At 44.5% G+C, this 1,153,433-nt stretch overlaps 6 protein-coding genes across 18 annotated transcripts in view; 3 read left to right on the plus strand and 3 right to left on the minus strand.

Moving 5' to 3' along the window:
- Positions 1-385,727: 385,727 nt before the first annotated feature.
- On the plus strand, positions 385,728-880,981 carry PHACTR1 (phosphatase and actin regulator 1). 10 transcript variants are annotated; one of them, XM_077269898.1, is made up of 15 exons: positions 385,728-386,146; positions 390,914-391,012; positions 453,770-453,916; positions 734,862-735,026; positions 786,090-786,170; positions 804,417-804,581; positions 805,721-805,915; positions 840,332-840,647; positions 846,612-846,841; positions 850,159-850,315; positions 853,591-853,646; positions 858,573-858,634; positions 868,404-868,544; positions 879,111-879,187; positions 879,863-880,981. In XM_077269898.1, the coding sequence occupies exons 2-15, from the start codon at positions 390,949-390,951 to the stop codon at positions 879,876-879,878; spliced, it is 1,872 nt and encodes a 623-aa protein (XP_077126013.1). In that variant the 5' UTR covers positions 385,728-386,146; positions 390,914-390,948; the 3' UTR covers positions 879,879-880,981. The 10 variants fall into 10 exon arrangements, with proteins under 10 accessions (XP_077126013.1, XP_077126018.1, XP_077126019.1 ...); XM_077269903.1 differs by lacking the exon at positions 805,721-805,915 and having other exon boundaries at positions 385,765-386,146; XM_077269904.1 differs by lacking the exons at positions 385,728-386,146; positions 805,721-805,915 and adding an exon at positions 386,811-386,947.
- An 8,066-nt stretch (positions 880,982-889,047) lies between these two features.
- Positions 889,048-935,802, minus strand: TBC1D7 (TBC1 domain family member 7). The gene is made up of 8 exons (XM_077269908.1): positions 935,577-935,802; positions 934,299-934,418; positions 932,886-932,966; positions 918,926-919,113; positions 896,407-896,544; positions 892,654-892,799; positions 891,641-891,770; positions 889,048-889,498 (listed from the first exon to the last, which is right to left on the minus strand). The coding sequence occupies exons 2-8, from the start codon at positions 934,408-934,410 to the stop codon at positions 889,412-889,414; spliced, it is 882 nt and encodes a 293-aa protein (XP_077126023.1). The 5' UTR covers positions 934,411-934,418; positions 935,577-935,802; the 3' UTR covers positions 889,048-889,411.
- A 30,467-nt stretch (positions 935,803-966,269) lies between these two features.
- On the minus strand, positions 966,270-1,057,481 carry GFOD1 (Gfo/Idh/MocA-like oxidoreductase domain containing 1). Of its 2 annotated transcripts, none has more exons than XM_077269909.1 (2): positions 1,056,923-1,057,481; positions 966,270-970,207 (listed from the first exon to the last, which is right to left on the minus strand). In XM_077269909.1, exons 1-2 carry the CDS (start codon positions 1,057,173-1,057,175, stop codon positions 969,288-969,290), a joined length of 1,173 nt encoding a protein of 390 aa, XP_077126024.1. In that variant the 5' UTR covers positions 1,057,176-1,057,481; the 3' UTR covers positions 966,270-969,287. The 2 variants fall into 2 exon arrangements, with proteins under 2 accessions (XP_077126024.1, XP_077126025.1); XM_077269910.1 differs by lacking the exon at positions 1,056,923-1,057,481 and adding an exon at positions 1,032,759-1,032,801.
- Positions 1,057,482-1,065,190: 7,709 nt separating this feature from the next.
- On the plus strand, positions 1,065,191-1,093,979 carry SIRT5 (sirtuin 5). Of its 3 annotated transcripts, none has more exons than XM_077269912.1 (10): positions 1,065,191-1,065,359; positions 1,067,310-1,067,439; positions 1,072,618-1,072,751; positions 1,084,072-1,084,297; positions 1,086,701-1,086,788; positions 1,086,981-1,087,034; positions 1,088,339-1,088,462; positions 1,090,269-1,090,384; positions 1,093,441-1,093,546; positions 1,093,858-1,093,979. In XM_077269912.1, the coding sequence occupies exons 2-9, from the start codon at positions 1,067,328-1,067,330 to the stop codon at positions 1,093,514-1,093,516; spliced, it is 930 nt and encodes a 309-aa protein (XP_077126027.1). In that variant the 5' UTR covers positions 1,065,191-1,065,359; positions 1,067,310-1,067,327; the 3' UTR covers positions 1,093,517-1,093,546; positions 1,093,858-1,093,979. The 3 variants fall into 3 exon arrangements, with proteins under 3 accessions (XP_077126027.1, XP_077126026.1, XP_077126028.1); XM_077269913.1 differs by having other exon boundaries at positions 1,065,326-1,065,375; XM_077269911.1 differs by having other exon boundaries at positions 1,093,441-1,093,979.
- Positions 1,093,980-1,100,656: 6,677 nt separating this feature from the next.
- NOL7 (nucleolar protein 7) lies at positions 1,100,657-1,130,074 on the plus strand. Its single transcript, XM_077269914.1, has 8 exons — positions 1,100,657-1,101,284; positions 1,116,374-1,116,434; positions 1,117,286-1,117,344; positions 1,117,592-1,117,632; positions 1,118,060-1,118,114; positions 1,120,904-1,121,025; positions 1,122,222-1,122,299; positions 1,129,748-1,130,074. The coding sequence occupies exons 1-8, from the start codon at positions 1,101,166-1,101,168 to the stop codon at positions 1,129,810-1,129,812; spliced, it is 600 nt and encodes a 199-aa protein (XP_077126029.1). The 5' UTR covers positions 1,100,657-1,101,165; the 3' UTR covers positions 1,129,813-1,130,074.
- A 12,431-nt stretch (positions 1,130,075-1,142,505) lies between these two features.
- RANBP9 (RAN binding protein 9) overlaps positions 1,142,506-1,153,433 on the minus strand; it is an 87,536-nt gene continuing 76,608 nt past the window's right edge. The window contains exons 8-14 of the mRNA XM_077269916.1: positions 1,153,212-1,153,320; positions 1,152,211-1,152,302; positions 1,150,436-1,150,583; positions 1,149,262-1,149,383; positions 1,148,509-1,148,660; positions 1,147,181-1,147,292; positions 1,142,506-1,143,743 (exon numbers count right to left, since the gene is read on the minus strand). Coding sequence (XP_077126031.1) covers positions 1,143,613-1,143,743; positions 1,147,181-1,147,292; positions 1,148,509-1,148,660; positions 1,149,262-1,149,383; positions 1,150,436-1,150,583; positions 1,152,211-1,152,302; positions 1,153,212-1,153,320 — 866 coding nt within the window. The 3' untranslated portion in view covers positions 1,142,506-1,143,612. The remainder of the gene's footprint in view (positions 1,143,744-1,147,180; positions 1,147,293-1,148,508; positions 1,148,661-1,149,261; positions 1,149,384-1,150,435; positions 1,150,584-1,152,210; positions 1,152,303-1,153,211; positions 1,153,321-1,153,433) is intronic.

The following is a 1,153,433-nucleotide window of genomic DNA, read 5'->3' on the forward strand; positions in this document are numbered from 1 at the left end:
CTCATTGTTCAAGCTTACCTAGATCCTTCTGAATCCTTTCTCTGTCTTCTCTAGTGTTAGTTATCAATACTAGTTTTGAATTGTCTGCAAGTTTGATAGGTTTACCTTCTGTTCCGTTATCTAGATCATTTATTAAAATGTTAAATAACACTGTGGTCAGGTCATCCCACTTGAAAAACTCTTCCAATTGGATGTGTAACCATTTATTACCCCTCTTTGTGTACGATCACTGTGCCAGTTCTAAGTACACCTAACCGTAGCCTTGTCAATCCCATACTTGGTCTTTTTTTTTTCATTTTTTCAATAAGAACAGTATGAGATACTTTATAAAATGCTTTGCTGAAGTCGAGATATACTATATCTACCACATTTCCCTGATCCACTCAGTTAGTGAAGGAAATTAGATCAGTCTGGCATGACTTGATTGCTACAAACCCATGCTGTCTCTGGTTAATTACTGCATTCTTATCCAAGTGCTTACATACATGCTATTTAATAATTTGTTCAAAGATCTTTCCTAGTAAATAAGTAAGGCTCACAGGCCTGTTTTTTCCTTGCTCCATCGTCTTTCCTTTTTTGAAAATAGAGACAACATTTGCCCCTTTCCAATCTTCTGGGAATTCTCCTGTTAGCCAGGATTTTTTAAACATTTTGGCTAGTGGTTCTGCAGTTTCCTCTGCTAACTCTTTTAGTACCCTAGGATGTAATTCTTCTGGGCCAAGAGATTTAAATTCAAGCACTACGTGTTTCCTCCTCATTTTCTGTTTATAGATGGTGTGGATTATTTTATTGCTTCGATGGCACCGTGAAGATCAGTTGATATTACAATTGCTTTCTTAGAGAACACAGATGCATAGTAAGAATTTAAAAGTTTGGCCTTTGACATAATTTTTGACCACATCACCCTTTTCATCCTGTAAAAATCCTATAGCATCTTTGACTTTTATTTTGCGTTTGACATATTTTAATTCGTTTTGGCCTCCCTTGCAAGCATCACTTCATTATTGGCTTTAGCGCTTCTAAAGCTTGCCCTGCATTCCTTGCAAACCCACATTATATTTTTCTTTAGCTATGCCCCCCTCTTTCCATTTAACCCCTTCACCCCAAAGCCTGTTTTCACCTAAGTGACACGGCCAATTTTTACAATTCTGACCACTGTCACTTTATGAGGTCATAACTCTGAAACGCTTCAACGGATCCTGGTGATTCTGAGATTGTTTTCTCGTGACATATTGTACTTTATGATAGTGGTAAAACTTCTTCGATATGACTTGCATTTATTTGTGAAAAAAACAGAAATTTATCGAAAATTATGAAAATTTAGCAATTTTCAAATTTTTTGTTTTTATGCCCTTAAATTAGAGAGTTATATCACATAATATAGTTAATAAACAACATTGCCCACGTCTGCTTTACATCAGCACAATTTTGGAAACATAATTTTTTTTTCTTAGGGAGTTATAAGGGTTAAAAGTTGACCAGCGATTTCTCATTTTTGCAACAAAATTTGCAAAACCATTTTTTTTATGGACCACCTCACACTTGAAGTGACTTTGAGGGGTCTATATGACAGAAAATGCCCAAAAGTGACACCATTCTAAAAACTGCACCCCTCAAGGTACTCAAAACCACATTCAAGTTTATTAACCCTTCAGGTGCTTCACAGGAATTTTTGGAATGTTTAAAAAAAATTGAACATTTAACTTTTTTTTCACAAAATTTTTACTTCAGATCCAATTTGTTTTATTTTACCAAGGGTAACAGGAGAAATTGGACCAAAAAAGTTGTTGTACAATTTGTCCTGAGTACGCCGATACCCCACATGTTGGGGTAAACCATTGATTGGGCACATGGCAGAGCTCGGAAGGGAAGGAGCGCCATTTGACTTTTCAATGCAAAATTGGCTGGAATTGAGATCGGAACCGATGTCGTGTTTGGAGAGCCCCTGACGTGCCTAAACAGTGGAAACCCCCACAAGTGACACCATTTTAGAAAGTAGACCCTCTAAGGAACTAATCTAGATGTGTGGTGAGTAGTGTTGAGCATTCCGATACCGCAAGTATCGGAATTCCGATACCGGGATTCCGATACTTGCCGCGTATCGGATACCGGAATCGGAAGTTCAAAGATTCAAAATGCAGAAATTCAGCCAATGAGAATGATTCCAAGTGTGGGCACATCCTGTTTAGCATGGAGGGCATGAAACTACTGGCAAGGCTGTGATTGGCTGCTGAAATGATGTCATGCTGCAGTTTAAAAGTCGCTGGCGCCATTTTGCGATCACTCTGCTGTGAATTCAGTTAGTGACAGGACGCTGTTTGCTGACTGAGGGACAGTTTAGAGATAGCGATTTGCTTCTTTGTGCTTTCCAAAGGCTAATTTAGCAACCGCTGTGTTCACCTACTATTCACCTTGCTTTTGCCTTGTAGCGCTGTTTTCACAGCGATCTGCAAGGTCTGTGTGTGTGTGTGTGTGTGAGTGAAGCCCACTCTCTAGTCTGAGTGCAGCCACATAGGCCATCCATAGCTGGTTGTATTCAGTTCAGGGAGGGTGGTTCATTGCCTCATACTGTTCTTTTTTTTTTTTTTTTTTTTCAAGTAGTGTAGTCTGCTGCTAATTTATTCAAAAAAATCCTATTAGTGTCTTTCCACCCGTCTCCAGCTAATTTGTGGAAAAACACTATATAGGATAAAGTAGAGGAGGGTTTTTGGGCCTTGCAGCGCCGTTTACGGCTGTCTGCACGGTCTCCGTGTGACTGCAGCTCGCCCTGTAGTCTGTGAGCAGCCATAGCCTGGTTGTCTCCAGCTCAGGGTTGTTCACTGCGTCATACCGCCAAATCAATTTTAATTTTTTTTCAAGTAGTGTAGTCTGCTGCTAATTTATTTTAAAAAATCCTATTAGTGTCTTTCCACCCGTCTCCAGCTAATTTGTGGAAAAACACTACATAGGATAAAGTAGAGGAGGGTTTTTGGGCCTTGCAGCGCCGTTTACGGCTGTCTGCACGGTCTCCGTGTGATTGCAGCTCGCCCTGTAGTCTGTGAGCAGCCATAGCCTGGTTGTCTCCAGCTCAGGGTTGTTCACTGCGTCATACCGCCAAATCAATTTTAATTTTTTTTCAAGTAGTGTAGTCTGCTGCTAATTTATTTAAAAAAATCCTATTAGTGTCTTTCCACCCGTCTCCAGCTAATTTGTGGAAAAACACTACATAGGATAAAGTAGAGGAGGGTTTTTGGGCCTTGCAGCGCCGTTTACGTCTGTCTGCACGGTCTCCGTGTGACTGCAGCTCTATCTGTTGTCAGTTCAGCCCCCAAAAAAGAAATAAATAATAAAGTTCACCAAACACACCAGTTACACCACTTTACATTTGTGTAGGCCACATTAGCTCATATTAAAGTCTAGTCCACACTTTAGAAAATTAGTGTTTCTTATACCTGTTAGGAGGAGTTGCTCAGGAATAAGCACACAAATCCGTTAGTACTTTTCTGCTTATCTTTATCAGTCAACCAAGATGAAGAAGGCAGTGAGTAAGGCACGTGGGCGTGGGCGCGGAGCAGGGAGGGGACGTGGGGATTCTGTGCCTGCTGCGGGCACCGGTGACTCATCAGCACCCACTTTCACCAGGCAACAGTCGTTCATGCGCAGCTTTGTGTCAGAGCGCCGTACACCGCTGCTGCGTCAAGAACAAATTGAAGCTGTTGTCGGATGGATGGCAGCTAATGCATCAACTTCCATTAGTGCCACATCCTCTCAGACACAGAGCACTGGAGAGCAGCCATCTGTCTCTTCACCACCTGCCAAATTGCCCAGGCAGACAGAGAGCCCAGGACAGGAGCCGTCTCTACTTCTGTTCTCTGAATCTCTTGGCTTGGAAACAGGGGGCCAGCCAAGCAGCATTGGAGAAATGGAAGAAGAGGCAGGGTGCAGTGATGCCCAACAGCTTTTTCTGTCTTCCTCTGAAGAGGCGGGTGGGCCAGTGGCTCCGGTCACCACATCGCAGGCCGCATCAGCTGATGATGACACTCAGGTGCCACTTACTGGTGCGTGCTCTGCTGCTGAGACTACCCAGGAGGAGCAGTTGGGGGCAGAGGGTAGTGTAGATGATGAGGTCCTCGACCCATCTTGGCGTGAGGGACAGGAAGGTGGTGGGAGCAGCTCTGAGGAAGAGATTCCCCGTACGGCCCAAAGAGGGAGAGGGAGGGGGAAGACTGCGGATCCTGCAGCCTCCGCTTTGGCACCCGTTAGGAGCATGTCTCTTCCAAAAGCCAAAAAGGGCGCTCCCAAGACTTGCAGTGCCTGGTCCTTTTTTGACACAGTTGCAGATGACATTTGCTATGTCAGATGCAACGTGTGTCATCAAAAAGTCAAAAGAGGGAAAAATGTCAGCAACCTCAATACCTCCAACATGTGGAAACATGTGCGCAACAGGCACCCGGCGGAGTTAGAAAAACACACTGAAGAGGTAGGCCAACCAACAGCGGCAGCTACCACCTCTTCAGCTCGTGTTGCCTCTTCCTCTAGCTCACACGCAGCTGGTTCGGCTTCCTCCCAGGATCGCCGTGGAAGAACCTCTGGCCCTGTTGTCCAGAGACCCGCTGTAATTCCACCCGCAGCACCACTTTCCCAGTCATCCACACACTCCCAGCCCAGTCTACAGCCATCGGTAGTACAGGCATGGGAGAAAAGGCGGCCTTTCTCGTCAAACCACCCACGAGCACAGGCTCTGACTGCAGGCATTGCCAAACTTCTGTCACTGGAAATGCTGTCATTCAGGCTGGTGGAGACTGACAGCTTCCGTGACTTGATGTCATTGGCAGTCCCACAGTACAATGTGCCCAGCCGCTTTTACTTCAGCAGGCAAGCCGTCCCTGCCCTGCACAAGCATGTGGAGGGACACATAAAACACGCGCTACTGAACGCCGTCAGTAGCAAGGTCCACCTCACCACCGATGCGTGGACCAGTCAACATGGACAGGGGCGATACCTTTCCCTCACTGCCCATTGGGTTAATGTCGTTGAGCCGGGTACAGACCGTGCGAGTGGCGCAGGACGTGTCCTGCCCACTCCAAGGATTGCAGGAATCCATTCTGTACGCATTGACTCCTCCTCTTACACCAGTTCCTCAGAATCATCGCTGCAGGAGCCGTCACAGTCCACCTCCACATGGACCCGTGATGAACGTGTACCTGTTATGACCGACATGAGCACAGCCGTGGCCAAACGTCAACAGGCCGTGTTGAAATTAATTTTTTTGGGGAATCGTAGCCACACAGCGCAGGAGCTCTGGAATGCCATCAAGCAGGAGAGCGATGTGTGGTTTGTGCCAGCGAATCTCCAGCCAGGCATGGTAGTGTGTGATAATGGCCGAAATCTGGTGGCAGCTCTGGGCCTCGGCAACCTCACTCACATCCCATGTCTGGCACATGTGCTCAATTTGGTCGTGCAGAGCTTTTTGAGGGACTATCCGGATCTTGATGCACTGCTGCACAAGGTCCGCCTAGAGTGTGCTCACTTGCGGCGTTCCAGCACGGCAAAAGCGCGCATTGCGGCTCTGCAGCGCCGACACCGCCTGCCGGAACATCGCATCATATGTGACCTACCTACCAGGTGGAATTCCACGTTACATATGTTGGAGCGGTTGTGTGAGCAGCAGCAAGCTGTAATGGAGTACCAGCTGCTTCAGGCGCAAAAAAGTCGCAGTCAGCGCCGTACAGACTTCACAACCACAGAGTGGGCCACTATGAATGACGTCTGCCAGGTTTTGCGTCCCTTTGATTATTCCACGCGGATGGCGAGTGCAGATGATGCACTAGTCAGCATGACTGTCCCCCTTATCTGCCTGCTTGAAAAATCACTGCAAGCGCTAAGGGATGATGTTGTGGAAGAGGTGGAGGATGAGGATTCACCATTTCCATCATCTTCTGGACAGTCAGCACCACGTGGTTCCTCACAAACGCGTAGGCAGGGGACAGTTTGTGAGGAGGATGAGGAGGAGTCAATGGAGGAGGAAGACGTCCGTCCAGAGGAGGGAGTTACCGAATTGTCCAGTACTCAGTGTGTACAGCGAGGGTGGGGTGATGACGAGCGGGCAGAGATCACGCCTCCAGCAGGGGACAGCGTTTCTTGGGCAGTTGGCAGTCTGCAGCACATGGTGGATTACATGCTGCAGTGCCTGAGAAACGACCGCCGCATCGCCCACATTCTCAACATGTCTGATTATTGGGTGTTCACCCTCCTCGATCCTCGCTACCGGGACAACGTAGAAAGCCTCATCACACCGTTGAACCGGGAGCGAAAAATGCGGGAGTACCAAGACACACTGGTCAATTCCATCATCTTCTCCATTCCAACTGAGAGAAGTGCTGCTAGTGCATTCCAAAGCAGCTCAGTGCGTCCAGGCAGTGGTGGAGGCTCTGCACAAAGAGGGAGCAGAAGCAGTGCCTCTGCCCAAGGCAAGACCAGTATGGCCCAACTGTGGCACAGTTTTCTGTGCCCCCCACAAAAGTCTACACCATCACAGACGGCTCCAGTCAGCAGGAGGCAACGGTTCCGTCAGATGGTGACAGACTACATGTCTTGCCCTCTTGCTGTACTCCCAGACGGCTCTTCCCCTTTCAAGTTTTGGGTCTCAAAGCTGGATACATGGCCAGAGCTAAGCCAGTATGCATTGGAGGTGCTGTCTTGCCCTGCGGCCAGTGTATTATCGGAACGTGTCTTTAGTGCTGCAGGTGGTGTACTAACTGACCGTCGCATGCGACTATCCTCCGATAACGTTGACCGGCTTACTTTCCTGAAAATGAACAAGGCCTGGATCTCGCAGGAATTTGCCACTCCTCCTCCTGATTAAATAATTAGGTCACTGTATACGTTATCCAGGTCTCCTGTTGTGTTCATCTTTCTACCACCTGAACTTAAATTCCTGGGCTCCAACACCGCCAGTTGAGGCTCAGAAGTGCCGTCTGCACAGTCAAAACATACGACCCAGTGTTATTGGGTTTCAGTAACGTCAGCTGATCCCCAGCTGTGTAGCCGGCAATGTGTCATGCGACCGCCACGCTGACACAACAACTGAAATGTAAGGGAATCTGTCCCCCCCCCCAAGGCGTTTGTTACTGAAAGAGCCTCCTTGTGCAGCAGTAATGCTGCACAAGGAAAAGGTAGCTATTTTTGTTTAGCACCTTGCACACGCAGAACTTAACACTTATAAAATGTGTCCACTGATACCGTAACACCGTCCCGGAGGTGGGACTTTCCTTCGTAATGTGACGCAGCACAGCCGTCATTCCTACCCCCCCGGCGCCGCGCACCCGCTCCTCAGCGTTGTTTGATTCCGTCCCGGAGCCTGCGCTGTTATGTTATCCCGTGGCCAGGCACACTTAGCGCTGCCCGTCTTCTGGCATCATTTGGTGTCAGGATGGCTGCGCCTGTGCGGCCGCGCTGGCAGAGAGCCCGCCTCGCAGTGTCTTCTGATTTAATCCCACTGGGGGCCTGGGATCCATGGACATGCGCAGTGCATATCTGAACCTCCACCTCTCACTTATCTCCCTATGGCTTCTTCAGACTGTTCGGTGTCAGCTGGTCCCTAATAGCATGCCACGGCCGTGACACCGCACAGTCTTAAGAAGCCGTAGGGAGGGGAGTGAGAGGCGAGGATATGCACTGCGCATGTCCATGGATCCCAGGCCCGCGGTGGGATTAAATCAGAAGAAACTGCGAGGCGGGCTCTCTGCCAGCGCGGCCGCACAGGCGCAGCCATCCTGACACCAAATGATGCCAGAAGACGGGAAGCGCTAAGTGTGCCTGGCCACGGGATAACATAACAGTGCAGGCTCCGGGACAGAATCAAACATCGCTGAGGAGCCAGTGTGCGTCGCCGGGGGGGGTAGGAATGACGGCTGTGCTGCGTCACATTACGAAGGAAAGTCCCACCTCCAGGACGGTTTTACGGTTGCAGGGGACACATTTTATAAGTGTTTAGTTCTGTGTTTGCAAGGAGCATGATGAAAAGAGCCACCTTTTCCTTTTGCATCTTTTGTGCTGCACAAGCTGGCTCTTTCAGCTACAAACGCCTTGGGGGGGGTTAAAGGTTCCCTTTCGACTTTCTCAGGCTTCGGCCTACATTGTGTTCCTCTGCTTTTCCACCTGTCCCTGGGCTCCAACACCGCCAGTTGCCGTCCAGAAGTGCTGTACGCACAGTCAACAGTCCCTCCTCTGTTATTGGGGTTCAGTAATGTCAGCTGTTCCCCTGCTGTGTGTGTGGCAATCCCTCCTACCTCCTCCAACCTCCTCCAACCTCCTCCTCCTCCACCTGTCCCTGGGCTCCAACACCGCCAGTTGCCGTCCAGAAGTGCTGTACGCACAGTCAACAGTCCCTCCTCTGTTATTGGGGTTCAGTAACGTCAGCTGTTCCCCTGCTGTGTGTGTGGCAATCCCTCCAACCTCCTCCTCCTCCACCTGTCCCTGGGCTCCAACACCGCCAGTTGCCGTCCAGAAGTGCTGTACGCACAGTCAACAGTCCCTCCTCTGTTATTGGGGTTCAGTAACGTCAGCTGTTCCCCTGCTGTGTGTGTGGCAATCCCTCCTACCTCCTCCAACCTCCTCCAACCTCCTCCTCCTCCACCTGTCCCTGGGCTCCAACACCGCCAGTTGCCGTCCAGAAGTGCTGTACGCACAGTCAACAGTCCCTCCTCTGTTATTGGGGTTCAGTAACGTCAGCTGTTCCCCTGCTGTGTGTGTGGCAATCCCTCCAACCTCCTCCTCCTCCACCTGTCCCTGGGCTCCAACACCGCCAGTTGCCGTCCAGAAGTGCTGTACGCACAGTCAACAGTCCCTCCTCTGTTATTGGGGTTCAGTAACGTCAGCTGTTCCCCTGCTGTGTGTGTGGCAATCCCTCCTACCTCCTCCAACCTCCTCCTCCTCCACCTGTCCCTGGGCTCCAACACCGCCAGTTGCCGTCCAGAAGTGCTGTACGCACAGTCAACAGTCCCTCCTCTGTTATTGGGGTTCAGTAACGTCAGCTGTTCCCCTGCTGTGTGTGTGGCAATCCCTCCTACCTCCTCCAACCTCCTCCAACCTCCTCCTCCTCCACCTGTCCCTGGGCTCCAACACCGCCAGTTGCCGTCCAGAAGTGCTGTACGCACAGTCAACAGTCCCTCCTCTGTTATTGGGGTTCAGTAACGTCAGCTGTTCCCCTGCTGTGTGTGTGGCAATCCCTCCTACCTCCTCCAACCTCCTCCAACCTCCTCCTCCTCCACCTGTCCCTGGGCTCCAACACCGCCAGTTGCCGTCCAGAAGTGCTGTACGCACAGTCAACAGTCCCTCCTCTGTTATTGGGGTTCAGTAACGTCAGCTGTTCCCCTGCTGTGTGTGTGGCAATCCCTCCAACCTCCTCCTCCTCCACCTGTCCCTGGGCTCCAACACCGCCAGTTGCCGTCCAGAAGTGCTGTACGCACAGTCAACAGTCCCTCCTCTGTTATTGGGGTTCAGTAACGTCAGCTGTTCCCCTGCTGTGTGTGTGGCAATCCCTCCTACCTCCTCCAACCTCCTCCAACCTCCTCCTCCTCCACCTGTCCCTGGGCTCCAACACCGCCAGTTGCCGTCCAGAAGTGCTGTACGCACAGTCAACAGTCCCTCCTGTGTTATTGGGGTTCAGTAACGTCAGCTGTTCCCCTGCTGTGTGTGTGGCAATCCCTCCTACCTCCTCCAACCTCCTCCAACCTCCTCCTCCTCCACCTGTCCCTGGGCTCCAACACCGCCAGTTGCCGTCCAGAAGTGCTGTACGCACAGTCAACAGTCCCTCCTCTGTTATTGGGGTTCAGTAACGTCAGCTGTTCCCCTGCTGTGTGTGTGGCAATCCCTCCTCCAACCTCCTCCAACCTCCTCCTCCTCCACCTGTCCCTGGGCTCCAACACCGCCAGTTGCCGTCCAGAAGTGCTGTACGCACAGTCAACAGTCCCTCCTCTGTTATTGGGGTTCAGTAACGTCAGCTGTTCCCCTGCTGTGTGTGTGGCAATCCCTCCAACCTCCTCCTCCTCCACCTGTCCCTGGGCTCCAACACCGCCAGTTGCCGTCCAGAAGTGCTGTACGCACAGTCAACAGTCCCTCCTCTGTTATTGGGGTTCAGTAACGTCAGCTGTTCCCCTGCTGTGTGTGTGGCAATCCCTCCTACCTCCTCCAACCTCCTCCAACCTCCTCCTCCTCCACCTGTCCCTGGGCTCCAACACCGCCAGTTGCCGTCCAGAAGTGCTGTACGCACAGTCAACAGTCCCTCCTCTGTTATTGGGGTTCAGTAACGTCAGCTGTTCCCCTGCTGTGTGTGTGGCAATCCCTCCAACCTCCTCCTCCTCCACCTGTCCCTGGGCTCCAACAACGCCAGTTGCCGTCCAGAAGTGCTGTACGCACAGTCAACAGTCCCTCCTCTGTTATTGGGGTTCAGTAATGTCAGCTGTTCCCCTGCTGTGTGTGTGGCAATCCCTCCTACCTCCTCCAACCTCCTCCAACCTCCTCCTCCTCCACCTGTCCCTGGGCTCCAACACCGCCAGTTGCCGTCCAGAAGTGCTGTACGCACAGTCAACAGTCCCTCCTCTGTTATTGGGGTTCAGTAACGTCAGCTGTTCCCCTGCTGTGTGTGTGGCAATCCCTCCTACCTCCTCCAACCTCCTCCAACCTCCTCCTCCTCCACCTGTCCCTGGGCTCCAACACCGCCAGTTGCCGTCCAGAAGTGCTGTACGCACAGTCAACAGTCCCTCCTCTGTTATTGGGGTTCAGTAACGTCAGCTGTTCCCCTGCTGTGTGTGTGGCAATCCCTCCTACCTCCTCCAACCTCCTCCAACCTCCTCCTCCTCCACCTGTCCCTGGGCTCCAACACCGCCAGTTGCCGTCCAGAAGTGCTGTACGCACAGTCAACAGTCCCTCCTCTGTTATTGGGGTTCAGTAACGTCAGCTGTTCCCCTGCTGTGTGTGTGGCAATCCCTCCTACCTCCTCCAACCTCCTCCAACCTCCTCCTCCTCCACCTGTCCCTGGGCTCCAACACCGCCAGTTGCCGTCCAGAAGTGCTGTACGCACAGTCAACAGTCCCTCCTCTGTTATTGGGGTTCAGTAACGTCAGCTGTTCCCCTGCTGTGTGTGTGGCAATCCCTCCTACCTCCTCCAACCTCCTCCTCCTCCACCTGTCCCTGGGCTCCAACACCGCCAGTTGCCGTCCAGAAGTGCTGTACGCACAGTCAACAGTCCCTCCTCTGTTATTGGGGTTCAGTAACGTCAGCTGTTCCCCTGCTGTGTGTGTGGCAATCCCTCCTACCTCCTCCAACCTCCTCCAACCTCCTCCTCCTCCACCTGTCCCTGGGCTCCAACACCGCCAGTTGCCGTCCAGAAGTGCTGTACGCACAGTCAACAGTCCCTCCTCTGTTATTGGGGTTCAGTAACGTCAGCTGTTCCCCTGCTGTGTGTGTGGCAATCCCTCCTACCTCCTCCAACCTCCTCCAACCTCCTCCTCCTCCACCTGTCCCTGGGCTCCAACACCGCCAGTTGCCGTCCAGAAGTGCTGTACGCACAGAGCCAAACACCTCGCAAATGTGTTAGTGGGGTTCAGCACCGCCAGCTGTTCCCCTGCTGTGTATACGGCAACGTGTACTGCGACGGCAACGTGTACTGCGACCGCCACGCAGGCACAACAAGTTAAATTTAAGGGAACCTGTCCCCCCCCCCCCCAGGCGTTTGTTACTGAAGGAGCCACCTTGTGCAGCAGTAATGATGCAAAGGGAAAAAGTGCCTCTTTTCGTGGTGCTCCTTGCAGATGCTGAACCTAACACTTATGAAATGTGTCCCCTCACAGCGTTCAACCGTCCGGTAGGTGGAACTTTCCTTTGTCATGTGACGCAGCACAGCCGTCATTTTTACCCCCTTGGCGCCGTGCGCCGTCTCCTCAGCGTTGTTTGAATCTGTCCCGGAGCCTGCGCTGTTAGGTTACCCCTTGGCCATGCACACATTTTGCGCTGCCTGTCTTCTGACATCATTTGCTGTCAGGCTGGCTGCGCCTGTGTGTGTGCGCTGTCCGAGATTCAGCCTCGCAGTGTCGTGTAATGTAATCCCACCGCGGGCCTGGGATCCGTGGCCATGCGCAGTGCATATCCTCGCCTCTCACTCCCCTCCCTACGGCTTCTAAAGACTGTTCGGTGTCAGCTGATCCCTAATAGCATGCCACGGCCGTGACACCGCACAGTCTGAAGAAGCCGTAGGGAGGGGAGTGAGAGGTGAGGATATGCACTGCGCATGGCCACGGATCCCAGGCCCGCGGTGGGATTACATTACACGACACCGCGAGGCTGAATCTCGGACAGCGCACCCACACAGGCGCAGCCAGCCTGACAGTAAATGATGTCAGAAGACGGGCAGCGCGAAATGTGTGCATGGCCAAGGGGTAACCTAACAGCGCAGGCTCCGGGACAGATTCAAACAACGCTGAGGAGGCGGCGCACGGCGCCAAGGGGGTAAAAATGACGGCTGTGCTGCGTCACATGACAAAGGAAAGTTCCACCTACCGGACGGTTGAACGCTGTGAGGGGACACATTTCATAAGTGTTAGGTTCAGCATCTGCAAGGACCATAATTAAAAGAGCTAAGTTTACCTTTTCCAGCATTAGTGGTGTACACGATGGCTCTTCCAGCTACAAACGCCTGGGGGGGGGGGGGTTAAAGGTTTCCTTTCAACTTGCTCCAGTGCAGGCTTCGGCCTACACTCCGCTCCCCCTGCTCCTCCTGCTGACCCTGGGCTCTAACACCGCCAGTTGGGGCCCGGTACTGCTAGCTGCACAGAGAAAAACACCAGCCAATGTGTCAGTGGGGTTCAGCACCGCCAGCTGTTCCCCTGCTGTGCAGCCGGCAACGTGTCCTGCAACTGCCACGCAGGCACAACAGACCCAAAAGCTGCCGCCAGTGCAGGCTTCGGCCTACACTCTGCTCCATCTCCTCCTCCTGCTGACCCCGGGCTCCAACACCGCCAGTTGGGGCCCGGTACTGCTAGCTGCACAGAGAAAAACACCAGCCAATGTGTCAGTGGGGTTCAGCACCGCCAGCTGTTCCCCTGCTGTGCAGCCGGCATCGTGTCCTGCAAAAGCCACGCAGACACAAGAACTGAAATTGAAGGGAACCTGTCCCCCCTCCCCCAGGCGTTTGTACGTTTTAAAGGCCACCTTGTACAGCGGTAATGCTGCATGTGTGCAAGGTGGCTCATAAACGTATTCTCCTCGCACAGGTGGAACTGAAAACACGTCTAAAATGTGTCCTCTGTGTGACCATTTAACCGTCCCGGTGGTGTGACTTTCCTTTGTAATGACACGCTGCAACCACCTTGGTAGCGCTGCCCGTCTTCTGGCATCATTGTTTGGCTGCCTGCGCCTCCGCGGCCGCCCTGACCCACACAACGCCCCTCGTTGTCTTATTTATTGGGACTGCGAGGGTGTGATTGACGGGCATGATCAGTGCATCAGTTCGCCTGTCCCTCATCTCCTTCCGCCTTCTGCGGACTGTGCGGCTTCATGGCCGTGGCATGCGATAAGGGATCAGATGACGCCGCACAGTCTGAAGCGGGTGTAAGGACCCGAGTGTCAGAGGCGAACATATGTGCTGCGCCAGGCCCTGAATCCCAGCCCCGCAGTGTTTTAACAATGTTAAGACACTGCGGGGCTGGGATTCATGGTCATCGCGAACCGCACCGGCCGACATTAAATGATGCCAGAACATGGGCAGCGCTAACAGCGCTAGGCCAGGGGATCACACGACAGCGCAGACTCCTGTACAGCAAATAACAACGCTCAGGAGGCTGCACCCAGCACCAAGGTGGGATTCTTGACATCTGTGCTGCGTCTCATTACAAAGGGAACTCGCGCCTCCAACACAGTTTGACTGTTTAAAGGGCTAAATGTTATACGTGTTTCATTCAGCGTGTGCAAGGAGCGAAATTAAAAGAGCAACCTTTGACTTGTGCAGCACTACTGCTGCATAAGCTGTGGCTCTTCTACTTTGTAACCCCTGAGGGGGGGTTAAAGGTTACCTTTGAAATTGGTTCAATTAGGCTTCGGCCTACACTCTGCTCCCCCTGCAGAGCCCTGGGCTCCAACACCGCCAGTTGGGGCCCGGTACTGCTAGCTGCACAGAGAAAAACACCAGCCAATGTGTCAGTGGGGTTCAGCACCGCCAGCTGTTCCCCTGCTGTGCAGCCGGCAACGTGTCCTGCAACTGCCACGCAGGCACAACAGACCCAAAAGCTGCCGCCAGTGCAGGCTTCGGCCTACACTCTGCTCCATCTCCTCCTCCTGCTGACCCCGGGCTCCAACACCGCCAGTTGGGGCCCGGTACTGCTAGCTGCACAGAGAAAAACACCAGCCAATGTGTCAGTGGGGTTCAGCACCGCCAGCTGTTCCCCTGCTGTGCAGCCGGCATCGTGTCCTGCAAAAGCCACGCAGACACAAGAACTGAAATTGAAGGGAACCTGTCCCCCCTCCCCCAGGCGTTTGTACGTTTTAAAGGCCACCTTGTACAGCGGTAATGCTGCATGTGTGCAAGGTGGCTCATAAACGTATTCTCCTCGCACAGGTGGAACTGAAAACACGTCTAAAATGTGTCCTCTGTGTGACCATTTAACCGTCCCGGTGGTGTGACTTTCCTTTGTAATGACACGCTGCAACCCCCTTGGTAGCGCTGCCCGTCTTCTGGCATCATTGTTTGGCTGCCTGCGCCTCCGCGGCCGCCCTGACCCACACAACGCCCCTCGTTGTCTTATTTATTGGGACTGCGAGGGTGTGATTGACGGGCATGATCAGTGCATCAGTTCGCCTGTCCCTCATCTCCTTCCGCCTTCTGCGGACTGTGCGGCTTCATGGCCGTGGCATGCGATAAGGGATCAGATGACGCCGCACAGTCTGAAGCGGGTGTAAGGACCCGAGTGTCAGAGGCGAACATATGTGCTGCGCCAGGCCCTGAATCCCAGCCCCGCAGTGTTTTAACAATGTTAAGACACTGCGGGGCTGGGATTCATGGTCATCGCGAACCGCACCGGCCGACATTAAATGATGCCAGAACATGGGCAGCGCTAACAGCGCTAGGCCAGGGGATCACACGACAGCGCAGACTCCTGTACAGCAAATAACAACGCTCAGGAGGCTGCACCCAGCACCAAGGTGGGATTCTTGACATCTGTGCTGCGTCTCATTACAAAGGGAACTCGCGCCTCCAACACAGTTTGACTGTTTAAAGGGCTAAATGTTATACGTGTTTCATTCAGCGTGTGCAAGGAGCGAAATTAAAAGAGCAACCTTTGACTTGTGCAGCACTACTGCTGCATAAGCTGTGGCTCTTCTACTTTGTAACCCCTGAGGGGGGGTTAAAGGTTACCTTTGAAATTGGTTCAATTAGGCTTCGGCCTACACTCTGCTCCCCCTGCAGAGCCCTGGGCTCCAACACCGCCAGTTGGGGCCTGGTACTGCTAGCTGCACAGAGAAAAACACCAGCCAATGTGTCAGTGGGGTTCAGCACCGCCAGCTGTTCCCCTGCTGTGCAGCCGGCAACGTGTCCTGCAACTGCCACGCAGGCACAACAGACCCAAAAGCTGCCGCCAGTGCAGGCTTCGGCCTACACTCTGCTCCATCTCCTCCTCCTGCTGACCCCGGGCTCCAACACCGCCAGTTGGGGCCCGGTACTGCTAGCTGCACAGAGAAAAACACCAGCCAATGTGTCAGTGGGGTTCAGCACCGCCAGCTGTTCCCCTGCTGTGCAGCCGGCATCGTGTCCTGCAAAAGCCACGCAGACACAAGAACTGAAATTGAAGGGAACCTGTCCCCCCTCCCCCAGGCGTTTGTACGTTTTAAAGGCCACCTTGTACAGCGGTAATGCTGCATGTGTGCAAGGTGGCTCATAAACGTATTCTCCTCGCACAGGTGGAACTGAAAACACGTCTAAAATGTGTCCTCTGTGTGACCATTTAACCGTCCCGGTGGTGTGACTTTCCTTTGTAATGACACGCTGCAACCCCCTTGGTAGCGCTGCCCGTCTTCTGGCATCATTGTTTGGCTGCCTGCGCCTCCGCGGCCGCCCTGACCCACACAACGCCCCTCGTTGTCTTATTTATTGGGACTGCGAGGGTGTGATTGACGGGCATGATCAGTGCATCAGTTCGCCTGTCCCTCATCTCCTTCCGCCTTCTGCGGACTGTGCGGCTTCATGGCCGTGGCATGCGATAAGGGATCAGATGACGCCGCACAGTCTGAAGCGGGTGTAAGGACCCGAGTGTCAGAGGCGAACATATGTGCTGCGCCAGGCCCTGAATCCCAGCCCCGCAGTGTTTTAACAATGTTAAGACACTGCGGGGCTGGGATTCATGGTCATCGCGAACCGCACCGGCCGACATTAAATGATGCCAGAACATGGGCAGCGCTAACAGCGCTAGGCCAGGGGATCACACGACAGCGCAGACTCCTGTACAGCAAATAACAACGCTCAGGAGGCTGCACCCAGCACCAAGGTGGGATTCTTGACATCTGTGCTGCGTCTCATTACAAAGGGAACTCGCGCCTCCAACACAGTTTGACTGTTTAAAGGGCTAAATGTTATACGTGTTTCATTCAGCGTGTGCAAGGAGCGAAATTAAAAGAGCAACCTTTGACTTGTGCAGCACTACTGCTGCATAAGCTGTGGCTCTTCTACTTTGTAACCCCTGAGGGGGGGTTAAAGGTTACCTTTGAAATTGGTTCAATTAGGCTTCGGCCTACACTCTGCTCCCCCTGCAGAGCCCTGGGCTCCAACACCGTCAGTTGGGGCCCGGTACTGCTAGCTGCACAGAGAAAAACACCAGCCAATGTGTCAGTGGGGTTCAGCACCGCCAGCTGTTCCCCTGCTGTGCAGCCGGCATCGTGTCCTGCAACTGCCACGCAGGCACAACAGACCCAAAGCTGCCGCCAGTGCAGGCTTCGGCCTACACTCTGCTCCATCTCCTCCTCCTGCTGACCCCGGGCTCTAACACCGCCAGTTGGGGCCCGGTACTGCTAGCTGCACAGAGAAAAACACCAGCCAATGTGTCAGTGGGGTTCAGCACCGCCAGCTGTTCCCCTGCTGTGCAGCCGGCATCGTGTCCTGCAAAAGCCACGCAGACACTTGCTCTTGTACCTTCTGCTCCCCATCCTGGTTCCAGTACCGTCAGCTGGTTCCGGGCAGAGCCTTTGGCTTAGGTGCCTCCCTCTGGGTATCCGAGTTCCACCAACGTCAGGTGGTCCTTGGTAGTGCTTTCAGGCACGGGTACCTCCTGCTTAGTAACCGGGTTCCAGTAACGTCAGCTGGTCCTCGGTAGTTCCATTGGCTCTTGGACCTTCGGCTACCCATCCGGGTTCCAGCACCGTCAGCTGGTTCTCGGCAGTGTCTTTTGCTCTTGTACCTTCTGCTCCCCATCCTGGTTCCAGTACCGTCAGCTGGTTCCGGGCAGAGCCTTTGGCTTAGGTGCCTCCCTCTGGGTATCCGAGTTCCACCAACGTCAGGTGGTCCTTGGTAGTGCTTTCAGGCACGGGTACCTCCTGCTTAGTAACCGGGTTCCAGTAACGTCAGCTGGTCCTCGGTAGTTCCATTGGCTCTTGGACCTTCGGGTAGCCATCCGAGTTCCAGTTCCATCAGCTGGTTCTCGGCATTTTCTCAGCCTTCTTGTACCTTCTGCTACATTTCCAAGTTCAAGAGACTAAACACGATGACCCGGAAGACCACCCCTAAGATGACGACGACACCAGAGACGACAACCACTGTGATGACGACGACCCTGGAGACGATGACCCCGAAGACCACCCCGATGACGACGACCCCGGAGACGACGACCCTGAAGACCACCCCGATGACGACGACCCCGGAGACGACGACCCTGGAGACGACGACGACCTGGAAGACCGAGAAGCAGAAGAACAAGAGGCTGCAGAACAAAGAGCAGAAGAACATTAAGCATAACACTAAATATCAGAGCAAAAAATATTATCTAAATTATAAGCAGAAGAAGACTAAGCAGTGTATGGGGGTGAGTCCGTTCCTCCTCGTGGTGCCCCTGGATAAAGCCTGATGCTGCAGGCCAAACTGAACGCGGACAAATGTAACTGTTTTGTGACAGGCAGAACGGAAGGTGTAATCTTCAAACTTTTATAGATAACAAATACGGGAATGCCTGTCACAAATAAGAATATGATGAAGAAGTAGAATATGATGAAGATAATAGTAAAATAAAAAGAATATGAACAATGTAACCAAAAAAATAATAGGTAGAAGATGAAGAAGAAGATGAATAAGGTGAAGAAGTTGATGTCAAAGAAGCTGATGATGAAGATAATGAAGAAGAAAGTGTGGGAGAAGTAAAAAAGAAGGTGAAGGGCGTGGAAGTAGTGAAACATCAATATCTGACAAAATAAAAAAAAAATTAACATAGTCAAAATCTTTCTACCGCCGAACGTCATAAAAAACAAAACAAAATCCTGCTATTCTATTACATTGGGCTAAACCTCTGTGCCTTTAATGTCTCCGCCACGTCCCCCAATACATCCTACATTATTCTTAGTTGTTTTCCTTCATGTAGAATGAACCTACAAGTTTATAAAGGGTTTATTTTAATTCCGATATTTTCGTCCCATTGACTTGCATTGGGATCGGGTATCGGTATCGGATTGGATCCGATATTTTGACGGTATCGGCCGATACTTTCCGATACCGATACTTTCCGATATCGGAAAGTATCGCTCAACACTAGTGGTGAGCACTTTGAACCTCCAAGTGCTTCACAGAAGTTTATAATGTAGAGCCGTAAAAAAAATTAATATTAATTTTCACAAAAAATGATCTTTTTGCCCCAAATTTTTTATTTTCCCAAGGGTAGCAGGATAAATTGGACCCCAAAAGTTGTTGTGCAATTTGTCCTGAGTACGCTGATACTTCATATATGGGGATAAACCACTGTTTGGGCGCATGGCAGAGCTCGGAAGGGAAGGAGCGCCATTTGACTTTTCAATGCAAAATTGGCTGGAATTGAGATCGGAACCCATGTCGTGTTTGGAGAGCCCCTGACATGCCTAAACAGTGGAAACCCCCACAAGTGACACCATTTTGGAAAGAAGACCCCCTAAGGAACTTATCTAGATGTGTGGTGAGCACTTTTAACCCCCAGTTGTTTCACTAAAGTTTAGAATGTAGCACTGTGAAAATTAAAAAATAATTTTTTCTTTCCACAAAATGATGTTTTAGTCCGCAATTTTTTTTTCCCCAAGGGTAACAGGAGAAATTGGACCACAAAAGTTATTGTCCAATTTGTCCTGAGTACGCTGATACCCCATATATTGGGGGGAACCACTGTTTGGACGCACGGCAGAGCTCGGAAGGGAAGGAGCGCCGTTTGAAATGCAGACTTAGATGGATTGGTCTGCAGGTGTCATGTTGCATTTGCAGAGCCCCTGATGTACCTAAACAGTAGAAACCCCCAACAAGTGACCCCATATTGGAAACTAGACCCCCCACGGAACTTATCTAGATGTGTTGTGAGAACTTTGAACCAACAAGTGTTTCACTACAGTTTATCACGCAGAGCCATGAAAATAAAAAATATTTTTTTTTCCACGAAAATTATATTTTAGCCCCCATGTTTGTATTTTCCCAAGGGTAACAGGAGAAATTGGACAACAAAAGTTGTTGTCCAATTTGTCCTGAGTACGCTGATACCCCATATATGGGGGGGAACCACTGTTTGTGCGCACGGCAGAGCTCGGAAGGGAAGGAGCGCCATTTGAAATTCAGACTTAGATGGATTGGTCTGCAGGTGTCATGTTGCATTTGCAGAGCCCCTGATGTACCTAAACAGTAGAAACCCCCCACAAGTGACCCCATATTGGAAACTAGACCCCCCACGGAACTTATCTAGATGTGTTGTGAGAACTTTGAACCCCCAAGTGCTTCACTACAGTTTATAACGCAGAGCCGCGAAAATAAAAAATATATTTTTTTCCACGAAAATTATATTTTAGCCCCCATGTTTTTATTTTCCCAAGGGTAAGGCTGGTTTCACACTTGCATGCGTTTTTATAGAAAAACACAAGAAAACAAGAAAAAAACAAAAAACCCTAACCCTACCCCTAACCCTACCCCTACCCCTAACCCTAACCCTACCCCTAACCCTAACCTGAAATACGTGGCACTGAAATACGTGGCACTGAAATACGTGGCACTGAAATACGTTTATATACGTATATACGTATATAAGTGCCACAATATTTCAGTGGCCACGTATATAAGTGCCACGTATATAAGTGCCACGTATATAAGTGCCACGTATATAAGTGCCACGTATTTCACGTAAATGCCACGATATTTCAGTGCCACGTATTTCACTGAAATATCGTGGCACTTAAATACGTGGCACTGAAATACGTGGCACTGAAATATCGTGGCACTGAAAGACGTGGCACTGAAATACGTGGCACTGAAATATCGTGGCACTGAAATACGTGGCACTGAAATACGTGGCACTGAAATACGTGGCACTATGACTGTCAGAAAATGTTCATTAAACGGTTAGGGGTGAGTTTAGGGGTAGGGTTAGGGTTAGGGTTTGGATCCCTTTATCACCTTGATGGTGGTGGGTGACTTTTCAGTGTGTGTTCTGGTTTTTTTCTATAAAAACGCGTTGAGATCAGATGCCATGTCGCGTTTGGAGAGCCCCTGATGTGCCTAAACAGTGAAAACTCCCCAATTCTAACTGAAACCCTAACCCCAACCCTAACCCAGCCCTAACCCTAGCCCTAACCCCAACCCTAACCCTAGCCCTAACCCTAGTCCTAATTCTAGCGCTACTTTCACACTAGCTTTTTTTTGCATACGTCGCAATGCGTCGTTTTGGTGAAAAAACGCATCCTGCAAAGTCATCTGCAGGATGCGTTTTTTCCCCATAGACTAACATTAGCGACGTATTGACACACGTCGCAAGCGTCGTGCGACGGTTGCGTCGTGTTGTGGCGGACCGCCGGCAGCAAAAAACTTTACATGTAACTTTTTTTGTGCCGACGGTCCACCATTTCCGACCGCGCATGCGCGGCTGGAACTCCGCTCCCGTCTCCCGGCGCCTCACAATGGGGCAGCGGATGCGTGGAAAAACAGCATCCGCTGCCCCCGTTGTGCGGCGCTTGCACAGTATGCGTCGGTATGTCGGGATGACGCAGCGCGACGGCCCCGTACCGACGCTAGTGTGAAAGTAGCCTAACTGGAAAATGGAAATAAATATATTTTTTTAAATTTTATTATTTTTCCCTAACTAAGGGGGTGATGAAGGGGGATTTGATTTACTTTTATAGCATTTTTTGGGCGGATTTTTATGGTTGGCAGCCATCACACACTAAAAGACGCTTTTTATTGCAATAAATAGTTTTTGCATCACCACATTTTGAGAGCTATAATTTTTCCATATTTTGGTCCACAGAATCATCTGAGATCTTGTTTTTTGCAGGACGAGTTGACGTTTTTATTGGTACCATTTTCGGGTACATCACATTTTTTGATCGCTTTTTATTCCGATTTTTGGGAGGCAGAATGAACAAAAACCAGCAATTCCTGAAATTCTTTTAGGGGGGGGCGTTTATACCGTTCTGCGTTTGGTAAAAAGGATAAAGCAGTTTTATTCTTCGGGTCAGTACGATTACAGCGATAACTCATTTATGTAATTTTTTTATGTTTTGGCGCTTTTACACAATAAAAACTATTTTATATAAAAAATAATTGTTTTTGCATCGCTTTATTCTGAGGACTATAACTTTTTTATTTTTCTGCTAATGATGCTGTATGGCAGCTTTTTTTTTGCGGGACAAGATGACGTTTTCAGCGGTACCATGGTTATTTATATCCGTCTTTTTGATCGCGTGTTATTCCACTTTTTGTTTGGCGGTATGAGAATAAAGCGTTGTTTTTTTTTTTTTTTTACGGTGTTCACTGAAGGGGTTAACTAGTGATATAGTTTTATAGGTGGGGTCGTTACGGACGCGGTGATACTAAATATGTGTACTTTTATTGTGTGATTTTTTTTTTATTTAGATAAAGAAATGTATTTATGGGAATATTTTTTTTTTTTTCTTTATTTCGGAATTATTATTTTTTTTTTTTTTTTACACATGTGGAAAATTTTTTTTTTTACTTTTTTACTTTGTCCCAGGGGGGGACATTACAGATCGGTGATCTGACAGTGTGCACAGCACTCTGTCAGATCACCGATGTGACAGGCACATTGCAGAGGCTTGCCGGCGCCTGCTATGAGGAATTCTCAGCAGACGCCGGCAAGCAGGGTCATCTCATGACCCGGAAGGAGTCCCGCGGCCATCTTGGATCCAGGGACTCCTTCCAGGTCACCGGAGCAGCGCGATCTCATCGCGTTGCTCCGGTGGGAGAGCGCAGGGAGCCCCCGTCCCTGCGCGATCCCCCTCTATGCCGCTGTCACTATTGACAGCGGCATCAGAGGGGTTAAATGCCCGCGATCGGCGACAGCGCCGATCGTGGGCATTGCTGCGGGGTGTCAGCTGTCATATACAACTGACACCCGCACCCGATCACCGCGGCGCTCAGCGCGAGACCGCGGTGATCGGGGCGGTGTACTAGTACTGCGGCTGGCACTAATGCAGTGCCGGCAGCGCAGTACTAGTACGGCGCATGTCGCGAAGGGGTTAATATACATTTCTTTTTTTCCTTTTTAACAAGTGATTAAGCTCTGTGTTTATCTATCGTGGTCTCTTTAAATGCTTGCAATTCTTCCTTCTGTTTGGGATAGTTACCCACTGTGAAATAAGAATTTAATTTCACAAAATCTCCCATCCTTCGTGCACATTTCTGTCCTTTAGAACATTCGTCCATTGGACCTTTTGTACCATCTTTCTGAGTCCATTAAAATCTTCCTTTCTGAAGTCCAACCTTAAAGTCTGAGTCCTCTCTGGTCTACCTCCTCTTGTAATCCAAAATTTGTGGATAGCATTATTGCTGCCTCCTAAATTCCCAGCCACCTTTACTTCCTCAACCATTTCCTCCCTGTTCATAAGAATTAAAGTTCATGATTGCAGAACCTCTTGTTCTCTATTCTACATTTTGAAAAATAAAGTTGCCAGCAAGAGAAGTTAAAAATCTTCTGGACACATTACTTTTGCCTGAGAGAGATTCCCAACAAATATCTGGATAGTTAAAATCTCCCATGATCACTAAGTTGTACTACAATGAGACCAGAGACATCTGATGTGAAAATAGTTCAACCCCATCTTCAGTTTGTCCAGGTGGCCTATAGTAAATACCTACAATAGTGTCCTTTCTGTTCTTCTCTCCTTATATTCTTACTCAAATAATTTATACAGAGCTACCAGTCTCTGAAACTTTGATCTCTGTGGAGAAATATGTTTTCTTAACATACAATGCAACACCTCCTCCTTTCTTGTTAATCCTATTTCTAATAAATAAGTTGTAGACTTCAAGGTTTATATTCCAATTATGTGTATCATGCCACCAAGTTTCAGTGATGCATTATACAGAAGAGATAGAGAGTTCTGCTGGTCATGAAAGTTTACATTGCACAGGAGACAGAGTGAGAAAACTGTTGGTCGCAAAATCTACAGGAGAGAGAGAACCCTGATGACCATAAGAGCTTACATACTACAGGATAGAGAATATCCTGCTGATCATAAGAGCATACACTATATAGGAGAGAGGTCCTCGCTGACCATAACTGCTTACACTCTACAGGAGAGAGACTTACCAGTGACTCTGGAGATGGAAAAGCAAAAAGGCTTGCTATTTATTTTTGTCTTCTCTCACTCCCTGTTTGACTCCCTAGCTCTGACTTTAGTGACCCCACCCCTCTTTTTACTCATTCTGTGTATGTCGCCATCTAAAGAAGTTCATGTCTTGCATCTCTGATTCAGAATAGACTTTTTACCTACTCTGTATACATATAACTACAAAAATTCAATTTGAAAATAAACCTTCTTTTGGAAACTCTATACATGCCTCTGCAGTCAAGTCAAGCTATCTGTTTAAATCTCTGTGTGTGTACCAGGACATAGGGGCAGCCAAGAAACAGTGACTCAAGAGCCCCAAACTCGCAGCCTAGTTATGAATTTAAAATAGTAAAAAATACTTCTGCAAAATACAACTGTAAAGTCTGATTAAAGCGTTTATAAAGATACAGCTCAGACATCAGAACGTTTGCTCACAACCTATAAGAAATCATCAGTGTTTGAAAAGCAATCACAGCACAGCTTTCCCTCAGCACAGACCCTGCTAGAATTCAGCAGCTTACATCACTCTACAAATCTAAAAAATTATTTAGATGTGAGAAATAATTTTCTATCTACTCGCTAACACGGTACAAAGATATATATCTTTCATGTCTACAAATCTATTCATCTGTTGGCTACAATGGCTGTAGTAAAACACTCCACAGTCAAATGAAGAATGTTTAGATCTGTCTACAGTCCAGTGAGAATGCTAAGCACTCTACCAAGCTTACATGTAAGGTTTAAGAAAACCTTGAAAGCTTTAAACATGAACTTTCTTGTAATGTGTCGGACTTGTGGCAAAAATTGCTGAGTTAAATCACCATTTCTCAACCTGCGTCTCATGAACTACAATTAGATGGAGCTCTAGGACAACTGTATGCAGTACATTAGGTTTATACCAGAAAGGCGCAGGAATATATCACAACTCTGAGTAATTTTAATACACACAATTCTCTTGAAGAAATGCAAAGTTTCCATCAACGTAACTCTGAGAGCACCATATAGTACATGATATTAATTCGAAGACAGAGGCAAGAATTGCACAAATAGCAAGGAAATCATCTCACTTTTTGGGGTTCACCAAGCAGTTAAAACTATCATCTAAGTCACACGCTTCAAAATATTCAGCTCTCAGTGAGCAGCTTAGGCTGGTTTCACATTTGCGTTTTTGATGCTGCATTTTAGCGCAAAAAAACGCATGCGTTTTTTTCCTATATTTAACATTAAAAACGCATGCGGTTTTTTGTATGCGTTTTGCCGCGTTTGACGACGCATGCGTCGTTTCTATGCTTGCGTTTTTTTGCAGAAATGCAACATGTAGTAATTTCTAGAGGTGTTTTTTTGCCGCAAAAAAACGTATTACTGTCTATGTAAACGCATGCGTTTTTAAGCACATGCATTTGGTTGCGTTTTTAAACGCATGCGTTTCCATAGAAAAAAACAGAATACACACTGATAAGCCATCCCCCACCATCAAGGTGATAGAGGGATCCAAACCCTAACCCTAACCCTACCCCTAACCCTAACCCTAACCCTACCCCTAACCCTAGGGATACTAACCCTACCCCTACCCCTAACCCTAACCCTACCCCTAACCCTACCCCTAACCCTAGGGATCCTAACCCTACCCCTAACCCTACCCCTAACCCTAACCCTACCCCTAACCCTACCCCTAATCCTAGGGATCCTAACCCTACCCCTAACCCTACCCCTAACCCTAACCCTAACCCTACCCCTAACCTAAGGGATCCTAACCCTAACCCTACCCCTACCCCTAACCCTACCCCTACCCCTAACCCTACCACTAACCCTAGGGATCCTAATTCTACCCCTAACCCTACCCCTAACCCTAACCCTAACCCTAACCCTAACCCTAGGGATCCTAACCCTACCCCTAAACCTACCCCAAACCCTACCCCTAACCCTAACCCCAACCCTAGCTCTTTCTATTCATAGTGGGTTTTCTTGTTGATTTTGATGATTGGCAGCTATCACACACTTCTCAGCATGCGTTTCAAAAACACAAACGCAGGAAAATAACGCATGTAAACGCGGCAAAACGCAGCGTTTTTTTACCGCATGCGAAAACGCATGCATCTAAAAAGCGCAGCGTTTGCACGCGTTTACATGCGTTTTTTTCACCACCTGCATTTGCGTTTTAAACGCTGCGTTTTTAAACGCAAATGTGAAACTAGCCTTATAAAGGTACATTCAAAAGCTGAAGCTACTAAGATGCAAGCCACCTTTACACAAAAGAAAAATGAGATGAAAGTGGAAGCCGCATACAAGAAGGCAGAAATGAAAGAGAAAAGAGTGTAGGAGACAACTGAGATGGAAGCCAAAACTGTGTGTGAGAAGGTAGAAATGGAAGCGAAAGTAGAACGCAACAATGCAGAAAAGGAAGCAAATACAGCATGCAAGAAGGCAGAAATACTGACGTGGTCAAAATTGTTGGTACCCCTTGTTTAATGACACAAAAAACCACAATGGTCATAGAAATAACTTGAATCTGACAAAAGTAATAAAAAATAAAAAATCTATGATAATGAACAAATGAAAGTCAGACATTGCTTTTCAACCATGTTTCCACAGAATTAAAAAAAAGTAAAACTCATGAACTAAGCCTGGACAGAAATTGTACCCTTAGCTTAATATTTTGTTGCACCACCTTTTGCGGCAATCACTGCAATCAAACCATTCCTGTAACTGTCAATGAGACTTCTGCACCTCTCAACAGGTATTTTGGCCACCTCATGAAGAGCAAATTGCTCCAGCTGTCTTGTGTTTGAAGGTTGCCTTTTGCAGAATGCATGTTCAGCTCTTTCCAAAGATGCTCAATAGGATTTAGGTCAGGGCTCATAGAAGGCCACTTCAGAATAGTCCAATGTTTTCCTCTTAGCCATTCTTGGGTGATTTTAGCTGTGTGTTTTGGGTCATTATCCTGTTGCAAGACGTATGACTTGCGACTGAGACCAAGCTTTCTGACACTGGGCATCACATTTCTCTCTAGAATCCCTTGATAGTCTTGAGATTTCATTGTCCCTGCACAGATTCTAGACATTCTGTGCCAGATGCAGCAAAGCAGCCTCAGAACATAACAGAGCCTCCTCCATATTTCACAGTAGGGACAATGTTCTTTTCTTTATATGCTTCATTTTTCCGTCTATGACCATAAAGCTGATGTGCCTTGACAAAAAGTTCCATTTTTGTCTCATCTGTCCATAGGACATTCACTCACAAGCTTTGTGGCTTGTCAACATGTAGTTTAAGCAGCGTCGGTCCCCTCTGACCGAGAACCACAGGTGGCATCACGAATAGACTTTACCAAATTCCCTTTAAAGACTTTTCCCCTTTTAAGTGAGTGCCCAGGGCCACGGACCGGGTTGCAGCCACAGTGTCATCCCTTTTAAGGACGACCAGACCCGGTACCGAGTATCCCCATTGCCCTGGTGGGCGACTCAAACATTTTTAGTCAAAGTCAGCAAAAGTCACAGTTTGGTAAATCATCGCATTTCCACTAATTCTTTTTTATCACTTTGGCTACAATAGTGCTGCTGTGTAATGAGCGGGAGGGATGAGTGGACATGCTTTATGAGGGTAGGGGATGTGGAAAGGTTAAAGGAGCGTCTGAAGAAATTACAGAAATCACAAGAGCAGTGCGGGTTTTTTTCCCCCCTTAACTTTATGGAAAGTGATTCTGGCAACCAATCCAGGCGCAGAAAACATCTGAACTCACATGTCCCTGGCCATATAAAAAGTGGACATCTTGTTTGGCTGGTGCCAGTTGCTCAGTGTGACAGTGCAGAGAGGTCGCTCCTGCCCTGTTGCTGTTGCTGAAAGTGAAGTTGTCAGTGAAATACGTAGGATACTGTCCTGTATAAAATCGATCTTCCAGCATCGAAGTAGATTGTGCAAAAACTTTTTGGCAGTCACTGGAAGCCCCATTTGCTACTCCAAATCATTTGTGCTAAAATAGTGTTTCAGTGGGAAATCAGAAGGCCAGAATTTGACTTACAAATTGTTAGGTCTAATATAGTGTTGCAGCCACAAGGCCCAATTAATTACTACAAATCGTTTTTGCTAAAACTGTGTTTCAGTGGCAAATCAGAAGGCCAGATTTCCACTTAAAAATTATTAGGCTGTCACGACCACAAGGGTCAGTACAGCAGACGGAACAACAAACACTAACAACGGGATGGGAAAAGGGGGAGGAAGGCCCTAGTATTAGAGAACGAGGGATGGGGCACCTCCTAATTCAGGCTGCGTCTGTCCCTAAGCTCCCCTAATGCCCCATGTGGGTCCTTCCCCGCTGCTGTCAGGAACCTGGTCCCTGACTGTCACCTCACTTAACCCTGGCTAGTGCATTGGCCGGCAAGGACACTAGCTTCACCACTGCAGATGATACAAACACAGGGGATAATGACAAGCACGAGATAGACAAGGAAAATAGACAAGTAACTTAGCTCCAGGCACCACTGCCAAGCTCCACAATGCAGAGGACATGGAAACAGTGGTAGAAAAAGGTGCACAAGCAACCAGGATAACCGCAGCCTTGAAAGGTTTGTTAAGAAAAGGACATTCAAAAATTTGGGGGAGATTCACAAGGAGTGGACTGCTGCTGGAGTCATTGCTTCAAGAGCAACCACAAACAGATGTATCCAGGACATGGGCTACAAGTGTCGCATACCTTGTGTCAAGCCGCTCATGACCAATAGACAACTCCAGAATTGTCTTACCTTGGCCAAGGAGAAAAAGAACTGAACTGTTGCTCAGTGGTCCAAGGTGTTATTTTCAGATGAAAGTAAATTTTGCATTTCATTTAGAAATCAAGGTCCAAGAGTTTGGAGGAAGACTGGAGAGGCACACAATCCAAGCTGCTTGAGGTCTAGTGTGAAGTTTCCACAATCAGTGATGGTCTGGGTAGTCGGCTGGTGTAGGTCCACTGTGGCTTATCAAGACCAAAGTCAGAGCAGCCATCTACCAGGAAATTTTAGAGCACTTCATGCTTCCTTCTGCCGACAAGCTTTTTGGAGATGGAAATTTCTTTCTCCAGCAGGACTGTAATAATTATAGGGGATAATTCAGGAGACTCTTTGCGTGGAACAAGACAACAGGACACAGTTTTATAAGTGGTAAAGTTTATATTATCACACGGTGATTCAAGCAGGTGCAGAGAGAAACTCAAGTCCACAACACTTGGTGCAAATGATAAACGCAGCTTAGCAGTCAATAGGAAACTTCAGAGGTAGATGCAAACAAACCGAAAATCTATGAAGCACAGTTATTCTTGAGGAAACTTGACACGAATAGATCCTTGACTTAGTCCAGACACAGATAGATATGCTATTAGGCAGTTCAAATCATATCTTAGCTCAACCAGAGAGGCCTGGTTAATAGTTTCAGGTTTTGCAGAGCAGAAACAGCTTACATGTCCAGCAAATTCAGATGGAAGTAACATGAGCAGCAGATGAAGGAGGATCACTGAACACCGGTGTATGCAGCAGGAACTCAGAGCAGAGTGGCAGGATCTCCAACACAGGTTCACAGGAGCAGGTGCAGGTGCAAGGCCAGGGAGTAATCAGGAGCTGGATGCAAAGCAGAATAATCTAGCACAGACTGAAGACTGGGGTGGAGTTTTATAGCAGGAAGACAAGTGCACATGAGACCAAAGATGCCATGTTGGAAAAGGGCAGTAATGCACAAAAGGTGAAAAATGTTCAGAGTCCTGACATTACTCCCTCCTTAGAAGCGGCCTCAGGACGATCCTGGACCTGGTTTCTCAGGGAATCTCTGATGAAAACAAGAAATCTTCTGTTGGGCATTGATGTTTTCCACAGGTTCCCAAGAGTCTTCCTCAGGGGGATATCCCTGCCATCTTATCAGATATTGGAGCCGATTCCTGCGAATCCTGGAATCAATAATTTCCTCCACCACGAATTGTTCTTGCCCATCAATCACCACAGGCTGTGGAGGTGGCACAACACGTCCCTGGAAGGTATTAGGAGATACAGGCTTTAGTAAAGATACATGAAAAACTGGGTGTACCTTCATTGTCCTAGGTAGCTTCAGCCGGCAGGCCACAGGGCTCACAATACCGTTGATCTTGAAAGGGCCAATGAATTTCTGTCCAAGCTTTTGTGAAGGAACATTTAACTTCAGATTCTTAGTTGCTAACCACATGGAATCTCCTACCTTGAACATGGGTGCAGGTTTACGGAATCTATCAGCCGATCTCTTATAACGTTCTTGAGCCGTGGTCAGGGATTCCTTCAGAACCTCCAGATTTTGTCTCATCGCAGTCAGCCTTTCCTCCACTGCTGGAACCGGAGAATTAATTGGAGACCTAGGTAAAATACACGGATGATAACCCAGATTGGCAATGAAAGGTGTAAATTTAGTGGAGGCACTCTGAGAATTATTATATGAAAATTCGGCTAACGGCAACAACTCCAACCAATCATCCTGGAGATTGCTGACTTAGCATCTTAGATATTGTTCCAGCATCTGGTTGGTACGCTCAGTCTGACCATTTGTCTGGGGATGGTAAGCATAAGAGAGACAGACATTAATATTGAGTGCAGAGCAAAACCCCTTCCAGAATCTTGAAGTGAACTGTACTCCACGGTCAGAGATGATCTCATCCAGCACCCCATGCAACCGAAAGACATTCTGTATAACCAAGTTCACTGTATCTTTAGCTGAGGGGGGGCCGGTGCACGGAACAAAATGAGCAGCCTTAGTCAGGTGATCAACTACCACCATGATTGTATTCATGCCCCCCGATGTAGGCAGCTCCACAATAAAGTCCATTGATATAGACCCCCAAGGGCGGGATGGAACAGGTAATGGTTGTAGAAGACCCGTAGGTGCCACATGAGGAGTCTTGTAATGGGCACATACCTCGCAAGAGAGAACATAGTCCTTGGCATCCTTCAGGCAAGTTGGCCACCAGAAGAATCGGCTCAGGAACTCTTGTGTCTTCTGTACCCCCCTGTGACCAGCCAACTTGGAGTCATGTACCAACTTGAGGATCTGCAGGGCGACCTCCGGGACATTGATACGTCGATCTCTGAACCACATGCCACCCTTAAAGATAAGATTAATATCCACAGGTGGGTTGGCCAGAAATACATCACCTTCATAGGCCTCCCTGCACTCCTTCCACAAGTCCTGATCGTGGATAACTCAGATGAAATTGGCATCAGATAGAATGGTCTTGGACGGGGCTCCAGGTATGGAATCTGCAGCATGGATTCGGGATAAAGCATCAGCCTTCCCATTGTGAGAACCTGGACGGTACGAGATAACAAAGTTAAATTGATTTAAGAATAAGTTCCAACGAGCCTGACAAGGAGAAAGACATCTAGCGGATGTAAGGAACTCTAGATTGCGATGGTCAGTTAGCACTATGATCTGTTGTGCAGCTCCTTGCAGATGATGTCTCCATTCTTTGAAAGCCGCAATAATAGCCAGCAATTCCTTGTCTCCCACGTCGTAATTCCTCTCTGCTGAGGTTAGTCTACGGGAAAAGAAAGCACAAGGATGTAGCAGACCCTTCTCTCCAGTTCTTTGGGAGAGAATAGCCCCCAAAGCATTATCAGAAGCGTCCACCTCCACAATGAAAGGATGTGTTGGATCTGGGTGTATCAACAGCGGTGCTGATGTGAAACAGATCTTCAGCTGATCAAAAGCTTCTTGAGCGTGTGATGACCACTTAAAGGGCTTTTCCTTCTTTGTCAAGGAAGTAATGGGACGGAAAATATCAGAAAAATTTTGAATGAAGAGTCTGTAGAAATTTGCAAAACCAATAAAACGTTGGACCTCCTTAATGTTCTTGGGTACCGGCCAGTCAAGGATAGCCTGAATCTTACCAGATTCCATGTTCAGCCCCTGGGGAGAGATGATATAACCCAAGAACTGTATCTCAGAAAGATGGAACTCGCATTTCTCCGGCTTGATATACAGTTGGTTCTCTTTCAGACGTCTTAAAACAGTTTTGACATCTTCTTCATGTTCCTGTAGAGAGTCAGAAAAGATTAGTATATCGTCCAAATAGATCACCACAAACTGGTCCAACAAATCTCTGAAGCTGTCATTAACAAGGTGTTGAAATGCTGCAAGGGCGTTACAAAGCCCGAAGGGCATCACAAGAGATTCAAAGTGTCCATACCGGCATCTGAATACTGTCTTCCACTCATCCCCTGGACGAATACGCACCAAATTATAAGCCCCACGAAGATCCAGCTTAGAGAACACCTTAGCATGGCGGACTCTTTCTAGTAATTTGGGAATCAGAGACAAAGGGTAACGGTTTCGTACGGTTACCTTATTGAGTTCCCGATAGTCAACACAGGGTCTCAGGGTCCCATCATTCTTCTTTAAAAAAAAATGGTTGCCCCTGCTGGTGAGGAAGAAGGACATATGAAACCTTTGGCCAGATTTTCATCAATATACTCTTTTAAGGCTTGAAGCTCAGGTGCCTCCAAAGGGTATACGTGACCAAAAGGAATATCTGCTCCAGGAAGCAACTCAATGGAACAGTCATAATGCCTGTGTGGAGGAAGTGGATCTGCATTCTTCTTGTCACAGAGGTCAGAGAACTCTATATGCTGGAGGTAAAGAAGATACCTGTACATGTGGTTCCATAGCAGTGGACTCAAGGACAGCTTCTGTTAACGCTGAGTTGCTCCTTGTTGGAAAGATAATCTCCTTTGTCTCCCAGTTGATAATTGGGTTCTGAGAGCGCAATCAAGGAATGCCTAAAATCACAGGAAAATGAGAAGAAATTAGCAAGAAAGAAAGTTGCTCCTGATGATTAGGCTCCAACAAAATTTCAAGGGGTACAGTCTCCTGATCCACAGGCCCAGAGATTAAAGGTGACCCATCCACTGTTTCCATGGTAATTGGAGAGGCTCTTTGCTGAATTTTAATACCATGTTCCTTGGCAAATGCGATATCCATGAAATTGCCACCTGCACCAGAGTCAATCATAGCTGCACTGGAAATCCACTTTCCTGAACACAGGATCTTAATAGGGAGAGAACAGTGAGAGTTCTTTTCCTTCAGCTCCTTGGGGGGTGAAGTCAAAGAAAGTGAATGGAATACAGCGTTTAAAGGCAGGCTACATTCAGAGATGTCAGATTCATCATCACAGTTGTCATACTCCCCTATTGCTGCTAGCACCTTGTTAGGCCGTCTAGGACACTTAGGACAATTGATCAAGAAGTGGTCAGACTGGCCGCAGTAGAAACATAGACTTTCACGAAGGCGATGCTCCCAGCGCTCATTGATCTCGCGTCTCTGAATGGAATCAATTTGCATGGGCACCTCCTCCACTTCCCTAGATGTTTTACCTGCAGGCTCTTTGGAAGGAAGGGAAAAGTTAGAAATACGGTTATATGCAGCAAATTTCTCCTGCCTACGCTCAGTAAGGCGAATGTCTATGCGCACACAATGCTGTATAAATGTCTCTAGGTCTTGTGGTGACTCTGAGCGAGCTAGTTCATCTATTATAATACTAGACAGACCCCTTTTAAAAATAGGCAATTGTGCATAACTGTCCCAATTGGTATCTACCGCTAATCTCCTGAATTCAGTGGCATACTCAATAACAGAACGTTTAGCCTGGCGTAAAGACAACAAAGCAAATTCAGCGGTTGCACGGCGATTAGGGTCATCAAACATTAATGCCATAGCGGCCAAGAAATCATCCAAGTCATTTAACCGTGGGTCACGAGACTCAATCATCGGATTCGCCCAGGCGAGTGCTCGTGAGGTCAGTAGCATTATTACACACAATACTTTGGATCTATCAGTCGGAAAACGGTCAGCTTGCACATCAAAATATAGCATACATTGATTCACAAAGCCACGAAATTTGTCGCGATCACCATTAAATCTGAATGGGGGCAACTTAGGTGGGCTAGCTGGTGGCGGTTGCCCAGAGGGTAAAGTCACTTGTGCAGCTATTTGCGTGCTTATGTCCTGAAAAGCCCGTCCATACTGGGACTCTATGCCAGCAAGTTTGCTTTCCTGGGCTGCCATGCAATTGCTTAAGTCCTGCAAAGTTTGTCCAAACACTTGTTGATTGTGTTCAAAGCTTCCAAACTTCTTTTGCAGACCTTCCACATCTTTCTGCAGTGATCTAATTATGGAAAACACCTGCTCTAATCTGCTCTCTGCAGTCATTGTTCCAGCAGTCTCCTTTTTTTTTATGGCTAGATTATCCTGTAATAATTATAGGGGATAATTCAGGAGACTCTTTGCGTGGAACAAGACAACAGGACACAGTTTTATAAGTGGTAAAGTTTATATTATCACACGGTGATTCAAGCAGGTGCAGAGAGAAACTCAAGTCCACAACACTTGGTGCAAATAATAAACGCAGCTTAGCAGTCAATAGGAAACTTCAGAGGTAGATGCAAACAAACCGAAAGTCTGTGAAGCACAGTTATTCTTGAGGAAACTTGACACGAATAGATCCTTGACTTAGTCCAGACACAGATAGATATGCTATTAGGCAGTTCAAATCATATCTTAGCTCAACCAGGGAGGCCTGGTTAATAGTTTCAGGTTTTGCAGAGCAGAAACAGCTTACATGTCCAGCAAATGCAGATGGAAGTAACACGAGCAGCAGATGAAGGAGGATCACTGAACACCGGTGTATGCAGCAGGAACTCAGAGCAGAATGGCAGGATCTCCAACACAGGTTCACAGGAGCAGGTGCAGGTGCAAGGCCAGGGAGTAATCAGGAGCTGGATGCAAAGCAGAATAATCTAGCACAGACTGAAGGCTGGGGTGGAGTTTTATAGCAGGAAGACAAGTGCACATGAGACCAAAGACGCCATGTTGGAAAAGGGCAGTAATGCACAAAAGGTAAAAAATGTTCAGAGTCCTGACAAGGACTTGGCACCTGTCCACACTGCCAAAAGTACCAATACATGGTTTAAAAAAACAGTATCACTGTGCTTGATTGGCCAGCAAACTCGGTTGACCTTAACCCCGTAGAGAATCTATGGGGTATTGTCAAGAAGAAGAGAGAGACACCAGATCCAACAATGCAGATGAGCTGAAGGCTGCTATGAAGGCAACCTGGGCTTCCATAACACTTCAGGAGTGCCACAGGCTGATCGCCTACATGCCACGCCACATTGATGCAGTAATTGATGCAAAAGGAGCCCCTACCAAGTATTGAGTTTATTTACTGAACAGACATTTCATTAGGCCAACATTTCGGATTTTAAAATCATTTTTCAAGCTGGTGTTATAAAGTATTCTAATTTACTAAGATAATGACTTTTGGGTTTTCATTGGCTGTAAGCCATAATCATCAACATGAACAAAAATAAACACTTGAAATAGATCACTCTGTTTGTAATGACTCTATATAATATATGATTTTCACTGAATTGAGGAACTGAAATAAGTTAACTTTTTGATGATATTGTAATTTTGTGAAAAGCACCTGTATGTCTCAGTTTGACAATTAGCCTTTCTCAAAAGATAACACAGTGTGTGTGTAGTGGTGTATTAATCCTTCAATTGAAAAATAATTTTATATCGATGTGTGTAAATAAGATTTTACAACACTCGGTTATACAATGCAGAGAAAATCCGTACAGATTTTAGGATATGTTTTCCAGTGCATGGCATGCTCTTGAGGTGGCTTTACTCACTGAATATTTATCAAAAATATTTATTTTTGCAAAGTTTTTTCCACACAATATTAGTTTTGTTTTGCAACAAAAAAAAAGTTTTTAAAGTCAGCAGAAAAATATTAAACTGTTTCTAAAACCATAAAAAATTGAGCTTAATTAAATAGCATATATTTTTAATACCATATGGCAGATTAAACAAAACAACATAATACTCAATGAGCATAAAATACACTACTAATAGTAACTAATAGGAGGTCTGCATTAATTTTGCTTTTAGGGCCAAAATAAGCATAATATGAACATTAGTATACTTCTTTTTAAACTTTGGTAATATACACTCACCGGCCACTTTATTAGGTACACCATGCTAGTAACGGGTTGGACCCCCTTTTGCCTTCAGAACTGCCTCAATTCTTCGTGGCATAGATTCAACAAGGTGCTGGAAGCATTCCTCAGAGATTTTGGTCCATATTGACATGATGGCATCACACAGTTGCCGCAGATTTGTCAGCTGCACATCCCAAAGATGCTCCATACAAGGCAGGATGGATCCATGCTTTCATGTTGTTTACGCCAAATTCTGACCCTACCATCCGAATGTCGCAGCAGAAATCGAGACTCATCAGACCAAGCAACGTTTTTCCAATCTTCTACTGTCCAATTTCGATGAGCTTGTACAAATTGTAGCCTCAGTTTCCTGTTCTTAGCTGAAAGGAGTGGTACCCGGTGTGGTCTTCTGCTGCTGTAGCCCATCTGCCTCAAAGTTCGACGCACTGTGCGTTCAGAGATGCTCTTAGGCCTACCTTGGTTGTAACGGGTGGCGATTTGAGTCACTGTTGCCTTTCTATCAGCTCGAACCAGTCTGCCCATTCTCCTCTGACCTCTGGCATCAACAAGGCATTTCCGCCCACAGAACTGCCGCTCACTGGATTTTTTTTCTTTTTCGGACCATTCCCTGTAAACCCTAGAGATGGTTGTGCGTGAAAATCCCAGTAGATCAGCAGTTTCTGAAATACTCAGACCAGCCCTTCTGGCACCAACAACCATGCCACGTTCAAAGGCACTCAAATCACCTTTCTTCCTCATACTGATGCTCGGTTTGAACTGCAGGAGATTGTCTTGACCATGTCTACATGCCTAAATGCACTGAGTTGCCGCCATGTGATTGGCTGATTAGAAATTAAGTGTTAACAAGAAGTTGGGCAGGTGTACCTAATAAAGTGGCCAGTGAGTGTATGTTTATTGTCAAAAATTGAAGAGGCTATTGAGGATTCAAATTTTTCTTTTTTTTTTTCAAAACATTTGAATATTTCTCTAAGTATATCTCTATGTACAGTAACATTTAATGATATATCATCACTACTGGAGAACCTTCATTTGACCTTGTTGTTCAATAGCAGTCTAGTGCAGTGATTAGTGATGAGCCAATATACTGATTACTCGAGATTTCTCGAGCACGCTCGGGGGTCCTCCGAGTGTTTTTTAGTGCTCAGAGATTTAGTTTTTCTTGCCGCAGCTGAATGATTTACATCTGTTAGCCAGCATAAGTACATGTGGGGGTTCCCTAGCAACCAGGCAACCCCCACATGTACTTATGCTGGCTAACAGATGTAAATCATTCAGCTGCAGCAAGAAAAACTAAATCTATGAGCACTAAAAAATACTCAGAGGACCCCCGAGCGTGCTCAGGAAATCTCGAGTAACGAGTATATTCGCTCATCACTAGCAGTGATATTACAACTCTTCACCTCTGTGGTCACTCAACAAATCATTAGTATGGACAGCAAATAATGGCTACTGCAGCGAATAACAATCTAACTTTTTTAACTTTATCTTTTATAGCCAAAGAAAACTTTTTCTAAGCCTGAAAGAACCTAATAGAAATGTTATTCAATGTATGTCCTAGTAATATCTGTCCATGTCAGGGAAATCTAGCTGTCACAGTAAAGATAGATAGATACCTATTGAGATATCAATAGGTAACAATACTGCTAAAAAGAAAGTCATAGCAGATCATAGTTTGTAGCTTTCTGCTGATTCATCAATATTTCATGATCTGAGATCCATAGCTCACCACAAAGCTGTTTTTTCCTAAATTAGAACATTTATACGTTTTTACTAGTAATGATCTCTGAGTGCCATCTAGTGGCCGATAATGATTGTGAACCATTGTTACAAATCCCAAGTGTACACAATAACAATTACAAACTTTCTCTTTTCTCATACCTATCAATGGTGACTTCTTTGCAAGAGATTGTGGCTCTTTATGAGCTTTGATAAACATTTTTTCCATAATCTCTGCACACTTGTTCAATAAAAGCATTAAATGTCTATATAGTGTTTACTGTTCACGATAATCCTGCATTTTAGGTTAGGTTTATATTTCCATTTTTTTATCTAATTAAATAAAGGTGATTAAAAAACTGGGGGGCAGTAGAATCCATCAGTGTCTTCAATATATCTCGCATTTATTTAAGTAATATGAAGAAAATGATCATGACAGAACTGATTAAGAATTTTAAGATTTTCCCTCAGTTCTATCCCTTCCGGACATACGATGCACTGGTTTTCCCCATGTTAGGTGCCTGTTTATGAAGTTATCTCAGGAGCTAAGCTACGCTCCGACCATTGCTGATAAGTAGAGATAGGCGGATACCTGGATGTTCAGGTCGGTGGGTTTGGCTGAACAGTTACAAAAAGTTCGGGTTCGGGTAACAGAAGAGTACCCAGACCCAAACCCAAACCCCATTCACTTGAATGGGGGGCCCGAACATCCAGTGTTTGCCACTCTGTCATGTGCATGACAGCGCAGCAAACACCATTTCTGATCGGCGGTGAAGTCATCCCCGCCAGTCAAAGAGCCTTGGTTACCGCGCGGTCAAAAGACAGCGCAAGCGCTCGGCTGTGATTGGAGGAATAAGGTTTACTGTTGTGAATTCCGTTCTCGGGCTCCCTCCTGTGGTCATGAGTGGTACTTTGTGAGTTCTGTTCATGGGCTCCCTCTGGTGGCTTTTAGTGTTACGGCTGGTCTGTAGCTGGACTCCAGCTGCCTCGTTTCCTGCTAGGCCTGCTGCCTATTTAACTCCATCTGGACCTTTACTTGTTGCCTGCTGTCGTTATATTCAGTACTGGTTCAGATCTCTCTGGGACTTCCCTTGTGACCTGTCTCCTCGTGGAGAAGCTAAGTTCATTCTAGTCCATTTTTGCTCATTTCTATTTGAAAATGTTTCTCAGTATGTTATGAGTTCAGTCCAGCTTGCTTATATGCTATTTGATTGCTAGCTGGAAGCTCTGGGGTGCGGAGTTGCGCCCCTCACATCGTGAGTCGGTGTGGGGGTCTTTTTGTATTCTCTGCGTGGATCCTTTTGTAGTATTTTATACTGACAGCACAGATTCCTTGCTATCTTCTGACTATTTAGTTATTAGCGGGCCTCATTTGCTAAAACCTATTTTCATTTCTATGTTTGTGTTTTCCCCTTAAACTCACCGTTATTATTTGTGGGGGGCTGCTTACACTTTGGGGAAAATTTCTCTGAGGCAAGTGAGGCTTTGTTTCTCTCTAGGGGTAGCTAGTTTCTCAGGCTGTGAACGAGGCGTCTAGGCCGAGTTAGGAATGCTCCACGGCTGCCTATAGTGTTGTTTGATAGGATCAGGATTGCTGTCAGTAAAGTTCCCACATTCCCAGAGCTTGTCCTTATTTTTGGGTTTACTTATCAGGTCAGTTCATGTGTTCTAACCACCAGGATCATAACAGTACAGCAGGCCCATAAAGTGTTAATGCATCGCAAAAGAGGGATAAGAGAAGCTCTGAGGCTTTTTTTTTTCCTCTGCAGTGTGTTTAGCCTCTCTCCTCCCCTTAATCTCTGGGTGGTTCAGGACTCAGTTGCAGATATGGACATTCAAGGTCTGTCCTCTTGTGTGGATCAGCTTGCTACAAGGATACAAAGCATTCAGGATTATATAGTTCGCAGTCCTATGTCAGAACCTAAAATACCAATTCCTGAGCTGTTCTCTGGAGATAGATCTAGGTTTTTGAATTTCAAAAATAATTGCAAATTGTTTCTTTCTCTGAGACCTCATTCCTCTGGTGACCCTGCTCAGCAAGTTAAAATTATTATTTCTTTGTTACGTGGTGACCCTTAAGATTGGGCATTCTCCCTGGCGCCAGGAGATCCTGCATTGCTAAATGTGGATGCGTTTTTTCTGGCGCTTGGATTGCTTTATGAGGAACCTAATCTAGTGGACCAGGCAGAAAAGATTTTGCTGGCTCTCTCTCTCAGGGTAAGGATGAAGCAGAGGTTTACTGTCAGAAGTTTAGGAAGTGGTCTGTGCTCACTCAATGGAATGAGTGTGCCCTGGCAGCGATTTTCAGAAAGGGTCTTTCTGAAGCCCTTAAGGATGTTATGGTGGGGTTCCCCACGCCTGCGGGTCTGAATGAGTCAATGTCTTTGGCCATTCAAATTGATCGGCGTTTGCGGGAGCGCAAACCTGTGCACCATCTGGCGGTGTTTTCTGAACAGAAGCCTGAGTCTATGCAATGTGACAGGATTCTGACCAGAATTGAATGGCAAAATCACAGACGTCAGAATGGGTTGTGCTTTTACTGTGGTGACTCCACTCATGTTATCCCTGATTGTTCTAGGCGCACAAAGAGGTTCGCTAAGTCTGTCACCATTGGTACTGTACAGCCTAAATTCATTTTGTCTGTTACTTTGATTTGCTCTCTGTCATCCTACTCTGTTATGGCTTTTGTGGATTCAGGCGCTGCCCTGAATTTGATGGATTTGTCATTTGCCAGGCGCTGTGGTTTTATCTTGGAGCCATTGCAATTCCCTATTCCACTAAAGGGAATTGATGCTACGCCATTGGCCAAGAATAAGCCTCAGTACTGGACTCAAGTGACTATGTGCATGACTCCTGCACATCAGGAGGTTATTCGCTTTCTGGTGTTACATAATTTGCATGATGTTGTCGTGTTGGGTCTGCCATGGCTGCAGGTTCATAATCCAGTCGTGGATTGGAAAGCAATGTCTGTGTCAAGTTGGGGTTGTCAAGGGGTACATGGCGATGTTCCTTTGGTGTCAATTGCTTCTTCTACTCCTTCTGAAGTCCCTGAATTTTTGTCGGATTACCAGGATGTATTTGATGAGCCCAAATCCAGTGCCCTACCTCCTCATAGGGATTGTGATTGTGCCATAAATTTGATTCCTGGTAGTAAGTTCCCTAAGGGTCGACTTTTTAATTTATCAGTACCAGAACATACCGCTATGCGGAGCTATATAAAGGAGTCTTTGGAGAAAGGGCATATTCGTCCGTCCTCGTCACCTTTGGGTGCAGGGTTCTTTTTTGTGGCCAAGAAGGATGGTTCTCTGAGACCCTGTATAGATTATCGCCTTCTAAATAAAATCACGGTCAAATTTCAGTACCCTTTGCCTCTGCTGTCCGATCTTTTTGCTCGGATTAGGGAGGCTAGTTGGTTCACCAAGATAGATCTTCGAGGAGCTTATAATCTTGTGCGTATAAAGCAGGGCGATGAATGGAAGACAGCATTTAATATGCCCGAAGGTCATTTTGAGTACTTGGTGATGCCTTTTGGGCTTTCTAATGCCCCTTCTGTGTTTCAGTCCTTCATGCACGACATCTTCCGAGAGTATCTGGATAGATTCATGATTGTGTACCTGGATGATATTTTGGTCTTTTCTGATGATTGGGAGTCTCATGTGCAGCAGGTCAGGATGGTGTTTCAGGTCCTGCGTGCCAATGCCTTGTTTGTGAAGGGCTCTAAATGTCTCTTTGGAGTCCAGAAGGTTTCCTTTTTGGGCTTTATTTTTTCCCCTTCTACTATCGAGATGGATCCAGTTAAAGTCCATGGCCATCTATGACTGGACTCAACCTTCATCGGTGAAGAGCCTTCAGAAGTTCTTGGGCTTTGCTAATTTTTACTGGCGCTTCATTACTAATTTTTCTAGTGTGGTTAAGCCTTTGACGGATTTGACTAGAAAGGGTGGTGATGTGACTAATTGGTCTTCTGCGGCCGTTGAGGCCTTTCAGGAGCTGAAACTTCGGTTTTCTTTGGCTCCTGTCTTGCGTCAGCCTGATGTCTCTCTTCCCTTTCAGGTCGAGGTTGATGCTTCTGAGATTGGAGCAGGGGCTGTCTTGTCACAGAGAAGCTCTGATTGCTCGGTGATGAGACCATGTGCTTTCTTTTCTAGAAAGTTTTCGCCTGCCGAGCGGAATTATGATGTTGGTAATCGGGAGTTGTTGGCAATGAAGTGGGCATTCGAGGAGTGGCGACATTGGCTTGAGGGAGCCAAGCATCGCGTGGTGGTCTTGACGGATCACAAGAATTTGATTTATCTCAAGTCTGCCAAGCGGTTAAATCCTAGACAAGCTCGATGGTCACTGTTTTTCTCCCGTTTTGATTTAGTGGTTTCATACCTTCCGGGCTCAAAGAATGTGAAGGCTGATGCCCTTTCTAGGAGTTTTGTGCCTGACTCTCCGGGAGTTTCTGAGCCGGCTAGTATCCTCAGAGAGGGGGTGATCTTGTCTGCCATCTCCCCTGATTTGCGGCGGGTGCTGCAGGAGTTTCAGACCAATAGACCTGACCGTTGTCCACTGGAGAGACTGTTTGTCCCGGATAGATGGACCAGTAGAGTTATTTCCGAGGTTCATTCTTCAGTGTTAGCGGGTCATCCTGGGATCTTTGGTTCCAGGGATTTGGTGGCTAGGTCCTTTTGGTGGCCTTCTTTGTCGCGGGTTGTGCGTTCGTTTGTGCAGTCCTGTGGGATTTGTGCTCGGGCCAAGCCTTGCTGTTCTCGTGCCAGTGGATTGCTTTTGCCTTTGCCTGTCCCGAAGAGGTGTTGGACGCATATTTCCATGGATTTTATTTCGGATCTTCCAGTCTCTCAGAGGATGTCTGTCATCTGGGTGGTTTGTGATCATTTTTCTAAAATGGTCCATTTGGTGCCTTTGCCTTAGTTACCCTCCTCCTCTGATTTGGTTCCGCTATTTTTTTCAGAATGTGGTCCGTTTGCATGGTATTCCAGAGAACATTGTGTCTGACAGAGGGTCCCAGTTTGTGTCCAGATATTGGCGGTCCTTTTGTGCTAAGATGGGCATTGATTTGTCTTTTTCTTTGGCCTTCCATCCTCAGACGAATGGTCAAACCGAACGTACGAATCAGACCTTGGAAACTTATCTGAGATGTTTTGTTTCTGCTGATCAGGATGATTGGGTGACTTTTTTGCCATTGGCTGAGTTCGCCCTCAATAATCGGGCTAGTTCCGCTACTTTGGTTTCGCCTTTTTTTTGTAATTCTGGTTTTCATCCTCGTTTTTCCTCAGGTCAGGTTGAACCTTCTGACTGTCCTGGGGTGGATTCTGTGGTGGATAGGTTGCAGCAGATTTGGAACCACGTAGTGGACAATTTGACGTTGTCTGTTGTGAACTCTGTTTCCGGGCTCCCTCCTGTGGTCGTGAGTGGTACTGTGTGAGTTCTCTCTTTGGGCTCCTCCTGGTGGCTCTTTTTGTTATTCTGCAGTAGGGTTGAGCGACTTTCATTTTTTTAAGATCGAGTAGGGTTTTGGGAAACCCGATTTTGTCCAGAGTCGAGTCGAGTGCAGTCGGCCGATTATCGCTAAAAGTCGGGGATCGACCGAAACACGAAACCCAATGCAAGTCAATGGGGAAGCATAGTCGGCAGTGAGTGGAGGCCAGGAAAACACCTACAGTGCCCATTTTAATGCCAAAAACATCCATTCTTGTTTCTGAAGCTTGCCAATCTTAATTAACTGTATAATAATAGTTGGGCATAGGGAATTGGGGGAAAGTTGTGGGGGGAGTAGGGCTGGCTCAAGTTTTTCGTGGGCCCAGGAAATGCGGACTACGTCACGGCGGTGTTGCAGGGAAAGGTAAGTATTTAAAAGTTGCAAGTGCTGTGATCCTGAGCAAGCAGGGGGGGCCCACTCGTTCGCATTGCCACTGGCACAGGGCCCCTCAAAGTACGGCGGTGTGTTTGCATGGCGGGGGCGCCTCCCACCAGCAGCGACACTTTTGCGTACTCTGAGGGGCCCTGTGCCAGTGACGTCGCCAACGAGTATGCCCCCCCACCTGATGAAGGAACCTGCACTTTCATCTGCACCTTCCTCTTTGTCCCTGTGTAAGGTGGTATAACATGCGGGAAGGGGAACCTTACTTTCAGCAGGGACAGATTCTGGCTGTGTAGAGTACAAGGGGAATGTAGTGGTCTAGGTCAATGTACCAGCAGACTCATTTAGCAGTGGCTGGGCAATGGGCAGGATGAGGAGGAAACAGATATAGGGCCAAAGAATAAAGTAGGCTACATGCAGTTCAAAATTGGTAACAGGACTAAACAGGCGGCATTGCTTTGTTCAGTGGAGTAGCAAACCCAAGAGCAGCAGACACTGTTTCAAGGGCCTAACCACACTAGTAGGCCAAATGCAGTTTAATATCTGATAGTATAGGGCGAAAGCCAGAATGTGGAAGCTCAGCTTTGTTCAGTTGAGGACAACACCAGGGAGGGGCAGACACCTTTAGTAGGCCGGAAAAGCCTATTGCATTTTTTAAAATGGTAATTTGGAGCAGAAGGTTGAAGCTCAGCTTTATTTAGTTGAGGGCAACACCAGGGAGGGGCAGAAGCCGTTAGTAGGCCCTAACCACCATTTTTTTTTTTTTTAAAACCACTTAATGAGAGCCGGAAGGTTGAAGCTCAGCTTTATTTAGTTGAGGACAACACCAGGGAGGGGCAGAAGCCGTTAGTAGGCCCTAACCACCATTTTTTTTTTAAAACCACTTAATGAGAGCCGGAAGGTTGAAGCTCAGCTTTATTTAGTTGAGGACAACACCAGGGAGGGGCAGAAGCCGTTAGTAGGCCCTAACCACCATTTTTTTTTTTTAAACCACATAATGAGAGCCGGAAGGTTGAAGCTCAGCTTTATTTAGTTGAGGACAACACCAGGGAGGGGCAGAAGCCGTTAGTAGGCCCTAACCACCAATTTTTTTTTTTTTAAAACCACTTAATGAGAGCCGGAAGGTTGAAGCTCAGCTTTATTTAGTTGAGGACAACACCAGGGAGGGGCAGAAGCCGTTAGTAGGCCCTAACCACCATTTTTTTTTTTTTTAAAACCACATAATGAGAGCCGGAAGGTTGAAGCTCAGCTTTATTTAGTTGAGGACAACACCAGGGAGGGGCAGAAGCCGTTAGTAGGCCCTAACCACCATTTTTTTTTTAAAACCACTTAATGAGAGCCGGAAGGTTGAAGCTCAGCTTTATTTAGTTGAGGACAACACCAGGGAGGGGCAGAAGCCGTTAGTAGGCCCTAACCACCATTTTTTTTTTAAAACCACTTAATGAGAGCCGGAAGGTTGAAGCTCAGCTTTATTTAGTTGAGGACAACACCAGGGAGGGGCAGAAGCCGTTAGTAGGCCCTAACCACCATTTTTTTTTTTTAAACCACATAATGAGAGCCGGAAGGTTGAAGCTCAGCTTTATTTAGTTGAGGACAACACCAGGGAGGGGCAGAAGCCGTTAGTAGGCCCTAACCACCATTTTTTTTTTAAAACCACTTAATGAGAGCCGGAAGGTTGAAGCTCAGCTTTATTTAGTTGAGGACAACACCAGGGAGGGGCAGAAGCCGTTAGTAGGCCCTAACCACCATTTTTTTTTTTTAAACCACATAATGAGAGCCGGAAGGTTGAAGCTCAGCTTTATTTAGTTGAGGACAACACCAGGGAGGGGCAGAAGCCGTTAGTAGGCCCTAACCACCAATTTTTTTTTAAAACCACTTAATGAGAGCCGGAAGGTTGAAGCTCAGCTTTATTTAGTTGAGGACAACACCAGGGAGGGGCAGAAGCCGTTAGTAGGCCCTAACCACCATTTTTTTTTTTTAAACCACATAATGAGAGCCGGAAGGTTGAAGCTCAGCTTTATTTAGTTGAGGACAACACCAGGGAGGGGCAGAAGCCGTTAGTAGGCCCTAACCACCAATTTTTTTTTTTTTAAAACCACTTAATGAGAGCCGGAAGGTTGAAGCTCAGCTTTATTTAGTTGAGGACAACACCAGGGAGGGGCAGAAGCCGTTAGTAGGCCCTAACCACCATTTTTTTTTTTTTTAAAACCACATAATGAGAGCCGGAAGGTTGAAGCTCAGCTTTATTTAGTTGAGGACAACACCAGGGAGGGGCAGAAGCCGTTAGTAGGCCCTAACCACCATTTTTTTTTTAAAACCACTTAATGAGAGCCGGAAGGTTGAAGCTCAGCTTTATTTAGTTGAGGACAACACCAGGGAGGGGCAGAAGCCGTTAGTAGGCCCTAACCACCATTTTTTTTTTTAAAACCACATAATGAGAGCCGGAAGGTTGAAGCTCAGCTTTATTTAGTTGAGGGCAACACCAGGGAGGGGCAGAAGCCGTTAGTAGGCCCTAACCAAAGTTGAAGGCCAAATGCAGTTTAATTTCTGATACTATAGGCCGAAAGCCAGAAGGTGGAAGTTCCGATTTAGACAGTGGAGGACAATTTGAATTAGGGACTGCAGACAGACTTAGTAGGCTGTCCCCTGTGGACCATGCATCCACCACATTAACCCATTGCGCCGTAATGGACACGTAATCTTCCGTGGCCATGCCTACAGGTCCATGCGTCTGTTGTCAGGTGCACCTTTGTACTCACAGATTGCCAGAGTGCATGGACAATGCGGTCTTCTACATGCTGGTGGAGGGTTGGGATGGCTTTTCTCGCAAAAGAAGTGTCGACTGGTTAGCTTGTAGCGTGGTACAGCGTAGTCCATCATGGCCTTATTAATAGTAAATAAAATATATAACTAGGCTCTATGAACTTTTAAATAGGTTCCAGGGGTACACGGGCAGCATTGGTGTGGTCAGTGGAGGAGTATTGCAAGTAGGGGCTGCAGACAGGCTATCAAAGGCCTAAAATAACAAACAGTAGGCAGTCATGGCAGTTTTACATCGGTTACATGGATACACAGGCAGGCACTCCAGGCAGCATTGTGCTCAGTGGAGGAGTATTGCAAGTAGGGGCCGCAGACAGGCTATCAAAGGCCTAAAATAACAAACAGTAGGCAGTCATGGCAGTTTTACATCGGTTACATGGATACACAGGCAGGCACTCCAGGCAGCATTGTGGTCAGTGGAGGAGTATTGCAAGTAGGGGCCGCAGACAGGCTATCAAAGGCCTAAAATAACAAACAGTAGGCAGTCATGGCAGTTTTACATCGGTTACATGGATACACAGGCAGCTAGGTGGTGAGTGGAGGAGTATTTAAAGTAAGGACCGCAGACAGGCTATCAAAGGCCTAACATAACAAACAATAGGCTCATGGCAGTTTTACAGCGGTTACATGGATACACGGGCAGGCAGCTTGGTGGTGAGTGGAGGAGTATTTAAAGTATGGACCGCAGACAGGCTTCGAAGGCCTAACACAATAAAATGGGCTGGCTGTAGGCACTTTAAAATTGGTTCCAGGGGTACACGGGCAGCAGTGGTCTGGTCAGTGGAGGCCTAGTGGAAGTATGGACCGCAGACAGGCTTCGAAGGCCTAACACAATAAAATGGGCTGGCTGTAGGCACTTTAAAATTGGTTCCAGGGGTACACGGGCAGCAGTGGTCTGGTCAGTGGAGGCCTAGTGGAAGTATGGACCGCAGACAGGCTTCGAAGGCCTAACACAATAAAATGGGCTGGCTGTAGGCACTTTAAAATTGGTTCCAGGGGTACACGGGCAGCAGTGGTCTGGTCAGTGGAGGCCTAGTGGAAGGAGGGACCGCAGACAGGCTTCGAAGGCCTAACACAATAAAATGGGCTGGCTGTAGGCACTTTAAAATTGGTTCCAGGGGTACACGGGCAGCAGTGGTCTGGTCAGTGGAGGACTAGTGGAAGTATGGACCGCAGACAGGCTTCGAAGGCCTAACACAATAAAATGGGCTGGCTGTAGGCACTTTAAAATTGGTTCCAGGGGTACACGGGCAGCAGTGGTCTGGTCAGTGGAGGCCTAGTGGAAGTATGGACCGCAGACAGGCTTCGAAGGCCTAACACAATAAAATGGGCTGACTGTAGGCACTTTAAAATTGGTTCCAGGGGTACACGGGCAGCAGTGGTCTGGTCAGTGGAGGACTAGTGGAAGTATGGACCGCAGACAGGCTTCGAAGGCCTAACACAATAAAATGGGCTGGCTGTAGGCACTTTAAAATTGGTTCCAGGGGTACACGGGCAGCAGTGGTCTGGTCAGTGGAGGACTAGTGGAAGGAGGGAGCGCAGAAAGGCTTCAAAGGCCTAACATAACAAACAATAGGCTCATGGCAGTTTTACAGCGGTTACATGGATACACGGGCAGGCAGCTTGGTGGTGGTGAGTGGAGGAGTATTTAAAGTAGGGACCGCAGACAGGCTATCAAAGGCCTAACATAAAAAAACAATAGGCTCATGGCAGTTTCACAGCGGTTACATGGATACACGGGCAGGCAGCTTGGTGGTGGTGAGTGGAGGAGTATTTAAAGTAGGGACCGCAGACAGGCTATCAAAGGCCTAACATAACAAACAATAGGCTCATGGCAGTTTTACAGCGGTTACATGGATACACGGGCAGGCAGCTTGGTGCTGAGTGGAGGAGTATTTAAAGTATGGACCGCAGACAGGCTTCGAAGGCCTAACACAATAAAATGGGCTGGCTGTAGGCACTTTAAAATTGGTTCCAGGGGTACACGGGCAGCAGTGGTCTGGTCAGTGGAGGCCTAGTGGAAGGAGGGACCGCAGACAGGCTTCGAAGGCCTAACACAATAAAATGGGCTGGCTGTAGGCACTTTAAAATTGGTTCCAGGGGTACACGGGCAGCAGTGGTCTGGTCAGTGGAGGACTAGTGGAAGTATGGACCGCAGACAGGCTTCGAAGGCCTAACACAATAAAATGGGCTGGCTGTAGGCACTTTAAAATTGGTTCCAGGGGTACACGGGCAGCAGTGGTCTGGTCAGTGGAGGCCTAGTGGAAGTATGGACCGCAGACAGGCTTCGAAGGCCTAACACAATAAAATGGGCTGGCTGTAGGCACTTTAAAATTGGTTCCAGGGGTACACGGGCAGCAGTGGTCTGGTCAGTGGAGGACTAGTGGAAGTATGGACCGCAGACAGGCTTCGAAGGCCTAACACAATAAAATGGGCTGGCTGTAGGCACTTTAAAATTGGTTCCAGGGGTACACGGGCAGCAGTGGTCTGGTCAGTGGAGGCCTAGTGGAAGGAGGGACCGCAGACAGGCTTCGAAGGCCTAACACAATAAAATGGGCTGGCTGTAGGCACTTTAAAATTGGTTCCAGGGGTACACGGGCAGCAGTGGTCTGGTCAGTGGAGGACTAGTGGAAGGAGGGAGCGCAGAAAGGCTTCAAAGGCCTAAAATAACAAACAATAGGCTCATGGCAGTTTTACAGCGGTTACATGGATACACGGGCAGGCAGCTTGGTGGTCAGTGGAGGAGTAGGGACCGCAGACAGGCTATCAAAGGCCTAAAATAACAAACAATAGGCTCATGGCAGTTTTACAGCGGTTACATGGATACACGGGCAGGCAGCTTGGTGCTGAGTGGAGGAGTAGTGCAAGGAGTGTCTGTCCCAGTACTCCCAAAATATAAATAGATGTTAATGTCTCGCAAAACAACCAAAACAAAAAAAAAGATGGCATACTTAGGTACAGGGGTGGGCTCATCTGCTGTGTTTCTGACATAGTAATTTGGCAGTAACTATTTAATGGTGCCAATATAGGACACAGACACAGACTACTTTAAGTTGCATCATAGATGTCTACAAATTTGTATTGTCAGTGCCAGACATTGAATGATGTCAGCGAATAGACTAAAGATTGGTGGAGCTGTGCGACATAATTTTGCACGTAGTAGAGCCCAGTTTGAGCTGGGGTAGGGGGGAACTCTCTTGAGGCCGGCGGGACCGCCCCAGGGCCACTCATGTTACAACGGTGTGTCTGACGTTGGGTGCGCACCACCACCGCCAGAGACACTACATTGTACTATGAGGGACCCAGTAGCAATGCCGTCAACCAAAAGCGAGCACACCCACCTCTTCAGACAAACAGCAGTCTCACGGGTGCTTGCGCCAAGTCGCGATACCACGGCCCCGTGTGGGGAGTTTGGCCATTTAGGGAGGTGTAAACATGTCGTATGCTGTACAATCTGCAGCAGCAAATTAGACATTAGAAAAGTAATTCACAGGCAAGAGCTTTTCATAGGAAAGCTAGGTGTCGGCCGGGCAAGGTGGGGCAAAAGATTTTGAAATCCAGTTGTGGTTCATTTTAATGAATGTTAGATCGTCAACATTTTGGGTAGCCAGACGAGTCCTTTTTTCGGTTAATATTGACCCTGCAGCACTGAATACTCTTTCTGATAGGACACTTGCTGCCGGGCAAGCAAGCTCCTGCAATGCATATTCTGCCAATTCTGGCCAGGTGTCTAATTTGGAGGCCCAGTAATCAAATGGGAATGACGGTTGAGGGAGAACATCGATAAGGGATGAAAAATAGTTAGTAACCATACTGGACAAATGTTGTCTCCTGTCACTTTCAATTGATGCAGCAGTACCTGTCCTGTCTGCGGTCATAGCAAAATCACTCCACAACCTGGTCAGAAAACCCCTCTGTCCAACGCCACTTCTGATGTGTGCACCCCTAACACTCCTAGTCTGCTGCCCCCTGGAGCTCGTGTGAGAACGATCACGTGCGCTGTGTGCTGGGAATGCCTGAAGCAAACGGTCAACAAGAGTTGATTGTTTGGTTGCTAATATTAGTTCCAAGTTCTCATGTGGCATAATATTTTGCAATTTGCCTTTATAGCGTGGATCAAGGAGGCAGGCCAACCAGTAATCGTCATCGTTCATCATTTTCGTAATGCGTGTGTCCCTTTGTAGGATACGTAAGGCATAATCCGCCATGTGGGCCAAAGTTCCACTTGTCAAATCTCCGGTTGTGATTGGTTGAGGGGCAGTTGCAGGCAAATCTACGTCACTTGTGTCCCTCAAAAAACCAGAACCCGGCCGTGACACGCAACCAATTTCCTGTGCCCCCGTGAAAGTTTCCGCATTAAAAATATACTCATCCCCATCATCCTCCTCGTCCTCCACCTCCTCTTCGCCCGCTACCTCGTCCTGTACACTGCCCTGACCAGACAATGGCTGACTGTCATCAAGGCTTCCCTCTTCCTCTGGTGCAGACGCCTGCTCCTTTATGTGCGTCAAACTTTGCATCAGCAGACGCATTAGGGGGATGCTCATGCTTATTACGGCGTTGTCTGTACTAACCAGCCGTGTGCATTCCTCAAAACACTGAAGGACTTGACACATGTCTTGTATCTTCGACCACTGCACACCTGACAACTCCATGTCTGCCATCCTACTGCCTGCCCGTGTATCCTCCCACAAATAAATAACAGCACGCCTCTGTTCGCACAGTCTCTGAAGCATGTGCAGTGTTGAGTTCCACCTTGTTGCAACGTCTATGATTAGGCGATGCTGGGGAAGGTTCAAAGACCGCTGATAGGTCTGCATACGGCTGGCGTGTACAGGCGAACGTCGGATATGTGAGCAAAGTGCACGCACTTTGAGGAGCAGGTCGGAGAACCCAGGATAAGTTTTCAATAAGCACTGCACCACCAGGTTTAAGGTGTGAGCCAGGCAAGGAATGTGTTTCAGTTGGGAAAGGGAGATGGCAGCCATGAAATTCCTTCCGTTATCACTCACTACCTTGCCTGCCTCAAGATCTACTGTGCCCAGCCACGACTGCGTTTCTTGTTGCAAGAACTCGGACAGAACTTCCGCGGTGTGTCTGTTGTCGCCCAAACACTTCATAGCCAATACAGCCTGCTGACGCTTGGCAGTAGCTGGCCCATAATGGGACAACTGGTGTGCAACAGTGTCATCTGCCGATGGAGTGGTTGGCCGACTGCGTTCTGTGGAAGAGCTGTAGCTTCTGCAGGAGGACGAGGAGGAGGAGGAGGGGGTGCGAACGCCTACAGCCAACTGTTTCCTAGACCGTGGGCTAGGCACAACTGTCCCTAAATTGATGTCGCCTGTGGACCCTGCATCCACCACATTCACCCAGTGTGCCGTGATGGACACATAACGTCCCTGGCCATGCCTACTGGTCCATGCATCTGTAGTCAGGTGCACCTTTGTACTCACAGATTGCCTGAGTGCATGGACGATGCGCTGTTTAACATGCTGGTGCAGGGCTGGGATGGCTTTTCTGGAAAAAAAGTGTCGACTGGGTAGCTCGTATCGTGGTTCAGCGTACTCCATCAGGGCTTTGAAAGCTTCGCTTTCAACTAACCGGTAGGGCATCATCTCTAACGAGATTAGTCTAGCTATGTGGGCGTTAAAACCCTGTGTACGCGGATGCGAGGATAAGTACTTCCTTTTTCTAACCAGAGTCTCATGTAGGGTGAGCTGGACTGGAGAGCTGTAGATCGTGGAACTTTCGGGTGTGCCGGTGGACATGGCAGACTGAGAGACGGTTGGAGACGGTATTGTTTCCGCCGGTGCCCTAGATGCAATATTTCCTCCTACAAAACTGGTGATTCCCTGACCCTGACTGCTTTTGGCTGGCAAAGAAACCTGCACAGATACTGCCGGTGGTGCGGAAAATGGTGGCCTTACAGTGACGGAAGGGATGTTGCGTTGCTGACTAGCTTCATTGGCCGAGGGTGCTACAACCTTGAGGGACGTTTGGTAGTTAGTCCAGGCTTGAGAATGCATGGTGGTTAAGTGTCTATGCATGCAACTAGTATTTAGACTTTTCAGATTCTGACCTCTGCTTAAGCTAGTTGAACATTTTTGACAGATGACTTTGCGCTGATCAGTTGGATGTTGTTTAAAAAAATGCCAGACTGCACTCTTCCTAGACTCTGATCCCTTTTCAGGGATTGCAGACTGAGCTTTAACCGGATGGCAACGCTGTGCTCCAACAGGTTTTGGCTTTGACACGCGTTTTGGTCCAGATACGGGCCCGGCAGATGGAACCTGTTGCGATGTTGATGCCTGCTGCGGCCCCTCCTCCACCTCCGCTTCTGAACTACTGCCGCCTGCACCCTGTTCCCCCAATGGCTGCCAATCGGGGTCAATAACTGGGTCATCTATTACCTCCTCTTCGAGCTCGTGTGCAACTTCGTCTGTGTCACTGTGTCGGTCGGTGGTATAGCGTTCGTGGCGGGGCAACATAGTCTCATCAGGGTCTGATTGTGGATCTGTACCCTGAGAGGGCAATGTGGTGGTCTGAGTCAAAGGAGCAGCATAGTACTCTGGCTGTGGCTGTGCATCAGTGCACTCCATGTCAGAATATACTTGTAATGGGCATGGCCTGTTAAATGTTTCACTTTCTAAGCCAGGGACGGTATGTGTAAAGAGCTCCATGGAGTGACCCGTTGTGTCGCCTGCTGCATCCTTCTCTCTTGTTGTATTTTTTGCTGAGGAGGACAAGGAAGCGACTTGTCCCTGACCGTGAACATCCACAAGCGACGCGCTGCTTTTACATTTACCAGTTTCGGAAGAGGAGGCAAAAGAGCTAGAGGCTGAGTCTGCAATGTAAGCCAAAACTTGCTGTTGCTGCTCCGCCTTTAAAAGCGGTTTTCCTACTCCCAGAAAAGAGAGCGTTCGAGGCCTTGTGTAGCCTGACGACGAAACTGGCTCCACAGCTCCAGACTTAGGTGGAATATTTTTATCCCCACGACCACCTGATGCTCCACTACCACTACCATCATTACCAGCTGACAATGAACGCCCACGACGACCTCTTGCACCAGACTTCCTCATTGTTTTAAAATCTTAACCAAAGTAACTTTATTTGTTGCTATCAAACAACTTACACGGTGAGCTATAACTTCAGTATGATTTCAATATCCCTTAACAGGTTGGTGAGACCACAAGGAAAATCAGGCACAATGTTACACACTCTGTTTTCTGTGGCACAAAATCACAGAGATGACACACACGCAGGACTGTCACTCAAGCACTAATGTCAATATTAATCTCCCACCTAATTTATTTATTTTTTTTTCTCAGGGAGACTTTAGAAACCAAATAATATTAAAAAAAAAAAAAAAAAAGGCTTTCTATGGCCCACAATTAGAGAGAGAGAGGTGGCACAACCAGGAGTCAAGACTGGCGCACAAGCTGAAAGGGCAATATTACTCTCCCACTGTTTTTTATGTTTTTTTTGTTTTTTTCAGGGAGACTTTAGAAACCAAATAATATTAAAAAAACCAAAAAAAAAAAAGGCTTTCTATGGCCCACTGAATGAGAGGGAGAGAGGTGGCACACCCAGGAGTCAAGACTGGCACACAAGCTGAAAGGGCAATATTACTCTCCCACTGTTTTTTTATGTATTTTTTGTTTTTTCAGGGAGACTTTAGAAACCCAATAATATTTAAAAAAAAAAATAAATAGGCTTTCTATGGCCCACTGAATGAGAGGGAGAGAGGTGGCACACCCAGGAGTCAAGACTGGCACACAAGCTGAAAGGGCAATATTACTCTCCCACTGTTTTTTTAGGTTTTTTTTTTTTTTCAGGGAGACTTTAGAAACCAAATAATATTAAAAAAAAAAAAAAAAAAAAAAAAATAGGCTTGCTATAGCCCACTGAATGAGAGATAGCACACACAGCAGTGGCACACAAGCCCTGACTGAGGCCAATATTTTTCTCCCACTGATTGATGTAGTGTTTTTGTGTTGAGGTAGAATTTAGAACACAAATCACGGAAAAAATAAATAGGCTTTCTATGGCCCACTGAATGAAAGGGAGAGAGGTGGCACACCCAGGAGTCAAGACTGGCACACAAGCTGAAAGGGCAATATTACTCTCCCACTGTTTTTTTATGTATTTTTTGTTTTTTCAGGGAGACTTTAGAAACCCAATAATATTTTAAAAAAAAAAAAAGGCTTTCTATGGCCCACAATTAGAGAGAGAGAGGTGGCACAACCAGGAGTCAAGACTGGCGCACAAGCTGAAAGGGCAATATTACTCTCCCACTGTTTTTTATGTTTTTTTTTGTTTTTTTCAGGGAGACTTTAGAAACCAAATAATATTAAAAAAACCAAAAAAAAAAAAGGCTTTCTATGGCCCACTGAATGAGAGGGAGAGAGGTGGCACACCCAGGAGTCAAGACTGGCACACAAGCTGAAAGGGCAATATTACTCTCCCACTGTTTTTTTATGTATTTTTTGTTTTTTTCAGGGAGACTTTAGAAACCCAATAATATTTAAAAAAAAAAATAAATAGGCTTTCTATGGCCCACTGAATGAGAGGGAGAGAGGTGGCACACCCAGGAGTCAAGACTGGCACACAAGCTGAAAGGGCAATATTACTCTCCCACTGTTTTTTTAGGTTTTTTTTGTTTTTTCAGGGAGACTTTAGAAACCCAATAATATTTAAAAAAAAAAATAAATAGGCTTTCTATGGCCCACTGAATGAAAGGGAGAGAGGTGGCACACCCAGGAGTCAAGACTGGCACACAAGCTGAAAGGGCAATATTACTCTCCCACTGTTTTTTTATGTATTTTTTGTTTTTTTCAGGGAGACTTTAGAAACCCAATAATATTTAAAAAAAAAAATAAATAGGCTTTCTATGGCCCACTGAATGAGAGGGAGAGAGGTGGCACACCCAGGAGTCAAGACTGGCACACAAGCTGAAAGGGCAATATTACTCTCCCACTGTTTTTTTAGGTTTTTTTTTTTTTTCAGGGAGACTTTTGAAACCAAATAATATTAAAAAAAAAAAAAAAAAAAAAATATAGGCTTGCTATAGCCCACTGAATGAGAGATAGCGCACACACAGCAGTGGCACACAAGCCCTGACTGAGGCCAATATTTTTCTCCCACTGATTGATGTAGTGTTTCTGTGTTGAGGTAGATTTTAGAACACAAATCACGGAAAAAATAAATAGGCTTTCTATGGCCCACTCAGTGAGAGATGGCACACACAGGGATGGCACTGTAGCAGAAATGCCAATCTTAATCTCCCCCAAAAAAAAATCAAAAAAAAAAAAAAAACTGTCCTACAATTACTATCTCCCTGCAGTAATGTAAGCCAGGTATGGCAGGCAGCAATAGGAGTGGACTGATGCACAAATTAAATAAAAAGTGTGGACAAACAAAAAAGATAGCTGTGCAGAAAGGAAGGAACAAGAGGATATGTGCTTTGAAAAAAGCAGTTGGTTTCCACAGTGGCGTACACACAGCAATACAGCTATCACGGAGCCTTCTAGGGCAGCCCAATGAGCTACAGCGCTGAGGGGAAAAAAAAAAAAAAATAGCTTCCACTGTTCCTGCACACCGAAGGTGGTGTTGGACAGTGGAAATCGCTGCAGCACAAGCGGTTTGGTGGTTAGTGGACCCTGCCTAACGCTCTCCCTGCTTCTGATGAAGCGGCAGCAACCTGTCCCTAAGCTCAGATCAGCAGCAGTAAGATGGCGGTCGGCGGGAACGCCCCTTTATAGCCCCTGTGACGCCGCAGACAGCAAGCCAATCACTGCAATGCCCTTCTCTAAGATGGTGGGGACCAGGATCTATGTCATCACGCTGCCCACACTCTGCGTTCACCTTCATTGGCTGAGAAATGGCGCTTTTCGCGTCATTGAAACGCGACTTTGGCGCGAAAGTCGCGTACCGCATGGCCGACAAGCACAGGGGTCGGATCGGGTTTCATGAGACGCCGACTTAGCCAAAAGTCGGCGACTTTTGAAAATGATCGACCCGTTTCGCTCAACCCTATTCTGCAGGTTTCTGGCTGGGATCAGCTGTCCCGTCATCTGCTAGTCAGGTTTCCTATTTAATTCACCTGGTCCTTCATTCCTTGCCTGTTGTCGTTGTATTCAGTGCTACTCTGATCTCTCCTGTCTACATCCGTTATCAGTCTCTCCAAGAGAAGCTAAGTTCTGTTTGCTTATTCTTGCTCATCTGTGTTCAATATGTTTCCTAGAATATTATGAGTTTTGTCCAGCTTGCTTATATGTGATACCTCTGCTTGCTGGTAGCTCTGGGGTGCTGAGTTGCTCCCCCCACATCGTTAGTTGGTGTGGGGGTTCTCGCATTCTCTGCGTGGATATTTTTGTATAGGGTTTTTTACTGACCGCACAGATCCCTTGCTATTTTCTGCTATCTAGTGTTAGCGGGCCTCATTTGCTTAACCTGTTTTATCTCTGCGTTTGTCTTTTCCTCTTAACTCACCGTTATTATTTTTGGGGGGCTTCCTATATCTTTGGGGTTATTTCTCTGAGGCAAGTGAGGTCTTACTTTCTCTATAGGGGTAGTCAGTTTCTCAGGCCGTGAAGAGACGTCTAGGATTTCAGGAAACGTTCCACGGCTACCTATAGTGTGTGCGGTTAGGATCAGGTTTGCGGTCAGTCCAGTTACCACATCCCCAGAGCTCGTCCTATTATCTCTGACTTAGCTGGTTAGATTTGTGATCCTAAGCCACTGAGGATCATAACAGTACAACAGGCCCAAAAGTGTTAAATGCATCGCAAAAGTGGGATAAGAGAAATCCTGAGTTCAATTTTTTTTTTCTGCTCTGCAGTGTGTCCTGCTTCTCTCCTCCCCTTAATCTCTGGGTGGCTCTGAATTTAGCTGTAGACATGGATATTCAGAGTTTGACTTCTAGTGTGGATCATCTTACTGCAAGAGTACAAAGCATTAAGGATTATGTTATTCATAGTCCTATGTTAGAGCCTAAAATACCTATTCCTGAGCTGTTTTCTGGTGATAGATCTAGGTTTTTTAATTTTAAGTATAATTGCAAGTTATTCCTTTCTTTGAGACCTCGTTCCTCGGGTGATCCTGCTCAGCAAGTTAAAATTATTATTTCCTTGTTACGTGGCGACCCACAGGATTGGGCTTTCTCACTGGCGCCAGGAGATCCTGCATTGCTTAATGTGGATGCGTTTTTTCTGGTGCTTGGATTGCTTTATGAGGAACCTAATCTTGAGGACCAGGCAGAAAAAGCTTTGCTGGCCCTCTCTCAGGGTCAGGATGAAGCAGAGGTCTATTGTCAGAAATTTAGGAAATGGTCAGTGCTTACTCAAAGGAATGAGTGTGCCCTGGCGGCAATTTTCAGAAAAGGTCTTTCTGAAGCCCTTAAAAATATTATGGTGGGGTTCCCCATGCCTGCGAGTCTGAATGAGTCAATGGCTTTGGCCATTCAGATTGATCGGCGTTTGCGGGAGCGCAAACCTGCGCACCATCTGGCGGTGTTTTCTGAACAGAAACCTGAGTCTATGCAATGTGATAGGATTCTGACCAGAATTGAACGGCAAAATCATAGAAGTCAGAATGGGTTGTGCTTTTACTGTGGTGATTCAGCTCATGTTATCTCAGCATGCTCTAAGCGCACAAAAAACTTCGCTAAATCTGTCACCATTGGTACTGTACAGCCTAAATTCATTTTGTCTGTTTGCTCTCTGTCATCCTACTCAGTTATGGCTTTTGTGGATTCAGGTGCTGCCCTGAATTTGATGGATTTGTCTTTTGCCAGGCGCTGTGGTTTTGTCTTGGAGCCTTTGCAATTCCCTATTCCACTAAAGGGAATTGATGCCACGCCATTGGCCAAGAATAAACCTCAGTACTGGGCTCAAATGACTATGTGCATGACTCCTGCACATCAGGAGGTGATTCGCTTTCTTGTGTTACATAATTTGCATGATGTTGTCGTGTTGGGTCTGCCATGGCTGCAGGCTCATAATCCAGTCCTGGATTGGAAAGCAATGTCTGTGTCAAGTTGGGGTTGCCAGGGGATTCATGGCGATGCTCCTTTGGTGTCAATTGCTTCTTCTACTCCTTCTGAAGTCCCTGAATTTTTGTCGGATTACCAGGATGTATTTGATGAGCCCAAGTCCAGTGCCCTACCTCCTCATAGGGATTGTGATTGTGCCATAAATTTGATTCCTGGTAGTACGTTCCCTAAGGGATGACTTTTTAATTTGTCTGTACCAGAACATGCCGCTATGCGGAGTTATATCAAGGAGTCTTTGGAGAAGGGGCATATTCGCCCGTCCTCATCCCCTTTGGGTGCGGGGTTCTTTTTTGTGGCCAAGAAGGATGGTTCTCTAAGACCCTGTATAGATTATCGCCTTCTAAATAACATCACGGTCAAATTTCAGTATCCTTTGCCACTGTTGTCCGATCTGTTTGCTCGGATTAGGGGGGCCAGTTGGTTCACCAAGATAGATCTTCGTGGAGCGTATAATCTTGTGCGTATAAAGCAGGGCGATGAATGGAAAACAGCATTTAATACGCCCGAAGGCCATTTTGAGTACTTGGTGATGCCTTTTGGGCTTTCTAGTGCCCCTTCTGTGTTCCAGTCCTTCATGCACGACATCTTCCGAGAGTATCTGAATAGGTTTATGATTGTGTACCTGGATGATATTTTGGTCTTTTCTGATGATTGGGAATCTCATGTGAAGCAGGTCAGGATGGTATTTCGGATCCTGCGAGCCAATGCCTTGTTTGTGAAGGGCTCTAAATGTCTCTTTGGAGTCCAGAAGGTTTCCTTTTTGGGCTTTATTTTTTCTCCTTCTACCATTGAGATGGATCCAGTCAAGGTCCAGGCTATTCATGACTGGACTCAACCTACATCGGTAAAAAGTCTTCAGAAGTTCTTGGGTTTTGCTAATTTTTACCGTCGCTTCATCACTAATTTTTCCAGTGTGGTTAAGCCTTTGACAGATTTGACTAAGAAGGGTTCTGATGTGACGAATTGGTCTCCTGCAGCCGTGGAGGCCTTTCAGGAGCTCAAACGTCGGTTCTCTTCGGCTCCTGTCTTGCGTCAGCCGGATGTCTCTCTACCATTCCAGGTCGAGGTTGATGCTTCTGAGATTGGAGCAGGGGCTGTCTTGTCACAGAGAAACTCTGATGGCTCTGTGATGAGGCCATGTGCTTTCTTTTCAAGAAAGTTTTCGCCTGCCGAGCGGAATTATGATGTTGGTAATCGGGAGTTGTTGGCAATGAAGTGGGCATTTGAGGAGTGGCGACATTGGCTTGAGGGAGCCAAACATCGTGTGGTGGTCTTGACTGATCACAAGAATTTGACTTATCTCGAGTCTGCTAAACGGCTAAATCCTAGACAGGCTCGATGGTCGCTGTTTTTCTCCCGTTTCAATTTCGTGGTTTCATACCTTCCGGTTTCAAAGAACGTGAAGGCTGATGCTCTTTCTAGAAGCTTTGTGCCTGACTCTCCGGGAGTTTCTGAACCGGCTGGTGTCCTCAGAGAAGGGGTGATTTTGTCTGCCATCTCCCCTGATTTACGACGGGTACTGCAGGAATTTCAGGCCAATAGACCTGATCGTTGTCCATCGGAGAGACTGTTTGTCCCGGATAGATGGACCAGTAGAGTCATTTCCGAGGTTCATTCTTCGGTGTTGGCAGGTCACCCTGGGATTTTTGGTACCAGGAATTTGGTGGCTAGGTCCTTTTGGTGGCCTTCCTTGTCGCGGGATGTGCGTTCCTTTGTGCAGTCCTGTGGGATTTGTGCTCGGGCCAAGCCTTGCTGTTCTCGTGCCAGTGGATTGCTTTTGCCTTTGCCTGTCCCGAAGAGGCCCTGGACGCATATTTCCATGGATTTTATTTCAGATCTTCCAGTCTCTCAGAAGATGTCTGTTATCTGGGTGGTTTGTGATCGTTTTTCTAAAATGGTCCATTTGGTGCCCTTGCCTAAGCTGCCTTCCTCCTCTGATTTGGTTTCACTGTTTTTTCAGAATGTGGTTCGTTTGCATGGTATTCCTGAGAATATTGTGTCTGATAGAGGATCCCAGTTTGTGTCCAGATTTTGGCGGTCCTTTTGTGCTAAGATGGGCATTGAATTATCTTTTTCATCGGCCTTCCATCCTCAGACAAATGGCCAAACCGAACGTACTAATCAGACCTTGGAGACTTATCTGAGATGTTTTGTTTCTGCTGATCAGGATGACTGGGTGACCTTTTTGCCATTGGCTGAGTTCGCCCTCAATAATCGGGCTAGTTCTGCTACTTTGGTTTCGCCTTTTTTTGCAATTCTGGTTTTCATCCTCATTTTTCCTCAGGTCAGGTTGAGCCTTCTGACTGTCCTGGGGTGGATTCTGTGGTGGATAGGTTGCAGCAGATTTGGAACCACGTGGTGGACAATTTGACGTTGTCACAAGAGAAGGCTCAGCGCTTTGCTAACCGCCGTCGCTGTGTGGGTCCCCGACTTCGTGTGGGGGATTTGGTGTGGTTGTCTTCTCGTTATGTTCCGATGAAGGTTTCCTCTCCTAAGTTCAAGCCTCGTTTCATCGGTCCTTATAAGATTTTGGAAATCCTCAACCCTGTGTCATTTCGTTTGGACCTCCCAGCATCATTTGCCATTCACAATGTGTTCCATAGGTCATTGTTGCGGAGATATGTGGTGCCTGTGGTTCCTTCTGTTGATCCTCCTGCTCCGGTCTTGGTCGAGGGAGAATTGGAGTATGTGGTGGAGAAGATCTTGGATTCTCGTGTTTCGAGACAAAGGCTTCAGTACTTAGTTAAATGGAAGGGCTATGGTCAGGAGGATAATTCCTGGGTTGTCGCCTCTGATGTCCATGCGGCCGATTTGGTTCGTGCCTTTCATTCGGCTCGTCCTAATCGGCCTGGGGGCTCTGGTGAGGGTTCGGTGACCCCTCCTCAAGGGGGGGGTACTGTTGTGAATTCAGTCTGGGCTCCCTCTGGTGGCCTTTAGCGATACTGCGGGTCTGGAGATGGGCTCAGCTGCCTCATATCCTGCTTTGCTGGTTCCTATTTAACTCCACCTGCACCTTTGTTTGTTTCCTGCTGTCGTTGTATTCAGTACTGGTTCTGATCTCTCTGGACTTCCTTGTGACCTGTCTCCATCCGGAGAAGCTAAGTCTTGCTAGTTCATGTTTGCTCATTTTTCTCTTGAAAATATGTTTCATTATATGATGAGTTCAGTCCAGCTTGCTTATATGTGATTTTTTGCTTGCTGGAAGTTCTGGGGTGCAGAGTGCGCCCCTCACATCGTGAGTCGGTGTGGGGGTTCTTGTATTTTCTGCGTGGATAGTTTTTGATAGTTTTTATACTGACCGCACAGATCCCTTGCTATCTTCAGTCTATTTAGCTTTAGCGGGCCTCATTTGCTTAAACCTGTTTTTCATTACTACGTTTGTATTTTCCCCTTAACTCACCGTTATTATTTGTGGGGGCTGTCTAAACTTTGGGGTCATTTCTCTGAGGCAAGTGAGGCTTGGCTTTCTCTCTAGGGGTAGTTAGTTCCTCAGGCTGTGACGAGGCATCTAGGTTTTTAGGTAACGCTCCACGGCTGCCTTTAGTGTGTATTGGACAGGTCAGTTTGGTGATCCTACCACCGGATCATAACAGTCATGAGTGGTACTTTGTGAGTTCTGTTCATGGGCTCCCTCTGGTGGCTTTTAGTGTTACGGCTGGTCTGTAGCTGGACTCCAGCTGCCTCGTTTCCTGCTAGGCCTGCTGCCTATTTAACTCCATCTGGACCTTTACTTGTTGCCTGCTGTCGTTATATTCAGTACTGGTTCAGATCTCTCTGGGACTTCCCTTGTGACCTGTCTCCTCGTGGAGAAGCTAAGTTCATTCTAGTCCATTTTTGCTCATTTCTATTTGAAAATGTTTCTCAGTATGTTATGAGTTCAGTCCAGCTTGCTTATATGCTATTTGATTGCTAGCTGGAAGCTCTGGGGTGCGGAGTTGCGCCCCTCACATCGTGAGTCGGTGTGGGGGTCTTTTTGTATTCTCTGCGTGGATCCTTTTGTAGTATTTTATACTGACCGCACAGATTCCTTGCTATCTTCTGACTATTTAGTTATTAGCGGGCCTCATTTGCTAAAACCTATTTTCATTTCTATGTTTGTGTTTTCCCCTTAAACTCACCGTTATTATTTGTGGGGGGCTGCTTACACTTTGGGGAAAATTTCTCTGAGGCAAGTGAGGCTTTGTTTCTCTCTGGGGTAGCTAGTATCTCAGGCTGTGAATGAGGCGTCTAGGCCGAGTTAGGAACGCTCCACGGCTGCCTATAGTGTTGTTTGATAAGATCAGGATTGCGGTCAGTAAAGTTCCCACATTCCCAGAGCTTGTCATTTTTGGGTTTACTTATCAGGTCAGTTCATGTGTTCTAACCACCAGGATCATAACAGTTTACCTCTGGTCACTGGTCTTAGCAGATTGGACTACAGCTCCCCTCATCTGACACCTGCTACCGCTAATAACAGCGAGAGCAGGCGCGGCTGATGGGGATATTCATTTGCTGGCTCCTGTGCTGTAAATAAATAATTTAAAAAAACCCCGGGGTTTCATGGGTTTCCCTGTATTTTTGATAACCAGTCAGGCAAAACTCACAGCTGGGGGCTGCAACCCTCAGCTGTCAGCTTCAACAAGGGGTCCTTCTACCTGCAGCTCCAGGGGACCGCCATGGGGGCTGCCTTTGTGCCGTCCTATGCTGGTCTCTTCCTGGGGCTGTGGGAGAGGGACCTCTTCCTGTCGGACAGATTGGGGTCTATGGAGCATGTCCCCTTTTGGACACGCTACATAGACATCTTCTTTGTCTGGCAGGGCACCCCGATCGACCTTGCGCAGCTTATTGAGTTTCTAAATGGCAATGACCTTAATATCCACCTAACATTTACATCCAGTGCGGTATCCTTGGACTTTCTTGATGTGACTATCAGGAGAGATTATTCTGGTATGTTCCAGACTGACATCTTTAGGAAGGAAACGGCCATAAACACATTGTTGCATGCATCATCCGGCGATCCGCGACATATGATCAGATCTGTTATGATCTGGTGGCCTAAGAGCAGCATGAGACGTACTCTGGAGAAGGTGGTACCTGTACTGACCGCAGACCCTGAACTTAACACCGCAACTAGAAGTAGCCGTGGAATGTACCTATCACTCCCTAGACATCTCGACACAGCCAGAGGACTAATTACCCCTAGAGATAGAAAAGGGAAAACTATCTTGCCTCAGAGAAAATTCCCAAAGGATAGACAGCCCCCCACAAATATTGACTGTGAGAGGAGAGGGAAAAAACATACACAGACTGAAATCAGAATTTAGCAAAGGAGGCCACTTCTAGCTAAATAGAAAGGATAGGACAGAGTACTATGCGGTCAGTATTAAAACACTAGAAAATATCCACCACAGAAAATACAAAATCTCCACAGCTAACTAAAGATATGGAGGGTATATCTGCATCTCCAGAGATACCAGCTTGGCTAAACAAATCCTTATACAGACCAAGCTGGAAAAGTCAAAAACACAAAAACATGGAAAAGAACTGAACAATAAGGCCACAGCATGTGGACAGCAAAAATCAAGGCCAGAACTTATCTTTGTTGAAATGAACAGCAAAGCAGGAGAGAGCAGGCAGGGATGTGAATCCTCCAGGAACAATGGACAACTGGCACTGACTAAAGGGTCAAGCAAGGCTAAATAGCTCAGTCAGGATTGCAAAAACTTGACACACCTGATGAATGCTGCGATCCAGAGACAGCAGCACTACCACTTATAACCAATGGAGGGAGCCCAAGAGCAGAATTCACAACAGTACCCCCCCCCCCTTGAGGAGGGGTCACCGAACCCTCACCAGAGCCCCCAGGCCGATCCGGACGAGCCAAATGAAAGGCACGAACCAAATCCTCAGCATGAACATCGGAGGCAACAACCCAAGAATTATCCTCCTGGCCATAACCCTTCCATTTGACAAGATACTGAAGCTTCCGCCTCGAAAAACGAGAATCCAAAATCTTCTCAACCACATACTCCAACTCCCCATCAATCAACACCGGGGCAGGAGGATAAACAGAGGGAACAATGGGCACCACATATTTCCGCAACAAAGATCTATGAAAAACATTATGGATGGAAAAAGAGGCTGGAAGGGCCAAACGAAAAGACACTGGATTGATAATCTCAGAAATCCTATAAGGGCCAATAAACCGAGGCTTAAACTTAGGGGAAGAAACCTTCATAGGAACATGACGGGAAGACAACCAGACCAAATCCCCAACCCAAAGCCGGGAACCAACACACCGACGACGGTTAGCAAAACGCTGAGCCCCCTCCTGAGACAACACCAAATTGTCAACAACATGAGCCCAAATTTGCTGCAACCTGTCAACCACAGAGTCCACCCCAGGACAATCAGAAGGCTCAACCTGCCCCGAAGAAAAACGAGGATGAAAACCAGAGTTACAAAAGAAGGGTGAAACCAAGGTAGCAGAACTAGCCCGATTATTAAGGGCAAACTCGGCCAATGGCAAGAAAGCCACCCAATCATCCTGATCAGCAGACACAAAGCATCTCAAATAAGTTTCCAAAGTCTGATTAGTTCGCTCGGTTTGGCCATTTGTCTGAGGATGAAACGCGGAAGAAAAGGACAAATCAATGCCCAGCCTAGCACAAAAGGCCTGCCAAAACCTAGAAACAAATTGGGAACCTCTATCGGACACAATATTCTCCGGAATGCCACGCAAACGAACCACATGCTGAAAAAACAACGGAACCAAATCAGAAGAGGAAGGCAACTTAGGCAAAGGTACCAAATGAACCATCTTAGAAAACCGGTCACAAACCACCCAGATAACCGACATCCTCTGGGAAACCGGAAGATCCGAAATAAAATCCATAGAAATATGCGTCCAAGGCCTCTCAGGGACCGGCAAAGGCAAAAGCAACCCACTAGCGCGGGAACAGCAAGGCTTGGCCCGCGCACAAGTCCCACAGGACTGAACAAAAGAACGCACATCCCATGACAAAGAAGGCCACCAAAAGGACCTACCAACCAAATCTCTGGTACCAAAAATCCCAAGATGACCAGCCAACACAGAACAATGAACCTCCGAAATCACTTTACTAGTCCATCTGTCAGGAACAAACAGTTTCCTCACTGGACAGCGGTCAGGTTTATCAGCCTGAAATTCCTGAAGAACCCGTCGTAAATCAGGGGAGATGGCAGAAAGAATCACCCCTTCCTTCAGAATGCCGACCGGCTCAAGGACCCCAGGAGAATCAGGCAAAAAGCTCCTAGAGAGGGCATCAGCCTTAACATTCTTAGAACCTGGAAGATACGAGACCACAAAATCAAAACGGGAGAAAAACAGGGACCATCGGGCCTGTCTAGAATTCAGCCGTTTGGCAGACCCGAGGTAAATCAGATTCTTATGATCGGTCAAGACCACAATACGGTGCTTGGCCCCCTCAAGCCAATGTCGCCACTCCTCAAATGCCCACTTCATAGCCAACAACTCACGATTGCCGACATCATAATTGCGTTCCGCAGGCGAAAACTTTCGAGAAAAGAAGGCACACAGTTTCATCAAGGAACCATCAGAATTCCTCTGAGACAAAACGGCCCCTGCCCCAATCTCAGAAGCGTCAACCTCAACCTGAAAAGGAAGAGAAACATCTGGCTGACGCAACACAGGGGCAGAAGAAAATCGGCGTTTAAGCTCCTGAAAGGCAGAAACAGCCGCAGAGGGCCAATTCGTCACATCAGCGTCTTTCTTCGCCAAATCGGTCAGGGGTTTAACCACACTGGAGAAGTTGGCAATGAAACGGCGATAAAAATTAGCAAAGCCCAAAAATTTCTGAAGGCTCTTCACGGATGTGGGCTGGATCCAATCATGAATGGCCTGAACCTTAACCGGATCCATTTCTATAAATGAGGGAGAAAAAATGAAGCCCAAAAAAGAAATCTTCTGTACTCCAAAGAGGCACTTAGACCCCTTCACAAACAAGGCATTATCACGAAGGATCTGAAATACCATCCTGACTTGTTTCACATGAGACTCCCAATCATCTGAAAAAATCAAAATATCATCCAAATATACAATCATGAATTTATCAACATAATTCCGAAATATATCATGCATGAAGGACGGAAACACAGATGGAGCATTAGAGAGTCCGAATGGCATCACAAGGTATTCAAAATGACCTTCGGGCATATTAAACGCAGTTTTCCATTCGTCACCCTGCTTAATACGAACAAGATTATATGCCCCTCGAAGGTCAATCTTAGTAAACCAACTAGCCCCCTTAATCCTAGCAAACAGATCAGAAAGCAAAGGCAAATGGTATTGAAATTTGACCGTGATCTTATTCAAGAGGCGATAATCAATACAGGGTCTCAAGGAGCCATCTTTTTTGGCAACAAAAAAAAACCTGCTCCTAATGGTGAAGAAGATGGCCGAATATGCCCCTTCTCCAAGGACTCCTTCACATAGCTCCGCATGGCGGTATGTTCTGGCACAGACAGGTTGAAAAGTCGGCCCTTAGGGAACTTACAGCCTGGAATCAAGTCAATAGCACAATCACAGTCCCTATGTGGTGGAAGGGAACTGGACTTGGGCTCATTGAATACATCCTGGAAATCTGACAAAAACTCAGGAATTTCAGAAGAGGGGGAGGAGGCAATTGACATCGAAGGAACGTCACCATGAACCCCCTGACAACCCCAACTAGTCACAGACATAGATTTCCAATCTAATACCGGATTATGCACCCGTAACCATAGGAAACCCAGCACAATAGCATCATGCAAATTATGCAACACCAGAAAACGACAATCTTCCTGATGGGCTGGCGCCATGCACATGGTCAGCTGTGTCCAAAACTGAGGTTTATTTTTAGCCAATGGTGTAGCATCAATGCCCCTCAAAGGAATAGGACTCTGCAAAGGCTGCAAGGGGAAACCACAACGTCTGGCAAATTCTAAGTCCATTAAGTTTAGAGCGGCGCCTGAATCCACAAATGCCATGACAGAAAATGACGATAATGAGCAGATCAGGGTCACAGATAACAGAAATTTAGGTTGTACAGTACTGATGGTAACAGAACTAGCGATTCTCTTGGTACGCTTAGGGCAATCAGAAATAACATGAGCAGAATCGCTGCAGTAAAAACACAACCTATTCTGACGTCTGAATCCTTGTCGTTCAGCTCTAGACACAATCCTATCACACTGCATAGGCTCAGGACTCCGCTCGGAAGACAATGCCATAGTGTGCACAACTCTGCGCTCGCGCAAGCGCCGATCAATCTGAATGGCCAGAGATATAGAATCACTCAGACCAGCAGGCGTGGGGAACCCCACCATAACATCTTTAACGGATTCAGAAAGACCCTTTCTGAAAATTGCCGCCAAGGCATCCTCATTCCATTTAGTCAGTACAGACCATTATCTAAACTTCTGGCAATATGATTCTGCCGCTTCTTGACCCTGACACAGGGCCAACAAGGTCTTCTCAGCATGATCCACTGAATTAGGTTCATCATACAATAACCCAAGCGCCTGAAAAATGGTGTCTACATTAAGCAACACCAGATTCCCAGGTTCCAGGGCAAATGCCTAATCCTGGGGGTCACCACTCAGCAGAGATATAACAATTTTAACCTGCTGGATGGGATCGCCAGAGGAACGGGGTTTCAGAGCAAAAAACAGTTTACAGTTATTTTTAAAGCTCAAAAATTTGGACCTGTCCCCAAGAAACAAATCAGGAGTTGGAATTCTAGGCTCTAAAACCAGAGTCTGAACGATATAATCGGAAATACCCTGTACTCTAGCAGCAAGTTGATCCACACGAGAAGCCAATCCCTGAACATCCATACCAGAGCCGAACTCCTGAGCCACCCAGAGGTAAAGAGGGGAAAAAAAACCACAACAGACTACAGAAAAAAAAAAATGGCTCAGCCCTTTCCTTCCCTTCTTCTGAGATGCGGTTAACTCATTGTTGGCCAGTTGTACTGTTATGATCTGGTAGCCTAAGAGCAGCATGAGACGTACTCTGGAGAAGGTGGTACCTGTACTGACCGCAGACCCTGAACTTAACACCGCAACTAGAAGTAGCCGTGGAATGTACCTATCACTCCCTAGACATCTCGACACAGCCGGAGGACTAATTACCCCTAGAGATAGAAAAGGGAAAACTATCTTGCCTCAGAGAAAATTCCCAAAGGATAGACAGCCCCCCACAAATATTGACTGTGAGAGGAGAGGGAAAAAACATACACAGACTGAAATCAGAATTTAGCAAAGGAGGCCACTTCTAGCTAAATAGAAAGGATAGGACAGAGTACTATGCGGTCAGTATTAAAACACTAGAAAATATCCACCACAGAAAATACAAAATCTCCACAGCTAACTAAAGATATGGAGGGTACATCTGCATCTCCAGAGATACCAGCTTGGCTAAACAAATCCTTATACAGACCAAGCTGGAAAAGACAAAAACATGGAAAAGAACTGAACAATAAGGCCACAGCATGTGGACAGCAAAAATCAAGGCCAGAACTTATCTTTGTTGAAATGAACAGCAAAGCAGGAAAGAGCAGGCAGGGATGTGAATCCTCCAGGAACAATGGACAACTGGCACTGACTAAAGGGTCAAGCAAGGCTAAATAGCCCAGTCAGGATTGCAAAAACTTGACACACCTGATGAATGCTGCGATCCAGAGACAGCAGCACTACCACTTATAACCACCGGAGGGAGCCCAAGAGCAGAATTCACAACACAGATCTGTTCCAGTTGGTCAGTTCCTCCGCATCAGGAGAATTTGTTCATCTGATAGCACCTTTGAATGCAGAGCGGAGGAACTGAAAGAACATTTTACATCTCGCGGATATAGCCGGAGGTCGATTAAGCACGCGTATCACAGGGCAAAAAATGCTTCTCGCCACGACCTATTATACGGCAATCGATCTAGGGGTGGGTCGGGTGACAAGCAGATATTGAGATCTGTTACAATTTTCAACTCTCAGTCCGATAGGGTTCGCTCCATTCTTCAAAATGCCTGGCCCATTCTAAGGGTGGATCCGATTATTTCCAAATTTATTTCCACAAATCCCTCGATGGCTTTTAGACATGCTAAAAATTTGAGGGACCAACTTGTCTCCAGCCATTAGTCCAACTATCATAAAACTACATTTTTGGACAAATTCACAAGAAGGGTGGGTTGTTCTCCATGTGGCAGCTGTGTCGCATGCCCCAATATGGATCGTTGTGACACTTTTGTCAAGTCAGATGGAACCAAGAGCTATAAGATCCGACAATACATTACCTGCACCACCAGGTACGTGGTATACTGTGCTACCTGCCCATGTGGGTTAATTTATGTTGGGCTAACCATGCGGCAGCTCAAGGTTCGCATTAGAGAGCACATTTGGGGATCCAGGCGGCAGCCGGTCACATGGAGGCATCCACCCTAAAAACTATACCCCGACATTTTAAAGAACTACACAATTGTGACAGTACCCTACTGCAGGTGCATGGCATTGATGGTATTAAGATCAATATTAGGGGTGGTGATCTGTCCAGACCTTTGGTGAAGCTGGAACCGAGATGGATTTGGCAACTTAATATGGTCCATCCCTTTGGACTCAATGAATGCCTTTCATTTGCCCCCTTCCTCCGGTCCTCCAGCTGTTGAGTGTATCTTGTGTGCCACTTTCCGCATGGTTGCTTTTTATTTTGATTTTAATGTTTTTTTTTATGTTTTAGTGATTATCTTCTTTTGCCATGACACTTATACGTTGGCTGCAATGGAATTCTTCCATCCTATGATGTATTGTGGACTTTCATTCTTCTGGAATATAATTATACTTCTACACATCGATAAAAGATGTATTTTTTCTCTATATAGGAACCATTGTATGCCCTCTGTTATCTATGTAGTTTATGTCCATAGGATGCTGTGGTCTTATTTATATGATGGACAATGTTCTAAACATTTTTTGATATCTGTTTTGGGTTATATCTATATATGTATATGGGCATTTTTTGATGTCGCCATATGGATATACGGGTATATATTTATATATACATATGTGAGCACAATTGTCTTTCACTTTTTCACATTTGTATTGGTTTTAGCTATTGCTGCAACTGGCATTTATGTTTTTGTGTTTCATTTGCCATGATTAGTGTTGAGCGATACCGTCCGATACTTGAAAGTATCGGTATCGGAAAGTATCGGCCGATACCGGCAAAGTATCGGATCTCACCGATACCGATACCCGATACCAATACAAGTCAATGGGACTCAAGTATTGGAAGGTATCCCTGGTGGTTCCCAGGGTCTGAAGGAGAGGAAACTCTCCTTCAGGCCCTGGGATCCATATGAATGTGTAAAATAAAGAATTAAAATAAAAAATATTGATATACTCACCTCTCCGACGCAGCCTGGACCTTACCGCTGTGAACCGGCAGCCTTCTTTGCTTAAAATGAGCGCGTTCAGTACCTTCCATGACGTCACGGCTTCTGATTGGTCGCGTGCTGCTCATGTGACCGCCACGCGACCAATCAGAAGCCGTGACGTCATCCCTCAGGTCCTAAATTCCTAGAAGGGAGAGGTGAGTCGGAGAGGTGAGTATATCAATATTTTTTATTTTAATTCTTTATTTTACACCTTAATATGGTTCCGATACCGATTCCCGATACCACAAAAGTATCTGATCTCGGTATCGGAATTCCGATACCGCAAGTATTGGCCGATGCCCGATACTTGCGGTATCGGAATGCTCAATACTAGCCATGATTGCTTTTTCTATGTATTCTATATGGTGTGCAGTTTGCCATCTTACCGCCAGTGTGTACTCACTGTTTTGCGCCCTGTATTTTTATACATAATTACATTTCATCATTAGCATTAGGTTTGCCCCAAACCAAAATGGCCGCCAGCACATTTCCGGTCACGCGCCGTCTGCATCTGCGCTCTCTTACCACTTCCGGTCTGCGGTCCCGCGCTGGCTGACATGGGCCTGTGTTCACCGGCGCCGGTATGCGTGGTCCGTGACAGGCGGTGAGTGTGCACATTGGCCAGACCTAGCTGTCCGACAGCTATAAATTACGTTAGGGTCAGTTCATGGCACGCCCCCTGAAGAAGGACTTCACCGAAACGCGCGTCAAAGGGGTGGGTTGGAGCTGGTGTGACCCCTTGTGCATTATCGGTATATTCATATTTCTCCTTATATATATGCATGTCTTGGATCTCTCTATATGACACTGATATATTAATATGTATGTGAACTCCTGTGTAATACTGGCATCTTTATATTTTATCTGACACAGCATGTTCTCGATCTTAACATATGACATTGCTATACTACCATTAATGTGAACTCACCATGCACTTTATCTGATGTGCCTTATTTCGCACTATTTATTTGTTTTCACTTGGGGATCATTACCTCCCTCCTAGTTCCCATGCGGTGTGTTGTCACACATCCCCTATTTGCTGACCATGTTCTTTGTTGTGTATTTATTTAATAAACTTTTTCTATGAATTTCATTACTATTGGACTATGGCACTAATTTGTCTAGTGGTTTAGCTTCATAAAGCAATAGTGTGTCCCACACTTTTCCATGTACAGGCTGTTTATATGGGATGACTTTTCATATTACTATGACTATACATTCCCATAACAGTCTGCAGTGTTTGCCTTGTTCTCTATTCTTAGGCTGGTAAGGGGCCATGGATATTGCCCTCCCCCAGCCTAAAAATTGCAGCCCTCAGTTGCCCAGAAAAGGCACATCTATTAGATGTGCTAATACTGGCTCTTTGCCCACCTCTTCCTTCTTGTCCTGTAGTGGTGGCAAGTGGGGTTCATATTTGTGGGGTTAATGTCACCTGTTGTGAATTCTGTTCTCGAACTCCTTCCTGTGGTTATGAATGGTACTTCGGCGAGTTCTGTCCATGGACTCCCTCTGGTGGCTGTGAGTGAAGTTGCTGGTTCTGAGGTTCCTCCGCCAGCTGACCTCGTTTAGGCCTTGGCTGGCTGCTCTATTTAACTCCACTCAGATCATTACTCGATGCCAGCTGTCAATGTTCTAGTACTGGTTCAGTTCTCTTGGATCTTTCAGATGACCTGTCTACTTCAGCAAAAGCTAAGTCCCTGCTAGCTTATTTGTTACCACGGTGTTTTTGTCCAGCTTGCTATTATGATTTTGCCTTGTTAGCTGGAAGCTCTGGGATGCAGAGTGGCACCACCGCGCTGTGAGTCGGTGCGGTGCTCTCTTTTGCACACTCTGCATGGTTTTTTGTTAGTTTTTTATGCTGACCGCAAAGATACCTTTTCTATCTTCAGTCTGTTTAGTTCAGTCCGGCCTCCTTTGCTGAAACCTATTTCATTCCTGTGTTTGTGACTTCCATCTTAACTCACAGTCAATATATGTGGGGGGCTGCCTATTTCTTTGGGGAATTTCTCTGAGGCAAGGCAGGCTGTATTTTCTATCTTTAGGGGTAGTTAGCTCTTAGGCTGTGAAGAGGCGTCTAGGCAGAGTCAGGAACGCTCCACGGCTATTTCTAGTTGTTGGGATAGGATTAGGGGTTGCGGTCAGCAGAGCTCCCACTTCCCAGAGCTCGTCCTGTATTACTAGTTTGCTCATCTGGTCATTTCTAGTGCTCCTAACCACCAGTTCAATCATAACAGTACAGCTGGCCCGTAAAGTGTTAAATGCATCTCAATAGAGGGATAAGAGAAGTTCTGAGACCATTTTTTTTTTCTGCAGTGTGTTTTGTTTCTCTTTTCCCCTAAATCTCTGGGTGGTTCAGGACACAGGTGCAGATATGGACATTCAAAGTCTGTCCTCTTGTGTGGATCAACTCACTGCAAGGGTACAAGGCATTCAAGATTATGTAGTTCAGAACCCGATGTTAGAACCCAGAATTCCAATTCCTGATTTGTTTTCTGGGGATAGATCTAAGTTCCTGAATTTCAAAAATAATTGTAGACTGTTTTTTGCTTTGAAACCCCGCTCCTCTGGTGACCCCATTCAGCAAGTAAAAATCATTATTTCTTTGCTGCGTGGCGACCCTCAAGACTGGGCATTTTCCCTTGCGCCAGGAGATCCTGCATTGCGTAATGTAGATGCGTTTTTTCTGGCGCTTGGATTGCTTTATGATGAACCAGATTCAGTTGATCAGGCAGAGAAAATCTTGCTGGCTTTGTGTCAGGGTCAGGATGAAGTGGAGGTATATTGTCAGAAGTTTAGAAAGTGGTCTGTGCTTACTCAGTGGAATGAATGTGCCCTGGCGGCAATTTTCAGAAAGGGTCTTTCTGAATCCCTTAAGGATGTTATGGTGGGATTCCCCACGCCTGCTGGTCTGAATGAGTCTATGTCCGTGGCCATCTACACTCACCGGCCACTTTATTAGGTACACCATGCTAGTAACGGGTTGGACCCCCTTTTGCCTTCAGAACTGCCTCAATTCTTCGTGGCATAGATTCAACAAGGTGCTGGAAGCATTCCTCAGAGATTTTGGTCCATATTGACATGATGGCATCACACAGTTGCCGCAGATTTGTCGGCTGCACATCCCAAAGATGCTCCATACAAGGCAGGATGGATCCATGCTTTCATGTTGTTTACGCCAAATTCTGACCCTACCATCCGAATGTCGCAGCAGAAATCGAGACTCATCAGACCAAGCAACGTTTTTCCAATCTTCTACTGTCCAATTTCGATGAGCTTGTACAAATTGTAGCCTCAGTTTCCTGTTCTTAGCTGAAAGGAGTGGTACCCGGTGTGGTCTTCTGCTGCTGTAGCCCATCTGCCTCAAAGTTCAACGCACTGTGCGTTCAGAGATGCTCTTAGGCCTACCTTGGTTGTAACGGGTGGCGATTTGAGTCACTGTTGCCTTTCTATCAGCTCGAACCAGTCTGCCCATTCTCCTCTGACCTCTGGCATCAACAAGGCATTTCCGCCCACAGAACTGCCGCTCACTGGATTTTTTTTCTTTTTCGGACCATTCTCTGTAAACCCTAGAGATGGTTGTGCGTGAAAATCCCAGTAGATCAGCAGTTTCTGAAATACTCAGACCAGCCCTTCTGGCACCAACAACCATGCCACGTTCAAAGGCACTCAAATCACCTTTCTTCCCCATACTGATGCTCGGTTTGAACTGCAGGAGATTGTCTTGACCATGTCTACATGCCTAAATGCACTGAGTTGCCGCCATGTGATTGGCTGATTAGAAATTAAGTGTTAACAAGAAGTTGGACAGGTGTACCTAATAAAGTGGCCAGTGAGTGTAGATCGATCGACACTTACGTGAGCGCAAAAATGTGCACCATTTGGCGGTGTTTTCTGAGCAGAGGCCTGAGCCTATGCAATGTGACAGGACCTTGACCAGAGCTGAACGGCAAGAGTACAGATGTCAGAATGGGCTGTGTTTTTACTGTGTTGACTCCACTCATGCTATCTCTGATTGTCCTAAGCGCACTAAACGATTCGCTAGGTCTGCCACCATTGGTACGGTACAGCCAAAATTTATTTTGTCCGTTACTCTGATTTGCTCTTTGTCGTCCTATTCTGTTATGGCATTTGTGGATTCAGGCGCTGCCCTGAATTTGATGGACTTAGAGTTTGCCAGGCGCTGTGTTTTTTTCTTGGAGCCCTTACAGTATCCTATTCCATTGAGAGGAATTGATGCTACACCTTTGGCCAAGAATAAGCCTCAGTACTGGACTCAATTGACCATGTGCATGGCTCCTGCACATCAGGAGGATATTCGCTTTTTGGTGTTGCATAATCTGCATGATGTGGTCGTTTTGGGTTTGCCATGGCTACAGGTCCATAATCCAGTATTGGATTGGAAATCAATGTCTGTATCCAGTTGGGGTTGTCAAGGGGTACATGGGGATGTCCCATTGTTGTCTATTTCATCTTCCCATCCTTCTGAAGTACCTGAGTTCTTGTCAGATTACCGGGATGTATTTGATGAGCCCAAATCCAGTGCCCTACCTCCTCATAGGGATTGCGATTGTGCTATTAATTTGATTCCTGGTAGTACGTTTCCGAAGGGCCGACTGTTCAATTTATCTGTGCCAGAACACGCTGCAATGCGGAGTTATATAAAGGAGTCCTTGGAGAAAGGGCATATTCGCCTGTCGTCGTCACCGTTGGGAGCAGGGTTCTTTTTTGTGGCCAAGAAGGATGGTTCTCTGAGACCTTGTATAGATTACCGCCTTCTCAATAAAATCACCGTCAAATTTCAGTACCCTTTGCCGCTACTGTCTGATTTGTTTGCTCGGATTAAGGGGGCTAGCTGGTTCACCAAGATAGATCTTCGAGGGGCGTATAATCTTGTGCGTATTAAACGGGGTGACGAATGGAAAACAGCATTTAATATGCCCGAGGGCCATTTTGAGTACTTGGTGATGCCATTTGGGCTTTCTAATGCTCCATCTGTGTTTCAGACCTGTATGCATGACATCTTCCGAAAGTACCTGGATAGATTCATGATTGTATATTTGGATGATATTTTGTTTTTTTCGGACGATTGGGAGTCTCATGTGAAGCAGGTCAGAATGGTGTTCCAGGTCCTTCGTGCTAATTCTTTGTTTGTGAAGGGGTCTAAATGTGTCTTTGGAGTTCAGAAGGTTTCATTTTTGGGCTTCATTTTTTCCCCTTCTACTATCGAGATGGACCCTGCTAAAGTTCAGGCCATTTATGATTGGACTCAGCCTACTTCTGTGAAGAGCCTATAGAAATTCCTGGGCTTTGCTAATTTTTACCGTCGCTTCATCGCTAATTTTTCTAGTGTTGTTAAACCATTGACTGATTTGACCAAGAAAGGTGCTGATGTGGTCAATTGGTCCTCTGAGGCCATTGAGGCTTTTCAGGAGCTGAAGCGTCATTTTTCTTCTGCCCCTGTGTTGTGTCAGCCAGATGTTTCGCTCCCGTTTCAGGTCGAGGTGGATGCTTCTGAGATTGGAGCAGGGGCTGTTTTGTCTCAAAGAGGTTCTGATGGCTCTGTGATGAAACCATGTGCTTTCTTTTCTAGAAAGTTTTCGCCTGCTGAGCGCAATTATGATGTGGGCAATCGAGAGTTGTTGGCTATGAAGTGGGCGTTTGAGGAGTGGCGACATTGGCTTGAAGGAGCCAAGCATCGCGTGGTAGTCTTGACGGATCACAAGAATCTGACTTATCTCGAGTCTGCCAAGCGGTTGAATCCTAGACAGGCTCGATGGTCGCTGTTTTTCTCCCGCTTCAATTTTGTGGTTTCGTACCTTCCGGGTTCTAAGAATGTGAAGGCTGATGCCCTTTCAAGGAGTTTTGTGCCTGATTCTCCGGGAGTTCCTGAGCCGGCTGGTATTCTCAAAGAGGGGGTAGTTTTGTCTGCCATCTCCCCTGATTTGCGGCGGGTGCTGCTGGAGTTTCAGGCTGATAGACCTGACCGTTGCCCAGTGGAGAAGCTGTTTGTCCCTGATAGATGGACTAGTAGAGTTATCTCTGAGGTTCATTGTTCGGTGTTGGCTGGTCATCCTGGAATCTTTGGTACCAGAGATTTGGTGGCTAGATCCTTTTGGTGGCCTCCCTTGTCACGAGATGTGCGTTCTTTTGTGCAGTCCTGTGGGACTTGTGCTCGGGCTAAGCCCTGCTGTTCTCGTGCCAGTGGGTTGCTTTTGCCCTTGCCGGTCCCGAAAAGGCCCTGGACGCATATTTCCATGGATTTTATTTCAGATCTCCCTGTCTCTCAGAGGATGTCAGTTATCTGGGTGGTTTGTGATCGCTTCTCTAAGATGGTCCATTTGGTACCTTTGCCTAAATTGCCTTCCTCCTCTGATTTGGTTCCATTGTTTTTCCAGCATGTGGTTCGTTTGCATGGCATTCCGGAGAACATCGTGTCAGACAGAGGTTCCCAGTTTGTTTCAAGATTTTGGCGATCCTTTTGTGCTAAGATGGGCATTGATTTGTCTTTTTCTTCAGCTTTCCATCCTCAGACAAATGGCCAAACCGAACGAACCAATCAGACTTTGGAAACATATCTGAGATGCTTTGTTTCTGCTGATCAGGATGATTGGGTGTCCTTCTTGCCTTTGGCTGAGTTCGCCCTTAATAATCGGGCCAGCTCGGCCACTTTGGTTTCGCCCTTTTTCTGTAATTCTGGTTTCCACTCTCGTTTTTCTTCAGGGCAGGTTGAGCCTTCGGACTGTCCTGGTGTGGATTCTGTGGTGGACAGGTTGCAGCAAATTTGGACTCATGTAGTGGACAATTTGACATTGTCCCAGGAGAAGGCTCAACGTTTCGCTAACCGCCGTCGCTGTGTTGGTCCCCGTCTTCGTGTTGGGGATTTGGTTTAGTTGTCGTCTCGTTATGTTCCTATGAAGGTTTCGTCGCCTAAGTTTAAGCCTCGTTTCATTGGTCCTTATAAGATTTCTGAAATTCTTAATCCTGTGTCATTTCGTTTGGACCTTCCAGCTTCTTTTGCCATCCATAATGTGTTCCATAGGTCACTGTTGCGGAGATATGTGGCTCCTATGGTTCCCTCCGTTGATCCTCCTGCCCCGGTGTTGGTAGAGGGGGAGTTGGAGTATGTGGTGGAGAAGATTTTGGATTCTCGTGTTTCGAGACGGAAACTTCAGTACCTAGTCAAGTGGAAAGGTTATGGTCAGGAGGATAATTCCTGGGTGGTTGCCTCTGATGTTCATGCTGCCGATCTTGTTCGTGCCTTTCATTTGGCTCGTCCGGATCGGCCTGGAGGCTCTGGTGAGGGTTCGGTGACCCCTCCTCAAGGGGGGGTACTGTTGTGAATTCTGTTCTCGAACTCCCTCCTGTGGTTATGAATGGTACTTCGGCGAGTTCTGTCCATGGACTCCCTCTGGTGGCTGTGAGTGGAGTTGCTGGTTCTGAGGTTCCTCCTCCAGCTGACCTCGTTTAGGCCTTGGCTGGCTGCTCTATTTAACTCCACTCAGATCATTACTCGATGCCAGCTGTCAATGTTCTAGTACTGGTTCAGTTCTCTTGGATCTTTCAGATGACCTGTCTACTTCAGCAAAAGCTAAGTCCCTGCTAGCTTATTTGTTACCACGGTGTTTTTGTCCAGCTTGCTATTATGATTTTGCCTTGTTAGCTGGAAGCTCTGGGATGCAGAGTGGCACCACCGTGAGTCGGTGCGGTGCTCTCTTTTGCACACTGTGTGGTTTTTTGTTTAGTTTTTTATGCTGACCGCAAAGATACCTTTTCTATCTTCAGTCTGTTTAGTTCAGTCCGGCCTCCTTTGCTGAAACCTATTTCATTCCTGTGTTTGTGACTTCCATCTTAACTCACAATCAATATATGTGGGGGGCTGCCTATTTCTTTGGGGAATTTCTCTGAGGCAAGGCAGGCTGTATTTTCTATCTTTAGGGGTAGTTAGCTCTTAGGCTGTGAAGAGGCGTCTAGGCAGAGTCAGGAATGCTCCACGGCTATTTCTAGTTGTTGGGATAGGATTAGGGGTTGCGGTCAGCAGAGCTCCCACTTACCAGAGCTCGTCCTGTATTACTAGTTTGCTCATCTGGTCATTTCTAGTGCTCCTAACCACCAGTTCAATCATAACAGTCACCTTTGTATTGTCAGGTGACATCAAGTCCACGGCTTAGTAATGGAGAGGTGTCTATAAGACACCTATCCATTACTAATCCTATAGTTGTATTGTAAATAAAGGCACAGCCAGAACACACTTTTACTTTGTTAGTTAAAAATAACAAACACAGTTATACTCACCAAATGCCTATTCCACTCTCATGATGCTAGCGGGGATCTCACCGAGGTTACCGCAGTTCAGCCCAGCTGGGAACGCAGCCTTAGTGACAGAAGTGGTCACATGATACATGTGCGGTCACAATCACATGACAGTGTGACAAACACCCGATATTCGGGCAGCAGAACCCGAACAGTAACACGGACTTCCTGCTGAAGTCCGTGTTCAGAGTCTGTGCCCGAACAGTAGGTGTTCAGTATGGATGCCGAACTTTACTGCTCGGGTTCTCCCATCTCTACTGATAAGTCTTCCAAGTGACGCACCATTATTAGCTCTCTTTGTCCCATCCTACCCCTATGTGCCATGGCAGCTGGAGACGTGTTAAAAGGCGTGGAGACAGTTATATTAGCTACGGATTATACTACATTATGCAAGAACAAAAAATCAGACACTTGTAAGGTTCAAGTCCCCTAAGAGAACTAAAAAAAAAAGTAAAAAAAATATAAAATATTACAAATAAAAAATTATCTAAAAACCCAAATTACCTCACTTTTCTCATTAAAAAACAAAGAAATGAAAAAAAATATTTGATATCACAACATCGGTAAAAGTGTGGTCTACCAAAATATTTAATTATTTAAATAGTATGGTAAACAGCAAAAACCATCGAAACACCAGAATTGCTGTTTTTGTCTCCAAACCTCCCTTCAAAAAAATGTAATAAAGAGATATTAAAAGATTGTATGTACCCCAAGATGATAATGATAAAATTGTCAGCTAGGGGTGCAAAAAATACTTAATTCAGCTTAATACAGAAAAATGGAAAGGTTAGGAGTTTCAGAAATAACTTAAACGTAATTTAGTTTCCTTTACAGATTTCTGAAATTTTTCAACATCTAAATAAAACAAGTTTACAAGTATACAAGTTTGCTGTCGCTGTAAGAAAAGAGAATCATGTGCACAATTAGTATACAAGTGACTAGTCTGAATGCTTATTCAAGTGAAACTTGAATGCTTATTGAATGAAGCAAATCAGGTGATGTGTACATTATTTTTCTAATGAGGGTTAAGAAGATCAACACCCTTTATCAAGGTATGCAGAATTATAAGGCAGCTTGTTTTCCTCAGGAAAATGGAACAAAAAAGAGATTTAACCGACTCTGAAAAGTCAAAAATGATTCCAAGTCTTACAGAGGGATCCAACACTCTTGACATTGTTAAGAAATTGGGGCACAATCACATAACTATCAAAAGTTTTGTGGCAAATAGTCAAGAGGGTTTCAAAAAACGTGTTGAGAAAAAAAGATGCACATTAACTGCCAAAGATTTGAGAAGAATCAAACATGAAGTCACCAAGAATCCATTATCCTTCAGTGCTGCTGTAACAAGGTGGCATGGGGTGGTAGTCATAGCCGAGTCCATTAGGTCACAGTCAGTGAGCACCCCGGCCCCTTGCATATGAAATTACAGTTCTAGTCCCAGCCGCAGGTCACAGTGGGTTACCAAAAGGGGCAGCAAATTGGTGCACTTTGCTTAACAGGGGTCAGTTAACCTTCATGGGGTTTTCAGGCCCGTGATCTGGCAAGGGGTGTGCCAATGGGCGTAAACAACTGGGAGGAAGGGAAAATTAATGAATACAGTCCTTACTCTGTGACAGTGGTGGCCACTCCTGATGCCTCAGTCCCTTGGCACCATGCAGGGCTCACTGCCCTCTTAAGGCTACGTTCACATTTGCGTTGTGCGGCGCAGCGTCGGCGATACAACGCACAACACATGCAAAACGCATGCACAACGCAGCGTTTTGTGATGCATGCGTTCATTTTTTGCATGATTTTTGGCGCAGAAAAAACTGCATCGTGCAGCGTCCTCTGCGCCCTGACAATTGCGCCAAAATGACGCATGCGTCACAAAACGCAAGACAACGCATGTCCATGCGTCCCCCATGTTAAATATAGGGGCGCATGACGCATGCGTCGCCGCAGCTGCGCCGCACAACGCTAATGTGAACGTAGCCTAAGGGACGTGGAACAGTCCCTTCACTGTTGTGAAATTGGATTTTGGGCTCCCCCGGTGGCCACTGGTGGAATTGAACTTGTGTGCATCATCCCCTCTGTTCACCTGTTCCCATCAGGATGTGGGAGTCGCTATTTAACCTTGCTCCTCTGTCACTTCCATGCCGGTCAACATTGTAATCAGAAGCCTTTCTGTGCATGTTCCTGCTACCAGACAACTTCCAGCTAAGTCGGACTTTTGTCCTTGTTTGTTTTTTGCATTTTGTTCCAGTTCACAGCTGCAGTTTCGTTTCTGTGTCTGGAAAGCTCTTGTGATCTGAAATTGCCACTATGATGTTATGAGTTAATACTAGAGTCTTAAAGTAATTTCAGGATGGTGTATTGATAGGGTTTTCAGCTGACCATGAAAGTGCCCTTTCTGTCTTCCTGCTATCTAGTAAGCGGAACTCGATTTTGCTAAACCTATTTTCATACTACGTTTGTCATTTTCATCTTAAATCACCGCCAATATATGTGGGGGCCTCTGTCTGCCTTTCGGGGAAATTTCTCTAGAGGTGAGCCAGGACTATATTTTCCTCTGCCAGGATTAGTTAGTCCTCCGGCCGGCGCTGGGCGTCTAGGGATAAAACGCAGGCTACGCTACCCGGCTACTGTTAGTTGTGCGGCAGGTTTAGTTCATGGTCAGTTTAAGTTTCCATCCTTCCAAGAGCTAGTTCCTATGTATGCTGGGCTATGTTCTCTTGCCATTGAGAACCATAACAGTTTGACCGGCCCACAAAGGGTTAAATTAATTGGCAGAGAAAGGAGAGAAAAAAGAAGTCTGCTGAAAAATTTTTTTTTTTTTTTTTTTTTTCCTTCAGTTCTGAGTGTGCTTTCAATTGAATCACTTGCAAGTCTGCCTATATTGCAGCCTTCCTCTCTCTCTCTCTCCTTCTAATCCTGGAATGGCTCTGTGTTCACCTGTTTAAAATGGATATTCAGAGTTTAGCTGCAGGTTTGAATAATCTCACCACGAAAGTTCAAAATTTACAAGATTTTGTTGTTCATGTTCCTATATCTGAACCTAGAATTCCTTTGCCTGAATTTTTCTCAGGGAATAGATCTTGCTTTCAAAATTTCAAAAATAATTGCAAGTTGTTTTTGTCCCTGAAATCTCGCTCTGCTGGAGATCCTGCTCAGCAGGTCAGGATTGTGATTTCCTTGCTCCGGGGCGACCCTCAAGATTGGGCTTTTGCATTGGCTCCAGGGGATCCTGCGTTGCTCAATGTGGATGCGTTTTTTCTGGCCTTGGGGTTGCTTTATGAGGAACCTCATTTAGAGCTTCAGGCGGAAAAAGCCTTGATGTCCCTATCTCAGGGGCAAGATGAAGTTGAAATATACTGCCAAAAATTCCATAAATGGTCTGTGCTTACTCAGTGGAATGAGTGCGCCCTGGCGGCGAATTTCAGAGAGGGTCTCTCTGATGCCGTTAAGGATGTTATGGTGGGGTTCCCTGTGCCTGCGGGTCTGAATGAGTCCATGACAATGGCTATCCAGATCGATAGACGTCTGCGGGAGCGCAAACCTGTGCACCATTTGGCGGTGTCTACTGAGAAGACGCCAGAGAATATGCAATGTGATAGAATTCTGTCCAGAAGCGAACGGCAGAATTTTAGACGAAAAAATGGGTTGTGCTTTTATTGTGGTGATTCAACTCATGTTATATCAGCATGCTCTAAGCGTACTAAGAAGCTTGATAAGTCAGTTTCAATTGGCACTTTTCAGTCTAAGTTTATTCTATCTGTGACCCTGATTTGTTCTTTATCATCTATTACCGCGGATGCCTATGTCGACTCTGGCGCCGCTTTGAGTCTTATGGATTGGTCCTTTGCCAAACGCTGTGGGTATGATTTAGAGCCTCTTGAAACTCCTATACCTCTGAAGGGGATTGACTCCACCCCATTGGCTAGTAATAAACCACAATACTGGACACAAGTAACTATGCGAATTAATCCGGATCATCAGGAGATTATTCGCTTTCTTGTGCTGTATAATCTACATGATGTGTTGGTGCTTGGATTGCCATGGCTGCAATCTCATAACCCAGTCCTCGACTGGAACGCTATGTCTGTGTTAAGCTGGGGATGTAAGGGGATGCATGGGGACGTACCTTTGGTTTCCATTTCGTCATCTATTCCCTCTGAGATTCCTGAATTCTTGTCTGACTATCGTGACGTTTTTGAAGAACCTAAGCTTGGTTCATTACCTCCGCACCGGGAGTGCGATTGTGCCATAGATTTGATTCCGGGTAGTAAATACCCTAAGGGTCGTTTATTTAATCTGTCTGTGCCTGAACATGCTGCTATGCGAGAATATATAAAGGAGTCCTTGGAAAAGGGACATATTCGTCCTTCGTCATCTCCCTTAGGAGCCGGTTTTTTCTTTGTGTCTAAGAAAGATGGCTCTTTGAGGCCGTGTATTGATTATCGGCTTTTGAATAAAATCACGGTTAAATATCAATATCCGTTGCCACTGCTGACTGATTTGTTTGCTCGCATAAAGGGGGCCAAGTGGTTCTCTAAGATAGATCTCCGTGGGGCGTATAATTTGGTGCGAATTAAGCAGGGGGATGAGTGGAAAACCGCATTTAATACGCCCGAGGGCCACTTTGAGTATTTGGTGATGCCTTTTGGCCTTTCAAATGCCCCTTCAGTCTTTCAGTCCTTTATGCATGACATTTTCCGTGATTATTTGGATAAATTTATGATCGTGTATCTGGATGATATTCTGATTTTTTCGGATGACTGGGACTCTCATGTCCAGCAGGTCAGGAGGGTTTTTCAGGTTTTGCGGTCTAATTCCTTGTGTGTGAAGGGTTCTAAGTGCGTTTTTGGGGTTCAAAAGATTTCCTTCTTGGGATACATTTTTTCCCCCTCTTCCATCGAGATGGATCCTGTCAAGGTTCGGGCTATTTGTGATTGGACGCAACCCTCTTCTCTTAAGAGTCTTCAGAAATTTTTGGGCTTTGCTAACTTTTATCGTCGATTTATTGCTGGTTTTTCTGATGTTGTTAAACCATTGACTGATTTGACTAAGAAGGGTGCTGATGTTGCTGATTGGTCCCCTGCTGCTGTGGAGGCCTTTCGGGAGCTTAAGCGCCGCTTTTCTTCCGCCCCTGTGTTGCGTCAGCCTGATGTTGCTCTTCCTTTTCAGGTTGAGGTCGACGCTTCTAAAATCGGAGCTGGGGCGGTTTTGTCGCAAAGAAGTTCCGACTGCTCCGTGATGAAACCTTGTGCTTTTTTTTCTCGTAAATTTTCGCCCGCCGAGCGGAATTATGATATTGGGAATCGAGAGCTTTTGGCCATGAAGTGGGCTTTTGAGGAGTGGCGTCATTGGCTTGATGGGGCTAGACATCAGGTGGTGGTATTGACCGACCACAAAAATTTAATTTATCTTGAGTCCGCCAGACGCCTGAATCCTAGACAGGCGCGCTGGTCGTTGTTTTTCTCTCGGTTTAATTTTGTGGTGTCATACCTACCGGGTTCTAAGAATGTTAAGGCGGATGCCCTTTCTAGGAGTTTTGAGCCTGACTCCCCTGGTAATTCTGAACCTACAGGTATCCTTAAGGATGGAGTGATATTGTCTGCCGTTTCTCCAGACCTGCGGCGGGCCTTGCAGGATTTTCAGGCGGATAGACCTGATCGTTGCCCACCTGGTAGACTGTTTGTTCCTGATGATTGGACCAGTAAAGTCATTTCTGAGGTTCATTCTTCTGCGTTGGCAGGTCATCCTGGAATCTTTGGTACCAGGGATTTGGTGGCAAGGTCCTTCTGGTGGCCTTCCCTGTCACGAGATGTACGAGGCTTTGTGCAGTCTTGTGACGTTTGTGCTCGGGCCAAGCCTTGTTGTTCTCGGGCTAGTGGATTGTTGTTGCCCTTGCCTATCCCGAAGAGGCCTTGGACGCACATCTCGATGGATTTTATTTCGGATCTTCCTGTTTCTCAGAAGATGTCTGTCATCTGGGTGGTGTGTGACCGTTTCTCTAAGATGGTCCATTTGGTTCCCCTGCCTAAGTTACCTTCTTCTTCCGAGTTGGTTCCTCTGTTTTTTCAAAATGTGGTTCGTTTGCATGGTATTCCGGAGAATATCGTTTCTGACAGAGGAACCCAATTCGTGTCTAGATTTTGGCGGGCATTCTGTGCTAGGATGGGCATAGATTTGTCTTTCTCGTCTGCTTTCCATCCTCAGACTAATGGCCAGACCGAGCGGACGAATCAGACTTTGGAGACATATTTGAGGTGTTTTGTGTCTGCAGATCAGGATGATTGGGTTGCTTTTTTGCCTTTAGCGGAGTTTGCCCTCAATAATCGGGCCAGCTCTGCCACCTTGGTGTCTCCTTTTTTCTGTAATTCGGGGTTTCATCCTCGATTTTCCTCCGGTCAGGTGGAATCTTCGGATTGTCCTGGAGTGGATGCTGTGGTGGAGAGGTTGCATCAGATTTGGGGGCAGGTGGTGGACAATTTGAAGTTGTCCCAGGAGAAGACTCAGCTTTTTGCCAACCGCCGGCGTCGGGTTGGTCCTCGGCTTTGTGTCGGGGACTTGGTGTGGTTGTCTTCTCGTTTTGTCCCTATGAGGGTTTCTTCTCCTAAGTTTAAGCCTCGGTTCATCGGCCCGTACAAGATATTGGAGATTCTTAACCCTGTGTCCTTCCGTTTGGACCTCCCTGCATCTTTTTCTATTCATAATGTTTTTCATCGGTCATTGTTGCGCAGGTATGAGGTACCGGTTGTGCCTTCCGTTGAGCCTCCTGCTCCGGTGTTGGTTGAGGGCGAGTTGGAGTACGTTGTGGAAAAAATCTTGGACTCCCGTGTTTCCAGACGGAAACTCCAGTATCTGGTCAAATGGAAGGGATACGGTCAGGAGGATAATTCTTGGGTGACTGCCTCTGATGTTCATGCCTCCGATCTGGTCCGTGCCTTTCATAGGGCTCATCCTGATCGCCCTGGTGGTTCTGGTGAGGGTTCGGTGCCCCCTCCTTGAGGGGGGGGTACTGTTGTGAAATTGGATTTTGGGCTCCCCCGGTGGCCACTGGTGGAATTGAACTTGTGTGCATCATCCCCTCTGTTCACCTGTTCCCATCAGGATGTGGGAGTCGCTATTTAACCTTGCTCCTCTGTCACTTCCATGCCGGTCAACATTGTAATCAGAAGCCTTTCTGTGCATGTTCCTGCTACCAGACAACTTCCAGCTAAGTCGGACTTTTGTCCTTGTTTGTTTTTTGCATTTTGTTCCAGTTCACAGCTGCAGTTTCGTTTCTGTGTCTGGAAAGCTCTTGTGATCTGAAATTGCCACTCTGATGTTATGAGTTAATACTAGAGTCTTAAAGTAATTTCAGGATGGTGTATTGATAGGGTTTTCAGCTGACCATGAAAGTACCCTTTCTGTCTTCCTGCTATCTAGTAAGCGGACCTCGATTTTGCTAAACCTATTTTCATACTACGTTTGTCATTTTCATCTTAAATCACCGCCAATATATGTGGGGGCCTCTGTCTGCCTTTCGGGGAAATTTCTCTAGAGGTGAGCCAGGACTATATTTTCCTCTGCCAGGATTAGTTAGTCCTCCGGCCGGCGCTGGGCGTCTAGGGATAAAACGCAGGCTACGCTACCCGGCTACTGTTAGTTGTGCGGCAGGTTTAGTTCATGGTCAGTTTAAGTTTCCATCCTTCCAAGAGCTAGTTCCTATGTATGCTGGGCTATGTTCTCTTGCCATTGAGAACCATAACACTTCACACTGTACAGGTGCAACCAGCCCAACTCACATTTTTCCTTACCTCAGACATCTGGCTCCCCTCCATGCTGGAACAGATGCAACAAACATCACACGTTGTAGGGCCCAACAGTTGCAACTTGTATTTAACAAAGGTGATGAAGAAAGGAAGGTACAATTCCTGAGCTGTCCCTATCTCCAGCAATGGCTGCAGCAGTACAGGCAGTAGCTCCAAACAAATTCCAGGAGCTGCAAGTCTCTTGAGTAACTCCCAGGCAGATCCCAGGAGCTTCAAGTCTCTTGTGGGGCACACACGTAGTCCCTGTACCCGCTGCCCGACAGTCCACTGGCAGATCTGTTCCCCTCCAGGGGTCTGGCCAGCTCCCAGCAGGGGATCAAACCCGGCCCTAGGCAGCAAGCCTTCCTGGACACTGAACTGCAGACAGGGACTTCCTGTCTGCTTGGAAGCTGCTAACCCAGCCTCCTAGGTTAACCCCTTCTGTCCCTGCCTCTAACATGTGCATGGCAAACACAGCACACTACAGTACATATTAATAATAATGCAAAACACAGGGAATATCACAGCACATACATTACAATGATACAGCAAAAAGACATCACAAACACAGTACATGACATGAATATTGCATTAATGCATTAATAAACAGGTACACCGTCTGGGTACCGCATAAGGGGCATAGGCCCAGCACATGGGAGAGAGGGGGCAGACGAGGGTCCACACCACCTCCTTACACTGCCATCTTCGAGAACTGTAACCTTCCTGGAGTAACCAAAAGTACAAGGTGTTAAGTGTTAAAGAACATGGCCGTGGTAAGGAAGGCTGAAACCCAACCACCACTGAACAAGATGCAAGATAGGTTGAAATGTTAGCACTTGGCTAAGAAATATCTGAAGACAGATTTTTTAAAGATTTATGGACTGATGAGATGAGGATGACTGTTGATGGACAAGATGGATGGGCATGTGGCAGGATCAGTAACAGGCACAGACCATCGACTCGGATGCCAGCAAAGGTGGAGATGGGGTACTGCTATGGGCTGATATTAATAAAGATGAGCTGAGAGACTTTTTGTAGATGGACTCAAAATCTAACCCAAAATCTCCAGCCAGTTTTTAGAAGACACTTTCCTCAATCTGTAGTACAGGGAAAAAGTTTGCATCATTCAAAAAAACATGATTTTTATGCAGGACATTGCTTCATTGTATTCGAGCATGCATGCCACTCCTCGATACTGGTGTCTGGGTACGCTTATTATTCGATTGGTGCTTGAGCTCCATACTTGAGTACCAGTTCCGCATGTTTCACGTCCGTTAGACATCCAATAAACATGCTGGGTTTTCCTGACCTGACCTGGGTTTTCCTGGTCTTCAGAAACTGCTGAACCACTAAGTTGAGTGCGTGGGCCAGGCATGGTATGTGTGCAAGCTTGCCAAGCTTCTGAGCCACCACCAGGTTGCAGAAATTATCATACACGACTATGCCTGGTTGTAGGTTTAACAGTGAGAGCCACAGATCTGTCTGGTCTGTTATACCTTTCCACAACTGTGCAATTAGTTTCAGCAGAGCCTGTTGCCGCTGCACCAAGTCAGTGCTCCAGTACTACCACCTTGCAACTGATATGGACGACGTTCTCCAATATGACAATTCAGAGATGCAGGATGAGGAAGAGGAAGGAGTGCATAAACTGGTGTAGGAGGTGGAGGAAGCCTAGATGAAACGAGGGTCCACAATCCTCAGCTTCGGAAGCATGTGTGCCGTCCCATGGAGAGACTTGGTCCTGGTTTTAACAAGGTTCACCCAGTGTGCCATCAGGGAATTCTAGTGTCCATGGCCACTTGTCCACATCAGTCATTAAGTGGACCTTACATGTAATTGTCTTGGTCAGGACATGGGTGTTGTTATGGGACACGTTCTGGTTTAAGGTGGGGAAAGAACATCAAGAAAAATAGTGGTGACTGGGGACTAAGTTCAGAGGGATGGACACCACCATGATGTTGTGGAAAGCCTCAGTGTTCACAAGCAGTCTAGAAATGTGCCCGTTTAGTTTTTTGTGCCTATGGGAGTGTTGCTGGCTGGGTATTTTCTTTTGTGTTCCAAGGTTTGGGCTAGGGACAGCTGAATGCTGCACTGGAACAAAGAATTAGATGTGGTTGCTGATGATGCTTGCGAATGTGCAACTACAGGTGCAGGGTGGTAGGTAGGCATCCACGCCTGTGTCCTGGACAGTGAATTGGCAAGCACTTAGCATAGGGGAAGAGGCAGTGGTGTCACTCGCAGACACTGATTGTGGACAAAGGCAGTTGGCCCACCGAGTTGGGTGCTTTGATGACATGCAACTGAGCATGCTGACGGTGGTCAGTCTGTAAGTGGTCAGGGCCTTGCTGATCTTGGTATGGCAGAGGTTGAAAATGACCATTCTTTTATCATCCGCACTTTCTTTAAAAAAGCACCAGACTGGGGAACGCCTAACCCTAGGCCTGGGAAATTGCCATGTGTAAGTACGCTGGAAAATAGTTGCCCACCTTTTCCCCAGCACGTCAGTATTCTGGTCAGCCTCCGCACATAATAACTGACAAGTGGGCAAGGATGTCTGACGTTTGTGAGGTTCTACAAGGAATTTCAGGAATCAACCAAGAAGGTGAGCAGTGATGATGCAATAATCACCTGTTAACAAGGTGGATATGGAGGAATAAAGTACACAGGGTGATACCATCCAGCCCTGCCTCATCTTTCTTTTCAGCATGGATTTTGTAATAATGAGGAGGGAGAGGAGAAGGAATAAGGGATGGTTGTCTGTGCTACAGAGAGTACTGCCCACACCAGCTTCATCCCGCCTGTTCAGCATGGATAGGCTGAAGAGGAGGAGAGGGAGGAGCAAGCTATAGAGAGTTGTCTTCGTGGTGGGGACAGGGAAGTCCTGCCTGTTGGCAGTCTGGCACACGTGACTTACTATATGTCCCACTACCTTTACTATGACCCTCACATTATACACATTTTGTCCAACACTGATTACTGGTTGTTCACCATTGTTTACTCACATTTTCCATCTTTCTTTCCTGTGGTGAAGAGGGCTAGTAAAATTATGCAATTAGTACAAAAATTCCTATCTGACAACGCTGATAGAGAAGGTCATAGTTCATTGGGCAACCACAGAGGAGAAACATGGGAGACACACACCAGGTCCAACAAATGCAGCGGAACACTATCAAAAGTCATGGATAGTTTTCCAGTCCTGATGTCCGAGGTAGTCTGACAAGGAGGGAAATGTTTTGGAAGATGGAGAAGGAATACCTTGCTGACCATTCCAGCATCCTCTGTGCTGCACAAATATTGGTACCCAAGATGGACATGTGGCATGAACTGTCCCTCTATGCCTTGGTGGTGCTAGCCTGCCCTGCTGCTAGTGTTTTTTAGGGGTGGTTTTCAATGCTGCCGAGGGCATAATAACTGATAGTCGCATACATGTGTCAACTAAAAATGCTGACAGGTTGACTCTTAGTAAAATGAACTAGGCCTTGATTGGCCTAGACTTCTCAACTACATCAGATGACAGCAGCGGAACATAAAGACAATTGAACTGTTCTTTTTCTTTTCTGGTGTGTTCTCATCACCAGGCAGCCCTCACTCAAAATCTTTAGAGAGTCATAAGGCTGCCCTCACTCAAAATCTTTATAAGGTCATCAGGCTGCCCACTTCAAAATTTTATTGAGTCATCAGGCGGCCGTCACTCAAAAACTTTATAGGGTTTTCAGAAGACCCTCACTCAAAATCTTTATAGGGTCATCTGGTGACCCTCACTCTAAATCTTTATAAGGTCATCAGGCAGCTCGCACTCAAAATCTTTAGATGGTCATCAAGCGGCACTCACTCAAAATCTTTATAGGGTCATCAGGAGGTCCCCACTCAAAAATTTTAGAGGGTCATCAGGTGGTGCACACTCAAAAACTTTAGATGCTTATCAGGCAGCACTCACTCAAAATTTTATACGGTCAATAGACAGCACTCACTTAAAATCTTTAGCTAGTCACCAGGCGGCCCTCACTCAAACACTTTAAGGGTCATCAGGTGACCCTCATTCAAAATCTATAGAGGGTTATCAGGCAGCCCTCACTCAAAATTTCTATAGGGTCATCAGGCGGCCGCCAATCAAAACCTTTATAGGATCATCAGATGACCATCACTCAAAATCTTTATAGGGTCATCAAGAGGTCCTCACTCAAAATCTCTATAAGATCATCGGGTGGCTCTCACTCAAAATCTTTATAGAGCTGTCAAATGGCCCTTTCTCAAAATCTTTGTAAGGTCATCAGGCAGCTCGCACTCAAAATCTTTAGATGGTCAACAGGCGGCACTCATTGAAAATCTTTATAGGGTCATCAGGAGGTCCCCACTCAAAAATTTTAGAGGGTCACCAGGCGGTCCTCATTCAAAATCTTTAGCTGGTCATCAGGCGGTCCTCACTCAAACACTTTAGAGGGTCATCAGTCGACCCTCATTCAAAATCTTTAGAGGGTCATAAGGCAGCCCTCGCTCAAAAATTTTATAGGGTCATTAGGCAGCCCTCGCTCAAAATCTTTATAGGGTCATCAGATGGCCATGACTCAAAATCTTTATAGGGTCATCAAGAGGCTCTCCCTCTCAAAACCTTTATAAGATCTCTGGGTGGCTCTCACTCAAAATCTTTATAGAGCCATCAAATGGCCCTTACTCAAAATCTTTGTAAGGTCATCAGGCTGCCCTCATTCAAAATCTTTATAGGGTCATCAGGCGCCCCTAATTTTAAATTTTTATGTGGTCATCAGGTGGCCCTCGCTCAAAATCTTCATAGGGTCATCAAGCTGTCCTCACTCAAAATCTTTAGCTGGTTATCAGGCGGTCCTCATTCAAAATCTTTACAGGGTTATCAAGTGGCGCTCAATCAAAATATTTAGTAGGCCCTCACTTAAACAGTTTAGAGGGTCATCAGGCAGCCCTCATTCAAAATCTATAGAGGGTCATCAGGCAGCCCTCATCAAACACATCCCACCGATCATCATGTAGCACCACTATTTTAGCCGAAGTCCTAACAAAAGTATTTGTGGAAACTTGATAATTTGCCAAGATTTGTTGATTTTGAGGAGAATGCTCTGAAATCCGAACAAAAATCTGCATGCGCAAGGTATGTGCCAAATTTGATATTGGCGAACGTTTTCCAAGCAACATCTCTACTCAGTACCCATTAACCAGCCTGACAAGTCTGGTCTTCCTTCTCTATTCTTCCTGGTTCTGCCTAGAGAGTGCCTCAGTCCCAACCTATATGTTATAGACGTAATGGTAAAATTTAACTAATGTGAATGCCATCTCTTGAGAGGGGACATGTCACCCTCATATTGAACAGTGACACATGGCTTAATTATAACTTGGAAGGGAAAAAAGAGCTAACACTTCATTTCAATCCCTGTTCAGCTATGACTATCTGATGTGAACAGGTAATTGAAATGGCTTATCTGCTGGAGATAAGACAACAAGTCTGGGCTCGGTGTATACAAGAGGCTGAGACAGGGCCGCCATCAGGGCATGACAGGCATCACTGCTGTATGGGGCCCGGAGATGAGGAGCAAAAAGGGGGGCCCGCCGCCCGAGCACGCTGACAACCCGGTCCGCGCTCTGCTCGGGCCCCCTCTGACATTTTATTCATGCTGCTGCAGCTGCTGCGCTGCCATTGAGCCGATTAACTACCTGTGGGCTGGCGTCTCCGCGTCTGGCGTGTGTAAATGCAGGCTAAATGAGCGCTGTAGCTTTAAGGGGCCCGGTGCATCATGGGCGTGTGACGTCACACGCTGCCCTGCTCCACTTCCTCATTCCGGAGCAGAGCAGCGTGCGGTGTGCCACGTGCCTGCTGCGGACGGCGGTGGAGCAGACGGCGGAGCAGAAGAGGCAGGCCGGCGGCAGCAGGGGACCACCGCACGATGAGAGGACCGAGGACGTGCAGGATGCTGGAGCTGCTCTGCAGACCGGACCAGACGAGTGGAGCCGGCGGCGGGCGAGCAGGGTTAGTACCGTCCGTCCGGACTCCGGATGCAAACAGGGCCCGGGGGTGAGGGCCTGGGGGTGAGGGCCCGGGGGTGAGGGCCCGGGGGTGGGGGGGTTATTTGCTGCCTGCCTGCACGGGGGTCTGATTCAATGCACGGGCCCTGTTTGAATCAGACCCCCCATGCAGGCAGGCAGCAAATAAACCCCCCCGGGCCCCCACCCCCGGGCCCTGTTTGAATCAGACCCCCCGTGCAGGCAGGCAGCAAATAAACCCCCCCGGGCCCCCACCCCCGAGCCCTGTTTGAATCAGACCCCCCATGCAGGCAGGCAGCAAATAAACCCCCCCGGGCCCCCACCCCCGGGCCCTGTTTGAATCAGACCCCCCGTGCAGGCAGGCAGCAAATAAACACCCCCGGGCCCTCACCCTCGGGCCCTCACCCCTGGGCCCTGTTTGAATCCGACCCGTGGTGCAGGCTGAGGCAGGCAGCAAATAAACCCCCCCCACCCCCGGGCCCTGTTTGGGGGGGCTTATTTGCTGCCTGCCTGCACGGGGGGGTCGGATTCAAACAGGGCCCGGGGGTGGGGAGGTTTGTTTGCTGCCTGCCTGCACGGATTCAAACAGGGCCCCGGGGGGGGGGGGGGGGGGGTTGGTTTGCTGCCTGCATGGATTCAATGAGGAGGGGGGGTTTGTTTGCTGCACATTCCAACAAGGCACAGGTGGAGGTGGTACACATATAAAGTATCCTTGCGTCCGTATCCTTGTGTCCCTGCTGGACACGGGGGCAGAGATGCTGGACACGGGGGCTATGAATGATGCTGGACACGGGGGCTATGAATGATGCTGGACACGGGGGCTATGAATGATGCTGGACACGGGGGCTATGAATGATGCTGGACACGGGGGCTATGAATGATGCTGGACACGGGGGCTATGAATGATGCTGGACACGGGGGCTATGAATGATGCTGGACACGGGGGCTATGAATGATGCTGGACACGGGGGCTATGAATGATGCTGGACACGGGGGCTATGAATGATGCTGGACACGGGGGCTATGAATGGAGATATGGGGTATGATGAAAGACATGGGGGCATAACTGGAGACAGATCGTGCAGGATCATGGGGCAGGATGGATATGATGGAGACAGATGGGGCAGGATGGGGAGATCATATGGTGCAGAAAGGATACTCATGAGGGCAGGATGGGAGAACATATGGCTGACGCCAGGAATGAGACACACGGGGCCAGGGTGGGGAATATTATTACCATAGGGGCTAATTAAGGGATATTATTACTGCAGTGATGTATTTATTTTTTGAGGACACTGTTTTAAATGAGGGGGCGGTCCTGTTACTGTGCAGAGTGACACTATGTCGCCTCTTTTTCTTTATGCGGTGTAATGTAGAAGTTGGGAAAAATTAAGTAATGTGTTCTACAAGCGGAGCTCGAGATAACTCTGTTATTTCCTGCAGAGACGAGTCCTGGCTGGAAGACATGATGGCGGTCTGTGCTGGATGAAAGATGAAGGACTTCACCAAGAGACGTCACTGGTAAGTCAGTGTTACCTGTACACTGACACTATACACTGTATACTATATACAGAGCTCCTGTGTATAATTTCACTAGTGATCACTGTATTATCTGTACACAGACACTGCATACTAAGTACAGCTCTCCTGTGTATAATGGCACTTAGGCCGGGGTCACACTGGTGCGAGATACGGCCGAGTCTCGCTGGTTAAAAGCAAGCTGTGGCACCGGCACTCCGGAGCGGAGCGTGCAGCTGCATAGCAATACATGGAGCTGCACGCTCCGCTCCGGAGTGCCGGTGCCACAGCTTGCTTTTAACCAGCGAGACTCGGCCGTATCTCGCACCAGTGTGTCTCCGGCCTTATGGTGATAGTGTGGTGCTTTTTTTTTATTACTGATCAGAATTGTAGTATTCAGTCACTATGTGGTGGTAATATGTGGTCTGGACATGGTGTTGCGGTATTTGTCCCTTGTATGTGATATTATTCGATCACTGTGGTGGTAATATGCGGTCTGGTCATGGTGTAGCGGTATTTGTTCTTTGTATGTGATATTATTCGATCACTGTGGTGGTAATATGTAATCTGGTCATGGTGTAGCGGTATTTGTTCTTTGTATGTGATATTATTCGATCACTGTGGTGGTAATATGCGGTCTGGTCATGGTGTAGCGGTATTTGTTCTTTGTATGTGACATTATTCGATCACTGTGGTTGTAATATGTCATCTGGTCATGGTGTAGCGGTATTTGTTTTTTATGTGATATTATTGGTCATTTTAAAAATTGAAAAATAAATAAAAATATACCTAAATTGTTTTGCATATTTTAACAAATATTTAATAGGTTACAGCAGAGTAGGGCCTCACCAAAAGAGTCTACCGTGTTATGGTGGCGGCTTACAAAATCTTTTGGCCAAAACAAAAGCTGCCGGCTATATGTGTGATCTGGTGATGGGAACTGTTAGGGTACTGTCACACAGTGCCATTTTGATCGCTACGACGGCACGATCCGTGACGTCGCAGCGATCGTATGATTATCGCTCCAGCGTCGTAGACTGCGGTCACACGTTGCAATCACGGCGCTGGAGCGATGCCGAAGTCCCCGGGTAACCAGGGTAAACATCGGGTTACTAAGCGCAGGGCCGCGCTTAGTAACCCGATGTTTAGCCTGGTTACCAGCGTAAACGTAAAAAAAACAAACAGTACATACTCACATTCCGGTGTCTGTCCTCCGGCGTCTCAGCTTCTCTGCACTGTGTAAGCACAGCGGCCGGAAAGCAGAGCGGTGACGTCAGACGTCACCGCTGTGCTCGCTTTCTGGCTGGCCGGCGCTCACAGTGCAGAGAAGCTGAGACGCCGGAGGACAGACACCGGAATGTGAGTATGTACTGTTTGTTTTTTTTACGTTTACGCTGGTAACCAGGGTAAACATGAGGTTACTAAGCGCGGCCCTGCGCTTAGTTACCCGATGTTTACCCTGGTTACAAGCGAACACATCGCTGGATCGCTGTCACACACAACGATCCAGCGATGTCAGCGGGAGATCAAGCGACGAAAGAAAGTTCCAAACGATCTGCTACGACGTACGATTCTCAGCAGGGTCCCTGATCGCTGCTGCGTGTCAGACACTGCGATATCGTAACGATATCGCTAGAACGTCACGAATCGTACCGTCGTAGCGATCAAAATTGCACTGTGTGACAGTACCCTTAGGGTATGTGTCCACGTTAAGTAAACGCTGCGTGTTTGACGGTGCGTGGGGCCACAGCGTCAAACACGCAGCGTCCAGATGTTCCAGCATAGTGAAGGGGATTTTATGAAATCCCGTCTCCACTATGCGTGGTAACACGCACCCGGCGGCCCTGCGACTCCGGACATACGGCGCTTCTTTTAAGATCGCTGCGCCGCCGCAAGCTATAACACAGGGCCCTATGTGTGGGGTGCGATGATCCCGGATGTGTGCAATGAACACATCCGGCATCATCGCGTCACAGTAGGGGGCGGGGCTTAGCGCCGAGCGGGTTTGCCGCTCCGACGCAGCAACCGCCGGCCATCCTGAAGGTGGACACGTACCCTCAATGTGTGATTGGTGAGAAGTGGAGTTTTTCCAAGAGAGAGCGGTGGGACTGTGGACAGTTCGAGGGGTGGAGCGTGGAGGCGGGGCTGGGGTGGAGCCTGGGTGGAGTCTCAAGGGGGCCCCGAAAATGTTGCCAGTATGGGGCCCCGAAATTTCTAGTGGCAGCCCTGGGCTGAGAAACAATACTTTTCACCCCTAGGTGGATAACTCTTACTGTCTTCAAAGGGAATCATATCAGATACTCTGACACCAAAGTCCAGCTATGATTATTCATTTTTCTGTGACAGGCGTAGGTCCTATAGCTATGGGAGACATATTTTCAGCATTGTGACGAAGTGGCGAACCTAACACATTTACTTACATCACTAGAAGGTCTACACATCAGCTCCCAAAAACTGGAATACATTATATATACCATGTTTCCTATTTATAGAGACCTAAAAGCATGCTGGGAAATATTGCATTATTATCTCCTGCTTGGGACCTCCAGGGTGGCAGATATCCTGAGGGTTGGAGGATCTCTTAATTTTTGGGATCGGAGCCAGTTCCCATTGACCAGTCCTCTCTGAGCTCACCAAGGGGAGGTATGTGAGAGTTACTGTTATCTAATAAATATAGATTCTGAATTATAATCATTTTTCAGTGCTGGAAGATACAGCTTGCTGTAGTATTGTTCCATTTTTCTAATCGTAGTGCTTCCTTCCGCTGGTGTAGTACTTTTCTTTTGTTATCCCTTTTTATTTTATGTTATTGTATATACTGTATTGTTCTGTTCATTTTGCAACATCTTTGTTTATTTTGATAACACTGCCTACTTTTTGGATTAAATATATAACATTTAATTCCTCTTGCTCTAAAAACCGCATTCCAGTAGCCTCATGAAGTCACACATTACCAGAAACAGGCCAATAGGCCTGTAAAAATGATTGATGGTGACAGCTTTTATTTCTTACAGTATTGCGGAACTTGACGATGACACAGGGGAGTATATACAGGTGCTTCTCACAAAATTAGAATATCATCAAAAAGTTAATTTATTTAAGTTCTTCAATACAAAAAGTGAAACTCATATATTATATAGAGTCATTAAAAACAGAGTGATCTATTTCAAGTGCTTATTTCTGTTTATTTTGATGAATATGGCTTATAGCCAATGAAAACCCAAAAGTCATTATCTCAGTAAATTAGAATACTTTATAACACCAGCTTGAAAAATGATTTTAAAATCCGAAATGTTGGCCTCGTGAAATGTATGTTCAGTAAATGCACTCAATACTTGGTCGGGGCTCCTTTTGCATCAATTACTGCATCAATGTGGTGTGGCATGGAGGCGATCAGCCTGTGGCACTGCTGAGATGTTAAATTAACTTTTTAATGATATTCTAATTTTGTGAGAATCACCTGTATATTCCATGTGTTGGAATCGTAACTGTACAGTATATACTATACATTCACTGTAAAGTACCCAATAACCTGCCCAGTAGCCATTGCCTCATCCATCAATTTTCAAACAAGTATGTAATTTTTCGGTCGATTGGATGCAACAGAGTGCTGGTTCCTGACAACTGAAAAAAGTATAAAAGAGGGCACCACTCAAATATATATTGGGTCCTACCTGTTGCATACAAATCAACAATACATATAAGAGAAAAAGAAGTTTGCGAATTCAGAGAATTACATCTTTATTAGAGAAACAGACAATCCAAAACATAGAACGTTTAAAACCATTTAAAAGCACAACTAGCTGTACCATATGAACAAGATCAGGTTAAGATAAACAAGATCTCCACTGTCTAAATATTGAACAATGTATTGCAAGGTACCCACACAAATATTGTCAATCCAATAAGGACTAACAAAAGCCCCAAAATCATCAACTCCAACAAATGGTTGGTAATCTGTTCATGTAAACATCAAATATACTGCAAAAATATATAAATATTTGGAAACATGTGAAAGTGGGCTGACTTTCTGTCATGCAATAGAAAATATTGCCATGTAGAAGAAACAACCAATAAATAAGCTATTGTTGGCACAAAAAGATAGTCACCTAAATGTATGTACCTAGATAGATAGTGGGGCGGGAGAAACTCACACATGTCGCCACTATGTTTGTGGTTTCTTCAGTGGTAAAAGTATGGCTGTACATGGATTGTCAGATGGCGTGTCTCCATGAGCGAGGGAGGATGATGGGAGTTTCATGCACAAGCGCACTCAAATTCATTATCCACGTGACCGCTTGAATGAAAGTATCGGCTTAATGGATTGGCGACAGGAGATATCGCGCATGCACTGTATATCTCTCATGAGCACAAGAAAAGAGACCATGTGACTACAGATCTCGAGGTCAGAACGCGACACTGCAAGAGCATGTGCCAGAAGGCGAGCATCAAAATATGTCACATAATCAAGGTCAATATAGAGAGTGAGATATAATACTTATAAATATTTGGTGAATCCCTGAATTTGCAAATTTCTTTTTCTCTTATGTGGTTCCTGTCAACTGGTGGCAGCAGTTGGCTATCCATGTGATCCCCTCACTCCTCACTGATCCCCTGACATTCCGTCATTGCTGTCTTTTCTGTCTCAGGGTTTCCACAAACCCACAGCTATACACTTCTGGGCATCCGACTCTGTCCTTCCTGTCTGCTCCATTATCTAGGACATCCAAAATGTTCATGCTTTGTCAAGGATTCAAAACTGTCCCTTCTCAATCCACCAACCAGGCTTGTTACCTCAGCTTGCTTCATTCTACACACATCCAATCTGCGGCCTTTCTTCTTACATCCCCTTTATGCTAACAAAACTCTTTCTGGCTGTAAAACTGGCTACTTACTAACCCTTCCTTGCATAGATGACTTTGCTACAAATTATTTCATATTAGTCAACTGTCTAACAGTTACAATACTACATTAAAACGTCACAAAACTTTGCATTAATATTAAGTAATAGCTGTACATCATGCAACCTAGAGCAATTAAAACATTAGGTCATGTCATCAATCTCTTCAAAAGAATGTCAGTCATCTTCTACTTTTTTACATGGCGGGGGTGGCACAAGGTCTCCCGGGGAAATCAATGAACAGCAGCAACTCTCACTTATTACAGATGTCAGTTTAGTCTGCAGGAAATGAGAGTGAAGTAGCCTCTGGAGACCCAGCACCAACGTCGCTAGAACCAGAGGTGAGTACAGGCTTATAATTTTACTTGGGAGAATGTGGTGATTGATAAGGGGTGGTCTGAGTATTAGACAACCCCTTTAATAATTCTTCTGAACATGTGGACAGCAGAAAAGTCTTTCAGATGTATCAACTTTGCAAACAAGGGGTGTAAGAACACTGATATGTCGCAGTCCCTAGCTGAGAGTGTAGGACCCTCCAGCTGAAAAGCACCTTTTCTTCAGAAGAAAAGGGTTAAAGTGTGCAACAAAAATGAAAACTGAAATCAAAACATAGCTTACTCGTCTTCACAGACCAATTCAGGTCTTCATTTGACCTTTAGAGGAATATAAACTAGCTTAATCTCTTTTCACAACAAGGAATGTATAGTGGGGGAAATAATGATTTGATCCCTTGCTGATTTTATGTTTGCCCACCGACAAAGTCACGAACAGTCTATAATTTTAAGGGTAGATTAATTTTAATATTGAGAGATGGAATATTAAAAATAAAATCCAGAAAATCACAATGTACAAATTATATAAATGTATTTGCATTTTGCAGTGAAAAATAAGTATTTGATCCCTCTGGCAAACAAGACTTAATGCTTGGTGGTAAAACTCTTGTTGGAAAGCACAGGTCAGACGTTTTTTGTAGTTGATGATGAGGTTTGTGCACATGAGGAGGAATTTTGGTCCACTCCTCTTTGCAGATTTTGAGCCTGTCACTTGGCAGCTCAGAGCCAACTATGGAATTAAGGTCTGGAGACTGGCTAGGCCACTCCATGACCTTAATGTGCTTCTTTATGAGCTACTCCTTTGTTGCCTTGGTTGTATATTTTGGGTCATTGTCTTGCTGGAAGACCCAGCCATGACCCATTTTTAATGTCCTGGCGGAGGGAAGGAGATTGTCACTCAGGATTTTACGATACATGGCTCCATCCATTCTCCCATTGAAGTGGTGAAGTAGTCTCGTGTCCTTAGCAGATAAACACGCCCAAACATAATGTTTCCACCTCCATGCTTGACAGTCTCCGTCTCACCCAGCGTCTTACTTATGGTTTTGTAGCCCATTCCAGCTTTTGCAGGTCTATGATCTTGTTCCTGACATCCTTAGAAAGCTCTTTGGTCTTGCCCATGTTGTAGAGGTTAGAGTCTGACTGATTAATTGAGTCTGTGGACAGAAGTCTTTTATAAAGGTGACTATGTAAGACAGCTGTCTTTAATGCAGGAAATGAGTTGATTAGGAGCATCTAACTGGTCTGTAGGAGCCAGGACTTTTAATGGTTGGTATGGGATCAAATACTTATTTCTCACTGCAAAATGCAAATAAATTTATATAATTTATACAATGTGATTTTCTGGATTTTCTTTTTGATATTCTATCTCTCAATGTTAAAATTAACCTACCCTTAAAATTATAGACTGTTCATGTCTTTGTCAGTGGGCAAACTTACAAAATCAGCAAGGGATCAAATACTTATTTCCCCCCCTGTATATGGGCATTTTTTACTGGCTCAACAGGATCTGCTAACTGGTACATGGTTCACACCTTTCTTTCTTCATCATTCTTCTGTAGCTGACTCATTTGGGGCGTTTTCTCTTCTCCAAGGCTGATCTTGATGTTTTCCAATGTTTCAGTGGCACTACACAGGTTGCATTTTTGCATTTTCCCAGATAAACTACCGACACCTGTTGTATTTCACCTGGATCATAGTATGCACCAGTATCATTGCTGTAGATACTTGCATCTCACCCACCATGGTGGAAACATTTCTGAAAACCATGACGAGGCCTTGAAGAGGCTCCCAGGATTAAGATGTGAGGTGGCATAATGTACGGTAGCCAGACACCTTTAATCTTCTTTCCAGGTACAATGACAGTATAGGCATATTGATTTGAATGTAAAACCAGTGGTACAGCCATTTATCAGGAGCCATTCAATGCAAGACCACATGTTGCTTCTGCTACTGTGAGCAGACTACAGTGGCTAAACATGCTACCATGGTCTGAAGCATCTCCAGACTTGTCTCCCATCAATCTCATCTGGGATTTCATTGTCAGTTACAAATAGTGTTGAGCATTCCGATACCGCAAGTATCGAGTATCGGCCGATACTTGCGGTATCGGAATTCCGATACCGAGTTCCGATGCTTTTGTGGTATCGGGAATTGGTATCGGAACCATATTCATGTGTAAAATAAAGAATTAAAATAAAAAATATGGATATACTCACCTCTCTGGTGGCCCCTGGATCTTACCGCTGTAACCGGGAACCTCCGTTCCTAAGAATGAGCGCGTGAAGGGCCTTCGATGACGTCGCGGCTTCTGATTGGTCGCGTGACCGCTCATGTGACTGCTCACGCGACCAATCAGAAGCTGCGACGTCAGCCGCGACGTCATCGAAGGTCCTTCACGGGCTCATTCTTAGGAACGGAGGCTCCCGGTTACAGCGGTAAGGTCCAGGGGCCACCGGAGAGGTGAGTATATCCATATATATCCATATACTCACCTCTATATTTTTCGGGTATCGGCCGATACTATCCGATACCGATACTTTCAAGTATCAGACGGTATCGCTCAACACTAGTTACAAACAGAGCTGCCTGCAGTGGATCTTAAAGATCTGTGTGTGCAAGTGCATTCAACATGGCAACAACAAAAAAACCTAGGTCTTTCGGTGAGCTGATGGTTCTTCCTCTTCACTGTTTTCATTATTTCCATGTGTGTTACTTATACTTATTACTGGCTAAAACAAGATGTTTTGAAAAATGTTTTCATTTTTTTACCATTTGCATATCATTAACATGTCTATCGATCCTGTGATTTCCATTATTCCACAACTTTTCCTTCTTGATCTTACAGTTTCAAAGTTGTAGAGTATAGAGTAAAGTGTGTACATGTATTTTTACATTTAGTGTGAATTATGGTATTGATGCTCAGGTCTGTAAAGATACTCATCTGAGCTTTGTAATAAAACCTTTATAAAATGAGCAGAGTCAATTTGTGAAATGCTTACTTACCTGCTTAGTTCAGGTTTGCATGAAGACCTTAAAACACACCTGTCCCTGGAGCCTAGATTAACTGTACTGCTATTTACACACCATGACATTAACACAGCGACAATGGTGCAAGAATGTCATGGAAGGCTAAAAATATGTACCATGTACTTATAGCTCCACACTACGTAATTACCTAACACTTGTGAGTGCAGGAATCCAAATACATTGTTTTCACTTCTCTAGTCAGGCTTATACCTGTACATTCAGTCTTTCCACCTTCCTAATTACAAGGGAATGTATGATGAAATGCAAAGACCGGAAGTTTCAGAGACAAATCTGTTTGCAGATACAGCATAAACAGCTTGATGTACCTGACATTTTGGAAAGACAGAGGTCAAGATGACCTCATTCATTTTAATGCTTCCTTTAGAATGCTGCTTGACAACAAAATACAGAATAGGTATGCAGTTCCTTCCTCTCACTTTTATCGGTCAACATTAGTGAAATGCTCGGGTGCTCGTTGCTCGGGTCGAGCAATTTGTAATGCTCTGGTACTCGGACAGAACAACGAGCCCAATCTAAGTCTGTGGGAGACCTAAACATTTTTACCACTATCACTCCCGGGTCCTTTTAAGGTCTAAAATGTCTGAAAATGATGGAAACACTGCTCAAATGACAGGGGAACATCATGGCAAATGTCACTGGAAGCATTTCTGACTCCTAGGTCACAGCTGTAAGCAAGGTTGTCAGTTTGATGCCATTTTTACAGGTGCAGCAAAAAACATACAAAACCGAAACCCAAATGGATTTTGCTGGGAAATACGTTAAGGAATATCAAGGGTAATGACTTGTGTATAAGGCAAAATAATTAACTACAAACAAAAATGTTCCTCTACCACTTAGGCTATGTTCACACACTTTGTTTCACAGAACCGCAAAAGAAGCTCATGAAGTGTACATAAAATAAATCAAGTTTATTTAAATCCAATAAAAACACATAAATTGTATACAATGGATGCCTCATCAAAACGACTAGCGACTAACAGCCACGGACACATTAACTTCCATACAGGTATATGCCAAGATAGGCAATGTAACCTTATAGTACCAAAACAAACACCTCTATTTAGATTTATTCAAAATACATAAAAGTGATGCATTGCTTCTAATAGTAGCCAGTTTATAGCAATCATCTTCTATAGATATATTAAGGTGTCTCACTGCAAAGTGCCTAAAGGATAAGGTGCAAAGATCACATACTAATACCTGTTGTAACGTGCCGATAAGCTGCGTCTCACCCCGACCCGTGTTTCGCTTATTCTTTTTCTGGGGGCGTGTGTTTAATTAATTAACTACAAACAAAAATGTTCCTCTACCACTTGGGCTATGTTCACACACAGCATTTTTTATGCGTTTTTCAACTTTAGCATTGCTTTCAACCAATACAAATGCATTCACTGGGTAATGTCATTGTAACATTTAACAACCCTAGGTGGCCATGTGATGTGGAACACATAAGGAGACACATCTTGTTTCATTAATGAAGGCGGGACCCTTAAAGTCACAGAGCCTATTTTTAGAGGGGCATCAGGCGGCATTAATCTTCTTAAAAGGCCATTAAACAGTGGGTCTCTTATACTGTTATTGCCTATGCAGTGAGTGGCTGTGCTGCCAAAAATTAGGACGCACCCCAATACTCCTTCCACGAGACGTACAGGAGGGAATCCTGAAAAAATGTTGCATTGAATGCAAGGCCTGCCTTGCCTCAAAGTTAAATGCAGTCCATTAACTGTTTCAGTAGACCAACTTGAGGGCCTCATGACAAAATTGTTCCCATTGGAAGAAATTGTATCTCCCATACTGTTTGCTTATGCACTGAATGCAAGGCCTGCCCTGCACCAAAGTTACATGCATCCCAATAACCCTTTCAACAGACGTACTTGAGGGCCTTAGAACAAAATTTTTCCCATTAGAAAAAAGTGTGTCTCCCATACTGCTGCTTATGCAGTGAATGCAAGGACTGCCCTGCACTAATGTTACATGCACTCCAATAATCCTGTGAAACCACGTACTGGATGGCCACATGAAACAAAAGTTCACATTATTATTTTTTTTTTTATTACCATAAATTGTGTCCATGAAGTGAATGCAAGGCCTGGCTGTAATTTGCACGCACCACAATCCCCCTTGGAAGAAACGTGGAAGAGGGTCTCATAAATTTTTTTTTACATTACAAAGATGCGTTTCACGTACAGGTAGTCCTCGACTTACGTCGTTGATCCGGTCTTACACGGCGTCGTAAACCGAATTTCGATGTAAGTCGGACCATACATTCATACAGTACTGTACCATAATAACAGTACAGTACTGCAAACACTTAGCCTATCCAAACACCTATCCTAACACAGTACCCTACATAATTAGGGTGTTATGGCATGCAGGAGACTCGTTTTCCTCGTGTAACCGGGTACAGTGTACAGTACTGGACTCTATTGCATGTAGTTCGACTTACGACTAGTGTTGAGCGATACCGTCCGATACTTGAAAGTATCGGTATCGGAAAGTATCGGCCGATACCGGCAAAATATCGGATCCAATCCGATACCGATACCCGATACCAATACAAGTCAATGGGACTCATGTATCGGACGGTATTCCTGATGGTTCCCAGGGTCTGAAGGAGAGGAAACTCTCCCTCAGGCCCTGGGAACCATATTAATGTGTAAAAGAAAGAATTAAAATAAAAAATATCGCTATACTCACCTCTCCGACGCAGCCGGGACTTCAGCGAGAGAACCGGCAGCGTTGTTTGTTTAAAATTCGCGCTATTACTTGGTTACGTGAATTCCCGGCTTGTGATTGGTCAGGTCGGCCATGTTGCCGGGACGCGGACCAATCACAGCAAGCCGTGACGAAATTACGTCACGGCTTGCTGTGATTGGTCCGCGTCCCGGCAATATGGCCGCCCTGACCAATCACAAGCCGTGACGTCACGGGAGGCTGGACACGCGCTCATTTTAAAAAGGGCGCGTGTCCAGCCTCCCGTGACATCACGGCTTGTGATTGGTTGCGCCGCGGTCAACCAATCACAAGCCGGGAGGCTGGACGCGCTCATTTTAAAATGGGCGCGTGTCCAGCCTCCCGTGACGTCACGGCTTGTGATTGGTTGCGCCGCGGTCAACCAATCACAAGCCGGGAGGCTGGACGCGCTCATTTTAAAATGGGCGCGTGTCCAGCCTCCCGTGACGTCACGGCTTGTGATTGGTTGCGCCGCGGTCAACCAATCACAAGCCGGGAGGCTGGACGCGCTCATTTTAAAATGGGCGCGTGTCCAGCCTCCCGTGACGTCACGGCTTGTGATTGGTTGCGCCGCGGTCAACCAATCACAAGCCGGGAGGCTGGACGCGCTCATTTTAAAATGGGCGCGTGTCCAGCCTCCCGTGACGTCACGGCTTGTGATTGGTTGCGCCGCGGTCAACCAATCACAAGCCGGGAGGCTGGACGCGCTCATTTTAAAATGGGCGCGTGTCCAGCCTCCCGTGACGTCACGGCTTGTGATTGGTCAGGGCGGCCATATTGCCGGGACGCGGACCAATCACAGCAAGCCGTGACGTAATTTCGTCACGGCTTGCTGTGATTGGTCCGCGTCCCGGCAACGTGGCCGACCTGACCAATCACAAGCCGGGAATTCACGTAACCAAGTAATAGCGCGAATTTTAAACAAACAACGCTGCCGGTTCCCTCGCTGAAGTCCCGGCTGCGTCGGAGAGGTGAGTATAGCGATATTTTTTATTTTAATTCTCTCTTTTACACATTTTAACATTAATGTTGTTGCGATACCCGATACCCGATACCACAAGAGTATCGGAATCCCGGTATCGGAATTCCGATACAGCAAGTATCGGCCGATACCCGATACTTGCAGCATCGGAATGCTCAACACTACTTACGACGCAAACCGTGTAAGTCGGAACGAGGCTTTGTATAAAGCGTTGTAACCACGAAACGATGTAACTCGAGACCGTTGTAACCCGAGGACTAACTGTATACTTGGAATGCCCATACACTAAGTGCATGGGCTGACAAACATAATTCTTTACAGGCATCATAAACACCCTTTTCAAAAATTAGAGTGACTGTTGCGTCATGGAATAGATTCACACTTGTGTTCTAGTGGTGGTGTCTGAATAGATGTGGAGGATGCCCTCCTAGGAATGTTTTCCCAATTTAAAGGAGCAGGTCTCCTATACTTGTAATGCCCATACACTAAGTATAAGGACTGACAAACATTTTCCCCTGGGGGGGGTCTCCTTTTTTTAAAAAAAATTCTTTACGGGCATCATAAACACCCTTGTCAAAAATTAGAGTGACTGTTGCATCACGGAATATGTTCACCCTCGTGTTCTAGTGGTGGTATCTGAATAGACGTGGAGGATGTCCTCCTATGAATGTTTTTCCAATTTAAAGGAGCAGATCTCCTATTCTTGGAATGCCCATACACTAAATACATGGGCTGACAAACATTTCCCCATGTGGGGAATATTTAAAAAAAAAACTTTACGGGCCTCAAAGACACCCTTGCAAAAAAATAGACTGGCTGTAGCATCACAGAACACGTTCACCCTGGCGTTCGAGTGGTGGTGGATGATGAGGATGAGGAGAAGAAGGAGGAGGACACCAAATAGCCAAAATCAGGAAATGTATATCCATGTGTGGGTGTGAAGAGGTGCATGGGAATACACCTCTTAAAAAGACACTGTATTGGGGGTTATTATTCGCTGTTATCATTGTGTAGAGAAGTCTGGTCCATTCCAGCCCTTTTTCATTTTTATAAGAGTCAGCCTGTCTGTATTTTCAGTTGACAGGCGTCTGTACTTATCTGTTATAATTCCACAAGCGGCAGTAAAAACCCGCTCTGACAAAATGCTAGCGGGAGGGCAGGCCAGGACCTCCAAAGCGTAGAGAGCCAGTTCATGCCATGTGTCCAGCTTGGATACCCAATAATTAAAAGGCACAGAGGAATCATGGAGGACGTTGGTACGGTCAGCAAGGTACTCCTCACCATCTTCCCAAACATTCCATTCCTTGTTACATTACCCTGCGCCTCTGGGCCAGGGCTATGGAAGGGTCTGAGAAAACTGCCCCAGAACTTTGCCAGTGTTGCCCTGCCATTGCTGGATTGGAGTTGTGTCTCTCTCGCCTGTACTTGGTTGTCCAATGCACTGTGATGTCTGCCGCCAGCATTTTCAGATGGGAATTTTTTAAATAATTCTGCAACAATGGCCCTCTGGTACTGCACTATTTTAGCACACCTGTCTGCCTCTGGAACAAGAGATTGAAAGTTGTCCTTGTAGCGTGGGTCTAAAAGTGTCACTACCCAGTAATGACTATCACCCAAAATTTTTGCAATATGAGGGTCACGGGAAAGGCAGCGCAACATAAAGTCAGCCATGCGTGCCATACTGGTAACAGGAAAGCCTTCTGTGTCCTCACCAACAAAACAGCTGACCATGCTGTCCTCCTCCTCATCCTCCTCCCTGTCTTCAGGCCTTCCACGCTAAACAAACATATGAAGGTAGTGCTTGTAGTTCCATCTATACCGCATGAAAGTAGCTCCTGTTCTTCCTCCTCCTCCTCTTCCTCATTATCAACCAATCCACTTTGTGATGATATTAGGCTGGGCTGTGTGTAATCACCCTGCATGGTTCCTTGTTCCATGTCCTCATGCTCCGCCTGCAATGCATGCTCTTTCATTGTGAGCAGAGAGCTTTTCAGAATGCAGAGAAGTGGGATGGTGATGCTAATTATGGTGTCATCGCCTCTCGCCATGTTGGTGGACTCCTCAAAGTTTTGCAGGATGGTACAGATGTCTGACATCCATGTCCACTCCTGAGGTCTTATGTGTGGAGTCTGAACTGAATAACGACGGCTTTGTTGATGCTGGTAGTCAACAACTGACCTCTTCTGCACACAAATCCATTCCAACCTATGCAGTGTAGAGTTCCAACGCGTGGGGACATCACAAACCAGTCAGTGAGCGGGAAGCTGCAAACGCTGCTGAGGCACGCCAAGGGCGGCTGAACCTGTAGCTGACTTTCTAAAATGGGCACACAGTCGGCGTACTTTCATAAACAGATCCGGCAGCTCTGGGTAGGTTTTGAGAAAACGCTGAACCACGAGGTTAGGCACATGGGCCAGGCATGGCATGGGTGTGAGCTTGCTTTGCCTCAGAGCCGCCACCAGGTTCCAGCCATTGTCACACATGACCATGCCTGGATGTAGGTTCAGCGGTGTCAGCCACAAAACTGACTGCTCTTTCAGAGCTGTTCACAACTCTTCAGCTTTGCACGGTTTGTCACCTAAGCAGATTAGCTTCAGCACAGCCTGTTGGCACTTGGCTGAGGCAATGCTGCAGTGCTTCCAGCTTGTGACTGATGTGCTATTTTCATGCCAAGCCCTACTGGAGAATGAAATTTCCATCTCCAATAAGCTTTTCGGCAAAGTGAAGCATGAAGTGCTCTAAAATTTCCTGGTAGACGGCTGCACTGACTTTGGTCTTGATAAAACACAGTGGACCTACACTAGCACATGACATGGCTCCCCAAACTATCACTGATTGTGGAAACGTCACACTAGACCTCAAGCAGCTTGGATTGTGCACCTCTCCACTCGTCCTCCAGACTTATGCACTCAATGAAAGGGAGGCCTTGATTTCCAAATGAAATGCAACATTTACTTTAATCTGAAAACAAAACCTTGGACCACTGAGCAACAGTCCAGTTTTTTTTCTCCTTGGCCCAGGTAAGATGCTTCTGGCGTTGTCTATTGGTCATGAGTGGCTTGACACAAGGAATGTGACACTTGTAGCCCATGTCCTGATACGACTGTGTGTGGTGGCTCTTGAAGCAATGACTCCAGCAGCAGTCCACTCTTTGTGAATCTCCCCCACAATTTTGAATGGTTATTTCTTAGCAATCCTTTCAAGGCTATGGTTATCCCGGTTGCTTATGGACCTTGTTCTACCACACTTTTTCCTTCCACTCAACTTTCCATTAATACGCTTGGATACAGCACTCTGTGAACAGCCAGCTTCTTTAGTAATGACCTTTTGAAGCTTACCCTCCTTGTGGAGTGTCAATAACTACTTTCTGGACATCTGTCAAGTCAGCAGTCATCCCCATGATTGTGGAGCCTAATGAAACAGACTAAGGGACCTTTTTAAATGCTTAGGAAGCCTTTGCAGGTGTTTTTGTTAATTATTCTAATTTACTGAGATAATGACTTTTGGGTTTTCTTTGGCTGTAAGCCATAATCATCAACATTAACAGAAATAGACACTTAAAATAGATCAATCTTTTTGTAATAACTCTATATAATATGAGTTTCACTTTTTGCATTGAAGAACTGAAATAAATTAACTTTTTGATGATATTCTATTCTCCTCCGCTCTTCATTGTAATACTGCCCCCTTCCCATGCACATCAGTTATAGCCCTGGAATCCCGCGCCTGTGCTCTGCAATCACTCCACAATACGTACCTCTTCCTCCCTTCTGTGGACACTGCATTGAGGGAACTTCTGTGCATGCACCAGCGAATCACTGTGACCTCCGGTCTGCTCAATGATAATGTGCTTTCCCGACTTTCTTCCTGCATAGTCGTTACTAGAAACCTTGTGTAATTAGCGATGACTATGCAGGGAGGAAGTGGGGAGAGCATCTTATTGGCACGCACACCAGAGGTCACTGGAGCGGAAGTCCCTGGCACCTGGCAGAAGATCCTTATATTCCGTGCCCACAAAAGGGAGGAAGAAGTACATATTGTGGAGAGATTGCAGGGCGCAGGCGCTGGATTCTGGGCCATAACTGGCGTATGTGGGAGGGGGTAAGTATCACAATGAAGACATGAGCCAGGGATTTCTTCCAGAATCCACATGCCCCGGAGCCTGGAAAAAATCATTAGCATAAAGACAGAATAAAACATTTCTTAACAACAAAGCTGTTAATATGAGGCATACAGGTAGGACTAGTCTAACATTTCAATTACCTGTATGACCATATTAATAGGTCATATATGTCCCGGGGCTCACGGATTACCTTTAAGAAAAACAAAATTAAGACTTTGGAGTGGCCAAATCAAAGTCCTGACCTTAATCTGATTGAGATGCTGTGGAATGATCTTAAAAAGGCGGTTCATGCTCGGAAACCCTCTAATGTGACCGATTTACAATTCTGCAAATATGAGTGGGCTAAATTCTTCCAGAGCGTTGTAAGAGACTCATTGCCAGTTATCGCAAAAGTTTGATTGCAGTTGTCGCTGCTAAGGGTGGTGCAACCAGTTATTAGGTTTAGGGACAATCACTGTTTCACACAGGGACCTGTAGCTTTGGATTTCTTTTTACCATTTGTAAGCAAGCACTTACTGCGTGTCTTGAGGGACACTCACTTGGCAACGGGATAAACGCACACAGGCACGATTTTCTTACAAAAACAGTCTATTTGGTTTATTTCGACATCAGCATAAACCGCAACCTCAGGAACTTGGTAGTATGCAATAGCCTGAACACCGTCTGTACACATTCGGCTTTACAGCGGAACCTCAGTTCCTCACTGACCCCGGTCAGCATAACATGGATTACAGTCCGTTACCTGTTGGCGTCCATCACACAGGTTCCCGAATGCCTCTTATCCTCAGAGGTATCCCATAGAGTAAACACAGTCTCTCTCTCTGACCTCAATCAGTGTAACACGGATCCCTTTCCGTTAACTGTTGGTACCAGCCACACAGGTTCCCGGATACCTCTTATTCTCAGAGGTATCCCACAGACGTCTCTCACTGACCCCGGTCAGTATCACTCATCCTTATCAGTGGTTCCACTAAGGAGGTATCTCACAGGCCTCCTTTCTCTGGCTCAGACTAGCCAGCACTCGCTCCCATGTGCCAAACACACCTCCATTACATAGGTGTAACCACACCCAGGTACCTATCACATGGCTAGTCAGGTGTTGGTGACATCACTGCAGGTCCTCAAACACACAATAACATACAGGCTTCATCTTGGGTATTCAGACACATCCCTTTGGGTGGGTTTGTAAGTGACTGTGTAAGGAGTTAAAAGCACAAGAAGAGTCTGGGGGTGGTTACCTGCTCGGCTCTGTGCCTGGAACCATTGAGCTGTGCTGCAGGTTCCCTAGGGGCAGACTTGTAGACTGGGACAGAAAGGAAGCAGCCAGAGAGCGGGAAAGGGACACACGCAGGAGACAGAGCAGCGTGCAGAGCAACATGCAGAGCAGTGTGCAGAGCAGGGTGCAGAGCAGCGTGCAGAGCAGGGTGCAGCTGCGCTCCAGAAGAGAGAGAGAGCTCCCGGTCTGAGGACAAACAGAGAGAGACTGCCCAGAAAGACTGCATCTTGTGAGTACATAAAAGCGTACTCTGCTGTGACTGGAGACCCATTTAGAGACTACTACACCCTGGTCCCCGCGGTATCAGTACAGAGACTTAACAGTACAGAGCCCCTGTTTTCCTGGTACAGAGACAACAGTGCAGAGTCCTGATTTCCTGGCTGTGCTGTAAAAGTTAAAGACTCAGAGCCTGTGCATTCCACATTAACTCCCGAAACCCCAGGCAGCAGGCTCCCAGAGACTACTCTGCCCACGGACAACAGAGGGAAGACAAGTGCCGCTGTTTCTCGGCGCCTACGTTGGAGAAGACGACCCTCCAAGCAAGTCCTCATCAGACTGATAAGTGTTCTTTTCTCAAGAAGTCCTGCTTAATTCCATTATATTGTTTAACTTCCATATTTTTGCACTCTTTTATTGCTAGTTATTTTCCATTGCTTCCTCCCTGCGAGGAGAACCTTATTCCTGTTATTAAACCCCTCAACTGTTGGTCTGTATGTTCCGTGGTGACATACTCAATACCTGCATGCTATTACAACTGGACCCACCCATCTCTCCAAGTAACCTGGACGCCTTCCCAATGTATTGCAAAAACCCTCAGCAGTAGATCTGCTGAGCAAAACACGCTCAAGCTTCCATCACAGGTCCACCCACCTCTGCAATACATACCGCCTGTCACGCTGGTGCCCAGACTGGTTGGCGCGTGCGTGCGGGAGTGTGGCCCCACTGTGCCACGAACCAGACTACACTGGAAGGTGCGTAACTAAGTAGCTTCCTTAATATTCGCTGGAGCCTCTGATGGTGAGGTCAGGCTTGTGTGGCAGGAAGCTACCAGGTACCACTCCAGGGTGGTGTCTGGCTGTGGCTGCTGATCCCACCAGGGACAGAACATGGCAGAGACACTGGCGGGCAGACGGGCATGGCTGAGACACTGGCAGACAGGCAGGCACAGCTGAGACACTGGCAAGTAGGCAGGCATGGCTGAGACACAGGGCAGGCAGGCATGGCAGGTACTCAAGCAGGACAGGAGGACTGAACTGGTACACTAGGGAGAGAAAGACGCGCACTCTTGCTATAATGGAGGTGCAGACTGGATGTGGATTTAATCCACAGACTGCATCATAAAGATAAACAGTCGCACTCAAAAATCATATCTTTAGTAAAGAAAAGATTTATTTCAATCACAAAAGAGTGCAATAAATTCACCGCAGTCAGGTCAAATGAGGAAGGCAAAGGTGCAAAAGTAATGTTTCGACCCTTATCTTGGGTCTTTTTCAAACCTTGCTCATATGGCAGGTCATGAAGAGAAATTGTGCACAAATGGTACAAGAATCCCATTAGGGGCTTGCGGTATGCGTTGAGGTAGACAGCTGTGGCATTTTAACAGAGGTGTGTAGACTTTTTCTACAGTATATACTGTTTATCATTGTCACTGGTCTGCATCCTGCAGGATATAGGAATTGTGACCAGACTAGAATGGTCTATTTTTTTCTTTGATCATGAGTTTTATTACCTAGACTTTCCAAAAAACATTTTAACAGTGGTACAATAAATAAATATTATCCACATGATATGAACTTTGTGTAATGATTTTCCATGGAACCGCGGTCCAATCTGTTGATTGTTGTTCATCACTTTATTTAATTTAAAAAAAATAATTTTGCCATTATCTTCTGCATTTTATTGTATTTGTGTTTGCCTTGATCTTCTTCAGAGATTCATGAGCAACCTGGAATCATGAGAATTTATCATGTGCTTTGTTCGTTTTTTTATCGCATGCTGAATCACTTTCACTAAGCCTAGAAATATGCGCGATTGATAAATGACTTAACACAAATTATGTCACCTCAGTGGGTTCTATGTACTGTACTAATTTTTGTACAATTAAATAAACAAAGTATTGACATATGGAATATAGTTTATGTTTGTGCTTTGCTTAGAACCACTAGATGGCAGCTGACGAAAGCAAAGAGTACATCTAAATGCCAATATTATACAATGCAAAAATATATTACTCTCTAATTTTCTAATCTAATTTCTAATCTATATAAATGGCAGGTAATAATTGGTTATAATTTTGAACATGCTTTTGAGCGGTTTCATGTTTCCCTCCTTAGTTTCATTTCTTTTAAGTTTACTTGTCACTCTTTCCACATGTAAATGCTTTCTATTATGGAGATTGAGTATTTTTCATGGTAAGAATTTTGAACATTTTCAGATCCAATTTGTGGTTTGCAAAAAAGAAAGGATGAGCGGCACCATTTCCCACATTATTAAAGCATCAGAGAGCAGGCACATTGTGTGTTATAGTTAATTTAGTGACACAATGTATAATTGGGGAAGAAAGGTTGAACTTGATGGACCTAGGTCTTTTTTCAACCAATGTAACTGTAACATGTAATTTTGCATTGTGGCTTGGCCTTCCCCATAATGCCCTGCAGCTATGACATTTTTTGGATTATCATTAATGATGGGGAAGCACTAAAATGCTCTGGTGCTCATTACTGAAATCAAGCAAATCCTAATGCTCAAGTGCTTGTTTTGAGTAACAAGCATAATGGAAGTTAATGGGAAACTCGAGTATTTTTCTGGCAGACCCTACCAGGAGGTCTAGGGGGGTCATTAACTCTCTGAAATGGATGGAAATGTGGCACCCCAGAGTCCGGTTGCCACGGTGTCGTTACCTCCATCTGAAGGGTGATGTCATGCCTGGAAGCAGGAAGAGGTCCCCATGCGAGGTAATACACAGCATGCAACACAATCCCAGCTCCATTCCAGAAGGGGCAGCTCTAGACCCCACTTCTGGAGAGCTGCTCTCTCTGGTTGGGAAGAGGAGTGTAGTCTGTGTGAGGTAGCGAGTGTGAGGAGAGGAGCAGAAACAAGGACTTTGGGGAATTGCAGCTGCGTGAGAGCTGACCCTGACAAGAAGGACGCCAGAGTCCTTGGCTGTGCAGGTGCTGTACGCCCTGACAGCCAAATCTGAAGGGCAGGGGACTGTAAGCTCCCTGGCCACACCGAACACCCGGGGGCATCACAGCAGACCAAGAGCCCGGGGCTGCCAGTGAAAAGGCAGTGCCGTGATAGGCTTGCGCTGTGTGCCATACAGGACAAAGCCAACACGCCAGAGCGGGCCGCAGCTTAGCTACAGGCAGCGGGGACCCAAAAAGAGAGTGCAGAAGGAAGACCTCCAACCCCACCTTACAAGACTAGCCGAACACTTTCTGTCATCGGTAACTGGTACCCCGGATTGCATGTTCATCTACGAAGAAGTAAAGGTAAAGAAAACTGTATATTTCTGCGTCCCTTGCTTATTCTCCACATCCCAACATTCACCACCACCTGAACTGCCTGTTTTCTCTGCCCTGGGGCCCCACTCTACCCGTGGGGAACTGTACCATCTTGGCTGCATCACCATCGACCCCAGTGGACCGGCCATCTATTGCCGAACACCATGGGTGGCGTCACCAATCAATCCCAACTAACATTTCCCCTTGCATTTTTATTGTACGCCCAGGGCCACGGAGTCGGGTCACGGTCCCATGACTTTCCCAATGAACTGTCCGACCCAGTTCCAAGTACCCCACGGCCCTGGTGGGCGTCGCAGAAACACCACTAAAATGGAATGGGAACAGCATGAGGAAGACCCTTGGATGCATCTATGACTCCCAGGTCACTGCTGAGAACAATGTTTTCAGAGTATCATGCCGCTTTTACAGACTGACAATAAAACATACAAAACCTAATATAAAATTAATTTTACAGGAAAAAAAATATTAGGAAACATTCCCTCCTGTATAGTGACTTGTATATAAGGCAAAATAAAAAAAGTAATATCTCACCATATTTCCTAGTTGTTTTTAGCTATAGATAAATAATTTTTTAAAAATGACGCGGAGTTCCCTCTATTTTTAATAACCAACTAGGGAAAAGCAGACAGCTGTGGGTCAAAATTGTAAGGCTCATAAGGTCCATGGTTATTGGCCCCTTCCCAGCCTAAAAATACCAGCCGGCAACCACCACAGAACTTTCACATTAGATGTGCCAATTCTGGCGCCCAGTCTCATGTCTTTCCAATTGCCCTGGTCCGGTGGCAATCAGGATAATGGGATTTAGAGTTGATGACAGCTGTGATTTGTCCAAAATCACAGCTGGTATCAAGCCCTGGGGTTAGTAATGGACACCATCATTACTAACTCTGTAAAAAAAGACACAAAAATCCTTTATTCACAAATACACGCCCTTGTTCTCCCATTTATTAAAAAAAAAAAATCCCATGCAGTTCCGAATTTATCCAACTATGCCACAATGTCCTACATTGTCTGAAGCGTATGGAGCACTGTAACAGTGCTCTATAGGCTTTTACATCCGCCACTGCTAGTGTCAGGACTCTGAACATTTTTTATTACCTTTTTGTGCATTACTGCCCTTTTCCAAGATGGCGTCTTTGGTCTCATGTGCACTGTGTCTTGCTGCTATAAAACCACCCCAGCCTTCAGTCTGTGCTAGAGTATTCTGCCTTGCATCCAGCTCCTGACCTCTGGTGACTCCCTGGCTATATACCTGCTCCTGTGAACCTGTGGGGTTATCCTGCTACTCTGCTCTGAGTTCCTGCTGCTACACCAGTTCCAGTAATCCTCCTTCATCTGCTGCTCGTGTTTGCTTCCATCTGCATTTGCTGCACATTTAAGCTGTTTCTGCTCTGCAAGAACCTGAGACTATTACCCAGACCTCCCTGGTTGAGGTAAGATATTATTTTAACTGCCTTATAAGCATATCTATCTGTGTTGTGGACTAAGCAAGGACTTATTCGTGTCAAGTATCCTCAAGAATAATTGTGCTTCATAGACTTTCTGCATGATTGCATTTTCCTCTGAAGTTTCCTATAGACTGCTGAGCTGCATTTGATATTTGCACCAAGTGTTGTGGACTTGAGTTTCTCTCTGCACCTGTTTGAATCACCGTATGATAATATAGACTTTACCACTTATAAAACTGTGTCCTGTAGTTGTCTTGTTCCACGCAAAGAGTCTCCTGAGTTATCCCCTATAATTATTACGGGATACTCTAGCCTAAAAAAAAAAAGGAGACTGCTGGAACAATGACTGCAGAAAGCAGACTAGAGCAGGTGTTCTCCATAATTAGATCACTGCAGAAAGATGTGGAAGGTCTGCAAAAGAACTTTGGAAGCTTTGAACTCAATCAACAAGTGTTTGGACAGATTTTGCAGGACTTAAGCACCCGCATGGCAGCCCAGGAAAACAAACTTGCTGGCATAGAGTCCCAGTATGGACGGGCTTTTCAGGACATAAGCACGCAAATAGCTGCACAAGCGACTTTTCCCTCTGGGCAACCGGCACCAGCTAGCCCACCTAAGTTGCCCCCATTCAGATTTAATGGTGATCGCGACAAATTTCGTGGCTTTGTGAATCAATGTATGCTATATTGTGATGTGCATGCTGACCGTTTTCCTAATGATAGATCCAAAGTTTTGTGTGTAATAATGCTGCTGACCGCACGAGCGCTCGCCTGGGCGAATCTGATGATTGAGTCTCATGACACATGGTTAAATAACTTGGATGATTTCTTGGCCGCTATGGCATTAATGCTTGATGATCCTAATCACTGTGCAACCGCTGAATCTGCTTTATTGTCTTTACACCAGGCAAAACGTTCTGTTATTGAGTATGCTACTGAATTCAGGAGATTAGCAGTAGATACCAATTGGGACAGTTATGCACAATGGCCTATTTTTAAAAGGGGTCTGTCTAGTATTGTAAAAGATGAACTAGCTCACTCTGAGTCACCACAAGAGCTAGAGACATTTAAACAGCATTGTGTGCGCATTGACATTCGCCTTACTGAGCGTAGGCAGGAGAAGTTTGCTGCATATAACCATATCTCTAACTTTTCCCTTCCTTCCAAAGAGCCTGCAGGTAAAACATCTCGGGAGGTGGAGGAGGTGCCCATGCAAATTGATTCCATTCAGAGGCGCGAGATCAATGAGCGCCGAGAGCATTGCCTTCGTGAAAGTCTATGTTTCTACTACGGCCAGTCTGACCACTTCTTGATCAATTGTCCTAAGTGTCCTAGATGGCCTAACAAGGTGCTAGCAACAGTAGGGGAGTATGACAACTGTGATGATGAATCTGACATCTCTGAATGTAGCCTGCCTTTAAACGCTGTATTCCATTCACTTTCTATGACTTCACCCCCCAAGGAGCTTAAGAAAAAGAACTCTCACTGTTCTCTCCCTATTAAGATCCTGTGTTCAGGACAGTGGATTTCCAGTGCAGCTATGATTGACTCTGGTGCAGGTGGCAATTTCATGGATATCGCATTTGCCAAGGAACATGGTATTGAAATTCAGCAAAGAGCCCCTCCAATTACCATGGAAACAGTGGATGGGTCACCTTTAATCTCTGGGCCTGTGGATCAGGAGACTGTACCCCTTGAAATTTTGTTGGAGCCTAATCATCAGAGCAACTTTCTTTCTGGCTAATTTCTTCTCCTCATTTTCCTGTGATTTTAGGCATTCCTTGGTTGCATTCTCAGAACCCAATTATCAACTGGGAGACAAAGGAGATTATCTTTCCAACAAGGAGCAACTCAGCGTTAACAGAAGCTGTCCCTGAGTCCACGGCTACGGAACCACATGTACAGGTATTTTCTTTACCTCCAGCATATAAAGAGTTCTCTGACATCTGTGACAAGAAGAATGCAGATCAGCTTCCTCCACACAGGCATTATGACTGTCCCATTGAGTTGCTTCCTGGGGCAGCTATTCCTTTTGGTAACATATACCCTTTGGTGGCACCTGAGCTTCAAGCCTTAAAGGAGTATATTGATGAAAATCTGGCCAAAGGCTTCATACGTCCTTCTTCCTCACCAGCAGGGGCACCTATCTTTTTTGTAAAGAAGAAGGATGGGACCCTGAGGCCCTGTGTTGACTATCAGGAGCTCAATAAGGTAACCGTACAAAACCGTTACCCTTTGCCTCTGATTCCCGAATTACTGGAAAGAGTCCGCCATGCTAAGGTGTTCTCTAAACTGGATCTTCGTGGGGCTTATAATTTGGTGCGTATTCGTCCAGGGGATGAGTGGAAGACAGCATTCAGATGCCGGTATGGACACTTTGAATCTCTTGTGATGCCCTTCGGGCTTTGTAACGCCCCTGCAACGTTTCAATACCTTGCTAATGACATTTTCACAGATTTGTTGGACCAGTTTGTAGTGATCTATTTGGACGATATACTAATCTTTTCTGACTCTCTACAGGAACATGAAGAACATGTCAAGACTGTTTTAAGACGTCTGAAAGAGAACCATCTGTATATTAAGCCGGAGAAATGCGAGTTCCATCATTCTGAGATACAGTTCTTAGGTTATATCATCTCTCCCCATGGGCTGAACATGGAATCTGGTAAGATTCAGGCTATTCTTGACTGGCCGGTACCCAAGAAGGTTAAGGAGGTCAAACGTTTTATTGGTTTTGCAAATTTCTACAGATGCTTCATTTGAAATTTTTCTGATATTGTCCGTCCCATTACTTCCTTGACAAAGAAGGAAAAGCCCTTTAAGTGGTCATCACAGGCTCAAGAAGCTGTTGATCGGCTTAAGATCTGTTTCACATCAGCACCGCTGTTGATACACCCAGATCCAACACTTTCTTTCATTGTGGAGGTGGACGCTTCTGATAATGCTTTGGGGGCTATTCTCTCCCAAAGAACTGGAGAGAAGGGTCTGCTACATCCTTGTGCTTTCTTTTCCCATAGACTAACCTCAGCAGAGAAGAATTACGATGTGGGAGACAAGGAATTGCTGGCTATTATTGCGGCTTTCAAAGAATGGAGGCATCATCTGAAAGGAGCGGCACAACAGATCATAGTGCTAACTGACCTTCGCAATTTAGAGTTCCTTAGATCCGCTAGATGTCTTTCTCCTCGTCAGGCTCGTTGGAACTTATTTTTAAATCAATTTAACTTTGTTATCTAGTACCGTCCAGGTTCTCGTAATGGGAAGGCTGATGCTTTATCCCGAATCCATACTGCAGATTCCGTACCTGGAGCCCTGTCCAAGACCATTCTATCTGATGCCAATTTCATCGGAGTTATCCACGATCAGGACTTGTGGAAGGAGTGCAGGGAGGCCTCTGACGGTGATGTATTTCTGGCCAACCCACCTGTGGATATTAATCTTGTCTTTGAGGGTGGCATGTGGTTCAGAGATTGACGTATCTACGTCCCTGAGGTCATCCGTCTGCAGATCCTCAAGTAGGTACATGACTCCAATTTGGCTGGTCACAGGGGGGTACAGAAGACACAAGAGTTCCTGAGACGATTCTTCTGGTGGCCAACTTGCCTGAAGGATACCAAGGACTATGTTCTCTCTTGCGAGGTATGTGCTCGTTACAAGACTCCTCGTGTGGCACCTACGGGTCTTCTACAACCATTACCTGTTCCGTCCCGCCCTTGGGGGTCTATATCAATGGACTTTATTGTGGAGCTGCCTACATCGGAGGGCATGAATACAATCATGGTGGTAGATGATCGCCTGACTAAAGCTGCTCATTTTGTTCCGTGCACCGGCCTCCCCTCAGCTAAAGATACAGTGAACTTGGTTATACCGTGGAGTGCAGTTCACTTCAAGATTCTGGAAGGGGTTTTGCTCTGCACTCAGTATTAATGTCTGTCTCTCTTCCGCTTACCATCCCCAGACAAATGGTCAGACTGAGCGTACCAACCAGACGCTGGAACAATATCTAAGATGCTATGTCAGCCATCTCCAGGATGATTGGTTGGAGTTACTGCCGTTAGCCGAATTTTCATATAACAATTCTCAGAGCGCCTCCACTAAATTTACACCTTTCTATGTCAATCTGGGTTATCATCCGTGTATTTTACCTAGGTCTCCAATTAATTCTCCGGTTCCGGCAGTGGAGGAAAGGCGACTGCGATGAGACAAAATCTGGAGGTTCTGAAGGAATCCCTGACCACAGCTCAAGAACGTTATAAGAGATCGGCTGATAGATTCCGTAAACCTGCACCCATGTTCAAGGTAGGAGATTCTGTGTGGTTAGCAACTAAGAATCTGAAGTTAAACGTTCCTTCACAAAAACTTGGACAGAAATTCATTGGCCCTTTCAAGAGCAACGGTATTGTGAGCTCTGTGGCCTGCCGGCTGAAGCTGCCTAGGACTATGAAGGTACACCCAGTTTTTCATGTATCTTTACTAAAGCCTGTATCTCCTAATACCTTCCAGGGACGTGTTGTGCCACCTCTGCAGCCTGTGGTGATTGATGGGCAAGAACAATTTGTGGTGGAGGAAATTGTTGATTTCAGGATTCGCAGGAATCGGCTCCAATATCTGATAAGATGGCAGGGATATCCCCCTGAGGAAGACTCTTGGGAACCTGTGGAAAACATCAATGCCCAACAGAAGATTTCTCGTTTTCATCAGAGATTCCCTGAGAAACCAGGTCCAGGATCGTCCTGAGGCCGCTTCTAAGGAGGGAATAATGTCAGGACTCTGAACATTTTTTATTACCTTTTTGTGCATTACTGCCCTTTTCCAAGATGGCATCTTTGGTCTCATGTGCACTGTGTCTTCCTGCTATAAAACTCCACCCCAGCCTTCAGTCTGTGCTAGAGTATTCTGCCTTGCATCCAGCTCCTGACCTCTGGTGACTCTCTGGCTATATACCTGCTCCTGTGAACCTGTGGAGTTATCCTGCTACTCTGCTCTGAGTTCCTGATGCATACACCAGTTCCAGTAATCCTCCTTCATCTGCTGCTCGTGTTTGCTTCCATCTGCATTTGCTGGACATGTAAGCTGTTTCTGCTCTGCAAGAACCTGAGACTATTACCCAGACCTCCTTGGTTGAGCTAAGATATTATTTGAACTGCCTTATAAGCATATCTATCTGTGTTGTGGACTAAGCAAGGACTTATTCGTGTCAAGTATCCTCAAGAATAATTGTGCTTCATAGACTTTCTGCGTGATTGCATTCTCCTCTGAAGTTTCCTATAGACTGCTGAGCTGCATTTGATATTTGCACCAAGTGTTGTGGACTTGAGTTTCTCTCTGCACCTGTTTGAATCACAGTGTTATAATATACCTTTACCACTTATAAAACTGTGTCCTGTAGTTGTCTTGTTCCACGCAGAGAGTCTCCTGAGTTATCCCCTATAATTATTACAGCTGGGCACGCTACTCTGCGAGAACGGCCAGCTATGAACTGATGTAGCCTCAGTGGCATCAGTGAAGTTACATCAGTTCACAACCACCTGGGTCTCAAGGAGCTCTTTGACAAGAAGTCCAGCAATCCATGTGATGTGGCAGAATTGCTGTAGTACGCAGGACTGTGCTGCCACTGTGTTACACAGAGTGCAGTCAGGCAGTTCAACATACTACAACTATTCCGCTGGGTCATGCAGACTGCCAGCCTGCGGTCTGCGTAACCCAGTGACTGTGAGGCCCAGTAACTTTACTGGAGTTCACAGGTACTGGATCTCCCATCAGCTGTGAGTCCTGTAAAGCTTAATGGAGCCTTTAAGGGAGACGTTAAGGTTATTAGACTTCCCTTTAGCTGGAACACTATGAAGCTGTGAACTTTTGTAACCTTAGTTCACAGCCTCATAGTGTCTCAGCAGCTGGGAACTCCAGTAATCTTAAAGTCTCCCTTAAAGGCTCCCTTAAGGTTTCCGGGCATCAGAGCTGCAAACTCTGGTAATGGAATTCCCAGTTACAGGGTCTCCCGGCAGCTATGAGGCCTGTAATACTTAAGGGTACCCATACCTCCCAAATTTTTAAGATGGGAAAGAGGGACAAAGTTTGTGGCGCGCTGGGCGCCGCGGCAAATTTTAGGCCACGCCTCTGACCACACCCATTCATAATTAGTCACACCCATATCCACGTCCCTACCACACCCATTTAGCACTGCCAATCACACTATTTCATATACAATAATTATAAACAAAAAAATATGGCCACAGTGCTCCATACTGTATAATGACCACACATGATGCCCCATACTGTATAATGGCCACACATGACACTCCATACTGTATAATGAACACACATGATGCTCCATACTGTATAATGACCGCACATGATGCTCCATACTGTAAAATGGCCGCACATGATGCTCCATACTGTATAATGGCCGCACATGATGCTCCATACTGTATAATGACTGCACATAAGGCTGCATACTGTATAATGACCGCACATGATGCTCCATACTGTATAATGGCCCCACATGATTCTCCATACTGTATAATGACCACACATGATGCTCCATACTGTATAATGACCGCACATGAGGCTGCATACTGTATAATGACCGCACATGATGCTCCATACTGTATAATGGCCCCACATGATTCTCCATACTGTATAATGACCACACATGATTCTCCATACTGTATAATGACCACACATGATGATCCATACTGTAATGACCGCACATGATGCTCAATACTGTATAATGACCGCACATGATGCTCCATACTGTATAATGGCCCCACATGATTCTCCATACTGTATAATGACCGTACATGATGCTCCATACTGTATAATGACTGCACATGATGCTCCATACTGTATAATAACCGCACATGATGCTGCATACTGTATAATGACCGCACATGATGCTCCATACTGTATACTGGCTGCACATGATGCTCCATACTGTATACTGTATCAACATACGAAAAAGGAGTCAAACAACTGTCACTTGAAGTATAAAAAGGTAAATATTTATTAAATGATATCAAGTATTAAACTAATGATTCAAACTGTATGGTCATTAAAAGGTAACTAGGTACAACACGGATGCAGGTAACAAAAGACCACACACTACACCTATATTATACGACTTAAGGTGACAGGTTCGCAACAAAAGTAATGAAACTATTAGTAATATAACACTAAGTGCCACACTGGGAACCCATTCGAAGTGAGAGTTTGTAGCAAAGTCTATGACTGCACCTTACCCATATTAGCCGTGGTGTGTGTGTGGAAACGCCAGCCCCTACGCGCGCCTACGCGAAACGCACGTAGGGGCTGGCGTTTCCACACACACACCACGGCTAATATGGGTAAGGTGCAGTCATAGACTTTGCTACAAACTCTCACTTCAAATGGGTTCCCAGTGTGGCACTTAGTGTTATATTACTAATAGTTTCATTACTTTTGTTGCGAACCTGTCACCTTAAGTCGTATAATATAGGTGTAGTGTGTGGTCTTTTGTTACCTGTATCCGTGTTGTACCTAGTTACCTTTTAATGACCATACAGTTTGAATCATTAGTTTAATACTTGATATCATTTAATAAATATTTACCTTTTTATACTTCAAGTGACAGTTGTTTGACTCCTTTTTCGTATGTTGATATAGTGGTTGGGAGTTTGTTCTGTCCGTGAGAGGACGTATATGTAGCTCTGTTCTAATTAATTATCCATACTGTATACTGGCTGCACATGATGCTCCATACTGTATAATGACTGCACATGATGCTCCATACTGTATAATGGCCACAGTTCTCCTTACTGTATAATGACATACAGGCACGCAGCTCACACACGCTCACACACACGCACACAGCTCACACACACGGCTCACACGCACGCAGCTCACACACATGCAGCATCACACACACACGCAGCATCACACACACACACGCAGTATCTAACATACACACGCAGCATCACAAACACAGCTCACAAACACATGCAGCTTTGACACAAATGCATCACTCACGCAGCCATCACACACACACATGCAGCCATCACACACACACGCAGCCATCACACACACACACGCAGCCATCACACACACACACACACACATGCAGCCATCACACACACACACGCAGCCATCACACACACACACACGCAGCCATCACACACACACGCAGCCATCACACACTCGCAGCCATCACACACGCAGCCATCACACACACGCAGCCATCACATACACACCAGATACCTCATACACACATGACATACACACACATGCAGCATCTCACTGTTATGACCCCAATGGCGAGGGTCTCAGAGGAACGTGGAAGTCTGCAGAATACAAAAATCCAGCTCATAGGGCAGTGGTAACTGGGTTGACCATATATCTACTCCTACCGCCAACACTAGAAGTAGCCGGGGATCATTCCTACGTTGATTCTAGATGACACGCGCCAGCCGGAGAATCTAGCTACCCCTAGTAGAGGAAAACAAAGACCTTTCTTGCCTCCAGAGAAGGGGACCCCAAAGCTGGATAGAAGCCCCCCACAAATAATGACGGTGAGGTAAGAGGAAATGACAAACACAGAAATGAACCAGGTTTAGCACAGAGAGGCCCGCTTACTGATAGCAGAATAAAGAAAGGTAACTTATATGGTCAACAAAAACCCTATCAAAATCCACACTGGAAATTCAAGAACCCCCGAACCGTCTAACGGTCCGGGGGGGGAACACCAGCCCCCTAGAGCTTCCAGCAAAGGTCAGGATATAGATTTGGAACAAGCTGGACAAAAATACAAAACCAAAACAAATAGCAAAAAGCAAAAGGCAGACTTAGCTGATATAACTGGAACCAGGATCAGTAGACAAGAGCACAGCAGACTAGCTCTGATAACTACGTTGCCAGGCATTGAACTGAAGGTCCAGGGAGCTAATATAACAACACCCCTAACTAACGACCCAGGTGCGGATAAAAGGAATGACAGAAAAACCAGAGTCAAAAAACTAGTAACCACTAGAGGGAGCAAAAAGCAAATTCACAACAGTACCCCCCCCTTAGTGAGGGGTCACCGAACCCTCACCACGACCACCAGGGCGATCAGGATGAGCGGCATGAAAAGCACGAACTAAATCGGCCGCATGAACATCAGAGGCGACCACCCAGGAATTATCCTCCTGACCATAGCCCTTCCACTTGACCAGGTACTGAAGCCTCCGCCTGGAGAGGCGAGAATCCAAGATCTTCTCCACCACGTACTCCAACTCGCCCTCAACCAACACCGGAGCAGGAGGCTCAGCAGAAGGAACTACAGGCACAATGTACCGCCGCAACAAGGACCTATGAAATACATTGTGAATAGCAAACGACACAGGAAGATCCAGACGAAAAGATACAGGATTAAGGATTTCCAATATCTTGTAAGGCCCAATAAAACGAGGTTTAAATTTGGGAGAGGAGACCTTCATAGGAACAAAGCGGGAAGAAAGCCATACCAAATCCCCAACGCGTAGTCGGGGACCCACACCGCGGCGGCGGTTGGCAAAGCGCTGAGCCTTCTCCTGTGACAACTTCAAGTTGTCCACCACAAGATTCCAGATCCGCTGCAACCTATCCACCACAGAATCCACCCCAGGGCAGTCAGAAGGCTCCACATGACCCGAAGAAAAGCGAGGATGGAAACCAGAGTTGCAGAAAAAAGGCGAAACCAAGGTGGCGGAACTAGCCCGATTATTAAGGGCAAACTCAGCCAACGGCAAGAATGTCACCCAATCGTCCTGATCAGCAGAGACAAAACACCTCAAATAAGCCTCCAAAGTCTGATTGGTTCGCTCCGTCTGTCCATTAGTCTGAGGATGGAAAGCAGACGAAAACGACAAATCAATGCCCATCCTACTACAAAAGGATCGCCAGAACCTGGAAACGAACTGGGATCCTCTGTCTGACACAATATTCTCAGGGATGCCGTGCAAACGAACCACGTTCTGGAAAAACACCGGAACCAGATCGGAAGAGGAAGGCAGCTTAGGCAAAGGAACCAAATGGACCATCTTGGAGAAGCGATCACATATCACCCAGATAACGGACATGCCCTGAGATAGCGGAAGATCAGAAATGAAATCCATGGAGATATGTGTCCAAGGTCTCTTCGGGACAGGCAAGGGCAAGAGCAAACCGCTGGCACGAGAACAGCAAGGCTTAGCTCGAGCACAAGTCCCACAGGACTGCACAAATGACCGCACATCCCTTGACAAGGAAGGCCACCAAAAGGACCTGGCCACCAGATCTCTGGTGCCAAAAATTCCCGGGTGACCTGCCAACACCGAGGAATGAACCTCGGAAATGACTCTGCTGGTCCACTTATCCGGGACAAACAGTCTGTCAGGTGGACAAGACTCAGGCCTATCAGCCTGAAATCTCTGCAACACACGTCGCAGATCCGGAGAAATAGCTGACAAGACAACTCCATCTTTAAGAATACCAACAGGATCAGCGACTCCAGGAGCATCAGGCACAAAGCTCCTAGAAAGAGCATCGGCCTTCACATTCTTTGAACCTGGTAAATACGAGACAACAAAATCAAAGCGGGAGAAAAACAATGACCAGCGGGCCTGTCTCGGATTAAGGCGTTTAGCAGACTCGAGATACATCAGATTTTTGTGATCAGTCAAGACCACCACACGATGCTTAGCACCCTCGAGCCAATGACGCCACTCCTCAAATGCCCATTTCATGGCCAACAACTCCCGATTGCCCACATCATAATTTCGCTCGGCAGGCGAAAACTTCCTAGAGAAAAAGGCACAAGGTTTCATAACAGAGCAACCAGGGCCTCTCTGCGACAAAACGGCCCCTGCCCCAATCTCCGAAGCATCCACCTCAACCTGAAAGGGAAGTGAGACGTCAGGCTGGCACAAAACAGGCGCCGAAGTAAACCGGCGTTTCAACTCCTGGAAAGCCTCCACGGCAGCAGGAGCCCAGTTAGCTACATCGGAGCCCTTCTTGGTCATATCCGTCAAAGGTTTCACAATGCTGGAAAAATTAGCGATAAAACGACGGTAGAAGTTAGCGAAGCCCAAGAACTTCTGAAGACTCTTAACTGACGAGGGCTGAGTCCAATCAAGAATAGCTCGGACCTTGACTGGGTCCATCTCCACAGCAGAAGGGGAAAAAATGAACCCCAAAAAGGGAACCTTCTGTACACCAAAGAGACACTTTGAGCCCTTGACAAACAAAGAATTTTCACGCAAAATTTTAAAGACCAACCTGACCTGCTCCACATGCGAATCCCAATTATCAGAAAAAACCAAAATATCATCCAGATAAACAATCAAAAATTTATCCAGATACTTCCGGAAAATGTCATGCATAAAGGACTGAAAAACTGAAGGCGCATTGGAGAGCCCAAAAGGCATCACCAAGTACTCAAAATGACCTTCGGGCGTATTGAATGCGGTTTTCCATTCATCACCTTGCTTAATGCGCACAAGGTTGTACGCACCACGAAGGTCTATCTTGGTGAACCACTTGGCACCCTTAATCCGGGCAAACAAGTCAGACAACAGCGGTAAAGGATACTGAAATTTGACAGTGATCTTATTTAAAAGCCGATAATCAATACAAGGTCTCAAAGATCCGTCCTTTTTTGCCACAAAAAAGAATCCCGCACCAAGAGGGGAAGAAGACGGACGAATATGTCCTTTCTCCAGAGACTCCTTGATATATGAACGCATAGCGGTATGTTCAGGTACCGACAGATTAAACAGTCTTCCCTTAGGAAATTTACTGCCTGGGATCAAATCTATAGCACAGTCACAGTCCCTATGAGGAGGCAGTGCACTGGACTCAGACTCACTGAAGACATCCTGATAATCAGACAAATACTCCGGAACTTCCGAAGGCGTAGACGAAGCAATAGACACAGGCAGGGAATCCCCATGAATACCACGACAGCCCCAACTTGAGACTGACATAGCCTTCCAGTCCAGGACTGGGTTATGGGTCTGTAACCATGGCAGCCCTAAAACAACCAAATCATGCATTTTATGTAAAACCAGGAAACGTATCACCTCGCGGTGTTCAGGAGTCATGCACATGGTAACCTGTGTCCAATACTGCGGTTTATTTGCTGCCAATGGTGTAGCATCAATACCCCTAAGAGGAATAGGATTTTCTAATGGTTCAAGAGTAAAACCACAGCGCTTAGCAAATGAGAGATCCATGAGACTCAGGGCAGCACCTGAATCTACAAACGCCATGACAGGATAAGATGACAGTGAGCAAATCAAAGTTACAGACAGAATAAATTTAGGTTGCAAATTACCAACGGTGACAGGACTAACAACCTTAGCTATACGTTTAGAGCATGCTGAGATAACATGTGTAGAATCACCACAGTAGTAGCACAAGCCATTCCGGCGTCTATGAATTTTCCGCTCATTTCTAGTCAGGATTCTATCACATTGCATTAAATCAGGTGTCTGTTCAGACAACACCATGAGGGAATTTGCGGTTTTTCTATCACATTGCACCGAATTAGGTGTCTGTTCAGACAACACCATGAGGGAATTTGCGGTTTTGCGCTCCCGCAACCGCCGGTCAATTTGAATAGCCAGTGCCATAGTATCATTCAGACCTGTGGGAATGGGAAAACCCACCATAACATTCTTAATGGCTTCAGAAAGGCCATTTCTAAAATTAGCGGCCAGTGCACACTCGTTCCAATGTGTCAGTACGGACCATTTCCAAAATTTTTGGCAATACACTTCAGCCTCGTCCTGCCCCTGAGACATAGCCAGCAAGGCCTTTTCTGCCTGAATCTCAAGATTGGGTTCCTCATAAAGTAAACCGAGCGCCAGAAAAAACGCATCAAGATCAGCCAATGCCGGATCTCCTGGCGCCAGCGAAAAAGCCCAATCCTGAGGGTCGCCCCGTAAGAACGAAATAACAATTTTTACTTGCTGAGCAGAATCTCCAGATGAACAGGGTCTCAGGGACAAAAACAATTTACAATTATTCACGAAATTCCTAAACTTAAACCTGTCTCCGGAAAACAGTTCAGGAATCGGTATTTTAGGTTCTGACCTAGGATTTCTGATAACATAGTCTTGTATGCCCTGCACACGAGTAGCCAGCTGGTCCACACTTGTAATCAAGGTCTGGACATTCATGTCTGCAGCAAGCATAGCCACTCTGAGGTAAAGGGGAAGAAGAAAAAAAAAAAAAAACTCAGAATCTTCTTTCTTATAATCCCTCTTCTGCAATGCATTAAACATTTAATACGGGCCTGGCAAACTGTTATGACCCCAATGGCGAGGGTCTCAGAGGAACGTGGAAGTCTGCAGAATACAAAAATCCAGCTCATAGGGCAGTGGTAACTGGGTTGACCATATATCTACTCCTACCGCCAACACTAGAAGTAGCCGGGGATCATTCCTACGTTGATTCTAGATGACACGCGCCAGCCGGAGAATCTAGCTACCCCTAGTAGAGGAAAACAAAGACCTTTCTTGCCTCCAGAGAAGGGGACCCCAAAGCTGGATAGAAGCCCCCCACAAATAATGACGGTGAGGTAAGAGGAAATGACAAACACAGAAATGAACCAGGTTTAGCACAGAGAGGCCCGCTTACTGATAGCAGAATAAAGAAAGGTAACTTATATGGTCAACAAAAACCCTATCAAAATCCACACTGGAAATTCAAGAACCCCCGAACCGTCTAACGGTCCGGGGGGAGAACACCAGCCCCCTAGAGCTTCCAGCAAAGGTCAGGATATAGATTTGGAACAAGCTGGACAAAAATACAAAACCAAAACAAATAGCAAAAAGCAAAAGGCAGACTTAGCTGATATAACTGGAACCAGGATCAGTAGACAAGAGCACAGCAGACTAGCTCTGATAACTACGTTGCCAGGCATTGAACTGAAGGTCCAGGGAGCTAATATAGCAACACCCCTAACTAACGACCCAGGTGCGGATAAAAGGAATGACAGAAAAACCAGAGTCAAAAAACTAGTAACCACTAGAGGGAGCAAAAAGCAAATTCACAACACTCACACACACACACATGCAGCATCTCACACACACACACACATGCAGCATCACACACACACACATGCAGCATCACACACACACATGCAGCATCACACACACACACATGCAGCATCGCACACACACATGCAGCATCACACACACACACATGCAGCATCACACACACACACACATGCAGCATCACACACACACACACACATGCAGCATCACACACACACACACACATGCAGAATCACACACACACACACACAATCTCCTCTGTGGTGCAGGGGCGGCTGATGTCCATGTGCAGCTCTTCAGTTTCTCCGGCTGCTCACAGCTCTGCACTGTCCCGGCACCTCCCCCGTCTCTCCTTCTCTGCCGGGATACCAGATAAGAGCAGGAGAAGCCGGAGCTCCGTGCACACACAGGAGGTAGTGAGTCGCTGACCTTTCATCTTGATCGCTGCTGGCTCTCTCCCTCAGCGTGGCAGGCAGCACAGCGCCGCACAGGGGGCGGGGGCGGTGGGGAGGTGACCCAGCTTTTATTAAAAAAAAAAAAAAAAAAAACAGCCACAAACCTAAGTTACTCAGGTGCCGCCCCCTGCATTGTCCCCACCCTAGGCACGTAGTGCGGGACAACTAATGTCCCGCCTGGGATCCCGGGGCTGACTGTCAAAATCAGGACAGTCCCGCGGGATCCGGGACGGTTGGGAGGTATGGGTACCTTTAAGAGAGACTTTAAGATTACTAGAGTTCACAGCAGCTGGAACACCTGAAGGCTAGGAACTCTAGGAACCTTGGTTCACAGCCTCCAGTTGTCCCAGCAGATGAGAATTCCAATAGCTTTAAAGGCTCCCGGCTGTGTGCACACATTGTGTCTTTACCACGTTTTTGATTGTGTTTTTTACCTCCATTTTTGTGCAGCAATGCTGTTTAAAGCTAGCTGAACATAAAAAAGGAAAAAAGGCTTATTTAAAGAGATAGATAGAAGGATGTATATTTTGAAAGATGATAGATAGATAGATAGATAGATAGATAGATAGATAGATAGGTAGATAGATAGATAGATAGATAGATAGATAGATAGATAGATAGATAGATAGATAGATAGATAGATAGATAGAGAGAAATAGCCAGCAGACATCTGGCAGCTTTCCAGTAATAAATAAATAAATGGCATGGGGTCCCTCCTATTTGTAATAATCAGTTAAGGCAAAGTAGACAGCTATGGCCTGGTATTATCAGGCTGGAAAGGTCCAAATTTTCAGAGAACTGGGCTTCATAGGCTGTCGCACCAGCAAACACTTCTGTATCTCGCAGCGTTCTGCGATAGGCAGCAGTGTCTGTGACCGGCTGTGACATCTCTAAGGTTACCACTAGTGTTGAGCCACCCCCCTAGTGTTCGAGTTCGGTTCGTCGAATTGGGGCGTGTTCGATGAATGTTCGTCGAATGTTCGACGAACACCGTCAAACCCCATTGAAACCAATGGCAGGCAAACACAAACACATACAAACACATAGAAATCACCTTAAAAGGTGTCCAAAAGCTGACAAACTGCTCAGAAGACACAACAAACATATGGAAAAGTCACAAGTATATATAGTCATACGAAAATAAAAGAGGTGGAGTAGTAAAAGAAGGAGGAGACACAGATATAGGCATGTCATGCCCTTCTAAAATCAAGAAAGGCTGGAGTAAAAATCTAAAATCAGCCTACTAACACCCAGACGTCGTGACAAAAACATTTAAAAAATAAATATCTATAGGTAGAATGGCAGGTCCATTCAGAACACTTTCCATAGAAGACGTAGTAGTACCCCCGTTGGGAGTTGTGCCAAAAAAACGAACCCAATACATTCAGACTAATCCACCATTTGTCATATCCAAGGGGCAGGTCACTAAACAACATCGACGCGGAACCAAGTACAGTACTATATACTGTACCTCCTTTGACGAGGCAATCAGGCGGGTCAAGAAGGTGGGAAGGGGCACCCTAATGGCCAAAACAGACATTAAGGGGGCATTCCGGTTACTACCTGTGCCTCCGAATAGTGTCCGCCTATTGGGCTGCTTCTGTGAAGGAGCATACTACATAGATCGCTATTTGCCCATAGGGTGCTCCATACCCTGCTCACTATTTGAGACGTATAGTTACTTCCTCCTCGAATGGGTCGTCATGGACGTTTCTAAGAGGGCACATATTATCCTTTACCTCGATGACTTCTTATGCCTGGGCCCAAAAGATTCACCACAGTGTGAATACACGTGGTAGTCCACCTGTGAGAATGAGAGAGCTGGAGGGAGAGTGGACACCCCAGAGCCGAGGGGTTAGATTGAGAAAGGAAGAAGGCGGTGTAGCTTGCTTCATGGGTGGGGTACTCTGCTGAGTAGCACAAAATGCAACTAGGCCCAAAAGGATTTCCTGGGCTAGATGCAGTTAAAAATTAGTAATTAGATAAACAGGCGGTGTAGCTTGCTTCATGGGTGGGGTACTCTGCTGAATAGCAGAAACTGCTACTAGGCCCAAAGTATCGCCTGGGCTAGATGCAGTTAAAAATCAGTACTTAGATAAACAGGCAGTGTAGCTTGCTTCATGGGTGGGGTACTCTGCAGAGTAGCAAAAACTGCTACTAGGCAAAAGTATTGCTTGGGCTAGATGCAGCTAAAAATCAGTACTTAGATAAGCAGGCGGTGTAGCTTGCTTCATGGGTGGGGTACTCTGCTGAGTAGCACAAAATGCAACTAGGCCCAAAAGGATTTCCTGGGCTAGATGCAGTTAAAAACTAGTAATTAGATAAACAGGCGGTGTAGCTTGCTTCATGGGTGGGGTACTCTGCTGAGTAGCGCAAAATGCAACTAGGCCCAAAAGGATTTCCTGGGCTAAATGCAGTTAAAAATCAGTACTTAGATAAACAGGCAGTGTAGCTTGCTTCATGGGTGGGGTACTCTGCAGAGTAGCAAAAACTGCTACTAGGCAAAAGTATTGCTTGGGCTAGATGCAGCTAAAAATTAGTACTTAGATAAACAGGCGGTGTAGCTTGCTTCATGGGTGGGGTACTCTGCTGAGTAGCACAAAATGCAACTAGGCCCAAAAGGATTTCCTGGGCTAGATGCAGTTAAAAACTAGTAATTAGATAAACAGGCGGTGTAGCTTGCTTCATGGGTGGGGTACTCTGCTGAGTAGCACAAAATGCAACTAGGCCCAAAAGGATTTCCTGGGCTAAATGCAGTTAAAAATTAGTAATTAGATAAACAGGCGGTGTAGCTTGCTTCATGGGTGGGGTACTCTGCTGAGTAGCAGAAACTGCTACTAGGCCCAAAGTATTGCCTGGGCTAGATGCAGTTAAAAATTAGTACTTAGATAAACAGGCGGTGTAGCTTGCTTCATGGGTGGGGTACTCTGCTGAGTAGCACAAAATGCAACTAGGCCCAAAAAGGATTTCCTGGGCTAGATGCAGTTAAAAATTAGTAATTAGAAAAACAGGCAGTGTAGCTTGCTTCATGGGTGGGGTACTCTGCTGAGTAGCACAAAATGCAACTAGGCCCAAAAGGATTTCCTGGGCTAGATGCAGTTAAAAATTAGTAATTAGATAAACAGGCGGTGTAGCTTGCTTCATGGGTGGGGTACTCTGCTGAGTAGCAGAAACTGCTACTAGGCCCAAAGTATTGCCTGGGCTAGATGCAGTTAAAAATTAGTACTTAGATAAACAGGTGGTGTAGCTTGCTTCATGGGTGGGGTACTCTGCTGAGTAGCACAAAATGTAACTAGGCCCAAAAAGGATTTCCTGGGCTAGATGCAGTTAAAAATTAGTAATTAGATAAACAGGCGGTGTAGCTTGCTTCATGGGTGGGCTACTTTGCTGAGTAGCAGAAACAGCTACTAGGCCCAAAGTATTGCCTGGGCTAGATGCAGTTAAAAATCAGTACTTAGATAAACAGACGGTGTAGCTTGCTTCATGGGTGGGGTACTCTGCTGAGTAGCAGAAACTGCTACTAGGCCCAAAGTATCACCTGGGCTAGATGCAGTTAAAAATTAATAATTAGATTAACAAGCGGTGTAACTTGCTTCATGGGTGGGCTGCTCTTTTGACTAGCAGATACTGAAGCTTTGGAGCAGATCTCTGAATCCCAGGCCATAGTATGAGTAAGCAGCTCTGCAGACTCAACCATCTCTGTGTTACCCCCAAGCCATAGTGAATGTAGTTTCTAAAGGTTAAAAGGGGGGGAGCGACCCCACCCACCTGGAATTGACGATGCCAACGTCATGTAAAAAACACAGCAAGGGGACTCCAAAAAGAGTCTTCATTTTTGCCAAAAATTGGGCCACAGACACCACTTAAGTGGCATCAATTTCGCAAGAGTTTCTTAAAATGGTTGGTGAGGTGATTTTCAAAAATCACCAAGCTTTTAGTCTCCCCAGGATGACACAGGGGTAGAAAAGTCCTTGCGGATCCAGGATTTGTTCATCTTGATGAACGTTAGTCTGTCTACATTGTCACTGGACAGCCGCGTGCGCTTACCAGTCAGCATACCACCAGCAGCGCTGAGTTCACGTTCAGAGAGAACGCTGGCTGTTAACTTGTACGCTGATGTTAACTTGGAGATACTCCTGTACCATCCTCTCTAGGCGTTGGCTATGCGTCAGACTTCTTGTCTCCTGTGGCCCTGCAAAGATGGTCTAAAAAATTCTTGAAACGATTGGAAAAAATTGCTGTTACCACCAGATACGATGTTACTGTTACAGTTTGAGTGATGACTCGACAGTCTCACGGTTGGCAAGTTAGAACTCAGAGATTGACTATGTGCACCACTGGTGTTTTGTGGAAAAGCAGATGTAAGATTCTGCACCAGTCTCTGCTGATACTCCTGCATGCGTGAATCCCTTTCTATGGCAGGAATTATTTTGCCAAATTTACTTTTGTACCGGGGATCTAAGAATGTGGCAACCCAGTAGTCGGCATTACTTCGGATTCCGACAATCCGAGGGTCATGTTGCAGGTAGTGCAGCAAGAAGGCACTCATGTGTCTTGCGCATCCAGGAGGATGAAGTCCTTGTTGTCTTGGTGGTGGTGAGGTGAGAATCATGCTTCCTTGCTCTGCCCTCTCCCCCCAACCTTGCTCAACAGAAATTTGATCAAGGTCTCCCTCATCTGATGAGTCTTCCATGCCCAGCGCCAGTTCATCCTCCACTTCTTCCTCGGCTCCTACACCTTCCTCAACAGTTTGGCTGCTACCATGCGCCCTCGGTAATCCCTCTCCCCCATCCTCCAATGACAGCCGCCTTGGTGCTGCCGACCGTCTGGATCTTGGAGATATTATCCCTTCCGCATACGACTCCTCCTGTTCCTCCTCCTCCTCCTCCTCTTGTCCCACCACCTGACTCCGAATACTGTTTAAGGTGTGCTGCAGCATGTAAATGACCGGAATAGTCATGCTGTTAATGGCATCGTCAGCATTAAACATCTTCGTCGCTATTTCAAAACTGTGCAGAAGGGTGCATAGGTCCCTGATCTGAGACCACTTCTGCAGCGTGCTTTGCCCCACCTCTGGATCTCGTTGGCCCATGCTATACATCATAACATATTGCACCAGGGCTCGTCGGTGCTGCCACAGTCGCTGCAACATGTGCAGAGTTGAATTCCACTGTGTGGGCACATCACATTTCAGCTGGTGAACTGGCAGGCCCAACGACTTCTGTAGAGATGTAAGTCGTTGAGCTGCAGGATGCGAATGGCGGAAGTGAGCACACAGCGACCGTGCCCTCTGCAGAAGCCCATCTAGTCCAGGATAGTGGGATAAAAATTGCTGGACAGCCAGGTTCAAAACGTGAGCCATACAAGGCACGTGTGTGACATTGCCCCGGCGAAGGGCCGCACCCAGGTTTGCAGCATTGTCGCACACGGCCTTTCCTGGCTGCAGGTTCAGTGGAGACAACCATTGATGTAACTCGGTATCCAGAGCTGACCACAACTCCTCAACTGTGTGACTCACATTTCCCAGACATTTTAAGGTAAACACCGCCTGATCCCCGTTGAGCCCTGGTGACAGCATAGTAAAGAGATGTGCAGGATTCCTTCTGTGCAGTTAGAAAGCGGGTGGCATTACCAGACAGGCTTTGGGTGCAGGTGGTGGACCGAGAGGAGGTTGAGGAGGCAGAAGCAGTGGAGGAACTTAGAGATACAGAGGATCGATGCGCAACTCGTGGGGATGGCAAGACTTTGACATCAGCCCCTTCTCCTGATGTTACCATGGTTAACCAGTGCCCAGTCACCGACATGTAATGCCCCTGTCCATGTCTACTCGTCCAAGTGTCTGTGGTGAAATGCACCCTGTCACACACAGTTTTTCAAGAAAGCGGTGATGTTGTGTGCGACATGCTGGTGTAGTGCCGGCACAGCTTTCTTTGAGAAGTAGTGGCAACTGGGCATCTGGTACTGGGGCATTGCGACAGACATAAGGTCTCGAAAATCCTCTGTGTCCACCAGGTGGAAAGGCAGCATTTCTGTAGCCAACAGCTTGCAGATATTGAAATTCAACCTCTTAGCTTAGTCATGGCTAGGAGGAAATGGTCTTTACTTGTCCACATCTGAGGGACCGAGGGCTGGCTGCCGTACTTAGACGGGGTTGAGTAGTGTGTCCCCGGCAAACTGATGGTCTGTGAGGAAGGTGCAGGTGGAGATATTATGTTGCCTTGATCAAAATGTGGTGGTCTCGATGTCGGAGAGCGCTCAACACCAGCAGGTGTTTCCACTTGCAAATTTACTGATGACCAGCCAATCACACTTAAGCAGATGTAAATGAATATTCACTGCTTCCCCCACCCATCTCTCCACATTGAGAAATGGGCAGGCGAAGCAGTGACTATTTTATCCTCTGATTTCAAAGTCACTGGTTCCCGAATCATAGATAGAGCTGATGACATGATGCCGACAGCCACTCACAGTAATGCCAGTAGCCAACATGGCAACATTATTATGTATGACAAGCAATCCCTGCTTGATCGAGTAACAAGCAGTGCCAAGCACGCTTGCTCATCACTAATTACCATACCTAACGGATCCAGTTTTTCGATGGAACCATCTAGAGGATCCGTCGAAAAACTGGATCCGTTGCATCCGTTTTACATTATTTTTGACGCATCCATCAATATGTCGCGCCGACGGATTGTGGCGGCCGCCAGACGACGGAAGTGTGAAAGAGGCCTTAGTGGAGCACAGATTGTATGGTATAGTTGTTTTCCATCTTATAATCAACAGGGTTCTTTCTCTACTGTAGAGTGTAAGTTTTTATGGTCAGTAGGGTCCTATCTCCATTAGGGTTGAGCGAAACGGGTCGGCCATTTTCAGAAGTCGCCGACTTTTGGCAAAGTCGGGTTTCATGAAAAACGACCCGACCCCTGTGTGGGGTCGGCCATGAGGTCGGCGATCTTCTGAATCTGGTATCGGAATTCCGATACCGAGTTCCGATATGTTTGCGATATCGGGAATCGGTATCGGAATCCATATTTAAGTGTTAAATAAAGAATCAAAATAAAAAATATTGATATACTCACCCTCAGACGCGCCCTGGTACTAACCGGCAGGCTTCCTTCCTAAGAATGAGTACGTGAATGACGTGCGGTGACGTCGCGGCTTGTGATTGGTCACGAGCGGTCACATGGACAAGCCGCGACGTCATCTAAGGTCCTTCACGCGCTCATTCTTAGGAAGGAAGCCTGCCGGTTAGTACCAGGGCGCGTCCGAGGGTGAGTATATCAATATTTTTTATTTTGATTCTTTATTTTACACATTAATATGGATCCCAGGGCCTGAAGGAGAGTTTCCTCTCCTTCAGACCCTGGGAACCATAGTATCCCATTGCACTGCATTGGGTTTTGTGTTTCGGCCGACCCCGACCCCGACTTTTTTATAGGATCGGCCGATTTCACTCGACCCGACTTTTGAGAAAGTCGGGTTTCGTGAAACCCGACCCGATCCTATTAAAATAAAAGTCGCTCAACCCTAATCTCCATCTCTCTGTCTCGCCTGTAAATTGTAAGCTATTATGCTCAGGTTCTCTCTCTATCGCTCCAGTAAAACATAAGCTGTTATGGCCAGGAAGTTTCTCTCTCTCTTCTCTCCCCCATATGTATTTTACAAGTAATTACAAGCTTTCTGGCATTGAAATCTGAATTTTGGTTGAAAATTCAGCAAAGATAGAAAGTTTTAATTTCAAAAGATACACTCATCTTTATTTAGAAATATCAAAGCATAGAAAGAGACCAGCCAAACCATATAATAATTAATTGGTTCTATCAAAATACAGAACCTGAATCCCTGCCCAGCATGTTTGGCACCTGTTGCACAGCCAATAAACATGCAAGGATTGCTTGCCAGTCACTGTAATGCCATAGCCATCTTGGTGGTGACATTACTGTGATTGGCTAGTCGCATTACCTCATCAGAAGTTATAAAAGGACTGGTGCCACACGCTTGCCACACTGACGCCATTACACAGCTCCGGGATAGTTCTGCTTGGAGGGAGAGAGGAGTTGTCGAGGCCTGAGTGAATCAGAGCCCTATAGTAGTGATACTTTCTTGAAACATCACACTAAAAGTCCTACTAAGGCCCTGGTCACACTTGCGAGTGCAATAAGAGAAACTCACACAAGTCTCTCACCTCAATACCTGACACTGCCACAGCACTCTGGACCGGAGTGTGTGGCTGCATGTATTTCTATGCAGCTGAACTCCGTTCCCGAGAGCTGGCGGCAGTGCTGGGTATTGATGCGAGAGACTCGTGCGAGTTTCTCTTATTGTACTCGCAAGTGTGACCCCAGCCTAGATACATTCAGCATTTAGCCTAGGGACAGCTGCTGGAGCAGGGAGAGTGGCTGAATACAGCCTCTAGGCAGGGCTTAGGGCTCTGCAGCCCATTTGTAAATATATAGCTGCTGCAGGTGGCCATATTTTTTTGGAGAGGGATGAAAAAAATTACTGTATTGTCATCCATACAATTTAATCTGCTTTGTGTGAAATTACAGTGGTTTGAAATTTAAAAGAAAAAAATGCTTGGCCTGCTACAGGTGACCAAATCTTTTTGTCACAAAAATTGACTATTGTCATCCACACAGTTTAACCTGCTTTGTGTGAAATTACTGGGTCATCCGCCAGGGCCATGAAGTACTCGGTACCAGGTCTGGTCGTCGTTAAAGGGGTGGTCATGGTGGCGGCGACCTGGTCTGTGGCCCTTGGCGCCCAATTAAAAGGGATAGTTTTTAAAGGTAGTTACAAAGCAGTAAAAGTTTGTGACACCACCTGTGGTACTCGGTCAGGGGTGACCGACGCTGCTTAAAGGGGTCCTCTGGGGGTGATTGTATGGCAGCAAGATGGTATCGCTTCCCACAGGGGAATCTGGGTCCCCAGGGCTCCCAGTGTGCTGAGCAGGGATGGTGTGTTGCCGGCAAATAAATGGAGGACACAGGGTTGTAACATCTTTACTGGTTTACTGGTTGAATCAGGCCACAGTCCAAGGTACCAGCAACAGGTGGTGATGTTATCCAGCCGACCTGGAGGCAATGGTGGATCCCTCTTGCAGGTGAGGTCCGTAAGCCTTCCTACTCATGCTCATATGCGAGGTCCTTGCTGCCTGTGACTCCCTGACCAAGTCCTCTCTCTCCTGTCCAGGGACAGTTACCCATATGGTGGGCAGTGCGAGCCTTTTTATAGGGTCTCTATCACGACCCGGGCTCTTTGTGTACTGCTGCACCTTCAGGTGTGGGTGAGGGCAAATTACATTAAGTCCTTTGCCCTCCGGTCCAGCTGTGCGGCCTAGAGTTCAACACAACCTCGGGCTCCCGGTGCCCGGTTTCTGCGCTTCAGCTCAGAGGGTGCCTAGTCACAGTTTCCCTCTAAGCCCTTTCCTTCTCCTTTGCTCCTTTCCTCAGATGCTCACTAACATTTCAACCATTCAGGTTATCTTCTGTTCCTGGAGCTGCAGCTCACACATGGCTGCACGGCCTCACTCTCTGCTCTCACTCCTGTCTCCTCCACTTCTGCTATCAACTGTCAAACTCCTGCTTCAGACCAGAATATATATATCTGGGGGAAGCTCCCCTGAATCCGGGTTCAAAGCTCCCCCTTCTGGCCCAGATTCAGACTGTGTTGCATGTAGGTGCGTTACCTGGTAAAGGATATCGTCCCTGCCTCCAAGCATGACATTACCCTCCCCAAAGGGAAGGCAACATCACTGTAACAACCAGTTACCTGGGGTGTTACATTACAGTGGTTTGAAATTTAACAAAATCGCTTGGCCTGTTACAGGTGACCACATTTTTTTGTTCCAATAATCGACTTGTCATCCATACAGTTTAACCTGCTTTGTGTGTGAAATTACGGTGGTTTGAAATTCAAAAAAACTGCTTGGCCTGCTATAGCTGACCACATTTTTTTGTTTGAAAAATTGACTATTGTAATCCATACAGTTTAACCTGCTTTGTGCGAAATTATGACGGTTGGAAATTTAACAACCCACTTGGCCTGTTACAGGTGGCTCAATTTTTTTGTTCCAAAATTTAACAATTGTTACCATACAGTTTAACCTGCTTTGTGTGAATTTACAGTGGTTTGAAATTAAAAAAAAACTTGACCTGTACAGGTGGCTATATTTTTTTGTTCCAGTAAATGAGCATTGTCATCCATACCATTTAATCTGCTTTGTATAAAATTACGGTGGTTTGATATTTAAAAAAAACAAAACCGTTGACCTGCTACAGGTGACCACATTTTTTGGTACCAAAAAATAACTATTGACATTCATGCAGTTTAACCTGCGTTGTGTGAAATTACGATGGTTGGAAATTTAATAAATCGCTTGGCCTTCTAAAGGTGACCAAATTTTTTGTTCCAAAAATTAACTGTTGTCATCCATGCTGTTTAACCTGCTTTGTGTAAAATTATGAAGGTTTGAAATAAAAAAAAACACTTGGCCTGCTACAGGTGACCATATTTTTTTGTTCCAAAAGTTGACTATTGTCATGAATCTGGTTTAACCTGTTTTGTGTGAAATTATGGTGATTTGAAATAAAAAAAAACACTTGGCCTGCTACAGGTGACCATATTTTTTGGTTCCAAAAGTTGACTATTGTCATGAATCTGGTTTAACCTGTTTTGTGTGAAATTATGGTGATTTGAAATAAAAAAAAAACGCTTGGCCTGCTACAGGTAACCATATTTTTTGGTTCCAAAAATTGACTATAGTCATTCATACCGTTTAACATGTTTTGTGTGAAATTATGGTAGTTTGAAATTTTAAAAAAGTGCTTAGCCTGCTACAGGTGATCACATTTTTTGTTCCAAAAATTGACTACTGTCATCCATCCCTTTTAACCTGCTTTGCGTGAAATTATGGTAGTTTGAAATTTTTAAAAATCACTTTGCCTGCTACAGGTAGCCAATAGTGATGAGCGAGCGTGGTTGGATAACTTGCAAAGCTTTTCATGAGTGTAGGAGTACCACAACTACACTTTGTTCACAATATTTGAAAGAGGTACTGCAGTTGGTACATTCAAGGGTGTATGGATGACCCTAATTGCAATTTCTGGCAGACGTTGCACTGGGTGTAGAGCTTTTATGAGTGTAGGAGTTTCACAACTACACGGTGTTCACAATGTTTGAATGAGGCACAACAGTTGGTTCCTTAACATGTGTATGAATGAACCTGCTTTTAATTTTTGGCATCCTTCGCACTTAGAGTATAGCCTTTATTAGTCTAGGAGTACCACTACATCACAATTTGAACAGAATGTGTGTGAGGCCCTCCTTTATGTCTAATACATGGTGTATCTGAGTCTCTCCTCCATCTAATTTTGATAGTTCTTGCTTCATTTATAAATTACACTCAAATTTCCAATTTTCAAATAAAAATGTAAATTTTGGTTTACTTAACCCATTACTTGCCAAATTAGCAATTTTCATTTTTATTTTTTTTTATGACAGATTTTTAATGATTTGGGTCCTAATGAATCAGAAACATAATTTGCAAAAAATTTTCAAGTACGGATTTTTCACAAAAGGGCGTCCCAATATTCAATTAAAAATGACAAAGACATGATTTTCTATTTTGAAAATATTCATTTTACAAACACAACACAAAAATTTGGACCTAATTATAAATATTATAAAATCTTAGTTGCTAGAAGCTAAAGATTAGGCGTCCCAAAAAAGGACATTGGTAGATAATGGGTTAAATTATTATTTTTAAAAGCCTTTTTAAATGTTGCCTGCTATACAAAGAAAGAATGACTCTTAACTAGTGTTGAGCGATACCGTCCGATACTTGAAAGTATCGGTATCGGATAGTATCGGCCGATACCCGGAAAATATCGGATATCGCCGATACCAATGCATTTCAATGGGACGCAAAGTATCGGAATGGTTCCCAGGGTCTGAAGGAGAGGAAACTCTCCTTCAGGCCCTGGGATCCATATTCATGTGTAAAATAAAGAATTAAAATAAAAAATATGGATATACTCACCTCTCCGGTGGCCCCTGGATCTTACCGCTGTAACCGGGAGCCTCCGTTCCTAAGAATGAGCGCGTGAAGGGCCTTTGATGACGTCGCGGCTTCTGATTGGTCGCGTGACCGCTCATGTGACCGCTCACGCGACCAATCAGAAGCCGCGACGTCATCGAAGGCCCTTCACGCGCTCATTCTTAGGAACGGAGGCTCCCGGTTACAGCGGTAAGATCCAGGGGCCACCGGAGAGGTGAGTATATCCATATTTTTTATTTTAATTCTTTATTTTACACATGAATATGGTTCCGATACCGATTCCCGATACCACAAAAGTATCGGAACTCGGTATCGGAATTCCAATACTGCAAGTATCGGCCGATACCCGATACTTGCAGTATCGGAATGCTGAACACTACTCTTAACATTTTTTTAGTGCAAACTTCAATTTCTCTTCAATTTTGAATGTTTTATTGTCAGTCCTTAAAGTGGAGTAAAACTGTGATACCATTGTTCTCAGCAGCAATCTGGGAGTCAGAGATGCTTCAAGAGATCTTCCACATGCTGTTCTCCTTCTATTCGGTTCTTTTTCAATTCATTTCAACAGTTTCACGCACCCCCCAGACCTCCTTGAAGGGTCTGCTGAAAAAATGCTAAGCTTTCCTTTTATATCCCTTTATACTTGTTACTCAAAACGACAATCCAAGCATTAGGAATTGCTCGGTTCGAGTAACGAGTATCCGAGCATTTTAGTACTTGCTCATCCATAATGTTTACATATCAAGGACAGAAACTAAAGCAATGTTACCAATACTATAGAAAAACTATACAGTTTTAAATATACACTGCTTAGAAAAATAAAGGGAACACTTAAACAACAGAATATAACTCCAAGTAAATCAAACTTCTATGAAATCAAACTGTCCACTTAGGAAGTAACACTGTTTGACAATCAATTTCACATGCTGTTGTGCAAATGGAATAGACAACAGATGGAAATTATTGGCATTTATCAAGACACACTCAATAAAGGAGTGGTTCTACAGGTGGGGACCACAGATCATATCTCAGTACAAATGCTTTCTGGCTGATGTTTTGGTCACTTTTGAATGTTGGTTGTGCTTTCACACTCGTGGTAGCATAAGATGGACTATACAACCCACACAAGAGGCTCAGGTAGTGCAGCTCATCCAGGATGGCACAACAATGTGAGCTGTGGCTAGAAGGTTTGCTGTGTCTGTCAGCGTAGTGTCCAGAGGCTGGAGGCGCTACCAGGAGACAGGCCAGTACACCAGGAAACGTGGAGGAGGGCGTAGGAGGGCAACAACCCAGCAGCAGGATCACTACCTCAGCCTTTGTGCAAGGAGGAGCCCTGCCAGAGACCTGCAAAATGACCTCTAGCAGGCCACAAATGTGCATGTGTCTGCACAAACGGCTAGAAACCGACTCCATGAGGATGGTCTGAGTGCCCGACGTCCACAGATGGGGGTTGTGCTTACAGCCCAACACCGTGCAGGACGCTTGGCATTTGCCACAGAACACCAGGATTGGCAAATTCGCCACTGGCGCCCTGTGCTCTTCACAGATGAAAGCAGGTTCACACTGATCACATGTGACAGACGTGACAGAGTCTGGAGACGCCGTGGAGAGCGATCTGCTGCCTGCAACATCCTTCAGCATAACCTGTTTGGCAGTGGGTCAGTAAAGGTGTGGGGTGGCATTTCTTTGGAGAACTGCACAGCCCTCCATGTGCTCGCCAGAGGTAGCCTGACTGCCATTAGGTACTGAGATGAGACCCTCAGACCCCTTGTGAGACCATATGCTGGTGCGGTTGGCCCTGGATTCCTCCTAATGAAGGACAATGCCAGACCTCATGTGGCTGGAGTGTGTCAGCAGTTCCTGCAAGATGATGGCAATGAAGCTATGGACTGGCCCACCCGTTCCCCAAACCTGAATCCGATTGAACACATCTGGGACATCATGTCTCGCACTATCCACCAATGTCACATTGCACCATAGACTGTCCAGGAGTTGGCGGATGCTTTAGTCCAGGTCTGGGAGGAGATCCCTCAGGAAACCATCCGTCGCCTCATCAGGAGCATGCCCAGGCATTGTAGGGAGGTCATACAGGCACGTGGAGGCCACACAAACTACTGTGCATCATTTCCTTGTCTTGAGGCATTTCCACTGAAGTTGAATCAGCCTGTAACTTCATTTCCACTTTGATTTTGAACATCATTCCAACTCCAGACCTCTGTGGGAAATAAGTTGTGATTTACATTGATAATTTTTAGGTTTTATTGTTCTCAACACATTCCACTATGTAATGAATTAAGATTTACAACTGGAATATTTAATTCAGTGATATCTAGGATGTGGGATTTTAGTGTTCCGTTTATTTTTCTGAGCAGTGTATATACAGTTGAAACCAGAAGTTTACATACACTATATAAAAAGACATATTTGCATGTTTTTCTCAATATCTGACATGAAATCAGAATAAACCTTCCTGTTTTAGGTCAATTAGGATTACCATAATTATTCATATTTGTCAAATGCCAGAATAATGAGAGAGAGAGAGAGAGAGAGAGAGAGAGTGTTTTAAGGCATTTTTATTACTTACTGCAAAGCCAAAAGTTTTACATACACTAAGATTAATAGGCCTTTAAACTCTCTCATTATTCTGGTGTACAAAGGTGGCATGGGGGGTAGTTGTAGCTGGGTTACTTAAGGGCACAGTACTGTGACAGAGTCCACTGAGCACATGGTCAGCGAGCACCCCCGGCCCCTTAAACATGTAAGATGAAGGTGATGCAGATTTTCCCCACTGATTACCTTTTCTCCTCCTTGGTCACTGCAGTCCAGGCAATGAGAGTCCAGGACCACCGCTGGGATCCAACAGGGAAAAATGTAATTGGTTGTTTTTTATAAAAAGATGATGAAACAAGTAGGGATGATAGAAACGAGGCACAGCATTGGATTCCTGTTCTTCCCTTGACACTATCCATGAGCCGTACCCAAAACATTTCCACGGCAGCCGAGATTTACAGTCCTCCAACTGATGGCATCTGGGTGCCTGAGACCCCTTTAGCAGAGACCCTTTCCAGTCCTGGGGGCCTGTGTTGCAACCCTGAGTTCCTTTGGGTTTTGTCCTTAGTCCAGGGCAACAGACCTCTTCCTTCCAGGGGGTCTGGCAGTGCCCTGTATGTCAAGCATGACTGCTCTGGTCAAAGTCTCCAGGCAGTTCTGAGGAAGCTGTAGCTTCCTTTCTCCTTATGGCTGCTAGCTCAGGCCCTCTGTTGCTGGCCAGCCCACTAGATTAACTATTGCTTTTCTTAAGCTAACAACAACAACACACATAAAACATTACTGACATAGCACAGCATATCACAACAGGAGCAATGCAAACATAGCACATAAAACATACTGGTATATAACATATGTACATGAAGTTCACAGGGGGTCATATGAAGGAGAGGGTGCAACTGATAGGAACTGCCACCCCCTTACACTGATATCATTTTTTTTCTCATTAATGTACACTCTGCACCCCATCTTGAAATATCACACGGTCCTAAGTATTCAAACCCTTAGCTCAGTATTGAGTAGAAGCACCCTTTTGAGCTAGTACAGCCATGAGTCTTCTTGGGAATAATGAAACAAGTTTTTAACACCTGGATTTGGGGATCTTCTGCATTCTTCCTTGCAGATTCTCTCCAGTTCAGTCAGGTTGGATGGTGAACCTTGGTGGACAGCCATTTTCAGGTCTCTCCAGAGATGCTCAGTTGGGTTTAGGTCAGGGCTCTGGCTGGGTAAGTCAAGAATGGTCACAGAGTTGTTCTGAAGCCACTCCTTTGTTATTTTAGCTGTCTGCTTAGGGTCATTGTCTTGTTGGTGAACCTTTGGCCAAGTCTGAGGTCCAGAGCACTCCGAAGGAGGTTTTCATCCAGGATATCTCTGTACTTGGCCTTATTCATGTTTCCTTCAATGACAATCAGTCATCCTGTCTCTGCAGCTGAAAAACACCCCATGGCATGATGCTGCCACCACCATGTTTCACTGTTGGGATTGTATTGGGCAGGTGATGAGCAGTGTCTGGTTTTCTCCACACAACACATACCACTTAGAATTATCACCAAAAAGGTCTATCTTCATCTCATCAGACCAGAGAATCTTATTTCTCATAGTCTGTGGAGTCCTTCATATGTTTTTTAGCAAACTCTATGCGGGCTTTCATATGTCTTGCACTGAGGAGAGGCTTCCGTCGGGCCACTCTGCCATAAAGGCCCAACTGGTGGAGGGCTGCAGTGATAGTTGACTTTGTGGAACTTTCTCCCATCTCCTTACTGTATCTCTGGAGTGCAGCCACAGTGATCTTGGGGTTCTTCTTTACCTCTCTCACCAAGGCTCTTCTCCCAAGATTGCTCAGTTTGGCTGGACGGCCAGGTCTAGGAAGACTTCTGGTGGTCCCAAACATTTTCCATTTAAGGATTATGGAGGCAACAGTGCTCTTAGGAACCTTGAGTACTGCAGAAATTATCTTGTAACCCTTGGCCAGATCTGTGCCTTGCCACAATTCTGTCTCTGAGCTCCTTGGCCAGTTCCTTTGACCTCATGATTCTCATTTGGTCTGACATGCACTGTGAGCTGTGAGGTCTTATATAGACAGGTTGTGTGCCTTTCCAATTTAAGTCCTATCAGTTTAATTAAACACAGCTGGACTCCAATGAAGGAGTAGAATCATCTCAAGGAGGATCACAAGGAAATTGACTGCATGTGACTTAAATATGAGTGTCTGAGCAAAGGGTCTGAATACTTATGACCATGTGATATTCCAGTTTTTCTTTTTTATTACATTAGCAAAAATTCCTATATCTCTGTTTTTTCAGTCAAGATGGGGTGCAGAGTGTACATTAGGCCATGTGCACACGTTCAGTATTTTTCGCGTTTTTTCACGTTTTTTCGCTATAAAAACATGATAAAAACGCGAAAAAAATGCTTACATATGCCTCCCATTATTTTCAGTGTATTCCGCATATCTTGTGCAAATGTTGCATTTTTTTCCGCGAAAAAATCGCATCGTGGAAAAAAAAGCAACGTGTTCATTAAATTTGCGGAATTGCGGGGATTCCGCACAACTAGGAATGCATTGATCTGCTTACTTTCCGCATGTGGCTATGCCCACCATGCGGGAAGTAAGCAGATCATGTGCGGTTGGTACCCAGGGTGGAGGAGAGGAGACTCTCCTCCATGGACTGGGCACCGTATAATTGGTAAAAAAAAATTAAAATAAAAAATAGTCATATACTCACCTTCGATGGCCCCCGGAGTCTTCCCGCCTCTCAGGTGCACGCTGCCGCTTCGGTTCCTATAGCTGGTGTGTGTGAAGGACCTGCGATGACGTCGCGGTCACATGACCGAGATGACATCGCGGTCACGTGACCGCGACATCATCGAAGGTCCTGCACACACCATCTATAGGAACGGACGCCGCTGAGGAGATCGGCTGTCTGCAGAAGGTGAGTATAACCATTTTTTTTATTTTTTTTATTATTTTTAACATTCTATCTTTTACTATTGATGCTGCATAGGCTGCATCTATAGTAAAAAGTTGGTTACACTTGTCAAACACTATGTTTGACAAGTGTGACCAACCTGTCAGTCAGTTTTCCAAGCGATGCTACAGATCGCTTGGAAAACTTTAGCATTCTGCAAGCTAATTACGCTTGCAAAATGCTAAAAAAAAACCGCGAAAAAAACGCAAATAGAAACATGCGGATTTCTTGCAGAAAATTTCCTGTTTTCTTCAGGAAATTTCTGCAAGAAATCCTGACGTGTGCACATACCCTTAATGTGATAAAATGAACTTTTTGGAATTTACCAAATGGCTGCAATGAAACAAAGAGTGAAAAATTTAAAATTTAAAGGGGTATGAATACTTTCCGTACCCACTGTACATATATATATACATATATATATATATGTATATATTGTGATGCAGTGACCCATGTTAGGGCCAGGGGGTGCTGTATGTGCTCCTCAGGATACGCATAGAGGCGTATCTGTAATGGTAATAATGAAACAGTGTCTGGCATGATTGTAAATGGCCGGTATGTGTTGCAGAGGGAGTCTGCTCTGTAAGCCTGTAGTATTGTTGTTCTGGGACCTGTAGTCCCACAATTATTTGTATAGTTAAAAGGGAGGCTTGCAGGGTTAGTCAGAGAGCTGGGCGGGACTGGCTAACCACACACACACCTCCCACTTATGGGGGTGGTTACAGGTACATAATGTGGTCACAGTTTGGGTCACATGTTCTGAGTCTATGGACCAGTAAGATTTTGGGATAGTGAGAGAAGGTCAGCAACAAAGGCCGGAAGAGAAAGCACTAAAATATTGGACAAATACTCCAAATAGTAATGTGTTGTAAGACAGCAGCATTAAAGAAGATGAGAGTAATAGTCTGTGAATAACACTACAATTAAACTGATAGGCAGAAAGAGAGATGTGGGGGATGCAGCAGTGACAGTGTGATTGATCAGTCATACGGTGTAGCAGGCATCGGTCCTGATGCATTTAAGTTGCAATTACACATTTTTTCTTTATTCTCAATGCACAAGAAAAATTAAGCAAAACAACAAAATAGATTTTACTGAAACAAATTAGAGTATTTTGCATTTTTTGTGCAATCGTTTTTGTAAATTGGGGATAAATTAGTTAAAAAGATTCCCCCAAATACAGACATTAACCTGTAAATGTCTTCCTAATTAAGTGTGTGCATGTCACAAACATTTTTTTTTTGCATATCTATTTTACTAGTCACACTTTGGGGAAGGTAGTTGAATTCCGCTGGAAAAATGTTTTTCACACCTCTTTTACTTATCCAATTCGGCAACAATGTGTGCTCCACATACTGCGGCTTATTGGCACGTTTTCCCGTATGTACATTTACTTACCTACTTAGCATTTCTTATAAGGTCCTTTTTGGCAAGGGGTAATTAATAGAGGTTAAAAAAATTGTCAAAAGCTATTTAGAGCATTGTACAAAACTTATGGCAAAAGAATAAGAATGGCAATGGATGAGGTAGTATAAAAAAAAATCCCTTACCATGGGTAAAAATGTGGGCGCCCCTAGGTAATAGAAGCTCCAAGAGCACCACTGGCATAGGCCATCCAGGCAGTATAGTATTATATACAGGTCCTTCTCAAAAAATTAGCATATAGTGTTAAATTTCATTATTTACCATAATGTAATGATTACAATTAAACTTTCATATATTATAGATTCATTATCCACCAACTGAAATTTGTCAGGTCTTTTATTGTTTTAATACTGATGATTTTGGCCTACAACTCCTGATAACCCAAAAAACCTGTCTCAATAAATTAGCATATCAAGAAAAGGTTCTCTAAACGACCTATTACCCTAATCTTCTGAATCAACTAATTAACTCTAAACACATGCAAAAGATACCTGAGGCTTTTAAAAACTCCCTGCCTGGTTCATTACTCAAAACCCCCATCATGGGTAAGACTAGCGACCTGACAGATGTCAAGAAGGCCATCATTGACACCCTCAAGCAAGAGGGTAAGACCCAGAAAGAAATTTCTCAACAAATAGGCTGTTCCCAGAGTGCTGTATCAAGGCACCTCAATGGTAAGTCTGTTGGAAGGAAACAATGTGGCAGAAAACGCTGTACAACGAGAAGAGGTGACCGGACCCTGAGGAAGATTGTGGAGAAGGACCGATTCCAGACCTTGGGGAACCTGAGGACGCAGTGGACTGAGTCTGGTGTGGAAACATCCAGAGCCACCGTGCACAGGCGTGTGCAGGAAATGGGCTACAGGTGCCGCATTCCCCAGGTAAAGCCACTTTTGAACCATAAACAGCGGCAGAAGCGCCTGACCTGGGCTACAGAGAAGCAGCACTGGACTGTTGCTAAGTGGTCCCAAGTACTTTTTTCTGATGAAAGCAAATTTTGCATGTCATTCGGAAATCAAGGTGCCAGAGTCTGGAGGAAGACTGGGGAGAAGGAAATGCCAAAATGCCTGAAGTCCAGTGTCAAGTACCCACAGTCAGTGATGGTGTGGGGTGCCATGTCAGCTGCTGGTGTTGGTCCACTGTGTTTCATCAAGGGCAGGGTCAATGCAGCTAGCTATCAGGAGATTTTGGAGCACTTCATGCTTCCATCGGCTGAAATGCTTTATGGAGATGAAGATTTCATTTTTCAGCACGACCTGGCACCTGCTCACAGTGCCAAAACCACTGGTAAATGGTTTACTGACCATGGTATTACTGTGCTCAATTGGCCTGCCAACTCTCCTGACCTGAACCCCATAGAGAATCTGTGGGATATTGTGAAGAGAAAGTTGAGAGACGCAAGACCCAACACTCTGGATGAGCTTAAGGCCGCTATTGAAGCATCCTGGGCCTCCATAACATCTCAGCAGTGTCACAGGCTGATTGCCTCCATGCCACGCCGCATTGAAGCAGTCATTTCTGCCAAAGGATTCCCGACCAAGTATTGAGTGCATAACTGAACATTATTATTTGATGGTTTTTTTGTTTGTTATTAAAAAACACTTTTATTTGATTGGACGGTTGAAATATGCTAATTTATTGAGACAGGTTTTTTGGGTTATCAGGAGTTGTAGGCCAAAATCATCAGTATTAAAACAATAAAAGACCTGACAAATTTCAGTTGGTGGATAATGAATCTATAATATATGAAAGTTTAATTGTAATCATTACATTATGGTAAATAATGAAATTTAACACTATATGCTAATTTTTTGAGAAGGACCTGTATACAAAAGCAGGTCACAAGTGGCATCCTCTGCCTTCGTAAGCATTTTAGTAGGGAAGAAGAGGAGGGCTTTATGGACTATTCGGCACATCACTCAATCACATCAAGATGATGTCACTTCTAACAGCGACACCATTGGTTTTAGCCAGAATTCTTCACAGAACACTTTGCCTGATCACAAATGACTAAGAAGGATAATTTTTGGTCCGTTTTTTAATTAAAAAAAAACATAAAAAGTCTGTCAGTGCACTGTTTGATTATAAAGTTTAGTGGATACTAACGGGTTACCATCCGTTTCTATGGTGAGGTCACTTTGACAATATTAATGATGTATTTGATTTAAAATGTTGAAAACTGTTTAAAACATATATAGATGAATTCAAATTGTAAAAGAATTGATCATCTCTAATTAAAAAAAAAATATGAATCACATTTAAATAACATACTGGAAAAAGAAATAAAAGTCCAAAGCCGTAGTTCCAATACAATTACACTTACTAGTGCATTCTGTTCTCCAGTCAGCTCTCTCATACTTTAACTGGTCATTTCAATATCAGAATTATACAGCTTATCCGACATGGTTTTGTAAATACACCAGCCTCATCAGGCCTAAGAGATCTCAATATGAACAGTAGAAAGTCCAATACAAGAAAAAATAGGAATGCACTCACCGGTCTGTTGAAGCAAAAAAAAATTTCTTTATTGGGGCATGTGCAGGAGACGACAGGGAGAACGTGGAATGAAAGGACGACGATCGTTTCGCGCTGTTGCGCTTCTACGGGTCCTAGTAGAAAGTCACTTGGCACAATTGTCACTGCCAAATGTAGATTTCTGATAACCTCGGGTTTATCTTCCTCATTTCCTCCACCACATAATTGCATGTGGTCGTAGATGGTGCTCTACCTGCATGATTATAATCCTTGTAACACGTAAAGTAGAAGAAATGGCTGGCACTCTCCAGATACAGAGTATACGCCATAAAAGCAAAGCAAACAGGCAAAATATAGTAAACGAGACATGTTGCAGGCAACAGCTATTTCACGTTACATGAAGCCTCTAGGGGCCTTACTTAGGAAGCCCCATGGAAGCACCATGAAATGCAAAATGGGCATTGCCTTTAGTGCATCTCATGTACTGCCTTTTGCCTGTTTTCTTTGTTTTTATGGATTTATATCAATAAAGAAGATAAAGTCTGTATCTGGAGAGTGCTACCTATTTCTTCTACTTTATTTATTACAATAGAAATAAGAAATCCACTTAAAGGGAATCTGTCAGCAGGATTTTGCTACCTCATCTTAGAGCAGCATGATGTTGGCAAAGAGACCCTGAATCCAATGATGTATCACTTAGATTACTGTGTGCACAACATTCTTGCTGTAGCATGCAGCGGAGCAGAGAAAGCGTCCCCCGCCCACACCAGGCTTTCTATGTACATACATTGTCTATAGCCAGTGTTCTGTTTATCACATGACGGCGCAGAGTTGGAGTATTGTACACGCACTGCTGTAGTCCAGATTATGATAATCACCATGTGACAAAATATTCAATGTAAGTAAACAGCACACAGCCTGACATTGTGACACATCGATGAATTCAGAGCTTTAACCCCTACGTCATGCTGTCCTCAGATTATATAGCATAAACCTGCTGACATATTCCCTTTATTAATTTATGCAGTTTGTAGCACACTGGCTTTATGGTGGTGTGTGAAGTAATACCATTATATACTGTTATCTCCATAGTTTTGTGATATTAAATAGTGGCCTAGTGGAACAGTATTGTAGTTGTATGGGAGTATACATGATAAGATAAAGATAAACTTAATACCAGCTGGTATGAGCATAGAATGTTATGCAGAGTTGGTGCAAAGTTATACACACACCCCATTCCATCACCTAGGAAAGTAATGTGTGACCTCCGCACAGGAGAGGATGTGTAAGAAGAACCGGACCGGGGGTACCTGTCTTGCGCCAGGTCTGGAACTGTCGGGGCCGTCTCCTCTGTTGTCTGGGGGAAATCTTAGGGGACCAGACTGACCTTTGCACTTGACTGTAGGGGGCATAGCTAAGGGGAAAAAGGAGAGTACGCAGAAGTCTTCAGACTTGGCGAGAACATTCAGCGCGCAGCAAGAAGAGAGTGCTCCGTCCCCCGCAGTACTCCTGCTGGTACTCACAGAGACTGTGATCAGAGACGCGCTGAGTGCCCGTTGGTTCCCACAACACAAGGTGCCAAATGCCCCGGGGTTGGGAGTACCGCGCGCACACCGCTTAAGAGAGACTGGGGTTGCTACCATGAACTGTACCCTGGCTCCCTGGTCCATTTTTACTGAGCTACATTGGGCTCTGACAACTCTGTTAACTGTGCTGTTCTTCCTTTGCTGGATCCCGGATCAAAGAACCCGAGAAAGACACAGGAGACTAACCATCAACGCCAGGACCCTGCTCGTTGACGTCACCAGAACTACACCGGACATACTACATGCTAACCGTTGTTAGCGCCATTCTCCGTCCTGTGGACATTGCATACTGGACGTCGTCAGGAACAGACAAGTTATATCGTGAACCCTGTTATTATTGTCGTACCTTGCATTTCCCTAAACTGCTTATTCTTTATTCCTTTATATCCCTGTTTCCCCATCCTCCTCCCTGTATGGAGCATACACCAGTTAGAAGTAAAACCATTAACCCTTGCTCTGCCTCCGGTCCGTTACTGCATCCCACAACCTGCTCACAGATGTCCCAACACTTACCTGTTTACTGCTTTAATGTCTACGGCTTTCCTTTTGATTGTCAAATGTGCATCTCGCTATAACCTTAAAGTAAGCCAGGTCGTCTAATCAAGAGAAAAGCTGCAGTCATCAGCAGGTAAGAGGTGGTACTCCTTCCACCTTGCAGTAGATGCAGACCACTTATGTAATCATTGGAATGGGATGTGTGAATCAATTCGCACCAACTCTAATGTTATGTAAAACAAATGTTACCTTCGAGCACTGAATTGTCATGTCCTAAACTTAAGCACATTAGAGGCAATGGTTGAGAAATAGAGAATCTCTTCACCTGGGGCACAGTTAGTTTTTTTTAAGAATACCAAATAACTGGGGTTTAATTTCAATAAATCTTACTATGATCTCAAAGTGTTCAGAATTATATTACATTTTCTTAAAATTCAAGAACCAGTTAAACTCATCAATCCTCAAATGGTTTGAGTTTTGCATGTTATTTTATCACACAGATTTCTATTCCCTTTGATATCGCACAAGCATCTCTGGGATCTATGAGTAGGAGGTTAACAAGAATTATGGGATATACAGATGAAACAAAGTGACAGTTTGACAAGGCCCTATGATTAATGCTTTCTGCAAGTTTATATTCCCAATTTAGTCATCACCTATTTATAAAAACGTGCATTTTAACTCTAGTGGCTCCAAAATATTAATTTTACAAAAAAGGTTTGGACAGTTATGATGCATAGGAGATACACATTACCAGGTCAAATAACCGCAAATGGTATAAAAACAATCTATTGAGACCAATAACACTGTCATACAAATCCAGCCAAAAGGCCATTACAAGGCAGTGTTGTAAGGTTTGTAGTGTTATCTGCATCTTATGAAGCTTCATAGCGGAATACCTACATTGCTGGGATGTCCTTGTTTTACTCTGGTGGAGCAAAAGAACAAATAATTATATATGTTCTGTTTCATGGTTAGAAGCAAACAAAACGTGAAATTAGTTCATTCAAAATGAGGAATTTAAAGCAATAGATATGTCAATATGTCCTTTGTTCTTAGAAATATAACTAATTCAGCACATTGATTTCATGTGCCATAACATTGCAGAAGACTTTTCCCAAATCATCATTTCCCATGGATGGAAATTATCATAAACTCAATCTGTGAAAAATGGTGGTGGATTTAGTTGTTTGTTTGTTTGTTTTTTTGGTTTTTTTTAAACATTAAAAAAAAGTCATTCAGAAACTTATACACCAAAATAGTCCAGCAATAAGTGGAGGAGTGATTGGAAGCATCTCTATCTCCCAGTTCTTGTGTAAAGCAGTTGACTTCACAGGTACATAGAGATTTAACTGCGTCCCAGCATGTGGTGCTAAGCAATGACATGAGCATGTTAATTGCTGCACAGAAAACAGAAGTTTATGAAATAAACCAGAGTTATAAGCACTTTCTATTAAACAATTACAATGTTAATTTTGCCAACGTTTCATGGAACTTATAAAGCAGACAAAAACACAATATTCAGTGCTCAGCTGAACTATTTTCAAAATTTTAACAAGACTGATTTTCATAGAACATTTGTTTTAATACATAATATAAAAGTAAGGTTAATAACAACTTTCATTACAAAATCTTATTTTACTCAAATTAGCTGATGCAAAAATGAATACACGATACAGCAAAAACTATTGAATCTAGTATTTTGTCTGACCTCCACGACTTTTAAGGACAACACCAAGTCTTCTAGCTTTGGAAGGAACAAGTTGGTGACATAATGCAACATCTATCTTTTATCATTCTTCAAGAATGAAATCTTTTAGTGCTTGGAGACTGGATGAAGAGTGATGTTCAATTTCTCTCTTCAGAACTCCCGGTATGTGTTTCAGTTGGGTTCAGATCAGGAGACATACTTGGCCACTGAATCACTTTCACCCTGTTCTTCAGAAATGCAACATATGTCTGTTTTGGATCATAGTCATGTTGGAAATGTGCACATCTACCAAGAGTGATGGCAGCATCTTCTGTTTCAATATGGAGCAGCACATTTGTCAATTCAATGAAATGTACCTCCCAACACCAGGAGTACTCATGCAGCCACAGATAAGGACACTGCCACCACCATATTTCAATTTAGGCACAATGCATCTAGAAAAATTAATGTAAAAAAATACATGGTGCCTACAGTGAAACATAGTGGTGGCAGTGTCCTTATCTGGGGCTGCATTACTGCTTCTAATTACAGGGAGCTACATCACATTGATGGTATCATGAAGTCACAGATGTACTGTTCTATATTGAAATAGAAGGTGCTACTATTACTCTGTGCCCGGGGTGTATGTGCATTTTTTCTAAATATATGGTGCCTACAGTGAAACATGGTGGTGGAATAGCCCTTATGTTGTACACAAGTGTTGCTGGTGTTGTGGAGCTACATTTCATTTATGGTAACATGAATTCAAGGCTGCAGTGCGCTATGTTGAAAGAGAAGATGCTGTTATTACTCCATGCCCTTGGTAAACATTTACTTTTCCAACATGACAATGATCAGCGAGCAGTGTCAATCAACAAAGTGGAACAGGGGACATAGTGCACTGAGAGTTTAGCAATGCCAAAGGTGCCCAGAACAACCTAATTTGTATAATAATTACATATTATTTTCATGATAATCATAACAGTAAAAAGAAATCAATAGACATGATTTTTATAGAAGGCAAAAGTTAAGACCCTTATATGGTTACGTAGTTTAAACTCAGTTTTGGAAATGACAGAACACTTTGAATTTTTGTTTGCATATTTTTAGACTCACTTGAATATACAATTCTTTGATAGCTTTTTTAATACACTGCAGTGCTTCAATATTCAATACTGCAGTGCATTACTGCTTGATGATGTTATACCTATTGTAATAGATGTACGTAGATGGCAGACCTGGCTGCTTTTATTAGGGCCCTAAGTGCAAAAGCCTTACAATTGTGTCAAGAGGCCAAAGGGAAGTCTTGTGGATGGATGGGTTAGCATAAGGATCCCCTTACCATTTGGATGCCACAGTTGCTTTTGAGTGCAGTATCTAAGCATTTAAATACCGTATGTACTCGAGTATAAGAAAATGTCCCCCCTTGGCTTATACTCCAGTCATTGTCCCAGAAGATGGCAGGGGAGGGGGAGCGCCACAGCAGCGGGTCACAGGAGGCAGGAGCTGTCTTCCAGCAGCTGCCAGGCTATCACGGGTGGCTGCTACTTAAGAGTTATGAATATTCACCTCTCTCCACTCCCACAAGCATGGAGTGGGATGAATATATAGTCCCTTAATGAGTGTGGACATGTGGTCACTTGGCCGCAAGAGCTGCTGGCACCGGAACAAGGTGCAGCGAGGGCTCACAGGGAAGGTAAGTAGAACTTTTTTATGCTTTCCCCAAGGGGGCCATACATACAAGGATAGGGATGATGAGCCATACATACAAGGAAAGGGATGAGGAGTCATGCATACAAGGATGGGGATAAAGAGCCATGCAGACAAGGATGGGAATAAGGAACCATGCAGACAAGGATGGGGATGAGGAGCCATGCACACAAGGATGGTCATGAGGAATCATGCAATGCGTACCTGGGTTTATACTCGAATCAATACGTTTTCCGATTTTTTTCATGGCAAAATTAGATGCCTCTGCTTATACTCGGGTTGGCTTATAGACGAGTATATACGGTTACCAAAATCAGAGTTACTTTTGGTTAAAGCACTGATAATTTAAGGTTGCTGTACATGTGAAAAGGGGAAAGTATATATTACAAAAATAAAACATATATAAAATAAAGTACACACACTTACAGACTGGTATAGAGGGGAGTGACCCTGCCTCACAGGTATACAATCAGCAGGGTAATGGGGAAGGAGACAGTAGGTCAAAGGCTGGAGTAGCGTGGGTGATAGTAAGGAGTTAGACGGATTATTGCAGGTTGTTAACAAAAACTGACATTGCGGATGCACATAAATATAAACTGTCACAGTAAATCTGCTACTGACGTGAGGGCTGCTCCTAAACATATATTGATGCTACAAAAGACAATGGAGCAAAATTGCTCTTAATAAACTGTGGTGAGGCTGGTATATATAAAAAATATGAATTTTATTAATAACTCACTCACAAATATAAATACAAAACCACATTGATGTACACTCACCGGCCACTTTATTAGGTACACCATGCTAGTAACGGGTTGGACCCCCTTTTGCCTTCAGAACTGCCTCAATTCTTCGTGGCATAGATTCAACAAGGTGCTGGAAGCATTCCTCAGAGATTTTGGTCCATATTGACATGATGGCATCACACAGTTGCCGCAGATTTGTCGGCTGCACATCCCAAAGATGCTCCATACAAGGCAGGATGGATCCATGCTTTCATGTTGTTTACGCCAAATTCTGACCCTACCATCCGAATGTCGCAGCAGAAATCGAGACTCATCAGACCAAGCAACGTTTTTCCAATCTTCTACTGTCCAATTTCGATGAGCTTGTACAAATTGTAGCCTCCGTTTCCTGTTCTTAGCTGAAAGGAGTGGTACCCGGTGTGGTCTTCTGCTGCTGTAGCCCATCTGCCTCAAAGTTCGACGCACTGTGCATTCAGAGATGCTCTTAGGCCTACCTTGGTTGTAACGGGTGGCGATTTGAGTCACTGTTGCCTTTCTATCAGCTCGAACCAGTCTGCCCATTCTCCTCTGACCTCTGGCATCAACAAGGCATTTCCGCCCACAGAACTGCCGCTCACTGGATTTTTTTTCTTTTTCGGACCATTCTCTGTAAACCCTAGAGATGGTTGTGCGTGAAAATCCCAGTAGATCAGCAGTTTCTGAAATACTCAGACCAGCCCTTCTGGCACCAACAACCATGCCACATTCAAAGGCACTCAAATCACCTTTCTTCCCCATACTGATGCTCGGTTTGAACTGCAGGAGATTGTCTTGACCATGTCTACATGCCTAAATGCACTGAGTTGCCGCCATGTGATTGGCTGATTAGAAATTAAGTGTTAACAAGAAGTTGGACAGGTGTACCTAATAAAGTGGCCGGTGAGTGTATATGGACAAGTGAAAAAGAGGGGAGGAAAACAATTACAAGCGTCTCCATCTGATTCCCTCCATGTGGGAAGTAAGGGCACATGATATCAATAATTCATTACAATTGCACTCCACTAGGAGTCGATAACAATCAATAAAAAGTATCTACACATAGAAAGGTTGGCATAATATATGTCTGCACACAAGTGTTGCTTCCCTACCAAACTATAAAGTGCCTATCATAATACAGGACGCAGTGCCTATCATAATTCTTACCGATGTGGGGGGGGGGAATCAGAGGATGAGTAATGCATGTACCAATAGCCCCGATGTGCATTTCGTGTATTCGGGCTTCTTCTTGTCCATATACATGCATATGCAGCGCCAAAGAGTCATGGTCATTGCAGTACTGATGCTCCGCCGCTAAGGGGAGTGATGGTACGTCTGATGGCACTTAAGGAGTTCACCTGACCAGGTATCACAGACACCAATACACTTCATAGTCTGGCCTCCAGGGGGAGCAAAGGGCACTATGTATTAGGCCACTCCTCACAATCTGGTAAAACTGGGGGTTGGATAGAAAGTTAGACAGAAGCTGACTGGGTTGGAACCAGGCAACATCCTGTGGCAGAGGGTGTTGTGGGGGAAGATTCAGGGGGGTCCCTGTCAGGGGTGGGATCCTGACAGAGGCCTAGCGAACAAGACAGAACGTTAAGGAACCGCGCCTGCACTACATCGCGGCGGTATCTCAAGAAAGGACAAGAAGCGAGGTTTATTGTGAAGAGTGAGAAACGAGATCATAGCAAAAAGGAGATAACACCAGTAGGAGTCATGCCGTAAGATCGAGGCAACATCCTACTGAGGCGCGTAGCCGGTAGCCGGAACGCCGAGGAAGTATTGGGCTCCAAGCATTACTTCAAACCAATGGCAGGGCAGTTAATTATAGGTTGGCTGTCTCACCTAAATCACCTAAGCAGTCATAGGGGGCAACTGTGGGAGAGGGGCGTCACTAGGGTCCCGGAAGAACTCCAGGCCTACCCGTCATACGGGTGCGTCCTAGCCATATCATCTGGGGGACGGAGAAGAACATCAGAACAGACATAAGCTGTGGGAAAGAACATCAGAAACAGACACAACAGATAACAGATAGATTGTGAGGACTATCCCGTGGTGCTCAGCAGGGAAGTACTACAACACACAGGCGCTAGAAGGTAGGCACAGATTTCCACCTGCAAAGGGAACTCTGGAGGTGCCATCGGACCGGCCGGTCTCAGCCAGCCCTGTTAACCATACTCTGGATTGAGGATCTTGAAGCCTTCAGTAAAGAGGTAAAGAGACTGCAACCCTGTGTCCTCATTATTCCCCGCGACCTGCACCATGCACCACCACCTACACCTTTCATTGGACGCCCCTTAGCAGGGTCACGGACTGGGTCTAGCCACCGTGACAACCCCAGAACTGAGACAGAGAGGCCCGTACCGAGTACCCCGTGGCCCTGCGTCTGGGGGGCGCTCCATATATATATACAATGTGGTTATTGTACTTATATTTGTGAGTGAGTTATTACTAAAAGTCATATTTTTTGTATATATTCCCCCTTAAGTGACCCCATGTTGGAAATTATACCCCTTGGGCGATGAGAGCCCACCTAACTTAGGGGTGCATGCCTCCAGAAACACGAGCTGGGCATAACGTACTGGTGACTGCGCACCGATCACTACAATGGGAGTTTGCAATTTTCACTCGGCAACATTCATTGCTGCTTATTTCTGGAAAATACCCATGTAGTAAAAATTGTCACTACACCTGTAGATAAATTCCCATAATGGTATAATTACCCAAATGGGGTCATGTGAGGAGGGACACTGCTCTTCTAGCAATTGGGGTCTCTGTATATGGAGTCTGCAAACTGTTCTAGGTAAATCCAGGAGGCAAATAGCACTCCGTTTCGCCCGAGTCTCTCTGTATGGCTAAGTAGCACTGTACAGCCACATATGGGGTATTGCCATGTTCAGTAGAAATTTTGGTGCCATTTTTGCCCACTTCTTGTGTGAAAATGTAAAATCTGGGTGTAAAACAAAATTTTGGTGGTAAAAATGTAGTTATTTTGTCTTCACTGCCCAATGGTATAAAATTCTGTGACACATCCATGGTGTCAATATGATCACTTCCACCTAGATGATTTCATTGAGAGGTATTGTTTGTAAAATGGGGTCACTTATGGGGGTTCTGCTGTTCTGACACCTCATGGTCTTTCCCAGTGGGTCATGGCACCTGCAAACCATAACAGTAAAATCTGGCGCTCCTTGCCTTCTGAGCTTTGCACTGTGCCTGAAAAATATTTCCCGATTACAAGTAGGGTGTTGGTGCACTCAGGAAAAAATGGACCTCAATTTGTGGTAAAAAAAAAAATCCTATTAGCCCTTAGAAAAATTAAAAACTTGGAGCTCAAATAAAATTTTAGTGGTAAAAATGTAATTTATTCTTTCTTCACTGCTCAGTGGTATAAAACTCTGTTAGACACATGTGTTGTCAATATGATCACTGCACCACTAGATGAATTCATTGGGGAATGTAGTTTGTAAAATGAGTTCACATATAGGGAGTTTCTGCTGTTCTGGAACCTTAGGGTTCTCTGTCAATGTGACATGGCACCCTCAAACCATTCCAGCAAAATCTGAACTCCAATATGGCGCTTCTTCCATTCTGAGCTTTAGGCCGGGGTCACACTAGACCGTAATACGGACGAGTGCTATGCGATAAAAAATCGCATAGCACTCGGCCCAATGTTAATCTATGGTCCAGCTCCCATCATCCGATATTTTCTCCACCGTATTTCGGATCCGAGGGAACTCGCAGCAGGCTGCGATTGTCAGCGTATCTCGGCCGAGACTCGCCAATGCAAGTCTATGGGTGCGAGAAAAAATCGGATTACACACGGACCATGCGTGTGCATTGCGAGAAATACGCAGCGGTGTTCTATAGAAAAGCCGGTAATTCAATTGCCGGCTTTGCATTTCTCCTTCACAAACCCGACAGGATATGAGACATGGTTTACATACAGTAAACCATCTCATATCCCCCTTTTTTTTTGCATATTCCACACTACTAATGTTAGTAGTGTGTATGTGCAAAATTTCAGCGCTGTAGCTGCTAAAATAAAGGGTTAAATGGCGGAAAAAATTGGCGTGGGCTCCCGCGCAATTTTCTCCGCCAGAGTGGTAAAGCCAGTGACTGAGGGCAGATATTAATAGCCAGGAGAGGGTCCATGGTTATTGGCCCCCCCCGTGGCTAAAAACATCTGCCCCCAGCCACCCCAGAAAAGGCACATCTGGAAGATGCGCCTATTCTGGCACTTGGCCACTCTCTTCCCAGTCCCTGTAGCGGTGGGATATGGGGTAATGAAGGGTTAATGCCACCTTGCTATTGTAAGGTGACATTAAGCCAGATTAATAATGGAGAGGCGTCAATTATGACACCTATCCATTATTAATCCAATTGTATGAAAGGGTTAAAAAACACACACACACATGATTTAAAAGTATTTTAATGAAATAAACACAGCGGTTGTTTTAATAATTTATTGCTCTCTCAATCCATCAGCAACACCCTCGCTTGGAAAAATAATAAACGCACAAGATACATACCTTCTGATGTCCTACCACGTCCAACGAGGTAATCCATCTGAAGGGGTTAACTAATATTACAGGCACGAGCTGCGATAAACCACTCGCTCGTGCCTGTAATCCCCGGGTGCTGAAAGGAAAGCTAGATCTGTACTTACATTGAGTCGCGGTGATGCGCCCCTGCTGGATGTTCTCATGAACTGCAGCCTGGGAACTTTTTCCCACGCTCCAGGTCATATGAGGACATCCACCAGGGGGCGCATCACCGCGACTGTAGGAAATGTAGGTCAATGACCTACATTTCATTCATTTGCCGGGGATTACAGGCACGGAGCACAGCTGCATTTGCAGGGCTCCTGCCTGTAAAATAATTAACCCCTTCAGATCATGGATTACCTCGTGGGACGTGACGGTTCAGCTGAGGGTATGTATCTTGTGCGTTTATTATTTTTCCAAGCGAGGGTGTTGCTGATGGATTGAGAGAGCAATAAAATACTGAAACAACCGCTGTGTTTATTTCATTAAAATAATTTTTAATAATGTGTGTGTGTGTGTTTTTTAACCCTTTCATACAATTGGATTAATAATGGATAGGTGTCATAATTGACGCCTCTCCATTATTAATCTGGCTTAATGTCACCTTACAATAGCAAGGTGACATTAACTCTTCATTACCCCATATCCCACCGCTACAGGGAGTGGGAAGAGAGTGGCCAAGTGCCAGAATAGGCACATCTTCCAGATGTGCTTTTCTGGGGTGGCTGGGGGCAGATGTTTGTAGCCACGGGGGGGCCAATAACCATGGACCCTCTCCTGGCTATTAATATCTGCCCTCACTCACTGGCTTTACCACTCTGGCGGAGAAAATTGCGCGGGAGCCCACGCCAATTTTTTCCGCCATTTAACCCTTTATTTTAGCAGCTACAGCGCTGAAATTTTGCACATAAACACTACTAACATTAGTAGTGTGGAATATGCAAAAAAAAGGGGATATGAGATGGTTTACTGTATGTAAACCATGTCTCATATCCTGTCGGGTTTGTGCAGGAGAAATGAGAAGCCGGCAATTGAATTACCGGCTTTTCACAGATATCGCGCTGAATGAAATCTAAATACAGAATATACACTCACCGGCCACTTTATTAGGTACACCATGCTAGTAACGGGTTGGACCCCCTTTTGCCTTCAGAACTGCCTCAATTCTTCGTGGCATAGATTCAACAAGGTGCTGGAAGCATTCCTCAGAGATTTTGGTCCATATTGACATGATGGCATCACACAGTTGCCGCAGATTTGTCGGCTGCACATCCCAAAGATGCTCCATACAAGGCAGGATGGATCCATGCTTTCATGTTGTTTATGCCAAATTCTGACCCTACCATCCGAATGTCGCAGCAGAAATCGAGACTCATCAGACCAAGCAACGTTTTTCCAATCTTCTACTGTCCAATTTCGATGAGCTTGTACAAATTGTAGCCTCAGTTTCCTGTTCTTAGCTGAAAGGAGTGGTACCCGGTGTGGTCTTCTGCTACTGTAGCCCATCTGCTTCAAAGTTCGACGCACTGTGCGTTCAGAGATGCTCTTAGGCCTACCTTGGTTGTAACGGGTGGCGATTTGAGTCACTGTTGCCTTTCTATCAGCTCGAACCAGTCTGCCCATTCTCCTCTGACCTCTGGCATCAACAAGGCATTTCCGCCCACAGAACTGCCGCTCACTGGATTTTTTTTCTTTTTCGGACCATTCTCTGTAAACCCTAGAGATGGTTGTGCGTGAAAATCCCAGTAGATCAGCAGTTTCTGAAATACTCAGACCAGCCCTTCTGGCACCAACAACCATGCCACGTTCAAAGGCACTCAAATCACCTTTCTTCCCCATACTGATGCTCGGTTTGAACTGCAGGAGATTGTCTTGACCATGTCTACATGCCTAAATGCACTGAGTTGCCGCCATGTGATTGGCTGATTAGAAATTAAGTGTTAACAAGAAGTTGGACAGGTGTACCTAATAAAGTGGCCAGTGAGTGTATATATATGTGTCTCAATGACATATATATATATATATATATATATATATATATATATATATATATATACTGTATATATGTTTTCCCGAACATTTGAGCACATAAATCCATTAGATGTCGGTTTTGCAAGCTTGCGAGAAAATCTCGGCATACGGATGCCATACGGATGTCACACGGATGTCACACGGATCATTTGATGCGAGGAAATCGCATCCTCGCACTGCACACGGATCACTGTTTTTGAAACATTTGTGCGATTCTCGGCCGTGAAAAACGGACCGTTTTTTAATACGTTAAGTGTGTCCCCGGCCTTACACTGTGACTCAAAAGTAGTATTCCTCCACATATGAGGTATCAGCGTACTCAGGACAAATTGCACAACAAATTGTATGATGCAATTTCTCCTGTTACTCTTATGAAAATGCAATATTTTGTGCTAAAAATACATTTGTGGGGAAAATTAGATTTTTTTTATTTTTGCAGCTCAACGTTATAAACTTCTGTAAAGCATGTGATGGTTCAATGTGCTCACCACACATCTAGATCAGTTTCCTGAGGGGTCTAATTTCCAAAATGGCATCACTAGTGGGGGATTTTCACTGTTTAGGCACATCAGAGGCTCTCCAAATCCGACAATTGTTCCAGCAAATTTTGCATTCAAAAAGTCAAATGGCGCTCCTTCCCTTCCGAGCTCTGCCGTGCACGCAAACAGTGGTTTTCTCCCTCAGATGAGGTATAAGCAAACTCAGGAGAAATTGAACAAAAAATTTTGAGGTCCATTTTTTCCTGTTACCCATGTCAAAATAACAAATTTTGAATCTGAATTAAATTTTGATGGAAAAAAAAGTTAAATGTTCATTTTTTTTCCACATTCCAAAAATTCCTGTCAAGCACCTGAAGGGTTAATAAACTTCTTGAATGAGGTTTTGACCACATTGAGGGGTGAAGTTTTTAGAATGCTGTCACTTTTGGGTATGTTCTATCATACAGACCCCTCAAAGTGACTTCAACTGTGATGTGATCCCTAAAAAAAAAAAATGGTGTAAAAATAAGAAATCGCTGGTCAACTTTTAACCCTTATAACTTCCTAACAAAAAAAACTTGTTTCCAAAATTGTGCTGATGTAAAGTAGACGTGTGGAAAATGTTACTTATTAAGTAATTGGTGTGACATATCTCTGTGATTTAAGGGCATGAAATTTCAAAGTTTAGAAATTGCTAATTTTTTAACATTTTTGCCAAATTTAAGTTTTTTCACAAATAAACGCAAGTCATATCAAATTTTTTAACCACTTTCAGGAAGTAAAATATGTCATGAAAAAACATTCTCAGAATCACCAGGATCCATTGAAGCGATCCAGAGTTATTACCTCATAAAGGGACAGTGGTCAGAATTGTAAAAATTGACCGGGTCATTAACATGCAATCCACCCTCAAATGTAAAGGGGTTAAAGGACGATTTCTGGAAATAATTTTGAATTGGAGGTGGCAGGAGGTGGTAAGAGCTTTAATGTGTGGTTTTTCGGGCAGGGCAAAGTCAAGGGTTATTCACAGCTAGCAGATTTGTGATACAGAGGCAAGCAGTATGTCATTTATTGTAACAGATAAGTCTGGTAGAGGAGTTAGGCGAGATGGTGGAAAGAGGTAGGCTTTGTTCACATTGAGTTTTAGAAAGAGTGATGAGAAGAAAAATGATTATAGCTGATAAACACTCTGAGATTCTGGACAGCATAAAAGTAATATCTGGACCAGAGATGTACATTTGAGTGCCACCAGCATGAAGTTGGAAACCATGGGACTTTATTAGTTGTACCTAACCAAAGGTATTGATGGACAACTGTAAGGGTCCTAATACACACACCAGTAGAGAGAGGGCAGGGTGAGGAGGTAATATTGGAATGAGTGATATTAAATCTGTGGTTAATGAGGTATGAGGAACTTCAGGAGAGGGCAAGATCTTTCATGTAAAGGGAAGAGAAGATAATTAGTCATAAGTAGTGTTGAGCATTCCGATACCACAAGTATCGGGTATCGGCCGATATTTGCGGTATCGGAATTCCGATACCGAGTTCCGATATTTTTGTGATATCGGAAATCGGAATCGGAAGTTCCCAGTGTATGGTTCCCAGGGTCTGGAGGAGAGGAGACTCTCCTTCAGGCCCTGGGATCCATATTCATGTAAAAAATAAAGAATAAAAAAAAAAAATATGGATATACTCACCCCTCCGACGGAGCCTGGACCTCAGACGTGCAACCGGCAGCCTCCGTTCCTAAGAATGAGCGAGTGAAGGACCTGCGATGACGTCGCGGCTTGTTATTGGTCGCGTGAGCGGTCACATGAGCGGTTACGCGACCAATCACAAGCCGCGACGTCATCGCAGGTCTTTCACTCGCTCATTCTTAGGAACGGAGCCTGCCGGTTACAGCGGTTACTACCAGGGCGCGTCAGAGGGTGAGTATATCCCTATTTTTTATTTTTATTCTTTATTTTACACATGAATATGGATCCCAGGGCCTGAAGGAGAGTTTCCTCTCCTTCAGACCCTGGGAACCATCCAGGATACCTTTCGATACTTGTGTCCCATTGACTTGTATTGGTATCGGATACCATCCGATACCGATACTTTCAAATATCGGAAGGTATCGCTCAACACTAGTCATAAGCAGTGGTCACTTGTGTTGAACACGGAGAAAAGGTCCAAGAGGAAGAGTATAGCATATTGTGTTAGCTTTGGCAGTTAGTAGTTAGTTTGTAACTTTTGTTAGGTCAGTTTTAGTGGAATGGAGGTGAAGGAAGTCAGATAGTTAGGTGGCGAAGTGTGATATCATATCATTGGCAGTGAGAGCTGTATATTCCAGCTAGCTCTCGCTGTGAATAGCGCAATTCTCAGCTCCTGAGTTTCCTACTTCTTGGTTAGATAACTGAATATAAGTGCATTACTATTACAAAAAACGTAATTCCCCCAATACGTAATTTATATTAAGTAAATGTATTACACATTATTACATATTGTCTATTGGGAACATATAATAATTACATTTTCCTTTTTAACTTTCCTTTGCTGTTCATTTCCAATGAATAAATAGGTATAATTTTATCTGTTACTGAACCTTACAGCAGCAGCAATTTGCAAATTTATCTTGGATTTCTGGCTACTATAATGCGGTAGATAAATTTAGATAGATTTGCCTGAAGCTATTGCATGACTGATTGTTGGACTCAATGATGTATGACAGGGTACAAAAAAATACTGCAAATAACTGATGTTAATTATTAAAATATACTGTACTAGAGTTATGTATCCTGTTAATATATGTGTCAGGTTAAAGCTTGCTTTTCTCCTTATATGACCAATTATTTAACTAATTAAATAATTTACAACAAGGTACATGAGATCAGACAGCACATTCATGTTCAAACATTTTTAGTTTTATATTTTATTTCAGTTTTAGTTTTTATTTTTATAGGACAACGCATTCTTAAGCCATTTTACATCTACAAATCCTTTTTCTTATGCACCATTATCTCCATACTGCAGTGTTCACCCTGTTTGCATAAATTAAACAATGGAAAAGGGAACTACCTTATACTATATGAGCTACTGAAATAAATCATGAAAACATATATACACATGCTCCCATTCAAACTTCTCCTTAACACACAAAGGTTTGCAGTATTTTTAGGCTCTACTTGAGGTTGATTCTCTAAGCCGAATGAGCAGCATGCAGGGCTGTAACTACAACCGGGGCAGTCGGGGCAGCCGGGGCACTGTCCCGGGGCCCCAACCACCCAAGGGGCCCCAAACTGATGGTAAAAAAAAATTTTTTTTAATTTTCCAAACATATTCACTGATTATTTAACTTCTAAAACTTGCATCATAAACAAAATCTATTAAAGGTCTTGCAGAACGTGGTGAAGCCTGTGTGTTGTACACAACAATGCATAACAGGCTTCACCACATTCCACACAACCTCTAGTGATTGAAATGTTGAGGGGCCCCACTATGAAGTTTTGCCCCGGGGCCCCGAAGTTTATAGTTACGGCACTGGCAGAATGACTGGAAGTGTTAATGTGTACAACATCCAATCTGAATATACTGACTAGCACCAGGTGAAGCATGAAATAACAAAGCTGAATAGGCTGAATGACATCTGATGAATAAAACAGCAGGACTGAGTATGCAAGGTGGCACTTTGGAACAGCAGAGTAGAAAAGCAGAGTTCAGTTTTTCAGGATACTCACTTTGGGGTATATGCCGCAATGACATTCGGAACAGCAGAGCTGAGGGTCTCTTAAAACACACTCGGCACTTGTAGCATCAGAGCCAAACAGAACAGCTTAGCAGAGTTTGTCAGTTGATCCAATGCTCTATTGATTGTATTGTAGAAAAGTAACAAACCCCAGAAGAAAGGTAGTGGCAAGCACACTTAACTACCTGAATACTCAGGTTTCATATTATCATCACCTAAGATGGCCTATAAGTCCCTAGAGTGTGATATCAGAGGTGGATTACTTTGGTAACCTGACGCGTACAGGAGAATATGGAGCTGGCCATTGTGGAAAGAGGACAAATAGCCCAGCAGTGAAGTCGGGATAAAAGTGTAAAAACGTCATTATGATCTTTTCTGTTACAACTGAGTAGAAATAGTAAAATATTTTTTTTTACTATTTTTAAGGCTGGGTTTGTATGCCAAGATTATACAAAACGCCAACCTCTAAATTGGTTCTTTGATTATATAATTTACACATAATAATTCTTGCCAGTTGCAGTGAAAATGACTGGATTTTAAACTTAGGATTTTTGCCAAATTTTATAATTTCCATGTCAGTACTGACTGTAAGTGCACTTGAGAAGAAACTGTGCGAGACATATATTGCATTAAATAGCCACCAATCAACCATATCCAAGGAAAATAAACCACAGAAAACATCACCTCACAACAAGACAATCAATTTTACGATAGTGGCATAGTGGCACCTACAGAATATTTAGTGTCGGCACTGCAAAGACTACTACTACACATGAGATTTGAAAAAAAAAAAATTTTTTGTCATTATCAATACGTTTATAAAAAATGAAATGCGACCCTTTTATTAAACATGTTTATGAAAGCAAACTTATTCTTTTTATTTTATTATTATTATTATTATTATACATTTTTATAGTGCCATTTATTCCATGGCGCTTTACATGTGAAAGGGGCAGATATAGACAAGCACAATAAGCATGGGCAAAACAAGGCATTTATTATATTAGATGTTATGACATTATTTTTATGGTCTACATGGTATAAAGAAGAAATAAGACATTTACACTATGCTGTGAGTGATCATCCACAGCACATGCACCAGTTGCCGACTAAGGCCTCTTTCACACTTCCGTTGGTACGGGGCCGTCGCAAACCGTCGGCCTGACAAATATTGCACAACATGGGCAGCGGATGCAGTTTTCAGACGCATCCGCTGCCCATTATGAGTTCCGGGGAGGAGGGGGCGGAGTTCCGGCCGCGCATGCGCGGTCGGAAATGGTGGTTCCGACGGACTATAAAAAAGCGTTACATTGAACTATTTTCATCACAATGGGCCGCAAAATCACGAAGCATCCGTTACACGATGGTTGCGACGTGTGGCCATACGTCCCTAATGCAAGTCTATGGAGAAAAAACGCATCCTGCAGGCAACTTTGCGGGATGCATTTTTTCTCCAAAACGATGCATTGCGACATTGGCCAAACGACGGAAGTGTGAAAGAGGCCTTACCCAACTGTGCTTGCGCAAGGCAATGCAAGCTTCACATAAGTCAAGGACAGAGTAAAGAACAGGAGTAATATCCACATGTATAAAAAAAGTTTTATTCAAGATGTCCACATCTATATGTTTCAGAGTTTAACTGGCTCCGTTCATCAGGATTAAAAAAATCATCAGTCGGTTGGTAATATTAGAAGCCAGATTGTATCTAGCCAAGTAGAGAGTTGGTTAAGAGTTCCAACCCTGAAACATCTCTCTGTGAATATCTTGAATAAGAGTGTGTTCACACTGCATTCTGTGTCCCCTTTGGGGCATAAATCCAAAATCCCCCTCAAAACAGGGTCAGTATGCATGCGCCAGTGGGCCATAGACTGTAATTGTTGTAGAAAAGGCGCGGAAACATCCAACACCGCGGAGACACCATCACGTGTTTCTCAACGCAGTGATCCAGAACACTGCCCCCATCCCTTAAGGGAAATATGCAAATGTGTCTCCGCAGTGTTGGATGTTTTGATCTCCCCGAGGTCATTCATCCTTAGGTTTATAGTCCCTTTACTAGGCACTGCTCCTAATAGCCAGTTTCCTACTCCACACTGATGAGGGGCAAATACCCCGAAACAGCTGTCCGTGGATGGATACCATGTTTTGGCATAGGTGGTTTTCCTTTATTGGATGCTGCCCTTCCCGTGGTTGTTCCTTCCCGGTGAAAGACATGGCTCTTCATTGCTTGCATTGAGAAACACGTGATGGTGTCTCCGCAGCTTTTCTACATGCATTTGCATATTTCACTTAAGGGATGGGGGCAATGTTCTGGATCACTGCGTTGAGAAACACGTGATGGTGTCTCCGCGTTGTTGGATGTTTTGCTCTCACCGAGGTCATTCACCCTTATGTTTATAGACTGTAATGGTGACAGCAGAACAAACATGCATTCTGCTGTGCAGTTTTTTTCAAGAGTTTATGACTACAGGAGGTGAACACTCAGACGCAGTCTACTATGTCTGAGTGTCCACCTCCTGTGGGTGTAAACGCCTGAAAATTATGCATGGAAGAGCGCACGTTTACTCTGCCATCATTATTACAGTCCTTGGCCCCTTTGTCGCATGTGTCCGGACCTGTTTTACTGGGATTTTAGATGTAAGCCCCAACTGGGACACAGAACGCAATGTGAAAGCACCCTAAGCATCTTCTATACTTTTTGCACAAATGCATTGTCATTTAACAGCAGCACAGTTGTGATATTAGTCCTGATCATTAGTCTCTCCATGACTTCTGTGAATCCTACATTGATTGTAAACCCTTGTTGCTTGTATATTACTGGCAGAAGTTATGATAATCTATATATAGCAATAGTTGTTGAGTTCTTAACACAATGTGAGGTGAGTGTACAAAATGTGTGAGCCCAATGTCTGGGTCAGCCTCATCCGAGCCGGCACGAAATGGCGGCCAATGGTCACTGTGGTTTCGCCAGCCGGCATGCCGTCCTCAGCTGAATAAAACGGGAGAAGTTGTGGAAGAGATGCAAGATCAGCCCATCTCAATAGGCAATGTCCAGACCTCAAGTGCAACAGGATAAAACTCATTTTTACTGGAGCAGTTGATGATGATGTTGATTACAGCTCTCCACAGTTGTTCAGTAGATTGAGCCAACAGCCCCTCACGGTGTGATGAACTCAGTACTTTTGTGTAGCAGCACTCCTCGCTCCCACTGCATATACAACTATACATGCATTAAAACATCTCCTCTCAGCCTGGACCTTGGCATCCACGGTATTTCAGGCTTACAGGAAAATACCTCAGCTCTCTTCCCACCTCTGACAACTAATGATCGTATTAAGACATCCCTCATCTGATCCTTAACTGGCATCTTCTGGCAGTTGGGCACTTCTTGAACCGCAGGGGACACTATACAGGTCCTTCTCAAAAAATTAGCATATAGTGTTAAATTTCATTATTTACCATAATGTAATGATTACAATTAAACTTTCATATATTATAGATTCATTATCCACCAACTGAAATTTGTCAGGTCTTTTATTGTTTTAATACTGATGATTTTGGCCTACAACTCCTGATAACCCAAAAAACCTGTCTCAATAAATTAGCATATTTCAACCGTCCAATCAAATAAAAGTGTTTTTTAATAACAAACAAAAAAACCATCAAATAATAATGTTCATTTATGCACTCAATACTTGGTCGGGAATCCTTTGGCAGAAATGACTGCTTCAATGCGGCGTGGCATGGAGGCAATCAGCCTGTGACACTGCTGAGATGTTATGGAGGCCCAGGATGCTTCAATAGCGGCCTTAAGATCATCCAGAGTGTTGGGTCTTGCGTCTCTCAACTTTCTCTTCACAATATCCCACAGATTCTCTATGGGGTTCAGGTCAGGAGAGTTGGCAGGCCAATTGAGCACAGTAATACCATGGTCAGTAAACCATTTACCAGTGGTTTTGGCACTGTGAACAGGTGCCAGGAAGCATGAAGTGCTCCAAAATCTCCTGATAGCTAGCTGCATTGACCCTGCCCTTGATGAAACACAGTGGACCAACACCAGCAGCTGACATGGCACCCCACACCATCACTGACTGGGTACTTGACACTGGACTTCAGGCATTTTGGCATTTCCTTCTCCCCAGTCTTCCTCCAGACTCTGGCACCTTGATTTCCGAATGACATGCAAAATTTGCTTTCATCAGAAAAAAGTACTTGGGACCACTTAGCAACAGTCCAGTGCTGCTTCTCTGTAGCCCAGGTCAGGCGCTTCTGCCGCTGTGTATGGTTCAAAAGTGGCTTTACCTGGGGAATGCGGCACCTGTAGCCCATTTCCTGCACACGCCTGTGCACGGTGGCTCTGGATGTTTCCACACCAGACTCAGTCCACTGCTTCCTCAGGTTCCCCAAGGTCTGGAATCGGTCCTTCTCCACAATCTTCCTCGGGGTCCGGTCACCTCTTCTCGTTGTACAGCGTTTTCTGCCACATTGTTTCCTTCCAACAGACTTACCATTGAGGTGCCTTGATACAGCACTCTGGGAACAGCCTATTTGTTGAGAAATTTCTTTCTGGGTCTTACCCTCTTGCTTGAGGGTGTCAATGATGGCCTTCTTGACATCTGTCAGGTCGCTAGTCTTACCCATGATGGGGGTTTTGAGTAATGAACCAGGCAGGGAGTTTTTAAAAGCCTCAGGTATCTTTTGCATGTGTTTAGAGTTAATTAGTTGATTCAGAAGATTAGGGTAATAGGTCGTTTAGAGAACCTTTTCTTGATATGCTAATTTATTGAGACAGGTTTTTTGGGTTATCAGGAGTTGTAGGCCAAAATCATCAGTATTAAAACAATAAAAGACCTGACAAATTTCAGTTGGTGGATAATGAATCTATAATATATGAAAGTTTAATTGTAATCATTACATTATGGTAAATAATGAAATTTAACACTATATGCTAATTTTTTGAGAAGGACCTGTACTATGCGGCTGCACAAATTTCACTGGAGTCCCGATAGCGACCATAGCATAGCCACAGGCTGGCCTCCTTGATCTCCAGCACCACTCAATCCCAGGGGTGCAGGGTTGCTTCTCCTGGGCTCAGTAGTTCACCTCCGGTAGCTGCTACCAACCAGACTTCACAATAGCCCTTACACTAATTACATGTCTGTGTGTAAAAGTGGCTGAAGAGCTGACTTCTCACACCATCAGCGTTCACAGACATTTGTGATGCCTGACTTTGCAGGGTGCCACACCATCCACCAGTGAAAAAGTGACATCTTTTAGATCTGACCCTATATTAGACTCATTCACCTCTTTTTGTGCCTTTGCTTTGAATAAAGTGGGAACTAGAGGATCCAGAAGAAATTTAGGTTAATTGAAAACAGTCTTGGATAGATGGTTGAAAATGGTGCCCGGACCACGGAGGCAGTCACACTTATCAAATGCACAATGCAGAAAAACTAAAATAATCCATACCATCTATAGTAATAAATGAATGTGCAGGTGGAAGTATGCAGAGCAATTTCTGCCATGTTTTTTAAGTTTTTGCAAGGTTTTTGTCATGTAAAAAAAATAAAAGCAAGTAGAATAATTTCACAAGCTTTTCCATCTTTAATGTCACCTACAATCCATACGATTTAATTAAAAAACAAACTTAAATCTTTTTGAATGGAAAAAGTAAAATAAAGATCTAAAATTATGTGGCTACAAAAATGTGCACAGCTTTAACCCCTTTGCGATCTTGGGTTTTTCCGTATTGAGTTTCCGTTTTTTGCTCTTCTTCTTCCCAGAGCCATAATTTTTTTATTTTTCCATCAATATAGCCATATGAAGGCTTGCTTTTTGAGGGATGAATTATTTTGAACAACACCATTTATTTTACCATGTAGTGTACTGGAAAATGGGAAAAAAATCAAAGTGCTTTGAAATTGCAAACTGCAACTCCTTAATTGTTTTTTTTTTTTACCATGTTCACCAAATGCTAAAAGTGACTAGCTATTATGATTCTTCAGGTCATTATAAGTTCGAAGATACCAAACATATGTAGTTTCTTTTTCATTTAGGTGGTAAAAAAAATACAAAGTTTGCAAAAAAGGCACCATTTTCCGAGACCCATAGCGTCTCCATTTTTTTGGATCTGGGGCTGATTCAGGGTTTATTTTTTTGTGCACCACACTGATGTTTTATTAATTCCATTTTGGGGAAGAATTGCATGTTGTGGTGACCAAAAAAATGAATTCTGACGTTTTGATTTTTTTTTCACTACGTTGTTTACAGATTGGATTATTTTTATATTTTGATAGATTGGGCATTTCTGAATGCAGCAATGCCAAATATGTGTATCTTTTTATTATTGAAAATTATTGAAAAGTCAGCTTACCAGCATGTGTGTGCATTCTCCCCGATGCCGACCAATGCCCTGCACGGATCGAGGTGAGCAGCCACGAGAAATAGAAAAAAGGAAGGAAGCATCCAGTGATGTTAGGAAAGATTGACGCGTTTCGACTTAAGTCTTAATCGTGATATGTCAAGTTTGAAATGTGTCGATCTTTCCTAACAGTGTGCTAGTGCCCGACAATATGTGTTACTTATTTTAATAGCTTTTTAATAAAAGTTATTTTTTAGCCACCTCCGCCCATTGCTGGATCCTTCCTTCCATTGTTATTGCTTTGTTTTGAATTATGCAAAACTGATTTGAACTTTAAATTGTTTTACATTTTTTTACATTTTTAAAAACAACCTATTTCTACTTTTTACTTACTTCAATTGTCTCTTTAGGAGACTGACTTCAAGCTGCGATCATCTGTATCCTGTAGAATGTAAGCCCGCAAGGGCAGGGTCCTCTTCCCTCTGTACCAGTCTTTCATTGTTAGTTTGTTTACTGTAAGAGATATTTGTATTTTGATGTAACCCAGTCTAATGTACAGCACCATGGAATTTATGGTGCTATATAAATAAATAATAATAATAATAATCTGATCACTTGTGCTATACGTAGCAGGGCTATGCTACGCATAGAAGGGCTTGTGTTACACATAACTATGGGTAGCAAAAATGATCATCGTCTATGAATGCCAGCCATGGGCCAGCATTCATAGCAGATCAGCAATGACAAGCTCGGAGCTCTTCTGCAGACTCCCGGTAGTCATGCTAAACCATCGGTGCCCCGCAATCATGTGACAAGGGCGCAGATGAGCTGGGTTTGTGATGCGCTTTTGGTGCAATCATGTTAAATGCTGCTGTCAGAGATTAACAGCAGCATTTAACATGTTAACAGTCGTGAGTAGATTGCGATTCCAACCGTGAGCACAAATCAGCTGTCATGTGCCAAAAAAAGATGCGGGCTTAGCACCAGAGCCTGCATCAAATACATGTGGATACATGACCTATGACATCCCTATACGAAATAGGTCTTGAAGGGGTTATACAGAATCTGTCATCATGTTTTGGATATTCAATCTAAGAATAGCATAATATGTGGCACGATACCCTAATTCATTTCATGTGTCACTTATTGGACTATGAGTTGTAGTTTTAATGCAAACAGTATTTTATCTGCAGTAGATTAACACTGCCAGGACTATAGCTCAGGAGACCATCAGTCAGGCTAATATGTGTAATCACACCCCTATCACTGTCAATCAGGGGTGTGAGCGGGGTTATACAGAGTGTAACTCTTAGCTCTTCTATGTCTCCATCAGACACAACAAGTATTCTACGAAAACGACACCATCAGTCCCGTTTAGATACACATCCCTTGAATCATGCTTTCTTGTCCTATGTTAAAATACCTATGTTACCTATGCTAGGTCTTTTACATCCTCCATAACTGGGAGTGGATGGTAATGGTGCACTTTTTCTCTAATTTGTTATGGAATTTACACTACTTTTCATGTTATTAAAGAGGAACACTTGAAAAACAATGTCACAATAACTATTTTCTGAGCAACCCACCTTACAAACACTGGAATGAAAATTTATTGAAAAGTAAAAAAAAAAAATGTTCCTGCAAAACAAGCCCTCATACAGCTGTTCAGAGAAAAATTTAAAAAGTGTTATTCTTGGAATTGCACAACATAAAAACTATTTTTTTTATTTCTAATAAATGTACTGTGCCGTAGAAAAGTAACAAAATGTTCACCTTGTTACCAGAACTGTACATTGTAAAGGCTGACATTGTGTCTACATGTAAAGGCATGTTTATTTCTGTATAACATCTATAATATAACGCTGGGAGCGTCACTCTGTCCGAAGCCTCTATAGACTGCGCAAGCGCAAGCGCCGGCGCAGTCTGGACCGCACAGAGCGACGCTCCCAGGAGATCGCGGTATGCGTAAGCGCTGAACGCACACCGCGATCTCCACCGGACAAGCAGGGACGAGCCAGGAGGCGGAGGGTGAGTATACTTACCTGACCCGTTCCACCGACGCGCTTCCGGGCCGTGACTGTCCCCCTGCTCCCGGAATCGGCGCCTGCGCAGTCCGCGCTTTCCGGCGCCATTTTCTTGAAGACACATTGCAGTGTCTTCAAGAAAATGGCGCCGGAAAGCGCGGACTGCGCAGGCGCCGACTCCGGGAGCAGGACCAAGAAAATGGCCGCACCCAGCACAGCCGCCGCGCCCAGCACAGCCACGCACAGCCGCCCACAGCAACGCACAGCCGCCGCACCCAGCACAGCCGACCATAGCCGCCCACAGCCACGCACAGGCGCCCACAGCCACGCACAGCCGCCGCACCCAGCACAGCTGCCCACAGCCACGCACAGCCACCCATAGCCACGCACAGCCGCCGCACCCAGCACAGCCGACCACAGCCACGCACAGCCGCCACACCCAGCACAGCCGCCCACAGCCACGCACAGCCGCCGCACCCAGCACAGCCGACCACAGCCGCCGCACCCAGCACAGCCGCCCACAGCCACGCACAGCCGCCCACAGCCACGCACAGCCGCCCACAGCCACGCACAGCCGCACCCAGCACAGCCGACCACAGCCACGCACAGCCACCGCACCCAGCACAGCCGCCCACAGCCACGTACAGCCACCCATAGCCACGCACAGCCGCCGCACCCAGCACAGCCGACCACAGCCGCCGCACCCAGCACAGCCCACAGCCACGCACAGCCGCCGCACCCAGCACAGCCACCCACAGCCGCTGCACCCAGCACAGCTGCCGCACCCAGCACAGCCATGCACAGCCGCCACAGCCACGCACAGCTGCCCACAGCCACGCACAGCCGCACCCAGCACAGCCGACCACAGCCACGTACAGCCACCCATAGCCACGCACAGCCGCCGCACCCAGCACAGCCGACCACAGCCGCCGCACCCAGCACAGCCCACAGCCACGCACAGCCGCCGCACCCAGCACAGCCACCCACAGCCGCCGCACCCAGCACAGCCGCCGCACCCAGCACAGCCATGCACAGCCGCCACAGCCACGCACAGCTGCCTACAGCCACGCACAGCCTCCCACAGCCGCCCACAGCCACGGACAGCCGCCGCACCCAGCACAGCCGCCGCACCCAGCACAGCCACCCACAGCCACGCACAGCCGCCCACAGCCACGCACAGCCGCCGCACCCAGCACAGCCACGCACAGCCGCCGCACCCAGCACAGCCGCCCACAGCCACGCACAACCGCTGCACCCAGCACAGCCACCCACAGCCGCCGCACCCAGCACAGCCGCCGCACCCAGCACATCCGCCGCACCCAGCACAGCCGCCGCACCCAGCACAGCCACGCACAGCCACCACAGCCATGCACAGCCTCCGCACCCAGCACAGCCATGCACAGCCGCCTACAGCCACGGACAGCCACCGCACCCAGCACAGCCACCGCACCCAGCACAGCCGCCGCACCCAGCACAGCCGCCCACAGCCACGCACAGCCGCCGCACCCAGCACAGCCTCCCACAGCCACGCACAGCCACCTACAGCCACGCACAGCCGCTGCACCCAGCACAGCCGCTGCACCCAGCACAGCCACCGCACCCAGCACAGCCGTCCACAGCTGCCGCACCCAGCACAGCCGCCCGCACCCAGCACAGCCACGTCACATACAGCCGCCCGCACTCAGCACAGCCACATACAGCCGCCCGCACTCAGCACAGCCGCCCGCACTCAGCACAGCCGCCCGCACTGATGGGGGCGCAGGATGGAGCAGCACGTGATAGGATGGGGGCGCAGGATGGGAGCACATGACAGGATGTGGATGAGGATGGAGCAGCACATGACACGGTGGAGCAGCACATGACAGGATGAGGGCGCAGGATGGAGCAGCACATGACACGGTGGAGCAGCACATGACAGGATGGGGATGCAGGATGGAGCAGCACATGACACGGTGGAGCAGCACATGACAGGATGGGGGCGCAGGATGGAGCAGCATATGACAGGATAGGAGCAGCACATACCAGGATGGAGACCATATTCCAATATAAATGCTCGCCACCCAGGCGTAGAACGGGTTCAATAGCTAGTAATTATATAACCAACGAAATAGGAGACGTGGTGCAACACCACATGAAGTGATAAAGTAAAAGTGATCCGAAGTGTAGCAGATAAAAACTAAGATTAAGGCCACATTCATATGTTCAGTATTTGGTCAGCATTTTATATCAGTATTTGTAACTGAAAACCTGGGTAGGTGGAAAATGCAGAAGTGGTTCACATGTTTCTAGTATACTTTTCTTCTAATTCAGGGATGTCAAACTCAATTGCACTGAAGGCAAAAATTAGAAACTTGGACAAAGACGTGGACCAACCTTCATATTTATTAAAAAATGTCGACAATTGGGGAATTTTTCCTTATCATCGAGTATACCGATTAACTTGTTCATATGGAAACTAACTTAAAGGGGTTGTCCCACTAACAAATTACAATTCAATTAATAGGTCTTAGAATAAAATATTGGAATAATATAATATGCTAAGAGCAGTAAAAAGCATATAATCCTATGGCCTAATTTAAATATTTAATAGCAAAGGAAAAACACCTTGAATAATGCAGATAATAAAGTTTAAAGTGCCCCCTAACACTGTATGTATTATACCCTCACAGTGAATTCCTCCACAGTACCCTCCACATGCATGGTATGATACCCTACTGAATCCCCATCCCTCAATCCTGCCGACAAAGAATAGTGACCTCATCGCAGTATGATTCTCCAACTGTAATCTTCACATAGTCCTCCATACAGTATAATGTGGCCCTGCATTGCTTTCCATATGGTATAATGGCCCAACATAGTTCTCCATACAGTATAATGACTACAAAAAGTGCTCCATACAGTATAATGGCCCATATATTGCTTTATACAGTATAATGTCCCCACATAGTGCTCCATACAGTATAATGTCCCCAAATAGTGCTCCATACAGTATAATGGCCCTACAGAGTGCTCCATACAGTATAATGGGATCCATATAGTGCTCCATACAGTATAATAGGCCCCACATTTAAAAGATAAATACTCACCTTTATGATGTGACAGTGTGATTTACAATGGATATATCTCTGCTAGCAGCGTGGAGAAGGGGAAGTTCAGAAGAGAGAAAAAAACTTTCCTTTACAATTGTATGCACTTACAACTGTTATCACTTAAAGCAGCAATACGTGACATTAACAAACAGATACACGTCCGGGACAACCGATGCCCTCTTTATTATTCTGTGACACGTGCAAGTTGCTCTGGGAACAGACTACTGCCAATCGCACTGGGCACACCAGTGCCCGGGCCGCCTGAGTGAGAAACACAACAAGCGGGAAATCTACCACCCCGATCCGGTCGTCCTAACTGGCTCGCCGGCACTACGGGAATCTGCAGTAGCCCTCTAAGTTATCACTACCCGAGCCTGGAGCCTGGGAACACCTGTCCCCAGGACTACCTGTCCCTCCTGTTGCACGAGAATCCTGCAATAACTTATCGAGCGATTTGACCTCCTGCGGTCTGTTACCCAGCAACCACAAGTAAAACAGTCACCGTTCCAACTTTCTCCCGGATCTTTCACAAACATGGAACAAATACACGGCACACAGCAGACACCTTGACTTAAAACCATCCCACACACAGCTCCATTACTGGAAAAATACAAACATTTAGGTCTCAGAAAATGTCGACACAAACCAATTTTTTTTTACAAACTGCTGAATTTTTTTTCAACAGTTATTTAACTCTTTTCCGACGTTGGGCATATTAGTACGCCCATGTCAGACTCCCCCTCTTTGATGCAGGCTTTGGCGCTGAGCCTGCAACTTTCCAGGCACATGACAGCTGATCTATACAGTCGACATGTCCCGCAACAACCGTGGGTGGAATTGCGATCCAGCCGCGTCTGTCAACTAGTTAAATGCTGCTGTCAAACTCTGACAGCGGCATTTAACTCGTGCTTACTGGAAAACTCACTAATCCCGCCCATTGGTGACCCCATCAAATGATCACAGGTCACCGATGGGTCGGCATGACAACCAGAGGTCTGAAGCAGACCTCTATGGATGTCAATACCAGATTGCTATGAGCACCGCCCTGTTGTCGGCACTCAAAGCAAGTGAACATTTCTGCTACACACAAGCGATCTGATCATTGTCTGTGTGTAGCATAGGCGATCAGAGTACTGCAGCTTCTGGTCTCCTATGGAGACTATTGAAGCATGCAAAAAGTAAAAAAAAAATTAAAAAATATAAAAAAAATATAAAAGTTCAAATTGCCTTCCTTTTGCCCCATTCAAAATAAACAATAGAGAAAAATAAAATATACACATATTTGGTATTGTCGCATTCAGAATCGCTTGATCTATCAATATTTAAAAAATTAACCTAATTGCTAAAAGGCGTAATGAGAAAAAAATTCACAACGCCAGAATTATGTTATTTTGGTTGCCGCTACATTGCAATAACGGGTAGTCAAAAGATCGTATCTACAACAAAATGGTATCAATAAAAATGTCAGCACACAAAAAATAAGCCCTCGCCCAGCCCCAGATCACAAAAAATGGAGATGCTAAAGATCTCAGAATATTCCACCTTTTTTATTAACAAACGTTGGAATTTTTTTCACCACTTAAATAAAAAAGAACCTATACATTTATTGGTGTCTGTGAACTAGTAATTACCAGGAGAATCATAATGGCAGGTTAGTTTTATCATTTAGTGAATGTGGTAAAAAAAAAAAAGCAACTGTGGAATTGCACTATTTTTGCAATTTCACCATGTTAGGGCTAGCAGAACGCACCAAATAATTAGAAAGATAGAGTAAGGAGCGTTCGCAGCCCGGGGTCCACCTTGCAAAGATGGAACCTGCTGCTAAGTAATGACGGACTATATGGCGGTATAATATGGATTCACACACAGGTTAACTTCACCCAGTATGAAGAAAGTGAACCCTGTTGCGTCACAGGGCTGCGGTACCGCACAAAGAGCGCAAGCAAGGAGTTACAGAACTCTACCCCTAGACTTCTTGCGCTCGACACCGCAACTGGGGTGTCAGCGTAACCAAAATAATCATTTAGATGCACGGGAGTGCGTGTGGTGCCACTCTGGCAGACGCCACTAACCACCCAGGCTTGGGTAAGGAAAGCGCTGTGAAAGCGCACGGCGCTGCACTGGCGGTCACAGCAATCTGATGCTGTATTGTGTGTCATGTGCTGATAGCTAAGTAGGGCGCTAGATAGCAATCATCCACCTTACGCGAGCAGTCATACACAAGGGAGGGGATAATTAATGAATGACTTTCACACATCAACACACACACGTTTACAAGTGTACACTAGCGCATGGCCGTGTGGCCATGCGAACCTTTTATAGCTGCAGCAAGTACGGGACCTTCCCAGAAGGACCAATGGGAGGCTGCCACATAAGTTGAGCACCTTCAGGACCTTCCTAGAGGACCAATGGGATTTGCTGCAGTATCTAAGCATGTGACCCTTGATCTCCAACGAGAGATCTTGCCCTGGGCATGCTCAGAAGGGGAAAAGCAGGAAAAGCAGGACTTAGTCCCAAAAACATCTGCTCACCACGTCTGCTCACCGCTGCCCAGTACTGGCTACAATGGCAGAAGCTGGAAAGGCAGCAGAAACCCTTTGCACAGAGTCAGACTGAGCAAGACATAGGGACCGACGTCCCCGCTGAGCAGACTCCACTGCGGCTGGAGAAGAATGGGAGACCACAGCAGAGATAGCCCGAGATTCCCCCTGTGCAGAGGCGGGAACTCGACACCCAACACACACCACTTGGAATTTGTTTCCCTTTTTCCAGTACATGATATGTTATAGCCAACGGTGTCGTTCAAAAGTACAATTTTTCCCACAAAAAACAAGCCCTCACATGGCCATATTGACCAAAAAATAAAAAAGTTCTGGCTCAATCAGCCAAACCAGATCTCCACTTTGCACTGACGAGGGGCAGTACCCCGAAACACAGTGTCTGCAAATTGAGATTCTGGTTTGGCTATTATCCTAAGTCATGTGACAAGGCTCATTAAAAGGGTCGACATTGACTGTTAGGATTGCTACTTCCAATAGGTGGCACTAGAGTTCTAATCCTCTTCCTCTCTGAAGAGACAATTTGCATATTTCCCAGAGGAGCATTGCGGCTTTAAGTCTCCTCACCTTGACATGCTTATCTTGTCACTCTCCGCAAGGAGAAACGATACTTCTTGGATCCCTTTATACAAAAAAAGCAATAATCAGCCCTGCAAGTGCAGCGCCCCAGAGTCCTGGTCGTTGCAGTACTGTTGCTCCGCCACTAAGGGGAGTGATGGTACGTCTGATGGCACTTAAGGAGTTCACCTGACCAGGTATCACAGTCACACTTTACACTTCACATTCTGGCCACCAGGGAGAGCAAAGGGTTCTATGTATTAGGCCACTCCTCACAATCTGGTAAAACTGGTGGCTGGATAGGAAGTTAGCCAGAAGCTGACTGGGATGGAACCAGGCAACATCCTGTGGCAGAGGGTGTTGCAGGGGAAGATTCAGGGGGGTCTCTGTCAGGGGTGGGATCCTGACAGTGGCCTAGCGAACAGAACGTTACGGAGCCGCGCCTGCACTCGAATGCGGTGGCATCCTAAGAAAGGAAAAGAAGCGAGGTTTACTGTGGAGAAGTGAGAAATGAGATCACAGCAAAAAGGAGATAAAGCCAGTAGGAGTCGTGCCGTAAGAACGAGGCAACATCCTACTGAGGAACGCCGAGGAAGTATTGGGCTCCAAGCATTACTTCAAACAGCGGCAGGACAGTTAATTTTAGGTTGGCTGTCTCACCTAAATCAACTAAGCAGACATAGGGGGCAATTGTGGGAGAGGGGCGACTCTAGGGTCCCGGAAGAACTCCAGGCCTACCCGTCATACAGGTGCGTCCTATCCATATCATCTGGGGGACGGAGAAGAACATCAGAATAGATACGAGTTGTGAGAGAAGAACATCAGAAACAGACACAACAGTTGTGAGGACTATCCCGTGGTGCTCAGCAGGGAGGTACTACAACACACAGGCGCTAGAAGGTAGGCACTGATTTTCACCTGCAAAGGGAACTCTGGATGTAGTATGAATAAAAGAAAAAATGCGGCAGCACTCACCAAAATGGTGCAGGAACGATCCTTTATTCAGCGGTAAAACTTGAAGACAGGCATCTTCACGGCAACGGGGGTGTGTGCATACAGGAAGAGGTGAGCAGGGAAAGACGACGGCTACCGTTTCGCACTAGGTACAGCGCTTCTATGGGTCTGAAGGGCTGGGAAGTGACGCCAGTAGAAATAGGCCGGTCAGATGAACCAACCCACTCCCACTACACGCCCACTATCCCAGCTCTCCGAATAACACATAAACAACACCTTTGAGACACAACAATGTGAGAATTAAAATCCAATACAAAAAAGCTCTGGAGAAGTTAATGAAATACATCACATGTAACTAAAATTAGTAAATATCTTCTATGTGATACAATCTCATACATGACATTTATAAAAGGGACATTATACAGATTTCCTAATGACAAGGGAGGTGGAATAGACAATCATCCCTCCAAAACTGGAAATATAACTAATGTGCAAAAGGACGCTAAATAAGGCTACAAAACCATTAAAGGAAAACGGACATGTCAATCTTATCGTTGAAGCCAGGCGGTCCCGCGGCTTTGGTCCGCAATATCCACCGTGCTTCTTGTCTGAGAAGGAACCTGTGTAAATCACCTCCTCGTACGGATGGTGTTACCCTTTCAATCCCCGCAAAAGTAAGGACCTCTGGTTTGCCATCATGGATTTCTCGTACATGTTTGATTAATCTCGGTACCCCTTTTCCAGTGTGGATGGATCTAAGATGCTCTCTGAAGCGTATAAATAATTGTCGCTTCGTTTTGCCTATGTAAAACCTCTTGCAAGGACAGAACATGATGTAAACGACATAGTCCGTCCTGCAAGAGATATATTGTCGGACACAATGGCTTATGGGACCAATGTTTAGAGTCTGGCCTATGATATGACTACTGCAGTAATTGCAGTGGCCGCAACGGAAATTTCCTTTTAGGGATGACCGTTGTAGCCAATTTGTCTGTGGGCCTAATGTCTGATTATGGACCAAGATGTCCCTGATGCGAGTACTGCGTTTGCTTGAAATTAATGGACCACTAGAGGCTCTGATTGAGAAATCCCTATCTTGTTCCAGAACGTGCCAATGTCTTTTAATGGACGCTCTTATTTCCTGGTCCAAAGGACCAAAACGGAAGCAAAAGTTAAAACGAGGTTTCATTAACTTCTCCAGAGCTTTTTTGTATTGGATTTTAATTCTCACATTGTTGTGTCTCAAAGGTGTTGTTTATGTGTTATTCGGAGAGCTGGGATAGTGGGCGTGTAGTGGGAGTGGGTTGGTTCATCTGACCGGCCTATTTCTACTGGCGTCACTTCCCAGCCCTTCAGACCCGTAGAAGCGCTGTACCTAGCGCGAAACGGTAGCCGTTGTCTTTCCCTGCTCACCTCTTCCTGTATGCACACACCCCCGTTGCCGTGAAGATGCCTGTCTTCAAGTTTTACCGCTGAATAAAGGATCGTTCCTGCACCATTTTGGTGAGTGCTGCCGCATTTTTTCTTTTATTCATACTACTGTACAGACTTTATTCCTTGCGAGCACCACCAACATCTCATGAGGAGTTTTTATCCATTTATTCACACCATCAGTGAATGCTTGGTTTCCTCGCTCAAATCACATTGGCTGTGCGGCTTTATTTTTTCTTGCATTTGTGATATTTCAGCCTCTCGTTAGCCTGCACGCTAAAATATTAGAGCGACGGTGTGTATATTGTGTCCAGCACAGCAGTGTCTGCTGCATCATGGACTCAGAAATCTCCTCAGTGGGTGCAGGATTACAAGCCGGCCGGGAAGGTGCAGCTAATTATTTCAAGGAATGTGAGCAGGTGGACCAGGTTCACATGCTCAGCACTAAAGCTCTGGAATATAAATTAATGAATCTATCTGAACGTGAAATACGTCTTTTTTGGACGAATAACTCCCTACAATCTTACATTGACAATGGACGGGTTCCAAGAGGGCTCCGAGTTTGGAAGGACATCTCCCATTTTAATCATGATGCCGCTTTTAAAGCAGAATGGGAACGTATTATGTTGCAAAGCTCACAAGAACTGCTTGCTTTAGTCCTAAAATCAAATATACAAAATTATGAGACAACACGGAAATCTCAAAAACTCAGTCCGAGTTAAAGAATAGACTCACTGATAGTCAATGGACAACTTTTTCCAAGAAACTGGATGGTAGACTGATCCCGATCCAGGCGGAGATCAAACAAAGGAAAAGAGACAAATTCCTTCGGGATAAAAATGACTACGACTCAGGACATATTTTTTCCTGGCAAAAGTCACAAAAAGAACAGCGTTCATTCTCTTTTAACGCAAGTCAATCTGGTGCAAAAAAACAGAAATGGAGAAAACGCAATCAATCACGCCGTAAAGACTATGTAACAACTGAGTCGGATTCTAGTCTAAGTGAGGGAGGAGCCACGAGCCTAGAACATAGAGAAGGCTCGACCTCCGATATTGCATCCACTACAGTGCTCCCTTTAGAAGAAGAACCCGCCGAGGGAGGGGTAAGCAGCGGCTACGCCGCTGGATGGAGACACAAGAGAAAGAACGTCTCCTGGCGGCAGGGGCATTGATTCCACCACCAGTAGAGGATTGTGTCATTAATCTCACAGATCGTACTCTGAAGCCAGCCCAATATTCTTTACTGGCTAAAGGTTTAAATTACTGTATTCCAGACAAATTCAATTTCGTGGAATTTCAAATTGACTTATTTAAAGCTGTAAGGAAACTTCATCTTCATAAAGCCTTTTCATCGGGCTCAACCCACACCACCATGCGGGAAGGAGAATGCCCGTGTACCATAGGACCTCTTGGTTTTTTTGCAGGAACTAATGAGGAGTCTTTGTCTCATTTTTTGGATGATGCGGCATTACTGCTTAGTATTAATGAACCTGACGTGTCACAGGAGTTTGGACCACCTGATGATCCTACCCCCTTTGTCGGCGGAGTTCCATCAACATTCATGCCACAAATTCTTCCAGAGAATGCAGCCTCTTTATTTGAAAATTTAGTTTTAAAAGATATTGAAGCCTTAATTTACAAACAGGCTCCCGATAATTTGACAGTTTCTGAAAAGGCAGCGCTAAAAGAGATGGCAGGATGGTCTGATGTAGTTATACGTCCAGCCGACAAGGGGGGTAGAACTGTGTTGTTATCAAGAGAAGCATATATGGTTGAAGCAGAGCGTCAACTTTCGGATTCTAGCGTGTATTCTAGGTTGTCTGGGGACCCCACACACAAATTTAAGGGAGAATTGCAGTCTTTCTTGAGGTCAGCTATTGAACAACAAATTATCTCCCAGAAGAAGGCTGAGAAGCTATTTCCACAATTTCCCACCAAACCATACTGGTACTATCTCCCTAAAGTACACAAGTCAATCACCCAACCCCCTGGAAGACCTATTGTGTCGGGGATAGGGTCTCTGACTGAACCCTTGTCTCAATATTTGGAGTGGCTTTTACGCCCTCTCCTCAGTGCTGTCCCATCCTACACCAAGGACACTAGTTCTTTTTTGAGGAGTTTGCGGGGGTTCCATTGGCGGCCGGGGTTCTCCCTGGCATCCATTGACGTGGTCAACTTGTATACCAGCATCCCACAACGTATGGGGGTCGACACCATCAGGCGCGTGTTACACGTGACTGATAGGGGTCAGGCCTTCAACGACTTTGTGTGCGGTGGTCTGAGTTTTATACTCACCCACAACGCTTTCACTTTTGCGGGTAGCTGGTATCTTCAGACCACGGGGACTGCTATGGGGACCCCGGTCGCATGCACTTTTGCAAATTTATATCTAGCCATTTTTGAGGAAGATTATGTGTATTCTGAACGAAACCCTTTTCTTAGATACATTAAATCATATCTCAGATATGTGGACGATGTCTTCTTGGTGTGGGACGGAACAGCAGGAGATTTTGAATCATTCGTGAAATACTTAAATGTGACAAATAACATGAACATGCGTTTTACTTCCATTTTTGGGCAAGACAGGTTGGAATTTCTAGATGTTTTGGTCACCATACAAGAAGGTGACATTCATACATCGATTTTCCGCAAACCAACAGCCACCAACGCAGTGTTGCACCATGATAGTTTTCACCCAGCGCACACGAAACGCGCACTACCCTACAGCCAACTGTTACGTACACGCAGAATTAACAATACTAATAAAGGGTTTGAGCAGCAGTCAGGAGAACTATGCCAGAGATTAAGGGAAAGGGGTTACCCCGAGACACTTTTAGAATCCGCATTGAATCGTGTAAGTGATGACTCTAGGGAACCTAATATGGTCAACAAGTTTCCAAAAGAACCTCGTTTTAACTTTTGCTTCCGTTTTGGTCCTTTGGACCAGGAAATAAGAGCGTCCATTAAAAGACATTGGCACGTTCTGGAAAAAGATAGGGATTTCTCAATCAGAGCCTCTAGTGGTCCATTAATTTCAAGCAAACGCAGTACTCGCATCAGGGACATCTTGGTCCATAATCAGACATTAGGCCCACAGACAAATTGGCTACAACGGTCATCCCTAAAAGGAAATTTCCGTTGCGGCCACTGCAATTACTGCAGTAGTCATATCATAGGCCAGACTCTAAACATTGGTCCCATAAGCCATTGTGTCCGACAATATATCTCTTGCAGGACGGACTATGTCGTTTACGTCATGTTCTGTCCTTGCAAGAGGTTTTACATAGGCAAAACGAAGCGACAATTATTTATACGCTTCAGAGAGCATCTTAGATCCATCCACACTGGAAAAGGGGTACCGAGATTAATCAAACATGTACGAGAAATCCATGATGGCAAACCAGAGGTCCTTACTTTTGCGGGGATTGAAAGGGTAACACCATCCGTACGAGGAGGTGATTTACACAGGTTCCTTCTCAGACAAGAAGCACGGTGGATATTGCGGACCAAAGCCGCGGGACCGCCTGGCTTCAACGATAAGATTGACATGTCCGTTTTCCTTTAATGGTTTTGTAGCCTTATTTAGCGTCCTTTTGCACATTAGTTATATTTCCAGTTTTGGAGGGATGATTGTCTATTCCACCTCCCTTGTCATTAGGAAATCTGTATAATGTCCCTTTTATAAATGTCATGTATGAGATTGTATCACATAGAAGATATTTACTAATTTTAGTTACATGTGATGTATTTCATTAACTTCTCCAGAGCTTTTTTGTATTGGATTTTAATTCTCACATTGTTGTGTCTCAAAGGTGTTGTTTATGTGTTATTCGGAGAGCTGGGATAGTGGGCGTGTAGTGGGAGTGGGTTGGTTCATCTGACCGGCCTATTTCTACTGGCGTCACTTCCCAGCCCTTCAGACCCGTAGAAGCGCTGTACCTAGCGCGAAACGGTAGCCGTCGTCTTTCCCTGCTCACCTCTTCCTGTATGCACACACCCCCGTTGCCGTGAAGATGCCTGTCTTCAAGTTTTACCGCTGAATAAAGGATCGTTCCTGCACCATTTTGGTGAGTGCTGCCGCATTTTTTCTTTTATTCATACTACTGTACAGACTTTATTCCTTGCGAGCACCACCAACATCTCATGAGGAGTTTTTATCCATTTATTCACACCATCAGTGAATGCTTGGTTTCCTCGCTCAAATCACATTGGCTGTGCGGCTTTATTTTTTCTTGCATTTGGAACTCTGGATGTGCCTTTGGACCGGCCGGTCTCAGCCAGCCCTGTTAGCAGTACTCTGGATTGAGGATCCTGAAGCCTTCAGTAAAGAGGTAAAGAGACTGCAACCCTGTGTCCTCGTTATTCATCGTGACCTGCACCACGCACCATCATCTCATCTTTCATTGGACGCCCCTTAGCAGGGTCACGGACCGGGTCTAGCCACTGTGACAACCCCAGGACCGAGACAGAGAGGCCCGGGACCCAGTACCCCACGGCCCTGCGTCTGGGGGCGCTCCACAAGCATGCCATGGCCGAAATACAAACGTAAGTGCAAATTCCAAGCATCAAGTCTCTGCAAGCAATGAATACATAAGTTATTCTATTGCTACACAAATAAAAATTTCAGATTCATAGTTTGATCGGTTTATGAGCCCATGTGTGTTTAATTCTTATAGATGCTGCTGCTTTGTTTTTGTACATATGTTTGTACTGCAGCTACGAGCCAAAGGGTCATGATATTACTCCAAAATGAATTTTAGTAAAGGTGGTTTCAGTAGGGCGATGGAGTTGGAAGGCGACTTGCAGTCAGTAAAATAGAACAGTAGATGAGAGGTGGGAAGAGAGATCAAAGTAGATATATTTTTAATGAGTTTTGAGTCAAACCAGGATATTTGAGATAGGGCAAGTAGGAAATGTATTTGGATGGCTTCTAAAGGATGGGTGTGATGATGTATGCTTAAAGAAACGTCTGGAGACTAGAAAGAGGAGGACATGACTTGGGGATGGGTGGACCTTTTAACTTCTGCAGCTTTGTTTGTGTTGCAGTGTAGACTTTAAACAAGGGTGATGTTGCTTTAAGAGGAAGGAGCATAGTATATTTGTGCCTGGTGTGTTACTGTGAGGAGGGTGGGGTTTATATAGAGGAGGTAACTCTGTCTCTTTCCCTCTATCTCTCACCGGATGAACTGGAGGAAACATTACCTGCCCTCTCGCCCTGTTTATAATCTCTGTCCTAAAACGTTTTAATTATTGCTTGTATAATGATGAATGCTTTATTGTATTTTGAATTTGCCATTGTATATCTTGTACCAGGTTCGATTTTATATTGGCTATAAAAGTTATCATTTGTATTAACCTTCTAAGCCCAAGGGAAGGGCAATCCTTCAGCCATGGTTCCCTAGGCGTTTCCTCCACAAGGGGTTTTTCCTCTCCTGAGCGCTGTACGATGACTCTTTGTGAGTCGGAGGTTTGCCAAGTTTAGTCCCCTTAATGCTTTTGCAAGGACTTCTAGTTTTTAAGTTTACAAAAGTAATTTAATTAAAATAAAAAGTGTCAAACGTAATTTGGAATTTATAACCAGTCACAGCTTTGTGATTTAGGAGTCAGGTGGAAGTTGCAGAAAAGTTAAGGTGGACTCATTTTAACTAATAGAGGATATAAAATCTCATGGTGGTGAGCAGGCTCGGCTTTGGTGGCCTGCCTCAAAGATGTTGTAATAGTAACGTTAATCAGGAGCGATACAGTGATTAAGCACAGGAGTGAGGATAATAGGGTCATTGGTGTCCTGAAAGTTTACTGGCTCTGCTTGAATGGCAAGCCAGTGCGTGCCTCCCCTTTATGGCTTTCTGTCCTGGTGCTGTATGTTAGACAGCTGGGGATATCACAGTACTTGTGAATCCCAACGTACTAGCACATTACCTGACTCCTACTGTGATTATTTAATCCAGTGATTTAAATAAAAGCTGCAGCCATTTTGACAACCAAAATAATGTGTTTTGTGTATTTATTTTAGTGCCTAGGTTTACTGTAGTTATGATGGTTTTAAGATGGAGTGGGGTCCGTCCCATATCCAAAAGTCATGGAAAAAGGAAAGACATCAGTCGTTAAGGATAGGTTGAAAAAATGATTTAGGATTGAGAGAGTAGTAAGAATGGGGATGAATGGGAAGGGACAGGGTCAAGTGGACAGGTGGTGACGTTGAACCTTTTAGTCTATGAATCAAGGAGGTGCCAAGAAGTTGAACCATTACCAATCATTAAGTAATTGCACATCGTAGTAATATGTCATCACTTTCCCTGATAAACCACTTAAAAGTACAGGAAAGGTACAGGTACACTTTAAGCTACTTCATAGCAAGATTGTTTTTGGATGGCACTTTTTTCATTTTTCATAGTCTTACACATTATCCTTGATAAAAGACTGTAGAGATTTTCCCCAATTACAACATCCCATGTAATTTATCACAAGTAAATATACTATTAAGACATCCCATTCCTAGAACAACTAATTAATCACCACTAATGAAAAAACAACTGCAACACAGGGGTCCTTTGGTTATATATTGTATTGGCTTTATACAGATCTCCTCATTATGCACACTAAATAATGCGATGTCCAAAAGATTCAGACTGTAAGATATTCTCATTTCACTTTATTGTTATTCATATGAAAGGTGTAATAACCTGCCTGCAGATAAATCTTACAATATCATTTTGATGGGTGTGAGACAGGAAGAAAAACTACAGCCCCAGGGGCACACCATGAGCTATCATTCACTCTCTAGCTGGGATTTTAAGCTATATAATCAGTCCCATTATATATGTTGCATCATTAGTTACTGATACACACTCCACGGAATCAAGAAAAATAAGCTATTAATCACAACATTGATAAATATAAATCTAGAGCTCTTTGTCCTTTTCATTTATACAGGATAAGCATGCATTATAACAAAATCAGAAATATAAAAATGCTAGTAATTGGGCCATGGCAAGGGAGGGGTGCAAAGGCTCCCAGTAGGCACTGTCACCCTGAGAAGAAAATAATATTTACAAATACTAAAGGTCTGAGCAAATTAATATCATTACTCACACACACTTTTGAAGTGGAGAAACATGTTTACAGGGCTGGCGTTAGGGGCAGGCGGACCAGGCAGCCGCCTAGGACCCCCGCTCCTCCAGGGGCCCCCAGCCAGGGTCATACTGCTTACAGTTGCACACTACACAGCCGCTATGGGGCCCCTGAGTAAGAGAGGCCTGACACCGCACTGCTCCCCCCTTCCGCCACATCGTTCATTCAACTTATCGGCATCGTATATGCCGATACAATTGAAAGCAGAGATGGAGGAGAGAGCGTCATATGACGCTCCCTCTCCCATCACTCGCCCTCTGCCTGTGACTCAGCGTGTGCCAGTTGTGGAGCTGATGAGATGCTGAGATCCTCTGCAGAAGCCAAAGCAGCAGGGGAACAAGGAGAAGAGGTAAGTATTGTTTGTGTGTGTATGTGTGTGTATATGTGTGTCTGCTGCACGATACTGTGTGTAGGCACACTGCACTATATTGTGTGTGGGGGGCTGCACTATACTGTGTATGTGGGGGGCTGCATTATACTGTGTGGGGGCTGCACTATACTGTGTGTGTGGGGATTGTGGAGCGGCCCCCAAATGCAGGGCAGCGGGGTACTCGGCACCGGGTCCCTCGGTCTCGGTTCTGGGGGTGTCACGGTGGCCCGACCCGGTCCGTGGCCCTGCTAAGGGGCGCCCAAATAAAGGTGTAGGTGAGAGTTTGTCAAGTGTTCGTGACGCCACCTGTGGTGTTCGGTCAGGGTGACCGACGCTGCTAGGGGTCCGCTGGGGTGATGGAATGGCAGCTAGATGGTGTAACTTCCCACAGGTGAAGTATGTCCCCAGGGCTTCCCTTGATGAGTAGATGGTGATGGTGTAGATCGCAGTAAATGACGAGGACACAGGGTTGCAGTCTCTTTACCTTTTTACTGAAGGCTTCGGCATCCACAATCCAGAGCACTGCTAACAGGGCTGGCTGAGACCGGCCGGTCCGAAGGCACATCCAGAGTTCCCTTTGCAGGTGGAAATCAGTAGCCTTCCTACTAGCGCCTGGGTGTTTGTTGTGAACTCTATTTTTAGGCTCCCTCTAGTGGTCACAAGCGGTACTGTGTAGTGTTGTCTTTCTGCAGGTTGGCTGCATCAGCTGGTTCGTTATCCTTGGTTGGTTTTCTATTTAACTCACCTGGATACTCAGTTCCTTGCCTGCTATCAATGTATTCAGTGCTCTTCAGATTCCTTGTGATTACCTTGCTCCCAGCCTCTCCAAGACAAGCTAAGTTTTTGTTTGATCATTTTTTGATTATCAGCATTCATCATGTCTCTTGTCCAGCTTGCTAAGATGTGATCTCCTCGCTTGCTTGTTGCTCTAGGGGACTGAGTTTCTCCCCCCACACCGTTAGTTGGTGCGGGGGTTCTTGAAATCTCAGTGTGGATATTTTGTAAGGGTTTTTTACTGACCGCACAGAACCCTTTACTATTTTCTGCTATCTAGTATTAGTGGGCCTCATTTGCTGAATCTGTTTTCACCCCTGTGTATGTGCCTTCCTCTTACCTCACCGTTATTATTTGTTGGGGGCTTCTATATCTTTGGGGATTATTTCTCTGGAGGCAAGAGAGGTCTTTCTTTCTCTCTAGGGGTAGTTAGTTCCTCAGGCTGGCTCGAGACGTCTAGGATTTTTTAGGCACGTTCACCAGCTACTTCTAGTGTGTTTGGATGGGTTCAGATTTGTGGTCAGTCCAGTTTGCCACCTCCCTAGAGCTTGTCCTATGTTTGTTACTTAGCTGGAGTAATTCGTGATCCTCAACCACTAAGGATCATAACAGTATAGCAGGCCAAAAAAGTGTTTAATGCATCGCAGAAGTGGGATAAAAAGAAGACCTGAGTACATTTTTTTTCTTTTTTTTTTTCCTCCCGCTTTTCCTTTGCTGCAGTCTGTTTAGCTTCTTTCATCCCCTTTAACTCTGGGTGGTTTTGAGCTCAGCTGCAGACATGAATATTCAGACTTTGACTTCTAGTGTGGATCATCTTACCGCATGGGTGCAAAGTATTCAGGATTTTGTTATTCATAGCCCTATGTCAGAACCAAAGATACCCATTCCTGAGTTGTTTTCTGGAGATAGATCTAGGTTTCAGAATTTTAAGAATAATTGTAAGTTATTTCTGTCTCTGAGACCTCGTTCCTCTGGTGATTCCGCTCAGCAAGTTAAAATTGTTATCTCCTTGTTGCGTGGCGACCCTCAAGATTGGGCCTTCTCTCTGGCGCCAGGAGATCCTGCATTGCTTAATGTAGATGCATTTTTTCTGGCTCTTGGACTGCTTTATGAGGAGCCTAATCTTGAGAATCAGGCAGAAAAAGCGTTGCTGGCTATCTCTCAAGGTCTGGATGAAGCAGAGGTGTATTGTCAAAAATTTCGGAAATGGTCGGTGCTTACTCAATGGAATGAGTGTGCCCTGGCTGCAAATTTCAGAGAAGGTCTTTCTGAGGCTGTTAAGAATGTTATGGTGGGGTTTCCCACCCCTACAAGTCTGAGTGATTCTATGGCTTTAGCCATTCAGGTTGATCGGCGTTTGCGGGAGCGCAAATCTGCTCATCCTTTGGCGGTATTTTCTTAACAGAGACCTGAGTCTATGCAATGTGACCGAACTCTGACCAGAATTGAGCGACAAAGTCATAGACGTCAAAATGGGTTGTGCTTTTACTGTGGTGATTCAACTCATGTTATCTCAGCATGCTCTAAACGTTTAAAAAAAATCGCTAAACCTGTCACCATTGGTACGATACAGCCTAAATTTATTTTGTCTGTTACTTGGATTTGTTCTTTGTCGTCCTACCCGGTTATGGCTTTTGTGGATTCGGGTGCTGCCCTGAATCTGATGGATTTGTCGTTTGCCAGGCGCTGTGGTTTTGTCCTGGAGCCTTTGGAATTTCCTATTCCTCTGAGGGGAATTGATGCTACGCCATTGGCTGAGAATAAGCCTCAGTATTGGACGCAAATGACCATGTGCATGACTCCCGTACATCAGGAGGTGATTCGCTTTCTCGTTCTGCACAATTTGCATGATGTTGTCGTTTTGGGTCTGCCATGGCTGCAGGCTCATAATCCAGTTTTAGATTGGAAAGCTATGTCTGTGTCAAGTTGGGGTTCTGGAATTCATGGCGATACTCCGTTGGTGTCTATTGCTTCTTCCACTCCTTCTGAGGTCCCTGAGTTTTTGTCTGACTACCAGGATGTATTTGATGAGCCCAGGTCCAGTGCCCTGCCCCCTCATAGGGATTGTGACTGTGCTATAAATTTATTTCCTGGTAGTAAATTCCCTAAGGGACGACTTTTTAATTTGTCTATACCAGAGCATGCCGCGATGCGGAGTAATATAAAGGAGTCTTTGGAGAAGGGACATATTCGCCCATCCTCTTCCCCTCTTGGTGCAGGATTTTTTTTTGTGGCCAAGAAGGACGGTTCTTTGAGACCTTGTATAGATTATCGTCTTCTGAATATAATCACAGTCAAATTTCAGTATCCTTTGCCACTATTGTCTGATTTGTTTGCTCGGATTAAGGGGGCCAGTTGGTTCACTAAGATAGATCTCCGTGGTGCGTATAACCTTGTGCGCATTAAGCAGGGAGATGAATGGAAAACAGCATTTAATACGCCCTAAGGCCATTTTGAGTACTTAGTGATGCCTTTTGGACTCTCTAATGCTCCTTCTGTGTTTCAGTCCTTCATGCATGACATCTTCCGAGAATATCTGGATAAATTTATGATTGTTTATCTGGATGACATTTTGGTCTTTTCTGATGATTGGGAGTCCCATGTGAAGCAGGTCAGGATGGTGTTTCAGGTCCTGCGTGCTAATGCTTTATTTGTGAAGGGCTCAAAATGCCTCTTCGGAGTACAGAAGGTCTCCTTTTTGGGTTTTATTTTTTCTCCTTCTACTGTGGAGATGGACCCAGTCAAGGTCCAGGCTATTCATGACTGGACTCAGCCTACGTCTGTTAAGAGTCTTCAGAAGTTCTTGGGTTTTGCTAATTTTTACCGTCGTTTCATCGCTAATTTTTCTAGCGTGGTTAAACCTTTGACGGATTTGACCAAGAAGGGTTCTGATGTGACTAATTGGTCTCCTGCGGCCGTGGAGGCCTTTCGGGAACTGAAGCACCGGTTTTCTTCAGCTCCAGTCTTATGTCAACCAGATGTCTCTCTCCCCTTCCAGGTCGAGGTTGATGCTTCTGAGATTGGAGCAGGGGCTGTTTTGTCGCAGAGAAGCTCTGATGGCTCTGTGATGAAGCCATGTGCTTTCTTTTCAAGAAAGTTTTCGCCTGCCGAGCGGAATTATGATGTTGGTAATCGGGAGTTGTTGGCTATGAAGTGGGCATTTGAGGAGTGGCGACATTGGCTCGAAGGAGCTAAACATCGTGTGGTGGTCTTGACTGATCACAAAAACCTGATTTACCTCGAATCTGCCAAGCGCCTGAATCCTAGACAGGCTCGTTGGTCGCTGTTTTTCTCCCGTTTCAACTTTGTGGTCTCATACCTGCCTGGTTCGAAGAACGTGAAGGCTGATGCACTTTCTAGGAGTTTTGTGCCTGACTCTCCTGGAGTTTCTGAGCCGGCTGGTATTCTCAGAGAGGGAGTGATTTTGTCTGCCATTTCCGCAGATTTGCGACGAGTGCTGCAGAAATTTCAGGCGGATAGACCTGACCGTTGTCCACCAGAGAGACTGTTTGTCCCAGAGAGATGGACCAGCAGAGTTATTTCCGAGGTTCATTCTTCGGTGTTGGCGGGTCATCCTGGGATTTTTGGTACCAGAGATTTGGTGGCTAGGTCCTTCTGGTGGCCTTCCTTGTCGCGGGATGTGCGTTCCTTTGTGCAGTCTTGTGGGATTTGTGCTCGGGCTAAGCCTTGCTGTTCTCGTGCCAGCGGTTTGCTTTTGCCTTTGCCTGTCCCGAAAAGGCCTTGGACGCACATTTCCATGGATTTTATTTTGGATCTTCCAGTATCTCAGAAAATGTCTGTCATCTGGGTGGTGTGTGATCGTTTTTCCAAGATGGTCCATTTGGTGCCCTTGCCTAAGTTGCCTTCCTCCTCCGATTTGGTTCCTCTATTTTTTCAGAATGTGGTTCGCTTGCACAGCATTCCTGAAAATATTGTGTCTGATAGATGATCCCAGTTTGTGTCCAGGTTTTGGCGGACTTTTTGTGCTAAGATGGGCATTGATTTATCTTCTTCGTCGGCCTTCCATCTTCAGACTAATGGCCAAACCGAGCGAACTAATCAGACTTTTTTCTGCAATTCTGGTTTCCATCCTCGTTTTTCCTCGGGTCAGGTTGAGTCTTCTGACTGTCCTGGGGTGGATTCTGTGGTGGATAGGTTGCAGCAGATTTGGAACCATGTGGTGGACAATTTGAGGTTGTCACAGGAGAAGGCTCAGCGCTTTGCCAACCGCCGCCGCGGTGTGGGTCCCCGACTTCGTGTTGGGGATTTGGTGTGGCTGTCTTCTCGGTATGTTCCTATGAAGGTCTCCTCTCCTAAATTTAAGCCTCGCTTCATCGGTCCTTATAAGATCTTGGAAATCCTTAACCCGGTGTCTTTTCGTTTGGATCTTCCAGCATCGTTTGCCATTCATAATGTGTTCCATAGGTCTTTGTTGCGGAGGTATGTGGTACCTGTGGTTCCTTCTGTTGAGCCTCCTGCTCCGGTGCTGGTCGAGGGAGAATTGGAGTACGTGGTGGAGAAGATTTTGGATTCTCGTATCTCTAGACGGAGGCTTCAGTATTTGGTGAAGTGGAAGGGCTATGGTCAGGAGGATAATTCCTGGGTTGTCGCCTCTGATGTTCATGCGGGCGATTTGGTTTGTGCCTTCCACGCGGCTCATCCTGATCGCCCTGGGGGTCTTGATGACGGTTCGGTGACCCCTCCTCAAGGGGGGGGTACTGTTGTGAACTCTATTTTTAGGCTCCCTCTAGTGGTCACAAGCGGTACTGTGTAGTGTTGTCTTTCTGCAGGTTGGCTGCATCAGCTGGTTCGTTATCCTTGGTTGGTTTCCTATTTAACTCACCTGGATACTCAGTTCCTTGCCTGCTATCAATGTATTCAGTGCTCTTCAGATTCCTTGTGATTACCTTGCTCCCAGCCTCTCCAAGACAAGCTAAGTTTTTGTTTGATCATTTTTTGATTATCAGCATTCATCATGTTTCTTGTCCAGCTTGCTAAGATGTGATCTCCTCACTTGCTGGTTGCTCTAGGGGACTGAGTTTCTCCCCCCACACCGTTAGTTGGTGCGGGGGTTCTTGAAATCTCAGTGTGGATATTTTGTAAGGGTTTTTTACTGACCGCACAGACCCCTTTACTATTTTCTGCTATCTAGTATTAGTGGGCCTCATTTGCTGAATCTGTTTTCACCCCTGTGTATGTGCCTTCCTCTTACCTCACCGTTATTATTTGTTGGGGGCTTCTATATCTTTGGGGATTATTTCTCTGGAGGCAAGAGAGGTCTTTCTTTCTCTCTAGGGGTAGTTAGTTCCTCAGGCTGGCTCGAGACGTCTAGGATTTTTTAGGCACGTTCACCGGCTACTTCTAGTGTGTTTGGATGGGTTCAGATTTGCGGTCAGTCCAGTTTGCCACCTCCCTAGAGCTTGTCCTATGTTTGTTACTTAGCTGGAGTAATTCGTGATCCTCAACCACTAAGGATCATAACAGGTGTTGTAGTACTTCCCTGCTGAGCACCACGGGATAGTCCTCACAACTGTCGTGTATGTTTCTGTTCTCTCTCTCCGTCCCCCAGATGGTATGGATAGGACGCACCCGTATGACGGGGTAGGCCTGGAGTTATTTTATAGGGACCCTAGAGACGCCCCTCTCCCACAATTGCCTCCGTTGTCTTCATTAGGTGCAAAGGTGAGACAGCCAACCTAGAGTTAACTGCCATGCCGTAGTTCAAAGTAATGCATAGAGCCTACTACTTCCTCGGCGTTCCGGCCGCCGGCTACGTGCCTCAGAAGGATGTTGACGATCTTGGGGCACGACTCCTCCTGGTTCTATCTCCTTTGTGCTGTGATCTCGTTTCTCACTTCTCCACAATATACTTCGCTTCGTGCCCTTTCTTAGGATGCCGCCTCAATGAGGTGCAGGCACGGCTCCGTAACAATCTGTCCTTTCACTAGGCCTCTGTCAGGATCCCACCCCTGACAGGGACCTCCCTGAGTCTTCCCAAGCAACTCTCTCTCACTAGGTGTTACCTGGGCAAAACCCAGTCAGTTTCTCTCTAACTTCCTATCCGACTCCCAGTTTTACCAGAGTGTGAGGAGTGGTCTAATACATAGAACCTTTTGCTCCCACTGGTGGCCGGAGTGTGAAGTGTAGTGTGTGACTGTGATACCTGGTCAGGTGAACTCCTTTAGTGCCATCAGACGTACCATCACTCCCCTTTGTGGAAGAGCGACAATACTGCAATGACCAGGACTCTGGGGCGCTCCACTTGCACTATACTGTGTGTGGAGGGGGGCTGCATTATACTGTGTGTGGGAGGCTGCATTATACTGTGTGTGGGTGGGGGCTGCATTATAATGTGTGTTGGGGTACTGTACCATACTGTGTATGTGTGTGTGTTTGTGGGGGGCACTGAATTATACCGTGTGTGGTGGGTTGCATTATACTGTGTGGGGGTTGCATTATACGGTGTGTAGGGCTGCATTATACTCTGAGGGGGCTGAATTATACTCTGACAGGCTGCATTATACTCTGGGGGGCTGCATTATATTCTGAGGGGGCTACATCATACTCTGAGAGAGGCTATATTATACTCTGAGGGGCTGCATTATACTCTGAGGGTGCTGCATTATACTGTGCGTGGGGGGCCTGCATTATACTCATAGGGGTCTGCATTATACTCTGAGAGGGCTACATTATACTCTGAAGGGGCTGCATTATACTCTGTGGGGACTGCATTATACTGTGGGGGGGGCTGCATTAGGCTCTGAGGGGGCTGCATTTTACTCTGATGAGATGCTGAGATGCTCTGCAGAAGCCAGAGCAGCAGGGGAACAAGGAGGAGAGGTAAGTATTGTTTGTGTGTGTATGTGTGTCTGCTGCACGGTACTATGTGTAGGCGCACTGCACTATATTGTATGTGGGGGGCTGCATTATACTGTGTGTGTGGGGACTGCACTATACTATGTGCGTGGGGGGCTGCATTAAACTGTGTGTGGGAGGCTGCATTATAGTGTGGGGGTGGTAGCTGCATTATAATGTGTTGGGGTACTGCACCATGCTGTGTATGTGTGTGTTTGTGGGGGCACTGAATTATACTGTGTGTGGTGGGCTGCATTATACTGTGTGGGGGGCTGCATTATACTGTGTGTGGGGGCTACATTATACTCTGAAGGGGCTGCATTATACTCTGAGGGCTGCTATATACTTTGGGGGTTGCATTATACTGTGTGTAGGGCTGCATTATACTCTGAGGGGGCTGCATTATACTCTGAGGGGCTGCATTATACTCTGGAGGCTGCATTATATTCTGAGGGGGCTACATCATACTCTGAGAGGGGCTACATTATACTCTGAGGGGCTGCATTATACTGTGTGTGAGGGGCTGCATTATACTCTGAGGGGGCTGCATTATACTGTGTCAGGGGCCTGCATTATACTCTGAGGAGTCTGCATTATACTCTGAGAGGGCTACATTATACTCTGAAGGGGCGGCATTATACTCTGTGGGGGCTCCATTATACTGTGTGGGGGGGCTGCATTATGCTCTGAGGGGGCTGTATTTTACTTTGAGAGGGCTGCATTATACTGTGAGGGGGCTGCATTATATTCTGAGGGGCTGCATTATACTCTGAGAGGAGCTGCATTATGCTCTATGAGGGGACTACATTATACTCTATGAAGGGGGCTGTAGTAAACTCTGAGAGGGATGCATTATACTATGAGGGGACTGCATTATACTCAATGGGGGTTACATTATACTCTGAGGGGGTTGCAGTATACTCTGAGGGGGCTACATTCTACTCTATGAGGGGGGCTGCAGTATACCCTGAAAGGGCTGTCTTATACTATGAGTGGGGCTGCATTTTACTCTATCAAGGATGATGGGGAGTGCATTTTACTATATGTACTATATGGGACCTGCATTATACTGTATCGAGGACTATCTGTACCAATCATTCTTCCTCAGCCGGAGTAAGGGTCGGTGCACACGGTCAGTAAATGATGCGGGTTGGACGCTGTGTACTTGTGCAGGGTCCAGATGTTACAGCATAGTGGATGGGATTTCAAGAAATCCCATGCACACTCTGCGTGTACAGACGCCCGCTGCACACCTGCGGAGACTGACATGTGGTGTGTCTATCCAGACCACAGCATGTCTATTTATCTTGCAGAGTTGTGAGTCTCTGCAAGATAAATTTCACCTATGCAATGTATTGGACTCAGTGAATCCGCACGGTTCAGTGATCACATGCGGATTCACCTGCGTTCAATAGACAGCAGTGCTTTGGATGCAGCGGACATGTGCTGTGTCCAAAGCTCTGCCAATTACTGAATGTGTGCACCTACCCTAAAGTGAACGGGAAACAAGCGTCAAACAACTTGTCGCTTGTTTCCCAGCCTGAACTTAGTGCTTGTAAATACAACAGAAACATTTCTGTGTGATGGAGCAATATGTGACCATTTGGGGCCCCACTTTAAACTTTTACCCAGGGCAACACTTTGTCTAAAACCAGCCCGGCATGTTTACATGCTAGGGCTCCTTCACACATCAGTTTTTGTTGAACGAATGCTGTCTGTGTTTTTCTGTTCCTTTGATACTCTAGAGTATTTGACAAGTCATATTTTTTTACTCAGATCGAGTGGTTGGCACAAAAGCACATAGACTTGTCCAATATTCATACAAACATTGGATCAAACAGTCCAATGCAAGTCGATGTCCTTAAGGAGACATGATGGAGGTGCTCTATGATAGCCTGTTGGAGAGGATAAGGCCCATATACTGTCTTTGTATGGTGTAGGTTGTCTGTGCACACCATTAAGTCAGTAACAACTAGATGCCACAGATAAAAAGCAACTTAATTCCATATATCACATAGGAATCCATGGGTTTAGAGCTGAAAACATTACTACAGTACAAACAATTTGGTTATAAGTTTGGGGCATTATCAGGCCCATCAAATTTGCCTGTTTTGACAAGTAACCTGTTTTTCTATTTTTATTGTTGCTTAATGATATAGTAGTTTCATTATAAATGTTGTTTATCTGCTTTCTGAACTCATAGAGAACTTCTAACAATTTTAATAGCAGTCCAGAAATTGTACGATATTACAGACGGTTCGGTCTAAAGAGACCTTTATCAGTGTTACTATAAGGTAAATAAAAAACAACCTTATCAACATAAATATACACATCCAGAAAAAATATTTGTCAAAATACAAGTAAAATTAAAGTATGCAAAAGCCACAGATTTTATCTATGCTCTTGAAACTGAGATCATAAGCCATATGTTAGAGTCTAAAGAAATAGGGTTGAGCGACTTTTACTTTTTTAAGATCGAGTCGGGTCTCGCGAAACCCGACTTTGTCAAAAGTTGGGTCGAGTGAAATTGGCCGATTATCGCGAAAAGTCGGGGATCGACCGAAACACGAATCCCAATGTAAGTCAATAGGGAATCAAAGTCGGCAGTGAGTGGAGGACAGGAAAACACCAACAGTGCCTATTTTAATGTCAAAAACATCAATTCTTGTCACTTAAGCTTGTGAATCTTAATTTACCTTATAATAATAGTTAGGCATTGAAAATTGGGGGTCATTTGGCTAAAGTTGTGGGGAGGGGGGGAGGGCTGGCTCAAGTTTTTTGTGGGCCCAGGAAACGTGGACTACTTCATGGCGGTGGAGCCGGGAGAGGTAAGTATTAAAACTTTGCAAGTGCTGTGATCCCGAGCAAGCAGGGGGGGCCCACTTGTTCGCATTGGCACTGGCACAGGGCCACTCAAAGTACAGCGGTGTGATTGACGGCGGGGGCGCCTCCCACCGGCAGAGACACTTTTGCGTACTATGAGGGGCCCTGTACCAGTGACGTCGCCAATGAGTATGCTCCCCCACCTGATGAAGGAACCTGCACTTTCATCTGCACCTTCCTCTTTGTCCCCGTGTAAGGTGGTATACTATGCGGGAAGGGGAACCTGACTTTCAGCAGGGTCAGATTCTGGCTGTGTAGAGTGCAAGGGGAATTTAGTGGTCTGGGTCAATGTACCAGCAGACTCATCTAGCAGTGGGTGGGCAATGGGCAGGATGAGGAGGAAACAGAGATATAGTCCCAAAGAATAAAGTAGGATAAATGCAGTTCGAAATTGGTAACAGGAGTAAACAGGCGGCTCTGCTTTGTTCATTGGAGGAGAACACCAAGCAGCGACAGACACCGTTAGTAGGCCCAACCAAACAAGTAGGCAAAATGCAGTTTAAAATTTCCTATAGGCCGAAAGCCTGAAGACTGAAGCTCAGCTTTGTTCAGTGGAGGAGACAAGCAAGGAGCGGCAGATACCGTTAGTAGGGCCCAACCAAACTAGTAGGCCAAATGCCGTTTAATATCTGATATAGGCCAAAAGCCTGAAGATTGAAGCTCAGCTTTGTTCAGTGGAGGAGACAAGCAAGGAGTGGCAGACACCGTTAGTAGGGCCCAAACAAGCAAGTAGGCCAAATGCCGTTTAAAATTTCCTATAGGCCGAAAGCCTGAAGATTGAAGCTCAGCTTTGTTCAGTGGAGGAGACAAGCCAGGAGCGGCAGACACTGTTAGTAGGCCCAACCAAACAAGTAGGCCAAATGCCGTTTAAAATTTCCTATAGGCCAAAAGCCTGAAGATTGAAGCTCAGCTTTGTTCAGTGGAGGAGACAAGCAAGGAGCGGCAGACACCATTACTAGGGCCCAACCAAACTAGTAGGCCAAATGCAGTTTAATATCTGATATAGGCCGAAAGCCTGAAGATTGAAGCTCAGCTTTGTTCAGTGGAGGAGACAAGCAAGGAGCGGCAGACACCGTTACTAGGGTCCAACCAAACAAGTAGGCCAAATGCAGTTTAAAATTTGCTATAGGCTGAAAGCCTGAAGATTGAAGCTCAGCTTTGTTCAGTGGAGGAGACAAGCAAGGAGCGGCAGACACCGTTAGTAGGCCCAACCAAACAAGTAGGCCAAATGCCATTTAAAATTTCCTATAGGCCGAAAGCCTGAAGATTGAAGCTCAGCTTTGTTCAGTGGAGGAGACAAGCAAGGAGCGGCAGACACCATTACTAGGGCCCAACCAAACTAGTAGGCCAAATGAGGTTTAATATCTGATATAGGCTGAAAGCCTGAAGATTGAAGCTCAGCTTTGTTCAGTGGAGGAGAACACCAAGCAGCGGCAGACACTGTTAGTAGGCCCAACCAAACAAGTAGGCCAAATGCAGTTTAATATCTGACATCGGATGAAAACTGAGGCTCAGCTTTGTTGAGTGGAGGACAACTGTAATGGGAGGCAGACACAGTTAGTAGGCATAAATAAGAAAGTAGGCAAAATGCAGTTCAAAATTGGTTAGTGGAGTATACAGGCGGCATAGCTTTGTTCAGCGGAGGACAACTGTAATAAGTGGCTCAGACAGACAGAGTAGGCCTACAATTAAAAAAGGTGGTTAATTGCAGTTCAAAATTTGTAATAGGAGTACACAGTCGGCATAGCGTGGTTCAGCGGGGGAGGACAAGTATAATTAGTGGCTCTGACACACTGAGTAGGCGTAAAATAAAAAAGAACGATATATGCAGTTCACAATTGGTAAGAGGAGTACACAGGCGGCCTTGCTGGGTTCAGCGGTGGAGGACAGCTGTTGTGAGAGTCTGACACAGTTACTAGGACAGAATAAATAAGTAGGCTAAATGCTGTTCTACATTGGTAAGAGGAGTACACAGGCGGCCTAGCTTGTTTCAGGAGGGGGACAGTTGTAATGTGTGGTGCCGACAGACAGACAGACAGAGGCCTAACCTAAAAAAAGGTGTCTAAATGCAGTTCAAAACTGCTAGCAGGACTAACCAGGCGCCTAGCTTGTTTCAGGGGGGGGACAGTTGTAATATGTGGCGCCGACAGATAGACAGACAGACAGAGGCCTAACCTAAAAAAAGGTGTCTAAATGCAGTTCAAAACTACTAGCAGGACTAAGCAGGCGGCCTAGCTTGTTTCAGCATGAGAGGACAACTGTTATGAGAGGCTGACACAGTTACTAGGCACAAATAAGTAAGTAGGCTACATGCAGTTCACAATTGGTAACAGGAGTACAGAGGTGGCATAGCTTTGTTCAGCGGAGGTCAACTGTTAGAAGTGGCTGACACAGTTAGTAGGCCAAAATACTAAAGTGGGTTAAATGTCAGCCAAGGAATTGGTCATAAATAAACTGGTGGCATAGCGAGGTACAGGGGTGGGCTCCTCTGCAGAGTTGCAGACAGGGGTAGTTGGCGCAAAGTATTAAGGGGTCTAAATGGAGGCCAGGGCCCCTGTATATTTTTACTATCATCGATCATTGCAACAAATTTGTTATTGCAGTGCCATTTGAGGATTTAACAGCACAGACTACACAGTGGTGGGGCCGGGAGAGGTAAGTTTTGCAAGTGGTAGAGCACAGTTCAAGCTGGGGGGGAACACTCTCTTGTGGGCGGTGGTACTGGCCCAGGGCCCCTCATATTACGATGGTGTGTCTGACTTTGGTTGTGCACCACCACCGTCAGAGACACTTCATTGTACTATGAGGGACCCTGTGCCAGTGCCGTGGCCCAAGAGTGGGCACACCCACCTGTCCAGGCAAACGGCACTCGCACGGGTGCTTGCGCCACGTTGTGACCACGGCCCTGTGGGGGGAGTCAGCCCATTTAGGGAGGTATACAAATGGCCTATGGTGGACATTCGGCACCTGCAAATGGCGGAATTGGTGCAGTCAGTAAGAGGAGGCCAAAAACAAGAAATTTTTCTGGCAAGCTATGTGTCAGCAGGGGAAGGTGGGGCAAAATAATTCGAAATCCATGATTGGTTCATTTTAATGAAGGTTAGATCATCAACATTTCGGGGAGCCTGCTGCACTGAAGACTCTTTCTGAGAGCACACTAGCAGCTGGGCAAGTGAGCTCCTGTAATGCATATTCTGCCAATTCGGGCCAGGTGTCTAGTTTAGATGCCCAGTAATCAAAAGGGAATAACCTGTGAGGGAGAACATCAATAATGGCAGAAAAATAGTTGGTAACTAGTGTTGAGCGATACCGTCCGATACTTGAAAGTATCGGTATCGGAAAGTATCGGCCAATACCGGCAAAGTATCGGATCTAATCCGATACCCGATACCAACACAAGTCAATGGGACTCAAGTATCAGACGGTATCCCTGATGGTTCCCAGGGTCTGAAGGAGAGGAAACTCTCCTTCAGGCCCTGGGATCCATATTATTGTGTAAAATAAAGAATTAAAATAAAAAATATTGATATACTCACCTCTCCGACGCAGCCTGCACTTTACCGAGGGAACCGGCAGCCTTCTTTGCTTAAAATGCGCGCGTTTACTGACTAGAATTAGGCATTCAGGACCTGAAAATTACGTCACGGCTTGTGTGATTGGTCGCGTCGCGGTCACATGGGCGGCACGCGACCAATCAGAAGCCGTGACGTAATTTTCAGGTCCTGAATGCCTAGAATTAGGCATTCAGGACCTGAAAATTACGTCACGGCTTGTGTGATTGGTCGCGTCGCGGTCACATGGGCGGCACGCGACCAATCAGAAGCCGTGACGTCACTGGAAGGCAGTAAACGCGCGCATTTTAAGCAAAGAAGGCTGCCGGTTCCCTCGGTAAAGTGCAGGCTGCGTCGGAGAGGTGAGTATATCAATATTTTTTATTTTAATTCTTTATTTTACACATTATATCGATCCCGATACCGATTCCCGATACAACAAAAGTATCGGATCTCGGTATCGGAATTCCGATACAGCAAATATCGGCCGATACCCGATACTTGCGGTATCGGAATGCTCAACACTATTGGTAAACATACTGGACAAATGCTGTCTCCTGTCACTTTGAATCGATGCAGCAGTACTTGCCGTGTCTGCGGTCATTGCGAAATCACTCTACAACCTGGTGAGAAATCCCCTCTGTCCAATGCCACTTCGGCTTTGTGCACCTCTAGCACCTCTGCTATGTTGCCCTCTACAGCTCGTGTGAGAACCATCAGCGCCGCTGTGTGCTGGGAATGCCTGAACCAAACGGTCTACAAGAGTTGCTTTTTTGGTAGCTAATATTTGCTCAAGGTTCTCATGTGGCATGATATTTTGTAATTTGCCTTTGTATCGTGGATCCAGGAGGTAGGCCAACCAGTAATTGTCATCGGTCATCATTTTGATAATGCGGGGGTCCCGTTTTAGGATACGCAAGGCATACTCTGCCATGTGGGCCAAAGTTCCAGGTGTCAATACACTGCTTGTGCTGGGTTGAGGAGCACTTTCTTGAAAATCTACCTCAATTGTGGCCCGCAAAAAACCTGTACCTGACCTTACAATGCCACCAGTTTCTATTGCCCCCTGAGAAGCATCCTCCTCCTATAAATATTCAGCCCCATCATCCTCCTCCTCCTCCTCTTCATCCGCCACCTCATCCCGGAGACTTCCCTGACCAGACAATGGCTGACTGTCATCAAGGCTTCCCTCCTCCTCGGCCGCAGATGCCTGCTCCTTGATGTGCGTCAAACTTTGCATCAGCAGACACATTAGTGGGATGCTCATGCTTATGATGGCGTCGTCCGCACTGACCAGCCGTGTGCATTCCTCAAAACACTGAGGGACTTGACAGAGGTCTTGGAGCTTCGACCACTGCACACCAGACAACTCCATGTCTGCCATCCAACTGCCTGCCCGTGTGTGTGTGTAGCGCCCCCACTGTCGCAGGGCCGAGGGGTACCCGGTACCGGGCCTCTGAGTCTCTGTTCTGGGATTGTCACGGTGGCTAGACCCGGTCCATGACCCTGCTGAGGGGCGTACAATGAAGGTGGAGGGATTGATGATGATGTTGTGGTGGTGCGGTGCAGGTCGCAGTAAATAACGAGGACACCAGGTTGCAGTCTCTTTACCTCTTTACTGAAGATCCCAGGATCCTCAGTCCGGAATACGGTTAACCGGGCTGCGCAAGTCCGGCCGGTCCGATGGCACCTCCAGAGTTCCCTTTGCAGGTGGAAATCTGTGCCTACCTTCTAGCGCTTGTGTGTTGTGGTCCTCCCCTGCTGTGCTTACGGGATAGTCCCCACAAGTGTTGTGTCTGTTTCTGAAGTTCCCTCACAACTCGTTTATGATGTTATTCTTCGTCCCCAGATGATATGGCTAGGACGCACCCGTATGACGGGTAGGCTCGGAGTTCTTCCGGGACCCTAGCGTCGCCCCTCCCCTATTGTTGCCCCCTGTGTCTTCGTAGGTGATTTGTGTGAGACAGCCCGCCTATAGCTGACTGTCCTGCCGTAGGTTTGAAGTATTGCTTGGAGCCTAGTACTTCCTCGGCGTTCCGGCCACCGGCTACGTGCCTCAGTAGGATGTTGCCTCGTCTTACAGCACGACTCCTACTGGTATTTCTCCTTGTTGCGTTGATCTCGTTTCTAACTCAGCACAATATACCTCGCTTCTTGTCCTTTCTTAGGGTACCGCCGCGATCAAGTGCAGGCGCGGTCCCGTAATGTTCTCTCTGTTCGCTAGGCCTCTGTCAGGATCCCACCCCTGACAGGGACCCCCCTGAGTCTCTCCCCGCAACACCCTCTGCCACAGGGTGTTGCCTGTTCGATTCCCAGTCAGCTTCTCACTAACTTTCTGCCTATCTCCCAGTTTTACCAGATTGTGAGGAGTGGCCTAATACATAGCACCCTTAGCTCCCCCTGGAGGCCAGACTGTGAAGTGTTTTGGTGACTGTGATACCTAGTCAGAAGAACTCCTTCAGTGCCATCAGACGTACCATAGCCCCCCTTAGCGGCGGAGCATCAGTACTGCAACGACCAGGACTCTGGGGCGCTGCACTCCCCCCCGGTTAAATCCAGTACTCGTGGCCTGGGAAGAAAACAACAGTACATGTCAGCAAAAAGACATACAATTTTGAAATGCAATAACAATAAGCAAGTTTGAACAGAGCTTCCCTTTATGGGAGGTGAGAACACTTGAACGTTACAAACATGGTTAAATACTTTAAGTAACATACTATAAATAACTTTTCTTACCCAACCGGGTATTCTACTAAGTGCAAATTTTTGAACAATAATTTAACATTGCCTTTAAGGATGTACACACTGAATCCACTAAAGACCTTCTTATAAAAGCTATAAGGCCAATCAACTTTTCCTTCATTTTCCATCTTTACATCTGCAGGACCGCCTGTCTATCTGCCCCAGGCCTAATGCCTCTCGTTCTGTTGCAGGACCGCCCCTTTCCGCCCGGGCCTACTGCCTCTCTGCTACTATACACAGTATAGAACATATCATCCATCTCTCAGTTCAAGATCACCGAGCCATCTCTGTATGGCTCCTAGGAGGACTCACCGACTAACCCCGTATGGGTTCACTTCCTGTCCTCATTCTCTGACACATCATTAAACATTTATCACAATTAACTAGCTCACTACATATAACTTTTTTATATGTAAGCATTATTAATACTTTCTTTTAAAGCATCATCATTCTTTAAGTGCTATCGATGAACGTTCCCTTTAAGAAGGAACCAAGTCTCTATGAGGTAGTGCAACTTCTCAAGCTGCAAGTCCGTATGCAGCAAGGACTCCGGTACTGCTTCCAGGAACAGTTTCTTCGCAAAGAGTCCTTTCTTTTATAAAACCAGTAGAGGGCACCTTTAAGAAGGTGCAAACTATTTACAAGGAGTTTGTAATCATGCAGTGTTCATGATCCAGCAATTCTTTCAACAATGATAAGACAGGAACAAAAACAAAAAGTAGAAGAAGGGATCCCGGGTAAACAAAGGGATCCCTTTAAGAGTTACCCTGATCGGGTCATAGCAAGAGGACAAACAGTTAACTATTTACATGTTTGGAAGACTAGAACATTTACTTGAACCACTCAGGAGGCAGCACCGGCGGAGGCAACCCCACTGGATATTGCCCGCCGCCTGGTACTGCGTAAGGGGGAGTGTTATCCCATCTGGGTGTCTGCGTACCCACTGTCTTCAGTTCTGGGGCAGTAGAGGCACCGACTACCTGAGGGGGCGCCTCCTTGGCCACAACGGTGGTTGAGGTGACGATGCTGCAGGTCGTGGTTTTGATAATGGTGCACGTTGGGGTGGCCACAGTGGTCTTGGTGATGATTGCGGGCTGACCACAAGGGGGCACCTTCGCTACGGGAAACAGCTTCACCGGCACCTTAGTCGGGGGTGTCACGGGGTTTCGCTTCTTATGAACATTCAGGGCGAACCACCCCTTCTCCCCAAAGTGCCGGGTGTAAGCGATGTCGTCCCCCGGGTAGAGATCCCGGTCTGGATGGCCTTCCCTGAGATGAGACTCCACATCCCTCCGGTTGACAAAAACTTCGGCGTACAGGCCCGCCTCTTTTATAAAGCCCCAGCCTCCGCGGGGCCTGGTGATGACGGTGCCCTGCCTGCGCGGGGCCTGGTGAGCGGTGGGGTCCTTGTGGGCCCGGTCCTTGACCGCCAAGTCCCTTTGGTGGTAGGCCTCTAGCCCGGCCTGGTACACCTTTTCCTTCTCTTCCCACTGCTGTTCCAGCTGGGCCTGATATTCCTCCCAGCTCAGGGACTGCACCATCTCCCCTTCCTGTGTCTTCACCCCGGGGAATCCCATAAGGTCGGGCCCTGGGTTCACCCAGCGGCACACTGTACGCTCCGCATGGACCTCACTCAGCGGGGTAGTTGGTGGAATCGGGGCTTTCAAAACATGTTCCATACCCGTTGTCTCCTCCCACGGTAACAAGCGCTGGAGTCTATGGGTCCCAGGGAGAGGGGGTGCCGCGACGGGGCCTATCAACAGACCCTCAGCCAGCGGGACAGGGTCGGCGGACTCACCAGTCGGTGCATGCCCCTCCTCCTCGGTCGGCTCCGCTGGCGGTATGGTCAGTGGGAGCGTCGGCTGGGGTTCTGGCGGCAACGTAAGGTAAGGTCCGACGTTAGAAGGTCCTCCGCTGGCGCCTCCGTCCGCAGCTGGAGGAGTTGTTCGATCAAGCCCTCCATCTCCATTTGCAGGAGGCCGGCCCCTATCGCGGAGAGCTGGCTGCTGGGCTCATCTGGGTGGCTGGGGGAGCCTTCGGCCTCAACCCCGCATTCCTGATCTGAGCGACTCGTCATGGCGTCCTCCGCATGGGTCGCTTCCTGGTCCTTTTCCCGCTCTCTCCTTCGTGGGCGGTTTCGTTTTCTCTGTCTCCGTCCACCATTGAGAATCAGGAGGCGGATCTCGGCTGCTGACGGACACGTCCTCACGGTGCAGAAATATTTAGACTGGGCGGCCATTGTCCTTCGCGCTCTTCAGCTGGTCCACGCCTACTCCACGCCCCTCTTCTTCTCCTGCGCTCTCCTCAGCGCTGTAATGGCGGTGGTTTTTGGCGGCAAGTGGCACTGCACAGTCTTTGCAATAAGTCACAGTCTAAGTACAATAAATCACAGTTCCAAGGCACACATGACCTGATTCTTCAGGCTTAAGTAGATCCTGTTCGTGACGCCAAGTTGTAGCGCCCCCACTGTCGAAGGGCCGAGGGGTACCCGGTACCGGGCCTCTGAGTCTCTGTTCTGGGATTGTCACGGTGGCTAGACCCGGTCCGTGACCCTGCTGAGGGGCGTACAATGAAGGTGGAGGGATTGGTGATGATGTTGTGGTGGTGCGGTGCAGGTCGCAGTAAATAACGAGGACACCAGGTTGCAGTCTCTTTACCTCTTTACTGAAGATCCCAGGATCCTCAGTCCGGAATACGGTTAACCGGGCTGCGCAAGTCCGGCCGGTCCGATGGCACCTCCAGAGTTCCCTTTGCAGGTGGAAATCTGTGCCTACCTTCTAGCGCTTGTGTGTTGTGGTCCTCCCCTGCTGTGCTTATGGGATAGTCTCCACAACTGTTGTGTCTGTTTCTGAAGTTCCCTCACAACTCGTTTATGATGTTCTTCTTCGTCCCCAGATGATATGGCTAGGACGCACCCGTATGATGGGTAGGCTCGGAGTTCTTCCGGGACCCTAGCGTCGCCCCTCTCCTATTGTTGCCCCCTGTGTCTTCGTAGGTGATTTGTGTGAGACAGCCCGCCTATAGCTGACTGTCCTGCCATAGGTTTGAAGTATTGCTTGGAGCCTAGTACTTCCTCGGCGTTCCAGCCACCGGCTACGCGCCTCAGTAGGATGTTGCCTCGTCTTACAGCACGACTCCTACTGGTATTTCTCCTGGTTGCGTTGATCTCGTTTCTCACTCAGCACAATATACCTCGCTTCTTGTCCTTTCTTAGGGTACCGCCGCGATCAAGTGCAGACGCGGTCCCGTAACGTTCTCTCTGTTCGCTAGGCCTCTGTCAGGATCCCACCCCTGACAGGGACCCCCCTGAGTCTCTCCCCGCAACACCCTCTGCCACAGGGTGTTGCCTGTTCGATTCCCAGTCAGCTTCTCACTAACTTTCTGCCTAACCCCCAGTTTTACCAGATTGTGAGGAGTGGCCTAATACATAGCACCCTTAGCTCCCCCTGGAGGCCAGACTGTGAAGTGTTTTGGTGACTGTGATACCTGGTCAGAAGAACTCCTTCAGTGCCATCAGATGTACCATAGCCCCCCTTAGCGGCGGAGCATCATTACTGCAACGACCAGGACTCTGGGGCGCTGCATGTGTATCCTCCCACAAATACATGACAGCAAGCCTCTGCTCGCACAGCCTCTGAAGCATGTGCAGTGTAGAGTTCCACCTTGTTGCAATGTCTATTATTAGGCCGTGCTGGGGAAGAGTCAGCGATCACTGATGGTTAAGCATACAGCTGGAGTGGGCGGGCGACCGGCGGATGTGCGAGCTAAGTCTGCGCACCTTCAGGAGCAGGGCTGGTAAATCAGGGTAATTCTTGAGGAAGCACTGCATCACAAGGTTCAAGGTGTGAGCCAGGCAAGGTATGTGTTTCATTTCGGAAAGGGCTATGGCAGCCATAAAATTCCTTCCGCTATCACTGACTACCTTGCCTGCCTCAAGATATACACTGCCCAGCCATGACTGAGTTTCTTGCTGCAAGTACTCGGCCAGTACTTCCGCGGTGTGTCTGTTGTCACCCAAATACTTAATTTGCAGCACAGCCTGCTGACGCTTACCACTAGCTGTTCCATAATGGGACACCACGGGTGCAACACTGGCAGCTGTGGATGGAGTATTCGTGCGACTGAGCTCTGTGGATGAGCTTTCGCTTCTGGAGGAGGAGGAGGAGGTGCAAACGCCTACAGCCAACTGTTTCCTAGACCGTGGGCTAGGCAGAACTATGCCACTATGGCTGTCCCCTGTGGACCCTGCATCCTCAGTGTGCCGTGATGGACACGTAACGTCCCTGGCCATGCCTACTGGTCCATGCATCAGTTGTGAGGTGCGCCTTTCTACTGACCGATTGCCTCAGTGCATCGACAATGCGTTCTTTGACATGTTGGTGGAGTGCTGGGATGGCTTTTCTCGCAAAGAAGTGTCGACTGGGTAGGTCATAGCGTGGTACTGCATAGGCCATCAGGGCTTTGAAAGCTTCGCTTTCAACCAACCGGTAGGGCATCATCTCTAATGAGATTAGTCGAGCAATATAGCCGTTCAAACCCTGTGTACGCGGATGAGAGGAAGAGTACTTTCTTTTCCTATTGAGAGTCTCTTGTAGGCTGAGCTGGACTGGAGAGCTGCATATGGTGGAACTAGCGGGGGTGGTGGTGGACATGGCAGATTGAGAGAGGCTTGGTGATGGTATTCTTGATGTGGGCTTACCTACAGTGTTTCCAACCAAGAACCTTGTGATTCCCTGACTGCTTTGGCCTTGTGACAATACCTCCACATTTGTTACTGGTGGTGTCATAACTGGTGGGCTTCCAGTGAGGGAAGCAATGTTGCGTTGCTGACTAACTTCAATTTGAGCAGGTGCATCAACGGTACGGGAAGTTTGGTAGTTAGTCCATGCTTCCAAGTGCCTGCTGGTTAGATGTCTATGCATGCACGTTGTATTTAAACTTTGTAGATTCTTCCCTCCGCTAAAGGTCTTGGAGCATTTCTTACATATAACTTTGGACTGATCATTCGGATCTTGGTTAAAAAATTGCCACACTGCACTCATCCTACTATGGAATACCTTTTCAGGCTTTGCACGCCGTGCTACTGTCACCGGATTGCAACGCTGTCCTACACCTGTTGTGGTTTTTGACACACGTTTTGGGCCTGATGCGGCCTGCCAGATGAAAGCTATTGCGATGTTGATGCCTGCTGTGGCTCATCCTCCTCCGCTTTAGAGCTACTGCCAGCGACACCCTGTTCCCCCAATGGCTGCCAATCGGGGCCAACAACTGGGTCATCTATCACCTCCTCTTCAATGTCCTGTGCACCTTCCTCTGTGTCACCATGTAAGGTGCTATAGCATTCGGGACGGAGCACCATAGTCTCATCAGGGTCAGATTCTGGCTGAGTAGACTGCGAGGGCAATGTTGTGATCTGAGTCAATGGAACAGCATAATAATCTAGCTGTGGCTGTGCATCTGTGCACTCCATGTCCGATTCATCTTGTAATGGGCTGTGAACTATTTCCCTTTCTAACCCTGGCACGGTATGTGTAAAGAGATCCATGGAGTAAACTGTAGTGTCGCCTGCCGCATCCTTCACTTTTGCTTTGGGTGAAGGACACAAGGAAGCGACTTGCTCCTGACCGTGAGCATCCATTGACGACTCGCTGCTTTTAAATTTGGAACTTTCGGAAGAGGAGGCGAAAGAGCTAGAGGCTGAGTCACAGCAAGGAAAGCCAAAACTTTTTCCTGCTGCTCCGGCTTTAAATGCGGTTTTCCTACTCCCAGAAAAGGGAGCCTTCGAGGCCTTGTGTAGCCAGACGATGACGCTGGCTCAACAACTCGAGCCTTAGGTGCTATTTTGCTTTTCCCACTACCACCAGATGCTCCACCACCACCACCATCATTACCAGCTGGCAATGACCGCCCACGGCCACGACCTCTTCCACCAGACTTCCTCATTCTTTGGAAAATGTAACCAAACTAACAACCGTTATATGGTACTGTAAAACAAGGTAGAAGGTGTATGTAAACTTGTTGTGAATTTAAATCTCCCTTTCTATATGTGTGGGGGACTGCTGCAAAATTCAGGCCCGCTGTATTACACTACACAGTATAAGTGGCAGAAAGTGACTGGCAGATATACGCCAAACAGGACTGACGCAGATGCACTCAGTGGCAATATAAATCTCCCTTTTTATGTGTGGGAGACAGCAGAAAAATCAGGCCCACTGTATTACACTACACAGTTTGAGTGGCAGAAAGTGGCTGGCAGATATGCCACAAACAGGACTGACGCAGATGCACTCAGTGGCAATAGAAATCTACTTTTTATGTGTGGGAGACTGCAGAAAAATCAGGCCCACTGTATTACACTACACAGTTTGAGTGGCAGAAAGTGGCTGGCAGATATGCCACAAACAGGACTGACGCAGATGCACTCAGTGGCAATATAAATCTCCCTTTTTATGTGTGGGAGACTGCTGGAAAAATCAGGCCCACTGTATTACACTACACAGTTTCAGTGGCAGAAAGTGGCTGGAAGATATATAAAAAATGAGAACTGCCGCAGATGCACTCAGTGGCAATATAAATCTCCCTTTTTATGTGTGGGAGACTGCTGGAAAATTCAGGCCCACTGTATTACACTACACAGCTTCAGTGGCAGAAAGTGGCTGGCAGATATACCACAAAAAGGACTGACGCAGATGCACTTAGTGGCAATATAAATCTCCCTTTTTATGTGTGGGAGAATGCAGAAAAAAATCAGGCCCACTGTATTACACTACACAGTTTGAGTGGCAGAAAGTGGCTGGCAGATATACGCCAAACAGGACTGACACAGATGCACTCAGTGGCAATATAAATCTCCCTTTTTTATGTGTGGGAGAATGCAGGAAAAAATCAGGCCCACTGTATTACACTACACAGTTTGAGTGGCAGAAAGGGGCTGGCAGATATGCCACAAACAGGACTGACGCAGATGCACTCAGTGGCAATATAAATCTCCCTTTTTATGTGTGGGAGAATGCAGAAAAAAATCAGGCCCACTGTATTACACTACACAGTTTGAGTGGCAGAAAGTGGCTGGCAGATATGCCACAAACAGGACTGACGCAGATGCACTCAGTGGCAATATAAATCTCCCTTTTTATGTGTGGGAGAATGCAGAAAAAAATCAGGCCCACTGTATTACACTACACAGTTTGAGTGGCAGAAAGTGGCAGGCAGATATGCCACAAACAGGACTGACGCAGATACACTCAGTGGCAATATAAATCTCCTTTTTTATGTGTGGGAGACTGCTGGAAAAATCAGGCCCACTGTATTACACTACACAGTTTCAGTGGCAGAAAGTGGCTGGAAGATATATAAAAAATGAGAACTGCCGCAGATGCACTCAGTGGCAATATAAATGTCCTTTTTTATGTGTGGGAGACTGCTGGAAAATTCAGGCCCACTGTATTACACTACACAGCTTCAGTGGCAGAAAGTGGCTGGCAGATATGCCACAAACAGGACTGACGCAGATGCACTCAGTGGCAATAGAAATCTACTTTTTATGTGTGGGAGACTGCAGAAAAATCAGGCCCACTGTATTACACTACACAGTTTGAGTGGCAGAAAGTGGCTGGCAGATATGCCACAAACAGGACTGACGCAGATGCACTCAGTGGCAATATAAATCTCCCTTTTTATGTGTGGGAGACTGCTGGAAAAATCAGGCCCACTGTATTACACTACACAGTTTCAGTGGCAGAAAGTGGCTGGAAGATATATAAAAAATGAGAACTGCCGCAGATGCACTCAGTGGCAATATAAATCTCCCTTTTTATGTGTGGGAGACTGCTGGAAAATTCAGGCCCACTGTATTACACTACACAGCTTCAGTGGCAGAAAGTGGCTGGCAGATATACCACAAAAAGGACTGACGCAGATGCACTTAGTGGCAATATAAATCTCCCTTTTTATGTGTGGGAGAATGCAGGAAAAAATCAGGCCCACTGTATTACACTACACAGTTTGAGTGGCAGAAAGTGGCTGGCAGATATACGCCAAACAGGACTGACACAGATGCACTCAGTGGCAATATAAATCTCCCTTTTTTATGTGTGGGAGAATGCAGGAAAAAATCAGGCCCACTGTATTACACTACACAGTTTGGCAGAAAGGGGCTGGCAGATATGCCACAAACAGGACTGACGCAGATGCACTCAGTGGCAATATAAATCTCCCTTTTTATGTGTGGGAGAATGCAGAAAAAAATCAGGCCCACTGTATTACACTACACAGTTTGAGTGGCAGAAAGTGGCTGGCAGATATGCCACAAACAGGACTGACGCAGATGCACTCAGTGGCAATATAAATCTCCCTTTTTATGTGTGGGAGAATGCAGAAAAAAATCAGGCCCACTGTATTACACTACACAGTTTGAGTGGCAGAAAGTGGCTGGCAGATATGCCACAAACAGGACTGACACAGATGCACTCAGTGGCATTATAAATCTCCTTTTTATGTGTGGGAGACAGCAGAAAAATCAGGCCCACTGTATTACACTACACAGTTTGAGTGGCAGAAAGTGGCTGGCAGAAATGCCACAAACAGGACTGATGCAGATGCACTCAGTGGCAATATAAATCTCCCTTTTAATGTGTGGGAGAATGCAGAAAAAAATCAGGCCCACTGTATTACACTACACAGTGTGAGTGGCAGAAAGTGGCTGGAAGATATATAAAATAATATATATATTATATAATAGATATATAATATAATATATAAAATACAAGGGCTGTAGTAGAATTTCAATCTCCCTACAATGATCAAAGGACAAGTATGGCAGCAATAAAAAGGACTGCTGCACACAAGAGTGTGGACAAAGAAACAAGAGAACTGTGCAGAAAGAAGCAACAGGATTTTTGCTTTGAAAAAAGCAGTTGGTTTGCACAGCGGCATACAAACAGCAATGCAGCTATCACGGAGCCTTATAAGCTACAGAGCTGATGCACAGAAATCTAGCCTCCACTGTCCCTGCAAAGAAAAGGTGGTGTTGGACAGTGGAAATCGTTACAGCACAAGCGGTTTGGGGGTTAATCTTTCCTCCCTAACAATATCCCTGCTTCTGACGAAGCTGCAGCAACCTCTCCCTATGCTCAGATCGGCAGAAGATGGCGGTCGGCGAGCATGCCCCTTTATAGCCCCTGTGATGCAGCAGAAAGCAAGCCAATCACTGTCATGCCCTTCTCTAGGATGGTGGGGACCGAGACCTATGTCATCACGCTGCCCACACTCTGCGTCCACATTCATTGGCTGAGAAATGGCGCTTAAAGCGTCATACGAAACGCGACTTTGGCACGAAGATTGCCGACCGCAAGGCCAATCCCACGCTGGGATCGGGTCGGGTTTCACGAAACCCAACTTTGCCGAAAGTCGGCGATTTTTTAAAATGTCCGATCCGTTTCGCTCAACCCTATAAAGAAATGGTACTATGTTAAATGGACCTACCTGACTGCTCAGCAAGAAAGAGAAGACACAGTATCCAGCAATGTGTATAATCTGTGAATACCAACGAGGAAAAGGTGAGTGAAAACCAGTAATGGTGTATTACCACCATGGGAATCTCTTCTCCTGATGATAACACAGCGTTAGTGGTTTTCACTCACCTTTTACTATTACAAAGTTACTATTTGACAGACTGTCTATCAGTACCCTAAAGAGGTTATCTACTTAAAAAATATTTAACTGTGTTCACAAGGTAAATATATGCAACTTACTAATGTATTTGAATTTCAAGGTGCCGCTTCATCAGCTGGGTCTTATTCCCTGCAGCTCCACTTATAATTTGTGCTTGCCGCAGGTGAGACCATGTCATGTGCCATCGTGTCATCTGTTCAATATGAAGAGGGGTAGCAGACTACTTCATTACCACAACATAGTAAGGTGCTGGATTAGCTATTGAAATAAGTCAGTCATTCTGCCCACAAGTAGTCCTATGTTTAGAACAAGCCAGAAGTGAAATATCTAGGACCAATGCTGATACCTGAAGACCAGGACACCTAGTAGAAAGGTACCAGGTGGTCAAGAAGCCCTTAAAGAAAATGGGCATGGTTGCATTCCCATACTCGGGCACTAAAAAGGAGCTAGACTCTCAAAAGAAGAGTAATAGAGCCACAACAAGTGGGAGTCCAAGGTCCCAAGTGGCCGCAGAGGGGTTGCTGAAGGCCACTGGAAGGGACATGATTGTTATGACCCCAATGGCAGGGGGTCTCAAAGACAAATAGCGAAGTCTGCAAACATAAAACCCAGCTCATAGGGCAGTGGTAACTGGGCTGACCATATACCTGAACCTAGCACACAAATAACAGCAGCCGGGGAACGTACCTACGTTGATTCTAGACGTCTCGCGCCAGCCGGAGAACTAACTAACCCTAGCAGGGAAAAGAAAGACCTTTCTTGCCTCCAGAGGAAATACCCCAAAAAGTTGGATACAAGCCCCCAACAAATAATAACGGTGAGGTAAGAAGAAAAGACAAACGCAAGAAATGAACTAGGTTTTTAGCAAAGAGAGGCCCACTAACTAATAGCAGAATATAGGAAGATGACTTATATGGTCAGCAAAAACCCTCACAAAAACTCCACGCGGAATATTCAAGAACCCCCGAACCGTCTAACGGCACGGGGGGAGAACATCCGCCCCCTAGAGCTTCCAGCAGTATCAGGAATCACATTTAGTACAAGCTGGACAAAAATAAGAGCACAGTAAATAACCAAAAACAAGAAAGCAGGACTTAGCTTAATTTTGCAAAGAACCAGGACCAGCAGAAAGGAGCAAACAGAAGGATCTGATTACAACGATGCCAGGCACCAGACTGAAAATCCAGGAAGTTCAAATAGCGACACCCCTGGACTAACGAGGCCAGGTGGGTACCAAGCAAGGGAAGGAATATCAAAGTGTCATATCACTAGTGACCACAAGAGGGAGCCAAAAAGTCTAATTCACAACAGTACCCCCCCCTTAAGGAGGGGTCACCGAACCCTCACCAAGACCACCAGGGCGATCAGGATGAGCAGCGTGAAAGGCACGAACCAAATCGGCCGCATGCACATCAGAGGCGACCACCCAGGAATAGTGTTGAGCGATACCGTCCGATACTTGAAAGTATCGGTATCGGAAAGTATCGGCCGATACCGGCAAAGTATCGGATCTAATCCGATACCGATACCCGATACCAATACAAGTCAATGGGACTCAAGTATCGGACGGTATTCCTGATGGTTCCCAGGGTCTGAAGGAGAGGAAACTCTCCTTCAGGCCCTGGGAACCATATTAATGTGTAAAATAAAGAATTAAAATAAAAAATATTGCTATACTCACCCTCATACGCAGCCTGGACCTCACCGAGGGAACCGGCAGCGTTGTTTGCTTAAAATGCGCGCTTTTCGTTCCTTCCGTGACGTCACGGCTTCTGATTGGTCGCGTGCCGCCCATGTGGCCGCGACCAATCACAGCAAGCCGTGACGTAATTTTCAGGTCCTTCTAGGCATTCAGTATTTTAAAATTACGTTCCGGCTTTGTGATTGGTCGCGTCGCGGTCACATGGGCGACGCGACCAATCACAAGCCGTGACGTCACGGGAGGCAGGAGACGCGCGCATTTTAAAATGCGCGCGTCTCCTGCCTCCCGTGACGTCACGGCTTGTGATTGGTCGCGTCGCCCATGTGACCGCGACGCGACCAATCACAAAGCCGGAACGTAATTTTAAAATACTAAATGCCTAGAAGGACCTGAAAATTACGTCACGGCTTGCTGTGATTGGTCGCGTCGCGGCCACATGGGCGGCACGCGACCAATCAGAAGCCGTGACGTCACGGAAGGAAGGAAAAGCGCGCATTTTAAGCAAACAACACTGCCGGTTCCCTCGGTGAGGTCCAGGCTGCGTCAGAGAGGTGAGTATAGCAATATTTTTTATTTTAATTCTTTCTTTTACACATTAATGTTGTTTCGATACCGATACCCGATACCACAAAAGTATCGGATCTCGGTATCGGAATTCCGATACCCGCAAGTATCGGCCGATACCCGATACTTGCGGTATCGGAATGCTCAACACTACCCAGGAATTATCCTCCTGACCATAGCCCTTCCACTTGACCAGATATTGAAGCCTCCGCCTGGAGAGACGAGAATCCAAGATCTTTTCCACCACGTACTCCAACTCGCCCCCAACCAACACCGGAGCAGGAGGCTCAACAGAAGGAACCACAGGCACAACGTACCGCCGCAACAAAGACCTATGGAACACGTTGTGAATGGCAAACGACACAGGAAGTTCCAAGTGAAAGGACACTGGATTAAGAATTTCCAAAATCTTATAAGGACCGATGAAGCGAGGCTTAAATTTAGGAGAGGAGACCTTCATAGGAACAAACCGAGAAGACAGCCACACCAAATCCCCAACACGAAGTCGGGGACCCACACCGCGGCGGCGGTTGGCAAAACGCTGAGCCTTCTCCTGTGACAACTTCAAGTTGTCCACCACATGATCCCAAATCCGCTGCAACCTATCCACCACAGAATCCACCCCAGGACAGTCAGACGGCTCCACATGTCCCGAGGAAAAACGAGGATGGAAACCAGAGTTGCAGAAAAATGGCGAAACCAAGGTAGCGGAACTAGCCCGATTATTAAGGGCAAACTCAGCCAACGGCAAGAAGGTCACCCAATCATCCTGATCTGCAGAAACAAAACATCTCAAATAAGCCTCTAGAGTCTGATTTGTTCGCTCAGTTTGGCCATTAGTCTGAGGATGAAAGGCAGATGAAAACGACAAATCAATGCCCATCTTAGCACAAAAGGATCGCCAGAACCTGGAAACAAACTGGGATCCTCTGTCAGACACGATATTCTCAGGAATGCCGTGCAAACGAACCACATTCTGAAAGAATAACGGAACCAGATCAGAAGAGGAAGGCAGCTTAGGCAAGGGCACCAAATGGACCATCTTGGAAAAGCGATCACATACCACCCAGATGACAGACATGCCCCGAGACACTGGAAGATCCGAAATGAAATCCATGGAAATGTGTGTCCAAGGCCTCTTCGGGACAGGCAAGGGCAAAAGCAACCCGCTGGCACGAGAACAGCAAGGCTTAGCCCGAGCACAAGTCCCACAGGACTGCACAAATGACCGCACATCCTGTGACAAGGAAGGCCACCAAAAGGACCTAGCCACCAAATCTCTGGTGCCAAAAATTCCCGGATGCCCTGACAACACCGAGGAGTGAACCTCGGAAATGACTCTACTGGTCCATTTATCAGGAACAAACAGTCTGTCAGGTGGACAAGAGTCAGGTCTACCAGCCTGAAATCTCTGCAACACACATCGCAAATCCGGAGAAATGGCCGACAAGATTACTCCCTCTTTAAGAATACCAACTGGCTCTGAGGCTCCAGGAGAGTCAGGCACAAAGCTCCTAGAAAGAGCATCAGCCTTAACATTCTTTGAACCAGGCAGGTACGAGACCACGAAGTCAAAACGGGAGAAAAACAATGACCAACGGGCCTGTCTAGGATTCAGGCGTTTAGCAGACTCGAGATACATCAGATTTTTGTGATCAGTCAAAACCACCACACGATGCTTAGCACCCTCGAGCCAATGACGCCACTCCTCAAATGCCCACTTCATGGCCAACAACTCCCGATTGCCAACATCATAATTCCGCTCAGCAGGCGAAAATTTCCTAGAAAAAAAAGCACATGGTCTCATTACTGAGCAACCAGGGCTTCTCTGCGACAAAACGGCCCCTGCACCGATCTCAGAAGCATCCACTTCAACCTGAAAGGGAAGCGAGACATCAGGCTGACACAAAACAGGCGCCGAAGTAAACCGGCGCTTCAGCTCCTGAAAAGCCTCCACGGCTGCAGGAGCCCAGTTAGCAACATCAGAACCTTTCTTGGTCATATCCGTCAAAGGTTTAACAACGCTAGAAAAATTAGCGATAAAACGACGGTAGAAGTTAGCAAAACCCAAGAACTTCTGAAGACTCTTAACCGACGTGGGCTGAGTCCAATCATGAATAGCTCGGACCTTGACTGGGTCCATCTCCACAGCAGAAGGGGAGAAGATAAAACCCAAAAAGGGAACCTTCTGCACACCAAAGAGACACTTTGAGCCCTTAATAAACAAAGGATTCTCACGCAAAACCTGAAACACCATCCTGACCTGCCTTACATGGGAGTCCCAATCATCAGAAAAAAACAGAATATCATCCAGATAAACAATCATAAATTTATCCAGATACTTCCGGAAGATGTCATGCATAAAGGACTGAAACACTGAAGGAGCATTAGAGAGCCCAAAAGGCATCACCAAGTACTCAAAATGACCTTCGGGCGTATTAAATGCAGTTTTCCATTCATCTCCCTGCTTAATGCGCACAAGGTTGTACGCACCACAAAGGTCTATCTTGGTGAACCACTTGGCACCCTTAATCCGGGCAAACAAGTCCGACAACAGAGGCAAAGGATACTGAAATTTAACAGTGATTTTATTCAGAAGTCGATAGTCTATACAAGGTCTCAAAGATCCGTCCTTCTTGGCCACAAAGAAAAATCCCGCACCAAGAGGGGAAGAGGATGGACGGATATGTCCCTTCTCCAGAGACTCCTTAATAGGGTTGAGCGAAACGGGTCGATCATTTTCAAAAGTGGCCGACTTTTGGCTAAGTCGGCGTCTCATGAAACCCGATCCGACCCCTGTGCTTGTCGGCCATGCGGTACGCGACTTTCGCGCCAAAGTCGCGTTTCAATGACGCGAAAAGCGCCATTTCTCAGCCAATGAAGGTGAACGCAGAGTGTGGGCAGCGTGATGACATAGATCCTGGTCCCCACCATCTTAGAGAAGGGCATTGCAGTGATTGGCTTGCTGTCTGCGGCGTCACAGGGGCTATAAAGGGGCGTTCCCGCCGACCGCCATCTTACTGCTGCTGATCTGAGCTTAGGGACAGGTTGCTGCCGCTTTGTCAGAAGCAGGGAGAGCGTTAGGCAGGGTCCACTAACCACCAAACCGCTTGTGCTGCAGCGATTTCCACTGTCCAACACCACCTTCGGTGTGCAGGGACTGTGGAAGCTATTTTTTTTTTTTTTTCCCCTCAGCGCTGTAGCTCATTGGGCTGCCCTAGAAGGCTCCGTGATAGCTGTATTGCTGTGTGTACGCCACTGTGGAAACCAACTGCTTTTTTCAAAGCACATATCCTCTTGTTCCTTCCTTTCTGCACAGCTATCTTTTTTGTTTGTCCACACTTTTTATTTAATTTGTGCATCAGTCCACTCCTATTGCTGCCTGCCATACCTGGCTTAGATTACTGCAGGGAGATAGTAATTGTAGGACAGTCCCTGTTTTTTTTTTTTTTTTTTTGTGGGAGATTAAGATTGGCATTTCTGCTACAGTGCCATCCCTGTGTGTGCCATCTCTCACTGAGTGGGCCATAGAAAGCCTATTTATTTTTTCCGTGATTTGTGTTCTAAATTCTACCTCAACACAAAAACACTACATCAATCAGTGGGAGAAAAATATTGGCCTCAGTCAGGGCTTGTGTGCCACTGCTGTGTGTGCTATCTCTCATTCAGTGGGCTATAGAAAGCCTATTTTTTTTTTTTTTTTTTTTTAATATTATTTGGTTTCTAAAGTCTCCCTGAAAAAAAAAAAAAAACCTAAAAAAACAGTGGGAGAGTAATATTGCCCTTTCAGCTTGTGTGCCAGTCTTGACTCCTGGGTGTGCCACCTCTCTCTCTCATTCAGTGGGCCATAGAAAGGCTATTTTTTTTTTTGTTTTTTTTAATATTATTTGGTTTCTAAAGTCTCCCTGAAAAAAAAAAAAAAATACATAAAAAAACAGTGGGAGAGTAATATTGCCCTTTCAGCTTGTGTGCCAGTCTTGACTCCTGGGTGTGCCACCTCTCTCCCTCTCATTCAGTGGGCCATAGAAAGCATTTTTTTTTTTTCCTTGATTTGTGTTCTAAAATCTACCTCAACACAAAAACACTACATCAATCAGTGGGAGAAAAATATTGGCCTCAGTCAGGGCTTGTGTGCCACTGCTGTGTGTGCTATCTCTCATTCAGTGGGCTATAGAAAGCCTATTTATTTATTTATTTTTTTTCTTATTATTTGGTTTCTAAAGTCTCCCTGAAAAAAAAAAAAAAAACATACAAAAAACAGTGGGAGAGTAATATTGCCCTTTCAGCTTGTGTGCCAGTCTTGACTCCTGGGTGTGCCACCTCTCTCCCTCTCATTCAGTGGGCCATAGAAAGCCTATTTATTTATTTTTTTAAATATTATTGGGTTTCTAAAGTCTCCCTTAAAAAACAAAAAATACATAAAAAAACAGTGGGAGAGTAATATTGCCCTTTCAGCTTGTGTGCCAGTCTTGACTCCTGGGTGTGCCACCTCTCTCTCTCATTCAGTGGGCCATAGAAAGGCTATTTTTTTTTTTGTTTTTTTAATATTATTTGGTTTCTAAAGTCTCCCTGAAAAAAAAAAAATACCTAAAAAAACAGTGGGAGAGTAATATTGCCCTTTCAGCTTGTGTGCCAGTCTTGACTCCTGGGTGTGCCACCTCTCTCCCTCTCATTCAGTGGGCCATAGAAAGCCTATTTATTTATTTTTTTAAAATATTATTGGGTTTCTAAAGTCTCCCTTAAAAAACAAAAAATACAAAAAAAAACAGTGGGAGAGTAATATTGCCCTTTCAGCTTGTGTGCCAGTCTTGACTCCTGGGTGTGCCACCTCTCTCCCTTTCATTCAGTGGGCCATAGAAAGCCTATTTTTTTTTTTTTTTTAAATATTATTGGGTTTCTAAAGTCTCCCTTAAAAAACAAAAAATACATAAAAAAACAGTGGGAGAGTAATATTGCCCTTTCAGCTTGTGTGCCAGTCTTGACTCCTGGGTGTGCCACCTCTCTCTCTCATTCAGTGGGCCATAGAAAGGCTATTTTTTTTTTTGGTTTTTTTAATATTATTTGGTTTCTAAAGTCTCCCTGAAATAAAAAAAAAACTTAAAAAAACAGTGGGAGAGTAATATTGCCCTTTCAGCTTGTGCGCCAGTCTTGACTCCTGGGTGTGCCACCTCTCTCTCTCTAATTGTGGGCCATAGAAAGCCTTTTTTTTTTTTTTTTTTTTTTATATTATTTGGTTTCTAAAGTCTCCCTGAGAAAAAAAAATAAATAAATTAGGTGGTAGATTAATATTGACATTAGTGCTTGAGTGACAGTCCTGCGTGTGTGTCATCTCTGTGATTTTGTGCCACAGAAAACAGTGTGTAACATTGTGCCTGATTTTCCTTGTGGTCTCACCAACCTGTTAAGGGATATTGAAATCATACTGAAGTTATAGCTCACCGTGTAAGTTGTTTGACAGCAACAAATAAAGTTACTTTGGTTAAGATTTTAACCCCTTCCTGACATCCGACGTACTATCCCGTCGAGGTGGGGTGGGCCCCCATGACCGCCGACGGGATAGTACGTCATAGCCGATCGGCCGCGCTCACGGGGGGAGCGCGGCCGATCGCGGCCGGGTGTCGGCTGCATATCGCAGCTGACATCCGGCACTATGTGCCAGGAGCGGTCACGGACCGCTCCCGGCACATTAACCCCCGGCACACCGCGATCAAACATGATCGCGATGTGCCGGCGGTGCAGGGAAGCATCGCGCAGGGAGGGGGCTCCCTGCGGGCTTCCCTGAGCCCCCCGCAGCAACGCGATGTGATCGCGTTGCTGCGAGGGTCTTACCTCCCTCCCTGCCTGCTCCAGACCCGGATCCAAGATGGCCGCGGATCCGGGTCCTGCAGGGAGGGAGGTGGCTTCACAGACGCCTGCTCAGAGCAGGCACTGTGAAGCAGCCTGCACCTCTCGCAGATCGGTGATCTGTCAGAGTGCTATGCAAACTGACAGATCACCGATCTGTATTGTCCCCCCCTGGGGCAAAGTAAAAAAGTTAAAAAAAAAATTTCCAAATGTGTAAAAAAAAATTAAAAAAAATATTCCAAAATAATGAAAAAAAAAATATATATATTATTCCCATAAATACATTTCTTTATCTAAATAAAAAAAAAAAACAATAAAAGTACACATGTTTAGTATCGCCGCGTCCGTAACGACCCCACCTATAAAACTGCCCCACTAGTTAACCCCTTCAGTAAACACCGTAAGAAAAAAAAAAAACGAGGCAAAAAACAACGCTTTATTACCATACCGCCGAACAAAAAGTGGAATAACACGCGATCAAAAAGACATATATAAATAACCATGGTACCGCTGAAAACGTCATCTTGTCCTGCAAAAAACAAGCCGCCACACAGCATCATCAGCAAAAAAATAAAAAAGTTATAGTCCTGAGAATAAAGCGATACCAAAATAATTATTTTTTCTATAAAATAGTTTTTATCGTATAAAAGCGCCAAAACATAAAAAAATGATATAAATGAGATATCGCTGTAATCGTACTGACCCGAAGAATAAAACTGCTTTATCAATTTTACCAAACGCGGAACGGTATAAACGCCTCTCCCAAAAGAAATTCAGGAATTGCTGGTTTTTGGTCATTCTGCCTCACAAAAATCGGAATAAAAAGCGATCAAAAACGGTCACGTGTCCGAAAATGTTACCAATAAAAACGTCAACTCGTCCCGCAAAAAACAAGACCTTACATGACTCTGTGGAGCAAAATGTGGAAAAATTATAGCTCTCAAAATGTGGAGACGCAAAAACTTTTTTGCTATAAAAAGCGTCGCTGGTTTCACACTTGCGTTTTTGTCTGCAGCGTTTTTTCCCTATATTTAACATTGAAAACGCATGCGTTTTTTTTGTACACGTTTGGTCGCGTTTTCAAACGCATGCGGTTTTTTTCTGCATGCGTTAATTTTCAGAAATACAACCTGCAGTATTTTCTTGCGTTTTTAAGCACATGCGTTTGTTTGCGTTAAAAACGCATGCATTTTTATCGAAAAAAAACCAGAAAACACACTGAAAAGCCACCCACCACCATCATTGTGATAAAGGGATCCAAACCCTAACCCTAACTCTACCCCTAACCTCACCCCTAACCGTTTAATGAACATTTTCTGACAGTCATAGTGCCACGTATTTCAGTGCCACGTATTTCAGTGCCACGTATTTCAGTGCCACGTATTTCAGTGCCACGTATTTCAGTGCCACGTATTTCAGTGCCATGTATTTCAGTGCCATGTATTTCAGGGCAACGTATCACATATTTCAGTGCCACGTGTTTCAGTGCCACGTATTTCAGTGCCACGTATCACGTATTTCAGTGCCACATATTTTAGTACCACGTATTTCAGTTGCACGTGTTTCAGTGCCACGTATTTCAGTGCCACGTATTTCAGTGCCACGTATTTCAGTGCCACGTATTTCAGTGCCATGTATCACGTATTTCAGTGCCACGTGTTTCAGTGCCACGTATTTAAGTGCCACGTATCACATATTTCAGTGCCACGTATTTCAGTGCCACGTATTTCAGTGCCACGTATTTCAGTGCCACGTATTTCAGTGCCACGTATTTAAGTGCCACGTATCACATATTTCAGTGCCACGTATTTCAGTGCCACGTATTTCAGTGCCACGTATTTCAGTGCCACGTATTTAAGTGCCACGTATCACATATTTCAGTGCCACGTATTTCAGTGCCACGTATTTCAGTGCCACGTATCACGTATTTCAGTGCCACGTGTTTCAGTGCCACGTGTTTCAGTGCCACGTATTTAAGTGCCACGTATCACATATTTCAGTGCCACGTATTTCAGTGCCACGTATTTCAGTGCCACGTATTTCAGTGCCACGTATCACGTATTTCAGTGCCACGTGTTTCAGTGCCACGTATTTAAGTGCCACGTATCACATATTTCAGTGCCACGTATTTAAGTGCCACGTATTTAAGTGCCACGTATTTCAGTGCCACGTATTTCAGTGCCACGAATTTAAGTGCCACGTATTTAAGTGCCACGTATTTCAGTGCCACGTATTTCAGTGCCACGTATTTCAGTGCCACGTATTTCAGTGCCACGTATTTCAGTGCCACGTATTTCAGTGCCACGTATTTCAGTCACGTTTAGGGGTAGGGGTAGGGTTAGGGTTAGGGCTAGGGTTGGAGGTAAAGTTAGGGTTGGGGCTAAAGTTAGGGTTGGGGCTAAAGTTAAGGTTGGGGCTAAAGTTAGGGTTAGGGTTTGGATTACATTTACGTTTGGATTAGGGTTGGGATTAGAATTATGGGTGTGTCAGGGCTAGGGGTGTGGTTAGGGTTACCGTTGGGATTAGGGTTAGGGGTGTGTTTGGGTTAGGGTTTCAGGTAGAATTGGGGAGTTTCCACTGTCCAGGCACATCAGGGGCTCTCCAAGCGCGACATGGCGTCCAATCTCAATTCCAGCCAATTCTGCGTTGAAAAAGTAAAACAGTGCTCCTTCCCTTCCGAGCTCTCCCGTGCGCCCAAAAAGGGGTTTACCCCAACATATGTGTTATCAGCGTACTCGGGACAAATTGAACAACAACTTCTGGGGTCCAAGCTCTCTTGTTATCCTTAGGAAAATAAAAATTTGGGGGGCTAAAAATCATTTTTGTGGGAAAAAAAAGATGTTTTATTTTCACGGCTCTGCGTTATAAACTGTAGTGAAACACTTGGGGGTTCAAAGTTCTCACAACACATCTAGATAAGTTCCTTGGGAGGTCTAGTTTCCAATATGGGGTCACTTGTGGGGGGTTTGTACTGTTTGGGTACATCAGGGGCTCTGCAAATGCAACGTGACGCCTGCAGACCAATCCATTTAAGGCTGCATTCCAAATGGTGCTCCTTCCCTTCCGAGCTCTGTCATGCACCCAAACAGTGGTTCCCCCCCACATATGGGGTATCAGCGTACTCAGGACAAATTGGACAACAACTTTTGGGGTCCAATTTATCCTGTTACCCTTGTGAAAATACAAAACTGGGGGCTAAAAAATCATTTTTGTGAAAAAAAAAAAGAATTTTTATTTTCACGGATTTGCGCTATAAACTTTAGTGAAACACTTGGGGGTTCAAAGTTCTCAAAACACATCTAGATAAGTTCCTTGGGAGGTCTAGTTTCCAATATGGGGTCACTTGTGGGGGGTTTGTACTGTTTGGGTACATCAGGGGCTCTGCAAATGCAACGTGACGGCTGCTGACCAATCCATTTAAGTCTGCATTCCAAATGGCGCTCCTTCCCTTCCGAGCTCTGTCATGCGCCCAAACAGTGGTTCCCCCCCACATATGGGGTATCAGCGTACTCAGGACAAATTGGAAAACAAATTTTGGGGTCCAATTTATTCTGTTACCCTTGTAAAAATACAAAGCTGGGGGCTAAAAAATCATTTTTGAGAAAAAAAAAAAAAAATTATTTTCACGGCTCTGCGTTATAATCTGTAGTGAAACACTTGGGGGCTCAAAGCTCTCAAAACACATCTAGATAAGTTCCTTAGGGGGTCTACTTTCCAAAATGGTGTCACTTGTAGGGAGTTTCAATGTTTAGGCACATCAGGGGCTCTCCAAACGCAACATGGCGTCCCATCTCAATTCCAGTCAATTTTGCATTGAAAAGTCAAATGGCGCTCCTTCCCTTCCAAGCTCTGCCATGCGCCAAAACAATGGTTTACACCCACATATGGGGTATCAGCGTACTCAGGACAAATTGCACAACATTTTTTGGGGTCCAATTTCTTCTCTTACCCTTGGGAAAATAAAAAATTGGGGGCGAAAAGATCATTTGTGTGAAAAAATATGATTTTTTATTTTTACGGCTCTGCATTATAAACTTCTGTGAAGCACTTGGTGGGTCAAAGTGCTCACCACACATCTAGATAAGTTCCTTAGGGGGTCTACTTTCCAAAATGGTGTCACTTGTAGGGAGTTTCAATGTTTAGGCACATCAGGGGCTCTCCAAACGCAACATGGCGTCCCATCTCAATTCCAGTCAATTTTGCATTGAAAAGTCAAATGGCGCTCCTTCCCTTCCAAGCTCTGCCATGCGCCCAAACAATGGTTTACACCCACATATGGGGTATCAGCGTACTCAGGACAAATTGCACAACATTTTTTGGGGTCCAATTTCTTCTCTTACCCTTGGGAAAATAAAAAATTGGGGGCGAAAAGATCATTTTTGTGAAAAAATATGATTTTTTATTTTTACGGCTCTGCATTATAAACTTCTGTGAAGCACTTGGTGGGTCAAAGTGCTCACCACACATCTAGATAAGTTCCTTAGGGGGTCTACTTTCCAAAATGGTGTCACTTGTAGGGAGTTTCAATGTTTAGGCACATCAGGGGCTCTCCAAACGCAACATGGCGTCCCATCTCAATTCCAGTCAATTTTGCATTGAAAAGTCAAATGGCGCTCCTTCCCTTCCAAGCTCTGCCATGCGCCAAAACAATGGTTTACACCCACATATGGGGTATCAGCGTACTCAGGACAAATTGCACAACATTTTTTGCGGTCCAATTTCTTCTCTTACCCTTGGGAAAATAAAAAATTGGGGGCGAAAAGATCATTTTTGTGAAAAAATATGATTTTTTATTTTTACGGCTCTGCATTATAAACTTCTGTGAAGCACTTGGTGGGTCAAAGTGCTCACCACACATCTAGATAAGTTCCTTAGGGGGTCTACTTTCCAAAATGGTGTCACTTGTAGGGAGTTTCAATGTTTAGGCACATCAGGGGCTCTCCAAACGCAACATGGCGTCCCATCTCAATTCCAGTCAATTTTGCATTGAAAAGTCAAATGGCGCTCCTTCCCTTCCAAGCTCTGCCATGCGCCCAAACAATGGTTTACACCCACATATGGGGTATCAGCGTACTCAGGACAAATTGCACAACATTTTTTGGGGTCCAATTTCTTCTCTTACCCTTGGGAAAATAAAAAATTGGGGGCAAAAAGATCATTTTTGTGAAAAAATATGATTTTTTATTTTTACGGCTCTGCATTATAAACTTCTGTGAAGCACTTGGTGGGTCAAAGTGCTCACCACACATCTAGATAAGTTCCTTAGGGGGTCTACTTTCCAAAATGGTGTCACTTGTAGGGAGTTTCAATGTTTAGGCACATCAGGGGCTCTCCAAACGCAACATGGCGTCCCATCTCAATTCCAGTCAATTTTGCATTGAAAAGTCAAATGGCGCTCCTTCCCTTCCAAGCTCTGCCATGCGCCCAAACAATGGTTTACCCCCACATATGGGGTATCAGCATACTCAGGACAAATTATACAACAACTTTGGGGGTCCATTTTCTCCTGTTACCCTTGGTAAAATAAAACAAATTGGAGCTGAAATAAATTTTGTGTGAAAAAAAGTTAAATGTTCATTTTTATTTAAACATTCCAAAAATTCCTGTGAAACACCTGAAGGGTTAATAAACTTCTTGAATGTGGTTTTGAGCACCTTGAGGGGTGCAGTTTTTAGAATGGTGTCACACTTGAGTATTTTCTATCATATAGACCCCTCAAAATGACTTCAAATGAGATGTGGTCCCTAAAAAAAAATGGTGTTGTAAAAATGAGAAATTGCTGGTCAACTTTTAACCCTTATAACTCCCTAACAAAAAAAAATTTTGGTTCCAAAATTGTACTGATGTAAAGTAGACATGTGGGAAATGTTACTTATTAAGTATTTTGCGTGACATATGTCTGTGATTTAAGGGCATAAAAATTCAAAGTTGGAAAATTGCAAAATTTTCATAATTTTCGCCAAATTTCCATTTTTTTCACAAATAAACGCAAGTTATATCGAATAAATTTTACCACTAACATGAAGTACAATATGTCATGAGAAAACAATGTCAGAATCGCCAAGATCCGTCAAAGCGTTCCAGAGTTATAGCCTCATAAAGGGACAGTGGTCAGAATTGTAAAAATTGGCCCGGTCATTAACGTGCAAACCACCCTTGGGGGTGAAGGGGTTAAAACAATGAGGAAGTCTGGTGCAAGAGGTCGTCGTGGGCGTTCATTGTCAGCTGGTAATGATGGTAGTGGTAGTGGAGCATCAGGTGGTCGTGGGGATAAAAATATTCCACCTAAGTCTGGAGCTGTGGAGCCAGTTTCGTCGTCAGGCTACACAAGGCCTCGAACGCTCTCTTTTCTGGGAGTAGGAAAACCGCTTTTAAAGGCGGAGCAGCAACAGCAAGTTTTGGCTTACATTGCAGACTCAGCCTCTAGCTCTTTTGCCTCCTCTTCCGAAACTGGTAAATGTAAAAGCAGCGCGTCGCTTGTGGATGTTCACGGTCAGGGACAAGTCGCTTCCTTGTCCTCCTCAGCAAAAACTACAACAAGAGAGAAGGATGCAGCAGGCGACACAACGGGTCACTCCATGGAGCTCTTTACACATACCGTCCCTGGCTTAGAAAGTGAAACATTTAACAGGCCATGCCCATTACAAGTATATTCTGACATGGAGTGCACTGATGCACAGCCACAGCCAGAGTACTATGCTGCTCCTTTGACTCAGACCACCACATTGCCCTCTCAGGGTACAGATCCACAATCAGACCCTGATGAGACTATGTTGCCCCGCCACGAACGCTATACCACCGACCGACACAGTGACACAGACGAAGTTGCACACGAGCTCGAAGAGGAGGTAATAGATGACCCAGTTATTGACCCCGATTGGCAGCCATTGGGGGAACAGGGTGCAGGCGGCAGTAGTTCAGAAGCGGAGGTGGAGGAGGGGCCGCAGCAGGCATCAACATCGCAACAGGTTCCATCTGCCGGGCCCGTATCTGGCCCAAAACGCGTGTCAAAGCCAAAACCTGTTGGAGCACAGCGTTGCCATCCGGTTAAAGCTCAGTCTGCAATCCCTGAAAAGGGATCCGAGTCTAGGAAGAGTGCAGTCTGGCATTTTTTTAAACAACATCCAACTGATCAGCGCAAAGTCATCTGTCAAAAATGTTCAACTAGCTTAAGCAGAGGTCAGAATCTGAAAAGTCTAAATACTAGTTGCATGCATAGACACTTAACCACCATGCATTTTCAAGCCTGGACTAACTACCAAATGTCCCTCAAGGTTGTAGCACCCTCGGCCAATGAAGCTAGTCAGCAACGCAACATCCCTTCCGTCACTGTAAGGCCACCATTTTCCGCACCACCGGCAGTATCTGTGCAAGTTTCTTTGCCAGCCAAAAGCAGTCAGGGTCAGGGAATCACCAGTTTTGTAGGAGGAAATATTGCATCTAGGGCACCGGCGGAAACAATACCGTCTCCAACCGTCTCTCAGTCTGCCATGTACACCGGCACACCTGAAAGTTCCACGATCTCCAGCTCTCCAGTCCAGCTCACCCTACATGAGACTCTGGTTAGAAAAAGGAAGTACTTATCCTCGCATCCGCGTACACAGTGTTTTAACGCCCACATAGCTAGACTAATCTCGTTAGAGATGATGCCCTACCGGTTAGTTGAAAGCGAAGCTTTCAAAGCCCTGATGGAGTACGCTGAACCACGATACGAGCTACCCAGTCGACACTTTTTTTCCAGAAAAGCCATCCCAGCCCTGCACCAGCATGTTAAACAGCGCATCGTCCATGCACTCAGGCAATCTGTGAGTACAAAGGTGCACCTGACTACAGATGCATGGACCTGTAGGCATGGCCAGGGACGTTATGTGTCCATCACGGCACACTGGGTGAATGTGGTGGATGCAGGGTCCACAGGCGACATCAATTTAGGGACAGTTGTGCCTAGCCCACGGTCTAGGAAACAGTTGGCTGTAGGCGTTCGCACCCCCTCCTCCTCCTCCTCCTCGTCCTCCTGCAGAAGCTACAGCTCTTCCACAGAACGCAGTCTGCCAACCACTCCATCGGCAGATGACACTGTTGCACACCAGTTGTCCCATTATGGGCCAGCTACTGCCAAGCGTCAGCAGGCTGTATTGGCTATGAAGTGCTTGGGCGACAACAGACACACCGCGGAAGTTCTGTCCGAGTTCTTGCAACAAGAAACACAGTCGTGGCTGGGCACAGTAGATCTTGAGGCAGGCAAGGTAGTGAGTGATAACGGAAGGAATTTCATGGCTGCCATCTCCCTTTCCCAACTGAAACACATTCCTTGCCTGGCTCACACCTTAAACCTGGTGGTGCAGTGCTTATTGAAAACTTATCCTGGGTTCTCCGACCTGCTCCTCAAAGTGCGTGCACTTTGCTCACATATCCGACGTTCGCCTGTACACGCCAGCCGTATGCAGACCTATCAGCGGTCTTTGAACCTTCCCCAGCATCGCCTAATCATAGACGTTGCAACAAGGTGGAACTCAACACTGCACATGCTTCAGAGACTGTGCGAACAGAGGCGTGCTGTTATTTATTTGTGGGAGGATACACGGGCAGGCAGTAGGATGGCAGACATGGAGTTGTCAGGTGTGCAGTGGTCTAAGATACAAGACATGTGTCAAGTCCTTCAGTGTTTTGAGGAATGCACACGGCTGGTTAGTGCAGACAACGCCGTAATAAGCATGAGCATCCCCCTAATGCGTCTGCTGATGCAAAGTTTGACGCACATAAAGGAGCAGGCGTCTGCACCAGAGGAAGAGGAAAGCCTTGATGACAGTCAGCCATTGTCTGGTCAGGGCAGTGTACAGGACGAGGTAGCGGGCGAAGAGGAGGTGGAGGACGAGGAGGATGATGGGGATGAGTATATTTTTAATGCCGAACCTTTCCCGGGGGCACAGGAAATTGGTTGCGTGTCACGGCCGGGTTCTGGTTTTTTGAGGGACACAAGTGACGTAGATTTGCCTGCAACTGCCCCTCAACCAATCACAACCGGAGATTTGACAACTGGAACTTTGGCCCACATGGCGGATTATGCCTTACGTATCCTAAAAAGGGACACACGCATTACGAAAATGATGAACGATGACGATTACTGGTTGGCCTGCCTCCTTGATCCACGCTATAAAGGCAAATTGCAAAATATTATGCCACATGAGAACTTGGAACTAATATTAGCAACCAAACAATCAACTCTTGTTGACCGTTTGCTTCAGGCATTCCCAGCACACAGCGCACGTGATCGTTCTCACACGAGCTCCAGGGGGCAGCAGACTAGGAGTGTTAGGGGTGCACACATCAGAAGTGGCGTTGGACAGAGGGGTTTTCTGACCAGGTTGTGGAGTGATTTTGCTATGACCGCAGACAGGACAGGTACTGCTGCATCAATTGAAAGTGACAGGAGACAACATTTGTCCAGTATGGTTACTAACTATTTTTCATCCCTTATCGATGTTCTCCCTCAACCGTCATTCCCATTTGATTACTGGGCCTCCAAATTAGACACCTGGCCAGAATTGGCAGAATATGCATTGCAGGAGCTTGCTTGCCCGGCAGCAAGTGTCCTATCAGAAAGAGTATTCAGTGCTGCAGGTTCAATATTAACCGAAAAAAGGACTCGTCTGGCTACCCAAAATGTTGACGATCTAACATTCATTAAAATGAACCACAACTGGATTTCGAAATCTTTTGCCCCACCTTGCCCGGCCGACACCTAGCTTTCCTATGAAAAGCTCTTGCCTGTGAATTACTTTTCTAATGTCTAATTTGCTGCAGCTGATTGTACAGCATACGACATGTTTACACCTCCCTAAATGGCAAAACTCCCCACACGGGGCCGTGGTATCGCGACTTGGCGCAAGCACCCGTGAGACTGCTGTTTGTCTGAAGAGGTGGGTGTGCTCGCTTTTGGTTGACGGCATTGCTACTGGGTCCCTCATAGTACAATGTAGTGTCTCTGGCGGTGGTGGTGCGCACCCAACGTCAGACACACCGTTGTAACATGAGGGGCCCTGGGGCGGTCCCGCCGGCCTCAAGAGAGTTCCCCCCTACCCCAGCTCAAAATGTGCTCTACCACGTGCAAAATTATGTTGCACAGCTCCACCAATCTTTAGTCTATTCGCTGACATCATTCAATGTCTGGCACTGACAATACAAATTTGTAGACATCTATGATGCAACTTAAAGTAGTCTGTGTCTGTGTCCTATATTGGCACCATTAAATAGTTACTGCCAAATTACTATGTCAGAAACTCAGTAGATGAGCCCACCCCTGTACCTAAGTATGCCACCTTTTTTTTTGTTTTGGTTGTTTTGCGAGACATTAACATCTATTTATATTTTGGGAGTACTGGGACAGACACTCCTTGCACTACTCCTCCACTCACCACCAAGCTGCCTGTGTATCCATGTAACCGCTGTAAAGCTGCCATGAGCCTATTGTTTGTTATTTTAGGCCTTTGATAGCCTGTCTGCGGTCCCTACTTTAAATACTCCTCCACTCACCACCAAGCTGCCTGCCCGTGTATCCATGTAACCGCTGTAAAACTGCCATGAGCCTATTGTTTGTTATTTTAGGCCTTTGATAGCCTGTCTGCGGTCCCTACTTTAAATACTCCTCCACTGACCACCAAGCTGCCTGCCCGTGTATCCATGTAACCGCTGTAAAACTGCCATAAGCCTATTGTTTGTTATTTTAGGCCTTTGATAGCCTGTCTGCGGTCCCTACTTTAAATACTCCTCCACTGACCACCAAGCTGCCTGCCCGTGTATCCATGTAACCGCTGTAAAACTGCCATAAGCCTATTGTTTGTTATTTTAGGCCTTTGCTAGCCTGTCTGCGGTCCCTACTTTAAATACTCCTCCACTCATCACCAGCTGCCTGCCCGTGTATCCATGTAACCGCTGTAAAACTGCCATAAGCCTATTGTTTGTTATTTTAGGCCTTTGATAGCCTGTCTGCGGTCCCTACTTTAAATACTCCTCCACTGACCACCAAGCTGCCTGCCCGTGTATCCATGTAACCGCTGTAAAACTGCCATAAGCCTATTGTTTGTTATTTTAGGCCTTTGATAGCCTGTCTGCGGTCCCTACTTTAAATACTCCTCCACTGACCACCAAGCTGCCTGCCCGTGTATCCATGTAACCGCTGTAAAACTGCCATAAGCCTATTGTTTGTTATTTTAGGCCTTTGCTAGCCTGTCTGCGGTCCCTACTTTAAATACTCCTCCACTCATCACCAGCTGCCTGCCCGTCTATCCATGTAACCGCTGTAAAACTGCCATAAGCCTATTGTTTGTTATTTTAGGCCTTTGATAGCCTGTCTGCGGTCCCTACTTTAAATACTCCTCCACTCACCACCAAGCTGCCTGCCCGTGTATCCATGTAACCGCTGTAAAACTGCCATGAGCCTATTGTTTGTTATGTTAGGCCTTTGATAGCCTGTCTGCGGCCCCTACTTGCAATACTCCTCCACTGACCACAATGCTGCCTGGAGTGCCTGCCTGTGTATCCATGTAACCGATGTAAAACTGCCATGACTGCCTACTGTTTGTTATTTTAGGCCTTTGATAGCCTGTCTGCGGCCCCTACTTGCAATACTCCTCCACTGACCACAATGCTGCCTGGAGTGCCTGCCTGTGTATCCATGTAACCGATGTAAAACTGCCATGACTGCCTACTGTTTGTTATTTTAGGCCTTTGATAGCCTGTCTGCGGCCCCTACTTGCAATACTCCTCCACTGACCACAATGCTGCCTGGAGTGCCTGCCTGTGTATCCATGTAACCGATGTAAAACTGCCATGACTGCCTACTGTTTGTTATTTTAGGCCTTTGATAGCCTGTCTGCAGCCCCTACTTGCAATACTCCTCCACTGACCACACCAATGCTGCCCGTGTACCCCTGGAACCTATTTAAAAGTTCATAGAGCCTAGTTATATATTTTATTTACTATTAATAAGGCCATGATGGACTACGCTGTACCACGCTACAAGCTAACCAGTCGACACTTCTTTTGCGAGAAAAGCCATCCCAACCCTCCACCAGCATGTAGAAGACCGCATTGTCCATGCACTCTGGCAATCTGTGAGTACAAAGGTGCACCTGACAACAGACGCATGGACCTGTAGGCATGGCCACGGAAGATTACGTGTCCATTACGGCGCAATGGGTTGAGGTGGTGGATGCATGGTCCACAGGGGACAGCCTACTAAGTCTGTCTGCAGTCCCTAATTCAAATTGTCCTCCACTGTCTAAATCGGAGCTTCCACCTTCTGGCTTTCGGCCTATAGTATCAGAAATTAAACTGCATTTGGCCTTCAACTTTGGTTAGGGCCTACTAACGGCTTCTGCCCCTCCCTGGTGTTGCCCTCAACTAAATAAAGCTGAGCTTCAACCTTCTGCTCCAAATTACCATTTTAAAAAATGCAATAGGCTTTTCCGGCCTACTAAAGGTGTCTGTCTGTGTGCCCTTGCCTGGTGTTGTCCTCAACTAAATAAAGCTGAGCTTCAACCTTCCGGCTCTCATTAAGTGGTTTAAAAAAAAAAAAATGGTGGTTAGGGCCTACTAACGGCTTCTGCCCCTGCCTGGTGTTGCCCTCAACTAAATAAAGCTGAGCTTCAACCTTCTGCTCCAAATTACCATTTTAAAAAATGCAATAGGCTTTTCCGGCCTACTAAAGGTGTCTGTCTGTGTGCCCCTGCCTGGTGTTGTCCTCAACTAAATAAAGCTGAGCTTCAACCTTCCGGCTCTCATTAAGTGGTTTTAAAAAAAAAAAATGGTGGTTAGGGCCTACTAACGGCTTCTGCCCCTCCCTGGTGTTGCCCTCAACTAAATAAAGCTGAGCTTCAACCTTCTGCTCCAAATTACCATTTTAAAAAATGCAATAGGCTTTTCTGGCCTACTAAAGGTGTCTGTCTGTGTGCCCCTGCCTGGTGTTGCCCTCAACTAAATAAAGCTGAGCTTCAACCTTCTGCTCCAAATTACCATTTTAAAAAATGCAATAGGCTTTTCCGGCCTACTAAAGGTGTCTGCCCCTCCCTGGTGTTGTCCTCAACTGAACAAAGCTGAGCTTCCACATTCTGGCTTTCGCCCTATACTATCAGATATTAAACTGCATTTGGCCTACTAGTGTGGTTAGGCCCTTGAAACAGTGTCTGCTGCTCTTGGGTTTGCTACTCCACTGAACAAAGCAATGCCGCCTGTTTAGTCCTGTTACCAATTTTGAACTGCATGTAGCCTACTTTATTCTTTGGCCCTATATCTGTTTCCTCCTCATCCTGCCCATTGCCCAGCCACTGCTAAATGAGTCTGCTGGTACATTGACCTAGACCACTACATTCCCCTTGTACTCTACACAGCCAGAATCTGACCCTGCTGAAAGTAAGGTTCCCCTTCCCGCATGTTATACCACCTTACACAGGGACAAAGAGGAAGGTGCAGATGAAAGTGCAGGTTCCTTCATCAGGTGGGGGGGCATACTCGTTGGCGACGTCACTGGCACAGGGCCCCTCAGAGTACGCAAAAGTGTCGCTGCTGGTGGGAGGCGCCCCCGCCATGCAAACACACCGCCGTACTTTGAGGGGCCCTGTGCCAGTGGCAATGCGAACGAGTGGGCCCCCCCCTGCTTGCTCAGGATCACAGCACTTGCAACGTTTAAATACTTACCTTTCCCTGCAACACCGCCGTGACGTAGTCCGCATTTCCTGGGCCCACGAAAAACTTGAGCCAGCCCTACTCCCCCCACAACTTTCCCCCAATTCCCTATGCCCAACTATTATTATACAGTTAATTAAGATTGGCAAGCTTCAGAAACAAGAATGGATGTTTTTGGCATTAAAATGGGCACTGTAGGTGTTTTCCTGGCCTCCACTCACTGCCGACTATGCTTCCCCATTGACTTGCATTGGGTTTCGTGTTTCGGTCGATCCCCGACTTTTAGCGATAATCGGCCGACTGCACTCGACTCGACTCTGGACAAAATCGGGTTTCCCAAAACCCTACTCGATCTTAAAAAAATGAAAGTCGCTCAACCCTACTCCTTAATATACGAACGCATTGCGGTATGCTCAGGTACAGACAGATTAAATAATCTTCCCTTAGGAAACTTACTACCTGGAATCAAATCTATAGCGCAGTCACAGTCCCTATGAGGAGGAAGAGCACTGGACCTGGACTCGCTGAATACATCCTGATAATCAGACAAATACTCAGGAACATCCGAAGGAGTAGAGGAAGCAATAGACACCGGCGGGGAATCGCAATGAATTCCCTGACAGCCCCAACTTGACACAGACATAGCCTTCCAATCCAAAACTGGATTGTGAGTTTGTAACCATGGCAGACCCAAAACGACCAAATCATGCATTTTATGCAAAACAAGAAAACGAATCACCTCTCGATGTTCAGGAGACATGCACATGGTCACCTGTGTCCAAAACTGCGGCTTATTTTCCGCCAATGGCGTAGCATCAATACCTCTCAGAGGAATAGGATTAACCAAAGGCTCCAGAACAAAACCACAGCGCTTGGCAAACGACAGATCCATAAGACTCAGGGCAGCACCTGAATCCACAAATGCCATAACAGGATAGGAAGACAATGAGCAAATTAAAGTCACAGACAAAATAAATTTAGGTTGCAAATTACCAATGGCGACCGGACTAACCACCTTTGTTAAGCGTTTAGAGCATGCTGATATAACATGTGTAGAATCACCACAGTAGAAACACAACCCATTCTGACGTCTATGATTTTTCCGTTCAATTCTAGTCTGAACTCTATCACATTGCATTAACTCAGGTGTCTGTTCAGACAACACCACCAGAGGATTAGCGACTTTGCGTTCCCGTAAACGCCGGTCAATTTGAATAGCCAACGCCATGGAATCATTCAGACTTGTAGGAACGGAGAAACCCACCATCACATTCTTAATGGCTTCAGAAAGGCCATTTCTGAAATTTGCGGCCAGAGCACACTCATTCCACTGAGTAAGCACGGACCATTTCCGAAATTTTTGGCAATAAACTTCAGCTTCATCCTGGCCCTGAGAGATAGCCAGCAAGGCCTTTTCTGCCTGAATTTCAAGATTGGGCTCCTCGTATAGCAACCCAAGCACCAGAAAAAACGCATCAACATCTGCCAAAGCCGGATCGTCTGACGCTAACGAGAAGGCCCAATCCTGAGGGTCGCCCCGTAAGAAAGAGATAACAATTTTTACTTGCTGAGCTGAGTCTCCAGACGAACGAGGTCTCAGAGATAGAAACAATTTACAATTATTCCTGAAATTTCTAAATTTAAATCGGTCTCCAGAGAACAATTCCGGAATAGGTATTTTAGGTTCTGACATAGGACTGCTTGTAACAAAATCTTGAATACTCTGCACACGAGCAGCAAGCTGATCCACACTAGTAATCAAGGTCTGGACATTCATGTCTGCAGCAAGGCTCCAGCCACTCTGAGATAAAGGGGAGGAAAGAAAGAAAAAAAAAAAAAAAAAACTCAGAATTTCCTTTCTTATAATCCCACTTCTGCAATGCATTAAATATTCACTTAAGGCCTGGCATACTGTTATGACCCCAATGGCAGGGGGTCTCAAAGACAAATAGCGAAGTCTGCAAACATAAAACCCAGCTCATAGGGCAGTGGTAACTGGGCTGACCATATACCTGAACCTAGCACACAAATAACAGCAGCCGGGGAACGTACCTACGTTGATTCTAGACTAGGGTTGAGCGACTTTCATTTTTTTAAGATCGAGTAGGGTTTTGGGAAACCCGATTTTGTCCAGAGTCGAGTCGAGTGCAGTCGGCCGATTATCGCTAAAAGTCGGGGATCGACCGAAACACGAAACCCAATGCAAGTCAATGGGGAAGCATAGTCGGCAGTGAGTGGAGGCCAGGAAAACACCTACAGTGCCCATTTTAATGCCAAAAACATCCATTCTTGTTTCTGAAGCTTGCCAATCTTAATTAACTGTATAATAATAGTTGGGCATAGGGAATTGGGGGAAAGTTGTGGGGGGAGTAGGGCTGGCTCAAGTTTTTCGTGGGCCCAGGAAATGCGGACTACGTCACGGCGGTGTTGCAGGGAAAGGTAAGTATTTAAAAGTTGCAAGTGCTGTGATCCTGAGCAAGCAGGGGGGGGGCCCACTCGTTCGCATTGCCACTGGCACAGGGCCCCTCAAAGTACGGCGGTGTGTTTGCATGGCGGGGGCGCCTCCCACCAGCAGCGACACTTTTGCGTACTCTGAGGGGCCCTGTGCCAGTGACGTCGCCAACGAGTATGCCCCCCCACCTGATGAAGGAACCTGCACTTTCATCTGCACCTTCCTCTTTGTCCCTGTGTCAGGTGGTATAACATGCGGGAAGGGGAACCTTACTTTCAGCAGGGACAGATTCTGGCTGTGTAGAGTACAAGGGGAATGTAGTGGTCTAGGTCAATGTACCAGCAGACTCATTTAGCAGTGGCTGGGCAATGGGCAGGATGAGGAGGAAACAGATATAGGGCCAAAGAATAAAGTAGGCTACATGCAGTTCAAAATTGGTAACAGGACTAAACAGGCGGCATTGCTTTGTTCAGTGGAGTAGCAAACCCAAGAGCAGCAGACACTGTTTCAAGGGCCTAACCACACTAGTAGGCCAAATGCAGTTTAATATCTGATAGTATAGGGCAAAAGCCAGAATGTGGAAGCTCAGCTTTGTTCAGTTGAGGACAACACCAGGGAGGGGCAGACACCTTTAGTAGGCCGGAAAAGCCTATTGCATTTTTTAAAATGGTAATTTGGAGCAGAAGGTTGAAGCTCAGCTTTATTTAGTTGAGGGCAACACCAGGCAGGGGCACACAGACAGACACCTTTAGTAGGCCTGAAAAGCCTATTGCATTTTTCAAAATGGTAATTTGGAGCAGAAGGTTGAAGCTCAGCTTTATTTAGTTGAGGGCAACACCAGGGAGGGGCAGAAGCCGTTAGTAGGCCCTAACCACCATTTTTTTTTTTAAAACCACATAATGAGAGCCGGAAGGTTGAAGCTCAGCTTTATTTAGTTGAGGACAACACCAGGGAGGGGCAGAAGCCGTTAGTAGGCCCTAACCACCATTTTTTTTTTTAAAACCACATAATGAGAGCCGGAAGGTTGAAGCTCAGCTTTATTTAGTTGAGGACAACACCAGGGAGGGGCACACAGACAGACACCTTTAGTAGGCCTGAAAAGCCTATTGCATTTTTCAAAATGGTAATTTGGAGCAGAAGGTTGAAGCTCAGCTTTATTTAGTTGAGGGCAACACCAGGGAGGGGCAGAAGCCGTTAGTAGGCCCTAACCACCATTTTTTTTTTTAAAACCACATAATGAGAGCCGGAAGGTTGAAGCTCAGCTTTATTTAGTTGAGGACAACACCAGGGAGGGGCAGAAGCCGTTAGTAGGCCCTAACCACCATTTTTTTTTTTAAAACCACATAATGAGAGCCGGAAGGTTGAAGCTCAGCTTTATTTAGTTGAGGACAACACCAGGGAGGGGCAGAAGCCGTTAGTAGGCCCTAACCACCATTTTTTTTTTTAAAACCACATAATGAGAGCCGGAAGGTTGAAGCTCAGCTTTATTTAGTTGAGGACAACACCAGGGAGGGGCACACAGACAGACACCTTTTGTAGGCCTGAAAAGCCTATTGCATTTTTCAAAATGGTAATTTGGAGCAGAAGGTTGAAGCTCAGCTTTATTTAGTTGAGGGCAACACCAGGGAGGGGCAGAAGCCGTTAGTAGGCCCTAACCACCATTTTTTTTTTTTAAAACCACTTAATGAGAGCCGGAAGGTTGAAGCTCAGCTTTATTTAGTTGAGGACAACACCAGGCAGGGGCACACAGACAGACACCTTTAGTAGGCCTGAAAAGCCTATTGCATTTTTCAAAATGGTAATTTGGAGCAGAAGGTTGAAGCTCAGCTTTATTTAGTTGAGGGCAACACCAGGGAGGGGCAGAAGCCGTTAGTAGGCCCTAACCACCATTTTTTTTTTTTAAACCACATAATGAGAGCCGGAAGGTTGAAGCTCAGCTTTATTTAGTTGAGGACAACACCAGGGAGGGGCAGAAGCCGTTAGTAGGCCCTAACCACCATTTTTTTTTTTAAAACCACATAATGAGAGCCGGAAGGTTGAAGCTCAGCTTTATTTAGTTGAGGACAACACCAGGGAGGGGCAGAAGCCGTTAGTAGGCCCTAACCACCATTTTTTTTTTTTAAAACCACATAATGAGAGCCGGAAGGTTGAAGCTCAGCTTTATTTAGTTGAGGACAACACCAGGGAGGGGCACACAGACAGACACCTTTTGTAGGCCTGAAAAGCCTATTGCATTTTTCAAAATGGTAATTTGGAGCAGAAGGTTGAAGCTCAGCTTTATTTAGTTGAGGGCAACACCAGGGAGGGGCAGAAGCCGTTAGTAGGCCCTAACCACCATTTTTTTTTTTTAAAACCACTTAATGAGAGCCGGAAGGTTGAAGCTCAGCTTTATTTAGTTGAGGACAACACCAGGCAGGGGCACACAGACAGACACCTTTAGTAGGCCTGAAAAGCCTATTGCATTTTTCAAAATGGTAATTTGGAGCAGAAGGTTGAAGCTCAGCTTTATTTAGTTGAGGGCAACACCAGGGAGGGGCAGAAGCCGTTAGTAGGCCCTAACCACCATTTTTTTTTTTAAAACCACATAATGAGAGCCGGAAGGTTGAAGCTCAGCTTTATTTAGTTGAGGACAACACCAGGGAGGGGCAGAAGCCGTTAGTAGGCCCTAACCACCATTTTTTTTTTTAAAACCACATAATGAGAGCCGGAAGGTTGAAGCTCAGCTTTATTTAGTTGAGGACAACACCAGGGAGGGGCAGAAGCCGTTAGTAGGCCCTAACCACCATTTTTTTTTTTAAAACCACATAATGAGAGCCGGAAGGTTGAAGCTCAGCTTTATTTAGTTGAGGACAACACCAGGGAGGGGCAGAAGCCGTTAGTAGGCCCTAACCACCATTTTTTTTTTTAAAACCACATAATGAGAGCCGGAAGGTTGAAGCTCAGCTTTATTTAGTTGAGGACAACACCAGGGAGGGGCACACAGACAGACACCTTTTGTAGGCCTGAAAAGCCTATTGCATTTTTCAAAATGGTAATTTGGAGCAGAAGGTTGAAGCTCAGCTTTATTTAGTTGAGGGCAACACCAGGGAGGGGCAGAAGCCGTTAGTAGGCCCTAACCAAAGTTGAAGGCCAAATGCAGTTTAATTTCTGATACTATAGGCCGAAAGCCAGAAGGTGGAAGTTCCGATTTAGACAGTGGAGGACAATTTGAATTAGGGACTGCAGACAGACTTAGTAGGCTGTCCCCTGTGGACCATGCATCCACCACATTAACCCATTGCGCCGTAATGGACACGTAATCTTCCGTGGCCATGCCTACAGGTCCATGCGTCTGTTGTCAGGTGCACCTTTGTACTCACAGATTGCCAGAGTGCATGGACAATGCGGTCTTCTACATGCTGGTGGAGGGTTGGGATGGCTTTTCTCGCAAAAGAAGTGTCGACTGGTTAGCTTGTAGCGTGGTACAGCGTAGTCCATCATGGCCTTATTAATAGTAAATAAAATATATAACTAGGCTCTATGAACTTTTAAATAGGTTCCAGGGGTACACGGGCAGCATTGGTGTGGTCAGTGGAGGAGTATTGCAAGTAGGGGCTGCAGACAGGCTATCAAAGGCCTAAAATAACAAACAGTAGGCAGTCATGGCAGTTTTACATCGGTTACATGGATACACGGGCAGGCAGCTTGGTGGTCAGTGGAGGAGTATTTAAAGTAGGGACCGCAGACAGGCTTCAAAGGCCTAACATAAGAAAATGGGCTGGCTGTAGGCACTTTATAATTGGTTCCAGGGGTACACGGGCAGCAGCGGTCTGGTCAGTGGAGGAGTATTTAAAGTAGGGACCGCAGACAGGCTTCAAAGGCCTAACATAAGAAAATGGGCTGGCTGTAGGCACTTTATAATTGGTTCCAGGGGTACACGGGCAGCAGTGGTCTGGTCAGTGGAGGAGTATTTAAAGTAGGGACCGCAGACAGGCTTCAAAGGCCTAACATAAGAAAATGGGCTGGCTGTAGGCACTTTATAATTGGTTCCAGGGGTACACGGGCAGCAGTGGTCTGGTCAGTGGAGGAGTATTTAAAGTAGGGACCGCAGACAGGCTATCAAAGGCCTAACATAACAAACAATAGGCTCATGGCAGTTTTACAGCGGTTACATGGATACACGGGCAGGCAGCTTGGTGGTCAGTGGAGGAGTATTGCAAGTAGGGGCCGCAGACAGGCTATCAAAGGCCTAAAATAACAAACAATAGGCTCATGGCAGTTTTACAGCGGTTACATGGATACACGGGCAGGCAGCTTGGTGGTCAGTGGAGGAGTATTGCAAGTAGGGGCCGCAGACAGGCTATCAAAGGCCTAAAATAACAAACAATAGGCTCATGGCAGTTTTACAGCGGTTACATGGATACACGGGCAGGCAGCTTGGTGGTCAGTGGAGGAGTATTGCAAGTAGGGGCCGCAGACAGGCTATCAAAGGCCTAAAATAACAAACAATAGGCTCATGGCAGTTTTACAGCGGTTACATGGATACACGGGCAGGCAGCTTGGTGGTCAGTGGAGGAGTATTTAAAGTAGGGACCGCAGACAGGCTTCAAAGGCCTAACATAAGAAAATGGGCTGGCTGTAGGCACTTTATAATTGGTTCCAGGGGTACACGGGCAGCAGTGGTCTGGTCAGTGGAGGAGTATTTAAAGTAGGGACCGCAGACAGGCTATCAAAGGCCTAACATAACAAACAATAGGCTCATGGCAGTTTCACAGCGGTTACATGGATACACGGGCAGGCAGCTTGGTGGTGGTGAGTGGAGGAGTATTTAAAGTAGGGACCGCAGACAGGCTTCAAAGGCCTAACATAAGAAAATGGGCTGGCTGTAGGCACTTTATAATTGGTTCCAGGGGTACACGGGCAGCAGTGGTCTGGTCAGTGGAGGAGTATTTAAAGTAGGGACCGCAGACAGGCTTCAAAGGCCTAACATAAGAAAATGGGCTGGCTGTAGGCACTTTATAATTGGTTCCAGGGGTACACGGGCAGCAGTGGTCTGGTCAGTGGAGGAGTATTTAAAGTAGGGACCGCAGACAGGCTATCAAAGGCCTAACATAACAAACAATAGGCTCATGGCAGTTTCACAGCGGTTACATGGATACACGGGCAGGCAGCTTGGTGGTGGTGAGTGGAGGAGTATTTAAAGTAGGGACCGCAGACAGGCTTCAAAGGCCTAACATAAGAAAATGGGCTGGCTGTAGGCACTTTATAATTGGTTCCAGGGGTACACGGGCAGCAGTGGTCTGGTCAGTGGAGGAGTATTTAAAGTAGGGACCGCAGACAGGCTATCAAAGGCCTAACATAACAAACAATAGGCTCATGGCAGTTTCACAGCGGTTACATGGATACACGGGCAGGCAGCTTGGTGGTGGTGAGTGGAGGAGTATTTAAAGTAGGGACCGCAGACAGGCTTCAAAGGCCTAACATAAGAAAATGGGCTGGCTGTAGGCACTTTATAATTGGTTCCAGGGGTACACGGGCAGCAGTGGTCTGGTCAGTGGAGGAGTATTTAAAGTAGGGACCGCAGACAGGCTTCAAAGGCCTAACATAAGAAAATGGGCTGGCTGTAGGCACTTTATAATTGGTTCCAGGGGTACACGGGCAGCAGTGGTCTGGTCAGTGGAGGAGTATTTAAAGTAGGGACCGCAGACAGGCTATCAAAGGCCTAACATAACAAACAATAGGCTCATGGCAGTTTCACAGCGGTTACATGGATACACGGGCAGGCAGCTTGGTGGTGGTGAGTGGAGGAGTATTTAAAGTAGGGACCGCAGACAGGCTTCAAAGGCCTAACATAAGAAAATGGGCTGGCTGTAGGCACTTTATAATTGGTTCCAGGGGTACACGGGCAGCAGTGGTCTGGTCAGTGGAGGAGTATTTAAAGTAGGGACCGCAGACAGGCTATCAAAGGCCTAACATAACAAACAATAGGCTCATGGCAGTTTCACAGCGGTTACATGGATACACGGGCAGGCAGCTTGGTGGTGGTGAGTGGAGGAGTATTTAAAGTAGGGACCGCAGACAGGCTTCAAAGGCCTAACATAAGAAAATGGGCTGGCTGTAGGCACTTTATAATTGGTTCCAGGGGTACACGGGCAGCAGTGGTCTGGTCAGTGGAGGAGTATTTAAAGTAGGGACCGCAGACAGGCTTCAAAGGCCTAACATAAGAAAATGGGCTGGCTGTAGGCACTTTATAATTGGTTCCAGGGGTACACGGGCAGCAGTGGTCTGGTCAGTGGAGGAGTATTTAAAGTAGGGACCGCAGACAGGCTATCAAAGGCCTAACATAACAAACAATAGGCTCATGGCAGTTTCACAGCGGTTACATGGATACACGGGCAGGCAGCTTGGTGGTCAGTGGAGGAGTATTTAAAGTAGGGACCGCAGACAGGCTATCAAAGGCCTAAAATAACAAACAATAGGCTCATGGCAGTTTTACAGCGGTTACATGGATACACGGGCAGGCAGCTTGGTGGTCAGTGGAGGAGTATTGCAAGTAGGGGCCGCAGACAGGCTATCAAAGGCCTAAAATAACAAACAATAGGCTCATGGCAGTTTTACAGCGGTTACATGGATACACAGGCAGCTTGGTGGTGAGTGGAGGAGTAGTGCAAGGAGTGTCTGTCCCAGTACTCCCAAAATATAAATAGATGTTAATGTCTCGCAAAACAACCAAAACAAAAAAAAAAGGTGGCATACTTAGGTACAGGGGTGGGCTCATCTACTGAGTTTCTGACATAGTAATTTGGCAGTAACTATTTAATGGTGCCAATATAGGACACAGACACAGACTACTTTAAGTTGCATCATAGATGTCTACAAATTTGTATTGTCAGTGCCAGACATTGAATGATGTCAGCGAATAGACTAAAGATTGGTGGAGCTGTGCGACATAATTTTGCACGTGGTAGAGCACATTTTGAGCTGGGGTAGGGGGGAACTCTCTTGAGGCCGGCGGGACCGCCCCAGGGCCCCTCATGTTACAACGGTGTGTCTGACGTTGGGTGCGCACCACCACCGCCAGAGACACTACATTGTACTATGAGGGACCCAGTAGCAATGCCGTCAACCAAAAGCGAGCACACCCACCTCTTCAGACAAACAGCAGTCTCACGGGTGCTTGCGCCAAGTCGCGATACCACGGCCCCGTGTGGGGAGTTTTGCCATTTAGGGAGGTGTAAACATGTCGTATGCTGTACAATCAGCTGCAGCAAATTAGACATTAGAAAAGTAATTCACAGGCAAGAGCTTTTCATAGGAAAGCTAGGTGTCGGCCGGGCAAGGTGGGGCAAAAGATTTTGAAATCCAGTTGTGGTTCATTTTAATGAATGTTAGATCGTCAACATTTTGGGTAGCCAGACGAGTCCTTTTTTCGGTTAATATTGAACCTGCAGCACTGAATACTCTTTCTGATAGGACACTTGCTGCCGGGCAAGCAAGCTCCTGCAATGCATATTCTGCCAATTCTGGCCAGGTGTCTAATTTGGAGGCCCAGTAATCAAATGGGAATGACGGTTGAGGGAGAACATCGATAAGGGATGAAAAATAGTTAGTAACCATACTGGACAAATGTTGTCTCCTGTCACTTTCAATTGATGCAGCAGTACCTGTCCTGTCTGCGGTCATAGCAAAATCACTCCACAACCTGGTCAGAAAACCCCTCTGTCCAACGCCACTTCTGATGTGTGCACCCCTAACACTCCTAGTCTGCTGCCCCCTGGAGCTCGTGTGAGAACGATCACGTGCGCTGTGTGCTGGGAATGCCTGAAGCAAACGGTCAACAAGAGTTGATTGTTTGGTTGCTAATATTAGTTCCAAGTTCTCATGTGGCATAATATTTTGCAATTTGCCTTTATAGCGTGGATCAAGGAGGCAGGCCAACCAGTAATCGTCATCGTTCATCATTTTCGTAATGCGTGTGTCCCTTTTTAGGATACGTAAGGCATAATCCGCCATGTGGGCCAAAGTTCCAGTTGTCAAATCTCCGGTTGTGATTGGTTGAGGGGCAGTTGCAGGCAAATCTACGTCACTTGTGTCCCTCAAAAAACCAGAACCCGGCCGTGACACGCAACCAAATTCCTGTGCCCCCGGGAAAGGTTCGGCATTAAAAATATACTCATCCCCATCATCCTCCTCGTCCTCCACCTCCTCTTCGCCCGCTACCTCGTCCTGTACACTGCCCTGACCAGACAATGGCTGACTGTCATCAAGGCTTTCCTCTTCCTCTGGTGCAGACGCCTGCTCCTTTATGTGCGTCAAACTTTGCATCAGCAGACGCATTAGGGGGATGCTCATGCTTATTACGGCGTTGTCTGCACTAACCAGCCGTGTGCATTCCTCAAAGCACTGAAGGACTTGACACATGTCTTGTATCTTAGACCACTGCACACCTGACAACTCCATGTCTGCCATCCTACTGCCTGCCCGTGTATCCTCCCACAAATAAATAACAGCACGCCTCTGTTCGCACAGTCTCTGAAGCATGTGCAGTGTTGAGTTCCACCTTGTTGCAACGTCTATGATTAGGCGATGCTGGGGAAGGTTCAAAGACCGCTGATAGGTCTGCATACGGCTGGCGTGTACAGGCGAACGTCGGATATGTGAGCAAAGTGCACGCACTTTGAGGAGCAGGTCGGAGAACCCAGGATAAGTTTTCAATAAGCACTGCACCACCAGGTTTAAGGTGTGAGCCAGGCAAGGAATGTGTTTCAGTTGGGAAAGGGAGATGGCAGCCATGAAATTCCTTCCGTTATCACTCACTACCTTGCCTGCCTCAAGATCTACTGTGCCCAGCCACGACTGCGTTTCTTGTTGCAAGAACTCGGACAGAACTTCCGCGGTGTGTCTATTGTCGCCCAAGCACTTCATAGCCAATACAGCCTGCTGACGCTTGGCAGTAGCTGGCCCATAATGGGACAACTGGTGTGCAACAGTGTCATCTGCCGATGGAGTGGTTGGCAGACTGCGTTCTGTGGAAGAGCTGTAGCTTCTGCAGGAGGACGAGGAGGAGGAGGAGGAGGGGGTGCGAACGCCTACAGCCAACTGTTTCCTAGACCGTGGGCTAGGCACAACTGTCCCTAAATTGATGTCGCCTGTGGACCCTGCATCCACCACATTCACCCAGTGTGCCGTGATGGACACATAACGTCCCTGGCCATGCCTACTGGTCCATGCATCTGTAGTCAGGTGCACCTTTGTACTCACAGATTGCCTGAGTGCATGGACGATGCGCTGTTTAACATGCTGGTGCAGGGCTGGGATGGCTTTTCTGGAAAAAAAGTGTCGACTGGGTAGCTCGTATCGTGGTTCAGCGTACTCCATCAGGGCTTTGAAAGCTTCGCTTTCAACTAACCGGTAGGGCATCATCTCTAACGAGATTAGTCTAGCTATGTGGGCGTTAAAACCCTGTGTACGCGGATGCGAGGATAAGTACTTCCTTTTTCTAACCAGAGTCTCATGTAGGGTGAGCTGGACTGGAGAGCTGGAGATCGTGGAACTTTCGGGTGTGCCGGTGTACATGGCAGACTGAGAGACGGTTGGAGACGGTATTGTTTCCGCCGGTGCCCTAGATGCAATATTTCCTCCTACAAAACTGGTGATTCCCTGACCCTGACTGCTTTTGGCTGGCAAAGAAACCTGCACAGATACTGCCGGTGGTGCGGAAAATGGTGGCCTTACAGTGACGGAAGGGATGTTGCGTTGCTGACTAGCTTCATTGGCCGAGGGTGCTACAACCTTGAGGGACGTTTGGTAGTTAGTCCAGGCTTGAAAATGCATGGTGGTTAAGTGTCTATGCATGCAACTAGTATTTAGACTTTTCAGATTCTGACCTCTGCTTAAGCTAGTTGAACATTTTTGACAGATGACTTTGCGCTGATCAGTTGGATGTTGTTTAAAAAAATGCCAGACTGCACTCTTCCTAGACTCGGATCCCTTTTCAGGGATTGCAGACTGAGCTTTAACCGGATGGCAACGCTGTGCTCCAACAGGTTTTGGCTTTGACACGCGTTTTGGGCCAGATACGGGCCCGGCAGATGGAACCTGTTGCGATGTTGATGCCTGCTGCGGCCCCTCCTCCACCTCCGCTTCTGAACTACTGCCGCCTGCACCCTGTTCCCCCAATGGCTGCCAATCGGGGTCAATAACTGGGTCATCTATTACCTCCTCTTCGAGCTCGTGTGCAACTTCGTCTGTGTCACTGTGTCGGTCGGTGGTATAGCGTTCGTGGCGGGGCAACATAGTCTCATCAGGGTCTGATTGTGGATCTGTACCCTGAGAGGGCAATGTGGTGGTCTGAGTCAAAGGAGCAGCATAGTACTCTGGCTGTGGCTGTGCATCAGTGCACTCCATGTCAGAATATACTTGTAATGGGCATGGCCTGTTAAATGTTTCACTTTCTAAGCCAGGGACGGTATGTGTAAAGAGCTCCATGGAGTGACCCGTTGTGTCGCCTGCTGCATCCTTCTCTCTTGTTGTAGTTTTTGCTGAGGAGGACAAGGAAGCGACTTGTCCCTGACCGTGAACATCCACAAGCGACGCGCTGCTTTTACATTTACCAGTTTCGGAAGAGGAGGCAAAAGAGCTAGAGGCTGAGTCTGCAATGTAAGCCAAAACTTGCTGTTGCTGCTCCGCCTTTAAAAGCGGTTTTCCTACTCCCAGAAAAGAGAGCGTTCGAGGCCTTGTGTAGCCTGACGACGAAACTGGCTCCACAGCTCCAGACTTAGGTGGAATATTTTTATCCCCACGACCACCTGATGCTCCACTACCACTACCATCATTACCAGCTGACAATGAACGCCCACGACGACCTCTTGCACCAGACTTCCTCATTGTTTTAAAATCTTAACCAAAGTAACTTTATTTGTTGCTGTCAAACAACTTACACGGTGAGCTATAACTTCAGTATGATTTCAATATCCCTTAACAGGTTGGTGAGACCACAAGGAAAATCAGGCACAATGTTACACACTCTGTTTTCTGTGGCACAAAATCACAGAGATGACACACACGCAGGACTGTCACTCAAGCACTAATGTCAATATTAATCTCCCACCTAATTTATTTATTTTTTTTTCTCAGGGAGACTTTAGAAACCAAATAATATTAAAAAAAAAAAAAAAAAAAGGCTTTCTATGGCCCACAATTAGAGAGAGAGAGGTGGCACAACCAGGAGTCAAGACTGGCGCACAAGCTGAAAGGGCAATATTACTCTCCCACTGTTTTTTATGTTTTTTTTGTTTTTTTCAGGGAGACTTTAGAAACCAAATAATATTAAAAAAACCAAAAAAAAAAAAGGCTTTCTATGGCCCACTGAATGAGAGGGAGAGAGGTGGCACACCCAGGAGTCAAGACTGGCACACAAGCTGAAAGGGCAATATTACTCTCCCACTGTTTTTTTAGGTTTTTTTTTTTTTTCAGGGAGACTTTAGAAACCAAATAATATTAAAAAAAAAAAAAAAAAAAAAAAAAATAGGCTTGCTATAGCCCACTGAATGAGAGATAGCACACACAGCAGTGGCACACAAGCCCTGACTGAGGCCAATATTTTTCTCCCACTGATTGATGTAGTGTTTTTGTGTTGAGGTAGAATTTAGAACACAAATCACGGAAAAAATAAATAGGCTTTCTATGGCCCACTGAATGAAAGGGAGAGAGGTGGCACACCCAGGAGTCAAGACTGGCACACAAGCTGAAAGGGCAATATTATTCTCCCACTGTTTTTTTAGGTTTTTTTTTTTTTTTTCAGGGAGAATTAGAAACCAAATAATATTAAAAAAAAAAAATAAATAGGCTTTCTATGGCCCACTGAATGAGAGGGAGAGAGGTGGCACACCCAGGAGTCAAGACTGGCACACAAGCTGAAAGGGCAATATTACTCTCCCACTGTTTTTTTATGTATTTTTTGTTTTTTCAGGGAGACTTTAGAAACCCAATAATATTTTAAAAAAAAAATAAATAGGCTTTCTATGGCCCACTGAATGAGAGGGAGAGAGGTGGCACACCCAGGAGTCAAGACTGGCACACAAGCTGAAAGGGCAATATTATTCTCCCACTGTTTTTTTAGGTTTTTTTTTTTTTTTTCAGGGAGAATTAGAAACCAAATAATATTAAAAAAAAAAAATAAATAGGCTTTCTATGGCCCACTGAATGAGAGGGAGAGAGGTGGCACACCCAGGAGTCAAGACTGGCACACAAGCTGAAAGGGCAATATTACTCTCCCACTGTTTTTTTAGGTTTTTTTTTTTTTTTCAGGGAGACTTTAGAAACCAAATAATATTAAAAAAAAAAAAAAAAAAAAAAAATAGGCTTGCTATAGCCCACTGAATGAGAGATAGCACACACAGCAGTGGCACACAAGCCCTGACTGAGGCCAATATTTTTCTCCCACTGATTGATGTAGTGTTTTTGTGTTGAGGTAGAATTTAGAACACAAATCACGGAAAAAATAAATAGGCTTTCTATGGCCCACTGAATGAAAGGGAGAGAGGTGGCACACCCAGGAGTCAAGACTGGCACACAAGCTGAAAGGGCAATATTACTCTCCCACTGTTTTTTTATGTATTTTTTGTTTTTTCAGGGAGACTTTAGAAACCCAATAATATTTAAAAAAAAAAATAAATAGGCTTTCTATGGCCCACTGAATGAGAGGGAGAGAGGTGGCACACCCAGGAGTCAAGACTGGCACACAAGCTGAAAGGGCAATATTACTCTCCCACTGTTTTTTTAGGTTTTTTTTTTTTTTCAGGGAGACTTTAGAAACCAAATAATATTAAAAAAAAAAAAAAAAAATAGGCTTGCTATAGCCCACTGAATGAGAGATAGCACACACAGCAGTGGCACACAAGCCCTGACTGAGGCCAATATTTTTCTCCCACTGATTGATGTAGTGTTTTTGTGTTGAGGTAGATTTTAGAACACAAATCACGGAAAAAATAAATAGGCTTTCTATGGCCCACTCAGTGAGAGATGGCACACACAGGGATGGCACTGTAGCAGAAATGCCAATCTTAATCTCCCACAAAAAACAAACAAAAAAAAAAAACTGTCCTACAATTACTATCTCCCTGCAGTAATGTAAGCCAGGTATGGCAGGCAGCAATAGGAGTGGACTGATGCACAAATTAAATAAAAAGTGTGGACAAACAAAAAAGATAGCTGTGCAGAAAGGAAGGAACAAGAGGATATGTGCTTTGAAAAAAGCAGTTGGTTTCCACAGTGGCGTACACACAGCAATACAGCTATCACGGAGCCTTCTAGGGCAGCCCAATGAGCTACAGCGCTGAGGGGAAAAAAAAAAAAAAATAGCTTCCACAGTCCCTGCACACCGAAGGTGGTGTTGGACAGTGGAAATCGCTGCAGCACAAGCGGTTTGGTGGTTAGTGGACCCTGCCTAACGCTCTCCCTGCTTCTGACGAAGCGGCAGCAACCTGTCCCTAAGCTCAGATCAGCAGCAGTAAGATGGCGGTCGGCGGGAACGCCCCTTTATAGCCCCTGTGACGCCGCAGACAGCAAGCCAATCACTGCAATGCCCTTCTCTAAGATGGTGGGGACCAGGATCTATGTCATCACGCTGCCCACACTCTGCGTTCACCTTCATTGGCTGAGAAATGGCGCTTTTCGCGTCATTGAAACGCGACTTTGGCGCGAAAGTCGCGTACCGCATGGCCGACAAGCACAGGGGTCGGATCGGGTTTCATGAGACGCCGACTTAGCCAAAAGTCGGCGACTTTTGAAAATGATCGACCCGTTTCGCTCAACCCTATTCTAGACGTCTCGCGCCAGCCGGAGAACTAACTAACCCTAGCAGGGAAAAGAAAGACCTTTCTTGCCTCCAGAGGAAATACCCCAAAAAGTTGGATACAAGCCCCCAACAAATAATAACGGTGAGGTAAGAAGAAAAGACAAACGCAAGAAATGAACTAGGTTTTTAGCAAAGAGAGGCCCACTAACTAATAGCAGAATATAGGAAGATGACTTATATGGTCAGCAAAAACCCTCACAAAAACTCCACGCGGAATATTCAAGAACCCCCGAACCGTCTAACGGCACGGGGGGAGAACATCCGCCCCCTAGAGCTTCCAGCAGTATCAGGAATCACATTTAGTACAAGCTGGACAAAAATAAGAGCACAGTAAATAACCAAAAACAAGAAAGCAGGACTTAGCTTAATTTTGCAAAGAACCAGGACCAGCAGAAAGGAGCAAACAGAAGGATCTGATTACAACGATGCCAGGCACCAGACTGAAAATCCAGGAAGTTCAAATAGCGACACCCCTGGACTAACGAGGCCAGGTGGGTACCAAGCAAGGGAAGGAATATCAAAGTGTCATATCACTAGTGACCACAAGAGGGAGCCAAAAAGTCTAATTCACAACACATGATTTGTTAAAGATGTCATAGTCCTGGGCACATGGCCTTCCATTGTCCCATGTCCCCCAAACTGATGGACTGCAGCATAGGGAGTCACTGTTCGTATTATGCCTATCCAGCCTGCAGTGTGGACCATAAGCCCAGTGTACTCCCTTGACCCATCCTGTTTGTCTAGCTATTGCACCATATCACTTCTCCCCTATGCCTCAAAACTACTGGAACAACATGTCTATATTGAACTATCCTCCCTCCTACCTCACCTCCAGCTCCCTGTTTGACCACTTACAATCTAGTTTCTGACTGCATCATTCCACTAAAACTGCCAATGACCTACTAACCGCCGAATCCAAGCAACACTACTCATTTCTTGGTATCACAGACCTGACCCTATCCTGGATCACTTCATACCTAACAGACTGGACATTCAGTGTCCCCAAAGTTCAGCTCTAAGACCCCTGCTGTTCTCCATCTCCATCTTCAGCCTGGGACAGCTCATAGAGTTTACTCATTCCAGTATCATCTCTATGCTAATGACACACAGATCTACCTCTCTGGATCCAATTTCACCTCCTTATTAACCAGAATCCCACTGTCTGTCCACTATCTCATTCTTGTACAGAGATAGATTTCTAAAACGTAGCGTGGACAAAACAGAATTGGTCATCTTTCCCCCCATCTCACTCAACCTCCCCTACAACAGACCTATTCATCAAAGTAAATGAATGCTCACTATCCCCAGTCCTGCAAGCTCGCTGTCTTGGGGTAATCCACAACCTGTCTCCTCCATACATCTGTGACTTAGTCTCCCGGTACTTACCTGCACACAACCTCCGATCCTCACAAGAGCCCCTTCTCAACTCCTCTCTTATCTCTTCTTCCCTCAATCGTGTACAAGATTTTTCCCCCTACTCTGGAACTCTCTACCCAAACATATCAGATTTTCGCCTACTGTGGGAAAACTTCAAAAGGAACCAGAAGACCCACCTCTTCCAACCAGTCTACAACCTGTAGCAATCCTCAATCCACCATACCACTGCATGACCAGCTCTACCCTCACCTACTGTATCTTTACTCATCCCTTGTTGACTGGAAGCCCTCGCGGGCAGGGTCCTCTTTCATCCTGTACCAGTCAGTGACTTGTTTTGTTCAAGATTATTGTACTTGTTTTTTATTATGTATACCCCTTTTCACATGTAAAGCGCCATGGAATAAATGGCGCTATAATAATAATCATAATAATACTGGTGTCTGGACTCTTGGACCTAGGGAGTCTGAAGACCTTGGTAAGGGCCACACTCCCCCACCAGTTGATCCTTGGGAAGCTTGTGGGTGTCTGCTGTATTCACAGGGATGCCAAGGACTATCCTGCTGTCAGTGTGACTATAGAAACCCAGTTATAATAGGGCGGGATTTTAGCTTATTCTGGGACTTATGGAGAAAGGAGGGGTGCCAAGTTACTCTGATAAAAGTCGGTTGGACCATGAAAGATCTCCATCGCAGTCTGAGTTCCCATTGTATGTCCATGCTGGTGACGAAGACGAGACAGGGACCCATGAGGCCGACATTGCAGAGTTGGGAGTTTCTGGGGAGAATTTTGGGACTGCTGAAATGAAGGTCCTTATGTTAAAAAGGGGTACTTGATAATGTTACTGTGATAAATGGGGTTGCTCATGAGCCTCGGGCCGACAAAAGGTTTCCATATTTTGTAGTAAATGAGGAGTTGCTATATCGGGTTACTAAACAGAAGGGGGAGGTAATAGAGCAACTGTTGGTACCAGGGCCCAATGGGCATACCGTGTTAAAGAGAGCCCATTCTCATGCTTTGTGTGGGCTTCTGGGTGTAGACAAAACCAAAGAACGAGTCCTTCAGAGTCCTTCAGATGTTCTACTGGCCTGGATGTCACCGAGAGATTCTTTCCTATTGCAGGTCCTGTCCCACCTGCCAGCTAACTGCTGCAGTCTCTCACCACCATAGTCCTCTAGTGCTATTACCCACAATACAGGTCTCATTTGACTGAGTTGTTAGGGATCTTGTTGGTCCCTGGTTAAGTCCACCAGAGAACATCAGTATATCTGCCAGAGAACAGCAGTATATCCTGGTGATCATGGACTATATAACTGGGTTACTGGAAGTGGTACCATCGAAAAACTCCTCTGCCAGGAGTACAGCCCAAGAGCTAGTCCATACTTTTTCTCAGAAGGACCTGCCAAAGGAGATCCTGATGGACAAAGGAACTACCTTCATGTTCAGAATGATGAGGGAGTTGTTTAAGGCTATGTGCACACGGTGCGGATTTGCCTGTGGATCCACAGCGGATTGGCCGCTGTAGATTCGCAGCAGTTTTACCTGCGGATTTTTCAAAAATGGTGCGGAAAAATCCGCACATGAATCCACATCCTGGACACAAAATCTAAGGTTCTCCAGATTACACAAGTCAGGATGTTGGTGTATCATCCGCAGATGGATGGCCTGGTGGAGAGGTTCAACAAAACCTTGAAGTCAGTGCTCAAGAAGGTCAAGGAGAAGGATGTCCGAGACTGGGATTGCCTACTCCCGTATCTAATATTTTCCAGGCCTCAATGGGGTTTTCTCCATTCGAACTGTGGTGCGGGGACTTTTGATATTGCAAAGGAGACCTGGGAAGGAGAGGTTACACTCCACTGGAGCTTCTTCGAGCATGAGGCCCAGGTGCAGGAAAGGATTGCCAAGGTGATGCCTCCTTCAAGTACAAGAGGCCCAGGCAAGAGTCTACAATCGTTTGACAAGGCTGAGAAAGTTTAGCCCTGGAGACCGGTTGTTAATGCTGATTCCCACTGTCAAAAGAAAAATTTATGGCCAAGTTGCAGGGGCCATGCAAAGTGGTTTAAAATCTGGGCAACATCAACTACAATGTCCACAAGCCAGGGAGAAGAAAACCCTATCAGGTGTACCACATCAACCTGCTTAAGTCGTGGACAGAAAGGAAGCTGGTGGAAGCTGGGTCAAGCATGTCACAGTGGCACCGGCCCACAAACAACAGTGCAGAGAACTGCTTCAACAGAATCAAGACCTGTTTTCAGAGTTGCCAGGATTACGCAGGTTGCTGAGCATGCAATCCTGATGGAACCTCATGTGCGGATAATCCTAAAACTGTAATTAATCCCCAAAGCCCGCCTCAAGTTGATTTTGAAAGAGATGAGGAGACTGTTGAGACTGGGCCTCATTGAGGAGACAAAGAGCTGCTGGTCCAGTCCCATTGTCTTCATGTCAAAGCCTGATGGAGAATGGCACTTTTGTAATGATTATAGGAAGCTGAATGAGGTGTCCAAGTTTGACGTGTATCCAATGCCCTAGGTAGATCAATTCATTGAGAGGCTAGGTTCAGCCAGATACATCACCAACCGTTACCTAATGAAAGGGTACTGTCAACTTCTCCTGGGTCAAAGTTCCAAGGAGAAGACAGCCTTCTCTACACCTGATGATTGCTTCCAATACACTAGAATGTTTTTCAGGCTGCAGGTAGCCCCAGCCACCTTTCAGAGGACCATGGACCGGATCCTAGCACTTCCCAGGAAGTAGGTTGCAGCTTACCTGGACAATATTATGATCTTCAGCCCAGATTGTGGAAGTAATCTGCAGAAAGTCCAAGCAGTACTCTTGGACTGGATGCACTGATGAAATCATGGTTTACTATAAACCCAAAGAAGTGTGCCATGGGGAAGGTGGAGGCCAAATACTTGGGCTAGATCATCGAGAGGGGTGAACTAAAACTGCAAGTGAACAACGTAGTGGTGATCCAAAATTGGCCACAACCGATCCCGAAGAGACTGGTTAGAACATTTCTGGCAATTGTGGGATACTTTCAACGGTTTATCATAAATTTCTCCATGATAGCTGCACCCCTAACCGACTTACTTAAGGATGCAAAGACATTAATGACCAAGTGGCTTTCTGAAGAGGAAATGGCATTCCAAGAGTTGAAGCTCACCCTATGAAATGTTAAGTCCTTCTCAGTCCCTGGCTTACTGGAGGTAAGCTTCCAGGTAAATGACACGCAAACAAAGTATTGTGTGATCATATACAGGGGAAGCTCAGGAGCGCGTCTGACTCTCTGGGCTTTACCCCTCCTTTATAAAGAAGAAGAGTTATGCATTTGCAGACATGCGCACAAGCGCTCATTATTTCACATTCTCTTACAAAGCTTATCTATACTGTGAAATTTACAACCTCTAGTATGTAGGTAAAAGGCTATAATAACAGAAGGAATGCGTGCATAAAAAGGAAATGTCAACTTGCTCAAGTTTCTTGCTGATAAGCCAGACGTCTCAAGAGAAAGATACAATGGATTCTTTCAGTCTAATCTCTACAATTCCCCCCTTTGACATATTCCTTTTATTTATTACCATAGGGCCAAAGACAAAGCCTTTATTTTTGGTATTACACATACACACACTTATATTATTAATAAGAGAATCAAATCTAGTATTAATTCTTCTATCGCAAATTATTTTCTTCTTTAGCAGTATACTAAAATATAAAAACAAAAATTAGTACAGTAATATTAATCAGAATCACTAGAGGATAACATAAGAATAAAGGAGAAAAAAAAAAAAAAAAAAAAAAAACTTTATACTCTTGCATCTATTACACAAAGTTTATCTGTGCATACTGAGATACCCTTGAGCACAATCTGGAATAGTACGTATATGACTACAATAATCATAACTATATGTATTATGCTCTGCATAATCCCAGCAACCCACCCACCGATTCCTCTGAACCAGTTGGCTGGGTTAAGAAAAGAAAAGGTATCTGACCACCAGTTATCCTTATTCTGGTCATTATCTTTGTCATACTGATCTCTGAGTCGTTGTACGTCCTTTAATTTAAATGTCATACTCATAGTACTATTCGGGTCTATATAATGACAGCAGGTGGGTCCGATGATTTGACACATACCTCCTTGTGAGGCAGTTAGGTAATCCAATACCAGAGTATGTTGGTTGATGACTATTATAAGCTGATTCTGTACAGCTATACTAGTGTTTAGTATATCCAATATATCCCAAATCTGATCATCTAGATAATCCGTGGCTCTAACTAATTTATCCCACATCTGTGTTAACATTATTAACATCAATATCATGAGTTTTGTACTGCTTTTTTGCAGTGGCTTGCATGTATCCATGATGCCTTTCCTTCTAGCTTGACTGATGTAGGTGTTGTCAACAGGACTTGGAAGGGTCCGTCAAATCTTGGTTCAAGAGCCTTTCTGGTGTGTCTTTTTACATAGACTTGATCACCTGGTTCCAACTTGTGACTTCCTTCAATGTTGTCAGGATCTGGAAGGGAAGCAAAAACTTGTGCATGCACCTTAGTTAATTGTTTCTGGAGGTTTTGCACATAAGAAGTCAATGACTCAATATTTAACACAAGTTGTTGTGGAAAATAACATCCTAAATTGGCAGTCCTGCCAAACAAAATTTCATATGGAGACAGTTTAGTCTTACCCCTTGGGGTATTGCGTATTGAGTAAAGGGCCAGTGGAAGGCATTCTGTCCAAGGCTTTCCTGTTTCAGCCATGGCTTTCTGTATTTTTAATTTTAAAGTTCCATTCATGCGTTCCACCTTACCGGAACTTTGAGGATGGTATGGAGTGTGTAACTGACTTTCAACACCCAACATTTTCAGTACATTTTGAAATATTTCTCCAGTAAAATGAGTACCCCTATCTGACTCGATCACTTCAGGGAGACCGTAACGGGGTATCAGTTCGGCAACTAGCTTTACAGCAGTGTTTTTAGCTGAAGCCTTCCGAACTGGATAGGCCTCTGGCCACCCCGAGAACATGTCCACACACACCAACACATACTCATACCCATTACTTTTTGGCAGCTGGATAAAGTCTATTTGTAATCGCTGAAACGGATAGAGAGGTCAGACGTGGTGCTTCATAGGGGTCTTTGTCGTCTGTCCGGGATTATGTGCCAGGCATATAACGCATGCAGCACAATAGTCTCTTGCGTAGTTGCCAAAACCTGGAGCCAACCAGACTTGCTTTGCCAGTAGTGTCATTGCATTTGCAGACACATGAGTAGGGTGGTGTAGTCCACCAACTACAATCGGGTACCAGGCTCTAGGTAGACATATTAGTCCATCTTTCTTCCAAATTCCTGCTTGTTCTTCTGCCCCTTCCTTTTTCCACCTGTCCCTCTCCTCTTCTCCTGCATCTTCCTGTGCTTGTCTCAGTCTATCTTCAGTATTTTCTGTGGGGTTTACAGTATGAACCTGCTGTAAGGGTTTGACCGCTGCTGCCTTGGCTGCTTTATCAGCCCTATCATTTCCCCTAGATTCCCTAGTGTCGAGTCTCACATGTGCAGCTACCTTAATTACTGCTACTTCTTTTGTTTCTTGTGCAGCCTCTAAGATCTGTTTGATCAGAGAAGCATGTTTTACAGGTTGGCCTGACGCTGTCATGTAACCTCTAGCTCTCCAGATTACTCCAAAGTCAAACACAATACCATGTGCATACCTAGAATCAGTGTATATATTAGCTGTCTGATTCTCAGCTATTTTTAGCGCTTCAATCAATGCTGTTAGTTCTGCTTCTTGTGCAGACTGTTTCGGTGGAAGAGGTTCTGCTTTGAGAGTTTCAGATTCTGACACAACTGCATACCCTGTATGGAAGTTACCTGTGTCATCTGCAAACCTACTACCGTCTATAAACAGCTCTAAATCTGAATTTTGAAGTGGTGTTTCGGATACATTGGGTAAGCCTACCGTTTCTTGTAAAATGAGCTCTGTACAATCATGTGTGTCTGTAGGGAAAAAATTTGCGTGTGGATCAGTGTCCTTATTCCCCCCTTCAGACTCGAGAGGTAGCAGTGTAGCTAAATTGAGAGTCTGAAGCCTTGCAAATGTGATAGTAGAGGGAAGCAGCAAAGAACACTGTAGCCGCAAATGTCTGGCCATGGAAATGTGTTTTGGTTGGACCTGGTTTAATATCCCATAAACATCATGTGTAGTTTGAACTGTGAGTGGATGCTCTAGGACAATTTCTGATGCTTTGTCCAACAATAGTGAGACAGCAACAACCACACGTACACAGGTTGGCGCTGCCCTGGCTACTGGATCTAACCTTGCTGAAAGATATGCAATTGGTCTTTGTTTCCCTGCATGCTTCTGGGTAAGAACTCCTGTAGCATGAGAATCAACTTCTGCAGCCATAAGCTGAAATGGTTTGGTGTAGTCTGGTAGCCCTAACGCTGGAGCTGAAACAAGGGCATCTTTTAATTGTTGGAACGAAATCTGACCTTCTTTTGTCAACAAATAAGGTTCACTTTTTACACAGTCATACAGTGATTGCATTAGTTGACTGGCATGTATAATCCATTGTCTACAATGAGACACTATTCCTAAAAATGCTCGTAGCTGTTTATGATTTCTAGGCTCATTCATCTGTCTTATTGCTTCAGTTCTTTGAGGTGTAAGATGCTTTTTACCTTGAGAAATGCAATGACCTAGAAAGACCACTTTGATCTGACAAACTTGTAACTTTTGTCTATTCACTTTACACCCTTCTTTTTCTAGAAAACATAGTAAACTCACAGTGGACCTTTCTGCAGTTTCTAGATCTGGGCAGCAAAGTAGTATGTCATCCACATACTGTAAAATTACTACCTGTGATTCGGGTTCAAACCTCTGGAGGACTGTTTGTAGGGCATTTGAATAAAGAGTAGGGGAGTGTATCATTCCCTGTGGAAGGCGTGTCCACGCCAACTGTTTGCCCTTAAATGTAAATGCAAACAAATGCCAACTATCTTGGTGTAAAGGAACCGAGAAAAATGCATTTGAAAGATCTATTACAGTAAACACTTGAGAACTGGCTGGTATCTGTGATAGTAACGTATGAGGATTGGGTACAACTGGGGTGATTGGATCTAGAACTTTGTTTATTTCTCTTAGATCATGTACCATACGGTATTTGGGCATAGAACTCTTATCAAGAGTTCTCTTCTTGACTGGATACAGAGGAGTGTTAGCAGGTGATTGTATCTCTACCAAAACTCCTTTCTCTCTATATCCCTCTATCTGTTTTGTAATCGCTAATTCCTGCTGGGCACTCACAGGGTATTGTCTGAGCTGTGGGAGAACAGCTCCTGGTTGCACAGATAATTTTACAGGAGAAATATGCAATAATCCCACATCAGTGTCACCCTGTGCCCACAGTGTTTCTGGGATCGTTGAGAGGTCTAGATCTGTGGTGCACTCTTTTTCTTCAGTATAATCCTCAAAAGCCTGAATTCTGACATATTGTTCTAATGATTCTGCATCATCAGGGATAGTCAACATAACTGTGCCATCGTCCCTAAATTTGATGTTAGCTTCTAATTTCTTTAGTACATCAGTTCCTAACAGACATGTTGGGGCACCTCTGGCATACAAAAATCTGGATGCAAAACATTTAGGTCCTAATGAGACCTCTATCATACAGTGTATGATTTCTTCCCACCCATTGTCTTTGATAATTCCACCTCGTTCTTTACTCAGTCTTTCCCATTCTGTACTGAACATAAGTGCTTCTGAAATTCCCAATTTTCCTCTTACCCTTCTAATCTGCCTTCTGACTGTCTTTCCACATCTTTCCTGTATGATATCTGCTGCTTCCACTTGTCCTAAGACAGTTTTGGTCTGTTTATTTCCCATTTTTCTTTTCAATATTAGCTATGACTACCCTAGGTGACGTTTGGACAACCACTTCCTCTGTTGGTGGCGTCTCGTTGCCTTCTCTCCTAGGGAGCTAAAATATTGAAGGGCTCGTCTGCTCCGTTTCTTCTAATATGCAGGACGTACTTAAGTGCTATTATGCACGCAAACAGACCCATCAACACCATACAGATCACAAAACTTTCTGTGTCAGTTAGCATACTTGTCCCAGGCTCATGATTCCGCGTCCTGGGCTCATTCTATCAAACCTTATCCAGAAATGAAGGAGGTTAAGCACTTAATGAATAGTCAAGCATGGGCGGAGGTCTCCCAGAAGGACGCAACAACATGACCCAGTTAGGCTGACTTTCGTGTATAAGGCTTATACCCCAACTATTTCGGCTTATTTTTCTACGCACTTTTGCTCTTCTTTCACAACATACCACAACCTTCACACTGTTCACACACTGCCAGGGACAGGACTCATAAGTCTATACAATATGGTAACCCGAGTTTTATAGGTATCTACTCACTACTAGACTAACCCAGCGTGACACGGCTCATAGAGATCTTTCGGATAATACAGGGCAGATAAAAGAGAACTAATAATGTCTCTTACCTGGCCAGGTTTTTCAGTTCATTTGCCGTCCATTATCCCAGATCTCCGTTGTCCGTATCCGCAGGTAAATCTCGAGCAAATACTCTTATCTCAGGTCCCTGTTCGATGCGCCAAAGAAATGTTAAGTCCTTCTCAGTCCCTGGCTTACTGGAGGTAAGCTTCCAGGTAAATGACACGCAAACAAAGTATTGTGTGATCATATACAGGGGAAGCTCAGGAGCGCGTCTGACTCTCTGGGCTTTACCCCTCCTTTATAAAGAAGAAGAGTTATGCATTTGCAGACATGCGCACAAGCGCTCATTATTTCACATTCTCTTACAAAGCTTATCTATACTGTGAAATTTACAACCTCTAGTATGTAGGTAAAAGGCTATAATAACAGAAGGAATGCGTGCATAAAAAGGAAATGTCAACTTGCTCAAGTTTCTTGCTGATAAGCCAGACGTCTCAAGAGAAAGATACAATGGATTCTTTCAGTCTAATCTCTACAGTACACAGCTTGTCTTGGACTCACCTGAGTTCAGTAAGTAGTTCGCAGTCCAGACAGATGCCTCAGAAGTCAGGTTGGGAGCTGTGTTGTCCCAGGAAATGGATGGAAACATCCAGTCCTATATCTAAATAGGAAACTATCCTCTTGTGGAAATAATTATGCTGTAGTAGAAAAAGAATGCTTGGCCATCAAATGGGCAATTGACACTCTGAGGTACTACCTGTTAGGCCAAAAATTCAGGCTAGTGTCAGACCATGCGCCCCTGAGATGGATGAGAGAAAGGAAGGGAAAGAATGCCCAGGTGACTAGGTGGTTTTTAGAGCTCCAGGACTTCAGCTTCCATGTGGAGAAAAGGCCCAGGAAACTACACGATAAAGCAGATGCCTTGTCCAGACTTCCCTATTTAGGGGCTGAAGGTGGGCAAAGGGAGGATATGTGAGAAGGTCACTAGTAAAATACTGGAGGGGAAATATGTGTCACTCTGGATGTTAGCCTCAGTGATATAAACCTGGAAAAAAAAGCTTCAGCATACTAAGTGCTGAGTGCGGTTAATCAGACATGTTAAGAGTTGGGTTTTAGTTAACAGCTTAAAGGGAATCTGTCACCCCAAAATTTGCCTATAAGCTAATGCCACAGGCATCAGGGGCTTATCTACAGCAATCTGCAGTGCGCAGGCACTGGAAAAGGTCAGAGAGGCACGGCGCCTGTGCACTGCAGTACTTTGCTCTGCCCTCAACAGGGCAGATAAAGAATGCCTGCGCTGGAACCGCAACAGGAAGAAAAGAAGAGGACATCATCGTATGAAGATGGGAGGCACCGGACCCGGATTGCAATGCCAATCGGACCGGACCGATCCGGGACCGCCCCTGGGTGAGTATAATATAACATGTTTTTCTTATCTTGCAGGTTACATTGGGGGCTTGTCTACAGCATTACAGAATGACTCTCTAAAAACTAGCGGTGTGGCTATTTCAAGATGCACACTACGGAGGCTGTTGTGAATTCTGTTCTCGAACTCCCTCCGGTGGTTATGAATGGTACTTCGGCGAGTTCTGTCCATGGACTCCCTCTGGTGGCTGTGAATGAAGCTGCTGGTTCTGAGGTTCCTTCCTCAGCTGACCTCGTTTAGTTCTAGGCTGCTGCTCTATTTAACTCCACTTAGTTCGTTACTTGATGCCAGCTGTCAATGTCCTAGTACTGGTTCAGTTCTCTCTTGGATCTTTCAGATGACCTGTCTACTTCAGCAAAAGCTAAGTCCCTGCTAGCTTATTTGTTTACCATTGTTTTCTTGTCCAGCTTGCTATCATGATTTTGCCTTGCTAGCTGGAAGCTCTGGGATGCAGAGTGGCACCTCCACGCCGTGAGTCAGTGCGGGTCTCTTTTGCACACTCTGCGTGGTTTTTTGGTAGTTTTATGCTGACCGCAAAGATACCTTTTCTATCCTCAAGTCTGTTTAGTTAAGTCTGGCCTCCTTTGCTGAAACATGTTTCATTCCTGTGTTTGTGACTTCCATCTTAACTCACAGTCAATATGTGTGGGGGGCTACCTATTTCTTTGGGGAATTTCTCTGAGGCAAGTTAGGCTTTATTTTCTATCTTTAGGGGTAGTTAGCTCTTAGGCTGTGAAGAGGCGTCTAGGCAGAGTTAGGTATGCTCCACGGCTATTTCTAGTTGTTGTGATAGGATTAAGGGTTGCGGTCAGCAGAGCTCCCACTTCCCAGAGCTTGTCCTGTATTACTAGTTTGCTCATCAGGTCATTCCTAGTGCTCCTAACCACCAGGTCATCATAATAGTACAGCTGGCCAGTAAAGTGTTAATGCATCTCAATAGAGGGATAAGAGAAGTTCTGAGACCATTTTTTTTTCCTCTGCAGCGTGTTTTGTTTTTCTTTTCCCCTAAATCTCTGGGTGGTTCAGGACACAGGTGTAGATATGGACATTCAAGGTCTGTCCTCTTGTGTGGATCAACTCACTGCAAGGGTACAAGGCATTCAAGATTATGTAGTTCAGAACCCGATGTTAGAACCCAGAATTCCAATTCCTGATTTGTTTTCTGGGGATAGATCTAAGTTCCTGAATTTCAAAAATAATTATAGACTGTTTTTTGCTTTGAAACCCCGCTCCTCTGGTGACCCCATTCAGCAAGTAAAAATCATTATTTCTTTGCTACGTGGCGACCCTCAAGACTGGGCATTTTCCCTTGCGCCAGGAGATCCTGCATTGCGTAATGTAGGTGCATTTTTTCTGGCGCTTGGGTTGCTTTATGATGAACCAGATTCAGTGGATCAGGCAGAGAAAATCTTGCTGGCTTTGTGTCAGGGTCAGGATGAGGCGGAGGTATATTGTCAGAAGTTTAGAAAGTGGTCTGTGCTTACTCAGTGGAATGAGTGTGCCCTGGCGGCAATTTTCAGAAAGGGTCTTTCTGAAGCCCTTAAGGATGTTATGGTGGGATTCCCCATGCCTGCTGGTCTGAATGAGTCTATGTCCTTGGCCATTCAGATCGATCGACGCTTACGTGAGCGCAAAACTGTGCACCATTTGGCGGTATCTTCTGAGCAGAGGCCTGAGCCTATGCAATGTGATAGGACCTTGACCAGAGCTGAACGGCAAGAATACAGACGTCAGATTGGGTTGTGTTTTTACTGTGGTGACTCCACTCATGCTATCTCTGATTGTCCTAAACGCACTAAGCGGTTCGCTAGGTCTGCCACCATTGGTACGGTACAGCCAAAATTTCTTTTGTCCGTTACTCTCATTTGCTCTTTGTCGTCCTATTCTGTTATGGCATTTGTGGATTCAGGCGCTGCCCTGAATTTGATGGACTTGGAGTTTGCCAGGCGCTGTGGTTTTTTCTTGGAGCCTTTACAGTATCCTATTCCATTGAGAGGAATTGATGCTACGCCTTTGGCCAAGAATAAGCCTCAGTACTGGACTCAATTGACCATGTGCATGGCTCCTGCACATCAGGAGGATATTCGCATTTTGGTGTTGCATAATCTGCATGATGTGGTCGTTTTGGGTTTGCCATGGCTACAGGTCCATAATCCAGTATTGGATTGGAAATCAATGTCTATATCCAGTTGGGGTTGTCAAGGGGTACATGGGGATGTCCCATTGTTGTCAATTTCGTCTTCCCATCCTTCTGAAGTCCCTGAGTTCTTGTCAGATTACCGGGATGTATTTGATGAGCCCAAATCCAGTGCCCTACCTCCTCATAGGGATTGCGATTGTGCTATTAATTTGATTCCTGGTAGTAAGTTTCCGAAGGGCCGACTGTTCAATTTATCTGTGCCAGAACACGCCGCTATGCGGAGTTATGTAAAGGAGTCCTTGGAGAAAGGGCATATTCGCCCGTCGTCGTCACCATTGGGAGCAGGGTTCTTTTTTGTGGCCAAGAAGGATGGTTCTCTGAGACCTTGTATAGATTACCGCCTTCTCAATAAAATCACCATCAAATTTCAGTACCCCTTGCCGCTACTGTCTGATTTGTTTGCTCGGATTAAGGGGGCTAGCTGGTTCACCAAGATAGATCTTCGAGGGGCGTATAATCTTGTGCGTATTAAACAGGGCGACGAATGGAAAACAGCATTTAATACGCCCGAGGGCCATTTTGAGTACCTGGTGATGCCATTCGGGCTTTCTAATGCTCCATCTGTGTTTCAGTCCTTTATGCATGACATCTTCCGAAAGTACCTGGATAGATTCATGATTGTATATTTGGATGATATTTTGTTTTTTTCGGACGATTGGGAGTCTCATGTGAAGCAGGTCAGAATGGTGTTCCAGGTCCTTCGTGCTAATTCCTTGTTTGTGAAGGGGTCTAAATGTCTCTTTGGAGTTCAGAAGGTTTCATTTTTGGGCTTCATTTTTTCCCCTTCTACTATCGAGATGGACCCTGTTAAAGTTCAGGCCATTTATGATTGGACTCAGCCTACTTCTGTGAAGAGCCTTCAGAAATTCCTGGGCTTTGCTAATTTTTACCGTCGCTTCATCGCTAATTTTTCTAGTGTTGTTAAGCCATTGACTGATTTAACCAAGAAAGGAGCGGATGTGGTCAATTGGTCCTCTGCGGCCGTTGAGGCTTTTCAGGAGTTGAAGCGTCGTTTTTCTTCTGTCCCTATGTTGTGTCAGCCAGATGTTTCGCTCCCGTTTCAGGTCGAGGTGGATGCTCCTGAGAATGGAGCAGGGGCTGTTCTATCTCAAAGAAGTTCTGATGGCTTGGTGATGAAACCATGTGCTTTCTTTTCTAGAAAGTTTTCGCCTACTGAGCGCAATTATGATGTGGGCAATCGAGAGTTGTTGGCTATGAAGTGGGCGTTCGAGGAGTGGCGACATTGGCTTGAAGGAGCCAAGCATCGCATGGTGGTCTTGACGGATCACAAGAATCTGACTTATCTCGAGTCTGCCAAGCGGTTGAATCCTAGACAGGCTCGATTGTCGCTGTTTTTCTCCCGCTTCGATTTTGTGGTTTCGTACCTTCCGGGTTCTAAGAATGTGAAGGCTGATGCCCTTTCAAGGAGTGTTGTGCCTGATTCTCCGGGAGTTCCTGAGTCGGCTGGTATTCTCAAAGAGGGGGTAATTTTGTCTGCCATCTCCCCTGATTTGCGGCGGGTGCTGCAGGAGTTTCAGGCTGATAGACCTGACCGTTGCCCAGCGGAGAAGCTGTTTGTCCCTGATAGATGGACTAGTAGAGTTATCTCTGAGGTTCATTGTTCGGTGTTGGCTGGTCATCCTGGAATCTTTGGTACCAGGGATTTGGTGGCTAGATCCTTTTAGTGGCCTTCCTTGTCACGGGATGTGCGTTCTTTTGTGCAGTCCTGTGGGACTTGTGCTCGGGCTAAGCCCTGCTGTTCTCGTGCCAGTGGGTTGCTTTTGCCCTTGCCGGTCCCGAAAAGGCCCTGGACGCATATTTCCATGGATTTTATTTCAGATCTCCCTGTCTCTCAAAGGATGTCGGTTATCTGGGTGGTTTGTGATTGCTTCTCTAAGATGGTCCATTTGGTACCTTTGCCTAAATTGCCTTCCTCCTCTGATTTGGTTCCATTGTTTTTCCAGCATGTGGTTCGTTTACATGGCATTCCGGAGAACATCGTGTCGGACAGAGGTTCGCAGTTTGTTTCGAGGTTTTGGCGGTCCTTTTGTGCTAAGATGAGCATTGATTTGTCTTTTTCTTCAGCTTTCCATCCTCAGACAAATGGCCAAACCGAACGAACCAATCAGACTTTGGAGACATATCTGAGATGCTTTGTTTCTGCTGATCAGGATGATTGGGTGTCCTTCTTGCCTTTGGCTGAGTTCGCCCTTAATAATCGGGCCAGCTCGGCCACTTTGGTTTCGCCTTTTTTCTGTAATTCTGGTTTCCACCCTCGTTTTTCTTCAGGACAGGTTGAGCCTTCGGACTGTCCTGGTGTGGATTCTGTGGTGGACAGGTTGCAGCAGATTTGGACTCACGTGGTGGACAATTTGACATTGTCCCAGGAGAAGGCTCAGCGTTTCGCTAACCGCCATCGCTGTGTTGGTCCCCAACTTCGTGTTGGGGATTTGGTTTGGTTATCGTCTCGTTATGTTCCTATGAAGGTTTCGTCTCCTAAGTTTAAGCCTCGTTTCATTGGTCCTTATAAGATTTCTGAAATTCTTAATCCTGTGTCATTTCGTTTGGACCTTCCAGCTTCTTTCGCCATCCAAATGTGTTCCATAGGTCGTTGTTGCGGAGATATGTGGCTCCTATGGTTCCCTCCGTCGACCCTCCTGCCCCGGTGTTGGTTGAGGGGGAGTTGGAGTATGTATTTCGAGACGGAAACTTCAGTACCTAGTCAAGTGGAAAGGTTATGGTCAGGAGGATAATTCCTGGGTGGTTGCCTCTGATGTTCATGCTGCCGATCTTGTTCGTGCCTTTGATTTGGCTCATCCTGATCGGCCTGGGGGCTCTGGTGAGGGTTCGGTGACCCCTCCTCAAGGGGTGGTACTGTTGTGAATTCTGTTCTCGAACTCCCTCCGGTGGTTATGAATGGTACTTCGGCGAGTTCTGTCCATGGACTCCCTCTGGTGGCTGTGAGTGGAGCTGCTGGTTCTGAGGTTCCTTCCTCAGCTGACCTCGTTTAGTTCTAGGCTGCTGCTCTATTTAATTCCACTTAGTTCGTTACTTGATGCCAGCTGTCAATGTCCTAGTACTGGTTCAGTTCTCTCTTGGATCTTTCAGATGACCTGTCTACTTCAGCAAAAGCTAAGTCCCTGCTAGCTTATTTGTTTACCATTGTTTTCTTGTCCAGCTTGCTATCATGATTTTGCCTTGCTAGCTGGAAGCTCTGGGATGCAGAGTGGCACCTCCACGCCGTGAGTCGGTACGGGGTCTCCTTTGCACACTCTGCGTGGTTTCTTGGTAGTTTTTATGCTGACCGCAAAGATACCTTTTCTATCCTCAAGTCTGTTTAGTTAAGTCTGGCCTCCTTTGCTGAAACATGTTTCATTCCTGTGTTTGTGACTTCCATCTTAACTCACAGTCAATATGTGTGGGGGGCTACCTATTTCTTTGGGGAATTTCTCTGAGGCAAGTTAGGCTTTATTTTCTATCTTTAGGGGTAGTTAGCTCTTAGGCTGTGAAGAGGCGTCTAGGTAGAGTTAGGTACGCTCCACGGCTATTTCTAGTTGTTGTGATAGGATTAAGGGTTGCGGTCAGCAGAGCTCCCACTTCCCAGAGCTTGTCCTGTATTACTAGTTTGCTCATCAGGTCATTCCTAGTGCTCCTAACCACCAGGTCATCATAACAGGAGGCACTTGAAGAAAAATTAGCTGCATGGTCGAGTCGCCAAAAGAAAGCCATTACTGTGCAAATGCCACAAAGTATCTCACCTATAATACACAAAACAACAAGCCTCAAAATTCTGGAACAGGGCAATTTGGAGTGATGAGACCAAAATTGAACTTTTTGGCCACAGCCATACACTGTTACATTTGGAGAGAGGTCAACAAGACCTATGATGAAAGGAACAACCATTCCTACTGTAAAGCACGGAGGTGGATCGCTGATGTTTTGGGGATGTGTGAGCTACAAAGGCACAGGAAACTTGATCTAAAACACAAGGTCAAGTCGACCTTTCATTGGCTACAGCAGAAGTTAAGGTTCTGGAGTGGCCATCTCAGTCTCCTGACCTCAATATCATTGAGCCACTCTTGGGAGATCTCAAGTGTGCAGTTCATGCTATACAGCCTAGGAATTTACAGGAACTGGAGGCTTTTTACCAAGAAAAGTGGGCAGCTTTACCATCTGAGAAAATAAAGAACCTCATCTGCACCTACCACAAAAGACTTCAATCTCTTATTGATGTTAGAGGGGGCAATACAAGGTATTAAGAAATGGGTTATGTGAACTTTTGATCAGGTTTGTTTGGATGTTTTGGGTTGTCATTATGATTTAAAAAGAGAAAACACAGTTTCACAGTAAATGGCTTCACCCAACCACTAACCATTAGTGGAGAAAAAGGTTTGGTGTTATCATTCATATTCTCTGAAGAAAGGCCAACAATGTAAAAATTCTGCCAGGGTATGTAAACTTTTGAGCACAACTGTATATAACCAAAAACAGGTCAAACATTTGAGATATCAAAATGTGTGTTGGCCAGTGTTTTGTCTCCTTCCATATTACTTCCCAATGAGCGGCTCTAATTGTCCCAGTAGTGTATCAACAGCTTTTGAACATCAATTTCTCATGATACTAGTGGATACCAGTGGAGTCAGTCATCTGTTGCTGCATGCTTCATTAATTTGAAGCAATATGGTATTATTATCATAGTGTGGAGAAGTGATTTATATAATAAAAGCCAGTGTAAAAGTTTGAGAATATACCATCTCAGTTAATTTGAACAGATGAATGCCTTTGAAGAGATGTACTCTGTGATAGGTTTTCAGATGTTGCAGAAAATCAACCACAAAACGTTATCACTTCTGCGCCCAAAAGAAATCATTTGGAAATGGAAAATGTTTACCCAAATATTGGGTAATAATAAAGTGAATTATTCTAAATTCAACAAATAAATGAAAGAGGAGAAAGCAATAAATTCTCAATAGATGTGAAATATTTCTTCATAGCAATATAAAACAATTTCTTAAGAACCCATAAAAGTACCTTGATCAAGGGACTTATTCCCACAAGCAAGCTGCAAATATCAATTTTTTCTGTAGTCTTAGAATCGTGAAGTGAGTAAATTATGTGTGGTCAAAATGCAAAATTCACTTATTTCTGCATTGAAAATAGCAAACATCAGGTGAATAATAGAAAAAAACAATACTTGGTACTTTCCATGGTATATTTATAGCTTTAAAAGAGAATTTGCATAAGATTTTAAAAATGCAAACGGCATACATTAATAAAAAATCTCTCAGACATGAAGAGGCTGGTGTACTTATTTTAAAAATCCATTTCAGAATTGTTATATACCTATTATTAAAAGGAGCATTTTATGAAGCCAGCTTTAATTAGACTCATAAAATTCTCATCTTAACCCCTTCATGACCCAGCCTATTTTGACCTTAATGACCTGGCCGTTTTTTGCAATTCTGACCAGTGTCCCTTTATGAGGTAATAACTCAGGAACGCTTCAACAGAACCTCGCGATTCTGAGACTGTTTTTTCGTGACATATTGGGCTTCATGATAGTGGTAAATTTAGGTCGATAATTCTTGCATTTATTTGTGAAAAAAATGGAAATATGGTGAAAATATTGAAAATTTCGCAATTTTCAAATTTTAAATTTTTATTCTGTTAAACCAGAGAGTTGTGTGACACAATATAGTTAACAAATAACATTTCCCACATGTCTACTTTATATCAGCACAATTTTGGAAACTAAATTTTTTTTCGCTAGGGAGTTATAAGGGTTAAAATTTGACCAGCGATTTCTCATTTTTACAACAAAATTCACAAAACCATTTTTTTAGGGACCACCTCACATTTGAAGTCAGTTTGACGGGTCTATATGGCTGAAAATACCCAAAAGTGACACCATTCTAAAAACTGCACCCCTCAAGGTGCTCAAAACCACATCCAAGAAGTTTATTAATCCTTCACGTGTTTCACAGCAGCAGAAGCAACATGGAAGGAAAAAATGAACATTTCACTTTTTAGTCCCAAAATGATCTTTTAGCAACAATTTTTTTATTTTCCCAAGGGTAAAAGGAGAAACTGGACCCTGAAAGTTGTTGTCTGATTTGTATTGAGTACGTCGATACCCCATATTTGGGAGGAACCACTGTTTGGGAGCACGACCGGGCTCGGAAGGGAAGAAGCGCCATTTGACTTTTTGAATGAAAAATTTGCTCCAATCTTTAGTGGACACCATGTCGCATTTGGAGATCCCCTGTGTGCCTAAAGATTGGAGCTCTCCCACAAGTGACCCCATTTTGGAAACTAGACCCCCCAAGGAACTTATCTAGATGCATAGTGAGCATTTTAAAGCCCCAGGTGCTTCACAAATTGATCTGTAAAAATGAAAAAGTACTTTTTTTTCACAAAAAAGTTCTTTTAGCCTCAATTTTTTCATTTTTACAAGGGCAACGGGATAAAATGGATCCTAAAATTTGTTGGGCAATTTCTCCGATACACCGATACTTCAACATGTGGGGGTAAACCACTGTTTGGGCGTAAGGCAGGGCTCGGAAGGGAAGGAGCGCCATTTGACTTTTGGAATGGAAAATTAGCTCCAATCGTTAGCAGACACCATGTTGTGTTTGGAGAGCCCCTGTGTGCCTAAACATTGGAGCTCCCCCACAAGTGACCCCATTTTGGAACTAGACCTCCCAAGGAACTAATCTAAATGTGTGGTGAGCACTTTGAACCCCCAAGTGCTTCACAGAAGTTTATAACGCAGTCGTGAAAATAAAAAATTATTCTTTCATTCTTTCCTCAAAAATGATTTTTTAGCCCACAATCTTTTATTTTCACAAGGGTAACAGGAGAAATTGGACACCAAAAGTTGTTGTCCAGTTTGTCCTGAGTACGCTGATGCTCCATATGTGGGGGTAAACCACTGTTTGGGCACACGTCGGTGCTCCGAAGGGAAGTCGTGATGTTTTGAAATGCAGACTTTGATGGAATGGTCTGTGGGTGTCACGCTGCGTTTGCAGAACCCCTGATGTGCCTAAACAGTAGAAACCCCCCACAAGTGACCCTATTTTAGAAACTAGAACCCCCCAAGGAACTTATCTAGATGTGTGGTGAGCACTTTGAACCCCCAAGTGCTTCACAGAAGTTTATAACGCAGAGCCATGAAAATAAAAAATCATTTTTCTTTCCTCAAAAATAATTTTTTAGCCCGCAATTTTTTTATTTTCACAAGGGTAACAGGAGAAATTGGACCTCAAAAGTTGTTGTCCAGTTTGTGCTGAGTATGCTGGTACCCAATTTGTGGGGGTAAACCACTGTTTGAGCACACGTCGGGGCTCGGAAGGGAGGGAGAACCATTTGACTTTTTGAACGCAAGATTGGCTGGAATCAATAGTGGCGCCATGTCGCGTTTGGAGACCCCCTGATGTGCCTAAACAGTGGAAACCCCTCAATTCTAACTCCAACACTAACCCCAACACACCCCTAACCCTAATCCCAACTCTAACCATGACCCTAATCACAACCCTAACCCCAACACACCCCTAACCACAACCCTAACCCCAACTCACCCCTAACCCTAATCCCAACCCTAACCCCAACACACCCCTAACCCTACTGCCAACCCTAACAATAACCCTAACCACAAGCCTAACCCTAACCTCAACACACCCCTAACCCTAATCCTAACCCTAATCTTAACCCTAATTCCAACCGTAACCCTAATTCCAACCCTAACTCTAATTCCAACCCTAACACTAAGGATTTGTGTGCGGATTTTTCCGCACAGTTTTTGAAAAATCTGCAGGTAAAATGCACTGCTATTAAATAGATATTTAGACTTCATTAAGCTAATGTGCATATTTTGAAAATGTAAAAGCAAATGTAAAATCCAGCAAACATTTTCTACTGTTTTTAACGATTTTTTTTTGTCCTTTTGCTGGGTCTTGATTTTGATTTTAGAGTAGGGACTCATAACACAATGAAGACCCTTGACATGGGTTGTTGGCTTGCATATTTTGGTCAAAATATCAACTAATACCTCGTACATATCCTCGTGCATATCACATATCTCCCAACTGTCTTGGATCCAGTGAGACAGTCCCGATTTTGAGACTCTGTCCCGCTGTCCCAGCCGGGATCTTACTTTTCCCGCACTGCACTGAGGTTGTACCAGGCTCAGGAGAAACTACAGAAGCAGCGCACGGACATGTGGGTCACATGACTGCGATAAGTCAGTACTTGTCTAGTTGGGAACCTGAACCCCACCCCCTCTAGTGATGTCACTCACCTATTTCCGCCGCATCCGGAAGCTGCAGGAGCTCAGAGTCACTGATGAGGATTCTTCATTCTCTTCACACGGTGTCTGGTCTGCCCATCCTGTGGCATCTGTCTCTGTTACCGGAGCCACTCCTGACACGCTCCCTCCATAAATGAAGAAGCTTACAATCTGGAGTGAGGTGTGTGGGTGTGTTCTGGGTCACGTTGTGTAAACATCAGTGTTGTTTTACCACAGATTACTAGCACAGCATTCAGTGTCAGTAATCTGTGGTAATACTACAGTACTACTCCCAACATGCAGTGTTAGTAATCTGTGATAAATCCACTACTCCCAGCATGCAGTGTCAGTAATCTGTGGTAAAACTACTAATCCCAGCATGCAGTGTCAGTAATCTGTCATAAAACTACTACTCCCAGCATGCAGTGTCAGTAATCTGTGGTAAAACTACTACTCCCAGCATGCTGTGCTTGTAATCCATGATAAAACTACTACTCCCAGCATGGTGAAACTACTACTCAGTAGTTTTTACCATGCTGGGAGTAGTAGTTTTATCATGTATCACTGACACAGCATGCTAGGAGTAGTAGATTTACCACAGATTACTGACACTGCATGCTGGGAGTAGTAGTTTTATCATGGATTACAAGCACAACATGCTGGGAGTAGTTGCTTTACGATAGATTACTTACTAGCATGTTGGGAGTACTAGCTTTACCACAGATTACTGACCTAGCATGCTGGGAGTAGTAGTTTTATATATATAGTGTACAGGGTATATGTACAGAGGGAGGGGAATAGTGTGAGGAGACAGTATGGGGGGAGAAAAGTGAGTGGGCACAGAATAGAAACTGAGTAGTGGGGGCATAGCATGTACTTTAATTCATTACTTGTATATAATTTTTTTTCTGTTTATATTGTTTATGAAACAGTGTGATCAGCAGTGCTAAATGGGTGTGGTTGTGGCGTGGATATGGGTGTGGCAAGTTGTGAAATGGGTGTGGTCAGGGCGTGGCCTAAATTTTTACGCAACGCGCTGCACGCCACAACCTTTGTCCCTATTTCCCTTCTTCAAAAGTTGGGAGGCATACATATTAGACATCTTTTTTCATCTTATTCCACCTTTTTACATTTGTATGCAGGATGAAGCTAGGCTGTTTATTTTTGGCTTGGGAAATGGGATTGCCTATCCTTGTGGGGTGCACTTATGTCAGAGGTTCCCAACCTTTCTGATCTTGAGAGCCACATCCAGCTATGAAAGAGGGTCGTGAGCCACATTCAGCTCTGAGTGAGGGTCGTGAGCCACAACCAGCTCCTTCCCCACTCACAGTAGTGATACCGAGAGCCTCCATTATCGGTATAATGACAACCAAAGCTTTTCCACTGAAATCACACCAAGGCAGTATGCCAAGCTCCACGGTTTCCTATCTCACTCCCATTCAGATCGGCTCTTCTCTACATGGCTACACACAAAAGTAACCATTTAGGGATCTGCTCTTAATAGTTATTTACACCTGGTGCTAATGCACCAAGCTGGCAGGCAGCACACATCATGGGCTCATGAGCCACATGTGGCTCCCGAGCTGCAGGTTGGGGACCCCTGACTTATGTAGTGCTGGGCAGCCTACCTGATCTAATAGTAAACATGTTCAGTATTTGGTCAGTATTTTACCTCAGTGGGTGAGAAATATAGAAGTGGTGAAGTGTTTCTATTATACTTTTCCTCTGATTGTTTCACCCCTGGTTTTGGCTTGTAAAATACTGCCATGTGAACATGTCCTACGGCTGTAATCCAGACGCTGTGCACCTCATGTCTGTGTGACTGGTCCCTATACAAGCCTTATCTGTAGCTGCCTTTCTCTGTATGATTTATTTTTCATTGCATGTCCTTTGGCTGGGTTTGGCGTGTAATAATAGCTAGGAAAACTGTCCAAAAGGTTTACACAGCCTATCAGTATTGAATAGTGGAAATCGGTCAGAGGAGCGCTGAAAGGAAACTCTGACACAGGATAAAGTTTAGCCACAACGCGTTTCGATGGAAGTACCGTCTTCATCAGAAGGGTGTACACTGCCTATCAGACATAGATTTTCAAAGGAAGTATACAAGTCTCACCTACCATTTACAGTAGATATGAAAAATATAAAATTATATATATAAAAAAATAAAGTAAAAATCAGAGCAGCAGATGATCATAGGATAAGTATTGAGCCATCAATTCAATTTACAGCTGGTGTTTATGACATGTTTAGAGTAAAACCTTCTGGTCTTTTAGCTGATAATATTGCCACAAGAAAAAGAATCCTTCCTGAGCTGAAAAATCAAAATCCTTACAGAAACTTGGAAAATAGAAGCATGAGTGTAAGGTCACGTTCACACGTTCAGTATTTGATCACTATTTTCCATCAGTATTTGTAAGCCAAAATCAGAAATGGAACAATCAGAGGAAAAGTATAATAGAAACACGTCACCACTTCTGTATTATCACCCACTCGTGGTTTTGGCTTATAAATACTGATGGAAAATACTGACCAAATACTGAACGTGTGAACATGGCATAAGTAAGCTGCTGTAGGGAAGGGTCGAATGGATTGCTCACACACAAGCCTCTTGGAGATCAGGAACTGACTGGCGACACTTCATCGTCTGCTATTGAAGTCATGAATATCAAATTAGAGATGAATAAGCTGATACACTCCATATACATTGATAGTAACACAATGTATTAGGCTGGGGTCACACTTGGCGTAAGACAATACGCCACGTATTATACGTCCGTACTACGGCCGTAATACGGAGAAATGTTCCCAAAATATTGATCCGTAGTCAGCGTGTGTCAGCGTATTTTGCGCATGGCATCCTCCGTATGTAATCCGTATGGCATTACTTTAAAATACTTTTAAATCATGTGTGTGTGTGTTTTTTTAACCCTTTCAAACAATTGGATTAATAATAGATAGGTGTCATAATTAACGCTTCTCCATTATTAATCTGGCTTAATGTCACCTTACAATAGCAAGGTGGCATTAACCCTTCATTACCCCATATCCCACCGCTACAGGGAGTGGGAAGAGAGTGGCCAAGTGCCAGAATAGGCGCATCTTCCAGATGTGCCTTTTCTGGGGTGGCTGGGGGCAGATGTTTGTAGCCAGGGGGGGCCAATAACCATGGACCCTCTCCTGGCTATTAATATCTGCCCTCAGTCACTGGCTTTACCATTCTGGCGGAGAAAATTGCGCGGGAGCCCACGCCAATTTTTTCCGCCATTTAACCCTTTATTTTAGCAGCTACAGCGCAGAAATTTTGCACATACACACTACTAACATTAGTAGTGTGGAATATGCAAAAAAAAAGGGGATATGAGATGGTTTACTGTATGAAAACCATGTCTCATATCCTGTCGGGTTTGTGAAGGAGAAATGAAAAGCCGGCAATTGAATTACCGACTTTTCACTAACATCGCTGCGTATTTCTCGCAAGTCACACTGCTGGTCCGTGTGGAATCCGTATTTTTCTCGCCCCCATAGACTTTCATTGGCGATTTTTTTGCGCAATACGCTGACAAACGCAGCATGCTGCGATTTTGTACGGCCGTAGAAAGCCGTATAATACTGAACTGTAATATACGGCTAATAGGAGCAGCCCCATTGAGAATAATTGTGCCGTATGTTATGCGAGTTTTACGGACGTAGTTTCTGCGCTCTTACGTCCGTAAAACATGCATGTGTGACCCCGGCCTTAATGAGCTGATGTCCATTTCATGACGGTAACCCCTTTCTGACATTAGACGTACTATCCGGTTGATGTGGTATGAGCCCGTATGACCACCGTCTAACGCGATCAGCCACGTTCACGGGGGGAGCGCGGCCGATCGCGGCCGGGTGTCAGCTGACTATCACAGCTGACATCCGGTACTGTGTGCCAGGAGTGGTCACGGACCGCCCCCGGCACATTAACCCCCGGCACACTGCGATCAAACATGATCGCAGCGTTCCGGCAGTATAGGGAAGTATCGCGCAGGGAGGGGGCTCCCTGCGTGCTTCCCTGAGACCCTCGGAGCAACGCGATGTGATCGTGTTGCTCCGAGTGTCTCCTCCGTCCTCCTCCCTGCAGGCCCGGATCCAAAATGGCCACGGGGCTGCTTCCGGGTCCTAGAGGGAGGTGGCTTGCAAGCGCCTGCTCAGAGCAGGCGCCAGCAAGCCTCCTGCAATGCCTGTCAGATCGCTGATCTGACACAGTGCATTGCAAAGTGTCAGATCAGCGATCTGACACTTTACCATGATGTCCCACACTGGGACAAAGTAAAAAAGTAAAAAAAAAATATTTACATGTGTAAAAAATATATATATATATTGTTCCAATAAATACATTTCTTTATGTAAATAACAAAAAACAATAAAAGTACACATATTTAGTATCACCATGTCCGTAACGACGTGACCTATAAAGCTGTCTTACTAGTTAACCCCTTCAGTAAACACCGTAAAAGAAAAAAAAAAAAAACCTAAGCAAAAAACAATGCTTTATCATTATACTGCCGAACAAAAAGTGGAATACCACGCGATCAAAAAGACGCATATAAATAAACATTGTACCGCCGAAAATGTCATCTTGTCCTGCAAACAACAAGCCGCCATACAGCACTATCAGCGAAAAAATAAAAAAGTTATAGCCCTCAGAATAAAGCGATGCAAAAATAATTATTTTTTCTGTAAAGTAGCTTTTATTGTATAAAAGCGCCAAAACATAAAAAAAAATATAAATGAGGTATCGCTGTAATCGCACTGATCTGAAGAATAAAACTGCTTTATCAATTTTACCAAATGCGGAACGGTATAAACGCCCCCCCAAATAAATTCACGAATGGCTGGTTTGTGTTCATTCTGCCTAACAAAAGTCGGAATAAAAAGCGATCAAAAAATGTCATGTGCCCAAAGATGATACCAATAAAAACGTCAACTCGTCCCGCAAAAAAACAAGACCTCAAATGACTCTGTGGACCAAAATATGGAAAAATTATAGCTCTCAGAATGTGGTAACGCAAAAAATATTTTTTGCAGAAAAAAAGCATCTTTTAGTATGTGACAGCTGCCAAACATAAAAACCCACTATAAAAACCAGCTATAACTAGTAAATCAAGCCCCCCATTATCACCGCCTTACTTAGGGAAAAATAATAAAATAAAAAAAGTATTTATTTCCATTTTCCCATTAGGGTTAGGGTTGGGGCTAAAGTTAGAGTTGGGGCTAAAGTTAGGGTTGGGGTTAAAGTTAGGGTTAGGGTTGGGGCTAAAGTTAGGGTTAGGGTTGGGGCTAAAGTTAGGGTTGGGGCTAAAGTTAGGGATAGGGTTGTGGCTAAAGTTAGAGTTGGGGCTAAAGTTAGGGTTGGGGCTAGAGTTGGAGTTAGGGTTTGGATTACGTTTACGGTTGGGTTAGGGGTGTGTCAGGGTTAGGGGTGTGGTTAGGGTTGGGATTAGGGTTAGGGGTGTGTTGGAGTTAGGGGTGTTTTGGGGTTGGGATTAGGGTTAGGGGTGTGTTTGGGTTAGGGGTGTGGTTAGGGTTGGGATTAGGGTTAGGGGTGTGTTTGGGTTAGGGGTGCGTTGGGGTTAGAGGTGTGGTTAGGGTTGTAATTAGGCTTAGGAGTGTGTTGGAGTTAGGGTTGGAGTTAGAATTGGGAGGTTTCCACTGTTTATGCACATCAGGGGCTCTGCAAATGCAACATGACGTCCGATCTCAATCCATAAAATTGTGCGCTGAAAAATTAAAACCGTGCTCCTTCCCTTCCGAGCTCTGCCATGCACCCAAACAGTGGTTTACTCCTACATATGGAATATCAGCGTACTCAGGACAAATTGGACAATACCTCCTGTTACCCATGGGAAAATATGAAACTGGGGGCTAAAAAAATCATTTTTGTGGGAAAAAAATATTTTTTATTTTCACGGCTCTAACTTATAAACTTTAGTTAAACACATGGGGGTTCAAAGTGCTTACCACACATCTAGATAAGTTCTTTGGGGGGTCTAGTTTCCAAAATGGGGTCACTTGTTGGGGGTTTCTACTGTTTAGGTACATCAATGGCTCTGCAAACGCAACGTGACGCCCGCAGACCATTCCATCAAAGTCTGCATTCTAAAATGCCACTTCTTCCCTTCCGAGCTCTGCAATGTGCCCAAACAGTAGTTTTCTCCCACATATGGGGTATCAGCGTACTCAGGACAAATTGCACAACAACTCTTGGGGTCCAATTTCTCCAGACACCCTTGGAAAAATACAAAAGATAATTTGAGGGAAAAAAAGATTTTTTAATTTTCACGGCTCTACATTATAAACTTCTGTGAAGCATTTGGGGGTTCAAAATGCTCACCACACATCTAGATAAGTTCCTTAGGGGGTCTACTTTCCAAACTGGTGTCATTTTTGGGGGGTTTTCCACTGTTTAGACACATCGGGGGCTCTCCAATTGTGACATAACGTCCTATCTCAATTCCAGCTAATTTTGCATTGAAAAGTCAAATGGTGCTCCTTCCATTCCAGCTCTGCCATGCGCCCAAACAGTGGTTTACCCCCACATATGGGGTATTGGCATACTCAGAACACATTGTACAACAACTTTTGGGGTCCAATTTCTCCTGTTACCCTTGGTAAAATAAAACAAATTGGAGCTGAAGTAAATTTTTTGTGAAAAAAGTTAAATGTTCATTTTTTTTTTAAACATTCCAAAAATTCCTGTGAAACACCTGAAGGGTTAATAAACTTCTTGAATGTGGTTTTGAGCACCTTGAGTAGCGCAGTTTTTAGAATGGTGTCACACTTGGGAATTTTCTATCATATAGACCCCTCAAAGTGACTTCAAATGTGATGTGGTCCCTAAAAGAAATGGTGTTGTAAAACTGAGCAATTGCTGGTCAACTTTTAACCCTTATAACTCCCTAACAAAAAAAAATTCCAAAATTGTGCCGATGTAAAGTAGACTTGTAGGAAATGTTAATTATTAAGTATTTTGTGTGACATACCTCTGTGATTTAAGGGCATGAAAATTCAAAGTTGAAAAATTGTTAAATTTTTCCAATTTTCGCTAAATTTCCATTTTTTTCACAAATAAACTCAAGTAATGTCAAGGAAATTTTGCCACTAACATGAAGTACAATATGTGACGAGAAAACAATGTCTGAATCACTGGGATCTGTTGAAGCGTTCCAGTGTTATAACCTCATAAAGGGACAGTGGTCAGAATTGTAAAAATTGGCCTGGTCATTAACATGCAAACCACCCATGGGGGTAAAGGGGTTAATGTAAGCCCTGCATTGTAACAAGAAAAGCATGCTTTAGGCTATTATTCACTTGCAAAGAAAAATATAAAATCAGAAATGGGTCCTAAAAAATAACCTATATTAGCTGAAGAAAGATTTTTGCAAGTGAATTCTGAGTTTTAAGAATCGGGATCCAAGAAGTATCGTTTCTCCTTGCGGAGAGTGACATGATAAGCATGTCGAGGTGAGGAGACTTAAAGCCGCAATGCTCCTCTGGGAAATATGCAAATTGTCTCTTCAGAGAGGAAGAGGACTAGAACTCTAGTGCCACCTATTGGAAGTAGCAATCCTAACAGTCAATGTCGACCCTTTAACGAGCCTTGTCACATGACTTAGGATAAGAGTTCTAGTCCTCTTCCTCTCTGAAGAGACAATTTGCATATTTCCCAGAGGAGCATTGAAGCTTTAAGTCTCCTCACCTCAACATGCTTATCATGTCACTCTCCGCAAGGAGAAACGATACTTATTGGATCTCGATCAGATGCCTCTCAATCAGTCAAACCAGATCTCCACTTTGCACTGATGAGGGGCAGTACGCCGAAACACAGTTTCTGCAAATTGAGTTTCTGGTTTGGCTGTTATCCTAAGTCATGTGACAAGGCTCGTTAAAGTGTTGACATTGACTGTTAGGATTGCTACTTCCAATAGGTGGCACTAGAGTTCTAGTCCTCTTCCTCTCTGAAGAGACAATTTGCATATTTCCCAGAGGAGCATTGCGGCTTTAAGTCTCCTTACCTCGACATGTGCAGCGCCCCAGAGTCCTGGTCGTTGCAGTACTGTGGCTCCGCCACTAAGAGGAGCTATGGTACGTCTGATGGCACTGAAGGAGTTCACCTGACCAGGTATCACAGACACCAATACATTTCACAGCTGGGCCTCCAGGGGGAGCTAAGGGTTCTATTCATTAGGCCACTCCTCACATACTGGTAAAACTGGGGGTCAGGCAGGAAGTTAGATCAGAAAGCTGACTGGGTTGGAACCAGGCAACACCTTGTGGCAGAGGGTGTTGTGGGAGAAGATTCGGTAGGGTCCCTGTCAGGGGTGGGATCCTGACAGAGGCCTGGCAACTTGAGAGAACGTAACGGGACCGTGCCTGCTCAGCATAGCGGCGGTGCCCAAGGAGGGATTGGAAGCGAGATAGATTGTGCTGAGTGAGAAACGAGATCAAAGCAAGAAGGAGAATACCAGTAGGAGTCGTGCTGTGAGACCGAGGCAACATCCTACTGAGGCGCACAACCGGCGGCCGGAACGCCGAGGAAGTATTCATAAATCTAGCTTCAAGCAATACTTCAAACCAACGGCAGGACAGTCAGTCATAGGCGGGCTGTCTCACCTAAATCACCTACGAAGACATAGGGGGCAACCTGTGGAGAGGGGCGACTCTAGGGTCCCGGAAGAGCTCCGAGCCTACCCGTCATACGGGTGCCGTCCTAACCGTAACATCAGGGAGGGACGGAAGATTAGCAGGACATCATCTAATCGAGTTGTGAGGGAACTTAAGAAACAGACACAACAGTTGTGGGGACTTTCTGTAAGCACAGCAGGGAAGGACCGCAACACATAGCGCTAGCAGGAAGGCACAGATTTCCACCTGCAAGGAGAACTCTGGAGGTGTCATTGGACCGGCCGGACTTGCGCAGCCTGGTTAACCGTATTCCGGATTGAGGACCCAGAGATCTTCAGTAAAGAGGTAAAGAGACTGCAACCTGGTGTCCTCGTTATTTACTGCACCGCACCACCACCACCATCCACATCTATCATTCACTGTACGCCCCTCAGCAGGGTCACGGACCGGGCCTAGCCACCGTGACAACCCCAGAGAAGAGACTCAGAGGCCCGGTATCGGGTACCCCTCGGCCCTGCGGCAGTGGGGGCGCTACAACTTGGCGTCACGAACAGGATCTACTTAAGCCTGAAGAATCAGGTCATGTGTGCCTTGGAACTGTGATTTATTATACTTGGACTGTGACTTATTGCAAAGACTGTGCCGCGCCACTTGCCGCCAGAAATTCCCGCCAAAACCGCTGCCATTACAGCACTAAGGAGAGCGCAGGAGAAGAAGAAGGGCGTGGAGTGGGCGTAGACAAGCTGGAGAGCGCGAAAGACAATGGCCGCCCAGTCTAAATATTTGTGCCCCTTGAGGACGTGTCCGTCGGCAGCCGAGATCCGCCTCCTGATCCTCAATGGGGGGCGGAGACAACGAAAGCGAAACCGCCCACGAAGGAGAGAGCGGGAAAAGGACCAGGGAGAAGAAGTCAGCGACATGGAGGACGCCATGGCGAGCCGCCCAGAGCCGGAGCGTGGGGTCGGAGCAGAGGACTCCCCCAGCCACCCGGAGTGGCACCGCAACCAGGCCTCCACCGCTGATGCTGAATTCCTGCAGGCCGGAGTGGACGAGCTCAGCGACCGACCCCGGCGGACGCAGCTGAGCACTGAGGCCGGGTGGAAGAAGACCTTCATCGGGAGCCTCACCAGGCGTCTGTCGGCAGCCTCGTCTGGTCCGGAGCAGGAAAGAAGTTCCCGCGCTCTAAAGCCAGAAAGCAAGGCCCTGCCGGAAAGCGAGATGCTGCAAACGGAGATGACAACGCCGCAGCGCAAGGCCCTGCAGCCAGCATTCCAGAACCCAGCGGAGGCAGAGCAGACCGGCACCGGAGGGACCGCATCTGAAGCAGGTATGAAGGACGACCCTGCCCTGACGACCGACACCACTCCAGTGACTGCTAGTGCCACAACTGCTGACTCCGTTCCAGTGACTGATCTTGCAGCAGCTGCTACCTCTGCTGCAGCAAATGTCCATACTCAAGCTGCGCAGACCTCCATTGCTGCGCATGATTTTACCGTACATGAAAGACGGATTAACGGCGTTTGTCCAGCACTGGGTGTAACCCTGGACCTCGCTTTTCCCAGGCCAAGAAGGGTTAAGTGCCAGGTGCAGCCCTGGAAGCCGTCCAACTAAACCTCAGAAACCTGATCATGTAAATAGTTAACTGTTTGTCTTCCTGATGTTTTGCTGCTAAAACCCGTTTAGGGTTATTCTTAAAGGGATCCCTTTGTTGACCCGGGATCCCTATTGCTTTTTGTTTGTTTTCTACGTTTTTGCACAAGTTATCAAAGAACTGCCGCAATCATGAACAGTGCATGATACAAACTGCTTGTAAATAGTTTGCACCTTCTTAAAAGTGCTCCCTACTGGTTTTACTTAAAGAAGGACTCTTTGTGAAGATACCGCACCGGAGCCTTTGCTGAGTATGGACTGGTAGCTTGAGAAGATGTGCTACCTCATAAAGACTTGGTCCCCTCTTAAAGGGGATGTTCACTTGTTGCACTTAAAGAATGGTATTGCTTTAAGACTGATAGATAGCAATAATGTCTTGACAAAAAAGAAAGTGATGATGATGCTTACATGAAAAAGTTATATGTATCCAACCAGTTGATTGTAAGAAATGATTGATAATGTTGATAGAAAAATGAGGACAGAGAGTGAACCCGTACGGGGTTAGTCAGTGAGTCCTCTTGGGAGCTATGTAAGGATGGCTCAGTGATTTCAAACTGAAAGTAAATGTTATGTTCTATACTGTGTATAGTAGTTGAAAAGGCAGAAGGCCCGGGCTGAAAGGGGCGGTCCTGTAAAGAAAGGAGAGGCAGTAGGCCTGGAGCAGTTAGGACAGGCGGTCCTGCAGATCTAACGAAGGAGAATGAAAGAGAAAGAGTTAATTAATATTATAATGTTTTGTAAGTAAAGTCTTTAGTGGATAGGGAGTATACGTCCTTAAAGGCAATGTTAACTTAATATTCAAAAGTTTGCACTAAGTAGAATACCCGGTTGGGTAACAGGAGTTATTTATAGCCTGTAATTTATAATGTTTAACCATGTTTGTAACGTTCAAGTGTCCTCACCTCCCATAAAGGGAAGCTCTGTTCAAGCTTACTTATTGTTATTGCATTTTCAAAATTGTATGTCTTTTTGCTAACCTGTACTGTTGTTTTCTTCCCAGTCCAGGAGTACTGGATTTAACCGGGGGGGAGTGCAGCGCCCCAGAATCCTGGTCATTGCAGTACTGTGGCTCCGCCACTAAGGGGAGCTATGGTACGTCTGATGGCACTGAAGGAGTTCACCTGACCAGGTATCACAGACACCAATACATTTCACAGCCGGGCCTCCAGGGGGAGCTAAGGGTTCTATTCATTAGGCCACTCCTCACATACTTGTAAAACTGGAGGTCAGGCAGGAAGTTAGATCAGAAAGCTGACTGGGTTGGAACCAAGCAACACCTTGTGGCAGAGGGTGTTGTGGGAGAAGATTCGGTAGGGTCCCTGTCAGGGGTGGGATCCTGACAGAAGCCTGGCAACTTGAGAGAACGTAACGGGACCGTGCCTGCTCAGCATAGCGGCGGTGCCCAAGGAGGGATTGGAAGCGAGATAGATTGTGCTGAGTGAGAAACGAGATCAAAGCAAGAAGGAGAATACCAGTAGGAGTCGTGCTGTGAGACCGAGGCAACATCCTACTGAGGCGCACAACCGGCGGCCGGAACGCCGAGGAAGTATTCATAAATCTAGCTTCAAGCAATACTTCAAACCAACGGCAGGACAGTCAGTCATAGGCGGGCTGTCTCACCTAAATCACCTACGAAGACATAGGGGGCAACCTGTGGAGAGTGGCGACTCTAGGGTCCCGGAAGAGCTCCGAGTAGTGTTGAGCATTCCGATACCGCAAGTATCGGGTATCGGCCGATACTTGCGGTATCGGAATTCCGATACCGGGATTCCGATACTTGCCGCGTATCGGATACCGGAATCGGAAGTTCCCAGATTCAAAATACAGAAATTCAGCCAATGAGAATGATTTCAAGTGTGGGCACATCCTGTTCAGCATGGAGGGCATGAAACTACTGGCATGGCTGTGATTGGCTGCTGAAATGATGTCATGATGCAGTTTAAAAGTCGCTGGCGCCATTTTGCCATCACTCTGCTGTGAATTCAGTTAGTGACAGGACGCTGTTTGCTGACTGAGGGCCAGTTTAGAGATAGCGATTTGCTTCTTTGTGCTTTCCAAAGGCTAATTTAGCAACCGCTGTGTTCACCTACTATTCACCTTGCTTTTGCCTTGTAGCGCTGTTTTCACAGCGATCTGCAAGGTCTGTGTGTGTGTGTGTGTGAGTGCAGCCCACTCTCTAGTCTGAGTGCAGCCACATAGGCCATCCATAGCTGGTTGTATTCAGTTCAGGGAGGGTGGTTCATTGCCTCATACTGTCCTTTTTTTTTTTTTTTCCAAGTAGTGTAGTCTGCTGCTAATTTATTCAAAAAAATCCTATTAGTGTCTTTCCACCCGTCTCCAGCTAATTTGTGGAAAAACACTAGATAGGATAACGTAGAGGAGGGTTTTTGGGCCTTGAAGCGCCGTTTACGGCTGTCTGCACGGTCTCCGTGTGACTGCAGCTCGCCCTGTAGTCTGTGAGCAGCCATAGCCTGGTTGTCTCCAGCTCAGGGTTGTTCACTGCGTCATACCGCCAAATCAATTTTCATTTTGTTTTAAGTAGTGCAGGCTGCTGCACATTTTTTCAAAAAATTCCTATTAGTGTCTTTCCACCCGTCTCCAGCTAATTTGTGGAAAAACACTAGATAGGATAACGTAGAGGAGGGTTTTTGGGCCTTGCAGCGCCGTTTACGGCTGTCTGCACGGTCTCCATGTGACTGCAGCTCGCCCTGTAGTCTGTGAGCAGCCATAGCCTGGTTGTCTCCAGCTCAGGGTTGTTCACTGCGTCATACCGCCAAATCAATTTTCATTTTGTTTTAAGTAGTGCAGGCTGCTGCACATTTTTTCAAAAAATTCCTATTAGTGTCTTTCCACCCGTCTCCAGCTAATTTGTGGAAAAACACTAGATAGGATAACGTAGAGGAGGGTTTTTGGGCCTTGCAGCGCCGTTTACGGCTGTCTGCACGGTCTCCGTGTGACTGCAGCTCTATCCGTTGTCAGTTCAGCCCCCAAAAAATAAATAAATAATAAAGTTCACCAAACACACCAGTTACACCACTTTACATTTGTGTAGGCCACATTAGCTCATATTAAAGTCTAGTCCACACTTTAGAAAATTAGTGTTTCTTATACCTGTTAGGAGGAGTTGTTCAGGAATAAGCACACAAAGCCGTTAGTACTTTTCTGCTTATCTTTATCAGTCAACCAAGATGAAGAAGGCAGTGAGTAAGGCACGTGGGCGTGGGCGCGGAGCAGGGAGGGGACATGGGGATTCTGTGCCTGCTGCGGGCACCGGTGACTCATCAGCACCCACTTTCACCAGGCAACAGTCGTTCATGCGCAGCTTTGTGTCAGAGCGCCGTACACCGCTGCTGCGTGAAGAACAAATTGAAGCCGTTGTCGGATGGATGGCAGCTAATGCATCAACTTCAATTAGTGCCACATCCTCTCAGACACAGAGCACTGGAGAGCAGCCATCTGTCTCTTCACCACCTGCCAAATTGCCCAGGCAGACAGAGAGCCCAGGGCAGGAGCCGTCTCTACTTCTGTTCTCTGAATCTCTTGGCTTGGAAACAGGGGGCCAGCCAAGCAGCATTGGAGAAATGGAAGAAGAGGCAGGGTGCAGTGATGCCCAACAGCTTTTTCTCTCTTCCTCTGAAGAGGCGGGTGGGCCAGTGGCTCCGGTCACCACATCGCAGGCCGCATCAGCTGATGATGACACTCAGGTGCCACTTACTGGTGCGTGCTCTGCTGCTGAGACTACCCAGGAGGAGCAGTTGGGGGCAGAGGGTAGTGTAGATGATGAGGTCCTTGACCCATCTTGGCGTGAGGGACAGGAAGGTGGTGGGAGCAGCTCTGAGGAAGAGATTCCCCGTACGGCCCAAAGAGGGAGAGGGAGGGGGAAGACTGCGGATCCTGCAGCCTCCGCTTTGGCACTCGTTAGGAGCATGTCTCTTCCAAAAGCCAAAAAGGGCGCTCCCAAGACTTGCAGTGCCTGGTCCTTTTTTGACACAGTTGCAGATGACATTTGCTATGTCAGATGCAAGGTGTGTCATCAAAAAGTCAAAAGAGGTCGAAATGTCAGCAACCTCAATACCTCCAACATGTGGAAACATGTGCGCACCAGGCACCCGGCGGAGTTAGAAAAACACACTGAAGAGCTAGGCCAACCAACAGCGGCAGCTACCACCTCTTCAGCTCGTGTTGCCTCTTCCTCCAGCTCACACGCAGCTGTTTCGGCTTCCTCCCAGGATCGCCGTGGAAGAACCTCTGGCCCTGTTGTCCAGAGACCCGCTGTAATTCCACCCGCAGCACCACTTTCCCAGTCATCCACACACTCCCAGCCCAGTCTACAGCCATCGGTAGTACAGGCATGGGAGAAAAGGCGGCCTTTCTCGTCAAACCACCCACGAGCACAGGCTCTGACTGCAGGCATTGCCAAACTTCTGTCACTGGAAATGCTGTCATTCAGGCTGGTGGAGACTGACAGCTTCCGTGACTTGATGTCATTGGCAGTCCCACAGTACAATGTGCCCAGCCGCTTTTACTTCAGCAGGCAAGCCGTCCCTGCCCTGCACAAGCATGTGGAGGGACACATAAAACACGCGCTACTGAACGCCGTCAGTAGCAAGGTCCACCTCACCACCGATGCGTGGACCAGTCAACATGGACAGGGGCGATACCTTTCCCTCACTGCCCATTGGGTTAATGTCGTTGAGCCGGGTACAGACCGTGCGAGTGGCGCAGGACGTGTCCTGCCCACTCCAAGGATTGCAGGAATCCATTCTGTACGCATTGACTCCTCCTCTTACACCAGTTCCTCAGAATCATCGCTGCAGGAGCCGTCACAGTCCACCTCCACATGGACCCGTGATGAACGTGTACCTGTTATGACCGACATGAGCACAGCCGTGGCCAAACGTCAACAGGCCGTCTTGAAATTAATTTTTTTGGGGAATCGTAGCCACACAGCGCAGGAGCTCTGGAATGCCATCAAGCAGGAGAGCGATGTGTGGTTTGTGCCAGCGAATCTCCAGCCAGGCATGGTAGTGTGTGATAATGGCCGAAATCTGGTGGCAGCTCTGGGCCTCGGCAACCTCACTCACATCCCATGTCTGGCACATGTGCTCAATTTGGTCGTGCAGAGCTTTTTGAGGGACTATCCGGATCTTGATGCACTGCTGCACAAGGTCCGCCTAGAGTGTGCTCACTTGCGGCGTTCCAGCACGGCAAAAGCGCGCATTGCGGCTCTGCAGCGCCGACACTGCCTGCCGGAACATCGCATCATATGTGACCTACCTACCAGGTGGAATTCCACGTTACATATGTTGGAGCGGTTGTGTGAGCAGCAGCAAGCTGTAATGGAGTACCAGCTGCTTCAAGCGCAAAGAAGTCGCAGTCAGCGCCGTACAGACTTCACAACCACAGAGTGGGCCACTATGAATGACGTCTGCCAGGTTTTGCGTCCCTTTGATTATTCCACGCGGATGGCGAGTGCAGATGATGCACTAGTCAGCATGACTGTCCCCCTTATCTGCCTGCTTGAAAAATCACTGCAAGCGCTAAGGGATGATGTTGTGGAAGAGGTGGAGGATGAGGATTCACCATTTCCATCATCTTCTGGACAGTCAGCGCCACGTGGTTCCTCACAAACGCGTAGGCAGGGGACAGTTTGTGAGGAGGATGAGGAGGAGTCAATGGAGGAGGAAGACATCCGTCCAGAGGAGGGAGTTACACAATTGTCCAGTACTCAGTGTGTACAGCGAGGGTGGGGTGATGACGAGCGGGCAGAGATCACGCCTCCAGCAGGGGACAGCGTTTCTTGGGCAGTTGGCAGTCTGCAGCACATGGTGGATTACATGCTGCAGTGCCTGAGAAACGACCGCCGCATCGCCCACATTCTCAACATGTCTGATTATTGGGTGTTCACCCTCCTCGATCCTCGCTACCGGGACAACGTAGAAAGCCTCATCACACCGTTGAACCGGGAGCGAAAAATGCGGGAGTACCAAGACACACTGGTGAATTCCATCATCTTCTCCATTCCAACTGAGAGAAGTGCTGCTAGTGCATTCCAAAGCAGCTCAGTGTGTCCAGGCAGTGGTGGAGGCTCTGCACAAAGAGGGAGCAGAAGCAGTGCCTCTGCCCAAGGCAAGACCAGTATGGCCCAACTGTGGCACAGTTTTCTGTGCCCGCCACAAAAGTCTACACCATCACAGACGGCTCCAGTCAGCAGGAGGCAACGGTTCCGTCAGATGGTGACAGACTACATGTCTTGCCCTCTTGCTGTACTCCCAGACGGCTCTTCCCCTTTCAAGTTTTGGGTCTCAAAGCTGGATACATGGCCAGAGCTAAGCCAGTATGCATTGGAGGTGCTGTCTTGCCCTGCGGCCAGTGTATTATCGGAACGTGTCTTTAGTGCTGCAGGTGGTGTACTAACTGACCGTCGCATGCGACTATCCTCCAATAACGTTGACCGGCTTACTTTCCTGAAAATGAACAAGGCCTGGATCTCGCAGGAATTTGCCACTCCTCTTCCTGATTAAATAATTAGGTGACTGTCTACAGTATCCAGGTCTCCTGTTGTGTTCATCTTTCTACCACCTGAACTGTAATTCCTGGGCTCCAACACCGCCAGTTGAGGCTCAGAAGTGTCGTCTGCACAGTCAAAACATACGACCCAGTGTTATTGGGTTTCAGTAACGTCAGCTGATCCCCAGCTGTGTAGCCGGCAATGTGTCCTGCGACCGCCACGCTGACACAACAACTGAAATGTAAGGGAATCTGTCCCCCCCCCCCAAGGCGTTTGTTACTGAAAGAGCCACCTTGTGCAGCAGTAATGCTGCACAAGGAAAAGGTAGCTATTTTTGTTTAGCTCCTTGCACACGCAGAACTTAACACTTATAAAATGTGTCCACTGATACCGTAAAACCGTCCCGGAGGTGGGACTTTCCTTCGTAATATGACGCAGCACAGCCGTCATTCCTACCCCCTTGGCGCCGTGCCCCGGCTCCTCAGCGTTGTTTGATTCCGTCCCGGAGCCTGCGCTGTTATGTTATCCCGTGACCAGGCACACTTAGCGCTGCCCGTCTTCTGGCATCATTTGGTGTCAGGATGGCTGCGCCTGTGCGGCCGTGCTGGCCGAGAGCCCGCCTCACAGTGTCTTCTGATTTAATCCCACTGGGGGCCTGGGATCCATGGACATGCGCAGTGCATATCTGAACCTCCACCTCTCACTCATCTCCCTATGGCTTCTTCAGACTGTTCGGTGTCAGCTGGTCCCTAATAGCATGCCACGGCCGTGACACCGCACAGTCTTAAGAAGCCGTAGGGAGGGGAGTGAGAGGCGAGGATATGCACTGCGCATGGCCATGGATCCCAGGCCCCCAGTGGGATTAAATCAGAAGACACTGCGAGGCGGGCTCTCGGCCAGCGCGGCCGCACAGGCGCAGACAGCCTGACACCAAATGATGTCAGAAGATGGGCAGCGCTAAGTGTGCCTGGCCACGGGATAACATAACAGCGCAGGCTCCGGGACGGAATCAAACAACGCTGAGGAGCCGGGGCACGGCGCCGGGGGGTAGGAATGACGGCTGTGCTGCGTCATATTACGAAGGAAAGTCCCACCTCCGGGACGGTATCACGGTTTCAGGGGACACATTTTATAAGTGTTTAGTTCTGTGTTTGCAAGGAGCATGATGAAAAGAGCCACCTTTTCCTTTTGCATCTTTTGTGCTGCACAAGCTGGCTCTTTCAGCTACAAACGCCTTGGGGGGGGGTTAAAGGTTCCCTTTCGACTTTCTCAGGCTTCGGCCTACATTGTGTTCCTCTGCTTTTCCACCTGTCCCTGGGCTCCAACACCGCCAGTTGCCGTCCAGAAGTGCTGTACGCACAGTCCCAACAGTCGCTCCTCTGTTATTGGGGTTCAGTAACGTCAGCTGTTCCCCTGCTGTGTGTGTGGCAATCCCTCCTACCTCCTCCTACCTCCTCCTCCTCCACCTGTCCCTGGGCTCCAACACCGCCAGTTGCCATCCAGAAGTGCTGTACGCACAGTCAACAGTCCCTCCTCTGTTATTGGGGTTCAGTAACGTCAGCTGTTCCCCTGCTGTGTGTGTGGCAATCCCTCCTACCTCCTCCTACCTCCTCCTCCTCCACCTGTCCCTGGGCTCCAACACCGCCAGTTGCCATCCAGAAGTGCTGTACGCACAGTCAACAGTCCCTCCTCTGTTATTGGGGTTCAGTAACGTCAGCTGTTCCCCTGCTGTGTGTGTGGCAATCCCTCCTACCTCCTCCTACCTCCTCCTCCTCCACCTGTCCCTGGGCTCCAACACCGCCAGTTGCCGTCCAGAAGTGCTGTACGCACAGTCAACAGTCCCTCCTCTGTTATTGGGGTTCAGTAACGTCAGCTGTTCCCCTGCTGTGTGTGTGGCAATCCCTCCTACCTCCTCCTACCTCCTCCTCCTCCACCTGTCCCTGGGCTCCAACACCGCCAGTTGCCGTCCAGAAGTGCTGTACGCACAGTCAACAGTCCCTCCTCTGTTATTGGGGTTCAGTAACGTCAGCTGTTCCCCTGCTGTGTGTGTGGCAATCCCTCCTACCTCCTCCTACCTCCTCCTCCTCCACCTGTCCCTGGGCTCCAACACCGCCAGTTGCCGTCAAGAAGTGCTGTACGCACAGTCAACAGTCCCTCCTCTGTTATTGGGGTTCAGTAACGTCAGCTGTTCCCCTGCTGTGTGTGTGGCAATCCCTCCTACCTCCTCCTACCTCCTCCTCCTCCACCTGTCCCTGGGCTCCAACACCGCCAGTTGCCGTCCAGAAGTGCTGTACGCACAGTCAACAGTCCCTCCTCTGTTATTGGGGTTCAGTAACGTCAGCTGTTCCCCTGCTGTGTGTGTGGCAATCCCTCCTACCTCCTCCTACCTCCTCCTCCACCTGTCCCTGGGCTCCAACACCGCCAGTTGCCGTCCAGAAGTGCTGTACGCACAGTCAACAGTCCCTCCTCTGTTATTGGTGTTCAGTAACGTCAGCTGTTCCCCAGCTGTGTGTGTGGCAATCCCTCCTACCTCCTCCTACCTCCTCCTCCTCCACCTGTCCCTGGGCTCCAACACCGCCAGTTGCCGTCCAGAAGTGCTGTACGCACAGAGCCAAACACCTCGCCAATGTGTTAGTGGGGTTCAGCACCGCCAGCTGTTCCCCTGCTGTGTATACGGCAACGTGTACTGCGACCGCCACGCAGGCACAACAAGTTAAATTTAAGGGAACCTGTCCCCCCCCCCCCCAGGCGTTTGTTACTGAAGGAGCCACCTTGTGCAGCAGTAATGATGCAAAGGGAAAAAGTGCCTCTTTTCGTGGTGCTCCTTGCACATGCTGAACCTAACACTTATGAAATGTGTCCCCTCACAGCGTTAAACCGTCCGGTAGGTGGAACTTTCCTTTGTCGTGTGACGCAGCACAGCCATCATTTTTACCCCCTTGGCGCCATGCGCCGCCTCCTCAGCGTTGTTTGAATCTGTCACGGAGCCTGCGCTGTTAGGTTAGCCCTTGGCCATGCACACATTTTGCGCTGCCCGTCTTCTGACATCATTTGGTGTCAGGCTGTCTGCGCCTGTGCGGCCGCGCTGGCCGAGAGCCCGCCTCGCAGTGTCTTCTGATTTAATCCCACTGGGGGCCTGGGATCCGTGGCCATGCGCAGTGCATATCCTCGCCTCTCACTCCCCTCCCTACGGCTTCTTCAGACTGTGCGGTGTCAGCTGATCCCTAATAGCATGCCACGGCCGTGACACCGCACAGTCTGAAGAAGCCGTAGGGAGGGGAGTGAGAGGCGAGGATATGCACTGCGCATGGCCACGGATCCCAGGCCCGCGGTGGGATTACATTAGACGACACTGCGAGGCGGGATCTCGGCCAGTGCACCCGCACAGGTGCAGCCAGCCTGACACCAAATGATGTCAGAAGACGGGCAGCGCAAAATGTGTGCATGGCCAAGGGCTAACCTAACAGCGCAGACTCCGGGACAGATTCAAACAACGCTGAGGAGGCGGCGCACGGCGCCAAGGGGGTAAAAATGATGGCTGTGCTGCGTCACACGACAAAGGAAAGTTCCACCTACCGGACGGTTTAACGCTGTGAGGGGACACATTTCATAAGTGTTAGGTTCAGCATGTGCAAGGACCATAATTAAAAGAGCTAAGTTTACCTTTTCCAGCATTAGTGCTGTACACAATGGCTCTTTCAGCTACAAACGCCTGGGGGGGGGGGGGGGTTAAAGGTTTCCGTTCAACTTGCTCCGGTGCAGGCTTCGGCCTACACTCCGCTCCCCCTGCTCCTCCTGCTGACCCTGGGCTCTAACACCGCCAGTTTTGGCCCAGATGTGCTAGCTGCACAGAGAAAAACACCAGCCAATGTGTCAGTGGGGTTCAGCACCGCCAGCTGTTCCCCTGCTGTGTAGCCGGCAACGTGTCCTGCGACCGCCACGCAGACACAAGAACTGAAATTGAAGGGAACCTGTCCCCCCTCCCCCAGGTGTTTCTATGTTTTACAGCCACCTTGTACAGCAGTAATGCTGCATGTGTGCAAGGTGGCTCAGAAACGTATTCTCCTTGCACTCGTGGAACTGAACACGTCTAAAATGTGTCCTCTGTGACCATTAAAACGTCCCTCAGGTGTGATTTTCCTTTGTATTGACACGCAACAAGCTCCTTGGTAACGCTGCCCGTCTTCTGGCATCATTGTTTGGCTGGGTGCACCTCTGCGGCCGCCTTGCCCCACACAACGCCCCTCGGTGTCTTATTTATTTTGACTGCGAGGGTGTGATTGACGGGCATGAACGGTGCATTTCTTCGCCTGTCCCTCATCTCCTTCCGCCTTCTTCAGACTGTGCGGCTTCATGGCCGTGGCATGCGATAAGGGATCAGCTGACGCCGCACAGTCTGAAGCGGGTGTAAGGACCCGAGTGTGAGAGGCGAACATATGTGCTGCGCCAGGCCATGAATCCCAGCCCAGCAGTGTTTTAACAATGTTAAGACACTGCGGGGCTGGGATTCATGGTCATCGCGAACCGCACCGGCCGACATTAAATGATGTCAGAAGATGGGCAGCGCTAACAGCGCTAGGCCAGGGGATAACACGACAGCGCAGACTCCTGTACAGCAAATAACAACGCTCAGGAGGCTGCACCCAGCACCAAGGTGGGATTCTTGACATCTGTGCTGCGTCTCATTACAAAGGGAACTCGCGCCTCCAACACAGTTTGACTGTATAAAGGGCTAAATGTTATACGTGTTTCATTCAGCGTGTGCAAGGAGCAAAATTAAAAGAGCAACCTTTGACTTGTGCAGCACTACTGCTGCATAAGCTGTGGCTCTTCTACTTTGTAACCCCTGAGGGGGGGTTAAAGGTTACCTTTGAAATTGGTTCAAGTAGGCTTCGGCCTACACTCTGCTCCCCCTGCAGAGCCCGGGCTCCAACACCGCCAGTTGGGGCCCGGTACTGCTAGCTGCACAGAGCCAAACACCAGCCAATGTGTCAGTGGGGTTCAGCACCGCCAGCTGTTCCCCTGCTGTGCAGCCGGCAACGTGTGCTGCAACTGCCACGCAGGCACAACAGACCCAAAGCTGCCGCCAGTGCAGGCTTCGGCCTACACTCTGCTCCATCTCCTCCTCCTGCTGACCCCGGGCTCTAACACCGCCAGTTGGGGCCCGGTACTGCTAGCTGCACAGAGAAAAACACCAGCCAATGTGTCAGTGGGGTTCAGCACCGCCAGCTGTTCCCCTGCTGTGCAGCCGGCATCGTGTCCTGCAAAAGCCACGCAGACACAAGAACTGAAATTGAAGGGAACCTGTCCCCCCTCCCCCAGGCGTTTGTACGTTTTTAAGGCCACCTTGTACAGCGGTAATGCTGCATGTGTGCAAGGTGGCTCATAAACGTATTCTCCTTGCACTCGTGGAACTGAACACGTCTAAAATGTGTCCTCTGTGACCATTAAAACATCCCTCACGTGTGATTTTCCTTTGTATTGACACGCAACAAGCTCCTTGGTAACGCTGCCCGTCTTCTGGCATCATTGTTTGGCTGCCTGCGCCTCTGCGGCCGCCCTGACCCACACAACGCCCCTCGGTGTCTTATTTCTTGGGACTGCGAGGGTGTGATTGATGGGCATGAGCAGTGCATCACTTCGCCTGTCCCTCATCTCCTTCCGCCTTCTTCAGACTGTGCGGCTTCATGGCCGTGGCATGCGATAAGGGATCAGCTGACGCCGCACAGTCTGAAGCGGGTGTAAGGACCCGAGTGTGAGAGGCGAACATATGTGCTGCGCCAGGCCATGAATCCCAGCCCCGCAGTGTTTTAACAATGTTAAGACACTGCGGGGCTGGGATTCATGGTCATCGCGAACCGCACCGGCCGACATTAAATGATGTCAGAAGATGGGCAGCGCTAACAGCGCTAGGCCAGGGGATAACACGACAGCGCAGACTCCTGTACAGCAAATAACAACGCTCAGGAGGCTGCACCCAGCACCAAGGTGGGATTCTTGACATCTGTGCTGCGTCTCATTACAAAGGGAACTCGCGCCTCCAACACAGTTTGACTGTATAAAGGGCTAAATGTTATACGTGTTTCATTCAGCGTGTGCAAGGAGCAAAATTAAAAGAGCAACCTTTGACTTGTGCAGCACTACTGCTGCATAAGCTGTGGCTCTTCTACTTTGTAACCCCTGAGGGGGGGTTAAAGGTTACCTTTGAAATTGGTTCAAGTAGGCTTCGGCCTACACTCTGCTCCCCCTGCAGAGCCCGGGCTCCAACACCGCCAGTTGGGGCCCGGTACTGCTAGCTGCACAGAGCCAAACACCAGCCAATGTGTCAGTGGGGTTCAGCACCGCCAGCTGTTCCCCTGCTGTGCAGCCGGCAACGTGTCCTGCAACTGCCACGCAGGCACAACAGACCCAAAGCTGCCGCCAGTGCAGGCTTCGGCCTACACTCTGCTCCATCTCCTCCTCCTGCTGACCCCGGGCTCTAACACCGCCAGTTGGGGCCCGGTACTGCTAGCTGCACAGAGAAAAACACCAGCCAATGTGTCAGTGGGGTTCAGCACCGCCAGCTGTTCCCCTGCTGTGCAGCCGGCATCGTGTCCTGCAAAAGCCACGCAGACACAAGAACTGAAATTGAAGGGAACCTGTCCCCCCTCCCCCAGGCGTTTGTACGTTTTTAAGGCCACCTTGTACAGCGGTAATGCTGCATGCGTGCAAGGTGGCTCATAAACGTATTCTCCTCGCACATGTGGAACTGAAAACACGTCTAAAATGTGTCCTCTGTGTGACCATTTAACCGTCCCGGTGGTGTGACTTTTCTTTGTAATGACACGCTGCAACCCCCTTGGTAGCGCTGCCCATCTTCTGGCATCATTGTTTGGCTGCCTGCGCCTCTGCGGCCGCCCTGACCCACACAACGCCCCTCGGTGTCTTATTTCTTGGGACTGCGAGGGTGTGATTGATGGGCATGAGCAGTGCATCACTTCGCCTGTCCCTCATCTCCTTCCGCCTTCTTCAGACTGTGCGGCTTCATGGCCGTGGCATGCGATAAGGGATCAGCTGACGCCGCACAGTCTGAAGCGGGTGTAAGGACCCGAGTGTGAGAGGCGAACATATGTGCTGCGCCAGGCCATGAATCCCAGCCCCACAGTGTTTTAACAATGTTAAGACCAGGGGCGTAACTACCGCGGTCGCAGCGGTCGCCATTGCGACCGGGCCCCGCAGGTCAGGGGCCCCGGCAGGCTCGGACTGGCCCACCGGGGAGGGCCCCCACTGCTCCGGGGGCCCCCCTGGCCGCCCCCCACCCACCCTCCTTGAAGACGATACTCACCCTGCTGCCTGCTCCAGCGATGGTCTCGGCGTCTGCTCTGCACTGCATCTTCTTCCTGCTTGTGCGGTCACGTGGTACCGCTTCATTAAGGCCATGAATATGCGCATATTCATGACTTTAATCAGTATCACATGACCGCACAAGCACAAGCAGGAAGAAGATGCAGTGCAGAGCAGATGCCGAGACCATCGCTGGAGCAGGCAGCAGGGTGAGTATCGTCTTCAAGGAGGGTGGCGGCCGGGGGGCCCCCGGAGCGGCGGGTGCCCCTGGAGCAGTGGGGGACACTGGGGGGGGGGGCAGAATGCTGGAGACACACACTGGGGCAGAATGCTGGAGACACACACTGGGGCAGAATGCTGGAGTGGAGACACACACTGGGGCAGAATGCTGGAGACACACACTGGGGCAGAATGCTGGAGACACACACTGGGGCAGAATGCTGGCGACACACACTGGGGCAGAATGCTGGAGACCAGGGGCGGAACTACCGGGGTCGCAGAGGTCGCGGCTGCACCAGGGCCCGGGCCCAAAAGAGGGCCCGGTGCCGCCGCGACCTCTGCGACCTCGGTAGTCCGCCGTGGGCGCAGCTTACCGGGCCGCCGCCAGGATGAATTGCAGGCTGAGCGGCCGGTCACTGTGGGGGCAGGCCGTGCGGCGTCACGTTCTTCGGCTCCTCCTCCTCCTTTTCGCGGGGCTGCCAGGCGCGCGCGCGCTGCCTGGGGGACTTCGAGCGGTGAAGCCAAGGTACGTGCAGCAGCAACATGTGGGACATGTGGGGGGTGCGACATGTGGGTGCGCCATGCTCTTCCCAGGTCCCGGGCTGCCTGGCGATGCCGATCGCCGGGCCCCCGGCCCAGGTATGTCCGGGCGGCAGGAGCCGGTGCCATTATCGTTTAGCTGGGGGGGGGTGCCCTGCATAGTGCTATTGGTCAGCTAGGGGGGGGGGTGCCCTGCATGGTGCTATTGGTCAGGTGGGGGGCCCTGCATGGTGCTATTGGTCAGCTGGGGGGGGCCCTGCATGGTGGGGGGCCCTGCATGGTGCTATTCAGCTGGGGGGGGGGCCCTGCATGGTGCCATAATGGGGGGGGGGGGGGGCCCCATTCAAAAGTTCGCACCGGGGCCCGCAGGACTGTTGTTACGCCCCTGGTTAAGACACTGCGGGGCTGGGATTCATGGTCATCGCGAACCGCACCGGCCGACATTAAATGATGTCAGAAGATGGGCAGCGCTAACAGCGCTAGGCCAGGGGATAACACGACAGCGCAGACTCCTGTACAGCAAATAACAACGCTCAGGAGGCTGCACCCAGCACCAAGGTGGGATTCTTGACATCTGTGCTACGTCTCATTACAAAGGGAACTCGCGCCTCCAACACAGTTTGACTGTATAAAGGGCTAAATGTTATACGTGTTTCATTCAGCATGTGCAAGGAGCAAAATTAAAAGAGCAACCTTTGACTTGTGCAGCACTACTGCTGCATAAGCTGTGGCTCTTCTACTTTGTAACCCCTGAGGGGGGGTTAAAGGTTACCTTTGAAATTGGTTCAAGTAGGCTTCGGCCTACACTCTGCTCCCCCTGCAGAGCCCGGGCTCCAACACCGCCAGTTGGGGCCCGGTACTGCTAGCTGCACAGAGCCAAACACCAGCCAATGTGTCAGTGGGGTTCAGCACCGCCAGCTGTTCCCCTGCTGTGCAGCCGGCAACGTGTCCTGCAACTGCCACGCAGGCACAACAGACCCAAAGCTGCCGCCAGTGCAGGCTTCGGCCTACACTCTGCTCCATCTCCTCCTCCTGCTGACCCCGGGCTCTAACACCGCCAGTTGGGGCCCGGTACTGCTAGCTGCACAGAGAAAAACACCAGCCAATGTGTCAGTGGGGTTCAGCACCGCCAGCTGTTCCCCTGCTGTGCAGCCGTCATCGTGTCCTGCAAAAGCCACGCAGACACTTGCTCTTGTACCTTCTGCTCCCCATCCTGGTTCCAGTACCGTCAGCTGGTTCCGGGCAGAGCCTTTGGCTTAGGTGCCTCCCTCTGGGTATCCGAGTTCCACCAACGTCAGGTGGTCCTTGGTAGTGCTTTCAGGCACGGGTACCTCCTGCTTAGTAACCGGGTTCCAGTAACGTCAGCTGGTCCTCGGTAGTTCCATTGGCTCTTGGACCTTCGGCTACCCATCCGGGTTCCAGCACCGTCAGCTGGTTCTCGGCAGTGTCTTTTGCTCTTGTACCTTCTGCTCCCCATCCTGGTTCCAGTACCGTCAGCTGGTTCCGGGCAGAGCCTTTGGCTTAGGTGCCTCCCTCTGGGTATCCGAGTTCCACCAACGTCAGGTGGTCCTTGGTAGTGCTTTCAGGCACGGGTACCTCCTGCTTAGTAACCGGGTTCCAGTAACGTCAGCTGGTCCTCGGTAGTTCCATTGGCTCTTGGACCTTCGGGTAGCCATCCGAGTTCCAGTTCCATCAGCTGGTTCTCGGCATTTTCTCAGCCTTCTTGTACCTTCTGCTACATTTCCAAGTTCAAGAGACTAAACACGATGACCCGGAATACCACCCCTAAGATGACGACGACACCAGAGACGACAACCACCGTGATGACGACGACCCTGGAGACGATGACCCTGAAGACCACCCCGATGACGACGACCCCGGAGACGATGACCCTGAAGACCACCCCGATGACGACGACCCCGGAGACGACAACCCTGGAGACGACGACGACCTGGAAGACCGAGAAGCAGAAGAACAAGAGGCTGCAGAACAAAGAGCAGAAGAACATTAAGCATAACACTAAATATCAGAGCAAAAAATATTATCTAAATTATAAGCAGAAGAAGACTAAGCAGTGTATGGGGGTGAGTCCGTTCCTCCTCGTGGTGCCCCTGGATAAAGCCTGATGCTGCAGGCCAAACTGAACGCGGACAAATGTAACTGTTTTGTGACAGGCAGAACGGAAGGTGTAATCTTCAAACTTTTAAAGATAACAACTACGGGAATGCCTGACACAAATAAGAATATGATGAAGAAGTAGAATATGATGAAGATAATAGTAAAATAAAAAGAATATGAACAATGTAACCCAAAAAATAATAGGTAGAAGATGAAGAAGAAGATGAATAAGGTGAAGAAGTTGATGTCAAAGAAGCTGATGATGAGGATAATGAAGAAGAAAGTGTGGGAGAAGTAAAAAAGGTGAAGGGCGTGGAAGTAGTGAAACATCAATATCTGACAAAATAAAAAAAAAATTAACATAGTCAAAATCTTTCTAACGCCGAACGTCATAAAAAAAAAAAAAATCCTGCTATTCTATTAGATTGGGCTAAACCTCTGTGCCTTTAATGTCTCCGCCACGTCCCCCAATACAGCCTACATTATTCTTAGTTGTTTTCCTTCATGTAGAATTAACCTACAAGGAAAGAAAGGGTTTATTTTAATTCCGATATTTTCGTCCCATTGACTTGCATTGGGATCGGGTATCGGTATCGGATTAGATCCGATATTTTGACGGTATCGGCCGATACTTTCCGATACCGATACTTTCCGATATCGGAAGGTATCGCTCAACACTAGCTCCGAGCCTACCCGTCATACGGGTGCCATCCTAACCGTAACATTGGGAGGGACGGAAGATTAGCAGGACATCATCTAATCGAGTTGTGAGGGAACTTAAGAAACAGACACAACAGTTGTGGGGACTTTCTGTAAGCACAGCAGGGAAGGACCGCAACACATAGCGCTAGCAGGAAGGCACAGATTTCCACCTGCAAGGAGAACTCTGGGGGTGTCATTGGACCGGCCGGACTTGCGCAGCCTGGTTAACCGTATTCCGGATTGAGGACTCAGAGATCTTCAGTAAAGAGGTAAAGAGACTGCAACCTGGTGTCCTCGTTATTTACTGCACCGTACCACCACCACCATCCACATCTATCATTCACTGTATGCCCCTCAGCAGGGTCACGGACCGGGCCTAGCCACCGTGACAACCCCAGAGCAGAGACTCAGAGGCCCGGTATCGGGTACCCCTCGGCCCTGCGATAGTGGGGGCGCTACACATGCTTATCATGTAACTCTCCACAAGGAGAAATGATACTTCTTGGATCTCGATCAGATGCCTCTCAATCAGCCAAAGCAGATCTCCACTTTGCACTGATGAAGGGCAGTACCCCGAAACACAGTGTCTGCAAATTGAGATTCTGGTTTGGCTATTATCCTAAGTCATGTGACAAGGCTCGTTAAAGGGTCGACATTTACTTTTAGGATTGCTACTTCCAATAGGTGGCACTAGAGTTCTAGTCCTCTTCCTCTCTGAAGAGACAATTTGCGAGTTTTAAGAATGAAAGATCAGATCAGCGGTAACATGAAGCAGATTCCTCTAATAAAACACATTACATACAAAGTTACTTATTTTCATGTGCACAATTAAAAATAATGAAATGACAGTAAAGCTTTAATTATAGCGTTTTATTCATTATCACAGACAGGGCTTGGACAAGGGTGTAAGCAGGGTAGGCACTCACCTGGGGTGTTACCACTTGCCTTCCTGAGAGGTTAGGCAAGAGTCACTGACACTGCTAGCCCCTCTCTCTGCCTACGCCCTTGCCATTGCTCCCTCCCTGCACTCAGTTGTATTTGCGTCAGTAAGACGCCACCAGGACAGGAGCAGAGGAGCCTAATTCAGCGCCCATCTCCGCCAGGATCTTCAGCACAAAACAGGCAATTTTCTGCCTGCGCCCTGTTGTGGTGGCGCACATGTGAGGGTGGAGATGATCATGTTGCACCCCTCTGGAAATCACTGTTATTTTAATTTTTGACGATGTATTGCATTGTACTGTATTTTATTGTTATACTTCTGTAAGCAGCAGTCCTTGTTACTTAGGTATGACATGGTTAACTGTAGGGCCAGCCCCTAGATGGGGAATAGGATTGTGAAGCTATTGGTTAGTTGCACAGTAAATAAATTAGTTGAGATCGAGGAAGCAAGAAGGAAGGGCACCCTCAGAAAATAAGTGATTATCACGGGGTATGTGTGGTGTGGATATCGTACCATATGGATGGCTTTGGTGACCATCATACTATGTGAAGGCACAGTGTGAGGATTGGTTACAGTTTGAAGAGGGTTGCAATAAACAGGGCCGCCATCAGGGCATTACTGCCCTTACTGTCACATGGGGCCCGCATCAGGCCTCGTCTCTTCTGCTGATTGGGCCCCAGCAGCAGGATCTGCTGGTGCAGTAATTGAACCTGCGTCGAAGACGCAGGTTCAGTTACTCTATTGCCATGCAGGCCCGCATGGCAATAGTTAAAGCCGCCAGCCAATCGGAGGCTGGCATCTGATGTCAGTGCGCATGTCGCCGGCGTATGACGTCATTGTCATTCGCCGGCAAGTGCGGGCTTGAAACGACTGGAGGGATTATCATCGCAGGAGCACTGCAAGGTAAGAGGAAAGAAGAAGATTTTTTTTTTGAAAGTGGCCTGGGGCAGAATGGAGACACGGGGGCAGGATGGGAGACACGGGGGCAGGATGGGAGACATGGGGCAGGATGGGAGACATGGGGGCAGGATGGAGATGGGGCAGGATTGGAGACACAGGGCAGGATTGGAGACACGGGGGCAGGATGGGAGACACAGGAGCAGGATGGGAGACACAGGAGCAGGATGGGAGAAAAGGGACAGAATGGAGACAAGGGGAATAATGGAGACAGGGCAGGATTGGAGACACGGGGCAGGATGGAGACAAGGGGCAGAATGGACACAGATGGAAGAATGGAGACACAGAGGCAGGATGGAGATACGGAGGGAGAATGGAAACACAGAGGCAGGATGAGAGACAAGGGGCAGAATGTAGACAAGGGGCAGAATGGAGACATGGGGCAGGATTGGAGAAACAGGGGGCAGGATGGAGACTAGGGTTGAGCGACTTTTATTTTTATAGGATCGGGTCGGGTTTCACGAAACCCGACTTTCTCAAAAGTCGGGTCGAGTGAAATCGGCCGATCCTATAAAAAAGTCGGGGTCGGGGTCGGCCGAAACGCGAAACCCAATGCAGTGCAATGGGATACTATGGTTCCCAGGGTCTGAAGGAGAGGAAACTCTCCTTCAGGCCCTGGGATCCATATTTAAGTGTAAAATAAAGAATTAAAAGAAAAAATATTGATATACTCACCCTCTGACGAGCCCTGGTAGTAATCGGCATCTTCCGTTCCTAAGAATGAGCGCGTTCAGGGCCTTAGAAGACGTGACCGCTCAGCGACCAATCACAAGCCATGACGTAATTCTCTCAGGTCCTGAATTCTTCATTCTAGGAATTTAGGCCATGAGAATTACGTCACGGCTTGTGATTGGTCGCTGAGCGGTCACGTGGGCCGCCGCGACCAATCACAAAGCAGTGACGTCATCTAAGGCCCTGAACACACTCATTCTTAAGAAGGAAGGCTGCCGTAAAGAAGCAGGGCACGTACGAGGGTGAGTATATACCTAATAGGAATATACTCACCCTCGGCTTCTTTCCGGCAGCCTTTCTTCTTAAGAATGAGCGCGTTCAGGGCCTTAGATGACATCACGGCTTTGTGATTGGTCGCGGCGGCCCACGTGACCGCTCGGCGACCAATCACAAGCCGTGACGTAATTCTCATGGCCTAAATTCCTAGAATGAGGAATTCAGGACCTGAGAGAATTACGTCACGGCTTGTGATTGGTCGCTGAGCGGTCACGTGGGCCGCCGCGACCAATCACAAAGCCGTGACGTCTTCTAAGGCCCTGAACGCGCTCATTCTTAGGAACGGAAGATGCCAATTACTACCAGGGCTCGTCGGAGAGGTGAGTATATCAATATTTTTTATTTTAATTCTTTATTTTACACTTAAATGTGGATTCCGATACCGATTTCCGATATCGCAAACATATCGGAACTCGGTATCGGAATTCTGATACCAGATTCAGAAGATCGCCGACCTCATGGCCGACCCCACACAGGGGTTGGGTCGGGTTTCATGAAACCTGACTTTGCCAAAAGTCGGCGACTTCTGAAAATGGTCGACCCGTTTCGCTCAACCCTAATGGAGACATGGTGCAGGATGGAGAAAGATGGGGCAGGAATATGGGCAAAATGGAGACAGATTGTACAGGATCATGGGGCAGGATCATGGGGCAGAATGGAGAAAGATGGGGCAGGATGGAGACAGATAGGACAGGATGGAGACACATGGTGCAGGATCATGGGGCAGGATGGAGACAGATGGTGCCGAATCACGGGGCCGGAGGGAGACAGATGGGGCAGGATCATGGGACAACTAGGGCAGGATCATGGGGCAGATGGAGCAGGATCATGGGATAGATAGAGCAGGATGGGACATCACATGGAGGCAGAATGGGAGAACATACAGGTCCTTCTCAAAAAATTAGCATATAGTGTTAAATTTCATTATTTACCATAATGTAATGATTACAATTAAACTTTCATATATTATAGATTCATTATCCACCAACTGAAATTTGTCAGGTCTTTTATTGTTTTAATACTGATGATTTTGGCCTACAACTCCTGATAACCCAAAAAACCTGTCTCAATAAATTAGCATATTTCAACCGTCCAATCAAATAAAAGTGTTTTTTAATAACAAACAAAAAAACCATCAAATAATAATGTTCAGTTATGTACTCAATACTTGGTCGGGAATCCTTTGGCAGAAATGACTGCTTCAATGCGGCGTGGCATGGAGGCAATCAGCCTGTGACACTGCTGAGATGTTATGGAGGCCCAGGATGCTTCAATAGCGGCCTTAAGCTCATCCAGAGTGTTGGGTCTTGCGTCTCTCAACTTTCTCTTCACAATATCCCACAGATTCTCTATGGGGTTCAGGTCAGGAGAGTTGGCAGGCCAATTGAGCACAGTAATACCATGGTCAGTAAACCATCTACCAGTGGTTTTGGCACTGTGAGCAGGTGCCAGGAAGCATGAAGTGCTCCAAAATCTCCTGATAGCTAGCTGCATTGACCCTGCCCTTGATGAAACACAGTGGACCAACACCAGCAGCTGACATGGCACCCCACACCATCACTGACTGGGTACTTGACACTGGACTTCAGGCATTTTGGCATTTCCTTCTCCCCAGTCTTCCTCCAGACTCTGGCACCTTGATTTCCGAATGACATGCAAAATTTGCTTTCATCAGAAAAAAGTACTTGGGACCACTTAGCAACAGTCCAGTGCTGCTTCTCTGTAGCCCAGGTCAGGCGCTTCTGCCGCTGTTTATGGTTCAAAAGTGGCTTTACCTGGGGAATGCGGCACCTGTAGCCCATTTCCTGCACACGCCTGTGCACGGTGGCTCTGGATGTTTCCACACCAGACTCAGTCCACTGCTTCCTCAGGTTCCCCAAGGTCTGGAATCGGTCCTTCTCCACAATCTTCCTCAGGGTCCGGTCACCTCTTCTCGTTGTACAGCGTTTTCTGCCACATTGTTTCCTTCCAACAGACTTACCATTGAGGTGCCTTGATACAGCACTCTGGGAACAGCCTATTTGTTGAGAAATTTCTTTCTGGGTCTTACCCTCTTGCTTGAGGGTGTCAATGATGGCCTTCTTGACATCTGTCAGGTCGCTAGTCTTACCCATGATGGGGGTTTTGAGTAATGAACCAGGCAGGGAGTTTTTAAAAGCCTCAGGTATCTTTTGCATGTGTTTAGAGTTAATTAGTTGATTCAGAAGATTAGGGTAATAGGTCGTTTAGAGAACCTTTTCTTGATATGCTAATTTATTGAGACAGGTTTTTTGGGTTATCAGGAGTTGTAGGCCAAAATCATCAGTATTAAAACAATAAAAGACCTGACAAATTTCAGTTGGTGGATAATGAATCTATAATATATGAAAGTTTAATTGTAATCATTACATTATGGTAAATAATGAAATTTAACACTATATGCTAATTTTTTGAGAAGGACCTGTATGGCTGATGCCAGGAATGAGCTTGGGGGATATTATTACTGTAGTGATGTATTTATTTTATTTTTTGAGGATGCTGTTTTAAATGGGGGAAGCGGTCTTGTTACTGTGCAGAGCAATACTGTCGCCTTTTTTTCTTCATGTGGTGTAGTTTAGAATTTGGAAAAAAATAAGTAATGTGCTCTGAAAGCGGTGCTCTAGAATACTGTGTTATTTCCTGCAGAGACAAGCCCTGGCTGGAAGAAGTGACGGTGGTCTGTGTTGGATGAAGATGAAAAGAGAAGATGAAGGACTTCACCTAGAGACATCACTGGTTAGTCAGTGTGTTACCTGCACACTGACACTATGCACTGTATACTATATACAGTGGTCCTGTGTACAATGTCACCAGTGATCACTGTATTACCTTTATAATATACAATATACACAGAGCTCCTGTGTATAATGTCACCAGAGATCACTGTATTACCTGTACACAGACACTGCATACTAAGCACAGATCTCCTGTGTATAATGGCACTTATAATGATATTAGCATTGTGTTTTTTTATTACTGATCAGTATTTCAATATTCAGTCACTATGTGATGGTAATATGTTGTCCGGCCATGGTGTGGCAATATTTGTTCCTTGTATGTGCTATTATTTGGTCACTATGTGGTGGTAATATGCGGTCTGTTCATGGTGTGGTGGTATTTGTTCCTTGTATGTGGTATTATTCAGTCACTGTGGTGGTGATATGTGGTCTGGACATGGCGTATTGGTATTTGTTCCTTGCATGTGGTATTATGGGTCACTATGTGGTGGTAATATGTGGTTTGGACATGGTGCAGTGGTATTTTTCCCTTGTATGTAATATTATTTGGTCACTGTGGTGGTAATATGTGGTCTGGACATGGTGTGACGATATTTGTTCCTTGTATGTGGTATTATAGGTCACTATGTGGTGGTAATATGGTGTCTGGTCATGGTGCGGTGGTATTTGTCCCCTGTATGTGATATTATTGGTCATTTTAAAAATTGAAAATTAAATAAGAATATACCTAAATTGTATTGGATATTTTAACAAATGTTTAATAGGTTAGAGAAGAGTAGGGCCTGGCCAAAAGAGTCTACCTTGTGGTGGCGGCTTAAAAAATCTTTTGACTGTGGACAGTTCGAGGGGTGGAGGCGGGGCTGGGGTGGAGCCTGGGTGCATTCTCAAGGGGGCCCCAAAAATTTTGCCAGTACAGGGCCCCGAAATTCCTAGTGGCAGCCCTGGCAATAAATGAGGACTATTGTGGTTCAAAGTCAGGGCTGCTCAAGCTTCAAAGCTATGATCACCCACGAAGGTGAAGCAATAAACCATATTCATTCTTCAACTTCATGTGTGATCGTATCTTTGAACCTTGGGCAGCGCAGAATCTGAACCACCATATTCCTCACTCATTGCAACGTATCTCCTTGGTGGACCTGCTGCAGCCTTTACAACACATAGGCTCTCCATACATGTGCTGTGACTGTCACAGCCGCGACACATGCAGGTATGGAACCAAACAGCTGATCAGCCGGAGCACCCCATGTATCCGGGTTCCCTCTGTAGCTTATTTTGTAAGTGCTATAGCATGCCGAATAAGCAGGGACCCAAACATATTCGCTCATCTCTAGTTATCACTGTCATAACCCTATCAAATGAGCGTACCTATAATATTTTATAACACTTGGTTATCAGACAAGACTCTATCTGTGCTACTTGTCTCTCCAGTTTTACAGCTTGATTTAGATTGAAGAGGGCAGCATAGTGGGCAATATGAGGGCATAGTGTGAAGTAGAGGCACAGGTGGACATCATACTATATGTGAGGGGCTGTGGTGACCATACGGTGTATTGGGGGAAGTCGTGGATATCATACTGTGTGGGCGGCTTTGGTGACCATCATACTGTCACATGCAGTGATTGGGTGAACTTAGTGACATCACAGCCAACCCTTTATAAGGTCAGGTGACATGCCCAGTAGCCATTGCAGCCTCATTACCTGTTATGGAAGCCAGAAGACAGCAGCATCTGAATGCTCCTACTCCTGTGCTGAAAAGAAGCACTTCACCTTCTTTTTAAATGGTGTTTGTTTCTTTTGGAAGAACAGGGGTTAATCGGCCATGTTGGGCGCTCTGGGAGTCTGAGCTCCCAGATGAGCTCGGTTAGCGACTCCTATCCCCTATATAATCTGGGTCCTGATTGAAACACATCGTCAGAGTTAGGGACAGGGAAGGAGCCCCTGGTCCCGGGTCACCCGACAGTTGAGTCGTGACATTAGCTCTGACCGTAACCATTTTTTTTATCCATTATGGATCCTATTACTACTCTGACAGGGCAACTGCAACAGCTCAGTCTGGAGGTGGCAGATCTACGCACTTTTGTTTTGCAGCACCCTAATACATCTGGTATTGGAATCATGTCTCCCAGGCAAACAGTAGTGGAGCCCAAGAGCGCTTTGCCTGATAGGTTCTCTGGAGGGCATGACAAGTTTGTGGTTTTCAGAGAGGCCTGTAGACTGTACTTTAAGTTACGTCCTGTCAGGTACAGAGGAGCAACATTTAGGTATAACAATCTCACTCCTCCAGGGGGAGCCCCAAGCATGAACATTTTGTCTCAATCTGGGTTGATCACCGTTTTCGGCAGAGACATAGGGAGGCACCCCTGTATGCGATAGGTCCGGGGCCAAGGGAGATCGGGACTGAATCATCTGAGAAACCCATGCAGGTGGGTGCAGCAACTCACTCTGGAAAAATATCTGTTTTTCGGTGCAAATGGGGAGAGTGTTTTTTCTGCAGTAAAAAGGGCCATTTTATGAGCACGTGTCCTTCTCGACCTCACAGTAAAACAACCTCTGGATAACTAAGAGACCCGGGTTGCGGAAAGGTTATCAACCTGGTGTGATGGGGTGATATGCTATGTGGGTATCATTTTTCTGTATATTTCTATTTTACTGATTATCATGGTGTAGTATACTGTATCTTGTAGGATGAGTTGTTATTTGCCATCTGATATTCTCCCCACAGTTCTGTATTGTATGCTAATGACATATTGACCTAGCTTGTTGAAACAATGCGCCCCTAAACGCTTCCCTCGCCCCCCCGGCCTGTGAATGAGGGGGGAGACTTGTAAATATCAGGGAGGTGAGACACAGAGATCAGTCTGATGTGGAACCATTATGTGAAGAGCATATCAGAGAGAAAGAAGGGAATATGGACTGTTATCCTCTGTGCTGGATTGTTGGACTTTTATCCTGTTACTGAAATGCATTCGTGTTCTGGAATATTTTATCATTTGTGTGATAGATCGTATATATGGACCTTTCGTGCTTTGCCTAAATAAAGGTCTTGGAATTGTTCACTATTCTCTTGCTCTGTTGATTGTGTGATACTGGAGAAGGAACCCGTGACAACTGGTGGCAAGCAGCAGGATCAACAGAGCGTAACCTAATGGAGAACCACACACAGAGTGAGTACAGAAATTGGACTGTATCCAGTTTACAGGAGAGAGCCAGAGACCTGGGCCTGAACTACCTGGGACTGACTAAAGAGGCCTTAATCGATCTACTGGTGGGTGCTAGCCAGACCACCTACTCCCATATGTCTGAAGGACGAGCACTGGAGACAAGGACCCCCACCCCAAAAAGCCAGTGGGTGGTGTGGTACGAAGAAGAGATGGCGGTTCTGGGCCCAGGCGTCTCTCGGGAGTACAAGGAGGAGGCTGCCCGCCGGGCCCAGCGGAGACAAGAAGCAATGGAGCTTGAAAGAGGGAGCCTGTACGGATCACCTGGACAGAGTTTAAGCCATTTGATGAGGCTTCCAGAGATGTGGAGGGGTTCTTCAAGGACTTTGAGCAGCAGTGTGCTATTTTGGAGGTGCCCCACTCTGGCTGGATACGTTTGTTAGTGGGATTCCTGAACGGTAGCCTGGCGGAGGGTTACCGAACCATTGACTCACAGCGGAATCGGGATTATAACATTGTAAAGCAGACTATCCTGGATTACCATGCTATCACCCCAGACTCATATAGGGCCAAGTTCCGAGACCTCCCATGCACTTTTAGGATGTATGCACATAAGATGTCTCAGGCATGTCGGAGATGGCTGGAAGCAGAAAATGCCTTTACTGTGGAAGATGTTATACAGGCGTTCCTTATAGAACAATTTCTTGCCAAGCGCCCTGCAGAGGTACGGGAATGGGTCTGGGAGCGCACACCATGCACCGTGGATAGAGCTGCAGCCCTGGCCGATGAAGCCCTTACTATCCGACCGCAATGGAGGAGGCTTCTGAACAATGAACCACAGCCTTCGACCACGCCCCATCTCCCTCTGATTATATCTGCCCCTCCACCCAGCCGCAGGCCGATGACAATCACAGCTCACAATCCTGGGCCCCAACAGATCCGACCATGACCTGGGGGTATCACAGAGAGGAGATGTTATGGGTGTGGGCAACCTGGACATTTGCAGTCTGGTCTTCCCTCAAGGATTCGGAGGGAGCCCCACGCAGCCCCACCTCGTCCAGTGCATCTTGTGCACTCCATCCCGCCTGAGGAAGAGGAACCACCACCCCCACCAGAGTGGACCACCGACCACGGCACCATAGATACCCCTCCTGGAGTGTACGGACTCCGGCCTTTGTCCATCAGAAATACACAGCAACGGCATTGCCACCTGCAGGATGTCTTAATTGATGGATACAAAGTGTCGGGATTTAGAGACACAGGGGCATTCCTGACTATAGCTGACCCCCGTGTGGTTCGACCCGAGGCAATTCACCAGGGCCCGGGAATTCCCATTGTCCTGGCGGGGGGTGTCCGCCAATATATACAGAGAGCTTTGGTACGTTTGGATTTTGGTTTTGGAGAAAAACTGTGTTGGATTGGCATTATGGGAGGACTTCCTGCAGATATCCTCCTTGGAAATGACATTGGGGAGTTGCAAAGTCATTTTGTGGGAGAAGAAGGTCCGTGGGCCTCTCTTTCTTCTGAAAGAACAATTGGAGGGAGATATCTCAGATACCGTAACGCCCATCATTCCCTACGTTCTAGAGTTCAGAGACTGTCTCGCCCAGCTAGCTACCTTGGCTAATGAACATCAGCAAACGGCCCAGTCCAGTCAAAAAGCCTGGTATGACCATAAAGCCAGGACCTGGGAATTTATGGACAAGTGCTCATGATTATTGCAACCCCTGCCACTGTACAAGGAACTATAAACAGTGGAGCATAGTGGACTAAAGTGAGCAGGCCAGAGGTCTGTGTAGACCTAATGGCGTGCTCACTTACTATGAGGGGGGAGAGGTAGTGATGGGGTGATATGCTATGTGGGTATAATTTTTCTGTATATTTTACTGATTATCATGGTACTGTATCTTGTAGGATGAGTTGTTATTTGCCATCTGATATTCTCCCCATAGTTCTGTATTGTATGCTAATGACATGTTGACCTAGCTTGTTGAAACAATGAGCCCCTAAGACCTTCCCCCACCTGGCCTGTGAATGAGGGGGGAGACTTGTAAATATCAGGGAGGTGAGACACAGAGATCAGTCTGATGTGGAACCATGATGTGAAGAGCATATCAGAGAGAAAGAAGTGAATATGGACTGTTATCCTCTGTGCTGGATTGCTGGACTTTTATCCTGTTACTGAAATGCATTCGTGTTCAGGAATATTTTATCCTTTGTGTGGTGGATCGTATATATGGACCTTTCGTGTTTTGCCTAAATAAAGGTCTTGGAATTGTTCACTATTCTCTTTCTCTGTTGATTGTGTGATACCAGAGAAGGAACCCGTGAAACCTGGGTCTACTCATCACCTCCGTGGGTAGGACACAATTTTTTCTGCCAGCTAAATTTCACCTGGGTGAAATTAAGATAGATGTGTCTGCATTTCGGGAAAGTGGGGCGGGGTTTAACTTGATCAACATTAGGTTCATGCAAGTGCGAGGTCTCAATCCACATACTCTGCCCAGACCCATACGCATAAACACCATCAACTCAACCCCTTTGAGAAGGGTATTTTGCTCAAGTCATCTGAGGTTTACATCTTCAGGTAGGTGCTATGCACTCTGGGGTAATAAACTGTTATTTGCTAGAGGGTCTGTCATCACCTGTGGTTCTTGAACTTCCTTGGCTCACTCTGCACAATCGTGTGGTTGATTGATAGACTTAAGAAGTAGTAAAGTGGAGCGAGTATGGTCAAGAACACTGCTTGGGTGCCCGCCATGCTAGGGTGGATACCCAGTGTGTGCCAAAATACCTGTCTGACTTTTGGGGCTGTGTTCTCATAGCAGGGGGTGCCAAGAACTTCATCCCCATCCTCCTTCTGACTGCACCATTAATCTTGTCCCTGGGGCCAAGCTGCTTAAGAGCAGACTGTATAATATCTATGGTCCAGAGAGACAAGCCATTTCAGACCATCCTTATCCCCCATTGCCGCGGGGTTCTTTTTGGTAAAGAAAAAAGATGGGGGGTTATGCCCATGCCTAGATTTACGCAAACTCAATATGATCACGGTTCGCTCTCTTTCATCCCGGACCTCTTTAATCAGATTGTAGGAGCAAAATGGTTTTCAAAACTGGACTTCAGGGAGGCTTACAATCTCATTTGCATTAAAGAGGGGGAGGAGTGGAAAACACCATTCAATACACGAGGGACACTGTGAGAACCTGGTTATGCCATTTGGGTTGACAAACACGCCCGCCGTCTTTCAGCACTTTGTAAATTACATCTTTAGTCACCTGGTAGGCAGATTTGTGGTTATCTATCTGGATGACATATTCATTTATTCAACTGACCTTGAGTCACCTCAGGTATATGTCAGGCAGGTCTTACGTATACTCAGAGACAATAAATTATTTGTCAAACCGGAGAAATGTATGTTCTCGGATGAGGAGATCCCTTTCTAGGATAGGTGTTATCATCCACTAGCTTTTGCATCGGTCCGGTGAAAGTCTGAGCGGTACTGGATTGGGATCGTCCTGAGGATTTGAAGGCATTACAAAGGTTTTTAGGTTTCGCCAACTACTACCGTAAGTTTATCAAAAACTTTTTGGTAGTAGCCAAACCTCTGACGGATATGACTAGAAAGGGGATGGACTTTTCCAAGTGGTCCAGTCCGGCCAGGCAGGCATTCGATACTTTGAAGAGTTGTTTTTCATATGCTCCGATCCTCACACAGCCTGACGTCTCTCAGCGTTTTATCATTGAGGTTGACGCATCTGAGGTGGGAGTGGTGGCTATGTTGTCGCATGGTGGGTCTCCTGTCATCTGCAGAGAAAAATTATCACATGGTAACAGTGGTAAAGTGGTCTTTTGAAGAGTGGTGTCATTTTTTGGAGGGAGCGGTTCATTCAGTTATGGTGATCACGGATCATAAGAATCTTGTAAATTTGGAATCGATGAAATGTCTAACGCGTCGACAGGCAAGATGGCCATTGTTCTTCACCAGGCTTAACTTTCTTTGTCACATACTGTATAGGCCGTGGAACAAAAACTTTAAGGCGGATGCCTTATCTCGTGGTTTTCCTGGGGGTGGAAATAATTGTGAACCAGTACCTATTCTATAAAAAGAGGTGGTTAAAGCGTCTATATGGTTATTAAAAATAATAATTTTAATTACCAGCTAAGGCTAATGAGACAGCTGGGGGCTGATATTAATAGGCTGGAAAGGTCAGTGAATATTGGCCCCTTACCAGCATAATAAGACCTGCTCACAGCTGATTGCTTTCCCTTGGCTGGTAATTAAAAATATGGGGAGCCAACATTGTTTTTTCATTTATTTATTTGTTAACAAGTACAGTAAACTACACACACAAGGCACTGCTCCACTTCTCCACTTGAACCTTCCACCTCCTGGTCCAAGATTATTTTTTATATTTTTTTATTCTATATTATTTAATCACTTTCCCTATCCACGTTTGTTTGCAGGGCAATTGTCCTGTTCTTACCCTCACTTTTCTTCCATGTGCAGCCACCTAGCCCCTACTATGACCATTTTACGGCACCAAAGTTCGGGTCCCCATTGACTTATATGGGTTCTGGGGTCAAGCTAGGGTCACGTACTTGTACCTGAACCGAACTTTGGACTAAGGTTTGGCCAAATCCGATGAACCAGAGTATCTCTGCTCAGGTACTGCCGAAACGGTTTCAAGTTCAGTTACTGCAGGTGCGGTTTCAGTCTCAGGCCCCACCTGAGCAGTTTCAGGTACAGGTACCGCAGATGCAGTTTCAGATTCAGGTATGCCAGAGCGGTTACATGTTCAGGTACCAATGCAGTTAATAGACTATTGTGAACATAGCTTATTAATTGCCATCCAAGTTTCGACACAATTTTTGGCACGTGATTTGTTGAAATGTTGTGAAAACATTTATCTTCAGTTTGTTTGTAATACATAGATATTCATATCTATTGCACAAAGTTACAAAGTTTGTTCCACTGCTTGTGCTATTATTTTTTTTAAAAAGAAAGACAATTTAACCCCTTCCTGCATGTGGACATAACTGATCATCCCTCACTGGAGTGACCATGTGTGGAGAGAAATCCGGAGCTGAGCTCTCTCAACAAGCGTTTGATGCAGGCTCTATTAAATAGCTGGCATCTGTCTCTGACAGGTGCTGCTGCAGCTGAGCTCTGATCACTGCCGTTAACTTTTCAGATACTGCTGTCAAGCTCCGACAGCAGTATTTAAATAATGTCACAGCTGGCGCGTGCCATACTACCATCTGCTTTCCCGTGACGCAATTATGGAGTGCCGATGGTTACCATGACAACGGAGGGCCTGTTAAAGCCCCTCGTTGCTGCCTATTCGTCCTCCTCTGAAGCTCAGCTGTATGCTGAGCTTCTAAGCAGACCGTGATTTACATTGCATACTGTAATACTGTGGTATTGCAATATTTGGTAAACGCGATGATATGATCATAACTTCTAGTCCCTTAACCCCTTAGTGACAGAGCCAATTTGGTACTTAACCCCTTACTGACCTCGGACGGGATAGTACGTCTGAGGTCAGCTCCCCTGCTTTGATGCAGGGCTCCGCGGTGAGCCCGCATCAAAGCCGGGACATGTCAGCTGTTTTGAACAGCTGACATGTGCCCGCAATAGCGGCGGGTGAAATCGCGATTCACCCGCGGCTATTAACTAGTTAAATGCCGCTGTCAAACGCAGACAGCGGCATTTAATTACCGCATCCGGCCGGGCGGCCGGATATGAGCGCATCGCCGGCCCCCGTCACATGATCGGAGGTTGGCGATGCTTCTCCATTGTAACCATTAGGGTTGAGCGACTTTCATTTTTTTAAGATCGAGTAGGGTTTTGGGAAACCCGATTTTGTCCAGAGTCGAGTCGAGTGCAGTCGGCCGATTATCGCTAAAAGTCGGGGATCGACCGAAACACGAAACCCAATGCAAGTCAATGGGGAAGCATAGTCGGCAGTGAGTGGAGGCCAGGAAAACACCTACAGTGCCCATTTTAATGCCAAAAACATCCATTCTTGTTTCTGAAGCTTGCCAATCTTAATTAACTGTATAATAATAGTTGGGCATAGGGAATTGGGGGAAAGTTGTGGGGGGAGTAGGGCTGGCTCAAGTTTTTCGTGGGCCCAGGAAATGCGGACTACGTCACGGCGGTGTTGCAGGGAAAGGTAAGTATTTAAAAGTTGCAAGTGCTGTGATCCTGAGCAAGCAGGGGGGGGCCCACTCGTTCGCATTGCCACTGGCACAGGGCCCCTCAAAGTACGGCGGTGTGTTTGCATGGCGGGGGCGCCTCCCACCAGCAGCGACACTTTTGCGTACTCTGAGGGGCCCTGTGCCAGTGACGTCGCCAACGAGTATGCCCCCCCACCTGATGAAGGAACCTGCACTTTCATCTGCACCTTCCTCTTTGTCCCTGTGTAAGGTGGTATAACATGCGGGAAGGGGAACCTTACTTTCATCAGGGACAGATTCTGGCTGTGTAGAGTACAAGGGGAATGTAGTGGTCTAGGTCAATGTACCAGCAGACTCATTTAGCAGTGGCTGGGCAATGGGCAGGATGAGGAGGAAACAGATATAGGGCCAAAGAATAAAGTAGGCTACATGCAGTTCAAAATTGGTAACAGGACTAAACAGGCGGCATTGCTTTGTTCAGTGGAGTAGCAAACCCAAGAGCAGCAGACACTGTTTCAAGGGCCTAACCACACTAGTAGGCCAAATGCAGTTTAATATCTGATAGTATAGGGCGAAAGCCAGAATGTGGAAGCTCAGCTTTGTTCAGTTGAGGACAACACCAGGGAGGGGCAGACACCTTTAGTAGGCCGGAAAAGCCTATTGCATTTTTTAAAATGGTAATTTGGAGCAGAAGGTTGAAGCTCAGCTTTATTTAGTTGAGGGCAACACCAGGGAGGGGCAGAAGCCGTTAGTAGGCCCTAACCACCATTTTTTTTTTTAAAACCACTTAATGAGAGCCGGAAGGTTGAAGCTCAGCTTTATTTAGTTGAGGACAACACCAGGCAGGGGCACACAGACAGACACCTTTAGTAGGCCAGAAAAGCCTATTGCATTTTTCAAAATGGTAATTTGGAGCAGAAGGTTGAAGCTCAGCTTTATTTAGTTGAGGGCAACACCAAGCAGGGGCACACAGACAGACACCTTTAGTAGGCCAGAAAAGCCTATTGCATTTTTCAAAATGGTAATTTGGAGCAGAAGGTTGAAGCTCAGCTTTATTTAGTTGAGGGCAACACCAGGGAGGGGCAGAAGCCGTTAGTAGGCCCTAACCACCATTTTTTTTTTTTAAAACCACTTAATGAGAGCCGGAAGGTTGAAGCTCAGCTTTATTTAGTTGAGGACAACACCAGGCAGGGGCACACAGACAGACACCTTTAGTAGGCCGGAAAAGCCTATTGCATTTTTCAAAATGGTAATTTGGAGCAGAAGGTTGAAGCTCAGCTTTATTTAGTTGAGGGCAACACCAGGGAGGGGCAGAAGCCGTTAGTAGGCCCTAACCACCATTTTTTTTTTTTAAAACCACTTAATGAGAGCCGGAAGGTTGAAGCTCAGCTTTATTTAGTTGAGGACAACACCAGGGAGGGGCAGAAGCCGTTAGTAGGCCCTAACCACCATTTTTTTTTAAAAAACCACTTAATGAGAGCCGGAAGGTTGAAGCTCAGCTTTATTTAGTTGAGGACAACACCAGGGAGGGGCAGAAGCCGTTAGTAGGCCCTAACCACCATTTTTTTTTTAAAAACCACTTAATGAGAGCCGGAAGGTTGAAGCTCAGCTTTATTTAGTTGAGGACAACACCAGGGAGGGGCAGAAGCCGTTAGTAGGCCCTAACCACCATTTTTTTTTTTAAAACCACTTAATGAGAGCCGGAAGGTTGAAGCTCAGCTTTATTTAGTTGAGGACAACACCAGGCAGGGGCACACAGACAGACACCTTTAGTAGGCCGGAAAAGCCTATTGCATTTTTCAAAATGGTAATTTGGAGCAGAAGGTTGAAGCTCAGCTTTATTTAGTTGAGGGCAACACCAGGGAGGGGCAGAAGCCGTTAGTAGGCCCTAACCAAAGTTGAAGGCCAAATGCAGTTTAATTTCTGATACTATAGGCCGAAAGCCAGAAGGTGGAAGCTCCGATTTAGACAGTGGAGGACAATTTGAATTAGGGACTGCAGACAGACTTAGTAGGCTGTCCCCTGTGGACCATGCATCCACCACATTAACCCATTGCGCCGTAATGGACACGTAATCTTCCGTGGCCATGCCTACATGTCCATGCGTCTGTTGTCAGGTGCACCTTTGTACTCACAGATTGCCAGAGTGCATGGACAATGCGGTCTTCTACATGCTGGTGGAGGGTTGGGATGGCTTTTCTCGCAAAAGAAGTGTCGACTGGTTAGCTTGTAGCGTGGTACAGCGTAGTCCATCATGGCCTTATTAATAGTAAATAAAATATATAACTAGGCTCTATGAACTTTTAAATAGGTTCCAGGGGTACACGGGCAGCATTGGTGTGGTCAGTGGAGGAGTATTGCAAGTAGGGGCTGCAGACAGGCTATCAAAGGCCTAAAATAACAAACAGTAGGCAGTCATGGCAGTTTTACATCGGTTACATGGATACACAGGCAGGCACTCCAGGCAGCATTGTGGTCAGTGGAGGAGTATTGCAAGTAGGGGCCGCAGACAGGCTATCAAAGGCCTAAAATAACAAACAATAGGCTCATGGCAGTTTTACAGCGGTTACATGGATACACGGGCAGGCAGCTTGGTGGTGGTGAGTGGAGGAGTATTTAAAGTAGGGACCGCAGACAGGCTTCAAAGGCCTAACATAAGAAAATGGGCTGGCTGTAGGCACTTTATAATTGGTTCCAGGGGTACACGGGCAGCAGTGGTCTGGCCAGTGGAGGACTAGTGGAAGGAGGGACCGCAGACAGGCTTCAAAGGCCTAAAATAACAAACAATAGGCTCATGGCAGTTTTACAGCGGTTACATGGATACACGGGCAGGCAGCTTGGTGGTCAGTGGAGGAGTATTTAAAGTAGGGACCGCAGACAGGCTTCAAAGGCCTAACATAAGAAAATGGGCTGGCTGTAGGCACTTTATAATTGGTTCCAGGGGTACACGGGCAGCAGTGGTCTGGTCAGTGGAGGACTAGTGGAAGGAGGGACCGCAGACAGGCTTCAAAGGCCTAAAATAACAAACAATAGGCTCATGGCAGTTTTACAGCGGTTACATGGATACACGGGCAGGCAGCTTGGTGGTCAGTGGAGGAGTATTTAAAGGAGGGACCGCAGACAGGCTTCAAAGGCCTAACATAAAAAAATGGGCTGGCTGTAGGCACTTTATAATTGGTTCCAGGGGTACACGGGCAGCAGTGGTCTGGCCAGTGGAGGACTAGTGGAAGGAGGGACCGCAGACAGGCTTCAAAGGCCTAAAATAACAAACAATAGGCTCATGGCAGTTTTACAGCGGTTACATGGATACACGGGCAGGCCGCTTGGTGGTCAGTGGAGGAGTATTTAAAGTAGGGACCGCAGACAGGCTTCAAAGGCCTAACATAAGAAAATGGGCTGGCTGTAGGCACTTTATAATTGGTTCCAGGGGTACACGGGCAGCAGTGGTCTGGTCAGTGGAGGAGTACTTAAAGTAGGGACCGCAGACAGGCTATCAAAGGCCTAAAATAACAAACAATAGGCTTATGGCAGTTTTACAGCGGTTACATGGATACACGGGCAGGCAGCTTGGTGGTGAGTGGAGGAGTATTTAAAGTAGGGACCGCAGACAGGCTATCAAAGGCCTAACATAACAAACAATAGGCTCATGGCAGTTTTACAGCGGTTACATGGATACACGGGCAGGCAGCTTGGTGGTGGTGAGTGGAGGAGTATTTAAAGTAGGGACCGCAGACAGGCTTCAAAGGCCTAACATAAGAAAATGGGCTGGCTGTAGGCACTTTATAATTGGTTCCAGGGGTACACGGGCAGCAGTGGTCTGGTCAGTGGAGGACTAGTGGAAGGAGGGACCGCAGACAGGCTTCAAAGGCCTAAAATAACAAACAATAGGCTCATGGCAGTTTTACAGCGGTTACATGGATACACGGGCAGGCAGCTTGGTGGTCAGTGGAGGAGTATTTAAAGTAGGGACCGCAGACAGGCTTCAAAGGCCTAACATAAGAAAATGGGCTGGCTGTAGGCACTTTATAATTGGTTCCAGGGGTACACGGGCAGCAGTGGTCTGGTCAGTGGAGGACTAGTGGAAGGAGGGACCGCAGACAGGCTTCAAAGGCCTAACATAAAAAAATGGGCTGGCTGTAGGCACTTTATAATTGGTTCCAGGGGTACACGGGCAGCAGTGGTCTGGCCAGTGGAGGACTAGTGGAAGGAGGGACCGCAGACAGGCTTCAAAGGCCTAAAATAACAAACAATAGGCTTATGGCAGTTTTACAGCGGTTACATGGATACACGGGCAGGCAGCTTGGTGGTGAGTGGAGGAGTATTTAAAGTAGGGACCGCAGACAGGCTATCAAAGGCCTAACATAACAAACAATAGGCTCATGGCAGTTTTACAGCGGTTACATGGATACACGGGCAGGCAGCTTGGTGGTGGTGAGTGGAGGAGTATTTAAAGTAGGGACCGCAGACAGGCTATCAAAGGCCTAAAATAACAAACAATAGGCTTATGGCAGTTTTACAGCGGTTACATGGATACACAGGCAGCTTGGTGGTGAGTGGAGGAGTAGTGCAAGGAGTGTCTGTCCCAGTACTCCCAAAATATAAATAGATGTTAATGTCTCGCAAAACAACCAAAACAAAAAAAAAGGTGGCATACTTAGGTACAGGGGTGGGCTCATCTACTGAGTTTCTGACATAGTAATTTGGCAGTAACTATTTAATGGTGCCAATATAGGACACAGACACAGACTACTTTAAGTTGCATCATAGATGTCTACAAATTTGTATTGTCAGTGCCAGACATTGAATGATGTCAGCGAATAGACTAAAGATTGGTGGAGCTGTGCGACATAATTTTGGACGTGGTAGAGCACATTTTGAGCTGGGGTAGGGGGGAACTCTCTTGAGGCCGGCGGGACCGCCCCAGGGCCCCTCATGTTACAACGGTGTGTCTGACGTTGGGTGCGCACCACCACCGCCAGAGACACTACATTGTACTATGAGGGACCCAGTAGCAATGCCGTCAACCAAAAGCGAGCACACCCACCTCTTCAGACAAACAGCAGTCTCACGGGTGCTTGCGCCAAGTCGCGATACCACGGCCCCGTGTGGGGAGTTTTGCCATTTAGGGAGGTGTAAACATGTCGTATGCTGTACAATCAGCTGCAGCAAATTAGACATTAGAAAAGTAATTCACAGGCAAGAGCTTTTCATAGGAAAGCTAGGTGTCGGCCAGGCAAGGTGGGGCAAAAGATTTCGAAATCCAGTTGTGGTTCATTTTAATGAATGTTAGATCGTCAACATTTTGGGTAGCCAGACGAGTCCTTTTTTCGGTTAATATTGAACCTGCAGCACTGAATACTCTTTCTGATAGGACACTTGCTGCCGGGCAAGCAAGCTCCTGCAATGCATATTCTGCCAATTCTGGCCAGGTGTCTAATTTGGAGGCCCAGTAATCAAATGGGAATGACGGTTGAGGGAGAACATCGATAAGGGAAGAAAAATAGTTAGTAACCATACTGGACAAATGTTGTCTCCTGTCACTTTCAATTGATGCAGCAGTACCTGTCCTGTCTGCGGTCATAGCAAAATCACTCCACAACCTGGTCAGAAAACCCCTCTGTCCAACGCCACTTCTGATGTGTGCACCCCTAACACTCCTAGTCTGCTGCCCCCTGGAGCTCGTGTGAGAACGATCACGTGCGCTGTGTGCTGGGAATGCCTGAAGCAAACGGTCAACAAGAGTTGATTGTTTGGTTGCTAATATTAGTTCCAAGTTCTCATGTGGCATAATATTTTGCAATTTGCCTTTATAGCGTGGATCAAGGAGGCAGGCCAACCAGTAATCGTCATCGTTCATCATTTTCGTAATGCGTGTGTCCCTTTTTAGGATACGTAAGGCATAATCCGCCATGTGGGCCAAAGTTCCAGTTGTCAAATCTCCGGTTGTGATTGGTTGAGGGGCAGTTGCAGGCAAATCTACGTCACTTGTGTCCCTCAAAAAACCAGAACCCGGCCGTGACACGCAACCAATTTCCTGTGCCCCCGGGAAAGGTTCGGCATTAAAAATATACTCATCCCCATCATCCTCCTCGTCCTCCACCTCCTCTTCGCCCGCTACCTCGTCCTGTACACTGCCCTGACCAGACAATGGCTGACTGTCATCAAGGCTTTCCTCTTCCTCTGGTGCAGACGCCTGCTCCTTTATGTGCGTCAAACTTTGCATCAGCAGACGCATTAGGGGGATGCTCATGCTTATTACGGCGTTGTCTGCACTAACCAGCCGTGTGCATTCCTCAAAACACTGAAGGACTTGACACATGTCTTGTATCTTAGACCACTGCACACCTGACAACTCCATGTCTGCCATCCTACTGCCTGCCCGTGTATCCTCCCACAAATAAATAACAGCACGCCTCTGTTCGCACAGTCTCTGAAGCATGTGCAGTGTTGAGTTCCACCTTGTTGCAACGTCTATGATTAGGCGATGCTGGGGAAGGTTCAAAGACCGCTGATAGGTCTGCATACGGCTGGCGTGTACAGGCGAACGTCGGATATGTGAGCAAAGTGCACGCACTTTGAGGAGCAGGTCGGAGAACCCAGGATAAGTTTTCAATAAGCACTGCACCACCAGGTTTAAGGTGTGAGCCAGGCAAGGAATGTGTTTCAGTTGGGAAAGGGAGATGGCAGCCATGAAATTCCTTCCGTTATCACTCACTACCTTGCCTGCCTCAAGATCTACTGTGCCCAGCCACGACTGTGTTTCTTGTTGCAAGAACTCGGACAGAACTTCCGCGGTGTGTCTGTTGTCGCCCAAGCACTTCATAGCCAATACAGCCTGCTGACGCTTGGCAGTAGCTGGCCCATAATGGGACAACTGGTGTGCAACAGTGTCATCTGCCGATGGAGTGGTTGGCAGACTGCGTTCTGTGGAAGAGCTGTAGCTTCTGCAGGAGGACGAGGAGGAGGAGGAGGAGGGGGTGCGAACGCCTACAGCCAACTGTTTCCTAGACCGTGGGCTAGGCACAACTGTCCCTAAATTGATGTCGCCTGTGGACCCTGCATCCACCACATTCACCCAGTGTGCCGTGATGGACACATAACGTCCCTGGCCATGCCTACTGGTCCATGCATCTGTAGTCAGGTGCACCTTTGTACTCACAGATTGCCTGAGTGCATGGACGATGCGCTGTTTAACATGCTGGTGCAGGGCTGGGATGGCTTTTCTGGAAAAAAAGTGTCGACTGGGTAGCTCGTATCGTGGTTCAGCGTACTCCATCAGGGCTTTGAAAGCTTCGCTTTCAACTAACCGGTAGGGCATCATGTCTAACGAGATTAGTCTAGCTATGTGGGCGTTAAAACCCTGTGTACGTGGATGCGAGGATAAGTACTTCCTTTTTCTAACCAGAGTCTCATGTAGGGTGAGCTGGACTGGAGAGCTGGAGATCGTGGAACTTTCGGGTGTGCCGGTGTACATGGCAGACTGAGAGACGGTTGGAGACGGTATTGTTTCCGCCGGTGCCCTAGATGCAATATTTCCTCCTACAAAACTGGTGATTCCCTGACCCTGACTGCTTTTGGCTGGCAAAGAAACCTGCACAGATACTGCCGGTGGTGCGGAAAATGGTGGCCTTACAGTGACGGAAGGGATGTTGCGTTGCTGACTAGCTTCATTGGCCGAGGGTGCTACAACCTTGAGGGACGTTTGGTAGTTAGTCCAGGCTTGAAAATGCATGGTGGTTAAGTGTCTATGCATGCAACTAGTATTTAGACTTTTCAGATTCTGACCTCTGCTTAAGCTAGTTGAACATTTTTGACAGATGACTTTGCGCTGATCAGTTGGATGTTGTTTAAAAAAATGCCAGACTGCACTCTTCCTAGACTCGGATCCCTTTTCAGGGATTGCAGACTGAGCTTTAACCGGATGGCAACGCTGTGCTCCAACAGGTTTTGGCTTTGACACGCGTTTTGGGCCAGATACGGGCCCGGCAGATGGAACCTGTTGCGATGTTGATGCCTGCTGCGGCCCCTCCTCCACCTCCGCTTCTGAACTACTGCCGCCTGCACCCTGTTCCCCCAATGGCTGCCAATCGGGGTCAATAACTGGGTCATCTATTACCTCCTCTTCGAGCTTGTGTGCAACTTCGTCTGTGTCACTGTGTCGGTCGGTGGTATAGCGTTCGTGGCGGGGCAACATAGTCTCATCAGGGTCTGATTGTGGATCTGTACCCTGAGAGGGCAATGTGGTGGTCTGAGTCAAAGGAGCAGCATAGTACTCTGGCTGTGGCTGTGCATCAGTGCACTCCATGTCAGAATATACTTGTAATGGGCATGGCCTGTTAAATGTTTCACTTTCTAAGCCAGGGACGGTATGTGTAAAGAGCTCCATGGAGTGACCCGTTGTGTCGCCTGCTGCATCCTTCTCTCTTGTTGTAGTTTTTGCTGAGGAGGACAAGGAAGCGACTTGTCCCTGACCGTGAACATCCACAAGCGACGCGCTGCTTTTACATTTACCAGTTTCGGAAGAGGAGGCAAAAGAGCTAGAGGCTGAGTCTGCAATGTAAGCCAAAACTTGCTGTTGCTGCTCCGCCTTTAAAAGCGGTTTTCCTACTCCCAGAAAAGAGAGCGTTCGAGGCCTTGTGTAGCCTGACGACGAAACTGGCTCCACAGCTCCAGACTTAGGTGGAATATTTTTATCCCCACGACCACCTGATGCTCCACTACCACTACCATCATTACCAGTTGACAATGAACGCCCACGACGACCTCTTGCACCAGACTTCCTCATTGTTTTAAAATCTTAACCAAAGTAACTTTATTTGTTGCTGTCAAACAACTTACACGGTGAGCTATAACTTCAGTATGATTTCAATATCCCTTAACAGGTTGGTGAGACCACAAGGAAAATCAGGCACAATGTTACACACTCTGTTTTCTGTGGCACAAAATCACAGAGATGACACACACGCAGGACTGTCACTCAAGCACTAATGTCAATATTAATCTCCCACCTAATTTATGTTTTTTTTTTTTTCAGGGAGACTTTAGAAACCAAATAATATTAAAAAAAAAAAAAAAAAAAAGGCTTTCTATGGCCCACAATTAGAGAGAGAGAGGTGGCACACCCAGGAGTCAAGACTGGCACACAAGCTGAAAGGGCAATATTACTCTCCCACTGTTTTTTTATGTATTTTTTGTTTTTTAAGGGAGACTTTAGAAACCCAATAATATTTTAAAAAAAAAATAAATAGGCTTTCTATGGCCCACTGAATGAGAGGGAGAGAGGTGGCACACCCAGGAGTCAAGACTGGCACACAAGCTGAAAGGGCAATATTACTCTCCCACTGTTTTTTATGTATTTTTTGTTTTTTAAGGGAGACTTTAGAAACCCAATAATATTTTAAAAAAAAATAAATAGGCTTTCTATGGCCCACTGAATGAGAGGGAGAGAGGTGGCACACCCAGGAGTCAAGACTGGCACACAAGCTGAAAGGGCAATATTACTCTCCCACTGTTTTTTTAGGTTTTTTTTTTTTTTTCAGGGAGACTTTAGAAACCAAATAATATTAAAAAAAAAAAAAAAAAAAAAATAGGCTTGCTATAGCCCACTGAATGAGAGATAGCACACACAGCAGTGGCACACAAGCCCTGACTGAGGCCAATATTTTTCTCCCACTGATTGATGTAGTGTTTTTGTGTTGAGGTAGAATTTAGAACACAAATCACGGAAAAAATAAATAGGCTTTCTATGGCCCACTGAATGAGAGGGAGAGAGGTGGCACACCCAGGAGTCAAGACTGGCACACAAGCTGAAAGGGCAATATTACTCTCCCACTGTTTTTTTTATGTATTTTTTGTTTTTTAAGGGAGACTTTAGAAACCCAATAATATTTTTTTAAAAAAATAAATAGGCTTTCTATGGCCCACTGAATGAGAGGGAGAGAGGTGGCACACCCAGGAGTCAAGACTGGCACACAAGCTGAAAGGGCAATATTACTCTCCCACTGTTTTTTATGTATTTTTTGTTTTTTAAGGGAGACTTTAGAAACCCAATAATATTTAAAAAAAAAATAAATAGGCTTTCTATGGCCCACTGAATGAGAGGGAGAGAGGTGGCACACCCAGGAGTCAAGACTGGCACACAAGCTGAAAGGGCAATATTACTCTCCCACTGTTTTTTTAGGTTTTTTTTTTTTTTTTCAGGGAGACTTTAGAAACCAAATAATATTAAAAAAAAAAAAAATATATAGGCTTGCTATAGCCCACTGAATGAGAGATAGCACACACAGCAGTGGCACACAAGCCCTGACTGAGGCCAATATTTTTCTCCCACTGATTGATGTAGTGTTTTTGTGTTGAGGTAGAATTTAGAACACAAATCACGGAAAAAATAAATAGGCTTTCTATGGCCCACTGAATGAGAGGGAGAGAGGTGGCACACCCAGGAGTCAAGACTGGCACACAAGCTGAAAGGGCAATATTACTCTCCCACTGTTTTTTTATGTATTTTTTGTTTTTTAAGGGAGACTTTAGAAACCCAATAATATTTAAAAAAAAAAATAAATAGGCTTTCTATGGCCCACTGAATGAGAGGGAGAGAGGTGGCACACCCAGGAGTCAAGACTGGCACACAAGCTGAAAGGGCAATATTACTCTCCCACTGTTTTTTTATGTATTTTTTGTTTTTTAAGGGAGACTTTAGAAACCCAATAATATTTTTTAAAAAAATAAATAGGCTTTCTATGGCCCACTGAATGAGAGGGAGAGAGGTGGCACACCCAGGAGTCAAGACTGGCACACAAGCTGAAAGGGCAATATTACTCTCCCACTGTTTTTTTATGTATTTTTTGTTTTTTAAGGGAGACTTTAGAAACCCAATAATATTAAAAAAAAAAAAATAAATAGGCTTTCTATGGCCCACTGAATGAAAGGGAGAGAGGTGGCACACCCAGGAGTCAAGACTGGCACACAAGCTGAAAGGGCAATATTACTCTCCCACTGTTTTTTTAGGTTTTTTTTTTTTTTTCAGGGAGACTTTAGAAACCAAATAATATTAAAAAAAAAAAAAAAAAAAAAAATAGGCTTGCTATAGCCCACTGAATGAGAGATAGCACACACAGCAGTGGCACACAAGCCCTGACTGAGGCCAATATTTTTCTCCCACTGATTGATGTAGTGTTTTTGTGTTGAGGTAGAATTTAGAACACAAATCACGGAAAAAATAAATAGGCTTTCTATGGCCCACTGAATGAAAGGGAGAGAGGTGGCACACCCAGGAGTCAAGACTGGCACACAAGCTGAAAGGGCAATATTACTCTCCCACTGTTTTTTTATGTATTTTTTGTTTTTTAAGGGAGACTTTAGAAACCCAATAATATTTTAAAAAAAAAATAAATAGGCTTTCTATGGCCCACTGAATGAGAGGGAGAGAGGTGGCACACCCAGGAGTCAAGACTGGCACACAAGCTGAAAGGGCAATATTACTCTCCCACTGTTTTTTTAGGTTTTTTTTTTTTTTTTCAGGGAGACTTTAGAAACCAAATAATATTAAAAAAAAAAAAAAAAAAAATAGGCTTGCTATAGCCCACTGAATGAGAGATAGCACACACAGCAGTGGCACACAAGCCCTGACTGAGGCCAATATTTTTCTCCCACTGATTGATGTAGTGTTTTTGTGTTGAGGTAGATTTTAGAACACAAATCACGGAAAAAATAAATAGGCTTTCTATGGCCCACTCAGTGAGAGATGGCACACACAGGGATGGCACTGTAGCAGAAATGCCAATCTTAATCTCCCACAAAAAAAAACAAACAAAAAAAAAAAACTGTCCTACAATTACTATCTCCCTGCAGTAATGTAAGCCAGGTATGGCAGGCAGCAATAGGAGTGGACTGATGCACAAATTAAATAAAAAGTGTGGACAAACAAAAAAGATAGCTGTGCAGAAAGGAAGGAACAAGAGGATATGTGCTTTGAAAAAAGCAGTTGGTTTCCACAGTGGCGTACACACAGCAATACAGCTATCACGGAGCCTTCTAGGGCAGCCCAATGAGCTACAGCGCTGAGGGGAAAAAAAAAAAAAAATAGCTTCCACAGTCCCTGCACACCGAAGGTGGTGTTGGACAGTGGAAATCGCTGCAGCACAAGCGGTTTGGTGGTTAGTGGACCCTGCCTAACGCTCTCCCTGCTTCTGACGAAGCGGCAGCAACCTGTCCCTAAGCTCAGATCAGCAGCAGTAAGATGGCGGTCGGCGGGAACGCCCCTTTATAGCCCCTGTGACGCCGCAGACAGCAAGCCAATCACTGCAATGCCCTTCTCTAAGATGGTGGGGACCAGGATCTATGTCATCACGCTGCCCACACTCTGCGTTCACCTTCATTGGCTGAGAAATGGCGCTTTTCGCGTCATTGAAACGCGACTTTGGCGCGAAAGTCGCGTACCGCATGGCCGACAAGCACAGGGGTCGGATCGGGTTTCATGAGACGCCGACTTAGCCAAAAGTCGGCGACTTTTGAAAATGATCGACCCGTTTCGCTCAACCCTAGTAACCATAGAGGTCCTTGAGACCTCTAAGGTTACTGATCGCCGGTAGCTGTGAGCGCCACCCTCTGGTCAGCGCTCACAGCACACCTGCAATTCAGCTGCATAGCAGCGAACATGAGATCGCTGCTATGTAGCAGAGGCGATCGGGTTGTGCCTGCTTCTAGCCTCCTATGGAGGCTATTGAAGCATGACAAAAGTAAAAAAAAAAAGTAAAAGAAAATGTGAAAAAAATAAAAAAAATATAAAAGTTTAAATCACCCCCCTTTCGCCCCATTCAAAATAAATCAATAAAAAAAAAATCAAATCTACACATATTTGGTATCGCCGCGTTCAGAATCGCCCGATCTATCAATAAAAAAAAAGCATTAACCTGATCACTAAACGGCGTAGCGGGAAAAAAATTTGAAACGCCAGAATTACGTTTTTTTGGTCGCCATGACATTGCATTAAAATGCAATAACGGGTGATCAAAAGAACGTATCTGCACCAAAATGCGATCATTAAAAACGACAGCTTGGCACACAAAAAAATAAGCCCTCAATCGACCCCAGATCATGAAAATTGGAGACGCTACGGGTATCGGAAAATGGCGCAAATATTTTTTTTTTTTTTTTTTTTTAGCAAAGTTTGGAATTTTTTTTCACCACTTAGGTAAAAAATAACCTAGTCATGTTAGGTGTCTATGAACTCGTAGTGAACTGGAGAATCATAATGGCAGGTCAGTTTTAGCATTTATTGAACCTAGCAAAAAAGCCAAGCAAAAAACAAGTGTGGGATTGCACTTTTTTTGCAATTTCACCGCACTTGGAATTTTTTTCCCGTTTTCTAGTACACGACATGGTACAACCAATGATGTCGTTCAAAAGTACAACTCGTTCCACAAAAAATAAGCCCTCACATGGCCAAATTGACGGAAAAATAAAAGTTATGACTCTGGGAAGGAGGGGAGTGAAAAACGAACTCGGAAAAGCGAAAAATCCCAAGGTCATGAAGGGGTTAATGACCGGGACAATTTTTACAATTCTGACCACTGTCACTTTATGAGGTTATAACTCTGGAACGCTTTAACGGATCCCGCTGATTCTGAGAATGTTTTTTCGTGACATATTGTACTTCATATTAGTGGTAACATTTCTTCGATATTACTTGCGATTATTTATGAAAAAAATGGAAATATGGTGAAAATTTTTAAAATTTTGCAATTTTCAAACTTTGTATTTTTATGCCCTTAAATCAGAGAGATATGTCACACAAAATAGTTAATAAATAACATTTCCCACATGTCTACTTTACATCAGCACAATTTTGGAAACAAATTTTTTTTTTGTTAGGGAGTTATAAGGGTTAAAAGTTGACCAGCAATTTCTCATTTTTACAACACCATTTTTTTTTAGGGACCACATCACATTTGAAGTCATTTTGAGGGGTCTATATGATAGAAAATAACCAAGTATGACACCATTCTAAAAACTGCACCCCTCAAGGTGCTCAAAACCACATTCAAGAAGTTTATTAACCCTTTAAGTGCTTCTCAGGAACTGAAACAATGTGGAAGGAAAAAATGAACATTTAACTTTTTTTGCAAACATTTTAATTCAGAACCATATTTTTTTATTTTCACAAGTGTAAAAACAGAAATTTAACCATACATTTTGTTGAGCAATTTCTCCTGAATATGCCGATACCCCACATGTGGGGATAAACCACTGTTTGGGCGCACCGCAGAGCTTGGAAGAGAAGAGGCGCCGTTTGACTTTTTCAATGCAGAATTGGCTGAAATTGAGATCGGATGCCATGTCATGTTTAGAGAGCCCCTGATGTGCCTAAACAGTAGAAACCCCACACAAGTGACACCATTTTGGAAACTAGACCCCTTAAGGAACTTAACTAAATGTGTGGTGAGCACTTTAAATCCCCAAGTGCTTCACAGAAGTTTATAAAGTTGAGCCATGAAAATAAGAAATCGCATTTGTTTACACAAAAATGATCTTTTCGCCCACAAATTCTTATTTTCACAAGGGTAACAGGAGAAATTAGACCACAAAAGTTGTTGTGCAAATTCTCCTGAGTACGTCGATACCCCATATGTGGGGGTAAACCACTGTTTGGGCCAGGGCCGGACTGGCCATAGGGCAGTTCTGGCAAATGCCAGAAGGGCCGGTGGCAGTAGTGGGCCGCTCGAATGTGCCGCTGTCAGCACACTCCCCACGCTGTCGCGGCACACTCCCGGCCCCGCATTCAACTATACTGGCGTCATAGACGCCGGTACAGTTGAATGCCATGATGGAGGAGAGAGCGTCTGCTGACGCTTCCTCTCCCATCATTCCCCGCTCTGCTTGCCGCTGACACTGCGGGTGCGCGATGACGTCATATCATCGCGCACCTGCAGTGTGACCGGGCGGGCAGACTGCGACTGCTGAGGCCAGAGCCAGGACACGAGGAGAGAGGTGAGTAGTGTGTTTGTTTGTTTTTTTTATCAATGAGTGATGACTGGATTGTGGAGCTATTGGGGGGGGGGCTGCCTGCATTACTTTCTATGGGGGCTGCCTGCCTGCATTACATTCTATGGGGGCTGCCTGCCTGCATTACATTCTATGGGGGCTGCCTGCCTGCATTACATTCTATGGGGGCTGCCTGCCTGCATTACATTCTATGGGGGCTGTGCTGCATTATATTCTATGGGGCTGTGCTGCATTACATTCTATGGGGCTGTGCTGCATTACATTCTATGGGGGCTGTGCTGCATTATATTCTATGGGGCTGTGCTGCATTACATTCTATGGGGCTGTGCTGCATTACATTCTATGGGGGCTGTGCTGCATTATATTGTATGGTGGCTGCCTGCATTACATTCTATGGGGGCTGGCTGCATTCCATTCCATGGGCCTGTGCTGCATTATATTCTATGGGGCTGGCTGCATTCCATTCCATGGGCCTGTGCTGCATTATATTCTATGGGGCTGGCTGCATTCCATTCCACGGGCCTGTGCTGCATTATATTCTATGGGGCTGTGCTGTATTACATTCTATGGGGCTGTGCTGCATTTAATTCTATGGGGCTGGCTGCATTACATTCTATGGGGGCTGTGCTGCATTACATTCTATGGGGCTGGCTGCATTACATTCTATGGGGGCTGTGCTGCATTACATTCTATGGGGACTGTGCTGCATTAAATTCTATGGGGCTGTTCTGTATTACATTCTATGGGGGCTGTGCTGTATTACATTCTATGGGGCTAGCTGCATTACATTCTATGGGGGCTGTGCTGCATTACATTCTATGGGGACTGTGCTGCATTAAATTCTATGGGGCTGGCTGCATTACATTCTATGGGGGCTGTGCTGTATTACATTCTATGGGGGCTGTGCTGTATTACATTCTATTGGGGCTGTGCTGTATTACATTCTATGGGGGCTGTGCTGTATTACATTCTATGGGGGCTGTGCTGTATTATAGTCTATGGGGGCTGTGCTGTATTATAGTCTATGGGGGCTGTGCTGTATTACATTCTATGGGGACTGAGCTGTAATGCTGGATACAGCTGTAATTATATGTTATATAGTCGTGTTACACTCCCCTCACTTCTTGTAGCCTACAAGTGTACAAAGATATTATACAGTCACCATGCGACAAGTGGGCCTGTGTGACTTCAAATGCCAGGGCTGAATTTTAGTCCCAGTCCGGCCCTGGTTTGGGCGCACCGCAGAGCTTGGAAGGGAAGGAGTGCCGTTTTACTTTTTCCATGTAGAATTGGCTGGAATTGAGATCGGACACCATGTCACATTTGGAGAGCCCCTGATGTGCCTAAACAGTGGAAACCCCCCACAAGTGACACCATTTTGGAAACTAGACCCCATAAGGAACTTAACTAGATGTGTGGTGAGCACTTTAAACCCCCAGGTGCTTCACAGAAGTTTATAACGTAGAGCCGTGAAAATAAAAAATCGCATTTTTTCTACAAAAATGATATTTTTGCCCCCAAATTTTTATTTTCACAAGGGTAACAGGAGAAATTAGACCACAACAGTTGTTGTGCAATTTCTCCTGAGTACGTCGATACCCCATATGTGGGGGTAAATCACTGTTTGGGGGCACTGCCAAGCTTGGAAGAGAAGGAGTGCCGTTTTACTTTTTCAATGTAGAATTGGCTGGAATTGAGATCGGACGCCATGTCGCGTTTGGAGAGCCCCTGATGTGCCTAAACAGTGGAAACCCCCCACAAATGACACCATTTTGGAAACTAGACCCCTTAAGGAACTTATCTAGATGTGTGGTGAGCACTTTAAACCCCCAGGTGCTTCACGGAAGTTTATAACGTAGAGCCGTGAAAATAAAAAATCGCATTTTTTTCTACAAAAATGATCTTTTTGCCACAAAATTTTTATTTTGACAAGGGTAACAGGAGAAATTAGACCACAAAAGTTGTTGTGAAATTTATCCTGAGTATGTCGATACCCCACATGTGGGGGTAAACCACTGTTTGGGCACACCGCAGAGCTTGGAAGAGAAGGAGTGCCGTTTTACTTTTTCAATGTAGAATTGGCTGGAATTGAGATCGGACACCATGTTGCGTTTGGAGAGCCCCTGATGTGCCTAAACAGTAGAAACTCCCCACAAGTGACCCCATTTTGGAAACTAGACCCCTTAAGGAACTTATCTAGATGTGTGGTGAGCACTTTAAACTCCCAAGTGCTTCATAGAAATTTATAACGTAGAGCCGTGAAAATAAAAAATCCTTTTTTTCCCTCAAAAATGATTTTTTAGCCTGCAATTTTTTATTGTCCCAAGGGTAACAGGAGACATTGGACCCCAAAATCTGTAGACCAGTTTGTCTTGAGTACGCTGATACCCCATATGTGGGGGGGGGGCACTGTTTGGGTACCCATCAGGGCTTGGAAGGGAAGGAGCGCCGCTTGGAATGCAGACTTTGATGGGATGGTCTGCGGGTGTCATGTTGCATTTGCAGAGCTCCTGATGTACCTAAACAGTAGAAACCCCCCACAAGTGACCCCATTTTGGAAAATAGACCCCCCCAAAGAGCTTATCTAGATATGTGGTGAGCACTATGAACCCCAAACTGCTTCACAAAAGTTTATAATGTAGAGCCATGAAAATAAAAAAAATCATATTTTTTCCACAAAAATGATCTTTTCACCACCAAATTTTTACTTTCACAAGGGTAACAGGAGAAATTGGACCCCAAAATTTATTGTGCAATTTATTCTGAGTAGGCTGATACCCCATATGTGGGGGATAAACCACTGTTTGGGCGCATGGCAGAGCTCGGAAGGGAAGGAGCGCCGTTTTGGAATGCGGACTTTGATAGAATGGTCTGCGGGCGTTATGTTGCATTTGCAGAGCCCCTGATGTACCTAAACAGTAGAAACCCCCCACAAGTGACCCCATTTTGGAAACTAGACCCCCCAAGGAACTTATCTAGATGTGTGTTGACAACTTTGAATGCCCAAGTGCTTCACAGAAGTTTATAATGCAGAGTCGTGAAAATAAAAAATATTTTTTTTTCCACAAAAAAGATTTTGAGCCCCCAAGTTTTTATTTTCACAAGGGTAACAGGAGAAATTGGACCCCAAAAGTTGTTGTCCAATTTATCCCGAGTACGCTGATGCCCCATATGTGGGGGTAAACCACTGTTTGGGCGCACGGCAGAGCTCAGAAGGGAGGGAGCACCATTTGACTTTTTGAGCGCAAAATTGGCTGTGGCGTTTAGAGACACCCTGATGTACCTAAACAGTGGAAACCCCCCAATTCTAACTCCAACCCTAACCCCAACACACCCCTAACTATAATCCCAACCCGATCCATAATCCTAATCACAACCCTAACCCCCAAAACACCCCTAACCCTAATCCCAAAGCTAACCATAACCCTAATCAAAACCCTAAACCGAACACACCCCTAATCCTAATCTCACCCCTAACCTCAAAACCTAACCCTAATCCCAATACACCCCTATCCCTAATCCCAACCCTAGCCTTAACCCTAATCCCAAATGTAACCCTAATGCCAACCCTAATCCAAACCTTAATCCCAACTCTAACCCTAACTTTAGCCCCAACCCTAGCCCTAACCCTAACTTTAGCCCAAACCCTAACTTTATCCCTAAACCTAGCCCCAACCCTAACCCTAACTTTAGCCCCAACCCTAACCCTAGCCCTATCCCTAGCTCTAACCCTAATCCTAGCTCTAACCCTAACCCTAGCCCTAACCCTAACCCAAGCCCTTTCCCTAGCCCTAACCCTAAGGCTATGTGCACACGTTGCGGATTATGCTGCGGATCCGCAGCGTTTCCGCAGCTGCGGGTCCGCAGCAGTTTCCCATGAGTTTACAGTACAATGTAAACCTATGGGAAACATAAAACGCTGTTCCCATGCTGCGGAAAAAACCACGCGGAAACGCAGCGGTTTACATTCCACAGCATGTCAATTCTTTCTGCGGATTCCGCAACGGTTTTACACCTGCTCCATAATAGAAAACCGCAGGTGTAAAACTGCAGGGGAATCAGCACAAAAACCGCGGTACACCCGCGATAAATCCGCAGGAAAAATGCAGCATTTTGGCCCTGCGGATTTATCAAATCCGCTGCGGAAAAATCCGCAGAGAACCTTTCTACGTGTGCACATATCCTAACCTTACCCCTAACCCTACCCCTAACCCTACCCCTAACCCTAACCCTACCCCTACCCCTACCCCTAACCCTACCTCTAACCCTACCCCTAACCCTACCCCTAACCCTACCCCTACCCCTAATTGGAAAATAGAAATTCATACATTTTTTTAATTTTATTATTTTTTCCTTACTAAGGGCGTGATAAAGGGGGGGTTATTTACTATTTTTTTTATTTTGATCACTGTGATAGGATCTCACAGTGACCAAAATAAAACAAGTGGAAGAATCTTCCTCTGCGCATGCGCCTCCCATTTTCTTACCGGAGCAAGAAGCCGGCGGCCAGCAGAAGAATCAGGAGGACCCAGGGACACCGGTAAGTATAACAGGGTCCCCGAATCCCCCTATTTCTCTGTCCTCTGATGTGCGATCACATCAGAGGACAGAGAATGACATCGCTTTTTTTTTTTTTTTGCGGTCGCCGGTAAACAGTTAATTACTGGCGATCGCAAAACAGGGGTCGGTAAAAACCGACCCCGATCATGTTCTTTGGGGTCTCGGCTACCCCCGACAGCCGAGACCCCAAAGATCTTCAGGGTGCCGGGCGGCGGGCGCACTGCGCATGCGCCAGCCATTTTTTCCCCGGAAAAAGATGGCGGCGCCTATCGGGAGCCACGAGGAGCACCGGGGGAGATAGGTGAGTATTGGGGAGCAATCGGGGGCGATCGCGGACCCCATTTCTCTGTCCTCCGATGTGCGATCACATCGGAGGACAGAGAAATTAAATGGCAAATCGGGGTTTTTTTTGTTGTTGTGACCGCCGGTAAACGGTTAATTACCGGCGATCGCAATTTGGGGGTCGGTAAAAACCCCCCGAATCATGTTCTCTGGGGTCTCAGCTACCCTCGGCAACCGAGACCCCAGAGAAAATCCGACTCTGGGGGGCGCTATTCACTTTTTCCACAGCGCCGTTAATTAACGGCGCTGTGGTTTAAGTACCCTTAGCGGCCACCGTTAAAAGGCGTATCGGCGGTCGTTAAGGGGTTAAGGTTCATAAGAATATGAAAATGTTTAAAAAATAAAATAAAATTCAACCCCTTTTTTACTCCATAAAGGAATTTTTTGAAATGTCATATGTGGTATCATTATGTCCATAAAAGTGTGATATCACAAAATCTAAAATTAACCAAATTGGTAAACGCTATAACAAAAAAAAAATAAAATGCCAAAACTAAGCTTTGATTATTGCAACTCACCTAAAAAAAATACATCAGAGTGACCAAAATGGATCATCAATAAAAGCGTCAGGTCGCCAAACAAAAATAAAAAACCTTCAAAAATTAAAACATTACAGGTTTAACAAAATGGCGACACAAAATGAAATGTATTTATTTTTTTTGCAAACTTCTAAATTTATAAGATTAACAGATAGGAATATAATTTTATTTTATCATCTAACAAAAGACAGTTTAATGGTTTCACGCACAGTGTTTTGTTGTTTTTTGGTTGTTTACTTTTTTAAATGTCTTTGTTTTAATGTAGTTTATTGAGTCAGACGTGGATTCTAAACAAATAGAAGTATACCTCATATAAAGGTACTTCTTTGACATTTTTGTAAAGATGTCCTAAATTATTTATCCTGTATCTCAGCATGCTTTTCTAATTGATATTCCTCTTAGTATTATATTAATTACTCCTGCAATTTCCATGAATAATTGCAAAAAAATGTTTTAAAAAGAGTTTGGCAGATCCAGCAAAAAAATGAATGGAGCCCACTTAAGAAGCTATTAACTCCCACAGACAATGAGGATGCGGATGAAATTAATATGCAGATTTGAAGTAGAGCACCTGACTACATGACTCCTTTCACAAAAGGTCACATTTTATGTGTTAGAATATATTCTGCAAGATTTTTACTTTCCGTGATAACTATGCTGTGAAGTATTTTGTGTTTCTCTCTTTTCTTCCTTTCAGAAAAGATTTGAATACCTGCGGATAATGGTTCCCATACTGAAGCACAGACATCTATCATAGAATAAAGATAAAACTTCAGAGTGCATTCATGGTAGTCACGTACTTGTTAAATTCAGTCATCACACTCCTACACCAGGTCGGAAACAATTGAATAGACTTAAATGTTAGAGGAATAATAATGGCATTTGCATAGACATCAAGAACAATGCTGACAGAATAATGAGTGATTGAAAGGCTTTCGGCAGAAACAAGAGCTCTCAATCAGCTAAACTTCACTTAGCTATAGATTGGAATATTAATCTCATACTATCTACACAGATGCATGTAAGGAGTAAATCGATGTTGTAACTGTATATTGCAGATCTGTACTATATGTTCTTACTTTTTGCAATATATATTTTTATATACCTGCCTTGGAAGAATTAAATTATAGAAATATGTTTTTCTGTATCTACAACTAGGTGGAGCTGCATAGAAGAACAGATATTCCACCTGACTTCTAGAGGATGTGGTCTGTTGGAGCACCTGCACTGATGCTCCTATCTGTCACAATGGTGTGAGAGAGATGCACATCGTGTGGCATAACACGAGGGAACACCAGGAAAGATGGAGACCATGAAGATAGAGAGAAGGGAGAGGGGTCACCTCTTAACATAAACCTGAGTCTGATCCCTGAACACCCTATCATTCCTAGATGGGTCATTCTCCCTGTGCCTAAGCCCGCGCTGGCCCTGAACTTACCTTGTCTAGTGTGCAGGCCAGCGAGACACTAGTACTCAATAAGACAGCATGAGGAAGTTTCGACAAACAGTGGGAAAACACACACCAAATAACACCCCTTAGCTTCTCCAGCAGGAAACTTCGCTACTGCAATGACACCTCAGCTTATCTAGACACAGGCTCCTCCAAAGAGGTCAGTATATAATGAACTATAGACTGCAAGGAATGAAGATAGCAGTGGGTTTATATAGCGAAACGGAATGGTCACAAGGTGCTGAAGCTGAGGCATACCTCCCATCTGTTGAAGAAGGTAAAGAGGGACAAAGGTAATGGCGTGCTGAGCGTGCCGTGGCAAATTTTAGGCCACACCCTGATCACACCCATTTCACAACTAGTCACACCCATATCCACGCCCCAACCACACCCATTTTGCACTGCTGATCACACTGTTTCATAAACAATAATAAAGGGAAAAAAATATGGCCACACGGTGCTCTATACTGTATAATGGCCACACAGTGCTCCATACTGTATAATGGCCACACAGTGCTCCATACTGTATAATGGCCACACAGTGCTCCATACTGTATAATGGCCACAGATGATGATGCCAGTGTACAGTTGGGGCTGTAGATGTGTCCCAGCATCTCTGCTTACAATGCAGGCAAAGATTTCACCACCTGTCACTGTCCACACTGCTGCCTCACAGATCCTGCAAATTGCTTAGTGGATAGCACTGCAGCCTTGCAGCGCTGGGGTCCTGGGTTCAAATCCCACCAAGGACAACATCTGCAAGGATGTTTCCGTGGGTTTCCTCCGGGTACGCCGGTTTCCTCCCACATTCCAAAGACATACTGATAGGGATTCTAGATTTTCAGCCCCATCGGGGACAGCGATGACAATGTGTGCAAGCTGTAAAGTGCTGCGGAATATGTTAGCGCTATATAAAAATAAAGATTATTATAGAGCTTATTATTGCAATGTAGCACAGTTCTGTGAACTCTGCATGCACTGAGACAACACCACTATCTACTGGCTTCACTCCATAACTGCTGTAGTATATAAAGTGTACGTATATATACTGTGCCTATGACTAACAGGCTGCACTGGATTGCTCTAACTGCTGCCACTACTCCTGGTTATAATGCCTTGTACTGTAAGCACAGCAGGGCCAGCTGCATGTATGTGTGTGTCAGGACTCTGAACATTTTGATTACCTTTTGTGCATTACTGCCCTTTTCCAAGATGACGTCTTTGGTCTCATGTGCACTGTGTCTTCCTGCTATGTAACTCCACCCCAGCCTTTAGTCTGTGCTAGAGTATTCTGCCTTGCATCCAGCTCCTGATGACTCCCTGGCTTTGCACCTGCACCTGCACCTGCTCCTGTGAACCTGTGTGGAGATCCTGCTACTCAGCTCTGAGTTTCTGCTGCATACATCGGTTTCCAGTAATCCTCCATCTGGCTGCTTGTGTTTGTTTCCATCTGCATTTGCTGGACATGTAAGCTGTTGCTGCTCTGCTTAAACCTGAGACTTTTACCCAGGCCTCCCTGGTTGTACTAAGATATTATTTGAACTGCCTTATAAGCATAGCTATCTGTGTTTGGACTACCAAGGACTTATTCGTGTCAAGTATCCTCAAGAATAACTGTGCTTCATAGACTTTCTGTGTGATTACATTTTCCTCTGAAGTTTACTATAGACTGCTAAGCTGCGTTTAATATTTACTCCAAGTATTGTGGACTTGAGTTTCTCTCTGCACCTGTTTGAATCACCGTGTGATAATATTGACTTTACCAATTATAAAACTGTGTCTTGTAGTTGTCTTGTTCCATGCAAAGAGTCTCCTGAGTTATTCCTTATAATCATTACAGGATACTCTAGGCTCAAAAGAGGAGACTGCTGGAACAATGACTGCAGAAAGCAGACTAGAGCCGGTGTTCTCCATAATTAGATCACTGCAGAAAGATGTGGAAGGTCTGCAAAAGAAGTTTGGAAGCTTTGAACACAATCAACAAGTGTTTGGACAAACTTTGCAGGACTTAAGCACCCGCATGGCAGCCCAGGAAAACAAACTTGCTGGCATAGAGTCCCAGTATGGATGGGCTTTTCAGGACATAAGAACGCAAATGGCTGCACAAGCGACTTTACCATCTGGGCAACCGCCACCAATTATCCCACCTAAGTTGCCCCCATTTAAATTTAATGGTGATCGCGACAAATTTCGTGGCTTTGTGAATCAATGTATGCTATATTTTGATGTGCATGCTGACCGTTTTCCTAATGATAGATCCAAAGTATTGTGTGTAATAATGCTGCTGACCGCACGAGCGCTCGCCTGGGCGAATCCGATGATTGAGTCTCGTGACCCGCGGTTAAATAATTTGGACGATTTTTTGGCCGCTATGGCATTAATGTTTGATGACCCTAATCGCCATGCAACCGCTGAATCTGCTTTATTATCTTTACGCCAGGCTAAACGTTCTGTTATTGAGTATGCTACTGAATTCAGAAGATTAGCGGTAGAGACTAATTGGGACAGTTATGCACAATTACCTATTTTTAAAAGGGGTCTGTCTAGCATTGTAAAGGATGAATTAGCTCGCTCTGAATCACAAGAGCTAGAAACATTTATACAGCATTGTGTGCGCATTGACATTCGCCTTATTGAGCGTAGGCAGGAGAAGTTTGCTGCATATAACCGTATTTCTAACTTTTCCCTTCCTTCCAAAGAGCCTGCAGGTAAAACATCTCGAGAGGTAAAGGAGGTGCCCATGCAAATTGATTCTGTTCAGAGGTGCAAGAGTAATGAGTGCCGGGAGCATCGCCTTCGAGAAAGTCTATGTTTCTACTGCGGCCAGTCTGACCACTTTCTAATCAACTGTCCCAAGTGTCCCAAGCGGCCTAACAAGGTGCTAGCAGCAGTAGGGGAGTATGACAACTGTGATGATGAATCTGACATCTCTGAATGTAGCCTGCCTTTAAATGCTGTATTCCATTCACTTTCTATGACTTCACCAGCCAAGGAGCTAAATGAAAAGAACTCTCACTGTTCTCTCCCAATTAAGATCCTGTGTACAGGACAGTGGATTTCCAATGCAGCTATGATTGACTCTGGTGCAGGTGGCAATTTTATGGATATCGTATTTGCCATGGAACATGGTATTGAAATTCAGCAAAGAGCCTCTCCAATTACCATGGAAACAGTGGATGGGTCACGTTTAATCTCTGGGCCTGTGGATCAGGAGACTGCACCCCTTGAGATTTTGTTGGAGCCTAATCATCAGGAGCAACTCTCTTTCTTGTTAATTTCTTCTCCTCATTTTCCTGTGATTTTAGGCATCCCTTGGCTGCGTTCTCAGAATCCAATTATCAACTGGGAGACCAAGAATGTTATCTTCCCAACAAGGAGCAACTCAGCGTTAACTGTTGTGAATTCTACTCTTGGGCTCCCTCCGGTGGTTGTTGGTGGTAGTGCAGTTGTCTTGGGGTTGTAATCCAGGGCAGGTGTTTCTGCTGATTGCAGCTCTACTAGGTATTTAGGTGTGCAGGATCCATGAGTCCTTGCCAGTTGTCCATTGTTCTTGGAGGGATTGCATCTCTCTCTGGTTCCTCATGCCCTGCTGCCAATTCAGCTAGATAAGTGTCTGGTTTTTTGTCTCTGTGCACACATGCAGTGTGCTTTGCAATTCAGTGCAATTCATTGTGTTTTTGTCCAGTTTAGACTTTGTTTGGATTTTTCAGTCATGCTGGATTCTCAGGAGATGCAGATATACTTTATATGTCTTAGTTAGATGTAGAATATTTGTATTATCTGCTGTGGATATTTTTAGGATTTTAATACTGACCGCTTAGAATTCTGTCCTATCCTTTTCTATTTAGCTAGAAGTGCCTCTTTTGCTAAATCCTGTTTTTCTGCCTGCGTGTGTCTTTCCTCTTATACTCACAGTCAATATTTGTGGGGGGCTGCCTATCCTTTGGGGTTCTGCTCTGAGGCAAGATAGAATTCCCATTTCCATCTATAGGGGTATTTAGTCCTCCAGCTGTGTTGAGGTGTCTAGGACGTGTTAGGTACATCCCACGGCTACTTCTAGTTGCGGTGTTAGTTTAGTGTTTGCGGTCAGTACAGGTACCACCTACTCCAGAGAAAGTCTCTCATGCGGCTCCAAGGTCACCGGATCATAACAGTACAACTGGCCAACAATGAGTTAAATGCATCTCAGAAGAATGGAAGAAAGAGCCATTTTTTTTCTGTAGCCTGCTTTGTCTTTTCTTCCCTCTTTTCCTCTGGGTGACTGAGGAGTCTTGTGCTAGCATGGATGTTCAGGGATTAGTTTCTCGTGTAGACCAGCTTGCTGCTAGGGTACAGGGTATTTCCGATTATATTGTTCAGACTCCGCTTTTAGAGCCTAGGATTCCTACTCCTGATTTGTTTTTTGGGGACAGGTCCAAATTTTTGAGTTTTAAAAACAACTGTAAACTGTTTTTTGCTCTGAAGCCTCGTTCCTCTGGTGATCCCATTCAGCAGGTTAAAATTGTCATCTCCCTGCTGCGTGGCGACCCTCAGGATTGGGCATTTTCCCTGGAATCTGGGAATCCGGCCTAGCTTAATGTAGATGCCTTTTTTCAGGCTCTAGGATTATATGATGAACCAAATTCTGTGGCTCAAGCGGAGAAGACCTTGTTGGCCCTGTCTCAGGGTCAAGAAGCGGCAGAATTGTATTGTCAGAAATTTAGAAAATGGTCTGTGCTGACTAAATGGAATGAGGATGCTTTGGCGGCAATTTTCAGAAAGGGTCTTTCTGAATCTGTTAAAGATGTTATGGTGGGGTTTCCCACGCCTGTTGGTCTGAGTGATTCTATGTCTCTGGCCATTCAGATTGATCGGCGCTTGCGGGAGCGCAGAACTGTGCGCGCTGTGGCGTTGTCCTCAGAGCAGATGCCTGAGCCTATGCAGTGTGATAGGATTCTGTCTAGGATGGAACAACAAGGATTCAGACGTCAGAATAGGTTGTGTTTTTATTGTGGTGATGCTTCTCATGTCATTTCAGTCTGCCCAAAGCGTACAAAGAGAATCGCTAGTTCAGTTACCATCGGAACTGTACAACCTAAATTTCTGTTATCTGTGACCTTGATCTGCTCATTGTCGTCATATTCTGTCATGGCGTTTGTGGATTCAGGCGCCGCTTTGAACTTAATGGACTTTGAATTTGCCAGGCGTTGTGGTTTCCCCTTGCAGTCTTTGCAGAACCCTATTCCTTTAAGGGGCATTGATGTTACACCTTTGGCTAAAAATAAACCCCAGTTTTGGACACAGGTGACCATGTGCATGGCGCCAGCCCATCAGGAAGATTGTCGTTTTCTGGTGTTGCATAATTTGCATGATGCTATTGTGCTGGGTTTTCCATGGTTGCAGATACATAATCCTGTGTTGGATTGGAAGTCTATGTCTGTGACTAGTTGGGGTTGTCAGGGGGTTCATAATGACGTTCCTGTGATGTCAATCTCCTCTTCCTCATCTTCTGAAGTTCCAGAGTTTTTGTCTGATTTTCAGGATGTATTCGATGAGCCCAAGTCCAGTTCCCTTCCACCTCATAGGGACTGTGATTGTGCTATTGACTTGATTCCAGGCTGTAAGTTTCCTAAGGGCCGACTTTTCAACCTGTCTGTGCCTGAACATACCGCCATGCGGAGTTATGTTAAGGAGTCTTTGGAGATAGGGCATATTCGGCCATCTTCACCGTTGGGAGCGGGATTTTTTTTTGTTGCTAAGAAGGATGGCTCCTTGAGACCCTGTATTGATTATCGCCTCTTGAATAAGATCACGGTCAAGTTTCAATACCCTTTACCTTTGCTTTCCGATTTGTTTGCCAGGATTAAGGGGGCTAGTTGGTTTACTAAAATTGACCTTCGGGGGGCATATAATCTTGTTCGTATTAAGCAGGGTGACGAATGGAAAACTGCGTTTAATACGCCCGAAGGCCATTTTGAATACCTTGTGATGCCATTCGGGCTCTCTAATGCTCCATCTGTTTTTCACTCCTTCATGCATGATATCTTCTGGAATTATCTTGATAAATTCATGATTGTATATTTGGATGACATCTTAATTTTTTCCGATGATTGGGAGTCTCTTGTGAAACAGATCAGGATGGTATTTCAGATCCTTCGTGATAATGCTTTGTTTGTGAAGGGGTCTAAGTGTCTCTTTGGAGTGCAGAAGGTTTCTTTTTTGGGCTTCATTTTTTCTCCCTCATCTATAGAGGTGGATCCGGTTAAGGTTCAGGCCATTCATGATTGGATTCAGCCCACATCCGTGAAGAGCCTTCAGAAATTTTTGGGCTTTACTAATTTTTATCGCCGTTTCATTGCTAACTTCTCCAGTGTGGTTAAACCCCTGACCGATTTGACGAAGAAAGGTGCTGATGTAACGAATTGGTCCTCTGTGGCTGTCTCTGCCTTTCAGGAGCTTAAACGCCGACTTACTTCTGCCCCGGTGTTGCGTCAGCCAGATGATTTCTTCCGTTTCAGGTTGAGGTTGACGCTTCTGAGATTGGGGCAGGGGTCGTTTTGTCTCAGAGGAATTCTGATGGTTCCTTGATGAAACCTTGTGCCTTCTTTTCCCGTAAGTTTTCGCCTGCTGAACGCAATTATGATGTCAGCAATCGGGAGTTGTTGGCTATGAAGTGGGCGTTTGAGGAATGGCGACATTGGCTTGAGGGAGCCAAGCACCGTATTGTGGTCTTGACCGATCATAAAAATCTGATTTACCTCGAATCTGCCAAACGGCTGAATCCTAGACAGGCTCGATGGTCCCTGTTTTTCTCCCGTTTTGATTTCGTGGTCTCGTATCTTCTGGGTTCTAAGAATATTAAGGCTGATGCCCTCTCTAGGAGTTTTTGCCTGATTCTCCTAGGGTACTTGAGCCGGTCGGCATTCTGAAGGAAGGGGTGGTCCTTTCTGCCATTTCCCCTGATTTGCGACGGGTTCTGCAGGAATTTCAGGCTGACAAACCTGACCGCTGTCCAGTGGGGAAACTGTTTGTTCCTGATAGATGGACTAGTAGAGTGATTTCTGAGGTTCATTGTTCTGTGTTGGCTGGCCATCCTGGTATTTTTGGTACCAGAGATTTGGTTGGTAGGTCCTTTTGGTGGCCTTCTTTGTCGCGTGATGTGCGTTCTTTTGTGCAGTCCTGTGGGACTTGTGCGTGGGCCAAGCCTTGTTGTTCCCGTGCTAGTGGGTTGCTTTTGCCTTTGCCGGTCCCTGAGAGGCCCTGGACGCATATTTCTATGGATTTTAATTCAGATCTTCTGGTTTCCCAGAGGATGTCGGTTATCTGGGTGGTTTGTGACCAGTTTTCTAAGATGGTTCATTTGGTGCCTTTGCCTAAATTGCCTTCCTCTTCTGATTTGGTTTCGTTGTTTTTTCAGCATGTGGTTCGTTTGCATGGCATTCCGGAGAACATTGTGTCCGACAGAGGTTCCCAGTTTGTTTCTAGGTTTTGGCGGGCCTTTTGTGCTAGGCTGGGCATTGATTTGTCTTTTTCTTCCGCATTTCATCCTCAGACAAATGGCCAGACCGAGCGAACTAATCAGACTTTGGAAACTTATTTGAGATGCTTTGTGTCTGCTGATCAGGATGATTGGGTGGCTTTCTTGCCATTGGCCGAGTTTGCCCTTAATAATCGGGCTAGTTCGGCTACCTTGGTTTCGCCCTTCTTTTGTAATTTTGATTTTCATCCTCGTTTTTCTTCGGGGCAAGTTGAACCTTCTGATTGTCCTGGTGTGGATTCTGTGGTCGACAGGTTGCAGCAGATTTGGGCTCATGTGGTGGACAATTTGGTGTTGTCTCAGGAGGAGGCTCAGCGTTTTGCTAACCGTCGTCGGTGTGTTGGTTCCCGGCTTCGGGTTGGGGATTTGGTCTGGTTGTCTTCCCGTCATGTTCCTATGAAGGTTTCTTCCCCTAAGTTTAAGCCTCGGTTTATTGGTCCTTATAGGATTTCTGAGATTATCAATCCGGTGTCTTTTCGTTTGGCCCTTCCGGCCTCTTTTGCCATCCATAATGTTTTCCATAGATCTTTATTGCGGAAATATGTGGTGCCCGTTGTTCCCTCTGTTGATCCTCCTGCTCCTGTGTTGGTTGATGGGGAGTTGAAGTATGTAGTTGAGAAGATTTTGGATTCTCGCTTTTCGAGGCGGAGGCTTCAGTACCTTGTCAAATGGAAGGGTTATGGCCAGGAGGACAATTCTTGGGTTTTTGCCTCTGATGTCCATGCTGCTGATTTGGTCCGTGCCTTTCATCTGGCTCGTCCTGATCGGCCTGGGGGCTCTGGTGAGGGTTCGGTGACCCCTCTTCAAGGGGGGGGTACTGTTGTGAATTCTGCTCTTGGGCTCCTTCCGGTGGTTGTTGGTGGTAGTGCAGTTGTCTTGGGGTTGTAATCCAGGGCAGGTGTTTCTGCTGATTGCAGCTCTACTAGGTATTTAGGTGTGCAGGATCCATGAGTCCTTGCCAGTTGTCCATTGTTCTTGGAGAGATTGCATCTCTCTCTGGTTCCTCATGCCCTGCTGCCAATTCAGCTAGATAAGTGTCTGGTTTTTTGTCTCTGTGCACACATGCAGTGTGCTTTGCAATTCAGTGCAATTCATTGTGTTTTTGTCCAGCTTAGACTTTGTTTGGATTTTTCAGTCATGCTGGATTCTCAGGAGATGTAGATATACTTTCTATGTCTAGTTAGATGTAGAATATTTGTATTATCTGCTGTGGATATTTTTAGGATTTTAATACTGACCGCTTAGAATTCTGTCCTATCCTTTTCTATTTAGCTAGAAGTGCCTCTTTTGCTAAATCCTGTTTTTCTGCCTGCGTGTGTCTTTCCTCTTATACTCACAGTCAATATTTGTGGGGGGCTGCCTATCCTTTGGGGTTCTGCTCTGAGGCAAGATAGAATTCCCATTTCCATCTATAGGGGTATTTAGTCCTCCGGCTGTGTCGAGGTGTCTAGGACGTGTTAGGTACATCCCACGGCTACTTCTAGTTGCGGTGTTAGTTTAGGGTTTGCGGTCAGTACAGGTACCACCTACTCCTGAGAAAGTCTCTCATGCGGCTCCAAGGTCACCGGATCATAACACTTAACAGAAGCTGTCCCTGAGTCCAAGGCTACGGAACCACATGTACAGGTATTTTCTTTACCTCCAGCTTATAAAGAGTTCTCTGACATCTGTGACAAGAAGAATGCAGATCAGCTTCCTCCACACAGGCATTATGACTGTCCCATTGAGCTGCTTCCCGGGGCAGCCATTCCTTTTGGTAATGTATACCCTTTGGCGGCACCTGAGCTTCAAGCCTTAAAAGAGTATATTGATGAAAATCTGGCCAAAGGCTTCATACGTCCTTCTCCCTCATCAGCAGGGGCACCTATCTTTTTTGTAAACAAGAAGGTAACCATACAAAACCGTTACCCTTTGCCTCTGTTTCCGAATTACTGGAAAGAGTCCGCCATGCTAAGGTGTTCTCTAAACTAGATCTTCGTGGGGCTTATAATTTGGTGCGTATTTGTCCAGGGGATGAGTGGAAGACAGCATTCAGATGCCGGTATGGACACTTTGAATCTCTTGTGATGCCCTTCGGGCTTTGTAATGCCCCTGCAACATTTCAACACCTTGCTAATGACATTTTCAGAGATTTGTTGGACCAGATTGTAGTGATCAAATAGATGATATACTAATGTTTTCTGACTCTCTACAGGAACATGAAGAACATGTCAAAACTGTTTTAAGACGTCTGAAAGAGAACCATCTGTTATATTAAACCGGAGAAATGCGACTTCCATCTATCTGAGATACAGTTCTTAGGTTATATCATCTCTCCCCAGGGGCTGAACATGGAATCTGGTAAGATTCAGGCTATCCTTGACTGGCCGGTACCCAAGAACGTTAAGGAGGTCCAACGTTTTATTAGTTTTGCAAATTTCTACAGACGCTTCATTCGAAATTTTTCTGATATTGTCCGTCCCATTACTTCCTTGACAAAGAAGGAAAAGCCCTTTAAGTGGTCATCACAGGCTCAAGAAGCTTTTGATCGGCTTAAGATCTGTTTCACATCAGCACCGCTGTTGATACACCCAGATCCAACACTTCCTTTCATTGTGGAGGTGGACTGTTATGACCCCAATGGCGAGGGTCTCAGAGGAACAAGTAAGTCTGCGAAGTACAAAAATCCAGCTCATAGGGCAGTGGTAACTGGGTTGACCATATATCTACTCCTAACGCCAACACTAGAAGTAGCCGGGGAACATGCCTACGTTGGTCGCTAGATGTCTCGCGCCAGCCGGAGGACTAACTACCCCTAGAAGAGGAAAACAAAGACCTCTCTTGCCTCCAGAGAATAGACCCCAAAAGTTGGATACAAGCCCCCCACAAATAATAACGGTGAGGTAAGAGGAAATGACAAACACAGAGATGAACTAGGTTTAGCAAAGAGAGGCCCACTTACTAATAGCAGAATGTAGTAAGATAACTTATATGGTCAACAAAAACCCTATCAAAAATCCACACTGGAAATTCAAGAACCCCCGAACCGTCTAACGGCCCGGGGGGAGAACTCCAGCCTCCCTAGAGCTTCCAGCAAGGTTAGGATACAGATTATGTACAAGCTGGACAAAAATGCAAACAAAAACAAATAGCAAAAAGCAAGAAAGCAGACTTAGCTTAATCTAGCAGGAACCAGGATCAGTAGACAAGAGCACAACAGATTAGCTCTGATTACAACGTTGCCAGGCATTGAACTGAAGGTCCAGGGAGCTTATATAGCAACACCCCTGAACTAACGGCCCAGGTGAGCATACAAGGGATGACTGACATATCCAGAGTCAAATCACTAGTAACCACTAGAGGGAGCCAAAAAGCAAATTCACAACAGTGGACGCTTCTGATAATGCTTTGGGGGCTATTCTCTCCCAAAGAACTGGAGAGAAGGGTCTGCTACATCCTTGTGCTTTCTTTTCCCGTAGACTAACCTCAGCAGAGAAGAATTACGACGTGGGAGACAAGGAATTGCTGGCTATTATTGCGGCTTTCAAAGAATGGAGGCATCATCTGCAAGGAGCTGCACAACATATCACAGTGCAAACTGACCATCGCAATCTAGAGTTCCTTAGATCCGCTAGATGTCTTTCTCCTCGTCAGGCTCGTTGGAACTTATTTTTAAATCAATTCAACTTTGTTATCTCGTACCATCCAGGTTCTCGTAATGGGAAAGCTGATGCTTTATCCCGAATCCATGCTGCGGATACCGTACCTGGAGCCCCGTCCAAGACCATTCTATCTGATGCCAATTTCATCGGAGTTATCCACGATCAGGACTTGTGGAAGGAGTGCAGGGAGGCCTATGAAGGTGATGTATTTCTGGCCAACCCACCTGTGGATATTAATCTTGTCTTTAAAGGTGGCATGTGGTTCAGAGAGCGACATATCTACGTCCCTGAGGTCGTCCGTCTTCAGATCCTCAAGTTGGTACATCACTCCAAGTTGGCTGGTCACAGGGGGGTACAGAAGACACAAGAGTTCCTGAGCCGATTCTTCTGGTGGCCAACTTGCCTGAAGGATACCAAAGACTATGTTCTCTCTTGCGAGGTATGTGCCCATTACAAGACTCCTCATGTGGCACCTACGGGTCTTCTACAACCATTACCTGTTCCGTCCCGCCCTTGGGGGTCTATATCAATGGACTTTATTGTGGAGCTGCCTACATCGGGGGGCATGAATACAATCATGGTGGTAGTTGATCGCCTGACTAAAGCTGCTCATTTTGTTCCGTGCACCGGCCTCCCCTCAGCTAAAGATACAGTGAACTTGGTTATACAGAATGTCTTTCAGTTGCACGAGATTCCAGATGAGATCATCTCTGACCGTGGAGTACTGTTCACTTCAAGATTCTGGCAGGGGTTTTGCTCTGCACTCAATATTAATGTCTGTCTCTCTTCTGCTTACCATCCCCAGACAAATGGTCAGACTGAGCGTACCAACCAGACGCTGGAACAATATCTAAGATGTTATGTCAGCCATCTCCAGGATGATTGGTTGGAGTTGTTGCCGTTAGCCGAATTTTCATATAATAATTCTCAGAGCGCCTCCACTAAATTTACACCTTTCTTTGCCAATCTGGGTTATCATCCGTGTATTTTACCTAGGTCTCCAATTAATTCTCCGGTTCCGGCAGTGGAGGAAAGGCTGACTGCGATGAGACAGAATCTGGAGTTTCTGAAGGAATCCCTGACCACAGTTCAAGAACATTATAAGAGATCGGCTGATAGATTCCATAAACTTGCACCCATGTTCAAGGTAGGAGATTCCGTGTGGTTAGCAATAGGGTTGAGCGAAACGGATCGTTCATTTTCATAAGTTGCCGACTTTTGGCAAAGTCGGCGTCTCATGAAACCGAGCCGATCCCTGTGTGGGGTCTGCCATGCGGTACGTGACTTTCGCGCCAATGTCGCGTTTCAATGACGCTAAAAGTGCCATTTCTCAGCCAATGAAGGTGGACGCAGAGTGTGGGCAGCGTGATGACATAGATCTCAGTCCCCACCATCTTAGAGAAGGGCATTGCAGTGATGGGCTTGCTTTCTGCAGCGTCACAGGGGCTATAAAGGGACGTTCCCGCTGACCGCCATCTTACTGCTGCTGATCTGAGCGTAGGGAGAGGTTGCTGCCGCTTCTTCAGAAGCAGGGATAGTGATAGGCAGGGTACATAAAGCTACAAACCGCTTGTGCTGTAGCGATTTCCACTGTCCAACACCACCTTTTGTTTGCAGGGACAGTGGAAGCTACATTTTTTTTTCCTCAGCGCTGTAGCTCATTGGGCTGCACTAGAAGGCTCCCTGACCCTGATAGCTGCATTGCTGTGCCTGTGTGTACGCCGCTGTGCAAACCAACTGCTTTTTTCAAAGCACAAATCCTGTTTTTCCTTCCTTTCTGCACAGCTATCTTGTGTGTTTGTCCACACTTTTGTGTGCAGCAGTCCTTTTTATAGCTGCCTGCCATACTTTTCTGAGATAACTGCAGGGAGATAAATATTGGCAAGTCTGCCTCCGTGCCATTGCTGTGTGTGGCATCTGTCTCTCATTGTGTGCCACCGAAAACCACTGTGTAATACTTGGCCATTTTTTTTTTTTGTGGGTACATTCTCCCTTTTCAAAAAAAAATAATTAGTGGGAGATAAATATTGGCAACTCTGCCTCTGTACCAGTCCTGTGTGTGGCATCTGTCTCTCATTGTGTGCCACCGAAAACCACTGTGTAATACTTGGCCATTTTTTTTTTTGTGGGTACATTCTCCCTTTTCAAAAAAAAATAAATAGTGGGAGATAAATATTGGCAAGTCTGCCTCCGTGCCATTGCTGTGTGTGGCATCTGTCTCTCATTGTGTGCCACCGAAAACCACTGTGTAATACTTGGCCATTTTTTTTTTGTGGGTACATTCTCCTTTTTCAAAAAAAAAAATTAGTGGGAGATAAATATTGGCAAGTCTGCCTCTGTGCCATTGCTGTGTGTGGCATCTGTCTCTCATTGTGTGCCACCAAAAACCACTGTGTAATACTTGGCCATTTTTGTTTTTGTGGGTACATTCTCCCTTTTCAAAAAAAAATAATTAGTGGGAGATAAATATTGGCAACTCTGCCTCTGTGCCAGTCATGTGTGTGGCATCTGTCTCTCATTGTGTGCCACCGAAAACCACTGTGTAATACTTGGCCATTTTTTTTTTTTGTGGGTACATTCTCCCTTTTCAAAAAAAAAATTAGTGGGAGATAAATATTGGCAAGTCTGCCTCCGTGCCATTGCTGTGGGTGGCATCTGTCTCTCATTGTGTGGCACCGAAAACCACTGTGTAATACTTGGCCATTTTTTTGGGGGGGGGGTAAATTCTCCCTTTTAAAAAAAAAATAATAGTGGGAGATTAAGATTGGCATTTCTGCTTGAGTGCTGGTCCTGTGTGTGCCATCTGTCTCAAATTATTGGGGCACAGAAAACCTAGTGTGTAACATTGGGCCTGATTTTCCTTTCAGTGTCAGGCACCTATAAAGGTATATATAAATCCTACAGAGGTTTGAGTTCACCTTTTAAGTTGTTTTACACTAACAAATAGCGTTACTTTGGTTACGTTTTGCAAACAATGAGGAAGTCTAGTGGAAGAGGTCGTGGCCGTGGGCGGTCATTGTCAGCTGGTAATGATGGTAGTGGTGGTGGAGCATCAGGTGGTCGTGGTAAAAGCAGTACAGCACCTAAGTCTCGAGTTGTTGAGCCAGGTTCGTTGTCTGGCTACACAAGGCCTCGAACGCTCTCTTTTCTGGGAGTAGGAAAACCACTTTTGAAGCCGGAGCAGGAGGAACAAGTATTGGCTTTCATTGCTGACTCTGCCTCTAGCTCTTTCGCCTCCTCCTCGGAAAGTGCCAAATGTCAGAGCAGTGCATCGTCAGTGGATGCTCCCGGTCAGGAACAAGTCGTTTCCTTGTGTCCTTCACTAAAAACAACAGTGAAGGATGCGTCAGTCGACACAACAGGTTACTCCATGGAGCTCTTTACACATACCGTTCCTGGGTTACACAGTGAAACAGTTAACAGGCCATGCCCATTAGAAGTTGAATCGGACATGGAGTGCACAGATGCACAGCCACAGCCAGATTACTATGCTGTTCCTTTGACTCAGACCAGAACATTGCCCTCGCAGTGTACTGAGGCAGAATCAAAACCAGCGGAGACTATGGTGCTCCGTCACGAACGCAATACCACCGGCTTACACGGTGACACAGACGAAGTTGCACACAACATAGAAGAGGAGGTCATAGATGACCCAGTTGTGGACCCCGATTGGCAGCCTAGGGGGAACAGGGTGCAGGCGGTAGTAGTTCTGAAGCGGAGGAGGAGGAGCCGCAGCAGGCATCAACATCACAACAGGTTCCATCTACCGGGCCCGTATCTGGCCAAAAACGCGTGGCAAAACCAAAACCAGTTGGAGGACAGCGTTGCCATCCGGTTAAAGAAGCTCAGTCTGCAATGCCTGAAAAGGTATCCGATAGTAGAAAGAGTGCAGTCTGGCATTTTTTTAAACAACATCCAAATGATCAGCACAAAGTCATCTGTCAAAAATGTTCAACTACCTTAAGCAGAGGTCAGAATCTTAAAAGTCTAAATACAAGTTGCATGCATAGACATTTATCCACCATGCATTTGCAAGCCTGGACTAACTACCAAACGTCCCTAAAGGTTGCAGCACCCTCGGCCAATGAAGCTAGTCAGCAACGCTACATCCCTTCCCTCCCTGTAAGCCGACCATTTCCCACACCACCTGCAGTATCTGTGCAGCTTTCGTCGCCAGGCCAAAGCAGTCAGGGAATCACCAGGTTAGTAGTAGGAAACACTGCATGTAGGGCACCGACAAGAATACCATCTCCAACCCTCTCTCACTCACCCATGTCCACCGGCACCACCGCTAGTTCCACGATCTCCAGCTCTCCAGTCCAGCTCACCCTACATGAGACTCTTGTTAGGAAAAGGAAGTACTCATCCTCGCATCCGCGTACACAGGGTTTGAACGCCCACATTGCTAGACTAATCTCATTAGAGATGATGCCCTACCGGTTAGTTGAAAGCGAAGCTTTCAAAGCGCTGATGGACTACACTGTACCACGCTACGAGCTACCCAGTCGGCACTTCTTTTCTAGAAAAGCCATCCCAGCCCTCCAACAGCATGTTAAAGACCGCATCGTCCATGCACTCAGGCAGTCTGTGACTACAAAGGTGCACCTGACAACAGATGCATGGACCAGTAGGCATGGCCAGGGACATTACGTGTCCATCACGGCACACTGGGTGAATGTGGTGGATGCAGGCTCCACAGGGGACAGCAATATTGGGACAGTTCTGCCTAGCCCACGGTCAAGGAAAGAGTTGGCTGTAGGCGTTCGCCCCCCCTCCTCCTCTTCCTCGTCCTCCTGCAGAAGCGAGAGCTCATCCACAGACCGCAGTCGCACATCCACTCCATCCACAGCTGCCACTGGTGCACTGTACATCTTGAGGCAGGCAAGGTAGTGAGTGATAACGGAAGGAATTTCATGGCTGCCATAGCCCTTTCCCAACTGAAACACATTCCTTGCCTGGCTCACACCTTAAACCTGGTGGTGCAGTGATTCCTGAAAAGTTACCCGGGGTTACCCGACCTGCTCCTCAAAGTGCGCAGACTTTGCTCGCATATCCGCCATTCGCCCGTACACTCCAGCCGTATGCAGAACTATCAGCGGTCTTTGAACCTTCCCCAGCATCGCCTAATCATCGACGTTGCAACAAGGTGGAACTCCACACTGCACATGCTTCAGAGACTGTGCGAACTGAACAGCTGTTATGTTTTTGTGGGAGGATACACATACACGGGCAGGCAGTTGGATGGCAGACATGGAGTTGTCAGGTGTGCAGTGGTCGAAGCTACAAGACCTGTGTCAAGTCCTTCAGTGTTTTGAGGAATGCACACGGCTGGTTAGTGCAGACAACGCCATAATAAGCATGAGCATCCCCCTAATGCGTCTGCTGATGCAAAGTTTGACGCACATAAAGGAGCAGGCGTCTGCAGCCGAGGAAGAGGAAAGCCTTGATGACAGTCAGCCATTGTCTGGTCAGGGCCGTGTAGAGGACGCGGTAGCGGGCGAAGAGGAGGAGGAGGATGATGGGGATGAGTACTTTTTGAATGAGGAAGCTTCTCCTGGGCCAACAGAAATTAGTGGCATTGCAAGGCCGGGTTCTGTTTTTTTAAGGGAGACAAGTGACGTAGATTTGCCTGTAACTGCCCCTCCAACCAGCACAACCGCAGATTTGACAACTGGAACTTTGGCCCACATGGCGGATTATGCCTTACGTATCCTCAAAAGGGACACACGCATTATTAAAATGATGAGCGATGATGATTACTGGTTGGCCTTCATCCTTGACCCTCGCTATAAAGGCAAATTGCTAAATATTATGCCACATGAGAACCTCGAACAAATATTAGCAACCAAACAAGCTACTCTAGTAGACCGTTTGATTCAGGCATTCCCAGCACACAGCACCGGTGATGGTTCTCACACAAGCTGCAGGGGGCTACATGGCAGAGGTGTTAGAGGTGCACACATCAGAAGTGGCGTTGGACAGAGGGGTTTTCTGACCAGGTTGTGGAGTGATTTCGCAATGACCGCAGACAGGACAGGTACTGCAGCATCTATTCAAAGTGACAGGAGACAACATTTGTCCAGTATGGTTACTAACTATTTTTCATCCCTTATCGATGTTCTCCCTCAACTGTCATTCCCATTTGATTACTGGGCATCCAAATTAGACACCTGGCCTGAATTGGCAGAATATGCATTGCAGGAGCTTGCTTGCCCAGCAGCTAGTGTGCTATCAGAAAGAGTATTCAGTGCTGCTGGTTCAATATTAACCGAAAAAAGGACTTGTCTGGCTACCCAAAATGTGGATGATCTCACCTTCATTAAAATGAACCACTCCTGGATTTCAAATTATTTTGCCCCACCTTTCCCGGCTGACACCTAGCTTTCCTATAAAAATTGCTTGCTTGTGGACTGGTCTTACTGAGTGTTCCAATCTCTTAATTTGCAGCAGCTGTTTGTCCAGCATACGACATGTTTACACCTCCCCCAATGGGAAAACTCCCCCCACGGGGCCGTGGTCTCGCCACTTGGCGCAAGCACCCGTTACAGTGCTGTTTGTCTGAAGAGGTGGGTGTGCCCGCTTTTGGTCGACGGCACTGCCACTGGGTCCCTCATAGTACAATGTAGTGTCTCTGGTGGTGGTGGTGCGCACCCAACGTCAGACACACCGTTGTAACATGAGGGGCCCTGGGGCGGTACCGCCGGCCACAAGAGAGTTCCCCCCCCCCAGCTCAAACTGTGCTCTACCACGTTCAAAATTATCTCGCACAGCTCCACCAATGTTTAGTCTATGCGCTGACATCATTCAATGCCTGGCCCTGACAAACAATACCAATTTGTTGACATCTATGATGCTAGTTAAAGTAGTCTGGGTCAGTGTCCTATATTGATACCAGTAAATAGTAATTTACTGCCAAATTACTTTGTCATAAACTCTGCAGATGACCCCACCCCTGTACCTAAGCATGCCACCCTTTTTTAATTTATTGTTGTTTTGCGAGACATTAACATCTATTTATTTTTTGGGAGTACTAACTGTGTCAGACACTCCTTGCAATACTCCTCCACTGACCACAATGCTGCCTGTGTATCCATGTAACCGATTTAAAACTGCCATGAGCCTATTGTTTGTTATGTTAGGCCTTTGTTAGCCTGTCTGCGGTCCCTACTTGCAATACTCCTCCAGTGACCACAATGCTGCCTGGAGTGCCTGCCTGTGTATCCATGTAACCGATTTAAAACTGCCCTGAGCCTATTGTTTGTTATTTTAGGCCTTTGATAGCCTGTCTGCGGTCCCTACTTGCAATACTCCTCCACTGACCACATTGCTGCCTGGAGTGCCTGCCTGTGTATCCATGTAACCGATTTAAAACTGCCATGAGCCTATTGTTTGTTATGTTAGGCCTTTGTTAGCCTGTCTGCGGTCCCTACTTGCAATACTCCTCCACTGACCACAATGCTGCCTGGAGTGCCTGCCTGTGTATCCATGTAACCAATTTAAAACTGCCATGAGCCTATTGTTTGTTATTTTAGGCATTTGATAGCCTGTCTGCAGTCCCTACTTGCAATACTCCTCCACTGACCACAATGCTGCCTGGAGTGCCTGCCTGTGTATCCATGTAACCGATTTAAAACTGCCATGAGCCTATTATTTGTTATGTTAGGCCTTTGTTAGCCTGTCTGCGGTCCCTACTTGCAATACTCCTCCACTGACCACAATGCTGCCTGGAGTGCCTGCCTGTGTATCCATGTAACCGATTTAAAACTGCCATGAGCCTATTGTTTGTTATGTTAGGCCTTTGTTAGCCTGTCTGCGGTCCCTACTTGCAATACTCCTCCACTGACCACAATGCTGCCTGGAGTGCCTGCCTGTGTATCCATGTAACCGATTTAAAACTGCCATGAGCCTATTGTTTGTTATGTTAGGCCTTTGTTAGTCTGTCTGCGGTCCCTACTTGCAATACTCCTCCACTGACCACAATGCTGCCTGGAGTGCCTGCCTGTGTATCCATGTAACCGATTTAAAACTGCCATGAGCCTATTGTTTGTTACTTTAGGCCTTTGTTAGCCTGTCTGCGGTCCCTTCTTGCAATACTCCTCCACTGACCACACCAATGCTGCCCGTGTACCCCTGGAACCTATTTAAAAGTTCATAGAGCCTAGTTATATATTTTATTTACTATTAATAAGGCCATGATGGAGTATGCTGTACCACGCTACAAGCTAACCAGTCGACACTTCTTTTGCGAGAAAAGCCATCCCAACCCTCCACCAGCATGTAAAAGACCGCATTGTCCATGCACTCTGGCAATCTGTGAGTACAAAGGTGCACCTGACAACAGACGCATGGACCTGTAGGCATGGCCACGGAAGATTACGTGTCCATTACGGCGCAATGGGTTAATGTGGTGGATGCATGGTCCACAGGGGACAGCCTACTAAGTCTGTCTGCAGTCCCTAATTCAAATTGTCCTCCACTGTCTAAATCTGAGCTTCAACCTTCTGGCTCTCATTAAGTGCTGTTTTTTAAAAACTTGGTGGTTAGGGCCTACTAACGGTGTCTGCCGCTCCCTGGTGTTTGTCCTCAACTGAATAAAGCTGAGCTTCAACCTTCTGGCTTTCGGCCTATAGTATCAGATATTAAACTGCATTTGGCCTTCAACTTTGGTTACGGCCTACTAACGGTGTCTGCCCCTCCCTGGTGTTGACCTCCACTGTATAAAGCTGAGCTTCAACCTTCTGGCTCTCATTAAGTGCTGTTTTTTAAAAAACTTGGTGGTTACAGCCTACTAACAGTGTCTGCCCCTCCCTGGTGTTTGTCCTCCACTGTATAAAGCTGAGCTTCAACCTTCTGGCTCTCATTAAGTGCTGTTTTTTGAAAAACTTGGTGGTTACAGCCTCCTCCACTGACCACAATGCTGCCTGGAGTGCCTGCCTGTGTATCCATGTAACCGATTTAAAACTGCCATGAGCCTATTGTTTGTTATTTTAGGCCTTTGATAGCCTGTCTGCAGTCCCTACTTGCAATACTCCTTCACTGACCACAATGCTGCCTGGAGTGCCTGCCTGTGTATCCATGTAACCGATTTAAAACTGCCATGAGCCTATTATTTGTTATGTTAGGCCTTTGTTAGCCTGTCTGCGGTCCCTACTTGCAATACTCCTCCACTGACCACAATGCTGCCTGGAGTGCCTGCCTGTGTATCCATGTAACCGATTTAAAACTGCCATGAGCCTATTGTTTGTTATGTTAGGCCTTTGTTAGCCTGTCTGCGGTCCCTACTTGCAATACTCCTCCACTGACCACAATGCTGCCTGGAGTGCCTGCCTGTGTATCCATGTAACCGATTTAAAACTGCCATGAGCCTATTGTTTGTTATGTTAGGCCTTTGTTAGCCTGTCTGCGGTCCCTACTTGCAATACTCCTCCACTGACCACAATGCTGTCTGGAGTGCCTGCCTGTGTATCCATGTGACCGATTTAAAACTGCCATGAGCCTATTGTTTGTTATTTTAGGCCTTTGATAGCCTGTCTGCGGTCCCTACTTGCAATACTCCTCCACTGACCACAATGCTGCCTGGAGTGCCTGCCTGTGTATCCATGTAACCAATTTAAAACTGTCATGAGCCTATTGTTTGTTATTTTAGGCCATTGTTAGCCTGTCTGCGGTCCCTACTTGCAATACTCCTCCACTGACCACAATGCTGCCTGGAGTGCCTGCCTGTGCATCCATGTAACCGATTTAAAACTGCCATGAGCCTATTGTTTGTTATTTTAGGCCTTCGTTAGCCTGTCTGCGGTCCCTTCTTGCAATACTCCTCCACTGACCACACCAATGCTGCCCGTGTACCCCTGGAACCTATTTAAAAGTTCATAGAGCCTAGTTATATATTTTATTTACTATTAATAAGGCCATGATGGAGTACGCTGTACCACGCTACAAGCTAACCAGTCGACACTTCTTTTGCGAGAAAAGCCATCCCAACCCTCCACCAGCATGTAAAAGACCGCATTGTCCATGCACTCTGGCAATCTGTGAGTACAAAGGTGCACCTGACAACAGACGCATGGACCTGTAGGCATGGCCACGGAAGATTACGTGTCCATTACGGCGCAATGGGTTAATGTGGTGGATGCATGGTCCACAGGGGACAGCCTACTAAGTCTGTCTGCAGTCCCTAATTCAAATTGTCCTCCACTGTCTAAATCTGAGCTTCAACCTTCTGGCTCTCATTAAGTGCTGTTTTTTAAAAACTTGGTGGTTAGGGCCTACTAACGGTGTCTGCCGCTCCCTGGTGTTTGTCCTCAACTGAATAAAGCTGAGCTTCAACCTTCTGGCTTTCGGCCTATAGTATCAGATATTAAACTGCATTTGGCCTTCAACTTTGGTTACGGCCTACTAACGGTGTCTGCCCCTCCCTGGTGTTGACCTCCACTGTATAAAGCTGAGCTTCAACTTTCTGGCTCTCATTAAGTGCTGTTTTTTAAAAAACTTGGTGGTTACAGCCTACTAACAGTGTCTGCCCCTCCCTGGTGTTTGTCCTCCACTGTATAAAGCTGAGCTTCAACCTTCTGGCTCTCATTAAGTGCTGGTTTTTAAAAAACTTGGTGGTTACAGCCTACTAACGGTGTCTGCCCCTCCCTGGTGTTTGTCCTCAACTGAATAAAGCTGAGCTTCAACCTTCTGGCTCTCATTAAGTGCTGTTTTTTAAAAACTTGGTGGTTAGGGCCTACTAACGGTGTCTGCCCCTCCCTGGTGTTGTCCTCCACTGTATAAAGCTGAGCTTCAGTCTTTAGGCTTTTGGCCTAAAGTATCAGATATTAAACTGCATTTGGCCTATTAGTGTGTTTGGGCCCTTAAAACAGTGTCTGCTGCTCCTGGGTTTGCTACTCCACTGAACAAAGCAATGCCGCCTGTTTAGTCCTGTTACCAATTTTGAACTGCATTTAGCCTACTTTATTCTTTGGCCCTATATCTGTTTCCTCCTCATCCTGCCCATTGCCCAGCCACTGCTAGATGAGTCTGCTGGTACATTGACCTAGACCACTACATTCCCCTTGCACTCTACACAGCCAGAATCTGACCCTGCTGAAAGTAAGGTTCCCCTTCCCGCATGTTATACCACCTTACACAGGGACAAAAAGGAAGGTGCAGATGAAAGTGCAGGTTCCTTCATCAGGTGGGGGGGGCATACTCGTTGGCGATGTCACTGGCACAGGGCCCCTCAGAGTACGCAAAAGTGTCGCTGCTGGTGGGAGGCGCCCCCGCCATGCAAACACACCGCTGTACTTTGAGGGGCCCTGTGCCAGTGCCAATGCGAACGAGTGGGCCCCCCCTGCTTGCTCAGGATCACAGCACTTGCAACGTTGAAATACTTACCTCTCCCTGCTCCACCGCCGTGATGTAGTCCACGATTCCTGGGCCCACTAAAACCTTCAACCAGCCCTACCCCCCACAACTTTTGCCAAATGACCCCCAAGTTCCAATGAACAACTATTATTATAAAGTTAATTAAGATTGACAAGCTTCAGAAACAAGAATGGATGTTTTTGGCATTAAAATGGGCACTGTAGGTGTTTTCCTGGCCTCCACTCACTGCCGACTATGCTTCCCCATTGACTTGCATTGGGTTTCGTGTTTCGGTCGATCCCCGACTTTTAGCGATAATCGGCCGACTGCACTCGACTCGACTCTGGACAAAGTCGGGTTTCACAAAACCCGACTCGATCTTTAAAAAATGAAAGTCGCTCAACCCTAGTTAGCAACTAAGAATCTGAAGTTAAATGTTCCTTCACAAAAACTTGGACAGAAATTCATTGGCCCTTTCAAGATCAATGGTATTGTGAGCTCTGTGGCCTGCCGGCTGAAGCTGCCTAGGACAATGAAGGTACACCCAGTTTTTCATGTATCTTTACTAAAGCCTGTATCTCCTAATACCTTCCAGGGATGTGTTGTGCCACCTCCACAGCCTGTGGTGATTGATGGGCAAGAACAATTCGTGGTGGAGAAAATTATTGATTCCAGGATTCGCAGGAATCGGCTCCAATATCTGATAAGATGGCAGGGATATCCACCTGAGGAAGACTCTTGGGAACCTGTGGAAAACATCAATACTCAACAGAAAATTTCTCGTTTTCATCAGAGATTCCCTGAGAAACCAGGTCCAGGATCGTCCTAAGGCCGCTTCTAAGGAGGGAGTAATGTCAGGACTCTGAACATTTTTTACCTTTTGTGCATTACTGCCCTTTGGTCTCATGTGCACTGTGTCTTCCTGCTATAAAACTCCACCCCAGCCTTCAGTCTGTGCTAGAGTATTCTGCCTTGCATCCAGCTCCTGACCTCTGATTACTCCCTGGCTATACACCTGCTCCTGTGAACCTGTGTGGTGATCCTGCTACTCTGCTCTGAGTTCCTGCTGCATACACAATCTTCCAGAAATCATCTGCTGTTCGTGTTTACTTCCATCTGCATTTGCTGGACATGTAAGTTGTTCCTGCTTTGCAATAACCTGAGACTATTAACCAGGCCTCCCTGGTTGAGCTAAGATATGATTTGAACTGCCTAAACAGCATATCTATCTGTGCCTGGACTAAAACAAGGATTTATTCATGTCAAGTATCCTCAAGAATAACTGTGCTTCATAGACTTTCTGCTTGATTGCATTTTCCTCTGAAGTTTACTATAGACTGCTAAGCTGCGTTTATTATTTGCACCAAGTGTTGTGGACTTGAGTTTCTCTCTGCACCTGTTTGAATCACCGTGTGATAATATAGACTTTACCACTTATAAAACTGTGTCCTGTAGTTGTCTTGTTCTATGCAAAGAGTCTCCTGAGTTATTCCTCATAATTATTACAGTGTGCAACACACACACGTACCTCAGACTGTCCTCTCTCCCTCTCTGAACCGCTGCCCCGGAAGAAGAAGATATGGAGGGGCGTGGCCTAATACAAGAGGTGTGTCGGCTGCTTCTCCTGCTGGCTGTGCGAGAGAAGTGGAGTCCCATGCGGGACTGCAGGGCACAGCCTCAAAATCGGGACAGTCCCACAGTATGAGGGTCGGTTGGGAGCTACAGCTGAGGACTTAAGCTCCAAGTTCAGAAGAGATAGGGTCCTTAACCCTTTCAGCACTGAATGAAAGTAAATCCACTCCAATTCAAGGTAAATGACCAATGGATCATAAAGAGAACCTGTGATCTAATAAATATTGTGACCTTCTTATCCCAGATCCTCCAGTAGTCACATTAGGATGTGAGACATCCGTGACAATGTCATCGACCATCTGCCACAATATTCTGCATTTACATACAGTATGTTCATGTAAATTCCAACTGATCACAAAACTCTCTTCCATGTTGTCAATTGACTACTGTGATGAGAGTTGTACAGTTAGGTCCAAAATCAAGGTTTCCAAATGAGCAATTAATACACGCAACAGCACAGTGTTATATTTCTCAAACTGTCGATTAAAGGAGGCTTATTTGCAACATTTATAATTATCAGCTATCTACAGAAATGATGATAATAACTTACAAAACTGTGGGGGTCTGTCCACTGGAATCCCACTGAGAACAAGATTATAAAATGCCCATTAGAGTAGGTGCACATGACCATATAAAACTCATTTAGAGTTTCAACCAGAAAAGTGGGACTATTTTTTTCTCACTCGTCGTCTGTATGCAATCTGTTTTTCACAGCAGCAACGATTAATCATTTATAGGACCACTTACAGTTTCCTGTTACAAAATTGCAATGTATCAGTAAAAATCAGATACAATGATCTGGCTCTGTTTGACATCAAATTTTTTTTGCGCACCCATAGACATGAAGTCTCATCCAATTTTCAGAAGAAACTAGTGCATGCTGCGATTTTTTCCACATGCAGATTAAAAAAAAAGTTCATTTGCACTGCAGCATTGAATAATATTGGTCTGGGTGGAATCCGTTTTTTTCACGTACAAAAATACAGTCATGTGAATGAGCCCTTAAGATCATTTTTCTATAGAACTGCAATAAATAGCAAAGTGCTGGATATGTGGTTTTCTCACAACACTGGTGCAGGATATCCCGGGGCTAGGGGTTCCTTCCCTATCCCTAAAGCTAGGGGCTCCCTAGCTATCCCTGCTTGTTGGATTACTTCTAATGGTGAAGAGGTTGGGGCCATGTGCCTTGCTGAGCTCCTAAATGTGTCTCCTTCCATACTAAGTGGTCAGTTGTAGTGTATAAGAATACACAAACCAGACTAACAAGGGAAGACATACAGGGCTCAATGATAATAGCAATCATACAAATATACACTCAAAACAACAGAGTGGAATACCGGGAAGTAAATGAAGGAAAAAACAAATAGGAGAGAATGAGGATATGCGCACAGACAAATTACCACTAACACTGGCAATCCCTGATTGCCAGAGTCGAGTATATATATATAACAGAGGGGAGTGGCCAACACTGAACAGCTGAGATCATCACAACAGGAAAGCAACAGGAGCTCTCATCTGAACAGATTAACTCCTGCACTGCTAGCAGATACCTGCACTGTTCAACATGAAGGTGAAGTGCTTCTAATCAGTGCATAAGTATGTGAAATCTGACACCGTGGTCTTCTGGCCCCTCTGTGTCACGATAAACACATGATAGGTTTTTCCTACAAAAGTTGAGTTTAGGAGAAGTAATTTTCCACAAATTTAATGTCCCTTATTATGCTCTTAGGTCTCTTCAGGCAGATAGTAACATGCAAAAATGAATAAATATGTTCATACTCACTCCCCAACTCCTAGTCGCATCTTTGGATTAGCATCGGTAAAACTGAAATCCCCAGGCTTCCAATCTTGCTATGTCCGGGGGGGGGGGGGGGGGGGGGTCTTGTACAAGCGTTCGCAAAGGTTGCATAAATTATACCTCTCAGAGTGGGCTGAGACCTTTGCAGACACATGCGCAGAACACTTCCAGGTCTAGCAAACCTGGAAGCCTTGGACTAGAGAAAAGACTGAGGCTGGGGAGTTCAGCAATGCTTACACCAATCAGAAAATGTGAAGAGGACTGGATGGGTGGCAGTGAGAAGTAGAGAGGTTAGTATTAGATTTTTAAATTTTTTTAACATTTTATGGCCGCCGATTTGCTGAATCCACACAGAGATGAATTACAAAAAATCTGCATTTCGGCAAATGTGGATTTTTGTAAAATTCAATTCCACTTGTATTGTATCCACTCATATCTAATTGCAATGAATAGAAAAAAGCTTGTAATTTGCTTTTTCATATGTGAAAATCGACGATGAAACACTGATGGTAAAAACTGATGAAACAATGATGAAACTAGGATCCAAGCACTGATGAAACTCGGACCATTTTTTACGTATGTGAAAAATCACTGACATCTGAATAAGACCTCATCTATAGTTGCTGAATTATATTGTTGTTTATTACTGATTTTGCAAATCTGTTCTTCAACTCCAACATAAAGTGGGTTGTTCTACATTGGTTCTCCAATAAAAAAGGCAATTTTAGACCAAATAAATTGAAACAGTTGAACAACAATGACTGATATAGCTACTCATAAAGCACTATCGGTTGTTGTCACTATAATATGTACAGTACAATATGACCTGCCTCATGACCAATGTCCAACCACTTCTATAAGCCTGGTCCCAACTCCCAGGTACTGGCATACTTTGTGTCCAAATGATCTACAGATTCAGCTTGTCAGTTAGCAGAAAGAAGCTGTTTATTGGCCAAGTCTTTTGATGTTTCTGTCTAACCTCTTTTGTATTTATGTAACATGACCATGCTTCACCTAGTGGCCTTACGATAACTCGTGCTCCCATGTGATCATCTGCCTGTGCATATATAAAGCCTACCAAGACATAAACATGTGTCTTAATATTAAGACTTTTAGTATTACTGAGTCCTGTTTGCCTGCAGCCTTCAAGATCTCACTATGTGTTCCCGGTCTCTTGTCTATCTGTGGCTTCCCGAATGTCTCCTGCTAGGCTGCAACTTCCAGGACCTCTGCTACCCATTTCTAGTCTCCTGTCCACCTGCAACTTCATCTGCTACCTGTCTGTGGTTTCCAGGACGTATGCTCCATGTATGTGGTCTCCAGAATCTCTGCTACCTGTCAGCAGTCTCCAGGACCTCTACTGCCTTTTTTGGGACCTCTGTCTCTTGCAGTCTCTAGTATCTCTCCTTCCTGTTTCCTGCATGCTGCACTGACACCCGTGGCCCATGTGCCCACCTGTACCTTGGTCTTTTAGGATCCATCTCATGTAGTGAGCTTATAACAGAAGATGAAGACCATGGATCCCAAAGGCGCAGCAGCAATACTGTTGCCATGGATTATGAATGCATTTGGGAGGGGCCATAAGAGGTTGATACTGTCACAAACATGTCCTAGATTCTAGTTTTGCTCCCCTGACCCTGTTCTGCTGAACTCTGTGGTGCTTCACATCGAGCTTTGCAAATGATTCCATGTGATCATCAGTCTGGATTTATATAAGGCCTACCAAGACATGCACCAATGACCTGATGTTAAGTCTTTTAGTGTATCTGAATCCTGTTTGCTTGTAGCCTCCAGGATCTCTGCTGTCTGTTTCTGGCCTTCTAGGACCTCTGCTATGTGTAGCCGGTCTTCAGGGACCTCTGCTACCTGCTCCCAATCATCAAGAAAATCTGCCACCTTCTCCCAATCTTACAGGACATCTGCTACCTGTTGCCAATCTTCCATAATATCTGCTATCTATTCCTGGTTTTCCAGACCTCTGCTACCTGTTCACAGTCTCCTGTCCACCTGCAGCTTCCAGGATGTCTCCTATCCAGCTGCTGCTTCCAGGATGTCTCCTGTCCAGCTGCTGCTTCCAAGATGTCTCCTGTATGCCTGCGGCATCCAGGACTTCAGTTACCTGTTCACACTCTTCAGGACCTCTGCTACCTGTTTCCTGCTTGCTTAATCTGCCACCTGCACCAACGCCTGTGATCCTTAGGCCCACCCAGACCTTGGGCTTTGTGGTTCCACATAATTTAGTGAGCCTACGACATACTCATCCACAAAGATAGCAGGTTTATCTTTCTAACTTGACCCTAACCCTCAAGGGCTCCAACTATGGCATCTACCACAATGATTACTTCCCTTGGTTTAGAATAGTTCATGAATATAATATAAGGCCACAATCCCAGACCTATGGGCAATCAGACTTTACTGTAGCTTTTAGTGTCCTCCTAAACCCCCTTCATGAATAACTGCAACCTCATTCCAGTTTGAGTATATGATCATCATAACCCACCCATCCCTAACTGGACTATTTCTTCATAGCCCAACATACTCTACAGGGATTACCACTTAGACTGACAATACATTTTATCCATTACCAGTTTGGATGCTGTCCACATGAACCAATCACTTGCCCAATCCCTACATGGCCCAACTCAAACAGCCCCACATCACTTCCAGTCATTTTGCTAACTCACCTTCTACTTTTATGACATACTTCACAAGACTGAACTTAGGCAAGCAGCTGTACTGTCATGCTCTACTAATCCTTAGGCAAGTTACTCCTGCACTCAACTCCTCAAAAAATAAAAAGTAAGGCTTAAATGTGTTCTGATGCTCATCTTCCACAGACCTGCAGAAAATTTTCAAAGCTAATGAAATGTGAGGGGGTAGATAAAGAACACACAAACTACTAAAAACATAACAAAAACCTCTTCGAGTCACTTAAATTAGCAGGTAATGCATATTAATGACAAACATTTTCATAAACTGGAAGAAACTGCAGAGCTATCAGAATTCTGCTCTCATAGTCTCTCTCTACATATGATGCACTGTGGGTTCTGCTCGTCTGGGCCCTCCAGCTATCCCTTACGTCATACCAATGGATTGCAAGGAGGTGAATGATATTGGTTAGTACCATGCATACATGTAAGGATCCTCCCTGCTAGGCTCGGACTTGCCCATAAGGGAATAGGTGAATTACCGGTGGGCCCCATGGCAGGAGTGGGCCCACCACTATCCTATACAGTATGAGCAGTAGTTAACACAATACTGTTGACACTGGAAAAGTATTGGATGGAAGTCACATATCACTGAAGTTATTAGCTTCGGTGATATGAACCTAGAAAAATCCTCCAGCACACTAAGTACTGGCTTAATCTGCCATGTTTAGAGCTGGGTTTAGTGAACACTGAAGAGTGGGTGGGATGCCACTCACCATATCTCCACTCCAGGGTGGAGTCTAGAGGATAAATACACAGTTTTCTGGCTAATTCAGTGTTGGGTGTGCCTGGAGATGGGCACTCCAGAGATGTGTTTGAGGATAAGGAAAATGTAACCTTTTTTATGTTTATCTCCTGAGCGGACAGATCCCGCAGCAAAATGAACTATGCCATTTGTTTTTGTTTTGCTTTCCCGTTAGGCCAGAAAGGCTGTGTTTATGTTGCTAACCTTGCCCTGGTTTATGCTGTACCTCACTTGTAAAAAATTTAAAGAGCTGTGCTACAGTGCCTTGTGAAAGTATTCGGCTCCCTGGAACTTTTCAACCTTTTCCCACATATCATACTTCAAACATAAAGATACCAAATGTAAATTTTTGGTGAAGAATCAACAACAAGTGGAACACAATTGTGAAGTTGAACAAAATGTATTGGTTATTTTAAATTTTTGTGGAAATTCAAAAACTGAAAAGCCACAAATGGGGAGTTATGAATCATTAAGGGACTCGTGGCATTTTCAGGTCTGCTGGAATTGAAATGTAGTTTTTTCCTTTGGTCCAGCAAGACTTAATGTCAGTCTCTTGCTGGCAGCTTCTTATAGACTGGTCAGCTGATGTTGGTTGGTAACCACTCCCATCTCCTTTTAAATAGTCATATGACCCATCATTTCATCATCGGTTATAGAGTTTACTTCTATGCAGACCAGCTAGATGTGTGGAGCTCTCCTGTGACTGTGGTATGCCACTGTTGGAGTCCTGTTTATCTGGTGCCGTTTACTCTGTTGCTGTGGAGCATAGGAAAAGATTCTGAGCTGAGTTGTATCCTTTCTGTCAGTCCCTTGTGTGTTTCTTTCCCTGTGTTATATTACCTGCAGTGGCAAGACTGGCATCCTTGCCAGCCAGGAAAACTAGTGGGCATCAGCTGTATTCACAGGGATGCCAAGAACTATCCCGTTGCTAGAGTGTCTATAAAATCACAATGGGGACTGAGTCCCATGAGGTTGGGGCGGTTAAAGACCTGCTACACCCAGTAATAATACAGCAGGACTTTAGCTCGTTCTGGGACTTATGGCTAAATACGGAGGTGCCAAGTTACTCAGATAGAAGCCTGTTCAACCATGAAGAATCCCCATCACAGTCAGTGAAGATGAGAAGGAACGTCATTCATGTCCAAGGTAATGACAGAGTTATATAAGGCTCTCCAGATTACACAACTCAGGACATCAGAGGATATACTCCACCGAAGTATCATCGAGCATGTGGTCCAGATGCAGGACAGGATTGCGAGGGTGATGCTGATTGTGAAGGAGAGCCTCCTTCAAGCACAAGAGGCCCAGGCAAGGGTCTACAAACAGTCGGCGAGATTGAGACAATTTAGCCCTGGAGACTGGGTGTTGGTGTTCATCCCCACCGTTGAAAGTAAATATCTGGCCAAGTGACAGTGGCCACACGAGGTGGTTGAAAAGCTGAGAGACTTCAACTACAAGGTCCACCAGCTTGGGAAAAGAAAGCTGTATCAGGTGAACCACCTCAACTTGCTTAAACTGTGGCAAAACAGGGAACCGGTGGAAGAGGCGTGACTGAGGCCAATCCGGATGCCAAAGACAAGGATTTCATAGTAGCAGAGACACTGTCACCGACCCAGAAGCAACAGTGCCGAGAACTGATTAAGCAGAACTGGACCTGTTTTCAGAGTTGCCAGGACTACGCAGGTTGGAGAGCATGAAATCCTGCCGGAACCACATGTGCGAGTGTACCAAAAGCCCTCCACGAGGTGATTTTGATGAAGGTGAGAATGTTGAGCTTGGACATCATCGAAGAGTCAAAGAGCAGCTGGTACAGCCCCATTATCCTACTGCTGAAGCCTGATGGAAACTGATATTTCCGTAATAGCTACAAGAAACTCAGTGATGTGTCCAAATTTGATGCTTATATGATGTCCCACGTAGATGAACTTATTGAGAGGCTAGGGTCAGCCAGACACGTCACCACCCTGGACATAATGAAAGAGCATTGGCAAATCCTCCTCTCCCAAATTGTCTTCTCTACACCTGATGGGTGTTTAAAGGAAACACTAGAATGCTATTCGGGTTGAAAGGAGCCCCAGCTATCTTCCAGATGGCCATGGACCAGATCCTAGCCTCTCCCAAAACGTATATCACAGCTTACCTTGGTGATTTTTTAATATTCAGTCTGGATTGGGGAAGTCATCTGCCGAACGTCCAGCCCATACTGGATGCGCTGAGGAAGGATAGGTTTACCATAAACCCAAAAAAGTGTGCAATGGGGAAAGAGGAGGCAAAATACTTGGGCTACATGGTTGGAAGAGCCAAAATAAAGCCACAAGTGAATAAGGTAGAGGTAATCCAAAATGGCAGCAACCGGTATCCAAGAAACAGGTTCAGGCATTTCTGGGAATTGTGGGAAACTATCGGTGGTTTATCCTGAATTCCATCATGATAGCCGCACCTCTGACCAACCTTCTTCAGGGAACGAAGATGTGAATTGCTAAATGGTCTCCTGAATCACAGATGGCCTTCCAAGAGTTGAAGCTCGCCCTGAGTAAGCAGCCAGTCTTGATCGCTTCTGACTTCAGTAGGGAATTCAGATGCCTCAGACGTTGAGTTGGGAGCCATGTTGTCCTAGGAAGTAATTGGGGAGGAACATCCAGTTTTGTTTTTAAGTAGGAAACTCTCCGCCTGTGAGAAAAACTATGCCATTGTAGAAATAGAATGCTTGGCCATCAAATGGGCAATTGACATCTTGAGGTACCACCTGTTAGGCAGGAAGTTAAGGTTAGTGTCAGCTCATGTGCTCCTGAGACGGATGAGGGAAAGGAAGGGGAAGAATGCCCAGGTGACTACAATGGTTTCTATGGCTCAAGGACTGAAACTTTCATGTGGAGCACAAGCCTGGGAAACTGCACGGTAACACAGATGTCCTGTCTAGACTTCCCTGTCTGGTAACTGAAGGTGCCAAAACCCCTGGCTATGGGCAGAGAGGGAGATATGTGACAAAGTTACTGGCAAAGTAATGGAATGGAGATATGGATCACTGAGCTTATTACCTTCAGTGATATGAACTTAGAAAAATGCAAGCAGCACACTAAGTGCTGAGAGGGGTTAATCAGCCATGCTTAGGGCTAAGTTTAGTGAACAGTGAACAGTGAAGAGTGGGTGGACTGTTCACCATATCCCCACCCCAGGGTGGAGTCCAGAAGATAAATTGCACAGCCTTCCGGCTCATTCAGTGTTGGGAGTGCCTGGCAATTCGAGCCCCAGACCTGTGTTTCAGGGTAAGTAAAGTTGAACTTGTATATGTTTGTTTCCTGTGCAGATATATCCCTGAAGCAACACGGCCTGTCCCATCTGTATTTGTTTTTTTTTTCTGTTAGGCCAGAAAGGCCATGTTTATGTTACTAACCCTGCACTGGTTTATGCTGTACATCAATAAATCAGCGGAAAATGTAACCCCTTAACGACCGCCGATACGCCTTTTAACGGCGGCCGCTAAGGGTACTTAAACCACAGCGCCGTTAATTAACGGCGCTGTGGAAAAAGTGAATAGCGCCCCCCAGAGTCGGATTTTCTCTGGGGTCTCTATTGCCGGGGGTAGCCGAGACCCCAGAGAACATGATTCGGGGTTTTGTTACCGACCCCCGAGTTGCGATCGCCGGTAATTAACCGTTTACCGGCAATCAAAAAAAACGCGATCTCCCTTTTAATTTCTCTGTCCTCCGATGTGATCGCACATCAGAGGACAGAGAAATGGGGTCCCCGATAGCCCCCGATACTCACCTGTCTCCCCCGGTGCTCCTCGTGGCTCGCGATGGGCGCCGCCATCTTCTTCTGGCAAAAAAATGGCGGGCGCATGCACAGTGCGCTCACCGGCCGGTACCCTGAGGATCTTTGGGGTCTCGGCTGCCGGGGGTAGCCGAGACCCCAAAGAACATGATTTGCGATCGCCGGTAATTAACTGTTTACCGGCGGTCACAAAAAAGAAAAAGAAAAAGCGATTGGTAATTCTCTGTCCTCTGATGTGATCGCACATCAGAGGACAGAGAAATAGGCGATTCGGGGACCCTGCTATACTTACCGGTGTCCCTGGGTCCTCCTGCGTCCCCTCCTGCCCGCCGGCTTCTTCCTATGGAAAGAAAATGGTGGGCGCATGCGCAGTGCGCCCGCTCTCTGCTGCCATCTGCCGGCCAGCAGGAGAGAGGAGTTGGGGCTAAAAATTAGGGTTAGGGTTAGGGTTGGGGCTAATTTAGGGTTAGGGTTGGGGCTAAATTTAGGTTTAGGGCTAGGGTTAGGGTTAGGGCTAGGGTTAGGCTTCTTTCACACTTGCGTCGTTGCAGTGTGTCGGCCCGACGTACCGACGCGCGTTGTGAAAATTGTGCACAACGTGGGCAGTGGATGCAGTTTTTCAATGCATCCGCTGCCCAGTCTATGTCCTGGGGAGGAGTGGGCAGAGTTACGGCCATGCATGAGCGGAAATGGCGGATGCAACGTACAAAAAAAGGTTACATTGAACGTTTTTTTGTGATGACAGTCCGCCAAAACATAACGGATCCAGTGCACGACGGACGCGACGTGTAGCCATCCGTCGGCAACACAAGTCTATGGGCAAAAAAGGCATCCTGCGGGCACATTTGCAGGATCCGTTTTTTGTCCAAAATGACGGATTGCGACGGATGCCACATGACGCAAGTGTGAAAGTAGCCTTAGGGCTAGGGTTAGGGTTGGGGCTAAGTTAGGGCTAGGGTTAGGGTTAAATTTAGGGTTAGGGTTGGGGCTAAATTTAGGGTTAGGTTTAGGGCTAAAGTTAGGGTTAGGGCTAGGGTTGGGGCTAAAATTAGGGTTAGGGCTAGAGTTAGGTTTGGGGCTAAAGTTAGGGTTAGGGCTAGGGTTGGGGCTAAAGTTAGGGCTAGGGTTGGAGCTAAAGTTAGGGCTAGAGTTGGGATTAGGGTTTGGATTAGGGTTGGTATTAGGGATAGGGTTGGCATTAGGGTTACGTTTGGGATTAGGGTTAGGTTTGGGATTAGGGTTAAAGTTAGGGTTGGGATTAGGGTTAGGGGTGTATTGGGATTAGGGTTAGGTTTGAGGTTAGGGTTGAGATTAGGATTTGCGGTGTGTTGGATTTAGGGTTTTGATTAGGGTTATGGTTAGGGTTGAGATTAGGGTTGTTTTGGGGTTAGGGTTGTGAATATCGTTAGGGTTGTGATTAGGATTATGGATCGGGTTGGGATTAGGGTTAGAGGTGTGTTGGGGTTAGGGTTGGAGTTAGAATTGGGGGGTTTCCACTGTTTAGGTACATCAGGGGGTCTCCAAAAACGACAGCCAATTTTGCGCTCAAAAAGTCAAATGGTGCTCCCTCCCTTCTGAGCTCTGCTGTGCGCCCAAACAGTGGTTTACCCCCACATATGGGTCATCACTCAGCGTACTCGGGATAAATTGGACAACAACTTTTGGGGTCCAATTTCACCTGTTACCCTTGTGAATATAAAAACTTGGGGGCTAAAAAATCTTTTTTGTGGAAAAAAAAAATTTTTTATTTTCACGACTCTGCATTATAAACTTCTGTGAAGCTCTTGGGCATTCAAAGTTCTCACCACACTTCTAGATAAGTTCCTTGGGGGGTCTAGTTTCCAAAATGGGGTCAATTGTGGGGGGTTTCTACTGTTTAAGTACATCAGGGGCTCTGCAAACGCAACATAACGCCCGCAGACCATTCTATCAAAGTTTTCAAAGTCTGCATTCCAAAATGGTGTTCCTTCCCTTCCGAGCTCTGCCATGCGCTCAAACAGTGGTCCCCCCCACACATGGGGTATCAGTGTACTCAGGACAAATTGGACAACAACTTTTGGGGTCCGATTTCTCTTGTTACCCTTATGAAAATAAAAACTTGGGGGCTAAAATATCTTTTTTGTGGAAAAAAAATATATTTTTTATTTTTACGACTCTGCATTATAAACTTCTGTGAAGCACTTGGGCATTCAAAGTTCTCACCACATATCTAGATAAGTTCCTTGGGGGGTCTAGTTTCCAAAATGGGGTCACTTGGGGTTTCTACTGTTTAGGTACATCAGGGGCTCTGCAAACGCAACATGATGCCCGCAGACCATTCTATCAAAGTCTGCATTCCAAAACGGCGCTCCTTCCCTTCCAAGCTCTGCCGTGCGCCCAAACAGTGGTTTACCCCAACATATGGGGTACCAGAATACTCAGGACAAATTGGACAACAATTTTGGAATCCAATTCCTCTTGTTACCCTTGTGAAAATAAAAAATTGGGGGCTAAAATATCTTTTTTGTGGAAAAAAAATATATTTTTTATTTTCACAACTCTGCATTATAAACTTCTGTGAAGCACTTGGGCATTCAAAGTGCTCACCACACATCTAGATAAGTTCCTTAAGGGGTCTAGTTTCCAAAATGGTGTCACTTGTGGGGGGGTTTTACTGTTTAGGCACATCAGGGGCTCTCCAAACGCGACATGACGTCCGACCTCAATTCCAGCCAATTCTACATTGAAAAAGTAAAACGGCACTCCTTATCTTCCAAGCTCTGCGGTGCGCCCAAACAGTGGTTTACCCCCACATATGGGGTATCGACATACTCAGGACAAATTGGACAACAACTTTTGTGGTCTAATTTCTCCTGTTACCCTTGTGAAAATAAGAATTTGGGGACAAAAGATCATTTTTGTGTAAACAAATGCAATTTTTTATTTTCACGGCTCGACGTTATAAACTTCTGTGAAGCACTTGGGAGTTCAAAGTGCTCACCACACATCTAGATAAGTTCCTTAAGGGGTCTAGTTTCCAAAATGGTGTCACTTGTGTGGGGTTTCTACTGTTTAGGCACATCAGGGGCTCTGTAAACGTGACATGGCATCCAATCTCAATTCCAGCCAATTCTGCATTGAAAAAGTCAAACGGCGCTCCTTCACTTCCAAGCCCTGCGGTGCGCCCAAACAGTGGTTTACCCCCACATATGGGGTATCGGCGTATTCAGAAGAAATTGCACAACAAAATTTATGGTTAAATTTCTGTTTTTACACTTGTGAAAATAAAAAAAATGGTTCTGAATTAAAATGTTTGCAAAAAAACAGTTAAATGTTCATTTTTTCCTTCCACATTGTTTCAGTTCCTGTGAAGCACGTAAAGGGTTAATTAACTTCTTGAATGTGGTTTTAAGCACCTTGAGGGGTGCAGTTTTTAGAATGGTGTCACACTTGGTTATTTTCTATCATATAGACCCCTCAAAATGACTTCAAATGTGATGTGGTCCCTAAAAAAAATGGTGTTGTAAAAATGAGAAATTGCTGGTCAACTTTTAACCCTTATAACTCCGTAAGAAAAGAAAAAATTTGTTTCCAAAATTGTGCTGATGTAAAGTAGACATGTGGGAAATGTTATTTATTAACTATTTTTCGTGACATATCTCTGTGATTTAAGGGCATAAAAATACAAATTTTGAAAATTGCTAAATTTTAAAAATTTTCGTCATATTTCCATTTTTTTCATAAATAATCGCAAGTAATATCGAAGAAATGTTACCACTAACATAAAGTACAATATGTCACGAAAAAACAATCTCAGAATCAGTGGGATCCGTTAAAGCATTCCAGAGTTATAACCTCATAAAGTGACAGTGGTCAGAATTGTAAAAATTGGCTAGGTCATTAAGTACCAAATTGGCTCTGTCACTAAGGGGTTAAAGAGACAACGTTCCTGTGTCTACCTCTATGAGCAGCCTAGTGAGCCGATGTACCACAACACATAAAGGCCAAATCTAATCATTCATTTAACAAACTATCCAGTATATTATTATATAAAATCTTAAGTAATTTGTCATTGTGGGTAATGTAATATTATCATGCAGCTAAATAGTCGGTTCCCAGAGTTAATGTCAATATTAGTGGTAGGTCCTTGGAACCCCAGTCCAACACTATTCCTCTTATTCATTATTTCACTGTCTCTGGAGTTCAGCTATTTCAGTGTCATTTCATTAAATCAAACAAATCACTGGCCCAGTCTCTACACAGCCCAACTCAATTAGCCCTAGATCATTATTGGTCATCATTCTGGGAAAAGAGAAAGCGCAATAGGGTGTTATCCAATGACAAAAGGGTGTCAGGAAAAGGGGAGAATACACTCACCTTGATAAGTTGCTGAATGGCAACACATAACAGGCCTAGCACAACCTACTGCCAGCCCCCCACATGAGCTTTCTATGGGTAGGTATGTGGGCATAACCTTGACCTAATAAAATCAGAATTAGGGTTTCTGTCTTTGTTCATTTCTGGAAGACATAATTCTCTGTGAAAGTGTTCCACTTTCCTAAGTGGAGCACTTCCCTCCATAAAGATAAGAGCCATTCCATAAACATCAGGTTTAGTAATTCTCTTTCACTAGTTGGCCCTTGCGAAATTTTCACACATTGGTCGTCGGGGCAGCAGGCAATTTCCGAGCTGGTCAAATGTAAATGTATTTAATTACATGATAGGGTGTTGATCCAGGGAACTAGTTTGATTGCTGTAGGTGGAGTCGGGAAGGAATTTTTTTCCCCAATGTGGAGCTTACTCTTTGCTACATGGGTTTTTTTTGCCTTCCTCTGGATCAATATGTTAGGGCATGTTAGGTTAGGCTGTGGGTTGAACTAGATGGACTTAAAGTCTTTCTTCAACCTCAATGACTATGTATGTTACTATGAACATAGACAGGTATTAATATATGTAGATTGTTAATACAAAAAATTATATTTTCTATTGGCTGGATTGTCAATACGATGCTGCAACGCAGCATCAAAATCGAGAATGAAAAGGCCTGTGTAAGTTGGGTTAACCCCTTCAGGTGGTTCTAAGCTTCCCACCATGTGATAAACCTGGCCATGTATTTTGAAACAATATGGTCCCCTGCCAGGAATATTGACAAAGTTCACTTGAACTGATGCAAAAGCCAAAGCATTATTAAATTGCCGTATATTTTGTGAATAGTTTTGAGCTACATGATCATTCTTTTCAATAAGGCTACTTTCACACTTGCGTTGTTTGGCGTCCTTTGCAATGCGTTGTTTTGGGAAAAAAACGCATCCCGCAAATGTGCCTGCAGGATGCGTTTTTTTCCCATAGACTTGGATTGCTTGCGGATCGCGACATATAGCCATACGTCTCATCCATCGAGCACTGGATGCATCGTGTTTTGGCGGACCGTCGTCACAAAAAAATGTTCAAGGGAACGTTTTTTCATGTCGGGTCCGCTATTTCCTACCGCGCATGCGCGGCCGGAACTCTGCCCCCTCCTCCCCGGGACTTTACAATGGGCAGCGGATGCGTTGGAAAACTGCATCCGCTGCCCACGTTGTGCCGAATTTTCACAATGTCCGTCGGTACGTCGCGCCGACGCTTAGCTACGGCCGCGTACCGACGCAAGTGTGAAAGAAGCCTAAGTGACTGAAGTTCTTTACAAACACTAATGGCATGTAATTGAAACTTTCCCTTGTGGCAACAGATGGAAGCAGATTGGTCACAACCGACTTCACCTAATTAGAGCTTTGCTGAACAATGTGGACATAGTTTATCCATACTCCCAACACTGTGGGTTTTAACTTCATTGTCTGGAAGTAATAAGCGAGCACAACAGTATGTCTTTGGAAGTGAATGTTGGCACCTCCTTGCACCGATGTCTTGTTGTAGATGCAGGAAGTAATCAGGTGGAAATAAATCAATACAGTGCTCTTGCAGTAGTGTTCCATCTGATTCACTATCTGTTGTCTGTGCTTCTGTTGAGCCTGTCTATGGTTTTCAAGTCTTTGTTGCCTTTGTTCATGAGGTAGTAGCCTATTTGATGTTCATTGAGATGGAGTCTGAAGACGTCTGGGACGTCTTGTTCGTGTTGGCCTGCCTCGAGGCCTGCTTTTTATATGCCTCTTCCTAGTCATCCTGCAAAGTAATTCCAAACCCAAACAATGTCAGGTCTGCGCGCCAAATGCAGCTTGAAATGTACAATAGGCAGTGCATGTTTCCAATAGAATAAGCAGTGCATGTTTCCAAATGTGTTTGCATATGTGACTCACCTGCAGTGAAGTGTGCAATCTGTTTGGATTTGCTTGTGATGTCTGTAATCAGCTTTGTGGTAGTGTGCTTTGGGGTAGTGTGGTGCCACCGGCAGGTCATTTTTCCTTACTCCAGGTTTATGAAAATTAATGTTTAAACTGTATTTTGTGATCACATAGTGGATGTGTGGTTTGTTTAGCTATTTTCTTGCTGAAGGGGAAAGTTTACCTTTCAAATGGTGTATCATTTGTGTGTGTGGGTGCAGTATGAATGGAGATACAAAGTACGGTAATCACTGAAAAAGAGTGTTTAGAAATAATATGTAAGGATTATCCCCTTTTATTTCATGTAATTGTATATACCATATTGTTTTGGCCCCATTTTGTAACATCTTTGTATATTTTTTTGTAATAACTGCGTACTTTTCCAAATTACATATTTAAAATGTAATAGCTCTGTTCTTCCTGCTCTGTAAATTGCACCCCCGAAGCCATACGCTACCTGTAACGGGTGTCCATTTGGCTTTTATAAATGATTGTTGGTGGCAGCTAGTAATTCGTTTTGCTATTTATGTAGTTGACAGTGATCGTACCGGTGTACGTATATTCCATGTGTTGGAATCGGAGGTGTGTATACCATACGCTCACTATGAGTTCCCCAATAATTGGCCTAGTAGTGTCAGTAGCCTTGGCTTCGTCCATCACTTGTCCGTCAAAAGCGTAATTGTTCTGATGATTGGAGGCAGCAGAGTTGCGTCTCCCTGACAAGTTAGTGGCAGTGGTGGGCAATTCCCCCAGTGTACTCCTTTGACAAACGAGTGGCAGCAGTGGGATTCCCCCTACTGTTATCCCTGACACACACTGTAAACCATCTAAAAAAGATAATAATAACCCTTTCATTTTCAACTTCAAACCTACTCTAATGATATAGCTTTGTATATTATGCTGCTCCGTTATTCACTAGGTGTGTGACATGCATAGTCTGCACATCAACCATAGCTTCAGCATGGAAACAAAGAGGCAAATGCATTAAGAACGGTACTGGTCCAATTTGCCTGCCCATTTTCATTCTGTTTTAGAATTGTTCAAAGTCCCTTTTTGTATGCCACCTCTTCATTGTATATTATTCTCATTGATTTCCTCTAATGTCTACTCTGAGTCATCGACAATGTTTGGGCTAGATTATAATCCCCATAGCACAGCGGCCATACGAAGCCTGTGGGCAACCAATTGGATGGCTGTTCCCTAGGCATTCAGACAGATGTTGCAATTATTCTCCCACCTCTGTCTGATCACAATTACAGCGCAGCAGGCATTTGGAAAAATAAAACTCGACGAAAGGTGAGGAGGATTAAATGTGTTCTGCGGCTCACCTTCCACAGACCTGCAGACAAGTCATTTTCAATGCTAATGAAATCTGAGGGGGCAGATAAAGAAATCACAAAATAAAGAAGGTGGGAAAAAAAGCCCCTTCAACTCTCTTAAATTAGCAGGTAATGCATGTTAATGACAAACAGAGGGGAGGATTTACATCTTCACAAACTGGAAGAAACTGCAGAGCTATCAGAATTCTGCTCTCATAGTCTCTCTCCACATAAGATGCAGTGTGGGCTCTGCTCGTCTGGACCCTCCAGCTCTCCCTTACATCTCCCCCAAGGATTGGAAGGAGGTCGATGATATTGGTGAGTGCCCTGTTTCCATCCCAGGATCCTCCTCGCCGTCATTATTTCACTGTCTACAGAGCTCAGTCATTTCAGTGTCATTTCATTCAAGCAAACAAATCTGTGGCTTATTTTTTCTTTTTTTGGCTTTCTTGGCAACTTATTGACTAATTACTGAATAGACGCCCTTCACACTAGGATAGTTTGTACATTGGAAAGCAATTATCCTATAAACCCTCATTAAATGTCAATTGGAATCGCAGTTCATAAACTGCTGGTAAAATTCATGTTTGCGGTGGGAAATCTGACTTCTTTCTGGAAGACCCTCGACAGCAGGGATTAGTGTTGCAGCTGGGAATTCTGCGGATTGTTCACCAAATTCCTTCATTTATTATGAGATCCTAATCTCTACCACTAGCAAAAATGGTGCTTGTTCCTTATTTGTATAAATGAAGTATAAAAAGGAGTGACAAAAAAAAGATAGAGGAGGATGTGCAAGTTTGGGGAAGATGCGTATAGATTGTAGTCTCTTCTGTTCCGAATCCTAAATAAGTTTAATTAAAGGGAGAGAAGGTGATTTTCTCCACGTCAAATGTAAGGCATTGAAGTGATGGCGTTAAAGCACTCTGTTGCCATGGTTATGCCTACCAGCCATTTTTATCAGTTGATCACAGGAAGTCCGCCTGATGCTATGCATTATTCATCTTGGATAGTCATAGAATAAAAATTGTTCTGTATACCGGACAATTTTGTAATGATTGAAGAACCCTGGCTTTGGAGCAGTTTCTGACGACTGGCATTACCACCTCCTTGCATTTGCCAGTAAGTCAGTAAGTATTGCTTGTTCTCAAGCTGCAGGCTGCAAAGCACATGAAAGATTGAAAAGTTATTTTGACATTTCTCTGTCAATTTCTAGTGCGGATTTTCTTGCTTTTTGCTGCTTTGTTACGTAAGAGATGCAGCAGGTATAGTGGGTATATTGGAAATAGTCAGTCTTATAATTTACTGTTAACTCTTACTGGAGATAACTTCATAATTATATATATATATATATATATATATATATATATATATATATATATATATATATATATATATATATATATATATATATATATATATATAAACCTGCAATATTTCATCTACAATACATGTTGTTATTGTTGATTAAATCTTAGACAATCCAGATATGAGCAATATATGTGTTAGAAAGATCACTTACATAATTGAAACCGTTCCATGAAATTGACATTACAGGCGCACTTGTGTTAATAGACTAATACGCAGAGAGCAGTGCTGCATGGGGAGATCAATGTAGCTACCAGCGGTGTGTTTGATTGCGCTGACATCCATGTAGACCTTGTACTGGTACAGCCGACTGCTGGGAACCGTTCACTGAAGCATTAATTCTCTTATATCCAACCAAGACCAGAAGATAATTATAAATTATTGATTTGTTTTATGTTTAATTATTGTACAGCAATATGGTTCCCGTAATACAGCAACACGAGAAAAGAACGGTAGCAGGTCATACGCATGGTGTCAGGCTACAGATAGACTGTACAGTAGATGAACAGTGCAAAGGAATGAAAAACTCTTATTTGTACATGTATTAGAAGTAGATTCAAAATGTAATAATAAATTCTTACTTTAAATAAATAAATAAATGCATATTTCGATTTCGGCAGTGCACCAAAAGCTGGGGGGCTGAGAGGGCTGCTTTGAAGTACTGTATACTAAGGACATATTTTCCCACAGCTGATTCATTACAGAAATGTCTGCTACTTGTTATTCCACACTACATTAAGTACCATGTACTTGTAAACCCTGATGAAGCCATCTTAGTGGCGATACGCGAAGAATTCTCAATCCTCTATGATGCTTTTCATATGAGCCAATTTACCTCTGACTATGAGAATGGCACCTTACTGCCTAGTGTTACCGTTTACCTATTTTATATTCTTTTGATACTACATTATTAAAATATCTTTATGTGATATCTTTATGTTATCTTTGAATTGCACCTTTTTCATTATTGAACTATTTGACATCATTCTAGTAATGTCTATTTTAGATTTCCATGATATTTATATGGCTGATACAACTGATTTGACTGGAATGAAAACCAATAACTTATATTACAGGTTGTCATGTCAGCCAACTGAGTTACATTCCAGAGCCAGTCTTTGCCCTAGGAAACATGTTCTGGTGCAATTCACGCATTTTTAAATATTATTCATCTTGTCTAGGGCTTTGTGCTTCCTACATCACGGGTGGGGAACCTCAGGCCCCAGGGCCATTTACGGCCCTCGATGACCTGTTATCAGGCCCCCGATCAGATTCTCAGGGACCGCATTCTCGGGCAGGGAGGTGTATTTTGATTGCCACCAGCTCATTAATTTCTTCTTGCTTTGTTAGCACACACACAGTGTTCACTACTGAACACTGAAGGGCAAGCAATGAAAGATTATGTCCTGAAACCAGTGCCAGAGTCAGGATGTACTTTGTGGGCGGAGTTTGTACGGCCCCGAAGGATGGTATAAATATCCAAATGGCCCTTGGAAGAAAATAGATTCCCCACCCCTGTCCTACATAATAAAGATTTTCTCTTTTTTTGTATTGCATGTTTTACTTGTATTTTGATTGGCACTCCATTAATATATGGGTGGTGCTCACTCCATTGGGATTTTTTGGTAAAAGTTTCATCTGCACTAATATTTATAGTCCAGTAAACGATTGCTGACACATTTTAAAACAACGTAGCATCACAGAAATAAGATACATATGAGCAATCTTGTAAAAAGATGTTTAGAAACATTTACAAAGGATATGCCGAAGACGATAAAATATAGGTCAGTACTGGAAAACATGGAGAATAGATAAAATAGGGAAGGGAGAGGGGCATTTCAATCTGGAGGTGAAACTGATGTGAAAAGCCAGATTTAGAAGGATGTGAATTCCTTTAACACAGACCAGGACCACCAAGTAATGTACATTTTTTAAATTGAACAGGTCATGAGGATGTTACACCTCAAACTAATGACGTGTACATACGGGAAATTTTCATGCTGAATAAATCCATATCTTGATTGGAAAAATACAGTGTAGAAATAGTATAAAAACTAGACCCATATGCTTTGTGTGTGCCACATCGAATTTGCAGCTCTCCTGCCCTCCCTCCCTATGCACTGCATGTCACCTGCCTCCTCTATCTGACAAGTCATTTTTTTCTCAGTGACCTGCTTACCTTAACCTGATGCCTACACTTCCTCACTTCTGATCGTTCCGCTGCCGCTCATCTGCTCAGATGGGGACAGTAAATACGGAGGTCAATTCACTGGGCTTAGCGGTGTTGTGAGGACCTTACTGTGTATTTAGACCCCAGGAATGGAAGGCAGGCTACTGAAATTAAAGTGACTCATTATTCAGACAGACGACGCACGCGACAGGTGGGTAGTAGAAAGAGAGGACAGGACAGCTACAAGTGCAATGTCCCACCCCAAAACACTTGCGGCTTATTTGAAATGCTGCAATTGGCAGAAATGGCAAAATGGATTTTTAGAAAGCGTAGATTTAATCAGTGTGAAAACGCCTATACATACATGACATTAGGTTGAGGTATAAAATGCTCATGACAGGTCCCATGGACAGTATAAGAGCATTTAAGATATATAAATCTGAGGGGTCAGCTCTACCATTTAAAAACTATAAAGGGCTGAATAAAATCTGTAAAATGGTAACCAAAACAGCTACCAAAGAGAATGCAGGGCAGGTAGCCAAGGACAGGAATATCAATCCCAAGATCTATGGGCCGGACACTGATCTGCATGAGAATACACCTCAAGATCTTATTTTAAATGAAAAGGGGGTGTCACCAATGAGAGACATGTAATGACTGATATTCTGCTCTCCTGATCTCACTGCAGAACTGTGTGTGATTACAACAAACACTTCTTCAGCTATCTTTCAGTGGTCAGTGTGGGAAGTAGGGCAGTAGAGCTGACAGCAATGGAAAAGGAGTGCTACAGCTGCAAAAGTGTTTGTAATAAGATAAAGCTCAGCTCTGCTGCACTCTCCCTCTACACAAACTTTCTCCCTGTGAAATGGAAGCTGAAGAAGTGTTATCTGTAATTACCTACAGATCTGCAGTGAGATCAGGAGAGCAGACTGTCGTTAATTACATGTTTCACACTGATAACATCCCTTTTCATTTAAAAAAAAGTTCTGAAGGTAGATTATCTGGGAGATCTATGCCCAGCCCAGAGTTCTTAACAACTCATTTACATATTAAGAAAAGTGTGATTTTTTTTTCCTGGATTAAAAGGTCAGATCACAGATATCAAGGTATCATTTAATTCAGCTTTCTATTACCTGCTTGCCCTGCCAAGTAGGGGGGGATACTTCTGACAAATTCCCTTTAAGTTGCCTTATTAGTATGCAAATCTGTTTATTATGTTGATGTATATGAGTGGTGCAACTGAATATTGCCGTCACTGCCACTGTATATGGACGATATACCACATATCATACTATGTCTAGGCAGAGCGCTGGTGAGAGGTATTGCTGAGGTCTGAGGGCCCCATATTAGGAGCTAGGAGTTAGGAATATGCTTTAACTGTTAATGCACTAAGTTGCTGGAAACATGGAGCAGACATGGGGACTGGCTGAACTGTCCAACAGCTCCGAGAAAGAGATATAGTGGAAACAAGTGTCCAAAAAGTAGGACTAAATGAGCCGTCATACACACAATATAATAAAATGCATTTTATGTTATTTTTTTTTTTCAAGGTTTTATTCATCAATTGACTGCTCTTAAATATCTAATGATGACGAACTTTTTGGATGTGGATTCTATACCAAGGCTTTTATTCAGCCAAGGAGCTCAAGGTAATTTTCTTTTGATGCTATGTTACTGTCTTACTTGCTCGGCATAATCGCCAACACGTCAATGTCCCATTTTTTATTGTAGCACAGACAATTGCTTGTAGTTTTTTTATTGGAAAATATATATGCTCAATGCCTACTACAGCAGTGCTGCAATCTTCAGTGTCATTTTGTATAATTATCTGATTGTCCAAGAAAGTAATTATACCAACAGATTCACAGCCTTAGCCAGGAAATGCAATGCTAAATTTGTTCACAGAGAAAATATGTGGGTGTAAGAAGACTGGTGGAGAAGCATTTTTATTCAGGCAATGCATATGTCACTGACATGATGGCAAAAGAGGGGAAATATCAACCACACTGTCATAAGAAGTAACAAATCAACTGCAAAAGATTAGATAAGCTGCAAATGCTGAACATTCTCCTTTCATTTCCTTTCATGTATTGCTTAGGATAGATAGATAGATAGATAGATAGATAGATAGATAGATAGATAGATAGATAGATAGATAGATACTGTAGATTGATATAGATAGATATGAGATATATAGCTAGATTGATAATAGATAGATATATGATTGATAGATAGATAGATAGATAGATAGATAGATAGATAGATAGATAGATAGATAGATAGATAGGTATGAGACAGATAGATAGATAGAATGGCTTGCAAAAGTATTCACCCCCTTGTCTTTTTACCTATTTTGTTACATTACAACCTGTGTTTAGTTTTGTAATCCGATTTGTGAGTGATGAATTAGCACTAAATAGTCTAAGTTGGTGAAGTGAGAAAAATAAAGGCATAAATTAAATTTATGGCATCAAATAGCTAAAAATTGGCATGTGCATATGTAATCACCCCTTTTGGTATGAAGCCCCTAAAAATTTCTGGTGCAAGCAATTATCTTCATAAGTCACATGCTTAGTGAAAGGAAGCCCCCTGTGTGCGAATCTAAGAGTCACATGGTCTGTTATTATATACACACCTTTTCTGAAAAGCCACATAGACTGCAACACCATTAAGCAAGTCAGGGTCGGGTTATAAAAAAATATCCCAATCTCTGATGATCCCCGGAGCACCATCAAATCCATTAACATAAAATGGAAAGAAGATGGTACCAGAACAAGCCTGCCAAAAGTCGCCTACCCAAACTCTCAGCCCGGGCAAGGAGGGCATTAATCAGAGAGGTTGCACAGAGACCAAAGGTAACCCTGAAGGAGCTGCAAAGTTTCCAAGCAGAGACTGGAGTATCTGTCCATACGACCACAATAAAACGTACACTCTATACAGGTAGGCTTTATGGAAGAGTGGGCAGAAAAAAAGCTTTCATTACACACACAAATTGTAAGGCTGGTTTTGAGTTTGGCATGTGGGGAACTCCACAAATGTATGAAGGATGGTGCTGTGGTCAGATGAGACCAAAATTTAATTTTTTGTCCATCAAGGTAAACACAATGTCTGGAACCAAACTAACACAACTCATCACCCCATGAACACCATCCCCACAGTGAAACATGGTGGTGGCAGCATTATGCTGTCAGGATGTTTTTTTGGCAGCAGGGCAGGGAAAATGGTCTCAGTTGAAGGGAAGATGGATGGTGAAAAACAGGGATACTCTTGAACCTATTTCATTCTGTCAGTAATTTGAGAATGGGATATAGGTTCACCTTCCAACAAGAAAATGACCCAAGCATACTACTAAAGCAACACTCGAGTTGTTTAAGTGGAACGTGTAAATGTTTTGGAGTGGCCTAGTCAAAGCCCAGACCTTAATCCAATTGAGAATCTGAGGTCAGACTTGAAGATTGCTGTTCATGAGGAAACCATCTAACTTTGCAATAAACACCCATTAAAAGTAGTGTGTGGTTTTTGATATGCATTCCCTTTTTATCTGTGCTAGTGTCTTAGTGCTGTTTTCCTTGTCCATGGCACCTTACTCCATCTGCAGTGGTGAATGCACATGCTCAGTAACTTCCCTGCTCTGTCTGTCCCCTTCATGTTTTATAGTGATCTAACAGCGAAGTGAGAGGCGTAACTGGTAGTTGCTTTTTTCAGACTTTCCGATTTTTATTCCAGAGTACTGTACATTGTGTAGACATGGATGCAATTATTACATGTACACCGCACCATGCATAGCATTTCAGAAAATAAAAGAAATAAAGGTTAGTTTAAAAGTATTTCACAATGTAAAAAAGAAATAATAGTAAAGCATAGATTACAATTGCTTTTTGAGAATAGTGACTCACATACAATATATAATAATGGGATTTAGGTTTCTTATTTTACAGGAGTACACAGCTAAAAGTAAACTATAAATGCTATTAAATTTGGTGCAGAATTTAATGAAAATAGGTTTTTCAATTTCTATAATGTTTGGTAGAGCAAAAACTAACTAATGATATGGAGAGAGTATTAAAGGGAGTAGGCACACCATGAGAAAAACCTTGCAGGCAAGGGTAATATGCACCCCTTAAAGAAGCCTTAATATATTGCAACCATCATATTTTATAGTGCTGATCAATATTTCTGCATTGATGCCAATTTATTTTCTTAACCTAAACTACATTTCGGAGGGTTTCAGCTTTCACAGGAATAATTTATACAACCAATGGATGAATTTAATGTCAGGTTGTCAGGTTATAAGCTTTTATTTACATAACATGGATAAGCGACATAACTTCTGTCAGGGAGTGTATGGCTAGGTTCACATTCTGCCAGTTTGATGCAAAGTAAAACAGGCCTCCTCTCACCATTTTCTCTATTTCAGCATCTTAACCCCTTAACGACCGCCGATACACCTTTTAATGGCGGCCGCTAAGGGTACTTAAACCACAGCGTCGTTAATTAACGGCGCTGTGGAAAAAGTGAATAGCGCCCCCCAGAGTCGGATTTTCTCTGGGGTCTCGGTTACCGGGGGTAGCCGAGACCCCAGAGAACATGATTCGGGGGTTTTTTACTGACCCCCGAGTTGCAATCGCCGGTAATTAACCGTTTACCGGCGGTCGCAAAAAAAACCAAAAAACGTGATTTCCCATTTAATTTCGCTGTCCTCCGATGTGATCGCACATCAGAGGACAGAGAAATGGGGTCCCCGATCGCCCCTGATGGCCCCCCGATACTCACCTGTCACCCCCGGTGCTCCTCGTCGCTCCCGATGGGCGCCGCCATCTTCTTCCGGCAAGAAAATGGCGGGCGCATGCGCAGTGTGCCCGCCGGCCGGCACCCGGGAGATCTTTCGGGTCTCGGCTGCTGGGGGTAGCCGAGACCCCAAAGAACATGATCGGGGTCGGTTTTTACCGACCCCTGTTTTGCGATCGCCGGTAATTAACTGTTTACCGGCGACCGCAAAAAAAAAAAAAAAAAAAAGTGATGTGTAATTCTCTGTCCTCTGATGTGATCGCACATCAGAGGACAGAGAAATAGGGGGATTCGGGGACCCTATCATACTTACCGGTGTCCCTGGGTCCTCCTGCGTCCTCTCCTGCCGGCCGGCTTCTTCCTATGGAAAGAAAATGGCGGGCGCATGCGCAGTGCGCCCGCTCTCCTCTGCTGCCATCTGCCGGCCAGCAGGAGAGAGGAGTTGGGGCTAAAATTAGGGTTAGGGTTAGGGTTAGGGTTAGGGCTAGGGTTAGGGTTAGGGCTAGGGTTAGGGTTGGGGCTAAATTTAGGGTTAGGGTTGGGGCTAAATTTAGGGTTAGGGCTGGGGCTAAATTTAGGGTTAGGGCTAGGGTTAGGGTTGGGGCTAAAGTTAGGGCTAGAGTTAGAGTTGGGGCTAAAGTTAGGGTTAGGGTTGGGGCTAAAGTTAGGACTAGGGTTGCGGCTAAAGTTAGGGTTAGAGTTGGGATTAGGGTTTGGATTAGGGTTGGCATTAGGGTTACGTTTGGGATTAGGGTTAGGTTTGGGATTAGGGTTAAGGTTAGGGTTGGGATTAGGGGTGTATTGGGATTAGGGTTAGGTTTAAGGTTAGGGTTGAGATTAGGATTAGGGGTGTGCTGGATTTAGGGTTCTGATTAGGGTTATGGTTGTTTTGGGGTTAGGGTTGTGATAATCCTTAGGGTTGTGATTAGGATTATGGATCGGGTTGGCATTAGGGTTAGGCCTCTTTCACACTTCAGTCTTTTGGTGTCAGTCTGAAACCGCCATTTTCATCAAATAGCAGATCCGCCATTTTTTTTTGGCCGATCCGCTATTTTCCCATAGACATGCATTAGCGACGGATTGTGGCGGATGGTCGTCCGTTCCATCAGCCATGCGACGTATCCGTCGAGATTTGGCGGATGTCATCTAGACATTGACGGCCATTGTAACGTTTTTTGTCTGCGCCGAAATTGCGGTTCGCGATGGATCCGTCGCGTTCGTCATTCCATAGAATGGCCGCCTATGGGCGACGGATCCGTGGTTACCGTCATTTCGGCGGATTCGTCTCCCCAATCCGCTTTTTCAATTGTGCATGCTCCAAAAAGAAGATACTTTTCCCAGACAACCCCCAAGTAACGGATCCGTCAAAAAAACGGATCCGTTAGAACCATTTTCTCAACAATTGTGACGGATCCGTCGATCCGTCACTATGTCGGAGCTGACTGACGCCAAACAACTGAAGTGTGAAAGAAGCCTTGGGGGTGTGTTGGGGTTAGGGTTGGAGTTAGATTTGGGGGGTTTCCACTGTTTAGGTACATCAGGGGGTCTCTAAACGCCACAGCCAATTTTGCGCTCAAAAAGTCAAATGGTGCTCCCTCCCTTCCGAGCTCTGCCGTGCACTCAAACAGTGGTTTACCCCACACAAATGGGGCATCAGCGTACTCGGGATAAATTGGACAACAACTTTTGGGGTCCAATTTCTCCTGTTACCCTTGTGAAAATAAAAACTTGAGGGCTAAAAAATCTTTTTTGTGGAAAAAAATTTTTTTTTATTTTCACGACTCTGCATTATAAACGTCTGTGAAGCACTTGGGCATTCAAAGTTCTCACCACACATCTAGATAAGTTCCTTGGGGGCTCTAGTTTCCAAAATGGGGTCACTTGTGGGGGGTTTCTACTGTTTAGGTACATCAGGGTCTCTGCAAACGCAACATAATGCCCGCAGACCATTCTATCAAAGTCTGCATTCCAAAATTGTGTTCCTTCCCTTCCGAGCACTGCCATGCACTCAAACAGTGGTCCCCCCACACATGGGGTATCAGTGTACTCAGGACAAATTGGAAAACAACTTTTGAGGTCTAATTTCTCTTGTTACCCTTGTCAAAATAAAAATTTGGGGGCTTAAAAATCTTTTTTGTGGAAAAAAATATTTATTTTTATTTTCATGACTCTGCATTATAAACTTCTGTGAAGCAGTTGGGCATTCAAAGTTCTCACCACACATCTAGATAAGTTCCTTGGGGGTCTAGTTTCCAAAATGGGGTCACTTGTGGGGGGTTTCTACTGTTTAGGTACATCGGGGGCTCTGCAAACGCAACATAACGCCCGCAGACCATTCTATCAAAGTCTGCATTCCAAAACGGCGCTCCTTCCCTTCCGAGCTCTGCCGTGCACCCAAACAGTGGTCCCCCCCCACACATGGGGTATCAGTGTACTCAGGACAAATTGGACAACAACTATTGGGGTCCAATTTCTCTTGTACCCTTTGGAAAATAAAAACTTGGGGGCTAAAATATCTTTTTTGTGGAAAAAAAATATTTTTTATTTTCACGACTCTGCATTATAAACTTCTGTGAAGCAGTTGGGCATTCAAAGTTCTCACCACACATCTAGATAAGTTCCTTGTGGGGTCTAGTTTCCAAAATAGGGTCATTTGTGGGGGGTTTCTACCATTTTGGTACATCAGGGGCTCTGCAAACGCAACATAACGCACGCAGACCATTCTATCAAAGTCTGCATTCCAAAACGGCACTCCTTCCCTTCCGAGCTCTGCCATGCGCCAAAACAGTGGTTTACCCCAACATATGGGGTATCAGCCTACTCAGCATAAATTGCACAATAAATTTTGGGGTCCAATTTCTCCTGTTACCCTTGAGAAAATAAAAAATTGCAGGCTAAAAAATCATTTTTGAGGAAAAAAAAAAGGATTTTTTATTTTCACGGCTCTACTTTATAAATTTCTGTGAAGCACTTGGGGGTTTAAAGTGCTCACCACACATCTAGATAAGTTCCTTAAGTGGTCTAGTTTCCAAAATGGGGTCACTTGGGGGTTTCTACTGTTTAGGCACATCAGGGGCTCTCCAAACGCGACATGGTGTCTGATCTCAATTCCAGCCAATTCTACATTGAAAAAGTAAAACGGCACTCCTTCTCTTCCAAGCTCTGCGGTGCGCCCAAACAGTGGTTTACTCCCACATATGGGGTATCGACGTACTCAGGAGAAATTGCACAACAACTTTTGTGGTCTAATTTCTCCTGTTACCCTTGTCAAAATAAAAATTTTGGGGCAAAAAGATCATTTCTGTAGAAAAAATGCGACTTTATTTTCATGGCTCTACGCTATAAACTTCCGTGAAGCACCTGGGGGTTTAAAGTGCTCACCACACATCTAGATAAGTTCCTTAAGTGGTCTAGTTTCCAAAATGGTGTCACTTGTGGGGGGATTCCACTGTTTAGGCACATCAGGGGCTCTCCAAATGCGACATGGCGTCCGATCTCAATTCCAGCCAATTCTACATTGAAAAAGTAAAATGGCACTCCTTCTCTTCCAAGCTCTGCAGTGCGCCCAAACAGTGGTTTACCCCCACATATGGGGTATCAATGTACTCAGGAGAAATTGCACAACAACTTTTGTGGTCTAATTCCTCCTGTTACCCTTGTGAAAATAAAAATTTGTGGGCGAAAAGATCATTTTTGTAGAAAAAATGTGATTTTTTATTTTCACGGCTCTACGTTATAAACTTCTGAGAAGCACCTGGGGGTTTAAAGTGCTCACCACACATCTAGTTAAGTTCTTTAAGGGGTCTCGTTTCCAAAATGTGGTTACTTGTGGGGGGTTTCCACTGTTTAGGCACATCAGGGGCTCTCCAAATGCGACATGGCGTCCAATCTCAATTCCAGCCAATTCTACATTGAAAAAGTAAAACGGCACTCCTTCTCTTCCAAGCTCTGCCGTGCGCCCAAACAGTGGTTTACCCCCACATATGGGGTATCAACATACTCAGGAAAAATTGTACAACAACTTTTGTGGTCTAATTTCTCCTGTTACCCTTGTGAAAATATGAATTTGTGGGCGAAAAGATCATTTTTGTGTAAACAAATGTGATTTTTTATTTTCACGGCTCTACTTTATAAACTTCTGTGAAGCACTTGGGGGCTCAAAGTGCTCACCACACATTTAGATAAGTTCCTTAAGGGGTCTAGTTTCCAAAATGGTGTCACTTGTGGGGGGTTTCCACTGTTTAGGCACATCAGGGGCTCTCTAAACGTGACATGGCATCCGATCTCAATTCCAGCCAATTCTGCATTGAAAAAGTCAAACGGCGCTCCTTCTCTTCCAAGCTCTACGGTGCACCCAAACAGTGGTTTACCCCCACATATGGGGTATCGGCGTATTCAGGAGAAATTGCACAACAACACTTATGGTTAAATTTCTGTTTTTACACTTGTGAAAATAAAAAAAAATGGTTCTGAATTAAAATGTTTGCAAAAAAAAGTTAAATGTTCAGTTTTGCCTTCCACATTGTTTCAGTTCCTGTGAAGCACGTAAAGGGTTAATAAACTTCTTGAATGTGGTTTTGAGCACCTTGAGGGGTGCAGTTTTTAGAATGGTGTCACACTTGGTTATTTTCTATCATATAGACCCCTCAAAATGACTTCAAATGTGATGTGGTCCCTAAAAAAAAATGGTGTTGTAAAAATAAGAAATTGCTGGTCAACTTTTAACCCTTATAACTCCCTAACAAAAAAAAAATTTTGTTTCCAAAATTGTGCTGATGTAAAGTAGACATGTGTGAAATGTTATTTATTAACTATCTTTTGTGACATATCTCTCTGATTTAAGGGCATAAAAATACAAAGTTTGAAAATTGCAAAATTTTAATTTTTTTTGCCATATTTCCATTTTTTCCATAAATAATCGCAAGTAATATCGAAGAAATGTTACCAATAACATGAAGTACAATATGTCACGAAAAAACAGTCTCAGAATCAGCAGGATCCGTTGAAGCGTTCCAGAGTTATAACCTCATAAAGTGACAGTGGTCAGAATTGTAAAAATTGGCCTGGTCATTAAGTACCAAATTGGCTCTGTCACTAAGGCGTTAAAAAAGCACCTCCATCAAAGTTTTTATCCTCTAAGTACTTACAATTGCTCATTTACCCTTTTATCCAGCTAATTCTTCTCTTTTCCATTAGGTCTAGAGTTGAGTGAATTTCTTTGGGTCCCCGCTTATTCAGCAAGCGCTATAGCTTGCCGAATAAGCAGGGACCCGAAGAAATTTGCTGAACTCTAATTATGTCTATGATATCACATGATTAATAACTGACTAGCTGAATCCTTCTAAGCTCTGTGTAGAAACAGGTCAGTTTTCCTTGTATGAGTTATGAGCCACTGCAAAAGTCTCTGGCATGGAGAGGGAGAGCGGAGCAGCTGGGTCAGGCGGTGAAGAGGGGAATGATAAATGCAGGGACAAGAGACTTCCTGTTTCTACATAGAGCAGAGGAAAGAGAATAATTAGCTGGGTAGAAAGGCAAAATGAGCAATTGTAAGTACACAGTGCTGTATAATATAATGACTGCAATATATTTAGAGGATAAAAAACTTTGATGGAGGTGCTTCTTTAAGATGCTGAAATAATATACTTTTCTAGATCATATAAGCACAACATTTTTAATTGCCAAATTTACCATCACAAATAGCTGAGATTGTACCAAACATTGTGAAAACACATTTTAATTTCAATAACTTTAAAATTATCAAACAAGTAATCATAAAGACAATAGAGAAAATGGTGAGAGGAGGCCTGTTTTACTTTGCATCAAACTGGCAGAATGTGAACCTAGCCATACACTCCCTGACAGAAGTTATGTCGCTTATCCATGTTATGTAAATAAAAGCTTATAACCTGACATTAAATTCATCCATTGGTTGTATAAATTATTCCTGTGAAAGCTGAAACCCTCCAAAATGTAGTTTAGGTTAAGAAAATAAATTGGCATCAATGCAGAAATATTGATCAGTTAATGGACACAGAATGGTCAGATTTTGGCAAGACAAAAGTTTTGTCGCCCACAGAAAGTAATGTGATATTCAAACAAATAAATAACTTAAAATACAAATATATGTTGCATAACATTGGTGAATGAAGTTGTGATGCTATTAGAGTCATATTTAAAATTTTGTGTGACTTCCATGAGCTTGAAGGACTGCATCCATGTGTTTCAGCAATGATTCATACAATTTATTAATGAAGTCATCAGGAATAGCAAAGAATACAGTCTTACATGCCTCCCAGAGTTCATCTAGATTCTTTGGTTTTGTCTTCCAAGCTTCCTTTTTCATCCTACCCCAAACATGCTCAATGATGTTCATGTCTGGTGACTGGGCTGGCCAGTCCTTGAGCACCTTGATCTTTTTTGCCTGGAGGAACTTTGTTGCAGAGATGGAAGTATGAGATGGAGCACCACCCTGCTGCAGAATTTGCCCCCTTTTATGATTTGGAATATAAGAGGTAGCTAATACTTCTTGATATTTTAGGCTACTGATATTGCCTTCCACCTTGCAAATGTTTTGCACACCCCCATACTGAATGTAACCCCAGACCATGATCTTTCCACCACCAAATTTAACTGGTTTCTTGGTGTATTTTGGATCCATACAGGCTCCAGTAGGTCTCCTGCAGTATTTCCGGTGCCTGTGGTGTAATTCTACTGAAGATTCATCAGAGAAATCCACCTTCTGCCACTTTTCCAGCGTCCATCTGTTTAGCAGGCTGTGGGACTTTGCAAATGCCACACGTTTTTTTATTTGGCTTTTGTTTTGTTTTTTGAACCAAATATTTTTATTGTTATTATGCATAAGAAAGACAATTAAATCCATTCAAATAACAGGGTACATTTGTGTTTTTTGATTTAAAAGAAACATCCCCCTCCCTCCCCCCCACCCCTCTGGAAGACCAACTCCAACCATACAATACATTTGAAAAGAAGGGAATAGATATCACATACATATTCCACTATTAGCATCATGTTACCACAATCTCTCAGTCGTTCCCATCTAGCCATGGCTGCCATAACTTTTGAAAAAAACCCATCCTATTCCTCTTATTATATATGCTTTTTTCAAGATGGACAATATGATTCGCCTGTGCAACAAATTCTCGCCTAGTAGGAGGTTCCTCCCTAATCCAATACCTTGCAATCACCTTCCGTGCAATGAATAGTAATCTAGCAATTGCCATTTTAGTAGTTTCATCGGTCATGATTTCCTCCACGTACCCAAGTACACAAACCACCGGATCCTTGGGAATCGAGCACCCATAAATCACCCCGATCTGGTTCAGCACCACAACCCAGTATGCAAACAGTCTGGGACAAAGCCACAGCATGTGCAGTATACCTGCCTGAGTCTGTGAACACCTAGGGCACCCAGAATCACCTCTCAACCCGGCCTTAAACAGCATATCAGGTGTCCTATAGGCCCTATTTACCACATACAATTGCGACAATCTCCCAGGTTCACTCATCGACAGCCTGGGTATGTATTCCAATATAGATTCCCACCTATCGTCATCTATTTGCCCCAATTTGGCCTCCCATTTCTCTCTGGCCTTAATAGGGTAATCTGTTAGAAAGGTATGTAGTAAATCACAATATATTCCGGATATTACCCCCTTTGTACCGTTGTTATTTAATATAAAATCTAGCATTAAATCTATCTGAATCTTTATAGGTCCTCTCCTTTTTTGCGCCTGAAATGCGTGTTGAACCCGTCTATATTGATAAACCTTTGACCCTTGTAACTGAAATTCCTGCTTTAGCATATCATAAGATTTAAGATTCCCGTTATGAATCAACTGACCTATCAACCAAATACCTTTCTCCCTCCACTCTCCCATTCCTTCCATATGATTGAATTCTTGAAAAGAAGGGTTATCCCAAATAGGTGAAAACTCTGTGAATTTCGTAACTCCCGTTATTCGTTTAAGCGTCTGCCAAACCTTATGAATTAAATTTATGGTGTGAAGACAAGTTCCAGATTTCCTAAATAATCCTGCTTCTAGACCTTGGGATAAGGGCCAAACGCCAATAATGTATTCCAGACTGCTATGACTTTGACCTTTCTCAAGCCCTGTCCCCCATCCCCTAAGATGCTGGCTCTGCGCAGACAAAAAATATAACCAGGGATTAGGCAGGGCAAGTCCCCCCTCATCTTTCGGTCTCTGTAATATCTCCTGCCTAATTCTCGGACTTCTCCTGCCCCATACCAGCTCTCCAAATAATGTTCTTATACTACGGAATCTAGTCAGTGGGATCCATACTGGAGAATTATGCAAAATATACAAAACCTGTGGCATCACAACCATCTTAAGGAGATTTACTCTACCCACTACTGACAAATGCAGCTTATTCCAAGCCGAGACTTTGGCTCGTAGTTTGGCCATTATTGGCTCAAGATTAAGCTCCTCAAATCTTGTCAAGGGGAGGGACACCTGAATCCCCAAATATTTAAATTGTAAAACCACCCTTAATTTTGTACTTTCCTCCACCTCTCTCGTACAATCAACTTCTCTATCCACCTGCAAAACACTTGATTTATCCCAGTTGATAACCAATCCTGAAATTTGTCCGAATCCTTCAATTATTGAAATTACATTTTTTAAAGGCTCCCCAGGCCCCTCTAGAAAAAGCAAGATGTCGTCGGCATACAGAGCAATTTTTTCCTCCTTCTTCCCATATACAAACCCCTTTACTGTCTGTGACCTTCTAATAGCTGCTGCCAGAGGCTCCACCGCCAGAGCAAACAGCAAAGGGGACAACGGACACACCTGCCGCGTACCTCGAAACAGTTGAAAGCTTTCAGAAATTGCATTATTCACCCTGATTTTAGCCACTGGAGAGGAGTATAAAAGTCTCACCCACGAGATAAAAACTGGTCCAAACCCACAGCGACTCAGCACCGACCACAGGTATTGCCATTCTATACTATCGAAGGCCTTATGTGCATCGAGGGAAACCACTACCCTCCTACCAGCATTCTCCGCCGGGATCTGCATATTAAGAAATAGCCTTCTCAAGTTGATGGCAGTAGATTTATTAGGCATAAAGCCCGATTGGTCCAAATGAACCACTTTTTCTATCACCCTGGTCAGTCTGTTCGCCAGGGCCTTAGCCAAAATTTTAACATCAGTTGTTAGGAGTGATATCGGTCTATATGACTCCGGCAACCGTGGGTTTTTTTCGGGTTTAGGAATGACCACAACAATGGCCTCCCTCATGGAAGTAGGCAATATTCCCCTCTCCAGTGACTCCTCAAATACCCCCAGCAATCTAGGCAGCAGCTCCTCAGGAAAAGTTCTATAGATCTCAACAGGGATGCCATCTGCCCCCGGAGCCTTCCCCCCCCCCCCCCCGCCATGGACCCCAAGGCACTCTCCAGCTCTTCCACCATAAGCGGCATATCTAACCAGTCCCTATCCTCAACTTCTAGGCTAGGTAAATTTGCCTCTTCTAGAAATCTATCAATTTCTCCCTTTCTGTGCCCCGTTTGTGATGTATACAATCTGCTATAAAATCCCCTAAAGCCTTCCAAGATTTGGGCCCCCTGTGTTACAATATTACCCCTCTCTAATTCTAAGGCATACACGTGTGTCGACTCCCTCTGTGCAGATGTCACCACTGACAACAGGTGGCCCACCTTCTCTCCTTCTGCGTAAAAGGCCTCTTTTTGGAAAGCTCTCTTCCTCTCTGCCCTGCGTAAGTGCAATTTGTTTACCTCCTCCTGAGCCGCCCTCATACGGTTCATGTTGTCCTGTGTACGCAAATTACTCAGTGCAGCCTCCGCCGCCCTCAATTCCTCCAATATCACTTTGTCAGCGTTCCTTGTTTGTGTTTTATGCCTAGATATCTCTTTGGATAATATTCCCCTCAAATAAGCTTTCATGGTGTCCCAAATCACATGTTCCGCTGCACTACCATCATTAAATTTAAAGAATTCCTTTATTTCTTCCCCAATCTTTCCCATATCAAGAATTTGTAACCAGAAGGGATTAATCTTCCACCCCAATTTAGCCATCTCCCCAGGGCCTTCAATTTGCAATGATACTACCAATGGGCTGTGATCCGACACTACTCTGGGCATATAATCAACCTCCTGTACCAGCCTATCCATTGCTTCGTTACCTAGGGCCATGTCAATACGGGATAAAGTGCCATATGTCACCGAATAACAGGAGAAACAGTATGTATCAGTATTACGCACTCTCCACAAGTCCCTCCATGCCACCTCTTTCAAATAGCTACCAAATGCTGTTAAATTCCCCTCCTTCTTCAACATAGCATGCTGCCCCCTATCCCAGTGATCATCAATAATATTGTTAACATCTCCAATTATGAGCAATGGGACTCCTCCCCACCTACCAGATATATTTAGGATTTCTTGTAGTTTTTTCCCTGAGTACGGCGGAGGAATATACACTGACACGACACATATCAATCTAGCGAACACCTTACACACAAGGAATACATACTGTCCATCGTTATCTATTACCACCTCTACCTCCTCGAATGGTACGCTGGTATGCACAAGGATTGACACTCCCCTAGCGTAGGCTGAGAATGTCGCATGGTATGCCTTCCTCACCCATCTTTTATTCAATATACCGGTTTTTTCTTTAACTAAATGAGTTTCTTGAAGGCATATCAGCGAGGGTCTCTGCTTCAAAATATATTGCAAAATAGCCTTACGTCTTGTATCGCTCGAAAGACCCCTAATGTTCCAACTCAAAATTTTTACTCTATCTCCCATCATTTTGCATAATAGTAAAATTCTCCCTCTTCCCTCCATTGGTCTCCCTTATCCCTCTAACCTGGTCCCCCCCACCCGGAATTCCCCCCCCCAACCTTCATCATTACAAAATAAACCCTGCCCTTACCCTTCCCTTCCCTCAATAACTTCCTCCCCCAGAACTTTATAACAATCAACTTATAATCTCCTACTCCCTCTCTGTATGAGAAAGGGGAACGCGCTGTCGCAGTCTCAACAGTGGCTCAAAAGCCGACACCAACCCCCAATAGGTTTAGCACTCTCCTTCAGTCGTTCCTCCCCCCGCCCTATAGAAACAGAATATAAAAACAGTTGCGCCGCCGAACACAACTTTCACACATTAACCACACATCAGATTCCTCTAGTAATATTTCAGAATCAACCATCAGTTCAATTTTCTTCTCCTCCCAAAACCATCGCAATAGCCAGAAGTCCACATCTGCTCCTCCTCAGCGGGTCTTTTCTGCTCCAATACGTTTTGCATTTAACTCCAGCCAATGAGACACCTCCTCAGGACTTTGAAAAAAGTGAACCTTTTCCATGGCCACCACACGTAGTTTAGCTGGATACAGCATAGAATAGGCCAGACCCAATTCACGCAAGTGTCTTTTAGCCTCTCCGAACTTCATCCTGAGCTTCTGTACAACTGTGGAATAGTCATGGTATATAGATATTCGATTGCCGTCAATAGATAATTCCTCCATATTCCTGGCTTTTCTTAGGAGAATATCTCGGTCTCTGTAATTTAGGATTTTGGCTAGAAAGGTCCGTGGGGCGGAGCCAGGGGGCAGAGGTCTGGTCGGTACTCGGTGGGCTCTTTCGACCGCAAAAAGTTAAGTGAGACTGTCCCCTCCAACCTTAGTTTTTAGCCATGTCTCAATAAAGTCAGTGGGGTTATTTCCTTCTGCTTTTTCAGGTACACCAATAAGTCTTAAATTGTTCCTGCGCGAACGATTCTCTAAATCATCAGTTTTAAACTCCAACTCCGCAATGCGCTGGACATATTTTTCTCTCTTTTTACCAGTTCAGCTATCTGATCTTCTGCACCTCCCACACGTTCCTCCAGCATTTCAACTCTCCCCTCCATCTTGTGCATAGCAGAGCGAAAAGAGGCAACTTCCCCCCTCAGCTCATCCACCTGGACAGTTAGGGTTGTTAAAGTGGACTTGCAAAACAACACTGCAGAAAAAATATCTTTCAGGGTCGGCTCCCCGGCCCCATCACCGCTCACAGACCCCATTTGTGCAGCATAATCCTGGGTCCACTCAGTTGTTACATTCAAAGGATCAGACCTCATGACTGGTACCATACTAGTTGTTATGGGGGAACCGCACACTATCTCCTCTGCCTGTGCCCCAGACCTCACATCCATCCACTCCCCTGAGACTCCCTCTTCTCCTGTTACCTCTCCACCGGTTCCTTGTACTAGCCGCTCTGAGTGTTCCGTCCTGGCAAATTGCTCCAGCCGGGCGATCACCTCGAGTCTCCTCTGATAGGCAGCATCTGCCTTTGCCGCCTCTTCTGCAGCGCTGTCGGCGCCATCTTGGGAGCGCGTGCTGCCCGCCATCCCAAGCTCTTTCTGCCGCCTGCGCGTCATCTTATTGTTTTTCTCACAGCGCGGCCGGCTCCCTCCGCTCCCTGGACACTCAGAAGCTCCTTCCCGGGGTATTTGGCGTTCGGCGGCGCCTCTAATACTGCAGGATCACCTTTCGGGCGTCAGGAGAGGTCCGGCACACGTCCGCTCACATCTCCTGCTCGGCCACCCTTTGGCTTTTGTTTAGTGCTGGCTTCTGGGCACTGATTCGACCATGGAGGACATTTCGAGACAGTATCCTACAAACTGTTCTAGTTGACACAGGGGCTTGAGGTGACCAGGCCTGTTGGAGCTCTGCTGCAGTGGAAGAGGGGCTTGCTTTGGATTTTCTAACTAACAAATATTCCTCCTGAGCAGTTGTCTTGCGGGGTCTGGTGGCCCTGGGCTTGTCAAACACATCTCCAGTCACTTCAAATCTTTTTTTAATTCTTTGTACTTGATGCTGAGACAAATTAACCCTAGAACGCATACCCATAGAAATCTACACATTCACGCACCTGGGGCCTTTTAGGCCTGTTTACAATTATCATGGAATAACTCAAATAAAAATACTTTTCAAAGTTTATTGCAAAGTAAGGATGCATTCCCACTAGCGCAGGGGTCCGCCAGGACGGGATTCTGTAATGGATCTGACCTCCTGGTGACCCCAGCTAAGGCTGGCGGACACATACCTGGGGCCTCGCAGGCCTGCCAGGTTACTTGTTTTCTATTTTCTGTAAAATTACTTTAGTTAGAATTTTGAAACTCTACGTATTCCTCAGGTATATAGTTGTTAGTAATTTCCAGTCGTTCATATATTTTTATGTTATAGGCATTTCGGTATAACAACCTTTTTTTGGGACTACCCCATATTCAAGCACCTGGGGCCTTTTAGGCCTGTGTGCAAATAACACGGAATAACTCAAATAAAAATACTTTTCAAAATTTATTTTACAATTGCAAGGTAAGGATGCATTCCAACTAGTGCTGGGGTCCACCAGGAGGGAATCCGTAATGGATCTGACCTCCTGGTGACCCCAGCTAAGGCTGGCGGAATCCCGCCATTCCGGCAGCCTTAGCTGGAGTTACCAGGAGGTCAGATCCATTATGGATCCCCTTCTGGCGAACCCCAGCGCTACTGGGAGCACAGCCTAAGATGTGTATATTTCAAAACATAATTATGTGCATAAAACAACAAAAAAGTAAGTAAACGGGCACGCCAAATATAGGCATTCTATATGCAATTTTTTTATGAAAACATTTTTTGGTTGTAGCAAACTTGGTGCAGGAATATTTATTTGTAACTTTACATATTCCCCCGACAATTCTCGCATATTATTTTTTCGGCTGAATGTTCCTTGCATACATTTTGTCCGCAAGTAGAACAGAAACGCTCCGAATTTCTTTCCTTCTTTGCTGGAAAAATATAGCAGCGCTTTCTTTTTTTTTCTCTTTGCTCTGGATGTTCCAGAAAGCGTATTCCACATCGGATCATTGCCTCCGTAATTTGCCTTGATAAGCATATCATGCTGCTTCTCTCCATCATAGTAGGCATCAAAAGTTCATAACAAAGTTCTGTCAAAAATAGACGTCTCTTGTCTTTCCTGTTGGCATGGAATTCTGGATTAGTTTGACAATAAACAATGTAGCTATTGAGGGCTGACACATCAAGGATATTGGAAAAAAGGGCAACAGGCCAACGTTGGTTTAGTCTGCCTTTTGCACGAATACTCTCCAATCATTTCGTCCATCTTGTCGACACTTCCTTTTGTCTTATTATAATGCAGTATGATTTCAGGTTTTTTTTTCCTGTCATTGGTGTCAATACTTCCATCATGGTGCATTGTACTCAGTAATATCACGGATTTTTCTTTCTTGGCTTTATAAGACACCATTGTTGCTTGATTGCAGAAACCGAATACACTCTCGTAGATTGTTCGCTGTGCATTGTGCTTCATGATTGGAGGAATTTCGAGGCGGTTTGGCCTCATAGTACCAACAAGTGTAAGTTGCTTTTGAATCAAAAAGTTGGCCATTTCAAAATTGGTAAAGTAATTATCCATTGTAATATTTTTTCCTGAATTGAAAATTGGTAGAGCAAGTGTTTTTACTATGTCTCTCCAGCAATTAGGACAAAAAGACCTGCGATGAGGTCAGAGACACATGACTTTGTAAGGGAGCCTCCCTCCCAAGATCACATGACCATGTTGTCATGCAGAATCCACACTCTTCCCAGCAATAGCAGAGTCATAAAAGTTCTTCCCCAGCAACAATACAGACAAAAAGACTGAGTATCACATGTAAACCTAGTACAGGCCTAAAAGGCCCCAGTTGCGTGAATATGGGGTAGTCCCAAAAAAAAGTTGTTATACCGAAATGTCTGTAACATAAAAATATATGAATAACTGGAAATTACTAACAACTATATACCTGAGGATTACCTAGATTTTCAAAATTCTAACTAAAGTACTTTTACAGAAAATAGAAAACAAGTAACCTGGCAGGCCTGCGAGGCCCCAGGTATGCGTTCTAGGATTAAAGGTGCCAGCCAACTCTGCAGTGGATCTAGTCTTCAGCCTCTTGATAATCCAGGCTTTGGTCGCAGGGTGGATTTTTGGCATGTTGTCAGAGCTCAAGTTGCAGTTCAAGTGAAGGTCTGGGGTGCTGGGTTTCTTTTTATACACACACACTAATTAATCGATCATTTACTGAGCACAGGTGAGGATGTAATCTAGGATTGGATGCATTATACGACCAGGCGACAAAACTTTTGTCTTGCCAAAACCTGACTATTCTGTGTCCATGAACTGATCAATATTTCTGCATTGATGCCAATTTATTTTCTTAACCTAAACCACATTTCAGAGGGTTTCAGCTTTCAAAAGAATAATTTATACAACCAATGGATGAATTTAACGTCAGGTTATAAGCTTCTATTTTCATAACATGGATAAGCGACATAACTTCTGTCAGGGAGTGTAGAGGACAGAAGGAAAAACTATTCTCATAAGATAAAATCTTAAATAATTTGATTTAGTTAATCACACTAATTTTGTCAAGTGAGCTAATTACATTAAATTATCCAGTTAGACTGACAGAAATCTATCCTACCCTGCTTGTTGTGAATTAGACTTTTTTGGCTCCCTCTTGTGGTCACTAGTGATATGACTCTGGGATTGTCTTTCCTCAGTTTGGCACCCACCTGGGTCGTTAGTCCAGGGGTGTTGCTATATAAACTTCCTGGTTTCTCAGTCCAGTGCCTGGCATCGTTGTAATCAGTTCCTTTCTGTTTGCTCCTGTCTGCTGGTCTTGGATCTTGCAAAATTAAGCTAAGTCCTGCTTCCTTGTTTTTTGGTTATTTGCTTTGCTCTTATTTTTTGTCCAGTTTGTACTAAATGTGATTCCTGATTTTGCTGGAAGCTCTAGGGGGCTGGTGTTCTCCCCCCGGGCCGTTAGACGGTTCGGGGGTTCTTGAATATCCAGCGTGGAAATTTTGATAGGGTTTTTGCTGACCATATAAGTCATCTTACTATATTCTGCTATTAGTCAGTGGGCCTCTCTTTGCTAAATATCTAGTTCATTCTTACGTTTGTCTTTTCTCCTTACCTCACCGTTATTATTTGTTGGGGGCTTGTATCCAACTTTTGGGGTCTTTTCTCTGGAGGCAAGAAAGGTCTATCTTTTCCCTTCTAGGGTTAGTTAGTTCTCCGGCTGGCGCGAGACGTCTAGAACCAACGTAGGCACGTTCCCCGGCTGCTGCTATTTGTGGTGCTAGGATTAGATATATGGTCAGCCCAGTTACCACTGCCCTATGAGCTGGTTTTTTGTGTTTGCAGACTTGGTATGTACTTTTGAGACCCTCTGCCATTGGGGTCATAACACCTGCTGTGACATGGAGATATTGTTACAGTACAAGGTATAGGTTATCTCTATATCATAGCATCAACTCAGCATTCAGAAAGACAGGGGAGACAGCAAAGGCAGTAGCCTCATCTTACATCAGCACCCCTAGTATGTCCGGTATTAGATCAGTTAGACAGGGTGGACAGCAGAGTGAGCAGTCTCATCTTAACTCAGCATCCCTGGTATCTCCAGTATTAGATCAGATAGACAGGGTGGACAGCAGAGTGAGCAGCTTCTTCTTACACCAGCACCACTAGTATCTCCACTATTAGATCAGAAAGACAGAGTGGATAACATTGTGAGCAGCCTCTTCTTACCTAAGCACCCATGGTATACCCTGTATTCGATCAGATAGACGAAGAAGATAACATAACCTCTAGCATCAACAGTATTAGAGTAGATAGAAAGTGTAGACAGCAGTTTAAGTAGCCTCTTCTTACCTCAGCACCCTTGGTATCTTCAATATTTGATCATACAGGGTGGACATTAGTGTAAGTGGTTGCTTTTTACCTCAACACCTTAGGAATCTCCATTATTAGATTAGAAAGACAAATTGGAGCTGTACTACAGTTATAGTCTCCAAAACAGTTTACTGTATTAATGAATTTCTTCAGAATGATACATAGTTTAGTTATTTTTTTCTATTCCCGGGGAAACTGATTTAAAGGTAATCATAGACAGAACTCTTTTTTTAAAATACATCAAATGCCCGGCCAAAGATCAGCTGATGGATTAAAGTTTTGGTCAATCGGCTGTAGTTAATAAGAGATGAGCCCGAAGTGTAATAGCTTGAGCCAATTTTACTTTGGATTATATGTCCTGAATTTATTTTCACATTCAAATGCAATATACAGTACTATTATAGATGTTGGTGTCAGAATCCATATTTTTTTCATCTTTAACAACTTTACCCCCAAGGGTGATTTGCACGTTAATGACCGGGCCAATTTTTACAATTCTGACCACTGTCCCTTTTTGAGGTTATAACTCTGGAACGTTTCAATGGATCCTGATGATTCTGACAGTGTTTTCTCATGACATATTGTACTTCATGATAGTGGTAACATTTATTTGATATTACCTGCGTTTATTTGTGAAAAAAATGGAAATTTGGCAAACATTTTGAAAATTTTGCAATTTTCCAAATTTGAATTTTTATGCCCTTAAATCACAGAGATATGTCACACAAAATACTTAAGAAGTAACAATTCCCACATGTCTACTTTACATCAGCACAATTTTGGAACCAAAATTTTTTTTTGTTAGGGAATCATAAGGGTTAAAAGTTGACCAGCAATTTCTCATTTTTACAACACCATTTTTTTAGGGACTACATCACATTTGAAGTCACTTTGAGGGGTCTATATGATAGAAAAAAAACAAGTGTGACACCATTCTAAAAACTGCACCCCTTAAGGTGCTCAAAACCACATTCAAGAAGATTATTAACCCTTCAGGTGTTTCACAGGAATTTTTGGAATATTTAAAAAAAATGAACATTTAATTTTTTTCCACAAAAAATTTACTTCAGCTCCAATTTGTTTTATTTTACCAAGGGTAACAGGAGAAATTGGACCCCAAAAGTTGTTGTGCAATTTGTCCTGAGTACGCTGATACCCCATATGTGGGGGGAACCAATGTTTGGGCGCATGGCAGAGCTCGGAAGGGAAGGAGTGCCATTTGAAATGCAGACTTAGATGAATTGGTTTACAGGCGTCACATTGCATTTGCAGAGCCCCTGATGTACCTAAACAGTAGAAACCCCCCACAAATGACCCCATATTGGAAACTAGACCCCCAAAGGAACTTATCTAGATGTGTTGTGAGAACTTTGAACCCCCAAGTGTTTCACTACAGTTAATAACGCAGAGCCATGAAAATAAAAAATCCTTTTTTTTTCCACAAAAATTATATTTTAGCCCCCAGTTTTGTATTTTCCCAAGGGTAACAGGAGAAATTGGACCCCAAAAGTTGTTGTACAATGTATCCTGAGTACGCTGATACCCCATATGTTGGGGTAAACCCCTGTTTGGGCGCACAGGAGAGCTCGGAAGGGAAGGAGCACTGTTTTACTTTTTCAACGCCGAATTGGCTGGAATTGAGATCGGACGCCATGTCGTGTTTGGAGAGCCCCTGATGTGCCTAAACAGTGGAAACCCCCCAATTCTAACTGAAACCCTAATCCAAACAAATCCCTAACCCTAATCCAAACGGTAACCCTAACCACACCCCTAACCCTGACACACCCCTAACCCTAATCCCAACCGTAAATGTAATCCAAACCATAACCCTAACTTTAGCCCCAAACCTAACCCTAACTTTAGCCCCAACTCTAACCCTAACTTTAGCCCCAACCCTAACTGTGGCCCTAACCCTAGCCCTAACCCTAGCCCAAACCCTAACCCTAGCCCCAACCCTAACCCTAGCCCCAACCCTAACCCTAACCCTAGCCCCAAACCTAACTTTAGCCCCAACCCTAACCCTAACCCTAACTCTAATGGGAAAATGGAAATAAAAACATTTTTTAAATTTTATTATTTTTCCCTAACTAAGGGGGTGATGAAGGGGGCTTTGATTTACTTTTATAGCGGGTTTTTTAGCAGATTTTTATGATTGGCAGCTGTCACACACTAAAAGACGCTTTTTATTGCAAAAAATAGTTTTTGCATCTCCACATTTTGAGAGCTATAATTTTTCCATATTTTGTTCCACAGAGTCATGTGAGGTCTTGTTTTTTTGCAGGACGAGTTGACGTTTTTATTGGAACAATTTTCGGGCATGTGACATTTTTTGATCGCTTTTTATTCCGATTTTTGTGAGGCAGAATGACCAAAAAACAGCTATTCATGAATTTCTTTTGGGGAGGGGCGTTTACACCGTTCCATGTTTGGTAAAATTGATAAATCAGTTTTATTCTTCGGGTCAGTACGATTACAGCGATACCTCATTTATATCATTTTTTTATGTTTTGGCGCTTTTATACGATAAAAACTATTTTATATAAAAAATAATTATTTTTGCATCACTTTATTCTGAGGACTATAACTTTTTTATTTTTTCGCTGATGACGCTGTTTGACGGCTCGTTTTTTGTGGGAGAATATCACGTGTTATTCCACTTTTTGTTCGGCGGTATGATAATAAAGCGTTTTTTGCCTCTTTTTTGGGGGGATGTTCACTGAAGGGGTTAACTAGTGGGACAGTTTTATAGGTCGGGTCGTTACGGACACGGCGATACTAAATATGTGTACTTTTATTGTTTTTTTTATTTAGATAAAGAAATGTATTTATTGGAACATTATTTTTTTTTCTTTATTTAGGATTTTTTTTCTTTTTTTTTTTTTACACATGTAAATATTTTTTCTTTACTTTTTTACATTGCCCCAGGGGGGTCATCACACATTAGTGTCAGATCGCTGATCTGACACTTTGCACAGCACTATGTCAGATCAGCGATCTGACAGGCAGTGCTCCTGGCTTACCAGTGCCTGCTCTGAGCAGGTGCTTGTAAGCCGCCTCCCGGCAGGACCCAGAGGCAGCCCCGCAGCCATTTTGGATCCAGGGCCTGCAGGGAGAAGGAGGTAGGAGACCCTTGGAGCAACGTGATCACATCGCGTTGCTCCGAGGGTCTCAGGGAAGCACGCAGGGACCCCCCTCCCTGCACGATGCTTCCCTATACTGCCGGAAAGCTGCGATCATCTTTGATCGCAGTGTGCCGGGGGTTAATGTGCCAGGAGCGGTCCGTTACCGCTCTTGGCACAAAGTGCCGGATGTCAGCTGTGATAGTCAGCTGATACCCGGCCACGATTGGCCGCGCTCCCCCCGTGAGCACAGCTGATCGCATATGACGTACAATCCCGTCAGTGGTCATTCGAGCCCACCCCACCTCGATGGGATAGTACGTCTAATGTCAGAAAGGGGTTAATGGCCCTTAGACAGCTTATTCACTCCATTACTATATTTAAGAAGAGTACAAGTTGAGAAATAAATGATACATACGTGCGACAACTGCTAGACGTTACTGCAATGACTCATCAAGCTAACAGTTGTCATGGCAACTACAACTTTTTTAAAGGTCAGTTCCACATAAACAGAAAATATTAATTAAATCTTTATATAAATGACAAAGAAATGTCACTCAGTCTCTCTTAAAAATACAGCAGCATGTAAAAGTTTGGGCACCCTGGTTAAAAATACTCTTATTGTGAACAGTTAAGCAGTTGAAGGTGAACATAGCTCTAACAAAGTGTTAATCCGCACAGCGGGGAAGCCCACTCAGTGCACAGGTAATTGCATGAACTGATGGTGCAAGCATGTATACTGCAGTAAGTGCTCCGTGAGCCGGGGTGCCACTCCAAAGAAAATATCCAGAATGGATACAAAAATTGAAAGGAACGGATGGCACTCACCGGTAAAAAAAACTTCTTTATTCCAATACTTTAAAACATCGGCGTCGGGAGGATGGGAGCTGGAGTGGAATGGAGGACAGCCGTTTCGCGCTGCAGTGGCACTTCCACTGGTCAAAGGTTGAAGGTGAAATGATCTCTAAAAGACCTAAAGTTAAAGATGACACATTTTCTTAGTATTTTAGGCAATATATATATATATATATATATATATATATATATATACAGTTCAGACCAAAAGTTTGGACACACCTTCTCATTTAAAGATTTTTCTGTATTTTCATGGCTGTGAAAATTGTACATTCACACTGAAGGCATCAAAACTATGAATGAACACATGTGGAATTATATACTTAACAAAAAAGTGTGAATCAACTGAAATTATGTCTTATACTCTAGGTTCTTCAAAGTAGCCACCTTTTGCTTTGATGAGTGCTTTGCACACACTTGGCATTCTCTTGATGAGCTTCAAGAGATAGTCACCGGGAATGGTTTTCACTTCACAGGTGTGCCCTGTCAGGTTTAATAAGTGGGATTTCTTGCCTTATAAATGGTATTGGGACCATCAGTTGTGTTGTGCAGAAGTCTGCTGGATACACAGCTGATAGTCCTACTGAATAAACTGTTAGAATTTGTATTATGGCAAGAAAAAAGCAGCTAAGTAAAGAAAAACGAGTGGCCATCATTGCTTTAAGAAATGAAGGTCAGTCAGTCCGAAAAATTGGTCAAACTTTGAAAATGTCCCCAAGTGCAGTGGCAAAACCATCAAGCGCTACAAAGAAACTGGCTCACATGAGGACCGCCCCAGGAAAGGAAGACCAAGAGTCACCTCTGCTTCTGAGGATAAGTTTATCCGAGTCACCAGCCTCAGAAATAACAGGCTAACAGCAGCTCAGATTAGAGACCAGGTCAATGCCACACAGAGTTCTAGCAGCAGACACATCTCTACAACAACTGTTAAGAGAAAACTGTGCAGCAGGCCTTCATGGTAAAATAGCTGCTAGGAAACCACTGCTAAGGACAGGCAACAAGCAGAAGAGACTTGTTTGGGCTAAAGAACACAAGGAATGGACATTAGACCAGTGGAAATCTGTGCTTTGGTCTGATGAGTCCAAATTTGAGATCTTTGGTTCCAACCACTGTGTCTTTGTGCGACGCAGAAAGGGTGAACGGATGGACTCTACATGCCTGGGTCCCACCGTGAAGCATGGATGAAGAGGTGTGATGGTGTGGGGGTGCTTTGCTGGTGACACTGTTGGGGATTTATTCAAAATTTAAGGCATACTGAACCAGCATGGCTACCACAGCATATTGCAGCGGCATGCTATTCCATCCGGTTTGCGTTTAGTTGGACCATCATTTATTTTTCAACAGGACAATGACCCCAAACACACCTCCAGGCTGTGTAAGGGCTATTTGACCAAGAAGGAGAGTGATGGGGTGCTACGCCAGATGACCTGACATGAGGTACGTACTGGGGCTGAAATTCAGTCCTGGCATTTGAAATCACACAGGCCCATGTTGTCCCCGTCCCCGCGCACCAGATGGGATATATTACTAATATTACCCTGGATGGAGGAAAGGAAGATTTACTACAAGACCAATATTTCTAATGATACCCGTGGCCTGTTGGGGTAAGTGACGGAGTCATTGACATTGTGCTCTATCAAAACTTTTAACAGTATGAGTGTCTGGAAAACAGAGATTCTGTTAATAAAGTAGCAAATGTAACACCCCGGTTGTTACAGTGATGTTGCCTTCCTTTCGGGGAGGGTGATATCATGCTTGGAGGCAAGGAGGATTTCCTTTATCAGGTAAGCACCTACATACAACACAGTCTGAATCCAGTCCAGAAGGGGGAGCTCTGAAACCGGATTCAGAAGAGCTTCCCCAACTTTAAGTATTCTGGTCTGGAGGAGGAGTTAACAGTCAGTCCAGGGAGACCAGGAGAGAAGCAAGTCGGGAGAGACAGTGGAAGAGTGAGGATTGAGACCAGACAGTAGGGCAGTGCAGCCACGAGTGAGCTGCAGCTCCAGGAAAGGAAGAGAACCTGAAGGGTTGGATTGTAGTGAACATCTGAGGAAAGAAGCACAGGAGAAGGGAAGGGCTTAGAAGGGAACTGTGACCGGGCACCCTCTGGGCTGAAGCGCAGGAACCGGGCACCGGGAGCCCAAGGCTGTATTGTACTCCAGGTTGCACGACAGAACCGCACCCACACCTGAAGGTGCAGGAGTACACGAGGAGCCTGGGTCGTGATAGAGACCCTATAAAAAGGCTCATACTGCCCACCATACTGGTAACTGTCCCAGGACAGGAGAGAGAGGACTTTGCCAGCAAGCTACAGGCAGCAGGGACCTCGCATATGAGCACGAATAGGAAGGCTTACAGACCTCACCTGGGAGAGGGATTTACCTTTGCCTCCAGGCCGGCCGGACCATATCACCACCTGTTCGTGGTACCCTGGACTGTGGCCTGATACCATCAGTAAACCACCTGTGGGAAGCGTCACCATCTTTGCTGCAGTAACATCACCCCAGGGGACTCCTTTAAGCAGCGTCTGTCCCCTCTGACCTAGAACCACAGGTGGCATCACAAACACAAACTTTATTCCTATAATCCCTTTTAAGACTTTACCCTTAACTTTGGCGCCTAGGACCACGGACTGGGTCGCAGCCACCGTGACATCCCCTTTAAGTATCGGCCCCGGTACCGAGTACCCCACGGTCCTGGCAGGCGACTCACAGACAAGGCAGCCCACAACCAGACAGGCCCTTCTGGCATTTGCCAGAATTGCCAGATGGCCAGTCCAGCCCTGCCTGACGTCCACAGTCACCAGACCTGAACCCAATTGAGATGGTTTGGGGTGAGCTGGACCGCAGAGTGAAGGCAAAGGGGCCAACAACTGCTAAGCATCTCTGGGAACTCCTTCATGATGGTTGGAAGACCATTCCCGTGACTACCTCTTGAAGCTCATCAAGAGAATGACAAGAGTGTGCAAAGCAGTCATCAAAGCAAAAGGTGGCTACTTTGAAGAACCTAGAATATAAGACATAATTTCAGTTGTTTCACACTTTTTTGTTAAGTATATAATTCCACATGTGTTAATTCATAGTTGTGATGCCTTCAGTGTGAATGTACAATTTTCATAGTCATGAAAATACCAAAAAATCTTTAAATGAGAAGGTGTGTCCAAACTTTTGGTCTGTACTGTATATATAAGTTTAGGCACCCTGTGACCAAGGTGGCACCCTTTGACCAAGGTTTCAGACCTTAATTAGTCTATTAGGTTTATAGCTTGTTCACTATCATCGCTAGGAAAGGCCAGGTGATTCAAATTTCTCTGCTTTGTAAAAATCCCTGCCTCCTCTAACCTTGAGCCAAAAAACAGCAGCCATTGGGTTCTTCTAAGCAGCTACCTAGCACTCTGAAAATGAAAATGGTGGAGGCCTACAAAGCAGGAGAAGTCTATAAGAAGAGAGCAAAGCATTTTCAAGTTGCCCTTTCCTCAGTTTGAAATATAATTAAGAGATGCCAGTTAACAGGAATAATAGAAGTCAATATAAGGTCTGGAAGACCAAGCAAAATTTCAGTGAGAGCCGCTGGGAGGATTGCTAGAGTGGCAAATCAGAACCTCTGCTTGACTGCAAAATACCTGCAGAAAGATTTATCAGACTCTGGAGTTGCAGTACATTGTTCTACTGTTCAGAGACACCTGCAAAAATATGGCCTTCATTGACAAGTCATTAGAAGAAAACCTTTCCTGCACTCTCACCAAAAAATGCAGCATCAGAAGTATGTATGCAAGAGAACATCTAAACAAGCCTGATGCATTTTGGCGTGACAGAGTGCAACTTTTTTGTATATTTTGGAAACAAGTTCTGTAGCCCAATGAGGTTAAAATAGAACTCTTTGGCCACGATGATGAAAGGTTTGTGTTGTGTCTGCATATATAAACACTCTGCCTAACAATCCATGTATTACATTACATACATTAACAGATCTTTAGAAAAAGTATTTCTAAAGTCTGTTTATGATATGTAAATGAGGCCTTTGACTAGTCCATGGGGTGCTTGTGTCCCCAGAGTAGTCGGCCCACTTGGATGTTATCACGCGGGATACTAGGATAACATAACTTACAAGCCCCGGCGTCATCGCTAGCGCTATACTTACCTCGCACATGCGCAGGGAGTCATTCCCGCAGTGCATTCATATTCTGAAGCCGTATGTAAGTAAATATGCTGTCTTCAGAAAGGCGCACTGCGCATGATCAGAAATTTTCTGCACTTAGGATCATGTGCGATGCCTCTCTGAAGCCGGGACACGTTCTCCCGGCTTCAGAAGACAAATGCAGTGAGAGAAAGAAGTTGCGTGCATGTGCAAGGTAAGTATAGTGCTAGTGTGACACCCCAGGCTCATGGTTGTTACAGAGGCATTGCTTTCCTCATGAGGAGAGTGATGTCATGCGTGGAAGCGATGAAGGATCTCTTTTATCAGGTATTCACAAACATGCAACATGTTCTTACTCCAGGCCAGAAGGGGGAGCTCTGATCCAGTTTGTGGGTGGCTCCCCTATATAGATTCTGGCTGGAGGGAAAGTAGTGTAGTCTGCCAGAGGCAGGGACAGCAGACAGTCTGTCAGAGGAACAGAACTGAGAGGAAGCAGACGGTAAGAGTCTGAGAGAGAAAGAGGGGGCCGTGCAGCCACAAGAGGTGCTGCAGCTCCTAGAAGGAACGAGAACAGACCAGTTTGTAGAGACAGTGAAGGAGGGAAAGGAGCAAAGGAGAGTTGAGGGCTGGAGAGAGAAGCTGCGACTGGGCTCCCTCCACGCTGAGCGCAGATACCGGTAGCTGGAAGACTGAGGTTGTGCAGCACTTTACATATCACAGCAGAAACCGGTGGACAGCTGATTGCAAGTTACCTGTCCACCATTGACACCCAAGGACACTGTAGCAGGATAGAGCCCAGGTCGTGATAGAGATCCTGTAAAAAGGCTCGAGCTACCTGTCGTACGGGTAGTGTCCTACCTAAAGGGGGACAAAGAGACAACATGAGGACCTTGTGTGAGGCCTAAGGCAGCAAGGGACTGCAACACCACCGAGCTAGAGAGAAGGCTTCCAAACCCCACCTGATAAGGGGGATTCCAGCCAGCAGGACCATAACAGCACCTGCGATCCAGTACCCTGGTCTGAGGCTGCCTGAATTCTTCAGTAAAGAGGTAAAGAGACTGCAACCCTGTGTCCTCCGTTTCTTTCTATACCACCTATCACCTGTCCCAACTACATCGGGAGCCTTGGGGACTCAGCTTCACCTGTGGGAAGCCATACCATCCCTGCTGCCATAACATCACCTCAAAGGACCCCTTTAAGCAGCGTCAGTCACTCCTGACCGAGTACCACAAGTGGCGTCACAAACTTTTATTATTTCACAAACCCCCTTTTAAAGACCTTTCCTTTATCACGGGCATCCAGGGACACGGACCGGGTAACCCCGACGTGACACATCCCTTTAAGTACCGGATCCAGTACCGAATACCTCACGGCCCTGGCGGGCGTGCGTTTATTATTTTGCCAAGCGAGGGCCTGCAAATGGATTGAGAGAGCAATAAATTATTAAAACAACCGCTGTGTTTATTTCATTAAAATACTTTTAAATCATGTGTGTGTGTGTTTTTTAACCCTTTCAAACAATTGGATTAATAATGGATAGGTGACATAATTGACGCCTCTCCATTATTAATCTGGCTTAGTGTCACCTTACAATAGCAAGGTGACATTAACCCTTCATTACCCCATATCCCACCGCTACAGGGAGTGGGAAGAGAGTGGCCAAGTGCCAGAATAGGCGCATCTTCCAGATGTGCCTTTTCTGGGGTGGCTGGGGGCAGATGTTTGTAGCCACAGGGGGGCCAATAACCATGGACCCTCTCCTGGCTATTAATATCTGCCGTCAGTCACTGGCTTTACCATTCTGGCGGAGAAAATTGTGCGGGAGCCCACGCCAATTTTTTCCGCCATTTAACCCTTTATTTTAGCAGCTACAGCGCTGAAATTTTGCACATACACACTACTAACATTAGTAGTGTGGAATATGCAAAAAAAAGGGATATGAGATGGTTTACTGTATGAAAACCATGTCTCATAGCCTGTCGGGTTTGTGAAGGAGAAATGAGAAGCCGGCAATTGAATTACCGACTTTTCACAGATATCGCGCTGAATGAAATCTAAATACAGAATATATATATATGTGTCTCAATGACATATATATATATACTATATATATGTTTTCCCGAACATTTGAGTACATAAATCCATTAGATGTCGGTTTTGCAAGCCTGCGCGAAAATCTCGCAGTACGGATGCCATACGGATTACATACGGAGGATGCCATGCGCAAAATACGCTGACACACCCTGACTACGGATCACTATTTTGGGAACATTTCTCCGTATTACGGCCGTAGTACGGACGTATAATACGTGGCGTATTGTCTTACGCCAAGTGTGACGCCGGCCTAAAAGGTACAAACTGGCATGAAAAGTGGAATTACATTCAAGACAGAATGGTAATATGTGAAGATGCGCCAAATTTACTAAAACGTCGTGCACGTCTAAATACATTTGTCTCAAATTATGGTGACCCAGACGCAAACAAACCTGACACAAAATTTCCCTGGTTATAAATTAACGTTATGTTTTCTCTGCCAGCTGCAGAAACATACTGCAGACCCCATTTCATCACAGTCTTCACACCTTTTTCTGGAGTAAAAATGGTTCCAATAGTGACTTTTAAATTTGTTCTTTATTATCATTATTTCATTTGAGCTTTTTTTTAAAGTCAACTTTACTTGGTTTTGTCTGTTTTTTCTTTGTTCGACAATGCAAACATAGTTTCCCTCATCTAGGTGTTTTAGCGTACGTCATAATTTATGACTTTTTAAAATGTCACAACATTTTTGCACAATTGTACTCCATTATGCATATGGAGTACAAAATCTATCTAATATTATTTTTGCCTAGTTGAACATTAATTTGCCCCGCCCTTCACCATGCTGTGATTTTAATTACATCCAAACACAGTTGGTTCTAACCTCCTCTATAAATACAGGCTTTACCATTTTATTAGCCATAGGTAAGTGTTCACACTAGGCAGACAGGTTAGTTACCCATTCGATCTGAGATTACCTTGACGTTTGGTGAATGGGCTCACAATATTTGGCCAAATTTTGTGCTAAAAATCTCATGTGTTTTTTCATAAATTTCACAAGCCATTATGCTGTTCACATTTCATGTATTGCACATTTCCTTGCTTTAGCACAATAAACTTGAGTGCAGCCATTATCTATTTGCTATGTAAGACTTTTTTGGTTATGCACCAGTTCAGACTAGATGGCTGTTCAGTCAGTTTTTCTATATGAACATTAATTTGCGACAGTTTAAATAATCATGTGATTTTGTTTCACTAAAAAGATGCAAACAAGTGTTTGTTGATGTTTTGCTTCTTAATTCTTTACTGCTGGTGGCTTTTCTAGTGGTTGCAATCCATGCCAAAATCTTTTAAAAGTGCTAAAACGTATGTTATTATTTGTCTTCTGAACCATGTACAACATTCACTTAGGTAGGAGAAAAAAGGATCATCCCCGCGCTGCCGCAAGAAGAATTCCAAAAATTGTAGAGGTTTCAACGTGGTTTATTCTACGCGTTTCAGGGTTCAGGTGACCCCTTCATCAGGACATACCACAAATATTGAGCAAGAGTCATAGGTATACAGGGTTTAAGTACATGTCAGCATTTGGGAGCGACGCCCAATGGATCAGATAACACCCAGTGTCAGAGTTCAGGCTCATCAGGAAGTTCACATGACAAGATTAAAAATCATCAGAGAAATACAAATTGATATTTTACACATTTAGCCTTATTTTTGTTTACAGGATAACAAAAATTGAAAAGAGAGAAGAAAAAAAAAAAAAAAAGAGAAGCACGGTCTCACTGAGAGTGGAACCGAACTCACATCAGAAAAAATGAAACAACTTCAGAGGTGAAGGCATTTACTTTGAGCTACTGAGCTGGAAGGATAGACTCTTGGAGAACACAGATTGTCAGTGTTGAACCATAGTTAAAATGCTTTTTTATTAATAAATATTAAAATATTTTTTTTTATATTAAAAGTGAAATGTGTTTGTCAAATTATTTGGGAGTATGTCATACCACAAAAAGAAATAATTAACCCCTTCATGACCCAGCCTATTTTGACCTTAATGACCTGGCCGTTTTTTGCAATTTTCACCAGTGTCCCTTTATGAGGTAATAACTCAGGAACGCTTCAACGGATCCTATCGGTTCTGAGAATGTTTTTTCGTGACATATTGGGCTTCATGTTAGTGGTATACTTAGGTCGATAATTTTTGCGTTTATTTGTGAAAAAAATGCAAATTTGGCAAAAATTTTGAAAATTTTGAAATTTTTAAATGTTGAATTTTTATTCTGTTAAACAAGAGAGTTATGTGACACAAAATAGTTAATAAATAACATTACCCACATGTCTACTTTACATCAGCACAATTTTGTAAACAACATTTTTTTTTTGCTAGGAAGTTATAAGGGTTAAAATTTGACCAGCAATTTCTCATTTTTACAATGAAATTTACAAAACCATTTTTTTTAGGGACCACCTCACATTTAAAGTCAGTTTGAGGGGTCTATATGGCTGAAAATACCCAAAAGTGACACCATTCTAAAAACTGCACCCCTCAAGGTACTCAAAACCAAATTCAAGAAGTTTATTAACCCTTCAGGGGCTTCACATCAGCAGAAGCAACATGGAAGGAAAAAATGAACATTTAACTTTTTAGTCACAAAAATGATCTTTTAGCAACAATTCTTTTATTTTCCCAAGGGTTAAAAGAGAAACTGGACCCCAAAAGTTATTGCACAATTTGTCCTGAGTACGCCGATACCCCATATGTGGGGGGGAACCACTGTTTGGGCGCACGACAGGGCTCGGAAGGGAAGGAGCGCCATTTGACTTTTTGAATGAAAAATTAGCTCCAATCTTTAGCGGACACCATGTCGCGTTTGGAGAGCCCCTGTGTGCCTAAACATTGGAACTCCCCCACAACTGACCCCATTTTGGAAACTAGACCCCCCAAGGAGCTCATCTAGATGCATAGTGAGCACTTTGAACCCCCAGGTGCTTCACAAATTGATCCATAAATATGAAAAAGTACTTTTTTTTTCACAAAAAATTTCTTTTATCCTCAATTTTTTCATTTTCACATGGGCTACAGGATAAAATGGATCCTACAATGTGTTGAGCAATTGCTCCTGAGTACGTCGATACCTCATATGTGGTCACAAACCACTGTTTGTGCACACAGCAGGGCTCGGAAGGGAAGGAGCGCCATTTTACTTTTGAATGAAAAATTAGCTCCAATCGCTAGCGGACACCATGTCGCGTTTGGAGAGCCCCTGTGTGCCTAAACATTGGAGCTCCTCCACATGTGACCCCATTTTGGAAACTAGACCCCCCAAGGAACTTATCTAGATGCATAGGGAGTACTTTGAACCCCCAGGTGCTTCACAAATTGATCCGTAAAAATGAAAAAGTATTTTTTTTCACAAAATTTTTTTTTAGCCTCAATTTGTTCATTTCCACATGGGCAACAGGATAAAATGGATCCTAAAATTTATTGGGCAATTTCTCCTGACTACACTGATACCTCACATGTGGGGGTAAACCACTGTTTGGGCACACGGCAGGGCTCGGAAGGGAAGGAGCGCCATTTGACTTTTTGAATGAAAAATTAGCTCCAATCGTTAGCGGACACCATGTCGCGTTTGGAGAGCCCCTGTGTGCCTAAACAATGGAGCTCCCCCACATGTGACCCCATTTTGGAAACTAGACCTCCCGTGGAACTAATCTAGATGTGCGGTGACCACTTTAAACCCCCAAGTGCTTCACAGAAGTTTATAACGCAGAGTGTTGTGAATTCCGCTCTTGGGCTCCCTCCGGTGGTTGTAAGTGGCACTTTTGTGAGTTCTGCTCTTGGGCTCCCTCCGGTGGATTTAAGTGGAACTGCTGCTCCTTGGATTTAGCAGTCAGCAGCTGCTTCCACTGATCGTCTATTCTGGCTCAGCTATTTATCCTGGCTCTATCCTTCAGCTAGTGCCAGTTGTCAATGGTTCCTGCTTGGATTCACATCTCTCTTGGATTTCCCTGATATTCTGACCAGTTCAGCAAAGATAAGTCCTTGCTTTGTTCTTTTGCTTTCCACTTGTTGTGGACTTAATCGTTCAGCACATTCTATGTTTTTTTTTCTAGTCCAGCTTGTCAGTATGGATTTATTCAGTTAAGCTGGAAGCTCTGGGAAGCAGATTTACCCTCCGCACCTTTAGTCAGGTGTGGAGATTTTTGTATACTCTGTGGTGGATTTTTCTAGTTTTTAATACTGACCGCACAGCATTCTGTCCTGTTCTATCTATCTAGCTAGATTGGCCTCCTTTGCTACATCCTAGTTTCATTCTGTGTATGTCATTTCCCTCTCCACTCACAGTCAATATTTGTGGGGGGCTGTCTGTACTTTGGGAATTTTCTCTGAGGCAAGATAGCTTTCCTGTTTCTATCTTTAGGGGTAGTTAGTCCTCCGGCTGTGACGAGGTGTCTAGGGAGTGACAGGAACATCCCACGGCTACTTCTAGTGTTGTGTTAAGCTCAGGAACTGCGGTCAGTACAGGTACCACCTCCTCCAGAGCACGTCCCATGTTGCTCCTAAACCACCAGTTCATAACAGCAGAGCTGTGAAAATAAAAAATCATTTTTCTTTCCTCAAAAATTATTATTTAGCCCGCAATTTTTTATTTTCACAAGAGTAACAGGAGAAATTGGACCCCAAAAATTGTTGTCCAGTTTATCCTGAGTACGCTGATACCCCATATGTGGGGGTAAACCACTGCTTGGGCACACGTCGAGGCTCAGAAGGGAAGTAGTGACTTTTGAAATGCAGGCTTTGATGGAATGGTCCGCGGGCGTCACGTTCCGTTTGCAGAGCCCCTGATGTGCCTAAACAGTAGAAACCCCCAAGTGACCCCATTTTGGAAACTAGATCCCCAAGGAACTTATCTAGATATGTGGTGAGCACTTTGACCCCCAAAGTGCTTCGCAAAAGTTTACAACGCAGAGCCGTGAAAATAAAGAATTATTTTTCTTTCCTCTAAAATTATGTTTTAGCAAGCAATGTTTTAGTTTCACAAGGGTAGCAGGAGAAATTGGACCCCAAAAGTTGTTGTCCAGTTTGTCGTGAGTACACTGATACACCATATGTGGGGGGGAACCACTGTTTGGGCACACGTCGGGGCTCGAAGGGAAGTAGTGACGTTTTGGAATGCATACTTTGATGGAATGGTCTGCGGGCATCATGTTGCGTTTGCAGAGCCCCTGATGTGCATAAACAGTAGAAACCCCCCACAAGTGACCCTCTTTTGGAAACTAGACCCCCCAAGGAACTTATCTAGATATGTGGTGAGCACTTTGAACCCCCAAGTGCTTCACAGAAGTTTACAACGCAGAGCCGTGAAAATAAAAAATCATTTTTCTTTCCTCAAAAATGATGTTTAGCAAGCAATTTTTTATTTTCACAAGGGTAACAGGAGAAATTGGACCCCAAAAGTTGTTGCCCAGTTTGTCCTGAGTACACTGATACCCCATATATGGGGGTAAACCACTGTTTGGGCACATGTTGGGGCTCGGAAGGGAAGTAGTGACTTTTGAAATGCAGACTTTGATGGAATGGTCTGCGGGCGTCACGTTGCGTTTGCAGAGCTCCTGATGTGCCTAAACAGTAGAAACTCCCCACAAGGGACCCCATTTTGGAAACTAGACCCTCCACGGAACTTATCTAGATATGTGGTGAGCACTTTGAACCCCCAAGTGCTTCACAGAAGTTTATGACGCAGAGCCGTGAAAATAAAAAATAATTTTTCATTCCTCTAAAATTATGTTTTAGCAAGCAATTTTTTATTTTTGCAAGGGTAACAGGAGAAATTGGACCCCAATAATAGTTGCCCAGTTTGTCCTGAGTATGCTGTTACCCCATATGTGGGGGTAAACCACTAATTCGGCGCATGTCGGGGCTCGGAAGGGAGGGAGCACCATTTGACTTTTTGAACGCAAGATTGGCTGGAATCAATGGTGGCGCCATGTTGCGTTTGGAGACCCCTGATGTGCCTAAAAAGTGGAAGCCCCTCAATTCTAACTCCAACACTCACTCCAACACACCCCTAACCCTAATCCCAACTCTAGCCATAACCCTAATCACAACCCTAACTCCAACACACCCCTAACCACAACCCTAACCCCGACACACCCATAACCCTAATCCCAACCCTAACCCTAATCCTAACCCTAATCCCAACCGTAACCCTAATCCCAACCCTAACCACAACCCTAACCCCAACACACCCCTAACCCTAACCATAACCCTAACCACAGGCCTAATCTTAACCCTATTTCCAATCCTAGCCCTAATTCCAACCCTAACTCTAATTCCAACCCTAACCCTAAGGCTATGTGCCCACATTGTGGATTCGTGTGAGATTTTTCTGCACCATTTTTGAAAAATCCGCAGGTGATAGGCACTGCGTTTTACCTGCGGATTTACCGCGGATTTCCAGTGTTTTTTGTGCAGATTTCAGCTGCGGATTCCTATTGAAGAACAGGTGTAAAACGCTGCGGAATCCGCACAAAGAATTGACATGCTGCGGAAAATACAACACAGCGTTTCCGCGTCGTATTTTCCGCACCATGGGCACAGCGGATTTGGTTATCCATAGGTTTGCGTGGTACTGTAAACCTGACGGAAAACTGCTACGAATCCACAATCCGCTGCGGATCCGCAGCCAACTCCGCACCGTGTGCACATAGCCTAATTCTAACCCAAACCCTAACCCTAGCCCTAACCCTAGCCCTAACCCTAACCCTAGCCCTAACCCTAGCCCTAACCCTAACCCTAATGCTAACCCTAGCCCTAACCCTAACCCTAGTGCAGAAAAAAATATATATTTTTTCTTTATTTTATTATTGTCCCTAAATATGGGGGTGATAAAGGGGGGGTTCATTTACTATTTTTTTATTTTGATCACTGTGATAAGTTTATCACAGTGATCAAAATATACCTGGAACGAATCTGCCGGCCGGCAGATTCGGCAGGTGCACTGCGCATGCACCCGCCATTTTGGAAGATGGAGGCGCCCATGGAGAAGACGGACGGACTCTGGGAGGCTCGGTAAGTATGAGGGGGGGATCGGAGCACGGGGGGGTGGATCGGAGCACAGGGGGGTGGATCGGAGCACGGGGGAGCGGGCAGGAGAACGGGGGAGCGGACAGGCGGACGGAGGGGACTACGGGACAGATCGGAGGACTGGGGAGGCGATCGGTGGCTGTGAGGGGGGGCACATCAGGGTTTCCAGCCATTGCCGATGATATTGCAGCATTGGCCATGGCTGGATTGTAATATTTCACCACTTTTTACAGGTGAAATATTATGAATTGCTCTGATTGGCTGTTGCACTTTCAACAGCCAATCAGAGCGATCGTAGCCTCGAGGGGGTGAAGCCACCCCCCCTGGGCTGTAGTACCACTCCCCCTGTCCCTGCAGATCGGGTGAAATTGGAGTTAACCCTTTCACCCGATCTGCAGGGACGCGATCATTCCATGACGCCACATAGGCATCACAGGTCGGATTGGCACCGACTTTCATGACGCCTACGTGGCATCAAAGGTCGGGAAGGGGTTAAGAAACGGGGAGTTAAAACACTGGAGCATACACCAAATGAAGATCACTTCACTAAGAGAGAAAATGGGCATATCTGATCAATTCATGGATAGTCCAGAGGGCAAATGCTCCCCCAGTCATATGGAATAAAGCTGACGGGTTCAAGCACCAGCAGAGTGCAAAAAACATGTTTGGCCTCCCAGAAAGGCACAGAAACTTAATGATTTAGACAAAGAAGAAGCACATAGACATAATATATAAATATAAGCAAAACCTTACAGCCATTAAAACTTAGTATTAAAATCATTAAGGTAATTTTTAGTTCTACAAATATATATAAAATATGTTAATAATATATATATATATATATATATATATATATATATATATATATATATATATATATATATATATATATATATATATATATATATATATCCTGCAAAAATCAGATAAAAACTTCAGTAAGACCACGAGGTTTCAGGCTGCCTAGCTTGTAAATCCAATAAACCTCTTATCAGTTCAGCTTCATTATTCTATTAGGGACATGTGCTGGGATATGATCAATAGGACTAATTTTTACAGCTTTAAAATCTTTATTATGTACCAAGGTATAGTGCCTAGAAAGGACAAGGGTAAGGAGACCATTTTTTATATTATATTGATGCCTATATATCAGTGCCTTTCTGGGAAGCCAAACCTGTTTTTTTGCATTCTGCTGGCGCTTGAACCCATCAGCTTTATTCCATATGATTGGGGGAACATTTGTCCTCTGGACTATCCATGAATTGATCAGACGTGCCCATTTTTTCTCTCTCTTAGTGAAGTGATCTTCATTTGGTGTATGCTCCAGCATTTTAACTCTCCATTTCTTAATTATTTCTTTTTGTGGTATGACATACTCCCAAATAATTTGACAAACACATTTCCACTTTTAATATAAATTTTTTTTTAATATTTATTAATAAAAAAGCATTTTAACTATGGTTCAACACTGACAATCTGTGTTCTCCAAGAGTCTATCCTTCCAGCTCAGTAGCTCAAAGTAAATGCCTTCACCTCTGAAGTTGTTTCATTTTTTCCGATGTGAGTTCGGTTCCACTCTCAGTGAGACCGTGCTTCTCTTTTTTTTTTTTTCTTCTCTCTTTTCAATTTTTGTTATCCTGTAAACAAAAATAAGGCTAAATGTGTAAAATATCAATTTGTATTTCTCTGATGATTTTTAATCTTGTCATGTGAACTCCTGATGAGCCTGAACTCTGACACTGGGTGTTATCTGATCCATTGGGCGTCGCTCCCAAATGCTGACATGTACTTAAACCCTGTATACCTATGACTCTTGCTCAATATTTGTGGTATGTCCTGATGAAGGGGTCACCTGAACCCTGAAACGCGTAGAATAAACCACGTTGAAACCTCTACAATTTTTGGAATTCTTCTTGCGGCAGCGCGGGGATGATCCTTTTTTCTCCTACCTAAGTGTGTGTTTCAATCAGGTCCTGCACTGACCTGTGGATCTGCAGCCGCCATTAATATATGTCCTTCCTTCAATCTCACCAGGTGAGTAGTTCTCTTGGTGGGCAACTTTGTGTAACGTTTGATAAGACCCTATTTGCGCTTTTGTGTCTCCTTTTCTCTGACCATGTACAACATTGAAATGCGCACAAATGTCATCTGTTCTGCGACAGCATATAATGCTTTCTGGCAATAAGCCTCCACCAAATGTGCCTAATCAACAAATAGGGGGTGCGTCCTCAACTATGAGACCAACCTCACAGTTTAAGGTCTCCATCACAGGTCAGTCTCTTCAGTATGTGTGGTGACAGTTCTCACACTTACTGGAGATACTTACACACATACACATTCAAATGAATGGGTCTGCGCATGCTGGTGTGTTTCCATGGACCTTGTGTCCTTGGGCATAACACTCTCACTTGTCCGTTTTTTACCAGCAGCATGGGCCACAAAACATCCCGCATACGTGCACACTGATGACACATGGATGACCATCCGGACAATCGTGGGCAAAACACTCTCACTTGTCCGTTTTTTACCAGCAGCACGGGCCACAACACATCCCACACACGTGCACACTGATGACACATGGATGACCATCCGGACAATCGTGGGCAAAACACTCTCACTTGTCCGTTTTTTACCAGCAGCACGGGCCACAACACATCCCACACACGTGCACACTGATGACACATGGATGACCATCCGGACAATCGTGGGCAAAACACTCTCACTTGTCTGTTTTTTACCAGCAGCATGGGCCGCAACACATCCCGCACACGTGCACAATGATGACACATGGACTTTCGTAGGTTGCAACCTTTCATCAAATTTTCTCTGCCACCCAAGTCCACGAAGATTAGCTACAGTGCCATGGGTTGTAAACTTCTTGATTAGGTTCCACACCTTGGACAAAGGAACAACAAGTTCTCTGGAGATGGATTTGTAACCTTGAGATTGTTGATATTTTTCAACAATTTCGGTTTTCAAGTCCTCAGACTCTTCTCTTTCTGTTCTCCATGCTTATTGTAGCACACACAGACACCCAAGGCAAAGATTCAGTCAACTTCTCCCCTTTTTTATCTGGTTTCAGGTATGATTTGCATATTGCCCACACCTGTTACTTGCCATAGGTGAATATAAGAAAAGGTATTTTGTGTGTTATGCAGAGCACATTGCAGACTTATACACAGCATTCTACAATTGAGACTTATTTCCAATGATTTTGTAAAACGACTAGAAATTTGTCCTTGGGGTTATCCATGTCTACTTGTGGAGCGGAAGCGATGCCCATCAGACCACACCAGGTGAGGATAATGAAAGCTATTTTTTGTGCTGTGTAGGGACTTATATACAGCATTCTAGAATGCTGTACATGAGGGCTTAGAGGTGCTGGCCCTAGTTTATATGGGAAAAATGTGTGACAAGCTCCCATTAAAATTAATACATGGCTATAAGGACTTTTAGTTTTAGCCTATTCCAAAAAAGGACTTTTTTGGAGTGTGATTGGCTAATAATGTAGATGATACACTGCAGCAGAAGATGGTCAAGAAGAACAACTGCTTAAATAAGAGCTACTGACCGACAGTGTTCTCAGGATGTAACGAGGACAAGAGTGCTGTGCACTGGTCCTAAGTTACTATTTGTGGGTCTGTAGAGTGTTGATTCTGTTATCCAATATTTTAATCCATTATGGGTATCATGTAAATGCTTCAAATTAGTATTTATTTTATCTATTAAAGACTTTTCCCCAAATTCACTCAGAGGCCACAATAACCTTCCATGCCACAAAAGAGATTGTAATGGCTCAGAAATCAATGACATTATAGATTTATTTATTTATTTAATAAAAAATCTTTAATATGCAACAAAGAATTTGTTAATGGGGTCAACAGAACACCACCGCCCCTTTGTTTGGTAATCAGGAGGGACTTCCAACTATGTTATCATCTTATACGGTATGTCTATATGACAAGCCATGAATGTAAATATCTATATTTAATAAGTAAAAATATTGGATAACATAATCAACACTCTACAGTCCCACAAATTGTAACTTAGGACCAGTGCACACCACTCTTGTCCTCATCATATCCTGAGAGCACTGTGGGTCAGTAGCTCCGGAGGGTCATCAGAGATTGGGATTTTTTTTATAACCCAACCCTGACTTGTACGTCTCAAAAACTTTGTCCCTGACTTGTTTGGAGATCTCCTTGGTCTTCATGGTGTTATTTGGTAGTGGTGTCGCTTGCTTAATGGTGTTGCAGCCTCTGTGGCCTTTCAGAAAAGGTGCGTATATACTTATAGACCAGGTGACACTTAGATTTCACACAGGTGAACTTCCTTTCACTAAGCATGTGACTTATGAAGGTAATTGCTTACACCGAAAATTTTAGGGGCTTCATAGCAAAAGGGTTGAATATATACTGTATGTGCACGCCAATTTTTAGTTATTTGATTCCATAAATTTAATTTATGCCTATATTTTTTTCACTTCACATCACCAACTTAGACTATTTAGTGCTGATTCATCACACAAAAATCAGGTTAAAAAAATTATTTAAACACAGGTTGTATTGTAGCAAAATAGGTAAAAAGCAAAAAGGATGAATACTTTCGCACTGTATAATAACAGCCACTATGGTAAATAACAGGTAACACAGTGCAGCAAGGGTGTTGTGGTTAGTCCTCTTCACCAGCTTGCCTTTTAGATTACAATAATGGATTATTTCACAGCACATACTGCACAACGTCAGATCTCTTTTGCGGCTTCCCTTCTAGAAAATGTGAGCTTAGCATATACTTTGAATGCACAATGCAGCAGAGACACCTTCTGGATGTTATTAAAACTGCTGGTAGCCGGTATAGTTATTTTACATTCATTACATCTCTAGTTTATTTAAAATAATATTCCCATGGAATAATCCCAGATAATGGGATATACAGTTAAGTCCATATATATTTGGACAGAGACATTTTTCTAATTTTGGTTATAGACATTACCACAATGAATTTTAAACAAAACAATTCAGATGCAGTTGAAGTTCAGACTTTCAGCTTTCATTTGAGGGTATCCATATTAAAATTGGATGAAGGGTTTAGGAGTTTCAGCTCCTTAACATGTGCCACCCTGTTTTTAAAGGGACCAAAAGTAATTGGACAGATGAAATAATTTTAAATAAAATGTTCATTTTTAGTACTTGGTTGAAAACCCTTTGTTGGCAATGACTGCCTGAAGTCTTGAACTCATGGGCATCACCAGATGCTGTGTTTCCTCCTTTTTGATGCCCTGCCAGGCCTTCACTGAGGTGGTTTTCAGTTGCTGTTTGTTTGTGGGCCTTTCTGTCTGAAGTTTAGTCTTTAACAAGTGAAATGCATGCTCAATTGGGTTGAGATCACGTGACTGACTTGGCCATTCAAGAATATTCCACTTCTTTGCTTTAATAAACTCCTGGGTTGCTTTGGCTTTATGTTTCGGGTCATTGTCCATCTGTAGTATGAAACGACGACCAATCAGTTTGGCTGCATTTGGCTGGCTCTGAGCACACAGTATGGCTCTGAATACCTCAGAATTCATTCTGCTGCTTCTGTCCTGTGTCACATCATCAATAAACACTAGTGACCCAGTGCCACTGGCAGCCATGCATGCCCAAGCCATCACATTGCCTCTGCAGTGTTTTACAGATGATGCGGTATGCCTTGGATCATGAGCTGTACCACGCCTTCGCCATACTTTTCTCTTTCCATCATTCTGGTAGAGGTTGATCTTGGTTTCATCTATCCAAAGAATGTTCTTCCAGAACTGTGCTGGCTTTTTTAGATTTTTTTAGCAAAGTCCAGTCTAGCCTTTTTATTCTTGATGCTTATGAGTGGCTTGCACCGTGCAGTGAACCCTCTGTATTTACTTTCATGCAGTCTTCTTGGAGCGCCCCCACACCGCCGCAGGGCCAAGGGGTACCCGGAGCCGGGCCTCTAGGTCTCAGTCCTGGGGTTGTCACGGTGGCTAGACCCGGTCCTTGGCCCTGTCTGTCAGTGGGGGACGTCCGGTGCAATAAGTCGTGTTGTAACGGTGCAGTTGTGGGGTGCAGGTCGCGGTAAATAACGAGGACACCAGGTTGCAGTCTCTTTACCTCTTTACTGGAGATCTCTGAGTCCTCAGTCCAGAATACGGTTCACCAGGCTGCGCAAGTCCGGCCGGTCCAATGGCACCTCCAGAGTTCACTTCACAGGTGGAAATCGGTGCCTTCCTTCTTAGCGCTATGTGTTGTAGTCCTTCCCTGCTGTGCTTACGGAAAGTACCCCACAACCGTTGTGTCTGTTTCTTAAGTTCCCTCACAACTCGATTAAATGATGTTCTTCTAATCTTCCGTCCCTTCCTGATGTTACAGTTGGAACGGCACCCGTTTGTCGGATAGGCCTGGAGTTCTTCCGGGACCCTAGAGACGCCCCTCTCCCGCAATTGCCTCCCAAGACTTCATAGGTGATGTGTGTTAGACAGCCCGCCTTAAACTGACTGTCCTGCCGCTGTTTAGAGTATTGCTTGAAGCTGAATGTTATAATACTCCCTCGGCGTTCCGGCCACCGGTAATGCGCCTCAGTAGGGTGTTGCTCCGGTCTTACAGCACGACCCCTACTGGAATTCTCCTATTGCTTGATCTCGTTTCTCACTCAGCACAATCTATCTCGCTTCTAGTCCTTTCTTAGGGCACCGCCGCTATTCTGAGCAGGCACGGTCCCGTTACGTTCTTTCCAATGCCAAGCCTCTGCCAGGATCCCACCCCTGGCAGAGACCCTACTGTCTCTTCCTCCACAACACCCTCTGCCACAAGGTGTTGCTTCGTTCAATCCAGTCAGCCTTCTCCTCTAACTTCCTGCCTGACCCCCAGTTTACCCACTATGGTGGGGAGTGGCCTAATGAATAGAACCCTTAGCTCCCCCCGGAGGCCCTGCTGTGAAACATATTGGTGTCTGTGATACCTGATCAGATGAACTCCTTCAGTGCCATCGGACGCACCATGGCTCCCCATAGTGGCGGAGCCACAGTACTGCAACGACCAGGACTCTGGGGCGCTGCACTCCCCCCTGGTTAAACACAGTACTCCGGGACTGGGAAGAAAACAACAATACAGGTTAGCAAAAAGACATACAATTTTGTTGAGTGCAAAACAATAAGTATACTTGAACAGGCTTCCCTTTATGGGAGGTGAGGACACTTTAACGTTACAAACATAATTAAATATCATAGCAACAGGCTACAATTAACTCTCATTACCCAACCGGGTATTCTACTAAGTGCAATTAAATGAACAATAATTTAACATTGCCTTCAAGGAACATACACTCCTAGCTCGCTAAAGGCCTTCCCATAATCACATTACAGGGCAAGTTAACTTTTCATTCTCCTACTTTGAACCTGCAGGACCGCCTGTCCCTATGGCACCAGACCTACTGCCTCTCCTTTCTTTTACAGGACCGCCCCGTTCAGCCAGGGCCTACTGCCTTTCTCTACTATACATGGTATAGACATAACATTCCTTTCAATTAGAGAACATGGAGCCGGCTCTACTTGGCTCCTATTAGGACTCACTCACTAACCCCTACGGGTTCACTTTCTGTCCTTAGTAACACATTATTAACTTTCTATGGGGACTCAGGGTTTACCTTCTATCCTCACCTTCATTATTATTTTCTTACTTTCACTTAAGCAGAACTCTAAATCTGCCCCTACGGGCTTTCTGCATTTTTCTTTTTCAAAGAACATTATCTAGGTTTCACATTTTAAACAAATTGAACACACATAACTTTCCTATATGCAAAACAGTTACATTTCTTCCAGAGCATCATCATCAGTATTTCTTTACATTTAACTAGTTAAAACACATACAACTTTTCTCATTCCAACATTACCATGGCATTACTGTTCTTAAAACAGTATCTCTCGTAAGTACGCTGTTGGACATCCCCTTTAAAAGAGGATCAAGTCTTTCTGAGGTAGCTCGTCTTCTCAGCCTACCAGTCTTTGTTCAGCAAAGGTTCCAGAACGGTATCTTCGCAAAGAGTCTTTAAATAAAACCAGTAGGAAGCGCCTTTAATAAGGGGCAAACTATTTACAAGAAAGTTTGGATCATGCACTGTTCATGATTTCTCAGTTTGTAAAACTCGTGCAAAACTGTAGAAAAACAAACAATAAGGATCCCGGGTCAACTAAGGGATCCATAAATTGTTAACCCTGGACGGGTTTAGCAGCAAACAGTTCACAAACAGTTAACGGGAAAACTATTTACATTTTCATAAAAGAGCAGTGATACTTTACTGTTGTGAAGCGGGAGGTGGTCTCCTGTCCGGTCTCACCAGGCCAACAGATCGCACTGGTGAGCCAGGACGCCGTTCCGGTCCCAACAGTGATAAAATCCCTCGCCGGGAGATCCTTCTTGTCGGCAGGTGTACACGTCCCTCCGGGGCACGGTGAGGTTGGGCTTCTTGCGGTTCCGCGGGGCCGGGCTCCGCTGTCTTCCCCTTGGGGTCACCTCTTTCCGGTGCTTCAGCAGCAGCCTGGAAGGCAGTGCACCGCTGCACGCCTCGTGCCATCCAGCCAGCTTCCCCCGTAGCCCTCCTCCATCGGGTATACGTCACCGCATCGCCTGGTTCTAGGTCGCGATCGAACCTCCCGCGGCAAGGTTCTACCTCCTCCCGGTCCACGCGGACTTGCACCGGTTCCCCGATCTCTTGGATCACTCCTCTTCCACACTGAGGGTTAAAGGCCACTACTACACCCCAGTGTGAGGGCGGGATTTCCGGAGCGCTAATCGAACCAATCTGTTCCGCAGGCTGGGGTCGGCTCCTCCATGCGGCCATCAACCGCCGCAGATGTTCAGCATCGGGTAGATTCTTTAAGTCCGGCGTCTGTGACGTACCTCCAGCCATGGTCGGGTGGGTAGCGACAGGGGACACTGGGGCCAGATGGATCTCCGTGGGCTGGCCTAGCCGTGAAAGTACGCGGGCATCGGCCCTCAGCCGGCGGGCTAGCTGTCGAGCCTCGGCTGCAGCCGCACATTCCGCAGACAGCTGCAAAGGGGCCCGACCCATCGGTGGCCCTGCGAGGGTCAGACCCTGCAGCGTTGGCGTTTCTGAGGCTGTCCCGGGTTGTGCAGCCTCAGGCCGGGCCGGGTCATCTCCGCGTGGTACTTCTGGTGTCGCCATCTTTATTTGTCCTCCAATGTCCTCTTTTCGCGGTCTCTTTCGTGGGCGTCCCCGTCCCCATGATCTCCACCCTCCAACCAAGATCAGGAGGCGGACCTCGGCTGTTGACGGGCACGTCCTCAGGACACAGAAATACTTAGACTGGGCGGCCATTGCTGTTCGCGCTCTCCAGCTTGCCTACGCCCCCTTCACGCCCCTCTTCTCTTCCTGCGCTCTCCTCAGCGCTACAATGGCGGCGGATTTTGGCGGCAAATGGCACAACACACAGTCCTCTTAATAAAGTACAGTCCAAGCACAACAAATCACAGTCTCTAGGCACACATGACCTGATTCTTCAGGCTTAAGTAGATCCTGTTCGTGACGCCAAGTTTGGAGCGCCCCCACACCGCCGCAGGGCCAAGGGGTACCCGGAGCCGGGCCTCTAGGTCTCAGTCCTGGGGTTGTCACGGTGGCTAGACCCGGTCCGTGGCCCTGTCTGTGGGGGACGTCCGGTGCAATAAGTCGTGTTGTAACGGTGCAGTTGTGGGGTGCAGGTCGCGGTAAATAACGAGGACACCAGGTTGCAGTCTCTTTACCTCTTTACTGGAGATCTCTGAGTCCTCAGTCCAGAATACGGTTCACCAGGCTGCGCAAGTCCGGCCGGTCCAATGGCACCTCCAGAGTTCACTTCACAGGTGGAAATCGGTGCCTTCCTTCTTAGCGCTATGTGTTGTAGTCCTTCCCTGCTGTGCTTACGGAAAGTACCCCACAACCGTTGTGTCTGTTTCTTAAGTTCCCTCACAACTCGATTAAATGATGTTCTTCTAATCTTCCGTCCCTTCCTGATGTTACAGTTGGAACGGCACCCGTTTGTCGGATAGGCCTGGAGTTCTTCCGGGACCCTAGAGACGCCCCTCTCCCGCAATTGCCTCCCAAGACTTCATAGGTGATGTGTGTTAGACAGCCCGCCTTAAACTGACTGTCCTGCCGCTGTTTAGAGTATTGCTTGAAGCTGAATGTTATAATACTCCCTCGGCGTTCCGGCCACCGGTAATGCGCCTCAGTAGGGTGTTGCTCCGGTCTTACAGCACGACCCCTACTGGAATTCTCCTATTGCTTGATCTCGTTTCTCACTCAGCACAATCTATCTCACTTCTAGTCCTTTCTTAGGGCACCGCCGCTATTCTGAGCAGGCACGGTCCCGTTACGTTCTTTCCAATGCCAAGCCTCTGCCAGGATCCCACCCCTGGCAGAGACCCTACTGTCTCTTCCTCCACAACACCCTCTGCCACAAGGTGTTGCTTCGTTCAATCCAGTCAGCCTTCTCCTCTAACTTCCTGCCTGACCCCCAGTTTACCCACTATGGTGGGGAGTGGCCTAATGAATAGAACCCTTAGCTCCCCCCGGAGGCCCTGCTGTGAAACATATTGGTGTCTGTGATACCTGATCAGATGAACTCCTTCAGTGCCATCGGACGCACCATGGCTCCCCATAGTGGCGGAGCCACAGTACTGCAACGACCAGGACTCTGGGGCGCTGCATTCTCTTTATGGTAGATTTGGATATTGATACGCCGACCTCCTGGAGAGTGTTGTTCACTTGGTTGGCTGTTGTGAAGGGGTTTTTCTTCACCATGGAGATTATTCTTCGATCATCCACCACTTTGTCTTCCGTGGGCGCCCAGGTCTTTTTGCATTGATGAGTTCACCAGTGCTTTCTTTCTTTCTCAGGATGTACCAAACTGTAGATTTTGCCACTCCTAATATTGTAGCAATTTCTCGAATGGGTTTTTTCTGTTTTCGCAGCTTAAGGATGGCTTGTTTCATATGCATGGAGAGCTCCTTTAACCGCATGTTTACTTCACAGCAAAACCTTCCAAATGCAAGCACCACACCTCAAATCAACTCCAGGCCTTTTATCTGCTTAATTGAGAATGACATAACGAAGGGATTGCCCAAACCTGTCCATAAAATAGCCTTGGAGTCAATTGTCCAATTACTTTTGGTTCCTTTAAAAACAGGGTGGCATATGTTAAGGAGCTGAAACTCCTAAACCCTTCATCCAATTTTAATGTGGATACCCTCAAATGAAAGCTGAAAGTCTGAACTTCAACTGCATCTGAATTGTTTTGTTTAAAATTCATTGTGGTAATGTCTATAACCAAAATTAGAAAAATCTTGCCTCTTTCCAAATATATATGGACTTAACTGTAGGCATGAGATGATGGTTATTACCAGACATGTATTCTGGCATTAGTTACATAAATACCAACCATTGGGAATGCCACCAACTCTACTGGTAACATATAATACGGTGCGACATTGGTACTGAACTTGTATACGTTTTGTATATTTATTTTGGTGCTCTAAGAAATGTCTTAACTTTGTAAACAAAGGGGTGTATGTGGTGCCATCTTCTGAGATCCGTAACTCTTTTATTTTTCCACATTGATTAACCTCTATTGTTTTTAGTCTAACTATTTTTTGGGTGCAAATAGGCACTTTTATTGATAGCATTTTGGGATACATAAGATGTTTTGTATGCTTTTCAATACATTTTTCCAAGGAGATATGACAACCAAACAGGAACAATAATACATGATCATTGTAAATCAAAATTAATATCCATGTAGGTCTGGATTTGGAATGATACTCAAAATCAGAGTAGACATTAAAACTAAAGGCTCATCCAACTTCAGTAAAAATGCCTCAAGACAAGGATATGATGCTCAGCAGTGTGTGTGACCTCCACGTGCCTGTACAACCTTACAACAACACCTGGGCATGTTCATGATGAGACGGTGGATGTTCTCCTAGGGCGTTTTCCTCCCAGACCTGGATTAAAGTATCAGTCAACTCCTGGACAGTCTGTGGTGAAACATGGCGTTGGTGGATGGAACAAGACATGATGTTCCAGCTGTGCCCAATCAGGTCTCGGGAATGGGCAGGCCAGTCCATTGCATCAGTGCCTTCATCATGCAGGAACTGCTGAAACTATTCAGCCACATGAGGCCTTGCATTGTCATGCATCAAAAAAACCCAGGGCCCACTGCACCTGCATATAGTCTCACAGTAAGTCTGAGGATCTCATACCGGTACCTAATGGCAGTCAGGGCCTGAGCAGCCCTCTAAAGAAATGCCTCACCACAACATTACTTGAGCCATGCCAAACCGATAATGTTGGAGGATATTGCAGGCTGCAGAACATTCTCCACGGCGTCCTCAGACTCTGTCACGTGTCACATGTGCTCAGTGTGAACTTACTATCATCCGTGAAGAGCATAGGGTGCCATGTCGAATTTTCCAATCTTGGTGTTCTCTGGCAAATGCCAATAGCCCTGCATGGTGTTGGGCTGTAAGCACAATACCTGCTTGTGGATGCCGGGCCTTCATATCACCCTCATGGAGTCTGTTTCTGACAGTTTGAGAAGACACATGGATGTTAGTGGCTTGTGGAAGGTCATTTTGCAGGTCTCTGGCACTGCTTCTCCCATTCCTCCTTGCCCAAAAGAGCTAGTGGTTGTGCTGCTGGGTTGTTGCCTTCCTATGGCCCCCTCCACGTCTCCTGGTGTACGGCCTGTCTCCTGGCATCTGCTCTATCCTTTGGACACTGTGCTGACAGACACAGCTACACTTCTTGCCACAGCTCATTTTGATGTGCCATCCTAGATGAGCTACATTACCTGAGAAACTTCTGTGGGTTGTACATTAGACACCGCCTCATGCTACTGTAACTCTAGGGGTGAGAGCAATGACAAAATGCAAAAGTGACCAAAACAACAGCCAAAAATTATGAGAACAAAGAAATGGTCTGTGGTTACCACCTGCAGAACAACTCTTTTACAGTATAGTGTCTGTCTTGCCAATTGCCTTTCAATTTTACCTGTTGTCTGTTCCATTTGTTCCAAGAAGAAATGGATTCACAGTCAGTGTTGCTTCATAACTGGACAGGTTGCTTTCACAGAAGTGTGATTGACTTGAAGTTACATTGTGTTGTTTAAGTGTTCCCTTTATTTTTTGAGCAGTTTATATATATATATATATATATATATATATATAAATACATAAATAAGTATAGATGCTTATAAAAGGCTTCAAATGAGGAGCTGAAATGTCACGTGGATCTGTATGAATAAAGTACAATTTATTCACTGATTTCCATTGGAGTGCTGTGTCAAATCTATTTTTTCTATATGTACAAAAATATACAGTGTATTGAAAAAGTATTCATACCGCATGAACTTTTCCACGTAATTTGACTTTGCACCCACAAAATTAAATATATGTGATATATCAACAGCAAGTATTTATGAATTTTAAAGGAAATGATACTGCCACCACCATGCTTGATGGTGGGGATGGTGTTTTCAGGGTGATATGCAGTGTTTCTTTGGTCTCATATGACCAGAGCATCTTGTTCCACATGCCAGCTGTGTCCCCTGCATGTTTTTTGCAAATGAGAATTCTTATAAATTATCTTATTCTTGATTTAAAAAATGTCTTTATTCTTGCCCCTCTTCATATAGGCCAGATTTGTGGAGTATACGACTAATAGCTGTCCTGTGACAGATTCTCCTGCCTGAGCTGTGGGTCTCTGCAGCTCCTGCAGAGTGACTATTAGCCTGTTAGCTGCTTCTCACTCTCCTTGCTTGAGATGTCTGTTTAAGTGGACAGCCAAGTCTTGGTAGCTTTGAAGTTGTGCCATACGCCTTCCATTTTTGGATGATGTTTTCAACAGTGGTTCTTGAGATGTGAGATTATATTTAGGGGTATTATACTACAGGTGGCTGAATATAAATGCACATCTCAGTTTTCAGATTTGTATTTTTTTTAAGTAATTAGAAAACCATGTATCATTTATTTCCTTTACACTTCACAAATACTTTATGTTTTGTGTTGGTATATCACATATAACCAACAAAAAAAAAATTGGAATCATAAAACAAAATGGTATCTCACAGTCGATATGTGTCCAGGGATCCGCCCCGCACAGGGTTAGCAAAACCTCCTGATTCAGTTTAGCACCAACATAAGCACTTTCCTGGAATTACTCCAAACACTCTGGAGGCTGACTATTTAAGCCCCAGACCACAACCTGGGGTGGAGATAAGGTGGACAACCTCCCACCCGCTCTATGGTTGTCCACAAAAAAACAGCCCTAAACAAATTGGCTAGTTAAACCCTCACAACACTTAATGTGCTGGAGGAAAACGTCTGGGTTTTAAATCACTGAGGCCATTAGCCTGAGCAAAACATATCTCCCCTCCAGTACCTTGCCAGTAACTTTGTCACAACAGATAGATAGAAAAAGATCTATATACATGTATCTATACATATCTATCTGTTTGTTTATACTTTTTCTTCTTCATTTTTGAGCTGGAAAAAGGAGGACATTTTGTGATTCAAACTAGTTTTTATAGGTTTTAATTCATTTTTACTTTATTGGTTAATTTCCTTAGATACACTTGTCCTATATACGTCAACTACAGCATTATGGTATGTAGAACAAACTATGAACTTCAATGGGAATGAGGGCCTTTAGGCTGTCACAGGGGGGCGCATGAATGGATGCTTAACGAGATCGCTTCACTTAAATGCCAATTTTAGGGATTGACAGTGGCAACTAAGTGGTTAACAGCAGCGATTGGAGCTAGCTTTGATTACTGCTGGTAGAAGCATGTGCTGGTTGTGTAACACACATCCATTTATGGAATCCAGGTGTTATCAGTTCACATCACAGACCCATTCATAGAGATGTATGAGTTTAGCTGGATCAAACTCAGACATGCCTTTGCTCTATTTTAAGGAGCCCTGCAGGATGCAGCAATGTGCCCATAGGCTCAGGGACATCGGTATAGTGGGGACAGAGATTACAGTCACAACTGGAGTCTATGGGGTGGCTCAAAACATCACTCTGGCTATATTGAAGACCAATACTATTAACCTCTTAACACAAAATGCCATATTACTGGGGAGTCAATGTGTTGAGAATGCCCAGGAGATGAGCTCTCTCCACACTTGGCTGATGCCAACTATGTATCTCTATCAAACATCAGAGGCCGGAGTTAGCTCTTATCGCTGCTGTTAACCATTTAAATGCTGCTTTCAATCTCTGACAGCAACAATCAAATGGATTGGTTGCTGGTACTCAAGCACACCATCTTCCATCAACCCCACGTGATGTGACCGCGAGACACCGAAGGTCCCAGAACGCTGCTATGTGAGTACTCCTGTGAAGCTCTGGTTTTTCAACAAGAACTCAAATAATGTGGTATTGCAGTCGAACAATGTCAAGTTCAAGTCTCCTAAGAGGACTAAAATATGAAATTTTATAAAAATCATTTTTATTACATTATACAAATTTGAGTTACTCCTCCACACACCAAACTTTTCCCCCCATTATAAATAAATTATTTAAAAAAAAAAAACTTAAAAATCAAAATATCAACATACAAAATTAATTGACCCATAAGGTAAAAGCCATAATGAAAAAGAAAATCAAAACACCAGAACTGCAGTTTTTCAGCCATCACTCCTACATAAAAAAATACAATAAAAAGTGATTAAATGTCATATTTATCCCAAATTGGTATCAACAAAACTATCAGCTCACCACAGAAAAACAAGTTCTCACATAGCTCAATCAATGTGAAACTAAAAATGTTAACAGGTCTCAAAAAATGTTGACAACTAAAACATTTTTATGCAAACTTCTGAAGTTTTTTTACAACTTAAATAAAAAAAAGTTTAGTATCACCGTAATTGTACTAACCTTGAGAACAATGTTGCCAGGTCATATCTGCCATACTATGAATGTTGTAGAGATAAAACCCAAAAACCCATGACAGTTTTGCATTTTTTTCACCATTTCATACCACTTTTTCGTTTCTCTGTGCATTGAAGTACATTCTGTGTGCAATTATTAGACAAGCAAGTATTTTGACCATATCACCAATGTTATGCATATTTTCCTTCTCCAAGATGTATAACCTTGAATGCTTATTGGATTAAGCAGATCAGGTGATGAGTATTTGTGTAATGAGGGAGGTTGAGGCCTAAGGAGATCAACACCCTTTATCAAGTTATGCAGAATTATTAGGCGGCTTGTTTTCCTCATGCAAAATGGGCCAAAAAAGAGACTTAACTGACTCTGAAAGGTCTAAAATTGTTAAGTCTTACAGAGGGATGCAATATTCATGAAATTGCTAAGATATTGGGACTTGATCACAGAACCATCAAAAGTTTTGTTGCAAAGTCAAATAGTATACAAAAAACATGTTGAGATAAAAAGTGAAAAATTAACTGCGAAAGAGTTGAGAAGAATTAAAAGTGAAGCGACCAGGAGTCCATTATCCTCAAGTGCTGTCATATTCCAGAGCTGCAACCTCCCTTGAGTGCCCAGAAGTACAATGTGTTTGCATGGCTGCCACAAGGAATTTCAGGGCCACACACTGGCAAAATTTTCGCCCGCCCTTGAGACTTCACCCAAGCTCCACCCCAGTTCCACTTCCACCACTCGAACCTTCCACAGTCCAACAACCAACTCTTGGAAAAACTCCACTTCTGCACGACGTCCTCACTAAACACACCATGACTAGACCACATATTATCACTACAAAGTGACAAATAATACCACATACAAGGAACAAATACCGTCACACTGTGAACAGACCACATATTACCACATAGTGACCAAATAATACCACATACAAGGGACAAATACCGCCATACCATAAATAGACCACATATTATCATCACATAGTTAGTGACCGATTAATTTCACATACAAGGGACAAATATTGCCACACTTTGATCATAAAACATATTACCACAGGAGCTCTGTATATAGTGTATAGTGTATAAGTAATGCAGTGACCACCAGTGACATTATACACAGGAGCTCTGTATATAGTATACAGTGTATAGTGTAAGTGTACAGGTAACATACTGACTCATCAGTGACATCTGTAGTTGAAGTCATTCATCTTCGCTTTTCTTCTTCATCCAGTGCAAACCATCATCACTCCTTCCAGCCAGGACTCGTCTCTGCAGAAAATAACACACAGTTATCTATAGCATCGCTTCCAGAGCACATTTCCCACTTTTTCCCCAACTTATACAGTATGCCAGATGAAGAAAAAAGTGACATAGTGCGGCCCTGCAAAATAACAGACCCCATCTCAATTCATCATTTGCTCTCCCCACCCTCAAATCATCATCATTTGCTGTTCCTCAACTCCCAGTCTCAATTCATCACCATTTGATGTACACCAGAGGTGTCAAAATGCATTCCTCGATGGCCGTCATGTTTTCAGGATTTCCTTAGCATTCCACAAGGTGCTGGAATCATTCTGTGCGGGTGATTAAATTATCACCTGTGCAATACAAGGAAATCCTGAAAACATGACCTGTTGGCGGCCCTCGAGGAATGCAGTTTGACACCTCTGATGTACACCACACCCCAGTCTCAATTCATCATCATCATCATCATCATCATCATCTGCTGTACCTCACCCCCCCAGTCACAATTAATATGCATTTGTTGTACCCCATCCCCACGTCTCAATTCATAACCATTTGCTGTACCCCACCCCCAGTCTCAAATCATCATTTGCTGTCCCCACCCCCCAATCTCAAATAAGCATTATTGCTGTACCCAATCCCCCAGTCTCAATTCATCATTATTTATTCTCCCCATCCCATATTCTCAATTCATTACTCTTTGCTGTCCCCACCCCCCAGTCTCAATTCATGATTATTTGCTGTCCCAACTTCTCAGTAGCAGTGGCATCCTGGCTCCGAAGCTTCTGGCACAAACCACAACTCACAAAACTGCCACTTTCTGAGTTGTAGTGGCATGAATCAATCTTGGATACCTAGCGATGCAGTGTCAGAAGGCTGTCCACTTACCATACTTGCCAGCAATTCTGTCCCTGAAGAAAGGGTAAAAGGATACATGAGAGGAACTGCCGGCACCTCATCCTCTTTAACCTATGTTTTCTCCAGACAAGCAATAAAACTCCTCTCCAAAGGTAGGCAAAATAAATTTCCAATTACTATGGCAGAAGTAATTTCCAGTCATGTGTTTGGGACATTTTTGGACATTGTGGAATTTGAAGATGAAACAATTAGCTTATCTAAGGACTCACTGCCCTTTATATAAAGGGAAAGTTGTCTTGTAAGACACTTAAGCCTTCATTTACACATCCATGTAGTATCTTTTACTGATAAAACACTTACCCATAGTCTATTGGTATATTTACATGTTTGATTTATTTGCAGACCAGTTGCCTGCACCCAAAAATAGAAAGGTGTCAAGCTTAGATCTCATTTGGGTCCATTAATGGGCCCATAACTGAGTTGGTCACAAAGAGTGAATGGATCCATGAACAGATAGTAAAAAAAAAAAAAAGAATTCTTGAAAAAAGCCCAGATACCAGGGTGTCATTAACCCCTTTCTCACCTCAGACAGGACAGTACGCCTGAGGTCAGAACCCCCGCTTTAAAGTGGGCTCCGTCGGTGAGCCCGCATCAAAGCCGGGACAGGTCAGCTGTTTTGTACAGCTGACATGTGCCAGCAATAGCGGCGGGTGGAATCTCGATCCACCAGCCGCTATTAACTAGTTAAATGCTACTGTCAAACGCTGACAGTGGCATTTAGCTAGCGCTTCCGGCCATAGGGCCGGAAATGCACACATCGCTGACCCCGTCACGTGATCGGGGGTCACCGATGCATCAGCATGACAACCAGATGTCTATTGAAGACCTCTATGGTTGTTGATGCTGGATTGCTGTGAGCGCCACCCTGTGGTCGGCGCTCATAGCAATGCAGTAAATCTACTACATAGGAGTGATCTGAGCATTGCTCCTATGTAGCAGACCCGATAAGGCTATGCCAGCTTCTAGCCTCCCATGGATGCTATTGCAGCATGGCAAAAGTAAAAAAAAAGTTTTAAAAATATGAAAAAAATATATAAAAGTTTAAATCACCCCCCTTTCGCCCCATTCAAAATAAAACAATAAAAAAATCAAACCTACACATATTTCGTATTGCTGCATTCAGAATCACCCTGATCTATCAATAAAAAAAGGATTAACCTGATCTCTAAAGGGCGTAGCGAGAAAAAAATTTGAAACGCCAGAATTACGTTTGTTTGTTCCCTGTGACATTGCATTAAAATGCAATAACGGGCGATCAAAAGATTGTATCTGCATCAAAATGGTATCATTAAAAACGTCAACTCTGCACACAAAAAATAAACCCTCACCCAACTTCAGATCACGAAAAATGGAGACGCTACAGGTATCGGAAAATTGCGCAATTTTTTTTTTTTCTAGCAAAGTTTGGAATTTTTTTTACCACTTAGATAATAAATAACCTAGACATGTTTGGTGTCTATGAACTTGTAATGTCCTGGAGAATCAAAATTGCAGGTCAGTTTTAGCATTTAGTGAACCTAGCAAGAAAGCCAAACAAAAAACAAGTGTGGGATTGCACTTTTTTTGCAATTTCGCCGTACTTGGAATTTTTTTCCCATTTTCTAGTACACAACATGCTAAAACCAATGACGTCGTTCAAAAGTACAATTTGTCCCACAAAAAATAAGCCCTCACATGGCCATATTGATGGAAAAATAAAAAGGTTACGGCTCTGGAAAGGAGGGGAGCGAAAAAACGAAAACACAAAACCGAAAAAAAGCTGGGGTCATGAAGGAGTTAAAGAAGATTGGTGAAAAAACATTCTCTCATGACAAAATAGGATGTCATACAGATGGTAATAATGGTCATATGGACCAAAAATAGATTAGGTTTGGATTCCACATACTGATGACTAACAGTCCGTTTTTTCTTGTACCAATACAAAAACAGATACCTGAATGAAGCCTTACACCGTAATTAAGTACATCCCCTTCTTTGTTTTCTTTTTATGATATACAGTACAGACCAAAAGTTTGAACACACCTTCTCATTTAAAGATTTTTCTGTATTTTCATGACTATGAAAATTGTACATTCACACTGAAGGCATCAAAACTATGAATTAACACATGTGGAATTATATACTTAACAAAAAAGTGTGAAAGAACTGAAAATATGTCTTATATTCTAGGTTCTTCCAAGTAGCCACCTTTTGCTCTGATGACCGCTTTGCACACTCTTGGCATTCTCTTGATGAGCTTCAAGAGGTAGTCACCGGGAATGGTTTTCACTTCACAGGTGTGCCCTGTCAGGTTTTATAAGTGGGATTTCTTGCCTTATAAATGGTGTGGGACCATCAGTTGTGTTGTACAAAAGACTGGTGGATACACAGCTGATAGTCCTACTGAATAGACGGTTAGAATCTGTATTATGGCAAGAAAAAAGCAGCTAAGTAAAGAAAAATGAGTGGCCAAAAAAAACATCAAGCGTTACATAGAAACTGGCTCACACGAGGACCGCCCCAGGAAAGGAAGACCAAGAGTCACCTCTGCTTCTGAGGATAAGTTTATCCAAGTCACCAGCCTCAGAAATCGCAGGTTAACAGCAGCTCAGTTTAGAGACCAGGTCAATGCCACACAGAGTTCTAGCAGCAGACACATCTCTACAAAAACTGTTAAGAGGAGACTTTGTGCAGCAGGCCTTCATGGTAAAATAGCTGCTAGGAAACCACTGCTAAGGACAGGCAACAAGCAGAAGAGACTTGTTTGGGCTAAAGAACACAAGGAATGGACATTAGACCAGTGGAAATCTGTGTTTTAGTCTGATGAGTCCAAATTTGAGCTCTTTAGTTCCAAACACTGTGTCTTGGTGCGACGCAGAAAAGGTGAACGGATGGACTCTACATGCCTGGTTCCCACCGTGAAGCATGGAGGAGGAGGTGGGATGGTGTGGGGGTGCTTTCCTGGCGACAAAATTGGCATACTGAACCAGCACGGCTACCACACCATCTTGCAGGGGCATGCTATTCCATCCGGTTTGTGTTTAGTTGGACCATCATTTATTTTTCAACAGGACAATGACCCAAAACACACCTCCAGGCTGTGTAAGGGCTACTTGACCAAGAAAGAGAGTGATGGGGTCAGGTACTGACTGGGGCTGAAATTCAGTCCTGGCATTTGAAATCACACAGGCCCATGTTGTCCCCGTCCCCGCGCACCAGATGGGATATATTACTAATATTACCCTGGATGGAGGAAAGGAAGATTTACTACAAGACCAATATTTCTAATGATACCCGTGGCCTGTTGGGGTAAGTGATGGAGTCATTGACATTGTGCTCTGTCAAAACTTTTAACAGTATGAGTGTCTGGAAAACAGAGATTCTGTTAATAAAGTAGCAAATGTAACACCCCGGTTGTTACAGTGATGTTGCCTTCCTTTCGGGGAGGGTGATATCATGCTTGGAGGCAAGGAGGATTTCCTTTATCAGGTAAGCACCTACATACAACACAGTCTGAATCCAGGCCAGAAGGGGGAGCTCTGAAACCGGATTCAGAAGAGCTTCCCCAACTTTAAGTATTCTGGTCTGGAGGAGGAGTTAGACAGTCAGTCCAGGGAGACCAGGAGAGAAGCAAGTCGGGAGAGACAGTGGAAGAGTGAGGATTGAGACCAGACAGTAGGGCAGTGCAGCCATGAGTGAGTTGCAGCTCCAGGAAAGGAAGAGAACCTGAAGGGTTGGATTGTAGTGAACAACTGAGGAAAGAAGCACAGGAGAAGGAAAGGGCTTAGAAGGGAACTGTGACTGGGCACCCTCTGGGCTGAAGCACAGGAACCGGGCACTGGGAGCCCAAGGCTGTATTGTACTCCAGGTCGCACGACAGAACCGCACCCACACCTGAAGGTGCAAGAGTACACGAGGAGCCCGGGTCGTGATAGAGACCCTATAAAAAGGCTCATACTGCCCACCATACAGGTAACTGTCCCAGGACAGGAGAGAGAGGACTTTGCCAGCAAGCTACAGGCAGCAGGGACCTCGCATATGAGCACGAGTAGGAAGGCTTACAGACCTCACCTGGGAGAGGGATTCACCTTTGCCTCCAGGCCGGCCGGACCATATCACCACCTGTTCGTGGTACCCTGGACTGTGGCCTGATACCATCAGTAAACCACCTGGGGGAAGCGTCACCATCTTTGCTGCAGTAACATCACCCCAGGGGACTCCTTTAAGCAGCGTCTGTCCCCTCTGACCTAGAACCACAGGTGGCATCACAAACACAAACTTTATTCCTATAATCCCTTTTAAGACTTTACCCTTAACTTTGGTGCCTAGGGCCATGGACTGGGTCGCAGCCACCGTGACATCCCCTTTAAGTATCGGCCCCGGTACCGAGTACCCCACGGCCCTGGCAGGCGACTCACAGACAAGGCAGCCCACAACCAGACAGGCCAGAATTGCCAGATGGCCAGTCCGGCCCTGGATGGGGTGCTACGCCAGATGACCTGGCCTCCACAGTCACTAGACCTGAACCCAATCGAGATGGTTTAGGGTGAGCTGGACCGCAGAGTGAAGGCAAAAGGGCCAACAAGTGCTAAGCATCTCTGAAAACTCCTTCAAGATTGTTGGAAGACCATTCCCAGTGACTACCTCTTGAAGCTCATCAAGAGAATGCCAAGAGTGTGCAAAGCAGTCATCAAAGCAAAAGGTGGCTAGTATGAAGAACCTAGAATATAAGACATAATTTCAGTTGTTTCACACTTTTTTAAATATATAATTCCACATGTGTTAATTCATAGTTTTGATGCCTTCAGTGTGAATGTACAATTTTCAGTCATTAAAATACAGAAAAATCTTTAAATGAGAAGGTGTGTCCAAACTTTTGGTCTGTACTGTATGTATACTAGGGCAGTGGCATGTGCTAATTCTTGACATATTTCCAACTTTGCACTGTGTTTTCTGCACTGATTACAGTACATGACACCAGATCTAATGCTTAGTTCCTAGACTCTAACCGCATCACTATCCACAGTAGTGATGATAAATGTCTGACCTGCTTGAGATTCTGGCACCTAAAACTGTCACTACAATGGGGTCTCAATCTCTTTTCCTTTTCATTGCAAGACTCACATAGGGGAAGGCTTGCCAACTGTCCAAAAATCCCAAGACAGTCCGTAAACAGAGAGCACTTTTTGCCCTGTCCGTAAAAAAAATTTGAGATGTTTGTGAATTTTTTTTAAGCTGAAGAAACTTCTACAAATTATTTTGTCTGTAATTATCATTATTTTATAGTTAACAGAGAATACAGTTGATACCTTTTTATCAAAATAATGGTCTGTAGAAGTATCGCTCATAATCATAATGATTTATTATGGGTTTACAATGTGTTCGTAAAAAAATAAATAAAAAATCAAGTTGGCAACCCTGCATAGGGGTAGGACCCAGGCTCATTTTTACCCCAGGGTCCAGAGTCCTGAAGTCATTCCTCTGTCTGCTTTTGTGTCTAATGTATATATGGAAGTTTCACACTCTCAGAGATGCTTTTTGATGAGACGTCCTAAACATGAATTTTCCTTGTTATTTTAATTCTGATGGTTGAAACTTGTAATTTTGGTGGGGTACATTCTGAAACCACTACCATGGCTACCATGAGGAATTCCACTACCCATGAAAGGTTCCACAACTTTTAATGTTTAACAAAACAATATAGAATATCTAGTACTTTATCTTCTGTATTAAGGTTAATATCGCACCTGATCTGGTCCTTCTGCCACATAAAAGGGCAACAGTACCATAAGTAAGCAGTACAGGAGTCATATCATAAAAAATCACATCAATGGCATAACAATATACAGTGTAGTATTAATATTCAGATGAATCCTTTACTTAAAAAATACTTATACGAGCATTTATGATACTAATATACTAAAAAAAATGGTGTATGATAGCCATGGAAAATACAGTAGATGCACACACCAGGAGGCAGAAATTGATGCTATCATGGGATCTGAGATTCCTAATTTTATTCTAGAATGACCTGGCAAGTTATTCGCATGCAGTATTCAGTACGAAAACTATGCGGAGAATTACAGGTAAGAAATGGCACATGGAGTTCCCAGAGAAGTCAGTGAATTAGGAAAGTTCAGATTAACCACCAAGGAATAGTGAGTTCTAAATTCCATAATTCTGGAAATGGCAGACAACTACATGTCCCAGCAAGACCTTCTTCCAGGAATCTTGGCATTTACAGAGCAGGTAAAAGTGAATGTACAGAAAATTCTCGGCTTCTTTCGTTTCACTGGTACTTAGCAGTGTGTAGGGCCATCACTCACCTTTTGGCACATGAGATCAATAGCAATATATTTATTTGTGTTAGGGAAGGTGCAGACGGCCGTAGGTTCTGTAATCCGAGAGAATCGGGCCGAGTATCCTAATCCCAGTCTGATCAGAGTCTGAGCATATTGTGGTCCGATTCTCTCAGATGAGAAGATGGAAGAAAAGTGTCTCCATCTTCTCCATTGTGTGAATGCACGGGCATGTCATCCGAGTGCAGTCCGATGTTTCCCACGCACTCACTGACTTGTACGACCGAGTGCGACCCAAATATCAAATAACCAAGGAAAAAATCGGACATGTGCACAGCCTCATAGAGTAACATTGTGTGATCTGGTGTTTTGTTGGATCGTACTCGGATAGCAAATACGCCCATCCGCACCTGCCTGAGAGGGCCAAAATCACCAATCTATGCCAAAAGTCTACATTTCTTAGAGTACTTTTTCTAGAGACTGTTTGTGGATTATATATATATATATTATTACAGTTTTTCTACCATTTGTGCAGATATTTTTTGTACAGTGTGACTATGCATCTTCCATCGTCTCGATAATGATATATTGCTATATACTGTATATACTTGCTATCTAGCAGGGAAGCGTGGCCATACACTTGCTTTAACACTAATCGTATTATCCCTGTATAAAACATTGTTGCAGACACATCTCTCCTGCTCACACTGATCCATGTTACACAGAGCACCCAGTGAGGTTGGGTCACACTTTCTGTCCCCTATGGGGTCTTTTCCCAGGAAAGCTACAAGCCTGCCCCTTACTATTGCTATGGTGGGGCCACCAGAAATCCAGGTGATGATGTGTGTGTTGTTATCAGACATGCTGGCAGTTGGCCATCAGCACAGCTCAGCCCCGGCTCTGCCATGCAGCAGGCTCCCCACATGAACCCGTAGGTGCCATGCTGCAGCTCCACTCAGTAACCCTTTGTATGCTGCACACAATAGAGGCTGGCACTGTGAGTGTGGAGCTGCAGCAGCTGAGATGGGGGAGGGCTTGCTCTGCTCTCCTCCTGCTCCCATCTACATTCAAATCCTTAACGTATTTTCTCTGTTTCCCTCCTCCTTTTCTCCTGTCTCTTTCTGCCTTTTCTTCTCCTCCCCTCCCCCCACTCCTCTCTCTTTCTCTTCCCCTCCTCCTTTTTGGCACCTTCTCCCTTCTCCCTTTTTTTGGGCTCTGATTTACCCACTGCATTAGCTCGCCGGGCAACCCTGTTCACTGCTCACCCCTTAATGGCGGCATCTTCAGAGGAGGAGACTGATCGGCGACCCATCAGGAGAGTCCGATCAAAAAGTGACACCCCTTATCTGGCCGAGGCGAGGATCTCCCTGAACCTGCAGACAGGTAAGAAGACCCTCCCCCCTGATCGCTGCTCCCAGGAGCTGTCCCACAGCCGGTGCTGAAGGCTGCCGGAGCCCGCACTGTGCCCACCCAGCCTTTGTGTCAGAGAGCACCCCAAAATACGGAGCTGCCTCCTACTTGTGGGTGCTGGCACTGCCCTCATGTAGCAGCAAACTTGGCCTCCTCCATTCCCAATGAAGCCCCTTTGTGTCAGTGTCTGCTGGTCATTGACAGGTCACCCACCATTTCAATGTCCTCTGACTTGCTCACATCTGGGCTGTCACTTGTCTCTCCATGTGAGATATTGATTGCATTGGCTGAAATAAACTTGAGATTGTCTGTTTATATTTGCATTACAAAATTAGGAATGATCATAATGCAGATGCTATGTGATGCCCTGCTGCAAATGCAATAAGGCACTGGCTGGCTGGCATCAATCTAGAAAGGACAGCAGGAGATGTGTGATGAAAGGACACTGCTGTGATTTCAGTAGGCGATGAATTCAAGTGCTTAGAGGACATAAGTGAAGTGTTACTAGACATGTGCTGTCTGATCATACATGGCTGGGTGCTGATCACAGCCAGGCACATTATATCACTGGCCTCTGGTATGGGATGGGGAGGCTGATGTTTGGGAAACACTTTCTCTTGGAAACTTGTGGAGTATTATGTGTTGTTTGTACCTTGTATACAATGTTACACTTGTGTCTCCACAGTCTGCAGGTTAGGTCCTAGGAGCGTGGGATGGCTCTGTAATAAGTGTGGGTTGGGAGTGGAGGGAGGAAGGGGATTATTAGGGACTGGGAAAGGGAACCTTTTTTGTTGATTTTGAGTGTTACTAATGCAAAACGAAACTATAGCTGTCATTTTGCCCCCCAATGTGTCATTTAGGAGTATTGTCACTTATTTTATACCAGCTAAGGCCACGTTCCCACGGTCATTATTTGGTCAGTATTTTACATCAGTATTTATAAGCCAAAAACAGGAGTGGGTGATAAATACAGAAGTGGAGGTTTTGGCTTACAAATACTGATGAAAAATACTGACCAAATACTGCTAGTGTGAATGTGGGCTATCAGTATTTGGTCAGTATTTTACATCATAAGCCAAAATCGGGAGTGGAACAATCAGAGGAAAAGTATAATAGAAACACGTCACCACTTCTGTATTTATCACCCACTCCTGGTGCTTTAAGGTCACGTCCACATAGTCAGTATTTTACCTCAGTATTTGGTCAGTATTTTACCTCAGTATTTGTAAGCCAAAATCAGGAGTGGAACAGTCTGAGGAAAAGTATAATAGAAACACGTCACCACTTCTGTATTTATCACCCACTCCTGGTGCTTTAAGGTCACGTTCACATAGTCAGTATTTTACCTCAGTATTTGGTCAGTATTTTACCTCAGTATCTGTAAGCCAAAATCAGGAGTGGAACAGTCTGAGGAAAAGTATAATAGAAACATATGCACCACTTCTGCATTTATCACCCACTCCTGGTTTTGGCTTACAAATACTGAGGTAAAATACTGACCAAATACTGCTAGTGTGACCATGGCCTAATGGATATGACACTAGCCTTAGATACTTATCCGATCATCGCCAACGCAGACATAATGGTCTAATGTCTCTGTGAATATGCCAAGTGTAGAGATTAGACGTATTGTTGTTTTATTTCCAACCCGCTGTGGGATCAGAGAGCATACATACATAAGCCACGAGGACAGGTATTTTTTTGTCATAAAAATACTTTTTTCTTTTAAATCTGCTGGATTGAATGAAAGGATGTGTTGCCATGGTGATTGAAGTGCCGTGGCTCAGAGACAATCGCTCACACAACAGTCAATCAAATGTGGAGTTCCGCATGTGTATCTTATATTGTTCATTCATGCAATTAGACTGTAGACAGAGGCAATATTTTCATTAATTAAGGAACAAAGCTTGACAGGCAATGTACTCATTAAGATCTTGTAAAATGTTTGCTTATTATGCAGATGGATTTAGGAACTGGATCAGTTTGCATGGAGTTTTCACTGCTGCTAAAGGCCTAGCATCTACTTCTCATGCACGTCCATTACATCTCTGTCCATTTATTACATACTGTATATATTTATTACATTACATTATATTACATGGGCAACGTCTACAATAATAATAAACCAGATATACAATATTTGATTATTTCTGCCACATAAGACATTTGCACAAAATCTTTGCTTTACTGTTGCCTTTTTTATTTCAGTGAATACAAATATATATATATTTTTTAACTTTTTTTTTACCTTTTTAATTACATATGTATCTTTTTTTTAATAAAGTCGTTCACTTGGACAACACAGGGCTAATAGGGCAAATAATGCCTATTGCACAAAGCACAGAACTTGCTGACATTTTGTAATATATTATGGGACATTATAATTACATAGATAAAAGGAATCTGTCATCACATTTTTGTCACCTCATTTGAGAGCAGCATAATGTAGGGACAGAGACCCTGATTCCAACAATGTATCACTTAGTTTACTGGGTGCAGAAGTTGTGATACAGAGTTTATAGATTTAGAAAGCTGACCCTTCTGATACAACAGCTTTCTGTGTATATTGTATTTTGACAGTGAGCTGTTTATCAGCCCTGATGGCAGAGTCGGATCAGAATGAATGTGAGCTGTAGTCCGGCAGTGATAATCTCCTGCTGATAAAACGCTCATTGTATTGAAACAACAGCACACAGCATAATAAATAACACATCGCTGAAATCAGTGTCTCAGCCTCTACATCATGCTGCCCTCAGATTACATAGCGAAAACCTGCTGACAGATTGCCTTTAATGTGATTGAAAAAAAGACACATGTCCATCAATCAGGTGAGGAATGAGACAGGATAAGGGGTATATGTACAACCATAATGTGTGATCTGGTCTGCCCTAAGACCTAAGGCTACATTCCCATGATGAGCTTTGGTGATTTCCTGCCCCTATTAATTAAATTAGTTTATTTGCGTTTTTGAGTGCTTTTTTACATGGATGTTTATTGTGCTTTTGACACTACATTTTTTGTGTCGTGTTGATGTCATGTTTTAAATAAAGTTGCTTTGTTTTTTAAACTTCCTCCTGTTTGACCAAACTATAGATACAGTCATGTGCAGATTACTTGCATCTTGATGCGTTTCCACCGTGAAAACGTACTAACAATGCATGCGTGTTTTTTTACCTGTGGATTTTCCGCATCTAACGTAAGTCTATGGGAAAATTCTGCACATAAAACTTAGTGTACCCGCAAGAGAAATTGACAAGTTGCGGATTTCAAACACGCACCGCAGGTCAGTTTACACAGCGCAAAAAAGTAGCCCAGTGGGCATGAGATCTCTATAAATCCCATCCACTTTGCTGGGACTATAAGACACTGCATTATTAACGCAGCATCAAAAACTCACCAAAAGCACATTGTGGGCACACTGACTAATAGCACTGAATTATGTGTTGTTTAATTAACCCTCCTGGTGTAGATCCCCAGACCGGCCATTTTGGCTCTTATGTGTATGGGTTTTTTTTTCAAATGTGCAGAAATTTATGGATTTATAGAATTATACACACACAGCGGGCTCTTACAGTTACTCAGATGGATATACGGGTACTGGAGTATATCACAAACTTGTAACATACCCTGCTCTCAGCAAAATGGATGTTAATCACATTGTTCCAGAGAACTACTTCAGTGAGAGAGTCAGCGGTCCGGGTAGTCGCCCGGTGTTTCGCCCACATCTGCAATCTCCTGTACCATCTCTTGTCTCCTACTCTGATGAGTGCCTGTCAATGTCTAGGATTGATTTGTGCAAATATAAAATAGTAAATCCCGTCAATCCACAGGGCCCATTCTTCACATTAGAGGAATCTGCAACATTTGTTTCCATTTAGCATACTTATGGAGGCTTGGCGTCAGATAGGAACCTACAAGAACCCAGGTAGCTGCATTGGCCTGGAGATCTTAAATATTCACATGGGTGTATTTGTTTAGCAGGATAATCTTATAACTTTCTAATCTGTTTTTGCTTTCAAACTGAAAAGCAAGAAAGTAGAGGCTAAATTAAAAAAAAAAAAAGCCAAGTAAATCGTCTTTCCTTAGGACCTGTTCACACTGTATTTATGCAGTGCGTCCTTGGGTTGTGACTGGATACCCCTGACTGCCAACGGGGCCATAGAACAGAATGACACAAATGGAGTTCAAATTAATTTTGAGTTCTTTGTCTGAACATCTCCAATTGTTGAGAGGGCATCATTTAGTTAATGTATATGTTAAGTGTTAAACAAAGACTTCAGACAGAGGCTACACAGTGACATCCACTACTATAGAAATCCATTCTAACATATGCATTTATTGCTAGATACCATTGTATGAAACAGCGCGAATGGTGATTTTCCAAATAGCAGTATCCAGTAAAAAAAAAACATTCATCAGGGACTGAGACACTGATTTCAGTGATGTGTCACTTATTATGCTGTGTGTTGTGGTTGCAATACTATCAGTGTTTTATTAGGAGGAGATTATAATTGCCGGACTAGCTGCCCACGTGCCTCCTGGTCCTACCATGCCCCCCAGCTCTGATTAGCAGCTTACTGTCATTATACAATGTCCATAGAAAGCTACTAATCAGTGGTGTGGATAGGATCTAAAAACATGTATCACAACTGCTGCACCCAGTAAACTAAGTGACACATCACTGTAATCAGGGTCTCTTTCCCTTCATTATGCTGCTCTCAGATGAGGTAGCAAAAACCTGGTGACAGATTCACTTTAAAACGTGATGTGAACATAGCCTTGGATTATTGTTACTGGAATTTTTATATGAAGACATGCACAGACTCATTATATTAACACTTTCAAGTCTGCTCTTCATAAACGAAGATAATTGAATCATTGACTTACTTGACCTGAATGTACTTCAGTGGTTTCTGTGATCACGCCCCTCTCTGATGGGACTCTTCTTAGAATTTATAGTGGTCCAAGTGCTCAAACCCCCAGTGATAAGCAAGATGTCACCTATTCAATGGGTAGGTGATAACGTTAAAACTTTGTGCAAACCATTCGATTTCTAAACTCATAAAGGTCAACATATTTGTTTGCTGTACTATTTAGGGCATGTTCACACTCGAATTGTTATTGTCATTGTTTGGTATGATAAGGATGAGAACATTGATAATAACCACCGTATTAGAACTCTCATATGTTGGAGATCAATGATGACCGACAGACCGCAATGTCTATAATGTAGCGTTTCCATCATGGTGTCAATCATTTTGTAGGACAAAGAGGCGCAGCATGCTGTTCTATTTTGTCTGTTTTTTACAGAATCTGTGATGGGTATCTGAACACATCCTCAGAAGTAAAATGAATTTAAAGGGGTTTTGCATTATTAATGAAAGTTGTGTAATACATTTTTCTAAATTCTTTACTTTTTGCAGAGGAATGGACTATTCTTATTTACATCTAGAAAACTGTAAAAGAAAACTTGTCATAGAGGCAATCCTCTTACAGTGTACACATCAGGTTGATAAAGGCTTGTGTTGTACTAGAAGTCAAAGAGAAACTATCAGCTATCTGATGGTAATTTTACATACTCTTGGCCTTCTCTCAAGCAGCTTCATAAGGTAGTCACCTGGAATGGCTTCCAATTGCTCCTTGTAAGGAGTTCCCAGAGGTCTTGAGCATTCATTGGCATGGTTGCCTTCACTCTGCAGTCCAACTCATCCCAAACCATGTCAATTGGGTTCATGTTGAGGGATTGTGGATACCATGTCATCTGGCACACCACTCTATCACTCTTTGTCTTGATCACATAGACCTTACATAGACTAGAGGGGTGTTTTGCCTCTTTGACCTGTTGCAAAACAAAGGATGGTTCCACTAAGGGCAAATCGGATAAGATGGTATGTTGCTGCAAAATACTGTGGGATATTGTGCCTTAAATTTGGAATAAATCATGAATTTCACTTGCAAAGCACCCCCTCACCATTACACGTCCTCTTCCATTCTTCACAGTGGGCACCACACATACGGAAACCATCCGCCAACCTTTTCTTCATCTCACAAAGACATGGAGGTTGGTACCAAAATTGTCCAATTTTGACTCATGAGACCACAGTACAGATTTCCATTGACCTAATGTCCAGTTCTTGTGAGTCTAGGACCAAATAAGTCTCTTTTTATCATTAGCGGTCCTCAGTAATGGCCAATTCACTATAAAGACCTTCTTGAAGTCTCCTCTGGAAAGTTGATGTTGAGACGTGTCTGTTACTTGATGTCTGTGCATCATATATGAGAGCTGTTATCTCAGTTGCTGTCAGTTTGCGTATTCTGAGGCTAGTAATTCTGTTTTTCATCAGAACGATTAGTCATTTTCATGGATGCATTTGAGAGTAGCGTCAAGGTTCTAGCAATATTCCAGATTAACCGACATTCATGTCTTATGATAAGGCTGGATGGATATGGATGGATATGTTCTTTGGAATCTTTTCCACATTTTAACGTAATGAAGCTCCTTGAGAGAATGTCAAGGTAACGTTGTTGTCAGTGTAAAAGGTGGTACTTTGAGGAGTCTAAGGATTAGCACATATTCTGGCTTGTTTGACATATGTTTCCTTACTCCTTGTTTCTACATGTCCATTCTTCATTTTGCTGCCTTCAGTCTGAATCTACAATGTGCAAATTCTAATAAGTACAGGGAAAACCACTGATTGAACAGGAGAGTCCAAACTTTTGACAGGCATTGTATTTTCAGATTCACTATAGGAAAATTCTGAATTATTTGTGGAGGGTCCCTGTTCAGGTCCCCCATTTATTGGGCAGTGGAGAGCTACAATGAGCATCTCTCTCTGGAGGAACTGTCATATTCATGCATGTCGATCCCATTCAGATCCAACACCTAGTGGTTGGCTTATCCAGGGGCGGACATATCATTGGTGCAACATATGGAGCTGCACAAGGGCCAAGAGATAAGCAGGGCCATTTTCAGCCTCAAATCAGCAAGCATTTCCTGTCATATACACAGAGAGGGGCCATATACTTCCGCCTATGTCGGCCACTGAGCTTATTATTGTGGTTGCTTTTAATACCAAGTAATTGCCAAATGCTTTTAAGTATTAATTTGTAAGGTGGCACCTTTCAGATGAATTATATTATTGCACTCTTTTCCCTAAGTGTATTGTAAGCTGGTTTGCAGCCAACAACATTCTTACATGTGCTCCGATTGCTTTGTTTTGTAGTAGAAAATCTTTCTAATTGTTTGTTTCTACTCCGTTCTATTATTCAAGCTACTTGACATGTCAGATGATGAAAAACAGGAATCGGACTAAACATGAAAAACATTAACCGGACTATGAGTTTCCAGATCTTTGGATGCTGGATGAACCGTTTCTTTTGTTTCGGACATTGCAATCACATTTCAATGCGATATATTGAGTGTAGCGACTGACCTAGTAATGCAATAGAGCTGCCGAACGCTCAGCTTTCCTGTGCTAGCAGTAATGGAACTACGGTGTTTGTCTGGAAACACTGAGCTGTCTATGGTGAAGAGCAGGAGTCAGCATTTTCAGCATTTGTCGTAAGATTACATGTGTCTCCACTGTGGCAATTGAAGAGTTGTAGAAGGGTACAAATATTATAGTGCTGATTTCAGCAATGTAGGGGATTTGATTCAAATTTGAAGTGAACTGACTATATAAAGGGAAGAAACTCATTTTTTGTAATCGGACATGTATCTTATAATGAGATCCTTCTGATCAGAGAGGAATACGGCACTCCCGGTCAGGATCAGGTGCCCCGATAGGATCCCAATTTGTAATATTGAGGCTCTAAGAAGAATACGACGATCTGAAGTGAGCATAGTGAAAAAAATGAGACGTGACGTTTCGGTAAAGACCTTTATCAAACATACCCATGTGTGTCAGGCTACAAAGTGTGGGAGAAGAAATAAAGAAGGCAGTGCTGTGTGTATGGGCGACGTTTGTTTCCTCTTCCACACTTTGTGGCCTGACACACATGGGTATGTTTGATAAAGGTCTTTACCGAAACGTCACGTATAATCCACAATCTCTAGAAGGACCACTGTAATAAAAGTCTAGTTTTCTCACTATGCTCTCTTCAGAGTGTCGGGTTCTTCTTAGAGCCTTGATATCCTTCTGATCACCACTTTATTATGGATGCTACATTTAATTTCTGAACTATATGAAATTGAAAATCTTTGACATTTTTGTATTGCTCCAAATGATGCAGATTTGAAAACAGCCAGTTTTGTGTATATGGCTCCAACTCAACTTATGTGTCTTCATGGTTATAGGCTACGAAGAAACCTACGGTATGTCGTCTGATCCTGCAGATGTATTACTCCGTTACATCTTCTCCCTCCTCTTACTACTTAAAATGATAGATTAGCAAGAAGAATCCAGCAGACTTTTTTTTATTATTCCTTTAGAAGCGCTGCAGCAATAAAAATGATTGCTCAAGTATATATATGGGCTCCAAGGGAGTCTGAAACGATCAGGTGCTTTTAGATCTTGTGATGGACAATGGTCACCATTCTGTTGGCTGTACATCTTCTCCTGTCCTGCTCAAGTAAAACAAATAGTTTCCCGTATCAGAGCACAAGAATCTTTTTTTTTTAAAAGCCGTATACTCTTTTTTGGAAGGAAAGCTCTTTCTATTAAATCATCTATCTACCTGCACTATCCACAAGTTGATAATATACTCCTCAAAATAATGTCTGTATCCTCCAAACATCTGATAGGGAGGAGAATCTTTTTGTAGGCAGTTTGGGCAACTTTGGTGTACAACATGATGCTTAGAACAGGCAGCAGAAGACCTTGTGGAGAATGCTGTTCTGCGCATGCGCCGGCACTCGTACAGGTAGCACAACATTTCAGTAGAGACAGTTCTGGTTCCTGTGAAGCCAATTCTATCAATAAATACAGAGGTGGATATAGCCTGAGGAAATGTACAGGAGAAGGCGCACCAAACTATTTGGCAGCAACCAATTTGCACCGAGTACCTAACTGGTAATGGAATATAAGATTGATTTTGTGAAAATAACTGATTATAAAAAGAAAGGTAGGATTTTTCTCAGCACAATAACCTCTAATGTGTTGTGCTTGATTTAAACAGCGATCGGGAACTGTCAGACTCCATTTAAATAAGAATGCCCTGTATCCCAAAAAATGGCACCACAGACAAAAAAAACCATGTACAGTATGTAGAGCACTTTAGTTTTTAATATAGACCTTAAATTTTTTTGTCCAGAGTCCTATCCCAATATGTAGTGGGTGTAAAAATAATATTAGCTAATAACTCCAATTAGAAATGTAGTATAGTTCTTCTGATTCACTATGTCTCTTACCCCACATGCATTGCATTGCAGTAGCTTAGGTATCCGTGATTACAACCTCTAACAACGAACTAATTAACTGTCACTATATGAGTGGCCATAACCATGGATACCTAAGCTACTGTAATGCCCTGCACATGGGGTAAGAGACATAGCAAATCAGAAGAACTATACTACATTTCTAATTGGAGGTCTTTGCTAATATTATTATTATTACACCTAATACATCTTGAGATATGTTCTTGGAGATGGGAACACCCCTTTAACAATTGATGATCTTTCTGTAGGTTAGATCATCCACAATCCTTAATGGGATTGACAGTGGCGTATTGCTTATAACAGGCCCCATACATTGCTCATATCTGCTGGAGCAGATTTTGGCTGATCAGTGGAGGAGCTGGATGTCAGACGTTGACCAATCCCATATTGATGTCCTGCTCTATGAATAGGCTATCAATTATTAATTCTGGGAAAGCCCCTTTAAAGTGATATCTGGCCACAAAGTGTTTAGGCCTCCGAAAGTGCTATTAAAAAATGTGTTGCTTTTCATAAAGGTACTCTTTGTAAATCCAGTAAATTCCTTGACTAGTCTTCAGCAAAAAACACATTAGATATATGCTTCTGATTTTTTCTGCAGATTTTCCATGTACAGTATTTCATTTTATGTATTGCAAAGGGTGAATCCACTGTGAAAATCTGCTTTCCAAATTGATAATCTCCGCATTGCAGGTCAACATCCACTTGGTTTTAGCACAGATTTTTTTTATGCCTGTGGATGAGATTTGCTACCATAATACACTGCTGATTTTACAGCCAGAAAATCCAGATGAAAAATTTGCAGCATATCCACCCCTCGTGAGCACACCTTTCAGTGACACTGACCACAATGTTCTGAAATCTTTTCTAACGTAAGATTTTGATGTTCTTCCAGAATTATCAAACTTCCATATGATTTATAACCATTGACAACATTGATAGAGCTATTACATTTTGAGACTTATATCTCATAGAATAAAGGACCTTAGTACCCCTTGTGGTTGACACTCGCAGGGATTAAACATAGGTTTTATTAGGTCTCTCCATTTCTTAAACAATCGGAATCAATAGTAGATCAGATCTAGGGGAATAGGACGATGGTAAGTCAATTTGGTTTGCTCAAATGAAATACTTATGTCTGTTACTTCATAATCATAAGTCTTTCACGGTGCAAAAATATAATTCTGTAACTAAATGCGGCTAACAACACCAATAAATGATACTAAAACATTGTTTAAAGTTAGTAAGCATTATTAGCCCTGATGATTGGATTTGTAGAAGCTGAGTGGCTTTCACTACTAAGCTTCATAAAGTCTATATATATAAATTGGGTGTCCATCTGTTCCGAGTTGTTCTGCAGATCTGAGAGCACGGAATTACACTGCTCCGTTCCTGACCTACAGTGATCTTTGGAAACATAGCCATTAAAGTTACACAATAAACAGTTGAGATTTAAGAATTTCTGCAATTTATTATGGGTTTATTTTATGTTTTTAATATGAAATAGGAGTATGTGGTGTACAGTAGTTGTAAGAAGAAACAGTGCGCAATGGTATGGATTCGTTCCTAAATCTTTATCGATACAGTATCTATTTCGAATATGTAATGTGAATTCCCACAAGTCTTTAGATAATATGACATTGATATCATGTTTATCCAAAGAGACTATAATTCCGTGATTTTCTCACTATAAATTTACAATATGTAAGTGGCAGATGGGCTGTTGCTTAGCTGAATCTCCTCCTGCTAAGTATATAGCTGTACAGCTGCCTTCTGCATGTTTTTTTTAGCGACCAGAATATAAAGCCAAATGTGATAATAAAAAAAATTCAGTATTATAACTTGCATTTTATTAAAGGGTTTGTCTGGTCTTAAACTATAATTCTGCATCACTCTATGTGACTGCAGACTTGGGAATCCTCACATCGCACACACTGTGCGTTGTGAGGATTATCCGGTGTCGGTGCTGGAAACCACAGTCACATGACCTCAGATATTTGATATGCATACTCCTGGTCACATTCCCACGAGACCGTTATACATTGGCATTAAGCAAGGCCGCACCCATCTAGTCAGATTCTGGCCGGGAGTATGCTTATCACATACTGCGGTCACATGACTGTCGTTCCTGGCGGTGACACCGGAGGATCTGTACAGGGTACACTGTGCATGATGTGAGGGTTCACAAATCTGAAGTCATGTGGAGTGACTGCAGACTTTACATTTTAGACTGGATAACCCATTTAATCTAAGGGTACTGTCACACAGTACCATTTTGATCGCTACGACGGCACGATCCGTGACGTCGCAGCGATCGTATGATTATCGCTCCAGCGTCGTAGACTGCTGTCACACGTTGCAATCACGGCGCTGGAGCGATGCCGAAGTCCCCGGTAACCAGGGTAAACATCGGGTAACTAAGCGCAGGGCCGCGCTTAGTAACCCGATGTTTACCGTGGTTACCAGCGTAAAAGTAAAAAAAAACAAACAGTACATACTTACATTCTGGTGTCTGTCCCCGGCGTTCTGCTTCTCTCCACTGTGTAAGCGCCATAGCCGGCAAGCACAGCGGTGACGTCAGACGTCACCGCTGTGCTCGCTTTCCGGCTGGCAGACGCTCACACAGTGGAGAGAAGCTGAGACGCCGGGGACAGACACCGGAATGTGAGTATGTACTGTTTGTTTTTTTTTTACTTTTACGCTGGTAACCACGGTAAACATCGGGTTACTAAGCGCGGCCCTGCGCTTAGTTACCCGATGTTTACCCTGGTTACAAGCGAACACATCGCTGGATCGCTGTCACACACAACGATCCAGCGATGTCAGCGGGTGATCAAGCGACGAAAGAAAGTTCCACACGATCTGCTACGACGTACGATTCTCAGCAGGATCCCTGATCGCTGCTGCGTGTCAGACACTGCGATATCGTAACGATATCGCTAGAACGTCACGAATCGTACCGTCGTAGCGATCAAAATGGTACTGTGTGACAGTACCCTAAATCTCTCCCCATTCTGGATCTAGCAGCCCAGTGGAAGATCTTATCAGTGATTAACAGCCTTCACTGTGTGGACCATCCATCCACTCAACTCCTAAGAGTGAAATTGGACTAAATACAAATTATGCTGAATCTTTTTGTTCACACTTTTATACAAATTGATTAGCTTGTAAAGTTCTAGACTGTACTAGTGTCAGATCCGATTGTACAATGTGACAGGTTCCCTCTGTTCAACACGTGTAGGGAGTCTCAGCTAACGGTGTTATACAGTATATAAAATAAATTAATATGTGCCAAATTGGTACTATTTATAAGCTCAGGTGTTGGCCAGATGGTGACTGGGTGTTCATGGGTAAGATTTTTGCATGTATGTTTCCTGTGTTAAAATAAATATACTTATTGCAGAAGGCACTATAATAAGTAATAATAAGTATAAGTGTAAGATTGACATGTAAATATGCCGCTTCATTCTAGTGGAGAAGATATTCTTCCATCAAGCACTAACACTGTTATTACTAATGTGGGGCACTATTACCGTCTGCCACTTTTACAAGATCACTGGCACTGGAACTATAACTGACACAATTAGACATGACATGTATGGCCACTATGGCTGACCCTATAAACTGTTTACAGGCACTGAAATGATTAATGCTGATATTCTGGCACTTAATTGTGGTATTGTTACGTCCATGCCTGTGCTCACAAGGGGTTAAAGTGAATCTGACAGCTGATACATGCTGCCCAAACTTCCAGCAATTATTTTCCTGTTCCCAACCTTATCTTATTTACTAAGCTTCCTGTCCAATCTCACCTATCCTGCTCCAGTCTCAAGCAACCACTCTATGGACCTATGCCAGTTGCCATTGTGTAAGTCCAAATCTCTGTATATGTGTTAAAGAATAATGGTCAGGGCACACCTGGGATCTGATAGACAGAGTGGCTGGAGCAATCCTGTCCGTGGAAGCCCTATCAGGAGATGCCAGCCTACCACACACAAAGCCTCTTGCTTGACAATATAGCTAGCCAAAACTACATGGATCGATTCCATGCTGTGGTCAATCAAATACAGGCCATGACCCAGTGGGTTTAGGACTTTGCAGTGCGGATTCAGCATAAACAAAACCTCTCAGATCTGAGCTGCTGCAGTACCGCCAACAAGTCTTAAACCTAAGGTGAGTTTACCAAACAGTTTTTCTAGTCACTGAAAAATATTTCACCTTTAGGTAAAGTTGTGGGCTGTACTTCAAACTCCACTCACAATCTTCTGATTTTGAGAGCCAGTGAGTGGGCTTCATTATATTTTACCACAGGCTTGGTCGTTTCCCTAAATCCTGACACTAACCTAAATCTCCATAGATGATACGTTCTTTGAGGTCCTTGGACTCCTATATGATGTCCCTTACCAGGTAGCAATCGAAGAAACTAAATTAGCAGTTGTACACCGGGGCAACGTTCTGCTGAGGAGCACTGAACTTAGTTTTGGTGTTGGGCCATAAATGACCAGACCCTTTGTCATTACAAGGACCATTTAGTTCTGTTACCTACTTCTGACTACCTACTTCTGACTACCACTTCTGAAAAATATAATATTCATCATGATGAAGAACACACAGAGAGTTTGAAGTGCACTAATGATTAGTATCCACTCACCACTCTTATATAGATTTTAAAAGTTTGAAATAAAGTGCTAATTTTATCAATTTGGATCGAGCGGGACAACCCCACCTTTTTTTTCAATCGATCACCACCTAGCAGCAGCTTCTGCTCCAAACTCTCCAAAGTCTAACGTTGGAAACATAGATGAGCTGGTAATTTCCTTTTATGCCTTAAGCTGCCATCACACTAGCAGTATTTGGTCAGTATTTTACATCAGTATTTGTAAGCCAAAACCAGGAGTGGAACAATTAGAGGAAAAGTATAATAGAAACATATGCACCACTTCTGTATTTATCACCCACTGCTGGTTTTGGCTTACAAATACTGATGTAAAATACTGACCAAATACTGCAAGGTGACGGCAGCCTTAGTCACACAAACATGAACTGGTTATTGACTGGCATCAGGGTGGTATTGTACAAAGGAACCCTGATTGTCAGATCACATGTTTATCCTTATCTGGAAATTTGTCTTTGTCCAGTGTGTTATTTGAAAAATGTAGAAATGTTTGTGTCTGATTCTAAAAGTTTTGTTTATTTTTGTTCCGTTTTCTTCCTGGTGTATATCCTGTCTGCCTCAGGTTTCCGAATCGATCTCTCTAAAGTGTAAGCTATTAAGGATTGGGTTCAACTCAAATCTTTGGAAGCTTTGCATCGCTTTTTTGGGTTTGCTAATTTATTAGAATTTTTATCAAGATAGCCAAAACATTCACTGATTTAACTGAAACGGGGGCTGATGTGATTATCTTGGGATCTGAGGCAGTCCTTGCATTTTCTGAGATAAAAGAACATTTCTCATCTGACCTTATGTTGGCCCAGCCTGACCTTGATCATCCTTTTGTGATAGAGGTAAATGAGATTGGAATTGGATTGGTGTTATTACAGGATACATCATCTCTTACTCAACTACTGTGTGCCTTCTTTTCAAGAAAGTTCTCATGTGCCGAAAAAGAATTAGGATATCAGTAATCTCAAATTGTTGCCAATCAGGTGGGCTTTCGAAGAATGCTGCCACTTCCTTGAAGGTGCCAAACATAAACTCACTATTATCATAAACCACAATCAGCCAAGAGTCATTCATCTCTCGTTTTCATTTTGTGTCGATATTTAGACTTGGAACTAAGAAAGTTAAAGCAGATGCTCTGTCCCATAGTTTCATGTAATTATATTCCTTCTGTAAGTTTTAGGAGGGGCTCACACTACTTATCCCCAGGCTTCCTACCTTTAGCTGCTGATTATTTATTCTCTTATTCTGCTTTTTACCTGTTTCTCTTCCATTGACCAACTAGTTTGATTTCTGTTTTTGACATCGGCCTATGTTTTAATTGTCCTGTTTACCTGACAATTATGTTCCTGATCTCCTGGTATTGGCCCAACTTCTTTAATATCCTATGCCAGCCCCCTCCACTGGTCAGTAGCCACTCCATGGACCCAATCCAGGGTCCCATGTGTAAGTCCAGTTTCCTGTATAGGTGTTAAAGTGTAAATGCCAGGGCACCCCTTAGGATCTGCTAGATGGAATGGCTAGCACAAAGCCTGTCCTTGTAAGCACTATCAAGAGCTTCAAGACTATCATGAACAGATCTACTTGATCGGTATCACTGAAACGCTCTTTGACACAGATCTTTAAGCAATGCTTGTATGAGAATTTTACTGATACAGTAGATTGAAGCACTATCCATATTACTGTGCAACACTATATGGGATATAAGCTGGTGGTATGAGATGCTGCGTGACTTTTTTTCATAGAACTGGACAATAATTTGAAAAATGTATGAGACATGTCAACGTTATGAACTATTTCTAAGATATGGCAAACAATTAGGATCTGACAATTGGGAACCCACCAAACTTGAGGATGAACGGGACAAAAGCATTAGTGTAACGCTGTGTCTCCTTCACTGTTTTTCCAAGCACAGTGGCCCCTGACCTTGCAAAGAATTACAGCAGGCCCAATTAAAATACATTTTCAAGATTAGCTAGGTTATCTCAATAGCCCCACTTATTATAAAGTAATAACAAACCCTAGTTCTGTCATCATCATCTTAGAAAATCTTTATTGAATGACAATATTTGTAGGTAATTGGATGATGCCATTATTTGGACACTGTATTGTGTACAGTAACTTGAGCGTGGTGGTGGTGGTCTTATTTATTGACTGATGTAGGCAATAGACATTTTAGGCATAATTGATTAAGATGTAAACTAGATTCTGTATTGTATGTTTTGACAAGTTTAAAGATTTGTACAAGAAAAAAAAGATCACTCACTTACCCAAAGTATCAAAGGAACAATGTAAAGTTCTGTATCTATTCAGCACCACAGCCATTGATTTATTCTAGATGGACATATGCCACTCATGCATTTCAAAGACTTGGAAGACATTGATTTCTTTTTTCTTGTTATGTTATTCTGAAGTCTCCTTCATGAAATATTACATAATTAATCTATCTTTAATTTGGAAATTTTCTCAATACAACATCTCTCATTTGGGAATGGTGTGGTCTGTCTGAATATATTATAGCATGACTTTTACTCATCGAAAAGAGAGAGTGCTTATCTTTCTGAGCCTTGTGGTTTATGACTTACCTCTATCAGCTGCCATAGCTGAATTCCTTTGAGACATGGTAAATAGGGAAGGCTTAAAGTATTAAAGTGTATCAGAAGTTGTCCAGCAGCAACTTTATTTTCAATATACTTAATTAAACCTTCATGCACACAAAAGTTTTTTTTATAGATTACATACATGTTTTAAAGAACTTTCTTTGGTCATTTAACTATGTCTGCTTTAGAGGGGTTTCCAATCATATGATGTTGATGACTAGTGTCAAGTTTATTGAAATTTATGGTTTCATGCGAATTGAAACACTTTGAAATTCGACTCATGCAAAGAAAACTTTCCCTGACACCATTTCCCACACTGCTAAAGAATGAGAGCACGAGCTAATGTCAATTACATTGCCACATTGGCTTCCCCATAATTCCCTATGTGCAGGTCATTGCAGTGGCTTAGCTAGCAATAACCACACGTTTAGTGAGAGTTAGTTGGCTGTTAGTTGTAGTAACCATGGATACCTAAGCTACTTCAATGCCCAGCGCGTTAGGTAACCAATATAGCTAATCAAAAGAACTATACTATATTTCTAATTGGAGGTGTTTGCTAATACTGTTATTATTACACCTACTACATATTGGGATATGATCTTAGAGATGGGAATACTGTGACGGGGTGTACGGCAGAGCAAGAAGGGACAACAGGCCAAGGGATGATTCCACAGATTTATTATCCAGAACGCTGGAACAACACATGCAGGTAGATCTACAGAGTCCACAATTAGTCCAACGGAACAGGTTCGGGGGCACCTCCCGATAATCCTTGTGCCAGCTAACAAAACAATAGTCCACACGAGTCCAAGGGATCACAAAACAATCCCACGAACGACAAGATATGTCCTCAGCTCAAGTCTCGCCCCGTTCGCTTCCGCTGTCACAGATGGACATGGGGTCTTGCCTCAGCTAAGAATCCCCACTCCTTCTCCTTCAAAGGTCAACTCACATCTGATCTCAAAATAAGAATGGCTTGTCTGAGCTCCTGGGATCTGCCCATGAAGGGGGGTAGGGGTCACACCTTCTATTCAATGGTTGGGTCCATCAGAAGATTCTAGACTAGTGGGCTCCACTTAGTCTAAGTAGTATGTACATTTGACTAGCCACCTGCTGTGAGGAAGAATAGCTATTCTGCACTAGTGGTGTTTACAAAGCTTAATTACATTATAGCTTAGGGCTGCAAGTATTGGGGGAAGGAGACATTGTTACAGGTAAACTCTCCAGCACAAGAAAATACATATATTACAGCTAATAGAAACCAGAGAACAGTTACATACATCAAATGGCATATTATTCAAATACAGGACAGGGCAAAAGTACATATCATGACAAATACCCCTTTAAGCTCTGATATTTAGCAGGGTCCTTTCTCTTTCTCCTGTAGAGTGTAAGCTCTTATAGTCATCAGTGTTCTCCTGTAGAGAGAAAATTCATATAGTCATCAGGGTCCTCTCTCTGTCTCTCCGGCAGAGCGTAAGCTCAATGATCAGGGGAGGGTTCTCTTGTTTGTTTCTCCCATGTATATTTTCCGAGCAATTATAAGCTTTCTATTATTGAGATTCAGGGGAAATTATTCGCCGCTAACCAATTTTTAGGGGGAAAATCCAGAGCAGTCAGCAAATCCGAATTTCCAAAGATCTGTTCATCTCTATTGATGAAAACTTCTAAGGTCATGAATATCAAATGACTGGACAACTCATTTAATGTCAGTTTGACTGAATTGTACATCATTGTACATAATCTTCCATAATGTACACACGCACAGCACATGTTGTGCTATACCTTACATTTATCACGTGTATAAGAGTTTTGGTAAATATAAAAATCCTCTGGATAATCTGTACAACATCACAGTATAATTTAGCACTATTAGTGTTAAAGTGTCAAAGTCAAACTTAAAGAAGCACTCCTCCCATCAATATTTATCTTCTTAATATATTGCAGTCATCATATTATATAGCACTGTGTACTTACAGTTGCTCATTTTGCCTTTCTACCCAGCTAATTCTCCTCTTTTCTCTGTTCTGTGTAGAAACAGGAAGTCTCTTCTTCCTTCATTTATTATTTCCTTCTTCATCTCCTGAATAAGCTGCTCTGCTCCTCCCCTTTCAGGGATTCTTAGTGACTCATGACTCACACAGGAAAAAAAAGACTTACGGTTTCTACATAGGGCTTAGACGGATTCAGCTAGTAATTTTTAATTACATGATGTCATAGACCTAATGGAAAAGAGAAGAATTAACTGGGTAAAAGGGCAAAATGAGCAATTGTAAGTACACAGTGCTATATACGGTAATATGATGATTGCAATACAGGTTATTGAAAGGATAAAAATGTTGATGGGAGCGCTTCTTTAACAGATGAGACAATAATATATTCAAAAATAGAGGCAAGGCTGATTTAGATTGCAGGTAAGTATGAGTCCCATTGCAAAAATATATCTACCTCATGGTGCACAGTTTTTAATTGTGCACCTTTATACAGAAAGGCATAACATACCACACTTTCCTATATAGTAAAAATAAACATATGCCAATGAATACTGCTCTAGCAATGCCAAATTATTATTTTTTGTGTGTGTGTACACTGGGCGCATGGGCGAAACAATACATTTAGTGTGTTCAACATGCGTTTCTGTAATGCATACGCCAAATCCTTGCTTCTATTCTTGATAATGGTGCAAAATATTGATCAATTCTGCACCATGTGAACAAAGCCTCAGGATTTTATACTTTATATGTATTCAATTTGCAGAGGATGCTTAGTTGTTTACCAGCACAGAACAGAAATTGAGTTCTGCCGTATTGAAGATATACTGTATACCAACAGCATTTGTTTATTCTCATTCTCTCCATTCATTTTCCACAAAAAAGAAAGAAAATGATACTGTACATTTATTACTGTGTAGATTAAAAGCTGTCTGCCGCCACTCGCCCTAGGCACAGGCCTGCCATGTGTTTAACTAACATGGTAAATTCAACTGGAATTTACACAAAAAAAAAATTATAAAAGTAATACAGTCTTCATCACAAAATACAAATAGATTTTATACCTGTCTGCCTAATCATTAGATGGCTGGCTATAGCCATCTATCCACAATTGTGCAGGTGTGAAAATTACTGTTCGGCCCTCAAATAACTTGAACAGTATGGATAAACCTTTTAAGACATTTTATCTGCCAAGTTTGACAAAGGAGTGTTCTTGCTTCCCTTCTATTTCCTAGACGGTCCCACGCAGTTCTCACAAATTGCATTAGTCTTGCAGTACACGGCTTTACCACTTCCATCCCTCAGGACTTAACTTTAATTTATGTAGCTTTGCAAATTTTTTCAGTCATTTTTTTTAAAAAAGAAATTCTAGGCAAAGTTCCCAGAACTGCCTCTATACAAGCCAACGATATAGCGATAAACAATAATTTGGAAGGTGTTTTACTGTAAAGAGGTAAAAAGCACCAGGCATGCCGCAGTTTGAGAAATTTGTGGCTTTGGGTCTGGAAATGAAACTTCTAAAAAATCTGCAGTAAAACATTAGAGATGCAATCTGTTGAATTTAAATCGCACAACCCTCTCTGTCCCTACTCTCTACTAGTGTACATCTAACCTATCCATTAACATAGACCCACTGGGCTGCCGACATTACCCCTCAACAAGAGGTAAGCTGCCATTCCAGATGCAAACACATACAGTGGCATGTAAAAGTTTGGGCACCTCGGGTCAAAATTACTGTTGGTGTGAACAGTTAAGTAAGCTGAAGATTAAAAAGGCCTAAAGTTAAAGATGACACATTTCATTTGTATGTTAGGCAAAAAATATATTTTATCATTTTTTACATTATAAAAATTGCAAAAAGGAAAATGGGCCAATCTAAAAGTTTGGGCACCTTTCATGGTTAGTACTTAATAGCACCCCCTTTTGAAAGTATCACAGCTTGTGAAATGCTTTTTGTAGCCAGACAAGAGTCTTTCAGTTCTTGTTTGAGGGATTTTCATCCATTTTTCCTTGGAAAATTCTTCCAGTTCTGTGAGATTCCTGGGTCATCTTGCATGCACTGCTATTTTGAGGTTTAGCCACAGATTTTCAATGATGTTACAATCAGGGGACTGTGAGGGCCATTGTAAAACTTTCAGCTTGCGCCTTCTGAGGTAGTCTTAATTACATTTCGAACTGAGGGAAAGGCAACTTGAAAACACTTTATTATCATCTTACAGCCTTCTCCTACTTTGAGGGCCTCCACCGTTTTCATTTTCAAAGTGCTAGGCAGCTGCATAAAAAAGCCCATGGCAGCTGCTTTTTTGGTACAAGGTTAGAGGAGGCTGGGGTTTTATAAAGCTGGGAAATTTGCATGACCTGGCCATTCCTAACGATGATAGTGAACAAGCCATAACCCTAACAGGTTAGTTAAGGTCCGAAACCTTGGTAAAAGTTGCCTGAGAACACAAATCTCCAAAGGTGCTCAAACTTTTGCATTGGCACATTTTTCTTTTTGTAATTTTTAAAATGATAAAACAATATATATCTACTATATAATTGTTTAAGGGTCACTTCCGGCTTTCTGTCTGTCCTTCTGTCTTTCTTTCTTTCTGTCTGTAGTGGATATTAATTGGTCGCGGCCTCTGTCTGTCATGGAAATCCAAGTCGCTGATTGGTCGTGGCAAAACGACCATGACCATTGCCACGACCAATCAGCGACGGCCATAGTCTGGCAGCGAAATGGCCGCTGCTTTACTGCCCTGCAGTCAGTGCTGAGCGCTCACACAGGGTTAATTCCAGCGTTAACAGACCACAGTGTAACGCACTCCGTTAACGCAGCTATTAACCCTGTGTGACCAACTTTTTACTATTGATGCTGCGTATGCAGGTTCCAGTGCCAAGGATGCTATGCGAGAAGGACCTGCCATGATGTGACAGTCATGTGACCGTGACGTCATCACAGGTCCTACGCTCATACCAACTCTGGGACCGGAAGCTGCTGCGTGCACCGCACACAGGCGCCAGGACTTCAAGGGGCCTTCGGAAGGTGAGTATATGTTTATTTTTTATTTTAAGTCTTTTTTAACCACGCATATAGTTCCCACATTGCTGTATACTACGAGGGCTGTGTTACATACTGCGTGGACTCTGTTATATACTACATCTCTGTGCTATATACTATGTAGCTGGGCAATATACAACGTGACAGTGCAATATACAACGTGACTGTCCAATATACTACATGGGCTGTGCAATATACTACGTACTCTGTGTTATATACTACGTAGCTGTGCAATATACTATGTGGCTGTGTCAGTTCTGTTATATACTACATCGACTGTGCAATATACTACGTGGTTCTGTTATATACTACGTGGCTATGCAATATACTAAGTAGCTATGCAATATACTATGTGCCTCTACAATATACTATGTGGCTATGTTATATACTACGTGGCTCTGCTATATACTACGTCGCTGACCAATATACTACATAGCTGTGCAATACACTACGTAGCTGTGCAATACACTACGTGACTGTGTTATATACTACATGGCTGTGCAATATACTACATGCCTGTGCAATATACTACGTGGCTCTACAATATACTATGTGGCTATGTTATATACTACGTGGCTCTGCTATATACTATGTGGCTGACCAATATACTACATACCTGTGAAATACACTATGTGGCTATGTTATATACTACATAGCTCTGCTATATACTACGTACGCTGTGTTACATACTACGTAGCTCTGTTATATACTACGTAGCTATGTTATATACTACGTCGGTTGTGTTATATACTACGTCACTGTGCAATATAGTATGTAGCCTGTGCTATATACTACCTACATATTCTAGAATACCTGATACGTTAGAATCGGGCCATCATCTAGTATATATATATATATATATATAAATATAATTTTGTTGCTTAACCGGTCACAATAAGGGTAATTTTGAGCGGGGGTGCCCAAACTTTTACATAGCACTGTACACACTTCTGTAGACCACCAAGGAAGCTGGCATTAAACTTTCCACTACCTGGACAATCTGCAGTTTTTTGCCATTCAAGTTTGAAATCTTTCTTCCTAATTTTCTGTTGCCTACACTGAGGCGCACGCTATGGTGAAGAGTATCTCATAGTCTAGAAAATATAGTGCCTGCGTTGTGGTTAATAATAGGAATGGCTATTAATACAGACACTGGGCAATCCATGCTGCACTTATGGTGAACGGCAGTCATCTTGCTCATCAAAGAGGTAAACCATGACACTTTTATGGGTCCGAAAGTGTGAAAGAGACCAGGCTCTGAACTTTTTCTCCTTCCCAAAAATAGATTCACAGTTTTTACCTGTAAGAGCTCAGTGCATTAAATTCATTGGTCGCTGTACAAATTCCTATTCACTGAGCTCCTCATAGTGATGGCGACAGGGGTCTAGTTTCATCATAATCTATGTAAAAGTAATCAGGGAATTAAATGGAAGAATGTTTCTGGATTCATGTAGCCCAATCATTGGGCTGAATGAATCTGGGAAAGGCTCCCTTATTGTGGGCATCGACCTTATTCTCTCGGATGAGAGAAAATATGCACGTGTGGCCCAAACCTAAGCCAGATCTATCACCATGACATACACCCTGTTGAGAAATCAGTAATAGGAGGGAAAGAGTTCATCAATATTTGCAGAGCTCCAAATATGAAGATGGGTTATAAATTTACAATGAATGTTAACGTAATAATAATTTTGAAAATTGTAGGCATTCTTCGGTAAGGGTACCATAAATTGTTCTAAAGTTTTTCTATGAGGACGCATGATTTCTTTTTATGCCCAGAAAAGGACTGAGCATGCTACAAATATACATATAAAAAACACTTTGTTATGTACGGTCATGGATAAAAGTCTTGAGACTGACACAGATTTTGGCTTTCTCAAAGTTCGCTGCTTCAGTGTTTTTAGATATTTAAATCAGATGTTTCTATGGTTACTGAAGCACATTTATAAGGATTTCATACGTTTTTACACTTTTCTTGACAAATACGTGAAGTTTATGTAAAGTTTATGTAAAGATTCAATATTTGCAGTGTTAACCTATATTTTTCAAGACTTCTGCAATATGCCCCGGCAGCTGGATATCAGCTTCTAGGCCAAATCCTAACTGACGACAGCCCATTGTTGCCCAGTCAATGCTTGGACCATGCATCCATATCAGATTGATTGGGTTCGACAACCAGAAAACCTAACAATCAGCTGTTGAAAACTCTTGCGTCAGCCAGATGTATGAGTGAATAGAGTCAGAATAGCCTAGCTCCATTCACTGTGTAATGGCCTGTTCCATGAACTGCAGCACATCTATTGGGAACCCCACCAACATGATGTTGATGGCCTATAATATGGATAGGTCTTGAACCCCTTCCCGACCTTGGACGTATCCATACATCCAGGTCGCTAGGTACTTACTGATCTTTGACAAATGGCTACGTGATGTTGATTTTGTGCACGTGGGATCGCCACCAAGTTCTGATTCTCACAGCTGACACCCAGAACTTAGTGCAGAAGCGGTGCCCGCACTGCTCTTGGCACTTTAACCCCTAAATACTGCGATTGCAGCATTTAGCAGACATGCAGAGAGAGGGTGCCCCTTCTGCAGTTTGATCGGCACCCTCGTGACATCATCACCAAGGCTCAATCGTTGCCATGGTGAACCAATGTCATCAGTTCCTTATGAATATGAAGAAATTGAAGAAACGAGCACTCACCATAAGTACAAATGAAATCTGTCTTTATTGTGGCTTCATGCGTTAAAACAGCAAGGCAGTACAGAGTGACCCGTTGAAGCTCAGTTGAGCGAAACGATCGTCGTCTGCTAGGAACCAAAGGTTCTCTCTGTACTGCCTTGCTGTTTTAACGCATGAAGCCACAATAAAGACAGATTTCGTTTGTACTTATGGTGAGTGCTCGTTTCTTCAATTTCTTCATATTCACAAGGACTGTTTTGCTTTTTTCACGAGCACCCCATTAGTTGTGGTACCTGGACTTGAGCTGCTATGTGGAGGTGAAGACACAGGTGAGCGGTGCTGATTGTGCGCTTGACTTTTTTTCTTTCATGGTTCGTCATCAGTTCCTTAGATCATGCTCGGTGCATGATCAAACTAACTTATGTCAGTGCAGCACTGGTTGTGCATTGCAATGCATTAGAACTGCATTCAGACTGCAGAAAGTGAAAGTGCCATTGATTAATTTAGTATAAAGTAAAAAAAAATTAAAAAACTGTACAAATTCAGACCCCTTTAAACTTTTCACTCTTTGTTTCATTGTAGCCATTTGGTAAATTAAAAAAAGTTCATTTTTTCACAATAATATACACTCTGCACCCCATCTTGACTGAAAAAAAACAGAAAGGAAATTTTTGCAAACTTAATAAAAAAGAAAAACTGAAATATCACGTGCCCATAAGTATTCAGACCCTTTGTTCAGACACTCATATTTAAGTCACATTTCCTTGTGATTCTCCTTGAGATGGTCCTCCTTCATTTGGAATCCAGCTGTGTTTAATTAAACTGACAGGACTTGATTTGGAAAGGCACACCTGTCTATATAAGACCTCACAGCTCACAGTGCATGTCAGACCAAATGAGAATCATGAGGTCAAAGGAACTGGCCAAGGAGCTCACAGACAGAATTGTGGCACAGCACAGATCTGGCCAAGGTTACAACATAATTTCTGCAGTACTCAAAGTTCCTATTAGCACAGTGGCCTCCATAATCCTTAAATGGAAGAAGTTTGGGACCACCAGCAGTCTTCCTAGACCTGGCCGTCCAGCCAAACTGAGCAATCGTGGGAGAAGAGCCTTGGTGAGAGAGGAAAAGAAGAACCCCAAGATCACTGTGGCTGAGCTCCAGAGATGCCGTAGTGAGATTGGAGAAAGTTCCACAAAGTCAACTATCACTGCAGCCCTCCACCAGTCGGGCTGTTATGGCAGAGTGGCCCAAAGAAAGCCTCTCCTCAGTGCAAGACATATGAAAGCCCGCATAGGGCTTGCTAAAAAACACTTGAAGGACTCCCAGACTATGAGAAATAAGGTTCTCTGGTCTGATGAGATGAAGATAGACCATTTTGGGGATAATTCCAAGCGGTATGTGTGGAGAAAACCACACACTGCTCATCACCTGCCCAATGCAATCCCAACAGTGAAACGTGGTGGCAGCATCATGCTATGGGGATATTTTTCAGCTGCAGGGACAGGATGACTGGTTGTCATTAAAGGGAATATGAATGCGGCCAAGTACAGAGATATCCTGGATGAAAACCTCTTCCAGAGTGCTCTGGACCTCAGATTTGGCCGAAGGTTCCCCTTCCAGCAAGACAATGACCCTAAGCACACAGCTAGAATAACAAAGAAGTGGCTGCAGAACAACTCTGTGACCATTCTTGACTGGCCCAGCCAGAGCTCTGAAATAAATCCAATTGAGCATCTCTGGAGAGACCTGAAAATGGCTGTCCACCAACGTTCACCATCCAACCTGATGGAACTGGAGAGGATCTGCAAGGAAGAATGGCAGAGGATCCCCAAATCCATGTGTGAAAAACTTGTTTCATTATTCCCAAGAAGACTCATGGCTGTACTAGCTCAAAAGGGTGCATCTACGCAATACTGCTCAAAGGGTCTGAATACTTACGACCAAGTGATATTTCTGTTTTTCTTTTTTAACCCCTTCATGACCCAGCCTATTTTGGCCTTAATGACCTTGCCGTTTTTTGCAATTCTGACCAGTGTCCCTTTATGAGGTAATAACTCAGGAACGCTTCAACGGATCCTAGCGATTCTGAGATTGTTTTTTCGTGACATATTGGGCTTCATGTTAGTGGTAAATTTAGGTCGATAATTTTTGAGTTTATTTGTGAAAAAAACGGAAATGTGGCAAAAAATTTTAAAATTTCGCAATTTTCACATTTTGAATTTTTATTCTGTTAAACCAGAGAGTTATGTGACACAAAATAGTTAATAAATAACGTTTCCCACATGTCTACTTTACATCAGCACAATTTTGGAAACAATTTTTTTTTTTGCTAGGAAGTTATAAGGGTTAAAATTTGACCAGTGATTTCTCATTTTTACAACAAAATTTACAAAACCATTTTTTTTAGGGACCACCTCACATTTGAAGTCATTTTGAGGGTTCTATATGGCTGAAAATACCCAAAAGTGACACCATTCTAAAAACTGCACCCCTCAAGGTGCTCAAAACCACATTCAAGAAGTTTATTAACCCTTCAGGTGTTTCACAGCAGCAGAAGCAACATGGAAGTAAAAAATGAACATTTAACTTTTTAGTCACAAAAATGATCTTTTAGCAACAATTTTTTTATTTTCCCAAGGGTAAAAGGAGAAACTGGACCAGGGACGTTGTTGTCCAATTTGTCCTGAGTACGCTGATACCTCATATGTGGGGGTAAACCACTGTTTGGGCGCACGGCAGGGCTCGGAAGGGAAGGAGCGCCATTTGACTTTTTTAATGAAAAATTGTCTCCAATCTTTAGCGGACACCATGTCGCGTTTGGAGAGCCCCCGTGTGCCTAAACATTGGAGCTCCCCCACAAGTGACCACATTTTGGAAACTAGACCCCCCAAGGAACTTATCTAGAAGCATAGTGAGCACTTTAAACCCCCAGGTGCTTCACAAATTGATCCGTAAAAATGAAAAAGTACTTTTTTTTCACAAAAAAATTATTTTAGCCTCAATTTTTTCATTTTCACATGGGCAACAGGATAAAATGGATCCTAAATTTTGTTGGGCAATTTCTCCTGAGTACACCAATACCTCACATGTGGGGGTAAACCACTGTTTGGGCACATGGTAAGGCTCGGAAGGGAAGGAGCGCCATTTGACTTTTTGAATGGAAAATTATCTCCATCGTTAGCGGACACCATGTCGCGTTTGGAAAGCTCCTGTGTGCCTAAACATTGGAGCTCCTCCACAAGTGACCCCATTTTGGAAACTAGACCCCCCAAGGAACTCATCCAGAGGCATAGTGAGCACTTTAAACCCCCAGGTGCTTCACAAATTGATCCGCAAAAATGAAAAAGTACTTTTTTTTCACACAAAATTTCTTTTAGCCTCAATTCTTTCATTTTCACATGGGCAACAGGATAAAATGGATCCTAAAATTTGTTGGGCAATTTCTCCTGAGTATGCCGATACCTCATATGTGGGGGTAAACCACTGTTTGGGTGCACGGCAAGGCTCGGAAGGGGAGGCGTGCCATTTGACTTTTTGAATGGAAAATTAGCTCCAATCGTTAGCGGACACCATGTCGCGTTTGGAGAGCCCCTGTGTGCCTAAACATTGGAGCTCCCCTACAAGTGACCCCATTTTGGAAACTAGACCCCCCAAGAAACTTATCTAGATGCATAGTGAGCACTTATAACCCCCAGGTGCTTCACAGAAGTTTATAACGCAGAGCCGTGAAAATAAAAAAATAATTTTTCTTTCCTCAAAAATGATTTTTAGCCCAGAATTTTTTATTTTCCCAAGGGTAATAGGAGAAATTGGACCCCAAATGTTTTTGTCCAGTTTGTTCTGAGTACGATGATACCCCATATGTGGGGGTAAACCACTGTTTGGGCGCACGGCAGGGCTCGGAAGGGAAGGCACGCCATTTGGCTTTTTGAATGGAAAATTAGCTCCAATCATTAGCGGACACCATGTCGCGTTTGGAGAGCCCCTGTGTGCCTAAACATTGGAGCTCCCGCACAAGTGACCCCATTTTGGAAACTAGACCTCCCAAGGAACTAATCTAGATGTGTGGTGAGCACTTTGAACCCCCAAGTGCTTCACAGAAGTTTATAACGCAGAGCCATGAAAATAAAAAATAATTTTTCTTTTCTCAAAAATGATTTTTTAGCCCACAATTTTTTATTTTCCCAAGGGTAACAGGAGAAATTGGACCCCAAAAGTTGTTGTCCAGTTTCTCCTGAGTACGCTGATACCCCATATGTGGGGGTAAACCACTGTTTTGGCACACGTCAGGGTTCGGAAGGGAAGTAGTGACGTTTTGAAATGCAGACTTTGATGGAATGCTCTGCGGGCGTCAGGTTGCGTTTGCAGAGCCCCTGATGTGCCTAAACAGTAGGAACTCCCCACAATTGACTCCATTTTGGAAACTAGACCCCCAAGGGAACTTATCTAGATGTGTAGTGAGCACTTTGAACCCCCAAGTGCTTCACAGAAGTTTATAACGCAGAGCCGTGAAAATAAAAAATGTGTTTCCTTTCCTCAAAAATATTTTTTTAGCCCAGAATTTTTTTATTTTTGCAAGAGTAACAGGAGAAATTGGACCCCAAAAGTTGTTGTCCAGTTTCTCCTGAGTACGCTGATACCCCATATGTGGGGGTAAACCACTGTTTTGGCACACGTTGGGGTTCAGAAGGGAAGTAGTGACGTTTTGAAATGCAGACTTTGATGGAATGCTCTGCGGGCGTCAGGTTGCGTTTGCAGAGCCCCTGATATGCCTAAACAGTAGAAACCCCCCACAAGTGACCCCATTTTGGAAACTAGACCCCCCAAGGAACTTATCTAGATGTGTGGTGAGCACGTTCAACCCCCAAGTGCTTCACAGAAGTTTACAACGCAGAGCCGTGAAAATAAAAAATCATTTTTCTTTCCTCAAAAAAGATGTTTTAGCAAGCAATTTTTTATTTTCACAAGGGTAACAGGAGAATTTGGACCCCAATATTTGTTGCCCAGTTTGTTGTGAGTACGCTGATACCCCATATGTGGGGGTAAACCACTGTTTTGGCACACGTCGGGGTTCGGAAGGGAAGTAGTGACGTTTTGAAATGCAGACTTTGATGGAATGCTCTGCGGGCGTCAGGTTGCGTTTGCAGAGCCCCTGATATGCCTAAACAGTAGAAACCCCCCACAAGTGACCCCATTTTGGAAACTAGACCCCCCAAGGAACTTATCTAGATGTGTGGTGAGCACGTTCAACCCCCAAGTGCTTCACAGAAGTTTACAACGCAGAGCCGTGAAAATAAAAAATCATTTTTCTTTCCTCAAAAAAGATGTTTTAGCAAGCAATTTTTTATTTTCACAAGGGTAACAGGAGAATTTGGACCCCAATATTTGTTGCCCAGTTTGTTGTGAGTACGCTGATACCCCATATGTGGGGGTAAACCACTGTTTGGGCACACGTCAGGGCTCGGAAGGGAAGTAGTGACATTTGAAATGCAGACTTTGATGGAATGGTCTGCGGGCGTCACATTGCATTTGCAGAGCCCCTGATGTACCTAAACAGTAGAAACACCCCACAAGTGACCCCATTTTGGAAACTAGACCCCCGAAGGAACTTATCTAGATGTGTGGTGAGCACTTTCAACCCCCAAGTGCTTCACAGAAGTTTATAACGCAGAGCCGTGAAAATAAAAAATAATTGTTCTTTCCTCAAAAATTATGTTTTAGCAAGTAATTTTTTATTTTTGCAAGGGTAACAGGAGAAATTAGACCCCAGCAGTTGTTGCCCAGTTTGTCCTGAGTACGCTGGTACCCCAAATGTGGGGGTAAACCACTGTTTGGGCGCACGTCGGGGCTTGGAAGGGCGGGAGCACCATTTGACTTTTTGAACGCAAGATTGGCTGGAATCAATGGTGGCGCCATGTTGCGTTTGGAGACCCCTGATGTGCCTAAACAGTGGAAACCCCTCAATTCTAACTTCAACACTAACCCCAACACACCCCTAATCCTAATCCCAACTGTAGCCATAACCCTAATCACAACCTTAACCCCAACACACCCCTAACCACAACCCTAACCGCAACACACCCGTAACCCTAATTCCAACCCTAATCCTAACCCTAATCCCAACCGTAACCCTAATCCCAACCCTAACCACAACTGTAACCCCAACACACCCCTAACCCTATCCGTAACCCTAACCACAAGCCTAATCTTAACCCTATTTCAAACCCTAGCCCTAATTCCAACCCTAACTCTAATTCCAACCCTAACCCTAAGGCTATGTGCCCACGTTGCGGATTCGTGTGAGATTTTTCCTCATGATTTTTGAAAAATCTGCAGGTAAAAGGCACTGCGTTTTACCTGCGGATTTACAGCAGATTTCCAGTGTTTTTTTGTGCAGATTTCACCTGCGGATTCCTATTGAGGAACAGGTGTAAAACGCTGCGGAATCCGCACAAAGAATTGACATGCTGCGGAAAATACAACGCAGCGTTTCTGCACGGAATTTTCCGCACCATGGGCACAGCGGATTTGGTTTTCCTTAGGTGTACATGGTACTGTAAACCTGATGGAAAACTGCTTCGAATTCGCAGCGGCCAATCCGCTGCGGATCCGCGGCCAATCCGCTGCCAATCCGCTGCGGATCCGCGGCCAATCCGCTGCGGATCCGCTGCGGATCCGCGGCCGATCCGCTGCGGATCCGCTGCCGATCCGCTGCGGATCCGCTGCCGATCCGCTGCGGATCCGCTGCCGATCCGCTGCGGATCCGCTGCCGATCCGCTGCGGATCCGCTGCCGATCCGCTGCGGATCCGCTGCCGATCCGCTGCGGATCCGCTGCCGATCCGCGGCCGATCCGCTGCCGATCCGCTGCGGATCCGCTGCCGATCCGCTGCGGATCCGCTGCCGATCCGCTGCGGATCCGCTGCGGATCCGCGGCCGATCCGCTGCGGATCCGCGGCCGATCCGCGGCGGATCCGCTGCCGATCCGCTGCCGATCCGCTGCCGATCCGCTGCGGATCCGCGGCCGATCCGCTGCGGATCCGCGGCCGATCCGCTCTGTGTGCACATGCCATAACCCTACCCCTAACCCTACCCGTAACCCTAACCCTACCCCTAGTTCTAACCCTAGTTCTAACCCTAACCCTAGTGGAAAAAGAAAAAAAAATATTTTCTTTATTTTATTATTGTCCCTACCTATGGGGGTGATAAAGGGGGGGTTTATTTATTATTTTTTTATTTTGATCGCTGTGATAGAACCTACCACAGCGATCAAAATGTACCTCTAATGAATCTGCCGGCCGGCGGGCGCACTGAGCATGCGCCCGCCATTTTGGAAGATGGCGGCGCCCATGATGGAGGCGGACGGGGACCGGGAGCCTCGGTAAGTATAAGGGGGGGGAGATCGGGGCACGGGGGGGGGGCGTCGGAGCACGGGGGGGTGACATAGGAGCAGGGGGGGAGTGGGCAGGAGGACGGGGGAGCGGACAGCAGGACGGGGGAGCCGGCAGGCGGACGGAGGGGACCGGACCCTATAACGGAGCACTGGGGGGGCGATCGGTGGGGTGGGGGGGGGTCACATTAGTGTTTCCAGCCATGGCCGATGATATTGCAGCATCGGCCATGGCTGGATTGTAATATTTCACCAGTTTTTTAGGTGAAATATTACAAATCGCTCTGATTGGCAGTTTCACTTTCAACAGCCAATCAGAGCGATCGTAGCCACGGGGGGGTGAAGCCACCCCCCCTGGGCTGAAGTACCACTCCCCCTCTCCCTGCAGATCGGGTAAAATAGGAGTTAACCCCTTCACCCGATCTGCAGGGATGCGATCATTCCATGACGCCACATAGGCGTCATGGGTCGGATTGGCACGGGTTTTCATGACGCCTATGTGGCGTCATGGGTCGGGAAGGGGTTAATAAATATGCAAAAATTTCTACATTTCTGTTTTTTCAGTCAAGATTGAGTTCAAAGTGTACATTAATGAGAACAAATATGAACTTTTTTGAATTTACCAAGTGAAAAATTTAAAGGGGTATGAATACTTTCAGTACCCACTGTATTTGGTATCACCACATCTGGAACAAACCGACCTATCAAATTGTTCCACCAATTACCCCTTTCAGTGAACACTGTAAAAAAAAAGAAACCAAAGGCAAAAAATGATGCTTTTTCATCATACCACCGAACAAAAAGTGGAATAAAATGCGATCAAAAAGACGAATGTAAATAAAAATGGTATCTCTGAAAACATCATCTTATCCTGCAAAAAACAAGCTTGCTATAAATCTCAATCATCAGAAAAATAAAAAAAAAGTTATAGCTCTCTGAATAAAGCAATGTAAAAATAATTATTTTTTTCTATATCACAGTTTTTATGGCATAAAATTACCAAAACACAAAAAACTATATAAATGTGGTACCACTATAATCGTACTGAACCAAAGAATAAAGATGCCTTATCAATTTTACCACATGCGGAACGGTATTAAAAAAAAGCAATTCCTGAATTGCTGGTGTTTGTTTATTCAGTCTCACAAAAATTGGAATAGAAAGCGATCCAAAAATATCATGTTACCGAAAAAGGTTCCAATAAAAATATTGACTCGTCCCACTAAAAAACAAGCCATCATATGACTCTGTTGGCAGAAATATGGAAAAATTATAGCTCTCAAAATATGGAGATGCAAAGCTAGTTTTTGCAAAAAAAAGTGTCTTTTTTGCAAAAAAAAGTGTCTTTTAGTGTGTGACAGCAGCCAAACAGATAAAAATATATAAATCTGGTATCGCACCGACCCAAAGGATAAAGTCACCTAATCATTTATACCGCGCGAGAAACAACTTAAAAAATAAACAAAACCAATTCTTTACTTGCTGTTGATTTTTTCATTCTGCCTCCCAAAAATTGCAGGAAGGCTCAGCTCACATTTATCCTGCCCTCTGCGCTGAGGGCTTACACCGGGGTTTCCATCTAAATGAGGCAGGTGGAAGTACTGTGGATGCCGTATGACCTATATCCCATCTTTTTAAGCGTGCATAAAAGTGCCGATGGCCACAGTTTTGTGCATCTCTGAAAAAAAGGACAATGCTGAACAGAGGCCAGGCTGAGTCCAGAGTAAAACTGCTGCCTCAATATAGTGAATGGATCCCTTAGGGGTTTCATCTAAATCACGTTACTTGGAGATTTAAATGGAAACCTCAATATAAGTGCTCTACGTAAAGCGCAGGATAAATGTGATTCAAAACGTTTTGTAAGATGTTCCTAACAAAATCTTCAAATCCATCCAGAAAAAAAAGCAAGTCCTCACTCAGGTCTGTCATATGTCAATGGAAATATAGGGTGCTTCCATTTTACAGGTAGTACAAAAGCTATGGAAAAGCAAAATGGCTCTTTGCCCCCCAAAAAGAAATCCAAAAAATTCTGTACTACCAAATCCAAATGCCCCTCTCCTTTTTGAGCCCCAGAGTGTGCCTAAACCACATTTAACATCTACATGTTTGGCATTTTTGTAGCGATGAGAACCTGCCTAATTTATGGTGCATGTCTCCAGAATCTTGAGCTGGGCACTACCACATATTGGTCACTACCATGTACTGGTCACTACAACATACTGGTCACTACAATGACAATTTTCAATTAGCAACATCCTCTACTGCTTGTTTCTGGAAAACAGACATGGAGTCAAAATTGTCACTACGTCATAGATAAACTCCCAAAGGGGTATAATTTCCAAAATGGGGTCACTTCAAGGGGAATTCTGCTCTTCTAGCACTTGGGGCCTCTTTATATGGAGACCACAAACTATTCTAGGAAAATCTGCACTCCATAAGGCAAATAGTGCTTTGGCCACCCAAAGTCTTGCCATAAGCTAAGTAGTACTGTACCGTCATATAAGGGGTATTTCTACATTCAAAAGAAATTGTGCGACAAATTTTAGTCCAATTTTTACCCATTTCCAAGTGTGAAATTGTAAAATCTGGGGCTGAGGCAAATTTTGGTGGTAAAAATCAAATTTTTTTTTCTTCACAGCCCAATGGTATAAAATTATGTGATCCACCTGCGGTGTCATTATGATCACTGCACGCCTAGATCAATTCATTGAGAGGTGTCGTTTGTAAAATGGGGTCTCTTTTGGGGGGGTTCTGCTGTTACAGCACCTAAGGGGCTCTGCCAATGTGACATGGTACAGTCAAATCAGTCCAGCAAAATCTGAACTCCAATATGCCACTCCATCCCTTTTGAACTGTGCACTGTGCCTCAAAAGTAGTTTTCGACCACATATGGGGTATCGTTGTACTCAAGAAAAATTGCACAACAAATTTTCAGGTACATTTTTTTCTGCTATCCTTGTGAAAATTTTAAAAAATGGGCTAAAACAATAATTTGGCATGAAAATAAAAAAAATTTATTTCATAGATTAACGTAAAATTCTGTGAAGCACCTGTGGGTTCAAGATGCTCACCATACATCTAGATAAATTCTTTGAGAGGTCTAGTTTCCAAAATGGAGTCATTTCTGGGGGGTTTCCACTGTTTAGGGACACCAGGGTCTCTCCAAACGTGACATAACACCTGCAGACCATTCCAAATTGTGCGTTCCAAAACATCACTCCTTTTTTTCTGAGCTCTGAGTAGTGTTCCCCCATGTATCATGCATCTGCATACTCAAGAGAAACTGCACAACAGATTTTGGGTTCCGTTGTCTCCCGATACTTTTGTGAAAATAAAAAATGTGGGGCTAAAATAATATTTTTGTGCTAAAAATGTAATTTTTTTATTTTCACGGCTCAATGTTATAAACTTCTGTGAAGCACCTGGGGGTTCATGGTGCTCACCACACATGTAGATAAGTTCCCTGAGGAGTCTAGTTTCCAGAATGGTGGCACATCAGGGGACCTCCAATTGTGACATGGTGTCAAACAGTAGTTTTCCTCCACATATTAGGTATTGCTGTACTAAGGACAAATTGCACAAATTTTATGGTGAAATTTCTCCTGTTACCCTTATGAAAACGCAAAATTTGGAGCTGCAAAACATTTTTGTAGGAAAAATGTAGTTTTTTTATTTTCACAGTTCAATGTTATAAATTTCTGTGAAGCACCTGGGGGTTCATGGTGCTCACCACATATCTAGATAAGTTCCCTTTGGTGTCTAGTTTTCAAAATGGTGTCCCTTGTGGAATTTTCACTGTTTGGGCACATCCGAGTCTCTCCAAATGTAATATGGTGTCTGCTAATAATTCCAGCAAATTTTGCATTCAAAAACTCAATAGGCACTCCTGCTCTTCCAAGCCCTGCCATGCATCCAAACATTATTTTTCCCCCACATATAGGGTGTCAGCATACTCAGGAGAAATTGCACAACAAATTGTATGGTACAATTTCTCCTGTTACCCTTGTGAAAATGCAAAATTTGTTGCTTTCCATAAGCAACATAGCATCCACAAATTATTCCAGCAAATTTTGCATTCAAAATGTCAAATGGTGCTCATTGCACAACAAATTTAGAGGTCCTTCTTTAATGTTACCCTTGTGAAACAAATTAGATCTCAAATGTACATGTGCCGCCTACGGCAGCCATTTTCCTGGAGTCCCGCACCTTCCATACTTTTCTAATGCGGTGTAGCCTGAGAAAATGGCCGCCGGAGACAGCTCATACTGATATCTCATTTGTTTCACAAAGGTAATAGGAAAAAAAAGGACCCCGATATTTGTTATGCTTCCTCCCAGGTAAGCTACCGGAAAAGTGGAATATAACACGCATCATTTTATTTTTTTTAAAAAATCAGTTTTTCCTCCCCAAAATTTGTGGTGCCTCTTATAAACCGATGCACCTTATAATCTGCAAAATACGGTATGTTTCAAAAATTGTAGAAGTAGACATGTGGGAAAGGTTATTTATTAATTATTTTGTGTAACATTACTCTCTGATTTAAGGGCATAAAAATTAAATGTTTTGTCAAATTTCTGGGGGTTTTTTCACAAATAAACACAAGTCATATCGAGGAAATGTTACCATGTTACCGCTATCATGAAGAACAATATGTCACGAGTAGTGTTGAGCATTCCGATACCGCAAGTATCGGGTATCGGCCGATACTTGCCGGTATCGGAATTCCGATACCGAGATCCGATACTTTTGTTGTATCGGGAATCGGTATCGGGATTAATATCAATGTGTAAAAGAAAGAATTAAAATAAAAAATAGGGATATACTCACCTCTCCGACGCAGCCTGGACTTTACTGCCGTAACCGGGAGCCGTTGTACCTAAGAATGCGCGCTTGAAGGGCCTTAGATGAGGTCACTGCGCTCTGATTGGTCCGTAGCGGTCGCGTGACTGCTACGCGACCAATCACAAAGCCGTGATGTCACCTAAGGTATTTCAAGCGCTTGAAAGACCTTAGGTGACGTCACGGTTTTGTGATTGGTCGCGTAGCGGTCACGCGACCGCTACGCGACCAATCAGAAGCTGCGGACGTCTTCTAAGGTATTTCAAGCGCTTGAAAGACCTTAGGTGTCGTCACTGCTTTGTGATTGGTCGCGTAGCGGTCACGCGACCGCTACGGACCAATCAGAGCGCAGTGACCTCATCTAAGGCCCTTCAAGCACGCATTCTTAGGTACAACGGCTCCCGGTTACGGCGGTAAAGTCCAGGCTGCGCCGGAGGGTGAGTATATCCCTATTTTTTATTTTAATTCTTTCTTTTACACATTGATATGGATCCCAGGGCCTGAAGGAGAGTTTCCTCTCCTTCAGACCCTGGGAACCATACAGGATACCGTCCGATACTTGGTGTCCTATTGACTTGTATTGGTATCGGGTATCGGTATCGGATTAGATCCGATACTTTGCCGGTATCGGCCGATACTTTCCGATACCGATACTTTCAAGTATCGGACGGTATCGCTCAACACTAGTCACGAGAAAATAGTCTCGGAATCAGTGGGATCCTTTGAAACGTTCCAGAGTTATTTACCACATAAAATGACACTGGTCAGAATTTTAAAATTTGGCCTGGTCATGAAGGTGAAAACAAGCTTGGAGGCTGAAGAGTTTAATATAAGGCCAGACAACTTCTTTAAATAACACATTTGGCAGATGTATGCCTGCTATATGTACAGAATAGTATAATTTGTGCCATATTCTGTAGAATCCCTTTTTTATGAAAGTAAAATTCCACAAAGCCATTCACTTAATGCCCGCACAGTTTTTTCTGCGTAATGTTCTTATGAAAAATAAGATTAAATAGTTTGCTTGATATGGTCAAAACTATCACAAATGAGAAATTAGTTTTTCATCCACACTATTGAAGGGAAAATTGGAAATACTCAGCTAACCAAGGAATTATGAAGACTTTTGACTAGAGAAATTAGGGCAGATTTATCAAAACTGTCTAATTTTTAGACACTACCAATTTGGATTAGATAGTTTTAAAATGGGCCAGATTTATCAGCGTGATTAATGCTGTTTGATAAATCTGGCATAGCTTAAGACTGTCTAGTTTAAGTTTACACTACTTATTACTTGGCTTATATTGTGTTAGAAATATGCGCCACAATTTTGACTTGTTTTTGGCACTCAGTGTTGTATGTTAGGTCATGACCCCTGTACTGCCAAGCCTTTTCAAGAGTGAATATACAGCTCTGGCAAAAATTAAGAGACCACTGCAAAATGTTGTTTGTCTGTTTTTTCTCTTTATAGGTATATTTTTGAGTAAAATGTAAATTGTTCATTTATTCTATAAACTTCTGACAACATGTCTCAGAATTTCCAAGCAATAAATTTTGTATTTTTTTTCTGAAGAAGAGAAATGGTCAAAATTAAAAAAAAACCAGTGCTTTCAGACCTCAGATAATGCAAAGAAAACAAGTTCATAATCATATAGAAACAACAATACTAATGTTTTAACTCAGGAAGAGTTCAGAAATCAATATTTTGTGGAATAACCATGATTTTTAATCACAGCTTTCATGCGTCTTGGCATGGTTTCCAACAGTCTTTCACCCTGCTTTTGGCACAAAAATTTAAGCAGTTCTTCTTTGTTTGATGGCTTATGACTATCCATCATCCTTTTCATTACATTCCAGAGGTTTTAAATGGAGTTCAGGTCTGGAGATTGGGCTGCCCATGACAGGGTTTTGATGTGGTGGTCTCTTAATTTTTGCCAGAGCTGTATATTTATTCAGGAACAAAAATAACACAGCTTACAACTGGTATTTCTGATAGCTTAGATTCTTAGCATCTTGTCTGTGAGCTTACAAAGTGAAAGTAAGAGAATATGCTCCAGTACCACACACATACGCTGAGTGAACAGGAAATTCCTATTTTTTTTAAGGTGTGTGGGGGTTATTAACAGTGAATTATTGGCAACATAACACTACTGCTGGAGACAGAAACTCATGTACTATTAAACAGTAGTAAATTGTAGTTGATGCAATTTATGCAATAGTAAGTATAATTCCAACACCCCCACTCAACAACAACTTATCCTATTAGTCCCATAGTGGTTCGGAATTCTTTAAATTTGGCTCTTGGAATCACTTTGTTATAACATCAGCTATCATCTGGTCAGTCTCGCAGTAAGCAAAATCAATTATGCCACATTCTATGAAATCACGCAGATGATCTTTAACGTTAATTTGCTTGGTATTTGCATTGATCTTCTCACTGTATGCATCCTTGTTTTAATGCATCCTTGGTTGTCTTCATAAATTATCATCAGTTGAGTTGATGGCTTGACAAAATCACCTAACAATTAGTTTGACCAAGTGTCTTCCTGACTTGCGTGGTCTGCAGTCACATGCTCTGCTTCTGTAGATGGCAAGGCTACAGACACAAGTTTTCTGCTAAATGAAGAAATTGAACTTTATTCAAGTTTGAACAAATGACCGCTTGTCGATTTAAGTCACCTACCCAGTCTGTGATCACATAGCCTGTGAGTTTTAGATCTCCTGTTACAGATATCCTTACATGTATGTCTTCAGTCTCTTTCAAATTTCAAAGAACTCTCTTAACAGCATTCCAGCATTTTCGATGCAGTTTTTCCACATATCTGCAGAGAATTCAAATTGTTGCTGCAATAACCAGTTGAATCATAGTTGCTGTATATAGAAGTGCACCCAGTGCCATCTTCTCCTTCCAACATTAAGTATGATGTTTCCATTGGAGTTCATATAGTTTTGGCTTCTGGCACTGCAAACTGATTCAGAATTTAGTAGATTTTTGCATTTTGGCTTAGAAGAAAGCTTCCATCTTCTTCTTTTCGGACCTGGATTCCTAGATAATATGTTACATTTCCAAGGTCTTTAGTTTGAAAATGCTGATTCAGAATTTTAGTCATCTTTGCAATTTCTGTTTCCTCTTGATGAACCATAATCACATCATCCACATATAAGAGAACATACATCCGCTTTCCGTTTGAACATTTCTTGCATTAACATGAATCTGCTTGACCTTAAATCCTTCTTCCAATAAGACTTTGTTAATTTTGGTGTTTCGTGCTCTTTTCAATCTCTTAAGACCATAGAGAGATTTTTGTAGTTTGCAAACAAGATTCTCTTCACCCTCTTTGATATAATCCTCAGGTTGAGTTAAGTAAAAGTCTTCTTCAGTGTAACCATTTAAAAGGTAGTTTTGATGTCTGATAAACATCTTTTGTAAAGCGAGTCCTGAATGTGGTCTGCTTAGTAACTGGAGAAAATGTAGCATCATAATCTTCACCATATTTCTGAGCATATCCTTTTGTGACTAATCTTGCTTTAAATCTGTGAACCTTGTCTTCAGAGTCATACTTGGTCTTAAAAACCCATTTACATTTCATTGATTTTTTGCCTTGTTGTAGTTTGGTGAGTTTCCAAGTTTGAAGTTGATAAAGAGACTTCATTTCCTCATTAGCATAATTAATCCACTTCAGTTTTTCATGGAGAGGTAGTTGTTGCATCCAGTCCCTGATTGCGGCTCTGACTCAGGTAATGTTTTGACAAAGAAGGATGGATGCTTAGCTAGTCTACCCTTATTTGATCTCGACGATCTTTTGACTTCACCTGATCTTTAAGTTGCTTCTTCAGTGGTTAAAGAACCTAACCAAACTTCTATATGCTTTTCCTTGTTTTTGAAATTGTGACTGAGATTGTTGTTGCTTCAGCTGGACTACTGGTATGATGTCATGAAATTTGAGTGACAAACAGTTCTCATCAATCATTAGCACAGACTGATACAGCTTTCTCAGGAAATAGATCTTACTGCCAAGGTTTATCCTTTCATGCACTTTCTGTAGCTGCTCCCACATTTGTTTTGCAGTTTCACATTTGCATATAGCCACAATCTGATTGTCATCTATACTGAGGGAGATAATATGTAGTGCTTTTTGATCCTTGTATGCACAGTCTTCTTGTAGTGGGTCAGGTCTAGATTCCTGTGTGCATTTGGGTGCCCCTGAGGGTCCAGTCGCCACACAGGCACTGCAGCTCAGCCAGAGGTGTGATATCCCACTATCGGATAAGGAGGGGGCAATACCCCGTACCCGCACACTAGCATCCAACACCACAACACTCCAGGCCAGGGGATCTGGGGGACCCTATTTAGGGTGGAGAAAGTGACATTTGGGAGTGAGGTGTCATGGAGACAGGAGGGAGGCAGAGTGAGAGGTGTCTGTGAGGAAAGAGTCTGGAAGGAAGGAGTAACAGAGAGAAGCTCCAAAAAGAAGGGGTCCTATGGGCAAGGGAAGTGAAGAATCCACCCGTGGCACTAAAAAGGCAGCCACATAGAGTCAAGGGGACGAGGAGGACATCTTCTGACAGGACCTGAGGCTGCTGGCTTGGGACACTGTGTGTAAGGTGCAGGCAGGAAGGTGAGAGCCAGCGCAGAGAGACAACCTGGGAAGGTACACAAGAAAGGGGGTCCCAGAAAAGTACACCCCAAATTACATGAGAGCTGGCTGGACCACCGACCCAGAGGACACAGCACCCGGCTGGCGATTGTAAAAAAAGAGACTGTGAGTAAAGTGTGGAGACTGCACCCTGCTGTGTCCTCAGAATTCTTTACTTAATCACCTGCCTTGTATCACAACAGTTACCATCATTGAATTTACCTTATATCTGCCCTGGGGCCCCACTCTACCCGTAGAGAGCTGTAGCATCTCTGTGGCATCACCAACCACCCCAGTGGACCTGAATCTCAGTGTCGACCATCTATTGCCAAACACCACAGGTAGCGTCGTAAATAAATCCCTACTTTCAAACCCAAACTTTTCCCCTTACATCATTTTTATTGCATGCCCAGGGCCACGGAGTCGGTTCGCGGCCCCGTGACTTCCCCAGGGAACTGTCCGACCCGGTTCCAAGTACCCCACAGCTCTGGTGGGGTCACCCATTTCCACACACCTTTTCTTATCAGCAGCACCTTTACCTTGAATTTCCAGGATCAGTAGTTCTGGTTAGTCAGATTTGTCACTTTGAGCTTCACAGAGTTGCTGCTGGTGGCCATCTTTCTCTCCTTTGGTCTGCTCTCTGGTTCTTTGGGTATTTGAGCCCATAACCTGTTTGCAGTAGATTAATCTCTGTACTGTCCAGCCGTTCAACAGTGAATATATATTTATTCAGGAACAAAGATAACACAGCTTACAACCAGCATTTCTTATAGCTTAGGAGCTCAGCATGTTGTGTAAGCATGCTTGCAAAGTGAAAGTAAGAGAATATGCTCCAATTACATACACACAGGAACAGGAACTTCCTGTATTATTATTCCTGAATTATTGAAATACCCCTTCTGATAAGATACACACTTCTTAGAGAAGTCACGGTCGCCTTTCTCGACAGGTAGTAGTAGGCGTCTAAAACGTATAATAAATATGGTTCAAGTTATTAAAGACAGTGTTAGGCATCAGGATTCTCCCGCTGTGCGGTATAGATCCCAAGCATTGTCTGGTGCTGTGGTCTCCCATTTGGGTTCGGCCGCTGTGGTTGGTTGCTGCTCAGCACAGATGTCGGTCCCAGTGTCTTGCTGAGGCTTGTGGTATACGTTTGGTTACTGCTGGCTCTCCAGCCAAGTCTAAGGTAACCAGTGATATACAGGTGCAGCCTTGCGCTCTAGAGTCTAAGTCCAGAGATCACCTTTCTGAGGTACACCTTGTCTTGGTTGGATGGCATTTACACATTTTTGAGCAAAAACTGTTAGCTGGGTACATTTATTGCAATAGTGGAATTTGTGCATTCATTAATCAAAGTGTGCTAAGGTACAGTGTATGTATGCGAAGTTGCATATAGGTCTCTCACAGCAGGGAGGAAGTAAAGGTCTGCAGTAATACGAGCATCTTCTTACTCTTGCTGCATACTAAAATGAATACAATGTTCAGTCCTTTAATGAAGCTAATAAGTAGCATTAAATTACGAACTTTCCAGTATTTTCAATACTCTTTACTAGATTAAGTTCAGCAAAAAAACACACTTCTGATAGAATTAGTAAGAAAAATCAGGAACTAATCCTTCTGTTTGTTACATTTGTGATTTTGATTGGTTAAGTGGCGCTTACAAAAGTACAGTCTGCTAAGATTTAAAAATCAATGAAAAACAAAATTGCACATTTTTAATGCATCAAGTAGACACCTCTGTGCGAGTACAATATGAGTAGCATTTATTCATGGATATGGAACAAAATAGAATTCATATTAAAACAATACAGCACTGTACAACGTATGGAACCAGACATGGAGAAAACATATTTACATGTGCTAGATATGTTCCAGAACTTTTTGTGACTGCCCCATTTGTCTGAATGGGGCTCGAGGACATCCCTGTGCTTGCTGCTGAAATATGAAATCTGCCGCATGTGATTGTATCCTGAACTGTCTGAAGACAGAAGACATAACCACAGTACATTGAGCATTTTGGCCATTTTTTTTTCTCATACATTATGTTTTTCGAATATCGGTTAATTAAGAACATTCGTATTTATTTCTGTGCCTAAAAGCTGTTATGTTTTTTCTCAAATACTAATGACAGTTAAAAATAGCGAGTGAGCAGGAGTAAAACCTGTAGTAAAATACTCCACGGCAAGATAAGCCAAGCTGTCATGCTCACGCCCAGACTGGTTGGCGTGGGCGTGCGGGGGAGTAGCCCCACTGGACCACAGACCAAACCTCCCTGGAAGGGGCGTAACTAAGTAGCTTCCTAGGTGTTCGCTGGAGCCTCTGATGGTGAGGTCAGACTTGTGCAATAGGAAGCTACCAGGTACCACTCCAGGGTGGAGTCTGGTTGTGGCTGCTGATCCCACCGGGGAACGGAACATAGACAAGCAAGCGGGCACGGCTGGCACATAGGCAGGCAGACGGGTACAACAGGAACACTGTCAGGCAGGCAGGCAGGCACGGCTGGCTCTCTGGTAGGCAGGCGGGCACGACTGGTACACTGGAAGAACCGGTAGGGACCGGTCTGCAGGCAGGTATGTAGAACGGGTAAGAACCTGTTCAGACACGAGGACCTAGGAATAAGTAGATAAAGACCGCAAGAGCGGATGCAGAGCGAAAGCACAGGAGCTAGAGCCAAGAACAGAAATGCAGGAGGCGGAGCCAAGAGCTGGAGGCAGAGCCAAGTGCAGACAGGCAGGAGGCGGAGCCAAGAGCTGGCGGCAGAGCCAAGTGCAGGAGAAGTAGAACCGCAAAGAGCGGAGCAGGTAGAACCGCAAGGAGCGGAGCCAGGTAGAACCGCAAGGAGCGGAGCCAGGTAGAACCGCAAGGAGCGGAGCCAGGTAGAACCGCAAGGAGCGGAGAGGTGCTGCGGGAGGGGTCTCTGCAGCAAAGCTGAGCAGAGCCACAAAGAATGTGGAGAGAAGCTGCAGCAAGGGATAACTGCAACAGCAGAAGATAAGCTGAGTAGAAAGGAGCAGAAACGCAGAAGTGAGGAGCAGAGGTAAAGTAACAAAGGTTCAGAGCAGGCAGTGCTGCAAGAGTGCGGAGTGAAAGCAGACTGAGAATACAAAGAAAGACAACAGGGAAGGAAGCCAAAGACTAGGAGACAGAGATAAGACTAAGTACAGACAAGGCAATGGAACAAGACACAAGGACAAAGATACTGGGACCAGGATATACTGCCTCCTGGTGGGCGGACAACAAGACCAAGGAAATAACACAGAGAATCCTCCAGAGAGGGAGTAACTCAGAGCAAGGCCAGGCAAACTCAGAAGCAAGACACTAACTGAGCTAACACATTGCACAGGCCCAGACCACTGGGTGGAGCTGAACTAAATACTGGAGGTCTCCTGGCAATTGGTCAGGAACAGATTGGACAGATGCACCTGATTCCTATAAGAACCAGAGAGTTCAGGTGCCGCCCCTCTATACACAGAACTATGAAGCATGCAGAGAGCAGAGACACAGAACATGGAGCTGGCAAGAAACAGAAACCACATCATGGCCTGGAGCAGTGGGTAAGATAGTGTGAGAAATGCGAGGCCATGCCGTGATGCCAGCAGAGTTGTTACACAAGCATTTGTTTCCCGTCACCGTATTTAACCATCACGTAATCCAACTACTCGTTTTGTATGTTAATCTGGCCACAAGTATATGGGCATTTACGGAATGACAACATATTTATGGCACTTAGAAAATGACATTGTACAAGGGGAGGTATTTTGGCGTCGCATCTCTACAATTGCACATTGTTGTCATGAGGTCAGGAAATAATTTAATATTATTATATATGTACATTGAATTGTTGTACACTTTGAGTAATTAGGATAGGAAAAAGAGCCTCTGCCAGACACGTCTGATGGTAGTTTATCTCCTCAGAGAACAAACGGATTTGGGTGTTGTAAAATGCTGATTCTTGTATCCCCAATATCATCTACCTTGGGAGAGTCGGATGCCCCCTACACATCACTTGGCCAGTTAATGGTGCCAAAATCGCCGTGTTCTGCCAACTTTATTCTATGTTCACATGTTTCAATTTTGTGACTTTCCTTTACCCATTCACAAGTATCAGACAGATACTTCTTTTACTTCCAGACTTCGATAAGAAATCTGCCATGTGTGAAGGCATAGCACTTTTTTTTAAATGATGCCGACTTTCCTGACTTTTTATCCTTTTTTAAATTGCGCTTATTTATATATATTTTTTTCACAGCAATAAGTTTATTTTTTTTTTGTCTTAAGCTAAGTGCTAGCCATTTCTGTTTCCATCACAGCCTTTCTTAGGTTCTGTACTTTGTGGCAATGTTAAGGTATGTTCACATGATGCGATTGCGCTTTTTTTTTGGCTGTAATTCTTGAAAATTGTGTAAACCCCCCCCCCACACACACACATTTTTATTATGATTTTGGAAAATCACGGAAAAAAATAGCGCAATTGTATTGTGTGAACAAACTCTTATATGATGGTACGATGGACACATTAGTGGAAACCAAATCGACCCAATTTTAGCCATCTGGTGCTATTTGTGTCCACCATAGGACGACTCAATATTCAAAGTCCTGTTGTTCTGTTTCTTGAACAGAACTTAGAATGTTAATGTGAATCTTGCCATATTATTTCATTACATGCTTTTTCTCAATTATTATAAATTGCCATGGATTTCTTTCTGCCAGACATCTAAAATAAGAAAGGCAGAAGAAATGGAAATGATGTTTACTCAACCTTTCAACATAAAATGTAAAGTTCTAAACTGATTACCGCGCTGTATAATCTCAATGATCCATTGAGGTCATTGGATTTTTGTAGCATTACCTGGCCTTAGTTTGGGCTCATACCATGGGATTGCTGGGCAGAATAGTTATGCCTTTAAAGGTATTTTATCCATTAAAAGAAATTGAGCCCTTACAGATTCCACCAAACTAAACGGTCTGTTAAGATCCAGTAGGCCAGACCTGGGTAAAGTGCTGGTGGGGGGCTCGGTCCAAATCTTGCACCGGGGTCTATCGGACTCCAGTTATGCCATTGATTAGGTGAGTAGCTTTTTGTCCTGTTTTAGGGGACATCATACTGGTTGAGGTTATGTCTAGAGACATCATACTGTATGTGGGGACTGTGATGGCATCATATTGTGTTGATCAATGTACAGCTGTTGAATAACAGGAACAGTGTGATTTACTGCTTTATATTAACTTTATAAAAAGTAGTAAATTATGTGGTTTTGAAAAGCTGCTAAAAGTTAGAATACATATTATAATAAGCCCTACTGTAACATTTATTAGAAGTAGCATTGAGTCAGAATGCTTAATTTTGCTTCATAATAAGTGATAAAAATTAGTGTAAAACAATTATGATGAGCAGAATTAAGTTTGGCCGGTTGGTTAGGCCCTCCATAACAGTCAGCATCTCATGTGGCCCCTTGTGAAAATTAATTGCCTCTACCTCCTCTGCATTAGGCTGTCGTTGGGATCCATCAAAAAACAATAGATTTTAGATCAGTATAAATGTCTAGGATTAAAACATAGCCTTTACTATGATTCTTGAAAGGCAAATAATACTACAAAAATGATGACCATAACAAAGTGCAAGGTGCATAAGACAAACAACACTAAACAATATGCGGATTGCGCCTGGACTCAAACATACTGGTCTATTGTTAGATCTATTTACATGTAGCTTATCTAATTCTTTGGCTACATGTAACCAACACCCAATAAATATTCAGTGTGTGGTTATTTTCATTTAGCACAAACGACGAAGGAGATAATAAGCACTCATATACTGGGCTGTACAGACCAAACTGTCATAACTTCTCTCAGATCCATATATTCAATCAGCCCTAATGAGTGTAATTACTCTTTGTGACAGATCTTAAAATAACAAACCCGTCCGTTACCACAATAACAGTTTACCCTAGGCCAAATGTCAAATAAGACCAATATGCCGTCTGTTTAGGGGTTAACAGTGTACATGGATGAATCACCAGGCAACACCTATATTTATGCGCCATATACATTCCTTGGTGCATCTTAGAGATATGCCATATATATACTATTCATCATACCAAAAGGAGATTCATCCCAAAACAAACTTTGACTGGCATGCATATATTTGAAACGATCTCACCCGCCTGGATGCTGTTTTATAATGCGATCTCTGCTCCAATGATGGCGGTGGATCCTTTCCCCATTCCAGGTCCCGACACGTTTCGTTTACCTCATCAGGGGATACCGTTGGGGTTATTATATCTCTGCTGTCCAACAGACGCTGTCATCCTTGCGCGTCAGATTTTAGATCAGCCAAAAAAGAATGAACATGTTCTAATGTGACCGACTGTTGATTGAGACACAACTATGTGATAGTATATTTCTATGTATATAAATAAGCAAGAAAATAATAAAAAATAGTAAATAAGAAAATTGCAGCAAAGCCAGGTCCACTTGTCAGACAAATTAAAGAAAGTATCTAAAACATAATATGGGGTAAGTCATGAAAGGCAGTTTTTTGGATTGAGATGGGACATTATTGTGGTCTGCAGAAAGCCATGCAGAAGATTACCAGGAGTGCTGAGCAGAATCCCAGAAGTGAAGTAGTGATACTGTTCTGCTGAATGAGACGACTAAGCCATCATGGAAGCAGGCGGGGAGCTAACTCAGCAATTGCTAATACTGAAGGGGTAGGTTGGCTAACCATGGAGGAATGAGGTTTGCAGGTGTAATGTGGAAGCAGCTGCAGATACAATGTAGGCTAAGTGAATCAATTGACGGGCTGAAATTAATTTTGGAGGGAGAATTTACTTTGGGTGACGTGGTGGTATGTCAGCCTAGAGGGGAGCATGCAGGGGTGACAGCAGTGCTAAGATTAGATCTGGAGTAGACTTTAAAAGAATCTAGTAAGAGATGGAAAAAGTATCATCTCTGAGGGCAGAAGAAAGGAGCTTACACATAGAACTGGATGCTTGAGGAGTGGACCAAGTATTTCAGTTGAGCATTATATTGCAACTAAGTGAATTGTTAAATTCAGGTGTTTGTCATACCTGCACCAAGTGAACTTGTAATTTGGGAAGACTTTGAAGAGTTGAACCTTTGAAATTCTTGGCCTTAGTCGCCTCTTACAACAACCACTTGATTAGCTGTGAAAGCTGAAAACAGAGTAGGGTCTATGTGAAGTAACACAGACATTGGTTGGGACATCGGCAATAATATCCTGTTTCCAGACATGGTAATATGAACTCGAAAATGCTCCTTAGCAAACTAAGCCAACTGCCTAGACTACAGATGCGCATTGACAACTGCACACTGACATGACGCATGATGTTTTTTCAACATACAACATTTTCCAAAGTACCTGTAATGGTATAATTTTTATCTCATAGTAGTAAAAAAAAGCACATGTCCCGCCTTTGTTTAGTTCACTTTCTGTATTTGTTCCATCATCTGTATTTTTGCAACATTACAAATGTAGAAAAAAAAAATTTTTAATCAAGAACTGAACAGATATGTATGCAAAAGGGACAACTCAGAGCACAATATGGAACAAAAACAGTTACAAAACAGAAGCAAAAACTGAACAAATTATACAAAAAATAATTCTGCATTGTTCATTATATTTGCATATGCAAATGTGAATGAGCCCTTAGAGAAATGATCTTGATTGAAAAAAATGCCAAATAGCTTACTGAGCAGCATGTGCCGAAATGAAGGTCTGCAATTACGCCCTGAGAAATCTGATCATAAACTGGTGCTGATAGGTCTGCAAATGAAATTTACAATTCATCAGATATGAAAATGGCAGCCATTCCTTATCTCTCAGTAAATGAATGCTATAAGCGTTCAGCTGTGTAAAGACAGTATGTTCTGCTGTGATTATATGTAACAGAGAACCTGACTTTGTTAACTGGCCATGAAGCCACTATAAAGGTAAAAGGAAAACTAAAAAGTACATTAGAATATGCACAGTGTAATACATATAATGTATCTACTCATGAACTGCTAGGAAGTAAGAGACAATTTATTTTTCTTTTAAAGGGAACCTGTCATTAGCTGTATATTGCCCAAACTGTGGGAAACATGAATCATATCCTGGCTTCACGATTGCAGACAGTTATATTATTCTCTGAAACGCTCCAGACTTGAAGAGAAAGTACACTCTGAAGATCCAGCCAGGGATCATAGCCGAAGTCCAGACTAGTCTGTCTCTGCCCCCAGCTGGTTTTTCATTTTCCTACAGGTGAATGACAGGTCTCTCCCCATGAACACGCAAAGGAGAGACCTGCAAAAGAAAGTCATATAGAAGATTACCATGTGTTTATTGTCACACATCTTTCCATATCTGTTGGGGCACTCCTGTTGTGTACTTCCAACTCGGTTAATGTTTTTGAGGATTGGAGGAAATCGGCACATCCACAAATCTCAAAAAACTGCTACTTCTTTATTGATTTTCCATAAAAAAAAGAAAAAAAAATATTAAAATTCACATGACATGGTCTGAAAAATCACTGGCGCCTCAGTGCCCTTATTTGTAATGTAACACAATGTTACATTTTTTAATCAGGGTGTGAACAAGTGTCTTTATAATACTGTGAGGAAGGAAAGATAATCCAGCTTCAGTGTTAAAATCGAAAAAAAGGATAGCGGTATACCGAGTTTAAGAACACTTCACACTGTTCGAAACGCGCCCGGTTTCTTCTTAGTTTTTTGTTTTTTCTGCACCCACTAATCCATCTGCATTTGCAATTGATTTTGTATTCTATGCTATCCATTGTTTTGAAAAAAATTTTTGGGGAACAAAGATTTATCAATTGTAACAACGAAGCTGGATTATCTTTCCTTCCTCATGGTCTATAGAGTCTGGCAGGGACTCAATCCTTTGCTTCCCTGAAGGAATTCATCCAGATTCCTACACAAAGGTGAACTGAAATTATCTTTTCTTTTTTCTTCATGCATTTGCGGCGCGCCCCCACACCGCCGCAGGGCCGAGGGGTACCCGGAGCCGGGCCTCTAGGTCTCAGTCCTGGGGTTGTCACGGTGGCTAGACCCGGTCCGTGGCCCTGTCCGTCAGTGGGGGACGTCCGGTGAAATAGGTGGTGATAACGGTGGTGTAGCGGTGCAGTTGTGGGGTGCAGGTCGCGGTAAATAACGAGGACACCAGGTTGCAGTCTCTTTACCTCTTTACTGGAGATCTCTGAGTCCTCAGTCCAGAATACGGTTCACCAGGCTGCGCAAGTCCGGCCGGTCCAATGGCACCTCCAGAGTTCTCTTCACAGGTAGAAATCAGTGCCTTCCTTCTTAGCGCTGTGTGTTGTAGTCCTTCCCTGCTGTGCTCACGGAAAGTACCCCACAACTGTTGTGTCTGTTTCTTAAGTTCCCTCACAACTCGATTAGATGTTCCTCTCTTATTCCATCCCTCCCTGTTATTCAGGTTGGAACGGCACCCGTTTGTCAGGTAGGCCTGGAGTTCTTCCGGGACCCTAGTGACGCCCCTCTCCCGCAATTGCCCCCCAAGACTTCATAGGTGATATGTGGTAGACAGCCCGCCTCAGACTGACTGTCCTGCCGCTGTTTGGAGTATGGCTTAAAGCTGTATATTATTCCACTCCCTCGGCGTTCCGGCCACCGGTAATGCGCCTCAGCAAGGTGCTGCCTCTTTCAACAAAACCCCTGCTGGTATTCTCCGTCTGCTTGATCTCGTTTCTCACTCAGCACAATCTATCTCGCTTCTAGTCCTTTCTTAGGGCACCGCCGCTATTCTGAGCAGGCACGGTCCCGTTGCGTTCTTTCAATGCCAAGCCTCTGCCAGGATCCCACCCCTGGCAGAGACCCTACTGTCTCTTCCTCCACAACACCCTCTCGCACTAGGTGTTGCTTCGTTCAATCCAGTCAGCGTTCTCTTCTAACTTCCTGCCTGACCCCCAGTTTACCCACTATGGTGGGGAGTGGCCTAATGAATAGCACCCTTAGCTCCCCCCGGAGGCCCAGCTGTGAAACATATTGGTGTCTGTGATACCTGATTGGAGGAACTCCTTCAGTGCCATCGAACGCACCATGGCTCCCCTTAGTGGTGGAGCCACAGTACTGCAACGACCAGGACTCTGGGGCGCTGCACATTTATAATACTACATATAAAAATGTTGTTCACAAAAGTCAGCGTAGGGTAACACTCTTATTATCAAATTGCCTAAGGCAAATAAATCTTAACTAAAGACTATTAAAATGTAACTTTTAATTGTATTAATAAAATTAATATACTGTACATTTAAAGGCTACATAAGTCAGTATGTGTTTAAGGACCCACTCTATGAGGTGTCCCTTAGCAATTTCCCTTTTTATGGTTTTAAGACAGTTTGGTGCAGCCACCACAACCTATACTAGGGTCCTTAAACACATGCAACTTCTAAATGTATATTCCTATTTTCAGTACAATTAAAAGTCATATTTTGATAGGAGTTAGTTAGGGTTTTTTGCCTTAGGCAATTTGATAATACAAGTGTCTTTATAGGATCTAGAATGCTACAGGGGCCCGTACCTCTGACCAGCATACTGAATAGGGAACAAGGTTAGAATTTTGCACCGGGTCCCACTGAATTGTATTTACACCACTGGCTCTACTAACACTACAGTTCGGCTATTTATGAACTATGAACTGTCACTCGAGAAGTGCCCTTGTGCCAGAAACCAGGACGTGAAAGAGACTGGACATGTGTGTACTGCTCAAGAGGCAAAGTAAGAATAACCCTTTAATTATTTTTTTTTTTTGCTGTAAACACATAGGGGGAATCTATCAGACAGAATGGCCCAAATTCTGAAACAATGTGAGGAAAAACCTGTCTGATAGGGTTGGCGGAATGCACTAAATAAAATGTAACATAAAGTGCAATCGCAACCCGGGGTCCACCATGGAAAGAAGAACCCTGCTGCTAGTAAGAATAATGACGGAACAAAACCGAGCGTTACCATAAACACACTGTACACCACACAGTGTGATCGGAACACCAAGCTCAGTTACTACACCAAGTATGCGAAGTGCTAAACCCTGATCACGTCACAGGGACGTTAGCACATGGATTAGGCTTGCTCTGCAACTAGACTGTGCTAACTGCACACACGAATGAAGCAGATGCTGAGCCATTAGAAAGAACTCTTATGATGCTAGGCACAATACCCTGTCGACTTCACTGAGAGGAAGCATAAGTGTTGAGCTTGCTCTGTGACTGAACTGTGCTAACCGCACACATGAACGAAACAGATGCTAAGCCAAGCGGCTGGTTACCCCAGGACTGACGCTACCGAACTCTTGCCTGACCAGCACCCTAAGCATGTAGCAGACTAGAGACTCAGGTGGAGAGCCATGGAAACAAAACTGCATAAGTGTGCATCCTGCCTGCTGATGTGTCTAGGTCCTAAGCATAGACAGAAACTCAAATGTGCAGAGTGGTAGAGTATCCACCCACACACCCCAAAACATAAATGACACTATTGCACCCACATGCGCCACTGAGAGCCTTTTATACGATAGGCTCCACCCCAAACACTCATGCCCAGTCGGCCGAGACATTGCCTGTGGGCCAATCTGGGACTGCGACATCATCAGAGCAGCTAACGTCCAGCCACCAATGAGAAGATGCCACATCAAGGACATGCTCATATGGATGATCCCTAACTTTAATGACTCACCTCTCTATGTGCCCAGACTGGCCACACATGAAATGGAGATAGGAAACAAGCCTTGCACTTAATGAAACCTTTTTGGATATAATGCGTGGATAAGAGTATACAGCACCGGAAGGGGGCTACACACCCCAATACAAACTTTGATAAAAAAAATGTTAACTAAATATCTCATACTTTTTAAATATTAGCAATAGTGTAATTAATGTATTTATTAATCGCAGTGTGCTGATGCACAGTGTATGTATGTATATATATATATATATATATATATATATATATATATATATATATATATATATATATGTTTATAGGCTACAACAGCATATTTGTTATTCTGCATATTAAATTAAAACTTAAAAAGGATATCTGGGACTTTGGAGAAAAAAAATGTGCCTAGGCTCTAACAGGCAGGTACGTGCTACCTGTTGTTCTCCGCTTCACACAGAGCCGTCACTGACCGCTCCTGCCGGGAGTGACTTCCACTGAGTGGCGGTTTCTTTTCCGCTCTAGTCTGTTGACAAGGCCAGACAGGGGTTTTTAAGTCCTGGATATCTCCTTTAAGTTGTGCAGGCCATTTTTGTTTTAGTTTTTATAGGTGTATACTAGATCCTGAAGAACAACATCTACTGTAACCAATAATACTAATACCTGGTCATATTGCCATAGATCATTGTTGGGATCCCTTATCTGATTATTGCGGTTTATTAAATAATGTAATATATCACACTATGCGATATGTTAACCAACAGAACACACTTTACCCGTTATAGAACAAGGATTACACAGATTCCTGCCCCCAGCCAGTAACTAATAGCCTGGAATATACACACATGGCATAGTCTTTTCATTTACTTAGAATTAATAGCATTACTTAGTTTCTGATTAGTCAGTTGTAATTACAAAATTGTCATCTACATCTTAATAAGAATGTTGACTTTTATCTGGAGAATATGAAGGCAAGCTGCATGGATAAGTGGCATGTATAGTCATTGGGGACACTGCGAAATGCTTCATTGTGAGCGGATTATCAGCAGTGTCAGCCATGCAGCGTATATTTAAGCATTGCTGTCTTTTCAGAATGTGATGGAACAATTGATGTATTTGTGGGTAACGTAAATCTACCATGAAGTTCCTATCTAATGTATTTTTACTTGCAGCGGCATATGTATTTGATGTTACTAAATGTAAGTGGCGGCTGTTTTCATGCAGTGTTGGTTTCCCTTGAACCTCACTATGAATGACAATATGATTACATATTATAATCCCTAGCATGATATTAAATCTCTCTTTCGGCTGTAAGTGATGGGGTTAGCTGTGATAGTACTGCAGAGCAGAAATGATGCAAAACCCTCACAGGCTCATTTGTTATGACACTTAAATGTGAATGTTGTAGAGTTCCTCACATCAAAGAAGCAGGAAATTTATGATCACATATTGTCTTATTGTTCACAGAAATACTAAACATTTCACCAAAAGGCGGTGCACACATGCAAGGTATTAAAGGGAACCTGTCAGGTCCTCCATGGCCTCCAAGCCATCAGCAATCAGCTCTGAGTGATTAAACTGCCTCCCTAACCAGCCCTGTATAACATAAATCCGTTAAATAAATGCTTTAAAAAAGTATTAATAACCTCCGCTTTTCCTATGCTAATGAGGGCTTTGACTAGTCAGCCCTCTTTCCATGTTATCACGCCTCTGTGGGCGTGATAACATAATTTGCACGATCCAGCTCATGCAATTTGTGGAAGCCTGACAGCGGTAAATAGAGCTTCCATAGACAAGTTTAGTGCAAGCCACTCTGTTTACCAGATCCTATGGGTACCCTGGCCTTCACTCTTTAAGACTTGTACCGAGATCTGGACTTACACATGGACCCCTGGGCTGTGGCCACAGAGTCAGCTGAAACTGGTAGAGCAAGATGGTGGGAAGAAAGGTCACAGGGGCTTGAAACCAAGAGGTCACATCAGAGACAGAATCAGAATGCAAATGGGTAATCTAAATACAAGTCAAAACCTAATGACCAGGTTAACAGAGCTATTGACCAACAGTGGAAATCAGAGCTTCAGACGTTTAAATAGCTACAGGCTCACCCAGGCCTCTCAGGAAGTAGTGATCAAAAGCAGTCCAAAAGTAAAACAATATAACTCCTTGATTAAGCGGAACCATAAGTCCTAGGACAAAGAAGAGGACTGTCATTCGTCACAACTCACCAGCAAAAAAGGCTTGCCGCTGCCCAACGGCCATAGCAGAAATAGAGTAAACACGAATCAGCACATGTTACATTTATGCTATATGTGTCTGTATATTGCCACCCAGTGAGCTCCTCTATACCAACTTCATGAAGCGCTCAACAGGCTATTTATTACTCAACATTCTCACTGCAGCAAAATGTTTCACTGCCTTTCATTGAAAAACTGTTATTGTGCCCTCATGAAATGATCTACACTCAAGAATCAAGAATGTTCAGCTAATGGAATATATTATTACTTTAATTAGAGATTTAATCTCACCTGGTGTAAATGGGAAGAAGAGATTGTGCCAGGTCTGGCTAGTTGAGATATACCTAACTTTGACACCTATGCTACTTTTAGCAAAGTTACCATCCCATTGTCTATTCCCTTATTGTTACTTTCTTTTGATTATGTCTCCTCCCCCATTTTTTGTATTATCATGCTCCAGGGTTCTAATATGCTACTTGCCTGTCACATGACATTGGATAATATTAACCTGCAGATATAGGGTTGATCTGCAAATTAATAGTGTTGAGAAGGTGACTGGCCTCCATACTGAAAGTGCAGCATCCAGGAGAAAATTAGCTTTATTCTTCCCAGGAGCTGCTGGCTTTTAGTCACTGATGAGCCAGCTGTCAGTCAAAGTGTCAGGGCGTGCTTACAGCAGCTGCTCACAGTGGTGTGAGTGGTGACTAGCTGCGCCAGCATGCCTATGTACTGAAAGCTGACACTTTTTGGCAGGAATAAAGTTCCATTGTCTCCCATGTGCCCCACTTTCAGTATGAAGGCTGGAAACTTTCATAACTCTATTAACCTGCAGATTAACCCTATATATGTAGGGTAATAGCGTTATCCAACATGAAAGATTCTCTTTAATTATATTCTCAAATTTGTTTTGAGATTACTCTTTTCTCGCATCCTGAAAACGGCCATATTCACCTATACATTGATATATTGGTGGGATCAGCTGATGGTCTAATATAAATGGTGGCCTCCAGGATTTTCAGCAGCCCCTTGTTTTGTTCTCCAAAAGGTGAGCTGCTACAAGAGGAGTCTGGCAGAGGTTCTCTCGCAAAGAACATAGGAGCTTTCGGCACAGAGTTCCTATGTAGGGTGGATTCGGGAGAGATAGTACAGCTGATGACAGCTGTGTATTGTGTATGGGCGGCTTTATAAATCTGTTGGGAAAATGTTTCAACTGATATCAACTAGAGTTCCATGAGAGTCGGTAATTGAAATCCACTAATTAGACTAATGATTTACTGTTTTTATACGTGTTTACATGTTTTTCTGCAATTGTTATCATACATTTATTTTTTGCTCTTTTGTTTGTGTTACGTATAAAAAAGGAAAAAACTTCTAATAAAAGAAACAAAAAAAAAATAAAGGTGGAACCTATCAAGTACTTTTGCCCAACATAACAGCTGCTACTGATTTATAGCGCAGGGCATTACTTTTTACCACTTATATAGTAAGTATTGTACTGTTCATACATTTCTAGGGCACCAGTGTTATTTTGAGATGTTCTGTATTTGTTTCCCATATCATAGGTAAATTAATCAAATGACTAAATTGAAAGATTGTTGTTTTTGTTGAGTTTTTCAAGTGGAAATTCAATGGAAACTCTCCTTATCAAAGCTTTTATGCTGGTATTCTGCAGTAAAAAACTTTGAAAAGTCACATAATTTTGGTTGAACTTGAGGTCGCACTAAACTTTAGCTACTCTTGGTGTTCCCATGCCATTTTCGCCCAGTTCTGACAAAGTGGGTGGAGCTGGATTGGGATGGGGCGTGGCAACCGGTGCTGATCAAATTCATGATGAGTGACAGCGTTCGGTACACAACAAATGTTACTACAGCAGCAACTGGAGTAGGATTTGTGATGAGGCGCACACAGAGGTATACGCCACTTGTCTGACAATGCCTCTTTATAAATCAGGAGTGTCTGACTCCAGCACATCTCCTCATCAACACTGGAGTTAACAATGCCAGTTTTTATGAATTGGGCCTGCAATGTGTACATTCCGTACCTTTGGATGTCCAAAAAACAATTGTGCATTAAAAGTCAAATAAAATAGTGATACATTTGGTACTTGTGATGCTTTTCAGAATTTTCTATCTCCATTTGTAATATATACAGTATGTACACTGCAAATTTCTATGTCCCCTCATTATATTTTTTTCCTTTTTGGGCTCGTAGCCAGGGAATTTAATCTCAGCAGAATATTGTTTGTGCTGTTATGTGTTAAGTGCAGTCTGGCAATGTGATTAGTACAGATCCCATTTTGGAAATGATTCTCTCTGCTTGTTGTGGTTACTCATATATTCTATTGCTGATTTTATTAAAAAAAATTAAATAATTAAGTGGGTATTTTAAGATAAGTAGTGATGCCTATGCTGCAGATGTGGTACAATTAAATTGATGAGTGCGGTTAGTGGCTACTGATGTTGCCAGCTGATGTGAAATATTGCATTTACTTATTATGGACATGGGTAATTTTTTACCTTTACTAAAAAACTTGGATATTTGTTCAATACATCTTCAATTATTGGCAGTTTTCAAATGTCATTCATCTTCTAAATTATAACACTGTACTATGTCAGAAAGGGATAGAATAGCGCCTCCAGTGGCTAAAGTCTTCCATTATCCTTCCATAACTGTAAATCATGCACTGTACGTGGTGCAAAAGGAATAAAAGTACAGAAAGTTTTCTTCTAGATAATAGTAAGCTGAACAGCACTGTAATTCCACACTCAGTGACAGGGCAGATGTTAGGGGTAGGCAACCTGTACGGTCACAAAGAGTGTGCCAGCTTCCCCCTACTGAGGGGCTCCTTTGATGATATAGCACTTGAGACTAGTGACCAGCAAGGACCTGTATAGCAGTATTACATAGACATTGTATGGCACTGTTAATATTTGTCTTGTACATGAAACTGTTATTTGGTTACTATACAGTATGATGGTATTTGCTTAGGGATTGTATGGCAGTACATTATATAAACTATACAGTATATCATTTTTGCATGGTATGTTGGTAGCCCTGAAGAGCGTTGTAATCTTGAATAAATGGAAGAATAAAATATTAGTCAGTGTTATGCCAATATACAAGCATTATAATGGTATAATTATATAGGACATATGACAGTAAACCATATGAAGTGATAGGTGCCAACTAGTTATGAGCGAGTATACTCGTTGCTCGGGTTTTCCCGAGCACGCTCGGATGGTCTCCGAGTATTTATGACTGCTCGAAGATTAAGTTTTCTTCACCTCAGCAGCATGATTTACAGCTATTAGCCAGCTTGATTACATGTGGGGATTACCTAGCAACAAGGCAACCCCCACATGTACTCAGCCTGGCTAATAGCTGTAAATCATTCAGCTGCCGTGATGAAAACGAAATCTCCGAACACTAACAAATACTCGGAGGTCGCCCGAGCATGCTCAGGAAAACCCGATCAACGAGTATACTCGCTCATAACTAGCGACAACATATAATGGCACACCTATGCACAGAAATGTCTAAGAGGCCTTACTGTACCTATGTAGACCTATAATTCTGTGATTACGCCATGAGATAACATGTTTGCTAGATATTTTCAACACCGTTAGGTGAAACCAAGAACGCATCCATTATATACACTGTGTGTACAATTATTAGGTCATTTGTATATTTGATGATTATTTTCATTATTGAACAATAACAGTGATGTCGGTCACTCCGATCACAAACCTGAATACTTAGGAAAGTAAAAGTGAGGTTTTGTCTTCCTTAGAAAGTATCTCTGTGTGCAGAATTATTGGACAGAATTATTATGCAACTAAATTGAAAACATACATTTTCCCATCTCATTTGTCTATTTTCATTCTTGAAAGTGCGAACAATAAAGTGTGAACCAAACCATTTCTGACATTTCCAAAAAAATATCAGTGACCGATATAGCTATCCTTCTTTTCAATAACAGTCTTATGAAGGGTAGTTATATTGGACGCTGATATTTTTTTAAAATGTCAGAAATTTATTTTTCCATCTGATAATGATCAACTTTTTGTGCAGCACCAACTGCAGCCTCCCAGACACTGTTCAGAGACGTGTACTGAAAGGCTTTCAAGTTCTCAATAGGGTTCAGGTCACGAAAGGCTCGTACTGGATAGCCAAGCAGTGGACTGCTTCAATGCATGCCATTGAGCAATGTCCTGCATAAAAATCATGGTTTTCTTGAAAGATGCAGATTTTTTTCTTGTACAACTACTTGAAAAAAGTGTCAGTAGGTTTGGGAGTTGATTTTGAGTGTATCCCCAACCCGAAAAGATCCAACTAGCTCATCTTCAATGATACCATCCCAAAGTTGTACCCCAATGTCGCCTTGCTGGCATCTGAATCAAAGTGGAAGTCTGTGCCTTCAAGAGCCACTTTTATCTCATCAATCCATAAAACTTTTCAACAATCTGTCTTCAGATATTTCTCGGTGACATTTCAACTTAAGCATCTTGTTCACTGTGTTGGTTGGGTTGCAACCTTACTTACCTCGGCCATATGTCTGAGCATTGAACACCTTGTACTTCTGGGCCTCCAGGAAGGTTGCAATTCTGAAATATGACAGCTCTAGAGGACAATGTATTCCTGGTTGCTTCATGTTTGTTTCTTCTCAAATCTTTTTGAGTCTTTTTTTGCGACACATGTTTTGTGACCCCTTTGACTATTTCATACAAAACTTTGGATGGTTCTGTGATCACACCCCAATATCTTAGTAATTTCAAGAGTGCTGCATCTCTCTGTATATAAGGTCGCAGACAGATGGCCGTATCACTTGTGAGAGGATCGCATCGCAGTCCTCGTAATGGCTGTCTGCTCTCCAGACCTGAGCGGGTCATTCCATGCCAAGTGAACCAATGATTTTTACCACTATATTTTTAATTCTTTTGATATTTTGTTATTTGGTAATAGTGTGTCAGAGAATGCAAAATGTGAAGAAGAAAAAATTCTAGATATATATATATTTTTTTAATTGATTTTCAAAGTTCGGAAAAAGTGCAAATTTCGGTGTTGTCTGCCTTTACATTTCTCCCCATAACTCAGGCTAGAAAAGAGATAGAGAAACAAAATAAACACCATTCTACTCAGAACTGTACAGGCTTTCACCAGATATGTCACAAGAGTATCTTTGATAATATTTTACCTATGCGAACGCAAGCGCAAAACTTTAAAACGCATTTCCGAAAAAAACGTTTAATTTAAAAATTTCAAAAACTGCACATGTGCCTGCTATGCTCCTATCCACATCTGTACCAAAATACGTGATGGGATCATATTTTTAAAAATAAAACTATTACAGTGTCAGTTCAAAAATCTTGATTTCAGATCTGTTCAGCCTGTGGTCTAACAGTGTGGGGTCTAGATTTACCAAATAATCCATGATTGCTAGATATTCCTGTATTATTTTATGTTACCACTTAGAAGCAGGAGAGGACAGAGGAGGAAGCTTTGTTAGGGCTGAGGATGACCAGGGGTAGACGGTGACTGCAGAGCAGATGACCGGCCGGCAGCTCGGGCCTCAACAGACCGTATTCCCACCAAATCTGAACACCCAGGAAACTCCTCAAATGGAGGGAGAAAAATATTCTTAACATCCAGTTCACGTATTGTACAAACCAGGACTACGAGGAGGAGGAGAGTTTGTTATAACATCGGTTACAGGAAGCAGAACCCATCACAGGGACTCAGCAATACCGGACTGTCATCCCATGTAGTGGAAATAAAGACAGTGACGTCCATGACATGGTAGAAGGCGGCACAAGATCGGCCATGGATGACAGAACTGGTGATGTGACCTGTGAATATGATCGGCGCTGGTGGCTACTGAACTCTCCAAAGATTGTGAAAATGAAGACGTATAAGTGACTTTTCTGCACCTTCCGGTCCAGCGCCGTCCTTTGTGTATCCAAGAAAATCAGACATTGTAAAAGTGAACAAAAATCAGATATAACTCAGGTGGAGCCGAGCACCATGACAGCCGGACATACTCTGACACAGAAGGAAACGGCCATTGCTAGTTAGCGCTTATGGGCAAGATGACATTTCATCCTCTAGAAGGGACACCTTCATGATAAAAGGCCAGTGTAAAAACCTTCTATTAATTGTTTGATTAGTTCATATTTTATAGAAAGAGGATTTAACTACTGGACTATTCTTCTTAAACACTTCAGAAATGACATGTTTAGTGATATAGTAGAAAAAAAATTGTTCCATGTATAAATAGGTGGTAAAAATATTGGTTCTTTTAATCTTGTTTTTAACATATAATTAGGACGAGACTGTATTTAGAAAATCACACTTGAGGATATGATCACCTTTTATCTTTTGGCTTGTTCAATGAATTCAGGTTGAAAATGCTGAGCAAGTTGTTATGATGATTAAGATGTATTTATTCTGGCACTTCAGTAGTTGTTTTTTGTGTTTCTTTATTGTTACATATAAATGTTGAATGCAATAAGTTGTAATTTGAAAAGAAAAAAGGAAGAAACTCACACAAACATAAAATCAGATGATTCAAGGCTTAAAAAAAAAATACAAATTTGATAGATCCCAAGTTGATTCCCTGTACAAATATAAACAAGGACACGAGTAACACACATGCATGTTTTCACAATTTTAAAACATACGTTTTTTTCAGAATTGCGCATCAAAATTTTTTATTTGATTTCTCCAAAACAAAATATAAAGAAACATAGTCTTGTGACATATCAAATGAAAGCCGGTACCGTTCTGAGAAAAATGATGCCTCTCCCACCTCTATATCTTAATTCTAGCCCGAGATATGATAAAAAATGTAAAGCCATACCAGGCCAAAATCCGCGCTTTTTCAAAACTTTAAAAATCTGTAAAAAATTAGCTGATGAAGAAAAAAATTCTAAACTTTTAATTTGTAATTAACTAAAGTTGTACTTCATAAAACAAAAAATCAAAAAAATCTAAAGACGTAAGGTAAAAAAAATATTCATTTTTGGATCACTTGATATGGAATGACCCGAGCTTGACAGCTGCATAGAAATACATCACGCTGTCATGCCCAGGTTAGGGGAGGTGCTGGGCCAGTCCATGCAGTGCGATCCGATCATTGCATGAGTTAGGCTGGTTTCATACTTGTATATTGAGCGTGGTGTACTTATCCAATAAATTAAATCTTATTTTTAGCAACTGGATAAAATTTAACCTTTATTAGGTATTCTTTAAAAGGAACCAATCAATGGCCCACTTATATAAATCCACAAAAAAACAAACAAAAATGGATAACCTATTGTGATTTGTGCCCTATTACCAACACAGAAGGGGGAAAAATATAACAACAGACAAATACAAATATAGATACAAGTAACCAACAGCACTGTCAGTGTTGAGAATCACTCACCAATCCACAATTGTTTGCATAGATACCCAAAAATGGGCCAACCAATATGTAATACAGTGTAAACTACCATATGTAGATATAAAATACTCTCCTACAGTTCGGTTTTCACTGTAACTGTTTGTACCTCACTAGAAAAAATACAATTTAAGCCTCTAATCAGAACTTACGGTGGTTTCTAGTATTTTCATACTTGCGTTCAGGAGGGCTGCGGATTGCTGCATACTTCCTCCATTCTTCCTTCTTGAAGCTCCACCTACGCTCTGCGTACCTATCTTTAATATTGGGTACGCAGGGACATGCGTTTTATGCGGATGCGGCAAATTGACATGTGCTGCGACCGCACAGAAACACAAAATTTTGCGTTTCCGTGCGGTCGTCGCACATGTCAAATCGCTGCATGCGGATGCATCCACATAGAACGCATGTCCCTGCCTAACCAATGTGAAAGATAGGTACGCAGGGCAACGCAGGATGCATACAGAAGTAGGCGTAGCATAGGCGGAGCTTCAAGGAGGAAGAATGGAGGAAGTACGCAGCCATCCGCAGCCCTCCTGAACGCAAATATGAAACTCGCCTTATACGGTATATGGCCATCTGTACCCTAAGAGGAGGTTCACACAAGCATATAAAAAAGATTGTTCAAATTTTTCATCCAGAAAACTCAGATTTTCTTTTTTCACTTGTCGTCTGTGTGCAGTCCACATGCAATCCGTTTGTTTGCAGCAACATTTATTAATATTTTATAAGATGATTTCTGTTAAAAGCAGAAACTATGCTGTGGTTCCTTATGGCATCCAAATTTTTTTTTGCACTTTCATAAACTTGAATGGGAGAGTCTCATACGACTTATGGAAGAAACTAGTACATGCTGCAATTTTTTTCACGCTCAGATTTGGTTAGTGAAAAAAAAGCTCATCTGCACTGCCCCCATTGACGTTTTGGGCTAAATATACATTCATGTGAACAAGCTCTATGATTTTTAACAATTATTGACTTTTCCCTTTTGTGGGCCCATTTTCCTGAGGAAAACAAGCTGCCTAATAATTCTGCACACTTTGATACCGGGTGTTGATCTCCTTAGGCCCTTATTACACACATACTCATCACTTGATCTGTTTCATCCAATAAGCATTCAAGTCTATACAGCTTGGAGTTGGGCAATATGCATAAAAATGGGATATGGTCAAATGCTCACATAGCTAATAATTGAGCACACAGTGTATTGCCCCACAGAGGTGCCATGGAACATCATATAGAGCTACAGGGACTAAGTGCGCCAAACATAGCCCAAAGATGACTATAAAAAAGTAAATCCACGGCTATCAGGTAACTGATTATTTAGATGTGTGTAATGTGATTGTCATGTCAGACACTGTCCAGACCAGGTCGTCTGACAGACAGTGGTAATTCCGCGTTTGACCACTGTTTGCTCATTGGCATCGGCTAGTTTTCGTCTGGCTGTTCCGGGGTTAATTTATCTGATCCTCGGAATGGAAGCTGGGCCATGCCCATTTCCTTTAAATGGTTCTCCTGATCTTTGGGCGTTGCCGATTATAGCTTCTGTCTTATTCGTAGTTATCTCGGTCCGGAGTGGAGAGCTGGTTGTTGGAGAATCGTTGCTGGTAGTGTATTTTCCTTTGTCTTATTTACTCCTTCCTATATTTGTATTTATTTTGCCCTGCACCTTTATAGTGTATTCCTGATTGACTGCGGCGTGGTGTATATTTTCCTTTATCCTTGTTTGTTATTACTGTGGGTATTGGTCTATTGCATTCACTGGGTGGTGGGAGGTGGTGTTCAGTCTAGGGCTGAATCAGGAGTCAGGGTGAGGGTGGAGGCCTGAACATGCACACCTTCAGTGTAAACTTCAGGTAGAGGGTCAGACAGGGTTTCCCTAGTCTGAGGGAAATTGCAGGGGCCCGGGTTATTAGCTCTCGCCCTCCTTGTATTCCCGTGACAGTGATCTAGTTCCTAGATGGATATTCCTGCTAATTATTCTAGTTGCCAATTTAGTTAGTGCATCATGCTACTGAATACGATATTCGGTGCATGAAAATACTGTAAACTGATGGGAACGTAATAAACTCACAGCAATTATTTTTTTCTATGAGATTTTGCTGATGTGATGTTCAAAGCTTTAGAGAGGACCTTTGCAATTGCTCAAAAAATTAAGTTAAATACCTTGCTAATAATCCTTAACTTCACCAGATTCTGACACATTTTTCCCTTTAGCGATGCGTCACTCTATTGCAGAGAAATTTGCATTTATTGATTTTGAGTAGAGATGAGCGGATCACTTCACGCAACCTTGGTCCATAGTCCAGGTCAATTCTCTCTGGCAGTTGGCAAAAGTTCCACAACTTTCCTTAGTTTCTGGGTTCCCCGACACATCGTGTGACACACAGGTTACATCTCGCCAGCTCGGCTACTCAGAAGTTGAGCTGGAATCCTGAAGATCCTGAATTCGTGCAGCTCCTGTCCACAGCCAGAGGTCACAGACCTAGACCATGGACCAGAATTGTGTGAATTGATACGCTCATCTCTACACTTTGCGAAGCGATCTACTTAATTGTACTTTTGAGCAAAATGTATGTAATCTCTGTTTGTAGTACAGCTTGTCATTTCTTCAGCGTTTTCCTTGAGGATGTGCACTTTTATCCCTCCCTCTCCGATGCTACCAATAACAGCGCTGCAGTTCATCTAAAAGTCTCAGATGCTGCCAAGCTGTGATTGGTAGCATCTAGGAAGGAGGGGTGAAAGGGCAAGCCCCCAGAGAGGACTCTGAAGAAACGCCCAGTTGCACTACAAGCAGAGATTTCACATAAGACACTCCAAAAGGAACAAATGTAAATATCTCAGCGATGGAGTGCAAAACAGAAAAAAAACTGTAAAATCAAGGGAGCTCAGTGATTTTTACAAGATATTTACCTTTTTTGAGGTCCTCTTTAAAGCTAGCATGAATATAAAATAATATATTTTCAAACATTTATATTGTTACTAGTTGGTAAATCATGCAACTAAGAACTATATCCAGTATGTGGTGAAGATGCATCAAGTTATGGCTCTGTGAATACACAGCAGTCTGTACCTTTGCCTTAGTGCAGACTGAATGAAGGCAGTGACAGGCAGCCGGGAGTGTGCTGCAGCTCTGCAGGGATTGCAGAGAGATCACAGCATTGATCAGAGACTCCTTACCATGTTTTCTGCTCTTCACTCCAGATTTCACTTTATACCGGTCTAGGGGAATATTTACCAGTTATGAGTGGAGACCTGTTGGGAAATCAACTCAGGTAAATACTAAGTTTCTTTCCATTAAGCTCAGCAATTGGCAGCTATGCCCCTTGTCTTGCAAGACCAGTATTATGCCATAGGCTGATGGACTAGCTGATAGTATGGCATAGTGATGCACTGGCATGTGACAAATATGTATGCGTAAGTTCATGGATTTTTTGTGACTAGCTAAACAACTGCAACATTTGCTATACTTGGAAACTAATCAGCTTTACGATTAATCTGTGACAGACAGGCTGATTTTCTACTCTTACAGTTAAAAATACCCAATGCTTCAATGCTGTGCGTCATAGCTGCGCGAGAATGAATGGCTTCCTTTACACATTTGCATGGGACTGCCGATCAGCTTTGCACATTCCATGGCAACGCTGGCATTATTGTGCCCGAAATACATTTGACAGATCTTTCAATGCTGACATCATATTAGTAGGTCATCACAATGAGGGGCTGTACACAATGTCAGAATTACAAGGGGTATAGAATAGATGTCGTCGTAAGCAAGAAGAAAGTCTGTACTTACTCCCACTCTCGATGGTTGATTTGTACCATAGTGACTTAGACAGGGACATATTATTACCCGCATGATTCATTGGGGTAAGCAATGTCAAGATCTTTTGAGAGCGACGGACTTGAATATATACTTTATCACAATTAGGAATAATTGCTTATTAGTATTTGGACTCAGATCATGGACAGATGGACCAAAACTCAAGCCAACGCTCACATGTCAGTGTGAATGTGTGTTTACACTGAATGCATCCAGGGAGACGAACAATTTATTTTTTAGGAGTTAAGTTTGGCGCAAGTTTTGTAACAATGAGAAACAATCATCTGAGCTTTGCAGGGCGTAATTAAGGAAAACAATCTATTAATTTGTTAAGCAAGGCAGGAAAATAGATTTATTCCGCACATTTGATCATGGCTTATAAATAGAGGAATAGCTTCATCAAGCAATTTTCTGTTTATACAGCAACATGTTAATGTCTGAAATGTGCATTTCCGTAATGTACAAGGTAGCAGAGTGCCTGCATTGCAGTAGGAAGTCCACTAATGCATGAGCTAGGGCGACTGAAGGAGTTAGCGGGGACATGAATTATGTGTCATGAATTAGCATTGAAGCCCATTGTTTCCATTGTGATGAATTATTCATTTTGGTTAATTAGTCTCAGCATTGAATGCCAATAAAATTCATTACAGACTCTGGGACTTGATAAAACTAATGGTATTAAACATATTTACTAACCACTTGGCGGGTAAACAGAAGTTTGGAAATGGAAGTTCAGTGAAACAAAATAGATCTTGACTAATTCCTTTTGCATGGGTGATTTTTTGTTGTTGGTCGTGTTGCTTAAAAATTGACATTGTTTTCTCAACTAAAAACTTAAGATGAAATATTCACCAGATTCTACATTTAAAGCTGCCGCTATACATACAGGATTAGGTTATGTTAATATTGTGTTTGGGTCTGTTGGGGCTCCATCTGAAGCCCTGAAAACTGGTTTGGGGCAGTAACCCCAATGTGGCCATTGACTTTAATGAGGCTGACAGCGTAATTTTGTGCTGTGTCTGATCTTTTTTTCACCAGTGTCCGCCATCTTGAGGTTAGTACAAAAGCGGACACTGCCTAAATAAAGGTCAGAAACAGCAGAAAGTGACTCCGTCTGCTTTATTAAAGTCAATGGCCCCATTGGGCGTTCCACCCAAATTCTATTTTTCGTTGATTCAGATGGAAGTGCTGATGGAGCCACTGACGTGAGGGCAAAGACAATATGAACACAGCCTGAATATAGAGCTTAATGCTTACTTGTGGCAGGTTAGAAACAAATGACAATACCACAGTAATGGTCCTTAATGTACGAAGACAGTAATAAACAGGTTCAGACTGGCCCACAGAGGAACAGGTGAATTCCCTGGGGAGGCCTTGTGCAGCAGTGAGACCCCTAACGAATGTTCCAGTTTACTATTATATGGAAACATATATAAATTTGTAAATTAGGGTAATATATTTGCTTACAGCTGAACCGCAGCCCCCCAGGGTAATCGTTACTGTTGGGCCCATGTCACCCTAGTTCGATACTATTTCCACCTGCCTGTGAAAGAAAGACTTAGGTGGAACTAAGAGCACCAGACAGATTTAAAATATATATTCCAAGCAAAAAGTCAAAGCTACTACTCCACTCATGTGCAATTTATAGTCTACGGTGCCCATTGTTACACCATCTTTTCCAAAGGTTGATGGGTCAATTATAGAGCATACATGGTTTAAGTTCAAATTCTCAGTCCCCAATGTAAAATATGTACCAAGGGGCCATAAGTACCAGTGTCCTGGTCTACTAATTTGGGGCAGAGGTGCCTAAATGCAATCACAACCTTTGCATGCTGTGCAGTTTTATCTTGCCTGGGGCTTTTACTGTACATTTTTAGACCTTCCACCATACAGTTGTTTCCAGTCCTTTTTAGCCTTCACCACAAAAAATGCATAGGGCTAACATATTAAAAGTGAACCTCCAACAAGAGGTGATAACGTAAGTCTTTACATATAGTATATTTACTTATATTTTTATTAGTCCTCGCACCATACTTAGCTGCATGATAACTGCAACAGGAAGAAGGTGTAAAAGGATATATGTTTTAGACTAGATGTTTCCAGCCAGCTAACGCTCGGCACGCTCATTGCTATCTAATTAACGCTGCTGGTGATTAAACTAAAGTAAATAATGACAACATTCAATAGCGCTTACGCAGGTGGTAAATTAACTTAAAATGAAGTTAATAACAATAGTGTGGTGATGTGTTTGGGGCGGGATTATGTGTGGTGATGTGGTGGGGGGGCGGGATTATGTGTGGTAATGTGGTGGGGGGCGGGATTATCTGTGGTGATGGGGTGGGATTATGTGTGGTGATGGGGTGGGGGCGGGATTATGTGTGGTGATGGTGTGGGGGGGCGGGATTATGTGTTTATGTGTGGTAATGTGGTGGGGGGTGGAATTATGTGTGGTAATGTGGTGGGGGGCGGGATTATGTGTGGTAATGTGGTGGGGGGGCGGGATTATCTGTAGTAATGTGGTGGTGGGGTGGGATTATGTGTGGTAATGTGGTGGGTGGTGGGATTATGTGTGGTAATGTGGTGGGGGGCGGGATTATCTGTGGTAATGTGGTGGGGGTGGGATTATGTGTGGTAATGTGGTGGGCAGGATTATGTGTGGTAATGTGGTGGGGGGCGGGATTATCTGTGGTAATGTGGTGGGGGGGTGGGATTATGTGTAGTAATGTGGTGGGGTGGTGGGATTATGTGTGGTGATGTGGTGGGGGGCGAGATTATGTGTGGTAATGGGGTGGGGGGGCAAGATTGTGTGGTGATGTGTTGGGGGCGGGATTATGTGTGGTGATGTGTTGGGGGCGGGATTATGTGTGGTGCTGTGTTGGGGGCAGCATTATGTGTGGTGATGAGTTGAAGGGGCGGGATTATGTGTGGTGATGTGGGGGGGCGGGATTATGTGTGGTGATGTGGTGGGGGGCGGGATTTGTGAGGGGCGGCACTGTGTGTGGTGATGTGGTGGGGGCGGGATTGTGTGTGGTAATGGGGTGGGGAGCAGGATTATGTGTGGTGATGTGTGGGGAGGAGCTACTGTGCAGGGGGTGGGATTAGCGAGTAATCACGATGCCTCTTATATATATAGATGAAGAAATAGTTGGGCATGCTTATATTCAACGTTCCCAACCTTGCCTTTCGACGCCTTTCCTTTTCTATCATTTGGCACCCTCTTCAGTCTATCTTATAATCTAGTTTTGGTAGCCAAGATGTACATGATCCACAACTCTTCTCTGCTGGCATCTTTATGAGGATCAATTCCTATTGGTTAAGAAGTCGAGGTTTAGATGAAAAGAAGAAGGGGCCATTTCTCAGGAATGGGCAGGAACAGAAGAAACTCAGGACAGTCCTGGGAAATTTGGGACTCTTGGCAAACAATTGCATAAATGATAGGATTATACACTTTTCACATTGGTGTAATGGTTCCAACCCATCAAAGAGCCTGTAGTATGGTGCTCCTAACTATCCACTGAAGTGGAAACCTAGTAGATTCCATTTATAAGATAGGGCACGCTAATAAATAAATCTGTAATGTCTAAGAGGGAACTTTTAACGATGATGCCAATGTGAGCAAAGTATCTAATATATAATTGCCTAGAATACTACTTCCTGCAATTTGTGCCAACTTCCGTGGCAATGTCCGGAGCTAATGTCCGGAGCTAATGTCCGGAGCTAATGTCCGGAGCTAATGTCCGGAGCTAATGTACGGAGATAAGTGACGTCACCAGTGTCCTACACCCAGGCAGAGCACAGGGGCCCCAGGCAGCATATGGGGCCCCAGGCAGAGCACAGTGGCCCCAGGCAGCATATGGGGCCCCAGGCAGAGCACAGTGGTCCCAGGCAGAGCACAGGGGCCCCAGGCAGCCTATGGGGCCCCAGGCAGAGCACAGTGGCCCCAGGCAGAGCATATGGGGCCCCAGGCAGAGCACAGGGGCCCCAGGCAGCATATGGGGCCCCAGGCAGAGCACAGTGGCCCCAGGCAGAGCACAGGGGCCCCAGGCAGAACATGGGGCCCCAGGCAGAGCACAGGGGCCCCAGGCAGAGCACAGGGGCCCCAGGCAGCATATGGGGCCCCAGGCAGCATATGGGGCCCCAGGCAGAGCACAGGGGCCCCAGGCAGAGCACAGGGGCCCCAGGCAGCATATGGGGCCCCAGGCAGAGCACAGGGGCCCCAGGCAGCATATGGGGCCCCAGGCAGAGCACAGTGGCCCCAGGCAGAGCACAGGGGCCCCAGGCAGAACATGGGGCCCCAGGCAGAGCACAGGGGCCCCAGGCAGCATATGGGGCCCCAGGCAGAGCACAGTGGCCCCAGGCAGAGCACAGGGGCCCCAGGCAGAACATGGGGCCCCAGGCAGAACATGGGGCCCCAGGCAGAGCACAGGGGCCCCAGGCAGCATATGGGGCCCCAGGCAGAGCACAGGGGCCCCAGGCAGCATATGGGGCCCCAGGCAGAGCACAGTGGCCCCAGGCAGAGCACAGGGGCCCCAGGCAGCATATGGGGCCCCAGGCAGAGCACAGTGGTCCCAGGCAGAGCACAGGGGCCCCAGGCAGCTTATGGGGCCCCAGGCAGAGCACAGTGGCCCCAGGCAGAACATGGGGCCCCAGGCAGAGCACAGTGGCCCCAGGCAGAGCACAGGGGCCCCAGGCAGAACATGGGGCCCCAGGCAGAGCACAGGGGCCCCAGGCAGCATATGGGGCCCCAGGCAGAGCACAGGGGCCCCAGGCAGCATATGGGGCCCCAGGCAGAGCACAGGGGCCCCAGGCAGCATATGGGGCCCCAGGCAGAGCACAGTGGCCCCAGGCAGAGCACACACCAAATCGGAGGCCGAGGGGCCCCGCCAACCAAATCGGAGGACGAGGGGCCCCGCCAACCAAATCGGAGGCCGAGGAGCCCCGCCCACCAAAGCGGAGGCCGAGGGGCCCGGCCCCGCCCACCAAAGCGGAGGCCAAGGGGCCCGGCCCCGCCCACCAAAACGGAGGCCGAGGGTCCCCGCCCACCACATCGGAGGCCGAGGGTCCCTGCCCACCAAATCGGAGGCCGAGGGTCCCCACCCACCAAATCGGAGGCCGAGGGTCCCCGCCCACCAAATCGGAGGCCGAGGGTCCCCGCCCACCAAATCAGAGGCCGAGGGTCCCTGCCCACCAAATCGGAGGCCGAGGGTCCCCGCCCACCAAATCGGAGGATAAGGGGCCCCGCCCACCAAATCGGAGGCCGAGGGTCCCCGCCCACCAAATCGAAGGCCGAGCGGCCCCGCCCACCAAAGCGGAGGCAGAGGGACCCCGCCCACCAAATCGGAGGCCGTGGGGCCCCGCCAACCAAATCGGAGGCCGAGGGTCCCCGCCCACCAAATTATTCTTACATTTGAATAAATAAAGTATATATGGATTCTAGACTCCCGATTCTTTAGAATCGGGCTGCCATCTAGTTACTTATAAGCTTCTGCGCTGAGGACCAGAAGCTTGAAACTATGGAATTATAAGCAATCTAGAAAGCCATTACCGCAGTCTGCAGGGTAAAAATAGATTATACTACCAGATGGTACTTCCTGCTTGAAAAACATGATTTTTATAAAATTATACACTGTTGACAGTTTTAAATTAGCATTTGTATTATGGCAGATCGATTCTCAGAAATACAGTTTGTCTGCAAATCAAGAGCATTTAAGGAGCATTACAACGTGATGTGTAGTATGAAGTTGTTAATGAGAGCAGAAACTAAATAAAGCATGAATAGAGAAAGGCCTCCTGTTGCCCACTGCTTGCCAGTAGCCATGTGAGGATCAGTAGACAGCAGTAAAGCAGATATGTAGTCTGCTATGAGAATACATTCATTAATTATCTGTAATTGAGATAAATTTACAGATAGAATCATCAGACAAGCACCAAAGCATATAACTGTGAAGAGGGAGATAGATGCCCACCAGGGCTTCCACTTCTAAATGAAGAAAATGAAAATCGGCAGGATATTCTTCCAAATCACTAAGCCATGTGTTTAGGCCAAACTGCAGGGCTGACTTATCAGTGTACCAGAAGATCCCCAGACTCTGTCCACTGGAGAACATCCCTACTTGAACCCGACTTTAGAGCAATTTGCTTGCTATTACCATCTATTTCTTGAGTTTAACCTCAAATAACATTTTTAGTTTTATTGATTAAAAGTCGTACATGTCATGTGTTTTATATTGATGGTCAGTTGAGCTCTTCAAATAACTTCCTCTGCTGACATTGGATGGCTATAGGGCCCAATTTCACTAGGAGCGCTTGTTCGTCAGGTGAAAAGATGGTTAAACTTGATTAAAAATCAACAGAAAAAAGAAAAGGGAAATCCACCGACACGTCCAACAGGAGAATAAAATTTAGGTTGTCCCATGAATAAGGGTGTTGTATACACTAGAAACGTGTCAGAAACGTTTCTGAGGCTTCATTTTTTATCATGTTTTAAAGTTTTTTCTAATAAATAGTAAATTTTATTCTCCTGTTGGACGTGCTGGTGGATTTCCCTTTCTTTTTTCTTTTTCTTGTGATCACCAATGGGTGCGGCACCTTGGATCCCGGCTGACATATGGACTTGAAATTGGCAATATGGTGAGCTTTCTACACTTCCCCTCCCTCCTTCCCTCCTGTGTCATCATTATCAACGTATAAGCCAATCCATGGTTGCTTAGTCCGTTTGAAGAGGTCAACTACACATCCATGAGTACAATATAATACGACCGTTCTATGCACATAGAATATCATTGTTCTCTTCAACACATGTCTTGGTTACACATAATGATGCATTGCCATAAATGATGATTTTAAAGAAAGCTTTTAAATCATTATAGTCAACAAGTGAGCATTTTGCTTGTTCTTCTGGTAATGGCAGCCTGTTTAAACAGGCTGACCATCGAGAATGAGTGTTCCTAAGAACGCTCATTCCATATTTTCAGCAAGTGTAAATTCTCCCTCTAGCTAGATAATATTCTAATTCAATAGTCTCCAACCTTCCTTACCATGAAAGCCACATTCAGGTCTTAGAAAGGGTCAAAAGGCACATCCAGAGCCCTCCCCTCCGATTGAGTGGTGACATACAGCTACCATGCACCCCCATTCACGATTCTGTTAATATTGCATTCTCTCTGAGGGTTTACATTTAAACATTTTTCTACAACTGTATCATCCAGAGTACTTTACTGTCATAAAAACATTGACTTCATACCTCACTGGAATTGTCTATTAGTTCTAAGAAAGTTCTGCACATCAAATGAAGGAATTGTTTTTTGGCAAAAGTTGCGAATACATATATTGAATCCATTAAGAGAAAACTGGAAGACAATAGGGTAAAACATAGGGTCTTTCCCAGATATAGGATATGAGAACGATAGGGATGCGCTCTCCTGGCAGCGTTGTGTGTCACAACTCCAAAGAAAGCTCAGTAGAACAACTGCTGCAGATACAGGATACATGTAATGTGCCGGGAATGCAACTGCAGTAAGTATCCAAAATCCACAAGTATCTGCAGGAAAATCAGCAGTGTGCTAAAATCATGTAAATGTTGCTGCAGATTTCCCAGACAGAGCACTAGCAGTGCATTTGAAATTAAAAAAAGAAGCTATTCACTTCTGCAAATGATTTTCTGGCCTTATCATGGCTCAGTTTCCTGCTGGTAGTAGAGTAATTGTCCGGGAAAGTGAGCATTTTCTTTTTTAATTCAATAATTTAAACCTTTTTTTAAGTCTTTACTCACGATGTTGCTGCCTTGTCCGCAGGAAATAAGTCAGACCACAGGAGTCAGAATATAGTGGACACCTCTGGCAAGAGAAGGATCTTTTTGCAGAAGAAAAAAAACTGCCCCCTGCCTTTAAAATAAATGACCGTCCTGTTATGGCTTTTATATTGGATTCATTACTGCAGGAGGTACAAAGAAAGAAAATACTAAAAATAGATTTAAAAGGGTGGTCCACTGCTTGGACAACATCTTCTCAATTGATATATGACCCTTTTTAAAATAATAACAATTTATACTCAGTATTCGGCGTCTGGTGAGTACAGGAGTTGACTCCTGGTCGTCTCCCTGGACCTCGCGTTATGCTACGTCAGCCCTGCAGCCAATCAGGATGTGCTTCATCCACAGTTCCTCAGCATCTAACTGAGATTAGGAGGAAAGCAGACTGTAGCAGCAGCTCTCACTTCTTTTGGGTATCAATTGTGACTGAAGAAAGTGAAAGTGAAAGGGCTTCTGACTGAATGCAGGGCTGACGTAGCATAACATCACATGAACAATGGAAGACCAATTACTGGAACGGCACCGTAGGTAAATGTAGGCTATTTATATGGGAGAATATAGCAATTGAGAAGGGGTTGTCCAAGTAGTAGATGTACTAGAAAATCCCTTTAAAGCAAATCTGTCAGCAGGCTTTTGCTAAGTAACCTACATACATTGTCAGGATGGCAGTGTTAAATTGATTAAATTGATACCTGGGTGATGAAATCTGTCTTGTGGTTCTTGTGTAATTAGTGTTAGAAGTTTTCAGTTAATGATATGCCCGTGCTTCGGGGCGAGACTATAGGCAGAGTCTTATCTTCCTGCTCTAGGCCAAAGAAACAGAGGAAAGACCTGCCCACTGGCCTCCCCAAAGCACAAACAGTCTGTCTCTAAGATGAGGAACATGTTTGTGCTTCGGGACGGCATGTGAGCAGGTTTCTCATTGGTTTCTCTGGCTTAGAGCAGGAAGATAAGACTCTGCCTACAGTCCCACCCCGGAGCACGAGCATATCATTAACTAAAAATGTCTAACACTGATTACACAAGAACCACAAGACAGATTTATTCACCCCAGGTATCATTTTAATCAGTGTAACACTGTCAACCTGACAAGGCCTGTATAGTTTACTTAGCACAATCCTGCTGACAGGGTCAATGGCTATTCTGACTCAAGATATCTGCTATGGTTATTTTAAGCTTGGGTGATGCAAAAAATAAGTGCAGACAGGGTCCCTTAGTGAGGGAGTTTGTCCTCTGCCATAAAGGTGTCTTTGAGGGAAGTGCAGCGTGGCTGAGGCAAGGACTCAAGATCTATTAATGGAAATAAATGTATTTGTAGTGGTTATGCTTTTAAGGATTTTTCTAATGCTGGATGCAGATGAGCATATTTGTTTGGTCATCGGATCAATTATGCAAATGAAACTCTGATCAGAGTGTCAGCATAGTGGGATCTGATTCTCTCGGATGATGGGAGAAGATGGAGGAAAAACATTTCTCCATCTTCTCCATTATGTCAGTACACAAAATTGGACTGCACTCTGATGTCATCTGAGTGAAGTCCAATGTTTCCCAAGGACTCATTGACTTGCATGCCATCCTAATATCGGATAAAACTTGCGCCTGCAGCTACTGTAGTTTTTCATTAGACGGTATCTGACAGAGGACAATAATTGGACAAGTGCACGACTCCATAGATTAACACTAATCTGAGTGCAATTCAGTGTTTTGTCTGCTCACACTCAGACAGCAAATTCGTTAGTGTGCACCTGGCCTAAGGTTTACTGGTCATCTGGTGTCAGTTTATAAATGTCTAGGAGAGTGGTCAAAGTTTTATGTTACAGTCTTCTTTAACCCCTTACTGACCTCGGACGGGATAGTACGTTCGAGGTCAGCTCCCCTGCTTTGATGCAGGGCTCCGCGGTGAGCCCGCATCAAAGCCGGGACATGTCAGCTGTTTTGAACAGCTGACATGTGCCCGCAATAGCGGCGGGTGAAATGGCGATTCACCCGCCGCTATTAACTAGTTAAATGCCGCTGTCAAACGCAGACAGCGGCATTTAATTACCGCATCCGGCCGGGCGGCCGGATATGAGCGCATCTCCATTGTAACCATAGAGGTCCTTGAGACCTCTATGGTTACTGATCGCCGGTAGCTGTGAGCGCCACCCTGTGGTCAGCGCTCACAGCACACCTGATTTTCTACTACATAGCAGCGAACAGCAGATCGCTGCTATGTAGCAGAGGCGATCGTGCTGTGCCTGCTTCTAGCCTCCCATGGAAGCATGGCAAAAGTTAATAAAAAAAGTTAAAAAAAATGTGAAAAAAATAGAAAAAATATAAAAGTTTAAATCACCCCCCTTTCGCCCCAATCAAAATAAATCAATTAAAAAAAATCAAACCTACACATATTTGGTATCGCCACGTTCAGAATCGCCCGATCTATCACTAATAAAAAGCATTAACCTGATCGCTAAATGGCGTAACGAGAAAAAAAATTGAAACGCCAGAATTACGTTTTTTTGGTCGACGTGACATTGCATTAAAATGCAATAACGGGCGATCAAAAGAACGTATCTGCACCGAATTGAAATCACTAAAAACGCCAGCTCAGCACGCAAAAAATAAGCCCTCAACCGACCCCAGATCATGAAAAATGGAGACGCTACGAGTATCGGAAAATGGCGCAATTTTTTTTTTTTTAGCAAAGTTTGGAATTTTTTTCACCACTTAGGTAAAAAATAACCTAGTCATGTTAGGTGTCTATGAACTCCTAGTGACTTGGAGAATCATAATGGCAGGTCAGTTTTAGCATTTAGTGAACCTAGCAAAAAATGTTTTCCCGTTTTCTAGTACAAGACATGGTAGAACCAATGATGTCGTTCAAAAGTACAACTCGTCCCGCAAAAAATAAGCCCTCACATGACCATATTGACGGAAAAATAAAAAAGTTATGGCTCTGGGAAGGAGGGGAGTGAAAAACGAACACGGAAAAACGAAAAATCCTAAGGTCATGAAGGGGTTAAAAAGTATTTAAGAGGTTGATTGTCTGTAAAACTTCAAAGTAGCAGTAGAGCCCATGAAATAATTGACAATAGCGTCAAGATCCATTGTTTCTGAAAAGTCTCTAGTTTCTATGACAACGGGAGAAAGTTCCATGGTTTGATGATTAAAAAGAAGTGTCTGCATTTAGAAGGAAAAAAAAGTAATGCATTTATTTACACTGTTGCCTGAAACTTCTGTTCTGAGAGGTTCATGTGAGGACAGAATCCGCTGTCTGTGGTAGTTATTTCACATCAGCACCAGCCTATGTAATGCTCTTAAATTCTAGTTAGCAAACATTGATCCTAACAATGGTCATATAACCGGCATTACCCAATGACTAAGTGTGACATATTCCCAAGGTGACAATACATTTACTCATCACATTGCAACATAATCCACGAAATGTTTCAATACACTCAGTCATCTGTTTTGGAGTGATATGTGCAAGTAAATGCTTTTGACCTCGTACAGATTTTGTTACTTCTATTTCATAGGTCTCGTGGTAATATTATTAATTGTGTAATGGTGTTACAAAGGTTACCCGGTAAAAAAAAAACATTTTCATATATCCTGTGAAGGAATTCTGATTTACTAGTTGGCCCGTGAGAAATTTTCACACATTGGTTATCGGGGACACAGGCAATTTCAGGAAAATCAAGCTGGTCAAATGTTAATGTATTTATTGAGATGATGAACACAGAGAGGTATTTATATATGTAGATTGGTAATAAAATGAATTGGTTTGAAAAGTAGAGGCGAAAAAAATGTCTTGAGGTTGAGGTGCCACATGCAGGTTGTTGTTTTTTTCTGCAGGTTTCTGAAAATGAATGTGGTTTGCTTGTGTCTTTTCTTGCTGAAGGGGGCCAGCTTACCTTTCAAATGGTTTATTATTTGTATGTGTGGGGTGAAGTAATCACCGAAAAAGCAGTGCATGTTTACAAATGTGTTTGCATATGTGACTCACCTGCAGTGAAGTGTGCAATCCTCGAAATTGCCTGAAATAGGCTGGGCAAGCTGGAAAGACCCCAAGGCAAATGCCACCTGCAGGTAATTTGACCTTTGAAATGGTGTATCATTTGTGTGTGTTGGTGAAGTATAAACGGAGCAACTTGAGGTTGTGGTGCCACCTGCAGGTTATTGTCTTTTTCTACCGGTTTCTGAAAATGAATGTTTAAACTGTATTTATTGATCAAATCGTGAATGCGTGGTTTGTGTCTTTTCATGCTGAAGAGGCAAGTTTGCCTTTCAAATGGTGTATAATTTGTGTGTGTGGGGCAAATTAATCACCGAAAAAGCAGTGCATTTTAACAAATGTGTTTGCATATGTGAGTCACCTACAGTGAAGTGTGCAATCCTCAAATTTGCCTGAAATAGGCTAGGCAAGCACTTCGGTAAGCTGGAAAGACATCAAGGCAAATGCCACCTGCAGGTAATTTGACCTTTGAAATGGAGTATCATTTGTTTGTGTCGGTGGAGTATAAACGGAGCAACTTAAGGTTGTGGTGCCACCTGCAGGTTATTGTTTTTTTCTGCAGGTTTCTGAAAATGAATGTTTAATCTGCATTTATTGATCAAATCGTGAATGTGTGGTTTGTGTCTTTCCTTGCTGAAGGGGGCAAGTTTACCTTTCAAATGGTGTATTATTTTTGTGTTGGGTGAAGTAATCACCGAAAAAGCAGTGCATGTTTACAAATGTGTTTGCATATGTGACTCACCTGCAGTGAAGTGTGCAATCCTCAAAATTGCCTTAAATAGGCTGGGCAAGCACTTCGGCAAGATGGAAAAACCCCCAAGGCAAATTCCACCTGCAGGTAATTTGACCTTTGAAATGGTGTGTCATTTGTGTGTGTCCGTGGAGTATAAACTGAGCAAGTGTGCAATTGAATAGGCAGTGCATGTTTACAAATGTGTTTGCATATCTGACTCACCTGCAGTGAAGTGTGCAATCCTCCAATGTGCCTGAAATCAGCTGGGCAAGAAGTTCGGCAAACTGGAAAGCCCCCAAGGCAAATGTTAGGATTTGGTTGTGATGTCTGTAAGCAGCTTTGTGGTAGTGTGCTTTGGGGTAGTCTGGTGCCACCTGCAGGTCATTTTTCCTTACTGCAGATTTATGAAAATTAATGTTTAAAATGTATTTTGTGATCACATTGTGGATGTGTGGTTTGTTTGGCTATTTTCTTGCTGAAAGGGGCAAGTTTACCTTTGAAATGGTGTATCATTTCTGTGTGTGGATACAGTATGAACGGAAATACAAAGTAATCACCGAAAAAGAGTGTTTAGAAATAATATATAAGGATTATGTAGGGGCATCTGCTCAAGTTCTTCATCTTAGCGGAGAATGGTTACAAAGGGCATCAGTCACACTTGAGGAATTTTCCTAACCTGTAATACAAAGACATCTAATTAATATGAATGGTCATTGCGTAACACCGTTTCACCTATGGTAGCACTGCAGAGCAACTAAACACAACCATATATCCTCAGCTGATTGAGAAAGGTCCCAATAGGAAGGCACCTTGTCATCTGCTTAGAGGTAAGGGTCCTCTGTAAAGGTCCTCATACTCATTAGACCAGTGATCCCCAACTCCAGTCCTCAAGAGCCACCAACAGAACATGTTTTCAGGATTTCCTTGTAATTCCATCACCTGGACAATGCTAAGCAAATCTTCAAAGCATCCACTGTTGGTGGTTCTTGAGGACTGGAGATGGGAAACACTGCATTAAACTAACATCAGCCATATCTTCTGATATTGATAGGTTCGTCCAACAGTCAAAGACTATGGATCCCCGAACAGATGAATGTATGGGAGATAAGGATTCAGCAAATCCAATTTCAGGCTACCAATCCTTTGTTCTCTGAGAGATAGATCGCCACTAGAGAAATGTCAGGGATTCTGATAGAAAACACATGAGCGGTTTTCGGAGGAATGCCTGTGTATGTGAGAGACGGGGAGACTACTACTGCTTGCAGAACGATCAGCCGAACCATCATTTGGCCGACATTTATCTAAAGTATATGGAGGGCTTCACAGGTTGGAGCGGTCTAAAGTGGCAAACATATTAAACTAAACTGGATGAATTCAGACATTTCTAAATAATTGTATGCTGGCACATTTCCCTCATCTGAATTATCTGTCTGATCGGTATTCTAGCACACTAATTTGCTCAATATTTGCAGGAGATTGATAGATAACATCCTGTCTTTTTCCTAGCTTTCTTATGGTGGGTTTACACCACTCAGTGTGCCACACCAAATGAGCGGTCAATTAATAGCCTGTTTATACAGGCAGACCAAACTAAACGATGCGCAGTTATCGATCTGTGATGGATCGTTCAGTGAACAAAAGATGCCAATGCTCTCAGCGGTTTACACAGAGCAATGAGCCAATAAGAAAGCAAAAGATCGTTTCACCCGACGAATAAGTGCTTTACTTGTTCATTGGGTAATCAGCAGCTTGTTTGGACAGCAAGATTATGGCGAAACACGCATTGCTATGAATTATCTCTCATTTCCAATAATCGTACAGTTTAAATGGTCCTTTAGTCTAATTTCACATTTCAGCCCCGAGAGTTGTCCGAGTGCAATCTAATTTTGATTGCTTGTATAATGCGAGTGCAATCCAAGTATGCAATTTTTTTCCCTCACATTCATTGCGTATGCCATCTGTAAGTTTTTAGCATGATATTTTACATACTACAAATACTGTATGTTAAAGTAAGGTATTTAACACAAAAAACTTTTATATATAAAGACATAGAGCTAAGATGATAGATGACTAGCTAGATACAGTGGCATGTAAAAGTTTGGGCACCCCTGGTCAAAATTACTGTTATTGTGAACAGTTAAGCAAATTGAAGGTCAATTAAAGATCAATTGACAAATGGGGTAATGGTTTGGGGGTTGATGTCAGCTGTGAAATGTCCTCTGACATCAAGCCCAGGGGTTAGTAATGGAGAGATGTCTGTCAGACACCCCCATTTAATACCATAAAAAAAAATCTAAAGTGTCCACCGTAATCCATAATATGGACATCCTCCCATGACAATCCATGACTCTGCTACATCCAGAGGCTGTGATGAGTGGTGACATCAGTAATATTACTGCTCACAATGACAGCCAAAACACACTGAGAGTACGGTGTGAATCCGGCTGCTGTAACTTGGGGTGACGTCAGTAAAGTTATCATAGTATTAAATGGGTAAAAGAGGGTAATTGCCGGGTAGTGCTTTAAAAAAAAAAAGGACTTTTTTATGTGTTATTTTCTTTTAACTTAGCTATTTTTTAGGGGGGGAACCCACATCATCTTTTGGCGGGTACCCCTTTTTAATAACCAGGAAAGGCTATGGAAATAGCTATAAGCTGATATTAACAGGCTGGGAAGGTCCATGGATAGTGGCCCCTTCCCAGAATAATAATACCAGCCCACAGCTGTCTGCTTTCCCTCTGCAGGCTATTAACAATAAGAGTGAGCCAATGCCATTTTTTAAACTTATTTTTAAATTTATTAGCTAAATACATTTACAGTAAGCTACACACGCACTGCACTAATTATATATGTCACTGACATATTTCTATATATTTATTGTATCTATTCTTTTCTGACAGTTTGGGCTGTGAATTTACTGTCCATAGCTGATGAAATGTCAGGTCTTCTAGATGGACAAGTAAAAATCAGACGGCACATGCATGATCCGTGTGTTGTGTGATTTTTTTTCATTGCACCCATTGACGCTAGTTTTTTCTGGCGAGTTTTTTCTCAGTCCGATCTGATCTGAGAAACAACTTGTAGATAAGCCCTGACTCATTTACTAACATTGGTCAGAATGTAATTCAATCTTTCCTCGCATTGCACTCTTTCGATTTATACCCTCATGTGAGTAAGCCTTTAGGCTTCCACGTAAAAAAAAAATGATCCAACTACTATCTGGTTTTTTTTGGGGGGAGGGGTTTTGCCTTGACAAAAAAGTTGTGCAGACTACCTGTTTTGATCCAACTAGAAAACATGTATCAGCTAGAAACAAGGCAAACAGAAGACCTTTTATGACACTTCTATTCTCATTCATTTAGATTTTTATGATCCAAAGTAGATAAAAAATTAGAAATAAGTGCTGGACAAGTGGATTATCCAATCCAGAAAAAACATTGTGGAATATTATACATTGTAAGATATTTTCTATTTTTCTACAAATTGTGCCAAGTAGAGGAACACAAATTAGGCACATACAGGGAACTTCATTTCCCCAGTTTCTATATATGTAATATTCTAATTGTAGTTACATTTAAATGATCACTGTACCTTTATGCAATCTTATTTGACAGATAACGTACTAAACTGTCAGTGTGCAAATCATTTTACTCACAAATTATGTTGTCTTGCTCTGAAAAATCCCATCAAGTCGCCACCTCTAAGTGTCTCCCTTTTGCCCATCTTGCTATGTACTTCTGTTATCTGTGAGCATGGTTATGTGGTTATTCTATGGCAGCTACTATGTGTCTCTAAAAATGAAAAAAGTTCCGAGTAGATTATATTATCAGTCAACATGTAAAGGAAACTAGCCAATCTATGTCATCTGAACAGACATGATATTAAACCTTTGTACCCCGTGTGACTCATGACACATAAAATTCACTTTTCCACCTGGCTGTTTTACCGGCACTTAAAATAGTTGTTTCTGAGAAATGTATCTGTAGCGCCCCCACTGCCGCAGGGCCGAGGGGTACCCGGTACCGGGCCTCTGAGTCTCTGTTCTGGGGTTGTCACGGTGGCTAGACCTGGCCCGTGACCCTGCTGAGGGGCGTACAATGAAGGTGGAGGTATGGTGATGATGTTATGATGTGGTGCAGGTCGCAGTAAACAACGAGGACACCAGGTTGCAGTCTCTTTACCTCTTTACTGAAGGCTTCAGGATCCTCAGTCCGGAATACGGTTAACCAGGCTGCGCAAGTCCGGCCGGTCCGATGGCACCTCCAGAGTTCCCTTTGCAGGTGGAAATCTGTGCCTACCTTCTAGTGCTTGTGTGTTGTGGTCCTCCCCTGCTGTGCTTACGGGATAGTCCCCACAACTGTTGTGTCTGTTTCTGAAGTTCCCTCACAACTCGATTATGATGTTCTGCTTCGTCCCCCAGATGATATGGCTAGGACGCACCCGTATGATGGGTAGGCTCGAAGTTCTTCTGGGACTCTAGAGTCGCCCCTCTCCAAATGTTGCCCCCTATGTCTTCTTAGGTGATTTGAGTGAGACAGCCCGCCTATAACTGACTGTCCTGCTGTAGGTTTGAAGGCCTGGAGCTCAATACTTCCTCGGCGTTCCGGCCACCGGCTACGCGCCTCAGTAGGATGTTGCCTCGTCTTACAGCACGACTCCTACTGGTAATTCTCCTTGTTGCGTTGATCTCGTTTCTCACTCAGCACAATAAACCTCGTTTCTTGTCCTTTCTTGGGGTACCGCCGCAATGACGTGCAGGCACGGTCCCGTAACGTTCTTTTCTGTTCGCTAGGCCTCTGTCAGGATCCCACCCCTGACAGGGACCCCTCTGAATCTTCCCCTGCAACACCCTCTGCCACAGGATGTTGCCTGGTTCCAACCCAGTCAGCTTCTAACTAACTTCCTATCCAACCCCCAGTTTTACCAGATTGTGAGGAGTGGCCTGATACATAGCACCCTTAGCTCCCCCTGGAGGCCAGACTGTGAAGTGTATTGGTGTCTGTGATACCTGGTCAGGTGAACTCCTTCAGTGCCATCAGACGTACCATAGTCCCCCTTAGCGGCGGAGCATCAGTACTGCAACGACCAGGACTCTGGGGCGCTGCACTCCCTCCCGGTTAAAGTACTCCTGGACTGGGAAGAAAACAACAATACATGTCAGCAAAAAGACATACAATTTTGAAATGCAATAACAATAGGCAGATTTGAACAGAGCTTCCCTTTATGGGAGGTGAGGACACTTGAACGTTACAAACTAGGTTAAATACTTTAAATAACATACTATAAATAACTTTTCTGACCCAACCGGGTATTCTACTAGTGCAATTTTTTGAACAATAATTTAACGTTGCCTTTAAGGACGTACACGCTGAATCCACTAAAGACCTTCTTATAAAACACTATAAGGCTAATCAACTTTTCTTCATTTTCCATCTTTACACCTGCAGGACCGCCTGTCTATCTGCCCCAGGCCTACTGCCTCTCGTTCTGTTGCAGGACCGCCCCTTTCCGCCCAGGCCTACTGCCTTTCAGCTACTATACACAGTATAGAACTTATCTTCCTTCTCTCAGTTCAGGATCACCGAGCCATCTCTGTATGGCTCCTAGGAGGACTCACCGACTAACCCCATCCGGGTTCACTTCCTGTCCTCATTCTTCTAGCAACATCATTAAACATTTCTCACAATTAACTAGCTCACTACATATAACTCTCCTATGTAAGCATTATTAGTACTTCATTTCAAAGCATTATCATTCTGCAAGTGCTATGGATGAACGTTCCCTTTAAGAAGGGACCAAGTCTCTGTGAGGTAGTGCAACTTCTCAAGCTGCAAGTCCGCAAGCAGCAAGGACTCCGGTACTGCTTCCAGGAACAGTTTCTTCGCAAAGAGTCCTTTTCTTTGTAAAACCAGTAGAGGGCACCTTTAAGAAGGTGCAAACTATTTACAATGAGTTTGTAATCATGCAGTGTTCATGATCTAGCAGTTCTTTTCAACAATGATAAGACGAAAAACAAAAACAAAAGCAGAAGGGATCCCGGGTAAACAAAGGGATCCCTTTAAGAGTAACCCTGGTCGGGTTGTAGCAGCAGAAAGACACATAGAAAGACAAACAGTTAACTATTTAAAGGTTCAAAATATTAGGACATTTACTTGAACCACTCAGGAGGCAGCACCGGCAGAGGCAACCCCTTTGGATATTGCCTGCCGCCTGGTACTGCGTAAGGGGGTTCGTTGTCCCATCTGGGGGTCTGCGTACCCACTGTCTTCAGTTCTGGGGCAGCAGGGGCACCGACCACCTGAGGAGGCGCCTCCTTGGCCACAACGGTGGTTGAGGTGACGATGCTGCAGGTCGTGGTTTTGACAATGGTGCGCGTTGGAGTGACCACGGTGGTCTTGGTGATGATCGTGGGCTGACCACAAGGGGGCACCTTCGCTACGGGGGACAGCTTCTCCGGCACCTTAGTCGGGGGTGTCACGGGGTTTCTCTTCTTATGGACATTCAGGGCGAACCACCCCTTTTCCCCAAAATGCCGGGTGTAAGTGACTTCGTCCCCTGGGTAGAGATCCCGGTCTGGATGGCCCTCTCTGAGATGAGACTCCACATCCCGCCGGTTGACGAAGACTTCGGGGTACAGGCCCGGCTCTTTTATAAAGCCCCAGCCTCCGCGGAGCTTGAAGGCGACGACGGTGCCCTGCCTGCGCGGGGCCTGATGAGCGGTGGGGTCCTTGCGGGCCCGGTCCTTGACCGCCAAGTCTTTTTGGTGGTAGGCCTCTTGTCCGGCCTGGTACGCCTTTTCCTTCTCCTCCCACTGCTGTTCCAGCTGGGCCTGGTATTCCTCCCAGCTCAGGGCCTGCACCATCTCCCCTTCCTTTGTCTTCACCCTGGGGAACCCCATGAGGTTGGATCCTGGGTTCACCCAGCGGCACACTGTGCGCTCCGCATGGACCTCACACAGCAGGGTAGTTGGTGGAATCGGGGCTTTCAGGAAGTGTTCCATACCCGTTGCCTCCTCCCATGGTAACAGGCGCTGGAGTCTATGGGTCCCAGGGAGAGGGGGTGCCGCGACGGGGCCTATCAATAGACCCTCAGCCAGCGGGACAGGGTCGGCGGACTCACCAGTCAGTGTAGGCCCCTCCTCCTTGGTCGGCTCTGCTGGCGGTATGGTCGATGGGAACGTCGGCTGGAGTTCCGGCAGCGACGCAGGGTCAGACGTTGGAAGGTCCTCCACCGGCGCCTCCATCCGCAGCTGGAGGAGTTGTTCGATCAGGCCCTCCATTTCAATCTGCAGAAGGCCGGTCCCAATCGCGGAGAGCTGACCACTGTGCTCGTCCGGGTGGCTGGGGGAGTCCTCGGCTCCGACCCCGCATTCCTGGTCTGAGCGACTGGTCATGGCGTCCTCCACGTGGGTCGCTTCCTGGTCTTTTTCCCGCTCTCTCCTTCGTGGACGGTTTCGTTTTCTCTGCCACCGCCCACCATTGAGAATCAGGAGGCGGATCTCGGCTGCTGACGGACACGTCCTCAAGGTACAGAAATATTTAGACTGGGCGGCCAATGTCTTTCGCACTCTTCAGCTGGTCCACGCCTACTCCACGCCCCTCTTCTCCTCCTGCGCTCTTCTCAGCGCTGTAATTGCGGCTGGTTTTGGCGGCAAATGGCAATACACAGTCTAAGCAATAAGTCACAGTCTAAGTATAATAAATCACAGTTCCAAGGCACACATGACCTGATTCTTCAGGCTTAAGTAGATCCTGTTCGTGACGCCAAGTTGTAGCGCCCCCACTGCCGCAGGGCCGAGGGGTACCCGGTACCGGGCCTCTGAGTCTCTGTTCTGGGGTTGTCACGGTGGCTAGACCCGGACCGTGACCCTGCTGAGGGGCGTACAATGAAGGTGGAGGTATGGTGATGATGTTATGATGTGGTGCAGGTCGCAGTAAATAACGAGGACACCAGGTTGCAGTCTCTTTACCTCTTTACTGAAGGCTTCAGGATCCTCAGTCCGGAATACGGTTAATCAGGCTGCGCAAGTCCGGCCGGTCCGATGGCACCTCCAGAGTTCCCTTTGCAGGTGGAAATCTGTGCCTACCTTCTAGCGCTTGTGTGTTGTGGTCCTCCCCTGCTGTGCTTACGGGATAGTCCCCACAACTGTTGTGTCTATTTCTGAAGTTCCCTCACAACTCGATTATGATGTTCTGCTTCGTCCCCCAGATGATATGGCTAGGACGCACCCGTATGACAGGTAGGCTCGAAGTTCTTCCGGGACTCTAGAGTCGCCCCTCTCCAAATGTTGCCCCCTATGTCTTCTTAGGTGATTTGAGTGAGACAGCCCGCCTATAACTGACTGTCCTGCCGTAGGTTTGAAGTAAGGCCTGGAGCTCAATACTTCCTCGGCGTTCCGGCCACCGGCTACGCGCCTCAGTAGGATGTTGCCTCGTCTTACAGCACGACTCCTACTGGTAATTCTCCTTGTTGCGTTGATCTCGTTTCTCACTCAGCACAATAAACCTCGCTTCTTGTCCTTTCTTGGGGCACCGCCGCAATGACGTGCAGGCACGGTCCCGTAACGTTCTTTTCTGTTCGCTAGGCCTCTGTCAGGATCCCACCCCTGACAGGAACCCCCCTGAATCTTCCCCTGCAACACCCTCTGCCACAGGATGTTGCCTGGTTCCAACCCAGTCAGCTTCTAACTAACTTCCTATCCAACCCCCAGTTTTACCAGATTGTGAGGAGTGGCCTAATACATAGCACCCTTAGCTCCCCCTGGAGGCCAGACTGTGAAGTGTATTGGTGTCTGTGATACCTGGTCAGGTGAACTCCTTCAGTGCCATTAGATGTACCATAGCCCCCCTTAGCGGCGGAGCATCAGTACTGCAACGACCAGGACTCTGGGACGCTGCATATCCACAAACTGCCTTAAGCTTCCATCAATTATTTTCATGGACACAATAGACTTATTGATTTCTGCCTTCAAAATGTCCTAATACGAGTAGACTGAAGTTCAATGCTCACATGTTCCAGGTCAAGGGACAATTTAACTAGTATCACTGCCTTACAAAAAAACAGCCATGGGATATCTTATTATTACATTATCTTTCTTAGTAATTCAATATTTCAGATTTCTCCCAAGGATTTCTCAATACTTTTTCAAGGCTATACATGATTTAGTGCATAAATATATAGAAATTTCCTAATTAATTCCCTTTATTTAATTCCATTTATATCAAAGATTTATGTGGTTGCCATCAACTAGGCTATTAATGCTACTACACTCTGTGGATGAGGGGCACCTTGGCATACGGTCATTGTGCCGTCATTGACAAGCAGTTAAACGTCACATGCCAAGAACATCCAGGATCAGATATACCAATCCAACCACCACTATTTGGAGGCCCACGCATCAATTACTATTGTTAAGCTTGATAAAAGTGTGCTTAATCCACACTGGCATCTTAACAACTTTCCAGCCTCTTTTTTCTTATCAGCAGCTATATACTGTACCTTGCAAACATTTTTTTTAGGCAGGTATGGAAAAAATGCTACAAAGGAAGAATGCTTTAAAAAATAAAAGTGTTAATATTTTATTTTTATCCGTGAACAAAATGAATGAACAAAAGAGAAATCTAAGTCAGATCAATGAAAGAAGAGAGTAAAGCCTCCAGGATGGCACTAGCTGTTTGCTCCCCTTTGGCTTTACCTTTATAATTTCGGTTATTTATTGAACTATCCATTTTTTTATTTCTCTCCAAAAATGCCACTATTTTTTCGAATTCATTTGTAAACATTTAGCTATTAAAATTTAATAAACTGTATACATTTTTTGCTTATTTGTACTTTTGCATTTTTTGCCTTTGGTAGGTGTGTACATATGTTTTTTGAAATGTTAGTGACATACTAACATGGGCCAGTAGTCTGAACAGCTAGTAATTCTGTGCTATACTCATATTATATACAAGTAGGTGATTAAACCAGAGTAGTCACAGTGGGTCTCTGTCTTTGCACTTTCCTGAAATATAACTCTCATGTCTGATATAAGATACAAATGATTTATCGTGTCTGACGGAAGATCTGATTGATCTACAACTAGGGAGACCCACTTTTTGCAACTTTTTAAGATGACTGAATCTGACATACAGTTCTTTGCCTTGGTATCCCCACCAACTTTCCCACCCACTTCTCAAATATTGACATTATCATGTGGGCAATATGCTGTGGACACTATTTCTTGGGGTTGTTATTGGCACAGTGTAGGGTCATAGAACAATACTGTATTGTTCTGAGATCATAACTTAAGTTTCTCCTGAAGGTAACGCAAAGGTACTACAACTGGGTTATAAGAAGGGGTATTATGTGGGGTAGGTGTATCTATTTTGCCATGATTGAACCTTCTAACTGGCAGCTACCTACTTATGTAGCATCTGGGAAGATCTTACTTGGCCTCTAATATAATTTCCTATTGCGTGCTAACATTTCCAGTTTGGATTCCTTCACTGCTCATCGAAAATAAAAAGTACAACAGAGAATGCGATTATGTATTTCAGTAGTCAGAAATCCCCCGCTATGCGCAGACAGTAGCGGCCAGTGTCGAAGCATCTGCCATTTGTAGACAGGTCTTTCATGTGCGAATCATCAATCCTAGGCATCTGGCACAACATGTTTTCTCATGTATAATTAAGGAGAGACTGCAAATATACACACAAAACCGGTTATGTACTATTACTTTCTGTTCAATTATTTACGATAGTTTGCTAAATGTTCAGATCCGTGCCTAGATGCCAAATACCCATTTCCAACAGAGTAGTAATATTCTCATTTGGATTCGCTCATTAATAAGCCATAGTTTATGCCTGGTTAGATTTCTCTATGATTTAGGTGATCTGGTTTTGGGTCTCATCTGCTCATTGCATTTGCTGTATGTCATATGTATTTTTAGAAATTGATGTGGTCTTCATTGAGCAAAATAAACCGTACATCAGCAATTTATCTCCTCCCGTCATTCATCCAGCTGAACCAATATGCATACAAACCACAACGGGCAGATGTGTAGTAACAGAATATATTGCTTTCGTCCCCTCCAGCTAGCTCCCGGTTTCCATCCTTGAGCTTTTGAAATATATTTGACATATTCTGATTTGGGGGCTTCTATTGTGTGGTCTGCACAAAAAAACAGCAACATCATAAATGATAGAATTCTGTCCATGTTGTTATGTTGTCATAGAGAAAATGGAAATGTATTTCACTTATGAAATAGGTCCCAGGATAATGCGCCGTGAGTATTTTATGTTCACCAAATAATAGCGGAGGTTGTCATGTCAGTAAAAATCGCAATAAAATAATATTAAAATGATTTCAACGTGTAATATTATAGAAGGCATAGTGAGGCCACAAGGCTCCAGGGCAAATGGCCTTCTCATAAAACCTAATGCTACAATGTATTGTCACGTCAATGTGATCAAAAAACACAAAATAGTATGATTTTACATATCAGAATTATTATTTAAGAAAAAAAATTCTACCATTTATCACAAATATAGAACTCATGTTTATGGATTTCGGGCTATGAAAAAAATAATTAAAATTGAAAGGGGTTGTCCAGGATTACACTCTTTTATTGGGTAAAATGTGTGTCTGATTAAAGGGACTCTGTCACCTGAATTTGGAGGGAACAATTTTCAGCCATAGGGGCGGGGTTTTCGGGTGTTTGATTCACCCTTTCCTTACCCGCTGGCTGCATGCTGGCTGCAATATTTGATTGAAGTTCATTCTCTGTCCTCCATAGTACACGCCTGCGTAAGGCAAGATTGCCTTGTGCAGGCATGTACTACGGAGGACAGAGAATGAACTTCAATCCAATATTGCAGCCAGCATGCAGCCAGCGGGTAAGGAAAGGGTGAATCAAACACCCCAAAACCCCGCCCCTATGGCTGAAAATTGTTCCCTCCAAATTCAGGTGACAGAGTCCCTTTAAAAAAAGTCAGTGTATTTAAATTTCGATCCAATAACTGCCACAACCTCGTGAGTAGTAGCATGTTGGCAGTAGTAGTGGTGGGCATGTATGCCATCTCGTATAGTGTGATTATGCAGAATGTTCTTTCATTATAGAAATCGGTATTTTAAAAAAATAATTTTTTCTTAAAGAGGATCTGTCAACAGATTACATTAAAAAAAAGTTGCATACAATATTAAAAATATATCTTATCTTTAACCCCTTTCTGCCTTTGGACGTACTATTCCGTCCATGTGAGGTGGGCCCTACTTCCCAAGGACGGAATAGTACGTCCAGCGCGATCGGCCGCGCTCACGGGGGGAGCGCGGCCGATCGCGGCCGGGTGTCAGCTGCCTATCGCAGCTGACACCCGGCGCTATGTGCCAGGAGCGGTCACGGACCGCCCCCGGCACATTAACCCCCGGCACACCGCGATCAAACATGATCGTGGTGTGCCGGCGGTATAGGGAAGCATCGCGCAGGGAGGGGGCTCCCTGCGGGCTTCCCTGAGACCCCCGCAGCAACGCGATGTGATCGCGTTGCTCCGAGGGTCTCCTACCTCCTTCCTCGCTGCAGGTCCCGGATCCAAGATGGCCACGGCATCCGGGTCCTGCAGGGAGGGAGGTGGCTTACCGAGTGCCTGCTCAGAGCAGGCGCTTGGTAAGCCTGCAGTGCTCTAAGTCAGATCGGTGATCTGACAGAGTGCTGTGCAAACTGCAAACTGTGCAAAATTTCCACATGTATAAAAAAAAAAAAAAAAATCCTAAATAAAGAAAAAAAATATATATATTATTTCCATAAATACATTTCTTTATCTAAATAAAAAAAAACAATAAAAGTACACATATTTAGTATCGCTGTGTCCGTAACGACCCAACCTATAAAACTGTCCCACTAGTTAACCCCTTCAGTAAACACCGTAAGAAAAAAAAAACGAGGCAAAAAACAACACTTTATTATCATACCGCTGAACAAAAAGTGGAATAACACGCGATTAAAAAGATGAATATAAATAACCATGGTACGCTGAAAGCGTCATTTTGTCCCGCAAAAAAAGAGCCGCCATACAGCATCATCAGCAAAAAAATAAAAAAGTTATAGTCCTCAGAATAAAGCGATGCCAAAATAATTATTTTTTCTATAAAATAGTTTTTATCGTATAAAAGCGCCAAAACATAAAAAAAATATAAATGAGATATCGCTGTAATCGTACTGACCCAAAGAATAAAACTGCTTCATCAATTTTACCAAATGCGGAACGGTATAAACGCCTCCCCCAAAAGAAATTCATGAATAGCTGGTTTTTGGTCATTCTGCCTCACAAAAATTGGAATAAAAAGCGATCAAAAAATGTCACGTGCCTGAAAATGTTACCAATAAAAACGTCAACTCGTCCCGCAAAAAACAAGACCTCACATCACTCTGTGGTCTCAAATATGGAAAAATTATAGCTCTCAAAATGTGGTAACGCAAAAAATATTTTTTGCAATAAAAAGCGTCTTTCAGTGTGTGACGGCTGCCAATCATAAAAATCCGCTAAAAAACCCACTATAAAAGTAAATCAAACCCCCCTTAGTTAGGGAAAGATTTAAAAAACGTATTTATTTCCATTTTCCCATTAGGGTTAGGGTTAGGGTTAGGGCTAGGGTTAGGGTTAGGGCTAGGGTTAGGGTTGGGGCTAGGGTTAGGATTAGGGTTAGGGCTAGGGCTAGGGTTAGGGCTAGGGTTGGGGCTAGGGTTAAGGCTACAGTTAGGGTTGGGGCTAAAGTTAGGGTTGGGGCTAAAGTTAGGGTTAGGGTTTGGATTACATTTACGGTTGGGAATAGGGTATGGATTAGAGTTACGGGTGTGTCTGGGATAGAGGTGTGGTTAGGGTTACCGTTGGGATTAGGGTTAGGGGTGTGTTTGCATTAGGGTTTCAGTTATAATTGGGGGGTTTCCACTGTTTAGGCACATCAGGGGCTCTCCAAACGAGACATGGCGTCCGATCTCAATTCCAGCCAATTCTGCGCTGAAAAAGTAAAACAGTGCTCCTTCCCTTCCGAGCCCTCCCGTGTGCCCACACAGGGGTTTACCCCAACATATGGGGTATCAGCGTACTCAGGACAAATTGGACAACAACTTTTGGGGTCTAAGTTCTCCTGTTACCCTTGGGAAAATACAAAACTGGGGGCTAAAAAATAATTTTTGTGGGAAAAAAAGATTTTTTATTTTCACGGCTCTGCGTTATAAACTGTAGTGAAACACTTGGGGGCTCAAAGTTCTCACAACACATCTAGATAAGTTCCTTGGGGGGTCTAGTTTCCAATATGGGGTCACTTGTGGGGGGTTTCTACTGTTTAGGTACATTAGGGGCTCTGCAAATGCAATGTGACGCCTGCCGACCAATCCATCTAAGTCTGCATTCCAAATGATGCTCCTTCCCTTCCGAGCTCTGCCATGCGCTCAAACGGTGGTTCCCCCCCACATATCAGGTATCAGCGTACTCAGGACAAATTGGACAACAATATTTAGGGTCCAATTTCTCCTGTTACCATTGGAAAAATACAAAACTGGGGGCCAAAAAATAATTTTTGTGGAAAAAAAAAAAATTTTGTATTTGCACGGCTCTGCGTTATAAACTGTAGTGAAACACTTGGGGGTTCAAAGCTCTCACAACACATCTAGATGAGTTCCTTAGGGGGTCTACTTTCCAAAATGGTGTCACTTGTGGGGGGTTTCTACTGTTTAGGGACATTAGGGGCTCTGCAAACGCAATGTGACGCCTGCAGACCATTCCATCTAAGTCTGCATTCCAAATGGCGCTCCTTCCCTTCCGAGCCCTCCCATGCGCCCAAACGGTGGTTCCCCCCTACATATGAGGTATCAGCGCACTCAGGACAAATTGGACAACAACTTTGGGGGTCCAATTTCTCCTGTTACCCTCGGAAAAATACAAAACTGGGGGCTAAAAAATAATTTTTGTGGGAAAAAATTTTTGTTTTATTTTTACGGCTCTGCATTATAAACTTCTGTGAAGCCCTTGGTGGGTCAAAGTGCTCACCACACATCTATATAAGTTCCTTAGGGGGTCTACTTTCCAAAATGGTGTCACTTGTGGGGGTTTCAATGTTTAGGCACATCAGTGGCTCTCCAAACGCAACATGGCATCCCATCTCAATTCCTGTCAATTTTGCATTGAAAAGTCAAACGGCGCTCCTTCCCTTCCGAGCTCTGCCATGCGCCCAAACAGTGGTTTACCCCCACATATGGGGTATCGGCGTACTCACGACAAATTGTACAACAATGTTTGGGGTCCATTTTCTCCTGTTACCCTTGGTAAAATAAAACAAATTTGAGCTGAAGTAAATTTTTTGTGAAAAAAAGTTAAAATGTTCATTTTTATTTAAACATTCCAAAAATTCCTGTGAAAAACCTGAAGGGTTAATAAACTTCTTGAATGTGGTTTTGAGCACCTTGAGGGGTGCAGTTTTTAGAATGGTGTCACACTTGGGTATTTTCTATCATATAGACCCCTCAAAATGACTTCAAATGAGATGTGGTCCCTAAAAAAAAATGGTGTTGTAAAAATGAGAAATTGCTGGTCAACTTTTAACCTTTATAACTCCCTAACAAAAAAAATTTGGTTCCAAAATTGTGCTGATGTAAAGTAGACATGTGGGAAATGTTACCTATTAAGTGTTTTGTGTGATACATCTCTGTGATTTAATTGCATAAAAATTCAAAGTTGGAAAATTGCGAAATTTTCAAAATTTTCGCCAAATTTCCGTTTTTTCCACAAATAAACGCAGGTAATATCAAAGAAATTTTACCACTATCATGAAGTACAATATGTCATGAGAAAACAGTGTCAGAATCACTGGGATCCGTTGAAGCGTTCCAGAGTTATAACCTCATAAAGGGACAGTGGTCAGAATTGTAAAAATTGGCCCGGTCCATAACGTGCAAACCACCCTTGGGGGTAAAGGGGTTAAAATCTAAGCCAGTGGCTGCATAATCTTTTTTTAACATTTTCTGTCTGGATATTAAAATTAGAATTTCATGAGTCAAGCTGCACCTGGACTTATAAAAAAGTTCATCTTAATAAGAGTGTTATATGATCATTGGTTTTCAAGGTAAGTACACCAGCTTCATTAGCCTTAAAGGGAAGCTGTCAGCAGGATTGTGCACAGTAACCTACAGACAGTGTCAGGTCGGCGCCGTTATACTGATTACAATGATACTTTGGTTGATGAAATCCATCTTGTGGTTGTTGTTTAATCTTTATTTTCAGTTTTTAGGTAATGATATGCTTGTGCTCTGGGGTGGGCTTGGAGGGGGCCTTCATGTGGTGCTCTGATTAGATATTCCTACTGCAGACTGCTGACAGGTCACTGATCCCTCACTGACCTGCTCCCTAGATTACATAATGAACCTGCTGACAGGTTCCCTTTGAGAGATCTATTTAATAATGTATCCAGTTTGTTTTGTGAAATCTGTTGACAGATCTGCTTTTAGTCCTTCCCACATAATGACATAACTGTGTGTCCAGATAGCAAATGTTTTCCCTCCATCCAACATATAGCTATGTCTGATTGTAGTGTCGGACTGGGGTGCCAAGGGACCACCGGTAACCATCTCCAGGGCCCCACTTTTCAGCTACAAGCAAATGTGCCAATATCCTCAATCACAAATGTATATAACAATGAAAAGTAAAAAAAATCTAAATATAAAAAAGAACAATTTTAATAATAAAATATTGTTTCAATGTAAAAAATAACTGCAAAAACAACACATACTCGATATTGTTGCATTTGTGACAACAAGTAATTGAGAACTATAGTATTATTTATCTTGTACGGTGAACAGGGCCGGACTGGCCATAGGGCACTTCTGGCAAATGCCAGAAGGGCCGGTGCCAGTGGTGGGCCACTCAATCCGCCGCCCCCGCCGTCGCATTCAACTATACCGGCGTATAGACGCCGGTACAGTTGAATGCAATGATGGAGGAGAGAGCGTCTACAGACGCTCCTCTCCCATCATTCCCCGCTCTGCCTCTGACACTGCGGGTGCGCGATGATGTCATATCATCGCGCACCTGCTGTGTCCCCGGCAGACTGCAGCTGCTGAGACAGGAGCAGGAACCAGGAAGCAACGCTGGGCACGAGGAGAGGTGAGGAGAGTTTTTTTTTTTTCTGGACTGTGGGGCCATTCTCGGAGGAGGTGAGGGGAGGAAGAGAAGAGATGTGGGCTGTATATAGTCCTCTGTGGGCTGTGCTCTGTGCTGTATACTGCTGTGGGCTGTATATAGCTCTCTGTGGGCTGTGCTCTGTGCTGTATACTACTGTGGGCTGTATATAGTTCTCTGTGGGCTGTGCTCTATACTACTGTGTGCTCTGTGCTATATATAGTTCTCTGTGGGCTGTGCTCTGTGCTGTATACTGCTGTGGGCTGTATATAGTTCTCGGTGGGCTGTGCTCTGTGCTGTATACTGCTGTGGGCTGTATATAGTTCTCTGTGGGCTGTGCTCTATACTGCCGTGGGCTGTATATAGTTCTCTGTGGGCTGTGCTCTGTGCTGTATACTGCTGTGGGCTGTATATAGCTCTCTGTGGGCTGTGCTCTATACTGCTGTGGGCTGTATATAGTTCTCTGTGGGCTGTGCTCTGTGCTGTATACTACTGTGGGCTGTATATAGTACTCTGTGGGCTGTGCTCTGTGCTGTATACTGCTGTGGGCTGTATATAGTTCTCTGTGGGCTGTGCTCTGTGCTGTATACTACTGTGTGCTATATATAGTTCTCTGTGGGCTGTGCTCTGTGCTGTATACTGCTGTGGGCTGTATATAGTTCTCTGTGGGCTGTGCTCTGTGCTGTATACTACTGTGGGCTGTATATAGTTCTCTGTGGGCTGTGCTCTGTGCTGTATACTACTGTGGGCTGTATATAGCTCTCTGTGGGCTGTGCTCTGTGCTGTATACTACTGTGGGCTGTATATAGTTCTCTGTGGGCTGTGCTCTGTGCTGTATACTGCTGTGGGCTGTGTATAGCTCTCTGTGGGCTGTGCTCTGTGCTGTATACTACTGTGTGCTCTGTGCTATATATAGTTCTCTGTGGGCTGTGCTCTGTGCTGTATACTGCTGTGGGCTGTATATAGTTCTCTGGGCTGTGCTCTGTGCTGTATACTGCTGTGGGCTGTATATAGTTCTCTGTGGGCTGTGCTCTGTGCTGTATACTACTGTGTGCTATATATAGTTCTCTGTGGGCTGTGCTCTGTGCTGTATACTGCTGTGGGCTGTATATAGTTCTCTGTGGGCTGTGCTCTGTGCTGTATACTACTGTGGGCTGTATATAGTTCTCTGTGGGCTGTGCTCTGTGCTGTATACTACTGTGGGCTGTATATAGCTCTCTGTGGGCTGTGCTCTGTGCTGTATACTACTGTGGGCTGTATATAGTTCTCTGTGGGCTGTGCTCTGTGCTGTATACTGCTGTGGGCTGTATATAGCTCTCTGTGGGCTGTGCTCTGTGCTGTATACTACTGTGTGCTCTGTGCTATATATAGTTCTCTGTGGGCTGTGCTCTGTGCTGTATACTGCTGTGGGCTGTATATAGCTCTCTGTGGGCTGTGCTCTGTGCTGTATACTACTGTGTGCTCTGTGCTATATATAGTTCTCTGTGGGCTGTGCTCTGTGCTGTATACTGCTGTGGGCTGTATATAGCTCTCTGTGGGCTGTGCTCTGTGCTGTATACTACTGTGGGCTGTATATAGTTCTCTGTGGGCTGTGCTCTGTGCTGTATACTGCTGTGGGCTGTATATAGTTCTCTGTGGGCTGTGCTCTGTGCTGTATACTGCTGTGGGCTGTATATAGCTCTCTGTGGGCTGTGCTCTGTGCTGTATACTACTGTGTGCTCTGTGCTATATATAGTTCTCTGTGGGCTGTGCTCTGTGCTGTATACTACTGTGGGCTGTATATAGTTCTCTGTGGGCTGTGCTGTATATATTACTTTGTGGGCTGTGCTGTATATATTACTTTGTGGGCTGTGCTGTATATATTACTCTGTGGGCTGTGCTGTATACTACTGTGTGGACTGTGCTGTATACTTCTACGTGGGCTGTGCTGTATACTACTGCGTGGTCTGTGCTGTATACTACTGTGTGGTCTGTGCTGAATACTGCTGTGTGGGCTGTGTTATCTACTACGCGAGCTGTGCTATAGTATGCAGGCTGTGCTGTATACTATGCGGTTTGTGCTATATAATATGCGGGCTTTGCTATATACTATGGGGAGTATATTATATTCTATGGGGGAGGCCATGTTATGTACTATGTGGCTGTGTTATATACTATTGTGGGGGTATATTATATTCTATGGGGGAGGCTGCGTTATATACTATGGGGGGCTGCATTATATTCTATGGGGGGCTACATTATATATTATGGGGAGGTGGGCTGTATTATATTCTATGGGGGTTACATACTCTGGGGTGGCTGCATTATACTCTGTGGGGTGGCTGCATTATACTCTGGGGTGGCTGCATTATACTCTGGGGTGGCTGCATTATACTCTGGGGTGGCTGCATTATACTATATGTGGGCTGCATTATACTGTATCGAGGACTATGGGGAATACGTTATACTATATGAAGAACTATGGGGTGCATTATACTATGGGAAGTGAATTGTACTACATGGATGACTGTGGCGGTGCATTATAATATATGGAGCACTATGAGGATTGTATTATGCTATATGGAGGACTATGAGGATTGTATTATGCTATATGGAGGACTATGAGGATTGTATTATGCTATATGGAGGACTATGAGGAGTGTATTATACTATGTGGAGGACTGAGCAGTGTATTTTAATATATGGAGGACTATAGGGAGTGTATTATACTATATGGAGGACTATGGAGCACATTATAATATATGGAGGACTATGGGGTGTATTTTACTAAACAAGTAAAATGCTGCATATTCGGATTGTTTTTGCTGGAACAAAAAGCCTTGTTGTCAGCAGCACATTGCCAGTGTAAACTGTAGATGTGCTGCTGAAAACATGATACTGTATGGTGATCTATTAGTGATCGTTCTGTCTCATCATTATTCCTCAGCTGGTGGAAAGAGGCCGGGAAACAAGCGTTGAACAACTTCAGTATTGTCGATCAAACTCGTTTAGCGGCCTGAACTCAGCGCACGTAAATACAACAGAAAGGCTTCTGTGTGATGTGCAATATGTTAGCATTTGGGGACCCATTTTAAACTTTGCCTAGGGCCCCACTTTGCCTAAAACCGGCCCTGCCTACAAGTGTACAAAGATATTATACAGTCACCATGTGACAAGTGGGCCTGTGTAACTTCAAATGCCAGGGCTGAATTTTAGTCCCAGTCCGGCCCTGACGGTGAACACTAGAAATCAAACACATGAGAAACAGTGCCAGAATTGTTGCAGATTCTGTTCACCTTGCCTTACAAACATTTAAATAAAAAGTGATAAACATTCGGATGATTCCCAAGGTGATATCAATAAAAACTACAACTGGTTACACTAAAACAGCCCTTATTCAGCTCTCTACTCCTATCCTTTACCACTGTATAACCCACAAAAATATTTTTTTTAATGCTTTTTCTTGTGCAAAAGTAAAAAAAAGTTAAGCAAAATTGTGTATCACTGTAATCATATCGACACATAGAATGAAGTTAACGTGTAAGTTATACTGCGCGGTGAAATCCATAAGAAAATAAAATGTAAAAATTACATCATATTTATTGTTTTATTTTCATGCATACTAATAAAAAAATTATTTAAAAAGTGATAAAAGTCACATGTATGCAAAAATAGTATAAATAAAAACTACAGCTTGTTCCACAAAAACTATCCGTTACGCAACTTTGTACACAATTACAAAAGTTATGAGTAACAGAATATGGTGACCCCAAAAAAATTTCTTAACTTTTCTTTTCAAAAAAGTTGCAAACCAATAAAACCTATACAAATTTGGTACTGTCATGATTGTATCACCGCACAAAATAAAGATAACATGTCAATTATGACTAACAGTGAATGGTGTACAAAACAATATAAATTTGGAACTGTTTTATGCTCATTTTGCCTCTCAAAAAGTTTAATAGAAAGTCACAAAAAATTTGCACATACCACAATATGGTACCAATAAAATTTATAGTTTGTCATCCAAAAAATAACCCCTCATACTGTACATCTCCTCTTGTAAAATTTACAGCACTTAGGATATGGAGGATATGGCGATAAGAAAACAAATGATTTGCTTTTCAAAGTTGGAATTTATTGTAGAAAATAATAAAACATAAATCAAACTTTATAAATTTGGTACTGCCACATTCATACTGACATACAGAATAAAGCTAACCACTTAATTTGTGCAGCATGGTAGACTGTGTAAAATCTACAGTGCAAAAAATCTGTAGCAGCCTTGCTGCTTTGTTTATGGAGCGCCCCCACAGTCGCAGGGCCGAGGGGTACCCGGTACCGGGCCTCTCTGTCTCGGTTCTGGGATTGTCACGGTGGCTAGACCCGGTCCGTGACCCTGCTGAGGGGCGTCCAGTGAGAGTTGAGAGTGGTAATGTGTGGTGCAGGGTGCGATGAATAACGAGGACACAGGGTTGCAGTCTCTTTACCGAAGGCTTCAGGATCCTCAATCCCGAGTACGGTTAAGAGGGCTGTCTGAGACCGGCCGGTCCGATGGCACCTCCAGAGTTCCCTTTGCAGGTGGAAATCTGTGCCTTCCTTCTAGCGCTTGTGTGTTGTAGTCGTTCCCTGCTGAGCACCACGGGATAGTCCTCACAACTGTTGTGTCTGTTTCTGAAGTTCCCTCACAACTGATTCTGATGTTCTTCTCCGTCCCCCCAGATGATATGGCTAGGACACACCCGTATGACGGGTAGGTCCGGAGTTCTTCCGGGACCCTAGAGTCGCCCCTCTCCAACTGTTGCCCCCTATGTCTGCTTAGGTGATTTAGGTGAGACAGCCCACCTATAACTGACTGTCCTGCCGTGGTTTTGAAGTAAGGCCTGGAGCTCAATACTTCCTTGGCGTTTCCAGCTACCGGCTACGCGCCTCAGTAGGATGTTGCCTCGATCTTACAGCACGACTCCTACTGGTGTTATCTCCTTGTTGCGTTGATCTCGTTTCTCACTCTTCACAATAAACCTCGCTTCTTGTCCTTTCTTAGGGTACCGCCGCAATGACGTGCAGGCGCGGTCCCGTAACGTTCTTTCTGTTCGCTAGGCCTCTGTCAGGATCCCAGGTAACTCCGTGAGGGCCAGTCCCTGTAACGATGGCGAGTCTGGGGCTGTGACGGGTAGTGCAGCCTCATGCTGGGTCGGGTCGTCCCCATGCGGTGCTTCCGACGTCGCCATCTTTGCCTCCTTCTCGGTATCTTCTTCCCGCGCTCTCTTTCGTGGGCGGCCCCGTCCCCATGGTCTCCACCCTCCAAAGAGAATAAGGAGGCGGACCTCAGCTGCTGACGGACACGTCCTCAGGATACAGAAATACTTAGACTGGGCGGCCATTGTCTTTCGCGCTCTCCAGCTTGTCTATGCCCACTCCACGCCCTTCTTCTCCTGCGCCCTCCTCAGCGCTGTAATGGCGGCGGTTTCTCCTTGTTTCGTTGATCTCGTTTCTCACTCTTCACAATAAACCTCGCTTCTTGTCCTTTCTTAGGGTACCACCGCAATGAAGTGCAGGTGCGGTCCCGTAACGTTCTTTCTGTTCGCTAGGCCTCTGTCAGGATCCCACCCCTGACAGGGACCTCTCTGAATCTTCCCCTGCAACACCCTCTGCCACAGGATGTTGCCTGGTTCCAACCCAGTCAGCTTTCTGTCTAAATTCCTATCTAACCCCCAGTTTTACCAGATTGAGAGGAGTGGCCTAATACATAGCACCCTTAGCTCCCCCTGGAGGCCAGACTGTGAAGTGTATTGGTGTCTGTTATACCTGGTCAGGTGAACTCCTTCAGTGCCATCAGACATACCAATACCCCCCTTAGCGGCGGAGCATCAGTACTGCAACGACCAGGACTCTGGGGCGCTGCACTTATATTCCTCCCAATAAAGAGTGAATAAAAATGTACATTATATGTATCCCAAAATGATTCCATCTCGAAAAAAAAGCCTCCCATATTACTACAATGACGCCAGCACTACAGCTGCTACCTGACACTTTACTTCTGTTTTCCTTTAACCTATGCAATCTGTTTAGCTGAAGAAGGTCAATTTTTAGGACCGAGTGCCAAGTTTACTTTACTTACTCCCATGTTACTACGTCAAAAATAATTTAAAAAAGTTATGGATCCTGAAACGTGACAGTTATTAAGTAAAAAATGGTTTGTAACAAAACTGTCTGTGATACCACAAGGTTAAAGAAGAACAGTATATTAAAAATTCTTGTGAAATATCAGTATCAAGCATCATCTCTTCTAGTTATTCCTCCTGGAAACCTATAAATAAATTGAAAATTGTCAATTACCATTTCCCTTCTCATCTTCTCTTGTCAAGTTGAGGTGTTGGCTACTAGATTCTAAGAGCTCGTTCACACGACCATATTTTTGGTCTAAGTGCTATCCGAATAAACGGATCACACTTGGACCAATGTTATTCAATGAGTCAATGTTAGTGAAGATGAGTGATTTTTTTCCCTGATCGAATCTGCATGTGAAAAAAAATTGCAGCATGGGCTAGTTTCCTCCATAAATCGGATGAGACTAACTTATTATTCCCTTTACAACCTATAGGTATGTCATAAGTTGCCAACCCCTCTTTGATGCAGACTCCGGCGCTGAGTCCGCATGTTTTCTGGCACATGACAGCTGAATTCATCAGCTGTTATGTGCCCCTAACAGCAATGGGTGGAATCGTGATGCTCCCACAGCTGTTAACATGCCCGCTCTGGAAGCACGTGACTTGCTTCACCCATCGGCACCCCTGTCACATGATCGCCCAGTGGCTGGCGTTCACAGCACATGAGCATTTCTGGTACACATAGCAGGGCTGACCCACTGCTATGTGTGCATAATCAATCAGAAGATCGCAGCTTCGAGGCTCCTAAGGCAATGTGCACATGTTGCGGATTGTATGTGTTTTAGCTGCATTTTTTCACCGTGGCAATGCGTTGAAAACTCTGCGAAGAAACATACACAACATAACCCATTGCACTCAATGGGATTCCGCGATGCTGTGCTAATGCTGCATATTTTTCCGCGGCAGAATCGCATAGCGGAAAAATACACAGCATGCTCATTCTTTGTGCGGAATCGCGGTGATTCCGCACACATAGGAATGCATTGATCCACTTACTTCCCGCATGGGGCTATGCCCACCATGCGCAAAGTAAGTGGATCATGTGCGGATGGTACCCAGGGTGGAGGAGAGGATACTCTCCTCCAGGCCCTAAAAAAAGAATTAAAATAAAAAATAGTTATAATACTCACCTTCTGGCGGCCCCGGGATCCAGCCCAGGCATTAGCGATGCTCCTGGCAGCTCCCGTTCCCAGTGATACCTTGCGACAATGACCTGTGATGACATAGCGGTCTCGCGTGATGCTACGTCATTTGGGGTCATGTCGTGAGGCATTGCTGGGAACAGAAGTTGCCGGGTGCATCGAGAGGATCTGGAAGGCTGCGGGGGACGCCGGAAGGTGAGAATATCACGATTTTTTTTATTATTATTTTTAACATTTTATCTTTTACTATTGATGCTGCATAGGCAGCATCAATAGTAAAAAGTTGGTCACACATGTCAAACACTATGTTTGACAAGTGTGACCACCCTGTCTATCAGTTTTCCATGCGATGCTACAGATCGCTTGAAAACGCTAGCATTCTGCAAGCTAATTACGTTTGCAAAACGCTAGTGTTTAGGGGGAATACGCATGTCAATTCTGCATGTGTTTTACCCGTGGCAGGGAGTTGCGGAATTGCCGCGGAATTCAGTAACGTGTGCACATAGCCTAAGGAGACTTTTGAAGCAACTTAAAAGTGTTAAAAAAAATTTAAAAAGTATTTAAAAAATTAAAAAATATAAAAGTTCAAATCACCCCCTTTTGCCCCATTCAAAATAAAACAATAAAAAGAAAGAAAAATACACATATTTAGTGTCACCAATTTTAGAAACGCCCAATCTATCAAGATATAAAAAGAATTAATCCGACGGGTAATCGGCGTAACGAGAAAACAAATCAAAATGCCAGAATTATTTTTTTTGGTGCCGCAACATTGCTATAAAATGCAATAACAGGAGATAAAAACATCATATCTACCCCAAGATGGTATCAATAAAAACATCAGCTTGGCGTGCAAAAAATAAGCCCCCAAGCAGCCACAGATCCTAAAAAATTGAAAATGCCACGGGTCTTGGAAAATGGCACCTTTTTTTTTTACAAACTTTGGATTTTTTTTTCACCACTTAAATAAAAAAGAACTTATACATGATTGATATCTACAAACTAGTAATGACCTGGAGAATCATAATGGCAGGTCAGTTTTAACATTAAGTGAATATGGTTAAAAAAAAAAAAAAATTGTGGAATTGCACTTTTTTACTATTTCACCACACTTGGATTTTTTTTCCCGTTTTCCAGTACATTATATGGTAAAGTCAATGGTGTTGCTCAAAAGTACTACTCATCCCACCAAAAACAAGACCTCAAACGACCATATTGACGGAAAAATAAAAAGTTATGGCTCTGGGAAGGAGAGCAGAAAACGCAAAAATGGAAAATCCCAAGGTGGTGAAGGGGTTATAGTCTATGACTGCCCAAACATAATCAGATGCCATAGAAAGCCACAGTACAGCATACAATTTTTGCAACTTTTTAACAAAAAAAAAGTTAGAAATCCTTTCAAAAGTTACAGGTTTGTCTAAAAATGCACCAAATTAAAAACTCTGCCATCAACCTTACTCCGAGCAGGGACTGGCGTGAGATGCGTCAAAACATTTGGTAAAAGTTACATTTCGTGAATCATTCTAAAGCAGCTAGATAATTAAAGTTGTCTTTGTAAGACAAAACAAGAATTAAAAAAGTAAGACAGTTTAAAAAAAATGGCACAACTTTTATAAAGAAAAAGACGTAAATGCAAAAGCAACTAATAAAAAGCAAATTACTCCACAAAACTGGAGAAACAACTTTGATAAACCAGGATCTTTGAGACCACACTATTCCTATTAGATAAATGCCACAATTTTTTGACCTGTCTGGACTAAATGTAAAAATCTGTTATTTTAGGTTTTAGATGTAATTGAGTAAATAAGTAAAAAAGTAACAGTGGCTCAGTGGTTAGTGCTGTAGCCTTGTAGCGATGGGGTCCTGGGATCAAATCTCACCAAGGACATCTGTAAGGAGTTGGTATGTTCTCCCTGTGTTTGTGTGGGTGTTCAGCATGCTGCGATTGTTACCACACCTGAACTGGCAAGAAAAATAATGAAAAGGAAACCGGCAGGAAAATACCGTATTATTGGGACTATAAGACATACCGGTCCACAAGACACATCTAGGTTTTAGAGGAGGAAATTAGAAAAAAAAAATTAAGCAAAAAATGTTGTAAATTCTGTACTAATATCCCCCATCCTGGCATATATGGTACCCTCATCCCCATCCTGGTATGCATGGCCCCATCCTTATCCTGGTATGATTGGCACCCATCCCCTTCCTGATATGCATGGCTCCCATCAGAAAAACATTTAAAAAAATAAACCATTATACTTACCTTCCCTGAGCTCCCTCGCAGCGTTTTGTTCCGATGCCAGCAGCTGATTTATGCTTGAAAGCAGCGCAAGCCGAGGACTGCTGCCAGAATACTCACTGCTCTCCACGCCGGGACAATGTGCATGGAGAGCAGTGAATATTCATTGCTCTTTAATAGCGGGCACAGTGTTAGCCGCAGCCGCCGGCTTCCCGCAGCTGCCGGGTTTTCACATGTGCCCGTTATTGAAGGGAATGAATATTCAGTGCATGCCATGCCTATGGGAGATAGCTCAGAGGTAGCCAATAGCTACTGCTAGCAGCTATCGGATCACAGCTAGACGCCTATAGCAGCTACTGCGATGGAGCAGCGGGCGCCATTTTCAAATTGAGGTTTTTTTTTCTTTCCTCTAGCTGAATAACTTGAATAAAACGTATTCTTGGCACACAAAACATGCAATTTTGCTGCAGAGTAGGTGCCACGGCTGGCACCTGCCTACAGAAGGGTTTTTTTCTTATATACAGATATTCATTATGCATACTAGGGGGCAGGTCGCTGAGGGATCAGTGACCTGTCAGAAGCTCTTTCAGATGAATACCTAATTTGTAGTATACCCATACAATATATTGGAAGTAGAATTGAGCAAATTTGTTTGGGTTCTCCCTTATCCGGCATGCTATAGCGCTTACCGAACAAGCTGCTGAGGAAACCTGGCTTCCTGGATCGCGCTGGCTGATCAGCTGTCTGGCGCCGCAGCTCTGTTTGTCGCGGCTGTGTCACAGTCACATCACATGCATGGAGAGCCTGTTTGTTGGGCTCACATCTGTTTATACAGGCCTATCACTTCACTAACCTAAAGGCCCCGGCACACATAGCGATTTACCAACGATCACGACCAGCGATACGACCTGGCCGTGATTGTTGGTAAGTCGTTGTGTGGTCGCTGGGGAGCTGTCACACAGACAGCTCTCTCCAGCGACCAACGATCAGGGGAACGACTTCGGCATCGTTGAAACTGTCTTCAACGATGCCGAAGTCCCCCTGCAGCACCCGGGTAACCAGGGTAAACATCGGGTTACTAAGCGCAGGGCCGCGCTTAGTAACCCGATGTTTACCCTGGTTACCAAAAAAAACAAACAGTACATACTCGCTTTTCGGTGTCCGTCAGGTCCCTTGCCGTCTGCTTCCTGCTCTGACTGAGTGCCGCCGTACAGTGAGAGCAGAGCGCAGCGGTGACGTCACTGCTGTGCTGCGCTCTCACTGTACGGCGGCACTCAGTCAGAGCAGGAAGCAGACGGCAAGGGACCTGACGGACATCAGATGGTGAGTATGTACTGTTTGTTTTTTTTACATTTACGCTGGTAACCAGGGTAAACATCGGGTTACTAAGCGCGGCCCTGCGCTTAGTAACCCGATGTTTACCCTGGTTACCAGTGAAGACATCGCTGGATCGGTGTCACACACACCGATTCAGCGATGTCAGCGGGACCTCAACGACCAAAAAAAGGTCCAGGCCATTCCGATACGACCAGCGATCTCACAGCAGGGGCCTGATCGCTGGTACGTGTCACACATAGCGAGATCACTACTGAGGTCGCTGTTGCGTCACAAAACTAGTGACTCAGCAGCGATCTCGCTAGCGATCTCGCTATGTGAGACGGGGCCTTAACTCTCCCCTGTTCCCTCCTAAATGTTAATAGTAATCTGCTCCCTCCTACTCATCTGTCTCCACATCCTCCATGCACCCAATAGCACACGGTAACTTTACTTAGACAGATCCTGGTTGATGTGTGGATCATGCATCGCTTAATATGAAAACCTTTATTACAATAATGATGGCCAGATTGTACATAACAGCACGTTCTACCATTTGTGCCCCCCATTTCCTTATAGATTGTAAGCATGAGAGCAGCAGGGCCCTCACTCCTCCTGTAACTGCTGAAATCTGTTACATTGTATTGTTTCTATTGTCTGTAGATGACCCGCTTAATTGTAAAGTGTCGTGGAATATGTTGGTGCTATAGAAATAAAAATTATTATTACAGTAGGGTCATTAACCATAACATACACATGGATAAGGGTTTCTTTATCAATGTATTCATGTTTGGCCTTGGTAGTCTGTTATTATTTATTTATTCTTTATTTGACATACTGCTTTTAATACTTCCCCGCTTAGGCTAACTAGCGTTTCAGCATGTACATGCTATGATTTTATTTGTTCTGATAGCAGCTTCTTTTTGTTTTTGCCCTTTAGGGATCTTTTTTTGCACTGAATTTCCTCTTCTCACATGTTTAAAGGATAGATTCAGTTTCTTTAAACTATATGTGGAGAGCAATTTAATATGAATGAGAAAATTCAACACAGAGAATAATATTACACAGGTACGCAGTGGTAGGACATGGGTAACTTTCCTTTTTTTATCTTTATTCATTGCTATAAAAAACTGGAATTGGATAGCATTATTTGGACCTATAACATGTATTATCACCTTTTCATTGGATGAGGTGATGTCTTACAGATTGTTAGTTGACCCATCGCTGGGACCACTAACAATCTCAAGGGTTGGCTTGTTGATTCCTGTCTGAATGGACCGTCAATCAAATAATGAATTGCCTAGATGCCCAAACAGACGTGTGTCAATTCACTGCAATAGTTATATTTATTTTTGATTATTTTTGTTGCTGCTCTTTGCCACTCATGTTTTTAATTTGAACAATATGGACTACTATGAGTGCTGGCTTCTGCGTGGATCTACTTATATCTATACAGAGGGCTTTTTCTTGTTACTATTTGTCAATCAACCATGCACACCAGTCTTTAGGAATGCCATTACAACTTAGCACAGTTGTGGTACTCCCAGCAATCAGCAACTATCACTTATCCTGTGGAAAGTTGTTAAATTGATATTTTTGTACAAAACCTTTAACCCCTTTCTGACATGTGGCGTAATAGTTAGAGTTGAGCGAATATGTTACAAAACGAACGCCGAATCTGAATTTGCCAAATTTGTGCCAGTTTTGTACTCTATTCGTGCCGAATTTATGTTTGACGATCGTTCCGAACATATTCGCTCAACTCTAGTCCCACCGACTCCAATGACTTTCAGCTGTGTTTGATGAATATTGCAAATACAATATTCGCTGCTGATCATAATCCAAACCGAATTTTGCAAAATTCGTACAACTCTAGTAGTAGTACGCACATGTCGGATTCCCCGTTCGGTGCGGGCTTCGGCGCTGAGTCCACACCTTTCCAGCTGATCTATAAAGCTGACATGTGCCCGCAACAGCTGCATTTGGAATCACTATTCATTCACGACTGTTAACTAGTTAAATGCCGCTGTCAGTCATTTAACTCGCGCTGTCAGACATTGAACTCATAGAATACATTTATGTGACTCCTTTACAAAGTCATATAAACCCATTAGTACAGTGCACAGATCCTGATAAATGGGCTTTGGGGATTGCATTGTTCCAACTTTTTACAACTGAAAAGTAGAGCCATGATGTGAATGTCAATTTCTAGAAAGAGCCCAGATATATACCGGTAGCCATGCCTGGTCTGGAGCTGGCAATATATTCTCATATTAGACTGTATTGTAACTACTTGTTAAAAATAGCTTCAGGAATATGTAAAAAAAACATCAGTGGTTCAGGGCATTTCAGCTTAATGTGTGCCTGTCTTCTGACTAGATACCCCTAAATGAGTGTAGATCATTTCTTTGTCAAACATGGAATTTCCTACAAATTGATAAATCTGGCTTTAATTAAACATGTTCAGTGCTGATACTGAAATGTATGCACCATTTACATAATATGTGCAATCATTGCTTATTATATTTTACCTATTTTATTTATGGAGACAGAGCAATTTAAATTAAATCTCTAATTAATATGCCATTAATTTGTTGTTGCTCTTTTTTTGTAACTTATAGATTGCAGCGAAGGGGACAGGCAATTAATGTTTTACTTAGAATACATGCATAAACATCGTATTGCAACTTGCCAGTCTAGCGGATTGGAAAAATCAATATTTTTTTAGTATTTCTTCATGTATTTACAGTATGGAGAATATATCTGCGAAAAAATTTGCCTCAATTAACAATATTTAAAAAGTTATAGCACCTCATGTGTATGCTTTAAGCTTTCGGATTAATTTTCATTTTGGTCATTTTTTGTGGGGGGCATTTTAAAAACCAGTCTTCAGTATTACAACCCTTAATAATCACCTCACACTGATCAGAGATCTAATAGGATGATGATTTGCTGATGGAAATTTCATTCTCCAGCAGGACTTGGCATTAGTTATGAGCGCGTATGCTTGTTACTCGGGTTTCTCCGAGCATGCTCAGGTGGTCTCCGAGTATTTCGGCGTGCTCAGAGATTTAGCAAATCGTGCGGCTGCATCGACATAAACTAAATCTCCGAGCACGCTGAAATACTCAGAGGACACCCGAGCATGCTTGGAGAAACCCAAGTAACGAGCATACTCGCTCATAACTACTTTGCACCTGTCCACACTGCCAAAAGTACCATTACCTGGTTTAAAAACAACAGTATCTCTGTGCTTGATTGGCCAGCAAACTCGCCTGACCTTAACCCCACACAAACATGTATATCTTTCTGAGTACCTCGGTGCTATTCCTCAACGCCATCTGAACTTGCCCGCTGTATTCCTCAAAGACAAAAAATAAGAGTCAAAGTCCAGTTCCAACTTTTCAACATCAACTCTTTTACTCAGCACTTCATCCAGCGCATATTCAACACACACACAGGAATTCTCATCAGGCAATACTTCCATTTTTTCTTGCCTTCTCTCACATACAGTACAGACCAAAAGTTTGGACACACCTTCTCATTTAAAGATTTTTCTGTATTTTCATGACTATGAAAATTGTACATTCACACTGAAGGCATCAAAACTATGAATTAACACATGTGGAATTATATACTTAACAAAAAAGTGTGAAACAACTGAAATTATGTCTTATATTCTAGGTTCTTCAAAGCAGCCACCTTTTGCTTTGATGACTGCTTTGCACACTCTTGGCGAGCTTCAAAAGGTAGTCACCGGGAATGGTCTTCCAACAATCTTGAAGGAGTTCCCAGAGATGCTTGGCACTTGTTGGCCCTTTTGCCTTCACTCTGCAATCCAGCTCACCCCAAACCATCTCGATTGGGTTCAGGTCTGGTGACTGTGGAGGCCAGGTCATCTGGCAAAGCACCCCATCACTCTCCTTCTTGGTCAAATAGCCCTTACACAGCCTTGAGGTCTGTTTGGGGTCATTGTCCTGTTCAAAAGTAAATGATGGTCCAACTAAATGGAAACCGGATGGAATAACATGCCACTGCAAGATGCTGTGGTAGCCATGCTGGTTCAGTATGCCTGCAATTTTGAATAAATCCCCAACAGTGTCACCAGCAAAGCGGGGTGCTTTGCTGGTGACACTGTTGGGGATTTATTCAAAATTGCAGGCATACTGAACCAGCATGGCTACCACAGCATCTTGCAGCGGCATGTTATTCCATCCGGTTTCCATTTAGTTGGACCATCATTTACCACACCATCACACATTCTCCTCCATGCTTCACGGTGGGAACCAGGCATGTTGAGTCCATCTGTTCACCTTTTCTGCGTCGCACAAAGACACAGTGGTTGGAACCAAAGATCTCAAATTTGGACTCATCAGACCAAAGCACAGATTTCCACTGGTCTAATGTCCATTCCTTGTGTTCTTTAGCCCAAACAAGTCTCTTCTGCTTGTTGCCTGTCCTTAGCAGTGGTTTCCTAGCAGCTATTTTACCATGAAGGCCTGCTGCACAAAGTCTCCTCTTAACAGTTGTTGTAGAGATGGGTCTGCTGCTAGAACACTGTGTTGCATTGACCTGGTCTCTAATCTGAGCTGCTGTTAACCTGCGATTTCTGATGCAGGTGACTCGGATAAACTTATCCTCAGAAGCAGAGGTGGCTCTTGGTCTTCCTTTCCTGGGGCGGTCCTCATGTGAGCCAGTTTCTTTGTAGCGCTTGATGGTTTTTGCCACTGCACTTGGGGACATTTTCAAAGTTTTCCCAATTTTTCGGACTGACTGACCTTCATTTCTTAAAGTAATAATGGCCACTCGTTTTTCTTTTCTTAGTTGCTTTTTTCTTGCCATAATACAAATTCTAACAGTCTATTCAGTAGGACTATCAGCTGTGTATCCACCTGACTTCTGCACAACACAACTGATGGTCCCAACCCCACTTATAAGGCAAGAAATCCCACTTATTAAACCTGACAGGGCACACCTGTGAAGAGAAAACCATTCCCGGTGACTACCTCTTGAAGCTCATCAAGAGAATGCCAAGAGTGTGTAAAGCAGTCATCAAATCAAAAGGTGGCTACTTTGAAGAACCTAGAATATAAGACATATTTTCAGTTGTTTCACACTTTTTTGTTAAGTATATAATTCCACGTGTGTAAATTCATGTTTTGATGCCTTCAGTGTGAATGTACAATTTTCATAGTCATGAAAATACAGAAAAATCTTTGAATGAGAAGGTGTGTCCAAACTTTTGGTCTGTACTGTATACTAAGCTTGTCCTGGGGACAGACCACAGCTTTCGGTCCCTTAACGTACTCACTGTCCTGTACTCTTGCCTCCTTTGGTGGGGTTCTCCACCGTTTCGCCCTGGATCTGAAAACCGCTGCCCACATAAAGATCTGCCACATTTCAGGTGACCTGGTCCCGTGCTGCTTAGCTTCTTCTGATGACAACTGCAGAGCCACTAATTCTGCACCGTCAATGTTGCTGATGTGTGTGCTGTAGCTCTTTGGCCCCCCTGGATACTGTAAGCTGGGCTCACACTTCTGGGGAACGTTACAGGGCATGATGTGCTCTGGGCCAGACAGCCCTCCTGAGCTAATGGGCGCCCTCACCTCGACTGAGCTAAAACAGGAAGCCTTCACTACCTTATTCCCACCGTGCCCCTCCTATGCTATTTACTATGATGCCCCCATCTAGTGGCCAACTAGGGGTACTACGCCCCTAACACTAAACTGACCTGGGGCACTTACTTTCCCTACCAATAGTACATGTGCAATTATGACAAAACATATTATACATTAGACAAGTATATAAATGCTGAGTGATGCGCTTTATGCGTAGCAGTACTCAATACAAATAGTAATAATACATTAAGTAATGTAGCAGTATCACATGGTATATGAAAAGAGGTTAGGGGAGAAAAAGGAACAATACTATTATCACATCCCCTGCATACCCCCTTTCTTTTAACATGGTTGTCCCCAACCATTGTAAACTTTAATATGTCAGCATAATACACAAAAACGGTAAATGTTCTTGGCAAAGGGAGAGGTTTCCCCCCTTTCTTTGAATGTGGTAGCCCTGTACCTTAAAACACTTTTAGTAAAAGTCCTGCTTTCCAGCAGAAGGGGCACAACAGGTTCAACAAAAACAAATAAAAGAGTCCATGGGTTCTGTAAAAAAAGAAGAAAAGAAAAAGGAACAATACTATTATCACATCCCCTACATAATCATCAACATTAACAGAAATAAACACTTGAAATAGATCGCTCTGTTTGTAATGACTCTATGTAATATATGAGTTTCACTTTTTGTATTGAAGAATTGAAATACATTAACTTTGGTCCACCAGTGCTGGATTATTATAGTCACATGAAGTAAATCTGTAGCACAAATGTCTGACAGTCTGAGTGTGCTATCTATCTGCATAAGGTCTTTACAATTCCATGAATTGGTTGCAGAAGAATCCCCATTAACAGGTATTTTTCGAATACAGTTTTGCAACAAATCTGCTACATCAATGTTTAGATAACATTGTAAACCGATTATGAATTGATACTCACCTGTTAAAAATCCTGTTGTTACATCTTGGATGCTCCATTGCCCCCATAGTCTTAATTAACATGCCAGTAGCAATGCTGTGTCGTACTTACTAACATCACTATTGTGGTTGGCAATTGGTTGCGGAAGTCATCTAACAGTATAGCACTTTATGACTGATCGAAAATAAAGACCTGAGTAGACCTGTGATCTGTGTTGGAGGAATAAAGGTTTAACAGGTGAAATATTTATTATTTTATTACATAATTTGGGTCCAGATTTTTTGTGGTGGAACCTTGGACCACGTCTTTAAATATAATGCACGGTAAGTGACGGGCATGAGGGATGCAGATGTGACAGCCATGCCTGGGTCGTGGGTCCTGATACCTTAGAGAACCCAACTTCTCCTCTATAAAAGCTACATGACTGGTGGTGGTCTGTTAGAGATTTTACATTGAGGATAGAAACTTATACCCACAATGGTCACAGAAATAACTTGACTCTGACAAAAGTAATAATACATTAAAAAATCTATAAAAATGAACAAATTAAAGTCAGACATTGCTTTTCAACCATGCTTCCACAGAATTTAAAAAAATAAAACTCATGAAATAGACCTGGACAGAAATGATGGTACCCCTGAAAATAATGTGACATCTTGGAATCAGTGCGTGGCCTGTATATAGGGCTACAGATACTCACTGTGCTGTTTGGTAACATGGTGTGTATCACACTCAACATGGACCAGAGGAAGCGAAGGAAAGAGTTGTCTCAGGAGATGAGAAAGAAAATTATAGACAAACATGTTAAAGGTAAAAGTTATAAGACCATCTCCAAGAAGCTTGATGTTCCTGTGATTACAGTTGCACATATTATTCAGAAATTTTAAGATCCATGGGACTGTAGCCAACCTCCCTGGACGTGGCCGACGGAGGAAAATTGATGACAAATCAAAGAGATGAATAATACGATTAAAGGTGAACTTCAAGCTCAAGGAACATCAGTGTCAGATCGCACCATCCATCATTGTATGAGCCAAAATGGACTTCATGGGAGACGACCAAGGAGGACACCATTCTTGAAAAAAAATCATAAAAAAGCCAGACTGGAATTTGCCAAGCTACATGTTGACAAGCCAAAAGCTTCTGGGAGAATGTCCTATGGACAGATGAGACAAAAATGGAACTTTTTGGCAAGGCACATCTGCTCTATGTTCACAGATGGAAAAATGAAGCATATCAAAAAAAGAACACTGTCCCTAATGTGAAACATGGAGGAGGCTCTGTTATGTTGTTTATGTTGTGGGGCTGCTTTGCTGCATCTCACACAGGGTTTCTAGAATCTGTGCAGGTTACAATAAAATCTTAAGACTATCAAGGGATTCTAGAGAGAAATGTGCTGCCCAGGTGTCAGAAAGCTTGGTCTCAGTCGCAGGTCATGGGTCTTGCAACAGGATAATGACCCAAAACACACAGCTAAAAACACCCAAGAATGGCTAAGAGGAAAACATTGGACTATTCTGAAGTGGCCTTCTATGAGCCCTGACCTAAATCCTATTGAGCATCTTTGGAAAGAGCTGAAACATGCCGTCTGGAAAAGGCATCCTTCAAACACGAGACAACTGGGGCAGTTTGCTCTTGAGGAGTGGGCCAAAATACCTGTCGAATTTGAATAGTCTGTCACGGCACTCCTTTTTATAAAGAGATATCTGGTGCTCAGAGAAGGGATGCCAACCCCTATAAATATTATAAGTGAAAAAATCCGGCACTCAGAATTTCATGCAATAATGTTTATTTGATGTTCCAAACAGTCAACTAGTAACGTTTCGGTCTATTTGACCTTCATCAGACACTAGATGCAGTGATAGAGAACGACCGACGAAAAGAACTTGTGACTCCTTCAGGAGTTCGCATGTAAGAGAAGTGGTCCCGAGACTGTTCACCGCAACAAGCATCTGCAGATATTCCACACACCGCTTGTTGCGGTGAACAGTCTCAGGACCACTTCTCTTACATGCGAACTCCTGAAGGAGTCACAAGTTCTTTTCGTCGGTCGTTCTCTATCACTGCATCTAGTGTCTGATGAAGGTCAAATAGACCGAAACGTTACTAGTTGACTGTTTGGAACATCAAATAAACATTATTGCATGAAATTCTGAGTGCCGGATTTTTTCACTTATAAAATACCTGTCGAGAGATGCAGAAGTCCCATTGACAGTTACAGAAATTGTTTGATTGCAGTGATTGCCTCAAAAGGTTGTGCAACAAAATATTAAGGTAAGGGTACCATCATTTCTGTCCAGGCCTATTTCATGAGTTTTATTTTTTTTTTAATTCTGTGGAAGCATGGTTGAAGAGCAATGTCTGACTTTCGTTTGTTCATTTTCCTAGATTTTTTATTTATTATTACTTTTGTCAGATTCAAGTTATTTCTGTGACCATTGTGGGTTTTTCTGTCATTAAACGAGGGGTATCAACAATTTCGACCACTTGTGTACCTCTAAAACATACTGATCAAATTGGCCCAATAATTTTTGTGTACCATAAAACATTTAGTTCTGAATTGCACCCTCATGTCAATGAGTCTCTGTGACAGGTTTAGCATATTTCAACTGACTATTGCCCCTACAGAATGGCATCACTTTTTAAGTCCAGTCTGTGAGCGTCTCATTAACACATATGACACATAAAACATGACCAGCATAGTAAATAATTAAGATCACCAGATGTTATAAGGTCCAACTTCTGTCATGTGAGCCAATTACAGAGCACTAGACGTCTGATTTATAAGACCCGCTAGTAGTCTGATGTGTAGGACCCTTGGGAGCATATTGTTAGAATGTCTTTAAATCAGAAACACCGCCAAGCATTTGGTGTGCTTGGGCATAAAGATACATTGTGTATTGTATCTTGCTTATCTATTGTGAGGGCGCATTTTTACATGCAAAGTATAATATATTATAATGTAAAAATATTTTTTTGGCCTGAAATACCTCTTTAATATGCATCTATCTATTATATGTCTGCCACTTTTTAGCACTTCCGTACAAATGTAGGTATTGTTATAGCATTAAGAATTTCATGAGCATAGGAAAAACAAAGTCTTAAAGCTCAGCCGATACTTAATATTGGAGCCCATTACATAAGCCATAGTTGATAATATTAAGAGAATTATATACTGTTGTCCATGTGTATAAGGCTAGAGCTCCATAAAATTACTTGCAATTTAGGGAAAAATGTTACAAAACTTCAACTGAGACTCCACAGGTCTCTTTATATGGTTATCTATATGTGGTTTTACAGAAAATCTGAGGTGACTCTGATATACCATGAATGTCTGATGGATAATGGACCCCAATTACAGGAGTCCCCGAAACCCATTTCTTAAGGTAGGAGATTTATGGAATTAGCCAAGCAATCACTTTCTATATATTCTGCTTCACCTGCCACTTCACCAGGAGAGGGTGTCAAGGAACCATGTTCTCCAAGGTGGGACACATATTTATCAGATATTTATGATATCACCTGTGGATATGCCATAAATGTCCAAGGTAGAAGTAAGTCATTAAAGCACCACTCCAACATTTTATTTACTTATAAAGTACAGCATTGTTTATTATTAAGAAATAATGTAGATGCCCTTATGTCATGCACCTTCAGTCTGTTTCCTCTGCCTCCTGTTTGTGATATGTTTCTTCCAGTCATCTTTTATAAGCAGTAGGGAGCTAAAGCTACATCTCCTAGATTAAACTTGATTTTCTTCACACCGCGCTCACAAATATAATAGACAAGGAACGTGAGTCAGAGGAGCTTTTGTAACTTAAACTATGCATTGTGTATAGACTCACCATTATATCACTACTTTTTTTATATAAGGGACAAACCCAAACATTTTTATATAGTGATATGAAAAATAAAAACTTAAAATAAAAAAACAACATAAAACCATATTTTAACAATATCTAATTTTCACATGATAGGTTCCCTTTAAGTCCACACAGTGTTGGACTGGGGTACCAAAGGCCTACCAGTAAACAACCCCAGGACCCCACTTTTCAACTACATGCACATATGATATTATCCTCAATCACAAATTTATATAACAATCAACTATATGTGATTCAGATATATAGTGCCAAGGGCTGCTCACATTAGAGGGTGGTGGACCATCCTGCACAGGGGCCCACCAGAGGATTCTCCTGTTCTCCTGTGGGCCAGTCCCAGCCTGAGTGCACAATACAGGTTATTACAGAAGAGAAAATGTACTGTGTGTCCTGGAAATAACTGCTAGTAATAATATCGCACCAGAATTCCATTGAATGTGATATGATACTGTTCTGGAAATAAAAGGAACATATTGAGGTGTAACCCTTTCTAAATGTATGATGTGAAGAGAAAACATTGAGCTTATTCTTGTAGGGTCCCTAAGTCAGTCTCATATATATTATTCTTAGTCTACAGAATCTATTCTCTTCTTTGGGATTTACTAACGATCTTTTGTTCTTCCCGCTCATGGATGTATCGGGTCCCCTTCTTACATGTGAATTATATTGAGGCTGATTGATGATCCATCAGTAGCTTGGTTGTGTTATTATTTGTCCTATAGCTCATTATGTCGCCAGTCACTTGCATCTAGCTGATGTATATGCTTTCATTCTGTTTAATATTTGTAAATTCATGCCAAAAGCAGAGTATATCTGCACTGCGGTGCCCTAAGGTCACTGCCTGCCAGGAAGATTAGCTGGTAGTGCAGCTGCGGATAGAGAATTATGTTATTGAATGTTTTGCCGTCCTCACTTCTGCAGATCTTTATCGTCTTCCTAAATACTGTGTGGGTAACAATGAAACAAAAGAACTGTAGCCAAGTGCTTCTGTCTATCCGGGAGGCTTCTACTAGACATTCTAACCGCACCAGATATTACCTATGGAAACAATTTCCTGTAAAGTATGTCTTACCTAAACCAATAAAATAGCAAAAATATATATTTTGTATTATGTAGTGATATACCGTAATATTAACTATTATGTAAAAAGTCTACACGTAGACACAGGTATCTGGAAAAACTGGATAAGAACCTCCATGGAGGGTGACGTGATAGCCACATCTTGTCATGTTTGTATCATAGTAGAAGGAACAGGCATATAAAAAAAATGATTTTTTTTTTTTTAGAGAACTTGACAAGCCAAATTCAAGAACTTCAAAACGCTGTGAATGTCGGGCAGGTGATTCTACATCTCCCCTGCTGATACTGACTTCCCATATCTATTTTCAGTCTTACAGGAAGTACAACATACATTTAACTACTTTTGTTGTTCAATGGGGAGATTTTCTAAGCAAAATATGGCAAAAAATCAAATATACTAAATATTTTTAGTTATTTGATCCCAAAAATATAATTTATGCTTATATTCTTCTCACTTCACCAACTGAGACTATTTAAAGCTGATGCATCACACACAAATCACACACAAATCAGATTAAAAAAATGTTTAAACACTTGTAATTAGTGATGAGCGAGTGTACTCGTTGCTCGGGTTTTCCCGAGCACACGCTTGGGTGACCTCCGAGTATTTATGACTGCTCGGAGATTTAGTTTTCATCGCGGCAGTTGAATGATTTACAGCTACTAGCCTGCTTGATTACATGTGGGGATTCCCTAGCAACCAGGCAACCCCCACATGTACCCAGGCTAGCTACTAGCTGTAAATCATTCAGCTGCCACAATGAAAACTAAATCTCTGAGCAGTCATAAATACTCGGAGGTCACCCAAGCGTGCTCGGGAAAACCCGAGCAACGACTATACTCGCTCGTCACTAGTTGTAATGAAACAAAATAGGTAAAAAGCCAAGGGGGTGAATATTTTAACAAGCCACTGACACTTGTGTGTGTGTCAATTATATTGGGTTTTGACACATTTTACAGCTATCTCCAGTTTTGAAGTCATTTTGGCTATGAAGAATTGAAAAACCATTCTATACTTATTAAATATTGGCAGAATCTTTTGGACTAAATTATTGGTGACTTCACTTGTGGGGGCGACGCTGGTGTCTGCATGCCAGACATTCTGACAATGGGCACAGATAGTACACTCTGTTGCCAGCTCGTTACTGCTGATCTGAGTTGGCGAGAAAGTGCACTATCATTGTGCACAATGCACAGGGAATAGCCTAGCGTCATCAAAAAGAAAGTAGGAAAAACAAAAAAAGGCATTAGACAGTGTAGTTAGGGAAGGATATGGAAAATTTAATTCAAGTAAATTAGAAAATAGTTTAGATTACGGCATTAAATAAATAGCAATTTAGGATGAAAATTAATTTGGATTTCGGGCCACTCCTTGAAGGACCATAACTGACCCGAAATGCGTCATTTACTCTACTCATATCTTTTTGCTGTATCACCATTTGTGGATGATTTAATAAAGCTGAACAAGTATTTTATTGGATCATTGATGTTTTCTTCTTCCTGCTGTTACATATTGCCCGTGTCATCCATTCTTTTGCTGGAAATTATTGCGGTGTCTCAAATGGCCACATTTTATGAAAATTTATGTTTACGTTTCTTTACAGAAATATTACATTTCGATGAGTTGCAAAGATCTTGATGAATCGGGCCCGTTGCATAGAATTTTTAACCCCTTAGTGACAGAGCCAATTTGGTACTTAATGACCAAGCCAATTTTTACAATTCTGACAACTGTCACTTTATGTGGTAATAACTTTGGAACACTTTAATGCATCCACTGATTCTGAGACTGTTTTTTCTTGACATATTGTACTTCATGCTAGTGGTAACATTTATTCTATATGAGTTGCGTTAATTTATAAAATAAATGGAAATATGGTGAAAATTTAGCAATTTTCAAACTTTGAATTTTTATGCCTTTACATCAGATATCAGAGATATGTCACACAAAATACTTAATAAATAATATTTCCCACATGTCTACTTTACATCAGCACAATTTTGGGAGCAATTTTTTTTGTTATGAAGTTATAAGGGTTAAAAGTTGACCAGTGATTTCTCATTTTTTCAAAACAAATTTACAAAACCATTTTTCTTATGGACCACCTTACATTTGAAGTGAGTTTGGGGGTCAATATAACAGAAAATACCCAATAGTAACACCATTCTAAAAACTACACCCCTCAAGGTACTCAAAACCACATTCAAGAAGTTGATTAACCCTTCAGGTGCTTCACAAGAACTAAAGCAATGTGGAAAGAAAAAATGAACACTACTTTTTTCACAAAAACTTTACCTTGGAACCAATTTTCTTCATTTTCACAAGGATATCAGGAGAAAATGGACCACAACATTTGTTGTGCAATTTCTCCTGAGTACGCTGATACCCCATATGTGGGGGAAAGCCACTGTTTGGGTGCATGGCAGGGCTCAGAAAGAAGGGAGCACCGATTGGCTGGAATCAATGGTGGCGCTATGTCGCATTTGGAGACCCTGATGTACCTAAACAGTGGAAACCCCCCAATTCTAACTCCAACCGTAACCCCAACTCACTCCTAACCCTAATCCCAACCCTAACCATAACCCTAACTACAACCCTAACCCCAACACACCTCTAACACTAATCTCAACCCTAACCATAACCCAAACCACAAACCTAACCCCAAAACACACCTAACCCTAATACCAACCCTAACCATAATCCTAACTAAAAACCTAACCCCAACACACCCCAAACCCTAATCACAACCTTAACAGTAATCCCAACCATAACCACAACCCTAACCATAACCCTAACCCTAGCCCTAACTTTATCCCAACTCACTTTAGCCCAACCCTAACCCTAACTTTAGACCAACTCACTTTAACCCAACTCTAACCCTAATGGAAAAATGGAAATAAATATATATTTTTTTATTTCATTATTTCTACCTAACTAAGGGGGTGATAAAAGGGGGGTTTATTTACTATTTTTTTATTTTAATCACTGTGATAGGGTCTATCACAGTGATCAAAATGAACCAATAGGAAAAATGTCCTATTGTTGCCGGGTGCCGGCTGGCAGATCTCGGCAGGTGCATTGCGCATGCGCCTGCCATTTTCTCCCAGAAGAAGATGCCGCGGGACAAGATCGGGGGATGCATGAGGGTCCATGGACATCTGAGGTCCCAGGGGGATCGGGGCACCCTATTTCTTTCTCCTCTGATGTGCGATCACATCAGAGGAGAGAGAAATTAAATGGAAAATCAGACTTTTTTCAGTGGCCGTTATACCGTTAATAACGGCGATCGCAACACCGGGGTCAGCAAAAACCAACCCGAATCATGTTCTCTGGGGTCTCAGCTACCCCTTGTAGCCGAGACCACTGAGAAATTCCGACTCTGGGGGCGCTATACACTTTTTCCACAGCGTTGTTAAAAAGCGGCGTTGTGGTTTAAGTATCCTTAACTGCTGCCCGTATATTGGGCAGCACGTATTAGCTGTCAGGTTTCCTTTAAAGGGAATATGTCTGCAGATTTTTGCTATGTATCTGAGGACAGTAGGAGATATGAGCTGAAATACAGAATTCAGGGATGTGTCATTTATTAAGCTGTGTGCTGTTGTTTATTTACAATGAAGGTTTTATCACCTGGTGATTATCACTGCTAGACTGGTGCTCACGTGAGCAGTGGTCCGACCATGCCCTTCTCTGATTCTCTGATAGACAATAGACAGAGCTGGTGTAGGCAGGGGCAGCTTTCTCAGCCCTGCTACGTTCAAAAACTCTGATTATGTCACAACTGCTTCACCCAGTAAACTAAATGATTCATGGTTGAAATCAGCCTCACTTGCCCTACAAGTTCTTCTCACTAAATTAGAATATCATCAAAAAATTAATTTATTTCAGTTCTTCAATACAAAAAAGTGAAACTCATATATAGTCATTACAAAGAGAATGATCTGTGTCACGTTTATTTCTGTTTATGTTGATGATTATGGCTTACAGCCAATAAAAACCCAAGAGTCATTATCTCAGTAAATTAGAATAATAAACAAAAAAAAACTGCAAAGTTTTCCTAAGTGTTTAAAAAGGTCCCTAAGTCTGTTTCAGGAGGCTCCATAATCATGGGGACGACTGCTGACTTGACAGATGTCCAGAAGGCAGTCATTGACACACTCCACAAGGAGGGTAGGCCACAGAAAGTCATTGCAAAAGAAGCTGGCTTTTCATAGAATGCTATATCCAAGCATATTAATAGAAAGTTGAGTGGCAGGAAAAAGTGTGGTAGAAAAAGGTGCACAAGCAACCAGGATAACTGCAGCCTAGAAAAATGCCATTCAAAAAATTTGGGGAGATTCACAAGGAGTGGACTGCTGCTGGAGTCATTGCTTCAAGAGCCACCACACACAGACATATCCAGGACATGGGCACAAGTGTCGCATTACTTGTCTCAAGCCACTCATGACCAATGCACAACTCCAGAAGCCTCTTACCTGGGCCAAGGAGAAAAAGAACTGGACTGTTGCTCAGTGGTCCAAGGTGTTGTTTTCAAATGAAAGTAAATTTTGCATTTCGTTTGGAAATCAAGGTCCTAGAGTCTGGAGGAAGAGTGGAGAGGCGCACAATTGAAGCTGCTTGAGGTCTAGTGTGAAGTTTCCACAATCAGTGATGGTTTGGGGAGCCATGTCATCAGCTGGTGTAGGTCCACTGTGTTTTATCAAGACCAAAGTCAGCGCAGCCATTTGCCAGGACATTTTAGAGCACTTTATGCTTCCCCCTGCCGACAAGCTTTTTTGGGGATGGAAATTTCATTCTACAGCAGGACTTGGCCCCTGTCCACACTGCTAAAAGTACCAATACCTGGTTTAAAAACAACAGTATCACTGTGCTTGACTGGCCAGTAAACTCACCTAACCTTAACCTCATAGAAAATCTGTGGTGTATTGTCAAGAGGAAGATGAGACACCAGACTCAACAATGCAGATGAGCTGAAGGCTGCTATCAAAGCAATCTGGGCTTCCATAACACTTCAGCAGTGCTACAGACTGATCGCCTCCATGCCACGCCGCATTAATGCAGTAATTGATGCAAAAGGAGCCCTGATCAAGTATTGAGTGTATCTACTGAACATACATTTCAGTAGGCCAACATTTCAGATTTAAAATATTTTTTCAAGCTGGTGTTATAAAATATTCTAATTTAGTGAGATAATGACTTTTGGGTTTTCATTGGCTGTAAGTCATAATCATCAACATTAACAGAAATAGATCACTCTGTTTGCAATGACTATCTAATTTAGGAGTTTCACTTTTCATATTGAAGAACTGAAATAACTTATCTTTTTGATGATGTTCTAATTTTAAAGCACTTGTATATTATTCTACTCTCAGAATAAATAGCAAAAACCTGCTGACAGATTTCCTTTAACAAAACTTAATAGTATAGCAATGATCTATGCTGACAACAATTTAAACTGTCATTATGCTTTCAGACATCTCTAATGATAGATTATGGGGTAAATAGGCATTCTCCAAATCAATTTATGGAAAAATGATGTTGCCTTATCCCCAAAAAATAGTTGCAGATTTCAGCTTTCAGCAGAATCATTCAGATATTGTGGTAGAATGAATTGTTTTTTTAAGACATACAGTGACTATTACACACAGTACACACAAAAAATAAATAAATAGGGAAGGCAAACAATAGAATCAGAGGCGTACATAAATCAAGGAACTCCAGAGCAAAAGTCTTAATTGTATCCCTCCAAAAATATTCAGCGGAGTAGGCAGAGTAACGGGACATAGGCATAGTCAGATTATAACATACTTCCAAACTAAATTCAGGTAGAGTGACATCCATTGCTGCACTTATACAACAATTTTGCCCCTATTGATGCCCTTTAGTATTCTCACCCATTAAATACCTCTTTCATGCTACCCCGTACATAGTATGATAACCCCACAGTGAAATCCCACACAATACCCTCCAAACACACAGCATGATATCCCCGAGCAAAGTATGATGCCCATGAAGCCCCTCCATATTATTAGAGCCCCTAGACCCTTACAAGTATGATGGCCTTTATAGTCCCCCTCACAAAGTATGGTGCTCCCACAATTCCCCTCACTATGAAAAAAAAATAAAACTTATCATTTATCCCCATTTTTGTCCTGCTCCACACTTTGTTTTGTGTGGAAAAAGACTCTGCACAGCAGGTCCAATCTAGTGAAGTCTTTGTGCATGCTGCACTGACACTCAGATGCACAGGCAGAATGGTGAAACTGGGTGCTGAAGACTCTCTGACACCAATATTGTGTTCAACTGTATCTATTCAACATCGGGCATCGCTAATTATTGGCCCCATAGTGGCTGCATGGCGGTATGCTGCTGTATGGAATCTAGAAGAACTACATGCCATGCACATATACAAATTATAATAGCCAACATAGTGCCATCTGCTGTTTGCTCAATATAGTCTTACTACAGCATAAGCCTGCAGCTGTATACTTCAAAAAAATAATTTCAAAATTATTATTATTTTTGAATTTCACGTTAACGGCTACTATGTCGACTCCATCTAACTTTATGACCATTTCCTATTGTCAAGTGTAATTTTCCTGAACAACGGAAACCTTTAAATGGATTACAGAAAGTTGGGGGAAGTCTTTAGCCCCTGTTCTCTTGTCTATAAGGGTATATGCACACGTTGCAGATTTTGCTGAGGATCCACAGCGTTTCTGCAGCTGCGGGTCCGCAGCAGTTTCCCATGAGTTTACAGTTCAATGTAAACCTATGGGAAACCGAAAACGCTGTGCACATGCTGCGGAAAAAAACGCACGGGAACGCAGCGGTTTACAATCCGCAGCATGTCACTTCTTTGTGCGGAATCACGGCGATTCTGCACACATAGGAATGCATTGATCCGCTTACTTCCCACATGGGGCTATGCCCACCATGCGGGAAGTAAGCGGATCATGTGCGGATGGTACCCGGGGTGGAGGAGAGGAGACTCTCCTCCAGGCCCTGGGAACCATATTTGTGTAAAAAAAAAAAAGAATTAAAATAAAAAATAATGATATACTCACCTTCTGATGGCCCCTGAAGTCCTCCCACCTCTCAGTGCTGCACGCGGCCGTCCGGTCGCAGGGTTGCTATGCGAGCAAGACCTGCGATCACGAAGGTCCTTCTCGCATAGCATCTTTGGAACCGGACCACCGCGTGCAGCGCCGAGGAGATTGGGACGTTGGAGGGTAAGTATAACCATTTTTTAATTATTTTTAACATTAGATCTTTTTTACTATTGATGCTGCATATGCAGCATCAATAGTAAAACAAGTGCAGGAGTAAACCCGCAGCGGAAACCGCGATAAATCTGCAGTGTAAAACCGCTGCGGGAGAACCCACAGAGGACCCTTCCTACGTGTGCACATAGCCTAAAACTTCACACAATCAAGGTCCCAGACACAATAGAACAGTATATGCCCCAAAATCAGCTATAACCTATTGTAAGGAATAAATGCATAAATGCCATGCTTTTGCGTTATTTTCTATGAAAGGACGGGAATACAATCTTTAGTATAAACGTGTCCATTGCAGTCATCATAGAAATTGTCTATTGTATTGAGAGTCAAGGAAGATAAATAAAGTTTTAATAAACAGTAAACATTATCATGGTGTCTTCAGGTTGATTTGTTAGGCCAAAACCAAACAAGTGTAATGTGATTTCTTGGGCTATAGCTACAGGTGGTGATTTCCAGTTTTGGGCAATAGTCAGTTTGACTGCATTAGTTGGATAGTATGTGTTGAAAGGGTTAATTTCCATACCTAGCCAATTTTTGAAATACGTGATTCAGACGGAACCTCTGGCGGAAGATACCATATAATGAGGCAGATGGAGGCACTGTGGACTCTGTCTGACCTGTAATACGGCAGCGTCCCACTTTTCAGGTTTGCATAAAAGTGCCATCTGCAACAGTTTTGTGCACTTCTGAAAAACGGACACAGCTGATCAGAGGCCAGACAGTCCAGAGTAACTCTGCTGCTTCATTATAGTGAATGGATCCCTCGGGGTTTTATCTGTCACATCATTTGGAGATTTAAATGGAAACCCCGATGTAAGTGCTCAGCATAGAGCGCCGGATAAATGTGATCCTAAATGTTATGTAAAATGTTCCCAATAAAAGCTTCAACTCAATCCACAAAAAAAACAAGTCCCCACTCAGGTTCATCATCTGTTAATGGAAATATAGGGGGCTTCCACGTTACTGGTATACAATGGCTCTGGAAAAGCAAAATGGCTCCTCACCCCCAAAAGAATTTCAGCAATTCTCCGCTCCCAAATCCAATTGCCCCCTCCCTTCTGAGCCCCAGTGTGTCTAAACCACATTTAGTGACCACATGTTTGGCATCTGTGTAGTGATGAGAGCCCGCCGAATTTACAGGTGCATGTCTCCAGAAGCAAGAGCTGGGTATAATATTCTTGTCACTACAGCGTACTGGTCACTACAACGGCAGTTTGCAATTTTCACTCTGTAACATCCACTGCTGCTTGTTTGTTCGTCACTACACCTTATGATGCAGTGACCCCTGTTACATGTAGGGGGCGCTGCATGGCCTCCTCAGAATATGCACGGAGGCATATTGAGGCCATAGGAATGCTTGGCAGTCACAGGCATAACTGTGGTGATGAGAAAAAGTCCGGCATTATTGTGACTGGCCGGTATGTGCCGCAGAGGAAGATACTCTGTGCTGTAAGCCTGAAGTAAGGTTGTTCTGAGACCTGTAGTCCCACAAGTATTTGTACCACTTTAAAGAAAAAGATGAAATAACGGTCCAACAAAAAATGTCCAGAAAATATATATAGACTTTATTAATCATCAACATGACCAAAGTGCAAGGAGGGAAAATGACACTAGCGGAAAAATGCTGAATAAGAAAGCAGGAGGCGCGTGCCCCAGACAACGTCCCCAAGACTCGTAATAGCTTAATATATGAGGTTTTTCCTTAAAAAACTAAGCAAAAATCCAAAATGAAAAAATAAAAACTAAAGAAACATAACGCAAAAACCTGACTGTGGAGTAATCTAAGTACAATGCGGAAATAAGACAATAATGCGGTAATGTGCAGTAATCAGCAGACCACCATTGCTATAATACACAGAAGCGGCAAAAATAATACATGGAGCGAACAACCATGTTTGCGATACTTCAATAATACACTCCTCCAATGAAGAGCCGAAAACTATGGTGGCTGTCAATAACTTACCGCACTTTAGGGACAATTGTGCCGGGGACCGCGCCTCCGCCCCAACGCGCGTTTCGGTAGGAACACCTTCGTCAGGGGGCAGAGATACTCAGTACACAGACGGTTTAAAAAGCACAGACACCGGAAATAAGGATTGCCGGCAACCGGAAGTGACGTTGCGGTACCATGGAGACCACAGCGCCGGCCGCGCCCGAGTGTAGCCGAAGAACTCCGAGATCACAGGGGCCCCATGTGACCCGGAGCACCAAACAGCCACCACGGGGGCGCGCAGGCGCACAAGGGCTCCACGGCAACCGCACCAACACTAAAAGCAGTAAGTAAATAAATAATATGGATGCTCGCTGAACAAGATCGCGTTACCTATACAAACATAGATGTAACCAATAAAAATAGTAATAGTCAGATGGGTACCAGAACGCCTTATATTTATATTTATATTTATAATACATAGTACCAAACAATAATTAACCCTTACATGGCTGTCATAAATGAACTACAATATACAGTCAAAAAAGAGATACTTCATTATCAAATAATAAGCTAAGTAATACATCAAAAATGACCAACAAATGGGCCGAAGCATAACATTATGACACAAAACAGAACAATAACAGCACATATTTATATATCCAATTATAATATTCAGGGTCAAGTAGTGATATAGTACTAAGCATAGACACCAATGATCCATAAATACACATAATTAATAATGGCCAATCCCACAGCAATCTTCTTTCAAAAAATGTCTTTGCCGACTCCGATTTAATTAAACTGTTCTTCCTCCGCCCATCTTCATATTGACAATTAGGTACATCTTGTGAACAAAGGAAAACGCTGAACATCCATACGCCGCATCCCGGTGCCATATAGTGCTAGACAAATACAAAGTTAAAAGGTTAAAAACAGAAACAGCAAAGTCCCGGCAGCGTCACTGCCAGGTCAGTGACCACAGACTAATGGAATGGGACAAACGAGAAAAATAATAAAAAATAGAAAAAATTACAGAAAAAATTATTACAAGTATTTGTGTAGTTTTAAAGGGAGGCTTGCAGGGAAAGTCAGAGAGCTGGGCGGGTCTGGCTAACCACACACACCTTCCACCTATGGGAGTGGTTACATGTATGTAATGTGACCAGGGTGTGGGTCACATGGTTCTGAGTGTATGGACCTAAATGGTTCTTCGCTGTAAGGTCCTGTGAGAGGAAAAGCCTGGGTGTTGGAAGGTCCAGAGTGTCGACCGGATCCCTGAAGAGTACCTGGTGAGGCCGTGATCCTGAATGGCCTCTGTGTTGGGAGATCCAGTGTGTGGACCGGATCCCTGAAGAGCATGAGGTGAGGCCATGGATCTGCAGAGACGGTGACGGCTACTGTGTTAGGGAAGCTACCGTTCTTTGGTGGGTCTGGAACTGTCTGGTATGTGCCTGTCAGGCAAATTGGTGATCCCCGTAAGGCAGCTTCTGCGAAGGATATAATGAACTGTTCAGCTTACAGTCACCCATGATAACTGGATGAAGTGAGAAGTCCAACATGTTTACTGTCTGTGAGATGAAGCAGTATATGAAGTGATGTAATGAACTATTCGTGGTTGCGGTTTATGATACCTGAATAAACCGGATAGACGGTTTTATGTGCAAAAAGTGTTCCTGTGTGCATTTATCCCGTTGCCAAGCGAGTGTCCCCAACCCATTAGTGATCACTGCATCACAATATGTAGATAAACTCCCAAGGGGTTATAATTTCCAAAATGGGGTCACTTGAGGAGGGATTTTGCTTTTCTAGCATTTAGGGGCGCTGTATATGGAGTCCGCAAACTATTCTAGGAAAATCTTTACTCCAGGAGGCAAATAGCGCTCTGTTCCTCCCGTGTCTCACCGTGTGGCTAAGCAGTTCTGTACAGCCACATATGGGGTATTTCTACATTCAGCAGAAATTGTGGGACACATTTTGGTGCCATTTTTACTGTTTTCCCATAATGAAAATGTAAACTTTGGGGCTAACACACAATTTTAGTGGTAAAAATGTAAATTATTCTTTCTTCACTGCCCAGTAGTATAAAATTCTGTGACACACCTGTGTTGTCAATATAATCACTGAGGGACTTTCACAGTATAAAGATAAATGATTAGAGTATTTTATCTTGTGATCACCGCTAGACTCTAATGTGTAGCATAAAACTTCAATTTTTATTAATAAATACGTCTAAAATATAACAATATGTGAATAAACACCAACACCAATAAGCTAAAATACAGAAGCACCCCAGGGAGGTGCCTGACCCTATATATCCTATCTCGCCCTGCCTGACAGCGGAGGTTGGCATCCTTTAACCTGCGCTTTGGCGCCCCCACTCTTCGGCGGCTCTCCCTTTCTGCCCTATTATACCCAACAAATGGCAGGGGAGTGAATAAAGATATTAAAAGGGTGCATAGGATAGTTTAAGGAGAAGTATGTGTTGCTTGTCTTCCAAATGATACAATTGGTTAGAGAGAAGATTGTAGCCTGACTAGTACTCTAGCTAACTCAAATATTGCTGCTAACCTAGATGATGCTGCATACAGGGTGTTTAAACAAATGTCTTCTTGTATAGATATCTGGCTGTACTGTTATTAATACTTTAGGCAGAAATCTAAATATGATAAATCTACAGATAGATGAAACAGAATGGAAAATGATAATAGACTTAACTTATCTTAATCCTACTGATAATAAATAGTCCTCAAGTATAAGCCAAAACCAAGGTAGACTAGATCAAGTACGCTAATTAATACCCTGTGCAAGAGCATAATATCATATCAATATAATAGCAGCAACTAATGTTATACCCTACGGCCATAACCAAATGGAGATATGGTTTGAACCTATCAAAATGACCATAATAGGTCAGAAAAAAGCAACACATGCCCATCCCCAGATAATGCAATAAACTCCAGTATGAATGTACACTGCATGCCACAATAATGCAACAAAAAACAACACTCAACGCATTTCCCCTCCACTGAGGTTCATCAGGAGTACATGAATAAAGCAATGCCAATAATGCTTGGCCTTGTTGCAATGATTAAATAGACCGGTGATACTTAGCTTTTTGCAGTTTTAATGCAACAGGCTTGGTAGCCGAACCATCGGAGTCAGTCCTCCCTTGTTAATGATGCACGGTCATCATTAACAAGGGAGGACTGACTCCGATGGTTCGGCTACCAAGCCTGTTGCATTAAAACTGCAAAAAGCTAAGTATCACCGGTCTATTTAATCATTGCAACAAGGCCAAGCATTATTGGCATTGCTTTATTCATGTACTCCTGATGAACCTCAGTGGAGGGGAAATGCGTTGAGTGTTGTTTTTTGTTGCATTATTGTGGCATGCAGTGTACATTCATACTGGAGTTTATTGCATTATCTGGGGATGGGCATGTGTTGCTTTTTTTCTGACCTATTATGGTCATTTTGATAGGTTCAAACCATATCTCCATTTGGTTATGGTCGTAGGGTATAACATTAGTTGCTGCTATTATATTGATATGATATTATGCTCTTGCACAGGGTATTAATTAGCGTACTTGATCTAGTCTACCTTGGTTTTGGCTTATACTTGAGGACTATTTATTATCAGTAGGATTAAGATAAGTTAAGTCTATTATCATTTTCCATTCTGTTTCATCTATCTGTAGATTTATCATATTTAGATTTCTGCCTAAAGTATTAATAACAGTACAGCCAGATATCTATACAAGAAGACATTTGTTTAAACACCCTGTATGCAGCATCATCTAGGTTAGCAGCAATATTTGAGTTAGCTAGAGTACTAGTCAGGCTACAATCTTCTCTCTAACCAATTGTATCATTTGGAAGACAAGCAACACATACTTCTCCTTAAACTATCCTATGCACCCTTTTAATATCTTTATTCACTCCCCTGCCATTTGTTGGGTATAATAGGGCAGAAAGGGAGAGCCGCCGACGAGTGGGGGCGCCAAAGCGCAGGTTAAAGGGTGCCAACCTCCGCTGTCAGGCAGGGCGAGATAGGATATATAGGGTCAGGCACCTCCCTGGGGTGCTTCTGTATTTTAGCTTATTGGTGTTGGTGTTTATTCACATATTGTTATATTTTAGACGTATTTATTAATAAAAATTGAAGTTTTATGCTACACATTAGAGTCTAGCGGTGATCACAATATAATCACTGCACCCCCTAAATTAATTCATTGAGAAGTTTAGTTTGTAAAATGGGGTCACTTATGTGGGATTCTGCTGTTCTGGCACCTTAGAGACTGTGCCAATATGACATGGCTTCCTCAAACCGATGTAGCAAAATCTGCACTGTAATATGACATTTATTCTCTTCTGAGTATTGCACTGTGCCACAAAATTAGTTTTCAACCACAAATGGGGTATCGGAAAACTCAGGAGAAATTGCAAAAAAATTTTGGGGGTCCATTTTCTCCTGTTACCTTTGTGAAAATACAAAACTTGAAGCTAAAAAAATTTTTGCGGGAAAATGTGATTTTTTATTTTCATGGCTTAAATTTATAAACTTCTGTGAAGCACATGGGGGCTCAAGGTGTTCAATGCGCATCTAGATAAGTTCCCAATGGGGTCTAGTTTCCAAAATGGTGTCACTTGTGAGGGGTTTCCACTGTTTAGGCACATCAGGGGCTCTCCAAATGCGACATGGCATCCGCTAATTATTCCAGTAAATTTTACTTTCAAAAAGTCAAATGGCGCTCTTCCCTTTCGAGCCCTGCTGTGCACCCAAACAGTAGATTTCCCCCACATATGGGGTATCGGAATGCTCAGGAGAAATTGCACAACAAATTGTAAGGTCCATTTTCGCCTGTTACCCTTGCAAAAGTAAGAAAAACATAGGTCTAAAGGAAAATGTTCGTGAAAGAAAAGTAAATGTTTATTTTTTCCTTACACATTCCAAAAATTCATGTGAAGCACCTGAAGGGTTAATAAACTTCTGGAATATAGTTTTGAGCACATTGAGGGGTGCAGTTTTTAGAATGGTGTCACTTTTGGGTATTTTCTGTCATATTGACCCCTCAAAGTCACTTCAAATGTGAGATGGTCCTTAAAAAAATGGTTTTGCAAATTTTGTCGTAAAAATGAGAAATCGCTGGTCAACTTTTCAGCCTTATAACGTCCTAACAAAAATAATTATGTTTAAAAAATTGTGCTAATGTAAAGCAGACATGTGGGAAATGTAATTTATTACCTATTTTGTGTGATATGACTCTCCGATTTAGGGGCACAAAAATTAAAAATGTGAAAATTGCAAAATTTTTGCCAAATTTAGTTTTCTTCACAAATAAACGCAAGTCAGAAATTTTACTGCTATCATAAAGTACAATAAGTCACGAAAAAACAGTTATGACCTCATAAAGTGACAGTGGTCAGAATTGTAAAAATTTTGACTGGTCAGGAAGGTGAAAGGCTTTGGGGTGAAAGGGTTACGGGGTGCAGAGTTCGCAGTAACATCAGTCTCTTATGTCTAAGGTGGACCGAAAGCCCCTGTGCTACATGAGAAAATGCCTGTATTAAAAATGGCACAGAGAAAGGGGGCATACATGATACAGCCTTTACAGTGGGGGCATGGAACTTTAAATTATACCACCGGTTATATAATATGTTAAATCGTTTGTGGCTACAACCCCATGCCCTTGTAGATTCTTGCTCATTGGCCTAACATATCTTCATGTTTTACAAATCTCTAGATAAATCATGCTTAAGAAGCATGAAATTATCCTAGCTTTAATACATTTTTTAATTGCGTTTCTTTGTTAATAAAATGGACTAACTTCAGGTCTGCTCACAAATTATTTCTTTCTAGCTTTTCTTTGCATGAAGTTTAGCTTGCTCTGCCATCTTGTGGCCATTTATAGTATCTTAATAAATATAATTTTTTTCACCTTTGGGTTTCGATCTATTTCACAGTTGCTATCAACGTTGTGTTGCAAAAACAGTGAACGTCGTGGTAAACAAGGATCTTTGTTTCATCCTGGCTAAGCGGCCGGGTTATATCTGCGAATGCTGGTGATATAGCTACTAGCTATGACACTGCCTATTCAGCATTGCAAGACAAAATTGAAAATGAAATTTTAGTCATTACTTGTAAGGATATAAGTAAAGGGAAAAATGTGCCTGAGGGTTCTCTCCCACTGGTGTATACTCTCTCTTGTGAGAGAATCAGGCCGATTATGCTAATGACAATTGTCTCAAACTCTGTCAGAACTTGATCCAAGTGTCATTTGAGTGTGATAGTATTCTCTCGGAGAAAATGGACAACTTAATTTCTCCATTTTCTGCCTTCTTGTAAGAGGCCAGGTGCTTGGAGAATGGAGTCTCCCACTCACATTTTCCTTGGTTCACCTGAGGGTGTTTATGTGAATTGGAGCTTGCCCTCCTCTATAGGAACCGTCAGCGTTGCACTATTCTATCCAAAAATATTTTATGCATTCCTAAGTAAAGTGTACGTGCTTCAGTGACGTTGTGTGACCATCATGCACACAGGCCTTTTTATCTAAAGTAAACCTGATGGCAGAATTTATCCCTAGAGATTAAAGAAAACTTAGAAGCGTTTGATCAGCGTCCTACTATCGTTTTTAATTATTTAAGCAATATCACTAAATGCTAATGCAGTTTGTTAAAAAAAAAAAAAGATATTTAATCCTCCCTGCTCTTCCTGTTTGCATGTAATCTGGGGCCACTATCAATCATTTCAACAGCGCCCTTGTATCAGATCCACAGGGGTAAGATTGATATCCCAGCATGTGCAGGGTGGAGAAGAAATGCGACTCCTTCTCCTCATCCTACCTGCGGTGAGGGCACCTCATTACGCCACAACAATGTATTACCTGGTCATCCATTCTTTAAATGAAAGATGTGTCTTGGGGAAAAACTTTTGGTGACTCGTTTGTTCCTCTGTGGATAAAACCTTATTGTCAGGTATTTCAGGCTCATTAAGAATCATTTTTCACATTGCATAAATAATCATTTTTGATTACCATCAACTTTGTAAATATACTGTAGAATTTATCTTGTACTGATCCTTAAGACAGACCAGCAGAATCAGATTGATAGTGATGTGAATCGATAAGTAGGATCTAGTCGAACAGGTCAGTAATCACCGGCCACTGGACAGGAGCCCTGAAATCTGCCTGCTACTCGCCAGCTACCCCGGGTCTTCATTTAATTAACCGTCCTGGCACAACATCATCATTGAGGTCATGTAAGGTCGCACCAGACTAGTCAATCAAGAGAAGAGCCATGGATGCCATCAGGTTGGAGGTGGTTCTCAGGGTTCCTGTCCAGCAACCACAGATTATTGACGTTGGTGATGAACTGGGTCCTGTAAGTCAATACGCAAAAACTCTACAGATTGGTGAATTAGTGAGGCAAACGCTAATGAACTGTATGAAGGGTCTGTAACGCTTGCAGAATGACTTAAATGGTCGGCGCTGCAGTCTCTTCAAAATTGTGGCCGCTGCAGTTTTGAAGACGCTCATTGAACAGTCACTTCATTTTGATTTTCTCCATACATTTCTTATTAAAATATCCCAAAGTAGCAGCTGCTGCAGTTTGGGGGCATGTCACGGTCGGCATTTGGCCTTGAAGTTAGAATCACTAAAATTTTCTGCTAATAACAAATTATTCCTTCCAAGCCAAGAGAGGTCAAGGGGCCTCAGGTTCTGTTAAGCAAAATGTTGGTCTTAGCAAGGGAGAAATGGGATTGTGGAAAAAAATTGGGATATGGCAGAAGCATTAACCCAAGCTGGCACCACTGTCAGAATATCATACCCACCCACACTAAATATGCATGTATTTAATAACATATAGGATTCTCGTATATATCAGTGTATGTTGTATGTGTATTGGATGTGATAGTCGCGGCCATAGCTAAGTGGGGGGGTCCCCATTATAAATAATTTTTAAATAGGACCTTTCACTGGATTTTTTTTATTTAAACCAAGTACCACTAATTGATGACACTCTGTTCCCCTCTGCTCTATGCGGGCATGGCCGTGTTTTCATTGGCCAGATTCATGAGAGAAAAAGCAAATGCCTCCAGACAAGCTCTGTGGTGGAATACACCCAGTTGTTTCAAGGGAAAATTTGATTCAGTGACACAGCGCCAATTGGAGGATGTACTCGGTTTAATTAAAAAAGTCCAGTGGGACTTCCGGGGGCGGAGCCATCTAAGATGGCCGCGTTTTAGTAGTGCTCCCTGATAGTGTGAGACTCTATCCAAAGCCATCCCTGATTTCAGCCTTTATTTGCGGGCTGATTATATGGGATACGATTCCCCTTGAGAAGGGGATCACAGGGATAGGCATATTTTCCAGCCCGGGAGTCCCTGCCTTTCATTGTCCTCACCAGAGGAGGAGACCTAACCTGTGGTCTGAAGGGAGACCACGAGGCGCTGAGCCACGCTGCAGAGACCCTGACTGCATCGCAGGGAGGGCTAGAAGATACCTGGCCAGAGGACGGGATTTGTGTCTCCGTGAGGCTCCGGTTCGGGCTGCGGCTGGAGGGTGACGAGGAGAGCTGAGGAGAGACGGCGCTTCTTTGGAGTGACGATCGGGAGTTGGAAGACGTGCGGCGGTTGCTCCTGATCATTATACTTACCGGTCGGATCTGGTCAGCCCTGGTCGAATCTCGTGGAGCGGTGCACCTGGCGGGCGAGCTGGAGGTGGGAGTTCCGGTCCGGTCTGGCGGCTTTGGAGCATCGTGGTTGCGGTGTGGGGGCACCTTCCCGCCTTATTAGGCCTAGATTGGAGCTGGATTGCCGGACCTCTGAGTTGGCAGCCAATAACAACGGAGGGGAAGTGGCTGCTGGGGAGGAGGTGAGCGGAGCTGTCTGGTGTGTCAGGCGAGATATTGTGGTCCCAGCGACTGAATAATCCCCTGGGTTTGCAGGGCCCTTGCTGGTTATAGGCAGTGTGGCCCTCAGACCCCACTGTTGTGGCTGAGACCTTGCCTTAGGGTGAAGTGCATTCCCCTGGAATCTTCCCTGGTGAGAAGACAAGGACTTCCTTGATATTGGGAAGCACAGGCAGAGTCAATTCTATTTCTATTTTTATTATATTTACTCATTTATTTTTTATTTTTCTTTTCTTTTTCTCCTCAAATTTTTCTGGTTATAATTTTTCTTCCCTCATAATTCCCTTTTTTTTTTTTGGTGACTCAGCGGAGCGGGGCTTTGAAGGGAAGAGAGAGAAAGGAACAAACTTTTTATACCCCGTTATATGGCAGTTTAGGAGGAACAGCAGGAGGTTATTGACTGTTAGTTCATAACTAATTTTGCCTTTTCCTCCTTCTTTCTATGGACATTGCTTGGAGCCACATTCTTGAGATTTTCAACCAAATAACGCCACCTAGTGGTGCTACAATATTTTGGTCATCATATTGCACAAAATTATTGTACCTAATGTTTATTTTTCCTTCTTCTTTTGGTTATAACGTACATACTTATTAATATTTGCTATATTGCTCATAGTTATTCTTTATATGCCGTTTTATCATTTGCATAATTGTCATTTTTGCTGTGGTCTCTTACTTTCACGGATCTTGGACCTTAATCTCACAAGCCTAGGTGATAGTGAGGACGGAGAATAGTGGGTCCAAACTTAAAGCATATTACTGAGGCCTTGGGTGGAGGGGAGGCCTTTTTGCTACTACGTCATGGAAAAATATTTGGATAAATCACAGACTCCCTCACAGAAGGGGACCACATCTAGACGCACTAAACAAAAGAATAAGAGTAGAACGGAGGGTGGATCTTCAGCTGGAGGGTCTCTGGATCGGTTGTGGCCGGGGGAGGGGTCGCAGGACTCCTCTGACTCACAGCTCTCACATGAACCTCACACTGCTACGGCTCAAGCAGTATCAAAAATTCTTCTCCCATATTTTGACAAAAAATTTGAAACTTGGAATAAGGCCCTAGAGGCAACAGTGACTGCTGTGTCGGCTAATACATCTCGGATTACCGAAGCTGAGCAGCGGATTAGTGATATGGAAGACACTGCAGTGAATACCCAAACCACGGTGGAGGCACAAAAGATTCTCATTGGTTCTTTGTTAGATAAGGTGGAGGACCTGGAGAATCGTAGTAGGAGATCTAACCTCCGGTTCATTGGTATTCCTGAGAGCTGCAAGGGAGCGGATCTTATTCGGTTCTTAACGGTTGATCTGATGGAGGCCCTTCAGCTGGAGCCTAGTTCTTCTAGACAAATTGAGAGGGCACATCGGGTGGGACCAGAGAGGAGAGAGTCTGGTGCGAGACCTCGCCCGGTTATTACTAAATACTTCCATTATCATGACAAGGAGAGAGTTCTGGCAGCAGCCAGAAATCTTAGAGATGTCACTATCCAAGGGTCAAAGATCCTGGTGTTTCAGGATTTCTCAGCAGTTGTTTCTCGGCGTAGAAAGGAGTTTGGTCCGGTTTGTCGGTTTCTCATTGATCAAGGGGTTCGTTTTGCTCTGGCTTATCCGGCTAGGCTCCGAGTAACACTGGGTACGGAGACAAAGTTGTTTGATGACCCTAAGATTGCTTTGGATCAGCTGAGAAGGGACCTTGCTCCCCCAGACACTTGAAAACACATTTTAACAACTAGGGTGAAACTGGATACGAAACTAATAGATCCTTCTTTAATTAAGTCAAAATGACATGGAATATGAGATATATAGTGATATTGACTATACTGTGGTTAAAATTAATTTTGTATAAAAATAAGATTCTGGTTGTTGTATTTTTGTATAAGTGTATTGTTGCTAATGATGTCACACACCTATCTACTTCAGAGGGTAGCGGAGCAGCTGGGACTCCGAGACCCTGTGTACTCTTATACTTTGAAAAGGCTCTGCCTCTATGCCACTTCTATCCACCATGATGACAACTTCGTATAAGCCTGACCGAAAAGAGACAGGTAATCCTTTAAAAATCTTATCATGGAATGTTGCGGGTCTCAACTCGCCGGTTAAACGGCGTCGTGTACTTCAGGCACTGAAACGAGCTAAGCCTGATGTTATGTTTCTACAAGAAACCCATTGGTCACATAAGGATATATTACATTTGAAAGATAACTGGTTGGGCCAGACTTATGCTACCACATACTCTTCAAAAAAGCGGGGAGTGGCCATAGTCTTTGCTAGACATTTGCGTGTGACTCCGGGGGACGTGGTGACTGACCCTCAGAGTAGGTTCCTTCTCATGAAAGTGACTATTGAAGATACCCCTTACTCGTTGTTAAACATCTATGCCCCTAATGTTGATAATGCCCCCTTTTTTGCATCTGTCTCCCAGATGATTTTAACAATGGACTTGCCTAACTTGGTGGTGGGGGGTGACTTTAATGCAGTGCTAGATCCGCAATTAGATAGGTCTGCGGTCTTGCCCACTCCCTACTTCGGATCGGGACCTGGTTTGACTAACCTCATGCGTGACACTCCTGTAGTAGATATATGGCGAGTATTACATCCGACGGAAAGGGACTACACTTGCATTTCCAAGGCACATAAGTCCCTCTCACGTATAGACATGTTTTTGGTAGGTGAGTCTCTTTTGTCGGGGGTGATGGAAGCAGCTATAGGGGATGCGGGGATTTCTGACCATACTCCTATCACTTTACTCCTTCGCTGTGGTCGTGATCCGCGTCAGCCAGGCTCTTGGAGATTCCCAGCCTACTTGTCTAAAAGTAGAGAGTTTGAGACATTCCTCAAACAAGAGTGGGGTAATTTTGTGGATGATAACATACAGCACTGGGATGACTCTGTACTTATGTGGGAGACGGGCAAGGCAGTTATGAGAGGGAGAATTATTGCTTATGTGGCAGGGAAAAAGCGCAAAACGGGACAGGAAACGAGAGACCTCCAGAGTTTGGCTATATTGGCCTATAGACGGTACCTGGCTTCTAATGTTTCTGAGGATTGGTCTCATTGGCAGGATGCTTTATCGTTGTTAAATGCGCATTTGACTAAGATTGCCCAACAGAAAGTAGACTTTAACAGGCAACATTTCTTTAGATGGGGTAATAAAATAGGAACCCTGCTGGCTAGGTTGGCAAATCCAAAAGGTCCCAGACAGAAAATTCCGCTTTTAGTTGATCCTATATCAGGGTCTCACTTGACTGATAGTGAGGCCATAATACAGGCGATTCATGCTCATTACACGGCTCTCTACTCTACACGGGGAGGAGACGCCTCTTCTGCGGCACATGCTCTAAATACTTTGCAACTACCAATGTTGTCAGGGTCTCAGCGTGCAACTCTGGAGATGCCTATCACACTAATGGAAATAAGTTCTGCTATTAAAGCAATGGCAAACGGTAAGTCACCAGGACCGGATGGTTTGCCTGCAGAATATTATAAATTGCTCTCTCCTGATATAGTTCCTCTCCTCAAGGACCTATTTAATCATTATTTAAATGGGGGTGCTTCTCCAACCTCTTTTAATTCTGCATTGACTTCCCTCATTTTGAAGCCAGGAAAGAGCCCAACGCAGATAACATCATACAGACCCATATCCTTGTTAAACCTGGACTATAAATTGTTGACAAAGATTATGGCTAATAGAATTCAGGTGTTTCTCGCTGAGATTCTGTCACCCAACCAGTATGGCTTCACCCGAAACAGACACTCGACTATTGCGGTTCGTACGGCAATTGCGGCTACCATAGTTTCAGCTAGATATAAGAACACTCCCAATGTCTTGCTGAGCCTGGACGCAGAGGCTGCGTTTGATAGTGTAGAGTGGCATTGGATACATGCGGTGTTAGAAAAGCAGGGTTTTGGAGAGAGATTTGCGGGATTGATCAGGTTATTATATAATTCACCTATGTCTAAAATTATAGTCAATCAACAATTAACAGAGGGGGTGGAGCTAACTAGAGGCACTCGTCAGGGCTGCCCACTTTCCCCCATATTATTCAACCTTGCCCTTGATCCCCTTATACGTGCTGTGGAATCCTTGCCATTGTTTCAAGGGATACGGGTAGGGAGATTGAGTTTGAAGCTCACGGCATTTGCTGATGACATTTTGTTATACATTGCTAACCCAGAGGAAGCCCTTCCTGAAATTATGGCCCTTATAAATAAATTGGGATCTATGTCTGGATATTTGATTAATCCAACCAAATCTAAGGCACTCATTTTACGTGCTGGGCGCAAACCACCATGGGTGGGGTTATACACCTTTGAATGGTGCAGGGAAGCTTTGCCTTACTTGGGGGTGCTTATAACTAGGAATCCTCATGATCTTCAGAGAAGTAATCTCGCTCCTCTTATCCAAAAAATTAGAAGGGAACTAGAAGGTTGGCAGCATTTAACACTTTCATATTTAGGTCGGGCATATTTGTTAAAAATGGTGGTTTTCCCGCAGATTTTATATTTTATACAGTCTCTTCCAATACTGCTTTCCTCTAGTGAATTGAGGCTAATAAATGGTATGTTTCGCACTTTCATCTGGGGGAAGAAGCATCATGCTATTAGTATGGCCATTTTGGAACAGCGCATATCGAATGGAGGCATTAATTTTCCAAATTTGGAGAATTACAATCTAGCGGCGCTGCTTCGTTATTTGAAAGACTGGATCCAAGATACTTCTATATACACTAACACTCAGTTAGACCAGAATTTGATACCTCATACTAATTTGTTATATCTACTACATACACACAGGGAGTTGTTGCCCTCCTCAGTGTTGGGTAATCCTTTGATAATGGTGATGTGGACGATATGGCATAGGCTACGCCACAAATTTTTACTTAATGCACATTCCTCACTTTTCTTGCCAATATTTGGGAATCGAGACGTAGGGTTGAGACGTGGGATTGAGAATTGGAGCACTAGGTTTCGGGCGGTGACAGTGGGCTCTATAACGGATTCCTCGTCACGTAGACCATACTCTTGGACATATATTAGGCGATGCCTTCCTTTGACTGTGGGGTGTCTTGTGAATTGCGCAATTTTGGAGGATTATGCTACAGGGGTAGGAGTACGGCTTTCGGAGCTTGATTGGGATAACCCACTAGACACCATGTTACGAAACGGGTCCTTATTATTTTACTCCACTTCCAGATTCTATAGCTTGTTGAGAGGGGAGGTGGACTATACTAAACGAAAAACAGGTCTCCCAAGATGGCTTACTCGTTTTCCAGATTTAACTTTGGAACATATCCTCAGGACAATGTCTTATATATGGAAGGCCTTACCGGCTTCTTCTTATAGGGAGATGTTGCTTAGATTGTACCATGGCACATATGTATCCCCACATCGTTCGTTTCTTATGGGTTTATCTCAATCGGCTAATTGTCTGAAATGTGAGGCTCCTGGGGCTGATCTTTACCACCAGTTTTGGGATTGTACAGTGATTAGGGGATTTTGGAGTGAGGTGGAAAATTTTTGTCTAGATCACCTCCTAAATTATATGCCTTGTACGCCAGAATGGGCGATATTGGGAATATGGCCGGGAGAGGGATCAAGAATCACAAGAGGGGCCAAACGTCTGATATCTATAGTTTCCATGGTGGGGAAAAAATGTATCTTACAACAGTGGATAACAGCGGAACCTCCTACGCTGACAATGTTCCTAAATAAATTAAAACATGTGTTTCGTATGGAATGGATAGAGGCACAGCTGGGCGAAGATCGTTTGGTGTCCCGCTTTTTTGATACTTGGGAGAGTTTTATCGATATGTTATCTGAGGAGATGAAAACCCATCTTATGGCTTGTTTTGAACAGTCCTCGTGGTATATTAATAGGATACTAGCAGGAGATCCTCCGATTTGTCATGGAGGGCATGCTAGGGTGTGACTGAAGCGACAATGCACTTAATAATTGTTACCAGTAGGTTAATGTGATACTGACAATGTAAAGTTATTGGTTTGTTCTTTTAGTTTTATTTTGGTGTTTGGAAAAAGAAATAAAATAAGTTAAAAATGAAGGCCATTTCTTTTTGAGTGTGCAATGCTGTTGATTCTATTGTTCTCATGGACTCTGATTGCAATGTTACATGTTTCTATTGTATAATACCCATGAGATGTAAAATTGTATACTATTGTATTGATTTCTGTATTGCATATGTTGTGAATATGAATATTATATCCTTCAATAAAAAACTTCTTAAACAAAAAAAGTCCAGTGAAGGGTCCTCTGGAAGGGACCTGTGATTTTGTTATGTACAGCAACACACACTGTCAGTCACTGACTAGAGATAGCGGCTTTTATCTCTGACAGTAGGTTAAAGGATTCCTGCCTTTCTTATCACAAGGCTGTCAGATTATTACTATCACATCATTCTGCTCCTGTGAGGATTGTCTTCTCTTCTCACAGTAGATTATAGTGTTTAAAGTAACTAAAAATCTGAGGTAAAAAACAATCGATATCGGTACCGTGAGGCTTTTCTTGGATACTGCTGGGGTCACAAAGAAGGTGCAAGAGTTTAATTGCAAGTAAAATGATTCATTAAAGGTATCCTGCTGGTAAATAGAGCTTAATTACTGTTTAGCTGGCTGACTGTGCAGGTACAGGAAGAAAACAAAGTTAAATTCTTCCTGCAGCCGCTCGCTTCCAGTTATCGGTATGGTGCAGGGTGCGCGTACAGTCAACACACACTACACGGTGAGAGCACTATAATCACTCCTGGGTTGATTGACAGCCTGCTCTACACACACGCTGCACACATACACTGCATGGCAGGCTGTCAATCAATGTTCCTGGGAGTGATTACACCACGCTCAAAGTATTGTGAGCTGTGACTGTATCTGCTCGCCGCACCAAACCATTGACTGAAAGTGAGCGGATGCAAGGAGGTATTATTATTATTTGTTTATATAGCACCATTGATTCCATGGTGCTGTACATGAGAAGGGGTTACATACAAATTACAGATATCACGTACAGTAAACAAACTAACAATCACAGACTGATGCAGAGGGGAGAGGACCCTGCCCTTGCGGGCTTACATTCTACAGGATTGTGGGGAAGGAGGCAGTAGGTTGGGGGGTTGCAGCATCTCCGGTGTTGGTGAGGCGGTAGCTCCGGTAGTGGTGAGGAGGCAGCAAGGTCAGTGCAGGCTGTAATCTTTCCTGTAGAGGTGGGTTTTCAGGTTCCGTCTGAAGGATCCAAATGTGGTTGATAGTCGGACGCGTTGGAGTAAAGAACTCCAGAGGATGGGGGATATTCGGGAGAAGTCTTGGAGGCGATTAGGTGTAGAGAAGAGAAGGAGGTCTTGGGAGGACCGGAGGTTACGTGAGGGAAGATATTGGGTGATTAGTTCAGAGATATATGGAGGAGACAGGTTATGGATGGCTTTGTAGGTCAGTATTACTAATTTGAACTGGATACGCTGAGGGAAGGGGAGCCAATGAAGAGATTTGCAGAGGGGAGAAGTGGAAGAGTAGCGAGGAGAGAGATGAATTAGTCGGGCAGCAGAGTTAAGGATGGACTGGAGAGGTGCGATGGTGTTAGCATGGAGGCCACAGAAAAGGATGTTGCAGTAGTCAAGGCGGGAGATGATGAGGGCATGCACAAGCATTTTAGTAGATTGAGGGTTGATGAAAGGACGGATTCTGGAGATATTTTTGAGCTGGAGGTGACAGGAGGTGGAAAGAGCTTGGATGTGCGGTTTGAAAGACAGGGTAGAGTCAAGGGTTACTCCGAGGCAGCGGACTTTCGGTACTGGGGAAAGCGTGATGTTGTTAATTGCGATAGGTCGGGTAAGGAAGATCTATGAGATGGAGGAAAGATGATTTCAGATTTGTCCACATTGAGTTTGAGGAAGCGAGAGGAGAAGGAGGAGGATATGGCTGATAGACACTCCAGGATTTTGTATGTTCTCCCCGTGTTTCCGTGGGTTTCCTCCCACACTCCAAAGACATACTGATAGGGAATGTAAATTGTGAGCCCCAATGGGAGCAGTGTCGATAATGTCTGTAAACCGCTGTGGAATTAATGGTGCTATATCTGTGAGTAAAATTAATAAATGCAGCAAGAACATAACTTAATTTTTTCCCAGTAGTTTAAATTCGATTTACCTGCAGATTGATCCCACATGTGCAGTTAAATAGTGGTTCTCCTAGTGACAGTTTCCTTTAAGCAGAGGCAACTTAAAGTGGTTGTCCTCCTTTAGAAAATCTTCTTCCATAAATGCAGTTTGTTATAGAAAAACAAACCGCACTTTAGTCACCATCCCGGGTCTACTGCTGCGGATCTGACATATGTTGACACCTTGGGCGCCAATCAATGAGCTCAGCGGCTGTCACGGTGTGACCCAACCCAATGAATGGTCGGTCAATGGACGGCACAACTCACAAACAACGGGATGGAAAAGGTGAGAGGAAGGCCCTACCCGTAGGGAATGGGGGATGATCACCACCTGAGCTCAAACCTAAGCCTGTCCCTGCACTCACCTAATGCACTATGCGGTCCGTCCCAGGGAGTAGCCCCAGAGACTGGGCGCAAATCTGGAGATTGAGAGAAAAGCGCAGTGTTTTTTTTATAACAAAATGCACACAAGTTTTCTGAAAGGAGGCAACCTCTTTAATTCCAATTAAGGACCTTCATCAGGCAGCTATAATCACATTTACCTGTTTTCTACTTCTCTCTGAGGGGTCCCACAAGGCGGCCATTGTTCACCCATAGACAGCGTCAGACTGGGGTTCCAAGGGACCACCAGTAACCAACTTCAGAATCCCAGTTTTCAGCTACATGCAAATGTGACTCAATCACAAATTTACATAGTGATTCACGTATATAGTGCCAAGTACTGCTTATATAAGAGGGCGGTGACCCACTCTTTCCCAGAGGCCCACCAGATGATTCTCCTGTTCTCCTGTGGGCCAGTCCAAGCCTGGCCATAGAGAGATCTCAACTGACCCAAAATTAGTAAGGGTTGTAATAATTGTATATTACCATGTCGGTCATGTTTTTATGGTACCTTATATACATTAGCGTTGCAGTCCACATACATGTTGCTTCCGCCCAATGGTTTGCAATGTTGCTCTGTAGCACTGGGGTCCAGAGTTCAAATCCCACCAAGGCCAACATCTGCAGGGAATTTGTACAGTATGCTTTCCTCGATTTTGTATGGGTTTTCTCTGAGTACTCCCAGTGGCGTAACTAGAGTTCGATGGGCCCCGATGCAAAATTTCGAACCCCGATGCAAAATTTCGAACCCCGCCCAAATCCTGTATACAACTTGCACTACCTCCCCCATTGTGTAGTAATGTTCCCCATCTGTGCTCCTTCCTGCTACATTGTACCTCATCCTGGGACCATCCTAGTATATATGTACCCATCCTGGTATATATGTCCCTCATCCTGTTTCCATTCTGATGTTATATATATATATATGTGTGTGTGTTTCCTCTATCCTGGTGTATATGTTCCCCATCCTGTTATATATGACCTCCATCCTGGTATACAGGGCCGGACTGGGACTAAAATTCAGCCCTGGCATTTGAAGTTACACAGGCCCACTTGTCACATGGTGACTGTATAATATCATTGTACACTTGTAGGCAAGGCCAGTTTTAGGCAAAGTGGGGCCCTAGGCAAGGTTTAAAATGGGGCCCCAAATGCTAGGGTGATTTATATACCAGGATGGGGCCCAGGATAAGGGACATACGGTAAATAACAGGATGGAGAACATATATACCAGGATGTGCCTAAGATTATAACACATTATACACACACCAGGATGGGGCCAGGATGAAGGACACATATACAAGAATGGGGAGCATAAATACCAGCAGGGCCGGACTGGCCATCGGGCCGTTCTGGCAAATGCCAGAAGGGCTGGTGCCAGTAGTGGGCCGCTGCGCGCCGACTCACCCCCCCACCAGCGCCGCCGTCGCATTCAACTATACCGGCATCTATGACGCCGGTACAGTTGAATGCAATGATGGAGGAGAGAGCGTCTGCTGACTCTCCCTCTCCCATCATTCCCTGCTCTGCCTCTGACACTGCGGGTGCGTGCAAACTCACTGTGTCCCAGGCAGTGCAGCAGCAGCCGCTGAGACAGGAGCAGGGAGCAACGCAGGCACGAGGTGAGGTGAGGAGTGTCAAGAACTTATATAGGATAAAATATAACTTTTACTTATTATTTTAAAAGCCAAAAGCTCACATTAAAAAAGTGCAAGGTGCATAGTACAAACAGACATACAAATAACTGTGAAAGAAATATAGCGCTGAAAATCCTTTTCGGAAACCTATGGCCCTATAACCCTTTTAAATAGTTCAAAAAATAGGGTACAACAGCGCAAAAAAACCTCTATAGTCTCTAATACCTTATAGCATAGGTATAGAGCATTATTATTAACACCAAAGTAAGGACCTTGGACATATGACACCACTAAGAGGTTTTTATAGTCCCAGTATAGCAGTAGAAATCATTCACATTTATATACTGCAAACTGGAATACAACTATGGATTCAAACTTTGCCAAAATTACATCAGTATTCAGTCCATCCAAGACTGCACCGTAACCTTATTAGGCCCACTAAAGAATCCATTAGTTGTGGCTGGTTTTACGCAGAAATAATAAAGAACGATCTCACCCGCATTGTATTCTATTGTACTGATGGCGGTGGATGTTCTCCCCTATTGTCTTGATATAAATTTTGGGATAATACCATCGGCTGATTAATATGAGGTGAGGAGTGTGTTTTGGTTTTTTTTACTGGACTGTGGGGCCATTCTCAGGGGGGGAGGAGAGATGCAGGCTGTGCTATATATTACTATGTGGCCTGTGCTGTATACTACTATGTGGGCTGTGCTGCATACTGCTAAGTGGGCTGTGCTGTATACTGCTATGTGGGCTGTGCTGTATACTGCTACGTGGGCTGTGCTGTATACTACTATGTGGGCTGTGCTATATACTACTGTGTGGGCAGTGCTATATACTACTATGTGGGCTGTGCTATATACTACTGTGTGGGCTGTGCTGTATACTACTGTGTGGGCTGTGCTCTATACTACTGTGTGGGCTTTGCTGTATACTACTGTGTGGGCAGTGCTATATACTACTATGTGGGCTGTGCTATATACTAATAATAGAAAAAAGTTGTAAGCCAGCTCACCATTGATGAACGCAGGTGCACGGAACTCCGTTTGCAGGAAACCGAGTAAAATCCAAGAAAGAAGAAATGAGTTCCAGCTCCGTAAAATTCAAAAATTTAATTGAGTCCTTCATTAAAATACAGACAGGTGACTGTGTTCCCTCCGGAGTACATTCCCAAGTGTGAGGAGCAAAATGGCGACGCGTTTCGATCCGAAGATCTTTCTCAAAGGCTTTGAGAAAGATCTTCGGATCGAAACGCGTCACCATTTTGCTCCTCACACTTGGGAATGTACTCCGGAGGGAACACAGTCACCTGTCTGTATTTTAATGAAGGACTCAATTAAATTTTTGAATTTTACGGAGCTGGAACTCATTTCTTCTTTCTTGGATTGTGCTATATACTACAGTGTGGGCTGTGCTGTATACTACTATGTGGGCTGTGCTGTATACTACTGTGTGGGCTTTGCTGTATACTACTATGTGGGCTGTGCTATATACTACTGTGTGGGCTTTGCTATATACTACTATGTGGGCTGTGCTATATACTACTGTGTGGGCTGTGCTGTATACTACTATGTGGGCTGTGCTGTATACTACTGTGTGGGCTGTGCTGTATCTACTATGTGGGCTGTGCTGTATACTACTGTGTGGGCTTTGCTATATACTACTATGTGGGCTGTGCTATATACTACAGTGTGGCTTTGCTGTATACTACTGTGTGGGCTGTGCTGGATACTACTGTGTGGGCTGTGCTGTATACTACTATGTGCGCTGTGCTATATACTACAGTGTGGGCTGTGCTGTATACTACTATGTGGGCTGTGCTATATACTGCTGTGTGGGCAGTGCTATATACTACTACGTGGGCTGTGGTATATACTACTATGTGGGCTGTGCTGTAAACTACTATGTGGGCTGTGCTGTATACTACATTGTGGGCTGTGCTGTAAACTACTGTGTGGGCTGTGCTGTATACTACTGTGTGGGCAGTGCTATAAACTACTATGTGGGCTTTGCTGTATACTACTGTGTGGGCTGTGCTGTATACTACTTTGTGGGCTGTGCTGTATACTACTACGTGGGCTGTGTTATCTGCTATGCGGGTTGTGCTATATGCTATGCGGGTTGTGCTATATACTGTGCGGGTTGTGCTATATACTATGCGGGTTGTGCTATATACTATGCGGGCTTTGCTATATACTATGCGGGTTGTGCTATATACTATGCGGGCTTTGCTATATACTATGGGGGTATATTATATTCTATGGGGGAGGCCATGTTACATACTATGTGGCTTTGTTATATACTATTGTGGAGGTATATTATATTCTATGGGGAGGCTGTGTTATACACTATGGGGGTATATTATATTCTATGGGGGAGGCTGTGTTATATACTATGGGGGCTGCATTATATTCTAATGGGGCTGCATTATATATTATGGGGAGGTGGGCTATATTATATTCTATGGGGGGTTGTATTAGATTTTATGAGGGATGATTGCATCATACTCTTTGATGGGGCTATATACTACTGTGTGGCTGTACTGTATACTACTGTGTGGGCTGTGCTCTATACTACTGTGTGGGCTTTGCTGTATACTACTGTGTGGGCAGTGCTATATACTACTATGTGGGCTGTGCTATATACTACAGTGAGGGCTGTGCTGTATACTACTATGTGGGCTGTGCTGTATACTACTGTGTGGGCTTTGCTGTATACTACTATGTGGGCTGTGCTATATACTACTGTGTGGGCAGTGCTATATACTACTATGTGGGCTGTGCTATATACTACTGTGTGGCTTTGCTGTATACTACCGTGTGGGCTGTGCTGGATACTACTGTGTGGGCTGTGCTGTATACTACTATGTGCGCTGTGCTATATACTACAGTGTGGGCTGTGCTGTATACTACTATGTGGGCTGTGCTATATACTGCTGTGTGGGCAGTGCTATATACTACTATGTGGGCTGTGCTATATACTACTATGTGGGCTGTGCTGTAAACTACTATGTGGGCTGTGCTGTATACTACATTGTGGGCAGTGCTATATACTACTATGTGGGCTGTGCTATATACTACAGTGTGGGCTGTGCTGTATACTACTATGTGGGCTGTGCTGTATACTACTGTGTGGGCTTTGCTGTAAACTACTGTGTGGGCTGTGCTGTATACTACTGTGTGGGCAGTGCTATAAACTACTATGTGGGCTGTGCTGTATACTACTGTGTGGGCTGTGCTGTATACTACTGTGTGGGCTGTGCTGTATACTACTACGTGGGCTGTGTTATCTGCTATGCGGGTTGTGCTATATGCTATGCGGGTTGTGCTATATACTGTGCGGGTTGTGCTATATACTATGCGGGTTGTGCTATATACTATGCGGGCTTTGCTATATACTATGCGGGTTGTGCTATATACTATGCGAGCTTTGCTATATACTATGGGGGTATATTATATTCTATGGGGGAGGCCATGTTACATACTATGTGGCTTTGTTATATACTATTGTGGAGGTATATTATATTCTATGGGGAGGCTGTGTTATACACTATGGGGGTATATTATATTCTATGGGGGAGGCTGTGTTATATACTATGGGGGCTGCATTATATTCTAATGGGGCTGCATTATATATTATGGGGAGGTGGGCTATATTATATTCTATGGGGGGTTGTATTAGATTTTATGAGGGATGATTGCATCATACTCTTTGATGGGGCTGCATTATATTCTGTGGGGAGGTGGGCTGTATTATATTCTATTCGGGCTACATTATATTCTATGGGGGGCTGTATTATATTTATATTCTTTGAGGGGTAATTGCATCATACTCTGAGGGGGCTGCATTAAACTATGAGGGAGCTGCATTATATTCTATGGGGTGGCTACATTATACTCTGGGGTGGCTGCATTATACTCTGGGGTGGCTGCATTATATTATATGTGGGCTGCATTATACTGTATTGAGGACTATGGTGAATACGTTATACTATATGAAGAACTATGGGGTGCATTATACTATGGGAAGTGAATTGTATTACATGGATGACTATGGCAGTGCATTATACTATATGGAGCACTATGAGGAGTGTATTATGCTATATGGAGGACTGAGCAGTGTATTTTAATATATGGAGGACTGTTGTGAATTCTGTTTTTGGCTCCCTCTGGTGGCTACTGGTGGTACTGGTTGACTTTGGTCTTGTGTTTCCAGTGCACCTGTTTTCATCAGGAAATTGGGAGTTTCCTATTTAGTCTGGCTTCTCAGTCACTCTAGTGCCGGCAATCAATGTTACCAGAGCATCTCTGTTGCTTGCTACCTGCTCCAAGTCTGCAATTCAGCTAAGTTGAAATCTTTGGCTTTTTGTGTTTGTTTTGTCCAGCATGCATTTATATTTCTCGTGCTGCTGGAAGCTCTAGTGATCTGAAATTACTACTCCGGTGTCATGAGTTGATAACGGAGTTAAGGTGGTTTCAGGATGGCTGCTTAGGGTTTTGAGGTAACCGCGAAGTCCTCTTTTGTATTTTCATCTATCTAGTCAGAGGGCCTCACTTTGCTGAATCTATATTCATACTGCGTTTGTGTTTTCCTCTTACCTAACCGTTATTACATGTGGGGGGCTACTACAACTTTTGGGGTTTCCCTGGAGGCAAGCCAGGTCTGTGTATTCCTCTTATAGGGGTAGTTAGCTCTCCGGCTGGCGCGAGGTGTCTAGGGATACAACGTAGGCACACCCCCTGGCTACTTTTATTTGCGTGTTAGGTTCAGCATCGCGGTTACCTGAGATACCATCTTCCTAGAGCTAGTCCGTTTTTGCCCATGTCCCTGCCATTGGGAATCATGACAGTATTGCCGGCCAAAATGTATTAAAGGTATTGGCTAAAGAAGGAGAGAAAAAAAAGAAGTTTCTGACCCTTTTTTTTTTTTTTACTCAGAGATTCTGTCTAGCCATAATTGCAATCTGCTGTTTTTTTTTTGTTTGTTTGTTTTTTCTCTCCTCTTAACCCCTGAATGGCTCAGATCTCTGCTGTTGAGAAATGGATATCCAGAGTTTAGCTTCTAATCTTAATACTCTTGCCTCTAAGGTTCAAAATATCCAAGACTATGTGATACATGCTCCTATGTCTGAACCCAAGATCCCTATACCTGAGTTCTTTTCTGGAGATACATCTCGCTTTTTGAATTTTAAGCACAATTGTAAATTGTATCTTTCTCTGAGATCTCGTTCCGCTGGAGACCCCGCTCAGCAGGTTAAAATTGTTATTGCCTTGTTGCGGGGTGACCCCCAGAATTGGGCATTTGCATTGGCACCAGGGGATACTGCGCTGCTCAATGTGGATGTGTTTTTTCTGGCACTGGGGTTGCTCTATGAGGAACCTAATTTGGAGATTCAGGCTGAAAAGGCCTTGCTAGCCCTCTCTCAAGGGCATGATGAAGCTGAAGTATATTGTCAAAAATTTCGAAAATGGTCTGTGCTTACTCAGTGGAATGAGTGCGCCCTGGCGGCGAATTTCAGAGAAGGTCTCTCTGACGCCGTTAAAGATGTCATGGTGGGGTTTCCTACGCCCACAGGTCTGAATGAATCCATGACTATGGCTATTCAGATTGATCGGCGTTTGCGGGAGCGCAAACCTGTGCACCATTTGGCGGTGTCTTCTGAGCAGGCACCGGAGATTATGCAATGTGATAGAATTCTGTCCAGAAGTGAACGGCAGAATTATAGGCGTAAAAATGGGTTGTGCTTCTACTGTGGTGATTCTGCTCATGTTATATCAGCATGCTCTAAACGCACAAAAAAGGTTGATAAGTCTTTTGCAATTGGCACCTTACAGTCTAAGTTTATTTTGTCTGTAACTTTGATCTGTTCATTATCAACTATTACTGTGGATGCCTATGTGGATTCTGGCGCTTCCTTGAGTCTTATGGATTGGTCCTTTGCCAGACGTTGTGGGTTTAGCCTAGAGCCTTTGGAAGTTCCTATCCCTCTGAAGGGTATCGACTCCACACCTTTGGCTAGGAATAAACCACAGTTCTGGACACAAGTGACTATGTGTATGACTCCTGACCATCGGGAGGTGATTCGCTTCCTTGTGTTGCATAACTTGCATGATGTCTTAGTGCTTGGATTGCCATGGTTGTAAACTCATAATCCAGTCCTTGACTGGAAAACAATGTCTGTGTTAAGCTGGGGATGTCAGGGGGCTCATGGGGAAGTACCTTTGGTTTCCATTGCTTCATCTACTCCCTCTGAAATTCCGGCATTTTTGTCTGATTATGGTGATGTTTTTGAGGAGCCTAAACTTAGTTCTCTCCCCCCTCACCGGGATTGCGATTGTGCTATAGACTTGATTCCGGGCAGCAAGTTTCCCAAGGGTCGTTTGTTCAATCTATCTGTGCCTGAGCATGCTGCTATGCGAGAGTATATTAAGGAGTCCTTGGAAAAGGGACATATCCGTCCATCCTCATCCCCTTTAGGAGCAGGTTTTTTTTTCGTGGGTAAAAAAGATGGCTCCCTGAGGCCCTGTATTGATTATCGCCTGTTGAATAAGATTACAGTCAAATACCAGTATCCTTTGCCACTACTGACTGATTTATTTGCTCGTATTAAAGGGGCAAAGTGGTTCTCTAAGGTTGATCTTCGGGGTGCGTATAATTTGGTGCGGATCAAGCAGGGAGATGAGTGGAAAACTGCATTTAATACGCCCGAGGGCCATTTTGAGTATTTGGTAATGCCTTTTGGTCTTTCTAATGCTCCTTCAGTCTTTCAGTCCTTTATGCACGATATTTTCCGTAAATACCTGGATAAATTTATGATTGTGTATTTGGATGATATTTTGATTTTTTCGGATGACTGGGAGTCGCATGTTCAACAGGTAAGGAAGGTTTTTCAGGTTTTGCGGTCCAATTCTCTGTTTGTAAAGGGTTCAAAGTGTATCTTTGGGGTTCAGAAGATCTCCTTTTTGGGGTATATTTTTTCCCCTTCTTCTGTTGAGATGGATCCTGTCAAGGTTCGGGCTATTTGTGATTGGACGCAGCCTACTTCCCTGAAGAGTCTTCAGAAGTTCTTGGGCTTTGCTAATTTCTATCGTCGATTTATAACTGGGTTTTCAAGTGTTGCTAAACCTCTGACTGATTTGACTAAGAAGGGTGCTGATGTTGCCAATTGGTCCTCTGCGGCTGTGGAGGCCTTTCGGGAGCTTAAGCGCCGCTTTTCTTCTGCCCCTGTGTTGCGCCAGCCTGATGTTTCGCTCCCTTTTCAGGTTGAGGTTGATGCTTCCGAGATTGGAGCGGGGGCGGTTTTGTCGCAGAAAAGTCCCGATTGCTCAGTGATGAGACCATGTGCATTTTTCTCTCGAAAGTTTTCGCCCGCCGAGCGAAATTATGATGTCGGTAATCGGGAGCTCTTGGCTATGAAGTGGGCATTTGAGGAGTGGCGTCATTGGCTTGAGGGTGCTAGACATCAGGTGGTGGTCTTGACTGATCACAAGAATCTGATTTACCTTGAGTCCGCCAGGCGTCTGAATCCTAGACAGGCGCGCTGGTCATTGTTTTTCTCTCGGTTTAATTTTGTGGTTTCATACTTGCCGGGCTCGAAAAATGTGAAGGCAGATGCTCTTTCTAGGAGTTTTGAGCCTGACTCCTCTGGTGATTCTGAGCCTACGGGTATCCTTAAGGATGGAGTGATTTTGTCTGCTGTCTCCCCAGACTTGCGACGTGCTTTGCAGGAGTTTCAGACTGATAAGCCTGATCGTTGTCCGTCTGGGAGATTGTTTGTTCCAGATGAGTGGACCAGTAGAGTCATCTCAGAGGTTCATTCTTCTGTGTTGGCGGGCCACCCTGGAATTTTTGGTACCAGAGATTTGGTGGCCAGGTCCTTCTGGTGGCCTTCCCTGTCTCGGGATGTGCGTACCTTTGTACAGTCTTGTGATGTTTGTGCTCGGGCCAAGCCTTGCTGTTCTCGGGCTAGTGGATTGTTGTTGTCCTTGCCTATTCCGAAGAGGCCGTGGACGCACATCTCTATGGACTTTATCTCGGATCTCCCGGTTTCTCAGAAAATGTCCGTCATTTGGGTGGTGTGTGACCGTTTTTCTAAGATGGTTCATTTGGTACCCTTGCCCAAATTGCCTTCTTCATCGGAGTTGGTTCCTTTATTTTTTCAGAATGTGGTTCGCTTACATGGTATCCCATAAAACATCGTGTCTGACAGAGGATCTCAATTTGTGTCTAGGTTCTGGCGAGCGTTCTGTGCCAGGATGGGCATTGATTTGTCTTTTTCATCTGCGTTCCATCCTCAGACTAATGGCCAGACGGAGCGAACTAATCAGACCTTGGAGACGTATTTGAGGTGTTTTGTGTCTGCTGATCAGGATGATTGGGTCGCCTTTTTGCCGTTGGCAGAGTTTGCCCTCAATAATCGGGCCAGTTCTGCTACTCTGGTTTCTCCTTTCTTTTGCAATTCAGGGTTTCACCCTCGTTTTTCGTCTGATCAGGTGGAGTCTTCGGATTGTCCTGGAGTGGATTCTGTGGTGGATAGACTGCACCGGATTTGGAGTCATGTGGTGGACAATTTGAAGTTGTCTCAGGAGAAGACTCAGCAGTTTGCTAATCGTCATCGTCGTGTGGGTCATCATCTCCGTGTTGGAGACTTGGTGTGGTTGTCTTCTCGTTTTGTCCCTATGAAGGTCTCTTCTCCTAAGTTCAAACCTCGGTTCATAGGTCCTTATAGGATTTTGGAGATTCTTAATCCTGTATCTTTTCGTTTGGACCTTCCAGCATCTTTCACCATTCATAATGTTTTCCATAGGTCGTTGTTGCGGAGGTACGAGGTACCGGTTGTTCCTTCTGTTGAGCCTCTTGCTCCTGGGCTGGTGGAGGGTGAAATGGAGTATGTTGTGGAGAAGATTTTGGACTCTCGTATTTCCAGACGGAGACTTCAATATCTGGTTAAATGGAAGGGATACGGTCAGGAGGATAATTCTTGGGTGACTGCCTCTGATGTTCATGCCTCTGATTTGGTTCGCGCCTTTCATAGGGCGCATCCAGATCGCCCTGGTGGTTCTCATGAGGGTTCGGTGCCCCATCCTTAAGGGGGGGGTACTGTTGTGAATTCTGTTTTTGGCTCCCTCTGGTGGCTTCTGGTGGTACTGGTTGACTTTGGTCTTGTGTTTCCAGTGCACCTGTTTTCATCAGGAAATTGGGAGTTTCCTATTTAGTCTGGCTTCTCAGTCACTCTAGTGCCGGCAATCAATGTTACCAGAGCATCTCTGTTGCTTGCTACCTGCTCCAAGTCTGCAATTCAGCTAAGTTGAAATCTTTGGCTTTTTGTGTTTGTTTTGTCCAGCATGCATTTATATTTCTCGTGCTGCTGGAAGCTCTAGTGATCTGAAATTACTACTCCGGTGTCATGAGTTGATAACGGAGTTAAGGTGGTTTCAGGATGGCTGCTTAGGGTTTTGAGGTAACCGCGAAGTCCTCTTTTGTATTTTCATCTATCTAGTCAGAGGGCCTCACTTTGCTGAATCTATATTCATACTGCGTTTGTGTTTTCCTCTTACCTAACCGTTATTACATGTGGGGGGCTACTATAACTTTTGGGGTTTCCCTGGAGGCAAGCCAGGTCTGTGTATTCCTCTTATAGGGGTAGTTAGCTCTCCGGCTGGTGCGAGGTGTCTAGGGATACAACGTAGGCACACCCCCTGGCTACTTTTATTTGCGTGTTAGGTTCAGCATCGCGGTTACCTGAGATACCATCTTCCTAGAGCTAGTCCGTTTTTGCCCATGTCCCTGCCATTGGGAATCATGACAGAGGACTATAGGGAGTGTATTATACTATATGGAGAACTGTGGGGCACATTATAATATATGGAGGACTATGGTGTTATGATCCGGTGACCTTGGAGCCGCACGAGACCCTCTCAGGAGTAGGCGGAACCTGCACTGACCGCAAACCCCAAACCGTCACCGCAACTAGAAGTAGCCGTGGGGTGTACTTAACACATCCTAGACACCTCGACACAGCCGGAGGACTAAATACCCCTATAGATGGAAATGGGAATTCTATCTTGCCTCAGAGCAGAACCCCAAAGGATAGGCAGCCCCCACAAATATTGACCGTGAGTATTAGAGGAAAGACACACGCAGGCAGAAATCAGGATTTAGCAAAAGAGGCCACGCTAGCTAAATAGGAAAGGATAGGACAGAATACTAAGCGGTCAGTATTAAAACCCTAAAAATATCCACAGCAGATAATACAAAAATTCCACCATCTAACTAAAGACATGGAATGTATATCTGCATCTCCTGAGAATCCAACTTGTCTGAAATATCCAAACACAGTCTAAGCTGGACAAGAAAAAACATTGAATAGTACTGAATTGTAAAGCACACTGCATGTGTGCTGTAGAAACAAAACCAGACACTTATCTTTGCTGATTTGGGCAGCAGGGCAGAAGGAACCAGACAGAGATGCAAAACCTCCAAGAACAATGGACAACTGGCAAGGGCTAATGAATCCTGCACACCTAAATATCCCAGTCAGAGCTGCAATCAGCAGGGACACCTGCCCAGGATTGCAACCCAGGGACAACTGCATTACTATCAACAACCACCGGAGGGAACCCAAGAGCAGAATTCACAACACTATGGGGTGTATTTAACTAATCAAGTAAAATGCTGCATATTCAGATTGTTTTTGCTGGAACAAAAATCATTGTTCTCAGCAGCACATCGCCGGTGTAAACTGTAGATGTGCTGCTGATAACCTGATACTGTATGGTGATCTGTTAGTGATCTATTAGTGATCATTCTGTCCCATCATTATTCCTCAGCTGGTGGAAAGAGGCCGGGAAACAAGTGTTGAACAACTTCAATATTGTCGATCAAACTCATTTAGCAGCCTGAGATCAGCGCATGTAAATACAACTGAAATGCTTTTGTGTGATGTGCAATATGTTAGCATTTGGGGCCCCATTTTACACCTTGCCTAGGGCCCCACTTTGCCTAAAACAAAGATATTATGATATTACACAGTCACCATGTGACAAGTGGGCCTGTGTAACTTCAAATGCCAGGGCTGAATTTTAGTCCCAGTGCGGCCCTGTCCATAGTCATATCACATGGAGGTTCTTTTTGCCAGATTCCGTGTGATATGATTAGAAATGTAATTGTGCTATGCCCCCTCAATCCCTTGGAGGAGAAAGTCTTAAGGCTGTTGCTACATTTGCCCTTATTATATTCGAGCTCTGCCCCTTCGACATGGGTGGGATAAATCTACAGACCTGTCTTCTTTTCATTTATGCCACAGCATAGAGTGAATAGAGGTGGGAACATTGTCGTTACGTTGCAGACGGGGGATCATTTTGATTTTTCTAAGTGGCCTTCAGTTTTATTATTCTTGAAGGTGCTATGCAAATAATGAGAGCTTTTTAGATTACACGGAGCATATGTAGAATGCTGTATGTTGCACTCACCAGGTGACATGCTGATATGATACTCTATGGGCTGCTCGTACATTTTGTAGATACGGTATTATATGCCTTCATCTTTCGGCGTTGCCTGCTGTTACACGCTATCACCACTTGGTGTCAGAAATGTAATACAATGTAACACTTATGAATAAAACATCTTTTGAAGCAAAATTGGACTCCGAGTCCTTACCAAAGCAGACATCTCTGAAAAACTGTTTTGAACATTTGGAGGAGAAAATATGGAACATATTATTTGGATTGCAAAACTAGTACAGTAAAATTGTTAACATGCTCAGTCGACTGATCAAAAAAATCTGTAGAAACGGAATACTCCCAGAGGTCTTCTTACATAGTAGACTAGAAGAAATGGAATTCATAATGCTCCGAAAATAAAACAAATCGAATCATATGACTTAAATTATACATTGCTGTCGAGGAGAACAAAACAGAGGCTGTTCCTGGGTCGCGGATTCATAATAATATGTTGATCTGCTTGGCGGCTTTGTGATATTCCGGTAGAGCAGCTGTGACGCTCACGCCAACAGATGTGCGAAGGATACGTCTACCAATCTGTCCTACCAGGTACACTAGATCTGTGCATGCCATGTACGTTCTTGTCACCTGACACACTCTGGGGACATCATGACATGTCACTGTACGTCTCTTTAATCTTTGTGTTCCAAAATAATGTGGATTATGTATAAATGATGTATTCCTGCGTGAGAAAAATGTCTCTGCTGTGCAGAAAAATTTCCCATAATGTATAATGAAGACGTCACACTAGACCGAGATGAAGGATCTATCATAAAGCTTTTCTTGGAAATTTCTCAAACCTCTTTTATGCATTTGTATCACACATATGTGCTGTTTGTAAAGCACTTCTGGGCTAATTTGCATGTGGCTTCAATGTTTGATTTATCAGCACTGGCACGCTAGATTATTACAAGACAGGTATCATTTGTATTGTTGCACTAGGACCTATACAGTCATACTATCTTTAACACTAAAATTGTCCCAACATGGACCTTTAAGATGCTGAGAAACTTTGTAATTCATTTCTATACAATCTATATTTAAAGAGAAACTGTTTCTTATAGAAACACAATTTACCTATAGATATAGGGTTAATATGCAGATAAATAGCATTAAAATTAAGTCTGGCTGCCTTACTGAAGCAGCAGCTACAGAGAGAAAAGGAAGTTACATTTTCCCTGTAGCCTCCAGACATCGGTTCAGTAAAGTGAGCTGTTATACTCACCACTCCCTGCTCTAATCACTCCCCAGGACTTTGATTGACAGCCTACTCTGCAGTATGTGTATGCAGCATGTGTAGCATGTGTAGCATGTGTACGCAGTGTGTGTGTGTGTGTGCAGCATGTGTTCGCAGTGCGTATGTGCAGCGTGTGTGCAGCATATGTGTGCAATCACTCTGTCTGTAGCCACATCTCAAGTATGGCAGCCTAACATGATTCTAATGCTTATTTAAAAAAAAAAAAAATTCAAAAAGTATTGTATATGTTATACATTTTGCCAGAGTGGAGGAGAAGAAAAGACTCCACTCCACACGGACAGCTCAGGGTGTAGGCTGTCTAATATGCACCTTTCGGCAACATCTGACAGCGCTGGTGACTTTTGTGCACTAGGCTCCTCAGCCTTTGCCGCTCTGTAGCTCTCCATGGTGTCCACTTCATGGCTGAGCTTCTGTGGTTCCTAAATGTTTCCACTTTTCAATAATACCACTCATGAAATTTCATGAACTGACTTACGACAGTGACATTTTATTACACAACCACACTCGAATTCATCCAGAATAAGCCATTCTTTCACACACGTAAAGGCAGGCCGCTTGGCTAGGCACAGCATTCTATTTATTCATGTACTGTGACTGCACTGTTTTATTATTTATGTGCTGTGATATCATTGTGGTATTATGCAGGTTCAGCACATGGGAACTGGTTCCTTTGGTGACTCAATGATTCATCTACATCATTAGTGCAGGTCTGAAGCTCGGAGACTTGTGAATGCAGCTCTTGGTTATTATACGAATGAATATAAGCAATACAATACACCTTGAAATCTGTTCCACTTTTTATATAAATCTATATGTAAATTGTAGGGATCAATGCATACACTTTAAATAGGTTGTCTGATTAAGGAATTCTGAGATAAAAGGGTTTTTCAGCAAAGGGATTTTTCAGCCAATCAGCCAACGACTCCATAAAATATTACAAAGTATTGCCTCTCTACTACTTACTCCAGTGATTGTCTAAAGGCTGCACTAGTAACATCATGAAAACATTGGAAGGGCCAATAGATCAATGATCGGCTGCAGCGGTGATGTTCTCTTCAATCGTGACATAACCGCTGGAAATGGTAAATAATCGCAGGAACACTGATAAACTGAGGAATACTATCCTCAAAGAACCCTTTAGTAGGTCCATTGTAGAAGCAGTGGTAAAGCATTAGGTTGGTAACCCCAGCAAAAGATTGGAGCAGGGACAACCAAACACACAGACTGGTAAAAAAAAATGAGAATTTTACCATAAGAAGGCAAAAGCTTAATACTTACAGTCTATGGCACAATGCTTGGCGGTTAGAATTTAGTCACAGTTCTTTGTGGTTACAATTCAGGTTCAAATCTATGTTTGCTCTGCAAGAATGCACATCTGCATGGTGGATACAGTAGACAATTTTAAGTAATAGTCTATGATAATAAGGGGATAGCATTGTAGCATTTGGCAGTGGTTTTTGCTTATAATGTGGGAGACAGATTGCCCACCTACTATCACTCCCACGGAAGTAACAGTCACTAGATTAATCATGGTCTCCGGGTGTATTATTCTCACAACTCATATTGGAGATCCTTAACTTGAAACGCACTCACAGCAATTTCCTACCAGCTGCACAAACTCCCTGACCTGACTCCTGATCACTCCATTTTCGTGACTTTCCTCTTACTCGCTTTGCACAGGCATCTTTCAATGTCTCAGTAGACTGCACCATACTTCAACTATACTTTTGGAGCCAACCGCTACAGTGCCTTGCGAAAGTATTCGGCTCCCTGGAACTTTTCAACCTTTTCCCACATATGATGCTTCAAACATAAAGATACCAAATGTAAGTTTTTGGTGAAGAATCAACAACAAGTGGAACACAATTGTGAAGTTGAATGAAATTTATTGGTTATTTTAAGTTTTTGTGGAAATTCCAAAACTGAAAAGTGGGGCGTGCAATATTATTCGGCCCCTTTAACTTAATACTTTGTTGCGCCACCTTTTGCTGCAATTACAGCTGCAAGTCACTTGAGGTATGTCTCTATCAGTTATGTACAACGAGAGACTGAAATTCTTGCCCATTCTTCCCTGGCAAACAGCTCGAGCTCAGTGAGGTTTGATGGAGATCGATTGTGAACAGCAGTTTTCAGCTCTTTCCACAGATTCTCGATTGGATTGAGGTCTGGACTTTGACTTGGCCATTCTAACACCTGGATACGTTTATTTGTGAACCATTCCATTGTAGATTTTCCTTTGTTTGGGATCATTGTCTTGTTGGAAGACAAATCTCCGTCCCAGTCTCTGACTATCGCAGCTGACATCCGGCACTATGTGCCAGGAGCGGTCACGGACCACCCCCGGCACATTAACCCCCGGCACACTGCGATCAAACATGATCGCAGTGTTCCGGCGGCATAGGGAAGCATCGCGCAGGGAGGGGGCTCCCTGCGTGCTTCCCTGAGACCCTCGGTACAAGGCGATGTGCTCACCTTGTACCAAGCATCTCCTCCCTGCAGGTCCCGGATCCAAAATGGCCATGGGGCTGCATCCGGGTCCTGCAGGGAGGTGGCTTACCAAGCACTTGCTCAGAGCAGGCGCTGGTAAGCCAGGAGCAGTGCATGTCAGATCGCTGATCTAACATAGTGCATTGTAAAGTGTCAGATCAGCGATCTGACCTTATAACATGATGTCCCCCCGGGACAATGTTATAAAGTAAAAAAAAAAATTAGAAAAAAATATAGAAAAAAAATCCTAAATAAAGAAAAAAATATATATTGTTCCCATAAAAACATTCCTTTATCTAAATAAAAAAAACATTAAAAGTACACATATTTAGTATCGTCGCGTCCGTAACAACCCGACCTATAAAACTGTCCCACTAGTTAACCCCTTCAGTGAACACCGTAAAAAAAAAAAAAAAAAAAAACGAGGCAAAAAATAACGCTTTATTATCATACCGCAGAACAAAAAGTGGAATAGCACGCGATCAAAAAGACAGATATAAATAACCATGGTACCGCTGAAACCGTCATCTTGTCCTGCAAAAAATGAGCCACAATACAGCATCATCAGCGAAAAAATAAAAAAGTTATAGTCCTCAGAATAAAGCCATGCAAAAATAATTATTTTTTCTATAAAATAGTTTTTATCGTATAAAAGGGCCAAAACATAAAAAAAAGATATAAATGAGGTATCGCTGTAATCGTACTGACCCTAACAATAAAACTGCTTCATCCATTTTACCAAACGCGGAATGGTATTAACGCACCCCCCCCCAAAAGAAATTCATGAATAGCTGGTTTTTGGTCATACTGCCTCACAAAAATCGGAATAAAAAGCGATAAAAAAAGTCACGTGCCCGAAAATGTCACCAATAAAAACATCAACTTGTCCCGCAAAAAACAAGACCTCAAATGACTCTGTGGACCAAAATATGGAAAAATTATAGCTCACAAAATGTGGTAACGCAAAAAAAATATTTTTTGCAATAAAAAGCATCTTTTAGTGTGTGACAGCTGCCAATCATAAAAATCCGCTAAAAAACCCACTATAAAAGAAAATCAAATCCCCCTTCATCACCCCCTTAGTTAGGGAAAAATAAAAAAAATTAAACAAATGTATTTATTTCCAATTTCCTATTAGGGTTAGGGCTAGGGTTAGGGCTAGGGTTAGGGCTAGGGTTAGGGTTGGGGCTAGGGTTAGGGTTGGGGCAAGGGTTAGGGCTAGGGTTAGGGTTTGGGCTAGGGTTAGGGTTGGGGCTAGGGTTAGGGTTAGGGTTTGGATTACATTTCCGGTTGGGATTAGGGTTAGGGGTGTTTCAGGGTTAGGGGTGTGGTTAGGGTTATGGATGGGATTAGGGTTAGGGGTGTGTTGGAGTTAGGGGTTTGGTTAGGGTTGGGGTTAGGGGTGTGGTTGGGATTAGGGGTGTGTTTGGGTTAGGGTTTCAGTTAAAATTGGGGGTTTCCACTGTTTAGGCACATCAGGGCTCTCAAAACGAGACATTGTGTCTGATCTCAATTACAGCCAATTCTGCGCTGAAAAAGTAAAACAGTGCTCCATCCCTTCCGAGCTCTCCCGTGCGCCCAAACAGGGGTTTACCCCAACATATGGGGTATCAGCATACTCAGGACAAATTGGACAACAACTTCTGGGGTCCAATTTCTCTTGTTACTCTTGGGAAAATAAAAATTTGGGGGGGCTAAAAAAACATTTCTGTGGGGAAAAAATGATTTTTTATTTTCATGGCTCTGCGTTATAAACTGTAGTGAAATACTTGGGGGTTCAAAGTTCTCACAACACATCTAGATAAGTTCCCTGGGGGGTCTAGGCTCCAATATGGGGTCACTTGTGGGGGGTTTCTACTGTTTAGGTACATCAGGGGCTCTGCAAATGCAACGTGACGCCTGCAGACCAATCCATCTAAGTCTGCATTCCAAATGGTGCGCCTTCCCTTCTGAGCTCTTTCATGCGCCCAAACGGTGGTTCCCCCCCACATATGGGGTATCAGCGTACTCAGGACAAATTGGACAACAACTTTTGGGGACCAATTTCTCCTGTTACCCTTGGTAAAATACAAAACTGGGGGCTAAAAAATAATTTTTGTGGAAATTTTTTTTTTTTATTTTCACGGCTCTGCGTTATAAACTGTAGTGAAACACTTGGGGGTTCAGAGCTCTCACAACACATCTAGATAAGATCCTTAGGGGGTCTACTTTCCAAAATGGTGTCACTTGTTGGTTTCAATGTTTAGGCACATCAGGAGCTCCCCAACGCAACATGGCGTCCCATCTCAATTCCAGCCAATTTTGCATTGAAAAGTCAAACAGCGCTCCTTCCCTCCCGAGCTCTGCCATGCACCCGAACAGTGGTTTACCCCCACATATGGGGTATCAGCATACTCAGGAAAAATTGCACAAGAACGTTTGGGGTACAATTTATTTTAGTAACCTTGGGAAAATAAAAAATTGTGGGCAAAAATTCATTTTTGTGAAAAAATATTATTTTTTATTTTTACGGCTCTACATTATAAACTTCTGTGAAACATTTGGTGGGTCAAAGTGCTCACCACACATCTAGATAAGTTCCCTAGGGAGTCTACTTTCCAAAATGGTGTCACTTGTGGAGGGTTTCAATGTTTAGGCACATTAGTGGCTCTCCAAATGCAACATGGCGTCCCATCTCAATTCCAGCGAATTTTGCATTGAAAAGTCACATGGCGCTCCTTCCCTTCTGAGCTCTGCCATGCGCCCAAACAGTGGTTTACCCCCACATATGGGGTATCAGGGTACTCAGGACAAATTGTACAACTTTTGGGGTCCATTTTCTCCTGTTACCATTCGTAAAATAAAACAAATTGGAGCTGAATTAAATTTTGTGTGAAACAAATTAAATGTTCTTTTTTTTAAACATTCCAAAAATTCCTGTGAAACACCTGAAGGGTTAATAAACTTCTTGAATGTGGTTTTGAGCACCTTGAGGGGTGCAGTTTTTGGAATGGTGTCACACTTGGTTATTTTCTATCATATAGACCCCTCAAAATGACTTCAAATGTGATGTGGTCCCTAAAAAAAATGGTGTTGTCAAAATGAGAAATTGCTGGTCAACTTTTAACCCTTATAACTTCCTAACAAAAAAAAAATTGTTTCCAAAATTGTGCTGATGTAAAGTAGACATGTGGAAAATGTTACTTATTAAGTATTTTGTGTGACATATCTCTGTGATTTAAGGGCATAAAAATTCAAATTTGGAAAATTGCAAAATTTTCGACAAATTTCCATTTTTTCTCAAATAAACACAGGTAATATCAAAGAAATATTACCACTATCATGAAGTACCATATGTCTCGAGAAAACAATGTCAGAATCACGGGGATCCATTGAAGCGTTCGAGTTATAACCTCATAAAGGGACAGTGGTCAGAATTGTAAAAATTGGCCTGGTTATTAACGTGCAAACCACCCTTGGGGCTTAAGGGGTTAAACAACACTCTTTATGGATATCTTTGAGAAATGGCTTTCTTCTTGCCACTCTTCCAAAAAGGCAAGATTTGTGCAGTGTATGACTGATTGTTGTCCTATGGACAGACTGTCCCAACTCAGCTGTAGATCTCTGCAGTTCATCCAGAGTGATCATGGGCCTCTTGGCTGCATCTCTGATCAATCTTCTCTTTGTTTGAAAGTTTAGAGGGATGGCAGATTTGCAGTGGTATGATACTCCTTCCATTTCAGTATGATCGCTTGCACAGTGCTCCTTGGGATGTTTAAAGTTTTGGAAATCATTTTGTATCCAAATCCGGCTTTAAACTTCTCCACAACAGTATCACGGACCTGCCTGTTGTGTTCCTTGTTCTTCATGATGCTCTCTGTGCTTCAAACAGAACCCTGAGACTATCACAGAGCATGTGCATTTATACGGAGACTTGATTACACACAGGTGGATTATATTTATCATCATTAGGCATTTAGGACAACATTGGATCATTCAGAGATCCACAATGAACTTCTGGAGTGAGTTTACTGCACTGAAAGTAAAGGGCCCGAATAATATTGCACGTCCCACTTTTCAGTTTTTGAATTTCCCAAAAAATTTAAAAAAACCAATAAATTTTGTTCAACTTCACAATTGTGTTCCACTTGTTGTTGATTCTTCACCAAAAATTTACATTTGGTATCTTTATGTTTGACGCATGATATGTGGGAAAAGGTTGAAAAGTTCCAGGGAGCCGAATACTTTCGCAAGGCACTGTATTTTTTATGTCATGAGCTCCTTACCAACCATGCCACTCCCCTTGTCAAAGAGGCAGATCCATAAAAACGTTGATAATCCTGGCCATAGACACAAAATTTCAATGTTATTTGTTATTTGTTATTGAGCCACTTAGTTATCACTTTTGCCTTCAGTAAATACAAAGCAGCAGCCAACAGCACTTCATAAATACAGATAATAATACAGATCAATAGAATAATGATCAATAAAAGTTGATCTTTATTTTGCCATAATGCAATGTTTCGACCATTAAGGACTTTTTCAAGCATACCTTAATGGTCGAAAAAGACCTGAATAGTCAAAATGTTGCATTATGACAAAATAAAGATTGACTTTTATTTTTTTCACCTGGCATGGATGCTGTTCTCTTTCATTTTTGGTATCACTTTTGCCTTCATCATGCTGGAAAAAACATTGTTCATCACAAAATTGCGACTGGATTGTTTGGAGAAGTTGATCTTGGGGGATATTTGGACATAATTCTTTATTTATGATAAAATTGTGAGTGAGCCCACTCCCTGGGAAGAACAGCAACCCCTAACAAGAATGATCTCAGGGATGCTTTAGTGTTAACATAGCACATGACAACAGGTATTCATGACTCCTGTGAGCTCTAAAATAAAAACCCTTTGCCTCACCTCATGTCACCCACGAGATAACCAGCTGCCTCCCCCTCCATCTGTAGTAAGAGATTAACCTCATTAAAATACACGACAAATAGGTTGGATTAATTGGCCACAGCAGCCGTTTATTAACATATAAACATACAACAATAATGTAACAATAAACTCCGGAAGTGGATGACCCTCGAAGCCCGAAAACATATATTGAAAAATTCCCCGCCCAAAGTCCCACCTATTTTGGCCTTATATCCGCCTTACCCCCAGCCGCTATGCACCAGCTCGGAGGCAAACTCCACCCGCCAGGCCAAAATCCGCACACCTGTTTGTGGTTCCGCTAATAATCCCTTCCATGGCATTATCTGTACACCTTTGACCATTTTAAAATCACCCCGGGGAGTCCAGGACCTATTGAGATCCCCCCCCATCAGTCCGCCATTTTCCACTTCCACCAACTTCGAGGATCACCACCCCCTGCCACGCATATTTATCCATAAAGAAATACCTTCCTAAAGCTAGGAACCTAGCCCTACCCACAAGTAATAACCCTTGACTCAACAAACTTTAACCATGAACAATAAAGGGAGGGTGGGTGGGAGATTCTGTCTATGGCCGGTGAGTACCCAAAATGGTTGTCCCACTGACGTGGCCTCCCCCTTTTATAAAGTCTCCCCCCCCTGCCCCTGACCCCTCCTTCCCCCTTTCAAATTCAAAAAACTCCGTCACTCCCCTCACCTCTTGTTAACCCTATCCCCCCAGCAGTCCCAATTCGCTACCTATCGTTGCACGTCTCCCTGTCATGGCGGCCTCCCCTAAAGGCCATAGGCCCCCAGTCCGGCATTTCTTGACAACGGGTATTCGTGACTCCTGTGAGCTCTAAAATAAAAACCCTTTACCTCACCTCATGTCACCCACGAGATAACCAGCCGCCTCCCCCTCCATCTGTAGTAAGAGAATAACCTCATTAAAACACACGACAAATAGGTTGGATTAATTGGCCACAGCAGCCGTTTATTAACATATAAACATACAACAATAATGTAACAATAAACTCCGGAAGTGGATGACCCTCGAAGCCCGAAAACATATATTGAAAATTTCCCCGCCCAAAGTCCCACCTATTTTGGCCTTATATCCTCCTTACCCCCAGCCGCTATGCACCAGCTCGGAGGCAAACTCCACCCGCCAGGCCAAAACCCGCACACCTGTTTGTGGTTCCCCTAATAATCCCTTCCATGGGATTATCTGTACACCTTTGACCATTTTAAAATCACCCCGGGGAGTCCAGGACCTATTGAGATCTCCCCCCCCCCATCAGTCCGCCATTTTCCACTTCCACCAACTTCGAGGATCACCACCCCCTGCCACAAACATAAATGCTCTAAAACCTTAGACATTTATGTCCCTCCACACTTTCAAAGCTGTTTCGATACCCTCCTGGATCGCCAAACACCACATATCGGTTCCAACCGCGTTCAAATGCACCCCATCCAACCTCCAGTAACCTCCCGTACCGGACTCCAGATGAACATGCCGCACCACCACCGCTCCGTTCCTTGCCATGAAACGCGAAACAGCTTTGTTCACCTTAATCCTCGCTTTGTTTATCCCTTCCAGTGACCTGGCGCCCCGCCAAACCTTCCGCGGAATGATGTCCGACCACACCACTAAAACCTTAGGAAACATTGCCCACAACCTTAACATGTCGAACTTAATGTCTTTTATAAGTTCTCTACAAGGCCTCTTCCCCAAGTCATTACCCCCCAAGTGAATAACCAAAATTTGTGGTATCTGATCCCAGCGCACAAAACAATGAAACTCGGGTAAAAATTGGCTCCACGTCATTCCTTTTTTTCCAATCCACCTCAGCGTTGCCACGTCACACGGAAAAACCCAATTGCCGGCCATCAGGACGAACCGCTGCCCTCTCCGCCGCCCAGAACACAAATGAGTGTCCCATAATCCAAACCAGCCTTTTGTCGTGTTCTGTAAGAGAATAAACAAGAACATTGATCAATTCGATACCAGAAAACCCGCAACACCGAAACCAAGAAGTTAGATCAAACCCGGGCGAACATAAGAACGGAATCTCTCCGATTCCCACCGCCCGATTCTTTTAACCACCTCATCCCCCAAACCTCTCCTGGCCGCTTCCGTCGCAGCCCCTATACGAAAAGAATGCCCGCTGTACTTCGCCGGCGAAATTCCCCCATCACCAAACACTTCCGAAATATGGAAACAAACTGAAAACGTGATAAGAAAGAACCATCCGCATGAACCAACAATGGGTCGGATAACACACCCCCTCTCCTCATTAATTCATCCACACAGACTACCGGGCACAACGGACAATTCGGAACTCCAAACAACACAACTTTACAACCTTTCCTGGTAACGTCCGTTTTAGATGACCGAAGAAACACAACCACCCTATCTGACGTAACATCCACGTCATCCCTCCTCACATCCCCTCCCCTGTATCTGGAAGGGCTAACCAATTCCCCCAAGCGAAATGCCCCAAAAAACGCCAACGAAAAAGCCGCTTGAAATAACGTCACTTCCCAATCCGAAAAACAAACAAACCTTAACTGTCTACCAATTGTTAACAGCACTTCGAAGGAAACCGGTCGCCTGTCATCAAACGACTTCTGCCCTTTTTTCCAACCTTTTACTAATTGTGTCACCAAAAACTATTTTGTCTCGTCCCGTAAACCTCTGGCCTTGAAACCAAACGCTAGACCAGCTAAGAACTTACTCACTTTGGACACCGACCAACCTGACTCCCATACGTGCCCTACTAACAACAACAGCCTATCCTCATCGTCCACTCCAGCTCCGTAGGACACCTTCCAACTCTCCCATGTACTCCAAGCCTGATCGTACTGCAACCAAGACCTATCCGACAATGATCTGGCGAACAACTCCCTTACGGCCCGAAGGGCAGGGTCCACAGTTCCACTGGCCAGCCCCGGCCCGCTGAATCCAAGCAAGGTCTCGGCCCTTGAGACCGATGCGACTGTGAATGAAAAGAGACATTATCGGCATTAGTAGGTATGGCTGCCTTACAATCCGCTACAATCCACAAATTAAACTTGAGGCCCAAGAAAACCAAATGCTGTAGTGTCCTGACCACCTCCGGAGATACGGCAGATAAAGTATTGATGGCTTCTGCAACGCCCGTATGCTCGCAAGAAAAACGAATTTTCTTGTTCATCACCATGTCGCCCCAAACTGACAACGCCACAACTCGAGGAAATAACTGAAGCAGAACCCGATTTTGCAACAAACCTTGCTCACGCAATCTGGGCGGCCATTCCGCTACCAAACCTTGACCGCAATACTGCAAACTGAACCCACGCATCTCGGTCACATCAATGTGAAAACCCAAATCCACCGCATTCTCAACTGTTTGAATCCAAATGGATCTGCCGTTATATTCTTCCAAGAAAAAGGCCCACACCTTCAAATCCTGCTTCAAATCCTTCGTCAATCTGATGAAATGCAGGGGAGACTTAACTCCCACCGTTGCCAAAGACAAACGCCGACAAAATGGACGGCCCATCGGCATAATCCTGCAAGCAAAGTTCAGCTTGCCCAACAAGGATTGTAAATCATGGAGCGTTATCTTACGCCGCGTACTTGCTTTCTTAACCTCATCCCGAAAGGCGACTAACTTGTCCTTAGGCAATCTACATTCCATGGCTACGGTATCAATTTCTATGCCTAGAAAACTCAGTGTCATCGTTGGTCCGACTGACTTTTCAACCACCAACGGAACTCCGAAACCTTTTGCTACCCTCTCCATCGTGTGCAGTAGAATCGAACAAACCGCAGACTGTGGCGGGTGTTGTGATTCGGTTCGTGGGCTCCCCCGGTGGTCTCTTGTGGTACTGGTGTCCTGCAAGCTTTGCCTTCTCAGTTCACCTGTTCCTATCAGGATGTGGGAGTATCCTATTTAACCTTGCTCCTCAGTCATTCTAATGCTGGCCATCAATGTATCCAGAGTGATTCTGTTGCATGTTCCTGCTCCCAGTTTTCTGCTCAGCTAAGTTGGACACTTTAGTCCTTAAGTCTATTTTTGTATGTTTTGTCCAGTTTGCACTTATGTGAATCTCTGCAGCTGGAAGCTCTTGTTGGGCTGAAATTACCACTCCAGTGGCATGAGTTGTCACATGAGTTAAGGTAATTTCAGGATGGTGTTTTGAAGGGTTTTGCAGCTGACCACGAAGTCCTCTGTTGTATCTTTCTGCTATTTAGTTAGCGGGCCTCTCTGTGCTAGGCCTCTCTGTGCTAAATCTGCTTTCATACTACGTGTGTCTTTTCATCTGCTCTCACCGTTATTATATGTGGGGGGCTGCTATCTCCTGTGGGGACATTCTCTGGAGGCAAGCCAGGACTGTGTTTTCTTCTACCAGGGGTAGTTAGTTCTCCGGCTGGCGCGCGGCATCTAGAGACAACGCAGGAATGCCCCCTGGCTACTTCTAGTGTGGTGTGTAGGTTTAGCATCGTGGTCAGCTCTAGTTTCCATCACCCGAGAGCTTGTCCGTTTATTCTATGCTTCTGATGTTTCCTTGCCATTGGAAACCATAACAGTATGGCCAGCCTAAATGTTTAATCTATAGGCTGAAGCAGGAGAGAAAAGGAACTGTGTGAAACCTTTTTTTTTTTTTTTTTTTTCCTTCCGCTGAAGTTGCACTCCAGCTCTAATTGCAGTCTCCTGTTTTCCTCTCCTCTTAACCCCTGAATGGCTCAGACTTTATCTGTTGAAATATGGATCCCCAGAGTCTGGCTACCAATTTGAATAATCTTGCCTCTAAAGTTCAGAATATACAAGATTTTTTGTTACATGCTCCTCGGTCTGAACCTAAAATTCCTATACCGGAGTTTTTTTCTGGAGATCGATCTTGTTTTCTAAATTTTAAATACAATTGTAAATTGTTTCTTTCGCTGAGATCTCATTCTGCTGGAGATCCTGCCCAGCAAGTAAAAATTGTTATTTCTTTACTGCGGGGTGACCCCCAAAATTGGGCATTTTCATTGGCACCAGGGGATCCTGCGTTGCTCAATGTGGATGCGTTTTTTCTGGCTTTGGGGTTGCTTTATGAGGAACCAAATTTGGAGATTCAGGCTGAGAAAGCCCTAATAGCCCTCTCTCAGGGGCAAGATGAAGCCGAAATATATTGCCAAAAATTTCAAAAATGGTCTGTGCTTACTCAGTGGAATGAGTGCGCTCTGGCGGCAATTTTCAGAGAATGTCTCTCTGATGCTGTAAAAGACGTCATGGTGGGGTTTCCTGCGCCTACGGGTCTGAATGAGTCCATGACAATGGCAATTCAGATTGATCGGCGTTTACGGGAACGCAAACCTGTGCACCAGTTGGCGGTGTCTTCTGAAGAGGCACCACAGAGTATGCAATGTGATAGCTTTCTGTCCAGAAGCGAACGACAGATTTATAGGCGCAAAAATCATTTGTGCTTCTATTGTGGAAATTCTACTCATGTTATATCAGCATGCTCTAAACGAACAAAGAAAGTTGATAAATCCTCTGCTATTGGCACTTTGCAGTCCAAGTTTATTTTGTCTGTAACTCTAATTTGTTCGTTATCTTCTATTGTTGCGGATGCGTATGTGGATTCTGGCGCCGCTTTGAGTCTTATGGATTGGTCCTTTGCCAGGCGCTGTGGGTTTGATCTAGAGCCTCTGGAAGTTCCTATACCTTTAAAGGGTATTGATTCTACACCATTGGCTAGTAATAAACCACAATACTGGACACAAGTGACTATGCGTATGACTCCAGACCATCAAGAGGTGATTCGCTTCCTTGTACTGTATAATCTACATGATGTGTTGGTGCTGGGATTGCCATGGTTGCAAACTCATAACCCAGTCCTTGACTGGAAAACAATGTCTGTACTAAGCTGGGGATGTCAGGGAAATCATGGGGACACATCTTTGGTCTCCATTGCTTCATCTATTCCCTCTGAAATTCCTGAGTTTTTGTCTGATTATCGTGAGGTTTTTGAGGAATCTACTCTTAATTCTCTTCCTCCTCACAGAGATTGCGATTGCGCCATAGATTTGATCCCTGGCAGTAAATTTCCTAAGGGTCGTCTATTCAATCTGTCTGTACCTGAACATGCTGCCATGCGAGAGTATATTAGGGAGTCCTTGGAAAAGGGACATATTCGTCCTTCTTCGTCTCCTCTTGGAGCGGGGTTCTTTTTCGTAGCTAAAAGCGATGGTTCTTTGAGACCTTGTATTGATTATAGACTCTTGAATAAGATCACAGTCAAGTATCAGTATCCTTTGCCATTGCTGACAGATTTATTTGCTCGCATTGAGGGGGCGAAGTGGTTCTCTAAGATTGATCTTCGCGGTGCGTATAATTTGGTGCGAATTAAGCAGGGGGATGAGTGGAAAACCGCATTTAATACGCCCGAGGGCCATTTTGAGTATTTGGTGATGCCTTTTGGTCTGTCAAATGCCCCTTCGGTCTTTCAGTCTTTTATGCACAATATTTTCCGTGAATATCTGGATAAATTTATGATTGTGTATTTGGACGATATCTTGATTTTTTCGGATGACTGGGAATCTCATGTTCAACAAGTTAGGAGGGTTTTTCAGGTTTTGCGGACCAATTCTCTGTTTGTTAAAGGTTCAAAGTGTGTTTTTGGGGTTCAGAAGATTTCTTTTTTGGGGTACATTTTTTCCCCCTCTTCTATTGAGATGGATCCTGTGAAGGTTCGGGCTATTTGTGACTGGACGCAACCGACTTCTCTTAAGGGCCTTCAGAAATTTTTGGTACCAGAGATTTGGTGGCTAGGTCCTTCTGGTGGCCTTCCCTGTCTCGGGACGTGCGTACTTTTGTGCAGTCTTGCGATGTTTGTGCTCGGGCCAAGCCTTGTTGTTCTCGGGCTAGTGGGTTGTTGTTGCCCTTGCCTGTTCCTAAGAGGCCTTGGACACACATCTCTATGGATTTTATTTCTGATCTCCCTGTTTCTCAGAAGATGTCCGTCATTTGGGTGGTGTGTGACCGCTTTTCTAAGATGGTTCATTTGGTGCCCTTGCCCAAGCTGCCTTCCTCATCTGAGTTGGTGCCCCTGTTTTTTCAGAATGTGGTTCGGCTGCATGGTATTCCGGAGAATATCGTTTCCGACAGGGGATCCCAGTTTGTGTCCAGATTTTGGCGGGCGTTTTGTGCCAGGATGGGCATTGATTTGTCTTTTTCGTCTGCATTTCATCCCCAGACAAATGGCCAGACGGAACGTACTAATCAGACCTTGGAGACTTATTTGAGGTGTTTTTCGTGTCTGCTGATCAGGATGACTGGGTCTCCTTTTTGCCGTTGGCTGAGTTTGCCCTTAATAATCGGGCCAGTTCTGCCACTTTGGTCTCCCCTTTCTTTTGCAATTCAGGGTTCCATCCTCGTTTTTCATCTGGTCAGGTGGAGTCTTCGGATTGTCCTGGAGTGGATACCATGGTGGATAGGTTGCATCGTATTTGGGGGCAGGTGGTGGACAATTTGGAGTTGTCCCAGGAGAAGACTCAACGTTTTGCTAATCGCCATCGTCGTGTTGGTCCTCCTCTTCGTGTTGGGGACTTGGTGTGGTTGTCCTCCCGTTTTGTCCCTATGAGGGTCTCTTCTCCTAAGTTTAAGCCTCGGTTCATCGGTCCTTATAAGATTTTGGAAATTCTTAACCCTGTGTCTTTTCGTTTGGACCTCCCAGCATCCTTTGCTATCCATAATGTCTTCCATCGGTCATTATTGCGGAGGTATGAGGTACCACTTGTGCCTTCTGTTGAGCCTCCTGCTCCTGTGCTGGTTGAGGGTGAATTGGAGTATGTGGTGGAGAAAATCTTGGACTCCCGTGTTTCCAGACGGAGACTTCAATATCTGGTGAAATGGAAGGGCTACGGTCAAGAGGATAATTCTTGGGTTACAGCTTCTGATGTTCATGCTTCTGATTTGGTCCGTGCCTTTCATAGGGCTCATCCAGATCGCCCTGGTGGTTCTTGTGAGGGTTCAGTGCCCCCTCCTTAAGGGGGGGGTACTGTTGTGATTCGGTTCGTGGGCTCCCCCGGTGGTCTCTTGTGGTACTGGTGTCCTGCAAGCTTTGCCTTCTCAGTTCACCTGTTCCTATCAGGATGTGGGAGTATCCTATTTAACCTTGCTCCTCAGTCATTCTAATGCTGGCCATCAATGTATCCAGAGTGATTCTGTTGCATGTTCCTGCTCCCAGTTTTCTGCTCAGCTAAGTTGGACACTTTAGTCCTTAAGTCTATTTTTGTATGTTTTGTCCAGTTTGCACTTATGTGAATCTCTGCAGCTGGAAGCTCTTGTTGGGCTGAAATTACCACTCCAGTGGCATGAGTTGTCACATGAGTTAAGGTAATTTCAGGATGGTGTTTTGAAGGGTTTTGCAGCTGACCACGAAGTCCTCTGTTGTATCTTTCTGCTATTTAGTTAGCGGGCCTCTCTGTGCTAAATCTGCTTTCATACTACGTGTGTCTTTTCATCTGCTCTCACCGTTATTATATGTGGGGGGCTGCTATCTCCTGTGGGGACATTCTCTGGAGGCAAGCCAGGACTGTGTTTTCTTCTACCAGGGGTAGTTAGTTCTCCGGCTGGCGCGCGGCATCTAGAGACAACGCAGGAATGCCCCCTGGCTACTTCTAGTGTGGTGTGTAGGTTTAGCATCGCGGTCAGCTCTAGTTTCCATCACCCGAGAGCTTGTCCGTTTATTCTATGCTTCTGATGTTTCCTTGCCATTGTAAACCATAACAGGCGGGCCCACAAACAGAAAATCATCGAGGTAGTGCAAACAAGAACTCAGGCTGGATACATCCTTAACTACCCACTCCAAGAATGTACTAAATGCCTCAAAATAGGCACATGATAGCGAGCAGCCCATGGGAAGACAACGATCAATGTAAAAACCTCCATCCCAAAAACAACCTAACAAGTGCATACTTTCAGGGTGCACTGGTAACAGGCGGAATGCCGCCTCAATATCCGTCTTCGCCATCAAAGCCCCCCTACCGTACAGCCGTACCAAATTCATTGCTGCGTCGAACGACATGTAAGAAACCGCACACAGTTGAGGATCAATACCATCATTCACCGACAGACCTTTTGGAAAAGACAAGTGATGAATAAGCCTAAATTTGTTAGGCTCCTTCTTCGGAACCACTCCGAGCGGTGACACCCTCAAGTTATTAATAGGAGCTATTACAAAAGGTCCTGCCATTCTTCCTAAGTCAACCTCTTTCTTCAATTTCTCGGAAACCACGCTGGGAAACTGCAGTGCCGACTTTAAATTCTTTTTTGACAAACAAACATTTTGTTCAATAAACGGAATTTTGAAACCATAACCAAAACCTTCCCTCAAAAGCGACGCTGCCGCTACGTCAGGGTATCTATTTAGATACGCCTCCATCGCGTCCAGCCGCACCGGCGTCTCCCCTTTTTTCAGCAACGTCCCCCCCTCTTGTTTTCCCCCCCCTAAAACATCTAGAGGCCCCATGTGTGCCCCCACAAGTTGAGCATTCGTGCTTGAATTTACACTTGCTCCCAAACCTACAGGTCCCCTCATTAAATGAGAAACACAGTCCCTTCTGCATAGCGACCGAGTGTCCTGACTGCCCCGAACTCCCGGCGCCCCCTTGAAATGGCTGACTTCCTTGATTTGCCCTAGCCAGTGCCATAACCCTCATCCATAAGGCAATGTCCTTATGGTCCCAACGTATGCCCGAGCGGACTGCCTTACGCTGCCTAAACTGCTCGTCATATCGCAGCCAGCCTTGCCCGCCATACACCCGGTAAGCCTCCCCAATTGCATCTATGTAGCAAAAGAGACCGGAACAATTTTCCGGTGCCTTTTCACCTATTATACTTGCTAATATAGCAAAAGCTTGCAACCAATTTGAAAAGGAACGAGGGATCAGACGGTACCTCCTCTTTTCCTCATCATCTTTTTTGGAATCGTCTCTGCGTAACCTATCAAGATTAAATCTCTCTAACGGTAACAATGAAAAAATATCCACATAGTCCCCCTTCCAAATCTTTTCTTTCACCTCCTCCTTCAAATGAGACCCCAGAGGTCCCACAAAACATACATACACTTCGCTCCTGGCTGAATCATCCAAACGCACCGCCTCCTCGCTTTCCTTTTCTTTGCTAGCCCCTGCGTTCTGGGTCCCACTTCCTAAATCGGCTGACCCCGTCCCCCTTTCTGCTTCGCTGCTGCCTCCCCGACGCAGTTGGGCCTGCTGTACCCCGTACCCCACACTGCGAAACTACCTCGGTATCTGATAGCATTCCTGCACCTGCAGCCCTCTCTGCGCTCCCTAACCAAGCCGCTGTAGGTGGCCCCAACCCCAGAGGACCCCCGTACCATATTCTCGCTAAATCTCTAAGGCCATGTAATATTAAACTCATCCCCCCGCTAGCACCCCCCATAGCTGCCTCCCGTTCCCTAACCTCATTAGGAGCTAAGCAGGGGTTAAATATAGAAAATTGCTGGCTCTCACCTGGCTGCCTGGGCGCTGTGAACCCAGCAGCCGAAGGTCCTGGATCCTGACGAGGATGTGCCGGTCCCATGCTGGTTCTGTCTGTTGTTGGCTTCGCAGCTCCCGGGTCAACCTGCCTCACCAGCTGCCCACCGCCAGAAACAGACACACTGGCGATATTGGCAGGGCCCCTCGGAGCTGCCGCCGCTGTCCACAGGGCGCAGCCATCTTGGGGAGGTCCTGGGACTTGGAGGGTAGATGCCGCACTCCAGGATGCGGCGCCATCTTGGTGTAGTCCCATGTCACGTGGCGCCGAGTTCCCTGCTGCGGCGCCATCTTGCCGGAGATCCCGGTCCTGAGGTGACGCCGCAGCGCTGCTGACCGAGGCAGCCGACTGCTGCCCGCCTCTCACCGGAGCTGCCCGCACCGCATCCAGTCTCTGCTGCCTGTTATGCGCCGCTCTTCCCGGCGCGCTGGACGACAGGCCGGCGGGCTGCCGGCCGCTGGATCGCCTCCGCACGGGGGCCCGCCCCCTGGCTCCCCGCGTTCCTCCAGGCTGAGCAGGGCCAGATGGAATGCTGGCACCTGCCGTTCCTGGTCCTGGATCCCGTCGCCTCTGTGCTGCGGGGGGGGGGGAACCCGGCCCCTGTTGCAGGTCCCACCTGCTGGATGGATTCCTCCCAGCCTGCGGGCGGGGGGCAGGGGGAGTGCGCCCGCCGACCCCGGCTGGAGGGTCCCTGGAGGGGCTCCGAATGCGGCGCCGGACCCAGGGGGGTAGCCTCAGGGCTTAAGCGCGCCGGAGGCCGGGACCTCCGCGGCCGGCGTCCTGCTGGAGGAGCGATGGAGGCTCCGGCTACCGACCCTTGGAGCAAGCCATGCACTGAAGCCTGCAGCCAATCCGTTCCTTGGGTGCCTGCCGCGTCCCGCAGCTGTTGCAGCAAGGCCTCGACATCCATCGTGCGTGGGTACACCAGAGATTCTGTCTATGGCCGGTGAGTACCCAAAATGGTTGTCCCACTGACGTGGCCTCCCCCTTTTATAAAGTCTCCCCCCCCTGCCCCTGACCCCTCCTTCCCCCTTTCAAATTCAAAAAACTCCGTCACTCCCCTCACCTCTTGTTAACCCTATACTCCCCAGCAGTCCCAATTCGCTCCCTATCGTCGCACGTCTCCCTGTCATGGCGGCCTCCCCTAAAGGCCATAGGCCCCCAGTCCGGCCTTTCTGGACTTATGGTAGCGCTCACCTTTTCTGCTCCAGACAATCATTCAGTCTGAAGGGGCTCCATCAAAGAAAGTAACTTTACAATAGTCCTCAGCAGTCCAATCCTGTGTGTCCTGCACCTGCTTGTTGCCATTCCTGAATAAGCTTTGCACTGGTGTTGAGCCTATCTTGTATCTGAATCCTGTTTAGCAGACAGCAGACAGTATTGGCACTTTCTGGACTTACTTGGGCACCCTGAAAACTTTACAGCAATTAAACCTAACTCTTCAAAATTCTTTATGATCCAATAAATGGTTGATTTCATCTTTAGTGATGAGCGAGTGTACTCGTTGCTCGGGTTTTCCTGAGCACGCTCAGGTGATCTCCGAGTATTTGTTATTGCTCGGAGATATAGTTTTCATCACCTCAGTTGCATGATTTACGGATGCCAGATACGCTGAATACTTGTGAGGAATGCCTGTTTGTTAGGGAATTCCCACATGTATTCAGCGTATCTGGCAGCCGGAAATCATGCAACTGAGGTGATGAAAACTATATCTCCGAGCAATAACAAATACTCGGAGATCACCCGAGCAACGAGTATACTCGCTCATCACTAGTAATCTTACAAGCAGCAAGTTAAAGGGGTTGTCCACTACTTTCAATTAACCCCCCAATGTATCCCCCCAGCGCCCCTGATGAATTGTGCAAATACCTTCCGTTGGCGTTTTCGCCTGTGAGCGGCGCTATTCCGGCGGCTGAGTCCGGGTCACGTGACCCCCAGGCTGCAGCCACCGCTTATGTCTGCCTATGTCACGTCAATTTCCAGACTCTGGAAATTGGCGTGACGTCATGAGCAGGCGTGACCCAGCCTCACAGTCAGCAGTCACTCATCAAGAGTGACTGGGCTGTGGGCGGGGCTGGGGCTGCCTGCGGGGCTGTGCTGGGGACAGGGCGGGGCTAGGGCAGGGATGTGCGAGCGGAGCTAGGCAGGGATGATTGTGCGGGCACCGCCCGCACATCCTGGCGCCGGCACGCAGACCCCCGGTGCCGGCACGCAGACCCCCGCACATACCGGCGCCGGCCCGCACATACCGGCGCCGGCATACCGGCGCCGGTATGTGCGGGCCGGCACCGGTATGTGCGGGCGGTGCTGGGGTGTTCGGTGGGTCTGCTGGCTGTGCTGGAGTCTGCTGCGGTGCGGTGGTGGTTGTGATGGCAGCGGGGGTGTCTCTGTGTGCAGGCTTCGTCCGATGGGACTACAAGTCCCACCGGGCTCTGCCTACTACAGTGACAGTAAGTGACACATTAGCCAATGATGGGACAGTAGTAGTCCCATCATCCGGCTAATGTGTTGAATGTAAAAAAAACCCACATACATATATACAGTACATACATACAACACACACCATGTGACGTGACATCATGCAACAACATGCAACATGCGACATGCAATGACATGCGACATGTGACAACATGCAACATGCGACATGCACCATGCGACAACATGCAACATACAGCATGCAACGACATGCAACATGTGACATGCACCATGCGATGACATGCGACATGTGACAACATGCGGCGACATGCACCATGCGACATGCACCATGTGACGACATGCGGCAACATGCGACAACATGCGACATGCACCATGCGACGGCATGCGGCGACATGCGACATGCACCGTGCACCAACATGCGGTGACATGCACCATGCGACGACATGCACCATGCGACAACATGCACCATGCGACATGCACCTTGCGACGACATGCAACATGCAACATATGACATGCAACATGCGATGACATGCAGCATGCACCATGCGACATGCACCATGCGACGAAATGCGGCCACATGCAACATGCGGCGACATGCACTATGCGACATGCAACATGCGACGACATGCAACATGTGACATGCAACATGCCACATACAGTACATACATACAGTACATATATACAACATACATACAGTACATATAACATAGAGTACATACTCACCATCACTTGTCACCTTGATCCCCGAAGCCAGTGTCACCTGTAAAAAATATTAAAATAATAAACAAACACTATACTCCCTGATCCGCAGAAATCCAATTAGAACGAGTGTCCCTCGACGATCTCCCGTGGAGAGCAGGAGCATCAGCTGATGCGACTGCTCTCCAGGGGCTCCAGGAATACAAAGATGGAAGGTATCCTTCCACAATGTATTCCTCACAATGTATTCCTACGCCCCTGTGAGAAAATAGTCCCTAGTCTCACTTTATGCCATTGCTGTGTGAGAAATTTTCCCAGGCAGCAATTGCCATAAAGTGAGACTTTGTCCTAAGGTAACCTCTCAGTGATGCACTGCAGGAGCCATTGTCTCCTGGCAGTGTGTCACTGAGGGTCCTATAGAGCAGTGACATCACCCGATGTCACTGTTCTATAGGGGAGATCGTCGTGGGACACTCGTTATTAATTGGACTACGGCGGACAGGTAGTATACGGTTTATTATTTTACGTTTTTTGCAGGTGCTGAAGTATGGTAAGTATGGTTAAATGAAGAATATTAAAATACTTTTTTCCTAATGTGTGTGTGTTTTATTAACCCTTTATTAGTATTGGATTAATAATGGATAGGCGTCTTATTGACGCCTCTCCGTTATTAACCCGGCTTAATGTCACCTTACAATAGCAAGGTGACATTAATCCCTTATTACCCCATATCCCACCGCTACACGGGAGTGGGAAGAGAGGGGCTAAGTGCCGGATTTGGCGCATCTTACAGATGCGCCATTTCCGGGGCAGCAGCGGACTGGTATTTGTAGCCAGGGGGGGGGCAATATCCATGGACCCTCTCTGGGCTATGAATATCAGCCCGCAGCTGTCTGCATAGCCTTTCTGGCTATAAAATATAGGGGGACCCTACGTCATTTTTTTGGGGGGTCCCCCTATTTTAATAGCCACTAAAGGCTACGCAGACAGCTGCGGGCTGATATTCATAGCAGGCTACAAATATTGGCTGTCGGCTTTCCCTCTCTGGTGCACAAAATTGCGCGGTAGCCCTCGCCGTTTTTTCCGTTCTTTTAATTAAATTAAACGCTCATTAAGGCCTTTTTCACACTTGCGTCGGTACGGGTCCGTCGCTATGCGTCGGGCCGACGTACTGACGCACGTTGTGAAATTTGTGCACGACGTGGGCAGCGGATGCAGTTTTTTTCCCAAAAAGATGGATTGCGACGGATTGCTAAAAACGCAAGTGTGAAAGTAGCCTTAGAAACATTGGCCTTTCTATTATATATCTATGGATATATCTATCTATAGATATATTCATAGATAGATATATCTATAGATACATAGATGTATCTACCCATATATCTGGCTGCTTTCACACATCAGGTTTTTGCCGTCAGGCACAATCCGGCGAGTTTTGTAAAAAATCGATCCATTTTTTTCCGCCGGATCCGTTTTTTTCTCATAGAGTTGTATTAGCGCTGGGTTGCGCCTGATGGCCACACGTTTCATCCGTTTTTTGCCAGATCCATCAAAAAAGCTGTTTCCCGCCAGACAGAAAGCACATACAGAGGAACGTTTTTTCTGTCCGGCAAAAAAACGCACAGCGATGGATCCGGCAAAAAAGGTATGAAACTGAGATGTGAAATGATGAATCCGGCCTCCGAATCCGTTTTTTCATGCATGTTTCCATTCAAATCATGCACATTTTCCGTTTTATTTATTTCCAAAAACTGCATCAAAACCGAGCAAAAACCGCACCAAAAACAGCATCAAAAGTGCACCAAAAACTGCATCAAAACCTGGTGTTGTTTTGGTGAGGTTTTGATGCAGTTTTTGGTGCGGTTTTGATGCAGTTCTCAGTGCGGTTTTGATGGAGTTTTTGGTGCAGTTTTGGTGTGGTTTTGATGCAGTTTTTGGTGCGGTTTTGATGGAGTTTTTGGTGCGGTTTTGATGCCGTTTTTGGTGCAGTTTAGATGCGTTTTTGGTATGGTTTTTGCGCGGTTTTGATGCAGTTTTTGGTGCAGTTTTGATGCAGTTTTTGGTACGGTTTTGGTGCAGTGTTGATGCAATTTTGGTGCGGTTTTGATGCCGTTTTTGGTGTGGTTTTGATGCAGTTTTTGGTGCAGTTTTGATGCGTTTTTATGCAGTTTTTTGCGGGGTTTTGATGCATTTTTTAATTCGCTTTTGGTGCAGTTTTTGAGCGGTTTTTATGCGTTTTGGTGCGTTTTTGAAAGCTTAATAAAGATGTATTATTGAACAAATAAAAAAAGATTTGTGATGTCATTATTGTCCAACATCCTCTTTTACATTTGTCCAACCGACACTCCATTACACACACAGATAGACATATAGATGATAGATGAAATGGATAGACAGATCTACATATAGATAGATCTATAGATGCATACATCTATCTATTCCTATATCTATCTATAGATATATCTGGATAGATATATCTATTGATAGATGTATGGATAGCGTAGGGTGTGTATCCACTGTCCGGATTACATCCGAATGAGCTGCAGATTGGATGCTGCGCACTTGTAGTCCCATCGGATGATGCCTGCACACACACCCCAAAAGACCCCCCACACAGCCCCGCACACACCTGAACAGTCCCGAAAACACCCGCACACACACGAACAGTCTCGCACACATCCGAACAGCCCGCAGACCCAGCACACACATACACGCACATAGTCACTGCCCACATTCCGCCCACACACTTCCCTCCTCCCGAACTGCAGCGTTTCTCGGACCCACATCCGCAGCAAAACTGCAGATCTTTTTTACATCTGCGGTTTTGCTGCGGATGTGCCCAACTCAATGAAAGTCTAAGGGTACAGAAACGCTGCAGTTCAGCACAAAAGAAGTGACATGCTGCGAGAAAAAAAAGCTGCGTTTCGGTGCGGCTTTTTCTGCAGCATGTGCACAACAAGTCTGCAGCTCCCATAGACTTACATTGGTTGTGCACTACACTGCGGATTTGATGCAATTATGTGCGGCAAAAAACGCTGCGGATCTGCAATTAAATCCACAACGTGTGCACACAGCCTTAGCATTTAGTGAACCTAGTAAAAAAGCCAAGCAAAAAACAAGTGTGGGATTGCACTTTATTTGCAATTTCATTGCACTTTGAATTTTTTTCACATTTTCTGTTACACGACATGGTAAAACCAATGGTGTCGTTCAAAAGTAGAACTTGTCCCGCAAAAAATAAGCCCTCACATGGCCATATTGATGGAAAAATTATGGCTCTGGAAAGAAGGGGAGCGATAAACGAAAAAAGCTCCAGGGGTGAAGGGTTTTAGAAACATGGATATGGACATATCTATGGAAATAGACATAGATATATAGATATATCTGTATGTATTTATCTATCTATCTATCTATCTATCTGTCTGTCTATCTATCCCATATCTATCTCCCATATCTATCTATCTATCTATCTATCTATCTATCTATCTATCTATCCAATATCTATCTATCCCATATCTATCTATCTATCTATCTATCTATCTATCTATCTATCTATCTATCTATCTATCTATCTATCTATCTATCCGTGTGTAATGGAGTGTGGGTTGGACAAATGTAAAAGAGGAGGTTGAACAGAAATGACATCACAAATCTTTTTGAAGACAGAGGGGGGAGAGGAGGGAGGGGTTGGGGTGTGTTTTGGAGTGGGTGTGCCAGGTGCAGAGTTACAGGCGAGTGCAATGCATCATGGAACTTATTAGAGCACAATAACTCAGGAGAAAGGAAGTTGTCAATTAACCCCATGAGAGCTGGATCCAGCACTAAAGATGTGCTGCTACAGCATGATAAAAGGTAATATTGCTAAAATAAACACAGTAGATGTTTTCAGTGGCACATAATAGCAAGATTTATGAAAAAAAAAAAAGTTATAGTAGTGGACAACTTCTTTAATTTTCATGGCAAGGAATCATCGTATTTTTCGGATTATAACATTCACTTTCTTTTCCCGATAATTTCAAAGGAAAATGAGGGTGCGTCTTATAATCCGAATGTAGCTTACCGGCTGGGGTTGAGCGGGGTCACAGGAGGCTCCTGAGATCATAATCTGTGAATACACCACCTCCTTCGGTGGCCATTTTCCTGAAGCCCACTGCAGGGAAATCAATAAGAAGGGGACTCCACTCACAGCCGACATTTTATGAAAGCCCAGGGCCCGCAGCCTCACATCACCAGGACACCTCCTCCTCCCACACAGGGCCCACAGCTTCACCCCACTTCTGCCACTGCTGACCTCCTCCAGCAGTGTCCCTACGTCCTGTAACCCCACTCCACCGCATCGCCCCCCAGCTAAGCTACGGTTAAATAGGACTATTAGACGCACCACCATTTATTTTTTTAAATAAATGTTTTCCTATTTTCCTCCCCAAAATTTGTGGCGCAGCTTATGGTCCATGCACATTATAGGCCGCAAAATATGATACTGCAATTTTTTGCAATTCATCTGATCACTTTTCATAACAATCTAGAGTTAATGCAAATTTCCTCTAGATAGAAGCCAGAAGACCACAGCTTCTGAGTTCTCCTACTCCGGCGCTGAATAGAAGCACTTCACCTTCTTATTTAACGGTGTAAATTTCTTTGGGCAGAGCAGGGGTTAATCTGCTCTGTTCAGAGCTCTTAGAGCTAAGGCTCTCAACTGTGCACTGTTAGCCACTCCCATCGTCTATATAATCTGGGTCCTGGCTAGCACTCATTGTCAGAGATAGATTATGCTGCATGGCTAGGAGGATAGGTGTTGGTGGTTATTTGAGTAGTTGGTTGGTGGATTTATCGGTGACTGTTGCTTGGTTTTTGTGAGTGTGATAATTCCCGTTTCTTCTCACCCTTTGGTTTAACCCCATCCTTCAGTCCCCAGTGCATACCTCTGTTATATGTGAGTGTATATTTGTATGATTGGTATTTTCCATTACGCCTGTTTGTATTACCTTGTTAGTCTGGTTGGTGTACTATGATGCACTACCACTCCTCTCTTCCCTGGGCGGGGTAGGGTACAGATTGAGGGCGGATTCAGGAGCTAAGGCAAGGTACGTGGCCCCGGCATCTTCACCTTCACCTTCAGAACCTAGCCCATGGAACAAGACGAGCTAAAGCACCCCCTAGCGTTAGGGACAGGGAAGGAGCCCCTGGTCCCAGGACACTCAATAACAGAGTCGTAACACAAATGTTGTGGAAAAAACAAAATTTATGTCAATCTCAAAACTTTTGGTCATGACTGTACGTCTAAAAAGATTAAAGGAGAAAATTTACTAAAACAAAGATGTCAGGACAGCCAATCAACAGCCTTCAGTTCTTTGACGCCTGCATATAGCTCATTCAGCTGAAATGGCAGGGAAATTTGAAACAGACCTAATTAGTGATTTTGATATTTCCATAAAGTATTCTCAAATATTTTTTAAAGATTGTACAAGGAAATTCAGCTACTAACATTTTGCATAAAATACATAGTAAGGTGTTAATTATTATGAACATATGCTGAAAGAACCTCTTTAAAGGAAACTGTCACTCGATTCATACTGCCCAAACCACAGGCAGTATGAATCAGAGCCTGATTGCATGATTGCAGCCTAGTGTATTTTTTATTTTAAAGATTCCAGAGGTTAAGAGAAATATAGTTTGAAGAGGCCATGGACCATAGGCAGAGATGAGACTAGTCCGGCACCACCCGTAACTGGCCCACAGCGGCGCCCTAGGTAATTAACAGGTCTATCCTTATTTAACCACATGGAAGAAACCTGTTAAACAACTAGAGCAGTACAGATCAAAGCAGGTCAGGGGCGGCCCTGGACTAGTCTCAGCTCTGACAATAGACACCGGACTCATTTTCAAACTATAATTTCTTTGAAACACCAGATCGCCAGGCTCTGATTCATGCTGCCTATGGTTTTATGCATTTGAGTCGCCCTGCCAGGGCCGTGGGGTTCTCGGTACCGGGTCCTGCGGTTCACAGGGGGATGTCACTGTGGCGACTCGGTCCGTGGCCCTGGGCGCTCATGTAAAAGGGGAAGGTCTTTAAAGGGAATACAGTTTATGTTCGTGACGTGACACCTCCTGTGGTATTCGGTCAGTGGGAACCGACGCTGCTTTAAGGTGTCCTCTGGGGTGATGTTATGGCAGCTAGATGGTATACCTTCCCACAGGTGAAGTATATCCCCAGGGCTCCCGATGTGTAGATGGAAGATGGTAAATGGTGCAGCAAGGAACGAGGACATAGGTTTGCAGTCTCTTTACCTTATTTACTGAAGACTTCAGCATCCACAGTCCAGGGCACCAGATCACAGGACAGGTAGGGTCCGGCTGGCTTGGAGGCAAGTTAGGAGTCCCCTTATCCAGGTGGAAATCAATGCCTTCCTCTAGCGCCGTGGTGTTGTAGTCCCTTACTGCCTATGGCTTCAAATAAGGTCCTCACAGGTGTTCTCTTGCTCTCTCTGTCCCCCATATAGGATAGGACATGACCCGTATGACTGGTGACTTGAGGCTGTTTATAGGGACTCTAGCATGCCCCAGCCTCTAAGGGTGTCACCGTGCCTTCTGGGTACTAAGGCGGACAGGTAACGTGGAGTTCAGCTGTCCTGCCGGTCTCTGATGTAAGTTGTGGAGGGCCTTACGATCCTCGATGGTCCGGCTTCCGGTTTCTGCACCTCAGAAGGAGGCAGCCTGCTCGGGGCTGGTCTCCCCTGGTATCCTCTCCTGTGCTTTGCTCTCCTGCACGTTCACTGCAATGTTTTCGGCTTTCTGAATGTCTCTTTCCAGGAACTGCTGCACTGCGGCTACACAGCTCCGTAAACCCTCTTCTGCCTCAGACTGATCCAGTCTGTTTCCTGGCAAGAACTGACTAACTTTCCCTACAGACTACTACCATATATATGGGGAGTCACCTAGTAAATAGGATCAAAAGCTCCCCCTGGTGGCCTGGAGTGTGAATGTGTTGCATGCTTGTGTTACCTGGTTACAGTTATCCCTTCTTGCCTTCAAGCGTAACATCACTCTCCCCATGAGGAAAGCAATGCTATTGTGATGACCAGGACCATGTGGCGCCACACATTCAAATGGCAGGTTTCCTGAAACCTGTAAGTTGCAAACGAGCGGCTTTATGAGGGATCACAGTTTTACTCATTTGCCGCAAGTGCACTGGAGGGGATCCTTGTTCTGAAGTGCACTCTGGTTTCTGTATAAATCTTTCCACAACTTATTCTCTCTGTGCCTGATTGATTTCTATAGTGTCAAATCAGGATCCTTCAGCCAGGTATAAAGGTGGACTATAGAGAAGTAGGCATTCCATGTGCAGCTACATGGTTCGCCATATGGAGACATAGTTTGGATATATTCTTCCCTAGAATCATTGCTTGGTTCTATAATATGCCATCTGATGGCGCTGTTCGCAGTATTTTTTTGGCACATACATAGTTCCATTGTACAGTAGGGTTCCATAGAATTACATAAGCACTAGTGATTATCGAATGTGCTCGGACAAGGTATTATCCAGGCATGCTCGGGTGCTTACCACGTGACTTTGGCTTGCTCGAAAAATATATTTGAGTCCCCACGGCTGCATATCTTGCGTCTGTTTGACAGCCTCAACTAATGCAAGGATTTCCTGTTTGTTAGGCAATCCCTGCATGTGTTGCGGCTGTCAAATGGCCGTGAGACATGCAGCGGCGGGGACTGGAACATATTTTTCGAGCACGCCGAGGTCACTCAGTTAGCTCCTGAGCATGCTTAGATAATAGCTTTTCTGAGCACGTTCGCTCATCACTAATAAGCACTATGTAGTATAATGGCCCTGTGCTATTCGGACATTGTATAGAGCAGATTTACTTTAATTCTGTAAAAAGTAATTGAATTTAACTACTTTTTATTTTGATTGCTGCCTAGAACAATTCAATCTATATGTTGTGTTTCGGGACACAAGTACTTATACTAGCAAGTAAGCCTACTGTCAAGTTAGTGCTTATAACAGTGCGCTCTCAAACATCAGACTGTCACTCACCGAGGTAATTCTAGGCAAATTTGGCTGCTTCTATCGTGTCTTTTGGATTTGTTACAGAAAGCATAGCAATGCAGGTGTCCCGCTGCATCTTTTTCTTTTGAAAATATAGTGACGGAGCGCAGGCACATACAGTACTTTCACATTATGCCAACACTAAGCAAGGTAGCCTAAGCTGCCAACAGGGCACTTGATTTTTAATTAGAATGCCGAATGTAAGGCATTCAACTGAGAAATATAAAAATCAAAGAAAAAACACTGTAATCCAGAGATTTGTAGAATTTAGACAATAACGTTTCTACATCCTCAATAACTATTCATTTTCCTGCTGTTAAACGTGCTCTGTGTGAAGTAAATGGGCTGGGAGCTACCACGTAACCAAGCAGAGAGAACAGTAGAGAACATATTTCTAAAGATATATTAATATTTCTGTTTATATTTTCCATGTACATGTGACTGATCCTATAGGCCATCAAGGTTTTACTTTAGTGGAAATCAATTGTTATGTAAGCCATTTAACCCCATAAAAACTGGTCTAGGAATATTAAACCTTGAAATGAATTAATTAAACAAGAAATATAGTTGTCCTCCCTGTTTGTCAGTCTGCATTATTTTCTGCTTGAGTATGACACAATCTTATAGAAATCCTGCAGAGAACCTCCTCTCCAGTTCCATCTTCATTATTTGATGGCAGACTGAAACCTCACCTCTTTAGCCATTGGGCTGGAATTTGTTTGTGGGGGGTGTAGAAAAAGCATGACAATAGTCTTTTACTCTAGCCAGTTGTCTTAGGCTACTTTCACACTAGCGTCGGACGACGCACGACGAATTGTGTCGTTGCGACGTACCGACACTAGCAGTGAATGCGCCGCACAACGGGGGCAGCGGATGCTGTTTTTCAACGCATCCGCTGCCCGATTGTGACGCAGACGATTGTGGCGCAGACGACGCACCAAAAAACGTTACAAGCAACGTTTTTTGGTGGCGACGGTCCGACGCCACATGACGCAACCGTCGCACGACGGTTGCGACGTGTGGCAATGCGTCGCACTGCGTCGCTAATAAAAGTCTATGGAGAAAAAACGCATCCTGCAAGCACTTTTGCAGGATGCGTTTTTTTCTGCAAAACGACGCATAGCGACGTGCAGTGCGTGACGCTAGTGTGAAAGTAGCCTTAAAGCCAAACACAAGTCAATGAAATGGAGGAATGGGGCATGACCAAGCTCCTAAGAATCACAGGAAGGGAAGGTTTCTCAATTTCAACTGTAATATGACAGCAAAAAAGGATGAAATGAAAGAAATTAAGGATGGGGATTGCTGGGATATGTTTTCATATTGATAGTATTTTCTGTGTTTAGTGATTCTTTAACCCCTTCATGACCTTAGGATTTTCCATTTTTCCGTGTTCGTTTTTCGCTCCCCTCCTTCCCAGAGCCATAACTTTTTTATTTTTCCGTCAATTTGGCCATGTGAAGGCTTATTTTTTGCGGGACAAGTTGTACTTTTGAACGACATCATTGGTTTTACCATGTCGTGTACTAGAAAACGGGAAAAAAATTCCAAGTGCGGTGAAATTGCAAAAAAAGTGCAGTCCCACACTTGTTTTTTGTTTGGCTTTTTTGCTAGGTTCACTAAATGCTAAAACTGACCTGCCATTATGATTCTCCAGGTCAGTACGAGTTCATAGACACCTAACATGACTAGGTTATTTTTTATCTAAGTGGTGAAAAAAAATTCCAAACTTTGCTAAAAAAAAAAAATAAATTGCGCCATTTTCCGATACTCGTAGCGTCTCCATTTTTCATGATCTGGGGTCGGTTGAGGGCTTATTTTTTGCGATCCGAGCTGGCGTTTTTAATGATACCATTTCGGTGCAGATACATTCTTTTGATCGCCCGTTATTGCATTTTAATGCAATGTCGCGGCGACCAAAAAAATGTAATTCTGGCGTTTCAAATTTTTTTCTCGCTACGCCATTTAGCGATCAGGTTAATGCTTTTTTTTATTGATAGATTGGGCGATTCTGAGCGCGGCGATACCAAATATGTGTAGATTTGATTTTTTTATTGATTTATTTTGATTGGGGCAAAAGGGGGGTGATTTAAACTTTTATATTTTTTTTATTTTTTTCACATTTTTTTTTACTTTTTTTTTAACTTTTGCCATGCTTCTATAGGCTCCATGGGAGGCTTGAAGCTGGCACAACATGATCGCCTCTGCTACATAGCAGCGATCTGATGTTCGCTGCTATGTAGCAGAATTGCAGGTGTGCTGTGAGCGCTGACCACAGGGTGGCGCTCACAGCTGCCGGGGATCAGTAACCATAGAGGTCTCAAGGACCTCTATGGTTACTATTCTGAAGCATCGCCGACCTCCGATCATGTGACGGGGGTCGGCGATGCGATCATTTCCGGCCGCCCGGCCGGAAGCGGTACTTAAATGCCGCTGTCTGCGTTTGACAGCGGCATTTAACTAGTTAATAGGCGCGGGCAGATCGCGATTCTGCCCGCGCCTATTACGGGCACATGTCAGCTGTTCAAAACAGCTGACATGTCCCGGCTTTGATGCGGGCTCACCTCCGGAGCCCGCATCAAAGCGGGGCTTCTGACCTCGAACGTACTATCCCGTCCGAGGTCAGAAAGTGGTTAAAGGGAATCTGTCATCCCAAAATTGGCCTATAAACTAAGGCCACCGGCATCACAGGCTTATCTACAGCATTCTGGAATGCTGTAGATAAGCCCCCGATGTATCCTGAAAGATAAGAAAAACAGGTTATATTATACTCACCCAGGGGTGATCCCACTGCGGTCCGGTCTGGGGCCTCCCATCTTCATAAGATGACGTCCTCTTGTCTTCCTGCCGCGGCTCCTGCGCAGGCGTACTTTGTCTGCCCACAACGCAAAGTACTGCAGTGCGCATGCGCCAGGAAAGGTCAGAGAGGCCCAGCGCCTGCGAAAAGAAGAGGACGTCATCGTATGAAGATGGGAGGCGCCGGTCCCGGACTGCTACTCCCATCGGACCCGAACAGAACCGGGACCACCCCTGGGTGAGTATAATATAACCTGTTTTTCATATCTTTCAGGTTACATCGGGGTTTATCTACAGCATTACAGAATGCTGTAGATAAGCCCCTGATGCCGGTGGCCTTAGTTTATAGGCATATTTTGGAGTGACAGATTCCCTTTAAAGACTTGGCAATTTTTTTCAATGTCGTTTTGTGAGAGCTGTTAAAAGTAAAAAATATATCCAAAAATATTTCCTTATTTCTATGTGCAGTAGTGTTCAAAATAATAGCAGTCCAATATTATATCACCACATGTTAAACAATTTACCAGTCGGTGCAGTACGTTCTAAGAAAACCAACCGACTCAGCATTCATGATCTGCATGTTTTTGAGTCTGTGTATTAGAATAATGAACTGAAAGGGGGTGTGTTCAAAATAATAGCAGTGCGAAGATCAATTAGTGAGGTCAATCATTCTGTGAAGAAACGGGTGTGAATTAGGTGGCCCTTATTTAAGGGTGAAGCCAGGACACGTTGTACATGCATTTCTCCTTGAAAGCTTGAGAAATATGGGTCGTTTGAGACATTGTTCAGAAGAACAGCATACTTTGATTAAAATGTTGATTGGAGACGGTAAAACTTATAAAGAAGTGCCGATAATGATAGGCTGTTCAGCGAAAATGATCTCCAATGCTGTAAAATGGAAAGCCAAACCATTCAAATGGATGGAAGACTAGCCAGAACGGTAAGGCCGGCCTCACACTAGCGAGTTTTACGGACGTATGAGCGCATAAACTATGTCCGTAAAATACGCATTACACACGGCCCAATGATTCTCTATGGCCCAGCTCCTATCTGCCGTATATTACGCATCCGTAATATATGGGCTTGTACGGCCGTAGAAAATCGCAGCATGCTGCGTTTGTCACCGTATTGCGCCAAAAAATCGTCAATGAAAGTCTATGGGCGCGAAAAAAATACGGATTCCACACGGACCAGCAGTGTGACTTGCGAGAAATACGCAGCGGTGTTAGTGAAAAGCCGGTAATTCAATTGCCGGCTTTTCATTTCTCCTTCCCAAACCCGACATGATATGAGACATGGTTTACATACAGTAAACCATCTCATATCCCTTTTTTTTTGCATATTCCACACTACTAATGTTAGTAGTGTGTATGTGCAAAATTTGGGCGCTGTAGCTGCTAAAATAAAGGGTTAAATGGCGGAAAAAATTGGCGTGGGCTCCCGCGCAATTTTCTCCGCCAGAGTGGTAAAGCCAGTGACTGAGGGCAGATATTAATAGCCTAGAGAGGGTCCATGGTTATTGGCCCCCCCTGGCTACAAACATCTGCCCCCAGCCACCCCAGAAAAGGCACATCTGGAAGATGCGCCTATTCTGGCACTTGGCCACTCTCTTCCCACTCCCATGTAGCGGTGGGATATGGTGTAATGAAGGGTTAATGTCACCTTGCTATTGTAAGGTGACATTAAGCCAGATTAATAATGGAGAGGCGTCAATTATGACACCTATCCATTATTAATCCAATTGTATGAAAGGGTTAAAAAAAAACACACACACATTATTAAAAAGTATTTTAATGAAATAAACACACAGGTTGTTTTAATATTTTATTGCTCTCTCAATCCACCTGAAGACCCTCGCTCTGAAAAATAATAAACCAACAATATACATACCTTCAGATGATCTGTCACGTCCTACAAAGTAAATCTATCTGAAGGGGTTAAATCATTTTACAGCCAGGAGCTGCGCTAATGCACTCGCTCGTGCCTGTAAACCCCGGGTAATGAAAGGAAAGCAGGATGATCTGTACTTACCTTGAGTTGCGGTGATGCGCCCTCTGCTGGATGTCTTCATGAACTGGAGCCTTGGAAAAGTTCCCACGCTCGAGTTCATATGAGGACATCCAGCAGAGGGTGCATCACCGCAACTCAAGGTAAGTACAGATCATCCTGCTTTCCTTTCAGTACCCGGGGTTTACAGGCACGAGCGAGTACATTAGCGCAGCTCCTGGCTGGAAAATGATTTAACCCCTTCAGATGGATTTACCTCATGGGACTTGACAGATCATCTGAAGGTATGTATATTGTTGGTTTATTATTTTTCAGAGCGAGGGTCTTCAGGTGGATTGAGAGAGCAATAAAATATTAAAACAACCTGTGTGTTTATTTCATTAAAATACTTTTTAATAATGTGTGTGTGTTTTTTTAACCCTTTCATACAATTGGATTAATAATGGATAGGTGACATAATTGACGCCTCTCCATTATTAATCTGGCTTAATGTCACCTTACAATAGCAAGGTGACATTAACCCTTCATTACCCCATATCCCACTGCTACACGGGAGTGGGAAGAGAGTGGCCAAGTGCCAGAATAGGCGCATCTTCCAGATGTGCCTTTTCTGGGGTGGCTGTGGGCAGATGTTTGTAGCCAGGGGGGGGGGGCAATAACCATGGGCCCTCTCTAGGCTATTAATATCTGCCCTCAGTCACTGGCTTTACCACTCTGGCGGAGAAAATTGCGCGGGAGCCCACGCCAATTTTTTCCGCCATTTAACCCTTTATTTTAGCAGCTACAGCACCCAAATTTTGCACATACACACTACTTACATTACTAGTGTGGAATATGCAAAAAAAAAGGGGATATGAGATGGTTTACTGTATGTAAACCATGTCTCATATCCTGTCGGGTTTGGGAAGGAGAAATGAAAAGCCGGCAATTGAATTACCGGCTTTTCACATATATCGCGCAGAATTAAATATAAATACAGAATATATATATATGTGTCTCAATTATATATATATATATATATATATATATATATATATATATATATACTGTATATATGTTTTAACGAACATTTGAGCCCATAAATCCATTAGATGTCGGTTTTGCAAGCCTGCGCGAAAATATCGCAGTACGGATGCCATACGGATTACATACGGAGGATGCCATGCGCAAAATACGCTGACACACCCTGCCTAAGGATGACATACGGATCACTATTTTGGGGACTTTTCTGCGTATTACGGCCGTAAAAAACGGACCATATTTACATACGCTGAGTGTGAGGCCGGCCTAAAGGCTCAGGCAATGATCAGCTCCTGGATGATCAAAGACAGTCTCAAGTTACCTGTGAGTACTGTGACAGATAGAAGACGCCTGTGTGAAGCTAACCTCTTAGCAAGAAGCCTCCCCGCAAAGTCCCACTGTTACAAAAAAGATAAGTACTGAAGCGGATACAATTTGTCAAAGAACACATCAACTGGCCTAAAGAGAAATGGAGAAGCATTTTGAGGACTGAGGAAAGTAAAATTGTTCTTTTCGGGTCTGAGGGCTGCAAACTCTGCATTCAAGCCACAGTACACTCTGAAGACAGTGAAGCATGGTGGTGTAAGCACCATGATATGGGCATGTCTCTCTTACTATGGTGCCGGACCCATTTACCGTATATCAGGGATCATGGACCAGTTAGCATATATTAAAATACTTGAAGAGGACGTGTTGCCTTACACTGAAGAGAATATGCCCTTGAAATGGGTGTTTCAACAAGACAAGGACCCAAAACACACCAGTAAATGAGCAAAATCTTGGTTCCAGTAAAACAAAATTGGGGTTATGAAGTGACCAGCCCTTAATCTGATAGAACACTTGTGGGGTGACATTAAAAATGAGGTTTCTGAGGCAAAGCCAACAAATACCAAAAAATCGTGGGATAGAATAACAGGTGATAGGGGCCAGAAGTTGGTTGACTCAGAGGTGAAGCAGTTCTAAAAAACTGTGGGTATACAACTAAATATTAGGTTACTGATTCACAGGAATGCTAAATCCGCAAAAAAATAGTACATATTGTGAGTTTGTAAAGACAAATGCAGACACTGCTGTTTTTTTAGAACAGCCCAATGTTAATTTTTTGTTATTTTCTGCAAAGTAGTTAAAAATTATATACAATTCTCTTCAAGTTTTGAATTAGAAAACAGTATGCAATGTTCCCAATGCATGGAAATAAAAACTAGTATAAAGATTTTGCAATGAACTCATGTTTTTGAACACACTGCTATTATTTTGAACACTATCGTATATTTTCCATGTATATGTGACTAAACCTATAGACCAACAAGGTTGTCGTTAACTGAATATCTATTGTTATGTAAGGTGGCCTATTTTGGGCCTTATAGAAACATTAAACCTAGAAATGAATTAATTAAATAAGAAATATAGTTGCCCCCACAGTCTGTGAGTCTGCAGTATTTTCTGCATGGGTTTCAAATCGCTTTGTAAAGTTCCGTCTTTAACCCCTTTGCGACCTTGGATTTTTCCGTTTTTGAATTTCTGTTTTTTGCTCCCTTCTTCTCAGAGCCATATCTTTTTTTTATTTTTCCATCAATATGGCCATGCAAGAGCTTGTTTTTTGTGGGACGAGTTGTACTTTTGAACTACACCATTGGTTTTGCCATATAATGTACTGAAAATGGCAACAAATTACAAAGTGCGGTGAAATTGCAAAAAGGAGTGCAATTCCACAATAGTTTTTTTTTTTTTTTTTTTTACTATGTTCACTAATAGCTAAAACTGACCTGCCATTACGATTCTCCAGGTCATTATGAGTTCGTAGATGCCAAACATGTCTAGGTTCTTTTTATTTAAGTGGTAAAAAGAAAATTCAAAGTTTAAAAAAAAAAAAGTTGCCATTTTCCAAGACCCGTTGTGTCTCTATTTTTCGTGATCTGGAGCAATGTGAGGGCTTATTTTTTGCGCCCCAAGCTGATGTTTTTATTGATACCATTTTGGTGTAGATATGATCTTTTGATCACCTGTTATTGATCGCCTGTTTACCAAGCGGATTAATTATTTTTATATATTGATAGATAGGGCAATTCTAAACTCGACGATACCAAATATGTGTTTTTTTTGTTTCTAAATTGTTTTATTTTCAATAGGGGAATGGGGTGTGATTTGGTCTTTTATTTGTTTTTGATTTTTTTATATATAATTTTTTTTTTTTTACCTTTCACTTGCTTCAATAGTCTCCATGAGAGACTAGAAGCTGCAATTATCCGATTGCTTGTGCTACACAGAGAAGGGCTTCAGATCACTTGCTATAAGCGCCGACCACTGGAAGGCGCTCATAGCAATCCAGCAATGACAACCACAGGAGTCTGCTTCAGACCCCGGGTTGAAATGTGAACCTTTTTGTGAGCCGCGGTCATGTGACATGGGCGCCAATAGGAGGTATTAGTGATGCGCTTCCGGCACGTGCATGTTAAATGCTGCTGTCAGAGATTGACAGCGGCATTTAACATGTTAACAGCCACGGCTGCATCGTGATTCCACTCGCGGCTGTTCGGGACACATGTCACGTTTAAGGTGGTAAAGGCGTTAATGGATGGGCTTGTTATTTTTTTTGTTCTACTACAGACAGGGCACAATATAGAGTCTTCTACTTCAGGCAGTTTTTTGACAGCCAGACACATGACACTGAAGCTAGCGGAGAAGGGCATGGCTGAGTTCTTGAGGTGCGCAGAAAAGGTTTCTCAGTTTTAACTGTAATATGATAATTAAAAATTGGATCAAAGAAAAGGAGGAAATTAAAGGTGGGGATTGCTGGGATATTTTTTCAGATTGTGTGCATTTTCTGTGTCTAGTGTTTCTTTAAAGGGGTTGTCCAAAGCCTTATTCAGTATACTGCTATTTACTTTTTAAAAATACTTTAGTAACGTTCATCAATTATAAAAATGTCCAATTGTTCCCTTTGTACTTCATTTGTCTGTATTTACTTTCCATTTCCGATTTGAGCTTCCCAGCATGTACTGAAAGTTCTCAAACAGAAAGTCATCAGCGGACTCGGGCTGCTGCCACTTACCCCCTGCTTCTTTGCCTGCCATTAAATAGGTTGCCATATTCTTTCCCTTTCTATGTGTACTGCCAGTGTGCTCTCTTGCCAGTTCTATTGAGAATGATGAGCCAATGAGGAAGCACCTGTCTATACACACTGAAAGGGAGAACGCAGTGACCAGTGAGAGCATGCTGACCATGCATCAGAATGGACAACCGGCACATGCTCAGTAGAACAAAGACTAGTTCAGCCCCTGAAACATATGTTGATTATGTCCCACATCATGGCAGTGAGAGCAACAGTGGGGAGTGACTGCAGCTCCAGCCACCTGATGACATCCCGTTTCAGAACGGACAAAGAACAGCAGAGATAGGTGCATACTGGTTGCTTCATCAGAGAGGAAGATAACAAGAACTCTAGTGCCACCGATTGGAAGTAGCTATCCTAAAAATCAATATTGACTCTTTAACGAGCCTTGCCATATGACTTAGGATAAAAGCCAAGCCAGAATCTCAGTTTGCAGACACAAGGTTTTGGGGTGTTGCCTCTTGTTAGTGCAAAGTATGAGGTCTGATTTGGCTAGGTGAGAGGCTTAAGACTGTGATCTGAGCAGTAATGTTTGATGTCACTCTCCACAAGGAGAAGCGTTACCCCTTAGTGCATACTGGGAAACTCAAATGGAACGTTATCAAAAGTGAAAAAAAAAAAAACAGAAAAAGGAAATTAAACTACAGAGGGAATGGTAGGGAATTTTTAATTGACTTCAAATAAGATGAAATGGAAAAAAAAAAACATTCTGCCATAGTTTTTTTTTTGTTTGGTTTTTACTGCTTTTAATGTTCAGTAAAAATGACCTTGCAGCATGATTCTCCAGGTCAGTACAATTACAACAATACTGTATTTGACTGATTTTAAAATATTTTCTGAGGACCATAACTTTTTTATTTTTTTCATCAATGGAGCTGAATAGAGGCTTGTACGTTTTTTGTTTGGCGAGTTGTGATTTTTATTAAGAACTATATATGGGGTGCTCACTACTAAGGGAGGTGCTCAGGAGAAAAAATTATATAAATGTGAAAAATAACTTCGGCACACTTCAAGTTCCAGATAAATGAGATGATTTATTATTGCATTTCCAAATTATGCACTTGAAGTGCGTCCAACACTCGGTATCCAAGCAATTCAGTGAATAAGGTATACAATTCAACGTTTCGGCTTATTTGAGCCTTTATCAAGAAATACCTCATATACGGAGTATATGACCATGGACTCGGATCGCCCGGATACACTCCGTATATTATACACTCCGTATATAATAAATCATCTCATTTATCTGGAACTTGAAGTGTGCCGGAGTTATTTTTCACATTGTGATTTTTATTGTCACCATTTTTCTGTACATTTAACTTTTTATTTGCTTTTTATTGTATTTTTGGGTTGGCACAGTGGCCAAAAATGCAATTGTTTTTCTTTTCCTTATACCGTTAACAATATGGATTCAGTAAGTTTATATTTTAATAAATTAGACGTTTATGGAAACTACTACAGTATACCAAATAATCTTTTTTTATTACGCCATTTCTTTATTTTCAGAGAATAGGGAGATGATTTATACTTTTATTATTGTTTTATTATATTATTATATTTTAATATTTTTTTAAAAAGCTTGAAATTTACAAGGCATACACAGTGATATATACAGTACAAATTAATACATTCTGCACATTCTATCTGCAAAATAAAACCATTGAAGTGAAGATATCATGATGAGAAACATTTTGTACAATGGTTTTTTTGTTGTTGTTGTAAACTTATACAGTGGCATGTAAAAGCTTGTGTACCCTTTGTCAAAATTACTGTTATTGTAAACAGTTAAGCAAGATGAAGATAAAATGATCTCTAAAAGGCCTAAAGTTAAAGATGATGCATTTCATTTGTATTCTAAGCAAAAGAAAAATATATGTTTTCATCTTTTACATTTTAAAAATTACAATGAGGAAAATAGGCCGATACAAAAATTTTTGGGCACCCTGCATGATTAGTACCTAGTAGCACCCCCTTTTGAAATTATCACTGCTTGCAAAAGCTTTTGTAGCAGACAAGAGTCTTTCAGTTCTTGTTTGATGAATTTTCATCCATTCTTCCTTGGAAAATTCTTCCAGTTCTGTGAGATTCCTGGGTCGTTTTGCATGCACTGCTATTTTGAGGTCTAGTCAAAGATTTTCAATGATGTTCAGATCAGGAGACTGTGAGGGCTATTGTAAAACCTTCAGCCTGCGACTTTTGACATAGTCTATTGTGGATTTTGATGTGTGTTTGGGATCATTATCCATTTGTAGAAGCCATCCTCTTTTCATCTTCAGCTTTTTTTTACAGATGGTGCTATGTTTGCATCAACAATTTGTTGACATTTCATTGAATCAATTCTTCCCTCTACCAGTGAAATGTTCCCCATGCCATTGGCTGCAAAATATTGATTTCTGAACTCTTCCTGAGTTAATACATTAGTATTGTTGTTTCTAAATGATTATGAACTTGTTTTCTTTGCATTATTTGAGGTCTGAAAGCACTGGGGGGGGTAATTTTGACCATTTCTCCTTTTCAGAAAAAAAGCAAAATTTATTGTTTGGAAATTCGGAGACATGTTCTCAGTAGTTTATAGAATAAAAGAACAATTTACATTTTACTCAAAAATATACCTATAAAGAGAAAAATCAGACAAACTGAACATTTTGCAGTGGTCTCTTAATTTTTGCCAGAGCTGTATATATTTGCCTAAAATACAATTGAAATGCGTTGTCTTTAACTTTAGGCCTTTTAGAAATCATTTAATTTTCAACTTGATTAACTGTTCACAATAACAGTAATTTTGACCAGGGGTGCCCAAACCTTTACATGGCACTGTACTTTCCATGAAATAATTGTTAAAGAATAATGTGAAGTAAGAAATGGCTGCCTTGTTCCTCTGAGTTTTCATTTTATTACCATTGATTTTTGCTACTATTAGTAGAAAGGTCATGATTCTCCATCAGTCTTTATAAAGCTCAAATATGCATTAGGAAATCTTAGTGATTGAACCAAGTTTGACCTGTGCAAGGTGATTTATTTTAATATATGAATAACATGATGTGAAATTGATGAAAGCTCTACTATATATCATGAAAATGTGAGCATCTGAGCTATAGAAATATCATATTTCTCTACTTGTATGTTTTATATTCACATAGTAGACCTCATTTGGCCAAATTATTTTCCTCTAGTACGTAGATCTCATAATGTTATTATGCACAGTGCTCTGTGCCCCAAATTGTACTCTTAGAAATTTTAGCAAAATTTTATGATTTATCTTTTATTATTCTTTATGTATAAGGGCTCACACTAGCGTATAAATCGGATGAGTGCAATGCGAGAAGAAAACGGATTTAATTCAGACCAATGTTATTCAATGGGCAGCGCAGATGTGCGTTTTTTTCTCAACTGTATCCGGCATGCTGAGATTTCACTCTGAAATCTAATGGCTTTGAGAAAAAAATCAGATGCCATATGGACCATCTGTATGGCGTCCAATTTTTACATATATATATTACAATTCTGTAGCATGGGAAAATGTAAATGGTCCTGTAAAAGATTAATAGCTGATCAGTAAAATAACAGAACTGCACACGGATGACAAGTGAGAAAAAAATCATACCACTTTTTTAGATGAGAATGGGACAGATTTTTTATATTCTAGTGTGAGTATACCCTAAAGGTATCAATTTTGATAATTTCAGACACTCATACTTAGGCCACATTCACACATTCAGTATTTGGTCAGAATTTTACCTCAGTATTTGTAAGCCAAAACCAGGAGAGGAACAGTCAGAGGAGAAGTATAATAGAAACACGTCACCACTTCTGTATTTATCACCCACTCCTGGTTTTGGCTTAGGGTACCGTCACACTCTGCAACTTTCCAACGATCACGACCAGCGATACGACCTGGCAGTGATCGTTGGAAAGTCGTTGTGTGGTCGCTGGGGAGCTGTCACACAGACCGCTCTCCAGCGACCAACGATGCCGAGGTCCCGGGTAACCAGGGTAAACATCGGGTTACTAAGCGCAGGGCCACGCTTAGTAACCCGATGTTTACCGTGGTTACCAGCGTAAAAGTAAAAAAAAAAAAAAAACGTACATACTCACATTCCGGTGTCCTTCAGGTCCCTTGCCGTCTGCTTCCCGCACTGACTGAGTGCCGCCGTAAAGTGAAAGCAGATCACAGAGGTGACGTCACCGCTGTGATCTGCTCTCACTTTCCGGCCGGCAGTCAGTCAGAGCGGGAAGCAGACGGCAAGGGACCTGAAGGACACCGGAATGTGAGTATGTACGGTTTTGTTTTTTTTTTACTTTTACGCTGGTAACCACGGTAAACATCGGGTTACTAAGCGCGGCCCTGCGCTTAGTAACTCGATGTTTACCCTGGTTACAAGCGAACGCATCGTTGGATCGGTGTCACACACACCGATCCAACGATGACAGCGGGAGATCCAGCGATGAAAGAAAGTTCCAAACGATCTGCTACGACGTACGATTCTCAGCAGGGTCCCTGATCGCTGCTGCGTGTCAGACACAGCGATATCGTATGGATATCACTGGAACGTCACGGATCGTACCGTCGTAGCGACAAAAGTGCCACTGTGAGACGGTACCCTTACAGATACTGAGGTAAAATACTGACCAAATACTGAACGTGTAAATGTGGCCTTAATGGTTCGCTTGCATTTTCGTATAACAAATCTGTCCCAGTCTCATCCAGGAGAGTGGGACAATTTTTTTCTCACTTGTTATCGGTGCACAATCTGTTTTTTTTTTTTACTGAGCAGCTATTGATCATTTACAGGACCATTTACAGTTTCCCATCTTACAGAACTGTAATGTATCCATAAAAATCGGACACTACACTGATGGTCCATACTGTATGTGATTTCGTTCTTGCACTGTTCGATTTCAGATTGAAATCGCAGCATGCCGAACACAGCCGAGAAAAAATGAACAGATCTGCACTGCCTTGGCCTGAATGCAATCCCTTTTCTTCTCACATTGCACTCATCCGATTTTTAAGCTCGTGTGAGCGAGCCCTTAAAGGGAACCTGACAGCTGACGCGTATCTGACACCGACAGAATGATTGCAGTCATATACAGTGGGTGAAATAAGTACTGAACACGTCACCAATTATCTAAGTAAATATATTGTTAAAGGTGCTACTGACATGATATTCTCACCAGATGTCGGTAACAACCCATCTAATCTAGACAGGTAAAGACATCAAACCATGGATATATGGAACATAAATTTAATTATGGTTTGTGGCTCCCTCACAGAATGAATAAAAATGATCTTGCAAGTGCCACTTAGGAGAAATAGCTACCCTATGATTCAATGTGCCTTGGTAACACTTCAAAATAGTTTTCTTTGCTTTTACGAGATATCTAATCTACATACTGTGATCCATTCCTAAAACTTTGAATTGTGTGCAAATACACATGACAATATAATTCATGTGCTAGACACCCGGCATCTTCCTGTATCAGCACCCATTACAAGAATGCTCTGATCACTATTGTTAATTAACAATGCCGCGGTCAACCATGTCCTGGGGCTGTGCCATTCCAGGTGCCTATGTCCCACTTCTTTCCCCTCGTGATGTGATTACAAGGTGCTGATGGACAGTGGCAGGATGGAGTTAAATGAGTTGCCAAATGCATTGTTACATGCAACATGGGTGTGTGAATGAGGCCTTATACATGCTCAGTTTGCTGTGTATATGCATTCTAAAAATGGAGCAAGAACAAAAGGATCGGGTATGATGACTTTCCACATGCCTGACTTCTCTCTCTTCAAACATATGTCATTGATGGATAGTCAAGAGGTTCGGTATTCATAAGATGGCTGGCTAGTCCCAACAAAATAGGCGAGTTCACCTGTTATTGTCATCTATGGCCCAATTAAAAAGACCCCCTGATTTTACAGTTCCTGGTAAATGCATTTTTATATTTCTGGTGACTTATTGTGCTCTGATCTGCCAATTTCCAGTTTTGTCTTCTATCACCCAAGATACAGTAGTCCCCCCTCCGACATCTGACAGCAGTGTGTTTTACATCACCACCATGCACTGCACATAGGGTTGTCTGTGAACATCAAATATTTCTTATTACTAATATTTTTTTAATTTTGGTACATGCTGAATGCACAAGGAATTGACTAGGAGTGCTTTGATGCATATAAAAGTGCTTCTCACTAAATTAGAATAGTATCAAAAAGGTAATTTATTTCAGTTATTCACTGCAAACCTCCGAGTACTTGCTATTGCTCGGAGATATAGTTTTCATCACCTCAGTTGCATGATTTACAGCTTCCAGATAAGCTGAATACATGTGGGAATTCCCTAACAAACAGGCATTCCTCACATGTATTCAGTGTATCTGGAAGCCGTAAATCATGCAACTGAGGCGATAAAAACTATATCTCCGAGCAATAACAAATACTCCACCCGAGCGTGCTCAGGAAAACCCGAGCAACGAGTATACTCGCTCATCACTACTTACAGCCAATGAAAACCCAAAAGTCATTATCTCAGTAAATTAGAATTCTTTATAACACCATCTTGAAAAAATATTTTAAAATCCGAAATGTTGGCCTACTGAAATGTATGTTCAGTAAATCCACTCAGTACTTGTTCAGGGCTCCTTTTGCTTCAATTACTGTATCAATGTGGCGTGGCATGGAGGCGATCAGCCTGTGGCACTGCTGAGGTGTTATGGAAGCCCAGATTGCTTTGATAGCAGCCTTCAGCTCGTCTGCATTGTTGGGTCTGGTGTCTCTCATCTTCCTCTTGACCATACCCCATAGATTCTCTAGATTCTCTATGGGGTTAAGGTCAGGCGAGTTTGCTGGCCATTCAAGAATGGTGATATTGTAGTTTTTAAACCAGGTATTGGTACATTTGGCAGTGTGGACAGGTGCCAAGTCCTGCTGGGAATTTAAATTTCCATCTCCAAAAAGCTTGTCAGCAGACTGAAGCATGAAATGCTCTAAAATTTCCTGGTAGATGGCTGACTTTGGTATTAATAAAACACAGTGGACCTACACCGGCAGATAACATGGCTCCCCAAACCATCACCGATTGTAGAAACTTCACACTAGACCTCAAGCAGCTTGGATTGTGTGCCTCTCCACTATTCCTCCAGACTCTGGGACCTTGATTTCCAAATTAAATGCAAAATTTACTTTCATCTGAAAACAACACCTTGGACCACTGAGCAACATTCTAGCTCATTTTCTCCTTGGCCCAGGTAAGATGCTTCTGGCATTGTCTATTGGTCATGAGTGGCTTGACACAAGGAATGCAACACTTGTAGCCCATGTCCTGGATACGTCTGTGTGTGGTAGCTCTTGAGGCAATGACTCCAGCAACAGTCATCTCCTTGTGAATCTGCCCCAAATTTTTGAATTACCTTTTCTTAATTCTTTCAAGGCTGCGGTTATCCTGGTTGCTTGTGCACCTTTTTCTACCACACTTTTTCCTTCCATTCCACTTTCCATTATTATTCTTGGATACATCACTCTCTGAACAGCCAGCTTCTTTAGCAATGATCTTTTGTGGCTTAGGCCATGTTCACACTTTGCGGGTTTTACCGCGGATCCGCGGCGATTTTGATGCTGCGGGTCCGCAGCAGTTTCCATAGCGTTTACATTTACATGTAAACCCTATGGAAACCGCAATCCGCTGTGCACATGCTGCGGGAAAAACCGCGCAGAATCGCAGCGGTTTACATTCCGCAGCATGTCACTTCTTTGTGTAGAATCGCTGCGATTCTGCACCCATAGGAATGCATTGATCTGCTAACTTCCCGCATGGGGCTGTGCCCACGATGCGGGAAGTAAGCGGATAATGTGCAGATGGTACCCGGGGTGGAGGAGAGGAGACTCTCCTCCAGGCCCTGGGAACCATATTAGTGTAAAAAAAAGAATAAAAATAAAAAATAATGATATACTCACCTCTCAGCGCTGCACGCGGCCGTCCGGTCTCAGGGTTGCTGTGCGAGCAGGACCTGCGGTGACGTCGCGGTCACATGACCGTGATGACGCCGCGGTCACATGACCGTGACGTCACGAAGGTCCTTCTCGCACAGCATCTTTGGAACCGGACCGCCGAGTGCAGCGCCGAGGAGATCGAGACGTCAGAGGGTGAGTATAACCATTTTTTATTATTTTTAACATTACTATTGATGCTGCATATTGCTGCATATGCAGCATCAATAGTATAGGAGTAAAACCCGCAGCGGAAACTGGAAGACAAACCGCGATAAATCTGCAGGGATAACAGCAGCGGTTTTGCCCTGCAGATTTATCAAATCCGCTGCGGGAGAACCCGCAGAGCACACCGCAAAGTGTGCACATAGCCTTATACTCCTTGTGGAGTGTGTCAATGACTGTCTTCTGGACATCTGAAAAATCAGTAGTCTTCCCCATGATTGTGGAGCCTACTGAAACAGACTAAGGGACCTTTTCAAAACACTTAGGAAGCCTTTGCAAGTGTTTGTTAATTATTGTAATTTACTGAAATAATGACTTTTGGGTTTTCATTGGCTGTAAACCATAATCATCAACATTAACAGAAATAAACACTTGAAATAGATCACTCTGTTTGTAATGACTCTACATAATATATGAGTTTCACTTTTTGTATTAAAGAAACTGAAATAAATTAACTTTTTGATGATATTCTGATTTTGTGAAACACATCTGTACTTTTATGCCCAAAAACGTTAAAAGTATTAGAGGAGTGAAAACTTTCCTGGTGTCACATTGGTTGCCAATAAGGGGGTATCACTCCTAGAATACTTTTGTCTTTCTTGGGCATAAAAGTATTTACATCATTTTTTTCTGGCTAACACAGTTCCACAATGTACTTTTTATTGTACATCTCAATACACTTTAAGATCCATTGTTTTTATTTTTTTCTTGTGACCTTAGAAAACCTAGATTCTATGTACTGTAAATGCTGGTAATACACGTCTCATTTTCAGGATAATTACAAGTACCGTAATTGTCTGTTTTCTTTATAATGATTGCATTATAGGAGAACTATGCATCATTTGCCCATCTCAGTTTATACACAATTAGGTTTAATGACAATAAATTTATAATCTGTTATCTTAAATCTCAGTGTGTGGAAATGGAAGCACCAGCCAGAAGCTTTCACTTTCTACTATCTACAACACTTCAGTCTTAAATTTTACAGTAATATGAAGCAATTGTTTATTATATGTAATGTAAGAGATTAGTAAAAGTAGACTATAACATACCACTTGTTGGCGTGCCATGGGCCCTCTAGAGCCTATGAGAACCCCATTTGGTCTGTGTGGTCACAGATAAGAGAAGCAACGTGTTTGTTTTTTAAACTCGTTTTATTAAACAATTAACAAATATGAAAATGAACAGCACTGCTATTGCTCATTTAACTTTGCTCAGAATATACAGTAAATCATTGATTGCATGAAATAAAAATATGAATGATATGAAAATACAAAGCCTCAGTTCCACTTTTATATAGTGAATAACCAGGTAATATAAAATAAATACAATTCCCAATATTAGACCCATAAAGAACGTGTTTCTCAAGAAAACCCTATCATGATGAGACCTTAAAGGGAAGGTGCCATAAAAAAAATTTTTTTTACAGCAATTGTAAAAATGTAAAGAATTAATGTTTACATTTTCTTAAAAAATATTTTCATTTGTTTATAATTTAGTAAAATATGAAAAATAATTTGAAAAGTTTTGGAATTTCCACTTTTAAACACTAGGGGGAGCAGCTGCTGAAATTTCAGAAAAACCTAGTGTACAACTAGCTCACATTACTGCACTGCAGTAATTATGGGCGGAGTCTGCTGACCTGTGTGATGTCTCCTCTCCTCCCCTTCTGGGTGTCTGCTAAGGGATAAGAGAGGATGAGATTCAGGAACCCAGTGAGCAGCCATTTTGTTGGTGACTGCAGAGTAAGGCTGCCGTCACACTAGCAGTATTTGGTCAGTATTTTACCTCAGTATTTGTAAGCCAAAACCAGGAGTGGAACACTTAGAGAAGTATAATAGAAACATATGCACCACTTCTGCATTTATCACCCACTCCTGGTTTTGGCTTACAAATACTGAGGTAAAATACTGACCAAATAATGAATGTGTGACAGCAGCCTTATACTGACAAGTAGACAGTCACCGAGGAAGGCAGACAGCAAGGATTCTGGGAGATATGTGGTGGAGGGAGCAGGGTGACAGCAGCACAGAGTATTTCAGGAGAGCAGTGTGTTGGTCTATGGAGGGGCACCATGTTCAGTGCGCGGAGCAGCCAGGGATTGTATGTACATAGAGCGCTGTCTTTTATACACATGGATGGACCGTCTGCTCCACAGAAATCCAGGAAACATTTCTGCGGATTGATGGCCTGTTCTGATCCAGACTTTGCATGCAGACCCCATTCCCCTCCTCAGATCCTGTCTTCTCCATCCTGTCCTGGCAATGTGTGAAAGCGAGACGACAGGCGCAGTCCGGGGTGATGCTGGGAAGGAAATGTAGCCATAGAGTAATGATAAAAATGAGACCCCTCTCTTCAGCTGCCTCACCAGCCCTGACTGCACCTAACTGGAGGTCATGCTGCCCCCTCTATTACCCCAGACCCACGTGCAGGTGCTCAGCCAGAACCACCATAGAATGGGTCCGCTTTCTGAAGATAATACTGCCATAGAGTTCTCACATAATACCGCCATAGTGTTCTCACATAATGCCACCATATAGATCACACATAATACCGCCATATACATCACGCACAATACTATCAAATAGATCACACAATACTGTCATACAGTTCTCACATACCACCATATAGATCACAAATACCGCCATATAATTCTCACCTAGTACTTCCACATAGATCACACATAATCCCACAATATAGTTCTCATATACCACCGTCATATAGTTTTTACATCATTCCACAACACTGATCAAACATAATATTGCCATATAGATCTCATATAATACCGTCACATAGATCACACAATACTTGGCGGCATAATGTGTGATATTATATATATATATATTATAATATCCTGGCATAATGTGTGGTCTTTATGGGAGTATTATGTGATATATATATATAGCGGCATTATACGTGATCCATATGGTATTGTGCTGCTCTAGGGAGGTGAGAGACGTATGGTGGAAGGAGCAGGGTGACAGGAGCACAGTATTTCAGGAGAGCAGTGTACTGGTCTGTGGGTGGGAGGGTGTGCTCACACTCACACGCTCCCAACTGTACTTGCAGCCTTTACTGGCTATTAAAATGGGGGACACCCCCCAAAAAAAGACGTGGGGCCCCCTATAATTAATAACCATCAAATATTATGCAGACAGCTGCGGGCTGACATTAATAGCCTAGGAAGGGGCCATGGATACTGTCCCCCCCCCCCAGGCTAAAAATATCAGCTCTCAGCCGCCTTTTACATGCGCCTTTTCTGGCGCTTTGCCTGGCAATTTCCACTTGCCCTGTAGCGGTAGCAAGTGGGGTTCATATTTGTGGGGTTAATGTCACCTTCATATTGTCCGGTGACATCAAGCCCACGGCTTAGTAATGGAGAGGCGTCTATAAGGCACCCATCCATTACTAATCCTATAGTTGTATTGTAAATAAAGACTCGGCCAGAATAAAGTCCTTTATTAATCTTTTTTAAACCATACCGAATGCATAATCCTCGACTCCCTCATCTCCCACAACAAAAATAATAAACCACATTGAGGAAAGACACGCGGGGGGGAGAGGAGTGCATAGGAGAGGATTAGATACTGACTGCTGAGCCGTGTATCTAATCCTGGCCTGTGTGATACCGACTGCTGAGCCGTGTATCTAATCCTGTCCTGTGTGATACTGACTGCTGAGGACACAGTACACGGGACAGGATTAGCTACCCAGGACAGAGGTAGCAGTGGTAGGTGTATATAGAGGCAGACAGTGGTATACAGAGGCAGGCAGGCAGTGGTATACAGAGGCAGGCAGGCAGTGGTATACAGAGGCAGGCAGTGGTATACAGAGGCAGGCAGTGGTATACAGAGGCAGGCAGTGGTATACAGAGGCAGGCAGTGGTATACAGAGGCAGGCAGACAGTGGTATACAGAGGCAGGCAGGCAGTGCTAGGTGGTATATAGGGTCTGGTAGCAGTGGTAGATGCATAAGAAAATAAAAACGCTGTACTTACCTTCTTTCCTCTACCAGGAAGTGCTGAGTCATGTTCAGGGCAGAGCAGTGTGACGATCTCCCTGCTGTGCTCTGAACAGGTCTGCAGTGATTGCAGCCTGTAATGTAATACTAAGTACAGGCTGCAATCACAGCTCCTCGCTGCAGATACTTACCCTGGATCCTCGGCAGCAGCTTCTCCCAGCAGCAGCTTCTGCCATCGCACGCAGTGAGCTGTGTGTGCGATGGCAGAGGGAAATAAACAAAATGGCCGCGATCTCCTCTCACAGCTGTGACTGGCAGCTCAGTGGGCGTGGCCAAGTCACAGCTGAGAGGCAGGAGGAGCGGCCTCAATGAAAGAGATGCGGTCGGGCCCGACTGCAGTCTCCTATGTACATGGCTGCCGTAAGTGAGGTGTGCAAGTGTCGTGCCCAGACACTTACACCCACACTAATGAAAATGGCGGCCTCCAGTGGTGAATGTAAAAGTGAATAAATAAAAAAGTATGAAAGAGGTACATTTACTTTTGTATTAAAAATAATTGATTGTATAATCAATAATTATTAATACAAAAACTAAAATCACGGCACCCTCCCTTTAATTCTTCATCCAAGATTCCAAATAAACATACCTCAGCTGGGTAATCTATAGGGGCCTCCACCACTTCTAGTAAAATGTTTATAATTTCCAACCCTCACAGAGCCTTTGGACTCTCTAAAAAATTTTTGCACTTTACAGAACTCAGAACAACAGACACTTGTTATAAGAAGAGCTATCCGCTGAGGGACTTCATGATATTCGTGGATGCGCATGAATTGGAACACCTTCAGATTCGATTTGCAATTTGCAAAAAAAAAAATCTTGGCCAGCACCATTTCCCACACTACTGAAGCATCAGGGATCGGGCTAATCTTGTTTTGCATGGCGGCGTGCTCCTCCACATAGTGCCCTGCAGCTGTAACAAACCTTGTACATTCATCTACCTTGTACCAATTTACCATGCCTTGGATATTGGTGGTCAGTACCTGGGTTATCTGAGCTCAGCATTTCCCAGTGAAGCATAGTGAGTACTGGCAGTTTGTACAATGGAGTTGGTTTCAATTTCTAGATTCCACTGAGCAATTGGAACATACAGTACTACTGTCATCAATGCAAATTTATTCATCACAAATCAAGATTGGGGGAAAATTCACCGAGAATTTCAAAAGATCAGCTCATCTCCAGCAGACATTGAACCAGACAATGAAGCAGCAGGAGGAACCAGAAAACTATAAATGACAACAAAGTTCTCATTGAGAGGTCAAATTTACACAAGCGTGTGCATTTTCAGTCCGCAGAGAGATAATATTATTCAATTGTGCTGTCTCAAATAGTTTTTTTCACAAAATGAATGAGCACGTGAAAAAAAAATTGTAGCATGCCCTAGTTTCGTCTGTGTTTTGTATGAGATTCAGCTATGGGTGTGCAAAAAAAATGTGATCTTATACAGATCAACCTTATAGCATTATAGCATCCATTTTTATGGATAAATTGCTGTTCTTCAGCATAAGAAACTACTGTATATTTCCTATGTCCGATAAAGAGTAATAATTGTTGATTAGAGATGAGTAGATCAATCCACAGAGGATCAAATTCACGTTGAATTTCCTGGGGAAAAAACCTTACTTGGCGCCATTTTCCACACTGTTGATGCATCAGAGAGTGAGCTACTGTCTGTCACGGATCCACCTCTCAGTGTGTCTCGGATGCAGTTACTGACAACTCAGCCGTCAAGCCTGGTGCAGGGGTGTGCTGAGCAGTCAGTGTGTTGACTGAAACTGGGAGACTCTGGCTGTCTATAGGTGTTCATTATCCCAGGTGATTGACAGGCTACTTAACTGAACTGTTTCTCCCAGACATCTGCCAGACATACATTCAGCTAAGTGTGGTTTGTTCTCTCTGCGCCTTGTGTTCTGTATGTTGATCTTTCATTGCCTGACCTTGGACCTCGTTCTGACCATCCATCTTTTTAACCCCTTCTGCTCTGATCCTATTATGACCTCTGAACGATACCTGACTACGCTTTGTCTCTTCTGTTTATGATGTACCCTCCTGGCTTCTGACTTTGGACTATCCTAACTCACAGCTTGGCCGTGAGGAGTGACAGGCTTCACACTGTCATTTTGCGTGACCACATTGGCTTCTCCATATTGCCCTGCATCTATGACATCTTATAGATTATCATACCTTGTAAAGTGATGGTCAGTAACTGGGCGATCACAGATCAGCAGTTCCCAGTGGAGCACAGTTTTTACTGCAGAGTTGTTGTCCATCTCCAGAATCACTGAGTAAGCCTCTGTCTCCTGTAAGCACTTGTGGTCAACAGAATCCTCTTTCTCTCTCCCCTATAGAGTGTAAGATCTTATGGTCAGCAGGATCCTCTCTCTCCTGTAGAGTGTAACATGTAAGATTGGAGGTGAGTGGGTATAAATCCATGCTGCCAATGGTCCAAGATGTAGTAGGAGACCAAAAAAGTTTGATTGTGGTTTTTATTTGTCAATGTGTTTCGAATTACACATACTTCTTCATCAGGACAAATCATAATAATAGAAACAATAGTTTATTGTGGTTTGTGCTGATGAAGAAGTATGTGTACTTCGAAACTCGTTGACAAATAAAAAACGCTTTTAAACATTTTTCTTTCTTTCCTATAGAGTATAAGCTCTTATGATCAGCAGGGTCTTCTCTCCCCTCCTGTAGAATGTAAGTTCCTATGATCAGTGGGGTTCTCTCTCTTCTGCAGAATGTAAGGTTCATGGCCTCTCTATATGGTAGAGGTGAATTTAAAAATATAATATTCTTACTTTTAAAAATAAAATACAAAATAATGTATAATTTGCTCATATTATGAATCAGGAGCTGTTTGCGATTTATAAAACTGCACATAGCAAAAGGAAAATATAATATGTTATGCTCAGGTATCTATGCTATACAGTAAGCGCAAAGTTACTTGTCTCAAACCACATAATTCCATTTAATATTTTTTCCTTCTTTACAGATTTTGTTCCAGTCACAATGGTGTAATTAGTTACCTAGCAGAATCCTTTGGAGGACTAAAGTCCTTATCATCCAATGCTTAGAAATAAAATCAGTGTCAGGACAAAACAATAGAATATCAGTTCAACAAGAAGTGAAAGGTATTCATAAGACCTCAAATGCATTTACCATATTACAGTAAAAACATACAGGCATGATGACCCAAGTTGTTCAATTTTAAGGTCAGTTTCACAATGATATTACTCATCTATAGGTACGTGGAGGTCCACTTTTGATGAAAAGCATGTACTCTTCTGTATTAAAATAGTTGATAATCAGACAATATTAGCATTATTTTCAATGTATCATTTTCAAAAACATTCCATACTCAGCTAGTCTCTTTTAGACGGCGGTGAACCACATGGCGTGTGGGGTACACCTGACTCACAGGCGCCTCTGATAATTATACCCTTCCTCCCAAGCTCATTTATCCATACCACCCCCACCCTATAATAACATCATTTTTGTATCACCCCAAGAATGACATTACACCAACTTTTGGATTAAATGGCCACAGCAACCTTTTATTAACATACAAATACAAAAATTAAACAATAACCCAAACTAGGAAGGGGTGGTCCTCGAAGCCACAAATTAAGTATTTCCAATGTTCCGATTAACTATTCCTTTTGGCCTCCAGGCTTAATCTTACCCCCAGCCGCGAAGCACCAGCTCGGAGGCAGCTAATGACCAGCCCGGCCCAAAACCAACCAATACCAAGTCCCATAATTATCCGTTCCACCGAATGATCGGCCACATCCACTCCTAAACTACTCCAGGGGAGTCCAGGACCAATATAGATCCCTCCCCCTGCAATCCGCCATCGCCCTTTCCACCAACTTGGAGGACCTCCTTCCCCCGCCACCAACATAAATGTTCTGCCACCTCAAACATTTCTGTCCCTCCAAACTCTGAGGCCGGTTTCAATGCCCTCTTGTATGGCCAAGCACCACATGTCCGTCCCTACAGCATTTAAGTGAACCCCGTCTGATCTCCAATATTCCCCTTTTCCCGACTCTAAATTAACGTGCCGTACAACCACTGCTCCATTTCGTGACATGAAGCGCGGAATTGTCCTGTTCACTTTGATTCTCGCCCTGTTTATTCCTTCAACCGACCTTGCTCCGCGCCACACTTTCCGAGGAACAATGTCAGACCATACAACCATCAATTTTGGGAACGATGCCCACAACCGCAACATGTCAAATTTTACGTCTTTTATCAGTTCCCGGCAAGGCCTTTTCCCCAAATCGTTCCCGCCCAAGTGAATCACCACCAAATCCGGAGCCCGATCTAAGCGTACAAATCGGTGAAATTCTGGCAGGAATTGACTCCAAACCATCCCACGCTTCCCGATCCATCGCAACGTCGCGGAATCTCTCTGGAAGCCCAGCTGACGCCCATCGGGCCGAACCTCCACCCTAAGTGCCGCCCAGAACACGAAGGAATGGCCTAAAATCCAGACCAAACGGGGTGTACCGCCTGAAATAAATAACAAAAACGTAAGTAAGAAAAGATCTTCACGAGGCATATAACCGCTAATACACTAGATTTGGGCGGATATAAGATCTGAATCTGATTGATTCCCATCGACCAATTCTCTTAACCACATCTTCACCTAAACCTCTTTTAGCCGCCTCCGTGGCGGCACCAATCCTAAACGAGTGTCCACTGTAATCCGTAGGCGGCACACCCCCAGCTGCCAAACAACGCTTGAACACAGCGATAAACTGGAATCGCGATAAAAAAGACCCATCTTCATGTATCAAAAAGGGGTTGGATAACACGCCATCTCGTCTAATGAAATTATTCGCGCACAACACTGGACACATGATAGAACCCGGAACCGCAAACAAGGCTATTTTACAACCTTTACCGCAAACATCAGTCTTAGAAGACCGTAATAATATCTCAACCCTGTCACTAAACACATTGACATCTTCTCTCCGTACTCCCCCTTTCTTTAGTTTGGAGGGGCTAACCAACTCCCTGAGGCAAAAAGCACCGAAAAAGGCTAAAGCAAATGCTAATCTGAAAAGGTCGATCTCCCATTGAGAAACACATACCATAGACAACTGTGCGCCTAAAACCAATAACACCTCGTACGAAACCGGGCGTCTTAAATCCTCCACTTTCTAACCCTTTCTCCACCCTTTTAACGCCTGACACACCAAAAACGATTTCGTGACATCCTTGGCACCACGGGCCTTAAAACCAAAAGCTAGCCCTGCAAGCATCTTGTTCAATTTAGAAACGGACCAACCCTTTTCTTTTAGGTGTCCGATCAACAAAAGCAAACTGGGTTCATCTTGCAAACGCTCCCCTAAACAACCTTTCCAATCCTCCCAAACGCCCCAAGCATGATCGTACTGCTTCCAGGACCTATCGGATAGGGAGTTTGCCAATAAACCTTCTAAAGCCCGCCAGGAAGATTCCACAACTCCGCCGGACACTCCATGCCTGTTGAGTCCGCTTGAGGCACCAGCTCTCGAAAACGGTCCTCCTGGAGATGAGAAAGAGCAACAATAACTGAGTTACTCTCCATTGACCTGACTTCGGCCACAATCCACAAGTTACACGATAAACCCAAGAAAACCAGACGTTGCAAAATTTTAACCACTAATGGGGAATCCGCTGACAATGAATTCATCACCTTCGCCTTACTTTCTGACCTGCATGGGAAACGTATCTTTTTATTCATGATAACCTTGCCCCATAACGACAAGGCCACCAAAATGGGAAACAGGTACGTCAACACACGATTCGCTGTCCAACCTTGTTCCTTCCAAAATTCGGGCTATTCCGCCAACAACCAAGCTCCCTGAAAAAACAAACCGAAACTGCATCCGTCTGCCACTGCAATAAAAAGACCCAAAGCATCGGCATCTATCACCGGCTCAATCCAAATGGACTTGCCATTGTAATCCTCCAAAAATCGCGCCCAAACTGCCAAATCATCCCGTAACTCTTTTTTCAGTCTAATAAAATGAACGGGAGATTTTACGCCTGCTGTTGACAATGATAGCCTCCTGCAAAATGCTCTGCCCATCGGCATGATCCGACAAGCGAAGTTTAACTTGCCCAACAACGACTGCACTTCACGTAATCTCAGTTTTTTCGCCCTGTACGCCTTAAACACTTCATCTCGCAGCGCGCCGACTTTTTCCTCTGGTAATCTACAAACCATTTCCATCGTGTCAATTTCAATACCTAAAAAACTCAAAACAGTAACTGGGCCCACTGTCTTATCTGCCGCTAACGGGACCCCAAAACTCTTAGCAACTTTCTCCATTGAATGCAATAGTATTGAACAATCTGCAGTCTGAAGCGCCCCTATGAACAAGAAATCATCAAGATAGTGTATGCATGAATTTAAACCTGACACGTCTTTTATCACCCATTCCAAAAAAGTGCTGAAGGTTTCAAAATACGCACAAGATAGGGAACACCCCATGGGAAGACAACGGTCAACAAAATAACCTCCATTCCAATAACACCCTAACAAATGCATACTATCAGAATGAACAGGTAAAAGATGGAAAGCTGCCTCGATATCTGTCTTTGCTAACTTGGCACCCTGGCCGCATACCCGAACCCAATGTATGGCTGCATCAAAAGAAGTATAAACCACCGAGCACAATTGCGGGTCAATGCCATCATTTACAGACGACCCCTTAGGAAAGGACAGGTGATGTATCATCCTATATTTATTGGGTTCTTTTTTAGGAACTATACCTAGTGGTGAAACCCTTAAATTCCGCAGAGGAGGACCAGCAAACAGACCTGCCATCCTGCCCAGACTGACTTCCTTTTCTAACTTCTCCGTCACAACCTCAGGAAATTGCCACGCCGACTTTAAATTTTTTTTAGACAAATTTGCTGCCGAATCAACTGACGGGATACGAAAACCATCCCTGAAACCGTCTTCCAACAACCTGGCAGCCGTCCTATCTGGGTACCTATTTAGATAGTGTACCATCTCTCCCAGCCGAATTGGTTTTTCAGATCCCTCAGCTCCTCTCTGTCTGCTTCCCCTGAAACATTTAGATGATCCGTGTGTTCCTCCGCAAATTGTACACTCGTGCTTAAACTTGCATTTTGCGCCAAATCTACAAACCCCCTTGTTGAATGCGAAACACAAACCTTTTTGCATAGCCGTTGAATGCCCTGACTGACTATAGCCCCCTGCGCTCCCGGGAAAGGACTGAGTGCTAGGTACAGCTCTGGATGGGACCATCACCCGCATCCAAAGAGCGATATCCTTATGATCCCACCGAATGTTAGGCCTAACTGCCTTCCTCTGACGAAATTGTTCGTCATATCTCAACCACCCCTGACCTCCGTAAACACGGTAAGCGTCACCTATAGCGTCCGTATAACAAAATAATCCCAAACAATTCTCGGGAGCCTTTTCGCCTATAACGCTGGCCAAAATGGCAAATGCCTGCAGCCAATTTGCAAAAGTTCTCGGAATCAATCTATATCTCCTCCCTTCCTCGTCCTCTTTCTTAGACTCATCCCTCCTCACTCTATCTAAATTAAACCGTTCCAAAGGCAACAAAGAAAAAATCTCCACATACTCCCCTTTCCATATTTTTTCCCTAACCTCATTTTTAAGATGAGCTCCCAAAGGGCCCTCGAAACAAACATATACCTCTCCTCATGCTGTATCGTCTAACCTCACTGTATCCTCCTTCTCTTTTTCAGTGTCTCCTACCTGGCTAGCCACTGATACTGTAGCGGATGAAACGGCCGCACCGGCCACCCCACTCTCGATCCTTAAACTCTCTGCTGATAAGTCCCTAGCCTGCACATTAGATACCTCACCAAATACGCTCCCTTGTCCAGAGCTCCTACCCATATATCCCAGCCAAGCAGTAGATGGAGGGGGAACAGGCTGACCCCCCCCAGACCCCCACAGAAGAGCTAAATCTCTCAGACCGTGCATAAGCATGTTTAATCCCCCGCTAACCCCCCTGGAACTGCATCATGACTACCACTCCCAAGCGAGGTTAACAAAGGGGGGTAAGATAAAAAAGAGGTGTTCTCACCAAGCTGCCTGGGCGCTGTGGACCCGGCAGCCGACGATCCGGAAGCCCGATGCTGCCTCTCCTCCTCAGTCCTCCTTTCATGATCCGATGATCCATGGACCATGTGGGAGGTGTTCTGCGACGCCCTCCTCAGCGTTCCCGGTGAATCGGCGGAAGTCTGTGCTGGGGACTGTGATCCTGCGATATCCAGGGACTGCCGCCGCTGATGGTCCCTGCGTGTGGAAACGGGGATGGGGCCCTCGCAGCGTCCATTGACGGCCAGGGTACACGCGCCGTGTTCGACCCCCCGCTGCCTTGCGACGTGACTTGTAAGGCGGCGCTGCTGAGGCCGGCTGGCAGCCGCCTGCGTTGCACCCCCCGCTGAGGCACCTGAGGAGCAGGCCCTCGTATAGGGTCTCTCCTGCTCGTCACACGCTGAGCCGGCTCACCTGACCTAGTGGCTCCGGCCGTTCCTGCTCCTGCCACCCTGCGTAGTCCGGATGTTGAGGAGGAGGCCGACGCCTCCCCCTGCTGCAGGCCCCGCCACGTGACCGGATTCCTCCCAGCTCGCCCTCGGGACCCAGCAATCCCACGGCACTCGCTGCTAGCTGGAGGGCCCCCGGAGGGGCTCCTAACTCGGCGTTGGGCCCGGGGGGGACATCAGGGCTTAGGCGTACCGGCGGCCGGGACCGCCGCAGCCAGCGCCCTCCGGTGGAGACCTGGGGAGATCTGCTCGCCACCCCCTGGAGAAGGCTGCTCATTTTGTTGCAGCCACGCAGTACCCTGCGTGCTGGCTGCGTCTCGGAGGCTCTGCAGGAGCGCTTCCACCTCCATGACGTCGGCAGACCAGAGCTTCGTTCACTGGCAGACCGGCCGGTAAGTGAAGGCTCCAGCAGGATGGATGACGTGTCCTTTTTGGCGGTTTTCTTATTAACCGCCCTGAAAGCTCTCAGCCCACAGCTCCTCATCTCCTCCCCTTTTTTGGATCCCTCCCCTCCTCTATTCAAAAAACTCCTCGCAGCCCACTTAACCCCATAATGCCCATTAATCCCCTGTGGCCCTGAAGTTCGCATGCGACCCCGTCATGGGGGCCTCCCTTGATGGCCCAAGGCCCAGTACAGCCTTTCTTGATTTTTGAAGCAAAACGCAGACGGTATTTATTTTCTGAAGTTTTAGGCTGCGTTCCCACGATGAGCTTTTGGTGCGTTTTTGATGTTGCAGATTTTCTGCACCTATTATGTAAATAGGTTACTTGCGTTTTTTCATTGCGTTTTTGAGTTTGGTTTTTTATATCTGCTTTTATCACATTTTTACTGTGTTTTTTGTCTCTTTTTTAGTGCATCCTGTTTTAAATAAAGCTGCTTTGTATTTGATACTTCCTGGTATTTGCCATCTAGTTTGAGAGTGACTGGAGCCAGAACTATAGTGAAGATAGTAAAAGCCCCTAGGCATGTATATTGTTTAAATCTTAAGGAATTTAGAAACGGATCCACAATGAAAGAACAATAGTGCGCCATGATTATCAACAGTCGAGTAACATGGATTTAGTTTCTGTTCTTATGTAAACTGTAATAGATTTGGTCTTGGCATTGTGCCATTCACATGGGGATTAAAGGAAAAAGAAAACAGAAGAAAGCGAGCATGAAGTACAGCAATGTCTGCCAGATATCTCTTAGCAGATTGAAGTTACACTGAGCATGCCTGGGCACATGAGATGGGATCAATAAGTCAGAACAAAAGACTCAGCACATCCTGAGGTCAGTCAATTCCTATATATAGTATAACAGGGGTTGGTTGGGGGGTGCAGGGTTTAGAATATCTCAGTAATGAATTTGTAAGATACCCTGTAAAGTTTCCAACTTTTAATGAAAAACTGATGGAGAAGAATTTTGCAGAAGTATATGAAAAATAGAAGCAAAATACAATAAGGTAGTATTAATATTGCAGTATGCATTCTCAATCAAAACTCCAATTGGGAACCGGTGGGACTGCACCTATTAGCTTATTGTTCTTAGAAGCTCAGATGGATGCACACATTTAAAGAGGCTATTCAGGACTGCTTTTTTTTACTTCCCCTATAGGTCTTAGCACTTATCATCAAGTAGTTGCTAACTACCTGCCTGTGCTACACTGGGACAGTCTCTTCCCACTCAGAGCAGTAATAGACCGCTCCTGCTGGTGATTCTCCTGCTTCCTGTGACATCATGTTGAAAAAGCAGCTTCTTCTTTTCCATTCTGCTCTATTGACACCATGTTGATAATGATATGGCTCAGCCTAATGTAAGAGGGAGCCGGCTGTCAATCAACATGACGTCGGCAGTGATGCCCTGTCAATAGAGCAGAAAGTAAGAGAAGAAGCTGCTCTGAGGACGTGACATCACAAGAAGCAGGAGGATCGCCAACAGGAGCTGTCTATGACCGATATGTGCTTAGCCCCATTAGGAAAATTTTAAAACGTCCTAGATAACCCCATTGAAAAAATATGCACCCAAATGTCCCTCTTGTTTGTTTTGGTCCAATGCATTTTAAATACAAAATAAAAAGGTAGAAAGACTTGAGTAATTAATTCTTAATTAAAATTATTGTTCTTTACTGTGAATACAGTTCTTTCGTATACCAGGTTCAAGCAGCTTCTGCACTAAAGTAACTGACTTAAAACAAACCCTTTATGTAGTCTATACTGCAGCCTTTTGTTATTCCTTCCCCTTTACCCTTGCTGCTTTCCAACCTAGTGTATATCCTTGAGAAAGTTTATGGGCAACATTTTGTTACAAAAACTAAAAGGAAATCTATCAATAGGATCAACCCTCCTAAGCCGTCTATATGGACATGTAGGTCATAGGAAGCTGAATAAAATGATACCTTGATGTCTGTGATGTCTTATTCCAGATAAATCTACATTTTCCTTAATATGTAAATCAGCTGTTATGATCTATGGGCCAGAGATTATTGTAAATGAAAGAGGGAGTCACCAGTGTGATGTAATGGACACTCTCTGCTCTTCTGATCTCTGCAGAGCTGTGTGTGATTATACCTTACACATCTGCAGGTTCGTCTCAGCTTCAGTTACATGTATCACACTGGTAACTCCCCTTTTATTTAAAATAATCTCTGAAGGCAACAGCTAATCTACATATAAGAAAAAGGTGGACTTCTCTGGAATAAGACATCAGATCCTAGATATTAAGGTATAATTTTATTCAGCTTCCTATGACCTACATGCCGTATAGACGGCTTAGGAGGGTTGATCCTACTGACAGATTCCCTTTAAAGCTTGTAGTTCCATATCAGTGGGAAGGAGGAGAGGCAGACTGATTCAATGCTCCATAAGGAACACCCACTAAAGTCTAAGCTTGCAGCTGCACAACCAGGCCTGTTGTAGGAAAAAAATCACTACTCCAGTTTTGGAAGATAATACATGCTAAAGGATATTGTAATCTCTATAACATCTGAATATTATAATATCTGAACAATACTACACTACCGTTCAAAAGTTTAGGGTCACTTAGAAATTTCCTTATTTTTGAAAGAAAAGCACAGTTTTTTCCAATGAAGCCAACATTAAATGATTCAGAAATACACTCTATACTTTGTTAATGTGGTAAATGACTATTTTAGCTGCAAACGTCTGGTTTGTAATGCAATATCTTCATAGGTTTATAGAGGCCCATTTCCAACAACCATCACTCCAGTGTTCTTATGGTACTTTGTGTTTGCTAACTGTGTAAGAAGGCTAATTGATGGATAGAATACCCTTGAAAACCCTTGTGCAAGTATATTAGCACAGCTAAAAACAGTTTGGCTGATTAGAGAACCTATAAACCTGACCTTCCTTTGAGCTAGTTGAGAATCTGGAGCATTACATTTGTTGGTTCCATTAAACTCTCAAAATGGCCAGAAAAAAAGTAACTTTAATGTGAAACTCAACAGTCTATTCTTGTTCTTAGAAATGAAGGCTATTCAATGCGAGAAATTGCCAAGAAACTGAAGATTTCCTACAATGGTGTATACTACTCCCTTCAGAGGAGAGCACAAACAGGCTCTAACCAGAGTAGAAAGACAAGTGGGAGGCCCCGCTGCACAACTGAGCAACAAGACAAGTACATTAGAGTCTGTAGTTTGAGAAATCGACACCTCATAGGTCCTCAACTGGCAGCTTCATTAAATAGTACACGCAAAACGCCAGTGTCAACGTCTACAGTGAAGAGGTGACTCCGGGATGCTGGCCTTCAGGGCAGAGTGGCAAAGAAAAAGGCATATTTGAGACTGGCTAATAAAAGGAAAAGATTAATATGAGCAAAAGAACACAGACATTGGACAGAGGAAGATTGGAAAAAAGTGTTATGGCCAGACAAATCCAAGTTTGAGGTATTTGGATCACACAGAAGAACCTTTGTGAGATGCAAAACAACTGAAAAGATGCTGGAAGAGTGCCTGATGCCATCTGTCAAGCATGGTGGAGGTAATGTGATGGTCTGGGGTTGCTTTGGTGCTGGTAAATGGGGGAGATTTGTACAAGGTAAAAGGGATTTTGAATAAGGAAGGCTATCACTCTATTTTGCAATGCCATGCCATACCCTGTGGACAGCGCTTGATTGGAGCCAATTTCATCCTACAACAGGACATTGACCCAAACACACCTCCAAGTTATGCAAGAACTATTTAGGGAAGAAGCAGGCAGCTGGTATTCTATCTGTAATGGAGTGGCCAGCGCAGTCACCAGATCTCAACCCCATTGAGCTGTTGTGGGAGCAGCTTGACCTTATGGTACGCAAAAAGTGCCCATCAAGCCAAACCAACTTGTGGGAGGGGTTTCTGGAAGCATGGGGAGAAATTTATCCAGATTACCTCAGCAAATTAACTGCTAGAATGCCAAAGGTCTGCAATGCTGTAATTGCTGCAAAGGGAGCATTCTTTGACGAAAGCTTGAAGTTTGAAGGAGAAAATTATTATTTCAAATAAAAATCTTTTTTTCGAACCTTGTCAATGTCTGGACTAGATTTTCAATTAATTCGGCAACTCATTAATAAAAGTATGAGTTTTCATGGAAAACACAAAATTGTCTGGGTGACCCTAAACTTTTGAACGGTAGTGTATATGTATAGTATTAAATTTATGAGTCTTGTCATACTGAAGAACAAGGCTCAGGAGGACCGAAACGTCTTAACAGATTGAAAGCAAAGTGTTGCCTTAAGCATTTACACTGACGTTAGTGATTTTTTTTGTATGTAAAAACAAGGGCCATTCCTCATCAGTTTTTTTTAGGTCTGAGTGTTATTAGTAGTTAGCCAGTGTGTCAGTTTTTACCATCAGTGACTATGTACTGTAGTTTCTCTTACATATTGCAGTGTTGATCATGAACTGCAAACAGATTGCACACTGATGCCATGCTTGTGCTGTCTGTGATTTTCCCGGCCCCTAGACTTGCATGCTAAATTTTGATCCGTGACTTGGATCCTAAATGGACACATCTCTGATTTGCACACTGAAGACCACTTGGTCCGCAAAGAAACACGGGCAGGTAAACAGCCCCATAGACTAAAATGAGTATGTGTTCTATCCATGAAAAACACAGACAGAACACGTACGTGACTCACAGACACCAAACTGAGGACTTATACTATATAATTCTCATGAGTGTTCCAGGTAAAAAATATATTGCAACAGCGTCAGAATCAATGTGGTGTCACTGACTTCTTTCAGAGGCTTCATCAGCTATCACGTAACATATCATATTTCCCATTATATTTTCCGCAGTATTTACCAGCGACCTTCAAAGTCATGCATAACATTTATTTTCAAATACAGCATAACTTTTGCACTGCAATTTAGGGCTACATTATTATTATTATAATGTAGGCTACTTTTGATGAATAAATGTGTTTTACTTAACTGTTATTACAATTACAAATGCTTGAAACAGAATATTCATGTAAGATATTAGATTACTGAAGGGAACAGAACACAAAGCAGAAACACAAAGAGCATTAGGATTATATGATATGAATCAATTTGTTGTTTTTCATCCTTATGTTTTATTGATTTCTTACACAATTTCCACTACTTTTCACAGTGAGGCCAACAGTTATATCAGGATTCGACTTGTGAAGAACACGCTGATGATTAATATCACAATCCAGCAGACGTTGACATGTGTTAACAGTATCAATATCATCACTGATCCATTATATATAGTGGCTTGCAAAAGTATTCAATCCCCCTAGCTTATTAACGATTTTGTTACCTTGCATTACATTTTTTAAAAATCCGATTTGTGTGTGATGTATCAGCACTTAATAGTTGGTGAAGTGAAGTGAGAAAAATATAGGCATCAATTAAACTTATCGGATCAAATAACTAAAAATTGGCATGTGCATATGTATTCACCCCTTATGCAATGAAGCTCTTATAAATTTCTGGCGCAAGCAATTACTTTCTTAAGTCACATGCTTAGTGAAAGGAAGTCCACATATGTGCAATCTACTGTAAGTGTCACATGGCATTCCTATTTATTGGCCAAGAAGTAAAGGGCACTTCAAAACTTCAAAAACCTACAAGGAAAGGAAGTACTACACCCAAAAAGTAAAATCCAATAATGTTTATTGAGTAACATCAATTTAAAAAGGCATACAAGGGTTAAAAAGTGGACATTATGTACAGAGAAACTACTGCACTCAAGTGCCCCAGAAAATAATCAGATTGATTACAAGTGTTTTCAGTTATTGGATTTTACATTTGGGGCACAATTCTTCCCTTCCTTGTAGGTTTAAGTGCCACATGGTCTGTCAGTACGCACACCTTTCCTGAAAAGCTACAGAGGCTGCAACACCATTAAGAAAGATGCACCACTAACCAAACACCATGAAGACCAAAAATGTCAGGGATTAAGCTGTTGAGAGGTACAAGTCAGGGTTGGGTTATAAAAAAAAATCTCAATCTCTGATAATTTCCCGAAGCACCATCAAATCCATCATCATTAAATGGAAAGAACATGTTACCACAACAACTCTGCCAAGAAAGGGTCGCCCACCAAAACTCTCAGCTTGGGCAAGGAGGAGATTATTCAGAGAGGCAGCCCCTAGACCAAAGGTAACCCTGAAGAAGCTACAGAGTTCCCAAGCAGAGACTGGAGTATCTGAAGCGCCCGCATCTTGGCCCACAGTCCCTCTCTCCCTGCAAAGACACCAGCGTACTCACCACCGAGGCTCCCGTTCTGCTCTTTCCTCCTAGCAGATCTCCAGGCACTGTGCTTAGAGCGCATGTGCGCACGCTTCCTCTTAAAGTGTCCCCAGCTAATAGCTTGAGGTCTCTTACTATTTAAAGCACCTCCTCCAACATGGAGGTGCTTGTGCAATGTTGTGAGTTAGTTCCTAACACACTTGTCAGTTCTCAGGTCCCAGTACTTGCATCTCAGCCTGCTGCACCTGCCAATGCTTCCTTCAACGGTAGCCGAGTCTGCTGCACCCGCCAGTGCTTTCCTCAATGGCAGCCAAGCTAGTTGCACCTGCCAGTGCTTTCCTCAATGGCAGCCAAACCAGTTGCACCCGCCAGTGCTTTCCTCAACAACAGCCGAGCCAGCTGCACCCGCCATTGCTTCCTTCAACAGTAGCCGAGTCTGCTGCACCCACCAGTGCTCACATCAATGGCAGCTGAGCCAGCTTTACCTGTCAGTGCTTATCTCTTGGTCAGACTCTCCAGTCTGCACCTGCAGTTCCTGCCATCTTCTCCGCCTGCCTGCATCTGTTGGACATTCCTCCGGGCCATCCCAGCTACCCGTACTTAGGGGCAGCTGTCATCTACCCAAGGTCAGTCCTGGAGTAGCACCTGGATCACCTCCCTTGTCTCTCCACAGACCGCAGTGTCACTAGCTGCTGCATGTCCGTGGTCAGATCGGGTGAGATTCCTAGTCACACCCCTCCAGGTCTTCCTTGGGCTTTGGCTCCATGATTCCACCACCCAGCCCGTTACACTGTCCATATGACCACATAAAGCTCTACACACCTCGTAGAGATGACCTTTATGGAAGAATGAGCAGAAAAAAAGCCTGTACTTACACACAAAAATTGTAAGGCTCATTGTGAATTAGCCAAAAGACACGTGGGAGACACCCCAAATGTATGGTGGAAGGTGATGTGGTAAGATGAGACCAAAGTTTAACTTTTTGACCACCAAGGTAAACACTATGTCTAGTGCCAAACCAACAAAGCTCATCACCCCAAGAACGTCATCCTCACAGTGAAGCATTGTGGTGGCAACATCATGCTGTGGGGATGTTATTTGGCAGCAGGGACAGGGAAAATGGTCTGATTCGAGGAGACAAAGGATGGTGCGAAAAGAGAGATATTCTTATGCAAAACCAGTTTCAGTCTGTTAGTGATTGTGAGACTGGGACAGAGGTTCAATTTCCAACAATACAATGACCCAAAGGATACTGCTAAAGCAACACTTGAGTTGTTTAAGGGTAAACGTGTAAATATTTTGGAGTGGACTATTCAAAGCCAAGACTTTAATCCAATTGAGAATCTATGGTCAGACTTGCTGTTCACCAGAGGAAACCATCTAACTTGAAGGAGCTGGAGCAGTTTTGCCTTGAGGAATGTGCAAAAATCCCAGTGGCAATATGTGGAAAGCTCATAGGGACTTATCCAAAGTGACTTGCAGCTGTAATACATTCAAAAGGAGGGTTTACAAAGTACTGACTTTAGGGGGGTGAATAGTTATGCACACTGAAGTTTTCAATTATTTTGTCCTATTTGTTGTTTGCTTCACAATAAAAAGAAAACCAAATGTTCATAGTTGTAGGCATGTTCTTACATGAACTGATGCAAACCATCAAAAAAAAAGTGAAATTCCAGGTTGTAAGGTAGCAAAACACAAAAAATACCAAGGGGGTGAATACTTCCATAAGCCACTGTAGTAACACAATCCAGGAACTACAAAGAACTTTATCCCTGTGCTATACATTTATGACGTAATAGTGATACGTACCACAACACATTCATCAGCTATACTTCATTTCCTTCATTCTAATTTATAAATACCATGGAAATAAATCAGATAATGTTTAAGCAGCTTTTAACAACTGATAAGTAACAAACTGATATTTTAAGCACTTTCCCAGCAAAATAGTTTAATATCAGGCTTGTCATCCAGTGAAAAGCACAGAACCTGCAGGTCGGCAGGATATCAAAGATGTCAAGAAAAACGTCCACCACGCAATCGAAGATAACTCCATTATTGTAATTAATTCCAGATATAATAGGCTCAGAAACAGCAATGAAAATAGTATAAACCAACGTGTTTCCAATTTTAAACGTTCTTATTCATGGTATAAATTCAACATACTAAACACAAACCTTATAAAATCTAATTAGTATCACATAACCCCAATCTTTCAATTGAAGTTGTACAATTTGAACAATTATGTGCAGACATTCCATTATAATACTTATGGGTACATTACTAAAAATTGCAACTAGATACAGTTGTGCTCAAAAGTTTACATACCCCGGCAGAATTTTTGCTTTCTTCGCCTTTTTTTTTTTTCGAGAATATGAATGATAGCACCAAAACTGTTTCTCCACTCATGGCTAGTGGTTGGGTGAAGCCATTTATTATCAAACTACTGTGTTTTCTATTTTTAGATCATAATGACAACCCAAAACATCCAAATGACCCTGATCAAAAGTTCACATACCCCATTTCTTAATACCGTGTATTGCCCCCTCTAACATCAAAGACAGCTTGAAGTATTTTGTGGTAGTTGTGGATAAGGTTCTTTATTTTCTCAGATGGCAAAGTTGCCCACTCTTGTTGGCAAAAAGCCTCCAGTTCCTGTAAATTCCTGGGCTGTCTAGCATGAACTGCGTGCTTGAGATCTCCCCAGAGTGACTCAATGATATTGATGTCAGGAGACTGAGATGACCACTCCAGAACCTTCACTTTGTTCTGCTGTAGCCAGTGACAGGTCGACTTGGCCTTGTGTTTTGGATCGTTGTCATGTTGGAATGTCCAAGTACATCCCATGTGCAGCTTCCGGGTTGATGAGTGCAAATTTGCCTTCAGTATTTGCTGATAATGTGCTGCATTCATCTTTCCTTCAACTTTGACCAAGCTTCCTGTAGCTTTGTAGCACACACATCCCCAAAACATCAGCGATCCACCTCTGTGCTTTACAGTAGGAATGGTGTTCCTTCCATCATAGGCCTAATGGACCTCTCACCAAATGTAATGTTTATGGTTGTGGCACAAAAAGTTCAATTTTGGTCTCTTCACTCCAAATTACCTTGTTCCAGAAGTTTTGAGGCTTGTCTCTGTGCTGTTTTGTGTATTGTAGGCGAGATACTTTGTGGCATTTGCGTAGTAATGGCTTTCTCCTGGCAACTTGACCAAGCAGCCCATTTTTCTTCCAGTGCCTCCTTATTGTGCATTTTGAAACAGCCAAGTTGCTAGTCTCCAGAGAGTTCAGTATTTCAGCTGATGTTATTTGTGGGTTTTTCTTTGCATCACAATTTTACTGGCAGTTGTGGATTACATTTTTGTTGGTCTACCTGACCGTGGTTGTGTTTTTACACAGCCCGATTTTCCATTTGTTACAGTTTGAATGCTGCTGACTGGCATTACCAATTCCTTGGATATCTTTTTGCCATTTGTAAAAGGACGAGTTTCCCTCCTAAATTACTAAACTTATAGTTATCAAAGGGGAATTCTCCCTGCACCTCTATTGAGGTCCGATAGGAACTAGTAACGCCGAAATTGACTATTAATAATTAATATCCACTTAATATGCCTCAACGTTATCTTTTCCTTATATTATATACTAACTGAGACAAAACCGTGTATCAATAAAGGATATTTATTACACACACACAAGTCTGCAGTCTATTACATACATATATATTTATACCCAAACTGGTGACTATAAATATATATATATATATATACTACAACTCTAATACAGTAATATCACTACAGTATACAGTAATATCACAACAATATCACACAGTAAAAACCCACAATTAACTGCCCAAATTACCCAAATCACACATGCAATATCAGCCCTCCCATCTATGGCTTACTATCCCTAATGAGCAGTACAGGGCCTAGTAAGAAAAGTATACCTGGCCACCATGTGAGTCCATCCTCATCCCAGGAAGCAAGAGGCAAGAGAGCGCAGAGCCACATGGTGTTGTCCCTTTTATGTGACCAGCTAAAAGAGGTGTGTCCAGCCCCAGGTGTGGGGGATGAGGTCACGAGTCTATTGTCTGCTAAGATAAACCCCCTCAATAAACCTGTTTGACAAGCTTGTAATACAGCAGGCTGGAAGAGGGGCTTTGCTCCATGTGGCGGAATTATATATAAATGTGTATATACACAAAACATGCACTAAACACATCTCTATATAAAGATATACATTCTGTGGCACTTCCCTTCTACACTATTCAAACTCATTTGTGTCAACTTCTGTGCATGCTATCAGGCCAAAATCACCAGGGTATGTGAACTTTTGATCAGGGTCATTTGGATGTTTTGGGTTGTCATTGTGATTTAAAAAGAGAAAACACAGTAGTTTGACAATAAATGGCTTCACTAACCATGAGAGGAGAAAAAGTTTTGGTGTTATCATTCATATTCTCTAAAAACAAGGCCAAGAAAACAAAAAATACTGCCGGGGTATGTAAATTTTTGAGCACAACTGTATATAAAACATATTGATTATTTTGAAAAATTGTCCATAAATGTTATTAATAAATATATAATAAATTATTGGTATAATTCATGCCAGAGGGTGCTCTTATTGTGGTTAATAGTAAAATTAAGAATGCCTCTCGGGCTAGGACTTGCCTTGTCCAGTTTCCACCTCTGATTGAGTTTTGCACCTATTTGATAGCAAAGAATGAAAAACAACTCATACACATTTCAGCTTGTTTTGATAGAATCATAGAATGGTAGAGTTGAAAGGGACCTCCTGGGTCTTCTGGTCCAACCCCCTGCTCAATGCTGCATTCACTAAATCATCCCAGACATGTGTCTGTCCAGCTTCTGTTTAAAGACTTCCATGGAAGGAGAACTCACCACCTCTCCTGGCAGCCTGTTCTACTCATTGATCACCCTGTCAAAAGTTTTTTCTAATATCTAATCTGTGTCTCCTCCCATTCAGTTTCATCCCATTGCTTTCCTTGTGCAAATGAGAATAAAGATGATCCTTCTACAATGTGACAGCCCTTGAGATATTTGTAGACAGCTATTAAGTCTCCTCTCAGTTTTCTTTTTTGCAAGCTAAACATTCCCAAATACTGTAACCGTTCCTCATAGGACATGGTTTGCAAACTGGACACCATTCTGTTCACTCTTCTCTGAACTTGCTCCAGTTTGTTGATGTCTTTTTTCAAATGTGGTGCACAAAACTGGACACAGTATTCCAGATGAGGTCTAACCAAAGAGGAGTAGAGGGCAATAATGACTTTGAGTGATCTAGACTGTATGCTTCTGTTAATACATCCCAGAATTGCATTGCCTTTTTTGCTGCTGCATCACACTGTTGACTCATGTTCAGTTTATGATCTATTAGTATACCCAAGTCTTTTTCACATGTGCTGTTGCTTAGCCCTATTCCTCCCATTCTGTATATGATTTTTTCATTTTTATTGCCCAGATGTAGTACTTTGCATTTTTCCTTGTTAATAACCATTCGGTTAGTTGCTGCCCACTGCTCCAGTTTATTTATATCTTTTTGAATCCTCTCTTTCTCTTCTCTAGTATTAGCTATCCCTCCTAGCTTTGTGTCATCAGCAAATTTAATCAGTTTACCCTCAATTCCCTCATCTAAATAATTGATAAAGATGTTGAACAATACAGGGCCCAGGACATTCATTAATTCATTTTAGAAGCACTTTGCCCAAGTATCAAGGTTATGTATTACAAGTTCATTCACCGTTACATTGGGGTTCTTTGGGCTCCCTGAAAGAAATCATTCTCAGGGCCCTGCCTATCTTTTCTGCACAAAAAGAAGATTTTGCACCAGTTGTTCAATGTTTACCCCATTGACTTTGCTGGGAAAATATAAACAGATAAAATGAGGCCCTGTCACTTGACATAATTATATTATTTTACCTGATGTGAATTCTACTGATCTTCTGAGTTAGGCATTATTTTTTATTTATTTTTTTTAATTGTTCCTGGGCCTTCTCATTCCTGGAATATGGCCACCTTTTTGTACAGTATAAATCTAGTCTTTCTAGGCAAGTGGGCATGGTCCTCAACAAGGCTCCCACTGAGAAGAATTGAGGGCCACATTCATTTGGATATAAAGTCTAGATATACATATGCAAAAGAGAGGACCATATAACATATTGATGAAAAAAAGTGATATTTTCACCACATAAGAAATACACATTTATGGCAAGTGACAGGTCCTCTTTAAGGCAATTTAGCTTACAGTATCATGTGGGCAAGACACAGATGTACCATCAAACTTACATGGGAATGGAGATGTGGGATATAAAGCCACCAATAGTTCTAACAGCTGTGAACACAAGCCAACATCTGGGGACTCCACTCAGTTGTATATGTTTATCCAGCAAAAAATATGAAAGTAATGAAGACATACTGTCTTTGTATTTGGAGAGGTCTGAAAATGTTGCTGAGGCCAGATCTGGTCTTTGCCCTTAGAAGTATTCCTCCAGGAATACCTACTTTCACACAGACGTAGGATTACTAGGTAATGCCCCAAGATTTATTTTCTTCTTTGATTAGAGGACTTTTGGTGTGTGATTGTTCAGCTATATCTCAGGAATAACTTGTTTGCTTCTAGCTGTATGGTGACTAGTATTGTCTAGTTGTGAATACTCATGATTTCAAGCTCCATAGAAATGTTAGAAACATGAAGCATTGTGGCCTGGAATTGTTACCTACAATTTGAGGCTAGTTTTGAATATACTTAGGACAGAACCAAAAATAACCCACAATAAACACATCCTTAGGATAGGACATAAGTATAAACCTCCCACTCCCATTTCCAGAACTTCTCTCATGCTGCACTAGTATTCTGGAATGCACTGCCTAGACAATCCGGTTAATTTCCAGTATCCACAGTTTCAACCGTGCCATAAAAACACCTTTATTTACACTAGCCTGTTACCTCCTCTCATTAATCTAACTATCCCTTTTTCTCAGTAGCACTTTGTACCTGTACTTGTACAAATACTGCCTGGTGACCCGATGAAGCATTATTTGAATACCCTAATTATTATAGTGATGGCTGGACTTTACACGACGACCTCATAGACTGTAAGCTTGGGCGCAGGGCCTGATCTCTTGGTATGAGTTGATCTTTGTGTTACTCACTTATGTCTTAGGCTGCAATCACACTAGCAGTATTTGGTCAGTATTTTACATCAGTATTTGTAAGCCAAAACCAGGAGTGGAACAAATAGAGGAAAAGTATAATAGAAACATATGCTCCACTTCTGTATTTATCACCCACTCCTGGTTTTGGCTTACAAATACTGATGTAAAATACTGACCAAATACTGCTAGTGTGATGGCAGCCTCACTTTGCACATGTCCCTTCTGAATTATACAGTGCTGTGGAACATGTTGGCGCTATAGAAATCAAAAAATATTATTATTACTATTAAATTGGTCAGGGTCTGCGGTTACGCCTGTTACTACAGCTCTCAGCGTAGGCCATAATTCTCACAGTCCTTTGCACCTTAAAAGAAATCTGTCAGAGTATTTTTGCTGTTTATTCTGAGAGCAGCATAATGTGGAGATAGGGACTCCGATTCTAAAGAAACGTGGTGGGCACAACCAATAATATGTTAGGAGTGCTAGTCAAGCATATAAAAACAATCAATGGCAATCAAAAAGTGCATGCAACAAAAGATTCCACAAACAAAATGAGATTTTATAATGAAAAAAACAACAAATATAATAACACAACAAAAAAAAGAATACAAATTCCCAAGGTATATATGAAAACATATCAAATCCATCATGGACTGTGCTTCACGGGTTGATGTCATTATTATTTACAGCATTTTTTTCTATCCAATTTTTTACCATGCATAACGGTTATCTTCTTTATGTTACTGTTATCACTATACATTCTCAGCGAATTCTTCGTTCTCATTTTTCATGATCCCTTGAGGCATATAAACATTACGCACAGTACAAACCCATGTATACAATGTTTTTGTATAGTTTTACATTGCTATTTATTATTGCGGGTATTGTTTTTATTCTTGTGTGTTCCACCTTCACATCTGAAGCCACTGTTTTGGTTTGAGGACGAGGTTTACCCTTGCTCATTATCTTGGTCGTCAATATGTTTTTATATACGCTTTCGGTGCTTTTAATTTTGTTAGATCTATTTTTATTTTTTCATAATAAAATCTCATTTTTTGGATGTGCAGTCTTTTTTTTTGCATATGATTTTTGTTATCTAGAGACCCAGATTCCAGTGAAGAAAGGCCGTACTGGGCCCCTGGCAATTAGGGGAGGCCGCCATGACAGGGGAACGTGCGACGTAAGTGAGCTTATTAGGACTGCTGGGGGTGACAAGGTTAAAGGAACTGAGGGGAGGGGAAGAGTTTTTTGAATTTGAAAGTGGAGGAGGGGTTATGGGCAGGGGGGGGGGACCTTATAAAAAGGGGTGGCCACGTGAGTGGGGCAACCATTTTGGGTACTCACCGGCCACAGACGAAAGCTCCAGAGTACTCATCACGATGGACGTAGAGGCCTTACTGCAGCAGTTGAGGGACGCAGCGGGCACTCAGGGCGCAGATTGGCTGCAGGCTTCGGTTTCCAGCCTGCTCCAGGGGTCGGTAGCCGGAGCCTCCATCGCTCCTCCAGCAGGACGCCGGCCGCGGAGGTCCCGTCCTCCGGCGCGCTTAAGCCCTGAGGCTACCCCCCGGGTCCGGCGCCGCATTAGGAGCCCCTCCAGGGACCCTCCAGCCAGGGCCGGCGGGCGCACTCCCCCTGCCCCTCGCCCACAGGCTGGGAGGAATCCTTCCACCAGGCGGGACCCACAACAGGGGCCGGGTTCCCACCCCCCCGCGGCACAGAGGCATCGGGATTCAGGACCGGGAGCGGCAGGTGCTAGCGTCCCGGCTGGCCCTGCTCGGCGGGGAGGAACGCGAGGAGCCAGGGGACGGGCTCCCATGCGGAGGAGATCCAGCGGCCGGCAGTCGGCCGGCTTCTCTTCAAGTGCGCCAGGGAGAGTGGCGCAGGACGGTCAGCAGGGTCGGGACACAGCAAGAGCGGCTCCGGTGAGAGGCGGGCAGCAGTCGGCTGCCTCAGTCAGCAGCGCTGCGGTGTCACCACACGGCCGGAGTCTCAGGCAAGATGGCGCCGCAGCAGGGAGCTCGGCGTCACGTGATCCAGTTCTTCACCAAGATGGCGCTGCTTCCTGGAGTTCTTCATCTGTAATCCAGGATCCAGGACCTCCCCAAGATGGCGGCGCCCTGTGGACAGCGGCGGCAGCTCCGAGGGGCCCTGCCACTATCACCGGTTTGCCTGCTTCTGGCGGTGGGCAGCTGGTGAGGCAGGTTGACCCGGGAGCTGCGGAGCCAGCAGTATCCGGACCCAGCATGGAACCAGCACTCATTCATCAGGAACCAGGATCTGCGGCTGCTGGGTTCACAGCACCCAGGCAGCCAGGTGAGAGCCAGCATTTCCCTATATTTAACCCCTGCTTAGCTCCTACTGAGGTTAGGGACCGGGAGGCAGTTATGGGGGGGGCTAGTGGGGGGATGGGTTTAATATTGCATGGCCTTAGGGATTTGGCTAGAATATGGTACGGGGGTCCTTTTGGAGTAGGGTCACCCACAGCGGCTTGGCTAGGGGGCGCAGAAAGGGCGACGGGTGTAGGTATGCTATCGGACGCTGAAGTACTTTCGCAGTGTGGAGGTCGGGGTATGGCAGGCTCAGCTGCGTCGGGGGGAGGCAGCAACGATGCAGAAAGGGGGTCTGGGTCAGCCGATTTGGGAAGCGGGGCCCGGAGCACAGGGGCTAGCAAAGAAAAAGAAAGCGAGGAGACAGTGCGCTTGGACGATTCAGCAAGGAGCGAGGTATACGTATGCTTTGAGGGGCCGCTGGGGTCACATTTGAAGGGGGAGGTGAAAGAGAAGATTTGGAAAGGGGACTATGTGGATATCTTTTCATTGTTACCGTTAGAGAGATTCAATCTTGATAGGTTACGGAGAGACGATTCAAAAAAAGAGGACGAGGAAAAGAAGAGGTATCGTCTGATCCCTCGTTCTTTTTCGAATTGGTTGCAAGCTTTTGCGATATTGGCGAGCATCATAGGGGAAAGGGCACCGGAAAATTGTTCCGGTCTCTTTTGCTATATGGATGCAATTGGTGAGGCTTACAGGGTGTATGGAGGGCAAGGCTGGCTGCGATATGACGAACAGTTCAGGCAGCGTAAAGCAGTCCGCTCGAGCATACGGTGGGACCATAAGGACATTGCGTTATGGATGAGGGTTATGGCACCGGCCAGAGCAAACCAAGGAAATCAGCCATTTCATGGGGGCGCCGGGAGTTCAGGGCAGTCGGGACATTCGGTCGCAATGCAGAAGGGACTGTGTTTTTCCTTTAATGAGGGGACCTGTAGGTTTGGGAGCAAGTGTAAGTTTAAGCACGAATGCTCTACTTGTGGGGGCACACATGGGGCAACAAGATGTTTCAGAGGGGGGAAAACAAGAGGCGGGGAAGTTGCTGAAAAAAGGGGAGACGCCGGTGCGGCTGGACGCGATAGAGGCGTATCTAAATAGATACACTGATAGAGCAGCAGCGTCACTGTTGAGGGAGGGTTTTGGTTACGGCTTCAAAATTCCGTTTATTGAGCAAGATGTTTGTTTGTCAAAAAAGAATTTAAAGTCGGCATTGCAGTTTCCTGATGTAGTTTCTGAGAAGTTAAAAAAATAAGTTGAGTTAGGACGGATGGCAGGACCTTTTGCATTGGCTCCGTTCAGTAATCTGAGAGTGTCACCGCTCGGAGTGGTTCCTAAAAAGGAACCTAACAAATTCAGGCTTATTCATCACTTGTCATTCCCGAAAGGGATGTCAGTGAATGATGGGATCGACCCTCAACTGTGTGCGGTTTCTTACATGTCGTTCGACGCAGCAATGGATTTGGTACGGCTATGTGGTAGGGGGGCTCTGATGGCGAAGACGGATATTGAAGCGGCTTTCCGCCTGTTGCCAGTACACCCGGAGAGTATGCATTTGTTGGGGTGTTTTTGGGACGGAGGTTTCTTCATTGATCGGTGTCTTCCCATGGGTTGTTCGCTATCATGTGCTTACTTCGAGGCTTTTAGTACATTCTTAGAATGGGTCGTTAAGGATGTATCTGGCTTGAGTTACTGCTTACATTACCTTGATGATTTCATGTTTGTGGGCCCTCCGCAGTCTGCAATTTGCTCGATTTTGTTACACACAATGGAGAGGGTAGCTCGGGGATTCGGAGTTCCTTTGGCGGCGGACAAGACTGTCGGGCCAATGACCACGCTGAGTTTTCTAGGCATAGAAATTGACACCATAGCGATGGAATGCAGATTGCCTGAGGATAAGGTAGTTGCTTTTCGGGAGGAAGTTCAGAAAGCGTGTACACGGCGTAAGATAACGCTGCATGATTTACAGTCTTTGCTGGGCAAGCTGAACTTTGCTTGCAGGATTATGCCGATGGGCCGTCCATTTTGTAGGCGTTTGTCTTTGGCTACGGTGGGAGTGAAGTCTCCGCTGCACTTCATCAGATTGACGAGGGATTTGAAACAGGACTTGAAGATATGGGCCCTGTTTTTGGAGGACTATAATGGCAGATCCATCTGGATTCAAACAGTGGAGAATGCAGTGGATTTAGGTTTTTGCATTAACGTGAGCGAAATGTGTGGTTTCAATGTGCAATATTGCGGTCAGAGCGTTGTGGCGGAGTGGCCACCTAGGTGGCGTGAGCAAGGCTTATTGCAAAATCAGGTTTTGTTACAGTTGTTTCCTCGTGTAGTGGCATTGTCAGTTTGGGGTGGTATGGTGATGAACAAAAAAATCCGCTTTTCCTGCGAACACTTGGGCGTTGTGGATGCCATCAATACGCTATCTGCAGCATCTACGGAAGTGGTCAGGGTACTGCAGCATCTGGTGTTCCTGGGCCTCAAGTTTAATTTGTGGATAGTAGCAGATGGCAAGACAACTATGCCTACTAACGCTGATAATGTCTTTTTCCATCCACAGCGGCATCAGTCTCAAGGGCTGGGACCTTGCTTGGATTCGGCAGGCCAGGATTGTCCAGCGGAACTGTGGAACCTGCCCTTCGGGCTGTAGGGGAGTTGTTTGCTAGATCACTTTCGGATAGGTCTTGGTTGCAGTATAATCAAGCTTGGAGCACATGGGAGAATTGGAAGGGGTCATATGGGGCTGGTATGGATGATGAGTATAAGCTGTTGTTGTTGGTAGGACATTTATGGGAGTCGGGTTGGTCGGTGTCCAAGATGAGTAAGTTCCTAGCTGGTCTAGCGTTTGGCTTCAAGGCCAGAGGTTTACGGGATGAGACGAAATCCTTTTTGGTTGCGCAGTTAGTGAAAGGTTGGAAAAAAGGGCAGAAGTCGTTGGACGACAGACGTCCGGTTTCCTTCGAAGTGTTGTTAGTAATTGGTGGACACCTGAGTTCTGTTTGTTTCTCAGAATGGGAAGTAACGTTGTTCCATGCGGCTTTTTCGTTAGCCTTTTTCGGAGCATTCCGTTTGGGGGAGTTAGTTAGCCCTTCCAGATACAAGGGAGGGGGTTTGAGGAGAGAAGACGTGGATGTTACGTCCGATAGGGTGGTGGTGTTTATTCGGTCATCAAAGACGGACGTTACCGGTAAAGGTTGTAAAATAGTGTTATTTGAAGTTCCGAGTTGTCCGTTGTGCCCGGTAATCTGTGTGAGTAACTTACTGAGAGAGAAGAGAAGGGGTTCTATCCGACCCATTGTTGGTTCATGCGGATGGTTCGTTTTTATCTCGTTTCCAGTTTGTTTCAATATTTCGGAAGTGTTTGGAATTGGGGGGAATTTCACCGGCGAAGTACAGCGGGCATTCATTTCATATTGGGGCTGCGACGGAGGCGGCTAGGAGAGGTTTAGGGGATGAGGTGGTTAAACGAATCGGGCAGTGGGAATCGGTGAGATTCCGGTCTTATGTTCGCCCAGGTTTGTTATAATCGCATGGTTCCAATGTTTGGGGGTCTTTTGTATTGAGTTTGATAGATGTTCTTCTTTATTCTCTTACAGACCACGGCACAAGGCTAGTGTGGATTATGGGACATTCATTCGTGTTCTGGGCGGCAGAGAGGGCAGCGGTTCGTCCTGATGGTCGGCAGTTGGGTTTTTCACGTGACGTGGCAACCTTACGATGGATTGGAAAAAGGGGAATGACGTGGAGCCAATTTTTACCTGAGTTTCACCGTTTTGTGCGCTGGGATCAGCTCCCGCAAATTTTGGTTATTCATTTGGGAGGAAATGACTTGGGGAAGAGGCCATGTAGAGAACTTATAAAGGACATTAAGTTCGATATGTTAAGGTTGTGGGCAATGTTTCCTAAGGTTTTGGTAGTGTGGTCCGACATCGTCCCGAGGAAGGTTTGGCGGGGTGCTAGGTCATTGGAGGGGATAAACAAAGCACGGATTAAGGTGAACAAAGCTGTTTCGCGTTTCATGGCAAGGAACGGAGCAGTAGTGGTGCGGCACGTCAACTTGGAGTCTGGTACGGGAGGTTATTGGAGATTGGATGGGGTGCATCTGAACGCGGTTGGTACCGATATGTGGTGTTTGGCGATCCAGGAGGGCATCGAAACAGCTTTGAAGGTGTGGCGGGACATAAATTCCTAAGGTTTTATGGCATTTATGTTTGTGGCGTGGGGTGGTGATCCTCGAAGTTGGTGGAAGTGGAAAATGGCGGATGGATGGGGGGGGGATCTCAATAGGTCCTGGACTCCCCAGGGTAATTTTAAATTGGTTAAAGGGGGACAGATAATCCCAGGAAGGGATTAGTAGGGGAACAAAAACAGGTGTACGGGTTTGGCCTGGCAGGCGGAGTTTGCCCCTGAGCTGGTGCACAGCGGCTGGGGGTAAGGCGGATATAAGGCCAAAATAGTTTGGCGGAAAAATGGTGGACATATGTTTCGGGCTTCGAGGGTCACCCACTTCCGGGGTTTATTGTTTCATGATTTTGTATGTTTAAATGTTAATAAACGGCTGCTGTGGCCAATTAATCCAACCCAATTGTCTGTGTTTTAATGGCGTTTTTGTTTCTTCTTAGACAAAGGGGGTGGCGGCTGTTTTGTCAGGGGGATTATGAGGTAAGGTAAAGGTTTTTAATTCTAGAAGCTCACAGGAGTCACGGATACCCGTTGTCATGTGTCACCTACTAGGGTTCTCACTGAGGTTTTGATAAAATCACAGCAGTAGATTATCACTAGAGGGCTAGTAAACCTGCTACTATAGAGTCCAACCACACCCCATCACTGATTGGTAACTTTCTGCTTATGCGCAGTGTACCCAGCAAGTGGCCAATCAGTGGTGTGGGTAGGGGGGTTATAGAGCTCAGCATTTAGAGAACTGCTAGATCTTCAGCAGAGAAAGCAGGGATTATATCAAAACGGCAGCAAGCAGCCCGGTAAGTGATACATGGCTGGAATCAGAATCTCAGGCCATACAAATTTGGTTGCAAAAACATGCTGACAGGTTCCCATTAGACTTACACTACAATGTGTGTGTTTACAGTGCTTTATTTCATGCATAATGTATGGTGTGACTTTACATGGTGTCTGATCTTCATGAAAATGTCCAAGTATTGTTTCCATAGCCACGGACCAGAATGCTGCATGGACAGGCATAGACTTCAGTATTGATTTTCTCAAGATACAGTATAGCTGTCTATTTATAAAACACAATGGCAGATTGCTATAATAATCTATATGATGCACCTGGGTACTTATTGTACTCGGACACAAATGCAGACATATAGAATACCTAGAATGCAAGTTGATAAGATTGTGGAGGCAGCTGGCGTCTGAGACAGAGTAAGCTTAGAGCTTCATGGCTACTATAATGTTAGTTTATCTTGGCGGTGATTTATGCTGCAATAGTTGCTAAAGAAATGCGCTGATCCAGCACAATGACACCGGCTTAGCTTCTTTTGAGTTGCATCTGAATGAGTTCATTTAAAGCTGGACTTAATGATTTTGCCCTTAATAACCTGAAGCCATCTGGTTCTAGACGTTCCAGCAATTATACACTGTGACAATACTGCACATATGTTTAGCAATTCTAAAACGCATCTTTCAAGCCAGATTCCCGCAGAGAGCGATCATTGATGACCTTACATCATTTTAATAGCACATACCAATAAATCTAATTTTCTTACGCACAGGGTCTTGAACAGTAGTGAAGGTTTTAAACCTTTTGCTACCATGGCTTTCTCAATATTTTGCCCCAGGACAATTTTTGCACATTTGACATAAATTTGCACAAATAAAACATAAATTACAAAATAATAACAAGGTTAAAAAAAACCCAACAGAACTTCTAGTATTGAAAATGGTTATAGTGCGGTTGTTAACCGTTCTGATGTAACACAAAGTGGAATAAATAAATAAGAGATTCCATTTTTTTCCATTAACATATAGTTTTAGACTCAAATTTTTAATTTCAAAAGAAGTAAAAAGAGAAAAAAAATGCAATTACACAATTTCTTCCAAGTATGGAAATACCCTACATATAGTGGTATACTGCGTTTGGGCGCACAGCATGGCTCAGAAGGGAAGGAACTCTTTTTGGAGCTCAAATTTTGCTGGAATGGTTTCCTGTATTTTGAAGAGCACCTGAGATATTAGTACAGAGGAAACCCCCAAAAGTGACTCCATTTATGGAAGCTGTACCCCTCAAAGCATTTACAAAGAGATATAGTGACTTTATTTATTTACTCGCTTATATAGCACCATCACAGCGCTGTACAGACATAGGCTATGGGCAAATGGTATCTTTTTGCAAAAAGCACCGTAAAAGCGCCCAGAAATTGAACATAATGCTCAGAAATGTCAAAACCACATTGCTGTTTACTCGGTCCCTCTAATGTCACATCTTTTCAGGGTTCAGAAACTCTGTAGCAGGTAAAAGAAGTGATGTGCTCATTCTTCGGGCAGCTTCCTATGCTTTACAATATAGTGTAAAGCCACCGCAAAAGTGGAGCCACCGCAAAAACAACAGCGAAACCGCCTGCAACGCCACTTCATGAAAATGGCTACAGGCACTATCCTGAAGCAGCTTTGCCTCGGAAAAATACCATCAGTGTGTCATCCGTGTGTCCGTTTTTACCATCAGTGTCATCCATGTGTCCACTTTACCATCAGTCTGTTATCGGTGAGTGCGTTTTTACCATCTGTGTGTCTCTTTTTACCATCAGTGTCATCCGTGTGTCCGTTTTTACCATCCATGTGTCCGTTTTTACCATCAGTGTCATCTGTGTTTTTCACAGATGGCTAAAGTAATTAATAAATGACAAGGTTCCTCCTACTTTGCAATATTAACGAGAACCTCTCAGGTCCCATGCCCTCCAATCCAGCAGCATTCACTTATTTATGAGTAAATTCCCTGCCTAACCAGCCCTGTGTAACATTTTTCTGCATAAATGAGGTTTAAAAAACGCAGTTATATTGTTCCCATTTCCTAAACTAATGAGGGCTTTGACTAGTCGATGGGGTGTTAGTTGCCCCAGACTAGTCAGCCCTCTTTCCATGTTATCATACCCCTGTGGGCATGATAACATAATTTTCACAAGCGATATCTTTGTAGCTTACACCCAGCTTCAGAGGCGAGCATTGTGCATGACCGAAAGTTCAGAAGATAGCTTCCGGTCATACGCAGTGCGCCTCTGAAGCCGGGAAGCGTACACTTGGCTTTAGAGAAGCAGTGATGCTGTCGGAATGAGCGGTTCTAATAGACACAGTGATACCAAATATGTATAGTTTATATTTTATTACATAGGTGTGATCAGTAACCTAATCAACCACAGTGAATCAAGTTGTGTAACCTAGAATGTAATAAGGATAGGTAAATAGACAGAGAGGATCTTCTGGGCAAGTGCTCTGTTTTTATATTAGGGTGAACAGGTGGAGGGCATGGGTGCAGTCAGACAGTCGTATAACACAGGCGGCGATGGCATCGCAATGCTCGGACTGGCCGGAGGCTCTCCTTACCTGATGGAATAAATAAGGAGAGAACTAGAGCAGCACAGCCCCACTGGACACGGAGATACAGCGGTGTGGAGTGTTCAAGAGGCCCCAGAACATGCGGCAAAGACCGGAGGTGCTAGCGTGGAAAATTAAGATCCATGACTGAAACAGGAGCGAAGTAAACACCAAAGCACTCACCAATCTTGCAGTTCAACGAATCTTTATTGCTTCATACAAACAAATCTTCACTCCTTCCCCCGTGCCGTGAAGATTTGTTTGTATGAAGCAATAAAGATTCGTTGAACTGCAAGATTGGTGAGTGCTTTGGCGTTTACTTCGCTCCTGTTTCTCTCCTTACCTGAGCTGTCACGCTTGGGTGAGGAGAGCCGGCGGTCAGTCCATGCGCTGCAATGCCATCGCCGCCTGTGTTATACGGACATCTGACTGCGCCCTGAAGGACAGAATTAGTGTCCCTGCCTTTATCTCTTGTCCTTATCTGCCTGTTATTTTTAATAGTGAATAGAGTGAATGATACCATTGTATTTAAGCCCAACAAATATTGCAATATTCTCAGATGTTTTCTGCATTTATCCACCCGATACTGTTGGTTGGTTCCCATTATTCCTTAGAAACAATGTAGCAGTCATAAAGCAATCACACTCCTTTGTACAAGGCGTAGTTTACTCAATGTAATTGCTAATTATGCTCGACATTAGCTAATAGACTGCTTTATGTGAGACTGGATACCTCACTAGAAATGAACATCCCAATTATGTTTCTCTGCTGGACAAAGCCTAAATTACTATATAACTTTCCGAATGTAATCCCAGATGTTCATATATCACACAGGGAAGATTATATCCAATGGTTTTCTCAGTAACTTTTGATACTTGAAGCGTTTATGATCACTTTGAAACTCCTGAAGCATATTAATTAGTATTTCACACAAACACTTATTGGGGACATTCCTTCTGGGCACTTGGAAGCCTGCATGCCTGTTAGGTGTAGTTTTACTATTCCCTCGTGCCAATGATTTCCCAGAAAATTGCTGTTTTGAATGTCTAATGCTGGTAAGGTAATGATGGTATATAATCAATATATTATACATAATGGCATAAACTAAAAGAGCTTCATTGCAGAAATCTAAATGGCTCATATCCAGACACCAGTGTATCTTGAGGCCCCCTTTTAGAATTCATTTCACCTGTGAAGACTGTGGTTAGAGCCAGACTCATCTTTGACCATCCTTACCCATACGGAAGCCCCCTTAGTATGTAGAGTTTTGAATATATGTGAAAGTTTTAAACAGTATCTTAATGTCGCCATTCATGGTAGATTACAGTTGGTGGAACCTTGCGAGAAGGATCAGCTAACCTTCTAATGTTTAGTGGGACTCACAACTCCACCTTAATAGATGATGCTAGACACAAGGATCAGGCAGCTGGAATTAAAATGCCAGATCCTTTCATTTCCAATGAAAAACCAAGTGTTCATGTGTAGGGAACAGCCAGAATAAATACCGTAGATGTTGGTTTAGCTGATAGCTATCCAGTGTGTATGAGCACCTATAAGTTGGCCACACACATTAAATGATTTCAGCTAAAAAATCATTAAAATTATTTTTTTTAACCAAACCATAACACATGATCATTGTGTGGAAAGTTGCTTGATGTTAAAGGAAATATTTTCGGAATATTCTTAGAAAGATTGATTATACTTTGGCCTATTTAATAGAACAAGTATGGCATGTTTAATTGACTGTAATGGCAAAAAATGTCTTAGGCTACTTTCACACTAGCGTCGTGCACTGCACGTCGCAATGCGACGTGCTGATGCAACGACGCTAGCGTTGAAAGGGCCGCACAACATGGGCAGCGGATGAAGTTTTTCAACGCATCCGCTGCCCCATTGTAAGGTCCGGGGAGGAGGGGGCGGAGTTCCGGCCGCACATGCGCGGTCGGAAATGGCGGACACGACGCACAAAAAAACGTTACATGTAGCGTTTTTTTGTGCCGACAGTCCGCCAAAACACGACGCATCCGTCGCACGACGGATGCGACGTGTGGCAATCCGTCGCAATGCGTCGCTAATGCAAGTCAATGGAGAAAAAACGCATCCTGCAAGCACTTTTGCAGGATGCGTTTTTTCTCCAAAACGACGCATTGCGACGGAGGCCAAACGACGCTATGTGAAAGTAGCCTTATTCTGCATGTGATGGTGTGATATGTTATGTGGGTATCATTTTGTGTATATTTATACTTTACTGATTTTCGTAGTGATCTCTTGTTGCCCTGTATCATTCTGTGTATTCCCCATATTGTCTCGAGTCTCAATTACCTTCCAAAAGGCTGATAATTGGATTAGCTCACTTACTGTCTGCAGCCTGACTGTATCTATGCCTCTTGATGAACCCCCTGTAGTGCCTTAATCCCCGAGGCACCTTTGTCAGGTCTGGGAGGCCTGAAAACCACCCCAACCTGTCTGACCCGGGACATAAGGAGGGGGCTGGGGAGGACAGGAGCTGGAAGTCAGTTCCTGTGTGGTAGGGATGGTGTGATCACAGCACGTCAGAGAGAAAGGGAAGCATATGGATTTTTTATCCTCTGTCTGCTGGATTATTGGACTTTCATCTCCTTGGACATTTTATCCTGTTACTAAACTGCATTCATGTTCTGGACTATTGTATCCTCAGTGTGGTGGATTGTTTATGGAACTTTTAGTTTTGCCTATAATAAAGGTCTTGGGATTGTTCACACTTCCCTCGCTCTGTTGATTGTGTGGTATCGGAGAAGGACCCCATGACACTGCAAATCAGTTATTCCCCAAATCATTTAATCCACGGTTGTTTAACCATTAAAGTGATGTCAAAATTCCATTGCAATGGCAGCAAATATAAACGTATTTCATACAATGTTCTCTGCAGTTACTATGTACATATTCACTACTACATGGAAAAGAACACGTTACTGAAGGCTAAGACAAGTAATATCAAATTTGATAAATAAAAAAGTTGTATTATAATTTTGGGTGCATTCAGAAGAAGTGATCTATAGAAACATACGTTATATGTGTACATACAGATACGCTTTAAAAAATCGAAGTGTTAATGGTTTCTTTTTATCAATTAACATAACGCAAAGTGAATGAAGGAAAGAGAAATCTAAGTAAAATTAATATTTGGTGTGACCATCATGTGCCTTCAAAACATCAATTATTTTGGTTACACTTGTATACAGTTTTTGAAGGAACTTGGCAGAGGATGTTCCAAACATCTTGGAAAACTAACCACTAGAGAAGAGTGAATTTATTTACTGTAAGTGAAATTGAATTCTGCTTTATTTTGTTCCTCCAGAATATGGACTTTTTGCAGTTTGCTCCTTTTGAATTCAGCAGCAAGGAGCCCGGCTGCTGCTACCGTTTTGTTGAACTTTGTAAGGCTGGCAAAACATTAAAAATAGATAAATAATAATACTGCTAACTAGTGCCGCAGTCCAGTCCTATAGACCTCTTTCTTTCACTTTCCCCCGGCACATGGATAATCTTCGGCCTGCTTTATTCTCTGCCGAGTCCTCCAGCACCAAGGTGGCTCCTGATGTCATGTATCCCTAGAAGTGCAGACTAGGCCTTAAATTAAGCACAATGTAAAGTGAAGTTAGAGGCCTCCTCGGTGACAGACGATCTGGCATAAAGTAAAGCAGGACAAAAAGGATGAGCACGAAGGGGGAAAGTGAAAAGAAGGGGCACGAATGACCGGACAGGCTACGGGGTGGTGAGACAGGTGGACAGAGAAGTGAGTATTCTTTTTTTTTCTATGCTTATTATAAACTGAGTTCTGGAGAGACCCCAGAGAATAATACGGAACATTCAATTCACATCAATGAATATTGAATTTATGGAACATTCAATTCACATCAATGAATATTGAATTTTCCTGTAAAATGTGCTTGATTTGACAATTCATAAGGTGGCAATTTCGATCATCTCTACAAATCACAGTGGATGTAGGCTTGTTCAAATTCACTGATATTGAGATCAGGGCTTTGAGGGGATATTATCATCATCACTTCCAAGACTCCTTGTTCTTCTTTATGCTGAAATTAATTCTTAAAGGGATTGTCCAGGTTTATCACAAAAGTCTGCAGCTACTCTATGTGGCTACAGACTTGTGAATCCTAACAGGGCACACAGCACCCGCTTTCCAACTGGACGTGTGTGGCCTCACACAATTCATTAGTATTAATTGAGGCCACACACATCTAGTCGGAATGTGGCCAGAAATTTGCATATCGTTTACTTCTAGTAACAAGACCGATTGGTCTCGCTGCCAGCACTGGAGAATCTTCACAGCGTGTGATGTGAGCGTTGTGAGGATTCATAAGTCTGCAGTCACATAGAGTGAGTTCAGACTTTCGTGAAAAACCTGGACAACTATGTTGATGACATTGGCTTATGTTTGGGTTGTTGTCCTGCTGCAAAATACATTTTTAGTAATGATGAGCGAATATACTCGAGATTTCTCGAGCACACTCGGGTGACCTCCGAGTATTTTTTAGTGCTCGGAGATTTAGTTTTCATCGCTGCAGCTGAATGATTTACATCTGTTAGCCAGCATAAGTACATGTGGGGGTGGCCTGGTTGCTAGGGAATCCCCACATGTAATCAAGCAGGCGAGATGTAAATCATTCAGCTCAGGTGAGTAAAAAATACTCAGGGGTCACCCGAGCGTGCTCGGGAAATCTCGAGTAACAAGTATATTCGCTCATCACTGATTTTTAGCTAATCAGACGCCTCTCTGATGGTATTGCATGATGGATAAGTATCTGCCGGTATTAACCAGCGTTGAAGATGCCAGTTATTCTGACCATATTCCCATTTCCATTTGTTGAGATGCAGCCCCAAACTTGCAAGGAAACCCTACCATGCATCACAGTTGCCTAACTATTATTATCATTATAACTCATTAATGTACCACTATCTATCCCTTCACTGAACAAACTGCCTTCTGTTACAGCCATATATTTCAAATTGTGACTTATAAGTCCAGACCACCTGCTGATATTGTCCTGCATCCCAGTTCCTGTTTTGGTATATAGTTGAGTCACTTGGCCTTGTTTCCATGTCGAAGCTGTTTTTTTGGCCACAATTTTTCAATGAAGATCACTTCTGACCAGACTTCTATGAACAAGTAGATGGGTATATCTTGGTCCCACTGATTGGTATCAGTTCTTAGCTGATGATACTGCTGGACATCTTCCAATTTTGAAGAGAAGTAAGCATGAAGACATTAATCTGCTACACTAAGTTTCCTTCACTATCCTCTACATCCATGCAACCCCCAACATACAGTGTCATTAAGAAATATCTTCAGTGTAAAGAAGAACAAGGAGTCCTGGAAGTGTTGATATGGTCCACACAGAGCCCTGATCTCAACATCATGTCTGGGATTACATGGGATTACATCAAGAGGCAGAAGGATTTGCACAAGACTACATCCACAGAAGGTAAGTGGTTAGTTCTCCAAGGTGTTTGGAACAATCTCCCTCCTGTGTTCCTTCAAAAACTGTGTATATGTATACCTAGAAGAATTGAAGCTTTTATGCTCTTTTGAAGACAAAGGGACCAACTCATTAGCAGTGGCATAGCACATGCCTGCCAGTTTTAATTTAGGGTGTTGCTGGAATACAATGTGGCATATTCATTAAGAGATGCACACCACTTAATAAATTGGGTGCATCTCTTGAGTTGTGTGCACCTCTATGCACCTTGTCAGAAATGCTACTCCACAAAAAGAAAATATAGTAACATATACATACAGTACATGATGCGTCAGCACACTGTAAATAATTAATACGCGTTCTCCAATATTATTGCAAACGTTAAAAACATAAAAGGCACTGAGTTAGCGTTCTTTGATCAAAGAGTGCAAAAGCCATCCAATCACGTCAAGGTGACCTTTTAATATGGATGGTCTCTAGCCACTAAATGTCTTTCCTTTCTATGTGCCAAAACAGCCTCATGTGAATGGGGAGTGAAAAGGAAATCAGGCATAGTTCGCAATTAAAACCTTACGTGGAAAAGATAGGTGAATAAGGGTGCTGAGCACGTGTGCATTAGTTTAATACATTTTTTATTTTTTTGTGCAGTACATATTGGGGCAGTGTGACCCCCTCCAGTGCTCAGCACCCTTATCCACTCACCATTCCCACATAAGCTTTTAATTGCAAGCTATGCCTGATTTTCTTTTCACTCTCCATTCACATGAGACAGTTTTGGCACATAGAGAATTAAGACATATAGTGGCTAGGAACCAACCATATTAAAAGGTCACCTTGACATGGTTGAGATGGCTTTTGCACTTTTTGATCAAAAAACGCTAAGTGCCTTTTATATTTTTAACATTTGCAGCAATATTGGAGTTCAAGTATTAGTTTCAGTGTGCTGATGCATCGTGTATGTATATGCTACTCCAGTCGCAGACTAGATTAGCATTTCTGGCATACAAAGCACCAGTAATTTTAATGAATTGGATGGGCAGGGGTGGCCTCCTCTTACGTTCATCCATTTCGGCAGAGCTGCTTTAAACTGCCGTGCATAAATCTTGGCTTAAAAGCTTTGTTGAATGCACCTCATAGGTTGATCACACCAAATATGGATTTGATTTAGATTTTTATTAACACTTCTATATTTAAATAAATTTTTACTTTTCGGCAGTTTTTTCACAACTGCCTAACACTTTTGCACAATACTGAATATTTATGTATTTATATAGTTTTAAATAACACATATATACATTTATAGTACCTTATGTGTGAAATCTTTCAAATTATTTTAATAACAAGAATATCCTGGATTCCAGTTATCACTTTGGAGCTGAGCCAATCATCTAGTGCCCACATGCCATCATTAATGACAGGTACTCTTAAAGACCATGCAATGTGCTGCCGTTCTCAATAATCTAGTACTGTTCTCTAGAGTCAGACCTTGTACATTTATATTAGTAGAAATAAAGTTTGCTTCAAGACAGGATGTAGGCTGTTTTAATGAACAGATGGGAGCAAATAATTAAGGTTGGTATAATCCCACTGCTGTTCCTAATACTCTAGGAGAGAAATCTGTCCAAGACTGCTGAGCTGAAAATGTGGTTTGGGTGATATATATCTCTGTCTATAAAGCCACCTCCAAATGAACAGCTCTAAAATATGTAGGTGAAAGTGGGTGATACACAGTGACACAGACATGACTATATACAGTCAAGTCCTAATTATCGGTGTCATGCAGCAACAACAAGCCATATTACATCTCAGCAATAATATAAACATTGACACAGAAATAAAAACAATCCCACAATATTTAAAGGGAATCATTTGCATATAAAATGCTAGTGTATGATAAAAGGAATCGGAACAAATATACGTACTACCAAATTCCTTGTGACACAAATTAAAGAGGTAGTCCACTAGTTTTTGATTGAAGACCTATCCCAAGAATAGGTCATCAATGTCTGATCGGTCAGAGGCCCCCGCCCATCAGCTGCTATCAGTGGCGGAGGTCCACTGATAGCGGCTACCAAAGGGTACTGCGCAGGTGCCTCCTATTGCTTAGGAGGCGGATGTGTAGTACCAAGCCTCGGCGGCTACCAGAAGATGGAGCAGCTCTGCTAGTGAGTACTTCCGGTTGTCGACGATGGCCGCCAACGATGGTTCCTGATCAATGGGGGTGCTGGGTGTCGGGTCCCGGACAATAAGATATTGATGACCTATCCTAAGGATAGGTCATCAAGCAAAAAGTAATGGACAACCTAGTTAAGATCTCATACACATACCAGGACCATGTACAGGAGGCTTAGTGCACACAGAGCTTCGTGAGTTTTTTTAAGCAAGCTGAGAAATCGGTAAAAAAAAAAACACTTTAAATATTCTTCCTTTTCTTGTGTTGTGAAACCAACGTGCTGGTCATATGTTCGGTAATGACGCATGGTGTCAGCGTCCTGCGTCATCACCTCATTCCTTTATGAATTACTACCTTCTATACTCTCCATGATGGGGAAACGTGTCGAGGTTGCGATGGATTGGTAGCTATATGGGATCTCTCTGTAGTTTTAGTGACACCCTTATGTCTTATTATTCTTAAATACAATGGTCATTTTTTAATGACTACTTATGCATTTTATGTTGGGTCAACAAGCTACCACTGAGTAGCCATGGTATTATATTTATTACAGTTATATGTCTGGCATTTAGGAATCATTTGAATATGTATTAGTACCCCGTGTACCTTTGGATTGAATTATAAAGGATTGTCACTTATTATATGTTCTACAGTGGATTTGCCTATCTCTCTTACAGTATGGGAGACTTTGCATATACAGATGTTGATGTGTATTAGGGTTCCAAAGGGGTCCCCAGGTTGAGGTGACGGTGAGCCGGGGCACCTTTTTGCGTGTCTGTCTTAGGGTGCCCACCTCCACGGTCAGGTGGGGTAATTTGTAGGGGTTATTTTTTAGGGCAAGTTTATAGGCACGCTATCCATTTATTCTGACCTCTTTTCTCTATTAAACCCTACCCCCTCATACTTTCTGTATCCTGTGCTTGGATGCTGGTTTGGCTAGCGATTGTTAACTGTGACAACTGCACTTTGACTGTTCCAGCTACTTTACATCTTTAATTGAGGTTTACTGCTTATTTGCTTACTTTTTAAATTATTATTAATAAAGTATATTTTTTATGTTTTTGTTCCCTATATTATAAAAAAGATCAACTGACCGAACAATATATATATATATAATTTATACTAGTGCATAGCCAAAAAAAGTCAAATACAAAATAGATCAATGGCCGCACTCATCTGTGCTAAAAATAAGGAAATGTGAAATATGTGGAATGTGAATAGCATAATGGCTTATGAACTTTATGAAAAAACACATGAGATTTTTAGCACAAGATTTGCAAACGTTGTGAGCCCATTCACCAAAACGTCAAGGTAATCTCAGATCGAATGGGTAACTACACTGACTGCCTGGTGTGAACACTTACCTATGGTATCTGAGCTGACTGCCTAATGTGAACACTTACCTATGGCTAATAACAGGATAAAGCCTACTTATATAGGAGGCTCAGAACCAACTGTGTTGAGATGTAATTAAAATCACAGCATGGAGAAGGGCAGGGCGTTCAAGTCAGAAAATAGTATATAGTAAAATAGATCAACTGACCGAACAATATATATATATAATTTATACTAGTGCATAGCCAAAAAAAGTCAAATACAAAATAGATCAATGGCCCTTCTCCATGCTGTGATTTTAATTACATCTCAACACAGTTGGTTCTGAGCCTCCTATATAAGTAGGCTTTATCCTGTTATTAGCCATAGGTAAGTGTTCACATTAGGCAGTCAGCTCAGATACCATAGGTAAGTGTTCACACCAGGCAGTCAGTGTAGTTACCCATTCGATCTGAGATTACCTTGACGTTTTGGTGAATGGGCTCACAACGTTTGCAAATCTTGTGCTAAAAATCTCATGTGTTTTTTCATAAAGTTCATAAGCCATTATGCTATTCACATTCCACATATTTCACATTTCCTTATTTTTAGCACAGATGAGTGCGGCCATTGATCTATTTTGTATTTGACTTTTGTTCCCTATATGTTAGATAACCTGACAGCACATGGCCAACCTTAGCCTTAGGACATGTTCAGATGAGGGTATGAAACATTTTCATCAAGTAAAATCTGATGATTTTCATCCATTTTGTCATATGTATTCCATCACTGTGTCCATTTTTTACATCTATATGACATCCATGTTGCATCCATTTTTATAAATCAGCAGTTAATGAAATGTATGAGAACCAATACAGATGCTACACAGATGGTCTATATGGGATCCGATTTTAAGCTTGTATAGGTGAGTCTCGTTTTTTATACTCGGTTCATCTGAACAGCCCTATTCAATAACATTGATCAGTGTGCTGTCCATGTACTATCTCATTTTAAACAATCAGCACACAAAATAACATGCTTGTCTGAACGAGCCCTAAAAAAGATGCGGAAGCGCATCAAAAACCGCAACGTGTGCACATACCCTAAAAGACTGCACACGTAATTCAGTGCATACAGATCCTAACGTGTTTGGTATAACCAATTAAAACAATAAAATCACCCGACTGTGTTCTGTTGATAGGTTATATAACTAAAATATTTTTCAGGTGTATTGATTTCTGCAAATATCTCCAAAAATAAGATTAACTTGAAAATGCATAAGGAAATAGTGAAATAGTTAGATTCTACCAATAAAACTTAAGGGGGAACAATTCTCCTTGTAGAGAGAGACAAGTCAGCGTAAGGAGACTTATAGGCCATACAATGCTCTGGGAATTTAAATATACAAATTGCCTCTTCACAGCGGTAGAGGACTGCACTCTAGCGCCACCTATCGTAAGTATCCTAAAAGTCAATATCAACCCTTTAACGAGCCTTGCCAAATGACTTAGGATAAAAAGCCAAACAAGACCAGACCGTTCATTTGAGTCCCTACTTTGACTTATCCTTAGTTATGTGGCAGGGCTCGTCAAAGTGTCAAGATTGACTTTTATGACTCATCATGCAGATGTCCGTGGATCTTGGTCTGAGCATGGACCGCAATACACGGTCTGTCTGTGAGTCTCCTGACCCCAAACCAACATACTCATAGGCATTTATGATGCTGTCGGGTTCAGAATGTGTTCATGCTTTGCAGTCCATGCTCGGACCAAGATCCATGGATGTCTGCATGAGTCCTTAGGATTGCTACATCCAATAGGTGGCGCTAGAGTTTAAGTCCTCGTCCTCTCTGAAGAGATTTCTATGCATGAATAAAAAAAATTAATTATCGAATATTTACTCTAAGTCCTCCATGTCCCATAATAAGTCAGCCTTTCATGAAGCTTCTTATGCTTACATTACTTAGGAAAGAAATTAAATAAAATGAAAAATTCTGTCTGTTCATGCAAACAGTTCTCTGATGGTCATTATTTGGGGCAGGATGTTTCTTTTTTTTTATAATTACATATCCATATTACCTGCTATAACTATAATTGTCTTAGGAGTTGATCCTAATTTGTCATCTAGATAAATAAGGAATATTCATCGTGCCCCGATGTTATAATACAGCTGCACTGCGATGACGGACTATGGAGAACATGAAAAGCTTGGTAAAAATGTTGCTTCCTGTTGTCAATCATCATCGCTTGTCTATGAACCAAAGCGATGGTAAATGGCTGCCAGTATCGGCACATTAGTATGCTCTCTTCTTTCTGGAGATTTCTGGTTTGTAAATCCCTGTAAAGTCCGCTCATTCTTCATATCATTTGAAAGTCAGATTTGCTTATGAAAGCATATCCTTCCTTATACTGTGCAATTAAAAGGCTGAAATTTATGGTTGGTCAGCTAAGCTAGAATAAATCCTGATGCCTCTTGTAAAAACATATCATCTACACAATAATCCTACGCACTCCAATTTCATAATCAAATCACAAGATAGTGATTATAATATTAAGAAGGAAACCATTGCCGTTCCCTGGGGCAACATCGGCTATTTTTGTCCATTTAAAAATCCTAGCAGGTAGCGCATCTCATTTAGCGAAAATGGCTGCCGGCAAAATCATTCTTCACGGCTTGTATATTTAACCCTTGAAATACTGAGGCTGAGCTCAGTTTGTTTGTGTGCAAGCTCTCCCTGTACTTGCTTTTTGAAAACACGTGTAGATACCGGTAATATTATTTTGGTACTATAACATTATTATAGAGTAGAAATGTTGGAAGTGGTCACCGGAATTTTTCATTTTTGCTATGCTGTTTATTGCACAATTTTATTGGAGCTCTCAAAATGGCTGCAGATAATTTAGTAATGGGCAACTGGACTGGCCAGAATTACTCCTGAATATTGTAATCATGGAAACTAGCATAGGAATCTTTTATGTAAAATTCGTAGATAGCAAAATAATTGCTAATTTCACTGTTCAAACTGGTGTCAAAGCTTCCAATTTCACAAGATCTCTGATGGATTTGGTACTAACACGTGTGAAAACTGAAAAGAGGTCTAATAATAAATAAAATAATAAGGTGTTTAGTACATGTATCAATAATGTATCCAGAAAGTTTAATGCACGATTTATTTCTTGAAGGGAACCTATCATCAGAAGATGACCTAATGTTTAAATCAGGTTTTAGTGTTAAATTTATTTTTTAGAACATTTTTGGAAATATTCTTTTTTATGAATCACAATCTGTATTAAAGCATTTTTAAAAATAGAGATCTTGTCATTTTCACACTGACCACTGGGGCTTAAAGTCTAACTTTCTGTTTCAGGAAACAACACATGTACACAATAAACAGACCTTGACCCTAATGTGCACTGAAATGTCTAATGACTGTGAAAATGTCATTGTGAAGGGAGGGAGATAAGGGTGAGTTGTGATATTACCTACTGTGAATTATTTAATCCTTTGTTATCAGCTGTGAACACAGGGGTTATTTATCATTGTAATCCTGCTTATAGGAACCAAACTCCTCCTAACAGGACTGGAAGTATTAGTTTAAAAGAGCCCAAGTGGCCGGTGTGAAAATTGCAAATTACAAATTTTATTTTGCGTTTCTTAATTGATCATGATTTTAAAAAAATGCATGTAACACAAAAACCTGATTTAAATAATAAGTACCGTAATTTTCAACTTTACAACTGATAAATGACAAAACAGTTTAGGGCACTATTGGCAGAATTGCAGCAAAACTAAATGCATAGCAATAAACGATATACATACATTATATCAAATGATTTTTTTTTTAAATTAAACTTGTTAGGATGATTTTACTAGTGGTATAACAGTAGAGGTACTGGTGCAAAATTCTAAATGATACCGTTTTTGCAGTAATAATCTCTTATGACAGTTCTGAGAAATGAAGAAAATAGACTGTATTGAGGCTCCCCAATACAACGGCAGGCTAATTTGCATGCGGACCTCTCAGCACATTACATTAGTTCACAACAGATCTCATTTTTACTGTTGCTATAAATTTAGAACTTTAGTTATAAAAACGTCCTTATCTGTTCCCACCATAGTAGAACAGTCTGAATTTTGTATCAATGAAACACAACAAGATGATTTTCTGTATAACACAAAGTAAAGTAGTACAAATCAATAGATCTCTTAGTAATATATTAATATTCATGTATATGTGTTGTACAAATAATCAGATGAAAATTCTTCCTCTTGCGTCACTGGAAATTGCGTTCTCCGAACAAGTGTCTCCGATATCCAAGTCTCTATGGAGAAGGCGGCGATTATCATTGTTAGTAATAGGAGTATTGATCCACACAGGCATCTTTCTCTGCACAATTGAAAAACAGACCTGCATTAAATTTCATTCAGACGTCTGTTTGCCATCTACATATTCTACGTGTTTCTGAGAGTTAGAACACAGGGTAAACAACCTTTTCTGATCCGAGGGCCACATTCTTATGTTGTATCACTCACATGGGCCAAAATCAATCTTCAAGGGGTATTACCATCCGAGATATTTCCAGCATATAAAGTTATCTTAATATATACTTACCTTGTAATGTCTTCACATCCTGTTCCGTCCAGATGTGTCCGGATCCCAGAATTCCAAGCAGCGGAAGTTCACCAACCGCCATACTGGGACACCCAAGTGATGGGTGTCTCAATATGGAAACTGCTGGTGGTACTAGCCTCTTGCGCAGTACCAGCGGAACATTGTCACACCACACACACTGTATACGCCGTACGCACCACACACACACACACTGTATACGCCGTATGCACCACACACACACACTGTATACGCTGTACGCACCACACATACACTGTATACGCCGTACGCACCACACACACACACACACTGTATACGCCGTACGCACCACACACACACACTGTATACGCTGTACGCACCACACACACACGCTGTATATGCCGTAGGCACCACACACACACTGTATAAGCCGTACGCACCACACACACACACACTGTATACGCCGTACGCACCACACACACACACTGTATACGCTGTACGCACCACACACACACTGTATATGCCGTGGGCACCACTCACACACTGTATACGCCGTACGCACCACACACACACACACACACACTGTATACGCTGTACGCACCACACACACACACTGTATATGCCGTGGGCACCACACACACACACACACACAATGTATTCACCATATGCAGCCTCTGGCGCGGTACCACCAACAAAACACCGTTGCAAACACAACGCCGCCGGAATCAGTCGAATGATTGACTGACCGCCGCCATCTCTGTACAGGAGGAGAGCATGCGCAGTTTTAATGTGACCGCTGCTATCTGTCTGAACAAAGATGGCAGTGGTCTGATTTACTGCGCCTGCACGAATTCCGCACAGGCGCAGTGAATCATTCGGCTGATCCCGGCGGCAGACGCGCGACGTGTCTACAGGCAGAGGAAGCCGGTCACATTAAAGGGGTTTTCCCACGAATACCACATTTCATTGGCAAGGGAGGAAGCAAGAGACAATACTGACATTCAGGTATGAACTGGGACTGAAATTCAGTGTGGCATTTGAAATTACACAGGCCCATGTTGTCCCCATCCCCATGAACCTGATAGGATATATCACTAATATTACCCTGGATGGAGGAAAGGAAAATTTTATGCAAGACCAATATTTCTAATGATACCCGTGGCCTGCTGGGGTAAGTGACGGAGTCAGCGACTTTGTTCTTCATCACAACTCATAACAGTATGGATACCTTGAGAACATGGATTCTATTAACAACGTAGCAGACAAGGCCGTCCATGACCGGACAGGCCCTTATGGCATTTGCCAGAATTGCCAGATGGCCACTTCGGCCCTGCTGACATTACAGCAGGGGATCACAGAGGATTCTTTTTGTCAGGTAAAATATTTCACTGACTTTTTAAACAATATTTTACCTCACAAAAGGGAAAGAGAGAGTGGATAGGTGGGTGAGCACATGGGGGGGAGAGATTTTCATTGCTGTAAAGGCTGCCCCCATCATGACATTACTGCATAGCATCGGGCCTCCATCTAGTATCTGATAAATGCCTGAAACACAGTAGGCCATAAAGTGGAACCAGCACCTCTGGTAATAATAGGGGTCCACTTTCCATCCAGTTAGTACTTAGGAGAGGGGAAACTCATGCGTGAATGTGGTTCTAACCATTATCAACTTAAAGTGGTTATCCTGAATTATTTTATTTTTTTCTTATGGGCCTAAGAATTTACAAGCAGATAGTTGCTAACTACCTCCCTGTTCTGCCTAGCATCAGCTTAGAGCCATCATGAACTGCTTCTGCCAGCAATTCTGTGGCTTACAGTGACATCACGTCAACAGAGCAGCTGCTTCTCTTACGCTCTGGTTTGTTAATGGGGCGTGACTGCTGATGTCATGCCAATTGACAGACAGCTCCCTGCTGCCTTGCTGCAGGGAGCCAGCTTTCAATCAGCATTACATCGGCATTCATGCCCCCTCAACAGAGCAGCCCAGAAGAGGAAGAGTTCTTTGTTGATGTGAGGTCCAATGAAGCAGCAGAATCACCGGCATGAGCGGTCCATGACCCCTGTGAGTCAGCATCAGGCAGGACAGTCAGGTAGTTAGCAACTACCTGCCTGTCAGTTCTTAGTCTCATGAGAAAAAAATAAAATAGTCCAGGATAACCATTTTAAATGCCATAAACTACAATGTGTATAGTATTTATAAGTTTTACACATTATTCTGGAGTAACAAAGATTGAGTGCGGAAACTATTGAACACGTTGGAAAAAGTCTACTAAGATTCTGGTCGGGAGAATTCATATCACATACTTGTGGTCACTGTTCCCTTCCCTGACATCAGAGAATCCTCGCAACGCTCAGTGCGTGTGCTGTGAGGATTCACAAGTCTACAGTCGCTTAGAGTGACTGCAGACTTGTCATTTTATACTTTGGGAGACCTCCACTGATTATTTGAATGAGGGTCCAGAGTGATCAATGATGTGGATAGGTGATTAATGACGATGACGATTTTTTTCTGGTGTACTTATTCCTGTTGTGGTGACTTTCACCGCACCTGTATAGCAGACAGCGTCCTCATCTAGAAGAGGGAATATGTAATACATAATATATTGCCCTAGTAACCAGAGAAACGAAAGGACTTCACTTGGTCCGATGATGTATGCAATGTACCTATTAATGTTTTAATTAAATCTTCATAAGAAAATTAGCAGGTGGCAAAAGCAGCTGCCTCACGCAGCAAGAAACCAATTACACTAGCTCTGGTGCTTAGTACATTATGACCCATTCCCAAATCTGACCACAGCAACACCTATTGTTATGCCGCTGTGAATTACATTAATTTACTCCGGGAAGGTCAAATTGGGTAGATGTAGAGCTTCTCGTCTGTACGGAGTGCAGCGCCGGATTCCTGTGGGGAAATGCAATGTTCTGTATTCATGTACATTGTTTGTAAAAATAAGAAAGAATAAAGTGAACCCATGGCCGTGCCGCATTGGAAGATGTACTGTCCTGGAGGCACATCCGGTGATCTTGCTGCATGGATCATCTACACAATGTATTACATTCCTGAACTCCTTGCTTGGCACTGCCAGTACATTTGGGCAGTGGCCTTGTCGTTTGGTAACTGTTATGTTATTGAAGATCTATATTTTTATATATGACAAATATAGAATGATAATACTAATTTTATTTATATAGTACAAAGATATTCTGCAGCAAAATTTAGGGGACATGTCCAAACAATATCAAAAATTGCAGAGTAACACATAAGGGAGAGATGAGGACCCCTCTCAGAAGAGCTTACAATCTACCAAGACACAAAAATTGTAAGGCCCAGCTATCTTCATAATAAATAAGGGTATTCATGTATGTCTACATGGACCAGTCATCAGCCAATACCTGGCTCTGTACATATCATAGGGATAACTTGCTGTTTGCTGGGGGTCTGACTGCTGGGACCCCCAGGGATTCCAAGATGGAAGCTTTGGAACCCCAAGAGCGGGGCTCTGCAGGAATGGAGCTGATGTGTTCATGCTCTATTCATTGTCTATGTGACAAGAGCAGAGCACTACAATCGTAGTATCATGGGCAATGAATGGAGCAGAGGACAGGCATACGCACCTCTGCTCCATCCAGGATGGGGCTGCAGCACCCCATTCCAAAGCCCTGATCTCAGGATCACTGGGGATTCCAGCATTTGAACTCCCAGATATCAGCTAATCGCAAGTCATTGGATAGGGGATAACCTTTTTTTTAGAAAAACCCTTTAATCATAGGTTGTCAATTGTGTTTAAAGGACATTAACTTATTAAGAACCTAATCTGTCTGTAAACCAGAAACCTGCGAATTATTTGGCAATTAAATGAAGGAATACAACATCACGATCTGGGTATTTAGCCCCATTTCTATTGTAGGAATAAAATGTTTTGAACATAAAAAACAATGTCTGAAAAGCTTCAGCCACTTCCTTGTAATCCGCCATGTGGGGCAGTGCGCGGAGGCGTTGTGATGTCATGGGACAAGCATTTGCTGGCTACAATCCCGTTCTGTTTACTTTGACATTCCTGGAGCTAATCTGTAACATTGCCGAAATTCCGGAACAATAACTGGATACTTGTATATGTTTATCTGCTCTATTTCAGCCCTCTACTATGGATGACAGCAGGTTTACTTCTGGGGCAAGGCACGGGAGACAAATCCTAGAAACTACATGTTTTGGGGGTTTTTGCCCCGTACTTTTTATTTATGGGATTTAACAATAAAAATACCTCTGCCCATATTAATATGTCTTTCTGGGAGTTGAACAGGATTTATTCGTTTTGACATTCCTTTTTAAATGCCCATGGCATACTGATATCATGGAAGGTTGTATCCTGATCTGGGCTCCCACTACAAGCTTAATATTAAGTGACCCTGGTCCATCAATGGTTTGTCGAGTGCCAGACACAACATGATAAGATAATCACCACAGCATTTCTAATATTGAAGGGATTGACTGTAAGGAGACATCACCTTTAAAATGTGTTTGCCACCTAATCTGAGAACTGTATGATTTGGAGACGGAGATCCTGATTCCAGCGATGTGTCACTTACTGAGCTGCTTGCTGTACTTTACTATTTTATCAGCAGATTATCACTAGAAAACTAGTAAATCTGCTGCCATGTAGTCCTCCATATTCATGAGCTCTGTTCCACCACACCCCCACCACTGATTGGCAGCTTTCTGCCTATGCACAGTGTATACAGTAAGCAGCCAATTAGTCGTGTGGGCGGTGTTATAAGGAGCTCATCATTCAGAGAATTGATAGATCTGCAGAAGATAAAACAGTAATGTTATCAAAACTGCAGCAAGCAGCCCAGTAAGTGATACACGCTTTAATCAGGGTCTCTTCCTCTACATCATGCTGCTGTTAGGTGGGCCAGCGATAACCTGGTAACAGATTCCCTTTAAAAAATAGATTTAAAAAATTTACACCACTGTCAACATTTCTATGCACATATCAAAAGACTGACCGTCACTTCTAAACATAAATCAGGTGTGAACAGTTGCTTACTAAGACTAGCCATGTCCATATATAACCAACAAATAAAGTTGCACTCTGTAGCGCTATAGTATGAGAACATGAAATATATGAAATTTGAATTTCATTACTGCACGGAAAATTAGAAAAATTGAGAATACTTAGCGCATACATTGGGCAATTCATGTATACACAGCAGCCACGATAAGGCGATTCTCGTTGCTGGGAACCTGCCTGTGTGAATCCTCTCTTAGGCTGAAGCCTACATTTATATAGGTAGGTAGGATCTTGCTGTAATTAAAAACGCCTGAGCCTGAGGAGTGGAGTGCTCAGTCAGAGAGCCTATGTATACAAATATCAAAAGACTGACTGTCACTTCCAAACAGAAAGCAGGTGTAAACAGATGCTTACTAAGAGTAGCCAACTCCATATACACTGTATAACCAACAAACAAAGTAGCACTCTGTAGCGCTATAGCATGCAAACATGAAATATATGAAATATGAATTGATATTTGTATATAGGCTCTCTAACTGAGCACTCCACTCCTCAGCAGGATCCTACTGTCCCTTATAAATGAAGGCTATCAGCCCATGAGAGCAGTCCCCACAGGATAGATCCCAGCAACGAGAATCGCCTTATTTTGGCTGCCGGGTACACATGAATTGGCCAATTTATGTGCTAAGTATTCTCAATTTTTCATATTTTCTAGTGCAGTAATACAATTCATATTTCATATATTTCATGTTTGCATGCTATAGCACTACAGAGTGCTACTTTATTTGTTGGTTACTGTCAACATATTTGGTATAACTTGATTCCAGACTTTTTCCTTCTACTATATTGTATTTTTTTTGCACTGTTGCAGAGGCGGTGAAGTTAAAGGGAACCTGTCAGCTGATTCATGCTCTCCGTAGTTGGCGATATTGCAGCCAGGCTTGCTTTATTGTGAAATACTGCAGCACTTCATAGAAAACATACTGTGAAAAGCCATCTTATGCGGGAGTTTACAACATGCAGCAGATCACTGATCTGAGAAAGGTTCCTCGGATGAACTTATAAAAAGAGTGGCATTGAGCCTTCTTGTGTCATGTAAAAACGGACCATAAGAAATTACCTTCAGTTTCATGGTGTGTGAACGTCGGTTTTCTCTGGTTATTCTGGTTTTCTCCCATACATGTCACATTAGGAATATTTGGTTGTCCTCTGTGGTATTCTTCCCAAATCCTATCCAATCAGCTCTGCAATGAAACACAGAAAGGGCTCGTGCAGACAGCAGTAGATCCTCTCATCAGGTATAATTCGTCCGGTTCTGCAAATTACACTCTGATCATAGTTTGATCCGAGTGTCAGTTTCGTGTCATTTGGCTTTCTCAGATGAGAGATTTCGAGCACACTGTGAGGAGATGAAAAGCCAAATTTCTCCATCTTCTTCATTCTGTCAGTCCCTAGAACTTGGGCTGCACTTTGATGTCATCCAAGTGCAGTCCATTGAGTTTCACTCACTCATTGACTTGCATTGCCCAGTGCAATCTGAATATCAGAGCAAATTCAGGCATGCAGCAATTTTTTCCTCGGACAGATTCTGTCCAAGGTAAAAATTGGACATGTGCCGGGCCCCATGGAATAACATTGGTCCGGGTGCAATCTGATGTTTCATTGAATTGCACACTGACCGATATTACGGCCATCTGCACGAGCTCAATGCTGAGTTATCTACTGGACATGTCCCATTAATCCACATACCACATAGGTTTTTGAGAAAGCTACAGTTTTTTATGTGGAGAAATCTAAACTGACCTGAAATATTAAAATGTGTCATGTATGCACAACGGAATTCACAAGGATGATGTGATTTATTTTAAGAATTCAGTGAGAACATTGGAATATATCAGTCTAATCATTTGGAATGTCAGTGCACATGTGGAAGGAAGGCTTCCATACATTAGATTAAAGGGACTAAACAATGGGACATGTCATCAATATGATATCATTGGCGGTCCGGCACTACCACCGATCGGTTGATATTTGCTCTGGCAGCGGCTGGATGTCAGCGGTGTACAAACACTACAGTCGGGTACGGCACCTTATTGCCCATTCACTACGGACAGGTCATCCATACTTAGAATCTCAGACAACCCCTTTAATGCGGGCTTAATATGTAGATTTCTGATAGGACCGTGACATATTGGGAAGCCTCCATATATGAATAAATGTACAATATTAAACACTGATTCATTCCCATATAAATCAAAAAGTCCATAATAGCTGGGGACAAACCCTAGACGTTCATAGAGTCAGTAGTCGTGGGCTGATCTGAGGGGGTCGGTGTTCACGGATGGGTGCGAGGAATCCCAGGGGTCAGCCTCAATGACAGGTGGAACACTCGTTACGACTTAGTTATAAGGGTGATCACACACGCTGCATCTTTCTGCCTGCGTCTAAGCTGCTCCCATCGTGGTGCCCAATGGCCCAATGATTTGGCTGCAATATTGCGTTTCACAGGACATCACAGGTTTGGGACACATCAGGCACATCGCGTGATCACCCTAAGAGCTCTCCACTGTAATGAGCTGTTTAATGGTCACATGATCAGGAAAGCTTCCAATCCATGAAATATTTTCTATTTAAAGGGGTTGTCTAGGCATATAATATTTTGGACCTAAGAATGGGATACCAATATCAGACCGATGGGGGTCCGACACCCAGCACCCCCACTGATCACCTGTTATTAGGTGGTGGAGGGATGTAACCAATGAATGGATCTAAACAGCACTGGTCAATGTGTGGTGGCAGCTGCCGAGAACTGCAGAGCAGCTCCTATCTAAAACAGCTGACAGCTCCATTCAATGCTTACACCCAGCTGTCACCAGAGCCCCCACTCATAAGATATTGAAGACCTGTCCTAAGAATAGGTGATCACTGTCAGATACCCCGACCATCACTTTAGTGCCTGCAATCAGGGATCTTGACAACTACGGTATCTTGCACAAGCCAGCATAACGTTTTGTGGCGCACAATAAGGCTCTGCAACATGGCTGCTGTCGCTCCACTAATGGATGTGAGGTTTCCTGCTCATGGAGCAGAATTGCTGCCGATATTCCAGTGTGTTTTTTTAAACTTTTTTTTCATATTGTGCATCATAAAAAGTAAAATCTGCTGAAAGAAGCCATGCCGCTGTGCTCGCAAGCTGCATCGCAAGTTCATTTAACATTTCTGCAAAGCGTAGATGTGTTTTTATAGGGGTTGTCTGGTTAAACTATACTGATGAGCTATTCTTGGCACGAGTCATTAATATCAGATCAGTGGAGGTCCAACAGAAGAATAGGAGCCGCTCTTCAGGACCCCGCAGCGACTACTACACAGAAGAATAGGAGCCGCTCTTCAGGACCCCACAGTGACTACTACACAGAAGAATAGAAGCCGCTCTTCAGGACCCCGCAGCGACTACTACACAGAAGAATAGGAGCCGCTCTTCAGGACCCCACAGCGACTACTACACAGAAGAATAGGAGCCGCTCTTCAGGACCCCACAGCGACTTACACAGAAGAATAGGAGCCGCTCTTCAGGACCCCACAGCGACTACTACACAGAAGAATAGGAGCCGCTCTTCAGGACCCCACAGTGACTACTACACAGAAGAATAGGAGCCGCTCTTCAGGACCCCGCAGCGACTACTACACAGAAGAATAGGAGCCGCTCTTCAGGACCCCACAGTGACTACTACACAGAAGAATAGGAGCCGCTCTTCAGGACCCCACAGCGACTACTACACAGAAGAATAGGAGCCGCTCTTCAGGACCCCGCAGCGACTACTACACAGAAGAATAGGAGCCGCTCTTCAGGACCCCACAGTGACTACTACACAGAAGAATAGGAGCCGCTCTTCAGGACCCCACAGCGACTACTACACAGAAGAATAGGAGCCGCTCTTCAGGACCCCACAGTGACTACTACACAGAAGAATAGGAGCCGCTCTTCAGGACCCCACAGCGACTACTACACAGAAGAAAAAGAGCCCTCTTGAGGACACGGCAGTGACTACTGCACAGAAGAATAGGAGCCGCTCTTCAGGACCCCACATCGACTACTACACAGAAGAAAAAAAGCCCTCTTGAGGACCCGGCAGTGACTACTACACAGAAGAATAGGAGCCGCTCTTGAGGACCCCGCAGCGACTACTACACTGAAGAATAGGAGCCACTCTTGAGGACCCCGCAGCGACTACTACACAGAAGAATAGGAACTGCTCTTCAGGACCCCGCAGCGACTACCACACAGAAGAATAGGAGCCGCTCTTCAGGACCTCGCAGCGACTACTACACAGAAGAATAGGAGCCGCTTTTCAGGACCCACAGCGACTACTACACAGAAGAATAGGAGCCGCTCTTCAGGACCCCACAGCGACTACTACACAGAAGAATAGGAGCCGCTCTTCAGGACCCCACAGCGACTACTACACAGAAGAATAGGAGCCGCTCTTCAGGACCCCACAGCGACTACTACACAGAAGAATAGGAGCCGCTCTTCAGGACCCTGCAGCGACTACTACACAGATGAATAGGAGCCGCTCTTTAGGACCCCGCAGCGACTACTACACAGAAGAATAGGAGCCGCTTTTTAGGACCCCGCAGCGACTACTACACTGAAGAATAGGAGCCGCTCTTGAGGACCCCGCAGCGACTACTACACTGAAGAATAGGAGCCGCTCTTGAGGACCCCGCAGCGACTACTACACAGAAGAATAGGAGCTGCTCTTCAGGACCCCGCAGCGACTACCACACAGAAGAATAGGAGCTGCTCTTTCCGACCCCGCAGCGACTACCACACAGAAGAATAGGAGCTGCTTTTCAGGACCCCACAGCGACTACTACACAGAAGAATAGGAGCCGCTCTTCAGGACCCCACAGCGACTACTACACAGAAGAATAGGAGCCGCTCTTCAGGACCCTGCAGCGACTACTACACAGATGAATAGGAGCCGCTCTTCAGGACCCCGCAGCGACTACTACACAGAAGAATAGGAGCCGCTCTTCAGGACCCCACAGTGACTACTACACAGAAGAATAGGAGCCGCACTTGAGGACCCCGCAGCGACTACTACACAGAAGAATAGGAGCCGCTCTTCAGGACCCCACAGTGACTACTACACAGAAGAATAGGAGCCGCTCTTGAGGACCCCGCAGCGACTACTACACAGAAGAATAGGAGCCGCTCTTCAGGACCCCACAGCGACTACTACACAGAAGAATAGGAGCCGCTCTTGAGGACCCCGCAGCGACTACTACACAGAAGAATAGGAGCCGCTCTTCAGGACCCCACAGCGACTACTACACAGAAGAATAGGAGCCGCTCTTCAGGACCCCACAGTGACTACTACACAGAAGAATAGGAGCCGCTCTTGAGGACCCCGCAGCGACTACTACACAGAAGAATAGGAGCCGCTCTTCAGGACCCCACAGTGACTACTACACAGAAGAATAGGAGCCGCTCTTGAGGACCCCGCAGCGACTACTACACAGAAGAATAGGAGCCGCTCTTCAGGACCCCACAGCGACTACTACACAGAAGAATAGGAGCCGCTCTTCAGGACCCCACAGCGACTACTACACAGAAGAATAGGAGCCGCTCTTCAGGACCCTGCAGCGACTACTACACAGATGAATAGGAGCCGCTCTTTAGGACCCCGCAGCGACTACTACACAGAAGTATAGGAGCCGCTCTTCAGGACCCCGCAGCGACTACTACACACTGAACGGAGCTGCGCAGTGCAGCTCTGTATATGTGGTTACATCTGGACCTGGTAACTGCTAATCTTTGGGGGTGTTGGAGGTACCAGACCCCCGCCAGTCTGATACTGACCTATCCTGTACATAGCTGGCACTGTAGTATGGATATGTGTGTGGGTATGGTTCCAGGGGCACAATCACATTGGAAAGTTCGCTGCCCATTGTTTTAGCAGCTTTGTGACTGATATTTTGTGCAAACACAAGCTGGGGAGAAACTGCAGTGAGAATGAACCAGGCTGTGGATGTGCAATGTGCTATGTGAATCCATGCTGCGCTACGGATGCTGACGCCGATTTCCTCGGCTGGAAGGTCCCATGGGTGCCACTGCCATATAGGAACGCCAGGCTTGTGGGGGTCTGCAGTGTCACTGAAGCTGGGCACAATCTGCCTGGGAATTGAGTGCACTATGGGTGGGGTGTCGGGGGGCTGGCTGCAGTGTGCTGCCAGCCTGTAGGGCTGAGGGGTCAGCGCTGAGTGCGGCAGGGCATGCCCGGTACAGCAATGTCTGCCTGCCTGCTGGGTGGCAGCACTTTGCAGAGGTCACCCAAGACTTAGGCTGCTCTCCTCCCTCCCTCCTGACAATTGTGTGTGAGAAGACTGCTGACGGCGGGCGGATGGCGGAGCTCACACACTACGGCGGCAGGCAGCCCGGGATGTTCTCGCTGCCGTCGTTTGGCTGCAGGGAAGGCTCTGTGCCGCCTGGCACCGGCGGAGGCGACAAGCACCGGAAGAAAGCCTTCTATTTAGTGAGGATGAAGCCGCTGAAGGAGCCCACGAACAACAACAACGTGTCCTTTGTCATCCACTGTCACATTGGCAAGGAGATCAAGCACATCTGCAGCAACTGCAGCCGCGGGGAGGAAGGTGAGTGCGAGCGGCAGGGGCCATTATTTGCAGTGTGCGGCAACGGCTGCTCGGCTCCTGCCTATGGTATCGTGCGGTGATGGCAGATTGGCCTCTGCCGGGAGGGGGCGCTCTGCTTGTATGGCTGCGGTGTCTCCATGCCGGGTATTAGCGTTCTGGGTGACATTCAGCTCATTGTGACTGATGCACGGCCCGAGTCATGGAGAGCTGACACCTCATCATATACAGGGGCTGCTGGGGCGACCCCTGCTGGGCAGAGCGGGGGAGTCTGCGGGGCAGCTGAGGGGACAGAGCAGTATACAGCTGAGGGGACAGAGCGGTATACAGCTGAGGAGACAGTGCGGTATACAGCTGAGGGGACAGGGCGGTATACCGCTGAGGGGACAAAGCAGTATACAGCTGAGGGGACAGCGCGGTATACAGCTGAGGGGACAGGGCGGTATACCGCTGAGGGGACAAAGCAGTATACAGCTGAGGGGACAGCGCGGTATACAGCTGAGGGGACAGGGCGGTATACCGCTGAGGGGACAAAGCAGTATACAGCTGAGGGGACAGCGCGGTATACAGCTGAGGGGACAGCTCAGTATACAGCTGAGGGGACAGAGCAGTATACAGCTGAGGGGACAGAGCAGTATACAGCTGAGGGGACAGAGCAGTATACAGCTGAGGGGACAGAGCGGTATACAGCTGAGGAGACAGTGCGGTATACAGCTGAGGGGACAGGGCGGTATACCGCTGAGGGGACAAAGCAGTATACAGCTGAGGGGACAGCGCGGTATACAGCTGAGGGGACAGGGCGGTATACCGCTGAGGGGACAAAGCAGTATACAGCTGAGGGGACAGCGCGGTATACAGCTGAGGGGACAGCTCAGTATACAGCTGAGGGGACAGAGCAGTATACAGCTGAGGGGACAGAGCAGTATACAGCTGAGGAGACAGCGCAGTATACAGCTGAGGAGACAGCGCGGTATACAGCTGAGGAGACAGTGCGGTATACAGCTGAGGGGACAGGGCGGTATACAGCTGAGGGGACAGGGCGGTATACAGCTGAGGGGACAAAGCAGTATACAGCTGAGGGGACAGGGCGGTATACAGCTGAGGGGACAGCGCGGTATACAGCTGAGGGGACAGCTCAGTATACAGCTGAGGGGACAGAGCAGTATACAGCTGAGGGGACAGAGCAGTATACAGCTGAGGAGACAGCGCAGTATACAGCTGAGGAGACAGCGCGGTATACAGCTGAGGGGACAGGGCGGTATACAGCTGAGGGGACAGGGCGGTATGCAGCTGAGGGGACAGCTCAGTATACAGCTGAGGGGACAGCGCGGTATACAGCTGAGGGGACAGCGCGGTATACAGCTGAGGGGACAGGGCGGTATACAGCTGAGGGGACAGCTCAGTATACAGCTGAGGGGACAGAGCAGTATACAGCTGAGGGGACAGCGCAGTATACAGCTGAGGGGACAGAGCAGTATACAGCTGAGGAGACAGCGCAGTATACAGCTGAGGAGACAGCGCGGTATACAGCTGAGGGGACAGGGCGGTATACAGCTGAGGGGACAGGGCGGTATGCAGCTGAGGGGACAGCTCAGTATACAGCTGAGGGGACAGCGCAATATACAGCTGAGGAGACAGCGCAGTATACAGCTGAGGGGACAGCGCGGTATACAGCTGAGGGGACAGGGCGGTATACAGCTGAGGAGACAGCACAGTATACAGCTGAGGGGACAGCTCAGTATACAGCTGATGGGACAGCGCAGTATACAGCTGAGGGGACAGCTCAGTATACAGCTGACGGGACAGCGCAGTATACAGCTGAGGGGACAGAGCAGTATACAGCTGAGGGGACAGCGCAGTATACAGCTGAGGGGACAGAGCAGTATACAGCTGAGGAGACAGCGCAGTATACAGCTGAGGGGACAGCGCGGTATACAGCTGAGGGGACGGCGGTATACAGCTGAGGGGACAGAGCAGTATACAGCTGAGGGGACAGAGCAGTATACAGCTGAGGGGACAGCGCAGTATACAGTTGAGGGGACAGCGCAGTATACAGCTGAGGAGACAGCGCAGTATACAGCTGAGGGGACAGCGCGGTATACAGCTGAGGGGACAGGGCGGTATACAGCTGAGGAGACAGCTCGGTATACAGCTGAGGAGACAGCGCAGTATACAGCTGAGGGGACAGAGCAGTATACAGCTGAGGAGACAGCGCAGTATACAGCTGAGGGGACAGCTCAGTATACAGCTGACGGGACAGCGCAGTATACAGCTGAGGGGACAGCGCAGTATACAGCTGAGGGGACAGCGCGGTATACAGCTGAGGGGACAGCGCGGTATACAGCTGAGGGCACAGCACGGTATACAGCTGAGGGGACAGGGCAGTATACAGCTGAGGAGACAGCGCAGTATACAGCTGAGGGGACAGCGCAGTATACAGCTAAATATACATTGTAGAATACAGTGGAGAATACAGTGTAGTATCCAGCAGAATACAGTGGAGTATACAGCAGAATGCAGTGGATAATACAGTGGAGTATACAGCAGAATATAGTGGAATATACTGTAGAATGCGGTGGCGTATACAGTGGAGTATACAGCAAAATATAGTGGAGGATACAGCAGAATACAGTGGAGTATACAGCTGAGAATATAGTTGAATATACAGCAGAATACAGTGGAGCATACAGTGTAATACAGTGGAGTATACAGCAGAATACAGTGCAGAGTGCAGTGGAGTATACAGCAGAATACAGTGGAGAGTACAGTGGAGTATACAGCAGAATACAGTGGAGTATACAGTGTAATACAGTGGAGTATACAGCAGAATACAGTGCAGTGGAGTATACAGCAGAATACGGTGGCGAGTACAGTGGAGTATACAGCAGAATACAATGGAGAGTACAGTGGAGTATACAGCAGAATACAGTGGAGAGTACAGTGGAGTATACAGCAGAATACAGTGGAGTATACAGCTGAGAATATAGTGAAATATACAGCAGAATACAGTGTAGTATACAGTGTAATACAGTGGAGTATACAACAGAATACAGTGGAGTGTACAGCAGAATACAGTGGAGAGTACAGTGGAGTATACAGCAGAATACAGTGGAGTATACAGCTGAGAATATAGTTGAATATACAGCAGAATACAGTGGAGCATACAGTGTAATACAGTGGAGTATACAGCAGAATACAGTGCAGAGTGCAGTGGAGTATACAGCAGAATACAGTGGAGAGTACAGTGGAGTATACAGCAGAATACAGTGGAGTATACAGTGTAATACAGTGGAGTATACAGCAAAATACAGTGCAGTGGAGTATACAGCAGAATACGGTGGCGAGTACAGTGGAGTATACAGCAGAATACAATGGAGAGTACAGTGGAGTATACAGCAGAATACAGTGGAGAGTACAGTGGAGTATACAGCAGAATACAGTGGAGTATACAGCTGAGAATATAGTGAAATATACAGCAGAATACAGTGTAGTATACAGTGTAATACAGTGGAGTATACAACAGAATACAGTAAAGTGTACAGCAGAATACAGTGGAGAGTACAGTGGAGTATACAGCAGAATACAGTGGAGTATACAGCTGAGAATATGTCGGAGTACATTGTAGAATACACTACAGTATACAGCTGAACTACCAGGTGGATAAGTCACATTTATTTGCTCTGGTGTATGTAAATAGTAACGTTCTCAGCATATATATTAGGAGCCTGGCGCAGCTGTCGGGATAAGCCCATGTTATATACATTGACGCTTCTGTCTGGTGGATTGTTTTTGTTTTTTTTCGACTGTATTGGAAAGTGCGTCAGACTGCACGTGTGTATACATAGGGGCACTGCAAACATTGTATATACTGTATATATATGTATAGCATCTGTGATAGGTCATCAAACATATACACATCCGGAGCTTATACGTCTGACGTAGGACATAATGTATACACAGCAAGGAGATGCCACACCGTGGCTTCTGTCACCCATAGGCTCTCACATCACCTGTGCAGTGTATATGTCATGAAAAGCTCATTATATACAGTATACAATAAACGGATGCCAGTGTCAGATATAAAGTGGCACTTGTCACCCAAAGGCTTCCATGTTGTAGAAACGTGTACCGTGCAGTATATGTCATTTTTCAGTATTCAACTGAAGGAAGAGTTTTAGTTTATTATTGGGCACCACTCTAGGGATGTGAGTTTTGAAGGCCAGCAGGAGGTGTGGTTGGTGTCGGGGTACACCTCTATCTTCTGGAGGTGCATAATGGGTCGGATTCTCTGTCTCCTTTTCTCAACACTGTGCTGGGAACTGAAGACTACACAATAACTATTGATTTCTCACAAAGCAGCATCTTAATGGCGTCATTCCCTCAGCAGAGGAGTTGTACAGATCTGGTCGTGGTTTGTTCCCACTAGTGGACGGTCACCTGGCTCCATGACTGGATCCACTTATAAGATAGGTGAGAGACAGTGAGTGATTGTGACACTCATAAGGAAGAATGCAGCTCATCATAGGACGGTATGATTGATCTTATTGGAAATATATGGATAAATGATAGATAGATAGATAGATAGATAGATAGATAGATAGATAGATAGATAAATGATAGATAGATAAATGATAGAACGAGCTGATCAAGCATATGGTTATTAATACTTAATACAGATGTATAGATAGCAGATAGAAGAGATGATCATACAATTAATACTGAAAATATTAATGGCTATTGCTAATTATGCACCAGTGATTTACAGGCTTCAGTGATATCTCCGACCTGTGCAGACTGCATATTCTGAAGCTGTACTCACCAGGAGAGGGTTAATACTAGCATAGAGACATTTCCAGATACTTCCATTAAAATAGCAAGAAGAACACAGAAGAATATCAGCCAGCATGGATAGTGTGCTGTATACTATATACCTCTTTATTATCCCCAGTTTGTATACCCTATACATGTCCATTATGGGCAGTCTGTATACAGTGCTGTATACCCTATACAGTGAAGGAAATAAGTATTTGATCTTTTGCTGATTTAGTAAGTTTGCCCACTGACAAAGACATGAACAGTCTATAATTTTAAGGGTAGGTTAATTTTAACATTGAGAGATGGAATATCAAAAATAAAATCCAGAAAATCACATTTAATAAATCATATAAATGTATTTGCATTTTGCAGTGAGAAATAAGTATTTAATCCCTCTGGCAAACAAGACTTAATGCTTGGTGGTAAAACCCTTGTTGGCAAGCACAGCAGTCAGACATTTTTTGTAGTTGATGATGAGGTTTACGCACATGTCAGGAGGAATTTTGGTCCATTCCTCTTTGCACATCATCTCTAAATCATTAAGATTTTGAGGCTGTCGCTTGGCAACTCGGAGCTTCAACTCCTTCGATAAGTTTTCTATTGGATTAAGGTCTGGAGACTGGCTAGGCCACTCCATGACTTTAATGTGCTTCTTTTTGAGCTACTCCTTTGTTGCCTTGGCTGTATGTTTTGGGTCATTGTCTCGCTGGAAGACCCAGCCACGACCCATTTTTAATGTCCTGGCGGAGGGAAGAAGGTTGTCACTCAGGATTTTACGGTACATGGCTCCATCCATTCTCCCATTGATGCTGTGAAGTAGTCCTGTGCTCTTAGCAGAGAAACACCCCCAAAACATAATGTTTCCACCTCCATGCTTGACAGTGGAGACGGTGTTCTTTGAGTCATAGGCAGAATTTCTCTTCCCCCAAACACAGCGAGTTGAGTTATTGCCAAAGACCTCAATGTTTGTCTCCTCTGACCACAGCACCTTCTCCCAATCACTGACAGAATCATCCAGGTGTTTATTGGCACACTTCAGACAGACCTGCACATGTGCGTTCTTGAGCAGGGGGACCTTGCAGGCACTGCAGGATTCAAACCTTTACAGCGTATTGTGTTACCAATGGTTTTCTTGGTTACTGTGGTCCCAGCTGCCTTGAGATTATTAGCAAGTTTCCCCTGTGTAGTTTTAGGCTGATCTCTCACCTTCCTCGTGATCAAGGATACCCCACAAGGTGAGATTTAGCATGGTGCCAGAGACTGATGTCGATTGACAATCAGTTTGTATTTCTTCTATTTTCTTACTATTGCACCAACAGTTGTCTCATTCTCACCCAGTGTCTTACTTATGGTTTTGTAGCCTATTCCAGCTTTGTGCAGGTTTCTGATCTTGTCCCTGACATCCTTATAAAGCTCTTTGGTCTTGCCCATGTTGTATAGGTTAGAGTCTGACTGATTAATTGAGTCTGTGGATAGGAGTCTTTCATAAAGGTGACTACGTAATACAGCTATCTATAATGCAGGTCAGTAATACAACAAAGGAGTGGCTTCATAAGAAGCATATGAAGGTCATTTAGTGGCCTAGGCAGTCTACAGATCTCAACCCTTTAGAAAACCTTTGGAGGGAGTTGAAAGTCTGTGTTGCCCAGCGACAGGCCCAAAACTTCACTGCTCTAGAGGAGATCTGCATGGAGGAATGGGCCAACATACCACCAACAGTGTGCGCCAACCTTGTGAAGACTTACAGAAAAGTTTGACCTCTGTCATTGCCAAAAAGGATATATAACAAAATATTGAGATGAACTTTTGTTAGTGACCAATTACTTACCGTATTTTCCACCATAATTTGCCAAATAAAGCTTGCCAAATCAGACAAGGTGATTTTCTGGATTTGTTTTCTCATTTTGACTCTCATAGTTGTGGTCTACCTATCATGTCAATTACAGACCTCTCTCATCTTTTTAAGTGGGAGAACTTGCACATTGGTGGCTGACTAAATTGACTAAATACTTTTTTGACCCAATGTAATAAATGGTCATCGGTGGGTATAGGTCTTTATACCTTCTAACCTTTGTAAATGGTGGGAAAGGTAATCTAGGACCCCAAATGTATCTGAAAAGTATTACTGACAAAAATAAGACGAATACCCCTTGCAGGGTGCAGAAAGAGTTAAGTTGTACTAAGGCAATAAACCTTGCGCTGCTCTGGTCATGATAACTAATAGAGACGGATGATTCATCACATTAATTTCATTTCAAGTAGGGATTCAATCACTTAAACAGACGTGAGAAAGCTTCCATAGAGACAGTAATTCAGGAGAACGGCCTCATCCACAGATATCCTATAGTACCAGCCAAGAGTTTGGAGACACTTGTTCATGCAGTGGTTTTCCAGGTTCTTAATGTGCACATTGTAGATTCAGACTGAAGGCAGCAAAACTGCAAAGGAACACATATACATAGTTACATACTTATATGTGTTGGAAAAAGACAAGTTCAACCTTTAATATGGAAATGAGGAGTAAAGAAACACATATGAGGCAAATCAGAATATAGGTTATATTTTAGATCCCTCAAAGTACACCCATGTTACTCTGATGAGGGCTTTATACACATTATCTCAAGCAGTTTCTTCAGGTAGTCACTTGGAATAGCTTGCAGTGAACAGGTATGCCTCATCAAGAGTTAATTTGTGAACTCAGAACACAAATTGTTGAAAAATATCAACAATCTCAAGGATGCAAGTCTATCTCCAGGGATCTTGATGTTCAACATGATCAAGAAGTTTACAACCCATGGCACTGTTACTAATCTCTCAGAATGTGTAAGGCAGAGAAAAATTGATGAAAAGGATAGTCCGGATGGTGGATAAGCAGCCCCAATCAAGTTCCAAAGAAATTTAAGCTGTCCTGCATGCTAATGGTGCATCAGTGTCAGCACAAATTATCTGTAAACATTTGAATGAAACTAAACACTAGGGCAGGAGACCCAGGATGACTTCACTGCTGACACAGAGACATAAAAAAGCTAGACTGCAGTTTGCTAAAATGTATGTGAGTAAGCCAAAATCCTTTTGGGAAAGCATCTGGACAGATGAGATCAAGGTAGAGCTGTTTGGTACAGCGCATCATTCTACTGTTTACTGAAAACAGAATGAGGCCTACAAAGAAAAGAACACAGTACCTACATTCAAATATGGTGGAGGTTCAAAGATATTTTGGGGTTGGTTTGCTGCCTCTGGCACTGGGTGCCTTGACTGTGTGCCATGCATCATGAAATCCGAAGATTACCAAAGGACTTGGAGTCACACTATAGTGCCTAGTGTCAGAAAGCTGGGTTTGCATTTTAAGTCATGGGTCATGTTTTTTTGTGTTGTTCCAATACACACAAAGGAAAAAAGCATGTGCAATTGCAATAATTTTCTAGGAGAAATATTTCACTTTCTGGAAAAATTTGAAGGGTGCCAACACTTTGAACCATGAATTTATAAGATTTAAAACATTTTCTTGTTTATTTCACACATTTTTCTTTACTCACTGTTTTTATATGTGTTCTGGCTGCCTTTATCCTGAATCTGGAATGTGCACGTTCTTATAAGAACAATCAAAACCATTGCATGAACAGGTGTCCAAACTTTGCACTGGTATTGCATGTTCAACCTTTATAAGGCAGAGCTCACCATTGCCATTTTGCATGGCTCCAATACATCCAAAAAGAGCAACTGATTAAAGTGTCTGCCATATTGTGTATGCAGCCCTTACCTATTTCCATAGTCACAGAGTACACACAATGAGAATATGTTTTTTGAAGCTAAATTTGCCAGAATTGTGGCATAATTCACACTAAAAAACTTTCATGATTAGCGCCATATTGATGCTGTATTTTAAACACCTTTTACAACATGTCCTTCAAGGGGCATGGCTTTGGTGAAAAGGAGTATGGTTTAATATTCAACACCATGTGTAAAAACATAATTGTGGTACCCTTTTCTGGAACTAAGTTAGCTAACAGGTGAAGTGAACTTAGATTAGACCATCTTAAATCTAGCACATTTTTAGATTGTCCACCATACGTTTGCACAGCCTTGATAAATATGTGCCATTGACTGCAGTCTGATCCTCTGGACATTCTTCTGACTGTCTCTCCTTCTTAATAACCTATTAAGTTAGTTGTGTGCTTCGATGAGAGAAGTGAAAGAGATTCATGAGCTCTATATAACCCCGCCCGCACCACAGATTGGCAGCTTTCTGTGTACACTGCATAGGCAAAAAAGCTGCCAATCTGTGGTGCGGGCGGGGTTATATTGAGCTCATGAATATGGAGAACTACTTGGAAGCAGGTTCACTAGTCCTCTAGTGATAATCTCCTGATGATAAAACTGTGATTTGGTGTGGGCAGGGTTGTACAGAGCTCAGTATTCAGAGAGCTGCAGCAGATAAAACAGTGATTTTGTCAAAATGACAGCAAGCAGCCCAATAAGTGACACATCTCTGGAATCAGAATCTCTGCCCCTACATCATGCTGCTCTCTGATGGGGTAGCAAAAACCTGGTGACATATTCTCTTTAAATAGATCTAAAACCATGGCAAATAATTTTTCTTGGAAAATTATTGTTCTAGGATAAATACAGAACTTCCAGTTGCCATTGGAAAGAGGTTCTATCAGTAATATCCTAAATGATGTTACTGTACTGGAACACATTGGCCAGTAAGTATTGGTGGGGATTAAAGGTGTTGTCTGGGTATAATAATAAAATAGGTGCAACAAATGCTCAAAAATAGCACCTTCCTTTTCTCAGTCCCCCACTGATCCAAGCCAGATGCTCTGGTGGTGTCCCACTGCAGTCAGTCAGTGACCTCTGCAGCCAGTCAGTGACCTCTGCAGTCATGTAGTGTACTTGTGGGGTTTTGTGCACTTTTACAGACCTTACAAACAAATGTATTGATCTTGTGTAGCTTAGAAGAACATAAACATTGCTTAGTTGCCTGAAGTTTATAATCAATCTATACTTCCTACCATGGAAATCAGATTGTACGGATACATATTAGCCGATATAAACAAGTGACACACCCACCAGGGCCGTGGGGTACTCGGAACCGGGTCGGACAGTTCTTTCAGGAAGTCATGGGGCCGTGATCTGACTCCGTGGCCCTGGCTGTGCCATACAATGAGGAATATGTATATGGGATTTAACATGACGCCACCTGTGGTGTTCAGCAACCGATGGCCGACGCTGCTAAAGGAGACCGCTACAGCTGGGATGGTTCTGCTCCCCACAGGTGGAGTGGGGCCCCAGGGCTACCGGTCCCGTTTATGTCAGGCTTCCTGTACCTTGTGGTGCAGGACTCAGGGCGCAAGAGATCACTGAATGACATTAGGGCTGTAGTTTTCTTTTTCCTTTACTTGATTGTTGATAGTACAGACCGGGGTACTGGTAACAGATCGTAATGGAGAGCCGGGCAGGCTGGGAGCAATTTTTGGATACACCTGGCCAGGTAGGTACGGAGGCGCCTTCCTTATGCGCTGTCCTCCCTTTTTCTTTGCTGCCTAACAGCTCACCTTCCTGCTGCTAACTAACTGTCTCTCTCTGTTTTTAAAAACTAACCATTGCCCGCATGGCAGGCAGCTCGAGCCTATCACAGGTGCTGCTCCTTTGTGTCGGCTCCAGGCTCTTGTATGCTGCTGTGCCGCCGGGTATTAGATTGGGCCAGGAGACCTGCAGTCCCCTGCCCTCTGGATTTAGCTGCCAGGACTTCAGTACCCACACAACCACGGACTCCGGTATCCGGTTCCTAGCGCTCTGCTCTGGGGCGAGTTTAATCATAGCTCCACTCCCCAGGTTCTGCTCTACTTCTCTACTACTGACACCTGGTAAGGGGACCCCTCCTTGCTTCCAGGCATGACATTACTCCCTGTGAGGGAGACAATGCCACTGTGGCAACCGGACTCTTGGGGTGCCATATTAGCAAAGCTTCAGTGTAAAGCATGGCAGAATAGTGTCATGGTGGAAGCTGTTACCAAAGCAGTCAACTTAGGAGCTGTTCATACACAGTAAATCTGTTACAGAAATGTTTGCAGAAATCAATGTACATGATGCAGGACCAACCTCATCTGGGTGTGTTCACACCAGGCAGATAAACCACACATTTTCCATTTAGTAGTAAATCTAACGTATTACGGTATGAGTAAAATCTACCATTATCTACACGTGGATCTTGCTGCAAATTCATAATGGATTTTGTTATTAATTTGCGGCAAAACTTTTTTTTCTACTCAAGTTACAGATCTTTAAACTTCCTTTTTTTTACTTTCCATTTGTTTTTCTGTAATACTGTATTTGGTTTTGTTTGTTTCCCGTCGGCTGATTTATTTACAGCATAATAATTAGTATCTGACAGGTAAATGAGGTCCTAATGAACGGTAGTGTTGAGCCTTAACTACTGTACTCAGGTTTGGATACTTGACTAGAAATTGCTGTTGATTGTGTAGTGATGTAGAAATGCGAGTGATGATGGGGAATTGGATGGCTCTTCTGGAGGAGCAGTGCTGATTAGCATCTGCCAAGTGATTAGCAGCAGATAAGTGATGGTGACACCATTTACGAAAATAACGCTTGCGATGTAATAAAAGAATACAAGAACCAGAAATGCCACGTGTCCTAGACAGACTATATGGCGATCACCAGATATTCTTTTTGTATACCATATAGGTGGACTGAGCATTTGGGCATTTTCCATGAGCAGAGGAGGCCCCGTAGTCAGAAGGAGATGTCGCTGATTTTATTACGGAAAGCGTACATGTCACTTTTTTATAGCATAAATGTTTTATCAATGAGGTTCTGATATGAGGGCAACTTAACATGTGGTCGTATGTGCAGAGTCTTTCTTTATTCTAGTCTGTGGGTTTCCTTTGTAGTAGTTGGGAATGTGCTGATCAATAGATTTATAGCATATTTAATCAATGTGTCAAACATTTCTTTAAAGGGAATCTGTCACCAGGTCTTTGCTACCTAATCTGACCACAGCAAAATGTAGAGACAGAGACCCCGATTCTACTGATGGGTCACTTATTGGGCTGCTATCTGTTGTTTTCATAAAATCGCTGTTTTAGTAGCAGGAGATTATCAAGTAGCAGGAGATTATCAATAGTAAACCTGCTGCCAGGTAGTCCTCCATATTCATGAGCTCTGTATATCCACCACTGATTGGCAGCTTTCTCTGCACACTGTGCATAGGCAGAAAGCTGCCAATCAGTGGTGAGGGCGGGGACATGCAGAACTCAGCATTCAGAGAACTGCTAGATCTGCAGCAAATAAAACAATGATTTTATCAAAACTGCAGCAAGCAGCCCAGTAAGTGACACACCACTGGAATCAGGATATCTGTCTCTACATTTTGCTTCTCTCAAATGGGGTCACAATAACCTGGTGACAGATTCCTTTTAGCAAGAAAGTTTCATTACGTTCAGGACCTTCAGACAAGAAACAAATGTGCTGGTCAATACAGCATGTCATCATCTATTGTCAATATCGATCGGTGAGAGTCTGACTGCTAGCACCCGCAGCTATAGGCAGAAAGGGGAACTTTTAGCCCCAGCTGAGCAATTTTATCACTGATACAAAATGCCCATTCATTGTCTGGGGGGCTGCCAGAAAAAGATGTCTGTTGTGCTTGGAGGAAATAGAGCTGCAGTCCCGCATGTGCACTTCTGCTCCATTCTAGCTGGGAGAAAGATGCCCCACTGTGCCGATAGGTGCAGGTCCGAGGGGTTAGATCGCCACCGATCAGTAAGTTATCTCCTATACTGTGCATAGGTTATCAGTTATCTTCCCTGAAGAACCCCTTTATCCCAATTCAGTGGTATTATGGCTATGGTTGGTTGGAGTCATACAGTTTAATACATTCATTTGTGTTCTTATGTTTATATAAGATTATATGTAAGTAGTACCATTTCCTAAAAAAATAACAGAGCAATATAATAAAAGCATGCAGCAGAAGTCTGCTTTGACTTTAAATTTTAAGGGTAGAAATACTGGTGTTACATGGAATGTACCAAAGGCTCCTAGATTCTCACAGGAGACTCATGTCTGGCATCTTCGCTGGAATCAGGGTCTCTGTCCGTACATCATGCTGCTCTCAGATTAGGTGACAAATATCTGGTGACACATTCCCTTTAAGCATTTACTTATGCACATGTGTTATACTGGAAAACTTTTCCCATTAAAATATACTGTCGCAAAAAGGGAAAAGTGCAGCCGTGCCATGCGGAGGCAGAAGAATGAGGAATGGTTCCAACTAGTGATGGAGTCTCCATTTATTACTCCATTCTTAATAAATGTTCTTCAGCTATCAGAGGAGGGATGAGTGATTTTTACAGAATTTTTGGTCAGTGGACACTTTAGAAGATATGTATGGTTGTGGCTGCTCGCTGCCAATAAAATCTTATATTTTTCTTCAGACCGAACACATGGTGAGATGAAGGAGAAGGATTTGGCTGCTTGTCCGCACTTTTATCTTTTTGCTAGCACATCACAATTTTAAGTGCATAAACACATTTCCATCATTGTATCTAGGCGTTCCTTTGTCTCATGCACTCCCATCATCCGTCAGCACCTCATCTTTCCTTCTTTGTTGCGGTATGAACATTGACATATGGGAGGTGCTGATCCTTGAAGCATGATGGTCTTCTAATTTACCATTTCTGATAGGCACATAAATAAAATTCACATTTTTTCTTATTGCCAAGAACAAGAGCACTGTACATAATCACTGTAATTAAGTAGCTGATACTAATTAGTGGATGTCATTCTTTATCTCCTTCCATTTCAGCTGAAGAAGTGGAGAGACTGGCCGCAATGCGCTCGGAGTCTTTAGTACCTGGCACCCACACACCTCCCATCAGAAGAAGAAGTAAATTTGCCACTTTAGGAAGAATTTTCAAGCCTTGGAAATGGAGAAAGAAAAAAAGTGAAAAGTTCAAGCAAACATCTGCAGGTAAGTGCTTGTGCCTAATTATTGCATTCATTCCGTTCCACTTCTCACATTATACTCTATAGGAGAATTTCAATCTCTACTGACTTGTTCGTCTTGATAAATACTTGTATTTCCTAGAAAACAAGTCATTATTCTGGATCATATTTTGTAGGAACGCTGTGCTGCTCTTCTGTTGTTCCTCCTGGAAATTCATTACTATATTAACTAAGTATGCCATTCTCTTAGCCAATGGGGTGTGTCCCTGCACTTGTTGACACTGCCCAATCAGTGCTTACTGTATGGACATTCCCCATTGACATGGAAAACGATTATGCTCACCACTGGTCCAAAACAAGTCACCTGGTAAAGATCTTGTTGATAGCCAATGTATGAACAGCCTGGACTGGTGACCGGTGGTGAGGAAGGCTTTCCTGGTAGGCATCCATTTACCAGGTAAATCTCACAGCTAGTCAGTATTGTAGAGTATTACATAGCATAGTGTAATAGAAGTTGTCAATTGGCATTTTAGTATTACCCCCCAAATGTTGATTCAGGGGCCTTCAAATGATAGTCCTTTGATGATATGGCAGGTACTGGTTAAAGTGTGGCGGGTACTATCACGTATGGACACTTCACGACAGAGTATCACAAAGTCATGTTTCTAAAAGCTCGTCACTTTGAGTCACGTCTCAGAAAAAGTTGAGTCAAGAGCATTTTAGACACCTGGAAGAGCACGAGGAAAGTTTTGGAACAAAACTGGGGGGTTCAGATTATAAAGTCGGTTAGTGTTAGGTCATTAGCAGGGTGGAGAGCATGAGTAGGTTGGTAGACAGAGATGAGGGAGGAGATGTAGGGTGGTGCAGACACGTGGAGAGCTTTGTGGGTGGTTGTATAAAGCTTATGTTCTGTTATGTAGCAGATGGCAACCAGTGCAATGACTGGTACAGGGTTTGAGGCATCGGTTTAGCAGCTGGACAGAAATATGAAGGCTGTTACCTTCAGGATAGATTAGAGAAGGAAGAGTTTAGTGAAACGTAGACAGATCAGTAATGGGTTGTGGTAACCTTTTATTACGAGAATGGACCAGAAATCATCTTCCCACAATCACATTTTGCCAGATTCCCTTGCTCCCGGGATATCGTCTTTCTTATTGCTAATACAAATGTCTGAAAAGCTAAAACATCCAGAGGTTACAATTATGGCTTCATTTTTAGGCCTTGTTATTAATATAGCGTGGAAAGATTAAAATATAGAATATATTATTCAATCATCATGCAAACCTCTATATGTGCTGGCAAAGAAAACCATTAACAATCTATAAATCATACTCAGCATATCAAGCCGTCAAAGCAACATAAAACTACTTCTGTGCTGAAAGAATATATTCGGTCTTCGTGACGCACATAGGAGACTAACTCTGTCATATATTCAGTAAACTCCATACAATACAATGTAGTTGATCAGCCTGAGAAAACTGAAAATATTTGTGATTTGTGTTTTTTGGCGAATACTGATTTGCTTACCCAATCACATAGAGCGGATGAGCTATTACTAAGCGGCACGCTAAAATTTATTTTTCTGACAGATTTTTGGAATGGGCAAAATCCTTGCTGAATTATGCATGCTGTGCCTTTATACAGGACAGATGACTGATACCAGGCAGCTCCACACTTCTTTCTTTCAGGCTTTGATACTGCATTGCGGATTAGTTACAACAAAATTATGGCAGCAGTAAAAAAAAAATCCAGTTTGTCGCCATAAGACAAAGTTATCCTGGTGAGGTGGCGGGTTTGCTACAGAATACCTTGGCAATTAGCTTTTATACTTTGGTAACTATGCCAGGAAAGTGATAAAAAATGATGCCTTTGAAATAAATGGACACCTGTAACATCCATTGTTTTCAATAGACCGTCTCAAGTTCATAATTGTCATAACTAAACTTCCTAGATTTGTGCCAGAAGACAGGATGGGTTTTGCCATCTTTATAGGATTTTCTACTGCAAAACCTCTTGGTATATCTATTAGAGACCAATTACAAGACCAAGTCCATCGGCCACGTCAGCAGGAAGCCCCGCAAACTGCCTCTTACCTGAGGGTATCCATGACTTCTTTTGATTAGCCCGCCTGGCACAATGTCATTGTTGCATCATGACAGACTAGCTAATCAAAAGAAGAGTCATGAATATTGGTATGTAGGAGGCAGCAGGCTAGCCCCCCATCCGGTGCCACTAGTCTAGGTTCTGCGATCCGATTTTCACCATCTCTTATCATCCATCAAATACTCCTTTGTAATATTGTAAGTTGTTAGTCAGTAGGATCAAGGATAAGTTTTGTGAGTTCTGTCGCTGCTGCCATAAAGCAAAAATTGAAAAGTCTAATATTTTCACATAATATCACGTGACATTATGTAAATTTGCTCATTAGTTGAATAAAGCAAGACAAGTACTCATCTCATCTGGGATGGGATTTACAGTATGCAGTTTCCAATATTACATAGAAAGAGATGGACTTGGTGAAACGCTGATAGCTGATCTTAACCCCTTAGTGACCGAGCCAAAGTTTACAATTCTTGGCAGTGTCACTTTAAGTGGTACTAACTCTGGAACGCTTCAACAAATTCCAGTGATTATGAGATTGTTTTTCGTGTCACATTGTAATTTATGATAATGGTAAATTTAGGTCGATATATTTTGTGTTTACTTATAAAAAAAAATATCAGAATTTTGATAAAAATATTTTAAAAATTAGCAATTTTCATACTTTGAATGTTTAGCCCGTTAATCTAGAGAGTCGTACCTTAGAAAATTATTAATAAATAACATTTTCCACATGTCTGCTTTAAATCAGCACCATTTGTAATATGTTCTTTTATTATGTTAGCATTTTAAGATGATTAAAAATGTTGCTGCAATTTATAATATTTTTCAAGGAAATTTACAAAATTATTTTTTTAGGGACCTATCCAAGTTTGAAGTGACTTTGGGGGTCCTTTATATTGGAAAACCTCCAAAAGTGATACCATTTTAAAAACAGCGCCCCCCGATATATTGAAAACTGCTGTCAGGTAGTTTATTTAACCTTCAGGTGATTTTCAGGAATTATTGCAAAGTTACAAGACAGAAATGAAAGTGTATTTTTACCACCTAAATGTAGCTAACTTCTGAAGAGGCCGCTGTAGCCGGCAGACTCTGAGACTGCTATTTGGCCGTGGCAAACATCGGGACCACACAATCATGATCTCAGGGCTCCGATGGGGATAAAGAGGAAGCCCCCACACTCTGTTAACCATTTATATGATGTAGTCATTATTCACAGCAGCATCTAAGTGGTTAAACAGATATTAAACAATTGGCTACTGGTTATTCTGATGCCGTCGGGTTCACAAATCAGCCATTGCCCGTGCTTGGCAGAGACACAATAAATACCACTAGTGTCCTAACTTCCATAACATTCATCAGATTTGCAAAGCATTCTAGCGATCAGCAATGGTGAATTGATTTCTTCTACATTATTGTTTATCTTCGCTTTAGGAATGACTGTAATCTCACAGGTTACAATGCGGTTGTGTCCATAAATAAAGATGGTGTTTGTTCATGTGACTGTATCGGGACATTACTGTGCTGGTGATAAACATTAAGTAATGGAAGTACAAACAATGGTTTATCTGTCTGCGCCCTGACTTGTTGTGATGGCTAGCCACATGCAAAAACATGGCTGCCAATCCAGTGCAATCCGTGTAAGCTGACTGGGTATTATGGACTGGACCCTCCTAGGGAAGATCACTGCCCTAGTTCTTACCTATATGAAACAATACTGCTTCTGGAGAATTGAAGAGGAATTGATAAAGCCACCAGGACGGGAATCCCCATCACCGCCTAGCCAACATATTCCTCATGCATCTTCTGTGGTTCCTTTCTCAGGCGGTACATGAGAAGCCATGCCCAAATTAAACGCAAGAATTACGCAGCTCCTTCCAAATTGTGAGTGACATGTTGGAGACACAATGGCTTCTATAAGAGAACCCAGGGACAATGCTATATAAGATGTTCTTCACTCCATGTTCTTTGTTTGCTGTTCTTCATATCAGCTGGGAAGCATCACTATGTGGCACCTGATTACCTCACTACGATGCCTAATTTATGGGATTTATTCTTTAAACTTAAAATAGTAACCATTGTTTTAATTTAATAATACACATAAAAATAAAAAAAACTTTATAATATATCTTATCAGAGGAATCTGCAGCAAGACTATCGATCATTCTCAAACTTCTCAATTCACAGGTAAAATCTGTGTTCAGTGAAGACAGATTTTATTATTACAAAGATAGGAGATGACAGTTGGTGCTGATAAGATTCTATGCAGAGGGGAGGGTGTAAGGGTCTTTTAAGATCGCAGCATGTCCGTGTACCTTGCGGCGCCGCTGCGCCGCCGCAAGGTAAATCACAGGGCCCTATGTGTGGGGTGCGATGATGCCGGATGTGTGCAATGAACACATCCGGCATCATCACGTCACAGAAAGGGGCGGGGCTTAGGGCGGAGCGGGTTTGCCGCTCCGTCCAAACCGCCTGCCATCCTGAAGGTGGACACGTACCCTAAGAGAGGAGCTAAAGACAGAGTTAAATCCCACCTCCTCAACTTTATATAGGATCTTATAATAACCTATCCCATCTCCTATCTCACTAATGTAACTTTCTGCCGTCACTGAATACAGATTTTTTCCGTGAATTGAAAATTTGAAAATGACTGATCAGTCCTAGCGGATTTCTCTGATACGATATATTACAAAGTTGCTTATTTTCATGTGTACTATTAATTTATAAAATAAAAATTAAAACGACTGTTACTCCAGTTGATGGCCAATATAATGAGTAACAGAAGGACAAACTACCCAAACTTACGTGTTCGTTTTGAAAAAAATCATTCCAGTGTGCCAACCACTCAGTTTTTCCCTGACTGTTTGCACGACCCCAAAATAGAAGCACATGCTCCTGCTCACCTGAAAGCAAATCTGCATACAGGCATGACAAAGTGGCAGGCTTTCAGCAAGTAATTGGACAATGACAGATACAGTGCATGAAGGAAAGAGAGGGAAAGGATGTTCCAATACCTATAGTGGTGGTAGAATGCCAATGAACAGATTTCCCCAACTAAAAAAAAAGAGTGAATGATAAGTATAAGAAATGAGACAGTTTTGGGGACATATTAGATTGGTATGAGCATGAAAAGCAGAATTAATTTTTGGGAGATTAGGGCCAAAAGATGCTTTTAGGTTAATCGTTAGTTACACATTATACAGTATTTTTCTTCTTTGCCGTTTGTGCTCCAATTTTTTAAGATTGCTGGTGGTTATGGTTTTCCACTCGTATATTTACCTTTTTACTGATTAGATTTTCTTCTTTTTTCATTTGTTACTAAAAACCTTGTATCTCTTTAGTAAGACCTGCTGCCTTGACAAGTTTGTTACATTCTTTTATTAGTTTTTAATTTTTTTGTGACAATTTTAACAATTAGTATGAACGTGTCATTGATTCTGTGTGATAATTTAGGTTATTTTACCGTTACTTTTCTGTGTTATTATTGACTCCATTATAGTGTAACTGATTTAGCTCTTTTGTCGTCAGCACTAGGTTTTCGCTTGTTACTGTTGAATTCATGACACTTTTGTCTTTTCTGAGTTAGTATTACTGCATTGAGTTGTTTCCCCGCTTTGAGTTTGTACCATTGTTATTATTTTTAGCTGTTTCTTTTTGCTGGGATTGATTTGCTTGCTCCTAGCGGGAAGATTCTTGACTTTTTCCTAATTCCACTGCCAAGAAAATCTAAACATCCACAAAAATAAATATCTTAAAGTTTCACAATTTCAACTGCAGATTTCAGGGACGGCAGATAATAGCTGGTATTGTGCATAATTGAATAGTTCACACACGTTAGGTTTTTCTCTAATGCATGAAATATAAGCTAGTCATGAATTTATTTTTTTCCCTGTCATATTAAGCTAATTTCTGTATAGTTAAAGTGGTTTTTCACTACTTTCATAATGATGACCTATATTTAAGATAGTTCATGAATATTAGATTGGCAGAGGGCTGGCATGTGGCGGCAGCCGGATGACCCCACCCACCAGCTGTTGTTTGGAGTCCCCACTTCTACTGCTAGGGTCCATATATTCCTCAAGAGAAAACACTTTATATAGTAACAATGGTCTCTTTGTACCTCCACACAGTAATAATGCCCCCTTCATGCCTTTATATAGTAATAATGACCCCTTTGTACTTCCACACAGTAATAGTGCCCCCTTCATGCCTTTATATAGTAATAATGGCCCCTTTGTACCTCCACACAGTAATAATGCTCCCTCCATGCCGTTATATAGCAATAATGGCCCCTTTGTACCTCCACACAGTAATAATGCCCCTTCATGCCTTTATATAGTAATAATGGCCTCTTTGTACCTCCACACAGTAATAATGCCCCTTCATGCCTTTATATAGTAATAATGGCCTCTTTGTACCTCCACACAGTAATAATGCTCCCTTCATGCCTTTATATAGTAATAACGGCCTCTTTGTACCTCCACACAGTAATAATGCCCCCTTCATGCCTTTATATAGTAATAATGGCCTCTTTGTACCTCCACACAGTAATAATGCCCCCTTCATGCCTTTATATAGTAATAATGGCCTCTTTGTACCTCCACACAGTAATAATGCTCCCTCCATGCCTTTATATAGTAATAATGGCCTCTTTGTACCTCCACACAGTAATAATGCCCCCTTCATGCCTTTATATAGCAATAATTGCCCCTTTGTACCTCCACACAGTAATAATGCCCCCTTCATGCCTTTATATAGTAATAATGACCCCTTTGTACCTCCACACAGTAATAATGCTCCCTCCATGCCTTTATATAGCAATAATGGTCCCTTTGTACCTCCACACAGTAATAATGCCCCCTTCATTCCTTTATATAGTAATAATGGCCTCTTTGTACCTCCACACAGTAATAATGCTGCCTCCATGCCTTTATATAGCAATAATGGCCCCTTTGTACCTCCACACAGTAATAATGCCCCCTTCATGCCTTTATATGGTAATAATGGTCCCTTTGTACCTCCACACAGTGATAATTCTCCCTCCATGCCTTTATATAGTAATAATGGCCCCTTTGTACGTCCACACAGTAATAATGCTCCCTCCATGCCTTTATATAGTAATGATGGCCCCTTTGTACCTCCACACAGTAATAATGCCCCCTTCATGCCTTTATATAGTAATAATGGCCCCTTTGTACCTCCACACAGTAATAATGCCCCCTTCATGCCTTTATATAGTAATAATGGCCCCTTTGTACCTCCACACAGTAATAATGCCCCCTTCATGCCTTTATATAGTAATAATGGCCCCTTTGTACCTCCACACAGTAATAATGTCCCCTCCATGCCTGTATATAGTAATAATGGCCTCTTTGTACCTCCGCACAGTAATAATACTCCCTTCATGCCTTTATATAGTAATAATGGCCCCTTTGTACCTCCACACAATAATAACGATCCCTCCATGCTTTATATAGTAATAATGGCCCCTTTGTACTTCCACACAGTAATAATGCTCCCTCCATGCTTTATATAGTAATAATGGCCCCTTTGTACTTCCACACAGTAATAATGCTCCCTCCATGCTTTATATAGTAATAATGGCCTTTTTATACCTCCACACAGTAATAATGCTCCCTCCATGCCTTTATATAGTAATGATGGCCCCTTTGTACCTCCACACAGTATTAATGCCCCCTTCATGCCTTTATATAGTAATGATGGCCCATTTGTACCTCCACACAGTAATAATGTCCCTAATTGCCTTTATATAGTAAGAATGGCCCCTTTGTACCTCCACACAGTAATAATGCCCCTTTATGCCTTTAGTTCTAAGAGGAAAGGCGTGCACTCTGGGGGTATGGGGCTGGTGCAGGCTGAACCTGGATAGAATCCAGACAACTCAAAATTGAAGAAAACAACCGCACTCAGAATATGAATTTGCGTCATAAATGTGAAATGTTTAATAGGGAACACCACAGTGATTTAATCAAGTGTTGAGGTAACGTTTCGACCCCTTGATGGGCCTTTATCAAACCTCAATTTCAAGTAGAGGGCAATGGAAGGAGAGGAGAACAATGTCCAGGACGGACGCAGCGGCTCCACTGGAGAAAAGAAATTACGAGGATCCGGAATGGCACGGACCACAGTGCTTGTAGGGATCTCATTCCCTGTCCGTGCCATTCCGGATCCTCATATTTTCTTCTTTTCTCCAGTGGAGCCGTTGTGTCCGTCCTGGACATTGTTCTCTCCTTCCATTGCCCTCTACTTGAAAGTGAGGATTGATAAAGGCCCATCAAGGGGTCGAAACGTTACCTCAACACTTGATTAAATCACTGTGGTATTCCCTATTAAAAATTTCACGTTTATGACGCAAATTCATATTCTGAGTGCGGTTTTCTTCAATTTCCTTCATGCCTTTATACAGTATTGATGGCCCCTTTGTACCTCCACACAGTAATAATGCCCCCTCCATGCCTTTATACAGTAATTATGGCCCCTTTGTACCTCCACACAGTAATAATGCCCCCTCCATGCCTTTATATAGTAATAATGGCCCCTTTCTGCCTCCACACAGTAATAATGCCCCCTTCATGCATTTATATAGTAATAATGGCCCCTTTGTGCCTCCACACAGTAATAATGCCCCCATGCCTTAATACAGTAATAATGCCACCTCCATGCCCTTTGTTTTTAGTAATTATGGCCTCTATGTGTCTCCCCACAATAATAATGCCTCCTTTGCTCCGCAATGCAATAAAGCCTTAATTGTGGCTGTAAACAGTATTATTATTCCCCTCTTTTTCCATATACTAAAAACATCCTCTTAGACCTCTTTCACACATCATCTTTTAGCCGTCAGTCACAAACCGTTGGCTCGACAGATCCTTTGCAGATTGTGAAAAACTGATGCGACGGATCCATTTTTTGGACGGATCTGACTAGCAGATCTGGCTAATTGGATCGGAGCATGCTCAGTTAAAAAAACGGAATCTGTCACCAGATTCCGTCATTTGACGGATCCGGCGCCATAGGCTTCCATTCTAGCGGTCGCTGTCCATTTTTTCGACGTACACAAAAACGTTACCTCCGTTGTCTCCGACCGCCGGACAAACAATTTCCGACAGATCCGGCGAACGACGGATGAAACGTGAGGCCATCCGTCACAATCCGTCGCTAATACAAGTCTATGAGAAAAAATGGATCTGGCGAAAAACTGGCAAAAAACTGATGTGTGAAAGGGGCCTTACACTTCCTTCTAATAGTAATTTCCCCCTAAGCCATTCTATGCTCCATTGTGTGCCAATAATAAAAAAATGTAAACTCACCTCACTCTGCTCCCGCAATTCTGTCAACCTACTCAACTTGTTATTACCCATTGACACCCACTATCAACCCAGTCACCCACCCTCTTGTTTCTCCACATTGACGTCCCACAGGCAGCCACCAACTCTACAGATCCTTGGATTAACCCCCTCTTTTACCCAACCCCCCCAAAAATCATTCTTTGCTTCCTTTTGACACTCTGCCCCACCCTAATCCATTTCTGACCCCACCACATGTAAGTCAGTCCAACATTAACAGGCTGTTCTTTATTAAATTTAATACTCTATTATCCTGGCACTGAATCAGTGGCATCATACTTATTCAGGTACGGACTGTGGCTGAAATTCAGTCCTGGCATTTCAAATCACACAGGCCCATGTTGTCACTGTCCCCATAAACCAGACGGGATATATTACTACTATTACCCTGGATGGAGGAAAGCAAGATTTACTACAAGACCATATGTCTAATGATACCCATGGCCTGCTGGGGTAAGTGATGGAATCAGCGACTTTGTGCTCCGTTACAACTCTTAACAGTAGGGTTGAGCGACCTTTAGTTTTTTAGGGTCGAGTCGGGTTTTGTGAAACCTGACTGTCTTAAAAGTCGAGTCGAGTGAATTCGGCCGACCACCGTGAAAAGTCGGGTTTCGGCCGAAACACGAAACCCAATGAAGGAATTTAATTTTCTTTTTTTCTTCTCTCTTCTCTCTCTCTCTCTCTCTCTCTCTCTCTCTCTCTCTCTCTCTCTCTCTCTCTCTCTCTCTCTCTCTCTCTTCTCTCCTCTCTCTCTCTCTCTCTCTCTCCGTCCCAGCACAGGAAATTTCGTATTGCACGTTCCAAATCCCTACTGCGCACAAGCGATAACATGACGATAGGCGTTCACTCCCCTAAGACCTATGTCATCACTCTGCCCACGCTCATTCATTGGCTGAAAAAATGGCGCTAAACGCGACTTTGCCGCCAAGATCGCGTACCGCATGGCCGACCCCGCACAGGGATCGGGTCGGGTTTCATGAGACGCCGACTTTACCAAAAGTCGGCGACTTATGAAAATGCACGACCCGTTTCGCTCAACCCTACTTAACAGTATGGGTGTCTTGAGAACAAGGATTCGGTTAGCAATGTAGCAGACAAGGCAGCCCACGACTAGACAGGCCCTTTTAGCATTTGCCAGATGGCTAGTCCGGCCCTGCACCTATTCACTCAGAGCGCAGGCAGTGGCAGCACAGGGTACAGACCTAGGTTGCAGGAGGCTTGATCGATACCCACAGCACCGCCTTTTCTTCCCACAAACAAGCCTGCTTCTTCGAGGGATTGTCTCTTTTTTCTCATTTTTTTTTTTAAATGGATAAAATTGCACAGTGCTTTCAAAAACAATCAACATTACAATTTACCTCTTATTAAAAATCCTCTCCATTCTAAAGAAGAGAGATATTTGTAATTTTATAGTGTACAGGATGTTCCCAGCACCTGTGTACTGCTTGCAAGCACAAAAGGAAAGACCTTGTAAGTGCTGTGCACCATGCCTAGGAAAGTGGCCACCGCTGATAGACAGCACAGCTCTTACAGGCTATTTGCTTTAGAGCTTGCAGGTGCCACTCTGATGCTGCCAAATCTTTGGATCTTGAGAGCACCTCGGCTCCTCTGATGCCGCAGAGGGAAAAGTGCGTCTTTTTGCATTATGGTAGAGCGCACAGTTCAGACCACCCGCACGATCATGCCACTGGTCCAAACTATCAATCATGGGATTCCACCCTGTTTCCCTACAAAACAGGAAGCCGGAAGGTAGAGGAGTGATGCGCCCCTGACCAAAGAACAGGAGAATATCTCTAAGTGCAGGCTCTCCAGCCCCTTATTATTTCCCTTCCAATAATGGGCTGGAATTTCAGCTTATACAGTTATGACCGAAAGTGTTGACACCATTGAAATTGTTCCAGACAATTAAGTATTTCTCCCAGAACATTATTGCAATTACACATGTTTTATTATAGACATGTGTATTTCCTTTGTGTATTGGAAGCGGAACAACACCAAAAAAAACAAAGAAAGGCAAACTGGACATAATTTCACATGAAACCCCGAAAATGTGCTGGACAAAACTGTTGGCATCCTCAGCTTAATATTAGGTCGCATACCGTTTGGAATAAATAACTGCAATTTATCGCTTCCTATAATCATCAACAAGCTTCTTACACCTCTCAAATGGAATTTTAGACCACTCTTCTTTTGCATACCGTACTTCTCCATGTTTCTCATGTTTGAAGGATGCCTTCTCCCAATAGCAATTTTAAGATCTCTCAACAGGTGCTCAATGGGATTTAGATCCGGACTCATCGCTGGCCACTTAAGACCTCTCCAGCGCTTTGTTTCCATCCATTTTTGGGTGCTTCTTGAATTATGTTTGTGGTCACTGTCCTGCTGGAAGACCTATGACCTAGGATTCAAACTCAGCTTTCTGACACTGAGCAATACATTGGAACCAAAATCCTTTGGTAATCTTCAGATTTCATGTTGACTTGCACACAGTCAAGGCACCAAGTGCCAGAGGCAGCAAAACAACCCCAAAACATCTTTGAACCTTCACCATATTTGACTGTAGGTACTGTGTTCTTTTCTTTGTAGGCCTCATTCTGTTTTCGGTAAACAGTAGAACGATGTGCTTTATGAAAAAGTTACCTTACTCTCATCTGTCCACAAGACGCTTTCCCAAAGGGTACATTTTGGCAAACTACAATTTATCTTTTTTATGTCTCTGTGTCAGCAGTGGGGTCCTCCTGGGTCTCCTGCCATAGCGTTTCATTTAAATCAAATGTTGCCAGATAGTTTGCACTGACACTGATGCACCCTGAGCCTGCAGGACAGCTTAGGCTACGTTCACATTTGCGTTGTGCGCCGCAGCGTCGGCGCCGCAACGCACAACGCAAACAAAAACGCAGCAAAACGCATGCACAACGCTGCGTTTTGCGCTGCATGCGTCCTTTTTTTCATTGATTTTGGACGCAGCAAAAATGCAACTTGCTGCGTCCTCTGCGCCCGGACGCGGGCGCCGCAGGGACGCATGCGGCGCAAAACGCAAGTGCGACGCATGTGAATGCGCCCCCATGTTAAATATAGGGGCGCATAACGCATGCGGCGACGCTGCGGCGCCGACCGCAAATGTGAACGTAGCCTTAAATGTCTTTGGAACCTGATTGGGGCTACTTATCCATCATTCAGATTATCTTGCATTGCAACCTTTTAATCAATTTTTCTCTGCTGTCCACGTCCAGAGAGATTAGCTACAGTGCCATAAGTTGTAACCTTCTTGATTATGTTGCGCACTGTGGACAAAAAAATATCAAGTTCTCTAGAAATGGACTTGTAACCTTCAGATTGTTGAAATTTTTCAATAATTTTGGATCTCAAGTCCTCAGACAGTTCACTTATCCTCTTTTTGTTCTCCATGCTTATTGTGGCACACACAGACAGACAACGCAAAGATTAAGCCAACTTCTCTCCTTTTTATCTGGTTTCAAGTGTGATTTTCATTTTGTCCACACCTGTTACTTGCCACCGGTGAGTTTGATCACATGCTTGAAACAAAGTTGTTTACCCACAATTTGGGAAAATTTCCAACTATTTTGTCCTGCTCATTTGGAGGTTTTGTGTGAAATTATGTCAAATTTGCCTTTATTTCACTGTTTTTTGTGTTGTCCCAATACACACAAAGGAAATAAACATGTGTATAGCAAAATATGTGTAATTGCAATAATTTTCTGGTAGAAATACTTCATTTTTAGGAATAATGTCAAGGGTGCCAACACTTTCGGCCATGACTGTATGCATGTTTTGTAATTAACTGGTGCTGTAAGTGACTTTCCTGTATAATTGCTTACAGTACATTAGTATAGTTTTACCATAGGACTCTATTGCTGCACATTCCTGCTATACTGTATGTTTTAATGGCCAGATGATGTATGATGACAGATACTTTACAAGCGTGCTGACAATTAGGGTTAGTGATGCTCTAGGAAAGAGGAAGCTATGTATATGGGTCATGTATTCTATATCATATTTCATTTTTGTGTTTGGCTGGATGACAGTTCTTTAGGTCCTGTTCTAATTTATTCCTCGGCCTACAACAAGGCTATGCTGGTGTCAGACATAAGGAAGCCATGATGCATATATTATTACCTTTGCTACTAGATTTATGAATTCAATTCCTCCTATCTGTTTTGGCTGCCTGCAATGTAGTTATCTAGACTGTACATTTTGTGGGTCATTAAATGTCCAATAATCAGCCGTTCTTAGAGATGTGATATACCAGAATATCGGATTACATTTTGCAAGTCAAGAACCTTGTACAAGTAGAGAACGCCAATATAAAAGTATGTGAATAGAATCATAGAATGTTACAGTTGGAAGGGTCCCCCAGGGTCATCGTATCCAACCCCCTGCTCAATGCAGGATTCACTAAACCATCTCAGACGGATGTCTGTCCAGCCTCTTTATGAAGACTTCCATTGAAGGAGAACTCACAAACTCTCAAGGTTTGGGAACGAGACCAGCGGCCATCTATGTATGGCGGAACAGTCACAGCTATAGTACCAAGGGCCACAGACAAAAAAGAAACAGCAATGGTCCCACAGCAAATACTTTCCCTAGACCCCCATCACTAGCATGGCAGGATGATGAAATCTAAAAAGTCATTAGAATTGTATCCGTTTAGTTATAAACAAAAAAAGTTGCACTCTGTAGTGCTAAAGCATGTCAATGTGAAATATATGAGATATGAATAGCAATACAGCTTCTGAATACTAGGAAAAAATGAGACGCTTAGCGCATAATTTGGCCAATTCATTCCTGCCCATCAACCAACGACAAGGTGGTCTCAAAACTGATGGGTCCTAATGTGAATACCTCTATAAGACTGAAGTCTGAATTCCAGGGTAAAGATGAATACCATATTTTTCAGACTATAAGATGCACTTTTTTCCCCAAAATTTCTTGGGTAAAGTGGAGGTGCGTCTTATGTACGGAATATACTTGCAAATACCGTGGCTGCGGTCACGGTCTGATGCTGCAGCATCCCTTCCCAGGCTGGTGCCGCGGTGGCCTGTTGTGCGGCAGTGGCGGTGCTCTGTGGGACGGGAGCGGCCATGGCCTGTTGGGCGGCGGTGATCCGCCGGCATTTCGTGAATTGCCAGAGGCCCGCACAGGTCCATTCTTGCGATGCGGTGGCCTACGGGAAAATGGCCGCTGGGGGGTGGCGCATGCTCAGATTCAGATCTTGCCAACGACATCTCGTCTCCCAAGATCTCGGCATGAGATCTCGTTGCCGAGATTTGAATCTGAGCATGCACTGCCCCCGGCGGCATTTTGCCGGAGGCCAGTGCAGGAATGGATCTGCGCGGGCCTCCGGGCATTTATAAAATACCGGCGGAGCCCCACCGCATCACAGACCGCCGCCACCATCCCACAGAGCACCGCCACCGCCGCTTCACAGTCCACCACAGCCCCTCAGAGCACCGATGCCCCACAGAGCACCTGTCGCAAAATGCCGGTGGAGCCCGCCACACCACAGAGCAGCACCACCGCACCAGCCTGGGATAGGATTTCCCAGAGGTCACTGCACCAGCCTGGACCACCAAACAACCCCTGTGACCTCTCCTCCACCTGTGCCGAAATCCCTCCCTGGTAAGTTAAATTCGGACTGTAAGACGGTCCCCCATTTGACACATTTTTTTCCCTATTTTCCTTCTGAAAATTTGGGGTGCGTCTTATGGTCCGGTGCATCTTATAGTCTGAAAAATACAGTACCTCTCTTCCAAGTTTGATTTTATGGGTAGGTAGGACCCTGCTACAATTAAAATCCACCACATGCTGAAGGGCGGAGTGCTCGGTCAGAAAGCTAATATATAATGACAAAAAGACTGACTGGCAAATCAGCTCCCATTTGGATCGACCGCATAGCACCCAATTATGGATACAGCGGTCTGCAGAATGAATGTCTCATGTGTAAGGCCTGCCTGGCATTCTAGCGCACTCGTTCACTTTCGGCTCCGCACCCTGGGTGTGCTGCTGCAATTTGTGCTATATCTCCACAGTAGAAACGTTTCCCACAGTAACCCTTTGGGTACAATGGCTCCGGGGAGCTCTGTTTCGCAGTCCCGCCGGTGATCTTAGCATTGCACCTCTTTTATATCGTATCATTTCTAGCTACATAACAAAACGGCTCATGTGAATGACTGATCAGAGGCACCAAGGCTTTTATGTGATGGCTTTAATTTGACATCTCTTTCAATTTGTGGTTCTTTTTTTCACATGAATGGCAGAACATATTTGACATTTTATCTTTGAAAAACTTCTCATTCAGGGTTACTGAAGATGTGAGGAGACAGTCCGAAGCATCTGTGTTAGCTTCAGTCTTTTGTAAAGGTCTTTTAGCGTTGAGGACTTATGAAGCTCGTTGCTTCAGGGTATGTTCAAGCACTAATTATCAATGTTCTCTGGTGATTTAGTGGAATCTAGTCAGGACAACCAGTCGTCTATGGGGAGGGGGCCCAGAAGTGATGTCTGCTGCGCTCAGAAGTCACAGCGCTACTGCAGTCTGTGATTGGCGGTAGTGGTCAGGTGGCTAGAAGAGGGCATTATGGGATTTTTCTACAGTATCAAGATCTTCTAATCACCTGATCATTGCAGCAAATCACAGGCTGCAGCGGTGCTGTGACTTCCCGAACGGAGCAGACACCTCCATCAGTCTGAGTTGGGTCTCCGGGGGCGCTGGAAGATTTTACACAGTTTGCTATTTTCTAAAAATCCTGCCTAATAAAAATGATTGTACTTTAGGATCAGCTCTTCGTTGACAGCTTAATTCTCAGTAAAGATGTCCATAAACATTCATTAAATCTCAAACACTGTTTCTGCCAAAAGCTGTTTTTCCTGGCTTCCCATGCACGGTACACCTTTGATATTGGCTTATTTCAACTGAAAAGGAGAGTTTCGGGCATTGAAATCCAACATTCTGATCCTTCTTTTTTCCTACATATTATGTCATGGGAAACTTGGGACAACTTTGCACACATGCACCTTAGGATTATGTAAGCATGCATCCATGTGTTCTCAAAAGGATATATCAATGCCTTATCTCCCCTGAGTGTTGAAATTCCACTTGCCAACTCCTCCTTTTTCCTGGCACCATCTGTCAGGGAACACATGGAATGCCCAGATTACATAAGATAGTTGGCCACAGGGCTGTGGAGTCGGAGTCTGTGTCCATTCTGGTGGAGTCGGAGTTGGTATAGAATGGACCGACTCCTACAATATATAATACATTGGGTACAGTAGTACAATGCAGGATGTGCTGTAAAGGTTTTCATTTGGGAAAGTTATGAAATGTTCTATAAATGTCGGTTCTGTTCCTGATCTAAAGATCTGGGCTTATAGTTGAGATGAATCTGTGCTGCACTTTATGTACATGCTCAGTAGTGACCAGTGCTGTGGAGTCGTCATTGAGATGAATCTGTGCTGCACTTTATGTACATGCTCAGTACTGACCAGTGCTGTGGAGTCGTAGTTGAGATGAATCTGTGCTGCACTTTATGTACATGCTCAGTAGTGACCAGTGCTGTGGAGTCGTAGTTGAGATGAATCTGTGCTGCACTTTATGTACATGCTCAGTAGTGACCAGTGCTGTGGAGTTGGAAGTCAGGGAAATTGAGGAGTCTGAGTTGGTGGTTTGGCTTACTGACCCCTCAGCCCTGGCTGATCCCACCAATTTTTTAAGGTTGATAGGCACCTTAGGGATGCACTCTGCCACTCCGCACATGTGAAACTTTGGTGATCCATGATATTCCAGAATGATTTCAGAATGTTCCAGAGAATTTCTTGTGATGTTGCTCACAGGGGTTGTCTCCTATCCAAAGTCATTTCCAGTAGTTACATACAGAGAGGAGTGCGTGAACATATTTCATTATATTTGGTGAATTCTTACGTCGTCTTTGCACCCCCGGGATCACAATGTTTGCTGGAAGCAAAGATGTTAACAAAGATGTGTAGAGACCTTATAACATGGTGCAAATGCAAGTGGATGAAGCCAAGAATAAAGTAGACTTAGCAGCGAAGGGCAAGAGCCTGAGTTAATCCTCTCGGCATTTATATGCGGGGGGCATAATTATAAAGCTGCCTCGTGCCGTACAGTATGTGCAGCCGCTGCCAGGTTTCCATCCAGATTGAGCGGGTTTATGTTACAGTTACTGAACTAGGCCCAGAAATAGCCTAAAAAATCAATTAGAAATCCTTTGGGATTACATATAAAGGTCCTTTTCCTAATTTCTGTGCATCGGGAATAAAACGGTTTTCACTGAAACTAATTCTGAACCTAAGGTCAAGAAAATATCTTGGTGAAATATGCAAATACATGTGTAACCTAAAAGTAGAATACTACTTCCCTGCCGCAGGTAAATGTGTCCAACATCCCATTCCCGTAGTTATGTGCTGAGGAGTTACAACATATCTTTTAACATTGTGTCTTTGTATGTCATTTTTGGGGCATTCCCTAGGAATTAAGGCAGTGCCCAGAACATCTCATTTTTGGCAGTATTATTTTTGGCATGGAATATGCACCAAAATCAGTAACAAATTACCAAGCCAACATGGGCCAAATGGACCCTCTTTAGGTCTCTGATGAGAATAATGGAGGCCTATGGATATGCTTAACAGCTTGTCTGGGCGAATACTATAAATTCAGGACTGTAGTATGCACAGAACCTCATACCCCATTTAGACGAGCCATTAATCAGCGAATGAGCATTTGTAGGAACTGTTGTTCTTGAAATGCCCGTGTACACAGGCTGACAATCAACGCTTCTTTGTTGGGCAGAAGGATTCTTCATTATTGGAAGCACATTGCTCCATATAAATAGAAGATGTGCTGCCGATAACTTGAGACTATCTGGGGTCAGAACTCAGAACAATTATATTAAGATCACTCTGTCCCTGTTACGTTTTCATTGGAGGCGTAAACAGCCTAGTAAACAATGGCCTATTGGCTTGTAAGTAGCTGGGTGGCGGTGATCTAACTATCAGTATAGGCCTGTCTAAATGGGCCCTAAGTTTATTGTCAATTCTGGTCGGTTCGCGTGAACTTGTTACTGCAGATGTCACATAAGTGCAGACGTCCCTAGAATATCTTGCATTAAAATTGCTTACAGAGTACTATGTAATTATGCGTAATAAACAGTTATGTCCTTAATTATAAGGTACTTGCTCCCAGCTACACAATGTATTTAGTATGAACCTGTAATCATGACGATATTGGTGGTTGTATACTACTATAAACCAAAAATGCCTGAGTTTAAACCTTTATATCACAGTACATTAGGTGGTGTGCAGTGTTTGAAGACAGTGACTCCATGAGTAATATGAAGGAACTCATTCCATTATCAGAACTTTATAACTATCCTTATCTACATGGTCCTTCATTGTCTTATGTGGGTAGATATGTCGTCTACATATCTCTAACTATGCTGCTAACTCTTATAACCAAATAATGTATTCTAGATGTTGTATACCGTGAAACAAGTCCAAAAATCACTCTTATTTAGAAGTCCATCCCTGATTTAGACCCGGATTTCTTTGTGACAGATTTCCAATTAAAAAATATATTATTAGAAATGAGTGAATTTATTGGCAGGGTCATGGGCTAGCTTCCATGTCAGTAATTTGTGGCTGACGGACGAGAAACCAGTGAATCATTTCCTACATTTCTAGTTCCTCTTCTGAGTAGTTGGCCCGGTCCACCATAATGCATGCCTCACGCCACAACCATGATGTCACGACTGCTATGCAAACCAGACGAGGCGCCGGTGATTTCAGCATGCAGGAGGCGATTCACAGGGCTCCCACTTGGCAACTATGGGCTACTGACGTGACCCCTGAACAAGGACTCTGATCATTTATTCGCTCATTTTTTATTATTCTGCATATCATATAAATATAAACTTTGGTGTAGAATGTGCATCACCGATTTCATAAATCTTTCAAGATTATTTAATATTCTTTGAGATTCTTGCCAATAGTTTGACAGTATTTCTGAAAGTAAATCCTGCTTCCCTTGTGTCGATAATACAGGTTATGCATCAGTATTACCTTATCCCTGCCTCACCTGTATCTTACCAGTACACTGTCATGATTCCCAATGGCAGGGAAACATCAAAACACAAAGATAACGGACGAGCTCTGGGTGATGGAATCTCGAGCTGACCATGAGCTAAATCTACCACACAACTTATAGTAGCCAGGGAGCATACCTGATTAACCCTAGATGCCACGCGCCAGCCGGAGGACTAACTACCCCTGGTAGAGGAAGGAACAGAACTGGCTTACCTCTAGGGAAATACCCCAAAAGATGATAGCAGCCCCCCACATGTAATGACGGTGAGTTTAGAGGAAAAGACATACACAGTATGAAGGTAGATTTAGCAAAGAGAGGTCCACTTACTAGATAGCAGAAGGATACAAAAGAGGACTTCACGGTTAACTGAAAACCCTATCAAAAAAACATCCTGAAATTACTTTAAGACTCCTGTGTCAACTCATGACACAGGAGTGGCAATTTCAGCCCGCAAGAGCTTCCAGCTACAGAGAATAACAAAACTGCAAACTGGACAAAAGATACAAAACAAAAGGACAAAGTCCACTTAGCTGATCAGCAGACTAGTAGCAGGAACATGCAACCGAAGGCTCTGGTTACAATGATGACCGGCAAGGAAATTACTGGAGAGCAAGGCTAAATAGGAAACTCCCAAACACTGATGGGAGCAGGTGAACTGAGACAGCAAAGACACACAAGTCACCAGTACCACCAGCAACCACCAGGGGAGCCCAAAAGCGGATTCACAACAGTACCCCCCCCTTAAGGAGGGGGCACCGAACCCTCACGAGAACCACCAGGACGATCTGGATGAGCCCTATGAAAGGCACGAACCAAATCCGAGGCATGAACATCAGAGGCAGTTACCCAAGAATTATCTTCTTGACCATAGCCCTTCCATTTAACCAGATACTGAAGTCTCCGTCTGGAAATACGGGAGTCCAGGATCTTCTCCACAACGTACTCCAATTCACCCCCTACCAGCACAGGAGCAGGAGGTTCAGTAGAAGGAACCACCGGTACCTCATACCTCCGCAACAACGACCGATGGAATACATTATGGATAGCGAAAGATGCCGGGAGGTCCAAACGAAAGGACACAGGGTTAAGAATCTCCAAAATCCTATAAGGACCGATGAACCGGGGCTTAAACTTAGGAGAAGAAACCCTCATAGGGACAAAACGGGAAGACAACCACACCAAGTCCCCAACACGAAGGCGAGGACCAACACGACGCCGGCGGTTAGCAAACTGCTGAGTCCTCTCCTGGGACAACTTCAAATTGTCCACCACTTGTCCCCAAATCCGATGCAACCGATCCACCACAGCATCAACTCCCGGACAATCCGAAGATTCCACCTGACCAGATGAAAAACGAGGGTGAAACCCTGAATTGCAAAAGAAAGGGGAAACCAAAGTGGCAGAACTAGCCCGATTATTAAGAGCAAACTCTGCCAACGGCAAAAAGGCAACCCAGTCATCCTGATCCGCAGACACAAAACACCTCAAATAAGTCTCCAAAGTTTGATTAGCTCGCTCCGTCTGGCCATTAGTCTGAGGATGGAATGCAGACGAAAAAGACATCAATTCCCAACCTGGAACAGAATGTCCGCCAAAATCTAGACACGAACTGGGTTCCCCTGTCAGAAACGATGTTTTCCGGAATCCCATGCAGGTGAACCACATTTTGAAAAAACAGAGGGACCAATTCAGATGAGGAAGGCAACTTAGGCAATGGCACCAAATGGACCATTTTAGAAAAACGGTCACACACCACCCAGATGACAGACATCTTCTGAGAAACAGGGAGATCAGAAATAAAGTCCATAGAGATGTGCGTCCAAGGCCTCTTCGGAATAGGCAAGGGCAACAATAACCCACTAGCCCTAGAACAACAAGGCTTGGCCCGAGCACAAACATCACAAGACTGCACAAAAACACGCACATCACGAGACAGGGAAGGCCACCAGAAGGACCTAGCCACCAAATCTCTAGTACCAAAAATTCCAGGATGACCTGCCAGAGTAGAAGAATGAACTTCCGAGATGACTCTACTGGTCCAATCATCAGGAACAAACAGTCTACCAGGTGGACAACGATCAGGTCTATCTGCCTGAAATTCTTGCAAAGCACGTCGCAAGTCTGGGGAGACAGCAGACAAAACCACCCCATCCTTAAGGATACCAGCAGGTTCAGAATCCCCAGGAGAGTCAGGCTCAAAACTCCTAGAAAGAGCATCTGCCTTCACATTTTTAGAACCCGGTAAGTATGAGACCACAAAATTAAACCGAGAAAAAAAACAACGACCAGCGTGCCTGTCTAGGATTCAGGCGCCTGGCAGACTCCAGATAAATCAGATTCTTGTGATCAGTCAAAACCACCACCTGATGTCTGGCACCCTCAAGCCAATGACGCCACTCCTCAAACGCCCACTTCATGGCCAAAAGCTCCCGATTACCAACATCATAGTTTCGCTCGGCGGCCGAAAATTTACAAGAAAAGAACGCACAAGGTCTCATCACTGAGCAATCGGAACATTTCTGCGACAAAACCGCCCCTGCTCCGATCTCGGAAGCATCGACCTCAACCTGAAAGGGAAGAGAAACATCAGGCTGGCGCAACACAGGAGCAGACGAAAAGCGGCGCTTAAGCTCCCGAAAGGCCTCCACAGCAGCAGGGGACCAATCGGCAACATCAGCACCCTTTCTAGTCAAATCAGTCAAAGGTTTAGCAACGCCAGAAAACCCAGTTATAAATCGACGATAGAAATTAGCAAAGCCCAAGAATTTCTGAAGACTCTTAAGAGAAGTAGGCTGCGTCCAGTCACAAATAGCCCGAACCTTAACAGGGTCCATCTCAACAGAAGAAGGGGAAAAAATGTACCCCAAAAAAGAAATCTTTTGAACCCCAAAAACACACTTTGAACCCTTTACACACAAAGAACTAGTCCGCAAAACCTGAAAAACCCTCCTGACCTGTTGAACATGAGACTCCCAGTCATCAGAAAAAATCAAAATATCGTCCAAATACACAATCATAAATTTATCCAAATATTCACGGAAAATATCATGCATAAAGGACTGAAAGACCGAAGGTGCATTTGAAAGGCCGAAAGGCATTACTAAATACTCAAAATGGCCCTCAGGCGTATTAAATGCGGTTTTCCACTCATCCCCCTGCTTAATTCGCACCAAATTATACGCCCCACGAAGATCAGTCTTAGAGAACCACTTAGCCCCTCTTATGCGAGCAAACAAATCAGGCAACAAAGGCAACGGATACTGATATTTGACTGTAATTTTATTCAAGAGTCGATAATCAATACAAGGCCTCAGCGAGCCATCCTTCTTAGACACAAAGAAAAAAACAGCTCCTAAAGGAGATGAAGAAGGACGAATATGTCCCTTTTCCAGGGACTCCTTAATATACTCTCGCATAGCAGCATGTTCAGGCACAGATAAATTAAACAAACGACCCTTTGGAAATTTACTGCCAGGAATCAGATCTATGGCGCAATCACAATCTCTGTGGGGAGGGAGAGAACCAATCTTAGGCTCTTCAAAAACATCACGATAATCAGACAAAAATGCTGGAATCTCAGAGGGAGTAGATGACGAAATGGAAACCAAAGGTACATCCCCATGAGCCCCCCGACATCCCCAGCTTATCACAGACATTGTTTTCCAGTCAAGGACTGGGTTATGAGATTGTAACCATGGTAATCCAAGCACTAAAACATCATGTAAATTGTACAACACAAGGAAGCGAATCACCTCCTGATGGTCTGGAGTCATACGCATAGTCACTTGCGTCCAGAATTGTGGTTTATTACTAGCCAAAGGGGTAGAATCAATACCCTTCAGAGGTATAGGGACTTCCAGTGGCTCTAAATCAAACCCACAACGCCTGGCAAAGGACCAATCCATAAGACTCAGGGCAGCGCCAGAGTCCACATAGGCATCCACAGTAATAACTGATAATGAACAAATCAAGGTTACAGACAGAATAAATTTAGACTGTAAAGTGCAAATAGACTTGTCAGCCTTCTTTGTGCGTTTAGAGCATGCTGATATAACATGAGCAGAATCACCACAATAGAAACATAACCCATTTTTACGCCTGTAATTCTGCCGCTCGCTTCTGGACAGAGTTCTGTCACATTGCATATTCTCTGGCGACTTTTCAGAAGATACCGCCAAATGGTGCACAGGCTTGCGCTCCCGCAAACGCCGATCAATCTGAATAGCCATTGTCATGGACTCATTCAGACCTGTAGGCGCAGGGAACCCGACCATAACATCCTTAACGGCATCAGAGAGGCCCTCTCTGAAATTTGCCGCTAGGGCGCACTCATTCCACTGAGTAAGCACAGACCATTTACGAAATTTTTGGCAGTATATCTCAGCTTCATCTTGCCCTTGAGATAGGGCTATCAAAGCTTTTTCAGCTTGAATCTCCAAATTAGGTTCCTCATAAAGCAAGCCTAAAGCCAGAAAAAAGGCATCCACATTGAGCAACGCAGGATCCCCTGGTGTCAATGAAAATGCCCAGTTTTGAGGGTCACCTCGCAGCAAAGAAATCACAATCTTAACCTGCTGGACAGGATCTCCAGAGGAGTGAGGTCTGAGAGAAAGAAATAATTTACAATTATATTTGAAATTCAGAAACCGAGATCTATCTCCGGAAAACACCTCTGGTGTAGGAATCTTAGGTTCAGACATCGGAGTATGTATAACAAATTCTTGTAAATTTTGAACCTTAGTAGCAAGATTATTTAAACCTGCAGCCAAGCTCTGAGGATCCATCTTTAAACAGGTGAGATCAGAGCCATTCAAGGATTAGAAGGAGAGAAAGGCAAAGGCTGTAATTAGAGCTGAAATACAACTGATCCAGCTATGGAGCAAACATAGGGAAAAAAAAAAAAAAACCTCTACAGACTTCTTTTTCTCTCCTTTCTTCTGCCAGTAACTTTAACACGGGCCGGTCATACTGTCATGATTCCCAATGGCAGGGAAACATCAAAACACAAAGATAACGGACGAGCTCTGGGTGATGGAATCTCGAGCTGACCGTGAGCTAAATCTACCACACAACTTATAGTAGCCAGGGAGCATACCTGATTAACCCTAGATGCCACGCGCCAGCCGGAGGACTAACTACCCCTGGTAGAGGAAGGAACAGACCTGGCTTACCTCTAGGGAAATACCCCAAAAGATGATAGCAGCCCCCCACATGTAATGACGGTGAGTTTAGAGGAAAATACATACACAGTATGAAGGTAGATTTAGCAAAGAGAGGTCCACTTACTAGATAGCAGAAGGATACAAAAGAGGACTTCACGGTCAACTGAAAACCCTATCAAAAAACCATCCTGAAATTACTTTAAGACTCCTGTGTCAACTCATGACACAGGAGTGGCAATTTCAGCCCGCAAGAGCTTCCAGCTACAGAGAATAACAAAACTGCAAACTGGACAAAAGATACAAAACAAAAGGACAAAGTCCACTTAGCTGATCAGCAGACTAGTAGCAGGAACATGCAACCGAAGGCTCTGGTTACAATGATGACCGGCAAGGAAATTACTGGAGAGCAAGGCTAAATAGGAAACTCCCAAACACTGATGGGAGCAGGTGAACTGAGACAGCAAAGACACACAAGTCACCAGTACCACCAGCAACCACCAGGGGAGCCCAAAAGCGGATTCACAACAGTACACTATTGAAGAATAATCATGTTAATCAGCAATTAATGATGGGCAGGTTAGTTGTCTAATTTGCAAGAAAGCATTGCAGATAGATAAAACTACCTCTAAAGAGCAAACTAAAATGGACAGATGAACTTGCAGCTCTCTGGCGCCCCCTTACCCTTTTCTTTTTTGTTATGAACTTGCAGCTCTCTCGCTCCCCTTACCCTCAGGTCAAGGAGTAGCAGGCAGCCCTGGCTGTATAACCCGGACAATGAAAAATAATTCATATTTTCCTGACAGTCTTTGTAATGTTTTTTTTTTATTAAACCAGAGGAGGAGGCTCTACAGTAGAAAAAAAATCATACAATAACTATAGAAAAAAAACATAGACCACACATCCAAATATTATACATTGATCTACTCGTTTGAGTACTTGATAAACATTTTGTTAAAAATGTATAAGCCCTCTGGTTGCCACGGTGACCTCTTTATAAGTGGGTTCCTATTCTAAAACAATAAATCATACTCCCTTTACTAATCCTCCTCCTCTATATTTCCGACCCTTGCTTAAGTACCTTGTGTTTCCTTTTCCAACCGGATGGGCATGTGATCGATGCAGCCAATCACTGGCTGCAGGGGTCCCCAATTTGTCACCGCTATGGACATTGATTGGCTACAGCGGTCACATGTTCATACATCTGAATGGTATATAGTGTCCTGTGTCTGTATATCCTGTTCTGGTCATGTAACCACTGTATTCCATAAATGTCTTATAAATGTAGATCCCGCTTCTCGGACCCACACCTATCTCTAGTCGGGGGTTCCTTGACCCCATTCCACCCAATGGAGTGGCTGCCGCCCCCTCCTTCCGGGCAGGAAATAAATGAAGTGATGTTTTCAGTCATTAGAATGCAATCACTCATTTTTATTGTGTTATATAAGATATTTTCGTTTGTGGCTTCCATGTTCAGTTCTTCTGCAGATATGACGGTGCTCGCAGCTGTAAGTTGTGCTGTACGCAGATGCCACATGTCGTGTTCGTATCATCAAAGCTTGCTGGTGACAAGTGTCTGATCCGCCGTCTTACGCTGAGCCTTTGGTGGAGAGTCGGGATAAACAGACGTAGCAATCTGTTTCTTATGTAGAGGAGGATTTCATGGCCTTGCTTGGACTAACTGTTCCATATAGCAATGTAAATATAGCAGTCAGATGTCAGGCCCATTTAGCCTGTGAAAAACGTCGCCATGTGTCACTTTGCTTCTGATGGACGGGTCAGTCTGCTCATAGTTAGGGCAGGCGTATAGGTTTTGTGAACTTTGTTTTTGCTTTTTTTTCCATTGATGTGGCACTTTTATGGATGAAATTGTATTTTATTTTGGCGTTATTTATGGTACATATAAGTGCAAATGTGTAAATCATCCAATTTCTTTTACATCATGGATAAGAAAAGCAATATTTGGAATTAAAAAAAGTTTAAGTTTGAAAAATTCATTTTTTTTTATTTACGCTTTGTCATATTTTAAAGAAAATAATTACAATAACAGCTTTGTAATAAAATAATTAAAAATCTGTCATGAAAAAAGCAATAATCTGCTATAGCATGACAAATAAAAAATATATACCTGTTTCACCAACATCATTGAAGGTAGTCAGTCAGCACAGAATGACTGGTCAAACCTAGTGCAGGCTCTCGTCTCGGTGCACCCTTGGTGTGGCCAAACATTTACCGTTCACCTTCCCACCTACTTCTTTTCCAACTATCTCTGCTCTCTCTTTTCTATAAAGCCAGAGCTGTCAATTAAGGTAGTGGGGGTGGAGATTCAGGGGAAACAAGCAGGTGGGAAGGTGTTCTGAACTTATTGGCCACACCAAGGGTACACCAAAAACCAGTGCTTGGTTTGAACAGTCATTTTGTGTCTGACAGACTCCTTTTCAACCCAAAATATGTACAGGGTTAAAAGTGTATTTAAGGCAATCAAAGCCAAAAGTAGAATCCTGCTATGAGCCAATGGCTGCACAAGTTTCACAGTCGCATAGATCCAGTTTGTGTCAGTGCCCTGATGGTGGTTTTACACACAATCTTTTTGTAAAAAGCACCCTGCAGTTGTTGACGCCAAGGCCAGAAGCACATCCATCAAAAACAAGTACAGTAGCCCGATCCATCCTTTACGATTTTATGAAGTCACTTTTCTTTTTTTTTTGTCTTGTGGTATTCACTTACATTTTTTGATATATTCATCAGTTTATGAATTTGGCTCAAAATAATGAAAAAATGCTTTTTTATTCTTTTAACCATTTTTGTGACTTCTTATCACAAAAAGTCACAAAATTCCTTTAAAATGTCTCATTTTTTTCTTCATCAATAAAAAATCCAACAGGCATTAAGTTTCATTTCATGAATCTGCCTAAAACATTTGGATAAGCAAAGTTGTTGAGGACACATAAAAAAAGAGAACTTAAAAACTGGCACAAAACACATAGAGAATAAGGAACAAATCCTAAAGCCATAAAAAAGGAGCAGACAAGTTCAGAAAAATGGAGTCGGGGTCCTAGTCTTTCCTTAAGGGCAGAGACAGACTGCCGTATTTCTCGTGCGAGAATCACATGGTAACCCTTGTACTGGCTGTCGGCTCTCCTGACCTGAGCTTGTCAGCTGCATAGTTATCCATCACACTGTCTTGCTCAGGTCAGGAGAGGTGCCGGCCAGTCCGTGCAGTGCGATGCGATCCTCGCACGAGTTATACAGCAGTCTGTCTCTGCCCCTATATTTCCTATTCCTTTTAAATGCAAGTCTAATTTTTAAGATAGTTAGTATCCGGTACTAAAAGCATAAAAGCTTTGAAAAGTCTCAAAATTTGCCCAACTCTTTTGGAATTTTCACACCAGTTTCCCCCCAGCTCTGCCAAGATGGTCAGAGCTTGGGTGGGAGGAGACGCCACAGCTCGTCTAATCCATGGTGAGCTATGGCGTTCTGTACACCAGAAATCTTACTCTAGTTCCTGACTGGAGTGGAAATTCTGGCTTAGCGTTTGGAGGTGCACGTCACTCATCAGACACTGCAGACTGCACCTCTTCATGAATCAGGAACGTCTGACCCCATTATGCCGGTTCTTGATGAATCAGGTCCATAGTATATGTGTGATCGGTAATCTGATTGCAAGTTTAGGGGTTAAGAAATAATTTACATCAGTATTTTGTGCAGGAAGAAGACACGGAATTGTACGGCGAGGAGTATTTTCTTAGAGCAGAAATCTTCTCACCACTAATAGATATGGTGGCTAGTTGTGTTTGTTGTGGGGCCGGTTAATGGCTCAGTGTGACGACAGCAGTGTTTTGTTAACCCTTCAGCAGCCAAACACTGCACCTGTTGTGTCACGCTGATCACAGGACATTTCCTCCAGTTACACAATGCCAGCCACGTGTTGCCCGTGTAGATAGATATGCCGGCTCTGCCACCGCAGGTTCATTATTACTATATATAGACTAGGAAACAACTGTGCCCACAAACACTGGTGGCATGCCTGTGAGTATAAATAAAGCCATCCAGGATCTGCTCTAACAATTCATATTTACTGAATTATCACTTTAGGGTTTGTTTGTTTTTTCTTCTTCTAAATATTTAATCTTGTTTTCTTATGATCATTGTCAAAAGACTCTGTTTAAAGGGAATCTCTCACCAGGATTTTGCCTGTAATCTGAAAGCAGTATAATGTAGGGGTAGAGACCCTGATTCCAGCAATGTGTCATTTCCTGGGCTACTTGCTATAGTTTTGATAACATTGTTCTTTTATCATCAGGAAATTATCAATAGAGGACTAGTAAAGCTGCTGTCATGTAGTCCTGCATATTTAAGAACTCTATATAACCTTCTTCCAGCATTGATTGGCAGCTTTCTGCCTATGCACAGTGTACACAGAAATCTGCCAATCAGTGGTGTGGATGGGGTTATACAGAGCTCGATGTTCATAGAACTAGTAGATCTGTGACAGATAAAGCAGTCATTATATCAAAACTACAGCAATAAGGTGAAAGTGACACATCGCTGGAATCAAGGTCTCTGCCCCTTCTTAATGCTACTCTCAGATGGAAAACCAAAGAAATGAGTCGGATCACATGATGGTATAAGTGTAATATGTATGGGCACATTGACACTGTGGCTATTTAATGAACAAAACCTAGAATAAAAACAAAATGAGCAAAAATGACTCAGAGGATAAAGTTGCACGCCAATTATATACACTCACCGGCCACTTTATTAGGTACACCATGCTAGTAACGGGTTGGACCCCTTTTGCCTTCAGAACTGCCTCAATTCTTCGTGGCATAGATTCAACAAGGTGCTGGAAGCATTCCTCAGAGATTTTGGTCCATATTGACATGATGGCATCACACAGTTGCCGCAGATTTGTCGGCTGCACATCCCAAAGATGCTCCATACAAGGCAGGATGGATCCATGCTTTCATGTTGTTTACGCCAAATTCTGACCCTACCATCCGAATGTCGCAGCAGAAATCGAGACTCATCAGACCAAGCAACGTTTTTCCAATCTTCTACTGTCCAATTTCGATGAGCTTGTACAAATTGTAGCCTCAGTTTCCTGTTCTTAGCTGAAAGGAGTGGTACCCGGTGTGGTCTTCTGCTGCTGTAGCCCATCTGCCTCAAAGTTCGACGCACTGTGCGTTCAGAGATGCTCTTAGGCCTACCTTGGTTGTAACGGGTGGCGATTTGAGTCACTGTTGCCTTTCTATCAGCTCGAACCAGTCTGCCCATTCTCCTCTGACCTCTGGCATCAACAAGGCATTTCCGCCCACAGAACTGCCGCTCACTGGATTTTTTTTCTTTTTCGGACCATTCTCTGTAAACCCTAGAGATGGTTGTGCGTGAAAATCCCAGTAGATCAGCAGTTTCTGAAATACTCAGACCAGCCCTTCTGGCACCAACAACCATGCCACATTCAAAGGCACTCAAATCACCTTTCTTCCCCATACTGATGCTCGGTTTGAACTGCAGGAGATTGTCTTGACCATGTCTACATGCCTAAATGCACTGAGTTGCCGCCATGTGATTGGCTGATTAGAAATTAAGTGTTAACAAGAAGTTGGACAGGTGTACCTAATAAAGTGGCCGGTGAGTGTATGTGTATAAGAGACTTCTAATGAAGTAACTATCATGCGCCCTTGCCACCCACTGAAAACAATCGCTGCACAACCCCATAGAAGTGAATGAGGCCAGGTTGACATTGAATTGCATCAGTATCTGCAGTAGAAATCCAAAGGGAGTAGAAGACGGCCGCGCATCCATTGTCTGTCTCTGTACAAATGTTTGATAACTGTATCATTCGGGGGTTCCAGGCGTCAGCATCCTGCCAACATCTCCTTTGTTCCTGGGTCTATCGGCTCGAGGCCTTGTGCAGTCGCCTTTCTTATCTGCATTAAAGCTGTGCACTCCAGTCTGATTTCCCCAGGCGGTATTTTCTGTTTGCGCAGTACAGTATGCTCTTTTTCCAGGAAATATTGACATATTGATGTATTGTTCTTTATCTACCGTGTGCATGAAGGCATTCTGCTGTAGGCAAGAAGAGGGTTCGGATAATGTTCTTTACTGGAACTGCTAAATGGTGGGCAATTTATCACAGAATGTACAGAAATGCCGGCAGTGTAAATGCTATTTTACATGGAACAGTGCTGTCCTCACGGAGAGCTACAAAGAGGGGCGGCAGGATGTTGTGGGCGTAGATTAATATTACCAATATTCTGGTAATAAGGCCGTTATCAAGCAAAATAACACATTCAGCCCAGAGGTGGAAATGAATAACGATCTGCCAAAAAGCCAGAGCTAGTCACAGAGTACATGTACACAGTCGCATATGTATTCAGCAGCTTCCACCTCTCCTCATCATGGGTTTATTGTATAGTATGTCACCCCTTGCTTGTAGAACATAAAAAAGGTAAAAAAAAACAAAAAAAAACCCTCCCCATCTGATCACATCATGATGTAGAGACAGAGAGCCTGATTCCAGGGATATATCACTTACTGGGCTTGTCTGATGTAGATGGAGCAGAGCTAAGATTTTTGTGCTGCCTATAACCCCGCCCACACCCCTGACTGGCAGCATCCTGTGTACACTGGGAATTGTAACCTGCCAATCAGTGCTGGGGGCGGGGTTACACAGATTAGCTTGACTGGTTTGCACCTGAGACCTAGTCTTCTAGTGATAATCTCCTGCTGTTAAAACACTTGATTGTATTGGAAGAACACATAGCTTAATAAGACACACATCCCTGGAATTGGGCTCTCGTGCCCTGTATTTTGCTGCTCTCAGAATAAATACCAAAAACCTGCTGACAGATTCCCTGTAATACTGACACACCACCTAGTACTGCACCAGTATATAGAGTCTGCTGTCTATGGGGAATATAATGCAGCTATTGAACAATGCTGGGTTTGTGAATAGAGAGACTCAACAAAACCAATGTAAATCAGCTGCAAAACCTAGTGAAGACTAAGTCCTCTTTTTTATCTGACTCCTATGTTAATGTTACAGGTGTTGGAGAAGGTAACGAGGAGCTCTGCATTTCTGCCATTCATGCTGAGAACCTGGTATTTGGTAGAACTCCTCGCCAATATGTATAAACTTTCCCATGGCTCAAAATGTTATTCCATCTAACAGTGAGATAAAATACATAAAATCCTCACATTCTGACTCACTGAAAACCTATATCCTTTTTCTCCCCCGGAATATATTTTATCTAAGGTCCAAGTACCGTAGGTTCTGCCCACTGCCTCAGTCACACTATTAGGCTATGTGCACACGTTGCGGATTAGGATTAGGAATTTTTGGTGCGGATTCTGCATCTCTTGGCAGAAAACACAGGTGCGGATTTGACGTGTTTTTTGTGCGGATTTGCTGCGGATTTATTGCGGATTTTTTGCAGTTTTACTGCGTTTTTTACGCAGTGAAGAAGAGCCAAGGCTCCATGACTGATAATGTACATAAGGTAACCAATCACAATAGCAGTACCATCATGATTGCACCAGCCATTATGGAGTGGAGGAAGGACGAGTTGCGGGAGTAATCTTCCTACCATCTAATTCTGAAAGCTGTTACAAGCTTGTGTGAGTTGTTAGGCTCGAAAAATATCTACAGCTGCACAACCCACATTAAAGTCTTAAAATAGTAAATTAATTCTTCAAACTCTCCATAGGCAGATCATGCTGAACATGGAAAAGACTTCTAGAAGTGGCTCCTTAATGTTAAACGTCATGAAATCTCACTGAAACGCAAAAAAACAAATGGTAAATAACCGATTCTCAGGTTCCTGCCTATGAGAAACATTGCTGGAAATGAACTTTTGAAACATATGGATAAAAAAAAATCCGCCGTAACACATCGTTGCTTGCTGCAATGCCATTCTACTTGGTTGTACTCTGCTCGGTATCTAAAGCTTGACCCTAAGACCAGGTTTACACCACAGGATTGCAAGTGTTAAACGACCACCAATTGGCTACATGAAAGCCTGTTGGCGACCATTTACTAGCCTGTTTAGCTTGGCCAATCGCACCTCCATGCACACAGGATATTTTATTCTCGGCAGCACATGCCCTGTTTACACAGGATGATGTGCTGTCAAGAATGATGATTCTGAGCTCACATAAAAATAATCTCCCTCAATGAACGAGTGTTTTGCTTGTTCTTCGAGTGTTTAGACTTATATGAAATAAGCGTTCCTAAGAATGCTCATCCGCCATTATCGCCTCGTCTAAATGGGCCCGTATTCTAGGCATAATGATTAATGATCAATATTGGTCATAGTGGAGTTCACCCAGGAGCCAAGCCCTTGTATTCCTATCACAGGTAATATCCACATCACTTGGTCATATCTTAAAGGGGTTGTCAGGGATTTTGAAAAATGTAAGTGGCACCTGAACATTTTGTAAAATAAAAAAATCAAAGGGTACCTCCTTGTAAAATCTCCTGCCGATCCAGCGCCAATTCTCCGCTCGTTCTTGATAGGTTTATTTTCCTGGACTGATGAAGTGACATACTACTTCTAGTGGCCATGTAATTGTATGGCTTGTCCTCACTACAGGAAAGCATTCAAAGACCGCCGGCTTTCATAATATTTCTAAGTGGCAGGTTTGGGGGGGTTTTTTTTATAAAATTTTGGAAAATCCCTTGAAATAGTTTTTATTCCTTTTAATATTCCATGTTGCTTATTTAAAGATGACCTAAATTATAAAATATTATTAGATGTTGGAAGAAGTGGAATACATTTCATGGATTCCACAAGCACTTGCTGCATTAGCGCACGCCTATCATACCTTGGGAAGCCATAACAATCTCCATTGTGCAGACATCTCTTATGGCTTGTTTTACTCTTATTTCCCATAAATGGACGCCATATCTTCTGTCCCCTTTTTGAGAATAAAGAATGAACCCAATTTCCTATGGATGCAGTGTATGCAGGTGATTCATGAAAGCCAAAGCTGACGAGGAGACCATTAATGAATGCGTGGCAATTATACATAGCGTACTGTAGTAAGATCAGAGCTCTAAATGAGTCTGCTTAATGAGGCAGAGGCATGGTTCTGGGTACAGCCGAGAGGGGAGGTTTAAATAGCTTTAATAGAGCGCTGTAGAACTCCAACTATCGAGCGGGCCGCCATGCTGTTTAGCTCATTCTTCTAAAAGCGTGTCGTGCCATGCAGCCCTGAAATGAAAAGCGACATGTATTGAGCAGGTGGGGGAGGGGGTGCTATAATCTAAGAACACAATACTGTAGTAAATAGCATTGTAATTGAGTTATGAAGTATGATTACGCATGTTCTCATCGTATGGTCTGGTATTAATCAATCATCATTTAACAACCAAACCACACGGACAATAATAACATTACCAGTTTATAAATAATTTGAGTAGACATTGATTTTTGCCATACAGTACATACACATTGCTTATATTTTGGAAACCTCAATAATAGGTACATATGGTCATCCTGCAACCACCATGTTTCATATAGAGCGCTCAGCATAAATGAGTTCACCCCAACAGATTTATCAGAAACCTTCAGAATCATGATTTTCTATGGGATACCATACCACGCAATATTCCCACAGATGTGGACTAAACAAGATATGATATTATGTTCACAAAAAAAGTAATTTTCTTAACAAATTCATTCAAGACCATCTTGCAAAATTGAGTACACTCCAGTGAGAATTAGAATTTTGTAGTCCTAAGACTGAGCAAAGCTAAAGTTCAGACTACAAAGTTCTAATCAACAAGAATTCAACCCCAGGTAAGTCTAATTATTAGGTGTCAAACAAAAAGCTGACAATAAAAGGGCGTTACTTAATAGAGAAACCCCATTCCCATTCCATGATGTCAGTAATCGCACCACATGGTAGAGTAATGTCACAAGACCTGAAAAAAGAAATAATTTCTTTACACAAGAAAAGTTAAGGCTACAAGAATTTCAGCAAAGCTTTTCTTATCAGTCAGAATTTTGGATTAAAAGCGATACAAAAATGTAACAAAGATGGAACTGCTGCCATCTCACAGGGACGTCCAGACTAGCTATGGAAGTTAACACCTAAACAGGAGCATCTTCTGATAAGAAAGGTTGAAGAAAGTCAACATGCTAGTTCAAGGCTGTTAGCTAAATAACTAGAAAGCCAAACCAGATTGAGTGTTTCCCATGACACAATATGGCGTACACAGCAGAGGAATGGAATGCATGGGTGTCATCCACAAAGGAAGCCTCTACTAAAGCCCATGCAAAAAAAAATGCTCACCTACAATTTCCAGGGCCCCTGCTGAAAAACATGAAGACTACTGGGGCTCTGTACTCTGTAGTAATGAGACCAAGACAAATGGTTTTGGAAATGATGGCTTCAAAACTGCGCCTACAGTGAAACATGGTGGTGGCAGTGTCCTTATGGGGGACTGCATGAGTGCTGCTGGTGTCAGGTAACTACACCATGATGATATCATGAATTCACAGATGTGCTCTATAGGTGCTCTATACTGGAAGAGAAGATGCAATTTTACTCCATGCCTTTAGCAGATGTGCACTTTTCCATCGTGATCATCGTGACCATGGTCCAAAACATACGTCTAAGGCCAATGATGCATTCCTGAAGGAGAACGGAGTGAAAATGATTCAGTGGCCAAGTTTGTCTCCTGATGTGAACCCAACCAAACACCTATGGGACGTTCTGAAGAGACAAGTTGAGCATCACTGTTCATCCATAATACAGACTCTAAAAATGTCATTCTTGAAGAATGGAAAAAGATAGATGTTGCAATATGTCACCAATTTGTTCATTCTTTGCCTAGAAGATCTGATGCTGTCATTAAAATTCATGGAGGTCATAGAAAATAATACATGTAGTTTTTGATGTGGGGTGTATTTATTTTGGCTTCAACTAATTTGAGTAAAACTGAAGATTTTGTAATGAAAGTTTCTTTTTTAAGTAGGTGTACTCATTTTTGCTGAACTGTGGGAAGTGTACAAGTTGTTATTGTCCAAAGGTTAGGTGACTGTGTCCATTTATCACACCACACATAGAATATAACAAATATCAGATGTGAATGGATCCTGTGCTACATGCATTAGAAGATATAGTATACAGATATAGCGTAGAGCTTATCACCTCCAGTGGTCCAGATTGTGAACATCAATAAAGAGTCCCTGTAATTTCATCCAAAACCAGAGTAAAAGAATAGGCGTTGTTGACACCAGTCTTGAAGGAGAGGTGTGCTGGAGTCAGACGCTCCTGATTTATTTAGCAGCACACATCTCTTAATGAATCTGACGTGTCTGAAAAGCAGTGTTTGCCTCGCCTCATATCTTGCTCCATTCAGGGACAGGAGTAGGATTTGTAGGAACATTGCCACTCGTCATGAATCTTCACACTGGGGGTTGACACTTCCCCGTCCCACCCCACTCCACCCAAAAATGGTATGAGACCGCCAAAAGTTGCAAAATGTTAGTGCAGCTGTAATAAACGTGCAGGTACTGAGTATGTCACCACGGAACAGGCAGACCAACAGTTGAGGGGTTTAATAACAGGAATTAGGTTCTCCTCGCAGGGAGGAAGCAATGGAAAATAACTAGCAATAAAACAATGCAAGAATACGGGAGTTAACCCCTTAATCCCGTTTGACGTACTATCCCGTCAAGGTGACCTGGGACTTAATTCCTGGTGACGGGATAGTACGTCATACGCGATCGGCCGCACTCACGGGGGGAGCGCGGCCGATCGCGGCCGGGTGTCAGCTGCCTATCGCAGCTGACATCCGGCACTATGTGCCAGGAGCGGTCACGGACCGCCCCCGGCACATTAACCCCCGGCACATCGCGATCAAACATGATCGCGATGTGCCGGCGGTGCAGGGAAGCATCGCGCAGGGAGGGGGCTCCCTGCGGGCTTCCCTGAGCCCCCCGCAGCAACGCGATGTGATCGCGTTGCTGCGAGGGTCTTACCTCCCTCCCTGCCTGCTCCAGACCCGGATCCAAGATGGCCGCGGATCCGGGTCCTGCAGGGAGGGAGGTGGCTTCACAGAAGCCTGCTCAGAGCAGGCACTGTGAAGCAGCCTGCACTTTCCTCAGATCGGTGATCTGTCAGAGTGCTATGCAAACTGACAGATCACCGATCTGTATTGTCCCCCCCTGGGGCAAAGTAAAAAAGTAAAAAAAAAAATTTCCAAATGTGTAAAAAAAAATAAAAAAAAAATATTCCAAAATAATGAAAAAAAAATATATATATTATTCCCATAAATACATTTCTTTATCTAAATAAAATAAAAAAAACAATAAAAGTACACATATTTAGTATTGCCGCGTCCGTAACGACCCGACCTATAAAACTGGCCCACTAGTTAAGCCCTTCAGTAAACACCGTAAGAAAAAAAAAAAAAAAGAGGCAAAAAACAACGCTTTATTACCATACCGCCGAACAAAAAAGTGGAACAACACGCGATCAAAAAGACAGATATAAATAACCATGGTACCGCTGCAAACGTCATCTTGTCCCGCAAAAAACAAGCCGCCATACAGCATCATCAGCAAAAAAATAAAAAAGTTATAGTCCTGAGAATAAAGCAATACCAAAATAATAATTTTTTCTATAAAATAGTTTTTATCGTATAAAAGCGCCAAAACATAAAAAAATGATATAAATGAGATATCGCTGTAATCGTACTGACCCGACGAATAAAACTGCTTTATCAATTTTACCAAACGTGGAACGGTATAAACGCCTCCCCCAAAAGAAATTCATGAATAGCTGGTTTTTGATCACTCTGCCTCACAAAAATCGGAATAAAAAGCGATCAAAAAATGTCACGTGTCTGAAAATGTTACCAACAAAAACGTCAACTCGTCCCGCAAAAAACAAGACCTCACATGACTCTATGTACCAAAATATGGAAAAATTATAGCTCTCAAAATGTGGTAACGCAAAAAAAATTTTTTGCAATAAAAAGCGTCTTTCAGTGTGTGACGGCTGCCAATCATAAAAATCCGCTAAAAAACCCGCTATAAAAGTAAATCAAACCCCCCTTTATCACCCCCTTAGTTAGGGAAAAATAAAAAAATTAAAAAAAATGTATTTATTTCCATTTTCCCATTAGGGTTAGGGTTGGGGCTAGGGTTGGGGCTACAGTTAGGGTTGGGGCTAAAGATAGGGTTAGGGTTTGGATTACATTTACGGTTGGGAATAGGGTTGGGTGTGTCTGGGTTAGGGGTGTGGTTAGGGGTGTGTTTGGATTAGGGTATCAGTTATAATTGGGGGGTTTCCACTGTTTAGGCACATCAGGGGCTCTCCAAACGGGACATGGCATCCGATCTCAATTCCAGCCAATTCTGCGTTGAAAAAGGAAAACAGTGCTCCTTCCCTTCAGAGCTCTCCCGTGTGCCCAAACAGGGGTTTACCCCAACATATGGGGTATCGGCGTACTCAGGACAAACTGGACAACAACTTTTGGGGTCCAATTTCTCCTGCTACCCTTGTGAAAATACAAAACTGGGGGCTAAAAAATCATTTTTGTGAAAAAAAAAAGAATTTTTATTTTCACGGCTCTGCGTTATAAACTGTAGTGAAACACTTGGGGGTTCAAAGTTCTCACAACACATCTAGATAAGTTCCTTGGGGGGTCTAGTTTCCAATATGGGGTCACTTGTGGGGGGTTTGTACTGTTTGGGTACATCAGGGGCTCTGCAAATGCAACGTGACGCCTGCAGACCAATCCATTTAAGTCTGCATTCCAAATGGCGCTCCTTCCCTTCCGAGCTCTGTCATGCGCCCAAACAGTGGTTCCCCCCCACATATTGGGTATCAGCGTACTCAGGACAAATTGGACAACAACTTTTGGGGTCCAATTTCTCCTGCTACCCTTGTGAAAATACAAAACTGGGGGCTAAAAAATCATTTTTGTGAAAAAAAAAAGAATTTTTATTTTCACGGCTCTGCGTTATAAACTGTAGTGAAACACTTGGGGGTTCAAAGTTCTCACAACACATCTAGATAAGTTCCTTGGGGGGTCTAGTTTCCAATATGGGGTCACTTGTGGGGGGTTTGTACTGTTTGGGTACATCAGGGGCTCTGCAAATGCAACGTGACGCCTGCAGACCAATCCATTTAAGTCTGCATTCCAAATGGCGCTCCTTCCCTTCCGAGCTCTGTCATGCGCCCAAACAGTGGTTCCCCCCCACATATTGGGTATCAGTGTACCCAGGACAAATTGGACAACAACTTTTGGGGTCCAATTTATCCTGATACCCTTGTGAAAATACAAAACTGGGGGCTAAAAAATCATTTTTGTGAAAAAAAAAAAGAATTTTTATTTTCACGGCTCTGCGTTATGAACTGTAGTGAAACACTTGGGGGTTCAAAGTTCTCACAACACATCTAGATAAGTTCCTTGGGGGGTCTAGTTTCCAATATGGGGTCACTTGTGGGGGGTTTGTACTGTTTGGGTACATCAGGGGCTCTCCAAATGCAACGTGACGCCTGCAGACCAATCCATTTAAGTCTGCATTCCAAATGGCGCTCCTTCCCTTCCGAGCTCTGTCATGCGCCCAAACAGTGGTTCCCCCCCACATATTGGGTATCAGCGTACTCAGGATAAATTGGACAACAACTTTTGGGGTCCAATTTATCCTGATACCCTTGTGAAAATACAAAACTGGGGGCTAAAAAATCATTTTTGTGAAAAAAAAAAGAATTTTTATTTTCACGGCTCTGCATTATAAACTGTAGTGAAACACTTGGGGGTTCAAAGCTCTAAAAACACATCTAGATAAGTTCCTTATGGCGTCTACTTTCCAAAATGGTGTCACTTGTGGGGGGGTTTAATGTTTAGGCACATCAGGGGCTCTCCAAACGCAACATGGCATCCCATCTTAATTCCAGTCAATTTTGCATTGAAAAGTAAAATAGCGCTCCTTCCCTTCCGAGCTCTGCTATGCGCCCAAACAGTGGTTTACCCCCACATATGGGGCATCGTCGTACTCAGGACAAATTGCACAACAACTTTTGTGGTCTAATTTCTAATCTTACCCTTGGGGAAATAAAAAAATGGGGGCGAAAAGATCATTTTTGTGAAAAAATATGATTTTTTTATTTTTACGGCTCTGCATTATAAACTTCTGTGAAGCCCTTGTTGGGTCAAAGTGCTCAACACACATCTAGATAAGTTCCTTAGGGGGTCTACTTTCCAAAATGGTGTCACTTGTGGGGGGTTTCAATGTTTAGGCACATCAGGGGCTCTCCAAACGCAACATGGCGTCCCATCTCAATTCCAGTCAATTTTGCATTGAAAAGTCAAATGGCGCTCCTTCCCTTCCGAGCTCTGCCCTGCGCCCAAACAATGGTTTACACCCACATATGGGGTATCAGCGTACTCAGGACAAATTGCACAACAATTTTTGGGGTCCAATTTCTTCTCCTACCCTTGGGAAAATAAAAAATTGGGGGCGAAAAGATCATTTTTGTGAAAAAATATGATTTTTTATTTTTACGGCTCCGCATTATAAACTTCTGTGAAGCACTTGTTGGGTCAAAGTGCTCACCACACATCTAGATAAGTTCCTTAGGGGGTCTACTTTCCAAAATGGTGTCACTTGTGGGGGGTTTCAATGTTTAGGCACATTAGGGGCTCTCCAAATGCAACATGCGTCCCATCTCAATTCCAGTCAATTTTGCATTGAAAAGTCAAATGGCGCTCCTTTCCTTCCGAGCTCTGCCATGTGCCCAAACAGTGGGTTACCCCCACATATGGGGTATCAGCGTACTCAGGACAAATTGTACAACAACTTTTGGGGTCTATTTTCTCCTGTTACCCTTGGTAAAATAAAACAAATTGGATCTGAAATAAATTTTGTGTGAAAAAAAGTTAAATGTTCATTTTTATTTAAACATTCCAAAAATTCCTGTGAAACACCTGAAGGGTTAATAAACTTCTTCAGAGTGGTTTTGAGTACCTTGAGGGGTGCAGTTTTTAGAATGGTGTCACACTTGGGTATTTTCTATCATATAGACACCTCAAAGTGACTTCAAATGAGATGTGGTCCCTAAAAAAAAATGGTGTTGTAAAAATGAGAAATTGCTGGTCAACTTTTAACCCTTATAACTCCGTCACAAAAAAAAATTTTGGTTCCAAAATTGTGCTGATGTAAAGTAGACATGTGGGAAATGTTACTTATTAAGTATTTTGCATGACATATGTCTGTGATTTAAGGGCATAATAATTCAAAGTTGGAAAATTGCGAAATTTTCAAAATTTTCGCCAAATATTCGTTTTTTTCACAAATAAACGCAAGTTATATCGAATAAATTTTACCACTAACATGAAGTACAATATGTCACGAGAAAACAATGTCAGAATCGCCAAGATCCGTTGAAGCGTTCCAGAGTTATAACCTCATAAAGGGACAGTGGTCAGAATTGTAAAAATTGGCCCGGTCATTAACGTGCAAACCACCCTCGGGGCTTAAGGGGTTAAACAATAAAACAGAATTAAGCAGGATTTTTTGAGAAAAGAACACTTATCAGTCTCATGAGGACTTGCTTGGAGGGTCGTCTTCTCCAACGTAGGCGCCGAGAATCAGTGGCACTTGTCGTCCCTCTGTGGTCCGTGAGCAGAGTAGTCTCTGAGAGCCTGCTGCCTGGGGTTTCGGGAGTTAATGTGGTATGCACAGGCTCTGAGTCTTTAACTTTTATAGCACTGCCAGAAAATCAGGGCTCCGCACGGTTGTCTCTGTACCAGGAAAACAAGGGGCTCTGCACTGTTAAGTCTCTGTACCAGGAAAACAGGGGCTCTGCACTGTTAAGTCTCTGTACCAGGAGTCAGGGGCCAGGGTGTAGTAGTCTCTCAACGGGTCTCAAAGCGCCCCCCCTAAAGTCACAGCAGAGTCCGCTTTAAGTACTCACTGGATGCAGTCTTTCTGGGCAGTCTCTACAAGATGCAGTCTTTCCGGGCAGTCTCTACAAGATGCAGTCTTTCTGGGCAGTCTCTTTCTCTCTCTCTTCTGGAGCGCAGCTGCACCCGGCTCTGCACGCTGCTCTGCAAGCTGCTCTCTCTCCTGCATGCGTCCCTTTCCCGCTCTCTGGCTGCTTTCCTCCTGTCCCAGTCTCCAAGTCTCTCTCCTAGGGAACCTGCGGCACAGCTCAAAGGTTCCGGGCACAGAGCCAAGAAGGTAACCGCCCCCAGACTCTTCTGGTGCTTTTAACTCCTTACATTCCCCCCCTCTTTCTGCTTGCCATTCCACGGGCGAGATCTTCAGGAGCTCCTGTTGGCAATCTTCTAGTCCTTGCACAATCTGCTGCCAGATGAACTCATCCTGATTGTAGCAAACAGGGGGTACACCAGCCGTTGAACGTTCAGAGCGTCTAAAACCAGCAGGGGCGGTGGTGTCAGCTGCTGTGGGAGGAGTCGAGGCTTCCTCTGATACGTTGGTAGAATCTGGCACCAGCCCTGTTCCTGGGTTCACTGGAGGAGATTCGAAGTCTTCCTCATCTTCCACATCTACATTGATCACTGGCGCAGCCGGTGGGGGTGCTGGAGCCAATTGGACTGATTCAGGATCTCGAGATAAACATGGACGCAACATATTCCTGTGCAGCGTGCGGGTGGGAGTCCCTTCTTCCGTTTCGGGCTGGACCTCATAAACGGGACCCCCGTTGCCGAGCCGCCGCTTCACTCGGTACGGCCTTTTCTCCCATCGGTACTCCAGTTTGTTGTGTGGGCGCTTTTCCCTCACTAAGACTCGGTCTCCAGGCCACAGGGCTGTCCCCTTTTTAGGAGCTACCTGGGGATGCTCCAATTCTTGTAGCCGGTCCTGCACTAGACGTTGAATTGTCCGCAGCCGACGACGATGTTCTTTAACCCAGGAGTACACCCCCGTCCGTGGGTAGTCCTCCTCGGGTTCCAGCGCCAGCTTTGCCAGTCCCTTCCCGGGTCGGCCAAAGAACAGAGAGTAGGGGGTGAATCCGGTAGTGCTGTGTTTACGATTGTTATATGCCCACACCAATTCAGGGACGGACTCAGTCCACTTCACCTTCTGGTCCTCCTCCAGAGTCCTCAGCATTTGAATCAGAGTGCGGTTAAATCTTTCACAAGCCCCATTCCCCTGTGGATGATAAGGGGTGGTCCGGGACTTATCTATTTTGTACAGCTGGTGCAGCTCCTCCATCACTCTTCCGAGGAAGCAGGCCCCTTGATCAGAATGGATGCGCTTGGGACACCCGTACACCTGAATGAAGTGTTTGCAGATTGCGTGAGCCGCAGACTCGGCAGTTTGGTCCGCGTGGGCGTCACTACGGCAAATTTAGTAAAGTGGTCTATCATCACTAAACAATGCTCATAACCTTGATGTGCTGGTCCAATTGTCAAGTAATCTATTGCCAGTAGGTCCATGGGGCCAGAAGACCTCACCGTCTCTGTGGGAGCTCTTTGTTCTGGTGGTTTGACCAGCTCATAACTTCTGCATTGCCGACATACTTTATCCACAGTGTTCCTTAAGTGGGGGTGATAAAATAGGCGCTGTAACCACTGGAAAGTCTTTTCTGGCCCAAAGTGTGCTCCTTTCTCATGTGCTTCCTTAGCCACCTGGTCTATCATGGACGAGGGAATCACTGTCTGCCATACAAGACTGAGTTCTGTTTGCAGGAATACCTTCCGGTACAGGATACCATCCCGCAACTCGAGCCTCTCCCACTGGCGTAGCATCTTCAGTACTTCAGGTGACATGGACCTCCTCTCACATCGATTGGGCATTTGTTCAGACACGACCCACCTTCTCAGCTGAGCTAGCTCCGGATCCTCCTGTTGTACTCGGACCCACTCATCGCGGGGTCTCCAGTAAATTCACACAGGCCTCTTCCTGCTCAATTTCCCGTGCCGCTGCCACCATCCTGGCAGTCTTTCCAAAACCTGGAACCTCTACATCTTCCAGTTCTTCATCCTGGCTGGGTGCTGGTTTGCGATAGTTTACTCGAGAGAGGGCATCCGCATGTACATTCTCAGCTCCTCTTTTATACGAAATTCTGTATCGGAACTTGGCCATTCGGGCTACCCAACGTTGTTCTAGGGCGCCTAACTTGGCATTCTCGAGATGGGCCAACGGATTGTTATCGGTGCGTACATGAACTTCTGAGCCAGCCAGATATTCCGCGAACTTCTCAGTCATTGCCCACACCAGCGCCAACAACTCCAGCTTGAATGAACTGTAATTTTCTGGATTCCTTTCTGAGTCATGCAGAGACCGACTGGCGTATGCGATGACGCGCTCTTTCCCGTCCTGCATCTGCGACAGTACAGCCCCGAGGCCCTGCAGGCTCCCGTCAGTGTGCAAGATGAACGGTTGTGTGAAGTCAGCGTAGGCCAGCACGGGGGCCTCCGTCAATGCCTTCTTCAAAGCCAAGAATGCCTCCTCCTGATGCTTCCCCCACTGTATGTTCCTGTTTTTGGCGCAAGAGGGCACTCCCCTCAACAACTCCTGGAGTGGATTAGCAAGGCGGGTAAAGTCTTTTACAAAGCGTCTGAAGTATCCCGTGAGTCCCAGGAATGCATGCACATCTTTCACCGTTTTTGGAGTTGGCCACTCTTGTACCGCAGCGATCTTCTCCTGGGAAGGCCTCACCCCTTCAGCGGAGACAACATGTCCCAAGTATTCAATCTCGGTACGGAAGAGGTGACATTTCTGGGGTTTCACTTTCAAGCCATACTTCTGTAGCCGACTCAGAACTTGCTCTAATCTCTGCAGATGCTCCTCAAAGGTGGGGGCAAAGACGATGATATCATCCAAGTAGATCAAAGTGGCTTCAAAGTTCAGGTCTCCCAGACATCTCTCCATGAGTCGCTGAAATGTTCCTGGGGCGTTTGCTAGGCCGAAGGGCATCCGGTCAAACTCATACAGTCCCATCGGAAGGATGAAGGCCGTCTTGGCTCGGTCTTGCTCAGACATGGGCACCTGCCAGTAGCCGCTGGCCAAGTCTAACGTGGAGAAATATCTGGCATTCCCTAGTGCCGTCAGGGACTCCTCTATCCTGGGCAGTGGGTACGAGTCCCGCACTGTGCAAGCATTGAGCCGCCGATAGTCCACACAGAACCGCAGGGACCCGTCTTTCTTTCTCACCAAGACGATAGGGGCAGCCCACGGGCTCTGACTCTCACGTATAACTCCCTTCTTCAGCATGTGTGACAGCATTCCCTTCACCTCCTGGTACATCTGTGGAGGTATTTGGCGGTACCGTTCCCGGATTGGAGCCGCATCCCCGGTGGGTATCTCGTGGGTAATGGCCGTGGTACGTCCAAAGTCATCTTCATCTTTGGCGAACGCATCCTGAAATTTCCCCAATACAGCTTCTACCTGAGGTACCTGCTGCGGAGTAAGTTCCGAGAGCTCCGCCCTCATGCGTTCCAGTATCTGGCGCCCTTCTTGCATTAACCTGGGGTCCGGAGCTGCCTCCGCCTTGACGGTCACCAGCCACGGATCTTCTGGCCTTGCTGTCAGCTGTACCGCCTCAGTGGGGACCAATTCGTCTGGAAGGCCCAGGACTTGAGCGACTTTGCTTCTAGGGGGCAAAGTTATATCTGTCTCCCCCAAATTGATGCAGCGCACAAGGACAGTTCCATCCCGCACGGTAGCCAGGGACCGTGCGACCAATATCCCTGACGGCAGCTGGTCGGCTCTGCTGGGCTCAATTTGGACTTCGACTCCCTCCAGCGGGATGCCAGCTCGTACAGGCAGGGGAAGCACTGTCTGCCCAGGGGGCAACACTCGATTGACTGAGGCGGGGACGACGACTTTGCCGAGTTCCTTTCCGTCGCTGTATGCTTCCCGGACCTGGGCGGTCCGTATCAGTTGTTGGAAGACCCTTCTCTGGGGAGTTTGGTCGCTCCATTGTTGTAGGAACTGTTCCGGGGACTCATTGAAAACGAGGCTTCCGAGGTCTTTTAACACATTCATGCCCAGGGTCACGGTATGGCCTTTAGCTACCTCTCCATCCACCAATACCACTCCTCTCCTCCCGAGGTCTTTTCCGCAGACCTCTATGTTCATCCATACCACCCCTGCGACCGGGATGGGCAAGTGATTGGCCGCCATAAGTTTGATCACAGGACCCCATTCGGACCGTAGCGCCTCTGTGAAGTGATGGCGGAAATATCTCTCAGGCATGGTGGTCACTTGTGAGCCGGTGTCTATCAAGCATCGCACTGCTCTTCCATTGATTTCTGCCCAGACCAGAGGGCACGTGGAAACAAGGCTGTGGGGACTTTTACTCCTCCTCCTCTGTTCTTCACGCTCTGAGCGGCATCCCTCAAGCCCAGAGCCACCTAGTTTAAAGGAGGATGCGGGGATGGTCGGCTCCGCCGGGGGCACTATCGAGCAATGTGGCCGGACTCTCCACAAGTGTAGCATGTGAGAGGGCTTCTCCTCCTGGTAGTTTCACCCTCCCTTCGGGGGGCAGCTTCTCTGTCTCGCACCAGAGGGCCGGGCCCCTCTGCCAGAGTTCTTCTGGAGGCCGCCATTTCTTCACGGACCTGTCTAATCTCCATTCTCAGGTCCTCCACCCACTGGGGAATATTGCCTGCGGTGGTGGTTACCTCCCCGCTCTGCACCCTTCCTACCAGCCCCGTCACTCCCTGTTCTTGTTCTCGCACACGCGCCTCACTGCCAACCTCAGAGAAAGTCATGTCTGGCTTTACTCGCATGCGCTCTCGCAGTGCCTGTTTCATCATTGCGTCACGCAGTCCTGTCACTAGCTGATCTCTGAGCACCACATCAATTGACCCTACCCCTACACCGTCCTTTCGTCTGATAGCAGTGTGAAGCTCTTGTAGGGCGTTCATGAATTGGGTCACGGTCTCCCCCTCCCGTTGTACCCGGTGAAACAGTCGCATGCGAAGTTCCCCTACGTCAGTGGGGTCCCCATGCGTTTCCTCAAGTATGCGCAGCACTTTGTCCAGGGTATCTCTCTCCCGGGGGGACCTATGCATGACAGAATCCCGCGCCTCCCCCTCCAGAGCCATCAATGCAATTTCTGCCTCCAGGGCTGGTGTCATGGGGTGCATCCGCATCATTCCCCGGATACGCTCTGTCCAACTCTACAACATTACATTGTTCCCAGTGAACCTTGGCAAATTATTCAACATGGCTCCCAGGGAAATGCTAGACCTGGGAACTTCCCCCGCTGCTTGGCCTGCCCTATCCGCACTACCGTGTGACATCCTGCCAACTACGCCAAATGTAATAAACGTGCAGGTACTGAGTATGTCACCACGGAACAGGCAGACCAACAGTTGAGGGGTTTAATAACAGGAATTAGGTTCTCCTCGCAGGGAGGAAGCAATGGAAAATAACTAGCAATAAAACAATGCAAGAATACGGGAGTTAAACAATAAAACAGAATTAAGCATGATTTCTTGAGAAAAGAACACTTATCAGTCTCATGAGGACTTGCTTGGAGGGTCGTCTTCTTCAACGTAGGCGCCGAGAATCAGTGGCACTTGTCGTCCCTCTGTGGTCCGTGAGCAGAGTAGTCTCTGAGAGCCTGCTGCCTGGGGTTTCGGGAGTTAATGTGGTATGCACAGGCTCTGAGTCTTTAACTTTTATAGCACAGCCAGAAAATCAGGGCTCCGCACGGTTGTCTCTGTACCAGGAAAACAAAGGGCTCTGCACTGTTAAGTCTCTGTACCAGGAAAACAGGGGCTCTGCACTGTTAAGTCTCTGTACCAGGAGTCAGGGGCCAGGGTGTAGTAGTCTCTCAACGGGTCTCAAAGCGCCCCCCTAAAGTCACAGCAGAGTCCGCTTTAAGTACTCACTGGATGCAGTCTTTCTGGGCAGTCTCTACAAGATGCAGTCTTTCTGGGCAGTCTCTACAAGATGCAGTCTTTCTGGGCAGTCTCTTTCTCTCTCTCTTCTGGAGCGCAGCTGCACCCGGCTCTGCACGCTGCTCTGCAAGCTGCTCTCTCTCCTGCGTGCGTCCCTTTCCCGCTCTCTGGCTGCTTTCCTCCTGTCCCAGTCTCCAAGTCTCTCCCCTAGGGAACCTGCGGCACAGCTCAAAGGTTCCGGGCACAGAGCCGAGAAGGTAACCGCCCCCAGACTCTTCTGGTGCTTTTAACTCCTTACACAGCCTTGTGTTGTGCCAAAATGTGGCCACTTTTCAGAGCTTTTTACCCGAGAATTCCAGCATAAAAGCTTTGATGAATGGCGCCCAATGTATTTCTGACCTCATCCCCCTGGGATCTGTAGTTTCACAACTTCTGGAGCACTGCAGGTGTTTAGCCTCTGCACTCGAGTCATTCTCAGACCCCTGAACCACCTTTCCATCGTATTTCTCATTGTTCTCCGTTCAGGTCTTTTTTATAATAATTTTTTTTAGTGAGTTGGTTCCTCTTATATGTCTGTTCATATCGGCATCAAGAAAAAGGTTTGATGTGATCTTTGTCTTATCTTCGGTGATTTTTTTTCTGGATTGAATTTGCAGATATTTTTCGGCTACATCGTATTCTTGACATGACCTTTTGTTATACATAATAAATAATCAGTATTTTATAAAGTAATTCTAAGCTTAGTACAATAATACAACGATCTATGCAATGACCATAGTTATACACTCACCGGCCACTTTATTAGGTACACCATGCTAGTAACGGGTTGGACCCCCTTTTGCCTTCAGAACTGCCTCAATTCTTCGTGGCATAGATTCAACAAGGTGCTGGAAGCATTCCTCAGAGATTTTGGTCCATATTGACATGATGGCATCACACAGTTGCCGCAGATTTGTCGGCTGCACATCCCAAAGATGCTCCATACAAGGCAGGATGGATCCATGCTTTCATGTTGTTTATGCCAAATTCTGACCCTACCATCCGAATGTCGCAGCAGAAATCGAGACTCATCAGACCAAGCAACGTTTTTCCAATCTTCTACTGTCCAATTTCGATGAGCTTGTACAAATTGTAGCCTCAGTTTCCTGTTCTTAGCTGAAAGGAGTGGTACCCGGTGTGGTCTTCTGCTGCTGTAGCCCATCTGCCTCAAAGTTCGACGCACTGTGCGTTCAGAGATGCTCTTAGGCCTACCTTGGTTGTAACGGGTGGCGATTTGAGTCACTGTTGCCTTTCTATCAGCTCGAACCAGTCTGCCCATTCTCCTCTGACCTCTGGCATCAACAAGGCATTTCCGCCCACAGAACTGCCGCTCACTGGATTTTTTTTCTTTTTCGGACCATTCTCTGTAAACCCTAGAGATGGTTGTGCGTGAAAATCCCAGTAGATCAGCAGTTTCTGAAATACTCAGACCAGCCCTTCTGGCACCAACAACCATGCCACGTTCAAAGGCACTCAAATCACCTTTCTTCCCCATACTGATGCTCGGTTTGAACTGCAGGAGATTGTCTTGACCATGTCTACATGCCTAACTGCACTGAGTTGCCGCCATGTGATTGGCTGATTAGAAATTAAGTGTTAACAAGAAGTTGGACAAGGTGTACCTAATAAAGTGGACGGTGAGTGTATATTTTTGTTTTGGGACAGTGTTAGTTGAACGATATGTAGAAAGATATTCTGTCGGAGGAGGGTGTCAGTGGGGTGTTTAGAGCTGCCGGTTGGACATGGTTAGGATTATTTAGAGCCTTTTCTGACAAATGGCTCTATTTTAAAAGGATGAACTTTAATTTGCTGTAAGAGAGAGTACAGTTGTAATCCGTTATCTAGGGCATATCTCTGACACTCTTCCTCTCTCTTCATGTGTGTGCAGCTCATTGTATATTTATGCCGGTGTCAGATGTCTTGGAAGAATCAAGAAATCGAGCCTGCTTGATACAAGTTAACTGCTACACAGATTTCACATAAGAGAGTACTGAAAATAGTGACACGAATGTGGAGGCTTAGTGAAGTCAAATTAAATATACAGAGGGAACTGGACAGGTCCTCAAAACCAATAGATAATAAATAAATAATAAAATACCCGCGCTGAGTACTCCCTTCAAGTAGGAGTCTATCCCGGAACGTAATCTTTCATCCAGGATTCAGATACGTAAGTCCGGTATGAATAATGTACAAATAAAGCACAGTTACCTTAGGGATCTGTAGCGTTAACGTAGGATCTTTTGTACAGCTCTGTAAAAGGTGCCGCTTTATCACCAACTGGACTGTGCAGTATCTTCAGGTAGGCAGGCTATGTGCGCTGCCCCGGCCGGTGGCAAAACGCCCCAAGCTCGCCTACCACGTGTAATCGATGAGCGCTAGTGTAGCCGTTAGGTACTCCGCCGTAGCAGGACCTATCGTGACGTCACGAACACGTGGGTGAACACGTGATTCGGCTAGAGAAAGCGAGAAGGACCACATCCAACGCGTTTCGGAACTGCCGCGTTCCTTCCTCAAAACCAATGTAATGAGTCATTTTATTACTACCTCTCTTGCGGGCAATACCTGCCTTAAAGCCCCATTTTTAAAATACCCCAGATACATTTCCTGACACACACTGCATACTGCCATTCCCATTCCAAATCTAAAAAGCCCAAATTACTTGTCGATTCATTTCGATATGTATCATGGTAATGGTCATAGCTCCATGTGTCTGTTGCAAAACTCCAAATCCAATGCATGTTCTTCTACGGCTAAAGTTAAAAGGTTTGACTTGACTAAACAATCATCCTTTCAGAATGTAGACCATGTATCTGGCTACTAAAAGCTCCTGTGACCAGTTGGCATTACTGGGGAAGCTGCAGGCAACTGCACAGTTTTCTGCAGGAAAAAAAGATGTATTACAGTGAGCAAATTCAGAATAATGGATTGCCATTTGATACATTTCTCCAAGACTGTCTAGGTTCCCAACCAACTCTGCAGTCTCTCAGCAGTGGCCGGTCTCTTAGGCAAGGAGCACAGTGCTTTCAGGCTCTTTCCAATAGAGCTTGTAAGCACTGGACCTGGCCAGCTTCATGCCCTCACTCCCCTCCCATGCTTCTGATGCAAAGCTGCCTCTGCTTACAGCATTGGGGAAGACACAATCGGACCAGGAGTGCTATGATGATGCTGGTCTGACCTGTCAATCATCAGGAAGCCAGAAGCTAAGGAATTCATTGAAGATGTCATACCAGCCAGTCTGAGAATCTGTATTTACAATCTAGTCTGAATTCACTCACCTGATTTTAAAGCCCTTATAATAATGACCAATATGCTTGATCACCTTTTTGCTTTTTCTGTAATTTATTCTATTAGTGGGATTTTCACAGTCAGATGGCGGCATACATTTTGTTTGTTTTGGTGTATTGAATAAATCTGTGGATGCATGATTTGTAATTTTTTTTATTGTGCTCTTTTTTCATAGCATTAGAGCGGAAAATCTCAATGAGACAGAGCCGAGAAGAACTCATTAAAAGAGGCGTCTTAAAGGAGATCTATGATAAAGGTAAACTGTATTACCGGTGTGTCTAAGCACAGTGTAGAATAAGCTGCATGAATAAATATTCATTTTGACTTTGCTTTAGAGATAATTATTGTGTTTCATGATTTTGCATTATTTGGTTGCTGAATTAAAGGTGTTGTAGAATTAACGCAGGTTATCGCCTAACCAACAAATACGTCTTAACTTGCCGTTCACAAGAATAGAGCTCTTACTGTATGTGCTACTTTTGAATAGAGCTGTAATTCCCATGCACACCAGCACTCCATGTATTGTCTATTGGTCTGCTGGTGACCACCAAATACAGTACTTGGCTGTCTCATTCAGTACAATATGCAATGAATGGAGTGATGTTGTGTATGTGGAACCACCGCTCTACTCAATCAGGGAACTCTGGAGCATACTCGGGATAGTTGAGGGTCCTAACAAAGAGCAAGGTATTCTCTATACTGTGGATAGGTGATAACCTGTATTCCCTGTACAACCCATATACCATTTACTTACTTTTCATTAGTAACTTAACCCCATTGTGTATAGCATACTGTGGTTGCTTAAAGAAGACCCATAACTTGATCACAAATGTAAACATCATGATAAAACCCCTGAGCTCACCTGATTCTGCCGCTCTTTTCTGTTTTGCACTGCGTCACTCCATTGCAGAGATATTCACTTTTTGCTTTTGCAGGGCAGTATGTGAAATCTCTTCTTGCAGTGCAACCGGGTGTTTCTTTAGAATCTACTCTGGGGCGTTTGCTTTCACCTGTCCCTCCCAGTTGCTGCAATTGGCAGCTCGGCAGCTTACCTAGCAGTATGAAATGCTGCCAATCTGCGATTGTCAGCACCTAAGAGGAAAGAGTGAAAGCACACCACCCCAGAGAAAACGCAAAAGAAATGCCCAGTTAGTCTCCAAGGAGAAATTTCACACACTGCACTATAAAAGCAATAAATTTGAATATCTCTGTAATGGAGTGACACAGTGCAAAACTAAAAAGCATTGGAGAGTCAGAGGAGCTCCTCGTATTTGACTTTTTTTTTTACAAAGTGCCATGCTCTTTTTAATGGATAATGATCTTATACTTTTTTGAGACTTGGAAAAAAATACTAGGGGTAAAAAATTAGTGTTTTACCGGAAAAGAACAGGTGACATGAATACACTACAATTTCCATGTTCGAAATGTTGCAAAGAAAGAGCACTGTACTCACTTAGACAAATAATGGAGCGTTGATGCTACCTCTTCATTCCATCAGGGCTTTTCAGAGGCTCATCCTCAGGATCATTGAGGGCCCTTGCGGTTGGATCTCAAACGATCGGAAAGTTGTCACCTATTCTTTTGGCCCCATGTTCAGGACTAAACCACTTTTTATCCATAGTGTACACTCAGTAGAATAGTATGTGGGGGGCAAAGGGTTAGTTGCCCTGGGCACAAAATTCTTCAAGAAAAGATAATAGTAGTGATGTTACTAGCTCCGAAGATCTGGCTCAGTGCCACTTTAATCAGTATGAGCACCACTTTGAACAGTATCGGAGTCAACTTGATGGGTTCATAGGTCCCATCACTCTCTGTCCTGTAGGCCACAGACTCCCATTGGCCTATTGCCTACAAGATGGCAGTGTCCCAGCTCAGCCATTGCAATGCCATCACAGCATTGTGCCTCATGTGCCAGCCTGCTCTGTGTGCAGGGGTAAAAAGAACTTGGTTGCTCAGATTAGATGAGTATAAACTTTGTTGTTTTTTATGGAGGCTGGCATTGTCACTTCTAGAGTGGGTACTCAGGGGGTATCACTACTTTGAGGGTATGTGCGCACATTCAGGAATTGGCAGCGCTTTAGACGTCGCACATATCCGTGCATCCAAAGCGCTGCCAACTATTGAACGCAGGTGAATCCGCATTTTTTCATTGACCCGTTTGGGTTCATCACTTCTAATACATTGTATGGGTGAATTTTATCTTGCGGAGGCTTGTGTCTCCGCAAGATAAATAGACATGCTGCAATCTGGAAAGATGCGCTCCATGTCTGTCTACGCAGGTGATCCGCGGGGGTCTGTGCACGCATTGTGGGCATGAGATTTCTTGAAATCCTATCCACTGTGCTGTAACATCTGGACGCTGTGGGTTGGACGCTGCGCAAGTATGCAGGGTCCAACCCGCAGCGTTTACTGATGCTTTTTTTATGCGTTTTTGCCATGGTTTTATATGCATTTTTTGCATGCGTTTTTGTAGAGCAATGAATGTTTTTTTTTTTTAAGGTAAATAAAGATATTTAAAATAATGTTTATGATATAATTTCTTGGTTCAGCACCTTTTTCGTTTCGATGCAGTAGCATCAGGGTAATGGGATTAGGGCTTGGTGTCATCTCCTGCAGTGTATAGCACTGAGCTGCCGTGAGAAAGTTGGTGCCGTAAGTGAGATCACTCGGGCTCATCAGCTGATGAACTTGTGTGACCTCTCTCACGGCAGCTCAGTGCTACACACTGCGGGAGTGGTGACGCTCCTGTCAGTGTGGATTCAGCGGCCGGCTAGAATAATCACATCTCCTGATATGACTGTTCTACACGTGAGATCGCCGTGGGACATTCTGGATTACCTGGACTACGGCAGACTGGAGAGTATATGGTTGTTTATTATTTTTGACTGTTTACAAGGGACAAGAGCATCGGGGATTTGGTGTTAGGTGAGTATAATGTGTTTTTTTATTTGCATATGTACCGTATTTAATTATTTTTAATGTGTTTTAGCGTTTTTGGCCCATTTCCGGGTGTCAAAAACGCTGCAAAAACGCACACACACACAGCTTAAAAGAGGTACTAAGGGGGCATTACTACATTCCAAAGGGGGCACTCAGAGGCCGTTATTTTTTTTATGGGGGCACTTCAGGGGTATTATTACTGGGTTTGGGGTGCAATGCTTTATTTTCCATGTACTCATGCTATGACACTGCGTATAGTACAGAACATTCTTAATGGTGCATCAGCTCTCTGGAGTTTTTCTGATTTTCGCCAGGTATATTTATTTTGCCACTTATGTCATCTATGTTTTGGTGTGCTTTTGAACCTTGAAAAAACTTGTGATGTCTATAATGCCGGTAGGATACGGACTGTTATAAATTTCAGTAATGCACTGAGATTTCTTTCATCTGAGCTTAGGAATCAGTATGACGTCTTAGTCTCAGGGATTTTTAATGCTCTTGCCTCAGGTTTTTTTTCTCTCTGCGTTCATTTCTATTTCCTGCAGCACTCTGCTACCTCTGTAAAAGAACTGCTTCACTGTAAAGTAATCCTTCAATAATTTCCATATATCAATATTCATCTGGGCATGTAAGGAGTTTTAGAACAGATGAGTTAGTGACTTTGGTAAACTACAGTATATGTCTATCCTTTAAAAATGTTAAAAGTATATCTAAATACAAGCGCCTCTATAGATTACTTAGTCATTCACGGATTGTAGCAAGAATAGCAGACAAAGGTTTCTGGCTGAGGCATGCAAAAATCCTAGCAAAGTGTGCAAGGAGAGAAAAACAGAACGGAGGAGTGAGAAAGGGGACAAGGAGGTGACAGGTCATTTGGGTTCATCTAGAGGAATTCAAAAACATTCAACTGGAAGTCTTGGCCAAGAATCCCACATTTTCTGAAAGGCTGGCATTCTTAAAGGATAATTGAGAATTTTTCTAGGGTATTCAAGACATCCTGAGGAATCTTGCTCCATTCCATTTATAAATCTGCAAACAATTCATCTATTGCTATGTTTACGGGCCCCAACTGGTCGCCCTAACTCATCCCAAAGGTACTCTATAGGGTTTAAATCAGGTGATTGGCTTGGCCATTGCAACAGGCGAACATTTTTCTTTGCCAACCAATTTTTTACTAAATTGGATGTGTGCTTAGGATCATTGTCTTGCTGGAATTTCTAGGCCCTGCCTACTTTGGTTTTACCATGTAGCAGCATTACATTCTCCAGTATATCCTTCTACATGGTAGCATTCATATTTCTATCAATTCTTTGCAGAGGGCCAATGGGAGATGCAGAAAAGCAGCCCTAAACCATGACTTTGCCACCACCATGTTTCACTGTAGGTATTTGGTAACTTACATCATTACGTTTTCCAATTGGGCGGTATATATAGTGCTTGCCATCACTGCCAAACAGATTGAACTTAAATTCATCCGACCACAACAGACTCTTTCCATTGGCTGTGTTGTTTGGCAAAGTCAAGTCGGACCTTTCGATTCTTTGCAGAGATGAAAGGCTTCTTCACTGGAACTAGTGCACTCAACCATACCTCTCTTAGCCATCACACCACAGTTTGGCGACTCACTGTGATCCCATATTCTTCATTTATTTCATGCTGAATCTGTACAGCACTTTTATGGACATCAGGTACTGACTTTTTCTTAATAATGTGAGCAAATTTGGAGGAAGCTTTCTGTGGTCACCCACTTCTAGGTTTGTCAACTGTTCCAAAACCTTCTTTTTCTTTCATTATTATACCTGACACTTGACTCTTAGAGCAGTTGAATTCCGTAGTTAACCTCTTTTTGGCTTTTGCCTGACTTCACTCTCAGAATAATAAGCTCCCTGACATCTGGTGATAAATTTGGCATTTGTCTTTGCCATGTTTTAACCTAAAAACACAAAAAAAACCTTTCGACTACCCATGACAAAATATGCAAAATATTTGACCCCGCAAATGTTGAAAACTGAAACATAAAGGGATAAAACAATGTCAAACACAATTTTTATACTTATAGCTGACAACCATTTGCTTCCTGTTTACTAAAATCAAAAGGAAAATGCAACAACCAGACAGAAGTAATCACACTTTAAGAAAAAATGCTAAACTTCTGGTCTCTATTGTATCTCTTACAGAACAAAAGGATAGGCAGTCAGAAATCAGACATGCCAGATCATTATCTCACACAGACATGGACAGGGAAGTGTCAGTGGCCTCCATACACATCAGATCAGGGGTGCACACCCTGCAGACTGGGGGCCATATGCAGCTTGCAATACCCCTACATGTAGTCCGCAACCATCTCTGACTCCTGTGTTCAGTAACTCTCATATATCTGCGCTCATTGTATAGTCATCTTGACTGCTTTCGTCTGAAAAGCTAAATAGGAGAGCAGAGGACCCTCTTTGTCTAAAATGGATATAGACACCCCCTCTTCACTTATTAGATCATGGCATAGATAGCATTATCGATATAAACCTTGCATCAGAATTCCCCTTCAAATTTTATGTGGACCTTGGACCAAAAAAGGTTGCATTAGACTGTTGGCTGAACACACTAATATCGGTGGGTTTGGCTGTCATTAGTCTAATGTGTTTAGGGCCTTAACTTGTCATCTTGAAGGTCAGTCTTCTCAGATCAGCCAACAAGTCCTAAAAAATAGTCTGCCTAAAGTCATGAAAGAAGATTTATTGTAACTTCAGACGGTGTTCTGAAATAAGGAATAGTAGATGGTAAAGCTACTGTGACGCAGTGACCGGTGTTATATGCGAGGGTCGCTATGTGTCCCCCAGGACGCGCATAGAAGCATATTGAGGCCACTGGAGTGTATTTCAGTCACAGGTATAGCTGTGATTGCAGTGCAAAATAAAAGTAGGTTTGGTCTTGGGCAAGCTATTGGCCCAAGGCAGATTTAAGAAAACCCAGCATTTAATTTTGGAGCAAACTACAGGATGGTAGTGGGGCAATTTGATCCCTCCATGCCGAGTCTTACAAGTGGCCCATGGCCACAGATTTCTTTTTAAAAACCTTACAGCAAAGGGTTGGGTGTGTCAGTCTTGGTTTGCAAACTTGCAGAGCAGGTGGCTCTGCAAAGCTCAACCTGTGTAAGGTAACACAGAGCCAAGCGGAGCCAAAAGGCCTTGCTCCCATCAGAATAGCACAGTAGTGCAGTCACCCCCGGCAACCGGTCTCGGATACGGACTGTCTTGATTCCCGGCTGCGATCCGGAGGATTCCATGTGCTGTTTCTTTTGTGAGTTTCTTTGGACATTAAAATACCTTTGCTTTGAACTTTCCTATGGTCCCTGCCTATCTGTTACACTGCACCAACCTCACTGCACTACACTACATAAGCTTCTGATCGCTTGGTATTTGTCAACTTTATACAATACTAAATATGTCATCTTATATACAAGCAGTACACTACACAATTCTAATGCATGCCTTTGCCTTTCCAATGTTAGGATTGATGAAGTAGGTCAGGGAGCTGTGGGATTTGGCATTTTCATCTCAGTTCCCCAATGCGGATGTTAAACACAATAACTGTTGTTCAAGTAATTCACTCTTTCTTTTTGCCCTTGCTGCCTTTCCATGCCACTTTCATTAAATAATATCTAGTGATAAAACCTGTAAGTCATCTGTAGAGCACAGAAGAGGATAGCATCTTTGCGCACACTTTGTGTTACGAGGGACCATGTGGACTACTGCACCGTCTGTTGCTATGTCCCTGCATTTAGAGATAAAGGAGTCCATTCATGTAAGCCAGTGTTACTGAAGGGTTCACTGGTGTACAGTGCGCTGAATTCATTAAGAGGCGCAGACCACTTAATGAATTTGGTGCATAGTCTCCAGAAATGCTACTCCAGTAAGAGACTGGAGTAACATGTAGCAAGGCATGTACCAGTACATTCAGGTACTGGATTAGCATTTCTAGCTTAAGGATACCCCAACGCTTTTCTTGAACTTAACTGACAGGCGTAGCCACGTCTTGCCGTGTCTCCTCCCCAGCTTCACCCATTTTGGATGAGCTGCTTTAAAATGTCAAAAGTCGCAATATTTTCTTAAAAAATTTTCAAAGTGCTTTACTATAGTTTTCTGGAAAAATCACTTTGATAGATCTAACTTCATAGTGTCTGCATGTAGCCAGTGAGGCAAGGGCTCCCAAACAAGAAAAGATGAGCTTTTTATTTCTCCTAGATTAGAAAGTAGATTAATTAAAGTAGCATGACCACTTATGTGATCTAGTTGTTGATCTATTGAAGATATGTTGCAGAGTTTTATTTCAATTCTACTTGTCCTTGCCCATAGTTTAATTCATTTACATTTTATACCAACAGAAAATGAGTGGTCTATCACTTTAATATAAAAAAAAGCTATAAACACTTTACCAGTGTGGAAGAGAATCCACTCGATAACCTGCGAGGCAGCGCTCGCTTCCAGTGTCATGTCCTGTGCGTGTTATGTACAGCTCAACGCTCGCGACCTCTTGGTATATGTACAGAAAGGAAAGCCACAGTATTCACTGAAGCATGGTTTCCACATAAACGTTCTTCTGAGCGCCGTCTATTCTAGAATTATAAATAGCAGGCCCATAAGATGGATTTTCTTTGCTAAGGTTTCACGAGAGACAGCAAACAAGTTTGCACTAATCACAAATCAGAAACCCGCATTGTTATTCATAACCTTCCAAATTTTCTTAAGGCTGCCACTTCCAGTTCATTCATGTGTGATATTATCTAAAATGTTATTATTTATTGAACCTAATGTATGCAAGTTAATGTTCTAAGTTGTAATCACTTATCTGGATCTGAGTAGTCTGCTGGGTCCTAGTAGGTTTGTGATTTGTTGTACTATGCGCCAATGAGCAGGACTCAACATTGCAGCGTGAGTCAGAGACCATCTCCTAAGTTATAGACGTGGGGCCAGGGACGAGGGGACTAGTCAGAGGGTCTCCCGCCTGCTTAGCTAGATTGATTGGCCTCTCCAAATACTGTCATTCTGTCAGTTTAGCTACACTGGGTGGAGACAAGTCAAATGGAACATACCTTGTGACCCGTCACCTCGTCCTTTTAACTGTGTTTCTCTCTGAAACTCAACAAAATATAGATGTTTTTAATAAGGGCCCTAGTCTCGAAATATGCTGGCCAAGGTTTGGGCAGCATTCATCATGTGAAAGTTTCCCTTTAAAGGGGTAACATAAACATTAGATTTTTAGGCTTCACTAGTGGGACATAATGTCATAATAAAGGAGCCAAAAGGCAGGATTATTTATCAAAGAGATGCCGGTCTTAATGTTTCCCACTTAGAATAAAATAAAAAAATGTTATTTCAAGTATGTGAATTCATTTTTCTGTCTAAACAATTTAAAGGACTTATCCCTCTAATTGAAAAGAAAATAGTAACACCATTATTTTAACCTTTCCAGTGTAAGTATCATCCTTTCAGCCTCTTGACTTACTTCTCTGCAGCTTTGGACGTTTCACTTTCTATGGGTGGGCAGAAGCTCGTCCCATTTGACCAAGAAGTAGCTGCATCTCGCAGGAATAAATTGCGGTCGACTAGTCAACCAGCCGAATATTCTCCCAGATGTGGATCCTGGTTTATAACCTTATTCACAAAGTTACAGATCACAGTTTAATCAAGCACACTTGGGAGGGAGTTACCTGTCCCGGCTCAGGTGCCGGGCCTTGTTTCCTTTCTCTAAGGCTGGCTCCCCCAGTCCTGCTACATGCCAAATTACTGTGCTAACCTGACAGGGCATATGGACAAAGGTTTCTCAGATTGGCAACCCCTTTAACTATGTTTTATCTCACCTTCTTCAGTGGAATCTGATGAACATTTCATGTTTTTTTGAATCATATTACCTGTGTAAATTGTATTCCTTCACTGGATAACAAACAGACTGTGGGACCTAATAAACCTTAGACTTGTGTCTATTAAAGCATGTAGCCATGAGCATCAGTAAATATTAATCAGCCTGAACTCTGTATTTATATCCACATAATCATATGGGCCCGCGTACAGATGATTTACAGTCTACCATTTATACTTGGTAATTCGGTGCTTCCAGTGTTTTATTAGCTTAGTCTTACATTGTTTCTTCTTGAATTGAATAATTTGGTCATCAGTTGAGCAAGGGAAATTGGCAATAACTCATATAACTCGTATGAATCCGAATTCAGATGCTCAGCTGAAGACACTTCTCATAAAGAAAACTGCTCCCCAGGGAATGTGGAAATGATTCGGACATTATACTGAATGGCAGCTATTTTCTCAGCGAAGTCTGTCAAGACACCGCTTTTACATTTATTGGTGTTTAAGGGACACTAAAGTATAAAAATATATTATAATATTACCTAAATTTACTATGGTATCTGCATCTTTAATTTTTCATTTTTGAAATCCAAAGAGTAAAAATACAGTAAAGGCAAGTCTACGTATCATCACCCAAAGAACACCATCCCCACAGAAAAATGTGGTGGCATCATCATGCTGTAGGGATGTTTTTTGGCAGCATGGACAGAGAAAATAGTCTGAGTTGAGTAACTGGCTGAAACGTCATATTGTCTATACAGTGGATTAACCTGTACTAATAAAGTACAGGATGGGCCATATATATGGATACACCTGGGTGGGCAATGTATATCGATACACCTAAATAAAATGGGAATGGATTTTGATATCAACTTCCTGTTTGTGGCACATTAGTATATGAGAAGGGGAAAACTTTTCAAGATCGGTGGTGACCATGGCGGCCATTTTGAAGTCGGACATTTTGGATCCAACTTTATAAATGTCCCACTCAGGTGTATCCATATAAATGGCTCACCCTGTACTTTGCATCTACCTTGGAGTGCCGAATCTATTTTTACATACTTTACATCACATGCACTGTAGTCATGATGACATATAGTAAAAGCTGAGTTTATTATTTTATCATAGAAAAAGCCAATACGCAGAAAAAAATTTATACATGGAAAACCTCTGCTTGAGGTTGAAGTGCAATTTATCTACAAGTGGCGCTTTTACAATAAGTCTTGTGACTAGTGGGGTGTAGAAATTGAAGGAATCCTCTATAATATTAGGGGCAACGTTTCTCCTTGTGGAGACTGACAAGCCATGCCTGGCATGCCAGAGTGAGGTGACTTATAAGCCTTGCAATTCTCCTCTGGTAAATTAAATATGCAAATTGCCTCTTCACGGAGGAAGAAGACTTGACTCTAGTGCCACCTATTAACTATCTAATTACTAATCAACTATCAACCCTTTAACGAGCCTTGCCATTTGACTTAGGATAAAACCCAAACCAGAACCTCAATTTGCAAGACACAGTGTTTTGGGGTGTTGCCTTTTGTCAATGGCATGTCACTTTCCACAAGGAGAAACATTACTCCTTAGATCCCGCTAAGAAGCCTCTCATACAGACAAATCAGATTGCCCACTTTGCAATGATGATGGACAATATCCCAAAACACTGTCTGCAAATTAAGATTCTAGTTTAGCTTTTATCATAAGTCACATGACAAGGCTTGATAAATGGTCGATAATGACTTCCAGTAGGTGGCACTAGAGGTCAAGACCTCTTCCTCTCTGAAGAGGCAATTTGAATAAGGAATCCTGTACAATCCCAATAACATACCGTATTTTTCGGATTATAAGATGCACTTTTTTCCCCAAAAATTTTGGGGGAAAATCGGGGTTCATCTTATAATGCGGATATACCTTACTGGCCGCCGTGGAGCAGGGTCCCAGGGTCACTGCTGGAGGATGCAAGAGTGGAGCATTGCTGCAGGCCGCAGACTGGGATGAGGGGGTGTTCGTATATATTTGCCGCCGCTGCAGGTGTTAGGTGGTGCGGGGGCTCCGCCGACATTTTGTGAAAGCCCAGAACCCTCGCACTTACATGGTTTACTACGCGGTGGACTCTGGGAAAATGGCTGCCGGGGGTGGCGCATTCACATATGGAGATCTCGTCACCAAGATCTCGGGAAACAAGATGCATTTCTTCACCCCAAGTATCATTTTAATCAGTATAACAGCAGCAACCTGACAGTGTCTGTAGTTTACTTACTTAGCAAAATCAGATGTGTTTTTAAGGAGCGCTTAAAACTGTGCAAGTTGTGGTTAGTCCTAATTTCTTAGGGTAGAGAGGGGAAGAGGTAAGTTATCTTTGTAGGAGATTGAACAGAACCGGACGAAGACTAGATCAGGGGTGTTACCATCTTTGTATGTCTCAGAGGTTGAAAGTTGTGAGAGGCCAAGAGAAGTGGTTAGAGATAGAATCTGCAAAGCAGTTGGGGAGATGGGGCTGTTTATGGAATCGTTGATGCCTCCCAGGATAACGGTTGGCAATTCTGAGGGCACGAAGTGCCTCAGCCAGGCAGAAAAGTGGTCAAGGAAGTGGGTGGGTGGACGATATATGACCGCTACTCTGAGGGAGAGGGGATGGAAGAGCCTGATGGTGTGGACCTCAAAAGAAGAATGGCATCCAATCGGCCTGTATTAACTTTTTTAAATAAAAAAGAATTGGTGGTGGCAGCGAGTAGTGTGGGGTTATCGTGGAGTCAGTAGTGATCGTATGGCAGTATATACACATATTCCATGCATTGTAATCCGGAAGTGTATTGTCACGCTCAAACTGTCACGCTCACGCCCTGACTGGTGGGCGTGAGCTCGGGGGGTTTGTGGCCCCACTGTGCCACAAACCAGACTACCCTGGAAGGGGCATGACTATGACAGCTGCCTGGGTTTTCACTGGAGCCTCTGATGGTGAGGTCAGGCTTGTGCAGCAGGCAGCTGCCAGGTGCTACTCCAGGGTGGTGTCTGGCTGTGGCTGCTGATCCCACTTGGGAGACAGGAACACCAGGATTGGTGCGGGCATCAGGCACGACTGGCAGAAGAGCACGGCTGAAACTCAGACGAGTAGGCTGGCACGGCTGAGACACAGGGCTGGCAGAGACACGGCAGAGAACACTGGGCTGGCAGAGACACGGCAGAGAACACAGGGCTGGCAGAGACACAGCAGAGAACACAGGGCTGGCAGGAACACAGGACTGGCAGGAACGGCAGGAAACACAAAACTGGCTAGGACGGCAGGAACACAGGACTGGAAGGCATGGCAGGAATGGCAGGACTGGCAGGAACACTGGATTGGAAGGCACGGCAGAGAACACAGGACTGGTTGATGTGGTTTATGAAGGAACAGGTAGGGACCTGTTCACACTGGAGGTGCAGGAAAGGAAACAAGCAGAAATGAATGAGGTATGAAGGAACAGGTTGGGGCCTGTTCACACAGGAGATGTAGGTACGGAAACAAGCCGGAAGGAAAGGAGAATGAAGGAACAGGTTGGGACCTGTTCACACAGGAAGAGAACCGCAAGGCTGCGGATAGGAATGGTTGAGCAGCAAGAGAAAGTGTAGCAACTAAAGCTAAGCAGAGCAGAATCGCAAGGAATACGGAGAGGAGCTGCAGCGAGAGGTTTCTGCAGCAAAGCAGAGAGGAGCCACAAGGAATGTGGAGAGGAGCTGCTGCAAGGGATTACGGCAGCTACAGAAGCTAAGCAGAGTAGAAAGGAGCAGAACCGCAGGAGTGCGGAGCAGAGGTAAAGCCACAAAGGTACAGAGCAGGCAGAGCCGCAAGAGTGCGGAGTATAAGCAAACTGAGAACACGAGGAAAGACACAGCAGGGAAGGAAGCCACAGACAAGGAGACCAAGATAAGACTGAGTTCAGACAAGGAAATGGAACAAGACAAGAAACAAGGACAAAGACACAGGGACCAGGATATTCTGCGTCCTGGAGGGCAGACAACAAGATCAAGGCAATAGCACAGAGAAAAGCCTCCAGAGAGGGAGTAACTCAGAGCAAGGCCTGGCAAACTCAGCAGCTAAACACAAACTGAGCTAACACATTGCACAGGCCCAGACCACTGGGTGGAGCTGCATTATATACTGGAGGCCTCTTGGTAATTGGTCAGTAACAGATTAGACAGATGCACCTGATTCCTATAAGAACCAGAGAGTTCAGGCACCGCCCCCCTATACACACAGCCATGAAGCATGCAGAGAGCAGAGACACAGAACATGGAGCTGGCATGAAACAGAAACCACATCATGACCTGGAGCAGTGGGTAAGATAGTGTGAGGGATGAGAGGCCATGCCGTGATGCCAGCAGAGTTGTTACATGTATACAGTATGCCGTACACTCACTGTTAGTTTTCCAATAACTAATTATTGGGAACAGCCAGCGACCTCATCGGTTTATTGTCGCCCATTTGTGTAATTATCTGGAAGATATGGACCAGCTGAGAGCTGCTCGATCCAAAGATCAAAGCGGGTGGTTCTGCATGACTCCCGGCCTGTGATCTCTGTGATATTGTAGTGGGATAAAATCCTTAAGAAATTGGTTGGCCAATCCAATCTTTTGGCCACGGAAATGCACCCTTTCCACCTGGTGGATATAGACGGTTTCCGAAAGCTGATGGCTGTCGCAGTCCCCCAGTCGCCATTACTTCTCTAAGAATGATTTGCCTCCGCTACACCAACATTTCGCAGACAACATCACCCGTTCCTTGAAAAAATCTATGTCTGACAGGGTGCATTTCACCATGGACAAACAAGCTGACACCTGGACGAGTTAGCATGGCCAGGGGGTTAAATCTTGCTGACTAGGCACTGGGTGACTCTGGTGGCTGTGGGGGCAGACAGGGAAGGGCCTGCTCCACAAGTCTTGGAATCCCCAAGGCTTGCAGGGCGCTTGGGGATAGATAACTAAACCACTACACACCAGAAAATGGAGAACTAACCTACTAGACAACAGGAGTTGGAGAACTAAACTACTAAACACCTAGGGTTGGGTAACTAAACCACTACACACCAGAAGACGGAGAACTAAACTACTAGACAACAGGGGTTGGAGAACTAAACTGCTAAATACTTAGTTTTCGAGAAGTAAATGATTACACACCAGGGATGGAGAACTAAACCACTACACACCAAGGGATGGTGAACGAAAACACTAGACACCAAGATGTCACTAGACAGCAAATCTTGAAATACCCAAGGCTTGCAGGACAAACCTTTGTATCTAACACTTCCTCCACTGCTTCTGCCTCCTCCACCTCCTGTAGGGCCTCCACCTGCACCCTCAACCTCTCCTTTAATGAAACATGCTTTCCAACAGTGCAGAGCAAATCCCCCCACCTCCTTACTGCGCAGACAGGGAAAACCATAATCAGGCAGTGTTCAAATTAATATGCCTTGGAGATCGCAGGCTCAAGCGTTGTGGACAGCTATCCAGGCCAAGTTTGAGCAACAGCTGTCTTCACTGAACCTGGAGTCAGGGAAAACCATGTGCGATAATGGCGTGAACCTGGTGGAGGACCTAGGCCTGGGCAACCTCATATGCTTGCCTTGTATGGCTCAGGTCCTTGACCTTGTGGTGCAGCAATTTCTATGCTACTGTCCCAGCCTGGATGCCCGGCTGCAGAAAGCACAGTCGCTGTGTGCTCATTTCTGGTTCTCCTTCAATCTGGAAAGGGGCATGCTGGAGTAGCGAAACACGCTTGTAGACAATCTTAAGAGTGTTTTTTCCCAAGACAGTAGTGAGGCACACAGTGTATGTCGCAGTTATAGACTTCCAACCATGGGAACGTCGAGTCGTCGAGTCAACGCAAAAACATTAGCAGCAGGTTGAGTGGCAGAGGCAGCACGGTGGCTCAGTGGTTAGCACTTCAGCGTTGCAGCACTGGGGTCCTGAGTTCAAACCCCCCAGGGACAACATCTGTATGGAGTTTGTATGTTCTCCCCGTGTTTGCATGGGGTTCCTCAGGGTAATCCAGTTTCCTCGTACATTACAAAGACATAATGATGGGAAATTTAGATTGTGAGCCTCAATGGGGACAGTGCCGAAAATGTGTGTGACGTTCCGTGTAATTAATGGCGCTATATAAGTGAGTAAAATTAAAAAAAGCAATTTCTGTGAGTCGATTATCACATTTTTTGACCATTCCGTGCACCAGCAGAACAGAGTACAAGTCTGACACGTAGTCAACGACTTGAGAAGATGCTGCAGGAGTATCTTGAGCTCAATATCAGTGCCATTAGGGGATGTTTGGACCCTTTTGCATTTTGGTCTTCAAAAAATGGAAGAATGGCCTGAGCTTAGCTGTCACGCCTTGGAGGTATTATCATGCCCGGAAGCCAGCGTTCTCTCAGGACGTGTCTTCAGCACTGCTGTTGGTGTACTGACGAATAAGCGCATCCAGCTGTCCCCTAAAAGTGTAGACCGCCTAATTTTCATCAAGATGAACAAGTCATGGATCTCCAATGACTTTTGCACTCAGTCGCTGACTGGGCAGACTAGGCAATAGTGTAGTTTATAGTGCGCTGCATTTCACGTTATTGCAGTCCATTGCACCTTTGTTATGGTTTCTGTGCCTGCTTTTGCTATTGTTGCAGATATTACTAACAATTCTTTGAGACTCCAAGTTGGGTCTCCATCTGGTGGGCTGCCTGTAGTGAAAGAAGGGGTGTCATAGCCCCATTATATTATTACTACTCTGGCAAAATTGATAATGTCTGTAAAGTGCTGTGGAATTAATGGTGCTATATATATATATGTGAGTAAAATAAATTGATGCCACTTTAGCAGTGTCTGTCCCTAATTTTTGAAAATGTTTGGACTCTGAGTTGAGTCTCTTTTATGTGTGTTGCCTGAACTTGGCAGGGCTCTGAGACCACCAGGCCTACACCTGTCACTCATCCACCTGTTACTGATCAATGTTTAAGCTAGAAATGGTGGTCCAAGCCCTGTCCCAGGCCTGTCCCATGCTAAAATGTGGCCTGCTGGCTGGACCACACAATTAGCACAAATGATTTATATACTGAAATGTAGCCTGCTTTCTTGAGCACACTATTAGTACAGACAATTTAGATTCAGAAAAGTGGACTCCTGGCTGGAGAAAAACTAATAGCACTAAATATTTATAAACTTAAATGTGGCCTTGTTTCCGGACCACGGTATTAACACAATTTTGATTTTTCAAATGTGGACTGCTGCCTTGGCCAAAATATTACCAACACAAAATATTTTTCCGCAGAAATGTGGCATGCCTTCTGGAGAACTCTATTAGAACAATTTTGATTCTAAAAAGTGGACTCCTGAGAGGTGCATAGATATCAGCACAAGATGATTATATACTGAAATACCCCTGCTTTCTGGAGCATGTTATTGGAACTAACAATTTTGATTTTCAAATGTAGTCTCTTGGACAGAGCAAAACTATAAGCACAAAATTATTTGATACTGAAATGTGTCCTGCTTTATGGAGCACGTTATTAGAACAAACAAACAAGATTCTGAAATGTGGACTCCTGCCCGAAGCACAATATTATCTGCACAAAAGAGCTATATGTAGTAATGTGCCCTGGTGTCACACACAATGAGCAAAAACACTTGATCTGCTGGAAGGTCGATTTCACAGCCACACAGGATCCTATGTATCTGAACTAGCACCCTGATTGCCGGAATCTTAACACATAAATTTATCGGGAAAAAAAGAATCCGCCGCTCCTCTAACCTCTCCCCACCCCCTTCCCTCATCAAACACATCCACCCCACGTCCCCTATGCTCATCGTACAGCACCACTATAATAGCCAAAGTAATAGCAATAGCATTAGAGGAAACCCGATGATTTACCGAACTGTGACCGAATTTTGACGACTTTGAGTCAAAATGAAACCGAACATGAATCTGAATGTGCTACGTATGTGCCGAATTTGATATCGGCGAACGTTTTCCGAACAAGTTTTCTTATCTCTAGTAGTGATGTTAAGTTATGTTCAGTGATGTTTTGTTATGTGTAGTGATGTTATATTATGTGCAGTGATGGTATGTTGTATGTAGTGATGTTATGTTGTGTGTAGTGATGTCATGTGTAGTGATGTTATGTTATGTGCAGTGATGATATGTTGTATGTAGTGATGTGATGTTGTGTGTAGTGATGTTATGTATAGTGATGTTATATTATGTGTAGTGATGTTATATTATGTGTAGTGATGTTATATTATGTGCAGTGATGGTATGTTGTATGTAGTGATGTTATGTTGTGTGTAGTGATGTTATGTGTAGTGATGTTATGTTATGTGCAGTGATGATATGTTGTATGTAGTGATGTAATGTGTGTAGTGATGTTATGTATAGTGATGTTATATTATGTGTAGTGATGTTATATTATGTGCAGTGATGGTATGTTGTATGTAGTGATGTTATGTTGTGTGTAGTGATGTTATGTGTAGTGATGTTATGTTATGTGCAGTGATGATATGTTGTATGTAGTGATGTAATGTGTGTAGTGATGTTATGTATAGTGATGTTATATTATGTGTAGTGATGTTATATTATGTGCAGTGATGGTATGTTGTATGTAGTGATGTGATGTTGTGTGTAGTGATGTTATGTATAGTGATGTTATATTATGTGCAGTGATGGTATGTTGTATGTAGTGATGTTATGTTGTGTGTAGTGATGTTATGTGTAGTGATGTTATGTTATGTGCAGTGATGATATGTTGTATGTAGTGATGTAATGTTGTGTGTAGTGATGTTATGTATAGTGATGTTATATTATGTGTAGTGATGTTATATTATGTGCAGTGATGGTATGTTGTATGTAGTGATGTGATGTTGTGTGTAGTGATGTTATGTATAGTGATGTTATATTATGTGCAGTGATGGTATGTTGTGTGTAGTGATGTTATGTTGTGTGTAGTGATGTTTTGTTATGTGTAGTGATGTTATGTGTGGTTATATCATGTTATGTGTAGTGATCTGACATTGTTTGTGTTTCTTGTACATACAATCACTAGTGGGAGCTGAGTAGTGATGTTCTGGTGATACCTCCAGTGTCCGGAGAGAAGGTATGGGACTAGTGCTTGGAATGCAGAGCCATCTGTATGAGAGGGACAGCGCTCTGTGCTGACGATGGATGACACTGCTGTCATGGGGCCTCTGCATACATTTGTATCATTAAGCATCTCTCCGGGCATTTCTCTCGCAATAATACATGACATTGATCACATTACCGGGTGTAATGGCTTTCATAGTTTGTGCACTCGTCCGCTGGTAGAATTAATAAGGAGCATAATGATTACCCATCTACGAGAGGTCAGACAGTATGATGCGAGGAGTCATTCAATGGTGATGTGCTGTTTGCCCGATCTGACCTGTAGGAGACGTTCGTCAATGCAGCAGTGGCTGCTCTGTACAATGTTAGCTGTGTACATAATGATAACCACTGCACGTCGTAATGCACATGGCTGAGATACTGCTGCTGGGATGAGTGTATTGTGTTTGTAGACAGGACGCCATATTCAGATCATGCATCCTGGTGATTTCGGGGTAGATCACTCATAACTGACTGTGATCAGCAGCCTTTTACAGGCCCACGTCCTCAAGTTTACCTGTGTGACCTTGAGAATACCTGACTGTAGATGGCTAAACTGCTCCTACTTTTCTTTCAGATGGTGATCTACAGAATGAAGAAGGAATGATGGAAAATGGTCAGCCTATGGGTACTCCTTCATCCTGCCTTCCAGTCATAACAGAGCTAGACTCGAGTTCAGGGGTGTCCGGGGACACTTGTGCATATGAAATACTTCCGACCTCTGAACTCATGGATGGGACAGGTGACTACTTCCCTGCTTTTATGGTCAATGTCAATACATTTTATAACACAGGCGATAGGGCATAAGTGTGCCACTCTCACTGCCCACACCCCACCACCCTGCCTCCCAATTACTAAAAAGTAACCTTCATTTTAATTTTTTTTCACAAGGAAATAAGCAACTTTGTAATATATCATACCATAGGAATCTGCTTCTTTCTCCTCCTGGATTTATCTCTCAATTCATGAGTGAAAGCAGTGAACTCTGTATTCAGTGCAGACAGGTTTTCCCATTAGTGAGATCGTACGTGACAGTTGGTGCTTTTACCTTTCTATGGAGCGGTGGAGCCAGAGGCGGACAGACATTCTGCTGCAAGTTACAGCTCTCCGTAGACCTTTATGAGCACCGGCTATCATATCGCAGTAGTGGGAAGGTCTATATTCACTGAATACAGATTGTACCCATAAATTGTGAATTTGGGGAATGAATGATCAGTCCAGGAGGAGAAAGAAGTGGATTTCTCTAACAAGGTATGTCAGAGCAGGTTGTCAGAGCAGATTTTCTAGACTGCATACTGTTCTAATGCATCCGGATACATAGTGGCCTTACTTCTTGGTGCGTAGTCCTTGGGAATGCTATGTATGCATGTTCTCTATCAATATTTACATTTAACAGTTGTTCCTGATTTTCGGCATCTAATGTTCCTTTTGTTAGAGAGCGGCTGGCTTTATGTTTCATTCTCAGCAATCTGATCTAGGGCTGTGATCGCCATCCTACTTTTGGGTATGTCAGTGGCGACATCTGGTGGACAACTCTAGTATAGATTGCATGCGGCTTTCATGAAATGATTCTGCTGTGAAGTCTATACATTCTGTAATATCGGAGATAGAACAGTTATTTCCTTTTTTTATCTTATCGAAGTATCTACTTGTCCTTTTTATTATGACTTTGCAGCCCCATTATCTAGTGCGGTAATGTCTGAGCTCATCATATGCGATCCACACACGTCTCTGATGTCAAAGTTATGCTGCTGTGATCTACTCATACCATATACGTAGCAAGTTTGGGAACTAACCCACGACGCTCCATGCTGTGGTCACTCGTCTGTTGCTACCTCATATGTAACGTGTCATGTCTGTGATGTGGTTTGTGTTCCTCAGTGTCTGAAGATCTCTCGCCCGAGCCAGGATCCCTATCCCAGGATCCAACATACAAGCCAACCCTGCTACTGCCCCCCAAAAAATCATCTTACTCTGTAGACCATGAGGACACCCCTGTGAAACCACTAACTCTCCTCAAGCAGCCCCCCGCCCTGCCTCCTAAACCTCTTTCCAGAATTGCCAATCACATTGCAGGTAAGACAAAGCTACTACACCTTGTACACGTTTTCCTTCTTGACTTGACATATTTCCCAAATAATAGCTTCTAGTGATGAGTGAATGCACCGAGATAAGGTGTTATCCAAGCATGCTTAGGTGCTAACCGTGTGACTTCGGCGTGCTAGAAAAATATATTCAAGTCCCTGCGCCTGCATGTCCCGCGCCTGTTAGACAGACAGAACACATGTAGGGAATGCCTAACAAACAGGGAATCCCTGGATGTGTTGCGTCTGTTGAACACCGCAAGACATGCTGCGGCGGGGACTCGAACATATTTTTCGATCACGCCAACGTCGCTCGGCTATCACCCGAGCATGCTCATATAACACCTTATCCCAGCATGTTCACTCATCACTAATAGTTTCCCTTCATATGGTTAGCCCCAACGTACTATTCCTCCTTACTGTAAAATCAATTAGATGTCACTTTATGGCATCCTAGAGGTCTACTGTATGTTGCTGCATATAGAATTAAATTATTATAGTGCTTTGGAACAAAGCACTATACTGTTATTCCACCGTGGTAAACTTCTTCTTATTCTTATTATTCAGTCCGCACGTAATGCGGCCCGAACCGCTAAACTCACAGACTCCAGTGAGGTGTCATTTCGAAGCCAGCGTCCCCAAGAGGTGTGCTAAGTATTTTTCGTGCCGATCGGATTTGTAGTTTTTGCGCAATTTGTGTTTGAAAAAAGTCTTTCAATGCGTTTCAATAGGGAAATTGTCCCATACGTTTATAATGGGCTGGTTTCTGAGGCAATTTCTAAAAATAACTGCCACCTGGCTGATTAGCTCATTGATATGCGCAGTCAGACACAGTTACTATGCCAACGCCTATGAAATCTACATCAGCTCACCAGGTCACAAGTTTTGTCAGATAATATCAGCTCTTAAAGTGACAGTACAGCACAATTCCAAACCACTATCCGTAGTCTTATGATTATTAGACTGTGGCCCGATTCTAACTCATCGGGTATTCTAGAATATGCATGTCCACGTAGTATATTGCACAGCCACGCAGTATACAGTGCAGAGCCGCGCAGTACACAGCGCAGAGCCGCGCAGTACACAGCGCAGAGCCGCGCAGTACACAGCGCAGAGCCGCGCAGTACACAGCGCAGAGCCGCGCAGTACAAAGCGCAGAGTCGCGCAGTATAAAGCGCAGAGCCGCGCAGTACACAGCGCAGAGCCGCGCAGTACACAGCGCAGAGCCACGCAGTACACAGCGCAGAGCCACACAGTATAAAGCGCAGAGCCGCGCAGTACAAAGCGCAGTCGCGCAGTATAAAGCGCAGAGCCGCGCAGTACACAGCGCAGAGCCGCGCAGTACACAGCGCAGAGCCGCGCAGTACACAGCGCAGAGCCGCGCAGTATACAGCGCAGAGCCGCGCAGTACACAGCGCAGAGCCGCGCAGTACACAGCGCAGAGCCGCGCAGTACACAGCGCAGAGCCGCGCAGTACACAGCGCAGAGCCGCGCAGTACAAAGCGCAGAGCCGCGCAGTATAAAGTGCAGAGCCGCGCAGTACACAGCGCAGAGCCGCGCAGTACACAGCGCAGAGCCGCGCAGTATAAAGCGCAGAGCCGCGCAGTACACAGCGCAGAGCCGCGCAGTACACAGCGCAGAGCCGCGCAGTACACAGCGCAGAGCCGCGCAGTATACAGCGCAGAGCCGCGCAGTACACAGCGCAGAGCCGCCCAGTATACAGCGCAGAGCCGCGCAGTATACAGCGCAGAGCCGCGCAGTACACAGCGTAGAGCCACGCAGTATACAGCGCAGAGCCACGCAGTATACAGCGCAGAGCCGCGTAGTATACAGCGCAGAGCCCCGCAGTATACAGTGCAGAGCCCCGCAGTATACAGCGCAGAGCCGTGCAGTACACAGTGCAGAGCCGCGCAGTACACAGCGCAGAGCCACGCAGTATACAGCGCAGAGCCACGCAGTATACAGCGCAGAGCCGCGTAGTATACAGCGCAGAGCCCCGCAGTATACAGTGCAGAGCCCCGCAGTATACAGCGCAGAGCCGTGCAGTACACAGTGCAGAGCCGCGCAGTACACAGCGCAGAGCCGCGCAGTATACAGCGCAGACACACGCAGTACACAGCACGGACACGCGCAGTACACAGCGCAGAGCCGCGCAGTACAAAGCGCAGAGCCGCGCAGTATACAGCGCAGAGCCGCGTAGTATACAGCGCAGAGCCGCGTAGTATACAGCGCAGAGCCACGCAGTATACAGCGCAGAGCCACGCAGTATACAGCGCAGAGCCACGTAGTTATACTGCCCAGTCACGTAGTATATTGTCCAGTCACATAGTATACTGCATATCCCTGTTAAAAAAAAAAAAAAGAATTAAAATAAAAAAGTTACATACTCACCTCCTGGAGCGGCCGGTATCTGATGGTTGTTGCACCTCCTAGAGCGGCCGGTACACGATGCTTGTTGCACCTGGAGTGGCCGGTACCCGATGCTTGTTGCGCGCTCCGGTCCCAAGAGTGCATTGCGGTCTCATGAGATGATGACGTAGCGGTGTTGTGAGACAGAAAGACGGAAGTGCCCTTAGACAATTATATAGTAGATTACCCCGCTCACCAAATCGGACCCCGAGGGGCCCGGCTCACCAAATCGGACCCAGAGTGACCCCGCCCACCAAATCGGACCCAGAGTGACCCCGCCCACCAAATCGGACCCAGAGTGGCTCCGCCCACCAAATCGAACCCAGAGTGACCCCTTCCACCAAATCAAACCCAGAGTGACCCCTTCCACCAAATCGGACCCAGAGTGACCCCACCCACCAAATCGGACCCTGAGGTGCCCAGCCCACCAAATGAGACCCTGAGGTGCCCAGCCCACCAAATCGGACCGAGTGACCCCACCCACCAAATTGGTCCCTAAGGTGCCCCGCCCACCAAATCGGACCCAGAGTGGCTCCGCCCACCGAATCGGACCCAGAGTGGCCGCGCCCACAGAATCGGACCAAAAGTGACCCCGCCCACCGAATCGGACCTAGATTTACCCCGCCCACAAAATCAGACCCAGATTGACCCAACCCACCAAATCGGACCGCCTGAGGGGCACCCAAGTGTGAAAGTCTTGCAGGGGCAGCCCGGGCACCATTCCAAAGCACTATCTGTAGTTCCTTCAGGAAATACCCATCTAGTTATAGTGCTTTGGAACAAAGCACTATACTGTTATTCCACCGTGGTAAACTTCTTCTTATTCTTATTATTCAGTCCGCACGTAATGCGGCCCGAACCGCTTCACTCACAGACTCCAGTGAGGTGTCATTTCGAAGCCAGCGTCCCCAAGAGGTGTGCTAAGTATTTTTCATGTCGATCGGATTTGTAGTTTTGGCGCAATTTGCGTTTGAAAATGTTTTTTCCCCTCATTGTAATGCATTTCAATAGGGAAATTTTCCTATACGTTTAAAATGGCCTGGTTTCTGAGGCAATTTCTAAAAATAACTTAACTGCCAAATCCCACCTGGCTGATTAGCTCATTGATATGCGCAGTCAGACACAGTTACTATGCCAACGCCTACCAGGCCACAGTTTTGTCAGATAATATCAGCTCTTAAAGTGACAGCACAGCACAATTTCAAAGCACTATCTGTAGTCTTATTATTATTACAGTATACAGCGCAGAGCCCCGCAGCATACAGCGCAGAGCCACGCATTATACAGCGCGGAGCCCCGCAGCATACAGCGCAGAGCCGCGCATTATACAGCGCGGAGCCGTGCAGCATACAGCGCGGAGACGCGCAGCATACAGCGCGGAGACGCGCAGCATACAGCGCGGAGCCCCGCAGCATACAGCGCTGAGCCCCGCAGCATACAGCGCAGAGCCCCGCAGCATACAGCGCAGAGCCCCGCAGCATACAGCGCAGAGCCCCGCAGCATACAGCGCAGAGCCCCGCAGCATACAGCGCAGAGCCCCGCAGCATACAGCGCAGAGCCGCGCAGCATACAGCGCAGAGCCGCGCAGCATACAGCGCAGAGCCCCGCAGCATACAGCGCAGAGCCGCGCAGCATACAGCGCAGAGCCGCGCAGCATACAGCGCAGAGCCCCGCAGTATACAGCGCAGAGCCCCGCAGTATACAGCGCAGAGCCACGCAGTATACAACGCAGAGCCGCGCAGTATACAGCACCCACCAAATCGGCCCCTGAGGGGCCCCACCCACCAAATCGGACCCAGAGTGGCTACAACTACCAAACCAGCGCCTGAGGGGCACCCAAGTGTGAAAGTCTTGCTGGGGCAGCCCGGGCACCATTCCAAAGCACTATCTGTAGTTCCTTCAGGAAATACCCATCTATTTCTCTCTGTTATCAGCCATTCCCCGTACTGCTGTCAGTCTATTTCTCTCTGTTATCAGCCATTCCCCTGTCCTGCTGTCAGTCTATTCTCTCTGTTATCAGCCATTCCCTGTCCTGCTGTCAGTCTATTCTCTCTGTTATCAGCCATTCCCCGTCCTGCTGTCAGTCTATTTCTCTCTGTTATCAGCCATTCCCCGTACTGCAGTCAGTCTATTTTTCTCTGTTATCAGCCATTCCCCGTCCTGATGTCAGTCTATTTCTCTCTATCAGCAATTCCCCTGTCCTGCTGTCAGTCTATTCTCTCTGTTATCAGCCATTCCCTTGTCCTGCTGTCAGTCTATTCTCTGTTATCAGCCATTCCCTTATCCTGCTGTCAGAGTGACCCGGCCCACCAAATCGGACCCAGAGTGACCCGGCCCACCAAACCGGACCCAGAGTGACCCGGCCCACCAAACCAGACCCAGAGTGACCCGGCCCACCAAACCGGACCCAGAGTGACCCGGCCCACCAAATCGGACCCAGAGTGACCCGGCCCACCAAATCGGACCCAGAGTGACCCGGCCCACCAAATCGGACCCAGAGTGACCCGGCCCACCAAATCGGACCCAGAGTGACCCGGCCCACCAAATCGGACCCAGAGTGACCCGGCCCACCAAATCGGACCCAGAGTGACCCGGCCCACCAAATCGGACCCAGAGTGACCCGGCCCACCAAATCGGACCCAGAGTGACCCGGCCCACCAAATCGGACCCAGAGTGACCCGGCCCACCAAATCGGACCCAGAGTGACCCGGGCCACCAAATCGGACCCAGAGTGACCCGGGCCACCAAATCGGACCCAGAGTGACCCGGCCCACCAAATCGGACCCAGAGTGACCCGGGCCACCAAATCGGACCCAGAGTGACCCGGGCCACCAAATCGGACCCAGAGTGACCCGGGCCACCAAATCGGACCCAGAGTGACCCGGGCCACCAAATCGGACCCAGAGTGACCCGGGCCACCAAATCGGACCCAGAGTGACCCGGGCCACCAAATCGGACCCAGAGTGACCCGGGCCACCAAATCGGACCCAGAGTGACCCGGGCCACCAAATCGGACCCAGAGTGACCCGGGCCACCAAATCGGACCCAGAGTGACCTGACTCACCAAATCGGACCCAGAGTGACCCGGGCCACCAAATCGGACCCAGAGTGACCCGGCCCACCAAATCGGACCCAGAGTGACCCGGCCCACCAAATCGGACCCAGAGTGACCCGGGCCACCAAATCGGACCCAGAGTGACCCGGCCCACCAAATCGGACCCAGAGTGGCCTCAACCCTGAGGGGCTACAACTACCAAACCAGCGCCTGAGGGGCACCCAAGTGTGAAAGTCTTGCAGGGGCAGCCCGGGCACCATTCCAAAGCACTATCTGTAGTTCCTTCAGGAAATACCCATCTAGTTTAATATATTATCTGATAATTTAGGCCTCATCCAACTTTATATTCCAGGTCTAAATTGTACTTTTGAATTCAGAATTGCTAAACGCTAGTATTTGTTCCACATTTTGTATTATAGTGCCTCCTCCCGCCATGGTAACCACTTTGGTCTTTTTGATTCTTATGAATTATAGCATATAGTTATTTGTTATGAGTATGTCTGTCAGCTTTCATGTTCTTGTTAATCAGACATAAATGTGTTTTATTTAAATTACACTACATGGCTAAAAGTATGTGAACATCCATTTCCTTCTTCAGGGATGTGGAGTTGGTAAGCCAAACCTCCGACTCCTCAATTTCCATGACACCGACTCCGACTTCACCAAAATGGGCTCCGACTCCAATTCCACGACCCCCACTCCACAGTCCTGACAGGGCTATGGGGTCGGTAAGCCAAACTTCCAACTCTGACTCCTCAATTTCCATGACTCCGACTCTGACTCCACCAAAATGGGCTCCGACTCCACGACTCCGACTCCACGGCCCTGCTTCTAATGTGTGGATTTGGTCATTCCAACCACATACGTACGAGTATACGACATCCATAGAGAAACCCTTTCCAGACTTGAATACTGCAGCCTTTTACTTCCTCCCTGCTGATGTTAGCTACAGAAGAAAATCTTTCAAGCAGTTGTCTACCCACTACTGGACAACACCTCCAAACTTGGTCTGCAGCACAGAACAAAATAATGAAACCAAACACTGACCTCCCCGAAAGACGCCATTTATGTGATGTTGCTGCTATCTCCAGAAGGTTAGAGGCATAATTCCATGTGACCGTTGTGAGCCTATAAAGAAAGGGTTGTCCAGTAGTGGACAATCCTCCTATAACTAAATATTTAGCAAACATGGAATTAAAAGCTAGTTCTGTGTCTGTAGAGCGGTGTTCCCCAACTCCGGTCCTCAAGAGCCTCCAACAGATCCATGTTTTCAGGATTTTCTTAGTATTGGAAATGTGATAATTGCATCATCTGGACAGGCAAGCACTCAATAACCTGGGCAATTCTAAGGAAATCCTGAAAACATGACCTGTTGGTGGCTCTTGAGGACCAGAGTTGGGGAACACTGCTGTAGAGAGAAAGTCCTGTGATTACAGCAGCATTGGCACTAATTCAATGATAGAACAAATAAGTAGGGGAGGGATAAAGTATGTACCACGTGAGCTTATAGGCTTGTAGAAGAAGTGACTGATGGCCACTGAATCTGTTACAGACTATGATAATGAGTTCCTATTAGTGATTTAGAAAAATGGAGAGGACTGCAACAAAAACAGCTAAGCTTTGAAGGCAAAGGTTCCACAAAAGCAGGTACACTTCAAAATATCGGAGCTTCCATGGCACACGATGCATAGCAGCAAGTGCTGGCTGTCAAGCACTCTCCCACTGCAGCTTTGTAAAAATATTCTCAAATATTTTGGATCATATTACATGATGATCTGGCAGCCTGATAAACAAACCAAGATGTGAAGGGTGCCAGGATGACATTGTCTGGATAAACACTTTGTGCAATTGGAAAGTTTGGCAAAGGAATATTTGTTGTGAAGGGGCCATTCCAATTGTGCAAGTACTTGGCAAAATTACCTATATAAGGCCAAACAGGGAGTGAAGGCGTTTCCAATAATGAAATAAACCCAAAAAGAAAAGGAAGTAATAAAGCCCTAGTACCAAAAAAATATACAAAATGTATTAATTGTATCAGAGTAATAAAAACACATAAAATATGTGATTGAGACACAGAAAGAACTTCCTCAGCCCAAAAGAGACTGAATGCGATGGAAATACCTGTGAATCATGCACACACCAACTGTACTACATCCACCTGTCTCTGTTTGAATGTGAAGCGACAGGAGTGTCTGTATGCCTTAAAACAGACACAGGTGGATAAAAACTAAAGTGCATGTGCAAAAACGGTTAAGCCATAAAGGGTTGATTGTGACTTGTAGGATCGCTACTTCCAACAGGTGGCGCTATAGAGTTAAGTCCTCTTTTTCTCAGAAGAGGCAATTTGCATATTTAAATTCCCAGAGGAGCATTGCACGGCGAATAAGCCTCCTTACCTTGACAAGCCAGAGATGGTATAAAAAAGTAGATGAACAGCGCTCCAACCAGGTGTATTGGTATCAAAAAATAGTTTATTCCGCCATAAAACAGCAACGTTTCGACCAAAATCTGGTCTTTATCAAGCATACACAAAGGTACAAGATGTCAGCTTAACTAGTGTGGATACCACGCAGGGCACCAATCACTATCCAGTCATAGATTACAATATAAATACAGTGCATAACAAACATCAGATACATATATGATCCATAGTAAACAGTAAAAAACACCCATGATATAGATAATTATGAAATCACATCAAAATACACAATCAATACTGTGTTTGTTTATTGTTGAGCAAATCCAGGTCCGGCATCATTGTAACCCTGGTAACAATCCACCAATAGTAGAACTCATATGTCCGTCTTCCAAACCAATGTGGTATGTCCAGGAGAGCGGCGCCAAAACCATAAGCAGCCAATCAAATCCCCTCATACAATGGAAGATATCCTAGATGTCCTATCAGAGAACAAATGGCATAGGAAGATCATACCTGCATCAGAGCTCCGCGCCAACCTCCTGTTTCCATGCCGTGTCGCAGATCCCACAGGGAACGCCCGGCGAGAGCGCACGCGCATAGAACCGGACACACCCACATCACCTGACAGCGACACGGGTACGCCCAGCGCCGATGCATCCATAGCTCACCAAGACCCGGGCCGCAACGAAGGAGCGCATGCGCGCCACCACAAGGACCCACACACAACACATGACAGTGACGTAGGTGCGCCTATCGATGACGCGTACCCAGCCCCCCTGGCAGCTCAGGCCATGGCACAAGAGCGCAGGCGCGTCACCGTGCCGAACCACCTACATCACCTGACCGCGACGAGAGTGCGTCCAGTCCCAGCGCACGCGCAATCCGACAGTGGTCCCGTGAGGCCGCGCCCCCAGCCGGTTACGAGGGTGACGCTAATGGAGAAACAACAAGACCAATGTATTAAACAATGGAATTACCAGGACCAAAAAACAGTTAATATTCATAAGCCCAGGGCCGTATTTGCCACTAGGCACGCGAGGGCACGTGCCTAGGGCGGCGACATTGCGGGGGGGCAGCACCTGAGCAAGGTTTTTTTTTTTTTTAGTCCCGGGTCACAAACGCGACCGACCGCTACCGCAACCCGCCCCCGCACGCCTCCTAGTCCAACCCTCCCTCCTTGAAGACGATACTCACCCTGCTCCAGCGATGCCTGGTCTCAGCGTCTGTAGCGCGTCCTGAGTGAGCGGTCACGTGGTACCGCTCATTAAAGGTCATGAATATGCACATATTCATGAACTTAATCAGCGGTACCACATGACCGCTCACTCAGGAAGAAGGCGCTGCGGCGGGACAGAGCCAGAGGGAGGATGTCGGCGCAGCCGCGCGGTGTGTGGGACAGCTGACAGGTGAGTATGGGGGACGTGGGGATGAAGTGAAGGAGGAAGGTAAGCCGCCCGAGCCATTCAAGATGGGAGAAGGAGCGGGGGAGGGGGTGGAGAGATGAGCCATGCATACCGGGGAGTATGAGCCATCAGCCATGCATATGGGGGGGGGGGAATTATGAGCCATCAGCCATGCATACAGGGGGGGGGGGAATTATGAGCCATCAGCCATGCATACAGGGGGGGAATTATGAGCCATCAGATCAGCCATGCATACAGGGGGTGGGGGAATTATGAGCCATGCATACAGGGGAATATGAGCCATCAGCCATACATACAGGGGGGGGGGATTATGAGCTATGCATACAGGAGGGGAGGTGGAATATGAGCCATGCATACAGGGGGGAGTGAATATGAGCCATGCATACGGGGGGGGGGGGAGTATGAGCCATGCATACGGGGGGGAATATGAGCCATGCATACAGGAGGGGGGGTCATTATACAGTATGGAGAACTGTGTGTGGCCATTATACAGTATGGAGCATCATGTGTGGCCGTTATACATTATTGAGCATCATGTGTGGCCATTATACAGTATGGAGCATCATGTGTGGCCATTATACAGTATTGAGCATCATGTGTGGCCATTATACAGTATGGAGCATCATGTGTGGCCATTATACAGTATGGAGCATCATGTGTGGCCATTATACAGTATTGAGCATCATGTGTGGCCGTTATACAGTATGGAGCATCATGTGTGGTCATTATACAGTATGGAGCATCATGTGTGGCCGTTATACAGTATGGAGCATCATGTGTGGCCAATGGCCATTATACAGTATGGAGCATCACGTGTGGCCATTATACAGTATTGAGCATCATTTGTGGCCATTATACAGTATGGAGCATCATGTGTGGTCATTATACAGTATGGAGCATCATGTGTGGCCGTTATACAGTATGGAGCATCATGTGTGGCCAATGGCCATTATACAGTATGGAGCATCACGTGTGGCCATTATACAGTATTGAGCATCATTTGTGGCCATTATACAGTATGGAGCATCATGTGTGGTCATTATACAGTATGGAGCATCATGTGTGGCTATTATACAGTATGGAGCACTGTGGCCATATTGTTTCGTTTATAATTATGGTATATAAAAGTGTGATCAGCAGTGCTAAATGGCTGTGGTTGGGATGTGGATATGGGTGTGACTAGTTGTGAAATGGGTGTGGTCAGAGGCGTGGCCTAAAATTTGCCGCAGCGCGCTACGCGCGCCGCACACTTTATACCTCCTTCCCTTCTTCAAAAGTTGGGAGGTATGGTACTGCATTTGCCAGATCATGGCAAGTGCCGCAAATCCCATAGGGAATGAATGAGGCCAAACGCAGTGTTGCTGTAAGTGATCCGTTACGCGGCACATGCAGAAAAACTGACGGATCTGCTGCAAAAGGCGACTTTCGCATCAGCGATTCTTGCTAAAGTCACTGCCGATAGTGTCATACTCACCAAAGGGGGAGGCAGCCTAGGGCAACAGAAACCCTAAATAGAAGGGTTTATAGGTAATGTTGGGCTTATGAATATTAACTGTTTTTTGGTCCTGGTAATTCGATTGTTTAATACATTGGTCTTGTTGTTTCTCCATTAGCGTCACCCTGGTAACCGGCTGGGGGCGCGGCCTCACGGGACCACTGTCGGATTGATTGCGTGTGCGCTGGGACTGGACGCACTCTCGTCGCGGTCAGGTGATGTAGGTGGTTCGGCACGGTGACGCGCCTGCGCTCTTGTGCCATGGCCTGAGCTGCCGGGGGGGCTGGGTACGCGTCATCGATAGGCGCACCTACGTCACTGTCATGTGTTGTGTGTGGGTCCTTGTGGTGGCGCGCATGCGCTCCTTCGTTGCGGCCCGGGTCTTGGTGAGCTATGGATGCATCGGCGCTGGGCGTACCCGTGTCGCTGTCAGGTGATGTGGGTGTGTCCGGTTCTATGCGCGTGCGCTCTCGCCGGGCGTTCCCTGTGGGATCTGCGACACGGCATGGAAACAGGAGGTTGGCGCGGAGCTCTGATGCAGGTATGATCTTCCTATGCCATTTGTTCTCTGATAGGACATCTAGGATATCTTCCATTGTATGAGGGGATTTGATTGGCTGCTTATGGTTTTGGCGCCGCTCTCCTGGACATACCACATTGGTTTGGAAGACGGACATATGAGTTCTACTATTGGTGGATTGTTACCAGGGTTACAATGATGCCGGACCTGGATTTGCTCAACAATAAACAAACACAGTATTGATTGTGTATTTTGATGTGATTTCATAATTATCTATATCATGGGTGTTTTTTACTGTTTACTATGGATCATATATGTATCTGATGTTTGTTATGCACTGTATTTATATTGTAATCTATGACTGGATAGTGATTGGTGCCCTGCGTGGTATCCACACTATTTAAGCTGACATCTTGTACCTTTGTGTATGCTTGATAAAGACCAGATTTTGGTCGAAACGTTGCTGTTTTATGGCGGAATAAACTATTTTTTGATACCAATACACCTGGTTGGAGCGCTGTTCATCTACTTTTTTGCACTATTTGGAGGATCCAGGATGGTTCCCTGGACATGGAACGTGCGCCCCTTTGAGGGAGTGCTGTCAGCCCCTCTCTTTTTTCTATTAAGCCAGAGATGGTATGTCACTCTCCTTAGACCTCAGTCCAGAGCCTCTCACCTAGCCAAATCAGTTCTCATGCTTCGCACTGACGAGGGCCAACAGCCCGAAACACCGTGCCTGCGAATTGAGATACTGATTTGGCTTTTATCCTAAGTCATATTGCACGACTCGTTAAAGGGTTGATTGTGACTTGTAGGATCGTTACTTCCAACAGGTGGCGCTATAGAGTTAAGTCCTCTTTTTCTCAGAAGAGGCAATTTGCATAAGCCATATTGGACATATATAAAGTGCAAATGCATGAAAAGATGAGGCACTAAGTCCAATTGGACAAAGAGATATTAGTGCAATAGGGTAAACGTTATTAAATATATATAAGGAGCCAGTGCATACAAGAAATGTGTCACGCTCCAATAAGGATCCAGACAGTGCACGGCGAGATGGATGGGAAGGGACGCAATGCCTCTAGGTAAAGATTAAAGATGCATTTTAACCCTGTGTGGTGATCACGTTCCTAATCCCTGTCTTGCCCAAAGCACTGCCGTGGGTAGTGCATGGGGCAACAGGAACACTAGTCCTGCTCTATGATACAGACACAAAGGGAGACAGACAAGGGTAAACAAAACAGAAATCACTCTCAGCGCACGCCGACTGCAATGGTATATAACGGGAGAGGAAGGGTGAGATAACGCAAAAAGGGAGATAAGGAGAAGGAAACACCAAAGAGCAATCTACACTGCTTAATCCTTGCAACACCAGAACAAGGGAAATCTGCACAGTTTACTGGAAGGCAAAGCAGATCCATCTAGCGCAGGTACACATGTAGCCAGACGCCGCAATCTTCTGACCACTCTATGTCGCGGTATCCCCATGATACTACCCACCCTCCTAAGAGGGGACTACTGGCACTCGTGATCAGGTTTACCTGAATGTGAAGCATGAAGAAAGTGAACTAATGTGATCACATGAACATTAGTTGCTGGTACCCATACGTACAAATCGATAATTTTAACGATGACTGAGGAAGGTGGCAGTAGAGCCGGTTCTGACAAAGCAATGTATTTTTTGAGAAAAGATCGATGAAACACATTATGGATTTTGAAAGTAGGTGGTAAGTCAAGACGAAACGCTACCGGATTGATTACAGCAACTATCTTCTAGGTACCGATGAACCTGGGTCCAGTTTCCAAGAAGAAACTTTCAACTTCATGTTCTTAGTGGACAACCAACCCATATAACCAACACACAGATCTGGACCAACCGAGCGTTTCCGATCAGCCATATTTAGGACCCATCATCTTTAAATTATTAAGATCACCCTCCACACAGAGGTAATAGATGAAGAAAACTGCTCCTCCTCAGGCACTCTTGAAGAACGATTTCCATTAAAGGTGCAGAATTGAGGATGAAAACCATATGCCATGAAAAACAGGTGACTTGCCAGTAGATTCATGATGACTGTTATTCACAGCAAACTCATAATGGTAAATAAGAGACCCAATATTCCTGATTCTCGTAAAAAAACACCTTAGGTACTTCTAAAGATTCTGATTCACCTGTTCAGTCTGCCCATTAGATTGTGAATGAAAGGCGGACGAAAATGAGAGATGAATTCCTTAACGAGCACAAAAAGTGTTCCAAAACTTTGATATAAATTAGGTCCGCCAATCAGAAACAGTATCAGCAGGGATCCCATGGAGTCTCCTCATCTCATTAATGAAAACTTGTGCCAAAGGCTTCTCTTTCAGAAGTGCAGGTAATGCACTAAGATGAGCCATTTTGCTAAATCTATCTACTACCACTAATATTACCTTGTTACCTGCGGACACAGGCAGTTCAGTAATAAAATCCAAAGACTGATGAGTCAATGGTCTACAAGAACTAATCAAAGGTTGCAGAACCCCGGACGGACGAGTATGGGGGGTCTTTGAACGAGCACAAGTACTACAAAATGAGATATACTCCCTAATGTCCTGGTGCAACCTTGACCACCAAAACGGCGAGAAACTAAATCTGTGGTTTCACTACTAGGATGTCCCGCAAGAACCGAATCATGATGTTCACTTAATATTCTAAGTCAGAGGTTCACTGGGACAAACAGTATACCTGGAGGACAAAGGGGCAGGGATGCACCCCTGGGCTTCTACGACCTCCTTCTCTAGATCCGAATATATTGCAGCAATTACTACTCCTTTCTAAAAAATGGGTATAGGCTTGCCACTACTTCCTCTTCGCAGCGTCCTGTTTTGATGCCAGCAGCTGATTTATGCTTACGTCATTCACTGCTTACAAGTAGTGGACAGCTGCCGAAATATTCACTCCTCTCCATGCCGGGACTATGGGATTGATCAATAATAGTGGCTTGCTGCAGCAGCTGGGCTATCACGTGTGCCCACTACTAAAGGGAATGAATATTCACTGTTCTCCATGCCCAAAGGGACTGGAGAGCAGTGAATATTAATTTCCTTAAGTAGAAGGCACACTTCGGAGCCCAGCAACTGCAGGAAGTTGGCTGCTGCGACTAACAGCGTGTCCGCTATTAAAGAGAAATTTATATTCACTGCTATCCACTCTCATGGGCGTGGAGCGCAGTGAATATTAATTTCTCTTTAACAGCTGGCACAGGTGTTAGACGCTGCAACCAGCTCCTGCCTCCTGTGACCCCCTGCTGGGGTAAGTGGCACACTCACTCGAGTAGTGCTGAAAAACTTGGCTTATACACGAGTATATACGGTACATTTCCAGGTTGCCTCAATCTGGAGCACAGTCAACTCTTTGCGATACGTTTTGCAAAGAGCTTTCAGCAGTAAATTGTTCCGCACAGAGATGTATATTACACTGCATATCTCCTAACGGTGGGAAATTCATATCTGCTCATGTTACATTTTTGGAACTCAGTGGGAGGTCGGCAGTATACATCACAACATTGGGGCTGTTATATATACATAACATAGGAGACACTGATAATGCTGTATATATAACATAGGAGATACTTAGCCTGATGTATAAATCACTTTGGAGACACTGAGACTTCTGTATATAAATTACATAGAAGACAGTGGGGCTGTTATATATACATCACATTGGAGACACTGAGACTGCTGTAAGCATCACATAGGAGACACTGGGGCTGCTATATATGTATCATATAGGAGACACTGGGCTGATATATATACATCACATAGGAGACACTGAGACTGCTATATACATCACATAGGACACTGTCATGATCTCCATGGCCAGAGAACTAGCATAAGCCTCTATAGGAACAAGCTCTTGGAAGATGTAACTATACTGACCATGAACTAAACCTACCGCATCATCTAGAAGTAGCCAGGTAGCATGTCCTACTTTTTATCCCTATATGCCCAGCGCCGGCCGGAGAACTAAATAATGCTAGCAGAGGGAAATATAAGACCTGACTCACCTCTAGAGAAATGCCCAAAAAAAGGAGACAGAGGCCCCCCACATATATTGGCGGTGATTTTAGAAGAAATAACAAACGCAGCAGGAAAATAGTTTTAGCAAATTTGAGGTCCGCTTTCTAGATAGCAGAAGACAGAAAGCATACTTTCATGGTCAGTAGAAAACCCTAACAAAACACATCCAGAAATTACTTTAGGACTCTGGCATTAACTCATAATACCAGAGTGGCAATTCCTGATCAACAAGAGCTTTCCAGACACAGTAACGAAACTGCAGCTGTGAACTGGAACCAAAATACAAAAACAAACAAGGACGAATGTCCAACTTATCTAGTAGATGTCTGGGAGCAGGAACAAGCACAGAGAGGCTTCTGATAACATTGTTGACCGGCAAGCATCTAACAGAGAAGCCAGGTTATATAGCGACACCCAGATCTAATCAGAACAGGTGAACAGGGAAGATGATGTCACAAGTTCAATTCCACCAGTAGCCACCGGGGGAGCCCAGAATCCAAATTCACAACAGTACCCCCCCCTCAAGGAGGGGGCACCGAACCCTCACCAGAACCACCAGGGCGATCAGGATGGGCCCTATGAAAGGCACGAACCAGATCAGAGGCATGAACATCAGATGCAGTGACCCAAGAATTATCCTCCTGGCCATATCCCTTCCACTTGACCAGATACTGGAGTCTCCGTCTGGAAACACGGGAGTCTAGGATTTTTTCCACAACGTACTCCAACTCACCCTCAACCAACACCGGAGCAGGAGGCTCAACGGAAGGCACAACCGGTGCCTCATACCTGCGCAATAACGACCGATGAAAAACGTTATGAATAGAAAAGGATGCAGGGAGGTCCAAACGGAAGGAAACAGGGTTAAGAATCTCCAATATTTTATACGGACCGATGAACCGAGGCTTAAACTTAGGAGATGAGACCCTCATAGGGACAAAACGAGAAGACAACCACACCAAATCTCCAACACAAAGCCGAGGACCAACACGACGGTGACGGTTGGCAAAAAGCTGAGTCTTCTCCTGGGACAACTTTAAATTGTCCATCACCTGCCCCCAGATATGATGCAATCTCTCCACCACCGCATCCACTCCAGGACAATCCGAGGATTCCATCTGACCGGAGGAAAATCGAGGATGGAACCCCGAATTACAGAAAAACGGGGAAACCAAGGTGGCAGAGCTGGCCCGATTATTGAGGGCGAACTCCGCCAATGGCAAAAAAGCAACCCAATCATCCTGGTCAGCAGACACAAAACACCTCAGATATGTCTCCAGGGTCTGATTAGTCCGCTCGGTCTGGCCATTAGTCTGAGGGTGAAAAGCAGACGAAAAAGACAAATCTATGCCCATCCTAGCACAAAATGCCCGCCAAAATCTAGACACAAATTGGGTTCCTCTGTCAGAAACGATATTCTCAGGAATACCATGCAAACGAACAACATTTTGAAAAAACAGGGGCACCAACTCGGAAGAAGAAGGCAATTTGGGCAGGGGAACCAAATGAACCATCTTAGAAAAACGGTCACACACCACCCAGATGACAGACATCTTCTGAGAAACAGGCAGATCTGAAATAAAATCCATCGAGATGTGTGTCCAAGGCCTCTTAGGAATAGGCAAGGGCAACAATAATCCACTAGCCCGAGAACAACAAGGCTTGGCCCGAGCACAAACGTCACAAGACTGCACAAAGCCTCGCACATCTCGTGACAGGGAAGGCCACCAGAAGGATCTTGCCACCAAATCCCTGGTACCAAAAATTCCAGGATGACCTGCCAACGCAGAAGAATGCACCTCAGAGATGACTTTACTGGTCCAATCATCAGGAACAAACAGCCTATCAGGCGGACAACGATCCGGTCTATCCGCCTGAAACTCCTGCAAGGCCCGCCGCAGGTCTGGAGAAACGGCTGACAAGATAACTCCCTCCTTAAGAATACCTGTGGGGTCAGAGTTGCCAGGTGAATCAGGCTCAAAACTCCTAGAAAGGGCATCCGCCTTAACATTCTTAGAACCTGGTAGGTACGATACCACAAAATTAAACCGAGAAAAAAATAATGACCAGCGCGCCTGTCTAGGATTCAGGCGCCTGGCGGTCTCAAGATAAATCAAATTTTTGTGGTCAGTCAATACCACCACCTGATGTCTGGCCCCCTCGAGCCAATGGCGCCACTCCTCAAACGCCCACTTCATGGCCAAAAGCTCCCGATTCCCAACATCATAATTCCGCTCAGCGGGCGAAAATTTACGGGAAAAGAAGGCACAAGGCCTCATCACGGCGCAGTCAGAACTTTTCTGCGACAACACTGCCCCAGCTCCGATCTCAGAAGCGTCGACCTCAACCTGAAAAGGAAGAGTCACATCAGGCTGACGCAACACAGGGGCAGAAGAAAAACAGCGCTTAAGCTCCTGAAAGGCCTCCACAGCATCAGGGGACCAATTAGCAACATCAGCACCCTGTCTAGTCAAATCGGTCAATGGCTTAACGACATCCGAAAAACCAGAAATAAATCGACGATAAAAGTTGGCAAAGCCCAAAAATTTCTGAAGACTTTTAAGAGAAGAGGGCTGCGTCCAATCACAAATAGCTTGAACCTTGACAGGATCCATCTCAATGGAAGAGGGAGAAAAAATATATCCCAAAAAGGAAATTCTCTGAACCCCAAAAACGCACTTAGAACCCTTGACACACAGAGAATTAGACCGCAAAACCTGAAAAACCCTCTTAACTTGCCGGACATGAGAGTCCCAGTCATCCGAAAAAATCAGAATATCATCCAGATACACTATCATAAATTTATCCAAAAAATCGCGGAAAATATCATGCATAAAGGACTGGAAGACTGAAGGGGCATTAGAAAGACCAAAAGGCATCACCAAATACTCAAAGTGGCCCTCGGGCGTATTAAATGCGGTTTTCCACTCATCCCCCTGCCTGATCCGCACCAAATTATACGCCCCACGGAGATCAATCTTAGAGAACCACTTGGCCCCCTTTATGCGAGCAAACAAATCAGTCAGCAACGGCAATGGGTATTGATATTTAACCGTGATTTTATTCAAAAGCCGATAATCAATACATGGTCTCAAAGAGCCGTCTTTTTTTGACACAAAGAAAAAACCGGCTCCTAAGGGAGATGACGATGGACGAATATGTCCCTTTTCCAAGGACTCCTTTATATATTCTCGCATAGCAGTATGTTCAGGCACAGACAGATTAAATAAACGACCCTTTGGGTATTTACTACCCGGAATTAAATCTATAGCACAATCGCACTCACGGTGCGGAGGTAGTGAACCCAGCTTGGGTTCTTCAAAGACGTCACGATAATCAGACAGGAACTCAGGGATTTCAGAGGGAATAGATGATGAAATGGACACCAAAAGGTACGTCCCCATGAGTCCCCTTACATCCCCAGCTCAACACAGACATAGCTCTCCAGTCAAGGACTGGGTTGTGAGACTGCAGCCATGGCAATCCCAGCACCAAATCATCATGTAGATTATACAGCACCAGAAAACGAATAGTCTCCTGGTGATCCGGATTAATACACATAGTCACTTGTGTCCAGTATTGTGGTTTATTATTAGCCAATGGGGTGGAGTCAATCCCCTTCAGAGGAATAAGAGTCTCCAAAGGCTCTAAATCATACCCACAACGATTGGCAAAGGACCAATCCATAAGACTCAAAGCGGCGCCAGAGTCGATATAGGCGTCAGTAGTAATAGATGACAAAGAGCAAATCAGGGTCACAGACAAAATAAATTTAGACTGTAAAGTGCCAATGGAAACGGATTTATCAAGCTTTTTAGTACGCTTAGAGCATGCTGATATAACATGAGTAGAATCCCCACAATAGAAACACAACCCATTTTTCCGTCTAAAATTCTGCCGCTCGCTTCTGGACAGAATTCTATCACACTGCATGCTTTCTGGCGTCTTCTCAGTGGACACCGCCAGATGGTGCACTGGTTTGCGCTCCCGCAGACGCCTATCGATCTGAATGGCCATTGTCATGGACTCATTCAGACCCGCAGGCACAGGGAACCCCACCATAACATCCTTAATGGCATCAGAGAGACCCTCTCTGAAAGTAGCCGCCAAGGCACACTCATTCCACTGAGTAAGCACAGACCATTTACGGAATCTTTGGCAGTAAATTTCAGCTTCATCTTGCCCCTGCGATAGGGACATCAAAGTTTTTTCTGCCTGAAGTTCCAAATGAGGTTCCTCATACAGCAAGCCCAAGGCCAAAAAAAACGCATCCACATTGCGCAACGCAGGATCCCCTGGTGCCAATGCAAAAGCCCAGTCTTGAGGGTCGCCGCGGAGCAAGGAAATCACAATCCCAACCTGCTGTGCAGGGTCTCCAGCAGAACGAGATTTCAGGGACAAAAATAGCTTACAATTATTTCTAAAATTCTGAAAGCTAGATCTATTCCCTGAGAAGAATTCCGGCAAAGGAATTCTCGGCTCAGATACCGGAGCATGAATAATAAAATCTTGCAAATTTTGTACTTTCGTGGTGAGATTATTCAAACCTGCAGTTACACTCTGAAGATCCATTATAAACAGGTGAACACAGAGCCATTCAAAGATTATAAGGAGAGAGAAAAAAAAGAAAGACTGCAGCATAGACAGACTGGCAAGTGATCCAATTAAGAGCACAGAGAAAAAAAAAAAAAAAAACTCTCAGCAGACTTCTTATTTCTCTCCTTTCTCAGCCAAGGATTTTAACCCTTTAGTGGGCCGGTCAAACTGTCATGATCTCCATGGCCAGAGAACTAGCATAAGCCTCTATAGGAACAAGCTCTTGGAAGATGTAACTATACTGACCATGAACTAAACCTACCGCATCATCTAGAAGTAGCCAGGTAGCATGTCCTACTTTTTATCCCTATATGCCCAGCGCCGGCCGGAGAACTAAATAATGCTAGCAGAGGGAAATATAAGACCTGACTCACCTCTAGAGAAATGCCCAAAAAAAGGAGACAGAGGCCCCCCACATATATTGGCGGTGATTTTAGAAGAAATAACAAACGCAGCAGGAAAATAGTTTTAGCAAATTTGAGGTCCGCTTTCTAGATAGCAGAAGACAGAAAGCATACTTTCATGGTCAGTAGAAAACCCTAACAAAACACATCCAGAAATTACTTTAGGACTCTGGCATTAACTCATAATACCAGAGTGGCAATTCCTGATCAACAAGAGCTTTCCAGACACAGTAACGAAACTGCAGCTGTGAACTGGAACCAAAATACAAAAACAAACAAGGACGAATGTCCAACTTATCTAGTAGATGTCTGGGAGCAGGAACAAGCACAGAGAGGCTTCTGATAACATTGTTGACCGGCAAGCATCTAACAGAGAAGCCAGGTTATATAGCGACACCCAGATCTAATCAGAACAGGTGAACAGGGAAGATGATGTCACAAGTTCAATTCCACCAGTAGCCACCGGGGGAGCCCAGAATCCAAATTCACAACAGGACACACTAGGACTGCTATATACACATCACATAGGAGACACTGAGATTGCTGTATACACATCAGATGAGAGACACAGAGACTACTGTATACATCACATAAGGGACACCAAGACACTGGAGTATATACATCACATAAAGAGATAATGGGACTAAAGTATATACAGTGGGGCAAAAAAGTATTTAGTCAGTCAGCAATAGTGCAAGTTCCACCACTTAAAAAGATGAGAGGCGTCTGTAATTTACATCATAGGTAGACCTCAACTATGGGAGACAAACTGAGAAAAAAAATCCAGAAAATCACATTGTCTGTTTTTTTATCATTTTATTTGCATTTTATGGTGGAAAATAAGTATTTGGTCAGAAACAAAATTTCATCTCAATACTTTGTAATATATCCTTTGTTGGCAATGACAGAGGTCAAACATTTTCTGTAAGTCTTCACAAGGTTGCCACACACTGTTGTTGGTATTTTGGCCCATTCCTCCATGCAGATCTCCTCTAGAGCAGTGATGTTTTTGGCTTTTCGCTTGGCAACACGGACTTTCAACTCCCTCCAAAGGTTTTCTATAGGGTTGAGATCTGGAGACTGGCTAGGCCACTCCAGGACCTTGAAATGCTTCTTACGAAGCCACTCCTTCGTTGCCCTGGCGGTGTGCTTTGGATCATTGTCATGTTGAAAGACCCAGCCACGTTTCATCTTCAATGCCCTTGCTGATGGAAGGAGGTTTGCACTCAAAATCTCCCGATACATGGCCCCATTCATTCTTTCATGTACCCGGATCAGTCGTCCTGGCCCCTTTGCAGAGAAACAGCCCCAAAGCATGATGTTTCCACCACCATGCTGTACAGTAGGTATGGTGTTTAATGGATGCAACTCAGTATTCTTTTTCCTCCAAACACGACAAGTTGTGTTTCTACCAAACAGTTCCAGTTTGGTTTCATCAGACCATAGGACATTCTCCCAAAACTCCTCTGGATCATCCAAATGCTCTCTAGCAAACTTCAGACGGGCCCGGACATGTACTGGCTTAAGCAGTGGGACACGTCTGGCACTGCAGGATCTGAGTCCATGGTGGCGTAGTGTGTTACTTATGGTAGGCCTTGTTACATTGGTCCCAGCTCTCTGCAGTTCATTCACTAGGTCCCCCCGCGTGGTTCTGGGATTTTTGCTCACCGTTCTTGTGATCATTCTGACCCCACGGGGTGGGATTTTGCGTGGAGCCCCAGATCGAGGGAGATTATCAGTGGTCTTGTATGTCTTCCATTTTCTAATTATTGCTCCCACTGTTGATTTCTTCACTCCAAGCTGGTTGGCTATTGCAGATTCAGTCTTCCCAGCCTGGTGCAGGGCTACAATTTTGTTTCTGGTGTCCTTTGACAGCTCTTTGGTCTTCACCATAGTGGAGTTTGGAGTCAGACAGTTTGAGGGTGTGCACAGGTGTCTTTTTATACTGATAACAAGTTTAAACAGGTGCCATTACTACAGGTAATGAGTGGAGGAAAGAGGAGACTCTTAAAGAAGAAGTTACAGGTCTGTGAGAGCCAGAAATCTTGATTGTTTGTTTCTGACCAAATACTTATTTTCCACCATAAAATGCAAATAAAATGATAAAAAAACAGACAATGTGATTTTCTGGATTTTTTTTTCTCAGTTTGTCTCCCATAGTTGAGGTCTACCTATGATGTAAATTACAGACGCCTCTCATCTTTTTAAGTGGTGGAACTTGCACTATTGCTGACTGACTAAATACTTTTTTGCCCCACTGTACATCACAATAAATACACTAGGGCATATACATCACATGGGAGACTCTGGTGCTTCATCCTATACATCACATGGGAGACACTGGGGCTGCATCTTATACATCACATGGGAGACACTGGGGCTGCATCTTATACGTCACATGGGAGACACTGTGGCTGCATCTTATATGTCTCATGGGAGACTGTGGTGCTGCATCTTATCATCTTATACATCACATGGGAGATGCTGGGGCTGCATCTTATACGTCACATGGGAGACACTGGGGCTGCATCTTATACGTCACATGGGAGACTCTGGTGCTGCATCCTATACATCACATGGGAGACACTGGGGCTGCATCTTATACATCACATGGGAGACACTGGGGCTGCATCTTATACATCACATAGGAGACACTGGGGCTGCATCTTATACGTCACATGGGAGACTCTAGGGCTGCATCCTATACATCACATGGGAGACACTGGGGCTGCATCTTATCATCTTATACATCACATAGGAGACTCTGGGGCTGCATCTTATACGTCACATGGGAGACTCTGGGGCTGCATCCTATACATCACATGGGAGACACTGGGGCTGCATCTTATACATCACATTGGATACACTGGGGCTGCATCTTATACATCACATTGGAGACACTGGGGCTGCATCTTATACGTCACATGGGAGACACTGGGGCTGCATCTTATACGTCACATGGGAGACACTGGGGCTGCATCTTATACGTCACATGGGAGACTCTGGTGCTGCATCTTATCATCTTATACATCACATGGGAGATGCTGGGGCTTCAGCCTATACATCATATTGGAGACACTGGGGCTGCTGTCTTCAGTGGGATGGCAGCACAGAACCCCCCAACTCTGCTCCCAAAGTACATCCTGGTGCTGGCACTGGTGACAAGGATGTAATCCTTTATTGCATGCGCTGCAGCACTCTGTTGTGAACGCTGTGTGCACATGATCACTATGTGTAGAGGAATTAAGAGGCCCGCAAAACACGGCTCGAGCACTGTGGTTGCCCAGGAATCTGCCTGTTATCTGAAGGTTCTCAACCCCTGATTTAAAGTGATTGTGTGTGCCAGAAGAAGTGTGTACTCACGTGAAACAGGTGTTGCTCTTTTCACTGATGTCTCTGTGAGCAATTCTATGACAGAAATAAAGTGCATTTTACTGAAAATGTCAGTGCTGAGTGCTGCTCCTCTTGCTCGCCTCTGAATTTTCATGATCTTTTACAAGTATCAAGCTGAGCACCGCAAGACACCACTATTATTATCTGGATATTTTTTGTTTGATCCTATTTATTCCTTCGGGTGTAATGTAGTGCCAGCAAATTTTCCTTTGAGTCTGGTCTACGGGAATTTGCATGGGGTCCGGATGTTCTTCACCCCTGATTTAAAGTGATTCTGATTGACCTCTTGAAAAGTTTAGCCTAATTTTCTTTTTCTACCCAAAAAGATTTCAGTTTACTTTTCAATTGATTTGTACACATTAAAGGTGGAAAAAGTTCTGAAATTATTCATCTTGGTATGATTTTTTACATGACAAAACCAGGCATTTTAACAGGGGTGTGTAGGCTTCTTATATCCACGGTATGGGCATACAGATAACCTAAATCCATTGACACCGTTACATCTTGTATCTGTTGCTGCATTCCTGTGAGAATAGTGTTTTAATTCTTATGCAAATGAAGTGTTGAAGGCAGAGGCGTAGCTAGGTTTCAACTTAGGGGGGGCGAAACATCTGAGTGGGCCCCTAACCAGCTAACCCTGATTACAGCTACGGTTGCACACTCTAGTTGTGAATATAGGGGAACCTCAGAATATGACCCTACTGTTATTGAAAATAAATCTATATACAAAAACGAACATGGACTTTACCGCCATATTGTAACCATATGCAACTTTGATGGTCACAATACTCTGAGTGCCCCTATAACAATAATGCTTAAGTGCCCACTTAACATTTATTAATGTCCCCTAAGTTCCCCCATGTACTGCTCCATTATACACAGTATGGTGAGCTCAAAGCTTCCTTATACACAGTCTAAGGCCCCCACAGCTCCCCAATACACAGTATGACGATTCTATAACTCCCCTATACACCGTATGATGTTCCCACTGCTCCTTTACACAGTATGATGTTCCCACTGCTCCCCTATAGATAATATGAGCCCAACGCTCCCCTATACACAGTATAATGCTGACAGAACTCCACTATAGAAAGTATAATGCCCCCCAGAGCTCCCCTATATACAGTGTAATGGGCCAACAGCTCCCATATGCACAATATGCCTTCACAGTTCCCTATACACAGTATGATGGGCCGGCAGCCCCGTCAAACAGTATGATGTCCCCCACAGTTCCCCTGTACACAGTATGATGGACCCGCAGCTCCCTTATACACAGTATGATGAGCCCACAGCTCCCTTATACACAGTATGATGGGCCTGCAGCTCCCGTCAAACAGTATGATGGGCCCACAGCTTCCTTATACACAGTATGATGGGCCCACAGCTCTTTTATACACAGTATGATGGGCCCGCAGCTTCCTTATACACAGTATGATGGGCCCGCAGCTCCCGTATACACAGTATGATGGGCCCGCAGCTCCCGTATACACAGTATGATGGGCCCGCAGCTCCCTTATCCACAGTATGATGGGCCCGCAGCTCCCTTATACACAGTATGATGGGCCCGCAGCTCCCTTATACACAGTATGATGGGCCCGCAGCTCCCTTATACACAGTATGATGGACCCGCAGCTCCCGTAAACACAGTATGATGGACTCACAGCTCCCTGTAATGATTTGGATGCCCCGGTCATTTACTCATCCTCCGGCGTATTCACTATTTTGTGGCACTGCTGCAGTGTGGCTGCTCAAACTTGTGAGCGCAGCTTCTGACTGGCCAGAAGTTAGAAGCTATGTCACAAGCGCTCAATGTAAGACTATGAGGCTATGTGCACTTGTTGCGGATTTGTGCGGACTTACTGCGGATTTCCTGTGTTTTTTGTGTAGATTTCACCTGTGTTTTACTACCTGCAGAATCCTATACAGGAGCAGATGTAAAACGCTGCGGAATCTGCGAATAGAATTGACATGCTGTGGAAAATACAAGGCAGCGTTTCCGTGCGGTATTTTCCGCACCATGGGTACTGCGGATTTGGTTTTCCATAGGTTTACATGGTACTGTAAACCAGATGGAAAACTGCTGCAGATCCGCAGCGGCCAATCGTGTGCACATAGCCTGAGAGTGAGAAAGAGGCCAGAACGAGCCTCTCATAGACTCACATTGATTAGTGACCTCTGCGCTGCTCCATGAAACACTGGAGCCTCGGACAGGCCACAAACTGCAGGAGACGGAGTCGAGGAGAGAGAAAAACAGATGAAGACGCCAGAAGGTGAGTATCAGACAGAGGGCAGGGGACGGGGATTATCAGCACCGCTCCAGCAATGAAATAAAAAATAATGCTGGAGTGGTGCTGTAAATGTGATGCAGCTCTTGGTTACTGTATGCGGCTCCTTATACTAATACTCATAAAAGACCCAGGTGCTACGTATCAAAAGCACCCGACCCTCCCCCATCTCCAGCCTCCCCAGACCGCAAATGTTACATGATGGAGTACATATAATATCATAACAAAACATTATGATATTCAGCCCCCAGTGCCCTGTCTCCCCTCCCCCACTTCAGCCCCAATACCCCCATCATCTCACATCCATCCCTCAGTGCCCTGTCCCCCCTCACCCACCTTCTTCCCTCACAACACCCAAATAGTCTTACATTCACCCCCCCAGTACCCTGTCTCCCCTCCCCCGCAATACCCCCATGGTCTCACATTCACCCCCCAGTACCCTGTCCCCCCTCACCCACTTTCAGCCCCCACAATACCAAAACGGTCTCACAGTGACATACCTGAATTTAATAAACCTAATAAGTTCCATCTCCACTTACTGATAACGTTTGCAGGCAGGACCAGGAAGTAGTGAAATGTAAGATGTGGGCACTAGGACCCAGCGTGCCTGAGCCAATCCCAGCGTGCACAGAGTGAAGAAAACTGCAGTCGGGGAAAAGCTTCATGATCAGGTCAGACGGGAGAAACCATTCACTGCAGGGGGGAGGCTGCAGCCGCCACTGTGCTAATAGCCAGCTTGCAGCTTGTCAGACCCTCGTCACAGAAGTGGCCCTGCCCTGGCTCCTGGTGGGCCCCTTCATGTGACAGGGCCCGGGGCGATGGCCCCCTCTGCCCCCCCAGTAGCTACGCTACTGGTTGAAGGGGTATTCCCATCTCCAAGATCCGATCCCAATATGTTGTAGGTGTAATAATAATATTCGTAAATCCCTCCAATTAGAAATGTAATATAGTTTTTCTGATTCGCTATGATTCTTTCTTCATGTGCAGGCATTGCAGGACCTTAGGTATCCATGGTTAAGACCATTGATACAGTGACAGTTGTTAGTGGTCTTAACCATGGATACCTAAAGTCAAGTAATACCCTTCAAGAGGAAAAAGACATAGCAAATCAGAAAAACTATACTACATTTCTAATGGGAGGTATTTACTGATATTATTATTATTACACCTACTACATATTGAGATAGGAACTTGGAAATGGGAACACCCCTTTAAGTGCTCTTGGCATGACAGAATATTTAAGACACCACTGTGCCTTCTTAGGTTGTTACCCAACCCAACCCCAACCTTCTGATTAATAGCAGATGTCACACAGACAGTGAGCTTTCAGTCAAGCTAAAAAGGCTGGGGCTAGGGGGTGAAACAACCTGGGGAGGCAGTGGTTCCTTAAGTGCTGTGTTACACCTAGATCACTTCAACGTAAGCAAGGACCTCCAACGTGGTATTTTCTGAAATACTGCCTGTACCACGTGCCACGCCAGAGAGGCTACGGGAGATTAGGGAGGTTAATAAGTGGCTCAAGAATTGGTGTAGGAAGGAGGGGTTTGGGTTCCTGCAGAACTGGGCCGACTTCTCAGTTGGCTACAGGTTCTACGCTAGGGACGGGCTGCACCTCAATTGGGATGGCGCAGCTGTGCTGGGGAGAAAATGGCTAGAAGGTTGGAGGAGTGTTTAACCCCTTTCTGACATATGACGTACTATCCCGTCGAGGTGGGGTGGGCCCGTATGACCCCCGACGGGATAGTATGTCATATGCGATCGGCCGCGCTCACGGGGGGAGCACGGCCGATCGCGGCTGGGTGTCAGCTGACTATCGCAGCTGTCATCCAGCACTATGTGCCAGGAGTGGTCACGGACCGCCCCCGGCACACTAACCCCCGGCACACTGAGATCGCAGTGTTCTGGCGGTATGGGGAAGCATCGCGCAGGGAGGGGGCTCCCTGCGTGCTTTCCTGAGACCCCCGGAGCAACGTGATGTGATCGCGTTGCTCCGAGGGTCTCCTACCTCCTCCTTCCTGCAGGCTCCGAAATGGCCGCGGGGCTGCATCCAGGTCCTGCAGGGAGGTGGCTTACCAGCGCCTGTGGTAAGCCTGCAGGAGTGCACGTCAGATCGCTAATCTGACACAGTGCACAGCAAAGTGTCAGATCAGCGATCTTACATTATAACATGATGCCCCCCTGGGGCAATGTTATAGTGTACAAAAAAATATATTCACATGTGTAAAAAAAAAAAAATTCTAAAAAAAAAATATATATATATATTGTTCCCATAAATACATTTCTTTATCTAAATAAAAAAAAAACAATAAAGTACACATATTTAGTATCGCCGCGTCCGTAGTGACCCGACCTATAAAACTGTCCCACTAGTTAACCACTTCAGTGAACACCGTAAAAAAAAAAAAAAACTGAGGCAAAAAACAACGCTTTATTATCATACCGCCAAACAAAAAGTGGAATAACACGCGATCAAAAAGACGGATATAAATAACCATGGTACCGCTGAAAACGTCATCTTGTCCCGCAAAAAACGAGCCGCAATACAGCATCATAGCGAAAAATAAAAAAGTTATAGTCCTCAGAATAAAGCGATGGAAAAATAAAAAGCGCCAAAACATAAAAAAAATGATATAAATGAGGTATTGCTGTAATCGTACTGACCCGAAAAATAAAACTGCTTTATCCATTTTACCAAACGCAGAATGGTATAAACGCCCCCCCAAAAGAAATTCATGAATAGCTGGTTTTTGGTAATTCTGCCTCACAAAAATCGGAATAAAAAGCGATCAAAAAATGTCACGTGCCCGAAAATGTTACCAATAAAAATGTCAACTCGTCCCGCAAAAAACAAGACCTCACATGACTCTGTGGACCAAAATATGGAAAAATTATAGCTCTCAATATGTGGTAACGCAAAAAATATTTTTTGCAATAAAAAGCATCTTTTAGTGTGTGACGGCTGCCAATCATAAAAATCTGCTAAAAAAACCCCACTATAAAAGTAAGTCAAACCCCCCTTCGTCACCCCCTTAGTTAGGGAAAAATTAAAAAATTTAAAAAATGTATTTATTTCCATTAGGGCTAGGGTTAGGGCTAGGGCTAGGGTTAGGGTTAGGGCTAGGGTTAGGGCTAGGGTTAGGGTTGGGGCTAGGGTTGGGGCTAAAGTTAGGGTTGGGGCTAAAGTTAGGGTTTGGATTACATTTACGGTTGGGAATAGGGTTGGATTAGGGTTAGGGGTGTGTCAGGGTTAGAGGTGTGGTTAGGGTTACCGTTGGGATTAGGGTTAGGGGTGTGTTTGGATTAGGGTTTCAGTTATAATTGGGGGTTTCCACTGTTTAGGCACATCAGGGGCTCTCCAAACGCAACATGGCGTCCCATCTCAATTCTAGTCAATTTTGCATTGAAAAGTCAAATGGCGCTCCTTCCCTTCCGAGCTCTGCCATGCGCCAAAACAGTGGTTTACCCCCACATATGGGGTATCAGCGTACTCAGGACAAATTGTACAACAACTTTTGGGGTCCAATTTCTTCTCTTACCCTTGGGAAAATAAAAAATTGGGGGCGAAAAGATCATTTTTGTGAAAAAATATGATTTTTTATTTTTACGGTTCTGCATTATAAACTTCTGTGAAGCACGTGGTGGGTCAAAGTGCTCACCACACATCTAGATAAGTTCCTTAGGGGGTCTACTTTCCAAAATGGTGTCACTTGTGGGGGGTTTCAATGTTTAGGCACATCAGGGGCTCTCCAAACGCAACATGGCGTCCCTTCTCAATTCCAGTAAATTTTGCATTGAAAAGTCAAATGGCGCTCCTTCACTTCCGAGCTCTGCCATGCGCCCAAACAGTGGTTTACCCCCACATATGGGGTATTGGCGTACTCAGGACAAATTGTACAACAACTTTTGGGGTCCATTTTCTCCTGTTACCCTTGGTAAAATAAAACAAATTGGAGCTGAAGTAAATTTTTTGTGAAAAAAAGTTAAATGTTCATTTTTATTTAAACATTCCAAAAATTCCTGTTTTTTTGCAATAAAAAGCATCTTTTAGTGTGTGACGGCTGCCAATCATAAAAATCCGCTAAAAAACCCCCACTATAAAAGTAAGTCAAACCCCCCTTCGTCACCCCCTTAGTTAGGGAAAAATTAAAAAATTTAAAAAATGTATTTATTTCCATTAGGGTTAATAAACTTCTTGAATGTGGTTTTGAGCACCTCGAGGAGTGCAGTTTTTAGAATGGTGTCACACTTGGTTATTTTCTATCATATAGACCCCTCAAAATGACTTCAAATGAGATGTGGTCCCTAAAAAAAAAATGGTGTTGTAAAAATGAGAAATTGCTGGTCAACTTTTAACCCTTATAACTCCCTAGCAAAAAAAAATTTTGGTTCCAAAATTGCACTGATGTAAAGTAGACATGTGGGAAATGTTACTTATTAAGTATTTTGTGTGACATATCTCTGTAATTTAATTGCAGAAAAATTCAAAGTTGGAAAATTGCGAAATTTTCAAAATTTTCGACAAATTTCCGTTTTTTTCACAAATAAACGCAGGTAATATCAAAGAAATTTTACCGCTATCATGAAGTACAATATGTCACAAGAAAACAATGTCAGAATCGCCGGGATCCGTTGAAGCGTTCCAAAGTTATAACCTCATAAAGGGACAGTGGTCAGAATTGTAAAAATTGGCCTGGTCATTAACGTTCAAACCACCCTTGGGGGTAAAGGGGTTAAACTATGGATTGAGGGATTGAGGGGGAGGGTATTCATTTTATAGGAGGAGAAGATAGTGCAGATAGAGACCTGGGCACAAATAAGGAAGTTGGGGGTGGCGGTGGCATGGGGGGTGGGGTTAGATCAATTAATAATTTAAGAAAGAATAGAGGTACAGAGAGATACATCAAGTGCATGTATATTAATGCCAGAAGCCTCGCCAACAAAATGGACAAATTAGAATTAATGTTGTTGGAGCATAATTATGACATGGTGGGGATATCTGAAACATGGTTGGATGAGAGCCATGACTGGGCTGTTAACTTGCAGGGCTATAGCCTCTTCAGAAATGACCGTACAGATAAGCGAGGGGGTGGGGTGTGTCTGTATGTAAAATCGTCCTTAAAACCCATCCTGCATGATAATATAGGTGAATCTAATGAAAATGTCACTGTGGGTGGAGATAAGGGGAGGGGGAAAAAATAATAAATTACTGATAGGGGTTTGTTATAAGTCTCCAAAAATAATGGAAGCAACGGAGAATATCCTCATAAAGCCAATAGATGAAGCTGCGACTCAAGGAGAAGTCATTATTATGGGGGACTTCAACTACCCTGAAATAGATTGGGGAACAGAAACCTGCAGTTCCAGCAAAGGTAATCGGTTTCTGACAACTTTGAGAGACAATTACCTTTCACAACTGGTTCAGGACCCAACAAGAAGGGGGGCACTGCTAGACCTAATATTAACCAACAGGCCAGACCGCTTATCAAATATAAGGGTTGGGGGTCACTTGGGGAATAGTGATCACAAAATAATAAGTTTTCATGTATCCTTTAATAAGATGTGTAGTAGAGGGGTTACAAGGACACTAAACTTCAGAAGGGCAAATTTCCAACGGATGAGAGATGATCTTGCTGCAATTAACTGGGACGGTATCCTGAGACATAAAAATACACAAAGAAAATGGGAGACGTTTATCAGCATCCTGGATAGGACCTGTGCACAATATATACCGTAGTATGGGAATAAACATACTAGAAATAGGAGGAAACCAATATGGCTAAATAGAGCTGTAAGGGGCGCAATAAGTGACAAAAAGAAAGCATTTAGAGAATTAAAGGAAGTAGGTAGTGATGAGGCATTAAATAAATACAGAAAATTAAATAAATTCTGTAAAAAGCAAATCAAGGCAGCAAAAATTGAGACAGAGAGACTCATTGCCAGAGAGAGTAAAAATAATCCCAAAATATTCTTTAACTTCGTAAATAGTAAGAAACTAAAAAATGATAGTGTTGGCCCCCTTAAAAATAGTCTGGGTGAAATGGTGGATAAGGATGAGGAAAAAGCCAATATGCTAAATGACTTTTTTTCATCAGTATTTACACAAGAAAATCCCATGGCAGACAATATGATCAGTGATAACAAAAATTCCCCATTAAGTGTCACCTGCTTAACCCAGCAGGAAGTACGGCGGCGTCTAAAAATCACTAAAATTGACAAATCTCCGGGCCCGGGTGGGATACACCCCCGAGTACTGCAGGAACTAAGTACAGTCATTGATAGATCATTATTTTTAATCTTTAAAGACTCCATAATAACAGGGTCTGTACCACAGGACTGGCGTATAGCAAATGTGGTGCCAATATTCAAAAAGGGGACAAAAACTAAACTCAGAAATTATAGGCCAGTAAGCTTAACCTCTACTGTGGGTAAAATCCTGGAGGGTTTTCTAAGGGATGCAATGCTGGAGTATCTGAAGAGGAATAACCTCATGACCCAATACCAACATGGGTTTACTAAGGACCGTTCCTGTCAGACTAATCTGATCAGCTTCTATGAAGAGGTAAGTTCTGGACTGGACCAAGGGAACGCAGTGGACGTGGTGTATATGGACTTTTCAAAAGCTTGTAAGTGGGTTAAGAGCTGCTCAGGTATAGGAAACAAAGGGTGGTTATTAATGAAGCACACTCGGACTGGGCCGTGGTTAGCAGTGGGGTACCACAGGGGTCAGTATTGGGCCCTCTTCTTTTTAACATTTATTAATGACCTTGTAGGGGGCATACAGAGTAGTATTTCAATATTTGCAGATGACACTAAACTCTGCAGGGTAATCAATACAGAGGAGGACAATTTTATATTACAGGATGATTTATGTAAACTAGAAGCTTGGGCTGACAAATGGCAAATGAGCTTTAATGGGGATAAATGTAAGGTCATGCACTTGGGTAGAAGTAATAAGATGTATAACTATGTGCTTAATTCTAAAACTCTGGGCAAAACCGTCAATGAAAAAGACCTGGGTGTATGGGTGGATGACAAACTCACATTTAGTGGCCAGTGTCAGGCAGCTGCTACAAAGGCAAATAAAATAATGGGATGCATTAAAAGGGGCATAGATGCTCATGAGGAGAACGTAATTTTACCTCTATACAAGTCACTAGTGCGACCACACTTAGAATACTGTGTACAGTTCTGGTCTCCGGTGTATAAGAAAGACATAGCTGAACTGGAGCAGGTGCAGAGCACGGTGGCGCAGTGGATAGCACAGCAGCGTTGGAGTCCTGAGTTCAAGCCCCACTAAGGACAACATCTGCAAAGAGTTTCTGGGTACTCTGGCTTCTTCCCACATTCCAAAGACATACTGATAGGGAATTTATATTGTGAGCCCCAACAAGGACAGCGATGATAATGCATGCAACCTGTAAAGCGCTGCGGAATATGTTAGTGCTATATAAAGATTATTATTATTAAGAGCGACCAAGGTTATTAGAGGACTGGGGGGTCTGCAATACCAAGATAGGTTATTATTACACTTGGGGCTATTTAGTTTGGAAAAATAAAGGCTAAGGGGTGATCTTATTTTAATGTATAAATATATGAGGGGACCGTACAAAGACCTTTCTGATGATCTTTTTAATCATAGACCGGTGACAGGGACAAGGGGGCATCCTCTACGCCTGGAGGAAAGAAGGTTCAAGCATAATAACAGACGCGGATTCTTTACTGTAAGAGCAGTGAGACTATGGAACTCTCTGCCGTATGATGTTGTAATGAGTGATTCATTACTTAAATTTAAGAGGGGACTGGATGCCTTTCTTGAAAAGTATAATGTTACAGGGTATATACACTAGATTCCTTGATAGGTTGTTGATCCAGGGAACTAGTCTGATTGCCGTATGTGGAGTCGGGAAGGAATTTTTTTCCCCAATGTGGAGCTTACTCTTTGCCACATGGGTTTTTTTTGCCTTCCTCTGGATCAACATGTTAGGGCATGTTAGGTTAGGCTATGGGTTGAACTAGATGGACTTAAAATTTTCCTTCAACCTTAATAACTATAATTGCATATGAATTAATCCTCTATTTTTAGAAATGCAGCGACAAATAGAAGAAATAAAGGTGCTGATGTATTTACATTTAAAAAAAATTTTGCACGTTTTTTGGAGGGGAAAGGGGGGTATGAACTTACCCTTGATTCCCTTAAAATCCTGGCACTGGCAGTTTCCATCTTTCAATGAATTAAAATCAATGCCAAGAAGGATTAGTATTGCTAGTTTATCATTTCCCCCCATGTAAGTATAAGCTATGTGGTGGTTTTCCATTTACGGTATAATGATGAAGTTTATTATTTTTCTCTAGACTCCGGAGCACCTGTGAAACTGCCTTGTATGCCAGGGAAGATGTCTCCTCCACTACCTCCAAAGAAAGTCATGATATGCATGCCACTAGGAGGATCAGACTATCCCCACTCCTATTCCAATCAGAAGAGCTCCCAGCATCATCACACCATCCTCCCATCTCAACTAGCCGTCCATCAGCACCAGCTTCAGTATGGAAGCCAGCATCTCTCAACTGGATCCAGTTCAGTGCCCATTCATCCATCATTACCTCCAGGATGCAGGGTCATTGAGGAGCTCAACAAGACTCTTGCTATGACCATGCAAAGGTTGGAAAGGTAAGCAGAGCCACAGTCTGCCTTGCTGTGTCATTTAGAAATATGACGAGAACTATTCTATTACCTCCATTTGTGTGGACATGCTATTAAAAAAGGATCCAAATGGATCTACAGCATGTGAGAAGAAAACTTCATGTCAGTCTGGTGTTTGCTCCTTAGTATACATGTGTATTTCAGATTGTGTGGTCTTTCAATAGCTCTTTTCCATTGACAGTGTCCCGCAGACCCGTTTTTTTGTCCGAGGAAAGGTCACCAGCAGATTTATTCAACAAGGCACTTTCTGTAATGGCTCCTAGTCATCAGTGCTCCGCTACAATTTCTATAGAGGTTTGGGGGTGTGATGGAAATGTGAATTACTAAGCAATCAGCGTGCCTTCTATCCATTTGTTGGTGGTTCAGATGTGATTGGACTGCGTCAGCATTTCTATTCTATAAAATTCCAGCGAATGCCAATTTCCAATCTCCCTGCCTTCGTGTGTCTTCTTGAACTATTTGGAGCACTGGAAATGTAGCTGAATCCACTTTTTTCATTCAGCTGTAATATTCAGATAGGAGAATCAAACAGATGCATTCTGAATTAGATCTGACATTACTGAGCTGCTCAGCTGAGTGGAGGAGTATTATATAAAAGTGGCAGTGGAGCTAAAGTGGGTGTAGTGCTAACAGTCATCATATGAGGGCCCAAAGTCCCCTCTGCCACTTCTGTATGTAGCACATCCAAAGTGAAGGGGGATTGTGAACAGAAGGGGCATAAGCATAATATTACCATAATATTAGGGACAAACTGTCAGTGGTCCACTGGGTTGAAAACGTTTGCTTTTTTATTGTGTTGTAAATTCCTATTTTTTTAAAGGTAGTCTGTCATTCGGATCAAGCCTCCGTAGCCATCTATATAGGCATGTAGGTCATAGGAAGTTGAATAAACTGATACCTTGAAATCTGTGATCCAGAGAAATCTTATTCCAGAGAAATCCACATTTTTCTTATATGTACATGAGCGTGAAGAATCTGCCTACAGATATTATTGTAAATGAAAGGAAAGTTACCAGTGTGAGACCTGTAACTAACACAGGACCAGAGAACTGACGTTTATCTCCTTATAAACACAGTTTTTGCAGCTGTCACACCTCTGCTGGATTGTAGCAATATTACAACATTGGCTGTCTGTGAGATGGAAGCTGAGAGGAACGTGCAGATGTGTCAGGTATAATCCCACACAGCCCTGCAGTGAGATCGGGAGAGCAGAGCATGTCCATTACAGCACACTAGTACTCTTAACGGTGTCAGTTAAGGGCACTTATTCATCACCGCCGCTTTTTAATGGTGCTGTGAAATAAGGCTGTAACGACTGAGACCCTGGAGAATATGATCAGGGCCGGTTTTTACAGTCCCCTGTTACGTGATCGCCGTTACTCACCGAATAACGGCAATCACAAAAAAATCCAATTTAAAATTCTTTTCTCTCTCCACTGATATGATCTAACATACCAGAGATCGTCATCTTCCTGGAAAAAAATGGCAGGCGCGATCTGCCAGCCAGTTCCCGGCAACAATAGTGAATTTTTCCTATTGGTTACTTTTGATCAGTATCACAGTGATCAAAATAAAAAAATAGTAAATTAAATCTCTCTTTGTCACCCCCTTAGTTAGATAAAAATTATAGCCTTATTTCCCTGAGGAGCATTGCGGTTTTAAGTCTCTTCACCTCGACATGTTTAACATGTCACTCTCCGCAAGGAGAAACGATACTTCTTGGATCCCGGTTAGACGCCTCTCACACAGCCAAACCAGATCTCCACTTTGCACTGACGAGGGGCAGTACCCTGAAACACAGTTTCTGCAAATTGAGATTCTGGTTTGGCTATTATCCTAAGTCACATGACAAGGCTCATTAAAAGGGTCAACACTGACTGTTAGGATTGCTACTTCCAATAGGTGGCACTAGAGTTCTAGTCCTCTTCCTCTCTGAAGAGACAATTTGCAAAATATTTTTTTTTATTTTTTTCCATTCTTTACAGTTAGAGTTGGGGATAGGGTTAGGTTTGGGGTAAGGGCTATGTTAGGGTTAGGGTTGGGGTTAGTTTTAGGGTTAGGGTTGGAGTTAGAATTGATTTTTTTTCAGAAGTTAAAAAAAAAAAAATAATGACGATATGAAGGCTAGTGTTGAGCCCAAGTGCTCACTACTCAAGTTTTCATCAGGTGCTCATGTATGCATGGACTATCGCGGATCCCAGCATGTTTTTTTGTGGTGTCTAACAGCCGTGAAACATGCGGTCAGGGACGCAAACATGTCACTCAAGCACTCGCGATGTTCGCTGCATACCCGAGCACCCAATGCAAACTGGAGTAGCCAGCACTTGCGCTCAACACTAATGACGACATATTCAATATGACAAGCTAATGTTATAAAATTCTTTGTCGTACCTGGGGGTTCAAAATGCTCGCTATGCCCCTGGATAAAATCCTTGAGGGGGAGTTTCCACCGTTTAGGCACGTCTGCTCTTCATTCCAGCCGAATTTGCATTCAAAAAGTCAAATGGCGCTCCTTCCCTTCCGAGCCCTGCCGTGCACCCAAACAGTAGTTTTCTACCACTTACGGGGTATCAGCGTGCTCAGGAGAAATTGCACAACAAATTTTAGGGTCCATTTTTTCCTGTAACCCTTGTTTAAAGTACCGTAATTTTTTTGTGAAGAAAGTTAAATGTTCATTTTGTCACTCCACGTTGTTTCAGCTCTCGTTAAGCATTTGAAGAATTAATAAACTTCTTGAATGTGGTTTTGAACACCTAGAGTGGTGCGGGTTTTAGAATGGTGTCACTTTGGTGTATTTTCTGACAATATGTCACAAAAAACAGTGTCAGAATCAGTGGGATCCATTTGAAGCGTTCCTTAGTTATTACCTCATAAAGTGGCAGTGGTCAGAATTGTAAAAATTGGCTTGGTCGTGAAGGTCAAAATTGGCTCGATCACTAAGGGCTTAAAATAATCTCTGGAGGCAGATTCTCATGTAGATCAGTGTCCAGCCCATAGATCCTAACAGCTCATTTACATATAATAAAAACCTGGATTTCTCTGGAATAAGACACCAGATTGCAGATATCAAGGTATCATTTTATTCAGTTTCCTATGACCTACATGTCCATATAGACGGCTCAGGAGGGTTGATCCTACTGACAGATGTCCTTCAATGGAAATCTTGTCCCCTGTTGATGGATTACAGGAATTGGAAACTGGTCTTGCCTTTCTGCTCCTGCTCTTCTATATGTCATACTCCTTACAGACGGACTGTAAGTTCAGGGCAGGCAAGATATTGGAACTTGGTAGGATCTATGAATGCAAGGAAGAGAGGAAAAGGAAGCTCAAGCTCGTATTGTGCTAGCAGAATGCTGGTGAATCAGGAATGGCTATGTAAAAATAGCAGATAGCAACATAATCCTTGTAGATAAAAAGTGCAGCATACACGTTTCTTGTCTTGTTTTTGGACCAGAATGTTTCTAAGGCCGGAGTCACATTACTGTGTAACACGGCCGAGTGCTATGTGCTAATACATCTGATAGCACTCTGCCCAGTGTTACTCTATGGGGCAGCTCAGATCTGCCATTATTTTCTCATGATGATTAGGCAGAGAACAATCACAGCATGCTGCGACTGGCAGCGAGACTCGGCTCTCTCGTACGCATACAAGTCTATGGGTGCGCGGGCTAATAGTCGGCAGCTCCTGCACTGGTTCTAGATGCGTACCGGGACATGGAGCGCGATTTCAGCAATGGCTGTTTAAATACAGTATACGTCAGCTGTTTATTATTGCCAAGCTTCTACAGTGTGGGAGAAGTGATAAGTCATAGGGATTTTATTCTAATGCAGGCTCATAAAAAGGAGAATGTCCAGCACTAATAAGAATCTGGAATCAGGTTTTTGCCACCTAATTTGAGAGCAGCTGCAGAGACAGAAACTCATATTCCAGTGATGTGTCACTTACTGTGCTGCTTGCTGTAGTTTTGATAAAATCACAATTTTATCAGGAGATTATCACTAGAGGACTAATAAACCTGCTGCCAGGTAGTCCTCCATATCCAAGAGCTCTGTACAACCCCTCCCCCACCACTGATTAGCAGCTTTCTGCCTATGCACAGTGTACACAGTAAGCAGCCAATCGTGGTGTGGGCGGGGTTATACAGAGCTCAGCATTCAGAGAACTGGTAGATCTACAGCATATTAAACAGTAATTGTATCAAAACTACAGAAAGTAGCCTAGTAAGTGACACATCACTGGTATCCGGGTCTGTGTCTTCACATTGTGCTGGTCTCAGATTGAGTAGCAAACACCCGGTGACAAATTCTCTTTAAGATCATGCCTTTGTCCTTCTGTAAAGCATTAGGCAGCACTGGGAGATGCTGCAAAGATCATGTGAATGGAAATAAAATAAAGGTTAAATCCAAGCAGCCATATGTGGGAATGGTCCCCATACACAGTTGTTCTGGGGACACCGATTTCCCCATTTTGGTGCAGCAGTGAAGCTTGTATATAATGGTGTATATATAATTCTGTATGGAGGACAGCGTGATCCTCGTCTTGGCTGTAGCCTGCCAGCAATGATGATTATTGGATTAGGGGGAAGTTATCTTGTGTTTTCCGCCCTGTAATAAGACACTGCTCACTATCGTGTATGCACCAGATGGCACAATCCTACGGTTGGGGATGCGTCTGCTTTGTTAATGCCAGTGGAGTCAGACCAAGAATGTGTGTAATTTCCAGCAATTACCGCAGAGATTTGGAGATGTGTGCACTTGTAGGATTCATGAGTCTCTTTTGGACCCATCCTGCATTCAGTTTGTTTTGTCCAGGATGTTTGGCGGCACAGCATGCGTTCTTATAGCCTGATACAGGTCTAGGTGTCCTGCTGATTCTGGGGGGAAGATTACCAGTCGTGTGGAAAATAATTGCAGATTTATCACTTACATAATGTAATAAATATCATTTGTTTACACCTAAACCGAATACAGTAAGAAGTGACATATTCCAGTTATTAAAGGGGTTGTCCAGGGTTTATTTTTAAAGTATCTATTTCTACAGGACTATATTATCGGACATTTTTCTCAAATACATATAATTAACAAATTGGATGATTTCCCTCAGTATTACAGGAAGGCAGGTTCTTCCTGTCACTTTAAAAGAATGAGTGCAATCTGGTGAGATTTTCTTCTCTCCGAGGCTCCAACTATGAGGGGGTGGTAGGCATTTGGAGCATTGTGCTTAGACCGGGTCAGGATTTAGGGGGATCAGATCAATTTACTCTTTACACCTTTTTGTCAAGTCAATGCTCCATAGAGAGCAAAATACAATCATGTTGAATTCATTCATAAACACAGATTGAACTACATACTGAGGGTTACTGTGTTATTAATCACCCATGTAATATGAAACTAAGGAAAAGGAGAACACAGCTGCTTCTAAAGGGTTCATGTGCAAAGTAGGGTTTACCTTGGTGTCATGCTACATACACACAAGCTAATAGCAACTTATGTTGCCGCTTCCTCCGGCCGCCTATTCCTCACCCAGTGGTACCTCTCATGATGAGTTATGCTCCCAAACCACCAACAACCAGTTATTGAGGATAGTAACATTACAATGATGATCTTTAATCTGCTGACTTATTCAATATAGTGCAGAAAAATAACTTTTAGTGGTGTATTTAAGTGCTTGCAAGGAGTCACAGGGGTTGGAGACCCTTTGCATAGTAGTCACATGGGTTGATCCTTCTGCAAGGTATAACGTGAATCATTTTAGGATCAGGACCAGCCACCTGACTATTCAAAAGAACGGCTCCACCCACTTGACACTATCTGATATGAATGCAGCTTTCTTATGTATTGACATCTGGCAGTATTACCATATGATTATATAGCTGTAATAGTTTCCAACAGTATTTGATTACAATTTATTTTGCATCAATTTTTTTGTAGCTCGGGGTTACATGGTGGGGACAGCATGTCAAAGTCAGGACTTGGTGGATATGCTGACATGAGACAAGTGCCAACTGTTGTTATTGAATGTGAAGATGATAAAGAAAATGTGCCTCATGAATCAATCTATGATGATTCCTCATGCCTGTACGCAAGAGATGATGAAGACGATACGGATGATGATGATGATGATGAGGATGAGGATGATGATGACAGCTCGCTATACACAAGTAAGTGCTCAAGCTTTTAGATATGGAGGTAATTCAAGGCATCTTATGATTATAGACTTTACAGACACATTAGAAAACGTTCTATAAAGAAATAATATATAGCGACAGATATGTTACCTATCACCAAAACAGTTGCAGGGAGTCTTCAGGAGGTCTAAGATACAAAAAGTCCTTAAAGGAGTTGTCCCCTATTAGAAAATCATTGTGCCCAGATCCAGCACCATCCAGTCAGTGAGCTCAGCGGCTCTGCCTGTGTAAGTGGAACACCCCTCCCCCACCCCTGAGCTCACTGATTGGCTGCTGCATTATCGACGTGACAGGTGCGCCGCAGCCAACACTGGCCAGTGTGAGCAGCGTCAGATACTCCGCGCGGGACCCAGGGAGGGTGAATATAAAGCAGTTTGTTATGCTGCAGCCAGGGAAGATGATTCTTTATAAGGAGGTCAACATATTTAAGTAATGTTATGATTGGAAAATTTGTTAAATGGAGGCATAACGTGAGGTTCCTAGATGATGCAAAAATTGTAACAATGATCTCAATAAAGTCACTGAAGTCACAATCCAAAGATCATACCCACAGTGAAATCTCTGCAACACAATACAAAGATAGCGTTGTCCTAACATTTGGGTGAAGTTACTATTATATTCCTACTTGGTCCTGCTCCAGTGAGGTATGCTTCTGCCGCCATGTGCCACTCCTCGAGCGGCACTAGTGATACAGGAGACATTACTGTCACCATCACTGGACGGCACAGGCACTGTCCAGCCAAGAATACTGATATGGCTAGGACCTGTATACTATCCCACCAGAAAAAAGGGTGAGTGTGCTGTCCAACAGCTCAGTGGGTGTAATCAGCTCGCAACTGTGGTCAATTGGGCAGTACCACACTCTACTTAGGCTTCTTTTACACGCACCGTTGTTTTGCGGCCCCAATAGATTGTGCCGCAATAATTTCACGGTGCGCCGTATGGCCGTTAGGGCCGTATTTACAGCGATGAAAAAAGATTGAACCTGCTCGATCTTTTTCACGGCTTACGGACACAGCCCCCATTGAAAATCAATGGGGCCGCAAAAACAACGGAAGCTTGTTTTTGTGCTGCATCGTGACTTCCGGTTTAGTGGAACGCCATTTTTTTTTCCAATACTATTTCCATAGTATTGGAAACCTGAAAAATGGCTATCCGCAAGTTTTTTGCAGACCGTGAAAATTGTGGTGATACGGCCCACATTAAAGGCCCGCAATAACGGGCCGCAAAAAAAACAGTGTAAAAGAAGCACTTCAAGCAGTCTGCTGAGGATTGCCACTTATTGTGTTTGATTGTATATATCTGGTATTCTGATTCAGATTGTTTGCTGACATTGTATTTCCCAAAATCATGACTCTTGTCCGATTTTCCTGTTGACTGACCTAATGGTACCTAACCCTGCCTTTTTTCCTTGCTACAGTTTTGTCTTCTTATTTTGACCGATTCTCCTCCAGTTACTAACTTGTATAGTTTTACCACTCTTGCCTCATGCTCGCTCCTCCAGCCAGCGGCTACTCCATAAATGCAACGCATGGGGGCGCTGATGTAAGTCCAGATCCCTTCATAGGGTTTAAAGGGTGAAGGTCAGGGTTATTCTGGGACCTCTTGTGTGGAGTGAGTAGCCCCAAGTCTGTCCGTGGTGGAATTTTTCTGCTGACCCCTGACTGACTTATAGGAATAGTAGTAACAGTTCTGCCACAGTATAGGACTGATCCACACAGTGAGCATCACCATGCAGAGATAATGCAGAAAACAGGACTAAAAATATAATGATGTCATAATACAGTAGATAATGAAGTGAATTAATTGGAACAAGAGTGAATGCAGAGAATGTAAATTATGTGCTCAATGATGCCACGTAAGAGATATAAGAAACACACTAGAAGGATATCTCATCATAAAGGTAATAAAGATAAAAAGGTAGTGTACAGTAATGTCACAAAAAAATAGAAGAATAAACAATGTCACATGAAATGAATACACACAGCATTATAATATGATGCCGATAGTGATATCACAGGCCGAGGTGAAAAAGACAACAATAAAGAATCAAAAAATGACTTGCTTTGGGAGAACCGTGTATGCCTATATATTCTTAACCCAATTAATCTGTTATATACACGCACCTAAATGTATTATATAACACGACTGTAACAATAGCAGGACTCCGGCCTTTCCTCCTAAGGCTTCTTTCACACTTGCGTCGGTACGGGTACGTCGCTAAGCGTGGGCTGCGGATGCAGTTTTTCAACGCATCCGCTGCCCATTCTGAAGTCCGGGGAGGAGGGGGCGGAGTTCTGGCCGCGCATGCGCCGTAGAAAATGGCAGACGCGACAGACAAAAAAAGTTACATTGAACGTTTTTTCGTGACGACGCTCCGCCAAAACACGACGGATCCGTTGCACGACGGACGTGACGAATGGCCAATGCATCGCGATCCGTCGGCAATAAAAGTCTATGGGCAAAAAACGCATCCTACGGGCACTTTTGCAGGATCCGTTTTTTGCCCAAAACGATGGATTGCTAAAAACGCAAGTGTGAAAATAGCCTAACCCTCCCAGTCATTTACTGTTCATTTATTTTCTCTCTCCCCCATCCACCCGGTTCTTGTTTTATTGTTATTACTGTCCTTAAACTTTTTGTGTTTGTTTCTTATAGTCGCAAAAATAAAATAAATAAAAAATAGGCAATAATTACTAATAATAAATATACAGTAGAGTAGTAGAAGAAAAAAAAAGAAAAAAAATTAAATGAACAATGAAATGATAATATCCAGTTAGGGCACAGGACAGGGACAATACACAGTAACGTTACAGTATACAGAGAATTAACCCTGGTGTTGCTAGGGTTCGAATGCGACAGACTTCTGCATCCAGAAAGTTCTAAGCACCTGCATTCTTCACTACCAGCTGGAGATTTCATCTCTGTCTATATAATATTATATATATATATATATATATATATATATATATATATATATATATATATATATATAGAGCAGATTGAGCCAACAAGATTACTTCATTCCATGGATGTCATTCATTGTGTGCCCTGGCTCAGGAGAATATGCGTGTGGCTCATCTCTCTCACCATATTGACCTAGTGAGTCATCTGATAGATCCAATGAATATGGATGCGATTCCTACTTTTTAATGCTAAACTCGTAATTGGTGCACTACTTGTTCCACCATGCTATCTGGTGAAATGGAACCAATGCACCCTGATAATCTATCCAGAACCTTATAAGCCTGGAGCCAATTAGTAGGCTGTGTATTCTCTTCTTTCCCAAGGTTCGCTGGCATTAAAGGTTCTCAGGAAGGATTCTTTGGCAATCAAGTTAAGCAACAGACCGTCCAAGAGAGAGTTGGAGGAGAAGAACATTCTGCCCATGCAGACGGATGAAGAGAGGCTGGAACTGAGGCAGCAGATCGGGACTAAGCTCACTAGGTAGGTTCCTTGTATTGCCATGTGAAATGCTGAAGGCCTATTCTGTGATGGAGTCTTACCCAGCCTGTGGTCACATCACGACTGACTTAGCTCTATACCGTTCACATTCTTGGTCAATCCAAGTGAAAATCTCGGATGTACGACATACTCTTTAACCCCTTTGATGCGTTGCACAAAAGCATTTTTACATCATAATGAATTTTGCAAGATTTGCAGTGAACGTCATATGAATTACATTCTCCAACGTTACCTAAAATAATAAGAGATAATAATAATAAGATGTTGAAAATATTTCATGTTTGATTTTTTTTTCGCCTTCTTCCAAGAGGGATAACTTTTTTTATTTTTCTGTCAACTTAGCTGTAAGAGGGCTTTTTTATGGGACAAGTTGTAGTTTTGAATCACCATTCATTTTATTATATAACGTACCGAAAAACGGGAAAGTGCAGTGAAAAAAAGCTCGCAATCCCTCCATTGTTTTCTTCCGTTTTTTTTTTTTTTACAGTGCTGTAAAATTTATCTGGCACTACAATTCTTAACATGGTCATAGTTATACAAAACTTGGTAGACTTTTACAGATGTGGTGATGCCAAATATATTTTTGTTATGTATTTAATTTTAATTGGGTGGAAAAATATATTTTCAAAGAAGTTTTTTTTTATTTTTTAACGCCTTTTAGACCACTTGAACCTGTGATTGTCTGATCACTTGTTCTATAGACTGCAATACCTCAGTATTATCCAGTTGCCACCATCTTAGTACTCCTGGGAAATGGCATTTTCTCTATATACAGTGGCTTGCGAAAGTATTCACCCCCTTGTCGTTTTCTGTGAAAACTTCAGTGTGCATGACGGTTCACCCCCTAAAGTCAGTACTTTTTAGAGTTTCCTTTTGTGACAATTACAGCTGCAAGTTACTTCAGATAAGTCTCATCTTGCCACTGGGATTTTTGCCCACTCCTCAAGCCAAAACCGCTCCAGCTCCTTCAAGTTAGATGGTTTCTTCTGGTGAATAGCAATCTTTGTCTGACCACAGTTTCTCAATAGATCAAGGTCTGAGCTTTGACTAGGCCACTCCAAAACATTTAGGCTGTGTGCACACGTTGCGGATTTTTCGTGTTTTTTCGCTATAAAAACGCTATAAAAATGCATAAAAAACACATACATTATGAATCCCATCATTTAGAATGCATTCCGCAATTTTTGTGCACACAATCATCATCATCGCGGTACAAAACGCAGCATGTTCATTAACTTTGTAGATTTTTTGCGGATTTCCCACTATATCATTGCATTGGGAAATCTCCGAAAAAATCCGCAAAAAAACCGCGCAAAAAACACATGCGGATTTCTTGCAGAAAATGTCCGGTTTTGCTCAGGAAATTTCTGCAAGAAATCCTGAACGTGTGCACATAGCCTTACACTTTTTCCCTTGACCCACTCGAGTGTTGCTTTTGCAGTATGCTTTGAATCATTGTCTTGTTGGAAAGTGAACCTCTGTCCCAGTCTCAAATCAATGACAAACTGAAACAGGTTTTGCTCAAAAACATGTCTGTATTTCCCACCAACCATCTTTTCCCTGACTAGAACCATTTTCCCTGTCCCTGCTGCTGAAAAACATCCCCACATCATGATGCATCCACCACCATGTTTCACTGTGGAGATGGTGTTCTTGGAGTGATGAGCTGTTTTAGTTTGTTTACCTTGGTGGACAGAAAGTTCAATTTTGGTCTCATCTGACCACAGCACCTTCCTCCATACAGTTGGGGAGTCTCCCACTTGTCTTTTGGCAAACTCAAAATGAGCCTTACAATTTTTGCGTTTTAACTAAAGGCTTTTTTCTGGTCACGATTCCATAAAGGCCACCTCTAAGGAGTGTAAGCTTATTGTGGTTGTATGGACAGTCTCTGCTTGGGAACTCTTCCACTCCTTCAGGGTTACGTTTGGTCTCTGTGCTGCCTCTCTTGATTAATGCCCTCCTTGTCTGAGCTGAGAGTTTTGGTTGGTAGCCCTCTCTTGGCAGGTTTGTTGTGGTACCATGTTCTTTCCATTTGATGATAACGGATTTGATGGTACTCCACGAAAAGCCGTACAGTTCGCCTTGTTCCCAGGTGCTGGGTGCTGAAGGCAGCTTTCATCATTGTCGCCTGGTCTCCCTGAGATCAACGTGACCAGGTGACAATGATGGGAGTTGTATTCAGCACCTGCTGCATACATTGTGTGTTAAATAAAAAATTAATGAAACAAAGAAATGGCATGGGCTCTCTTGTATTTTTCATAACCAGCAGAGAGAAAGCCGACTGCTAGAGGCCAATGTTAATAATCTGGGAAAGTGGACAATATCCCAAAATATTCCCAGGCTATTAGTAACAACTCACAGCTGTTTGCTTATCCTTTACTAGAAAAAATGACTTCGGGTCCCCCTATAATTTCTAACCAGCAAAGGCTAAACAGACAGCTGTGGGCTGATATTAATAGCCTGGGAAGGGGCCAGGGATATTGCACCCCCTCCCAGGCTAAGAACATCAGCCCTCAGCTGCTGCAAATCTGGCGCTTAGCCTAGCTCTTCCCACTTGTCCTGGTGCGGTAGCAAGTGGGGTAATAGGGTTGAGGTTGATGTAAGCTGTTTTATGACCGCTGACATCGAGCCCAGCGGTTAGTAATGGAGAGGCATCTATAAGACACCTCCATTACTAATCCCATAATCAAATGTAAAAAATGACATAGACACAGGAAAAGGTCCTTTAATTGAAATAAAGACACAGACTCCTTTATTAATAAACACTCCCGACCTTCTTTTTCCCATTACTGTAAAGTAACAAATAATAAAACATCATATTCGTCATACTAATTATTTAATACACGACATGCACTTGTATAGTGAGAGGCAGTCTCTGTGCTTGGGCACTGGAAGGGCAGCAATCACATAAAGCCATATGACGCTAGGTGCCTGGCACCACACTGTATTGCGCCTCCTTGCTGGGCTTTTATACCCAGCTTTTTTTGCACAGTAAAGCACATTACCTACAACATGATAAAGTCAGGAAGTTTTGTGGCAAGAGAAGGAAATGTTGTAACCCCGTTTTATCGCACTAATATCTATACAAGTAATAATGACTTACCAGCAGCACGGCCTCTCTGTGTGTGAGGTTTCCTTGTGCCGCTGTAAACCATAGGTATTATAGCAGCGCCCATTGTACAGCGAGTCTAGTAGCTATAAAGCCGCAGACATAATCAGGAGAACATGGTTAAGAAGATCTCAACCTTTTTTCGCAGACGACTGAGCCAAAGGCCGACAGCTGAAGAGTTGGAACAAAGAAATATTCTGAAACGTAAGTTAATTCTGCTTTTTTCTATGCAAAGTTGATGTGTAAATAGCAGACGACGTGTCTAAGAGGGACCTGTCCATCTCCCGTCTGATTTGTACCGATCGTCTGTTATTACTGTTAGAATTTATGAAGAAATTGACAGCTGGGCGTTGTAAATGGATTAACAGAGGAATGGGGCAATGCACAATGATGGAAAAAACTAGTTCCTGGTGCAGATTTTCCATGCAGATTTGTAAACTGAAATCCTCAGTGTTTCTGCATGTGAAATCCATACCTATCCTCTGCACTTATATGTGCATTTTTGTAACAGGAATAGAACAATACAATGCCAGGCCGGCCAGCAGTGTTAACCTGACGATTTAAGGGTCCCCTATGTAATTAATGGGTAAAATCCACACCAAAAAGATGTATTTTTGCAACCGAAATTGACATTCTGGGAATATAATGAAAACAGAAAAAAAGCCCATTTCTGCTTGGATACTGCAAAAAGCATGCGGATGAGATTAACTCAAAACTTTGCTGGTACTGTAAAATGCTGTGGATTTTACTTGCAGAAAATCTGCACCAAAGATGTGAATTTGGTCTTATGACGCATCTTCCATTTCTGATAACATTTCCAAGCAGGCAGATCACCATGAATGGTGTGCACTTCATTACTTTGTGAGAATAGATACCATCAAGGAATCCTCCTGGTCTTCTCTTGTAGTCTAAATACATTGGGAAGATCTTCTCTATCGCCCTAATTTCTGTGTTCACTACGAGCTCTCCTTACAAAGCACAGAAGTTAAAGGGGTTGTCGATTGACTTGAAATACCTTGGCCTTAAAACAGTTCCCATCTTTGTTTATGTGCTATACGTTCACATGGCTGCTGCAGCTAATCACTGGCCACTGCAGCTAATCACTGGCCTTTGCAATCGTATGCTATTACTGAACAAACCACTTGTCAGGCCAGTGATTGGCTGCAGCGGTCACACAGAGTATATCAGGTGAGTCATGGTTATTTTTCTTTATTTTAGGACATTTCCTGCTAAGGCTGATAGGGTGATAAAATATAATAAAAATATTTCCTCATGGTAAACTATAGTAAAATTGACAACAGTGTACATGAAGTAAAACAATATCTATTATACATATTTGCCAACAGCTGTGATTGTTTTCAGGACATCCCCATGGCCGGCTCATAGGCTTGTGCTGACACCATCCAGAATTGGTTGTTTTGGTGTATTCCAGGTCCCTCCTAGAAGGTCTAATTGTCCCTATTGTGGACATTACAGTGTTGGCAAGTATTCAGTATGCTGCTGCCTGCTGTGCTCTACCCCATGTTTCCAGGCTGGGCAGCTAATGCAGGAGGGTCTGCTCTAGATATATATATAGTTAGGTTCAGAAATATTTGGACAGTGACTGAATGCTCTATTTTTCTACCAATCCTCCTAAATTCAGGGGCTCAAAAGTAATTGTACGAATTAACTTAACCATAAATAAAATGTTTATTTTAATACTTTGTAGAGAATCCTTTGCAGGCAATGACTGCCTGAAGTCTGGAGGCCATGAATGTTAGAAAATGCTGGGATTCCTTTTTGGAAACCATGCATTCCCATGCCATCACTGCCTCCACCATGTTTTACAGAGGATGTGTTGTGCTTTGGATCATCATAAGCCATTCCAAGCCTTTTCCAATATTTCTTCTTCCCAACATTATGGTACAGGTTTATCTTATTTCCATCTGTCCAAAGAATGTTTTTCCAGAAATGGGCTGACTTCTTTACATTTTTTTTGTCAAAGTCTAATCTGACCTCTCTATTTTTAAGGCTGATTAATATTTTGCACCTTGTGGTGAACCCTCTGTATCTGCTCTCATGAAGTTTTTTTCGTATGGTAGTCTTAGACAATGAAAAGAGTTTTTTAGAGTTTTTTCATCATGAGAAGGATTCTGTGTTCATCAACCACTGTGGTTTTCTATGGACGTCCAGACCTTTTTGAGTTCCCAAGCTCACCAATGCGCTCTTTTTTTTTTTGAAGAATGTATCAAGCTATCAAACTGTTGATTAGGCCACTCCTAACATTTTTGCTATCTCTGTGATCGATTTGTTCTTTTTTTTCAGCCTATTGATGGTCTGTTTCTCTTCCATTGAGATCTGCTTTGACCTCACGTTGTGGGTTCACAACAACAGCTTGTGAATGCAACACCTGGAATCAGCTACAAACCTTGTACCTACTTAATAGATGATGGATTAATGAGGGAATATCTCATGCGGCCCATTGAAGAGCTTTTGAGATATCTGTCCAGTTACTTTTGGTCCTTTTAAAAAGAGGCAGATACATATTAAAGAGCTGCAGTTCCTAAACCCTTACTCCAATTAGGATGTGACCACCCTCAAATTAAAGCTGAGTTCCTGCAGTTTAAGTCCATATTGATTGTATAACTGTATGTTGGATATGTTTTGCTAAACAGCTAAAATGCCAAAAGTTATGTCACTGTCCAAATGTTTCTGGACCTAACTATATATATATTTTTTAACAGATAATTAGTAACAATCTGTCTGTAAGCATTGATTGTTGATGTTAATTGATATGTCTATGGTAATAAAATGATCGGATGACTGTGTACAAAATTCTGTGGGACCTTGAAGTGGTTCTGTTTCCAGTAAACTATTGTCCTCAGGGGCCATTTAGTTGAACAAACAAACTGTACTTCACTTACCATCCACAAGCCCAGCAAAGTGTCTCTGTCACTGCCATGGATTTTGTTGCTTGTCTGCATCACTGATGTCACGTCGACAGCACTGCAGACAATCACTTAGCTCAGCAGCTCATGCCGATGTACAGTGGGTACGGAAAGTATTCAGACCCCTTTAAATTTTTCACTCTTTGTTTCATTGCAGCCATTTGGTAAATTCAATAAAGTTCATTTTTCCTCATTAATGTACACTCTGCACCCCATCTTGACTGAAAAAAGCAGAAATGTATAAATTTTTGCAAATTTAATAAAAAAGAAAAACTGAAATATCACATGGTCATAAATATTCAGACCCTTTGCTCAGTGTTGAGTAGAACCCCCCTTTTGAGCTAGTACAACCATGAGTCTTCTTGGGAATGATGCAACAAGTTTTTCACACCTGGATTTGGGGATCCTTTGCCATTCTTCCTTGCAGATCCTCTCCAGTTCCGTCAGGTTGGATGGTGAACATTGGTGGACAGCCATTTTCAGGTCTCTCCAGAGACTATCAATTGGGTTTAGGTCAGGGTTCTGGCTGGGCCAGTCAAGAATGGTCACAGAGTTGTTCTGAAGCCACTTCTTTGTTATTTTAGCTGTGTGCTTAGGGTCATTGTCTTGTTGGAAGGTGAACCTTCGGCCAAGTCTGAGGTCCCGAGCACTTTGGAAATGTTTCCTTCAATGACAACCAGTCGTCCTGTCCCTACAGCTGAAAAACACCCCCATAGCACAATGCTGCCACCACCACGTTTCACTGTTGGGATTGTATTGGGCAGGTGATGAGCAGTGCCTGGTTTTCTCCACACATATCGCTTAAAATTATCACCAAAAAGGTCTATCTTCATCTCATCAGACCAGAGAATCTTATTTCTCAGTCTGGAAGTCCTTCATGTGTTTTTTTTTAGCAAACTATGCGGGATTTCATATGTCTTGCACTGAGGAGAGGCTTCCGTCAGACCACTCTGCCATAAAGGCCTGACTGGTGGAGTGCTGCAGTGATAGTTGTCTTTGTGGAACTTTCTGCCATCTCCCTACTGTATCTCTGGAGCTCAGCCACAGTGATCTTGGGGATCTTATTTACCTCTCTCACCAAGGCTCTTCTACCAAGATTGCTCAGTTTGGCTGGATGGCCAGGTCTAGGAAGACTTCTGGTGGTCCCACACTTCTTCCATTTAAGGATTATGGAGGCCTCTGTGCTCTTAGGAACCTTGAGTACTGCCAAAATTCTGTTGTAACCTTGGCCACATCTGTGATTTGCCACAATTCTGTCTCTGAGCTCCTTGGCCAGTTCCTTTGACCTTATGATTCTCATTTGGTCTGACATGCACTGTGAGCTGTGAGGTCTTATATAGACAGGTGTGTGCCTTTCCAAATCAAGTCCTATCAGTTTAATTAAACACAGCTGGCCTCCAATGAAGGAGTAGAACCATCTCAAGGAGGATCACAAGGAAATGGACAGCATGTGACTTAAATATGAGTGTCTAGGCAAAGAGTCTGAATACGTATGACCATGTGATATATCAGTTTTTCTTTTTATTAAATTTGCAAAAAAATCTACATTTCAGGGGGGTTCACTCAAGATGGGGTGCAGAGTGTACATTAATGTGAAAAAATGAACTTTTTTGAATTTACCAAATGGCTGCTATGAAACAAAGAGTGAAAAATTTAAAGAGGTCTGAATACTTTCCGTACCCACTGTAGATGGTACAAGCATTGGAGACTAGTGATTGACTGAGAGCGAGTGAGGGTAAATAAAGAACAATCACTGAGCTCAGCAGCTTTTGCAGTCTACACCGGCAGAGCTGCTGAACTCAGTGATTGGCTGCAGCTCTGTCGAAATTATGGCAGTTGTGCAGACAAACAGAGACCGGGGCAGTGGCAAAGACCCCGTGCTAGACTGCAGTAGGGTAAGTGAACAACGGATTGTTTGATTTTTATTTTTTTTTACACTGAACTGTGCCCGAGGACAATAGTTTTCTGGAGCCAGAAAACCCCTTTAAGCGTAACTGAAACCGTGTTTTGGGCTGAATTATGTGACATTAGTACAGTTGGAGGTCTGTGTAAACTCTCTTCAGGACCATGCATGGTAGATTTACTTAGATACCAATTATCAGTTTAGGCTGATGGACTAAATTATTTGCCAGAAAGATAAATTGTTTGCAGATCTTTGTGAAATGACAGGATTGTCGAGTTTAATTCTGCTTCTACTTTACAGCTCGTAATGAACAAGAAGAACAGGAGGAAAAGCGAGAAATTAAAAGGAGACTTACACGCAAGGTGAGATTATGAAACGTCCCGCTGGGGTCTTTCTGATAGACATGGCTGCTGTAATGATCGGCACATTTTCAGATCGGATGATCCAACTGCCGCTTAGAGTGCGTTTCCATGTAAAATTGGCCACATATTAGTGAATCGATAAATTCCTATTTATTTCTCTATGAAATCGACCTGCTGTACCCATGTTCAGGCTCTTGGGCGTCTTCTAAAGGCTCCATGCTTTCAACACCATCCAGCATTTAAAAGAAGTAACTGCCATCTTCTGACTGCCATGGAGTTCAAAAGACACCAAAAAATACGTCCCAAAAAATGTCGTTGGAAAAACTTCAGCAAAGCGATTCAGGAAACGATTTACAAACGCTAACAAAAAACAATTGGTATTTCAAAAAAGAAAATGAGAGCAATGAAAAAATTTGTAGTGTGAACATACCCTTACAGTTCTACTCAATCCCGCGCCCGGCAGCCGCTTTACTGCTGGCAATTGAAGCCAGCTGTTTAGGAAAGAGCTACATTTTCTGTTGTGAATTTGGATTCTGGGCTCCCCCGGTGGCCGCTTGTGGAATTGGACTTGTCATCCTCTTTCCTGTTTCACCTGGTTCCATCAGTAGTGGGTGTCGCTATTTAAGGCTACGTTCACATTAGCGGCGCCCGCCGCAGCGGCGGGCGCCGCAGCGGCGCCGCATGCATCATGCGCCCCTATATTTAACATGGGGGCGCATGGACATGCGGTGCACTTGCTTTTTGCGCCGCATGCGTCCCTGCGGCGCCCGCGTCGGGTCGCGGAGGACGCAGCAAGTTGCATTTTTGCTGCGTCCAAAATCAATGAAAAAAAGGACGCATGCGGCGCAAAAAGCTGCGTTGTGCATGTGTTCACATTTGCGCTGTGCGTTGCGGCGGCGACGCTGCGGCGCACACCGCAAATGTGAACGTAGCCTAAGCTCATTTCTCTGGTGGTTTCTTGCCGGTCAACAATGTTATCTGATGCCTCTCAGTGCTTGTTCCTGCTTCTAGACTACTACTAGATAAGTTGGACTTTTGTCCATGTTTTGTTTTGCCTATTTGTTCCAGTTCACAGCTGAAGTTTTGTTACTGTGTCTGGAAAGCTCTCGTTGATCAGGGATTGCTACTCTGGCGTTATGAGTTAATGCCAGAGTTTAAGGTAATCTCTGGATGGTGTTTTGTTAGTGTTTTTCTGCTGACCATGAAAGTATACTATCTGTCTTCTGCTATCTAGTAAGCGGACCTCAAATTTGCTAAGACTATTTTCCTGCTGCGTTTGTTGTTTCATCTGAACTCACCGTCATTATATGTGGGGGGCTACTGTCTTCTTTGGAATATTTCTCTAGAGGTGAGCCAGGTCTTATATTTCCCTCTGCTAGCTATTTAGGTCTTAGGCCAGAGCTGGGCATCTAGCGATAAATAGGAAATGCTACCTGGCTATTTCTAGTTGCGCGGCAGGCTTAGTTCATGGTCAGTATAGTTCCATCTTCCGAGAGCTTGTCCCTCTATAGGCTTGCTATGATCTCTGCCTGCAGAGTTCATGACAGTTTGACCGGCCCGTAAAGTGTTAAAGACCCAGGTTGAGAAAGGAGAGTTATAAGAAGTCTGCTGGAATTTTTTTTTTTTTTTTTTTTCCTCCAGTCTGCCTTGCTGCAGTCTTTTTTCTCTCTCTCCTTCTAATCTCTGTATGGCTCTGTGTGCACCTGACAATAATGGATCTCCAGAGTGTAACTGCGGGTTTGAATAATTTCATCACGAAAGTACAAAATTTGCAAGATTTTGTGGTACATGCTCCGGTATCTGAGCCGAGAATTCCTTTGCCGGAGTTCTTCACAGGGAATAGAGCTAGCTTCCAGAATTTCCGAAATAATTGTAAGCTTTATTTGTCCCTGAAGTCTCGTTCAGCTGGAGACCCTGCTCAGCAGGTTAGGATTGTGATTTCCTTGCTCAGGGGTGACCCTCAAGATTGGGCCTTCTCATTGCCAGCAGGGGATCCTGCGTTACGCGATGTGGATGCGTTTTTTCTGGCCTTGGGCTTGCTTTATGAGGAACCTCATTTGGAACTTCAGGCAGAAAAAACTTTGATAGCACTATCTCAGGGGCAAGACGAAGCTGAAGTTTTCTGCCAAAAATTCCGTAAATGGTCTGTGCTTACTCAGTGGAATGAGTGCGCCTTGGCGGCAACTTTCAGAGAAGGTCTCTCTGATGCCGTTAAGGATGTTATGGTGGGGTTCCCTGTGCCTGCAGGTCTGAATGAGTCCATGACTATGGCTATTCAGATTGATAGGCGTCTGCGGGAGCGCAAACCGGTGCACCATCTGGCGGTGTCTATGGAAAAGACGCCAGAAAGTATGCAGTGTGATAGAATTCTGTCCAGGAGCGAGCGACAGAATTTTAGACGGAAGAATGGATTGTGTTTCTATTGTGGGGATTCTACTCATGTTATATCAGCATGCTCTAGGCGTACAAAGAAGCTTGATAAGTCTGTTTCCATTGGCACCATTCAGTCTAAGTTTATTTTGTCTGTAACCCTGATTTGCTCTTTGTCATCCATTGCCACGGACGCCTATGTTGACTCTGGCGCCGCTCTGAGTCTTATGGATTGGTCCTTTGCCAATCGTTGTGGTTTTGATTTAGAGCCTTTGGAGACTCTTATTCCTCTGAAGGGGATTGACTCCACCCCATTGGCTAATAATAAACCACAATACTGGACACAAGTAACCATGCGTATCAATCCGGATCACCAGGAGATTATTCGTTTCCTGGTGCTGTATAATTTACATGACGATTTGGTACTGGGATTGCCATGGTTGCAGTCTCACAACCCAGTCTTGGACTGGAGAGCAATGTCTGTGTTGAGCTGGGGATGTAAGGGTATTCATGGGGACTTACCTTTGGTTTCTATTTCGTCGTCCATTCCCTCTGAAGTCCCTGAGTTCCTCTCTGATTATCAAGATGTCTTTGACGAACCCAAGCTTGGGTCGTTACCTCCGCACCGTGAGTGCGATTGTGCCATAGATTTGATACCGGGTTGTAAATATCCCAAGGGTCGTTTGTTTAATCTGTCTGTGCCGGAACATGCTGCTATGCGGGAATATATAAAGGAGTCTTTGGAAAAGGGACATATTCGTCCATCTTCTTCTCCCTTGGGAGCTGGGTTTTTCTTTGTCTCAAAGAAAGACGGCTCTTTGAGACCATGTATTGATTATCGGCTTCTGAATAAGATCACTGTTAAGTATCAATACCCATTGCCATTGCTTACTGATTTGTTTGCTCGTATAGAGGGTGCTAAGTGGTTCTCTAAAATTGATCTTCGTGGGGCGTATAATTTGGTGCGGATCAGGCAGGGGGATGAGTGGAAGACCGCATTTAATACGCCCGAGGGCCACTTTGAGTATTTGGTCATGCCTTTTGGTCTTTCTAATGCCCCTTCAGTTTTCCAGTCTTTTATGCATGATATTTTCCGCGATTTTCTGGATAAATTTATGATAATATATCTGGATGATATTCTGATTTTTTCTGATGACTGGGACTCTCATGTCCAGCAGGTCAGGAGAGTTTTTCAGGTTCTGCGGTCTAATTCTTTATGTGTGAAGGGGTCTAAGTGCGTTTTTGGGGTCCAGAAAATTTCCTTTTTGGGGTATATTTTTTCTCCCTCCTCCATTGAGATGGATCCCGTCAAGGTGCAAGCTATTTGTGACTGGACTCAGCCCTCCTCTCTTAAGGGTCTTCAGAGATTTTTGGGCTTTGCCAACTTTTACCGCCGATTTATTGCTGGTTTTTCGGATGTCGTTAAACCACTGACTGATTTGACCAGACAAGGCGCTGATGTTGCTAATTGGTCCCCTCATGCTGTAGAGGCCTTTCAGGAGCTTAAGCGCCGTTTTGCCTCTGCCCCTGTGTTGCGTCAGCCTGATGTGAATCTGCCTTTTCAGGTTGAGGTTGACGCTTCGGAGATCGGAGCTGGGGCAGTGTTGTCGCAGAAAGGTTCCGACTGCTCCGTCATTAGGCCTTGTGCCTTCTTTTCTCGCAAATTTTCGCCCGCAGAGCGGAATTATGATGTTGGGAATCGGGAGCTTTTGGCCATGAAGTGGGCGTTTGAGGAGTGGCGCCATTGGCTCGAGGGGGCTAGGCATCAGGTGGTGGTATTGACTGACCACAAAAATTTGATTTATCTTGAGACTGCCAGACGCCTGAATCCTAGACAGGCGCGCTGGTCTTTATTTTTTTCTCGCTTTAATTTTGTGGTGTCATACCTACCGGGTTCTAAGAATGTTAAGGCAGATGCCCTTTCTAGGAGTTTTGACCCGGACTCTCCTGGTAATTCTGAACCCACAGGTATCCTTAGGGAGGGAGTAATTTTGTCGGCCGTTTCTCCTGATCTGCGGCGGTCCTTGCAAGAGTTTCAGGCGGATAGACCGGATCGTTGTCCGCCTGATAGACTGTTTGTTCCGGATGATTGGACCAGCAGAGTCATCTCTGAGGTACATTCTTCTGCATTGGCAGGTCATCCCGGAATTTTTGGTACCAGGGATTTGGTGGCAAGATCCTTCTGGTGGCCTTCCCTGTCACGAGATGTGCGAGTCTTTGTGCAGTCATGTGACGTTTGTGCTCGGGCCAAGTCTTGTAGTTCTCGGGCTAGCGGACTGCTGTTGCCCTTGCCTATTCCTAAGAGGCCTTGGACACACATCTCGATGGATTTTATTTCAGATCTGCCTGTTTCCCAGAAGATGTCTGTCATCTGGGTGGTCTGTGACCGTTTCTCTAAAATGGTCCATTTGGTTCCTCTGCCCAAGTTGCCTTCTTCTTCTGAGTTGGTTCCTCTGTTTTTTCAGAATGTTGTCCGATTGCACGGTATTCCTGAGAATATTGTTTCTGACAGAGGTACCCAATTTGTGTCTAGATTTTGGCGGGCATTCTGTGCTAGGATGGGCATAGATTTGTCTTTTTCATCTGCTTTTCACCCTCAGACTAATGGCCAGACCGAGCGGACTAATCAGACCCTGGAGACATATCTGAGGTGTTTTGTCTCTGCTGACCAGGATGATTGGGTTGCTTTTTTGCCATTGGCAGAGTTCGCCCTCAATAATCGGGCCAGCTCTTCCACCTTGGTGTCCCCGTTTTTCTGTAATTCGGGGTTTCACCCTCGATTTTCCTCCGGTCAGGTGGAATCCTCGGATTGTCCTGGAGTGGATGCGGTGGTGGAGAGATTGCATCACATCTGGGGGCAGGTTATGGACAATTTGAAGTTGTCCCAGGAGAAGACTCAGCGTTTTGCCAACCGTCATCGTCGTGTTGGTTCTCGGCTTTGTGTTGGAGATTTGGTGTGGTTGTCTTCTCGTTTTGTCCCTATGAGGGTCTCTTCTCCTAAGTTTAAACCTCGGTTCATCGGCCCTTATAGAATATTGGAGATTCTTAATCCTGTTTCTTTCCGTTTGGACCTCCCTGCGTCCTTTTCCATTCATAACGTTTTTCATCGGTCGTTATTGCGCAGGTATGAGGTACCTGTGGTACCTTCAGTTGAGCCTCCTGCTCCGGTGTTGGTTGAGGGTGAGTTGGAGTACGTTGTGGAGAAAATTTTGGACTCTCGTGTTTCCAGACGGAGACTCCAGTATCTGGTCAACTGGAAGGGTTACGGCCAGGAGGATAATTCTTGGGTCAATGCATCTGATGTTCATGCTTCTGATCTTGTTCGTGCCTTCCATAGGGCTCATCCTGGTCGCCCTGGTGGATCTGGTGAGGGTTCGGTGCCCCCTCCTTGAGGGGGGGGTACTGTTGTGAATTTGGATTCTGGGCTCCCCCGGTGGCCGCTTGTGGAATTGGACTTGTCATCCTCTTTCCTGTTTCACCTGGTTCCATCAGTAGTGGGTGTCGCTATTTAAGCTCATTTCTCTGGTGGTTTCTTGCCGGTCAACAATGTTATCTGATGCCTCTCAGTGCTTGTTCCTGCTTCTAGACTACTACTAGATAAGTTGGACTTTTGTCCATGTTTTGTTTTGCCTATTTGTTCCAGTTCACAGCTGAAGTTTTGTTACTGTGTCTGGAAAGCTCTCGTTGATCAGGGATTGCTACTCTGGCGTTATGAGTTAATGCCAGAGTTTAAGGTAATCTCTGGATGGTGTTTTGTTAGTGTTTTTCTGCTGACCATGAAAGTATACTATCTGTCTTCTGCTATCTAGTAAGCGGACCTCAAATTTGCTAAGACTATTTTCCTGCTGCGTTTGTTGTTTCATCTGAACTCACCGTCATTATATGTGGGGGGCTACTGTCTTCTTTGGAATATTTCTCTAGAGGTGAGCCAGGTCTTATATTTCCCTCTGCTAGCTATTTAGGTCTTAGGCCAGAGCTGGGCATCTAGCGATAAATAGGAAATGCTACCTGGCTATTTCTAGTTGCGCGGCAGGCTTAGTTCATGGTCAGTATAGTTCCATCTTCCGAGAGCTTGTCCCTCTATAGGCTTGCTATGATCTCTGCCTGCAGAGTTCATGACAATTTTCACAGCGTATTTTAGCTGGGGGTTTTTTATGTTTTTTTTTTTGTTTTTTTACTAGGCACTAAAAGAAGCATGGAATGTATAGGCAGAGACCTGATTGGATAAACAGAACTTTACATTTCCTTCTTATCTACGAGCTAAACTTGTCCAGCCGCATAAAAAATGCAACTATCCTGTCAAATATAATTGACTTTCAGTTTTCAGATGACCTTCAAAGAGAACTAAAACACACAGTTAGGCCGGTTTCACACGTCAGTAGCTCCGGTACGTGTGATGACAGTTTCCTCACGAACCAGAGACACTGACTCACGTAGACACATTAAAATAAATGTGTCTCTGCACATGTCAGCGTGTTTTCACGGACCATGTGTCCGTGTGCAAAACACGGAGACATGTCCCCTTTTTCCGGCAGCACGGTCCACAAAGGGTCCCGCACACGTGCACACGGAGAACAGTGTGCACTCTCCTCCGTGTGCACGTACCGCCGCAGGAGAAACAGTGCTACAGTTAAGTGCTGTCCCCTGCTTTTGGTGCTGAAGCCGGCATTCATTCCTTCTCCCCAGCAGCGTTCGCTGGAGAGAAGGAATGAAAAATCAAGGTTTTTTAAATTTTTTTTTGTTAAAATGTTAAAAATAAAGTTTGGGGTCACCTCCCACCTCCCACCCCCCGTGCGCTCGCCCGCTTGCAGAGAAATACTCACCCAGCTCCCGCGATGCCTCCTCTCAGCGCCGGCAGCCTGTCCTGTGTGAGCGGTCACGTGGTACCGCTCATTACAGTGATGAATATGCGGCTCCACCTCCCATAGGGGTGGAGCCGCATATTCATCACTGTAATGAGCGGTACCACGTGACCGCTCACACAGGACAACACACTCCAGGGAGTCTGATGCAAAAGGGGGTGTTTAATACATACAGTGTAAATTCACACATGTTTCGGTCTGTGAAGACCTTCATCAGTGTGCTATTGTTTAAAGCCAAAAGAGGTATTATTATACACCCTTTATTAGAAAGATTTGCATCAGGTACAAGTGCCAGATGCAGATGTGCCTTTTCTGGGGTAGCTGGGGCAGATGTTTTTAGCCAGGGAGGGCCAATATCCATGGTCCCTCTCTAGGCTATTAATATCTTCCCTCAGTCACTGGCTTTGCCACTTTGGCGGAGAAAATTGCGCGGGAGCCCATGCCAGTTTTTTCCGTGATTTAACCTTTTATTTTAACAGCTAGAGCCCCCATATTTTGCACACACACACTACTAACATTAGTAGTGAGGAATATGAAAAAAAAGGGGTATGAAATGGTTTTACTGTATGTAAACCATGTCTCATATCCTGTCGAATTTCATAAGGAGATAGCAAAAGCCGGCAATTGAATGACCGGCTTTTCTGCTATCTGCTCTGTATGAAATATAAATATATACAGTATATGTGCCTCAATGACATTTATATATATATACCTATACTATGTGTAGGCATTTATTTGATCTATTGTATTCTAACCTGTCAGTGTGATTTTACTGTACACCAAACTGAATTGCCCGCTTTTCCATAGAACACCTGTACATATTTCTCGCAAGTCACACTGATGGTCCGTGTGTAATCTGTATTTTTCTTGCCCCCATTGACTTTCATTGGCGGATTTTTTGTGCAATACGCTGACAAACGCAGCATGCTGCGATTTTCTACGCCAGTAAAATACGGCTGAGAAATATACGGCAGATAGGAGCTGCCCCATAGAAAATCATTGGTCCGTGTGCAATGCGTAGGTTTTGCGCCTCTCATTTGTCCGTAAAACTCTCTAGTGTGACGCCGGCCTTAGACCTGTGGAGGGTGAGTAATGCATGTTTTTGTTTTTTTTTTTTGAAACAGACTACAGACAGGGCACAGGAGTCTTCCAAAATAGTAAAACCTATTTAAAGATATATTCATGCATCAGGTTTTCTCATCCTTGTGCTGTCCTTTCTTCAAACAGAAATCACGCAGACCTTTAATTGAGCCAGTCACGTATCTATTTGTTAACAGATGTCTGTGCTATTCTCATCAGTGTTTGCCGATCTGAATTGGCCATTGAATCTATGGCGATGTTTTTAAAATGGATGAGAAAAATGCAAGCAGAACGGATGACACAAGAGAGAAAAATGATCCATTATATTGTGGGTGCCTATAGGTTGCAGTGACGGCCAGGGGCCTGATGAAGACCCCCGTGCCTGTCATCATGGTCTCTTTGAAAGCCAGCTCATGGCTGGAATTCATATGAGACTGTGATTTTTGCTACACATAGCAATACCAGTATTAATGTGTGTAGCACAAGCGATCAGATGGCACAGATCACACAGCTACGTCAAAGAAAAAATAAAAAAGGTATAGCTCTTGGAAGAAGTGGATGAAAAAACAAAAACAAAAAATCGCCTGATCCTTATGGCTGAAATGATTTGCCTTGACAAGAGTCTGTGCTGTCTCCTGGCTTCTATCACTATGGCTGCATGTGTATTTCTATCAATCTATACCTTAAAGGTGCTGTCCGGTCCAAATCAATAAGTCTGCAGTAACTCTGTGTGACTGCAGACTTATGAATCCCCCAAGGCGCGCACTGTGCGCTGCGAGAATTCGCCGGTTTCTGACCCAGGACCAGAGGTTATGTATGAGTAAGGCCGGGATCACACATACGCGAGATACGGCCAAGTCTCACAGGTGAAAACCCAGCTCTGGCGCCGGCACACCGGAGCGGAGCGTGCAGCTCCATGTATTGCTGTGCGGCTGCACGCTCCTCTCCGGAGTGCCGGCGCCAGAGCTGGGTTTTCACCTGTGAGACTCGGCCATATCTTGCGTATGTGTGATCCCGGCCTTGTGCATACTCCCTGCCAGTGGGCACGGCCTCGCTCTCCATACGATTGTCCAGTGGGCGTGGCTTCGCTCTCCATACGGTTGTCCAGTGGGCGTGGCCTCGTACCATACAAGTGTATGGAGAGTGAGGCCACGCCCACTGCCCGGGAGTATGTATAACTCATACATGCCTGTTCCCGGCTCAGAAACTCGCGAATACCTGTAGCACACAGTGTGCTCTGGGGGGATTCAGAATTTGGCGGTCACACAGAGAGACTGCAGATTTCTTGATTTGGGCAGGACAACCCCTTTAAAGTGCCTTTTGCCGAGCAGCTTCATCACCCCAGTGCTGATGTACAGTATAATAACGCCATTCATTAGGATCAAAACTAATTCTGAAAATCTAATTGAAATTACAGGATAACGCCAACAATGTTTTATGACGTTTCTTGTCTGCAGCTCAGCCAGAGGCCTACGGTCGAGGAGCTGAGGGAAAAGAAAATCTTAATTCGTTTCAGCGATTATGTGGAGGTGGCGGATGCACAAGACTACGACAGGAGGGCAGACAAACCTTGGACTCGATTAACAGCCGCTGACAAAGTTTGTATCTTTCGCATTACCTTCCCAGAATTAGTAAGGTACATAGAAAGTATTAGCCAGTGTGCACAGGCTCCCGGCTCATGTAGGCACCGATGGAGTCACAAAGGGCTCTGTGCTCACCGTGCAGTTTTCTGCCCTATGGTCATCTTCTCACTATGAGCTTTGGGTGAGTTTTTGAGGTTGCTCATTTTCTGCACCTACTAAGTAAATTAGGTTACTTGTGTTTTTTCATTTCGTTTTTGAGTGTGTTGTGCATCTTTATCGAGTTTTTGACTCTGCAGTTTTTGCGTCTTTAAGTAGGTCATACTTTAAATAAAGCTACTTTGTTCCTGGTATTTGGCTTTGACAAAACGTCATGTTCAGATTACATGCTGTTTTGCATTTAAAAATCATGTGCATTTTTACCTGCGGATTTTCCACATCTAATGTAATTCTACAAGGAAAATCTGCACTTAAAACTCACCGTATCCACAAGACAAATTGACATGTTGCAGATTTCAAACACGCAGAGTCGGTCAATTTACTTTGTGCAAAAAGAAAAAAAAAAAAGAGCACAGTGGGCGGGAGACTTCTATAAATCCCATCCACTTTGCTGGAACTGTAAGACACTGCACTTTTTTGATGCAGCAAAATGCAGAAAGTCAAAAACTTATTGTGGGCACACAGCCTTTGGCTACATTCCTACAATGAGTATTCGTTTTTGATGCTGCAGATTTTCTGCAGCATTTCTGCACCTCTTTGATAAGTTTCCTACATTTTTTCATAGAATGTTAGAGTTGGATGGGACCTCAAGGGTCATTGTGTCCAACCCCCCTCCATGCAGGATTCACTAAACCATCTCAGACAGATGCCTGTCCAGCCTGTTTTTGGAGACTTCCATTGAAGGAGGACTCACCACCTCTCGTCGCAGCCTGTTCCACTCATTGATTACCCTAACTGTCAAACAGATTTTTCTAATATCTAATCTGTGTCTCCTCCTTATCAGTTTCCTTCCATTAGGGTACCGTCACACATTGAAATTTCCATCGCTGCGACGGCACGATTCGTGACGTCGCAGCGTCGTATAATCATCGCTCCAGCGTCGTAGACTGCGGTCACACGTTGCAATCACGGCGCTGGAGCAATGCCGAAGTCCCCGGGTAACCAGGGTAAACGTCGGGTAACTAAGCGCAGGGCTGCGCTTAGTAACCCGATGTTTACCCTGGTTACCAGCGTAAACGTAAAAAAAACAAACAGTACATACTCACCCGTCGGTGTCCTTCAGGTCCCTTGCCGTCTGCTTCCTGCTCTGAGTGCAGCCGTACAGTGAGAGCAGAGCGCAGCACCGCTGTGATCTGCTCTCACTTTCCGGCCGGCACTCAGAGCAGGAAGCAGACGGCAAGGGACCTGAAGGACACCGACGGGTGAGTATGTACTGTTTGTTTTTTTACGTTTACGCTGGTAACCAGGGTAAACATCGGGTTACTAAGCGCGGCCCTGCGCTTAGTTACCCGATGTTTACCCTGGTTACAAGCAAAGACATCGCTGGATCGCTGTCACACACAACGATCCAGCGATGACAGCGGGTGATCAAGCGACGAAAGAAAGTTCCAAACGATCTGCTACGACGTACGATTCTCAGCAGGGTGTCTGATCGCAGTAGCGTGTCAGACACTGCGATATCGTAACGATATCGCTAGAACGTCATGAATCGTAACGTCGTAGCGATGGAAATTTCAATGTGTGACGGTACCCTTACTTCTTGTGTTTGCATGTGCAAATGAGAATACTCTCTGTACTGTGACATCTATTCAGATATTTGTAGACAGCTAATAAGTCTCCTCTTTTAGGCTGGAGTCTCACTAACGATTTTAAAATCTGTCTGACTTTGATCCTGCAAAGTCAGACGAGTGTAATGCAAGTCTCTTGCGAGTGTTATGCGTTTTTTATGCAAGTACAATCCGATTTTTCACACCTAGCATCTGATTTACACCCGAATGCATTGTGATTACTATCCTACTGCAATGCGATTTTAACATGAGCTTTTACATTCAGCAATTTTCTATGTCTTTTACACATCGTTTTCAAAGGAAATATTCTTCAAAACATATATATATATATATATATATACTGCTCACAAAAATAAAGGGAACACTAAAATCCTACATCCTAGATATCACTTAATGAAATGTTCCAATTGTAAGTTTTTATTCATTACATAGTGGAATGTGTTGAGAACAATAAAGCCTAAAAAGGATCAATGTAAATCACAACTAATATCCCATAGAGGTCTGGAGTTGGAATGATGCTCAAAATCAAAGTGAAAAATGAAGTTACAGGCTGATCCAACTTCAGGGGAAATGCCTCAAGACAAGGAAATGATGCTCAGTAGTGTGTGGCCTCCACATGCCTGCATGACCTCCCTACAACACCTGGGCATACTCCTGATGAGGCGGCAGATGGTCTCCTGAGGGATCTCCTCCCAGACCTGGACTAAAGCATCCGCCAACTCCTGGACAGTCTGTGGTGCAATGTGATGTTGGCGGATGGTGCAAGACATGGTGTCCCAGATGTGTTCAGTCGGATTCAGGTCTGGGGAACGGGCGGGCCAGTCCACAGCTTCAATGCCTTCATCTTGCAGGGACTGCTGACACACTCCAGCCACACGAGGTCTGGCATTATCCTGCATTAGGAGGAACCCAGGGCCAAGCGCACCAGCATATGGTCTCACAAGGGGTCTGTGGATCTCATCTCAAAACCTAATGGCAGTCAGGCTAGCTCTGGCAAGCACATGGAGGGCTGTGCGGCCCTCAAAAGAAAGGCCATCCCACACCATTACTGACCCACTACCAAACCGGTCATGCTGAAGGATGTTGCAGGCAGCAGATTGCTCTCCAGACTCTGTCACATGTGCTCAGTGTGAACCTGCTTTCATCTGTGAAGAGGACAGGGCGCCAGTGGCGAATTTGCCAATCCTGGTGTTCTGTGGGAAAGGCCAAGCATCCTGCACGGTGTTGGGCTGTGAGAACAACCCCCATCTGTGGACGTTGAGCACTCAGACCATCCTCATGGAGTCAGTTTCTAACCGTTTGTGCAGACACATGCACATTTGTGGCCTGCTGGAGGTCATTTTGCAGGGCTCTGTCAGTGCTCCTCCTGTTCCTCCTTGCACAAAGGCTGAGGTAGCGGTCCTGCTGCTGTATTGTTGCCCTCCTATGGCCCCCTCCACATCTCCTGGTGTACTGGCCTGTCTTCTGGTAGCGCCTCCAGCCTCTGGACACTACGCTGACAGGAACAGCAAACCTTCTTGCCACAGCTTGCATTGATGTGCCATCCTGGATGAGCTGCACAACCTGAACCATTTGTGTGCATTCTAGAGTCCCTCTCATGCTACGACGACTGTGAAAGCACAACCAACATTCAAAAATGACCAAAACATCAGCCAGAAAGCATTGGTACTGATATGTGGTATGTGGTCCCCACCTGCAGAACCACTACTTTATTGAGTGTGTCTTGATAATTGCCAATAATTTCCATCTGTTGTCTATTCCATTTGCACGACAGCATATGAAATTGATTGTCAAATAGTGTTGCTTCCTAAGTGGACAGTTTGATTTCACAGAAGTTTGATTTACTTGGAGTTATATTCTGTTGTTTAACTGTTCCCTTGATTTTTTTGAGCAGTGTATATGATAGATAGATAGATAGATAGATAGATAGATAGATAGGTTAGAATAGATATATACACATAGAATAGATAGATATATATATAGATGTCAGTGACACACACACATTTAGATGTACCGCATATACTCGAGTATAAGCCGAGATTTTCAGCCCAAATTTTTGGGCTGAAAGTGCCCCTCTCGGCTTATACTCGAGTCACGGGCGGCGGCAGGGTCGGCGGGTGAGGGGGAGAGGGCGCTGAGGCATACTTACCTGCTTCCGGGGCTCCTGGCGCTGTCCCTGCAGTCCCACGGTCTCCAGGTGCCGCAGCTCTTCCCCTGTTCAGCGGTCACATGGGACCGCTCATTAGAGAAATTAATATGGACTCCACTCCCATAGGGGTGGAGCCGCATATTCATTTCTCTAATGAGCGGTAACGGTGACCGCTGATAGAGGAAGAGGCTGCGGCACCGAAGACCAGCTGTCCGGGGGAAGGAGCGGGACGCCGGGAGCAGGTAAGTATTACATATTCACCTGTCTGCGTTCCACACGCCGAGCGCCGCTCCATCTTCCCGGCGTCTCTCCGCACTGACTGTGCAGGTCAGAGGGCGCGATGACGCATATAGTGTGCGCGCCGCCCTCTGCCTGATCAGTCAGTGCAGAGAGACGCCGGGACGGGACGCTGAGGAGCTGCAAGCAAGAGAGGTGAGTATGTCATTTTTTTTTATTGCAGCAGCAGCAGCAATGGCACAGCTTTCTATGGTACATCTATGGGGCAATAATGAACGGTGCAGAGCACTATATGGCACAGCTATGGGGCAATAATGAACAGTGCAGAGCACTATATGGCACAGCTATGGGGCAATAATGAACGGTGCAGAGCACTATATGGCACAGCTATGGGGCAATAATGAAAGGTGCAGAGCACTATATGGCACAGCTATGGGGCAATAATGAACGGTGCAGAGCACTATATGGCACAGCTATGGGGCAATAATGAATGGTGCAGAGCACTATATGGCACAGCTATGGGGCAATAATGAACGGTGCAGAGCACTATATGGCACAGCTATGGGGCAATAATGAATGGTGCAGAGCACTATATGGCACAGCTATGGGGCAATAATGAACGGTGCAGAGCACTATATGGCACAGCTATGGGGCAATAATGAATGGTGCAGAGCACTATATGGCACAGCTATGGGGCAATAATGAACGGTGCAGAGCACTATATGGCACAGCTATGAGGCAATAATGAACGGTGCAGAGCACTATATGGCACAGCTTTCTATGGTACAGCTATGGGGCAATAATGAACGGTGCAGAGCACTATATGGCACAGCTATGGGGCAATAATGAACGGTGCAGAGCACTATATGGCACAGCTTTCTATGGAACAGCTATGGGGCAATAATGAACGGTGCAGAGCACTATATGGCACAGCTATGGTCGGCTTATACTCGGGTCGGCTTATACTCGAGTATATACGGTATATATATTACATATATATTACATAGATAGAAGAAAAGCTGGCAATTCAGCACCACGTACTGTAAAATCACAGCAGGAGCCAACAGGATAGAAGAGATGGATTACATATAGTAAGTTCAAGTAGAATAGATAGATATATAGATGTCAGTGACATATACAATTAGTACAGTGTGTGTACAGCTTACTGTGCATGTATTTAATAAAAAAAAAAATTTCCAATAAAAACGGCGCGGGCTCCTGCGTAATTTTCTTAACCAGCAGAGGGAAAGCCGACAGCTAGGGTCAGATGTTTATAGCGTGGGAAGGGGAGTAATATCCATGGAGTTCCCAGGCTATTAATATCAGCTCACAGCTGTATACTTAGCCTTTTCTGGCTATTAAAATGGGGGACCCCCCAAAAAAATGACGTAGGGTCCACCTATAATTAATAGCCAGCAAAGGCTATGCAGACAGCTGCAGGCTGATATTAATAGCTTAGGAAGGGGTCATGGATACTGCCCCCCCAGGTTAAAAACATCAGCTCTCAGCCACCCCAGAAAAGGCACATCTATAAGATGTGCCAATTCTGGCACTTAGCCTCGCTCTTCTCATTTGCCCTGTAGTGGCGGCAAGTGGAATGATAGTTTGGAGAGGTTGATGTCACCTTTGTATTGTCAGGTGACATCTAGCCCCAAGGTTAGTAATGGAGAGGCTTCAATAAGACGCCCCCATTACTAACCTCATAGTCCTATTGTATAAAAACAAAGACACCCATAATAAAGTCCTTTCATTGAAAGAATGACACAGACTCCTTTAATAAATCTTAATTAAATCATACTTACAACCTCACCTATTCCCCCATTGTCTTCTGCAAAAGAGTTTAAAAAAACCAAACAAGAATATTCCTCACCTTTCCGCAGAGAAGATAATAATCCATTTGCCCCATGACGGGTCTAGCTCTGCTGCATCTAGATGGCAGGCTGCATAGTTGCATGATGTGACCATACAGCCTATAATCCAGCAGAGACACTGAGCAGCGTGTGCTCAGTGTCTCCCTGTGAACTCATATTACCTGTCTGATGGCACAGCGAGCGTGACAAAGTTCTGCTCGCGGTGCCGTCAGACATGTTCTGGGAGTTCATCAGCCATTGAACTCACTTCTCACCTATATGACAGCAGCGTGGGAATGGTGGGAAATTGTTTTCAGAAAAATAATGTTTTAATAAATACATGTACAGTAAGCTGCACACACACTGTACTAATTGTATACGTCACTGACATATGTATATCTATTCTATATGCATTTACTGTATGTAATCCATCTCTTCTATCCTACGGCTCCTGCTGTGATTTTACACTACACGGCTGCTGAATTGCCGGCTTTTCTATCTATCTATGTATGTTATATATATGTGTATATATATATATATATATATATATATATATATACACACAGTACAGACCAAAAGTTTGCACTCACCTTCTCATTTAAAGATTTCTCATAACTATGAAAATTGTACATTCACACTGAAGGCATCAAAACTGTGAATTAACACATGTGGAATTTGGAATTATATACTTAACAAAAAAGTGTTAAACAACTGAAAATATGTCTTATATTCTAGGTTCTTCAAATTAGCCACCTTTTGCTTTGATGACTGCTTTGCACATTCTTGGCATTCTCTTGATGAGCTTCAAGAGGTAGTCACCGGGAATGGTCTTCCAACAATCTTGAAGGAGTTCCCAGAGATGCTTAGCACTTGTTGGCCCTTTTGCCTTCACTCTGCGGTCCAGCTCACCCCAAACCATCTCGATTGGGTTCAGGTCTGGTGACTGTGGAGGCCAGGTCATCTGGTGTAGCACCCCATCACTCTCCTTCTTGGTCAAATAGCCCTTACACAGCCTTGAGATGTGTTTGGGGTCTTTATCCTGTTGAAAAACAAATGATGGTCCAACTAAAACGCAAACCGTATGGAATAGCATGCCGCTGCAAGATGCCGTGGTAGCCATGCTGGTTCAGTATGCCTTCAATTTTGAATAAATCCCCAACCGTGCCACCAGCAAAACACCCCCACACCATCACATATTCTCCTCCATGCTTCACGGTGGGAACCAGGGTGTAGAGTCCATCCGTTCACCTTTTCTGCGTCGCACCAAGACACGGTGGTTGGAACCAAAGATCTCAAATTTGGACTCATCAGACCAAAGCACAGATTTCCACTGGTCTAATGTCTATTCCTTATGTTCTTTAGCCCAAACAAGTCTCTTCTGCTTGTTGCCTATCCTTAGCCGTGGTTTCCTAGCAGCTATTTTACCATGAAGGCCTGCTGCACAAAGTCTCCTCTTAACAGTTGTTGTAGAGATGTGTCTGTTGCTAGAACTCTGTGTGGCATTGACCTGGTCTCTAATCTGAGCTCCTGTTAACCTGCGATTTCTGAGGCTGGTGACTCGGATAAACTTATGCTCAGAAGCAGAGGTGACTCTTGGTCTTCCTTTCCTGAGGTGGTCCTCATGTGAGCCAGTTTCTTTGTAGCGCTTCATGGTTTTTGTAACTGCACTTGGGGACACTTTCAAAGTTTTCCCAATTTTTCGGACTGACTGACCTTCATTTCTTAAAGTAATGATGGTCACTCGTTTTTCTTTACTTAGAATTTGTATTTTGGCAAGAAAAAAGCAGCTAACAGTCTGTTCAGTAGGACTATCAGCTGTGTATCCACCAGACTTCTGCACAACACGACTGATGGTGTCAACCCCTTTTATAAGGCAAGAAATCCCATTTATTAAACCTGACAGGGCACACCTTTGAAGTGAAAACCATTCCCGGGGACTACCTCTTGAAGCTCATCAATAGAATGCCAAGAGTGTGCAAAGCAGTCATCAAGGCAAAAGATGGCTACTTTGAAGAACCTAGCATATAAGACATATTTTCAGTTGTTTCACACTTTTTTGTTAAGTATATAATTCCACATGTCTTAATTCATAGTTTTGATGCCTTCAGTGTGAATTTACAATTTTCATAGTCATCGCTGATTGGTCGCGCCTGGCTGGCCGATCAGCGAAGCGTGGTTCAAATCTGGCGCCAATTCGCGGCCGGACTGCGCCGGTCGCTGATTGGCTGTGCGCGACCAATCACTGAAGCTGTGTTTAAATCCTGTGCCAATATCGCTGATTGGTCGCGGCCAGCCAGGCGCTACCAATCAGCGAAGTGTGGTTTAAATCCCGCATCAATTCGCATCTGGACTGCGTTTGTCGCTGATTAGTCGCAGGATGTCGGGGGTTCGGGGCGCTCGATGTCGGGGGTTCGGGGTGCAGGATATAGTACAGCCACGTAGTATATAACACAGCCACGTAGTATATAGCACAGCCATGTAGTATGTAGTATATAACACAGCCATGTAGTATGTAGTATATAGCACAGCCACGTAGTATATAGCAGCCACGTAGTACATAGCACAGCCTGAGGTATATAGCACAGCCGCGTAGTATATAGCAGCCACATAGTATATAGCAGCCACGTAGCATATAGCAGCCACGTAGTATATAGCACAGCCACGTAGTATATAGCAGCCACGTAGTGTATAGCAGCCATATAGTATGTAGCAGCCACATAGTATGTAGCACAGCCACGTAGTATATAACAGCCACGTAGTATATAGCAGCCACATAGTATGTAGCAGCCACGTAGTATATAACAGTCCACGCAGTAAATAACACAGCCACGTAGTATATATCAGTCACACAGTATATAACATAGCCCACGTAGTATACAGCAGTGTGGGCACAATAGCTCTGTTAAAAAAAAGAATTAAAATAAAAAAATAGTTATATAGTCACCCTCCGGCGTCCACTGATGCGCGCGAGCGGCGAGGCTGCCGCCAGCTTCCGCTCCCAGTGATGCATTGCGAAATTACCCAGATGACTTAGCAATGCATCTCTGGGAACTGAAGCTGGCGGCAGCCTCGCTGCTCACACGCATCGGTTGACAGCGGAAGGCGAGAATAGCACCATTTTTTATACATTATATCTTTTTACTATTGATGCTGCATATGGAGTATGGAGGGGGCACTGACTGCAGGGGAGTAGGGAGCGGCCATTTCGTGGCCGAACTGTGCCCGTCGCTGATTGGTCGTGGCCGCTGGCCGCGACCAATCAGCGACTTGGGATTTCCGTGACAGACAGACAGACGGAAGTGCCCCTTAGACGATTATATAGATATATATATATGTGTGTGTCACTGACATCTATATAACTCTGTATTCTATGTGTATATATCTGTTCTATTCTAACCTGTCACGCTGTGATTTTACTGTCCGCGGCACATGAATTGCCGGTGTGCGATCAGTGTGTAAAAATCGGACAGCACTCACATGGTCCAAGTGCTGTGCGATTTTTTTTTTTTTCTCGCACCCTTTGACTTCTATTGCAGGATACGATCCTATTTCCGATTACAATTGCAGCATGCTGCAACTTTTTTTCCAGTTCAATCATGATCCGAGCTGGAAAAAAAAGCAGATGAACACACAATCATAGAATAACATTGGTCCGAATTCAATCCGATTTTTTTATTGGATTGCATTCGTCCAATTTCATCGCAACTGTGAATGAGCCCTTAGCCTTCTTTTTTGCAAGCTAAACATTCCCGTTCTTTAACCGTTCCTCATAGGACATACTTTGCAGTCCCCTCACCATCCTGGCAGCTCGTCTCTGAACTTGCTCCAGTTTTTCAATGTCTTTTTTAAAATGTGGTACCCAGAAATGGACACAGAAGATGGAGAACAAGATATCTCCATCTTCTTTATTATGAGAGTCTGTGGAAATCAGACCGCACTTGGATGCCATCTGAGTGCAGTGTGAGGTTTTCCATGGATTTGAATTTGTATGAGCCACCCAATTTGCAAAGAAACTCGCAACATGCTGTGATTTTTTTTCTTTTGCCAAATCGACATGAGAGAAAAACGCAGATCTGCACTGCCCTGTAGTATAATATTGGTCCGAGTGCTATCGAAAAAAAGAGTGTAAAAGAACATTGTACTCGTAAACGAAACTGACGTTGCGGATTTCAAAAATGCACCGCAGGTTAGTTTAGGCTGTGTAGAAAGAAAAAAAACTCAGTGGGCATGAGATTTCCACAAATCCCATCCATTATGCTGGAACGTAAGATGCTGGGTTTTTTGCTGACTGAAAACACAGTATCAAAAACTCATTGTGGGAACTTACCGTAATCTAAGGCCTCGTTCACACATTCTGTATTTATCACCCACTCCTGGTTTGGGCTTACAGAGATACTGAGGTAAAATACTGACCAAATACTGATAGTGTGAACGCGGCCTCACAGGGAAGTTTGTTTGATTTATAATTTAATGGAGTTGAATCAATTTTGATCTGATATGTATGGTCATATTTAAGGTGTAAAAACCCTGTAGTTTCATTTGTCGTATCTTGTCATTCCAGGCAGCCATACGAAAAGAGCTAAATGAGTTTAAAAGTACAGAAATGGAGGTTCATGAATTAAGTAGGCATTTAACAAGGTGAGAAAAAAATATTTTCTTGTAATTTCTGTTTCTAGCTTCATTATACAAATTAGAATCCAAAGACTTCCCCAGCCTTTATAAATACAAGTGACTTGTGACTTATATTTATAATATAGGGCAGGGGTTACATTATTATTTATTGCATATGCATCAGCTGCTGCAGAACCTCGTATTTAAGGGGAATCTGTCAGCACAGAACGGCTGTTCAAACTAAGCACCGCCATTTGGCACATAAAGGCAGGGTCAATCATGTAAGTGCACCTTCCCACCTGCTTGGTTTCCCTCAGTCTCCATCCCCTTCTTTGATTGATAGTTCTGGCTTTATTTATCCAGAGAAGGGTGGAGAAAGATGGAAACTAGTAGGTGGGAAGGTGCACTTAATGTTCGGCCACACCAATGGTGCACCCAGCGTCTGTCCTTGGTATGAACAGTCATCCTGTGTGGACAGTGTCCGTATATAAGTGCACCTTCCCACCTACTTGTTTTCCATTAATCTCCACCCTTCTCTGCCTCGATAATGTCAGAGCTGTCAATCAAAGAAGGGGGATGGACATAGATGGAGAACAAGTCGGTGGGAAGGTGCACTTGAAGGTGCGGCCATGCCAGGGGGCATCAAGCTCCTATACTTTGTTCTAAGTCTAGACCTTAATGCCTTCTCCATCTCTTTCGCAGGTTTCACAGACCCTAGCATTAAAGTTCTACTTGAATACTTCACCGTTTTCAAAAAGGGAACCACAAGTGCTGGGATACTTTCTTTTGTCTTATACTTAAATGTAAATCTTTGGAACTGCCTTGTTTTTCCAAAAGAAGAAAATTGCATTTGCATAATCTTCATAGATGATTTCCATCTTCACTAAACCTTAAAAAATGTGAAGTGTTGTGCAATGCAAAATGTCGGCAATGTCTGGGTCTGTCCTGTATGTACATACCGAGCAGAAGTCGTTCTTCCTCAAGTCTTCGGGTGTCAGCATCTTGCGTCTGTGTTAGCGGTGGCTCATATGGAAGATCTGGGGCATGAGTGGAGTATGAAGACCTGTGAAACGTATGCCAGCCCAGCTTCACGCATTTCAGCCAAATCAATGTGGGCTTGATAAGCAACAAAGAGAGACTTGCACTACTTTCCTTTGTGAACTGTCGCATCTTCCTTGCTGGAGTCTGGTTGTTGATTTCTGAGCCTGTTGTGACTGGATGTGAGTGCGCGTTCAGAAATATCTAACTGTAGACACAACAGGGTTGGAGCGACCAGCATCATGTAGCTTTGGCACCAAAACCATCATTTTTTTTTCATTACGCGAGAGAGCTAATTTGCATCATTATATTACCGCATTAAGAGAATAATCAGGGTCAGTAAATAAAAGCTTACAGAAATGTCAACCCATTCCAAGAAAGACACGCTTCATTTGTTTGGATCCCATGTGGCCCTCCCTGCATCCATGTAGAAGTCGCACAATGGGTTTCATTGCCTGTCAGCGTTCCGCTCTTCAGTTGAATGGGCCACTCATTTTTCTTTTTTTCTAGTCTTGTACCAGCGGGTGCAGACTTGACCAGTCCTACTGTCATAGTCCATCCCAGAACTTATTTTCCTGAAGGCAGATATTGATTGTGTTTGTCTTTGGGAACGTGTTGTCATTATATTGTGCCTGTTCTGTATAGAGTAGGAACGGTTGGTCAAGAAAGACTCGGCCATTATGCCAGGTGACAAGCCTCCATTAATTGAGCCTGTTCATATTAACATGGAGTTTTCTTGTAAATGAAATGAAGAAATAAAACAAGAATATTTTTCAAAATCTACTTTTTGTTCACATTACTCTGTCTGGGAAACTTTATGAGCGTATAGAAACTATTGTGGTTTATCCCATTCGATTCATGTTGATTGAGTACAACCCTTCTGATTTAGGGTATGTGCACACGCTGCGGATTTTGCTGCGGATCCGCAGCGTTTCTGCAGCTGCGGATCAGCAGCAGTTTCCCATGAGTTTACAGTACAATGTAAACCTATGGGAAACAAAATCCGCAGTGCACATGCTGCAGAAAAAACTGCGCGGAAACGCAGCGGTTTATTTTCCGCAGCATGTCAATTCTTTTTGCGGATTCCGCTGCGGGTTTCCACCTGGGCCAATAGAAATCTGCAGGTGAAAACCTGCAGAGGAAACCGCAATAAATCCGCAGTGAAAACCGCAGTGGTTTTTCACTGCGGATTTAGCAAATCCGCTGCGGAAAATTCCGCATTGGAATCCGCAACGTGTGCACTTAGGCTACTTTCACACTAGCGTCGGGAAAGACCCGTCGCTGTGCGTCGGGCCGACGTTCCCGACGCTAGCGTGGTCTCCGCCGCACAAAGGGGGCAGCGGATGTATTTTTCCAACGCATCCGCTGCCCCATTGTGAGGTGCGGGGAAGTGCGGGGAGGTGGGGGCGGAGTTCCGGCCGCGCATGCGCGGTCGGAAAAAGCGGACCGTCAGGAGCAAAAAACGTTACATGTAAGGTTTTTTTCTCCCGACGGTCCGCTGACACACGCCCAAGCGTCGCAAAACGGACGCGACGTTTGGCAATGCGTCGCAAATGCGTCGCTAATGTTAGTCTATGACGGAAAAACGTATCCAGCAGGAACTTTTGCTGGATGCGTATTTTCGGCAAAACGACGCATTTGCGACGTATTGCAGTTAACGCTAGTGTGAAAGTAGCCTGAGCCTTAGGGAAACTGACTTCGTACACAAGAACTTTAAAGGGAACCTGTCACCCTGAAGATTTTGTCCAATCCACAGGCACCATGGTATAGAGCGGGGGAGCGGAGAAGATTCATATATATAGTTTATCATCACATAGGGACCAGAAATACTTCTGTCATGATATACATTTTTGTTTTCTCCATGAACTGCACTGCTCCATACAAAAGCATACAGGAAAAAAAAAAATCTGTGTGGTATATACATCTACTCTGGGAGCCTATGGTAGACAGATGCGTTTGTTATGGCCATTTTACACAAGTTAATAATTAGCATCATGGGAAAGTGAAATTCCAATTATCGACTGGTACACATGCTGGGAATCGCCTGACGAACAAGGAAAATGTTTGCTTACCGAGTGAGTTGATTTTTAAGGGGGTGAAAAAATTTTAGTTTTTGGCAGCATATCGCCCCATGTGGAAATAGTCGATGTTTTGCTGACATGTACTGTATATAGAACAAGTGTATTAACATTCACATAATAGAAAAAAGGAGATTTTTGTGTACTCACCATAAAATCCTTTTCTCCGAGCCAATCATTGGGGGGACACAGGACCATGGGTGTTATGCTGCTGCCACTAGGACACTAAGTAAACACAGAAAGAATAGCTCCTTCCCTGCACTATACACCCTCCTGCTGGCTCTCTGTGAACCAGTTCGGTAACAAAGCAGTAGGAGTTTAATATTTAACAAGGATGAACTATGTCAAAAACCAAGTTAACTCAACAAAAACCAAAACCAATAGGCTAACAGGGTGGGTGCTGTGTCCGCCAATGATTGGCTCGGAGAAAAGGATTTTACGGTGAGTACACAAAAATATCCTTTTCTCCTATGCCTCATTGGGGGACACAGGACCATGGGACGTCCTAAAGCAGTCCCTGGGTGGGAAAACAACTGCAATTGCTACTTGCACCCACACGTTACAGATGCGGCACAGCCGCCTGCAAAATTCATCTGCCGAGGCCTGAGAGTGAATATGGTAATGTTTTGTAAAGATGTGCAGGCTGGACCAAGTCGCAGCCTTACAAACTTGTGCTGCCGAAGCTTGGTGCCGGATGGCCCAAGACGCACCCACTGACCGAGTGGAGTGAGCCTTAATCCCTGCTGGGACAGGAAGACCTCTGACTCGGTAGGACTCCTGAATAGCTAAACGGATCCATTTGGCTATTGTTGCCTTGGAAGCGGGAAACCCTTTCCTCGGTCCTTCCGGGAGCACGAATAGGGCATTTGACTTGCGGAAAGACGCTGTCCGCAAGATGTATCTAAGAGCTCTCACTAAATCCAGTGTGTGAAGGGCCTTCTCGATGCTATGGACTGGTGCCGGACAGAGTGAGGGTAAGAATCTCCTCATTGAGATGAAAAGAGGATACAACTTTCGGTAGAAAAGACGGGGATGTCCTCAAAACCACCTTATCCTGATGAAAATTCAGGAACGGAACTTGAGAGGACAGAGCCGCCAGCTCGGAGACTCGTCTGATAGAGGTGACCGCAACTAGAAAAGCAACTTTCCATGAAAGGAGAGACAGGGAAGCCTCCTGTAGAGGTTCGAAAGGAGCCTGTTGCAAAACTCCGAGGACCAGATTAAGATCTCATGGTTCCAACGGCATCCTATAGGGGGGCGCCCGATGGGAGACTCCCTGAATAAACATCTTGACCTGTAATCTGTTGGCAATCCTGCGTTGGAAGAGAACAGACAGGGCTGAGATCTGCCCCTTGAGAGAACTACGGGCGAGACCCAAGTCCAAACCCGTTTGTAAGAACTCGAGAATGGAAGGGATGGAAAAATGTAGAGAACGTCCTCGGTCGCTACACCATGAAAAGAAGGTCTTCCAAGTGCGATGATAGATACGCATAGACATAGGCTTTCTAGCGTTGATCATGGTAGCTATGACTTCTGGAGAGAAACCTGCCTGGGTTAGGACCCAGGACTCAACGGCCATGCCGTCAAACACAGGGCCTCTGAGTTCTGGTGGTAAAAGGGGCCTTGATATAGCAGATCTGTGCGATTCGGTAATCGCCAGGGAACGTCGGCAACTAGTTGAACTAGTTCCGCGTACCACGCCCGGCGCGGCCAATCTGGCGCAATCAGGATTACCGGTACCCTCTCCGCTCTGATTTTCTTGATGACTCTCGGTAGGAGAGGAAGCGGGGGAAATATGTATGGAAGCCGAAAATGATGCCACGGGAGTACAAGAGCATCTGCCCCAATAGCTGCCGGATCGTGGGACCGAGCCATGAAGTCGGGAACCTTGGAATTCAGCCGTGAGGCCATCAGATCCACGTCTGGGGTTCACGAACGACAGCAGATCTGGTGGAAGATCTCCGGATGGAGAGACCACTCCCCGGAGTCGAGGCATAGCCGACTGAGGGTCTGCCTCCCAATTGTCCACTCCCGGGATGTGAACCGCAGAGATCATTGAGCGGTTTTCCTCGGCCCATCGGAGGATGTGGCCTACCTCTGTCATGGCTGCCCTGCTGCGGGTTCCCCCTTGGCGGTTGATGTATGCCACTGCAGTGGCGTTGTCGGACTGAATCCTGATTGGGCGACATGCTAGGAAGGGATGGAACTGGAGAAGTGCCAGCCTGATCGCCCGGATTTCCAAGATGTTGATTGGAAGGCGTGATTCCTGGGGGGACCAGCGGCCCTGAGCAGTGTAATGAAGGAACACCGCTCCCCAGCCTAGAAGACTGGCGTCTGTCGTCACAACCAGCCAGTGTACTGGAAGACTTCCCTTGATTCAGGGAGGATTTCAATGTCCACCACCTGAGATACTGTCTGACTCCCTGGGGAAGGAGGAACCGACGGTCTAGGGAGAACGGGTTCCTGTCCCAAACAGCCAGGAGGGCATGCTGTAGAGGACAGAGGTGTAGTTGGGCAAATGGAACCGCCTCCATAGCTGCTACCATCCTGCTGAGGACTCTCATACTGAAGCGCAGAGAGTGAGAGCGAGGCTGATAAAGCATCTGAGTTTATCGCTGTAAGACTGAGATCTTTTCCGGGGGAAGAAGAACCAACCCCCGGGACGAGTCGAGTATCTTTCCTAGAAAGGAAATTCGCTGAGCCGGTACTGGGGAAGATTTTTTGAAGTTTATCTTCCAACCCAGGCGAGAAAGGGTATCTATTGTGATGGCCACGGCTTCCTTGCAGGAGTGGAAAGAGGGGCATTGATGAGGATATCTTCTAAATATGGGAGCGCAACCACTCCTCGGGTGTGGAGTATGGCCACGGCAGCTGCCATGAATACCCTGGTAGCGGTGGCGAGGCCGAAAGGCAGAGCAACGAATTGGAAGTGATCTTCCTGAACTGCGAAGCGAAGAAACCTTTGGTGAGAAGGTAAAATAGGAATGTGGAGGTATGCGTCCTGGATGTCTATAGACGCCAGGAACTCGCCTTTTTCCATGGAGGCGATGACAGAACGAAGCGATTCCATCCGGAACCGCCGTACCCTGACGAACCTGTTCAGCAGTTTTAGGTCCAGTATGGGCCGTACTGTACCGTCCTTCTTTGGAACAATGAAGAGGTTTGAATAAAAAACCTTGAAACCTTTCGCTTTGAGGGACCCGGAATAACTCCGTCTTTTCTCAGAGAGCTTATAGCTTTGAAGAACTCTGATGCTTTTGCCCTGGGAGGAGAAGACAGGAAAAAACGGTTTGGAGGATGAGATAAGAGCTCTATCTTGTATCCGGAGGACACTAGATCGCGGACCCACTCGTCGTGAACGACCGAAAGCCACGCGGCACTGAAGGAAAGCAGGCGGCCGCCTACTTTGAGGGTGTCCCCCGGATACCGCAGGGAGTCATTGTGTGGAAGGTCTGCCCGTTCTGGCGCCTCTGGATCCCGGCTGCCTTGGCCTGCCTCTCCATGAAGGGGAAGGCTTAAAAGAGGCCTGTGAACCTCTGTCTCCACGTTGTGCCCGTCCGGAACATGTGGAAGTAGAGGACCAGTTTGAGTTGTAGCGAAAAAAAATCGGGAAAGAGCCTGTGGTTGCAGGTTCCGAAAGGGCCGAGAGGGTCTCTGTTGTGAAAGAAATTTACTCTTCCCTCCAGTGGCGTCGGAAATTAACTGGTCGAGCTTTTTGCCAAAAAGGCGACCGCGTTGATATGGGAGAGAAGTCAATGACTTTTAGGAAGTAGAATCCGCATGCCAGTCCCTGAGCCATAAGGACCTCCGGATGGTGATGGCATTTGCTGCTGCTTGAGAAGCGCAGTCAGCGGCATCCAGGGACATGGTCACTACAAAATCTCCAGGTCTGGCTATCTGAGTAGCGAGGTCTGCTATCTCGGGGGGGGAAGATTGGTATCCAGTACTGCTGAAGACAAGACCTCAGCCCAGTGGGTCATAGCCTTAGCCACCCACGTAGCGGCAAAAGATGAAAAGAGTGCGGCTGCTGAGGCTTCAAAGGCTGAATGCACCATATTGTCGATCTGACGATTGGTTGGATTTTTGATAGAGGCGCCCTCCGAGGAGGATAAACAGATTTGGTAGCCAGGCGCGATACCGGAGGATCTACTGGGGGAGATTGTGACCAATCTTTTCTTAGATCCTGGGCAAAGGGATATTTGGACACCATGGGCTTCTGCCCTGTGAATCGTTTATCTGGACGGATCCTGTGAGATTCAACACTCTCACTCTGTGAGCTCGTTTGGTCCTCCTAAAGGACACGGCATGATCCGTTTTAGATAAGGGTTCCTCCTCAAGTCTCAAAGCCTTATTCACTGACTCAGTTAGAGAGTCGAGAGTCTCCTGATCGTGATGAAATTCCTGATCTAGGGACGTATTAGAATCGTCCTCTGAAACAGGTTCCCTACTAGCCCCAATGGAAGGGGAGCGAGAAATGGAGCTCTCAGAACCCGAAAACCGTTGATGGTCTGGGTATATGGCATGAGTCCTTTTCCTGGAGGAGTGAGAACTCCTTGGCAAGGTACGACCCCTGGAGTACGAGGGGTTCTGACCATCGGAAGCGTCGTCCGTATTAGTGCCCTGGTTAGAGGAAGTGTCTCGGAACGAGTAACGCTTTTGCCAGGGATGCCATAGACCGGGTAAGGGAGGTAGCCCACTCAGGGGGACTAGGCTCACTGGGTTCAGTATCAGCAAAAGGTGGTTCCTGAGCCGTCACCGGTTCACAAGCTGTACATAATGCAGTATTGTGACCCTGGGGTAATGATACCTTACAAGAGGTACAAGCAGCGAAAAATACAGTGTGGGTTTTCCCAGACTTTTTGTGAGGCTTTGGTTGAGACATAGTAAAGCCTGGAGGAAAGCGCTTACTAGCAGGGGAAGGGTTAAGCTATGTGTCTGCAGCTTACCCAGGTCCTGTGTCTTGAGTCCCCAGGGCAGGTGCGCAGTATAGGCAGAGAAAAACGCTAGTCCTGAGGGCTGTGATAGGAAACGCTGGAGCAGTGCTGCAGCATCGGGACTGTGGGTGTCCCAAGATGGCCGCCGATACCAGGAAGTGGGAGCTCACCACAGAGAACAAGCAGTGCCAGAAAAAGTGGGCGGGGCTAACTGCCGGTGGGCGTGGCCAAAACTCCAGCCTGTATTGAGGGAACTTTTTTTTTTCTCTGAGGTTGCGGCCTGCAGCATCATTAGCTGCACTCCTTCGTGGGGTTGCCGCACTAAGGACCACCCACGGACACAGGCTTAAGGTGCGGACCTCCCATACCCCGGGGACCAGGACCCCCCAGCGCCTCGGCCCCCGCAGTGTACTCACGGTAGATGCGGTGGGCCGGTGCTCAATCCACCGTCGCCATAGTCGGGGAGGGGGTGGAGAGGTTCTGCCGCCATGCGTCATCCGCTATATATATCAGTGGTTTTGCAGAGGGGGGCTGCACGGACGCTATATATATATATATATATATATATATATCATGTCCGGCTATGCACCTGGCTCCAGGAGAGGTAGATGGAGGGCTACTCCATGTGGTCGCCTGCTATGGAGGGGTTAGATCGGAACGCGAAGGAACCGTCGCCCGTAAGGTGAGCTCAGGGCTGGCATCCAACGTTGCAGGAAAGGATAAGGGAGGAACGCTCCATGTACTTGCCTGTTGATGGTTTGGGGGAGATCGGAGCCTAGAAAGGATCCGTCGCCCCCATTCGCTCCGTTAAAGGAAAAAAATAGAACAACAAATTAAAATAAAAACGGTGGGGTCTTAAACAGACCCAAGTGCCTCCTACAGACACTAAGCAAGAACTGGTTCACTGAGAGCCAGCAGGAGGGTGTATACTGCAGGGGAGGAGCTATTCTTTTGGTGTTTACTTAGTGTCCTCCTAGTGGCAGCAGCATAACACCCATGGTCCTGTGTCCCCCAATGAGGCGTAGGAGAAATATAGACCATACTTACCAATACCTGGTACATCAGCATACCAATATACAGCAGAATGGAGACAAGCCTGAGTGCTATAAGGTGGAGGCAGCACCGGTCCAAAATATTGGTGAACAACCACTCCCCCACCTACCATCCATGAGGGCAGTGGTAACTTAGCATTATGCAGACAGAAAAGGCGTGTATAAGGTGCCAATCACACAAACATGTAGTGCACCCAAGAGATGACAACCCTTCCAAACCCCTTCAACCACCATCTCTCCCAAGATTACAGACCCTGGCTGCATTGTGTGAAGATGGGTTAACAATCGTTCTGTCCTCAATGCTCGCCAGCCTGTGTGAATGAGCGCCAAATGAACTGAATATAGTCAATTGGCATTAATTACTGGCCTGATAACGGCCTGTGTATATGGGCCATAAGGCTCACATTGTAAATAAACATGAAGCATACTGGAGACACCGCGTATAACAGAACATGCACTTTAAATAAACTTCCAGTACATATTTAAACTACGTTGTCCTATATTTTAAATGGAAATGTAACTGTGTACAGTATTTGGCGACTGTAGGGGAAATAAAAGGTTCATCTTATACACAGTTAAGGCTCTGTTCACACATGAGCAGCATCAGATTAGACAGCATTAATGTTGTATGTAACAGCACATACACTACCATTCTTTGTTTCATAAGCACAAACTGATGGATCCAGCTATAGATCAGCAGTTCCTTTGAATAATGCGGGGATCCACCATGACAGATCCCACATATGGTGGCTCCAGTTATAAAGAGATATGAACAAAAGCATAAATCCACAAGTACCAGATCATTTTTATGCAAATATATTACAACATTTTCATGCAAAATCAGCATTGAAAATCTGCAGTTTCTTCCTCCGATTTCACAATCTGCAGCATGTTTGTATCTCGGAGCCTTTTTCCCCTTTCAGCGTGATAGGCTTTGTATTGTGATGGGCATTTGTAGTGCTCTGCATCGCCGACCTGTTTCAGTCTCATGAACCTAAATATCGTCTGATGCTACATATAAATAAATGCAATGAAATAGCAGATGAAGTGAAAAGTCCATGTATCCAAAATAATCCACAAAACAAATTTCTAGATAAATAAAAGTACAGAAGAGAAGAGATTGACTCCATTTACAGCGCCAATGCAGCATCACACGGAATGAGCGGGTATTCCACAGTGTTTGTGCCATAAATCGATTGCTTTGTTGATTATTGGGTCTGTGTTGTCCTCAGGAATCTGGAAGAAAAACCACAAAGAAGCCACAATAAGGATGCAGCCAATTTTCATTTTTGCCTCACCTTTTTCAAATAACCATTTTTGGTGTTTCGATTTCTTTTTTTCAGTACACCAATTAATTTAATGTACAGATTACAGGGAATCTATTAGTAGGATCAACTCTACTAAGCCTTTTAAATGGGCATGTGGTTCATAGAAAGCTGAATGCAATGAAATTACCTTTACATTTATGATTTCCTATTGCACAGAAATCCACATTTTTCTTATATGTAAATAAGTTAAGAATTAAAGAAAATTTGGCAGCACTACCAAAAAAACCAAAAACAGGTGCAAAGAAAACCTGTTAAAGGTGATGTTTAAACCTCCAAAATAGAAACTCAGAGAAGAAAAAAAAAAAGGCAGCACTCCAAAAATTAAAGGGAAAACCGTGGCTTTACTGATCTGTTAGCAGCAACGTTTCGGCAGATTTCTCTGTCTTTCTTTGCTAGAGCAAGGCAGAGAAATTGCTGCTAATGGATCGGTAAGGCCCCGGTTTTTCACTTTAATTTTTGGAGCGCTGCCCGTTTGTTTTCTGATTTTCTAAATAAGTTTCTTATTTCTAAAGAAGTTAAGATCTATGGGCCGGACACTGATCTACATGAGAATCTGTCTCCAGAGATTATTTTACATGAAAGAAGGAGTTACGAGTGCAAGACCACCAGTGTGATGTGTAATGGTCGCTCTTGTGATCACACTGCAGAGCTGTGTAGGATTATAACATCTGAAAGTGCCTCCCAGGGCTTCATCTTCTTTAACCCATTACCATCTTGGGTTTTTCCCTTTGAGTTCTCTTTATTTGCTTTCTTTCTTCCCAGAGCCATAACTTTTTTATTTTTCCATCAATATGGCCATGTGAGAGCTTGTTTTTTGCGGGACAAGTTGTACTTTTGAACGACACCATTGCTTTTGCCATATAATGTACTGGAAAAGGAGGGCAAAAAAATTCAAGGTGCTGTGAATTTGCAAAAAAAAAGTGAAATTCCACAATCCCTCCCCCACCCCCTCATGTTCACTAAATGCTAAAACTGACCTGCCATTATGATTCTGCAGGTCATTACGAGTTTGTGTACACCAAATGTGTATAGGCTCTCTTTTATTTCAGTGGCTTATTTTTTGCATGCCAAGCTGATGTTTTTATTGATACCATTTTGGTGTAGATACGATGTTTTGATCTCCCGTTATTGAATTTTATTGCAATGTTGCGACGACCAAAAAAATGAAACTGGCATTTTGATTTTTTTTTTCTTCTCGTTACGTCATTTACCGATCTGATTTATTCTTTTTATATACTGATAGATCGGGCGATTATGAAATTGGCGATATCAAATATGTGTATTTTTTTTATTATTATGGTCTTATTTCGTGCGATCACATCAGAGGAGAGAGAAATAGAAATTAAATGGAAATATCAGAGGTTTTTTTGGGTCGCCGTTATACCGTTAATAACTACGATCGCAACACCGCGGTCGGTATAAACCGAACTGAATCAGGTTCTCTGCAGTCTCGGCTACCCCCGTGTAGCTCAGACCCGGAGAAATTCAGACTCTGGGGGGCGCTATACCCTTATTCCTCAGCACTGTTAAACAGCGGCGTTGTGGTTTAAGTACCCTTAACTGCTGCCATTAAAAGGCATATTGGTGGTTGTTAAGGGGTTAATCTTAGTTGCAGATCAAGACTAAGTATATGAGAATCACAGACAAGACACAGATGCCATCTGTGGTTTATCTGTACTAACATTGTAATGGGTAGGAAAATCTTTACAAATTTCTTTTGTTCAATAGTTTGGTCTCTGATCCGCCACACTGATGAAATTTGATCTGCTTTAATCCATTTATCTTTTCCTCATGTTTGAATAAAAGGACACTAGAAGGGCTATACTGATGCCAAGAGGCAATAGCACCTCTATGACCCCGATGTCTTAGCACACCATTATCCCGCAAACAACAACATGCACGTAATGCACTCGGCGTGCAACACGTCGCCCCTGGTATAACAGACCCCTCTATCAGCTGGATTAATTGGCAGGGACTAGAATTTATCAGGACAACACTGTATTAAACATGTGTACAGGAAGACAACAAAATGAAAACCAAACAATGTTACCTTTTCCAGAAATTCATTAATACTGTCAGCATTATTAAGGGCCATCACTTTCATCTTGAAGGTCAGAAGGATTTCTACAGCAACAAACAGAAGAATCTTGCAGGATCCACTCACCAGTTTGTCCCATACCCTGCAGGTGGAGCACAGCACTTGAGGATTTGTCAGACATATGCATAGAAATAGAGAAAACAACAAATATACAAGCTGCTAAATTGCAAAACCTTCTCCCCAGATTTAGGCTGTGTGCTCACGTTCCGGATTTTTCGCGTTTTTATGGTGGTTTTCAGCTGCATAAGCATCCCATCATTTTTAATGCATTCCACAATTTTTGGGCACATGTTGCGTTTTTTCCGCGATAAAAACGCATCGCGGAAAAAAAACGCAGCATGTTCATTAATTTTGCGGATTTTTCGTGGATCTGCTGCTATAATATTGCATTGAGAACCTCCAGAAAAAAAACGCAAAAAAAATGCAAAAAAAAAAAATCACAAAAGCGCGAATACGTGTGCGGATTTCCTGCAAAAGTAGTCCGAATTTGCTCAGGAAAACTCTGCACACTTTCCTGAACGTGTGCACATCACCTATTAGTGTACACTGCTACTTTCATCTGCACACAATCTCAGCAGTGTCAAAAAAGGCCACGGTGTCCATTTCTTCCCGGTCATTGCCCAATGTAAACCTGCCCTTCAGCTTGTCATTTCATCAAATCTATTATATGGCATCATGTAAATAGACAATGATGTAAAGTCATGAGCGATCCCACAAACCCTATTTATTCTTCTCACTTATATGACATCATTCATTTCCACGGCACTTTACAGGCATCATCATCAACACCAACCACAATCCTCCCACCCACCCGCACATGGTTACATGTAAATGAACAATCAACATTATTAATCTTGGTGGACAACTGATCGGCTTCTGCCAAGAAAACAACGCTTATTGATGATAGTGCTGTGAGCGCCCATGTCACGGAGGCGAAGCAGCCGGAAGGATACAACCAATTGTACCTTTGTAAGCTGGACGGCGGTAAACAACCTGCAAAGCATTTCCTGAACCACAAGTTATACGGGAGTTTCTCCAGAGCACTGCATGCCTTGAGATGTGCCACAAGTCTACCATCTTCTAAGTTCAGGTAATGCTCAAATCCCTTCTGCTGTAATAGAGAAATGAGAACGTTGCATTGAAATGTGGCCTCCATCTAGACCTCTATAAATATGTGCAGCGTGTATGTCTCATGATTTGCCGGTGACCACACTAAGTGGAAAAAGCATCATCTGGATACAGCCAATATTTGAGCTGCTGTTTGTAATCTCAATTTACAGACATGGTTATGAACAAAGACAAGTGGGAAATATATTGTCTTTAAAAAAAACCAAAAAAAAAAAAACCCCACATACATACGAGATCAGCCGTGCACAATACACAATTTTAAAATGGAGAAATGGACATAAACCATGCTACGTGCCCTTGTGATACAACAGTTGGAAGAAAGGGGTATATCATTGGTGGACAATCCCTTTCTATTCAACGGTTGGCGCTATCGCAGGATCAGTAGAATCGGTGCAAATTGATTCATACAACCCAGTCCACCCAGTTAGTAATCTCGCTCTGCTGAACAGGAGCTGTGAAAAACGCCTCCGCAACTCTTGATTAGCTGGCATTGTGCAGCATCAACTCTACACAGATGCTAAACTAGGATTTTTAATCGCCCGTGTCTGCCACTGCTCTGCTCACTACAGAATAGGTTTAGTTTTCTAGTGGGTCTCCTTTATACCAACACAAAACTGAGTAAGCAAAAAAAAAAAAAAAAAACACCAAATAATTTTTTTTTTTAATTGAAAAATGTATTAAAAAAAAAAATACATACCGTATATACTCGAGTATAAGCCGACCCGAGTATAAGCCGACCCCCCTAATTTTGCCACAAAAAACTGGGAAAACTTATTGACTCGAGTATAAGCCTAGGGTGGAAAATGCAGCAGGTACCGGTGAATTTCAAAATTAAAAATAGATACTCCATACCGTTCATTATGGCCCCATAGATGCTCCACATAAAGCTGTGCCATATATACAATGCTCTGCACCGTTGCCCCATAGCTGTGCCATATATATAATGCTCTGCACCGTTGCCCCATAGCTGTGCCATATAGTGCTCTGCACCATTGCCCCATAGCTGTGCCATATAGTGCTCTGCACCGTCCATTATTGCCCCATAGCTGTGCCATATAGTGCTCTGCACCGTTGCCCCATAGTTGTGCCATATATACAATGCTCTGCACCGTTGCCCCATAGCTGTGCCATATATATAATGCTCTGCACCGTTGCCCCATAGCTGTGCCATATAGTGCTCTGCACCATTGCCCCATAGCTGTGCCATATAGTGCTCTGCACCGTCCATTATTGCCCCATAGCTGTGCCATATAGTGCTCTGCACCATTGCCCCATAGCTGTGCCATATAGTGCTCTGCACCGTCCATTATTGCCCCATAGCTGTGCCATATAGTGCTCTGCACCGTTGCCCCATAGCTGTGCCATATAGTGCTCTGCACCGTCCATTATTGCCCCATAGCTGTGCCATATAGTGCTCTGCACCGTTGCCCCATAGCTGTGCCATATAGTGCTCTGCACCGTCCATTATTGCCCCATAGCTGTGCCATATAGTGCTCTGCACCGTTGCCCCATAGCTGTGCCATATAGTGCTCTGCACCGTCCATTATTGCCCCATAGCTGTGCCATATAGTGCTCTGCACTGTTGCCCCATAGCTGTGCCATATAGTGCTCTGCACCGTTGCCCCATAGCTGTGCCATATAGTGCTCTGCACCATTGCCCCATAGCTGTGCCATATAGTGCTCTGCACCGTCCATTATTGCCCCATAGCTGTGCCATACAGTGCTCTGCACCATTACTGCCCCATAGCTGTGCCATATAGTGCTCTGCACCGTTGCCCCATAGCTGTGCCATATAGTGCTCTGCACCATTGCCCCATAGCTGTGCCATATAGTGCTCTGCACCGTCCATTATTGCCCCATAGCTGTGCCATATAGTGCTCTGCACCATTACTGCCCCATAGCTGTGCCATATAGTGCTCTGCACCGTTGCCCCATAGCTGTGCCATACAGTGCTCTGCACCATTGCCCCATAGCTGTGCCATATAGTGCTCTGCACCGTCCATTATTGCCCCATAGCTGCTGCTGCTGCAATAAAAAAAAACAAAACACATACTCACCTGTCTTGCTTGCAGCTCCTCGGCGCCATCTTCCCGGCGTCTCTCCGCACTGACTGATCAGGCAGAGGGCGGCGCGCACACTATATGCGTCATCGCGCCCTCTGCCTGAACAGTCAGTGCAGAGAGAGAGACGCCGGGAAGATGGCGCGACACCCGGACCCGGCGTGTGGAACGAGGAAAGGTGACTATGAGATACTTACCTGCTCCCGGCGTCCCGCTCCTTCCCCCTGCCTGTCTTAGGTGCCGCAGCCTCTTCCTCTATCAGCGGTCACCGGCACCGCTTCATTAGAGAAATGAATAGGCGGCTCCGCCCCTATGGGAGGTGGAGTCGCCTATTCATTTCTCTAATGAGCGGTCCCACGTGACCGCTCAGGGGAAGAGGCTGCGGCACCCGGAGACCGTGGGACGGGCAGGGGGAGCGCCAGGAGCCCCGGAAGCAGGTGAGTATATGACAGTGCTCACCCGCCGACCCCACCACCGATCATGACTCGAGTATAAGCCGAGAGGGCACTTTCAGCCCAAAAATTTGGGCTGAAAATCTCGGCTTATACTCGAGTATATACGGTAATTATAAGAGGTCTTTTATAGGAGAAACGAGAAACAAGAAAAGGGGGACCCATCTGTATATGGTGTCGCCCATGGGGGGGGTATATGCAATTGAACATCATTTATATGCATGTAGTGGTCAACAGATGCAAAATAATGAATAGCAACGTTATTAGATAAATGTGTGTCACCTCTATCAAACGCAATGAAGATAAGAGTCAAAAATAGGGGGAACACATATCTGACTATTTTCCAGGCACATTCCCTTGAGAAAACGAAATGCGCGTCAGGGCAGTGTCAGGAGTCCCCATCTCAACACGCCATGGTAACTTTAGCATTGCATCCATCTTCAACTGGCATGAGTTTATTCATGGATGTGGTTTCTGATATCTATGTGTTCCCCTTTCTTCATAGCATTTTTGCACAAGTTATGATATTGAGGTGACACATTTATCCAATAGTGTTGCTATTCATTATTTTGCATCTGTTGACCACTTCACGCTTATAAATTATGTTCAATTGCATATACCCCCATGGGTGACACCGTATGTGAATGGGTCCCCCCTTTCTTGTTCCTCCTATAAAAGACCTTACTTATAAAATTGTTCTGTAATTTTTTAATACATTTTTCAATAAAAATGTTTTTTTTATTGTAATTGGATGTTTATGGTTATTCCATCTTGTTTTGGGTCTGCATGTTATAGGAATAATTTTCTTTGTATTGTTCGCGGAGGATCTTCACTAGTCTTGGAGATCCGAACCGCATTTACCTATGATGTGTTATTTGGCATATGGAAGGAGTTATTAACCAGATTGTCATAGTACAAATACAGGTAGAAGAAACATGAACATCTGCAGCTGCTGGCACACTACGGATGCACAGCTTAAATATTGAAATAATGTATATTTGGTATTAGAAGCATATTAGGAAGCAACTACAGTTTATACGTCATTTCACAGTATTATTGGGTACACACCAGCTCTTACCAGCTGCTGCTGGGAATCCCTGAACTTAGAGTCTAAATGATGCACAAAGTTCTTGATCAGCCAGTAACAATCCACATCATCATCGACCATCTCCTCCATTGTGCCGACTATGGCCAGGAATAACTCATCCTGTGGTTCCTAGAAATAAAATGTTAGAATAACATATCTCGTTTCTCATCACACAATATTATAGACAAGTATTTTATTTATAACACAGCAACCCAGTAATATTATGCCACGAGATCCCTGCTTTAAAGATGGGTCAGCTCTTTAAAGGGTTTTCTTCCTTTTATTTAATGGGTAAAATTGTAAAGTGCTTTTTAAAAACGATTATTTGCAAATTACCTGTTATTACAAGTCTTCTCGGTTCTCAAGCACACATGGATTTTTCTTTCTATGGTGGACTGCTCATTGCCAAGGTTACCGGCCACCACCTAGACAAGGTGCGTTGCTTGCAAACTGTTTGCTGTACGGCATGTAAGCACCACTCTGAAGCTAGTTTAATCCAGCCAGCCTCATTGGCCCCGTGATCTCTGATGCTGCGCAGGCAAAGCTTCCTCTGCTAACAAAGTTAGAGCGCAGCAATTTCGGGACAACCATGCCACCTGCCCAAACCATCTTCAGGAGCACATCACCCATGGGCAAACAGGGTGCGAGGCAGAGGAGTGGTATGCTCCTAAATATAGGAACATGAGACAACCCCTTCCCAAAACCCGTCGTACATGTACGGCCAAAGTGGGGGACGGGTGTATGGAGCGGGCTCAAGGGCGTTTCCCAGCAGATAACGGCTGTGACACACAGACAGGGACTGCCTTTAACAGTCACGGGTGGAGCAGATCAATCTCTGACAGTGGCATTAATAGTCTTGGGGGGCAATTATTCTATGCACCCATAGATTGCACCTTGACATGATCTCGGGTCGCTGATGGGTTGAAAAGAAGGTTAGGGGTCTACTGAAGACCCCCAGGTCTGCCATCACGGACCAAAAAAAATGTAAAAAAAAAATACACCATCATGGCCATAAAAGCACAATCTATCAAAATATATAACTAAGGCTACGTTCACATTTGCGTTGTGCGCCGCAGCGTCGGCGCCGCAGCGCACAACGCAAACAAAAACGTGGCAAAACGCACGCTAAAACGCTGCGTTTTGCGCCGCATGCGTCGTTTTTGGCCGAAAGTTGGACGCAAAAAAAATGCAACTTGATGCGTTTCTTGCGTCCAACGCTTGCGGCCATGCGGCGCAAAACGCAGCACAACGCATGTCCATGCGCCCCCATGTTAAATATAGGGGCGCATGACGCATGCGGCGCCCGACGCTGCGGCGCTGACCGCAAATGTGAACGTGGCCTAACTCGATTGGTAACTACTTGGGATTTTTTTTTAATCACTGCAAGACCATACAAAAAAATGCTGAAGAAAGTGATCAAAATCTCATATGTAATCCCAAAATGGTAACAATCACAAAAACATCTGGCCTCGTAAATGAGAAGCCCTTTCCCGGCAACATAGACAGAAAAAAGAAAATGTTACGGATCTCAAAAAAAAACAATGGCACAATCAATTTGATTTTTTTTCCACTACTGGGATAAAAAACAAAAACAAAACCTGAGAAAATCTGGTATTGCCATAATTGTACCAATGAGGAAAATCAGATTGCCAGGTCATTTTTATCACACAATGTCCACCATAAAAACAATACCACCTACCCCCAATTTCTTTATTCTCGTAAGTCCACCACACTAGGATTTTTTTTTACAGTTTTCTAGTACATTATGTGGTAAAATGAATTGTGTAATTCAAAAGTACAACTCATCTCATGAAAAACGAGGCCTTATTTGTCTATGTGGCAGAAAAAAAGTTATAGCTCTTGGAAGAAGGGGAGGGGAAAACAATGATAAATCAAAGACAGAAAATTGGCCTGGTCAGGAAGGTGTTAAAAATATCAGATTTAGTAAATAGCTGAATTTTACATTCCGTAACAATGTTAAAGCACCTTTCAGAACTTAAAGAGTTCTTCTGCTATTCTTCCATGCAACGTATTAATAAATTCAATTAATCATCTGGGGAGATAAAAATTGTTGCACTGTCCCTGCCCTGAAACTATAAAGATGAGAGGCCCAGTGCAGTTTTATTATCTTTAGAACCCTTGTAATTCAGTGTGACAGGAGTTGCTCCTCACTGCTTCCCCCTCCCATCTGGGACGGTACATCATACACTAGTGTGTAGCTCCCATCCACCCCCACCCCCCCCCTGTGAGTAACAGCCAGTCCGAGAAGAGGGGGTGTGGCCACGCCCCCTGTTCTCAGCAGAGAATCAGCTATTATCAGGAGACTGGCTGATAACAGCATGGAGCTAGACACTGCCGTCATGTCCCAGACTAGAGGGGTGAGCAATGAAGAGCAGCTGCGGTCACACCAAACCCCCAATAAGGACTCCCGGTCTGCAGTTCGAGGTGAGGGGGCGTGGCCTCACCTCAGCCTATATCATATGCCGAACAAAAAGACGAATGTAAATAAAAATGGTAGCTCTGAAAATGTCACCTTATCCCTTCAGAGTCCCACACAGCATTTTTGTAGCGACGAGAGCCCACCTAATTTACGGGTGCTTGTCTCCAAAAGCCAAGCTGGGCACTATAACGTACTAAGCACTACAACATACTGGACACAACAACAGCAGATTTGCAATTTTCACTCAGCAACATCCGCTGCTGCTTTTTTTCTGGAAAACATCCATGTAGTCAAAATCATCACTACACCAGTAGAAAAAGTCCCAAAAGGGGGTATAATTTCCAAAATGGTGTCACTTGAGGGGGAATTTTGCTCTTCTAACATTTAGGGACTCTGTATATGGAGTCTGCAAACTATTCTAGGAAAATCTGTGCTCCAGGAGGCAAATAGCTCTCCAAATATCACCGTATGGCTAAGCAGCACTTACAGCCACATATGGGGTATTTCTACATTCCACAGAAATTGTGTAACAAAACAGGATTTTGGTTACTCACCGTAAAATCTGTTTCTCGGTGCCTTCAATGGGGCACACAGGAAACCATGGGTGTATGCTGCTGCCACTAAACTATGCACAAAAAAAGTTAGCTCCTTCTCCACAGTGTACACCCCGCCGACTGGCACTAGGTTAATCACTTAGTGAGAAAGCAGTAGGAGAAGCAACATGTAAAAGAGAAAGAAAACACACAATTCAAAAATGTAACAATATAACAGTAATCAGAGCTGATAAACATGGGAGGGTGCTGTAACCCCCAATGAAGGCTCCAAGAAACAGATTTTACGGTGAGTAACCAAAAATCCTGTTTTCTCTATCGCGTCATTTTGGGACACAGGAAACCATGGGACATCCCAAAGCAGTCCCTGGGCAGGGAACAGCAGAAACTCCGTTCAGGTCGGAGAACTCACCACTGCCGTCTGCAAGACCCTTCTACCTAGGCTGGCATAGGTATGGACCCTGTAAAATTTGTCAAACGCGTGGATGGAAGATCAGGTTGCCGCTTTGCAGAGTTGCAGGGCAGATGCCCTATGGTGAACCGCCCAGGAGGCGCTCACTGCCCGAATAGAGTGTGCCTTAATCACAGGGGGAAGCGATCTGTTCTTAACCTGGTATGCCTCCAAAATTACAGTCCGGATCCAGCGAGCAATCGTATCCTTGGAGGCCGGCAGCCCTCTACACGCACCCTCTGGAATGACAAAGAGTCCGTCTTCCTCAAGGGGGCGGTCCTAGCCAAATAGACCCACACCGCCCTGACCAGGTCTAACCTGTTCAGTGAAAGCTCCAGAGGAGGAGACGGAGCTGGGCAAAAAGGAAGGGAAGACAATATCCTCATTTAGGTGAAATGCGGACACCACCTTGGGAAGGAAAGAAGGTAGAGGCAGCAAAACCACCTTTTCCTGGTGGAGAACCAAGAAAGAAGGGGAGGCGACAGGAAAGAGCTGCCAATTCCAAGACGTGCCTAATGGACGTGATGGCCACAAGAAACACCACCTTCCAAGACAGAAAGGACAGAGACCTCTCGGACAGGTTCCAAAAGAGAACTCCTAAGGGCCTCCAGGACCAGATTGAGGTCCCAGGGGTCCACGGGTGTCCGGTACGGGTGTGCAGCATGTGCTACCCCTTGGAGAAAAGTTCTGACCTGAGAACGGGAGGATTAGTTTTTCTGAAAAAGAATAGAAAGCACTGACACCTGGCCTTTTAGCGAACTAAGAGCCAGACCCGCATTAAATCCCACCTGGAGAAAAGCCAGAATGGAAGGGAGAGCAAAGGACATAGGCGGTATGTGATTAGACTCACACCAGCTGAAATAGACCCTCCAAGTCCAATAATAAACCCGGGACAACGATGGCTTTCTGGTCTGAATCACCCGATCTGAAAACTCGATGCTTTCAGAACCGCGGTTTCAACAGCCACACTGTTAAATCGAGCAACCGAGAATTCTGGTGGCAGATCAGTCCTTGGGACAGAAGGTCCGGTCGGTCTGGAAGCCTCCAGGGAGCGTCCACGAGAAGATTGATGATCTCTGCGAACCAAGAACTCCTGGGCCAATCCGGTGCAATCAAAATTACCGACACCCCTTCCGCATTGATCTTCCTCAACAGCCTTGGAAGAAGAGGGAGGAAACAAATAGGGAAGAACAAACCGTGACCAGGGTATTGCTAGAGCATCGGCGCGCACCGTCGCCTCTGCCCAGAGCAGAATCTTGGATACCTCGGCCATCACCATGGAACTCAGAGTTCCTCCCTGGTGATTGACATATGCCACCGCCGTGGCATTGTCCATTTGAACTCGGATCGGCAGACCACCGAGAAGCCTTTCCCAGTGACGGAGGAACAGAAGAATGGCCATTATCTAGAGGATGTTGATCAGCAGAAGATTAATCTGCCGATCAACGACCGTGGACAGTCAGGTGGCGAAAGACCGCACCCCAGCCGAGAAGGCTGGCATCCATCGTCACCACATGACTGTGAACAGAAAGGAAGGACCGACCCTGGAAGATTAGAGGGTATGACAGCCACCAATTGAGAGATTGTTTGACTCGGGACGAGAGCCGAACCGGAAAATCCAGAGAAAGAACAGACTTGTTCCACTGAGATAGGATGGCCTGCTGAAGTGGTCTTGAATGGAATTGTGCAAAAGGAATCGCTTCTGACGCTGCTACCATCCTTCCCAGGACCGCCATGGCTGAGCGGAAGGAAGGAAGCCGAGGACACTGCAGAGAGCGAACCCCCTGCTGGAGTATTGCTCTTTTCTCCTTGGGAAGAAAAACTCTTATCTAATGGGTGCTGAACAGCATGCCTAGAAAAAGGAGGCGCCCGGTTGGGACTAGGCAAGACTTTGCCCTGTTCAATAGCCATCCGAATTGGGACAGGGTGTCTAGAACGATGGACAGACTTTCGTGGGTCTAATAAAAGGACGGAGCCTTGATGAGAAAGTCGTCGAGGTATGGGATGAGCACTAGACTTCTGCTGCGCAAAATGGCCATTAAAGCTGCCATGATTTTTGTGAAAACCCTGGGAGCGATTTAAAGCCTAAAAGGCAGAGCGACAAACTGAAAATGGTCCTGCCGCACAGCGAAACGAAGGTATCTCTCATGACCTAGGAAGATAGGGACATGGAGGTAGGCGTTCTGGATGTCTACGGAGCACAGGAACTCCTGCGACTCCATGGAAACAATTACTGAACAAAGGGACGCCATCCTGAAATGTCGCAGACGGACCCTTTTGTTCAGTAAGTTTAGGTCAAGGATGGGTCGAACTGCGCCGTCTTTCTTCAGCCCAACAAATAGGTTCAAATAAAACCCTGTGAACCGTTCCTGGTCTGGGACGGGACAGATGACACCTTAACTGAGAAGGGAGGTAATTGACGTGAAGAACCCCGGAACCAGTGAAGCATCTCTTGGAGGACGGGATTCAAAGAATCGATCTCAGAGCCACAAAACAAAATCTATTTAGAATCAAGAGGATACAACCTCCCTGGCCCATGCGTCCTCTACCAAGGCGAGCCAACATCACTGAAAAATTAGAGACGGCCGCCAAGCCTGGGAGAGTCCCTGGAATCTGGAGAGTCATAAAGAGGAAGATCTGCTAGGTCTAGGCCTGGTGGATCTAGCCTGTACATTACGGTAAAGCCAGGACGGTGTGGGTTTAAAAGAAGTCCTTTTCCTATCCTGGCACATGAAGCGGCGTCCAGGGAGGCGGATACCATGTATCTCCCTGCATGAGAAATCTGGTCCACGAGGTCAGCCAATTCCTCCGGTTGGGCTCCAGAAAGAATGCCCTGACAGAGTTCTTTAGCCCATGCAGCTATGGACTTTGACACCCAGGTGGTGGCAAAAGCAGGGCACAATGTAGAAGTGGCTGCTTCAAAGGCAGACTTACCAAAAGACTATGATCCTATCATTGGAGTCCTTGACGGATGCACCAGTCGTAAGCAGTATGACCGTGGTGGTGGATCGTCTGGAAACTGGAGGGTCCACAGTTGGAGAAGCGGTCCAGTTCACTGTGAGCTCAGGGGCGAAGAGATATAGGATGCCGAGGCGCTTCCCTTTTTGGAAGCATCTGGTCGGGTTTTCCCGTTCACTGGAAAGTAACTCCTCAAATTCTCCCTGTATGGCAAAGACCTTAGGAGATGGTCACCACCGTCAAAATTAAACCGCCTGTTCTGCGGGTTCCGAAGCGGTATCCATAATGTTTAAGGTCTGATTGACCGCCACAATGAGGTTCAGGACAGGACCATGTCTCTCATATTAGAGGCCTGGTCAGAATCCAGGTCCGAGTCATCCACACTCCTGCCTGTATCTCTTACGGCCCTAGTTGGTAGGCACAGCTGGTGAGTTCCGCGATCCGCTAGCAATGGCATGAAGGGGCAACCTGTCAAGAGCGGACACCGTGGTCTGCAAAACCCTAGCAAAGTCCGCCACAGATTATGACAGAGGTAACCCACACTAGCTTAGGGGCTCCACTCCCTCCTGGGCAATAGGGGACTCTTGGGTAGCAGGCATGGGGGGCCTGCTGCAGTCCTGACAGAGAGGATTGGCCTGAAGGGAGCTTGCAATTACATGAAGAGGAGACAAAGTGTCGGATAAAAGCAGAGGAAAAAGAAGCAGGAGGGTGAGAGCACTCTCATTTAGGATTAGGCATGATAACAAGCAGACCCACTAACTGGTGCCAGAAGGTTAGGGGACAGAATGATATATGCTGAGGAGAGTGTCAGTCTGCAGAGCACAGCTACTAACAAGATGCAGGACCTGTCTGGTTCCAGGCTGTAGAGGGAGCTCCAGGACAGTTGCAGGAGTAAATGCAGGACTTCCTGCAGAGAAAAGCTACCTTCCGATGCCAGCAAATGGTGACAGCAGGGAGGAAGAGGAAGGCCCGCAGCGTGAAAAGCACACGGAGATTCCGGGCCACTGGAGGAAAACGGGGCTTATGCAGAACTTGCACGATGAGGCCGGGAAAAGGTGGCAGAGCTAACCGTGGGGGCTCAGAAAAGGGGTGGAGCTAACCAAGGGAGCTCCAAGAAGGGGCAAAGCTAACCTTCAAAGTTTTGAAAGGGGTGGAGCTATTAAGATGAGGGGGCGTGTCCACAACGGGCAGGAAAAAAGCCTGCACGATGATGCTGGGAAGAGGGGCAAAGCTAGCTGCCGAGGCTAGGCCGTGCTAAAGCCGGGAACTAAAGTGGAAAACACTCACCGATGAAGAAGGGGAGGGCGGCACGGAGGCCACAAAGTTAACAGTACCGTAACCTTGCGCCCCCGATCCCTGCTGCGCTGCTCATCCCCAGTGCCTGCCCTAAATAAAATAAGAGAAAGCTATCCTTTATCTTCATTCTTTCCTTTCTTCATCCTTACCTGAACCTTCTCCTCAACACCTCTGGACAAGAACCTGTGAAAAAGATGTACCTCTCCATAGAAGACCATCGATAGACGTCCGAGCCTCTTAAATTGAGGGACATCCATGCCTCCTGAAACAGACAGGCTCTAGTGGGCGAGTGTTTAGGAGACAGAGGCCAGGACCAAAGTTAGGAGTCACCTAAACAATCTTCTGTGTTAGGGGTTGGGGTCCTGACAGCTAGACATATGAGGATACGGGGTGGCAGTACAGTGCGACTGTTCACACTGCATCCCTCCAGAGGTATAGGAGAAGATCCATTTGAAAAAGGAGAGAAGTTACTGGAAAACACCGAAAACCGAGGTAGATATGGAATTAGTGAAAAAGAAATGTGAACCTCCTACTGACACTAAGCCAAAACTGATTAACCTAGTGCCAGTGGGGGGGTGTTCACTGCGGAGAAGGAGCTAACTTTGTGCTTAGTGTAGTAACAGCAGCAGCATACACCCATGGTTTCCTGTGTCCCCCAATGTAGCGAGAGAGAGATTTTGGTGCCATTTTTACCCATTTTCCCAATGTGAAAATTTACGGTCTGGGGCTAAAACAAAATGTGGTAAAAATGTAATTATTTTTTCTTCATTGCCCAATGGTATAAAATTAACTGACACACCCGTGGTGTCAATATGATCACTGCACTATTAGATGAATTCATCGCAAGGTGTAGTTTGTAAAATGGGGTCACTTATGAGGGGTGATGGGGGTGGTGGATGGTTCTGCTGTTCTAGCATCTCAGGGGCTATCCCAGCGGCTCGCTGCACCTGCAAATCATTAAAGTGAAATCTCCACTATAATATGGCATATGGCACTCCTTCCCTTCTGCGCTTTGCACTGTGCCTGAAAAGTAGTTCACAATTAAATGTAGGGTATTAAAGTACTCAGGAGAAATCGCACAACAAACTTAGGTACATTTTTTTAGTGGTAAAAATGTAATTCTTTCTTCACCGCCCAATGTTAGTCAAAATGCTCAATATACCCCTAGATGAATGGGAGGGGGGGGGGTGTAGTTTGTAAAATGAGTTCACATATAGGGGGTTTCTGTTGATCTGGCACCTCAGGGGCTCTGCCAATGAGACATGGCACCCTCAAACCAATCTGAACTACAATATGGCGCTTCTTCTCTTCTGAGTTTTGCACTGTGCCTCATAAGTAGTTTTTGACCACATATGGAATATTGGTGTACTCAGGAGAAATTGCACAACAAATTTTATGGTGCATTTTCTCCTGTTACCCTTGTGAAAACGCAGAGTTGGGAATAAAGTTACATTTATGTGGGAAAGATGTTCATTTTTTCCTTCCACATTGCTTTAGTTAAAGTGAAGCACATGAAGGGTTAATAAACTTCTTGAATGTGGTTGTGAGAAGTTTTTTTTTTTTGGGGGGGGGGCAGTGTTTAGAATTTTTGTAAGTATTTTTTGTCACATAGGGCCCTCAGACACTTAAAATGTGACGCGGTCCCTAAAAAAATTGGTTTTGTATATTTTGTTGGAATGATGAGAAATTGCTGGTCAACTTTTAACCCTTATAACTCCCTAAGAAAGTTTTTAAGTGGTGTAAGGGCAAAAAAAATAAAATTAAGTTAAAAATTGCACAATTTTCACAAAACTTCAGGTGTTTTCACAAATAAACGCAAGTCATACCGAACAATTATTACCACTATCATGAAAAGTACAATATATCATGAAGGAAAAAAAAAAACAAGTCTCAATCATAGTGATCCATTGAAGTGCTCCAGAGTTATCTATATCTATCTATCTATCTATCTATATATATATATCTCTATCTCATCGTGATTACTCGCTAATCCCGCCCCCTGCACAGTAGCTCCGCCCCCCACATCACCACACAATCCCGTCCCCCCACATTACCACACGAGGCTCCGTCCCCCCACATTACGACACGAGGCTCCGTCCCCCCACATTACCACACGAGGCTCCGTCCCCCCACATTACCACACGAGGCTCCGTCCCCCCACATTACCACACGAGGCTCCGTCCCCCCACATTACCACACGAGGCTCCGTCCCCACACATTACCACACGAGGCTCCGTCCCCACACATTACCACACGAGGCTCCGTCCCCACACTACCACACGAGGCTCCGTCTCCACACATTACCATACGGGGCTCCGTCCCCACACTTTACCACACGAGGCTCTGTCCCCACCCATTACCACACGAGGCTGCGTCCCCACACATTACCACACAAATCCAGTTTGCTTTTGATTTTACACTGTGAATAAAATGTATTAGTATTATTCTGACTTTTAATTATTGTTATTAACTTCATTTTAAGTTAATTTACCACCTGCGTAAGCGCTATTGAATGTTGTCATTATTTACTTTAGTTTAATCACTAGCAGCGTTAATTAGATAGCAATGAGCATGCCGAGCGTTAGCTGGCTGGAAACAGCTAGTTACCTCATAAAGTGACAGTGGTCAGAACTGAAAAATTTGGCCTAGTCATGAAAGTGAAAACTGGCTTGGGGGGTGGGGAAGAGGGGGTTAAAAGCAGACACCATTCGGTTGTGCAAATTACTGCATGAGCTCAGTATTTTCAGAAATCATTGTCTGAACAGAACTCGCCATGCGATCCACATGTACAAGTTAAAACTCTAGGTAAATAAGAAGGCATATAGCTCTTCACTGTTTTGGCTTTGGCCCACATTTCGTGTCTTGGGTTCAGCTGCTATATGAGCAACCATCAGCTAGAGTGAGAGTGAATGGTGAGCTTTCTCACACGATTCAGCTGCATAGAGGAACGAGACAGGAGTGCCCGTTCTCCCCTCTTTTGTTTGCTCTGGCCGTGGAACCGTTGGCCGCCAAAATTCGACAATCCACCGAGGTTTTAGGGTTCAAATATGGGTCGATAGAAGAAAAGATAGCGCTCTACGCTGACGATATACTGCTATTTCTGGGGGACCCGCATGACTCATTGAGCAATGCTATGCGGCTCATTGAGGGATTTGGCTCTCTATCAGGACTAAAAATAAACTGGAATAAATCAATTTTATTCATGGTGGATGATGTGAGGGGTGAGCTGGGTGATTCTACGGAAGGGGGTAGACTTAAGATAGCAGACCAATTCAAATATCTTGGGATATCAATCTCTTTGCCAATTACAAATTACTTGCACAAGAATCTGACACCGGTGCTGGAAACTCTTAAGGCTAAGGTAGGGGCTTGGTCTAAGCTGCATTTGTCTGTTGTGGGTCGAGTTAACCTTATCAAAATGATTCTGATGCCTAAAATATTGTATGTTCTTCATAATTCACCTATCTGGATACCACGTGGGAAATTCAACCTGATTAACTCATTATTTAGAAGTCTGGTGTGGGGGAGACAGCACCCACGAATTAGGTTGGAGACGCTTCAGCGGCCTAAAGACGCGGGGGGTCTGCCCTTGCCTAATCCTGAGATATATTTCCTTGCAGCCCAATGTCAACATTTAAAGGGCTGGGAGCAGGTGACGTCCACCAACGGGGTGCAACTTTTAATAGAAAAGATTGCCAAAAGAAGTCCGGCGGTACAGTGTTTAGAGGATGGCTCCCTTGGGATGCTTGGAAAAATATATCCAACATTGCTTTTGATATATAAAATACTAGCTGTTTCCAGCCAGCTAACGCTCGGCACGCTCATTGCTATCTAATTAACGCTGCTGGGTAATGTGTGGGGACGGAGTCTCGTGTGGTAATGTGTGAGGACGGAGCCTCGTGTGGTAATGTGTGGGGACGGAGCCTCGTGTGGTAATGTGTGGGAACGGAGCCTCGTGTGGTAATGTGTGGGAACGGAGCCTCGTGTGGTAATGTGTGGGAACGGAGCCTCGTGTGGTAATGTGTGGGAACGGAGCCTCGTGTGGTAATGTGTGGGAACGGAGCCTCGTGTGGTAATGTGTGGGAACGGAGCCTCGTGTGGTAATGTGGTGGTGGGAGGGATTATGTTTGGCGATGTGGTGGAGGGGCGGTATTATGTGTGGTGATGTGGTGGGAGGCGGGATTATGTGTGGTGATGTGGTGGAGGGGTGGAATTACGTGTGGTGATGTGGTGGGGGGACGGGATTATGTGTGGTGATGTGGTGGGGGGCGGGATTATGTGTGGTGATGTGGTGGAGGGGCGGGATTGTGTGTGGTGATGTGGTGGGGGCGGGATTATGTGTGGCGATTTGGTGGGGGGGGCAGGATTATGTGGCGATGTGGTGGGTGGGCGGGATTATGTGTGGTGATGTGGTGGGGGGCGGGATTATGTGTGGTTATGGGCGGGATTGTGTGTGGTAATGTGGTGGGGGCGGGATTGTGTGTGGTAATGTGGTGGGGGGCGGGATTGTGTGTGGTGATGTGGTGGGGAGCGGAGCTACTGTGCAGGGGACGGGATTAGCGAGTAATCACGATGCCTCATATATATAGATGGGGAAGAGTCAAACATATTTGTGAGGTCACTTGTCTTACCAGGTTTTCCCCAATATGGTTTAATAATAATTTACCAGAATTTTTGGCAATGGGATGTATATCAGGATGGCAGGCTAAAGGGATTAGATATGTTTATCAGAATTTAGAGCGACGGGAGTTGAAGTCCTTTTCCCAGCTGCAGTCTGAGTATGGCCTCAAGACAACTGGGGGTTATCAATATGGACAAGATCGAAATGCCTTTTTGGCTCAGAATAGGGGGGATTGCCTCAAAATTCAAAGTGACTTAGTATTGGAATATATCTGCGGTGCAGGAACATCGAGGGGTGTTATCCCTTCCTTATATAAGGACTTACTCCATACTTACTTATTAGGATATCCGTTTGGGGCGAGGGCTAAATGGGAAAGAGTTGGGTCGCTTGGAGGATTAAACATGGGACTCTGTTTTAGAATGGGTACCGAAGCTATCAATGAATGAGCCGTATAGACTTTCTCAGCTTTATGTTATACACAGAGTATATAGGTCTCCGGATGTTCTATATAGAGCTGGGTCGAGACCCAATTCGGAATGCCCTAGGTGTAGGAATGATAATGCCGGAATGTTCCACATGCTCTGGTCGTGTCCGAGGTTGACTGTCTTCTGGTTAGTGGTTCTCAGCCGGATAGAAGGAGCGTATAGATGTGTAATTCCAAGGGAACCAGTGGTGTGCGTGCTGGGATATGTGGATGAGATAATTGTAGATAACACATTGAAAATAGCAATTGCTAGACTGTTATATATGGCTCGGAAGGTCATAGCAAGAAACTGAATGAAGGCGGAGCCTCCCTCGAGGGGAGAATACATCAAGAATGCGGGGAAGGTCATAGCCTTAGAAAAGGGAGTATATCAGAAAAGAGGGAAAATGGTTCTGTATGACAAATTGTGGACGCCTTGGTTGGAATTGGGTTAGGAGGAGATTAAGGGAAAATAGGCCTGAGGAGGTGTCGCCTATAAAATAATGGTATATAAATTCATAGTGAAGGACATTATATTATACTAAAGTATATAATGCTACAAGACATGTTAAAAGAAGGACGTGAGCTGTCTAAGTGGGAAAGGGGGGAGTGATGGGGATGAAGGGGGGTTAATGCTGGGGGGAATTGAAAAACACTTGTTATTGTTAAATGTTTATTGCATTTTATAAATCAATAAAAATCTATTTGATTAAAAAAAAGAAGGCATATAGCTCTTAATGAAAACCATGGATACAGTGTGCTGTGGACGCAAAAAGGAGATTTTTGTGTACTCACCGTAAAATCTCTTTCTCTTAGCCTCTAATTGGGGGACACAGGACCATGGGTGTTATGCTGCTGTCCACTAGGAGGCGACACTATGCATAATCTGAAAAAGATTAACTGTGGCTCCTCCTGTGCAGTATACACCCCTGGACGGCATCAGCCTTCTCCAGTTTTGTGCAAAAGCAGTAGGAGGAACGTAACATGAATAACATAATTATGCCTGTAAGAAGGCAACTATGTACGAGCTCAAGAAACAATATGAGAACTCAACAGTTACAACAGCCCGGAAAGGGCAACAGGGTGGGAGCTGTGTCCCCCAATTAGAGGCTAAGAGAAAGAGATTTTACGGTGAGTACACAAAAATCTCCTTTACTCTGTCGCCTCATTGGGGGACACAGGACCATGGGACGTCCTAAAGCAGTCCCTGGGTGGGAAGCAATGGACGAATATTGTGCAGACAGGCCCGTACACTTAGGGCACCGCCGCCTGCAGGACACGTCTACCCAGGCTCGCGTCCGCTGAGGACTGGGTATGAACCCTGTAGTGTTTAGTAAACGTGTGTAAGCTAGTCCCAAGTGGCCGCCTTACACACTTGTTGTGCCGAAGCCTGGTGCCGAATGGCCCAGGAGGCCCCTACCGCCCGTGTAGAGTGTGCCGTAATATCGGCTGGAAGAGGAGAATTCTTAAGGCGGTACGCCTCTTGTATGGTGGATTTGATCCACCTGGCAAGAGTAGCTTTGGAAGCTGGCATACCCTTATGGCCGCCTTCCGGAAGGAGGAAAAGGGAATCAGACCTCCGGAAGGACGCAGTCCTAGACACGTATATACGCAAAGCCCTGACAAGGTCAAGCGTATGCAGAGCCTTCTCCACTCTATGAACCGGAACCGGACAAAGGGATGGTAGTGAAATTTCCTCATTGAGGTGGAAGTCGGACACAACCTTCGGAAGGAAGGATGGGACCGTACGAAGAACTACCTTGTCCTGGTGAAATGCCAGGAAAGGCCGTCTGCAGGAGAGTGCTGTCAGTTCAGACACCCTGCGTAGCGAGGTGATTGCCACCAGGAAAACCACCTTCTGGGAAAGAAGGCGGAGCGGGACCTCCTTAAGGGGTTCGAAGGGTGGTTCCTGCAATGCTGTCAGGACCAGGTTGAGGTCCCACGTTTCTAGTGGTCGTCTGTAGGGGGAACCAATCGGGAAACCCCCTGAAGGAAAGTCCTTACTTGCGGCTTGGTAGCAATGCGCTTTTGGAAAAGCACTGAGAGGGCTGACACCTGGCTCTTAAGCGAGCCCAATGACAGCCTGGCCTCCAGACCCGATTGGAGAAAACCAAGTACTTTGGGTAGGGAATAAGGGAGTGAGATCTGGCCACGAGATTCGCACCAGGTAAAGAAAGCTTTCCAGGCACGGTAATAAATCTTGGCAGAGGCTGGTTTCCGTGCTCTCATCATGGTTCCAATGACATCTGCCGAGAGCCCTGCCTGGGTTAGAACCCAGGTCTCAAGGGCCACGCCGTCAAATTGAGAGCCCCTGAGTTCTGGTGGTAGAACGGCCCTTGTGATAGAAGATCGTGGCGGTCGGGGAGACGCCAGGGGGCGTCTGCTGTGAGTTGTACGATGTCGGCGTACCATGTGCGTCTGGGCCAGTCCGGTGCAATGAGGATGATTGGAACTCCCTCTTGTTTGATCTTCCTCACCACTCTGGATATCAGGGGGAGAGGTGGAAAAATATACAGAAGCTGGAACTGGGTCCAGTCCTGAACCAAAGCGTCTGCTCCGAGCGACCGCGGATTGTGTGTTCTGGCAATGAAGTTGGAGACCTTGGCATTGAAATGGGATGCCATTAGGTCCACATCCGGGGTCCCCCAGCGGAGACAGATCTGTTGAAAAATTTCGGGATGGAGAGACCACTCTCCCGAGTCTATTCCTTGTCGGCTGAGGAAGTCTGCTTCCCAGTTGTCCACACCCGGAATGTGGACCGCCGAAAGAACCGACCCTGTGTCCTCCGCCCAGCGGAGGATATGTGACACTTCCCGCATCGCCTGGGTACTGCGGGTCCCCCCTTGATGATTCACATATGCCACAGCCGTGGCATTGTCCGACTGTATCCTGATGTGAGAGGCTGCCAGTAAGTGATGGAAGGCCCTCAATGCCAGAAGGATGGCACGAATTTCCAGGATGTTGATGGGCATGGTCGCTTCCGCTGGGGACCACTTGCCCTGTGCCCTGTGGTGTAGGTGCACCGCACCCCAACCCGTCAGACTCGCGTCGGTGGTCAGAACCTTCCATTGACCTGAGAGAAAGGATTTCCCCTTTGCTAGCGAGGTTGGCTTGAGCCACCAGTGCAGGGACCTCCTGGTTGACGACGTTAGCTGGAACTCCCTGAGAGAAGGGATTCCTGTCCCAGGACCTGAGAATGGCTAGTTGGAGAGGTCTGAGGTGAAACTGGGCAAATGGGACGGCTTCTATTGCTGCTGCCATCTTGCCGAGGACTCTCATGGCAAACCGGAGAGATCGAGGGGGTTTGCGGAGGAGGGTGCGAACTGCTAGTCGGAGGGCCAGTGCCTTGTCCTTGGGAAGGAGAACTAGACCCCTGGAGGTGTTGAATAACATTCCCAGGAAGGTCAGGGACTGACTCGGGGTTGGTGATGACTTTTGTAGGTTGATTAACCAGCCCATGCGACAGAGTATCGGTTGTGATTGAGACACTGAACTCGCAGTCCTTGAAGGTGGGAGCCTTGATGAGTAGATCGTCCAGGTATGGAACGACTACTATGCCTCTGGAATGCAGGACGTCCATGGTTGCTGCCATGACCTTGGTGAACACTCTGGGAGCCGTGGCGAGTCCAAAGGGGAGAGCCACGAATTGGTAGTGGTCCTGGCCTATTGCGAACCTGAGAAACCTCTGATGGGCAGGTGCAATGGGTATATGCAGGTATGCGTCTTGTATGTCTATGGAGGTGAGATATTCTCCCTTCTCCATGGACGCAATGATGGACCGAAGGGACTCCATGCGGAAGTGACGGACCCGTACATATTTGTTGAGCTGTTTTAGGTCTAGTATGGGCCGTACGCTGCCTCCTTTCTTGGGAACTACGAACAGATTGGAGTAGAACCCTCGGAAGCGGTCGGTCGTGGGTACCGGTACTATGACTCCTGATTGACAAAGCGAGGAGACCGCTTGGTGGTAGGCTCGAGCCTTGGCTGGCGGTTTCGGGGGGACAGAGAGGAAGAACCGGTCCGGTGGGTTGGAGGTGAAGTCTATTTTGTATCCGGAAGACACTAGTTCCATGACCCACCTGTCTTCTGTAATAGGCAGCCTAGGCAGCCAGACTTGATGAAAGAGCAAAAGTCGTCCGCCTACTGGTGTGGTGTCTTCCAGAGTCCGTGAGTCATGAGGAGGAGAAAGTCTGAGATTTTCCTCCTCTGGGCTTAGACTGGCCTGCTTTTGACTGCCAGGTCTTGTCCGACCTTTGCGTCGATCGTGAGTTGTCCCTGCGTGGGGAACGGTTACGATTTTGTACTGGACATGAGACGGACCAGCCGGAGGAATTCCGAAAGGATCGGAATCGAGTTTGGTTACGCTTCTTGTAAGTGCGTTTAGGTTTCAGTTGGGGAAGAGAAGTACTCTTACCCCCTGTGGCGTTGGATATCATAGTGTCCAACTGTTCACCGAAAAGTCTCCCACTGAGGTAGGGGAGGTGCGTGAGGGACTTCTTTGAGGCTGCATCCGCTTTCCATTCCCGCAGCCAGAGGATACGCCGAATCGTGATGGCGTTTGATGCTATCCCCGCGACTCCCCTTGCTGAATCCAGAGCTGCATGGAGCATGTAATCTGCTACAACAGCAATTTGAACCGCTTGGTCCGACAGTTCAGGAGCGGATGCTTGGAAGGCTTGTAAATTCTTTGCCCAGGCCAGGATGGCCTTGGCAGCCCAAACTGAGGCGAACGCGGGAGCCAGGGATGCCCCTGCTGCCTCGAAAATTGAACGAGCCATGCGTTCTACCTGCCGGTCTGCTGCGTCCCTGAGGGTTGAGCTATCTGGCAGTGAAAGAAGGGTCTGTGCTGCTAGCCTGGAGACTGGGGGATCCACTTCAGGTGGATCTGTCCATTCCTTGGTGTCCTTCTGTGGGAAGGGGTACCTCGCCTCCAGATATTTGCGATTAGCTAATTTTTTCTCAGGCTGTGAGAGCTGTTTTTTAAGGATCGCCTTAAACTCTGGGTGGTTAGAGAAAACCTTAGGTGGCTTCAGAGGTCCTTCAAAGGAAATCTTATGTTCTGGGGCCTCTGGTGGCGGATCAGAAATGTCCAGCACCCGATGGATGGACGATATGTCCTCAACTAGCGCTGTATTGCTAGGAGGGATTGGGATCAGGGACCCCTCCGTTTCTCTGTCCGAGTCAGAGTCGCAGATGCCTTCCGAATCCTGTGTATCACTGAGGCGTCCCCTGCTGGGTGGGCTGGGGAGGAGGCCTTCTCTGGTTGGGGATTGCGGAGATCTGCATTGTCTGTCCCTGGAATGGGACGGTCTAGATGACCTGGAGCTACGGTGTCTCTCCCTAGAGGGGGATGACTGTGTGCTATGGGATGACGCAGATGGACTTGATCCGCTTGCGTCCTGACCTAGACGTGGATGTGCCAGGGTCATCTTGTTCCTGAGTCAAACTCTCCCTTTGCTGGGTAACGGTCATAGCCGGGGCATGACCCTGCAGAGCCTGAAGCAATGTGGAAGTTAGGTTATCTATAGACTGCGTCATAGATTGCGATATCTGAGTGGCCCATTCCGGCGTGGCAGACACCGAGGCATTGGCAGGGGCTTCTTGAGGCTGTGACACATTAGTTTGTATACAGTTCTGACAATGCGGGTACGTGCTACTACTGGGGAGAGCGGTCCCGCAGGCTGTGCAGAATGCATAATAGCAGTTCTGCCTGGTTCTCTTGGACCTTGAGCCCTGCATAGTGCACAAAGTGCAGAGGTGCTGCCAGCAGATGGACCTTACAGGGGTAGAGAACCTACAGGGGAGCCTTATAGGTAATATGGATTCACAGCTGAGTAAAAGGAACCCAGCTGTGATCTTACCCCACCAGTGTGCCCCTAGGTCCAGCGCCGAAGATCCACAGTCCTGTGCCCCCCGGAGACTGGCTGCCTGGTCCTGCAGACCGGGAGATGCAGGGTTAATCTGCAGCCGAAAATGGCTGCAGAGACAGAGAAGAGAGCAGGAGAAGGGGGCGGAGAGCTGTAAAAAGGCGGCAAGGCTGTGTAAAAACGCGCCCTTTCTGTCTCGATCCGCCCCCTGTATGACACGGTAGAGTGTCATATTTGTCATCCGGGGGGCGGGCCGGGGGGTGGAGAGGAGGCTGTGGCTTCAGCTAGGCCGAAGCCGGGGCCTAAAGTAGATGCCTGAGGCCCAGAAGGGCTCCAGGCCGGCGCGAAAATCCGGGAGGGGGTCGGATCTGAACCGGACCCCTCTGGATTTAAAGGCAGGATAGCGGTGGGGCTGTAAGCGAGAGGGGAGCCCTGTGAGGGGTCCCCCTGAGGCAGTATAGAGCCGGTGCTGCCGCAGAAACAGGGACGCAGGGAGCCCTGTGTCTGTATGTGCCATGCCTGCCTGCACTCCCCCCGGCCCCAACAGGAGCCCGCAGCTGGGCTGGGGTCCCTGGATGCAGGCGCAGTGTGCTGGCCCATTGCTGGGAGCTGTAGGATGCTGCCTGTACAGGCCCTACCTGAGGTGTCTCAACCTAATACCCCCAGAGGGGGATAGGGAGGGTGCTTGTCACCTTCAGGGGCCTTTATCCTCGCCTCGACCTCAACCCAGAAACCAAAAGGAATTGGGGAAGGAGGGGGGTCTCGACTTCGAACCAGCACCCGAGGGGCTGGGGAAGGAGCAGCATGGGGAATAGCCATCTCAACTTCAACTGGGCACCCCATAATAGGGGGCCGAGGAAGGAGCCATGCCGGGAGTCTCACAGGAGACCCTCTTTTCTTCATCTGTAATCCCGTCGGAAAACGGAGTAAAAATCTTTAGGTGTGCCTCCTTTGCGACACTAAGCAAAAACAGGAGAAGGCTGATGCCGTCCATGGGTTTATACAGCACAGGAGGAGCCACAGTTAATCTTTTTCAGATTATGCATAGTGTCGCCTCCTAGTGGACAGCAGCATAACACCCATGGTCCTGTGTCCCCCAATGAGGCGACAGAGTAAAGAAAGGGACCGTCCAGCTTGTTATCAGCGTACAATTCAAAAGCCTGTAATTCTCATGTTCTGGGGTTGTATTAGTGCCTACGGGATGGGAAGCTTAACCGTCTCAAAAGCCACCACCAATGCAGAGTATTTTAAACAGTATTGTAGAACAAAACATGCTCTGACCCAGACAACTATTCCAGGGAAGACCTTGCAGATTTCAGACTATGAAAGACCAGGCTAAACCACATACTGCATCCATCACAACAACAGGGCTTCACAGAAGAAGAGTATGGGTGATGACCTGGCCTCCTGCAGTCCAGACCTTTCATCAATAGAAAATAATTGCCATATTATGAAACAGAAAAACAAATATGACCTCGGACTGTTGAGGATCTAGAATCCTACATCAGACAAGGATGGGACAACATTACTCTCCCAAACTTCTGCAGCTGTTCTAGTCACTTCCAGACTGTTCTAAAAAGAACAGATGCTATGCAATGGTAGACATGGCCCTGTCCTAACTTTTTTTTTTTTTAAGACATGTTTCTGTCAATTTCTAAATGTTGTTTTTTTTTTTGTTTTGTTTTTTTTTTATAAACGAAATGGAAAAATGTCCACCTTTCTTCTTTTTATCTGTGTTCTGTTGTGAATAAATATGGCTATAAGATTTCCTAATCACTGCATTGTTGCTTTATATAAATTATACACAGCATCCACACTTTTTTAAAATTTGGGTTTGCACTATAATTAAGAAAAGCACACATTAACCCCTTCACCCCCAGGGCTTTTTTCGTTTTTGTTTTTCGCTCCCCTCCTTCCCAGAGCCATAACTTTTTTATTTTTCCGTCAATATGGCCATCTGAGGGCTTATTTTTTGCGGGACGAGATGTACTTTTGAACGATACCATTGGTTTTACCATGCCGTGTAACAGAAAACTGGAAAAAAAAATTCCAAGTGCGATGAAATTGCAAAAAAGTGCATTCTCACACTTGTTTTTTGTTTGGCTTTTTTGCTAGGTTCACCAAAAAATTGCGCCATTTTCCGATACCCGTAGCGTCTCCAATTTTCGTGATCTGGGGTCGGGTGAGGGCTTATATTTTGCATCCCGAGCTGGCGTTTTTAATGATACCATATTGGTGCAGATACGTTCTTTTGATCGCCTGTTATTGCATTTTAATGCAATGTTGCGGCGACCCAAAAAATGTAATTTTGGCGTTTTGATTTTTCTCACTACGCCATTTAGCGATCAGGTTAATCCTTTGTTTTTTTTTGATAGATCGGGCGATTCTGAACGCGGCAATATCAAATATGTGTAGGTTTGATTTTCTTTTTATTGTTTTATTTTGATTGGGAAGAAAGGGGGGTGATTTGAACTTTTATATATATATATATATTTTTTTTTTAATACTTTTAAACACTTGTTTTTTTTAATTTTGGCATGCTTCAATAGCCTCCATAGGAGGCTAGAAGCATGATCTACACGATCGCCTCTGCTACATAGAGGTGAAGCACAGATCACCTCTATGTAGCAGAAATGCAGGGTTGCTTTGAACGCCGACCACAGGGTGGCGCTCAAAGCAATCGCCCATCAACAACCATAGAGGTCTCAAGGAGACCTCAGGTTGTTATGGCAATGCACCGATGACCCCCGATCATGTGACGGGGGTCAGCGGTGCGAGCCCCTCCGGCCGCGCGGCCGGGAGCGCTAGTTAAATGCAGCTGTCAGTGTTTGACAGCGGCATTTAACTAGTTAATGGGCGCGGGTGGATCGTGATTCCGCTTGCGCTCATTGCGCGCACATGTCAGCTGTACAAAACAGCTGACATGTCGCGGCTTTGAGGTGGGCTCACCCCCGGAGCCCACCTCAAAGCGGGGGTTCTGCCAGCTGACGTACTATTCCGTCAGCTGGCAGAAAGGGGTTAAAGGGAACCTGTCAGCAGGATTGTGCACAGTAAACTACAAACAGTGTCAGGTCGGCGCCATTATACTGATTACAATGATACCTGGGTTGATGAAATCCGTCTTGTGGTTGTTTCTTAATATTTATTTTCAGTTTAGAGTTAATGATAAGCTTGTGCCCTAGGGCGGGTCTGTTGGGGTGGTGTATGTGGTGCTCGGATTAGACATTGATAATGCAGACAGTGATCCCTCACTGACCTGCCCCCAAGTTTGCATAATGAATATACTAATGTGTGTATTTGAAAAAAAACATGTCACTCAATATGGTGGTGCCTGCGCACTCTCTCTCTTATCGGTTAGTGCCTATTATCTTCCTGTGTTTTAAAGAAAAAAAAAACACAACAACCACCATCAATATGGTGGCGGCATCGTGTTCTGGTAGCACTGTCGCCGGCTCGTTGCTGCAGCCAAAAAAATGTACACTTCAACAAATTGGTGCCGAAGGCAGCGATTGCGCAGTAGCACCTTTCGGCAGGAGTTAAATACTACTGTGCATGCGCCACCTCTGGCGCCATTTTGTAGTAGTGTAAATTTTTTTTTACAGACACTGTCTGTAGGTTGCTGAACACAATCCTGCTGACAGGTTCCCTTTAACATGGATCTGCAAGGTAATTTATAAAAAAAAGGAGCAATAGGTGACAAGTCAGGGAAGAAAAACAATAACCCATGAGCACAAGAGCCAGTAGGGCTACCACTATTATTCCTGTCTTGAGTGCAAAAAAGAAAAAAAAAAGACCATTTTCCAGCTGTTCTGGTTTAGGAGCAAGAACAAGTATTCCTTTTTCAGCAAAACTTTAAAACTCACCAGAGTGTACTTCTGACTCCTAGACAGCCGTCCACTCTCCAGCTGGTACATGTAGAGGAACACTTCAGCCTTGGGTGTGGATTCATCGATGAAGCGAATAACCTCGAGAGCGTGGTGAACATCGTCAAACTGTTCCTTCCTGTACACCCGCACTGCAGAGTGAGTCTCCTGGTGGGGAGGAAGGATTCCTTATATACAAAAACAAAAATAAAACAGAACTGAATTTAAAAATGATCGTACAACGTAAAAGAGGTGAAAGAAAAAAAACCATTTTCCCACCCATTTACCCTATGGGTTACACAATTTTAAATATATGACTCTTACAGACAAGTACAAATGTCTGTCTTTTTTCCTTTTTTTTTTTTTTTTCAGCCACTGTTAACCCCCTGGAGACTTGAACTTTTCGTATTGTAATATATGGTAAATTTACCAACCGCCTATGTGTTTCATAACCGTACAAACAGAGCAAAAATGGGAGCCTTCAGGTGACCACTGGCAACTTCGATAGGGTAGGGGGTGATGGACGAGGAAATGGACCCCCATCTGAAAAGTACTATTTAAATATTGCTGTCAGTAATTGACAGCAGCATCTAAGGGGTTAAACAGCAGACACCTAAACAAGCCCCAAGTGGCAGGGTGCTGTGTAACAGCCAGACTTCTTTTCTATGGAGCCTGCTCCGCTCCAGAGATTGCTCCATACACGTACTGTGGATGTCAGGAAAGGGTTAGAAGATGAGCTATGCTAAAGCTGTGGCAGTTTCTATCTAGAAGTGTAAAGGTGTCCTGATATAGGAAAGTGTCACCCAACATCTAACTAGGAATCAATGGCTTTATTAAAAGGAGTCGTCAGGGCAAAACGAGTAGTTTACAGGCGGCCTGGAACAGTAAAAACTAAACTAAGCGATACCTATGGACACCTGAATCCAGCACAGGCCGCTCTGTGGTCTATGCTTACACAGACAGGGCAGATGTTACCGTTCCATCAGCAACAGGACCACTGTGGCCCGTGATTGGCTGCAGCGGTTAGGCAATTTGAGTAGTGCGCCATCAGATGTTTTATGATGATACACTGCACCTGACGGCTGGTGGAACAGTGACATTACGCCTTCCTGTCTCTGCATACACCAAAGAGCGGTGAGTACTAACATGGGCGCCGTTAGGAGACTATCGTAGTTTGTCATTTTTACACATCCTGTCCTCTGGTAAAAGTTTTATTTTGCTAGGACAACCCCTTTAAGTGTCCTGTTCTGGTTATCTGATATTTTTATGTGACATAATATAGTTCAAGGGGTTGTCCACTACTTGGACAACCCCTTCTTGATCTAAATGTTTCGCCCTGATAAAAGACACAACAAACCTATATCCTCCCGTGCCGGCGGCGTTCCCGCAGTGGCAGTACTCGCAGTCCCGAGGCTCTCATGCAGTGCGGTGACATGTCACCCTGGCGTCACTGTCTCTGCCCTTGGACAAATCAAACATGAAGAGGAAGTTCGGGCTGCAGCTGATCTCTGACTTCCTCTTCATGTTCTATTCGACAGGAGGCGGGGACAGAGACGCCAGTGCTGATTGGGCGCCGAGGGTCACAGCAACAGCACGGCAGCCCCGGGGAGAGCAAGTGCTGACACAGTGGGAATGGCACCGGCACAGGAGGTGAGTATAAGACAAAAGTGGGGTATGAGACGTTGTGCAAGTAGCGAATAACTTCTTTAATGCATTGTGTGTTATCTTCTTACAGAAATCTACATCAGAAAATGGTATCAGTAGGGGGGGGGGGGGGTCAGGCAGCTGGAATAAAAAGATATCACCAATAGTGTCATGCTGCTGATAATCAGTAGGGGTTGGGCTTCTAGGACTGTAATGACCTGGTACATTCTCTCCAGAGCTGGAGGAGAAGCAATGCAGCCTCCACACTGTAGTGACGGCAGAGGATCGGGCACTGCGATACGTCACAAGGTAAAATACCCAAACATGCACCATCAGATCAGGCATTTTATACATTTTTATGAGGAGGCACTTCCGAAAGCATTTGCAAAATGTGAAACAAGCATAACCTTAAAGGGGTCGTCCAACATACAAAGTAATTTTCACCCTAAATCTCTATTTAACCCTTTAAATGACCAAGGCTTTTTTCAGTTTTTGTTTTTCGCCCCCCTCATTCCCAGAGCCATAGCTTTTTTATTTTCCCGTCAATATGGCGATGTGAGGGCTTATTTTTTGAAGGACGAGTTGTACTTTTGAAAGACATGTCGTGTACTAGAAAACAGGAAAATAATTCCAAGTGCGGTGAAATTGCAAAAAAAAAGTCATTATGATTCTCCAGGTCATTACGATTCTCCAGGTCATTACGAGTTCATAGACACCAAACATGTCTAGGTTCTTTTTTATCCAAGTGGTAAAAAAAAAAATCCAAACTTTGGTAAAAAAAAATAAAAAAAAAATATTGCGCAATTTTCCGATACCTGTAGCGTCTCCATTTTTTGTGATCTCGGGTTGGGTGAGGGCTTATTTTTGTGTGCCGAGCTGACATTTTTAATGATACCATTTTGGTGCAGATACGTTCTTTTCATCACCCGTTATGTAATTCTATAATGTAATTCAGGCGCTTTGACTTTTTCTCGCTACACCGTTTAGCGATCAGGTTAATCCCTTCTTTTTTTTTTTATTGATAGATCGGGCGATTCTGAATGTGGCGATACCAAATATGTGGAAGTTTGATTTTTGTTATTGTTTTATTTTGAATGGGGCGAAAGGGGGGAGGGGGGGTGATTTAAGAAATATGAGAAAAAAAAAAAAAAAATAATATATATATATATATATATATATATTAGAAGCTAGCTAGCTAGAAGCTGGCATAACCTGATCGGCTCTGCTACATAGGAGCGATGCTCAGATCACTCCTATATAGCTGAAATACAGCATTGCTATGAGTGCCAACCACAGGGTGGCGCTCACAGCAATTTGGCATTAACAACCATAGAGGTCTTCATTAGACGTCTGGTTGTCATACCGACGCACCGCTGACCCCCTGATCACGTGACGGGGGTCAGCGATGCGTGCATTTCCGGCTGGAAGCGCTACAGAAATTGCCGCTGTCAGAGTTTGACAACAGCATTTAACTAGTTAATAGGTGCAGGCACAACGCGATTCCACCCGCGCCTATTGCAGGCACATGTCAGCTGTTCAAAACAGCTGACATGTTGCGGCTTTGATGTGGGCTCACTGCCGGAGCCCACCTCAAATTGGGGGTTCTGCCACTGGACATACTAATCTGTCCGATGGCAGAAAGGGGTTAATGCCATAAACTAAACTATTTTCTAACATATTTGGATTAAAAACTCCCTATCCTTCCCTAACTACACTAAACAGCTTTTTTGTTTTATTTTACTACTTCATTTTTTGATACCGCTTCGTTTCAGAATCCCCAGTGCATGCTGGGATACTCAAAGCGTCATCAGAGGGCAAAGGCTGCACTGCAGTGGACCCTGCCGACTCCCTGGAACAAAGTAGATTTTAATGTTTTAGGCAAGATAAGCAACCTGACAATGGAGGAGAGTGAGTATGCAGAGTTAATTGAGGAGAGCTTGTGAGGTCCATGTCCAGCCACACTAGCTATTAAGACGGCTCTATAAAAGAAAATAGAAAACAAGGCATGTGCCAGTAACTCACAGTAGTGCATTAAGAGGGTCATCTCCATCTCAGCCTTTCATGGTAACTCCAAGCACTGATGGTGACACTACAGAGTCTGCTGAGGACCGCTAAGCCATGCTGGTTCCATACAGACAAATGGGAGTCATGGAAAATACTCAAGCTACTTACCAGGTAGCGGTGTTTTTCAGGAGCCCATGACAGCACTAACAAGAGAGGGGATCCGCATTTCAGGGACAGGAAACCTACAGAGATAAAAGGGCAGCACCTCTCTCCCGCATCAGTTGGATTACAGAGCATGAGAGGACCTCCTTTGGTTAGTAGCACATAAAAAATGAACACATCACCTTGTGACTAAACTTAGAAAATGTATATAAATAAGGGGTGATAAGCCATGTCAGCATAAAGGGAGGGAATATAGGAGTGCTGTCATGGGCTCCTGAAAAACACCGCTACCTGGTAAGTAGCTTGAGTATTTAGTCAGTCGCCATGACAGCACTAACGAGAGAATTACAGAGAAAAGAGTATTAGGGAGGGACTAATGCTTCCAGCACCCTTCTACCAAATTTGAGATCGTTGGAGCCACCCTGATCTAATCTATAATGTCTAAAGAAAGTAGATGGAGATGACCATGTGGCCGCCTTACATATATCCTCAATCGACACCTCCGATCTCTCTGCCCAGGAAGTCGCCATGGTCAGAGTAGAATGAGCTCTTATGCCTTCCGGGATTTCTAGGCCACCTACTGAATAAGCCAAAGAAATTGCATCCCTAATCCATCTACCTAAGGTGTTTTTGGACACCCTAAACCCCTTACTGACTCCCTGAAAGGATATGAATAAAGAATTATCTTTTTTCCAGGGGTCTGTTAAAGCTATATACCTAAGTAGACATCTTTTGACATCTAATGAATGGAGTTTAACTTCTTTTTGATTTTTAGGATTAGGACAAAAAGTTGGGAGATTTATTTCCTGTAGTCTGTGGAACTTTGACGCTACCTTCGGAAGATAAAGGGGATCAGTTCTTAATACTACCCTATCTTCTCTAAACTGAATGTATGGAGGCTGCCTAGAGAGGGCTTGTAAGTCACTAACTCTCCTTGCTGACGTAAGAGCGACCAAAAGAGCTGTTTTCAAGGACAGGACTTTTACAGTGACAGATTCTAAAGGTTCAAAGGGGGCTTCCGTCAAAGCTGTAAGAACCAAGTTTAAGGCTAGATTTCTCTTAACCATGGGTCTTGATCTAGCCGCTGCTTTGACAAATCTAGCAATCCAATAATTGTTAGCTAAATTACAACTGAATAAAGCCCCTAAAGCTGACACATGGACTCTCACGGTACTTGTAGCTAGCACCATCTCTAGACCTCTCTGCAGGAACTCCAGAATCTTAGTGATATTGACTTTTTGACCCATCTCGGATCCTGACACCGCCAAGAACTTTCTCCAGACCCTAACATAGATATTTGTTGTGGAAAAAACAACAAATAAAATAATACTTATTTTAATAAATTAATACTTTTTAATAAAGTATTAATAAGACCTTGTGAAAAACCCTTTTTCTTTAGTAATGACCCTTCAAATCCCACGCCGTCAGATGTAAATTGGACACTCGTGGATGGAGAATTGGACCCTGGGAGAGAAGGTCTGGGAGTTCTGGGAGAATCCAAGGCTGAGAAATGGACATTTTCCTCAGCCACGGAAACCACGGCCTCCTGGGCCAGAACGGCGCTATCAGGATTACTGGAGTTCTGTCCTCCCAAATCTTCCTCAGAACAATCGGGATTAAATTCAATGGGGGAAAGGCATAAGCCATATTGAAGTGCCATGGAATTAGGAGGGCGTCCACCGCGTACGAATTGTCTCTGGGGTTTAGGGAGCAAAACCGGTGACACTTTTTGTTCTCCTTGCTGGCGAAGAGGTCTATATCTGGGCTTCCCCAAAGAAGTGTGATCTGGTCGAAGATGATGGAGGACCCAATCTCCTTGTCCGAGTTTCCTGCGACTTAGGTAATCGGCCATGATGTTGTGTTTTCCCTTTATATGAAGCGATGTGAGTGACAGTAGATGAGTTTCGGCTATCTGAAAGATACGACCCGCCACTTCCATTAAAGATCTGGATCGGGTTCCCCCCTGATGGTTAATATAAGCTACAGTTACCTGATTGTCTGAAAATAGCCTGACGTGTTGGCCCTGTAAGGACATAAGGAAATGACTCAGAGCTCGTTCTACTGCCAACAACTCTTTAAGGTTAGAGGACAACTCTTGTTCGGAATGTGACCAAACACCCCGGACCCACAAATCACCCATATGTGCTCCCCATCCCCTGGGGCTAGCATCTGTGGTCACCACTCGAGATATATGGTTTATCCAGGGAACACCTGTACGCAGGTTTGGCGTGTTCAACCACCAACGTAAGGACTGAACAGAGACCTCAGACAAGGAAAAGGTACTATCCAGGTGGCCGTCCAACAGATGAGTATTACACAATAACTCCCACTGTAGGACTCTGGTGTGGAATTGGGCCCAAAGAACTGCCGGGATACACGATGTGAGTGAGCCCAACAGTGACATCGCCCCACTTAATGTTGTTATCAATGGATTATTAACAACCTTAAGTATTTGCCGTTTAATTTTTTCTACCTTTGTATCCGGGAGACGGCATTCCTGCAATCTTGAGTCTAATATGAGACCCAGGAATTCCTAAACCTCTAGAGGTTGTAAGCGAGATTTTTTAACCCCTTCCCGACATTTGACGTACTATCCCGTCGAGGTGGGGTGGGCCCGTATGACCGCCGACGGGATAGTACGTCATAGCCGATCGGCCGCGCTCACGGGGGGAGCGCGGCCGATCGCGGCCGGGGGCCGGCTGCATATCGCAGCTGACATCCGGCACTATGTGCCAGGAGCGGTCACGGACCGCCCCCGGCACATTAACCCCCAGCACACCGCGATCAAACATGATCGCGATGTGCCGGCGATGCAGGGAAGCATCGCGCAGGGAGGGGGCTCCCTGCGGGCTTCCCTGAGCCCCCCGCAGCAACGCGATGTGATCGCGTTGCTGCGAGGGTCTTACCTCCCTCCCTGCCTGCTCCAGACCCGGATCCAAGATGGCCGCGGATCCGGGTCCTGCAGGGAGGGAGGTGGCTTCACAGACGCCTGCTCAGAGCAGGCACTGTGAAGCAGCCTGTACTTCTCGCAGATCGGTGATCTGTCAGAGTGCTATGCAAACTGACAGATCACCGATCTGTATTGTCCCCCCCTGGGGCAAAGTAAAAAAGTAAAAAAAAAAATTTCCAAATGTGTAAAAAAAAATAAAAAAAAATATTCCAAAATAATGAAAAAAAAAAAAAAAATATTATTCCCATAAATACATTTCTTTATCTAAATTAAAAAAACAAAACAATAAAAGTACACATATTTAGTATCGCCACGTCCGTAATGACCCAACCTATAAAACTGCCACACTAGTTAACCCCTTCAGTAAACACCGTAAGAAAAAAAAACAAAAAACGAGGCAAAAAACAACGCTTTATTACCATACCGCCGAACAAAAAGTGGAATAACACGCGATCAAAAAGACTGATATAAATATCCATGGTACCGCTGAAAACGTCATCTTGTCCCGCAAAAACAAGCCGCCATACAGCATCATCAGCAAAAAAATAAAAAAGTTATAGTCCTGAGAATAAAGCGATACCAAAATAATTATTTTTTCTATAAAATAGTTTTTATCGTATAAAAGCGCCAAAACATAAAAAAATGATATAAATGAGATATCGCTGTAATCATACTGACCCGACGAATAAAACTGCTTTATCAATTTTACCAAACCCGGAACGGTATAAACGCCTCTCCCAAAAGAAATTCATGAATAGCAGGTTTTTGGTCATTCTGCCTCACAAAAATCGGAATAAAAAGCGATCAAAAACGGTCACGTGTCCGAAAATGTTACCAATAAAAACGTCAACTCGTCCCGCAAAAAACAAGACCTCACATGACTCTGTGGAGCAAATGTGGAAAAATTATAGGTCTCAAAATGTGGAGACGCAATAACTTTTTTGCTATAAAAAGCGTCGCTGGTTTCACACTTGCGTTTTTGTCTGCAGCGTTTTTTGCACAAAAAAACGCATGCGTTTTTTCCCTATATTTAACATTGAAAACGCATGCGGTTTTTTTGTACGCGTTTGGTCGCGTTTTCAAACGCATGCGGTTTTTTTCTGCATGCGTTCATTTTCAGAAATACAACCTGCAGTATTTTCTTGCGTTTTTAAGCACATGCGTTTGCGTTAAAAACGCATGCATTTTTATCGAAAAAAACAGAAAACACACTGAAAAGCCACCCACCACCATCAAGGTGATAAAGGGATCCAAACCCTAACCCTACCCCTAACCTCACCCCTAACCGTTTAATGAACATTTTCTGACAGTCATAGTGCCACGTATTTCAGTGCCACGTATTTCAGTGCCACGTATTTCAGTGCCACGTATTTCAGTGCCACGTATTTCAGTGCCACGTATTTCAGTGCCACGTATTTCAGTGCCACGTATCACGTATTTCAGTGCCACGTGTTTCAGTGCCACGTATTTCAGTGCCACGTATCACGTATTTCAGTGCCACATATTTTAGTACCACGTATTTCAGTTGTACGTATTTCAGTGCCACGTATTTCAGTGCCACGTATTTCAGTGCCACGTATCACGTATTTCAGTGCCATGTGTTTCAGTGCCACGTATTTAAGTGCCACGTATCACATATTTCAGTGCCACGTATTTCAGTGCCACGTATTTCAGTGCCACGTATTTCAGTGCCACGTATCACGTATTTCAGTGCCATGTGTTTCAGTGCCACGTATTTAAGTGCCACGTATCACATATTTCAGTGCCACGTATTTCAGTGCCACGTATTTCAGTGCCACGTATTTCAGTGCCACGTATTTCAGTGCCACGTATTTCAGTGCCACGTGTTTCAGTGCCACGTATTTAAGTGCCACGTATCACGTATTTCAGTGCCACGTATTTCAGTGCCACGTATTTCAGTGCCACGTATTTCAGTGCCACGTATTTCAGTGCCACGTATTTCAGTGCCACGTATCACGTATTTCAGTGCCACGTATTTCAGTGCCACGTATTTAAGTGCCACGTATCACGTATTTCAGTGCCACGTATTTCAGTGCCACGTATTTCAGTGCCACGTATTTCAGTCACGTTTAGGGTTAGGGTTAGGGTTAGGGCTAGGGTTGGAGGTAAAGTTAGGGTTGGGGCTAAAGTTAGGGTTGGGGCTAAAGTTAGGGTTTGGATTACATTTACGTTTGGATTAGGGTTGGGATTAGAATTATGGGTGTGTCAGGGCTAGGGGTGTGGTTAGGGTTACCGTTGGGATTAGGGTTAGGGGTGTGTTTGGGTTAGGGTTTCAGGTAGAATTGGGGGGTTTCCACTGTCCAGGCACATCAGGGGCTCTCCAAGCGCGACATGGCGTCCAATCTCAATTCCAGCCAATTCTGCGTTGAAAAAGTAAAACAGTGCTCCTTCCCTTCCGAGCTCTCCCGTGCGCCCAAAAAGGGGTTTACCCCAACATATGTGTTATCAGCGTACTCGGGACAAATTGAACAACAACTTCTGGGGTCCAAGTTCTCTTGTTATCCTTAGGAAAATAAAAATTTGGGGGGCTAAAAATCATTTTTGTGGGAAAAAAAAGATGTTTTATTTTCACGGCTCTGCATTATAAACTGTAGTGAAACACTTGGGGGTTCAAAGTTCTCACAACACATCTAGATAAGTTCCTTGGGAGGTCTAGTTTCCAATATGGGGTCACTTGTGGGGGGTTTGTACTGTTTGGGTACATCAGGGGCTCTGCAAATGCAACGTGACGCCTGCAGACCAATCCATTTAAGGCTGCATTCCAAATGGCGCTCCTTCCCTTCCGAGCTCTGTCATGCGCCCAAACAGTGGTTCCCCCCGACATATGGGGTATCAGCGTACTCAGGACAAATTGGACAACAACTTTTGGGGTCTAATTTATCCTGTTACCCTTGTGAAAATACAAAACTGGGGGCTAAAAAATCATTTTTGTGAAAAAAAAAAAAGAATTTTTATTTTCACGGCTCTGCGTTATAATCTGTAGTGAAACACTTGGGGGTTCAAAGCTCTCAAAACACATCTAGATAAGTTCCTTAGGGGGTCTACTTTCCAAAATGGTGTCACTTGTAGGGAGTTTCAATGTTTAGGCACATCAGGGGCTCTCCAAACGCAACATGGCGTCCCATCTCAATTCCAGTCAATTTTGCATTGAAAAGTCAAATGGCGCTCCTTCCCTTCCAAGCTCTGCCATGCGCCCAAACAATGGTTTACACCCACATATGGGGTATCAGCGTACTCAGGACAAATTGCACAACATTTTTTGGGGTCCAATTTCTTCTCTTACCCTTGGGAAAATAAAAAATTGGGGGCGAAAAGATCATTTTTGTGAAAAAATATGATTTTTTATTTTTACGGCTCTGCATTATAAACTTCTGTGAAGCACTTGGTGGGTCAAAGTGCTCACCACACATCTAGATAAGTTCCTTAGGGGGTCTACTTTCCAAAATGGTGTCACTTGTAGGGAGTTTCAATGTTTAGGCACATCAGGGGCTCTCCAAACGCAACATGGCGTCCCATCTCAATTCCAGTCAATTTTGCATTGAAAAGTCAAATGGCGCTCCTTCCCTTCCAAGCTCTGCCATGCGCCCAAACAATGGTTTACACCCACATATGGGGTATCAGCGTACTCAGGACAAATTGCACAACATTTTTTGGGGTCCAATTTCTTCTCTTACCCTTGGGAAAATAAAAAATTGGGGGCGAAAAGATCATTTTTGTGAAAAAATATGATTTTTTATTTTTACGGCTCTGCATTATAAACTTCTGTGAAGCACTTGGTGGGTCAAAGTGCTCACCACACATCTAGATAAGTTCCTTAGGGGGTCTACTTTCCAAAATGGTGTCACTTGTAGGGAGTTTCAATGTTTAGGCACATCAGGGGCTCTCCAAACGCAACATGGCGTCCCATCTCAATTCCAGTCAATTTTGCATTGAAAAGTCAAATGGCGCTCCTTCCCTTCCAAGCTCTGCCATGCGCCCAAACAATGGTTTACACCCACATATGGGGTATCAGCGTACTCAGGACAAATTGCACAACATTTTTTGGGGTCCAATTTCTTCTCTTACCCTTGGGAAAATAAAAAATTGGGGGCGAAAAGATCATTTTTGTGAAAAAATATGATTTTTTATTTTTACGGCTCTGCATTATAAACTTCTGTGAAGCACTTGGTGGGTCAAAGTGCTCACCACACATCTAGATAAGTTCCTTAGGGGGTCTACTTTCCAAAATGGTGTCACTTGTAGGGAGTTTCAATGTTTAGGCACATCAGGGGCTCTCCAAACGCAACATGGCGTCCCATCTCAATTCCAGTCAATTTTGCATTGAAAAGTCAAATGGCGCTCCTTCCCTTCCAAGCTCTGCCATGCGCCTAAACAATGGTTTACACCCACATATGGGGTATCATCGTACTCAGGACAAATTGTACAACAACTTTGGGGGTCCATTTTCTCCTGTTACCCTTGGTAAAATAAAACAAATTGGAGCTGAAATAAATTTTGTGTGAAAAAAAGTTAAATGTTCATTTTTATTTAAACATTCCAAAAATTCCTGTGAAACACCTGAAGGGTTAATAAACTTCTTGAATGTGGTTTTGAGCACCTTGAGGGGTGCAGTTTTTAGAATGGTGTCACACTTGAGTATTTTCTATCATATAGACCCCTCAAAATGACTTCAAATGAGATGTGGTCCCTAAAAAAAAATGGTGTTGTAAAAATGAGAAATTGCTGGTCAACTTTTAACCCTTATAACTCCGTCACAAAAAAAAATTTTGGTTCCAAAATTGTACTGATGTAAAGTAGACATGTGGGAAATGTTACTTATTAAGTATTTTGCGTGACATATGTCTGTGATTTAAGGGCACAAAAATTCAAAGTTGGAAAATTGCAAAATTTTCAAAATTTTCGCCAAATTTCCATTTTTTTCACAAATAAACGCAAGTTATATCGAATAAATTTTACAGTTAACATGAAGTACAATATGTCACGAGAAAACAATGTCAGAATCGCCAAGATCCGTCAAAGCGTTCCAGAGTTATAGCCTCATAAAGGGACAGTGGTCAGAATTGTAAAAATTGGCCCGGTCATTAACGTGCAAACCACCCTTGGGGGTGAAGGGGTTAAAATTAATAATCCAACCCAAACTTTGTAAGGCTGTAATTACTTTCGCTAGTTGGGCTGAGCAGTGTGACTCTGAGTTCCCTATTATTAATAGATCATCTAGATATGGGACCACTAGAATATCCTGTTCATGAAGATGTGCCATGACCTCCACCATTATCTTTGTGAACACCCGAGGAGCAACTGCAACACCAAAGGGGAGTGTTCTGTATTGGAAGTGTTTAACCATCCCGTCTAGTAAGACTGCTACTCTTAAATACCGCTGGTGATCTGCGTGTATAGGGACATGGTAATAGGCGTTTTTAAGATCTAGGACGACCATAAAACACTTGTCAAACAATAGCTTTATTGCTGTTTTGACGGACTCCATTTTAAATGATTGTACCCATAAGAATCTGTTCAGGCCCTTGAGGTTGATGATGGTGTGAAAGGAATTGTCTGGCTTTTTGATCAGAAAGAGTGAGGAATAAAATCCTTTACCCCTTTGTGCTTCAGGAACCTCCACCAATACGCCGAATAGGTGCGCCCCCTCACACGGAATGCTGCATAACTTTGATCTGGCCTGCATGTCCCCCTGCCAACATTTCAGCCAGATGGCTCTACGGGCTGAATTAGAAAGGGCCGCTGATCTGGCTGCCAATTTCACAGAATCTGCAGGGAGATATACATCACTAAGTGAACTTTCTCAGCGATCACTTACCCCTATAATGACTGAGTGGTACCGTAGATTGCGGGGGGACCCTCTCAGCCATTGTAACATCTTTAAGGCTTGAGGTTTTTCCGGCTCTATCACCTCCAGGACGACTACTGCCACTAGACCGCTGCTGGGTGCTGTTTGGGGCTTCTCCAGGGATTGACACTGTTGCTCAGATTGCAACGGTTCCTGTGACTCCATTGTAACAACGGATAGGAAGCATGTGGTAGCCCGTACAAAATCCTTAAATAGCCGGCCCCTCTAGGTACCTCCCACAGATGGGGTCAGCAGATTAATCCAGGTGAACTGCCTGGTACTATGCATATGAGAGGCCCCTCCCCCAGAAGTCCGCCCGCATATCGGAATATACACAGCTGAGCCATATATGTTTAACGGCCTCACCTGTCTCCTGAACCGCCCCGCACCTCTCCGCTGTGTGCTGCAGGGCGCCGCCATCTTCCTTGCCCTGGCTCAACCGCGCATGTGCCGCGCGTCATCAGTCCCCGCCAGTCACCTGATGCCGCCATCATCACCACCGCGGCCCTACCACGCATGCGCCGCGCGTCATCAGCGCTCGCCGGTCACCTGACGCCGCATCATCACCGCCGCGGTCCTACTGCGCATGCGCCGACCATTATCAGCGCTCGCTGGCCCGTCCACTACCGCTTTACACAGCGTACACATGGCGGACACTCTAATTGGTACGCTGATCACGCTGCGCCCCGTGCCCCCACCGCCGCCAGTTCCGTCGCAGGACTTCGGGGACAGGCCTCCCACCATACATACCTGTACCAGCGGCGATGGGACACTCTAAAGCCAGCACTCCCCCTGAAGGCTGCCTTCGTCTGCTGCTGCCTACCCCCACAGCCCTCTGTGGTGTGGCACCTCCAGCACACCGGACACGATAGAGGAAGGGGCCCCCGCTTCCGGAACCGGCCTGCCGAGCCTGGGTATTATCTTCAGTCTTCACCTTTCTTCTTAAGGCAAGTCTGTAGGGTCCCCTGTCAGGGACAGGAAATCAACTGATGAGGGAGAGAGGTGCCGCCCTTTTATCTCTGTAGGTTTCCTGTCCCTGAAGGGCGGATCCCCTCTCTCGTTAGTGCTGTCATGGCGACTGAATAAAAGCGTAGTGTGCAGTGCCAACGCTCATTCATTTCTATAGGAGCCACAGAACCAGCATGGCTCAGCGGCCCTCATGCCATTCTGCAGCTTCATCTCCAGTGGACGGAGTTACTCCTGTCTCAGCCACAAAGATCCCGTCACAGGCTGAGATGGGAATAATCTTTTAACCCCAGAAATACTCAGCATCACACGGATCACAACATCAATGTGGATAACAAAACGTTCTTATTCATTTGGAGACTGATTACCAAGAAGCACTTTCCATACAAGTATTCGGTACATGGATGGGAGGGGGAACCTCTGACAGAAGGTGCAAAGTTTCTCAATATCTGTGGAGACAGGAAGAGATTAAAAAAAAAAAAAAAACAAGTGTCACTCCACTGCTCAGATGTTTTTTATCTCACACTTCTGGGTATTTACTACACCACTAGGGATGAATAGCTTCGGATAACTCCTTAATAGCTATAGCGCTTACCGAATAGCTGCATCGGGAACCCGGATACCTGGAGCGCGCCGGCTGATCAGCTGTCCGGTGCCGCGGCTGTTTCACTGTCACAAGACATGCATGGAGAGCCTGTGTGTTGTGACTGTCACACAGCTGCGACACATGCAGCTGATTATCGGGAGCGCTCCAGGTATCCTTGTAGCCCTAAAGCCATTATTATTTATTATTATTATAATTTATTTATATAGCGCCATTAATTCCATGGTGCTGTACATGTCAAAAGGGGTTACATACAGGGTTATAGATATCGTTAACAGTAAATAAATTTAGTGACAGACTGGTACAGAGGAGAGAGGACCCTGTCCTTGCGGACTTACATTCTACAGGATAATGGGGAAGAGACAGGAGGTCAGTGTGCTGCAGCACTGGGGGTGGTGAGGCGGCAGCTCTGATGGTGGTGAGGTGGCAGCTCAGGTGGTTGGTGAGGTGGCAGCTCTGGGGGTGGCGACATGACAGTGGCTCGGGTGGTGGTGAGGTGGCAGCTCCGGTGGTTGGTGAGGTGGCAGAATGGTTATTGCAGGCTGTAGGCTTTCCTGAAGAGACGGGTTTTCAGGTTCCGTCTGAAGGATCCGAGGGTGGTGGATAATTGGACGTATTGAGGCATGGAATTCCAGAGGATGGGGGATATTCGGGAGAAATCTTGGAGGTGGTTGTGTGAGGAACGAATAAGTCTGGGAGGAGAGTAGGAGGATCGGAGATTACGTGAGGGAAGGTATTGGGAGATTAGTTCAGAGATATAGGGAGGGGACAGGTTGTGGATGGCTTTGTAGATCAGTGTTAGTAGTTTGAACTGGATTCGTTAAGGAATTGGGAGCCAGTGGAGGGATTTGCAGAGGGGTGAAGGAGGGGAGTGGTGAGGAGAGAGGTGGATTAGCCGGGCAGCAGAGTTGAGGATAGACTGTAGTAGTGCAAGGGAGTTAGCGGGGAGGCCACAGAGGAGGGTGTTACAGTAATCGAGGCGGGAGATGATGAGATAAGGAGTTATCCGAAGCTATTTGCTCATCCATATACACTACGCATGTAACAGGTGACAGAAGCCTTTTTGCCTACTTCCACATAAGGATAGTAAGGATTATCTGATACCCCAGAACCCATTTTGGTTTCTTTATGGATGGATTTTTTAATCCATCCTTATTCTGTAACGCCAGATCCTTACCCCACCGGTCATCCTTCAACAAGATCTCCAAGGATTTCTTCTCCTCCACACCACGAAATCCAACTTTTTCATAATACACAGAGCGGAAATTTCTCTGAGTGTCTTCAGCCATGTTTCATGCTAGAGAAGGAAATAATACATGGGATTACCAGGGAAAATGATACAGCCCACAGAGGCGACTCTGGTGCCAGCACTGAGATGAAGGCTTCACTGTAGCAGCTTCAAGACCTGTAACTATGGGGAGTACTCAGAGATGGGTACGGTCAGAGGGCTGCCCTTACACCGTGCTACCTGTCCATTCTGTATGGAGAGTTTATGCCTCTTAATGATCGATGCTGCCCCTACATTAGATTACATATTCTATTACACTACAGGAAATATTGCAAAAGGGCTGGCATCCATGTTACAGGGGACGGTACGGAGATGGTATCCATGTTACAGATGACGGTACGGGGATAACACCCTTGGTACGGGGGACGGTACCGAGATGTCACCCTTGGTACGGGGGACGGTGCGGGGATGGCACCCTTGGTGCGGGGATGGCACCCTTGGTGCAGGGGACGGCACCCTTGGTACGGGGGACGGCGCGGGGACGGCACCCTTGGTACGGGGGATGGCGCGGGGATGGCACCCTTGGTACGGGGGACGGCGCGGGGATGGCACCCTTGGTACGGGGGACGGCGCGGGAATGGCACCCTTGGTACGGGGGGACGGCACGGGGATGGCACCCTTGGTACGGGGGACGGCGCGGGGATGGCACCCTTGGTACGGGGGGACGGTACGGGGATGGCACCCTTGGTACACTGCTATGGAGAAGCCTGTGGCTGGGAGGCACATTACCAGGGGGGCCTGTGCTGTACACGGCTATGGAGAAGCCTGACTGTGGCTGGGGGGCACATTATCAGGGGGGGCCTGTGTTGTACACTGCTATGGAGAAGCCTGACTGTGGCTGGGGGGCACATTACCAGGGGGGGCTGTGCTGTACACTGCTATGGAGAAGCCTGACTGTGGCTGGGGGGCACATTACCAGGGGGGGGGGCTGTGCTGTACACTGCTATGGAGAAGCCTGACTGTGGCTGGGGGGCACATTACCAGGGGGGGGGGCTGTGCTGTACACTGCTATGGAGAAGCCTGACTGTGGCTGGGGGGCACATTAACAGGGGGGGGCTGTGCTGTACACTGCTATGGGGAAGCCTGACTCTGGCTGGGGGGCACATTAACAGGGGGGCTGTGCTGTACACTGCTTAGTCTGATAGTATACAGACATGGGTCACTCACTAGCACTGTGGCCGCAGATGGCGGACAGGCACACGGCTCCGTCCTCTCCTCAGCCCCTAGACATTCGCCGCCGCCTCCTGCGTTTCACGCTGATGTTTACTTCCCGGCTGGCAGACGGTGGCTGAGGAGGAACAAACCTCCTCTGTGCAAATCGGGGAGACGGGGTGGAATGACGCTGCGGAGGAGCAGGGAGGGATTGGGGGAATGGACAGCAGCTGATATTGGCAATGGTCACCCGGGCCATGTTTCCGATAGCTGGGCGGGCTTAGAGCGTGACTAACCAGAATCCACGCCCCTTCCTCAGTATCGGCGCAGACACTTGCAGGCTTCCCTGCTGGAGCTGTAACCGTCTGCCTATTGGTTGGAACCTAGAAATGTCCTCAGCCCAGTGGAGAAGAGACCAGGAGGACACTGTGATAAGAGCAGACTGATAAGTGGTCACCGCTGCGCTCATCCGTAGCGACATTTTCTGTCAGTACTACCTGCTAACACTAGAGGGCGCTCGTTGCCCGTGACACAGAAGAGAACACACAGGTGCCAGTGATGGGCTAGTAAGGAGAATCGGATTTGCAGCTGTTTTCAATACGGTTTACACTACCATGTAAACCTATGGAAAACCAGATCAGCAGTGCACATGCTGCGGAAAATACCACGCGGAAACGCTGCAATGTATTTTCTGCTGCATGTCATTTCTTTGTGCAGATTCCGCAGCGTTTTACACCTGCTCCTCAATAGGAATCCGTAGGTGTAAAACCGCAGATGAAATCCAGAAAAAAACGCAGGAAATCCGCGGTTCATCCGCAGGTAAAACGCAGCGCCTTTAACCTTCAGATTTTTCAAAAATGGAGCGGAAAATTCCGCACACGAATCCGCAACGTGGGCACATAGCCTTAGGATGCGTGTCCACTGTCTGGATTGACATCGCTTTGGCCGGAGCGGAAAACCCACGCTGCCCCCCTTCTGTATGCGCTGTGATTCCGGATGTGTTCATTGCACACATTCGGAATCACCGCACCCTATACATAGGACCCCGTTATTTACCTTGCAGCGATGGAGCGTCGCCGCAAGGTAAACAGACATACTGCGTTCTAAAAAGACGGGTCTCTGCAAGATAAATTTCACCCCTACAATGTATGTGATTCCAAACAGTTCAATTAACACATGCAGAATCACCTGCGTTTAATAGCCAGCAGTGGACATGTGCTGTGTCCAAAGCCCTGCCTGAGGCCGGATTCACACGTCAGTGGCTCCGGTATGTGTGGTGAGTTTCCTCACGTACCGGAGACAATGACACACGTAGACACATTAAAATCAATGTGTCTCTGCAGATGTCAGCGTGTTTTCACGGACCGTGTGTCCGTGTGCAAAACACGGAGACATGTCAATGTTCGTGGCAGCGCACAGATCACACGGGCCCATTAAAGTCAATGGGTGCGTGTAAACACGTACCGCACACGGATGCCGTCCGTGTGCTATCCGTGTGCTTTTTTTAAAGTCATAGGGTTAAAATTGAAACAAATTGTTTCAATACACAGACACGGACGATAAACACGGACACACGGATAGCACACGGATGACACACAGGCTACGTGCACACACGGACACGGGTAGCTCCGGAACAGTTTCTTCCGGTACCGAAAATATCTGGACGTGTCTTATGACTGGCATAAGGCCGGTTTCACACATCCTGATATTTTCGATACCGAAGATATCCGTGTCAGTGTGTCTGCTTGTCACATCCGTGTGCTGTCCATGTGTACCATCCATGTGGCATCCGTGTGCTGTCCGTGTGTACCATCCGTGTGCTGTCCGTGTGTACCATCCATGTGGCATCCGTGTGCTGTCCGTGTGTACCATCTGTGTGCTGTCCATGTATACCATCCATGTGGCATCCATGTGCTGTCTGTGTGTACCATCCATGTGCTATCCGTGTGTTCGTGTGTACCACCCTGTCCGTGTGTACTATCCGTGTGCTGTCCATGTGTCCGTGTGTACCATCCGTGTGCTATCCGTGTGTACCATCCATGTGGCATCCATGTGCTATCCGTGTGTTCGTGTGTACCACCCTGTCCGTGTGTACTATCCGTGTGCTGTCCATGTGTCCGTGTGTACCATCCGTGTGTACTATCCGTGTGCTGTCCATGTGTCCGTGTGTACCATCCGTGTGCTGTCCATGTGTACCATCCATGTGGCATCCGTGTGCTGTCCGTGTGTACCATCCGTGTGCTGTCCGTGTGTACCATCCATGTGCTATCCGTGTGTTCGCGTGTACCACCCTGTCCGTGTGTACTATCCGTGTGCTGTCCATGTGTCCGTGTGTACCATCCATGTGCTATCCGTGTGTTCACATGTACCACCCTGTCCGTGTGTACTATCCATGTGCTGTCCTTGAGTCTGTGTGTACCATCCGTGTGCTATCCGTGTGTTCGTGTGTACCATCCGTGTGCTGTCCGTGTGTACTATCCGTGTGCTGTCCATGTGTCCGTGTGTACCATCCTTGTGGCATCCGTGTGCTGTCCATGTGTACTATCCGTGTGCTGTCCATGTGCTATCCGTGTGTCCGTGTGTACTATCCGTGTGCTGTCCGTGTGTACCATCCGTGTGCCCGTGGGTACCATCCATGTGACAACTGTGTGTTCATGTGTACCATCCTGTCCGTGTGTACTATCCGTGTGCTGTCCGTGTGTACCATCCATGTGCTATCCGTGTGTTCGTGTGTACCATCCGTGTGCTGTCCGTGTGTACTATCCGTGTGCTGTCCATGTGTCTGTATGCTGTCCATGTGTCCGTGTGTACCATCCGTGTGCTGTCCGTGTGTACCATCCGTGTGCTATCCGTGTGCCCGTGTGTACCATCCATGTGGCATCTGTGTGTTCATGTGTACCATCCTGTCCGTGTGTACTATCCGTGTGCTGTCCATGTGTACCATCCATGTGCTATCCGTGTGTTCGTGTGTACCATCCCTGTGCTGTCCGTGTGTACTATCCGTGTGCTGTCCATGTGTCCGTGTGTACCTTCCGTGTGTACTATTCGTGTGCTGTCCATGTGTCCGTGTGTTGTCCATGTGTCCGTGTGTGGCATCCGTGTGCTGTCCGTGTGGCATCCGTGTGCTGTCCGTGTACGCATATTGAAACAATTTGTTTCAATTTTAACCCTATGGCTTTAAAAACACACACGGATGGCACACGGGCGCCATCCATTTGCAATACGTGTTTACACGGACCCATTGACTTGTATGGGTCCGTGTGATCCGTGCAGATGCACAAAAACTGACATGTCAGCGTGTTTTGCACACGGACGCACGGTCCGTGAAAACACTCTGACATGTGCATAGACCCATTCATTTAAATTAGTGTATTTGTGTCAGTGTCTCCGGTACGTGAGAAAACTGTCACCACATGTACCGGAGACACTGACATGTGAAACCGGCCTATTACTGAACGGTTGCACATACCCTTAAGCTCTTTCACATGTACTGATATTTCCGCTATCAATGTGCTTAAGGCCCCTTTCACACGTCAGTGTCTCCAGTACGTGTGGTGATAGTTTTCACGCAAACTGGAGACACACTTGAATTGAATGGGTCTGTGCACATGTGAGTGTGTTTCCACCAGCCGTGTCTATGGGCAAAACACGCTGACATGTCAGTTTGTCATCAGTGTATCACATATCGGCATCTTGGCACCGTCCAGGTTGAAAACTATTTCTCCCCAGACATGGATTACGGCGTGGGACAGAACGACAGAGAAGTGAGGGATATTGTTGTTTTTTATTTTTGTTTTATTACGGGAGGAGAAGGATTCACTGAAATTAGGTGTTAGGTGAGTATAACTGTGTTTGTTATTTTGAGATAAAAATGGAAAACTGTGTTTTGTTTTATTTCAGATAAAGGACTTTATTCTGTCTGTGTCTTTATTGACCATATAACTATAGGATTAGTAATGGATAGGTGTCTTATAGACGCTTCTCCATTACTAAGCCGTGGGCTTGATGTCACCGGACCATACAAAGGGGACATCAACCCCACAAATATGATCCCCACTTTCCATGGCTACAGGGCAAGTGGGAAGAGCCGGGCAAAGCACCAGAATTGGCACATCTAATGGATGTGCCTTTTCTGGGCAGCTGCAGGCTGCTATTTTTAGGCTGTGGGGAGCCATATCCATGGCCCCTTACCAGCCTGAGAAAACCAGTCCCCAGCTATCTGCTTTAGCAAGGCAGGTTGTCAAAAATGGAATGGACCCCACACCACTTTTTTACATTATTTATTTACTTAATGAAAAAATACTGCGTAGGGACCCCTCTATTCTTGATAACCAGCCTTGCTGACAGCTGAGGGTTGCAGCCCACAGCTGTCAGTTTTGTCTGGCTGGTTATCAAAAATACAGGGGAACCCATGCCTTTTTATTTCTAGTGCAGGCGGGGGCTGATGAACACTCCCATCAGCTGCCGCCTGCTCTCACCACTGTTATCAGTTGAACATAACTCTCAACATTCATCCTGATCGCCGGCAGAGCAGGGGAGAATGATGAGATCCATCTTCAGCATCTGGCGACGGGGAACAGCGCTAACTTTACAGCTGCTTCCCAGACGCCGGTACGTGTGGTACTGATGCAGCCCATGTGTGGCACATGGTTGCCACACGTATGCCACAGGTATTACACACATGGACGATGATAACTCCGGTACTGTTATTTCCGATACCAAAAATATCAGGACGTGTAAAACCAACCTAATATGTGAGACAACCATTTGTTGCATCAGTATTACATGCACCGGCACCTGGGAATCAGTGGTACTGATTGCGCTGTTCCCCAGTGCCGGCTGCTGAAGACAACTCACATCAGTGTCCAGCATGAGCAGGGAACAATGTTGAGAATTATATTCAACTGATAGCAGCGAGGACAGGCGGCGGCTGATGAGAGTATTTATCAGCTGGCACCTGTGCTATAAATAAATAATTTAAAAAATGGCGTGGATTCCCCTGTATTTTTGATAACCAGCCAGGCAAAACTGACAACTGTGGGCTGCAACCTTCAGCTATCAGTGTTTTGTTTTATTATTTAAGTAAATAATTTAAGAAATGGCATGGGGTCCCCCATGTTTGACAAAAAGCCAAGCTAAAGCTGACAGCTGGGGGCTGGTATTCTCAGGCTGGTAAGGGCCATGGATATTGGGTCCCTCCCCAGACTAAAATTAGCAGCCTGCAGCTGCCCAGAAAAGGCACATCTATTAGATGCGCCACTTCTGGCGATTTGCCCGGATCTTTCCACTTGCCATGTAACAGTGGCAAGTGAGTTTCATATTTGTGGGGTTGATGTCACCTTTGTATTGTCGGGTGACATCAAGCACACGGCTTAGTAATAGAAAAGCGTCAATAAGACACCTATCCATTAGTGATGAGCGAATATATGTAACAACTCTGCTGGCATCACTGCATGGCCTCCCATCCCCCACCTGCATTACTCTCAAACTCACTTACTTCTCTGGGCCTTGTTGTGACTTCTCTCTGCTGCCAGCTCCATGCTGTGTGCCTCTTGTCTGCTGTTTGCTCTGTGCATGCTCTGTCTGTGTGCATAGGGAGGCGGCGCCGGCAACTCCTGTTTCTTATAGAGACTCTGTGCACCTAGCTAAGGTGTCCCTGGCCAATCGCCATGAGGCTTCCTGTATTTAAGACATCCCCACCCATTGGTGGGGGCCTGTGCAACTTACTCCCTCAGTTAGTTCTTAGCTGCTGAGGTGCCAGGCCCTGTCTCGCTTACTCTCATGTCCGCCACCCAGGAGGGCGTTGTACCCTGGTCTGTTTTCTGTGTAGCCACCCAGCGGGGCTTCGTACCCTGGCCTATGTCCGCCACCCAGAGGGGTGTCGTACCCTGGCTTGTAAGGTATAAACGTAGGCACTACTAGGAAGAGGTGGTGCTCAAGTAGGGACCCAAGCCGTAATGTATATAACAGTAGACTCGGCACACACCAAAGCGTAAATGTTGTGAAGAGGGGGGGTTTATTAGGTAAAGTACATACAGTGATGTTTCGGTCTAATCACTAGACCTTCATCAATGTACCTCACAATAACAGTGAAGCGGGACCATGGACGCGGTTCCACACTGGACAAGCGGTGGAACCGCGTCCATGGTCCATACATCAGCCCACTTTCACTGCGCGGTCTGCTCCTTCTTACCTCACTGGAGCCATTCACAGCAACAGGGACAGACTGTCTATACTACAACTCGGGGGTACCCGCTTCACTGTTATTGTGAGGTACATTGATGAAGGTCTAGTGATTAGACCGAAACGTCACTGTATGTACTTTACCTAATAAACCCCCCCTCTTCACAACATTTACGCTTTGGTGTGTACCCTGGCTTGTGTCCATGTCTCTGTGCCTAGTCTCGTTCCTGACTCTGTCTTAGTCTAGTCCTGTTCCTGTGTCTGTTTATATCCCTGTCTTGGTTTGCTTTTTCTGCTGTGTGTACTCTGTGTCTTGCTTTGCCCTGCTCTGCCCTCTGTGTCTTGCTTTACTTTGCTTTCGGCACCGCTCTCTGCAACCTTGCTTTGCTCCTTGCTCTGCATTCTGTGACCTTGCTCTGCACTCTGTGGTTTTGCTCTCGGCTCTGCAGTCTGAGTCTTGCTCTGCACTCTGACTTTGCTCTGCGCTCAGCTCTGCACTCTGTGGCTTTGCTCTCAGCTCTGCTCTCTGTAGCTTTGCTCTGCACTTTGCTCTGCACTCTGTGGCCCTGCTCTGCGGCTCCGCTCAGCTCTCGCTCTGCGGCTCCGCTTCTTATGGTTCTACCTGGCTCCGCTCCTTGCGGTTCTACTTGTCCCTCTCTTGGCTCCGCCTCCTGCGTTTCTGCTCTTGGCTCCGCCTCCAGCTCTTAGCTCCGCCTCCTGCGTTTCTGTGCTTGGCTCCGCCTCCTGCTCTTGGCTCCGCCTCCTGCATTTCTGTGCTTGGCTCTAGCTCCTGTGCTTTCGCTCTGCATCCGCTTTTGTGGTCTTTCTCTACCTATTCTTAAGTCCTCCTGTCTGAACAGGTTCTTACCTGTTTTACATGTCTGCCTGCAGACCGATCCCTACCGGTTCTTCCAGTGTTCCAGTCTTGTCCGCCTGTCCTGCCAGAGAGCCAGCCGTACCTGCCTGCCTACCAGAGAGCCAGCCGTGCCCGCCTGCCTGCCAGTGTCTCTGTTGTACCTGTCTGCCTGTGTCCCAGCCGTGTCTGCCTGAGTGCCAGCCGTGCCCGCTTGCCTGTCTATGTTCCGTTCCCTGATGGGATCAGCAGCCACAGCCAGACACCACCCTGGAGTGGCACCTGGTAGCTTCCTATTGCACAAGTCTGACCTCACCATCAGAGGCTCCAGCGAACACCTAGGAAGCTACTTAGTTACGCCCCTTCCAGGTAGTGATGGGCAGTCCGGCTCTTTTTGGTGATCCGGCTCTCATGGCTCCGCTCACCAAAAAGAGCCGGCTCTTTCGGCTCACAAAACGGCTCTTTTTGGATCCTAAATGGATCCCTATTGACTATCTATTCAGGCGTCCGAAACTCCGCCCACCTACCGCAGAAACCCCGCCCACTTCTTAGAGCCAATTAAATTGAAGAGTGGGCGGGGTTTTGTTCAGGTGGGCAGGGTTACGCCTCCTGAAGTCCGGGATTTTACGCCCAGTGAGAGCCATTCGGGAATTTTAGTGGCTCTGACTGGTGTGCCGGCTCCCATTGTTCACAGCAGGGAGCCGGCTCTTTGTGTCGGCTCGTTCGCGAACGACACATCACTACTTCCAGGGAAGTTTGGTCTGTGGTCCAGTGGGGCCGCACGCCTGCGTCAACCAGTCTGGGCGCGAGCGTGACAATATACTCGTTACTCGAGATTTCCGAGCACGCTCGGTGGTCCTCCGAGTATTTTTTAGTGCTCGGAGATTTAGTTTTCCTCACCTCAGCTGAATGATTTACATCTGTTAGCCAGCATAGGTACATGTGGGGGTTGCCTGGATGCTAGGGAATCCCCACATGTAATTAAGCTGGCTAACAGATGTAAATCATTCAGCTGAGGTGAGGAAAACTAAATCTCCGAGCACTAAAAAATACTCGGAGGTCACCAGAGCTCTATTCGCTCATCACTACTATCCATTACTAATCCTATAGTTATATGGTAAATAAAGACACAGCAAGAATAAAGTCTTTTCTTAGAAATAAAACAAAACACACTTTGACTTATTTATTTAAAAATAATAAACACAGTGAGGGTATGTGTCCACGTGGCAGACTACATCCGGATTAGCTGCGGATTGAACGCTGCATACAACCGCAGCGTTCAACCCGCAGCGTCCAGATGTTACAGCATAGTGGAGCGGATTTTATTAAATCCCGTCTCCACTATGCGTGCAAACACGCACCCGGCGGCCCTGCGTTTACGGACATGTGGCGCGTCTTTTTAGAACACAGCATGTCTGTTTACCTTGCGGCGACGCTCCGTTGCCGCAAGGTAAATCACAGGGCCCTATGCATAGGGTGCGGAGATTCCGAATGTGTGCAATGAACACATCCTGAATCACCGTGCGTTCAGAAGGGGGCGGCGCTTCAGGCGGAGCGGGTTTTCCGCTCCGTCCAAAGTGCCGTAAATCCGGACAGTGAACACGCACCCTTATACTCACCAAACGCCTATTCCATTAGTGAATGAAATAAAGTGAAGAAATAAACAAATGACAAGTGGTGTGTGGATATACAGTATATCGTGTTTGTTCTAGGTTTCGAGGATTGTAATGTGGGTACAGGAAGGTGCTCCATTAGTTAATATTTCACGGAGTAAGTTTATCAATTAATTAAAGGGAATCTGTCACCTCAATTTTGCCCTATAAACTGAGGCCACCGATATCAGGGGCTTATCTACAGCATTCTGTAATGCATTCTGTAATGCTGTAGATAAGCCCCCGATGTAACCTGAAAGATAAGAAAAACGAGTTATATTATACTCACCCAGGGGCGGTCCAGTTCGATTCAGGCCCGATGGGCGTTGCGGTCCGGGTCTGGCGCCTCCCATCTTCATACGATGACGTCCTCTTCTTTACTTCCTGCCGCGGCTTCTGCGCAGGCGTAATTCTCTGCCCTGTTGAGGGCAAAGTACTGCAGTGCACAGGCGCCGGGAAAGGTCAGAGAGGCCCGGCGCCTGCGCACTGCAGTACTTTGCTCTGCCCTCAACAGAGCAGATAAAGTACGCCTGCGCCGGAGCCACAACAGGAAGTAAAGAAGAGGACATCATCGTATGAAGATGGGAGGCGGCTGGACCCGGACCGTGACACCCATCAGACCAGACCGCACCGGGACCGCTCCTGGATGAGTATAATATAACCTGTTTTTCTTATCTTTCAGGTTACATCGGGGCCTTATCTACAGCATTACAGAATGCTGTAGATAAGCCCCTGATGGTGGTAGCTTCAGTTTATAGGGCAAAATTGAGGTGACAGATTCCCTTTAGGGCTCATACTCACTTGTGAGAAACTCGGATGAGTCCCGCACGTCAATACCCGGCCCTGCACCCAGCATTCAGGAGGGGAGCGTTCAGCTTCATGTATTGCTATGCGGCTGCACGCTCCGCTCCTGAATGTCGGGTGCAGGGCTGGGTATTGACGTGTGGGACTCATCTGAGTTTCTCGCAAGTGAGTATGAGCATAGCTCCCAACCGTCCCTCATTGTGCGGGACTGTCCCGGTTTTGAGCCTTTGCCTTGCTGTCCAGCACGGGACGCTCTGATCCCGCAGACAGCAGGAGAAGAAACCAACACACCCCCTTGTGTTCAGCCATGCCCCTGCCCCTTACACTTCCCTATGCAGTGCAGTGTACGTATCAGCCGGTCATCCCTGCACCCACAGAGCCTTACACCACATATTGGCTGCTTTGTGCGCACATGACCTGTGATGAGGTCACAGGGGGAGGAGTCAGGGGTCACATGATCGGGACCTCTGTGGATTGCAGGACTCGGCTGTGCTGGTTGCTGGATGAGGTAAGTATGCTGCCTTGTGTGGGGTCAGGAGGTGTTTACAGTGTGGATGTAGCAGAGCCGTGTGGGCGAGGTGTATGGAGCGAAGCCGTATGTGTATGAGGTGTACGGAGCAGAACCATGTGTGTGCGAGGTGTACAGGGCGGAACCATGTGTGTGCGAGGTGTACAGAGCGGAGCCATGTGTGTATGAGGTGTATGGAGCGGAGCCGTGTGTGTATAAGGTGTATGGAGCGGAGCCATGTGTGTATGAGGTGTATGGAGCGGAGTCGTGTGTGTATGAGGTGTATGGAGCGGAGCCGTGTGTGTATGAGGTGTATGGAGCGGAGCCGTGTCTATGAGGTGTATGGAGCGGAGCCGTGTGTTTATGAGGTGTACAGAGCGGAGCTAAATGTGTATGAGGTGTATGGAGCGAAGCTGAATGTGTACGAGGTGTACAGAGCGGAGCTGAATGTGTACGAGGTGTACGGAGCGGAGCCGTGTGTATGAGGTGTATGGAGCGGAGCCATGTGTGTATGAGGTGTATGGAGCGAAGCCGTATGTATATGAGGTGTACGGAGCGGAGTCGTGTGTGTATGAGGTTTATGGAGCGGAGCCGTGTGTGTATGAGGTGTATGGAGCGGAGCCATGTGTGTATAAGGTGTATGGAGCGGAGCCATGTGTGTATGAGGTGTATGGAGCGAAGCCGTATGTGTATGAGGTGTACGGAGCGGAGTCGTGTGTGTATGAGGTTTATGGAGCGGAGCCGTGTGTGTATGAGGTGTATGGAGCGGAGCCATGTGTGTATAAGGTGTATGGAGCGGAGCCGTGTGTGTATAAGGTGTATGGAGCGGAGCCGTGTGTGTATGAGGTGTACGGAGCGGAGCCGTGTGTGTATGAGGTGTACGGAGCGGAGCCGTGTGTGTATGAGGTGTACGGAGTGGAGCCGTGTGTGTATGAGGTGTACGGAGCGGAGCCGTGTGTGTATGAGGTGTACGGAGCGGAGCCGTGTGTGTATGAGGTGTACGGAGCGGAGCCGTGTGTGTATGAGGTGTACGGAGCGGAGCCGTGTGTGTATGAGGTGTACGGAGCGGAGCCGCGTGTGTACGAGGTGAATGGAGCGGAGAGCGTGTGTACAGAGCAGAGCCGTGTGTGCAAAGTGTACGGAGCGCAGCCGCATGTGTAGGAGTAGCTATGTGTGGCCATTATATGGTACGAAGTATCATGTGCGGCCAATACACAGTATGGAGCATCATGTGCGGTCAGTATACAGTATGGAGCATCATGTGCGGTCATTGTACAGTATGGAGCATCATGTGTGGTCATTATAGAGTATGGAGCATCATGTGGGGCCATTATACAGTATGGAGCATCATGTGCGGTCATTATACAGTATTGAGCATCATGTGGGGTCATTATACAGTATGGAGCATCATGTGCGGTCATTATACAGTATGGAGCATCATGTGCGGTCATTATACAGTATGGAGCATCATGTGGGGTCATTATACAGTATGGAGCATCATGTGTGGCCATTATACAGTATGGAGCATCATGTGCGGTCATTATACAGTATGGAGCATCATGTGTGGCCATTATACAGTATGGAGCATCATGTGCGGTCATTATACAGTATGGAGCATCATGTGTGGCCATTATACAGTATTGAGCACTGTGTGGCCATATTTTTTTGTTTATAATTATTGTATATGAAACAGTGTGATCAGCAGAGCTAAATGGGTGTGGTTGGGACATGGATATGGGTGTGACTAATCATGAATGGGTGTGGTCAGAGGCGTGGCCTAAAATTTGCCGCGGCGCCTCTTTCCCATCTTCAAAAGTTGGGAGGTATGGTATGATCCCTTAAACTAAGGTTAAAACCTGATTTGGATGTTTTGGTGCTGTGGAAGCAGGAGCCATTGTCCTCTAAAGCTCGTTGTTGGTTTTACTGGGTAGTGTTGGAGGCTAATGTGGCATTTATCTGAGCATGTGGTCCGTATATGTATAAATGTACACTCAGTTTTTCAGATCTTTGTATTTGATGGCGGATCCATCATTGCCAAGAACTCTGCTACAGGGTATTTTATACTTTCTTTTTTATTAATTTCCATATTTTACAAGTTGAATACATCATTCAATAAAGCTATGACCAGACACCTTTCCAATTAAGAAGCTATGTGTAGTGTAGTGTAGGGTTATGTTAAGGGAAGGTGGGTGCTTAGGTGTGTTTTATTAATCCCTAATTTCTCAGTCTATAACACAAAGCACTCACCAGCTCTGTCGTTCTTCAGCCTTAGCACACTACACTCTGCTCAGCTAACCCAGCTGCTTGTTATTATGCCTGTAAGACCCGAACTGGAGTAAAGGAGCAACCTATCCCACCCAGGCTCTTTTGGTTGCTCCTAAATCTACAATCTGGTTTCCTCCCCCATCACTCCCCTGAGACAGCCCTGACCAAAATTAATAACAATCTACTTACAGCCAAAGCTAACGGATAATTCTCTATACTCCTTCTAGACCTGTCCTCTGTTTTCAACACAGACGACCACTGTCTCCTACTACAGATCCTCTCCTCCTATGTCTATCAGTCATATCCTCCTTCACCTCCTCTCGCTTCCTCAAACTCAATGTGGACAAATCTGAACTTATCATCTTTCCTCCATGTCACAGTTCTTCATTACCTGACCTATCACAATTAACGACATCACGCTTTCCCCCATCCGCTGCCTAGGAGTAACCCTTGACTCTGCCCTGTCCTTCAAACTGCACATCCTAGCTTTTTCCACCTCCTGTGCCTCCAGCTCAAAAATATTTCCAGAATCCGTCCTATCCTCAACCCTCAATCTACTAAAATGCTTGTGCATGCCCTCATCATCTCCCGCCTTGACTACTGCAACATCCTGTTCTGTGGCCTCCCTGCTAACACCCTTGCACCTCTCCAGTCCATCCTTAACTCTGCTGCCCGACTAATTCATCTCTCTCATCGCTACTCCTCCGCTTCTCCCCTCTGCAAATCTCTTCACTTGCTCCCATTCCCTCAGCGTATCCAGCTCAAATTACTAATACTGACCTTCAAAGCCATCTATAACCTGTCTCCTCCATATATCTCTGAACTAAGCTGCCGATATCTTCCCTCACGTAATCTCCGGTTCTCCCAAGACTTCCTTCTCTCCTCTACACTTATTCGCTCCTCACCCAACTGCCTCCAAGACTTCTCCCGAATATCCCGCATCCTCTGGAATTCTTTGCTCCAACACATCTGACTATCAAGCACATTCAGATCCTTCAGACAGAATCTGAAAACCCACCTCTTCAGGAAAGCTTACAGCCTGCAATAACCCCGCTGCCTCCTAACCACTACCGGAGCTACCGCCTCACCAACACCGGAGCTCCTGCAACCCTCGACTTACTGTCTCCTTCCCCACCATCCTGTAGAATATAAGCCCGCAAGGGCAGGGTCCTCTCCCCTCTGTATCAGTCTGTCATTGTTAGTTTGTTTACTGTAAGTGATATCTGTAATTTGTATGTAACCCCTTCTCATGTACAGCACCATGGAATCAATGGTGCTATATACAGTGCCTTGTGAAAGTATTCGGCTACCTGGAACTTTTCAACCTTTTCCCACATATCATGTTTCAAACATAAAGATACCAAATGTAAATTTTTGTTGAAGAATCAACAACAAGTGGAACACAATTGTGAAGTTGAACAAAATTTATTGGTTATTTTAAATTTTTGTGGAAATTCAAAAACTGAAAAGTGGGGCGTGCAATATTATTCGGCCCCTTTACTTTAATACTTTGATGCGCCACCCTTTGCTGCGATTACAGCTGCAAGTCGCTTGGGGTATGTCTCTATCAGTTTTGTACATCGAGAGACTGAAATTCTTGCCCATTCTTCCCTGGCAAACAGCTCGAGCTCAGTGAGGTTTGATGGAGATCGTTTGTGAACAGCAGTTTTCAGCTCTTTCCACAGATTCTCGATTGGATTGAGGTCTGGACTTTGACTTGGCCATTCTAACACCTGGAGACATTTATTTGTGAACCATTCCATTGTAGATATTGCTTTATGTTTGGGATCATTGTCTTGTTGGAAGACAAATCTCCGTCCCAGTCTCAGGTCTTTTGCAGACTCCAACAGGTTTTCTTCAAGAATGGTCCTGTATTTGGCTCCATCCATCTTCCCATCAATTTTAACCATCTTCCCTGTCCCTGCTGAAGAAAATCAGGCCCAAATCATGATGCTGCACCACCATGTTTGACAGTGGGGATGGTGTATTCAGGGTGATGAGCTGTGTTGCCTTTACGCCAAACATATCGTTTGGCATTGTTGCCAAAAAGTTCTATTTTGGTTTCATCTGACCAGAGCACTTTCTTCCACATGGTGGCTTGTTGCAAACTTTAAATGACACTTTTTATGGATATCTTTGAGAAATGGCTTTCTTCTTGCCACTCTTCCATAAAGGCCAGATTTGTGCAGTGTATGACTGATTGTTGTCCTATGGACAGCCTGTCCCACCTCAGCTGTAGATCTCTGCAGTTCATCCAGAGTGATCATGGGCCTCTTGGTTGCATCTCTGATCAGTCTTCTCCTTGTTTGAGATGAAAGTTTAGAGGGACAGCCTGGTCTTGGTAGATTTGCAGTGGTATGATACTCCTTCCATTTCAATATGATCGCTTGCACAGTGCTCCTTGGGATGTTTAAAGTTTTGGAAATCATTTTGTATCCAAATCCGGCTTTAAACTTCTCCACAACAGTATCACGGACCTGCCTGTTGTGTTCCTTGGTCTTCATGATGCTCTCTGTGCTTCAAACAGAACCCTGAGACTATCACAGAGCAGGTGCATTTATATGGAGACTTGATTACACACAGGTGGATTATATTTATCATCATTAGGCATTTAGGACAACATTGGATCATTCAGAGATCCACAATGAACTTCTGGAGTGAGTTTGCTGCACTCAAAGTAAAGGGGCCGAATAATATTGCACGCCCCACTTTTCAGTTTTTGAATTTCCACAAAAATGTAAAATAACCAATAAATTGCATTCAGCTTCACAATTGTTTTCCACTTGTTGTTGATTCTTCACCAAAAATTTACATTTGGTATCTTCATGTTTGAAGCATGATATGTGGGAAAAGGATGAAAAGTTCCAGGGGGCCGAATACTTTCTCAAGGCACTGCAAATAAATAAATAATAATAATAATAATAATAATAATAAATCCCAGACCCAAAATCCAGTCACATAAAATCGCTCTCACTAACCTAGTATCACTGGTACAGACTTCCTGGGATTTACATTATCAAGGCCAGCCACCTCGGTGACATAAACCTGGCATCCAGGACGTTACCTCCTGCTTTCTTATAACATATATAACATACAAACACTGCATTCATAAATAGACCGAATATACTACACACTGCACATATACATATCTATATATATAAAATTGAGTGTGTGTGTGTGTGTGTATATATGTATCAAGCCACGCCCATTCCACATAGCCCCGTCCACTCCACATAGCAGGCACAGGCTACATGTAGCTCCGTTGTGTCTAGAATGGAGTTGCTCCTGTGCGGCATAACATCAATGGAAAGGGAGGAGCCTCTTGGATAGAGATGTGAGGGGGAGAATGAGAGATGGGAGGGGGAGAATGAGAGAAGTGAGGTGCTGCTGCAGTATGAGGCTGTGAATAGAGAAGAGTGAGGCGCTGCAGGTGGAGACTGTGTATAAGGCCACATTCACACGTTCAGTATTTGGTCAGTATTTTACGTCAGTATTTATAAGCCAAAACCACGAGTGGGAGAAAAATACAGAAGTGGTGACTTTTTTCTAATAAACTTTTCCTCTGATTGTTTTACTCCAAGTTTTAGCTTACAAATACTGAGGTAAAAATACTGACCTAATAACGTGTGAACGAGGTCTAAAGGAGAAAAGTGTGTTGCTGTAGTAGGCTGTGTATACGATACGCTTTATTGCACTTAGTGCAATTTCTCTCGGGAGCAAGTGTTTCCAATTGTATATGGAAGAGGAGTGTGAGGTGCTGCCGGAGGAGGCGACTATAAAGGATAAAAGATGTGCTGCAGAAAAATTTATAATGTGTATAAAGGAGGAGCGTGAGGTGCAGGAGGAATAAGGCCCCTTAACTGTCACCGTTAAAAGTCGTATCGGCAGCCCGGCAGTCATTAAGGGGTTAATATTGTGTTAAAAAAAACCTTTTACTTCAACAAAATGGGGCCAGTAAACCTGCGAGACGTGACATAAACTGCAAAGCAGGATATACTATATACAGAGGGAGATGACATACAGGTGTATATACTATATACAGAGGGAGATGACATACAGGTGTATACACTATTAATAGGAGGAGCTGATATACAGGTATATACTATATACAGGAGGAGATGACATACAGGTATATACTACAGTATATACAGGAGGAGATGACATACAGGTATATACTCTATACAGGAGGAGATGACACACAGGTATATACTATATACAGGAGGAGATGACATATAGGTATATACTATATACTGGGGAGATGACATACAGGTATATACTATATACAGGAGGAGATGACATACAGGTATATACTATATACAGGGTCCCTGATACTTGTGCGGCCAGTTCTAAACCCAAAGTCCCTGGTCCTGATGCGGCCAGCCCTGAATACGTCACTGATCCTAATGCGGCCAGGGCCTGAACCTTGTCCCCTGGTCCGTGTGCGTCCAGTTCCTGAATCAGTATCCTAGATCCATGTGTCTGAACGTGTGCCTATCTCAGTATCCCATATATAATATAATGCAGCGGGGTTGGTGCAGTGTGACAGACAGTGACCACAGGAAAAGTTCACAGCAAACGTATTTAATGTCCAAACTCACACAGTGTACAGCATACGGTATCCTCAGGGTCGCAGCTGGGAAACAAGACAGTCCATAAATGTGTCCAGTTGCCGAGGGTGACTGCACTACCGTATTATGCTGTGGGGTGCCAGGAGTTCGCTCTGCTTGGCTCTGTGCTCCCTCACATAGGCTGAGCTTTTGCAGAGCCATCTGCTCTGCTCGCTGCAAACTCCACACTGACATACCCAACCCTCTGCTGCAGGGGTTTTAACAATCAAACTATATCCGTAGGCCACATGGAAAACCTGGCCAGGGGAGCAAACGGACCACCCCACTACTTTCCTGTAGTCCGTTTCAAAAATAAAAGCCCATGGCAGGTTTTCCTAAATCTGCCTTGGACAAACAGCTTGCCCAAGATCACACTCACTTTTATTCTGCATTGCAATCACAGCTATGCCTGTGACTGCAATGCACTCCGGCGGCCTCAATACGCTTCTGAACGCATCCTGGGGGACACACAGCGACCCTCACAAATAACACTGATCACTGCCTCACATACTCCCCCGCTGTTCAAATTTGTGGGGTTGAACATTTGTCACCATACAGGTGGCCGGTGACAGGGCATCCGCATATCCCTGTGACTTCCCCGCCCAATGTTCCACGGTAAAATTGAAATTTAGCAGACAGGAACTATCGTGTGACCCACACATTCCTCTCCTTGGCATTCCTCATCCAGACCAAAGGCAAATGATCTGTCACCAATTTTCCCACTTTGGTAGGTGAATGGATGCTCCTCTCCATCCACCTCCTGCGACAGGACCGCTCCTAGGCCCATGTTAGAGGCATCTGTCTGCACAATGAAGCGTTTCTGAAAGTTGGGGCTAATGAGGACGGGCAGTCCGCACAGCGCCACCTTCATGCATTGGTACACTTCCTCCACCTGGGGGTTCCACCGAACCATGACTGACTTCTTTCCCTAGAGGAGATCGGTAAGGGGTGTTGTTCTCCCCGAAAAATTGGGTATAAACCTCGGGTAATACCTAATGATTCCAAGAAACGCTCTCACCTGTTTGGTGGTAACAGGTCGGGGCCAGTTTTGAATGGCCTTGATTTTATTTATTTAGGGTTTGATAACCCCACGGCCGATCACATAACCCAAGCACCGGGCTTCCTCGAGCCCTATTGCACATTACTTGAGGTTCGCTGTCAAGCCCGCGGCTCTGAGTGAATCTCCTACCGCTTGTACCTAGGACAAGTGGGTATGCCAGTCAGTACTAAAGATGATGATGTCATCTAAGTACACTGACACATTCTTCCGATGGGGTTCCAGTACTATGTCCATCAACCTCTGGAACATGGCAGGGGCTCCATGTAATCCAAAAAGCAAGACTACATAGTGATACAGACCCTCCGGTGTTATGAAGGCGGTCTTTTCCTTGGCCGACTCTGTAAGAGGCACCTGCCAATAACCCTTGGTCAGATCGAGCGTGGCAAAGTACTGGGCCTGACTCAGGCACTCGATCAGCTCATCCACCCAGGGCATTGGATAAAGGTTGAACTGTGACACCTCATTCAATTTGCAGAAATCATTACAGAACTGTAATGACCTGTCCGGCTTCAGAATTAGAACAATGCGGCTAGCCCAGTCACTCCAGGATTCCTCAATTACTCCCAGCTGGAGCATTTGTCTCACCTCACTCGCAATGGCTTGTCTCCGAGCCTCGGGCACCCAGAATGGTTTCATTCGTACCCTTACATGAGGCTCGGTGACAATATCATGCTGGATGACAGAGAAAGAACCGGGTAATTCCGAGAATACGTCTGCATTCTCTTGGACTAATTTCCAAACCTCTCGACGCTGCTGTTTCGAGATAGTGTCTTCTATTTTTGCCTCTCTCTCGGCCTCGTCCTTGGCCGGTGACAGAGGGTTCCCTGTTGGTACAACCGGGGTTGCCTCCGCGACCAAACATTCCCGGTCCTTCCACACTTTCAACAGGATGACGTGATACAGCTTTTCAGGTTTTCTTCTCCCCGGCTGGTAAACTCTATAATTTACTTCTCCCACCTTCCTCCGTATCTCATATGACCCTTGCCACTTGGCTATGAGCTTTCTCTCTGCGGTGGGCACTAGTACCAACAACTGGTCCCCTTCTTTAAAGGTCCTGTATGTGGCTTTTATTTTACATGCCGCTCTGCACAGCCTGTGCATCCATAAGATGCTCCCTTACTATGGGCCGTACTGCCACATTCCGGTCCTGCATGCTTGCCACATGCTCGATGACACTCTTATGCGGAGTGGGCTCCACGTCTCCTTAGCTACGTCCGGCAGTCCCCTCGGGTGCCTATCATACAGTACAATAGCTCAAATTGGGAGAACCCTGTGGATACCTGCGGTACCTCGCAGATAGCAAACATTAAATAGGGCAGTAACATGTCTCAATCCTTCCCGTCCTTGGTGACCAACTTTTTTAGCATGGATTTGAGGGTTTTGTTAAATCTCTTCACCAACCTTTTGGCTTGTGGGTAGTACACCGACATACGTAGCTGTTTAATTCAGAGCAGCTTACATAACTCCCTGGTTACCTTGGACATAAAAGAGTCCCCTGATCTTTAAGGATCTCCTTTGGTAACCAAAGGCAACAAAACACGACAAATAGCTAGTGGGCTATTAGCTTGGCTGAGGTGTGGCGGAGAGGTATAGCCTCTGGGTACTGGGTGGTGTAGTCCACTATGACCAAGATATGTTGATGGCCACGGGTGGATTTCACTATGGGGCCTATCAGGTCCATTGCTATCCGCTTAAATGGTACCTCTATGATGGGCAAAGGAACCAATGGACTTCGGTAGTTCGCAGTGGGTGAGGATAGTTGGCACTCTGGACACGTGTCACAGTACCTCTGGACCACCACGTACACCCTAGGCCAAAAAAATGTTGCAGAATGCGCTTCTGTGTCTTTTTGGCCCCTAAGTGCCCTCCTAGCTTGTGGGTGTGAGCCATGTTGAGCACCTCCTGATGATAGGATTGGGGCACCACCAGCTGTTCCACCACCTGATCTCAAACTTTATCCACCCAGTATAACAACTCCTGATGGGACAGCCATGTGGGGAAAAACTGTCTCAGCACCTGGTTGCTGAGCTACTCCATTAATTTCAACCACCCTTTCTCGTGCCCAGACCAGGGTGGGATCCTGAAGCTGAGCGGTTCCGAACTTACCAGGGGACACTTCCAGCTCGGGGATCATTGGGGTCTTCTCAACCTCTCCTGCCAATGCCTCTAGGGGAAGCCTATTGGGCTTACACTCTGTCCCTATGTTGGCGACCCCTACGGCAGGTATCCCTGACTCTGGATCTTCGGGTTCCGCGCCTATAATAGCATTTACCTTGGTAGGGTTAACCCTGGTCTCCCACAGTGTCCAGAACAGGGGCAAGTCTCTTCCCAACACAGTCCCATACAGAAGAGTCTTTAAAACTCCCACCATGTCATGTCTCTCCACACGGGGTGGAAAATGTAACCTCCTCGGCCCGGTACTCTCGGAGTTTCCCATGTATGCATACCACCCCGATGTTACATCCATTGGGGTTGTCCCCAGCAACAAGGGACCCATGAACCAGAGTCATTAAGTTCCCTGAGTCCAAGAGAGCATCCGTCTGGTACCCGTTAACGAGTACATTGCACAGTTAGGGTTCAGTACTGACAAGTGCATGTAGTGGTGGTGCAGACTGGCTGGGCATACATAGACACATGGTGAGTATACCCGCAGTCCATGGGTTCAGCTGTCAGTGGGCAGTTTGCAGCCACATGTCCGGGGCACTGCCAACACTTGATAACTGCGGTGCGACTGGAACTTGGGGCCGATTTAGGGGACATGGGTCTGTTGTCACTCTCCTTTTGGGATACCCCCACTGTATGGGCTCAGTGCTAATTGGCCCCAGTAGAGGGTCATGGCTTTTTCCCAGGCTCCTGGGTTGGTGGGGCCCGACGTGACAGCCGTAGTGGAGCTGTGTCCCGTATAAAGTCCTGTGTAGCCATGTACCACTCAATCAGTCCCACCACCTGGTCCAGAGTGCCCGGATCCCCTTGCCCCACCAAACGCTGTATGGCTGCTGGCAGAGCTCTTGCCAACTGGTCGACCACCACCCTCTCCACCATCTGGGCTGGAGTCAAAGTTTCAGGTTGGAGACACCTTTTCACAAGTTGCAGTAAGTCATAAACCTGAGACCAGGCAGGCTGGACCTCCAAAAAAGTCCAAAAAACACCCGTTGGGCTCTCACGTAGGTATTAACCCCCAGTTGGGCAAGGATCTCACCTTTTAACTTGGTGTAATCCTGGGCGTCATCTTGACTGAGGTCAAAGTAGGCCTTTAGCGTGTCACCCCTCGGGAACGGAGCCACCACTTCGACCCACTTGGAAGTTGGCAGGTTCTCCCGCTCTGCTGTGTTCTCATAGACAGTGAGGAAAGCTTCCACGTCGTCTTCTGGACTCAGTTTCTTCAATGCGAAGCGGACCATGTCTCGGGTCTCGCGCCGTTCTGGGGTCGGTCCTGGAGGTGCTTCACGCAGGGCTGCAATTTGCTGCAGCAACAGGTTATTTGTCTGTTACTATTGGTGCTGCGTGAGGACCAGCTGCCTCAGGATTTCCTCAATTTTGTCCACAGGCCTGGGTTGCAGTGTGGCAGGCCTAATGACAGACATGCAGCTGGCATTGGGGTATGCCTCAATTCACACTGCCTGCATTCTCCACCAAATGTAGTGCAGCGGAGTTGGTGCAGTGACCACAGGGAAAGTTCACAGCAAACTTGTTTAATGTACAAACTCACAGAGTGTACAGCACACAGTATCCTCCGGATCGCAGCCAGAAAACAACACAGTCCATAAATGTGTCCAGTTGCCGAGGGCGACTGCACCACCGTATGCCAGGAGATCGCTCTACTTGGCTCTGTGTTCCCTCACACAGGCTGAACTTTTGCAGAGCCGTCTGCTCTGCTCGATGAAAACTCGGCACTGACACATCCAACCCTCTGCTGCAGGGGTTTTAACAATCAATTTGTGGCCGTAGGCCACATGAAAAACCCGGCTGGGGGAGGAAACGGACCAACCCACTACCTTCCTGTAGCCCATTTTAAAAATAAAAGCCCATGGCAGGTTTTCCTAAATCTGCCTTGGACAAATAGCTTGCTCAAGACCACACACACTTTTATTCTGAATTGCAATTACAGCTATGCCTGTGACTGCAATGCACTCCTGCGGCCTCAATATGCTTCAGAGCACATCCTGGGGGACACATAGCAACCCTCGCAAATAACACTGGTCACTGCCTCACAATGCGAACTTCAACCACTCTTCGAATCAGCCCTGCCTGCGTCTCCATGTCAGTAACCATTCTGCTGAGGATCCAGAAGTATTAGTCTAAACGAAACTCCCTGCAGCCAAGCCTAACTCCATTATCAGGAGCTCCAGTGAACACATAGTAACCACTTTGCTATGCCTCTCTTATGTAAGCCCAGTCCCGTGGCACAGTGCGTCCATGAAACCACATGCACCATATGCTCCTAACATAAGTACAGATGTAATAAGTCTTAACATGTCAATACTTTATTAACATAGTCATGTATCACATTATCTCACAAGTTACAGATTACTACATGTGTACAGCACCAGAAGCACTAACAGTACAGAAATACATCACCATAACCACCAACAGTACATAAATACATCACCAAACCACCAGCAGAAGAGAAATGCTGTATCATACCCATCATCAGTACATGAATACGTCACCAGAATCACTATCAGTACAGGAATAAATCACCAGAACCCTCATCATCAGTACAGAAATACATCACCATAACCACCACCTGTAGTACATGAATACTTCAACAGCACCACCATCGGTACAGGAATAGAACACTAAACCTACCATAAATGCAAGGATACCTCACCAGATCAATAGTACATGACTGCATCACTAGAAGCACCATTAATACATAAATACCTCACCTGAACCACCATCAGTACATGAATACATCAGCAAAACCAGAATCACTACATAGCCAGAACTACCATCAGTAAAGAAATATATAATTAGAAATTAGAATTAAAAACACAGCAATACAGAAATACATCACTAGAATCACCTTCGCTACTGGAATACATCACTAGAGTCACCATCACCACATGACTACACCATAAACGTAGTACACTGATTAATTGCAGTGTCAAATGAGACCCATATACAATTGTATTACATGAACCTACAACTCCCAGTATGGCCTTAACAATTATAAAAAAAATACTGGGAGTAGTTAACAGCCATCATCAGACTGCTGACCATACAGAAAGTAGACGAAGTCAGTATAACATATTAACATTTACATTCAGGTACCTTATAGATTACATTTTTTCTGCTTGGAGTCATTCTTTAACAATTCTCCATCTTATGTAAAAATAAATTACAGCTCACCACAGCCACAAAAGGTAAGACAAAACAATAAATCCACTGTGAGAAAGAAACCAGCACTTCCTTCTCCTTAAAAAAACAATCCGCTTTATTTCATGATTGAATGATAAAAATACCATATAAAGACACAAATGTGCAGACATGTGACCAGTTTCAGAGATTGCATCTCAGCATTTATTTCTTCTCCATCTTCTAAAGACGCCATTATTATTTTTCACATCCAGAGTTTGTATCTGCAAACCTTTGTCTTCTCTGGTCTTCTGCAACACAACCCAACGCACTTCCCTTAAAATATGCTTCTGAAACAAAGTGTCTGCCTTTTGCTGTGTCCATGAATGAATAATTGACCTGTGCTTCATGGACAAAATAAGACCCTCACACTGTCTTTTTTTGTGGTACATGCTCTACATACTGCCCTCTCCTATAAAATATTGCTTCCACACTGTTCCCCCTTATGAACTATAACCACTACTGTCTGCCCTTATTAGCTATAACCACCACAATATGCCTATAATAAGTGTTCCCCACCACGTTACCTACTTGTCCATACTGGGTTCCCGCGGCTGTACAACAGCCGAAACACATGCAGGGATTATATAACAAACAGGGAATCCCTACATGTCGTACAGCCGCAAGACATGCAGCTGCGGGTACGAGAACATATTTTTCGAACACGCTGTAGACACTCGGTTAGCACCCGAGTATGCTCGGATAAATCCTTATCCAACCTACAAAGCAGTAATTATTGAGCACATTGAGTAAACATCCACAGTGGAGGGAGAAACGGTAAGCAAACTTTGCAATCTAATGACCACTTTAGCAGGAGGTACCCGCAGAAAACATTTCCTGTAGCAGCAAATAACATTTATATGACTTTGAGAAGAGATTTTATACAATTCCTCCCTGCAAGTGTGTTTCAGTTGATCAATATTCTGGGATGCCTTGAGTGCATTTCACTTTCAGGTCAGTACTCAGCGTCTCAATAAGGTCAGGGCTCAGGCTTGGCCATTCCAAAACAGAAGTCTTTCTTTCAGCTGGTCTTTTTGTTGTATGGCTTGTGATTGTTCTGCAGGCCATGGACTGCTCCCCTTGCACACCTTTGAATTAATTAAATTCCTCAATGTTTTCAAGGTGCACAGCCCCTGTAGGAGCAAATCTTGAGGTTCCCTCTGGTATGATGTTCCCTCCTCTATAATGCTCCTTTCACAATTGGAATTAGGTTTTGGTGTGCATTATTCTTACATAGCATTGCTGTTGTGCTAAAAAGGTTCACTTTTGTCTATGAAACATTGTTCCAGAATCATGGTGGTCTCAGGCAAACCCACAAAGTATTCACTCTAATTTATGCCCCCACACAATATTCCTCTTTTGTGCAACTGAGCAATAAAGCTGCCACTTGGGTCTATATAAAACATATAATCCCCCATTTGTGTCCCCAAACAGTAATATCCCATTAGTGCCACCATATAGTAATGTATTTTTGTGCCCCCACAAAACATTGTCTGCCATTTGTGCCCAGCAAAAACTTAAATCCCGCATTTGTGCCACCAATCAGTAATATCCATTTGTGCACCACATCATAATATCCCCATTTTTGCAGTTAAACAACAGCAATACTGCAATTTGTGTCTCTGTTGAACAATGATGTTCACCATTTATGTCACCAAACAGTAATATCCATTTGGGCCACCACATAGTAATGTCTATTTGTGCCTCCACATAATAATGTCACCCATTCTTGTCTTCACATGGTAATATCCCCGACTGGTATCCCAACAAGGTACTACCCCCTTTTACATTATATGTAACCACAGTAACGCCCATTTGTGTCCCCATGTAGTAATTTTTCACATTATTTTCTCCACACAATGTCCCCTATTTGTGACAAAACACAATAGCCGCCATTTGTGTAACCACACTGAAATGTCCAATTGAGACTCCACATAGTAATGTCCCAATTTTTTGTGCCTCCAAGCATTGATGTCCCTCATCTATTGCCCCACAAAGTAGTGTATCTAATTATTTCTCCAGATAGTAATTTCCCCATTTGTGCCTTCTCACATTGATATCCCCACACAGCAATTTCCATCATTTGTGTCAATAAACCATCACATCAACGTCTATTTGTGCCCCCAAATAGTGAAAACTTAAACAATAATGTTGACATTTGTGCCTCTATATAACAGTAAAGTTCCCCATTTATGTTCCCACAAAATAATGTCTACCATTTATGCCACCACACAGTAATATGCCCCATTTGTTCCACCAAACAGTAACTTCCATTTGTGCCCTGACAGAATAATGAACCCTACTTTTGCCCCCATACTCTGTTGTCCCCCATATGTGCCTCCAGATGGTAGTTTCCCCATAAGTCCTCACATAAAATATTCACTGCTGGTATCCCCACATGGTTATTTCCTCTATTTGTGTCACCACACAATATTGTCTATGTGGGGGCATAGTGAAATCCCCCCTATTAGTGTGCCCAATTAAAACTATCCACTATTAATGCCCCCACACAGCAGTGCCCCCACTTTTGCATCCAAATAGTACATATCCCATTTATGTTACCACAGTAATGTTCATTTGTTCCCAACATTGTAATATATCCGTCGTTTCTCCACACAATGATGTCCCCTAATTGAGTCCTCACACAATAATTGCACCCATTTGTGCAATCACACAGTAATGTATATTTGTGCCCTCATATAGTAATGTTGTTCACCATTTATTTCCCCACATAGTAATTTCTCCCATTCATGCCCCAACATAGTAATTTCCCTGTGTTCACCACATATTAATGTACCCTCTTGGTATCTTCACACAGTAATTTCCCTCATTTGTGTCACCACACGATAATGTATATTTGTGCCCCCATAGTGAAATTCCCCATTTACAACTCCACCCAAAAATGTATTTTGTGTGCCGTAGTAATAACATTCTTCATTCATACCACCACACAGCAGTGTCCCCATTTGGGTGCCATAACAGTGTTATGCCTCATTTGTGACTCACCAAAAAATATTCCAATTTGCGATGCTAGACAGTAATGTCCATCTGTACTCCCACTGTTATATCCCCAATTAGTACCCAAACACCCTGATTCCATGTAGAAATGTTCCCCATTTGCGTCTCCATAAAATTATGTCCCTATTTGTTTCATTCATTTGTGCCCCCACATAGTAATATTTCTTATTTTGTCCCCTCACAGTAGAGTCCCCCATATATGCCCCCACACAATAATGTTCATCTGTGCTCGCATATAGTAATATCCCCCACACAAAATGTTCCCCATTTGTGCAAATAAAATTCCCCACAACCAACATTTGTACCCCCATAGGGTTGTCTCCCAATTAAATGTCCAAATACTGATATCCCCTATTTGTGCACCACGCAACTGTTTTCCCTGTTTGTGCCCCCACATAATATCCTGTTTGTCATTACATAGTAATATGCCTAATTTCTGCCCCGATGCAATAATGCCCCTCATTTCTGCCCTCACACAGTAAAATCCCCAATTTATTCCCTACATAGTAGTAACCAACATTTGTGCTCCCATAGTTGTCTCCCAATTGAACATCCAAATATTTGTGCCCCAAGCAAGTTTTCCCTATTCTTGCTCCCACACAGTAATATCCTCCATTTCTGCCTCCACACAATAATGTCCCTCATATGTGCTCTAACACCTTAATGTCCCCAATTTGCGTGCCAAAATAGTTATATTCTCCATTTTTGCCCACATATAATACTAGTACTGTTCCTCCTTAAAACAAAGATTCCTGTCTTTTGTGCCCGCCAAAGAAATAATGCCACCATATTCTCCCTTTCAATTATTTCATGTCCAATTTGTGCCAATAAAATCATACAGTATTTAAAGGGAATCTGTCAGCAGGATCCCCCAATCCTGAGAAATCAGCGTTTGAATCTCCATGCAAATGAGGCTGAAATGCTTTGGGCGTGTGGCAGCTCTTCATGAACTGGAGCAGCTCTTCATGGTCGGATACAGCAAATAACAGCATACATCACAGGCACATTTATAAGATTATCTCAGCATTGGGACACTTTTTTAACACATCCAATAGTGGAAATTATTATTTCAAGACCTATTATTTAAAATGTACCGGTACTTTATTTGTGGAACAATCCCTTTAAAGCAGACCTTTCACCAAATTTTTCATGTTGAACAGCACACACGATGTAATAGTGGCTGCAGAGCAGAAAAAAACCTGTTTTTGTTTTATTTAATTCAATCAGCAAAGTATTTAGCACCAACTATAATATGTATGGCTATGATTGGGCACCTCATGAATGGAGAAGTGCACACTTCCAGTTAAAACTATCTGATAACACCCACTTGGACTTAACAAAAGTTAACTCATTAGGTGCCAAATACTTTGATTGCTAACTGTCTGTAATAAAAGTCCTCCCCACTTAGTCACTAGTAATTACTAATATTGAATGCTTTATCCATATTCCTCCAGCTGAGAAATACATATTAGCTGAAAAACTAATTATTTAATATATTTTATTTATTTTTAATGGCAAAATTATATATTTTATGAAGAACGGAACCAAATTGAAAAAGGTTCCACTATATTGTAATAGCATTATATGCAAGTCAATATGACCACATGTAAAGTCCGTTTCCCACTTTCTTATCAAATTTTAATTGGTCCAAAGCATCTAACATAAAACATTAAGTGTCTGCTTAGTGTTTGGGTATGCGCACACAATGTTGTTTTCAGTCAGATGCCACCTGAAAAAGTGACGCAAAAGTGCCTCCTAAAATGAAGATAGTGCACAACAATGTTAAAGCGACATTGCTGTGCACATGTCCAATCTTATGTCACTTCTTTTATTCGCTTCAGGGTTTCTGAACTCTGAGGTTGTTAAGAGGAGTTACATGGTCACAGTACAAAGAGAAAAACGCAGTTGGTCAAGCCACCACAAGAATGAAGGCAAAGCCTCCTCAGGAAAATGACCACCCGAAGGGGCTTTGCCTTGGAAAACTCAGATTTGCCGGCGTCTACATAACTCCACGCGCACATACGGTTCATTAAAACTTATCCTTCTGTCTTATATCCATATGCAGAATCACCAGGAAACTGACAAGAAAAAATAGTGTACAGATAAAAATAAGGGTGACTACAGGATCAGACTACACATGGTTGTTGTTTTAAGATACATTTGGTAGGATAAGTAAAATTAGTGGTCATATGGGAGCATTACTGCAGCAACAGACTACACTGGCTTTGCTTGTAGTCTGTTTCCATGGAGACACATGGAGTCTTTTAGAAGAGCTGCACAATTTTAACAAAGCATATTTTCAAAGTTGCTTCTTTTTGGGGACACCCTTAAGACCAATTACCAATATTTAATGGCAATACATTACAAAGATGTAAATGCTCATTTATTTTTTGGTTAGATCTGATGCCCTACAATCATTCCATCATGACTAGTTACTTGTACATCAGTGTATGGACACAACCAATTTTTTTTTCCATTTACAGATATGCTAGGATATTCTTTCAGAAGATGAAGCTCCCTTGTGTCATATGAGTTCATCTGTAAAGAATGGTCTAAAATTCACAATGCATTCTTCAACAGTCATGCAATTTCTTTATTAACAGCTGTACAGAGTAAGAAACAATCTGAATGGATCAGAAATGCATTTAAATATGTATCTGGAGTAAAAACAAACTAAAACTACATAATATTTCTACTGTCCTAAAAGTAAAGAGATCCAAAACAAATAAATATTTCAAAAATAACTGGATGTAATTTTTTTAAATGAGAAAAATGCTTTCAGTATCTGAGGTGGCACAAGAACTGCATCTAAAGGTAATTGTTTCTGGCAGTTTTCTGGTAATTTTTGATTAGTCTTGTTCATCGTAAAAGAACTTTAGCCCATTTCTCCCTACAAAAGAGTTTCAACTCTGCTATGTTTGTGGGTTTTCTTCCAAGAACTACTTGCTTCAGGTCCTTTCACATCTCCACATCATTTCTATAAGGGGTTGTCATCTTTCAGAAAAGTAGGCCCCAAACTGTGTAAAATATAAACATACAAAAAAAAAAACAACTAGGCAGGTACTCACCTTTCCTTGGTCCAATGCCGACTCCCTGCTTCTTCTCCGCTCCTAGTATATTGACTACAGTGGTAACATCACATCAACACCGCGCACCACTGCTCTAACCAGCCACTGAGCTTAGCGGCTTGTACACGAATGCCGTGCACGGAGTTCAGTGATTGGCTAGAGCGAAGATGTGCGCTGTTAATGTGACATCACCACTGAAGTCTAAAGACCTGGACCGAAGCAATGGCAGGTAGTCGACACTAGAAACCAGGAAGGTAAGTACCTGCTCAGTTTTTTCACTTTTTGAACTCTACTTTTGTTATTTACACAGTTTGTGGCCCTCTAACGTCAGGACTTTGACTTGGCCACTTCAAAATGTTAACTTTATTCTTCTTTAACTATTTTTTTGTATAACGACCTGTGTGCTTTGGGTCATTGTCTTGCTGCTTGATCCACGTTACTTGGGATTCAGTTCATAGACAGTTGTCCTGACACTTTCAGAATTTTGCTGGTATCATTTAGAATTATTTGTGCCATCAATGATGACAAGCTTGTATGGCCCAAATGCAACCAAACAGACCCAAACCATGATACTATGTGTTTTACAGATGGTATTAGCCTTTTATTCTGTGATGCAGTGTTGTTTTTTCACCATACTTAAGGCTTCTTATTTAAACCAAGGAGCTCTATTTTGAGTTAATTCCTACAAAACAAAAAATATTTTTCCAAAAGCCTTCTGACTTTTCCAAGTGATCTTTAGTATACTGGAGACAAGTAGCAATGTTCTTTTTAGAGAGCAGGGTTTTCTATTTCAAGCATTTTTTTATTTCAGCGCTGGAGTGGTGCCACTAAAGTAAGAGCCCTGACCCTAGTATTACACTTACCAGCCACCATCTTCAGCTCTTCCCATTCCCGGCACCGTCCCGGTCCAACGCCATCTTGTGGCCGTAACTTATGTCTCACAGGAAGTCAGAGGTAACAGTCACAAGTTCTCAATGAAAATATAAGAAAGCTTTGTCATGGCTCGCATAGACGTACGTTGAGTTGTGACTACTAGATCGCCCAGCAAATACCGGAGAGTGATCCGGAAGGTCACAAGCTGCTGGAGGCCGACTGGATGGAGCACTGCTGATAACAGAAGAAGACAGTGGCTGGCAAGTATGGGAGTAAGTGCAGGGAACTTACATTAGTGGCACCACTCCACGTGTAAAACAAAAAAATGCTCAAGTGGTACTTTAAAATTAGCTAGTGTGTGAGAGGCCTGGAGTCTCTTAGATATTATGGCTCCTTGGTGACTTCATGGACTATTAAATGTCTTGCTCTTAGGCTAGCGTCACACGACAGGATTTTCCCTCATATGAAAAAATCCTGTCCGATTATGCTATTTTCACAATGACCAGACTCTGATGAGAGTTAGACCAGAGTGTGACCATAGTGTGAACTTAGTTTCTTGGATGTGGGGAAGATGGAAAAAAAAGTCTCCATTTTCTTTATTCAGTCAGTCAGTAAAATGTCATCAGAGTGTGGTTCAATTTTTTTTAACGTACCTATTGATTTGCACTTTCCAGATGCGAATCAGGCATGCTGAAACTTTTTTTCTTTAGATAGACTTGATCTGAGGAAAAAAAATTGAACATCGGCTTGGCGATGTAGAAGCACTTTGCAGCGCGAGACGATCATTGTCTCACACGAGTTCCACTGTTTTACCCACCTGCTGTGGCTCTTATGTATCCACAATAAAGGATTATTTTGTATGGGACGGTGAGTGCCTGTCCACTTTCTTTTCCCATGGACATTTGGAGTTTTTCATTGAATTTCTTTGGATATTGGCACCCGTATCTTCTGGTATGAGTTGAGCCTCATTATCCTGAAATTGAGCAGCTGTGCCGGCTTTTCGCCCTCTGTTTTAATAATCATCTTGAATTGACTCCATTTGTACACAATCTTTCTGACTTTAGATTGATGGAGTCAACACTCTTTAGAGTTAGTTTGTATCTTTTTTTCCAGCCTGATGAACATCAACAACTCTTTTTCGGAGGTCTTTAGCAGTCTTCTTTATTCAAGCCATGATACACATCTATAAACATGTGTTGTGAAAATCAGACTTTGTCAGACCTATGTTCTTAGAATAAAACAGGTCGCCCACTTACACATGATTGTTATTCCATTGATTGAAAACATCAGACTCTAATATCACCTTCAAATTATCTACTAATCCTAAAGGTTGACATACTTTTGCCATTCACAGACACGTAATATTAGATCATTTTCCTTATTTAAAAAATGACAAAGCCTTTTGTTCTCTTTATCTATGTTTAGGACTTTTGTGAAAAGATGAACTACTTTCAGGTCAAATTTATGTAGGAATATGGAAAATTCTGAAGGATTCACAAACTTTCAACCACGTTCTTCACACGCTCGTTTATAGATAGCAGTACACATGAGACCAAGAACCCTTTCAAGAATCCTCCAAACTTTACTTTCTACAGGAAAAAGTGTTTTTTTCGGTACATAGCAAGTAAATATACTATTTTCTATTTTTAGGTGACAAACTGTATTTGAAGTATTAGAAAGCTATTCTAATTAGTTATACCACAGATTCACTACATGAGTGCGTCACTGAATAATGCTGAGCACATAACCGACATGCCTATGCCCAAGGCTCATCCACACATACTAGTAATAGGTTACATAATGCCATGTACTATTTCCTATAGAAGGCTAGCTATGTCATTGTCCCAAAGAGTATGGTGGTCATATTTAATGGTACATTATGCACAGTGATGTAATTCTTCATAAAAGTGCCAAAAGGGCAAAGGATCAATGTTTTACTGCTAAACAGTAGGTTCAGTATTTATAGTGGGAGTGAACGCTTCCAAGTTATGTTAGGATACGCCTTGTGGAATCTGTCAGCTGGTCAGCTCCTCTTCTACCACCACCACAATGTTAATTTACATTAGCATTTTGTTTTTATATAAACTGTATGATATTGCATTATGTAAAAGAATGAAAAAACATGCATTCCAGGCTACAGCCATGTCTCCCAATCAGGGGCATAATGATCGTGGTCGCAGTCTGTGGACATTATTCCAGGAAGGGACACAGGATAAGAACATTGTTAAAGTATGGGGCTCAAGTGTGGGTCATTATTACTGGAAAAGGACATTATTACTAGAAGAGGCCAGGATAAGAACATTATTCCTGGAAAGGAGCCCAGAATGGAGGAGATTATTACAGGAAGCAGCCAGCACACGGGACATTGTTACATGGGAGGCAAACACGCATGTCTTTAAATGATCTAGAACGCTACAAGGGCCAATACATCTGACCAACATGCAGGTGGGGGCCCAGGTCCAAATTGAGCACTAGGGCCCATCGGACTCTAATACACCACTGCTCCCAAGTATGCACAGTGAATAGATGTGCCTTGCAGCACCTAAAAAGCAGGGTAAGCACATAACTTCAGGATAATTCTAATTTAATATTTTACACAATGTAAAAAGTTCATATAAAAGCACGAGGCTAAAGCTTGTAAAGACCACACTAATGCAGTATTGGTATTTAGAGGACTTAAACCAACTGACAGGGTCTCTTTAAATAGGGTCTTTTCGGATGAGTTGGCTTGGTACTTTGCTACTGTATCGATTGCAAAAAGACAATTTGGCAATTAGTAAGGTAGGCCAGCAGAAATAGATGTATTCGGACACTATACAAATCTGGATTACTTAGGATAGTATACACAGTATAGCTACATTACAGTAGTTAAAGGTATTTGGCATGGATGCGGGTCACCAAGTATCCTTAGACGACCTTACTGGAAAGCTAATAGAAGCCAGTTAATGATGGAGAGCTTCAGTAATGCATACTATTATACAGTACATTTCAGATGGCTACACCCATCGTATACAGTATACTACTTACAAGGAACAGTAGTTCAAGTGAGATTTTTCGTGCAATGTCCTTTGCAAAACCACCCATAGCTGACCATATGTTAAGGGAGTAAAAAAAACAGTAGCCAAACACTCTGTATACTGGCCATAAACAAACATTTTGAGCATTTAGTATAGCACCAACATTCACATTTTTTACATGCTCAACAATCTCCTTGAAAATGTGCAACAATGAGCAATTTCTATAGCTCCAAGCCAAATCATGTTATGTAATCACACTAAAATACATTCTGACAAATGTTCACAGCTTGTGTCCCTCGGAAGAAAAGATTCTGTTCCTTTCAAAGTACAGCAGTAATAGAAAGATGCGTAAGTTACACCACAGGCCTGTACCATCTGCCTGGATACATGGAGGCCTCTGACAGAAGCAGATATACATACATGTTATAATTTCCCCATCTGGACACATTTGCAGAGATTGCTAACAATACAGAGACATCCGGCTCCTGCGCATAGCTTCACTTATTAAGTAAGCAGGGCTTAATTCAGGCTCCTCTGTCATAATTACTACATTCTGCCATTCACCAGTCTGGTTAGATTTTTTTATTGTGTCCACTACACAAAGAGCATAAAGACAATCATCAAATGTAGCAGCCATTGTCAGTGGCCTGCCATCCCACGTCCTCCTGTCTTCTTGGTCATGAAATGCATGTCGCACCGCCTGTATCATTTTAATAGTCCCTATCAGGTATGGGGAGGGAATGTCGCTAAAAGCCTTTTCCGGCAAGAGGGAGTTGCTGACAGGCGTGGAGTCTTTTAAAAGCAATTGTTGCTCATCGCAGTTGTTTTGCTGCCCAAACAGATCTGTCCCCTTAACAATTAGTCTTCCAAATGATCCAACCACGATGACGTCTTGTTTAAACTCCCCAGGGACATTAAAGTTGAGAGTAACCGTACAGCACACTTCACCTTCAAGAACCATCTGAAATGTGCAGAAGTCATCGCTGGTTATCTGTCGGATTCCTTGTATGTGGTCTGTCTGCTTTACAAAGGTTTTCAGAAGTCCATGGACCTTCACTGCTTTCTGGTTGGTTAGGAAAGTCAAGAGGTCAATTATGTAGCTCCCAACTGAATGCAGCCCACCACCACCCATGAGGTCATCACAGCTCCAGTTGTATTTCTTTCCTAGTAGACTTCCACTGTGGACCTGGACCTCACACACTTGAAGTTCCCCCACATATCCTTCTTGAATCAACTGCTTCATCTTCCCAAAAGCAGGCAAAAATCGTAAGACATTTCCCATGATGCTCATAAGCTTGGGATAATAGTGAGCAGCTGACATCATTCGAAATGCGTCAAGGGGTGTTGCTGTTCTATCACAGATGACGTTCTTACCGATGCCTGCAAGACAATAAGAAAATCATTAGGCATATTCATTAGTACACCATGTACAAAGTACTGTACACAATAATTGTTAGATCTGGAGCAAATAAATACTCAACGTAAGTGCATACTGCGTCTGTGCTCTATGCTTAACATATACAATTGAAAAAACTCCTTGCATATATACTTTAACCCTTCCACAGGCGATAGTACCTCATCCAATCTCTACCAATATTTGTAGACTATGATACGAGACAACCCCTTAGTGACCGGGCCAAATTTTTAAAATCTGACCAGTGTCCCTTTATGTGGTAATAACTCTGGAATGCTCCAACACATATCCCAATGATTTTGAGACTGTTTTTTTCATGACATGTTATACTTTATGTTAATGGTAAATTTATGTCTATACGTTTTGTGTTTATTTATAAAAAATATCAGAAATTTGACAAACGTAAAAAAATTAGCAATTTTCAAACTTTGAATGATTATCCATTCAATCCACATAGTCATCCAATAGCAAAACATTCATAAATAACATTTCCCACATGTCTACTTTACATCAGCACCATTTGTAAAATTTTATTTTATCTTGTTAGCCTTTTAGGAGGTTTAAAAATGGAGCAACAATTTTTCATTATTTCAAGGAAATTTTCAAAAAAATTTTTTTGAAGGACCAATTCAGGTTTGAGGTGACTTTGGGGGTCCTATATATTGGAAAACCTCAAAAGTGATGCCATTTTAAAAACAGACCCCCCCCCCCCCCCCGACATATTGAAAACTGCTGTTAGGTAGTTTATTAAGCCTTCTGGTGATTTTAAGAAATTAATGCAAAGTGGCATGACAGGAGTGAAAAAAATGTATTTTTACCACTTAAATGTTGCTGACTTCTGAACAGGCCGCTATAGCCGGCAGACTCTAAAGCCACTATTTGGCCGTGAACTGCCATGGCAAACACCAGGGCCACACAATCATGATCTCAGGGTGCCAATGGGGATAAATAGGAAGCCCCCACACTCTGTTAACCATTTATATGATATAGTCACTATTGACAGCAGCATCTAAGGGGTTAAACAGATATGGATGGTGCCAACACTGATCGTGGCTGATGCAGCAAGTTGTCAGCTATAGTGTATAACCGACAGCTGCTGGATAGTCACCTGTATGGGGAGGCTATTATCTTATATCTCAGGTCAGTAAAAAGAAAATATTGGCTGTCATTAAGGGGTTAAGAAAAGCTGGATGCAGTGAACACTTATCCCTAGGATGGGATGTCATTAACTGCACCACTAAGAGAACGACGGGGGACCGCGGAGGCTCAGAATGGGAGGGTCTGGAGATTGGTGAGGTGTACATGGTTTCTTATTTTAGCACATTCTAAAAAATTTGTAAAAAAAAATAAAAATATATATATATATATATATATATATATATATATATTACTCCATAGACAACTCTTTAAGACAAATTTCACCTTTTATTTACCTAATATAAAATATTTTATCCATTGCACTTGTACTATTCCTTCTGAGTGTGGATATATTGTAGTAAAATATTGTATAGAGAATTCCAGTTTATAATTCACTAATATAAATTCATAGGTTTCCCCACACGTTTATGAACTGGAGAAAATATTACAATAGTTTTTGCTGCTATAATATACAGCTCTGACAAAAATTAAGAAACCACTGCACAGTTTTATAAAAATCAGCTTCTCTACATTGTCTGACAGTTATTCCATTCCAGTGTCAGTTGAATTCCCACCAGAGTACACCTCATTCTACTTAATCTGCTTCTGATTAGGCAATCACCTGAACCAAATCTTATTTAATGAAGGAAAGTATAAAAAACACTGCTGTGATATTCACAATCCTCTTGCAATAGGACAAGCTGGATGGCAAAACAAGAGCTAGTAATATCTCAAAAGTAATAGGAATGAAAAAATAACTTTGAACCATGCCAAAGGAGATGAAAAGAAAAGTCTTGCGTGAGGAAAAGAAGGGCTCGATTCTGGCTTTACTAGCAGAGGGATACAGTGAGCGTCATGTTGCCTCCATCCTTAAAATGTCTAAGATGGCAGTCCATTACAACAAGGTCAAGCAGCAGACATTGAGGACAACAAAGCTACAGACCGGCAGAGGGTGAAAACGACTCTCCACTGACTGGGATGACCGTCATCTTATTTGAATTTCACTCAGCAACCGCAGGATGACATCAAGTGACCTACAAAAGTAATGGCAAAAGGCAGCTGGGGTGAAGTGCACGGCAACAACAGTTTGTAATAGGCTCCTAGAGGCAGGGCTCAAGTCATGTAAAGCTAGAAAATAGCCTTTCATCAATGAGAAGCAAAGGAGAGCCAGGCTGAAGTTTGCCAAAGACCATAAGGATTGGACCATAGAGGAGTGGAGTAAGGTAATCTTTTCTGATGAGTCTAATTTTCAGCTTTGCCCAACAACTGGTCATCTAATGGTTAGATGGAGACCTGGAGAGGCGTACAAGCCACCGTGTCTTGCACCCACTGTGAAATTTGGTGAAGGATCGGTGATGATCTGGGGATGCTTCAGCAAGGCTGGAATTGGGCAGGTTAATCTTTGCGAAGGACGTATGAATCAAGCCGCATACAAGATTATCCTGGAAAAACAGTTGATTCCCTCTGCTCAGGCAATGTTTCCCAACTCTGAGGACAGTTTTTGCAGCAGGACAATATGCCATGCCACACAGCTAGGTCAATCAAGGTATGGATTAAGGACCACCACATCAAATCCCTGTCATGGTCAACCCAATCTCCAGACCTGAACCCCATTGAAAACCTCTGGAATGTAATCAAGAGGAAGATGGATAGTCACAAGCCATCAAACAAAAATAAACTGCTTACATTTTTGTACCAGGAGTGGCATAAGGTTCCCCAAAAGCAGTGTGAAAGACTGGTGGAAAGCAGGCCAAGATGCACGAAAGCTGTGATTATAAATCATGGTTGTTCCACAAAATATTGATTTCTGAACTCTTCCTGAATTAAAACCTAAGTATTGTTGTTTCTAAATAATCATGAGCTTGTTTTCTTTGCATTATTTGAGGTCTGCAAGCAATGCATTTTTTTTTATATTTTGACCATTTCTCATTTTCAGAAAATAAATTCAAAATTTATTGCTTGGAACTTCGGAGACATGTCGTCAGAAGATTATAGAATACAAGAGCAATTTACATTTTACTCAAAAATATACCTATAAAGAGAAAAATCAGACAAACTGAAAATTTTGCAGTGGTCTCTTAATTTTTGCCAGAGCTGTATATTGTGTGTGGGACAGCTTTGTAATCGAAGCCAATTATGTGTTGCAGGCATGAAATAACAAGAAGCAATCAAACCAGTCAAGGGACCCACTGCATGCGTATCGCCGCGTAGCTCGAGGCTTCATCAGGGGAATGTAACACGTGAGTGTCAGATATAAATAGAAAGAAAAATCAGTTAGATCTCTTACCGGTGTTGCCCGTGGGTAGGAACCAGAAGTGCGGTGATTATTACTTGTTATTTCATTCCTGCACCTCGTGCCCTTAGGCGCACCTCCTTAGGCAACATGCACCCTGCTCCACAGGTATATTAACCTTTGTGGCCACTGCCAGCGATATTTCTCATGCAACTGCTTGTTTCTACTGGGCTGTGCTTTTCTATCCGTGTAGCAGCCCCTATTATTGATTCTCTTACTTGGGGACAGTAGCATACTTTTGTATAACATGCCTAGTTAATCTTGGTGCAGCCTGTGATACAGAGATCGCAGTACCATTGACTTTCCCATTTTTTTGGGGGGACATTGGTATCTTTTTTTGCATATGTCAAATTAATACTTGTGCAGCCTTGACTTATTTATTCTTCATTACCAGGATTTCAGTATCTTTGACTATTTTGTCTGATTCCAGATTGTGCAGTTACATTGTACATTGATGTTCATATTGCCTGATTCTGTTTTCTTGCAAGATTCTGCCTGCTTTACACCTTATTATGTAAGTGAAATACTTTTTGGACACCCGGTTCTGGGACCCCACTGCTTTTGTAACTCTTTTAATTGTTTTTAATTCACTTGTGTGTAGTGTCAGTATCAATAAAAATTGTCATTTTTTCTGATATTGGGGTGTGCACATCTATTGTGTAGTTCTTTTCTCCTTGCCTTTATTGATTATTATCACTACCCTTGTAGCACCTCCTCTTTAAATTAAATTGTATCTGTGTAATTATTTTTCATTGGTGGTGCATCCTTACCCCATATACTAAAGTTATCTGAGCTTTCAAATCTCCAAGCATGCCAAAACTTTTGCATTGGCCCATTTTCCTTTTTGCACTTTTTAAAATGTAAAAAATGACAATGTATTTTTTTTGTCTAAAATACAAAGGTTGGTTCTGTGTCCATATCTATGTAGTAAACTAGTTATGTTCCCATATCTATGTAAAGTAAATGGTAAAACTGGAGAGACAAAAAGCGCAAAGAGGGTATTTTCTTGTAACAAAGTGGTATAAAATATTATAGGAATGCTCACCTGATATGGTTGTGAAAGTCATTACACACAAGGGTAAAGCATGTCAACACAGTTTGAAAACCTTGAAACGCGTTGACACAAATTGCTTTACTTTTGTTTGTAATCGTACCTTTGAACCTCAGGCAGAATGGACTTTAAACCACCTTGTTCCTCATTTATTGCCCCATATCTATGTAGTAAGATAGGTTCTGCTTCAATATCTATGTAGTATAAATTGGTTCTTTTACCGTATCTATGTAGTAAGCTCAATAAAATTTGCTCGCCCTTGCTTCAATTTCACATGTAAATTTTCTTTGTGAAAGTCAGTACAAATCTGTCAGCATAAGAAATGCACCATGAATGACACATTACATATAAATAAAGTCATATGTGCACGATAATACTAGAAGCAACCGCTTGTCACTAATTTCTGCGAATATTTCAGAAAGAAAAGTACAAGTTGTTATGTCTAAGAATGCATCTGGAGGTGGTAGGCCTGTACACATAGAGAAAGGTGTGTCTCCATGATGTGTACACATTAGGTATTTATTCTAGGTGTGTATACACAGTCTGTCATTAAGATCAATGAAGTGTCATAAAAAAATACCAATCCATAATGGCTGATGACTAAGCCGACTCATATGATATGATTTTAAGGCCAAGACACCTACAGGCCACTTTGATTAAGAAATTACTAACTGCAGGGGTCAGAAAGCTGTTAGTGCATATTCGGGAGATATTTATAATATTTTTTTATGTGAACTAGGGGACAGGTCACTGAGGCATCAGTGACCTGTCAGGAGTCTTCATTATGAATAGCTAAGCAGAGCACCACATGAAGACCCCACAAAAAAATTAAAACTGAAAATAAATATTAAATAAACAACCACATGACAAATTTCATAAACCAAGGTATCATTGTAATTAGTTTAACGGCGCCGACCCGACACTATGTGTAGGTTACTGTGCACAATCCTGCACATTTCCCTTTAACTAGAAATGAGTGAATAAACTTGCAGAATCCTGCACTAGCGGCCATGTCAGAATTAAGAAGCCACCATATGGAAGTCTTTCTAACCACCTCCGACCTGCTGGATTGCCAGGCACCTCTTCTAATTTACATGGCCGTCTTGATGTCCTCACTGCGCAATGACGTACGCATATGCTGTCACACAGGGCCTACAAATCAGAGGATCCACCAGGAGTTCCAGTACGCATGAGGCAGTGCCCAGGGCTTCCTTCCAGTACCCAAAGAAAACAGATAAATGCTGGCAATGGTCCCCTGAAGCAATGTTCTCACCTCTACTGATAACTAATGAATTCCCATTCACAAACATTTAGTGTCCAACTAGAGCAGTGATATGGGCTTGGGCAAATTATTTTAACCCATCAAGCCATTTTTGACAACTTCCAATACAGGTTTTCAAAACTGTAGTATATATAGGAAGACACCAGCATTATTAATGACACGTGATCCGTTGTAGCCCCGTTACAGATGTAGTGCAGCGGTGTCCACACTGTGAAGGCAGTGACCCAGGAAAAGTTCAAAGTAAAGTCTCTTTTAATAACACAGCGTACTCACAAACAAATGAAGTAAATAAGATCCTCCGGATCGCAGGTGGGAAACAAAAACAGTCCATGACTAGTTGTCGTGGGCGACTGCACCGCCGTATACACTGGGGATGTCAGGCCTTTTGGCTCCACTTGGCTCTGTTGTCTCACACTGTTGAGCTCTGCAGAATCTAATGCTCCACCTGCATGCAAGACCAAAACTGACACACCCAAACCCTTCCTGCAGGGTTTTTTCTCTCAAACTGTAATCTGTAAGACGCGGCCTAGAGGTAACGGACTGGCCCCACTTCCTTCCCGCAGTCCATTTAAAAAATAAAAGCCCATACCGGCTTTTCCTGAGCGATGCCCAGGCCAAATAGCTTGACCAGGTCCAAGCTTACTTTTATTTTGCCCTGTGACTCACAGGCATCCCGCTGTGACCACAAGGCACTCCAGCAGGTCTAATAGGACTCCATCCGCATCCTGGGGGATACATATCGACCCTCGCATATGATCCCCCTCCCTGCCTCACACAGATGTTGAACAGGGATATTAGGTTACGCCTGTGATTGACTATAATGCTGCAGTCACAGACATTCTAAAATTACTTATTAGTTACATTTTTGTACATTTTAGGGAACATTTAAAATAAGGGGAAAAGGTGGAGCGTGGGAATCCTGTGTTACATTCAACATTCATTAGAAGGAAATATAAACTATTAATACAAACAGACCAAGACGCTGTTGGCAGGAAATCAGATCATGTGAACATAGTTTAATCTTTTTCAAAAAGGATGCAAAGTGCTTCCCTATTGCTTTCGCTAACTGGAATCCCATGTCTAGGCCTTTCAAAGATACCAAACTGTGTACTCATTGCCTACTTCTATCCTGGGAATTTGATACATCTTCAAGAATGGCTACAGTGAAATGGTTTTATAACCGTGGGAACGGTATAAGTTTATAGAAAGGATTTAATAAGAAGCGGGAAAATATTTTCTTGTCTGTTTACATTATTTTTACATCTAATTTTATTATTATTATTAATGTTATTTTTCCATGGTGTTTTAGCAACATTTTACAACAATGTCTTTTTTTGCTCTTTTTTTAAATAATTTTCTCATCCATATTAGGAAAAATTCAGAAAAATCTACTGAAATCTACTTAGATAACATCATTCTGCATTTTCAAAAATGCCACTGAATAAAAAGGATGGTAATCGCCACAAACTGAATCTACTTGACAGCTACGAGTCTATGAGAATCTAAAGGTAGAGTAGACTTAAAGAGAACCTGTCACCCCCAAAATGGAAGATGAGCTGCGGCCACCAGCATCAGGGGCTTATCTACAGCATTCTGTAATGCTGTAGATAAGCCCCCGATGTAAGATGAGAAAAAGAGGTTAGATTAAACTCACCCAGGGGCGGTCCCGGTCCTGTTCGGGTCTGATGGGAGTTGCGGTCTGGTCCGGGGCCTCCTATCTTCATAGGATAACGTCCTCTTCTTGTCTTTACACGACGCAGGCGTACTTTGCCCTGATGAGGGCAGAGCAAAGTACTGCAGTGCGTAGGCGCCGGGAAAGGTCAGAAAGGCCCGACGCCTGCGCACTGCAGTACTTTGCTCTGCCCTCAACCGGGCAGAGAAAGTACACCTGCGCCGGAGCGTGAAGACTAGAAGAGGACGTCATCATATGAAGATGGGAGGCCCCGGACCAGACCGCGACTCCCATCGGACCGGACCGCAGTGGGACCGCCCCTGGGTGAGTATAATCTAACCTCTTTTTCTCATCTTTCAGGTTACATCGGGGCTTATCTACAGCATTACAGAATGCTGTAGATAAGCCCCTGATGCCGGTGGCCGCAGCTCATCTTCCATTTTGGGGGTGACAGGTTCCCTTTAATGTGTGGTGATTACCTCTCTTTTTGTTCAGTGGCACTTTGTGGCCACATCATTTTAGCTTGTGGCTGCTTACACATGCAGAAGCTTTTAACAGCAGCAATCTTCTGTATTCACTGCGGATTGGACGCTGCGTACATCCGTAAGCCGTAACTTTTTTATTTTTCCGTCAATATGGCCACGTGAGGGCTTATTTTTTGCTGGACGAGCTGTACTTTTGAACGACATCATTGGTTTTAGCATGTCATGTACTAGAAAACGGGAAAAAAATTCCAAGTGTGGCGAAATTGCCAAAAAAGTGCAATCCCACACTTTTTTTTTGTTTGGCTTTTTTGCTAGGTTCACTAAATGCTAAAACTGACCTTCCATTTTGCCATTTTGATTCTACAGGTCATTATGAGTTCATAGACACCAAACATGTCTAGGTTCTTTTTTATCTAAGTGGTGAAAAAAATATCAAACTTTGCTAAAAAAATATATATATATATATATATATATATATATATATATATATATACATTTGCGCAATTTTCCGATACCGATAGCGTCTCTATTTTTTCGTGATCTCGGGTTGGGTGAGGGCTGATTTTTTTTGCGTGCGGAGGTGGCGTTTTAATGATACAATTTTAGTGCAGATGCGTTCTTTTGATCGCCCATTATTGCATTTTAATGCAATGTCGCGGCGACCAAAAAAATGTAATTCTGGGGTTTCAATTTTTTTCTCGCTACGCCGTTTAGCGATCAGGTTAATCCTTTTTTTTTTATTGATAGATCGGGCGATTCTGAACGCGACGATACCAAATATGTGTAGGTTTGATTTTTTTTTTATTGTTTTATTTTGAAGGCGAAAGGGGGATGATTTAAACTTTTCATATTTTTTTAAACATTTTTTTTACTTTTGCCATGCTTCAATAGCCTCCATGGGAGCCTAGACGCTGGCACAACTCGATCGGCTCCGCTACATAGGAGCAAAGCTCAGATCGCTCCTATGTAACTGAATTCCTGCATTGCTATGAGCGCCGACCGCAGGGTTTGACACTGTCAGCGTTTGACAGCAGCATTTAACTAGTTAATAGCGGCGGGTGAATCGCTATTGTGGGCACATGTCAGCTGTACAAAACAGCTGACATGTCCCGGCTTTGATGCGGGCTCACCGCCGAAGCCCGCAGTACTATCCCGTCCGAGGTCAGGAAGGGGTTAATGTAAAGAGGCTCCGACCTTACTATGCTCCTGTTAAACCCTGATCTGTCCCCTCCCCCACCACATGAGACATGGGACAGACATGTGAGGTAAAACAAGACACAAAGACAAAACAGGGATAACAGAAAACCTCTATCACACAAAAGCACTAACCAACAATAGGGAGGAGGAAAGGGACAGGAAGGGACAAAGAGGTCTGGACAGTTTTTATAGGAAGAAGTAATAACCAGATGAGATGCAGCTGAAATGGGGCTGCATACAAAGGGACGTTAACCTCTTCAGCACCAGGAACTAAATCAATTTAATATGGGACACAAATCAGACCATCTCTAAAGAAGACCTGCGATTCATTACCCGATGTGACCGTCTAACTCCAGGTCCTACAGGGGAACGTGACTCCTTCTTGACAGTGACGCAGCGTAAAACGGAAAAGATCAACAGTATCAGTGGAGTTGTTTTAAGATGTATATTGTTCCAATACATTGGCTCATTTTTTCAAGGTCCAGTTTTTAGTTGCCTTAAAGAAGTTGTCCACTACAATAAACTTTTTTTTTTTTTCATAAATCTTGCTATTATGTGCCACTGAAAACATCCACTGTCTTTATTTTAGCAATATTACCTTTTATCATGCTGTAGCAGCACATTTTCAGTGCTGGATCCAGCTCTCATGGGGTTAATCGACAACTTCCTTTCTCCTGAGTTATTGTGCTCTAATACTACAAGTTCCATGATGCATTGCACTGCCACTAAGCACGAACCTAGCACACCCACTCCAAAACACACCCAACCATTCCCTCCTCTCCCCCCTCTCGCTTCAAAAAGATTTGTGATGTCATTTCTGTCCAACCTCCTCTTTTACATTTGTCCAACCCACACTCCATTACACATAGATAGATAGATAGATAGATAGATAGATAGATAGATAGATAGATAGATATAGGATAGATAGATATGGGATAGATAGACAGACAGATAGATAGATATGGGATAGATAGATAGATAGATAGATAGATAGATAGATAGATAGATAGATACATACAGATATATCTATATATCTATGTCTATTTCCATAGATATGTCCATATCCATGTTTCTAAACCCCTTCACCCCTGGAGCTTTTTTCCTTTATCGCTCCCCTTCTTTCCAGAGCCATAATGTTTCCGTCAATATGGCCATGTGAGGGCTTATCTTTTGCGGGACAAGTTCTACTTTTGAATGACATCATTGGTTTTACCATGTCGTGTAACAGAAAATGTGAAAAAAAGTCAAAGTGCAATGAAATTGCAAAAAAAGTGCAATCCCACACTTGTTTTTTGCTTGGCTTTTTTGCCAGGGTCACTAAATGCTAAGGCTGTGTGCACACGTTGCAGATTTAATTGCAGATCCGCAGGGTTTTTTGCTGCACAGAATTGCATAAAATCCGCAGTGTAGAGCACAACAACCAATGTAAGTCTATGGGAGCTGCAGACTTGTTGTGCACATGCTGCGGAAAAGGCCGCACCAAAACGCAGTTTTTTTTTTTCTGCAGCATGTCACTTCTTTTGTGCCGAACTGCAGCATTTCTGCACCCATAGACTTTCATTGAGTCGGGCACATCCGCAGCAAAACCGCAGATGTAAAAAAGATCTGCAGTTTAGATGCGGATGTGGGTCCGAGAAACGCTGCAGTTCGGGAAGAGGGAAGTGTGTGGGCGGAATGTGGGCGTGTATGTGTGTGCTGGGTCTGCGGGCTGTTCGGATGTGTGCGGCGCTGTGCAGAACTGTTCAGGTGTGTGCGGGGTCTACGGGCTGTTCGGATGTGTGCCGGACTGTTTGGATGTGTGCGGCGCTGTGCGGGACTGTTCGGGTGTGTGTGGGACTGTTCGGGTGTGTGCGGGGATCATCCAATGGGACTACAAGTACGCAGCATCCAATCTGCAGCTAATTCGGATGTAATCCAGACAGTGGACACGCACCCTACACTATCCATACATCTATCAATAGATATACAGTATCTATCCACATATATCTATAGATAGATATAGGAATAGATAGATGTATGCATCTATAGATCTATCTATATGTAGCTCTGTCTATCCATTTCATCTATCATCTATATGTCTATCTATCTGTGTGTAATTGAGTGTGGGTTGGACAAATGTAAAAGAGGAGGTTGGACAGAAATGACATCACTCAATAATGTTCAATAATACATCTTTATTTAGCTTTCAAAAACGCATACAAAAACGCACAAAAAACACGCAAAAACCGCACCAAAAAAATAAAAAATGCATCAAAAGCGCGCAAAAACTGCACCAAAAACTGCATCATAACCGCACCAAAAACTGCATCAAAACTGCACCAAATATTGCATCAAATCTTCACCAAAAACTGCATAAAAAAGCATCAAAAACCTGAATCAAAACCACGCAAAAAAATGCACCAAATACTGCAGCAAAAACTGAATCAAAACCGCGCAAAAACCACACCAAGAACAGCATCAAAACCACACAAAAAACCCGCATCAAAACCGCGCAAAAACATGAAAAAACCGTGAAAAAAATGCATCCAAAACGCAGCTGCATTTTCTGCAAGGAGATGCAGATTTTGTGCAGACAATTCTGCACCCAAATCTGCAACGTGTGCATACAGCATAAAACTGACCTGCCATTATGATTCTCCAGGTCATTACGAGTTCATAGACACCAAACACGTCTAGGTTATTTTTTATCTAAATGGTAAAAAAAATTTCAAAACTTTGCTAAAAAGAAATAAAATAATTGCGCCATTTTCTGATACCTGTAGCGTCTATATTTTCTGAGATATCGTATCGGGTGAGGGCAAATTTTGGCTTTTGATTTTTTTTTCTCGCTATGCCGTTTAGCGATCAAGTACATTTTTTTTTTTGTTGTATTGAAAACAGCTGACATGTTGCGGCTTTGAAGTGGGCTCACCGCCGAAGCCCACCTCGAAGCGTGGGGATACTGCCAGCTGACGTACTATTCCGTCAGCTGGCAGAAAGGGGTTAATGAACAATATGTTAAAAAAAAAAAAAATGGCATGGGCTCCCGCTAAATTTTCTGCGCCAGAGGGGGAAAGCCGACGTCCGGGGGCCAATATTTGTAGCCTGCTATGAATATCAGCCCGCAGCTGTCTGCGTAGCCTTTACTGGCTATTAAAATAGGGGGACCCCCCAAAAAAAATGACGTGGGGTCCCCCTATATTTTATAGCCAGAAAGGCTATGCAGACAGCTGCGGGCTGATATTCATAGCCTAGAGAGGGGCCATGGATATTGCCCCCCCCTGGCTACAAATACCAGTCCGCAGCCGCCCCAGAAATGGCGCATCTGTAAGATGCGCCAATTCCGGCACTTGGCCCCTCTCTTCCCACTCCCGTGTAGCGGTGGGATATGGGGTAATAAGGGGTTAATGTCACCTTGCTATTGTAAGGTGACTGTCATGGTTCCCAATGGCAAGGGAACGTAAAAAACACATAAGTAACGAACGAGCTCTCGGGTGATGGAAACTCGAGTTGACCGTGAGCTAAATCTACCACACAACTAACAGTAGCCAGGGAGCATACCTACGGCTTCCTATATGCCACGCGCCAGCCGGAGGACTAACTACGCCTGGTAGAGGAAGAAACAGACCTGGCTTACCTCTAGGGAAATACCCCAAAAGATGATAGCAGCCCCCCACATGTAATAACGGTGAATTAAGAGGAAAAGACATACACAGTATGAAAGTAGATTTAGCAAAGAGAGGTCCACTTACTAGATAGCAGAAGGATACAAAAGAGGACTGCACGGTCAACTGAAAACCCTTTCAAAAACCATCCTGAAATTACTTTAAGACTCCTGTGTCAACTCATGACACAGGAGTGGCAATTTCAGCCCGCAAGAGCTTCCAGCTACAGAGAATTACAAAAACTGCAAACTGGACAAAAGGTACAAAACAAAAGGACAAAGTCCACTTAGCTGATCAGCAGACTAGTAGCAGGAACATGCAACCGAAGGCTCTGGTTACAATGATGACCGGCAAGGAAATGACTGGAGAGCAAGGCTAAATAGGAAACTCCCAAACACTGATGGAAGCAGGTGAACAGAAGAAGCAAAGTGCAAACAAGTCACCAGTACCACCAGCAACCACCAGGGGAGCCAAAAAGCGGATACACAACAGTACCCTCCCCTTAAGGAGGGGGCACCGAACCCTCACAAGAACCGCCAGGGCGATCTGGATGAGCCCTATGAAAGGCACGAACCAAATCCGAGGCATGAACATCAGAGGCAGTTACCCAAGAATTATCTTCCTGACCATAGCCTTTCCATTTAACCAGATATTGAAGTCTCCGTCTGGAAATACGGGAGTCCAAGATCTTCTCCACGACGTACTCCAATTCACCCTCCACCAGCACAGGAGCAGGAGGTTCAGTAGAAGGAACCACCGGTACCTCATATCTCCGCAACAACGACCGATGGAACACATTATGGATAGCGAAAGATGCCGGGAGGTCCAAACGAAAGGAAACAGGGTTAAGAATCTCCAAAATCCTATAAGGACCGATGAACCGAGGCTTAAATTTGGGAGAAGAAACTCTCATAGGGACAAAACGGGAAGACAACCACACCAAGTCCCCAACGCGAAGGTGGGGACCAACACGACGACGACGGTTAGCAAACTGCTGAGTCCTCTCCTGGGACAATTCCAAACTATCCACCACTTGTCCCCAAATCCGATGCAACCGATCCACCACCGCATCCACTCCAGGACAATCCGAAGATTCAACCTGACCAGATGAAAAACGCGGATGAAACCCTGAATTGCAAAAGAAAGGAGAAACCAAAGTGGCAGAACTAGCCCGATTATTAAGAGCAAACTCCGCCAACGGCAGAAAGGCAACCCAATCATCCTGATCGGCAGACACAAAACACCTCAAATAAGTCTCCAAAGTTTGATTAGTTCGCTCCGTCTGGCCATTGGTCTGAGGATGGAATGCAGATGAAAAGGACAAATCAATGCCCAACCTGGCACAGACTGCCCGCCAAAATCTAGACACGAACTGGGTACCCCTGTCAGAAACGATGTTTTCCGGAATACCATGCAAGCGAACCACATTTTGAAAAAAACAGAGGGACCAACTCAAATGAGGAAGGCAACTTAGGCAATGGCACCAAATGAACCATTTTAGAAAAACGGTCACACACCACCCAGATGACAGACATCTTCTGAGAAACAGGGAGATCCGAGATAAAGTCCATAGAGATGTGCGTCCAAGGCCTCTTCGGAATAGGCAAGGGCAACAACAACCCACTAGCCGTAGAACAACAAGGCTTGGCCCGAGCACACACATCGCAAGACTGCACAAAAACACGCACATCTCGAGACAGGGAAGGCCACCAGAAGGATCTAGCCACCAAATCTCTGGTGCCAAAAATTCCCGGATGACCTGCCAGAGTAGAAGAATGAACTTCCGAGATGACTCTAGTGGTCCACTCGTCAGGAACAAACAGTCTACCAGACGGACAACGATCAGGTCTATCCGCCTGAAATTCTTGCAAAGCACGTCGCAAATCTGGAGAGACAGCAGACAAAACCACTCCATCCTTAAGGACACCAGCAGGTTCAGAATTCCCAGGAGAGTCAGGCTCAAAACTCCTAGAAAGAGCATCTGCTTTCAAATTCCTAGAACCCGGTAAGTACGAGACCACAAAATTAAACCGGGAAAAGAACAACGACCAACGTGCCTGTCTAGGATTCAGGCGCCTGGCAGACTCCAAATAAATTAAATTCTTGTGATCAGTCAAAACTACCACCTGATGTCTGGCACCCTCAAGCCAATGACGCCACTCCTCAAATGCCCACTTCATGGCCAAAAGCTCCCGATTACCAACATCATAGTTTCGCTCGGCGGCCGAAAATTTTCGCGAAAAGAACGCACAAGGTCTCATTACTGAGCAGTCGGAACTTTTCTGCGACAAAACCGCCCCCGCTCCGATCTCGGAAGCATCGACCTCAACCTGAAAGGGAAGAGAAACATCAGGCTGGCGCAACACAGAGGCAGACAAAAAGCGGCGCTTAAGCTCCCGAAAGGCCTCCACGGCAGCAGGGGACCAATTGGCAACATCAGCACCCTTTTTAGTCAAATCCGTCAGAGGTTTAGCAACGCCAGAAAAACCAGCTATAAATCGACGATAAAAATTAGCAAAGCCCAAGAATTTCTGGAGACTCTTCAGAGAAGTAGGCTGCGTCCATTCGTAAATAGCCCGAACCTTGACAGGGTCCATCTCAATAGAAGAAGGGGAAAAAATATACCCCAGAAAATGAAATTTTTTGAACCCCAAAAACACACTTTGAACCCTTTACACACAAAGAATTCTCCCGCAAAACCTGAAAAACCCTCCTGACCTGCTGAACATGAGACTCCCAGTCATCAGAAAAAATCAAAATATCATCCAAGTACACAATCATAAATTTATCCAAATATTCCCGGAAAATATCATGCATTAAGGACTGAAAGACAGAAGGTGCATTAGAAAGGCCGAAAGGCATTACCAAATACTCAAAATGACCCTCAGGCGTATTAAATGCGGTCTTCCACTCATCCCCCTGCTTAATTCGCACCAAATTATACGCCCCACGAAGATCAATCTTAGAGAACCACTTAGCCCCCCTTATGCGAGCAAACAAATCAGTCAGCAAAGGCAACGGATACTGATATTTGACTGTAATTTTATTCAGGAGACGATAATCAATACAAGGCCTCAGAGAGCCATCCTTTTTAGAGACAAAGAAAAAAACGGCTCCTAAAGGTGATGAAGAAGGACGAATATGTCCCTTTTCCAGGGACTCCTTAATATACTCGCGCATAGCAGCATGTTCAGGTACAGATAGGTTAAACAAACGACCCTTTGGAAATTTACTGCCAGGAATCAGATCTATGGCGCAATCACAATCCCTGTGAGGAGGGAGTGAACCAATCTTAGGCTCTTCAAAAATATCACGATAATCAGACAAAAATGCCGGAATCTCAGATGGAATAGATGACGAAATGGACACCATAGGAGTGTCCCCATGAGCCCCCCGACATCCCCAGCTTAACACAGACATAGCCTTCCAGTCAAGGACTGGGTTATGAGACTGTAACCATGGTAATCCAAGCACCAAAACATCATGTAAATTGTACAACACAAGGAAGCGAATCACCTCCTGATGGTCTGGAGTCATACGCATAGTCACTTGCGTCCAGAACTGTGGTTTATTACAAGCCAAAGGTGTAGAATCAATACCCTTCAGACGTATAGGGACTTCCAGAGGCTCTAAATCAAACCCACAGCGTCTGGCAAAGGACCAGTCCATAAGACTCAGAGCGGCGCCAGAGTCCACATAGGCATCCACGGTAATAACTGATAATGAACAAATCAAGGTTACAGACAAAATAAATTTGGACTGTAAAGTGCCAATTGAAATGGACTTGTCAACCTTCCTAGTACGCTTAGAGCATGCCGATATAACATGAGCAGAATCACCACAATAGAAGCATAACCCATTTTTACGCCTATAATTCTGCCGCTCGCTTCTGGACATAACTCTGTCACATTGCATTTTCTCTGGCGTCTCTTCAGAAGATACCGCCAAATGGTGCACGGGTTTGCGCTCCCGCAAACGCCGATCAATCTGAATTGCCATTGTCATGGACTCATTCAGACCTGTAGGCGCAGGGAACCCGACCATAACATCTTTAACGGCATCAGAAAGGCCCTCTCTGAAATTTGCCGCTAAGGCGCACTCATTCCACTGAGTAAGCACAGACCACCTACGAAATTTTTGGCAGTATATCTCCGCTTCATCTTGCCCTTGAGATAGGGCTATCAAAGCTTTTTCAGCTTGAATCTCCAAATTAGGTTCCTCATAAAGCAACCCTAAAGCCAGGAAAAACGCATCCACATTGAGCAACGCAGGATCCCCTGGTGCCAATGAAAATGCCCAATTTTGAGGGTCACCTCGCAGCAAAGAGATTACAATCTTAACCTGCTGGACAGGATCTCCTGAGGAGTGAGGTCTGAGAGAAAGGAATAATTTACAATTATATTTGAAATTCAAAAACCGAGATCTATCTCCGGAAAACACCTCTGGTGTAGGGATTTTAGGTTCAGAAATAGGAGCATGTATAACAAAATCTTGTAAATTTTGAACCTTCGTAGCAAGATTATTTAAACCTGCAGCCAAACTCTGGACATCCATGTTAAACAGCTAAGGTCAGAGCCATTCAAGGGTTAAGAGGAGGTAAGAAGCAGCTAGACAGCAATTAAGGGCTAGGCAGCAAAACTCTGAGGGAAAGAAAAAAAAAATTTCCCTTCAACACTTCTTTTTCTCCTGCTTCAGCCCAAACAATTAACACTTTGTAGGCCGGTCATACTGTCATGGTTCCCAATGGCAAGGGAACGTAAAAAACACATAAGTAACGAACGAGCTCTCGGGTGATGGAAACTCGAGTTGACCGTGAGCTAAATCTACCACACAACTAACAGTAGCCTGGGAGCATACCTACGGCTTCCTATATGCCACGCGCCAGCCGGAGGACTAACTACGCCTGGTAGAGGAAGAAACAGACCTGGCTTACCTCTAGGGAAATACCCCAAAAGATGATAGCAGCCCCCCACATGTAATAACGGTGAATTAAGAGGAAAAGACATACACAGTATGAAAGTAGATTTAGCAAAGAGAGGTCCACTTACTAGATAGCAGAAGGATACAAAAGAGGACTGCACGGTCAACTGAAAACCCTTTCAAAAACCATCCTGAAATTACTTTAAGACTCCTGTGTCAACTCATGACACAGGAGTGGCAATTTCAGCCCGCAAGAGCTTCCAGCTACAGAGAATTACAAAAACTGCAAACTGGACAAAAGGTACAAAACAAAAGGACAAAGTCCACTTAGCTGATCAGCAGACTAGTAGCAGGAACATGCAACCGAAGGCTCTGGTTACAATGATGACCGGCAAGGAAATGACTGGAGAGCAAGGCTAAATAGGAAACTCCCAAACACTGATGGAAGCAGGTGAACAGAAGAAGCAAAGTGCAAACAAGTCACCAGTACCACCAGCAACCACCAGGGGAGCCAAAAAGCGGATACACAACAGGTGACATTAAGCCGGGTTAATAACGGAGAGGCGTCAGTAAGACGCCTATCCATTATTAATCCAATAGTAAGAAAGGGTTAATAAAACACAAAAACATTAGGAAAAAAGTATTTTAATATTCTTCATTTAACCATACTTACCATATTTCAGCGCCTGCAAAAAACGTAAAATAATAAACCGTATACTACCTGTCTGCTGTAGTCCAATTAATAACGAGTGTCCCACGACGATCTCCTCTATAGAACAGTGACATCGGGTGATGTCACTGCTCTATAGAACCCTCAGTGACACACTGACAGGAGATAATGGCTCCTGCAGTGCATCACTGAGAGGTTACTATAGTTCACTGGTCTCACTTTATGGCAAAAAGCTGCGTGGGAACTTTTTCACACAGCAATGCCAAAAGTGAGACCAGGGACTATTTTCTCACAGGGGTGTAGGAATACATTGTGAGGAATACATTGTGGAAGGATACCTTCCTCCCCTCATTGTGTTCCTGGAGCCCATGGAGAGCAGTCGTATCAGCTGATGCTCCTGCTCTCCACGGGAGATCGTCGTGGGACACTCGTTTTTATTGGATTTCTGCGGATCAGGGAGTATATTGTTTGTTTATTATTTTAATATTTTTTATAGGTGACACTGGCTTCGGGGAACAAAGTGACAAGTGATGGTGAGTATGTACTCTATGTTACATGTACTGTATGTCTGTATGTATGTTGTATGTATGTACTGTATGTGGCATGTCACATGATGTCACATGCTGCATGTCATCGCATGGTGCATGTCGTCGCATGTCGCATGGTGCATGTCGTCGCATGCTGCATGTCGTCGCATGTTGTCACATGTCGTCGCATGCTGCATGTCTCATGTTGCATGTCCTGTATGTGTGTTTTATGTATGTATGGTATATGTCTGTTTTTTTTTTTTTACATTCAACACATTAGCCGGATGATGGGACTACTACTGTCCCATCATTGGCTAATGTGTCACTCACTGTCACTGTAGCAGGCAGAGCCCGATGGGACTTGTAGTCCCATCGGACGATGCCTGCACACAGAGACGCCGCCGCCGCACAGCCCCGCACACTCCAGCACCTTCGGCACAGACCTTCACCGCGCAGACCCCGCCATTGCACCGGCCGCCGACGCACCGGCCGCGGCACCAGCCGCCGCCACGGCACCGCCGATGCATCGGTTGCCGCGGCACCGGCCGCACCGGCCACGGCACTGGCCGCCGATGCACCGGCCGCACATCTCAGCACATGAGCGCGGCCGGCCAGCAGATCCCATCACAGCCCCGCCCCCAGCACAGCCCCGCCCGCCCCCAGCACAGCCCCGCAGGCAGCACACAGCCACACCCACAGCCCAGTCACTCTTGAGTGACTGCTGCCTGTGGAGCCTTGGTCACGCCTGTTGCTGACGTCACGTCAATTTCCAGAGTCTGGAAATTGACGTGACGTCAGCGGAAATTAGCGGTGGCTGCAGCCTGGGGGTCACGTGACCCGGACTCAGCTGCTGCCATAGTGCCGCTCACAGGCGAAAACGGCAACAGAAGGTATTTACACAATTCATTAGGGGCCCCGGGGGGATACATTGGGGGGTTAACTGAAAGTAGTGGACAACCCCTTTAATCTCTAACATAAAATTCCGTCCCTCATGTTTTATCTGGGTAGCAATCATGTTAATGGCAGCTAGAAGAAATACACCTGATCCCACTGAAAGAAATGACCACCGTCAACAGGTTTCCAGAAACCGCTTTTCCCCATTGCCCAGCCAGGAACAGAGAAGTCAATGGTGCTGGAAGCAGACGTCAGCCTGTCCACATGTTCTGTAGAAATGGATGCAGAAGACTCACGTGAGTATTTATACAAGGTGCAATTGGGCCCCGCTGACTCTTCAGTGTAAAAGTTTAGGAGGCAAATAATATTGTTCAGTCATGTTTGTAACCATTCTAGCTGTCTGGAATTATACCCAATCCAGACGGTAAATTGGAGAAAATTACATTTTCCATTAATGTCTTTGCCAACTCATTCAATCTGTACATCATAGAAAAATAATTCTGGTATAATAGGTGGTTATTCGAAGCAGATTTGTCACCAGATTTCACAACACAAACTGCATGCCTTATTCATTAGATCTATTTCACCTGATAAGGCCGGTGTACTTACTTTGAAAATCCATGTAAAAAATGCTGGATTATTCTGTATGAAAATTCCAACTTAATCTCTGCTCACCTAGCCTGATTGACAAGCTCCTTGGTGTCCCTCTTTGCTGCTGCTGTATTTCCACACACCTAGCCCAGCTGAGAGCTGCTGTGTACATCTTGCCTACTGGTGTTGAATCGTCCCTCACTTACCTGATTGACAGCACCCCAATGTCCCTCTTCCCTGCTGCTGCAGAATCTTCACCCAGCTAGCCTGACTGATAAACTACTGAAAGAGAGACTGTCTATTGATGCTCACTGCATATTTAAAGGAGTTTACCATTATTATAATATTGATAACTTAACCAGAGCCGGCAGTAGAGTGCTGGGGCACTAAGTAAGCAGGGGGGCCTACTTGCCATCGCGGATACCGGCACACTATGGGGCCAGGGAGAGGGTTTGCACTGAACCGTTCCCGTGCTTTAAACTGTTTGAAATACTCACCTTTCCTCGTTCCCCGCTACCCGCAGGTCCGGTATCTCCGCATCTTCTGACTCTCTGATGTCTCAGGGCAGAGGGCGCAGTGACGTCACTACAACGCTCCCTCTGCACTGAGCAGTGCAGAGACCCAGAAGAGGATGAAGACACCGAAGCTGCAGCAAGTGGGGAACAAGAAGTTTTCATTATTTACTTTTTATGTATGGACCATTATATGAGGCCCACTATTCTTTATGGAGCAATACAGGTCCTTCTCAAAAAATTAGCATATAGTGTTAAATTTCATTATTTACCATAATGTAATGATTACAATTAAACTTTCATATATTATAGATTCATTATCCACCAACTGAAATTTGTCAGGTCTTTTATTGTTTTAATACTGATGATTCTGGCAAGCGACCAGACTAGCGACCTGACAGACTAGCGACCTGACAGATGTCAAGAAGGCCATCATTGACACCCTCAAGCAAGAGGGTAAGACCCAGAAAGAAATTTCTCAACAAATAGGCTGTTCCCAGAGTGCTGTATCAAGGCACCTCAATGGTAAGTCTGTTGGAAGGAAACAATGTGGCAGAAAACGCTGTACAACGAGAAGAGGTGACCGGACCCTGAGGAAGATTGTGGAGAAGGACCGATTCCAGACCTTGGGGAACCTGAGAAAGCAGTGGACTGAGTCTGGTGTGGAAACATCCAGAGCCACCGTGCACAGGCGTGTGCAGGAAATGGGCTACAGGTGCCGCATTCCCCAGGTAAAGCCACTTTTGAACCATAAACAGCGGCAGAAGCGCCTGACCTGGGCTACAGAGAAGCAGCACTGGACTGTTGCTAAGTGGTCCCAAGTACTTTTTTCTGATGAAAGCAAATTTTGCATGTCATTCGGAAATCAAGGTGCCAGAGTCTGGAGGAAGACTGGGGAGAAGGAAATGCCAAAATGCCTGAAGTCCAGTGTCAAGTACCCACAGTCAGTGATGGTGTGGGGTGCCATGTCAGCTGCTGGTGTTGGTCCACTGTGTTTCATCAAGGGCAGGGTCAATGCAGCTAGCTATCAGATTTTGGAGCACTTCATGCTTCCCTCGGCTGAAATGCTTTATGGAGATGAAGATTTCATTTTTCAGCACGACCTGGCACCTGCTCACAGTGCCAAAACCACTGGTAAATGGTTTACTGACCATGGTATTACTGTGCTCAATTGGCCTGCCAACTCTCCTGACCTGAACCCCATAGAGAATCTGTGGGATATTGTGAAGAGAAAGTTGAGAGACGCAAGACCCAACACTCTGGATGAGCTTAAGGCCGCTATTGAAGCATCCTGGGCCTCCATAACATCTCAGCAGTGTCACAGGCTGATTGCCTCCATGCCACGCCGCATTGAAGCAGTCATTTCTGCCAAAGGATTCCCGACCAAGTATTGAGTGCATAACTGAACATTATTATTTGATGTTTTTTTTGTTTGGTATTAAAAAACACTTTTATTTGATTGGTCGGGTGAAATATGCTAATTTATTGAGACAGTTTTTTGGGTTATCAGGAGTTGTATGCCAAAATCATCAGTATTAAAACAATAAAAGACCTGACAAATTTCAGTTGGTGGATAATGAATCTATAATATATGAAAGTTTAATTGTAATCATTACATTATGGTAAATAATGAAATTTAACACTATATGCTAATTTTTTGAGAAGGACCTGTATATGGGGCTCATTATTCTGTATGGAGCAATATATAGGGTTCATTATACTGTATGGAAGACTAGGTGGTGCCCATAATACTGTATGGAGTACAGGACTATACTGTCTGGTCTAAGATGAAAACTTTTGAATCCCCCCAGGGCACACACTGTTCGCTGCGAGGATTCGTCGAAATCTGAGTTATTGTAGAATTTACAATAGATATGACTCATGTAATGTAGGAAGTGAAATCTTTGGCATTGTACTACACCTATATGTCACTGCTGTATCTGTGCATCATGAATTGTGGTATGTGTTAAAGGGGCCCACTGAGAGTCTTTCACCTAAGGCCCACGAAAACCAGGAGCCGACCCTCTACCCATCCTTGGGATAGGTTATCAGACTCAGAACAGTGGGAGTCTGACACCCGCCACCCCAACCGATCAGGTATTTACTCCCTACGAGTGGATATTCTGACCTAATAGTGCCGATACCAGGGATGCTCAGGTAAGAACAGGCTGCTCACACTGCTGTCCACCCTGTGCTAATACTGAAGAAACCAGGGATGCTGCAGTAAAAAGACGCTGCACACACTGCTGTACACCTTGTCTATCTGATCTAATATTGGCAATACCAGGGATGATCAGGTAATAAGAGGCTGCACACACTGCTGTCCACAATGTCTATCTGATGTAATACTTGAGAGAACCAGAGAGCTGTGGTAACAATATGCCACTCATGCTCATATCCACCATGTCTTTCTGAGGTAATACTGGAGATACCAGAGGTGCTTAGGTAAGAAGATGCCACTCACTCTGCTGTCCACCCTAGCTATCTGATCTAATACTAGGGATACCAGAGGTGCTTAGGTAAGAAAATGCCACTCACTCTGTCCACCCAGTCTATCTGATCTAATATTAGAGATACCAAAGGTGCTTAGGTAAGAAGAGGCTGCTCACTCTGCTGTCCACCCTGTCTATCTGATCTAATACTGGAGATACCAGGAGTACTGAGGTACAAAGAGGCTGCTCACACACACTGCTGTCTATCTGATATAATACTGTCGATACCAGGGATACTGAGGTAAGAAGAGGCTGCTCACACTGCTGTGCAACCTGTCTATCTGATCTAATACTAGGGTTACCAGGAGTACTGAGGTAAAAAGAGGGTGCTCACACTACTGTCCACCCTGTCTATCTGATCTAATACTGGAGATACCAGAGGTGCTGAGGTAAGAAGAGGCTGCTCAAACTGCTGTCCACCCTGTCTTCCTGAATGCTCAACTTGTGACCTATAGATACCTTACCAGTACACAGTATAAATTAAAATGAACCTGTCACCATAAAAATGCTTTTAACCTGCAAATATTGTGCTAATCTGCAGGTTAATAGTGTTATTAACCAGCCTGGCGCCTGCACTTAGCCAAATGCTGCAGGGAGAAAATGAGCCTTATTCTTCCTGGCAGCATTCCGGTTTCAGTCACGGTGGGTTTCAGTCACGGTGGGTTTCAGTCACGGTGGGTTTCAGTCACGGTCGGTTTCAGTCACAGTGGCGGTGCAGCTCTGTTTCAGTCACTGCTCTGACTGAAACAGGAACACTGCTGGGAAAAATAAAATCAATTTTCTCCCCACAGTGTTTGGCTAAGTGCGGGCGCTGGGCAGCTTAATAACATTATTAACCCGGAGATTAACCCCACATCTGCAGGTTAATAGGGTTTTTTCTGGTGACAGGTTCCTTTTAACTCCAGGTCACAGCAGTGGAGCTTCCTATTGCACTTGCTTAGACTGTTCAAGGGGTTGTCCAAACTAGGCTACAAGTCTGCAGTCACTCTATATGACTGTAGATTTGTGAATCCTCACATCACATGCACTGAATGTACTGGTCATTTAACTGCAAATATACGATATACAGTACATACTTCCAGCCACAATCTGACTAGACATGTCTGGCCTCACTCAATACATTTGCATTAAGCGAAGTTGCGCACATCTAGTCGGCACGTGACTGCATATATGCAAATCACACACTGTCAGTTACATTCCCGTCACTCCTGATGCTGGTGTAAGGTGGTTACCTTCTCTGCTCCGTGCCTGGAACCACTTAGCTGTGCAGCAGGTTTCCCTGGGGGCAGACTTAGAGGCCGGGACAGGAAGGAAGCCGGGCTGAGAGAGAAAAAAGGCGCGCTTTTCAGGGCTAGAGCAGCGTGCACAGCAGGGAGAGCAGAGTGTGCAGCAGAGAGAGCAGCGGATACAGCGGACAGAACAGCACGCAGCTGCACTCCTGGGAGGAGAGAGAGAGCTCCCGGTCGGAGGACTGAGACAGGAAGATTGTCCAGAAAGACTGCATCTTGTGAGTACGTGAAAGCGGACTCTGCTGTGACTGGAGAGGTGCGCCCTGACGCCCGTGCAGAGACAGCGACCCATGCAGAAACAGTGACCCGTGCAGAGACAGTGGCCCCTAGCACCCACAGCATTAGTGCAGAGCCCCTGATTCCTGTTGGGAGACCCAATAATAGACTGAGCATCAATCTCCAGAGATAGGCTGCACTGTTGAGGCAGAAAACTCAGAGCACAGGGGACCCCATTTCCCTAGCTTCCCCTCTACTCACCACAGTAACCCCTCAAACCCCAGGTTGCGGGTTCCCAGAGACTACACAGCTCACGGATAAGAGGGATGACAAGTGCCACTGTTTCCCGGCGCCTACGTTGGAGAAGACGACCCTACAAGCAAGTCCTCATCAGACTGATAAGTGTTTTTCCCAAGAACTTCCGTTCACTTCTGTTATACTGCTTCCCATATATTTTGCACCGTTATTTCTGCAGTTTATATTCTACTGTTTTCTCCCTGCGAGGAGAATATCGCCCCTGTTAATAAACCCCCCACAACAGTAGGTCTGTCTGTTCCGTGGTGACATAGTCTACCCTGCACTCTATTACACTGGCACTGGAGATTCCTCACAGTGTGTGTGTGATGTGAGGATTCATAAGCCTGCAGTCACATAGATTGACTGCAGGCTTGTAGCCTAAGGTCAGACAATCCCTATGGCCTGTTTCACACGTCAGTGGCTCCGGTACGTGTGGTGTCAGTTTTCTCACGTACCGGAGACACTGACACACGTAGACACATTAAAATCAATGTGTCTCTGCACATGTCAGCGTGTTTTCACGGACCGTGTGTCTGTTTGAAAAACACGGAGACATGTCACTGTTCGTGGGAGCACACGGATCACACGGACCCATTAAAGTCAATGGGTCCGTGTAAAACACGTACCGCACACGGATGCTGTCCGTGTGCAGTCAGTGTGCCGTGCAGGAGACAGCGCTACAGTAAGCGCTGTCCCCCCAGCGTGGTGCTGAAGCCGCCATTCATTTCTTCTCTCCAGCAGCGTTCGCTGGAGAGAAGGAATGAAAAATCATTGTTTTTTTATTTTTTTGTGTTTAAAATAAAGATCCTTGTCACCTCCCCCCTCCCACCCCCTGTGCGCCCGCCCGCTGGAAATAAAATACTCACCCGGCTCCCTCGATGCTTCCTCTCAGCGTCGCAGCTCTTCCTGTATGAGCGGTCACGTGGTGCTGCTCATTACAGTGATGAATATGCGGCTCCACCTCCCATAGGGAGGGGAGCAGGTTAGTTTTAGCATTTAGTGAACCTAGCAAAAAAGCCAAACAAAAAACAAGTGTGGGATTGCACTTTTTTTGCAATTTCACCGCACTTGGAATTTTTTTCCCATTTTCTAGTAAAAGACATGGTAAAACCAATGGTGTTGTTCAAAAGTACAACTCGTCCCGCAAAAAATAAGCCCTCACATGACCATATTGACGGAAAAATAAAAAAGTTATGGCTCTGGGAAGGAGGGAAGTGAAAAACGAAAAAGGGCCGCCACTTGAAGGGGTTAACTAGTTAACAGCTGCGGGTGGACCGCGATTCCACCCGCGTCTGTTAGAGGCACATGTCAGCTGTTCAAAACAGCTGACATGTGCCGGAAATGATGTGGGCTCAGCGTCGGAGCCCACATCAAAGGGAGGGAGTCTGACATCGGCGTACTATTACGCCGATGTCGGAAAGGGGTTAATGGCGTTCATAAGGGGGCGTGGCTCATTGGATTGTCTGGGGGCATGTCTGCAGGCTGCAGTGCATAATTACCCTGTGAGCCACACCTCCTGGAAAATAGAATAAATACTAGTGCTAAATAAAAAAGGATCAATCTCTGGAACTCTATGGCGGATTTATAAAAAAAACATGAAATGGAATAATCAAGGGAGTAGTGCAAATAAAATAGGAGCAAAAACTGTCCACTTTTGACCTAACGACAGGTCCTATTACCATGTATAACGAGCTGATTTGCCAAAACGATATTTCACATCCTTCTGATAACATTTGTTTCAATTATAAGCTGTCGTGTAGACAACCATTATTTTTTAGTAACAAAGAGCACTCCATGTTCTTCCGGCCTTGATTATTCTCAGGATGTTGCTTTGTTCAGGCCCTAACCAACCATTTCCACTTTTTCAGCAGGCTACTTTACAACAATTTGTTCTTATTAGTAAGGAAAAAATTCTTTATTGTTATTATTTGTTGAAAAGCATATACTCCTGTCTAGATTATAGAAATCTGCAAACTCTTGGCTGGAAAAATGGAACAAATCTGTCCACAGCTCCATCGATTGATATGGTCCTTATGTCCTTATTACTGGGCTCATAATGTAGGTCACAGGCCAAAGTCAGAGGCGCGCGCTATAAATTCACATGGCAGGGAGAGGCAGCACAAATGAAAAAGTAAAACAACATTAGCTCATTAAAAAGACATATACATGAGTGCACTTTATGAAACAATTAGTTAACAAGATGCAAGCCTTATTTACAACACAAGAACAAATCCTTTGTGTTCCAAGCATTGTACAAGTGCAAATATTCTTAAAGAAGCGCTCCTCCCATCAAAGTGTTTATCCTCTTTATATATTGTAGTCGCTATACAGTGGGTACAGAAAGTATTCAGACCCCTTTACATTTTTCACTCTTTGTTAGAGGTTGGGAAAGACAGGAGACTGGGGTGTAGGTTCATCTTTCAGCAGGACAAGGACACTAAACATACTGCCAGAGCTACAATGGAATGGTTTAGATCAAAGCATGTTCATGTGTTTGAATGGGCCAGTCAAAGTCCAGACCAAAATCCCATTGAAAATAGGTATGTGGCAAGACTTGAAAATTGCTGTTCACAGACACTCTCCATCCACTGTCCATCCCCAAAAGACTTGCAGTAAAAGGCTGACCTACAAAGTACTGACTCAGGGGAACTGAAAACAAATGAATGTCACAATCTTCAGATTTATTTTTAAAAATATTTAGAAAACCATGAATCAATTTTTTACACCACAAATACTTGCTACTTTGAGTTGGTATATCATGTAAAATCCCAATAAAATACTTTTTGTGGGTGTAACGGGAAAATATAAGGAAAAGTTCAGGACGCATGATTACTTTTTCATGGCACTGTTTATTTAACTGGATATTAGAAGTAGTATTTAGCTATTAAAAGAAAAACAAGAAGGTATTCTTGCCACATCAGTGTTAATTAGCATTGTCACTTGGAAACACAATATTCTTTATAATAAAGTGTGTAAGGTTGCAGACAGAGAAGTCCTGGATGGAAGGTATGTGTCACTGAGGTGGCTAGCCTTGGTGATGTAGGACCCGAAGAAGCAGGCACAAGCACAGACAGTGTTGAGAGGTTTTTTAAGTAGACCCAAATTTTGGATCTGGATTTGAGGAACAACCAGAACAGCTGGGTGGGTCTTACCTTAAGTACAGTAAATCTAACAGTTTTGCACCAAGCTACTTCATGCCTGTACCTACAGTACCTCAACCGCTGTCAGAGTGAGTGGTCCCTTACAAGTGTTTTTGAAAACTTTCTTTAGACTATGACAATTTTGCCTGTTCTATTTGCTTCTACACTAATACAAACAGCTGCTTCCATGCTGTAATATGCAAATTAGCAAAATTTTGCGCTTCCACATTTTGAGAAAAAGTATCTATAAAAGTGGAAACACAAACAACTTGCAAATATAAGATTACTAGATGAATTACTCCTGGTGGAGTCACTATACAGAGACCCATGCTTTTAATAGATGGTATAACACCCAGTTGTCAATAACATTTCTAGGAAGAATAATAGAGGAACCATTCAGCACAGAGCTCTAAGAAAAGATTCTACAGAACTACTAAAATACAGACGTTATGAGATCTGACTGGTCTTGTAGGTTTACGAAATAGGCTTAGATTCTACCACAACTTATAGAAATACCACCATACGCCAACCGCTATCATTTCAGCCATGTGCTTGTGACAGGTCTATGTGTATGTAATCCACCGCCTATTTATACTTTGACATACGACCCTCTTCATTTATTTGTCCTTAATCTCCTGGATATAAATAGATGTAGAGAAATTAGGGCAGTGGAGATCCATCCCTGGGACCAATAGGTCTACCTATCACTGACAATATGCATTATGGATCCTTGGTTACTGTTGTAGCTTTTCTTTTCCCAAATACCTTGCAGAAATAAACCTTCCAAAAAGGCTGTAGATATTGGAACCTGCGATACCAAGAATTTTTAATGATGCCTTTGGGGCTTTGTAAAGGCTGCAATCCCGCTGGGATATTTCCCGCTGATTGCTATATCTGGTGAACGGGACTTTCACGTTACAGTAGACTTGTTTTGACCTTGGCTGTGAGTTAAGGACACATTACACTGATTAAACTATTTGGAGAACGCTGTATGTCAGTCCTGGCAAGCACACAAGTAATTCCAATTATTTCCTTTGTTTAAACGATGGGCTAAAAAGTATAAGCTCAGCGCATGAGGTGTGTTGGATGGCACAACACACTATTCGTTTGTGTTCCCAACGTTCTGCTAATCAATTTTACATGTGCTTTAAATAGATCCTTGGTACCTGGTACCACAGTCACCACTCTTCAGCTCCATAGCTACTAAGGTTGAACAAAGGCCAAGGTCATGACATTTTCCACTAGAGCAGAGATACCCAACCTTTTCTGATCCAAAGGTCACACGTTCAGATTTAGCTAATCCCAAGGGATGCAATAAACTTGAAGGGGTATTACCATCTGAGACATTAATTAATATTGAGTATAAGTCCTAAATGTTTGATAGGTCCAATTGTAGGACTTCCACCTATCTGGGGAATGGACATCACCTTTTCTCCCTTTCGCACACCAAAAACAAAAAAAAGACTGTGCATGAAGTCCTCTCCATGATAGTTTCTGATTTGCTGAAACAGTTGAGTGTTTTACAAGTCCCATTAATGTGAAGTTAGCCACACTCATGCATGGCCTCCTCATCTGCTGTACTTCTTTCTGCAAGTACATAGGGGTCTAAGAGTTACCCACTCATTAGTATTTACCTGTCCTGCCACACTCACTACACATTACTCCTTCCCTAACATGGAAAATACATGTGAGCTGCCAACGACAAGTATTGTTTGATACCAGGTGGCTGCACACAATGGTATCACAGGCCATGTCACCTGACTGCAGGTTGCGCACTTTTTTAAAGGGAATCCATCACCAGTTTTTTAGTGTTTGAACCAATGTCACCACCTTTCTGAGCACCTGTACTACATTACACAAATGTGTCCGTCACCTCCTAAGTCCTCCTGTATACCACCAAAACTACGTTTTTATTTTCCTACTGCGGCAGATCACAAAGCATTACTGCATATGCAACTGGAAAACGTAATTCCAGCAAATAGGTTCTGGTAAAAAAAAAGGAGTCGTAATTACGTTTCCCGGGCGTATGCACAGTAATTCTTTGTGCTCTACCCGCAGTATGGCAGAGCAAAGTGTGTCTGCGCAAGCCAACAATGCTAATGCATAGGATCTCTTTCGGCTATGTGGATGACACTGGGCACGTCATACACAGCAATCAAAGTTGGAGAACAGCTTTTGAGGATAAGGAGGTGGCACAGACGGCGAGGATATGATGCCCATCAGGCTGGACCAAAATGATTCACATATATCGTGGGGAAAATAAAAAGATATTTTTGATGGCATTTACGGGGACTTCGGTGGCAGGTTCCTAAGGCATAGCTATAAAAGATTTTTATCTGAACGTTAAAAGTGTTCATTTGAGAGCAACGAGGGATTTTACAGCCATGGTTTTTGTTACGCATGTGCTACTCTGCTTCCTTCTGCTGGGTCGACTGCCCTGTGTTGTGCTCCACATCAGGTTTTGACTACCGTACTTAAGGCCCCCTTAGTCACACATCCAAATGTGCATTTATTTAACATGTACAAAAAAGTTTGGAAACTGATAGTACAAATAGACAAACCGACCAAAAATGGATGAAAATTGGATTATCACACTGATACAAAATTCTATACTTTTTTATTGCATGCAAAAAAATATGAATGCCTGAATGAGTTCTAAAGCTTGCCATTAAAGTTGCTTTGAAATAGCCTGTACACGTAGTGAACACGACACTGATTTACTGGCAAATCCACAGATAATCTGAGGAAAACTCAGCATGCTGCGTAATGCGATTTATGCTTTGAAGGTCCCATTGTCCCAATGCATTCCTCCTCTGACGCCATAATTTAAGAGTTTCCATGGAGATAACACCAAAGGCTGAATTAACACTTCATTTTTTTTCTTTTCCGCAAAAAAACACAGATCATCCGGTTTCGTTTCGTATGTCTATTTTTTACCATCCATGTGTCAGGCAGACAGAAGTCCCTTCCTTTATACGTTCAGTCACTACATTTGACTAAGGAGTTTAATCTGTCGGCCTGTGCTGCAAACCCACAAAGCAGGAGACCAAAGCTGATAGCCTGCAATGAATATTAATGTAAGTCATTGCCTGGCTCTGTGAGAGTGGGAGCACTGATGACGCAGGTACTGAGGTCTGTTCTGGAGGCTTTTCCTTTCAAGATGACAGCAATGTATAGAAAGTAGTGATGAGTGAACGTGCTCGGATAAGGTTTTATCTAAGAATGCTCTGATGTTACCGAGTATCATGGGCGTGCTTGAATATCATGTTTGAGTCCGCGTGGCTGCCTGCATGATTCGTGACTGTCCCACGTGTATTCAGTCTGTCTAACAGCCGCAAAACATGCAGCCGCAGGGACTCGAACATAATATTCGAGCACGTCCAAGACACTAGGTTAGCACCCGAGCATGCGCGGATAACACCTTATCATACCATGCTCGCTTATCACCAATAGAAAGGTTCAATATGGAGACAGGAAATGATGTTGACAGCATGTGAGGCTCTGATATAAAGCCCCTATCTGTACATACAATTTGAATTATTTTACTATAGTTTAGAAATAACCTACACGCTGGGCACGCATAAAAATCGGCATACTCACAAAGTATACAGCAAAATATATGGGAATGATACACAGACATATGTAGTAAGGAGACGATTGCTCATGTTGTGTCTGACTATATGGGAACCTGCAAACAATGATGCACCCTCAGTGTCATACCCAGAGTCCCATTGTGTTCAATCTGTATTACAGGAAAATATTAGTACATGCTGCAATATACAGACGATAGTGAATGGATGTTACAAAGAAACAAAATGGAGTCTCTGTCACCCCCAAAATGCTAATTAAGTAGCCATCTCATGTGTACGGTCAGCTTAGCGCCATTCAAGCTAGCACAGCCCATGTACCGCCTAGTAACATCTACTAAGGCAGCTTGCATCCTGGCCAAAACTTTATGATCAGTTTGGTGAATCTTGCTAGTTATGGTAGACACTTTTCTTTAACTTTAATACAGATATTGGCTCAGAGTGGTGTCAAAATGATGCAATTTTACATCGAGGCACACCGACAGTCATCTACACCACAATCCCTTGTTGGATGAGGAGCAAACCATATTTAAATACATAATGAATGTGTTACAAGGCATGAATGCCGGGTTTTATTGGTGAAAATTGAGCCACGAGTGTGGGACATTCATCCCAATCTTCCCGATATTCCTTCAGCCAATGCTATAAACAAATTTGTAGACTATAATGAATTGATCGAACTGATGACCAAACTGACTGTAAGTCATGCTGTAGTAGGGAGGAAGCTCATAAGCTTTACAGAAGTAGTGGCAACATCAGTTTGATCATGTAAATGCCTGCCACAGCTGATGCAATGTGTAACACACCCTTCTGGGTTTCTGTGGTTATGACGCTATTGTAGAAATGCGGAAAGAAATCAGATGGCACCTGAGGGTTAATAGCACTAATGCTGCTTATCGTTATTTTAAGCCAAAATCACACCCTACGACATGGGGAAAGCAAAGTTCACACTCCAACAAGGGCCACAATGTGCGCCAGGTTTGTTTCCGGTTGGCTCTCCGGATGGAGGCCTCCAACACAGGCTCCAACACAAGTGTAAAGTAGTCTGAAAAATGTAGCATGTTTCCTTCATGTATTACCCTTAGGCTGTGGTCAGACGGCCGCATATTCCCTAATGCTACTGACACTCGGCTCAAACTCTGTCAAAGTTTGGTCTGAATCTCATCGGAGTAAGATCTGATTCTCTCGCATGAGAGAATGGGAGCACAGGTGTAGAGAAGACCATCGGTTGACGACCGAGTGCAGTCTGATGTTTTACACGCACCCATAGATTTGTATGGGTGCGCATGATCCAATAGCTGCTACTGCGCAAGCGCCGCCCGTCCATTTAGCTGCAGCCAGTTTTTCTTTTCCCCCAGTAAAGTGGGGCTGCTGGCCGTGCATGCACAGTAGCATCTATTGCTTGCTGTTAGATGCTACTGTGCCAGCGCCGACGCAAATTTGCTGCAGCCACATTTTGATTTCTTCCAGCAAAATGGCTACTGCGCTTGTGCCACTGCCATTTTGCTGAGGGAAAAAAATTGTCTGCAGCTAAATGGCGCCGGTGCTTGTGCAGTATTATCTATCGGTAAGGCTACGTTCACACTTGCCTACCGGGGCTTTGCAGACGGCTGTGTACTTCCTCCCTGAAGCTCCGCCCACTTCCACACTGCTTCCGCTTAGGTCCGCCTACTTCTGCACGGGGACGCAACAAGTTCCTTTTACAATGTTTTATATATAATAACATAATCTGCATAAAAACACAATCTAGTGAAAGCTAGTGGAGGGACTACGGAGTGATACCGATTTCTGAGTTCTTACCTGGTTGACTTAAAGGGAATGTGTCATCAGAAAATGAAATATTCATAAAACCAGTTTTTATGTTAAATGTATGTTATAGAAATAATTGTTTTAAATAATTGTTTTTCTAGTATCGTTACATGCATTAAAAAAAATAGAAATATTGTAAATTTCATATTGACCCATGGGGCTATTTTAGAGTCACACTTCCTGTTATTTGCAAGCGTTTTTAGCACTCTCATTATCATCACAGGCAGAATAACAATGAAAGCTTACAACTCTTTATACTGTAATTAACACAGGATCCACCATTCACAATAAATGATGTCACAGCTCCCCCCTTCACAATGACCTAAGCACACACTCAATAGATGCTTCAATATAACTAAATAGGATCTTAGTTAGTCTATTAGAGCAAATGTACATGTGGATTTCCTGAAAGAACGGGAACTATGAGCCTATAGCCCCAGTGGCCACTGAGATTTTCAAGATTTCTAATGTTTTAGAAACAGATAGTGATGTAAAACTATTACCAAAAATTAAAAAAAAATATTTTTAGGTAAAAATGGGGAAAACAAGCGCAAATAATGTCTTATCCGGTAGAAAGAGTTGAAGGAACAGATAATTGCTCATCTTTTGGGTTTGTACAACCCACAATTGAGAAATCAAGGCAAGGACAGCGGCTGCAGCACCCTCAGGACAGGAGACGTGCCGTGTATAGCAAGTGCTTGGCGGATCGGAGTGATAATCAATAAAAATCCAGAAGACGTGGTATAAGAAAGAAAATCAGATTTATTCTCAACGCGTTTTGAAGTTGGACTAACCTCTTTATCAGGAGAACCACAATAATAATACAGAACTTGACAGACAAAACTTAAACAGTTAAAAAAAATGCTTTCTTCTTAAATCTTAAACTATTTATCGTAAGTTTTGTCTGTCAAGTTCTGTATTATTATTTTGGTTCTCCTGATAAAGAGGTTAGTCAACTTCAAAATGCGTTGAGAATAAAGCGCACTGGCCTTCTATTGCCACGTCCTCTGGATTTTTAGCAGGAGGACAGATCACCACTCCTAAACTCCAAGCACTTGTTTAAAAAATATTTGTAACAAAAATAATTGATAAAATCAGTAGGTCATTTTCTGATGACATTCCCTATTCAGGCTGGAGCTTACAAATCAGTGCTCTCTCCACTAGCTCTCCTTGGAAATGTATCCTTGTGAAACAAATTATCCCCACCCTTTCCTCCCATCTCAGGAGACATGCTTAATGTAAACTAATCCTGTGGACCTGAACTGTGCTCTGTTATCGCTACATATACAGACGACTAAACATTTGCATCACTCTTCTGAAATCTGTGACCATCCCATTGCAGGGAACTATTAGTCAAAGCACACAATGAAAGCATTTCCTTATATGTGCTTGATACTTTACTCAAATAAGGTCATTTTGAACCAGTTACAGAAGAAGAAGTAATCAGGCTCCTTGCATCTTTTTGCCCAACCACTTGCACCAGTGACCCCATTCCGTCACATCTCCTCCAGTCCCTTTCCCCGGCTGTCACCTCTCACCTAACAAAAATATTCAACCTTTCTCTCACTTCCGGTATTTTTCCATCCTCATTTAAGCATGCCATCATACATCCATTACTTAAAAAACCATCCCTCGATCAAAGCTGTGCCGCTAATTATAGACCTGTCTCTAACCTTCCCTTCATCTCCAAACTCCTCGAACGCCTGGTCCACTCTCGTCTTACCCACTATCTCTCAGATAACTCTCTTCTCGACCCTCTTCAATCTGGTTTCCGCTCTTTACACTCTACTGAAACTGCCCTCACTAAAGTCTCTAATGACCTACTAACAGCTAAATCTAACGGTCACTACTCCATGCTAATTCTCCTGGATCTCTCCGCAGCATTCGACACTGTGGATCATCAGCTCCTCCTCACTATGCTCCGCTCCTTCGGCCTCAAGGACACTGTTCTCTCTTGGTTCTCCTCCTATCTCTCTGACCGATCCTTCACTGTATCTTTTGCTGGTTCCTCCTCCTCTCACCTTCCCCTTACTGTTGGGGTTCCCCAAGGATCAGTCCTAGGCCCCCTCCTCTTCTCTTTGTATACTGCCCCTATTGGACAAACAATCAGTCGATTTGGTTTCCAGTACCATCTCTATGCTGACGACACCCAATTATACACTTCTTCTCCTGTTATCACGCTGACCTTTTTAGAAAACACCAGTGATTGTCTTACCGCTGTTTCTAACATCATGTCCTCCTTCTATCTGAAACTGAACCTGTCAAAAACTGAACTCATGTTTTCTCCCTCTATTAACCTATCTTTGCCTGACATTGCTATCTCCGTGTGCGGTTCCACCATTACTCCAAAGCAACATGCCCGCTGCCTTGGGGTCATCCTTGATTCCGAGCTTTCATTCACCCCCCACATCCAATCACTGTCTCGCTCTTCTTATCTGCATCTCAAAAACATTTCTAGAATTCACCCTTTTCTTACTTCCGACTCTGCAAAAACTCTTACTGTTTCACTTATTCATTCTCGTCTGGACTATTGTAACTCTCTACTAATCGGCCTCCCTCTTACCAAACGCTCCCCGCTCCAATCTGTACTGAATGCTGCAGCCAGGATCATATTCCTCACCAACCGTTACACCGATGCCTCTACCTTGTGCCAGTCATTACACTGGCTACCCATCCACTTCAGAATCCAGTACAAAACTACTACCCTCATCCACAAAGCACTCCATGGCTCAGCACCACCCTACATTTCCTCTCTGGTCTCAGTCTACCACCCTACCCGTGCCCTCCGCTCCGCAAATGACCTCAGGTTAGCATCCTCAATAATCAGAACCTCCCACTCCCGTCTCCAAGACTGTACACGTGCTGCGCCGACTCTTTGGAATGCACTACCTACGTTAATACGATTAATCCCCAATCCCCACAGTTTTAAGCGTGCCCTAAAAACTCATTTGTTCAGATTGGCCTACCGCCTCAACGCATTAACCTAACTATCCCTGTGTGGCCCATTCAAAAAAACGAAAAAAAAAAAAAAACACAATCAGGTTCCTCGCATCATGTTCTCATACACTTCATGCAGTTAATAGCCTCTGTGTCTGTACTGCTACATACTTAGGCAGTGAACTGGTTCATGCAGCTTTACATGAACACCCGAGCCTTACACTATGGCTGGTCCGAATAACTAAAGCAATTGTTACCATCCACCTCTCGTGTCTCCCCTTTTCCTCATAGTTTGTAAGCTTGCGAGCAGGGCCCTCATTCCTCCTGGTATCTATTTTGAACTGTGATTTCTGTTATGCTGTAATGTCTATTGTCTGTACAAGTCCCCTCTATAATTTGTAAAGCGCTGCGGAATATGTTGGCGCTATATAAATAAAATTATTATTATTATTATTATTATTTTAGCTTCACAGCTTCAAAAAACCATCTAGTCCCATTGTAGTGGGATAAAATGGCCATACTTTGTTGAATAATCACCAGAAACGGTAACATATTTGTTGCAGGTTTCAGCTTTCAGCAGAATCATCAGGACTCAGATTTTGTGGGAGAATTAACTATTTTACTTGGAATCTGCAATTTCTAGTAATTTTTCTCACTTCAGTCTTTGCAATCAAAGCAACTCACCACTGCAAGCAAGTAACTAGTTTCCTCATTCATAACTGATGTCCTGTGGTTAATCATCTATCAGCTGCAAGCATATGTCTCTGCTATTAACCATCTGTCTGCTGCAAGCAAATGTCTGCACCATTAACTCTGGCAATAATCTGTCTGCTGCAAGTTCCTGATTGTATATGACCCTGCTTTAACCATTTTTTTGCTGAACGTCCTGGATTGTCTATACATCTGTGTGTATCCGCACACCTGGATCTTTTCATCTTGTGTTTCCTACTTTGCTCCTCTGTCTGTCCTCCAGCATATTTTGCTATCCTGGTCCTTGCTGATCCACGTGTTGACCATCTGGGCCTGCTTTGCTGTATTGCCTCTTGTCAGTGCTGCTTACCCTGACCTATGGCATAGAAAATCCACCTCACCAGGTTCACCTATAACACTTTGTCATGTATATGGTTTGTATTACTATGTTGTGTTTCCAAGCACCACACTCATTTGCGCAATTGTCTTATCTGTTTTTACTTTAAGGTGAAATTTCACAAAAGTATATTGCAGGGTCTTTGGGAAACACTTTCCTAATTTCAGTCAGTTTAGATGAATAATAATGGTGACCTCATTAAAGGGCACCTGTCACCCCGTTTTTTCCGTATGAGATAAAAATACTGTTAAATAGGGCCTGAGCTGTGCATTACAACAGTGTATTTTGTGGACCCCGATTCCCCACCTATGCTGCCAAAATACGTTACCAAAGTAGCCGTTTTCGCCTGTCAATCAGGCTGGTCTGGTCAAAAGGGCGTGGTGTCTTCCCCCAGATCTTGCTTAGTTTTCCGTTGGTGGCGTAGTGGTTTGCGCATGCCCAAGGTCCCGAATCCACTGCACAGGGGAGTTAAAACAGCGCGATGTGCGTTATTTCCCTGTTGATCGGTGGGGGCGGCCATCTTCCTTTGGCCGCGCGTGCGCAGATGGAGCGCTCTGCTGGCCGCGGCTTCAGGAAAATGGCCGCGGGATGCCACGCGTGCGCAGATGGTGATCGCGGCAGCCATTTTCCTGAAGCCGAGATGCGAATTCTGCTTCAGGAAAATGGCCGCCGCGATCTCCATCTGCGCACACGCGGCATCCCGCGGCCATTTTCCTGAAGCCGCGGCCAGCAGAGCGCCGCTTCTGCGCACGCGCGGCCAAAGGAAGATGGCCGCCCCCACCGATCACCAATGAAATAGCACACGTCGCGCTCTTTTCACTCCCCTGTGCAGTGGATTCGGGACCTTGGACATGCGCACACCACTACGCCACCAACGGAAAACTAAGCAAGATCTGGGGGAAGACACCACGCCCTTTTGACCAGACCAGCCTGATTGACAGGCGAAAACGGCTACTTTGGTAACGTATATTGGCAGCATAGGTGGGGAATCGGGGTCCTCAAAATACACTGTTGTAATGCACAGCTCAGGCCCTATTTAATAGTATTTTTATCTCATACGGAAAAAACGGGGTGACAGGTGCCCTTTAAGCTTACCTCATTTGCACTTTGGAGGTTTTGCCTCAGGAGAGGTTACAGTAAACATATAGAAAGCTAGAAATCCTTGGGGCTTTGCTTGTTGAAGGTTTTAATGGCATAGCGGCTTTATTTTTCTCTATTATCTACTCTGAAGTTGAGCTCTCTCCATGTCCTTGAGGTTATCTTCATTAGCATTAGACTAAATGGCAGTAATAATTCATGGAAATCCAAATTGATACCGTAAATATCAATAATATTTAGCTATATAATGCATTACATGCAGATATATTAAACAACTGTTACATTAGGGCTGAGCAAATACTACTTGTCGGATGTTGGATACCAACGCACCAAGGTCAAAAACGCTCCAGGACTGATCATAAACCCTGTAATATTTTATCTACTTCTGGTTGGGAATCATAAAACAATAACACATTGTACACTATGCATTTTTCAGCATTACTGGCTGCCGTATAAAACAATCTGATCATTTTTTGAGCTGATACATGGCTTGATACTTGGGAGGGGCCTCTGTAAAACAGAAGGCAGTAATGATTTTTCTCCTGAATAATCCCAGGTGAAGCCATCACTGATGATCCACTGGGAGTATATAGATAAACTGTCTCTAAATAGGTTCAATAACAAAAGCTATTGTTGGCTTTATTGTTGTACCCTATCCACAAATTAAGTCACAAAGAAGCATAAATAGGTGTTTTACAAAGTCTGGTATATATATAAATGGCTCTTGTAAGAGCCATGTAGTAAATTGTGTGAGGGCCTAAGGATTTGTCAGTGTGAATTACCACCCTCTCAGTTCTCACCTGTGTCTCAGCCTCCTTCAGTTTCCATAATTTCACAGAGTAAATGACGCAGTGCTGATAGAATGAGCAGACCCTGGTGACGACAGCATCTGAGTGAGATTTTGGAAGGCACCGTCATTACTAAGGCTAGTTTCACGTTTGCGGTTCAGTCCACTGCGTCTTGTCTGCAACCACATGCAAAAACGCATGCCAAAGCATGTTTATGCAGCGTTTTTTATCCGCATCAGCTTACGCATGACGGCAAAAAAATGCTGCATTTTTACGTGCTTTTCGCCTGCGTTTGTGCTTTTTATGCGCATGCGTTTGATATTTCCAGGAGGGCGTGTCTCAATGGGCGTGTAAATCAATTCCTGGACATGTGCAGTCCGAAGTACGCAAGCGCAGCGAATGCATGCGTACGCAAATACATGCATACGCATGCGTTCCCACAGGCAGTAATGCAGGTTTTAACGCACGCATCCGCATGCCTGCGCATATTTGACGGAAATTTGCCGCCTAAAAAATTCCAACATGGTGCGTTAGCTATGCCCTGCAGCACACAGTGAAAATACGCATGTGTAAGGAAACGAACGCATGCAAACGCATGAACCTGCGTCCACAATGTAAAAAATATGAAATCAAGACGCATGCGGATGTATGCATCAGAAACGCTGCAGACAAAACCGCAAATGTGAAACCGGCCTAAGAGAGGTGCGCGAGCAGTACCTTCCGTATGATGTAATTGACCAAGAACTCATTCTGAGCTTGCGCTGCCCGGGACAGTGACAGTGCCTGCATAAGATTTTGGCAGGAGCTGACATTGCCGAAGGAAGTGCATGCGCATTACCAGAGAACAAAGATTTCTTCAAAAAAGGTATCAAGTTAATGTCCATTAAAGCGTCATTACAGCCAAGTCTTTACAATCCTGCTGCCAGGTCCTCTTCAAATCTGGTGGAAGATTCATTTTTTGAAGACAGTGAAATATAAACAACTACTGGTTTACCACAGAGTGATCGCTGCTCGGAGAACATGATTTCCACATTCCTTCACCACATTACTGGCTATACATCTTTGCAGATCCTGGTTCCTTAATGGACACTGAAGGTCGCACGGAGCAATATATGGCCACTTATTGAAGACTGGCCTCTTCTGCAGTGTTACACCAGAGCCAATTATACTAATATGAAAACATGGCTTACAGTATAAGCCAGATACAGATGCTGCCGAAATTAGATCAGATAAATGATGGTCTGGCAGTTACAACCATACAAAGCAGAAAGTCTTCCTGAATCTCAGAATGTTTTTTATTGTTCCTCCCACCCTGGATTATCAATGCAGAGAATTAGGAGAAAGGAGAAAAACAGAAAAAGAGTTAGGTGCCTGGTGATACGTTTATCGATCTAAGAAAAGATAAGAGAGGGAATAAGCCCCACAAAGGGGAAGCTCACATACCCATCTCAAAAAATGCACCTGGAACACAACAAGGGGTAACAATTGAGGTAGCCTGCTGAGCCAGGCTTTCTGATGTAGACTATCCTTTGGACTGGTCGCCAGTAGAACTAGTAGGGCATACACTCTACTGAGCATGCGTTGTCAATTCAGATGTATGCTCTGTATGCTGTCTTTGCTCACTGTGCAATACTCCTTTTCAATACAGATTTAGTGCGCTCCATCACTGGCTCTAACGATAAGTGACGAGTCAGCAAGGGAGAGCACTGTCAGTGCACCTTGTAAAGGAGGGAATACAGAAAGCAGAGACAAGCCCCAAAAACAGATTGCTCTCCCTGCTCACCACATTCTCACCTTTTCAATCTGCACTTACAGGACACTCCTTCAGTGGCTCCAATGAGAAGTGAGGAGCAGGCAAGAGAGTACACTGTCAAGGAGAAAACAAGGAGAGCACAAACCAGCTCCGCCTCTGAAACAGACTGTGGGATGAGACTAGTCTCTGATCTTCTTGTTCGTCGTGTTCTCTCCTTGACAATGCGTACTGACAGGGCGCTCTCTGGCCGGCTTGTCACTTCTCATTAGAGCCAGCAAGGAAGCGCATCGAAAAGGAATACTGCACAGTGAGCAGAAAGCATACGTCAGAATTGACAACTAAGGGTATGTGCACACGATCCAGAGATGATGCAGGTTTGACGCTAAGTACTTATGCAGTGTCAAACCCGCAGCGGCCAGATGTTACAGCATAGTGGATGGAATTTCAAGAAATCCCATGTCCACCATGCTTCCACAGACACCTGCGGATCACCACAGACACCTATGGATCACCAGCGGAGATTGACATGCGGCACGTCTTTCCAGACCGCAGAATGTCAACTTATCTTGCGGAGATGCTAGTCATTGCAAGAGAAATTTCACCCATAGAATGTATTGAACACGTTGAATCCGCATGATTCAGTGAACACATTCGGATTCACCTGCGTTCAATAGACAGCAGCGCTTTGGATGCAGCGAACATGTGCTGTATCCAAAGCGCTGTAACTTCCGGATCGTGTGCACCCAGCCTGACACGTATTCAGTAGAGCAGGTACTAGCCCAGCCCCTGAAACAGATGTCACTGATGACGTTTCATGTCAGGGTGTGGAAAGCAGCTGGCAGAGTAACTGCAGCATACACTGGGGAAACTCAAAGCAAATGTCATCAAACTGAAAGTTGGAAAAAAAAAACAGATATGGCAGAGAGGGAATTTTTAATTAGAGTATATTAGAAAAGATATTCGATTATTTATTACATTAAAGGGTTTTCCCACGAATTAGCTCTTGACTGTTTGCAGAGATGTTTTTCATAATGGCAGATTTCAGCTCACCCCAAAGATTTTCAATGGGATTGAGGTCAGGACTCATTGATGGCCATTTTAAAACATTCCATTTCGCTCTAAGTTCTTTTGATAATTCTCTGATTTCATGATTTCTGTGATATGGTTAAGGCCTCCAATACCCCACAGCATTATGGATCCTCCACTGTGCTTAACTGTTGGTAGAGTGTTCTTTTCCTTATAAGCTTCATTACGCCATCTGTAAACAAACTGTTGCTTTGCATTGCCAAAAAGCTCTATTTTTGTTTCATCTGTCCACAGAACATTTTCCCAGGATTGTGGTTTGTCAAGGTACTCTTTGGCAAAGATCAGTCGTTCCTTTTTATGTCTTTTCTTAAGCAATGGTTTCTTCTTTGGCCTTCACCGATAAAGCTCTGCTTGGTTTAGTGTGCGGTGTATTATACTTGTAGAAACCATAACCCCAGACTCTCCCAGGTTGGCCTTCAGTTATCTTTGGATGTTTGATGTGGTGTTTTTTCCACCATTCACACTAAACTTCGAAGATATCTCTTGTCAATTTTCCTTTTTCCTCCAAGTTCAGGGAGGTTCTTGACGGTACCTTGCTTGGCAAACTTTTACATAACATTGCGCATTGTTGAAACTGGGATACCAAGGTCTTTGCAGATGGCCTTATACCCTTTGGAAGTCTTGTGCTTGCTAATAATAGCTGTTCTGATGTCCTCAGATACTGTACTTCCTTTGTCTTCACCCCTCCAGTAAGGAGGGAAATAGGAGAGCAGGGCAGGCCAGACAGGTGCTGGTAGTGGGGGACTCAATTATCAGGGGAACAAATAGGGCAATCTGTCACAAAGACAGGGATCGTCGGACGGTGTGCTGCCTACCTGGCGCTCGAGTCCGACACATCGCTGATCGGGTTGACAGGTTATTGGGAGGGGCTGGTGAGGACCCAGCGGTCATGGTGCACATTGGCACAAATGACAAAGTTAGAGGTAGGTGGAAGGTCCTTAAAGATGATTTCAGGGAATTAGGCTGCAAGCTGAAAGCAAGGACCTCCAACGTGGTATTTTCCGAAATACTGCCTGTACCACGTGCCACGCCAGAGAGGTAACGGGAGATTAGGGAGGTTAATAAGTGGCTCAAGAATTGGTGTAGGAAGGAGGGGTTTGGGTTCCTGCAGAACTGGGCCGACTTCTCAGTTGGCTACAGGCTCTACGCTAGGGACAGGCTGCACCTCAATGGGGAAGGTGCAGCTGTGCTGGGGGAGAAAATGGCTAGAAGGTTGGAGGAGTGTTTAAACTAGGGATTGGGGGGGAGGGTATTCATTTTATAGGAGGGGAAGATAGTGCAGATAGAGACCTGGGCACAAATAAGGAAGTTGGGGGTGGCGGTGGCATGGGGGGTGGGGTTAGAACAGTTAGTAATTTAAGAAAGAATAGAGGTACAGAGAGGAACATCAAGTGCATGTATACTAATGCCAGAAGCCTCGCCAACAAAATGGACGAATTAGAATTAATGTTGTTGGAGCATAATTATGACATGGTGGGGATATCTGAAACATGGCTGGATGAGAGCCATGACTGGGCTGTTAACTTGCAGGGCAATAGCCTTTTCAGAAATGACCATACAGATAAGCGAGGGGGTGGGGTGTGTCTGTATGTAAAATCGACCTTAAAACCCATTCTGCGTGATAATATAGGTGAATTTAATGAAAATGTAGAGTCCCTGTGGGTGGAGATAAGGGGAGGGGGAAAAAATAATAAATTACTGATAGGGGTTTGTTATAAATCTCCAAAAATAATGGAAGCAATGGAGAATATCCTCATAAAGCAAATAGATGAAGCTGCGACTCAAGGAGAAGTCATTATTATGGGGGACTTCAACTACCCTGAAATAGATTGGGGAACAGAAACCTGCAGTTCCAGTAAAGGTAATCGGTTTTTGACAACTATGAGAGACAATTACCTTTCACAACTGGTTCAGGACCCAACAAGGAGGGGGCACTGCTAGACCTAATATTAACCAACAGGCCAGACCGCATATCAAATATAAGGGTTGGGGGTCACTTGGGGAATAGTGATCACAAAATAATAAGTTTTCATGTTTCCTTTAATAAGATGTGTAGTAGAGGGGTGACAAGGACACTAAACTTCAGGAGGGCAAATTTCCAACGGATGAGAGAGGATCTTGGTGCAATTAACTGGGACGATATCCTGAGGCATAAAAATACACAAAGAAAATGGGAGACGTTTATTAGCATCCTGGATTGGACCTGTGCACAGTATATACCGTATGAGAATAAACATACTAGAAATAGGAGGAAACCAATATGGCTAAATAGAGCTGTAAGGGGCGCAATAAGGGACAAAAAGAAAGCATTTACAGAATTAAAGGAAGTAGGTAGTGAGGAGCCATTAAATAAATACAAAAAATTAAATAAATTCTGTAAAAAGCAAATCAAGGCAGCAAAGATTGAGACAGAGAGACTCATTGCCAGAGAGAGCAAAAATAACCCCAAAATATTCTTTAACTACATAAATAGTAAGAAACTAAAAAATGATAGTGTTGGCCCCCTTAAAAATAGTCTGGGTGAAATGGTGGATGAGGATGAGGAAAAAGCCAATCTGCTAAATGACTTTTTTTCATCAGTATTTACAAAAGAAAATCCCATGGCAGCCAATATGACTAGTGATAAAAATTCCCAATTAAATGTTACCTGCTTAACCCAGCAGGAAGTACGTGGGCGTCTAAAAATCACAAAAATTGACAAATCTCCGGGCCCGGATGGGATACACCCCCGAGTACTGCAGGAATTAACTACAGTCATTGATAGACCATTATTTTTAATCTTTAAAGAGTCCATAATAACAGGGTCTGTACCACAGGACTGGCGTATAGCAAATGTGGTGCCAATATTCAAAAAGGGGACAAAAACTGAACTCGAAAATTATAGGCCAGTAAGTTTAACCTCTACTGTGGGTAAAATCCTGGAGGGCATTCTAAGGGATACTATACTGGAGTATCTGAAGAGGAATAACCTCATGACCCAGTATCAGCACGGGTTTACTAGGGACCGTTCATGTCAGACTAATTTGATCAGCTTCTATGAAGAGGTAAGTTCCGGACTGGACCAAGGGAGCCCAGTGGATGTAGTGTATATGGACTTTTCAAAAGCTTTTGATACGGTGCCACACAAAAGGTTGTTACATAAAATGAGAATAATGGGGATAGGGGAAAATATGTGTAAGTGGATTGAGAGCTGGCTCAGGGATAGGAAACAAAGGGTGGTTATTAATGGAGCACATTCGGACTGGGTCGCGGTTAGCAGTGGGGTACCACAGGGGTCAGTATTAGGCCCTCTTCTTTTTAACATATTTATTAATGACCTTGTAGGGGGCATTCAGAGTAGAATTTCAATATTTGCAGATGACACTAAACTCTGCAGGGTAATCAATACAGAGGAGGACAATTTTATATTACAGGATGATTTATGTAAACTAGAAGCTTGGGCTGATAAATGGCAAATGAGCTTTAATGGGGATAAATGTAAGGTCATGCACTTGGGTAGAAGTAATAAGATGTATAACTATGTGCTTAATTCTAAAACTCTGGGCAAAACCGTCAATGAAAAAGACCTGGGTGTATGGGTGGATGACAAACTCATATTCAGTGGCCAGTGTCAGGCAGCTGCTACAAAGGCAAATAAAATAATGGGATGCATTAAAAGAGGAATAGATTCTCATGAGGAGAACATAATTTTACCTCTATACAAGTCACTAGTGCGACCACACTTAGAATACTGTGTACAGTTCTGGTCTCCGGTGTATAAGAAAGACATAGCTGAACTGGAGCGGGTGCAGAGAAGAGCGACCAAGGTTATTAGAGGACTGGGGGGTCTGCAATACCAAGATAGGTTATTACACTTGGGGCTATTTAGTTTGGAAAAACGAAGGCTAAGGGGTGATCTTATGTTAATGTATAAATATATGAGGGGACAGTACAAAGACCTTTCTGATGATCTTTTTAACCATAGACCGGTGACAGGGACAAGGGGGCATCCTCTACGTCTGGAGGAAAAAAGGTTTAAGCATAATAACAGACGCGGATTCTTTACTGTAAGAGCAGTGAGACTATGGAACTCTCTGCCGTATGATGTTGTAATGAGTGATTCGTTACTTAAATTTAAGAGGGGACTGGATGCCTTTCTGGAAAAGTATAATGTTACAGGGTATATATATTAGATTCCTTGATAAGGCGTTGATCCAGGGAACTAGTCTGATTGCCGTATGTGGGGTTGGGAAGGAATTTTTTTCCCCATGGTGGAGCTTACTCTTTGCCACATGGGTTTTTTTTGCCTTCCCCTGGATCAACATGTTAGGGCATGTTAGGCTATGGGTTGAACTAGATGGACTTAAAGTCTTCCTTCAACCTTAATAACTATGTTACTATGTAAAATAATAGGGCCTACTATGTGCCAACCCCTTAGTGACGGAGCCAAATTTTTGAAATCTGACCAGTGTCACTTTACGTGGTAATAACTCTGCAACGCTTTAACAAATCCCAGTGATTTTGAGACTGTTTTTTTCGTGACACATTATACTTTATGATAATGGTAAATTTAGATCAATATGTTTTGTGTTTATTTATAAAAAATATCAAACATTTGAGTAAAATGTTAAAAAATTAGCAATTTTCAAAATTTGAATGATTATCCCTTTAATCCAGATGGTCATACCACAGCAAACTATTAATAAATAACATTTCCCACATGTCGGCTTTACATCAGCATCATTTGTAAAATGTTATTTTATTTTGTTAGCATTTTAGGAGGTTTAAAAATGTAGCAGCAATTTTTCATTTTTTCAAGGAAATTTACTAAATTTATTTTTTTAGGGACTTATCCATGTTTGAAGTGACTTTAGGGGTCTCATGAATTGGGAAACCCCCAAATGTGATACCATTTTAAAAACAGTACCCCCTGACATATCAAAAACTGCTGTCAGGTAGTTTATTAACCCTTCAGGTGCTTTAAAGGAATTAATGCAAAGTGGTATGACAGAAATGAAAAGTGTATTTTTACCACCTAAATGCCTCTAACTTCTGAACAGATTACTACAGCCGTCAGACTCTAAGACCGCTATTTGGTCATGAATTGCCATGGCAAACATCAGGACCAAACAATCATGATCTAAGGGCACCAATTGCGATAAAGAGGAAGCCCCCACACTCTGTTAACTATTTATAATGATGTAGTCACTATTTACAGCAGCATCTAAGGGGTTAAACAGATTTGGACGGTGCAAACACTGATCGTTGGCTGATGCAGAAAGTTGTCAGCTGCTGGATTGTCATCTGTATGGGGATGAAATTCTCTTATATATCAGGTCAGTTAAAAGACGTATTGGCTGTCAATAAGGGGTTAAAACACTGAAGTCATAATTCATTGGCCAATGTCATATCACCGACAATTAACCTTTCCCGGCTCCTGCGCACTGCAGTCCTTTGCTCTGCCCTCCAAAGTACATCTGCACCGGAGCTGCGGCGTGAAGACAAGAAGAGGACGTCATCGTAAGAAGATGGGAGGCCCTGGCCCAGACCACGACGCCCATCGGACTGGACCGCAGCGGGACCGCCCCTGGGTGAGTATAATCTAACCTCTTTTTCTCATCTTTCAGGATACATCGGGGGCGTATCTACAGCATTACAGAATGCTGTAGATAAGCCCCTGATGCCAGTAGGATTCGCTCACCTTCAATTTTGGGGGTAACAGGTTCCCTTTAAACTTCATGGGTGCCAACAGCGATGAGTATTCCTTCTCAATGCTTTTTGAGTCATTGTGATGTTGCAGAATGGTGTATATCTCAGAAGGAACTTTTTGGCCACCAATATTATCCATATAGGTAAATTGCATATGACACACAACTTGGCACCAAGTATTTAATTGTTACATATGTGCAGTATAGAAAGAAGCTTTTCATCTAATGATACAACATGCATATGGGTTTCAACCGCAAATGAAGTCGTATGAACTTATGCCAATAAACCGATTTTCTTTTTACCAAATATTGTGTGCTGTGGCTAAATATCGGACAATAAGAGGGTTGGACTTGGTAAAAGAGGCTCTATCGAAGAGAACCCACTACAAGCCTGCCATGCAGCTGCAGAAGTAGGGCAAGCACGCAGCAATCAGTAGAGTCTGGCACACATTTATTTGGACTTGTGCCCATTTTGAATGGCACAGCATTGTTCTCTGAGACCGTGCAGTTAAGAAATTAGTAATCCTTTTGCTGTTCTCATTTTTATAGCTTATACTACCTATGATTCAGGCGTAGATGATGAACCATCCCTCCCTAGTGACATACACAGGATCAAAGAAAGGTAAGTAGTGCACAAAAGATACTATTGGCTTTAAAGTATGTCTTAAATCTAAAATGACTCAGAAACATACACTGTAGCTTGCCAAAAATTCAACTACACCCCCATCGGATAAAGCCAATGAATTTTATACCACCTAGTTTAGTTACGGTGCACTCCACACTTGGTCACAAAACTCAGTATATCACAGTTTACATTTAAAACAAATGAACAAATATATACAAAAATAAATTATTTAACAGATTTTCATTTCTAACATAAATTATTAATCTTACTGAGGAAGCCCACCGCTCTAAGAGACCACTGTAATTTTGGAGGGTTGTAACCAAAAGGTTTTGCTGTACTGTCAAGAAAGTCTACAAACATGAATTTTCTATTTGATAAATAGATATGGATTTACAAACTATTTAATGGATCTATTTTTCTACTTCGAAGGGGAATTGAACGTGGTTCTCTTTTCTTTCTTCTGACCAGGCTTGGACTGACCCACAGGGGAACAGGAGAATCCTCCAGTAGGCTCCCGTGAAGGAGTGCTAAAGAGTAGAGTTGAGCGAATTTGCGCGAGTCCCTGCTTATATGGCAAGCTATAGCGCCATTTCACTGTCGCGACATATGCATGGAGAGCCCAACACACAGGCTCTCCAGACAGGTGTTGTAACAGTGAAACAGCCGCTACACATGCAGCTGCGGAGCCAAACAGCTGATCAGCCAGAGCGCTCCAGGTATCCAGGTTCCCTCTGCAGCTTATTTGGTAAGCGCTGTAGCTTGCCATATAAGCAGGGACCTGAGCAAATTTGCTCAACTCTACTAAAGAGTAGTGCTGTTACACTTGATTCATAAGTTGCAGAAAAAGTTATAATTTAATCATTCATTAATTAATATTATATAGAAGGAAAAGTAAATTTGTGTACTAGGGTCAGGTTATTTTTGCATGCAGCTGAACAGATAGCCTCAAGAATCAATATTATTGGTGGGCCTTTGTGAACCCAGTTCGACAGTGTTGAGGGTGGGCCTTGGAATTACCATGTAAAATAATATATATACACAGATATATATGTATCTATAATACAAGAACATTTTTTGCATATATATATATGTATTTTTGTTGTTGTTGTTGCTGTTTTTGGAATACATGACAAGTAATACGAGAAGAGCAATAAGTCAAGTTCAGACATACCGTATTTTTCGGACTCTAAGATGCACTTTTTTCCTCCAATGTGGAGAAAAATGGAGGGTGCATGGGGAGGTGGGGGAGAGGCAGAAGGTCACAGGAGGCAGGAGCTGTCTGCTGCAGCTAACTGCTGTGCCTCCTGCTAAAGAGAAATGAATATTCACTGCTCTCCACGCCCATGGGAGTGGAAAGCAGTGAATATTCATTCCCTTTAGTAGCGGGCACACATGAACGCCCGGAAGCTGTGTGAAGCCGAAGGCTGCGGCTAACACTGTGCCCGCTATTAAAGATCAATGAATATTCACTGCTCCACACGCCTATAGTCCCGGTGTGGTGAGCAGTTAATATTCCGGCAGCTGTCCCCTGCTTGTAGGCAGCGCATGATATCACTGCCATTCGCTGCTTACAAATAAATCAGCTTCTGGAATTGGAACAGGAAGCTGCAAGGGAGCGCAGAAAGGTAAGTAAAATGGTTTATTTTTTTTTAAATGTTTTTCTGATGGGTCAGGCATACCAGGACTGAGATGGGGGCCCTACATACTAGGACTGAGATGGGGGCCCTGCATACCAGGATAGGGATGAGGGGGACCATGCCTACCAGGATAGGGATGAGGGGGCCATGACTTTGTAATGGGGGCCAGGATCGTAGTCATGGCTTTTGTATTTCCACACCCTGGCACTCCGCTACATAAACATCATGTCCGGCTGAGTAATGTGTGTTCATTGCCATTCACTCACTTGTGAAATCAAGTTTTCCTCAGGTTTCTGAATTCCAGAGTTCTTCAGCACCACACAATGAAGGTCTGAGTCCAAGTTCATTTTTAATAAAACAACTTTACTGAGCTCGTCCGGTTTTATCACAGACACAGCTCCGTAATCTTCATACTTCAAAGCCATTCCTTTCCTTTAACTATACCTGGTCCTTCCTGCCATTTCTCGTTCCTGTACTGTATCCTCCGGTACCACAGCTCCCTGAGTGGCCATGCTAACTTCTTCCTGATGCTCCCCGTCCACTTTCCCCATCCTGGGAGAAACTAAAGGATGCCGCTGCCAATCCTTTTCAGACCGTAGGTCTTGGACGTTCCGGGATTTATTATTAAGGCTGTGTTCACACGTTGCGTTTTTTTCTCTATAAAAACGAGATAAAAACGCATACATATGCATCCTATCATTTAGAATGCATTCTGCAATTTTTGTGCACATGATGCGTTTTTTCCGCAAAAAAAATGCATTGTGGTAAAAAACGCACCATGTTCATTAATTTCGCTTTTTTTTGCGTTCTTCCCGCTATATAATGCATTGGGAAAGCTCCGGAAAAAACGCGCAAAAACGCAGTAAAAATGTGAGAAAAAAAAACGCATGCGGATTTCTTGCAGAAAATATCCGGTTTTCTTCAGGAAATTTCTGAAAGAAATCCTGACATGTGCACATACCCTAAGCCTAGCCGCTATCTGTCTCATGCTGCACTGATCCTCTCCACCTTGTGACTCACACCGCCCGTAGGGCCTGGACTTTTGAGCTTCTCCTCACAGACTCGTTCCTCTCACAACCTGACAGCTCTGCTCAACTCTACTAACTGATTATTATTATTACTAAGTGACTATTCTGAACAAAAAAGTTGATGAAAAAATATATAATTACAAATATAACAACAGCGGGGAGAGTTGAATTGGTCTGGAATAGTTTACCTAAGATATTGGCAGAGCATTTGTAGGGCGGACACTGTTTACTTAAACACATTGGTCAGTACCATTGAGTTGGCAGTCATTGTTCAATTTCACACATTGGTCAGCCAGGTCAATTGCTCAGGCAACTGGTTAATTTAACATCTGAAAAAAGAACCTGGAAGCTATATAACCATAAAATAACAGAATTTTATTGAAGACATACATAAATACAAAATAAATAAACTAAAATTAAAAATGGAGGTGAAGCATATGCAAAAAAGAACCACCAAGAGGTAATATGATATAATGATGTTTAGATAAACAAAGAGTTAATAAACAAGTGTTCAATACAAAAATGCGCAAGAAACAATTATAATTAAGTCCAAAAAAAAGGTACTTCCCTTTATTAAAATAGTAAGGGATACTATACGCATAAATATATGTACCCAAGTATATTAATAATAATAATGCCTATCAAAAAAGTGGCAGACCCTAAAAAAACACACCATGTCACCGTATGTTTTTGTATAAAGGCTACAATGGATATACTGGAAACGGGAATATTCCTCATAAAGTATATACTAGAAACCAGCATATTTAAAGTGCATACAATAAGTCTAAGACAATCAGTAGCCTATATGCTGTAATAGCTTGCTGCTGGTTCCAAGTGTGTACAATAATCCAAAAAGCCTATGTAATATATTGGCCTACATAATAGCCTACATAAACGGGATTTAATCCTTCATATATAATGAGTCCATCTCATATCAAAAAATGTTAGGCTTAAAGTGCAAATAGTGACTCAGATAGTAGAGCAGCTTAACATACGGCTAATTCACATGTAAAGGGATTTGTCAAGTGACATGGATAAAGAAGAAAATAGCCTGGGATATTACCTCTATAGTGGCAGCAGCAGCCCGACGCGCGTTTCGCGTATTGCTTCGTCTAAGGGAAAGTGCATACTAAATGTGTGTTACTAGTTGCTTAAATAGCAGGAATCTCATCCGCATTGGTGGCAGTCTGATGACGGCGCTTCCGTCGGCAATCCCGCGTGATGTCACTGCCAGCCGGCGTCACGTGACGTCTGACCACTCCCCCGGCCCGACGCGTCAGAGCGGGGGTCGGACCAGGCGCCAACAGCGACGCGTCTCCACAGAAACACCAGAGCAGGAGGCCCACGCAAGCGCACACAGCGCCGGTAAGTTTCAGAGAAGAAATTCTCAATATAAAAATATAAATATAAAAAGTGAAGACCATGCATATCTAGCTCTGTATACATGTAAGAGGTATGTGCCTACCAATAAAAAACAAAGTGAGTAGGAATAAATAGGAATAAATCCTAAGTGCTCACTAAAAAAATACAAATACATAGGATCATTAATCTAAATGTAATAAAAACAGTATTTGCTATAATAGTGTTATAATAGTGCTGTAAAAAGTGCTATGAAAGTGCTATAATAAAATCATTAATCTAAATACATGATGCCTAATAGAACCCACAAATATATACCCTACAAAAGTATGTGTATAAAACACCATAAAAAAATTCCCTAAAATAAGGGAAATAAATAAGTGAGAATTCCCTCAAAACGGGGAATAAATATAAAAATAATATGTGAAAAGAAGATAGATATAAAATGACCATACAGAATATAATAATCATCACCATAAGAATACATGCATATCCTACAGACATAATCTGAAATTTTTCTTCATGCAATGACGCTTGTTATACTGTTGCTTCACTTAGAAATGATGATAGTCCAAGATACAACGAAGATATTCATAACACCACCATTAGTGCAGGGATGGATAATAAACCGCCATAAGACCAAAAAACTTCATGAAATCAAGGATGCTTATTGCATAGGCATAACCTATTGATCCACTAGATATGCATGGTCTTCACTTTTTATATTTATATTTTTATATTGAGAATTTTTTTCTCTGACACTTACCGGCGCTGTGTGCGCTTGCGTGGGCCTCCTGCTCTGGTGTTTCTGTGGAGACGCGTCGCTGTTGGCGCCTGGTCCGCCCCCCGCTCTGACGCGTCGGGCCGGGGGAGTGGTCAGACGTCACGTGACGCCGGCTGGCAGTGACATCACGCGGGATTGCCGACGGAAGCGCCGTCATCAGACTGCCACCAATGCAGATGAGATTCCTGCTATTTAAGCAACTAGTAACACACATTTAGTATGCACTTTCCCTTAGACGAAGCAATACGCGAAACGCGCGTCGGGCTGCTGCTGCCACCATAGAGGTAATATCCCAGGCTATTTTCTTCTTTATCCATGTCACTTGACAAATCCCTTTACATGTGAATTAGCCGTATGTTAAGCTGCTCTACTATCTGAGTCACTATTTGCACTTTAAGCCTAACATTTTTTGATATGAGATGGACTCATTATATATGAAGGATTAAATCCCGTTTATGTAGGCTATTATGTAGGCCAATATATTACTTAGGCTTTTTGGATTATTGTACACACTTGGAACCAGCAGCAAGCTATTACAGCATATAGGCTACTGATTGTCTTAGACTTATTGTATGCACTTTAAATATGCTGGTTTCTAGTATATACTTTATGAGGAATATTCCCGTTTCCAGTATATCCATTGTAGCCTTTATACAAAAACATACGGTGACATGGTGTGTTTTTTTAGGGTCTGCCACTTTTTTGATAGGCATTATTATTATTAATATACTTGGGTACATATATTTATGCGTATAGTATCCCTTACTATTTTAATAAAGGGAAGTACCTTTTTTTTGGACTTAATTATAATTGTTTCTTGCGCATTTTTGTATTGAACACTTGTTTATTAACTCTTTGTTTATCTAAACATCATTGTATCATATTACCTCTTGGTGGTTCTTTTTTGCATATGCTTCACCTCCATTTTTAATTTTAGTTTATTTATTTTGTATTTATGTATGTCTTCAATAAAATTCTGTTATTTTATGGTTATATAGCTTCCAGGTTCTTTTTTCAGATGGTTATATTGATTTGAAGCTTCGCCATTTATCTAGGCAGGTTTTTTTCCCTTTTTTGATGCATTGTATTTTGCTGTATTAGTTTACAGTTTTCTATATTTTTCTGCCAGGATGGATTTAAAAGCCAGAGACAAAAACTGGCTTACATGTATTGACACAGTTTTTGGAGGAGATTCTATGCAACAAGTACCGTATTTTCCGGCGTATAAGACGACTGGGCGTATAAGACGACCCCCCAACTTTACCAGTTAAAATATAAAATCTTCTTAAAAGTCGGGGGTCTTCTTATACACCCTATGTCGTCTTATAGGGCCGGTGAATATGTGCCTTTTGGGGGGGGGAGGGAGTGATCCTGATGACGAGGGGGCGTCTCACAGGAAAGTGAGTATCCCCCATTACCTTATCGTAGCGGTGCAGCGTGGGGGTCTCAGTGCTGGGAGTGGCGGCGGCGGCTGCTGTGCTCTGGTGCGGCGGCTGCTGTGCTCTGGTGCGGCGGCTCCTCTTCTGTGTGGGGCCTCTGTGCTGTGGGGTGGCGGTGGCATATCTTTATCCAGTTGGGGCTCCTCCGGCATCTCCTTAGCCCTGGAGGCACCGCCGCAACTCCATCGGTGCAATGCAGCGGCCATTTTCCCGGAGGCAGCTCAATAGGTGCGATGCGGTGGCCTCCGGGAAAATGGCCGCTGCTCAGATTCAGATCTCGTCCCGAAATCTCGGGACACGAGATCTGAATCTGAGCAGCGGCCATTTTCCCGGAGGCCACCACATTGCACCGATGGAGTTGCGGCGGGGCCTCCAGGGCTAAGGAGATGCCGGAGGAGCCCCAACTGGATAAAGATACGCCGCTGCCGCCGCCACCCCACAGCACAGAGGCCCCACACAGAAGAGGAGCCGCCGCACCAGAACACAGCCGCTCCCAGCACTGACACCCCCACGCTGCACCGCTAGGATAAGGTAATGGGGATTACTCACTTTCCTGTGAGACGCCCCCTCGTCATCAGGATCACTCCCCCTCCCCACCCACCATATACACCGGCGTACAAGACGATTCCCGGCGTATAAGACGACCCCCGACTTTTAAGAAGATTTTCGGGGGTTAAAAAGTCGTCTTATACGCCGGAAAATACGGTAACTACAGAAAGTGGGCAAAAATTGGAACTTAAAAATTCTATGAAATATTTCTTAAAAAAAAGGACTCGAACCTGGTGGAATAAGGCGTCCTTGGAAAGCTACTTGGCAAAAGGCCTCATACCAAGAGGTCTACGGGTGCGTATTATGCCTTCTTTTCCAGTTAAAGATATGACCTTTAAGACTAGATGGGAAGAGGCATGTTCGGCCTGTTCAAGAGCTCTTATGGAGCTATTAATAGGCAATAACAAAAAAAGCCTTGATAAACTGGATACGGATATAGAAAAAAATTAAGTGAAAATTTAAACGCATCTGAGATGGACGGACTAAATAAAGAAATTGATAATCAATTTTCTATATGGGAAAAGGAGATAAAGGAGATCAAGGCCAAAAAATTCCAAAGAGATCTACAGGATTATAAAAGCAACACGGTTTATAAATGGCAATCCATTACCGTTAGATCCCCCAATATATCTCGGTCCTCCTCTTTGTCATCATTATCCTCCAGAGAAGGAGAAGAAACGCATAATCGTTTATACAATTTGCGCAAAACCAACTATAGGAGGAGGAATGATACATCAAAGAGATATGGAAGGAATAATGGAGGTGCTTCGTCCTCCAAATTGCAGGTGATTAACCTTTCTAGTTGTGAACTTACAGAGGCACAAGTTGAAGTGTTAAGCTTAGGCCTATCTTTTTCACCCACCTCATCCTTTAATTCCTTTTTAGCTATAAAAGATCTGCAATTGTTTGCTCGTAAACTAGTCCTCAAAAAACTGCATAACAAACCTACTGGGGAGGACTGGACTGATGCGGATCTACAAGCTATAGCGATTTTAGAAGAGCTGAGGGATGAACAACAACCGAACCATGGAGTGAATACAGGTAAATTTCTTCCTCCCATCCCAAAAAAATTTCCTCCATTAAATCTTTATCCTGACATAGAAATGTTCGTCAAACTGGTCACAAAAGAATTTGAGAAAATTAGAACATCTACTGTCAGACCTAATCTATCTAGCACCCATAGGACAGCCTTAAAGGAACTCAAAAATTTAAAGGGGGTACTAATTAAGCCTGCTGACAAAGGGGGGAATGTAGTAGTCTGGCCGACTCATATGTATGAAAGGGAAGCTTATAGACAACTGCGGGATGAATCCTGCTATAAAAAATTAACATTTAACCCGACATCCAAATATCAACAAGAATTACAAAATATCTTGGATGAAGCTTTTTATAGAGGGTTGATTACAAAAGACTTGCAGAACCATCTTATTCCCCAACATCCTAAAATGGCCTGTATCTACTTTACCCCTAAGATTCACAAAAATTCTGATGTTCCACCTGGGCGGCCTATAGTCTAAGGCAATGGAAATTTATGTGAGACCATATCCAAATTTTTGGATTTTCATTTAAAACCATTAGTATCTGATCTCCCTTCTTATGCCAAAGATACTGGTGATGTCTTGAGAAAGATTGAAGGGATACCTTGGGAGGAAGATATGTGGCTCGTCTCGATGGACGTAGAATCACTATATACATCTATTTACCATCGAGACGGTATCCAAGCAGTCAGAACTTTTCTGAGAATGAGTGAACATGAACCTGATTTTGTGAATTTTCTTCTCATTTTGTTAACATTTGCTTTGGAGCATAACTTCTTCATTTTTAAGGAGACTATATACCTCCAAAGGCAGGGCACTGCTATGGGTGCGGCTTTCGCGTGTTCATACGCAAATTTATTTTTAGGTATGTGGGAGAGAGGGATTTTTCTCACTGAACCAGTGGCACATATAGAGGGGGTCCTGTTCTGGACCCGTTATATAGATGACATCTTGGTCGTCTGGCAGGGTTCAGAGCGGGACCTCCTTGATTTTGTAAAAATCCTGAATGACAATAATTTGAATATTAAATTAACTTGTAATTATAGTCAAACTACTATTGATTTTTTAGATATTCAGATTTCAGGAGAGATTGGAAAAACCCTTGAAACAGATGTTTTTCGGAAGAAAACAGCTGCAAATAATCTACTCCACGCAACATCTTCACATCCGAGGCCTCTCATAAATGGGATACCCACGGGGCAATTCTTGAGAGCTAGACAAATTTGCTCCAATGATTTAACCTTTCAGAAGCAAGCTAGTTTACTTACAACTAGATTTGAAGAGCGAGGCTACTCTAAAAGAAGCATAAAAAGAGGTCTTAAAAAGGCCAAGGAAGCAAAACGCCCTGACCTTTTGCAACAATGTAAGAAAACTACCACGGAGTCAACAGTGCGTTTTATTTCTACATATAACGGCAAATGGTTCGAGATGAGAGAAGCCTTAAGAAAATATTGGCCTATTTTGACAAATGATCGCACCCTCACTAAACATCTGCCGCAACATCCGTCCATTACCTTTCGTCGATCACCCAATCTTAAAGATCAGCTAGTCCACAGCTACTATCGAGGACCACTAATAGAGAAGAGTTTTTCATCCAGAGGCCCTAAATGGGGTTTCTACCCATGTGGAGAATGCATTGCTTGTCCCAATATGCTGCGTGCTACGGAGTTTAAATCCAGTGACGGTAAGAACACACTCACCATCACGCAGCATATTACCTGCAACACGATAGGGGTAGTCTATTTAGCAACATGTACTTGCCCTAAGCTATACGTGGGACTTACATCTAGGCCACTTAAAATTAGGGCAAGAGAACACTACCGGGATATACTAAATGCAGCGAGTGAGGATGATCCTGTACTTTTGAAGCCTATACCTAGGCATTTTAAGAAATACCATAGCTGTGATGCCACGCTCCTATCTGTTACTGGTATTGATAAGGTACACATTGATACACGGGGAGGGAACTGGAAGAAAAGATTGGCACAGCTGGAGGCCCAGTGGATCTATAGGGTGGGTTCCGTCCAACCTTCAGGTTTAAACGAAGTCCTTAGTTTTGCCCCCTTTTTGTAATTGATTTTTTAAGCGTGTTTTTAATAATGTTGTTGTTGCTGGTTTTTAATTTGTATTGTTTTTACTTTCTTTAGTTATGCCTATGCAATAAGCATCCTTGATTTCATGAAGTTTTTTGGTCTTATGGCGGTTTATTATCCATCCCTGCGCTAATGGTGGTGTTATGAATATCTTTGTTGTATCTTGGACTATCATCATTTCTAAGTGAAGCAACAGTATAACAAGCGTCATTGCATGAAGAAAAATTTCAGATTATGTCTGTAGGATATGCATGTATTCTTATGGTGATGATTATTATATTCTGTATGGTCATTTTATATCTATCTTCTTTTCACATATTATTTTTATATTTATTCCCCGTTTTGAGGGAATTCTCACTTATTTATTTCCCTTATTTTAGGGAATTTTTTTATGGTGTTTTATACACATACTTTTGTAGGGTATATATTTGTGGGTTCTATTAGGCATCATGTATTTAGATTAATGATTTTATTATAGCACTTTCATAGCACTTTTTACAGCACTATTATAACACTATTATAGCAAATACTGTTTTTATTACATTTAGATTAATGATCCTATGTATTTGTATTTTTTTAGTGAGCACTTAGGATTTATTCCTATTTATTCCTACTCACTTTGTTTTTTATTGGTAGGCACATACCTCTTACATGTATACAGAGCTAGATATGCATGGTCTTCACTTTTTATATTTATATTTTTATATTGAGAATTTCTTCTCTGACACTTACCGGCGCTGTGTGCGCTTGCGTGGGCCTCCTGCTCTGGTGTTTCTGTGGAGACGCGTCGCTGTTGGCGCCTGGTCCGACCCCCGCTCTGACGCGTCGGGCCGGGGGAGTGGTCAGACGTCACGTGACGCCGGCTGGCAGTGACATCACGCGGGATTGCCGACGGAAGCGCCGTCATCAGACTGCCACCAATGCGGATGAGATTCCTGCTATTTAAGCAACTAGTAACACACATTTAGTATGCACTTTCCCTTAGACGAAGCAATACGCGAAACGCGCGTCGGGCTGCTGCTGCCACCATAGAGGTAATATCCCAGGCTATTTTCTTCTTTATCCATGTCACTTGACAAATCCCTTTACATGTGAATTAGCCGTATGTTAAGCTGCTCTACTATCTGAGTCACTATTTGCACTTTAAGCCTAACATTTTTTGATATGAGATGGACTCATTATATATGAAGGATTAAATCCCGTTTATGTAGGCTATTATGTAGGCCAATATATTACATAGGCTTTTTGGATTATTGTACACACTTGGAACCAGCAGCAAGCTATTACAGCATATAGGCTACTGATTGTCTTAGACTTATTGTATGCACTTTAAATATGCTGGTTTCTAGTATATACTTTATGAGGAATATTCCCGTTTCCAGTATATCCATTGTAGCCTTTATACAAAAACATACGGTGACATGGTGTGTTTTTTTAGGGTCTGCCACTTTTTTGATAGGCATTATTATTATTAATATACTTGGGTACATATATTTATGCGTATAGTATCCCTTACTATTTTAATAAAGGGAAGTACCTTTTTTTTGGACTTAATTATAATTGTTTCTTGCGCATTTTTGTATTGAACACTTGTTTATTAACTCTTTGCTTATCTAAACATCATTGTATCATATTACCTCTTGGTGGTTCTTTTTTGCATATGCTTCACCTCCATTTTTAATTTTAGTTTATTTATTTTGTATTTATGTATGTCTTCAATAAAATTCTGTTATTTTATGGTTATATAGCTTCCAGGTTCTTTTTTCAGATGGTTATATTGATTTGAAGCTTCGCCGTTTATCTAGGCAGGTTTTTTTCCCTTTTTTGATGCATGGTTAATTTAACAATAGTATCCCTAATTAAATTAAACTGTACAAATCATATCTGCAATGCTAGTGTGAAGAGACCAAGACATTTTGGTTTAAACTTGAGAAAATCATAAAAATAAATGGGTTTGACATACTGCTGTACATGCTTTTTTCACTAAAAACGTAGCAAATAATGATGGCAAACTAAGTCTTACCAGGTTTAAAAGATTTATTTAGTAGTGTATGCAGTTTGTATTGTGAAATCTGGTAACATCCCCTTTATTGTAAGTGTGAAAGATAGTCTCAGGTATATATTCTATTTTTCTAGGCCTATGCCATGTCATACAATACCATTCTAAAATGGCAAAGTAAGCGTTTGTCAGGCTGTCACATAGTGTTTCAAGTGAGGAATAAATATGAGACCTCAGAAACAAGAAGCCAAATGTTCACTTCATAATATAATACCTTTCCTAGTTCCAAGCGTGCTCATATTCAGGTGTCTTGAATATAATGTACCCCAAAAATATTGGAGTAGACTGTGCCAATGAAACAGCCATTTAGCAATGCCCCCTAAAAATCACAAGAGACCAGCATTATCAACCTCAGTGGTTAGAACTGCTGCTCTGCAGCACTGGGGTCCTGGGTTCAAGTCCCACAAGAAGTAAATCTGCATGGAGTTTTTATGCTCTCCCAGTGTTTGGGTGGGTTTCCTCCAGGCTCTCCGGTTTCCTCCAATACTCCCTGAGATCGTACAGCCAGTGCCTGAGATCGAAAAGCCAGTGTCTGAGATCGTACAGCCAGTGCCCGAGATCGTACAGCCAGTGCCCAAGATCGTACAGCCAATGCCTGAGATCGTACAGCCAGTGCCCGAGATCGTACAGCCAGTGCCCGAGATCGTACAGCCAGTGCCGGAGATCGTACAGCCAGTGCCCGAAATCGTACAGCCAGTGCCTGAGATCATTCAGCCAGTGCCCGAGATCGTACAGCCAGTGCCCGAGATCATACAGCCAGTGCCCGAGATCGTACAGCCAGTGCCCAAGATCGTACAGCCAATGCCTGAGATCGTACAGCCAGTGCCCGAGATCGTACAGCCAGTGCCCGAGATCGTACAGCCAGTGCCGGAGATCGTACAGCCAGTGCCCGAAATCGTACAGCCAGTGCCTGAGATCGTACAGCCAGTGCCTGAGATCGTACAGCCAGTGCCTGAGATCGCACAGCCAGTGCCCGAGATCGTACAGCCAGTGCCCGAAATCGTACAGCCAGTGCCTGAGATCGCACAGCCAGTGCCTGAGATCGTACAGCCAGTGCCTGAGATCGCACAGCCAGTGCCCGAGATCATACAGCCAGTGCCTGAGATCATACAGCCAGTGCCTGAGATCGTACAGCCAGTGCCCGAGATCGTACAGCCAGTGCCTGAGATCATACAGCCAGTGCCTGAGATCGTACAGCCAGTGCCTGAGATCGTACAGCCAGTGCCTGAGATCGTACAGCCAGTGCCTGAGATCGTACAGCCAGTGCCTGAGATCGTACAGCCAGTGCCTGAGATCGCACAGCCAGTGCCCGAGATCGTACAGCCAGTGCCCGAGATCGTACAGCCAGTGCCTGAGATCGTACAACCAGTGCCTGAGATCGCACAGCCAGTGCCCGAGATCGTACAGCCAGTGCCCGAGATCGTACAGCCAGTGCCTGAGATCATACAGCCAGTGCCCGAGATCGTACAGCCAGTGCCCGAGATCGTACAGCCAGTGCCCGAGATCCTATAGCCAGTGCCCGAGATCCTATAGCCAGTGCCCGAGATCGTACAGCCAGTGCCCGAGATCGCACAGCCAGTGCCTGAGATCATATAGCCAGTGCCTGATAAATGCTGCTCATGGATTATGCAGCATGTAACAGTTGTCAGATTCACTTTAACTATGGAAAACTGCCCAAATTCAGACAATAAAATGTAAAGAGCATATCAAGTATACTATGAGAAGATGTACAACTTTGTCCATTCAGGTTTCACGGTTTTACATACCTCTGCATATAAGCATAAAAATGAGAGACCCTCATGATTTACTTCCAGAGGATGATCCCTCCTGGTGATGTGATGCTGACACAGATACAGACATGTCACAAGATCCCCTCATGAGCAGGGCAGAAATCTTATCCTCCAGAAACGCTGTATACAGCAAGGCTCCCCGGATCCAGTGCCAACAATCTGAAATCTTGGCAACAGAGAAGTATTCACACACAAAGTACCGGTATTTTAGAAAGCCCCACCATTTTATATTACTAAGTAAATAAGCATTTTTTGCTGAAATTAGAAAAACCCATGAACAAGTTAAATCTGAGTAAGTTTTATGTATTTGCACACAACAAATAAATAAATCACAATTTCACATAAAAAATACAACGGCTATGTCCGGTGTCTCTGCATTATACCACCGAGGAACCAAACAATAACCAAGTGAGACTGGGGACAAACCTCATACTCTTCTCCCACACATCATCAGACCACACTGCAGATGAAGAACGTATGGCCGGTCAGGTCCTTTAGTCATATTGCGTACATCCATTGTTGGAAGCAGAGCTAACAAATCTTGTGATTTCGTTAAGGTCACTGGACAGAATATAAGTACAAGCTTTATTCTCAGTTTCACGAGGCTTCTCGTCAATGAAAATCTAATCATTACAAGGTCACCCCAGGGCTATCAAATGTAGTTCATGAACCCACTGCGCCACAGGGCTGGGCTTACCTAGGAAGGGACGTAGCTAAGTGGCTACCTGGTGTTCACTGGAGCTCCTGATGATGGAGTCCAGCTTAAGCTGCAGGTAGCCTCCAGGTACCACTCCTAGGCAGTCCCCAGTACTACAGTTTCTGACCCCAAGGGTCAGGTTCGCTGACACAGACTCGGGCTCCATTCAGACTACTCCTCGGGCAGGATGGATACTGACACAAAGTCACAAACAGAACTGGATTCAGAGACTGGTTTTAGCAGTCTGGATATATGGAGTACATGTTCAGGCACTGGCCACATACGTAGTGGAGACAAGGTTCAGGTTCTGTCCACACACAGACCAAGGGATGAGGTTCCGGACCAGGGGACGGAGTTTAGGTACCAGCCGCACAAAGATCCGGGGAGCAGGTTGAGACCCGGCCGTACAAGGACGAGAGGAGGACATTCAGGAACTGACTATACAAGGACTAGTGGAGCAGGTTCTGGCATTAGGAGCACAAAGACCAGGGGTTCGGGTTCAGGATCTAACCACACAAGGACTAGGTCCTGAACCTTCAATGGCCCAGTAGTGCATCCCACATATTAAATCTGGCATGTTGTGCACTCAGTTAAATAGATGACACCCGCAGGGTTACAATTTATAAAGCTTTTTATATTGAAGTTCTGACCCATGGTGTACGAAGATAAAACAGTACATTTATGTGCTTGTTTACAGGAAATGCACCTGGAGTGTCCACATTTATAAAAACCCTTCAGGTTATGCCAAGTGTAGGTCAATTGTTCGGTATTTTTACCAAAAATACTGGGAGAACCTAAAGTTGGTGCTCTTTTAGCCGCACTGCATATATTTGTATTATTAACGATGTTAGAAAATTTAGAATCTTGATTCTATATCTGTAAAAAATAATTAGATATCATTTCATAGTATTGTGGGCTAAATTGAGTGGAGAAAGTAATGAGATTATTCTGGTAGCCTATACTATTAATGCCCCAATTTTTTTTTTTACCGCAGCTTCTTTTTGTAACTCCTAGGAGTTCTTGTCTATGTCAGCCTCTAATTTGTTTGCACGATACAATCTAGGACGTTATTAGTATAACCTCTGTCTCTTAGTCTGGGCAGGACTTTATTAGATTCCACACGTTTAGTACGTATAAGTTCCCATTTCTAATGATGTGAGGAGGGTTGGGTGATCGTGCTTGTAGCAATGAATTGCTGCCAGTCGTTTTTTGTATGTTGAGATAATGATAGAATTGTTAAAAATATCTCCCAGCAAAGTAACATCCAAGTAATTCATTTTGGTTTAATAAAAAAAAAGTACATTTCACATTGAAGGAATTGTTGTTAAGATAAGATACAAAATCATGAACATCGTTCTGCGTGACCTTCCAGAAGAACAGGAGGTCGTCTATAAAACTGCCATATGCTATTCAAAGGGCATCCTCTTGCCGAGATCCCCATCGTCAAGTTGTGATCAATGGTTCATTTGACCAATGGAAATAGAAAGAGGGGCAGAAACCTAAGCCTACATACAGTACATCACACAAACATTTGAAAAGATAGCCACGTTCCAAAAGAAATTGTTTCAATATCGCCCTTCGGTGCCCACTTTGATGCCCATTTTTGTGCCAGTTTTATAACTTTTGCAGCTGCTTTCTAGCGTTTTCACATCAGGGCATCTCGCTGCATTGTATTTTATTAGTGTAACTTTTTATTTTTGTCGTTAAACATGTAAAAAAACAGAAAAAAAAGAAATTGCCGAGTAAGAAACCAACTTCTGCCTCGTACAGATCTGCCCGTATCTGGCATGTTCTGTGTCCCCCATACACAATGCTTCCTTTTACGGCTTTATTGCTATGACTCACTTCAATGTGAAAGTATTTTATAACTGCAATTTCTACGGCAAATTTTCAGTGCTGGCTGTAGCACGTCTCAACTATTTCCCCTTTCACAATGTATATAGGGGAACCACATGAGTCCTCCTCATAAATAGCTGGTTTACACCACAGTACTTTCTATTTCACAGATCATCGTAATGCAAAAGTTTTATTCCACTTTGTAAAACTTACAACCAGAAAATGTGTTTTATAAGACACTAGTAACGTTCACTATTAGGTCAATTTTCAGGAAACTTTCTGAACTAATCACAGGAAGAAGTACCTCCAAAAGAAAGAATTTCCTAACTGTATTACAAGTTCCTGCTTTACTTCTCAGAATAAAAAACCACACGTGAATACAAATCCTTGGGGAAACCAATAGAGCGACCGTTATTTGTCTCTTTCAGGTTCCTGGTCAGAAAAGCAGACTCATTATGCAGCATTATGAGAGTGGGCAAGATTGACATTGACAAGTCCAGAAAAGATCTGCGCAAGAGGCGCAATATGTATCCTATTAGTGTAAGAATATGAAAAATAAGAAATAATTTTATATGGGTGGGAAAAAACAGAAATGGAAGGAGAAGTGGCCAACCGGACAATTCTCATTGCGTTATTGGGGGATCAAACAGAAACGTTTCACAAACTACATTCCCATAGCCATCGACCCCAGAGATCTGCTGATGACCAGCTTAACCCCAATGACATTTTATAAGTTATTTAGTTTGAAGTATACCACACAGCTATACTTGAAGGAAATTTGTCACCAGGTTTTTGCCACCTAATCTGTGAGCAGCATAATGTAGAGGCAGAAACCCTGATTCCAGCGATGTGTCACTTACTGGGTTGCTTACTGACAGTTTTGATAAAATCACTGATTTATCAGCAGGAAAACACTAGAGGAATAGTAAACTTGCTGCCAGGTAGTCCTCCATAGTCACAAGCTTTTTATAACCACTGCTGATTGGCAACTTTCTGCCTATGCACAATGTAAATTGAAAGCGGCCAATCAGTGGTGTGGGTGGGGTTATACAGAGCTCAGCATTCAGAGAACTGCTAGATTCTCAGCAGATAAATTTGTTTTTAATCAAAACCGCAACAAGCACTGAAGTGATACAATCTTGGAATCAGGGTCTCTGCCACCTTCATCTGGACAACAGATTCGCTTAAATTCATTTTAAATCATCCACTAACCAAAAGACATATCCAAAGACAACACTGCGGCCTTCTAAAAAGCAGGAGGTGATCTGTAAAGTTTACAACCCCCCCGGCATTAGTAATAAGGATATAGGAATTGGCGTGCAGGGACCACTTCACTCTGATACCTGCAGGTACCTGATCAAGGACGGCCTAAAGGCAGAGTTCCTCTTCATAAGAGCCTCATTACAATCCGGCATTTGGAGTTTGGCCTTTCAGTCGTTCTTAGAAAACTGCTGCATATAAGACAAACAACCAGAAAAAAGTAACCGACAAAAGTCAACAGTTCTTTCACCTACAGACTAGGAGCTCGGTCACAAGTCACCGTCCCCATGATGCAATGTGGAAAAGCTGGAATTTCTGGTGACTGCAGACTAGATCTCACACAAACCCGCTACCTGCCGTGTGTGCGGCCACCAGCCAAGGCTAAATCCTGGATTCTCCACATCTATGAATACAGTCTATACACGAGGAGAGGAACAAGTATGGATGTCACAGTGCGCATACAACTACCACGTATCACTAAGAGAACATGGCGCATAACATACAATATCACTGTAGGGACCGTGCATTAATATATTACAGTGTCATATAAACTGCAGTACGATTATACAGCTCTGGCAAAAATTAAGAGACCACCACATCAAAACCCTGTCATGGGCAGAACAATCTCCAGACCTGAACACATTGAAAACCTCTGGAATGTAATCAAGAGGATCATGGATAGTCACAAGCCATCAAACAAAGAAGAGCTGCTTAAATTTTTGCGCCAGAAGCAGTGTGAAAGACTGGTGGAAAGCATGCCAAGACGCATGAAAGCTGTGACTAAAAATCAGGGTTATTCCACAAAATATTGATTTCTGAACTCTTCCTGAGTTAAAACATTAGTATTGTTGTTTCTAAATGATTATGAACTTGTTTTCTTTGTATTATTTGAGGTCTGAAAGCACTGTTTGTTTAATTTTGACCATTTTTCTTTCTCAGAAAAAAAATAAAAAATTTATTGTTTGGAAATTCGGAGACATGTTGTCAGAATTTAACAGAATAAAAGAACAATTTACATTTTACTCAAAAATATACCTATCAAGAGAAAAATCAGACAAACTGAACATTTTGCAGTGGTCTCTTAATTTTTGCCAGAACTGTATATACTGGTGTTGCATAAAAGAAGGAAAATTCCCATAATAAAACACCTAAAGATTCAGCTAATTCAAGTGTCATTACAAGTCCATCAGCCGAATACAGCAATGTATTATCTGCACCATGATATTGCACTATGCCATAAAGCGCCATGGAATAAATGGCACCATAATAATAATAAATAATAATAATATCATGACACAGACTAATTTCACTTGCACACAGCATTTATGATTACCGGTACTAGGCACTTATCTTTGTATTACACACATTAGCGTTTCACAATTATTTATCCTATTTATTTTGGCATATCATGGCAAATTAAAGTTTTGTTTTTCCTTCCTATTCTGGTCACTGAGATTTAATTCATCTTCATCTCTCATAGTATATAACAATGAAGTGAGCAGATTGTTACATTAATAAGATAGTCGGTGGTGGCCCACCGGAGGATTCTCCTGTTGTGCTGTGGGCCAGTCCAAGCCTGGCCTGGCGTATGGATAAACAATCGTAAGTCCAGCTCCTTCCCTTGTGGAAGTACCAGAGTGACTCCTACTCAGTGGCGATATGATGACGCGCTCCCCTCTTGGGGACTGTGTCATCACGTCACTGGACGCCAGGGGTGTCTGAGAGCTGCTTATTCCATTTTCCCTATCGAGTACACATGCACACTCTTCAGCACGGAGCGTACATGTGTAAGTGGAGCCAGAAAAAGATATATAGCCACCTACTGCCCATATAGTGTATGTACTAAGGTTGCCATAAAGCAATAAATCAGCAGTAATAAGCTCAGTCCTGCTTGTAAAGGTAGACACAGCATTAATATGTATATACAGATGCAGCACAGTTTACCTTAACACAAGGCGGCACAGCCCTGGGACACCATGGCAAAAAAAGGGTAATATTATACCTAACTTGACATAAGCCCATGTATTGTTCAATTTTAAGACATCCTAATCCCCTAAAGTGAGATAACCCACTGTGACAAGTAATCAAAATGGTGAGTTAATTGTCAAGTTAAAGGGAACCTGTCACCCCGTTTTTTCAGTATGAGATAAAAATACCATTAAATAGGGCCTGAGCTGTGCTGGACAATAGTGTATTTTTTGTCCCCTGATTCCCCACCTATGCTGCCGAAATACCTTACAAAAGTTGCCGTTTTCGCCTGTCAATCACGCTGGTCTGGTCAAAAGGGCGTGGTGAAATGGCTGTTTCTCCCCCACCTCTTATCTTCCCGGCGTTGGCGTAGTGGTTCTCGCATGCGCAACAGCCAAAAAAGAGCGCGATCTGTGCTATTCCCCTGGCTATCGGTGGCGGCGGCCATCTTCCTGAGGCCGCGCGTGCGCAGATGGAGTGCTCTGCTTCCCGGGGCTTCAGGAAAATGGCCGCGGGATGCCGAGCTTGCGCAGTTGGAGATCGCGGCGGCCATTTTCCTGAAGCCGAGATGGTGTCTCTGCGGCTTTTCTACATGCATTTGCATATTTCCCATAAGGGATGGGGGCAGTGTTCTGGATCAATGCGTTGAGAAACACGTGATGGTGTCTCCGCGGTGTTGGATGTTTTGATCTCCCCGAGGTCATTCATCCTTATGTTTATAATCAAAATAGTTAGGCAGAAATTGAGTTTATACTTTCAATATCCATTATACAGACCCATGGATTGCTCAAAGTAATTACATCCGCCTCATCAGGCCTAAGGCCACGTTCACACTTTGCGGCCTGCTCTGTGGGTTAATCCCGCAGCGGAATTGATAAATCTGCAGGGCAAAACTGCTGCGGTTATCCCTGCAGATTTATCGCGGTTTGTTCCGCGGTTTCCGCTGCGGGTTTCCGCCTATAATATTGATGCTGCATATGCAGCAATATGCAGCATCAATAGTAATGTAAAAAATAATAAAAATTGGTTATACTCACCCTCCGATGTCCGGATCTCCTCGGTGCTGCAGGCGGCTGTGCCGACAAGGACCTTCGTGACATCACGGTCATGTGACCGCGGCGTCATCACGGTCATGTGACCGCGACGTCACCACAGGTCCTGCTAGCACAGCAACTGAGACCGGACGCCGCGGGCAGCGCTGAGAGGTGAGTATAGCATCATTTTTTATTTTAATTCTTTTTTTACACCAAAATATGGTTCCCAGGGCCTGGAGGAGAGTCTCCTCTCCTCCACCCCGGGTACCATCTGCACATTATCCGCTTAACTACCCGCAACGTGGGCACAGCCCCATGCGGAAAGTGAGTGGATCAATGCATTTCTATGGGTGCAGAATCGCTGCGATTCTGCACCAAGAAGTGACATGCTCCTTCTTTTTTTCCGCAGAAAAGCAGCGCGGCTTTTTCCGCGGAAATCCACAGCGTGGGCACAGCGGGTTTTGTTTTCCATAGGGTAACATTGTACTATACCCTGCATGGAAAACTGCTGCGGATCCGCAGTGTCAAATCCGCAGCGGATTCGCGGCAAAACCCGCAAAGTGTGAACGTAGCCTAAGAGATCAATTTAATAATATACAGTTAAGTCCATATATATTTGGACAGAGACAACATTTTTAGAATTTTGGTTATAGACATTACCAAAATGAATTTTAAACAAAACAATTCAGATGCAGTTGAAGTTCAGACTTTCAGCTTTCATTTGAGGGTATCCACATTGAAATTTGATGAAGGGTTTAGGAGTTTCAGCTCCTTAACATGTGACACCCTGTTTTTAAAGGGACCAAAAGTAATTGGACAATTGACTCCAAGGCTATTTCATGGACAGGGGTGGGCAATCCCTTCTTTATGTCATTCTCAATTAAGCAGATAAAAGGCCTGGAGTTGATTTGAGGTGTGGTGCTTGCATTTGGAAGGTTTTGCTGTGAAGTAAACATGCGGTCAAAGGAGATCTCCATGCAGGTGAAACAAGCCATCCTTAAGCTGCGAAAACAGAAAAAACCCATCCGAGAAATTGCTACAATATTAGGAGTGGCAAAATCTACAGTTTGGTACATCCTGAGAAAGAAAGAAAGCACTGGTGAACTCATCAATGCAAAAAGACCTGGGCACCCACGGAAGACAACAGTGGTGGATGATCGCAGAATAATCTCCATGGTGAAGAGAAACCCCTTCACAACAGCCAACCAAGTGAACAGCACTCTCCAGGAGGTAGGCGTATCAATATCCAAATCTACCAGAAAGAGAAGACTGCATGAAAGTAAATACAGAGGGTTCACTGCACGGTGCAAGCCACTCATAAGCATCAAGAATAAAAAGGCGAGACTGGACTTTGCTAAAAAACATCTAAAAAAGCCAGCACAGTTCTGGAAGAACATTTTTGGACAGATGAAACCAAGATCAACCTCTACCAGAATGACGGAAAGAGAAAAGTATGGCGAAGGCGTGGTACAGCTCATGATCCAAAGCATACCACATCATCTGTAAACCACGGCAGAGGCAGTGTGATGGCTTGGGCATGCATGGCTGCCAGTGGCACTGGGTCACTAGTGTTTATTGATGATGTGACACAGGACAGAAGCAGACGAATGAATTCCGAGGTATTCAGAATTGTGTGCTCAGATCCAGCCAAATGCAGCCAAACCGATTGGTCGTCGTTTCATACTACAGATGGACAATGACCCAAAACATAAAACCAAAGCAACCCAGGAGTTTATTCACCCCTTCATGACCCAGCCTATTTTGACCTTAATGACCTGGCCATTTTTTGCAATTCTGACCAGTGAACGCTTCAACGGATCCTAGCGATTCTGAGATTGTTTTTTCGTGACATATTGGGCTTCATGTTAGTGGTAAATTTAGGTCGATAATTTCTGCGTTTATTTGTGAAAAAAACAGAAATTTGGCGAAAATTTTGAAAATTTCGCAATTTTCACATTTTGAATTTTTATTCTGTTAAATCAGAGAGTTATGTGACTCAAAATAGTTAATAAATAACATTTCCCACATGTTTACTTTACATCAGCACAATTTTGGAAACCTTTTTTTTTTGCTAGGAAATTGTAAGGGTTAAAATTTGACCAGTGATTTCTCATTTTTACAACAAAATTTACAAAACCATTTTTTTTAGGGACCACCTCACATTTGAAGTCAATTTGAGGGTTCTATATGGCTGAAAATACCCAAAAGTGACACCATTCTAAAAACTACACCCCTCAAGGTGCTCAAAACCACATTCAAGAAGTTTGTTAACCCTTCAGGTGTTTCACAGCAGCAGAAGCAACATGGAAGGAAAAAATGAACATTTAACTTTTTAGTCACAAAAATGATCTTTTAGCAACAATTTTTTTATTTTCCCAAGGGTAAAAGGAGAAACTGGACCACGAAAGTTGTTGTCCAATTTGTCCTGAGTACGCTGATACCTCATATGTGGGGGTAAACCACTGTTTAGGCGCACGGCAGGGCTCGGAAGGGAAGGAGCGCCATTTGACTTTTTGAATGAAAATTTGGCTCCAATCTTTAGCGGACACCATGTCGCGTTTAGCCCCCGTGTGCCTAAACATTGGAGCTCCCCCACAAGTGACCCCATTTTGGAAACTAGACGCCCCAAGGAACTTATCTAGATGCATAGTGAGCACTTTAAACCCCCAGGTGCTTCACAAATTGATCCGTAAAAATGAAAAAGTACTTTTTTTTCACAAAAAAAAATCTTTTAGCCTCAATTTTTTCATTTTCTCAAGGGCAACAGGATAAACTGGATCCTAAAATTTGTTGGGAAATTTCTCCTGAGTACACCGATACCTCATATGTGGGGGTAAACCACTGTTTGGGCGCACGGCAAGGCTCGGAAGGGAAGGCGCGCCATTTGACTTTTTGAATGGAAAATTAGCTCCAATCATTAGCGGACACCATGTCGCGTTTGGAGAGCCCCTGTGTGCCTAAACATTGGAGCTCCCCCACAAGTGACCCCATTTTGGAAACTAGACCCCCCAAGGAACTTATCTAGATGCATAGTGAGCACTTTAAACCCCCAGGTGCTTCACAGAAGTTTATAACGCAGAGCCGTGAAAATAAAAAATAATTTTTCTTTCCTCAAAAATGATTTTTTAGCCCGGAATTTTTTATTTTCCCAAGGGTAACAGGAGAAATTGGACCCCAAATGTTGTTGTCCAGTTTGTCCTGAGTACGTTGATACCCCATTTTTGGGGGTAAACCACTGATTGGGCGCACGGCAGGGCTCGGAAGGGAAGGCACGCCATTTGGCTTTTTGAATGGAAAATTAGCTCCAATCATTAGGGGACACCATGTCGCGTTTGGAGAGCCCCTGTGTGCCTAAACATTGGAGCTCCCCCACAAGTGACCCCATTTTGGAAACTAGACCTCCAAAGGAACTAATCTAGATGTGTAGTGAGCACTTTGAACCCCAAAGTGCTTCACAGAAGTTTATAACGCAGAGCCGTTAAAATAAAAAAAAAATTTTTTTCCTCAAAAATTTTTTAGCCCGCAATTTTTAATTTTCCCAAGGGTAGCAGGAGAAATTTGACCCCAAAAGTTGTTGTCCAGTTTCTCCTGAGTACGCTGATACCCCATATGTGGGGGTAAACCACTGTTTGGACACATGTCGGGACTCGGAAGTGAAGTAGTGACGTTTTGAAATGCAGACTTTGATGGAATGCTCTGCGGGCATCACATTGCGTTTGCAGAGCCCCTGATGTGCTTAAACAGTAGAAACCCCCCACAAGTGACCCCATTTTGGAAACTAGACCCCCAAAGGAACTTATCTAGATGTGTGGTGAGCACTTTGAACCCCCAAGTGCTTCACAGATGTTTATAACGCAGAGCCGTGAAAATAAAAAATCATTTTTCTTTCCTCAAAAATAATTTTTTAGCCCGCAATTTCTTATTTTCCCAAGGGTTACAGGAGAAGTTGGACCCCAAAAGTCGTTGTCCAGTTTCTCCTGAGTACGCTGGTACCCTATATGTGGGGGTTAACCACTGTTTGGGCACACGTCGGGGCTCGGAAGGGAGAGAGCACCATTTGACTTTTTCAACGCAAGATTGGCTGGAATCAATGGTGGCGCCATGTCGCGTTTGGAGACCCCCTGATGTGCCTAAACAGTGGAAACCCCTCAATTCTAACTCCAACCCTAACCCGAACACACCCCTAACCCTAATCCCAACCCTAACCGCAACACACCCCTAACCCTAGTCTTAACCCTAATTCCAACCCTAACTCTAATTCCAACCCTAACCCTAAGGCTATGTGCCCACGTTGCGGATTTGTGTGCGGATTTTTCCGCACCGTTTTTGAAAAATCTGCAGGTAAAACGCACTGCGCTTTACCTGCGGATTTACCGCGGATTTCCAGTGTTATTTGTGTGGATTTCACCTGCGGATTCCTATTATGGAGCAGGTGTAAAACGCTGCGGAATCCGCACAAAGAATTGACATGCTGCGGAAAATACAACGCAGCGTTTCCGTGCTGTATTTTCCGCACCATGGGCACAGCGGATTTGGTTTTCCATAGGTTTACGTGGTACTGTAAATGTGATGGAAAACTGCTACGAATCTGCAGCGACCAATCCGCTGCGGATCCACAGCCAAATCCGCACCGTGTGCACATAGCCTAATTCTAACCCTAATTCCAACCCTAGCCCTAATTCTAACCCTAATTGTAACCCTAACCCTAATTGCAACCCTAACCCTAATTCTAACCCTAACCCTAATTCTAACCCTAAACCTAATTCTAGCCCTAGCCCTAAGTGCAACCCTAACCCTAAGTGCAACCATAAGTGCAGCCCTAACCCTAAGTGCAACCCTAGCCCTAAGTGCAACCCTAGCCCTAAGTGCAACCCTAACCCTAAGTGCAACCCTAAGTGCAACCCTAGCCCTAAGTGCAACCCTAAGTGCAACCCTAACCCTAAGTGCAACCCTAACCGGAGGGAGAGGAAGGAGCGGAGGGGAGAGGAAGGCGCTTAGGACAGGACGGAGGGATCACCGCCGTCAGTCGGTGGGGGGGCCAGATCGGGGTCTCCAGCCATGGCCGATGCTATTGCAGCATCGGCCATGGCTGGATAGTAATATTTCACCAATTTTCATAGGTGAAATATTACAGATTGCTCTGATTGACTGTTTTACTTTTAACAGCCAATCAGAGCGATCGTAGCCACGGGGGGGCGAAGCCACCCCCCCTGGGCTGAAGTACCACTCCCCCTGTTCCTGTAGGTCGGTTGAAATTGGAGTTAACCCTTTCACCTGGCCTGCAGGAACGCGATCATTCTGTGACACAGCATATGCGTCACAGGTCGGATTGGCACCGACTTTCATGACGCATACGCTGTGTCACATGTTGGGAAGGGGTTAAAGCAAAGAAGTGGAATATTCTTGAATGGCCAAGTCAGTCACCTGATCTCAACCCAATTGAGCATGCATCTCACTTGTTAAAGACTAAACTTCAGACAGAAAGGCCCACAAACAAACAGCAACTGAAAACCACCGCAGTGAAGGCCTGGCAGAGCATCAAAAAGGAGGACACACAGCGTCTGGTGATGTCCATGAGTTCAAGACTTCAGGCAGTCATTGCCAACAAAAGGTTTTCAACCAAGTACTAAAAATGAACATTTTATTTAAAATTATTGAATCTGTCCAATTACTTTTGATCACTTTAAAAACAGGGTGGCACATGTTAAGGAGCTGAAACTCCTAAACCCTTCATCCAATTTTAATGTGGATACCCTCAAATGAAAGCTGAAAGTCTGAACTTCAACTGCATCTCAATTGTTTTGTTTAAAATTCATTGTGGTAATGTCTATAACCAAAATTAGAAAAATGTCTCTGTCCAAATATATATGGACTTAACTGTATGTCGTTAGTATTGTGAAATCTGGTGACAGATAAAATTCAAGTACTGCATGTTTCATTATATCACATGTGATGGCGATGACAAAGGTCTGCTACTAACTAATAATGCACATGGTAAACTGAGTGCAAATATTGAAATATAATATGACAGAAAATTCTCCCAATATTTAGCAGTCACATTTTTGTCGGAGGTTGTATTCTGATGAAGATCACACACATTTGTTACCTTCTACATGTCCAATAATTGTACAGATATGAATAATTAATAATTCATTAATAAAATGGACAGTAATATTGGGCAAAGCTACCTTTATTCTAGCGGAAGATGTGGCACCATAGTTAAGGGTAGTGCAGGATTAGTAAAATATTCAAAATCATCATGTTTTGTCACCACTAATGACTAGGGTTGAGCGACCTTTAGTTTTTTAGGGTCGAGTCGGGTTTTGTGAAACCCGACTGTCTTAAAAGTCGAGTCGAGTGAAATCGGCCGACCACAGTGAAAAGTCGGGTTTCGGCCGAAACACGAAACCCAGTGAAGATTTTTCTCTCTCTCTCTCTCTCTCTCTCTCTCTCTCCCTCCCTCCCTCCGTCCCAGAACAGAAAATTTCGATTTGCACATTCCAAATCGCTACTGCGCACAAGCGACACATGAAGATAGGCGTTCACTCCCCTAACACCTATGTCATCACTCTGCCCACGCTCATTCATTGGCTGAAAAAATGGCGCTAATCGCGTCATACGAAACGCGACTTTGGCGCCAAGATCGCGTATCGCATGGCCGACCCCACACAGGGATCGGGTCGGGTTTCATGAGACGCCGACTTTGCCAAAAGTCGGCGACTTATGAAAATGAACGACCCGTTTCGCTCAACCCTACTAATGACATATCGTATATAAAAGCGGCCCTGATGGCTGTTTCTATTACAGTGGTCAGCCTATTAATGACAGATGGAGTGCTGATCGTGGAGGGTTTCGCTGGGATTCCTCACAATCAGCCATTATACACAAGAGGACACATTGTCAAACATTGATGTCCCTACAAGTATCTGACATTATTCAGGAAAACACACTGCGATACAATATACCCCTACAGCAAGTCACATTGTACAGAAGTTTCATGTTGTCAGTGCAGTCACAATTCAGCTATACATCCTGCGGATCCATTACCACGTCTAACGCACGGTGAACTATAGCTTGTTCCCCTATCAGCATGTGTCATGATCATACAAGGTTTATTATAGCAGAAATAAAGCTGCCATTAGACTTCCACACCAACAATACACTTTCCTATACAATGTCCAATTTTAAAGATCATCATTTTGACATGTCTCTTAAACTGAGAGCAGGCAATGGCATCAGTCAGCGGCATTTTGGATCTGTAAAATGACGAGTTCAGAACAGTGACATGACTTATGTTATCAATACACCTTGACACATATAACCAAGATTGAAAGATTTTTCAGAAAAAAGTTAACTATGTAAAGAGTCTTGAAAAAGATCTCACTGGGCAAGATATGGGACCAATGGAAGCATACAGAGCATCCTTACTGCACGCCAGGGCTTCCCAAGCTAGACATGCATGGCACCACATTGGTGAAAGACTAGAGGACGGAATACGAGGGACGACTTTATGCCTCTGGAAAACAACATTTTCTACCACTACCACCACTAGTACGATCACTACTACTACCACTACTAGTACTACCACTAATACTACTACTAATACTAGTACCACTATTACTACCACTAATACTACTACCACTACTACCACTAATACTACTACTAGTAATACCACTACTACTACTACTACTACTACTACTAGTACTACCACTAATACTACTACTAATACTAGTACCTCTATTACTACCACTAATACTACTACCACTACTAGTACTACCACTAATACTACTACTAGTAATACCACTAATACTACTAGTAGTAATACCACTAATACTACTACTACTACTAGTAATACCACTAATACCACTACTAGTAATACCACTAATACTACTACTACTACTACCACTACTAGTACTACCACTAATACTACTACTAGTAATACCACTACTACTACTACTAGTAATACCACTAATACTACTACCACTACTAGTAATACCACTACTACTACTAGTAATACCACTACTACTGCTACTAGTAATACCACTAATACTACTACCACTACTAGTAATACCACTAATATTACTACTACTACTAGTAATACCACTAATACTATTACTACTACTAGTAATACCACTATTACTACTACTACTAGTAATACCACTAATACTACTACTACTACTAGTAATACCACTAATACTACTACCACTACTAGTAATACCACTAATACTACTACTAGTAATACCACTAATACTACTACTACTACTAGTAATACCACTACTACTGCTACTAGTAATACCACTAATACTACTACCACTATTAGTAATACCACTAATACTTCTACCACTACTAGTAATACCACAAATACTTCTACCACTACTAGTAATACCACTAATACTATTACTACTACTAGTAATACCACTAATATTACTACTACTACTAGTAATACCACTATACCACTAATACTACTACTACTACTACTAGTAATACCACTAATACTTCTACTACTACTACTAGTAATACCACTAATACTACTACCACTACTAGTAATACCACTAATACTACTACTAGTAATACCACTACTACTAATACCACTAATACTACTACCACCACTAGTACTATCACTAATACTACTATCATCACTAGTTCAAGACAATTCAATTCAATTCAATTCAAAGAAGCTTTATTGGCAGGACCAAATAAACGTCGGTTTTGCCAAAGCACATGTTCAGTAGGGAACAGGGAGTAGGGACTGTGAGAACGATAGATGTGGTACAGGTTGGGGGTTAAGGAAGTCCATGGCATATCATGGCTTTTCTTTTACTCTTAAAGCCAGAAAGTTGCCATTTGAAATGACTTTAGTTTTGTGCCATGTCTGTGATCTGCTTTTTTCTAGGAAATTAAACTGAATGAACATCCTCCAAGGCCGGTGATTATATAATTTTTGCCAGGGGTTGTATCACTAGAACTACCACCACTACTACTACCACTACTACTACTACAAGAGAATATTTAAAGATAAGGCTACTTTCACACTAGCGTTAACTGCATTACGTCGCAATGCGTCGTTTTGCCGAAAAAACGCATCCTGCAAAAGTGCTTGCAGGATGCGTTTTTTCTGCATTGACTAACATTAGCGACGCATTTGCGACGCAATGACACACGTCGCAACCGTCGTGCGACGGTTGCGCCGTGCTGTGGCGGACCGTCGGGACCAAAAAACTTTACATGTAACGTTTTTTGCTCCCGACGGTCCGCTTTTTCCGACAGCGCATGCGCGGCCGGAACTCCGCCCCCACCTCCCCGCACTTCCCCGCACCTCACAATGGGGCAGCGGATGCGCTGGAAAAATGCATCCGCTGCCCCCGTTGTGCGGCGGAGACAACGCTAGCGTCGGGGACCTCGGCCCGACGCACCGCGACGGGCCGAGCCCGACGCTAGTGTGAAAGAAGCCTGACTTTGATTAAATCTTTTGCCATAGAGAATAGTGGTCAGCACAACACAAGTGTTACATGTAACATAGAAATGATAATTAAGATACTTAACAAACATCAGATAATTGGGGCGTGGACGGTGACCCCCGGTACTCTGCATCATGGGTAAGATTGGAGGATTTGGGTGGTGGTATCTAGTGCACGATACCTGAATGTTATCTAGATTTTGGGATTTACTACATGATTTACTATAGTCACCCAGTCTCCTTATCTTCCCTTTGGTTTGTTACATGCACTACTTTGCACTTTACCTGTGAAATAGCTGCAGATGTACCTAGGGGATATCACCGTTTTTTCAGTGTTGCTTCTAGCTGTTCCCTTACTGAATTCCTTTTTTTGCTACTTTGTTGTCATATATGTATTGATTGGCTTTAATAAAAGTATATTTATATCTTTTTTACAAAAAAGATTTGGACGTGTACTCTGGTATTTTTATGGTATTTATCTATGGTTGTAGGAGTGTCCTTGTTATGTGTAGGTGATACGATCTCGGTCTATGATACATATAACACATTCCTATGAGCGTGTGGATGAGACCGTATTTTCTTTGGTCCATACTGGGCTGTATGTATTACCACTACTATTACTACAAGAGAATATTTAAAGATGACTTTGATTAAATCTTTTGCCATAGAGAATAGTGGTCAGCACAACACAAGTGTTACATGTAACATAGAAATGATAATTAAGATACTTAACAAACATCAGATAATTGCTACAATACTAACTCTGCTCGGAATAGCTTACAATGAAGTGTAACGCATGCTAATATATGAGCTGCTGATTCGTGGTAGATTTACATTACTGACATTCATAAAGAGATTCTTAACTACTCGAATAACGAGATTCCTCCATGTGGTGCTCACACAGTGCATTAAGTGCCATATTTGGTCAAAATACTAAAATAACCAGACATTTATATTTGGCCTAAACGGTAGTCATACACGTTATTAAGTTAGGGCCCTTTCACATAGCGATTATTCCTGTTCAGAGGCCTCATCGAGGCTTACGTCAGAACCCCTCCCTCCCGCAAAAGAGGATTTAAGCATATGCTCCAAGGGGCCATTAACTATAATGATGTAAACGGAGTCACAGTCAACATTTTCAGCCATATACGCCTATTAGAGGTGGACAGCTAAACATAGACTACTACACCTTAATGTCCACCTCCAATAGGCTTATACGGCTGAAAATGATGACGGTGACTCCATCTGCATTATTATAGTGAATGGCCCCGTCAGAGCATCTGCCACGAATAACCGCTAGAGCTGTGCTCTTCAAACTCCATAGATCTCCAGCCACTGAAGGAAATGCTAACAGCTGAATTTTGGGGTGGCAGGTAGTGAACATACCGATCTGAAATTGATGACCTATCTTAAGTATAGGCCAGGTATTCCAAAGTCCTGGAGAACCCTTTACCTGCAGCACGGACTGGCAGAGGTCTATGCTGTGTGTTGCCTATAACTGGGCAATGTCCTGCAGCCAGAGAGGGCTGTATAATGAAGGACAATTTGCGGCACAGACTCAGGCCGGTGTATGCTGCAAATTTCCTAATACAGTCATTGCAAAAAATGATTATACTGCAAAGTCTGTATTCCATTGTCTTGTGAAGCGGAAGGTATGCGGAAAGCATTTTCTTACTGTGTTCCTCATCAATGACCACTGGATTGATTTTCATTGTGCCCTGGCAAAACCAAATCCGTTGGCATAAAGGTACAGATGATTTTTATTTCACCAAAATCGGGGATTCTGATGTTGGCTTCGTGTCACAGGTGTGAACAGGAATGGGGATCTTTTGCTTCACTTCATCTTAGATGCCCCTCATACACGAGGCCCAAAATTCCAGATATGACGTCCATTCTATTCTGCATATGGGACCCCATGCATGTGTGAACAGCTGTCATGCAAATAGTTTCATATGTAAAAATATGAGCTATTGGACTATAGCTATAGGTGCTGAGAGCCCCAGACATGGACTGATCCCCTCTTATTTACAAATACACAAGGGTTATATACACATCCATAGCTGTAGGACACAAGGTGCTGAGAGCCCCAGACATGGACTGAGCCCCTCTTATTTACAAATACACAAGGGTTATATACACATCCATAGCTGTAGGACACGAGGAGCCGAGAGCCCCAGACATGGACCGATCCCCTCTTATTTACAAATACACAAGGGTTATATACACATCCATAGCTGTAGGTCACGAGGTGCTGAGAGCCCCAGACATGGACTGAGACCCTCTTATTTACAAATACACAAGGGTTATATACACATCCATAGCTGTAGGACACGAGGTGCTGAGAGCCCCAGACATGGACTGAGCCCCTCTTATTTACAAATACACAAGGGTTATATACACATCCATAGCTGTAGGACACGAGGAGCCGAGAGCCCCAGACATGGACCGATCCCCTCTTATTTACAAATACACAAGGGTTATATACACATCCATAGCTGTAGGACACGAGGTGCTGAGAGCCCCAGACATAGACCGATCCCCTCTTATTTACAAATACACAAGGGTTATATACACATCCATAGCTGTAGGACACGAGGAGCCGAGAGCCCCAGACATGGACCGATCCCCTCTTATTTACAAATACACAAGGGTTATATACACATCCATAGCTGTAGGACACGAGGAGCCGAGAGCCCCAGACATGGACCGATCCCCTCTTATTTACAAATACACAAGGGTTATATACACATCCATAGCTGTAGGACACAAGGTGCTGAGAGCCCCAGACATGGACAGAGCCCCTCTTATTTACAAATACACAAGGGTTATATACACATCCATAGCTGTAGGACACGAGGTGCTGAGAGCCCCAGACATGGACTGATCCCCTCTTATTTACAAATACACAAGGGTTATATACACATCCATAGCTGTAGGACACAAGGTGCTGAGAGCCCCAGACATGGACTGAGCCCCTCTTATTTACAAATACACAAGGGTTATATACACATCCATAGCTGTAGGACACGAGGAGCCGAGAGCCCCAGACATGGACCGATCCCCTCTTATTTACAAATACACAAGGGTTATATACACATCCATAGCTGTAGGACACAAGGTGCTGAGAGCCCCAGACATGGACAGAGCCCCTCTTATTTACAAATACACAAGGGTTATATACACATCCATAGCTGTAGGACACGAGGTGCTGAGAGCCCCAGACATGGACTGATCCCCTCTTATTTACAAATACACAAGGGTTATATACACATCCATAGCTGTAGGACACAAGGTGCTGAGAGCCCCAGACATGGACTGAGCCCCTCTTATTTACAAATACACAAGGGTTATATACACATCCATAGCTGTAGGACACGAGGAGCCGAGAGCCCCAGACATGGACCGATCCCCTCTTATTTACAAATACACAAGGGTTATATACACATCCATAGCTGTAGGACACGAGGAGCCGAGAGCCCCAGACATGGACCGATCCCCTCTTATTTACAAATACACAAGGGTTATATACACATCCATAGCTGTAGGACACGAGGTGCTGAGAGCCCCAGACATGGACTGATCCCCTCTTATTTACAAATACACAAGGGTTATATACACATCCATAGCTGTAGGACACAAGGTGCAGAGAGCCCCAGACATGGACTGAGCCCCTCTTATTTACAAATACACAAGGGTTATATACACATCCATAGCTGTAGGACACGAGGTGCTGAGAGCCCCAGACATGGACTGATCCCCTCTTATTTACAAATACACAAGGGTTATATACACATCCATAGCTGTAGGACACGAGGTGCTGAGAGCCTCAAACATGGACTGATCCCCTCTTATTTACAAATACACAAGGGTTATATACACATCCATAGCTGTAGGACACGAGGTGCTGAGAGCCCCAGACATGGACTGATCCCCTCTTATTTACAAATACACAAGGGTTATATACACATCCATAGCTGTAGGACACAAGGTGCTGAGAGCCCCAGACATGGACTGAGCCCCTCTTATTTACAAATACACAAGGGTTATATACACATCCATAGCTGTAGGACACAAGGTGCTGAGAGCCCCAGACATGGACTGATCCCCTCTTATTTACAAATACACAAGGGTTATATATACATCCATAGCTGTAGGACACGAGGAGCCGAGAGCCCCAGACATGGACCGATCCCCTCTTATTTACAAATACACAAGGGTTATATACACATCCATAGCTGTAGGACACGAGGTGCTGAGAGCCCCAGACATGGACTGATCCCCTCTTATTTACAAATACACAAGGGTTACATATACATCCATAGCTGTAGGACACGAGGAGCCGAGAGCCCCAGACATGGACTGATCCCCTCTTATTTACAAATACACAAGGGTTATATACACATCCATAGCTGTAGGACACGAGGTGCTGAGAGCCCCAGACATGGACTGATCCCCTCTTATTTACAAATACACAAGGGTTATATACACATCCATAGCTGTAGGACACGAGGTGCTGAGAGCCTCAAACATGGACTGATCCCCTCTTATTTACAAATACACAAGGGTTATATACACATCCATAGCTGTAGGACACGAGGTGCTGAGAGCCCCAGACATGGACTGATCCCCTCTTATTTACAAATACACAAGGGTTATATACACATCCATAGCTGTAGGACACAAGGTGCTGAGAGCCCCAGACATGGACTGAGCCCCTCTTATTTACAAATACACAAGGGTTATATACACATCCATAGCTGTAGGACACAAGGTGCTGAGAGCCCCAGACATGGACTGATCCCCTCTTATTTACAAATACACAAGGGTTATATATACATCCATAGCTGTAGGACACGAGGAGCCGAGAGCCCCAGACATGGACCGATCCCCTCTTATTTACAAATACACAAGGGTTATATACACATCCATAGCTGTAGGACACGAGGTGCTGAGAGCCCCAGACATGGACTGATCCCCTCTTATTTACAAATACACAAGGGTTACATATACATCCATAGCTGTAGGACACGAGGAGCCGAGAGCCCCAGACATGGACTGATCCCCTCTTATTTACAAATACACAAGGGTTATATACACATCCATAGCTGTAGGACACGAGGTGCTGAGAGCCCCAGACATGGACTGATCCCCTCTTATTTACAAATACACAAGGGTTATATACACATCCATAGCTGTAGGACACGAGGTGCTGAGAGCCTCAAACATGGACTGATCCCCTCTTATTTACAAATACACAAGGGTTATATACACATCCATAGCTGTAGGACACGAGGTGCTGAGAGCCCCAGACATGGACTGATCCCCTCTTATTTACAAATACACAAGGGTTATATACACATCCATAGCTGTAGGACACGAGGTGCTGAGAGCCCCAGACATGGACTGATCCCCTCTTATTTACAAATACACAAGGGTTATATACACATCCATAGCTGTAGGACACGAGGGGCTGAGAGCCCCAGACATGGACTGAGCCCCTCTTATTTACAAATACACAAGGGTTATATACACATCCATAGCTGTAGGACACAAGGTGCTGAGAGCCCCAGACATGGACAGAGCCCCTCTTATTTACAAATACACAAGGGTTATATACACATCCATAGCTGTAGGACACGAGGTGCTGAGAGTCCCAGACATGGACTGATCCCCTCTTATTTACAAATACACAAGGGTTATATACACATCCACAGCTGTAGGACACGAGGTGCTGAGAGCCCCAGACATGGACTGATCCCCTCTTATTTACAAATACACAAGGGTTATATACACATCCATAGTTGTAGGACACAAGGTGCTGAGAGCCCCAGACATGGACAGAGCCCCTCTTATTTACAAATACACAAGGGTTATATACACATCCATAGCTGTAGGACACGAGGTGCTGAGAGTCCCAGACATGGACTGATCCCCTCTTATTTACAAATACACAAGGGTTATATACACATCCATAGCTGTAGGACACGAGGTGCTGAGAGTCCCAGACATGGACTGATCCCCTCTTATTTACAAATACACAAGGGTTATATACACATCCATAGCTGTAGGACACGAGGTGCTGAGAGCCTCAAACATGGACTGATCCCCTCTTATTTACAAATACACAAGGGTTATATACACATCCATAGCTGTAGGACACGAGCTGCTGAGAGCCCCAGACATGGACTGATCCCCTCTTATTTACAAATACACAAGGGTTATATACACATCCATAGCTGTAGGACACGAGCTGCTGAGAGCCCCAGACATGGACTGATCCCCTCTTATTTACATATACACAAGGGTTATATACACATCCATAGCTGTAGGACACGAGGTGCTGAGAGCCCCAGACATGGACTGAGCCCCTCTTATTTACAAATACACAAGGGTTATATACACATCCATAGCTGTAGGACACAAGGTGCTGAGAGCCCCAGACATGGACAGAGCCCCTCTTATTTACAAATACACAAGGGTTATATATACATCCATAGCTGTAGGACACGAGGTGCTGAGAGTCCCAGACATGGACTGATCCCCTCTTATTTACAAATACACAAGGGTTATATACACATCCATAGCTGTAGGACACGAGGTGCTGAGAGCCCCAGACATGGACTGATCCCCTCTTATTTACAAATACACAAGGGTTACATACACATCCATAGCTGTAGGACACGAGGTGCTGAGAGCCTCAAACATGGACCGATCCCCTCTTATTTACAAATACACAAGGGTTACATACACATCCATAGCTGTAGGACACAAGGTGCTGAGAGCCCCAGACATGGACTGAGCCCCTCTTATTTACAAATACACAAGGGTTATATACACATCCATAGCTGTAGGACACGAGGTGCTGAGAGCCCCAGACATGGACTGAGCCCCTCTTATTTACAAATACACAAGGGTTATATACACATCCATAGCTGTAGGACACAAGGTGCTGAGAGCCCCAGACATGGACTGAGCCCCTCTTATTTACAAATACACAAGGGTTATATACACATCCATAGCTGTAGGACACAAGGTGCTGAGAGCCCCAGACATGGACAGAGCCCCTCTTATTTACAAATACACAAGGGTTATATACACATCCATAGCTGTAGGACACGAGGAGCTGAGAGCCCCAGACATTATTATTATTATTATTTATTGTTATAGCGCCATTTATTCCATGGCGCTTTACATGTGAGACATGGACTCATCCCCTCTTATTTACAAATACACAAGGGTTATATACACATCCATAGCTGTAGGACACGAGGTGCTGAGAGCCCCAGACATGGACTGAGCCCCTCTTATTTACAAATACACAAGGGTTATATACACATCCATAGCTGTAGGACACAAGGTGCTGAGAGCCCCAGACATGGACAGAGCCCCTCTTATTTACAAATACACAAGGGTTATATACACATCCATAGCTGTAGGACACGAGGAGCTGAGAGCCCCAGACATTATTATTATTTATTGTTATAGCGCCATTTATTCCATGGCGCTTTACATGTGAGACATGGACTGATCCCCTCTTATTTACAAATACACAAGGGTTACATACACTTCCATAGCTGTACTGTGTGTGGTCAGATACCAGCCCCTTACACTACACACCATGCCCCCCGCTGTCATTCCCTGCCATGTGACAAGTGTCATCCTTACACGTGCCAGGAACATACACCACCCAGAATCTTACAACTGCAGAGCTCTAAAGAGGCCAACAATGATGCCAGGTTAATGGAGCAATTAATAATGCACTGACAGAAGGCTGGGCATGGGAAGGGCCAGGACACATGGCTGGCAGGGTGCCCACCAGCCTCCAGACACCACTAGTGGGGATCCTGGCCTCGGGCAGACTTGTTGATGGGCACCATGTGCCACTCACCTAGGGTCTTGACTGCGATCTGCTTGGTGAGAGGAGGGGGCAGGTTGATGACTACCAGGTCCACGTCCTGGTGCAGTAACACGTCGTCGATGCGGTTGGTGTAGAAGGGCACACTCATCTCCTTGGCGAGCTCCTCGGCCTCCTCCTGCGTCCTGCCCCATAACGCCTTCACCGAAAACCCCTCGTCCTTCAGCAGAGGGATGATGACCCTGGACGTCAGGCTGGTGCCAAACACCCCGACCCCGGGCAGCATGGTGGTGACCACACACTGGCAGGGGCAGACCTCTGCAGGATCACAGACACAGGATGCCCAGTGCTGGAGGAGCAGGGATGCCTACTGGGTGCCCTGCTCTCCTCTCAGGCTGCAGGGGCCAGGCTCTCTCCCCCATGTCCTGCTCATGCCAGGATCCTGCACACAGCATCCGGGGACAGCGGAGAGGGCAGAGAGCAGCCTGCGGGCAGTGCCAGCGCCTCAGCTTGTGACACACACCATCCCGGGCTGCCTCCTGCCATGGTCGCAGGCTTCTCCTCTTCATTGCTGTGCGGCAGGGAGTGGGCGGGGACAGCTGCTGTCACCTACGGCCTGGGCTCTCCTGCAACGCCCTCTCCTGGGCGACCCCCGCCACTGCAGGCTCAGGGCTCCCAGGGGGCCTCACTGCCGCCCATACATGTAAGGATACCCAAAGAGAAAAGGGGAACTCAGTCCAAAATTCGTAAAAATGTATATACATTTATTAAATAGTCAAACAACATGACAAACATGTACATAGGGAGGGATGAAATCAACCACGGGTATACCAGCAAAATGTCATGAAATCATAAAGTGCCTAGTGCTCATAGTTACCATAGGAAGCATACACAATATCCCCCACTATAGGATACATTAACCAGATACATATCCGTTGCTTAGTAGCGACATTGTAGTATATAGAAGTGCCTATCAGGAATGCGTACCCATATGGTAGTGTAGTGCCGGACCTGTGTGTCGCCGCTACCGACGCGCGTTTCGCTGCTCTTTTTCAAGGTGCGGTGACACACACTCTCTGCATTAGACCGGGGTCACACTTGTGAGAAACTCACAGGAGTCTGGCACCTCAGTTCCCGGCACAGCCGCCGACACTCGGGACCGGAGCATTCAGCTGCATAGAAATACAGGCAGCCGCACGCTCCAGTCCTGAGTTCTGGTGGCAGTGCCGGGTATTGATGGGAGAGACTTGTGTGAGTTTCTCCCAAGTGTTTCCCCGGCCTTAAACGCAATATGTTTAATTTTTAAAAAAATTTTTAAAAAATGGCGTGGGCTCCCGCACAATTTTCTGTGCCATAGCGGGAAAGCCAGTGACTGGGGGATGATGTTTATAGCCTGGGAAGGGGTTAATACCCATGGATCTTCCCAGGCTATGAATATCAGCCCGCAGCTGTTTATTTAGCCTTTACTGGCTATTAAAATAGGGAGACCTCCCCAAAAAAACGACGTGGGGTCAGCCTATAATTAATAGCCAGAAAAGGCTATGCAGATAGCTGGGGGTTGATATTCATAGCCTAGAGAGGGGCCATGGATATTGCCCCCCCCCCCCCCCCCCCCGGATGCAAACACCAGCCCACAGCCGCCCCAGAAATGGCGCATCTGTAAGATGTGCCAATTCCGTCACTTAGCCTCTCTCTTCCCACTGCCCTGTAGCGGTGGCATATGGGGTAATAGAGGGTTGCTGTCACCTTTGAATTGTAAGGTGACATCAAGCCGGCTTAGTAATGGAGAGGCGTCAATAAGACACCTATCCATTACTAAACCTATAGTTGTTAATGGGTTAAATAAACACACACACATGCAGAATAAAGTATTTTAATGAAATAAAACACAACTCAGTTTTGCGATCTTTACTGTTCTGCCAATACATGCAATGCCCTCGATCTCCTGCAAAAAAAGAAAAAATAATAAACCAACACAAATACACCCTTGTCCGACGCAGTCCATTTAATAACGAGTGTCCCACGACGATCTTCCCTATAGAGCTGTCATATCAGGAGATGTGACAGCTCTATAGGCCTCCAGTGACACTGACAGGAGACAATGGCTCCTGCAGTGTTATCACTAAGGGTTCAATGGCCTGTCACTTTACGGCACTGCTGTGTGAGAATTTTCCCACACAGCGGTGCCACAAGTGACAGTATGAACTCTGCACTCACAGCGGCGGAGGGATACAGGGCGGAAGGATACCTTCCATCATTGTATCACCGGCGCCTCTGGAGAGCGATTGCATCTGCCGATGTGACAGCGCTCCACGGGAGATCATCATGGGACACTCGTTATTAAATGGATTACATCGGGTCTGAGAGTATTCTGTTGGTTTATTATTTTTAATTTTTTTACAGGTGATCCAGGGCTTTGGAGATTAGCTGTTTGGTGAGTATATACTGTATGTTGTATGTACTGTATGTCTACATGTATGTACTGTATACATGTGTTTGTTTGTTTTTTACGCTTGAACACAGTAGCCGAATGATGGAACTACTACTGTCCCATCATCCGGCTACCTGTCACTGTAGCAGGCATAGCCGGATGGGACTATTAGTCCCATCAGACGATGCCTGCCTACACACAGACACACACAAACACACACAGCCCTGCACACACACACATACAGCCCCACACACATACAGCCCCACACACGCACACACAGGGGGCTGCATTATACTGTGTGTGGTGGGGGCTGCATTTTACTGTGTGTGGGGGGGAGGCTGCATTATACTGTGTGTGTGGGGGAGGTTGCATTATATTGTGTGTGTGTGTGTGTGTGTGTGGTGGGGGCTGCATTATACTGTGTGTGGTGGGGGCTGCATTATGCTGTGTGTGGGGGGCGGCATTATACTGTGTGTGTGGTGGGGGCTGCATTATACTGTGTGTGTGTGTGTGTGGGGGGATGCACTATACTGTGTGTTTGTGGGGGGAGGCTGAATTATACTGTGTGGGGGGACTGCATTATACTCTGAGGGGTCTGTATTATACTCTGAGGGGTCTGCAGTATACTATGAGGGAGCCTGCAGTATACTCTGAGGTGGGCTGCAGTATACTCTATCAAGGACCATGAGGAGTGCATTGTACTATATGGGACCTGCATTATACTGTAGAGAGGACTAACTGTCCCCATCACTCTTCCTCAGCTGGTGTAAAGAAACTCGGGAACAAGTGTCGAATGACTTCAATATTGTCAATCATGCTCGATTAACGGCCTGAACTCAGCCCATACAAATACAACTTAAAGGGAATGTGTCACCACTTTTTTGGCATAGCATGTAAAAATATCATTCAATTTAGTGTCAGCTCTGCATTATACAAGTATTTTTTATACCTCTTGACTCCTCACCCCCACCAATGATACATAAATACTGTCTTTATTCCTCCCGCGGTGTATGTAAATATGCTCGGCCCGGTCTGATGGGCGGGGCTTATTGTCCGTCTCCACCCCCTCATCTTGCTGTATGTATTCGTTTCTGTGAATATCACAGATGGCGTACAGTTACCGCGTGTGCGCATTCAAATGGTCCCTCGCGCGTGCGCAGTATGCTTTGCCCAACTGTGGGCAAAGCACAAAATCAGTATTGCGTATGCACCAGCATACGCCACGGCTTTCCATGGCCCGGAAGTGTACAAGTATACTTCCGGGCCATAGAGCGCAATCGCGTATGCCGTCGCATACGCAATACTGTTTTTCAACTTTGCCCACAGTTGGGCAAAGCATACTGCGCACGCACGAGGGACCATTTGAATGCGCACACGCGGTAACTCTATGCGAACGCAGTAATTACCCAAAGGGAATGCGTAGAGCAAGCCAGGGGGGGGGAGAGACGGACAATAAGCCCCGCCCATTGGACCGGACCGAGTATATTTACATACACCGCAGGAGGAATAAAAACGATATTTATGTATCATTGGTCGGGTGTCAAGGGGTATAAAAAGTACTTGTATAATGCAGAGCTGACACTAAATTGAATGATATTTGTACATGATATGCCAAAAAAGTGGTGACGGATTCCCTTTAAATGTTTCTTTGTGATGGTGCAATATGTCAGCATTTGGGGCCACACTTTAAACTTTTGCCCAGGGCCCCACTTTGTCTAAAACCGGCCCTGCCAATGAGGAAAATAGCCGACTGCTATAGCTCCAAGCCTCAACAGGGTGAAATGGAAATATCACCGGCAACTCCCAGCAGCAAGCTGGGAGGTATAAACAACCCCGGTCCAGATGTGTCAACTAGAGCCGGGAGAAGGTTGTGACTGGGTCCTAGAGTCACAAGGACCAGGAAAAAGTCTGCAAAGCAAACTGCTGAGGCCTCCTGCAGTCAGATGCAGTGCGACGGTCTGCAGCCTCTGACACCCCATTTACTATGAAGCCAAAAGGAAAGGAAATCCAGCGAAAGGTGAAGGTTGCTAAAACATTTAACTTTTATTCTAAGTATATAAAATCATTCAACTAACATATTCAGTCCAGCACTGTATCACACTTATGAGACAAGATAAACCCGTTTCGTCTTGCGTCTTATTCTTTCCTTTTGGATTCTCTGCTGTGGCTGCCTCACCCTTATCCCTGCAAGGCGTTGGTTTGCACCTGGGAGGATACACACTTGTGTGGCAAGCTGACTTTTCCTATATTTTCCTTGCTATGAAGCGTCTAAAAATTTCTGGTGCAAGCAATTACCTTCATAAGTTACATGCTTAGTGAAAGGAAGTCCTCCTGTGTGAAAATTGGACCACTTTGTGTGCAGCAGAAATATCACTGATGACTGAATGGGCCTTAGCAAAAACAAGAGGAAGGCCAGTACATAAAGAGGAGCACACCTAATTAAAAGGAACCTGTCACAGGACTGTGCACAGTAACCTACAGAGTCACGTCGGCGCCGTTAAACTGATTACAGTGATACCTTGCTTGATGAAATACATCTTGTGGTTGTTGCTAAATCTTTATTTTCAGTTTTCCCTTCAGGTATACTGGAGGAAAATCTAGAGTTTGCCTTTGGCCGGTTTCACACGTCAGTGGCTCCGGTACGTGTGGTGACAGTTTTCTCACGTACCGGGGACACTGACTCACGTAGACACATTAAAATCAATGTGTCTCTGCACATGTAAGCGTGTTTTCGCGGACCGTGTGTCCGTGTGCAAATAACAGAGACATGTCAGTGTTCGTGGGAGCGCACGGATCACACGGACCCATTAAAGTCAATAATAAAACACGTACCGCACACGGATGCTGTCCGTGTGCCGTCCGTGTGCCGTGCAGGAGACTGCGCTACAGTAAGCGCTGTCTCCCCAGCTTGTGGTGCTGAAGCCGCCATTCATTTCTTCTCTCCAGCAGCGTTCGCTGGAGAGAAGATATGAAAAATCTTTTTTTTTTTCGTGTTTAAAATAAAGATCCTTGTCACCACCCCCCTCCCACCCCCTGTGCGCCCGTCCGCTGTTAATAAAATACTCACCCGGCTCCCTCGCTGCTTCATCTCATCGCCGCAGCTTGTCCTGTATGAGCGGTCCCATAGGGGTGGAGCCGCATATTCATCACTGTAATGGGCGGCACCACGTGACCGCTCATACAGGAGAAGCTGCGGCACGGAGAGGACGCTTTGAGGGAGCCGGGTGAGTATTTTATTTCCAGCGGGCGGGCGCACAGGGGGTGGGAGGGGGGTGGGGACAAGGATCTTTATTTTAACCATAAAAAAAACCAAAACAATGATTTTTCATTCCTTCTTTCCAGCGAACGCTGCTGGGAAGAAGGAATGAATTCCGGCTTCAGCACCAGATGCAGGGGACAGCGCTTATCTCTAGCGCTGTCTCCTGCACGGTCCGTGTGGTACCCAGTCGGCACACGGGCGGCACACGGCTGCCGCACGTGTGCCACACTGATGTGCCACGTGAGCACACGGACACGGATAACTCCGGTACCGATTTTTCCGGTACCGGAATTATCTGGATGTGTGGGACAGGCCTTTAATTATAACGGAGGAATATCTAGAGTTTCCCTTCAGTTATACTGGAGGAAGAGCTAGAGTTTCCCTTCAGGTATACTGGAGGAAGATCCAGAGTTTGCTTTCAGGTATACTGGAGGAAGAGCTAGAGTTTCTCTTTAATCATAACGGAGGAAGATCTAGAGTTTCCCTTTAGGTATACCAGAGGAAGATCTAGAGTTTTCTTTCAGGTATACTGGAGGAAGAGCTAGAGTTTCCCTTCAGGTATACTGGAGGAAGAGCTAGAGTTTCCCTTTAGGTATACTGGAGGAAGAGCTAGAGTTTCCCTTTAGGTATACTGGAGGAAGAACTAGAGTTTCCTTTCAGGTATACTGGAGGAAGAGCTAGAGTTTCCTTTCAGGTATACTGGAGGAAGAGCTAGAGTTTCCTTTCAGGTATACTGGAGGAAGAGCTAGAGTTTCCCTTTAGGTATACTGGAGGAAGATCTAGAGTTTCCCTTTAGGTATACTGGAGGAAGAGCTAGAGTTTCCCTTTAGGTATACTGGAGGAAGAGCTAGAGTTTCCCTTTAGGTATACTGGAGGAAGAGCTAGAGTTTCCTTTCAGGTATACTGGAGGAAGAGCTAGAGTTTCCCTTCAGGTATACTGGAGGAAGAGCTAGAGTTTCCCTTTAGGTATACTGGAGGAAGAGCCAGAGTTTCCCTTTAGGTATACTGGAGGAAGAGCTAGAGTTTCCCTTTAGGTATACTGGAGGAAGATCTAGAGTTTCCCTTCAGGTATACCAGAGGAAGATCTAGAGTTTTCTTTCAGGTATACTGGAGGAAGATCTAGAGTTTCCCTTCAGGTATACTGGAGGAAGATCTAGAGTTTCCTTTCAGGTATACTGGAGGAAGAGCTAGAGTTTCCCTTTAGGTATACTGGAGGAAGAGCTAGAGTTTCGCTTTAGGTATACTAGAGGAAGAACTAGAGTTTCCCTTTAGGTATACTGGAGGAAGAGCTAGAGTTTCCTTTAGGTATACTGGAGGAAGAACTAGAGTTTCCTTTCAGGTATACTGTATAATGAAGGGATATCTAGATTTTCCCTTTAAGTACAACAGGTATTGGGGGAAAATCTAAGGTTTCCCTTTAAATACACCGGATACTGGAGGAAGATCTAGAGTTTTCTTTCAGGTATACTGGAGGAAGATCTAGAGTTTCCCTTTAGGTATACTGGAGGAAGAGCTAGAGTTTCCCTTTAGGTATACTGGAGGAAGAGCTAGAGTTTCCCTTTAGGTATACTGGAGGAAGATCTAGAGTTTCCCTTCAGGTATACTGGAGGAAGAGCTAGAGTTTCCTTTCAGGTATACTGGAGGAAGATCTAGAGTTTCCTTTCAGGTATACTGGAGGAAGAGCTAGAGTTTCCCTTTAGGTATACTGGAGGAAGAGCTAGAGTTTCCCTTTAGGTATACTGGAGGAAGAGCTAGAGTTTCCCTTTAGGTATACTGGAGGAAGAGCTAGAGTTTCCCTTTAGGTATACTGGAGGAAGAGCTAGAGTTTCCCTTTAGGTATACTGGAGGAAGAGCTAGAGTTTCCCTTTAGGTATACTGGAGGAAGAGCTAGAGTTTCCCTTTAGGTATACTGGAGGAAGAGCTAGAGTTTCCTTTCAGGTATACTGTATAATGAAGGGATATCTAGATTTTCCCTTTAAGTACAACAGGTATTGGGGGAAAATCTAAGGTTTCCCTTTAAATACACCGGATACTGGAGGAAGATCTAGAGTTTTCTTTCAGGTATACTGGAGGAAGATCTAGAGTTTCCCTTTAGGTATACTGGAGGAAGAGCTAGAGTTTCCCTTTAGGTATACTGGAGGAAGAGCTAGAGTTTCCCTTTAGGTATACTGGAGGAAGAGCTAGAGTTTCCCTTTAGGTATACTGGAGGAAGAGCTAGAGTTTCCCTTTAGGTATACTGGAGGAAGAGCTAGAGTTTCCCTTTAGGTATACTGGAGGAAGAGCTAGAGTTTCCCTTTAGGTATACTGGAGGAAGAGCTAGAGTTTCCCTTTAGGTATACTGGAGGAAGAGCTAGAGTTTCCCTTTAGGTATACTGGAGGAAGAGCTAGAGTTTCCCTTTAGGTATACTGGAGGAAGAGCTAGAGTTTCCCTTTAGGTATACTGGAGGAAGAGCTAGAGTTTCCCTTTAGGTATACTGGAGGAAGAGCTAGAGTTTCCTTTCAGGTATACTGTATAATGAAGGGATATCTAGATTTTCCCTTTAAGTACAACAGGTATTGGGGGAAAATCTAAGGTTTCCCTTTAAATACACCGGATACTGGAGGCGGATCTAGAGTTTCTCCTCAAGAACACCGGGCTGGGAGGAGGATCGTGCTGTGCCTGCCACTGAGGATTATTTGGCTGCGCTGCTCTTGCTCCGAGTCCTCACTAGGTGGCGCTGTGGGCTGCGTGTCTCAGTTCGGTAGTGGAGTAAGTTGCTGCAGGCCTGGCTGCCCGGCAGGTACAGTAGTCACCGTGTAGGTCGGGGCTTCCAATATCCGGGGAGTCCTCCCGTTACTGGCTTCCGTTATGTGCCGGGACAGCAGACACGTGTTCTCTGAGCGTCCTGTCCTGCACCGTGTGATGTGTCACTATGCTGTGGGGTTGTGGTGTATTACTACAGGGCAGGTGTGTGGTGGGCTCTGCATCCTGTGCCGGCCCACCTCTGTGTGTAGGGGACATTGCTTCCGTGTCCTCCTTATAGGCAGCCACAAGGGAGTGCTGCGCTAATGGGATCCTGCTATTAATCCCTAACTGTAGCTCTGCACTGCATTACTGAGTAGATTGTGTCTTGGCACTAAAGTGTTAAATTACCAAGATGAAAGCTGATCACAGGGACCCTGGTGTTAGTGGGGGGCACAGGCACCACCAGTCCAACCGTCCAGATAGGCAGCTGTACGCCGGGCTCTGCGCCAAATAGGATACGGCTGCCTAACAAGGCCAACATGGTGGCCATTCACCCCAGCGTCGTCTGCCCAGCTCACTATTGAGGTGGGCACCCTGCCTGTCTCACTATTTAGGTGGGCACCCTGCCTAGCTCACTATTTAGGTGAGAACTTCTGTCGATTGATAGCAGCGGTACACTGTCTGTGCTGTGAGATTGCCAAGAGAAAATCCACTACTTATTGCCCGGGCAGCATTGTGGCTGAAACTTCTTGGACTCTCATCCTCAGACCTCGGAGCATAAACTGCCCTGCGCCGTGGATCTGACATACAGCTTATCAATTTATACTGTGGGCATCAATGTCAATTACTCCCTTTACGCTACATTCCTACAATGAAAATTTCAGTTTTTGATTTGTGCAGCATTTTGGCACATAGGTTGTTTTATTTTTTTTCATTGGGTTTTTTACTTGTTTTTATTGCACTTTTCAGTCTTTGTGGTATGTTCTGTTTTAAATACAGCTGCCTTGTTTGATTCTTCCGGGTATTTGGCTTTGAAAACTTTTTTGATGCAGTCATATGCTGATTACATGTGTTTAATTAACAGGCAGTGGGTTTTGGGGTTTTTGTATCAGAAACACGTGGTTGTTTTTTTTTTTTTTGTTTTTTTTTTCCATGTGGATTTTCCTCATGGAGATAAGCTGTACCTGCAAGACAAATACTGACATTTTGCGGATTTTTCGTACACACAACATCTGAGTTAAAAAAAAAAAAAAAAATGGTCATAAGACGTCTCTAAATCCCATCCACTTTGCAGGAACTGTTGGGGCACGTACCCACGATCAGGAACTGCTGCGGGTTTGACGCTGTGTATTTATACAGTAATATTTGCCCCTGAAAAGTTTCCATAGCAAGGGGGCTGCAGAGGAAAAGTCCATACATAGGTGCATATGACCCATTTGTACAAGACTTGTGTATTTTTGTCTGTTTAGGATACACTTGTGGCATAGTTCTTCTGTTTAGCCCAGTGTTGTTCCATTCTGATCTGCTACAGGTGGTGGAATAACTGTGCTGGTTAAAGAGCTGGAGTTATGAAGTTCGGCTTTTCAGATTAATTTAGCGTCCTCTTCCCAGAGAAGGCGTCTCTACTAGAAACCTTTCGTCTTTATACTTTCTCGCCCACTAATGTCAATCAAGAATGACTTATGTGCCTCGTAGTTGGAAGGGAGCCCCACTATCAGCGAGATCCTGAGTGTCGGTGCGCACGTAGCACTGTCTGGGATAGCACGTCTCCTGCCCCTGACTCACAGCCCACATTTCTCACGGCTCACATGTAAGATGCTGAGTCCATCTCCTCCATCCATCCTTGGTACTACCTTGTGAGATTAAGTGCTTAATTAAGACTCGATCCTCCCACCATATTCTCCAGCCCTTCCCTGTAGGAATAGAGCCATTTTATACCCTATAATTTGTTTCCTCCATCAGTAACCCTTTCACTGATGCATTCTTCTCATGCTTTGCGTTTCAGCTGCCCTAGCTGCTCCTAATGACTCTTCTTCCATTACACACCCGAAGACTGGTCACCCAGGTCTATTGGGGGCTGAAACCTGGACCCCGTCTGCAGGGTGTGAGTGTGAATATGGCGTGTCCGAGTTCTAGTAAGTATCTAATGGTGCGATTGTCATACATATCTTGTTTACTACCGTAATATATATGTAGCTTCATTCTGTTGACTTTAGGATATTTTAGGCTATGTGCACACGTTGCAGATCTGCCTGCGGATTTGACGCTGTGGATCTGCAGCAGTCTATCTATCGTGTGGGTTGGACAAGAAATGATGACATCACAAATTATTTTTTTTTTGTTCAATAATAGATCTTTATTTAGCTTTCAAAAACGCATAAAAAAACAAATAAAAAGCGCACCTGCGTTTTCCGCTAAGAGATGCGGATTCAGTGCGGAAAAATCCGCAGGCAAATCCGCAACGTGTTCACATAGCCTTAGATTACTGTATATACTAGAGTATTAGCCGAGACCCCTAATTTTGCCACAAAAACCTGGGAAAACTTAATGACTTGAGTATAAGCCTAGGGTGGAAAATGCAGCAGCTACCGGTAAATTTAAAAAATAAAAATAGATACCAATAAAAGTAAAATTAATTGAGACATCAGTAGGTTAAGTGTTATTGAATATCCATATTGAATCAGAGCCCCATATAATGCTCCATACAGTTCATGATGGGCCCCATAAGATGCTCCATATTAAAATATGCCCCATGTAATGCTGCACAAATGTTGATTATGACCCCATAAGATGCTCCATACAGACATTTGCCCCATATAATGCTCCACAAATGCTGATTATGGCCCCATAAGATGCTCCATAGACTATCATGCCCCATATGCTGTTGCTGCGATTTAAAAAAAAAAAAAAAATGACATACTCGCCTCTCATCGCTCAGGCCCCCGGCACTTGCTATAGTCACCTTTCCCCGTTCCACCGCCGGGCGCTGCTGTGTCTTTCCCATCCTCCGCACTGACGCTCAGGCAGAGGGCGCGCACTAACCACATCATCGCACCCTCTGACCTGAGCATCACAGGCAGATGACGTGGAAGACGGCGCCTGGCGGTGGAACGAGGACAGGTGAATATCTCCGTGCTCACCCTCCCCATTATACTCCCCTGCTCCCGGTGTGGTCCCTGGCAGCTTCTCTGATGGACTCTCCGGGCGCAGCAGCTCTTCCAGCTTTGAGTGGTCACTGGTACCGCTCATTACAGTAATGAATATGCGGCTCCACCCCTATGGGAGTGAAGTCGCGTCCATATTCATTACTGTAATGAGCGGTACCATGTGACCGCTCAAAGCTGGAAGAGCTCCTGCTCCTGGAGACCATCGGAGATGCAGGGACCACGACCGGAGCAGTTGAGTATGATGTCACAGCCGTCCCTCCCCTGCCGTCACCCCCCCCAGGGACAATGACTCGAGGATAAGCAGAGAGAGGCACTTTCGGCCTAAAAAAATGGGCTGAAAATCTCGGCTTATACTCGAGTCTCGAGTATATACGGTAATTGCACCTCCATGTCAGCATTGTGTCCTGTAATATTTCCTGTGTTTATTATAGTAGTTTAACCCCTTGTAATTTTTGTATTGGATCTGATTTGGTTAAGAAATCTTCCCGGCCATGGAATAACCACATTCACTGCCTTTAAAATAAAAAAAATATATATTTTCTGTATCTCTGTAAGGCCAGTTTAACACCTCTAAGATTTTTCTGGTCCAGCAGAGGGTGTCCCGACCTTATTTTAAGACTATGTTCTCATGTTGTGTTTTTGCTGCATTTTTTTTTTCTGCAGGCAAAACCTGCTCTCTTGGCAGTAAAGAAGCTGCTTACAAAAAGCAGATCTTGCAGCATATTTGCATTTTTGGCTGCGTTTTTATCAGGTACACTTGTCTCTTGTGCATTAAAGAAAAACATGATTCAACTTACTGAGGGTTTTTGCACCAAAAAGACAGCAAAACCTGATACCTGCGTTTTTTTCTGAGTTTTTCACTTATCTGTTGCTTTTTATGGGTGAAAAATTGCTGAAAGTGACTGGCTGCTTTTCCAATTCTGCCAGGAAAATAAAATAAAATTCTCCTAGCATTTGCTTGTACTGATAAACGCAGATTAAAATTTGCATTAAAAAACGCAGCAAAAATGCAACATGAAAACGTGGTCTAATGACCTCATGCGTATTTAGATTAGTTTCTGATTTGTTGTGAATTTGTATCGCACAATTTTACTTTTTACATCTCGGACCTGCAGCTCTTGTCACTTTTTTGCTCTGGATATTTTTCACAACATTTGCACGAGATTATTAAAAACCAGGGTGGATAAAAATCAATGTTTTTTTAAAAAAATCAAAAAAATCGGATTTTTTTGATTTAAATCGGATTTTTTTGATTTAAATCGGATTTTTTTCAATAAACTGCTTTTTGAGGAAAATATTTTACCATCCAAAGGTTCTTCCATCATGAGATAAAGCTGAGTTGTTTAACTCAGTAGAATAAAGGCTGTATATGTGTAACATTCACAATGCCATGCTCTTCCAGAGGTTTCTGTAGGATTAGTGGGCAGTTTCTCTCCTATATTATCACAGACGCTCGCTTTACTTACGCAGTTCTCAAAACTGAGTTTGACTCCGCAGAGGTCCCAGCCTCTTCTTCATGGCAAAAATGTTACAACATGAACAGAGTTGAGAAAAAGACCTTAATCCTATTGTTCTACAAACCTATGAATACAGAATCAACCCCTTCAGTGCCAAGTCCAAGAAGTTAGACAATATGTTTCTGATTGTTTGGAGTGGAATAGATCTGCACAACACAAGAAGAATGTGAATCTAAGTGTTTTGAGGAGGAAGGGCAAGCAGACAAAAAAATGAAAGTGAAACTTTGAGCACAATACTGCAGCATAGCCACAGACAGACAAGTCTGGATCTGTTTGTGTGTACGATCTGAGGTTTATTACATTCTTTCCTTATAATGGCAGCAGGCCGTAAAAGAGACCCAGTTTGGGAATATTTTAATGAAGCTCCTTTGCCTATCGGTAAGGCAGGCATGCGTGCAAAATGCAAACGATGCAACAAAGAGATGCGAGGCCTGGTGGCGTGAATGAGGCAACATCATGAGAAGTGCGGTGATGAAGATGACCAAAGAAACACTTCACTATCAACATCTTCATTTCCCTTCTGGTTGCAGTTTTCATAATGTGATTTCAAACGGCAAACAAGTCCTTGGATATCCTTTTGACAGTATTTGCACTTTGCTCTTGCACCTTTCTTTCCAAGATCTGCTGCTGGCATCTCAACAAAATGAACCCAAATAGGGTCTCTCTTACGACCTGCCATGGCTCACACAGATCACTTATGAAGTTTGATTGTTACTACAGCCAAGTACTGCTGACTATCCAACAAGTTTGGGCATGTCAACTGAATGGAAAAAGAAACTAAACCAAAAGTGAAACCAAGCTAGAAGTGTGGAATTAAAGGGGCAGTATGAACAAAATGTGGAGGCTATTAATAGTTTATACAATTAAGACATGCTGCTTTTAAACACCTACCTATTGCCATATAGTAAAACAAAAAAGATTTTTACTTACTTTGGGGTCCCCCCCTCACCCTGGCGTTAGATCGTTGCCCCTAGTTTCGTCCGTGTAACTATGGGCGCACATGCGCACTGCTCTCACTTCTCATTTTAATCGTGATTTATATTAAAAAAAAACTTTTGATTTAAATCATGATTAAAATCATGATTTAAATCGATCCGATTTAAATAGAAAAAAATCTTTTGATTTAAATCGTGATTTAAATCATGATTTAAATCGGCGTGATTTAAATCAATCCACCCTGTTAAAAACATCATCACTGTAAAACTCAGAGGATTTTCTGCAAGCGAATAAGCAGTGGTGAATCTGCTGCATCAGCCTTATGGTCAATACAGGTCAGATTACTAATCGTGAATACTGGGATATTACAACGTCTCAGTGCTGCAGGAAACATTGGCCGATTTCATCAAGTCTGGCATCGCACATGGTCTCGCTATGCTAGTCATGCTGGAGTGGAAGCTGCCAAATTCATTAAGGCTACTTTCACATTTCCATCGGGCACTCCCCGTCACAATGCGTTTTGGTAAAAAAACACATCCTGCAAACTTGCCCGCAGGAAGCATTTTTTCCCCACAGACTTGTATTGCTGACGGATCGCGACATATGGCCACACGTCGCGTCTGTCGTGCACTGGTTGCGTCGGGTTTTGGCGGCCCGTCGTCTGGGAAAAACGTTCAAGGGAACGTTTTTCTGTGCGTTGTATCCAGTTTTTCCGTCTGCGCATGCCCGGCAGGAAATGTCTGTCTCTTTCCTGGCCAGGACTGCAGACGGAAATGTGAAGGACACACTTCCGTCGGTACATCGCGCCGATGCTTTGTGACGGGCGACTACCGACGGAAATGTGAAAGTAGCCTAAGAGTTTGCATTCCGTTTAAAGGGAATGTGTCGCTAGGTTTTTGCTACTTCTTCTGAGAGCAGCAGAATGTAGGAAGAGACCCTGATTCCAGAGATGTATTACTTGGTTTACCAGGTGCAGCAGTTATGATACAATCAGAGGTTTTAGATGTATCATGAAGCAGAGCTGAGAAAGCTAGGCCCGCCCACACTAGTCTGTATGTACATAGTCTATAGACAATGAGCTGCTTTTCAGAGGAGGGGGCGTGGTTGTATGACTTAGCATATGGCTGCTAATCTGGGCAATGATAATGACCTAGTGATAAAATCTTCATTGTAAGTAAACAACGTCACACCACCTAATAAGTGACACATTGCTGAAATCTCGTGCTGTCCTCAGATTACAAAAACCTGCTGACAGATTCCCTTTAATGAACTCTGCACCTCTTTTGAGTGGCATGTGCCTCACCAGAAATGCTACTCCAGTCGGGGACTGGAATAGCATTTCCAGCTTACGAAACTCCAGAACATCTGATTAATTTGGGCACATGTGGCCACATCCACAAAACATTTTTGCTCACTCCCCGTTGCATATAATTCTTGCAACTTTTCAAAGCTTTTAGACAACTTTTCTGACGCAAAAGCTGTGATGAATCTGCCCCATGGTACTTTATATAAAATGTTTATTACCATTTTTACTTGGGTCATATTCCTTATGGTAAGGAATGTAATGATTCCCCTCTGATGCTGGATTGAATGACTGGAGTCCTGAGTTTATTGAAAATATCCTGAATAATTCATTCTGATTGTAGTGAAGTATAAAGGCACGTAAACTAACAGTATTTTCCCTGTTTATCAGATTTGGCAGAATTTCGAGAAGCTTTTGCTAAGGCGAAGCACATAGCCGTGATTACAGGGGCAGGTGTCAGCGCAGAGAGTGGAGTCCCCACTTTTAGAGGCGCTGGAGGATACTGGAGGAAGTGGCAAGCACAGGTATGACCTTTCTAAACTGTATTCAGCAATTGCACCTTGGTATCCATTCTTAAAGGGGTGGCCTCTTATCTATGCCTTTTATTAATACATCTCTTTAAGCCCTAACCACTTTTGTAATATCTTTATTATAAAATACCCTACCATTCTCGCTATACAGGTAACCCCAGTTTTTTTTTTTTTTTTTTTACTACTTGTGCCGCCTCATTTAAGCCCCGAGGGTGGTTTGCACGTTAATGACCGGGCCAATTTTTACAATTCTGACCACTGTCCCTTTGAGGTTATAACTCTGGAACGCTTCAACGGATCGTGGCGATTCTGACATTGGTTTCTCGTGACATATTGTACTTCATAATAGTGGTAAAATTTCTTCGATATAACTTGCGTTTATTTGTGAAAAAAACGGAACATTTGCGAAAATTTGGAAAATTTTTACAATTTTCCATCTTTGAATTTTTATGCCCTTAAATCACAGAGATATGTCACACAAAATACTTAAGTAACACTTCTCACATGTCTACTTTACATCAGCACAATTACAATTTTGTAAGCAACATTTTTTTGTTAGGGAGTTAAGGGTTAAAAGTTGACCAGCAATCTCTCATTTTTACACTTTTTTTTTTTTTTTTTTTTTTTAGGGACCACGTCACATTTGAAGTCATTTTGAGGGGTCTATATGATAGAAAATAACCAAGTGTGACACCATTCTAAAACCTGCACCCCTCAAGGTGCTCAACCACATTCAAGAATTAACCCTTCAGGTATTTCACAGGAATTTTTGGAATGTTTAAATAAAAATGAACATTTCACTTTTTTTTTTCACACAAAATTTATTTCAGCTCCAATTTGTTTTTTTACCAAGGGTAACGGGAGAAAATGGACCCCAAAAGTTGTTGTACAATTTGTCCTGAGTACGCTGATACCCCATATGTGGGGGTAAACCACTGTTTGGGCGCATGGCAGAGCTCGGAAGGGAAGGAGCGCCATTTGACTTTTCAATGTAAAATTGACTGGAATTGAGATGGGACGCCATGTTGCGTTTGGAGAGCCCTTGATGTGCCTAAACATTGAAGCCCCCAACAAGTGACACCATTTTGGAAAGTAGACCCCCTAAGGAACTCATCTAGATGTGTTGTGAGCGCTTTGAACCCCCAAGTGTTTCACTACAGTTTACAATGCAGAGCCGTGAAAATAAAAAATCTTTTTTTTTCCCACAAAAATGAGTTTTAGCCTCCCAAATTTTTATTTTCCCAAGGGTAACTTGGACCCCAAAAGTTGTTGTCCAATTTATCCCGAGTACGCTGATACCCCATATGTTGGGGTAAACCTCTGTTTGGGCGCACGGGAGAACTCGGAAGGGAAGGAGCACTGTTTTACTTTTTCAACGCAGAATTGGCTGGGATTGAGATCGGACGCCATGTCGCATTTGGAGAGCCCCTGATGTGCCTAAACAGTGGAAACTCCCCAATTCTAACTGAAACCCTAATCCAAACACGCCCCTAACCCTGACACACCCCTAACTCTAATCCCAACCCTAATCCCAACTGTAAATGTAATCCAGACCCTAACCCTGACACACCCCTAACTCTAATCCCAACTGTAAATGTAATCCAAACCCTAACCCTATCTTTAGCCCCAACCCTAACCTTAACTTTAGCCCCAACCCTAGCTCTAACCCTAGCCCTAGCCCTAACGGGAAAATGGAAATAAATACATTTTTTTTTATTTTATTATTTTCCCCTAACTAAGGGGGTGATGAAGGGGGGTTTGGTTTACTTTTATAGCGTTTTTTATAGTGAATTTTTATGATTGGCAGCTGACACACACTAAAAGACGCTTTTTATAGCAAAAAAGTTTTTGCGTCTCCACATTTTGAGACCTATAATTTTTCCATATTTTGGTCCACAGAGTCATGTGAGGTCTTGTTTTTTGCGGGACAAGTTGACTTTTTTATTGGTAACATTTTCGGGCACGTGACATTTTTTGATCGCTTTTTATTCCGATTTTTGTGAGGCAGAATGACCAAAAAACAGCTATTCATGAATTTCTTTTTGGGGGGCATTTATAACGTTCCACGTTTGGTAAAATTGATAAAGCAGTTTTATTCTTTGGGTCAGTACAATTACGGCGATACCTCATTTATATCTTTACTCTGTCGCCTCATTGGGGGACACAGGACCATGGGTGTTATGCTGATGTCCACTAGGAGGCGACACTATGTATAATCTGAAAAAGATTAACCGTGGCTCCTCCTCTGCAGTATACACCCCTGGACGGCGTCAGCCTTCTCCAGTTTTTGCTTAGCGTCGCATAGGAGGCACACCTAAGATTTTTTTACTCCATTTTTTTACGACGGATTACAGATGAAGAAAAGTGGGTCTCCTGTGAGACTCCCGGCATGGCTCCTTCCTCGGCCCCCTATTACAGGGTGCCCAGTTGAAGTAGAGATGGCTATTCCCCATGCTGCTCATTCCCCAGTCCCTCGGGTGCTGGTTCGAAGTTGAGACTTCCCCAATTCCTTTTGGTTTCTGGGTTGAGGTCGAGGCGAGGATAAAGCCCCCTGAAGGTGACAACAGCACCCTTCCTAATCCCCCTCTGGGGGCATTAGGTTGACACCTCAGGTAGGGCCTGTACAGGCAGCATTCTACAGTTCCCAGCAATGGGCCAGCACACTGCGCCTGCATCCAGGGACCCCAGCCCAGCTGCGGTCTCCTGACGGGGACGGGGGGAGTGCAGGCAGGCATGGCACATACAGACACAGGGCTCCCTGCGCCCCTGTCTCTGCGGCAGCACCAGCTCTATACTGGCTCAGGGGGACCCCTCACAGGGCGCCCCTCCCGCTTACAGCCCCACCGCTATCCTGCCTTTAAATCCAGGGGGGTCCTGTTCAGATCCGATACCCCCCCCCCCCGGACTTCCAAGCCGGCCTGGAGCCTTTCTGGGCATCAAGCATCTAATTTAGGCCCTGTCTTCGGCCTAGCTGTAGCCGCCGCCTCCTCTCCGCCCCCCGGATGACAAATATGACACTCTACAGTGTCATAAAGGGGGTGGATCGAGACAGGGCGCGTTTTTACACAGCTTTGCCGCCTTTTTCTCAGCTCTCCGCCCCCTTCTCCTCTTCTCCTCGGCGCCCATTTCTACTGCAGCAAAGATTAAAGGGCCACTGTCACCCCCTCCAGCCGTTCTAAACTAAAAGAGCCACCTTGTACAGCAGTAATGCTGCAGTCTAACAAGGTGGCTCTTTTAGTTTTTGATTCAGTTATTACCTCAATAAAGCGTTTTAAAAATTGGCCACAAATACCAGATTTTGTACCTGGAGGCGGTCCGAATCGTCCTCTATGAATCTCCCAACTGCCGTCACTCTTCTCTTCAGGGGCGATGGTCGCCGCCCCCTGAGCGCTGTTTCTTCTTAAATCCGGCGCCTGCGCTGTGCGTGCCTGCCTGGGGCCTGCGCAGTCTTCATTGTCAGTCACAGCTCAGATGCAGGGTGCCTGACTGCGCCTGTGCGGGCAGTGCGGCCACCCTGTTGCTGAATCCCCGCCCCGCACTGTGTTATTCATTATGCACAGTGCGGGGCTGGGGTTCCTGGGCATGCGCACTGCGCTGTTTAGACGCTCAGACGCTCCCCCAGCTCAGACGCTCCCCCAGCTCAGACGCTCCCCCAGCTCAGACGCTCCCCCAGCTCAGACGCTCCCCCAGCTCAGACGCTCCCCCGCCTTCCCAGGAACCCCAGCCCCGCACTGTGCATAATGAATAACACGGGGCGGGGATTCAGCAACAGGGTGGCCGCACTGCCCGCACAGGCGCAGTCAGGCACCCGGCATCTGAGCTGTGACTGACAATGAACACTGCGCAGGCCCCAGGCAGGCACGCACAGCGCAGGCGCCGGATTTAAGAAGAAACAGCGCTCAGGGGGCAGCGACCATCGCCCCTGAAGAGAAGAGTGACGGCAGTTAGGAGATTCATAGAAGAGGCTTCGGACCGCCTCCAGGTACAAAATCTGGTATTTGTGGCCAATTTTTAAAACGCTTTGAGGTAATAACTGAATCAAAAACTAAAAGAGCCACCTTGTTAGACTGCAGCATTACTGCTGCACAAGGTGGCTCTTTTAGTTTAGAACGGCTGGAGGGGGTGACAGTGGCCCTTTAACCCTGCATCTCCCGGTCAGCAGGACCAGGCCAGCCAGTCTCTTCGGCGCTGGACCTAGGGGCATACTGGTGGGGAAAGATCACAGCTGGGTTGTTTTACTCGGCTGTGAATCCATATTACCTATAAGGCTCCCCTATAGGTTTCTCTACCCCTGTAAGGTCCTCTGCAGCCAGCCCTTCTGCACTCTGTGCACTATGCCGGGCTCAAGGTCCAAGAGAACCAGGCAGGACTGCTATTATGCATTTTGTACAGCCTGCTGGACCGCTCTCCCCAGTGGCACGTAACGCGCTGCCAGGACTGCATCCAGACTACTGCGTCAGAGCCCCAAGAAGCCCCTGCCAATGCCTCTGTGTCTAAATGCCACGCCGGAATGGGTCACTCAGAGGTCGCAATCTATGACTCAGTCTATAGATAACCAAACCTCCACATTGCTTCAGGCTCTGCAGAGTCATGCCTCGGCTATGACTGCTACCCAGCAAAGGGAGAGCTTGACTCGGGAACAGAATGACTTGGCACATCCACGTCTAGGTCAAGTCCATCTGCGTCATCCCATAGCACACGGTCATCCCCTTCTAGGGAGAGACACCGTAGTTCCAAGTTATCTAGACCAGGGGTGTCAAACTGCATTCCTCAAGGGCTGCAAACAGGTCATGTTTTCAGGATTTCCTTGTATTGCACAGGTGATCATTTAATCACCTGCACAGAATGATTCCAGCACCTTGTGCAATGAGAAGGAAATCTTGAAAACACGCATGGTTTGAGGCCCTCGAGGAATGCAGTTTGACACCCCTGATCTAGACCGTCCCCTTCCAGGGGCAGACAATGCAGATCTCCGCAGTCCCCGACCAGAGAAGGCCTCCTCCCCAGCTCACCCAGCAGGGGACGCCTCAGTGATACACAGGATTCGGAAGGCATCTGTGACTCCGATTCAGTCAGGGAAACGGAGGGGTCCCTGATCCCAATCCCCCCTAGCAATACAGCGCTAGTCGAGGACATAATCTCTTCCATCCATCGGGTGCTGGACAATTCTAATCTGCCACCAGAGGATTTCCTTTGAAGGACCTCTGAAGCCGCCTAAGGTTTTCTCTAACCACCCAGAGTTTAAAGCGATCCTTATAGAGCAGCTCTCACAGCCTGAGAAAAAATTCGCTAATCGCAAATATCTGGAGGCAAGGTACCCTTTCCCACAGGACACCAAGGAATGGACAGATCCACCCGAAGTGGACCCCCCAGTCTCTAGACTAGCAGCACAGACTCTCCTTTCACTGCCAGATAGCTCAACCCTCAGGGACGCAGCAGACCGGCAGTTAGAACGCATGGCTCGTTCAATTTTCGAAGCGGCAGGGGCCTCCCTGGCTCCCGCGTTCGCTTCAGTTTGGGCTGCCAAGGCCATACTGGCTTGGGCCAAAAATTTACAAGCTGGCCTCCAAGCATCTGCTCCTGAGCTGTCGGACCAAGCGGTTCAAATAGCAGTTGTAGCAGATTACATGCTTCATGCAGCTCTGTATTCAGCAAGGGGCGTAGCGGGGATAGCATCAAACGCCATCACGATTCGGCGTATCCTCTGGCTGCGGAATGGAAAGCGGACGCAGCCTCAAAGAAGTCCCTCACGCACCTCCCGTATCTCAGTGGGTGACTTTTCGGTGAAAAGTTGGACACAATGATATCCAACGCCACCGGGGGGGAAGGGTACCTCTCTCCCTCAACTGAAACCTATACGCACTTACAAGAAGTGTAACAAAACCGATTCCGATCCTTTCGGAATTCCTCGGGCTGGTCCGTCTCCCGTCCAGCACAAAATTGTAACCGTTCCCCACACAGGGACAACTCATGGTCGACGCAAAGGTCAGACAAGACTTGGCAGTTAAAAGCAGGTCAGTCAAAGCCCAAAGGAGGTAAACCTCAGATTTTTTCCTCCTCATGACTCACGGACCCCGGAAGACATCCCACCCGTAGGCGGCCGACTTTGCTCTTCCAGCAAGTCTGGATGCCTACCACAGAAGACAGGTGGGTCAGGGAACTAGTGTCTTCCAGATAAAAGATAGTGTTCAACCTCCAACCCACCGAACCGAGTCTTCCTCTCTGTTCCCCCAAAACCGCCAGCCAAGGCTCGTGCCTTCCACCAAGCGGTTCCCTCGCTTCTTCAAGCAGGAGTCATAGTACCGGTTCCCACGGCTAAGCGCTTCCGAGGGTTCTACTCCAATCTATTCGTAGTCCCCAAGAAAGGAGGCAGCGTACGGCCCATACTGGACCTAAAACAACTCAACAAATATGTACGGGTTTGTCACTTCCGCAGGAGTCCTTTTCGGTCCATCATTGCGTCCATGGAGAAGGGAGAATATCTCGCCTTCATAGAAATACAAGACGCATACCTGAATATACCGATTGCATCTGCTCGTCAGTCTTCTCAGGTTCGCAATCGACCAGGACCACTACCAGTTCGTGGGTCTTCTGTTCGGACTCGCCACGGCTCCCAGTGTGTTTACCAAGGTCATGGCAGCCACCATGGATGTCCTGCACTCCAGAGGCATAGTAGTCGTTCCATACCTGGACGATCTACTCATCAAGGCTCCTACCTTCAAGGACTGCGAGCTCAGCGTCTCAATCACCATCGACACTGAGTCGCATGGGCTGGTTAGTCAACCTACAAAGGTCATCACCAACCCTGAGTCTGTCTCTGACCTTCCTGGGAATGCTATACAACACCTCCAGGGGTCTAGTGCTCTTTCCCAGGCACAAGGCACTAGCTCTCCGTCTAGGAGTTCGCATCCTCTTCCGCAAACCCCCTCGATCTCTCCGGTTTGCCATGAGTCCTCGGCAGGATGGGGGCAGCAATAGAAGCGGTCCCAATTTGGCCCAGTTTCACCTCAGGCCTCTCCAACTAGCCATTCTCATGTCCTGGGACAGGAATCCCTTTCTCTCTCGACAGGGAGTTCCGGCTAACGTCAACCAAGAGGTCCCTGCACTGGTGGCTCAAGCCAACCTCGCTAGCAAAGGGGAAATCCTTTCTCACAGGTCAGTGGAAGGTTCTGTCCACCGATGCGAGCCTGACGGGTTGGGGTGCAGTGCACCTACACCACAGGGCACAGGGCAAGTGGTCCCCAGTGGAAGCGACCATGCCCATCAACATCCTGGGAATTCGTGCCATCCTCCTGGCATTGAGGGCCTTCCATCACTTACTGGCAGCCTCTCACATCAGAATACAATCGGACAATGCCACCACTGTGGCATATGTGAATCACCAAGGGGGGACCCGCAGTACCCAGGCGATGCGAGAAGTGTCACACATCCTCCACTGGGTGGAGGACACAGGCTTGGTTCTCTCGGCGGTCCACATTCCGGGTGTGGACAACTGGGAAGCAGACTTCCTCAGACGACAAGGAATAGATTCGGGAGAGTGGTCTCTCCATCCCGAAATTTTTCGGCAGATCTGCCATCGCTGGGGGACCCCAGATGTGGACCTAATGGCATCCCACTTGAATGCCAAGGTCTCCAACTTCATGGCCAGAACACACGATCTGCGGTCGCTGGGAGCAGAGGCTCTGGTTCAGGACTGGACCCAGTTCCAGCCTCTGTACATTTTTCCACCTCTCCCCCTGTTATCCAGAGTGGTGAGGAAGATCAAGCAAGATGGAGTTCCAACCATCTTAATCGCACCGGTCTGGCCCAGACGTACATGGTACGCTGACGTCGTACAACTTTCAGCAGACGCCCCCTGGCGCCTCCCCGACCGCCCGGATCTTCTATCACAAGGCCCGTTATACCACCAGAACTCAGGGGCTCTCAATTTGATGGCATGGCCCTTGAAACCTGGGTTCTAACCCAGGCAGGGCTCTCGACGGACGTCATTAGGACCATGATCAGGGCACGGAAGCCAGCCTCTGCCAAGATCTATGACCGTACCTGGAAAGTTCTCTTTACCTGGTGCGAATCTCGTGGCCAGACCCCATTCCCTTCTTCCCTCCCCGAACTACCTGTTTTTTTTTCTCCAATCGGGTCTGGAGGCCAGGCTGTCCCTGGGCTCGCCTAAGAGCCAGGTGTCAGCCCTCTCAGTGCTTTTTTTCAAAGGCGCATTGCTACCAAGCTGCGAGTAAGGTCTTTTTTCTTCAGGGTGTTTCCCGATTGGTTCCCCCCCCCTACAGACGACCACTAGAAACGTGGGACCTCAACCTGGTCCTGACAGCATTGCAGGAACCACCCTTCGAACCCCTTAAGGAGGTCCCGCTCTGCCTTCTCTCCCAGAAGGTGTTTTTTTTTCCTGGTGGCAATCGCCTCGCTACGCAGGTTGTCGAACTGACAGCACTCTCTCCTGCAGACGGCCCTTCCTGGTTTTTCACCAGGACAAAGTAGTTCTCCGTACGGTCCCATCCTTCCTTCCGAAGGTTGTGTCCAACTTCCACCTCAATGAGGACATTTCTCTGCCTTCCCTTTGTCCGGTCCCGGTTCATAGAGTGGAGAAGGCTCTGCATGCGCTTGACCTTGTCAGGGCATTGCGTATATGTGTCTAGGACTGCGTCCTTCCGGAGGTCTGATCCCTTTTCCTTCTTCCGGAAGGCGGCCGCAAGGGTCTCCCAGCTTCCAAAGCTACCCTTCCTAGGAAGATCACATCCACCATACAAGAGGCCTACCGCCTTAAGAATTCTCCTCTTCCAGCCGGTATTACGGCACACTCTACACGGGCGGTAGGGTCCACCTGAGCCATTCGGCTCCAGGCTTCGGCACAACAAGTGTGTAAGGCGGCCACTTAGACTAGCCCACATTCGTTTACTAAACACTACAGGGTTCATACCCAGTCCTCAGCGGAAGCGAGCCTGGGTAGATGTGTTCTGCAGGCGGCGGTGCCCAAAGTATAGGGGCCTGTCTGCACAATATTCGTCCATTGCTTCCCACCCAGGGACTGCTTTAGGACGTCCCATGGTCCTGTGTCCCCCAATGAGGCGACAGAGTAAAGGAGATTTTTGTGTACTCACCGTAAAATCTTTCTCTTAGGCTACTTTCACACACAGCATATTTGCTGCGTATTTTTACGCGCGCGTATTTTGCTGCTGCTTTACCTGCGTTTTTTTACGCAGGCAAAAAACGCAGCTGCTTTCACACACAGCGTTTTTTGCTGCGTTTTTTGCAGCTGCGTTTTTTTCAGCATTGTGTACTGAAAATAAAGTTTGTTTGAAAAAAAAAAAAGGGGGAAAAAAAAAAAGTCATTGAGGTAATTTCCTGTCTTTATGACTCAGAATACAATACACACTGGAGTTAACATCATGTCGATTCTGCCAGCTGCAATGGCCTTGAGCCAAAGACGCCTCAGCAAGCGGAACAGACATCAGCTGGGGTTTACTAACCCCACTGTCACTAACCCCAGGTTACTAGGGCAGGCGTCAGTCAGTCGTAACCCTGTACGGTAAGGGTATGTTCACACGATCCTGATTTCAATCCTTTTTTTTCAGGACAAAAACCGCAGCTCTTGGCAGAAAACGCAGGTGCGTTTTTGATGCGGTTTTTGATGCGGTTTTTAGTGCGGTTTTTTATGCAGTTTTCTCTGCAGATTGTCTGTGTTTGACACAAATAAAGCTTTAACTGCAGTGGGGGAAAAAAAAAAAAGAAATGATGTCATTTCCTTGTCCAACCCTTTTCTTCTTCCATCCTCCATTTTGGGACTAAACACCAAAATGAGTGGACGTGTTTTGAATGACAGCGCTCCGCAGAGTGCTGAGCGTAGGCCAGATCACAGCCCGCGGATCCAGCTCTATCCAGCTATTTAAGTCTACGTTCACATTTCCGGTCTGCGCCGCAGCGTCGGGCGCCGCATGCGTCATGCGCCCCTATATTTAACATGGGGGCGCATGAACATGCATCGCACTTGCGTTTTGCGCCGCATGCGTCACTGCAGCGCACGCATCCGGCCGCAGAGGACGCAGCAAGTTGCATTTTTGCTGCGTCCAAAATCAATCAAAAAAAGGACGCATGTGCACAACGCAAATGTGAACATAGCCTAAGTGCCACGTATTTAAGTGCCACGTATTTAAGTGCCACGTATCAAAGTGCCACGTGCCACGTATCAAAGTGACTGAGCGCCGGCCCTAAAGTGAAAGTGAAAGCAGAGCGGTGACGTCACCGCTGTGCTGTTAAGGCCGGAGCTCAGTCAGTGTCAGGAAGCAGACGCTGGGGGACGCGCAGGTGAGCATGTACTGTTTGTTTTTTTTTACTTTTACTCTGGTAACCAGGGTAAACATCGGGTTACTAAGCGCGGCCCTGCGCTTAGCAACCCGATGTTTACTCTGGTTACCCGGGGGCCTCGGCATCGTTGGTCGCTGGAGAGCGGTCTGTGTGACAGCTCTCCAGCGACCAAACAGCGACGCTGCAGCGATCGGCATCGTTGTCGCTATCGCTGCAGCGTCGCTTCGTGTGAAGGTACCTTTAGCACAATGGTGGCACTAGCGTCGCATGGGGACACACACACACACACACACACACACACACACACACACACACACACACACACACACACACACACACACACTCCATGCTGCTTCACTGGGGGGCGGGGGCTTCCCTCTTCCTGTCCGACGTCACGTCCGGTCCTGGGTGTCAACCCCTCCGTACAAAGACGCCGACACCCAGGACAAAGGCGCTGTGTGTGGAAGGTAATATGGGGCCCTAGGGGGATACGCAGACACGCCGCTGCGTAAAGAATTGACATGTCAATTCTTTTTACGCCGGCGTGTTTGCAGACAAAAGCGCCGCGTTTTTTTGCGGTGTGTCTGAACGGCAAAGTGAATTTCTCATTCACTTTGCCGGCAGACGAAAATGACATTGCGCATTTTTGAAAAGCGCCCGCAAAATAGCGCTCAAAAATGCGCTATGTCTGAAAGTAGCCTTAGCCTCTAATTGGTGGTCACAGCTCCCACCCTGTTGCCCTTTTCGGGCCGTTGTTACTGTTGAGTTCTCATATTGTTCTTTGAGCTCATACATAGTGGCCTTCTTATAGGCATGTTTATGTCATTCATGTTAAGTTCCTCCTACTGCTTTTGCACAAAACTGGAGAAGGCTACATAATTATAACGGGCCACTTGTTTTTGAGTTTTCGTGTAATCATAAAAAAGGGGTATAATTTGTATCCAACTTTTTTTATTTATTTTTTTTCTTCTCTAAAACCACTGTTTTTTCATTATTATAGCACTTGGCGACCCCTGAAGCTTTCGCCAGGAATCCATCTCGTGTATGGGAGTTTTATCACTATCGTAGAGAAGTGATGCTTACAAAAAGCCCAAACCCAGCACACCTGGCCATCGCAGAATGTGAATCTCGGCTCAGCAAACAGGGAAGGAAAGTAGTGGTGATAACGCAGAATATTGACGAGCTGCATCGCAAGGCAGGAACGCGCAATCTGTATGAAATTCATGGTAGGATGGCTCTTTATCTCTTTAACTCATATCCCCCCCCCCCCCCCCCCCATATCCTGTTCGCCAAAGATATTTGACCCTATGTCAAAGCGATGAGAAAATCAGTGTGAAAAGATGCAGCTTTCCCAGTATACTATGGCTCTGCAAACTACATGGCATGCTGGGACTTGCTGCGATACGCTGCACACCACGGCTGTAAAGGATTTCTGATATACAGCTCTGGCAAAAATTAAGAGACCACCACATCAAAACCCTGTCATGGGCAGAACAATCTCCAGACCTGAACCCCATTGGAAACCTCTGGAATGTAATCAAGAGGATGATGGATAGTCACAAGTCATCAAACAAAGAACTGCTTAAATTTTTGCACCAGAAGCAGTGTGAAAGACTGGTGGAAAGCATGCCAAGACGCATGAAAGCTGTGACTAAAAATAAGGGTTATTCCACAAAATATTGATTTCTGAACACTTCCTGAGTTAAAACATTAGTATTGTTGTTTCTAAATGATTATGAACTTGTTTTCTTTGCATTATTTGAGGTCTAAAAGCACTGTGTTTTTATTTTTTTGTCAGAAAAAAAAGCTAAATGTATTGCTTGGAAATTCAGAGACATGTTGTCAGTAGTTTATAGACTAAAAGAACAATTTACATTTTACTCAAAAAATATACCTATAAAGAGAAAAATCAGACAAACTGAACATTTTGCAGTGGTCTCTTAATTTTTGCCAGAGCTGTATACTACTCAACGTTGAAATTGCAACACCAAGATGGAATTATGAAAATCACAGGATGGATAGGCATGTTAATGATATGCAAATGATGGGCAGATGGAAACAAAATTTTCAGAACCTCTTTATTTAGTGTATGAGTACCACACGCAGAAACACTCGCCTTGACATGTTATTAATGATTGTCTGGGATTGTTCTTCCACACTGAATGCAACTGGATATGTAAATCAACCTGATTGGTTGCTGTCAGCTTCTTTTGCAATTGATGAGCAATGTCCGACCCAGATGTGCTCAATGGAAGATCAGCCCGGAGACACTGCAGGCCATGGTGGTTTGTTTAGACCAGCTTTAATACCTCTGCGCTTGTCCGATGCTCCAGAGGAAGTGCTGCCTCCTATAACCGTATTGGAGAGCGCACAGTCACTCAGTCATTTTTAGTTCATTTAGGTTTTTTTTTGTTTGTTTTAATAGAACATCAAAATAATCCCCTGCGCTTTACAGTTGAGAAAATGGTAATATTAGAAATGCTTTCCTCCTAAAATAATGAGCCACTTGTCCACGGGGCAATACCAGACACAACCCGTGAACAAATGTGGCACTGTTTTTAGAAGAAAGCCATGTTTTTCTAATCCTGTACAATGCTTAAAGGGGTTTTCCTTAAAAAAAAAAAAAAAAAAAAAAAAAAACTTTCCACTGCCCTCTGAAGTTTTTTGACAGCGCTGCAGCAGTGATGTCATTGTTACAACACATGATCACTGGCCTCAGTAAGCTGTGCTGCTGATAGAAGGCGTGAGGCTGGTGATTGGCTGCTGCAGTCACATGTTGAAGGCTGGATGTCACCGCTGTTGTCCTATGAACAACTTTGGGATGCGGCAGAGAGTTGGCATTGGTCCATTAAGGGCTTCAGTTAGCAAGTAATGTCTGATTTTAATCATTAACTTCTTGTATGCAAGTTAAGTCCTGGAATGAGGGCCTACCCATAATCCTGTTGGTGCCAGTGCATGCAGAATATAATGTCTAATTAAAAAAATGTCCATAAAGAACCAAGCTGGCACTTCAGGTGAATATACAACAACAATGAGTAAAAAGAGCCGGTCAGAGGAAGAGATCCAAAAAAGTTTTATCTCATCTGCTTATAAAATGATAATTATTGTAAAAAGGCTAAAGACAATAGAATACACAATGTACCCTGTAGGGGCAACTCTGGTGCTATCCTGATTATTAAATAGAATAATGACAAATATTACCGTTATACCATTTGTAACCCAGTCCTATATAACAACAAACAAAAAAAAAATTTAAAAAATAATTTCATGCTCTGCTATCAAATACCAATAATATTTATATAACATCTAATAAGGCATGTGAGCAACTATAAAGTATCTGGATCATATTGCCTCATACCACTGGGACTGCAAGTAAAGCAGGATAGTCTGGACGTTCCCCCTCACCCCGACGCGCGTTCACCCTGAGCTTTTTCCTGGGGCATTTCCTAACATAGTCATATTGACAGAAAAATTTAAAAAAAGTTATGGCTCTGGGAAGCCGACGAGCAATAAAACAAATGCAATAAACAAAATGAGCTGTGGCGCGAAGGGGTTAATCACTTGTTATAGTATACATTAAGCTTGATGTGATTGCAAGCTATTCATATTAAAGTTATGATTTCTTCCAGGTAGCTTGTTTAAGACCCGATGTAACACTTGTGGCAGTGTGAAGGAAAACTACAACAGTCCAGTCTGCTTCTCCCTCGAAGGAAAGGGGTAACTTTGCACATGTGCATTGGCTAGTTCTGTATTCATTGTTATCTTGGGGTAATTTATTATTGTACAGTATGTTGATCACCTGCTTGGACTGGATGCTTGTGGTCTCCAGTATGAAAGTATTGACAATCTAGATTGTCCGGTCTTTGGCCATTGTTAATGATCACACTTATTTTTTTGCACTTTAATTAGCGCTCCTGATCCTGATGTAGAAGATGCTGCTATTCCTGTAGAGGATCTACCACGGTGAGGACTTCTGTGAAGTAGTGTTTCTGCAGTTTTTGGTGGTGTGCAGTTTTTTTTGGTTTCCTCCAACTATATGAACCACTTTATCAGTAAGGATAAACTTTCATATGTTAGGAAATGCAATTGAGCATTTGGAGCTGAAAACAACTTTGGTTTGATCTCCTTTAAAGGCTTTGCAACCTTTTTTAGAATTGCCAAATAAATCGCTCTGCATAGTCTTCGTAAAAGACTTGCTAAGATTTTGCTGCTCTAGCGACTGCAACGGCTTCATGTAGCTGGTGTCCTGCTGCTGTTTCTGACATGGATCTGGTGGTACAATGGTGGCTGCTGACATTCTCTCCTGGAGATAAAAGCAAGGAAGAAAGAGCAAACCCTACCACCTCCTGCAAATTCTGTATTGAGGAAAGATGACACCCAAAGTCTGCAGGGGAAGGTAGGGCTCACAGTACCATCAGTATAGATAGGATGGATCCCATGGCAGAATCTGTAGGTGGGTGATATCCTTGCCGGCACAGATAAGTGGTAACTGTCTAAGCCTGGTACATAGGAGTAAAGCCCTGTCTTGGCAGCTGCGCCTGGTTTCACAGACTTTACGACAAGCATGTATCACTGGGATGGATATGGCCACAAGAGGCAAAAACTAGACGCAGGTTACATTCTGCATATCTGGGTCGGAAAAGTAGCGGAACTAGCAGCCAGACCATTAGTGCAAGGTAACCAATTACATTTGCAAAAAAAAATTTAAAAAATCCTGTTTAAAGGTGTCCACAGCCTTACAACGATTACACGTACGATCTTACTACAAATTAATATTTACGTTGGATAGTATGTGTGTATGTATGGTGTCAGATTTTAGTTTTACAATATGTTATGTACTGTAAATTAAAGCCCTTTTTATTTGTCACTTTCCAAAAGTTAGTTGCATGCTCGGTTAGCTGGAGTTAACCTGATATTCTGCTGGATCCATCTGGATATCACATTGTCATTTTTAATGCAATATGTCTTTCTTAGAAAGGGGAAAAAAAAGACCTACAAAGCAAATGTATGCGGGAAAATGTCAGGATTTAAAAAATGATCCCCAAATGATAGAACAGGTGTGAAACAACAAAATCGAATAGTTCTTGCCCTCCTCAGGTCAGCTCTCCATTTGGGGTTCACTTCTCCTAAAGTAGAAAACCCCTTTTAATGCCTGAATCTACCATGTGTGTATTCATATTTTCTACTTCGCTACTATTTTGCAACTTCCAAACAGAATAGTGGAGGTAAGTGACCTATAATCTAATGAAGTTTTCTTCTGTGTGCAGTTGTGAAGAAAAGGACTGCAATGGCCTCTTACGGCCAAATGTGGTGTGGTTTGGGGAGACCTTGGACTCCAATCTCCTCGGAGAGGTGGAAAAGGAGTTGGAAATTTGTGACTTGTGCTTGGTGGTAAGTAGGTAAATCAAAGACCTGTTAAATACAGCACCACAATGAAAATACGTTGCAGTGTACAGTGGGGGAAATAAGTATTTGATCCCTTGCTGATTTTGTAAGTTTGCCCACTGAAAGACGTGAACAGTCTATAATTTAAGGGTAGGTTAATTTTAACATTGAGAGAGAGAATATAAAAAATAAAATTGTATAAACTTATTTGGGTTTTGCAGTGAGAAATAAGTATTTGATCCCCTACCAACCATTAAGCGTTCTGGCTCCTAATCAACTCGTTACCTGCATTAAAGACAGCTATCTTACATAGCCACCTTTATAAAAGACTCCTGTCCACAGACTCAATTAATCTGTCTGACTCTAACCTCTACAACATTGGCAAGACCAAAAAGCTTTATAAGGATGTCAGGGACAAGATCATAGACCTGCACAAAGCTGGAATGGGCTACAAAACTATACGTAAGATGCTGGGTGAGAAGGAGACAACTGTTGGTACAATGGTAAGAAAATGGAAGAAATACAATATGACTCAATCGACATAGATCTGGGGCACCATGCAAAATCTCACCTCGTTTGGTATTCTTGATCATGAGGAAGGTGAGAGATCAGCCTAAAACTACACGGGGGGAACTTGTTAATGATTTCAGGGCAGCTGGGACCATAGTCACCAAGAAAACCATTGGTAACACATTACGCCATAAAAGTTTAAAATCTTGCGGTGCCCGCAAGGTCCCCCTGCTCAAGAACGCACAAGTGTAGGCCCATCTTAAGTTTGCCAATGAACACCTGGATGATTCTGTGAGTGATTGAGCAAAGATGCTGTGATCAAATGAGACAAAAATTGGGCATTAACTCATCTCGCCGTATTTTGGAGGAAGATAAATGCCGCCTATGATCCAAAGAACACCGTCCCCACTGTCAAGCATGGAGGTGGAAACATTGTTTTGGGAGTGTTTCTCTGCTAAGGGCACAGGACTACTTCACCGCATCAATGGGAGAATGGATGGAGCCATGTACCATAAAATCCTGAGTGACAACCTCCTTCCCTCCGCCAGGACATTAAAAATGGGTCGTGGCTGGGTCTTCCAGCGAGACAATGACCAAAAACAATACAGCCAAGGCAACAAATGATTGGCTCGAAAAGAAGCACATTAAGGTCATGGAGTAACCTAGTCAGTCTCCAGACCTTAATCCCATAGAAAACTTATGGAGGGAGTTGAAGCTCCGAGTTGCCAAGCGACAGCCTCAAAATCTTAATGATTTTAGAGATGATCTGCAAAGATAAGTGGACCAAAATTCCTCAACTACAAAAGACGTCTGACTGTTGTGCTTGCCAACAAGGGTTTTGCCACCAAGTATTGTCTTGTTTGCCAGAGGAATCAAATACTTATTTCTCACTGCAAAATGCAAATACATTTATACTATGATTTTTCTGGATTTTATTTTGATATTCTCTATGTAAAAATTAACCTATCCTTAAAATTATAGACTGTTCATGTCTTTGTCAGTGGGAAAACTTACAAAATCAGCAAGGGATCAAATACTTATTTCCCCCACTGTAAATGTATTGTGTATACCAGAACTGGGTAGGTAACGAGTATATGGAATGACTCTCTCCATATGCATCAATTATTTGTATGTATTCATTAAATGTGATACTATTACTGCAATTGAAAAAGGAACCTAGAAGACTTTTTTTAGATTGAGGCATTTGGTACTATCAGATTCTTCCAGATGAATAAGTCTACCATATAGTCAATAAAACGCCATAAAAATGTGTCTTTCTGACATAACTCTCCTCCTGTGTAGGTTGGAACTTCTTCTGTTGTCTATCCTGCTGCCATGTTTGCACCACAGGTGGCTGCAAGAGGGGTACCCGTAGCTGAATTCAACATGGAAAACACCCCAGCGACTATGGGCTTCAAGTAAGTAGTATTTGCATTGAATTTCAAAAACAAGGTTCCAATCGTTATATGCTATTTATGGGGCAGGAAAAGAACAGTTGGTTCATGAAGTTACTGTGTTAAAAAGAGAGGAAAATGGGTAAACTCAAGGATCTTGGAGTCAAATTGTGATGGTTAGATGACTGGGTTACTCCAGTGGTTAGTATCTACCAAGAGTGGCCCAATAAATCCATGATGGGCTCATCAGCAGCCGAGGCTTCTGATATCTTTGGGAGTGAAGGTTGGCACATCTGGTTCTGATCCAATCCTGCAGAAGAGCTCTGCTTTAAAAAAAATAAATAAAAAAATAAAAAAATGCTAGGCATAATAGAAAGTTGCCGGAACATGCAGTGCATCACTGCTTGCTGTGTACAGAACTGCGTAAATGCAGGCTGGTTAAAGTGTCCATGTTGATCACTGTCCATTTCTAAAAGCACCTACAGTGGGCATGTGAGCATCAATAATGGACCATGTAGCAATGGAAGAATGTGACCTGGCTTGATTAATCACACATTCTTTCACATCATGTGGACTGCCTGGCATTTATGAAGATGTTAGTTTGACATGTAGTCCCTATATAAATATGATACAAAGTATACCCCATGATAACAGTGAAATTTCCTAATGGCAATGACCTTTTTTTTTAGAGGGATAATGTGAACATGCACACTGCAAACCTTTTTCATTAATGATATTGGGTACGTACTAATTGCCCCACATGAGGTGAAAAAAAATTCTTCCTGACTCCACATATGACAATCAGAACAGCTCCCTGGATCAACTTATCACAGACTATAGTACCTATTATATATATATATATATATATATAATTTTTCAATAAAGGTATTGGCTGTTAAGTAGATAAGGGACCAATACTGACCATTGTGGTACCTCATTGTTGCATTGCAAAAGTATTCAATCCCATCCCTCCACCCCCTTGGCTTTTTACCTATTTTGTTACATTACAACCTTGGTTTAAATATTTGTGTAATCCGATTTGTGTGTGATGCATCCGCTCTAAATCGTCTAAGTTGGTGAAGTGAGAAAATATAGGAATACATTAAATTTATGGCATCAAATGACTACAAATTGGCATGTGTATATGTATTCACCTCTTCTGCGATTAAACATCTAAAAATTTGTGGTACAAGCAATTACGTCACATGCTTAGTGGAAGGAAGCCCACCTGTGTGCAATCTGTGTCACATGGTCTTTTAGTATATACACACCTTTCCTGAAAGGCCACAGAGGTTGCAACACCATTAAGCAAGAGGCACCACTAACCAAACACTATTAAAACAAAAAAAATCTCCAAACAAGTCAGGAACAAGTTGTACAATAAGTAGTATAATATCCCAATGTCTGATCTCCCGGAGCATCGTCAATGGAAAGAACATGGTACCACCACAAACCTGTCAAGAGGGCCGCCCACCAAAACTCTCAGCCTGGGCAAGGAGGGCATTAATCAGAGAGGCAGCACAGAGACTATAGGTAACCCTGAAGGAGCTGCAGAGTTCACAAGAAAAGACTGAACTACAGGTGCTTCTCACAAAATTAGAATATCATCAAAATGTAAATTTATTTCAGTTCTTCAATACAAAACATGAAACTCGTATATTATATAGTCATTACAAAAAGAGTGATCTATTTCATGTGTCTGTTTCTGTTAATGTTGATGATTATGGCTTACAGACAATGAAAATCCAAAAGTCATTATTTCAGTAAATTAGAACTTTAAAATAATTTTTTAAGCTGGTGTTTTAAAGGGAACCGGTCACCCCAAAAAATGGAAGGTGAGCATTCTGTAATGCTGTAGATAAGCCCCTGATGTAACCTGAAAGGTAAGAAAAAGAGGTTAGATTATACTTACTTCCCGCTGCGGTCCGGTCCGATGAGTCCGGTCCAGCGCCTCCCATCTTCTTACGATGACGTCCTCTTCTTGTCTTCACGCTCCGGCTCCGGCGTACTTTGTCTGCCCTGATGAGGACCTGATAAGACCCTGATGCTGGTGGGCTTACCTCACCTTCCATTTTGGGGGTGACAGGTTCCCTTTAAAGTCTGAAATGTTGGCCTACTGAAATGTATGTTCTGTAAAAGCACGTAATACTTGGTCGGGGCTTCTTTTGCCTCAATTACTGCATCAGTTCGGCGTGGCATGGAGGCGATTAGCCTGTGGCATTGCTATGGAAGCCCAGGTTGCTTTGATAGCAGCCTTCAGCTCGTCTGCATTGTTAGGTCTGTCATTTTCCTCTTGACAATACCCTATAGATTCTATATGGGTTTAAGGTGAGGCGAGTTTGCTGGCCGGTCAAGCACAGTGATACTGTTGTTTTTAAACCAGGTATTGGTACTCTTGGCAGTGTGGACAGGTGCCAAGTCCTGCTGGAGAATGAAATTTCCATCTCCAAAAAGCTTGTCGTCAGGGGGAAGCATGAAGTGCTCTAAAATCTCCTGGTACTGAAGTGTCAGCATCTACCACTGTGCCACCAACAGATAGCGACAGCTCCACACCAGAACCTACTGTGTGGATCCTTCTTTTGTCAGCACCTGCGTAAAGATCCCTGTATGGATCTCTCCTTGTGGGGATACACCATATCATATTGTATGAAATGCTACATCACACGGATAATTATCTTTGACCTAAGATGCTTCATTAATGGGCGACTATGTGATCAAGGCTATTAACTGGCCGAAACTTCATTTTGCCTGTCGCCTCAGCAATCACTTTTAATAAATTCTCATTTGAAGCATAATTTTCAACTTGTACGTGTGCAGTGATTTTATTTATTTTTTTTTTACTATTGTTTATGGGACCACTGGCCCCTTTCACTAGCACCGTCATTCTAAATTTTTAAGTTGAGTGCTAGCCATTGTATCCTTTGTACAGTAATTTTGACCAGGGGAGCCCAAACTTTTACATGCTACCGTGTAATATACAATATATTACGTCTGCTTTGCCCAAGTTTCATGGATTATGTACATCTAAACAAACACCAGTGATTATTTTATTATTATTATTTTTTTTTTTTTCTACTTAGGTTTCACTTCCAGGGACCCTGTGGGACAACTTTACCTCCTGCACTTGCTCGCCATGAAACAGAGTTCATCTCCTGAATGTGCAACACGGCAGAGAGGGTTATTTTGGTGTGTGAGGATATGAGGACTGCAAAGGGGAGATTAACTTGCCTATTGGGCTGTCCTGTCCACGTTGTCAGGGTATTGTCCATTACTATGGACCTAATAATGCACCAAAAACATATCTCGTGATCGAGAGCAGAAAACTAGAATCCTAATCATGTTGGTCATGGGGAATCCAGTGTGCAGCTTTCAGTATATAACTGTTCAGGTCTACATGTTATATGCTGGATTAATATGAAAAATGTTATGTTTTTCTGTAAAAGCCTAGTATTTTGCATGTTAGAGGTAGTGGTGAATTGTCACATTTTTCTTTGCAGGTTCTGCAGGCACATCATGCAGCGCCCATCACTGCGACAATTATTTGTATATGTTCCATTTTGTTTCTGCTGTAGTGTCCTTTCACAACCGTGACATTAAACTGGTAAAATGAAAATGGGAATTATATTTCTGATTTGATTTGTGTGCGAAGGTTTGCCTTGTTTTATTACTATTACAGCTAGAATACTATCTGACGCTAATACACCTTGATCAGTATGCTTTCAAAGTGCACATTAATTATTATTATTTTTTTTAAAGATAATGATCAGTTTACTTCTATTGAGTTTTTACATATTTTTGATCAGGCCTTTTGGCTCCCCCTTTAAATGTCTTGCGTCCAGCTTTGTAGCTCAGCCCCATTCACTTTCCTGCTGCAGAGAATGTGCACATATTAATATTGCATTTCATGCAAAACAAATATGACAAGAAAAGGTAACAGCAAACAAAAAAAATTAATACTCTCCTCGACCCATCTAATACCAGTGCTGCCACCATCCGTTCCTCCGATCTGCTCTTTCCTGGCCTCTCTCCCTTTTTTTTGGCTGAATCTTAGTCTTTCTTTCTTCTATACAATCTTTTTTTTTTTTTTGAGTAAACAGATTCACTGGACCCTGGTACAGTGTCCACGACCATGGTCTGTGGCTACCGAGTCGGTGCCCTGCAAACTTCCTCCCACCTGCTGCCATTCCCAGCATTTTTTCTGATTTGTAATTCAATCTATGCAGAGAATACAGCAATAGTGTCATTATGCACTGCTCAAAAAATAAAGGGAACACTAAAATACCACGTCTTGGATATCACTGAATGAAATTTTCCAGTTTCAAATCTTTATTCATTACATTGTGAAACGCTTAGAGAACAATAAAACATAAAAATGATCAATGTTTATCAAAATTAATATCTCATGGAGGTCTGGATTTGGAATTATATTCTAAATCAGAGTAGAAAATCAGATTACAGGCTGCTCCAACTTCAGTGGAAATGTCTCAAGACAAGGAAATGATGCTCAGTCGTGTGTTTGTGTGGCCTCCACATGCCTGTATGACCACCCCTTTCCCCTACAATGCTTGGGCATGCTCCTGATAAGACAGCAGATGTTCTCTAAAGTGATCTCCTCCCAGGCCTGGATTAAAGCATCAGTCAACTTCTGGACAGCCTGTGGTGCAGTGTGACGTTGGTGGATGAAACATGACATGTCTCAGATGTGATCACTAGGATTCAGGTCTGGGCAACGGGCAGGTCAGTCCATAGCATCAATGCCATCATGCAGGAACTACTGAAATGGAGGCCTAGTATTGTCATGGATCAGAAGGAACTTGGGGTCCAGTGCACCAGCATATGGTCTCACAATAGGTCTGAGGATCTCATCCCAGTACCTAATGGCAGTCTGAGTACCTCTGGCTAGCACAGGAAGGGCTGTGTGGCCCTCCAAAGAAATGTTTCCCCCACACCATTACTGACCCACTTCCAGACCAGTCATGCTGGAAAATGTTGCATGGGGCAGGACGTTCTCCATAGCGTCTCCAAACTCTGTCACGTGCTCAGTGTGAACCTACTCTCATCCATGAAGATCACAGGGCGCCAATGTTGAATTTGCCAATCATCCTGCACGGTGTAAGCTCTACACCCACCTGTGAACATCGGGCCCTTATACCACCCTCATGGAGTCTGTTTCTGACAGTTTGAGCAGACCCATGGATGTTGGTGGCCTGCTGGAGGTAATTTTGCAGGGCTTTGGCACTGCTTCTCCTGTTCGTCCTTGCATACAGGAGGAGGTAGCAGTCCTGCTGTGGGGTTGTTGCCCTCCTATGTCCCCCTCCATGTCTCCTGATGTAATGGCCTGTCACCTGGTATCTGCTCCATACTCTGGACACTGAATAAACCAAATAGAGGAAGGACAGTATGCAAACTGGGAATTTAATAAATCACAAAAGAATCAAGCAAATTGTATAAATAGATTGTCCCCAGTGCATACATGAACATATGCAGGACTAACTGTATAATTCAATAAGAAACAAGCTAAGCCCGTAAAACAGTTTTTATAGTCCAAGTGAATAAATAAGAAAATACTCTGGACACTGTACTGACACACAGCTACACTTCTTGCCACAGCTCACATTGATGTACCATCCTGGATGAGCTGCACTACCTGAGTAACTTGTATGGGTTGTAGACACTGCCTCATGCTACTGTACAGTACCTCTGGGAGAGCAATGGCAAAATGCAAAAGTGACCAAAGCAGCCAAAACAGATGAGAACAGAGAAATGGTCTGTGGTCACCCCCTGCAGAACCACTCCTTTATAGGGGTTGTCTTGCTAATTGCCCACCTATCATTTCTACCTGTTGTTTGTTCCATTTGCACAAGAGCAGGAGAAATTAATTCACAATCGGTGCTGCTTCATGACTGGTCAGGTTAATTTTGCAGAAGTGTAATTGACTAGGAGTTACATTGTGGTGTTTAAGTGTTCCCTTTATTTTTTGAGCAGTGTACATTTGTGCAAGTAGAAGAGTGGTTTGGACATATCTTCATGGAACCCCAGAGTAGAAGAGAAAGCAATCAACGTGTAAATTCTTATTTGATCGTACAATATAGGATACACATCTTGTCTGACATTTTGACCAATGCAGATGTTCTTCAAAAACCTTTTTGTATGTAAATCAGTCGAATACTATTTTCTTATAAGGAACTACTGATTTACCATGTACATTCCATCACCTTTGTAACTTCTAATATGATGATGTTTTGCAACTATTTGTATTTTACGGTATAATTAATGACGATAATTGCAAATGTGTGTAATGTTTGTTTATTCTGAACTAATAAACGAATTAAAAAAAAAATCAGTCGAATACAGATGTCCTTGAAAAAGGTATATATCAAAATTACAGACAATATCTGTATATCCTATTGCCGTGTCAAGTAAATTGAATACATTTTCAACATTATTTTCCTTCCCTTCTGATTAGTAGTCCTGATGTGATGTCATGCATGCATCTTACCGCAATGATATTGTAAAGTGCCTACTGATTGAAAAGGGTGCTGGTAATGCTAGCAGATGGGACGACGTTCACAGTGGTCTAAAAGCCACAGATTACTGGCCCACTCTGGTTTTTTTTTTTTTATATTTTTGCTCAACTCTACAATTAAATTGATTTTCGGCTACAAATTTTAATTTAGAATCAATTTGCACAAATAATTCTCACAATAACTGTGATTTTATAATTTACTTGTTAGTACTGTATTAGGCCGGGGTCAGATTTGTGTTCGGGGGCTTTGCGGAGGGCTGCGTACATCCTCCGTTAAGCCCCGCCTACTCCTGCATGTGTTCTGCGTACCTATCTTTAAGATTGGGTATGCAGGACGTGGATGTACGCAGCCCTCCGCAAAGCCCCCAAACGCTAATGTGAACTTGGCCTTAGTCTTTGCCCCTCTCTTAAGAGAAATTGGCTTCCCATATCCTGAATGAGGTTTTTACAGCTCAGCAATTCAGAGCAGCAGATGGCACCAATGATCGGGCAGGAGGCCTCTTGGACTGTCTTAGGTTTCCTGTAGACACTATAGCTGTAGACATAGAGCATAGTTCTGCCTCTTTTAATATAGCAAAACTAAAAAACTCCTTCCTCATCACTTCCCTTCAGATCGAGCATAGGTGGCATTTCTTATGTCACATCTTGGAGGTGAGGCCCTGGCGTGGTTGAATCCATTATGGGAGAGAGGACTCTATCATCTGCAACTTGTTCGTATTCTTGGAAGCCTTTCACAAAGTATTTGATGAACCCGGGTGAACCACCTCTGCAGCTTCTGCTCTTCTTCGCTTACGGCAGTCCAACTCGTCTGTGGGACAATATGCGGTACGCTTCCGTACTCTGGCGTCCGAGCTCAGTTGGAATAATGAAGCATTGGTGGCAACTTTCTGGGAGGGCCTCTTTGTAAACATAAAGGATGAGCTAGCTGGTTGAGACTTACCAACTATCTTTGGCGACCTTCGTTTCCGTGAGCGTGCCTGTGAGGTGGTACGTGAAAAAGGACTGCGGCGTCTGGCTCTGTCTTTTCAAAGGCCGCTTGTTCCTTCGTCCTCCCTTGTCAAGGACTTATCTGAACCCATGCAGATTGACCATCTTGCCCTTCCTAGACAGCGACTAAAGGATCAACGAGCTAAAGGCCAGTGCCTGTATTGCAGAGACATGGGCCACTCCATTCGAGCCTGTCTGGTAAAGCGGAGAAGCTTCGGCATCTAGGGTCTGTAGGAAAGGCTTCCCTAGATGGAAAATACATCTCCCTACCCCTGACCCTTACTGTGGCCGTGACAACCGGTGAATCCCAGTTCGTTTAGTTGGCATATTTGTATTCCGGGGCAGCCGGAAATTTTATCCTCCAGGCTGTAGTGGATTGGTTCCAAATCCCAGTTTATCCACTCAAGAACCCCCTGGCAATAACATCTGTCGATGGGAGAACTCTTCTGGAGCCGCTTGAGGTCCGTATTGGGATGCTTCATACTGAGAGCATTGCCTTCTATGTTCTTTCCCACATGTCTCACACCTTTCTCTTAGACCTACCATGGCTACCACAGCACGAACCTGTGTTGGACTGGAGAAGTGCTCTGCTGGGGACATTCCTGTAATCAGGAGTGTCTGGCTCCAGTGCATCAGGCTAAGGCCCCATCTTGTCGGCTTCGCTGCCCAGTTTGCTGTCTGCCTATTGGTCCTTTGCTGATGTTTTTGACAAGAATGAAGCAGAGACTTTGCTGCCCCACAGGCCGTATGACTGCCCTATCGACTTGATTCCCAGATCTATACCCCCTAGAGGCCAAATTTACCCTCTGTCCCCAGCTGAGACTCAAGCTATGTCTGACTATATTCAGGAGAATTTGGCCAGGAGGTTCATTCAGAAATCCTCCTCTCTTGCTGTGCCCCGGTTTTTCTTTAAGAAAAAGGATGAATCACTCCGACCCTGTATTGACTATCGAGGTGCTTAGGAAGGATATAATGGAACTAGAGCGAGTACAAAGGAGAGCAACAAAATTAATAAAGGGGATGGGGGAACTACAGTACCCAGAGAGATTAGCAAAATTAGGATTATTTAGTCTAGAAAAAGATGACTGAGGGATAATCTAATAACCATGTATAAGTATATTAGGGGACAATACAAATATCTCTCTGAGGATCTATTTATACCAAGGAAGGTCAAATAAATAAGGCAGCACAGTGCGGCGCTAAAACATGCAAACATGAAAATTGAACTGCATTACTGCCCTAGAAATATGAAAAAATGAGAGCGTTTAGCGCATAAAATAGCCAATTTATGTGTACCTGGTAGCCACATTAGGGCATCTCTCGTATACCAGGTCCTACACTTTCCCTTCCTCGCTGAGAATAAACGTCTCCATCTGAATGGGTACCTGTGAAACCTCTTCTAAGACTAAATTTCTCTCTCTCTGTGGAGGGGTAATGGACATGCTGCGATTAAAACACCTGTGGCTAAGAGGCGGAGTGCTCGGTCAGAAGGCTAGTGAATACAAATTTCAAAAAACTGACCGTCACATCCAAACATAGATCAAGTGTGAACAGGTGCTGAACCTCAGAGTCACCAACTTGTACACAGTCAAATAAATAAGTGTGCTGCCTTGTTTCACAGGTACCCATTCAGATGAGGACTTTTATTCTCAGCGAGGAAGGGAAAGTGTAGGACCTGGTATACGAGAGATGCCCTAATGTGGCTACCAGGTACACATAAATTGGCCATTTTATGCGCTAAACGCTCTCATTTTTTTTCATATTTCTAGTGCAGTAATGCAGTTCAATTTTCATGTTTGCATGTTTTAGCGCCGCAGTGTGCTGCCTTATTTATTTGACTGTGTGCGAGTTGGTGACTCTAGGTTCAGCACCTGTTCACACTTGATCTATGTTTGGATGTGACGGTCAGTTTTTTGAAATTTGTATACCAAGGAAGGTGACGGTCACAAGGGGGCATTCTCTGTGTATGGAGGAGAGAAGGTTTTTCCACCAACATAGAAGAGGATTCTTTACTTTTAGGGCAGTGAGAATCTGGAATTCCTTGCCTGAGGAGGTGGTGATGGCGAACTCAGTCGAGGGGTTCAAGAAAGGCCTGCAAGTCTTCCTGGAGCGTAAAATTATTGTATTTTACACTACAGCACTCCTCCAGTGCAGCAGAGGGCGCTCCTGCATAGTAGTATTCCGTACACTGCAGCGCTCCTCCAGTGCAGCAGAGGGCGCTCCTGCATAGTAGTATTCCGTACACTGCAGCGCTCCTCCAGTACAGCAGAGGGCCCTCCTGCATAGTAGTATTCCGTACACTGCAGCGCTCCTCCAGTACAGCAGAGGGCGCTCCTGCATAGTAGTATTCCGTACACTGCAGCGCTCCTCCAGTACAGCAGAGGGCGCTCCTGCATAGTAGTGTTCCGTACACTGCAGCGCTCCTCCAGTACAGCAGAGGGCGCTCCTGCATAGTAGTATTCCGTACACTGCAGCGCTCCTCCAGTAAAGCAGAGGGCGCTCCTGCATAGTAGTATTCCGTACACTGCAGCGCTCCTCCAGTACAGCAGAGGGCGCTCCTGCATAGTAGTATTCCGTACACTGCAGCGCTCCTCCAGTACAGCAGAGGGCGCTCCTGCATAGTAGTATTCCGTACACTGCAGCGCTCCTCCAGTACAGCAGAGGGCGCTCCTGCATAGTAGTGTTCCGTACACTGCAGCGCTCCTCCAGTACAGCAGAGGGCGCTCCTGCATAGTAGTATTCCGTACACTGCAGCGCTCCTCCAGTAAAGCAGAGGGCGCTCCTGCATAGTAGTATTCCGTACACTGCAGCGCTCCTCCAGTACAGCAGAGGGCGCTCCTGCATAGTAGTGTTCCGTACACTGCAGCGCTCCTCCAGTACAGCAGAGGGCGCTCCTGCATAGTAGTGTTCCGTACACTGCAGCGCTCCTCCAGTACAGCAGAGGGCGCTCCTGCATAGTAGTATTCCGTACACTGCAGCGCTCCTCCAGTAAAGCAGAGGGCGCTCCTGCATAGTAGTATTCCGTACACTGCAGCGCTCCTCCAGTACAGCAGAGGGCGCTCCTGCATAGTAGTGTTCCGTACACTGCAGCGCTCCTCCAGTACAGCAGAGGGCGCTCCTGCATAGTAGTTTTCCGTACACTGCAGCGCTCTTGCAGTGTAGATTGCCGTGCACTGCAGTGTTCCTCCCGTGCAGCAGGCGACGCTCTGCGTTCACTATCACGTTGATCACACTGGTGTTGATCGTTTGTTGTCTTCCTCTTCCGGTGCTCAGTTGATGCTAGTGGAGAAGCATGACTCCTGAGCACGAACTGGAGAGTGAGGAGGATGAAGCGCCCGAAGAGGTGACCTTTCAGAGCGCTAAGAGCCGGGCGGAGGAGAGTGCGCGGGTCCGGCGGCATGCGGCCAGCAGGTAAGAGGTCCCTTATCATCGAGCTTTCCTGTGGTTGTAGGTGGTGTATTTCCTAGTGACCAGCTGACTAACAGGTCGTATATCTGCATGCTATGGCTATTGTGGTTATGTGTGGGCCCTCAACAGCACTCTGTGTAACGTGAGTGACCAGCAGGGGGCGCTGTGTGTGTAACACATCATCTCCTGAGAGAGGCCAGCAGGGGGCGCTTGTGTGTGTATAGGCCCCGTCTCACATAGCGAGATCGCTGCTGAGTCACTAGTTTTGTGATGCAACAGCGACCTCAGTAGCGATCTCGCTATGTGTGACACGTACCAGCGACCCGGCCCCTGCTGTGAGATCGCTGGTCGCGTCAGAATGGCCTGGACCTTTTTTTGGTCGTTGGGGTCCCGCTGACATCGCTGAATCGGTGTGTGTGACACCGATCCAGCGATGTCTTCACTGGTAACCAGGGTAAACATCGGGTTACTAAGCGCAGGGCCGCGCTTAGTAACCCGATGTTTACCCTGGTTACCAGCGTAAATGTAAAAAAAAACAAACCGTACATACTCACCATCTGATGTCCGTCAGGTCCCTTGCCGTCTGCTTCCTGCTCTGAGTGCCGCCGTAAAGTGAGAGCACAGCGGTGATGTCACCGCTGCGCTCTGCTCTCACTGTACGGCGGCACTCAGTCAGAGCAGGAAGCAGACGGCAAGGGACCTGACGGACACCGAAAGGCGAGTATGTACGGTTTGTTTTTTTTGGTAACCAGGGTAAACATCGGGTTACTAAGCGCGGCCCTGCGCTTAGTAACCCGATGTTTACCCTGGTTACCCGGGTGCTGCAGGGGGACTTCGGCATCGTTGAAGACAGTTTCAACGATGCCGAAGTCGTTCCCCTGATCGTTGGTCGCTGGAGAGAGCTGTCTGTGTGAAGGCCACGTCTCACATAGCGATTTACCAACGATCACGACCAGCGATACGACCTGGCCGTGATCGTTGGTAAGTCGCTGTGTGGTCGCTGGGGAGCTGTCACACAGACAGCTCTCTCCAGCGATCAACGATCAGGGGAACGACTTCGGCATCGTTGAAACTGTCTTCAACGATGCCGAAGTCCCCCTGCAGCACCCGGGTAACCAGGGTAAACATCGGGTTACTAAGCGCAGGGCCGCGCTTAGTAACCCGATGTTTACCCTGCTTACCAAAAAAAACAAACAGTACATACTCGCCTTTCGGTGTCCAGGTCCCTTGCCGTCTGCTTCCTGCTCTGACTGAGCCGCCGTACAGTGAGAGCAGAGCGCAGCGGTGACGTCACTGCTGTGCTCTCACTTCTCACTGTACGGCCGGCAGTCAGTGAGAGCAGGAAGCAGACGGCAAGGGACCTGACGGACATCAGACGGTGAGTATGTATTGTTTTTTTTTTTTTACATTTACGCTGGTAACCAGGGTAAACATCGGGTTACTAAGCGCGGCCCTGCGCTTAGTAACCCGATGTTTACCCTGGTTACCAGTGAAGACATCGCTGGATCGGTGTCACACACACCGATTCAGCGATGTCAGCGGGGCCTCAACGACCAAAAAAAGGTCCAGGCCATTCCGACACGACCAGCGATCTCACAGCAGGGGCCTGGTCGCTGGTACGTGTCACACATAGCGAGATCGCTACTGGGGTCGCTGTTGCGTCACAAAACTAGTGACTCAGCAGCGATCTCGCTATGTGAGACGGGGCCTTGACAGCTCCCCAGCGACCACACAACGACTTACCAACGATCACGGCCAGGTCGTATCGCTGGTAAATCGCTATGTGAGACGGGGCCTTAACACTTTGCATCCTGAGAGAGCTGAAGATGCAGGGGGAGCTGAAGATGCAGCATTTACATGTTCAGCCACTTCACAGAATCATAGAATAGACTGGTAGAGTTGGAAGGGACCTCCTGGGTCATCTGGCCCAACCCCCTTCTCAAAGCAGGATTCACTAAATCATCCCAGACAGATGTCTGTCCAGCCTCTGAAGACTTCCATTGAAGGAGAACTCATCACCTCTCGTGGCAGCCTGCTCCACTCATTGATCCCCCTAACTGTCAAAAAGTTTTTTCTAATATCTAATCTGTGTCCCATTCAGTTTCATCCCATTCAGTTTCATCCCATTGCTTCTAGTCTGAACACTTTTAGGCTGTGTGCACACGTTCCAGATTTTTTGCCGCCTTCTGTGTTTTTCCGCTATAAAACCGCAAAAAACGCATCCATTAACCCCTTCATGACCTTGGGATTTTCCGTTTTTCCGTGTTCATTTTTCACTCCCCTCCTTCCCAGACCCATACCTTTTTTATTTTTCCGTCAATATGGCCATGTGAGGGCTTATTTTTGGCGGAACGAGCTGTACTTTTGAACGACTTCATTGGTTTTACCATGTCGTGTACTAGAAAACGGGAAAAAAATTCCAAGTGCGGTGAAATTGCAAAAAAAGTACAATCCCACACTTGTTTTTTGTTTGACTTTTTTGCTAGGTTCACTAAATGCTAAATCTGACCTGCCATTATGATTCTCCAGGTCATTACGAGTTCATAGACACCTAACATGACTAGGTTATTTTTTATCTTAAGTGGTGAAAAAAAAATTCCAAACTTTGCTAAAAAAAAAAAATTGCGCAATTTTCCAATACCCGTAGCGTCTCCATTTTTCATGATCTGGGTCGGTTGAGGGCTTATTTTTTGTGTGCCGAGCTGGCGTTTTTAATAATCCCATTTTGGTGCAGATACGTTCTTTTGATCGCCCGTTATTGCATTTTAATGCAATGTTGCTGCGACCAAAAAAACTCAATTCTGGCGTTTCAATTTTGTTTTCTTGTTTAGCTATCAGGTTAATACTTTTTTTTTATTGACCGGGCGATTCTGAATGCAGCGATACCAAATATGTGTAGGTTTGATTTTTTATTTTTTTTATTTATTGATTTATTTTGAATGGGGTGAAAGGGGAGTGATTTAAACTTTTTTTTTTTTTTTTTACTTTTGCCATGCTTCAATAGCCTCCATAGGAGGCTAGAAGCTGGCACAACGCGATTGGCTCTGCTACATAGCAGCGATCATTAGATCGCTGCTATGCAGCAGAAATGCAGGTATGCTATGAGCGCCGACCACAGGGTGGCGCTCACAGCTACCGGCGATTAGTAACCATAGAGGTCTCAAGGACCTCTGGTTACTGTTCAGAAGCATTGCTGACCCCCGATCATGTGACGGGGGTCAGCGATGCACTCATACCCGGCCGGAAGCGCCGGTTAAATGCTGCTGTCTGCGTTTGACAGCGGCATTTACCTAGTTAATAGTGGCGGGTGCATCGCAATTTCACCCGCTGCTATTGCGGGCACATGTCAGCTGTTCAAAACAGCTGACATGTCCCGGCTTTGATGCGGGCTCACCGCCGGAGCCCGCATCAAAGCGGGGGTTCTGACCTCGGATGTACTATATTAATAGAATGCAATCCGCAATTTTCGTGCACATGTTTGTGTGTTGTTTTTTTTTTTTTCGCGAAAAAAAACATTGCGGTAAAAACTGCAGCATATTCATTAATTTTGCAGATTTTTCTCGGATTTCCCTCTTTTTAATGCATTGGGAAGCTCTGAGAAAAACGCGCAAAAAATGCATGCGGATTTCCTGCAGAAAAAGTCTGGTTTTGTTCAGGAAATTTCTGCAAAGAATCCTGACGTGTGCACATAGCCTTATGCCGGAGGACGATTCTTCTCGGAGTGACGCCTTTATTACCGTAAATAACCAGGAACATATTTTCAGCTTTCAGAGCACTGAGGCTCCTTCATCAGTCCGGTTTACAGACAAAGGCTCTGTAGGAAGCAAGACTGCAGTAAGAATTTACCTGTCTGCCATGAACTATTTTACAGACCGGCTCACCAGTAGTTAACCCTTTCAGAACTGTGCCTTTTGTCATGTTTGCACTCTTGTGCTCCTTTATGTGGTCGTATGAGGTCTTGGGGTTTGTTGTGAGACGAGATGTAGTGAATGACTCCATTCATTATATGATACTGTACTGAAAAACGGATGTAAAATTCCAAGTTGCGTGAAATGGTGAAAAGAGCTGCAGTTTTGCTATTGTTTTCTGAGTTTTATGTTATTGTGTTCATTGTGCTGTGAATGATTCATATGATTACCACAATATCTAACCCTAAGGCTATGCCCCCATGATCAGGAATAGCAATGTTTTGGACGTAGCGTCTTTTCGCTGCGTTCTAATTGCTGCACTTGTTTGTTAGTGCACACGGGTTCACATGTGTGATCACGTAGCGTCAGATAGAAGCACAGTGGGCATGGGCTTCCTATAAAGCCCATCCACTGCTTGTAACCTAGAATAATGTGCTGCATCCAAGACGCTGCTATTCCTGATTGTGGGCACATAGCCTTATAGGCAGGGCTAAAGCAAACCTCCGCCTCCACAACTCCCACTCACTACTGAGCATGTGCATAAAGTGCGGCACAGATTCATCTCAACTAAAAGCCTAGATCAGGAACAGAACTGACATTTATAGAACATTTCATAACTTTCCCAAATGAAAATCTTTACAGCACATCGTGCATTGTACTACTGTACCCAATGTATTATATATTTTAGGAGTCGGTCCATTCTATACTGACTCCATGACTCTGACTCCACTGCCTTGCTTATAGTAAAAAAAAAAATATATATAAATATATATATATATATATATATATATATATATATATATATATATATATATATATATATATACACACTAGATGGAGACTCGATGCTATCGCATCGGGAGGGCGGTAATGATGCGATGGGGGCAGGCTTGGCAGCATTGAGAATCTCTCCCCCCATGTGCTGACCCACCTTTCCACTCGTTCCCCATGTGCTGACTTCTTTGATCTGTCTACCCCATGTCCTATCCTCCCCTGTCGCTCTCCTTCCGGTGCTGTGTTCTCCCCTCAAAGACAATACTGACATTACAGCAGGAGATCGCAGAGGATACATTTTGTGAGGTAAAATATTTTTGAAAAACAGTCAGTGAAATATTTTACCTCACAAAATGAATCCTCTGTGATCCCCTGCTGTAATGTCAGTACTGTCTTTTGCTTCCTCCCCTGCCCAGTAGATGTGGTATGCTCCGTACACAGTCAGACACAGACAATTTTTAAAATGAACTTTTGCTCGTGGAAAAACCCCTTTACAGTGACCGGCTTCCTCTGCCTGTAAACATGTTGCACATCTGCTGCGGAGATCAGCCGAATGATTCACTGCACCTGTGTGGAATTCGCACAGGCGCAGTAAATCAGGCCACTGCCATCTTTGTGCAGACAGATAGCGGGGGGTCACATTAAAACTGCGCATACGCTCCTCCTCCTGATTGCTGCGGCGTGTTCGTGACGGTGTTCCGCTGGTGGTACTGCGCAAGAGGGTGTGTGTGTGTGTGTGTGTCTGTGTGTGTGTGTGTGTGGTGCGACGGTGTTCCACTCATGGTACCGCGCAATAGCTGTTGTCAGTTTCCCAGACCACAAATTCCTTCTTTTTCCATTGATGAACTCTTCTAGGGCTGTTTATTTTCCTTTGCATGATACTAAGCTGTTTTTTATTTTTATTTATTATATATACTGAATTGGGACACATTACGTTTTGTTTGCTTCTTATTTAATGTTATGGTGGATATGCTGTGACCAAAAAATTGTCAATTAGTTTTATGTTTTCACAAATATATAAAAAAGCTGTGACGATACCAAATGGGCATGTTTAGTTTTTAATTTTTTTTTTCATTTTTTAATTTTTTATAAAAAAAAAAAAAAAAAAGGCAGCTTATTAACCCCTTAATTCCATATGACGTACTATCCCATCAAGGTGACCTGGGACTTAATTCCCTGTGACGGGATAGTACGTCATATGCGATCGGCCGCGCTCACGGGGGGGAGCGTGGCCGATCGCGGCCGGGTGTCAGCTGACTATCACAGCTGACATCCGGCACTATGTGCCAGGAGTGGTCACGGACCGCCCCCGGCACATTAACCCCCGGCACACTGCGATCAAACATGATCGCAGTGTTCCGGCGGTATAGGGAAGCATCGCGCAGGGAGGGGGCTCCCTGCGTGCTTCCCTGAGACCCCCGGAGCAACGCGATATGATCGCGTTGCTCCGAGGGTCTCTTACCTCCTCCTCGCTGCAGCAGGCCCAGATCCAAAATGGCCACGGCATCCGGGTCCTGCAGGGAGGTGGCTTCACAGCGCCTGCTCAGAGCAGGCGCCGGGAAGCCTGGATCTGTGCACGTCAGATCGCCGATCTGACACAGTGTACAGCAAAGTGTCAGATCAGCGATCTTACACTATAACATGATGCCCCCCAGGGGCAATGTTCTAGTGTAAAAAAAAAATATTCACATGTATAAAAAAAAATCCCCCCCCCCCAAAAAAAAAATATTGTTCCTATAAATACATTTCTTTATCTAAATAAAAAAACAAACAATAAAAGTACACATATTTAGTATCGCCGCGTCCGTAATGACCCGACCTATAAAACTGTCCCACTAGTTAACCCCTTCAGTGAACACCGTAAAAAAAAAAGAGGCAAAAAACAACGCTTTATTATCATACTGCCAAACAAAAAGTGGAATAACACGCGATCAAAAAGACGGATCTAAATAACCATGGTACCGCTGAAAACGTCATCTTGTCCTGCAAAAAACGAGCCGCCATACAGCGTCATCAAAGAAAAAATAAAAAAGTTATAGTCCTCAGAATAAAGCGATGCAAAAATAATTATTTTTTCTATAAAATAGTTTTTATTGTATAAAAGCGCCAAAACATAAAAAAGATATAAATGAGATATCGCTGTAATCGTACTGACCCGAAGAATAAAACTGCTTTATCCATTTTACCAAACGCGGAACGGTATAAACGCCTCCCCCAAAAGAAATTCATGAATAGCTGGTTTTTGGTCATTCTGCCTCACAAAAATCGGAATAAAAAGCGATAAAAAAAGTCACGTGTCCGAAAATGTTACCAATAAAAACGTCAACTCGTCCCGCAAAAAACAACACCTCACATGACTCTGTGGACCAAAATATGGAAAAATTACAGCTCTCAAAATGTGGTAACGCAAAAAATATTTTTTGCAATAAAAAGCGTCTTTCAGTGTGTGACGGCTGACAATCATAAAAATCATAAAAGTACCGTATTTTCTGGTGTATAAGACTGGGCGTATGAGAAGACCCCCAACTTTTCCATATAAAATATGGAATTTGGGATATGCCTGCTGTATAAGATGGGGGTCATCTTATACGCCCAGTCATCTTATACGGCGTGTGGTTCCCAGGGTCTGAAGGAGAGGAGACTCTCCTTCAGGCCCTTGGATCCATATTCATGTAAAAAATAAAGAATAAAAATAAAAAATATGTATATACTCACCCCTCCGAGAAGCCTGGCTGTCACCGCTGCAAGCGTCTGCCTCTGTTCCTAAGAATTGCAGAGCGTGAAGGAAATGCGATGACGTCGCGGTCTTGTGATTGGTCCGTGACCGCTCATGTGACTGGTCATCTGACCGTGACGTCATCGAAGGTCTTTCACGCATCCAGGATCGCTCCCTGCACACGCCGTACCCGGCGTATAAGACGACCCCCGACTTTTGGGACAATTTTTAGGGGTTAAAAAGTCGTCTTATACGCCAGAAAATACGGTAAATCAAACCCCCCTTCATCACCCCCTTAGCGAAAAATTAAAAAATTAAAAAAATGTATTTATTTCTATTTTCCCGTTAGGGCTAGGGTTAGGGCTAGGGTTAGGGCTAGGGTTAGGGATAGGGTTAGGGCTAGGGATAGGGTTAGGGTTGGGGTTGGGGCTAGGGTTAAGGCTACAGTTAGGGTTGGGGCTAAAGTTAGGGTTAGGGTTTGGATTACGTTTACGGTTGGGAATAGGGTTGGGGTTAGGGGTGTGGTTAGGGTTACCGTTGGGATTAGGGATGTGTTTGGATTAGGGTTTCAGTTATAATTGGGGGGTTTCCACTGTTTAGGCACATCAGGGGCTCTCCAAACGTGACATGGCGTCTGATCTCAATTCCAGCCAATTCTGCGTTGAAAAAGTAAAACAGTGCTCCTTCCCTTCCGAGCTCTCCCGTGCGCCCAAACAGGGGTTTACCCCAACATATGGGGTATCAGCGTACTCAAGACACATTGGACAACAACTTTTGGGGTCCAATTTCTTCTGTTACCCTTGGGAAAATACAAAACTGGGGGCTAAAAAATAATTTTTGTGGAAAAAAAAAAAAAAAAATTATTTCCACGGCTCTGCGTTATAAACTGTAGTGAAACACTTGGGGGTTCAAAGTTCTCACAACACATCTAGATAAGTTCCTTGGAGGGTCTAGTTTCCAATATGGGGTCACTTGTGGGGGGTTTCTACTGTTTAGGTACATTAGGGGCTCTGCAAACGCAATGTGACGCCTGCAGACCAATCCATCTAAGTCTGCATTCCAAATGACGCTCCTTCCCTTCCGAGCTCTGCCATGCGCTCAAACGATGGTTCCCCCCCACATATGGGGTATCGGCGTACTCAGGACAAATTGGACAACAACTTTTGGGGTCCAATTTCTTCTCTTACCCTTGGGAAAATAAAAAATTGGGGGCGAAAAGATCATTTTTGTGAAAAAATATGATTTTTTTATTTTTACGGCTCTGCATTATAAACTTCTGTGAATCACTTAATGGGTCAAAGTGCTCACCACACATCTCGATAAGTTCCTTAGGGGGTCTACTTTCCAAAATGGTGTCACTTGTGGGGGGGGGTTCACTGTTTAGGCACATCAGGGGCTCTCCAAACGCAACATGGCGTCCCATCTCAATTCTAGTCAATTTTGCATTGAAAAGTCAAATGGCGCTCCTTCGCTTCCGAGCTCTGCCATGCGCCCAAACAGTGGTTTACCCCCACATATGGGGTATCGGCGTACTCCGGACAAATTGTACAACAACTTTTGGGGTCCATTTTCTCCTGTTACCCTTGGTAAAATAAAACAAATTGGAGCTGAAGTAAATTTTGTGTGAAAAAAAGTTAAATGTTCATTTTTATTTAAACATTCCAAAAATTCCTGTGAAACACCTGAAGGGTTAATAAACTTCTTGAATGTGGTTGAGCACCTTGAGGGGTGCAGGTTTTAGAATGGTGTCACACTTGGTTATTTTCTATCATATAGACCCCTCAAAATGACTTCAAATGAGATGTGGTCCCTAAAAAAAAAAATGGTGTTGTAAAAATGAGAGATTGCTGGTCAACTTTTAACCCTTATAACTCCCTAACAAAAAAAAATTTTGGTTCCAAAATTGTGCTGATGTAAAGTAGACATGTGGGAAATGTTACTTATTAAGTATTTTGTGTGACATATCTCTGTGATTTAATTGCATAAAAATTCAAACTTGGAAAATTGCAAAATTTTCAAAATTTTCGCCAAATTTCCATTTTTTTTTTTCACAAATAAACGCAGGTAATATCAAAGAAATTTTACCACTATCATGAAGTACAATATGTCACGAGAAAACAGTGTCAGAATCACCAAGATCCGTTGAAACGTTCCAGAGTTATAACCTCATAAAGGGACAGTGGTCAGAATTGTAAAAATTGGCCCGGTCATTAACGTGCAAACCACCCTCGGGGCTTAAGGGGTTAAAAAAAGTAGTTAGCTAATGGTCTGTTTTGCTCACACTTTCCTTGGAGGCCCATGAGAGGGTTGAGCACCGCAGACCATTGGCATGCAATGTGCACATGATAGCTGGCAGATGTTACTAATAGCTATTTTTATTTAAACAACCCCTTTAAATTTCACTTTTTGTTAGTCCTCCTCAGGGCCTTGAACCTGCGATCGTGTGATCTCTTGTTCTACCGTCTGCTGTACTTGAGAGTTGCAGTATATAGCAGAAATAACTTTCGGAGCTAGCTCTGGTCACTGCTGTTAGTTAGGTGCTGGCTGTGTAACTAAGGCACCATCCCAAGTATATGGAGCTGGAAAATCTACGCAGCCCACTCTATACAACGCGTGTGCCTTTATGACACATACCTTACCTGAAATGGCTGCAAAGGGGTTAAAGGGATTTTTATTCCCATGTGCTTTAGATAAAAATAATAAAATCGGCTTTAGTCACCTTTGCTGCTCCAGTGACTCGTCCTGCTGCAATTCCAAGTCTTTGTTGCCTGCATACAGCAGTGACTTTACTATTTAAGAACAAATGACCGCTGCAGCCAATCAGCAGACACCAGAAGCGGAGGGTGAGGAAAGCGGAGTTTTGATTTTTTTTTTCTAAATACTTCTTCATGCGTACCTTTTTAGTGATGAGCGAGTGTACTTGTTGCGCGGGTTTTCCTGAGCATGCTCAGGTGACCTCCGAGTATTTGTTAGTGTTCGGAGATTTCGTTTTCATCACGGCAGCTGAATGATTTACAGCTATTAGCCAGGCTGAGTACATGTGGGGGTTACCTGGTTGCTAGGGAATCCCCACATGTAATCAAGCTGGCTAATGGCTGTAAATCATCCTGCTGCGGCGATGAAAACTTAATCTCCGAGCAGTCATAAATACTCGGAGACCACCCGAGCGTTCTCGGGAAAACCTGTGCAACGAGTACACTCGCTCATCACTAGTACCTTTGACTTTGTGTCTTTGGCAGATGATGGCCTAGTTTAATCAGCCATCATGTGCCCTTGGCTGTTATCATGTTAAATGCCGGTGACCATCACTGCAGTGACATTTAACAGCGCTGGTAGGCATTACATAATTCCATCGGTGTACCTATGACACGATCACGAGGTGCTGATGATTTGCCGTATCAGCTGTGGGTCTGCTGAAGACCTCCGTGCTTGTCATGACGATCCTCCTGTGAAAGCCAGCCTGTAGCCGACGTTCATAGGAGATTGTGATTTTAGTGCATCAGCACTGCAATGTATAGCATAAGTGATCAGGGGGATATAGTAAAAAGTGAAAAAATAAACACAAAACATAAAAGTTCAGATCACTCCCCTTTTGCCCCATTAAAAATAGAACATTTAGGCTACATTCTCACAGTGAGCTTTTGGTGAGTTTTTTTATGTTGAAGATTTTGTTCATCATTTATGCACCCATTAAGTAAGATAGGTTACTTACTTGCATTTTTTTTAGAATGCGCTGCTTCATTTTTATTAACTTCTATCTAGAAAGCAATCCTTTTTTTTTTCTCTTGTATATCAGATCAGAATTGTCTGATACACATCGGTGAAAAGGGCTAACTTTTTTACAGGACCGCAAATCCACAGTAGTATACATACTTTCAGTTCTGTAGTGTGCTCATATTGTAGGTTGAACGTTGTTGATTTAACCATACTTAAAGGGATTTTGTCGCCAGGTTTTTCTACCCCATCTGAGATCTGTATAATGTAGGAGTAGAGACCCTGATTCCAGCAATGTGTCACTGGGCTGCTTGCTACAGTTTTACCTACTTCAGATCTACTAGTTGTCTAAATTCTGAGCTCTGTATAAACCACACCACTGATTGGCAGCTTTCTGTGTGCACTGTGCATAGGCAGAAAAGTGCCAATCAGTGCTGGGGCAGGTTATATACAGCTCAAGTATATGGAGAACTACAGTACTTGTCAGCAGGTTTACTATTCTGCTAGTTATAATCCTCTGATATAATCACTGTTTTATCTAAACTACACCAAACATATGAAATCTGGGTTCCTGTCTGTCATGTTGCTCTAAAATTAGATGGCAAGAACCTGGTGACAGATTCCCTTTAACCCCTTCCTGATATTTACATTATAGATATGTCATGATTGGGAAGGACTTCCTGACCAATGCAGTATATATACAAGTCATGAACAATCCCCTGCCAAGAGCAGTGGAGTCCACAAACTACGCTAGTAAAATCTGCCCTCCAGGAGGCAAATAGCGCTCCTTTCCTCCCGAATCTGTCTGTATGGCTAAGCAGTACTGTACAGGCACTTATGGGGCATTTCTGCAGAAATTGTGCAACAAATTTTGATGCCTTTTTTACCCATTTTCCCTTATGAAAATGTAAAATCTGTGGCTAAAACAACATTTTAGTGGTAAAAATGTAAATTAATTTTTTTCACTCCCTAATGGTGAGTAAATGTGTTGTCAATATGATCACTGCACCCCTAGATGAATTCCGTGAGAAGTGTAGTTTGTAAAATGGGGTCACTTATGGGGGGTTCTGCTGCTCTGGTACCTCAGGGGCTCTCCCAGTGGGTCACAACACCCTCAAATCGCTCCAGCAAAATCTGAACTCCAATATGGTGCTTCTTCTTTTCTGAGCTTTTCATTCATTTTCACAGTTCAACGTTGAAAAATTCTGTGAAGCACCTGTGTGTTCAAGGTGCTCACCACATGTGTAGATAAATTCCTTGAGGAGTCGGTTTTCCAAAATGGGGTCAGTTGTGGGGATTTCCACTGTTTAGGCTAGGGCTGTGGAGTCTGTAAGCCAAACTTGCGACTCTGACTCCTTAATTTCCCTGACTTCCGACTCCACAGCCCTGGTCACAACTGAGCATGTACATAAGGTGCAGCACAGATTCATCTCGGCTAAAAGCCCAGATCCCTAGATCAGGAACAGAACCGACATTTATAGGACATTTCATAACTTTCTCAAATGAAAATCTTTACAGCACATCCTGCATTGTACTGTACCCAATGTATTATATATTTTAGGAGTTGGTCCATTTTATACCAACTCCACCAAAATGGCAAGAGACTCAGACTCCACCTCCCTGGATTAGGCACATCGGGGGCTCTCCAACTGCAACATGGCGACTGCTCTCGATTCCAGCCATTTTTATGTTCAAAAAGTCAAACTCTGCTTCTGCCCTGCCATGCGCCTAAACAGTAGTTGTCCCCCACTTATGGGGTGTTAGTGTACTCGGGATAAATTGCACAATAAATTTTGGGGTCCATTTTCTCCTTTTATCCTTGTGAAAATAAAAAATGAAGGGCTAAGGCCTGTCCCACACGTCCAGATAATTCCAGTACCGGAATTATCCGTGTCCGTGTGCCCGTGCGTTTCTGTGGCACATCAGTGTGGCACACGTGCGGCACACGTGTGCCGCCCGTGTGCCGACTGGGTACCACACGCACCGTGCAGGAGACAGCGCTAGAGATAAGCGCTGTCCCCCCCACGTGGTGCTGAAGCCGCCATTCATATCTTCTCTGCAGCAGCGTTTGCTGTAGAGAAGATATGAATAATCCTTTTTTTTTTTGTTTCTCGTGTTTAACATAAAGATCCCTGTCCCCACCCCCTGTGCCCCCGCCCGCTGTTATTACAATACTCACCCGGCTCCCTCGCTGGCGCTGCTTCCTGTCCTGGCCGCACCTTCTACTGTATGAGCGGTCACGTGGGGCCGCCGATTACAGTCATGAATATGCAGCTCCACCTCCCATAGGGGTGGAGCCGCATATTCATTTCTGTAATCGGCGGCCCCACGTGACCGCATACAGGAGAAGCTGCGGCCAGGACAGGACACTGCGAGGGAGGCGGGTGAGTATTTTAATAACAGCGGGCGGGCGCACAGGGGGTGAGGACATGGATCTTTATGTTAAACACGAGAAACAATTAAAAAAAAAAGGATTATTCATATCTTCTCTACAGCAAACGCTGCTGCAGAGAAGATATGAATGGCTGCTTCAGCACCATGTGGGTGGGACAGCGCTTACTGTAGCGCTGTCTCCTGCACGGCACACGGACTGCACACAGACAACGTCCGTGTGCGGTACGTGTTTTACACGGACCCATTGACTTTAATGGGTCCGTGTAATCCGTGCGCTCCCACGAACACTGACATGTCTCCGTGTTTGGCACACGGAGACACGGTCCGCAAAAACTCAATGACATCTGCACAGATGCATTGATTTCAATGTGTCTACGTGTGTCAGTGGCTCCGGTACGTGAGGAAACTGTCACCTCATGTACCGGAATCACTGACGTGTGAAACCGGCCTAAAATAAATGTGTTGTGGAAAAAATGAAATTGTTCTTCTTGAATTTAGTTTTGAAGGGTTCAGTTTTTAGAATGGTATCACTTTTTGATATTTTCTGTTATAGTCCTCCCAAAGTTTTCAAATGTGATGTGGTCCTAAAAAAAATGGTTTAGTAAATGTTGTGGGAAGAATGAGTAATTGCTGAACAGCTTTTAACCCTTCTAACACAAATGTTTCAAATGATGCAGATGCAAAATAGACATGTGGGAAATGGTTTTTTTTATTAACTATTTATTTGACATCTCTCTGGTTTATGGGCATAAGAATGAAAAAATTGAAAATTGCAAAATTTTCTCTAAATTTCAGATGTTTTCACAAATAAACAAATTTTACCACTATTATGAAGTACAGTATGTCGCAAAAAACAATCTCCGAATTAGTGGGATGTGTTGAAGCGTTCCAGAGTAATAACCAAATAAAGTGACAGTGGTCAGAATTGTACATTTTTTCCTGGTCAGGAAGGTGAAAACGGGCTTGGGGGTGAAGGGGTTAAGTGAAATTCTGCATGAAATGAAAATTCATGTCTGCTGTTAAACTGGATCTACCAACTTGTTCCCTTTAAAGAGTGCAGTTAATTACAGATGAAAGTTTGTACTTCTTGTAGAGAAGCAGCGCAAACGTGTGTTATGGCTACTTGTAGCAATGTAAGGATACATTGGACTTGGTGTTAGCTGGTGTATTTCTGAAAGGAAAGCTCTGCTTGCCCCTAATGGCAGGGATTTATAGTTTGCTGTGTATACAGACTGGATATTATTTCTGTATACAGTTGTGGCCAAAAGTTTTGAGTTTTCCCAAATTTTGCTGCTACAGGTTCTTTAGCCTCAATTTGCATTAACTATATTGTTCTGAAGAGTGACCAGATCAATTCCAGAGTAATTCCTTGCCATGAAAATTACCATATAATCGATAACCCCCCTTCACTGATTTAAACAAATGTCCATGTGGCTTGCCATCTGTAACTAAATGTTTTGATAAGTCGCGACTCCATTGAAATCTGTATGTGCGATGTTGCAGTGCCTCATCACCATGTACTGTGTGTATACAATGATCTGTACATTTTTAATGTGACTTGTTGTTCCCCTCTATTTTGTGACCAGAGAAAAGGCTTTACTGAAGGAGAAGAGGAAGCGCAAAGAAGAGCTGTTCAAAGAACAAAAGGTATAAAATCTGTAAAATCCAACATAATAGATATTATTCTGCTGATCTGTTTATAGTAGATGTGTTTAGTGTAGTGATGAGCGAGTGTGCTTGGATAAGGTGTCATCTGAGCATGCTTGAGTGCTAATAACTAGGGATGAGCAAATAGCTTTGGCTCCCTCCTTATCCGAATGGCTATAGCGCTTCCCGAATGGCTGCCTCGGTAACCCGGATACCTGGAGCGCTCCCGATAATCAGCTGTTCGGCACTGCATGTGTGGCGGCTGTGTGACAGTCACAATACATGGACAGCCTGTTAGTTGGCCTCTCCATGCATGTGTTGTGACTGTCACACAGCTGAGGCGCCGATCAGTTGATTATCGGGAGCGCTCCAGTTATCCGGGTTACCAAGGCAGCTATTCGGATAAGGAGGGAGGCGAAGCTATTCGCTCATCCTTACTAATAACGCATCTTCGGCCTGCTTGAATAATATGTTCCAGTCCCCGCGGCTGCATGTCTCGCTCCTGTTGACCGCAGCGCATGCAGGGATCACCTAACAGACATGTCTCCGTGATTTTTACATGGATGTACATTCAGTGAAAAAACTCAGACTTGTGAATAGCAGCATAGATTAAAATGCGTACGTGCTGTATCCATAAAAAAAAAAAAATGAATACAACACATTCGTGCAACATGGACGTGTTATTGAGGCCTCATACCTTACATAGTTCTGAATGCGACGCAGTGTTTCCTGCCACAATGACTGTCCTCGCTTCATACAGTAGGGAATACATGACTGATCAGACAGCAGGTCGCTCTTTGTTGTGTCCCTTATACTGTCGTCTCATGTAACCTCCCGTTTTCCTGTTTTAGAAAAAGAAATTACTTCCAGACGACGTTCTGCAAAGCATCAGCTCTGCTTCAGAGAAACGGTACATGGATTATTATGCAATCATTGGGACAAATGTTTCCGTAGGAGGGAAGAGACCAATATCATTATGGGCATATGCCTATGCTGGGAGTGGAAGGGGGTGATCATTAAGTAAGCGGCAGATTCTAGGTGACTGCAGTGTCTGATGGGGTCTATCAGGCCGGTACAAAGGATGCCGCTCGTTCTCGCCTGCTTTATAAATGTTTCATCGTTAATTCAGAAGTAATCATTCTTTATTCTTTTTCAAGGGAGGAACCAAGTAAACAGTTAGAAGGCCGGAATAAAGCAGGTACCACTAAATAGTACTTATAACTGCCATGATTGTTTGATGTGGTTTTGCAGATCTTGTTTCCTATTTCTTCCCCCCAAACTCTGTAGAAAGTGTTGACACATAAATCAATAGTATAATATTGATGGATTGGATATGGATTGATGTCTTCCTCGCTTTCCACCATCCTGTAGTGCCCCTCTCCTGCATGCAGGCTATGTACATTTTCAGATTGATCACTCTCCAGCAATGCTGAACAGGGAGGAGCGAGGTTCTAGTCTCTGAACATTTCGATGCCCCAGCATTTAGAGCTGAAACAATCAAAAAATACTTGAGTAATATTGTCCCAAGTTGAATCAGGGTTATAAAATGTCTTGCTCAAATTCTACTTTATTATTGTTAAGAGAATGAGTATGTAAATGAAACCTTAATATTTTCATATTGACAGGGAATGAAGGACGTGTCAAGAAGAAACACAAAAAGGAGTTGCTACCTCGAAAAAGGTACCAGTTCTATAAGTTTGTTACTAAGACAAGAAATTATTTTATGTGCCCTAAAGTAAAACCCAAGTGGTAAATTTCCTGACTTCAATAATTTCAGTCTGTATACAGTATGTGTTTCATGTTGTGTGTACATGCCTTGGCATAGTGACTAGAGATGGGCGAACTCAAATAGTAAAGTTCGGCATCCGTACTGAACACCTACTGTTCAGGCACGGACACCAAATGCGGACTTCACCAGCACAGCAAACTCCACTTCTGATCGGCAGTAAAATAATCCCTGCCAGCCAGACATCCGCAGTTCCCATGCTGTCAAATAACAGCGTGAGCATGCAGCTGTGATAGGAGGTATAAAGTTTACCTCTGGTCACTGGTGTCAGCTGATGAGACTACTGCTCCCATCAGCTGCCGCTAATAACAGAGAGAGCAGGAGCAGCTGATGGGAGTAAATAAAAAAAATAAAAAGTGTGGGCTTCCCTGTGTTTTTGATAACCAGCCAGGCAAAACTCAAAGCTGGGGGCTGCAACCTTCAACTGTCAGCATTAGCCATGCTGGTTAGCAAGAATAGAGGGGTCCCCACACTGTTTATTTAAATTATTTTAAAAAAAAACGTTGTGGGGTCCCCATCATTTTTGACAACCAGCCTTGCTAAAGCAGACAGCTGGTGGCTGGTATTCTCAGGCTGGTAAGGGGCCACAGATATTTTGTCGCTTTACCCGGCTCTTCCCACTTGCCCTGTAGCTGTGGCAAGTGAGGTTCATATTTGTGGGGTTGATGTCACCTTTGTATTATTCTTGATAACCAGTCTTGCTGAAGCTGAGTATTGCAGCCCCCAGCTGTGAGTTGTGTCTGGCCGGTTATCAAAAACACAAAGGAACCCACTAGTTTTTTTTTTTTTATTATTATTTACTTACAGAGCAGGAGCCAGCTGATGAATACTCCCATCAGCCTCTCCTGCCCTCACTGATATTAGTTGCAGCATGCATCAGCTGATGGGATCAGTAGTCCCATCAGCGGTCACCAGTGACTCGAGGTAAACATTATACCTTCAATCACAGCTGAGCACTCGCACTGTCTCTGGACAGTGTGGAAACCGCAGCTGTCTGACAGGCACTGACGATTTTACCGCCGATCAGAAGCGGTGTTTGTCGCGCTGACATTCACATGACAGCATGGCAAGCACTGGATGTTTTGCCCCCCCCCCCCCCCCCCCTCCCATTCAAATGAATGAAGTTTGTTCCGGGTACTGTTCTAGTACCTGAACTTTTTGTAACTGTTCGCCTGGACCCGATCATCCAGGTGTCCACCCATCCCTATTAGTGACATGTCCTTTTTGTGTAAGTCTACGTTCACATTTGCGGTCTGCGCCGCAGCGTCGGGCGCCGCAGCGTCGCCGCATGCGTCATGCGCCCCTATATTTAACATGGGGGCGCATGGACATGCGTCGCACTTGCGTTTTGCGCCGCATGCGTCACTGCGGCGCACGCGTCCGGGCGCAGAGGACGCAGCAAGTTGCATTTTTGCTGCGTCCAAAATCAATGAAAAAAAGGACGCATGCGGCGCAAAATGCAGCGTTGTGCAAGCGTTTTGCTGCGTTTTTGTTTACGTTGTGCGTTGCGGCGCCGACGCTGCGGCGCACAACGCAAATGTGAACGTAGCCTAAGTCATTACTCCTCCATAGAAAGTGGTATTATACAATGGGAATCCACTGTAATTTCAGTGGCCGCTGTAGTTTAGCTCCTTGGGTGCCATGTGCAATGGTCAGGTGCGACCGTGGCATCTAGGAGTGGGCTCCTCTGTCTTGTGACATGATTGTGTGATGCTGATGGGTTGGCTTTACAATTGAGGCCCTATTAAATGCCCCTATGTCTGCTATCATTTTGTACTGTCATGAAGTGCTGCCTTATTCTAGGAGATAAAATTACAATACACTGCAATACAGAAGTATATTTTACAAGCGATTAAGTGATTGCAAAAAACTAAATATAAACAAATATTAAAAAAAACTTTATCCCATTCCGCAAATTACAAAAATAATTTATTGCATATTACAAATATTTGTTCTTACCACATTTTGAGATCAGAAATGTAAAGATAACATTATTTATCCCACACATTAAAGGCCATAGAAAATAATGCCAGAATTAATGTATTTTGTTCAACTCACCCCAAAAATTTTAATAAAAAGCGATCAAAATGTAATTTGTACTTCTAAGTTTGCCAAAAAAGAAAAATGTTGGGTCTCAGAGTTTCCAAGACCAAAAACAATTGCAATTTGATACATTACTGCTTAAAAAAAATTAAACTCCAAAAATTTTGATTTGTCAACAAGCAAAACGTAAATTGACTGCTCCAATAATACCAGTAAAAGGAAACCCGAGCAACAATGGCAGAATTGCATATTTTTTTCTCCAATTTTTTTTCTTTCCTTTCATTATATTACAGTACATAGTGAATTAATTGGCGTCGTTTAAACTACAAGTCCTCCTACGACTCTGTCTATGGAAGGCGGGGATGAAGAGAAACATTGTCCGCAATGGGAAGTGGTTATTAGGTCACTAGCAGAAGATGGTTTAGTTTTATCCTGACATCTGAAATTGTATCTTGTACCGAGCATAGTAACCAGAACATTGTCACTGATCTGCGGAATGTCCTCATGTTTCACTGGAAGCGTGCAAGTGTTTAGTCTGACAGCCGGGCTGTTCTGCTGCCGATTAAGCCCTGTTTACTTCTCTAATAATAGTGTGGCGCTGTCCTCGTAGGGCGCTGATCATCTATTTCTTTTGGCTTAGATTGCAAGATAACTACAAGGTAGTCCAGTTGGATGAGTACAGTGGAAAAGATTTCCTGCAGCAAAGAGCAAAATCTTTCATCCAGGAGCGGTTGTATGGGGAGACCATGAATCGGACTACAGGTGAATATTGTGCACACCTGTATGGCTTATCTACGTATGTCTGCACAGTCCTCGGCTTAAGGTGTGAGGGTTTGATGATGCTTTGTCCATTTGCACTTGATCTGGCATCGTGAGCCACCAATACAGAGGGGTCTCCTATTCGGATCCTATCTTTGAGTTGTCGACCAGTACATTTGCCAGTATTTGTCGGCTGCAGGTGTGTACCTTAATCAACTGTATAGTAGCCGGGTATGGCACACCGTTCCTATTTGAATGAATGGGGGAGGATCTGCAGTTACCGCCGCGGGTACTATACAGTTGATGGAGCAGTGCTGTTCCGCTCCGACAGCTGATCGTTGGGATTGTCACATGTCGCACCCCCATTGATCTTATATTGATGACCTATTCTAAGTATAGGCTATCAATATCAAAAGTATTAGTCAGCCCCTTTTATCACCTCTTAATATGCATATTACTTATTTTTTCAACTGTTATGTTCACAAAACTTAAAGGTCTTATCCAGGATTAGAAAAACATTGTTTTTTTTTCTTACAGAACAGTGCCACCACCTGACTTCAGGTTGTTTGTAGTATTGCAGTTCATCCATTGACTTCCAAGAGCACCAGAAATTCTGTGCATCGGTGTGGTGCTGCTTCTGGTATAAAGCAGCCATGTTTTCTAATCCCAGACAAACAGTTTAAATAACAAACAACTTTTTTTTTTTTTTAAATTCAGCAGTGGAAAAGCTTTTAATTGTTGTGTGTTGATGCTCATCATTCTGTCGTCCTTATGCTTTAGAGCAGGGGGGAGGAATCTTTTTTTCTGCCAAGGGCCACTTGGATATTTATACCATCCTTCGGGGGGCCGTACAAACTCCGCCCGCAAAGTACATCCTGACTGGCACTGGTGACAGGACGTAATCTCTCATTGCATGCCCTTCAGTGTTCAGTAGTAGTTCAGTAGTAGTGTGTGTTCTAACAGAGCAAGAAGAAATTAATGAGCTGGTGGCAATCAACCTACACCTCCCTGCCCAAGAATGCGGTCCCTGAGAATCTGCCCGGGGGCCTGATAAAAGGTCATCGAGGGCCGTAAATGGCCCTGGGGCCTGAGGTTCCCCACCCCTGCTTTAGAGGACCATTTATGTCCATTTCTATGTGGATAAGAATTCCGTCCTGTGTGAGTTTTCCCTAATTGCGTATCTGTTTCTCTTTTTGCAGCTAATGAATTTCTCTCCATTTCAAGGAAAAGGGATGTAATTAAAAGGCCAGCTGTTCAATTCGCTGACACCAATTGGGGTGCGTGTGGTATAGATGCCTACTTTCTGTATGTTCACTAGTGTAATAATGTATGCCATCGGCTAGTCTGATTATCAGGAGACATTTGATGCCCATACTCTTGTTTTTATCATGCTTTCTATAGCTTTTTTCACACCATGTGTTTTTTTTTTGTGTGCATTTTTTGAAAACCTTTAAACAAACAAATGGGCGGGCACCAACTGTTGACAATGAATAATATGGACACAATTTCTATATAGTGTGGATCACCTTGTGCATGTCACCAATATGGATACAAAGAGTTAAAGAAACAGATACATGCACATAATAGGGATCACTTCACATCAATCAAAATTTCAAAAAGGCTTTATTGCAGAACCAAAAACACACATAAAAACATTTAAAAATCCATAAAGGATACTACACACAAATACAGATCCATAAATAAAGGGTTAAATACCCATAAGGGGGTTGTCTCTGGGCTGGAAAAAACATGCACAAGAAATGCATAAAAAATACACAGCAGTATAATGCACATTAGGAGCAGGACCCTCCACTATAAACCCAATCACAATATAATATAACCAGATGGAAAAGGAATGTAGCTCCTGAGTCTATATGTTTATAAACTAGTCGAAGGGTCCTAAACTGGACCCTGTATGGTCCAAAAGTGCATTGGGGTACCAAAAGATAACCTGGCCGTGATCCCACAGAAGTGAGATCAAGATAAGGTAGAACACAATACTTAACCCCGGCCCTGATGCAGTCGGAGAGTCGCCCCAGCATACAGTCCAGCCTCCAAGAACCCCGGACCCACGCGTTCCGACACTCGTGGTGTCTTTCTCAAGGTGGATATCACCTAATGTGCTCCTAATGTGCATTATACTGCTGTGTATTTTTTTTATGCATTTCTTGTGCATATTTTTTCCAGCCCAGAGACAACCCCCTTATGGGTATTTAACCCTTTATTTATGGATCTGTATTTGTGTGTAGTATCCTTTATGGCTTTTTAAATGTTTTTTATGTGTGTTTTTGGTTCTGCACTAAAGTTTTTTTGAAATTTTGATTGTGAAGTGATCCCTGTTAAGTGTATGTATCTGTTTCTTTAACTCTTTTAGAAAACTTTTTCTTCAAAATGTTTGTACAAATGTTTTTCTTAAAGGAGTTTTTACAGCTCAAAATAATTCTTATTCACATTCAAAGTAGCAATGTAACACCCTAAGAAGTATATGGGCCCACGATCCGGAGTTGCTGTGGATTTGACTGTGCGTATTTATGCAGCATCAAACCCACAATATTACAATATAGTGGATGGGATGTCAAGAAATTCCACATCCACTATTCGTCCAGACACCTGTGGATCACCCGTGGATCCGGACACGAGGCACGTCTTTCCAGACAACAGCATATCAACTAGCGTCTCCGCAAGAGAAATCGCCACGACAGCACCCCACATGAGAGAGAGAGAGGGATCCGCCCATAGGAACAGGAAACCTACAGAATAAAAGGAGGCGGTCCCCTCTCCTCCTCAGTTTAGGTTTCCTGTTTCTATGGGGAACCCGAAGTACCTACAGTTTAAGGATTCCTGGGGCCATGCACCCCCCGCCTGCGTCGGTCTCCGTGGGAACGGCAGGGGCTGCGGTACCAGAGGCAGCGTCGGGGGAGCCACTGTTTGCAGCCTCCCCCCTCGTCTGATCGTCGCCATGGTCCGGGTTCGGTGCCGCTGGTCCGCCCGGCTCCATGAGGACGCGCGCGCTCAGCGGCCGGCTTCTTATCCAGCAGCCGCCGCATGGTAAGGAGGAGCGGCGCGTCTAACCCGGAAGTCGCTGGAGCACTTCCGGGTTGGGTCCGGGGAGGCAGGAGATTCGGCGCCAGATTTAAAAGTGCGGCACTAGCGTCGGCCGGTGTGTGTAAGTATGGCTTCACCGGCCGATGTAGCGCACTTGCCTGTAACAGAGCGGTCTCCCAGTAAGGAGACAAGCGCCAGGAGCAGCACTAAAAGTGGAGATCGATCCCAGGAAAAGCGGTCTGCCACCAAACAGAAGGATGTTTCTTCAAAGAATCCGCCTCCAGAACCGGTACCTGTCAGCTTCACTGGGTGAGTTTTTAAAAGAGTCTCTTCCCATATGCTGATATATGTTCCTCCTGTATCCCCTTCCTCTAGACTAAGAAAAGGACACATAAAACCAAACATAAAGAATGTGCCTTATGCTTACAACCCCTCCCGGACTCATACACAAAAAGATTATGTGCAGAGTGCATCATATTGACCTTACGGGAAGAAAACGTAATGACTCCGTCTGACGTTAGAGCCATAATACGTGAAGAGATGCAGGGTTTGGCGCATACGAGTAGCACCAGTACCCGTCAGCCCAGCAGGTCCCGATCTCCAGTAAGCTCGGAGTCAGAGGTAGTACAAAAATCCTCTGATGAAGAGGAGTCCCAGCCAAGTTCATCGGAATATGAAGGAGGCCTTTGTCTACCAAATAGTAGTGTAGACAGTTTAATTAAAGCCGTCAGGAGCACGATGGGGTGCCCAGATGAGAAGGGAAAGAAGTCAGCGCAGGACATCATGTTTGCGGGGTTAGGACAAAGGAAACGAAGGTCCTTCCCCGCCATACCCACAATTAAAGAGCTGGTTAAAAAAGAGTGGGAGAAACAACACACGAGAGGATTCTTACCATCCTCTGCTAAAAGACGCTACCCCTTCAGTGATGAAGAACTTAGTTCCTGGCAAAAGATACCAAAGGTTGATGCTGCAGTGGCTTCAACTTCTAAACAGTCGGTCTTGCCTGTGGAGGACTCAGGGACTTTAACTGATCCGTTAGACCGAAAGGCAGAAGCCTTACTTAAGAGGTCATGGGAGGCTAATACGGGGGCATTCAGACAAGCCATCTCTAGCACCTGCACTGCAAGGTCACTGCTAGTATGGACAGAGCAGCTGGAGGAACAAATTAGAGGTGGAGCTTCGAGAAATAAAATTCTGTCGAAAATCCCTCTAATGAAAGATGCAGTAGCATTTCTAGCAGATGCGTCGGTGGATTCGCTACGCCTAACAGCCAGGTCAGCCGGCCTAGTAAACACAGCCCGGCGAGCATTCTGGTTGAAAAATTGGAAAGGGGACACACAGGCCAAAGCAAAACTTTGTGCGATCCCCTGCCAGGGTGAGTTCCTATTTGGGAAAACTCTGGACGAGCTCTTAAATAAGGCAGGAGAGCGGAAGAAAGGCTTCCCTAACCAGTACCTTCCCTCTTACAGGAGAGCTTTCAGGAGACGCCCCTTTACCAGAAACAAACCTACTGAACAAAGGGAGCGCTGGGAGACAAAGGATCCAAAACAAAAAGGTGCTCTGTTTTCGGGATCCTATAACCAAAAACGTAACAAGTACCGTTAATTATGAAGTGGGCGGTAGATTGAAATATTTATTTTCTAAATGGAAGCTGATAACATCTAGTCTTTGGATTCTGGACATTGTTGAAAACGGATTAAAATTAGAATTTGATAGAATCCCTTGGGATTCTTTTATTGTAACATCTCCGAGAGGTCAACAACAACAAGAAGCTCTAGAATCAGAGATCCTGTCGCTTCTATCTAAAAAAGTATTGATAGAGGTTCCACGAGATCAAGAAGGGAGGGGGTTCTATTCCCCTTTATTCTTGATCAATAAGCCAGATGGTTCATTTAGAACCATCATAAACCTCAAAAAACTAAATTCCTTTTTGCGTAACCACACTTTCAAAATGGAATCCATTAGTTCTACCATCAAGCTTTTGTTCCCTAGGTGTGTCATGGCCGGGATAGACCTAAAAGATGCATACTATCATCTTCCCATACATACCGAACACCAGCAGTATCTAAGAGTAGCAGTCATCCTGCAGGGACAGGTTCGTCACTTTCAATATGTAGCAATGCCATTTGGGCTTTCTATGGCCCCCCGCATTTTTACAAAAGTAATGTTAGAAGTGATGGCTCATCTACGCCAACGGGACACTTTAATAATACCCTACCTGGATGACTTTTTAGTGATAGGAGATTCTGTGGCTCAATGTAAATTGCGGTTGTCTAACACAATCTCATCCCTGCAGGAGTTGGGTTGGATTATCAACTTCGAAAAGTCCAGATTGAAGCCAGACACTACTCAAATGTTTCTAGGGATCCAGCTAGACTCCGTAAGTCAAAAAAGCTTCCTCTCACATTCAAAGAGAATGACTATACAGTCAAAGGTGTCAGAAGCAATAAGAAACCCCTACATGACACTGAGAAAGGCTATGTCCTTATTAGGATCATTGTCCTCATGTATCCCGGCTGTACCATGGGCTCAATTCCATACCCGCCAATTACAGTACGAAGTACTGTCAGCCCAGGGACGGAAAGGACACCTAGAGAGTAAACTAACTCTCTCTAGAGATGTCGTAGAATCTCTATCCTGGTGGCTAGATATGGGACACCTTTCAGGAGGCGTACCTTGGATAGTAGATCCATCCAAAATAATTACTACCGACGCCAGCCCTACGGGATGGGGTGCACATATGGAAAATGATGTAGTCCAGGATACCTGGAATCAGGCAGAATCATCATGTTCTTCAAATTGGAAAGAATTAACAGCAGTAGGGAAAGCCTTAAATTATTTTCTTCCACAGATTCAAGGAGCAGATGTAAGAGTTTTCTCAGACAACTCCACCACAGTGGCCTATGTAAACCGTCAGGGCGGTACACGGTCAGGAAGTCTGATGACCATCGCAGGGGAGATCTTCCAGTTCGCAGAGATTCATCTGGCATCTCTAACAGCCCTACACATCAGAGGAGTAGAGAATACCAAAGCGGACTACCTCAGTCGAAACAGGCTGCGCCAGGGAGAATGGTCCTTAAACAGAACCGTGTTCCGACTAATAACAAAAGCATGGGGAGTGCCTCAGATAGATCTATTTGCCACAAGAGGCAACAGACAGGTAGAAAGATTCGCTTCCCTGAACTCCTTGGATCATCCAGACATACTGGACTCCCTACACCATCCTTGGAACTTCAAACTGGCTTACGCCTTTCCTCCAATGTCTCTAATTCCGCTAGTGATCAGGAAGATCAGGAGGGAACGGGCAAGGGTGATCCTCATCGCACCCTTCTGGCCAAAGAGGCCGTGGTTCTCCTGCCTCCAGAGCATGTGTCTATGCGAGCCATGGATTCTTCCATTGGACAGGGAACTACTGTTCCAGGGGCCGTTTTTCCACCCGCAAGTGAAAGGGCTTCACTTGACGGCGTGGAACTTGAGCGGCAGTTACTAAGCTCAAGGGGTTTTTCAGAACAACTAGTAAAAATCCTGCTACTAAGTAGGAAAAGATCTACCACCCTGATATATAGCAGGGTATGGAAAAAATTCTTAAACTTTCATACAATACCATTCACTAAACACGTTCCGATAACACCTATCCTAGAGTTCCTACAAAGAGGTAGAGAATTAGGACTATCGGTAAACACCTTAAGAGTCCAGATATCAGCGTTAGGAGCCCTATATGGATATAATATAGCCGCTGATAGATGGGTCTCCAGATTCATTAAATCTTGTGAACGAAGTAACCCGGTACATATTCCCCGTCTACCTCCGTGGGATTTAAATCTAGTGCTAGAGGCCTTAACCAGCTCCCCATTTGAGCCTCTAGATTCTATACCTCTAAATGTCCTCACATATAAAGTAGCCCTCTTGGTAGCCCTGACCTCAGCCAGACGTGTTAGCGACATCCAGGCCCTATCAGTAGACCCACCTTTCTTACTGATATTCCATGATCGAATAGTCCTAAAACCAGACCCCTCATACCTCCCTAAGGTAGCATCCACCTACCACAGGTCACAGGAAATATTTCTCCCTTCCTTTTTTGATTCTCCTGTAACCCCTGAACAACATAAGTTCCACACCTTAGATGTCAGAAGAGCCATCCTGACTTATATAGAAAGGTGTCAAACATGGAGGGAGAGTAGGGCTCTGTTTATCTCCTTTCAGGGCCACAAGAAAGGACATGGGGTCACGAGAGCTACCATATCTCGATGGATCAGAGATGCTATCTGCTTGGCCTATACATCAAAAGGCGAGATTCCTCCAGTGGGTATTAAAGCGCACTCAACACGAGCCATGGCTTCCTCCTGGGCGGAACAAGCGGATGTCCCGATCCATTTAATATGTAAGGCCGCAACTTGGTCTACACCTTCTACCTTTTACAACCATTATAGACTGGATCTATCTTCATCTTCTGATTTGGCCTTCGGTAGAGCTGTTCTTAGTACAGTAATCCCACCCGAATAATGACTCTCTGAAAGTCTCTCATGTGGGGTGCTGTCGTGGCGAAGGGTAAAAAGCCGGATTACTCACCGGTAATGCTCTTTTAATGAGTCCACGACAGCACCCATTTACAACCCTCCCTGATTATGCACAGCTCTTTCTTTAGATTCACAAATAATGATTGTATAGAGTTTTTAAGATATTTTGCTGAATAAGAATTAATACTAAAGCTTTTGCGGTTCCCTTTTTATACTCTGTAAACTAAACTGAGGAGGAGAGGGGACCGCCTCCTTTTATTCTGTAGGTTTCCTGTTCCTATGGGCGGATCCCTCTCTCTCTCTCATGTGGGGTGCTGTCGTGGACTCATTAAAAGAGCATTACCGGTGAGTAATCCGGCTTTTCACCCATATGATGGATTGAACATGTGAAACCACACGGTTAAGTGAACGCATGCATTTTTGCCTGTGTTCAATAGACGGCAGCACTTTGGACACAACGAACATGCGCTGCTTCTAAAGTGCTGCTACTTCTGGATCGTGGGCACCTGGAGTTATACTTCATATAAGGAAATTCCCCCATGACCAATGTTGCATGTGACAGAAGCCGACGGTCTTATTTCTGTAGCTAAGCTGGGCCCATTCTATATTCTGTATATACATGTATACCATGATGCGGTAGAGGTGGCTGGCCTAGCTATGCAAATGAGAAGTCAGCCAGCCCCTTTCACACACAGCACTGGTCACTTACTGACACTTACTTATGGTATGGCATTTCACTATCCCATACTGAAGAAACACCTAATACAGTTCATGTGCCCCCAAATTCTGAAAGTAATACCCCTATCCATTAATAACAGATAACGCTATCAAAGGAGATGTCCCATTTCATTTTTGGCTCCCGTCTGGTGTATATACGCCTGCGATCTGTCCAAGCACAGAGACACATGGTGGAAGCAGCGTGGTAGATGTTCTTTGACTTTGTACTGGCCCTGTGTGTAGGAACGTGCAGCCTACGTTCTTCTTCCCTATGGTAAATGCTGCGCTGGTGCCTGCCGGACAGACCAACATTACCAAGCCGCATGGCTGCCAGATGGAGAGCAGTTCTGTTTTTAGGTAATTGCCATTGTGGACATCCAGTGAATGCCGCCTTTGCTTTCTTCTACATAGTTGTAGCCCACATTCATGTGTCTTTATTTCTGCAGGAGAAGAGGAGAAACAGCGAGCAGCAAAGTTTAATCTAAAATGGGCAGACAAAAAGAAGCATTGACCCTTTGAGGAACAAGAATCGTGACTATTGACTCTCATCTGTGGCGTGGTCTAATGTGATGTGTGGCTGTGAGTTCCGGTCTCCTGACTTCTGTTGCACACCCGCAGCTGCATTCGATGCCCTATTTGGTAAGGGAGGTTTTACCAAGTGCCCTGGTCCATCTGAAGCTTCGCCTCTGCTACCTGGACTGTTTCATTTGTGAGAAATAAACTTGTAAAATTGTCACCAGCTTTTATATAAAAAGCGAACTATTTTTGGTTCATTTGTTGTACCTTCTACTATAAAGCATCCAGACATCTGTATGTTACTGTTCCTATAGTGAAGATTTTTGAGGACCTCTGCCAGCTGCCATGGTAAGTGACTGAGTGGTCTGTCTGCCTGGAGCTGCTCCACAGTAACCTGTGCGGATGGAGGCTGAGAATAGAATTGCTGTCTGCTGCCGACCTTTCGCCAGACGCTAGAGATAAGCGGCTAAGCACATCCGAGCAGATGGGGCGCTGAAGGCAGCTCACATGCTTCTAGATTTTCTTCTTGCTCAATCTGCAGGATTTTATTAGGCTGTCAGCCAGATTTGCTGTAAGCAGCTTGAATTGTGTCTTGTGGCACTAATAATTCCGCCTCGCAGTATGTGTTCTGTACAAAACACAACTCTGTGAAAATATGACAACTGAATAAGTCATTATTTGCTGACAATGATGGCATTGTTCAGTGGGAACCAGGGCATCCTACATCTGGTGAAAGGATTTGTAGGCACTGCAGGCTTCACCAGTAGACCGCAGCCCGTTTACTGGCCTAGAGTAGGTGGACTTTACTATAATACAGTATATCACAAAAGTGAGTACACCCCTGACATTTTTGTAAACATTTTATTCTATGTTTTCATGGGATATCACTGAAGATATGACACTTTGATGCAATATACAGTAGTCAGTGTACAGCTAGTATAACAGTGTGAGTTTGGTGTGCTCTCTAAATAACTAACACAGCCATTAGTGTCTAAACTGCTGGGAACAAAAGTGAGTACACCCCTAAGCGAAAATGGATAAGTTGTGCCCAAAGTATCAAGATTGTGTGTGTAGTCCCAATTTTTTTAACTTTCCTCTCTTTGGCGCGGAGATCACTAGAGATTCACAGGTTGCCACTGAAATCCTCTTCCACTCCTCCATGACGACATCACAGAGCGGGTGGATTTTAGAGATCTTGCTTTCCTCCACCTCGTGTTTGAGGATGCCCCACAGATAAACAGGGTTTAGGTCTGGAGACATGCTTGGCCAGTCCAGCACCTTTACCCTCTGTTTCTTTACAAGACAGTGGTTGTCCTGGAGTTGTTTAGAATCTTATGTTGCAGGTATAATGCTCTGCTTCAGTATGTCACAGTACATGTGGGCATTCATGGTTCCTTCAATGAACTGTAGCCCCCTCAGCCGGCAGCACTCATGCAGCCCCAAACCATCACACTCCACCCCCATGCCTGACAGTAGGCAGGACCCACTTGTCTTTGCACTCCTCACCTGGTTGCCGCAACACATGCTTGACATTATCTGAATCAAATAAGTTTATCTTGGTCTTATCAAACCATAAAACATGGTTCCAGTAATCCCTGTCTTTAGGCTATGTGCACACGTTTAGGAATTTTCGTGTTTTTTTTGCTATAAAAACGTGATAAAACTGCAAAAAAACGCATACATTAAAGCATCCTATTTTTAGAATGCAGTCCGCATTTTTTGTGCACATGTTGCTTTTTTTTCTGCTGCGGAATCGCATTCTGGGAAAAAAGGCATGTTCATTAAAGTGTGGAATCGCGGCGATTCCACACACATAGGAATGCATTGATCCGCTTACTTCCCGCATGGGGCTATGCCCACCATGCGTTAAGTAAGCGGATCATGTGCGGTTGGTACCCGGGGTGGAGGAGAGGAGACTCTCCTCCAGGCCCTGGGAGCCATATAATTGTTTAAAAAAAATAAAAATAAAATCATGATATTCTCACCTTCCCGCTCCTCGCATCGCTCCCGTTCCCAATAATGCTTTGCAAAAATGACCTGTGATGACGTGCGGTCTCGCGAGACAGCTACGTCATCTGGGGTCATGCCGCAAAGCATTACTGGGCCTGGAGCATCGCGAGGAGCGGGAAAGGCTGTCGGGGACACCGGAAGGTGAGAATATCATGATTTATTATTTTTTAAATTATTTTTAACAAAAAGTTCTATTTTGGTATCATCTGGCCACATGACCATCTCCCATGTCTCCTCTGGATCAGCCAGATAGTCATTGGCGAACTTCAAACAGGCCTGGACATGTGCTGGTGTGAGCAAGGGGACCTTGCTGCCTTCTCGCCTATTGTCCTGCAGCCCATCCCAGCCTTGTGCAGGTCTACAATTGCGTACTTGGCTCTTTGGTCTTGGCCATTGTGGAGAGGTTGGAATGTGATTGGTTGAGTGTGTGGACAGGTATCTTTTATGCAGGTAATAAGTTCAAACAGGTGCAATTAATACAGGTAATGAGTGCAGAGTAGGGGCTTCTTAAAGAAAAACTTAACAGGTCTGTGAGAGCTAGAATTCTTGCTGGTTGGTAGGTGATCAAATACTAATTTCATGTAATAAAATGCAATTTAATTATGTAAAAATCTTCCTAAGTGATTTTCTGTTTTTACTCTTAGATTCTGTCCCTCACAGTTGAAGTGTACCTATGATAAAAATTACAGACCTTTCTATTCTTTGTAGGTTTGAAAACTTGCAAAAGTGGCAGCGTATCAAATATTTATTTTCCACACCATAATAAAATAAAAAATGTGAGGGGTGTACTCACTTTTGTGACATACTGTATATAGGGAAGAAACTGGTTTTAACATTAGTACTTTCACATTAGCTCACATTTTCTCTCACAGGGCCTTTCTGGTGAAAAGTAGCTATGCAGTGGGGGTGACAATAACCCCGGAGAATGACCTGAATGGTTTCCTTTACCCCCATGCATTTTATTAGGTGGTCATCTGGGTCCATGAAGAACAGGCCAGAGCTCATTTATTTTTGGCAGCAATGAGGATCACAGCTGCCTAATTTCCACCACTAGCTGCTTGTCTTAATAAAAGAGGGTTTTGTGAATAAACCATTAGTATAAAAACAAACAGAGTTGTGTGGTTGGAGACATAAGAGTTAAAGGCTATGTATGACATTGGGCCTAGTAAACTTTTAGGGGTGCAATATTGGGTCTGTACAACTGTAAGGTGGCACACTACTAATATGGCTGTGTACATGAGTACTAAGGTCATTTTTACATGGCAGCATTTAGCATCCGTTTTTGAAAGCCCAGAACGTAAGTGGCCCGAAATCTTTCCATTTTGGCTTCCATGTACTGACCATTCTATGACTGTGTGAAAATGGTCTAGCAGTTACTCTGGATCGGTCCTTGTGGCCACTGGACAGTCTCCTACCTGTTGTTCTCTGCTGCTGCTTTTATTAGCCGTCCTGGTGCAACGTCATCGTGGTAAGATGCACACGCAATGTTGCACAAGGCCAGCTAATCAGAAGAGGAGCCAGGGATACTGGCAGAAAGCGCAAGAGTCCTGCAAATTTATTATTTGCTCATATGGCAGAAAATAACGATTGAAACTTTGCCGTTTACGTCTTCCAGTTTATTCTCTTTTTCACTCTCCTCTTATTGCACGCTGCTTGGTTTAGCTGGCAGGTCGGTGTGTAGTCATGTCCCTTCTAGGTTTACTGATACCCGAGTATCCTGGATTTGGAAGGTCAAGTAAGTGCTTTATGGATCAGATCTCGGAGTATGTGGAGTTGACTACATCTCAATTCTTCCTTCATTATATATTAAAGAAGAGCTGTCACCTCCCCCTGCCTTGGTGAAGTGTGTCCAAAATGTAGCAGTAATAACGGAGGTGTTCACTTGCTCCCTCCCAGCGTAACCTCCCCGATGAGGGAAATAACAATGAGGAAGGCATATACCGGTATTCGTACGGACACTTTGTAACCCAGTAATTGATCCCACCGCCACTGCTATCTAAGGCGGTGTTCCCACAATGTGTATCTGTTGGGTTTCTGATGCATGAGCTTTCCAGACATTCAATCCACTTTGCTGGAACTTTCAGCATTTTTTTTTATGCAATGAAAGTACAACGCATCAAAGAATCATGTGAAATGGATGGTCCAAAATCCAAATCAATTTTTATCTTAAATCACTATCTAATGCCATAATCTGAACTATTTTCTAATATACTAGAATTAAAAATTCCTTATTTTTCCCTCCCTACACTCTAACAGATTGTTTTTCTTACTTCCCTTTGGATGAATCTTCTTTAAAGAATCCCAGTGCATGCCGACGCTTAGTTTCAGGGAGGGGGCAATGAGCGCAGCCTCTGCCCCCTGATGGTGTGTTGAGTATCCCAGCATGCACTGGGAATCTCAAAAAGAAAGTAGGATAGGAGGGGATTTTTCATTTAAGTATATGAAAATAGTTTAGATTATGGCATGAAATAGATAGGGATTTGGGATGAAAATTAATCTGGATTTTGGACCTCTCCTTTAACCTAAAACTGCTGTAAGGAACTGCACTAAAACATACACTCTGCATCTGCTGCATGCTGTTTTATTGACTGTGAACAAAATTGATGTGAAGCCCCAAACACTGCATCAATGCGTTATTATTATACAAATGTTACTACTTTGGACATTAGGGTACATGGGCCCTGTGTGTCGTGTCTTCCCCTGAATAGACAGCTGTGGCATCTTTATGTACTAGGTTGAGCAAGACAACGAGTTGGTTAAGGCCTGGTGAATCTCCTGTTGTCTGGATTCCGCAGACCGCCGCCATAATGATTCACTTTTTTGTAGGAACAGCTGCTGTCATAAGGCAGACAGGTTTCGTGACAAGAGTCAATAACTGTGAACTATTGAGATCCCACAAAATAATTCAACCGTGTGAGTCAACGTGACTGTTACATGCCAGGTAGTCAGCGTGGGTGGTGACTGCAAACAATACCGCTCTACTATCAACACAGCTCTTTAGTGCCTGCAATATGCTCTATAGATCCAAGGTGCCTGTGGCCATGAGACATTTGCAATGTAAGATCATTTGTGCCATTCCAATGAATTCTAGAATGTAACTTCCCTCTGAAAAAAAATTAGGTCAAATAGTATATGTAATAAATTAAGACATCACATTTAACCATTTGTTGTTTGTTTTTTTTTTTGCAGATACAGTAGTGGTCAAAATAATAGCAGTGTGTGCAGAAACACAAGTTAATGACAAAATCTTTATACCAGTTTTTGTTTCTAATTCAAAAATTGAAGAGTAATGTATAGAATTTTAACAACTTTACAGAAAATAAAAAAATGAACATTGGGCAGTTATAAAAAAAAACAAAAAACAGCAGTGTCTGCATTTGTCTTTAGAAACTCACAATATGTACATTTTGTGGATTTAGCATTCCTGTGAATCCTTAACCTAATATTTAGTTGTATAACCACAGTGGTTTTTTTTTTGTTTTTTTTTAAAGAACCGCTTGACATTCATGTTGCATACATTCAACCAACTTCTGGCATCTGTTGGACTACATCCCACCAATTTTTTTGGCCTCAGAAACTTCATTTTTAATGTCACCCCACAAGTGTTCTGTTTAAGGTCCGGGGATTGGGCTGGTCACTCCATGACCTCAATTTTGTTGGACTGGAATCAAGATTTTGCTTGTTTACTGGTGTGTTTAGGGTTGTTGTCTTGTTGAAACACCCATGTAAAGGGCATATCCTCTTCAGCATTAGGGAACACGTCCTCTTCAAGTATTTTAATATATGCTAACTGGTCCATTATTCATGGCCTGCGGGAAATAAGTCCGACACCATAGTAAGAGAAACATGTCCATATTATAATGCTTGCACCACCATCCTTCACTGTCTTCAGAGTGTACTGTGGCTTGGATTCAGAGTTTGGGGGTCGTCTGACGAACTGTCTGCAGCCCTCAGACCCAAAAATAACAATTACTTTCATCAGTCCACAAAATATTTCTCCTTAGGCCAGTTGATGTGTTCTTTGGCAAATTGTATCATCTTCAGTACATGTCTTTTTTGTAACAGTGGGACTTAGAAGTGAAGCCAATCTCTTAGTAAGAAGTCCCTTCAAACGGTCACAGAACTCACAGGTAACTTGAGACTGTCTTTGATCATCCTGGAGCTGGTACCACTCTGGCTATTCTTCTATCCATTTTCTTCCATGTCTCTCAAGTTTGGCTTTCCATTTTAAAGCATTGAAGATAATTTTAGCTGAACAGCCTATCATTGTCTGCACTTCTTTATAAGTTTTACCATCTCCAATCAACTTTTTAATCAAAGTATGCTGTTCTTCTTTAATTATTCTAATACACAGACTCAAAAACATGCAGATCATGAATGCGGAGTCTGTTTTCTTAGATTCTACTGCACCAACTGGTAAATTGTATGACGTGGTGATATAATTTATACCAAAACCAGTGACTAATCTGCGTAGTCATATCGGACTGCTATTATTTTAAACACTACTATACGTGTCTCGTTGCACAGTTAATTTTAAGGCCCAATCACATGACACTGTGTATCCTCAGAAACCTATTGCCTGTCACTTAATTTCGCTGCCATGCAAAGATCTGTGCCCATCTGGAAAGCTGAATCAAATCTCGTGCAGAGGCAATTGTGTGCCTCGATCTAGTTTTGATAATCATTTTTTCCAGAGGCCTTTTAGAAAAGTACATATGTCATGGCAAGTACCATGCCCTGCGCATTTGAGAACGATGTTCATCTCTCTGCCAGTGTGTAACAGTAGGTGGAAATCACAGTCATCCCATCTGGATTTAAGTACTTTGATTAATTGCCACTGGTGTGGGTATAATCAAATAAAGAGAAAAAGAACCCATGCAATGAAACATGCACACCTGCTACAATTTTATGGAAAATATAAAGAACAATTTTTATTACAAGCAAAAAAACACATTACAACCATAAAATCAATTAAAAGCAGTATAAATACAAAACACCCCCAAACATCAATCAAATGTAATTGGCAAAAAATGTGCAAACACACGCTGTATGTCTTATACTAATGGACTAAATATAAATAAATCAGTATCACATAATATGGGGTAAATCAGCATGAACTTTGCAACAAGTATAACAATGGCCAAAGCAAGCCCTATAAATACCACATAATAGGCGTCCCTATATGTGTCCTGAAGCCTGGTAACATGGTCAGCATGGTAAAGTGGACCACAGGGAAAGCATGAAACAACCTGCAATAAACGGTGCCTCAGGATAAAGACAGCCAAGAAATATATACCAGCATCACTCATGCATGTCAGGGCCAAGATGTAGGGGGTGGAAAAATCCCACGCGTATCGCTGCTAGAGAGCAGCTTCGTCAGGGAAAGTTTATTGCAGGTTGTTTCATGCTTTCCCTGTGGTCCACTTTACCATGCTGACCATGTTACCAGGCTTCAGGTCTTATTTATCTACCTGATTTTCTTTAATTATCCCTCCATTGTGGTTCCCAGGGGTGGTTTGCAGGCTTGCACGCCGCGAGCATTATTCTTTTGCGGCACTTGTTCACCCTTTCAGGGCCAGTGACATATTTCATTACTCTATAAGCCATATGCTTATCTTTTTGGCACTATTCAGGACACATATAGGGACGCCTATTATGTGGTATTTATAGGGCTTGCTTTGGCCATTGTTATACTTGTTGCAAAGTTCATGCTGATTTACCCCATATTATGTGATACTGATTTATTTATATTTAGTCCATTAGTATAAGACATACAGCGTGTGTTTGCACATTTTTTGCCAATTACATTTGATTGATGTTTGGGGGTGTTTTGTATTTATACTGCTTTTAATTGATTTTATGGTTGTAATGTGTTTTTTTGCTTGTAATAAAAATTGTTCTTTATATTTTCCATAAAATTGTAGCAGGTGTGCATGTTTCATTGCATGGGTTCTTTTTCTCTTTATTTGATTCTAATTGCTTCTCCCATGCTTAATGTAGCACCCTGCTGTTTCATTATTGAATTCTTTATATTGTAAGTGGTGCACCCGCCATTATTATTATTTTTATTTTCTGGTGTGGGTATAAGACATACATCTAAATAGTTGGCACTGACACTTTTTGTTGACTAATATCGTCCAGTAGTTTTACGTACATAAGTGACTTTTTATAAAGTGAAAATAATCATTTTATCATGGAATCTGTAGTTTTCCTAAATTCAATATCTACATTTTATTAAAGAGGTTGTCTCGTGCTTTTATACTGGTGGCCTATAGCTCATCAATACCAGATGGGTGTGAGACACAGCACCCCCTGCCAACCAGCTGAATAGTGGGGGTACTGTATGCCCCCCGATCTGGTATTGATCTATCCTATAATATAATCCATCAAGATAAAAGCACCAGACAATCGCTTTTAAGTCCATCTAGTTCAACTTGTTGTTCAGTCTTTTTCATCCACCTTAAGCAAAAGAGAAAAAAAGAATCTGGCTTATCCATTTTTACTTAAATGGGTGCAAAATCTTAATTTTGTAAAAAAAAAATATATATATATATATTGATATACAAAAAAAAACAAAGCCCAATCCTTTATACTTTCACTAAATAAGGAGGACCTGTCTGTTTCTTTATTACATTTGATGGGGTTAGTAATGGGGGCATCTTATTGATGCCTGTCCATTACTAAATCCTGGGCTTGATGTCAGCGGTTTTATGTTCGCTGACATCAACTCCACAACTCTTACCCCATTTGCCACTGCACCAGGGCAAGTGGGAAGAGCGGAGGCTAAGCGCCAGAACTGGCACATCTAATGGATGTGCCATTTTTGGGGTGGCTGAGGTCTGATGTTCCTAGTCTCAGAGGGAGCCAATATCCATGGCCCCTTCCTAGGTTATTACTATCAGTCTGCAGCAATTTAGTGGTTGCTGGTTAATAAATATAGGTGGGACTCCGCTTTTTTTTTTTTTTTTTGTGGGGGGGGGGGGGGGTCTCATCTACAATAACAAGTAAAGGCTAAGCAAACAGCTGAGAGCCAATATTAATTGCCAGGAATCCTTTATAGCTATTTGCCCCTTCCCAGAATATTAATATCAGACCCCAGCTGCTTAGGAAAATTATGGATCACTCCAAGCAGTTTTTTTAATTTTACTTAATATGCGCTAGACAAAGACTACAACTGTCATCAGACTCGACTGGTCTCGCTGATAGCGAGACCAGGCAATAATGATTAGAGCAGCATTCAGCACCTGGGAACAGTGCGAACTGCGCTGCATCATCTGTTTATGCCAGCTGTTATCAGAACAATAAATTTTGGGCTACAGGTACCATTCATACACCACACTGATGTGATCCACATGTCATCAGTATGCACGTGTGCAGAACTTTTTGGGGCCCGTTCTGGTAAAAAAAAAAAAAAAACGGATACGTCAGGCTGTTTTGGCCACTGACACGTTACATGGAAACACAATGACATGTCCTGAGACCCATTGAGTCGATTGGGTCTACGTGTGTCTCCAGTACGTGTGTATACTGTCAACACATGTACTGGAGACACTGACGTGTGAAGGAGGTCCATGGTAGTAATATACACAGACATGTTTATTTGCTGTATATGTTCTTGCTGGATCGTGTTTTTGCATCATACTAAATAATATATATTAATTAAAGAAAATTTTTGGTGTTTCAGTTCACATGTGATTTAAAGGGACTCTGTCAGCATAGAATGAGTGTTCAAACAAAGGACAGGTTCTCAGAGCTGCATGGCAGCGCCAAACATGTAAATACACCTTCCCACCTACTTGGTTTCCATCTATCCATCCTTCTTTGGCTGTATGAAGCATGATCTGTCAAAGAAGAGAGGGGGTGGAGACTGAGTGAAAAGCTGGTGGGAAGGTATATAAATGATTGTTCCTGCCGTGATGCACCAAGTGGCGGTACTTCGTTTGAACAGTCATCCTGTGCTGACAGTCGTTTAAAGAGAGAATGAGATGATTAACACCCCGAATTGGATTTGCTGATATTTTGAAAAGGGTGGATCTCACTTTTTGTCATTGTTTATAGCTCATTGCCAAAGAGACCATCCACATTTGCCTGGCCCAACAATAGCTACATTCCAGGCTGCGAAGTTAACTCCTGAGATCCCAGTCACATCTCTCCAGGCCTAAATGTCTATACAGCAGTTAGACAACAGCAATCCTCACTGTCAGCAATCCTCCCAAACCAGGGCTGCTGTTATCAGTCTTGCAAAATCAAAAGCCCCTGGCCCACATCTGTCACAGTTTCCAGAACAGTTCTCATCAGTAGTGATGAGTGAATATACTCGTTACTCGAGATTTCTCGAGCATGCTCGGGGGTCCTCTGAGTATTTTTTAGTGCTCGGAGTTTTAGTTTTTATTGCCGCAGCTGAATGATTTACATCTGTTAGCCAGCATAAGTACATGTGGGGATTCTCTAGCAACCAGGCAACCCCCACATGCACTTATGTAAACATGTAATATTGTCATAATAGAGTAGACTTTAGAACAAGCACTGACAGACGTTGTGTCACAGTAGCACGATAAGATCAGCAGAAGTATGATGCTGCTGAAACAGAACTGCCAAGCAGGATCACCACCCTTCCACTCCCCGCTACTCTCCACAATCCTAGCAACAAGGAAATTAAATGGGTTATTTCATGCATCCTAGGCTATGTTCCCACAATGAGTTTTGGATGTTGCAGAATTTCTGCACCTGTTATTTAAACTAGGTTACTTGCGTTTTTTACGCTGCCATTTTGTCTTTTGTTGGTGTGTCATGCTTTAAATCAAGCTGCTGGCATTTGGCTTTGACAAAGCTTTATTAACATTCTTACGTGTGGATTACATGCGCTTTTGATACGTTTCTGCAGCGGAAACGTACCTAAGATACGGATTTTTTTTACATTCGGAATTTCCATACCTAATGCAAGTCTATGGGAAAATATCTGCACAGAAAACCCAGCATACCTGCAAGAGAAATTGACATGCTGTGGGTTTGCACTGCAGATGAGTTTACGCTGTGTGAAAAAGAAGCACAGTGGGTACGAGATCTCTTTAAATCCCATCCACTTTGCTGTAACTGTTAGACGCTGCGTTTTTAAGGCAGCAAAAATATGCATCTTCAAAAACGCACCAAAAGTTCATTGTGGGAACTTAGCCTTAGTCTGAAGTTTACACCATCTATGGATCAGCTTACTTTGGTCATCTAACACGACAAACTGTGAAGTGATTTCAAAGCACAAGACCAAGATTTAGCCCATGCCCCAGTCACTACCCACTTTCCAATAGGCCACTCCCTCTTGTCGAAAGTCCATCTGGAATGTGTCTAAAATACTAACTGCAGTGCAATGCACAAAGGATCCTGAAGATGTGAACAATTCAACAAAAAAAAAGTCAGCGGAAGATGCTATGACATCCAGATGGTGCACAGCCGAGTAAATCACTGACAAATAGAACACTGGGGCCTCAATTAACATGACTTTAGTGGACACAAGATTGCAAAAACTTGATCCCTGAGCGGCAGAAAATACCATTGCAGGGTCAGATGAATCTTGATTTCTGTTGCATCATGCAGATTGGGTCAGAATATGGCACATGCTACATTAATTTATGAGCCCTTTCCTGATAAGTATTAATGGCCCATCATGAAGATGTGGAATAACTGTGGGGGGAATATGTTATTGGCACACGCTGGGACCTCTGGTACGTATGGCTGGACAATTGGACAGTAGGTCTTGCCTAGGCATTGTGACCAAGTTCATCTGTTCATGCCAGATGTTATGATCGGAACAATACATTTTGGGCTACTGGTGTCATCCATACACCATCCTTTCTTCTTATTTTTTTTTCCGGGTGTATAGCACAGAGCTCATTTATATTGGTGGTACCTGACCCCCCCATACTCCTCTGATCAACAAGTCATGGATTGGTTTCAGAATCATGACCGAGTTTACCTTTCTCAGCATTCACAGTCCTCAGATCTCAAAGTCGTTGTCCGGTCAAAATACATAAGTCTGCATTCATTGTGCGATGCTGGGATTCACCTCTTTTAGACCCAGGAATGGAGGGTAGGTATGAGTTACACATACCCCCAGCCAGCAGGCGCAGCCTTGCTCCAATACACTTGTATGGTGTGAGGCCACGCCCTCTAGTCAGACACGCCCACTGGCCGTCCGTGTCATTGGTAGAGGCGTGGCCTCAGTTCAATACAAGTGTATGGGAGTGAGGCCACTGGGCTGGTGTATGTATAACTCTTACATGCCCTCCGATTCAAGGTTTGAAACCATCGAATCCCCGCAGCGAAGCAATGAGGTCGAACACTTGGGGGATTCATTATTCTGCAGTCACACAGTGTGACTGCAGACTTATTGGTTTTGACCGGACAACCCCTTTAACCCAATAGAACATCTCTGGCACGAGGTAGAACGGGTTGTTCAGAGAATATCCCTACCTCCAGCTACATGGACAGGACAGATTCCTACACAACGTGGAATCTATGCCATGATCTTGCCGACGTTCTGAAAAGGCTAAAGGAGGTCTAGGTCGCTTCCAGACGAGCGTCTCTAATAAAGTGACCATTTTGTAACATCATTGGCCACTACTGCATTTATAAAACTTACCAATGAATATGGAAATTTGCTGTCAAGTCAATGAACCACACCAGATTTGTTTCCGAATTTAATTTTTATTGGCAGATTAATTTAAGTACAGTAACATTTTTATTCAATATTTTAGCACTTAAAAATTAAAGTGTACAAAGGTGAAATTAAGATACCTAGAAGAAGACTAAATATTTGGTTCTTTTCTATAAATAAATGATTAAAGACACACCAATCCCTATCTAAATATAGTGTGAAGAAGCTGTCCTGTTGTTACAGAAGGAGTAGAGAAGAATTCTTCACGTCACACGCTGTGCTGACTTGTTACAATAAAGAGATTATCACACAACAGGAAAAACAATGACACAGCCCATAGCAAGTACAAATGTTGAAGCTGGCCATATCAGCGTGTCCTGGGACTACAGTGGAGGTGCAGAATAAAAAGAAAGAAAAGGAGAAAAAAAAAAAAAGCACTTTTGGGGGGGTAATTTCAAGTTTTATAACATGGATGGAAACTGCAGGCTACACTGTATGTCATTACCTTTAACGGCGTCCTCAGTGGGAACACAAAAGCAGATTGATGTCTACACATGAGACGTGCCATACACAACCTGTACACGGACAGTCTTAGATAAGTATTACATATGTCCTGTGATTTCATTCACAGTGCGTGCAGTTTCAAGATACACAGCTTGGTCACGAGGCTCCGGAAGCCATAAACTGTGCGCATAAAAAGAAAAAAATAAACGGCACGGCCTGCAATCACAAGGATCCTTGCAGCACAGCATATAAGTGTCTATAATGCATCCCAAAATAATACTAAAAAACCCAAAAAACACAGGACTGCTGCAAGCAGGTTGCTCGTATGTAAGCCTCGCCCTGTGATTCGCTATTCTTCACTGTACCTCACATATTGTAAGAGGATTAACATAGATTAATATAGTCAAATCAAATTATTGCTGGTATGGCAAACCAGAATTCCATAGCAACATCCTCTTAAAACTGAAAGAAATAATAATAAAAAAAAAAGGCTATTTAAAGTCAAATGATAGGGACGTGCTTGTTACAAACGTAATAAAGGAAACAAATGAGTTCCAAGTAACTAGAGCTGGTCTATGTGTCTTACAGCATTTCCATACTGCACGTAGGCTGTTGACTTCTTCTACTGCATAGCTAATGTAAGTAATCACTCAACCTGGCAAAAGCACAGGATCCGATGCCTGAGTGGGCCATCATCTCTAGACACTGCGCAGCTTGCTCTAAAGCCAGGGACAGGGGCGGCTGCTTTGGCAGGTTGTGAATATCTATAGAATTAAAGAAAATATGGTTAGGAACGTACCAGACCAATGACAAGACAATCCAACTCTCCTAGACGACAAGATTTGAAGGGGTTGTCCGGTATTAAATCTACAAGTCTGTAGTCACTCTAATGTGAATGCTAACATTCCATGTACTACGCCCGGTGAGGATTCTCTGGTGTCGGCAGACATACTCCCGGCCATATTCCAACAAGAAAGGTCGGAAACAGTCTAGTCGGAATGTGACCAGGAGTATACAAATCTCATACTTTGGGTCACATTCCCAATGGCATCTGAGAATCATCACAGTGCACATCGCATTCGATGTGAGAATTCACAAGTCTGCAGTCACAAAGTAACTGCAGACTTGTATCTTTAGACTGGAAAACCTCTTTAAGGCTACGTTCACATTAGCGGCGGGCGCCGCAGCGGCGCCGCATGCGTCATGCGCCCCTATATTTAACATGGGGGCGCATGGACATGCGTCGCACTTGCGTTTTGCGCCGCATGCGTCGCTGCGGCGCCCGCGTCCGGGCGCAGAGGACGCAGCAAGTTGCATTTTTGCTGCGTCCAAAATCAATTAAAAAAAGGACGCATGCGGCGCAAAACGCAGCGTTGTGCATGCGTTTTGCTGCGTTTTTGTTTGCGTTGTGCGCTGCGGCGCCGACGCTGCGGCGCACAACGCAAATGTGAACGTAGCCTTATATAGGCAAAACCGTTATTTTGGGATTGGGGATTACTACATACACTCATTCTGAAAAGAAGAACACCACCAGAAGTCTAACAGCGTCTATGGTCATATTCTAGCACACACAGTCCTATCCATCATACAGATCACTATATTGTCACCAAACCACAGGTAGCGTGAATCAGAGCCTGGATGCAGAATTGAAGCCAGGAAGGTTTTATCGACATTTCAGAGAAAACAGTTTAAAGATCCAGTGGGGTCCATGGGTATAAACAACACTAGTCTAACACGGCCATGGCTGGTTTCTCCCCTTCTGCTCCAATGATTGACAGGTCTCTCTATGTACACACAAGAGAGACCTGTCAACTGGAGCTGTGCAGGAAAAATCTTGCAGGGGCAGAGCTGGATTAGTCTTTTCTATTCCTATTGTTTCTGGAAAGATCTTTAGACTATGTTTTCTCTGAAACTTTGGAACATTTCAGAGAAAACCATACCTGGCTGCAATTGTGCAACCAGGCTCTGATTTATGCTGACCGTGATTTGTGGAGGGATGAATAAACTGATGGGTTCCCTTTAAACTTAAGGCACCATCTTCCACAAAAGGTGGAAGTTATGTATAGTCTATAACAACGCTAACCATATACCTTCTCCATAAAGGTATATTCGAGGGGCTGTGTCAGAAAGAAGATGTATGGTGGTATCTATAGCAGTATTAATAAGAACCCTCATAGCAGGCTCAGTTAGCATTGGCTAAGACTATGAGCAGTGGGCAAAGTTGACATCTCACACACATGAAATGTAAGTGTCACACATCTAGTACACACATGCCTCACGTGCCACAGAAGAGGGAACAATTCAGCTGATGACAAATGTAAAGTAATTGGAACATGACTTGATCATCAAAACACAAATGACACTTTAAAAATCTATTCATCCGTGATAGCAATACTACAATGTACATGGAAATAAGGTACATTTCAATAGAGGCAAAGGATTGGCATCCTATACATAGTCCCACAAAACCTGGGGGCCTGTACGAAGTCCCACAAGGACTGGAGGTCTGTACGGAGTCCCACAAAGCCTGGGGGCCTGTACAGAGTCCCACAAAGACTGGAGGTCTGTACGGAGTCCCACAAGGACTGGAGGTCTGTACGGAGTCCCATAAAGACTGGAGGTCTGTACGGAGTCCCACAAAGACTGGAGGTCTGTACGGAGTCCCACAAGGACTGGAGGTCTGTACGGAGTCCCATAAAGACTGGAGGTCTGTACGGAGTCCCATAAAGACTGGAGGTCTGTACGGAGTCCCATAAAGACTGGAGGTCTGTACGGAGTCCCATAAAGACTGGAGGTCTGTACGGAGTCCCATAAAGACTGGAGGTCTGTACGGAGTCCCATAAAGACTGGAGGTCTGTACGGAGTCCCATAAAGACTGGAGGTCTGTACGGAGTCCCACAAAGACTGGGGGCCTGTACGGAGTCCCACAAAGCCTGGGGGCCTGTACGGAGTCCCACAAAGACTGGAAGTCTGTACGGAGTCCCACAAAGACTGGAAGTCTGTACGGAGTCCCACAAAGACTGGAGGTCTGTACGGAGTCCCACAAAGACTGGAGGTCTGTACGGAGTCCCATAAAGACTGGAGGTCTGTACGGAGTCCCATAAAGACTGGAGGTCTGTACGGAGTCCCACAAAGCCTGGGGGCCTGTACGGAGTCCCACAAAGACTGGAAGTCTGTACGGAGTCCCACAAAGACTGGAGGTCTGTACGGAGTCCCACAAAGACTGGAGGTCTGTACGGAGTCCCACAAAGACTGGAAGTCTGTACGGAGTCCCACAAAGACTGGAGGTCTGTACGGAGTCCCACAAAGACTGGAGGTCTGTACGGAGTCCCACAAAGACTGGAGGTCTGTACGGAGTCCCACAAAGACTGGAGGTCTGTACGGAGTCCCACAAAGACTGGAGGTCTGTACGGAGTCCCACAAAGACTGGAGGTCTGTACGGAGTCCCATAAAGACTGGAGGTCTGTACAGAGTCCCATAAAGACTGGAGGTCTGTACGGAGTCCCATAAAGACTGGAGGTCTGTACGGAGTCACACGAAACCTGGGGGCCTGTACGGAGTCCCACAAAGACTGGAGGTCTGTACGGAGTCCCATAAAGACTGGAGGTCTGTACGGAGTCACACGAAACCTGGGGGCCTGTACGGAGTCCCACAAAGCCTGGGGGCCTGTACGGAGTCCCACAAAGCCTGGGGGCCTATACATAGTCCCACAAAGCCTGGGGGCCTGTACATAGTCCCACAAAGCCTGGAGGTCTGTACGGAATCCCACAAAGCCTGGAGGCTTGTATATGTGAACAGACATCCCTCTCACGGCTCAGATCCCACATACACTAACAATGCTGCATTGGATTTGGCAGAATTCCCAGACTGTTTCTATGGTAACCATAGTGCAACATGACAAACTACTGTATAAAATATCAGTCTTTGTGTTTAGAATGGGTGCAGTGTGCGCTGGGAGATAGCAGCAGCGAATGTGAGAGCAGAGGGACGGGTCTGATGGAAGGACTGTGTTAAATAACTTTTCTTTGCTTTTAAAACTAACAAGGGAAAACTTCCCTCAGTAGTGTCACATCCTGTCCCTTCTGCCGGCTGGATCAATGTCTTTTTCAGGCATACAAGCAATGGGAATCTCTGAATTACTGTGGTATGGGCAAAATGTACTGAATGGAGATTGTAGGGATGTGCCGGGCACACGTCTTACCTAGTATTGCACTATTAAGGGATGAGCACACATGTTCCCTCTGTATAGGATCAAGCTGGTAGCCCACTGGGCTGTTCCAGGGGTCGGAGTATGCAAGTAAACTAAATGCGTCCTGGTTAAGGAAAGAACAAATACAATATATCAAATAAAGACAAGAAATTGTAGAAAAGTCCAAAAACCAATGTAGCACACCTAGCTCTCCTCTAGTAGGCTGCACTGTATACAAAAGTAAAGCAGAAGAGTAGGCGACCCCGACAGGCTTATCAGCCATACCACCACCGGCCATACCACCACCGGCCATACCACCACCGGCCATGAGCACCTGATATAGTCCATATATACTACCAGCAGAGATCAGGTTCTCAGCGCTGACATATGAGCCGGGTACCTGCTGAATGTTACATCATGGACGAGGCTACAGTGACCCAATATCTGTCTAGATTTCTCCGCTGGAAGTCAGCCTGGAGAAATGATGTCCTGACCACCCGTCACCTGGACCCTGCAGCCAATCGCTGGTCTCAGTTGTCAGATCACTGGTGGTCGTGATGTCATCACTTCCACGCCAGCAGTGCTGGACAGGATTCTGTTGGAAATCAGGTCATCTCTTTCTCAATGCTTACCTTCCCCTGTGAAGTTTAAAGGAAGCCTGTCAGCACAAAATTCCTGTTCAAACCAAGTACAGGTGCTCGGTGTACCCCCATCCCTCACCACCATCGCAAACAGGATTCTGACATGTGCGTCAATGGGGCCATAGACTATAATGGTGCTGACAGTCGACACAGTCTGAAGAGCATCATTTTTAGGCGCATATGCCTACTGCAGGCGGCCACTGAGACGTAGTAGACTGCACCTGAGAGTCCGCCTCCAGTAGGCATACATGCCCAAAAATAATGCACGTCAGAGCACACTAGGGCTCCATTGGTGCATGTGTCCGAATGCGAGCCCCGATGGGACCAAGGACACAGTGTGAAAACACTCTAACCTGTTTTCCATCTGCATCTTCTCAGTCCGCTATTCCTTGATTGTCAGCTCTGGGTTTTCCAGGAGCCAAAGGGGAGAGAGATGGAAAACAAGTAGATGGGAGAATGCACCGAACGATTGGCCACGCCATGATGTACCGAGCACATGTCCTTGGTTTAAACAGTCGTTATGTTGCTGACAGACTCCATTTAAAAAAATATCAAAGAACCTCTTAAAATGTATATCAGCTCACAACAGCCCAGTATGTGTGTCCAACATTCCTGGCATTGAGAGAAACGGAAAAGTAAGGCCTTCACTCGTAAAGGGAAGGAATTAGAGAAGCCATCTTGACTCAGCCAGAGATTTACCTTCAGCATATTTTTGTTAGTGGCATTTTTTCCACGTTCTCTCCTTAGTTGCTCACTCATGGCTTGTAGTTCTCTCCCAAAACATATCATCCTCTCAACAGCAGCTTGGCTTCCTCCACACAGTTGGCGTCTCACCTGAGTTGAATCTACCTCTGCCAAAAGAGGAAAGAAGCAAGTTATATTGCGCCATTGCCCTGGTGACCCTTTAAAGCTTACTGGTCTTTGAGAACCAAAAAAAACCCGCTAAGGGATGAAGTCTGTGTGTAGTTGTCTGGGGCAAAGACATCACTTATAGGCAGAAAACTACTGCAGCCACTGTCTCGTCTCAGGGGTGACGTGCCATAGAAGGTGGCACCCGCGCAGGGATTGGCATAGTTCTGCATCATAAAGAACATTTATTTTATTTTTAAGTTCTAAACACAAACACATAACAGAATTGCCAGAACCCAGCAGAATGCATGTGTCCCCCACATGGGAATTTGGTTTGGTAAAAGCCCATTCACTAGCATGGCGCAGATTTTTAGAGTGAAATCCATGACCATGACGCTTTCGAAGTCGCTCAGGTCACTTGAATTTCCCATTCTAATCTGATCCAAGGGAACCTTGCTCACTTGATGCTGCACTTTGCGGCCATGTCATTTCCATATAGGAGAGCACCAATTGTGAAAAGGATGGAGTCTCTAATAAAATGGGCATCGTGTGGATAAACGATCTGCTGCTACTGTTTGTAAGGCAATAAACATAAGCACAAACCCATTTCGGTGTCACATTCTTCCAATTCGTTGTCATGCTTTGTACTGCCATTAAGAAATCCATTAGATGAAGCAGCGGCAAAACCGTTGGAATAGTGATCTGTCTCCATTTCTACATCATTGCTGAAAAAAAAAAATTTGTCTTACCATTCTTCTTATTTTAGATATACAATAAGATGGGCAAATCGTTTCGGAGGACCCTGGTCCAGCTGTCGGGTCAGTATTCCATGGCCACTGAAGGTGAGCCCTGCAAGCCGCCTCCAACCTGACGGCATCGTCGGCTCTGCTTTAGATTGGCTTGTCTTGCGTGACAATATTTGTACAGCGTGACGTCGCACTAAGCCATTTATTTAGAAGAGGAGCCGTAGATGCTGCCAGGTAGGAGGTGGTTCACAGGACTCCTGTCCAGAGACCCCAGATTACTGACCTGATGCCGGACCAGCCGATCATCTCTCATATACCATAGATTATTTTCAATAGTAATATAAATGTAATCGATAGTATTGAGGATTGCATAACAAACAGGCAATCCCTGCATGTGTCACAGCTGTTGAAAAGCCACAAGACATGCAGCCGCGGGACTGGAACATAATATTCGAGCACGCCAAAGGCACCCGTGCATGCACAGATAACACCTTATCCCAGCACATTTGCTCATCACTAGTAATCGGCACGAAGATCTGTAAAGAAATTATGGTTTGTATCCGTTTAATGTTCTGTTTACTTAACACAAAGGGGGAAAACAAAACAATTGTCAAAATACGTGGTCAGATTTAGCACTCAAACTCGGGACTGAGAAGATATAAATCTAAAAATTGAGGCAAGTAAATGGGCAAATCAATTCTTAAAAGAGAAAACGAAAAAAAAAAGGAAAGGCATATGAACAGCGTAATATTCAGTCACCGATATCACTATACGCAGTGTTAACAGATGTCACCAAAGCGAAAATCTCAATGAAATATCTGTGGGGTTGTAAGTGCCCAATATCAGCATCCTGGCGAGGCATGTCACCCACACGTGCTCGCTCCGGCCGAGCGGCATCATTCCGCCTTCCGTGTGGGGTCTCCTTGTCACAAGCCATGCGGCTCTAGAGGCGATGCACAGATTCATGCTGACAGATTTCGGGCACGGCGTGCCATCAGACCGACGGCCGACGCTCAGCAGGAGCTGCGTACCTGGTGTAGTTGTTAATCTGCTGTGACATCGTCATGTTTATACTGTTCAGTTCCGTTACATTTAGGCTGGAAGGCTGGTGTTTACTACGGCTGTGGGACTGGTGACTTTTGTTGGATATTACACCATTACTGCAATTGCTATCCGAACCTGAGAAGAGAAAGCCGAGGCTATAAGTGGGGAAAACAAATCAGTCAGCCTTGTGGGACGGAGGCTCCGGCCTGGACTCCTCTTCATTGTCAGGAATTCACTACTTGTGCCAACCAAAATCCAGTGAGCGCATTATCCCGGGTGGTGGACATGGAGGACAGGGCCACTTCATTACCACACAAGGGCTACATGCCGCTATTTATACGGCCTTAGGACCTCATACACAATAGATAACTGTCAGCCTTCACTCCAGACATAGGTGCGCTTACAATTCAGACATGATGGATCCTTCTCTCCCTTGACACCACCTGTTAGGGAAGGGTCGAGATATTTGACTGTCGAGCCCGCTGATATCGGTCTATTTGGCAGCCTTTAGACGAATGACTAATCACAATAAAACAGCAAAAAAAAAAGCCATTTAAGGGTCTTGTTCCCTGTGGCGGTAATCACCAGAGCAATTCCCAGTGTGAACAAGCCCAGCGATCAGATTACATAAGAACTATCATTGACAAAATGGATGACTGGCACTTCCAAGCTAATGTGAACAGGTGCCACCTAGGTGCAGATACCTCCATATACAATAATTAAAAAAAAAAGTTGCATTCTGTAGTGCTAAAGCATGTCAATGTCTGAATACTAGAAAAAATGAGACGCTTAGCACATAATTTGGCCAATTCATGCCTGCCCAGCAACCAATGACAAGGTGTTTTTTTTGTTATTCCCATAGTTAGATATGCATTTGCCCGTCACTTCTAATAGAAACTCCACAGGGTGGGGGGAATAATCAATCATTGATAGGAAAACCACAGAATTATTGAAACCTATAAAATGGCGTAAATGAGGAATAAATGACTGTATAGACCAGTGGGGCAGTGACTCTCAGCGCCTGAGCCGAAGATCAATGCAGACATTTCCCATAGGACAGCGGACAAGGTTTTGCGCATGAGCGATACTACAGCGCCGAACAGGTCAGTGTGACATTAATGAGAGGGGGGTACCATTATATGAAGTCAGGGTGCAGGGATTTTTTCCAGGCACCACACGCTCTGGAGCCTGGAAAAAAATCATTAACATAAAACATTATAAATGAATTTCTCAAGATACACCGCAGTTATGAGGCATACAGGTAACACTGGTTTAACCATTCTATTACCTGTATGCCCATAGTAAGAGATCAAAATCGTCCAGGGGTGAGAGATTCCATTTAAGTGAATGGGGATGTGTTGTCAGTCTTGGCACATGGTGTGGTCGGACCACAGCTGTGGAAGGAGAACCTACAAAGTAGCCACAGTGCTTAACTAGCACCCGGACAGCTTTATTCTGAGTGTTGATGGGATCTTGACAGTCGGAGATTGGACATAATGGCGTATTATAGGGATATGTCATCACTTCTTGTTGTGGTTACTATTATTATGATATGTTGCCCGCACATTCGGAGTTAATTTATTCCATTGCTGGTAACAGATCAATACTTTTTATTGGCTTACAGTGCTAGACCCCGACACACCCTAATAGGGGTATTCAGGATTAAAAAAAACATGGCTCTTTTTGTGGTACCTGAGCCTCAGCAGGCCCGCTCTTTGTGAAGTCTGTGCCTGTGGATAGACGGGCTCATGTTGTGGCCTACCTGAATAACTGTCTTGTGACTTAGGACTGCGACCTCCCAGACATCGTACTTCACTGTCGGTCCCGTTCACCATCTCTATGAATTGCCTAACTCTGTGAGGAAGAGGAGGATTTCGTTAGAGAATACACCGACACAAGCACAATGGCTAAACTTTATGTATCTGTAACCGTTCTTCAGTTTTAGACTTATATCCATATTGTTGCGGCTAGGACAGTACATGCCGGCTGACTGCACAAATCATGGCTGCCGAGGGGAGAGCACTAGTGATGAGCGAGTATACTCGTTTCTCAGGTTTTCCCGAGCACGCTCGGGTGGTCTCCGAGTATTTGTAATTGCTCGGAGATTTAGTTTTTGTGGACGCAGCTGCATGATTTAGGGCTGCTAGCCAGGCTGAGTACATGTGGGGGTTGCCTGGTTGCTAGGGAATCCCCACATGTATTCAAGCTGTCTATCAGCTGTAAATCATGCAGCTGCTGCGACGAAAACTAAATCTCCGAACACTAGCAAATACTTGGAGACCACCCGAGCGTGCTCGGGAAAACCTGAGCAACGGGTACACTCGCTCATCACTAGACAGCACGCCACTGCCACTTGTCGTCTCCTCGCTGTACAGTAGTCAGCAGTCATGCAGGTCAGATTTCACACCGGTTATGTCCTACATATTTTCTCACAGAGGGTCTGTATGTTATGGAATTTAGTTTTAGCCATTTGTCATTTACATATAAATGTAGTTATTTCATGCATGCATCAATTACCATGTGCAGTCAGTGTTAACAATCCTGAAAGATGATTAAAAGGGTCATTTGAGAGTAGAAATGATAAAAGCGTGGCCTAACCCTAATACAGCACTACTCTTGTCCTTGGGATAGGACTGATATTATAAGAAAATGGGCCGGAGCCGCAATACCTAACAGGGCCCAGAGGAATATAATTCAATAATAAAAATGTCACATTGGCGGCTGGTTGTGAGATGCCGATCCCACACAACGCTGGACACTCACTTTAAGGTAAAGAACAGATTAGGATTCCTTTCTAGCAGGTTGGGGTATAACTGCTGGGTGGTCTCGATTGCCTCTCCCATTCTTCCTGCCAACACCAATTTCTGAATCCCTATTAAATAAAGACAAATAGTCAATTTACAGATAATTGCACTGTACCACAGTAGTATAATATACACTGTGTTCCAAATTATTATGCAAATAATATTTCCTTATATTTTCTCT

Source organism: Ranitomeya variabilis, chromosome 6 (assembly GCF_051348905.1).
Source record: "Ranitomeya variabilis isolate aRanVar5 chromosome 6, aRanVar5.hap1, whole genome shotgun sequence".
In the NCBI taxonomy this organism is placed as follows: domain Eukaryota; kingdom Metazoa; phylum Chordata; class Amphibia; order Anura; family Dendrobatidae; genus Ranitomeya; species Ranitomeya variabilis.

Coding starts and splice junctions, on each gene's coding strand:
- SIRT5 (XM_077269911.1), top strand. CDS start 1,067,328: ATGACTCTTCTTCCATTACACACCCGAAGACTGGTCACCCAGGTCTAT. Junction 1,086,789..1,086,980: donor TTCTCCCTCGAAGGAAAGGG/GTAACTTTGCAC, acceptor CACTTTAATTAG/CGCTCCTGATCCTGATGTAG. Junction 1,090,385..1,093,440: donor CCAGCGACTATGGGCTTCAA/GTAAGTAGTATT, acceptor TTTTCTACTTAG/GTTTCACTTCCAGGGACCCT.
- PHACTR1 (XM_077269897.1), top strand. CDS start 720,973: ATGGCGGAGCTCACACACTACGGCGGCAGGCAGCCCGGGATGTTCTCG. Junction 850,316..853,590: donor ATCGGGACTAAGCTCACTAG/GTAGGTTCCTTG, acceptor CTTTTTTCGCAG/ACGACTGAGCCAAAGGCCGA. Junction 858,635..868,403: donor AAAGGAGACTTACACGCAAG/GTGAGATTATGA, acceptor TCTTGTCTGCAG/CTCAGCCAGAGGCCTACGGT.
- NOL7 (XM_077269914.1), top strand. CDS start 1,101,166: ATGACTCCTGAGCACGAACTGGAGAGTGAGGAGGATGAAGCGCCCGAA. Junction 1,101,285..1,116,373: donor CGGCGGCATGCGGCCAGCAG/GTAAGAGGTCCC, acceptor TTTTGTGACCAG/AGAAAAGGCTTTACTGAAGG. Junction 1,117,633..1,118,059: donor AGAAGGCCGGAATAAAGCAG/GTACCACTAAAT, acceptor TCATATTGACAG/GGAATGAAGGACGTGTCAAG.
- GFOD1 (XM_077269909.1), bottom strand. CDS start 1,057,175: ATGCTGCCCGGGGTCGGGGTGTTTGGCACCAGCCTGACGTCCAGGGTC. Junction 970,208..1,056,922: donor GATCGCAGTCAAGACCCTAG/GTGAGTGGCACA, acceptor ATTGTCTTGCAG/GCATCGGTAAGAACGTCATC.
- TBC1D7 (XM_077269908.1), bottom strand. CDS start 934,410: ATGGCTGAAGACACTCAGAGAAATTTCCGCTCTGTGTATTATGAAAAA. Junction 932,967..934,298: donor GTTGAAGGATGACCGGTGGG/GTAAGGATCTGG, acceptor CTGTCTCCACAG/ATATTGAGAAACTTTGCACC. Junction 896,545..918,925: donor GGAGTCAGAAGTACACTCTG/GTGAGTTTTAAA, acceptor TTTTATTTCTAG/GAACCACAGGATGAGTTATT.